Below are 1,090,363 nucleotides of genomic sequence, written 5' to 3'. Positions count from 1 at the left end.
ATTATACCTTCAACTGATGACAACAGTACACTATTATATATATCACCATAGGAAGGACAAAATCAGGCGTTTTTGTGATGCATCTAATATAAAATATATATTCTTAGTCAAAGTGCATGAATTGTGTTCAGTTATGAATGCGTACGTCCTTCCAGTTGTGCAGCTTCTTTCCTTAAACTGTGGATATTTTATTTGCATAATCACTGTATTGTTATGTCTCAGTAACAAAGCTGTGAATATGCAAATCTCCCAACTCTGGCTACTATAATCTCTCCGCTCTGATTTGCTCCTGCTTGTGGACTTTTCAAGCTGTTTGTCAGCAACTAAGATGGTAGTTCCAGCTATTCACTTGATCTAGCTGAAGCAGAAAAGCTGTGAAATGTATGTGAAAAGGGAAAATATACCAAAAAGAAATTGACCTGTCAAAACGAACTTCTGAAGTTAAAACTTTGGATTCATTTCCTTCCATCCTCTCCTTTCCTTCTTTCTACAGTTCAGCAGAGATTTTTATTCCAGAAAAACTATTGTCTATTTGTGCTTAAATGACATATAGCAGGAGAGTCCAACACCCCCTTCCAAAGCCTCCAAACAATAGATTGGTTTCAGTGGAGAAAAACGGCAGGATGATGGGCATAGAGGAGCAAAAGACAGCTCAAAAAAATCACAATAGATTGGTTTCAGTGGAGAAAAACGGCAGGATGATGGGCATAGAGGAGCAAAAGACAGCTCAAAAAGAGAACTTTTTATATTTAAAAAGTTCATACAAACAAAGATGGTCTAAAGTTTTGCATACATCAATTTCTATTATATCAGCAAACTGAAAATACCTCATCCAGCTATGGAGACCAGCTACACAACAGAAGGAGAGTAAGCCCAAGAATTGTTGACGGGGGTGGTCAAGGGGAAGAGACATGTAAAATGTTGCCACTGTCAGAAATTTGCTCTTTTTCTTGCTTTCATTTCTGCAAAAACCCCAGGCCATATGATGAGTTTGATCTTAGTGTGGAGTTGGTAAGTCAGTGAAAGGAGTACAAGTCTGGGAAAGAGGGAGGGATTGGTCAGCAGGTGTGCTTGAGAAAGAAAGCTATTGGGGGGGAGGTTAAGATTGTTCTCTGGGCTGATGTATGGGGTTAAGCTATGTACACAGGAGCGCTTTATGTTCCCTGAATTATACAGTCTTGGAGTGATGGTGTAGCAATCTGCACCAAGCGGGGACCAAGGAGAGGGTTTGGAAGGAGCCTACTAGTGTTTATTCATTATTCCCTTGAGAATGTTGAATTCCAATCTCGCTTCGCTGTTCAGCTGATTTATATTTTATCAGGTCTAGGTGGTAAAGCTCTCTTGGAGAGTTGCAACTGAATCTCAAATGCACCTATGGCCACCCATTATTTCTGCCTCTGCAGTGATAAATTTCCTAAAGAGTATTTCCATATTTTCAGTCCCATTCTCCTACACCTGAGTGTGCTGGCAAGCTCAAACTTCATGATTTGTAGGTGAGGAGACATCGCCTCTTTCAACTGCATCATCTGAGAAAAGCACAACCGGAGATTGGGGCAAGCACAAAGAAGGCCATATGGGTGTCCATGTATGGACTGTTCACAGACAAGTCTGCATGGAGAGCTGCATCCTGTTTGGAAGGCTCTGGCAGAAGGATGGGCTCCAGGAGGAGCATGGAAGTGTGGAGTGACATCCTGAGGTAGTTCCCTGCAATAAGGCAGATTGTTGGACATCCATCTCCATTGCTTTAAAGTTGCTGCTCTTAGGTATTCATCATCCCCTGAGACTTTCGGTTATTTTAAGGCTTTTCCTCTTATTCCTGCATTGTGCCGCTGTACTGGTGGCAGCCCTGTCCCCAGGTCAAAGTTACTAGCAGCATCAGGAGTTGGATAACATCCTGCTTTGGCATGACACTAAGCAGATGTGTGAACCTCTGTGCTGATGAGAGGGTGGAAGGAGATGAGTATGTGCCAGATTTGTTGCCTCTGCATCAGAAGTCTGTATGAGGCCGAATACTTTGACATTGTCAATTTTCTTTTTTTTCTTAACCAGGTGTCAAACTGCCTCTTAGTATAATCCATCAATCACTATAAGAGTATTACTCCTTCCTCTCTTATCCTAAGTAGAAATAAACCAAATTTCTTTCCGAGGAATCGGAGCTCAATCTTTGCACTCTAGGAGAATCCTGGCTTGTATTATAGTGTGATTACTGTTTATTGGTCTCAGTCTCTTAGCCACGTAGTTACATCTATTATAATATTTTTCTGATTTTGCTGTAATGTCTCTCCTGCATCGTCTGTTTTTTAATTATCCAACTTCTTTACTAAGTTATTTTTGTTTGTTTGTTTTTTAATTTCAAGTTAGTTACCCAAAGAGGGCATGACAAATATGAAGTCCCCACTCTCTACAGATGGTCAGGTTGTGGAATTTGACAATGGTAATGCCTTACCTTGGTTGGTATCAGATTCTCACTGTCATTGAAGGTAACTTTCACTTAGTTGTTTGCCTGATGTTCAACATTAGGAAGGGACTGGGTACTTCGGTTACATTTTCATCTTTCGTGTTTGGAGTTCGTATATCATAATGAGCAGTTTTCACTCTTGATAGTATAGTATGTGCCACCCTAAGAGTCTCCAAGGTACTGATGGACAGCAGCCTCCAGTATGTAAATCACTCCCACCTATATTGTGTGAGTGCTATAACCAGCCACTCAAAAATTACACTAGAACATGTGGTGAGAGAGATGTTAACAAGCTAAGTGAAGTCAAAGTGAAGTTTGGTGTTAGTTTGCATTTTACCTTTTATTTCTTTGTAGCCAATTCTGATTTTTATGCCTCACTACTTGTAATCACTTAAAATATATCTTTCCATAGCTAATAAACTTGTTTTATTGTCTTATCTTAAATCAGTGTGTGCTTGGATTGAATTGTTTGGGAAACTCCTTTTGAAATAAAAGGGTTTCTGTTAATGAAATGATGGACTTTATGTGCACTTGTATTGTCCAGGAGGATCCTGGGCAATATAAGACACATTTCTGGGGGAAAGTCTGGGACTAGGAGTCTTCTGGCAATATAATTCATGAATGGCTGGCTATAGCACTCATACGGTATAGCTGGGAGTGATCTGCATGCTGGAGGCTATGAGAGAACAGACCAGGAGTGGTTGCTCTCCCAGTGAAGCAGTGTAAGAGGCATCCCAGGTTGGTGAATTGAGGAAGCATAGCTGTCCATCAGTCCAGATTGTATACCAGCAGATGTCACAGCCACTTACTTGGGTCACCACTTTATTCAGATGTCCCTGGGGAGCCAAATTAGCCTAATGAATGTCAATGTCACCTTATTCAGGACAGCATTAGTAAAAATCCCACTCTTACCAGACCTCCCTCTGAACCATGGGCTGTGGATGGTTCTGCGATGCTGCAGAGCAGACAGTGTACTGGTGATTCTCACCCTTAGTCTGCAATTAATTTCAGGGCTGTGTTACAGGATAGGGGAGAGACTGTGAAAGGAGGGGTAGGGTAATAAGCCCACGTCTTGAGTTCCAATACATCTATGGCTTTAAGCTTCCCCATATGTTCATATCTCAGTTCTCCTGGCACTGCTGCCTCTGTGCCCAGTGGGGATGAGGCAGCATTGCCAGAGGGAGCCTTTCAAGCTCTGATACCCAGATCAAGTGTTATCTTTAAAGAGCAATGAGTCTGGGCTAAATGTACCTGTGAGAACTTTTGATATATGTGCCCACTCTGGCCTGTCCTACTGACTCATTACCAATAGAATTGTTGCATGCTAATACGCTATAAAGGACAGGTGGGGAGTTATCTGTAGTCAATGACTCCACACTTAAGTTATGAGCTGTTGCAACTTTCTTATAGCTTATAATCAGAAAACAATCAGATACAACGGTTAATACCTTAGTTGAATTACAATCTAATGTGTGTGTTGTGCGATTTTTGTGCGAGACCATTTTTCTGTTGTAAATTGGAATGAAATCTCACTGTGATGAAGATTATCTGGGGAGTGGTTCATTATTCTTTTTTATACATAAGATTCTTCTAGAATGGGCCACAAAGTGTCTAACTTTTCCTTAATGGTAACTTGTGCCAGTATTATGAAACCATCTTGATGTAACCCATTAAAAAGAGAGCTTAAGAAACAGGCTGCTGCTAGCAATAAATGTCATGAGAATCAGTATCTCCTCCTCCTTTCTTGCCACTTTCCTGTTCAGGGTCAGCGACTTTTACGGCCTTCCTTTAAAATTTATGATCATATGCCAGACTGTCGAGGAGATTGGATCTCTCTGAGTTTCACTAATATTTGGTCTATGTACCAAGCCTTCAGTCTCTTACTTGTCGTCTTCCATCCAAAATAATTGCAATTATCCTGCCAATGTAACTCTCCAGTCTCTGCTGCATATGCTCACATTGTAGCTTAGCCTCCCTCAACTTGTCTTCAATTGGAGCAACCAGCATTAGGCCCCTTACAATCTCATTTCATTTCCTGTCATGGAGTGCCCAACCATTCGACCATCTGAAGATCTTCATTTCCGTGGAGAGCATACTGATTTCTCTTTTAATGATTGACCAGGTCTCCGGTCTGTACATTAAGATGGGTCATTCTGCCTTTTAACTTCTGTAAGCAGAGTCAGGATGAGCTCTACCCTGACATCTGGTGGTGAAACTCAGGGAGTGTGGAAAGGAATTTCAGGTGTTTGCATTTGCACATCCACCCCGCTTAGCATAGCCCACGGCAGCTTGGGATGGTTATTTTGACAGCTCTGGGATCCCCAATTTCTTTGTTATTGGGGCAGGAGGAATAAAGTGTTGTCACCCTGATTATGTGAATGAGGAACTATGAGACTGCTTTAAGACGGAGTCTCACCATCAATTAAGTAGCACTCGCTAGACAAGGTACATGGGTGCCAAAACCCAGTGAAGTGAGAGAGGTTGGGGGTTGGTGTGTGTACCCGATGGTATGGACCCCTTTTGAGGGCCTAGAACACCAATTGCACCTCCTCCCCTCTCCACTATTGAAGAGCAGAGCTAATTTTGATTCCATTAGGAGCTCATCTAGAGGCTGCTGAGCTGAATTCACTTTGGGCCAATGGTGCAGCAGCACCGGGGCTCCCCTACTATGAGCTGAAATCACTAAAAGAGCTAAATGTACTGAGCTGAGATCACTGAGTGCTGTGTTAACTAGTGGGGGAGCCTGAAGATCTATTGCTAAGCGGCTGGCAGAGCGGAGCAGTTTGCAGCACGGTTGGAGCGGCCTATGGAACAGCAAGCAGAGCAGAGTGGAGCAGTTTGCGGGGACGGGAGGAGCGGCACAGCTGGTGGTGTGAAGCCGGTCGTGGTGAAAGCTGGAGCAGTCAGCCCCGGCCCACGTAAGGTGCCCCCTTAACACCCTGTGTGCCCCCGCATTTCCACCCAGGCTGGGGGGGGGGTGTGAAACTCTGCAGATAAACTTTTGAACTCTGGGGCGGCACTGATCTGGGACAGAGACTTTTGGGTTGTTGGACTTTGGGGTGATTGAACTTAAGACCCTAAGGGGAAAATGACATTGCCAAAACTTATTTGGTGGGTCTTTTGCTCATGGTTTGTTATAAATCCTGTTTGTGGTGTTTCCCCAATATGATGCCACATTGTTTCCCTCCTTAAAGGATTTTGCTACACTCAGACTCTGTGCTTGCGAGAGGGGAAGTATTGCCTCCTAGAGGCACCCGGGGGGTGGTATGTAATTATCGCAGGTCACTGGGTGGGGGCTCGAGCCGGTTTTGCATTGAGTTATTGAAATGGAACCCCTGGATACTGAACCCAGCCCTTGTTGCTGCCAACTCAGAGGGGCAGAAGGGTTACACTTCAAAGAGAACTGGGGTCACTCCCACCATTTCCATCAAGCAGTTTTAGTACACTGCCAGGCATCAATCAGGAGGGCACGGTCATTGAACATTGATCCTCCGTATTTAAATTTTCACTCTTCTAAGCTCTCTGCATGTGGTATCCTTTACTGTGCATAAAACAGATACGTCCTTAATTTTATAGGTCTTTGCAAAATATAGAAAATACTACATTAATTTTCTGGTTTCACTGCTAGGATTTTTAAAGTTCAACACTTAACGTTAACTATAACATATGAAGTTTGCTAAATAAACCAAGATGCTCTGTTGGTTATTGTATCAATATGTATCATTGTATTATACTATATTGTGAAATTATGCTGTAAATTGTTTCAGTTGTTGCCCACAAGATGGAGGAATGACTTAACATTTATATTTTGCTGTGCCTTTTAACATTTTTTCCATGTACCGACATTGGTGAAAGGAATTAAAATCTTTAAAGCAGGACATAAGCTGTATATCAGAGGATGTTATAAGGTTTGCCAGCTGTGGACAAAAACCAATGATTTATGGAGGACTACTGAAAAATACAGCATACAGGACATGCTTGCAATAAGTCTTGAAATTATGCCACTGTGAAATATGAATTGCTGCCCAATTTGCAAATGCACAACATACCTGAAGGGATATTAGTTTTGAGGTTTAAGTAAAACCTTTGTGTATAATTCACTCAACATACTCATCTCTCTGATGTATTGAAATGCAAAAGTTTGTGTATAGATCTTTGTATAAGACAGATTATGTCAAGTTTGTACTATTTTTGCTTGCATAGAATAACAGGCACAGAGGGATCTGAGAATATTTGAGATTCTTCCCAGTCCTTCTCTGTTTAGGCCTTTCCAAAACTCTTCATGGGATTATTCTTTCTTTTTCCTCATACTATTCAGCTGAAATTCTAATTTTTAGTTTTTGGGAGAATAGAAGTGATTATTTTTTCGTGGGAATGGAATGGTCTAAGCATTGTGTAACAGAATGAAATGTCTGACACATGAGACCGGGGGGAAAATGCTTTAGAAAGATCCACACGTTCAAAATTTTTGAACCGTTGCTGTTCTGGGTTGGCTCATGTTGGACAATTTCTATATTTCATAGTTATAAAAATTAGATATGTGCTGATTTAAAAAAAAAAACCAAAAGCTCTAACGAGTTCAGAAGATGGGTCATGGCTGCTACTTTTTCTCTGTCAGGACACTGAGGAAAACATACTTTAAAAAAAGCATTCCTTCATTATGAACTCACCCTCATCCTCTTCATATTGGTGAGCTTGAGGAACCTTCTAGGAAAAAGTGTTTTAACTGCACAAGCGCTCCCTCATGGCACTGAACTTTGTTTCTTGGTTATGTATAAACACACCAATCACTTCAGGGGTTTTATAGTGATCTAAATGTGTGAAGTGTGTGTGTGTGTGTGTAAAACTACATAGAAACAATAGGTGCGCGCACACACACATGCAGTTGTGTATTATGCAAGAAAACACCTTAGAAGCAATGTGATTTAAAAAAAATGTACTGGGTGAAGGTCTGTACTGCACTGCTCAGGGACACAGCACTGACGTTGCAATCTAGGGTAGCATGAGGTTTAATGGTGCTAAGGGTTTTGTTTGTTTTTTTTAAAGTGGTCCTTACATCCTTGTGACACTGCACTATTGTTAACACTGGAGTGGCCCCTGGCCTAATTTAGGCAGACAGGAGGAGCTGTCTGAGTTACAACAGCCTGTGCTCTGCTGCTTCTGGGTGACTGGGCTGCCCAGAATCCCTACAGTGCTGTTATGTGATCTCACTTTTGGCACAGCCTTCCCATCCTTAGCCTCACCTCTACTATGCACCCTATGCCAGAGCTTGTGACAGGGTCCTCTGAGGGCAGCTAGTTCCTGTCTTCCTCAGTTCTCACACCAGGAGAATTCTGTACTGGCTGGATCCAGAGCTTAAAACTCCTTTTATGCCAATCCAACCCTTTTACCCAACATAATGGGGTCCAAACGGAGGTGAGAATCTCACCCAATATGTATTAGAACAGACCACAAAATGCAAAAAAAAAAAATTGCAAAAAAATTTCAATTTACAAGCTATGTTTTTGCGGAGTTCAAAATGGGACCATTTTTTAAAAATCATTTTTGCATTTTGGGGGTTTTCCCCTCTCACTTTTTCTATTTTTTTTTCTTGCAAGGAAAAAGAGGAGAGAGAGAAGGGAATTTTACAATTGTGAAATGAGAATTCTTTGGGGGGAAAAGACTTTTTTTCATTGAAAATGATTTTTTTCCCCAACAAAAATGTTTGATTAGACTGTTTGTAAAAAAACTTCTCACAAAAAAAAATTGCAACCATCTCTATCTGTCCTTTTTCCTTCCACTCAGCCAGGCAGGGGAAGAATGGGGGGAGATAGACAACTTTTATGGGGAGGAGTTAAAGGTAAGGGGGAGTGGGGTTGCTGGGCAACAGGTAGCCTGGAGATCACTGGAATAAACCTGGAAGAAGGGCTGCTATAGGGTTGCATTAACTCCTGCTTCTTTTTCCATTAGTTTCTGACTCTCATGACAGTTCTGCTCTGGCTTTTCCCATTCCTGGCCTCCTGCTCCCTGTAAGGGCCCACAGGAACTTCTCCAGTTACATGCACGAGCTCATTCCTTCCCATGCCTGTGGGGCAATGAGTCTGCTGCCTCTGAGCCACTCTAGAAGTCTGGGAAGTGTCATGGGAAGCAGAGGATGCTTGCTCAACACTAATGTTTGCAACAAGATTGCTCTCCTGTCCCTCTCAAAATATAAGACAGTCCCGGCTTCCTGCAGCCAGCCCAAATGAAAAGAGAGGGTTAAAACAATTGACCACTCACCCCTTCCATACAGTGCAGCTTGTCTGGGGAGTCAGAAGGTAAGATCTGCATTTCTTCTTCAGAGTCTACCAACTGGTTCTTCTCTACAGGAAGCCCCTAGACCCTGTACCTTTTATCTCTCTTCACAGCTGCCTTCCTCTGGAAGCCTTGGCTTTAAAGGCTCCCCTGTTTATGAGGCAATAACAGTGGGTAAGAACAGTGTCATGGCAAGCCTTTATCAGGAGCTTCTCCCCTTTCCTTCTAGTCAACTCTGTGGCACTTTCCAGACTTGCTTGAAGGAGGATTATGTAGAGTGGATGAGGAAAAGGGAACATTAAATGGTATGGAGAAAAAAGGAAACCCAACTCCACCCCCAATTCCAAGAAAAGGGGATGGTTCGTGTGACATTGTATTCTCTCTGCATTAGGTATTCCTTTCTTAGCCATGCTTTTAAAATTCTACTAGAACCAATTTATCATTAATGCTAACACTTGTAGCCTAAGAATTACTTAAAGAAACTCTCTTGGGTTAATGAAACCACTCTAGTTTCTGTAATGGAAATCAATGCATTCAGGAATTTTTTTTTTTAAAGTGGAACTTCGTTTGTGTGAGCAAATTGTGTGTGTGTGCGCGTGCAGTCCATGCTTAATGTGGTGATTTCAGGATTAAATACAGTAATAATAGAAATGAACTAGCTTAGTATTTCTGCCCTGTTATGAAAAGAATAACTCTTTACCCCATATCTTATTGCAAAACTACTGAATATAAAAATAAACTCTGTGGAATAGTGCATTGGGGGATGCTCACACTGCAGCTATGAATATTGTGCCTATGCTGTGGAGAAACATAGAACTTCATTTCCAAAGCTGACAATCCTATCATCTTCCAAGAATCCTACACTCGTTAACATGCTTTACTGCCATTGTCTACAGCATACATTTGATGAATAAGAGGACAGCAACTTCTACTTTTGCCATTCTTCGGGTTCTGTTAGCTCTATTTTTATAGTTCAAATACAAACTGGCCATAAATCCAAAATGAGTAGCATTACTTTAATTTTGGGCGGAACTAGCATGTCACTGATTATCTTAATAACTTTGGGTACAAAACTCATGAAAAATAAGATGGGAAATAAACATCATTTTTCAACATTTTTATCATCTTCATAATCAAATACAATGATACAAACACAGAAACAATCTACTAAATTACCCATGATGGCTTATCCTGTGCTAATGCAGTATTTCAAAATTGCAGCAGTCTGAGAGCGAGATTAATTACCCTAATTCATATTTAAACTTCAGTACAGAAGCACATCTCTATTCAGATAAAAAAGTTTTCTCCAAGCTTGTCAATTTTTTCTATTTGATGACCATGTATAAGTCTATAGAGGCGCGGAGTGAAATGAGGAGAGTTCATTTCACTGTGGAGAGCTCAATGGGTGTTTTCTGTAAGGTCATCAGACATCCTTGAAATATTTTTGGAGGGAAAATGACATGAGGGGAACCATGGGAAGCATGAAAGAAGAATTAATATAACAACACAGTGGTTCTTTGCTAGCATACTTGTCCTCCCACTGACTGGTGGTTCAAATCCCACAGCATGGTTTGGGCTTGTAACCAGTATTGTCTATGGCTGGTTGAAAATTTTCCATCAAAACTGTTTACTAAAAGAGATGTTGGAGAAATTATTTATTTATTTAGCTAAACTAACCTTTCACAGAGTGTGTCTGCTTTGCATGGATTTTTTTCCCCAACAATACTGGGAACCAAAAAAATTATAGGTTGGCAGCTGAATGCCAAACCTTTCAATTCAGTTCTGAAATGCCACTGCATGGGAGTTGTAGTTTGCATTGCCTCATGCTCCCAATCTTCTTTAAGGGCCAATCTTCTTTAAGGGCCAGGCTTCCCAGCCAGTCTTCACCTTCCATGGTGTACCTCCTCCCCTCACCAACAAGGAGAGACCATGGTACATCATGGGAGATGTAGTCCACTGAGGGAGTCTGTAATTGTTACTCATGGATACCTTTGGCATAATAGTACTGTACCATATGCAACTAAATAGTATTTTATGTTTTATAGACTAGACAGAGTTCAGCGAGCTAATAGGTCCCTTCAGCTGGGAAACCTTAAAAATGCAAATTGTTAAAATCCTTAGCCCTGAAGCAGAGTGAGTATCTGTAGGGGAGCAAACTGGATTTCATTCCCAGATGCTATTGGGGTACTTGGGATAAGTTTAAGTCTGCCTAAGACTTGAGGAAAATAAGGCTAAGCTTTAGGTAAGAAAATATGCATATAGGCTTCCTGCTGTTTAACCCTTTTATTTCCAATTTCTATATGTCAGGGGTGGCCGAACTTAGTGACCCTCCGAGATGACAGTCTTCAGAAGTTCAAGAGATGGGGTGCATCTGCTGGGACTTGGGGCTCCAACCATGTGGAATATGCCTGCTGGGGCTTCAGCCCCGAGCCCTGGCAGGTGTGCCCTGCAACCCCCCACTCCCCTGTGGGGCAGAAATCCCCTAACTGCCCCCAGTCTGGTAGGCAGAGAATAGGAGGCACGTGGGGGGGCCCCTGCAAGCTGCACTTTAAAAGAGCTGCATATGGCTTGCGGGCTGTGGTTTGGTCACCCCTGTTGTATGTCTATGGATAAATAAATACTTTGCTTTGAAGAAGTTGTTCTCAGTCACTGCATTTTCCTAATGGCCACAGCTCCTGAAGACACCCAACCCAGCTGGGGCTGCTGAGGAAACATACCCAGTAAACTGGGGTGCTGTAGCCTTGAGACTTAGTCAAAAAGTGGAGTGAGTCATAGGAGTCCTCTCTGAGAGGAGTGTAGGTGCTTGGCCTATTGTTTGGAAAAGGTGGCCATGGGAAGATAGAGAGGGATAAAGGTGTGGATAACTCAGAACCATAACACTAGATATACACTGGATTTGGCTAAAATTCCCTGACACTTGGAAGATATTTAGAATATTAGATGTTAGTGATTTGGATAATTGAGGTTTTATTGATTGAAATATTAATGAACACTTTTAAAAAAAGCAAACACTAAAACTGAAGATGAGGAAACATTCCATTTTCTAATAGATCCTAAACGCTGAAGTGGAAAGGTGTATGATGCATATATCCTTGGGGAACAGGAATGGTAGAGCTAAATTTTCACAAGAGAACTTGAGGACTAGAGCAAGTGCTGTGTGGCTGTATAATAGTCTTAGCTTAAGGAAGGGCAAGTTCATCTTCAGGCGCACTTCTGCTGACGATAGGGTTGTTATGCCAGTACCCTTTGCAGACCCCTGGGACAGCTGTGCAGTCCAATAAAGCACTCCCAACCGCAAGATGAAAGCAGTGGAGCACACGGAGTGTACAATTTTAGTAGAGAAGCTGGTGGCAGGCATGCAGGCAATCCATCAATCCACCACCAGATAAGCAAGTGGGTGACTTTTTTACAAAGGCTTAGGGCAGATGCGTAAGGCAACAAGTTGGCAGCTAAGCCTATCGCTCTATGTTGAAAAAAAAATCTCTTCAGCACCAAGATATACTTTGTTTTAGTTCAGTGTGATGGGGTGTGCTTTCTACACTGGCCCTGAAAGAGCTGAATTAGGCCAGGTGGGCCCAATCAGCTGGAGGCAGCTAATTAAAGAGAAGCTCACCTGTGAGGGACAGGTGGGGGTTCTACAAAAGACAGGAAATTGGAAGCTTCCAGGGGGGGCTCCAGGGAAGGAAGCTGTAGTCACTCCAGGGGGACAGTAGCGATAAGTTGCCTAAAGTTACGCCCTGGGAGGAGGGAGTGAAGGGACTGGCAAATCCAGAGGAGTGGGGAGGGTCAGAAGGTATGGAAGTGCCTCAGAGAAAGGCAGCAAGGGGCAGGGAAGGGACCTTGGCTGCTGTGTATGGCAATGCTTTTCAAACTGTGGGTTGTGACCCACTACTGGGTTGCAGCATGTAAGGCACGGGGTCGCCTTGCTCTGGTCAGCACTACTGACAGGGATGTTTAAAGCCCTGGTGGCGGGGCTGCCCAGCTAAGGCAGGCTAGTGCCTACCTTTTCCGACACTGCACTGTACCCCAGAAGCAGCCAGCAGTGGGTCCAGCTTGTGGGCAGGGGGGCCAAGGAGCTCCATGCACTGCCCCCACCCAGAGCACCAGCTGCACCCTCCCATTGGGTGGCAACTGGCAAATGGGAACAGGGCAGCAGTGTCTGCTGGCAAGAGTTGTGTGGAGCTACTTGCATGCCTCTGCCTAGGAGCCAGATCTGCTGCTGTCCGCTTCTGGGATGCAGCATGGTCTGCAGTGCACCTAGGCTGTGCCGCTGACTGGGAACTGCTGGTGGTAAGTCTGTGCCCCACTCCCCTGCATCAGCCATGAGCCCCCCCAAACCTGGATCCCCTCCTGCACCACAGAGCCCCACCCCAACCCCCTGCCCTAGCCCTGAGCCCCCAACCCAGAGCCTCTCCTGCACCCCACAGCCCTCATTCCCAGCCCAAAGCCCTGACCCCCCTTCTTGCACCCCAGCCCAGCACACCCTCTCACATTCTGAACCCCCTTATTCCTGGCCCCACCCAGTAGCCCTCACCCCCAACCCCAAACCCCTACTAGACCCCAAGCCCCTCATCCCCACCTCTGTTGTGTCATGGGCATCAATTTTTTTTCTGGGGACCCAGTTGAAGAAAAGTTTGAATACCACTGATGTAGGGAGTCCCTAAGCAGGAACCCAGAGTAGAGGGTGAGCCTGGATGCCCCTGCCAGTCACTGTGGGAGTGGTACCATGAGGCAGTGAAGCAGAAGACTGCTTGAAACACTCTCCCACTCCACAATAGTGACCGGGCTGAGTCAGGAAGAGGATGCTGCAGTTACTAGAACGAGAGAAGCACTGCAGAGGAGAAACTGATGGGTGTAATAGCTGGAAGGGGTGTCTGCCTGATGGAGCTAATCCACTGAACTGCTAGGAGGCTGTGCCATCCCACGGGGAGTAGGGCAACCCCGTCACATCCACTTACCTGCCAGTGTATGACAAACTAAACATGATTCAAGACCTAAATATAATGACAGCTGACAAAAACAAAAAGGAAGTCAGAGATTTAAGGGTGAATTTTGACAATATCACAAGCACATCTAGATGTTAGGAATGACAGCTGTTAACTCTCAGTGATTAGGTAACAATGCTTTCCAAGGAACTTTTTGTATGAAGACCTCTTAACATTTTAAATTATAAATATGCAGGAAAGATGGTGTGAGACCACAGCCTGTCTCTGAACTGAGGCCAGTCGAATTCCTAGTACTCCAGTCAGGAGACATTCCTTGCATTTTCAGCAGAACCTGAAATAGATTTCAGTTAATATGAAATGCAAAGCAATACAGAGTAGAATGATTGCACTGGTCTGTAATGCAGTTAAGTGTTTCCAATACCCGTTTTTCTTATTAAAAAGAGCCTTTTCTAAGCACCTAGGTGGAGATCACAGGATAAGTAGATGCATAATGTATTACACACACTATTCCACTAGGCATATTCTATTACAGGTGAGAGGGACTTGGAAATGGAGTCTTCCAGGTCAATGCATTTCCATTTGAGAGAAACTGTTTTATAATTAAGATGGTATCAGCATTTCCATTGCAAACCCCTGTTTTAAAACTCTCTAGAACTGAACTTGGCTTAACAGCTCTCTGTATAGAAGCAACCTGTTCTTTCAGCTTTAAAAAGAAAACTCCAGTGTAGGCATTCTGAAGTTAGACCAGAGTAATGCCAAATTAGCCCTTTGTGGTAAGGCTGAATCATGAACATTTATGCATACACAGTAACTTTGAGAAGTTTGATCAGGTACATGAGGGATGAAGATGCTAAATATCTGCTACTGTGTACGTGCTACACAGGTTGGGGCCTCAGCAAAGACAGATACATCCTGGAGGTGAATGCCCGGGTGCGAGGATGGTGTCGCCAGGCGGGCTTCGGCTTCCTTGACCACAAGATGCTATCCCAGAAAGGAGGACTGCTAAGCAGCAATGAGGTCCATCTATAGAAGAAGGGGAAGAGCATATTGGCTAACCTAGTGAGGAGGGCTTTAAACTAGGGTCAATGGGGGCAGGTGACCAAAGCCCACAGATAAGTCAAAAACAGAAAGACCTGGGAGAAGGGTTGGAATCTGGTGGGAGCATGGGCTGTTGTAGCAGAAATAAGGGAGAGAAGACAGAACTGGGGCAGGGGGAGAATCAAATCAGTATCTTAGATGCCTATACTAATGTGAGTAGTATGGGGGATAAGCAGGAAGAACTTGAAATGCTTGTATGACATAGTTGGCATCACAGAGACCTGGAGGGATAATATGCGTGACTGGAATGTTGGTACAGAAGGATACAGCTTGCTCAGGAAGGATGGGCAGGGAAAAAAGGGAAGTGGTGTTGCCTTATATATTAAAAACATACACACTTGGACTGAGGTTGAGATAGAAATGAGACAGACTTGTTGAAGGTCTCTGGGTAAGGATAAAGGTAAAAAAACAAGGGCGATGTTATGGTAGGGGTCTACTACAGACCACCAAACCAGGAAGAAGAGGTGGATGAGGCTTTTTTTAAAACTAACAATCATCCAAAGCACAGGACTTGGTGGTGATGGGGGACTTCAACTACCCAGACATCTATTGGGAAAACAACACAGCAGGGCACAGATTCTCAAACAAGTTCTTGGAATGTACTGGAGACAATTTTTTATTTCAGAAGGTGGAGAAAGATAGTAGGCGGAGGCTGTTCTAGATTTGATTTTGACAAATAGGGAGGAACTGGTTGAGAATTTGAAAGTGGAAGGCAACTTGGGTGAAAGTGATCATGAAATGGTAGAGTTCATGATTCTAAGGAATGGTAGGAGGGAGAACAGCACAATAAAGACAATGGATTTCAAGAAGGCCGACTTTAGCAAACTCAGGGAGTTGGTAGGTAAAATACTATGGGAAGCAAGTCTAAGGAGAAAAACCATTGAAGACAGCTGGCAGTTTTTCAGACATTATTAAGGGCACGTAGCAAATTATCCCACTGCATAGGAAAGATAGGAAGTATGGCAAAAGACCACCCTGGCTAAAGTAGGAGATCTTCAATGATCTAAAACTCAAAAAAGAGTCCTACAAAAAGTGGAAACTTGGTCAAATTACAAAGGATGAATATAAACAAACAACAAGTATGTAGGGACAAAATTAGAAAGGTCAGGGCACAAAACGAGATCAAACTAGCTAGAGATATAAAGGGTAACAAGAAAACATTCTACAAATACATTAGAAGCAAGAGGAAGACTAAAGACAGTAGGCCTGTTACTCAATGAGGGGGAGGAAGACAATAACAGAAAATGTGGAAATGACAAAGGTGCTTAATGACTTTTTTGTTTCAGTTTTCACCAAGAAGTTTGGAGGCAATTGGATATCTAATATAGTGAATGCCAGTGAAAATGAGGTAGGATCAGAGTCTAAAATAGGGAAAGAACAAGTCAAAATTAAACACAAGTTAGATGTCTTCAAATCACTGGGACCTGATGAAATCCATCCTAGAATACTCAAGGAGCTGACTGAGGAGATATCTGAGCCATTAGCAATTATCTTTGAAAAGTCATGGAACACAGGGGCCATTCCAGAAGTCTGGAAAGGGGAAAATATAGTGCCCGTCTATAAAAAGGGAAATAAGGACAACCTGGGGAATTACAGACCAGTCAGCTTAACTTCTGTACCTGGAAAGATAATGGAGCAAATAATTAAGCAATCAATTTGAAAACACCTAGAAGATAATAAGGTGATAAACAGCACGGATTTGTCAAGAACAAATGGTATCAAGCCAACTTTATAGCTTTCTTTGACAGGGTAACAAGCCTTAATGGGGGGAAGCTGTGGTATATCTTGACTTTAGTAAAGCTTTTGATACTGTCTTGCATGACCGTCTCATAAACAAACGAGAAATACAACCTAGATGGAGCTACTGTAAGGTGGGTGCATAACTGGTTGGAAAAACATTCCCAGAGAGTAGTTATCAGGGGTTCATAGTCATGCTGGAATGGCATAACGAGTAAGGTCCCATAGGGATGGATTCTGGGTCCTGTTCTATTCAATATCTTCATCAGTGATTTAGATAATGGCATAGAGAGTACACTCAAAGTTTACGGACAATACCAAGCTGGGAGGAGTTGCAAGTGCTTTGGAGGATAGGATAGGATTAAAATTCAAAATGATGTGGAAAAACTAGAGAAATGGTCTGAAGTAAATAGGATGAAATTCATTAAGGATAAATGCAAAGTACTCCACTTAGGAAGGAACAATCAGTTGCACACATACAAAATGGGAAATGACTGCCTAGGAAGGAGTACTGCGGAAAGGGATCTGGAGGTCATAGTGGATCACAAGCTAAATATGAGTCAACAGTAGTGCTATTGCAAAAAAGCAAACATCATTCTGGGATGTATTAGCAGGAGTATTGTAAGCAAGACATGAGAAGTAATTCTTCCACTCTACTCTGCACTGATTAGGCCTCAACTGGTGTATTGTGTCCAGTTCTGGACACCACTTTTCAGGAAAGATGTGAACAAATTGGAGAAAGTCCAGAGAAGAGCACAAAAATGATGAAAGGTCTAGAAAACATGACCTCTGAGGGAAGATTGAAAAAATTGGGTTTATTTAGTCTGGAGAAGAGAAGACTGAGAGGGACATAAGTTTTCAAGTACATAAAAGGTTGTTGCAAGGAGGAGGGAGAAAACTTGTTCTTCTTAACATCTGAGGATAGGACGTGAAGCAACGGGCTTAAATTGAAGCAAGGGAGGTTTAGGTTGGACATTAGGAAAAACTTCCTGTCAGAGTGATTAAGCACTGGATTAAATTGCCTAGAGAGGTTGTGGAATCTCCATCATTGGGGATTTTTAAGAATAGGTTGGGCAAACACTTGTCAGGGATGGTCTAGATAATATTTAGTCCTACCTTGAGTGCAGGGGACTGGACTAGATGACCTCTCGAGGTCCCTTCCAGTTCTGTGATCCTATGATTCTATGTTGGCCCTGCTAGAAAATGCAAAAGACAGGTGAGAAGCAGTGATGAGAGAGAAATCTCAAAACTTAAATATTTTCATGCCTCTTGTGTTCCCGCCAGCTCAGCAGCATAGGGCTGAGTCAGTATTCACACATAAAGCCTCCATGAAACAGCCAAAATGCTGCAGGTGTCAGCATTTTAAATTTATAGATAATACCTGTAACTTAAAGTAAGTACTCCTCCAAAATGGTGAAAGAGGGAAATAGGCTTCTACAGGAGAGGAAAAATTGTCTGGCTATTATTGTCATTGAAACAGTAACTATACTGGAGAAATGGTATAACAATAGCAATTAATAACCACCTTGTCCTGACCAAATACTAATGTGGGTAACTGTATCCTTAAATTCACTCTGCTGTTTTAGTTGGATTAAGCTCTTCACTTGCTGTCCAAAAGACTTTGAAGTTTTTCTCTGCATTGTCACAGTTGCTCCATTTCACTTTGGAGGCATTTGCAACTCATTGAAAGTTAGGATGGCCTCATGGTCAGAACATCAGCCTAGTTCCATTTCCTACTCTGCCGCAGACTGTGACACACCCTGGGCTAGGTGTTTTTGAAAATTTCACATTAGTCTCTCTGTGCCTCAGTTCTCCATCTGTAAGATGCAGATGATAGCACTTCCCTATCTAACTCGTGTGGAGGATAAATATATTAAAATTGTGATGTTCTCACATAATAGGCTAATGAGGATCCCATTATCAATACTTAAAATAAGTAGATAGTCTCAGTTTGTGATTCCTTGTATATAGTTAGTCTTTTGGTGTGTGACATATTCGGTGGTCCTTTGAGATGAAAGAAGCTATACAAGTTTAAATACTATACTCAGCCCCTAACCTATATGTCCATTTTGGCTGATGTCTCTAGATTATATACATACTCAAACCTTGTCCACCACTCTATGCACCTTGACTTTCAATTCTCTATTAATTGTGTGAGAGAGATGCTCAAGAAAACTTTAAGCAAACTTTTTTTCTGCAGAATCTGCTGTTAAATAGAAATTGAAATGTTCTGGGAGGGTTGAATTGTTTGAATTAAATTCCACCAGAAACCTGCCTGGTTTCTTGCTAGTCCACCTAGATTCCCCAGCTTGCCTGAATGCCCATCTGGCAGGTTGTCACCATTGTGGGCAGCTTGGGAAGCCTTAGAAACACTCAGATGAAAATTTTGGAGCTTCTGGCTTTCTTCCTACATTAGAATAAAACCAAATTTTGAAATCTTGAAATTGAATTACCGCAATCTACCTAGCTCTAATTCTTTGTGTTTTCACAGAGAAGTTAAACAACAGTTTTGCATAATAAATAATCCAATGTCCTTTGGCACTGAAACCAAGTGGAAGTTTAGTTTCAGTATTGTTTTATAATTTGATGCCATCAACACCTTCCCTTGATGGGATCCCAGCATTACACCAGAGACCCAATCTCCATGTTTAATCTAAATGTTAACAGTTTGCACAGGATGCCTTTTTTCTAATTTGTAAAGCATTCAGATTCTACCTTTACATAAAAGGTACTGAATAAATCTATCTGGCTGTTAATGGCACTATAGTATGGGGAACACAAGTGTGACAAAGTTCCTCCTATACCTTGGTGGGTCCTGCACTTACTGGCAGATTTGCTCACCTCACAGATTCACCCTGTGGGTCAGGAAACAGCCCAAAGACCTTTCCCTCTGGTAGAAGCCACAGTCCAGGTCAATTCCTCCTGTGTTTGATCAGGAGTTGGGAGGTTTGGGGGGAACCTAGGCCCACCCTCTACTCCAGGTTCCAGCCCAGGGCCCTGTGGATTGCAGCTGTCTATAGTGCCTCCTAGTACAGTTGCACAACAGCTACAACTCCCTGGGCTACTTCCCCATGGCCTCCTCCCAACACCTTCTTTGTCCTCACCACCAGACCTTCCTCCTGATGTCTGATAATGCTTGTACTTCTCAGTCCTCTAGCAGTATGCTTACTCACTCTCAGCTTCATGCATGTCTCTTGCTCCCCATTTTACCCCCATCTCCTTCTCCTTCTCCTTCTCCTTGCCCCCTTAGGGGGGAAGGCAGACTGGAGTGAGCCCTTTGATAGCATCAGAGGGGCCTTAATTAGAGTCAGGTGCTTAACAGCCTCACCTGACTCTTAGCAGGTTAATTGGAGTCAAGTGTTCTCATTAGTCTGGCATAGCCCCTGCTCTGGTCACTCAGGGAACAGACACCTGCTTGTCCAGTGGCCAGTATATCTCTCTTCGATTACTAGGCTGGTCTCAGCTGGCCTGGGTCTATCACAACGAGATAATACTGACAATTGTCCTCAATTTATCTGTATTCCAGACATGTTGGAGTTATGTCCTATGTCAAGTGAGTGTCAATGCATTTTGAGTTGGAAATCTGTGGGGACTGTAAAATATGTAAACTTTGTTTTCTTCTTTAGGAAATATTTCTGTAACTGTTGAGGAATTAAACCAGGGGTCTAATCTATAAAGTCAATTCAAATGGCTAGTCACTCTGAACTGCTTATCTTAGAAATTTGCTTAAGAACTTTAAAAGGATTGTAAATATAATCATTGAATATTCTGAGATGTTGAGCATTTGCTAAGTTCAAAAGGCATAATTTATTTATTTTGAATGTGTGTTCTGAAAGCCTGTGTGGGGTGAGCCAGAAAGGCCAGATCTAAGCGGGAAGTAAATTCCATAAAAAGTTGAAAAATTGCTTTAAACATTAAAAAGCAGAAATGTACTGATCATGCTTGTGCTTAGAAATACTATCCACTGTAACTACTGTCATAGTAATGCACCAACATGAGTGTTGCCTGCCAGCAAACTGCATCAGAGATCCAACATGTTGCTTAAAGCCATAGTAGATATGAGTCTGATCCCAAAAGTTTTCAAATTTGAGTGTGGTCCTAAGCAATTATCTCATGTATGCTATCAAAGAAGTGGCTAGGGCTCTGATTATCCCCAGAACACACAAAGCTATCACTTGTAGCTAGGAAATAAGTCTTAGCATTTGTCTGATGAAAGGGAATATACAAGCACTGAAGCATGTGAGTGCTGAGTCATCAAGGTGGCTGAAAGCTCAATAGTTCAAACAGCCACTTAAAATTTTTGAACTTAATGAAAGATCCTCAATTATAAAGCTCTCTGCCTTTGACACTTCAGTATCCATCTCCATTTTCTCTTTCTTTACAGAGAGACAGTGATTAAAGATTCATTCTAAACATAAAACAAGTGATCAATGGCAGCTGGCAGTTGCCATTGTTCCTTCCTCTGAAAGGTTTACAGTGCATGTGAGGAGCAGCAAAGCTTGAACAATGAGTGGCTGGGTTAAGTTCTGCTTTTGCTTATACTGTACACAGTGTATATTTTTATTTTTCATATTTATCTAACAGAGATGGAGTTTGAGAGTTTGGCACTGTTAGTTCCAGAAAAGATGTGATGCAAGAGCGAAACCAAACTTTTAATTCAGTGAATTTGTTTAAAACAGAACAAACTGGCTGTATTTTTAATCAAATTTGTCATTAGCAGTCTTGCCAAGCCAAGCATTCAGAAACCATGAGTCAGACCCCCCAAAATAATTGAGACTCGCTTAAAGGTAATGAGAACAAAATAATAGTATTTTGGCAGTTCTATTTGCCTTCTGGTCTTTTGAGCCTTTTGGTTTTGCTTTTCTCTGTAACCATGAAGACTGGAGGCTTACTTTGTTCTTTAACAGAAAGCTGAGAGTCTCACATAATGACTCCAAGAACTGGGACTTGATGAAAAAAACAAAGTTGTAATGAAAAAGGTGCCGGGGCTCAAGCTAGGCAGCCAGAGAGTGGCGGCTTCTGGCCAGGTACCCAGCTCTGAAGGCAGCACCGTCACCAGCAGCAGCGCAGAAGTAAGGGTGGCATGATGTGGTGTATTGCTATCCTTATTTCTGTGCTGCTGCTGGTGGCAGCACTGCCTTGAGAGCTGGGCGGCCGGAAAGTGGTGGCTGCAGGCCAGGACCCCAGAGGTGCAGGGGCTAGGAACTGCCAAGCCTAGGTGCCAGGGCTCAGCCCCAGCACAAATTAAGCACTGATTTTAAAAGGAGTTTTCATGTATTGGTGTTAAATATGAGTGTTCTCATAAATTCACATGTGTAAGACACTAGTATTCTGTTCTAGTTCTTGAACAAGTAAATCTGCTCTTGGCAATACAGATAGTTAGTTTGTTTTATGTTTCAGTTCTCCTCTATCCTCTTAACCAAACCCTAAGCAGAGAGCACAAGGTCTTTTGTAGTATCCTATTTAAAGCTTCAGTGTCGTAGAGGAGCTGGTTAGTAGTTGTGGTAGAGTAGTGATCTGCAGTAATGGTGCCAGTCAAGAATATAAGCTCTTCAGGGCATGGAAAAGTTGTTGTAAATTACTGTGTAAAGCATGATGAAAATTTATATAAAGATTTTTCATCACTTTTAGTCCAGATTTTTTTTTGTGGGGGAGGAAGCCCACAAATAGGCATCCAGATAAGTAGCCTGAATTTCAAAAGTTCAGAGAGCCCAAAAGCTTCCAATGTCAATGAGAGAGACTGGCTGCTTGGCCTTTAAGAAAATTAGCACCTATGGGTTTAGGAACATAAACAAAGGCTTGTATTTGTGAAAATCTCAGCCTTAGAGAATGTCACTTGAATTTCTCCCTATGTGAAGAATCTATTGTTTTCTTTTGTCTCATAATAGTCTGATAGTGGTCATGGTTGCCAGTGCTTTATGTTGCATGTATACTGATATCACTTGTTAGTGTCCAAAGCATCAGCACAAGATGGTTAAAACAACACCTTTCCCATTTTATCCCATGGAACTGACTGCTACCTTCCAGATGTACGTGTACAATTCTCTTAATGTTTTAAGAGAAGGTATTTTTTCTGCTCATACTAAAAGTCCAAAGTAGATGATGAGCAAAGTTCCATCCAACTATAAAAGTAAGACTTGTGTTATTACTGTATTAAAATGTGCTGGCTATGCAACTCCCAAAGAAGGTACAACTGAAGCAAGATATTGTTTAAAAATATTTAAAAGGATTCGCACTTGTGATAGGGTTTACAGGCCTACCACAGATGAGGAGAGGGCCTGGCAGCATGGCTAACCCCATTCCTCTGGCCCTGTTGATCAGTCAGCAGTGTGGGGGAGTGGGATTGCTCTAAGCAGCAAACTGCAGGAGTGACTCCCTCCTGAAGCTGTGGAGGGAACTCCTAGGAAGAAGCCTTCACCCTGATGCTGAGGAGCATGCAGTGGCAAGGCACTTCCAGGGTAAGGCAGACAGGCTGATCCTGTCCCAGCCAGAGTGGGGCTGGATCGTTGCCAGCACTGCAGATTTGCTGCTCCCGCCCTCCACCCCTCTTTCTGGGACTTCAGGGAGAGAGCGTCCCTGGAGGCGAGGAGGCTCATGACTTTCATTTTGATCCCCCAGTCAGAGAGAATTAAGGAGACTCACAAAGGGCAAATAGGGCCCAGGTTGTGACCACCCAGTGTAGCTAAGTGGTCAGGTTCCCCCTGCTTCCCTTGAGGAAGGAACCACCAGGGACTCCGTTACAGCACCAGATAACCTCATTGAGTTAAAAAGCCATGTTACTTTAGTATTCATGAGCACAGCATTGCAGAATACCGTTATCTAAACTACTTTTAGGATCTTAAAACATTGGTGATATTTGAGTGTAGGTCAATGAGGATCAAATAACGTCCTATAAATCCTTATGACATATAAGCTGAGAGAGAATTTGTTGTGTGCTTGCTCACACAAATTGGGCACGTGGCATATGCTGACTTGTACAGCAAACGCTAGAGTGCACTGCAGAAGTATCACTGAGAAACGCAGTTCTCAATTTTTAATTCTCAGAAATGCAGGGATACAGCTGAGGGCATAATTTTAAGCAGCTTAACGTAAAAGAGAAGGCTAAAGGGACCAAAAAAAGATGACATGCATGCCAGAGAAACTCTCATTTAACTGTGTTATGTTCACACCAAAGTGGCTTGCCGCACTATTTTGCATCAGAAACTAGTCTCATAGAAGAAGCCCTTGTAGTCCTACGAAGATGACCTACCATAAAGTTGGAGGGGAATGTATTCTTGATGTCAAAGCATAACTGTGTGTGTGTCACTACTGCCTTCCATCACTTAAAGTACCTGCCTACCCAGAGAAGATAGGGGCATGGAAGGGTTTTGTATTTAGATAGCATTCTGTCTTTTGGAAACACACCACTTGTAAACTGTTTTGGTAAGATGCGACAGTTCTTTAACACCAGTTGCAATGGCCCCATTTTAGATTCTTACTTTTTATTTCAGCTAATCTCCTATATTTGCTGCTACTAGATGCACATTTTGTCTGCTTCCAGCCCTTCTGGTAAAGGAAGAAATAGAAATTCCTGCTATACATGAGCTATGTAAGGGCTAAATGTTGTCGTTGTAATATGTGTGTATCTGCTTGGCTTTGACTGAAATCCTGTGCTGTTTCTACAACCCTTCATTCGCTGCAGGATTCTCCATCCTCCCAACTAAAATATAAGGATTTCCATAAATTCTTTTGCCAAAGAGTTTCAGTATGTAGAAACAGCAAAGGAGGAAGCAAACATGAAGAAGCTGGCTGGATGGTTACCATCTTGGTAACTTGCTGAGTGCTAGTCAAACGATTACTATGCAAGCTAAAGTTCCTCCTTTCCCCAAATAAATGACATCAGTGCTGTCAGTTGTTTTAACATGGTATGCAGTCATAGGTAGGTAAAGTTGGTGGTAATAAATGCATACCAAAATGTTTAATACTTTCTTACTACTCACAAGAACGAAGCATCCATTAAAGGGGTGAATGGATGTTGTGATATGCATTTGCAATCCACAATAATACTGTATCCAAAGCTAGGTAGACCAACCTCAACATGCCTATTTTAAGGATACCGTACTAGTAGTAGTATGTGTAAGTTTGTGATTGTGTGAAATCTCCAGCATTGATACTCACACACTTCCCATTCAATAAATGGGAAAATCCATGTCTGGGAAAATCCCCATCAAGAGTTGTGATAGGTATGGCATGTCTCAAGGTAAAGTAGATGAGCATTCTGTGAGGTATTATAATAATTCAGTATCTTTGAAGACAGGAAGGTAATGCGCAAACAGAATAAAGTCCAGATCACTTATATATATTCTAGGTGCTTTACAGGAATCAGTTTCACAAAGCTGCAAACAGCTATGAGCAATTTTAGCTGGAAGAATTTAATCAGAAAAATGTGAATGGTAATTGGGTATTATTTAAGAACATTTTACTAGCTGACCAAAAACCACAATTGAAGGTGGCCATATTGGTTTAAAAACTGGCCTGGTTTAGAAGGGAAGTCAAGGCAGCTATAAAATAATGTAAGCTGGGTACAAGCAGACAATGTGTTTTAGTATGGCTTAATGTAAATATCTAGTAGCAAAAAAGGTAAGCTATACTAATGGATGAGGCTAGAGTCTGGAAAGCAGTGACTCTAAAAAGTGATGGGAGTTGTGGTGGATAATCAGCTGAACCCGAGTGCCCTCTGATGCTTGGATGCATGAACAAGGGAATCTTGAGTAGAAGTAGAGAGGTTCTTTTGCCTTTGTATGGCAATGGTGCAACTGCTGCTGGAATACTGTGTCTGGTTCTGGTGTCCATAGTTGAAGAAGGATGCCAATAAATTGGAGAGGGTTCAGAGAAGAGCCACGAGAATGACTGAAGGATTAGAAAACGTGCCTTATAGGGATAGACTGAAAGAGCTCAATCTGCTTAACAAAACAAAGAGACGGTTAAGGGTGACTTCATCACAGTTTATTAAGTACCCACATGGGAAACAAATGTTTGACAAAGGGCACTTCAATCCAGCTGATATCTAGCTGGTATAACACAGTCCAGTGGCTCAGAGGCAACCCCCAGATTTCTGCCAGTGCTGAACTGCGCTTGCTCTGCTCAGCCTGCTGGTGGGGAAGGAGGGCTCTGTGTCTCCACCCAGCTCATTTCCGGCTCACTCAGCCCCTCCTCCCAGCAGCTAAGCCTGGGCAGGGAGTAGAGGGGGTGCTATGGAGCTGCTTCTTGTGCCAGCTGACTTGGCTCAGGCTCCCTGCCTCTGTGCAGCGTGGCAGCTGCCTGCAAGAGAGCCCAGCTGGGGAGGCAGCAGCAGCCCACGCCTTTCACTCCCCACCCAGCACGGCTGCCGGGGACAGGGTCTGAGCGAGCCAAAAATGTGCCAGAGGGAGGAGCAGTGGGAGGACAGAGACCCCCCTGCAGGCAACTCTATTGGGGAAGAGTGTGGCGGCCCCACACTGGACACAGGATGGGGGGTTGCTGGGGAAGGAGCCGGGAGCAGGGTCTCTCTGTTCAGCCAGAGGTAGGGGCATTGCCCCTGCTGAGGTGTCCGCAAGGGCATGGGAGCTCCAGGGAGACACTGGTGCTGAGAGTTGCCCCAGCCCGGATCAGAGGCATGTGCGCCCTGCTCCTGTGGCCCCCGGAGCCAGCAGGATTGGCTGCCCTGGCCCAGGGAGATGGAAGCTTCCTCCCAGAGGTGGCACCGCCTCCCCCACCTCTTTACATTGTACCTCCCCACTACCAGCAGGTGCGAGTCATCTCTGCAGTAGCTGGAAGTTGAAGCTAGACAAATTCAGACTGGAAATAAGAGGTAATTTTTCTAACAGTGAGAGTAATTGACCACTGGAACAACTTAACAAAGGCCATGGTGAATTCTCCATCACTGACCATTTTAAAATCCAGATTGGATGTTTTTCTAAAAGATCTGCTCTTTGAATTATTTTGGGGAAGTTCTCTGGCCTGTGTGATATGCGAGTTCAGATTAGCTGATGGCAATGGTCCCTTCTGGCCTTGGAATCTATGAATCATGTCCCTATTAAAATAAGAGATCCCTTCTTGCCATATCCCCCAGCCACCTCTGGCAGGTGAATAACTTTGTGTTGAGACATGTCTTTGATGCTTCGTTGCTATCACTCTTTTCAAAATTTCTTTCCAGTAGTGACTTGTCTGTAGCCCTTCTTGGAAAAGAGACGTACTAAACATGTTCATCGTAACCCCAGGGTACCAGTTTCTTGAAACAGCTTAGCATGATTGTATTTGTATAGTATTCAATTTGCTTTCAGGTGCCGAGCCTGCTTTTTACTTCTTTGCAAACAGAAAAATAGAACACATTGAAATGTCACTCTTCACTTGACTTTTTGAGACCCATTTTGTTGCTCTTAACTAGCACAGTAAATAATCTCTGCAGTTTGATGTCCTGTATTACTGTCAGGGAGAGGGATGCCCAGTGTAAGCTTTCAATTTGAGGAACACAATTAAGCTCCTTATAGAAGAGACTGTTTTGTATGTATTTATTTTTAAATTTGCCGTTAGCGAATTTATTCCTTGAGAAATATGATGGCTTGGCAGTTCTAGAGCTGCCAGCCCTGTTTTTCCAGAGAGAATAGCTTAATAGACACAGCCTCCCATCTGAAACACCTACCCCCCTGAATCCACAGTTCAAACCCTAGCATGGGCAATTGAGCCTTTCATCCTACCAAGGCAGAAAAATTAAATTTCATGCTGTTCACTTGGTGAGGGTCTTCAGATGTTATGTGCTTTTTGTGCACTTTAAAGATTGGTAGTTTGTATTGCAGGAGTTTGCTGTGGTGCCCTTGTCCAACATTTTCCTTTCCCTTTTATATTGTGTTGTGTGCAATTCCCCTGTTGTTTACTACTTTGAGTGTGTTTGAATGAAGCAGTGTGCAAGTAGTTTGAAAAATTCTTGATGAAAGGTGCTGAACAAATGCAGCCGATACGGTAACTATCCACAGGATATGGCCATTAGGGATAGTAACAGCACAAGCTGCCCTTTGCAGGCACTGTGATTAGCCCTGTCATGGAGGGATCTATTTATAGGAAGTAACTTCCATGCCTGTTCCCTCTTAGGTCTTTCTACTGTGGCCATCAGCAAATGTGCTAGTGTGGTGTTGGTTTTGTATTGTGAATGAATGTTCATTTCATTGTGGTCACCTGGCAGTGAAAAGTTCCTTATTCCATGAGTGAACCACTGAGTTATTCTTGGTCATGGTGTGGGTAGAGGGTAAGAAAGTAGTAGGGCTGGTGGACTCAGGATATAGGTACTAATTTAGGGGCAGAGTCAAGTGGCTCATCAAAGTCTTAACTGAGGTACATTTGCCTAGGGGGCTGATGGTCTCTTGTTGCCGTTTTGAGAGAGAAATAGCTGTGTGCTTTTTGAGGACTTCATTCGAAAAATAAGCAAGCAAATATAAAACTAAACAGGCATGTCACACTAAATTACTGTAACTTTACTACATTTATTAAAATAAAATACAATAATCTAATCAAGGTGACAACTGGACTTAAGTCAACAAGTTCACAGTGGCATTGAGTGGGATCACCTCCAATTGATCAAGTCAAATGATCAAATGAATGCAGAAGATAATCAGATCATGAGGTCAATGGAATATGTGGTCAATCCATGCATATATTAACCCTGGAAGCTTAAGGAGACATGGTTTCTTTCTCAGCTCTTGAAGTATTACCCAGACCCCCTTTAAAGTATCACTCAGTGATGTACTTGGCTGTCTTCCCTCACAGTGAATTCCTCTGCTTTTAATACAGGAGTGATCACAGCTCGTGATTCCCTTTACAAGCAGATTGGTCTGATGGTGATGCTTTTAATAACCCAGAGGTACGCAGTGTGGTCAACCTGCTTAGAATTTGGGTTACTAAATAATTAATGGTGTTTTCCTAATACCAGTTTTATGCACATACAGTTAGTTAAACAGACATACACATTCACACCTTTAAAAGTGTTAGAAAAATCAATAATAATAGTTGTGAGCATCCCCAAGACTATCAACATAAGGAAACACAAGAAAAGTAATCTCCTCTCCTGCTCACTGCATCTATGGAACATCAGAGGCAGGATCTGCAGTTCAGGGGATCTTGACATTAAAAGTCAAGGTGAATGTGCAAGATGTCATCGTCCCCTCTGGCCCCCAGAAGACTCAAAAAAGATTGATTGCCCCTACTTTCCCTGGGCTAGTCCTAAATGAAGAGGAGATTAAGATGACCGCAGAATGTGTCAGCCTGTCCAGCTAGTTGCTCTGAGGAAGCTGGTTGGCCAGTGTGAGGTGTTGTCTCTGACAGGAACTGTGGCCATTTTGGTCTCTTCTTTACTTAGGTCTAGCCCTGGAAAAGTAGGGGCATGAGCCTTTTTTGGTCTTCTGGGGGCCAGAGGGGAAGATGACACTTTCTGTGTTTACCTTGATTTTTAAGGTTGCAATTCTAGCTGGTTACACCCAATGGCACCTTCCCAGAGGTCCTCTATGCAATTCGAGGCATCAAGTCTTGCACATCAACAGCGTGGTCTAACCCTGAGTAGCAGTGAGCTGGCTTGACAACCAAACTTTGTTTAATTTGGAAAGCTCCCCCTTTCAACTGGCAGTTCATTTACAATACCCATCTTAGACCTCAAGCATGTGATTACTCCAAAATATCAAAACCCTGGGCTCAATAGGAGATAATTCCAAAGAAGCCACTTCAACCTTCTCCTCTGGAGTTAAGAGTTAATGGATGCAGCTGGCTCCAAGTCTACAGAGGCCTTGCCACCTTCGTGGACATGACTTACGGCCCAAAGAAAACTGTCATCAATTCTCACCCACTCACTCTCTCAGCATATCTCGGAGGGTCTCCTAGCCACAGTAAGGAATTAGGGAACTGACAGTTTGTGGCTTAGCGTGGGTGAAAGGTTGCCTTGCGTTGACAGTGTCTAAAGGCATGGCTGCTTTTTAAGATTCTGTTAATATAAATCTCTTTTGAAGCGAAAGCAAATTAAAGTTTATACATGCTGTGCCATGGTCATCCCTCACCATGTCCTGATCCTGTACAGTGGAATGCAGATTTCATTAAATACAAGTGAGTTCAGTGATTTCTCCATATAATTTCTAGCCCTCTATAACTGCTCTGTTCTGACTGCCAGTATACCGTTAGTACCATTAGAAGATTGACTAGAACAAATGAGACATACTGTTGGGGGCGGGGTAGGAATTATCTGTGTTTTCACTAAATGTTCCAATCCTTAGATGGCTGCAATACAGAAGCAATAGCCAAAAGATATTAATATACAATCATCACTGTCTCATACTACAGGTGGAATTAAAATCATGGATGAGCTGTTGAACTAAATATGAAAACAAACATGGTACTTGCCAACACAAGTGCCTTTAGTCAAATTTTTAAGCAGTAATTTTCCCTCTGTTGATATTCACCCCTTCTTGTCAACTGTTGAGAATAGGCCACTTCCACCTTGATTGAATTGGCCTCGTTAGCACTGACCTCTGACTTGGTAAGGAAACTCCCATCTTTTCATGTGCTGTAATATATATACTGCTTCCTGTATTTTTCACTCCATGCATCTGATGAAGTGGGTTTTAGCTCACAAAAGCTTATGCCCAAATAAATTTGTTAGTCTCTAAGGTGTCACAAGGACTCCTGGTTGTTTTTGCTGATACAGACTAATACAGCTACCACTCTGAACCTTTAATCAGATTGTTAGCTGATGCTTAAAAGTGTTCACAGGATGGGAAGTTTGTGATTTTTCTTTAGGAATTTTTCTCCCTGTAACTTACTAAATTTCACTGAGTGGCTCTGAACTGCTGGTATTGGGGACAAAAGAAGGGGTGGCTACCAATAACTGAGACATAGGACCAGTGCACTAACTATTCACCTCTTGACTCCTGAAATGAAATCCTGGTTTTGGACTCAAGTGAAAATGAGTGCTGAAGTGTTAGCTTAGTTTCCCATATGTCCACATCATTAACTCATTCCTTGCCGTCGGGGTATAATGGACAATCTTGTGAACACGGCATCTGTAACTGAACCAATTTACCAGCGTTCCAATAGTTGCACGTCACCTCTGTGTATGCTGAAGCCCAGCCAGAGGTGTTCAAGCAGAAGCCGGCAAGCTCCCTTCACTGCCATGTGCTCTCCAGAATGAAACTGGTCTGCACTTTAATCCCCGGAAGTGACCTACGCAGAGGCAGGTGGCAAGAGATCATAAGGAAACTTGTGTTGCCCTTGCCTTCATCATGGATAAACTAAGACATTTTATAAGCATTAAAATTTGCTAGGGAGAAAAAGAACAGCTGGGGAAAATACAGCTGAGCTCATCCATAAGCGTGTTGTTTGGGGGATTGGGTATAACCTCACTGAAGATAGTAAGTGTAACAGCTGTCCTTCATTCAAAATAAATGTAATAAGAAATAGAATTCCTTTATTGAATAGATAGCTGAAACAATAGGTGTCACCACTAGAAAAACAGGCCACGGCAAGGCTAGTGAGGAAATTGAGCTGCGTGGGCAGGTTTGACTAGGGCAAAGGTAGGGCACTGGGTATTGCTGTAGGGGGCTGTGTGAGAGAGAAGCAGCAGCAAACACCACAGAAGCATACAAAGAAGGCAGTAAGGAAGCCCCAGAGACACCAGAGAAGCTCTTGTAGCTTGACCATGAGAAAAAGCTGAGAGCACGCTTAGCACACTGGCTATAAAAGGGCTTGGAACTGGGAAAAAAGATTTCTACATGTTCAGCAAAAGAGGACTTTATGTACATTCTTAATAAATAAACAGGATTGTATTAAAAATGCAAGATTCCATCATTTTCTCCTCCTAATGGAAGTGACTTGCAAGATCCTGAATACTGTCTAACACAGGGGTCAGCAACCTTTCAGAAGTGGTGTGCCAAGTCTTCATTTATTCACTCTAATTTAAGGTTTCAAGTGCCAGTAATACATTTTAACGTTTTTAGAAGGTCTCTTTCTATAAGTCTATATTATATAACTAAACTATTGTATGTAAAGTAAATAAGGTTTTTAAAATGTTTAAGAAACTTCATTTAAAATTAAATTAAAATGCAGAGCTCCCCAGACCAGTGGCCAGGACCCAGGCAGTGAGAGTGCCACTGAAAATCAGCTCACGTGCCACAGGGTGCCTACCCCTGCTCTAAGAGCTTGGGTCAAAAGGAGTAACAATCGGAAAGACACAGGGATTCAGGCTGTCCAAGTAGGACTGCATTCCTTTTAGAAGAGAAGGTTGAGGGGAACTCTCTCTAAGGCCTGAAAAATGGAGGGCATAGGCACAATAAGATTGTTGAACCAATGTCAAAATGTAGGAAGCAGTTGTCTAAAAGGGAGGAAACCATGGCTTTGGCTTGAAGTGTGCGGCAACAGTTCTGTTCCTAGCTGTGCCATTGACTTGCTGTGTGAATATAGGCAGGTCACTTATTGTTTCTTTGCCTCAGTTTATATGAGTAAAAATTAACATACTAAAATAGGCATGTGGTGTTTGCTGTTTCACTGAGGTACTGAAGCATAATTCATAGTGTAAAGTATTTTGACATCCTCAAGATGGAAGGTTCTTAAGTGTAAAGTATAATAACAAGCGAATGAGTTAAATGCTGAAGGAATCTACGTGGAAGATTTCTCCATAGTTGATCTATGGATAGGGTGACCAGATGTCCCATTTTTAAAGGGACAGTCCTGTTTTTGGGGACTCTCTCTTATATAGGCACCTATTACCCCCCACCCTTGTCCCGTTTTTTTTTCACAGTTGCTATCTGGTCACCCTACCCAGACCAGGTGGAGCAGCACCTGCCCTCCCTCCCCTTGAGGTGGCAAAAATATCAGGTTTGGTCAGGACCTGCTGTGGGCATTGCGCTAGCCGCTCCTTTTTAGGGGAGCTGGGGAGGATTTTTTCCCTCCCTACCAGATTGGCCTTGGTGGGTTGGGGTTCAGGGAGGGCTTTGTTATGGTGAGTAGGGAACGGCGTTTGACTATGATGTCACAGCTCATTGTGCAAGCGTGGGGCACATGTCCAGTGCAGGTACACTGAAGATATACAGTGACTGGATAAATGGTTTGGTAAAGGACTTAAAAAACAAAGTGTTGGTTAAAGATGCAGAACCGGGGAGGGTTCAGGGCTCCTATGACTGGTATGGCAGGGAGCCAACCCCCTTTCTTATAGCAATGGGTTGGCTGGGGGACCTGAATGAAAAAGGGAGGGAGGGCTGGTGGAGGCCCACCAGGTAGTTATTAAATGAACAAGGAGTTACCTGCCCTGTACACTTTTATCTGCTGGGTAGACCCAGATATCTAATAATAAAGCTGCAGCCTGATTAAAACCATATCAAATGTCACCTGTCCTCCTTTCAGTATAGCTGGCCCATGTTTGCAAGAAATTTCCAGTCCCGTCACCTTACTACTTGCTTTGATAATATGAAGAATAGCTTTGTCTTTTAGCTGAACAGCTCTAAAGACCATACAGATTCTGTTCTTTCACAAGAGACCTCAAATGGCAAATTAATAAGTAGTTTTCAATTTGAATAGGCCACTAAATCAACAACAGCAAGTGTAAAATTGATCCACTCCCATATAAGACAATGGAGAAGATCTTAGCGAAAAAGCGGTTCAATCTAAATAAGAGTATGACATGAAGAATTTTTCACAAGCAATGCAGATTGTAGGATTTTTAGGTAAGGGGGGGGGGAACCCTTTTAATATCCAATAGTAATGGCAATGTATGTTAAGGTCTCTGCTACTGGGTTTAAAGAAGGAAAATACCTGAGTAAACTAAGGTAGAATTAATTCCTAAGTAACAGAACAGTGTGCATCAATGCTGGCTTGTTGAATGCACAAAGTGACATGTGACTTGACAATTCAAATATACAATTGATAGTTACTTCAGAACCAAGAGGCAATGACTTCGATCCTGATACCCAAACGGGATTCTTCATGTATCAAATATTGTGTTAGCCAGAGACCGGGAGCCAATACTTCAAAAGGCTCAACAGCAGTAGTTACTGTTTAGTAGAGACTAAACCTGTCTGTGCAGTTCCTTCTTCGTTCTGAGATTAAATAATACACACACAGATTTAATATAGCATTAAGCAAAGCTCAAGTTTTGAGGAGTGGAGCCATTTCCAGTTACTGAAGTCACTTTGGTTGACATTTGAATAATTAGCTACAAAATTTCTAAGAAAAATGCCATTTCTATCTTTGGGTCAGTCTTGACATCTAAACAATAGCCAGGCCTCTTGCAAAAGGAGCTTGAATTTGCTTGGTTCAGAAATTCTGCAGTATACCCTAGAAGATTCCTGTACCTATAACCCACATTCTTTAATGTGTAGGTAGTAATTATCATTGATGGACAATTTCCATGTCTCATACAGGCTTCCCCACAAGAATAATTTGGATCAAAAGTGCTACTCTTACAAGTCTTCAAGCTAGAGGTAATGAACAAGGGTGTTGTTGGCCTATTGGCCACTTATAGCAAGCAGATTGACTTTTTTTAATATGAAAAACATTATTAATTACTGTTTGCATTATGGTAGTTAGATCCGAGAGGTTCCAATCAGGGATTAGGCCCTGTCATAAACAGATAGTTAAGGGTTAATGTCTCTCTTACCTGTAAAGGGTTAAGAAGCTCAGTAAACCTGGCTGACACCTGACCAGAGGACCAATAAGGGGACAAGATACTTTCAAATCTTGGTGGAGGTAAGTCTTTGTTTTGTGCTCTTTGTTTTGGGGGTTGTTCGTTCTCGGGACTGAGAGGGACCAGACATCAATCCAGGCTCTCCAAATCTTTCTGAATCAGTCTCTCATGTTTCAAACTTGTAAGTAATAGCCAGGCAAGGCGTGTTAGTCTTATTTTTGTTTTCTCAACTTGTAAATGTTCCTTTTTTGCTGAGGATTTTACCTCTGTTTGCTGTAACTTTGAACCTAAGGGGGTTCCTCTGGGCTATATGAATCTGATTACCCTGTAAAGTATTTTCCATCCTGATTTTACAGAGATAATTTTTACCTTTCTTTCTTTAATTAAAAGCTTTCTTTTTAAGAACCTGATTGATTTTTTCCTTGTGTTAAGATCCAAGGGGATTGGATCTGGACTCACCAGGGATTGGTGGGGGAAGGGAGGGGGGATGGTTAAATTCTCCTTGTGTTAAGATCCAAGGGGTTGGATCGCTGTTCACCAGGAACTTGGTGAAAAAGCCTCTCAAGGCTGCCCAGGGAGGGGAAGGTTTTGGGGGGACAAAGTGATCCAGACACTGAAATTTCTGGATGGTGGCAGTGTTACCAGATCTAAGCTAGTAATTAAGCTTAAGTGTCCATGCAGGTCCCCACATCTGTACCCTAAAGTTCAGAGTGGAGGAGGAACCTTGACAAGCCCCATTGTGGTAAACACTGTGCTCATACATTAAAAGAAGGCTGTGCCCCAAGGAACTTAAAATCAATGTGCAAAATGAGAGACAAAAGGTGGATACAAGAAACAGATGGAGGAACACACAGTAACAATTTGATTGTAAGTGTAATATACAATGGTCACAGCATACTAAAAGCCTTGCCACCATCCAGTGTTTTGGAGGAATCGTGGCAGAAATGACTTTTGGAGAGATCTGAAGATTAGTATAGTATACACTAACCTACAGACACATGTGACAGCTGGGAACTGACAGGAGACAACTCATACATCAAATCAACAAGACAAAAACGATTTTAAATGAATTGCTGTGCTATCAATTTAGTGAGGTGAGATGGAAGCTGGAAACTGGCTGGATTTACCTTCTGCCCTATATCTTATTTGTGTCAACAATATACAAAATGTTTTAGCAAATATCTCTTTCAGCTCCAGAGATGATGGCCCCATTTTCCGTGGGTTTCACACTTGTGCAAGCTGAGCCTGGTGCCTGCACACACGCATGTCAATCTGTTTATGGCGAAGCTGAATGGTGTGTGTGCACAAAATGGATGTGACCCCTCTAAGTCTTAATACAAAATGTATGTTTAATAATGGGCTCAAATTCTGCAGGCTTGCAGCTACATAACACCTCCATAACTATGTCACAATTTTGGTTTGGATATCTGGCTCAAAGAAAGACTAAGAGAACATCTGTTCATAACTTAATTATGAGTGACTTATCAAATTTGCATCCAAAATACAAAATGGATTGCTTGGACTTTTCTTCCTATAGGATTTCACCTCCTTTCACTCAGCTCCCAGAACAGCATATTATATTTAACAAAATTCTAAATGTCTGTATAGAATTCATAAATTTTGATGTGTGGGGGAGAGATCAGATCTTCCCAGGCCCAAATGCTGTTTACAAATAAAAGCCAACAGTGAACCTTCAGTCCTATGCCCCCAGACATTTAAAGTAGGGCTGTCAATTAATTTGCAGTTAACTCGTGATTAACTCAAAAAAATTAATCACAATTAAAAAAATTAATCGTAATTAATCACAATTTTAATTGCACTGTTAAACAACAGAAAACCAATTGAAATTTAGTAAATATTTTTGGATGTCTTTCTACATTTTTAAATATATTGATTTAAATTACAACACAATATGAAGTGTACAGTGTTCACTTTATAGTATTTTTATTACAAATATTTGGACTGTAAAAATAGTATTTTTCAATTCACCTCATAAGTACTGTAGTGCAGTCTCTTTATCGTGAAAGTGCAACTTACAAATTTGATTTTTTTATTACATAACTGCACTCAAAACCAAAACAATGTAAAACGGTATAGCCTACAAGTCCACTCAGTCCTATTTCTTATTCAGCCAGTCACACAGACAAACAAGTTTGTTTACATTCATGGGAGATAATACTGCCAGCTTCTTATTTACAATGTCACCTGAAAGTGAGAACAGGCGTTTGCATGGCACTGTTGTAACCGGCATTGCAAGGTATTTACGTGCCAGATATGCTAAACATTCATATGTCCCTTCATGCTTTGGCCACCATTCCAGAGGACATGTTTCCATGCTAATAATGCTTGTTAAAAAATTACATTTTGACAGAAATCCTTGTGGGAGAATAGTATGTCTCTTGCTCTGTTTTACCCATATTCTGCCATGTATTTCATATTATAGCAGTCTTGGATGATGACCCAGCACATGTTGTTCTTTTTAAGAACACTTTCATCGCAGATTTGACAAAATGCAAAGAAGGTACCAATGTGAAATTTCTAAAGATAGCTACAGCACTTGACCCAAGGTTTAAGTATCTGAAGCGCCTTCCAAAATCTGAGAGGGCGAAGTGTGGAGCATGCTTTTGAAAATCTTAAAAGAGCAATGCTCTGATGCGGAAACTACAGAACCCAAACCACCAAAAAAAGAAAATCAACCTTCTGCTGGTGGTATCTCACTCAGATGATGAAAGTGAACATGCATGGGTCTGCACTGCTTTGAATCTTTATTGAGCAGAACCCCATCATCAGCCTGGACTCGTGTCCTCTAGAATGGTGGTTGAAGACGAAGGGACATATGAATCTTTAGCACATCTGGCACATAATTATCTTGCAACGCTGGCTATGACAGTGCCATGTGAATGCCTGTTCTCACTTTCAGGTGACGTAAACAAAAAGCGGTCAGCATTATCTCCTGCCAATGTAGACAAACTTGTTTGTCTGAGTGACTGGCTGATCAAATAGTAGGACTGAGTGGACTTGTAGGCTCTAAAGTTCTACATTGTTTTATTTTTGAATGCAATTATTTTTTGCACATAATTCTATATTTGTAACTTCAACTTTCATGATAGAGATTGCATTGCAGTACTTGTATAAGGTGAATTGAAAAACACTATATTTATTTTTATAACCAATATTTGTGCTGTAAAAAACAAAAGAAAAAGTGAGCACTGTATACTTTGTATTCTGTGTTGTGATTGAAATCAATATATTTGAAAATGTAGAAAAAAATCCAAAAATATTTAAATGCTATTCTATTATTGTTTCAGTGCAATTAATCATGATTAATTTTTTTAATCAGTTGACAGCCCTAATTTAAAGTGATCTGAGTTATTTCATGGCCAATAGTCCATAAATTATAGGGTGAAACTAATGAGTTTGTGCAAGATTCCTTGAAGATAGTTAGGAGAATAACCTTATAATAAAGGAGAATGTAAAAAGATGGGAGAGGAAATATATTACCGTGACACAGAACAGGCAAACAATTTGATTCTTCTGTAAATAAATAATTACATCTTATCTAGCAACCACCAAATTTGCATTTTAAATGGGCACAAATTGATTTAGTCTTCTTTCTGGGTGCATTCATGTTATCCTCCCTTAATGTTAATAGATGTTTTGTGCACTCATCAAGAAGAAATGTAAACCCACAATTGTGGTGGCCAGATGTTTTAGACATTATCTGCAGGACAACCTTTTAAACTAGACTTGAAACTTTGTTATGGTTTAAATTTCCATGAGTATGTGTGTGAAAGTAGTAGACTTTGATTACAAGAAGGAGCCCAGTCTTAGAATATCAGGGTTGGAAGGGCCCTCAGGAGGTCACCTAGTCCACCCCCCTGCTCACAGCAGGGCCAATCCCCAGACAGATTTTTGCCCCAGATCCCTAAATAGCCTCCTCAAGGTTTGAGCTCACAACCCTCAGTTTAGCAGGCCAGTGCTCAGACCACTGAGCTATCCCTCCCAGTCTCCTACTGTATAAAGGTCAGTTAGAATGATACAAATGTCAGTGTGTCAGCATTTCATGCTGTTGTACAAAATGTTTGTTTCTTCTGCAAAGTGAGTGTCGACACATGATGTGAGGAAATCATCTTTTTATGTGGACCTCAGGTGTGCCTGGCACTTCCTTGCTCTTCTCTACAACTGGCTATAAAAGATGCATAAAAGCTCATCTGTGACAGAGAAATTATTTTTCTTTTGTTTCATTGAGAGAGAGAGAGAGAGAGTGAGAACTGCTTCTCTCTCTGCTACCTCCCATATAATGAATCAGGGAGTTTTTACAACCCAATTCTACAATATTAATCTCCAGCGAACACAGCACTTTGGTCACTTGCATCTTTTTATATTCATCAGTTGTCATGCTTGCATCTGCTTTAAGTGGTTTTAAAAAATACACACACACCCTCTCCCTCCATTTGGCCAAAGTCTTGGATGCTATCTGTACATGCTGGACTGCAAGGTGATTCATGAGCACAATCAAGCTGTACAATTAGCAAGTTGTAAAAACAAGTTGATATTTAATAAACACTTTAAAATCAAGCATAAGCCATTATCTCACGAAGTTGGTGTCCGTTGCTTGAACCATATGTTCTATGAAGGAGAAAGTTATCAGGAAAAGTGGTTACCAAGATTTTTTTCTCTGGAAGTGAGAAATACTCTATACAGATTTATGTACAGTCCAGTTCTACAGGTACACAGCAGCCCACCCAGCTGCTTAATTCTCCTGCACCCTAACCTTGTTAATCATGATTCCATTCCACAATGCCCATTTTAGCTCTGGGAGACAACAATTGTAACTTATCAGAGGGGTAGCCGTGTTAGTCTGGATCTGTAAAAGCAGCAAAGAATCCTGTGGCACCTTATAGACTAACAGACGTTTTGCAGCATGAGCTTTCGTGGGTGTAACTTAGATTTTCAAATTTAAGCACTTTCAAATGTCTTTACACACACACACTAACTTTAATAGATAAGAACGATAGTGCCTCTTCCCCAAAATATTCTTTCCCCATTAAGTGACTGTGTGCAGCTGGCTAACATCTGAAGCCAATATTTGTATCATACTCTGAATCAAAAAGGAGATATTTGTTTGACTATTAACACACTCACTTTGGGAGAACTGCCCTGGTAGGAGGGATCTTGCATTTTATTAGTGCATAACAATGGGAAAGAGAGACAGTTCCTGAAAATAAATGAGTGAAGAGAGAGCTACATCCCTGTAGTCCAAATTTTCTCAAGGCTGTGATGATCTAAAGGCAAGTGATGACCTTGAGCTACTGCACAGGCTAGATAAGAATTTCTGAGATAAAGTAACTATTCCTGCCTTGACAAATGGAGCTGTCCCTGCAGTCCCAGGTAAAATCATAGAGTTAGAATGGACCACAAGAGTCATTTAGTCTAACCTCATGCCAAGATGCAGCATTTGTTGTGTCTAAACCATCCAAGACAGATGGCTATCCAGCCTCCTCTTTGAAAATCTCCAGTGTAGGAGCTTCCACAACTTCCCTAGGCAGTCTGTTCCATTATCCTCCTGTTCTTACAGTTAGCAAGATTTTCCTGAGATTTAATCTAAATCTGTCATGCTGTAGTTTGAGCCCATTGCCTCTTGTCCTGCTGTCTGTGGCAAGAGAGAACAACTTTCCTCCATGTTTTTAAGGCAGCCTTTCAAGTTTTTGAAGACTGCTATCGTGTCTCCCCTTAATCTCCTCTTTTCCAAACTAAACATACCCAGTTCCTTCAGCCTTTGCTCATATGGCTTGCATTCCATCCCTTGATCATCTTTGTTGTTCACCTCTGGATCCTTAGATTTCACACATGTATGTATTTGTAATATAATAAAAAAAATGCAAAACCAAAAAGAGGTTAGCTGGTTGCTTTTTCCTAACGTAATGGTATTAACCTATGCTTGGTAATTGCGTGCCAGAAATAAAAGGTACTCAACCTCTGCCATTGAGACCCCAAGGGTTTGTTTTATCCATTACTAATCCTTATATTAAAAAATTGCTGTAAATTGCTCATCACTATTTCCAGTGATGCTTCCTCAAGCTCGGAACAACACCCCATGGACTTGCAGAGCTAACTCCTCCTACAAGAGCTAACATCCTTCCGGGACCTTGTAGTTACAAGCAAGGCAGACACAGTCCATTCTCTATATCTGGATATCAATAAAAGGGTCGAACATTTAGAGTGAGGAATAGCACTGATGTAAAGCTAAAGTGGTTAAAATTCAAATACCTTTTCAAAATGTATCATGGGTTTTTGGTGTTTTACCTGATCTTTATTGTTATTACATATATTAGTGATCACGTTTTCCCCATTGTTTCTATTTTTCTCCTAGGTGTATGGTGGGGAAGAGGAGGGAAGCCATAGCATTGGAGGACTACATGTTCTCTTATAGCTACCGGAGTATGTGTTTTAAAGAAGAAATGGCTTGAATGATGCCAGCCTTTGGTCCAGCAGTGAAGGAATGTGCTTGACACACTAAAAACGGTTAGTAGACTTTTGGCTTGGTGAAGGAGAGAAGGAAGAGTTGGGGAAGTTTAACATGTCACCTGTTCCCAGGAACTGAGGCATCAGAGATTGGTTTGTGGCTATGGTGGTGAAGAGGAATTGGGAAGAAAAGGATCAGAGTTGTGGGATTTCAGAGGATGGGTAAAGATGGTGTTTGTGGAATTGAGAAGTATTTGATTGATTTTAGAGCAGAGGTCCCTAAACTGTGGGCCGCGTCCCCCTACAGGGAACAGAGGAACTTTTTTTGGGGGGGGGGGCACAGCGGGGTCTGGGATGGCCCCTCCTAGGGTTAGGGGGAGGAAGCGCCACCTGGCTCAGCTCCGCCCATAGCCCCGTTCCTGGCTCCCAGCTCCACCCGCAGACCCTGTCCCAGCTCCATCCGCGGTCCTAGCCTCTGCCCCCTTACCCCTGTCTGGGTCCCCCCACCCTAGAGCCACAGCCCTGGGTGCAGTTGGGTAAGGGGGGACAAAATACTGAAAAGTTTGGGGACGACTGGTTTAGAGAGTAGGGACAGAGTGAAAATGGAGGAAAAAAGCTTAGTGTTTTGTAATCATACACAAGTTTCAGCACTTGGTTCAGATACTGTAACTTGTAAATTTGTCTCTGCTCCCAAGTGAAGAGAGACATTCAAGTTATGACCTCATCAAAAGAAAATGCTAATATAGCTGCTAGCAAGGTAGTTAGGACCCCTCGTGTGGAGTACATGAAAAAAATACCTGGTATCTGATCTCATAATTGAGGTTGATCATACTGGATGAATGAGGAAATTAATGTCAGGAGACATGAACCACCATTGTGTATTTGTACTATTTGTGCATGGGCGCAGAGTACATATTTTGATTTTTCTCTGACTCTTCTGCAGCACTGAATCTGTTCTGAATGAGAATCCTGGAGAATTAAGTGATTGGATTGTGTCCAAATATGAGGTTATGAATACTGGTAGCTCATGTGTTGTTAGTGTAACTCTTGATCATTGCTGTAAGAGTAATACATGTGGAGAAGTATTAGCCTAGAAATAATTATAGAAAGGTCCTGAAAACTCTCAAATTCACATAGGAAGGGGAAGATGTCTGTTGAATAGGAACTTGATATCACTCTGCAATGCACAACAAGTGGAATTTATTCTTCAAGACTGTTTATTATATTTGAAATATTGGCATAGGTTGACTCCAATTTTTTAAAGTTAATCATCTGTTTAATTCTATTATCCTATCTCCTTGGGTTTTATTTTTATAAAGGTATTTTGGGACTCACCCTGGGACTTCTTTCACAGGCAAAATTCTCATTAAAACTAATGGGAGTTTTGCTTGTGACAGGACTGCTGGATTTAGCTTAAGATTTAACCTCCTGGTACATTAAAACTGTTATCATTAAGCAATATGTCATCTGGGTTCTAAGGACTTATATTTCATTAAATCAACACTCTATACCACAAGCAATTGGCTTTTTTTTTTAAGTAAATGAGACTAGGATAAAACAAAAACTATTTTTTATAATAGGCCCAGAAGAGACGCTACAGTCCAAACACCCTTGAACTTTGGCTTGGATTCCAATTTTATTCCAGATCTGAGTTTTGTGGCTCAGGCCCATCTTTAATAATAATGGAAAGGACCTATCATGTTTTGAGCCAGCAGGGAAAGTAGAAACCCTAATACAAAAGAGACCATGACACTAGCAATGCGGATACATAAGAAATATGGATCAAGAATATCATGCTAGTTCGTGTTCTCCTAAAGCAAGAAAAACAATCTTTTTTTCAGATGGGAAAGGACAAAAAATGGTAGAGGGAGAAACTATATTTCCCGGTTTCTAGAGCTAGTTGGGACTTTTCCAATGAACATTTTAGTTGGAAAATGCAAAACCTAAACTGTTGGCAGGAAAGAGTCAGTTTTGATGAATCTCCTGATACAAAAAAAGTTTGAGATTTTAGAAATGGGATTTTTGAAACCAAGTTCTTTGTTTTTCAATATGAAGCAACTTGTTTTGAAATGATAATTAATTAATCGAAAAGTTTCATTTTGATTTTGATCTTAAGCTGATCCAAAATTATTTTCAGATTCATTCATAAAAGTTTTGTACATTTCAACTTTGTCCCAATTTGATATGGGGAAAATATTTCAAAAATCTCAAACTCTTGTGGAGCTATTTTCCATCCAGCTTCTAGAAGCAGATTACTAACAATGGGGTGAGCAATACACACAGCTGGTTGGGAGAAGTACATGAGTCCTTTTTGAAACAATAAATAAAGATGAAGTAATCTGGAAATGTCTTGCTTTTATGCAAATGCTCACTAAGGGCCTGATCATGGAGGTGTTTCTATTCAGTGTATGTTTCTCAACATAAGCAGTCCATTGAATAAGTGCGATGCTAGGTAATAGTGAAATGCAAAATTAGGTAAGTACTTCATTTAACAGTAGGGAAATGGGAAGATGCAGATAGGAGGCATTTCTTATCACTGTCCCTAAAATAGTTGGGTCTATTCAGAGGTACCATGGTTCCAATAGGGATCTATCTGTATAGGTGTGGTTGCAGGTCTGGCACTTAAGCCATAACGCATTGATTTTGTTATTCTAGTGCTTTCCCTTACCAGCAACGGTTTTCTCTTATGCTTTTCTAAAGTATAGGGGGAAAACGTGCAACAATAGAATCTGAATTATGGACAATAATAAATAGCAAAGTAGATACTTGGGAGTAAAATCTGATCTAATTAAGCTAGACTGCATCTGGTTTTCAGTTTCACCTCTGGTGACACCATACTCCTCTGAGCAAGAAGTTCTGGTTGGCTTATCCTCTGAAAAGGTTTTTTAACAAATGCAATATTATGCATGTAAGAGGAACTTTAAAACATGTAATTTTACTCAATATATGATCGTACCAGTTATGGTTTCATGCAGAATATCCAGGAGCCTTTCCCGTATGTTGTGACTGTATGGTAAAGTAACTTGGAACAGGAGGCAATAGATTTACCCATAGCTATATATTTTCTAATTAAAAATCTGAGGTCAAAATACTTTGGTGACTTTCAGATCATTATTTTGTAATCATTGTTCCTCAGTTTTGGGGTTAACATAGGCATTACTGTATTCTGAATTTTCAAATGCAATAAATTAAACATCTGCTGCACTGTTTAAAAAGAATCTGATAAGGTGCAAACTTCCATTAAATAATGCCCACAGCAGATTTAACTGCCTTTGGCTTTGCCTCCAGCTTTGAGATGGTCCAACTGTTGATTCCCAATGAGTGCACATTTCCAAGGCTTTTAGAACGTTAATGCTCCAAAATGCATATACAACCCATTTGAGTATATTGGATAAAATAAGTTACCTAACTTTCTTAGGAGAAACCCAAACAGTAAATTTACCTAATTGTACTGAAGTGGAATCTCCAGCCAATCAGACTGAGGAGTTGCTGTCGAGTTACTGATAGAGAGCTGTACAGCCTTTTTTCCTGTTTGCCAATTCCATACAGTCTGATTGGTGTGTTTCAGTTGCATAATTGTTATATGGTTATTTCTGAATTAATATGTAGTATGTGAATCGGTGTAATTTAGCAGGCATGAATGCCAGTCAGAATGCAGAGGGTTGATTTTCATTGCTGTACTGTCACTTCTGAATAACTGTAACTTGGGAGTCTACAGATCTTTTGATTCTGGCTAGTGTAATCCTTCTGCTGCGATTGATCCTGTACTCAGATTTTCAGAGCTGATTCCTTTCAGCTGAAGCCTAAACACTACATCATCTTAGAGAGACAGGAGGGAGGATGGGAACCAAAAAGCAAAGAAAATGGCCTCTAACCACAGGTTAAAAACCCCCTTCCAAACAGACTTTGCTTTTTCTTCCCATGCCTCTTTCCATCCCAGCCTCCCCCATATCCACATTCCCCACATCTCAAGAATAACTGTCACTTATTAGTATTTTCAAATCTTGTTGTAAAACATGCACATATCCGTTCTGGGGACAGGAACCTTGGTTACTTGTAAAGAGGGAAGGGGCCAGACAGTAGAGAAGGAGGAATGGAGCGTGTGGCCTAATTGTTTATTTCCCTCCTTTCTTTGACTTACGTCTTCCTAAGATACCCATGAAAAATGTTATGTATCAAGTATTCACCACTTAGAAAGATGAAAGAAAAGATGAAAAAGGCATTGAAACCCCCTAATGTCCTAACCTGGGCTGTTGTGCTGGATTACACTCTGCCATGTGAGTTACAGCACACTTCTGACATGCTTCTGTTAATCATAATAACTGAGGAGTTCTTTGCTTGAACTCCTTGTTTCAGACCCTGGTGCATCAGCAGTTGCTAAGTGAGCTTCCGAAGTGACATTTTGTCTTAATTTTTGTATTTTATGATTACATCGTAAATCTCTCCCCAAACCCCAACCTCCTTTATTCTTTGTGTAAAATTTGGCTCATTTTTACAAGTGGCCATAATGAAACTCATTAGTATTGGTAAGACTTAGCTGCTGCAGGCTTCCTTAGAGCAAAGCCATACTAATGCTGGCTACTGTTCCAGCGGCGTGTGCTCTTCATTAATGCAAGGTCATTTCCACTTCCTTCTCTCATTTCTCCCTATGGCAATGCCTCCCCCAGTAGGTCATCGCGGGGGGGGGGGGGAGTTCTCCCCCTTTTCCTTGATGTGCTGTGGTGTTATAAAATTAAAGAATCCTGTCTCCTAAGTAATAGCTACCAGCACACCCCTAGTCCCAATCTAGTACCGTTTCTATTTAAACAGAAGCCTATCTACTTAAGACATATGAGCCAAAGCATAACATCCCACCTTTCCCAGTAAAGCCCTAGGAAATGAATGGGCTTTGCAGAGTGGCCTGAAGGCAATCAAAGTTGTGTTCCATTGGACCCAGGTAAGGAGACTGAGTTCCAAATTAAACAGTCTCCTGGCTGAAAATGCCATGCCACCAGCCAACCCTCGCTTCCAAGACAGGGCGTGTAGCTCAAGCACATCCTCTGCACACAGCTCTGGCAGTGTCACATAGGCGCGGAGGCAGTCACTGGGACAGCACTGACCCATGTCATTCAGGGCTTCCTGGGTTTAACAGCACGTAAGCTAATAAGTAAGCAGTGTAGAGGCAGACCTTGAGCCACAGGTGTGACGTGCTCTGCGTCAAGCTCCACTGAGAAAGCAAACTGCTGCGCTGTACCTTAGTTCAATTTTCCAAATGGTCTTGAGGTGTAACACACGGAAACAGAGTAATCTCAATGTGACGGCAGTGTGGATAACTGCATCTGAAAGAAAAGTCTTCACCCTTCTCAATAAGCAGAGGTCAAAAAGCAGTGTTGGCCTCAGCAGCTGGCCTCCAGTAGCAGCTGAGGCATTGGACATTATTTCACCTTTGTGATCAATGGTGGGGTGCATTTCCCTAATCAAAGGGACTGATATCAACACCACAAGTTGCTTTCTCCATCCTACAAGCTTTACCTCATTCTGACCAGGGGAAAGCCTCAGCCAGTTGGCTTTTTCACTTGTCCATTTCAGCCAGATATTGAGTGAGACCCTCAACTATTCCAGTTTGGCCAGGTGAGATGCAGGCAGAGCTGAGTGCCACCAACAATAGAGCTCACAATTGTTACTCTCCTGACTTCCTTGTATGTGCGTGCAACAGAAGAGGTGACCACCACATGCTCCTGCAATACCCCTCTTGGGAGAGCCATTAGGGCAGAAGAGCAATTTCCAAGAAGGGATTGGAGCCACTTGTTCAACTCCGTTTCCCCTGCCATGGATTAGAGGCTTGCCACCAATGTGGACATGATCAGTGGTATTAAAAGCAGCTGACACACCTAGAAGAATCTGCATGAACATGTGAGGTGAAAACCTGGATCCCACTAAATTCAATGGCAAAACTTCTTTGATTTGAATGGAGCCAGGATGTCACCCATGTTCTTCATCTGCATGAGGAAATCATTGATCATTCCAACAAGCACAGCTTCAGGCACACGCAAGCCTGAAATCAAACTGACTGAGGTCAAAGAGATGATACTGGGATTGAGGACTCCAGATATTGCCATAGATGCTTTGCCTCAATCTTTACAAAAAGCTTTGGCCAAAAATGTGTGTTTTTCTGTAGTTTGAGATCATCCATTTCAAGAGACGACAAAGCTGCTCGTTGCTTATCTTTGCAGACTAGATGTGTAAAGCAAAGGTTGGAAATGGTGGTGACGTGATGAACTGTTTGCACCATCTTTGCATTTGTGAGTGCCCTGGTTGGACTGGACAGACTAAATACAAGGGAATTGCTTTCACTTGAGTTAATATTTTGAATTCAACTAGTGAAGCAACTTTTGCATGAAACTCATGGAACTTTAATGCCTTGTTCAGGCATTGTTTACTTGACAGGCTAAAAACCGCTCCACAGCTTGAGCTCCTAGAGGACAAAATTTGTTTCATACCTTGAGGGTATACAATCCCAGGTCAGCAGATGGCCCTATGATTATTATTTCCAACCTGTCTTACCTGACCATTCCTTCCCTGTATGAACAGCTGTTTCATTCACTTCAGTGCAACCCAGCCGGATGGGCTATTTTTCTTCTGCCCTTTCCTTTGCACATTACATAAATCTTTTTTTTTTCTTTTTGACCTGGCCTGCAGTTCCATCCACCTGTGCATGCCTTGAGCAATATATAACTTTTGCCAGCTTTGCTTGCCTTACAAGCTACCGCTTTTTAAACCACACTTTTTTTCAGTACTGCTGAATTGGCACATTAATTGTGTCCAGTTTATGGTTTTCAATTTTAATATAGTTTCACAATTTCAGATCCTTAGTTGTTGTCAACTGACTAGAATGGAGCTGTACTCAAGATAGGAAATGCCAGGATTAAGGTTGCTCATGCATAATTAAATTGGTCCCCGGTGTGTTAGTATTATACATATCATTACATGATTGCATACCATTTTTTCACAAGGCCCCTGCCTCATTCAGTGTGCAGGATGGATAGTGCTCACTGAATAAGCAGCCCTTCAATGTTGTGTTTTATCATTATCAAATGCATGGTTTATACCTTATTTACTGCACACTAGTCAAACCCTGCTCTGAATACAGACTTATTTCCTCATGGGCTCTGTTATGGTGCTTATCAATTATAGCATCGGCATCCTCCACAGATATTAATCTATCTTCATAACACTTGTGTGAAAGAAGGTGGTGGTATTATTCATATTTTGCAGATGAGAAACTGAGACACAGACCCTAATATCAAAAGCATACATTCAAATTGGGTGCCCAATTTGAGACACTTAGGAGCTGATTTTCCAAAACATTATATAGTGTTTTATAATGTTCAAAGCACAGCACCTGTTGCAGCTGCAAGTGCTCAGCACTTCTGCAAATCAGACCCCAGGTGTCAAGTCAGGCACCCATAAAATGAAGAACACACTTAGTGACCACCTGTGGAAATTTCAAGTGACTTGCCCAGCATCGCATAGGAACCTAGTAGCAGAGACAAGGATAGAATCCAGTTCTCCAGGACACATTCAAATGCTTCAACTATGAAGCCCTCGTTTTTCTTCCTGCAATCCCCTGCCTCATTCACTACACACAATCAAACTTCTGCAACAAATAAGGCAAGGATCTTACAGACAACAGCCTCCTTCGCTATACAACCCTAATTGATTCCCTGGGTACTGCCCATTCTCTATACTGAATGTGGCATGGGTCCTGTGGAAAAAATACATGATCATGTATTTAAAGACTGTCTTTGAAAGCATATTCACAGGGGGCTGAATTAAGGATGCATGGACACTTCCTAATTTTTGAGTGCTTGACTTGGCATCCTTAATGTTCTTTTAATGTAGTTTTTAATATGTAATTATCTGTTTTTATAAATACAAATTAAAAAAATAAAAATGTGATCGTGTCAAACCTGCTGATTCACCTATGAGTCATCAGGGATATAAACTTTAGGTCTTGAGCTAACTGATAGAAGTAGTAGGTTGTCATCTATGTGGGCCAGCCAGTGAAGGGAGATGAGGCACACATTTTGACAGTGGCTTTTGCTGTTGTTTGCTGCCAGAAGAGGATGCTGACACTCAGAAGACTTTGGATTCTATTCCTGATTCTGAGAGGTGTACTCCAATGCTTCCAGAGCCTTCCTCTAGCACCTCCAGCTTAGCTTGACCACTTCTGACCCGGTGCCTCGAGCCTGTCCTTCGCCCAATCTCAGCCTTACCTTGGCCCAGTACCAGTCTCTCTTCCGCCTACCATTCCTTGTCTCAGGATCCCACCTTTGAGGAACTGCTCTTCACCCACCTACCTGCCAATCAGTTTACTGCTGCTTCTCTTCCTCCTCACTGTGTGGGCACCAACAGGAGGAGAACTCAGAATGCAGGAGAGACTTTCCTGCTCTGTTCCTGTGCCTGGCACCACAGCAGCACTTGACAGGGAAAGTCCGGTTTGGCCCCTGCAGCCTTGGCTGAAGCATGCTCAGTCTCTCTGTGGGATGGTGCATGCTCAACTTGTTGGGAATGAAGAATGCTCAGTGCAGATGGAATCTTGGGAGAATTTAGCTGCTAAACACTCTACTGAGCTTGTGCAGACTGCTTTTGATTGGAGGCTTATAACTTTACAAATTTGTGTGAATTTTCACAAGGACAGAAGGAGAGATATCCCTGACACCAACTCCTTGCTAAATTCCAAGTCCCTGCTCCAGAGCATGGAAGCACTAAAGCTTGTCAGCAAAACAGTTGTATTAAATTTAATATGCACAAAACATTTTTTCCATTACCTTGTTCCCTGCTTACCTGTTTTTGCTGAAGTTTATAACAAAATTCACCCGGATGCTAACAACCAGCATGGGACATTTCAACCTGCATGGTTTGTCTAGCAAAAGGTAGAAACAACTGAAAACAGGGGCTTCTTACGAAAGTGTTTGGCAACCTTACCTAATGGCAATATTACCTGAGCAGCCTATAATAATGCCTATTTCATTAACTTCTTACTGTCACTTTCTTAAGACTTTGCAGAATTCTTCTGACATCCTCATGTATATGTTGAATAGAACGGGTGACCAAGATACAAACTCCTGAGATACTCCACCTGGGAAAGCCCTTAGGGCAGAAGAGCAATTGGCCAATAGTACCAGGCCATTATTCATCTCAATGGATCCCCAGATACTCATGTTGTGATATAACTGCTATCTGACATTACATTGATCTTCAGGGTTATTTTTTGTTGTGAACTCTTACTATCTGTGTGGGTTTTTTAGGGGGAAGAGGGATCCACATTAAATGCTTTGCTTTAGAACCTTTATCCACTTGCAAACTCTGGCAGCAATTGCTTTTATGTAACTTGAACTGCAAATAAAGATATATTTGATACAAACTAATCCTAAAAAAGGGCCTGACGAAGTGTTATAATCTTATTTCTTCTGAGAGTTTAGCGGAGTCCCACATTAAATATCAGGCTGTACTGCCCCACTTGTGCAACATAAATAATAAGGAAAAATAATTAGCAACCATGCTAATAAAAACCCGAAAAAGACCAGCTTCTGATTTTGATCCCAGTCTTGTCTCAGCATCTACGGTGACTTGGATAGCACCAGACATATGCTACTTTACTGACCCTAATTTTGTACCTCAGGTAAAAGTATGTGTGCACATAAAACCTCGTGAAATTCAGAATAACTGACAACTTTGAGACCTAAAAGACAGTATGGGAAACAAGGGATAGAAAGCTTTCCAGAAAGGTCTCGGAGGAGCAGTCAGCATAATCTAATATATATAATGTGTGTGTAGGAGGCTACATATATTAAAAATTCTATCCACATCTCTGCTTCTCTTACGTTTGGAGACGTGAGTATGAAAGAGGGAGGTAGCCCTGACTGTGAAATGTTATGTTTGAAATATAATGTTGTGGAGAGAAACACACAAGTTTTTATAAATGATTTAACTAGGGTACTTAAAAGTATTACTGAGTATTTGTATAGTAAATTGAGAGGTAAAAAAATATAAATTTGTGTCTCAGGCACCAATGGACAAACTCAGCAGTCTTGTGCTGTGTATAACTCTTTTTGGAAGACAGACTGGTAAAGATAGAAAATTAATTATACATAATATGAACAAGAAGGTTGAAAGAAACAAGTTCATGTTGATGAATAAGTTTAATTTTGGAGAGGCCTGGACGTACATTGTGAAAGTGAAATCTGTTTGCAGAACCGGGTCAGTAACTCTGCACAGTCCCCACAGATGAAGCATCCAGCATGTGTTGTGGTTTTTAAGTGTCGTGTCAGCTGGTCAGGTAGCGCAGTCTCTTCTCTCTGAAGCCACATGAATAGAAAGAAAATGATTTCCAGTATTCTTCAAGGAATGACCTGGATTTAAATTTCTGTGACTGATGGAATATACAAGCCCCACACTGAGCAATACAGGGCTAATGAGCTATTGTGGGCCCACTACACCTGTGAGAGACGTCAGACTTGGGGAAGCAGTGCACAGTTGGCAGTGGCAGACCAGAGAAGCGTAGGCCTCCAGTTCTCAACTCCTGGAGCAAGGACTGGCTGAAGGTAAGAGCTCCTTGAACTATTGCTGCCTGATGGCTCTACCCTGAAGGAAGGGAAGGCCTAATGTTGATCTACTTTTGATGGGACTCTTCTTCCATATGAGCCTGTGAGACTAGCTGGGGCTACAGCTTCACGGAAGCCCTCTGAAGAAAGAGACCCTTCCCATACCCTTGGGACAATTTGTGTGCGTTGGTTTCTTTTTGTGTTAGTTGACAACCCTGAAAGGGGTGGACTGTTCAGGGTTGAGCAGGAGGACTGAGTTTCTTATAACTGGACTGGTATGGTGGAACACCCAAATGTCGCAGAATAGAGGTTAGGTGAGTAACAATATGGGCCATGTCCTGTATACCCTACATATACAAATCTACCGTCAACCCGTAGAGAAGATGTATATGCTGAAAGCAAGCATGATTTAGACCTGTGGAAATAACTTAAGTTTATTTCTTTTGGTCTTTGTACTTTTTTTTCCTGTGCTACCTTGTAAAAGGGCAAATTCCACTGTCTTCTGTGACTCTAATAGTGTAAGAAGGCCATAAACAATGCCCAAGCATGCTTTAAATTGGCAGATCCTGAAATTTTGAACTGTGTCTATCATTATAAGGGAAAGGTGAAATAACTCAAAATATTCCCACTGCAGTTCTAAAGCCTATTGTCCAGGCTGAGAATCTGAAATGCAACCTCCCACCTGGAACAATAACTTTTGGGTGACTCACAGGAGATTGAGATTTTACTAGATTTATAGAAAAATTTCACAAATTGCTTTCAATTGTCCAAGAGAGAACTCAGAATGAGAAATAAATCGTTTTCTAAAAGAAGATTAGATAGAGAGTTGGCTGGCTAGGGGTCATATCCTGCAGTCCTTACTCACCCAAGGATACTGGTTCAAATCCAAGACTGGGAGTCCAGAGAGAAGGGTTTCATTATAAGCTCTGCTACTGACTTGCTGTATGATCTTGGGCAAGTCAGTTTATTTGTTGGAAAGTGAATAGTTCCCTAGTCCTCAGTTTCCCTTCCTATTAGATCTTCCTGCATTAGATGACTGTATGTAAGGATTCCCCTCGAGCGCTGCTACTGTGTAGTCAAATTTCAGGCTTGATGGTAAGACACATGATGAGATGTAGACCCCTCACAAGGCCTGAGGGGGTTAAGATGGCTAGCTGGGCCAATTAACTGTTTAGGCTGCACCTGGAGGAGGGGCCTGGAAGCAATGAGGGCTAATTAAAGAGGAAGCTCAGCTGGACAAGAACAGGGCTGCTTGTTATGGCAACCCTTGGCTGGAACCCACTGTAGAGGGCAGGCCTGGGTTCCCGATTAGCCGCTGAGGAAGTGGCATCGTTAAAGGGCAGTGAAAGAGAAGACTGCCAGGGACAGTGAGTCCTGAGAAAATTTGATGCATGCAATTTCCCTGGAAGGGGAAAATCACAGTGACCTGGCTGGATCCAAGCCATGAAGATGGGGCAGTCAAGTCTAGAGAGTGCAAGACTGGGAAAGTGACCCAGAGCCACCATAGGAAGGGTCATTGGCCCAGCAGAGTTAATCCCCACACACAGCCCGAAGGAGGTGCTCCAGCTGTGAGTAGAGCGCCCCATGACATCATGTTACTGAGAACACAAAAGTGACCGGAATGGTGCCCTGTTATGAAACCCCTATGCCGGGGTGGGCAAACAACGGCCCACAGGCCAGATATGGCCCCTCAGGGCTTTGGATCCAGCCCGCGGGATTGCCACCCCAGTCCAGGAAGTGGCCGGTACCATGTCCCTGTGCCCCTAAGGGAGGGGAGGCAGAGGGCTCCGTGTGCTGCTCTTGCCTGTGGGTACCTCCCCTGAAGCTCCCATTGGCCGGGAACAGGGAACTGCAGCCAATGGGAGCTTCAGGGGAGGTACCCAGCATGCAGAGCCCTCTGCCTTCCCTCCCCCAGGGGCTGCAGGGACATGGTGCTGGCCACTTCCCGGAGCAGCGCAGGGCTGGGGCCAGGGCAGGCGGGCAGGGAGCCTGCCCTGGCCCCGGTGTGCGCCATTGCCACCCCAGCCACTCCAGGCAAGCGGCGCTGTGCCGGAGCCCGCACCCCAGCCCTGAGCCCCTGCTGCACCTCACACCCCTCCTGCATTACTGTCCTGAGCCCCCTCCCACACTGTACACCCCTTCCTGCATCCCAACCCCCTTCCCTGAGCCCCCTCGTGCACCCTGCACCCCCTCCTACACCCCGCATCCTCTCCCGCACCCCAACCTCCTGCCCCAGCCCTACATTCATGGCCCTGCATGCAATTTCCTCACCCAGATGTGGCCCTTGGGCCAAAAAGTTTGCCCACCCCTGCTCTATGCTCACTGTACCTTTTGTCCAGGGCCAGCTCTACAGTTTTCGCTGCCCCAAGCAGCGCGTCGAATTGCCGCCACCCGCGGCGGGGGCAGTCCGTGTGCCCTTAGGGCGGCAGGCGCATTTCTGTGGCGGTGGCAATTCGGCGGCAGCTTCTATGTTTAGCTGAAGCCGCCGCGGAAATGCGCCTGTCACCCTAAGGGCACACAGACTGCCCCTGCTGCCTGCAGTGGCAATTCGGCGCCCTGCTTGGGGGCAAAACAAGGGGGACTGCCGCCCCTTGCAGATTGCCGCCCCAAGCACTAGCTTGGAATGCTGGTGCCTGGAGCCAGCCCTGCTTTTGTCATAGCTATTAACTCTTCTGACAAAATCATATTTCTCCTGCTGTTAGCCCTGTAGAGCAAATACAGCTAGGACAGAACCTAGGTTCCAGTTTGACAATTCTGCTGATGATGCATGAGGAGCTGTGTTCCAAGTGCAGAATCTTTTGCCAGTGATAAACACAGGAGGCAGAGAAAGCAGCCTGATTTTGAGCATCCATGCTGAGTTTGCCGTTCTGACATGTTGGGCATAGAGGGGGAATATATTTGGACTTTAAAACTGAGTTAAGTTGATATGGAAATCATTGAAAGAGGGCGGGGGGAGAAGTATGAAAGCTCACTACTGAAAGTTGATTTCAGTCACTTTTCTTACTAGCATTGCATTTCAAACTTGCATCAGCCGGGAGAAGGAAAAAACACACTAAACTTGATATACTTCATGCCTTGTTTTTGGTTTTAAAGCCGCAAATCAAAACTTATCTTCAGTGGACCCAAAAAATTACATCTGGAAGTTAAAATATTATGACAATGTATAGGGCATGTTGTCCCTTCATATATGATGATCTAGAATAGTACCAATTTTCTTGCTCTTTGGTTTGGTACTGCACTTGGCTTCGTACTCCCCTCAGCCCCATGGTGCCCCCTCATTTTTAGTGAGAATCCTCATTTTAAAGAAGCTGACTCTGAGGGTTTCCTGACATACAATTTCAGGAGCTGATCTAGTTAGTTCTGTTTCATTTAGTAAACTAATCACAACATATCCTAGGTATTTCTCATGGGTCCTGTGATATCTAGTGTTTTTCAAGTGAAAGATGTGGGAAAGATGCATGTATGTATGTGTGCACCCTTTGGGGGTCACTTACATTTTCAAATATTCACCACCATTCTCTTCACTCTTGATTGCAAGTACTGTAGCTTTGTGAGACAAGTTCTCCTCTCCCTAGAGACTATCATTTGTCACACAGCCATTACCGTTTTGTGGTATGATGTGCTATCTTGGCACAAGGTAAAAATATTCTTCATAGCAAACACTCATCAGTGGTCTCTGTCAAAAGAGTTGCAAAAATAAGTAGACTACCTCTGAGAAGAATTTCTCTAACTTGTTCATGGCAATTTGGAATTGTGAGAGGGAGATACGATACTGTTTGCCTTTTATGCATTTTACTTAAGGAAAAAACCCCCACAGAAAATAGCTCTGCACATCTTCCATCCAACCATCTTTCAGTGTCAGGACCTTACAGAGCTTATTGGAGTGTCCGACGCAGGAAACAAAGCAGACAATGTGTTTTCTTTCTTTGATACACACTGAGGTGCTCAGATAAGACACAGTTCAGTGAAATACAAAGTAAATGAAGTCAGAAAGCAGACCGGGGATCTATTTATTTATTCACAAACTGAAAGTGTTTGGGCATTTAGCAATCCTTTTGTAGAGTCGGCATATGTCTGAGACACCTGGGTTGTAACAAGTGATTTTTAGTGATGCCCTCAATGCCTAATTTAAAAACAAAAGACTCCATTGCATCTGCTTTTCAAGTATATGGATTGTTAAAATCCTTGTGATTGTCATTAACTGAAATTCTCTTGTCTTTTTTTTCCCCTGACACAGTCAGAGGTTTAACTGAAAACATGTGGACATTGTGTTAGCTTGGAGCTTCCCCTTTTCTCTTCCAGAGCAAGGGGAGTGGTGGTGGATAGTGTGAATTCTATCACTATGTACAGCTTCTGTTCTCCCTCCTCCTATCCCCTCCATTTTACTTGCTGTAGCTGGTGAGTGGTTGTGCTGGGGAGAATCCTCCACACTGGGTGGAAGTCTCCTTATTTCCTCTCTGTTCTGTCTGACTGGCCAGCTGTGATCTCTTTGTTCTGTTCCTTTTTGTAAGGAGCCTAATTGGAAGGTTTCACAGCCCTAGTCATGCTCCCACTGCTTGGATACTCAGACAGCAGTCTGGATCCCAGCATGGGACTCAGGTGCTTTTTAACTTCCCTTGGTCTAAGTAATCTCCAGTACCATCTCTTTCTATGGTCTACTTCCTAAGCACAGACATACTGTCTGTTACCTCTTCTGGAAGTGGGACCTCATAGTTCAGCTGTCCCCAGGATCAGTGCTAAACACCCCCAAGACACCCTAGTAGCTTAAGCACACTCTTTCCTAGGTTCCCAGCCTTGCAGACACTCTGGTTTAGAGCTTACATCTTCGGATAATTGAAGTAAATAGACATAGATTTGCAGAAGGATTTCTTAAAACAATCGCTCTCTTTACTTTAAACAGCACAAGATCTGATAGCCTGGGATCAACATGGCTACAACACCACTACATAGCGCAAGAGGTACACAGATCTAGGCAAAACAATAAACACTTGTACACTATTATCGGTCTCCATTTCCTGTCCACTTTTCAGCATTCTTGGGGACCTGGTCAGCATCTTCTAAGGAGTTGAGAATCTTTCCTCTCCTCTTTTCCACTTGCACATGTCTTCTCTTCCAGAATATGGAGTATTTCTTCTTGGCCTATGCAGTCAATATTCTCCAACTCCTTTGGCAGTCAAAAAGGTTTCCCCTCATTCCAGGTACCTGCCCCTTTGTTCCTTCGAGTCCCATTCACAACTTTTCAGACTTTTTGTTCGTAAAGGATGTCAACATCTCAGTCTTTGTTCCCTTTCTTTTGAAATTCCAGTCCTTCTCCTTTAGACATCTGGTTTCCCTGGGCTTCAGCCATTCCATTGTTCTAATCAGGCACAGCCTATTAACCTGTTGGTGATAGCCCTTAATGAATATCTAATTCAGAGAAAGCCGTTCAGGCACCACTTCCCTTCCCTAAGCACCAGGAGTATAAGGTAAGACTATAGTACAAATAACTGGGCTTCACTGCCCTATCCACTTTGACCCCAAAGTCCCAGTTGAAGTGAACACCACCTGTATTGAGGGCTATCCAAAAGTGTGTGTGTGTGTGAGAGAGAGAAAGCAGTTTGCCCTTTGGCCCCCATTTGAGAAGACCCTCAAACCAAGTGATGTTGTGACTCCATAGCTGGAGAGGCGGATGGGCCAAACCTGAGTAGTGCTGGCTCTCACTTGAGCCACTTGAAATGTTGGGAGTAGGAAATTCATTTTAAGGGCTTAAACACACAGTTGATAATATCAAACAGAGTTCCTAAGTTGTACGTAGACATTCTCCAAATGGCTGCAGAAAGGTTAATTGAATTTCAGCTCCCAGTAGAGATGGGAGTGAGTGTTAGATCCTGGGAGGAGTGTGTTAACTGAGAAAAATTTCCTCTCTTGAGAGAGAGAATATGGCCTGATGAAAGATTACCGGGCGCCCTTTCAGTCACTACACAGGGTTCCAGTTAGAGTGGTAATTGTGAGGGGTCTCTTCAGGTCATTGAACAGTAGCTTCCTTCTCTGACTCTTGTGTGAAGCCTCTCCAATTGTAGTTCCTTCTCTAGGCCTAGCAGAAAAATATGAAGTGATTGCTAGACTGCCCTCACTTCTTGATTTTAAATAATAGAAATGTAGGACTGAAGTTACTTCAATTGGTCATCTAGTCCAGTCTCCTACCTTAGGCAGGACTAAATATTATCTATACAATCCCTGACAGGTCTTTGTCTAATCTGTTCTTAAAAACCTCCAATGACTGAGATTCCACAACCTCCCTAGACAATGTGTTCCAGTGCTTAACTATTCTTACTGTTAGGAAGTTTTTCCTAAAGTCTAATCTAAATCTCCCTTGCAGCAATTTAAGCTCATTACTACTTATCCTGTCCTCATTGGAGAACAATTTGTCACCCTCTTCTTTGTAACAACATTTTATATACTTGAAGACTTATGTCCCTCCTCAGTCTTCTCTTCTCCAGCCTAAAACCCATTTTTTCCATTTTTTTCCCCTCAGCGGTTATGTTTTCTAGATAAGTAATCATTTTTGTTTCTCTTCTCTGGACTTTCTTCAATTTTCCACTTCTTTCCCAAAGTGTGGTACCTTGAACTCGACACAATACTCCAGTTGAGGCTTATTGGTGCTGAGTAGAATGGTAGAATTACTTCTTGTGTCTTGCTTTCAACATCATGCTAATACATCCCAGAATGATGTATGTTTTTTGTTTGTTTGTTTTGCAACAGTATTCCATTGTTGACTCATATTTAGTTTGTGTTCCGCTATAGTGCCGAGATCCTTTCCTGCAGTACTCCTTCCTAGGCAGTCGTTTTTCATTTTGTATGTAAGTGAGCAACTGATTGTTCCTTCCTAACCGTAGTACTTTGCATTTGTCCTTATTGAATTTCATCCCTTTTATTTCAGACCAATTTGTCTGAAATAAAATTTATCTTCTCCAATTTGTCAAGATAATTTTGAATTCCAAATCATGTCCTCCAAAGTGCTTGCTTAACTCTTCAAGCTTGGTATCATCAACAAACTTTATAAGTGTACTCCCTATGCCTTTATCGAAACTATGCACGAAGATGTTGAATAGAGCCAGACCCGGACAGATCCCTGTATGATCCCACTCTACATGCCCTTCCAGCCTGACTATGAACCATTGATAACTGCTCTGAGTATGGTTTTCCAACCAGCTGTACACCCAGCTTCTGGTATGTTCGTCAAGGCAATATTTCCCTAGTTTTTGCTTATGAAAAGGCCATGTGAGACAGTATCAAAAGCCTTACTAAAGTCAAGATATATCACATCTGTTGCTTCCTCACTCTCCACAAGGATTGTTACCCTGTCAGTGAATGAGGAGAGGATGATTAGACATGATTTGTTCTTGGCAAATCCATGCTGATTGTTAATTATCACCTTATTATTTCTAGGTGCTTACAAATTGATTATTTGCTCCATTATCTTTCTGGATACTGAAGTTAAACTGGTCGATCACACACACACACACTCCCTCTCTCTCTCATATGTTAATAAATGGCTATTTTTATATGCAGCTTTCTGGCCTTGAATTTATCCATCCTTCTGATACTCGTGGAGGTAGTGGGTTCTTGGTATAGGTCTAAAAATGCTATTGATTTTTACTTGTATCCTCTTTATTGTTCTGATATTCCTTTATAGATATACTACAACACATGGTCTTATTTTTAATATCTATTTAACCCCTTGGATTCTGCAGGTTGGCCACCACCTCTTTGCAATGAGGTGTAACACTAGGAAATCTCATCACAAACATTATTAAGGAAGATAAATGTGCACATCTTGGGAAGCACACGTTATTGGCCCCTTGCGCTTTGTCATGCCTTCATGTGTCATTAGGATACATGAGACCTTTTGAGAGCAAGAAAAGGGAGAACTAGCTTGAAACTCATCCCTGTTCCTAACCAGCGTCATCTCAGTAATATTCACCCTCTCTAGAAGATCTGATCTACATACACTATTAACAAGGACACTGGAATTTAATATAAATTCAATATACATAACTTTTTCTTCATCCATTGATCTGGATTGCTTATCAAATATAATTGTACCTCCAATAAAATGCTTGCTAATGATTCTTATCTTTGTTACAAAAAGTTTTATCAGTCATCTTTTATAAACACAGCAAGGGCAGCCTAAACCAAGAGTCACATTATATAACTTCACTTATATAGTAAAATGAAAACTTCAGATTGGAGATTGACATTGCACTAGAGAAAAACATATGGAAGTCTCTTTTGAAATGCCTCTCTCGTGGCAGCTAGGACTGTTGAAATTAAAACTGCAACCGCCCTGACTTTCATGGAGTTGTCTATTATCCCACAAACCTATTATTGGACACTAGCAGCATCCCAAAGTATCTGAAGGTCAACATGCAATCTCATCATGAAGTTATGTGGCTATGCAGTGACAAACTTCATGATTTTATTGTAGAAGTCACAGTGGAAAAACCAGCAAACAAAGTGAGGGTGGAGGGAAAGGTTAAAAACAGAATGTCAGCCTGACATTTCAATAGAAATTGATTGCTTTTAGTGGCTTGCTTTAGTAGTTTAAGTTATTTTAAACTATTTTTCTTGTCGCTATACAATACTAAAACACAAATATGAAACCATGCAGTAAAAACTAATAATGAAAACATTAATACAGGAAGTGAATACGAAAATCTTAAACTAAGTATTTTGTTGAAGTTTGATACTTTGAACTATTTTTAATGAATATTAATGGGAATGGGACATAGGGTTATAAAACCAGGAAACCAAACTTTAGAAAGATAAGAATTTTTAACAAAATCGTCGTTATTAAAAATAATGGATGCTAATGTAATAATGCATTTCCAAGTCTTTAAGAGGAAAAAAAAATCTCTTTGAATTTAAGGTCAGGGTAGTTACCCTCTTAAATGCCAGCTCAGCCACTGTTGTACCATTTCTAGCTCCCATTAAGCATTGAAAATGTATCTTAGGAAGCTTTCCATTGCCTTAATTTAGTTCTGTTAACAGGGAGCAAAAGTTAAAAGGGGCATGTACTAGCTGAACTGCTATTTGAACTCAATGATGGTAACCTGAATAACATGGAACAAACAAGCTACTGGGAATGGTGCATTACCCCATGTATATGTAATGTCATTAAACTGGAATAGAAATTTTTAGACAAAAGACTAGAACTAAAATGCAATATCTGTCTAAGCTCTGTTACCTTAATCACCACCACCAATATAACAGAAGCCCTTTCACTTGGCTTTGCACAAAGGATTAGAATTTTAAATAGATAGAGTTCTTGGGGACAACCATCTCGCTGAAGCTACAGCAGGAATCCTGAAGCAGCCAGTTCTGCTGGCACTCCATATCGAAACAGAAGAGAATTCCTTCCCTTCTGCATGCTTCCCAAGTGGATGTTACTAGGTCCAAAACCAGCCATTCAGACTGTGTTCTGAGGCCAAGTTTTGGAAACAGCTAATAGAAGGTTTTATGCTATAAATACTGCCCACCTGCCCAGAGACTGGATATGCTTGTACCTATAAATCATAACCAATATTTTTGAGCTTTAGCCCTGAAATCCTTGGGCCAAATATTTGTGACAAAAATACCCCATTTAGAGGATACTTTCCAAGAGTCCTCTAGTGGAACTCATTACCTGGAAACTTAGTTCCTTCTCTATCACTCACAAGTTAAAGGTTACCCTGACTGCATCAACTGTTGCATGGTTATGAGATGTAAATAAGGTTGCAGCTTCCATTTTGGGGGATCTTCTAGTTTTCCTGCTAGAACCCTCAAAGTAAAGTGTAACAGACTAACAAACAACAAGACGAGCACTTGCTCAAATAGTATCAGCGTTGATTGATTAATTCCCAGCATTTTCATGCTTTACCGGGGCATTTCTCAGGGGCCTTATTCTTATATTCCTTACAGCAATTTTACATTGACATAGCTCTAGTGACTTCACTGTAGTTGTTCCAGAGTTACACCATCGAGAGATCAGAACCAAACACCCACAGAGTTAGGCCTCATCTAGATTAGTTACTGATGTGAAACTAATTAGGGATTAATTGGCTACTATCTAAAAGTCAGAGATTAGTGTTTATATAGTTCAGTGCTTTGAAAATGTAAATTGCTGTATAAGTACTATTTGTCAACTAACAGTGTTTCTATTACTCTTAATTACTGAATGCACACTGTAGTCTCTGCCACCTACATGTTTCTCTATGATCCCTTCTGTCTGTATAGCCACTGATTATGGATCAGATCATCCCATCTCATAGAAGAGTTCAGAGAGGAAAAGGGAAGCATTTACGGGGAAATATCTGCATCTCACACCTAGAGCTGTAAGGGAGAGTTCCCCCCCATACAGCCCAGAACGGATGAGTGTCCTGCAGGGGTACCCCTGTGAAATCACAAGATGCAAAGATTTCACTCCCTTCCTAGCCATAGCACGAACAGGGACCTCTCCAATATTCTGACATTTCCCTTCTTCGTGGGCTCTTTCCTCCCAAACCCTCACCCCTTCAAAGATGGATAGATAGCACAGAAAGGGAGTTTAGGGTGTTTGGCACATTAACTCTTGTGCAGATGAGAGATGTTTATGTTCTGCCTATCTAAAATTCTCACCCTTGTTCTACAGGGATCAGGTATTCACTTCTTGCACTAAACTGTTAAGCCGTGTTAATTTCCACTCTCAAAGAGCTGGCTCTGGTTCAATGGTTTTCATTAATGTAAGTCATTCCTATGATGAGTTTTCAATCTAAATATGTGTGCCCTCATCTATGGTGCTAAACTTTTAAGCAGTATGATTATTAGTGAATTAAGGTCAGAAAATGAAAGTGTCGGGCCAGACCTGGAGGTGGTGAGATTCTCTCTCTTCTTTCCATAATTAAGGAAGAGTTTTTAAATTACAATTTAAAACTTGTGTAAGAGAGCGCATAGGCTTTTTTTTTCTTTTTTAAAGTCACGATAGGTGTGATTTAACAACATGGACTAGGTACATACAGCTGGTGAAAACCCAAGATCACTTAGTACAAAATAAAATCAGATTTAGGTTTAGAATAACTTTTCAAGCTTTATAGACTACTCTGCACCAGTCCAAAGTCTTAAAGCAGTAGACCATAGCAATAATATTACATGGTGATATTGCTGAGCACACTTAAAACATGCCAACACGGCAGAAATGTTTATTAAAGGTAGCACTTTACCCCAAATTCCCTTCTCTAAAATCTTTTAGTTTGTTGAAAACTCTGACAAATGAGCAAAAGAAAATCTTGTGGTAAATAACTTTTCATAGGAAGAAAATGCTGGCATCTAAAACTTTTTTTTTAAAAAAAAAAACAACAACAAAAAACAAACAAAAATCCCACTCTTTTCCCACTATTGGCAAACTCAAAGTTCCAAAAATAATCAAATCTTTAGCAAGGAAAAACATTTTAAAAATTTTAAGGACAGTTACATGCTTGAACAGACCATACCCAAGAAAACTTCCTTAAACAGGAGAATTCCTACAGAACAACAGTTAAAGCAGACTCATGCCAAGTCCCCTATTGTTTCCAAGTTACACAAATAAACTAGCAACCCAGTAATGAAAGTATCTCAGATAATTTACACACAATGAGCTCCTGAGTCACACTTCTGAGTCTTCCTCTTGCCACAACAGTGAGCTCTTAACTAGCCCCCAGCATACTGCTTGTAAGCACTCTGATTAATTCAATCAAACGATTTCAGATGGCTGCAGTTTCAACAACAGATTTGTTCCCTTGACAATAAACTGACATGATATGGACCCCCATACAAGGCAATTTCAAGGCACCCTTGTAGAAAACAACAGTTTGATACAATATTCCTCCTCAACCTTATAGTGAGCAATGCAACTACCAACAACGGTGCAGACCTACAAATGATCAGGCTTGTAGTGAAGTCAGAGTGGCTTAAACTTACAGGCAGAAATGATCCCCTTAAGGCAGAAAAAAAAATTGTTAGAAGTAACAAAATATGGAGTGCCTGGGCTGTGAGATTTTACTAGTGTGCCAAGGGTAGCAAAATTATTATGGAATATCCCCAGATCAGCTATTGAGTGCAGCAGTTTTCAGATAAAAGTGAAAGTCCGCCTCTTCCCCTCCAAAAACTCCCAAAAGGATAAATACCGCAAAATTTCTGTTCAGTTTCCAATCTAGGCCACTTAGGTTTGGGGGGTTTGTTTTTTTAAACTTTGTTTCCCTAAGTACACCCGCTTAGGTGGTCTCTTCCCACACAAAGCCAGAGTGTAAATCTGTTTTCTCATGGGAGCAAGCTTGGCAGCAAGGGCTACCTTTGTCTGTTGCCTGTGCCATACTGTTACCTTGGCACTAGGAAGATTGTGTTACTGGATCCTTCCCATTTGACTCATAGATAGAGGTTTAGTCATGGAATACTTAAAGACATTTTCACATCTGGGCTCACCTACTGTTTTATAGAATACTGCTGGATGGTTTCACTTCCCCTACATGACTGCAGCCATCAAAACATGCACACAAGCGCGCGCACACACACACACTTTTTTCATTGCAAAGCACACAACACCTTTAATCTAAATATGTTCATTCCCCATAGAATGTAAGATGCAATAGGAATTGTGTAATGAGAATGCAGAAGGTATGAAAACTCATGTGTGTTGCTCATTAATTAGTCAAGTTCCGAGCTGTCTTCCTCATCCAAGGCTGCTAACTGGCTGTTTTAGGATCTTTTTGCAAAGGGAAACTTGCACCATGCACCCAGCTTGCATTAAAAAGGATTTTGTCTCTGGAGTATTTTACTTGTACCGCTCAGTATTCAATGCCTCTGATCAATGCCTCCTATGCTGAAGGTGCTCCATGGAAAGTTTTGGAGAACTTCCTGGTCACATGGTGCTGACAGCTCCTTTGTTTCTGCTCAAAATTGCACTAAGGTATAGATGAAAGGATAAATGATATTAGGGAATTCATGTATCTGCACAAAAAACTGCTGTTTCCATAGGGATGTTATGAGTATGAGAAGGAAGAAGGATGGCCCTTATACATATGAATATCAAAGGAAATGGTTCATGAGACAATTGTTATACAACAATGTGGTTGACCCCTTTCAAAAACAACTGAAAAAACAAACCTTCTATTGATTTATATTACAATCATGCTTGCAGACCCGAATTGTCATCAGGCCAGTTGTGCTAGGCACTACACAAACAGATAGTAAGAGACAGTGCATGCCCCAAAAAGCTCACGGTCGTCATCATCCCAGCTCTTATCTAGCTCAACAGTAAATCTCAGAGCACTTTACAAAGGAGGTCAGTCTCATTGACTGGCAAAGAGTCAAAATAAGGAAGTATTATTCCCAGTTAATAGATGGAAAAATAAGGCAGAGGTGGGAAGTGATTTGCCCCAAAGTTGCACAGTGTCTGTAGCAGAGACAAAAAGTTAATCCAGATCTCAGAGATCCAGTCCAGTGTCTTAACCAAGAGACTACTGTTCCTCTTTGGCTTCAAACAATTTCATTGTTAACTATAACTATAATTACTGATTTATACACAATTGTTAAAATTCCTTAAAACAGTATACAAAGTAGCATTGATAGTAGGCTGGTTCCTTTATCACTGTGTGTGTACACACAGACACACACACACTCAATGGGATTATATACAACATCCGCACCCATTATAGTTTTCATGGCAAGGGCTTTTTTCTGATCCAAATAAATAGTCAGCTTTCTTTAATGGTAATTGAAAAAGTCACCATTGACATTCACAAACTTCTCACTAACCTTTTATTTTTAATCAAAACCACACACACAGTAGAAATTAATCCAAAATTAAGCAGGGCACTTTGCTGACACATGTCTTTCTGCAAAGTAAAGGAAGCTTAATTCCTCTCTTTTTTAAGCCTACCATTGATAAAGGCCTACCCAACCTGTAAGGGTACCATTCAGAAATGCTTTTCAATTGTTTGTCTTCTTCTTTTACCAAATTTGTATGAAGGACAGTCTTGAGCCATCTGGTGCCTATTTAATTTTTAACCACCTCTCACTTGGAATATTTATTTCTTTATACTTATTTTGTCTTAACAAATTGGCCATAAGCTAAACCGCACCATCTGTGACTTCCGGTAAATACAACTGTTACTAATGAAATTACCCAGCTTCATCATTTTGATTTAAATGCTTTGCCTGCTTTTCCTATGACCTTTCATTGCTTGCCATCAAATAACAGCTTTCACACATTTAGATACATGTTCATGTAGGTCAGGCTTCAGGAATAAATCTTATCTGTGAATCTGAAGAAGCTTGGCCAAGCTTGCTCAGCAGGTTGGCATAAGAGACCACAGCCAGGGCCATGCTAAGAAAGCATTATGGCATTGGTGCTCATCCAGCTAGGGGCTTGAACACTGTGTGTGTATCATGCTCTAGGGCAGATCCCCTGCCATGTGACCAATTGGTCAATGTTCCTTGTTTCCTTGCCTCCCATTTGTTAGACTGACTGTATTAATGATTATAGAAGCTGAAGGCCATTCTTTTGACTCCTCATTCTCACTTTCAATAAAAGGATTCATTTGACCAGATTGAACAACAGTAAAGTCACAACGAAGATTTGGAATCTTACATTAGGAAAAGTGTACCATGAATATGAGATATACATAAAGGGAAGAGATGTTTAATGACAGTTAAATACAAGTTTTTGCAAACATTTATATAGTACTTCTCAAATAGTTTCCTGTGTGATTAATATGTACATACAGGAATCAATTTATCCTCCCCCTGAATCACCAGCTCCAATCCCTTCAGCACTCTGGTGTTTCCTTGTAGGTCTCTCATCCATGCACTGAGTATGTTACCATAGGCAGTGATCATCTTGTGACATCTTATGATATCGCAGCTTGAGCTGCCATGGCTACACATGAAGATTTGATCCAATCGTCACCTCTGTGGATGCAAATTCACTCAAAAAATCAGCCACTGAAAATTGTTGTGTGGCTGATGTGACAAAGAGTGGCTAACACAACACAAACTTTTACAAAACACACACAATGATCCAGGTTCAGCTACTATAGAAATTGTCCATGTTACACACAGAAAGAACACTCATATATGTGTCTGTTACAGCTTTCCCCCTATTCCATTTTGTTTCTTACAGCTGTCCCCTTACTTCATTTTGTTTTTGTTCTGCTCCTGTGGCCGCCCCTCTCTGGCTGTTATTTAACCCCCATTTTTAACCCCACCCCACGAAGAACGAATTGCTGCCTGAGAGACCTCCCGATTATCGAGACCGTACTGAGCCCTCCTTGCTTCTTCTGATGTTGCTGCTTCTACCTTTGCTGCTGCCTTGGGGACTGGTAAGAATCCATCTGTGAAACTTTCTACACTTTTATTTTATTATTTTAGCTGCTGGCTCTGTTTCCCCAGCACACAGACTCAAGCTAAACTTGGTCTGTGTCTTAAAACCTCTCTTAAACTCCACAGCACTTTGCCGCTAAAAATAAGTTTGTGCCGCCGCTAAGCTCTGCTCCAGTGGGCTTTGCTTCGGGGCTCACTGCTTTCAGCCATATCCACTGCTGCAGCCACCATCCCTTGGTTTCCTTGGGGGCTGCCTTGGGAGCTTATCCTGGGCACATACCACTCTGCCCTCTGAAACTTCCCCATAGCATAAGGTGCACCATAGGTTTTGCTTTTTAGTCTAATAAGTCATAGTTTGCTAAGATTGTAGCTCTTGTAAGTTTCACCTGCCTTGCTATAGTTTGCTGTTTTGTTGCTCCGTATAGTTGCTTGTTATAGTTTTGCTTAGAATTGTGATATTTGTTGTTTTGCCTAGTCGTTGGTTAAGATCGATTTAAAAAAAAGCCATTGCCTGGTTGTATTCTGTACCTGTTTTGTTACTTTGTATAAAGCTGCTTGTCATTTTATATAAGTTTGATTAAGTTAGATGATAGATAAGGTTTTTGCTGTTTGAATTCGTCTTCCCGCTGTCCCAATCTCTCCCTGAACTTTCCCGTGTCTGTTTTTTCCCCGCTCCAATCTCCCCCTCTGTGTACTTCTCCGTGTCTCCCTGTTGTAACCCTTTGCTGCTTTTTCCCCCGCGTCTGCATCACCCTCCGAACTTCCCAACCCCCTGACTGCTTCTCCCCCTGTGTAACTTCCCAAACCCTTTGCCGCTTCTTTCCTTTTTTTGGGGGTGTCCGCTTGTTGCTTAAACCTCCCTCTAGCCCTTCTTTACACTTCTCTGCTGCCTCTCCCTGTATCCCCTGTGTTCGTGCTCCCGCTTCTCCGCTGCCCCTCCCCTACCGAAGATCACCATCACACTGCTCCGTTTGTCTTCACCCCGCTGCTCCGCAGCTTCCCTGAAGTGCTCTCCGCTGCTGCAACCTGTTTCTTCCCTCAGCCGTCTTCCCCATTCTCCACGTGCCTTCCCATCGCTTGCACGTTCAGCGCCCTCCCCTCTTGCTGCCCCCAGACTCCCCTTAAGTGCGCTCCAGCTGCTCATGTCTCCCGTACGTCCAGCCCGCAGGCTCCTGAGGACTGCTCTAGGCTTCACCCCACAGGGCTTCAGAGTCTCTCTCTAATTGCAGCTGCACTCTCCTCTCATCAGTTGCCACCGATCATTCCCTCCCCTCCCCACTCCTGTTTCTCGACCCAGCCTTTAGGTACACTCTTGCAGATTATCTGCTATCACAGCCTCACAAATTAAGTCATTAATTTTCTTTTATACTGTTACATTGCATAATTTCACTTATCACCCATATTGTATCATTGCACTGTGATTCACATTTTACTTATGGTTATAACACCCCATTGGTTGCCTCCACTTTTCTGATATACTTTGTATTTGCATTGAAGCTACCATTTTACTTTGCATTTCTTTTGGGTACATTTTGCATTCCACACTGTATCTAAAGTTGTTCCTATATAAAGTTGAGTTGCTTATTGACTGTACTGTATCCCATTGTGCTGAACCCCACTTACTGTACCCCACTGTTAGAACTCCCTACACTGTTCAATACGAAGAACCCCCCCATCGTTGTCTATTGTAAACACCCTATACACCCCATCCCATTGTATTTCATTGTTAAATTCCCACCACTTCCTTTTTCCTTTAATAAAGAAATTAATTGGCACCCCACCTGTGTGGTAATTGCTCCCCAAGATCCCATATACCTGCGGGCAGGGACAATATGGTTTCCTGCTTGGATATCATGGAGCTAACAGAACAAAGTCTCAGCTAGTGTAAATCTGGTGAAGCCAGTGGAACTACTCAAATTTACACTAGCTGAGGATCTGGTCTCAATAACATCAAACCTGAGAATGCAGTAGAGTTCTGCAATGGAGTTCACTCACCAATCAGGGGCCTCCTTTTGATTGCATCTGGGAATTAGTTCTTTTCCAGGTCAGATGCTCCTGGTTGCTTACACCAGCCCACCCCTCTCTTCGTCTCCAAGACACAGTGCTCCCTCTTTGGGAGAGAGCTCTCCTGTCAGATCGCTGGATAGTCCTCCCTTTCTAGGTTATCCAAGTTGGACTGGATTCACTGTCCACATGCCTTTTCAGACAGTCTGCTGATCAAAGACTGGGTCCTGTGCCATTTTCCCAGCATCTGGTAGGGGAACCCAGGCACCCCCTACTCCAGATTCCAGTCCAGTGACCCTATGTCCATCAACAAGAGTCTGCTCACGCCCAGGATCTGTTGCTATTCCCACGGACTTCTTCCTACTTCCCGTCTCTAACGTATAGGCCTCCACCTCTGGGTTTACCAGTCCAAACACCCTTCTTCCAAAGACTAAGTGTAGACTCCTCCTCCTCTCTTTCCAGATACCATAGCCTCAAACAAACCTCCCAGGGAGTGACTGCAGACTACTGCCCCTGCAGCCCCCTTCTGGTCTCCACTTCATCCCATCATACAGGCCCAACCTGCCCCTTCTCAGATGAACTTCATCGTCCATTAGGCTTTACTGAGCCATGGCAGTCCAGGTGCAGTATATAAGGTCAATTGATCTAATTTAACCTTCTCTGCCTTATGTGGGGTGGACATCCCATCATGAGCTCATAAAACCAGATGCATGTGGAATAGGAAAATAAACTGAAGAGTTCATTCTGATTGCTCTTTCATTTACCCCAATTCAAGGTGTAGAACTATGACGCGCAGGTAAATCATTGTGTATTTTAAATCAAGGCATAGGAGTTTGAACAGACCAGCATGGCAAATAAGCTCCTCTTCAACAGTGACAACAAAAACCTTTAGAAACTTGCAAACCTCAGAAGAGCTTAATTAAAATGAATTGTGGGTTTGAAATTTGGCAACATCTCCTCTGAAGCTGTGTCAGAGTGGACATAGAGATAATATATTGTAAAATGAAAGGTCTTAAAAATTGTCTTCTCTGTATTCTTCTACTCTCATTAGCAGATGTCAATTCTGATCACCACAGTGAGACGAAATTTGAGACAATGCTTCAGTTTTGTACGTGTAAAATTGCATACACAAATGGACCATGTCTATTAACTACAAATCTCCCTTATATTCAGCCTGCTCCTCTTCTCATTGGATTCATTTAGGGATGTTGTAATCTACTGTTTACATCACTGCTGTTCAGGCTGATACAAAGGGTTATGATGTCACAAAAATGTAACTCTTGGTAATTTTACTAAATGAACCAGGCTAGAGGGCTCATCAGCAAGTAGGCAGGTTATGTTTGTACAGGGATACCGTGGTAGTCAGATGGAAAAAGGGCAAACACCTAAGGGCAGATGGCAGTTACAGTGGAGTTTTTGATAAAATATAAAGGTTTGTCAGACTGAGGCAGGGCTTTGCAAAGAATATGTCTGGGGAAGGTGAATCACCTCTGTAACATTGCACTTGTCTCATTTAGATTTCCAAGAAGGCTGTGGATGCTAGCTAGTCTTCACTCATGACAGCACCAGGCTCCCTTGCCAGTTTTCAGCAAAATAGATGTTGTTAAACATGCTGTTCACCAAACTGCAGTTCACGGGAGTTGCAGGTGCTCCTAGAATTTGGCCTATATGTACTGTATTCATTTTCACTAGCACAGCCAAAGTTCAATGCTTAATAAGCACAATATTTACAATAATCAATAATTAATTACACTGAATCCAACAAGTGTTTTTCTTTTCAGTGTTAAATTCCATAGCATTGAGGAGTTGAACTACTATTCTGAATTTTATGAAAAATAGCAGAAAGCAAGGATAATTTTTCTTCAAGTGCACCGTAAAGAAGATATCTGGCTGGAATATGATTTCTGGCAGCAGAACATGCTCCATGGTATCTGAAGACATGAATATTTTAGTATCATAGGGGTAGCCGTTTTAATCTGTATCCACAAAAACAATGAGAAGTCCAATGGCACCTTAAAAACTAACAGATTTATTTGGGCATACATCTGAAGAAGTAGGTTTTTTACCCATGAAAAAATAAATAACCCAAATAAATCTGTTAGTCTTTAAGGTGCCACCGGACTCCTCATTGTTTTTATTAATATTTTAAAGTTTCAAATCTATTTACAGAGACAAAACTGCAAAAGCAACAGTATGGACAGCATTGTTCATCTGGAGAGACTTCTGAGAGTCAGCAGTAAGTTTAGTATTCAGCCTGTGGGAACAGTTAAGACTGATCAGAATGCAGGGTGATATATTGCTGCTAGTGGATCGACTTGCTGTGTGTATATTTACAGCACACAAATCCTGTGATCTAATAAATGAAAAATTCCAGCAAAAAGGACCCCCGATACCTATTAAATATGCGTGAATGTATTTTAGATATGTAATGTACAGTATACAAAGAAAGACAGAATATTTAGGCTGCAGATGTCTTGTAGATTTTGAATTAGTTTCCTATTATACATATATACACACTTGCAATTGGATGATCACAACAATTCATGACTTTCCTTCCACAGCACCATTTTGTATTTGAATTGAATATTCAAGAGAAAATTGTACTTGCACAGCTATTCGTGAAAAGTGAATTTTAAGATTAGAGACTAAAGCACTGTAATTGATAACGTTATATTTTACATGGGATGGAACTCAAGAAGAGGAAAAGGGCTCCCAAATCAACTTTCAGAGCCCAGGCACAAAGACAATTAGACCCTTCAGAGCTAAGACTATTCATGTTTGTTCCATAACTGTGTGTCAACAATTGTAGTTATAACAGAAAATTGCAATGTAATGTGGTATATTTTATTACATGCAACTTTGCTTACCCTAAAAAGATAAGGTTCCCTAACCCCCCTGTTAGAGCTAGACACACATGCAGTTAAATATGCATGAATGATTACCATGCTATCAAATTTTTACATCATAACAGCATACTACATGCAATCGGAGATTTCAGATGTAAATGCATTCAGCTCAGAGATCTGACAACTGCATGTATTTTCTAGGAGTGAAGAGAACGTTATACAGGGTATATTAGAAATCGATAATCTATTTTATCAGATATACCTCCAAGAGTCTCAGTGTTGCATTGTTCTCTTCACTTTCTCCTGATGTCTGACAGCTATATGTATCCAATCAGTGAACAAATACCCTGGCACCAATCACAACTAACAAATATATCTTGAAATTTGTATATCAAATGTATACAGACAATTGTTTATAATGAACCCTCAAAAAAAAGCTTCACAAAAAGGTGTTAAATAACTTTGAATGATTTAGAGGAAATCAGATTCAAATATTTCATAAGCAGTAGAAAGGGGCTAAGTTTGTTGAGACCATTATTTCATAATCTTTATTATACAACTGTTGTGATTCCATGGTCTGTCAAACACTAGTGGTCTGTGGTGCCCTTCTTGGGGTTTCACATGATGAAACAGTGGAGAGTTGGACTGATGGGAGGGAAAGAGGGTCTAGTGAGGTGACTTCTGTTATGAAACATTATGTTATGAAACCCGTTCTACAAAGCACACAGTGTTCTATCATCAACGAAACCACAACACACACCCCTTCTAATTAAGTTCACATTACAGGATGCCCAGCCAGAATTGTTTTACACAGAAGCAATTAAAGTAGAGAGGTTTTTACAGACATCAAGAGGTTTTGAGGTGGAACAAAAAAGCAAAGACTTGTTTATTTATATGTACCAGGATGACTGGGTTCCTCCATTGACCCACCCTAGGTTGGAACCCTGCAGAGAAATGCTAGTTGATTCTACTGATCCATTGCAACAGGAGCTGCATTTTAACTCCACATATGAGAGAGTAGTGGTGTGTGAAGCCCTTTGCGGTCCCCCGCTGGAGGCCTCATGGTCCTACCATACTCCATCTCAGGAGAGGAGCAGTGAAGGTGGGTCCTCCAGGCCTGCCTAGAAAGGGTGTAGGGCAGCAGCCAATCAGAGCACAGCAGGCTCTGACAAAAGGAGCTACAGGGCTTGAGCAGGTTAGTTCCTGACTGGGACCTGTGTGGCAAGGAAGGGTGCTCTGCCCTGGCCACAGGAGCTTGAGAGATAAGCAAAAGTTGAGTTCTGACTGCATTTTGCTCTTTGCAAGGAGAGAGCAGACTTGAGAACTATAATCATAAAGTAATAACTGAGACATGAGAGAAGAAGCCTAGGGAAAACAATAGCAGCTAATTGAAGGAGTTGAAGGGAGCAGTATGTGACAGCTGTTCAGAGTTCAGACCTGGGATAGTGGGCAGTCCTGGGTTTCCCCCACCGGCCAGTGAAGATCCTGATGAGGGCTGACCAGGCCCAGAGATGGGGCTAAAGATCCTGGTGAGGACTAACCATTTGTTGAACTTTATTACCCCAGAAGGGGTTAGGGTGACCAGACAGCAAATGTGAAAAATCAGGACAGGGTTGGGGGGCGGGGGGTAATAGGATCCTATATAAGAAAAAGACCCAAAAATCATGACTGTCCGTATAAAATTGGGACATCTGGTCACCCTAGAAGGGGTTCATCAGTTATTGACTGTGTGACTTGACCAAAGGGCTGAGCCATGGAAGACCTGCCCATTAGGGGCAACAACCTACAGGGGGTGCCAGAAACAAAAAAAAGGTTGCAGCATCACACCCAGCCTGCAAGAAGCAATGACGAGAGGTGAGTATGCCCTGTCACAGGCTGTTTCAATGAGTGGAAGGTATTGGGTCCAAGATAGAGGTTTCTACAGAGAAACTCTAAGATTATAGAGGAAATTAAGGCTAAGAATTAAAGATTTGTGTTATTTGAGGTAGCAGTAAAGAAAATCCAGGGTAAGTTTGGACTAAATACATAGTGGGGACAGTGCTGTTATGGTTAGCTGTTGGAGCGTGAGACGGTTTTGAGGCAACAGGAGGCTGAAGTATAACCAAGCATTATAGTGAAGCACACAGCAAAGTAGTTCAAATATCTCGTGATAATTCACAAAAGCATTTTTTTCCCAGATTGTTCTTAATGTTACATTTAAAATCCCAGTCTAAGCAGAATTTTAATACTTATCAAAACTGCCGTACACTTTTATTTGCAATTCCATTAAGGGAGAGAGATATGTTAATTGTTGCAAAGTTATAAAGGCCCTTAAATTACAGTTACTTAACTAGTTGAAGCAGCTGGGCTTGCTAAAACAACAGGAAGTAATCTGTTAAATTCTGACTGTGGTCGTGAAATTGATATTTTATTTAGATGTCCTTGCAGCATAGAGAGAGAGATCTGAAATCATGTTTATAGTCTGCATGCAATAGAAATATAAGCAATGGTGTATATTTTGGCAGGTAGTGTTGAGATTTAGTTGTAGTAATTCAGAGTGTTGCTTCAGGGCCTCTATGTTGCTTTGGGCATAAAGCTGTATTATAAATTATAGCACACAAAGCTGAATCTGACCTACCAGTTGGTGCATAATAAACTGACTTAATTCTGAATATTAACTACATATTGTGGCCTTAAGGTTTTCTGCTCTCTAATTGTAGCACTGAATTATACAAGAATCTTTCTCTTGGGTGAAACCTATATATATCTATATAAATTTCTCAGTCACAATACTATACAGAAAGGAATAGTTGCAATAGATAACACTGGGCGAATATATTAATCTTAAATATTTGTTATTGTATGCAGATTAAGATAAGTTTTGAATATTGCTAAGTACATGAGGCAATTTTTGAAACTTGGTGGTGGTACTTTTGTCTTGTTGAAGTGTCAGGACCCGAATAAATCATCTGAATACCCGGAGAACATTAGCAGTGATGATTATGAACAGAGAAAATGTCCTGATTATAATTGTACAGTATTTCAGGTTGTGTCAGAACCTGTTTTATGAATTAGTATTTTAATAGATTCTAACTTGGCTTTAAAACTTTGCCCTAAGATGAACTATACCATAAACTATTTCAGCCCTGGTGAAGATATTTTTTTGCTGATTTTCTTTAAAATAGTTTAACTAGATTTTTTTTTTTAAATTTCATTTCAAATGAATAGCTTTTTGCTATGGACCAATAGTACATATTAGCATAGTTGTAACATATTCTTCCACTAGTAAAGCTAGAGAAATATATAGTTTCCGTTTGATGCTGAAGACAGAGAATGTTTCTTCAAGTGATGACTCTTATGTTTCACTGTGGGTACACATGCACTCCATGCCTTTGAGACCCAAAGATTCTTGCTAGCAGTGTCCTTTGGTCCATGCCTACACGCCTCTCCTCCTTGTACTCTGAACCAAGGTCATAAGGAGTGGTATGGACCAATCACCTCTCCAGTTCCTTTCCTAATGGATTGTGCTATGAGGCCCCAGTCAGGCCCTGGTCCATCAGCTCCCTCCTCCCCCATACATCAGGCAGAGGCACTGAGAAGGGCTCCAGGGCTGATAGGAGTAGAGCAAAGGACACCTTCAAACAGGAGTGTGAGGAGGTAGGAAACACTCACAAAAATGAGAGAGATCATCCTCCACATCCTCGGTCAAGAACGGGACATCTTCTCTGACACCCTCCAAGCTGGGTGAGATGCTGTGACTTGGTATAGGAGAGTTAGGAGCTCACAAGGACCACAATACTGTTCTTCTAGCTTCAAAGGACAAAAGTGCCCTGAAATGGATGCTATCTACAAGTGTGGGACTGTCCTAGGTACCAGGGAGGGAAAAACAGTGGAAACCTCGTACACTGAGGGCACTGATTCACCATGTAAAGGAGTTGCCTGTATCGAAGACCAGGACAAAATCGACACTGCCAGTGCCACTGAAAGAAAGGAGTCTGTCCTGCTCCTTTGTGTCATGACATAGATACACCTCCCCTGAGGACACTGCCCTCTGTGTTGGTGGAATCTCTGTAGTGGAACAAGCAGCTGATGGCGGAGCAAGTGGCTGACAAAGCAGCTGGCAGAATGAGTGGGCAGCAGAGTGGCCAATAGTGGAGCAAGCAACCAACGGCAGTGTGAGCAGCCAACTTGCTCTGCCAGCTGTTCCATAAACAAAACCTGGAAAAACTAGACTCTGTCCCCCACCGGTATGGGCTTCTCTCTCCTGATGGGATTACAAAGATGTAGTATGGGTGAGTGGCAGGGTATCTCTTTCATGTCTCTCCCTTCCACAAGAAAATCATCACTGAGAACTCCCTACTAGGGTGGGGAGTCTACTTGGACAAAGGGGTAATGCAAAGCACATGGACCCTCCAAGAATACCCATTACACATAACCCCCCTGGAGCTATGGGCAGTATGAGACCTGCAAACTATTCATACAGTTTGTTCGGACCTTGCATGTCCAATTCATGTCACGCAACATGACAGTTGTGTCTTACATCAGCACTCAAGGAAGAGTAAGATCCACCCCTCTTTGACGGCCCTCTTCTGGAAATCTGCAGAGTGGCAATGTATGGCTCTGTTCATACCTTTATGAAACATTATGACCTGGTGCAGGCTTCTTCAACTGATAGAGGACTATTCTGCTGAAGGATGCAATCAGTGGTACAGCAGGGGTCCTCGCACTCTCCCCTCCAATGAACACTGTTTGTGAGTCACCCACATAGTAGAGTGCACTTAGGGACCACTGCTCTTAGAAGAAAAAAAACGTTTCTTACCTTGTGCAGTTACTGACATTCTTTTGAGATGTGTGGTCCCTGTCTGTATTCCATTATCCACCCTCCTTCCCCTCTGCTGTGAAGTCTTATCCTAGGACATTCATGGTGGAAAGGTAACTGGAGAAGCGGTTGGTCCTCACTGCCCCTTTATGCCCTCAATTTGGAGCATAAGGAGGAGAGGGGCATGGGCACAGACCAGTGGACACTGCTAGCAAGAACCTTCCAGTCTGAGGTGCATAGACGCATGCTAACACACAGTGGAATACGGATAGGGACAACACATTTCTAAGAACTCCAGTTTCTGAATGAAAGAAAAATATGACTGCAAGAAGCTTAAAAAAAACTGTAAAGAAGTTAGGTACTTATCAAAGTGACAGAGAAACTGGGTAAGAGTGTTGGCGCCAATTAAGATTTGTTAAAATATATACTAGAAATAAAGGCTAATAAACTAATATCAGTGTTCTGTTAGAGCCTTGGGGATCATCTTTATTTGTCATTCCCATAACTTAGCATCTAACTCTTCAGGTCTTCTGAAATAGAGGACAGCAGTGAAAATGGGAACTCAACACGCACACTTTCTATCTTAGTATGGATTGGTTCTGATGCTATGATTAGATAACCATTGAAATATTTGTGATTCAAAACCTTTCCTCTTAAAGAAAACTATTATTATTTGCCTTGTGGTAGCACCTAGGAGCCTTAGTTATGGACCAGGACCCCATTGTGCTATGTGCTGTACAAACACAGGACAACACCACGGTCCCTGCCCTAACGGGTTTACAGTCTAATCGGCAGTTTATTACCAAAGGTGGCCAAAACATACAGTAAGAGTATTATTTGTAAGAAATTAATTTCCCTTAGTAAATGATTTACCAACCAATCCTGATTTTTAGGATGTGGACATGGGAACAGACGTGTATGCTGAGGTATGATTAAATACAAAGACGCTCAGGCCTGCCCAGGTATCCTGGCTGCTGAAAGCCAAAGTACCCTTTCCCCCTACTGCGTGCAGGGAGGTAGGAGAGATGAGATATGGGGAGTCCCAGGCTGTCTGTGGCATGCAAACATACCCCCTTGCTATGCAATGTCATGCTCTGGGCCCAGGCCCAAATAACCCACTGGGTTTCAGGGATCTCACATCAGGTCCTTTTTTAATCCCTCAGCTGCACTGGAATCCAGAGCCGTAACTAGGCATTTTAGTGCCCAAGGCGAACAAGCATACTGGGACCCCCTACCGTTTTATTCATCACTTTTTCCACCAAGAGGTGACGCATGGGGGGTGCATGTGGGTCACGTGCCCCCCCAGATTTTTTGGTTGTGACCCACCAGGTCCAGGCAGGCTGGGGGGCCTGCTGAGGTGAGTTGGAGTGGAGGTGATGCTCCCTCCCTGAGCCCCGCTGCATGGGGCTTTATGTATCTCCTCTGTTTCTGCCCATTTTTTCACCCCAGCAGCTTGGCGCCATGGGCTTCTGCCTCACTCGCACCACCCTGATTACGGCCCTGCTGGAATCTGCCCAACTTGTGAGAGTGCAATTTAAACTCTCAAAACCAAGTGTCTGAGGTGCTGGATAGAAAGTGAAAACACCCACACAGCAATTTACCTATTTTGCCAAATGGGAGAAATCCCCTCCAGTCTCCAAACAACACTTGACAACCAGACTAACCCCTGACATCATAAGAGGCCCATCTCACTAGAAAGGGATGGGGCTGGAACAGAACCCAAAATGGCTACTTCCCAGCAGCAAGAGCAGAGTCCAAAATGGCTACTCACAAACAGAAGCTACTACTTCTACTCCAGCAGGAGAGAGCCATTCCAGGGCCAGCAGGAGTGGGTATGACAGGCTTTTTTATCTGTAACCATGTGGCACAGGCCTCCCCACTGCACTGGGAGTAAGGGGAAGAGAGAAAGAGAAAGAAGCAGCATCCTCCCTCCTTCCACATTATGCTCATGCTGCAGGGAGGGATGTACATGTCTCTGTTTCCATGTCTGCATGCTTTTAGCCCCATCCACTCCTGTTCTCCAGGATCTTCTCATCCACCTCTCCACTACCCAGAGGGTACGAGAAGTGGGATGTCCCCATTGCTTCTGGACCCATCAAAGACACATCCTGGCTAGCGAGGTGAGGATTGTTTCTAAGCATCTGCTAAGCAGTTTGAATAAATAATGGGTAGGCTTGGAAAGATTAGATTTTTTCTGGTCAATGTTGGTAAACATTAATTTCCTCATACACACTCGAATGAAAAAAATCCTTCGATCAATACTCTCAATTTACAGATGGGGGAAGTAAGAAAAGTGCTGCTTGAAAACTTGTTAGAATTTGATTTAGAGATAATTACTTTTTATATTTTTGACTTGTGATGTTGACAACTTGTTTTAGTGGGTATAAAGCTTTAACTTTTTGAATCTCAGTGTCTGCTGTCACTAAATAATTGTCTGATTGCACCCCATAATCTCCTTCAAGTGTGGAAATTTAAATTGATAATCTAAAAAACAATTAAAAATAAACATTGACATTATCTGTCAAAATGTTTAAAAAACAGATTGAATTCTGCCAAGCCTACCTATGGGCAATCTCAAACAATTCACTTGCAACTATTTGAAATTCATTTTTGCATATAGTGTAACTGCCCACCAAAGTGATCAGGAGAGTAATAAATTGTGAATTTCTAGTCCAACTTTCTGAGGAACACTAAAATTAATTGAAATTTCAGATATGAGAACATTTTCATGAATACCCAGCAGTGGTCAGAATACCTGTGAATAACCGATATGCCCTTGTGAGTCATAGCAAACTAAATTTTAGTTTGTAGAAAACATTGTTGAATCAGCTTTTAACTATTTGTGAAAAAGAGACCCAGACAGTACTTTTTCCTTTCCTTAACTTCTTACAATATTTTTGCCAGGAAATATAACCTGTTGCGATATTATGGTCTTGTTTTCAGTAGTGCCTTGGTGAGAAGCATATGACACGCAGCAGTATACCCTGTCATTTTGAGGCACATCATCCATCATAAATATTTAAAACACAATTATTAATCAAAATAGCTGTATACATGCTTCAGGTGATCAGCAACCAAAGACTTAAGAACTCTGATTTTTAAATTGGATTTTGTAGTCTTTTTCCCCACCCCTTCTTGCAGACGGGATAATCACAGGCTACCTGCTATGATCTAAGATTCCTTCTAGCAGCAGCCAAGTTGTCATCTTGAAATTTCAAACTTCTTAAGGAGTTGCATTTATTTGCAGGCTTCATGGATGTTGGACTTTTTCGAGAAGATGCTTGGCTCTGAGAATTAGCATTATTAACTATGGTCTTGAGGCTATGTGTGAGGATCCATGAGTCTCAAACCCAGATCCACTGGTCTGGAATCTGGGTCCACGGGTCCTCAGGCAAGCATTGCATCCCACCTGCCATCTGGCAACTTGCTAGTAATTAGAAGGCTGAGTAGCTAATGGAAAACTGGCCCCACCAGAGGCACCACCCACGGGTTTCATGATTGGAGGAGTGCCCGGCCCCACTGATGGTTCAGCAGCACAGTTTAAGCCAGAAGGAGGCACAGGAAGTCTGGACAACAGGGTCAGTTCCTGGCTGGCTGCTACATGGAACCCTGCCTTTTTGTCTTGTTCCTCGTTCCTGCCTTGTTCCTGATCTAGGGGGGTCTCCAACTCGAGCTTTGATTCTAGGCTCAACTCTCTCTTGCTCGCCTCCCTACTCTGGCTCTAACCCTTGGCTCAGCTCCTGACTCTGGCCACTAGGGCTGACCGCCCCAGCCTCAGTCGCAACACCATGAGAATTCTTTATGCATAGAGGGGAATAGAAAAAGATGCATGAAGAATAAGCTTATTCTTACTTGATTCTCAACAGAAACTTGAACATGTTATTTAAAACCAAAATATTTTGGGTGGGTAGTACTGCAGAGTCCAGCTGTCCATTCACAGAATTTTAAAGTCTCATCTGAAACACCCCCACATAGTAAATTCTGTAACTTGTTGTATCTACCTTGAGAAAATGAAAAGCACTCAGTTCTGCTTGGAATATCAGTTTGCAGTTCCAGTTATTTCAAACCTGAAGCTTAGACCTGTACTAAACTTCAGGTGAAGTTCTGCAATGGGAACAACATAAAGTGGGCAGTGATTTCTCATCTTGACTACTTCCTGTCAGGCAGGTTTGTTGGTTGGTTTGTTCTTTTATTATGTGCTGACAATTGCATGGCGTAAGAAAATAACAAGTGATATTTATAGATCTATGTACATGTAGCTTATGGTCCAGGCTTCGTGTGCTCTTATGTATATCTTAAAATATAATTGTAAAGTTTCTAAGAGTGGAGCTGTTTAACACATGTTTGCATTGGAGTAGGTTTTACCTATCTATCTCATAGAACTGGAAGGGACCCTGAAAGGTCATTGAGTCCAGCCCCCTGCCTTCACCAGCAGGATCAAGTACTGATTTTGCCCCAGATCCCTAAGGATTGAACTCATAATGCTGGGTTTAGCAGGCCAATGCTCAAACCACTGAGCTATCACTCCTCCTTTGAGTAAGGTAATATCCTGAGTGAAAGAGGGAGGCTATCCCACCGTTGCATAGTATGTTGTGTAATGTATTGCCCAGAATATGTCATTGCTAGCCAATGATTTAGGTGCTGAAGTACCCTATATCCTTGAAAAGCTCCAATGAGCTGCTGTGGAAGCTGGGTACTGTATTTATTAAAAAGTCTAGGTACAGGTTTTATCCCAGTTGTGGGAGTTTATTACTGAAACGATCTCCCAGGCCAGGAGACAAACTTGCAATTTTGCTCTGTAAGAGGGACATGAAAAGAAGCATTGTTGAGGTCAGTTGTAGGAAGCCTGCCACCTGGCTGTATAAATATGTTAGTTTAGACCAGTGGTTATCAACCAAGGGTTCATGTACTGCTGGGAGTATGCAGAGGTCTTCCGGGGAGTACATCATCTCATCTAGATATTTGCTTAGTTTCACAACAGGCTACTGCAAAAGCACTAGCAAAGTCAGTACAAACTAAAATTTCATACAGATTATGACTTGTTTACACTGCTCTATATACTATACACTGAAATGAATGTACAATATTTATATTCCAATTTATTTAATAATTATGGTAATGATGAGAATGTAAGCAATTTTTCAGGAATAGTGTGCTGGAACACTTTTGTCTGTTGTAAGTAAGCAGTTTTTAAGTGAGGTGAAATTTGGCATATGCAAAACAAATCAGCCTCCTGAAAGTGGTACAGTAGTCTGGAAAGGCAGAGATCTACTCATCTAGATCCCCTGTGAACACACTGAATAAAGCGTTTGTTTTGGAATGGAATGGAATTTTTGTGTGTGACTCAAATGCATCCTGAAAATAGGTCCCAGCCTACAGAAAGGGAGAAAAAATGAAATGTGAATGAAGTTAAAAGTAAAAAAAAGCAAGAAACACACTCACAAGCAAGAACAATAAAGAGACACTGGGGCTGTGGTTAACAATTTGCACAGCCTTCCAAACCCATCTGAGTGTGAGTTCCTAAGCATTCTTGAAAATGCAACCAAGTTAACAAACTTTTAGCCCATATGGGCTAAAGATCTAGTTTGTAAAACCGTAAGATCCAACCTTGCAATGTCAATGGGTATGAGGGTTCTCAGCCCTGCAGATAATCAAGCTTATAATTCTGATCACAGTGTTTTAAGGAGCTGTCCAAGTTCCCTAGCAACCACTCCTGAAGGAAGATAGACCTTCTATTCCAAAGGCCGTGGCTTCACTTATTCAGAAATCCAGGTATCTCTGCTAAGTCTTCTTACTGGACATGTGTGCCAAATTAGGCCTGTTTCAGAGTAGCAGCCGTGTTAGTCTATATCCGCAAAAAGAACAGGAGTGCTTGTGGCACCTTAGAGACTAACAAATTTATTTGAGCATAAGCTTTCGTGGGCTACAGCCCACTTCTTCGGATGCATAGAATGGAACATATATTGAGGCTATATATATATATACACATACAGAGAGCATGAAAAGGTGGGAGTTGTCTTACCAACTCTGAAAGGCCAATTAAGTAAGGAGAAAAATTAGGCCTGCTCACTCACTCCTATCTGTAATCCTGACTTGGTTCTGTATTTTGGAGTAGGAAAACTGTTCAGCATTGTGCATCTCCTGGTGGAAGTTTTGCCAAACAGCAAAAACATCCCCAGACCACTGATGAAATTGTGACACCTTCAACCACGTGATGATGGGAGTTCTTGAGATTAACCTTTAGAAGAACCCAAATATTAAACCGACTAGAACTAAATGAGCCTGGGCAAATAAAATTAACTGTAAATTTCTAGGCCAAGAGGCTTTGGAGACAAGTTTTTGCAGAGGTTAAATTTCACCCATTTTAAAATCTCGTAACCTCGACCAATTAGCCTGAAATGTGTAATTGCCCCGGGTCCCATCCTCAAATCCTCCTGTGAATGGAGAACTCACAGGGGCATTCGAGCCAAAGGGAATGCTTAGGGGGTCATAAAAATAATTAAAATAGAAAGTTTCACACCGTGGCAACTATAGAGAAACTGTTTTCTCTTCTCATTTAAAAAGCAGCAGGCTTTTAAAATTTGAGTTAGAACAACTGGGAGAAATGTAAGTGAGGATATTGATTAATGATCTGTTCAATTATGGAACCAAGTTACTTAGGGATAGTTTAAGTTTCAAGATATTATGCAAACATATATGTATGCATATGTATATAAAATATAAGTTGTTTAGAGGATGGTGTAGCAATTTGATACTCTGAGCCCAGATGGAGCTGCAGAGATAAGGAAACGTCAGACATATCATCTGTATCTGTAAATTGTCCATGTGCAGAGAGGAAGTACTTCAACCTACTTTTCAGCTAGCCTTATTTTTGATATTGGCAAAAATAGAAAGCATTAGCTGGCATCAGGTTGGGAGTTTCTGTAAATTCTCTTCCATAACTGTTATACAGTTTTAATCTTGTTTATTTCTTTATCGGCCAAAACAAAAGAAGCTTGTTGGGGACCTGGAACTATGTGTTATGTATGCATTGCATTTAGCATGCTGTGAGCCTTATGGTAGCAAAAACAAATAATGTCTGCATTGTGCATGCGTGGTCTGCAGTATTACAGGGAGGCACCAGATGGCGGTATTACAGATAACCTCACTAGTTCTGTTCAGCTGAATATAGAGCAGTGGCTCTCATACTTTTTTACTGGTGACCACTTTCACATAGCAAGACTCTGAGTGCAACCCTCCCCTTATAAATTAAAAACACTTTTTGATATATTTAACATCATTATAAATGGTGGAGGCAAAGCGGGGTTTGGGATGGAAGCTGACAGTTTGTGACCCCCCATGTATTAACCTTGCGAATCCCAGTTTGAAAACCCCTGATATAGAGAATGAGGAACAAGTGCTTAAATGGGGGTTGGGGCCAATTACATCTACCTATTTATAGTTGGATTTTCACAATTTTTCACATTCTCTTTCACTTTGCTGCCCATGGGCAGTTCAGTTTATCCCATTTTGGCCCTCTGTTTTCCTTTTGTTCTTTGGTTTGTTGCTTCCTAGCTTGTACATGTAACAATACCCTGTGGCTGGGTCACTGAACACAGGACCTCTGGATCTAAAAGCACTAGTTTCAAGTGCTTGGGCTAAAGGACCAGGTCCATTAGCTCACTCTCAGTAGCAGATGAATAAACCTTTATACGTGATCTTGCTCCTCAAAGGGGATCAAGAGCCATACACTCCTAGTGTGGGTTACACATCGGTACTTTCATGCAACAGCCACAAACATTTATTCTTTGAGTTTTTCCCTCTGTACACTGCTTTCTCTTTAGACATGAGATTGTGCCATTTTGTTTCCTAGCTGTGTCTACTGCTTTATTTAAATCACGCTCAGGAGCGATTAAATAAATGCTTTTTCTTTTAAATACATGTAAAATGAATGCCATAGCTACTTCTCCAAGTGATATTAAATCTACTCTGGACAAATCTAAGATTTTTAACATGACAGCTATTCACCTGGCCCCAATCCTGCCACATGCTGAGCATCTTGTGAGAGGTGCTGATCTGCCTGAGCACTCTCTGAAGTTGACACGTCCTGAGGATGCACAGCAATTTACAGGACTGGCCACTTAAAGGGAAGAATATTCCGGTCATGTGTAATATGATCTCTGCTTTCAAAAAGTAAGGATGGCACTTACTCATTCCAAAATGCATTTTATGCCTGCCTTTTTTTGCATCCGCTGGTAATGTGCCCATACACAGAATGGCAACTGGAAATATTTCTTTTTCATGGACTTGCTATAATGCTTTATGACATCATGCAATAAATACAGACCATGCAATTTTATTTGGTGCTTTTGTGTATGCTTTTCTTTAGGGCACCCCCTAGACCTTTTTGAGGCAGATTTAAAATGGTTAGTAATTGCCATTTGGGAGTGATAAAATGAGAGTAGGTGGTACATTTTAAAAACAGTGACTGGGCATGTGGTATTCAAACAGTTAAACTTAAAGCCAGTATGATTGTATAGTACCTCTCACAATGGGGCATGATCACAAGTCTGGCCTTTGAGTACTACCACCATACAGTAGTTCATTTTTAACTTAGGAAGGATGCTGGCATTGGCTTTATAGAGCATGTTTCAATCAACCTGAGGATGCCAGATATGAACCCTTAATCAGAATTGCTCATGGAGTGAAGGGCTAATCAGCATAAACCAGATTAACAAAACTCAGACCCTGTATTTATTTATATACAAAACTAATGAAGCATTAGGGAAGGACACTTGGAATATTTTTTCTTTCAGTAAAGTGCACTCACTCAACTTTTCTTAAACAAAAAGAGTTACGCACAAATGCAAGGTAACCTTAAAGACAGTATGATTCAAAACTATACATAGTAGCATGAAATATAGGAACCAAAAAAGTAATCAAATAATGACATGCACATGCTTTGCAAAAACCAACTCATGGACACCACTTCATCCTTCCACCTCCCAGTACCTCCTTAGCAGTCTCGTGTATCTCTCATTTTGTAAAATTGTGTTCCTCCAGATTATAAGACATGCATTTATTTCCATATTATCTTCATTATTTGTATCCAATAGTACCCAAAGATTGCACTAGGTGCTGCACTAACCCATAGGAAGAGACAGTCCTTGCCCCCAAAGAGCTTCCAAGCTAAATAGTCAAGATAGGTTAAACGGGAAATAGAGGAGAAGGGATGTGACCAGAGTGCCACAGCATATCAGTGGGATTGCTGGGAATAGAATCCAGGTCTTCTAAATCCAGTCTCATCAACAGACAGCACAGCCTCAATTTTATGAGTAAGATATTCATAAGGAGCAACATACTATTCTTTTTCTAAAAAAAAGGAATATAAGCGATTTTCTGTCTTCTAAAGAACAATGTCTTTGCATAACAAAGGGCAATTTCACTTCCTTTAAAAATACTTTGTAGCCTTATGAGTTGAAGAACAATCCTGCAGCAAATATTCTGAGTTGATTGTTAATTTATGAGGCCATGCTATTTCTACAGCATAACGTGAACAAAAATTTGTTGTAGAAGGACATGACAATTAATGTGTGAAAATTTACATCACTGTTTCCCAAATGGCGCCCTCATATAATTGTCTGCAGTGTTGTTGTAGCTGTGTCAGTCCCAGGGTATTAGAGACACAAGGTGGGTGAGGCAATATCTTTTATTGGACCAACTTCTGTTGGTGAGAGAGAGACAAGCTTTTGAGCTTACACAGAGCTATCTCATCAACTGAAGCGTGAAGCTGCGGAAAAGCCTATGGTTCTCAGCAGTAATGGATGGAACCGTTTGGGAGGTGGCTTGGCTTTTTATTGTATGGTAGGATCCAGACTATGATTGTGGACAATTGTTTGTATATCTCAAGTTTTCTCTTCTGTGAGACACCATAGGACGATATCATAGGCACACACTGCTTTTGTACATTGTCCCAAAAAGTTCTGTTTGGCACACCTTGAGTGTACTTTTTTTCATATCATTCTGTTTGTCACTATACAAGGTTTGTTCAATATGTAGTGCTGCATTAAGCAGAATTTGTGTTTTGTTCACCAGGGAAAAGCAGTTCAGTGAATAAGTGTTCACTGTGATGAACAATGTTTGGAGTGAACAGAGAAGCTGAGTAGAGTGTAGACGTTATCAAAGCTGTTTCTTTAGAGTAAATGTTAATGACAGTGCCCAGGAGTGCATGATAAACTCATTAGAACACTAAGTTGCAAAAAAAAAAAAAGTCCACTCTGAAAAGTGCTCATATGTTGCGTCAGAAGGTGCCAATTATTTTTAAAGTTTACTTTTCTCATTTGCATGACTATTTTGCAACCATAAAGTGTCACCACAATATGGTCATTTTATTAATTATAAAAATTTCCATATGAAATGTTACTAGAATTGCTTGTAAATATTATTTTAATTGCTTCCCATTTCACAAACCTTCACAAACAAACATGTTTTTATGAGGAAAACTAATTTCTTGTGAATAATCCACCCTAGTTGCATTAATGATTAAAATGATAAAACGTACTTCTAATCTCAACAAAGAGTAAAGATTTAAATAAGGAATTCTAGGCTACTCAGGATATTAGGTACATTACATATATTATTAAAAATAATAGGGACAAATTCATAAGGGAGAATAGAATCATAACAATTGGGCATTCGTTGTAGGAGGGAAAGAAATTACCTTTTCCTTTTAGATACACAGCGTGATTTCAGACCTGTAAGCCAGGTTGCTGAAATTCAAATTTAGATGCATGGAACTTGACAGAGATGACAGATTTTCACATCTGGAAAACCGGATAATAACAACAATTCAGTTCATGTAGAAGGAATGAAAATTATGTTTTCAATTTTGATGCATGGCAGGAGCTCTAGATGAGCAGATACAAACTTCAGTTTGTATGAGTTGACTATTTTTAAAAAAAGGTGACAGGAAAGAAATAATAGTTGGGGGAAATTGCCTTTTGGTGACTTCAGAAAGAAATCTTATGACTTTTTTTCCCCCTTTGCTGCTAGCAATGTAGATCATAAGTAGTATGGTAAGTGATTAGTTCTCTCCAGCCACTTGATAAACTGCAAGGTGACTGAAATGCTAACATATCTAAGCCTATCAAGCAGCAAATTAACCAATTTGTTGTATACACTGCACATGTGCACCTGCTAATTCAAAATGCTGATGCATCAAAGAGAATCTAGGCTGCCCAAAGAAGTAAGCTCTGGCCCATTTCTTTGATACATGACTTGTTCTAACTTTGATGTTACTAAATAATTTTTTTCGATTCACTTTTAATTTGAACAATAATGGCTTATGACTTGAGTGCTACCTGTGATTTCCATTGTGCTGAGAATCATTGCAACACATATGCCCCAAATATAGGGAGAATATAGACATCAAAGGAAAACCACGGGAAGATGTGAGCAGCATGTTAGAAAAAACAAAGAGTTAGAACAAAAAAAAACACTCTAGGTAAGGATAAGCTCACTTAAATTGTCATAGACTGTGTATATTTAATACAGTAAAAGTGACATTTTTTCAGCTTAAAACGTGTTAATGGGAAAAATTGCAGCCATAATAAATATTGTATGAAAAGCTGTCAAATAACATTAAAGCCTTGACAAACCCAGGAAAACAGGGAACTTCACTTGATGCTGCCACTGTATTTTTTGTACAGCCTTCTACCCTTGTTCTATATGCAGAACTCACCAACTTCAATAGGAGTTTAGCATACAGGGTGGATGAACTCAGATGCCACAGTGATGCATGTGTGAATAGACTAGCCTACGGCCCAGTTGCATCATTATAGATACATGTTATTACAACACTCTTCTTTACACATCCAGGGCATGACATGATGGCAGGCTGAGAATGGAGAATTAAAAAAAGAAGCCCAACTACTAACAATTATTTCAAAAGTAGTTAAATGCCTAACAATTTGTCACAAAAGTGTTTATAGATATAAAATCAGTGCTATGGTGGGGGCAGTAGAAGAGGTGAGAGTTGCAAAAGGGCTAAACAAAACAGCTATTGCAGGAGATGACCCCAGTGTGAGCTGAACTTAATGACACTGTACATCGCGCCATCAGTGCTTCAGACTAGGGCTGTCAAGTGATTAAACAAATTAATTGTGATTAAACAATAATAGAATGCCAATTGAAATTAAATATTTCTGCATGTTTTTCTACATTTTCAAATATATCAATTTCAACTACAACACAGAATACAAATTTCAGATGGGTAGCCGTGTTAGTCTGTATCAGTTAAAAACAATGAGGAGTCCTTATGGCATCTTAGAGACTAACAAATGTATTTGGACATAACCTTTCACGGGCTATAACCCACTTCATCAGATACATGGAGTGGAAAATACAGTAAATAGGTATAAATATATAGCACATGAAAAGATGGGAGTTGCCTTATCAAGTGAGGGGGTCAGTGCTAACGAGGCCAATTCAATCATGGTGGATGTGGCCCATTCCCAACAGTTGACAAGAAGGTGTGAGTATCAACAGAGGGAAAAATACCCATCCACTCCCAATCTTTATTCAGGCCTAATTTGATGGTGTCAAGTTTGCAAATTAATTCCAGTTCTGCAGTTTCTCATTGAAGTCTGTTTTGGGATCTCTTGTGTGGACTGGTCCAGGCTAAGGTTGATGGTGGGATGGAAATTGTTGAACTCCTGGTGGAATTCCTCAAGGCCCTTCTTCCCATGGATCCAGATGATGAAGAGGTCATCAATGTAGCGCGAGGAGAGTAGGGGCACTAGGGAACGAGAGCTGAGGAAGTGTTGTTCTAAGTCAGACATAAAAATGTTGGCATACTGTGGGACCATGTGGGTACCGCAGTGTCGCTGACTTGAAGGTATAAATCATCCCCAAATCTGAGATAGTTGTGGTTGAGGACAGAGTCACAAAGTTCAGCCACCACGGTTGCCATGACATTAATTGGGGATACTGTTCCTGATGGTTTGTAGTCCATCTTCTTGTGGAATGTTGGTGTAGAGAGCTTCCACATCTATAGTGGCTAGGATGGTGTTTTCTGGAAGATTGCTAATGGATTGTAGTTTCCTCAGGAAGTCAGTGGTGTCTTGAAGATAGCTGTGAGTGCTGGTAGCGTAGGGCCTGAGGAGAGAGTCCACATATTCAGACAATCCTGCTGGCAGGGTGCCAGTGACTGAGATGATGGGGCATCCAGGATTCCCAGGTTTATGGATCTTGGGTAGCAGATAGAATACCCCTGGTCAGGGGCTCTCAGGGTATGTCTGTGTAGATTTGTTCTTGTGCTTCTTCAGGGAGTTTCTTGAGCAGATGGTGCAGTTTCTTTTGGTAATCCTCAGTGGGCTCAGAGGGTAATGGCCTGTAGAATGTGGTGTCAGAGAGTTGCCTAGCAGCCTTTCGTTTATACTCTGACCTATTCATGATGACTACAGCATCTCCTTTGTCAACCTTTTTTATCATAATGTCAGAATTGTTTCTGAGGCTGTGGATGGCGTTGTGTTCTTCACAGCTGAGGTAATGGGGCAAGTGATGCTGCTTTTCCACAATTTCAGCTCATGCACATCCGCAGAAGCACTCTATGTAGAAGTCCAGTCTGTTGTTTCGACAGTAAGTAGGAGTCCATGCAGAATCCTTCTTGTAACATTGGTAGGAAGGTTTCTGTGGGTTAGTGTGCTGTTCACTGGTGTGGTGGAAATATTCCTTGAGTTGGAGATGATGAAAGTAGGATTCTAGGTCACCGCAGAACTGTATCATGTTTGCGGGGGTGGTGGGGCAGAAGGAGAGGCCCCGAGATAGGACAGACTCTTCTGCTGTGCTAAGAGTATAGCTGGCTAGATTAACAATAATGTTGAGTGAGTCAAGGGTACCACTGTTGTGGCCCCTTGTGGCATGTAGGAGTTTAGATAGTTTAGTGTCCTTTTTCCTATGTAGAGAAGCAAGGTGTGTGTTGTAAATGGCTTGTCTAGTTTTTGTAAAGTCCAGCCATGAGGAAGTTTTTGTGGAAGGTTGGTTTTCTATGAGAATCTCCAGTTTTGAGAGCTCATTCTTGATCTTCTCCTGTTTGTTGTATAGGATGTTGATCAGGTGGTTCCGCAGTTTCTTTGGGAGTGTGTGGCATAATCTCTCCTCTTTCATGCTCCAGCCTCTATCCTGCTCAAGCCTCTGGACTATAAACTTATACTAATGGGAGCATTCTAACCAATGGATTGAGGACCTTCCATTGACTTGGAAGCAACCAAAGACTTATCAAGCCAGCAGTTTATTTCATCAGTGCTACAAGTGTGAACCAAGAACTTTGCAATCACTGAAGTCTCACTTGATCCCTGTTAACCTTGACAAGAGTGGAAATTGAAATCACCCAGTAATAAATGTGAATAAAGAGGGAGACGGGAATGTGATATATGCCATCATATGCCAGCAATGCCCCTCTGCCATGTATATTGGCCAAACCGGACAGTGTCTATGCAAAAGAATAAATGGATACAAATCAGACATCAATAACTGTGACATTCTAAAACCAGTAGGAGAGCACTTCAATCTCCCTGGACACTCAGTAATAGACTTAAAAGTAGCCATTCTTCAACAAAAAAACTTCAATTGGTATTTCTATTGTTTAACAGTGCAATTAATCATGATTAATTTTTTAAATCGTGATAAATTTTTTTGAGTTAATTGTGTGAGTTAATGGCGATTAATGGACAGCCCTACTTTAGACACTTAAATAATGAACATATATTAGATAATGATCGCCTGTGGGCACTAAAGCAGATGTTACTTTCAAATATAATACTGTAGTTTTATAATAAGCTCCCTGTTAGTTAAACTAGACAAGCCCCATGTGGGTTGGTACACGACTGGGAGGCTGGGTGGAATGATTGTGTGTCAGCCCAAGCACATATGCTTGCAGAGAAATTTTTATGGTATTTTATAGTTCAAAATTGCACATTAGTTTGGGACAGTCTTTGGAAAGCAGTCTGGTTGAAGGTTTGAACATAACTTCCAGAACTCCAGCAGAGTAGCTAATACCATATTCTCTGTGCCAATGGTCATGTTATCCATCTTGGCTGATTACACTGAAATGAACCAAGTGCTTATATTATAAATAAAAAGAAATTAAGAATGTCTTTGATCTTTCTTTTCACTTCTTCCCAAACAAAGAATTAAACCTTTCCAGAAGTCTAAGACCAGCTTGGCATTCATTATACTTAACATAATAGCAAACATATTACACCATTTTTGATTTCCATTCTAATTATATTTATGGACGTTAAAATCCTTTTCTTTCAAAGGACTCCATGCATATGCATCTTGGAAAACTTTGACTTTTGTTTTTGCTCCCTTTCCCTTTCTTCCTCTTCAGCAATTAGCCTTTTGCTTTTTCCCCTGTACCTATTAATAGCCTTTGTATTCTATCATTTTAACCTTAAAAAGCTAATTAAAAATAAAAAGCATGCTTTTAAAGCATTGAATTACAAAGTGCAATGGTTCACTGTTTAGATGGATTATGATAAAAATGAGTCTCAACATCAATTTTAAGGCAGCAAGGAGAAAGTAAATAAAATAATTGCCATGTATTTTTAGTGTCCTTGGTTTTTTTTAAAAACTGCACTGTTCTTCATGGTTTTAACAGTGATACTCAAGATATTTACTCTACTATATAGGCTTGTTTTAATGTAAGGATGGATAGGGTAGTGAAGGCAGAAAGCAGATGGGAGAGAGACTATTTCTTTTGTTCTCATACACCTCTAGAATTCACTCCAAAGTCAATGAGTTGTGTACACATATCTGACGGTAGGGCGCTGTCTGTGAAAATCTGACTATTGTCCTAAAGCCTGTTTAACGATTAAGGACTAGGTTTTTAAAGCTGTTTAAAATTTTTAAAGGTGTTGCACTCACTGTTGCAACACCTAACTGATTTAGGAGTCTAAATGTCATTTTCAAAATGGATTTAGTGGCACTTATGAGCCTAAATCCCACTGACTTGACTTTACACTCAAGTGCCTAAATCCTGTTTGAAAATGAGATTTAGGCTCCTAAATCAGTTACGTGTTGAGAAGCTGAGGGCAGCAATGCCTAAATACTTTTAAAAATCTGGGGCTAATAATCATACATTCTCGGGCTGTTTTAATCCATTTATTTTCCAAAATAGTGAATGTTTAAGGACCAATTGCTTTTCTGAATTAAGCTGATGAATAGTCTAGTCAGTGAAATATGAAACTGCCGTGATACAGTTAAGCCCAAGCACCCAGATTCTTCCTTGAATTGCTGACTGAGCAATTGTCACATCACTACTCTGCATGGGTGTTTAGTTAAGGTCCTCTGGTGTAACCCACTGTGAGGGAAAGAACTTTGCATTGCTGTGTGCCACCTCATCAGATAGAGCTCTGTACTGCTTTACATTCTTACCACCCCCCACTCTTACTTGGCACATAAAGTTATTGAAATTTCCTGTCTGTGCTGTCATAAAACCCAGTGCAGCTACCAGGGCTGGGTTTCAAAGTCTCACTCTCTAGGTAGAGCCAGTTTGACAAATTTGACTGCCGAATTCTTCACTTTATATATTGTTGATCACTGTGTTGTAATTTAATCTAAAGTATTTTCCTGCCATTAAGAATACAGTCTATCCATAGACCAGATTTCAACAGAAGCTGCGTGTGGCAGTGTGTTCAGTCACAGAACCATATATTTGTTCTCTTTCTGTTGGTATACTGTGTTAAAAGTAAAGTGCATGTTATAAAGGAGATTATAAAAGACCAGAAATGAGTTGGAAGCTGAAATATAAATAATTTCCTTTACTACCAAATCTGTATCCCAAAGGGCCTATCACAATCTGCCTCCACAAATGCTTTAGAGAGTTAAGTAATACAGTTACAAAGTTAGAATGAAAGTGGAGGGAGAGAAATTGCATATAAGTAAGGGAGAAAAGCCTTTTGATGCTGGATTTTTCAGACTCAAAACTTAGATGAATGAGGACTGAGCTTCCTTAGACTGCTTTGGAACACAGTACATGAACTCTATTGGAAAGTATAAGGACATATTCAATGTAACCTTCACATCTGCAGTTTTTGAGTAAGCTGCTTGCTAATAATGTGGAAAACTTCAAACTGTCTCCAAGTATTAAAGCATCGAGCCAAATGGAAACGGAATGACTTATTAAGATGTTAGCACTATGTAAGTGACCTCCTTGATGTGACATTTATTTGGCAGAAAAAGCACATCCAGCAGATGTTTAATATTAAAATCTGTTTGAGAGGCAGCCTTTCTGTAGGAGACAACTGCTATATAACAGGCTCCCTGCCCCCAACAAATACTAATAAACCAATATATAGCAGCAGATGATGGTTGGGTCTCTTTGATTGAAGTGTGGAATTGAGAACTTGGATTTTGGGTTTCTGCTCCTAGTTCCATTACAAACTTCCTATGTAACCTTGGGGAAGTCACGTAACCGCTTTGAGACTCAGTTTCCATACCTGTAAAATGGGATTTTGTTTTACCTTACTGGGGTATTAAAACTTAATTCATAATTTTTATAAAGTGATTTGACATCCTCTGATGAGAAGTAATAGTGTTTGTGAATCATTACATAGATTTGTCTTTGCTTGAAGGACATTCTTGTAACAGCAGTAATATTTCCTGTCCTGCAGCGAAAAGTGGACAATGCATAGCCTTTGCCTCTCCAAAGAGTCTCTTACTAAGCAGAATAGATGACCAGAGCACAATGTAATTTATGCATCCCTAAAACATAAATAAATAAAAGTTGAAACTGTTTAGCTTTCTCTCTTGATTAGGAAATGACTCTATTGAACAGGTCATTCCACTCTCGTTTCATTGGTTCTGTATATTCCCTTGGGGCTACAGTTGCCTGACATATTTGCATATGAAAGAGTTTAAGTATGTTAGTAACAACGGTTTTTTTTTTCATCTTTGGAGTATTCTCCACATGTGCAGGCTGCAAGCTGCAAAAACCCATGTAAAGTAGCTATGATATTACTTTGGATTGAGCTCCATGTCCAATGACAATATTAACAGGTTGAGTCTTGATGTCTTCTGATTACTCTTTAAATGTGGCTCAATACTTTCCAGTGCTATGACTTTACTACTCTGAGTGCACACATAGGGAGAATCTACATTGACAATGAAAAGATCAAGCTTGCCTGATTATCCCACAATTAGATTTTGGGCTGTGGATATTAAGTAATTAAAAATAAAAACTTCTTTCTGGATTAGAGAGTAGATATTAAGTGACTATAATAGAAACTAGGGAAAGTCTTTCATTGTACCTGGGCAAATGAGTTAGCATAAAAACACAAAACAAATTTTGCCTGTGTTTCAATATGAAATATTCCTGCTTCATAGGTATTTCATGCACATTTAACTTTAGGGCTGTGAAACAGCCCACAAGGGAAGGATAAACATTTTCATGTGAAAACATTTTATTTTTCACAGAGCTCAGCTAAGAATGACATCAAGGAAACATGATGGCTCCCGAAGGAAGTAGATTGGACACCAATGACTGTAGTGTAATCACCTCCAGAGAAAACGACAGCTTGACAATGCCATTGATAATCAGCCTTATGCTAGAGATGGTGACAGTGGGAATTCTTTGTGGGTATTTCCCCTCTGTATGATTTTGACGCATGTGGGCAGATTATTTCTGAAGGTATTGAGTATTCTTTCCAAAAAATCTAGCAATTGTGAAAGTTCCACTAAATTCCTAAAATATAATTTAGTGAAGTTTGTTCTCAAAGTATCTGCATCTTGGTTGGCTACCTTCAAGTGGATGAATTGGGGAGTGTCAGAATCAGAAATGGTCATGAAGTCACTCTTAAGGAGCTTATTAAATGCACCATATTTCTGCGTAATCTCGTATGCAAATGTAAATTCATCTACTATCTTTATTTTGACAACTGACAAATCTACCTCTCTACTCCTATGTTGTCGTCTTCTGTCCAAAATAAATTTTCAGCCTGTATCTTTCATATCTCTTTTGTGGATGCCTGTCAGATCAAGCTCAACATGGCTAACTCAGAGTTCTTAATCTCCTCTCCTCATCTCTTTTTTCCTCAGACCTGTAACCTGGGTGTCATCTTCAATTTGGACCTCCATCTTGATCCTCACATTCAGGCTATGCCTAAATCTTGCAGATTCTCTTGGCATGACATCTCTAAAATGCATCCTTTCCTATTCATCCGTGTAGCTAAAATGCTCATCCAGGCTCTTGTGATCTCATATCTCGATTACTGCAACATCTTTTTGTCAGGCCTTGACAAATGTTATCTTACCCAGCCTATAACCAGAATGTTGCCACAAAGGTTGTTGTCCTAGCCTGTTCCTTTGATCAGGCCAACCTTGCCCCTGCTACCCCTCCTCTTTAGCATCAAACACAAAGTACACCTTTTCACTATCAAGATTCTTCACAACCTATCCCTGTCCTATTCATTCACTATCAAAAATGCCAACTCTTGCCTTCAATCCATTCATGATGCCAGCCTCCATTGCCCACTTGTTCAACTTTCAAACATGCTCCTTTGTGCTTTCTCCCTTGCTCCCCTCATGCTAGAGAGGAGCTCCTGTAAACCTCTGCAAAGTGACTTCATTATTCTCTAACAAATCCTGCCTTAAACTCTCATTTTCTGATGTCTACAGAAAACTTGACAACTGTTAGGTCACTGGTGTGCTGACACTCTGGCCAATATTGTCTTGTTTCCTTGTATTCCCGCATCTGTCCGTCTGTCTCCATCTGTTGTCTCTTGTCTGTTCTTTGTCAGGGACTGTATTTATGTGTTTCTGTACAGTGCCTAGTGCAATAGGGTCCTGGTCCATGATGAGGGCTTCTAGGTGACACTGCAGTGCTGATAATAGTAATAATTGCCCTGTCTTAGTTTATTTCAGCTGAGAGTTTAAGTAGGTTCAAGATAATTGTGTATTAATAAATGCAGTTAGTGAAACCATCACAGAATATAATGTTTCATTCCCTGATTGGAATGTAAAATTCCAAATGCAAATATACTAGGAAAAAATACATTCAAAAACGTGGGTCTGGTTCAGTATGGCTTCTCTACACTGCACCATTAAGGGATGTGCATACCACCACTTTTATCTGGCTCCAAGGAGATGACCCCACTCAACTGAAATGTTCTACTGGTATAGAGCCAACATAAAATCTTCTCCACACCCTATCTTCCTGCTGCCAGCCTTTGCTGCATAGACCTCTTATACTGACATCTGACAGTGTAAGTTAAAGCAGCCTTTGGACTGTGATTTGCCCTGCCCACAGTGGTTTCAGAATGCAACAGTTTCATGCAACATTCGTGCACAAACCTGTCTAGGTTTGTGTGACATGCTCCTTGCTTGCAACTGGGCAGTTGGTTCAGGGTATCACAGATTTAAAAAGACACTACGACTTTAAGTTCAAATATTACCTGTCTCAAAATTACTGGGTCAGGACAACCATCTGGAATGTAAAAATAGTCACTCAAAACTAATGATCTCTTCATAGCTGAGAAATTAGTGATTTAGTTTTAAGTCTTGTTTTGTGCTCGCTCTGCTGGTACCAGAGCTAAATGGGAAATGATTCCAAGAGCCATCCTTTTCATCAATCAATGATGCTGTTGTACAAGGTACTTTGGCATAACAGGTGATCCATATTGTGGAGCCTGAAGCTGAGGTTGTAGTTAAAATGAAGTTACGTGAATTGAAGTTCCTTTTTTAAAAAAATGATGGCAGGTTGTAAATTGGAGTAGCCAAATGGAAAAGGACCAAATTAGTACTAGGAAAATGTTTGTAAGATTATTACAAGTGATAGGTTAAGCAGAGATTGCAAATTATTTTAAAATTACTTGGTAGAATCACTTTCTGTTTCACTGTACCGTTGGAATGTAACTATGGTACTTCAACTTAATCTTCAGCTGCTGGATAATTAATCATTGGCATTAGAGAGATGTTGACCTCAGAGTGACATACTCTGCACTTGATCCACATGCAGAGATATTTTTGAATGTTTGGCTTGAGGACAGCCTATGGGGGAGAGAATTAAATCTAAAGCAGAGCTCAGTCTCCATGTAGAACACTATTGAATGTCTACGGACAGTTATTAGGTCTAGTCCTGGTTCCTGAATGTTCCTCTTGTTCTGCCGGGGATTTATTGAAGGGGAAAAAAATCTCATTGAATAGCATTGAGACTCTGCCCAAATAAATAAACCCCCTTCAGCATGGCACGTGCACCATTTAAGGCTACAGGACTGTAGACACTTTCATGCCACACTGGTACTTCTTGCTGTCCAGACACGTTGCCCTTACCTGCCCTAAGTACCTGTAACTGCCTACATGGTGCGCCCGATCTTTTGTATTTTATTTATAAGCTTCTCTGTGGTACTATGCTGATATGCATCTTACAAACATGGCTGAAATAATTATTAGTACATCCCTGTGAGGTAGAGACATGCTATTCCTATCCTTATTTTACAGAAAGGAAAACTAGAGTCTCAAAGAGAATCAAGTAATAGAGGGAATTTCTGGCAGAGCCAGTAATAAAACTCCTATCACATAGAGTTTGTCACTTTTTGGATCAGACCAATATCTTGTCTCTCACAATGGCCCAGGTGCTTCAGAGAATAGTGGAATAAACTGTTCTGACAGTTATGAATACCTTGCTCAACAGAAAAGTTACTTCCTAGCCCTATTAGCTGGCAATTACAGACCGGTAAGTCTAACGCCAGTACTGGCAAATTAGTTGAAACAATAGTAAAGAATAAAATTGTCAGACACATAAAAGAACATAACTTGTTGGGCAAAAGTCAACATGGTTTCTGTAAAGGGAAATCATGTCTTACTAATCTATTAGAGTTCTTTGAAGGGGTCAACAAACATGTGGAGAAGGGGGATCCAGTGGACATAGTGTACTTAGATTTCCAGAAAGCCTTTGACAAAGTCCCTCACCAAAGGCTCTTACATAAATTAAGTTGTCATGGGATAAGAGGGAAGATCCTTTCATGGATTGAGAACTGGTTAAAAGACAAAGAACAAAGGGTAGGAATAAATGGTAAATTTTCAGAATGGAGAGGGGTAACTAGTGGTGTTCCCCAAGGGTCAGTCCTAGGCCCAATCCTATTCAATTCATAAATGATCTGGAGAAAGGGTAAATAGTGAGGTGGCAAAGTTTGCACATGATACTAAACTGCACAAGATAGTTAAGACCAAAGCAGACTATGAAGAACTTCAAAAAGATTGCACAAAACTAAGTGATTGGGCAACAAAATGGCAAATGAAATTTAATGTGGATAAATGTAAAGTAATGCACATTGGAAAAAATAACCCCAACTATACATACAATATGATGGGGACTAATTTAGCTACCACTAATCAGGAAAGAGATCTTGGAGTCATCGTGGATAGTTCTCTGAAGACGTCCACGCAGTGTGCAGCAGCGGTCAAAAAAGCAAACAGGATGTTAGGAATCATTTAAAAATGGATAGAGAATAAGACGGAGAATATCTGATTATCCTTATATAAATCCATGGTACGCCCACATCTCGAATAGTGCGTACACATGTGGTCTCCTCATCTCAAAAAAGATATACTGGCATTAGAAAAGGTTCAGAAAAGGGCAATTAAAATGATTAGGGGTTTGGAACGGGTCCCATATGAGGAGAGATTAAAGAGGCTAGGACTTTTCAGCTTGGAAAAGAGGAGACTAAGGGGGGATATGATAGAGGTATATAAAATCATGAGTGGTGTGGAGAAAGTGAATAAGGAAAAGTTATTTACTTGTTCCCATAATATAAGAACTAGGGGCCACCAAATGAAATTAATGGGCAGCAGGTTTAACACAAATAAAAGGAAGTTCTTCACACAGCACACAGTCAACCTGTAGAACTCCTTGCCTGAGGAGGTTGTGAAGGCTAGGACTATAACAGCATTTAAAAGAGAACTAGATAAATTCATGGAGGTTAAGTCCATTCATGGCTATTAGCCAGGATGGGTAAGGAATGGTGTCACTCCCTCTGGGGCACCTGGTATTGTCCACTGTCGGTAGACAGAATACTGGGCTGGATGGATCTTTGGTCTGACCCAGTATGACTGTTCTTATGTTGGTGTATGCCTTGAAGCATGAGGGTTTATGTCAGAGACAAAAGTCTTGAAGATTTTCAATATGGATATTCTTTATAGCCTTTCTTGAATTTCGCTAAATTCAACCTGTCTTTGTAGCAGTAAGTTCCATAGGCTAATTGTGAGTCATATAGGAAAGTATTTCCTTTTATCTGTTTAGAGTTTGTCAGCATTCATTTTCACTGAATATTTCCTCATTCTTCTATTCATTCTCATATAATAAAAGTTCCTGACCTGTTTTCTCTATGCTGTTCATTATTTTGTATACTTTTATTACATCCCCTCACATCATCTCTTCCCAATCAATTTTTATTTTGAGTTTTATAATCTTTGTGACAAGTATCAGGGGGTAACCGTGTTAGTCTGTATCCACAAGAACAACAAGGAGTCTGGTGGCACCTTAAAGACTAACAGATTTATTTGGGCATAAGCTTTTGTGGGTAAAACCCACTTCTTCAGATGTATGGAGTGAAAATTACAGACCTTTGTGAATCTTTGTGATCATTCTCACTGTTAGCTGAAATAGAGAAGATACAAGAAGGTAAATCCTTGAGAACTGAACACAATATTCCCGGTGAGGGCATCCCCTTGATTTATATGATGGAATTAGAATATTTTCCAAGATATTTTCTGCCATCTTCCTTATGTATATTAAATTTGTTTACCTTTTAGACCACTGCTGCAAGTTGGGCAGAGGTCTTCACTGAGCTGTCCATAGTTATGCCCAGGTCTTTTCTGTAGGTGCTACAGTTAATTTAGAGCCCAGAAAGGTGCCTGAGTAATTCAAATTACTCCCTGTAATATGTATTATTATGCATTTGCCAACACTGAATTTCATTTGCCGACATGTTGACCATTCACCTCGCTTGGATAGGTCTCTCTAAAGTTCATCACGCTCTTCTCTAGTCTTGACTAACCTAAATAATTTGTCATCTGCATATTTCCCATATCACTGCTTATTCCATTTTCCAGATCAGAGATGGGTAGACTGGGCAGAGTGAGACTATCTGAGCAGATAGAAACTCAGGTTGGGGAATAGTTATCAGGCTGATGTTGGCTCAGGTTTGGGAACTTGTAGTGATATCTGTATGGCTAAGAAGTGGGTAGGGGAGTGTAGCAGGGTGCTTACCCTGCTCCTGCCCTGAAGGGCTTAAAATAGCCCTGGGGGAAGGCTGTGGCTGGGAGCTACTAAGATGGGCTGATTGGGAAGTGGAGGCAGCTGGGCCAGGCCCCAATCAGGTCACAGCTGGCCTGTACAAAGAGGCTGGGGAGCTCTAGCCTGGAAAGCCCCAGGCTGCGGCCTAACATTGGGCTAACAGGTACTGGGGGTTGCAGTGAGCAGCCAGGGGTAGGCCAAGGAAGCAAGTCCAACCCCTCCTTGCCAGTGATGAGTAGGCTGATACTGCAGTCTGCCCCAGGGCGTGGGGCTAGACAATGACTAGCATAGCCTTATACTGAGGTGAGGTGGGAATAGAGGGTGGGGGTTCCCCCGGTGGAGGGGAGACCCTGAGAGAAAGGGGTTACTGCCAGGGGGCAGCACCCCAGGTAAAAGGGCACTGGGTCCAGGGAGGGACACGGGGGCCAGAGGACAGGCGGATCACCAACCTGCAGAGGGCGCTCCAGAGCTGAATCAAGCTAATTCCCAGAAATCACCAGCAGGAGGCGCCACAGGGGTGAGTCTGCCGTCTACAGGAGCATATCCTCAGTTCCTCTCCCTGTCCATTTTGACCACTGTGTAGAAGAAGGGTCCCTATGACCATTCAGCACTATACCTGCTTTGTTTCAATTCCCTTTGCTCAGGTTCAGCATATAGCCCTTCTATCACTAGACACATGGCTTCACTGATACCAATGTTGTCCGAATGGCTTTTCTCGTATTTTCTAACTAATGGAGTTGAGAGCCCTGAGACAGCTTGTCGTTGTGTTCATCAGCCATAAATATAAATATGCCACACTCACCTTGATTTCATGGAGGACAACTGCACAAAAGCAATTCAATGAATGAAGACTCTATCAAAGCAATCCTCTGAGTTATCATGCTAGGATTTACTGTTGTGCTTATCAGGACATTATAATTCAGTTTTCATTATTTTTTTGTTTATAAACAATGATTTATGACACTACAGCACTTGTTCTATTGATATTGCATTGTTACTTTTGAGAACATTTCTTCAAGCTTGTGGACCTCCCAGTAGTGCAATAAAGATTGTATAGATAATGGAACTGGAATTGATAGAGACCTTTGAACTTACTAGCTACTATCACTACAAAGTTTGGTATGACAAATGGTTAAGGTTGGCAGTGTAAAACCAGGAATGATGAATAATTAAAGCTAATAAAAGACTTGATCTGACTCCCAATGAAGGCACTGGCAGTGTTTCTATCCATTTCAGTGGGAGTTGGAGAGGCCGTAAAGGTATTGACTGAAGATCAATACTTCTTTGTAAGCTAAATGAAGAATCCAGTTAAAATAATATCCCAGCAATACCTTGATTCAAACTCTAGTCACAATGGATTTAAAAGTATTACTTTTTTGTTTGAGTAACAACTTCATGGCACAAGCTTCAGATTTTCTCTTCTCTTGTACTCAGTTCATGACCATTAGTATGGGAAGCATCCTGAATTATGCCTACTGAAGATGAGCTTATACAGTTGGATCCCTTAAATGTACTTAAAGCAACAGGCACTGGTTTATTTTAATCCAGCTGCTTCTAGAGATTGTATGGAGAATCCTTTTGCTGACAGGTGGCAGAAAAAAAAAATCACAGCTATGCTCAGGTTTTACTAAAAGTTCTTTATAGGTGTAACTACCCTAGATGGATCGCACAGTAAATCTGCGTATTAGAGCTACAAGGGTCTGTTAATTATTAAAATATTGCATTATAATATTAAAAAATAGTATGAGGAAAGTCTGTTAAAGTAGCTCACAAAAAATGATCCTGTTAGGTTGTTCAGCAGTTCAAGTTTAATTACAACTAGAGGAAGCATTATAAACCATCGAAATAGACACTTGACATGCTTAGAAGGCGGCTTACTAAATATAAACATGTTCCCAGACAAAAACCTTTCAGTTTGTTAAAAGAAAGGAAAACTTAAGTTGCAGTAAAAAAATGTTTGTGTTTCAGTGTACAACTGGTGTCCACTGAACAACCCTATGTGTGTGCACTTGCAGAGCAACTAGAAACTGAGTAACACTTCTGCATAATTCAGACTAAGTATAGATCAGTTTCTGCCTCCACTACTTTCTCGTCAAAAGAGTCTTACTCTTCACTGTACAGTGGTTGCAAATACTCCAGTTGTCTTGATATACATATATTTGGCCATCTCATGAGTTGAAATCCAGAATAAATTCCTGGTCACAGAGGGTGAATATGTTGCTTTCCGTCTACTTGCCTTTTTATGATTGGCAAGTACCTCTATATCTATAAACCTCCCTCCTAAAGGATCATAAGATGGTGACATAGGTTATACTCAATATGTACACACATTACAGAATTTTATGGCTTGCTAAGCGGGGGTTACCCCATGGAGATATGTCAAACATCACGTAGTTCTGGAATGTTTATCATTTATTACTTCAGATTTTAAAATTACACCTATACGTGGTACTCAGTGGGAATTTTGCCTATAGACTACAGAATCGGGTCTCACAGTAAAAATGTTTAGAATTAAATACATAAAGAGTGATCTAAAATTGATGGCCATAGTACAACACACAACAGGCCTATCACCTTGTACTGCACAATGTTTACAGTAAATACTGGCGTATATAAAGTCTATCAAGGAGCTAATACTCATGGGATGAAAGGGTCAGTTTCAAATGAAACTGCTGATGGAACCTAAGTATTAACATGGATTACCAACATGGATCACCTTGGAGTGACATGAGGTGATATTTTCAATAGTCAATTGTAATTAAAAAAATACTGTGGGACAGAGTGTGATACCTCTGCGCACACTGAATTTATTCTATGAATTGTCCCATTAAAGTCAATAGACTATATATGAACTAAGCTACCCCTTCATATCCATTAGAATATCAAAATTTGGCTCTATCTACTTAAACAGCTAGAATCTAGATTTCCTTGTTTGTAGTTTGCTGCCAAACAGGATTTCTAGTGTTGTGGGAAATACTAGGACTTTAGTTATTGAGAAACTTCTGACAGCAGCTTGTTCAGTGACAGGTATTGATTTCCCATCAATATCTTAGAGTGCTCCATTTGCACATGTAAACATTAACAGTATAAGGTTAGAATGGTGTTTAATCACTGGATTTGAAGTCATTCATTATGAGAAGGCCTTACAGGGGCTCTACAGTAAAAAATTCATTAAGCAAGTCACTCTGAGACTTGTCTTAGCTTTAGCTTCCCAGAAGTTATTTAGAAGGGTGTGTCCAGGAGATGCATACAGTGCTGCCACTTGAGCCATGGAAATTCCATCCTTTTACTAGTGCTGCTTCCCATTTATTAAAACTTTGCTTCTGTTAATGTCTTGAATCTCATAAAATTCCTTCATGTGTGTGTTTGTGAGAGAGAGAGGGAGAGAGAGAAGAGAGAGTGCCTAATTTTTGGTCTTTGATATAACAAATTCTGGTATCAGCCATTTAGTCCTTGGCAAATTTAGGTTAGGGGATTATGTGCCAAGTTCTCCCTTTTTCTTAAATATTTTCCATTAATTTGCTGGGTTTTTTTTTACTGTCACAGGTGACAGCACATTCTTCTTAGTTATTTGTAGCTTACTTTGAAACAAATACCTGAGAGTTTAGGCTTGAAACCATTGCTGCTAGACAGCTCACTTTGGGATTTTTTTTTTTATGAATGCTCTTGAAGGGGGGACAAGACTTTTTCAAAAATCATCAGTGGCATGATCATTCCCCACATAGTTGGAGAGGCATTGCATGTACCCACTGCCTTGATCGACCCCTGGCCTGAGGGTAGGATTTGGTGATGGTGAAACTATCTGTTCCACCTTGTATTTAGCTATGACACTCTGAGTATCTTTCCCAGACCTGAGGAAGAGCTCAGCATAGCTTGCAAGCTTGTCTCTTTCACCAACAGAAGTTGGTCCAATAAAAGAAATTACCTCCCTCATCTTGTGTCTCTAGCTGCTACAGGGTCATTTCTGAAGAGGTGGGAACTCTCTTGGGCTAGATGGTGCTCTCAACCTACGCGGAGCATTGCTGGTGCACTCAAATCTAATCTGAACGTTTCAGTGCCAGCCCACTGCTTGCTACTTAAGATTTTGGTTTTAAAAATCTTTCTAATAAGCATTAACCAGATGTTTCACCTACAGCTACACAGATGTGTATGATTACAGAATAAACTTTCTCTTCTTTTCCCTCTTCTCCCCCCAAAAAAAGTTTCCTTGGCAGAGAAGACATATGTTGTAAAAAGCTTGAGTGAGTTGTGAAAAGCTTTATATTACTTACTAGGAGAAGCTTGTCTCTGCAGCACTTGTGTGCTCCTTTGGTTATTTTTACTCGCAAAGAGTTTTTTCTCCCCATTCTTCAGCTGCTGGACAAGATGGTGTTCATTTGGCTTCAGTTCTGACACAAGATAAATGAGCTTTGGGCCCTCAGTGATTCACTCTGGCTGCCAGAGGGTTCCAAAATAGCAAACTATTTTTCATAACCGCAATGTGATATGAAGTGAGTTGCAGCAGGTGCGCTAACATACACCACAGCCGTCTGTGGAGTGGGGAATTCATTAAGTTTCCTTGTTTGTCCAAAAAAAGTCACCTTTCTCAGTGACTAGTGTTTTGTCTTTGCTGGGTTAAGAGTCTCTCCTGACACTGGGTAGAGCATTCTTTTGGTTAGGTAACAATGTGATTGCTGCTACAGCAAGTGCGTATTTTAAATGACTGTGTATTTAATGTGTCCAATTTGTGAAGAGATGTTCTTATTCAGCAGCATGATCTTTTTACTTTTCTCTTCAATGGTCTTCTGCCTTTTTTCCCAAAAGAGAAAATAAAATGGACTTACAAGTTAGGTGTATATCTCAGGGATCATTTATATATTTGCTGCAAATATAACTTTCTGTGATGCTTTAGAAAAACCTACAGACAAAATATTTAAATAATTGGCAAAATGCTCTTGATATTTAGGAATCTTCTTACTTCAGTCCTCCTTGTTTAAATGGAAAGAGGGATATTCTATGCCCTATCAATTCCATGACGTTAAATATGTTTTAGATATTTCTTCTAAGATGAAGCGTTGAACCAAAAAGTACTCTCTAGTTCACCTTGTAAGTAGATACAGCTAGGTATTGAAGCACCCTAGAGGAATCTGCTCACAGCTGGGAAACAGGAAGTCTTCAGTTTTAATCCAGGTTTTGTCACTAACTCCTTGTCACAAGTCACACAGACTTTCTGCCTCAGTTTCCCCATTCATAACATGGGGATGATAATGCTTATCCACTTATCAGGGATGTGAAGAACAAGCACTGATCTCTGTGCAGGCAGATGCCTGAGGCTGGCTGGAGCCTCACAGAATTCAGTGGGGTTCCACAGAAGCCTGGGTCTTGCAGGATTGGGGCTTGAATACAGAATGTTTGTACAATTGTGCGAAGGTGCAAAGCACTATATAAATCCTACAGTGTTATTTTATTGAAGGTCTTTTCCACGTGAGAGTTTGTTTAGAAGAAATCTGTAGATAGATGTAAAACATACATATGTTTAAATCTATGAAATATAAATGGGAGGGGGGGAAATAGATACAACCAAGTAGTCCATATGCATCTATGCATGTTGTGTAATGGTTATGTGGTAGTATATCGTAACTGACGGTACAAGACTCAGCCTCCTGCCTTAAAATACATCTTAATCTGGAAACAGCTTTGTTCCATGCAGAGCCTGAAGTACGTGGTGCATGAACAAATTAATGCCACTGTTTATTTTGGAGGCCCCAGTCATAAAATACAATTAAATATGTTGCATATTCTCATATGCTACTACTAGTTTTCAGTTTGTTTTTTACTGCATTGCAGGGGAGAAACAAGGCTAATGAATTGCTAGAACTTAGCTAACAGAACCTTAACCAAAACAAGTCCCTATGGTATCAAAACAAGTCCCTATGGTATAAAAACAAGGTTTGCTTTTTGACTATCCAGTGAAGCATGAATGTATTTTGCATGTATTCAAATGCAGTTTTGGTCTTTTGCATAATGAAGCAGTTAATAAGTGCAACATTATACAGGAAACTTGGGCTAATTGAACGGGTCTTATTGGCTAGTTTTGTTTTGCGATTTCTTGAAAATTCAAAGGAGAATGAAGTTGTAATAGAAAATCATATGCAATAAATCTATTTTACTCTTGAAGTAGCTATAAGTGGGCCTGAAATTCAGTGAATAGCTTCCCAGAAAGTCTTTCCCAAATTTGAAAGACCAGCTATAGTTCAAAGCCAATGGTGCCTTAAATTTTGAGATTAGGATTTGCACATGTTCAGTTAGTTTAGTTGAGTGTGGTTTCACAAACAGCACGGTCTAGTCATCAGAACCCAGATTGCCTTACTGTCGGTCCTTTGATTTCTTAGCATTAACATTGACCAAGGACTTGGATAATATGGCAATGGGCATGTGTATAAAAACCTATATACACAGATTTCCCATGTGACCGTGGACAAGTAACATAACCTTTCTGGGCTGCAGTTGCCTTACTGGTGAATTGAGGATACTGCTTCCTTACACTGAGAAGGGGCTCAGGTTACTTGATAGGAAAAGTTGGGCTTTTCCCATTTTTGCTACTTTCTGATGTATGAAAAAGGCTTGAAAGGTTTTCACTTCCCCCTTCCCCCATTTTATTAGAAATTCAGATCCCAATGTTTCTGTGGTGACTAGGTAGCATAACAGCAATATAAGAGAGAAGAGACTTGAAAACTAGCCAACTGAGGAGGAGCAGATTTTTATTTACCGGTAATTTATTTAATTAATTTATTTATTAGACTGTTTTAAACAGTTTCATGTCAGTGTTAGACATTTGTGAGTAGGGGGTTGGAAGACATCTTTGGTATAGATACATCACTCTGTTCTTTCAGTTAAGGTATGAGAGATCACTGTAAACATTATGTTGTTACTTTAACCAGCATAGTGTTAAGCTATCCTGTGGCGAAGTCTTGCAAAAGCCTGGCTTGCCTTCTGTATTCTGTTTGGTAGTTCTTGATCCAAGAAACTGTCACTTGAGATGATGCTGTCCAGGGATGTAAAGTGGCTGACATTCTGTAGTTTTGTACCATTGACAGTAATTTTTGGCTAAGTGCTAATGGTTGATGGGGCTGGTTGGAAAAGATCTAAAGTTTTTTCTAGGCTGATGGTGAGTCTGAACTGTTCAGCTGCTTCTGACTGCTTCGTGCCAGTCATTCTGGCCAATCTCCAGAAGAAGACTTTGGATTTTTTCTGGCCAGGGCTTCAATGGGTCTCTACGGGAAAGGATGGAAGACAGGGCCTACTCTGTCTCTGCAGTCAGGTCCAAGTCTTCTGCCTCCAGGCACTGCAGAGACTCCTTCACGGTGCAGGTAGTCCGGCGAGGAGCGTGTTGGTGCATGCCTTCCTCCACTACCTCCGAGGGTTCCAATATGACTGGCAGCTCTTCTATCTCCACCTAAGGGGTCACCTGTGAGACCTTTCCAAGCTTCCAGTCTTTTACTCAGACCTCCTCAGGACCTGAAAGCTAATCTGAGTGACCTGGTCAGTGGAAGTCACTGAGGGCAAGGACGTCTCACAGAGCTGCTGCTACACAGCCCCCAGTTTAGTGTGCAGGTGGCGTAGTTCTCCTTGGTATGCCAGAGACTAGTCCTGGCTGGCACCACCAGGATCAGAGACATCCTGGACTATGATCAGAGGGACTGGGTGGACCCTGTGGTGCTTATTTGGCATGTAGGGCTCTCCACCTCTCATGTGTCCTGTTATGTACTCCAGGAGGTGAAGGCAGCCTTATCACATGCTTCTCTCATTTTCCTTGAGTGGGTTCTGCAGAAGTGTTCTTTCTGCCCTCTCCTCACCCTGGCCCTACAGACCGTACCATTAGGCCTCTCCCCACAAGCTTCCCCAGCCACCCACATGCGTCATCTAAGCTGTGAGACATGCAGCCAGTCCATCTCCAAACCACGCCCAAGAAACAACTGTCCTTGTTCATGCTCCACACCTTTCACTTCCTCACCCTTGTATCACACCCTGACACCAACTGGCAGGACCTCTGATCACCCAAGGAGGACGAGGAACCCCGGTGAGCTAGTTCATATTTCATTCTGGTCCCACGGCCCGCCAGGGATATTAGTTGGTGGTCCTTCATGGAGCCATGAGCATGGGTGTGTACCTGGCCTGGTTCATTACCTCCCCCAACACCTGCTCCTTCTGAGGTGAGAGGGAGACGCTAGCACACATTTATATCAAATGCACCAGGTTGCAGCCCCTTTTCCAGCTCTGGTTCTGGCTGCACTTCTCCCCACACCTCCTGCTTTGCTTGCACCTCACTCGTAGCCCCATAAAGTCGCAAGACCTCCTCATCAACCTCCTCCTTGCACTGGCCATCCACCATACCAAGAGGAGGAAGCTGGACCAGGGGTGCTCTGAGACAGTGGGGCATACATCCAATTCTCCCTCAAATCACATCTCCGAGAAGAGTTCCTCTGGGCCGTGTCCCCTGGCTCCCTGGATGCCTTCGAGGAGTAGTGGGTGCTATCCAGGGTTCTCTGCTTGGGATCCCCCTCTGACCCCCTGATTTTATACCTGTGACCCTCCCTTACATCCCTGTTTTTCATTTGTTGTTCCTCATAATAATTTGATGCCTGGGTCCAGTGGCTTTTCCCGTTATGTAGGGAGCCCAACCATACCCAGTGCTTCAATAGGTGCCTCTGAGAACCTGTCAAGGATAAGCTATAGGTCACTTTCATTATGACTAAAGCACAATCATTTGCAAAAAGGCCTTTGCATGGGAGTTCCTCAAGGACTTTTGTCTTTGCAGTAATCTTTTGGAGACTGAAGAGTTTCCCATCAGTTCTGTACCTTATGTAGATGCCCTTTTGAAGGTTTTTTAGTTGCGTAATTCACAATGGCTGCTTAGCCCTGGTCTACACTGGGGGGGTTGACCTAAGATACACTGACTTCAGCTACGCGAATAGCATAGCTGAAGTTGGCGTATCTTAGGTCGACTTACCTGGCCGTGAGGATGCGGCGAGTCGACTGCTGTCGCTCTCCCGTCGACTCAGCTTCCGCCTCTCACGGGCTGGAGTTCCGGAGTTGACAAGGAGAGAGTTCAGGGATCAAATTATCCGCGTCTAGATGAGATGCATTAAATTGATCCCCGATAGATCGATCACTACCCGGTGATCCGGCATATAGTGAAGACCTGCCCTAAGAAGAGACCAAAGAGGACTGGTGCAAGCACACAGACTTGTTTCATCCCACATAGGGAATGAATATAGGGAATAGTTAAGAGAGGTCACCATCTGAGAACAGCTGGCCCATCATGTCTTTGTGAAATTGACATGATGTTCAGGAATTTGGTGGGGCACACAAATTTTTTTAGGATTTTCCAGAGGCCTTTTCTGCTCATAGTGTCAAATGCTCTTTTTAGATCATCGAAGACAGCATGCAGTTCCATACTTTCTTCAGTTCATTTTTCTTGAAGCTGTCTCAAAATGAAAATTTCAACCGTGGTGCTCCAACCTGATCTAAATCCACCCTGAGTCTTTGGTAGAAGCCTCTCTAGTACTCTTTTGACAAGTCAATTGAGTAAAATAAGAGTGCAGTTTTTATTACCTACAGAGAGCAGAGAGGTACACTGGTAGCTGCCACTGTCAGATTTGTTGCTTTTATTTTTGTATAGTGTCACTATGATTGCATCTTTGAAATCGTGGGAAATGTGGATTTCCCAGATATCCATTATTAAGGATTCCCAGATATCCTTAATAATGTCATATAGATAGTTGACAGTTTGGGGGCCTTCAAGATTAAAGAGTTCAGCTGGTATGCTATCTTTGCCTGGTGATTTACCTGACTTCATTTGTTTGAGAGCTTTTTGCACTTCCTCGATAGTAGGTACTTTTATCAAGTATGGGGTGCAGGGTTAGTTCCTCGAGCAACTGGGAGTTGACAGGAAAGTGCTCCAGCCATATTTCAGAGATGCCTCTCTTGATCTTGATTAAGGTGGATCCGTCTGAACTCTTTTGTGGAGCCGGTCCCAATTTCAAAGTGCCATAAATGGCCTTTAGGGAGTTATAAAACAACTTTGTTATTACATTGTTGTAATACACATATGGGGCATAGGGCTGTGTGCCCTGTGAATGAGGATTTCCTCCTATTTTTTATTTTATTTAATCTTTTAGTAATAAATTCCCGGATTTGACAATACTGTTTTTAATTAATTGGGGATCCCAGGCATGTCACTTGTGAATACCCAGGTAGGTTCCAAACAGGCTACTGTTACCATACAACAAGGTCCGAGTGGAAAGCTTAGGTCCTTTCATGTTGATATCTAGTCTGCTTATGCTACTGTGTATTTAAAAACAATCAAAACAAAAAGCTCTCCATGTTTCCTTTAAACAGAGAAATATCATTGCAAACATAAATAGTTTGTCCCTCTTCTGTTCATTGATCTAGCACTTTCCATCCAAGGATCTCATAGCCCTTTCTCTACTCCCTGTGTGTGTTTCTTCTTTTGCAGTCATTGTCATCTGTGGTTCCATCCGCTTCCTGCCTCTTGCCCATGGAGAAAGCGAACAGGAATTACAGGGAGCATCTCTCTCTCCTTTTTCCAGTCAGCAGCAGGTGCTTGGAGGGGAAGCAAGCACATGTATTCTCATGCATCACAGGGGGACAGGTTTCTCTTTCTGTGAGCAAAATCCTTGGACTTCAACATTTTCTACTATGCAGACATGGTAGCCAGTTTCCAGTTATCTGCAGTATTCTAATATTCTAATATTTTGCCCAAACCTGCCCTACTTAGTGAAGGTCTGCATATACATATGTAAAAGATAGAATTTGGCCAAATCTATTTAGTCCACATATCTGTCTGCTTGAGACCTCTTTATCATGACATACAATAATCTCATTTGGTGTATGCTATGGAGAGATTGCAATGCAGATCTCATTTAATGTTATACGTGTTTGTCTAAAAACTGCAAGATTTGAAATCCTGCATGGTTCTATTATGAAGTCAATCTCCCTCCACTCCATCTTCATCATAATGCAGCCTCTGCTCCCCACCTCATCCTTTGTTCATAACCGTACAGGGCAAGATACATCATTGTAGCATTTACTATTTGGAAGGCAGAGCACACACCATTTTCTGCACCCAGTTGTGCTCTTAGATTGGAAACAATGCCACCTGCAGCTCTAAATACCCTGCACTCTCATTATAACACCATCCTTTAAACCCAATCATTTTAGGAGTTATCAAAAGGTGTTATTACAGAAGTACCTACTGTAGTTAATGTTGTGTCAGCACTTTCATTTTGAAGCAGTATTTATTGGGGTTACGGTGAGACCATCAAAATTATTCTGGGAAGGCATTTTGATGTAGAAGATTGCTCAATGTGTGAGGGGAATTTGATTTTAAAAGGGCTCTATCAAATGGTACTAAACTTAATATGAACAGCAATGTTTTTATTAATTGTTTTAAATTTAAATGAGCACAGAGATTTGGGGGATTTAAGCAGTTAAGCAGTCCCCTGCAGGGTAGGAAATCTAAACAGACCAGAATTGTGCATCAGAAGGAAAGAGCACCTTCTTTCCTCCCAACAAAGACAGGATGAAGCACTAGAGGATGTGAACTTAATGGAGCAATCTCAAATCACTGAAAGGGATGAAGTAGATCTTAGAGATCTTGTCTAATTTCTGTGAACCACAAAGTGAAAAAGGACGTACACCAAAGTTAAAATGAGCAGTCTAAGTCCATTGAGTATAGTCAAATGCAAGCAGCGTAGAAATAGAAGTAATGGTGGCATTTAAATTGGTAAGGAAGATGTTATTTTCAAGAAATTGATTATGCTATTGGCACTGATGATTTAACTACTTTCCAGAAACTTAGGAACCAACTGGCCTTGTGCTCATGGCAATGAACAGAGATCAAAACCAATGTTTTTCAAGTGTGTCCTTGCATAGTGTATGTGGACATACACATTAAGCATAGGCGTCATGATGCTCATACAAGATTGGGGCAGAATTCTGGGTGCTCAAGACTATTTGAGCACTCTTAACCCCAACTTGAGTTGGGAAATTTTTGTGCCTTAATCTTGCTCACATAAAATTGCACATGCATGTAGACACACATGCTTTTGAAAATTTGGCTCAGATATCCCTGTTGATAATTTTGGATCTATTATCAGCCTTTGGCACTGTTGATTATAAAGTTCTGCTCATTCACCTACATTAACAAGTAATCTTCAGTGGAGTCATTTTTAGAAGGCTTAATTCATTGCTCTGAGAGATTCCATGAGATGTGTGTAATTAATTACTCCCCTTGCCCAATGTCTCTGAGGCCCTGGGATGGGAAAGGGGGTGGAAATGTCAGACATTAAGGGCTGAGATGTCCTTGGTATGCTCATGGAATATAGGGCTATGTGTCTTTTTTAACAAGCTTGGATGGGGAAAGTGTTCTTGCTTTCTTACTGTCAGGCTGTGGCAGGGACCTGATGATGATAACTTGCTGGTTAAGACTCAAGCCAGGTAAGATGGAGATGATGCTCATTTAACAAAAGCCGTTTCTATCTGTAAATACTTGGGAGATACTCAGAGGTCATGGTGAGGTGAGCCATATGAGTACCTGGATTGATATGAAAGCACCTAAAAGGCTGTTGGCATGTTGAAAATAAACAATAGCAATAGTAATAGCAATAACAGGCAGGTATTGTGAGGAGCTGATGGACAGGGACGCCAAACTTTGTTAAAAGTTTATCCACCAAGTGGCATACAACCTTGGGGTCCTATGAGACCCCTTTCTACTCATTATATCCCTAATAGCTGTGGCTGGGAATGATTTTTTTCATATTTGCCAAGCCAGGAAAATGTATTTTCCTCCAGAATCCATCCCTAGCTATGGTCATCCATGTCTGTCACCTCCAGAATAGACTACCGCAATACATTCTTTTTGGCCTTCCCCTGAAAGACATCCAGAAGCTACATATAGAATGCTGTGGACCAATAACAGCAGATTACACTAGTATTCTGCATCTTTCCCCCACTGTCAATCTAGGACCAGTAGTAGTAGATTGTCTCTTGGGTATCTGGCATAACTATTGTGAGTTGAAGTTACTTTGGATTATGGACATCAAGGCTGAATTGATGGGGCAAGGGGCTAGGCATTCTCTAAGAGGGTCCTCCACCATGGAATGTATTCTGGATGAACATCCATTGTAGCCAAGTCTCAGTAGTTTCTGTTTGGGACTGCATCTCTGTACAGTCTTTCTTTTCTGACTCTTATTTCCTGGCTGGCCACCCTGGCACAATCAGGGTTGAGTTTCCTTATTTTAAGTTGTTTCAGAAAAAATGAAGAGGAGTTCCAGATTTTGAGAGACGTTTATCAATTGTAATATGTAAAGAATACCTACATATTGCACTGATGGGTTTGTTAAAAATATACATAATACAGTTATAAATTACGCCCTCAGATCCACGAGTATCCAGTCCCTCCCACTGAGGTCAATGCAAATTGCATGCATGTATCAGAGAGCACGACTTGGCCCTTCGTTTCCTAATCTGCAAGTGATCTGAGTGCTGAAAAAAATTAATGGGAATTGAGCCTTCTTGTGGTCATAATGCAAATATGGCTTGAATATAAATAAAAAAAACTCTGGGCCTGTTGTTTCTTAGGAATAAATTCCATGACAAAGTTAGTGCCAAACTTAGTGTTTTTGCATTAAATTTGTTTGAGTAATATGAGCACATCCTAGATTTTTAATCTTCATTCTGAATTTCCTTTCCTTGTAAATTTTAATAGAAAACAAGACAGATGAGCTGCAGACTAAAATAATGTCAGTCTTCTGTCCTTAACTCTTCCAGTTGTACTTAAACCTCAAGACATATTAAGGAGCATGGTGAATTAGAGAGCACTGAGAAATAACTATAAAATCCTGACAATTCTCTTCAGTCTCAGCAAATGACATTTCAAAATGTGATACTGAAAGACTATTGCAGAGTGGTTTTCCCATCCTGAACTCTCTCTTCCAGGCTCTTTACAGAGTTGTTCCTTTAAACGGGTTCAGGTACATTTCTCCTTACTTCGCAATAATGTGGAGGTTCAGGAAGTGCGATACGTGGTCTATAGTGTTTTACCGAGAGCTGGGCTGGTCGTATGATGCTGCCTGTCCTTTGTTTTTTGTTTGGCTGAGGGAAAGCAGATGGAAGGGGGAACAAGAATAGGGCAGGGGGCTGGAAGGCAGGAGAGCAGGTTCCATTCCCAGCTCTGCCACTGCTGTGTGACTTTGAGCACCCCTCTCGGCCTCTGTTTACCATCCCGTTCTGTCTTCTCTAAACACTTTGGGGGCAGACACTAATTCTGCGTGTCTGGCCATCACCCTAAGCAAAGCCAACCTCCTTTCTGAGGCTGTTGCACTACAGGAGGAAAGCCCTATGCCCCTTTTTTTGGTACAAAGAGGACAAGTGAAAGTACAAGAGGAGATAGGGTGCCACTAATTCCACTAATGGGAATGGGCTGTAAGGAGAGAGGCATAACATCCTTTCAGGAGACTTGCCTTTGTGCTCTCAGTGATACCAACTGATTCCACAACAAAACCAGCTTATTAAAGGAAGGACAGAGTTTCTCCCTGCTTCCTCCTGTGTGAAACTCTCTCATCAACAACCACCACCTCACTCACCAACCAATCCTTTTAAAATGTTGCAACCTGAGTCCCACATGGGCACTGCTAACCTTTTTATCTGTATTAGTATTATTATAACGGTGAGCAGCTGTAATTGAAGTTATCAAACTAGGTGAACAAGTTAGCAAAACAACCCCTCCTCAGCAATTCTTATTATACCTCCCATTGCCTAAGGGCGGACCACACACTGGGGTGATGGATGTGTGGCCGATCGGCTCTTCTTTCTCACCTTGCCTCCTCAGTCTTTTTCATTGTTGTTGTTTTTAACCCACCATGTGTTGTTGATGTGCCTGAAATGATCACAAAAGTGTCGGAGACATACATATTATCCTTAACATCATTGCTAAAAAAGGTGCATTTTTTACTTGTGGGTAACCAGCATAGCATGAGCTATCCCCAGGTTAAAAAACACCATAAAGAAGGCAAGATGCTTTACCTTGAACTGGTGGTAAAATGAGACACGGTCAGCATGATATCTCCCGATCTGTGGTGACCTCATCTAGTCTAGATGCATTGTCTTCACTGTGTTTTTCACCTGGGGATAGCTCACACATGGCAGTTACACGGAGGTAAAAAAATGCACCTTTTTTTAACAGTGAAATGAGGCCATAACGATTCTGCAGCAGTAACTATTTGCACGGTATATAATATAGTTTCTAAACTAGTGAGGATCCCTTGCTCAAGAGCAGCATGTAGCTCTTGTCGGGTGTGTAACTGTTTGGTGTTCCACTTGCTGTATCAGGGAGTAGGGGACAAACTAACTAATCAAACGAGAGTGGTGGAATTTCCTTCTACCCTATAGGGGATGATAGAAAGGAATTGCTGGGGTCCTTCTATAGGTAAGAGTGCAGCCCCTCTCCTATCTGATAACAAGACAGATGAGAGGAGGAGCAGGAAAGATTCCTTTGTCTCTATCCTTCTCCCTCAGCCAGGAGGCTAAAGAAAAGAGGGTAGAGTCTCCTCTTTCCCATCAGCAATGGATCACAGGCACTGGAGATGGCAGAGACCATGTAGACCATCCAGTCCAGCTCCTTGCAGATGTAGAGTCCTTCCCTACAATAGTTTTTCCATAGTCTCATAAGAGCTTGAGCTGGAAAAAGGCCTATTGGAGATAAAAATGAGAAAGGAGGGAGAACTCCTCTATCCATGCATCCAAAACTATTTGAGGAGAGAGAATCCCAGCTGTCAAGTGATATTGCATGATTGTATTTGTGCAACTTTGTGATAACACTTAAATCATGATGCAAGGTTAGGAGGGATTATGATGTGTCATTCCAGCTCTTAAACCTTGAGTACCACTGATCTAAGCAATAGCACAATTGTCTGTAATGTTAGACAGTACTGGCTGCCCAAAAATGTAGTTAAGTTTGACTGGCGGTGACTCTTCCAGAATAGCAAATATGTGTATAAATATGTAAACCTCAGAAAACAGTGTTCAGGTACTCGTGAGCCCTACCCTGCAACCTTAACTCTGCCCTCTTTGGTCTTGTTTTGTCTTAAAAAAAAAAAAAAAAGCGTGTCTTACCACATAGCAGCTAACAAAATTAACCTCATTTCCACTATTGGCCCCATCTATCCTCAAGCAACACAAAGCACAACAATTTTCAAGACAATCCGAGTAAGTGTGTGGAATTTAGAGGACTTAGAGATAAATCAGCAGTTCAATAGTAAGCGAGTCTCCACCTTAACTAGACTGGGGCAGCAGTACCATTATAATATCAAGTTGTACATAAGACTGGTCACCAAACACATTCTCTCCATGCTGGTTCTACTAGCAGAGTTTTGCCTAATGCTCTTTACAACTATGATTCAAAAGAAACCACATGGACGCAGTTAGGCCCCAAATAACTGTTCACTAACTATACTCAAATATGCAAGGCCTAGCAGCATATATACTATTGCTCTGACTGGTTTATGGCAGCTTCTAAAACCTAGAACACAGCGAGGCCCACTAGAGAGCTCACAAACTCTTTAAATAAAGGTATATTGCCCCATTCCTAGATACTAAGAGTAAAAAGGAAATGGTAGAGGAAGTTCAGAAGCCAACTAGATCTATTCCTAGTATAAAATGTTGTTCTGTATTTAGTTACTAAAGTTATGTCTACAGTAGAAACGTACGTCGACCTATATTGGCGCAGTGGTGCATGTCCACAGTACTCTCCTTGGGTTGGTGGTGAGTGTTCTCACCTGGAGCTCTTCCACTGACTTAAGGGGGATAGTGTGGGGAGCAGAGAGCCTGGTCTCTCAGCCCCACTGGCAGCATCCTGCTGAGACCCCGGCTGCCCCACAGGCTCCCGGGCTCTGGGAGGGCTTCCAGAGTGGGGTCTGTCTCCCTTCCCCACCTCACTCCTGCCATGAACTTGACAGGACAGCCAAGAGTTTATGTAAGGGACACAGTGTCTATGGAGACACTGAGTCACCCTAACTACAGTGACATAAGCCTTATGCCTCTCGTGGAGGTGGAGTTATGCCTGTGTAGTAGGGCACTTGGGGCTGGTCTACACTAATGCTGTAAGTCAATCTAAGTTACACTAGTTCAATTATGTAACTTGCGTAACTGAAGTCGATATAACTTAGGTCAACTTACAGCGGTGTCTACACCGCACTATGTTGATGGGAAATCCTCTCCCATCAACATAGCTTCTGCCTCTTGGGAAGGTGGAGCGCTTTCCCATCGACCCACTAAATCAACCCCTCTGCAGCGATCTCAGTGGTGCTGATTTAGCCAGTAGTGTAGACATGGCCTTACATCAGCAGGAGGAAGGCTGTAGTGTAGACACTTATATAATTAGGTCGACATAAGCTGCCTTATGTAGACCTAACTGTAGTGTAGACCAGCCTGAAGTCCTACCTGTGCACCTATAAAAAGGAATAAGAGCACTTTTGTCCCCCAGAAGCTCCCATAGTTCTGTGAGACAGTATTTCAGAGTCTAACCTATTAATAAAAACCCACATGAGGCAATTCTGTCTTTGAAATGTCAAAATATATAGATCATTTGGCTTTGCTTTTTGTATGTTTTATTTTCAAATACCCTTTTCTGTGATGCTCTGGGTTTTTGAATGTGAAAAATAGTTTTTACCTGCCAACAAAGCTATAAAACACAAAGAAATGTTTTGCCTGATAAATGCATGTGAAAATGATTAATTATACTTAGCAGAAAATCTGTTAGAGAATTCAGACCACAGGTGCATGTGCGTTTTCTCTTCCTACTTTCAGACATGCTCTCACATTCCCTGATGTTCTTGTCTCTCTAATTCCTCCTCCACTCAGTGAGTGTTACCGTACGTGAGCAGTGAAGGATTTCTTGGGGCAAAATTGTCCTGTAGCACATATTTCTCTCTCCCCACCTCTTCCCATCTCTCCCTGTTTGTGGTCTCAGAGTAATGTGCAGCAACAGCTGAGCTGTTTTTCTGAACTTCCTATGTTGTTTAGTCATTTTCTCAATTTTGTTTTTTCACAAAGTTGTTGCATTTCCAGACATAGATTCAGCTCCTGAGCTTGTGTAATTAACTACAAAAACCTGTTCTAATTTGACATACACTCTCACCATCTGTCTACATTGCAGTTGAAGCCCAGGGTTTGAATTCTGGCTCAAGCCTAACCCCGCTTTCATTTACACACAAATTGCAATAACCCAGTGCTTGGACTCAGGGTCTCAGGACTCCATGGGCATGAAGGTCAAGTCTGAGGCTAGGTCTACACTGTGGGGGTGGGGGGGTGTTGACCTAAGATACACAACTTCAGCTACAAGAATAGCGAATACCGTAGCTGAAGTCAGCGTATCTTAGGTCGATTTACCTGGCCGTGAGGACGGCAACGAGTCAGCCACTGCTGCTCCCCCGTCGACTCCGCTTCCACCTCTTGCCGCGGTGGAGTTCCAGAGTCGACGGCAGAGCAATCGGAGATCAATTTTATCATGTCTACACATCCTGCCCTCAGAATTATGGGCAAAAATCTACTCACAACTCACCCATATTGCAGCCAACAAATTTATAAATTTCCAATTCAACAGCAAATGTATTGTGAGGGGCAGGATAATATACTTGTCAGAGTGTGTGTTGCTGTTATGGATTTAGATGTTCCCACTTTCTCATGCTGAATGTTGTTTGCTCTTCCTCTGTTTCCAGTAAGTTCAGTTATCCACTGATAGCAGTACCCTATAGGCCCTAAAATATAAAGCTATTGTGGCAAAAAAAAATTATAAATCAGTGCCTAACATTAAGTTCCTAAATCTACATTTATGCTCTTTAATAAATGGCCTGATGTTCCGGTTTGAACTTGAGACGCAACAAAAATCAGTGGGAACTGCTTGGATGCTCAGCAGTTTGGTAAATGAAGCCACTTATTTAAGAGTCTCTAAATAAATAGTTTTGAAAATTTTGCTGTAAGAAGGGGGAAATGAAGTCCTGACATTGAGGCACAAAAATGGAGACAGATTTCCTAAATTAATTTTTTTAGGCATTTTTAAATTACTGTAGTTTCCTGACAAGAAAGGAATAAGATCTCCTCTCCATAGGAAATACATTCAAACATTGGAGTGGTAGTGTCACTTCAAATATTTGCTATTGGGACATGCTATATTAAAATATTCAAGTAACTTCCCTTAAATTCCTCTGTCTTGTTTTGAAACAGACTGTTTCGTTTGTTTGTTTTGTTTTGTTTGGAGGGGCCTGTTTTCTCCAACAGGCTTCCTCAACAGCTTAATTTTTCATGGCTGTGTGCTTTCTTAGAGTATAAGGGATGTTTGAATGAAGGCACAATATTGATCTTGCTTACCTCTGAATGCTCATATCAACCAATTTAGGCTTACAGCTGAATCAATAAGGGCTTGAGACAGTGAAGAGCATTAAGGAAGACCCTTTCAGATGAATGTTTTTCTTCTCACTTTTTTTTAAAGAAACTAATATGTGGTTCCAGGAAGTTGGCCAATTAGTTAGTCTCTCTCTTTGTGAGGAGAACTGTTCAGAGTAATGACTCAGTAAATTAATATGCTAATTCTCACTTCATTGTGAACTTGAATGTGACATGAAAGCAAACGGTAACAAGTATCTGAGAGATTGTGACATGGTCCAGTGGTTGGGGCATGGAAAATTGGAGGATGTTAGACCTGGGGTCTCTTTCTTGCTCAGCTACTGACTTGCTTTGTGGCTAAGAGCAAGTCACTTAACCTGTCTGCCTCAGTTTCCTCATGTCATAATGATACTCGCCATCTCCCTTGAAGTTCTTTGCAATCTCTAGATGAAAATGCTAAATATCATTATAAGTTACCCAAGCATGGAAAGGACTGGAAATAGTATTTTAAACCAGTGACAACGTCCTCGCGTTATGTTGCACATGAGAGCCCCATTCAGCAAAATACTTATGTACATTCTTAACTTTAATGCATCTTTTGAACATCAGTGGTACATGAGTAATCCCATCTCTGTTAACATAAATTACTCATATGCTTAGCTCAAGCCACATGCTTAAATTCTTTGCTAATCTGGGCCCATTTCCTACTGAGCTAAGTGGGCTTCTGAGGAGTTAAATGATTATTTTTATAGATCCATGTGAAAGCACCTTCTAAACTGTCAATACATATTTTAAGCACACCTCTACCTCGATATAACACTGTCCTTGGGAGCCAAAAAATCTTACCGTGTTATAGGTGAAACCGTGTTATATTGAACTTGCTTTGATCCTCTGGAGTGCGCAGCCCCCTCCCCACTCCGCTTTACCGCGTTATATCTAATTTTGTGTTATATCGGGTGGCGTTATATCGAGGTAGCAGTGTATTTTAAAAACTTAAGAATAAGAGGGATGTTGTCTATTCATCTGGTGATGAAAAGGAAATAAATAGTTTGGGATCAATAAAGCCTAAATTCTCCCCCTCACCTTATTTAACATACAACAAAGCCAACAGCCATGGTATCTTTTCAGTCCCTGTCAATGAGCAAAGAACAGGAGATGTGTCCCAGCTGTTGGGCCTCAACATTTTACTGTCTGTTAAAATACAGACATGATCTAAAACCCTTAGACAAGACAGAATCCCTTCTCAACTAGATGTGATGGTGAAAAATGAAATATTGTGGGCTTCCTGGCTGAAAATATAGTAGCCAACACTACAGAGCAGCTGCTAGAAAACTGAGTGGGAAAGTGTTAAAATGTATTCTGAGTTAGCCATAGTGTAGCATATAAGTTGACTTTAAAAAGGGAGGAAGGATTGAAGAACTTTCCCAAAGTGAATGATTTTGTAGATTATTGATTTGGGCAGCAGTTTATTTAAACATTAAAACTCTGAATGAAGCAAGTTACCCTGAAGAAAAATGCCAGGTGTAGAACTTGTTCCAGCTAACTGTTCAGCCTCTGAGGATTTGGTAAACTGTCCAGATATATTTATTAAAGACAATACTTTATTGTGTAAAAAATTGTTTTCTCTCCCCCCCCCCCCCCCCCCGCCACCAAGAGTACACCAGAGTACTTTCTGAAAGGAATGTATGAAGTTAGTGGTTTGTTGCCATCACAGTTATAGTAACTCTGTATTGTGGTTGCTTCAACATTTAAAAAAAAAACCCTTTGTTTTCAAGCCAATGGCATCAGAGGATAACTACTAGAGAAAAAAGGAAAACTTAAACTTGCATCAATAAATAGCAACCGTCATCCTGTGGGCACTGAAAGGAATTACTAGGACAGTGCACCAGGATGCTGTGATATGTGGATACTATACTAATCGTTGCATGTATATAGGGCATATCATCCAAAGATGTAGCATTGGTGGCTAAGCAGCATCATTCCCAGGTGCACATTAGTTTTATGGACTGGTTGAAAATGAAGGCACTAGAATCTTGAACTCTTATTCAGAGTTAGGTTGAAGAAATAAAATCAAGGCAATTTAGTATTGGAAAGGATTTGGGGACAGACAGGTGAATATCTGTTCTTTATTCCACTGAGGATCAAATGTTGGTCCCTGCCCACAACTGGGCAAAAGGGAACCGGATCCTCAACTTGGAGCCAGCAAATGGAGGAGTACTCGTGTCGGCTTTCTGTGGTTGCTGCTGCATTATACCGGTTCATAAGCCCCCACATCCACTATTCAGTCTTTAGACACCGATCTTGGCTGTTGAGCACTATTCATGCTATGTGTCTGCTCTGACCCAAACTGACCAGCTGTGGGCCTGCTGCTAAGACCACTTTAAAGCTATAAAATCAATGGAACTTCTGCCTCAGTGAGGGCTGAAAGATTAGTTCCTATGGCTCAATTCCTCAAATATATTTAGGCAGTTAAATTTCATCAATTTCAATGGGAGTTAGGTGCCTAAACACATTTTAAGATCTGGGCCTATGTGGGTTTTTTAATGTGTGACAGCCATGTAATTCATCAAGTATCAGAGGGGTAGCCGTGTTAGTCTGGATCTCTAAAAAGCAACAAAGAGTCCTGTGGCACCTTAAAGACTAACAGATGTATTGGAGCATAAGCTTTCGTGGGTGAATACCCACTTCGTCAGATGCATGTAATTCATCTGCACTTTAGAATATCAAAATCTAACCTCCAAACTTTCAAGTATTTGTGTTGCTGGATTAGCCAGACAATTCCCATGAAAGCTGAGAGGAGCCTGAATCACAATTCTTTGAAAACATAGGGGCTTAATGTTCAGAGATTCTGAAGGGACTCATCATAGTCACAGGGTAGGCTGCAGAAGACTTGAGTGAACTCACTGTACCTCTTCACAGTGTGATTATAAGAGCTGTTTTTTTCCAGTGCTGTATGTTCCTAACTGCTGCAACTCTTAATTGTGTAACAGTTGTAAAGTGATTTGAGATAATCTGATAAAAGATGCTAAGTGCTATTTTAAAGTGCAAATTATTACTATTAATAGAAGCCTTGGGTCTACAGGACTATGAGTCTGGCACTCTTCATACACAGTAAATTTTCTTAACAGTTGCAAGATCCAGTCATTTTTAAAAATTGCCTATGTGAGTACTTACACAATTGTGATATGAGCCACTAAGATATGATGTCAACATTGGTACTTCTCTACCTTTTTTTTCTTTGTATCTTTTCTTTAGGGTTCAAAAAGAACTAGATAAATTCCTGGAGGATAGGTCCATCAATGACTATTAGCCAGGATGAGCAGAGATGGTGTCCCTAGCCTCTGTTGCCAGAAGCTGGGAATGAGCGAAAGGGAATGGATCACTTGATGATTACCAGTTCTTTCCGGCTGGGGCACCTGGCATTGGCCACTGTTGGAAGACAAAATATTGGCCTAGATGGACCTTTGGTCTGACTTAGGGCTTGGCTACACTTACAAATTTGCAGCGCTGCAGCAGGGTGTGAAAACACACCCTCTCCAGCGCTGCAAATTGCGGCGCTGCAAAGCGCCAGTGTGGTCAAAGCCCCAGCGCTGGGAGCGCAGCTCCCAGCGCTGTCCGTTATTCCCCACACGGAGGTGGAGTACGGACAGCACTGGGAGAGCTCTCTCCCAGCGCTGGCGCTTTGACTACACTTAGCGCTTCAAAGCGCTGCCGCGGCAGCGCTTTGAAGTGTAAGTGTAGCCAAAGCCCCAGTGTGATGTTCCCCTGGTATTATCTGGACCAGAGATCTGCTAGGTCACTCCAATCCTTGACTCTGGGAGCCAGCCTCACCCTGCTCTGCTGTGAGAACCCCTACTCCTGGGCTGCTGATGGCTAAATATACCAGTATTCTCTAGCTGCCTTAAGCGTCTCTGGAGCAGTGCTGAGCAGCCAGAGTATACTGGCAAATTAAGGTGGGTTTACAGCTGCTTTGTTTCACCAAATAGCAATGAAAAGCAGATAGTCCATACACCCTGATTTCTCCCTCCCTCCTGCACTCCACATTCCCCTGGGCTGGCCACACACATAGGTTTGGTTGCTGATAGGCTTGGTGCCACAGATATCTTTTGAAAAGAAGTATTTAGGATTAATGGTAATCCCCCCCCATAGCTAAAAGTTTGTCAGCAGAGGCTAGTGCATAAAATCTTCCCCAGCAGAGAAAATCAAAGAATTGTCCCCCTTAAATATGGCCACAATCTCCCATTGGTCCCAAAGACAGTGAACCCAGCAAAGATGGTGGGTACCTATTGTGTTAGGACACTCAGTCCCATTGAGAACAAGATGTCTTTCTCAAAAGCCCACCTGAGAGCAGTCTGAAAACCACAGCTGTCATTTTGAAAAAGGGCGGTTCTTGTGGAATTCTCAGTAGAAGACCATTACTCTTCAACCTCTGCTGAAGAAGAAACTTTCATTTTTTAAGAATAATGGGGAAAATTACCATTAATCCTAAAACAAACAAACACAAAACACAAAATGTAGCTCATGCGTAAGATTTCAGTGAGCTTAATCTATTTGGTAAGTTTGAAGACAGGGGCGGCTCTAGGCACCAGCGCGCCAAGCAGGCGCGCGCGGCGCCGCGGCGGGGCGGCATTTTTGGCGGCTCGGCTCCGCGGCCGCATGCCTGGCGGGCGTCACCACCGAGGGCGGACGACGGACCTGCGCGCGCACATGACGCGTCGTCCCGTGTCCTTTCGCTCTCTCCGCTCCTCCGGCGCTGACGGACCGCGCAGTCCCGCCCGCCGGGGTGGACCTGCAGGTCCACCACACCGGAGGGGAAGAGAGGGGGACCGCCCGAGGGGGGAAGAGGGGCGCGGCGCGCAGCTCGCCTGGCAGCCAGCAGCCCAGCCCCCGCCCCTGTTTGAAGAACCTACCTCCTGTTGTTAAAATAATTTTGGGGGCGGGTGGGGGGGGAGTCTGACATGGGATGCTAAATTTCTTCAAGGACCTATTTTTAATTGAACTCCAAACTAATTAAGAGATTTATTTGGAAACTCAGCGCTGAAAGATTAAGTACTGTAATTTAGGAGTAGATGCACTGTGGCATTCTTACATAAAGAGGTTAAATCCCTGCTTTCTGTGCTAAACCCAATTTATCCTTAATCATGGATCCTCACTTGATTCCTCCATAATTATTAATGTTACAGTAGAGTCTAAAGGCACCAAGAGATGAGGCCCCAGTGTGCTAAGAGCTGTACAAACATATAAGACAGTCCCTGCCCCAAAAGCATAGGAAGAGAGGTGAAATGACTTGGCCAGTGACACACAGCAGCTCAGTGGCTGAGCCAGGATTAGAATCCTGTGGACTATGTGGGTGCCCCTTAATGCATTCAGACTGCACTTATATTTCTTTCCAGGATATAGTATAACAAGAAGGTGGGGTTTTTTGAGTAGTTGAAGCTTTCGGTTTGATTCTCCCTTCCCAACCTGTCTTACTTTGTGTTTTTTTCTCAGTGAAGTTGCTCATTTATACAGATATGATAGCAAAATCAGGCCCATTATTTTAAATGGGCCTCCAAGAAGGTGAAGAAATGCCAAAAAATTACATTCCCTCCATCCTTCTCTATGCAGGAAGCAGGATGTAGACTTATTAAAATCCCACAACTGAATTCACTTAAAGTATCCTAGCAAGGGGGAGTTTGTCTGACAGGCCAATTCTAGAAAAAGTCTATTGTCTAACTCATTAAGACACATTTTTGACAGGCTGGATCTTATTTAAGCGTCTTATACACAAGCTAATAATTTAATTTTCTTCCAGTGAAATGAAATATGCTGAGGGGCGGGGGAACATCACTGGAAAACATGAACAAAAAAAAGAGCTAGCAGTTCAGTGTTAAGTTAAAACAAGTTTGAGACAGCAGTCATTTTGTCTGGGGAAAAAATATGTTCCAGGCTAAATGGATATACAGGGTCTCAGCCCAGGAGCACATACTTTGTTTGTGTTTTATAGATTGTAAAAATTATGAGCGCTGCTGTTTCTGTGTAAAACAGAACCTAGAACCACTTTCCTCCTTCTAACTAAAACAAAAACAAAAATCTTTTTATTTTCAATAAAAGTAGTTAGAAGAAAACAACAAACGATTCAGCAGTGTAATATGACAAAACTCACCATCTAATGAGGTTAGATTCTGGCACCCTTTCCACATTTGAAACACATGGTTTAGAAATCTAAATTTGCAATAGCCTCCAAGATAGTGAGGTTTTAGTAGGAGTTGCTGTGTACATGCAGTAAGTAGATGGAGATGTAATACATAGCCCATAGTAAAGATACAATCCTGGCTCTCTTACATGCCCTGGACATATTGGGGTGGGGAAGGGTAAGACTTCAGAGAGCCTTTTCATTCCCCTGACACGTATTAATGCAAGAGCCTGGTTATGAGATACCTGGCAAGTGTCATGCAGCTAGGCAGCCCCATCACAATCCCGCAGCCCAGACTGAGTGTCACACATTCCGCTGGGCTACAGGAATGGCCTGCAATTGCTGCTGAGCAGGTATCCAAACTGCCCCTGCTGGAGACAGGGAGCTGCTGAGAGGAGCAGGCAAATGGAGACAGCCGGGATAGGTTGGGGGGACTGAGTACATGTCCCAGGCTTTCCTAACCAGCAACCAATAAGTTCCCCATCTGGACACTCCCAGCCTCCTCAACTATCTGTCCCCCTCTCTCCTCAGCCACCAACTCCAGCTACCAAACAGCCCCTTCCCAACTGTCCTCCTGAACACACCAACAAACCTACTTTTCCCCAAGAACACCCACTCAGCTGCTCCCTTTACTCAACTTCTATCCTTAGCTACCTCCAAAAACCCTGCTTCCCTTAGCTGCCACCCTCTTTCCCCACCACCCACTTGCTCCCGCAGTGCTCCCATCTTCCAACCAGACACCTTGCAAATTAAACTGCCCTGACTTTCTCCCCACAACAGTCCTATACCTGTCAGTTTCCACACAGCTGCCATATTCTGGGCAGCTCCGTAACCGACCCCTGCCATTGCTTGAGGCAGAGTGTATTGTCCTTAGGCTGGAGTTTTATAGTCTGTTTATATTTGCATGTTGGAAAAAATTTTAATTAGTCTGCATATTAACAAATATTTTGCATAAAACACAAAACTTGGCAGCTGTGAATGAAGAGCATGAGATATGGTGCCCTAGATATTTCCCTTCCTTTGAACCATCTTCACCCCCCTGCACCTGCTCCTCACCTCCACTCCCACAGCATGCATCATATTACAATATCCAGAATTTGGTCCTGGATTTATTATGCAGATATAGTGGTGGTCTATATGTGCACTGCATACTGTGTGAGTGCATAACCCTATATGGTTTAGGTCTTGGTTATCCCAGAAACAGCATCTCTCCTCATGCTTCATTCCAACAAATTAAATCTGCTACAGTGCTAGATTTAGCCCATGTTAAAAAACCAAAACACACACAAGCATGCCTTAGTGTTAAGGTCAGTTAAGTTAATTCCTTCCCATGCAATCACTAAAAATCTAGGACCACTATCCTGACCAGCCTCAACTCTTATTACTGCCACCCCACCTCAAAACACTTCAACTCCATAGCAAACTCCCAATCCCTGCCACCATAGATCCACCGTAGTGCTCATATCCAACTGATCAAAATAGCATTTAAATACATAAACTCAACTCCAGCCTCAGCAAAATTGTAATCTTACGGAGACTTTTACTCTAGAAGTGTAGCTATAATGTGTTATTACTACCTAAGAAAAGCCTTGGATTTTTAATGATGATAACTAATATATTCTGAAGTGGGATCACTTTGCACAGTAAAAGTGGAATCCCCTCTGGGATAGAATGCAGTGTCTATCTCCTGGTCTACACTAAGGGGGGGGGTCGAACTAGGGTACGCAAGTTCAGTTACGCGAATAGCGTAGCTGAACTCGAAGTACCCTAGTTCAACTGACTTACCTGTCCAGACGAGGCGGGGTCGAACTCCGCGGCTCCAAGGTCGACTCCGCCACCGCCATTCGCGGTGGTGGAGTTCCAGAGTCGACCGGAGCGCGCGGGGAGTTCGAACTATCGCGTCTTGATTAGATGCGATAGTCCGAACTCCAAGAAGTAGAACTCACCGCGTCGACCCGGACAGTGAGTATAGACCTACCCTGAGAGTGCACAGCAACACTACATAAGTTTAGCACATGAAATAGAGATACTTTATCCATCTCAAACTTGATTTGGAAGTGGGCTAGGAAATGGGTGTTAACATCTCTGTTTGTAGAAAAATAAAATTACCATTGGTACTTTAATGACCTCATGTGAATGGCATTTAAGTTGCAGTTGATCCAAAAGGTAGTGGACACTGGATTTGCTATTCTGCTGGGGTGCTGATTCAGTAATGACTCAACATGAAGGTTGCAGTCTACCTCCCCAGTGCTTCCTACAGCATCTTGAGTTTTCTGTGAGGTCTTGGGTTCAAATACTGTCTCACCCCAGCCCTGCCTCCCTTGTGAGAGAGTCTGTTTCTAGTTACTCTTATGAAAAAGGAGGAACATGGGTAGAGTGCCTAAAATCAGGAGCAGCTCTAACTCCATAAATATTATAGCCTTCAGATAAGCTGCCAAAAGATCTTTTACACTTCTGAAGTAGTTTTAAAAATTGCAACTCCTACTATTCTGTTTCCAAGTTTTAAAAAAATGGATTTGTTCAATTATAACACTTTTCTGGGGAAAATAATGGCAAATCAAGTCATGTAATATAATGTATCTCATCATAAATTTCAAAAATTATACTGTTTCAATCACATCCCTGCTATAAATTTTAAGAATAATTATTCATCTCCTTTGCTGAGTAGGAGGAGAAGGTCTGACTGTCCTTGGGAAGAATCAACAAAACCTACCATGTGTTCCAAGAGACTGTGCTCTAACGCTTCATGGACTTGAGCCATGATGATGAGAACCTAAACATGGGTGTGTTTGGAATCAGGGTTCTGGGTTAGGCCCATCACATAGGCAGTCCTAACCACAACATTTAAATCTGAAACTGCATTTGAAGATTTTCAAACATCAGTGGTTACGTCTGATTCAAATTCATGTCAATTTATAACTAATATCAAGTTGTCTGATGCAATTGGGTTTGTACTCTATTTTTCCTATATGCCCTCAGTGAAACCAAGAGGGTTTCTTCCCATATTCCCATCTTTTCACCCTCCTATACCAAAAAAAGTGATCAGATTGTGGTCTGCATCTCCCAAAGGCAGAAAGGACTGGAATCTGACAGTGCATGGGCACTCCCTCTCCTCAGGGACTCTCTTGGCCTAGAAAGTGGGAAAACAAAGTTCAGACCTGAACCAGAATCTCCCACAAGACAGTTCAGAGTCCTAGAAACCTGAGTCAGCCTCAGACTTGAGATTTCACTGGAGACCTCTGCTTTATACTGATTTTAACATGCTTGTTGAGTTTTAAGTGGCACAATCAGTATTGTCAATGTTGGCCGGTAAGTACTAGGCGCAGTAAAAACCCAGCTTCTAGTAAATAGAAAGGGGTTTGCCTACATGAAATGGAGAAAGTTTCAATTTTTATGGGTAAAAAGAAAATAAATGCTATTATGTACTACCCATTTGTCACATGTAACTATGATGTATTAGGACCCTGGCCCTTTGTATAGCAAGTATGCAGCTGTGAAAATAGCCACAGTATTTGCCCTTGTCAGGTTGCATCAGTCAAAACAAAAATGTGGCCTTCTACTCTTGAGTTGCTCTGCCCGCTGTTGTGCCTTCTGATTCCCTTGTTTGTTCCCAGGCTGTTGGCCATAAAAGGATAGAGTGGGAGCCAGTCAGAGGAGACTTTATCCAGACTGAGGACAGCAGCAAGGGCAAGAATCAATAGCCAACTTTTCCCGACCTTTACTGTGTGTATACAATGCTGTTTCCACTGACCTGGATTGGGTAGGTTACTATTAGGAGCAGCATGCCATTGATAAACTGCTTCTCTCCTATGGGCCTTGAGAGCTCCCTCAGAGAGGAGACAGTAGATAGAACAGCAAGAGCCATGATGCTTGCAGTGAGGGGAGGCTGGAAGATGGCTGCTACTGTGCAGCTGCAAGGGACTCCACCAGTGACCGCACAATAGCTTCTCAAGCAGCAGGGGAAAGGGTTCATTGCAGATTCACAGGTGTGATAGGTTGTGCCCCTTCCTCACTCAACAACCTGAAACCTCTCCCACTTCCTGGACAATTGCCAGGACACTCTGACAACGGCCAGCAGTTTCCTGGCCTCTCTGCTGAAATGCTTTCCCAAATCAGGGCCATAAGAACTGCAGCGCGTTTCTACATGGAAGGGATTATCCAGCTTCAAGCCCCCATTTCAGCTAAGGACTGAAGCACGTGCTTAACTTGAACGATGTACTGGAGCCCATTGACTTCAGAAGAACTTAAGGTGTGTTTTGAAGTGCTTTTCCGAACAGGGATGCTTTCCTGAATTGTGGCCTGAATGAATAGATCTCAAAGTTAAATAAGTTCTAGTAGAATGGCTACCCACCTTCCACCTAAATATAGCTTTGAACTAAAAGCAGAGAAGTTAAGCTATCATGAAAACTAGGCTGTTCTTACTGTTTGGGAAGCAGGGGAGTAAGAAAGTAAAAATGTGTAAGTTTAACCAAAAAAAGCATCCAGCATCCTTATGTCACATCTAACCATTTTTTTTTAATGTAGGGAATAAAAAATTGCTTAGGTTGGTCACTCATGTCTACAATCTTACAAGTGAATTTTGAGTTATCCAGCCAAAACCAAACCGAATTAAAAACACAGTATAAAAATCACAAATTGAATTGGTTGACTACATTTCTCCTTCAGTATCTCAGACATCAGTGATGATTAGGGGCTAATAAATCCTTCAATATTATCCCACACGTATTCTAGTGTGGAAATATTACTTTATGAGTTAAATGACCTCAAATGAGCCATTATATACAGGCATAGTGGCAAGAAGGTTTCATTTCACTTTGCGTTTTCAGCCCCTTGGTTACTGTTGCTTGGAATGTAAAAGTATCTGGAATTCCATGAGTTTTCCAGTAAAGTTTGTACACTTTCTTTGCTGTACAACTGTATATCCCAGTTTTCTGCAACTTTGTCCATTTTCGTTTTTATTTGCTGGATATTTGTTTTGCTCCTTGTATCTACTTCTTCCAGAGCAGGTTTTTGAATGATAACATAATGTGAAGTGTGGGTCATCTGTCACTGTATTAAGATGCTTTCATCTGTAGTTAATATGGAAATCACATGTAGCATAATTTAGTCATGGTTTCTGTTTGCTGTAGGCCAGTTGCGGCGGATATAGCCATAACTGCATATTTCAGGGTTCATCACATGGTCTTGAGAGACGTGGGGGAAGCTTGGTAAACTCAGGACCAATCGGGGGCTTCTGCAGTCTTCCCCTGCCCAAATTCTGCCAATTTCCCTTGCACAGTGGAAGCATAGCAGAGCATTCTAGACTGCCTTGTAGTTAGGGGGAGGAGTTGAGATGCTGAACACCCTCCACTGGTATTAATTCCAGTGGGAGTTGGTTTCTCTCAGCCTTTTCCTGGATTGGTCCTCACTCAGTAGTGAAACCAAATCCAGATGTTTGGAACAGCTCTTCCCAATTACACTGTAAATATTTCAACATATTGCCACCACTAGTTTTATAATACCAATGCTATCGTGCTAGTTTCACTGGCTTGGGGATCCTCTATTATAGATTTCAGATACGCACTGAATTGCAATATGGATGGCCATTTGTTTAGTGTTATCTCTTGAGGTCCCTTCCAACTCTAGATTTCTATGATTGTGTCTCCAGTTGTACAGCTATATAAACTGTAAGCAAAATGCAAGAATAATCCACCCATAATAAACTCCAAACACAATGGCTGGGTCTACCCTAGAGTACTTGTGCTAATATATCCAAGCAAGGCTACCAATCTTTCAACTCTTCTGGTAAAATTGGGAACGCTAGAGTAGACTGGGTTCTAGGCAATCACAGCACTGTGTTGTCTAACCCTTATCACAGCAAGTTTACGCAGTATGGTGATTAAAATTCTAGCAGCTGTCTGGAGCCCTGTCTATGCTGGTACTACTGCTGTTGCTATGACCAGTGATAAGTGAAATGGTGGCTAGCAAGAGGGGGACATTTTATACCATAGGCAAGACTACATTGTTGCATTCTGACCTCCTTTAAACTAGTTTTAGACCATTGTAGCTCCATGTACTGTGAATTACTTCTGACATAAGTGTAAGTAATTGGAACAAAACTTGGATTTATTATACCACCCCAAATGGTAGGTGATTACCAGAGCTGAGCAAATAATTTATTTTTCAGTTCAGCAATTTTTCAAATGAAAACTGAATGTTTAAGTTTACAAAACAAAAAATTGGGAAGAAGAAAAAAAAAAAGCTTATTTGAGTCAAACAAAACATTTTGAATGTCAGTTTGAATTGACATTTTCTATATGGACTGGTTTGACATTTTCTAAAATTGTTTTCGGGGGTGTTTTGGGTGGGGATGGTTTGTTTTATTTTGTTTGGTTTGGTTTTTTGAGCAAAATTATTTACCAGATTTGACCCAAATTCTCAAATGGTTCTGGTGCCGCAAACATGCATATTTTGGTGAATTTACCATTGGCCAAAATAATTTTGCCCAGCTGTAGTGATAACCACAAAAAAATGAACAGCAGCCATTTCCTATTACCTCAGACCAGTTACACTGGATTGACATTGCTGTATCTGAGAGCACAATCAGACTTGGAGTATGTGTAGAATTCTTCAATGTTTCTTGACATTATTGGTTGCTTTTGTTTTTGTTTTTTTGCTTAATTTGTTACTCTAAATGCTTCTCAGTGAAACAAAATAACCCCAAATTACTGATTTATTTGTTAGTATTATTTTTCCTTACCTTTTTTCAGTCTGTTTAATCTTTGCATAGACTGATTTATGTTCCCCACTTCCATTTTAATTCCTGTATCTCACGGTTGGCTACCTAAGTAAAACATTTCCCCCTTTGGGATTTCATAGCCGCATGATTCAGAATTTCACTTTTATGAAAAACCTTTAAAACATCATGGATAATCAAATGAAATGATGAAATAGTCCCCTAAGGAAAAACATACTTCAATTTGTAAAATATTCCCTCCAGATGTCTTAGAAAATGTTCCCTCTCCTCATGCAATTCCCACTAGCAGTACAACATGCTTTGCATTTGTAGATCATTTTACTAAGTGATAGGCATTAGAACTCTTTAAAAACTCCATAATCTTTCATTTGCACTCTGTTTCACCTAAGGGATTTCTTTTGGGGACAGTTACCCTCAGAGATGGGAGTGGATACAAATCTGTTTTTCACGCTAGGCTAAGTGCTACTACATAGAGCCACATTTTCAAAGGGCTGCCTTAGATATGCAAATCAGGTAATTTTACATGCAAATAAGTAGACCAGTACTCACTTTATTTGTGAATATTAATATGAGGGGTTGTTCTTGCATATGTTGCCAGTGCAGTTAAGGGGGTTCTTTTGAAAACCTGGCCCATACACCTTAGCTGCATGGTTGGATGTATGAATGCAAGTGTTTCACATCTGATGCATGTCTTAGAATATGAATAGTTTAAGTAAAGCAGCAGTGTAGAGTGAGACCAAATTAAAACCTTAGAAACAAATGCTGACTCCATTTTTTTAACCTCAGACCTGTATACCAGGCAGAACACTGGCTCTGGATACTCCACAATTTGGCAGTTTGAATTCTAGATGTCAAACTAACCTTTGCAAATATTGTGGCATATTCAAAGTCAGTGACCAAGTCTGGCCCTTTATAGAATATCATTGATTTGACCTGTAAATTCAGACCCAAAACTCAGACTTGTTCCAATCTGGAGTTTTGGGTTCAGGCCCATCCTTGTCATGTAATAAACCTGTTCATAATCTAGGAAGTTGGAAATTACCAAATTAAAGCTCTCGTTGTCTCGACAGCTGCATACCCTGCAGACACTCTGGGAGCTGCAATGTGGCTCTGTAATTCTGATTTTGGTCCTACACAGTTTCCAAGACCCGTCTGCTGGACGGGGGCTCCACCATCTCATATCCGGCAGATAACAACGTGCTGTGGATTCAGGCCCCTTATGGATGGATAAAGTTTAAGCCTTACTTGGACATTTGCATACTTAGTTATTTGAATGTAAAAAGTGAAATTTTGCAAGCTAGCAATACAATAACTTACCTATCGGTGTAAAAATCTGACATCATGCTTTACAAATCAGTGACACATATGGCCTGGTCCTGAGAGGTCCTGAATTCCTTTATTTCCCATTGACTTTGGATCAAAGCAAGTAACAGACTCCAGAGAGAAAAGATCCTATTCAATATCAATCTCCTTGGCTAGCTCCATAAAAGAAAAACAACCCAACAGAAATGCGTTTGTTGTGGCTGAGTGTATATGTTAACCTGTGTAATGTAGAGTTGTAATAGATCTAACTGGGCAGGCATTAGCAATAGTAGCGAACGTAGGATTTTGGTCTAGTGGGAAAGTACAACAGGGGAATTGAAACTGTATTGGTCACATCCCTAGCAGGGAAATGATGAATTTCCATAGTGGTTCAGTGGCAGGGTTCCTCCCACTCCGGGTCCATGGGAAGCCAGTCCGCCTGACTATGTCGCTGGACGTCGCTATTGTGGGGAATTAGCAGCATGGCAAGAGTCTCTAGCTTGGGCCTGTCGTCAGGGGCTGAGCAACAAATGCAGTTAGCCCAAGCCCTCAGACTGGGCAGGGAAATGAGTCTTTAGCTCAGGCCTGCTTCAGGGCTGAGCAGCAAGTACAGTTAGGGCCACAAAGGTCTAGGGCTCGGGCCTGTGGTCAGGGCCGAGCATCAAGGGGTTTGGGCATCCTAGCTCCGGCGGATGGCTGACAAACACTGGCTCCTTGGCCTAGAGAGGGAGAGACTGGCACCCCAGGGTTGGGGTGATGGTGGGGGCGCAGGGCCACACACTCCACTACACCTCGTCCCAGGGCCCTAACAGTGGCAGCGGGATTTGCCACTGGGTCAGCAGGGATCCTGAGCACAACACACCGACCAACGCTCAGGAGGTGCTGCAGCCAGACAAGGGTGAGCTGTTCCATGGCCACTTCCTAACTCCCCCTCAGGTTGTACCTGTGTCTGTAGAGGGTTGTCCAGATCATCCGGGTAGAAGGCCTGTGGTCGCGCTGGCAGCTCCTTTGCAGTTGGGTCAGCATACGGCTCTGGCCAGTCCTCAGGAGCCAGCAGCAGTCTCCCAACTTGGGAGCAAGCAGGAGGCATCTGTCTCCTCCAGCAGCTGCAGCCCAGCTGAGCTTTCAGACCCGTCTTTTATACTTCTTGCCCTGCCCACTGACTTCCAGCGGGAGGGGTAAACATGGCCTGGCTCTGCCCACCAAAGCTCAGTGAGGGGTTCCCCCCTCCCCGGATCCATGGGAGGCCACTCTGCCTCACTACAATTTCCTATGCTCTTGTGTTTCTGAGTATATATCAAGAGTGCCCAGAGTGCTCCCTTCGGTTGTGGAGTTCATATAAAACCAAATTGTAAATAAATACTATTAGTTACACACACACATCATAATGTAGGGATGCATATGTGTATGTGCACATGCCCACATACTCACACGTGTTTCCCTCACTGTTCTGCTTTGGCTAGATCTACCACCTTTCAAGAATTGACTTATTTCGGGTAGTGTCCCCTATCTGTGAATTTACAATCTTCATTAGATAAATTGACACACACCTTCTCTTTCTAAGCAGAACATGTTTAATGACAGGTGTGTTATGGGAGAATTGTGGCCTCCAGATCTGGGCATTGAGGGAGCTCCCTGTACACAGATTTACCCCTCTTCCATTAAGAAAGGGATGAATAGGGCAGCTGAGACAAGGGAAACAGAGGCCCAATCCTCTAGGGTAGCTGTATTGGGTAGCCTGAGAGAAGCACCACACCCTTTGTATTTCTGAGTGAAGGTGCATATATAATTTTAGATCAACCCTACACACAAGATACCAGTTTCTATCAGACATGCCAAACCCATGGGAAAAACACAGAAATTCGGCTGGTTTTTGGCTTAATTGGCTTGGGAGGTGCTTGTTGGCTAGTTTTTGGTTTGTAGCTTGTTGCTTGTTTGGCTTGTATGTTGTTGCTTGTTGTAGCTTGTTGCTCCTTTTTTTTGATCGGCTCTCGGTAAGCAGGGGCAAGGGGCAAGCAGGGATGAGAGTCAGGGGTGCACAGCGGGCCCTCCACAGTCCCAGACTGCGAGCCAGGGGGATCTAGTCACATAGAGTATTGGGGTTCTTAGGGATTTACTTGTTTTGGCCTTGTTTTCAAATGGGATTAGCTTGAATTTTGGCTTATTGTGCAAGTCAGGTGCTTATTTACTGTGTGAAAGTTGGCAACTGTGGTTTCTATATATGGACTTTGGACGCAGTACGTTCATCTCTACAGAGCTCTCTGAATTCTTTGTCACACTGACACCTGCCAACAAACATACTTGCTTGACCATATACTTTTTGTATAGACTTCCCTATAGTTAATGGAAACTGTCAGTTAGTTTTGACTCAAAGTGAGAAGGCTGAACTCTGGCCAGTTACCTAGGTGTAAGTTTGGGAGAGCAGAATGTACCCAGGTTTTGTATTTAAAGAGTTTGCATAATTGCAAAAAAAAAAGTTGAAGTAATATTTGTTGGCATTTAAACTTTTCCCTGCCTGCCAACCAGCGTGGTGCACAAGATCCAAACTCACTTACCTATTTTGGTGTTTGAAACAGAGTGAAATGTAAATAACAATCAATCAGCAGGAAGCGTGACAAGGGACTTGTAATAAATTTATTATAGTACAACTTCCTCTAATAAGCAAATGCTTTATTAAGATAGGGTTTTTTTTAAATCCACAAATGAGTGTGTGTGTGGGGGTAGATTTTCCAAGGTCAAAGTCTAATTGTGTGAGTCTCATAAGGCTAAAAAAGGTGTTCTCAACCCCTATTGATCCATAAGAAGGAAAGGCTAAGGATGAGATGCAATAGGTATTTCCAGCAGGCTGGGATTATTGTGTCTTCACTATTGCTGAACAAGTCTCTTTGCTGTGTCTTTTCAGAACCTGGTGACTTGTGCAGTTGGTGGGATGGGAGAGGACTGCTCTCCCACTAGGAAATGTTCCAGATAGATGAGCCAAAGGTCAGGTCTACACTACACATTTATATCAGTATAATCCACACCCATGTGCGACGTAGTTATACCAACCTAACCCTCCATGTAGACAGCACTGTACTGGCTACTATCTCCCACGTAGGCAGATTAACTGCACTGATGGGAGAGCTCTGTCCCATTGGCATGGGAGTGTCTTCACTTAAGCACTACAGCAGCGCTGATGCAGCATTTAAAGTCTAGATGTGCCCTAAATCCAACAATGCCCTTGTGTTACTAAGAGGAGAGAAAACAAAGTTTGTCACATTTAGCCTCCTTTTCCTACTGTGACTAGTGCTTAAGGACGGTCTTTAGACATCTCTGCTGTACCCTTAATCACACTGTCAAATGCCATAGAGATTGCAATATGATTTGGAAACATTTCCTGTGTCTACATCTCATCATTCATGGAAGCTAGAAGGATCTCTCTTCCCACTCTGTGGTATATACAGCAGATTGATCACTCCAGCATCTGAGCACAAACTGAGATGTAGCCAATCCACTGAAGTATCTTACAGATACCATTAGATGTGATTATTGCCCGAAGATAAAATAGGAAGGGACCTTGGCTTTCAAAGTGCATCCACCACCCTCCCTCAGGGCTGCAGGCCTCCAAGGGAATAGCTAGCCTGTTGTATGGAAAAGAGACAGCATAGGCACCCTCCCATCCTCACCATGTTCCCTTTGGATGTTTAAGGTCTCAATCTTACAGTGCACGATGGTTGTGGGAGACTTTCATGGGATCCAGGAAGGAGAGGCTAAGTCATGGAGTCACTGTTCCCTGCATTCTCTGCCACCCTTTCACTATATCCACGTGTTCTCCCTTATGAAGGCTGAACTGGCAGGGAGCAATGGGGCTTTAAGTTAGTAATAGTACTGTCACTATGGTCTGTGTAGTACCTTTAAAACAGAGCAGAAAAGACTGAGGTGAATGGAGCTGCATTTGCAGCCCCACCTTGTATTCTCCTTCCCTTGTTTATATAGCTATTTGTTCCCTTCCTAGAGTTGTTGGGTTCATGCTTTCTAAAATGAGAGGCTAGCAGCTTAAATCAAAATTGCTGTCTTGACTTCTCACCATAAAAGTTGTTCAATCTCAATATGTCTGTTTGAATTCAATAAGTCACACAACCGGACACACTTCCGAAAATAAGTCAGCTGGCCAATCCTCCAAGGTGACGTCCACCGTCTTCTTCTCTGAAGACCAATAGCAATAGCCCAGCATCTTGCAGGGGAGGACCCCAGAGTAAAGGCCTCATCATCCTGAAAGTGATCACTTGTCTTCTCTGGCTATAAGAGAAACCACTGGTTATTGTCCCTAGTGTTGTGTCCGTGTGTCAGGGGTTTCACTATTATTTATATTGCAGTAGCACCTAAGAAATCCAGGTCTCTGTTGTGCTAGGAGCTGTACAAATACAGGACAAAAAGAGAGTCCCTGCCCCAAAAAGCTTACAAAGTAAGCATAAGACGACAGATGGGTACAGACAGACAGGATCATGAGATGACAGCTAAGGCTTAATTTTACCACTAATTTAAGGGTTTTCTGTTTCCTGGGCTAGTATCTTTGTAATCACTGAGTTCCTATCCCAATTCTGAACTACCCACTCGTCAAACCAAAGAAAGCCATGCTTTCTGGGTTTTGGTTATTAATAAAAATATTAATCCCAAAATACCACTGGAAGCTCCAGGCTAAGCTTTCCCTTCAGGTTTTGCAGCTCCTAGGATTTGTTCCCCCAAGGTCTGCTTGTCCTAAACCCTAGTTTTTTTTCATCTCTATGAAGGATGCTCCCACTTCATTTATATCCATGTGTGATAGCACACCAGCTATGCTAGTGTGTCAGCAGAACCTACTTAACACTTTCCCTGCAGGATCAACAACAACTGACAGGTAAAAACTGCCAGCCTGTTACACGCTTATATTTATCTACAATAGTTCCTCTTGGCAGAATCATTAGGTAAGTTGATCATACATGATGCCCAAGATTTGTGATCTCAGAGGCCTTGGAGAATCTCTGATTTGAACCTTCACTTCATCTTTGCAGAGTAATTAAAGAAGTGAATGCAGATAATGATGCACATGTAAATATAGTGTCTAAACACTTATCTTGGATTTTGTCACAGCTTGAAATATATAACTAGCCTGCTGCTTCCAGTTCTCAGCTGCACTATCATTTTATTTAGCTGTTTGTTAGTCTCCTATGCTATTTACAGACATTTGGATCGTACAGCTCAGCTTCCAGTATGGTTCTGCTCATTGTCATCATAAGTTTATATTAAAGCAGGACAGTCACTAACTGCTTTCTTATATCACAATTCCAGTAAAGCTGTGCACGTCTAAGGCTATTCCTATAATAAACAAAGATCAACATTTTCAGCGATGGATTCTTAAAGTCAGACACACATTCGTACTTAGACACCTAAATATGGGGCCTGGTTTCCACTGGAACTGAGCACCTGCAACTTCCTCTTAAAGTTAGAGTGAGTTGTCAGTGCTTAACAACTTTCGTTAATCAGGTACTATACTTTAGGATCTTCAGTTTGAAAATTTCAACTCAGAGCGTTTTAAAATAAGAGGCTAACAGTGAAAAGCAATTTGAAAATAAGGGGTCAGAGCTGTGATCGGCACTTGAGAAACAAGCATGAGCCCTGAACAAAAATTCATTATGTTCTAAATTAAGAGAAAATGAGCCTGGAAATTATGCAATAAAAGTTGAGCACTCTAGATTAATAGAGATTTTTTTTGTTAGTCTATCCCATGTCACTCTCCTGTTAAGTGAACATTCATAATGGAAACAGTCTAGAGTATCCTATTGTTTCTGGTCATGCCACACCATCTTTTTACATTGGTCTCTATTTGCAGATTTATCCAGCTGAGTGACTAACAAAAACAATAGGTTCTGTGTACAGCAGAACCAATGTATATGTATTGGCAAACAACTACTATGAGCTTAGCTTGACTTCTTAAGTAAAACTATTAATTACATGTTATTGTGCTGTACATTGATGAATTTCTTTGTGGTAAAAGAATTGTGCACATTTCGCTTGATATTAAAGCCTTTTCTCTTTGATGGTGGTAGTTAAAAAACAAAGAAAAAATATGACTGTCAGAACTGAGGTTTGCTTTTTTTTCCCGAGAAGACATAATTTATAAATTAGAAGCAGTATGTCTAAGCTAAGAATAAGCTGGCAAGTGGTCTCCTGAACTATGTATGAATTTTGTCAAATAAGATATGAAAAACATCATATTTTCCCAGCAGAATGAGTGTTTTTTCTAGTTTATTCACATCACTCAGAGCCTGAGCCTGCGATCTTTATTCACTCATGAGTAATCTTTACTCACTGGAGTCAGTAGGACTGCTCCTGTTAATAAAGATTTCGGAGACTAAGCCTCTGGTTCACATTTAAAACTAAACCTAAGCCCATTTTGGCTGCTGCAGTTATCCAGAATTCAGGTCCTGGAAGGGATATTTCCATTAGGATGAGAAATCAATTATGTGGGCCAGGCCTATTCTAGGTATAATCTTGGTTATTTACAAAAAATGCCTGAACACAGTGGAAACAAACAGAAGCAGGCAATGTTCTTGCTCAGAAATCTGCACGTCTGCCCCTCCAATGAGCTCTGTACTACAGAAGTTCTCTGTCTTTGCTTCCCCTCAGGGTCACTACACATCCTGGCTGTCTGCCTCTGACACACTCAGGCTACATCTACATGTTTGTGAGTGTATACGATTGTATGTGTACTTTTGTGCCATAACCCTCCTATTGTCCACATCTGTAGCCCTGAAGGACAGTATAGTGTGGGAAAGCTAGCATGCATGAGGGGTGTGAGTATATACATGACCCTGTACCTATTTCATAGTGCAATGTGGACAGGAACAAGGGGTGTGTATTGGGTTACATGTATCAATAGTCCTCCAGTGCCATCCCCATACTGCACTGAACCCTTTGCTGCCTGACCCTTACCCAAAGTTATAAAGGTTCCCCCCTCACACGCACACACCATTGCCAGTGGTAGTAGAGACCTGAACTGAGCATTGAAGATCAGTTCTTCCTTGAACTGTATTGATGAGCACTAGCAATCATGGATCATGTTCCAAAAGCTGCCCCATGGTCTGTGGAGAACACCTGGGTGCTGATCAGTATGTGGCCAAGTGCACTGTCCTCCATGACTTCGCCCATACCAGCAGGAACATACCTCTGTACCAGGAGATTTCATGGAAGGTGAAGGAGGCAAGCACTCACCAGACTCCATCCCACCTCAGGATGCCGTGCTGAAGGGTGAACAACTCTATCAATCACTCCAGCAGGAGACCTAGTTGGACTGAGTGCTCTCACGGGCTGTGAGTGCCGAGTCTGAAATGACTCATGACCTCCTCCTCAAACCTGCTAGCTTCCTCATATGGCAGGACACCAATGAGGGGCAGAGTGAGGAGGCAGCCAGCACCTTGGAGGAAGTCCCAGAGGAAGCCCTGGGAGACCCGGAAGAAGAGGAGTACATTATTCTGTACTTCTACCTGGTGGGCGTGGTTGAGAACAGCTCCCTAAGGAGCCTGAAGATGACAGTGAGCCACGGCAAGAAACAGATTCCAAAGCCATTAAGTTACAATAGTCCCACACACTCCCTGGAAATATCCCCTCTTGTTCCAATAATATATGCCTCAAGCTGGCTCCCCACCACACCACATGGTCCCTGAGCAAGACAAGGCTGTAAGGCAATTATTTAATTGAAGTCCCATGAACCACTGTGTCTGTGTATTTCTTGGCCAGCACTCTGAACAACGCTAGGCCCTGGGACCTGTGGACCAGTGGGGGAGGGATAGTTGAAGGAAGGGAGGGCAGGTTCTGAAAGGGTTAACCTATGGAGCCTGTGCCAGCATAGCCCCCTAGTGTAGACACAGTGATAGAAGACATTTCTGTGCAGTGTAGGAACACCACCTCCTTGAATGACGTTAGCTATGCTGACAAAAGCACTCTTCTGTCAGAGCAGCTGCATCTACACTAGGGGTTTTGTTGGCATGTGTCAATCAGTGGTGTGTTTTTCACACCCTTGACCAACATAGCAAAGCAATAAGTTTTAAGTGTAGATCTAGCCACAGTCTGCAACTGATATTTTAGCCCCTGAATTTCAACAAGGGAAACCCCTGTTATTATTTCTAGGTTTTGCTCTAGTTTGCTATTATCTTGGGCAGTCACCATCTTTGTTTGCAGCTACATACAGTTTTTACTATAGAGAGAGCCTTGAAAGCCTCCAGCAGTGCTTGTCCCACCCATTGGTTTTAACAAGGTCAGTGTCCTCCAGGTGGCAGCCCATAAAGCACTATTCATTCTATGAAGTCTGGTTGGGTTTAGGTGTATGACATAATAATGATCCAATAGGGCAATGATCATCTAATACCTCAGCTGAGCTCGCCAAAAAAGAGTGTATAATATTTAGTTATTCACAAAAGGCCTAAAAGACTTCCATTGATTAGGGTTGTGCCCTGAATTCAGAAAAATGGGCATGTAGTAGTTTAAACATACTGCGTTGTTTGGCATTTCCCATTCTAAAGTACTAGAAAAACATTCTCTGAGCAGGTATTACTTATTTTTGTGAATACGCATTGTTTAGCCAGATATACCACTATACTCTGCTTAAAAGAAGTGTCAGTTTCATAATATATAATATAACATAATATAAAATACAATAGTATAATAGTGTTAAGATCCAGTAATAAGAACAGAAGAATCCATTTAACGTCAAGCAGGAACGCACATGGATATTGATGGATACTGCTTTACTACCCAGTCAGCCAATCCTGGTGCTGTTGCAAGATTAAGATTAAGATGTTACAGTCTTTGAGGAACAGTGCTGTTGATTGACAGCCAAAGGGTGTGGCCTGATTTCCATGCCCTACTCCACAATCCTATATTCTAGGAAGACAAGTAAAATGGTTGTTGGTGCTTTTCAGACAACCACTATAAACTGGGTAACATTTAAAACATACCATAGCACCAAAAATCACCCTGGCCTGGTATTAATCCCAATTTAAGGTATGGAAACAGTTTCCCTTAAAGCAAATACAGCCCTATCTAACACATCCCAATGCTGTAAGTCCTAAAAAGTCCTGAGACCCAAATTTAAAAAATAAAACAAACCAGGGTGCTTTTTTCCATGGTTGCAGATGATACGGAGAGTCCAGAGAATGTCTTTCTCAAATGTGTAGTTACATTTCTTAGTAAAGGATCTAGTATTTTTGAGATGTAAAACATCCCCCATCCATGAATTGGATCAAGTTAGACACTTTCTGGTTGTTAGTATTGCTCTTGTAGCCATGTTGGTCCTAAGATAAGTGAGAAAAAGGGTGGGTGAGGTAATATCTTTTATTGGATCACCTTCTGTTGGTGAAAAACACAGAGACAAGCTTTCGAGCTCCACAGAGCTCTTCTTTGGGTCTGGGAAAGGTACTCAGAGTATCACAGCTATATACAAAGTGAAACAGATCCTTGTGTTTTACAGTCTGGTCAAATAAAAGATATTACTTCACCCACCTTGTCTCTCTCTTTCCTGGTTGTCAGGCTGAATATCCAAACTTTGAGAGTCTGAATGTACCCCCACCCCCGCCATCCGAAGCAGTAAAATATTTGATTGGTGGATTTTTTAATCTTTGTTAATTTGAAGGTTTGCTTCTTGTTACCTTGCACTTTACTGCTGTTTCCTCTAAAACCCAATTTTAGCCTGGCTGACTTCAGTGTCTGAATATCAGTCTGAAGCTTTGCGGTTTGTTCCCAGTTCCTGCAGCAGAAGATTGCACTTTAAATAGCTTTCTTGTTCCTCTATTTCATCAAGGAGCTGAGTTAGGTTTCCTGATCTGTTGTGGGGTACTTGTTCCTCGTGGTTGCACAGGATGACGTTTCATGGTACAAAGTTCTTTTTGCTGCTTGTATTCTGTCTTGGTACTGATAAATTCAGGACTTAAAACAGAATAATATATAATATATCAGATCAATGGCTTTACAATCTTTTATCTAAAAGTTGATTAAAATTACAGGTTTCAGAATAGCAGCCATGCTAGTCTGTACCCTTGTGAATATATATATCTTCCTACTGTATTTTTCACTGCATGCATCCGATTAAGTGGGCTGTAGCCCATGAAAGCTTATGCTCAAATTAATTTGTTAGCCTCTAAGGTGCCACAAGTATTCCTGTTCTTTTCAAAATTACAGGTGGCTGAAATTTTTCATCTCCAGGTGTTTTGATGAAAAATTGCTTATCCCTCCCCCCCATATATGAATTTTAAATGAACATTTCAGTTTCTTTCAAAAATTTCTCTTTTGTAATGAAAAAGTTGTGGAGATTTTTAAAGGGATCCTCCTCTCTTTCTTTCAATGCGCACCCAACCCCCTCCCCAACTCCCCGCACCAACACATACACACACACTCCTTTTCTAGTGGCAAAACAGAACACCAAAAAAAAAAGGTGTGGAGAATGAAGAGGAGAAGGAGGAATATCACCCAAACCAGAAAATATGAATGGAAAACTTGGGGAGGGACAGCATTACCACAAAATATATTCAATGTGTTTCAATGAACTCTTGTTAAAATTAGCTGAAAGTATAATATTGTGGCATCAGTATCTCTGCGCTTTGTGTGGCACCTCTGCCCTCCTCTTGATATTTTTAGCACTACTTCTCCTTTTATGTCTTGCTGTTCTTCCCAGGTGAGGCTGCATTATAGGACAAAGTGCCTTTCTCTGTGACTCTCCTGTTTTCCACTCTTAGCACTTTTCCTTGAAGCACTAAAATGAGTTTTACCGGTATTCAAGCTTCAGGCACCATACTGCCAGAAGTCTCTTATGACACTGGGGATCACAGGAGCTACAAAGAACTCTGAGTTCTTTTGAGAGGCATGATTATGCAGTGGTTGTCATGCTTTGTGTCTTTACGCTGTGTGTTTTCATCCTGCTAAGGGAGAGGTGAATGGGGAAAGAGTTAATGCCCACTCTAGGGCCATGAGAACAGACAGAGTCATAGCAGCATACATTGCCTAGGGCGAGGCTCCCACTTGGCGTCTCTGGTGTTGTTGCCTCTGCTAATCCCTTTTGGGTTGGCTGCATGTGGCCCCAGTGTAGAGTAAAAGAGTGGAGTGACCTTCCACCTCTGTTAGAGGTTGATAGCTAAAGACAGTTAAAATGGCAGTACTGTTAATATTGCAATCATCCTGATAAAGGGATTGGAGGTCATACCTGAGACACTCGAGCTAATTGGGTGCTGTGGTGGAATTCATAAAGGAGAGACAGATTAAAACCAGAATCACATGAACCCTCATTTAGATACCACTGCAGAATAGGCAGAGTGTTCTCTGCCAACCCCACCCTCTATTTATCGTTTGCTGAGAAAATCTTATTGATTTTAAGAACTATCAAATATACATAGATAATATTGAAAAATTCAGTCACCGAATAATACATTTTCAAAAAGAAAAATGTGACCAGGATTATGTCTTGTTTATAAGATATTTTTCCATCATCAAATATGAAGAGCTCTTGCATTTTCTAGTGCTAGAGTGTCTAAAGTCTTGTGGTCATTCCAATGTTATCTTGTATTGTCCCAATCCACTAACAGTAAAAGCTATTTTTTTTCTTATTTTGCCAATTAGGGCATGTTTGATAGGGAAACTGGCTGTTGGTTAAAGCATGTTTCTGGGTTGTTTATCCTAAAATAATAGCCCAGACTAACAAGATGCTGAGTTATCACATATGGAAAAATAATTCATAGTGAATTAAATATGAAAGAATGGAGTAAACCTTCTGACTCTCTCTCAAATATTCAGAGTTAGTTTTGTCTTATTTAAAGCCAGTTGGGTCAACAACATTGCATAAAGATGGTTTGATATAATAGGTATATGTTTTTTTAATCCTTTTCATTATGAAAATTATATGTTTGAACCTTCTACATGTCATCAAAAGATAATTCTCTGTTAGAAAATACTGTTAGTTGATTACTGTTAACGTTGAGCTTTGACGACCAAAGTTATCCCTAGAGTAACTCCCCTGACTTCAGTGAATTTACATCAGGTATGAATTTGGTCCAGTGACTTTATGTGAGCAATCCAACTACAATGTATGGCCCTTAAACCTGCGATGAATTCCACATGGAGCTACACATTCTGTTCATAGCGGGACCAGGACCTAAAATTGTTGCTAGATTCATTCATAAGTGTCTCTTCAACCGGTCTTTCTGCACTGGTAAGAGGATTCAGAAATATATTTGAAACAGTGAGTATTCTCTACACTGAATATGTACAAATTTGCAAAAAAAAATATCAATCTTACTGCTCTTTGGGGTTCTGATAGCGGTCATTCTACATTACAGTTATCTTCTGGATGACATAAATTCACCGCTTCCTGTGAAGAATATTGAAGAAAAAAATAAAACTTTCTCTTACTGTAAGTGTATTATTTGGGGTTTATATATATTTAAATTTTGTCTGTTGCAAGTGCAATAACATGTCTGAACTAGAGAAAGTGATATTGTTATAAGAACATCTAGCAACCATTCAATATGCTAACTGGATTAGTCAGGTAAAGTTAATGGCTTGAAAATTCAATTTTCAATGATACTTCATTTTTTCTTTTTTTTAAAATTCTTTTTGCAAGTACTTAAAGGTGAACTTACTTTTAAATAATGGGACTAAATCTACCAGTGAGAGTACTAGAAGGCCAACACGCTTGTGGGTATTAAATCATCTTTATGCAGTTTTTATGGTGTCCATTTGATGCAAAAAATAAAAAACCAAACCAAACAAAATTGAGATCTGGAGACTTGAGACTAAGCCAGAAGATTTAAACATCCACTTTCCTATTTTATTTCATTTTTCCTTGCTTTACTCCCATTGTAAATCATCTTTTCATAGGAAACATCAGATGACTCACATTTATTACTAATATTGAGGTAGCTCTTTTTTTTTTTAAGACTGTCTGGGAGGATTTCAATAAGGAAACAGTTAAGGACTCAGCTGCATTCTCATATTTTAAAGGGCATGCAGTAAACTGAGAAGGAGAAAGCTACAGTATGTTAATGGAATGTATTTATAGTATGGAGACTCTGCCTTACAGTATTTTCACTGTATTTCTGAGAATCTCTTCTATCATTTGTTGTATCTAGAGAGTGAATATTTTTCTGTCAATTTTTTTTAGTGAAATGGCATTTTATTTTTAGATGAAAGACCCACTGAGCCCCATCTGCCACAGTGATGAAACTCAGCGGAACAGCAACGGCACATCAGAATAGATAACACAGTTTGTCTAGAATTCAGCAAACTATTTTTCACAGCCAACCCATGACTTTGTGAATGGGGCAGCAGACAAGGGGTTATATGAACTTACCTATGTTGGAGCACAAACATGTCACAGCTGATTTTAATCCTTAAGCCACTTTTTGTTTTGAAGGTTCTTGTTTGATGCAGGTACCTAAATTTAGCTATATTTTTGTCAGCTAGAAACTATGTTACAGAAAAGAAGGCTAGCAAATCTCAGCAATGTCACACTTTATTAGTCATGCAAGCACTTAAAAGCAAGGTTAGACACAAAATTCCAGAGATTTGTGGTGGCAGTTCTTTAAAAATGCCACATTGAGCCTTTTAGGATTTGTCTCCTGAAACTGGACAAGTTATAGCATTAAATTTTATGAACAATGCAGCTTTTTTATGTTTGTAAAAAAGAATATTTAAATCCCAAAGAAAAGCTCAGCTGGTGATGTGTGCTCCTCTTTGCTACGACATTGAGTCCATCACATTTTCTATCAGGTTCAAAGGAAGAAAAATTTTATTTTCTGATACTTTGCTATCTTACTTGGGTAACTTATATAGACTGTCAATGCAGGTTGAGTTACACAAATAAGCTAAACTGAACCCCGGCATCAAGTTTTAAACATTCTCCCTCTTATTTTTTTTAGTCTGGCTATCTGTCATTGTTGCATTGTTCTATTCATAATGTTATAGGCCAGAAGACATGCTATGCTGTTAGCAGTTTCAGATACTGAAGCTCTAAAAAGGAGCTTAAAAGCACGAAGCAGGTCTGTTGCTTCTATGTGCAGGGACTGTTGTTCAAGTAAGGATGTATTAAAAAAAATAGCTCCATGTCTATCATTTTGAGTTGCCCACCATGCTGAGTGCAAAGGAGAATAGCTAATCAGATGTTTTTATTTTTTCTTTATCCTATCCTGTCTTTTTAAGTTCTCTTAAGGTTACACAGAATTGATATTAGAGATTAAAAATCACAGGCTCACCAAATATCTCCAGCCCCAATGTCCTTGAGCCTATTATTTCTTTCCATTACATAATGGGCTGCTATTTAACCAAAGAGAGGTAGTGAGCATTCTAACAAACAGCAATATAACAAATAGAATAAAAAGGGGGGAGGGATAGCAATTGATATCAATTTTCTGCACTTCTTAACTTCCAATTTAGAAGGGAAGTTAAGGACATCAGGGAAAAATCTCTGACTGACAGGGCAAGGGACAATAGGGAGTTTTTAAACAATATTAGGAACAAAAGAAATCCTAGCAATGGTATAGACCCATTATTAGATGGAGATGATAAAACTGTTGTTAATGATGTAGAAAAGGCAGCAGTGTTCCATCAATATTTCTGTTCAGTATTTGGAAGGAAACAGGATGACATACTGGAATTATATGAGGATGATGAAGTACTTTGCAGCCCATTAGTAACTGGAAAGGATGTTAGACCACATATACTAGGGCTAACAGTTTTAAATCAGCGGGCCCAGAAAGCTTGCACCAAAGAGTTCTCTCAGAAGATCTCTGGTGTGCTGATGTAAATTTGTAATCAACTTGGAATATCTGGGAAATTCCAGAAGACTAAAAAAGTGCTAATGTTGTACCAATATTCTGAAAGGAGAAGCAGGATGACCAGGGTAAATATACGCTGGTTAACCTGACATCAGTCCTGGGCAAAATAATGGGAAAAAAAAACCATACAGAATTCAACTGATGCCAGTCAACATGGTTTTATGGAAAACAGATCTTGTCAAACCTGATTTCATTCTTTGATGAGATTGTGTTTGGTTGATAAAGGTAATTGTGTAGATGTAATATACATAGATTTTTGTAAGGTGTTTGACTTAACACTGCCTGACATTCTGATTAAAAATTAGCATAATAGAATATTAATAGTGCACACATTAAATGGATTAAGTACCGGACTGATAAATCTTTAAAGATAGTTGTCAATGGGGAATCATCACTGAACGGGGATGTTTCTAGTGGGGTTCTGCAGGGATCAGTAAGAGGCCTGATGCTATTGAGCATTTTTATCAATGATCTGGAAGTAAGTATAAAATCACTGCTGATAAAACGTGCAGATGACACACAGATTGGTTGAATGGTTAATAATGAAGAGTATAGAGGATGGTCTGCATCTCTCAGTAAATTGGGCCTATTTACATTTGATTGTATTAAAACACATTTGGTTTGACATTTAAACATCTAGGAACAAGGAATGCAGGCCAAACCTACAGGGCCGACGAGTCGGGGGGGAAGCCGGTACAAATTACCAGGGCCTGGCGGTCTGGAAGGGGGCCCGGAGCCCAGCTTCGTTGGCCCTGTTTAGCTGGTCCACCCTTGCTGGGGGGCCCGAAAATTTTTTTGCACCGGGGCCCAAACCCCCTCTCGGTGGCCCTGCCTACAGAAAGGGGAACTGTATCCTGGATAGCTGCAGCTCTGAAAAAGCTTTAGGGGTTATATTGGACAAACAACTGAACGTGAGCTCCAGCGTGATGCTGTGGCAAAAAGAACTAATGCAATTATTGGATGTATAAACAGGGAAGTAGAGAGGTGATTTTTACCTCTGTAAAATTAGTGAGACAATATTAGAATACTGCATCCAGTACTGGTGACCACACTTTTAAAAAGTATTGAAAAGTTGGAGCAAGTGCAAAGAAGAGGCACAAAAACTGTGCGTCTGGAGAAAACAGCTTACAATGAGAGACTTAGGGCTTGTCTACACAGCAAGTTAGTGCATGGCAAGCCAGGGTGTGACTCTACAGTGCACTAGCTTGCTGCACCCTCACGGGACGTGTGGAACCTGTGCACTGAAAGTTCCTATAGAAGTACATCAAACCACACAGCTGAACTTGTAGTGTGCTGAAGCAGGGTCCACAAGGCCATTTTCACTAGATTGGAACCATACATTGGGATGACAAGGAGAGCCACAAAATGTAAAGACATGCACATGGAGGACAAAATGAACAATATAAACGCTACAAATACAGATCAGTACCTGGGAATAAAGGACTTGTCAGCAGTAACTAAATTATGATGACACTGGGCCAAATTCATGAATATCAAACAATGAAATTCATTTTTTTACCCCTTCCCCAGTGATAGGACTAAGGCTTCCACTTTCACATAGTAGTCTATTCCAAAAACTGCAACTATGAAACATCAGCATCAGAGAATTGCACTTAACGTAGTTCCCAGTAACAGATTTACAAGGCAGCACAATGTGAAGTTGTAGGGAATTGAAGCCTTGAGGCTGTTATCAGCATCCCTTGATCCCTACCTGGTTACAGAACCTCATCTTTCTGTGCCAAATCCCATTAGGATACCCCCAAATGACAGATGGCTGTGCCTAGCTGCCATTCGGCACAGATGTGATCCCAGTTTTTGGATAAACAATAAAGCTTGTATGTGGTAACCTAAATTTTCCTGGCATAAATGTAATGAATGCCATGATACAAGTAATGCAGGTGGTTAGTTGTCTGGTTTTTCTTGGTTTTTTTTGGGGGGGGGGGGTGTTATATTGTGAATTAGGACTTTTGTACATGAGAAAGTTATCTCATTATAAGGTAAAGTGTGAATTTAAAACCCCCATAGTTAAAGCAGTTTAATCCCCTGTGTAGATTCACTCATGCCAGAGTAAGAGTCTTTTCTTTTTTCCAATTTAGCTTATGTCACTTTTGGAAGCAATTTACACTACGCTGCCAAAAGCCATTCATATTCTAGAATAAGAATGTCCACACAGGTACTCTTACCAGTATTATTATAACTGGTGAAACTTTTCCATGTAGACAAGCCCTCTATTTTTAAAAAAAAATCATTCAACTAAGGGTAGGTCTATACTCACCATCCGGGTCGACGCGGTGAGTTCGACTTCTCGGAGTTCGAACTATCGCGTCTAATCAAGACGCGATAGTTCGAACTCCCCGCGCTCTCCGGTCGACTCTGGAACTCCACCACCGCGAACGGCGGTGGCAGAGTCAACCTTGGAGCCGCGGAGTTCAACCCCGCCGCGTCTGGACGGGTAAGTCAGTCAGCTATTCAGCGAATAGCGTAGCTGAACTCGAAGTACCCTAGTTCGACCCCCCCCCTTAGTGTAGACCAGGCCTAATTGTTAGTAAATGTTTCATCATGTTGTAAATATAGGATTCTTAAAAATATGGCAAGCTGGCCCAGCTAGTGTCTTCTCCATCATACATTTGATAAATAGTGGATGTTAATACAAAGTAGTCATTGACTACACCATGTCAAAGTGCCTTGCTGTTATAGGATTGTACTGTGACTCTTAACCGTGGCTCTGGCTGGGGACCAGGGTGGACCTGTGTATGTCAGCAGGAGCTCTACAGAGGGATTGTGCCTTCTTCATACCTCACTTTCCTGGAGTCTTTTACCCCAGGGCATTAGCAATGGATGGTTCCTATGATTGGAAGGGTGCAAGGTCTGTGATTTATGACTCGAGGCCACTTCATGCTTTCACTGCTTACCTTTTACATCCACCCAGCTGCCAACCACAATCTGGCTACTGTGTGGTATTTGCCCACTTTCTAATGGCAAGTGCTTTCAGTAGAGCTTATGCTGTAAGGGGACAAATACACACTCAAGAGCACATGGACCAGGTTCTCAAAGTGACTGGGCCATGTCACTCAACCCTAAGCTGAAACACCTTAAAGGGACTTCCTTTTCCAAAAATGCTGAACCACTTGACCTCTGAAAATCAGACCCCTTTAAGGTAGTCTCAGCTTGTACACACAAAATCACTAGTCACGTCGAAAATTTAGGCCAAATATGAATATTCATCAAAACACAAAATATTGTGCATGTGTTATACATGTATCTTACTTTTGCATTTGATGTTCAAATGGAACTCTCCTGTTTCTAGTATCTAGTCATGAATTCTGTTTAACTGCAAAAGTAAAGCTCTTCATTTTACTCTCAAAAAGATAATGCACAGCTTGCAGGGGTAGCATACAAACTCAGAATGCATGCAACAAATAAATGAGAAGAGTTTTCAGAAATACAGTTTGCTACAGAATTAAAATGGAAAAGTTGTGCTTTCTGGGAAAGATGAGAAATATTATTTCTTAGGGGAATTGACAAAGGAGCCCTGCTGTTATTGAAGCTGATGGAAATTTTCAGTCAATTCAGTGGGGAAGAATTAGGTCCTAAATAAGATACTGAAAACAGTACTCAATGAATCCCAGTAGTGGCTGATTGTGAAAGGGGACCAAACTTTAATATTTCCCCACCAGTACAATATAGGGAAATGATAATTTCTTAGCTCAGCACAGAAATACTTACCAAATGATTTCTGCAGCTCTGTTGTGAACAGTTGGACATACTTGTTAGCTTTCAGATAAGTCAAATAAGGGTATGTCTACAATATGGGATTATTCCAATTTTACAGAAACCGTTTTTAAAACAGATTGTATAAAGTCGAGTGCACACGGCCACACTAAGCACATTAATTCGGCGGTGTGCGTCCATTTACCAAGGCTAGCGTCGATTTCCGGAGTGTTGCACTGTGGGTAGCTATCCCATAGCTATCCTATAGTTCCCGCGGTCTCCCCCGCCCATTGGAATTCTGGGTTGAGATCCCAATGCATGATGGGGCAAAAACAGTGTCGCGGGTGATTCTGGGTAAATGTCGTCACTCAAGCCTTCCTCCGTGAAAGCAACGGCAGACAATCATTTAGCGCCCTTTTTCCCTGGATTGCCCTAGCAGATGCCATAGTATGGCAACCATGGAGCCCATTTAGCCTTTTGTTGCTATCACCGTATGTGTACTGGATGCTGCTGACAGACGCGGTACTGCAGTGCTACACAGCAGCATTCATTTGCCTTTGCAAGGTAGCAGAGACGGTTACCAGCCCTATTGCACCGTCTGCTGCTTTGGAAATTGGCGATGATGGTTACCAGTCCTTTTGTACCGTCTGCTGCTAGAAATTGGCGATGACGGTTATCAGTCCTTTTGTACCGTCTGCTGCTGTCATGGGTGCTCCTGGCTGGCCTCACTGAGGTTGGCCGGGGGCGCATGGACAAAAATGGGAATGACTCCCCAGGTCATTCCCTTCTTTATGTTTTGTCTAAAAATAGAGTCAGTCCTGCCTAGAATATGGAGCAAGTCTACTAGACAACCAGAGAGCACAGCCGCTCTGGGTCAGAGCCCCAGATATCCCGCAGAAATGATGAGCTGCATGCCATTCTAGGGGGTGCCCCTGCAACAACCCCACGGGTTGCTTCCCTCCTCCCACACTCCTCCTGGGCTACCGTGGCAGTGTCCCCCCATTTGTGTGATGAATTAATAAAGAATGCAGGAGACACTGACTTTTTAGTGAGATAAAATGAGGGGGAGGCAGCCTCCAGCTGCTATGATAGTCCAGGCAGTACAGAATCTTCATTAGACATGAAAGGAGCGGGAGGAGCTCAGCCTCCAGCTGCTATGATGAGGACGGTTACCAAAGCTTTTGCACCGTCTGCCTCTCCAGGAGAAGCTTAAAGAAGGGAATGACCGGGAGTGTGAGCGTCCGGTGTGGGGGCTCAGCCGTCTCAGGTGCGGCCGGGAGCCAGGCCGCGTCACTACACGGCCTAAATCCGCAAGTCAGTCTCCGAAGGTCCACGAGCTCAGACCCTCAGGCAGGGGCTGAGCAAAACAAACAGTCAATGAAGCCCAACCCCTCAGTCAGGGCGGGCACCAAACAGCAGTTCTAGGCTCAGACCCTCAGGCAGGGGCTGAGCAAACAGAGTCAGTAGTTTAAGCCCCAGGCCCTCAGTCAGGGCGGGGCAGCAAAACAGCAGTTCTAGCTCAGACCCTCAGGCAGGGGCTGAGCATACAGAGTCAGTAGTTTAAGCCCAGGCCCTCAGTCAGGGCGGGGCAGCAAAACAGCAGTTCTAGGCTCAGATCCTTGGCAGGAGCTGAGCGACAGCAATAGTTCAGGGCTCAGGTCCTTGGCAGGAGCTGAGCGACAGCAATAGTTCAGGGCTCAGGTCCTTGGCAGGAGCTGAGCGACAGCAATAGTTCAGGGCTCAGGAGTTCGCACACCTGCTGGAGCATCCGGGACGTAAAGTTGGTCCCCTGATCCGTGAGGATCTCCCGGGGCAGGCTGACACGGGCGAAGACCTTCACCAGCTCAGCTGCGATGGTGCGGGCTGTGATGGTCTGGAGAGGGATTGCTTCGGGGAACCTGGTAGCATAGTCCATTATCACCAAGATGTATTGGAACCCTGCGCTGCTCTTAGGGAGAGGCCCCACCAGGTCCATGGCCACCCGCTCAAAGGGGTCTCAATCAGAGGCATCGGGACCAGCGGTGCCTTGGGAGTTCGTGCTGGGGCAGCCAACTGGCATTCCGGGCAAGAGTTGCAATAATTCTTTACCTCCTGGTGTACCCCGGGCCAGAAGAAGCGCCCCAGGATCCGAGCCAGGGTCTTCTCGTGACCGAGGTGCCCAGCCACAGGGATGTCGTGGGCCAGTTTCATGACCGCCCGGCGGTGACACCGAGGCACGAGGAGTTGTGTCCGGGTATCCCCCGTGCGGGGGTCCCTCTCGACGCGATACAGGCGCTCCTGCCGCAGCTCAAAGTGCGGCCACTGCACCGCTTGATGGGGGTTGAGGACCGTCCCATCCACGGAGGCCAGCTGGTCGTATGCCCGCGTGAGTGTAGGGTCGGCCCGTTGATCCCGGCAAAAGTCCGTGGGTGCTGAGGGATCCTCCCCCACTCCGGGGGGAGGATCTTCACGTCCTTCCGTTGGGTTGGTGTGGTCGGGGGCTTCTACCTCGTCTTCCTCAGTCTCTGGGGCCTCCCCTTCCAAGGCTGGCATGACCTGCGGGCTGCCCTCGGCGTGGCGGCGTAGTACGGCGGGGAATTCAGGCCAGTCCCGACCCAGGATCACCGGGTACGCCAGCCGTGGAGTGAGTCCCACTGTCATCAGCCGGGTGACCCCATCAATAGTCAGTTGGGCCCGGGTACTTGGGTAGGGCCGTACATCCCCGTGGATACACTGAAGCTGAATCTTCCCCAGGTCTGGCCGCAGCCTGAATCGAGGAGGGCCACCGTCGGGCGCCCCTCAACGACCGCGGGCACGGTGATCTTGGCCACTTGCCAAGGCCGGGCACGGCCTTCCCCTGAGTAAACCTGGCCAAATGTACACTCCAGTCCTGGGCAGTCCCGCTGTAAATGACCATACTCTCCACAGGAGAAACAGGGCCCCAGGTCTGCTTGTCCCGTCCGTGACCGGGTCCCGGGGTTACCTCCAGGCGGGTTCCGGTAGTCCCCTCTTGCTGCGGGCACCGGGGTCCGAGCGGGTCTCCTGGAGGACGCGGCGGTACGGGTCCGGGCCTGTGCTCCACGGGAGGAAACTCGTACGTCTGGGAGGGTGGGCACCCCCTTCTTTTCTGGGTTGGGGCGCTCCGTCCGGGGCGGGGCTGTCCGGCCAGCCGAACCCAGCGGGGCTTCAGCTGCAAGGAAGTCCTCCATTAACGTAACAGCTGTGGCCACTGTCGCCGGCCTATGGCGGAGGACCCAGGATCTTCCTCGCGGCGGGAGTACATGGGCGAACTGCTCTAGTACTACCTGCTCCATCAGCTCCTCTGATGTCCGGCGTTCGGGCTGCAGCCACTTTTTGCAGGTCTCTCGAAGCTCCTGGGCCACTATCCGAGGCCGGGCCCCTGGAGGATATGCCAGGCTTCTAAACCACTGTCAGTAGGTCTCTGGACTCATATCCAGGGTGTCCAGAATAGCGGCTTTCACCTGGCTGTAGTCGTGGGCTGTCTCCACAGACAAGCCTCGATAGACCGTCTGAGCAGTCCCCGTTAAGTATGGGGCCAGGATGGTGGCCCATTGGTCCTGGGCCCAGCCAGCGACGACGGCCACCCACTCAAATGTGACGAGAAAGGCTTCGGGGTCGTCGCCGGGCCCCATCTTCGTCAGCCGAATTGGGGGGCTGGGTCGCGGGGCCCCTGCAGCACCTCCTGGCTGGGGTTCCCCCAGTCGAGTCAGTGCCTCTGCGAGCTGCTGGACACATTGCCGCTGAAAGTCCTGGTGCTGGGTGACCAGGTCTTGAATGAGCTGCCGTTGCTGGGATCCTAGCTGCTCAACGAGCTGCTGCTGCTGTTGTTGGTGGGTGGCCTGCTGCTCCTGTTGCTGTCGCTACTGGGCCGCCTGTTGTCGCTCCTGGCTCTCCGTCATGAGGGCCAGGATCTGGGACAGATCCATCTCTCTGGCGGGAGGCTTCTCTCCCGCGGCCCCCTTTTCACCGGCGTCAAGAGCTTGCGCCCACATCCTGGGCGAGGCCGCCTCAGAGAAGGCACCACGTGTGAGCGTCTGGTGTGGGGGCTCGGCCGTCTCAGGTGCAGCCGGGAGCCAGGCCGCGTCACTACACGGCCTAAATCCGCAAGTCAGTCTCCGAAGGTCCACCCTCAGGCAGTGGCTGAGCAAAACAAACAGTCAATGAAGCCCAACCCCTCAGTCAGGGCGGGCACCAAACAGCAGTTCTAGGCTCAGACCCTCAGGCAGGGGCTGAGCACACAGAGTCAGTAGTTTAAGCCCAGGTCCTCAGTCAGGGCGGGGCAGCAAAACAGCAGTTCTAGGCTCAGATCCTTGGCAGGAGCTGAGCGAGAGCAATAGTTCAGGGCTCCCGTCCTTGGCAGGAGCTGGGCGAGAGCAATAGTTCAGGGCTCAGGTCCTTGGCAGGAGCTGAGCGACAGCAATAGTTCAGGGCTCAGGTCCTTGGCAGGAGCTGAGCGAGAGTAAAAGTTCAGGGCTCAGGTCCTTGGCAGGAGCTGAGCAACAGCAATAGTTCAGGGCTCAGGTCCTTGGTAGGAGCTGAGCAACCAACTGGTAAGTCCAGACTTCTCTGTCTGAGCGCTGGGGTGAGGGGAAGACTGCCACCCATGAGTGGGGTGGCAGGGGGGACACAGGCCCACCCACTCCACTGTGTCCCAGCCCGGGCCCTAACAGCAGCAGTTAGTCTGCTGCTGGGTTGGTGGGGTCCTGACCGCAACACACCGACATCGGCTCAACATCTGCTGTAGCCAGACTGGGGTCAGCTACCCCCGGGCTACTTTCCATTTCCCCCTCCATGGGTACCTGCTCAGTACTGGGGTCCGGCGCTGGGTCCCACACCATGGGCTCCTCGTCGTGCTGAATGTCGGCTAGCTTGGGCTGCTCCTCAGGACGCGGGTCGGGGTTACGCTCGGGTCGCTCCTCGGGATACTGGGCCCGGGGAAGGCTCGGCCAGTCCTCCTCGGGGTACCGTCCTCGGGGAAGGCTCAGCCAGTCCACTTCAGGATACCGGGCTCAGGGAAGGCTCGGCCAGCCTTCTTCAGGGTACCTGGCTCGGGGCAGGCTCGGTCCAGCAGGAGCTCGGTCAGGAGCGTCTCTCCTCTCTGGCCGCCGGGCTGCAACTGAGCGCTGGGCCGGGGCTTTTATACTTCCTGTCCCGCCCCTTGACTTCTGGGGGCGGGGACAGGCGGCAATGGTTCTGCCCACTGTGGCGGCTATTCTGGCTCCTCCCTCTCAGGAGCGGCCGGGAGCCAGGCCGCCTCACTACAGGGAGTCATTCCCATTTTTGCCCAGGCGCCCCCGGCCGACCTCACCGAGGCCAGCCAGGAGCACTCACGGGATGATGAGGACGGTTTTCAACCATTTTGTACTGTCTGCCATCAGGAAAGGAAGAGGAGGGAGTGCTGCTGTTCAGCGCTGCAGCACCGCATCTACCAGCAGCATGCAGTAGACATATGGTGACATTGAAAAAAAGCGAGAAACTATTTTTTTCCCTTTTCTTTCACGGGGGTGTGGGGGGTAAATTGACGACATATACCCTGAACCACCCGGGACAATGTTTTTGACCCTTCAGGCATTGGGAGCTCAGCCAAGAATGCAAATGCTTTTCAGAGACTGCAGGGACTGTGGGATAGCTGGAGTCCTCAGTCCCCCCTCCCTCCCTCCATGAGCGTCCATTTGATTCTTTGGCTTTCCGTTACGCTTTTCACACAGCACTGTGTTGAGTCCCTGCTGTGGCCTCTGTCTGGAGATTTTTTCAAATGCTTTGGCATTTCATCTTCTGGAACGGAGCTCTGATAGAACAGATTTGTCTCCCCATAAAGCGATCAGATCCAATATCTCCCACACAGTCCATGCTGATCAGCGCTCCACGCTGGGCAAACAGGAAATGAAATTCAAAAGTTTGCGGGGCTTTTCCTGTCTGCCTGGCCAGTGCATCCAAGTTCAGATTGCTGTCCAGAGCGGTCACAATGGTGCACTGTGGGCTAGCGCCCGGAGGCCAATATCGTCGAATTGCAGCCACACTAACTCTAATCCGACATGGCAATACCGATTTCAGCGCTACTCCCCTCGTCGGGGAGGAGTACAGATATCGGTATTAAGAGCCCTTTATATCAAAATAAAGGGCTTCGTTGTGTGGACGGGTGCAAGGTTAATTCAGTTTAATGTTGCTAAATTCGGTATAAACGCGTAATGTAGACCAGGCCTAAACCTCCCATTTACCAAAGCAACCATTTCTGGACTTCACTCCTTTTGAAAAGGAAGAATGTAGAACCATGATACCAGCCAATGTACATGGCCAAAATTGTAGTTGTGGGCTCTGCTGATCAAGTATTTGGGTCCAATCCTGCTCCAAAATGAAATAATACAGGAAAACTTGAAGGACTGTGCATTGTAATATACTTAAAAAAACAAAAAACAAAATAGAACAAACCTTTAGTTCTGTTTTGAGTCATTGTCCCTTATGTAGTGCACTTCAGGCTGTACATGTGCTCCATGCACCAAGGCCAGAGATTTTTCCGTTCAGGTGTCTGTCTGGTCTGCCCATGCACATGTGCTTGCCTCATGCTCTGCACTAAGGGAATAAAAGGGGCTGCCGGACCACCACGAGCTTAGTTCTTGATTACTGCTTGTAGTCTAGGATAGCGTGTTGACTTCTTCTGCCTTTCTCTGTAAATAATTTTTTAAGTCTTTTTTAAAGTTCATAGGAAGCTATTTTTTTTAGTAAAGTGAGTTAGGAGATAGTTTTAGGGATTTGATTCCCTACTTTTGGAAACCCTCTCTCCAGGCCAGGGAGCTGTTGCTGTTAACTCCCTTCCCCAACCTTCCTGTGATTGCAGGAGAGCATATCAAGGATCTTCAACTTCAAAAATTGCATGAAGTGACCCAAACTTTTCACAATCATGGACTTTCATGAAACCTGCTTGTCTTGCCTGGGGAAAACTCACATCTGTTCTAGGTTCAGTAGCTGCAGGTTTTTTCTGAGTAGGACCAAGCAGTCCAGGAAGTTTGGGCTCTAAAATTTCCTCATGGAGAAAGACATGAAGGCAAGAACAACCTCTGACTGGGGAGAAACCTCTGTATGTTGGCCTGAAGAAAGTAGGAGTGGCCCTTTTTCGGTCCTGGATAGCTCAGTTCCTACACTCCCACCGCTGGCTCTAAGAGACTCTGGAGAACAGAGACAGAGCAAATATACTATTTCCATAAGGACAAGAGGGAAGGCTCCCCATCCAAGCCCTCTAAAAGGAGCAGAAATGCCCATCTCCTACAAAGTCATGCTCCAAGGCGGGACCATCTGATACCAGGAAGAGCCGGAGTGGGACTTCTTTGAAGGGCAAAACCACCCTCCAGTACCATGGATTGTTTCTGCAGAATGAAAACCTTCACTGGTACCACCAGATCCAGCACTCTCTACAAGCTATAGAAATGACTAAACATTGGCTTGCTTCCTGGCTCCAGAACACTTTCTATTACTCCTGGAACCAGAGTCACCTTTCCTTTCAAGACTCCAGTGTCTGGTCCCGGGACTTCAGCCAGTACTGGTATCACTACAGTACTCCACTCTGTTCCTGTGTACAAGTAAGGCTCAAGCCAGACTGTCACTGGTACTATCAATGAGTAGAGACAAGTCTTCACCATCTCCTTGGATACCAGTGGCTTCTTCACTAAATCTGGGCTCTGAACAGTCAAAGTCGGAACAGGTCTGTAACAGACACCCACTCCCAAACTATCCCCCAGAGAGCACCTGGAGGGGATTGAGCCCAGATGGGACATCAGGAGTCTCCAGGGTATCTCACTACTCTTATTCAAGAGAATATCCCCTTCTATAGCCACTGGTACCCATCACCCTGGGGCCCTGCAGTGAGGAGGATATGAGATTCCACAGTGACAGTGATGGGCCTTGAAAATCCTCAAGACTACTGCCCAATATGCCCACCTTGTAACACAAGGGACTCAAGCAGATCTAGGGCTCCAAGAGTAGGGGAGGGACTTCTTCAGCCTCCTAAAGAGGCCCAACTTCAGCAGCATTAGCAGACAAGCAACAGGAACATGCTTGTGACCTCTTCTCTTTTTCCCCAGATGAGGTTATGGTTCCAGCTTCCCCACCATGCCTTGGTGATCCTAAAGCCTTCAGAGTCACTTCAGATCCCCATGGAAGAGGTTCAGGAGGCACCATGCACACTGCTGGATATCTTGCATAGCTTGGCTCTGAGTATAGTGGCACTTCCTAGTCATGTGGCTATCCTCAACCTGCCAGGGCCTGCTGGCAGACACCTGCCATGATCCCACCAGTATCCATGTGGGCTGAAAAGACGTATCTTGTACCAGCAAAAAGGTTGGAGTACTATTTGCTCACCCACCTCCCAAAGCACTGGTAGTGTCAGTGGCCACTGAGCATAGCAAACGGAGACAACTCAAGGCCATGCCACATAAGAAAGGCATTTTTCTCAGCCTCTCTGCAGTTTCAAGTCTCAAACTGCTAAGCTCTGATGGCCAAGTATGATTTTATCATCTGACAGATTGGCTGGCTTTGCCAATCAGCTGCCCCAGTATGTTAGAAACTAGTTCCAGGCCCTGACTGATGAAAAAAATCTGGCAATGAAATCAACACTTCATACTGGCTTGAACATAGCAGACATGGTGGCAAGGTCCATGCTGACTGCTGGGGTGATGAGACTTTCATTGTGACACTCCTTCTTGGGAATCTCTAAGGAGCTTCAAGCTGGCAGAGGACCTTCCATTTGAATGTGATGCTCTGTTCACTGCAAAGATGGATGAGTGTCTCCACTCATGAAAAGACTTCCAAGCCAAATTGCAATCGCTGGGTATTTACACACCGTCACTCAAGAGGAAATCCAGTAAGCCGCAATTTAAATGACCAGCCCTTACATACTTTTTATCTTCAGCAATAGTATGACCCACCATGTTAGCATCAAAGGACAAACAGAAAGGGTGCATGAGGTCAACAGTCTTTCACTTCCCAACCACTACCACTCTCAAAACCTGCATTTTCATTGGACCTTTGGGAACCACACATCATTTGTCCTCCGGATCTGTACAACCTCTATGGTCTTTCCCTCTGATTGAAGGCTGAATTTCCAACTACCTATTTGCCTGGATGCAAACCATTTTGAACAGATAGGGTATACCATCCAGTTCTCTTCCATCCCCAGTCCCCACCCCCTGTCCTCTTTCAGGGACCCATTTCACAAGAGGATTATTCTGCGGGAGGTAGAGTGTCTCCTTGAACTGGAAGCAATAGAACTAGAATCTCCCGCAGCAACAGAAATGGGTTTGTACTTGAAGTAGTTCCTCATCTCCAAGAGGATAGGGAGATAGAGACCCATTCTGGACCTCAGGGAACTGAACAATTTCATCCGTTGCCTAATGTTCAGAATGGTGACCTGTCATCCATCCATAGAACCAGACAATTTGTTCACAGCTGTCTGTCTCAAAGATGCCTACTTTCATGTGACAGATGTATTGGAGCATAAGCTTTCCCACAAAAGCTTATGCTCCAATACATCTGTTAGTCTATAAGGTGCCACAGAACTCTTTGTTGCTTTTTACAGATCCAGACTAACACGGCTACCCCTCTGATAGTTGATACTTTCATGTGGACATTCATCCAGCACACAGGAGATTTCTAAGATTTGTGGTGGGCCCCTTTGGACTCTGAGTGGTGCTAAAAGCATTTACTAATGTGCTGTTAGTGGTGGCAATTCACTTTCATTGACAAGGGACAATACCTTTATTTAGTTGATTGGCTCCTAAAGAGACAATTACACCAAGAAACAAGAGAAGCAACCACCATACTTCTAGATCTCTTTGAGATATTAGGTCTCAGAGTGAACCTAGAGAATTCCACCCTGGAACCCTCACAGTGAATAGAATGTATTGGGGGAAGGCTGGATACTGTAACGGCCAGGGCATACTTTCCAGACAACTGCTTCCTTTCCATCATTGGGCTTATAAAGTGAATCCATACAAGCTGTAGTTTCTGTGTTGACCTGCATGGCACTTCGGGGTTATATAGCCCCAAGTACTTATGTGACACTGTTTGCGAAGCTTCACCTGAGATGTCTACAATCCTAGTTGTGGATTATCTACACTCTAGCAAACATAGTCTTGACTTACAAGTTTCTAATTCCCCAAAGGGTCTTAGCCTCCCTTACTTGGTGGGAGGACAGAGAAAAGGGCCGGTGCAAGGACGTTTCATGCCCTAGGCGAAACTTACACCTTGCAGCCCCCTGTCCTGAGGCGCCCCCCTCCATGGCAGCTCCCCCCTCCGCCCTGAGGCACCCCTCCCACTCCAGCTCACCCCTGCTCGGGGTGGAGGTGGGGCAGGGGTGAGCTGCTTCACTTCTCCTGCCTCCCAGGTTTGAGGCACCAATCAGCTTAGGCGCCGCAAGCCTGGGAGGTGGGAGAAGTGAAGCAGCCACGGTATGCTCGGGGAGGAGGCGGGTCACGGGTGAGCTGGGGCGGGGAGTTCCCCTGTGTGCCACCCCCCTCTTACTTGCTGCAGGAGGCCCTCCCCGCACTCCCCTGCCCCAGCTCCCTCCGCCTAAATGCCAGCGGTGACCGGGGCGGCCGAAGATCCGGCCACCGCGGTGGCTGCTGAAGAAAATGGCGCCCCCCAAATCCCAGTGCCCTAGGCGACCACCTAGGTCGCCTAAATGGTTGCACCGGCCCTGTATATGTGGGGGCACTGTTCAGCTTCCCAGTTCCAACAAAGAGTGTAACCACAGATGCATTCCTCTTAGGGTGAGAAGCATGCATGGAGGGACAAGTTGCCCAAAGAACGTGGTCTCCTCAGAAGTCTATGCTTCACATCAATGTGTAGGAGCTAAGAGCAGTCCGATTGGTCTGTAAACAATTCCCTCTTGCATCTGCAGCCAGTCAATCTAGGTGCTATCAGATGCTATCATGGCATCTATTATATCAACAAGTACAGAAGAGCACACTCTTCACAGCTCTGCACGGAGGCTATCACACTTTGGAACTGATACATTCCCATCTAGGTTACCCTGACTCCTAATAAGGTGTACAACATTCTGGCAGATTATCTGAGCAGACATTTCTCCACAGCACACAAGTGAGCAGTGTACAATCCAACTCTCCAGGAGGTGTTTCAGGTGTGGTATCTCCCATTCAGAGATCTCATCATGTCCCATGTGAACATGTGCAAGGAGTTTTGGTCTAGGAGGGTTGCAGCCCAGGCTCTCTGGGTGATATGTTTCTCATGCAACGGTCAGGAGCTTTATAACACCCATTTCCCCAAATTACCTTACTACTTCAACTGTTGAAGAAAATAAGATAAGACAAAGTGCAAATAATCCTTATAGCACCAGGCTGGGGCCTCACAATTCTGGTACACTGTGCTTCTGCAACCTCCCTTCCGCCTTCCTTTGATACATCAGCTATTAACCCAGGACCAATCATGGACTTGCCACCTGAACCAAGCCACGCTTCACCTGAGGACATGGTATTTGGATGGATGTCAGAGATAGAAAAGGTCTGTTCAGCTGATGTCCAGGTTATCTTGAGAAGCAGTAAGAAATGTTACAAAAAAAAGTGCAAAAGATTTGTTTTGGTGCGACCAATGAGGAATTTCTCCTTTTATGGGCAAAAATTCCAGATGTACTACTAGACTACCTCTTTCTCTTAAAATCCTGGGGATCTGCCTAGTAGTTCCCTCAGGCTGCACCTGGCAGCCATCCGTGTGTTTCATCTATCAGTAGACACCTATTCTGTATTTTCCTACTCTGTCAGTGCCCACTTCCTGAAGGTATGATTCAAGTGTTCCTTCTGGTGGCAAAGTCTGTACCAGCCAGGAACTTGAACCTTGTTTTAGCAACCCTGACTAAGTCACTTTTCAAGCCTCTGGCATCCTGTCCTCTACGTCTGTCTATGAAGGGACAATACGAGGGTCTACACTTGTAGACAAGTTACTACAAGAGGAGTGACCTATCTCTTCGACTTTTCAAAGGAGTAATCTAGGAAAACAAAATAACAAGGGAATCTGGAAACATTGCCTCAAAAAACTGTCAAATTCAGTACATTGCTGATATTTTAAAATCTATGATGAGTGCCACAATATCATGCTGATATTGCTAGTAGAGTACGGTGTATAATCAAGGTTGTTACATGTGAGTATAGCGAGGTTCTCATCTGGCAGTACAAAGAGATACAATGATAAAATACCTGTTAAGAAGAACTTTAAAATCTAAAGCCCCTGTTCTGCAATGTGTTCTGTACAAGTTAATGACTTAATTGTGGTCCTGTTTGGTTGTATAAATGGACCATAAGTTCATGGCAAGATTGGGCCATAAAAAACAAGTGATATATAAAGGATGATGAAGGTACAATCAAACTTAGTATTTATACAAATGTGCACAATTTCTGTTTCTTGTTGTTTTTTTTTGAAGGAAGAGAAGGCAGTGGACAGGAGGGTTACAATAATGGAAGACCGGAACCTTCAAGGGCTGGGATGGGAACTTTGGTGTCCTAGCAGAGTGAAAAGGACAATTTTACAAATGTTATGGAGCAAGAAGCAGCAAGATTTGAATTTTGGTTCCCCAGATACTCAGATAGTTTAGTCCACTTCTGCTGTGACACCCCTTGGGGGTAGGTTATGAAATTTATATAAGGTATATGTGCAGAAGGTCAGACTAGATGATCATAATGGTCCCTTCTGACCTTAAAGTCTATGAGTCTATATGCAAATCTGTGCCATATAGCTGAAAAATTAAATAAAAGAAAATCTATTGATCTGTCCCTCCCTACTATGTAGATCAGCATCATGCTTGTAGTATGAATACATACACACCACACAACAGAATTCTGGGACACAAAGGACAAGCATAAACCAGCCATCTGGGATGTCCAAGAAATGCAGCGGGGAATGGGAGGGGAGAGAGAAAGAGAGAGTTTGACATCACTTAGGTGTGGAATGCTATTTGACCCATAATGTTTGGAATAAAGGAGCACATGAAACTTGCCCACATATTTAGTTACCTTTTAAAAAAAACAAAAAACCTTGCTGGTCATGTTGGACTCGTACAACAACATAAAATACCTTTAGAGCCATGTAAAACATTTTGTATTTGATTTCCAGCCTGGTTGGAATCCCAGCCTCACTTTTGATGACTGCTATTTTGCAGGCACAAATTAGCATTTATTGAGCTAGCTATCAGGCTCAGACAGATATCTGAAAGGTATATGAACTGCATTCACAACTATTTACTTATGCACAGTGCAGGCTCCAGAAGGGAGGCTAGGCTTTTTAAATCTGAGCTCACATGTGTCAAGTAGAAGAAACAGAGGCAAACTGCTTCCTGACTTTTTTAAAAAAATACAGAGCAGTTTCAAGTTTCACAGTAATGAAACACAGCACACACACTTTAATAGCCATCCTGCTTAACAAAATGACTCCAAAGTAAGAGTATAGTGAGGAGCAGCAGAAGTATAATGCCTTTTTAAAAAAAATAGCTGGCTCTTACTGACGTGATAAGCACTCAGACTCATAAGAGATAGAACTCGAACAGAGGAAAATCTCTGACCTACAGTTTGAAGGAAATGTTGGGGTTGTAGTGGAAAAAACTTAGCTTATTAGCTTTATTAATTGGAATCCTTAGGTTGTTTAGATTAAGCATTTTGAAGTGTTGTTTTATTGCTTGTTATTAAAACTTTGCCATGTAATTTAAAGACATTTGTGGATGATTTCCTGGCCTCTGGTGGGATTGTCCTGTCTAGAGATTCTTAAATCAGCCCTGCCAAAGTAAACTTAGTTCTGGGTTTCTTCCAATACTTGTAAAGTACAATTTTTGGTTGTTGGAATGCACCAGGTTTGACCAAGAGTCGGGTATTTTAAAAACATTTCCCCAAAACTTCCAGAATTGTGTTTAACCACCCTGCCCTCCTACAAGGTCTTGCTTTCTCCCTCATATTGTTCTACTTCGTTAAAAACCTCCAGTTTACTTTTTGGGAACTAAGTATCTGAACACTTCCAGCAAATGGTTACAGTTTTTATTAGCCTCAAATGCCACCAAATTTGGATCCAGACTCAAATTCTGAAAACCTCAAATTGTGAAGCTCTTCAGAGCTGGAGTTGTGAATGGGCCAAGCTAAACTATTTTTTTCCTTAAATGTTAAAGCAAATGAATTGAATACTCAGTCCTGTACTCCTTTTTGGTGAACATACATGCACACCTCTTCTACATGGTTATCACAAACTAAGAAGAGCAATTTTTGTGAGCGCCTGTTTACAAGATAATACTGCGTGTCACAGCATCACAGTTATCAGCTATACATCTCATTTCAACTATACTTGATTCAGCACCATGGTATCTGAAAGCTTCTGAACTGACCTGGCTTTCTTGTCGGAGGCCTTTTACAAGTATAAAGCAATTCAGAAATATTTTTAATTCTGTCATTTGAACCAAACTGAAGCACTTCAAAAATGTTGAACCCTGTCTATGGATGATTTTTACCCGGCTATGAAATATTTCATGCTTAGAGCATGCATCAAACTGACACAGTATGAAACTTTTAGGTTAATATACTTGTAATGTATTTTCAATACATGTATGCAGTACAAGCATTCTGAGCTGCCAACAGATGGTGCTGGTGTAACTTACACTTATCTTGCCCAATATGCAAATCTAGCTTCAGGCAAAGGGTTTTAGGGCTTACCTCTGTGCACATAGTTATGAAGCATCATGAATTGATAGGAGGAGATTGCTAGTAGGATTTTGTCAGGTTTTTAAGGAATTTCAGATAGCTGTGTTGTGCCCAGAGAAAAGTGCTAGAAAGCAGGTTAGGTTAGTATTGGGAATGGCCTTAGAGGTTTTGATCCTAGGAGAAGCATAAGCACATATGTATAAAAACCCAGTATGTGCTCTTGCTGAATATCACTAGTTTTCCTCTATCTCTACACACCCTTAATTTCCTCTAGCCTTCACTTCCCTACCTGCGACCACCCTAATGCACAGGGGGAATTTGCTGCAGTGTACCTATCTGTGTGGCTTTTGGGTCTCTGGTGATTCCCCTGCATGAATGAGGAAGCCAGGGGATGGAGCTTTCAAAACCTAAAGTGGAGGGCTTGGGAGTAGACGGCACCCTGCAGAGACAGGTGTGTTAGAGTGTGGGGCCTATACAGCTGCACTGGTCTAAGGGTGCCACAGGTAAGCGTATCCTGTTAAATCATCCAAACTTTGTGTTTGGAGATACAGGGAGAAGGATTGGGTGGGACAAAGGGGAGAAGACAGCGACACCCATGTCACTCAATGGAATCTTAGCCCAGTAATTCATTTATACATATGTAGCTTCACTCCAGAAATTAGTTACCAATGGCAGTACCGAGTCTCATGGCAGTTGTACTTGTTTTGTAGCTGCACAGTGCAGCCTAGTTGGAACTTTGGTACTGTCTTGAACACTGACAACAGGAAGGGAAGATGCTTATAACTTTAGCATGCTTTTTTCTCCACTGTTGTCCTGTTCAGTTTCATATGGCTTTGATCTCAATGCTACCTTTAGTAAAATAATCTACAAAAAAACTTGAGGGTGAATAGCTCCCATCCCTCATTTGATAGTATCTTACTATACCATTCATTAGAGTGGTTAGATAGTATTGGGTATTAATTCTAAAAGTACTATGGAAAAATGCATTAATTTATTTAATCCATCAGAAAGCATCATTTATGGGAGTTCTCTTCTACTTTTCATTTACATCTTTACAATTTAAAAAAGCCTTCAACCCATTATTGTTATATTAGCATGTTTTATATATTTTAAAAAATTGATTTTGATGCAATTGATCAGAATGAATAGAAGGAGAGTTGCATTTGTAGTCTTATTCTCTTTGAGATAAAATTGCTCAATGCATCAGTGATGATGTTTTTGAAAGTGAATGTAGACAACATTCTGAATTAAATATTCATGTTTAAGCTTTTATAGGCAATCCAAATAAAGCTTTTGTGGGTTTTTTCCACTAAACAAAGCAGGCTTAATTTTACTCAGCCAAATTTAACAAGTTTTGGCTCAGTAGGTACTAAACTGTGGTTTTATGGGGAAAAGTGCTAGTAGTCTATGATCTTAACTCTGTTGTGCAACTCAGAAGGGCAGGGCCAAGATGGCTTAATCTGAGCTATGCACCTCTCGAGCTGTGGAAGTTATAGTGCTGTACACCTGGCCCCCAAACTGCAACAGTCCCCAGTGGATCATCCAGCAGTCCAGGATAATTGAAATGCAGAGCACTCCAGTCACATACCCTTCCCTCCTCCGTAAAACTGGGCTGTGGTGGTGACCAGCATAGGACTATTACCATAGCCCTGCACGAGGAAAATGCACCTGCAGTAGGAAAGTTCTTGGTTCCTTCCTTCCAAGAGGAGTGGCATAAAGAGCTCAGAATGCAGTCCTGAATTAGGGCCCGTATGTTAATTGCTTTCAAAATGGAACAGCAAATGGTAAACCTTCCTAGGAATGCTGTTAGTTACAAGCATGGTTAACATAGTTAATTAATTACAAATGATGTGTGCAATTATTACTGAGAAAAGGAACTTAAACGCACAAAAACTAATGAGGAAAGGAACTAAAAGAGCACAAACTCCAAAGAGGACAGTTATAGTTCTTCACTGATATTCTTCACATTAAATGGTGAATGATTTTACCCCATAAATGTCTGACTTTCAGAAACATGCAGATATATTAGTAGCTTGAAAAATCATACACAGAAAGCAGATAGGAAGAGCCTTTCAATTTTTGTCTTCATGGTGCATATACCTTAATGATACCCTACTATGAGACAGAACGTTTGGTATCTGGTTGTACTGAATGATTTGAATAAGCTGCAATCAAACAATGATGGTTTAATACAGGTATATATAGGCACTTTAATTATATTGAGGAATGGTACCAATGTCTTTCTCACTTTCCCTCTTTTAAAATCTGAATGCCATTAAACATTTGAACCTGGATTGAAATTATAAAATTGTCACAAAATTAATAAAAACAAACAAGCAAGTTTGTGATTTAAATATCTTTCACCCAACTTTTCTCGAGAGTAGTGGATAATTTTATACTTAAAAAACAAGTGGGAGTTGCTTGAATTTGAACGTAATGAAATTAAATTACCTTTTAGTACTCAGTCATAATCAAACCTTTGAATATCTGATAGCCTAGCCTCAGCAGCAAACGTGACTGTCTGAGTTTGCCTGAAGTGTGTTTCACTCGTGAACTGTAGACGCTAGATCTATAAACTATAACATGCAAAAAATAATCAGCCAGTTCAAAATGTTCAAAAATAATGAGTTAAGCCCCACAAAATCATGATTGGCTTAAATAATGTGATTTTAAAAGAAATGAGTTTATTTGCCTCTGTTATTTCAAGTTTAGGGTTCAAATTGTCAAGCTTTCTCCATGACAGAAGGCCTAGAAACTTTTCTTTTAGATGAAAGCTGAGATTCTCTCATAATTACAGGACTCCAGTAGCTGGGGCTTCAAGAGACTCCAAATATTACACAACTCACAATAAAAACTGAGAGAGTTGGTAAACCGCTTCAAATAATACTTTTGAGGGTAGCATATATGTATGTAACATTAAAATAAACTGCTCACAAAGTTACCAAGTAAGTTTTTGATTTTAATATAAAGCTAAATCTACTTTTATAAATATTCCAGTATGTCTTCATAATAGATCTGCCAGCCCTGAAAGAGCAACATTACACAATCCAGCTATATATATATAATTAGTTTTACTTGATTAATATAAAAGAGAAGCACTGTACAGAAAACCATTGGTATTCTCTTTGCTGCTGTTAGGAGTGTGCTTGGATAGGAAGAAAGCAGATACACTGATGGTACAGCTACACTGGAATGAGAGACCTGCAACACGGCTGCCCCTGGCCTGGGTCAGCTGACTTGGGATCACGGGGCTCGGACTGTGGGTCTAAACATTGCTGTGTAGCCGTTCAGGCTCTGAGACCTTCCCCGATGTGGGGTTCTAGACCCTGGGCTCCAGCCCAAGCCCAAGTGTCTACACTGCAATTAAACATCCCCACAAGCCCAAGTCAGCTGACACAGGCCACTTATGGGTGTTTAATTGCAGTGTTGGCATCCGAAAGTGAACAAAACCACCAAAAACTTGAAGGTCATTATAAATAGTAATACCAAATACACAGATAGGGTGAAATGCACCTCTGAGAAGAAGTGGCACACTCAGGGCCTATGCACCACTTAACATCAATGTAAATATTCAAATTAGGATTTCATATTTTTTTTAAGTTGCATTAAAAAGACTAGGGATCTTAATTTTCTTCTCATCCATAAAATGGCAGTTAGCAGGAAAGGATCAGTGTCCAAATTGAAAGACTGCTTGCGTGTTTGCATATTCTAAAGCTGAAGCTTTGGTTTGTTTGTTATTTATTTATTGCCCAGTGTGCTAAGAACACTATACAAGCAAATAAAGAAGCAAGGTCATTGTTGTAAGGAGTTTACAAGCTAAACTGACGATGAACATGGGTTGAGAACTGATAGGATTTTTTTTCTTGCAGAAAATTTTAACTTTTTGGCAAAAAAATGAAGTATTTTGGCTGTAAACTGTAATATTTCAGCTGAAAGCCAAAACAGTTCAATCTGGAAATGCTGCCGCAGTGGCTCCTGTGAACTGTACTTGAGGCACTTCATATTCCCCTTGGTCTTCTACATGCTGGAATTCCTGGTCAGTTTGCATCTCCCAAGATGCACTATGGTTTCTCATCTTGGTGAGAGGAAGCAGTGTATCATGGGATAACCAGTCCAACTGGGGGATCTGACCCATAGAAGAGAATGGAGACATGAGGACACCAAACTACAGCTCCCATGAGGCACTGCTGTGGCATTTCCAAATCAAAATATCTGTTGTTGGGCATTCAGTTTTTTCATGACAAATTGAAACTTTCCTTGGAAACAAGACACTTCTATTGAACAAATTTGGTCAAAAAAGTTATCTGCCAAAACAATTTTGACAGAAAAGTTTTGGTAATGGGATGTTATGTGGGATGCAACAAAAGCAAGCTGATCCAGATGTGGAGATTGGAAAGTATTTTTTTTTTAATTTTATTTCAAAATGTAATGTGTTGTAGAGTCTTCGTCACCATGGTAAGTGGAGTTAATAGGCTTTGTGGAAATATATTGTAATGATTAGGAAGAAGAGTTATCATACCACTGGGATGGAGCAAAGGGGCTAGGTGAAGAATGGAAATGGACAAGAGCACAGAAACAGGCATTAAGTTGCAATTCCAAGACAAGGACAAAGATACATTTCCTACACAATGTCCTTTCTAATGAATGAAATAACAGGTTCACTCAGCTGCCTTATACCAATGGTTCTCAACCAGGGGTATGCATATCTCTGCAGATATGCAGAGGTCTTCTAGGGAGTACATCAACTCATCTAGATATTTGCCTAGTTTTACAACAGGCTACATAAAAGCACTAGCAAAGTCAGTACAAACTAAAATTTCATATAGACATTGATTTGTTTCTACTGCTTTATATACTATACACTGAAATATAAGTACAATATTTATATCCAATTGATTTCTCTTATAATTATATGGTAAAATGAGAAAGTAAGCAATTTTTCAGTACTAATGTGCTTGGACACTTGTATTTTTATGTCTGATTTTATTCGCAATTAGTTTTTAGGTGAGATGAAACTTGGGGGGGGGGGTACAGAAGACAAATCAAACTCCTGAAAGGAGTACGGTAGTCTGGAAAGGTTGAGAGCCACTGCCCTAGACAAGCAGATTAGCTTGATGATGGTGGCTAGCTGTGAAGCAGTTAACAATTTTGGCCTTGAAGTGGTTTATATATAGGCTTCAAAGCTGATATGCTAAAGCAAAGAATGGGAGGCCAAGGCACTTCTCTATGTAATACAGTTTTAAAGTATTTGTTCTGTTGCAAATGCAAAAATAAATGTTTGCCATCTTCTCAATGAGAACGACTGTAACTTGTTCTTTTAAGTGAAAATTGAGATTCTGTCTTGCTCTGGAGGGAGGTCTTCAGGAAAACCTTTAGTTCATAGATTATATGGGTTTTCTGAATGCACGGGGTTTTACTTTCCTAGGCTTCAGTTCATCATGGCCAAAAGAAACTGCAGGCTGACAGTTGTCTGTCTCTTGTGCTGTGCTACTCTGACATTCAAGCTGTCTGTTTTCCATTCAGTTGCACTGAGTCTGACATGAGCGCTTGGTAAAGAAAATAGGAACTGTTAAGAACCTGATGCTCATAACATCCATCCAGTGGAGGGTTGCCCTTGGCATCAGGTGATCAGGTTCAAAAGGTCAGCCTCTTATAACAATGCCATTTTTAGCCTCTGATGCACAATAATAGGTTGACAATTGACTGTGATAGGATTATGGGACTTCTGGGTGAATCATACAGTGTGTTCCTTTACTGTGCACTGTGTTACACTATAATATTCAATAAATATACTATTGAAAAGCTGGACGTTCTTTTCCACTTGATATTAACTAAAAGACAGCTTACCATACATTAAAGGACAGATCACATCTTTGTATGATCAGTAGTTGTCTACAGACTTTGGTACAACATTGAAAGAACAGGGTATATAGGCTCAGTACTTCTTGTGCCATGCTTCTGAAATAACTGATGGCTATTAGGTGCTTGATTAATTTCTTTTTAATGAAGTCCATCATGTTAGGAAATAAAATATTAAATGAAGAATGTAAAGCTTCTTTGCCTTTGCTGTTTGATTGTAAAGAAATAAAATTGCCTCTCCCTTTTTTTTTTGTGGGGGAGATTCAGGGGGCAAGTGTTCTGCAATCTGAATGCTACAAAAAGTATTGTCAATGTATGCATATAATGTGAATACTAATATTACTTGAAGTGCGAGGGCAAAATTAATACTGCTGGTACTGTGATTAAGGTGTGTGATGAATTATATCTCAAGCATTTGAAGCGCTTTTTTATACACCAGATCTGAGCACTTTTATGCTTCACGCCGGCCGGTATTTAAAAATGATTGATTAAACTGACATTATCTGAGAAGACTGCCACTGCGCTATTCTGCCATGTTACAGGAACAATATCTCAATTTAATAGAATAGATGGCAAGTTACAAAACTACCAGGTTTATATCCTTCTGAATTAAGTTGGAAAAACATACACAAGCTTCCAGCTAGTAATTGTGTAGGGGTAAGGAGAGGGAAGTCTCAAAGAGGAGAAGAGAGGGGAGGGATTGAAGGATGAATATGGTACAACAGGAATTCAAACAGATGTGGCAATTTGTTTTATAACATAGTCAGAAAATGCTACTTAAAATATCTCATTTGTATTCTGTGTCAATGTAATAGATGTAAATCTTTCAGTGAGTTATTAAATACAGTATACATTTGTGTTGGCCAGTACGAAAAGCACATGATCCATGAAAAGGTCACAGTGATTTTTTAGGGGGGAATGATGGGATTTTCTGGACTTGTTCAGAGTAGCCTCACATTTTAGTCCATTTGTTCTCTGCCTTTCCCTTTGACATTTTATTGCTTCATAGGTGGGGTTTTTTGTCTTGTTTTGTTTTAGGGTTTTTTTCTTTTCTTTTTTTTTAGTTCTCATCATACACATCATGGTAACTGCTCAGTGAAATATCTGCTATTGAAACTCACTTGCTGTATAAAATAGTCATAAGTCACACATTGGGCAATTGTAAAATCCCCAAAGTCATCTAGTCAGAATTTCCTGAGAAATAGCAGGTAATAGAGGACATAAAGCTTGATCCAGAGAGTTGGTGAGTACTTGCAGCTCTAACTGAGGAATGAGTTATAGGTATGCAGCACTTAACAGGATCAGGTCTTTATTACATCAAGAGAACAGTTGACTTCAATGGGGCTACATGGGGCTATGCAGAGTTTGGCCAATCTTTATAGAGAACAGGAAGAACATATTTTCAAATTATTCTGGAAAGGGTTTAAAATTGGTCATCCTATAACAGTTTTAAATTATCTGAATAGGATGAATTTTACGTTCCATAAATACGATGCTAGGAACAAGAGTAACTACTAATAAAAAGAATTAAGGGAAGCACATATTTTAATGTCTGTATGTCTTACGTGAGGCATTCTGTAGGTAACATGGGGAACACATTTATTTTGTCTGCAAGTAGGTATTGACTTCTGTTCTGCAGAAAGTCTGGTTATGTGGACCAATTCTTGACGCAGAATTCAGTTCCTGTTTCTTTCACACATTTGCTGACTTCTGAGTTCAAGCATTCTACATTACCTATTTTTCTAGAATGTGGCACCTCTAGGAATGATTTTATGTCATGGAGAAGAAAATAGCATTCAGCTGTGGTGAAATATAGGCACAAATCCTGCCTGTATAGGTTCTTATATGGCCTCTATCACTGTAGTATTTAGTAACATACTGGCATCACCCAGAAATGAGCATGTATTTCCATATTAGGACATAACTCTCACTTCATCATGCAAACCTGTAACAATTTGATTTTGCTGAAAAGTCTTTGGAATAGCTTTCATATTTTTAATTGCAAAAATATGTCCTTTTAAAGTATTCTGCCTTATAATGAGGCTATAGATCAGTTAATCTGCAATCTATACTGTGATTTATTTCAGTATCTGCACATTTGTTAATACCTGTAGCTGTCCTATTCTATTTTACTTATCTGATTCACTGCATCCATTATCATTTGAAATCTCACTTAAAAGGATTAATACTCTGAACTTTAATTTTTGATATAGTCCAAGAAGTTCATCTCCAGGCTTCAGAATCCTTGAGGAAAGAATCAAAACAATCACACAAAGCTCTTTGACAGATCCAATGGTTGCATTTTCTGGGAGCTGCTGCCTTTTCCTCTCTTTCTCAAGTGAGTTGGCTGCCATGCAGGAAGTTATGACACCTTTAATATCACACAGCAAGATAGAAATCAGATGCAGTTACAATCCCAAACTGGCCTTGTTTCCAGTCTTTTGCTCTATCCATTGGACAGTGTAGACTCGCTTGTGGGTATCATATCTTGCTTGGTAGCTACTATGTGAATTTTATGCTGCAAGTTATATCTTTTTCTTTGAACTTTACTAAATGTTGAAAGTATGCACACATAATTGTCCACGTCTCTCTCTGCCTTACTTGCTGGTTCATAATACTGTATTCCTGAAGCCCCAAAATCCATCTCCCTTCAGCTTGAGAAGCTGAAGACTTCAGAAGTGATTCTTTATCCTGCATGAGTAATAGTGTGTCTATATATACATATCTGTGTGTTTATGTGTATCTCTGTGCATATATGCATTACTGTGTTCTGCAGTAGTTGTCTAAAAGAGCATAATTTACAGTAATACTGCATCATATGGGGCTATTTATATTTAATGGTGTAGCCTGACTTATAGATTATGTATTGATTATATTGATTATTTAAGAATTCCCAGTTATCACTTTGAAGGTTGATAGGTTTTTGTCCCAAGATCAGGTCCAGTATTATGAAAATGACTATATAGTTGGGAACCCCGATGTGCATGGTTGCAAAACTCATACTACAGGAACTCTTCTATATTTACAATAATGTATTAATACATGTAGCAAAGTCATATGCTGGGAGGGATAGCTCAGTGGTTTGAGCATTGGCCTGCTAAACCCAGGGTTGTGAGTTCAATCCTTGAGGGGGCCATTTAGGGATCTGGGGCAAAAATTGGTCCTGCTAGTGAAGGCAGGGGGCTGGACTTGATGACCTTTCAAGGTCCCTTCCAGTTCTAGGAGATTGGTATATCTGCAATTATTGTTTTTATTTTTATAAACACTCCAACTCAATAAGATAAATAGAAATAATACAGAATGTACAGCTAAACATCCATACTTTCACCATCCCTTGCAGAACAACCTGAAATGTTAGCCATTATCTTCCTTTTCACCATCACCTTCATCATCATAATTTATTGCGGCCATCATTCTGGCACCTCCCAAGGGCTACATTTCTCTCTTCTACCATTCACAGGCTTGGATGCAACTTTATAATATGTTACACTGACACCACTATGGCTAATGCATATTCAGTAAGGGTTTCTCCCCTCTTCCTTATTTGTATTTCCTCATCCTATAATGTTGAGGTTTCGTCCTTCTATAGGTTAATATATTAACTTCTTATCATATACATCAATTTGTTGCCATGGCACTCTTGCGGTTGGATTCTCTTTCCAAAAGTTTCCAGATATTTCCAACCCTAACAGAAGTGTTAGCTTGCGTTTCTGTGGTTGGCTGATATCATTATGGACAACATAGGCTATAGGCTCGTAAGTTCCTTGCATCGCTGCTGAATATAATAAAGGCAGAATAACAATTTAAGGCAAGGCAGTGAATATAATAAAGGCAAGCTAGTCCTATGGGCTACAATGGTTATACAATAGAACTCAGGACTAAGAGCTAATGTTTACCCTAGCTGTCAGTCCCTGACTTAGAAAGACCTGGGCATTGAGTGGATATGGTCCAGGTAACTCATGAGCCCTGTTTGTTCTCCATGTAACATCCTAGTCTCATACTTGTCTTATTTCATCATTCTCTATGCATTCCTTCCATCTGTTCTCTGACTAAACCAATGAACTCTCTTTCGCCTCTTCAGTTCTCCTTTTCATTTTATTTTAAAAGCTAATATTCTCTTTTCTTTCCTCCTTTGTTGGACTTGGGTTGTGACTGGTGCAAGAACTTGCCATTGTGAACTCCCGCATTAGCTTGTTTTTTTCTGAGATTTTGATTTGACTCTGCTGGAGTCCCTTCACAGTCATGTTTTACAATATGAGTGTCCCACCTGGCCCAGTTAATATTTCAACTTAATCACTTTGCTGAGCATGGTGGCAGCAGCAAAGGGTATTACAAAGGCTGGAAAACCAATTGAAGTACAGTTATCCTCTGAAAAGTGGCTTAAAATAAAGCATCGTGGGGTTCCACACTTATTTTCTCTTAATGACTTTGTCAGTTCTGTTCACTTTACAAATCACATAATGACTTTTTTCCCCTTACTGGCTGATTCCAGTGACTGAATAGTTTAGTGCTACTGTATCTCATAGATAAAGGAGTTAAATAACTCACATATTAGAAGCCTATGTTCTTGCTGCTGAAGTTCCTGGGTTTGATCCCCACTGGTGACTCCAGGGTACCTATGTGTATGTGTGTGTCCATGGCATGTGACAAAATTAGCTGTGTGGAGTTGGGAAGCTCTTTGTTTCTCTTACTAATTTTAGATGTAATTCAGCAATCACTTGCTAGATACCTTAGCTAAGATTCTTACCCTGATACAGGCCCCATTCACCTGGAGCTGTAGAAGATCCAGGCTTATATCTTTAATGAGAAAGGGGAAGAGAGAAAATGATACGAAGCATAGTCTTGTGGTTATGGCACTGCACCTAGAGTTGGGAGATTTGAGTGCAGTTCCTCACTCGACACAGTCTCCTTGTGTGACCTTGGGCAAGTCACTTAATCTCCTAGTGTAAGTCTTAGCTGTTTGGATTCTAAGCTCTTTGGCACAGGAACAGTTTCTTACCACGTATGTACAGCATGTAGAACAATCTGACCTGCCTGGGCCCTATGTGCTACTGTAATACAGAAAATAATAACAGCAGAACTAGAATTTAAACATTTAAATCTGAGTTAAGGGTGTCAATGGGGAGCTCACACATAAGCTCAGCAAACTGGACCGAGGACTGACCATCAATCCATGCCTTTTCTGCCTCACAACGTCCTCCCTAGTATTACTGGTCTTTCCTTCAGAATTCAGTGGACAGTTAGGTTACTGATGTGCGTTGCCCAATAAAATCCGGTAGGCTCTTATCAAGCTGACTTGGCTCTGCAATAATAATGATGATGCCTAGCTCTTTTATAGCAGTTTTCATCAATACATGTCACAATGCTTTGCAAAGGAGGTAAGTGTCATTTATAATGCAAGAAACTATTGACTCAGTAACATCAACAGATAGGGTGTGTGAGATGGTGTCAGTTTTGCATAGCTACCTTTTTGGCCATCACTACCATTAGCTGAATGGGAAGAAAACAATGTATTGTGTACACTTTAGCAGGAATAGAATCCAGGGCCTTTTAAGGTGCGGGACTCTCTCACTGGGAATAAATTAGTAACTCCAGTAACTGTTAGCAGTAGAGGGCCTTCATGCTCTATGTGGACTGGCCATTAGAACGCAACACGTTGCACAGTTACCCCAAGGATATAATCCAGATGGTATTTACACCAATATTAAAATGCTAATCCCTACCGGTCCTATATTATGTAGGACCCCAGCATACAAGAAAGATAAAGCAAGCTGCAGGGAATAGGCTAAATATTACCATTTTTTTAACTATGTAAATGATTGGGAAAGATAAACACCAGCAATGTACTCCTTTTCTGTATACCTTTCAAAGCAGAGAATTAGCCCAAAGTAAATTTAGCAGCTAAAACAAGTATTAGTATTTTTCTACATTTACTATTCCTGGAAAGACTATAGGCTCCTGCAATAAGATATTTTTAAGTCCCTAAAACTGTGTAGCTTTGGCCCTAATGAATATTCTTATGGAAGTTCAAAAATATTTAACAGAATACTATGGTATGTAGTTCTATATATCATAATATTAACAATTATTCTCATTCCAATTCAAGTGACATTTAAACATGCTTAATCCTGAATCTTTATGCATTATTTTACAGATCACTAAAACAGATGCAAGCAAATGTACTGTAAACTGCAGATATTCTGTCTTCAACTTTTGGGCTATGTCGTAATTTGCTTTGTTTTCACCACCAGCTTCATTCACTGCTTTAATTTATATCACTTTTTCACTAGCTGTTTGTCACATATTTGTAATTTCAAGCTGTACTTACTATAAAGCAATAATGATCATGAGGAGGAGGAGTAAATACGTTGCTTGGTGTTTCTGAAGCTCAGGATCATTTTCTCTTTCGCTATATACTTCCAGTCTTCAAGAAACATATCCTTAATCTTAAAGAAATGTTCAGTATTGGCTGTACACAAACAGCAAATCTTTCTTCGCATTTCATACTCAAAGATAATAAGCTGATTCACACTGCTTGAAGCAGCAAAGTATGAAACTGGACTAGGTTGAATTTTACAGCTTAATCTATTATATATTTTGTTCTCCTTTTAAAAAAGATTCATGGCCATTTAAATGTACTTGTGTACACAGAGTAAGTATTTTATGTAGTTATATTTCTTTTACTGATTAGAGCTCTTGTTGTTCTGAATATGAAACCAAAAATAAGGCTTTATAAAAAATTAGAAACCTCATACTAAATGAGGAGAGACTGTATCAAAATGAAGCAAACTGTCAGGAATCTATTAATATAAGTAGTTTTTAGCAAAAACATGATATCGGGGAATACTGTCAACTATCTTTGGCATTTCTGGAGCAAAAAAAATGTGAGTGCTTCATTAAAGACCAGCATAGTGAAAAGAGAAAGAGAATGTTGAGCCTCTATCAGGAATGTCCTTGAAATGAATATAGAAGATCTGAAAGGTGTGTTCATATGATTGTGGTATTGTGTAATATCTTCAACAACAACAACATTATTTCTTTGTTTAAAGAGCAGTAAACTGTAAATAATCTATGAGAATGCTGAAATGCCAGGCACAAAATTATTTTGGATCAAAGTGAAGACCATAAAATATTAATCTTTTTAATACACATGAAATTAAAATAGTGAAAACCATATTTAGATCCTTTTGTGCCCCCTCATCACATAATAATGATTTAAAAAATATATCCTGGCCAGAGTTCTCAGGAAGATTTTAGATTATCAGATATAAAATGGCCAATTTTAAAATTGTCCTTAATCAAATAATTTATGCAACAAAGCATACCTGTGTATCTTCCTTCCCCAACTACGCACAATAAAACCATAATTCTACACTAATCTTTATGCAGAAAAAGTAATATTTAGTAAATATTTTGTATCAAGAGCCCACTGCTGCATGCTCAGTCTTTAATTTTTCTTGCTTTCCCAAAACTTCTATGAGAGCTAGTGAACGTGGAATTGCAGGATCAGCTTCCAAAATGACACTCAATAAAAAATGTTCCACCAATGCAGTGTGGTGACATTGTAAATTTAAAATATAAATGTCTAACAGATGTATTTAGCAAAGGCTTTTTAAGCCTAGTGATCCTATGTCTTAAAGGCTAATTTCCTGTTTGAAGGCGTGGGGGAAAGAATGTTCTGCCTGAGGAGAAGGTGTGTTGCAGTAGCTGTTCTCTAGGTTGCCATGTGGCCAGGAGCGACCATAACACATTCATTCTTGTAGTGGATACTAGGTGTATGGTAAAGATAGCCCTTCCTGGCATATAGCATGCTGCTGGTTCTGCTTTTCTTCTGATCCTTTGAGAAGGACTGAGTTTGTGAAATAATGGGGGGTGTTCCATCCTCCTGATTGCAGATGTTGTAAGGTACATTGATGTTGGCCAAATTGTGGGTGTCAGGGGGGGAAAAAAAGGCTGAGAAGGCAGCCAAGAATGAAGGCTTGGCTAAAGCCCATAACTGAAGGCTTGAAAGCCCCTCTCTCCAGCTCTGCTGTGGGGAGGGGGAAAGAAGAGCATTACTTTTTTTATTGTGTTCCTTGTCTGGTGCTGCTTTTCTCTTTCTCCTTTTCTGTGCCATGCCAGAACCCCTTGAACACGTTAAAGAAGCCAAAATTGAAACTATAATGGGGGTGGGGGGGCGAAATAGTAGTGTCCAGTCCCCATGGTGTGGTGAATTGGCCCAAAAGCTAATACCACCCATATGCAGAATGAGGCGCTTGCTGCTGCAAGCCTTTGTTTCGTTGCCAGTGTTATATTCAGTCCTACAGATACCATTCCTGAAAACATCTTCCAAACACCAGCTGTAAATGCAGTTACTAAATGCCCACATCATAGAAGCACTTCTAAATGCAAATGGCCCAGTTTTCTTTTGTATATAAAGCCATGGAGTGGGGAGTGTGTATAAATCATTTTCAGTTTGGTTATGATTGATGGACTGTCCTCCTACCAGAGGGGAAATAGAAAAGAAGGAAGTCAAAGCCTCTGATTTCTGTTTCAGTGACAGCCAGGCACATACATCTGTGCACAGAATTTGGCACTCCATAAGGCTGAATTTGCCAAACCAACCCAAGCAATTGGTGTAGCAGGACTCTCCTGAAATGCATGGAAAAAAGACAGTAAAGCTCTGTTGATCTGAACAGAAGGAGATGTAAGGAACATATTTAGATAACAACCAGGGTTATCTTGAAGGTTAATGTAGGTTATCCAAATAAAAGTTATCCATCAGGGTTAAATTGGTGTCTTTGCAATGCAAATGATGCTTGTAAGGGAAAATTGACTGATGATGTTATTTATTTGGATTTTGTTAATGGCCAAAGGCCCCATTGTGCTAACATATAGGCAGACGTGGATTCCCAACTTCAGAGTCCTTACAATATAATTCCAGACATTGCTCAGTTCACTCATGTGCTAACAATAAGGAAGCTGAGAGAGGTAGAAGAAGGGTTACGGGCATAATAATGTAAAAAGATATGACTGTAAGATTAGTTATTGTCAGCATCATACTATATGGTTTGGGCACAGAGGAAAGTACTTAACACACACAGACATCTAGGAAACATACTGGGTGGTGGTGGTTATGGGAAGGGGAGAAAAGAGCTACTGTCTTGGTTTTGTAATGACCTTTTGTGTGACGTTGTATTAACAACAATACGGGTACTTAGAGCCCTGGCTAGTCATTGTCAATACTGACAATCCAGAGTGTTTCAATATCATGAGCCAGATCCCCAAAATCATGAAATTGGTTTTAAAATCTTGAAATTAAAAAAAAAAATGTTTGATTTCCTTTACTTACCTTCTGGTATTTGTTGTGCATTGGGATGGCATTTTCAAGCTTTTCTCCACAATAATAATGGCTAGAAACTTAAGCATTTTTTAAAATGAAAGCTGAAATCCGAGCATTTCCACATCACTCCAGGAGCACAAATATTGCAAGGCTTACAATAAAATCATGAGAGTTGGCACCGCTGCATTAGTGTTGCATTTAAATAGCCCATTGCAAGGTTCAGGGATTGCTAATGAGAGTTCCATGCTGCCATTGGGGAGGGGCAGTCATGCCAAGTCCCTCCCCCCCCCACATCTTTTTTAACATACAGTGGTTGGAAAGATGGGGAGAAAGTATATAGCAGAGTGAAATTTAAAAAAACAAATAATATTAGAGCAATCTCTAAATGTTTTGTATAGATTATTGTTGTTTTTTTCTGCTGAAAATGTTGACAAAAATAAAACAAAGTCTTATTCAAAATTTTCTATGAAAAATGTGACTTCTTGACAAAAAATAAAAAACTGACAAATGAAAACAAGAACAACATGGACTTTTTTTGGAAATGTTGTGGTGCCTCATGGGAGTTGTAGTTTGGGGTCTGATTCCCCATTTTCCTCTATGGGCTGTGCTTCCATGATGCGCTGTGTGGTGTTTAGATGTTGCTTGTAATTATTAGAACTGGGAGCACTGGCTATTGGGAGTCTGAAAGAATAGGAAACAAGGAGCAGGGAGGAGTTGAGGAGGCAGAGTGGAGGTTACAGAGGGTGCAGCAGCAGCTTGGTAAAGAGGTTTCCACTTTAAAAATAAAGTCCTGTTGAAGTTTGTTAGTACCTTGCCTGGCTGATACAACATTTTGGCAACGAGGATGGATCTTCTGCCTCTGAACCCACTTGCACCCTTTGCAAGCCCAGGTGAGCCTCCAATTGCTTTTACTGCCTGGATCCATATGTTTGAGACTTATCTCCTTGCAATCAGTGCTACAGAGATTTCTGAAGTAAGAAAGCATGCCCTGCTAATCCACTGCCTTGGAGCAGAAGGGTAGAGTATATTTTACACTTTTCCCCTTGCAGATGATAAATATGAGACTGCACTCACTGAACTAAAGAACTTTTTTGTGCCAAAAGTGAATGTAGTAGATAATCGCTACAGATTTCGCCAGTGTGAGTAGAAACCAGGGAAGACTATAATGCAGTATATTGCTTCCCTGAGGAGTCTGATTGTAACTTGTGACTTTGGGAATATGGCTGAAGAGATTATTAGAGACCAGCTCATTGAGAAAACAACCATGTTTCGTGTAAGAGAACGCTTACTTCTAGAACCACAACTTACAGTAGAAAAAGCAATAACCATTGCTACTCGGATTGAGTCAGCTACAGCTGAAGCCAAAATAATGAGCAGGGATACAGGAGGCACAGTCCAGGCTGTGACTCCTTTGCAGAAAAGTTCACTATCACTGCAGACAAACAATTGCAGGAGGAAAACTAATGAAAAGCCATCCTCTTCCTCACATAGAAGAAGTATTTGCAGAAGTCTGTGAAGCAAAGATGTGTTCTACTCTTGATTTGCAGAGCGCATACCACCAGGTGTTGCATGAAGACAGCATTTATTACACATGAGGGACTATTTTGTTTTAAACATGTTCCATACGGTCTCGCATCAGCCCCAAGTGCCTTCCAAAAAATGATGTCATTGATTCTGAAGAATCAGCATGGAGTTCAGTGCTATTTGGATGATATTATCGTGTTTGGAAATACTACTGAGGAGCATGGCAATAACCTGGATTCTGTACTAAACTGCATCAGCAAAGCAGGCCTCAAGCTCAATAGGTCCAAATGCAAATTTAGACAAACTGAACTCTCCTTTCTGGGGCACACAATTTCACAGGCTGGACTAAAACCTGATCCAGATTATATCCTGGCAATTTCAAATGCTCCTCCTCCAACAGATTTGCAAACCTTACATTCCTTCTTGGGTCTTACCTCCTGGTATGCAAAATTCATTTCCAATTATGCTTCTGTCATTGAACCGCTACAGGAATTACTACAGAGAAGTTCAACCTTAGTGTGGACAACGGATACACAAGCTAGTTTTGAAACGGTGAAAGACTTGATTGTACATAGTCCAGTACTTGCACTATTCAGTCCTGCATTGCCCACAATTGTAACTACTGATGTTTCTGATTATGGACTTGGGGCTGTCCTCACACAACTTCATGAGGACAACACAGAGAGGACTGTTGCGTTTGCTTCAAGGACACTAAGTAATGCTGAGAGAAAATATTCTACAGTTGAAAAAGAAGCACTTGCTTGTGTGTGGGCTACTGAAAAATGGAGAACTTACCTGTGAGGCCGCACGTTCAAGTTGCGCACAGACCACAGCCCTTTGACAATGTTGCTCACCACGAAAGGACTGGGAAGAGCAGGATATCGTATTGCTAGATGGTCTGCAAGACTACTCTCTTTCAATTATGAACTGGAATATAAGCCTGGAAACAAAAATGTGGTAGCTGATTGCCTTTCTCGCCTGCCTTTGCCTTCACCAGATGGTCCACCGGAGGATGAGGATGTAGTAGTTGCACTTATTACAAGCACTCTTACTGCAGTTACAAGAGAACAATTTCAACCTGCTTGTTCAGCGTGTCCAATTCAACAAAAACTACGGGAATTTTTGACAAAGAGATGGCCCAGTAACCGTAAAAACCTTGACCCAGTTTTGCTGCCTTATTTTAGAGTTCGGGATGAACTTTCTTTGCTTGATAGCTGTGTGCTACGAGGTACACACTGGCTACTTGTGCCAGAAGAATTACAGTCAAAACTCATACATCTGGCACACAATACTCATCAAGGAATTGTCAGAACCAAACAATGACTATGGGATCTGTATTGGTGGCCAGGGATGGACTCTCAAACTGAAGCACTCATAAAATCCTGTGTCACTTGCCAAATGCATGACAAGACAGCAGTGACATGTACCCCTCCATTACAGCCTGTTCTTCTTCCTGAATCTACATGGGAAAAAGTGGCGATTGACATTGTAGGACCCTTTGATACTGCTCCAATTGACTGTCATTATGCCATCACTTTAATAGACTATTTCAATAAATGGCCTGAGGTAGCGTTTACATTGCAAATCTCTTCTGCTACAGTAATTAAGTTCCTCTCTTCAGTTTTTAGCAGGGAAGGTAACCCCAAAGAACTGGTTTCAGATAATGGTCGTCAATTTACTTCCCTGGAGTTTGAAACTTTTCTAGCAGAGAGGAACATTTTACACAGAAGGTTATCCCTATATTACCCTCAAGGCAATGGGGAAATCAAATGGTTTAACAGAAGTTTGAAAGTGAGTTTGCAAATGGCTAAACTGGAAGGGCAATTGTGGATACCCTTCACTACTGATTTCTTGCAAGCATACCAGGCTACATGACATGCCAAAATGCAAAGATCACCTGCAGAGTTACTGCATGGGAAACAGATGAATACTAAACTGAACATTTCTGGATGGATAAAGGCATGACTTGAGGCCCCAACTGAGGATGATGTGAGAAAAACAGTTGAACAGAACCAAGCAAAGTATAAGGCTTTCACAGACAAGCTGCGGGGTGCTAAGGAACCAAAGTTTGAGTGTGGTTCCTTCATTAGAATACGAAAACCTGGAATTTTACACAAAGGGGAACCATAAATTCACAGCTCCTCTTAAAAGAAGGGACCTTACGCCTATCGACTTTCTGATGGGCGGGTATGGAATGCTTCTTATTTTGCACCTGCCTATGCACCAAGAGGAGATTATGCCAACACCCAGTCTGCATTGGATGCCTTCACCATAATATCAACACAACAAGAGATTGCATTGGAACCAGGGCTTGAAAGATGGCCTGTCAGACCCAGACAACCACCTGTCTGGACTAGAGACTATGTTATGTAGTACCTACAGTGTTTTCAGTGTAATATTTCTGCCAATAGTATAGTGTCTTGTTTCCTACTTGTTCCTGTGATTAGAACAACAATGTTTATTTCAATTGGGAGAGTTTCTTAAGAGAGGAGGAAATGTGGTGTTGTAAAACTAAAGTCCTGTTGAAGTTTGCTAGTACCGTGCCTGGTTGATACAACACGCTGTTGATACAACACTCTGTTGTCTCCCCTCTTGCTGAAGTGCTATGGTGTATCATTATCAGAGTTGTAGTTCAGCTAGGAAGCCCACTAATGGAGGAGAACAGGGGCATGTATTGCCCAAACTTCAACTCCCAAGAGGCACCACAGTGACCCGTCAAGAAAATTCTATTTAGGCATTTCTGCCAATGCCAGGGGCATTTCTGAAGAGAAATTTTTGATTTGGGGCAAAAAGTTACTGCATTTCAGATGAAAAACAAACACTTTTCAGTTTGGAGGAGGGGTGTTAGCTTTTTGATGAAAAGTTTATTTTCTGCAGGAAGGGGATTCTTTTTGTGAAACGTGTTGTTTAGTCCAAAAAAATCTGATGGAAAATTTTCCACCTGCCATAGTGTTCATACCTGAATAGTTCTTCAAAAACAAATACGCACTGTCTTCACCTATTCTACCTCACTGCCCTAACCCCCACCACTACCTCTCTGTGCACTGATCAGATTCTGAACCATCACCTATTTCTAAAACCAAACTTCAGTCAACTGTTTAAAAAGTTTAGACAAGTTTGGATAGAATATTTCTTCCTTCCAGTTTCTGTTTGTAAAGAAGGAGCCTGCTCTCCTAAAATTTACAGCGCACTTTCTTAATCTCAAAAGCTGGTATATTTGGAGTGAGCATCTGACCTGTTGGATGCTTATCTAAACTGAACCAGATCATTTCAAGCTTTACCTGTTGGTGATCGGGTATATATCTCTGAATGTCTCACCTACACTTTAACACTTCTGCAGATGCTTGTTTTGAAGGGCAAAGAAAATAGATACCTAAACTCTTTTATAAAGTAACAAAATCCAAAACAAAGTTAAAGCATGATCCTTAGCTTTAAGGGGAAAGGAGTTCAAAAGGAAATACTTGAAACAGCGTCTTTGACTTTAATGAGCTAGGAAAGGCAGCATTAGAAGACGCAAGGTTCGCCTTACTCATATTGAAGCCAGCGGGAGATTTGCCTTCTTGTGAGCATTTTCTTGCGGATAGGGTGCTGGATCAGAAGTCAGAAGTGATAGGTTCTGTCACTGGCTCTGCCACTGATCTGTTGTATGATCTTGGACAAGTCACTTTCTTCAACAACTTCTCTCCCTCTTTGGTGTTGACAAATAATTATTGCCTCTTTTGTTATTGTCTTGATTTAATTGTCAGGTAGCCCCAGGTTTTGTGTCTGCATCAAGGCACCCTAGTAATTAGTAATGTGCACCATGGCTATCTAAACTTACCTCCACGGCCATAGTACGTAGCACTGGTCAGGAAATTTTCATTGGAATGGTTTTTCTGATAGAAAATGCCCTTTTTGCAAAATCTGAATTTTCCTTATCAAAATATTTCAGTTTTCAGGAAAATCAAAATGATGGGTTCCTCAGCTGCCCAGACGGAGAAAGGTCATGTCATCTTCACTTCCTGCTCACAGTCAGAAAGTGAGATGGACAGAAGTCTTCAGGAGGGCTGCCAAGACTTAGTCCCCTGACTCTTTGCCTCTCTGATTCTCAGGGGCTAGAGAGAGAGAGAGATGGGGTGCTCCTCCTCCCTCTTTCCCTGTGTCCAGATCTGGGGCGGAAGAGGCTGAGCCCTCAGCTCTCTGCTTCTCCAGCAGCCAAAGTGAAATTGACAGGAGTTCATCAGGCAGGTAGCTGGGAAACCAAAATCCATTTTCAGGACTCCCAAGATGGATCCTTTTCTTCAAATCCCTTCCTGTGAAACATTTTGTGGTTTTGACTATTTTTAGCCTGGTTTGGGACAACTTTTTTTTTTTTCCAAAAATGTGAGATTTTTATGACAAGGGATTTCCATTTTCTGGCCTGTTCTCATAGTGACCCAGTGATAGAACACGACATTGCTTTGTCCTTTAAAGGACTGCTATGGTTCCATTTGCATCAGCTGTCTCCCCTCTACTACTCACTTTCAGATCCAAAACCAGAAAAACCTATTGCAGATTTTCATTTTGTGTTTGTAGAAATAAATTTTACAGCTGTTTTTTGTTTTGTTTTCATAAAACTCAGTTTTTTAAATAATACCCATTTTCCTTTTCACATCACATCCAGACAGTGACAAAGGAATTGCACAGGTGTCTCTCACTGAGACAATGTAATTGTTAAGCTTGCTGGCATCCTGCTTGCTTAGTCTCTGTCAAGACAGACAGCAGTATGAAGTGTTACTTGAGCGAGAGTTTTTCACACCCAGCAAATGGCTAAAAGTGTCTGTAGCTGGGATGCTAGCAGCTGTCAGTGCAGAATTTGAGGTCTGGTGAACTGAGATCTTTGCTGTCCCCTGGGCTGTTTGTCTTTGGCCTTCTGTAACTTTCCTCGTCTGATTTATAATGGTTTGTGAGATAGATGCTACTTGAGCAAACCTTTTCTTGTTTGTACACAAGCTGGCTGTATAAACTAGCCAAGACTGTAGCAGCCTCATCAGCCTCTGTCTGTGGCCCAACAACACTAGAGTGAGACAGAGGTTACCCCTGCTACATACTTGACAGACCAGTTGGTAAACTGCACTGCCTGACAGAGTGCAAGTACATGTATTGGGACTCGCTAATCAGTGACTTGTCCCTGTGCTATAGCACGAGGGGAGGAGAAGGCACAAGGATCTTTTCCTCACCTTGCACCTTGTACTGCACAATCACAACCCTTGTGTTTCCTGAGTGGTTCTGGTAGCTCCCAATACACCCAAAGGAGGTACAGTGAGGATGCAGTCATAGCCCAGCTCTTCTTCCTCCCCTGTCCTTGACCATTAGAACTGAACTCATAGTAGGAGAGAGCACATTTTCATGGGGGTGACAAAATTAAGAGTTGAGTGCTTTCTCAGAGCCTCAAAAGGGATTCTGGCTGACTTATTCGAACACCGGGGAAAAGCTGGTCATGATGTTTCTAGAGGAACTTCGCTGCTTCCCATCAGCTGAAGCACACTCTCAAGCTTAAACAGCATGTGCACATAATATTGTGATGTCCTGGTCCACAGCAATTAAAATTTCAGCTTTTGCAACAGCAAACAAACAGAAGAACCCAATAAGTTTTTTAACGGAATGATTCTCAGTAATGTAGGATACACTGACACACAATGTGTATTTAGCTGCTTTGTTTTGGTCATACTAACAATCAGTAATGGTCAATATTTTCCCTCACAAATAGCTGCTGGCATTTTCTGAAAGTGTTTTAGTGGTAAGGTCCCATTAGGAGGTGGTGCATCACAATGATTTCAAAAAGGCTCAACTTGACCAGTCAGATTGTAGTTTTGGAGCGTTGATGGCTCCAGCCCTACTAGTACATGAGAAGTCCCAAACCTGCTCTCTTTCATCCTGTAATCTTATTCTTAGCCCATAACCTGAAACTTCATTGAGGCCTTTTGTCATCTTCTGCTCATTTTTTAAATCTGGCTCAAATTTGTTGACAAGTTCTATTAGAAAAATTACCATCAATATTTTGAAATCACCTGAAGACAGAGTTTCCTGCTGAGCACTGCATAATAGCAAATAGTTGCTCCACCATGCTTTCCTGGTACTGTTTTCCCATTTTAGTTACCTTTGATTGTGGCTGTCGCTTTTGCAAAGCTTATAAAGGCTGATTTCTAGCTCCAACTATGTGTGCATATCTCCCTATGTTGTCTGTATGCTTAGGCAATCACTCATGTTGACATAAAATTTCCCTTGTTCTTCCAGGTGAGAGACCCTCTAGTCATTACATTAATTTGAACAGTTTAAAAATGATCAACAGCAAAAGCAGAAAACATCATGTCTTACTTTAAATAAACAATTCATCTTCTTACAGTGGCTACCCCCACCACTTGAGTTTCTTACATATTACGCCATAAATTTATGATTTCCATAAGCTATAACCTCCTGGATATTTCATAATTCTTTGGATTGCATCCTTGGCAACAATTCTGATTTCCAGCCTGGTATTAATTATGCTGTCCAAGTAGCTGTGATCAGATGGATGGGGTTGTGATCAGATGTAGGTAACATAGTTTGAACATCACTCTTATGGGAGATATCTTTCAGTAAATCAGTAGGAAAAATCTTCCTCTCTCCATGTTGGATTGTTCTTTTATTCCTTAACAATATGGATGTTGTTAGAATTCAGCAAAGTACATTTTTTATCAGCAGCAAATGGGAGAAAGGAATCAAAAATCATAGGGGATGCTAAACTTTCTTCATATGATTTCAGTGCTTCCTCTGTCCTATTCTTCTCCCAGTAGTTTATTCTTACTGCAAAGATCCTTTTTTGATGTTTTAGAAATGAGTTTCATTCACTCTTAATCTTCTGAAAGTATTTTTTAAATGATTTTTTCCCATCTCTGATTTTAGGATTATTTTCTCATGTAACTAACATTGTCCAAAGAAGCCAGTCTATTCAATCTCTCTAGGAATGGGTGGAGCCCCATGTCTCAACAAAACTAAAAAATTGGAGATCTACAAAAGAACAAGATCAAATAATTACAGGGAGAGAGAGAATGCACAAACAGGAATTGAAATACAGGTCATAAATTCAAAATCAGGGGACACGAAGGGGATACGAAGCAGAGAAGCTCAGACAATACCCACTGCTCTGAGAGAAAATCTAGGGAATTGGTGGATGCCACCTAAAGGAACTCTACCCAATATGAGACGGACGGAATGATGGGAAATAGGCCTGACAGTTTGTCCTCATACCGGGTATATCATGAGTAAACACAGTGCAAGCTGACATTGCCCTGACAATGAGCTCTCCCCTTCCCTGGAGAAAGGACCTTCACAAACGAGAGGGTAATTAACACCTTCATAGCCAATGCTGAAAGTCCCGGAAACATGTGCAGGTTCATCTCCTCTGATCTACTAAAGAGGCACACTGAATTATTTTAATAGTTTTGTACACAAGTCTTGGCTCCAGTCATTGATTTAAATGTACAATGTCTTGCCAACAATATTCGGAGAGATATCGGGAGGCAGGAGGGAGTTCTTATGAATAAGATACAACCCCTTTCAAATAAATTCAACATTAATAGCTTATCTCCTAGCACCAATTACTTAAAAGCAACAGGATGTTTTGAGACAAGTATTGAATTATTATCAAAATGTCTCAGTCTCTCAACTCAGATTTTGACACGTTCTATGGGGAATTTATTTCTTTAGCCAGAGGTATGGAATTGAGGATTCCACTCAGTAACTTCCCACTCAAGTTATAGATTTTCTGTTGGAGAAAATAAAATCATACTCATATACAGCTATAATTAAAATGTGTGGCTGTGTTTTGGCATCTGTTCTTTCTTTTGATTAAAGATTTCAAATATATAATAGTAAGGGCAGTGTTTATGACTACAGCTGGTTTTGGGTAGTGATTTACAGTTTGGGAGGCTGATATTACTATATTCCTTTAAAATCTATAAGGGTAGGTCTATACTTACCTGCCGGGTCGATGCGTAGCGTTCGACTTCTTGGAGTTCGAACTATCGCGTCTAATCAAGACGCGATAGTTCGAACTCCGAACGCGCTCCCATCGACTCCGGAACTCCACCACTGCAAACGGCGGTGGCAGAGTCAACGGGGGAGCCGCGGACTTCGATCCTGCGGCGTCTGGACAGGTAAGAAGTTCGAACTAAGGTAGTTCGACTTCAGCTACGCTATTCGTGTAGCTGAAGTCGCGTACCTTAGTTCGACCCCCCCACCCTAGTGTAGACCAGGCCTAAGAAAAGTTCTTTACTAAATGATTCACAAAACATAACTATTTTACGGGCTTTGGCCTGGGTTTCTAGAGTATCTGAATCTAAATATACAGTAACGCCTCACTTAAAATCGTCCCGGTTAACATCATTTCATTGTTATGTTGCTGATCAATTAGGGAACATGCTCATTTAAAGTTGTGCAATACTCCCTTCTAACATCGTTTGGCAGCTGCCTGCTTTGTCCACTGCTTGCAGGACGAGCAGCCTGTTGGAGCTAGCTGGTGGGGGCTTGTAACCAGGGTGGACCGGCAGCCCCCTTTATCAGCTCCCCACTCCCCTAAGTTCCCTGTGCAGCAGCTGCCCAGCAGGCTATCAATTGCTGGCAGTTCAGCTGTCCCTCCCCCCACTGCCATGTGCTGCTCCTGCCCTCTGTCTTGGAGCTGCTCCCCGAGACTCCTGATTGCTGTGCGGGGGTGGGAGGGAGAATAGGAGGGGCTGTCAGGGTGTCCCCCTCCCCCCTGCTCCTGCACCCTGCTTACCCCGTCTTCATAGAGCAGGGGGGAACACACAACAGGGCTCAGGATGGAGGAAGCTTGCTGGCAGCAGCTGCGGTCTCAGCAAGCTGATCTAATTAACAAGGCAGTGTACTTAAGAGTAAGGTCAGCGTACTTAAAGGGGAAATGCGCATCTCTCTCTCACACACACCGTGTGTGTCTCTGTCTCTGTCTGTGATGCTGTTTCCCTTCCTTCCATTCCTGCTGCCTTGTAGAGTGTGAGAGTTAACCCTTGAGGGCTCAGCCAATTGCTAGTTCATCATTTAGCAGCAAGCCATTCCCTGGGAAATATCCCACCCTCTGACTCCGCCACCTCAGCCAAGCTTCACAATCATCATCACTGTGTACAGTATTAAATTGTTTGTTTAAAACTTAAACTCACTGTGTGTGTTTATATATATATATGTATAATGTAGTCTTTTGCCTGGTGAAAAAAAATTCCCTGGAACCTAACCCCCTCATTTACATTAATTCTTATGGGGAAATTGGATTCGCTTAACATCGTTTCGCTTAAAGTCGCATTTTTCAGGAACATAACTAACATAACTACAACATTAAGTGAGGAGTTACTGTATTAGATCAGACTAATTATGACTAATTCCTAAAAGGTATCAAACGTTGACACAAATTCAGCATTATTAAAGTGGAAATTTCAAAGGCACAGTTAGGTACTTAACTTAACCCATTGTGCCTTTGAAAAATGCCCTCTAAATTCTGAATCGGTATTGTCTCATTGGAGCATGGTTTTTCAGAACCTATTTAGACAAAACCAAGATCGCAAAACCAAGAATCACAAAACCAAGAAACAATGATCAAATATTGCTCATAACTTTTACAGCTGGGCAAGTAATTGGCAAACTCTTTATTGAATATTTCAGTTTTGAAATTGATTCACTTTGGAGTTGGTACCTTTTTAGTGTCATTTTCCTCCAACATTTGAGTTATCAGTTTGAATGTCACAAATTGTAGTGGCACTGTTAGCACACACATTTTAAAGCTTTCTATTGTATTTGAAAGTGCATTGCATGCTCACCTGATCAAACAGTAAATACCATTTGACATATCTGACAAATCACAGCTAAGTAACACAGCTCAGAGTTTGATTATTCAGGATCCACAGAAATATGTGATAAGATATTCATTGCATTTGAATAAGGACTATATTTGAGGAAATAATGATCTTTTCATTGGTAGTCTATGAAGTGGAAGAGGCTGAATTCAATGAATAAGTTACTTGCTGTGAATTACTTGCTCAGCTCAGAAAACAATGTTGAATCTTTAAAAAGCAGCACTAAATTCTTGGGTGAATGGAATTTTAAAAGCATCTGGTTTGGATGTATCTGTATTAGATTCTTTGACCAAATGTGAATGTTTCCTCCAGTAATGCACTAATGAGAAGAAAAAAACATAAATCTCTAAGGGGCAGATCCTGATCCCATTGAAGTCAATGGGAGTTTTGCCATTGACTTAAATAGGAACAAAATTCTGCTGTAATTGCATTGCAGCAGCTGGACGGTGTGGGTAGCAAATTTTCCAACTGTTTTACTGGAAGCCAAGAAGGCAGATTCTTTCAAATAAGCTCCCCATACATCTAGGTTCTATGTGGTACCACTAACTGCATGCTATAAGTCAGAGACTAACTGCCAGAAAGATTGACATTACATAGTGCCTAAATTCCTTTTAGTTACTGTAGTGAATTTACATTTCCAGAACGTTTCCAGTTGCAGAATTCACAGATGCAGGAGCCTAGTGATAGGAATGTTTTATTGCTATGCAAGCTAAGACTATGAAGAAGGTAGTATGTTAAGAGCTCTAATGCTGCAGGGCATCAGCTGATGACTTCCATAGTTTATGTAAGAACCCTGCTCCTTCTGTAGAGTGCTGCATAACTGGCTGGGGTGATTGTAGAGGAGTTTGCCTTAGTCAGTGGCCACTGTCAAAACAGGATACTACAGCAGATGGACCAGTACTCTGATCCAGAAAGATAATTTCTGTCTTAACTATCCATCCCTTCACTCCCACATGCTGTGCATACTGTATCTGTACTTTTTTGTTGTTAAAGGCATAATACCCAGCTCTTGTATAGCATTTTTCATGAGCAGATCTCAAAGTGCTTCTACAGATATGGAAACTGAGGCACAGAATAGGGAAATTACTTGCACAAGGTCACCTAGCCAGCCAGTGGTGGAGCCAGGAATAAAACCCATGGTTCCTGAGTCCCCGTCCAGTACTCTATCCATTAGGCCACACCCCTCTGTGTTCTAGACATGTGGATGTTGGGGTAGAGAAGTCTATGACCTGGAGTCATTGTTTTACTCAAATTTTCATGTCAGTTCTTTAATGTTCTGTTTTTTCTTTAAACCCAGTTAGCTATTACTTCAGTTGTTTGTTACGGCTGTTTTCAAGCAAAGCTGATGCTAAATGACAATACTTAAATATAGATCTAAACTCTATGTCTGAAAAGAGAGAATTTTTTTTTTTTACAGCACAGTTTTGGCCCTCAAGTTCTTAAATCAGTTTTGTCTGGTTATGGCTTTTAATTTATATGTATTGAGTGTTCCAACCTCATGTATTTTGAGCATAAGATATAGAATGAGCATTCAATCTAAAAATGTAGATTCATTGCTATGACTCAGAGAAACTGAATTACCATATCGTAAAGACCCGGTAATCTGTCTTTCCTAGGGAACTTACAATTTTCACCATCTGCTCATATCGATTTTTTCCCTTTGCCAACTATAGTAGTCAGCTCTTTGAGACAGTGGGTTTTTTTTATTGTTTTACAGATCTAGGATCATATGATGGGCATAGAAACAGGCAGTAGATGCACCAGAAGTCTTTCCAACATCAACTACTGTATCCTCATATTTAAGAGAACATTATTCTCTGTGTATTGCTCATCCAAAGCCTTCCTACATTGTGGTTTGTAGATGAGCTAGCTTCATGTGGCTTCTCTGATTATTCGTCTTTGGGAGCCATCTTGTTTTAGAATACACAATTCCTGAGAGCTCAAGATGCCACTTTGTGCCCTTTGTATGTGCTCTTGTGGTGCTGGAGAATATCTTACAGCATGTGGACTTAATCATATTCCAGTGTCCTGTGCTAGATGGGACTGGGAATACCTTTACGGTTTCCACCTTTTAGGAAATGCCACTGTGGCACTTTCAAAACTAAAAAAGTTAAATTTTAGCTGCCTTATTATGGAAATAATTTTACAAATCTTCCTTAAAATGTTGTCTCTTACTTTATCAGTGTCATAGCCCCTTTAAAGTGAGGTGCCTCTACCAATGGTCAAAGGGGAGAAATCATCACCTCAGTAGGTGGTAACTGAACCCTTCCGTGCATAGCTGCCACTGAACCAAAGCATCTCTGCTGATGTTCTATTGGTATTTGGAGGTTAATGGGGTTTGGTTGGGTTTCAGATGCCTCTAAGAAATAAAGCCATTATGCCCTTGGATCATTCTAATCCTAGCCAATTTGGACATGAGCTTTTTTTGCCAAAGTCACAATCCATCTTCTTTGTAGCTATCCAGTCAGAAATTGAGATGAATTCACCAATACTTCTACATTCCTTACATTCACCCTACTTGAAGTGACAGTTTTTCCTGGGGAGAATTTTAACTTCATGTTGACAAGTATATTACATCCACATGTGTAAGAGTTTGCACCAGAAGTGCTTGCACACTCATCAAATCAGGTCACAAACCAAAATCCTGGGACTTGACTGCTGAATAGCAACTAATCAACACAGCTGGATTAGTGAACATGTAATACTAACACTTGAATAATCCAGATTTGAGAAAAATCGTCTACAAATAATTGAATCATTTTCAATAATGAAAAAAAATCAAGGAAATTGTGATCTGCTTGTGGTGATTTTTGCAAAGAGAGGCCACATTTCTTCTGTTATTCCCTCAGTTCTAGTTAATTTTATTATACATCTATTATGTGAAAGTTTGTGCCATGTAAACTAGAAGACATTTCAAGAAAGGAATAGTTAAATATATACAGTGAAATAGGTGCAATTTGCCGTTTTGTCATTTTCATTTCCAAGCAGAAGAATTCACCTATCACTTGAGTCAACTTTGCCAACTTTGCCTCAGGGAAATACTTTCATTGGTGGTGGTGGTGGTGGTGGTGATGATCTTTTTTTTTTTTTTTTACTTTCATAGCAGAAAGTGCATCAGTGATAGAGGTGCAGGTTAAAGATGGAATTCAATTTGCTATGCAGTGACATTGGTTACCAGAGCTCAGTGTCACAGCCAGAGAAATGTGGTAGGAAAGGTCACGTAGGCCTTGAAAGAAAAATCAAAAGAAAATACTGAATAAAATTCACTAAACAGAGTTGTTTTAAAAAATATTTGGCAGGAGACATTCTTAGAGTCGTTAAGGTTAACTCTCTATTCTAAATCCAATTGTTACCAGCTTAGATGATGCTATATCCTCATCTTACTTTAGTTCTCTTCTACTCTGAAGTTTGACTTTTTGAGCTTTGTTTGTACTTCATGGATTTTGGAAACTCTGTGTTTACTGGCCCATATTTCTTTGTGCAAAACTCCTGTGACATCTATGTAAAATTGTCTTGGAAAATGTACCAGCCCAGACACACAATATTCTGTCCTACCTCTTGATGATGATTGATAAAATGAATGTCTCAATCACCTAATAAATGTTTGTTACTAGTACTTTTGCAAGGCTGGAGTACAGTACATAGACAATACAATACATAGACGCCAAACTCCTGAGTTGCAGGTTTTAATAGCATGTTAAAATACTTCTAAATTCCAACACAAAAATGCTGCCCTGTATGTACGGTACATACTGAACCCTGAAAATTGTACTGAGCAACAAATTCCAAATGATATGGGACAAAGGAAACCAATGAGACAGATTCTCCGGCTATGATTCTAAGGGTATGTCTACTCTACAAAATTCAGTCGATTTTAAAGAAGTCGATTTTTAGAAATCAATTTTATACAGTTGATTGTGTATGTCCCCACTAAGCACATTAAGTTGGTGAAGTGCGTCCTCACTACCGTGGCTAGCATCGACCCACGGAAGCTATCCCACAGTTCCTGCAGCCTACGCTGCCCATTGGAATTCTGGGTTAAGCTCCCAATGCCTGATGGGGCAAAAACATTGTTGGGGGTGGTTTGGGATGCATGTCGTCAGTCTCTCCTCCCTCCCTCCCTTCCTCCCTCCGTGAAAGCAACTGCAGACAATCATTTCACATCTTTTTTCCTGGTTTACCCATGCAGATGCCATAGCATGGCAAGCATGGAGCCCACTCAGCTCACTGCTGCTGTTGCGAGCATTGTAAACACCTCGTGCCTTATACTGCAGTATGTGCAGAACCTGGCAAAGAGACAGGAGCACGAGGACGATTGTGTGGACGACAGGGACACAGATGTTCCTGAAAGCACGGGATATGGCAATTGGGAAATCATGGCAGCCATGGGGCTGGTGGATACAGTGGAACGCCGATTCTGGGCCCGGTAAACAAGCACAGACAGGTGGGACCGCATAGTGTTGCAGGTATGGGATGATTCCCAGTGACTGCGAAACTGTTGCATGCGTAAGGCCACTTCCCTGGAACTCTGTGAGTTGCTTTCCCCCACCCTGAAGCACAGGAATACCAAGATGAGAGCTGCCCTGACAGTTGAGAAGCAAGTGGTGATAGCCCTGTGGAAGCTTGCAATGCCTGATTGCTACCTGTCAGTCGGGAATCAATTTGGAGTGGGCAGATCTACTGTGGGGACTGCTGTGATTCAAGTAGCCAATGCAATCACTGATGTTCCGCTATCAAGGGTAGTGACTCTTGGACATGTGCAGTCATAGTGGATGGCTTTGCTGCAATGGGATTCCCTAGCTGTGGTGGGGTGATAGACGGAATGCAAATTCCTATCTTGGCACCAGATCACCTTGCCAACCAGTACATAAACCACAAGGGGTACTTCTCAATGGTGCTGCAAGCACTGGTGGATCACAAGGGACGTTTCACTGACATCAACGTGGGATGGCTGGGAAAGGTGCATGACACTCACATCTTTAGGAACTCTGGGCTGTTTGAGCAGCTGCAAGAAGGAAATTACTTCCCAGACCAGAAAATTACTGTTGGGGATGTTGAAATGCCAATAGTTATCCTTGGAGACCCAGTCTACCCCTTGCTTTCATGGCTCATGAAGCCATACACAGGCAGCCTGGACAGTAGTAAGGAGCAGTTCAATTATAGGCTGAGCAAGTGCAGAATGGTGGTAGAATGTGCCTTTGAACATTTAAAAGCTCTCTGGCACCGTTTGCTGACTAGGTTAGACCTCAGCACAACCAATATTCCCATTGTTATTACTGCTTGCTGTGTACTCCATAATATCTGTGAGAATAAGGGGGAGACATTTATGGCGGGGTGGGAGGTTGAGGCAAATCGTCTGGCTGCCAATTTTGAACAGCTAGACACCAGGGTGATTAGAAGAGCATAGGTAGGCACGCTGCACATCAGAGAGGCTTTGAAAACCAGTTTCATGACTGGCCAGGCTACTGTGTGACAGTTGTGTATGTTTCTCCTTGATGCAAACCCGCCCCCTCTGTTGATTTTAATTCCTTGTAAGCCAACCACCCTCCCCCCTTTGATCACAGCTGGCAAAGGAAATAAAGCCACTATTGTTTTGAAACCATGCATTCTTTCTTTATTTTTCATTTTTTAAAAGGGAGATAACTGATAAGGAATCCTGGGTGGGGTAGGGTGAAGTGGGGAAGGAGGGAAGGACAAGGCCACATTGCTTATTGTAGCCATACTACATATCAAATCTGTTAGAATGACAGCCTTCTGTTGCTTGGGCCATCCTCTGGAATGTCTGGGTGCTGTTACTCACCAGAGGTGCCTTCTCCACCTTCAGGGTTGGGGATCCCGCCTTGGGAGGGTAATAGCTCCAGGGTGATGAAAAGGTCCTGGCTGCTGGGGAGAATGGATTCACTGCTTGCCTGCTGCACGTTCTTCTCCTCCTCCTCTTCCTCATCCACACAATCGTCCTCTGTGTTGCGTGAGATTCCTGCCTTGCAGGTGTCCACGGACAGTGGTGGGGTAGTGGTAGGGTCCCCCCCCCCTAGAATGCCATGCAGCTGATCATAGAAGCGGCATGTATGGGGCACTGACCCAGAGTGACTGTTTGCCTCCTTTGTCTTTTGGTAGGCTTGCCTGAGCTCCTTGACTTTCACGCGACACTGCTGTGTGTCTCTGTTGTAGCCTGTCCATCATGCCCTGTGCGATTTTGGCATATATATTAGCATTTCTTCTTTTTGATCGGAGTTCTGCCTGACAGATTCTTCTCCCCATGCAGCAATCAGATCCAGTGTCTCCTGTTCACTCCATGCTGGAGCTCGTTTGCGATTCTGAGGAGACTGCATGGTCACCTGTGCTAATCAGCTCACCATGCTGACCAAACAGGAAATGAAATTCAAAAGTTCCTGGGGCTTTTCCTGTGTACCTGGCTAGTGCATCGGAGTTGAAAGTGCTGTCCAGAGTGGTCACCATGGAGCACTCTGGGCTAGCTCCCAGAGGCCAATAACATTGATTTGCGTCTGCATTCCCCAAATTCGACCCAGCAAGGTCAATTTTAGCGCTACTCCCCTCGCCAGGGAGGAGTACAGAAGTCGATTTTAAGAGCCCTTTAGGTCGACGGAATGGGGTTGCTTGTGTAGACGCATTCATTATAAAATCGACCTAACGCTGCTAAATTCAACCTAACCCTGTAGTGTAGACCAGGGCTTAGAGTATGTCTACACTGCAATTAGACACCTGTGACTGGCCTGTGCCAGCTGACTGGGGCTCGAGGGACTTGAGCTAAGGGGCTGTTTAACTGTGATGTGGACATTTGGGCTCAGGCTGTAGCCTGGGCTCTGGGACCCTCCCATCTCGCAGGGTCCTAGAGCCCAGGTTGCAGCCTAAGTCTGAATGTCTACACCACAGTCAAACAGCCTGTTAGCACAAGCCTCCCAAGCCTGAGTCAGCTGGTACAGGCCAGCAGCAGGTTTTGAATTGCCATGTAGATGTACCCTTAGAGCACCGATGCTTTGTGGAGCCATGCATAATGGTCCACATAATGATACATTTGGTGAACCAACCTGACACTGGCAGACTGGCGTGTTCAGAGGAGAGATGGGTCCCACAAGAGGATCTCTGTGTTGCTAAGAGGCTCCCAGGGGGTGGGGTAGAGATCCTGCATTAAGCAGTTAGACAAGGATTCCCAGGTTTACCTTAACAATTGTCTCCTTTAGGATTTATGATAACAAAAAAAAAAAACCACCTATGGGACGTACTGCAGGAAAACTTTTCTGTGTATATATTTTAAAAGAAGAGCATAAGAGCCTTTCTAGTGGTCTTTGGGAAAGAAACTTCATGTAGCCAAAAATAAAATATCTTAAAAAAAGAAAAGCCAAAAAAAGAGTATGAAATATCACTACCATTCACACCTAGTATTAATGATTTAAAATAAGCAGGGAAAGGAACGTATTAATTATCTATGGAATTACTTATTATCCAGGGACTCTAAACTATCTCATGGAAAGTATCTCATGTATCATTTCTAACTTCTATATAGCACTTTTCTTCAGTAGCTGTCAAAGCCCTATTTTACAGATGGAGAAACTGAGGTACAGAGAACAAAATGACTTGCCCAAGGTCACTCAGCAGGCCAGTAGCAGAGATAGGAATAGACTTGAGGCCTCCTAAGTTCCAATTCATTGCTCTAGCTACTAGGCAGCATTTCCTCCATTTTAATATAAAAAATATTTAGCACGGGAGCCTCTTCTCATGAAATCCATTCCCCCTCCCCATACACAGATGAGAACTGTAACCGTCAGTGGAGCTATGCTAACTGGAACTGTGATTTGTTCATTGCAGTGTATTTGTATAATTGGAGATTTTCATGCCTTTTTAGCATCTGAGCTTCATTATCTGAGTTGACTGTGGATCAAGTGCCCGAGGCACTTCCTGCACCAGGGCCAAAAGCAACGTAAGGGCTGTAGTTCTGATCCATAGAAAAATAAGAGTGACAAACTCTGCACAGGAGGATTCCATGTTTCTATGAAAGCTGCCCAGACTTTTGCTGTTCAACATGTTTGGAGAGGGTGGCGGTTATAAACTTGTTGAACAGTGAGTCTCAACTCTATTCCTCCTTATGCTTGGTTCTAATTGTATGCAAACCAGCTGTACTGGAGATCTGGCTATTCAGTGAGCGTGAGGTTTCTGTTTGTTCTCTGCATTGTGAATGAAGTTTTTGTTTGTACCGCTCAACTTACATTGTTCTCCCAGGCAATTCTCTTTGTGGGTTTTGCTGTTGCTGTACCTAGATTCTTGGGAGGGAGAAAAACAAGAGGTCTCTACAGAAAAAAATAGAGCAGCATTTCAAACAAAGGGACATAAAGCTTACCAGAATCACACGCTGATACTCCCTAAGAAAAAACATGGGGAAACAATTAAAACATGAACTATTTCACAGTTGGGGGAGGGGGAGGAACTTGCACCAATGTTTTTTAAAGAAGCAAACAAATTCTGGGAAATATGTGCCTAGCACATTTAAGTGCCAAAAAGGCTAATGTAAAGATCCAGTGATACCAAGTCATCTGCATTTTATTTAAAAATAAAGTGAGGATGACAACCCTTGGGATAAGCATGTTCTGCGGAACATCCTGGCAGAGCTGCATTGATACTGGAGGCACTGGTTCAAGTAGCTCTGCAGGAGCTCCTACTGCTGTAGGAGCGGGAAATAAATTTTAAAAAATAATAATAATTGGAGATATACCAATCTCCTAGAGCTGGAAGGGACCTTGCAAGGTCATTGAGTCCAGCCCCCAGCAGCAGGACCAAATACTGATTTTTGCCCCAGATCTCTAAGTGGCCCCCTTAAGGATTGAACTCATAACCCTGGGTTTAGCAGGCCAATGCTCAAACCACTGAGTTATCCCTCTTATCTTAAATAGGATGCCAAAGTGCGGGGCGGGTCAGACACATCTGGGATGTGGATGTCTCGATGTGGCAAGGGTACGCAGTGGGGCTGCCAGAAATTAGACGGTAATGGGGAGGGCATAAGTAAAATGTATTAACATTAGAGATATTTTTCTGCAATATGAAATCTCTGCCCTTTGCCCTTTCAAGACAAATGTATTGAATGCCAGAGATTTTGTCGTGTGGGTGGGAAGTCATACAGTTGAGAGTTTAAATCATGAGACCCTGTCTGCTCTGCATGGACATGGGAGATTTCCATACCTTTTTTAATATGCATCTAGATTTGTCCACTTTTCATTGGACAGAATGTCACTTCAGCCCATTTGGGTTGAATTCCAACCCAGAGATGGCTCTCTATCAGTGCTTCTGTATAGGTAGAGACAGCACTTTCTCTAGTGATTTGTGATCATTCAAAATGAAAGGCAATATATTAAGATAAAATAGCATTTATTTTCATTGATTCTGACTCTAAAGAGATTGGACTTCCACCAAGTGAAGGTTTGTCAGATATATGGGTAACTTTACAAGAAGTACAACGTGTAATAATGCAATAGAAAACCTTCCATTTTCTTAATTTTATGTTTCTAAATTCAATATGTAGAGTGTATTGAAATCACCTCATTTATGATTATGTGGAATAGTCAATTATTCTAATAGTGTTGTCATTTCTTATTGGAGAACAATTGAAAGTTCAGAGTCCATAGACACAAATCTATTCTTCCTAGGAATGACTGGAAAAAAGGGTGAAATTTTTATTGTATTTTTTAACAGAGGAGAGACTATCAGTATTCAATGCCTTCCATTCTTGTTGACTTAGTAATATTTGTCTGAATCTGTAACTCTGGGGGTTGGTGTATGTGACGGGGGCAGGAGTATTGAGAGAGATCTGGAAATGCAAAAGCTTAGGCAAGCATGGCATTAAGAGCAGACGAAACTATAGGTCAGTGGCTGGCAGATGGTATTGTGAGCTGAGGAGGCTGCTGGCAGATGGCACTGACAGCGTGGACAAGGCAGAAATTTTGGCTATAGAAAGGGGGCTTTGGAAAGATATTAGATGTCTGTCTATCCTGATGATTTCACTCTTGAATTTGGACATACTACATGTTTTTGACCAGACATATTCAAGAGATAGAGAAGGTGACAAGCTTCACTGGTATAGAAAGGGAAAGGGGCATAAAACAGGGAAATGAGGGCTTTGTAGTTTGGCTACTGCCTTACTAAAGGCTGACCATTCATTGGCTGTAAGTAACAAGAAAGACTATGTAACTGACACATAACTTTATGATTACCCGTGATGATCCTTCTGTCTCCTTCCCTGTTACTGCACTAATTACACTTTACTTATGCAACATTAGCAAATTAAATCATTCCAATTATTCACATTTCTTTCTTTTCGTTTATCTGTGTTTCCTTTTGTGCCATGCAATCTTTCTCCTCATCCCCTGTGATGGTGTCTGTCACACTTTCATTTGCAATCCAATTTCCTCTTTGGCAGCTTGTTCATTCTTCTGCTTACCTTAGAGCCTACAACAAAATTCTGACTAAGGTACTGGATATGGTCAGTGTGAATGTGTACATAACTTCAAATGTGTGTGTATAATAGTCTGCTTGGATTTCCATGGTGACAGATGACCTAAGAACCTAGGTAGATACGTATGTGAACACAGATATTTCAAAAGCCAAATGCTTTTAGATATGAATTAGGAATAAGGGAAACAGTTCATATAAAATAAGAACCCTCCTGAAATGTCATCCAGATGCAAACCATAGTTTAAGGTTCAAAATTGTGTTTGTTCTGGTGATTTTGTTTTTTTGTGCACCTCAAAATGTCAAAATATCAAGAAAGCTGGTATTAGGGAAGGTATAAAGCATTTCATTAGGGAATGGTGGTTGGTTGGTTTGTTTCAACCCTAATTAGACTTTTAGGTCAATTTTGGAGAAAAAAGAGTCAGGGGTTTCAGAAAAGCAGCTAGATTATTGGCTAGGTGCTGATCATGTTACATGTTGGTGTTCTAGGTGGCTTTAGGGGGAGGGGAGAGGAAAAGTGCTGCCTGGAAAAAAAAATTAGGCCACTCACTCAAATGTGCTGAGGTCAACTCAGGAAACTGTCCCGAATCAGAGGCGTTTGGCTCCAAATCTCAATTTATACAAAGTTCAGTGGAGTTGTAAATTGTCATTCTTGTTACAGTTTCCCTCGCAGAGATGGGCCTGAGCCAAAATGTTTGAATTCAGACCTGAGCTTTCTTAAATCTTAAGGACTTGCACCTGAACTGGAAAACCAGATCCAGCTCTACTTTTGAGGTTCACCTATCACTACTATTAACTTGCTCCCCTGAGTGTCATGATAATAGGTAACAGAACCTTTCGAGAGCTCTACTTACAGCCAATAAGTAACTCTTGCTTTGCTCCATTATCCCTGCTGAGAGAAATGTTACAGCAACAATTGTTTGTTGCTTTACAAATTACAAATATACTGTAAGCATTAACATTCTGTGGGACTCAGACAGCACCAGCTATTTACAATATTCTCCTTCTGAAATATAGTAACTGAATGTAACAGTTTGAATTTAATGTTAGTACAATCCCATTGTTCTTATTATCTTCCCAAGCTTTTCCTGACGTTCTCTAAATTGGCAATATGGTTTTAATTGAAACTTATTGGCTACAGTGATAATAGCAGTACCTGAGAAGTGTAGTTCACACTAAGAATATCTTGTTAAGTTGGCTGGCTTCTTCATGACAAGTAAGGAACTTCAAAACTTTACTTTGCAAAAGAAAAGTACTAAATTGCAGTAGAACCACTAAGAATAGTATTAATACACCTCTACCCCGATATAACGCTGTCCTCAGGAGCCAAAAATTCTTACTGCGTTATAGGTGAAACTGTGTTATATCAAATGTGCTTTGATCCGCCGGAGTGTGCAGCCCTGCCTCCCCGGAGCACTGCTTTACTGCGTTATATCCAAATTCGTATTATATCAGGTCGCGTTATATCAGGGTAGAGGTGTAATTGTGTGAATGTTACATAAACAGGAATATATACTTCAGTGGTAAACATAAAAAAGTCAACCTTTGCTGGACATTCTATCTCAGTAGTATGTCTGATATTACAGAATGTCCCAATATTAATAATAGGGAATACTTTAGTATTTAGTGGGTAACAGCTGGTTAATGTTGACTTATTGTGGGAACCAATGTAATGTAGAATTATGAAGTCAATGGATAGATTTTCAAAGGAGCTGAGCTCCCTCTTAAGCAATTAAAGGTGCTCATTTAAGCAATTAAATCAAGTGGCCAGATTTACAGACGTGCTCAGCAGCTCATACTGGGAACAACAGAAGCTGTTGGGTCCTGACATCTTCTGAAAATCTGGCAGACTGAAAGTTTGGAAATGCAGAAGCAAAAGTTGTAGTATCATCTATTCCATTTACAATCTCTGCTGGTGATGCTCAGAGTTGATAAATACCTCAAGCAAAGTAGATATTTATGCAATATATCATCTCAAGAACTATTTACATCAACAAGAATCTGGAGAACCACGCATGTGTCAAATTCTGCAGAGTTTAGGTACCAGGCAGTCATCAAGTGATCCATTCCCTGTTGTCCATTCTCAGCTTCAGCAATCAGAGGCTAGGGACACCCAGACCATAGGGATGCATGCCTGACCATCTGGGCTAACAGCCATTGGTGGACCTATCCTCCATGAATTTATCTAGTCCCCTTTAATAATCCCATAATAGTTTTGGCCTTCACAACATCCCCTGGTAATGAGTTCCACAGGTTGACTGTGTGTTGTGTGAATAATTACTTTTTTTTTAAACCTGTAGTGTATTAAATTAATTGAGTGACCCTTGGTTCCAGCGTTATATAAAGGGGTAAATAACACTTCCTTATTTGCTTCCTCCACACCACTTGTGATTTTATAGACCTCTATCATATCCCTTCTTAGTCTTCTCCCTTCCAAGCTGGAAGGACCCAGTCTTTTTAATCTCTCCTCATACAGAAGCTGTACATTATCCTTAATCATTTTTGTTGCCCTTCTCTATATCTATTCCATTTCTAATGTATCTTTTTGGGTGACCAAATCTGCATGCCGCATTCCAGGTGTAGGCATACCATGGATTTATATAGTGACATTATGATCATTTTTTTATTATCTATCCCTTTCCTAATGGTTCCTAACATTGTTAGCTCTTTTGACTGCTGCTGCACATTGAGTGGATATTTTCAGAGAATTATCCACAGAGACTCCAAGACCTCTTTCTTGAGTGGTAACAGCTAAGTTAGACCCCATCATTTTGTATGTATAATTGAGATTGTTTTCCAATGTTGCATCTATCAACACTGAATTTCATCTGCCATTTTGTTGCCCAGTCACTCAGTTTTGTGAGATCCTTTTTTAACTCTTCTCAGTCTGGTTTGGATTTAACTATCTTGAGTAATTTTGTATCTTGTATTGTCTCTGAAGCCTTTTTAAAAACAATTGGCATCACATTAGCTATCCTCCAGTCATGTGCTACAGAAGCTGATTTAAACGATAGGTTATATACCATAGTTAGTAGTTCTGTAATTTCATATTTCAGTTCATTCAGAATTCTTGAGTGAATACCATGAGGTCCTGGTGATTTATTACTGTTTAATTTATAAATTTGTTCCAAAATCTCCTCTACTCGTGCTTCAATCGGGGACAATTCCTCAGATTTGTCACTTAAAAAGAATGGCTCATGTATGGGAATCTCCCTCACATCCTCTGCAATGAAGACTGATGCAAATCATTCATTTAGCATCTCCACAATGGCCTTATCTTCCTTGAGTGCTCCTTTAGCACCTTGATCATCCAGTGGTCCCGCTGGCTGTTTGTCAGTCTTCCTGCTTCTGATATATTTAACAAAAAATTTGCTGTTAGTTTTTGAATCTTTGGTTAGCTACTCTTCAAATTCTTTTTTGGCCTGCCTAATTATACTTTTACATGTGACTTGCCAGAGTTTATGCTCCTTTTAATATTCCTCAGTATGATTTCATTTCCAATTTTTAAAGGATGCCTTTTTTCCCCCTCTAACAATTTCTTTTAATTTGTTTAGCCATGGTGGCACTTTTTTGGTCCTCTTACTATGTGAAGTCTTTCTCACACTTGTACTGACTGAACTCAGAAGTGCAGAAACGAGTAAAAAAACTGCAAAAAATAAATGTATCACCTTTTAAAAGGCTCAGTTTGGATACTTGGAGAAAATGTGGGGTTCTTTATCTGAATTGTGTAGCCCATCCCTACATGGAATAATATGAGTTTTACTTTCCATGGCTTCGCACACAATGAATTTGCAAGTGTTAATTCACTGTGAAAATTCTGCTTACATAATGCCACTTAAAAATTTGGCAGGTGGCCCTGAAGCCCAGCTGTGGTTCTGAACCCAGACTTCAGTGATAATGCTTTAGCCTGTGATTGGCTGACATTTTAAATTTGGAGTAGAACAGGAAGGTGCTCATAAGCTGGCAGGGTGAAATCTTTGTGTTTTGTTTTATTAATGAAAACTATGCATGAACTGGAAAAATTCCTGATATTTCACCAAATAAAAATCTGAAATGGAACTTCACCCTACAACAAAGATGGGGAAGAGAATGAGCCTTAGAAACAAATTTAGCTTGAAACTCTTTCCAAGATTTTGCTGATCACTAGGGAGGGGGAACTTCCAAAGGTTGGGAGATAGGTTTGGTTTGAGCATTCATAGGGTTCGATACAATATCTAATTAAAGTATTCAACACATTTAAGCCTGTAAAACTGGGGTATAAAACTGGCTTTCTGAGTTATTTTCAGTGCTTCCTGTCATTCTTAGAAAAACTTTTTTCTCCTAGTATTTTGGCACTTTCTCGTTCCAATCCTGGCTGCAAACAAAAAGTATATCACACAAGCAGAACTTGTCCTTTGACATTTAGCTCCCAGCCTCACAGCATTAAGCAACTGTGCGTGCTGCTTTAAGGCTGAAAAACTCAGCCAGGTTTTGCCTTTTTGTGAAACTTAGCTCTTCATTTTCACTTTCCATCCATACTTAACACAACTGTATTTCAGCTGATCTTTGAAAACCACCGCCCTCCTCTTTTTATTACCCTCTGACTTTATATGAGATAAAGGTGTCAGTCTTAATTTTCTGTTGTTGAATTGTACATAACAAGAACATTTAGTTTGCACTTAGAAATAAGTTCCAGTTGATTTTTATTTCATTTTAAATGTTGACTTTTAAAAGATGGAGGGACTTTTCTTACCATTAAAATATAATGAAAGTCCATATTTGGAATTACAAATATAAAATCAATGCAATATCATTAATAAGCTAACCCTTAGGAAAGACACCGTAACATTTTTGGTTTATGTTTAGTATGACTGAGAGTATAATAAAAGGAATTAAAGAAATGTCAGTCTAATAGCAAGTTCAGAGGAGTGGTGTGAATTATTCATAACAAAATGCTACTCAGAATTCAAAGGTTTTTCATGTTAATTCACAAATGATTCAATTGGGAAAATTTTGCAATAGTGCTGATGTGCAAATTCTCAAAAAAATCAAACTAACTAATATTTCATGAATTGGCCAACTCTAGAGGTAAAAATGGACGCATTTTTTCAAGAATAAATGTCTTTTGCACCAAATACATATAACAATAAACAAACATGTCTGAATACTTGAAATGCAAAAATACATTATGAACTATCCATTTTATAATAATGGGAAATAAAGCATATTTTCGGTAAAGTGAAAGCATGTGACATAAATTGGTGGGTATTGCAGCTCATCTCTGAAAAAAATTGTGAATGTTGCAGAGCTTTAATTATTAGCTAACTAGATTCAAGATGAATCTGTATGTAAGCAAAACAATAGACAAGAAGAGTATTATGCAGAGCACAGCATGCCTCTAGCCACTGTTTGTTCCATTTCATTTGCAGCTACTCATAACAAGATGCTAGTTTAGCTTGGAATATATATATAATTCAAGTAATGATTCTAGATTTTGCAATACAAAATTCTGCTATAGGTCAGGAATATATACAATATTCAATATACATAATATATATTGTATATATTGTATATACTGTATAAAATAATTCTTCTGAGTAAAGTTTAGAATCTGGTGACTGCCAATTTCTCTCTAATAAATTATTTCTGGGTTATATTTCATTGCAATAGATTAGATTTTTAAACTGAAATAAATTTAGTAGCTGAAATTCCTGAGCGAAGAGAACTTTTTGATTTGTTTATAAAATGCTGATAATATACACATACTTAATTCATTCAACATTCTTCATAAAGATTCAAATAACACTTGAAATCACTGGGATTAATAATATTTAGGATTACTAAATGTCATGCTATTATCTAAACTATTATCTAAACTCTGCAAGATGTATCTGTAGAATCTCTGAGTCAAGAACCTTGTCTTCAAGGTTCAGTCATCAAAGTGCTAGTAAAGCAATATGTATTGTGAACATGGATATTTTGTGCATTGTGATGGAATAGAATTTTTCTCTAAGATACTGCATTGGTGAAATTCATGGACCTGATCCTGCAGCTCTTATGTAACTTGGCCGATCACATATGACAAACTGGGGGAGGAGGAGGTTCTCTTAATCTGTTTCCACCCCATTTCCTGCATTTTTGTGTGTGTCCATTTCAGTTGTAAACTCTTTAGGACAGAGACCCTGAGCAGGTATTTTTATTTCTAAAGTACTCACTACACTGTAAACACTTCACAAATATAGCTAACATCTTTCTACTGATAAGTACAACTTAATTCCACCCTGAAATCTTGGTGGTATATATTATTTTGAAATTAAATAACTTTAGAAATGTATGCATTGTTTTTTTCATCCCAGTGTAAGCAATTTTGTAGACATCATGGCACATATGAAATAATCCTATTGCTTTTGCAACCACCGAGGGTGTTTATTTGTAGAACAAATGGCATGTATAGCTCATCAAACATACATTTGTAATCACACTTGAAATTCAGTAGCATATTCCTGCTGCATGTCAGCATTCAGAAATATAAATTGACCTCTCTGGAATGGCTCACATAAATTCTTAAGAAAACCACCAGAGAAAAAGGATGTCGTTTTCAACCAAGATGCACCTATCAGAGAAGAAACTTTGCTGCAGCAGAAACACTCACAAACCCTCACTGATGTGCTGGAGGGATGGATTTTCTTCTCCTTCCCCTCTCCCCCCTTAAAAAATCAGTTATATGGAGATGGGGGCCATATGGACGATCTCATACAAAAAATGAAGACGTGGCAGACCATAACCATAAAACCCAGAGAGAGAAACTAACAGGCTAATGAGGAATGGAAGGAAGAGTTGTATCACAAGGTGTATAGCCTGTGTATGGAGAGGAAAGGAGCTCATGAGGACAAAGGTCATACCTTGGCACTGAAGTGCTAAGCTCTCATTGCTGCATAGTGAGTGTATATCAGGATATTGGTGTAATAGAAAATAAATCCAGGGATGACTGGAAGTCTGGTAATGGCCTTAGCTCCTAGATATTTGAGCTCTTTTTCTCACCCTGCTCCCCCCATTTCTGCATTGTTTCCCAACTGTTCTCTATTTTACCATGTGCATGGTTAGCAGAGGCAATCTGGAACTAATTCACTGTACTTATTATCTCTGAGGTTTCTGTGGTGGCGGTTTGGACAGCAAGCTGTTGGTTACTTGTTACTTTTCTGCTGCTAGTTGAACAGCATGGCAGGGAAACCATAGAGTGAGCATCGGGCCGACACTTCTCCCAACTTTTATGACATGGTCCTTCTTTTCCCCAGCCCAGGGGCCTAGGGCTGGCTCCTCAGAGCAGTCTTTCAAAGCCAGAAACCCAGAAGCAAGAATGGTGGAGGTGTATGTGAAGGGTTGTCCCCAGGGTGCCACCTGGAATTGGGGTATCACTGAGCCCTCTGACCCACCAGCCTGGGCTCCCTCTCGCTCACAATGTGCTGCTGTGACAAGCTGCAAAGCCCTCCAAGCTTGCTTTTTCACCAGCATACACACAGGTAGGGACACACCCAGCTGCAGTTACATGCAGGCACTGTAACCACCAGCCTCCCACGCTAGGACCCCGGAGCAGTACCATCCTGCCCTGGTCAAATCTGGCCAGTATATGGTTTAATACCTGGTCCGCCTCTCCCTCAGTGTGAAGAGGACCATGCACACTTGTGGTAACCAAGCTGAGATTTTCCCCAGACTTAGTCAAACACACACTGGTTTGGATTAAAACATAAAATAAGTGTATTAACTACAAAAGATAGATTTTAAGTGATTATAGGTGATAGCAAACAGATCAAAGCAGATTACCTAGTAAATAAACAAAAACACAAACTGATCTGAATATACTAGCTGAATTAGCAAATTCTCACTCTGAGTGATAAACAGGCTGGCAGATTCTTAAGGCCATGGGCGGTGGGTGAAATTCTCCTGGGGAACATATCCTAATTATATGGCAGTGGTGAATAAGGGGTGCCAGAGTATCATAGCTTAAACTCCAAACTACTCAAGAAGGGGTAATGAGGTAAAGAATAAACTTTTGAAAGTAGAATGAAAAGAAATAGTCTGTATGACTGCAAGAAAGTCATCTGTCATAACTTGAAATTTGTGCTATCCCCAATGGAATCAGGATGGCCTGAGCTTGTGAAAGGGGTATTAAATTGTGATCGTATTTTAGATTCACTGTAAATGTAGGTGAAAGGTTTAATGTATTCATGTCTGTTTTAAATGGTACTGTTCTGGAATGTAAGGCAATAGTCAGCTCCTATAAGCTAAGCACTGTACTATACATACTGAATTCTGTAATTTAAAACAATTGCCAGTATAAATAGAGCAATACGACATTTTATGCATCTACATTAAAATAGTGAGCTGTGACAAACTTGGACTATAAGCCACAAATATCCCAAACACCCTTTGACAACACAACTGCCTTATTATTTGGTTAGCCACATAAGTGCACATGATGCTTTATAAACAAATACGAAGATAGGATCCCTGCTCTGAGGGACTAGCTCTTTCCAATTAGACTGAAGCACAGTAAAAGAGCAACAGACTATAGTGGGCAAGTGGGACTTGTCTGGAATGAGATACCCCTCTATCTGCCTTGCCAGTCATTGCCTATATCTCTTGGAAGCCTAGTTCCAGTTTCTAGTGTTCGCAGAGTAAGACTACCACTATTACACAACGGAAGACTAGATGTCAGTGTTATCTTAACTCCTGACTGAGATTTATAAACACAGACTGGGGAAGGGACATGATCAATTTCACTATCATAACTGTCTGGCAAAGAGTCATGAAAAAATCTGACAGTTTCTCCTTTCTTTATTGCCTGGCAAATGCTGTCAAGGGAAGGTCATCTGACTCCTACCCATCAGTACAGGAAGGGGATAAATGTGTCAGATCAGATTTTGTGCTATTTTCCCCCTTGTAAACACTTTCTTTTGCTGTTCTTTGAGTTGTTTTTTTGTTTTTGTTTCCATATTTTTTCTCTATATCAGGAAAGTGGTTGAAACATGAGAATTCCCCACCCCTCCAAATTAAGCATTTTGATTTATGTTGAAACTTGCATGTACCACATTTGTTTATTTTTTGCGTAGGATGGCATAGTGGATGCACAACCCAGAGTATAATAACGTTGGAGTGTGAGCTCTATCAATGGAGGGAAGTTGCAGGAGGGAATGTTTTTTCCAGTGCAGTTTTCCTGCTTAGACTCAAAGTCCCATTGACAGGCTTAGAAGGGGCGCAGCATCTAGTTGTGCACATTCAACAGATGAATTGTGGTCATTTGGGGGCAGGAGGGTATGGCAGGGGAGCAATGGTATTTTGTTTTGGAGAACTGAAAATACTGAGTCAGGAAATAATGAGACAAGTTATCTCCTGTGCTAAGGCACTCCTTGGGCTATCAGGAATCCACTCCCAGCTTCCTGATTCTCAGGTCCAGGTCTGGCCCCAACACCACCTGGAGTACTACTGGGCAGTTTCTAATTCTGTCATTGGCTCCAGGAACTGTAATTTACCCCATGACAGTACTGGATTTGCTTAGTGCAAAGGGAGATTCTCCCTGCCCTGCTATATCCTCAGCACACTTCCTATGCCAGAAAGCAGGAGAGTTGCAGAGTCCAGCTGCAGTATGTATTTACTAGTAGAGTGTTACCCTCAGATGGGCAATTTCTGCTGGCCAATTCGAGATGCCATATGCATAGTCCAAAGGGTCCATGTCAAGCCTTGAGAATCTGGCCCTAAGAATCTGGGCAAGAATTAAAGGAATACCTGTCCTAGAAGCTTCTGGAAAAGTTGCCTTAAAAAGTAACCCATTCATGGCCACTTCACAATGTTCGATGGAAAATGAGCAGATGCCTTGTCACTTGGAGGCAGCGAGACCTACAATAAGGTGTAAATAGATCAGTGTAATGGGTACATTAGCATGTTTGTTTGTGGGTTGAGGGTATTGTTTTGAAAGGTACAGTGGTAAAAAACAATTGAAGAATATGGAAAGCTTTCCCTTGTCTTTGGAACAGGCTGTAAATGACTGAATGTGTTGGGATAAAAGAGGACAAATATTTAAATCTGCTTTGCAAAATTTTAATCAATCATTCACCTGGGTGAGTAATTTTTTGATGAGCAAGTAAAATACCATTAAATGTTTTTACCATCAACATGGCAAAAGGAGTCTGAATAAAGTGTCTGAGATGTTGAATTCTCATGACAACTTTACAAGGTTGATTTAAAGCCGCTGTATGCTTTAGCTTTAGGGATCTGGGGCAAAAATTGGTGCTGCTGGTGAAGGCAGGGGGCTGGACTGGATGACCTTTCAAGGTCCCTTCCAGTTCTAGGAGATTGGTATATCTCCAATTATTACCTTTATTACCTTTAGCCAATCAAAAGCTGAAAAATTTCAAACTTTCTTGCTTTTCTATTCTATTAGAAAGTTCATATGTTTGTAATAGATTTCTAGCTGGGAAGGAAGTGTGCATCTATGGATAAGGACTTGGGACAGCAGGCTTCTATCCTTGCCTCTGTGTGCTTCTGGTTCCCCTCCTGCCATTTCTCTAGTTAGACTCTAAACTTTTCAAAGTAGCGACTATCTCCTACAACGCCTAGCAGAATGGGGCCCCCTATGGTTACCATAATACAAATCAGTGTACTTTCTTTTGTACTTGATTCCACAACAAACAAAAGAGAAAAGTTGGAGAAGCTGTCTGAGGGGGGGTCCTTTGAAATAACAACAAAACGTCTCTGAAATAACAGCATGAATCATCACATTTGGGGATTGATAAATCTAATAACCAGGCAAAGAAGTCTGAAAATGTTGTGGTTCAAGCATGCTAAGAAATTGTAACTGCTTTACTTAATTAATTAATTACTTTTATCTTGAATTCTCTGCCACATGCCTGGCTGCCTCTTCTCTTTTCCATTTTTTTCACGTTCTCACATTTTGAAGGCTAGTGGGTTGTTGTTGGAGGGTGGGGGGCAGTTTATTTTTGGGTTTTGGCATTATAGAAAACACTAAAACTCATTCTTAGAAAAAAATGAAAGTTTTTCTCTTATGAAGGGTAATCTCTTATTATCCTGACCTTCTTGATTATGCCCTTGGAGAAAGTATTGAGGGCTATTTGAACTGTAACATCTCCAATGGAGACCAATTTTTCAGGCTCATAGTTGTAGTCATTCATCAGCTTCAATGAGGGAATCCTGACTTCTGGTGCCTTAGAGGTAATATGTCATTGGAGTGAAAGTGCTATTAAAGGGCTTTGCGGCAAATCTGCTATAGGAGTTTTCATGTATTAAACAGCTGTTTTAAAATTTATTTCAAATTTTCATAAGGATCCTCTCAGGTCACAGTTGTACGTTATTTTATAGTGGAAATAAAACTGTCGAGTCTGTGTGAGTCTAAAGGAACATGTTCCATTTTGTCCTGTGCTCTGAAGAAGCACATTAGAATCAAGAGGATTTCAAAGGTCTGTATTAGTGCATAGTGAAACTATTATTAATGGTGAGTTAGTTAATACTGGAAAAAGCATTCATGACCATTTGTTCAAATAAATTGTGCGTTTTCTTTGATGGTATTCACAGTATCTTCTATTCACTTCACACAAACAATTATATGAGTGAGTTCTTGTTTGCAATAATACTTCTGGAAAAAGAATTTTGAAATTACTTAGTCACGTAAATATTTGGGGCAAAGTTTGTGTCAGCCATTTTGAATGTAATACTCTGAATAATCATCAAATCAAGGCCCTGTTTGAACTACAAACTTTGGCTGACACAAGTGATGTCAGCATAAAGCTGCTGCAGTTAGTATATTGCTCGTGTGCCTGCATACTTGGCTGCTTGCTTCAGTGCTGCACATACTTACCAGGAGTGCTTGTATTAATGCACAGCACAGTGCAACATGGGTAGTACCCCAGTCTGAAGCCCACCATCATCCAGCACACTGTTTTGGCAATGCTTGGTGAGGCAGAAATGAGTTGCACAAGAGTGACTAGGAGCACGGGCTCAGCTTGCCAGAGTGCAACTGTTTCTACCCTATGTCATCTAGATCCCATAACTTTTGTGCCTCTTTAAAAAATCCCATGAATCCACACAGACCTTCTTGCTGTCCAACCTACTCCCCTCCCATGAAGTTGTACACCAGCCAGCTTGACAGCACCAAGGAAAGATTCAACTACAAACATTCAGCAGGTGCAGAATGACAGCTGAATGAGCTTCTGGTAGATTGAAGGGACACCAGCACTGTTTACTCACCAGATTGAATCTCGGGGAGAGGACATCCCAATTGTTGTAGCTGCCTGCTGCATCCTGCACAATGTTCATGAAGCACAGAGGGGAAAGTTGCTGATAGGTAGAGGGCAGAGGTGGAGCGGCTTTCTGCTGAGTTTGAACCATGGTTTGAACAACAAGCCATTATCAGAGCTCAGTACGGACCAATACAGCTCCGGGACACTTTGAAAGAGCACTTTAACAGTGAGCCACAGTAATGCACTGTGGTGTACTGTGCTCTACCTGGCCCTGCTGGTTTGGGCTCTGTTAGGAATTGTGTGGTACTTGGTGCACATCTATGAATATAACACTGTCAACGCACCGATTAATTTTGCGGTGCTTGCTGTACATTCATTATTATTACACTGATCCTATGAGTTGAGTCACACTGTAAAGTAACAAGTAAGTGGGTGCTTTGAGAACCGCTAGGCACTCTACAGCATGTGTTGGGAATTATAAAGATAAAATATTTTCCAAATAGAATTTTATTCAGTAACAAAACCAGTGCAAAAATCTGTTCAATTAAAGCAAGTACATTACAACTTTATATATTAATGGAACAGAATTTAAGAAAGGGAAAGAAAATTCGTGTCCATTTTAGCTACATGTACAGCAACCATGTGTTTCACAGGTCCCTTTAAGTGAAGCTATGTTGCCCTTATCATTCCCTAGTGTGGAGTGGTTGGGAGAGGAAAGTGGCTTCTGATGCCACATTAAATGTTGAGAGGGTGGGGCTGAAGGGAGGTGCTGTAATGGAGTTGTCCCTGGACTGCAAAGGGATGTGTCTGTGGTTGTTGAACCTGTACGACCAGACGAGTCTGCAGCATCTGTGTTTGCTGCTGGATAAGCCCCATTATGTCCTGGTGCATCTCTCTCTTCTTTTCCTACTGGGACCCCTGGGACTTTCTCCTGCCTGCTCTTTCTTTCTCCATATAGACTGCAATGTTTACCTTCTAGGCCCTTTGATCATGGTGTCATACAGCACTGGCTTGCAGGATCCCACTGAATATCATCCCAAGTCCTCTGTTTTCTCCTCCTCATCTGGTTCAGGCGTTCCAAGGATGTGGAGGGGGTGCTCCTGAAGACCACAATAGCAGCAGCTACAGATAAAACACACAGTGGTAACATTGTCAGTGTTGTTGCACTGGAAAACAAAAGTTAAGGTTCAGAACACCCTTCCCTTGCTCCCCTAAAGTTTTACACAAGACATAATTATTGACACTTCTGCTTTGGAAGTGGACTCTTCTGTTGGTAAGAAAGACAAGCTTTCGAGCTTATACAGCTTGAACTCTCAAGTTAGCTCAAAAGCTTGTCTCTCTCACCAACAGAAGTTGGTCCAATAAAAGATATTATCTCTCCCACTTTGTCTCTCTAATCTCTGCTGAAGTCAATGTTTGTGCACATACTGATATAAGCATGTAGAACAGTGTTTCTCAAACTGGGGCCACCGCTTGTGTAGGGAAAGCCCCCGGCGGGCCGGGCCTGTTTGTTTACCTGCCCTGTCCGCAGGTCCGGCCGATTGCGGCTCTCACTGGCCGCGGTTTGCTTCTCCAGGCCCATGGGGGCTGCAGGAAGCAGCGGCCAGTACATCCCTCGGCCCACCCTGCTTCCAGCAGCTCCCATTGGCCTGGAGCAGCGAACCGCGGCCAGTGGGAGCTGCGATTGGCCGGACCTGCGGACGGAGCAGGTAAACAAACTGGCCCGGCACGCCGGGGGCTTTCCCTACACAAGCGGCGGCCCCAGTTTGAGAAACACTGATGTAGAATGACTTCTCTTCTCCCTTTTAATCCTATCCATTAAAATAGCATGACTACTGCTGCTTTGTGTACCAAACCCCACTTGTGTTCATGCTGGATTTTGAACCTGAGACCCATAGTGCTAAAGGCATATGTGTATACCACTTGAGCCATAGCAGTCCATTAGTAGGCCAGCCATTTGTGGGATCAAAGATGCATACTCTCACAGTATTGGTTGTGAATGTTTGTGAGTACGAGCGTGCTCACGAAACATTCCTGCAAACAGTATTTGTCAAAGTCGACTTATTATATCTAAGCAGCTAATATCATTTTAATGTCATAAGTCAACATTTCTGTCAAGGCTTTAACAGGTTATTTGGTTCTTCAGACAAATTATTAGTAACATTCTGCTATATGTTAAATGCATCAGCCTTAGAAAATTATGGTTAGGCATCAGGGTTTGGGTCTGCACTTGGGTGCATGGTTGCTGGTACATACAATTTACTTGACTAGATATACCCCGTAAGGTTATCAGCAGGTAAAATATATAGTATTTGATAACCTCCCAGTGCTTACAGAAGATTATGATTACTATATGAAAGTTTGGAAGAAAACCTTGACCATTACAGCATAACAAAGCATATTGGACAAAAATCCACATAATTAATTAATTAATTTTAGAGTGTGACATGCAAGACAAAATTTATGGCAATTCAATTCATAAGTCAAGAACTCATCAGAAAAGGAGGAATAGAGCCAACCAGAGATGGATGATGGAAGAGCTGTAGCACTGAATAATTTATGAAACAACACAGCAGAGTACATGTACTGGTCGGAAGCCTCTTTAAAGCCTTATTAATAGATGACAAAGTTCAGTCAATTCAGCTATTAATGAGTCTTTAGAAAGAAGGATGTTGGAGAATGTGTTTGTGATGCAGAATAAAGAATTAATATGTGTTAAAAGGTCAAGTATCCCTCACATCAAATATGAATGATCTGGAACAAAAAAAAAATGCAGGACAAGGATAAGTTGATAAAACATAAGGTAGCAAAGGCAAATGTGACCTTTATTACAGCTTTGATTGTTTAAGGGTCTGTCTACTGTGTTGCTAAGGTGTTTATAAACTCTGCTAAAACCTGTCCAACAAGTTCTCAACCCAAAGAAATACAAAACAAAGTGTAACATGTAGAATAAATGTGGGTACAGTACTCATAGGTGAAATCGACATACAGGAACTTTACATACAAGTTTTCTGATGGATAGAAATCCAGATTGTTACAAATGCGTGTCCCTCAAAATCTGAGACAAGCCAATAGAAAATGGTATCCAGGAAAAGCCCATCAACAAAATAGTCATGTGACAGATCCACAGGCAAGTCCAAAGCCACTTGAGGAGTCTACCACGAAAGAAGATTTTGCTGCTAAAATGTCTTCTGCAGCATGGCATTCAAAGCCTCTGAGTGCTATCCAGAGAGAGTGGGGAGAAAGTATATACCCTGAGGAGGTAAACAGCAGTTGATTAGAAGATTTATTTGTAAACTAAAATCCAAATTATTGAAAACAATTGAGCAGAGGATTTTGATTAGGAATTCAAGATTTTTTTGCTTATGATGAAATGATACATTGGAATAAATTTACAAATCTGTGTATACCTGCCATAGGCATGCAAATATCTATGGTTTCTGCAAACCCAATGTTGTATCCACACCCATCTACAGATGCATGAGGAATGAGATTAAAAACAAACATTGGCCTAATTCAAGTGTGAACACATGCAGTTGTGTGCTTATGATTTTGAAAATATGGCCCATTATTATCAGTCTGAAATTGGACTCTGGTTTAACTATATGCTCAGTGTCTGGGAGAATGGGCTTTGTACTTGATTCAGGAAAATGGAACCTGTGGAGTCTTCAAAGTTTTTGCTAACCAGAACAATATTTGTGACAGTAACAGAGCTAGGAGTGGAAATTTGGGTGGGCCCTGACTTTCGGGTGGGTGGGCAATGTCAGGCTGTGCCTATCACCCAAATCTCCATTCCTAGCTATGCCACTGGCCTGCAGGCAGGGGGCTGGCGGCCGAGGGAAGGGAATGGAGCCAGGCAGAGGAGAGCACGGAAGTGCAGAGGAGGACAGGTACAGTGGACGAGAAGCTGGATATGAGTCAACAGTGTGCCCTTGTTGCCAAGAAGGATAATGGCATTTTGGGCTGTATAAGTAGGGGCATTGCCAGAAGATTGAGGGACATGATCATTCCCCTCTACTTGACATTGGTGAGGCCTCATCTAGAGTACTGTGTCCAGTTTTGGGCCCCACACTACAAGAAGGATGTGGAAAAATTGGAAAGAGTCCAGCGGAGGGCAACAAAAATGATTAGGGGGCTGGAGCACATGACTTATGAGGAGAGGTTGAGGGAACTGGGATTGTTTAGTCTGCAGAAGAGAAGAATGAGGGGCGATTTGATAGCTGCTTTCAACTACCTGAAAGGGGATCCAAAGAGGATGGATCTAGACTGTTCTCAGTGGTAGCAGATGACAGAACAAGGTGTAATGGTCTCAAGTTGCAGTGGGGGAGGTTTAGGTTGGATATTAGGAAAAAATATTTCACTAGGAGGGTGGTGAAGCACTGGAATGGGTTACCTCAGGAGGTGGTGGAATCTACTTTCTTAGAGGTTTTTAAGGTCAGGCTTGACAAAGCCCTGGCTGGAATGATTTAGTTGGGGATTGGTCCTGCTTTGAGCAGGGGATTGGACTAGATGACTTCCTGAGGTCCCTTCCAACCCTGATATTCTATGATTCTATGATTCAGATAGTAGGCAATGCACATGTGCGTCCAAGGCCACTGTATGATGGGGGGGGGCAGATTAACCCACCACCACCCAAAACAAAAACCAGCCACTTTTTATTGATATTTTGCAGACTTTGGGAACCTAAAAGAGAAATCTATTACATTGCAGCATTGACCGTTTTGCAGGGTGAGGGCAGATAGTATCAACCTTTTGGTGCCACTTACATGGTGGCTTCCGCCGCGGTGAGGATGGGGATGTTGGTGACACAATTACTGCAGTCCTGGGGAGAGCTATAGAACAGCCCAGGCAGGTGGAGTGTGTGCTCTGGCAAGAGGGAGAGAGGGGGTGGGGGAGAGAGAGAGAGTGATGGCCAGGGTTTCCTCCAGCCTGGGAGCTCGGCTCCTCCCATTGTGCTGTGCCACTGCCTGCCAAGATCCTGTCCAACCTGCCTGCAGGTAATTGAAAGTCATTGGCTAGGAGGGAAGGACGCAGGCTGCTGGGTGTCCCCTGCTCAGATTTGGGTGGGCCGGGATGCTAAGTGGGTGGGCTGCAGTCCACCCAGGCCCACCCCTAACTTATGCCCCTGGTTTGTGATCTGGAGTGCAACAGGAGGTCAGACTGTCACAGGATGAATTCTATATGATGTGAGGCAATGTCCTGGGCTGAATCAATATCCACTCATGTAGCAGTGCTTATACTCCCAATAAGGGGAACTTTGAGAGGGGGAGTGCGTGAGGTTGGACAAAAATGGAGAAATGTATACATTGGAACTGGATTTCAATACCAATTTACCTGGCAAATGCTTTGAGACCAAATGTGCCTTTAGACATGCATTGGTTTATTCCTGAGAGGGAATTAAAGTAAAGTTTGGATGTGAGTCCAAAACATTTAATTTAGGGGGACCAAATCTTTTTGGCCTTACTCAAATGAACAATCTTATCGGTTTCAAGTCTGGCCTGCTGGAATCTGAAAGATTCTGCAAGCCTCCCAAACCTCTCTGAATTCCCTGTATGAGTGTCTCGTGTAATTCAGAGGCTGGAATTCCAAAAGGGAGAATGGTGTAGCTAGAGATGCCTAACTAACCGTTGCAAAACTCAAGTTTACAATTACCACTCTAAATAAATGGGAGGTTGAACATGACCTCCCCTTCCAATAGTCAGAGTCCTTGCTGGACATTATGGTTTATTTAAAAATCTATCAGTGCTTTACAGACCAGTAAAGTTTGGTCTGCCTGAGAGCCTGCAATCTGATTTTAGTTTTGAACATGACACGTGAGTGGGACAAGACAAAAAGCAGGTTAAATGGAGGGAAAGGACAAGCCAGTAAACTGAATAGGGGAGTGAGCCTTTCTGTGAGCTGTTGGAAGGGGAATCCTGGGGGCTGTTTGTTGGTTGGCACTGAGCTGGAGCACAAAGGCCTTTGTAGCCCACTTACCAGACCGCGATTTCTCTCTAAAATGGGGTGAGTGAGTGGAGTCTCTGTGGCAGCATTTCGAGAGCACTGAGGATCAGCCAAATCTGGCTCCATCAGCACAGTGCAGGAAGTTCATTCAGATATGACAATGGTGAGTTGATGGTGACACAGCCCAAAACCATGAGGCCCTTTACAGATTAATATTAACTGTACCCGAAAGCAAATAGGAAATTAGTGCAATCTATGGCGCACTGGTACAACGTTCTCCCTTTGGCCAGCCACTTGAGTTTGTAGCAGATTTGAAATTCTTGTGGTGAATTTTTAATAGATTTGAAATTTTTCAGCAGCTTCCTTTAAATTAAACAATGGGAGGGTTTTTAAATAAGGTATGCAAATGAACAGCCAATTAGAGCAGTAGCCCCGTGTCTGTTATTTGGATAGTACATGAAGTTTATTTTACACGGTCCTTTTGTTCTCAGTTTTTGATATGACACAGATTGACGTCCACAATGGACAGATCGCTGCAATGTAGAAATTACCATGGAGAAACAAGAAGTTCTGGCAGCTGAGCAGAGAGTATATGGGGACTTACAAGCACTTGTTGTAGTGTAGGGAGTAATTTGGGATTCTGGAGTAAGCGCATTAGTGATGTTTCCGCTATAAATACTGAAATAGTTAACAATGTAGGTTTCAGGCTTAATACCCCACTGAAATATATGGATAGTTCATATTGATCAGTGCTATTGTTTCAGGCAGTCTACAGACTGGGAAGAGAACCTAGCATGGGTTTCCACTTAGTTAATGTTTTCAAGGTTATCTTTGCAACCAGGAAAAACTAGGCCAGGTGCACACAACAAATTTTTGCCAGTATGCCTATGTCTATCAGGGTTATTGATGAGGGATTATTTCTGATTGACATAATTATGCTAGTGAAAGCCCTTAGTGCAGACATAGTTATACCAGAAAAACTGTGCATTTGCAGGTATATCTTATTTCAGCTGAGTGGGGCGGGGGTACACCTTCCTTGGCTGACAGGCATTAAAAGTCAGTGTCTGGTTTTTGGGTCGTCCATTGTTTTTTAAGGGTGCTCCATTCATATGAGTTGATTCCATTCAGTTCTTGATGGTGCATTTGCATTCCACCCATGCACACCTTTGCCTACATGATTAAAAAAAAAGTCTCTTATTCCCTGTGTAGAGGAGAAATTAACCCCTTCACACTTGGTGGCAATACAGACTGAGTGGGTAAACTGAGTCACTTGGCTTGTTCATAAAATATTACAAACATTTCAACATTCTCCACATCAGTGAAGTGCTCCTAATATAGACCTAGTTTTGTGTGTGTCTGCGTGCGCGCATTCGTGCACTCACATTCTGGTGCAGTCTGTGGCAAAGGATGGATTCTTTCATTACAAAATACACAAGGTCCTACCTGCGGCCCACTCCATTAAGAAGGTGGTCATTCGGCACCAGCTGAAGTTTCAAAGTTTTATGGAATGGTGGATGTAGAGCATAGTGAAGCAAATCTGTAAGACGGGGTGGGGGGGGTGGGCGGGTGCAGGGAAGGAAGAAGCAGGAATGCATAGGTAATTGTGGCCAGGTGGACATTGGAGAGATGTTTGCAGTCCTGATGCTAAGAGTAGATGGGAAAAGTCACTTAGCTGAAGAAAACCTCTTCCTGTAACTGAAGTCTGTTTCAGGAGCATACGTTAATCCTGGCTTTAGGTGGAATAATACTCTGGAGCAGCTGTGGATGAGTAACCAATAGGAGTTGGCTGCCAAGATGTGTCTTTAATACGTATATGTGCTAATGTAAATGACCTAATGCATTTCTAAGCACTCAAAAACATTATGTGGATTTGGGAAAACCCCTGAAATTTTAATTCCATAAGCAAAATATTATTTTGGCAGTGGATGACAGAAATAATCCTGCTCCCATATGTTTCATACTTCTGAAATTGAAATTAGTGTACAGTCATTTTCAAGCCAGTACTGAAATTTCACAAGAGAACCATTTGAGTATGTGTCAACTGAAGTATACAGGGCAGCAAAGAATTTTGCATGAACTTGGAAACTGCAGTTTTCTGGGAAATGCAAATTAGAATGAAGTTGACTTTTTGACCTGTTTTTGGAGCATCTTGAGAAAAGAGAACAGAGTGGAAATAGTGTATCCAAACTGAAAAGGGGGGTGATGACATTTTGTGGCTTGTGCCAATCAAATAACAGTTATGTTACATGCCTGAATTTTGAGGCTGTGGCCTGCCAGGAGGCTGTGTCATGTCACAGTTAGTTTATAGGTCCTCTCTGAGGGTTTAGAGTTTGGCTTTTGAGCAGTGAGCATCTAGTGCACCTGCTACAAGAAGAAAAGAAAAGTGACTGTATTTGGGTATAGCTCTAATATGTTAGAAACTCAAATTCAGGATACTAGTCCCTACAAGAAATCTGAACCTACATGAAGATCATAGGGATGGGATTATGAATTGTTACAACAGATGGATATTATCAGGGATGCTGATTTGGTTGATAAGCTATGGGGAATCCTCAAATAGGGAAAAAATTGTTTTTGCGGCTCTTTTTTGCCAGAGTAATGTGTGTCATAAGTAGCTAATATTTCATTTTTGAACATGTATTTGTTTAAATAACTGGAACATGACCCTGTTTACGTAGGATTTGAATACAATGAGATTTAGAAATATTAAGGGGTATAGGCATTAATAACATAATGCTGTACCTGTTGCAGAAGCATGAGGCATAACAGGCCGCAAGAATTGGTTCAGGGGTTTGACTTAGGATCCAGGGAGGACTAGCCCTTCTCTGTGCTGCATAGCTGTGGCTGCTATGCCATGGAGATATGCCAACAACATCTATGTAGATTCCTCGATTCCAAGGCCCGGAGGGACCATTGTGATCACCAATACATTAATGAAGTTTCTGCAGACTTGTCCCAAAAGTTTAGACCAGGTTTCAAATACATCCTCAGGGATATCTTGACATATTTATAATATCTGAAGGGGCTTGTTCTTAGGGGAAGCACAGCTTGAGGAATGGCACTTTTCCACACTATAAAAGTATTATATACTAATGAGACCTATATTAAATATCTGAATATCAACTCTTTTTTATAAATGACTGAAGAGACGGTTTGTAGACACATAATTGGAAGGAAAAGAAGAATATTGGAAAACTATTGAATCAGATACAAAAGGATTGCTTAGGTACCTGAGTGGCAAATAGAAGGCAGCTGAATTAATGCAGATCTTCTAGCAGAATGAGCTACGATGTGAGGAATAAAAGGAGAAACATGATTATTTCTGATTCTCAGTCTTTGTCCTTGGTTTTGTGTAGCACAATGGTCAAAAAAAGTGAGAGCGTGAAATGTCTGAGTTGTTGCAGAAAAAAAGCCAATGTTTAATTGGAATTTACATTAAAGAAGGCAAGAAAGAAGCTATGGGTAGTGAATGCTTCTGCTTGCAGAGTAGAGTGAAATATTTGCAACAAAACTGAACACACGTTAAATATTCCTCTCTTTCCAAACTCTCCAAAATCCCACCCTGTATTTTCACAAGCACCCAACTCCCACTGACTTCCACTGGCAACTGGGCAACTCCCTATCTCCTTGGAAATCCTAGCCACAGTGTTTAAAAAGTATTTTCTCTATTATTTGTTCACCCACTTATAGTAAAGGGTGTTAACTGGGATGGCTGAGCTATTCTGCCTGTACTACTCACATAGGCTTTCGGGCCAGATTTGCCCACCAGATCACTGCAAATCCAGATGCTGGGCCACCAAAGTAGGAAATCCTCCCCAGGGAGACTGTTTCAGTACAAAATTGCAGCAATTTCTTTTCTGGCAAGTGACATAGCCAGGGGAGCAATGTGCTGACTGACTCAGTCTCCTTGGAGAGACACGGCGGGTGAAGTAATACCTTCTGTTGGATCAACTTATGTTGGTGAGAGAGACAAGCTTTCAAGCTACACAGAGCTCTTCTTCAGGTCTGGGAAAGGTAATAAGAGTGTCACAGCTAAATACGAGATCAAACGGATAGTTTAGCATAAGTAGTTTACACACATTCTACAGGTCCATTCAAGGTGTGGCCCATTAACACTAATGCAGTCATAGGACAAAAATGGGGGTTAGTGGGTTACAGATTGTTGTAATAAGCCATAAATCCAGTGTCTTTATTAAGACCATTCTTTTTAGCATCTAGCAAAGTTATGAATTTAAACTCCCAGGCTTGTCTTCTGAAAGCATTGTGCAGGTTTCCTTTGAGGACGATAGGTCAGAAACAGACTGATCGCTTTTTATGAAAAGTCTTCACCCACAGGTGATAGGGTGTTTTTGTTTTTCTTCATTTTCCTGTGTGAATTCATTCAAGAGTGTAGTGATTGTCTGGTTTCACCCATATAGTTGTTATTGGGGCATTTAGTGCACTGGATAAGGTACACCACATGTTGTGATAGGTGTGTGCAGGATCCATGGATCTTGAAAGGTGTATTGTGCAGGGCGTTCATCATTGCGGCAGTGGAGATATGTCTGCAGGTTTTCCATCTGTTGTTCTGGGAGGATCTGGTGCTGCTTTGAGTTGGTGTGTCCTGGTCTGCAGGGAGCTTACTTCTGATGACGAGCTTGGAGAGGTTGGGGGTGGGGGGAGTTATTCGAAGGCCAGAAGAGAGGGTTCAAGAATGGTGACGCTCTTACTGACTTGTAGCACAAACCCTGAAGAATTGAATCCCTCATTCGGTGTGTAGGCCCTTTTTGGTTCACAGCTTCGACTGGCACCTATGCCAGGCAGAGTGAATCTGGTCCTTGTGTCTGTAACAGTACATAATTGAGGCCTGACTGGCCATCGTCATGCTTAATTCCCCCTTGAGTTGAGGGAACTAATTGAATGAAGTTTATTGCCTTGGTTTAATCCCCTTGATTTTCAGACAGGGAACTGATTGTGGCTTCCTCTACTTATTGAGTTTCCTTTCTAGTATTAGATTCTAAAACTAAATGTGCTGCTGCTTATTACCACAATGGCATTTGAACCCAGCCCCCTGAGAAATACCAGAGTTCTCTTCTCTTAAACTGAGGCAGGAGGGAGACTCCTCACAAAATGAACAGGGTGATTAGCACAGCAATAGCTTTATAGTCTCACACTTTGTCTTGCACAACTCTTTTCTCCCCAAGAGTCACCATTATCAAGGTATCGCATCGTGCTGTCCACTTCCCAAGCACACAGTTCTGTTTGCAGGTCTCAAAGAGGTGCCACTCAAGAATCCAAAACTAATTGACCATAGTTAACCAGGATGATTAGTCAGTCAGCAAATTTACTTGCCTGAACAAGAGACTGTGATACAAGTTGTTGCTGGGAATATGAGGTGGCTGCTGTTGCCACTATGTCTGGAAATCCTGTTACATAAGCACACTGTTACAGAGCAGTTAGCAATGACAAGAAAGAGCAGTAGAGTTGGCTGATTTTCAAAAGTTATTCAACCAAAAAAGAACAGTATTTTTTGAAAACTTTGGAAAACTTCTGGTAGCTTTCACTGTGGTACAGACGTGTGGGGGAATGTTATATCTCTCTTGATGATCACAACAAGCAGGTGGACAAATTTGTTGAATTATTGTCTCTATAGGTGTGAATACCCGGTGGGTTATCTTTGAAGGAGGAAACTCTGAGAAAGAGAAGAGGAGGAGGGTTAGTACTCCAGGGCAGGGTGCCAGGCTGTGCATATGCAACTTCAGGATACCACATACTGTGTGACAATCTTTTGCACAGTCTGAGGCAGTCTGAGTAGGTGCCCAGCTCTCCTCCCTGAGAGGCCTCAGACACTGGGCTGGGTACGATGCATGACGGTGGGTAGCCTGCTTTGTGCCAGGCCAGCCAAATATAATTGTGTATATAATGATTCCTGTCTTTCAAAGCTAGAGAATGCACAGCTGCTCCAATATCTATGAGCATATTTCAAGGAAAAAACTGTCTCCTTTTTCTTCGCAAGTGAGAGAGACAGAGATAGAGCCTCTGTCTGAAACTTCACGACAAAGTTCCATTTTGGGAGCGTGAAACCATCCTAAGTGAAACAGGAAAAAATGTTTACCAGGGAGCCATGCTAATTAGCATGTAAGGCATGTCAGAAACCTAAGATGCTATAGAATGCTAAGAATCAAGTGGCTTTTCATATTACTCCATGTGGTTCTTCACTGACATTTCAAGAAGACTCTGTTCAACTTGATGACAGTTGTCCCAGGAAGTGGCAAATTCAAATGAGGACAAATGGAGAGATGCACACACAAGTGTTAGAGACACTGACTGTCACCTGGCTTGTCAAAATCAGTGACAGACGTTGAATAGCTCATCTTGGGTTGAGTTCTAAGCAATGCAACTTTTGTAAAGCTATTTGGATTAATAGTAACTATTTACTTACAGCAAACTTGTTTGTCATCCCCCACCCCACCCTCTGGCTAAATGGTGAATGATGCATTCTCTTCAAGCAGGAATCCTCACAGTGAACCAGTGTGTGATGCTCCGGGATGCATGGTTCACTTGTTCTCTAAGTAGGAGCAAAGTTCCCACAGACAGCCAGGTGGTGGTGTTTTGCCCAACGATCTCACAGGCAGGGGTGAAAGTAAAATACAGCTCTTATCAGTAAGGGTCCCACTCTGCGCCCTCCCCCACCCCCCCGAAGAGGCGGGGGCTCAGATGGAAGGGGCAGGGCCAGGGTGGAAGTAAGTTACATTTCTTACCTGTACCATCCAAACACAAGCAACCCACCTCTCCTACGTACTTCATGGATCCCTCCCATTGCATGACTTAGATATAGAAAATAAAGCTACTATTACTACTACCAGTACTGTCTGTAAAAAAAACTTTACTATTGGAATAAGCCTGAAAAACTGAAAACTCACTGTCACATTTTTCTCCTTGTCCTTCCTCCTCCTCCTCCAGCCAGGCTGCCAGATGCAGCTAGGCTCCACGTTCCCCCGACCCCCGCACTCAGCAGGGGCTGCAGAGGCTCCCCGAACTGTGGGATTCGGGGCTATGTCTGGCACCCTTGTTAATTTCACTCACGGTTGTTGGGGTGGGGGGTGACCAAATCCAGGGCAGTTCTTTTCTGCCCCCTTGATGAGGCAATCTTCAATAATATAATACACAAAAAATACAATCAAAATCAGGAACCATTTACAAGTTCAAATCTCAGCCAGTCCCCCTGATCCCTGCTACAATCTAGAGGGGAGCCCCTGCTGAGTGGGGAGGGTTGGGGGAATGGGGAGCCTAGCCTCATGGGCAGCCAGACTGGAGGAGGAGGGAGGAGAGAAACGGATGTGACAGTGAGTTTTCCCTTTCCACTGGCTTTTATTAGCTCTGGATTTAAGCTCTGCGGCCAAATGGCTATTGTATTCTGCCCCTGCCTTGGTCTCACTGTCCCCTCCCTTCTCCACAACCCTGAGTGAAATTAACAAGGATGCCAGAAATAGCCCTGAATCCCGCGGTTCAGACCGCAGGGTGAACAGATAAATTTAAACTGTTCTTATGCAGGCAGCAGGCTACCTGGGGAGGCTTCTCCCTCAACCAGTCCCCCTGCTCCCTGCTACAAGCTGGAGAGCAGCCCCTGCTGAGTGGGAGGTTTGGGAGAACGCAGAGCTTAGCCTCGTCAGGCAGCCTGGCTGGAGGAGGAGAGGGAGAGAAACACCAAACAAATGTGACAGTGAGTTTTCCCTTTCCAATCTTTTATTAGCCTTGAGTTTGAACTTTTTGTTATGCAGCCAAAAGAGGTGAAAGTAAGCCAGTACTGCATGCTTCACTTGTTTGCCGGTACACGGCTGCACCTTTTTTTACGGGTACTCCATACCGGCTTACTTTCACCTCTGCTCACAGGCTACATAGGCAGGACATAAGATAGCAAAGCAGGGCAAGCAATCTGTGGAGTATGGAAACGATGAGGGTTACATCATATAGAACTATTTAATGTATACATCTTATGAGTTTTTCTTATGAGCTGGATATATGGTTCTAGGTATTGTAGATGGTGGAAATAATCCCATAAAATATCATGTGTTTGTCCTATAGTTTGATGGAACAAAGTTTGGCAAGTGGACGGGAGTATACATCCTTCCTCTAATGTATCACTTTCCCTTTGGGGTTGTAGTCTGTTCCTTGATGAATTAGCCAGGTGTGGTTCCCAGTGCACAAAGGTGTGTGTTACCATAGAGGAATTCTACCTAACTGCCTCTGGGGCGGGGAGACGGGGAATAACTCCTTTACCCCTAGCACGTCAGTGTAGCAGAGAACAGGTGTCAGCCCTACGCGTGTGTTACTGTTTTGTGAATCTTGATGTACAGGTTATGCTACAGCTTTATTGCATTGGTACGGTACTGTATTAAGAGGTAATGGAAAGCTCTGATCGCGTGCCCCAGCTTGAGCTTTGCATATCATATTTAAAAACAGACATTTCCCTAAGGTATCAGACAACAGAAATAATACTATATTTTATAGAGTGAGAAAATGAAGTTTCCAGTGAGAATGCTTAAAAAGCTCCAGAGATATTACTGAATTTACTGGTATTCCCCTTTATAAGTATAAAGAATCCTCTGAAACCTCATGACCTCTCCAACCCAGAATGAATATTTTATGTGTGTATACTGTAGGCTACTTGAAAACAGCATTCTCCTTCTTAGCAACCTCTTTGCCAATTAAAGGTTGAAGTAATAGAAATAATGATGACATTGGATTGATTTACTTCTTTCTTGTAAAGTTATGATATTTGCAAATAACAAAATCAGAACTGGAAAGAGAAATATAGGAGCCTGAACTTACCATAAATGTGATTGAATAGTTACTACTGAGAGACATTGATGTAATGAGTTTGAATATACTCCAAACAGTTCCAACATTCTTATGAAAAATTTAAGGAAATACCATGTTGAGCACTTTCAAATGTATTATAAAAAACCTCCAATAAAATCAGGGGAAAGCTAACTGAAAAATCTCTTACAATATAACAACAACATTCCTTTCTACATGCCTAAAGTACTATGCAGTTTGTTGGCAGTTTTTTAGGGAAGAAAGAGGTGGAAAATACTAGCTTTCTTATTATGAACATTAAATTAGAAACCTGTTTTTCAGTGGTTGCTGCTTACTTGACATCCTGACAGGCCCCTTTTTCATGCTGCACTATTAAATAAAATAAAACAAAGGAGAAGGAAACATTATTTTTGTTCATCTCTCTACATGATCCCAAGGTGCTCAGTAAGTGCCTCCCTTTGGTACTTTCAAGTTAACATGCTAAAACTATAAATAATGCTTTTACTGTTCAGTTGAGCCCCTCTTTAATTATAGAGAGACACTAGTTTCTCCATAGTGATTTTTTTGACCTGTAACAATGCTTTGCACTTCTGTAGCGCTCTCCATAAGAGCACCTCCACAAGCTTGACAATCATTAACAAATTTAGCCTGCCAACTCCCCTGTGAGGTAGATAAGTACTGCATTAGCATTGCTAGTTTACAAATGGGGAAACTGAGAGGTCTGATTATTGCTGCTATACAGTATGGAAAGGCACTTCCCAAAACATACCCGAGACATGCTTGCCCTAAAGAGATTATAACCTAAATAAATACATTACAAAAGAAATGGATGCAAGAGAACAAAGGGGGTGGGTTGAGTGAAAGGAGCACATGGTTACAACATCGCTTGGTTGCTTTGAGAGTGGTGTACACATGTCAGTACTCAAGTTCTGAATTTTGTTTGCCGAGAGAGTGGTTTTTAGCTGCTGTGGTCTTTGCAAAATTGAAAAAAGAGAATTAGGAGATGGGTGAGAAACAGAATAGACCAGGATGTAGTGAGGTTGGACAGCTGAGGGGCCACAGTGATAGAAAAGTTGTGGGATGAAGGAAGATCGTCCATCAATGGCAGTAGAGCAAATGAGAAAAAAAGGTCCAGAGTCCTAGGTTTAAAGTTGGGTGAATATGATATCTGGAAGTCTGAAAGTCACTCTGAGTCTCAGTAGAGCTGGAATTCCCTGATTTCTCCCATGTAACTTTGTAGCTAGTGCTGGCTGTTTTAGTGAAAGAGCTCTGAGGATTCATGGCTTCCCCAAAGTTCACCCCCACATGCTGACCTTGGCAGGAGCTGTTGCCCATTGAATAGGGAAGGAGAGGCTGCTAAGTGGAATCTTGTCCTTGGCTGCCCTCTAGTTCAGACCTATCCTTGGTATCCTCAGATTTCCTGAGCCTTGGAGCTGGAAAATTACCCTTTAAATGATGTTCCTTTTCCAGATTACTCTGAGATATCTAGCATAGAAGAAATAAATTGGCTGATGATGAGATCAGTTATACACATGGTCTGTGGAAGCATCTGTAATCCCTCTTCTGCAAGCAGAATCCTTTTGCAATGTTTCCAGCTCTGTGATTTTATCATGACCCTTATGATATTTGGTGTATTCCTTCAGTTTTTAAGGAGTCATGTGATTAGGTGACAGTCTCAGTTTGCATTTTTTTAAAATAAATGTTAGCCTTCAAGGTTCCAGAGAAAAGCTAAGAAAATCCAACCCCAGGGTATCACAAATATTCACAAAACAGAAGGTAAATAAAAAGAATCTAAAATATATACATTTTTTTTTTAATCTCATGATTTTTTAATGCTTGGGGCTGGCAATACTCCTTTTGGATTGTCACATACAGGGGCACCCATTTGGATTGGGTGAAAATGGACACACATGTTTGCTTTGCTCCTTGCACTTTTGCAGTATGTTGTACCTTTGGCACCAACAGATGTTTCAGGTGCCTTTCAATATCAATACGGCTTCATTCTGTACCTGAAGAGTGCTCACTGAGTTCCCTGGGTTATAGAATCAGTCCCTTACCACCGTGGTTTGATTCTATGCTAGGTTAAATACAGAGCTGCCTTTAAAGGCTCTGTAAACTACTTAAGCCTTCAGTACCATTATCACTATGTGCTGATAATTTTTTCTAGGAGTTTGAGTGCTACATTTTAGTTTTCTACTGTAACATGGTACTGGATTTTAAAATACACAGAGGGTTGATCCTTCTCTCAAAGTGAAAGTCTTGCAACAGAAGTTAAATTATTACGTAGTATTGCATGTGTATATGAAGGAGAGAACAGACACTTATCTAATTTGCCCAAAAAACAAGTGACTATTCTGCAACTAAGAAGTCTGGTCACTAGCACCACTGTCAAATGCTTCTCCATCATATGATTTAAAGGACTATAGTGCACTCCATCATTGTATTGGCAGGAAGCATTTGTATTTCTATGAAGCATTCAGGAGTATCCCTTAACATTGCTCTTAGAAGGATTGTCATTTTAAAAATATGTTTTGTCCTGCTTTTGAAACACATTTAATCTTTTCCCCATTAATCTGCTTTCCCTAAACCTTTCCCTAATTCTTCCTCGAGGATTCCCCACCTGCTGTGCAGGCTACACAACATAGTGAATCTAATCATGTCTGGAATTATTTTATCATTTTAATCCATATTTTTCTGTTATTTGCTTTCCAGAGTCTTAGATATAAATTGTACTGTGCTAAGCAATGGTGGGAGTTAGTCTCTTTCTGAAAAGGCTATGATTATGTAGATAAGATAAATTGATTATGTTCTGGAATATAGTGTTAGCCTTGCATGTAAGCTAAGCTTGATTCTTAGATTTGTTGAATTTATTTTAGACTTCAAATTGTACTTCCACTGAGCAACAACCCCCTCCCCTGTGCATTTAATTGTTAATATTAAGAAGGTTTGCTTTAATATTTAAAACATTTTCTGTCATAGACTCCACGCTATTGTCACTTTGAATTTGTTCATGCTGTGTTCATATACATTTTTTTATATGTTTCTTTTTCTGGGAAGCTTTATAAAATAATTAAAATGAAGACAACAACATTGCCTATTTTCTCAAAAATTATTAATAGCACTAATTTTACTTACTTAGGTACAAATCATAATATCTTGGCTTCAAATAACACAGGAAACCAGTCTTAATTCAAATTAAGGGCCATATACTGGGCCAGACTTGGATTTTTGATGGGAATACTCTGGATTTTTGATGGCGTAACAGAGATTAGAATTTGGTCCAATGTCCCCAATTCTTCTGCATGGAACTCCCGTTATATATGCTGAACAAGCGCATTATTCAGTTTACATTTTTGCATGCTGGGAAGGGCAGATCCCTTGTGACTTTGACTTACAACATATAACAACAAGGCTGTTGCCCCTGTATTACTTTGATATGTGATGTTTTTCTTATGGGCACCAGGTAATATGAAACACCTAAAATAAAATCATATATAGATACCTAAGCTTTTGCTATTAACAGCAGTTCTGGTGCAGGTGTCATAAAGAAATAGCCCTGGAGGCTCCATACTGTTTCCTTCAATAGATTTCACTGTGGTTCCAGGGTAATTTACTCGTTCAAGGTTGTCTTTTTTTCCTCTACTTTTGATATCAGCTGAAGGAATGCTCAGCAACTTTAGCTATTGATCATCCATGTAAGTAGAAAGGTCTAGTACTGCTCCTTCTGATGTGTTTTATAAAATATAACCTAGCAAAATCCTCCCGGAAACTCATCACTAATACACTGTAAACCGTTTGTAAAGGCCTATGATTTCTGCTATTTTCATTCTGAGTGGGACATTAGGGGTCCAGCCACATTTCATTATCCATCTGAATCAGTTTTTCAATTTAGAGCTCTCTGCCTAACCATGAGCACTAAATTATGACTAGATTCTTTCCCTGCCTAGTGGGAACACTAAATAGATAAATAAAAATCATTGCAGAATAATTGTAGGTGCTGTGGGCTCAACGCCAAACCAGGCCAATTCAGCCTTTGAGCCTCGTCTGTCTGTTTTTTTCCCCATCGTAATAGGGTATTCAATTATAATCTTTTCTGTGCGTGCACAGTGGAGGTTTGCATACAGTGGCCTAGGGGCATTATTAATCTCAATGCATTTGGAGAGTGAATGAAAAGACTAAAGGTTAGGGGGCAAATCTCTTTCCCTTAAAGCTGTATTCATCACTTAGGGTCTTTTTCAAATTGTACTCTTCCCCCCCACACCCCTGCCCCTCCTTGGATACAGGACAATGAAAGCATTAGCACAGGGATTATGGATCTTCATATTCACGGTGGGGGAGGGGGCCTGCTCCTGGCAGCAGGATATGGAGGTTTAAATGCACCACTGAACTAGTGCTTCCTACTAGTGAGCCAACAACAGTATAATTCAGTGACAGAGCTTTCTGGGGGTACACTAGCTAGTTTCTAAAGTGGGGAAAATAATAGATCATAGCATAAATGTCTAGATAGAATTCATAGCAAATAACATATTCCATGAATTTTGCTTATTATGTTCAAAAACGGCCTTCCAGCAGCTTATGATTTTCTTGAATTTATTAATTAATCAAAATGATCTGAATACTTTCTGTGAATAATTCTTAGATTGCATATGGCTTGTGAGCACTTCATTGTGAGAGCCCAAAGTTAGCAATATGGGGTGATATTTTCAAAAGCACCATAGTAATTGGAAGCAGAAGATCCCATTGAAAGTCATTGCCACCCCTGAAACTATATGGGCTGGTTTTGACTGGACATGTATGTCACATCATATGTGCATTCTTTGCCTGTCTAAAAGAAAACAAATTAGAATCCAGTTTCACCACTAATCATAGAATCATACAACTGGAAGGGACATCGAGAGATCATCTAGTCCAGTCCCCTGCACTCATGGCAGGGCTAAGTATTATCTAGACCATTTCTGACAGGTGTTTGTCTAATCTGCTCTTAAAAATCTCCAATGATGGAGATTCCACAACCTCCCTGGGCAATTTATTCCAGTGCTTTTCCTGCTGTCCAACCCATTGCTTCTTGTCCTATCTTCAGAGGTTAAGAAAAAACATTTTTCTTCCTCCTCCTTGTAACAACCTTTTACATACTTGAAAACTGTTATCATGTCCCCACTCAGTATTCTCTTTTCCAGACTAAACAAACCCAACTTTTTCAATCTTCCCTCATAGGTCATGTTTTCTAGACCTTTCATCATTTTTGTTGCTCTTCTCTGGACTCTCATATTTGTCCACATCCTTCCAGAAATGTGGCACCCAGAACTGGACACAATACTCCAGCTGAGGCCTAATCAGAGAGGAGTAGAGCGGAAGAATTACTTCTCGTGTCTTGCTTACAACACTCCTGCTAATATATCCCAGAATGATGTTCGCTTTTTTTGCAACAGTGTTACACTGTTGACTCATATTTAGTTTGTGGTCCACTATGACCCCAGATCCCTTTCCACGGTACTCCCTCCTAGGCAGTCATTTCCCCATTTTGTATATGTGCAACTGATTGTTCCTTCCTAAATGGAGTACTTTGCATTAGTCCTTATTGAATTTCATCCTGTTTACTTCAGACTATTTCTCCAGTTTGTCCAGGTCATTTTGAATTTGAATCCTATCCGCCAAAGCACTTGCAACCCCTCCCAGCTTGGTATCATGTGCAAACTTTATAAGTGTGCCTAGTATGCCATTATCTAAATCATTGATGAAGATATTGAACAGAACCAGACCCAGAACTGATCCCTGCAGGATCCCACTCGTTATGCCCTTCCAGCAAGACTGTGAACCACTGATAACTACTCTCTGGGAATGGTTTTCCAACCAGTTTTGCACACATCTTATAATAGCTCCATCGGTTGCATTCCCCTAGTTTGTTTATGAGAAGGTCATGTAAGATAGTATCAAAAGCTTTACTAAAGTCAAGATATACCACGTCTACCGCTCCCCCACTCCCCCCATCCACAAGGCCTGTTACCCTGTCAAAGAAAGCTATCAGGTTGGTTTGACACGATTTGTTTTTGACAAATCCATACTGACTGTTACTTATCACCTTATTATCTTCTAGATGTTTGCAAATTGATTGCTTAATTATTTGCTCCATTATCTTTCTGGGTACAGAAGTTAAGCTGACTGGTCTGTAATTCCCTGGGTTGTCCATATTTCCCTTTTTATAGATTGGCACTAGATTTGCCCTTTTCCACTCTTCTGGAATCTGTCCCATCTTCCATGACTTTTCAAAGATAATCGCTAATCACTCAGATATCTTCTCTGTCAGCTCCTTGAGTATTATAGGACGCATTTCATCAGGCCCTGGTGACTGGAAGACACCTAATTTGTCTAAGTAATTTTTAACTTGTTCTTTCCCTATTTTAGCTTTTTTGATCTTACCTCATTTTCATTGGCATTCACTATGTTAGACATCCAATCACCACCAACCTTCTTGGTGAAAACCGAAACCAAGAAGTCATTAAGTACCTCTGCCATTTTCACATTTTCTGTTGTTATTTTTCCCCCTCTCATTGAGTAATAGGCCTACCCTGACCTTAGTCTTGCTCTTGCTTCTAATGTATTTGTAGAAAGTATTCTTGTTACCCTTTATGTCTGTAGCTAGTTTAATCTCATTTTGTGCCTTGGCCTTTCTAATTTTGTCCCTACATACTTGTGTTATTTGTTTATATTCATCCTTTGTAATTTGATCTAGTTTCCACTTTTTGTAGGACTATTTTTGATTTTTAGATCATTGAAGATCTCCTGGTTAAGCCAGGGTGGTCTCTTGCCATATTTCCTATCTTTGCTGCGTAGTGGGATAGTTTGCTCTTGTGCCCTTAATAATGTCTCTTTGAAAAACTGCCAACTGTCTTCTATTGTTTTTCCCCTTAGACTTTCTTCCCATAGGCTCTTACCTACCAACTCCTTGAAATCCATTGTCTTAATTTTGCTGTTCTCCTTCCTACCATTCATTAGAATCATGAACTCTATCATTTCATGATCACTTTCGCCCAAGCTGCCTTCCACTTTCAAATTCTTAACCAGTTTCTCCCTATTTGTCAAAATCAAATCTAGAACAGCCTCTCCCCTAGTAGATGTCTCCACCTTCTGAAATAAAAAATTGTCTCCAATACATTCCAAGAACTTATTGGATAATCTGTGCCCTGCAGTTATTTTTCCAACAGGTGCCTGGGTAGCTGAAGTCCCTCATCACCACCAAGTCCTGTGTTTTGGATGATTTTGTTTGTTTAAAAAAAGCCTCATCCATCTCTTCTTCATGGTTAGGTGGTCTGTAGTAGACCCCTACCATGACATCATCCTTGTTTTTTACCCCTTTTATCCTTACCCAGAGACTTTCAATAAGTCTGTCTCCTATTTCCATCTCAACCTCAGTCCAAGTGTATACATTTTTAATATATAAGGCAACACCTCCCCTTTTTTAGCCTGCCTGTCCTTCCTGAGCAAGCTGTACCCTTCTGTACCAATATTCCAATCATGCATATTGTCCCCCCAGGTCTCTGTGATGCCAACTGTGTCATAGTTGTTTATTTACGAGCATTTTGAGTTCTTCCTGTTTGTTCCCCATATTTCTCACCTTATTATACAGACATCTAAGATACTGATTTGACTTCCCCCTCCAGTTCTGTCTTGTCTCTCCTTTATCCCTGCTATAACAGCCCATGCTCCCCCCAAATTCCAAACCTACTCCTGGGTCTCCATGTTCTTGACTTACCTGTGGGCTTTGGTTACCTGTCCCCTTCTAAGCTAGTTTAAAGACCTCCTCACTAGGTTAGCCAGTCTGTATTCAAATATGCTCTTCCCCTTCCTCGATAGTGGACCCCATCTCTGCTTAGCAGTCCTTCTTCTTGAAACAACATCCCATGGTCAAGGAAGCTGAAGCCCTCCTGATGACACCATCTTCACAGTCAGGCATTCACCTCCAGGATGCATCTGTCTGTGCCTGAGCCCCTACCCTTGACCGGAAGTTTTGAAGAGAACACCACTTGCGCTCCAAACTCCTTCACTCGTACTCCCAGAGCCCTATAGTTACTTCTGATCTACTGAGGATCATATCTTGCAGTATCATTAGTGCCCACATGTATGAGTAGCATGTGGTAGTAGTCAGAGAGCCAGATGATCCTCAACAATCCCTCCATAACATGTCGGATACAGGCCCCTGGCAGGCAGAAATACTTCCCAGGATGCCATGTCACAGCGACAGATGGGTGCCTCCATCTTCCTCAGAAGAGAGTCACCAACCACCACTACCCTACGTTTCCTCCTCGGAATGGTGGCTGCAATCCTCCCAGCCTTGGGGGTACATGGCTTCTCCTCCTCCTCCTTTGGGGGTGATTCCTCATCGTTCCTTGCCAAGGCAGCAAGTTTTCCATCACCATGGTGGGTGGGTTGGGAGTAGTAGTGGAGCACTGCCTGCTGTCAGAAGTAACCAGCTGCCAGTGCCCTTCCTGTGACAGAGCCTTATCCTCCACCTCAGGTGGTGTGACAGCAGTCCTTTCTAGCTGGATAGCGTCCTCAGCCTTGGATGTCTCCATGTGAATACTCTAAAGGAATTCCTTATGGGCCAGGATGCTCCTCAGCCTAGCCACCTCCCTCTGTAGCTCTCCCACCTGCTTCCTGAGAGATTCCACCAGCAGGCACCTTTCGCACTGGATGGTCCCCCCAGCTGGCTTTCTGAGAGAGGGGAATGCAGGCCACAGTCTCTGCAAATCCACACCAGGATCTGGGTAGAGGCATCCATGATTAGGTTGTCTGTCTGGATACAAGTGCAGGTGGAGAAGACAGGAGCAGCATTGGCACTGGCGATGCAGCCCTTCCTAATCATAGCGACTATATTACAACTCCCTCCTTCAAACTCCCCTGTTTGCAGTCCCCTGTTTGCTAGCTCCCCTTGGTCACTGAGCCTCTGGCTTTTAAGGCCTTCTCTCCTAGGTCAGCCCTATCCCCTTAGTAATCACAGAGGGGGAGGGTGATCACAAGGCTGATTGAGACTGATCAAAGATGATCAGTGATGATCCAGGGAACAAAGGCTCCAACAGTCCCCAGACACACAATCTCAACTGATCCAGTAACTGAAATAACCTGAAAGAGAGAGAAACACAAACAGCCAAACAGACTCACTCACTTACCCCAAAGTTAGTACTCGCACCTTGTTCATTCAGCAGGGGGATCTCCTTCTTCCCCTCTCAAACTCTCCTGTTTGCGGTGAACTCAAGTTCATGAATTCAAAGACGACTCTGAATTTTCTATAACAATGGCTTAGGGGTTTGGATAAATCATTTGGGGAACTGGGTGCTTCTACAAAGTTCAGGGGATGTAAGTAAAGAAAACTGATGAGAGGTGAATGAATAATAAATGTAGAGTTGTTAGTAGTTTGGGATTTTTATTACTTAATTTCCACATTACATTTTTTCTTACCAAAGAAATGATTCTTCACCATGCATTAGCTGAAAACACAATGCAGTTTGTACAGGCGACCATCGTTATTGGACCTTCCCAAAACACTGAGTAAAATTTTTCTCCTTCTTTATTAAGCTACTGATTATCGTTATCAGGCCTGAGAGTGCTTTAAATAAATCTTAGTGTTGCTGAAAGGAGGTTTCAACATATATTGAACTTACATGGGAACAGTAAAGATAAGGAAATAATGATTTCTCTACCTCTTTGTTTTATTTTGGATATTTTTCAGAATATCAGGGCCTGGACTTTTTGTTAAACAATTTTGATTGAAGGCTTGTGACTGAAATTGATCTAGTTCAGTGTGTCAAAGAGGTGGGGAAGGATTCTGGATACTACTGAATATAAGTCTTTCAACATACACGTAGTGACCCCAACTGGAGTGCCCTCCTGCTGCAGGTCATATCATGACAGGCATGCCTGCCTCAGATTCCCCTTTAGGGATTTCCCCTTGTAAATCTACTTCAGGGTCTCTTGCTTAAATAATGTTCCTCTATGAGGCTGGTTTATTACCAAACAGGTCATTGAATTATCAACAAAAGACCCAGACATAGTCTATTTCCCACACCCAGTGGAAACAGTCCTCAAAACCCCATTCTTCCCAGTGGGTATCCCAACCAGACCCTCCATTGGGAATCCTTCCATGCCACAGTCCAGTGTCTTCTGCCATACCTTGGTTCTTTGTTGGTCCTCTTCTCTCCTTCTGCCACGACAGCTGCCCCAGTTCTTCCAGCTGAGATGAAACCCCCTTTTCCCTGCAGGAACTTCACAGCCTTTCTGCTGGGAGCTCATCCTTGGAACTAGGGCTGGGGCTTCCATTAGGCGACCCTAGGCAGTTGCCTAGGGCGCCAGGATTCGGAGGGCGGCATTTTGTGCGTGCTCCCCACAGGTTTCGCTCCCGTTGCACCGCCAAAGAAGGACCTTCTGCCGACGTGCCGCGGAAAACAGCGGCAGGCAATTGAGCAGCTCAATGACTGCCGCTGTTGCCTGCGGCATTTCGGCGGAGGGTCCTTCTTCAGCGGCGCGACGGGAATGGAACCGGAAGCTCCCACGCGCCCCGTGGGGAGCGCACAAAATGCTGCCCTCCAAATTCTGCCTAGGGCGCCAGAAACTCTGGCGCCGCTCCTGCTTGGAACATCCCTCACTGTTCCCCTGGGTCCTTCTCTCTGGCACGGAGAAGTCAGTAGATAACTCCCTCCACTGCTCCCCTGCCTTCGGACCTCTGCGGCCCTCAACTTCAGCTCTCTGGCTTAGAACTGGTAGGTGGGCATTTCCCTCTGCTGCTGCTCCTGCCTCCAGCCCTGGGTCTCTGCCATGGGGATGTCAGCCAGCAAACCCCTCTTCCTGCTCTCCTTGCCTTCAGCATTCCCCCAGTAAACACCTTCCATCTCCAGCAGCCAGTGGCCAGACCCCAGTGCATCTCCGGCTCCGGGAAGTCTCTGCTTCCCACCCCGTGGGGCTCCACCTGTTTCCCTGGAGTTGAGGATCCTGGGACTGGTGCAGAAGCCTGGCCAGTCTCGGCCAGTTGTGGGGGGGGACAGTGTGGGGGGCTTGACTGGGCCCCTCTAGGCAAGTGGGTCCTGAGGGAGCCTGGCCGGGGCAGGCCCTGACCTGGCAGATCGCACCACTCCCGAGGGGCCGGAGCAATTCCCTGCCCCGGGACCAGCCCTGGCTGTACTGGCAGCTCAGCTTGGCAGACAGTTGCCTCCCAGCAGGGCTGATGAGAGCAGCCGGGAGGCAGGGCATGAGGGAGTGGGTGTCTGGAGGGCCTTGGGGGTGGGGTCCGGGGCTGTGCGGGGGTGGGGAAGACCTGTGTGTGCTGGGGCACTAGGGAGTGGGGGTTTTGTGTGGGGTGCTGGGCAGTTGTGGTGGGGCTATGGGCAGGGGGGCGCTAGGCAGGGATGGTGTTGTGCAGGGCGCTGTGCATTTGTGGCAGGGTCTGGGGGGGTGCTGGATATAGTGGGTCCAGGAGTGCTCTGGCCATAGGGAATTGGAGGGCTGTTCCAGTGTTTGGGGCGGGGAGGCTGTGTGGCATGGCATGAGCCCACCCCTGAGGGGAAGGGGCACGCTGGCCGCACAGGTCTGGGTGGGCCACTGTGCATCTGGCAACTGCCGGTTTGTAAATGGTGCCCTCACACTGGGCTGGGCGGAGCAGGACCATCCCTGCCATGCCATGCCCTTGGTCAGCTGCTCACTTAGAGACTGACCCCCATGCACCATGCTCCATTGCCCCCGGGGGGGGGGGCCACAAATATGTTGGGCCCACAAAAGGTTAATCTGGCTCCGCCGGCAGCTCTCCTCTGCCCTTTCTGATTCTCACTCAGGCAGCTCTAATCACTTGCTGTGCCCCGCCTCCCACTTCTCTGATTCTCCCATATAATTTTATAGCCCCAGGTGCTGCCCTGCCATCTTAACTAGCCAAGTGGGAGCTGGGGAGCTGGACCTACTTCATTTATAGGGGCCAGCCACTTTTTGATGCATACACTACTACTTTTCTGTTGTTGAATTGTACGGTGCAGCTCTCTAAGCATTCACAGTTGTGATCTCTTACGTGACTCTGTGTAGCTTCATGGGATAGCCACGAACCAGGGCTATTAGACAAGAACGAATGTTAATAAGCCTTGATCCCACTGAATCTTCGGTGTGCAAAATTCATGGGCATGTTCCTCATTGAAAGCACACAGTTTAATTTCAGAGGCTGAGATTTTCAAGGAGTCTAGAAGTTCAATGGGATATGGATGCCTACCTCCCCAAGGCTCCTTGGAAAATCCCAGCTTCACAGTTTAGCTCCCTATCCTGTCTATACATGGTGCTACAGTAGAAAAACAGTAGAAGCTGCTTTAGTTGACAATTTATTACACACATGCAGTAGGTCGTGGTCTCCTGGGCTCCACAGAAAAATTTGTTGCTCAGTATTTTGAAGGGTCTTTCCTTTTCAAACACCATACACAGACTAGGTCGTTGCCTCCCCCCATGTACCTCTTCAGTGCTTCCCCCTTCTTCTGGAAATGAACTTGCTCAGAGCTTCCCTAAATGCCCTAGTAAGGGTTAGGTCATTTCCAGACTGACAGTGATAGAGGGAAGATCCTGAAAGGCCCCTGTGACAGAAGGTAAGGAGTGAGTACCTATTGAGAAGCTGGGGAAAGGTGGGTGCAAGCCTGCCCTCATCTAAAGGCCCCTCCTCCAGCCTAAGGGGAGGAGCTGCTGAACCCAGCTCTTAACTGGAATTGGAGGGCAACCAATGAAAAACAGGGATGGGAGTGAGGGTCACAGGTTCAAAATCAGGGATCCAGAAGTGGACACCAAGCAGAGAAGCCCGGACAGTACTCGCTGCTCCTCAGAGGCGTCCAGGGAGCCAGCGATGCAACCCACATGAATTCTGCCTGGATACATGAGCCAAGGGAGGAATGAAAATAGGCCCCACAGTGACAGAGCACCTCCTTGTCCAGCATCCTTCTACTGCAGCTCCCATTGGCCTGGAGCAGTAAATCACGGCCAATGGGAGCCGCAATCGGCTGGACCTGCGGACGGGTCAGGTAAACAAACCAGCCCGGCCGGCCAGGGGCTTTCCCTACACAAGTGGCGTCCCAAGTTTGGGAAACACTGTCCTACTGGTATGATGGATGGCCACCTTACCAGAACCAGGAGGAGGTTGATGAGAAGGTTCTCACAACTTCATAGGGTCATGGATGGGATTTGCGTAAATCTGAAGGTGCAGGGAAAAGTGCAGCCAGAACCTAAGGAGAAGGTTCTGGAGGAGCCAGAAAAGGGGCTGCAACCTGGCACATTCAAGGTAGATGTGTTCCAGGGTCTCCCTTATGCCTCAGAAGGGGCAGGCATCAAGGATGGGGGTAAACAGCACCAGGTACATGTCCGTGCTCACAGCTCCATGAAGGAACTATCAACTAATATCCCTAGCTGGCCATGGGAGCAGGGTGGAATACAGACTGGTCCACCAAGGTTCCTCACCTTCCAGAGGTGGTAGGAGGTCCCACCACTTGGAATCAGGAGGCAGGAGCCTGATGACAAGGTCCAGAAGGCCAGGGGTAAGAGGCAGGCAGGGAGCACCCTTCTGTAGGACCCGTTCAAGGAAGATGCGAGAGGCAGGCGGTAAGGCTGCCCTCACTTCCTGGAGTATGCGCCAGGTCCCGGACCATGAGGAGCATGTCATTGGCATACACTGACAGGAACACCCATGACTGTGGCTCATGGAGCACCAACCCCATCAACCTCCTGTGGAGGAGACAGAGGAAGGGCTCGATAGCTAGAGTGTACAGATGGCCTGACAGCAGACAGCCTTGATGCACCCCTTGCCTGAAGCTGACAGGTTCAGTCAAGGTGCAGTTGAGCTTGCCCAGACACTCCGTGAAAGTATTCAGCACCTGAAGAAAGCTCACAAACCAGAGCCCAAAGCTGAATGCCAGCAGAGTGCCCAGGAGATACCTATGGTCCACCCTGTTGAATGCCTTCTCCTGGTCCAGGGACAGGAGGGTGAATGACAGACCATCCCTATACCTGAGTGTAGGAGATCCCTGACCCAATAAAGATTATCAAAGATGGTACGGCCCGAGACAGTATAGTACAGATGGTACGGTCTCTGCCAGCACAGACCCCAGCTGCAGCAAGATGACCCTTCACGACAACCTTGTAGTCTGTGAGGAGGAGCAAGATAGGACACCAATTCCAAAGGTCACAGAGGTCCCCCATCTTGGGCAGCAGGGCAAGCACGGCTCACCTGCATGACAGGAGGAGCACCCCGCTCCCCAAAGACTCAGTCCAGACAATGGCGAGGTCCCAGCCAAGGATGTCCAAGAATATGTGGTAGATCTCCACATTCAGTCCGTCGATGCCTGGGGATTTACTGGTGGGCATCAGAGGGCTTCTGAGTACTCAGCCAGAGTGAGAGGCAGCTCCAGCAAGTACCGGTTGCCTGCGCTCACTGTTGGGAATCCATCCCAGAGCACCCCGCAGGCATCGGCATTGGTCAGAACCAGGAAGAAGAAGCTGGCTTAGAATGCCCTGGCCCTGCCCTGCATCTCCACAGGATCTGTGAGGGGGTCCTGTCCCCTGCCAGGACACAGGTGAGGTGCTTCTTGGCCCCCCTCCTTTTCTCTAGGACATAGAAGAAGCTGGTTCCGCAATCCATCTCCCTGTCTTTGCATTCACTTAACCTTCCTTTCAGTGGCTTTCCCTTCACCCAAAGGTGTTAAGGCTATCTGCTCTATTAATCTCTTTCACCACACCTTCCACCTAGCCCTCTAGAATGGGTAGCTCATTCCTCTGTTCTTTCCACCTCCTATTATGTAAGGGAAGGAAAGGAATGGTATTGCACTCTCCTGACCAGCCACTCCCACCCCACTCAGAGGTGATTAATGTTGGAAGTGACCCCTTTTTCTTTCACTATCCCCTATACGCTAGAAAGAGAAGGGGTCCATCTATTGAAATGTTAATACACTAGATCTTTTGGTAGAGTTCAGACCATATTTATGGACCCTTTGCCTGATCTTAATCTATAGTTTCAATGGCAGACCCCAAGAGGGCTTGGATCTTGGAATCCATGGTCAGTATATCTATGGTTGTAGAGTATGAACTGAATGAACTCACTCACCACCATGACAGTGTGACGTGACACTTGCATCTCCTCTGGCAAGCAGGGCAAATGTAAAAAAAATCAGGGATCCCAGACGGAGTTAGCTGCTATGCTGAAACCGGTCTCCTAATGGAACAACATGAAGATTGTGTGTGTTGAATATTGCATTCAGTTTTTTTACATAACTAATTAAAATCCAAATCTTCTCTTTGTCCCTGGAAAATTACTGAGAAATTCAAGAAGAAAAATCAACAAGTTTTCCTATAACAAATTAAATTACTCTGTAGCCCCAGAACATTTTACAGTCAGTACTGCCCCCTGAGAAATCATCCTTCTGAAATATTGATGACATGAAGAATGCTAATGTTGTAGAAAATATTAACTAATCATTGCAGACTACAAAAGAATTAGATATATAATTTAGGTCATATGCCAGAATATGGTCTTCTAATATCTCTTGCATGTTTTTCAGTCATGAACTACTTTTATATTACTTATATTCTGTTTTGATTTTAGAGAAAATATTTAAAAAATTATACAGCTTCACCAAAAATTATACAATGTTACCAAATCTACAGACCTCTGAATGTTGTTGTCTAAAGTGTAGATGCTGTGATACTGTGCCAAACGCTTCTATATGTTATTTTAGCTGTCAGCATGCTAGAAGCATCGTCAGCTGGAGAAGGATTATGACCTTTTCTTATTCTGTTCAATGAATTTGATTCTAAGCCTCACTCTTAGCATTACAAAACTACTTGTTCGCCTTCTCCCAATCTTCCCATGCAAGTCCAGTGCTCGCTTTGAGAAGATGGCCATCTATACCACCACCTCAAAACACAAGGTGCTATTTACCCATGACTTACAGTGTACTCAGTCCTTTCCAACTGTCTTATACTCTGGAAATCTTAAAATGATTATTCACATTTCAAGACTATCTTCTCAATAAAATCTCTCAAAACTGTAAAGCTCACCTTGGCATATCCTACTGGTAACCTTGAGGGAATTCCTGTTCTTATGTTGCCTCGCTAGTTGTTTTGATTTTTTTAGGGAGGTTTATCCATGAAATATTTCCATGTGAGTGATACAGGATGATCCTAACTCAACTACAAGAATAGAAATTATATTTTAAATGAGTAAACCATCCTCAGTCATGTTACTTAACCTCCATGTGGGAACTTATGGGTGTAGCTTTGTTAGCATAGCTGCATTTACTAACAAAGAATGACTTTTTTTAAACTTATGTGTGGTTCCATACTCAATCACAGTAACTGTAAAGCTTGCAGACTTCCTCACTGAAAGTCTTCATGCCTGACTACTAGTAAACCAGGATTATACAGTATCTGATTTAACCTGGATAATACTTTAACAGTGTCTTCCTGCATAAAAGCTTTAACATTTTACATCAAGACTGTGATTTACTTACCATCTGCTCAGAGGTCTGTCATCAACAGAAATGATTTCTGATTCCCTTCAGATGACTGGAATTTGGCAGGGTTCTGGTAAACAGTCTATAACCTTGAAGATGAGGAGCATACAGTAACTCACACATATCAATTAACCTTTTAAAGTGGCTTAATTGACTCTCTGTAAATGAAGTCTGCAAGTCCGCCAGGTTTTTCATGACTTTCCACACGAGTCAGAGAGAAAACATTCAGTGAGACCTGGAGGGCAATGAGAAAATGTCATCACTGTTTTGTCTTCAGTCTTCTGGTCCGGCCCCAAAAATCATCCTTAAGGTACTTGTTTTCCCTTATATCTGTCTTCCTCAAGATTTCTGCAGTGGACAAAGTTTATGGTGAGTCCTTTTGGAAATTTTGTCCTGGGAATACAAATGTTTGGCAGAAAGTCATAAGCAACTTCACTGGCTATTTTCTGGAACTAAATTTGTCCAATAAAGTAGGAAGAATAATTTGGGTTCAGTTTCTGACTGTGACTTTGGACAAACCACTTGACCTTGCTCCTCAATCTACCAAACTTTAATAATAAGTCTGATGTTTCAAGAGGTATAATAATTTAATACTACACCTCTACCCCAATATAACACGGTCCTCGGGAGCCAAAAATCCCTACCGCGTTATAGGTGAAACCCCGTTATATTGGGGTAGCAGCGGCAGAGCTCCAGTAGTGATTTAAAGAGCCCAGGGCTCCGACCGCAGGGAGCCCCGGGCCCTTTAAATCGCCACCCAAGCCCTGCTGCCAGAGCCCCGGGGTAGCGGCGGCAGGGCTCCAGCAGTGATTTAAAGGGCCCGGGCCCTTTAAAGCGCTGTCCGAGCCCTGCTGCTGGAGCCCCGGGGTTACTGCGCTATATGCGAACCCGTGTTATATCGGGTCACATTATATCGGGGTAGAGGTGTATATATTTCCCAGGGTGTCAAGCTAATGACTGAAAGCAGAAAGGAAAATGAATGTCTTCTGCTTAGAGTTAAAGAACAGAGGAACGTTTCTGTGCAGGGAACTGCAGAAAGATTATGCTAAATGGTGGCCCAAGACTTATGTTTAGATACTGGTCAGACAAACAAGCCAATATTAGATGGCCTCATTTAAGGCATAAGAGCAGAAGGAGTGGCCAGAAAATAAGAGACTGTAGCTTAGACCAAAATGCCAAATGTAAGGCAAGAAAAGCTCCATCGATCTGACTGGTATCCCGTTGTTCATCAAGGTAGAACTGTAGTTAGACTTCTGTGGTGCCAGTCAAAATTGCAGCTGGATTTGGTACTAGATGTACTTGATTAAATAATAAAAGGGTGTACAGAAGAGTGGCCAACTACCCCATAGCAGCACATCCACTTAGATACTATGCTGAACTACTTATGGGGAAATGTATTTGATTGCAGTAGATGCCAATTCTAAATGGCCTGAGGTATTTTTTATCAATTCAACTAGTTCAGTGCAGTGTAAGTGCAGTGTAAAGACTCCCATTTTCAAGGACCTGGGTTCCAGAACAGATTGTAAATGACAGTTTAACTCAATGGATATGCTTAATCCTGAGTACAGTTTTCCTGAGAAGCTAAATTACAAAAACTAAAGCCCTTTTTACTTCTCCGCAGATTGAATTCTGTCTACATTTCACAGTCTCTGCTCAGGGAACAGAATGGGAGACCTTGGCCAAACATCCATTGAGGAAGAAGCTGCAGAATAGGGAATAGCACTTCTACCACAAATTACAAATCTTCAGTGATCCTTAATCTCAATCATTTTAAATGCTATTTTACCTGAAATTGAATGTATTTATTCCTTCAGATGTGTTTTTTTTCACTTTATGGTCATATGAAAAAGACAAGGAGTTCAGAATCTAGCAGCCAGCACTCCACACCTATCAGGAGGTGTGCAGCATCTGAGCCCAAAATGATATTAGATATACTGATCTCTCTGAGATTTCACTGGGATTTTAACCTAGAGTCTCTTGCACCTTAAGTGAGGCTCAGACCCCAGGGCAGCAGGCCAGCTATACACAGGCACACTAGAATGATTTTAGCTTTGATAAGATTCAAGTAGCAGAAACGAGGCTTTTTGATAAAAATCTGAACTTCTCCACTAAGTCTCAAGTTTTATATTACATGATTTCCCTAAACAATAACAACAACAATCCTCCAACTGTCTTATTTTATTATTTACCACAGTCAGATTTGGGACAATCCAAAATATGACTATCATTACCATGAGAAGGATCTAAAGATGGAAAATATGATGCATCCTTGTTAAATCTCACAGTACCAGTCCAATGTAAAATAGCATTTAAAATGAAATCTGAACTTCTCCACTAAGCCATGTTCTATCCCTTTTGGATTGCATAGGTATAAATTGAGGGCACTGCATTTATGTCAGTGGGGTTTCATGAACGTTGCTGTTGTTGTTGTTGTTTATGCTATTTTTATTACTGTATTGTCTAGAAGTGCTAATCAAGGATTTGGAGCCCCAGTGTGCTGAGCACTGGACAGATGTGCAGTTAAGACAGTCCTTACTCCAATCTTGGCTGAAGACAAGATATAACTGCAATACGAGGTTAATAGTAAAAACATCTTGTTTTGCATAGACAGGCCATGTACTCCCTTCATTTGGCCAGATGCTTTGCCATTATCAGCTAGCAGTGTAACAGAGCTGAATTTGGTCCATTGTGGTTAAGGTTCTCTGAGAGTATGTCTACACTTCAGTCACAGGATGTGATTGCAGCTCATGTAGACCTATTCATGCTTGCTTTAATCGAGCTAGCTTGGGTATTGGTAACAATGAACCCACAGACTTCAGCCTGGGCTAGCCACCTGAGTAATTACCCAGGGTTCCAAGTAGGCTCGTACAGCCCATGCTGGTGTGGCTTCACTGCTGCCAGTACTCAAGCCTGTTAGATTAAAGCTATCTCAGGGATGCTGACATGAGCTGCAATCACAACCTGAGGCTGCAGTATAGACATACCTTGCCTATTTGTTACTCTGTGTATTGCACATTGTGGGGCAAAGGAGTTCCCCAGTGTGGTGTGGTTTGCATCTCTCTAGTCCTGTTTCCTACTTTTATATTTGTAGTTTTAGAATACAATCTATGGCTTAAGAATCAGCTGACAAAAGATGGAATACAAGTGATGCTTCATGGAGAGGGTCAATAAGAAGCCAGTAAAACTAGATGGTATAGAGTTAAGGTCCGTGCCACAGTTTAAATACCTCAGTTCAGCATTGAGCCATGATGGGAATGGGGATATGGATGTTAGGAGCCAAATGAAGAGTGCTTGATCATGTAAATGGAGGGAGCTGACTGGAATTCTCTGTGATAAGAATATGCCGACTAAACTAAAGAGCAAAGTATATAAGATCATGATTACACTAGCCAAGATGTACGGGTCTGAATGCTGGCCAATGAGGAAGAGGGAAAAACAACTACTTCATACTGCCAAAATGAGAATGCTCAGGTGAATGCTGAGTAAGGCAAGGCTACACAGTGAAATGGTATGAGCCATGATGCAGGTAGCCTCTATCATGGAAAAGTTGAAGGAGTATTGGTAACTGAGAAGGCTGGGTCATATGAGATTACGAGATTGGGATATGTTGGCCAGAAAGTACAAGACCTAATAGTCACAGGACAAAGACAACAAGGAAGACCTAGAAAAAGGTGGTTCAAGACCCTGAAGGAGAATATGAAGAAGACTGATGTCAGCTTGGAAGACACACCTGACAAGAATGCTTGGACGTGAAGAGCAAGATCACCAACTCCAATAGACTGGACAAGCCAAAAGAGGTGAAGAAGAATGCAATCCATTGTAATAATCCACTACAGTGGCATGTACTTCAGTATACACTCAGTACAATAATAGGAAGTGACTAAGCCAATCCAGGACGGATTTTTCTACTAGCCACAAAGATAAACATTCTAACCTTCTAGCTTGGTTAACTCACCACAGAAAATTCAATCAGCCCCTTGCAAGAGGTGTAGTGAAGATCTGATGGCTGTTGGGTTAACTTCTCTCTATTACATCACGTGTCTTTTGCCTCATGGGTTCTTACCTGTTGGTAAGTACCTCTAGTACCTGCTAGAGGTACCTTAGAGTGCAGTGTGCTTGTTAAGCTCCAAACTACATACTAGGAGAATTTCCAGGCATGCTGCATGTGCTGGGTCATGTCCCAGAGCTACCAAATTCAAAATAGCCAACAATAGTAGACTCAGCACTGTCTCTGCTGGCAGAATGGAAGAGAGAACAGAGCCAACCTCAGACTCCTGCTGAAAGGATTGCAGAGAGATAGTCTAAACAACCCAAATAGCCAAAACTCATGATGAAAGACTTTCACAGTGGGTGGAGGACATAGAACCTACCTTTAAAGCCTTAAGCAAATGGCAGTGCCTAGCCTCTCTTCCCCAGGGTGTTACTCCCTGGGGTGACATAGAGGAAGACTCCACTAATGCAAAGTGTGTGTGTGTGTGTGTGTGTGTGTGTGTGTGTACACACACATGGAGAAAGAAGGGCTCAAATATCCTTCTCAAATATCCAAAGACTTGTCAAGATGTCTGGGTGCTTATTCACAGTGCATACTCCAAGGCTTACCCATAATTAGTAAATGATTACTTTTAGACTTAGTCTCTTAGACTAAGTAGGAGTTCTAATTAAGGCACTTTATTATTATTTTATTACAGTATCATCTAGAGATTGGGAGCCCCAGTGTGTGAGGCAATGTACAAACACATGGCAAGAGATAGGGCTTAAAGTCTAAATAAACAAATACAAAGGGTATCTCTGTTTTCTCAGATGGCAAACGGAGGCACACAAGAGTTCTGTGTCAGAACTGAGAACTGGACCTAGATCTTCAGTGCCAGCCCAGTAACTTAGTCTCAGGACTATCCTTTCTCTCTACTTGTATGCAGCTAGAATCACTCTGAATGCAAGAGAAGATGCCTTTCTAAATGCTTAATACTCCAAAACATTCTGCAATAATCTCTGGGGTAGAGTTATCAAGATTAGAGTTTGGACGTCAGTGTTTAATGACATTTTGCACAATATACAGTAATTGAATTCTATATTAAAAATTTAAACTGAATTACATAACTTTAAATGGAATCCAGGTGCAGTAACAACTTTTTGCATTGTTTATATGAATTCCAGACTATGTATCAGCACTGCAATTAATCCATAATGAGGACTGGCACAAAACACCATAATGACTCTAAAGAAGTCATAAAGTATTGTGGCATTCATTAGCTTTTTCTGTAGTGCTCGTGATTGACATAGTGAATTTCTTTATACTGCAAATTGATTTGAGGTGCCCATTAATGAATGTCACCTTGCTACTGATGGGTGTTTAAAAGAAGCCACTCTGAAGATGTATTATGCTTGAAACCCTTAAAGGAACATGTCTATTACTGCACAAATAGAGTTTGCAAGTATCTGTTTGTATTCTGAACCACTGTAGCTGCTTAGACTGTGTGACTCTTTGTTTATGGACACTTGTGAGAACAGGTTTGTGTTTATCTGACTATGTGGGAAATGACGGTACTTTGTATGAATGGCTGTATGTGTACATAAACAATACTGTGCACGAGAGAGAGAGAGTGGTTTTGCCATTTATTGTTCATCGTTTCTTATTCTCATATTTAAATTGTTTCAGTGATCCAGTCAGAGAGGAGAAAAAATGCTTTGTGACCCAGCTGTCAAATATGTGCAGCACAAACAGTCTCCGTGAATGCTCCAAGAATAACCTGTAACGCTGTAAAATGTTCAAAATCTTTGGTAAATAGTTAGGAATAACTAACATTTTTAGGTAAGCAGTATCAGTTTGGGAACAGAAAAAACATTAAATTCATAAGAAACTTATTGGAGGAACAGCTGAGAGAACTGGGGTTATTTAGTCTGGAGAAGAGAAGAGTGAGGGGGAATTTAATAGCAGTCTTCAACTACCTGAAGGGACGTTCCAAAGAGGATGGAGCTAGGCTGTTCTCAGTGGTGGCAGATTTGGAAGGGTGGGAAGCTTCAGTTTCAGATTTTGCTCCAGCCCCCCACCCCAACCTCTGTGCTTAACACCACAAGGTAACACCACAAGGAGCACTTACACTGACCAACTACATGGGGCACCAAGATGGAAACACAACTCCCCACAGCATAGAGATGTGAGTCTCTGTGTCAATAATCACACACAGAATTGCTTCTTCCTGTTCACTTGAATTTAAAACAACTGCTTCCCATTAGGTCCTTGCACTATTTATATTTTCCAGAGGAAGAGCTGCAGGTCCTGGTTTCATACATTTGCACCTCAGTGACATTAATAATGTCACTTAGTTAATAACACCACCTTATAAGCCACCCTTAGTGAGAGACAGCACATAGTTTTGCTTCCTCGTGTTCATATCAGGTACTGAATTGTGACTCAATCACTATTTCATCTTTTCCTCCCCTCCCTCTTGCTCCACTGGGGGAAATAAGCTACACCAGCCCTTTTTCTGACACAACGTACTTCCCCCAAACATGCTGTCTGCCCTAGACTCCCCTTCCTCTCTCTCCATGTGCAGAATTGTAAGGTGATGCTGTTCTGATCTCTTACTTCTCACTGTGGGCACAATGTAGGCAGCCCACATCTTGGAAAAGGGCTGCCCACATAAAGAAATGGAACGTCTACATGCCCCATGTATCCTTTGCTGAATTCAGGTACAGCCTTGGAGCCAATTATATTAACATTTATTCTTCTTAGTACAATTGCTAGAAAGCAGAAACAGCAGAGGACTGACAAATGCCATCTCTTCCTCATCACCTTTCTTCTAGTTTCATATTTAACACCTTCCTCCCCTACCCAAAGAAAAAGTAGTGAGGCTAGAATGAACCTGTTTCCCTCATGCCTGCATTCTTTATTCAGGGCCAAATCTCCTTTGAAATCAATGGGAGTTGTTTGTCCTGGAACCTGTTTCCCCCTGCCCACACCGCAGCTTCTGCCAGGGCTAGGAGCTTCCCCACCTGGCACAGCATCTACAGGTGCTCAGGGCTTCCCTCCATCCCGCCCTGTAGTGTCTGCCTGGGCCGGGGCTTTCCCCCACCCGTCTATGCACCTGTCTGGCATGGCTTCTGCTGGGGCACCCAGGCGAGCTCAAGGCTTCTTCAGCTTTGTGGCTTCAGCTGTCTGTCTGCTGGGGTGCCCAGTTTTTTGAGGGCTCCAAATTAGCCGGGGGTACCCTGGGCATGGGCCCTATTGGCCTGTGCATTAATCTGCATGGGTCCCAGTCCCTCACAGCACCTACTTCCCCATTCCAGCTCCTACCTTGTTGATCTCCCAGGGGGTGGAGAGAAGCCCTCCCACCCCTCAGCCAACCAGCCGTTGGGCCGAGAGGAGCAAGCGGTGGGCAGCGGGGAAGGAACAGGCAGCTGGGGCTTCTTCTGATCCCCACCCCTTTTTTTAAAAAGTCCTGCCTGTGCTGCAGCGGCGGCAGCTGTGGGCCCCCGGCCCCTTTTAAATTGCATGGGCCCCTGGGCAATAGCCCCTCTTGCACACATCCCCCATCAGTGGACCTGCAAAGGAGCTAAGCATTGCCTCAGCATAAGCACAGCTAAGTATTGCCTCAGCATAGAGGGTTAGTCAGGGGAAGGAGGAGGCATGAGTGGATGGAGCTCAGCTCCACTTTACTGATCCTCAATGACATATGGTTCTTTTGGGATCTTACGCTGATAGCATAAATTAGATCAGCCATACGGCTGCTCTAACTCCATATTGGGCCAATGCAGATGAGTTTCAGACACAGGGAGATGTAACCAGCTATTGGATGCCCCATCCTTCTCCTATTTGCCTACACACTGAGTGGAGTTCTGATGCAGGAAAGAATTTGCCCCACCATCTCTTTTAATATTCTAATATTCTTCTTGGGTCTTAGAGATACAACAGGGTAATTATTTCCTAAGCACCTTGTGATGTTGCACTCCATATGATTTTATGAAAATATGGTAATGAGTGTGAATATAATGTAACTGGAATATGCTTCATGCAAAAGGTCTCTTGTAAGGTATCATTACAAATCTTATAATCTACTGAGTGTGTTCATCCTATTTGTATGAATGTATAGTTCTTGTATCTGAAAGTAGGAATATGAAATATAACTCTGAGGTCCTATTGTAGTTATGCAAAGTGTGGGCCATTAATGGTAGTTTAGAATCTTGATGGCTCCCATCAACTAGGACAATTGACTGTAGATGGTTCTGTTTACTTGCAAGCTGTCCTGTGAGTCAGGCCAGGAAGAATGAAGGCTTGGGATCTCCCAGGACATGTAACCATGTCACCTGGTACTGGAATCCATCTTAAACCTGGTGTTTTTTCAGTTAGAAGGAGGTGTCGAGACCCAGAGAGACAAAAGATTTCCACCTTGTGCCAAAGGTATATAAGGGGGTGGAACAGAACAAAGGAGGCTGCAGTCCTGAGAAATGCCCTAGCTACCACCTGAGTGGGAACAAGGACTATACCAGTGGAAAGCTTTGGGCCCAGACTAGAAAGAAGTCTAGTCTATGAAAGAAGCTTATTGGAACATCTCTGAGGGTGAGGTTTCATCTATAATAGGTTTCTTACTGTATTAGGCTTAGACTTGCATGTTTTTGTTTTATTTTGCTTGGTAATTTACTTTGTTCTGTCTGTTATTAGTTGAAACCACTTAAATCCTACTTTTTATATTTAATAAAATCACTTTTGCTTATAAATTAACCCCGAGTAAGTTAATTAATTCTGGGAGAGCAAACAACTGTGCATATCTCTCTATCATTGTTATAGAGGGCAGATAATTTATCAGTTTACCCTGTATAAGCTTTACACAGAGTAAAACAGATTTATTTGGGGTTTGGCTCCCATTGGGAACTGAGTGTCTGGGTGCTAGAGACAGGAACACTTTTTAAGCTGTTTTCAGTTAAGTCTGCAGCTTTTGGGGGATGTGGTTCAGACTTGGGTCTGTGTTGCAGCAGGCTAGCATGTCTGGCTCAACAAGACAGGGTACTGAAGTCCCAAGCTGGCAGGGAAAACGGGCTCAGAGGTAGTCTCAGCACATCGGGTGGCAGTCCCAAGGGGGTCTCTGTGACCCAACCTGTCACACACCTAACATTCTTTAATACATTTTTTCTATTTAATTTTCTAAATAGCTAATCATCTTTATCAAATGTCCTAGGTAGGTTTCCCCAATTTACTTTTTCATTTGAAAGACTCTCGCAATCTCCAGAGCTCCAGTAGTATTAGTTGATTTTGTTGAACATTTGGACACCAACCTAGTTTCTACTTCACCTTCAAATGAAGTGATCTTCTGTTTAAAGTCCTCCATTAATCTTCTCTCTTTTTAAAATTAGGCTTGTAGAAAATTCCCCTTTCTCTGCCAAAAAGGGATAGCCAGCAAGTACTGCAATACAGTCATGAAGCTTGGGGTAAGTACTTGCTATCTTAACTATTTATAAAATTTCTGCTACTTTTTTGTGATCTAAATACTAACCTCTGAATCTTGTGTTGCACTTCACAAAGTGGTTTCTGTCCAGTGGATGACTTTTAAACCCAAATACAGGATTAGAATAATGGAAATTTTGAAATTTTGGTTTGGTAGAGGGTTTTTTTTTTTTTTTCAGTATTCAATGCTTTCTTTTCATATAACTCTTGCAACTCTAACTTCTGTTTTATTTGCAATTTTGAGATGTTACTTGCACATCAAAACCATGAACAAATTTCATGCAAGTTACATGAACACCATCTTCATTCAGAAAATGGGTCTGTTAGATGTAATTTCTGCAGAAGTGAGTCAAATTTTGCATAAGGAAAAAATCTTCCATTTTGGCTAGTTTCAAATTTTTCCTCATTAATTTTTTGCACACTTCCAGCATAATCAAAATCTGTCATGGGCAATGAGTAACATTCTGTCTACAGAAAAATTCCTTTTTAAATTTTGTTGGGAGAATGTATTCTTCACTTGCCTCATTGTGTAAAGCTGCTGATACAGAATCAAAATGGTATTCACCGCCTCTTTAGAGGTAGAGAGTAAGAGCATCTCTCTATTCTCCTTGGTGTTTTGGGTATTCTTCTGGTTTAAGGATATATAAACTTAATGATGCTGTTACTGTATAGTATGGATTTTGGTATGCTTCACGGAAAGGACAGGAAGTCAAATATAGTGTTGATCCTCAGTCACACTTGGTTTCAAGGAAGACTTCTGAAACAAAGTATAGTAACATCACTGCATTTCAAAGGAGAATTAAACAAAGCATTAACAAAAGGTGCCACAAAAAAGGCAGCAAAAAGCAAGTAGGGACAGGAATGCACAAATAAAAATTGGAGAGGAAAAACACCATGTAGATATTAACATCTGGGTTCATTTCAAACTATCTTGGAATGTGTTCTAAAGAAAGTTTTCAGTTCCCTCTAATATATGCTGTTTTATTACAATCCAAAACTCTAGGTGTGGCTGGGAACAAATATGATTGTACTAACAGGACAGCTCCAACGTGGTAATCTGGGACTAATCAACTCAATAGGCATTAAAGTAACACTACGATGGTACTCGGGGTATAGGACCAGTAAAAGTAAATGACACTGAGAATATTACATTGCAGAGAAGTCCCACTATAAATGTCTCAAGAAACAATTCAAAGTGCAATTATGTTTCTCCGTTTCCATGGATGCTTGGGTCTCCACTTATATCACTAAGACAAGGACCCTACTTAAAATCTTAATGAGACAAAAAAACAGACTGAGGGGTGAGGGAAGGCGTGTTTCAGGTATGGGACATGCCTGGATTGTTTGTCATGTGTTGTACCTCCAGTGTATCTTTAATAATATTTTATAATTCTTATTTATAACTGGTATTGACAGCAAGAGAGTAGGAGAAGACTGTTAGTGCCAGAGAGGAAAGAAAGCCAAAATAAATTATTCTAGATGCAACTTAAGGAGGCCACTAAGCAGCCTGGCACACAGGAAAGGGCAAGGAAGCTATTGCAGGAATAGGGACAAGTGCTGGATAAAGGGATAGTAACATCCTATGAAGAGCCTAGTCAGAGAATCTGATGACCGAGCACATGACTAGGACTGTGTTTAAGAGAATGGGTTTGATTCTCTTCTGTTAGTCCAATACCAGTATAAACCTGTAAATCATCAATGTTATTCCATACTTAAACTCATGTATGTCCAGTAGATGTAGTTTTTCATTAGTCACGTATAATCCTGGAGAGCCTTATTACACTTAACAGAATAAACAATAATAAAGATCACTCAATCTGTTAACCAGAAGATTTAAAACATCTGTTTGGGGACAATAATGTTGGCCAGCAGCAATTTAATATTAGGTAGGAGAGCAAATTGCTCTATACCATACATTGAGCTAACTTAGTTCAGTGCCTCATAGCAGTAAATGAAGCATTAGAGCAGGGTTAGGCAACCTATGGCATGCGTGCCGAAGGCGGCATGCGAGCTGATTTTCAGTGGCACTCACACTGCCTGGGTCCCGGCCACCAGTCTGGGGGGCTCTGCATTTTAATTAATTTTAAATGAAGCTTCTTAAACATTTTAAAAAACCTTATTTACTTTACATACCACAATAGTTTAGTTATATATTATAAACTTATAGAAAGAGACCTTCTAAAAATTATTACTGGCATGTGAAACCTTAAATTAGAGTGAATAAATGAAGACTTGGCACACCACTTCTGAAAGGTTGCTGACCCCTCCATTAGAGGGATTGCTAAAGTATGTAAGGCCCAAGAGGTGATAGTTCAAATTTACAAGAGGCTGGATGAAGAAGCCTGTATGTTAAAGGCAATTGACTATTTTATCCTTGTTAACAATAGAAAGAACAGTAAATAATTGAAGTCTGGAGAGCTAAAACTAATAAAGCAAGCTCTCAAAAATACAGCTATAAAACAAGATAGGTTACTTTACTTCAGTACTGATTTTTCTATCATAGAATCAATTTTAACAACATGAGCTGCCAAGAAGAGAGAGATTTCAACCTTAATTTTAAAAAGATGCAGTTTAGTAGCACATGGTGCCTTGGTGATGGAGGTGTTTAACACTTAAAATATGTCAGCTAAAGGTTTTTGCTTCATGCATCTTTCAGGCAAACTCTGGGACAAGGAGAAGATGCGATCCAACATAGTTTAGAATACAACCAGGGACAGGAATACTTAAAATATTGGTAAAATGTGCCAGACCATGACTGTGTAATCCCTGATTTGTGCTACAAGTAAACAGAGCAATTTTTTAATCTATTCATTGACTTTGTTGTAACTGATGGAAAGACTTTGCAATCAGCAAAATATGTTCAAATCATTACTTTCTCAACAGAAATGGAGCAGCAGCCTGTACCAGCTGGAGACTTTGCAGCGCCCTGTTGTGCAAACCAGGCAATAAAGAATTACAGTAATCTAATCCTGAAGGAAGAGACGAACGTGTAAATTGCCTTTTCAAAGTTTCCTGAGATGGAAATGACAACCGCTTGGCAATGGCCTTTTCAAATGGTAGCACGATGATCTTGCTGTGGAGATGAAATACTTCTCAAAGGTCTAGCATGAATCTCAAACATTTCTGACGACTGAGAAAATAACTTGATTGCAAACTGAAGAATTGTTTGGTGAAGAAAAAAGCTTCTATGAACTTCACAGCTGAGAAGCAGCATATCTGTCTTGTCCAGATGGACTGGACATCCACCAAGTGTGATGCTAGCACTCATGTTACATGGCATGTATGTCTATGAGAATTATACACAAGCATCAGAGATAGGCAAATTCTGTGCACTGCCTGCTTAGTGGCTCACCCACCTCCCTGCTGGAATCTGACATGGATTTCCTCTCTCTCTAGTGTAAATCATTCATCACTGAACAACTTCTTCGGGCTGAGAAAGGAAGTTCCTCTCAGGATTCACTTGGGTATCAGCAACTACAGAGCCAAGAAAAAAAATATCAGGTCTCGTGGCCTCCATTCTGTGCAGGCTTTTGGGCTGAGCATTTGGGCAATTTGTTATCCTTGTTATCTGGATGACACAGATAAAAACCCCCATCTTGAAATTTTTTCTTTTAATATTTTGTTGTTTGTAATGTGATTTTTCATCCTCATTCAGAGTGTTTTTAAGAGTGGACGTTCCATCTAATGCAACAATCAGGCCCCCCTGGCCACTGTTTGGAGATTTATTATTAGAATTTTACACGTTTGGTCTGAGGGTGTGAGGAATAGGCAGCAACACTAAATAATTATTTAGTATAACCAACAAGGCAAACATCCAGAAGTCACTAAAAAACCTCACTGAAGATTAAGTACTCTCTGAGACATCTCTCTAATGATGTGGATATTACTCAATAAAATTTGTAGTAACTGATGTATAATGTAGAAACTATTGCAAGAAAATCAATCTGGAATTGGCAAGGGAGTTGTTCTATGCTGAATAAGGGGCAAACCAATCCTAGTATAACTCCACTGAAGTTATTCACTCTAAGTAATTAATTGTCTGAAAATGATGAATAAACATTTTCTGAGGACTAGCCTTGACTCGAACAACTGCTTTGTATTTCTATGTAACTTTAAGGGTATTTGTGTAGATGTAGATTCTTTCACACTTAAAAAGAACAGTCAGCTTGTAAATCACATTTTCATTGGAACCATTTTGTAACTGCAATTGTTACACGCAGCTCCTAAGATTATGGCTCTTTCACTGGCTTCTCAATTTGCATCATTCTCATGCGCTACTTTGGGGGGAGCTTCCCTGCATGTTTTTTCCTCAGGCTTAGGAAAAGAGGGTGTTCCAAGTAACATTCAGCAAAGCTGAAACTTTGAAGACAGGTGTGTTCGCAGATGGGGTGGGGGGAGGAGAACTGGGCCTGAGCATGTCTGATGATGGTATGCTCAGGTTTGCCCAGGTGTTGCATCCAAAAATTGATTTTAAAAAAATTGTAGTGTTCAGCGTCTCACAGGATCAATTTACTTGAAGAGCCAAGGATGGGTCAGTATCTGAAATAATGCATAATGACTTGGGAAGTTAATAACTATGGAGGATGGATGTTAGAATGCCAACTACATAGCAATAAGTCAAAGAGTCCATTTTACATAATACGTAAATACACTTACAATTCTGCTTGCTTTTTAATTTTACCATGCATTCCAACATTCTGGATGTAAGTAGGCATGTGATGGGGTGTACTCCCCACACTGGTCCTGAGAAAATTAATTAAGCTCAATTAACCTATTGATGCCATATGGAGGAGGAGCCAGGGAACAGGGCTTGATTAATCAGACATGAGGCTCAGCTGGGCAGAAACAGGAGGGGCCTGTATAAAGCCAAGTAGCTGGCAACTGAAGGGGATGAAGGAAGGTGTGTTGGATTACAGAGGGCAGTCCACAGTTACTCCCGGTGAGGAGGAAGTTCGGAGGCTGGCAAACCCAAAGATGGGGGAAGCCAAGAAGGTAGGAGAAGGCTCAGAGGAAAAGCAGCAAGGAAAAGGAGTGCAGACGTTGGCTGCTGATTAGAGGACCCCTGAACTGGAACCCAGAGTAGAGGGTGAGCTGGGTTCCCCAACCAGCCACTGGAGATGTGGCACAGACCAGGCAGAGGACAATGGACTGCCTGGGATGATTTGTTCTGGAAAGACTTTGTTAACCTTCTCCCACCCCCCCGAAGGAGGAACTATGTAGAGACCCAGCCGGAGGGCTGAGTTACGAAGAGGAGACTGCAGTTTCTGGAGCAAGAGGGTGAGAGGACAATAGGAGGGTCACTGCCAGAGATGGGCACAGCGCCTGGCTGGAGCTAATCCCCAAAGCAACCAGGATGAGGTGCCATCATTAGTGAGTGGACCCCATGACAAGGCATTATTTCAGCCTGAAGTTAAAATTTAAATCTGAATTTCCAATACTATCTTCCATGGGACAGCATAAAATCCTGGCAGCATGTCTTCCTTTGAGAGCTTCTCCTACCAACATAGCTACCACCTCTCATGGAGGTAGATTTATTATGCCGACGGGAGAGCTCTCTCCCATTGGCATAGGGTAAAGCTGCACCGATGTAGCACATATTGTGTAGAATAACCCTTAGTCTGTAGGAAATAAAGGGCACAGAAAGATGAAAGATCTATCAAGATACAGAAGAAATAAGGATGAGAAGAGAGAAAAGAATGACAGCTGAGAAAAAAACTTTCATCTTAACTGTGAGATGTTATCTTATAGAAAACCTGTTTTTGAATCCATGAATAAATGGTAATTTTGCTGGACCTGACCTAACCTGCTGCCTTCCCCAGATACAACCTGTTTGGTTGCTTACGTATATCCTCTGTGTGTGTTCATAGACAGAGCTGGCAGTAATGCTCAAGTTAAGATTGACTAATATTTTCTATTATTCACCAAATATTAACTATTAAGGTTGAAATTTTCTACACTCGTTTCTGCCTCAGATTCTTTTTGGCAAACTTTCAGCAAAAATGATTGTCATTTCTAAGAATGATTTAGGGGACAAATATATTTATTTGCTCAGGTGCATTCTTGCGGTTTTGCTTGGATTTTCTATCACTCCATGCTTAGCAGCAGGAACTTCAAACTTGATAAGAGGGCCATCCTGGGGTCAGAGGTCATTTGTTGTTCCCATAAAAATCCACTCAGATCTGGCCATCTTACAAGGCTTAGAAAATTGCTATTTGCACGTGTTTGGTAGGGGCTTGTTAGAGTTGGTCAGCAAAATTCCCCCTAAGATTCTTTCTGTGTTGAGTGTGCTCCAGTCTCTGAGAACTCAGTGAATATGCTGCAGGGAGCAGAACTTTCCCTGCAGTTGATTCTCCTAGATGCCAGGTGCTGCTGGACACAGAAATTGAAATCAAAGACGCTGCCTCTGCTGTGTTCTTAATGATCCCACAGCTGATGAGCAGGTAGCATAAAGAGGAAAGGACAACCTCATTGGAAAGCAGAGAGGTGGGAAACAGACAGTTAAGAGGGAGAATAGGCAGTGGATGAGAGAGAGAGAAGAGAAATATGTTGGAAGAGATGGGGCAGAAGGATCTGCAACCACTAGAACAAACTCTCCTCCAGAGCCTGGAAATGAACCCAGGATTCCTGAGTCTCAAATTCCTCTGCAGTCTGCAAGTATCTTTGAAACCAACTGGCAAAATGTCTTATCCCCCCTCTAGTGGGTGTTCCAAATAGAGAGAAACTTGCTACTGCTGCCAATTACTCCATTAATTCAAGCAGACAAGAGGTCTATGCTGTGGATCTAAAGGCTGCAACCCTGCTTATGACCCATGCTGAGGGGCAATATGATTCCCCATGATAGAATTTTGTGGGGAGTAGGATTCAATTTATACAAAATTCAGAAATCACATACAAACATCTGTTAAAAGAACATAAGGTTACCCATACAATCTTTATTCATTCCCCCCTGCCCCTTGTGCATTATGAGACAGTCTTTAATTCCATGATCACAAGACCCCTGCCTCATACTGTGCACAATATAGACCTGCTCTGGGTTATATAGTGAAGGAGCCTGTTGCCTGTAAGACCCTGTGTCATCTGTTCCAGAAGTTGGAAGGTGTGTAGTGAATAAGGTAGAGGACTGGAGGAAGAGAAAGTACGGTCTAATGGTTAAGACAATTGAACACTGCCCTGGGAAATTGGATTCTATCCTTGATAGTGCTACAAAACTCCTGTGTGATGCTAGACAAGTCACTTAAACCAAACTCATCACAGGTGGTCACTTGTTGCATGTTCCTCATCTTCTAGGTGCCCAACTTTTTGAGACACCTCACCCCTGCGGGGCTAAACACTAAAAACTGCAATCGAAATCAAAGGGAACTGCACTTTGAATGTAAAATGTGCTGGGTACTCTGAAAAATCACATTGTAGGTATCTCAAAATGGGAACCCAAAGTAAACTAACATTTGACAATTTTGTCATTAATCTCTTTCTGCCTCAGGTCCCATCTGTAAAATGGGGTAATAATACCATATTCCTTTCCAGGGGTGTTGTGAAGATGCATTCATTAATGAGCACTATACAAAAATCCATAAGGAAATTAATAATTCTGCATTCAGTGCCGGGTTTAAATTGCATACAGCAAATAAGGTCTGATGGCACACATTGAATAATAAGGATAAAAAGAAATATTAAATCACTCAGAGATCCAGTGGAAAGAAGTCATGTGTAGCTAAAGTCACACAAACAAGGGGGGCTGAATTAAGTGGTATTTCCCTACTTTTGAGTGCTTGACTTTGCAACCTTACACTCTTTGAACCGTTTCAGTTTGAGCTTGTGTGGTTGGTTGTTTAATATCACCTTAATTTTGGACTAAAAATCTGAACAGTTACAAAAAGGTGGTACTGTAGAGGAACACTGTGTAAATTAAAATTTGGCCCCAAATTATGGTTTTTGCTAAAACAAGCTTTTATAAAACCTAAAATGCATGATTCCTTTCAAAATTCCTACTGAAAGCCTGGTTTTAAAAGTTTTCTACAGTGTTTGCAACCCTGACATGACAGGACTAAGAACTTTGAAAATGAACAATAACCATACTTGAAACTTTAACTAAGGGCCTATCTAAACACAAAAGTTCTAATACTTTACCTGTACTTGTCTGGTAAAGAGGTACCTACAGTGGATGCAATTATAGTGGTATACGTAGCTTTTTACAGTATGGTAAAAAAAAATTACACCTCTACCTGACATGATAGTGGTCTAAGAACTGTGTAGACCAGGCCTAAATGTCCAAGATGAATAAATAGCGAAAAGTAAAGTTGATGTTTAAAAATCTTCCAGGCTTGGTAAAGCAGGTGCTGAGGTCCACCCAGTGCAGGACTGGAGCCCTTAATTTACATTAGGTGGGGCCGACCCTGTAAACCCTCATTCATGTGAGTAGTTCTTAACAGGACTACCGCCTCTTGAGCAAGGATTTATGCCACTGTTTTTTATATTGAGTATTTGAATGCATTACAACTAACGAAGCAAAGTGCCATGGAACTTCTGGTACGTCTTGCTTTTGGTTGGGTTGATAATACAGAGAAAAGAACCTTTCTTACAGTAATTCAGTGCTTCTGGGTGGAACTCAGAAGTGTAGGTATGTGGTTAAAAATAACTTAATTAATATTCAGTGTTTTTAATGCCTTTTAAAAGTTTCAGTTCCTGTCTGATTTCAGAAGATCTATTACCATCCTTCCTCTTGCAAGATCCGTATCCATTTCTGAACATAAGGGTTAAAGCCTCAGTGTATTCAAACTTTTATTAAATCTGGTAGATCAAGAAGCTTTCTTCAGAAATATTATCTGGTAGTGCAAGACAACTAACCACCAGAATTAATGTTACTCTATGAGTTACATTAGCTGACTGAGTGCTTCGGCTTGAGATGTAAGTGAGCTTTTACTTTTGATATGTCTATTTGTCTAAAAACAGAAGCACCTTGTAGTATACTTCATAAAGTTCTTCCTGGTTTGTTATCCATGTAAAGGACTGCAAATGTCACAGCAGCAACTTGCTTTTGTAACACGAAATGGGGTGAGATGAGGCTGTGGTGAGAATGTTATGCATTATAGAACATCCCAGCCACCTGCATGTGCATGAGGTGCTCTAAAACAGAAATGTGCAAAGTAGTGCTTGGCCTACCAAATCAAAGTTCTATGGAAAGGATAATACATTTTACCGTTCTTGGGAATACAAAGTTGACTAATAACTTACACAAGGAAAAAGAAACAAAACCATAACGCCCTGAGAGATGAATGCAAGGAGTGCTGGTTTTTCTACAGTTCTTTAAGAGTATTTTAGACAAGATTTTACAGTGTTCATAATCTTGGACTTTTTAAAAGGAATGGGAAATGGATTGATTGGCATGGTGTGTTTGTTTTAAGTAGGTAGACTTGAATCAGAAAGTTAGGGAAAATTCAGATCCAAAAATTTTGGGGATGGGAGTGTTCAAAGCTTTTGCTTCATCCCATTAGGGATAGGAATAAACTATCTGAACTAGTCTGGGTATTTGTTATCTTAGGTTTAGAAAGAACAAGGAATTTAACTTGGATCATGTTGAAGTATGGGTTGGGACTGGGCAATTTAGTGTGTTTTGTTTTATGTATTGTATGTTGTGCTGTTTTTTGATGCTTCATGGGTTTGAGATTTGTGCTATTAAAAAAAAGTGGTTTCCAATTTTGTAAGGTTCTGAGCCCACAACTCCCATTAATTCAGTAGGAGCTGAAGGTGTTCATCTGCAGGATTGACCCCAATCTCTATTTCTAAGATTGGATTGAATGTCAATGAGGTAACTTAAGCCATGTACAGTGATGTAGGATATATTTGAGCAATTCCTTATCCATTTGCACTTTGACTGTGACTCCTGGAAAAAATGTTGCATATTAATGTATTAAGCACTCCCAGAAGTAGTTCTCTCCAAGGAAACGGTATCAGGCAGGAATGAATTAAGAAAAAATACAGCAGGCAGCGTCAGCATAAGGAAGAAAGCAGCAAGGTCAAGACCAATTGCAGGAGACAAAGTTGAGTTTCTCATGAAATGTTTCCACTGTAAAGTGTTAGGATCTTGCAGAACATTAACTATATATATAATATGTATGTTTCATGCTTTGTAGTTTCCAGCTGGAAACATTTTAGGGTCATTCCTCCCTAAATACGAATTCTTTATCATATAGGGCTAGTAGCAAATGGGTAAGATACCAGAAGGAAAATGCATTTACTTAATTAATTGTTGGGTCTAGTTGTATTCCCATTAAAGTTAATTGCAGAGCTCCTATTGATTTCAAAGAAACCTAGATCAGGCCCACAAAAGATGCTTCCTAAGAAGGAGAAACCAGTTTTATAAGCAATATACAAAAAGTGAACATATTAATTTTAGCAACAAATTACATTAAAAACCTTTAAAATGTATTAGCAAAATCTAATGTTAAACATGGCTGAATTCTGTGCAAAATAAGGATTCTAAAACTGTTTACATTTTTAAATTTCATATTGTTCATTTTATACATTTTTCTATGGATGATTTTTCTGGCAGGAATATACACAAAAATACATGAATATTGGAGACTATTTGTGAAACTCAAACTCTGAATGCATAAACATGAGATTTTGTATCAGAAAGCTTCTACAGCCAACACAGCTCAGATATCAAATAGTCTCTTATGCATAAACAATTCATTTAGACCAATAATTATTTGTTCGAATTGGAGAGTGAATATTTTAGAATAATAAAGTCATTTGAGGAAATTGAAATCTGCTCATGGACAACTTGAAAAAAAAATGAATTATTTGACTGCCCTAACACTCCCATATACATAACTAGAGCTATATGATTCTTTTGCAGTGATACCCAAAAAACACCTGAAAATCAGCTAGCTTTAGGTTCATAGGTGGGGGTGGGAGGAATCCAAGAGGGCCTTATAAATGTTTGGCACAACTTAAAGCCATACATGTCTATCTGCTAAGACTCAAATGTGAGATTCAGACCCAAAGTGCAAGAAGCAAAATTAAAAAAAATAGTCATACAGAAAATTTAAAATGTCATAATTCTTTCCTTAGTGTAAATAACCTCATATAATTTCAGTTTTATTATTGTTTTTCAGATATAATTTTCAACAGTGGGGGAATGACACATTTTGGTGGTACATGGATAACTTGGAGAATAAAATGAATAACATAGAATATCAGGGTTGAAAGGGACCTCAGGAGTCTAGTCCAACTCCCTGCTCGAAGCAGGCCCAATCCCCAAACAGATTTTTGCCCCAGTGCCCTAAACGGTCCCCTCATGGATTGAACTCACAACACTAACTTTAATAAGCCAATGCTCAAACCACTGAGCTCTCTCTCCCCTCAGGTGCCAGAGTGGGGGGTGGGAAGGGGCAGGGAATGCCACTAGGACCCAGAGTGTAGAAAATTGTCTGCTCCTGGTGCATATGTATTCTCTCTGCTCTAGATGCACAGAGATGGAGGAGTGCTGTGCTGGAGGAAGGTGGCACAAGAGACATAACAGGCAGGCAGGAGAAAAGGTGTGACTGAATAACAGAAAGCCAGGGCCGCCCAGAGGATTCAGGGGGCCTGAGGCAAAGCAGGGGAGATGCAGCGCTTGTACTCACCCGGCAGCGGTCCGGGTCTTCAGCGGCATTTCAGCGGGGGGGCCCTTCAGTCGCTCCGCGTCTTCGGCAGCACTGAAGGGCCCCCCGCCGCCAAAATGCCGTCAAAGACCCGGACTGCTGCTGGGCCAGGGCTCGCGGGGAACCTGCGGGGCCCGGGGCCTGGGGCAAATTGCCCCATTTGCCCCCCGCCTCTGGGCAGCCCTGCAGAAAGCAGCAGGAGCTGCAGGGAGAGAGAAGAGGAGGAGCCTCTTATCTACCTCTCTAGCACCCCCAGGAGCATAGACTGATTAGCACAAGCTTCTCAGGGAGCTTCCTGCTTCGTGCTGCTTCCCTGAACCCACTTGAGGAGAACAGGCAGTCAACTGAAGTAGTAAGAGCCAGTTAGGCCCTTAATACACGGATATCTTCCCTCACTCAGGCCCTGCTACCAGCCTGCTTATTTGTCCCCTTCAACTGAGTGTTGAGAGCCACTATAGCTGGCACAGAACAGCAGTCATGAGTGAAAGAAGAAAATGCCCCTCTGGGGCAGCATTCAGAAAAAGAAAGCCAGCAAAGGAAGCTTTTCTATCTAAGCAGGAAAGAGCTCTCCTGAGATACATAGACACAAATGTTCATGCTGAGCCTTCCGGCCCCAGTGAGGAGGTGAGTGGTGAGGAGATGCCTGATGTTCCAGTTAGTCAGAGTGCAGGTGACCTGGCAGCTACTGCAGCATCCATATCTCATCTCAAATGGATGTAACCATGCACATTCCTGAAGAAAATTATATATCAGAGAAGCATGTGGTGTAGCCACAAGAAACAGTTGCTGCTGAGTTTAGTTCCTTAAGTCTAGTTGATCCAGGACTGTGGACCCACTTGAGCAGTAGCGTGAGGGACTTCCTTGTACCACATGGGCCACAGCAAGTGAAAACTTTCATGTTCCCCAAAGACAATGAAAATAGAAGTTTCCATCCAAAACATTATTGGCGTGAAATCCCCAGTAGTGACAAGAATGCTGCATACTGTTTTTGTTGCAAAACTCTTCCAGTCTAATATTCCAGCCACATTGGGTTCTAGAGGAACAAAGGACTGGAAAAATCTGGCTAGAAATCTGGCATGCCATGAGAAGGCAGCAAATCACCAGAGAGCATTCCATAGGTGGAAAGAGCTTGAGATGAGACTAAGGTTAAAGGCCACCATAGATGATCAGCATCAAGAGAAGATTGTATCAGAGTCTCTTTACTGGCAAAATGTTCTGAAAAGGCTCATTGCCATTGTGAGAATGCTTGCTACCCAAAACCTAACACTGCATGGCACTTCCGATCAGATGTATGTGCCAAACAATGGAAACTTCCTTAAAATTGTGGAGCTGAGTTTGAAGTCGTACTCCAGGAGCATCTAAGAAGAGTCACCACCCAAGAAATGCACACACACCACTACCTTGGAAAAACAATTCCAAATGAGATCATACAGTTACTGGCAACAAAAGTCAAACAGAAGATTGTAGCAGATCTGAAGTCAGCCAGATATTACTCTGTTAGTCGGGACTGCACATCTGACATCAGCCATACAGAACAAATGACTTTAATGGTGCGTTTTGTAACAACAGAACCTAGTGAAAATGTCCCTGCAATGGTAACTGTCAGAGAGCATTTTATAGAATTTATTGACATTGATGATACTACAGGAGCTGGTATGACAAATGTGCTTTTTAAAAAGCTGGAAGATACGGGAATTGCGATAGTTGACATGAGAGGTCAAGACTACGATAATGGTGCCAACATGAGAGGAAAGAACAGAGGAGTGCAGACATGGATCCAAGAGTTAAACCCTCGAGCTTTTTTTGTCCCATGCAGTTCTCATTCATTGAACTTGGTGATCAGTGAAGCAGCATCAACTTCTAGTGAGGCTGCTGAATTTTTTAATGTAATTCAAAGTATCTATGTATTTTTCTCTGCATCAACTCATCAATGGCAAATTTTGAAGCAACATCTGGGAACGTCCTCTCTGACACTGAAACCACTGAGTGCCACACGATGGGAAAGTCGAGTGGAGGTGCTAAAGGCTATCAAACACCAAATTGGGAAGATAGATGATGCCATCGTTGCCATTATGGAGGATAATGCTATGACAGGCACTGTTTGTGGGAGAACAGTGGCACGGGGAAATGGAATCACCTGAAACATACGTAACTTCAAATTTCTGTTGGCTTAGTGTTGTGGCATGACATACTGTTGTAAGCAAGAGACTCCAAGGTGTTGACATTGATATACCTGGAGCAATGGTACAACTGGACAAAGCAAAGTCATATCTACAGTCTTACCGGTCAGATGAGGGATTTCAAAACATTCTGAAGAGTGCACAGAAGTTGGCAGAGGAACTTCACACTGAAGCTATTTTCCCACCCATTCAAGAATACAAGAGTCACTGAAGAAGAAGACATTTTGATTAGGAGGCATGGGATAATCCCATAAGTGACTCGAAACAACAATTCAAAGTTGAATTCTTTAACAAGATGCTAGACTGTGCAATGCAGTCAGTTGAAGAAAGTTTCATGCAGCTCAAGGAACACAGCAATATATTTGAGATGATGTATGATATTCCAAAACTCCTCACTATACCTGAAGAAGACCTACACCAGCAATGCAGGGCACTAGAGACAGTGTTGACACATAATGACATGCATGATATTGATGATGCCACAGCACAACTGGTTGCTGAGCTCTGTGCCTTTATCCTCACACACAACTATTTCAAATTTGATGACAATATATATCTCCAGATCAGTGGCACCGCTATGGGCACCCGCATGGCCCCACAATATGCCAATATTTTTATGGCCGACCTGGAACAACGCTTCTCAGCTCCCGTCCACTCACACCCCTTCTCTACCTACGCTACATTGATGACATCTTCATCATCTGGACCCATGGGAAGGAGACTCTGGAAAAATTTCACCACGATTTCAACAGCTTCCACCCCTCCATCAACCTCAGCCTGGACCAATCTACACGGGAGGTCCACTTCCTAGACACCACGGTGCTAATAAGTGATGGTCACATTAACACCGCCCTATACCAAAAACCTACCGACCGCTATGCCTACCTTCATGCCTCCAGCTTCCATCCCAGACACACCACAAGATCCATTGTCTACAGCCAAGCACTGAGGTACAACCGTATCTGCTCTAACCCCGCAGACAGAGACCAACACCTAGAAAATCTCCACCAAGCATTCTCAAAACTACAGTACCCGCACGAGGAAATAAGGAAACAGATCAACAGAGCCAGACGTGTACCTAGAAGCCTCCTACTGCAAGACAAACCCAAGAAAGAAACCAACAGGACTCCACTGGCCATCACATACAGTCCCCAGCTAAAGCCCCTCCAGGGGGTTGGACTAGATGACCTCCTGAGGTCCCTTCCAACCCTGAGATTCTATGAACGCATCATCAGGGATCTACAATCCATCCTGGACAATGGGTGGCAGGCCAGTCCTCGCCCACAGACAACCTGCCAACCTGAAGCATATTCTCACCAGTAACTGCACACCGCACCATAGTAACTCTAGCTCAGGAACCAATCCATGCAACAAACCTCGATGCCAACTCTGCCCACATATCTACACCAGCAACACCATCACAGGATCTAACCAGATCAGCCACACTATCACCAGTTCATTCACCTGCACATCCACCAATGTAATATATGCCATCATATGCCAGCAATGCCCTTCTGCTATGTACATCGGCCAAACTGGACAGTCTCTAAGGAAAAGGATAAATGGACACAAATCAGATATTAGGAATGGCAATATACAAAAACCTGTAGGAGAACACTTCAACCTCCCTGGCCACACAATAGCAGATCTTAAGGTGGCCATCCTCCAGCAAAAAAACTTTAGGACCAGACTTCTAAGAGAAACTGCTGAGCTTCAGTTCATCTGCAAATTTGACACCATCAGTTTAGGATTAAACAAAGACTGTGAATGGCTTGCCAACTACAGAACCAGTTTCTCCTCCCTTGGTTTTCACACCTCAACTGCTAGAACAGGGCCTCATCCTCCCTGATTGATCTAACCTCATTATCTCTAGCTTGCTTCTTGCTTGCTTATATTTACCTGCCCCTGGAAATTTCCACTCTTGCATCCGACGAAGTGGGCATTCACCCATGAAAGCTCATGCTGCAAAACGTCTGTTAGTCTATAAGGAGCCACAGGATTCTTTGCTGCTTTGAAAGTTAAGTGTTACTTAGAATTTTTGAACAAGGCATTTTAAGTTGTTAGTTCTCCTTTATTGGAGTAGGTAGCAGAGCAGTACCATGAGAGGAGTAGAACAGGAAGAAGGCAAAATTGAGACATTTCAAAGTTTTGGCCCAAGCGAGGGGGCATGGGGACGTCATTTGAGCTCCCCGCCTCAGGTGCCAAAATGTTGTGGGCCAGCCCTATGAGGGGGAAGTGAGTGTTCAGGACCTCAGAAATTAAGCCCTTTGAGTCTGGATGAGTTGTAATTCACAATGAGGAAGAAGAACAAACCAAAGAGGAAACATGTACAATCTCTCGCTTTAGCACCTCCCCCTTTCATCGGCTGCTTAGCTGACAGGCCTGCAGACTTCCTATATTTAAAGGTACAGTGCTATCCAATTTGTTGTATGGGTGTGAGATCTAGACTTGGTACAGGCATCACATCAAGCTTCTAGATAAGGTTCATTTATGACATCTGTATGCCTCAAATAGTAGTATAAAGTTACCAATAATGAGAGCTTGGAAAATAGCCACTCCAAGGGATTGAAGACATACTCATTGCATCACAGCTACGCTAGGCTGGTCATGGGTTGAGGATGGATGACACCAGAATGCCAAAGCAGTTGCTGTATGGCAAACCGAAAGTGGGTACCCATACGTGAAGCAGCCAGAAGAAATGCTTCAAGGACACATTGAAGCATAACATGAAGCAGTGCAATATTGACATCGACAGCTGGAAGTTGTCAGCAAGAGATAGATCAGGCTGGCGAGCAGCAGTCAACGATGGGGTTATTCAGTTTGAGATTAATCACTGGATGGCTCTTGAGGCACAGAGGTTGAGTCATAAACAATGGCAGATTCAGTGGGCACAGTCACTTATCCCTTCCTCAACACTGAGCTACATATGCACTCAATCCAGAAAGGACTACCACTCCCGCATCAGCTTTTTTAGGCACAATCATACTCGCAAGGGCTAATACTATCATCTGCAACATCTTCAGTCATGAAGGGCAACAATAGTCAATAACAGAACATACACTGTGGTGCTTCCTTCTGGTTTTGATTTACAACTTACACCCCGCTTTATTTATAAGTTGAATTGAGAGAAACTGCATTATTAATTTTTCTCTTCTACTCTCTGAATAGGTTTGTCATTGTTGCTTTCTCTATTATACATAGCCTCTCAGCCTCAAAGCAGTCTTAAGCAGCAGAAGCGCATAAATTATTTTTTGTGTATATATGTAAAAATTGAGGTGTGAAAAATCCCGTGAATGCCAGTCAAATTAACTGGGTAACTTAAAGCAAGTATGTACTTGCATAACCTATTTTATATTATTAAAAATAGTGGAGCTAGCCTTGACGTCTTAAAAATGTTAATAAAATTGCTAACTTTATACTTCGCAGCTTGTTATAAATGACAAATATTGAGATTTTTTTAAATTAAGCACTTAACACTTTTTATACATTCTCAACGAGATTATTATAGGGAGAAACATTTATCAGTACAAAAAAATAAGGCTAGGGTGTAATGTAAACCAGAAACAAGCAAGGGCATTCTAAGATGAGACTGCCCCATAACTCTGTGCCTAAACTCTACAGGATCCATTATCATTACAGTTAGGGTTGCTGGACCATATTATATATGCTCAGAGGTTCAGCTGTAACTAACACAATAGTTAGTAACCATTTAGTAGCTGTGGAGTAAATGAAGAGATGTCAACTGGTGGAAAGACTTAACAACAACCCAACCCAACTGCAATGAGCAAGACTCTTTTAAAAATTATTTTGGGTAGGGATTGTATCTCGGTTACATGTGTATATAGTGGCTAGCACAATGCAGCCTTATTGGGCTACTGCAACATGAATAATAAAAGTTTATATGTACTAATAATGAAGGAAAATAAAACAATTAATTTAGCATGTGCATAGTCATCTAGCCGAGCGATGGCATCTTCAGTGGCGTGATGCAGTTCTTCTAGGCCACCGCTGAACCTAGCCAGCAGGTATTCATCGACAATGTGCATCATCGTCTGTATTGCACTGCAGCTGCGCAAAGGGCTGTCACGAAAGCCCCAGCGATACTGGTTGGCTGCACAGAGACCTTGCCCGGTCTTGAACCTTGTCATAGGTCTCACCCCCACTTAGAGCTGTTGGGTTCCAATGTGGGGACCTGCCTTGGTTTCCTCTAAAAATAAAAATTAGTTTAGATCTAAAAAACTGCCACCCACCCAATTACGATTGGGACACAACACAATCCCCTTAAAAAAATAGGGGGGATCCCCAGAGCCCATCCATGGAGGGAGTTCTAGGAGAAATAATAAATTCCCCCCCCCCCCTCTCCTCCTCTTTTTAGGAGAGAGAGAGATTAACATCTAGAGGGACACCTCCCTCCTCCCTCCTCCCTCCCCACCCAAAGACCACCCAAGAAGTCAAGTCCTTAATAAAAAAAATTAAAGAAAAAAAAAAAAAAAAAAAAAAGTCACTGTCTCTGTAACCAACAACACAACATCTCAAGTCTCAACTTAATCTCTGAGAGAATTTCCTCCTCTTCTTTCTCAGTCAAAGTAACAGACTTAAAGAAAAAAAAAATATAGCAAAACAAAACACAAATAAATAATAAAAAGTAAATATAAGTATAAGAATATTAGTTCCTTGCTAATACTTGAATAGATTGATTGAAGAATTTAAGGAGGACTTTAAGATGATGATGTCTCTCTTCTCTTAATTCCCAAAAGAAAAGAAGAAAAAAAAAAAAAAAAAAAAAAAAAAACTCCAAAACACGGATTTGAAAATAATCTTGTCTTGTCATTGGTCCTCTGGTCAGGTGTCCTACTGCTTTTTAACTTTTTACAACCCTTTAAAGGTAGACAAAACTAAAAAACTGTTTATGACAAACCTGTTCAACAGGGACCATTGATGACGGGGCAGGTCAAAACCAGGCGGGCAGATTGTGGGGTCAGTGAGGAGGGACTTGTTGGGGATTATAACAGATATCAATTCCTGTTGCCAGAGTGTTTCCACCTACCATCCTGGCGTGGCGGATGAGACCATAATGGGCAACGTGATGGCAAACGTGCAGCTGGTAGTTTAAAAAGGTCATTATGCAGAGGCAGGCTAGGGTTGGTGCATACTTTCTCCAGTAACTTGCCAGTGGCAACCTCTCATCTGATATGAGAAGCAGCAATATTGCTCAGAACTGGAAGCCATGGGAGTGGAGTCAGATGCAGGGTGGTGGCATGTAACTGCTGTGATAGACCCAGGCCAGTTGGGTACAGCAGAATAGCAGAAGGCAGATATACTGGCCACTGGATTAACAGTTTTCTGTTCCCTGACTGACCAGAGCAGGGGCTGCTCCAGGCTAATGAGAACACCTGACTCTAATTAACCTGTAAAGAGTCAGGTGAGGCCATTCAGTTAATGTGACCACCTGACTCTAATTAAGGCCCTGATGATACTATAAAAAGGGCTCACTCCAGTCAGGCAGGGGAGTCAGGGAGCCAGAGGAGAGGAAGTGCGGCTGAAGGGCTGGTTACTGAAGACACCCTAAAACCATCGTTAAAGGAGCTCTAAGGTAAGGGTGAAGAAGGGAAAAGCAGGAGAGCTATGGGGAAGTGGCCCAGGGAAATGTAGCAACTCTGGCAGTGAAAGGTTGGCTGCCAACAACTGTTACCATTAGGGTCCCTGGGCTGGAACCTGGAGTAGAGGGCAGGCCCGGGTTCCCCCCAGCCCACCACTACAGGAACATCTCCTGGAAGGGGAAGTCAGGTCCCTGTCAGGACAGGAGGCTGAACAGAGACTGTGGGAGTTCTCTCACCAACCTCCTTGCAGGCCTATGATGAAAAGGGCTCAGTAGACTGTAACCCTGGCCCTAGAGAGAGAAGGGCTACGTGGAGGGTCACAGTGAGCCACTGAGGCTAGCATAAACTGCCTAGAAGCGCAGGACCCACAGGAGCAAGGTCAGAGCTCTGCCACACTGCGTATCCATCAATTTGGTGTGTAACGATCGACTCCAAACTGGTGCACAGTACTCCCCCACCGAATATGAGGTGGCAAGAGCTGACGCCCATTTGGAGCACGGGCACCCCATGATGAACCTGCCAGTTTACTAAGACGATTGTTACACATCTTAACTTTAGCTGCTGTCTTCTTCAGGTGGGCACGGTAACTCAGTGTGCGGTCTAAGGTTACACCTAGACAGACCGGTTCTACTTCATGCTTCACCTTCTGACCATTCAGATAAACACTCAGTTCTTGGGTTGCGCTGGTGTGATGAAGATGGAACAAACTGGAGACTGTTTTTATGAAGCTTGGCTGGAGGCACCAAGACTTACAGTAGTCAGCTAACTTTACCCTGTCCCGGCTTAAGATGGCATCAAGCTCGTGAAACATCCAGGCCTGGGTACTGCAACAGATGTCATCTGCGTAAATGAACTTTTGTGACTCCGTTGTTGGCAGGTCATTGATGTAAAGGTTGAACAGGGTTGGAGAAAGCACAGAGCCCTGGGGTAACCCATTGCTCTGTCATTTCCAAGCACTCGTCTTTTCCCCCATATGAACTCTGTACTGTCTATAGCGGCAGAACAGTTCAATGATGCCCGTGACCCAAGGTAGCAGGACCTCTGATACCTTCACAAGCAGGCCAGTGTGCCATACCGTAACATACGCTGCTGTTAGATCGATGAAAATAGCACCTGATTTCAAGTTTCTCTGGAAGCCATTTTCAACAAATGTGGTCAGCGCGAGACATTGGTAAGACAATGAAAAAGCGAACAGAAAACTGTAGAATAGAGTGACCAGATGTCCCGATTTTATAGGGACAGTCCCGATTTTTGGGTCTTTTTCTTATATAGGCTCCTATTACCCCCCACTCCTTGTCCTGATTTTTCACATTTGCTGTCTGGTCACCCTACTGTAGAAGGTGGAGTGGTGAACTCAGTCTGTTGGTTTCTAGATTGGAGATTTACCCTTGAATATTCTTGCCACTCTTACAGCTGTTGTTTTTGTTTTAACAGTAATCTGGGAAGGTTGAGAGCCACTGATATAGAGCAGTTACTTCACCCATCACTGAAATGCAGCAGCCCCAGGGATGGAAGTTGGCAGTACTCTTTGATCAGTGTACACCAATAATATATAATACTTCTGGACACAGAACAGTGCTTTCCCCTGAAGGAGAATATTGGGTAAGTGAATCATTTACCCAATCAGAGTTTAGTTAGGACGTTGAAACTCAAATGCTTAAGTAGACATGTTTGGATTCCACAAGGAGTGCAGTATAAATGTCCTTCCTAGACACTTCCCCCCTCTGTGCTTTCGGCTCATCTTTCGAACTGTTTGCTATTTACAGTTGTTTTCCCGCCACCCCTTTCCACCTATGTACAGGTTTTGCAGCCAACTTCGCCAAGTGCAGGCCTTGCCAGCAACAGACCAGAAGGCTCCTGGCCCCACCTCCCTCCATGCCTGGCCCTTCTCTTCCCTCATTCCTCCATTCCCTCTGGCTTCCTCCCAGCCTTTATAGCCCTGGCTAATGAGGCTGGCAGGTGCTGCCCGTTACCAGGAAGACACAGGGCTATTCAACCAGCCCCAATACCATTTCTTTTGATTGGGGCTGGAGTGACAGGGGCTGATTAAGTGCTTCTCACTCAGCACTCTGTCACAGGAATGTTAGGGGCCAAATTCTGCCTGGTTTGCATGTTTGGAGCCCCAGTAAAGTCAATGTGGTCACATGAGCGAAAATAAGAGCAGAATTTATGTTTAAAACTTGAAGGCTCCACTCTACTCTGTAGAACTTGGTATCGTGGTGACTGACTGCTATAAAGACTCCATACACAGAGTGGCAATCACCCTGTCACCTCTACCTTTCTAAGCACAATCCAGGCAAGAGTTTTTGTGTCAATTTTTTTTGCTTTGTGAGTTACTGTTTTATTAAATACAGCTTTTCCCGCTGTATTTTGCAGTAGCTGCAATTTCCTAGTGCTTTTAAGATGTAGCCCCATGTACATGACACTGCAGTAATCCAGTCTTCCAAGTGACAAAGATATTGAATAATTGTGTCAAGGTCCACATCCAAAAGATAAGGTTGCAATCTTGTTGCAAATCAGGAGTGATTAAAAATATTCTTTGCAGCTGTTGCTATTTGGACATCCAGAGCTTCTAGAATCCAGAAAGATCCCCTAGTTGTGAAGCCAAGTAAGCAGCAGTACCCTGCTCATCTAAGTTGTAGGTGCTGACATCTCTGCTGTTTCTTCTGGTTTCTTTCCCCAAATCCCACATTTCCTTGCCCAAACTTACCCTTAGGCGGCTGCCCTGTATTAGCCATTCCATAAATTTACCAGCTGCTGTGTCCAGTATCTTCTCTCAAGGGTGCAGAATGTCATCTGATCATGACCCTGCATTGCAATTCATGCTGTTTAAGCAAGGTCAGTGCCTAATGAAGTCTATTATTGATTGATTTTTATTATGGAGAAGCTCTCTCTGATTTTGCATGTGTAGCTAAGACCTGGTCTCTACTGATAGATTATTAGCCTGTATGACTGTGGATGGTACTCTGTTCAATGTGAATTGAGAGAGGGTCATGGATGGTTTGCTTGTACCTGGCCTTAATTGGAGAAGGTCTACTGTACCTCCAGAACCGCAACATGACTCTTCCTCTTTCCTTTTCAGCATACTGTAACTGACTCTCCTTCCTTTGCTCTGCAACAATATTTTAAAGCACATAGCCTCTTCCTCAACCACTATATTTAATACAAAATATTACACACACAATAAAAATGAATGCATATAAAGTTATTTGCACCAAAGCAAATTAGAATTGACTAGAACTGAAAGAATTACTAAATAAAACTTCTATTAAATTAATAGAAAACAAAATTTGAATAAGCAAAAAAGTGAAACTATTTTACATACAGTCTTCTACCATAACAGTTTAACTCATAGATAGAGTCTAAATGACTTGGGTGCTTTTGAAAATTTTATTCTATATTTAATTATGTCTCTCAGTCCCATTTTCAAAAGCGACTTCGAAGCCTTTTTTGAAATGGGACTTGGACACTTCTGGAAATGTTACTCCATGGTTTGCAAACAACCAGAATCACCATCACCACCCAAAAATGAATTTATAGTTTTCATTCCTAACAACAGTGACACAAATAATGTACCTTTATATGAATTACATGAACATTCTTTATCCTGATCTTCTAGTGCCTGAGAGTGTCCCAATGCAGTCTAGAATTATCAAGATGGGAGAAAAGAGAAACCTCTTCTGATTTAAAAAGTCAAAATTTGGTAGGAAATAAAATATTAGTATCAATCCCCAAAGAAATGAGAATTTTGAGCAACTTTTTCTTTAGGCCTAGGTAGCTTGAGTAATATCTAGGAAAATAAGTATTTTCTCCTCTTGATTCAAACTATTTCCCTGATACATCCAAACTTAACTCATAATGTGATCGACATTCTGACCAAAATAAACAGCAATATATGAGTTAGTTGACACATTGTGCCGTACCCAATTGTCATTTACACCAAACTGGCATAAGTCCATTGATTTGACTGTATTTATTCCTGATTTACACAAGTGGAACTGAGAACAGAATTACTATTGAGTTACAGCATGGTTCTGTTGAGAAAGATGCAGAGTTAAAAGGAAGCATAAATATATTTGATATTTGCAAAGACAGATAATTCTTCCTCCATAAAGGAGACTGTAGCAAAGGAGTGAAGGTTTTACAGAGAACATCTCCATTACTCCTCCTAGGGAAACATAATGCTTGATGATCTCCCAAAACTATTTTCCATTTTCTCTGTTTTGATTATAACAGCTTTTCCTTTGTGAGCACCAAAATCCGCCATTTTCCCTCCAAGTTTTTAAGATCCCTCGTCAGCTTGCAATCCCACCTGCCGCTTCCAGGGACCTAAATGGCGCATAGAATTTGTGTGGGCCTTCTGAGCAGATTTTGCCTCCTGTGAATATTCAACAGATAAAAATTCTCCATTACTTCAGCTTTTTTATTTTTAGGGCATCGTTTTAGAGACATCTTAACAAAAAGTAGCGGAAAGCATCCAAAACACCCACTCTAATTAAAGTATGGAAAAAGAGCTACCTTTGAGCTCATGAAGTGTAATTAAATTCAGTGCTTCTTAAAAGCGTATATGTAGAGTAAAATAAAATAGAAAGCAATATGCTAATCACTAAAGCATCCATCAGCCTATATCCCTATAGCCCTATACTTTCTTAGAACTTCTTAAAGACCAAGCGTGATTCAAAATTACCCTTGAAAGTCCTCAGCTGGAATATCCTTCTAAGCAGAAACATAAAAGGGGGTTGCAGCAGATCAATTGGGTAACACCCCAGCTCAGCAGTTCCACTTTGCCCCTCTGAGCGCTTCAGTAGCGGAAAACCTGTCAAACAGCAACTCAAACACAGCCCATCTCATTAGCACAAGTCCCCAATGAAACATCAATTGGGCAGGCAGCAGATTCACCAGTTCTTGCTCCTCAGCATCTTCAGCTTGATAAATCAATATGTAGCTTAAAAGTTATCCTGGCTGGACAGTACCAAAAATAAGACATCACCTCCTTAATTCAATGCTTAGGCCACTGTAATATTAGGCTGATCATAGTTACTGTACATTTTTTTTTCTAACATTAGTGTGACAATCAGGGTCCAGACACACTCAGGGGAGAACAGGGGCTGAACACCAAAGAGTAAGCAATTGAATCAACTGGTTGCATACGTTGATATAGTTTATAAAAATATGTCGTCAGGTCTTTTATGAAAGGTTGTAATGTTCTGTACTTGGTCATTATGAGATAGATGTATGACTGTCATTATGACTGTATGTATTTGTGCATGTTTAGAGCTGTGCTGCAACATTCAGCTCCACCTCACAGAAGGGTGATGAAGCAGCCAGGCAGGGTGAAAACAGATCAAGGGGGAAGGTGCAAAGCATGCTAGATTGTTAAACCTTTTGTTTATTTTTACCCCAAGCAGGTCGCAAACTGTGTGGAGTGCCCCTGCCCAAGGGAACTGATAACCATGGGCTGTTTGCACATCTCTGGGGGTAACAAACCATAGGGGGGAAGTGCAAGTGTCTGGTAGTAAAGAACTTGGGGTAGACGGACTTTGGGGACACATGGGACTGGAAGGGTTGTTGGGGTCCCCCTGTAAGGAGTAACTGGGCTGGTGAGGGACCTGATGCTTGTGGACTGGCTAATGGTGTCAGGGCTCTGAGCCATAGCAGCATAGCATTAAGGCACCCAAAGTTACATGGCAAGTGGTGACACAGCTCCTTAGTGGTCTGGACCATGCCTCAAATGCCACAAATAGAAACTTAGATGGTGTATGGCTTAGGCCCTACTAACCTGAGATTTCTTTCTCTCACTGTGTCATTCCACCACATTCAGCATCACTCTATGTGCAAGCTGAAGCCCCACTGGATATGTGAGAAGAGCTACTCTCTGTGCGTTCTCTGGGAGGGCATTCCAGCTTTGGAATTCCCCTCTCCGCACAGACCTTGGTTTGTAATATTCCCAAACTGGGGACTTTCAGGGTGTGCTGCAAAACTCCTTCACCCCTGCCAGCCTCCCCGCCCCCAGGTATTTGAGAATAGTCTCTGAATTGCAAGGGTGGGGAATTGCTGAAGTGGAAGGGAGAAATGGAAGCTGTGAAATTGCCTGGTTTGCTAGTTATAGGTTATATTGCATTTTGCTGCTGTACTTCTTGGGTATCAGGTTTTTTTGTGTTATTAAGTAATGTCGCAGATAGGTGACTTCTTTAGCATTTTCTGTGAATCTAAGGAAATAACAACATTCTTCTGGTGCATGCAGCTTCCCACAGTCTGTCTAAGGTCTCTAGTGGAGACTGGCAGAGGGAGCAGCAGCTACCTTGTTAAGGCACTTCTATGAGCGTGCACACATTCTAAAATTGCGGTTTCTTGGGTAGAGCAGGAAGAGGCCAGTGAGAAGTTTGCATGGCCAACTGCAATTTTTCTCTCAATCTTTTCTAACAGAACAAGAAGCTTGGCATTATGACAAATGCCGTGGTAAACTGAACTGCACAGCTCTGAATGATTCCGCCTGTACTTTGCAAACAGCTAGTAATTTGCATGACTACTTGGGCCATTGCAGGATTTTGTTCACTAGCTTCATCTCTTCAGTGCTTTTTATGTGTCTTAATATTTTTGTAGGTTTTTTCTAACTACAATATGCACGTACCTTTTTGTAGCCCCAGCTACTTTGAGCTCTAGAATGCTTTTCTTTCAGTGATTAGATATTTGAGCTTTTACCACCTTTGTCAACTAGTGCTAGTGTGGTTATACACATAATAGTATGGACGTACAAATGTTTGATGCTCATGCCTTATGGAAACAGGTACACCACCTTGTGAGCTACCTGTGTTAAGATCGTGCTAAAACATGGTTGTGATTTCTGACAAGCAAAGAACCAGATGCAGTAGTGACACAGTCAGTGACCAAACAGTGTAAAATTTCACAGTTTCTCCATAATTAGCATAGCTAAATGTGGTACTTTAAGTTCAGAAATGTTGACACAATAGTCAACCCCACCTCTTTGAATAATGGGCTATCACATCACTGTTCCAGTTGAGATTGCAAATAAAATAAAGAAGAAAATAAAAGAATAAAGAAAAAGAAATCCTCGGCAACCACAAAGCATCCCCGGCACTGATGAGTCAGGATTAATGTCCTGTAATGGTAAGGAGAGAGGTTCCAACTGGAGCCCCACTGCTTTTTGTATCTCCATTCAGGGTCCATATGGAACTGACTTAGTAATTAGTCAGGCAGCCAAGTTTCTGCTGAACAAGTCAAAAAGGCCTATTCCACATCCTGAAGGCCTGCATACTGTTTAGGCATCTTTAGTTTCAAAGGGTCAACACTGGCATGCTACAAAAGACATCTTTAAGGGAAGTTTGTCTAGAATTTTGACAGATGTTGTTATGTAGCTTAATTCCTATTCAGATTGTAAACTCATTTTGTTCTGTAAATTTCCTTACAGTTAAAGCACATTATTCTGTCAGATACAATTTCAGTCTCTTCCAGTGAGAGTGGAAACCTTGGGTCAGATTCATCAAAAAGGGATAATAGATCGTTTTAAGGTTTTGCATTCTAATGAATAACTGGCTTTTATTCATTATTTATCTACTTCAGAAGTTTAACGAATAGCTTGAAAGCTAATTACTGAATTTCTCTATTTGTGGAGAAAGTGCTTTAAGAAAGTAGAGCCAGGTGAATACCCTCCCCAATACTAAAGTATGGCTGAATCGTAACGTTAAGAACAGAGCAAAACGTAAGAGAAACAATAGTTTACCACCCCCCAGGAAAGTTAGGAAGACTTAACTTCTTCAGAACTCCAGGTGGGTATGTCTGTCTATCTGTTTGTCTGTCAGTCAGTCTGTTACCCGCAGACAGCTCCCTGATGTCTGGCCAGAGAGAGACTTTTTTAATTCAGAGGTTCTCAACTGGGGAAGTGCATCAAACTTTCTAGGGTGGCGTGGCAAGCTGGGCCAAATTGCCTGCTGGCCTGAGGGTGGAGGACAGGCTGCAGTTTGTGCTCTGAATGAATCCCAGGGCTGTTTTACAGAGCCCCAGCCTCACAGGAAAGCCACGATTAGCCTGTGGTTTTGTCAATCACCGTAGCTCTGGGTCGGAGGGAGCTCCCCATGAGCCCGTGACGGGGAGTTCTGACCCAGGTGGGTGGGGAAAAGGACTTCTGGACTAGGGGGCAGCTGGTAGAACAGGAAACATCACCCCTCCCAGGAGAATTTGCTCCATGTGGCCTCCCCTTCCTCATCCTTTCTCTGACTGCTCCACTGTCCCTAGAGGCAGGGGCCATGGACAGATGATTGAGGGTAAAGGGAGCTATCTGATGGGGGCACAGCCAGGTCATTTGCAGCTGGGGCACTGCCAGGTGGGGTTGGGGCAGTATGGAGGTGGAGGCAGGTGCTGCCAGCTGATCTGGGGGGGGAGTTTAGGAAGTAGGGGCACTGCTGGGTGTGAGGGCACTGTCAGGTGAATTGGAGGGGGGAGCATGGAGAATGGGGGCAGTGCTGGGTGGTGTAGGATAACAACAACACATGCTCCTAAAATAGATGGATTTTTAAAGTTAAAATGTAAATATCAAAGACCTGCCAGGGCCCAAGTGGCCCCTGGACTCCCGCTAAAAGTTGCCCTCCCCCAGTGAAATCTGAAATGGCAGCGTTGCCCTCTGTCATGACTTGGGGAGGAAGAGGGAGGCTCCAAGTAATTTTAATAAAATACTAAGCTGGGGCATGATTTTAAAGAGATTGAGAAAACTGTTTTAAGTGTTTGTGGACCATTTGATCTGTTTGCTCCCAGCATTGACCAACTGAGTCTTGTAACGTGGCTGGCGCATAGAAATAGTGTCTTCACAGCTGATAGCTCAGGCATTGTCCTTTACTGACCCTTAAGGTCTTTACCAGGAGGTTGCTTATCTAGGTAACCTTCCTGCTTGTTTCCTAATAGCACTGCTATTAAACTAAACCAAATATGCATCCAGTAAGCATAATACATGTTTAGAACCTTGCTAAATAAGGACTTAAATATTTTCTATGATTTTCTACTTCAGTCATCAACAGAAGGATGCAAGTACATTGCTATAGCATTCTAAAATGATTGGTAAAATGTTCCATTCCATTCCATTCCGTTGTATAAAGACTGAATCTTCTCAAGATTGGTCAAAATGTTTCCCTAAAATTAAACTCTTAAGCCAAACTGAGCCCAGAATTTCACTCCTTATTTAGACAAAACTCTTTCCCCCCCAAATCAATGGAGAGTCTTGCCTAAGTAAGGAGAACAAGATTGAACCCCTTTAAAGTACAAACCAATGCAAATCTTTTGGCAAAGTTGCTTAGCAGGTTCTCAATGTGTGCATTCAACATGACACGCCCAGGTCTTATTCCTCCGCTGCTGTAAATCACCATAACTCCATTAACCTCAAATGTTTTCGTACCTACATTATTTGCATGCCCTCCAAATCAGATGTGTGTGCACACAAATATTGATTGTTTATGGCCAAATGGGGTGTGCAGGCATCTGTTTGCCTGATTTGGGAGAGGAAATACCTTTTCATGAACAAATCCAAGTTTCTGGTGTGCAAAACCTAGGTTTGCTTAGTTTTGGGCTTGGCAATGTACAGCCCAGATTGAGAGAGAGAAGGACATTCATTTGTAAACATAATGTGAAGTATGAGAAAATGTTAAGAGAGCACATGTATTAAAAATGCCCAGTTTTCAACCATTCTTTAAAAAATTAAGGATTCTTCACTAATCATTCTGTATGTACTTTCCAAAAATAGATTTTTCCTACAGATTTTATGACCAATTTAGGACCCATTCCAGCATACCTTTCCTCATGGGAATAAGGTTTTGTGAAATTGGGGTCTTCAAAAAAGATATTCTCATCCAAATTCCATAGTTCTGTGGAAAAACCTACTACAGGAATCAACAGATTCATTTGGGTCCAAAACAGAGCTGAGCTATTTATTTATCTTTAATTATAAATGGTTAAACAAGGAGAACAGACTTGCAGTTCTTACTGAACTTAAAAAAGATGTGGTTTGTGTAAGCTGAAAATTAATTAATAAGGAATTTTTAATTCCAACATCCCAGGCCAAGTCTATTTATTCCCCAAGGAAAGGGGAGGGCTATGAGATCAGATCAGAAGGAATATAAACTTTGTATTACACAAAGCTGACACTTTGAGCACCAGTGCATAGCAAGAGTCCATTTTGTGTTTTTTTTAAATTTATATTGTGGTAGAGCCCAATTTTTATTTATGTTGTGGTAGAGCCCAAAAGCCACATTCAGGACTGGGATGCTCCATTGTGTCACATAGAGGAAGACAAGGTTCCTGAATATCACTCGAACACTTTCAAGTAGAAAAATATTAACAGTAATTTGGTGGCAGGCACAAAACGACTCCCCTTTGCCTTGTTTATGTAGTTGGAATGATTTATTAGCTAATACTATTAATTTCAGGAGAACGTCATACTTTTTACCCCTCCCTCTTTTCCATTTTTATTAGAGGAATAAAAAAAATCACAACAAAAGGCATATTACTTATTCTGAGTGTTTTGGCATATTGAAAATGGGATTATTTTGCCGAAACTTCACTACATTTTTGTTTTATTTTGGAGGTAGGGGATTGAAAATGGAAACCTTTTAAAACTGACAGACAAAATGGACACATTCATAAGGCAAGATTTTGAAGCTACTTTTCCTGTTGGAAATGTAGTTTCACATAGTCTCAAAATGAAAACATCTGATTTCAAAGGAATACAGTTGTCGAGGGTCACAAAATCACTGATAGCAACTTTTTCTGTATCACATATTCACATATCACAGTTTCAGACACTTCCATCTCTGAAGAGCTTCACCACAACCTCCGGGAAATGAATAAAAGAACTAAAACATATTTCAGCATGAGCGTTCGTGGGTGAATGCCCACTTCGTCGGATGCAAGTGGGCATCCGATGAAGTGGGCATTCACCCACGAAAGCTCATGCTGCAAAACGTCTGTTAGTCTATAAGGTGCCACAGGATTCTTTGCTGCTTTTACAGAACCAGACTAACACGGCTACCTCTCTGATACTTAAAACATATTTGTGATTTAGCTTAATCTTCTAGCATGCACCTATTGAAAACCTCTTCGTAGATCTGTGTTTTCCATTGTTGTTGCAAGTACATATTGATTACGCCTCAATTTAATTGAAAGCAACAAAGCCTTGCATGGAATTAGTCCTTAATGTGAGCGAACATTTTTTTTCCTTTGAAAATTATCCCGTGAGCACATACAAAATGCATCTTCATATGGTTTTGTGACAATGCTATAATTCATCCTTCACTTGAATATTTAATATCAACATGTAGGTCTCATGAAGCTATAAATCAGGGCTCAGGAAAGGCTGAACAGAAGCCCTAATGGTGTAAGTACTGGAAAAATGTCAATGCAAGTCTACAGATGATATACAATATGAGGCAAGGCAAAATGATGGTCAGTGTAAAGTGAAAGGCTTAACAACTGTTGAACTTTCTTAACTATTTGTTTAGAGTATTGGATATCTGAAGGTGAGGACAAATACTGGAATCCATGCTAAGGTGAGAACAATAGTATAATGTTGTCAATTAAAGTTTGACTTCTCTGAGTGAGTAATGGGAAGTCCGTATTGATGAATTTATATGAGCAGTGGCAAAAAGATGTTGGGGGGAAAAGTCTATGGCTGTTTTATTATAAATGTAACCATGGGCTAACTTATACTTATTAATGGCTATAGCTTTATGATGACAGGCAAAAATTAGAGTCTATCTTTAGATAGGTATTGAGTTGACTTTAATTCACCCATTGAGTTGTCACCTTAGTAGAATTTTCTGCATTTTTATCTTGAAGCGTTTTCCCTGAGCTGCTGCTTTGCAGTACCTTTTGATTGATTGCTACATTTCTACAATATAAACAAATAGAATATGGGAAACTTCTTCATTGCAGAAGCCATATAAGCATATAAGTCCCACTCAGAAAGACTCTCATGCAGTACGGAAGATAGGATAGCAAAAGCATAGCACATAATCTGGTACACGTGAAGAACTCAAATGGAAAAGTATCTTGAGGTTCTTTCTTTTCCTTTACAAGTTCAATTCAACTGTATGGGTAACCTTAAAATGTCTCTATCACAGTGTTCAAACATAAGCTAAAACAAACTTGTGTAGGGAAGGGTTTTTTTATTCTGCATATAAAAGCTGAAAGCCAACTATTTTTTTAAATGAGAGTGTCTGAGCTATGTTAGTGGGAGTTTTCTGCATAGTTTGTTTTTACTTTTAAGTATGACTTTAGCTGTAAGAAAAGTGATGATTCCCTCTAGAGGGGGGAAAAAAAAGAAGAAACCTAACTTTCCTATTTAACTGCATTGACATTGTGTTCTTGGAAAGGTCTTTCTACTGCATATAACTGGGATCGCTTTAGTGGAGGGTGGTAAACCCACACTGACAATTTTGAAGAGAACTCTGTCTGTGTTCTTTGAATCAGACTAATGAAGACTTAAAGAAACAGTAAGTTATTTTTACATTTAATTTGCATAATTCAAGATGTAACAAGAGTCTCGTCAGATGAGTAGCTCAAGATAGTTATTTTGTTACCAGCCTTTCCAGCTACTTGAAATTAAAGTTGATATACGATTACCCCCAAAAAACAAACAAACAAACAAAAAAACCCTAGAAAATATTTAAAACTAAACTTGAGGCCTCTGTTAGAGCTTCTCCTTCGACTGCTATGGGGGGAAGAAGGTACCGGATATGCTGCCATCTGTTTTCTGTCTTTGTCTTTGTCTTCGATTATTATGGTTTATGTCATTTAGATAATTATTCCGAAATAGATTCTTTATTTGGTTATTTATTCATTTGATGTGATAGGGGTTGGTTTCATGGCCCTAGATATACAAGTTATTCAACGGTATGGCTAGGTCCTTCGCCCCACTCTATCCCTAAAGCTGGCTCAGCTGGCCCAGTAGATGATTCCACCTGCCTAAGGGTGTCCTTGGACAGCCCCTGGTACAGGAGATGCATTCGGTCAATAAGATATGTGACCAGAACTTCTCTATGTTCCAGGGATGCTTGGCCCTGGAATTTCCTCTTGGGGAGCTGTTCTAATTTACAGCAGAGTCCTGGGCCAATCCAGATTTGCTCGGGGGCCACAAACGTGGCTTAAAGCTACTTTTACACATCTTGGCCAGGCTGGAGGATCTGCCCCAAAGATACCATCAGACACCTCCTAAGGACCAAAATCATCATCTGAACCATAACTATACAGCATCACTCTGGCCTACTGTTTATGGCCCATCAATTCACAGAGCACACATTCTGAATTTGAAGGTTTTGAAGGACCAACTCCAGGGATGAGAGAGTAGTTGCATCCTGATTTCTAAGAAAGACTTGGAGCCTATGCTGAGAATATTAATAAGGGGTCTGATTTTCATGATGTGGACATATGTCTACTGGGAATTGGACCGAAGTCATAGACTCTTTTTATGTAGACTATCAAGCAGCCATTAGATACTTCATTACACACTAGGCATGTAGAAAACATCATGGTGAAAACAAATCACAGGAATCCTGCCTGTTTTCTTACTATTATAACTGTCATTATGTATGGTCAGTAGCTACTTTCCTCTCCTCTCACTCATCTCTATACATGGGAGAAAATAACCTTCTTTTCCTGCCTTGTAAACCTTCAACACACTGGAATTATTATATCTATTATGAGTGAGTCTTCCTCCTTGCAAGCACAGATCTGTGGGTGTGAGTGTGCGCATGTGTGCACTACCTGATGCTTCGGACTCGGAACATGAATGCAATGTATTTATTATCTAAAAGTAATAAACACAAGGAACCCTGAGATTAATAGTATCTCATATAGGTAATGCACTGCCTGCAGATCCTTTAGGTTGTCAGTACATGAAGAAATCTCTGTTCAGATTTAAGTAGCTTTAAGCCACGTTTGTGGCTCCCGACCCCCACCTCCGCAGAAGTTTTCTAACTACCTGAAAGCCTGGTAATAAGATCTGATTGCATACTGTAGATCATGTCAGCTGTGTGAAACTAGAGCGAAAATAATTAGATGATCACTCAAATAATGAAGCCCAGTTGCTTGACTTTGGCATCTCACTAAGTAAGAATATATATGTTTATTTCCAGTGCAAATGTAATGACTGAGTAGATTTTCCATTTTATGTTTCAGATGCAGTCTTCCTATGTGCTCTTTCCCTGGATCTAACCTTGTGTCCTAACTCTGGTTTTGAATTGTGTGATGTTAAGTTCTCTACAAGTTAGAGAACGGAGGACATATATTTTCAATAACTTTTGCCATACTAGATGACCTTTGCACACAGTAGATAGCTTCCTTCTTTTATTTTCAAATAAAAATATTTTAATAGCTATCATGTTAAATAAATTAAATTAAGCCCACTATTATGTAAAAGCTGAATAATTAATTAAAATTAAAATTGCAGCTTTCAACTCTGTCTTTGTGACATAATTCAATTTTAATGCTAATCTAAACCCCAACATCTCAGTTTTGTGCTTCTGCTGAAGAGACTGATGGGGGGTGTAATTTTTTGGTTCAGACATTAGGGGTGCAATTTCTAAAGTTTTAGGCTAGCTGAAAGACAAAATACTGTTAATGGAGAGGACTTGAGGGGGGGGGGGAGTGGGAAGGAACAGGCTTGCATCCTCAACATCATCCCCATCCCCAATAGGAAACCATAAAAGCCCCTCTGCCAGAGCTCTACAGGGTTGTGACTTCAGGTAGGTTGAAAATTGCAGTTGTTTCTTTTTAATAGTCTTTCTTTTCATACACCTAAGAAATTCCAGATACATTCTGTGAAGAATATTGCGGTTGTGCAGTTAAGCACTAGATTCAGGAAATACCAAAGCTACTACTAAGCATTTAGTCTTCACTCTGCCTCCTTGGGTGGATGCATTACAACATGGCCTATGAAATTATTGCCTCAATTACATATTTATATGCTGTTTTTTGAGCAATACAATGTAAAGTACCATTTTTACAGCCTTACATTATATGCAGGACTAGGAATACTGATGAAGATATACACTAATCTTTCTGCTTTTACATACTGTTGGTTTATCAGTGTAGAGTTTTTCTTATTTTGAATACAACTGAACTTTCCAAGTGAGTTTGAACTATTTGAGTTTTCAAGATCTCCCCCAAAGAAAAAGTAACTTGGAACATATTGACTCGCTGATAAGATATTTAGGAGGAGTATCACTGGCAAAGCTCAGTTGGGAGCATGATAGGCACTCAGTACAATTTGAGCAATATATGCATAGGTACCGCTAAGAACTCTGTTTTATGACAATGCAGCTACTTTTCCTATATCCCAGCTTTAAATCCCCTCAAAAGTGTGCTAGCCCAACTATATTTTGCAAAAACCTTTGTACAAAAGGTGCTAATTGTCATTCAGACTTAATGGTTAGGCCAACTATTTGAATTACATAACAACACTGCATTTGGGGAAATGGCTAGTCAACGGAAACTGTGTTAAAATTAAGATATATGAAAGGGATTTAATTAAAAACAAACAATAACAATTAAAACTTAAATAGAGTTTGATCTCTGAAATCTTTTAGAAATGGCCTCTCTTTTTCTGGTCTTCATTAAAATACCTAATTTTTCCCTCTTCTAAGGAGAAAAAATTCATCCTTTAAGATTTTCTTATCCATGCCTCACTTGGTTCACCAGATAATTTGGGTTTGACAAAAGCTGTATTGCTCTTCACAATTCAATTAGCTCAACTTTGTGGGAGGAAGAGTCATAGAATCATAGACTTTAAGGTCAGAAGGGACCATTATGATCGTCTACTCTAGTCTGACCTCCTGCCCAACGCAGGCCACAGAATCTCACCCACCCACTCCTGTAATAAACCTCTAACCTATGTCTGAGCTGTTGAAGTCCTCAAATCATGGTTTAAAGACTTCAAGGTGCAGAGAATCCTCCAGCAAGTGACCCTTGCCCCACGCTTCAGAGGAAAGCAAAACCCCGCCCCAGGGCCTCTGCCAATCTTCCCTGGAGGAAAATTCCTTCCCGACCCCAAATATGGTGATCAGCTAAACCCTGAGTGTGTAGGCAAGATTCACCAGCCAGACACCCCGGAAAGAATTCTCTGTAGTAACTCAGGGTATGTCTACACTACAAGAGTAGTTCGATTTAACGTAGGTCGAATTTGTGGATTCGACCTTATGAATTCGAATTTGTGTATCCACACTAAGGACACTAATTCGACTTTGTGAGTCCACACTAACGGGGCAAGCGTCGACATTGGAAGCGGTGCATTCTGGGCAGCTATCCCACAGTTCCCGCAGTCCCCGCTTCCCATTGGAATGCTGGGTAGAGCCCCCAATGCCTGCTGGGGGAAAAAATGTGTCGAGGGTGGTTTTGGGTAACTGTCGTCATTCAACCGTCACTCCTGCCCTCTCTCCCTGAAAGCGCCGGCGGGAAATCTGTTACCGCACTTTTCTGGTCAGTGACAGCGCGGACGCCACAGCACTGCGAGCATGGAGCCCGCTGCGATCATCGCTGCACTTATGGCCGTTGTCAACTCCTCGCACCTTATCATCCACCTCTTCCACAGTCAGCTGCTGAGAAATCGGGCGAGGAGGCTCCGGCAGCGGGGTGAGGACATGAAGTGTCAGAGTGGCACAGACCTCTCACAAAGCACGGGATCCCAAGCTGCGGAGATCATGGTGGCAATGGGTCACATTCATGCTCTGGAACGGCGATTCTGGGCCCGGGAAACAAGCACGGACTGGTGGGACCGCATAGTGCTGCAGGTCTGGGATGAATCACAGTGGATGCGAAACTTCAGGATGCGTAAGGGCACTTTCCTTGAACTGTGTGACTTGCTGGCCCCTGCCCTGAAGCGCCAGGACACCCGGATGCGAGCAGCCCTGACTGTGCAGAAGCGAGTGGCCATAGCCCTCTGGAAACTTGCCACGCCAGACAGCTACCGGTCAGTAGCGAACCACTTTGGCGTGGGCAAATCTACCGTGGGGGTTGCTGTGATGCAAGTAGCCCACGCAATCGTTGACCTACTGCTCTCAAAGGTAGTGACCCTGGGAAACGTCCAGGTCGTCATAGATGGCTTCGCCGCGATGGGATTCCCAAACTGCGGTGGGGCTATAGATGGGACTCACATCCCTATCCTGGGACCGGCCCACCAGGCCAGCCAGTATATTAACCGAAAGGGCTACTTTTCAATGGTGCTGCAAGCACTGGTGGACCATAGGGGACGTTTTACCAACATCTACGTCGGGTGGCCGGGCAAGGTTCATGACGCGCGTGTTTTCAGGAACTGTGGTCTGTTTAGACGCCTGCAGAAAGGTAGTTTCTTCCCGGACCACAAAATAAGTGTTGGGGATGTGGAGATGCCTACAGTGATCTTCGGGGACCCAGCCTACACGCTAATGCCCTGGCTCATGAAGCCCTATACAGGCGCCCTGGACAGTGACAAGGAGCTCTTCAACTACCGGCTGAGCAAGTGCAGAATGGTGGTGGAGTGTGCTTTCGGACGTCTCAAGGGGAGATGGAGGAGCTTACTGACTCGCTCGGATCTCAGCGAAACCAATATCCCCATTGTTATTGCAGCTTGCTGTGTGCTCCACAATCTCTGTGAGAGCAAGGGGGAGACCTTTATGGCAGGATGGGAGGTTGAGGCAAATCGCCTGGCTGCTGATTACGCTCAGCCAGACACCCGTGCGATTAGAAGAGCCCAGCGGGAAGCGCTGTGCATCCGGGAGGCTTTGAAAGCTAGGTTCCTCAGAGAGCAGGGTAACCTATGACTGTCCAGTCTCTTTACAGAGAAGCTGAACCTGCCCTTGTTTCAGTTACTATTGACTTTTTTCAGCGGTTACATACCCCATTCACCAGGTTTCCCCCCTTCCAACAGACGTTTAAAAATAAAGTTATTGGAACATTTTTAATTAACAAAGTTTTCTTTACTAACGAATTCGCGTTAAAGGGTTCAAACAGGGACGCAGACTGTGGTGGGTACGGTGTGCAGTGATGTACAGACCGCTTCTACACTCAAGGACTGACAGGCTCCTGCTCCTACAGCGGTCTCTGCGGGGAGGACGGTTACAGGAGGGTGTGCAGGAAGGGGTGGGTTTGCAGGAAGGGGTGAGGGGTGTGTGGGAAGGGTGAGTAGGTGTAGGGGGATGATGGCTCTGGCTGGGGCTCAGGGCATCGGAGAGGTTCATGGCTAGGGTGGAAGGGCATGGTAAGGGCAGCCTGCCTTGCCATTTGTGGATGCCAGGCGCTCGGACCCTGGGGCAGCATACACCTCCCAGACTGACCTGGGGCAGCAGACACCTCCCAGAGTGACCCGGGTGCCTAGTGACTGCACTCTGTGTGTGACCTGCTGTTGATCCTGCCCCCATGTCTGTACCCTGGTAATGGTGGCTGTCCTATGCAATTAACAAACCCCTATCTCCCCTTCACACAAAGTCTTCTGCAAAGAAACATGACGGAAACAGTAATGAACAGCAAACTATTTTTAATACTCAACTACACAGTTGGGGGATGAAACTGGGATTTTGGATTGGGTGAGCCAGGAAGGGAAGCAATTCTCATACTTTAGGGAATGAGAGCTGTTTGGTACATGAGCGCTCTGCTGGGGTGGAGTGACAGTTTTCACAGCCCCTAGCACCCCTCCTTCTTGTGATTTTGGGTGAGGGGGGGGACAGGACTTTGTGGCGGGGGAGGGCGGTTGCAGATACAGTTCAGGGGGGCTCTCTGCTCCTGCCTGAGGTCCTGCAGAACATCCACAAGGCGCCGGAGCGTGTCCGTTTGCTCCCTCATTAGGCCAAGCAGCGTTTGAGTCGCCTGCTGGTCTTCCTGCCGCCACCTGTCCTCCAGTTCGCTGTGTGAGCGCTGCTGCTGAGAGAGGGTCTCCCTCCACTGGCTCTGCTGGGCCGCCTTGGCTCTGGAGCAGGCCATCAGTTCAGCGAACATCTCGTCCCGAGTCTTTTTCTTTCGCCGCCTAATCTGCGCCAGCCTCTGTGAGGGGGATGCCGGGGCAGTTCGGGAAAGAGCCGCAGCTGTGTGATGGGAAAAAGGAAGTGATTTCCTTGCAAAGATACATGTTTGCGAACACTGAACACAGTCTACTCAGTTTCTGTGAACAAGACCATACAGGGCACCTAATCTCATGTGCTCTCAGGACAAGTTCGAATTTTCGGCATTCGCTTTCATTGCCTGGGGTCTTGCACAGGAGATCAGACAAGCGGGGCAGGACAGCAGAATCTGTGTAGCAGCCAGGCCTGGTAAGCCGTAAACTTTAGGCTGCTTAACAGTTAATGGATAACAGTGCCCTCCTGCTGCAGGCAATCTGGAAAGCATAAAGTCTGACCCTGTTCCAGCCCCTCCCGGCGGTCCCCGGGAAAGATCCCTGTATGCTTTTCCTCTGCAGCCTCCAACATGTGGCTGTTAAACGACAGTCATTGTTATGCAAAGGAAAAGTCAAGCATTCACAATAGTAACATTAAAGTAATTCCCCTAATTAGATGCAGCAGTCGCCGAGCGAGATCACCCTGAGGCGGGTCTCCAGGAGAAACAGAGAGCGAATGCTGCGTGAATCCCTGCACAGACCAGGGCCCTATGCTGCCATGCTGGTCGAGGCACTTCTCCCACTATACCTCAGGATGGCCTGGCGCGGAAGAGTGTGCTTCCACGGAGCACCCAATAAGGCACCTCTCCCCAGGAACCTCCTGCGGAGGCTTTTCGAGTACCTCTCCGAGAGCTTCGTGGAACTGTCCCAAGAGGATTTCTGTTCAATCCCTATATGCATTGACCTTCTTTTCATATAGTTTTTATTCCTGTTTTTTAAAAAATAAATGTTTACATGTTTATAGCACTTACCGACTGATCCTTCCCCTGATTCAGAGTCCGGGTTAACGGCCGGGGAGGGTTGGTAGGGGATCTCTGTGAGGGTGATGAAGAGATCCTGGTTGTCGGGGAAAGCAGTATTGTAAGCGCTGTCGCCTGCCTCGTTCTCCACAAACCCTTCCTCATCTTCCCCATCGGCAAACATCGCCGAGGAACTGCCCGTCGACACTATCCCATCCTCAGAGTCCACGGTCACTGGTGGGGCAGTGGTGGCAGACCCACCGAGAATGGCATGCAGTGCCTCGTAAAAGCGGCATGTCTGGGGCTGGGCTCCGGAGCGTCCGTTTGCTGCTTTGATTTTTTGGCAGCCTTGTCTCAGGTCCTTGATTTTCACGCGGCACTGCGTTGCATCCCGGCTGTATCCTCTGAGTGCCATGGCTTTGGAGACCTTCTCGTAGGTCTTTGCATTCCGTTTTTTGGAGCGCAGCTCCGAAAGCACAGACTCATCGCCCCACACAGCGATCAGATCCAAGACTTCCCGGTCAGTCCATGCTGGGGCCCTCTTTCTACTCTGAGATTGCATGGACTCCTCTGCTGGAGAGCTCTGCATCACTGCCAGTGCTGCTGAGCTCGCCACGATGTCCAACCAGGAATTGAGATTCAAACTGGCCAGACAGGAAAAGGAATTCAAATTTTCCCGGGGCTTTTCCTGTATGGCTGATCAGAACATCTGAGCTCGGACTGCTGTCCAGAGCGTCAACACAGTGGTGCACTGTGGGATAGCTCCCGGAGCTACTAAGTTCGATTTGCATCCACACCTAGCCTAATTCGACATAGCCATGTCGAATTTAGCGCTACTCCCCTCGTCGGGGTGGAGTACCGAATTCGAACTAAAGAGCCCTCTAGGTCGAATTAAATGGCTTCCTGGTGTGGACGGGTGCGCGGTTAATTCGAATTAACGCTGCTAAATTCGAATTAAAGTCCTAGTGTAGACCAGGCCTCAGATCCCACCCCATCTAACATCCCATCACAAGCTATTGGGCATATTTACCGCTAATAGTCAAAGATCAATTAATTGCTAAAATTAGGCTATCCCATCATACCATCCCCTCCATAAACTTACCAAGTTTAGTCTTGAAACCAGATATGTCTTTTGCCCCCACTTCTCCCCTCGGAAGGCTGTTCCAGAACTTCACTCCTCTGATGGTTAGAAACCTTCATCTAATTTCAAGTCTAAACTTCCTGATGGCCGGTTTATATCCATTTGTTCTTGTGTCTACATTGGTACTGAGCTTAAATAATCCCTCTCCCTCCCTGGTATTTATCCCTCTGATATAGTTATAGAGAGCAGTCATATCTCCCCTCAGCCTTCTTTTGGTTAGGCTAAACAAGCCAAGCTCTTTGAGTCTCCTATCATAAGACAGGTTTTCCATTCCTTGGATCATCCTAGTAGCCCTTCTCTGTACCTGTTCCAGTTTGAATTCATCCTTCTTAAACATGGGAGACCAGAACTGCACACAGTATTCCAGATGAGGTCTCACCAGTGCCTTGTATAATGGTACTAACACCTTATCTCTACTGGAAATACCTCGCCTGATGCATCCCAAGACCGCATTAGCTTTTTTAATGGCCATATCACACTGACAGCTCATAGTCATCCTGTGATCAACCAATACTCCAAGGTCCTTCTCCTCCTCTGACTCCATTTGTATGGAACCTCATAAAACTGCTTGGTTTCCTACAGGATGATATTCAGTAATTTAAGAACAAATTGCAGGAAAACAGCAGTAAAAGAAAAGGTATTGAGAAAGCCAACAGTGGGAGACAGAGATGACTGTGCCATTTGCCTTACTTCAGTGAGAAAGGCTATTGGTCTGTTAGAAATACATTGGTGCTGTTACTATTCACGCTTTACATCAGGAGATGTTGAATGTGAATATGGTCATTGGTATATTGATGCATGCTAAAGAATGAATTTGGTTCACATATTCTCTGTTTCAGTCATTTTCAGAAATAAATGAGGAATCCAGTAAGGATCCAAATCCAAACTGCAGGAGAGGGAAGTGAAAGTAGTGGCTTATCAAGCAATGAGCTTGTGGAAGGAAGACTAGTGGGTTATACTGTGAGTTTGCAAGGCATAGAGGAGACTACTGCAAAAAAGAATCTAACCAGTGACTTCTGCTGAGCTGTATCTGAGGTCAGCAGCCCACACTTCTGCTTCATTTAGGGGCTGAGGAAAGAGCACCCATCATTATATAAATGATATTTAGTTACATTTGTAGGTGTTCATGTATAGTTACAAATATGAATGAAGAGGCTTTAATAATTTAGTCACAATGCTTCTCCCTACCTCTTCACATTGCTTTCCTTTTATTTTCCAATTTTTTCTCCTTTATCCTAGAGCAGATGTTTAAAATTCTGCTAAAGTAATGTCTTATTTAATTACTGCCAAATGTTTGGGTTCCAGACATGTAACCAGCATTTTTTGCTAGAGATTAGTGGGTTGGGTAAGTTACAGAAAGTTGTTTTCAGGTACAGACAGGTAGCAGCTATTTCATGTGGAAGCCATGTCTGCTATTGTAATTGCAATGCCAACTTTAACCAGCAAAACAATTTCAATTAAGTTATATAAATCATTAAAATACACACCTGAGGATATGGCAGCAAAGAATGGCTGCACACAGTGCAAGTGCTTATTTTAAGAGGGAATTATGTAAAGGTGAGTATATCCTTAGTATTGCCAAGATAAATTCATATAGTCATCTCCATATGAACTGACACGTTTGAAGACCCATCACGGGTCCCTCTCCATCAATGACTGAAATTAACTTCTCCTGACTATCTACTACTCTCCCCCACCATCTCCAACATCTAACTCCTTTCCTGCAATCCTTGTCATCTCATTGGGACCCCTCCTGTCCATCTGTTTGGCTTTGCAACCTGTAGAAACCCACTACAATACGCACTGGGAAGCTAATAGGATGCAGCTAATGAGCAGTTCCCTAAGCAGGGAAAGGATGAGGTTGGCTAGAGCTCATCCTGTGCTGTGGCCTGATCTCATTGGAGTCCAGTGGGAACACAGAAGGAGGTTGTGGGACAGTGCAGTAGCTGGTGTGTGGGTATACAGTAGTGTGACATTCCTTAAAGTTAAAGAATCTAAATGGCTGCATTAGTCATGTAGCGTTATGTGTCTCAAATTCAGAATGTGTGTTCTGCAAATTGATGGGCCATAAACAGTAGGCCAGAGTGATGCTGTCTAGTTATTGTTCAAATGATGATTTTAGTCCTTAGGAAGTGTTGGGTTGCCACACTTTGGTCTGTCCCACCCTATAGCTGCTGCTGATACATGCTGCCTGTTGTGTTTGATGGCTACATGCATTGTTCCTTCTCAGTCAGTTATGCTACTATGTCACCACCTTGACAGTGCACCTACATTGTGTCACACTGTGGATGTGCATTGCTCCAACACTTGTGGGTTCACTTCTGTGTTCTGCAGACATTGTTCCAATAATTAATATATGCAGTGATACTTGGATTACACAATTTCTTCCCAAAATGAATGATAGTTTATGCAAAGGTCCCAACTTCTCTGACATAGCATCTGCAGAATCAGCAGCAAAATGCATGCCATTTTATTTTTTATATATCTTGCTATGAGAAATATGCCATTGCAGAAAGTTGTCAGGGGTGGTCCTGGGTTTAGTGGGGCGACAGGGAAATAACATCTGCAGGAACTTATGTAGCACCTTCTCCAACCAAACATTTCTCCCCACCTTCCTCTGCATACCTGTCTGTGCCAGCAACACCATCTCACCTGTTTAAAGAAGTTCCATGGATCATAGAGAAGGATCCTGGCTTCCTACATGGTCCTGACAACCACAAATGGAAGAGGAATTTAACTTTCAGTACAAAGCATGAGACAGGGACTTGGTTTTTCTGCCATGGCTCATTTCCACAAAAGGCCTACAGATAGAGAACCGGGGATGGCTTGGGGCTTAGCACATGGTGTGTTGTGTGGTGAGGAGGACTACTCTATAAGTAGTGTGACCATATTTACCAAAGTAAAATTGGGACATCGCTCAGGGCTGGCCTGAGCTGCCTGGCATCACCGCTTGCCTGAGCCCCCCCTCCCATCCTACACAGGGATGTCCCGAGCCACTTGGTGTTGCTGCTTGCCCAAGCTCCATGCCACCAGGGACTGGGGCTGATTGCCTGAGCCTCGCACTGCCCTAGGCTGCCTGCCCGAGCCTCGCCGCCCAATGCCTCATGTCGCCACTGGCCTCCCTAAATGTTCCTCCATGCCCCCCTAAGGGGGAACCGCGTGGGCAAAAGTGAGCATTTGTTCCATTTGTTCATCAACTGATCAGAGCAACTTGCAACTGGTGAGACCAAATGGGACAAATGCCCACGTTTGCCAAAAAAGTCAGGACATCCAAGACACAGTTTTAAAAAGGGACTGTCCTGGCCAAAATTGTATGTATGGTCACCTTATCTATAAGTCACATAGGTCTAAGGCTGGCTGTGGGCCTAGTGATACTCAATGTACCTAGAGATGGCTGAAACAGGAATTTTGGTTCATAAAAAATGTTGGTATTTTGCAATTTGCTATTGTTCTGAATCAGGACAAAAGCAAATTGACTTGAAATTCTTGTGAACTGAAGACCCTTGAAAATTTTGTTTTGGAAACAGTGAAACATGATGTTCCCAAAAGGAAATCTTTGGGGACAGCTGGGAATCTGGGACTGGCAATGGAAATTTGCTTGTGTTTTTACTACTGTTTCATCAAATTTGTAATAGATTTGGCCAACAGTTTGTTTTAGCAAATCGGCACTTTTGGAAAAAAAACGTTGTTTTCTCGGGAAATTTCTGACCAACTCTCTTTATATCACTATATATAAATCCAACTGGACACTTGACCTTAGGGATTGGCAGTGTGGGGGAATGTTGCAGTGCCAGTGTTTATTAGAATAATGTACCTCTGCTCTTCTCCCTCTTCAAATCCATTTCTTTTCTTTCCCCATTGCCACCTTTGCTTCTTTCCTAATACTCTTTTCCTTTCAGACACTGAAATCCAGTGCTGCTGGCACTACTGGTAGAGGGAATTATGTGGGATCCAAAAATAGGCTTTTTTATTGTTTCTAATTATTTTCACTAATCTTGAGGAAATAATACTGGTCCTGCCAGTGCAATATCAGCTCAGAATGTAGCCCTCCTTCCTTCAGGTCTTTGCTTTGTTTAAGGATATTTGGCTGTAGCTCAAGCTTTCCCTAGAGAATGAAAGTTGCAGGCAGCCAACTTCACTTGGGTAGTCACAAAATTGGTCAGAGAAGCATGGAAATGGTGTCTAAGGGTTCCTGGGGAAGAGGAGAAGTGTATGTGTCTGTGGCCTCCCACTGACCTTGTGTATGCGGTATTGAAGTGGGCTCAGCTGCTTGCTTGTTTGTTCCATGCTTGAGCTTGCAAGATCCGACAAGGGCTGCTTGATAGCAGCCTAGTTAGGGAGCTAATTTGAGCAATAATCTGTTTCAGTGCCCCTGACATAATGCCCCATAGTCTGACTGCAGTAATGGTTGTTTCTCCCCAATTATATAAAATGTGAGGAAGCTCCTGCTGCTATTGTTTCTCTGACACTGAAATTAGGTTCTCCAGAGGCTTTGTCTTCTGTTTTTACTGAGCAACAGGGCCGCTTTGTCCATTTCTTGTGTGGATGTTACTGAAACACTCCAGTAAAGAGATACTGCCTTTTGAGCTGTTACTTTAGGCTCTAGCCCTGACTTAGCTGATTCTTGCTCCTCCTGAGTTATAGAGGAGAGGTGGGGTTGAGAGAGAATCTCTCTTGTGCATTGATTCAAATCCCTGTTACAAACACTAGCACTTTCTCCTCTGGTCTGTTTTCCCTTATTTTTAGTTTTTGAAGAAACTTAATTTTCCAACAACCAAACCCTACTCTACGTTGTCCTACAACAGCCTTCAATGCCACACTCTCTTCTTTTTTCTCCCTTAAAAGGAACACAATAACTTTTTGATTTGTTTAGTTTTGCAAGCAGAAAAAATGAAGGCTGCATGAAAAATATTTATCCATAAATAGGATGAGTGTATTCAATCTCTGTTTGCGTGTGAGTGTGTGTGTGTGTGTGTGTATGTGTATGTGTATGTGTATATATATATATATAAAATCAACAAACAAAGATCCCTGATTATTGAAAGTATATGGTATTCTAAAAGCATCGTGCCTTCAAAAACTCATGTGCATAATCTTTACCCTCACATGTAGTCCCATTGTTTCCAGTGCTGGTGAAAGGCATTGGTTTGACAGTCTTGAGGACTGAAGTCCTCTTTTTATGAACAAGGCAAGCTTCCCAACATGCATTGCCTTGTCAGCAGGCCTCAACCTGGATCTGGGAGGTGGGAGAAACTTTCGTTAGGGGTAACAGTTTCTGTGGTGTATGCAATTCTTGGTTTCTCTTCTGAGTCTGCCAGTTAGTAAAAAGAGAGTCATGATCAGGGCCAGCTTTAGGCCAATTCCCCCGATTCCTCGGAATTGGACCCCGTGCCTAAGAGGGACCCATGCCTTACGCACCTTTTTAATTTATTTTTACATACCCAGTGGTGGTCCGGGTCTTCGGCGGCGGGGGTTCCTTCACTCGCTCCGGTTCTTTAGTGACATTATGGTATGGAGAGAGTGAAGGACACCCCCGCCGCCAAAGTGCCGCCGAAGACCGCTGCCGGGTATTCGAATTGGACCCTGCAGTTCCTAAAGCCAGCCCTGGTCATGATGTAGGAAGTTGCAACTCAAACCCACTAAACTCGCACCATAAAGGGGCCACCAAACATCCATTAGATGGGAACAACTTCTGATCACTACTAAGCTGAGCTGGTCTCAGAATGGTGATGCAAGTGAAAAAGCTTTGTAGCCTTTGGGGGCAATGAATGGTGAGGTTATTAAATAAAGTTCTGACCTTCTGGAGTTTATGCATTCTCTGGGGACAAAGGCAAAATCATTCTTATGCTGCTTTCTGTCTCCTCCTAACATACGCTACAATCTCAGTTCAGCCCCATTGTACGTTTGCATTGGGATATGGTTATTTTTCCCCCCTGCATAAGTGGTCAGTGGGTTTAAACCCAGGACCTTCAGATCCACAGCCAAGATATTTTACACGTGAGCTAAAAGACCAACCGGCAGTAAAGTAGGATGTTGTCCAATTTCTGAACAGGGCCCTAGAGTAGAACATGTCAAACAGCAGGTCATACAATAACATGAAAGACAGTTGTGAATGTTGGCTGTTGGGATTCATGATTTCTTTTCCTGGCTCTGATGCAGGGCATGGTGTAGTGGTTGGACGAGTGCTTACAAACACAGTACACACACACACACACATACAGTATATGTTTTAAACAAACAATTTAATACTGTTCACAGCTATGCTGACTGTGAAGCTTGGTTGAGGTGGTGAAATTAGAGGATGGGATATTTTCCAGGGAATGCCTTGCTGCTAAATCAGTGGTTCTCATACTTTTGTACTGCTGACCCCTTTCACATAGCAAGCCTCTGAGTGCGAACCCCACCCCCCATAAATTACAAATACTTTTTAATATATTTATCACCATTATAAATGCTGGAGGCAAAGCAGGGTTTGGGGTGGAGGCTGACAGTTCGCAACCCCCCATGTAATAACCTCATGACCCCCTGAGGGATCCCAATCCCCAGTTCGAGAACCTCTGTTCTAAATGATGAACTAGAACTCCGCTGAGCCCTCAAGGATTAACACATTGTTGTTAATGTAGCCTCTCACTCTACAAGGCAGCAGGAATAGAAGGGAGGGGAGACAGCATAACAGACAGAGGCAGACTTATACCTTGTGTGTGGGAGAGAGAGAGAAATGCACATTGCCCCTTTAAGTAAGCTGACCCACTCTTAAGGGCATTGTCTTTTTAAGTGGATCAGGAAGTTGAATGAGCCCCTGCTGCCCCAGACTCTCTGTCTCTCTCTCCATCCATGTCCCCATCCTGCTCTATATGGAGAAGAAGGGGTAACTGGGGTGTAGGAGTAGGGGGAGGGGACACCCTGACATTAGCCCCCTTTCCTTCCCCCCCATAACCCCCCCCACAGCAAGCAGGAGGCTTGGGGAGCAGCACATGGCAGTGGGGGAGGGACAGCTGCAATTGGTAGCCTGCTTGGCAGCTGCTGCACAGGGAACTTAGGGGAGCGGGGAGCAATTAGTGGGACTGCCAGTCCACCCTGGTTACAAGCCCCCACCGGCTTGCTGCAATAGGCTGCTCTTCCTGCGAGCAGTGGACAAAGCAGGCGGCTGCCAAACGATGTTAGAAGGGTGCATTGCACAACTTTAAACGAGCATGTTCCCTAATTGATCAGCAACCTAACAACAAAACAACTTTAACCAGGATGACTTTAAGTGAGGAGTTACTGTATACTGTACATGGTTTTGTGTATACAACCCTGTACAGTAATACTGGATGTATAAATGTATAATGTATACAGTAATATACAGCATATCATAAAGAGTACATATGCAAAATATAATTTTACAGTATTTTAATTACATGAGAGAGAAAGAGAATGGAAGAATGAAAGAATAAAAAAGGAAAACAGTAAACTAACCACTCCACACATCCTGGATATTCTTGCTAGTCTATGACGATGATGATAATGGTGATACAATGACTATGACAATGGTGATGTGATGACAATGAATGATGACGATGATTAGTACAGCGCCCGAATGATGAACGATGAGATGATGAAGATGGGTGCTGTACACACTCTGATGATTAGTCTTCCTCGTCCCCTGACAACACTACTGGGGGGTCATCAGGGATTGATGTTGATCCAGGAGACGGAGGTGATGGAGAGTGAATCGTAGATGAAGTGGTTGGCTCTGGTTCAGCTTGAGAAATTGATTGCGTAGGCTCATCTGCTGCTGGTTGTTTTTTCTTGAAAAACATGATGATCGGCAACTGTCGCTGTTGTCTCTTGAGCTGCTCAAACATTTCTTGATATGGTCTCAAATAGTCTGTAATACTACGTGTGATTTTGAGGCTTCGTTCCATAGAGGGATTGTATTCAGAAATTAAATCATTCAAGTGTTTCGCTGCTTGGAACACTTCAGCAAATTTGCCTTTTAGGGCACGGGGATTTGCAGCCCTGTAGAGCAAGCCCGGCTTTATTAAATGCCCAGCCGCATTGCCACAAAACAACACAATCACATGGTCTTTAGTTGCTTTGAAGCCAGGGGCTTGTCTTTCTGATTTCAAAATGTAAGTGCGGGTGGGCATTTTTTCCCCAGAAGATCCCAGTCTTGTCAGCATTAAAAACTTGTTCCGGAAGATAGCCCTTTTCTTCTATGATTTTCTTTAATTGTTCGGGGTAGGCTTTTGCTACTTCTTCATTGGCAGATGCAGCTTCACCAGTAGTCTGCACGTTTTTGAGGTTGAAGTGGTTCCTAAAACTGTTAAGCCAACCTTGGCTGGCTTTGAATTCCTTCTCATCAGAAGGCTGTCCCTCTTCAGTGGGAGATTTTGAACAGCATGTAGAGGCTAAGAGCCTTTTCTCGCAACGTGTCGCCATCGATAAGCACGTTTATGGTTCGTGTCTTCCAGCCATAAGTTTAATGCCTTTTCAGTCTTCACTAAAGTCTTATCAAGCACCTGGCTTGTCACCTTAGCAGTTCTTAGAGCACTTGATGCCACGGCTTGATGAATTTCTCTCTTGAATCTTGATGGCACGGATGCTAGATTCGTTGTGGCCATATTTATGTGCCACGTTGGTGACTGACATACCGTCTCTCCATAAGTCCAACACAGCCAGTTTTTCCTCCAGCATTGGAACAGATTGCTGTTTCTTCGGATGAGCGCCAGATGAAGTAGTTGGCTTGTGTTTAGGGGCCATGTTGTACAAAAAATACGTATCTTTAAACAACACGGTGAGAAGCTAACGCTATGAGAGGCACGTGGGAACTGAGACCAACCGAGGGAACAGCAGATTCACGTCTCCCATCTCATGCTCACTCCAGGGCATACGCTCATTGAGTGGAATGGTGGGTGGAATCGCCCGCACTACTATATTTAAATTATTGTTTTTCTTTTTTTGCCAAGTGCATATAGTTGAATTCACGTTAAGTTAAATGCACGTATGCTGTGACTCCACTGTATGAGGCCTTGGTCAGTAATAAAGGTTGTGAAAAGCAGCAGATATAGATTTTAGAAGAAATGAGACTACAACTCATGGTCTTCTAGCTCCTAACTGTTGGCACCTTCCCCTAGGCTAAAGGGTAGCTCACGGGAAAGTGTCTTAATTTGGTGTATGAGAGAGAAGGGGATGGAGACTGTGTGAGATTTTGCCTGTTGTGCAGACGTGTGCCAGAGTCTCGCATGAGTTGTGCGACACCTGCCCCACCTGGCATGCCCTGCTGCTGCTTCAGCACCTATCCCAGCAAGGAAGTCTCTGCTGTGGTGGCTTTTCCTCTTCCAAGGGCCCTGGCTGAAAAGGGGGAGGGCACAACACAGTGGGTGACCCTGTTGAGGAGCCCTGGAAGGTGTTGGGGGGGGGGGACCTGGTACAGGGGGAGGTAGTGATGGGACTTCATTCCCCCTCCTCCCCCACTGGCATCTGCTGCAATAGCCACAGCCTCATGCCCTGCTGGCAGGGAGCTGGGGCCCTAAATCTCAGGGGAGGCTATTCCTGCTCAGGCCCTGGGGAGGGAAGCTGCCGGGGGGCTGCCAGGGGGCACGTGCCCAGCGCTGGGTTCCCCCTCCCCTGTCCCACTTCACCCTGGCCCCTGCCCCGGGAGGGGGGCATTGCCAGAACCCCTGGGGGGAGGGGAGCCTTTGCTGGGGGCCATTCCTGGCCGAGCCCCGTGGGGGCGGGACACGCGTGGTACCAAGGGGAGCAGCCCGCTCCCTGACCCACAAGCCGGGTGCCTTGGCCTGGGCGTGTCCCCGCGGGCGCTGCAGCGAGAGCCCCCCGCCCCCGTGTCGGGGCTGGGCAGCCCGCGCCGCGCGTGGCGGCGAAGGCGGGGGGACGCGGGGCTCTCGCTAGCGCTGCCTGTGGTCACAGCCCGGCGCGCTCGCCTCCCATCCGGCTCCGACTCGCGCTCTCCCCGCTGCCGCCGCCGCCGACCATAGAGTCGCGCTGCAAACAGAAGATAGAGGGAGTGCAGGAGCTCGCCATCTCCAAGCCATCTACAGCGGGAAAAACATGGAGTCCGCTCCGGCAGCCCCCGATCCAGTCACCACCGAGCCGGGCAGCAGCGTCTCCGAGCCGGCCGCCGGCGCCAGGGACACCCCGGTCAACCTGGAGCCTGCCCGGAAAAGCGAAGCGCCGGCTCCAGTCCGCAGGCAGAGCTACTCCAGCAGCGGCGGCAGCAGAGGTAGGGAGACTTGGGGAAGGGGGGAGCGCTGGGATAGGGAGAGTGGGAATAGAGAGAGGGGGTAGGAGAGAAGGGGAAACGCAGCAAATAAACCACCGGGCATAAACCAGGGGATTTATGAGGAGCCGGGCACAAAAAAGCAACTCCCCACTCCATGCAATCTGGCAAACTTTTACAGCTCCCTTTAATTGCTGCGGGAGGAGGGACAGACTGGAGGAAAAATATTGAAAGAGAGAGAGCGAGAGCTGCTCGGTGCTTTCCCGTTTCCCCGTTTATCGCCTGCAAAACTCAAATGGGAACTATGGCCCTGAAATTACATAATTAAAACACAAAACAACCCCCCTGCAGGATCATTAGAATTCAAGGAAACAAACTTTTAAAGCTGCGGTGTCCTTCTCCCCCACCCTTTCCTTTTCTCTCTCCTTTTGACAGTTTCTTCTCTGATGTGCTGAGGTTTGTTGTTGGAATGGGGGAGTTTTATGTGATCTCGCTGATTAATTAGGAGGTTGCCGAGCTGTGATTTACTGCTCCACTCTTTTGCATGCTGTGTTTTTTTTTTAAATTTGTTTTTTCGGTGTGTTTAAAAAAAAATCCCTCCCAAAAGTTGATGGTCTCCTGGCGTTTCTTGAAGGTGCACAACTTTGCAGAGAAGGACCTTCCTGATCTCATGGATTTTCCTCCCCTCCACCTCCAGTCACAAGATATTGCAAACAAATTGTAAAAAGCCTTTAATTGCTGGTTTAATGATGACCTAAGCATTTTCCTGATACAGACCGCATGTTTAATAGGACGGGCAGCGAGAAACGTGTGCTGGCCAGGTTAAGTTCGGCATTGTTTATAGCATTACCTGTCCACTTTTACTGAAAGTAACTGTCTTTCGACAGCATTGTATGCGAACTGTTCGCTACTGTAGAGGGATGGAGAGACCCGCTGCCCCCCTTTCCCCATTGCACAGGAGCGGTTAATTAAAGTCGATGGGTTTTAAATATATTTAGGGTTTGTGAAGAAGAAAAAAAAGCGAGAGGGACAAAATGCCGCTTTAATTCCCGCTGTCAATAATTTATAAATCGCTGCTGTCATCCACGGGGAACTGACTCGGTAGGATCGTTGGGTGATGGGTGGAAACTAAATAAAAATACATATACTGATCTGTTCAAGAAATGACAGCCAGCCTGGCGCACACAGTGCTCGCATGGCTCCGGGGTCCTGAGCCAGCTGCCGGCTGATTGCAGGGAGTCGGGGAACATTTTCAGGTGGTGCGGGGGAAAAACCGATTCCTCCCGGAGTGTGTGATTTTTGTTGTTGTTGTTGTTGTTTGGAATATGGCTGATCATGTGTTGGCTTGTGTTTTACAGTATTTTTCCCATTTTGGCCACGCCCCCCTTTCCAGGCAGCTTCCCACTCAGGGAATCCGAGTACAGTAAAAGCCAGCAAGATGACACGCTGAAACATTTAATTAGAGGCAATTTCCGAATAATGACCGCGCAGTTATGCAAATGCACGGGAGAGGGGGGTGGCGAGGAAGAGCTGGCTCTGGAGAAGACGGGAAGATGGGGAAGGTTTTTGTGTGCAGAAAGCTTTTGGCTGCAAAGAATATATTTAGAGCTTGAGACAGTGGATTTGGAATGCAAGCCGGTTATGTAACAAGGTTAATCAGAACCACTAGAGAAAATTTCCTTAATAATGCTAAGGAGTTTTCTGAATGTTTTCAAAGGGGCCGTAGTTTGTGGTTGTTACACAACCTCCCCCTCCCCAGTTGCTTCCAGTCTGTATGCTTCAATCTGCTTTAATTGTCATTGCTGGCACATGATGACTTTTAGCGGGGAGGGGTGGGGAGAGAGGGGTGGCAACCTTCAGATTAGTCTTGCGATGTTGTAACTTTTAGACCTTAAATTATGTAATGAACGACTAGTAAGGTATGTATGTATCAGAAGGGGAGACGGCAATATTTCTGATGATGAGGGTGATCCGCTCGTGGTTCTGAATCGTTTAGGCTTTGCTACCGCTAACCTGCTGACCCATATGTCCCTTCTCCCCCTTGTGTAGCATTCAGTAAGGGAGTGGGGGTTAAATACACACACACTGCACGCAAGCACTAGGTTATGTAACAATCTGAATGAAAAAACGAAGGTCAGTGATGGAGGCATCCATGCAGCAGTGCTGCAATACCAAAAGCCCCTGGAAATTGTCTTTAGAGTCTTTAATATCTGAGTGTGTGTATGCTTTTTAGGGACAGTAATTGTTTGTGCCTTGTAGGGGGTGGGAGTATGGATAGGGCTGATTTAAAGAAGGAAACTGTTTTGGGTTTAGGGATGATGTAATGGAGTTGGTAGGAAATACAAATCTGCTCCTAGATTGCACACAGTAAGAAAATTGGAGCTGGCATTCAGGATTAATGTTGCATAAATTACAGTATTGAAAATAAGTTGACCTATCCGCTACGTGATTATGCCTTTCTGATATTTAAAAGGTGAAGGTCTGTAACTTTGCAAGAAAATACCAGAGAATTGTAATTAACATTTTTAGCCTGTTTGAAAGCAGGACCTAGATGGAGACATTGGGTGAAATTGAGCCACCTGACTTGTGATCTATTTATTTATTTATTTAAAGATTCCTGAGGTTGATTTTATGCTTTTTTCAGATAAAGGGAAAATATATTATGTGGAAATCTTGACATTGGGGTGACCTCGCAATGCATGAATAGCACATATATGAGTACAGGTAAAAAGAATAGCCCTGTAACACAGGTAAATTCCAAATCATGTGTTCGTGTACATGTTCAGCACATCAACTAATCTCTTAGATTGTTATCCCAAAATGTGCTCCATGCAGGCAGATCCAGACACATATGCAGGTCAGTTTGCGGAATTGGTACCCAGAAAAGCATTCCTTGATTTTTAAATCAATAAAGTTAAGACACCGGAAATATTTCTTCTGTATCATCTATTTTAGTATCTGCTACTGTTGCAAACCTGTACTCAGGGCTGTGCAGCTAAACTAGCTGTTCTTAACAGGGAATTCAAGAAATTGTCATTCCAAAGGTTGGAAGAAAAGGGTAGTCAATGAGACTCAGGAAAAAAAAAGATGGTGAGAGATTAGATTCTTAACTGCAGTTTTAATTACTGTAACATTTGAAATACGGTATCTCTTGATACCACTTACATATGTGGCGTGACGTATCCCTAAATAGCTTTATTTTATTTTTATTTTTGCTAATGGGTGGGTATTTTTACTTTTGTTCTAACAGGTCGGTGTTTATTATAACAATTAATTCTTGTGCTTTTAGATATCAAAAGCATTATTATATAAGTGTGGGTATGACTGAGAGAGAGAGATCACCTGTGGACTGGTGGTATTGAGTAATGTTATTGAGTAGTGTGGAAGAATAATGACACATTAAATTGAAAAAAGTGGCGAACAGTCAGATAAAAAACCGGATATTTCCAAATAAAGATGTTGTTGTCACCTACTCTAGTTGTTTGGTTTTTTTTTACCTAAGGGTGGTAGATTTCCAGTTTTCCATTAGGTTAAACCCTAATCCATATGTGTTTGTACAGATGTCCTCAGATGTCTTCATAGCATGCACTGACTTCACTGACTATTTTGCACACCCTAGTCACAATTGCATATACCACTTCCGCTTTCATCTGCAGTCATAGAATATTCCTAAGGCAACTACAGCTGTTGCTTACGTATAAAGTAATATTAGGATAGTGTGTGTGTATATATGTATATATGTATGTGTGTATATATGTATATATGTATGTGTGTATATATGTATACACAGAGAGAGAGAGAGAGAGAGAGAGAGAGAGAGAGCAATTATTGAGCATCTGGAAACAAGGAGAAGCCGGAATCGTGACCAGCCAGATGTTTGTGGATCATCAGGAAGTGCTCCACACACCACAGTCTAAGATTCTCAGTGTTATTACCTCCTTCTAAAAATGAACATACATGAAAAAATGATAACAAACATTGGACTGTGCTCTCTGTTATCCCATCAAAGCTTAAATGTTGCATTTTCATTTTTAAATCTGAAATATCAGTTGTCCTAATTTCAGGAGCCAAGTTCTTGTTCTCTAGGCTTTTTTCTCACCTTTTGTCATCTATAGTATGTGAATCAACTGCTGTAGTTTTCCAAGGGCTTCTAAGGGACTTGTGTTATGCTGTCCTGCAGTTTCTCCCCTGTCTGTCTATCAGACCTAGGACTAGAAAGCAAAATATTTTTTTTTCTTTTCTGGGCTGTTACTCTGGTTTTTTTTGCACTGTCAGTAAGTGGGGGGGGGGAGAAGTTTCCCCTCTGTTGACAGAAATCATTTAGTAAAATTTCCTATTCATGTCCCCCAATGCATTTTTCAGGTATCTTGTTAGGAAAGTTGAACATTTTAAAGGCAGCATTCATGTTGTTGGAGGACATTGTATTAAATGTTTTGTGGTGGTGATTGCTGTACTTCTGTGAACAGAAAGCTATACGCACATAGGAGGCAGTTTCCTGAACCCTTACTGATGAGTATTGAGAGTGCTTGCATTTCTCAATCCCTTGTTGGGACTTGGGTCTTTGTTGTCACCACTTGAGACTAATGATATCCTGATTTTTATTTTATTTAACTTTTTGCACTGTGCTGTAAGTTGATTATAACATCAATGAATAGTGGCATCAGCCCTTTATTCCACAGCTCCATCTGCAATTGCACACTTAGCAAATGTTTCAGATGTTCTAAACAGAATATTTGTGATGTAACAAAATTTGTCAGTTTAGTGCGTGATCTTTGCATTTTCAAGTTTTGGGTATTCTCTTTAAATTTTCAGAACACTTTTCTCAGACCGAGTGCTGTTCTGGAAGCACTGCTTCTGATTTAGGGCTATAGATTTGCCTGTTGGGTAAATGAGATATACTATGAAGCATCTGAAAGAAAACTACAATCATTTAGTTTTAAATCTTTGTAGCATAAGAGCAATAATACCACTTTTGCATTGTTTTCTCAGGAACAGTCCTGTTCCGTTGTTGCAATAAAACCATAACTTAGTCTTTTATTTTATTGACTTGAAAAGTATCTCAGTGGCTTGTAAACCAGTAAAGAACACATTTGGTAATGGAGATTAATTGGCAATATAACTATTATAGCTCAGGTTATAGAACTATATTTGAATGGTAGGACAATTTTGGCTGTCGAAAGTTGTCTGATTTTCTTCTACTGTTTGTTTCCTACTGTAAGGAAATTTGGCCTTGGTGAAATATGGAGTAACTCCATTGAGGTTAATGGATTTAGTCCAGATTTACCCAACTGCAATGAAGAGAAGAATCTAATTTTAGACATTATAAAACATTAATGTCTAAAATTAACCTTAACATGATTTCATTATCAATACTTAAGACTGAGTATTTTGAGTTATTTAAGTTTGTAAGATAATGGGTCCAAAAAACTGGGAAGTGAAAGTACTCTGGGGAAAAAAAATATTAAAATTCATTAAAATATGTTGATAAAGGATAGATTTAAGATGTTTGAGAAAGAGACTGGCACCACCAAGTTCAGCACACATAATTAATTTAAAAGTTTCAGCTTTAATATTGTTTGCTAATTTTGACTATCATCAACAAATTTGGGTAGCTGCCTTAAGCATAGCCTATATAATAGAATAAATGTCTTTGTTTAAAATAATTATGAAATAATTGTTCTAAAGTACTTCTTGTTTGTTTTTTTAAATATATTTTTCTTTACGTTAGGCTTGGTGCTGACTGTATTAAGGACTGGGTTTAAAAACCATAGGTGTATTGCATTTTGAACATAATTGAAATGGGAAAAAAGGAAGGGAAACACTTTCTTTTTGAAACAAAATTCCTAAAATCACTTTATATTTTAAGTGATTTATTTTGGCAAGTTCAGACACTGTATATTTACTGTATAAGTTACTGTATATTTCACCAAAAAAGGGGATAAATTTAGATAATTCATAATATTTCTTAGTTAGAAAACATTGTGTGTAATTTTTGCTACCTGTTTGGGGTGTGAACTTTCTTCTGCTGCTTCAATTTTTTTGAGTAGCATAGAATGAAATTGAGTAAATTTTGGATGTGTTGAAAATACTTTAATATGGTACATTTCTGCTGTTCACTGTGGTGCAGTCGTGTTTTAGCGGTTGAGTTTCAAATTTCTCAAATGATGGGGCTTTCACCACTTACTTTGGGAAACTCTTCAACACTGTATCATGTTTTCCTGATACTCCGTTTAACATATCTTTCATCCCATTTGTCCTCATCTGTTTCATTTGAACCTCAATTTTTCACACTGCATGATATTCCATTCCTCCTCCTTAGTCATCGTTTGTCTTTTAAAAATATTTACTCAGGCATCAGTCCATCTAACTCTAACCCTCTCCCTCTTCTCCCCCCCCCAACTCCTTCCAGTTGGCCAATAAATAAGTGATATTTCCTTTTGTCACCTACAAGAAATTCAAACTCAGCAGAGAAACCACACCTGTCAACCTGATAGCTGCCAAGTCGTGTGCAGCTCCATTTGTGACATTTCTCATGAATGACAGAAGTCACTGACTGGGGCAGGGTGCGTGGGATGAGGGGAAGTCGTGGCATTAGTGCATGGACATGGCAGTGGGGGGTGTGTGATAGGTGGGGGGCTAGGGATGCTGGTGTGCCTGAAAGGTGGTAAGGTTGCTCATGTGTCTGGGATGGGCGGGTGCAGGTGACAGCTTCGGACCCAGTGTCCCACACCCACAAGGGATGTGGGTAGTTGCAGATGTCTGTCTATCTGAAGAGGGTATCTGGGTGGAAGAATCTTGGGCCAGTATTCTGTCCTTCCTTTGCCTTCTGTCCTTGCCAGCTGCTGCCATTGCCACCTTTTGCTGCTGTCTCCTTCTCTTCCTCTATTCGGATATAGGGGAACTGCTGTTGCTGGCTGTGAGGAGCAATTGCAGACCATCCCTTCAGTCCAGTGGATATATGAGGATCCAGCTGGGTTGCGAGGACTGCCAGATATGGCTGAATTCTGTTCTAGAAACCTAGCTTGCAGTGACGCAGGTGTCTCTACTCATGATGGTGTTGTATTGCAATATCTGATGCAGTGTCATGGCAGAATTACTTGATCCATGGACAAGAAAAAAAGTCATTAGAAGAGGGTTTTGTAACTTATGTCAAAATGTAACCGTCTCCCTAACCAAGCTCTGTGAAACCTTCATTTTCCCCAAAACTACATAAATTCAAAGCTTAGCCCTACGTCTTCAGAAAGTTAATGAATTTTTCAAGTTAGCATGGTACCAATTTTGAGTGAAAATCGGCCAATGGAAAGTTCAGTTTCACAAAGTTGAAATGGGTGAAACTTGCAAATTCTGATTAAATTTCAGATTTTTATTTTTTGGGTTTGTTTTAATACTGGTTGTCCACTCTCCCTAACTGAAAGTGAAGAGGAGGTTGGCATGAACTTTTGTGAGATCTGAACTTCCACACTGAGCACTGCTCTTTCTGTCTACAGACTTCAGTTGAGCACTTCAGCATACCTGTTATTGGTCTGTGCTGATAAACGCATAACAGTAGGTAGTGGTGCATGTCAATAGGAGTTACATATGTAAACTACGTCTTCTTTATGAAGTTGCTATTTAATTGGAGATATACCAATCTCCTAGAACTGGAAAGGACCTTAAAAGGTCATCGAGTCCAGTCCCCTGCCTTCACTAGCAGGACCAAGTACTGATTTTTGCTCCAGATCCCTAAGTGGCCCCCTCAAGGACTGAACTTACCACCCTGCCAGTTTAAATCTCCTAGTTATTCCTGCCCTAATAGCATTTTTCCTTTGGAAGGATCCTCAGGAACTTTAAACACTGTATTGCTATCAGGAACAACTTCAACAATTGTTGTTGAAATCCAGTCACTTCTTGTGTGGAATTTTACAGCTGTATAATAGCACAGATAGGACAGGAAGTGAAGACTACCATCCCTGGCTGGAACACTGAAGGAGTTTAGATAGATAGAATGTAGTTACCCAGTCAAGACACTGGGATGAACAGCTGTATTCCTGTGGAAGAAGTCTTAGCAATCTTCTGTGACTGTGTATGTTATTACATCTCTCCAGAAAGACAGAACTTGCAGCAGCACAGTACACTCTAAGGCTACGTCTACACTACCCGCCATATCGGCGGGTAGCGATCGATTTTTCAGGGATCGATATATCGCTATCTCATCTCATCTAGATATCGATCCTCCCTCGCGCTTATTCTATCGTTCCTCCACCGCCACCGGGCGGGCGCGGCGTCGACATGGAGAGGAGAGGATGATCATCGACGAGATGGATGAGATCGGCGATATAAGATATATCGACTTCAGCTACGCTTTCACGTACGCTGAAGGCGTTGTATATCATCTCTTTTTTTCCCCTTAGTGTAGACCAGCCCTTACATCAGTAATCGGTGCTGTCTCAGATGGAAGAGTGCTGTCTACTAAATCATGACTACTAGTTCTATAAGCTTCTTTGGATATGTCTGCATTCATTCACTGAGCAACTCCAAGCCTCACTGGGTTTTGAGATCTGACAAAACTGAACCTGGAAGTGGTATGTCTGCAGGTCTTGCTTTCATTGATTTTATTAAACAGATTTCTATACAAAGTTACTTTCTTTAATAATGTATTACAAAGCATGGTACCAAATGCCCTGATATTACCAGAGGCTTTAAGAAGCTTGTCATGAAGCATGTGTTGATGTTAAAGCAATGTGATTTTTTTTTCTTTTTGGGGTATGGGGAAAGTCTGTGGTTGTTACCCAACCTACTTAATTTCCTCTTCTCACATAAGCCCTCTTCCCCCAAAATAATCACATAAACAGAAGCTTCCGCAGTTAAGAGACAACAGTTAAAATTCACACTCAACCAAATGTACATAAATGATCCAGTAATGGTGCCCCACTGCAGAGTTTTTCATTTATAATTTAATCTAACAATTTCCATACACTTCTAAAGCAGCACACTATGAAACTGGCAACTTCTGAGAAATTGCTGTGCTGTTACAAACAGTGTTTGAGCTGGTATTATAGCAGCATGAATAGATGGTGCGATGGAGAACAAAGTTAGTGACTGAACCGGAGCTGAGAGAAATTGCTAGCAGAAGGTGAGAAAGCAGAGTTGGATTATGATAACCTCCCTTGTAGAATCAAATTAAATCTTGTTAAAGGTTTTATTGATCTTAGTTTGTAGTTGTACCATGCATTTACCGCACATAGGCATATGAGATTAATGAGGCAGATGTTGTGATCCAGGAGTGAAAAACTACAGTGCTGCTGTTTTTAATATGTTTTATTTTGTACGTGTTGTAGGATAGTTTAATTGACTGTATGTTTATGCACTTTAATTCCATGCCCGCTCAAATATGTTGGAGGCATCTAATATGTAGCAATAATGGAAATACAGTTAAACTGTAAAAACATAATATTATACTAAAATGGGTTTGAGCAGTAAGCACCCATTTTCTCTAATTTGTATTTCCCAGAGAAAGCCAGAATTTGTAGTATACAGCAGTATTGTCATTGGAAGAGAGTGTCTGTCTGTATAAAGAATAATGTATGTATATCTGATCATGTGGAGCTAGCTTTTGAAGGTAGTACATGCACACTGTCTGATCTGTTGCCCCTAGCTCCATAGCTTCCCAGAGTAGACATCATTGCACACAGTGGGAATCACTAGTAGATGCATGCTTTTAGATATTTTAGATTTCACTATGCATTAAATGCTTAATGAAATACATTACAACTTACTAGTTGCCATAAAAAAAAAATTTGCCTGGAAAAAAAAAAGTGTGTGTGTGAGAGAAACCAATGGGAAAAAAGTAAACCTTGATATGCAGTGGGGTATACGGGATATGTTTGAGTACAACTTTTGGAATCTGAGCTGTCACCTACCTACCCAATGGAAATTAAGATTTGGCAGCGTTTAGAGGGCAGTTTGTCTGTGTACATGTGCAGTAAGGTATAAACAGGCTGCTGAAACACATACAATTGTCGACATGGTGGGGGAAAATGAAATTATGTATTAATAGAGTTTTACTTGACTGCTTTGACACTGGTACAAGGTCTGTGATACACAGTCAAGAATAAAATCAAGGTCAAGGCTTGTGAAACACAGGTTGTAGGATTTCTCCCCCTCACCCCCCTGTCATATGAGTGTGAGAGTATTTTAAATTGAGATTTTTTCCTTTTTGATCACCTATGAATGGAAAACAGTGGCTGTTCATATGGAACTTACAAACTGAGGGTACGTCTACAGTACAAAATTAATTTGAACTTATTTTATTCAAATTTTTGGAAGCGATTTTATACATTCAGTGTTGTGTGTCCCCACTAAAGTGCGTGAATTCGGCAGAGTGCATCCACAGTACCGAGGCTAGCATCGAATGTCGGAGCAGTGCACTGTGGTAGCTATCCCACAGTTCCCACAGTCTCTGCCGCCCACTGGAATTGTGGGTTAAGCTCCCAGTGCATGATGGGGCAAAAACATTCTCATGGGTGTTTGAGTGTGTGCTGTCACTCGCTCCTCTCTCTGTGAAAGCTACGGCAGACACCATACTACCAGCAGACGGTGCAGCACGGTGCACCGCCTGTCTCCTGGTACTATGAATCCACCTCGCATGTCCTCTCGTCTTTCTATCTACTCTTTCATCTAACCATTTCCGCCTTTTTTTGGCTACCATGAACAGAGCAGCACAGCTTCTGCCACTTTTTCCATGTTGTCTGTCCTGGGCTCCCATGGAAGCTACAGAAGGCAACAATTCCCTGCCGTTTTTCGGCCATCGTGAACAGAGCTGCACAGCTTTCGCCACAAACTCTGCTCGCGTTTCCACCGCAAACTCTGCTCTCCCGCTCTTGCAGCTCTAACAAGCTTCCCAACTCCGTGAAAGCTACAGAAGACAACCATTGACCGCCTTTTATTGGCCATCTTGAACCCAACAGCTCGTTTCACACCCTTTTTCGAGGATTACCTGTGCAGGCGCCACAGCGCGGCAAGCATGGAGCCCACTCAGATCTCCGCTGCAGTTTTGACCATTGTAAATACCTCGGTAGTACATGCACACTGTCTGATCTGTTGCCCCTAGCTCCATATCCAGCACTATGTGCAGTACCTGCAAAACCAGGCGAGGAAGCGATGACAATGCAATTACTATACTGATGAGGACATGGACACAGACATTCCTAGAAACACGGCATGTGGCGATTGGAAGATCATGCTGGCATTGGGCCTGGTTCATGCTGTGGAACGCCGATTCTGGGCCCGGGAAACAAGCACAGATTGGTGGGACCGCATAGTGTTGCAGGTCTGGGATGATTCCCAGTGGCTGCGAAACTTTCGTATGCGTAGGGCCACTTTCATGAAACTTTGTGACTTGCGGTCCCCTGCCCTGAAGCGCAAAGACACCAAAATGAGAGCAGCCCTCACAGTTGAGAAGCGAGTGGCCGTAGCACTGTGGAAGCTTGCAACGCCACACAGCTACTGGTCAGTCGGGAATCTATTTGGAATGGGCAAATCTACTGTGCTGCAAGTAGCCAAAGCAATCATTGACCAGCTGCTATCAAGGGTAGTGACTCCGGGAAATGTGCAGACCATTGTGGATGGCTTTAATGTGCTGGGGTTCCCTAACTGTGGCGAGGCGATAGACAGAACGCACATCCCTATCTTGGCCCTGGCATACCGGGGCGGCCAGTACATAAACCACAAGGGGTACTTTTCCTTGGTGCTGCAAGCACTGGTGGATCACAAGGGATGTTTCACCGACATCGACTTGGGATGGCTGGGAAGGGTGCATGACGCTCGCATCTTCAGGAACCCTGGTCTGTTTGAACAGCTGCAGGAAGGGACTTACTTCCCAGACCAGAAAATTACCGTTGGGGATGTTGAAATGGCTATAGTTATCCTCGGGGACCCAGCCTACCCCTTAATGCCATGGCTCATGAAGCCGTACACAGGCACTGTGGACAGCAGTAATGAGCAGTTCAACTATAGGCTGAGCAAGTGCAGAATGGTGGTAGAATGTGCTTTTGGACGTTTAAAAGCTCACTGGCACAGTTTACTGACTCGGTTAGATCTCAGCACAACCAATATTCCAATTGTAATTGCTGCTTGTTGTGTGCTCCACAATCTCTGTGAGAGTAAGGGGGAGATGTTTATGGCAGGGTGGGAGGTAGAGGCAACTCGCCTGGCGGCTAATTTTGCACAGCCAGACAACAGGGCAATTAGAAGAGTGCAGCAGAGTGCGCTGCGCATCAGAGAAGCTTTGAAAGCCAGTTTCATGACTGGCCAGGGTACGGTGTGACAGTTGTGTTTGTTTCTCTTGAAGTTACCCGCCCCCTATATATATGAAAGGAAATAAAGTCTAAATTGTTTAAAAACTGTTCCTTATTATTTGTTGCACAACGCATTGAGAGAAATCAGAAGGCAGACTGGGCGGGGGGGGTGGGTTGGGTTAGGGGGGTGGAGGAGGAGGGAAGGACAATTCAAGAAACCAAATCAAAAGTTCGCATATGCCAGCTTTCTGGTGCTTGGGCAATCCTCTGGGGTTGAGTGTGTGGGTCCCTGTAGCCTCCCCCCTTGTGTTCTTGGGCATCTGGGTGAGGAGGCTATGGAACTTGAGGAGGAGGGAGTTTGATTATACAGGGGCTGCAGCGGCAGTCTGTGGTCTTGCTGCCTTTCCCGCATTAGATCCACCATACAGCGGAGCATGTCAGTTTGCTCCCCCATGAGCTTGACCATAGCGTCCTGCCCGCTCTCATCACGCGCGTCCCTCCTCTCTTCGTGTTCCTGTAATGCTTTACGGGACTCAGCAATTGTTTGCCTCCATGCAATAAGCTGGGCCCTATCAGTGCGGGGGGACTGCATGAGCTCGGCAAACATGTCTTCCCGAGTTTGTTTTTTCCGCCTTCTAATCTGGACCAGGCTCTGGGACGGAGTAGATAGGGGCCGCGTTGAAACATTTGCACCTGCGGGAGGAGAAAAAGGGAGGATAGTATTTTAAAATATACATTGCAGAGAACAAAGGGGACACTTTGGTATGAGTAAGCCATCACACACAGCCGGGCAACAGAATTCAGCTTGCAGGCAGCCTAGGGGCACGCAGGATTCTGCTTCTTCTACATTCATTTCAATGTTTTCAAACTGCTGGAACCCCTTTCCCATAGCAAGCAATGCCTGGTGGGTTTGCCACAAAGGAGGGCCTGTGGGCTGTCAGGGATGATCACTTCACGCAACACCCAACCCCCGCACACCTACCGCGTGGCTCCGATGAGGCTCTGAGCAGGGATGAGCCCTTTAAACTATATGTGAACAGCCCAGCATGGCTGGGTTTCCCCCCCGCCCTCCACCACGTGGCTCTGATCAGGCTCTCACTCACCAGAAGTACCTTCTCCAGGGTCGTGGTTCGGGAGCCCGCATTGGGAGTGGGGGAAGGCTATTGGCTCCAGCGTTAAGCATGGTTCCTTGCTAGGGGGGAAAACGGATTCCCCACTTGCCGCCTGTGCACTGTCCTTGTCCTCCTCTTCATCCTCCAATAACTCTTCCTCCTCGCTCCGTGCAACTCCCCCCTTGCAGGTGTCCACGGACAGTGGTGGGGTAGTGGTGGCATCACCCCCCATAATTGCATGGAGCTCACGGTTGAAGCGGAATGTATGGGGCTGTGACCCAGAGCGCCCATTTGCCTCCCTGGCTTTTTGGTATGCTTGCCTGATTTTTGTACGACACTGCTCTGTGTCCCTGGAGTAGCCTCTTTCCGTCATGGCCCTGGAGACTTTAGCGTACGTATTTGCATTCCTTTTTTTTTTTTTTTTTTGGAACATAGTTCTGCCATAACAGACTCATCTCCCCAACATGCAATGAGATCCAGTACCTCCCGTTTGGACCATGCTGGAGCTCGTCTGTGAATCCGGGACTGTGTGATCTCTTGTGATGGTGGACTCTGCATGGTTGCCTGTGATGGTGGACTGTGCTGACGGTCACCTGTGCTGATGGTGACCAAACAGGAAATGAAATTCAGAAGTTCCCAGGGCTTTTCCTGCCCACCTGGCTAGTGCATCGGAGTTGAGAGTGTCGTCCAGAGCGGTCACAAGGGAGCATTCTGGGATAGTTCCTGGAGGCCAATAACGTTGAATTGCATCCACAATACCTTTAATCCGGGATTGCAATCTCAATTTAAGTGCTACTTCACTTGCCAAGGTGGAGTACAGAAATCGATTTAAAGAGCCCTTTAAATCGAAAAGGCTGGTTTGGTCATGTGGACGGAATGTTTGTTTGTTTATTTATTTATTTATTTATTTTAAATTAACTCAGCTAATTCCGAAATAACAGACTAGTGTAGACTTTGCTTGGCAAAATAGTCTATGCCAGTTGTGCACCAGTGATTGCCAAGTACTACTGTAAGTAAGGACAGAGAGAAATGGTTTTAACTATGCTTTTGAAAGAAGACTTGGAATTTGCTAAGACAAGCTAATATACAACTTTTGTTAATACTTTTCTTGAAGTCATAAATCTGTCAGCACAAAAATACTCTAAATCCTGTGTATATTAAAAAATAAAATGAAACAAATCCCAAAGAAAATGGGGTGTACCAGAAAGTCTTCTCTCCACGCATAATATTTTATGTGCATAATTTTAGATAAGAGTTTTGTTAGTCACTTGCAGTGTGGAAGTTGCAGATAGTTGGCCTTGAAAGTAATGTAGGACCAAAAAGTGATCTTTTAAAAATTTCTAATCCGGTAATGAATGTACTCTAGATTTTTAACATCTCATGTTGAACCACAGTGTGCTGAGACAATAAATATAATTTATGTTGGATCTCGCTAAAAACAGATGTAGCAACTATTTCCATGGCTGTTCCCTGGTAAATGAAAAAGCACACAGTAATTTCAAACTCTGTTAAATACTCTCTCTCTCTCTCTTTCCAAGTAATTGGCTGACCATTAGGAAAGTACAAAACAAACAGTAAAAGATGTTATTTTAATATTTCTGAGAGCCTGTTTATAAGCAACAGATAATTTTTAAAAATATTTGAAAATGTCCTATTAAACATCCTCTTGATTTTTATTACTGTGTTTGTGGTGGCATTTTATTTCATATTGAAATCGCAGTATACATCCTTAACTGTATTAACCATAATTCCATGGAAAAACAGTATGCAGGAGATCCGACTTCTGGTTAGTAGTTGGTCATGCAGTACCAACATGAAAACAAATCTTGGCTTCTAGAATGGGAGTGTTTTACATTCCTAACTAGGGCTCCAATCCTGCAAATGCTTAAGCATATGCTTAATTTCATGCATGGTGAGCTGCTCCACTGAAGTCAGTGGCACCACTCACAATGTGTAAAGTTAAGCATGTCCATTGATGTTTGCAGGTTAGAGGTTGAGGTCTGCTACTAGTTAAGAATCACACTGTAAAGTAATTTTGGGGAAATATCAAGCTTCTTAGTAACATGAACAAGTGTTTGGAAAACAGGTGACTTGTATTTTATTTCATGGGTTTGTAACTACTTTGCAGGACCTACTGTTATCATGCCATAATACTGCCTCCCTACTAGTACTGTGCCTCTAGTGCTGGAGACAGAAAACATCCCCTGGCCAATAGGTAAATACCATAAATGCATCTGACGAAGTGGGTATTCACCCATGAAAGCTCATGCTCCAATAAGTCTGTTAGTCTATAAGGTGCCACAGGACTCTTTGCTGCTTGTACAGATCCAGACTAACAGGGCTACCCCTCTGATACTTGACACCACAAATAGTGTTACACAAGCACAATTCAGGTGCTACATCGTGTACCATAACACAATCCTTCCTTATTGTATAACAATACTCCTAAAGGAGGGGATGTCTTCTGCCTCCAGCACCAGAGGCACAGTACTATTAGGGAGGCAGTATTATAACAAGATATTTACATGTTAGATGCGCTAATGATTCATATGTTCCTTCATACTTCAACCACCATTCCAGGGGACATGTGTCCATGCTGATGACTGGTTCTGCTCAATAACAATCCAAAGCAGTGCAGACCAACACATGTTCATGTTCATTTTCATTATGGAGTCAGATGCCACCAGCAGAAGGTTGATTTTCTTTTTTGGTGGTTCAGGTTCTGTAGTTTCCACATAGGAGTGTTGCTCTTTCAAGACTTCTGAAAGTATGCTCCACACCTCATCTCTCTCGGATTTTGGAAGGTACTTCAGATTCTTAAACCTTGGGTCGAGTGCTGCAGTTATCATTAGTAATCTCACATTGGTACTTTCTTTGCGTTTTGTCAAATCTGAAGTGAAAGTGTTCTTAAAATGAACAACATGTGGTGGGTCATTATCCGAGACTGCTATAACATGAAATATATGGCAGAATGTGGGTAAAATAAAGCTGGAGAGATACAATTCTGCCCCAAGGAGTTTAGTCACAAATTTAATTAACGCATTATTTTTTTAACAAGTGTCATCAGCATGGAAGCATGTCTTCTGGACTGTTGGCCGAAGCATGAAGGGGCATACGAATGTTTTAGCATATCTGGCATGTAAATACCTTGCAATGCCGACTACAAAAGTCCCATGCGAATGCCTATTTTCACTTTCTGGTGACGTAAATAAGAAGCGGGCAGCATTATCTCCCATAAATGTAAAGAAACTTGTTTGTCTTAGCAATTGGCTGAACAAGAAGTAGGACTGAGTGGGCTTGTAGGCTCTAAAGTTTTGCATTGTGTTGTTTTTGAGTGCAGTTATGTAACAAAAAAAAATCTACATTTGTAAGTTGCAATCTCTTTGTTGTGAAAGTGCACTACACTACTTGTATACGGTGAATTGAAAAATACTATTTCTTTTGTTTATCATTTTTACAGTGCAAATATTTGTAATAAAAAGATATACACTTTGATTTCAATTACAACACAGAATACAATATATATGAAAATGTAGAAAAACATCCAAACTATTTAATAAATTTCAATTGGTATTCTGTTGTTTAACAGTGTGGTTAATGGCGATTAACTAAAAAAAAAATTGCTGTTTAAAAAAAAATGAATGTGAGTTAACTGCGATTAATGGACAGCCCTACTCATGATACAGGCAGGCTTGCAGATTTTCAAGGCACAAGATGCACTTGCTTTGCAGTATTCTCACCCCTATTCCAAGTCCTTTTCTTTTGGAGCTTCTCCTAGGTGCTCAGTTGTGCGGGGAGTGAAGCACAATCAGTGATGTCACTCCCTGCCTAATATAGCATTAGCACATGGCGGGAACCCTTTGTTCCAAACTCAGTTCCCAGACCAGCTTGTGGAAAAACACACCCTCAAAATGGAGTCCAGAGTCATGTGGGCTGGTCATGTGCCCTTGGACAGTCATAGCAGCCTTTGTTTACAAGCTGGCCAAACTGTCCACAGGAAGGCTCAGCAAGCAGGGTAAAAACTTTTCCTAAGGCCTATTGTTTTCCCTAATGGCCCATTACCCTATTGGGCCCTTGACAACCAACTATTTAGACTGGAAAAACAACGAGGAGTCCGGTGACACCTTAAAGACTAACAGATTTATTTGGGCATAAGCTTTCGTGGGTAAAAAACCCACTTCTTCAGATGCATAGAGTGAAAATTACAGATGCAGGCATTGTCTACTGACACGTGAAGAGAAGGGAGTTACCTTACAAGTAGAGAACCAGTGTTGACAGGGCCAGTTCAATCAGGGTGGATGTGATCCATTCCCAGTAATTGATGAGGAGGTGTCAATACCAAGAGAGGGAAAATTGCTTCTGTAGTGAGCCAGCCACTCCCAGTCCCTATTCAAGCCCAAATTAATGGTGTTAAATTTGCAAATGAATTGTAGCTCTGCAGTTTCTCTTTGAAGTCTGTTTTTTAAGGGTTTTGTTGAAGTATGGCTACTTTTAAACCTGTTACAGAATGTCCAGGGAGATTGAAGTGTTCTCCTACTGGCTTTTGTATGTTACCATTCCTGATGCCTGAGGCAGGCCAGTGCTCGCTTATACACAGCCCCTCAACCTGAAGCAAATACTCACCAGCAGCTACACACACCATAGAAACACTAACCCACGAGCCAATCTCTGTAACAAACCCCGTTGCCTATTCTATCCCCATATTTACTCTAATGACACCATCAGAGGACCCATGCACCTGCACGTCTACTAATGTGATATATTCCATCATGTGCCAGCAATGCCCCTCTGCCGTGTACATTGGCCAAACCAGACAGTCTCTACGTAAAAGAATAAATGGACACAAATCAGACATTGTGGGACTGCAGCCCAGGCTCCCGAGCCCCACTACCTGGGGCTGAAGCCAAAGCCTGAGCAAGTTAGCTTCACTGTGCCCCCTATGCGTTGTGGGGCCCTGGGCAATTGCCCTCCTTACCCACCCCCTAACACCGGCCCTGGCTTTTACCGTATTGTCCCGAGTATAGGCCGCACTTTTTTTTCCCAAAGTCTTTAAATTATTAGTGCGATCTTAAATCGGATCTTGAAAAAAACAAAAAAAATAAAATAAATCCCAGCCAGGTCAGAGGCGAGCTGGGCTGCCCACCCTGGGGCGGGGCCCCCGCGCAGCCAGCAGCAGCGCGCCGCGCGGGGCGCTCTGGGCTGGCCCGCGCCGGCGCCCAGCAGCCCCCTTTAAATCTCGTGGCGGGGCGCGGGAGCGCGCGCGGCTGCCCCCCGGGCGGCGGCCCGGCGGCCCGGCAGCGCTCAGCCGCGGCGCGGCGCTGGCTCTGGCCGCCCCCCAGCGGGAGGCTCCCCCCCCCCCCAGCCGCGCAGCGGGGCGCCGCGCAGGCGCCCGCCCGCGCCAGCCCGGCCGGGAATCAGGCCGCCGGGGCTGCCGCCCCCGAGCGCGGGGGGCCAGAGCGCTCCCCCGCGCCCCGGAGCCAGAGCAGCGCAGCTGGCCGCCCGCAGCCGGGAGCCGCGCGCCAGCCGCCCGGGCCCAGAAATCTCAGCGCGCGAGCCCAGCGAGCGCGCGCCAGCCCTGCGCCCCCCGCGCCAGGGCCAGCCCAGATCCCCCTTTCGCCCCCCCGCGCGGCCCTGGCTCTGGGCTGCCCCCCCCGCCCCCCCCCGCCCCCCCCCGCCCCGCCCCGGCCGCCCCCCCCGCCCCGCCGCCGGCCCGCCGCCTCCCCGGCCGCCCCCGCCGCCGCCTCCCCCGCCCGCCCGCCGCCGCCCCCCCCCCGGCCCCGCCGCCCCGCGCGCCGCCCCCCCCCGCCCGCCCCCCCCCCCCCGCCCCCCCCCCCCCCCCGCCTCCCCCCCCGTGCCCCCTACCGCCCCCCCCCCCCGCCCCCCTTGCCCCTCCCGCCCCCCCCCCCGCCCCCCCGCCCCCCCCCCCGCCCGCCCCCCCCCCCGCCCCCCCCCGCCCGCCCCCACCCCCCCCGGCCCCCCCCGGGGGGGCCGCCCGGCCGCAGGCCTGGGAGCGGCCGGGGGGCCTCCGGGGGCCGCCCGGAGGCGGTCGCTCCGGGGCGCTCTCCTCTTGGAAAACTCTTGCGGGCTTCTCCTTCTGGCCTTGGCCCGCTCCTGGTTTCTTCTGCGGGGGGGCCGCCCGTCGCCCGGTCTGGGGGTCGGCGGGTCGGGACCCGCTGCCGCCGGTGCCCCGCGCCGGCGCGCGGCGCCCGGGCGCCCCGCCCGGCCCGCCGCCCGCCGGCGGGGCCCGCGCGGCGGGCGGGCCCGACGGGCGGCGCCCGGGGCCGCCCGGGCGCCCAGGCGGCCCTCCCGGGCTGCACTTCAGCGCACGGCCCCGCCGTCAGGCCCCGGACGGCCGGCGGGGAAGCTCGCCCCCCGCCCCAGGCCCCGGGGCCCGCCGGCCGCCCGGCCCGGGCCCCCTGCCGCCCCCCCCCCCCCGCCCCCCGCCCCCCCCCGCCCCGCCGCCCGCCGCCCCGCGCCCGCCCGCCCGCCGGCTCGCCCCGCCCGTCCCCCCCGCCGCCCTCCTCCCGCCGCCCTCCAGCTCCACCCCCCCCCCCGGCCCCGCCCCTGGCCGCCGGGCTACGCCCCTCTCCCCGGCTGGCCCCCACAGCCGCCCAGGCTCCTCCAGCTCTGGGCTCCCCCAGCTCCCGGGCAGGGCCAGCCGCAGTGCGGGGAGCAGGCAGGAGCCGTTGGGGCCAGGGAAGGGCCACATCCAGGGGGAGCAGGGGGGGAGGGAGGGGGGGAGAGGGGAGAGGGGGGGGGTGGGAGGGGGCCGGGCGGGGCCGGGGGAGGGGGGGGGGGGGAGCGGGGCGAGGGGGAGGGGGGGGGGGGGCTGGGGGGGCAGGGAGGGAGGGGGAGGGAGAGGGAGTGGGGGGATGGGGGGGGGGGGGGCAGGGGGGCGGGGGGGGGGGCGGGGGAGGGGTAGGGTGGGGGGGAGGGTGGGGGGGGGGGGGGGGGGGTTGGGGTGGGGAGGGAGGGTGGGGGTTGGGGGGGGGGTTATTGAGGGGAGGAGTGGGGATTGTTGTCCTAAACCTGTTGTTGTGTTGTCCATTGTTGTTTCTCTTTGTTGTAAGATATTTTTTTCCCTTTTTTTATTGTTGATATATTTTCCAATATAAAATCAAAAGCAGGACTATAAATAACAAAAAAATTTAAAAAAGTTAAAAATATGTATAACAAAAAAAATAAAAAAAAAAAAAAAATTTAAAAAAAGTGTTAAAAATGTTAAATTTAAAATATTTTTAAAAAAAAAAAAAAAAAAAATTTTTAAAAACTTATGTGTATATTTTCTTTAAAATAAAAAGTTAAAAAGTATATGCAGGAAAAAACAGTTGTTGTGGCACAACTGGGCCATGGAGTTTTCATAGCAAGGGGGGGGGGCGGGGCTCAGAAATAAAAAGGTTGAGAATCCTTGGCATAGAGAACTGGGGAATGGAGATGGCACTGGATTGACTGGGGAAGCAGAGGGAATTGGAGAAGCTGAGGCATCTATTTAAAAAAAAAATTCAGTTGATCCATTGCCTCTGCACAGCTCTCATTTTGTAAATGATGACCTTGTCTTTACTCTGAAGTGCAACAGAATGTGCTTTAATGCATGATGAGGTCTCAAATACTTGCTGCTTACAGCTTTGCTCCAGCACCCCATTGTTTCCAATGAGCTCTGACTAAATGCTTTCACTGTAGATATTGTGCTAATGTGTTATATGAATTATTTGTCTTATCACAGTGCTGGGAAATTAGAGGCCCTTTCCCACAGAGTGTTAAGCAGATTAAAATGAAAGGCTGTTTTTATGGTCCAGGAGCAATGCAAATATTAGGAAAATATTTTGTTGTGATCTAACAGTAGGGTGCTGTAAGGCGGCTTTATGAGCAAATGCATTTTGTAACCTAAAAGCTGAGATCAGCCCCCAAGGTTCCTTCAAAGAGGTTTTTATTTCATTCTCTGGTGCTTCTTAAAGCAAAGGGAAAGGTTTAGGATTGAGTGATATTTGTTGGATGACTTTTTTTTTGCTCTCTTTTCAGATTTTGCTTTTTTTGGCAGCAGTTCAGGTAGCTCTTCAGAACCTTCTCAGTAAGTTAAGGCCAGATCCATCCTCTTCCATTAGGCCATGCTCATTTCCCCCTCCCCCTGGAAAGGTGGTCAACGGTACAGTGGAGCCTAGTACTAGCTATGTTTTGTTGTTTTTAAGAGAGCTCTGAACAGAAACCATTTTAAAACCTAGTGAAGAGATGGTTCTGCTGAACTATAGCCTAAATCCAATATACCTCTACCCCGTTAGAACGCCACCCGATATAACACAAATTTGGATATAACGCAGTAAAGCAGTGCTCCGGGGCGGGGGGGGGAGGCAGGGCAGGGCCGCGCACTCCGGCAGATCAAAGCAAGTTTGATATAACGCGGTTTCACCTATAACGCAGTAAGATTTTTTGGTTCCTGAAGACAGCGTTATATCGAGGTAGGGGTGTATTTGTGTTACTCCAACTACTCTATTACTTTAATTGATCTGCCCCATGAGCTACCCCTTTTCTTATGGGTGTGGGTAGAATATAATCTTATTTTCAGTGATATTTTATATTCATCTACTTAGTCTAATCTTATTGTTAGTGTCTCAAAGGATCTTTAGTGTCTTAGACATTTATATTTTAGCTGCTACTCTCTGTGTACAGTATTTGGTACAAAAATGGTCTAAAGCTATAATGAAATTTCTGCAGGTACTGGGAGGGAGGGCAGGAAATGAAGTCACTATGCAGGTATTTAAGATACTATGAATTTTGTATTGCCTTAGAGCAATAGTTTTAATTATGAGACCAATACTATTGTATTACACACAGTAGGGGACAGAGTAATGATAGCATGTTAGAGTTAAGGTTGCACATTTCCTAACCTCAATTTTTAACTAGGGGATAACTGTGTTTTCATTCTTCTTCTACTCTCCCCCTTTCCCTCCTCCCCCGGGTGTGGGAAATAAAAACAATATATATTTGTGTGTGTGTCTATTGTATGTGTGTTTATAACATCACCATGTGGGGTCTTCTGAGTAGTTTTCCAACTTTTCTTGGCCTGAGAAAGACCAGAACTTATCTCTTAAAACTTTTGACTGATGTTTGTTTTTTACAAGGCTTTCATTTTTCAATGTTTTGTTTTAAGCATAAATATCTCTGCTCACAATAGTTATTTCATAAAAACATACTGTGGAACACACACTGTATTTAAGGTACTGCCTTAACAAATGGCATCTTAGTGATTTACCTACGTAAAGAAAACGTGGTCACACAGAGGAATAAAGAGAGCCCTTAGAAGGATACAGACATGATCATAAATTCAGGTTATGCATCGTTAGTGGACCTGGCTCATGAATATTCCAAATGACAAAGTGCATGTTCCTTAGAATTTGTTTAACCCTTCGCATGGTGAAGAAACTGTGATTGTAGGTACTGTAGAGAGTGCAGAGCACTTTCTGGAACAACGTATTCAGTCCTCTGGATAGTGGGCTTCCACGAAGGGGCAGGGGAAGCATTTAGAAAAATTCATAGCAGCACTATTGAGGTTGCTCAGCAGCAATGAATTAAATTGCTAATGGCAGGTGATGGGATTGAGCCTACTCACTTACAGCATTTGATTTGTCTGTAGGTACATTTCTTGTAGGAAGCTGCAGGTGCCATGGTCCTACTTTATCTGAACCCTCATTTGCAGGGTTACGAGTCCCCACTTGGTAGACTCAGACAGTCTGATTAAACTGCTGCCCGCTTTAAAAGAATGCTAGGGACACTGAGCCCCATCAATGGTAGAGCAGTGAACATCACTCTTTCTTACAGTGTGCTGTGCTATGCACTGTGTGTGTGGCTTCATGATTACTGGGAGCTCTGTTCAATGCGAACACACTGTTGAATCAGGATGTCTGCTACTTTTTCAAGGCCCTGGTTCAGGCATGTCACAAGTTTCCCTCCTGAAAACTCCTCCACTGTTCCCAAACCATCCCCCTCCCCCTACAAACATATTGCCTATAGTGTTTTCTTCAACCCATTGTCAGACTGAGCCTCTCATGGCATAAGAGCTTGGATCAGGTGATGAATCTTTGGACCCCAATGAATGGGTTGGTTTTCTTGGGGGCGTTGGGGTAGGTGGGTCAGATTTGCTTGGATCAGCTCTTCCAAGTCAACTTTCTGCCACTAAGATCCACAGCCTAGGTTCTGCTGGTGGAACCCAGGCAGTGAATCATGCTTGTGAACAGATGAGTCTGGGAGTGGGGACAATAGAATTCTACACTCTTTTTCCTACCCTGCTTCTGAGCTTAATTTATTATTAACAAATTATGGCTGAGATCACATATCGGTATAATATTTGGATGGACAGGGAGTTTGTTTGCATTGAGGAAGTGGGAGAAATAGGAACTGCATCTTGTACCTAAGTATTTTAAAGATTTTAAAGCCAAATAAGGACATTAATATGATCAAATGTGACCACCTGTATTTTACCCAGTGATTATTCCATCATGCCGAACAACATGAGTTTGAATAAATCCTTTCTTGCAGAAAGACATTCAATCTTAATTTAAAGATTCCAAGTGATGGAGAATTGACCACATGCCTGGGTAAATTGGTCCAATGATTAATACCTCACTATTAAAATTTGCATTTTATTTCCAGTTTGAATTTTGTTGATGTGCACTTCTAGCCAATGGATTTGGCTGATAGATTAAAGAGTTCTCAAAGGTCTCATGAGAACCAACACATATCCTTTTGACTGTATATTTTCTCCAGCTTCTCTCTCATTCCGACTACTCTCTGAATTAAAATTCCCTTCTTTTGGAAAAGAAATGTTTCCTGAAACTTATTTTCTCACTTTGCGTGTATTGTAAAACACCTTGGTCTTTTGAACTAGAGTCAAAAGGACATGCATTGCTTCCCAAAAGACTTAAAATGCTTCTGCTGCTTTTCTGTCTGGGTATTGCTAATGCAAACTATTGTCAGGTAGTATGTGTTAAATCTTCAGTGAAACCATTGATTTCTCTTTTTCTTTTTTTGGAAGGATGAGCGTGGGATAAAGGGGAGGAGATCAGAATCTTAACCCTTATCAGTCCTAAAATAATAGTAAATAAGCATTCAGAAAGTGCGTGAAATCATTTTCTTAACATCTAAATAAAAGATATAAAATATTTTGTTGCAAACTAGTAAAAGAACATTCTCCGCTAGATTTTTCCAAGAGCTCAGCAGTTCCAATTGTTTTCAAAGTGAAGTTTTAAGTGAAATATTTCTATTCCTGCAAGAGGGGGCAAGGAAGTATTAGGAAAGTAAAGATCTACTTGATTGGTATGCACACTGGCACTATCATTGTTCTGAATGAGCGCTGCTAGATGCTGAGTACTCTTGAAAATCTGTACCCAATTTTATTTTCAAAATGTAAGAGCTGGGTTTTGGAAAGGAAGATAGAGGTATCAAATTATAGAACTATGCTCCATTTATTAGCCAATAAACAGCCCACGTATAGAGATTCCATTCAAATGCAGGACTCTGGCATATAACAAGTCTTTTTATTAAATAATTTAATAACAGTAAAGAAAGCTTTAGAAAATAACAAATGCAAGGGATGTGGTATCCTATTAGCAAAGATCATCTCCCAGGCTGTTTTTTTTAATTTACAAAATTATAACAAATGATGGACCATTGGGTTCAACATGTTGTAATGACCAATTAATGGAAACAGGTTTTGCTTCAGAAAATTGATGTGGCAAACAACTAGAGCAGATGCAAGTACATTGACAAATTGCTAAATTGATGTACTGTAGTGCTGCTTCTGAAAGACAAACAGCTGCGCAGGTTTTTGGTAAGTATTTTGCACTAGCAGGATAAGTGCTGGTGATGCCACTAAGCCAAATATTAGTCTAGTGGATCTTTATTTTACTAATTTGTTGCATGCTCTGTTAATACATTTGAAAGTGTAATAGACGAAGCATTTCCTTTCACTGTGCATTAACAAAGACTATGGGGTTCATCTGCATCTTGTGTTGGAATAGTGTTTCTCTTCCCTGTTTTCTCTCTTCCTAGTTGTTCATATTTCAGTTTTCTCACCCTCAGGTGCTTCTCATTTATTTGTTCCTTAAACATCTTGTTCCCCAATTTACAGGGAAGGATGTTTTTCAGCACGAGTAAACTTCTTGATAGTATAACAAAATTTAGCTTTGCTCCCTGCTGTCCTAACTAGCTTCCTTCTGGGTAGACAAAATTAGGCTCCAACCGTGTGCTTCTTGCACATGGATTTGACAAGCAACTTTGGCTGATTGTTAAAAGCAAGCTATGATTATGGAATGGCAGTATGCAATACCAATTCTGAATAGTAAAGAGGTATTATCTGCGGTTCCTTGGAAAAACCACCTCAGCTCCAATCAATACTTGAATAGCAGGAGTTATTAGCGGAATTATTCTTGAAGATGCCTTGGCCATACAATTAGGTTTTTTTTGCTAGGGATCTGACCTATTGGCTTTTTTTCTATTTTCCAGACTCACAATATGAGGGGAAGGGGGGCTGTTTTTCGGTAGTAGAATCCCTTAGATTGTATTTTGCACCCCATAAGAGTAAGTACTGGATGCAGAATAATTCTAAAAGGCAATTTTGGATTAAATTTTATGGTCCAATGGCATTTCATAGGTGAAACCGAGAGTGGAATTTAGCCCGGTGCATATGAAGTCTGGCTTGAACATCCTGTACTTGGGAGTCATGATAATGAACACGGCAATGAGTCTGAGGAGCTCCATGAATATTTCATGATTTTGCGCTTGTTTGTCATTTTATTTTGACAACTGTAAAAAGTAAAAGTGGTACCAGATCCTTTCTTTAAATGGTGGCTCTGGATATACAAGATGTATTACACTATAAAATAGACATGAAATACAAATAATAGAATGTAACACAGACAGACCTCTTGATTCCTAAAGTGCAAAATCAACAATCACTTTCAAATGAGCTCCTTAATAGCAAAAGCTGTGCTTCTCTACGATCCTTAGCACATTACAGGATCATAAATCATGGCCCTATAATGTACTGCCAGGTTACTTTAAAGAAATCTTATTTCTAGCACACTTGCTGTGCATGTGGCATCTGACTCTATTTTGTTTTAGATGTCAGAATATTTGTTATTAAAGTAAAAAAAAAGTCACTGAATATGGACTCTCTTCTTAGCATCTTAGTTATCAGGACTGAATTAAAGAGCACTCAGCACTGTTAGACAGGGAATGTTAATAACCAGAGTTAGTTGCTGAAGATGTAATCTCATATGGACATACAAGTCCTTCAGAACTCAATATGGAAACCATCCTGGGGCAGAAACATTCTGTTTTTTACACCAGATAATTGCCCAATCATCCTTGTAAATTATATTGAGAAGTATAAAGTCTATGAAGTCAAATATTACTGGCAAGAAAGTAGAAAGAGTCTTTCCGAATCTTAGGTAGATGAAGCAGAAATCCTGTAGAGTCAGTAAGTGTTCCCCTCTAGTCTGAGGGATGGCGGTCTGAGAGTGGTGTTTGTGCGACAACTAATTAATGAGCTAATTAAAGGGACTCAAAAAATGTATTGGGAAAGAGACGGAGATGGGAGGACCTGTCCTGGGAGACTTCTGATGCATGGAAATCAGATGAGTGAGTTTTATGTACTCTACGGGTTTTGAGATTGCTCAAGTGTTTAATTTTGACTGTAGATACTATGAGCCATATGTCCATGACTCGGAACTGCAATATTTTATTGAGAGTCACAAGCACGATAAAATAAATCTAGCCTTCTTGAAGATGGTTTATTCTGTCACCTAATCTGCTCAGAAAGTCTGGGGTTACAGTAGCACTGATCCCTATCTCTTCCATAGCAGTCTTGAAGTCCTAATCATTTACCTGTTGGCTTGTAAGGAAACTATTACTGTATTATTCACTTTCACCAGGATCCTCTTTCGAAGGGTATCCATGGGAAAGAGTACTAGAAGCTAATAAACTATGCCCTGTAGTGCTTCACTTTCCACAGTACAACTTTCATAGGGTGCTATAATGAGACTATTTTTCAGACATGCATGCTTGATACTCTCCCATCCAGATTATAGAATGCAATTTAGATCACCTAACAGTGATGTCAATTCATAGTTGAATGTTCAGGATGGGTGAAGTAATCTGGGGGGCTCCTCTCCCCAACACACAAACCTTCACCGTAAAGTTAAATTGAAACCAAATCAAACTTGTACTAAGATTTTTTTTTAAAAGTTTATTTTTTCACTATTTTCTCACATCTTTTGCATTTTTGGGGTTTAGAAGACTGAAAGTGTAAGTGCCAAATATCAAGAGAGTGAGTCGTCAAGTTATTTCCAGCCCAAGTTTTGCAGATATAAGGTGTTTGGATAATTCAGATAAATTTTGTGTATGTACTGGTATTTGCCAATGCTTATGCAAACTGAACCTGCACTCTCTCTGAACACTGTATCTTGAAACTGATCCATCTTTTGTGTTAATGATAATACTAATAATAGTAAAGAAATTGTGTTGTTACTTTACTATTCCTTTCATATGTTGTCTTGTTCTTTAGTTTTTGTCTTGTCTTGAGTTGTAAACTCTTCTGAGCAGGGAATCTGTCTTTGTTTTGCATAGCGCCATCTGTGTATACGTGTGTTGCTGTAAAAATTAGCATTGTAAGGTAGCTCCCAGATCCTTGTATATGTCCCCAAATAAATGGCAGAATTTCCAAAAGTGCTAGGCATTGTCAACGCTCCAGTCAAGTTAGGTTCTCTTGATTTGCTCTTAGTGACACAAGAACAAGTTCTTGGTAATGGAGACAGAGTCCTTCCTTTCTCATAAATGGCAGACATTCCTTACAGGTTTGATATAGTACTCTCAGGTACATCATTCTCACAATTATCCACTATTAAATCATGGCATCAGAGTCTGGGGGGTACACTGGGCACACCTTTCTCAGGAGACATAGGGTTACAAATACACCTCTACCTCGATATAACGCTGTCCTCAGGAGCCAAAAAATCTTACCGCATTATAGGTGAAACCGTGTTATATCGAACTTGCTTTGATCCACCGGAGTGCGCAACCCCCCCCCCCCCCCCCGCGGAGCACTGCTTTACCGCATTGTATCTGACTTCGTGTTCTATCGGGTTGCGTTATATGGAGGTAGAGGTGTATTTACTATATTTTAACAGTTTACGGTTTCTATGTAATTAGAATAATTATTCTATTTGAAATTTCCATTTTTTTCTTTAAAGCACCAAAACCTCTCCACTTTTGTCTCTCCCTATTTCTGTTCCTCCTAAAAATGAATAGTTTTGCACTGGAAATGCTCAAGGGTTGATCGACTTTAAAGATTGGTAGATCATGACCAGATGCCCCGGCAAGTTGTAAAGCTGAGACTGCTAAATTTACTTGGCATCTTTGTTTTAAAACAAGGAAAAAGTGGTAGCTTTGAAAGAGAGAATGCTTTATGTGGGTTAGTTCCATGTGTATTTCAAGGGCTTGAGAACATATTGAAGAAACTACAATTGTGGAATTAATTTTCAATGATTTACGACTTGAGCTAGCTGCCAAGAGTTTACTTAGGTAAGTGTGGACGCTAAGGATGAAGGGGAGAGGGAACGAAAAGATGGAGAAGAGAGCCCTATATTATGTTACAAGTTTATTTCCCTTGCCTTCTACCTCCTTCTGCAAATGCAGACTCTTAAGCAACCTCCTTATCAGTTTGTTTTTCAACTACCTTTTCCTAACCTGAATTTCAGCTTTTGTTTTCCATGTAACCATATAATTCTTGTAACCTGGATTAAAGATGAAAAGAGCTAATTTATCTGTCTTGCTGGGCTAAATTAATCTTTAATTTGCCTATCCTTAGTTGCAGCCCCATAAATGGTCTCACCCGACTTTTAGAGAAGCTTAAAGATAACTAGATACATGTAACGTCATGGTACATTTAAGAAAACCCCAAAGTCTTGAGTTGTTTCACCTGCCTTTGATTTAAGATGATGAGGTTGAAACAGTTGATGGGTTGTAATGTGGATACAAAATTCATTCTGACCTGGTTGCATAGTCTCGTTAAGATGGAAATCTTAATCATTTTTCTCTCCCCACCTTTGGATCCAAGGATTATTTATATTTCCCCGCCCCCTTTCATAGCACCAGTGATGACAGTCATAGCTGAGTATGATGCTGCGTCTGTAACTGAGGGGTTGGTTACAGAGTTACATGTATATCCATCCACCAGTTTAGTTCTGCAAAGGAGCTTTAATTCTTTCATTTTCACCACTACAGGTAGAACACAAGTCTGTGAATTTTCCAGCAATCACATGGCATCCTACACCTCCACTCTAATTGGTAAATTACCTGACTAAATCTGCAGTGGTGCTGAGAACTGAAACTAAAGCTTCACCCAGGGCAGCATTATCTGCTTTCTCCTGTTGTAGAGTATTTGCACTGCATTCTTCTGTTATGCCACAATATAACACTCTCAATGAAAAACTATCTAAAGCAGAAGAATCACTTCAAAATGTATTCTAGTTTTGAGGCTTGCAGTATGGATTTAATTTACCATGAACATGTTTTTCTTTTTATTTCATTGCTATCAAAGTGAGAAATATATCTGTCTCTCCCCGCCTCCCCATATTCAGAGGAATGGGATTGTGCTGTGTAGTTTCAATGTATGTGTTGAATTGCAGGGCCATTGAAGATTTAATTCAGGAATGATTTAATTAGGGATCCAGATAACTGGATTCAACTTATCCTTAAGTGTTGACTGTCCTGGGAGATGCTCTGACAGATGGTTAGTTCAAAGTGAGTTTACCTTGGGCTCAGTTGCTTTAGACTGACAGCTTTTTTTACTCAATTAAATGAGACAACTGTCAAAAGAACAGACTCTGAGTTGATGCAAATAACTATGCAGCACTGATAAAGCTTAAATGTGTTCCTTGAGTCAGCTGAAACTGTCAGGTGCTTTCAGTAACTAGTTCAGCCAGCCAAAAAGGCACACTGGTATGCAAAAAGAAAATGTTAGGAGGCACCTAAAAATAAAACAAGCCTGGGTTTGTGTTACCTTTCTTTCTTGGTTTCATTTGTTACATACTAGTATGGAATGCTGGGGGTCTGTTGTATTTTTTTGCACATGTTCTTGAGCCCTTTAAAGTAAGTTACATCAGGATTAATTTAATTACCTTGTGGAGTTTATTTTTTGTTAGGGTGCACAAATGCCTTGGGGTGCAAGTTCATAAAGATGAGCTATTAATAATAACAATACTTTAATAATATCTTTTTTATTGCTGTTATGTCAGACAGTCCTTAACCTAAGTCCCTTGTCTGTGAATTTTCAGTTGATTCCAAATGAATTAATTTTATTCCCCAGTAATTATAGCTCAAAACTATGATGTATGCAGCTAAAATCCAGGCCTTCCCCTACCCTAAATTTTGTTTTCCAGGTGGTGATTCTTAACAGTAAGTCAGTCCCCAGGGTTTGTGGTTTCTACTGTCCAGTCCCTACATCCTCCCTCTCAGATCAGATCAGCCTTACTGCTGGGATCTGCTTCTGTTCATGTCTTGAGTTCTCTGCACCAGATTTTGCTCCAGGAGGAATAACAGTGGAAACTTAGCAGATAAAGTGGTAGGCCAAGTGCTGCTGTTGAGCAAGGGGGAAGCCAGCTGTTTGGCTTTGAACTGAAGATGAGCTGCTGGCCTCTGAAGATCCTGTTGTCTCCAGGTTGTCATCGGAAGGCCAAGGTCATCTTGCTGAGTGGGAAATTAGGGGAAGTTAGAGAACTAAGGGCTGCAGGAGAGAAGTCTCAAAATGGGGTGAGGGGTGTGTGGGGGTCTTGGCTTGTGCGTGGAATCCACTGTCACTGGATGTTGAAGTGGGGTGTGCCTGGAATTACTCTTATAAGGTTGAATAAGCATTTATACTAGTGGATGCTTATCCAAACCATAGTTTCCCCATTAGTGTTGTACACTGACTGAGCATGGACAGCAGTTGAGTTAGTGTAATAAAAAAGGAAGCTCTTGCTCCCACAGCTCTGCCTGGAAATTTCAGTTGAGAAAAGGCAAAAGCCATTTTATTTTTTAAAGGCTATATCATTTCTTCAAGGGAAAAGGGGATGGGTTCATGCTGCCGATATCAGATGGGGAAGATCCTCTAGTACACATTTTGTATGCCCTCGGAATGCTGCTCATGCCACATTTATGACTATTAACTCTCCATAGGCTTTAGCGATGACCTAGAATGGTGGCCAATAAACAGATTTGCTTGCAGGGCTACATATTTTTATAAATGGAGAAGTTTGTCTGACTGGTATAGGATTTGACTGAGAGAATCCAGTGTAGCCATGCAAATCAGAGGATCCTTTAATACATGTTTATATAAATGTACCAGGAAAGATTTTATAAATGCAGTAACATTCTTCAATAAAATACTTGCCCAACATGGGAGGTCAGAGCACTTGTTTCCAGCTCATGCCTCACAATGTATCACAGGCTTGCAGCTCTTCAGTATATAACTATACAGCTTATGTGTTATTACTTATGTATGAACCAGGGAATGAGACCCTGAATGTTCCTCTTTGGATACATCCTACTTGTCAGCCTGATGCCAGCTCCCTGATTTACTGTGTAACAGCTTTGAGAATTCTTGTCTCATGGAATTACATTTTCCTGTTTCTCTCATGCTCTACAATAAACCCAGTGCATGTGCTAGAAAAAAATAGAATTGTACAATAGATACAGTAGATTGTATAAAGGAAATTTAATCTCTCTAATAGTTAGGAGGAATATCTTTAAAACTTCAGTCTCCCTGGCTAAGATGGACTCCATCAAGACCAGTGAATGCCAAGTGACTTGCAGGCCTCATCCTGAGTGGTGGAGAGTGGTCTCAAATCAGGGTTCAGGGGAAAAAGACTCTTCCCAGAATAAAGCCCAGTCCATAAATTCTGTCAGTTTTTTACAGTTTTTGAACTTGTCAATAGATACATTGAACATATGAACATAATTTTTATACTAGAGCCATTAAGATTTACTATCAGTCAGTAAATGAAAATGTTAACTACTCTGAAAGGTAAAGAAGAAGTGATGAGAACATCAGAGAAGCCAAGAGGGAAAAGGGGAGAATGTGAAATCCTGGGTAACTGGGGCAAGGGATGTAGCTTATGGATCATCAGTATATGAATGTCTGATTCAAAATGCCTGAAATTGAAAGAGGGGTAGGTATGGAGTGATAAAATGGAAAAAAAGGTAATGCTACTCTTTAAAATGTAAGAACTGACATGAGTTAAGTGGTAAGGATTTGTGGTTATTTTAAAAATAAAAAGCAGAAAATCATTTGAGCCCAGCACAGGCTGAAGAAGTTAAAATGTGCCCGATTTGAACATAATCCTGAGTTCCTTTCTTTTTTTCTAGCATTTACATTAGAGGTCCATATTTCTTTCCCAAATTTTCCAAAGGTGACTGAATCACAATTCATTGTAGTAAAACAGGGATCGGCAACCTTTCAGAAGTGGTGTGCCGAATCTTCATTTATTCACTCTAATTTAAGGTTTTGCGTGCCGGTAATACATGTTAATCTTTTTAGAAGGTCTCTTTCTATAAGTCTACAATATATAACTAAACTACTGTTGTATGTAAAGTAAATAAGGCTTTTAAAATGTTTAAGAAGCTTGATTTAAAATTAAATTAAAATGCAGAACCTCCAGACCGGTGGCCAGGACCCAGGCAGTCTGACTGCCACTGAAAATCAGCTCGTGTGCCGTCTTCGGCACCTGTGCCTTAGGTTGCCTACCCCTGTAGTAAAATGTTAGAAATGAAAACAAGGAAGAAATGATTTTAATTAATAATTTTGTCAAATTTTAGAAAACCTGCTTTATTGTCCAGCTAGCTCTCCATGAAACAAACATGTTTTTAACACATTGGGATTAGTTTGACTGAAACTTCAGTATAGGTTAATTGCTGAAAAGAGCATCTAGGCCTACCACTCATGTCTCTGCCTTTAGATCCTAGTACACTCTAATAAATCTATCTAATTATTAGCTTCAGGACTTGATTATTGTCTACTTATGTTTTATTTATGGAATTGCAGGTTATTCATTTTGGGCAATATATATACCTGTTTGAGTAATAAATATATTTGCATCACATAGCATGTGTTTTCCATTTTATTTGGTGAAAGTTTGGATTTTTTCCATTTTATTTTCTGGAAGAAAAATAGTGATATTTCTTCTGGGTTGTGTAAAATCGCAATGCCAGTGACAACTCCCAGAAAAGCTGTCATACCTGCCTCAAGAGTGCAACATCATTCTGATAGGCAAAGGGACATCCACAGATGGCTGTCTTTAAAATATACTAAATCATATGTAGATGGATCCTTGGTACATTCTTTCATAATGCCTTGATCAGGAGGCTTTAGCTTGATTGATTTTTTTTTTTTTTTTAAGCGCAATTACTTTGAAATACTTTTCCTTTGGAACAGATTAATGTAAAGATACCGTGGCATTTTCTATTCTAAACTGCACATATGAGAACACTGTATTAAAGATAAGACTCATTACTGCTCTTGAAAAAGGGAATGCATGTGTTAGTGGAACACTGCAGTGTTTCATAGACTGAAGAGTCCAAGGGACCCTGGTGATCTGGAATGTTGGATAAAAAGGATGGAAAAGTGCCCTCAGGTATGTCTGTGGGACACCTTAGCTGGTCATCTAAGATAGAATTGTAATCACGTGTTCCTGCACTTACACTAAGGCCCTATTACCCTGCTAGAGCAGCATAAAAAGGCCTTAAAATGATGCGAGAATCAGGTGCATGTATGTTTAAGACTATTTCAACTGTGGATTTTTGTATATGTACTTCCTTTCCTTTAATGTTCATCTGCATACTTAAACATTTTTTACTTTTTTTTAATGTAATGTTATTGTTCGGGCTACGTGTGTGCACGTGATTGCTAACTAGCCAACTTGAGTTAAAGGTAACCCAGTGTTTTGTCCGGTAATAAATAAAATAAAGAAAACAGATTCACAGAGATTAGCCATAACTCTGTCATTGGGATGTGCTAGTTGCAAGTGCTAAAGCAGTTTCATAACAATGCTAATAATATACTCTGTTCTCATTATAAAGCTCCCTGTTATGACATATTCTCTATACAAGTGCTTACACTTTGGCTCATAACTGTATTAAACCCCATAAGTATCTATATTGCCAACGCCTGCTGTTTGAATGCAGATGGAGGGAAATGTGGCCAGCTTCGTAAATGAACAACCGTGCTCTTGTCAGGATTCATTGTTCTCAAACTTGCTATTAGAATGGCTAATGCGACCGTGTTTCTGTGACAAGCAGAATGTTGCCTTACAAAACACGATGTCTGAGTGACCTATCTGATTCTTTCCATGGAACCTCTGCCCTCCCCCAAAACAAACAAACAGGGTGATATGTCTTTAAATTTCTATTATTTCACGTGGCCTTCTCTAGCAACAGATCTCTGTCCTAAACCTGCAAAGTTAAATTTACCCAGAATGACAACTGTATACTCAGGGTTTAGTTACATAACAGCAGTTGCTGTGTTTCACATTGCACTGATCCAAATACACTGATAAAACGGCCCATGAAAAAGCCGTCTGTTTTCAAGGTATTTACATAGGTGATAGTATAATGTGCCTTTTAATTTTCCTTTTACATTGTCAAAATTATGCCCATTATCTTGCATTTTGTGCTGTCTGGTGACTTATTTAAGATTGTAATTGTTAAATTAGCAGATCAGTGATACATAATTTTGTTAATTTATTCTGTCAGGTGAAAAATGTGTAATGTCCCTTCCCTCATACACCCTTAATACCATTACCTGATCCTTTATGGTGCTGCAAGAGGCAAAAAATGCACTTTAGCTTTTGTATACTGTTGTGGGACTACTCTTAACACTGTTCATGTGGAGAAGTTTCTAAATAGCACTGGGAAGACCACCCCCGGACTACAGCTCCGAGAAGTTACATCTGGGTGCTTAGAAGTCATGGTGGTCATATAATCTATCGAGTATCCTATTATTAATAGGTTATGGCTCAAATTTTTGAACCCTACTGTGATTATGCACCGGTCAGTTCTGTTTGTGAGCGCACACTTTCCAATTCCATGTGGGAATGTTTGCTCCAAATTTTCGTTTGTTTAATCAGATGACAAACCCTCCCTTGCACTCCTGGTGTTGATGAAATGTTCTAGGGCTGTACAGAGTTGGGTTTTGGATTCATGCAGCTTGAGATTGGTTTGTCTTCTCTTCCCTAAGGCTTCCCCTTCTCCATTCCTGCGTCCTTGCTGAATCTATAGTTGCCTTTATCACCCCAGTGATGCCTTGAACTCTTCTTTGGTGGTGGTGGTTTTATTTGTTTTGTCCCAACGTTGTGCTTGGCACTTGTACAAGAAACAAAAATAAAGACTGTCCATCCTATTAAGAGCTTGCAGGCTGAAGGACTGTACCTTAGATGATCCCCTGTGAATGATGTCTCTAGTCTCTGGCAATGTGCCCATGGTCTGCAGTGGGGCCTGGCAGTGCTCCATTAGAATCTCTCATGCTCTAGTGCACAGTGTACTGTTAGGCTAACTTTGTAAGGAAAGCCAGAGAGTGTGAGAGAGAGCTGAGCACAACCGTGTCGGGCCCAGTGTAAAATTGCAGGCACACTGTCTTAGGCAATACCTCCCATGCTACGATCACTAGGAGATACGTCTTGGGTGTCATGAGGGGAAGTCTCAGGAGGATGAGAGGGAACTTAAAGCCAAGTTGTGAGGCTATTGGAGTTTTCCATAAGCCTGATAGCATAACACAGATGTGGCAGGGATAGGAGCACGCTAATATTTAGGAAACGGTCATTGGCTACTCAGATTTATGCATGTCTTTGAATACAAAAGCAATGTTGGGTGCTATGAATAAAGCAATGAGAGCACTTCAGGCAAACTGACACCTCAGAAAAACTTCAATGAAATGTCCAGAACTTTATTTCACTGTTTTGTTTTAAATGCAATTTACCTGTGTTGATAAGCATAAATAACAGGAATTCATGACTGAAAGTCAAATGTTCAGGCATTATTAACATTGATTTGGTAACAAATCATGTGCACAGGACCTGCAAAGTAATGTTGAGTTAAATAGACATGCATTGGTCTTGGATAGCATACATTGACATAATTACCCTGAACATGTTACATGCTGACCTATGAGCTAATAGCCATTATAAACCTCTCCTTTACATATAGGCTTTTTATTTGGGGATCAGTGAATGCAGAAAATATATGCACCACTTTTTTGGGTGAATGCAGTGAAGATATACTCATAACTGTTTGAGAAATGTGTTCATCCAGGACTTTTATTGTCTTGGTTTTACTTGTATTTACGGGAACACTAATCTGAAACTGTCACAGTTCAGGGCACTGAACCTGTATTCTCCCCTTGTGGTCCACCGAGGGCATCCACTCTAGTCTTCTGCATCCTTAGCCATGACCTCTGATGGGCAGAGTCCTGCATCTTGCTCTCTACTGACTGGGGAATCTTTACAGCTGCACAGTTCCTACACTGTGATAATCCCAGCAAGCCATACTGCCTAAACAGGTCAGTGTCTGCCCTTTGCCTTCTCTTTGAAGGCAATGTTCGGGAGTTGTGAACTGCTGTTGGTACCACTCAATCCTCGTGTGTCCTTTGTTGACTCTCTAGTACTCTTTTTCCCGCAACTGGAGTACAATAATAATGGACAAGTGGGTGCTGAATATCATCCATTCTGGCTATGCCATCGAGTTTCTCTTCCTACTTCCTCCAAAACTCTTCTCAGTCCCTCTTCCAGGACTATTTTCATGAGGTGATCCTTCTCCAGGAGACAGAATCTCTCCTCCAATGGGGAGTAATAGAGCGGGTGCCTCTCCAACATGAAGGAAAAGGGTTCTATTGAAAATATTTCCTGATTCCCAAGAAGGGAGAATGGAGACGCATTCTTGACCTGCGATGGCTCTGTTTTTATTTGCAAAACTAAAATTCCATATGGTTACATTGGCATTGATAGTATCATCCCTGGAAAAGAACACATGGTTCACAGCCCTTCTACTTCCCTGTGGACATCACCTTGGCTAGAAGGATAGGTGAACTTAGGTTCCTTATGGCTGATCCGCCATTAGCAATATTCCCATAAAAAATGAAGTCTCGCCATGTCTACACCCACAACTCACTCCTAAGCTAGTTTCAGATTTTCATATAAAACTGTCAGTTCACTTATCTATATTTCTTCTGAAGCCTCATGTCTCTTGCGAGCTGAGGAGACTTCATTCCCTCGGCATGCAGTGAACATTGGCATTTTACTTGCAAAGAACTAAACTAATTAGAAAATCACATAGACTGTTGGTTACTATAGCAGAACTAGTCCAAGGTCAAGTTATTTCATCTGAGTACCTCTAAGTGGACTTCTGGCTGTATCCTCGTCGATCCATTGACAGAGCTTCCTCCCCAATGCTAGGAGAGAACTGCCTTTACAAGGGCACAAGGGGCCTTTCAAGAAGTATTCCTGCTCGATGTTTGCAGGGTATCTACTTGGAGTTCCATTCTCACATTCTTGAGACATTAGGCCTTCATCCTGAACTCCTCCACTAACCCATCATTTGGGACAGCAGTTTTACAAATAGATATACCTCTTGTATCTTTGCACCCTCCTCCGTTTTGAGTACTGCTAGTCAGTCACCCACCATGGGAATACGCTTAGGGACCAGCACTCAAAGACGAAAGGGAAGTTACTTTCCTTATTGCAACTGGAGTTCTTCGAGATGTGTGGGCCGTCTCTGTTCTGCTAGCTGCCCTTTTCCCCTCTGCTTGGATTATGACTCAATTTGCAGTAGAGAAAGAACCGAAGAGGAGGTTGGTCCACTCTGCCCCTCATATCCTCAAGGCAGAGCATGAGGAGAGCAGGGTTACAGGCATGGACAAACAGACTGCAAGAATCCTCCAGTCCCAAGGGGTCTGGGGTGCATATGTACCCACCGTGGAATACATATAGGGACTGCACATCTCCAAGAACTCTACTTAGAATAAGTAAGCTTCCCTTTTATTGTCTTTTCTCAGTGAGCACACGTTTACCCTCCCATTCATATTAATGACATTGCACACATGCAGCAATTAAGGTATCAACAGACTCTTTAGATTCTGTCTTTGATTTTTTTATTTTACTGAGATTTCCAGTGCTTCATACCATTACTTGTGCTCCAGCATGAAATTCCATGTAAGCAGTCCTTTTAGTGACATTTCATTATTACTAGTTCCAGTCATAGCCAGAACTTGGACTCAGGAGAATGTAGTGGAAAGGAAAAAAGTAATCCAAATGATATGAATCTAATAAAAAGTTTTGTTTAACTTTGGAGTGAGGTTTTTGTTCATTCATGTCTGTCCAAACTCATTCAACTTACCTAATAAATTTACAGATCCAGTGCTGCAGGAGCAAATTTATTATGAGCAATTTGGACTTTAAAATGAATCATCGTAAATAGTAGAACAATATAGATTCAAGTCCAAAATGCATCAAGAACAGAATCAATTGATTACATAATTTTGCTTTCAAAAGAGGGCAGGAAAACGAAAGGGGAAAATAAGTCATGGGCTTGCTCCCCTCTTCGAGGGTATGAGAGAGATGTGATTCTCAAAGCTAACACCATTTTTGGTTCTTCCGGGGAGTCGTGTATGTGTTAGGGTTTAGATTATAAACTTCCCAAGACTATGATTCTCTTTGTGTCCTGTGTAACACTGAGCGCCGTGGAGGCACTTAAGGGAGATTTTCTAAGGCACAAAAAGACACACAACTTCCATTGACAACAAACTTCTATTTATGCCTGTGAAACCACTTCCTCCTAAAAAAATGCATTTATTATTTGTTACTGAGAATGGAATTGTGTGTAGCCAAATGTTCAAGTTCTAAAATGTGGTGCCGGGGGTTGGTGCAGTTTTTCTTCACTGTCTTGTAGCTGAGCAAGTAGAGCTAGCATTGGGAAGGTTGTTTTGGTTTTTTTCGACAAGGTGACCGTCCTTATGTTATCCTTATGAGGTATCAGAATGTGAAGTTACCTGTATAACTCATGTTGTTATAGCTGAAATAATGGTACAGGCTCTTTGACTTGTGTATTGAAGTTTCCTTGCATTTTGTGGATGTCTGAAAACAAATATAGTCCTTTCTCTTTCTCACTTTTCCCTATTTTAAGGTTAGTTTTCTTTAGGGTATCCCCTCATGCCTGCCAATCTGATAAAGCTGACTTAATTAAAAATATTACCATTGGATCATATGGTTCTTTTTGAGTTAGATCCATAGGGGTCCTTCTCCACTGGGAAATTATTTACTTCAGAACTTGAGAGGATAGCCTTGGCTGTCTTTTGTTTAACATTGCTGCTTTAAAGCTTTCTACCAGATTAATATTTTTCCAGGTCCTTTATTGCAGGTGCACTGTTACTCAGAGGGTATGTCTACACTACGGGATTATTCCGAATTTACATAAACCGGTTTAGCAAAACAGATTGTATAAAATCGAGTGTGCGCGGCCACACTAAACACATTAAATTGGTGGTGTGCGTCCACGGTCCGAGGCTAGCGTCGATTTCTGGAGCATTGCACTGTGGGTAGCTATTCCGTAGCTATCCCATAGTTCCCGCAGCCTCCCCCGCCCCTTGGAATTTCCGGGTTGAGATCCCAGTGCCTGATGGGGCAAAAATCATTGTCGCGGGTGGTTCTGGGTAAATGTCGTCAGTCACTCCTTCCGCTGGGAAAGCAACGGCAGACAAGCATTTTGTGCCTTTTTTCCCTGGATTGCCCTGGCAGATGCCATAGGATGGCAATCATGGAGCCTATTTGGCCTTTTGTGACTGTCACCGTATGTGTACTAGATGCCGCTCACAGAGGCGATTCAGCAGCGCTACACAGCAGCATGCTTTTGCTTTTGCATGATAGCAGAGATGGTTACCAGCCATATTGCACCATCTACCATACCATAAATTGGTAATAAGATGATCGTGGCTACCAGTCCTTTTGCACTGCACCATTTGCTGCTGTCATAAGTGCCCCTGGCTGAGATCAGCCAGGGGCGCAAAAGCCAAAATTGGGAATGACTCCCTGAGTCAATCCCTCCTTTTTGGTATCTAGAAATAGAATCAGTCCTGCCTAGAATATGGGCAAGTGTACTAGAGAACCACTGTATCATAGAACCAGAGAGCACAGCTGCTCTGTGTCAGATCCTGCAGAAATTATGAGCTGTATGCTATTCACAGGGGGTGCTCCTGCAACAACCCCACCTGTTCATTCTGTTCTTCCCCCAGCCTTCCTGGGCTACCATAGCATTGTCCCCCCACTTGTGTGATGACACAGTGACTTGTTAGTGAGAAATGAGTGGAAGGCAGCCTCCAGCTGCTATGATAGTCCAGACAGGACATTAAGCAGTGTGTAGGAGAGGAGCCCAGCATCCCACTGCTAGTCCAGGGGCAACTGAATCTTTTCTTTACACATGAAGGGTGGGGGCTGATGGAGCTCAGCCCCCTGTTGCTATGATGAAGACGGTTACCAGCCATATTGCACCATCTACCAGGAAAAATTAGGGGCAGGCACCCTTGATCGACCTAACTGATGCTAGTCGGCATGGTTACCAGTCCTTTTGCACTGCCCCATGTGCCAATAGGCTGATGATGACGATGGATATCAGTCTTACTGCACCATCAGCCACCCATGGCAGGGGGGGAGCAAGGATGTTGGTGTTGAGTGCTGCACCATCGCTGCAGCATTCAGTAAAGATAGGGTGACATGTAAAAGAGTCAAGAGAGGATTGTTTTCCCTTTCACTTCTGGGGGTAGGTGGGGGGGTGCGTAAATTGCCGAGCTATGCCCTGACCCACCGCGGACACTGTGTTTGACCCTAGAAGCATTTGGAGCTCAGCCAAGAATGCAAATACTTTTCGGAGACTGCAAGAACTGTGGGATAGCTTGAGTCCTCCAGGCCATGAGCGTCCATTTGATTCTTTGGCTTTCCGTTACGCTTGTCACGCAGCAGTGAGCTGAGTCCCTGCTATGGCGTCTGTCTGGAGATTTTTTAAAAATGATTTTGAATTTCATCTTCTGTAATGGAGCGCTGATAGAACAGATTTGCCTGCCCTTACAGCAATCACATCCGCATGGTCCATGCTGGAGCTCTTTCTTTTATTTTGATTTTTAACTGCCTCGCCACACGTGCTGATCGGAGCTCCACGCTGGGCAAACAGGAAATATTCAAAAGTTCGTGGGGCTTTTCCTGTCTACCTGGCCACTGCATCCGAGTTCAGATTGCTGTCCAGAGCGGTCAGTGGTGCACTGTGGGATACCACCTGGAGGCCAATACCGTCGATCTGCGGCCACACTAACCCTAATCCGATATGGTAATACCGATACTAGCGCTACTCCTTTCGTTAGGGAGGAGTACAGAAACCGGTTTAAAGAGCCCTTTATATCGATATAAAGGGCCTCTTAGTGTGGACGGGTGTGGCATTAAATCGGTTTTACGCTCCTTAAACCGGTTTAAACACGTAGTGTAGACCAGGCCAGAGATAACCATGTGATAGCTGAGTTGTACAGGATGGACTGTAGAATGTTGTTCTGACTGGACAGTTGTATTGCAAAGGAGACATAACTATGTATTTTAGGAGTTTAGGTATGGACCCAGTCTCTGTAGATCTCTCTCATTCTCCTTTTAACAATTCCCCAATGGCTTGATTGTAGGAACCGTGCAAGGTCTTTGTATACTGACATAATTTTTCCTTCCTTTTTGGGCGGAGGGGAATGAAGCAGTTATCCTCTTCCATCTTACCTGCCACTTTCATATAAGGGCATTGATACCTGATCTGCTTGAGGTGTAGCATGCAGTATTTTTTGCATCCTAGTGAAATAGAGTATTGTGTTTCGGGTTGGGGAGGCAGGGCAGAATGCTGTAATGGAGTCATAGAATGTTGTGGTATTCTAGTGTGGGAGAGCATGCAGTGTGGCCTAGTGAGTAGGACACCAGACTTGCAGTCAGGAGATCTGAGTTCTGTTCCTAGCTCTACCACTAAATTATCGGGGCACTTTGTGTGAGTCACTTCACCTCCATGCCCTGGTTTCCCTTCTCATCCTTTGTCTATCTTCTTTTGTTTAGCCTGTACGCTCTTTAGGACAAAGACTGTCACTTACTATGGCTAGCGCAATCCCTGGATGTGGTTGGGACCTCTCTGCACTATTTGGATACAAATAATAAATAATGATGATAATAGTATTGCATATCTTCTGATTATACTGATACATTACTTCAGCAGGAATTAATTCTTTCAGCATGAGTATGTATGTTACTCTTTGATCTCTTAGTGCGCCTAAACAAAGACAAAAGAGGGTTTATTAAACTTGTTAGTTAACATGTTTTAACTAAATCATTAGAAAACCTTCTTGTAGACAGGGCAACTTGTATTCTACCATATTTTAGCTGGTTGAAGTGAACCCTACTTAAGACATACCATAGAAAATGGGGCATTCCATGCATACCTTGAATAATGGGCACAACTCACCTTTATTCTCTCTCTCCTTTCTTTTAAAAGCTGTAGTTCACAGGACAATAGGATTTGCTGGCAATAGACAATATTTGATGCTAAGATTCTGGTAAACTGAACAAGACTGTATTTGGGAATAATGGTAATGATAACTTCTGTTTCCTGAAGCATGCAATTTAATTCCCTTGCTTTCACCTATATTATTGTGCACAAAAATAAATATGGTTCTTTCTCAGAACATTATTTTAAGGTGGTCACTTGATGTTGATTCCAGCTTTGAGGCCAAATCCTGCTCACTTCATTCATGCAAGCAACCCCATTAAAGTGAGAAATGTGAACAGGCTTTGTCCCCCCAATCATGTCTATTTTTGTTCTCATGGGACGTGACTGCTGTAGCTCAGACTATGTTAAATGCTAGCATGTAGGGAGCATTATTTTTCATGATGCTCCCTCCCTCATAATTAAAATTCATGAGCAGTTCCCCAGAGAGCCACCTGAGGTAACTTAGTCTTTTCAGCATGCCATTAATATATAGGAACACTGTAGACAGACATTTGGCTGTGTTCACTTTTCCTCACTCTTCCCTGGCTGGCCGCCTGTACGTGTTATGAAACAGAACAACCGAAATCTGGACAATTTATATTTTGGTATTGACAGGATAGTCTCTCTTTCCCTGTCACTTCACATTAAGGACCTGCCACTAATAAAACTAATTAATAACTGTTGGCTCTGCACAGAATAGTTGGACTCCCTAAAGCTGGCACTGTGCCACTACGGCTTTTGAAAGAAGTGCTTCATCTTAGTCAGGGACGGGATGAATATTTCTCCACACTTCTAATTGGACAAAGTGCCTTTCAAATTCCCTGCCATTTTGAAGATAGCAGATAAGTAGTCTATAGGCACACCGGATAGGATCACCTCTCCATAGCCCGGAGATAGGAAATGTGTGTGAGATGGGAGGAACTATGGTTTCTTTTCTCGTTTCCCCACCATAATAGCATCAGGATGGGACAAAAGTTGAATATGCCTCACAAAACATACCCGTTTATCCTAACTATTCTTTTCATCTTCAAATCCCTCTTCTTTGCTGTCCTTCTGCTTGTGGCAGAAAGGCAGACCATAGTGGCATTGGCGATCTGGGATGTCATTGCAGATATGTTTGTATCCAAGCTGATCTTTTTAAAAAACATGAATGTGGTACTGGCTGACAGTTCTGAAGGCTCAAGTCCTCTATCAGGTCCAGTATGGGCAGCTGTGATGTTTTCCTGACATTGCTCCCACCAGTGTGCTTAATCCTGAAGGACCAGTGCTAGAGGGAAGACAATTTTAAATGGAGCTGGCCAGAGAATTTCTGTCAAAGACATTTTGATGAAAAACATAGCGCTCTGTGTGTGTGTGTGTGTGTGTGTGTGTGTGTGTGTGTGTGCACGCGCGCAAAACAACCACTTTGAATTTTCTGAGCTATTCTGGCCCTAAAGCTTCTATGTGTATGCAGGCCTCAAGCTTCCTTATCTGTTCAGTCCTTGGTCTTTCTGCTGAATTTACCAGTTGTGGTGGGTGATGATTTTTAAAATGAATTTATTTTTGAGGGGATGGTTACAGAGGGGAAAGGTTACAGGCATGTTGGAAGAACTGAAGAGAATCCATAGTAGGGGTCATACTGTACTGATGTTAATATCCCTTCATATACAGAATACATGAGCTCCTTGCCTTTCTTTCCCACCAGTTTACTGTCAACATAAGAGACTTCTCATTTATCATAGAATCAAAGAACCATAGGGCTAGAAGGAACCGCAAGGGTCATCGAGTCTAACCCCCTGCCAAGATGCAGGATTTGTTGTGTCTAAACATTCCAAGATAGATGGCTATCCAGCCTTCTTTTGAAAACCTCCAGTGAAGAAGCTTCCGCAACCTCCCTAGGTGGTCTGTTCCATTGTCCCACTGTTCTTACGGTTAGGAAGTTTTTCCTGAGATTTAATCTAAATCTGCTATGCTGTTGTTTGAACTCATTGCCTCTTGATTTGCCCTCTGTGGCAAGAGAACAACTTTCCTCCATCTTTTTTATGGCAACCTTTTAAGTATTTGAAGACTGCTATCATGTCCCCCCTTAATCTCTTTTCCAAACTAAATATACCCAGTTCCTTCAGCCTTTGCTCATATGGCTTGCATTCCATTCCTTTGATCATCTTTGTTGCTCACCTTTGGATCCTTTCCAGTTTTTCTACATCCTTCTATACATTTGTGACCAAAACGGCACAGAGTACTCCTGCTGAAGCCTAGCCAGCAGTACTGTCATGTCCCATGATTTGCATGCTATGCCTCTGTTAACGCAACCTAAAATTGCATTTGGTTTTTTTTTTGTTTTTGTTTTTTTTTTGCAACAGCATCGTACTGTTGACTCATTTTGATGATGTGATCCACCGCAACTCCCAGATGCTTCTCAGCAGTGCTGCTGCCAAGCCACTTATCCCCCATTCTGAATTTGGGCATTTGGTTTTTCTTCCCTAAGTGTAGCACTTTACATTTGTCTTTGTTGAATTTCATTATTAATAATGTGTTCTATTTAAAAAAGGCTCTAGAGGTGATCCCAGCAATTACAGACCAGTAAGTCTAATGTCAGTACTGGGCAAATTAGTTGAAACAATAGTAAAGAATAAAATTGTCAGACACATAGAAGAACATAAATTGTTGGGCAAAAGTCAACATGGTTTCTGTAAAGAGAAATCGTGTCTTACTAATCTATTAGAGTTCTTTGAAGGGGTCAACAAACATGTGGAGAAGGGGGATCCAGTAGACATAGTGTACTTAGATTTCCAGAAAGCCTTTGACAAGGTGTGATGAAGTGGGACTGTTCTTAATGTTTCCTCTGAATACTGTGTGGGTGTCTCAGTTTCTGGCCGACACTCTGTCTCCTGGCAACTAATGGCCCGGGCCCCTCCCCCCCGCAAGGTGATGCTAAAGGTGTGGGAGAACAAAGAGGTCATGTGACCTCCTGGCCCGGGAAAGGAACTCAGCAGTGAAGGAGGTGCTAGAGGGGGTTTCAGTTGGGAGCCGGCTGGGGACGGAGAGTGAGGGCAGACGGGGTTGTCTGGCTTGCTGGGCCACAGAATGGACCTGGCTGAGGGGTCCTGTTCTTTGTACCGACAAGCTCTGTTTTAGACCATGTTCCTGTCATCTAATAAACCTCTGTTTTACTGGCTGGCTAAGAGTCACGTATGACTGCGAAGTGGGGGTGCGTGCAGGACCCTCTGGCTTCCCCAGGACCCCACCTGGGCGGACTCGCTGTGGGAAGCGCACGGAGGGGCATATGCTGAATGCTCCAAGGTCAGACCCAGGAGGGTGAAGCCGTGTGAGCTTCTTGCCCTGAAGACAGTCTGCTCCAAGGGAGAGGAGGCTCCCCAAAGTCCTGACTGGCTTTGTGGGGAGCAGTTCCAGAGCATCGCCTGGGGACTCTGTGACACAAGGTCCCTCACCAAAGGCTCGTACGTAAATTAAGTTGTCATGGGATAAGGGGGAAGGTCCTTTCATGGATTGAGAATTGGTTAAAAGACAGGGAACAAAGGGTAGGAATAAATGGTAAATTCTCAGAATGGAGAGGGGCAACTAGTGGTGTCAGAGAAGGGCAACTAAAATGATTAGGGGTTTGGAACGGGTCCCATATGAGGAGAGATTAAAGAGGCTAGGACTTTTCAGATTGGAAATGGGGGGATATGATAGAGGTATATAAAATCATGAGTGATGTAGAGAAAGTAAATAAGGAAAAGTTATTTTCTTGTTCCCATAATACAAGAACTAGGGGCTACCAAATGAAATTAATGGGCAGCAGGTTTAAAACAAATAAAAGGAATTTCTTCTTCACACAGTGCACAGTCAGCTTGTGGAACTCCTTGCCTGAGGAGGTTGTGAAGGCTAGGACTATAACAGCGTTTAAAAGAGAACTGGATAAATTCATGGAGGTTAAGTCCATTAATGGATATTAGCCAGGATGGGTAAGGAATGGTGTCCCTAGCCTCTGTTTGTCAGAGGGTGGAGATGGATGGCAGGAGAGAGATCACTTGATCATTGCCTGTTGGATTCACTCCCTCTGGGGCACCTGGCATTGGCCACTGTTGGTAGACAGGATACTGGGCTAGATGGACCTTTGATCTGACCCAATACGGCTGTTCTTATGTTATGTATGTGACATAAATGTACATGGTGCTTCACCGACAAAGATGGATTGTCTATCAGCAGGAACTTTCTGTGTAAGTTAAGCAAAGAAAACTGGAGGAGGTGACAGATGCTGAGATGGGGGGGGTGGAAAAGGATGACAACAGTAAGAACATCCAATAGCTTAAGTGGGTAATGTGCACATGTGAAGTTTTGGTAAATTTTGGGAATATATTATCTAAAATGTGTTCACTTTGCCTCACATCTCTCATAATTCCCAATGATACAGCTGCAGAGGGTGTAACTAACATGGTTCAGGTTCTAGAACATAAAGGCAAGGAGTGCTTTAGTCTAACAGTAATGGCTCTGTCATCAGGAGGGAAAACATTGGCAAATAGATGGAAAAAAGCAATCATTCTATAAAGCTTTCTCTGTCCTTATTATCATTGACATGCTAACAGATGTAAGGCAGTTACAATCAAATTCTAATCTTTTATACCGACGCAGATCAGGAGTAATTACATTGACTCTAGTAATGTTATTTTGGATTTTTACCAGTATAATGGTGAGCAAAATTTGCCTCCTGGTTTTGTTGCCTAATAAACTTGTAAGGTTCAAATACTAAATGAGTGAAAGGACAGCAGCGATCCACACAGACATTCTAATGGTCCTGGAAAAGTAACTGCTGTGTTAAGTTCTATATCATGCTGTCAAAAGAAAATATGAGTCCCTAAATCCCAGCTATATTTCTTCCCTAGTCTCACTCCTCCAATACTCCTCCTTGACTTTATGCCTTAATCTTTTTCAGCGGAGCAGCCAGTTGGCAGCCTCATAGTCCCAGAAAATATAGCTTTTCCCAGCATAAATAAGAGAGTGGCTGGAATAATAACTGATACTTCAGCTCCCTTCTTACTCAAGAAGCTTTCACTTATTGCCATCTCCCTCAATTTAGTCAGGAATAAGGACATCAAAGAGGAAAAGTTTCCTTCTCTCTAACAGGGTAACGTATCTCGCATTGGTCTCTGAAGTGAGAGAGAATGCACAAGTGGGATGCTTTGGGCATTACCTGGACCCCTAAGGGGATCTGTCACTGCCTGCCCTGTAACCTTGGGATGCCTTAATGCTGTGCTACTATGGCTCAGATGCCTGACACTAGTAGCCTGCCAATAAGCACAGAGTCTCACCCTGGCTTCCACCAGTCTAGTTACTCCTTTCAGGGTGACACCAATGGCCCTTGCAAGTCCCAAGTCTCCCCAAATCTGTCCTTCCTAAGTTCTTAAGTCCTATTCCTCTCCGGTCCGTCAGCCCCGGAGGCGTGAAGCTAGCCACACAGTTATCAGTTCACTGTGGCACGCATAGCTTGCACAGTAGAGACCTGCTTGTGGTAAAAATAAACAAACAGTTTATTGAATAGAAAACTCACAGATGAAATAGTAAGGGAGAGCAAACATACAAGCTATGCAGTAAATAAATATAAAGGTTCAACCTCAGGCTTTACACTGCCATATTAGATAAAATCCATTTTCTAAAACAAGTTACTTATTACTTTTGAACAGTTTTGCAGAGTACACCCTATCTAAATGGGGGATCCACTGTTTCATGGACAGCTTCCCTCCTAGAGACTGTCTTTCGGTTTCAGGTTGCCTTTGACTTCAAACACTTTCCATTTTAAAAATTTGCTGTTTTTTTCCCCTTCAGTCACTATAGATATTCGAAGTGGGGAAATCCCCAGTTGTTTCAATGTCTTTCCATTAATTTTTTCGGTCCATCATTGCCTTTTCCTGGGTTGTACAACTGATCATTACTTGAGTCTGGCTTTTCTGTACAGACCTATCTTGGGAGCTGCATTATCGTGTCTGATCACTCCCTGTCCTGCTGTGAGGTGGAGCTGATATGTGTATGTATGTACATACACACCCACATACCCAGAGCCTCTATACATACCTCATAATGATTCTGAAAGCCTGTAATGTTCTCAATTTAATAAAAGACCTTACTTGACATATTTCTTTGCACAATAACATTATATACAATTGCTTATTCTTTGGAATACAAGCTCCCTGTTTTCCCCTTGTAGCATGTGGACCCTGATTGTCATGAGTGTAAGGAAAACAGTATTTCACCCTATATTTTCAGTGTGTGAGATCAATATTTTGCTTCAGATTTATTCTTATGTCTTCTGTTTTTCCTCTTGGGGATTCCAGTTCTACACAAATACTTTTTTTTTTCATTTCTAAATTAAACAAGTAGTCATTTTTTTCATAGCAATAATTAAACTGGGCTGCCTTTTCCACCAGGGAGCCTTTATGATCTGGACTAGTTCAGGTTTTTCCAGGTAGTGATCACACAGTTCATTAGTTAAAAAAAATACTTTAAAGGTATTGTATCCAATAGCAATATAGTGTGTAAATAAATGAAAGACAGAGCTGTGTGGTCAGTGAATTACCACTAGTGTCACAAGTCATCCAGCAAACAAATGGAGAAACTGGTTGTCTGAGATCAGTTCTGGAAAGATTGATAACAGGGAATTAATTGTGCTGGAGGGACTGGAAGGACAGCTGTGAAGGAACTACAGGTGGCAAAGTGAACCAGGCATTTAAGGAACATCCAGGGAAATTCAGTAGACTGGATTACAGGAACCAAGAACTGGACTCATGAAGCCAAAGGAGCTGTGGGAACCAGAGCATCAGTTGGACTTGGGGCTTTTGCAGCAAGGCTTGATTTTGCCCATATTGAAATTGGATTAATTTTATAATGTATTGCATTATCTGAGTCTCTCTCTTTCTGTCAGAGTGCTTAATTCCAAAATTATAAATGTATTAAAAAAAATGTATCAGTACAATGCCAGCCAGATTAAAGACCCTATTTCAAAAAGAGTTGGAGGTTAACATTTGTGTGTGTGTGAGAGAGAAATATTTATAGGAAATGCACATTACCCCTCTCTGTGCAAAATCATCAGCATACAGATGAATTACTCAGTATGATTACAGTATTGACATCACTAGCTTCATTTTGGGCTTCTCTTTAGAGGATTGGTAATAACTTCCACTAAAATCCTCAGCTAGATCAAGCTGACAAAGCAAATGCTTTAATTCTGTATTACATTGTACCGTGTTGCAGTAGAATTTAAGGGCATGTCTACACGGCGCCGCAGTCCAGACTGTGGGGGTGTGAATTGTAGAGTGTCTTTGAAGTGTTGCCCAGTAATTACCCTGTATAGGCCCAGCTGATGTGAACTAAAGCATACCTAGTTTGTGCTAACGTAGTCCTGTTTGGAATGGGAGTATGTTAGTGCAAACTAGACACCTCTTAGTTCGCACTAGCTGGGTCTGCACATGGTACTTACAGTGCAACACTGCAGAGCGCTCGACAATTCACACACCCCCAGAGTCTGGACTGCAGCGCCGAATAGACAAGCCCTAGGTCTTAAGTACAGTGTCTCTTAATATTTAAACAATAGTTTCAATCTTTAACATATGATATCAAATAATGCAGATCACTTTTTCTGTGGTGTTTCTAGTACAGGATGATTCAGGACTAGCGTACCCAGTCAATGGAGGAAAGTGACTTTGGGTGGTTTGTGATGGAAGAGTGAGAGCACAACAGCATAGGGGATGATAGCCTCAAGAGTGGTGAGGAGGAGGAGGAGCTGCTAATAGTAATTAATACTCATTTAAACCTAAATGAGTACACTCATCACAATTATGGGAGTACTGTATTTTCAAAGATATAACTACTAATATGCTATCTCTTAATTTACTGAATTTGAATGGCCCTGGTCTGTTTTTATGGTTCTAACAGTGTTCTTTGGGCTTGGCACTTAGTGACCTACTTAATTCACTTCTCTGCCAGCATTTATCCTTAACATACAAATTTTTCCTCTGCTAAGCTAATGAAAATGCGTTGTTCATCAGCAATGAACATGTCATTTAAAACTAGGTGACAAAGTCTGATTGGCTATGGCGCACATTTGCAGAACTCTTAGACTTGGCAATGATTTCTCAGATCTATCTAATTCCTTTCTTCATTGCCTTTCTAACTTGCATCCTCACACTGCTCAACTGCTGGTTTTGGACATTTATTTCACACTGCCTCTGATTCTTAACTACTTGGCCTTTTTCTCTGGTTCCGTGCTGAGTTCAGGATGCTTTGTTCACCTTAGTAATAGAGCTGGGCACACTGGATCCAAACCTTTGGTAGTTAATATTTGGGTCTGAATGTCATGGCTTTGGCCAGTCTCTGCTTACTATACAGTATTTTTAATGACATTGTTTCATAAATGGCTCTGAAAAGATACAAATCTTAATGTACTGGGTGGAGTGGTGTGGTGTGGTTTTTCATTTTTTTTTTAAATCAAATTTTCAAAGCCATTATAAGCCTCCTGTATTATATCAGAATCGGTGAGGTGGAGTATTTTCTAGTTTGGGAGTTTGTTCTTTTCCTAACCATTTAACTCGGTGAATATGGAATGGCACCTTCGTAGTAAAACTGTCCTAGATGCAACTTGACATACAGGGTGTGCACTCCTCTTAGTGTGTATCTCAAAGTAGAAAAGCCTGAGTTTAACAGTACAGCTAAATGACAATGTCCTTGTGGGCATAGCACTCCAATGCCATGTCTTATTAGGATCCCAGGAGACAGATATCATGTATGTGTCTAACCAGAATTTTGAGTGGGAATTTTGATACAGTTAAATTCTTAAAATCCTGTTACTTGAGAATGGTGGTGTAAAGCATATAAACTTGTACATGATTAGTAGTTAAAAATGATAGCGTTTTATGGTGCAGTCCTCACGAGCCTGTCAAAAGGTACAGAATTTGGAAAAATTATGTTTTTGTGCACCAGAGGAAAAAGTATAGGGCCAGATCCTGCTTGCTTTATTTCTAATAGTCCCACTTGGGCTACTCAGGTGAAGAAGACAAACAAAAATTGTTTTGTATACAGTAGTGCAGTGAATCCTTTCATATTTTGTTTCCTTATCAGGTACTCGTTTTAAAGACAGCTGTTCCACTGAGCCAAAAGGTGAAATAGAATAGAAAATTAAATTAAAACACTAGTGTGTGTGTGTGTGTGTGTCCAGCATGTCACGCGTTCTGTAAACGTAACTGGAGTATAGTTCAAAAACACCATGTCAGTTTTATTTTTATTGTAATTTTAATTTGAAATTAAAAGAAAATAAGTAATTAAAAGAGAGCTTTCTTCTGGAGATATGCCTGTTAAAGTTTGATACTTCTTGGTGAAACAGTATCAATTCTTGCAGATTTTCAGTGACTTTCTTTTGGCCTTTTTTGAGGCTTAAAAGTATTATTCAGTATTGAGACTCATTTGCAATTTAAACTTACATTGAATTATAGCATTGAGAGAGAGAGAGAAAATCAAAATCCAACTCATATTTTTTGCAGTTCACTCACTGGTTGATGAAGGAGCAGTGTGGACTTTGATTTCTACACGTACATTTTATCTGTAAGAATCCCTTTCTGCCTATGGTACGTTGTAGGATTCATTCATCAAAGATAAAACACTTCTTGCTCCTGTTACATTAGATGACGATTAAAATATACAGTGCATCTATATTGTCTAAATAAATTGTGCAAGAAAAAACGTTGAGTAACAGGATTATAAATCAAGTAGGTACATTTCTATAGACTCCATAGCAAATAAAAACTGCACAGGATCATATCTCTAGCTTTGGTTTTGTCCCAAAATAAATCATTTGAAAGGTAAAGGTGGACTATAAAAAGATATAATATAAATTGCTAATTCTGAATGTTTGAGTAGTCTATATTACTAGAAGTTGAAATTCACGCCATATGCCACTGGAAATGTAATTTTTCTGAAGTTTGCAATAAGGTCATAGATCTCACATGGACCTAGGGTTAGTGGGAATTTGGGCTTTCTTTTTATGTTTGTCAAATAATTACTATATTTCCTCTGGTATTTGCTAATTTTTCCTGTTGAAAAGAGCTAGAATTGAAAATTTCTTGTTCCTTTTTTTTTTTTTTTTGAAGTCATACAGCGTGACTGTTTCTGCATATTTATGGCCCTGTTGTTACAGTCTGGAGTAGTACATATAGATATGAAAAGGGTTCCTTTGAAACTCAGTCATCTTAGTAGTTGTAGTATTGCTGTATGGTTGGATTTGTTGGTCTTGAAATTGCTTAAGCAGAACCGAATGGTTCTAAACTGTTCTTACGGGCCAGCTCCTTTGTGCTACCCTTACATAAAATTAATTGAATCAAGATTTTAGAGTGTGAGTGTGTGTGAGAGAGTGATAAGGCTGCCCTACCTGGGGTGCCCCCCGGCAGTAGGTCTCAGCTTTACAAGGATGTCTGCTGCAGTTTCCTTCCTCTAGAGTCCCCAGAAATAGTTCCCAGATTCTCTCCAAGTATAAATATAGCCCTTGTGAGGTTCATTTATTACAGAAGTCCCACAACCCTAGTTGAGCTTTCCCTCAAACAATATGTACAGCATGCAGCCCCAGTCTCCCTCACCCTACCCCAGCTCTGCAGCATGGACCTCTCCTGTCCTGTACAAGGACAATCAGACCAGCCCTTCCAGCTGGACAGCAACCCCTCTGTTCCCAGCAGGAAACCACACCCCTGCCCCGAGCCTCTCTGCTGGGAGCATTTTAGCCAGAAGATCATCCCTCATTCCCTCTGGCCCTCTCATGGCTCCCCTGGGTCTAGCTCTCTGGTGCTGGCAATGTCAATGAGTAAGCTCCTCTGCTGCTACCCTACTACAGCCTTCCGACCCTGGCTATGTGGCTTGGGGATGCCAGCCAGCAAACCTCTCTTGCTGCTGTCCTGCCATCAGCCTTCCCCCAGGAACCACCATCGGCTTCTTTCCAGGATCACCTCTAGGCCCCGGGTTTCTGGCAGCTCTTGTCTGCTCTGACTCATTGGGACTCCTTCTCCTGGCCTCCTTCAGGGACATCAACCCACTGGATCTCTGAAACTTTACAGACCCCAGCAGCTACCTTTCCTAATTTGGTCCAAAAGGGGAGCACCTGCTCTGGCCCAGGGGAGCTGGACTTACCTCCTTTACAGGGGCCAGTCACTCTAGGACAGAGTGATATTTATAATGTTATTCCCAGAAGTGCATCATATAAATGTAGTATGGACTAATCTGCACACAAGATTTCTGACTGCTGACCGTAACCTCTCATGCAGTATGTTTCTGTAAATATCAGAGCAAGACACAGCAAGTCTGTGAATATATTGTGATAGACAAGGTATGGACCAGGACACAGGGGATATATATCTGAGCTTGAGGACACTGGATTATACTTCCTTTTAATTGTCAAAAAAGGATTTTTAACAATCAGATTGGAAACATAAGGCTGGGACCTTTTTTGTTTTACACTTCATCTGATGGCCTTTATCCCCATTAGCACACGGTTTGCATGCAATACCTCTAGTTCTTTAGCATTGGCTCTAGCGGTACATTGGATATAATGCAATTGTCCTCTAGACTAGGGTTCAACATGTATATCTTACTGATCCACAGCAATGTCACCAGTGGAATTGTTCCAGCACATTAGTGTAACTCTGGATTTTTATTAGGTTAAAATAATTTTCAAGACCTTTCGGGATCAATGCTAGCTTGTTAATTATAGGGACAATAGCCGGTAAAGTCAACATATGCCAACCCGTATTACACAGTTACATGGAGCTCTTGTATTCTCAGAATGGGGAAACTCTACTCATCTCAGATACTACTGTGTGGTCACTAGCAAATGCCAACTTTAATACCAGCTGTATGGTGTTTTCAGTATGCTGTGTATTTTGGCTCTTGGTTCATTATGGCAATACAAAACATAACGAACCTATAAGATGATTGATTGGCATTTGATCTCTTATCTAATATTCATAACAATATGCATGTTTAACAAATACAAATCAGGTCTAAAAGCAAGTATTCATCTACGTTAACCAAAAATATGGGGTTTGATCATATGTTTAGTTTTCTGTATAAACTATATCAGTACATGTATGGAAAATAACCCTATTTTATCCTACAACCTAATTCTTCCAGGAATACTTCATATAATTTCCTTTTCCACAATAACCTCTCTGCATCCTCCCATTTCTGAACTGTTTTTCTTTGTTTTGCCTTAGCTTTGTTTATCTAAGGACCCCATTCCCTGTTGTTAACTTTAAGCATACATGAACATAACTGCAGGATTATGGCCTTTGGTTGCAAACCCTGAACAGTAAGGATAACTCTGTTATCTAGTGGTGTGTTATTCTGCAGTGCTGTTTGAGATCCACAGAGCAGGTCTGAGGATAAAAAGCTCTTAAAATAGGGTGTTCAGATAGTCAAACCAACAAAAACCCTCAAGCCCTTCAATTGATCCATTTAGCTAACGAAGGGGCTGGGAACATAAAAACAGGATCACACTGAATGGAGGCATCTTGTCAAAGACCAGGACAGGTGGAAATAGTCTGGTGAGCCAATTAGGATAGAGTAGGCTGAGGTCAATTTAATAATAGTGACAAATAGGAAGATTGGACATTATGGCAGAATTTTTGTAAGACACGTTGATCACTGTGATCTATTAGATGATGGGAATGGTTTCAGAGCCAACTAATTCGAATTCTTGTTTCAAACAGAAATAGAAACAGCAATTTTACTTACTCCTTCCTCAGTTTGAGTTAAAGTGTGGTCACGAGGAATATTTAGAAACATGCAGCCATGTTAAGTGGTCATTCCTGAATACAGGACTTTCCATAGTCCTGCATGGAAGTGAAACACCTGAGCTTCTGGATGTCACTTAAATGACTGTACAGACTCTGTCCAATAGATAAACTATAAAGATCCCTATCACTGTGCTAGCCAAAACCTCAGGCAGGAATAAACAGAGGATAGTGAATTCCAGTTGAAAAATATAACCAATCTCATTGGGTGAAATACTGAACCTACTAAAGTCAGCAGGAGTTTTGCCACTGACTTTAGTAGGTTCAGTATTTCACCCACTGAGGCCTGGTCTACATTACAAACACACGGCGGTATGAGTACTTTCCTCACGGATGTGAAAAATGGATACCCCTGAGTGAAGCGGTTATGTTGACCTAACCCCTGGTGTAGACAGTGCTGTGTCAATGGGATGGCTTCTCCCATCAACGTAATAGCAGTGTTTTAAGTGTAGACCTGCCCTGAGTTAGTGTTTGTTCGCATCAGAGTGAATCTGAGACACAAGTTCTCAACAAGGGTGGAACATTGAACTAACAAGTGACAATAAAATGTATTTATACACTGACAAATTGCCTTGCATGTTTACATTTTTTCCCACTGCAATATGTTGAGGCAGAGATTAAGTTTAAAAATAGCAGGTGTGAGCAGATTGGACCTTGTGAGGATGCATCACGGTCATTTTGAAGTAATGGTTTATGTTCTCTAAGCAATGGGCCTTACCCACTCTCAGAAAAATCAGTGACAACATGTGTTGACTTAATTAAATGTAGTGTCCTTTTAACTAGATTATAAAGCCTCATTTAGAGCCTTTATGAATGACACTTTTCTGTGTGCAGTTTCAGTTAAGTTTGCACAAAAGTGCAAAAATGGTGTCTTAAGATTCCAGGAAGCGAGTTGGTTTCATAAAGCCACTTACTTTAAATGCAGTTTTTATAATTGGTAATTTGTTTTCCTGATACTTCCGGTAAGGAAGGGCTAAGGAATAGTGGTAGAGGGACTGACGGGAATGAAGATATGGGGGTAGACATTACGGTATCTGAGGTAGAAGCCAAACTTGAACAGCTTAACGGAAGTAAATCAAGGGGCCCGGATAATCTTCATCCTAGAATATTAAGGGAATTGGCGAGTGAAATTGCAAGCCCGTTAGTGATGATTTTTAATAAATCTCTAAACTCGGGGGTTGTACCGTTTGACTGGAGATTAGCTAATATAGTTCCTATATTCAAGAAGGGGAAAAAAAGTGACCCAGGTAACTACAGGCCTGTTAGTTTAACATCTGTAGTATGCAAAGTCATGGAAAATTTTTTAAAGGAGAGTGTGGTTACGGACCTTGAGGCCGATGGCAACTGGGACATATTACAGCATGGTTTTACAAAAGGTAGATCGTGCCAAACCAACCTGATCTCCTTCTTTGAGAAAGTAACAGATTTTTTAGACAAGGGAAATGCGGTGGATCTAATATATCTTGATTTCAGTAAGGCGTTTGATATGGTACCGCATGAGGAATTACTGGTTAAATTGGAAAAGATGGGGATCGAAATGAAAATCCAGAGGTGGATAAGGAGCTGGTTAAAGGGGAGACTGCAGAGGGTCGTATTGAAGGGTGATCTGTCGGGTTGGAGGGGGGTTACCAGTGGAGTTCCTCAAGGTTCGGTTTTGGGTCCGATTTTATTTAATCTATTTATCGCTGACCTCGGAACCAAAAGTAGGAGTGGGCTGATAAAGTTTGCGGATGACACCAAGTTGGGAGGTATTGCCAATTCGGAAAAGGATCGGGATATCCTCCAGGGAGATTTGGATGACCTTGTAAACTGGAGTATTAGTAACAGGATGAAATTCAATAATGAGAAGTGTAAGGTTATGCATTTAGGGATGACTAACAAGAATTTTAGTTATAAGCTGGGGACGCACCAGTTGGAAGTAACGGAGGAGGAGAAGGACCTAGGAGTCCTGGTTGATCGCAGGATGACTATGAGTAGGCAATGTGATGTGGCCGTTAAAAAAGCTAATGCGGTCTTGGGATGCATTAGGCGAGGTATTTCTAGTAGAGATAAGGAGGTGCTAGTCCCGTTATATAAGGCGTTGGTGAGACCTCATTTGGAGTATTGTGTGCAGTTTTGGTTTCCCATGTTTAAGAAGGATGAATTCAAACTGGAACGGGTACAAAGAAGGGCCACTAGAATGATCCGAGGAATGGAAAGCCTGTCGTATGAAAGGAGACTTGAGGAGCTCGGTTTGTTTTCCTTAACCAAAAGAAGGATAAGAGGAGATATGATTGCACTCTTTAAATATATCAGAGGGATAAATACCAGGGAAGGAGAGGAATTATTTCAGCTCAGTGCTAATGTGGACACGAGGACAAACGGATATAAATTGTCAGTCAGGAAATTTAGGCTTGAAATTAGACAAAGGTTTCTAACCATCAGAGGAGTGCAATTCTGGAACAGCCTACCGAGGGAAACAGTGGGGGCGAAGGACCTCCATGACTTTAAGATTAAGCTGGATAAGTTTATGGAGGGGATGGTATGATAGGATAACGGGTTTAGTCAATAGGTCAATAACGTGCCACACTGGTAATTAGTACAAAGGGTCAATGTTGGGATATTGTTAGCCTTTTCCAGAGGGTCTGGCTGGAGAGTCTTGCCCACATGCTCGGGGTTCAGCTGATCGCCATATTTGGGGTTGGGAAGGAATTTTCCTCCAGGGTAGATTGGCAGTGGCCCTGGAGGTTTTTCGCCTTCCTCCAAAGCATGGGGCAGAGGTCGCTTGCTGGAGGATTATCTGCTACTTGAAGTCTTTAAATCATGATTTGGAGCATTCAACAGCAGAGTCAAGGGAGAGAATTAGTTCAGGAGTGGGTGGATCGGCTTATGTGGCCTGCATCTTGCAGGAGGTCAGACTAGATGATCATAATGGTCCCTTCTGATCTTGAATTCTATGATTCTGTGATTCTATAAAGCCACTTACTTTAAATGCAGTTTTTATAATTGGTAATTTGTTTTCCTGATACTTCCGGTAACAGCGGATCCTTACACACCTGCAACAAGGAGGTAATGGAATACGCAGATATTGTTTTTGTCATCTTGTATATGGCATAGTATTGTACAGAACATGCAGAGTATAAAAATAATGTATTTTTTTAAGATAAGCCCCAGACGCTGAATATTCAGTTTCCTTGTCAGAAATTTGGACTAAGTTACTGTGGTTCCTGTCACATCTTTTCATTTCTATCCTTCATCCTTTAGTCTGCATTGTTCTCATAAGATGCTACACACTGTAAATATTCCCCTGTGCAAAGCTTAAAATCCTCATCTGCAGCCAACCAAGATATGCTAATATATTCATGTTTCAGTCAGGCAGGGTTATCTCTAACTACCCCCACTGCAATGGTATAGTCCTGTTGATGTGATCCAGAGTGGTGTTCTAGGAACTCTTTTACAATTGGTTGACGGCAGCTGCCATGTCTGAATGGAAAGGTGTATGTTGGCGTTCCTTGAATGCATTCCTTTCCTCTCCCCAGAGGAGGTACTGTAGAGTTATTTAAGTGTTACCAGGGAGAGATTTTTGATGCAGTAAAAGTTTTAGAGAGATACTGATGATTTGATAAAAATGCCTTGTGCTCATAACTGTTCTTGTTCTTATTTTGTCACGTCAAGGGTTGACTATTTAACTCTCAGAGTATTAGTTCCCTAAGGGCACGTCTTCACTAGCAACGTTAAAGTGCGGCATAGTGCTGGGAGAGAGCTACCACCTCCACGAGGGGAATAGCTACCAGCCCTGGGGTGTGTTTTTTCACACCCCTGAGCAAGAAAGTTGCAGCGCTATAAAGTGCCAGTGTAGACAAGCCCTTGTGCTATCATTTAAGGGGAAGCTAGAATTTGATCTCGGCACTCCAGATCTGAAACTTTCTCTGTGGAAGTCGCATATTGATTATAAAGTAATTTTCTTGGCTTACTGATTAAATATGAAGCCAATGTATCTTTCCGACTTCCTATTTTAGAATGTTTGTCTGTGTCTGTCTGGTCTTTTTGAGGTCTGTGATTATTGGCTTACTGATTTGTTTTATTTTTAACCAGGAATGACTTGGGTAAGGACTTTTATGTGCTTTGTTTGAGCAATCCACTTAAACATAACACTTGCAGAGAGGGGAAGCAATTTTTTAAGTTCAACACTCAATGTTGGTGTGTGATAAAACTTTGAATCTTGATCTGCTGCTAGATCTTTAGGTAAAGATCATGTCTGTATGTGTCTCCTACAATATCGTTTATCCATGTAAGTGTCATTAAGATTCTGCCTTGAACCCAGGTATAAAAGCAAACAAATTTGTAAGACTGAAACATCTTCCAACACCCCATCCCTCTTTACTCATTGTTTGCTGAGCTCTTAACTTGTGTATAAAGGGACTGAAAATGTTCTAAGGAGCTGCCTGTGCAGTAACTTTGTGCATGTCTTTCACACCCATTTGCACACTGACGGTCCTCAGAATTGTAACTCATGCAACCACTAAGAGTGTACAAATCCCATTGTCCTTTGTCTGACACTAGGGATATTTGGACATCACACTTTCTCCTTCCATTAGGACACATTGCGGCAACTTTTTCCTTTGCTGCCGTCTTTTGCTAAACTCTCTCCGTCAGTTTCTCATTGGGGATGAAATTAAAGGAGTAACTCTAATTGTGTCTAGGGTGCTGTTGCCACTGCATCATTACTGAAACAGTATTTTGCAGCTCAAAACCTGAGCCCCATAAATGAGAAGAGGAAGATGATGAGAAAGAGAGAGACTTCAGTGCTCATCTCCCAGGCAGCTGTTCTGTTACAGGAAAAGTTATTCAGTACATCCCCATCTGTAAGTTGAGTAATACCACTGCCCTCCCTCCCAGGGGTATTGTAAGGATTAACATGTTGAAGATTCTGAGGTGCTTGCAGACTATGGCAATAGCAAGCATAGAACTATGTAAGATACATAGATGCTCCTCTTGCTGAAGCATTAGAAGAGGCAAAAAATAAGAACAGTTTTATTGCCTTAGAATAGTGGGCTGTAAATGCTGAGAATCGCATTCCCACAGTACTTGTGTCTGTTTGGCAAGAGATGGGTTGTGTCTCACTGGGTAGATGCAGGCTTTAGTTCAGTTGAAATTTGAACTTCAGCTTCTTGGAATGTGTTCACCTGGAATGTTTACATGAGCAATACTTTCCAGCTGGAGTAGAGCTTGTATCCACTTTCCCCACCTGCTCATTCTGCTGCTGTAGTTTTAGCCACTTACTAATCCCCATAATTTGGTCTGTCTTCTATATTGCTCCTTCTATGGCGTCTGCCACTGTCTCCACACCATGGTCTTCGAGCCCAATGAGCCACTTCTCTTCTTTAAACATTATGATAAAAAGCATCCTTTGCTCTTTAGTCTACAGTGGGACTCTGTGTGCATGTAAAGAATGCAGGTGGGGGAAATAAAGTGTACCTGGGACTTCTGCGCTGCATATTACTCTTTCTGTAGTTGATGTTGGAGGGACCACTCCCAATGCCAACGGGAAGAGATGGGAGGATTCCCACTTCTACACTCAGAACTTTGAGGGTGAAGTCCATGCATGCACTGTGGATTCTGTGCTTTTCTCATATTACACAATGCAATGTGGATAGGTTGCAGTGAACCAGAGTCTGTTTGGCTCTTATGCCAGTGTGCAATGTGGCCAGGAAGAGCTTGAGCAACAGTCCCCAACCTTTTCATCTGGTGGGCACCAGACGAAGGACCGTGGCGGCCGTCGAGCATCCGCCAAAATGCCGTTGAATTTCAGTGGCGATGCCTCTTGATGATGTCGCTTGTTGGCATTTTGGCGGATGCTCGACCGCTGGCCAGGACGTGGGTGCATTTAGATGCCCCCGCGGGTGCCACGTTGGGGACCACTGAACTTGCGGAATTTCCCTTTTACCTTGTGCATGTTAGCCCTTGTAAGAGCCAAGCAGAAATGCAGTCCCTGTGCTTAGGGGAAATCAGGGACTGTTCAGTTCCTACTCCCCTGGCACCAGCTTGCATGTGGGAGCAGACTGTACCCCATGAAGGTATTTAGTAGAATTCATACTCCCCTTGTGTGCTGGGAAGTTCAAGGAGGCACTCTACAGACTGACTCTCCATGCTTCCTCTGGGATGCTGCGGCCTCGTGTTGCGCTCTCTCTCTGGGCTCTGCACACCTGACATGATCTATCCCTTTAGGAACAATTCCCCCTTTTTTTTAAAAAGACATAAAGAAGAGCAATTCAAATGAGCACAGCTTAAGCCAGCGCATAATACAGACACTCCCCAGGTTACGCAAACCCGAATTACGCAAATCCGCACTTACGGAAAAAGTTCCGTAAGATAGAAATAGTTGGGTATTTTTGTTTTTGTTTTTTGCATAATGGTTGGGTATACGTTTCCGACTTATGCAAATTCGAGTTATGCAAGGCGTTCCAGAATGGAACGCTTGCGTAAGTCGGGGAGTGTCTGTAGTTACCATGGAACACCTTCCAAAGAGCATTATTTGATATGAGCTTTGGTTTAACTAGTAATACAATGTTCAATATAATATGGTGCAGAGAGGACTTGCTGTTTCAAGGAGACATATTTCTGGGCATACCAAACAACTGTTTCATAGGTTCAGTGGTTTTAAAATATTAGCTTTTTAAATGTATCCCACGTTAAATATCTGGCCTGTTGCCTGGAAAGTGTTCTTGCACCATGCAATCATGAATCCCTGGGTTAGGTAAAGATTTAAGCACTTATAGGCTCCTACTTGTTAAGTATCTTTCATGTATAGTAAATGCATACATTCAAAAAAAGAAACCCTGATCTTTTAATGCTGTTTAAAAACATATCTGCTTTTTGCCTATATTCTAGGCAATACAGTAGATATGTAGCTTTTAAAATGGTGCATTTGACACAACTGAATAAATTCCATAGTTGTGCAATAAACTCCAGATGCTTTGTATTTAGTACATACAAATGTAACTGCATTTTTTTTTGTTGGGTGGTGTGGGGCAAAGAAAATAAAAATTTGCTAAGTTAAGGCTTATAATTTATTTAACTGAGGGAATGCATGCAAAATGCTTTTATCGGTCAAATGGACACTCTTTGCAATTCTAGAGACCTTCCCTTTCATTGCATATAACTTAAGCATCAACGGTAAGAGCATTGAACAAGGAGCTGTTTCATTATTACAGTGTCTCAGCATAAAAAAGAATCAAACTTAGCTATGGCAGCTCCATGTTTATATTCTATTAATATTTTAAAAGAAAACTAAGAAGGATAAACTTCATATAAATGTGTGAAAATGTACATGGTCGATGCGCTCTCTCTCTCTCTCTCTATATATATATAATCTGAGAATGACTATCTTCTGCTTTTCCCATAGCCAGTAGAGAGAGAAGAGATTTAATTAATGTGATCATTATTCCCTTAAAAAAAAAAGTAAAAGGGTGATATTATCTAGTATTACTGAACACCACATTAGGGTTTCAGACTGTAGAGGTTCTTGAGTTGAAGATACCCTCTGTGACAAGCTTTTATATGCATATTAAGAAAGACCAGCTTCTCACAGGTCACCTAATTTGCTAATTACTCAGCATTCAGATCAGGTATTTGCAATGAAATTAGCATGCGACAAAGAGCATTTTTGAGACGGTTTTCTGATGGGAAAATCAGTCAGAGTTTAAAGTAACATTTAAAAACATGAAAGCAGTTTTCTGGGGTTTAGATTTTCAGTTCCATTGTATGTGGCTGCTACAAGGAGGAGGGAAAATCAAACTTTGGAAAAAGGGCAAGAGAGGATTCAGAATAGTGAGAAGAATGATTTGCTTTGAGGCTATGGCATGAAAATAATGGTGCCCTCCTAGAGATTATAGAACTACTCTTAGCCCTTCTGTCTGTATCCCTAACCCTTGTGCAGGGGCAAAAGGAGATGGAGAAGCAGACTCCACCTCCCTAGCTGGAAGGAACAGAAAAGGTCAGTGCCCTGGGATGCCCAACCCCCAGGTAGGTGGAAATGGAGACCATCAATAGCTGAGAGAAGGAAGAATCCTTGGAGAAGGGGAGAGAAGAGGACACCCAGCTTGATCAGGTTTCTAAGGGACTGTTCTCTGGAAGACTTACCCCATCAAGTTAAGCGCATGGGAATGGGATGGGGGAGCTACTGTCCATGGTGTAAATCTGTCTTCTGGATGAGGACTCTTGCCATCTCTTGTGGTTCTAGCATCTTTGTTTGGAGCCCTGACTTGGTTTCAAAACACATCCTCAGCCATTACGGTATTATTGCTAATTCCTGATCATTATTGTTGTTGAAGAAAAGATTCTGAATTTTGTTTCTTTCCAGCTGAAGAAGCAACCCAGATGTTGTTAGCTAACAATGCAGACAGCACCATCATCCCGCTATCCCAGTGTCGGGGTGAGGTTAACCCCTGGATGGTAAATCTAATCCTAGCAAGACAGAGTTTATGTTGGTGGGACAGGAGAAGCACTTTGAAGAACTACTCAAAGCTATAACCCGTCTCTCCCTGGAAGGTGTCTCCTTTCTCATGGCCCGGATGGTGGTATACAGCCTGAGTTTTACAGGATCCCACTCTGCTCCTGCCTACCTCTATAGCGACGGTGCATAGCAATGCCTTTTCACCCTCTTCAGCTGTCCAGGAAGCAGTGCCTGTGCCTTTCAGCTGTGAACGTGTCGATCCATCTGTTCATCATAACCAGGCTCAGCTGCTTCTCTGAACTTCATCTAGGGATGGAAAGGGAGGTGATGAGAAAGTTCCAGGTCGTTCACCCTTTAGCAGCCCAGTGGCTACATTACCCAGGGTGATAAAAACACATCATTGAATGGTTATTTGTGTAACATGGGCCGCCTTTTTGGATACCAGATTGTAATCAAGATCCTGATAATTATACTCAATATGCTGGGCCCCATTTATTTTGGTGATTCTTTCTGCACAACCTATTACAACCGCTGTGCTTTATTAGGGTGCTGGAGCTGTTTGTGCCCAGGACTAAGCTCACAGGGGCAAAGGAAGAGGGCTTTCTTGGCTGCTGAGGCTCAACTATGAAATCGTCTTCCATCACACAGGTCAACATAACATCTTGCCACCTTCTGAATTTAGTGTGAGACCTGCCTCTTTGCAAACGCCTTCCTACCATAGCAACTGTAAGGAGTGGTCTGAAGATGAGTTAATGAAACCTTTGAAACTCAAACAAGCTATGCAATTGTATTGCTGTATAAGGAGTTGAGAAAGGAGGAAAACAAAGCCCTTTGAAACTGTTTGTTGCTTTAGATTCTGAGCACCAACAAAATTACATCAACTGATAGTTACATTAGAGCTACCTAAATAAAATCAAATATGAATGTATTTACATTTTATCTAAATTTCAAACCTTTTGGATCTTTTTTTTTTCAGCTGGCCTAAAACAAGCCTCTAATTTTGCATCCACAGCATTGCATGCATGTGCAATGGTGTCTTCAGATCATGTGATTGGATGCTAGCTTTCCAGTATGTGTATGCAAATAGCCATTTGCATTTACAAAACTGACGTACATACAAACACTTCCACACACATTTATGGGCCACAACTGAAAATTTAGGGAAATTACATAAAACAAAGCCTACAGAAAATGATTCAGTGCCCATTTTATGGCCACAGTTCACACCCAAGCATACGTGCACACATATGGTAAGCTGTATTTATAGCTAATACAGTTTTAAGGGCTTTTCAACATATGGGCACTAGATGAGTGTTCTCTTGAGATGTATTATACTGAAAAAGAATCACATCAGGTACAGATCAGAAAAAAAATAACGATTTGCTTCCAAACCTCAGTGGAAAAACTGCCAGACACTATTGTCAGTTGTATCGCTTGGATCTGTTGTTTCTTCTGGCACCCTGCTTTGGATCACCACTGCACCCACAAAAAATCCAAGAAAGATGATGGCTCTTCAACAGGAAGGGGGAAAAAGTGGGCAGTTAAATTGTTCATCACTATAGTACTTGCTAATGATTTCTGTATAGTAACCGTAATGAGTAGTTGAGAGTAATACTGTGTGTACCCACAATAAATTGCTTCCAGTTCTGGTAATTGCCACATTTTTGGCATTCCGCCAACTTGGTAATGAATTATGATGTTGTGTCCTCATGTTATACCTTTCCCATATGGAAGATTTCCTTCCTATCTTGGGTGACGGTGACAGTGACAGAGAGGGGATAAATGATGCCTGGATTAAATACATTAGCTTATATTAGGAGCAGTAGCTATGATAGGTTGCAGTGAGTTAGAAGACATCCTTTGCAACACTCTTCATCGATCCTGTCTGACTCTCCCCATCGCCCCCGGTATCTTCCGACATGGTGTTACCCTAACTTTGGCACATTTGATTTGTCGTGTCAAAAACCAGTTGTAAAGGTGCGGGACTCACCCCGGCGGTGCCTCCTGCTGGTCTTCTCAGGGAATTAGCTCTTTTCCAGCCTGGGGGCCCTCTGCAGACCAGTGTCCCGCTTGTTGCTGGCCCTGTGTCTCTCCCGGACCCCGGTGACCCTTTACCCTGGGGCTGCCCCCTGGCAATACCCCCACCAGTCTCTATGGGTCTCCCCTCTCTGGGGAACCCCCAACCCTCTAATCCCCACCTTGCCTCAATCTGGGCTACTGCCAGTCATCACCAAGCCCCTGCTCCCTGGAGCAGACTGCACTATAAAAGCCACTCATCATAGGCAAGGGGGTTCGGGCCTGCTGCCTTCCTCTGCCTCCCAGTACCTCAATGGGCCTTGGACCAGGCCCTGCAGCCTGGGGAGTTGCCAGCCTGGAGCTCCCCTGCTCCTCTGGCTCTCCCCAGCCCTGCTTCACTCCCAGTGCCCTTTCTGCAGGCAGCCAGGCACTGCTCTCTCCCAGCCTAGAGAGAGACTCCTCTTGGGCTTCTGGCTCACAGCCTTTTTATACAGGCCAGCTATGGCCTGATTGGGGCGTGGCCCAGCTGCAGCTGTTTCCCCAGACAGTCCAGCTCAGCAGCTCTCAGCCACAACCTTCTCCCGTGGCTGACTGTAACCCTTTTTCCACTGGAGTGGGGGAGCCGCCTCTCTACACCAGTACAGTAACTCCTCGCTTAACGTTGTAGTTACGTTCCTGGAAAATGCAACTTTAAGCGAAACGATGTTAAGCAAATCCAAGTTCCCCATAAGAATGAATGTAAATAGGAGGCGTTAGGTTCCAGGGAATTTTTTTTTACTAGACCAAGAACTATATATTATATAGATATACACACAGTATACGTTTTAAACAAACAATTCAATACTGTTCACAGCAATGATGATTGTGAAGCTTGGCTGAGGTGGTGAAGTTAGAGGATGGAAGAGGGAGGGCTATTTCCTAGGGAATGCCTATCTGCTAAATGATGAACTAAAACTCGGCTGAGCCCTCAAGGGTTAACACCTTGTTGTTAATGTAGCCTCTCATCAAGGCAGCACGAACAGGAGGGAGGGGAGACAGCATAGCAGACAGAGACAGACACAGGGGAGCGAGGAGCTGATAGGGGGAGCTGATGGGGGAGGCGGGGCTGCTGGTCCACCCTGGTTCCAAGCACCCACCAGCTAGCTGCAACGGGCTGCTCTTCCTGCAAGCAGTGGACAAAGCAGGCAGCTGCCAAACGACGACGTTAGAAGGGAGCATTGCACAACTTTAAACGAGCCTGTTCCCTAATTGATTAGCAACATAACAATGAAACAATGTTAACCGGGATGACTTTAAGTGAGGAGTTACTGTACTACAAGGTAAACACCCACTGTGTTGATCCTCTGAAGAAAGGAAAACAGCAGCGTCCTGTCAGCCTCAGAAGTGATGCTTGAGTCTTTGGAATGTGTGGGAGAAAGTATGCTTCCTGTTTGCTGGAGATGACCTTACTGGTGAAGGGATGGAGGCCAGATAATTCAGAGTTCACCTTCAGTTCAGATAGGCCCAGAAGAATTAAGCATTTGCTGGAGCCCCAAGAGCAGAATTTAACCCAGTATTTACCTTTAACACTCCTTCCATTCTGCTGACTGCAAGTGGTGGCTTTTCTTTTAGGCAAGAGAAAAGTGGAAAGACCAGAGGAGGCTTTACCTCACTTACGTGAACTCTTCCTACATATATAATTTAACATCAGGCTCTATGTATAATTTAACATGTGGAATAAGCCTAACATTTGAATTGCACAAGTGGAACACTTCAGCTTACAAAGGCAGATTACTTTCTGCTGCAGAAGTTCAGTTTCTTAAATAAACCTCTTCCAATCACTCGCAAATGCTACTGAAACCCAAAGGCAATGGTTGCCCGACCTACATGTCACTCCAATAGTAGCTGACAGGACCTATGTGCCCTGTGAACTGATACCTGCATCACAACTGAGCCCTCACTTTTGTCCTGCAAACTGAGCCAGTTATTAATAGCTCTTTTAATAGAGTGTCCTAAGTGTATAGTGGTGGTTTTCCAACCCACCAGAATTCAGGCTCCTGCTTCAAAGAGCTTATAGTTTAAATGAAATAGATAACCAGGAAGACAGCTCAAAGGGAACAGTTGGAAACCATACCGGGGAGGGCGGGGAGGAGGAGGATACAATACAGCTCTCACGAGAGCAGATCCAATGTTCACTTTTTTGTTTTGAATTTTTGTTTTTAGCAAGGTCACTATTTTTACTCGTAGAAGCAGATAGCTCACTGATCTCTGCTCTGGGCCTAATTGAGAGGAGCGGGGAGATATTTTTAGTGTACCTGGGGAAGGAAAGCTGTTCTCGGCACTATGACTGGCATAGAAATAATGCTTGAGGAGACTTTGGACCAGATGATCAGCTGGTATAATTAAGTTTAGCTCTGTTGACTTTGATGGAGCTACGCCACTTTATTCCAACTGAGGTTTTGGCCCAAAGGGGGCAGTAAGGAGCAAGGAGGAGTGGCCTCTGAGGGTGTGAGGGGAGAGGAACACATCTTAAAAACTTAAGCCCTTTGCTCAACATTGACCTTTCAGTCTTGATGCACATTGCTCCTCTTATTCTAATATACTGACAGTAAAACCTTAGTAAAAACAACAAGGAGTCTTTGTGGCACCTTAGAGACTAACAAATTTATTTGGGCGTAAGCTTTCATGAGCTAGAACCCACTTCATCAGATGCATAGAGTGGAAAATACAGGTGCAGGTATAAATACATGAAAAGATGTGAGTTGCCTTACTAAATGTGAGGTCAGTCTAACTGGACAATTCAATTGACCGCAGGATACCAAGGGAGGAAAAATAACTTTTGAAGTGGTAATGAGAGTGGCCCATTTCAGACAGTTTGACTCATAGACTTTAAGGTGAGAAGGGACCATTATGATCGTCTAGTCTGACCTCCTGCACAACACAGGCCACAGAATCTCACCCACCCACTCCTGTATCAAACCCCTAACCTATGTCTGAGCTATTGATGTCCTCAAATCGTGGTTTAAGGACTTCGAGGTGCAGAGAATCCTTCAGCAAGTGACCCTTGGCCCACGCTGCAGAGGAAGGCGAAAACCCCCCAGGGCCTCTGCCAATCTTCCCTGGAGGAAAATTCCTTCCCGACCCCAAATATGGCAGTCAGCTAAACCCTGAGCATGTGAGCAAGACTCACCAGCCAGACACCCAGGAAAGAATTCCCTGTAGTAACTCAGATCCCACCCCATCTAACATCCCATCACAGGTGATTTGGGCATATTTACCGCTAATAGTCAAAGATCACTTAATTGCTAAAATTAGGCTATCCCATCATACCATCTCCTCCATAAACTTATCAAGCTTAGTCTTGAAGCTAGATATGTCTTTCCCCCACTGCTCCCATTGGAAGGCTGTTCCAGAACTTCACTCCTCTGATGGTTAGAAACCTTCATCTAATTTCAAGTCTAAACTTCCCGATGGCCAGTTTATATCCATTTGTTCCTGTGTCCACATTGGTACTGAGCTTAAATAATTCCTCTCCCTCCCTGGTATTTATTCCTCTGATGTATTTGTAGAGAGCAATCATATCTCCCCTCAGCCTTCTTTTGGTTAGGCTAAACAAGCCAAGCTCTTCAAGTCTCCTTTCATAAGACAGGTTTTCCATTCCTCAGATCATCCTAGTAGCCCTTCTCTGTACCTGTTGCAGTTTGAATTCATCCTTCTTAAACATGGGAGACCAGAACTGCACACAATATTCCAGATGAGGTCTCACCAGTGCCTTGTATAATGGTACTAACACCTTATCTCTACTGGAAATACCTCGCCTGATGCATCCCAAGACCGCATTAGCTTTTTTAATGGCCATATCACACTGACAGCTCATAGTCATCCTGTGATCGACCAATACTCCGAGGTCCTTCTCCTCCTCTCTTACTTCCAACTGATGCATCCCCAGCTTATAAAAAAATTCTTGTTGTTAATTCCTAAATGCATGACCTTGCACTTTTCACTATTAAATTTCATCCTATTACTATTACTCCAGTTTACAAGGTCATCCAGATCTTCCTGTATGATATCCCAGTCCTTCTCTGTATTGGCAATACCTCCCAGCTTTGTGTCATCCGCAAACTTTATTAGCACATTCCCAGTTTTTGTGCCAAGGTCAATAATAAAAAGATTGGCCGCAAAACCGATCCCTGAGGAACTCCACTAGTAACCTCCCTCCAGCCTGACAGTTCACCTTTCAGTATGACCTGTTGCAGTCTCCCCTTTAACCAGTTCCTTATCCATCTTTCAGTTTTCATATTGATTCCCATCTTTTCCAATTTAGCTAATAATTCCCCTTTGGAACCATATCAAGTGCCTTCCTGAAATGGAGGTAAATTAGATCCACTGCATTTCCTTTGTCTAAAAGATCTGTTACCTTCTCAAAGGAGGAGATCAGGTTGGTTTGGCACGATCTACCTTTTGTAAAACCATGTTGTATTTTGTCCCAATTACCATGACCTCCATGTCCTTAACTGCTTTTCCCTTCAAAATTTTTTCCAAGAGCTTGCATACTACAGATGTCAAACTAACAGGCCTGTAGTTACCTGGATCACTTTTTTTTCCTTTCTTAAAAATAGGAACTATGTTAGCAATTCTCCAGTCATACAGTACAACCCCTGAGTTTACAGGTTCATTAAAAATTCTTGCTACTGGGCTTGTAATTTCATGTGCCAGTTCCTTTAATGTTCTTGGATGAAAATTATCTGGGCCCCCAGGTTTAGTCCCATTAAGCTTTTTGAGTTTGGCTTCTACCTCGGATGTGGTATTTGTACTGGTGACTCCTTTCACATAGCAAGCCTCTGAATGCGACTCCCCCCCATCAATTAAAAACACTTATTAATGTATTTAACACCATTATAAATGCTGAAGGCAAAGCGGGGTTTGGGTTGGAGGCTGTCAGCTCGCGACCCCCCATGTAATAGCCTCGCGACCCCCTGAGGGTCCTGACCCCCAGTTTGAGAACCCCAATCTACCTCCATATCCTCATTCCCATTTGTCATCCTACCATTATCCCTAAGGTCCTCATTAGCCTCATTAAAAACTGAGGCAAAGTATTTGTTTAGATATTTGGCCATGCCTAGATTATCCTTAACTGCATCCTCCATGTTTAGCAGTCCCACTTCTTCTTTCTTTGTTTTCCTCTCATTTATCTGGCTATAGAACCTTTTACTATTGGTTTTAATTCCCTTTGCAGTGTTCTGACCTCAATAATGTAGCTTTCCTTGCTGATCACTCCCGTATTCCACTCCTTGTAAGCTTTCTGCTTTTTCTTAATCACCTCTCTGAGATGCTTGCTCATCCAGCTTGGTCTACAACTTGTGCCTATGAATTTTTTTCCCTTTCTTGGGATGCAGGCTTCTGATAGTTTCTGCAACTTTGACTTGAAGTAATTCCAGGCCTCCTCAGCCTTTAAATCTACAAGTTCTTCAGTCCTAACTAATTTCCTTATTTTTTTTAAGTTAGCTCTTTTGAAATAAAAAATCCTAGTCACCAATCTATTTTTGTTTATCCTTCCATTTAGTTTGAATTGAATTAGCTCATGATCGCTTGAACCAAGGTTGTCCCCTACAACCATTTCTATGAGGGCCTCACTACTCACCAAAACCAAATCTAAAATGGCATCCCCTCTTGTTGGTTCAGCAGCTACTTGGTGAAGGAATCCATCAGCTAGTGCATCAAGGAAAATCTGAGCCCTATTATTGCTCCATCCTTCCCTCTCCATTCCTTTCTGACATAAGGGTGTCTGCAACAGAACTGCTAGTGACACAGACAATGCAAAAATAGACGCAAATCTTTATTTCAGACTCCCTTGTAAAAGAAAACGGAGCCTGGAACAACATGAAGGGATAATTCATGGTGATTGCTGTTGATCAGACCCACAGTCTGTCTTGCTGTTCTCCAAAGTTTGCTTCCTATCTGTTTGCTGGTCTCCAGTGCTTATTTTATTTTTTTTTTTTAAATAGGAAAAAATCATTGGGTCAATTTGTGTTATTCTGTGGTTTGGCTGAAACACGTGTTCGTTGCAATTTGGAACTGTTCATGTGCTGTCTGTCAATGGTCCTTGCTTTGACTTTTTGGTTTAGCTATTGCTTCTAAGACCTGAGTCCTGGTTTCAGTATTTCCCCGTAACGGGTGATGCCGTCCCTTCCGTTGGCTATGGGCCTTACACTGCTTTAGCAAACAGTGATATCACCAATGGTGGAAGAAACACAGACGAAAATTGAACTTGGGTCATGTCAGCTTACTGAAGGAGTAACTCCTCTTTAAAATGACTTTATTTTTTTTTAAATTGAAGTTGTGGAGAATTCACAAGGTCCATGGCAGCAGGAAGCATGTAAAATAACTAAGTACCAAAGGAATTTCATATACCTGTGTAGGCCAAGTACTGTGCAATCTGATCACACTAAATTCCATTGAAGTCAACGGAAGTTCTGCATGAGGAAGCTAAACAGAATTAGGCCATGTATGAAGTATAAAGCTGGCAGTAATTGTAATGTTCAGGTTTGGAGTTTTGTGTGTGTTTTCCTCTTTTTGTTGTGTGCAGGGAAGAGGGCTAAAGAAAACTTTCAATTATGTATATTTTTTAAATAGATTACAAAATGAAGGCCCTATTTGGCATCCTTTGTGCACCCAGAACCACTTAGGAACCTGGGCCTGCAAGTCCTTATTAATATGAGTATTCAGTGGTTTCTCACATAAACTTAGGACTTTTTGGACTGTGAAGGGGGAAATATAAGACTTAACATCTGTGGGCCTATAATATGAGTGAAAGTTTGCAGTGGCAGGCTCTTGCCTTTTAAAACTATACCTATTTTTCCCCAATTTGGGATGTTAAACTGGTTTTAGTATTTTATTTATTTTGGAGTATTTTAGTTATTGTTTCCAGGGACAGGCTATTGAACAGAAAGCCATATGTTAGATTCCACATAAAGAAAACTGAGTAGCAATATTATATGTGATGTGGTTTCAACATTACATGAATGCAGTACCAGGTGAGTAAATTTCAGGTTTGAGTTCATTGTCCCCATTAGAGTGGATAGGATCCTGAAATGTTGCATCACAGGATACTAAGAAGAAAATAGTAAACAATATCTTTTAAGGACATCTAAGTGGTATGAGTGGCCCAGTGGTCTCTTGCAGAATATTGCTTTGGTTGCTGAATGATAGGTACAACAGAAGTGCACTAAATGGACTTGTGGGTGATCTGTAGTAAAATGAAATGAGACTTCTTTTTAATCTGGCATCTTCACAGATTACTCTTCTTTTCAAAAAATTTTATACATGAATTCATAGGGGAGAAAGTTTTGTGCATGTGGAGAAAATCCCAGATCATATGTCTTGGATTTTGCCAATCATATGCCAAAGCTTGTGATTCAGTTACAGTTTGGTTTTAGATTAACACAATTTTGGAGAAGATTTACGAACAGATCTTAGTGTGAAGTGTTCATTATTCACTGCTGTTCTGGCCTGAATTAATTATCTTAATTATGGCTTTTCTCCCTCTGTTATTTTTCAGGTATCCTACAGAGTTCAAATTTATAACCTGATAGAAACATTTAATTTGTATTTCAGCCCATGTCTTGTATGTATCTTTTGTTAGGCTGGGGTGAGCTACAGAGATGTGGTTGGGAATTGCAATCAAAGCAATTAGAATGAATGTTCTTAATAGCTAATGATAGGCAGTTGAGGTGGGGAGGAATGCTGCTTTTCGGAGGAGGAGAAGGAGAGTGAAGAAATGACCTTGAACCTTTAATGTGCACTGTTGCTCCATGTAGTAAGTGTGAGAATAAAGGCTATAAACAGCAATTCTGTCAATTAGTAAATAATTTGGAAATAGAATGCAAATGAAAATCCAGAAGTAGTGAATTTGTTTAAATTGAAGATATTTTTAGTTTAACAGAACACCTTTAAAACATGCTAATGTCATGAATGTTATACCAGCCTCCACAAAATTATCTGTTTAGTTCACCATAACGACAGATACTGAAGACACTGATATTTTGCTTGCCCAACCAGATTCCATCCGTACTGGTTGCACAGTGCTTCCACCAATTTGAAAGATTTTACCAATTTGTAAGAGATTTCCTGTTTGTCAAATGCCAAATCCCAACAGAACTGGTCAAAACCTTAAAACTGGTAGAAACCTGTGTGTGTGTGTGTGTGTGTGTGTGTGTGTGTGTGTGTGTGTGTGTGTGTGTGTGTGTGTGTGTGTGTGTGTGTGTGTGTGTGTGTGTGTGTGTGTGTGTGTGTGTGTGTGTGTGTGTGTGTGTCTAAAATCCAGAACTCATCTGTCAAAAATTACTCTTCAGGAGTTTGTAGAATTTTGCACTGCTGACACATCATCCATACAATACAATGTATGTCTGGGTCAGTACTGCAAAACTCTACGTGCCTGTTTTCCCAGAGAAAGGAATTTAGGCAGAGAAATAAAATATTGGAGTTTTCATGATCAGTTGTCATGATGAAGAATGGATGAGCATATTTTTTGTTTGGCTAGTATATTCTGACAACTTGGTAAGGTTGGTATAATGTCCATGATATTATAATGTTTTATAGCACAGAGATAATATAATGTATTATACATGCACATATGTATTATATAGCTACACATAGGACAATGTTTACAATTATGGCTTTTGTCTCATTAATTTTGCTGTGGTACTCCCTGTTCTTGATATAGATTGCGTAGGGAATACCATGGTGATGCTGATGACTTGCAAACTACAGCTGCAAAGTTTTTATAATGGCAGAATGAAACCAATCCATTTCTCACAGGCTTTTTACATTCTCTTCATAATGTGTTTCTAGTTTAGTGCACAGTAATGTGTATATTCTAGTTCTTTTCTTTAGAGTCAGTGAAACATCTTGCTGACGCTCTTCCATTAACCTTGCCTGGCTTGAGCTAATGGTGGCATCATATAATATTTTGCTATTGATTCCCCCCTTCCTCTCCCCAAATTGCCACATCAACACACGGGGTGAATAGCTATTTTAAAATGCCTGTTAGGATTATAAACTATAGATAAAGAGTGCTGACAATTTCCCCTTTATTTTCCCCTTTTGGATGTAAGCTATTACTGCAGCCATTTAACCTCCTGCTGGGAAGGGTGGCAAGTAGCAACCTTTTGGGTCTCTTTTTAGCAGAAAAAGTGCAGTCAAGCCAACAGGCCAGCTTCATTGATGTCCTTATGCAGCACATCGTGTTAACCAGTTTTCCAAAATCTAATTGACGTTGGCTGCATGACACATTTTAGCCAAGTAGCAGATCAAACCCACAGCCCCTTTTGCTGAAATTTACTCTGAGCGCAGTGTATTAGATTTTATGTTGTAATTGTGACACCAGCTATTAAACTAGTTGGTGGCTTCTCTCCCCAGGGCTGGCCCACAACATGTTGGCACCTGAGGCAGGGAGCTCAAATGAGGCCCCCATGTCCCCTTGCTTGGGCCAAAACTTTGAAATGTCTCAATTCTGCCTTCTTCCTGTTCTTCTCCTCTCATGGTACTGCTCTGCTACCTACCTCAATAAAGGAAAACTAACAACTTAAAATGCTTTGTTCAAAGCACTTAACTTTCAAACGCCTGAACAGCAAATGTAACTTTTCTTGTCTGCATAGTAAACACTGGTATTTTTATCTGTTTGAATAATTAAAGTGGTGCTTTCCGTGCCTTCTTGGTTGCAAAGATTTGAACTGCTTCCTGCTGAAGGTCCGCAGTCTGGGCCAGCTCATGCTCTATTGAGATGGTCGCAAGGCCGACCAGCCTCTCCTGTGTCATTGTGGAGCGTAGATTTTTTTTTTATTAACTTCAGCTTGGAGAAGCTGCGTTCTCCACTGGCAACTGTTACAGGAAGTGTTAGAAGTATGAGCAGACCAAGAAAAATATTTGGAAAGAGGGTGGTCATCTTATTTGTGCACATATATTCCAGACAAGCCTTTGGAGTTGATCCTGTTGAAAGGTATCTTGAAAGGGCTTTCAGTTCATCACCTAAATCACTCGCATCAATATCATGCATGTCATTATGTGTCAACACTGTCTCTAGCACCCTGCATTGCTGGTATAGGTCTTCTTCAGGTATAGTGAGGAGTTTTGGAATATCATACAACATCCCAAATATACTGGTGTGTGCTTGAGCTGCATGAAACATTCTTCAGCTGACTGCATTGCACAATCTAGCATCCGGTTAAATAATTCAACTTTGAATTGTTGTTTGAAGTCTCTTATGGGATTATCCCATGCCTCGTAATCAAAACGTCTTCTTCTTTGGTGACTCTTGTATTCTTGAATGGCTGGGAAAATAGCTTCAGTGTGAAGTTCCTCTGCCAACTTCTGTGCACTCTTCAGAACGTTTTGAAATCCCTCATCTGACTGGTAAGGCTGTAGGTATGACTTTGCTTTGTCCAGTTGTTCCATTGCTCCAGATACATCAAGGTCAACACCTTGGAGTCTCTTGCTTACAACATTTATTTCAAACAGTATGTCATGCCACAACACTAAGCCACACAGAAATTTGAAGTTATGTATGTTTCTGGTGATTCCATTTCCCTCTGCCACTGTTCTCCCACAAACAGTTCCTGTCATAGCATTATCCTCCATAATGGCAACTATGGCATGATCTATCTTCCCAATTTGGTGTCTGATAGGCTTTATCGCCTCCACTCAACTTTCCCATTGTGTGGCACTCAGTGGTTTCAGTGTCAGGGAGGATGTTCCCAGATGTTGCTTCAAATTTTGCCATCGATGAGTTGATGCAGGGAAAAATACATAGATGCTTTGTATTACATTAAAAAATTCAGCAGCCTCACTAGCAGCTGATGCTGCATCACTGACCACCAAGTTCAATGAATGAGAAATGCATGGCAGGGCCCCATGGGGGGGGGGGCAAGTTGGGGCAATTTGCCCCGGACCCCAGGCCCTGCAGGGTCCCCCACAAGAATATAGTATTCTATAGTTTTGCAACTTTTTTTTTATGGAAGGGGCCCCCGAAATTGCTTTGCCCCAGGCCCCCTGAATCCTCTGGGCAGCCCTGCTGCATGGGACAAAAAAGGCTCGAGGGTTTAACTCTCGGATCCGTATCTGCACTCCTCTGTTCTTTCCTCTCATGTTGGCACCATTATCGTAGTCCTGACCTCTCATGTCAGCTATCGCAATTCCCGTATCTTCCAGCTTTTTAAAAAGCACATTTGTCATACCAGCTCCTGTAGTATCATCAGTCAATAAATTCTAGAAAATGCTCTCTGACAGTCACCATTGCAGGGACATTTTTACTAGGTTCTGTTGTTGTTACAAAATGCACCATTAAAGTAATTTGTTTCATATGGCTGATGTCAGGTGTGCAGTCCAGACTAACAGAGTAATTTCTTGCTGACTTCAGATCTGCCACAGTCTTCTGTTTGACTTTTGTTGCCAGTAACTGTATGATCTCATTTGGAATTGTTTTTCCATGGTAGTGGTGTGTGTGCATTTCTTGGGTGGTGACTCTTCTTAGATGCTCCTGGAGTACAACTTCAAATTCAGCTCCACAATTTTAAGGAAGTTTCCATTGTTTGGCACATACAGCTGATCTGAAGTGCCACGCAGTGCTAAGTTGTGGGTAGCAAGCATTCACAATGGCAATGAGCCTTTTCAGAACATTTTGCCAGAAAAGAGACTCTAATGCAATCTTCTCTTGATGCTGATCATCTATGGTGGCCTTTAACCTAAGCTCTTTCCACCTATGGAATGCTCTCTGGTGATTTGCTGCCTTCTCATGCCATGCCAGATTTTTCCAGTCCTTTGTTCCTGTAGAACCCAATGTGGCTGGAACATTAGACTGGAAGAGTTTGCAACAAAAACAGTATGCAGCATTCTTGGTTTTTGAGTACATAAGCCATGGCCTGTCCACTTTGTCACCATTGGGGATTTCACGCCAGTAATGTGTTGGATGGAAACTTCTATTTTCATTGTTTTGGGGGAACATGAAGTTTTTCACTTGCTGTGGCCCATGCGGTACAAGGAAATCCCTCACGCTACTGCTCAAGTGGGTCCACAGTCCTGGATCATCTAGACTTAAGGAACTAAACTCAGCAGCAGCTGTTTCTTGCGCCTCCACCACACGCTTCTCTGAGCTACACTTTTCTTCAGGAATGTGCATGGTTACATCCATTTGAGATGGAGATATGGATGCTGCAGTAGCTGCCAGGTCACCTGCACTCTGACTAACTGGAACATCAGGCATCTCCTCACCACTCACCTCCTCACTGGGGCTGGAAGGGTCAGCATGAACATTTGTGGCTATGTATCTCAGGAGAGCTCCTTTCTGCTTAGATAGAAAAGCTTCCTTTTCTTTCTTGCTTTTTCTGAATGCTGCCCCAGAGGGGTGTTTTCTTCTTTCACTCATGACTGCTGTTCTGTGCCAGCTATAGTGGCTCTCAACACACAGTTGAAGGGGACAAATAAGAAGGCTGGTAGCAGGGCCTGAGTGAGGGAAGAAATCAGCGTCTTAAGGGCCTAACTGGCTCCTACTACTTCAGTTGTCTGCCTGTTCTCCTCCAAGGGTTCAAGGAAGCACCAGGAAACAGGAAGCTCCCTGAGAAGCTTGTGTTAATCAGTCCAGGCTCCTGGGGGTTCTAGAGAGGTAGATAAGAGGCTCCTCCTCTCTCTCCCTGTAGCTCCTGCTGCTTTCTGTTATTCCCTCTCACCTTTTCTCCTGCCTGCCCGTTATGTCTCTTGTGCCCTCCTTCCTCCAGCACAGCACTCCACCCTCTCTGTGCATCTAGAGCAGAGAGAATACATATGCACTAGCAGCAGACACAATTTTCTACACTCTGGGTTCTAGTGGCACCCCCCCCCCCAAGTCTGGCACCTGAGGCAGCTGCCTCAGTTTGCCTCATGGTAAGGCCAGCCCTGTCTCTCCCCCATGCTGCTTCTAGTCATCCTAGACTGCTTCCAAAGGGATCTTTATGCATACTCATTGCGACTTGAAATGGAAGGGTAGGAAAGAAGAGCCCTTAGCCTGGGTGACTGAAAATGCCTTCCCTGTGGCATTTGCTCTGTGCAGGTGCAACACCAAGATCTCTTCCACCCCTCCTGGTGACAACTCGCAATTCACCATGGCTGAAATCCCCTGGACATTTGGAATGTGTGACTGTGAATCCTAGCCCTGTGATCAGAAGGCTCTCTACAGCTTTCAAAACAAACAAAAGAGTGGCTGAAATGTGTGCTGGTGTATCAGATTCAAAGTGATATGTTTGTCTACTGGGCCGTCTCCAAGCTGTGGAGGAAAAAATAGAACAGGATTGGTTTTTCCATATTTTTTCCCTATAGCCCCCAAAAGACTTCATGACAGAGATGTCTTCTCTAATCTTTTCTATCTAGTCTGTGTTCTCTGCTTCCCCTCCTCCTTTCCTTCTGTTTCACAGCCTCTCTCCTTTGACAGAACACCAGTTTTATTCTCTAGCTCCCTGTTTAGCCCACATGGGTGTCTAGCCAGTGCCCCAGCTAATACATTAGAGTTTGAAGAAATGTATAACAGCAGGTAGCAAGTGACTGGTGACAGTGTGACATATTGACTTAATATCTTGTGTAATGTGATATGAAGGATGTGCCTTTTGGTGTGTATTTTCATTTTAATTATTTTTGTTGGGTGTCTTAGACAGACACTTGTAGGCAGTTCTGAGTAATTGTCTGAAATCATTAACATGTTTATTAAATAAGGAAGCAGAGTGCATTATCTGATGAATCAATTATGTAAATGCACAAAAAGCATAAGAGATGAATCTTTAACTGTTGCTGAACTGCATCCATTTTCCTAAATTATAGATGAAAGTGTTTTCTGCATGTGTGTGCGCCTTTGTGGTGATAGTCTCCACGTTACTCCCTTAGAGCTTAAAGTAACAGCAATTAATTGGTGATATTGTGCAGGAAGAGGGCATTTCTGTTGTACAGTAACAAACATCAGTGTGCATACATCCTTTCTATAGAGGGCTAACAGATGGTCTGGAGTGAAGAACAAAAGTAATTTCATCTGAAGGGTCTGGATGACGTGATAAACTGACAGTGAAACTCCAGCAATTTAGTCTCTCATCTGGACGCTGGGAAAATCTATGACTCTCTAGCCTCGTTAGCAGTATGTTCTCTTTTGGGTCACTTACGATAAAAAATGCCCCTTGCAAATCCACCTGTCCTCAGATCAAAACCAAAAGGTTTTTTGATCACTGTGCACCCAGAAAATTCACCTCCTTCATTTAAAGCCCAAGTAAATGGCTGTGTGGAGTTGGAGAAGTACAACTATCCTACTCCCACCCATATCCACTGCATCTCTACTCCAGAGCTGAGAGGATGGCCTTTTTGACTACGAGGCTGGTCTTTTTGGGACTCCAACGATTGGAGTCTTCTTGCTTTTCTGCAGGTTGCCTGTGTGAACTGGGGCAAATCACTTAACTTCACTTAATGGGAAGAATGGCACATCCTTACTGCAAAGCTGTGTGTGTGGAAATAGGCAACTTCATGTTTGTGAGGCACTCAGAGGCTACAGCGATGGGGGTATAGCAAAAGCTTAAAAGGCAGACAGGTTCATGGCAGCTCTGCCGTTCTTCCACAACTGTCCCTGGGCTGGAGTAGAGGCTGTTGCTCCCATACATTCTCGGAGGTCACCATTGCAGGGAGGTGAAGGAGACCTGCCTCCTCCTGGCAACCTAGTATTTTGCTGATATCCTTCTGGTACTCCCTACAACTGTGCCTATTGAGTTTTGCCTCTATGGCTATATGCAGAGGGTTGTAGGTCTAAAATGGCAACTGTCTGTTGGAAGAATTTATGGGGTGTCATCCCTGTGGTGCCAGGGAATCTTACTGGCTTAGCTGGAGTGAGTAAAGATCTTAATGTGGCTGAATGTAAGGTCCTTTGGCGTCTGCTGAAATTTTACTTATAAAATCTCATTTAAAAACAGTCCCTTTCCTGGAATTCCCAGTGCTTAAGTAACAGAACATTACGTCTGTCATGTTTATTAATTGTCAAGATTTAATCAATCATAACAGAACTAACAGACATGTCTGGTTGAGTTGAAAGATGAAGATGGAAGAGCTAACAGATATCACTCAGGAGCGGAGAGATGCCAGAAGAGATGATAAATGTGGCTGGACGCGTGCAGGGAAAGACTGGGGGGCGGTCTGGAAAACACAGCCCCAGATGCTCAGTGGTGGCCTCAGGGAAGCAATATTAAGGCTTGTTCATACTTAGAAAAATGAAAGAATATGTAAAATGAACAGGCTGAAGATTGTCGTATAACAATGGAGGAATCTATTTTGTACTTGGAGAAAAGGCCAACTTGGAAATGAGAAGTAAATGAGATGACATAGTAAGGATTTTAGTAGCGGGGGGAGTGCTATTAACAGTCAGGACTTTGTTTTTGTTCATGTTTTTTTTTAAATCAACAAAGACACGATGCAACTGAAAATAGTAAATTTGTGTACGTCTGTAATTGTGATCTTACTTGTGGTCGTGCTTCACCATTTACAGAATGCTGAAGGTCCTGGCTAAGGTGCTGATCCTACAGGCAGCAGCTTGTGAGCAGACTTCTATATCCATGCATAGGTTTGAGACGAGTGAGGCTACAGTGTTAAGGCACTAGCCTAGGACCTGGGAGACTTTTGTTTTCAGTTTCCTGCTCCACCCAAGACATTGGGCAAGTCGCTTAGCCTCTCCATGCCCTAGTTCTCCATTTTCAAAATGGGGTGATCTCGTGTCTCTATCTTACGGGGTGTTCTGAGCACAAATACATTAAAGACTGTGAAGCGCTCAGATACTATGCTAATGCTGGCCATATGAGTACCTTAGGTAGATGCAAAATTCACTGCAGGATTAGAGCCTAATTTATTGACAACTTAAAATAATCATATTAAAATATCATTTTCAATGTGTTTTAAATTATTATACTGGCATACTTTAAAACTTTATTTAATGTTTGTATCACCCTCTGCCTGGGAAGTTAAAGTAGATGGGTTCATTTCATTTCTGTTTGTAAATGGTGGTTTCTATGCACTAGCACAACACCACTGAATTTGCATTTCCAGTACCTAAAATAGTTTTTCATTCAGTTGTTAAAAATAATAATGAAAATATTTATACTCTTAGTGAGTATGATAAAACAGTTCACAATAGTTTTCTTACCAAAACCTGAAATTTGAGCCCAGGCTATTAAAAGGCCCTTTTCAAAATAATCAAAGATTTTAACATAATCATGCAAATGTATATACTTCAGACGGTGGTACTGAAGGTATGGTGTTTTTGTAAATGTTGGTTCAGAAAGTCTGCACTACTCCCCCTCCTTTATGCTATAAATACATCTTTGTGAGGAAGCTGAAAATGTGGCTATAATATTTGGAAACTGGTTATAACTTTTTGATACATCTCTTGGCTTTCAAGATGAAAGGATTTACTCATAGAATTTACACTTCTCTGATGTGATTAAAAACAGATAGGTGTGTCGTAAATAGAATATACTGTGTATGAAGGTAGGTACAGCTTGGTGTTCTGAGCAGAAGGTTTCTCTCTGTGAAAAACAGCTTTTATTGACAAGCTGGTTGTCACCATTTTCAGTAGTGCCTCCTTTCATTTATTATTCATTATGGGAGATTAAATAGTGTAATTCAGGCATAAACTGGCAGCAGACGCTAATAAGCCATAACCCCTGAGAAAATAAGAAACCAATGACAATATTGAGGGCGTGATGGGAAATGCTGGAAATATATTCTTTAGAAAATATCAAAATTATCTCTGTTTTATTCCTTCTTAGTTTGCCTGCCTGTCTGTTATAGTTACCCTTGTATTGTATCAGACATATGTGAGGGACAGTTTGTGTGGGTGCAGCATACTGCCTAATGTATTTTGTACCATTGTCCTCTGGAGACATAGGGTTGCCAGCTCTACTGGATTGGCCTGCAGTCTCCTGGAGTCAGCCTCGATCTCCCGGAGGCTACTGCAACCAATCTGGGAGATTTTAATAGGCTGCTAACAGTCTGGTGGTGCAGTGGGGCTTAGGCAAACTCCCTACCTGCCTGGCTCCGCGCAGCTTTGGGAAGCGACCAGCACATCCCTCTGGGTCCTAGGTGTAGGGGCGGCCAAGGGGTCTCTGCACACTGCCCCCTGTCCCGAGCGCTGACTCCACAGCTCCCATTGGCTGGGAACCATGGCCAATGGGAGCTGTGAGGGCGGTGCCTGCAGGCAGGGGCAGTGCGCATTGCTGCCTGGCCGCTCCTGAGCCTCAGAGACAAACATGCCGGTTGCTTCTGGGAGCCGCCTCAGGTAAGTGCTGCCCGGCTGGAGTGCGCACCCCTCACCCTCCTACCACACCCAACCCCCCTGCCCCAACCCTCAGCCCCCACCCAGCCCGGTGAAAGTGAGTGAGGGTGGGGAGAATGAGCGATGGAGGGAGGGCGATGGAGTGAGCAGGGGGTGGGGCCTCAGAGGAGGGGTGAGGGAGGAGAGTGGCATCGGGGAAGGGGGTGTGGCAAGGGTGTTTAGGTTTGTGCGATTATGCGGTTGGCATCCCTACGTGGAAAATGGAATGTCAGACCTGCCCAAGTCCTTTTAACCATATTGTCTAATAATGTCTGGCCCATATAATAATACCTCACGTGACAACATCTAACATTCTCCATTAGCTCATTTGAGTGGGCCTGTGTTTTTTGGAGAGGACGGTCTAGAGTTTTTCCCTGTTGTTGATTGTGGGGTCTCTAGGCCACGGTGTTTGTTATAAATAATGACTGTGAAGTCCTGTGCAGTCTCTGTGTGCATGTAGATAGTTAGATTTATAGACGAATCACTGTAATGTGAGAAATAAGCCTTTGAAGTGTCAAGCCAAATATTCTGGGGGGAATAAAAGATTTCTTGTCTACATCAGAAGCTTGCATTTCATGTAGAGCTATCTCATTTCGCTCAAAACATTTCCCCACGGGTTAGAAGAGCTGAAAATAATAATAACGGGGGGAAGCAGCAAACATCTTCCCTGAAATGTTTTTGTGTTATTTTATCTTACAGTTTCTTTCTTTCCACCAGTCCTTTCCCTCATTTATTTCCCATCCTGCCCTACAAAAGAATTCAGTAATCAGGAAAGCAGAGCTGTGTTGCTGCCCACCCTGAGCCAATACCCCTGCAGGTCCTAGGCTGGTAAGAAATAGGTGACGAGGAAGGGCGAGGCTCTTGGCTTTTTCTGTCGGGTGGACATATCAGAGCCTCAATATGCTTGAGGTTCAAGTACTGGGTCGTTGTGAGATGATGTCCAGGATGGTTACATGTTTCCTAGTAAGTTGCACACAGCTGCTGCTGCCATGAAACCAGCCAAACCCTAGTGTAGTTTTATTGGTTTGCCGTTAGAAAAGAAAAGGGAAAGGACATGTAGGAACTTGGGGAAAAAAAAACGTGTGGGGTGAACTTTTTAGACTGCCTCTATTAAGGCAGCCTGAATGATTTTTGGGTTATCACAGATATAAACCAAGATACAGTGGTGGCAGTGATTAGCAGTCAGAGCAAAATGTAATAGATTAAGATGGCTCCTGAAATTAACTCTTTAGTTGATTGTAATGCTTTTATAGACTGTAGCAATACATGAAGGTCATTCTCACCAAGAATTGTTTCAGAACGTCTGAAAAGGGGCTTTTAAAAAAATCTCTAGTAAATGTTATAAAGGAAGACCAGTATTTTGTGTATACAGGTGTGCAAAATGTAACTCTCTACTTTCTCTAGTGTATTTGTAGAGTATCTGGCATGATTTGCCCCAATCCCGACTGAAGCATCTAAGTGTTGCTGCAATACAAATTAATAGTAGTAATGCCCTGGATCTGCAGAGTACAACACCACAACAAAGACCTTAAAAACAGAAATTTGCAAATAGTTTGTGGTGATGTTATGAAGCTCTTTTTGTTTTCTTGGCCATAGACAATTTGCCATTTATTAGGCAAGCTATATCAGTCCTCTGATTCTGTCCATCCCCTTTTGTGATTAATGAAGAGTGCATCATGAACCTAGATGACTTTTTAAAGTGAAATAAAAACCACAAGTTATTCCATTTAAAAACATAATTTATATACTCCTGTGTCACTGATTTCATTGGAATGTTGCCTTCTGAGGCTTTTGCATGCTGAAATGATGCAAGGTTACATGGTAAGAGGTATGTTCCATTGAAAGAGCATGTGTGACCTGAGGTATTTAGAGTCGCTTAATATAAACAAAATATGTGAAATTTAGCCAGACTAAGAATTCACCAGTTTGTTGTGAAACGTATTCAAAATTCATTATTTCATATCAACTGATGTCCATTAAGTGTGTGATCATTTTTATCCTGTTCTTAGATGGTATTGGCACAGTAACTGCAGTTATTAAGATTCTTGTTTACTGTTCAGAGGATTTAATGATCTTACATTTACATTAGAAGTCATGTATCGCTACCTATTGCTTAATCATCATCAATACACATCATGGGTACTTTTATATAAGACTATTGCTATGCTGACTTAATAGAATGTAAATTGTTTGTGTGAGCAAGAGTATGGATTTAAGAAAATGTTTAAATGCTCAAATGGAGTTTCCTTTTGCCTTAAGGCTCAATGAGAATAAGTGTTTAATCTCTTCATATAACTTGCATGTTTGGAATGGTCTTGCACTTTGGCATTTGAATAGACGTGCACTGCTGTAGGTAAATGTTAGCGTGCAGCAGGCACTGCAGGCAGAGAGACTGTCTGCCAAAACCAGGCATTTTTCAACTGTATTGCTATAGTTTTGAATAGGAAGCTGAGACGATCTTTAACAATCTTAACGAAGCGAGTAGCAATAAATGAAAGAGTGCCTATTGGTTAACAGCATTTGGCCAAATATCAAGACCAAATTGGGAAGTAAAATTTATAATTTAAATTATAGCCTATTTTATATTGAAATATGTGTTAAGAATTCTTTTTAACTACGGGATGTTAAAGCTTCAAAAATTAATATTCTTCAAAGTAAGTCAGAGTAAAATAACTGCAGACTTAGCTGAGCCTCAGCTTCATTAAAACTGCTCAAACGGCTGATGGAGCCCTAATAAATTTTGTTCAAAGATAGAGATCTTTGAAAATTCTCTGCAAATCTAACTATTAGCTTTGATACTCCCTAATTGGATGTTGCTATCTCTGCTCATGTTGACCAGCGAATTGCATCCATAATAGGAGGTTGCAAATGTATTGCCTGATCCCATTGTCCTGAAATTAGCAAAATCCCAAGGACTTAAAGGTCCATTTTGAAAGCTCTTTGAAGCAATATCTTATAGGAGAAAAGCGCAAACAAGTATTTTGTCTAATATGGGCAAGTGTATGAAATCTATTTTGGGGGTTAAACTGGAATCACAGATGTTCTAACAGAATCAAATCATCAATGAGGGCAAAGGTATCTAAATTATTGACAGTAAATTCTATGTGCTCATCGGGTAAGAATCGTTAGCATTAAATGTAACTTGTAAATCACAGAGTTTTGGGTTTTTTTTATTTTATTTCATTTTATTTCTCTTCTCTTTTTTTGTGATATAATTACTGATGCTGTTTTTTCTCAAAAGGTAAGAGGATTTTTTCCCTACAAAGTAAAATCAATAACCAATTTTAAGTACAGAGTATCACCATCTTGAGAGCTATCAATAGTGCATAGACCACGGAGAAGCATGGACAGTTAGTATTTATTTTCATAAACTGCAGTGTATAGAGCAGAGCCATGATAGGGCTTGCATTATGTCATCCACCGGAGGAAAAAGCAGGTCAGTTATTCCTTTCGTGAAGATTGTCTATTCGGTCTCCATCATTTGCAGTACAAGAGCATTTTGCATTATTTTCAAGGTCTACCCTTTGGTTTTGGGAGCTGTTACTTTCAAGACCTACATCTGCCCATTATCCTTTTGATGACCATGGACCAGCATAGACAGCAGATACAAGGGCAATGTATTGCTTTGTCTCCCAAGTGACTTGAAGGCTTTTGAAAATTTTACCCTAAAATCCACGTGTATGTGCCTACCTAACTTTCAGAAGTGCTCAGAACAGATCCCAATAGGCTGGTGTAGCTAAGTTTTCCCCTTCACCTCATATGTGTGCGCATGTTATAAACCATGTGTACTTACAATGCCAGAAAGGGTCCTGCAACCCTGATCGCCTCATCTGAGCCATCCTGTGCAGTTGTGGACCTAGCTTAGATCCAAAAATGGAATGGGCATATTTTTTAAATTTGGTTTGGAAGAACTCAGAATCCTTTGAGAACTTTTCCTCCGTGACTTAAGATCAAGATGGTGGAAATATTGTAAAAACAATGGATTTCTTTCATTTGGGTCTGAAATTTTGCAAGAACAGTATATAGATCTTAATCACTGTTGAACTCTATTCCTGGCTTTGCACTCCATCAACCCCCAAGCCCTATGCTTAATCAGAATTTGGATATGACCATCATCTCCTTGGCATTCCTTCAGTTACTAGTGATACTCTTTCAATAGTGGATATGTTCAGTCTCTGTTCTTAAATGACATTCCACATTTTCTCATGTATGATGTCCCACCCAGTCTTTAACTGGCCAATTTATTCTATATACCCCAGGATAAATGCTCAGAATTATGTGAAATAATTTTAGGATTTTTTTTTTTACAGTGTCATGGGAGATGATAAATTTCATGCAGTCACTGAAAAATAACAGGCAAAGATGTGTGGAATGTCACCATCATTTGAATGAGAAGCTACACTTGGGACTTTGCTTGTATCTGAGCTCCTTAGTGCTATCATTAGTATTAATGTTTGACCTTAGGTACTTTGATGTTGAGAGAGGTTGTTTAATACAAAACATTAACAAGAAACCCCTGTGATTTGTAGGTGTAAATACAACTTACTATAATATTTTGTGTTGAAATTCATTCCTGCATCCAGGACAGAAGTTTTATGTAAGGCCTTCCTCATCAATTCAGTCTCTAACATGGGGACTGAGGCCCTTGTACAGTTCTTCTGTACTGGAATGAATTTTATCCTTGGAGAAATTATCTGGATTGAAAATGGATGTATGTTCAGTGAACTACTGTTTTCATTTGGAAATATGGATTTTATAGGGTCAGACACCTTGCATAGAATCAATAGAATAAAAATGGGTGTAGAAATACTCAGTTCCCTAATGGAAATTTTAGGAGTAATTAATATTTGTTCAGTGCTTTTGTAGGTTCGTTGTTGTTTGTTTTTATTTTCAAATTAGCTACTCCCATGAAAAAGAGTTTTGTTCACTTTAATGTGTTTCTTATGAGTTGTTCTTTTATCCCTATCTCTCCCATTTCTTCCCCAAGGAGATAAATTGTCACTTCATCCTTCTGAAGGAGTTTCTTCAGGTGAGGGGATTGTCTGAGAGCCGGAGGAAAAAATAGACTTGCATTATTTCCATGAAGATTTGTAAAAGTGCCAAATGTATGTTCTGATTTTATGCCCAGCTGGAAAGCCATTTAGTGTTAGAGACGTATGAATTCTCAGATTATTCATTGTATCCTTTTAACCCATTTTAATTCATAATGCTAAGTGATTTAAAAAAAACCCGTGAATGTGAATTCTACCTGATAGCTTCGTTAGCTTTTCTCCCCCATTCGTTAGCATCACAAATGAGTTGCTCTGTGCTCCAAATATTCTTCATGCTTATATCCTTTACTGTCTATTGGTATATGTACTAATCATGAAGCCAAAACTACTTTTAAAGCTACTTGCCTTATGGCAAGGTGCATTGAAGGTCAGTGCATTTCTTGTAGCATCATCACTTGAATTTTCCCCATTGTTGTTGATCATTTAATCAACATCCTGGTTTTGTAGGAATGATTCTTCCTTTGGAGAGTGGGATGGTATCTTATGCTTGAATGTTTAAAAATAAAATTAGGATTCAATAAATGGATCTGTGAAGATTTTCCCAATTTCAAAAAATAATTTAAAAAAACCATTATGTCTAGATAGATCTTGGGGATTGGACCTGGCAACCTAATTACATTGATACACAAGAGGAAGCATGGAGTTTAGTGGTTAAAGTATAGGTGTGGGAGGCAGGAAATTAGGGTTCTGTACCCACCTCAGTTACAGATATACCGTGTTACCATGGAGAAATCACTTAATTCCTCTATCCCTGTTATATCAGTTAATTAATGTTTGTAAAGTGCTTTGAGATCCTATGATAGAAGGTACTATGTAAGCACAAAGCAGCGGTAGTGGTATTAAAGAAGACAACAGGGCTTAATGAACAAATAATGAAATAATTTGTAAAATGTCAAAGGCCTGCAACGTTAAATCAGATTAAAATAAAATAAAATATACTGTCCCTATTGATTATTTCCAGAAACTTAATCAAAAGGGAAAATAGGTATAGCTATATAAGATTTCACATATTTCACGTGTTTTCTCATATATACTTGCTTTTCTCCTAACGTCTGTAAAGATTTTTGAATTATTAAAATGAAGCTGGTTGTTTGAATTTGGAAGATTTTGTATACAGTACTGTCCTGATAATCCCCTTAGCAATTATCACTCCAGAACATACTGTTTTGTACAATGTGCAACATGGAGTGTCTCTTTTCATTTATAGAGATATTCTTCACATCAGACAAAACCCTATGCCTGTAATCCTTAGTAGATCCCTGTTTCATCAGTGACACACTCAGCGTTTCATTTGTTTAATCATTTGAATGACGAAGATTTAATATTCTTCACTTGTCATTTTCTGAAGTAAATTGGCTGGTAATAGTCATATTAAATCTACTTAGTCATGAGGACCAGATCTGGTACCTGGAGCAACCCTGGGAGGCCTTGCTGAGTGCAGATTTGAGGTTGGAGGGCACAATCAGAATACCTCTGAAACCAGGTCTGAGACTCTGATGTTATTGCTGTGTGGAGAATGCCCCCTGCCATACTTTTCCTGGGTAAGTGTCTAAAGCTGTAATATTTTTATAATTGGATTTTAATGGTCATCTGATTTTTTTTTTATTTGCTAGTGCCAAAGGGGCAGTGATGTAAATGAAATTCTGCATCTTGCTGGGTAATTTATACAGAACACAGGAAAGTACACTGAGACAGTGAGCCAAGGGATACAACCTGTCTCTGCTTGTGCAGGGCCCTCTTGCAGTGGAACTGATGTGTCCTGTCGCATGAGGCGCTGTGCACGCTATCTGCCCCGCCCCACCCAGTGGATTCTAACCTTGCGGGGGTTCCTGTGTGTCAGTATGCCGTTGGGGTTTGAGGTTGAGCTACGGTGGGATGGAGAGGGACCAGAGTATCCATGATGCTGGGACTCCTCCATTCTCTCTTTGCCCTTTATGGAGGCAGCTCCTGCCATTAGGCTGGATGGAGTTACTTGCTGCAGAGCATGCCTTGATGAGGAGAGATCTTTTCCCCTGCTTCCCTCATGAGAAGTTTCCCAGCATCCAGCTGGGTTACCTTGGGTGGATGCAGGATTTTGGTCTGTTGTGTGTTAATATATTGCTTTATTCAAAACTCTGTAGTCTGGTTAATTAATTTATTATTGTTTTCATTTAGATCCTTCTGGATAAACCTATCAGACTTATTGAAAGTTATCCCCATCATTGTTAAGGATCAAAACTCTGGATCCACACACCCCAAATTTGGGTAGAGTTCAGGTATGGATCTAAATTTAGGTCCTTTGGCCCATCTCTAATTAATACTCTTCTTTATTAAAGGTTCTGGGTGCTTATCACTTATGAAAATCAGGCCACACATTCTGTAGCCTAAATATGGATTAGGAGCCTAACATTAGGCACCAGTTTTTGAAAATCATCACTCTTATAGCTAATCCAGCTTCAACGGAGCAAGAGAAGCATTTTGCTTCTGTCAAAAGTGAGGCTTGTATGCTCTTTGGTAACTGAGACTGGGGAACTTGGTGAACAGTCAAGTAAGAGGAAAAAGGTAGTCAGTCTCCCCCATCACCCTCTCCTGAGATACTCAGCCATCATTGTCATGATAAAAGCACTGTTCATGCTAGGGTTGAAACAGTGCTAGCAGTAACTGTGTTTAAACATGCCTCTGGTGCCAATGATGGATAGCACTGCAGGAAAAGTGTAACTTTCGCAGTGGTCTCAAACTGTCCCTTGTTTAACCAAGCTGGGAGAAGAAGTATTGAAAAACTGTTAAAGAATTGGACTGGGCTAGATGTTAAGTAAGGGATGTTGGTTAAGGTGCAAATTAGGGGAGAGAGCGGATTTTTTTTTAATATGAGAGGTGAAGGTGAAGGGAATAGCAAAAAAGAAGGCAGGAAGAGATGAAAAAGTAGGAAGAGAGAAAGCAAGGCAAGGTGAGAAAAATGTGAAATGGAACCAAAATAGACTCTGGTTTTCAGAGGTAAAGATGACAGAAATTAAAGTAGCTATTCATCTCTTCAGCTTGGCTGAATACAGAGGAGTGGAAAAGCTAAGGTCACTTTAAAGGGTAGGTCAGCAGTGTGACTTCATTGTTCTGTGCTCTTGCTGCAATGCAAGAGCCTAGAAAAAAGGAGCAAGATGAATTAAAGACATACTGGAATATATAGTACCTTTAAAAGTACAAAAAGATTCTGCTGATTCAGCATGAAACATTAGCAGCGATGCCTTAGAATGAATCAGTTTTATTCATACTTTTGTAATGCTCACCATGCAAGGGATGGATACCCCTTCAACTATATTTTCATGAACTGTCCCATAGGAACATGGGAATTACAATATTGGAGCAGACCAATGGTCCATTCAGTCCCATTTTTATCCTGACCATGACCAGTAGCAGCTTTTTCAGAAGGAAGTGCAAGAAAACCCAACATGGGTCAGTAATGGAATCGCTTGCCCACAGGTGAAAATTTTTCCCCTCACTTAAAGGTTGGCACATGCCCTGAAGCATGATGTTTTATCTCCCTTCCATATTTGCGTAATCTTGTGTAATAGAACTGCGAAAGTCTAATTCCTTTTGAATTTTGCTCTGCTATGGCCTCACTGGTGTGTGTGTGTGTATCTCTTTCCCCTGCCCTGTGTCTGTCTTTTCTGTTTAGATAATGAGATCTTTGGGGCAGGGACTGTTTGCTATCCTGTGTTTGTACATTCCACAGACAACAGTAAAACACATTTCTTTTTCTTACATGTATGTATAGACAGAAAATCTGATATTTGGAAACAAATGCAGTTTCGCAAGAGCGATGAAAAAATATACAGTAGTTCATTTTAAGGCATGATTATTTTCCCATTTGAAGTTACTGGAGAAATGATTGGGCCCTTCATGTAATTCCTCAGGATATGTCACTGTAGATCTCAGGTTTTTCAACACAACCGGAAAGTTCATAATAAAAATTAGACAACTTGGTATTTCACAAAAGGATTTGATTCTGAGTAGCATGGTTCTGTACACTTGTAGCTACACTGAGTTCTGGTTTCCAAAATATCCTGAAGTCTACACTGAGCCACTGACTTTATGTGACATACACATGTGTTATATATTGATGATGGGGAATTGAGGGCTTAAAAATAAACATCTTGGAATTTGGCTATGAAAAAGCAAACAATGATGAATCAAGGTAGATATTAGCCAATGCTCACACTTCCAATAATGTTGAGACTGTTATCCAGGGAAGTGCCAAATGAAACACTTTAGTTCTTGTGGCCAGTTTCTGTTGTACAAGTGTTTTAAAAGCAGATTTGATTGAACCTTGCTGTTTGAAAATGCTGCCTTAATCTTTTGTCAAGGACTTCTTAAAAATTAAAAATGTTACTTCAGCATTACTTTGATGTTTCATCATGTGTATATGTTCCAAGGTAATAAAATTGATACACTTTTGGCCACTTACTGAAGGGGCAGTCTCCCATTGGGCATTGACATTCCGTAGTAGTTAGAGAATTTGCATAATGCTGTCCTCAAATGCACACATTGTGGCTTTTTAAAAAAAATTGAGTTCATATTTCTCCCACCCCTGGATATTTTAATACCTGTATATTAAAATGAAAAAGTTAAATAAAGGAAAATGCCAAACCTCCTCAGAGGTTGTAACCATGTAACTTTCATACATTTTCTTTGGAGCGTTGGCTTCAGGACTTATTACTTACTTTTATGGCAGGGCACATCAGAATGAACATCTGAAGGTCTAAGTTACAGTAGCAGTAGATGCCCCACTCTGTGGCACAGTCTTTCTGCTCACCCTTCACAGTATACTGATGCACACTGTTTGCCAGACACAGTCCGACCAGCTAAAAGTAGTAAAACTTTCCTCTGGTTTTCTCCCAAATAAGCAAAGTCAAGTAAAATTGCTTTTAAAAATTTGAAAGTTGCAAAGCCAGATCTATTTTTTTCTATTAATTGGTTACTCTGGAGAACATAGAGTTCTGTATACAGTATGTTAATGATCTGCATTTATCTATGTCAGGTATTTTAATATTCATCTTGTTTGAACTCTCTTGCTTTTGTTAGTCTGGACTGTTTTCCTTACTTTCCCTGCTCATGTTAAAGGCTATATAGAAGCATCCAAATTGTCATTGTTGGGTTTTACAGTGTGAAGAGAATTTTGAGAACGTAGGTCTATCTGATGCCTTGGTTTTTTTATTAGTGTTTTTTTTAAATAGATTAAAACATAATTAAAATAACTGTAATAAGACAAACAAGAAAATATGGAATATATTATATAGCTGCATCAAAGCATGTTGAGGAAATCCTGAATATGAGTAGTTTCTGGGAATGTAAATAGAATTCACTGTGATTAAACTATCACTATATGGTAAGCCTAGGAAAAAGTAAATGCTTACAGCGATGGAGGAACATCATGTTAGCCTAAAAAGCCAATGGAAACACCATTGAAAGCTGGCTAGCAGTTGCTATTAGTTTTTGTAATAATACACTTTCTTCAGTAAGAAGAGTTCTATATTTCTCACACAGTGTGAATAACATCCTGTACATCCTGTTTTCTGTCTCTTACAATGACCACAAACTTTAATTAAAACTTTCCTCGTCCATTGTCTACAGACTTTTTTTCAATATCTGATTTCAGTGATACTATATTTCAAAAGAAAAGTGTGTGTGTGTGTGCTGGGGGAGAACGTTGGTGAGAGTGGTTATCTGGCTTTCATCTCTCCTTACAAATGGTGGAAAGATTGTTCCAAGCCGTGTTGGACTCCTATGAAGTGACAAACAAAAAGGAAACAGATCAGTTACGATTTCATCATTTGTCAGATTTCCTGGATGAAATGAAACTGGTGAAGTACAGAGTGACTGGCCAGACTTGTGAAACCCTCAGCATTCTTCAGGAGTCAACAGGCCAATAGTCAGGGGAAATGGAGGCCAAGGCCCTGGTGAAAATCATAAACTGGAACTGAAATAGCAGGGTTGTAGACAATTGTTTCATGAAAACTAGATTACTAAGGAGGAAGAAGCTGAACAAGTGGTGGTTAGTAAGGATGTGTGTCCCAAATCAAATGCACTCTTTCCCTGCCTTTTCTTGGCACCAGACGTTCTTTCAACCCTCCTGGTTTTAACTTGAAAGAGAACTTTGAGGAAAAGGGAAGAGGGTATTTCACAATGTCTTGTCTGCAGAAGGAACCATGGGAATTGGTCCCGTCAAAAGTTGCTATCAAGAAAATGAGAGAAACTTACTCTTGGTCACAATTCAGAGTGGATGTTGTCTGTTCAATATATGGACTGGGTGACAGTGTCTATGCAGTAGGGTTTGCAATGTCTGTTCGAACTTCAGTAGGAGAAAACAAAAATATAGGCGTCTCTTTTTGGGTTGCAAAATGGTATAATCCCTCTGCTGAGATGTTAAATATATTGAAGGACCTACTCCTGGATTGTAATGAGAGACAGTCAAAAGTACAGACACAGTTGACTAATCATGGGGATTTCATAAATAGAAGTTAGGTCATGACCATCCTGACCTTTCCATGTTCCTGAATAGGAGAGAAGTCACAGCTAAATGGGATGGGGGTTCTAGAATAAAACAAAGGATAGTGTTATGAAAAACGCTGAAAACCCCTGGTTTAGATACTCTAACATTGGACAAGAACCATGGCAATTTCTCATTTCAATGTAGGCAATCTCTGGTCAGAAAGGAATTGACTATAAAGAGGGAATATGAAAGGAGCAGAAAATAATGGATACAGGTTTTTTTCCCTCCTTCTCGTGTCCTTTCCTCTCACTACTACTGGGTAATTTGGAACTAGAAGAGAACTTTGTGTCTGTTAAATGCTGTTCTATTTCATAAAAGGCAAGAATTCCAGTTCTTGGGTCATGCAGTACTCTGTTAGCTAGCTAGTGTAAGTACCTTAGTGTTCCAACTCAGTGGTACTGAAGGAGTAATTGCACAGTGTTGAGATGTCTCAGACTCCAAGTAAAATATTATTTATGTAGGTAGATGCATAGTATATAATTGGATGAGGTTAAAGAGAGAGAAGATCTCTTGAAATTCTTGGTGGTTATGACCACATCATCAATACTGCAGTCTATTCAAATGAGAATCTGTTTCATAAGAGTGACATTCATCACTTTCCTTGTTCACGCAAACAAGAAAAAGCCCTATCAGGCTTGATATACAGGAAATTAAGAGACCATGAAGGTGTGTCTGAGGAAGACCTAGACACCCCCAACTCGGGTAATAGCATTTAATTGATTTAAAGGTATATTTCTCCCCCTGCACCACCTGAATGTGTGTCCTTTTGGGCCCCAGTCAGCGTAGTATCAGCAGGACAGAACATGACACCAGCACAGGATAAAATTCCATTTCTTAAACTCTGCATTTCTTATTCAAGCAACATCCTCATTAACTTATCCCATGGGCCAATTCCTACAGTACTTGGACCTTGGTCAGTCAAATCTCCCCTCAGCTTCAGTGAGGATTGCAGGATTGTATTAGCAGGAGTCTTGTAAGCAAGACACGAGAAGTAATTTTTCCTTTCTGCTCTGTGCTGATTAGGCCTCAGCTGGAGTATTGTGTCCAGTTCTGGGTGCCACATTTCAGGAAAGATGTGGAAAAATTGGAGAAAGTAAAGAAAAAAGCAACATAAATAATTAAAGGTCTAGAAAACATGACCTATAAGGGAAGATTGAAAAAATTGGGTTTGTTTAGTTTGGAAAAGAGAAGACTGAGAGGGGACATAACGGTTTTCAAGTACATAAAAGGTTGTTACAAGGAGGAGAGAGAAGAATTGTTCTTCTTAACCTCTGAGGATAGGACAAGAAGCAATGGGCTTAAATTGCAGCAAAAGAGGTTTAGGTTGGACATTAGGAAAATCTTCCTAACTGTCAGGGTAGTTAAGCACAGGAATAAATTGCCTAGGGAGGTTGTGGAATCTCCATCACTGGAGATTTTTAAGAGCAGGTTAGACAAACACCTGTCTGGAATGGTCTAAATAATACTTAGTGTTGCCATGAGTGCAGGGGACTGGACTAGATGACCTCTTGAGGTCCCTTCCAGTCCTATGATTCTATGATTTTACCCTAAATGTGTACTGTAGCATGAGGTTTCTGTCCTGAAGCCTGGCTGCTTTTCTGAAAATTATTCCTGCTGTATTAGAATGCTGTGTCCGTAACGTTTCATTGTGAGATACAGAGTTCCCACTATTTTAACACATTTTACAGTACAATGTCTTTCTTCAAATGGGAGTCCAAGGAGTGTTTTAGTCTTTGAAGCTGAAATATTTTGGCATTGCACTGGGAGATGAATTACTGTGATTTTCAAGGGTAATGTTACTGCTTGAGAAAAATCACGCCCTTAAAATGAAGAGTTAATCAATGGGCATTCCAACCACTCCATACTGTATATCTCATTATCTTGTAGGTCAGAATTCAGTACCCACCTCCTTCCCAATAGTGCTTCCATCAAAGGGCAGAAAAAAATCAGAGGGGAAAATACGCAAACTATTATTCATTTAATATGCAATTAATTTCAATTGAGCAGCACTTTATACACAACAAGTCTGAGGCACCTAAAAGCACTCCTCTCTCTGCGTTCATTAAAAGAGACACTTGCTATGTTGATGTGGTGGGCAGACAGGTTGAGGCTAGCACTGATCAGGGAAAAATGGACCATGTTTGTAAAGGCCAGAGTTTCAGAGAAGAAAAATAACCATCACCAGGTTTTGATGCTCAGAATGGGGGAGGGATAGCTCAGTGGGTTGAGCATTGGCCTACAGGGTTACAAGTTCAATCCTTGAGGAGGCCATTTAGGGAACTGGGGTAAAAATCTGTCTGGAGATTAGTCCTGCTTTGAGCAGGGGGTTGGACTAGATGACCTCCTGAGGTCTCTTACAACCCTGATATTCTATGAATACTTAATTTCTGTCAGAGAAAACAAATGATTTTCTTGAAGTATTCCCACTTCAGAAAGACTTTTTGCACACCAACACTCAGAATGTGTCTTGGCCAAATCAGCATTTTGTGGGTTGCCGTAGTTATTTGGGTGAAATCCCCTATGTGCTTTAGGCTGACAGGGTCTTCGGTGTAATATTGGTGGTCCGCTGTTACACCTGCTTTAGGACTATTCCTTGTAAGCCATTTCTCATTAGTCGATAATTTGTCTGTTTTCTGATTTGTTTGTAAATGATTGCTGGTACTTGTTGATTTTGTTGTGGCTGCCTTTGTAATCATTGCTCAGCACTTAGCTATTAAGTGCCACACACAAATGAGTAAAATGTAGTGTAAGATTTAGTTCACGTAGAATATGAAAGAAAAAGGATTATCTTCTGATTGCATGTTCATAGAGGAATAATACCTGTTACAGGGCAAGCTAAACTTTAGACCCCATTTGTAGTTCTTCCTGAGTGCACCCAGGTTTTGCTACCTGCTCCTCTCTCTGGGTGGAACCACATGGTCCTACTGCTGAATCTCTGGGTTGCAGCAGCAGCCCCCTCTCCCCCTCTTTCCCACTGGTATTAACATGTTAACAGGCCCATGTGGTTTTTGGCATCTGTTTCTGTGATTATGAACCAAATATATTGTCGCTTAGTAGAAGTCCTTCCTTCCTTTAGTGTAAAATATAGGGGTCGCTTTTTTTTTCCAGCTGTTGCCAAACCCTGGTATGTGAGATCAAAGATTTCCCCTAGTATACGAAATAGTTATTAACCCTGGTGTCTCTTGACAAATCTGACTTTTCATTAGGACTGCTGTAGTCATAATGAGAGAGCCTGTGTATAGCCCTCCAGGACTCTGTGACAGCATGCTGGGCTGTAGGCATACCTTACTAGGACCTCATATGCTGTCTAAGAATGCATATCAGCAGAAAAATAGCTACTGAGACACTAATGCAAATAATTTGTTTCTAGCAACTCACTGAGGTCAATGTTGATTCTTATTTTTTTAATCTGAAAGCAATAAATACTCTGCTAATTGTAAATATAGCATGTACACACAATTTGCATGACACCAAATATTGATTGCTGTGCAGTTTTCTGTTAAATTCCATATTAATTTAATACTTTTTCAGTAATGGAAACAACGCTAATGTGAAAATCTAGCTTTTTTTCCCTACTGAATTGTCAGTTACCATCTGCCTTTTTTTCTGTCTTTATTAAAGGAGGGAGTTTAAATTTGTAACTGAAATGTAATTAATATGTAATTGGGTTAGGGTTATCATTTAAAACCTTTGCCATTATTTTTCACCTTTAAATTGTGTATGAGGCTGGGACAATGGAAAGGGAGTGTCACAAAGTGAGAGAAGATACATAATGGGAAAGGCAATGAAATCTCTTCCCCATCTTGTTCTAATGATCAGAACTCCCCTGACAATGAACCAACCATATTTGATATTGTTGGGGTTAAACCTATTGCTTCTAGAGGTAAAAATGTTCATTACTGGGAATGACAAGGCGGGCGAGGTAATATCTTTTATTGGACCAACTTCTCTTGGTGAGAAAGCTCTGTATAAGCTCAAAAGATCGTCTCTCTCACCAACAGAAGTTGGTCCAATAAAAGATATTTCCTCACCCACTTCTCTAATATTACCTCTCTAATGCCCTGGGACTGACGAAGCTACAACACTGCATATGTTCCTGGGAGTGGCATTTAATGTATGTATGTATAGAAAATATACCATAGCTGCACTGATGGTAATGAAATGGATCTCCCTGAAACAGGGATGATGTCCTCATGCGTAATGAATGCCACGGTGGAAGGTAATGATCAAATCCTATTCCAGATGGAAAAGTTACAGATGTCCTTTTTGGTTCTAACATACAGTATCTATGACTCTGGCATCGTTAAACTGTTCCTAGATTTTGGCCAAGGCTGCCGTTATATTCATAACTTGCATTTATAATTGTACCTTTGATCCCCAGCATCCCAGAGTTCTTTAACAGATATAGGGATGGGCTCCAATCCTCCAGGCAGCTACAAGTGGGCACAGAGGTTCTCCTGTCTGGTGCGTTTATCCACACTGGGGCTATGGTTTTTAGTCACTACCAATGCACAGTAAGCAGAATTTGCCCGATAGAGGTGGACGTTTTTGATAGTGCATGGAAGCAGAAAGGACAAGAGATAAAGAAAAGGGAAGAGCATGGTAATATTTTTATAGAGATGCTTGCAGGGATCCCATCTTGACTGGGTGTGTCCAATTCCCCTCCGTCCCCTGCCTGCCCCTTTAATGTTTTTTAGATTAACTTGTAAAATTTATTTACCTTTTCAGAGTAAGATATCTATAAAATTAGTGAGCGACTGCTAGACCCTTGATAAGTTTGCTGATGAACTATATAGGATTAAGTTGAGCAGTTTCCAAGTTCGATGTTTTCGTCAAGGAACTCAACACATTCTGGACAAAACGTTTAGGGGAAAAATAACATGATGGTGACAGAAGAATTCCAAAGCTCTTTGAAATGCTTTATCAACTAATTCCAACTAAGAACAGCTATATGTACACTGTTTTTTTTTCCAATCCATTTATCATCTACCTAACAAGCTTGTGGCATATATGTATATTTGTCTAGGAATCAGAGACAAATGTTTAGAAAGTCTACTGGGAATCCAATTAATCAATCTGATTCATTACATTACTTAGTAGTAGTGATGACTGAGCCTCAAAAGGTTTGCCATTTTCTCTGCCTAAAGTTCAGTGGATTCCAAGCCATAACACGGAGATTAATATCTTAACTTTTCTTATCCAAAGATACTGTCAAATGTCTCTAAAGATTGCAGCTGGACTGAGAACAGCTTTTTTTTTCTTTTCTCTGTGTTATCGATTCTGCCTGAAGCTGAAACAGAAAGAGGATAGAAACACAAAAATAAAGGTGAGGGGGGATTTTAGTAAAGGTTTGGGTCCTTTTCAAATTGTATGAGGCCATTTACATAGTCTTTTATTTTGTCTCTTCACCCACCCCTACTTAACTGCTTGTAGAGATCTTTGAAATTCTATTACTTTATTCATTAGAGATTTGCCTGCTATTTTCCCCTTTCTCTCTTTTTGTCTCTTTGGGATTCTGTGAACTTTTTTCCTGTACGCTGTGCCAACAGCAGATTTTGTCGGAGTGTTCTTTTCCTCATTAACATGAATCGAAGTGAGACGTCAGAAACCCCGGGACCATTTGCAATGACAGGACACTGCCAATGCTTTTTTCTTTTATAGCCCATAGGAATAAAACTATGCAAAGCATCATTTCATTATTCACATTATGATAACCTGCATAAGTTACGGATCATAAGCTAGGGAAATCATTTTCATGCTGTCCATTGTCAAATACCCAAAGTTAAAATTTTGAGAGGAAAAATGAAAAAGAAAAAACTCTAATGATACCACTAGTAGCTTTTTGGTATGTCAGTTTCTCTCCAATAAGTTTGTCAATTTAACATGTTAGTGTGCATAAATGAAGTGGCGATAAGCAATGTCTTTTTATATTTTGGCATATATTGGAATTGGTACCAGTATGTTTTCTGATGATGATGAGATGTTCTGGGACTAGATCCAATGCCCATTGAAGCTAATGGATGCCCTATATTGACTTCATTTGGCATTAGATTAGGCCCTAATGACCTGATTCAGCAAAGCACTTTAAGCATGTACATATGTCCACAGACTTGAGAAAATGCTTAGTCAAATGTACACTTAAGTGCTCTGCTGAATTGGGACCCTAGTACACAAGGTGAAAGAAATATTCATTTTAGTAAACTAGTCAAGTATTCACTTGCAAAATGAATTAAAAAAAATAAGTATTTGTTGATAAATAATTTACCACCTTTCTGTGAAGTAGCTTTAAAAGGTCACTGTCTGATTGGTTTGTGTGTTTGTTTTATTAAAAAAAATTATTTTCAGTTGGGGCCTCCCTACTCACTGTGCTTAAAGGCTGTGCCTTTGTAGTAATGTTGACACTTGCCCTAATTCTCTCATCTCCCTGGGAGAATTTACACAGTCCTGAGTGAGTTGCAGTCTCTAGCATTGGGTAAGGCCAGGTCTAAACCACAAACTTTGGCCAATGCAAGTTATGTAGGCATAAAGCCACCACAGTTAGTATATTGCTCTTGTGCATGCATACTTGCAGCACCAACGCAAGGAGCCATGTGTTCACCTGGAGTACTTGTGTTGATGCACAGTCTGGTGCACCATGGGTAAGTATCCCAGTGTGCAACTCACCACCGTCCAGCACACTGTCTTTTGGGAAGTTTTGGCAATGCATTGTGGGGCAGAAACGAGTCATGCAGTGGGGACTGGGAACAGAGGGTCAAGTTCACATCATGCAACTTTCTCCATCCCATAATGTCATCTATGTCCCATAATTCTCATGCCTTTTTAAAAAAAAAACATTCGCATGGCCCTCCTTGCTGGCTGTCATCTCTGGCAGAAGCATTGAACCTTGTACAATTCTGCACTATTGTCATGAGCGTTGCAAGCACAGGATGCATGATTCCACGGTATTTGCAGAGCTGCAAAGAGAAGTGAATCAGTGGGGAATATGATGATTTCTTGGAAGCCAGATTTCTGTAGGAAATAGTGAAATCCAGTTCAAAGTTGTTGTTGGCATTCACAGAGTGCTTCTTCTGGGCCTTAGAAATGAGCACTGACTGGTGGGATCGCATCATAATTCAGGTTTGTGATGACAAGCAGTGTCTGTAGAACTTATAGATATGCAAGCCTCAATCCTGGATCTGTGCACTGAGCTTGCCCCATCCCTCCAGTGCAGGGGCACCAGAATGAGATCAGTGCTGTCAGCAGAGAAGCTAGTGGTAATCATACTGTCTAAACTTGCAATGCTGGATTGCTGTTGGTCAGTGGGAAATCATTTTTTAGAGTTGGATAAAGTGCTGTGGGAGTTGTCATGCAAGTGCTCAGGACCACTAATCATCTCCTGCTACGCAGTACTGTGACTCTCGGTCATATGCAGAACATAGTGGAAGGATTTGCAGCAAAGGGATTCCTGAATTGTGGGGGATCAATAGATGGTGCACACATTCCTATTTTGGCACCAGCCCATCTTGATCCAGAGTATGCCAATGGAAAGGGCTACTTTTCAATGGTTATGCAAGTGTGGTAGATCACTGGAGGTGCTTCACAGACATCAATGTTGGATGGTGAGAGAAGGTGCATGATGCTCATATCTTTAAGAAAACAGGACTCTTCAGAAGGTGAAAGCAGAGACTTTCTTTCTCGACTGGTGACTTAATATTGATGAGGTGAAATGCCAATAGTGATCCTGGGGGACCCACCTACCCCTTGCTCCTTTGGCTATGAAGCTGAACACCAGTCACCTCAACAGCACCCAGGAAAGATTCAACTACTGGCTCAGCAGGTGCAGAATGACAGCTGAATGCACATTTGGTAGGTTGAAGGGACACTGGCATGGGTTTACTCACAAGATTGGATTTCAGTGGGAAAAAAATCCCAGTGGTTATAGTTATTGCTTTGTCCTGCATAACATCTGTGAAGCAACGAGGGAAGAGTCACAGCTGGGTTGGACGTCGGAGGAGGAGCAGCTGCCTGCAGAGTTTGAGTGAACAGCCAGAAACAATGGCTATTAGAAGAGCTCAACACAGAGTTTTGAGGCCTTGAAAGAGCGTTTTAACTATGATTCATGATAATGTGTTGTGGGTGGACTGTGCTCTGCCTTGCCCTGGAATTTGGCAGCCTGTTAGGAACTATGTGTTGGATGTTGTATATTTATGATAGTTACACTGTGTGACGGTGTTTGAGTTCTGTCACACTGTACAATAACAAGTAAGTGAGTGCTTCCAATATTGCTAGTCATTCTGCAGCATATGTTGTGAACTAATAAAGATGAATTACTTTCCAAAAAATATAATTTTATTGAGTAACACAACCAGTGCAAAACAAATCTGTGCAATTTTAAAAGCAGATACATTTAAAAACTTAATAAATTAATAGAACAGAGCTTAACAAGGGGAGTGAACATTCATGTCCATTTTGGTTATGCATACAACAACCGTGGCTCTCCCAGATGAGTGTATGTGAAGCTGTGGTTGTCCTTACTGTCCCCCACTGTAGAGTGGTAGATCCGGCCCCTGACATCACATGGCATGTTGAAGGGAGGTGCAGGTAAGTGCTGAAATGGAGTTCTCCATGGGCTGCAAAGGGATGTTGCGTTACGCCCCATTTTGTTCATAGTAATATTATGATATGTGTATGGAATAATTATGTTGTATTTTGTGCAAGTTAAGGCATGTGAGATATCATTGGAAAAGTTATGATTCACTGAATATGATTATCTTATTTGTAGGTATGTATCATTTTTGTATCTGAAGTTAGGAATATTGTCTATGCACCTGTTACAAAGGTTTTACACGTGGGGAACACACACTACACAGAATGCCATCAGTCTAGATTGCTGGCTGGAAAGGGCCAGTAGGAAGAACGATAGGTCTTAGAAGATGCTAATCTTTTACTGGGAAAGCCTTCCTAGGCAAGCCTTCTTGGGGACGTTGCAAACAGGCTTTGCATTATGGTTGCATGGTCATGTGATCAAGTCACCTGGTACTGGACTCTGTGATAATAGTACTTTTCCACTGACCGGGGGTGAGAATCACACTGGAAGACAAAAGTTTCCTGCCATATATAAAACCTGTTTAAGGTAGGGGAGTGACATAATCAGGGTTGGTTCTTCACTGAATCCCCACCCAAGATGACTGCTGTAAACATCTAAGAAAAAAACTGAAGGAGTAGAGAAGGACTGAGTCCAGACTGGAAAGTTGTCTAGCCTGTGAATGGAATATCTGAAGTTTTAAGCTGCAGCCAAGTGCAGCTGGCCTTCAAGAATCTCTGCAATCTGCCTAAAACATTTAGGGTGAGATATTACTACTTGTAACCAGTTTCTTTAGTATCTTAAAGCTTAGATTGCGTGTTTGTTTTATTTTCTGGGTAATCTGCTTTGATCTGTTTGCTGTCCCTTATAATCACTTAAAATCCATCTTTGTAGTTAATAAACTTATTTGGTTTTGTCTAAAACCAGTGTGTGTGTAAATTATAACTTTGCAGCAGAAAGCTGTGCATATCCCTTTTCACACTGAGGGAGGGGTGAATTTCATGAGCTAACCCTGTATAGTTCTCTGTGCAGCGCAAGAGGGTACAATTTTGGATTTACCCTTTAGAGGGGTGTGCACTTGACTACTGGGCAATTCCTTAGCTGAGTCTTCCCATGCAGAGCTGATCTCAGCATCTGTGTGTATAGCTGCAGCTGGATGTGTCTCTGCCTGTGTGTATGCTGGTGAAAAAGCAAGCTTGGAGAGCGTGGCAACTTGTCACAGCAGCACAGTGTAAAGGGGAACCCAAGCTGGTGGGTCAGGTGGGCTCAGTGGTACCCCAGTTCCAAGTGGCACTCTGGCAGGGAACCCGTCACACCGGGATTGTTGAACCTGTAGGTGCACAGGAGTCTGCAGCATCTGTTTTTGCTGCTGTAGAATCCCCATTATGTCCTGGTGCATTTCCCTGTCCTTTTCCTGCTTCTTTCTCCTCTCCACTCTTTCTTTCTCAAGGCTGTCTGCAATGTTCACCCTGCAGGCCCATTGCTTATGGTCGGATGCAGCACTGGCTTGCCTGACTGGCACCGTTTTCCACAGGCAGTGGTGATTTTAGCTGATATCTCGTTCCTGAAGGTAGCAAAGGCACAGAGAACACAGCTGCTGCTGGTGTCCTGAAGCTGCCCAGGCCTGTATGCCACTAGTCTGTGTACTGCAATGGTGCCTGCTAAAATTCTTGCAGACTGGCATGGGAAAATGTCCTCACATGGAGGAAGAAATAGGGCTGCGAATGCTAGAAATGTTTAGGAGAGGATTGCAGAGTACCTCCATGAAAGTTTCATTGAGACCTCTCAGGTGTATTCAGGGAACACCCTTGTGTACATTAACAAACTGCTCCCCAACCTATAGGGAAATGAACAGCAGATAACAACTCCACCTCTCTAATACTAGTAAATGAAAAGTTAATAGTGCTGTCCTGCAAAAGTGGAGATGCCATCATTGTAATGGGAAATACATTGACATATTTACCTGCAGTTCCTTCCCCTGCATTGGGCTTGGCAGTACTTGACTGCTGGGATTGACTGGTCTGCAGTGGAGTCTCAAACAGGTCCTAGCTGGCGGCATAATTGGACTTGCCAGTTACGTGCTCCTCATTCTCCTCCTTTTCCTCCTGCTTGTCCTCGCTGTATCCACAGTGGTCCACCGAGTATGGCATGAATCTCTTTATAAAAGCAGCAGGTCTGTGGCTCAGCACTGGATTGCCTGTTGGCCTCCCTGTCCTCCTAGTATGCCTTCCGCAGTTCCTTCACTTTCACACAGCCCTGCTGCTGATCCCTGTCGTACCCCTTCTCCTATATCCCCCAAGCAATCGGCTCATAGGTGTGCACATTTCTATGGCTGGTCCATAGCTGTGCCTGCACTGTCTCTTGTCAACAGACCCAGGAGATATCGCCTGTTTACTCCAGGCCAGAGCACATCTGGAGCACGGAGCTGGCATGGTAGTTCAAAGTTCAACAGCGGAGAGCTGCTAGGTGCTTGCCAAGCTGGACGATCAGGAAAAGCATTTGAAATATGTGTGGGGTTTTAAAGTGTGTGTGCGGGAAGGGCAGATTTTTTGGTCTCTGTGAATACCACTGCCCAGGGGTCAAAATTATGACCAGAGCGGTCATTGTGGGACGGCTGCTGGAGGACTGTGAGGGTTGATATAAATAACGCAGCCTCTACATTTGCACTGCATTGACTGCAGCACATTGACCATGGTTCAGCGCCATTCGGGAACTTGGTGTTACTGTGTCGCTGTAACAGGGCACTTACATCGGTGAGGAAAAAAACTGTGTAGAAGCATGTGTAACTAGGTCGACACAGGGCATTTTCATTGACCTAACATGGTAGTGTAGATCAGGCCTTTGAGAATGCCAATGGTGAAACGAGAGAGAAGTTTGAAGGGCTGCCAACTGTCTAGTTGCACAAACCCAAACACCGTTGCCCTGCCCCTTCTCTGAGGCCCTGCCCCAACTCACTCCATCCCTCCTCCCTCCATCTCTTGCTCTCCCCCACCCTCACTCACTTTCACCAGGCTGGGGCAGACAGTTGGAGTACAGGTCTGGGTGCAGGCTTTGGGAGGGAGTTTGGGTGCAGGAGGGGGTGAGGAGTGCAGGCTTTGGGAGGGAGTTTGGGTGTGGGGTGAGGGCTCTGGGCTGGGGCAGGGCATTGGGGTGTGTGAGGGTTGAGGGGTGTGGGCTCCAGCTGGGTGGCGCTTACCTTGGGTGGCTCCCAAAAGCAACTGGCCAAACCCTTTGGCAGCAGCTTCTTGGCGGGGGTGGGGAGGGCAAGGGGTCTCCATGCCCTGCCTTTGGGTGCAGTTCCTGGCCAATGGAAGCTGTGGAGTCAGCACTCAGGGCGGGGGCAGTGCGCAGAGACCCCCTGCCCTCCCTCCACCCCGGGGAAACAGGGACGTGTTGGCCACTTCCGGGATCAGCGTGGAGCCAGGGCAGGCAGGGAGTTTGCCTTAGCTCCGCTGCGCCGTTGGACTTTTAGCACCTAAAATCTCCCAGTTTGGCTTCAGTAGCCTCCAGGAGATAGAGCCTGTGGCTTGGTGGTAATGAGTCTATTGCCAGTAAACGTGGTCTCCTGAATATTAGTTCAGAATAACTTTCTCTTATAGCAAACCACGTGGTTTGACATGCACAATTAGGGCAAATTAGAGTATGAATTTAAAGGGTAACAGCTGTTCTGAAATAACTCTTCTGTGGACACTCATTCCAGAATAGGTATTCCAGTCAGTTTCCAAGTGTAGACAAGCCCTTACGGAATCTTATTATATTAAATATATGTTTTAAGTAGTCTATTTACATAAGAAAGGAGGCATGGGATGATCACATCTTTTGCCATTTCCAGCGACTGACCTACATTGATTATGAAGGCAGGCAAAGCACAAACCAGATGGCAGGTGATGCACACAAACCTCTAACCATTGTTTAAAATTCGATGGAGTTTCATGAAGTGTTTTGAATCATTTTATGGTTGCCCACAGTCTTAGAACAACCCAGAAATGTGCCTATGTATGATGGATGTAGATTAGCCTGGTCGTAAGATACTCTATTGCCTTGTTTTAAAGTGCCATTTTTTTCTCTGCAATGGAAAGCTTTAACAGGTGAGGGTAAATTTTCCTTGAATGCCCTCAAGCCCTTGTTAGATCCCTCAGTATGTAAACACATATTGCATTTTTCTTTTGGGAAAACAGGCTAGACTGTTTGCAAACACCTTGAAACCTAAGTGAAATCTTGAAACTTTGAGATAGAATGCATCCACTTACTAGGAATCCTTTGACTGACGCCAGATCAATAGCATCAGTCATGTGTCTTTCATTAAAGATGGCTGTGTGGCGGTGTGCTGAATTGGGTGGAAATTCTCATAAAGGTTTCATGCATTTATTATTATGTTGATGGAATCAGAGCTGTTCTTAGTTAAAGCCCAATGTTTATGTTCCAGCAAATGAACTTATCAAAAGTGCTCGAACTTATAAATAGAAGCAGTAGTCAAAATGAGCAACGAGAGAACAGAAATTCTGGATTTCAAAGGTGCTATGCACTCTCAGTTCCCACTGACTTCTACTAGAGCTGCAGATGCTCAGCCCGTCTTAGGTTTTTGCTCTTTGAGCTTGATCACCAAAAATAACTGGGGGAAAAAACAGGTGCAAAGGTTTTCAAGTGAAGTATCTCTTCTCTCCTCCCATAATTTTGGCATTTCCTAACATCTGAATCCTTGACTTTGAACCTTAACATTCTTTCAATGTGTTTTGATGTGTTTGTGTGTATAATAGTAAATAAAATGAAGCAGTTAATAGACAGATACTTTGTCTTTTTTGGAACTAAGACAGGATGAAGGATAAGTAGTTTAATCTGAATTTCATAATTGCATTCTGGAAGCATGTCTGTGAGTCAGCACACCTGGGTTCTGCTGGTGACCTGCTGTACGACCTTAGGCCAGTCACTTCACCTCTCTGCGCCTTTGTTTCCCTTCTCACCTTTTGCATTGCTATTAGATTATAAACTTGTCATGGCAGGGACTGTTTGTGTAGAAGCTAGCACAATGAGAGTCTGATCTCAGATGAGGACTCTAGGTCCACTGTAATATAAATCAAGGTTTCGTTTTCACAAAAAAACTGGGGTAGAAATCTTGGCCCATTTGGTCTTGTCGTCACTAGGAAAAAAGGCCTGTTCTTACCTTACGTTAACTAACATATGGTAGACAAGGCTGTTTATAGCTTTCACACATATTAGCAGGTCAACCTAATAATGGGTGAAAGCTATGAACTGCCTTCATTAGAAATGTATCAGGTGTTAGTTACCTTGTGGTAAGAACACACCTTTGAAGTTGATGGCAGAACGCCCATTGATTTCAGTGGGGCCAGGATTTCACCTCAGGTTTGGATCTCATGTTGGGTTTGTCTTGCCAGAAGTAATGGGTTATAAATATGGGCTATTTACATTTAATCTGACCTTGCATCAAGAGAAGTACTGGAATTCTTCCTTGGACCTGGCCATGGTTTAATAACAGGCTGGCTAGACCCAGCTGCATAGAAAATGGACTTTGAATGGAAGCTTTGCTCCTTTTTGAGAGTCAGAGCAACAAACAACCCTTTCTTTAAATAAATAAATAAAAAAAAATGAAGAATAAAAAGAAAGATCATTCTGTCTCTAGCTAACCCTGCAGATCAATTGTTACCCCTTCACCTCACAACTGCAGGTAGACTGTTCTGGCTTAGGCAAAACTATTATTGCTCATTATAAGGGTAATTTATTTAAGTAAATTGGAGATGTTAGAAGTTTTCTCTATGCTTGTCAGAGTTTATATTGGATGCAAACTGATGGTGCCTACAGGCTGTGGGGCTAATCATAGAAGAAATCACCTAAGTGGGTTTGTTAATTTTCTTGGTTCCCTTGGTGATCTGTCTGCATAGCATGAAGTTCTTCAATCTGACTCAGAGAACAGAAGGATATTTTTTGCATTGCTGACCGTGACAAGAGAGTGCAGGTTTTGAAATTAGGAGGCATAGAAAGTTGACAGGTAAACAGAAAAGAAGGTAGAATGTCTGGGATTCGTAGCCTGCTGCTAAATCTTCAAAGCAGTGATTTGAAATGTACATATTTCCTTGTTATTCCTAGGCAGAAATAAGCTTTTTAAAAAAAATGGAGAGCATGGTTGAATATAATTGGGCTTAGTTTAAAAAAGAAATTGAAGCGAATTAGCATAGTATTCAATAGAAAAAACAGAGAAAAAAAATCACCTTTTCCATCAAATTTGTTAAGATCTAAGAGAGTTTGATGTCCCTTTTTTAGATTCATAAAACACACTGTACTTGCAAAGTGGTATTTCAGGGAGGTTGCAAGGCAAATTCAGCAAGTTTAAATGAAAGGAATTTAATCTCCTCTTGCATGCAAATGATTTGGAGTTGCAATGTTCGCAGAGTCCTTTGTTTGTGTCTCAGTGATTTCTGGGCACAGGTTTTCGAGGTGTCTGGAGCCAGTATTTTATAAATGTGAAGGAAATTGAAATATGCTACATGATGCACTGCACCTAGTACTGTACTTCTAGAGAGTCATTCAGGATAGTTTTCAGCAAACACATGCAGAATGTTTAAAATGTCAACAAGTCTCTAAATTGGAGGAAATTAGTAGTGTATTTAGTAGTCTCATCACATTGTTCTTCCTAGATGGAAGTATTGTTGAATATTAAAGATTAAAACTAAAACAATACATACCCAAGAGCTCTGTTACTATAACTCTATATGTCATGCACCCTATACATAAAGTATTTCTCAGCTTAATTATGGAACCTTTGGATTTCAAGAAATCCGTTACAGATGCAGGAGGGGTGGCCCTCCAGGGATAGATGTAAAGATGTTTCATGCCAACAACAAGGAATTGTTGGGGATACTAATTGCTATGAAGGATTTAAAAAAAAACAAAATAAAGAAAGGACAGGAGAAAAGTCAGCATGACGTAAGGAAAGAAAACAAAAGATGATTTGAGTGCTGCCAAGAAAATTACGAGTGGAGTGGAGTGGAGTGTGTGTGTGTGTGTGTGTGTGTGTGTGTGTGTGTGTGTGTGTGAGATACATGATGGTGGGGTTTAACAGTTTTATCAGTACTTATTTGCCAGACTCTAACAAACCTCCATTCCACATGTATGAACTGCAGTTTTTGTTTCTGAAACGGCAGAACCATTTTAGCTGAAACTCTTCCCCTCTCGCTTCTCTGCGCCCCCCCTCCAAAAAAAAAAAATTCTAACCTAATCAAAACAGAGATCAGCCTGAGGCAGACACCCGGTGTGAAAAATTTCAGTCTGAATGGTTGTTTGACAAAGTTTTAAGATCTCTTTTCTTTTGCTTTTAGGGCGCTTTAACTATAGATGATGTCTGCACCACCTAAAATTCCTACCTTAGGGCTTGGCTACACTTACAAGTTGCAGCGCTGGTGGAGGCTTTCCAGCGCACGCACCACCACCCACACACCACTTCACACTTGGCAACCAGCTCCCTCCCTGTTGCAGCAGCTGCTGAAAACCCATCCCCGGGGGGGGCATAGGGAGTGCAGCGCTGGTGCGCTGAGCGCTCAGCAGGTGTGGACCACTCCCCAGCGCTTTACCTGTCCTCCAGGGAATAAGGAGCTATCCCAGAATTCCCTCACTCTGCACATCAGTTTGTTTGCACTGCTCTTGCCTGCTCTTGCCTCAGCTGAAGGTGACCCCCCTTAAAATAAAAAATAAATTTCCTGCCTTCCTGTTGTGTGGAGGTGTGGTGTGGAATCAGTCAGTTAATTAGTTAGTTACAGGCAACCACCAAACAGCATCGCACAAGCGCCACGCACAGGCAGGGAGCACAGGTGACCAGCAGGACCTGGGCAGTGTTGGGGGTGAGGTGTTCAGCAGCCGCGCTGAGCCTTTGAATTGGATTTACGATGAGATAGATAGGGGGGGGGCCATGGAATGGGGGCACTGAAATGCGCACAGCACTGCAAAGGGAGAAAAAGAAAGAGCTGGAGGTGCTATTACAAAAGCTCCGAGATCTGGAGCTCGACCCGAGCTGCTCCGCCTTACGACAAGACCCGCTTTTTGGGGGAGATATACGCCATGGGGTGGGGGCAACCACCAGGATAGGATAACTGGGGACAGGAGGAGAGGGGGGGGGAGGGAGGGAGAGGAGGAGGGAGGAGGGGGGAGAGGAAACCGGGAGCTCCTGGAGGGGGGAGATGGGGAAGAAACCCAGGAGGCATGGAGGCATGAGAGCAGGAGCCAGGAGGAAGCCAGGCAACAGCAGCAGAAGCAGGCAGCAGCAGAAGAGCAGAGGAGCTGGTAGGCTAAGTTGCTGGGTTTTTTTATTTTCTGGTGGAAAGGTGAGAGAGTGGGGGGGGATGGATGGTTGCATGATTGGCCATGTGTGTGTACCTATCAGTGATGTGGTCTCTCGCGTGGTTATCTCAGTTCAGTCTAGCAAAGGCGCAGCTTCATTGCGCAGCAGCAGCACTGCTAGGCAGGTAGAGCAGAGAGCCAGTGTCCCCCGTCCCCGTGCCACGACGCGCGCCCACTCCCCACACGCCGGCCAGGGGACTGAACACAGGCACGCCGCACAGGGTCCCATAGGTCCCGACAGAATCCACATTGCCTAAAAAGAGCCCCCGCCCCCCTGGTGGGTGCAGTCTTCCTGAGTGAAATCTTCCAGGATTAAGTGGTGAGAAAATGTTGAAGACTCTTTAGTGAAGATAGAGAAGATCAGAGATCTCCATCTCCACTCATCCCCTCTTCCACTCCAGCTCTCTCTTCAACCCCCCCTCCCTCCCCTCCTCTCCTCTCACTCCCTCTCTCCTCAAATATTCTCACTCTCTTCTTTCACTTAAAGAATGTGTTTTGTGTGTTTTTTTTGAAATAAAGTGAGAACAAGTGAGAACTTGAGTGAGAACTCCTCAATCTAACAATTCATGTCTGGAATGTGTTGAATGTTGTGTCTTGTGATAATGTTGTTTTGTGTGTGTGTTCTACAGGCCCAGTTACTGACTGACACAGATAAAAATTCAAAAAGAAAATCAAAAAGAAAAAAAAGAAAAAAGAAAAAAAAAAAAAAAAAGAGCTCTGAAGAGAAGAGAGAAATCAAGAAAAGAGAAAAGGAGGAGAGAGAAAAGAAAGAAGAGAAGAATGCAAAGAGGAAAGAAATGCAGAGGCCAAGGAGAGCCCATCCTGAGCTGCTGCCCAGCCAAGCAAGCACTCCTGGAGTCTGCTGCCACCCGCAGCAGAGCACACCCCTCACTCTGCCCCCCTCCCCCCCAATCCCCCAGGCCTTGCACCCCCAGGCCCCATGGCACCCTTACCACCACCAGCTCCAACCAACACCCCACCCCACCACACCCCACCTACTCTCCCCACCAACCCCCACCTACTGCATTCACCCCCCCACACCCTCTGCATTCCACCCCCCCACCCAATGCAGATTATAAGAACCCTGAGATCACAACCCTGCAGTGCACACAATCCAGCACAGTTCAACAAATGACACACCTGTGTTAATCTTCAATGTTTGCCCCTTTGTGGTCTTGTGTTAATGTGTGTTTTGTTGAAATTCTGTGTGTTAAAACTGTCTTTGTGTTTTTTTCTTTTTTAGATATAAAAGATACCTTAAAGAAAGAGCTAGCAGATAAAGATAGACTAATATTAAGAGGCAGCAGTAAAGAAAGAGGCACTGCAAATAATAAGATTATATTTTAATATAAGCAAAGCTTCAGGAGTGTTCAATCTCAGGCTTTCTCAAGGCAGCTTGATTTACTGTTGCAGGCCTCTCTCAATTCTTCCCTGCCCTGTGCTGGCTAATTGCCCCCCTCTCTCTCTCTATTACTCTAGGTGGCTGGTCACTCTGCTCAGCTGCATTCCTCCAAACCATGTTTCCCATGCAAAGCACAAATATTCACCCCTTCCTCTTATTTTGCTTATGGATGCTGGGTATCAAAGCTATGCCTATGGGTAAAGCCCCCCTTGCCTAAAAAACCATACAAACTCATCCTGCACCCTGCCAGCCTGTACTCCTGCTCCACTGCATCCTGGCTCCTACTCTGTACAGGCTTCAAGCTGCTGTTGTCAAGCTCCAAGCAAGGGGTATAGTATTCATGAGCACAGCAGGTGGCATTCAGCATCCCTGGGTCTGTCTTCCTGTCTGGGCCCCTGACATTTCCTGTCTGTGATCTCCTCCTTCCTGTTCCGAACAAAATGTGCATCTGTCTGAACAGCCTGGCCACTGTTGTCAATGAAACGCCTGCCATGCCACCCCCAGCCTGCCCTGAGAGTCAACGAAACGCCCGCGTGGATCCCACAAGAACCAGAGAACATGAGAAGAATAGACCCACGTATTGCCCCAGAATGATGCCAGACGGGGCAGGAAACATATGCGCACCATCCATCCCACTCCACAGTTCACGCCCCAGAGTCACGGTCTTTTCTTCCATCCACTGCACCTGCCCCACAAAAACTTTTCTCAAAGGATTCGACACCCTGCCTTGCACTGTCAACAAAAACAATTCCCACCACGACTTTCTGCCACATTTCCACACCACCACACGCTGTGTAGCTTCATCCGCTTTGCCATTCAGCTCAGCTTTCAATCTGCGCTCTCAACCAGGCAGGGCAGCTCGCAGCTCCCAGTCGCTTGAAGCTTGCTTTTCTCAAGTTCTGCCACAGCCACTGCTCATCCCATTCTTCCATGACGATGTGATCCCACCCCAGCACACTGCTTGCTGTTCCTCAGCCCAAAAGCGCGCGTGATCCCAGCCAGTCCGCCAATGCCGCAAGCACTGTAGTGTCACACGCGCAGATTGATCCACTCGCACTGCCGTAAGCACTCTCACTGTGCACACGATGCTGAAGGAATATCGCTCGACTCACTGTCACTGTGGTGGAGCTCATCGATGAGCTCCTCTTGCCCATCGGCCTCCATTTGCACACTTCATCAGAGGACTCATCAGAGTAAGAGAAACGCTGCAGGCAAAATTTGCCGCGCCAAACGCTGCCGAGAGAAGAGCGCTGCAAACGGCACAGCCGGAAAGGCACGACGCTGGGAAGTGGAACCACACTGCAGCCACGACACTTCCTACAATACAAGCGCTTCCACCACAACTTCCCTCCCCATCTGACCTCTTCCCTGTGGGATAATGCACGCCAAAATGCGACGAGGTGCTCTGCACGTCAGCTGCAACTGGCAGCGCTGGCCTGGTGTGCGCTACACCAAGCGCTGGCTGCACCACACAGCTGCTGGCAGCTGCCGCTGTGGCCCCCTTAGTCTACCACTGCTTCTCTTGGCAGTTCTGCTACCATCTTCTGTTCTCAATCTTTGTATCAAACCGACCTTTTTCTGGGTGCTAAGAGCACAGGAGGGACTGGCCACTCTTTTTATCTTTCACACTAGTCTCCACAACAATCCCGTGTGTGTGTATTGCCACATAGAGACATGAAATCCATGTGATACACTGAAAATCCCTGTAATAAGAAAGAAACTAATGGAACACAATGATTTTTGGCATATACTGAAGCTGTCAGACTTCACCATGCAGGGAAGGTAGCCTTGAAGTTAAAAGGTAAATGGCATTAAGGGAGATGGGCTGAGTAAGGAGCTGAAAGGAAGTGAGCCAGGGTTCCCCTGTAATGGGCCCAATGTTACCGAACAGCAGATGATGCAGTGCACAGCTTGAGGTAGGGCTTTGATTTTCTTTTTGAGGAGGATAGTTACATGCTCAGTGGGGAGAGGAATGAAAGATCACATCTCACCGTTTTTGTGCCATTTGGAAGGATTTACATTGGCTAACTCCAGCATTACTGTTTGCCAGGGTTCATCTTGTTGAGTTGTTCCAGGGCCTCCTTTTTTACCTGTGGGAAAGAAACTTCATTGTAAGGCACACTCCTATGTCTTACCCAGCAACTCCCTGGGAAAAAAACTAGTTAAAATTTACTTTGCCAGGTTTCAGGAGTGGCTGGATTTTTACAGAGATGGGCACAAATTTTAGATTCACATCCCAACTTCCCTCAAGTTCAGGGTGATATTATGGATCCAGCGGTTTTGTTCAACCCACTATAAATAAAATATTTATTTATTTATTTATTTATATTACCGTAGTGCCCTAGGAGCTTGGATACAAAGATCCCCAGTTAGAGTCTATTTGGAACAGGGCCTTTTAGTTTAAGCCAATCTTTATTTATTTTTTTCATTTTGCAAACTAAATGTAATTCAGGGGTGGTGTGTGAGAAAAGGTACAAGCATAATGTCCAGAGAGCTGTTTGGAACTGAAAGATCAGTCTGCAGCTCCCACAACTGATAAACATATCAGTTAGCTTCATCAAAGAGTTTGTAGACAGGTAGCCTTGACTTGCAAACTCTGTGTCCTGTGGGAAGACCCTACTTTATTTCAGCCTGAATTCAAGTAGGAATACATGCTTCTCTTCTCTAGACACCTTTTACCATTTGGGGTATTTGACAAAAAATAACAGTGAAAAACAGCGTTTGAATATTGTAATCAGTGCACCTTTAGCAAATACTCTGTGAGGTAAAAATCCTAAACTGGCAATAGTATTAGAGGATTAAATGAACCACTACTGAGGATTTGGCTAAACCCCAAAGGTTTAAATTGCTCACCAGAACAAGGGGGGTGGAGGGGAGATTATTTCACTCCGTCACTGCCCCAACACATTCACACAGAGACAGCACTGCACACTTGGCAAAGTGGATCATGGAGTGTAGGTGATTTTCCTCTGACTCGGGCGTAGTACACTGCTGAAGGCAGAATACAGAGCTTATAAATCAATGGTCTGATACAGACTAGCAAATTCTAGGTTCTTACACTCCACTCCAATTGGCTGCCCATTTGTCAGGATATAATCCTAACTATATTATGCCACAGAAGGCAGAGAGAAACAAAATAAGATATTTTGAACTTCTTTTTAAGCTTGAAAAACATGCTGGTTCAGAGTCGTAGTCCAACGTCTTCATCTGCATTTTGCCCATAGTTTTGGGTCACAGCTCCAGGAGGACAATTCCAAAAATCTTGCAGCTCCCAAATCAGAACTAGCTTCTGCCTGATCAAAGGGTTGAAGGCCCTTCTGTACCCTTCCTCCCCCGCCCCCCCGCATTTGTGGTCAAATGTCTAGATATTGCTTTTGGAGCTGATTAAGAACACCAAAACCACAGTGTAAGATTTTAAGAGGGTAGCTGGAGTGGAGCAAAGCCCTATACTCCTCTCTGCTGCCATTGTCAAAAGAAATGAGCTGTGAGCAGGTGCCGTCAATCTATGTCCCCTAAAAAAGCCTAAATGACATTTTCTTCTTTTCCAGAGGAAGAACTTCCTCTTTGTACAGTGTGTCAAGTTCCAAAGCCTCAAGCTTCAGCTGAGCCTAATGCCAGTGTCATTAAATGAATCTGTTTTCAGTTACTTATCTATTTCTGCTTGAAAGTGGGGATCGTTCTCCTCATGTCTGTTCATTATCCTCTGCATGTCTGCTCCCATCTGCTGACTTTCCCAAATTGGTTGTGGCTTGTTCCTAGAGATGGGGATTTGTTAGGGTGAGCTTTATAAAAATGCCTTTGGTGTTCTTCTAACGGGGGGAAAAGAATAAGAAAAGAAGAAATCCCAAAGGCAGCCAGAGATAAAGATCACCCAGTGAAAGGATAAAAATGAACAATGCCTCCTTCAGCAAGCCTAAAAATACAGTACTTCCCTCTCACATGTGCTTTAGTTATTGAAATAACAACTTGATTGTACAATGCCAGAATTATTATGGCCTCAAGAAAATACAAAGTCTAGGAACTTTATACAAGATGCCAGGTCAGAGGAAACATAACTTCAAGTTTAAATTAGATCCAATATTCTCAGTAAAGAAATATGTGTGTATAACATAGAAGGAAGGATGGTCTGGTGATTAAAGCATTGGGCTGGGACTCAGGAGGTCCTGGCTCTGCAACAGACTTATTTTGTGACCTTGGGCAAGTTGCTTAATCTGTCTGTGTCTCAGTTCCCTGGCATTTTTTTAAAGTAACATGAGAATGAAAATTCTTTGCTAACTTGTGGGCGAGTGGTGAAGATAAATTGATTGGTCTTGAGTTGCTCATGTAAATGAGATATTGGATGTATTGCTGACAGTAGCCATGATTTACATGGAAAGAGACAGAGGAAAGGATGTGGAACTGAAGGAGATGGGGGATTGGAGGGCGGGGGGGAGAGAGGGAAGGAACAAAGAGTTTGAATTTTGTTCCAATGAGATATTGAAGGAGCAAATCCGGTTTGCTCCCTTCATTACAGATCCTATGGAACTCTTCAACACCCCATTTAGCAAGCTGCTTATGCACATGCCCCACTGCAGCCAGGTGAATAGTTTCATTGGCTGCAAAAGGATCTTTACTCACAAAGAGTTGGGCATGTGCTTAAGTAGTTGCTGAGTTGGAGTGCCAAGGAGCAGGCGTTTACTCACATGTCTTTGGTCCACATTTCCCATCCCCACTGCTGTGAGACAAGTTATATCCAGTAGTACCCTGTGTCCTGCACTTTCAGGTGAAGTCGGGTGATATAAGGCACTGTGGGCTAGCTCCGCAGAACTTCATGGAATTACACTGATTTACATCAGCTGGGGCCCTGCCCCTATATAAATAGAAACTAAGCACTCATTGGTTAAAGAACAAATTACCCCCCAATTATATTTGCTTGCGATTTCTTTTTCTCGACTCCATTGTAAGACATGCACTGTGCTAGTGGTGGTGATTTTATCAAGTTATCTCAAAAGAGCATCCCGCTCAGCTAGAAGGGGAGATCAGAGGAGCAGGTATGCAAGAGGCTTTGGTGTGTTTTTTGGGGAGGAGATTTTACACTTTAATGCCATATTTCCTAACTGATTTCAGGATGGGGAGCGGCGTTCTCTGAGGCAATGACTTTGTTAGTTCACTGACGCAATAGTGTATGTATTGTACTAGCTTATTTAGCAAAGGAGCGGAGGGGGAACCTTGGAGTGGATTCTTTTTAGAAGGTCAGTTATGTCAATTTCTAGATTTTTTTTTAAAATCACTATGTCCAAGTAGATAATGTTTAGGCATAGCCACTCCATGTTTCTCAATCCAGGCTGAGGGCAGGTCTACACTAGAAGCACCGATGCAGCTGCGTTGATATAGCGCGTCTGGTGAAGATGCTCTATGCCAATGGGAGAACGCTTTCCCAACAGCATAATTCCTCCACCTCCGCGAGAGGCGGAGACGATCTACCACCCACGTAATCTCCAGCTGACATAGTGCGGTGTGGATAGCACTGTAACTTGTGTCGCTCGGGGGGGGGGGTGTTTTTTTTCCACACCTCTGAGCGACAGAAGTTAGATCGACTTAAGTGGTAACGTAGACCTGCCCTGAGATCATAAAGCAACATATCCAGCCAAAAAAACCAGGCTTTCCTAATGGCAGCCACTGCAACTAATTGTTCATCCTAGGTAAGGATAAGCCCCTTTTTACTGTTTCTCTGATGATGGCTTTTTGTTTCCTGCTACAAGCAAATCTAATTTGCAAGTGAAAAATTTCATTATAACCGAAGTTGCCTGCAAGGGAATTAAAGCCCAGCACATTCAAAAGAGTTCAACAGAACATACAATTGCCTTTTAAACAAAAGATTTACGATCCCAATTCGCAATTAAAATAACAATTGCTCTTAAGTGGTGCTTATTATTTTTAAAAGGGTAGACATTCCAACAATAGCATTCAAAGGGAATAAGTCAGCATGTGAGCAAAACATACGGTAAGTAATTGGCAAAGCTCACTTAATATTTCTTGTTTGCTATCCAAGAGCTATTCACAATGCCACTGTAACAGTATGTTGTTGGTACAACAATGCTGACAGTTTTCTGAGATGAAAAGGAAGAGAATGGAATAAATCACACACATTTCACCAGACTGTCTGATAACACTGCAAGACTGAGCGCTGCTAGTACCTGTTACTTCAAATTGTTCTGTTATATTAATTAATCCTTTCTCTGCTGACCTCTGCTGCAGTTTCTGTACAATAGCAGGATGTGGCTTGTTGCTCTTTGAAAAGATGAGGCTACAGTAGGTGATATCTCTGGTGTATGGGGCAGCATAGGAGGTGCACTGTTTCCAGTACACGATGTAAATTAAGCAACATAAAATGGGTTAATATATTCTGTGGGGGCTGGCACTCCTTGTGGTAGGAGGACAGCCTAATGGATGGAAATATCTGAACGGCGTACTGTGACTGAGAGGACAGTCTCAGTACGCAGGGGCATGTCATAAATACACCTTTCCAGTTTTGTTTTTTATATATTTTTCTAAATTTAAAAAAAGAAAACTATGCAGAAGGGTGTTGGGTTTTGTTTTTATTTTTCACCAGTATAACATTACTGGTGGGTTAGGAAGACATTTCACCAGGAAAAACTACTCACCCGAGTTAGGATTTCTTACTTATGAGCTATCATGTGAGATTTGAATGCTTCCTGGTTGGGGAGGACACAGTAATTTCGCATGGTATAGGGCCCTGTCTTGCACATGATGTGGGATTCCCCTCCAGACACATATGCTTCAAAATTTTAAAAATCCTTTTATATCCTTTTAATTTACTCTGTCTTGTAATAAACCATGCAGTCGGCAAGTCAAGGTTATGACTGTGTATCTGCCCTTTGAGTTGTAATGTTCTGCATCTGTGCAACACAACATAGTGGAGAACATACAAAAGGGTCATGGGAATCTGGGTGTAGGTTGGTGAAGAAAGGGACTAGGAATAATAGGAAAGTGTAACTGCTTCCTGAAGACTCAGTACTTGGTATCAGAGCCACCTTGTTGACAAGGAAATGTTCCTGTACCTACCAAAAAAAAAGTCCACATTGGGGAATATAATCTGTTCCAGAGAGTGTTAAGATTTGAATATATCTAGTTTGAGATATATAGAACGACAATTAAAATATTTATTGTATGTTACTTTAAAGATTTTGGAAAGACTCTTGTTCAGGAATACAGAAAAATTCCTCTCAGAATATAATCCTTTAACTCTGTTACTTTTAGCGACCTCTGCTTCTTTTTGCCATTATCTAGAAAGCTCCAGTGACTAACATACGTGAGTCCTGCTTTCCTGAACAATCTCTATTCTAGAGACACACTCTGGGTTAAATGTTCAGTTGGTTTTAACCCAGCATTTCAGTGTGCTTATTTTGTGTGCATACCTGTTTGCTTTGCAGAGAGTTAGGAATCTACTTTTAGAAGGCCATGTTTTGCAACATTTCACTCATTGGCAAAGAGAAGTCTTAACGTTTTATTTTATTCTTTATTCAAGAGGCTCTTTTTTGACCGGTACATTTAGGGGTTTGCTGAGAAACTGACTCTAAAGGAAAACGATGTGTGCACAGGAAGGAGATTTAAATGTATTTTGGTATGTTGGTTTCTATAGAGAGAAAGAAAAGGGCTCAGGAAGTGATAGCAAAACGAGGTTTCAAAGGCAACTGTCCTGAATTTAACCTTTTTGCATATTTAATATTATGCTGTGGACTGCTTTGTGTAGACATGATAAAATATTGGTCTTGCTTTTGTCCTCAAAGGATCACTTTGATTCCTTACACCGTATTTCCAGTGAGGTTGCAAATTGCTTCCACTGTGATGCAACCTTGGTGTGACGGCACTTTGGATGTCTGCCCTAAACCTATTATGAATTTATATTTCCATCTGGAGCTCAGACTTGCAATGTTAGGCTGCCAAGGCTGTATTCAGTGTCGGTTCCATCAAGCATCAACAGTCCTTTAGTTATCTGATCAAATAAATTGATGGACCACTGAATCATAAGACTTACCTGATGCTGTTTAATGTCCACCTGTCCCCAGCAAGTAATTGTTCAAAGCTTTAAATGTTTACTGTTGAGCTTTGAACTCTGGTGCATACCTCAGGCATATGAATTATATGCCATAAAGGAGGGAAACCAGAGTTGAAAGGTTAATAATGAAAATCTAACATTTTGTTTAGTCTCTGATTACCTTGTGCAAATTCCTGATCTTAGAGGCTCGCACCCAAATCTCCTCTAGCTGCACAATTGCCATCTGGCTTCCTCCTGTGGTTTTACCACTCAAGCAGGAGGAAAGCCTGTTAGGAAACACAGTCCAGTTTCTGACCAATGGGAGCTTTAGGCATAGGTGCTGGAACTAGTGGTGCTGCCGCACCCCCCTGGCTTGAAGTGGTTTCCAGCATCTACAGGGTTTACAGTTTGGTTCAGTGGCTCTCAGCGCCCCCACTGTACAAATTGTTTCAGCACCCTGTGGCTTGAACCTTTTACCTGTGCCTTTGTGAAATGCCATATTTCATTCCTCTCCCTTTGCTCTTACTCTCTATCCAGGATTGCTCTCTTCTGACAGGGTACAGCTCTAGCTGTACAGAGATAAAAGGTTCATGGGATGTCACAATCTGGTTGACAGCAGGAATTAGGCTTTCTCTAGAATTCTGCATCCTGTCACTTCGCTGAGATGGGGGGATTGGCACAGTAGCAATGGGAAACGACCTGCTAGACTTGCAGTCTCCACTGAGGCGCCTGCCAAGGTATGGGTGCTGTTTATAAACTTCAGGTAAATGACCCTTCCAGCATGAGAGTGAGAAACATTGTTCAGTGTGTCTTAATACCACTGAACCACCCATCTACCAACGCTTTCCCTGTACATTTAAAAGTTAATTTGTGTAGGCCACTATTAAAATCATCCCAATTGCTTTTACGAGACAGTAATATTACTGTCAGGTAGATCCAGAATAGCATGGTAGTGCTGTCCATGTGCAAAGACAAAACTGAAGATTTTAGTGGCAAGCCCTTTTGTAAGCAATGATAAGAACAAAATACTGCGGGCCTAATAACTACCGCTGAAAACTCTTCATACTTACTGAACTCTAAGTGCGATACTAGGTATTTCATATAAGAGCTACAAAGGAAAAAATATGTTAAGACTAATTTTATATCTTATTGTTTTAATATAAATTTACAGCATATAGAGTCGCAGACCCTTGAGGGACTACAGTAAAGACTAGAAGGGCTAACTGAATTGTATGCATCATGCTTAATTCTCATTTTGGAGCTGTTGCACAAAAATTAACAAAAAATATGTACAGTATGTTTTCATATTATGTTCCACGGGGATTTTACTTTACCTTTGGAATTATGGTTTCATAATCAGTGTATGCAAATCAGTCACCCATTTGGGGTGGTTTTGACTAGGCATTTAAAAATACTGAAAGCAAGTATTTCCATTATGGGCTAGTTACCTGCAAATTTTCATTATAAAAAGATAAGTGATAGGGGAACTGGATGGTTCAGATGCTTGGTAGTTTGATACATTGTCTGCTCTCTCTAAGGTGCAATGTTGAATCTTTCCCAGTTAGGTTATGCATGAAAATTAATAAATCATGAATAGCTGTTTAGAACCTGTGTGAAATGAGTTCCTTATTTTTGTCCAGTTCTTAGCGGACAGGCGTTGGCATTACAAGCACCATAACTGGGGAATACTCAGTACCCTAGTTGGTTGTCCCAACAGACGATCCAAAGGTATGTAGAATGGACTGCTCCTTCCATTCCTAATTGTGGTTCCTCTAAATCAGAGTTGAAGCATGTTATTGGGAAGGCAAAAGGGAATCTTGCACTGCCATTACTCATGCTATATGTCCTGGGTGAATAAGAAGTGGGCTTCACTGTCTAGCATTGTCATTGTGGCACCTTTCCTGAGCACTGTGCGTTTTTAAAAATGAAATAGGAAATTAAAATAGAAAATATTTAGAAATAATGGTGCATAATAGTCCGTTGTGTGGGTATTTGGCAAATGCAGAAATATCATTGATCATTATTGATTAAAAATTCCCTTTGGAAGAACTAGCCCATTTAGAAATGTTACCCCACTAGGAAATCAGACAGGTTTAAGGTACCTAGCATCATGCCTGGGAAAAGCCATATTTTCCCACTGTGTGCATAAGTGACAGGTATCATTTTGGAGATGGAACAATTAACATTTCTAGCCACTGTCTGGAAAACATGATTCATTTTCAGAATATTTAAATCTCTCTTCAGCTTTGCTGCTCTTCCCCTTCACTGGAAAGCCAATGGCCTTTCCTATTCCCCTGGCATCTCAGCTGTTCATCTCTAGTAAGTAACTGCAGCTTGTGCTGCTGTCAGTTTTGTTTATCTCTTGACTGTCTGTTTACACATCTGTCTTCTTATGGCACTTGAAGTATGACTAGGCAATTTCTTTCCTTGTGAAAAGTGGAGATGCTTTGTCTTTGTTTTATAAACACCGATTGTGTTCTTTAGCGCTGGGGATTGCCATCAACTCTACGCTCTCAATCTCCTCTTGGGACTAGCGAGTTTTTAAAGCTAATACATTCTTCTCTTTTATAGTGCCCTCAGCCTTAGGAGCTCAAATCTCCCCCCCCACACCAAGGAATAATTTTTTCTGGTGAGCAAGGGAAGCGTTATCCCCATTTTGCAGGTGGGGAAACTGAGATACAACAGTATTAAGCAACTTGCTCAAGGAAGATTGTGGGAGATCTACTAAACCAGTTGGGTAATGGAACCAAGCACCATCCTTTCTTTTGCTTCATATTCTCTCTCTTCTCTGACTCAAAAAGAAATCTATATCGATATATGTAGTTATATCTTTGTAGTGTGTGTGTATGCATATTTACCTATAGCTATAATAATTTACTATATGGCATTGCAGGTGGGATTGGAATCTTCACTTGACCACTGTCCAGTTTACACTTTTATAAAGCAAGCACAGCTCTCTGTCCGTTTGCTTTAAAGAGGTGTCTGAAGCAGAAAGCAAATTCTGCAAAAAGCACACAGAGTGGATGGTGTATAGCTGACTTGCATGAAGAAAATGTTCCTTCACCTCAAATAGCCCTGCAGGTTCTGAGTCTGATTATGATGAGCTGCACACTCTGTCCTAACACTTGGGTAGAGCTGTTAGCCCTCACGTTAAATAGGAATTTCAAGTTTGGTTTAATAGTGTTGAGAGTCAGCATTATCCTAGTCCTGCAGGAATGGATGTATGGAGCTAAACAATATAGGTGACTGTACATTTACCATTGCCATGGCAACTTCAGATGATGATTTATTAAGCTGCATTTTTTTCACATTCCAGACAATGCATTTCTGTTGGTCTGAGCTCTCCAGAGAATTTATTTCTTTCAGCTCCCCAGAGAATATTTTTTTTAAGTATAGAACAATGGGGATACATTTATAGCTACCTTTTGACAGGAAGGGGGAGTCATTAGTTGTTGCTGTTATTAGGTCATTAATAAATAAACTTGTAGCAGTCAGTTGGTTATCAGTTACAACTGCAACACAAATCCACTGACTCTAACATAGCAATTAGGAATAAAGGACCAAAGGAAGAGAAACAGTGTCAAAGAGATAGTATTAATAGAACATAAGACACTTCAGGAACAGAGAGAGACCTTTTGGCCCAGCTCGGCTGTTTCATTTTATTGATCTCCAGCCCTCTGTCCTGCTTTCTTTCCTATGTAGCTATCTCTTCCAGCTTAAAGCTTGTGCTATCTGTTTCCATAGCCACCACTCAGCTACTAATGCCATATAATTATTACTACAATAGTGTCATGGCCATTTGCCTGCATGGGAATAGCTCCATTGAGCTCAGTGGAACTTCTTGCATGCGTAATGTTACTCATGTGCCTAAGTGTGCACAGGGCTGGAGTCTTGGTGTTCACAATGACCATAGTGGTCCTTGCAAGCCCCTCCTGTAGCAGTGTTTGGGGAAGAAGGCAGGAGCCACCTTCTTGTCTGTGCCCTAGTATGCACTCTGTTCACTGCCTTCTTTTAGAGGCAAGGCTACTTTGCTCACTCTGGAGTGCCAACCAGGTACAGCCCCAAATAAGGCTCCAAACACAAATGCATTTGTCTGAGACAAAATGAGATTTTATATTCAGTTGTACAGACACAGAGAGAAACTCCGTGAAGAATAAAGGATGGTGGCTACACGACCCAGAGAAATTACATGAGTTTACAAATAGAATGGCGTTCCTCTTAGTGACAGAATATTGTAATATTAAATGGAGCCTCCCATAGCAGAAAAGCATTCTTTCCCTCTCTCATATTGAAGAAGCGTCCCGCGGAAAATCTCAGTAGTGTACCGTAGTGTGTCATTATTCATTTGAGCAGAACCTGCTTTGGGGTTGGGTTGGCTCTTGAAGTCCAAGTCTCTAAGAGCGTTAGGACATTACGTCATTTAACCGTTGGACACTTCTCTTAAAAAAAAAAATTTTCAAAGTGATTTTTTTTTCCAGGTACAGTAGTGGTTCTCAGCCAACTTGTTTGATGCATGTCTTGACTGGTGAAGTGGGCATCTCCCAACTGGCACTGCTGGATATGAATAAATTTTGTTTAGATGCTCATTATTTAAATAGATCAAGATAAACAAAAAACTGTATTACTTGGACCTACTTGTGACAATTATTCTTGTTTATGCCTAATTTTTTCATTATTTAAGTTACGCCCCTGTCAGGTGACAATTGTGCATTGCCTGTGTGTGTGTGTCCAGACAGATAACATAGTTTCTTTCTGCATCTAACGTTTTGTTGTTTGGGTTAGTCCCTCCTGTAAGGAAGTGGCAGAAGCACAGCCTGAGGCTCCCCAGATATATTCTCTAATCACACTGAAGTTCTTTTATTTTGTCCTGTCCCCATGGTAGCAATCGGACATACAGCTGTTCTCTTGGAGAAACATTTTTTCCCCCTTGACAAGTAGCATACTGCACATGTGACAAGCAACCGTGATCATTCTAAGGTGAGAGTATTTGGCATGATTTGTTTACCAAAAGCATTACTAAAGAGCTAATAAGTGAAATAGCTACTGGGTTACCAGAAAAGAATTGATGAGCAATACAGGTGTTTTGTCATAAATGTCTGGGCCCTACTCTCACTTACACTCAGGTCCCTTTATACTGCTGCAGCAGTGTAAATGAGCCTTAAAATGGTAGTACATTAAAGTTAATTTAAAGTCCCTTCACATGGCTAGAGCAATATACAGTTGCCTTATGTGTGATGGTCTTTCTTGACTTCAGAGAGAGTGTGGGCTCTTACCTGGGTATTCCTTCTAACCCCATTCCTGTCCACACACACAAACATCCTACCTGAAATGGGTGCTTTCAACCCAGGCTACTTAGGGTTTGGGGTTAGAGCTCTGGTTCTGCTTTCATTTAGGCTGGTGACCCTCCCTCTTTCCAGTGAAGATGCAGACTAAATCTCTCGAGTGCTGATAGTCCTCCAGTGTCCTCCCACAATTCCCCCAGTAAAAAAGTTCTCCCACAATTCACTTGGAAAGAATTCATAATATTGCAACTTATGACAGCACAAAGAATCATGGGATAGGCCCTCTGAAGTCCTAGTGACACACACAGAGGAATGCAGTACCAATAAGAACACACTAGCTTGACTATGGTTTTGCAGTGTGACTGCTCACATCTGAGCTAGGCTGGTGCTGATTACCCAAGCTAATTCTGTAGTAAGATTCAGGCCCCTAGTTTTCAAGCAGGCAGCTGATTTATAAACCTGGTTACTCCTGGGGGAATTCTGCATCACTCTGCATGTGCAGAATTCATGTCTCCTGCAAATTTCTTTGCTTCCCTGCAGAAAAATGACTTTTGATGGGGAAGCAAAGGGAAGCCACAAAAGCAGTCGTGCTCCTCCCCGTCAGTTCAGGTGCTTGAAGCCGCCAGTAGAGACATAAATCACCACAGGGAGGGGCTGGGCAGTTGTGTGTGTGTGTGTGTGTGTGTGTGTGTGTGTGTGTGTGTGTGTGAGAGAGAGAGAGATACTCTGTCCCTCTTGCTTGCTATTATGGCACACTTGGCGTGGAGGGGCAGGGCTTTGGGGTGTTTCTGAGGAGGTAGGTTTGGGGCAGGCTCTGTCACCTCAAGCAGAGCAGAATGTAGCAGCATTCCTGCTTAGTGAATTGTTCCCATTGTCTTTGTGAATTCCCCTAGGAGTATAAAACAGGTGTAAATAGGCTTGTTTACATGGCCAGAGTGGTGTAAAGGACAGTATGGCCTTATAAATGCTTATGGTGCTTTAGTGATTAGATCTGGTCTAAAGTTTTGGACTGAAAAAAATTCCTATCAAAATGTGCTCCATGAACTGTATGTTACCTTTCTGGAGATGGCCAGTAGCCAAAATAAATTGTGAATTTGATTCCCCAGCCCTCATTTGCTCTTCAGTTGCCTATGATGTAACACTGAGCATATGGCTGCATAAATTTGTTGAATAATAACTAGAAGTAAAGGGTCAAACCTTTATCAGACAAAGGGGGGGTTGGGGATTTCCTCCAATGCTCCCCACTCCCATTCTTCATCCATTGTATTGTAGTTTAAATAAATTACCAAAATAACTGAAACCAGTGAAATTATATTGCTTTATTTTGACAAATAAAATATGCAGAATTTTTAAATATTGTGCACAGACTTTTTAATTTTTTGGTGCAGAATTTTTAATATTTTGGTGCAGAATTCCCCCAGGAGTAAAACCTGCTGAACAAGCTCTTTTGTCTATGTTGAATAATGTTTTGCTCCTCTACTATATGTTGTATTTAGGAGTGATCACAAAGTCAATGGTTTGAACTGTTGTATTATAGTAACACCAGCCTACTGTTGCTGTTAGTTTTGTTCCTGGTTAAAAAGTTTATGTGAATTTGGACATTTTATAGGATGGAAAAAAATGTTCTGACGTTTCTGGTTTGCTGTTTTTTGTTTTTGTTTTTGCATTTCTTCAGTGCCAAAAAGTGACTTCACATTTTCAGACTTAAATACGGGGATACGACTGAACAGTGATATAAATAAGTTAAATCTCAGCTATTGGCAAGGGCTCTGCAACCCCATTCACACTGAATCTGAAAAATATATTCAATAAATTAGTTAGCTACAGTATGTAACATCTCTTTGTGACATACATGCTCTTCTATTTGTTAATGTCACAAGATTCAGGATTTTTTCCTATATTATGTTAGACTCTCAGTTAAAACCCCCACCTATTTACAAGGAGCATTTTCAGAGATAATGATGTTGGGAACTCAAGTCCCATTGAACGTCAGTGAGATTTGTGATTGTGAATCATTTAGCCACCTTTGAAAAATCTCACCCTGCATCACTGAAGTAGGTATAACATTACTATTAGAACTGGGCTTAGTTTTTAAAATTTGGATAACTTTTTCTGAATATATTTACATTTTAAATTTTGTTTACCAGCTCTATAAAGGGATTGCAAAACAGCAGACATATCTCATGAAAAAAGCACATGAAAAAATTTGCGACTTTTTTCAACTGTTCCATGAAGGGGTGCAGGAAATATTTTTTTGTACTTCAGTTAAGATTATTGCTAATGTACCAATGCTTTCTGCAATATTCATATGCTGCAATATTTGCTTCCTTTTTACATTACATGGACCTGAATTACCTTGAGAACTTTGCCACCTGCGGAATGATTGCTGCCAAAAGAAGGGATCTCTTGTGCATCTCTAAGCAGTTGCTTATTTGTTGATTTATATCATTTGGCTTTTCACAGCTTTGTCAAGTTTGTATGCAAGTATCTCGACTAGATGTCACAGTTTATCTATGTATGTCCAGTGTAGAAGAGTTGAGAATCAAGATCATAGATTAAAAATAATAAGGTAAAATTCTTTAATTTTGAAAAAAGGAAATCTAGCATAATGTATTACAATGAAAAAGTGACACTAAAAGTTACTTTGCTCGTCCCAGCCAATGCTGTACTGGCACTTCCCAGAACTAGTACCTGTTGAGGAATGAACAAGAAACTCTTGCTTCTGGCACTGATTGTTCAGTGATGTGATTGGTGGCATCAGTGCACAGGGCTGCTGAAACAAATTTCTATTAAGTATGTGGGATACAGGGCTTAATTTGTGCCAAGGCTTGCCAGGGCTGAGCCCTGGCATCTCTAGGCTTAGCAGTTCATAGCCCTGGCACCTCTGGGCTTGCTGCATCCGTTATGAATGTAAAAGAATTGCATGAGCCCCAGCACCTCTTTCGTTACAAATTAAGCGCTGGTGGGATGGCAAAGCAGAATGGGAGAAAGGAACATTTTGCCTACTACCTCTGTCTTTTAAAATCCTTCCTTGCCTGCTGTAAAATCCGACCGGCCTCCATGTATAGCGGAATGGCTTCAATAATAAATACATTTTTAAAAAGGTAGTGCCCCAGAGGATCTCTGTCTGAATTTAGCAGCTGGGGAGCTGCCGTTCCACCATTATCATCATGTCAGTGCAATCACTGGGAATTGCTGCTGAGGATTTAGAGAGGCTTGGGGATAATTCAGCCAGCCAGGAAGAAGAAAAAAATCCCATAAACAGATTGTTAAAACTACTGGCAGAAGACAAACAATGCAAAAAAGGAACGTTGTCTGTGGAAGAGAAAGTGCTTTAATCTCTGAATAGATTAATATACTTTAGGTTTTAAGGCCAGAAGGGAACATTATGATTATCTAGTCTGACTTCATGCATAACGCCAGCCATAAAATTTCACTCAGTAATTCCTGCATCAACCCTGTAGATTTTTATTTCCACCTGGAGGGCTTTCCTGGAATTTGAACCCAGAACTTGTACTTACCAGCACAAGCAAGAACCACACCCCAAGGCTGCCAGCCACTGAATAGGTAGTGTACGTTTCAGAAAGGTCAGTTGCTAAAATATATTTCACAAAGCTGTAAACTCATTGAAATATAACTGTTCTGCTATGAACATCTGTCCCCAAGAACAGTCCACACTTCTTCCAGTAGTTCCATTCCTCACACTGGTGAACAAAATGTTTACAGCACGTAATATATACAGTCAACCTTCCTTTAGTTGTATGATAAGTTGGCAGTATAATGCTATCTCCATTTAAGCAAGAATGAAAGGCATAGTTCAAATTTGCTCTGCCTTGGTGACATAATGTGGGATTAGTGAACAAATATTGGCCAATGTCTCAATCTCTTTTCCCAGAAAGGCATCCAGTATACATTGCTTTTTTGTACAATGACTCATCACTCTTATCAACCCATTCCATGCAATAACATGCTTGGAAGCAGTCACAGATATAGTGGTGTAGTGGGAGAGATTTGTGCTCTGAAACAGCTGGCAGTGGCTGCATAGCAAGGTGTGGTGTGATAGTGTAAAATCTGGTGCTGGCATGGTCTGTTATAGTGTATGGGTATATATATGGCATAAGAATATATCAATAATGTGCAAGTTGTACAATGATCTCATGTGTCTACCCCAGTGACAGAGTAAGGCACAAAGCTGATTTATTTATTAGATATCAAGAATGAAATTTTGGCTCAACTGGAGTCAATGAGGCTGTAGCCTTGACATGGATGGAGCCAGGATTTCACTTCAAATATGTATATTATATAACTAAAACTTGGTTTAAAAAAAAGACCCCAGTCAATCAGATGAAGATGAGAGAGATTCGAGAGAGATGCGAAAGGATGAGCATAAAAAAAAAGAAAAACAGTAAAAGAATATTTTACAGCAGGGTGATAGTGGGTGCAAAGTGAATTCTGCTGTTTTGAAGGCATTTCACATGGGCATGTAGACATTAATAGATTCCTTCCTCTTGCAGGACTTACTCATGAGTTTATTAGATTAAAATAAAAGGTCTGTGTACTGTGGGCAGTATCTTTGTATTACAAGTGTAGTGGTTAGAAGTGTTGGTAGAAGTACATTTTTCCATCAGTGCTGAAAATAACAGTGTTTATGTGTTGACTTTATAGCAAACAATATGATTAGGGTTTTTTTTTAACCTTCAGAGCTTTTAGAAACTTCTTCAAGGATCATTTTTTTCTCACTTCCTTGAAAATTTCCCCCCTTGAAAGCAGCTTTGCATAAGGGGCAAAAACTGTAGTTAAATATGACTGTATATTTCAGTGTTACACGAGTCCAAATGAGCCCTTAAGTTTGGCATTTCTCTGTGTTAAGGATGTCTGGAAATTAACTTTTGACACTGAGAAATCCCAAGTCCTGGTACTAATGGGTTAACAAATGACAGCTATTTGTATGAGCCCAAGGTGAGGAGAAATTGGGTGGGTGAATGGCATTGCTGTTTTCTGGTGCTGTTAAGAGATGAACAGATTTTTCCAACCATTGCAAAATCTGGAGTCCTCATGTGAGTTCTGTGTTTAATAACACTTGCTCTAGAAAACCTATATATGTACCAAAGCTGGCTTGTATTGAAATGTAAACTAGGAAGCCAGCCTGGTTTGAAAGCTCAACAAACAAATAGATCTTGCTCTACTTAGGAGTGTGGTTTCATGTTGGTACTTCAGGGTTGCTTGAGGATTCCTGCAATTCCTTACTTCTTCATGTGAAATGGCCTGTTCCATCCAGCTAAGACCAAGAGAGAGGCCAGAGTGGTGAAATAAATGCATAGTATAGCTTGGTGCTAAATGAATAAAGGAATTGCATGAAATAGCTTATGTCTTTTACTATCTTCCTTGGTGCCTGTCTCCCAGGGTTCTGGGAAGTGTTCAGATTATTTTCTTTCATATTGACAAAAAGATGCTGCAGGAAATTTTACTGATTACGCAGGATGCCAGAGCTGTGGGGCTTACAGAATTCCAGAACCCCTAGAGTGTATATCTATCATGGTTTTAGTTTGAATTCTGCACACACAGTGATCAGTGTGTTTCCCCCCTTTGCTCCTCCATCCACAACGTTTCATCAATCAGTCAGTAGGATTTTTCACACACTGGGTAAATAAAAAGCTGTGATAGAAGCACATAAACCATGGTAAAGGACATTCAGTAACAGAAAGGCTGCAAGGCAATGGTTGCCATGGTGGAAGGTGGCTGCAATATCCCATTTAAAAATGGATGAGCAGCGCCTAAAAAGTTTCCAGCAGTGGTCCTTGGAAGAAATGTGACACGGCCATATGCAATTTGCACCAAGGTGCATGTTAGATCTGAGAGTTCTTTCCCCAAAGCTCCAACCCCAGATCAGTCATATGGTTACTGAGCCTTGAACAGAAGTGTGGCTCTCACTGACCTTCAATGGATGTTGCAAGACTAAATTCACAGGCACTGCTCTGAAAGGGTAACTGTAGAACTTATATATGTTGAGGCTGGAGATAGCACATTCCCTGCTTCAGTACAAAGGTAGCTTTGCTATTAAAAAAAATTTAACATCAGCAAAATTTTCACTCTGCTAAATCCTTGATGAGTAATTTCTGCATTTGAGTCCTTGAAGTAAGGCATGGAATTATTCCTAAACAGCAAATAGAATAAAAAACAAATCAATGGTGTAAATGCCTCCTCCTTAGCTCTCACCTCTGTTTGACCATTGCCAGCCTGTTCATTTCTTACTGTCTAAAAAACATTGGTTTAGTCTGTATGCTGGCTGTGAGCCATTTCAAATTTTGGTTTCAATTAAAATGGATTTGGGGAATGGGGCAGAAGCTTGGCCAACAGTTGCTTCCTGCATTCAAGCTTACTCTTCTCTGTTGCTCTGTAGGGGAAGGGAGGGCATAAAATAAAATAAATGCAATCACTTGATGAGGCCTGTTTGAAACTGGCTGTTCCTTTGCAATTTGGTGTGTATGAAAATTCCTGGAGCTCGATGAAAGCTAGTGGCTGAAGTGTGGTAGAAGGGGACAGACATCAGCGGTCTGGAGACAACTGTTTCGAATTACTCATGTCGTTTCCCTGGTGTAAGTCTTGTGGTAGTTGCCCCCTGCTGCCTTTGTTTTGTCTTCAAAGGATGATTTAGAATAAAAGATCTATATGCCATGGCTACATGAAATGTAATGAGAAAGTAATACTTGTACAGCTCCGCGTGTAATAAAAAGAAATCAAGAGAGATTTTCTAGACGGAAAAAGATAAGCCCTATAAACTGAGTGACTTGGGGTGTTTCAGTATATGCTGTTAGATGTTTGGCTGCATGTGTGTGTTCTTTCAGCTTGCTGTCCCAGCTCTGTGCAGAGAGCTGGTATGGCAGACCTCAAGCGAACTGCACAATGACCACAAGATCTATTAAGGTACAAAGGCGCCTGGCCAGGTTTATTGTTGACGAGGCACGGTCCTATTATCCCACAGACTCTACAGGATCACTACTACATGTATGCCTGTTACAGTGGACCAGCACAGTGAATGGTGGGACTGTCTGTTCCTCCACCACCCAAGGCCAGACAAAGACACTCCTTCTGAGATGCCTCTTTATACCCCAATACAAACAAGTTATGTACTGCCCCTCTGACGTAGTTAGGTGCCACTCCCTGATGTGATTAATTACTGCCCCTTCAGACATAGCTAATCACTGCTCATTTACCTTATACCTGTTGGTTCAATCAAAACATCTCTATCTATCAGCGTGTTCCTGTTATCTTTGGAGAATGTGTTGGTATCAAGATGTTCTGGTACCATCCTTCTGGAATATGTATGCATGCATGGCCTGTACCTAGCACTTCTTAGGAACGTGTGTTTCTGCAATATCAGCCCTATTCTTGCCAGGTTCTGTGAGCAGGCCCTGCCTAGCTCACAGCCTGACTTTGCTTTATATTAGCAAACCTCTGACCGCTACTAGAGCCCAGGCCTCATACCAGGCCTCTAATACAAGGGCTTATGTTTCAGGCCCTCTTCCTACTACATACGCCACAGTCTTTCATTGTACCCAAACACGTCTTTCCCTTTTTATAATGGATCTAAGCATTATTTTTTTCTGAATAAAATCACCCTTGTCTGACAGTTCATTGTCACTGAGGCCATCTACAGAACTGTCGCTTCATACAGTAGCTTTGGTTTTCCATATTATTGTGACTGTCAACCATGTAGCTATAATGCAGATGCCTTTCAGTGCATTAGTGATTGATAGAGTCTAGGGTCATGTTTTCAAAGGCAGGAAAAGTGTACATATAGGCAACCACCCATATTTGTTGTACCTAAATACATACATGTGCAAACTGGGTAAACTGCACCCAAATATCTGCTAGCAGATGCATGAGATTGCCCTCAGCTGAGAAGCATGACATTTCCTCTGGCTGGATACTTGTGACAATAGGAGTATAGGTTGTTAAAACATTTATCTGGAGATAACATGACAGTGATATAGGTAACCATATAACTACCATGGTTTCTCATGGTCGCCATGCAGTTTATGTAAAATATCATGCAGCATTTTTCAGTAAATACGGGATGTAACTAATTTATTGCATTTTCACATCTCAGTCGCTTCAGGGACAAATTGGGTGGTGATGCAATAGTAGTTCAAATAAATAACTGCTGGGATTGGTACAGCACCAAGTCTTTTTGTGAGAAATATTTTCTGATGACAGAGCTGATGAAAGTGCTACAGCCATCAAACACTTACCAGCTATGAAAAGTATACTATATATGGTTATTGCTGTATATAGGGAGCATTTCTATCCCTTCTGTTATTCTTCATTGCTTATTTTTGTTCCCCATTTCATACCTCCTCTTTAGCATTTGAACCTTAAAGTTCAATCTGTTGTGCTGTTACATGTTTTTCAAAGGTGTTGGCGTGCACACACACACACACACACACAAAACCTGATACTGACGCACGGCAGTAGGAATTGCTATAAGAACAGCCATAATTGGACAGAGCAATGGTACATCTAGCTCACTATCCTGTCTTCCAACCGAAGCATCTGGCACTGGCCATTGTTGGATGACAGGATACTGGGCTAGATGGACCATTGGTCTGACCCAGTATGGCCGTTCTTATGGATTCCTGGATCCTCGTAACAATTACTTATATATCAGTGGCTTTCAACCTATGGTTGATGAAGGTAACTGATACTTGGACTTTAGTAAGGTGTTTGACTTGTACCCCGTGACATTCTGGTTAAAAATCAGATTAAATCTGATTAAAAATCAAATTATATAATATCAGTACACTTTAAATGGATTAAGAACTAGCTAACTGATCTCAAAAAATAGTTAATAGGGAATCATCATGAAATGGGGATATTTCTAGTGGGTTCCACAGGGATCAGTACTAGACTTTGACGCTATTCAACATCTTGAGCAACGATCTGGAAGTAAACCGGAAACCATTGCTGATATTGACACAGCGTTTGGGAGAGAGGTAACTAATGGTGGGGGACAGGTCACTGATGTAGAACAATTTGGACCATTCGGTAATCTGGGCCCATTCAAACAAAATACATTGACACAAATGCAAAGTTACATCTAGGAATAGAGAATGCAGGCCACACCTACAGAATGGGAGACTGTAACTCGACAGCTGCAACTCTGAAAAGGATCTACTGGTCATAGAAGACAAGCAGCTCAACATGAGCTCCCAATGCGATGCTGTGGTAAAAAGGCTAATGTGACTTTTGTACGTATAAACGGGAGCAGTGATGAGTAGGGAGGTGATTTTATTTCTGTATACAGCCTGGATGAGACTGACGCTGGATACTACTTACTGTTCTGGAGTCCACATTTTAAAAGGAATGCTGAAAAATTGGAGAGAGTGAAGTAAAGAGCTACCAAAATTATTAGAGGGCTGGAGAATATGCCTTACAATGAGAGACTTAAAGAGCTTAAACTGTCTGTAATCTTGCCTTAGACTTTAGTTCCTCCTGTGCCGCTGGCACATCAGGGAGTCCGGTCCTGCCACTGATTATGATCATTTCTGAGTTGTGGTAATTCTTCCCAGGTGATGCCAGTGCATTCAACATCCTCTGTCACTGTCTTCTGCCAGTTCTTCCTTATCCTTTCTTGCTTTCTCTTTCTTCCCTTGGGTTCCACTTATCAAAACAAAGATTGAGAGGTGACTTGATTTGTGTGTAAATACCTTCAGGGGAAGAAAATGCTGGATATTAAAGGGCTTTTTAATCTAGCAGAAAAAGGCAAAACACGAACCAATGGCTGGAAGCTGAAGCCAGACAAATTCAAATTTGGATGTCACGGTGTCTGCAAGTGGGTCAGAGCTGCAAGTGTCAGTCTCAGGTCAGACTCTCAGAAAACACAGCAGACACTCCAAACTGGTGGTATACTCTAGAATTAGATTTAACCAAACCAGCAACAAATGTGTGCACCTGGATCACTATACTAATTTACCATGGAGTCACAGCCAGTACCCGTAGACACTCCCACCTGTATTACCACCCAGATAAACTGGACTTAATGATAAACAGTTATTAAAACCAAAAATCATCACACTGGTTACTCCCAGTCCCAAAGGGCCAGTCACTTACCCCAGGTCAAGGTATACTTCAGATCTCACCAAAAACAACGCTGACACCAATGTCTTTAGTAAATTAAACTAAAGATTTATTAGCTAAAAAAGAGAAATGAGAGTTATTGAGAGGTTAAAGCAGGTAAATACAGGTGAATTAAAGTTTGTATGTCCAATATGATAGCAGAGGTGTAGTAATTTGCTGGTTTCCAATGGTTTCTCAGGGTTACCTAGAATGGCTCTAGGATCTCGGGATGCTCAGAACTCCAGCCTGTCAGAAGTCATCCAGAGATGAAAGATATTCATAAGAACACAAGAATGGCCATACTGGGTCAGACCAAAGTTCCATCAAGCCCAGTATCCTGTACTCTGACAGTGACCAATGGCAGATGCCCCAAGGGGAATGAACAGACAGGTTATCATCAAATGATCCATACCCTGTCACCCAATCCCAGCTTCTGGCAAACAGGCTAGCGACACCATTCCTGCCCATCCTGGCTAATAGCCATTGATGGACCTATCGTCCATTAATCTATCTAGCTCCCTTTTGAACCCCGTTATAATACTGGCCTTCACAACACCCTCTGGCAAGGAGTTCCAGAGTTTGACAGTGTGTTGCATGAAAAAACACTTTCTTGTGTTTGTTTTAAACCTGCTACCTATTAATTTCATTTGGTGTCCCCTTGTTCTTGTATTATGAGAAGGAGTAAATAACACTTCCTTATTTACTTTCTCTCTCTACCACTCACGATTTTATAGACCTCTATCATATCCCTCCTTAGCCATCTCTTTTCCAAGCTGAAAAGTCCCAGTCTTATTATTAATGAGGAGAGTCTTATTCATCTCTCCTCATATGCAGGGCTGCCGAGAGCGGGTTCGGGCCCCGGTGAAGATTTTTTTTCGGGCCCCCCAGCATGGGCAGACTGGCTAAACAGGGCCGACAAAGCCAGGGAAGCCGGGCCCCCTTTTGGACCGCCGGGCCCCGGTAATTTCCCCCCCTCCCTTGTAGGCCCTGCTCATGCGGAAGCCGTTCTATACCTCTAATCATTTTTGTTGCCCTTGTGGGTTTTGATGAGAAGCAGCTGCCGATTGGGCTGTGAATGTCTGTTTTTAAACACGAATGGACCCTTGCTTCAAAGTTAACATTCTACTTCCTGTGCATACACAAGTAATCCAGTTACAGTGATATAAATAATGGAATTGCCAGCCATTCATTACAATAGGAATAGGTAAGTAAAAAAATGACAGATAACATTCATTAATTTTCAGGAAGTCTACACATCAAGCAAATTCTCATCATAATGCTAACAGAAACCTCAGATGTAGGGTTATTTAAGCAAAGAGTATACATATATAATGCAAATTAACAGGTTACAGATATGTGAAGACAATAGCACTAACATTTCTTTGTACTATTCTAACAGACAAGTGAATTGGCTTGATCCCATTAGAGTGTCTCTTGGCATTCTTTTGATTTCTATCAGCACAAGTGAATGGGCGTGTGTCTACTACAGGGCGGCAAGCCACTGGGGGCGCTCTGCCAGTTGCCGCGAGGGCGGCAGGCAGGTTGCCTTCGGCAGCGTGCCTGCAGAGGGTCTGCTGGTCCCGCGGCTTTGGAGGACCTCCCGCAGGCGTGCCGAAGCCGCAGGACCAGCGGACCCTCCACAGGCAAGCCACCGAAGGCAGCCTGCCTGCCATGCTTGGGGCGGCAAAATGCCTAGAGCTGCCCGTGGTCTACTAGCCCACTTAACATATCTTTGGTATCCACACACAAGTGAATTGGTGTGCTTAACACTTCTTTGAGTTTTGACCTGAGCTAGCTAGCTGTCAGTGCCACATAGGAATTAGGCACCACTGGAACAAACTGCGAAGGAAAGTGGTGGATTCTTCATCTCTGGATGTTTTCAAATTGTGATTGGGTGGCTTTTTGAAAGATATGCTTAGCCAAATACAAGCTACTGGGCTCCGTACAGAAGGTAGTTGGGTGAAAGTGAACTGTCACTCGATTACAGACCTAAAAGTTGCAATATTACAACAAAAAAACTTCAAAAACAGACTCTGAGAGACTGCTGAATTGGAATTAATTTGCAAAATGGACACCATTAAATTAGGCTTAAATAAAGACTGGGAGTGGATGGGTCATTACACAAAGTAAAACTATTTCCCCATGTTTATTCCCCCCCCCCACACACACACACACTGTTCCTCACAACTTATTGTCAACTGCTGCAAATGGACCATTTTGGTTACCACTACAAAACGTTTTTTTCTCTCCTGCTGGTAATAGCTTACTTTAACTGATCACTCTCGTTAGAGTATGTATGGTAACACTTATTGTTTCATGTTCTCTGTGTGTGTGTGTGTGTGTGTGTGTGTGTATATATATATATATATATATATCTTCCTACTGTATTTTCCACTGCATGCACCCGATGAAGTGGGCTGTAGCCCACGAAAACTTATGCTCAAATAAATTTGTTAGTCTCTAAGGTGCCACAAGTGCTCCTGTTCTTTTTGCGGCTACAGACTAACACGGCTGCTACTCTGAAACCTGAAATTGGTGAACTGTGTTACCTAGGATGTCAGACTACATGATCTAATGCAGAGGTTCTCAGACTATGGTCCGTGGGCCACCAGTGGTCCGTGAGCTCCATTCAGGTGGTCCACGGATAGTTCCCTCTAAAGTGCACGCCTGGGCAGCTGCACACAAAAAAATGAAGGGCCACCCATCTAATTAGTGGAGCCACACAGGCGTGGCTCCAATAGTTAGGTGCCTGGACACTGGAGAAGACACACATGTAAGGTGAGGTGGTGACGTTGTGGGGAATAGGGGATAGGTGGGAGGGGGCAGTGGGATGAGACGAGGGGGTGAGGGGAATTTGGGACGTGCAGGGCTGTAGTGGCCAGAGAAAGAGGTGACTTTCCCCAGCTCCAGGGCTGCAGCTGCTGGAGAGAGATGTCCCTCCTTCCCAGCCTCAGCTCAGGGGCTGCTGTGGCGGGGAGAGACTCCCCCCTCCTTCCCAGCCCCAGCTCGGGAACTGCTGCAGCGGGGGAGACCCCTCCTCCTTCCCAGCCCCAGCTCGGGGGCTGCCGTGGCGGGGGAGATGGCACATCCATCGCATTAGAAAGGTAAGACTACTGATATTAAAATGTGAGCTGTGTGCTTTTATTTGTAGAACAAAAAAAGTTAATTAAGTTCTTTTTATATAGTACTTTTATCCAAATCACTTTACAGTAGTTAGCTAATGGTACAAACAGCATTTGGAAACATCATTAAGTGGTCCGTCGAGACCCTCAGCAATTTTCAAGTGGTCCGCGAAAAAAAAAAGTTTGAGAACCAGTGATCTAATGGTCTCTTCCGGCCTTAAAGTCATAGAATCATAGAACAGAATAATAGAATATCAGGGTTGGAAGGGACCTCAGGAGGTCATCTAGTCCAACCCCCTGCTCAAAGCAGGACCCCTGCTCAAAGCATAGTCAAGTCTATGACTTGATGAATGCGTAACAGTGGTAGATGCTATACAACTGCGTTTGCAGTCTTTGCATTTTTGGAATGATGGTGTATTTAAGATTACATATGCTGTGCTTTCTGTTATTAAGCACTTAACAGGATGAAGGGCTGCATTCATGTAAGATGTATGGGGAAATGACTTCAAATTCTGTGACTGGATTTTAATAAGAGCTGAATATTTTTGACTTTCACTTGATATGAATAAAGGAAATGTTAAGAATAGCCTTGTGTGAGGGCGTTATAAAAATAAGATCATAGCTGCTGAGGTCAGAAAGGAAGTTTCAATGCCACCATGTTCAATATTTCACAATAAATCATGTGCATTATGCCTTTTCATCCACTTTTCTGTGAAGGTACTGGCCACTCCAACAAGCAGAACATTTAGCTTGGTGGACCATTGATCTGATCCAGTACAACAATTCCTAGGTTGTTATGATTTTTGAGTTGTATTTAATGTCTGTCTTGATATTTTTTTTTCTTTCCCGAATATTAATTATTTGGGCCAGTGGCAATTTTTCATTTCTGACATTTATAAGAAACTAGAACAACATGTAAATATCACAAAATTCTTATGTATGAAGTACTTTCATGTGTGTGTGTGTGTGGGGTGGGGGACGGGAGTGCAGCGGGGCAGTCACCCCACTCTGGCTCAGAAAGGGTTAAAAGCCGGTCCTTGGAGAGGGCTGGGGCTGAAAGCAGCTGAGGGAGGCTGATTCGATAGGTAGCCACAGGTGTGGCCACACCCAATTAGTGGCCAGCTGGCCCTGATGAAAGGTCTGGGAGCTAGGTAGGTGGAGACTCACTTCACTGGTGGAGTGGGAAGGACCTGGCTGTGGGCCAGAGAGGGGTCCGAAAGTACTTTATTCCTTCCAAGGGCTCAGAATTCCTGTTTACACACCCAGCGCCAAACTGTCAGGTAGTAGATGCAGTTAACCAAAAGAACAAACACCAGTTTCCCCGCTCCACCCCTTCTGACAAGGACCGTAAGCGATTAGATCTGCTCAGACATAACATATACACTTCTTCCATGTTGCAGTTTTGCATTGCTAATTAGATCTGCTCAGATATAAGGTATACTCTTCTTCTATGTTGCAGTTTCTCATTGCTAATTATACAGCTGTTCTAGAAAAGTACACCCACAAAAATTACAATAAATTCATGGACTTTATTGATCACATTCCATAAGAAAAGAAACAATTTACAGCCATAGTTTCCAATGGACAAGTCATCTCCCACACTGCTCTTCAAGCTGCCCTTGATGTGGCCAATACTGCGGCACGGTCCACTACCACATCAGTCGTGATGCACCGAGGGTCATCGCTCTTGTCCTCTTTCTTTCCCCGGGAGGTCCAGAGTACCATTGAGGATCTCCCCTTCGTCAGTGACAAACTGTTTGCCTCTACCACATATGACGAACTCCACTCCATGAAGGACTCCAGGGCAACTCTCCGGTCTCTAGGAATTCAAACCCATACGACCAGAAGGCGACAATATAGAGATCAGCCTCACCAGCGACCATGCCCCACATACACCCAGCAATTCCATAGATCTCACGAGCAACAGCAACAAGAGCAACACCAGAGACCCAGGGTATGTCTACACTACGAAATTAACTCGATTTTATAGAAGTCGATTTTTAGAAATTGATTGTATACAGTCGATTGTGTATGTCCGTGGCTAGCATCAACTTACAGAATGGTGCACTGTGGGTAGCTCTCCCACAGTTCCCGCAGTCTTCGCCGCCCATTGGAATTCTGGGGGAGTAAGGGTAGACGTGTATGGTGTGCGGGGGAGGTTGAGGCAAATCGCCTGGCGTCCAATTTTGAGCAGCCAGACACCAGGGCAATTAGAAGAGCACAGCAAGGCATGCTGTGCATCAGAGTGGCTTTGAAAACCAGTTTCATGACTGGCCAGGCTACGGTGTGACAGTTGTGTGTGTTTCTCCTTGATGCAAACTCACCCCCTTTGTTGATTTTAATTTCCTGTAAGCCAACCACCCTCCCCCCTTCGAAATAAAGTCACTATTGTTTTGAAACCATGCATTTTTTCTTTATTAATTAAAAAAAATGAGATAACGGACCAGGTAGCCCGGGTGAGGTATGGGAGGAGGGAAGGACATGGCCACATTGCTTATTATAGCCACACTAAAAATCAAACTGTTTGAATGACAGCCTTCTGTTGCTTGGGCCATCCTCTGGAGTGGAGTGGCTGGGTTCCCGGAGCCTCTCCACTGTGTTCTTGGGCGTCTGGGTGAGGAGGCTATGGAACATGGGGAGGAGGGTAGGTGGTTATACAGTGGATGCAGCGGGGATCTGTGCTCTTACTGGCTTTCCTCAGCATCGCATTCTGCCTCCACTCTTTGCGCTCACATAATTCTTTCCTGGCCTTTGCCACTGAATGCTTCCATGCATTAAGCTGTGCCCTATCAGTGCGGGAGGACTGCATGAGCTCAGAAAACATGTCATCGCAAGTGCGTTTTTTTTCGCCTTCTAATCTGCGATAACCTCAGGGACGGAGATGATACGGGGAGTGTAGAAACATTCTACGCTCTATGATTCTGGGGGGACTGCATGGTCACCTGTGCTGCTGAATGCTGCTGAGTTCGCCAGGCTGACCAAACAGGAAATTAAATTCAAAAGTTCCAGGAGCTTTTCCTGTATACCTGGCTAGTGCATTGGAGTTCAAAGTGCTATCCAGAGCAGTCACACTGGAGCACTCTGGGATAGCTCCCAGAGGCCAGTACTATCAATTTGTGTCCACGCTACCCCAAAATTGACCCAGCAAGGTCGATTTTAGCGCCAATCCCCTCATTGGGGGAGGAGTACAAAAGTCGATTTTAAGAGCCCTTTAAGTCAATGGTACGAAGTTGGTTGTGTGGACGCATTCATTTTAAAATCAACCTAACGCAGCTAAATTCGACCTAACCCCGTAGTGTAGACCAGGCCCCAGATACCAATGCTGCTGTCCCAACTCCTCGGCAGCGTCTCAACCCCCTCTGACCAATAAGCAAATCTGAAGCCTTGGTCGAGGGTATAGAAAACAATATTCCCACTTCAGCGCTTACACCACCTGCCCCTATTTTTGGTCACTGCCTGTGCCCATTCTCCCATCAATTGCGACAAGTGGGCTTTAGAGGTCATCACAGTTGGCTATTCCATCCCTTTTCCTCCTCTCTCCCCCCCCTCCCTCCCCTCCCCTCTTTCTCTCAGAGTTTCTGACAAAAGGAGGAGGAGGAGCTGATTTGAGCATTGGCCTGCTAAACCTGCCAGGGTTTTGTGTTTCAATGGGAGGGGGGGGGGGGGGGATCTGGGAAAAAAATTGGTCCTTCCTGTTAGTGAAGGGGCTGGACCAATGACCTTTTCAAGGTCCTTCCAGATCTAGGGAGGAGATTGGTATATCTTGTTTTATTACCTATTACGAGATCATGCCACGGTAATTCTGCCCGCCCGTGCCACAACAGACAACCGTTCCATCTCTCTCCTCCAGAATGTCAATTCCCACCGATTTTGTTGCCTCCCCTCCTCAAACCTCCCATCAGCAACACACACGATTTTCAACCCCCCCCCCAACCTGCTTGGTTCTCACTCTCAGCCTCCCTACACTTCTCCCAAAATGAACTAGCATGCTCTGAACAGGTTCAAGAGCTCTGAAATATATAGCAGAACACACACACATCCACTACAACTCCAAAAAAGTGTAAGTGATTCACACATTCACACAATGGTGTTCTGCCTTCCTCTTCTTTCTGCTTTTTTCTCTTTTCTGCCCATACCTTTTATTTTAGCTTTTCTTTTTCTCTCCATAGTCCACTTAGCTTCTATTACAACTTTCATGACAAGATCGACGATCTTTTCTCACTCTTTGCTCCAATCACCACACGCTTTCTCAGACTCCACCCCCTATACCTACCCATTAAACCTCCTCCTCCCCTTCCAACTATTTTTCCTTTATCCACTTCAACAACCAAACAACCCCCCTGCCCATGCTCCCCCTTCTCTTCTACAAAAAACACTGACTGCATAGCATTCTCACTGCAGATCTGCCAGATGTGCAGGAGACATCATGGCAGCTCCAGCAAGACCCACCTACACTATTTTAAAGGACAACATTATCCTCCACCAACCCCATCCAAAATCCTCTTCAAATTGCACATCAAAATCCACATCAAATACCACAACACCTTCCTTTTTTCTTTCATACAAACTCTTTTGACTTTCTTGCACATCTCCATCTCACATACGGCTTTGTCCTTCTTTCTTGATAGATTCAAGCCCTTTAGTCTCTTCTCTTTCTTCTTTTCTCTCTTGCTTTGTCTCTCCAAAAGAGGCTCCAAAGAGACACTTTTTTCTACCCAGAGACTTCAGAAACTGATTTCTGATGAGTGCAGAAGAGCTAAAGTTACGCTCCAGCAGCTCCACCTCTGGACTCTCTCTGATAGGTGGCCCTGGCTACCGTCTCACTCTTCGCTTCTACTGGCTGACTGACATGGACTTCTGAGCCACTTTCTGAACACACATCACACACTGACTCACCTCTCTCTGATGAGGCCCTCTCTCTCTGATACACGATTAGCAGCCTCTGATACTTATCTACAACATACCCTCCCCCCCTACCTCCCTGAGATCAAAGAAGTTACTCAGCCTGTGCAGTAACTGTTGTTCTTCGAGATGAGTGTCCCTGTGGGTGCTGCACTACGCACCCTCATCCCCCTACTTCGGTGTTTGGGCGGCCTCCGTTGTAGAGAAGGAACTGAGGAGATTGTTCACGCACGCGTACTATTAAGGTACACTCAGAGTGGAGGCTCAGGCTCTGCATGTGCGCAACCGGTACGAGTACTGCTGTAAAAATCTCCGAGCGAAGGCACAGGTACGCACCAACACCTGGAGTGGAGCACCCAGAGGGACACTCATCTCGAAGAACTTCAGTTACTGCACAGGGTGAGTAACCTCCTCTCTTGCGGGGAGGGATTTTTTGGTCTATGTGTGAAAATTCAATAAAATATTAATGTTCAAAATGGGCCAGGGAGCCAATGTTTAAAATAATAAATTATGATAATTAACATCTCCAGTAGCAAAAAGGAAAGAAACGGGGAGTGAGGGAGGGGACCAAATGAAAGGTAAATAGATTTGAATTCTGGTATGTTTGATTTCCACCCCTCAAACCCTTCCACGTTGTATAGGTACGGTAACTGTCTCTTTATGGTAAGGAATCTGATAAGTTAGGTTGAGTATATTCCTTTAAGTTCTAGTAGAGAGCTGTGTGGCAAAGCAAAGATCTTCTTGTGCATCTCATGTTAAATCTATGAGCTATCTTGTTGTCCAAAAGATGCATAGTAAGTGAGTTACATAAATACAAGACGTTTCATTGGGAATAGGGAATTGTCACTTCAACAGTATCTTGGAACAGTACAGAGTATGGCAATGTGATTGAACTATGCTGCTCGTGTTGACTTATGTTCTGATGCTCATATGTCACTCTTACTATTTCTAGTTCCAACATTTAGTAACAAAAATAAAAGCATGGCACAAAATTTCTCCTGGTGTTACATACTTCAGTAATTTCTGCTGATGGAACTGCAGGAGGACTATTGCAGCTGAAGTCCAAGGTCTCTGAGAGTAGCTCAAGTATCGGCAATCTTTGGCACATGGCCTGCCAGGGTAAGCACCCTGGCGGGCCAGACTGGTTTGTTTACCTGCTGCGTCCGCAGGTTTGGCCGATCGCGGCCAGCACATCCCTCGTCCCGCACCGCTTCCCGCAGTCCCCATTGGCCTGTAGCGGCAAACCGTGGCCAGTGGGAGCTGCGATCAGCCGAACCTGCGGACGCAGCGGGTAAACAAACCAGCCCGGCCCGCAAGGGTGCTTACCCTGGCAGGCCACGTGCCAAAGGTTGCCGATCCCTGGAGTAGCTGAAAGAGCTTTCATATTCATTAAAACTATTTTAGAACAGCTTTTATTTGTGAGTGAACAATAGACTATATCGCCACATAAAAATTAAATTATAATTTGTGCTTTGATTAATACAGTAATGAAATAGATTTTCCTTTTTCTTTACCTGTCTTGTACTTTGCAGAGTTATAAAAGACAAAAACAATTGTCCCTCCCACTTTCTCTTTGGTTATCCTCACCTTAATTACACCCAGGCACCACATTGCGTTCCTGTTTGTTCTAGTTTGTTTTTGTAGTCCAGAAAGATTTAATCAGAATGTGTCCACTTTGATCTCTCTCTCTCAAAATATAAAGTGCAAATTCTTATGCTGCCTTTGGGGCTGAGGAGGAGCCCTAAGCAGCAGAGATGGTGTGCTTCTGCTGTGCAAGGGGACAGGAAGGCTTTTGTTTGATGTTCTGCAAAGTGCTTTGGGAATGGCGCAGAGCTCAGCATTCAAGGGGTGGAGGTGAGGGTGATGGTTCTGCTGATATGTGCATCATCCCATCTTGTCCCCCACACAAAAAGGTGGCACCCTGGACATTTGAGGACCCTTACAGTGGTAGCAGAGAGGTGGCTTTTAATCTGCTTTTAGATGTCAGCAATATTTGCCCCATGTCTACAGAGATTGGAGGTCAGCATCATGACTCAGGCTGTTAAGATAGTCAACCTGATAGCCTACAGTGAAAAACAAACAATTCACTATCTGGCTGTTATTTGAGACTGGAATTTATATTATTGTACAAAACATAGTGTCTTCTGAAGATAAATTAATTTGTTACACTGCTAATGTGTTTGTTTCCTAAAGAACAGACATTGCCTCAATGTTAACTCACCTCATTCAAAATCAAGAAGAACCACAAAAAATGCACAAAAGGAATCTAGGTTTAGTACTGGGCTGGCCCGACAATTTGCTCATAAATGAATAAGTTTCTACAATTAGGTAAATTATTTTGCCTTGTAAGAACAATTGATCATTTCTGAATAACACCATTGATGTGCCTGAAGGGAGTATTCAGTGCACCTGAAATGGGGACAAAAAAGTTTCTTTTCTTCACAAACTAAATTGCAGTCCCTAGGGGAAGGAAGGTAATCTTTAAGGTATTATTGGTTCTCAAGCAGGTGTTCAATCTTTGGGGATATGTGTTGTCTTGGGTCTAATGTTGAACAGATTTTTCCTACCAATTCAGTTTTTGTTGTTGGGGTTCTTTTAACACTTAAGAAGGTCTTCTTCTGTACATTACAGAAATTGGTATAAAAGTTGCTTTTTAAGTCAAATGCGGTTTCTGAGCTCCAAGGGCTGACAGCTGTTCTAGTTTTGCTTGGGGACATTTTCACAATGTGGATTAATCAATGTTATGAACTGGGTCCATGGGGTTTTGGGAATGTAATTGGTTTCAGATGACACTTTGCTAGTCAATCTGTGAAACAGGCGAATGTTGACACAGCTGAACAATTCCAGCTGTTTCCACTCGCCCCTTCTTCCCTCCCTGGACGCTACATCCTTTTTCCTCTCTCTCATCTCCCCTTTCTCACTGTGACTTTGCTAAACAAATTCATCTTCTTTTCTGGCATTTTTCTCTACTTTGGTTTCCCTTCTCCTTTCCCAGCATGCCTTCAAAAATATATGATTCTGGGAATGTTTTCTGACATCCACCTTTATCACTTTAATCTTTGTTTTGTTTTACAGCAGTTAACTGGTTGCTTTGTTGGAAGGAATACGATTAGATCTCTGAGTGTTGGAGGCAGGTATTTTTGTACTTCAAAAGTGGCTGAATAACCTTTTTCTATTTTTTTTTAATTTAAGGTGGATGATGAAAGAAATGGAAGGAAACGTACTGTATAGGGTATTTTATTGCTTCATTCAATGCTTTGCTGTTACCTCTTTACCAACCAGTCTAATGTCTGATTCCCTGAAGCAGAAGCAGACATGATTCTGTCAGGTGTCAGTCTTGTTGCTTGAGAGTTGTGTGACTAGTAGAAAGAACAGACCATATGTTCTGGGGTATTAGGGGTTGATACACTTTTGAGGGTGAGAGTCTTACATCGCTTTAGTGGTTTTCATTTTTAGGACTCTTTACTTTAACCCCACTTTCTTGCTCCACGCCACACATAGGTGATATTAACCCTAGATGTGCAATCCCACCCCTTCTTCCAGTCCTGGGTTTTCCAAGGGAGCAAGCCAGTCTTTAGTTAAGATGGGAAGTGAGTTAGAGAGTTGATGAAGCAGGGCAGTAAATGAAAGCTATGTCATATTGCAAGAACTGCAGGGGTGAAGGCACTTGCACCAACAGAGGCCATATCCTGTGTGGGGCCAGAAAGCTGTGTGAGAAAGTAGAGGAGAGCAAGGTGTGTGAGGCAGGTTAGTACAAGCCTCTAGACATTTTTAAAACAAGGAATTCCAGCAGTTTTTTAACTAGTTCCTGAAATGAATGGGGATTTAGTGGTCTTTGAGGATGGGTAGATATGGCTTTGCAGCTTTGTGTATGCAATAAGGCTGGCAGCAGCTTTCTTTGTATGGTGGAGTCTGGAGAACTGGGATTTGGGTGGCAGGGTGAGGCGGGAGCTATAACTATTCTTATATGCTCATGGTTTCATTAATGGCTGCAGTGATGGTGCTTTCTTTCATTATTTCACCGAGGCAAAGTCAGAAACCTCTAGAGAAAGGACATGTGCTCTCTCAATGTGTTTATATACTGCCTCCAATAGCAGATTGTTCTAATATAAAACTTAAATTAAAAATTTCCAAAATCTATTTTCTTCTGACAGGATTTAGCTCAGCTACATTATTAAAGTAGCAAAGAACACCTCCATATATAATACTGAAACTTGGTAAGCTGAGTATAGCACAGCATTTCTCAGTAAATAATTTAATGACTGATAAATTAGCATCCCTACTCCAACCTTATGAAACTCTACCTGAGAATAGGATCCTTTAGCCAGCTACTGTGGAAAATGAACAATATTTAAAACTTACAATAGGAAAACCGAGTTTGTATAAATGTCTTTGTGTGTGTATATGTGTATAAATATTAATTTATGGGAACATACAATCTATTGTGCATCCCAGGAGGAAAACTTAAGTACCACTGGTCTACATAAATGATGCGTGTGATAGGAATAATACCACATTAGAATTTTTTTTACAGTGTATACAGAAATATGCAAATCTGTGGACCACAAACCAAGAAATGTACATAATTGTACATTGACTTACGTCATTTTCATTTTCATCTGCATTCTTTAAGAACATTCTGTAAGAATTCCTCTCTATACAAAACACCAGTGCTGAGGAGGAAGGACGGTCTTTGGATTAGACACTGGGACTCTAGGAGGTTTGGGTTCAATTCCTGGTCCAGCCACGGGCTTCTTGGGTGATTTTGAGCAAGTCACTTCGCCTCTCTGTGCCTCAGTTCCCCATCTGTGAAATGGGTTGATAATGCCTTCCTTCTCCTCCTCTTTTGTCTGCCTGGACTGTATCAATAGTTCCTTTCCCAAGGATCTTAGTCTCTTACTAACAGTTTTTAAAAGTTTTTGCTGACTAAGCAGGAAGTGAAATGACTATTAATATTGTAGTATATTGAAAATGCATGACAGGGTGGTTTGTTAACATCACAATCAAACGTCTGCAACAGGCTACAGTGAAAATCCTGTAAATTTATCCTTTTTTTTTGTTTAATATTTAGAATGAGTTTTTTTTATATCTAGGTATAGACAACTGTTGAAGACATAAATGCATATCAAGTATTTGTGCACATTACTTAATACATAAGTATACTAACAACTCATCCTGTGGACTTATAGATTTTACACAAATTATATTCCAAAATATTTTGACAAATCCTGTACATACACTTTCTTTTCCTACCCCTCAGCCATACCAGGATTCAATTCAGTATCATCATTGTGCTTCCCCAACAGCAGAAAGTTGAGAGGGAAGATGAGTTGAAGATTAATCCTATGCTAAACTGGAAGGAAAGTTGGTAACGCTTCTTATGATTAAACAAAAGTAAATGTAATAAGAACATACATCATGCTCTTCACTCTATATACTTTTTCATCCTCATTTAGATGATCCATAAATGGTTCTTGTAGTTTCTTAACATAACCCCCTTCTGTTCTGCCTTATGTATACCGCTCTTTCATACCAAGTCATCCATAGAATTGGAGTTCTGGAGGTGCAGAAATAGAATGCAGGCAAACATTAAGTGGCAGGAGGTTCCATTCTACTCTATAATGCGGCCAAATGAATATCTTCTCACTTTGCTAAGTGGTTTATAATCTTTGTTTATAGTATTTTAACAAATGTCCTACTGTTTTTCTTTCTTAGCCCAATGAATTTAATTACTGGCTATTTTTGTGGTTAACCCCCCTCCCCCACACACACACACACTCTCTTAGAGTGGTGTATAATACAATGTTGTCAAGTGTCTAGCTTGACCATATTGATGTTACTAGTTAAATACAGCTGAAAGTAAAGTTTATCATACACTTGGTCTCATATTGCATTCTCTGGCATGCTGAGTGAAAAGTGGTCTCAGCAAAAGTACTTGCTGAAAGTACTCAGTCCTTTGAATAGATGAAGAAATATATGCTTTCATTCTCTTCACACAGCAGATCCTTGTTTTTTCTCAGTGAATCAGAGGCATAGAGTTTAAGGCGGGAAGGGACCACCAGATGTTCTAGGCTGACCTCCTGCATATCACAGGCCACCAAGACCCACACACTAATGCCAGCAACTGAAATTACACCAAAATATTACAGCACAAAGGAGTCTAGACTATGTCTGTGTGCCATGGCCAGAAAATAGGAGGGACCGAGGTGCACCGCAATGGCAGAGAATTGATTTGAAATATACCCCAATAATCCTGTCAAGCAATCTGTACCCACATGCTGCAGGGGAAGCTGAAAACCCCAAAGGTCACTGCCAGTCTGACCTGGGGGAAAATTCCTTCCTGACCCCACATATAGCCATCAGTTACACCTGGAGCGTTCGACCCATTGTGAATTACTGTTACCTGGCAAATTAGGAATTAAGTCAATGAACAATAATTCAAAGGCAAGAATAATACATCACCATATACTTGGGTTAATTTATTTTAACATACGTAGTTTAAATTTTTTATGATAATGCACAGCATTCTGTAGTATTTTCTGCAAATATAGCCTTAGACATCCCCAGAACTCTCTGCTGTTGAAGCTTTAAGAAGTCTGATACATCAAACAGACAAATACAACCAAAACCAGCTCTCAAGACATTTGCCAACCACAAACATGATGCCTTTGTTTGTATGTTGTATTCCTGACCTCTTGGTCAGTCTTCCCTGTTTAGACACTAGTCTCAAAGTCAGAGGACCCTCCTGCTCTGATGGAGCCTCATAGGAGCGAATGGGGCTCCTTGCAGGCATAGTAGGCCAAATTTTCAATAGAGGCTAGTGGTTTGGGTTGTCCAACATGACACATCCTCAAAGGGATTTGATTTTCAGAGGGCAGGTCCTCAGAGCTTTCTGACAATCAGGCTCCATTCAAAGTGTCTCAAGTTCGACAGTCAAAAGTGTGGAAACCAAAATCATTAAAGAAAATGAAAGCCAGAGATCTTTCCATTCACATCACCTGCCGGAGCAGGACCTTGCAGTGTATACTCTTTGGGGCTGCAACTGCATCTTACTATGTATTTTTATATCATCTAATATAATGGCACCTTGATTCTGAGTAAGGGCCTTTGGGCACCGTCACAGTGCTAATAATAATAGGAGGAGATGGGCAGAGACAGAGTGGAGTTATTTAAATCCAAGCCATTTAAATCCACTGGTTTTAATCATGATTTAAATCAGCAAGAAGGAAAGCTTGATTTCAACCATGAATTTAAATTGTGTTTTGCATTTGTGCTTTGGTTACGTTCCTAAAGAGATGTTGATTTTCGTTGATTGGTGACTATTAAAACATGTTGATTTGCAGGTTACATTTTTATTACGTTTGAAAATGGTGCATGGTGCATTTCTCATTTTACTAGTTAAATGTTAATTAGTTAATTTTTTACTTGTGATTTGTGTCATAGAATCATAGAACTTAAGATCAGAAGGGACCATTATGATCATCTAGTCTGACCTCCCGCAAAATGCAGGCCACAAAAGCTGACCCACCCACTCTTGAAATAATTCTCTCCCTTGACTCAGCTGTTGCAGTCCCCAAATCCTGGTTTAAAGACTTCAAGTAGCAGGTAATCGTCCAGCAAGCGACCCCTTCCCCATGCTGCGGAGGAAGGCGAAAAACCTCCAGGGCCACTGCCAATCTACCCTGGAGGAAAATTCCTTCCCGACCCCAAATATGGCGATCAGCTGAACCCCGAGCATGCGGGCAAGACTCTCCAGCCAGACACTCGGGAAAAAGACTTTCAATATCCCAACATTGACCTTCGGTACTAATTACCAGTGGCGGCACGTTGTTGACCTATTGACTAAATAGTGTTATCCTATCAAACCATTCCCTCCATAAACTTATCAAGCTTAAACTTAAAGCCAGAGAGGTCCTTCGCCCCCACTGTTTCCCTAGGTAGGCTGTTCCAGAATTTCACTCCCCTGATGGTTAGAAACCTTCGTCTAATTTCAAGCCTAAACTTCCCGACTGCCAGTTTATATCCATTTGTTCTCGTGTCCACATTAGTACTGAGCTGAAATAATTCCTCTCCCTCCCTGGTATTTATCTCTCTGATATATTTAAAGAGAGCAATCATATCTCCTCTCAACCTTCTTTTTGGTTAAGGAAAACAAACCGAGCTCCTCAAGTCTCTTTTCAACAGGCTTTCCATTCCTTGGATCATTTTAGTGGCCCTTCTTTGTACCCGTTTCAGTTTGAATTCATCCTTCTTAAACATGGGAGACCAAAACTGCACACAGTACTCCAAATGAGGTCTCACCAACGCCTTGTATAACGGGACTAGCACCTCCTTATCTCTACTAGAAATACCTCGCCTAATGCATCCCAAGACTGCATTAGCTTTTTTAACGGCCACATCACATTGCCGACTCATAGTCATCCTGCGATCAACCAGGACTCCGAGGTCCTTCTCCTCTTCCGTTACTTCCAACTGGTGCGTCCCCAGCTTATAACTAAAATTCCTGTTAGTCATCCCTAACTATATTAGCTAATCTCCAGTCAAACGGTACAACCCCCGAGTTCAGAGATTCATTAAAAATTATCGCTAACGGGCTTGCAATTTCACTCGCCAATTCCTTTAATATTCTAGGATGAAGATTATCCGGGCCGCCTGATTTACTACCGTTAAGCTGTTCAAGTTTGGCTTCTACCTCGGATACTGTAATTTCCAACCCCGTACCTTCATTCCCATCAGTCACTCTGCCACTATTCCTAAGCCCTTCATTATCCTTATTAAAGACCGAGGCAAAATATTCATTTAGATATTGTGCCATGCCTAGCTTATCCTTGATCTCCACTCCGCTTACAGTTTTAAGCGGTCCCACTTCTTCTTTCTTAGTTTTCTTCCTATTTATATGGCTAAAAAACCTTTTACTATTGGTATTAATTCCCTTCGCAAGGTCCATCTCTACCCGGCTTTTGGCTTTTCTCACTGCATCCCTACACCCCCTGACCTCAGTAAGGTAGGCTTCTTTGCTGATCCCTCCCATCTTCCACTCCCTGTACGCTTTCTGTTTTTTCTTAATCACCCCTCTGAGACGCTTGCTCATCCAGCTCGGTCTAAAATTGCTACCTACGAACCGTTTTCCCTTTCTCGGGATACAGGCCTCTGACAGCTCCTGCAACTTAAACCTGAAATAATCCCAGGCGTCTTCCGCCTTTAGATCCCTAAATATGTTAGTCCAATCCACTTCCCTAATTAAGGCGACTAGTTAGGGAAGTGGATTGGACTAACATATTTAGGGATCTAAAGGCGGAAGACTCTAAAGGTGTCAGGCTCTATTAGGATGAAAATTCAATTAAAGTGTACAAACCAGCATTTTTTTTTTTATTAAATAAAACTAACTTAAATGTTCTGGATACAAAAGAAAAAAATGTTTCTCAAAACATGTTTTGCATTTAAAACTAACTGATTTTGTAAACAAAGGACATATTATCTGTAGTTAGTAAATTGTTTTGTGTCTGATTTGTTTCTGGTCATGAAGCTTTTAGAACCAGTAGATCTTATCCTCACACATCTAGTTTTTATTCACAGATTGGAAGAGTAGAACAATCTTTCCTGCTTTTCAACTCCCAATTGGTTTCTTAACTTTGAGCGAGCTAGTCATTTAACTGAACTATCTAGATGAACTGAAATGAAGAAAATAGTCTCTTTGCACCTTGAGAAGAGGCTACTGCTGTGAAAAGCTAGTTTAGCACTTCAACAACTCTGGTTCCATATGCTTTAATCAGTGACTTCTACCAGTTCAGTGGTTTGACTGTATTTAGATCTTGGCAGCACACATGTACTGCTTAATATTATTTTTTTATCAAATTTAAATTATTTTGATAGATTATTGTAAATTTAGGCCATAACATAGGTTGCCAGTTTTAAATTTAATTTTAAATAGGTTTATTTCTTAAAAAAAAACTGTATTTAGTTTAAATAGAATAAAATTGATCTTTTAATTTAAATAGATTTTTATCCATTATAGCATGAGAACAGCTATAATGGCTGTATACAGATTAGTGAAAATTCTTGGTGTTTTAAACATAAGAGTGTATGGAGGCATCTGGAATGGTGTTTGGAGATAGTAAATTGTCTGTCTAATCACATATTTGTGCACCATTTACCCCTGTTCCTAAGATGTTACTCTTACCTTCTGTCTCTCCATGAGTTTTGCCTGAGTGAAGACTGTTGGACTGTCATACTTTTATGGTAAATCTATACTATAGATTTACTTTTATTTATTTTGAAGGCATATTCACAATATATTAACATTTCAAAATAATCCAGATGGAACCTTTTGCATATTAAGGAAGATGTTCTGTGTTGTCATGCACCTCACTTCAATCATTTATATCACTTCTTGTAAAGCAGTATGTCCCTATAGTTTACAATGAGCTGTCACAGCTAACATATACTACCTGTATCTTTGTAGATGACATGGATTTGCATAAGATTTGCATGTAGATACATAAATTCACGTACAATTTTTGCATGACATCTGCATCTGTTTAGTTGTGAGGGAAAATGTTCCTGTACTGACTTGTGTGTTACCAGTAATCAGGCTCATGATTATTGAGGTTGTGTTACTACACCACCCTACACAAATATCATACGTGTGCATTTTAAGGACTCTTGCATTTGAAAGTGGTAGAGGTATAATTTCAATGATTAGAAGGTGATGAAATGACAATCTTTTAACTGCAAAGAAAATGATACCAAGTTATGTGTTCAAGCGTCTTACCCATTGCATAAATAAAGAGGTTTAGCCATCTCGGGTTACCTAATACAACTTAGCCTGGGGCTGTACAGTTTGTAAAGCGATCTAAAAACAGTAATGGTAAAAAAAAAAAAAAGAGCATTAGAAGGAAGCAATCCTAATTCTTTTGTAAAGAGGCATTTCATTATTCACCCCACGTATTAAAGAACTTAGTGAATGCAGCAGCTTGATATTAGTTGACCTTTTTAAAAATTAGTGCATTTTTTTAAAGTGGATTCAAAAATTATTGTGTGAAAGAGTTGTAAGTATCCGTTCATTTACAATGTTTAGACTAAATATTGTGGCACCTTTTAATATGTAAAGAAAGGCTTTTTCATGTCTTCCCCTCCACCCCCTGCATCAGTGTTTAAAAAAAACAAACAGAAAAAAATACCAGAAACCGTTATTAGGCATCTCAGGAATTTTTGATCCCTAATATCAGAAAAGTCATTAGCTCCCCTTGGGTGCATGATGAATTATTAGAGAAACAAGGCGGGTGAGGTAATATCTTTTATTGGACCAACTTAAAAGATATTACCTCACCCACCTTGTGTCTCTAGTATTGGGGACCAACACAGGTACAACTAAACTGCACACCATGAAATAGTGGTGTTTTAGAGAGGAAAGGGTTCCTAATGATGCTGTTACTGCTTATGCAGCTCACACTGCATTTATCTTAAGCAGACTGTTATTCTGGGAGTTGGTAGTGCTCTCACTACTAGGTCACAAGGTCTTCTGCTCCCGTTTCCCAGCATTATTTGGGCTCTGTGCTGACCTGGTGCCATTCTGTGCTATTGGGCTCTGCCTTGTTAGTGCAGCTTTCAGGCAAGACATGGAACTGAATTCCCCTGGTGTTCTAGCCCAGAGTTTGCCAAAGGAAGACAGCGGGTGCTGGAGTTTCCCTATGAGTGGGAGTAGGTGGGGACCCAAATCAGCAGTCTCACATCACTTTGGTGTTGCTCTTGCTCAACATGGTCAGCACTGGAGGGTCATGAATGGGACACTGAACAGCTAGTTGCTCTGGTTACTTTACAGGAGGCATGGGCAGCCATATGTTTTAAGGCAGATGTTTCCCACAGGTGATGCAGGTGCCCATGGGAGCAGAGACTGACAACTTAGTCACTTCCTCTACTGCATCCTCAGTAGCAGACATCTTCTTTGGCTTCACAAGATTTTCTCCTGCTGCAAGCCCCTCTTCCCCTATAGTCCAAGGGGATGTGGCATGCTCACCTCAGTGAAGCCAGGCAAGGGTGAAGTGACTTGAAATCAAAACCAGCAGTAAGAACTCGCAAACCTTAAAATAGTCAGAGGAAGAGCCTAATCTTGCAGAGTTCCAAATACCCTCAGCAACATTGGAAGTGGGATTGCCAGGCATCTGGTTTTCAACTAGAAGGGCCAGTTGAAAAGGGACCCTGGCAGCTCCGGTCAGCACTGCTGACCGGGCTGCTAAAAGTTTGGTTGGCAGCGCAGCGGGACTAAGGCAGGCTCCCTGCCTGCCCTGCCTCTGTGCGGCTCCTGGAAGTGCCCGGCATGTCCGGCTCCATGTCACAGCCAGTGGGAGCTGCGGAGGCGGCGCCTGCAGGCATGGACAGCACACAGGGCCGCCTGGCCCCTTCACCTAAGAGCTGGATATGCCGGCCGCTTTGGAAGCCACCTGAGGTAAGCACCGCCTGTCCAGAACCTGCACCCCAACCCCCTTCCATGCCCTAACTCCCTCCCAGAGCCTGCACCCTCACCCTCTCCCGCACTCCAACCCCCTGCCCCAGCCCTGAGCCCCCTCCCACCACCAAACTCCCTCCCGGAGCCTGCACCCCCTCCTGCATCCCAACCCCCTGCCCCAGCCCTGAGACACCTCTTGCACCCCAAACCCCTCATCCCCAGCCCCACCCCAGAGCCCACAGCCCCAGGCAGAGCCCTCGCCCCCTCAAGCACCCCAACCCACAGCCCAGTGAAAGTGAGTGAGGGTGGGGGAGAGTAAGCGATGGTGTGAGCAGGCGTGGCTATTACCTTTTCTGAGCAATAGCAGAATGCAGGGCCTTGCCTGTCAGTATCCAATTTGGAACAGAAACTGGAGATGTCACATGTTTTTTTTAAGTGTAGTTTTTATATTTACAAAATGTACACAAGACTTGTTCCCTTGAACCACAGTGGTAATAAACTGAACATGATTTCAAGGATCAGGCACCACTGCTCTGTCTTCAGAAGCAGCTGTTTTGTCTCCCCCCTGGGCTTCACATAAATCTGACTGCTTAACGAACTCTGTGACATTTTCCTCCCTCAGCCCTTTCACATTTCACCTGGAAAACTCCTAGTCCAAGGCTGCTCACAGAGGCCACATGCCCTGGAAGAGTGAACCTACCCTCCTTTTGTGCAGCTGCTTTTCCATGCAAAGGAAGTTCAGCAAGGACGCTAAGCCACCACATAACACCCCTTAATGACTCTGTGTACGGTTACGGCATGGCATATTTAGCTCTTTCTGTTGAGAGTTTGAGTTTCATCCTCAGTGCTTATAGATCAATGGTCTGTAATGTGCAAGCCATTAGCACTTGCTTTTTTCCAAAAGGGTTTGGTTCTCTTGCTGATGTGGAAACTAAGGGCTTGTCTACACTACTGAGTTAGATACAGACTTACTACATTGCTCAGGGCTGTGACAAATATGGACAGTGCTGAAAGAATGCTTTCTGTTGCTGTAGTAAGTGTCTATACTACATACTACAGTAGCGCCGCTGCAGTGCCACGGATCTGCCACTGTAGCGTTTCTAGTGTAGACATATCCAAAGGCTTGATTTACACTTAAAAGTTAGGTCGACACATCTGTGTTGGTCAGGGATGTGAAAAATCCACAGCCATGACCAACACACCTATGCTGAGCCAATCCCCAGTGTAGAACACAACTGTATTGACGGAAGAATGCTTTGGTCAATGTAGCTAGTGTAATTTTTTTGGTATAGGTCGCATGTGCATTATGGGGTTATGCCGGCAAAGCCACAGAGACAAGTTATGCTAGTATAGTCCCCGTAGTGTAGACATGGCCTCAGATTTTAACATGACCAGATGGAGAATATTTATCTTTATTGTGTCTGCGTTTTAACGATCTCACCATCAAATTTAACATTTTCCTTCCTCCTCTTGTCTTATAAACCTGAAAAACAAAAATTGAGAGGAGATGTTCTGTTTGATGCAGAGGTTTTTAATGTGCAAACAATCATGTTCTTCCTATGCAGAGTGGTTTAAATCTTTTTGTATGGTAGATGAAACCATACCCTATAACTACTCTGCTGACACAAGTTGGTGCTTTTTGATCCAGATAAATGAAGCTCAAGGTAGGGGAATCACTATTGGTGGGAGGAAGTGGGGTAAGAATTAGCTACTTCCTCTAAGCACTTGCATCTCTGGCTAGCTTCTGAGCCCCCCTCTTGCTTCCTCTGTGTCTATTGTTAGTGGCTGCAAAAGAAACTTGAGAAATATATAATTTTTCCCCATAATGTGAGAGCTCATGGATCTTTTTATAAGCCAAGTTCAAATAGATTTGAGCGGATTCAGAAGAGAGACCAGTTAAAAATTATTTCCTTTTTCAAGAGGTTCACTTAGTTTCTCATGCTCTGGATTTGAGAAGGTGAGAAGTTGCCCCCTGTGGAGATTGCTGGCAGGCTATTTAAGATTTTATTTCATGAAGGAAGTTCAGATGTGGTGGAACCTGGATTATTCTGTGTGAAGGAAGCTATGCATAACTTGAAGGTAGCAGCAAATATAACGTGTCCCCTCCCCTAGCATGTTTCCCCCCCCCCCCATGTATTTAGTAGCAGATCGTAAATATTACTAGTCTGTATATGTTACAAACACCAGTGTCTCTTGAGGAAAGCTAGATTGGTATATTTGGCCAGGGAAAACAAAGCAGTAGTAAAACCCTAGTGTCACAGCTGGGTCCCTTTTCCCTCTGGAAGGACAACAGTCTGTTGTGGGCAGACGGAACCACTGATCCCACCTGCTCCTAAGCCAACTGGGTCGGGGCAGAGCCAGGTAACTGTTCTTAACAAAGGCATGCACCCAGATCCTGACCCCATGTCTGCCCCTCTTTCTGGGAATGTGGGGCTCTGCAGTCTGGCCACTGGAAAACCCAGAACACATGCCTCAGCCTTCCTGAGCCCTCAGTTGCTTACATACATTCCCTGTGAGTCCCACATTTCTGTGGGCACACAGAGCATCTCAATTAACCCCTTCAGGGACAATGTGGCAGGCTGGCAAGCAAAGAATTAGCGGCTTAGCAAAGAAATTTCTTACCCACAGACATTTTACTTTTAAACAGCTATGGAGTGTTTGGAAAACAACAAACAGTCCTGAATGCACCCTTGTGAGTCTAATCTCACCGCACCTGAGAGTCCTGGGTTTGATCAGTGTCCATAGGTAGTCCTTCATTCCTTTCCTCCATGGTGGAGGCCTAGTCTTCTGGCATGATGGTAGTAATTTGTCCCATTTCCACAGAGAACCCCTTTCCTTCATGGGCAGCGGGTATCATAGGCTGGGGGACACTCTGCCTCCCCAAACAGCCAGGCATGGCCCTGCCCACGCTCCACCCCAGCCCCACCCTGCTTCCTGCTTGGCATGGCTCCACTAGTCTCCGTGGCCCCAGCTCAGGCCATGCCTGTGCCACCCACCCTCCTGGCGCTCCGGGGCTGGGGAGCTGGGGCCGCGCCACCTGCCCTCCTGACACTCTGGGGCTGAGCAGGGAAGGCTGGGGTTGCTCTGGGGCTGGGGCCAGTAGCCTGGGGCCCTCTGGGCTTCTGTGGGGGCACAGAAGGGGCAGGGCCTTGGGAGGAAGGGGCGGGGCTGGGGGCTAGCCTTCCGCAGGCAGTGGTTCATGTGCTGCCCATGCCTTCCTTATTTATTGTCTCTTACCACTTTGGTCAGGTAACCAGCAGGAAAAATTGCAGATCTCCAGCCATGTGCTCTAGCTGGGGAATTCCAGTTCCTGTGCAGAAAATTCATTGCTGGGGTGGGAGGTTGTTATTTGATTGTTGAGAGACAATCCAGAGTTGATGACCCTAGACTGATCTCTCTCATTTTCTCAGACATATTTATTATACTAAGTGTCAAGCTGCTGCTGGAAACTGAGTTTACTAACTTTCAGTGGAGATTTCAGTACAGCAAGAGGGTAGTAATTATTTCAGAAGATGACATTGAGAGTATTGAAGGGAAGGGAATATTGATATATTTATAGTGATCCCTGTAATTAAACCTGTCTGAACCATTTTGCTTGACCTTCTGCAGTGATCTTGTGCACATGTAGTTGAAGTAGGTTTGTTAGTCTTTTTGTTTTTACTTGTGTTTGGCCAGATTCTGTTGTATGTTGCATGGCAGTGTTTTGTCATGGTAATATTTAATGACAACATTGTCCTTGTGAAATTACCAAGTGTGATAACATTAAATCATCACATACGAAAAACATAGCTTTTTAAATGCCTTTATGAAATTGCATGCAGTCAGTCTCCAGTTTGATTTGATGTTTCTGATTTGGTAAAAGGCAGAACAATTGGTTAGCTTGAAAACTCCCATCAGTCTGGAAATCTGTCTTAGGTCCATTCTGGTCCTACAAAGCAAGGCATCCTTTGAAAAAGGTCATGTAGTTAAAGAAATAAAAATCAGGAAGATAGACTGAATAATAGGAAAGCAAAGGGACAGTGTGGGGAAAAAAGGAACAGAAAACTAACATCTGTTCTAGACTTGATTTTACAACTGTATGGTACTATTTAGCATTAAATGTGGTATCCAGGGGAAAATATTAATTAGTAATTGACAATCCAGTGCAATAAAAAGACCACTGACTTACAAAAATTATACATAGATGAAAATTACCTAACTGTGTTTGGAAATTTTTACTACAAGTGAGATAGTAATGTCCTGTGTCTGATTTGCATGGTGCAAGCATCATAACTGCAACTATGCAAAACGTTTGCAACCAAAGTAGAGATGAACCTAAATCAGAACATTGGAATGGATCTGCCCTGAACTTTGTGGAAGCTGGATTTGTATCCAGACTCCTATCTTTATTTGAAGCTTTCTTGCATTAATGCACCTTCCATCTTAAGCCAGTGACAGTTAAGGAAACAAAATAAAGGTACAGTAATGGTCATTTCTGAGAATGGATTGAGAATATTCCAAACTGTTAGGCTATCAGGGAGAGACTTTTGAATCACATTATTGTGCCACAGTCTCCTCTTCAGAGGAGGGTATCTTTATTTTTTACTTTTATTTTTTTGTTTATTGCATAACTTTAACTAAAGGTATGTCTAAGGCTTTGAAGCTAAAGAGAGAGACTAAATGGTACCAGTTACATTTTAATGTATTCTGGCCTGACAGTGAGAAATAATATCCTTTGCCTTTTATCCAGAATTTCCCTTTTCACTTGTGTATTAACCCTCCCCCGCCCCCCAGCAGTAACGAAGTGTAAAAGATTAAATTAAATCCTAGTTAGAATGACTTTGCTTTAAATAGTGGAATATCTCAGATCTCATTCTTTTTCTTTTTTTTCTCTCTCTGTCTAGTCTACAGAGACTTGGCAGTTTCAGGTACCCTTGGGTGTTCAAAGGTAGATCAGACTGTGTCAGGGCTGCCTTTGATGTTTTTACCTCCAAAAATGTCATATAACAACCTGCTCTGTTATTTCACATTAAATGTGAAAGAGTCACTAAAAGGTTAATTTCAACTCCTGTTGAGTTTTATTCCATTAAAGTCGATGCCTTTTCAAGGATGCACCCAGAAAATTATTGGAAGAAAGAGAGGAGGGGTTAGTTGTAAGTTTCCACTGCGTATAAACAGACACACGACAATCCCCAGGCATACACACAATACTCTCAAAAGCCCAGGCCACCAACGCATGCATATTCTGTCCTACCCAATAGCAGCACTCACAAACACCACCCCACATCACCCCCACCAGTATGGCCAGCATGCATGACTGACCAATGGCGCATGCTACCCTATTGCCCCACATTCCCCATCAACACATGAACACTCACGACCATTGCCATTACCTCATCAACATGCTGACAGCCCCGTGCCTAAGAGGGCCCCGTGCCCAGTGAGAATCCCTTTCCTGGCTAGAGGCGCCTTTTTAATTTTTACCTACCTGGCGGTGCTTCAGGTCTTCAGCGGCACTTTGGCGGCGGGTCCTTCGCTCGCTCCGGGTCTTGGGCAGCACTTCGGCAGCGGGTCCTTCAGTGTCACCGAAGACCTGGAGCGAGTGAAGGACCTGCCGCCGAAGTGCCGCCGAAGACTCTGAGCACCGCCTGGTGAGTACAAGCCCCACGTGTTTTTTTACATGTGTGGGGGTTTTTTTTGTTTGTTTGTTTTTAGTCATCCCAGCTGGGGCCCCATCGAAACTGTTCAAATTGGGCCCCGCACTTCCTAAAGCCGGCCCTGCGATAGTGACATCAAAGCTCCCACAGCCGAACTCAGGAGCACGCCACCCACCATCACACTCTCGCTTGTCACTGCTGCACACCTGCACTCTTAAGTGCATGGAACCATGTACCCTTGTCACCACCACCTCATGCCATCCCTCCCTCTACCCCATATCTTGCATTCTATACTGAGGGGAGACTCAGAGGGCATTTGCAGGAACACTCATTTGTGAGGCTGAACAGAACTTTGTTTCAATAGGACTGAAACAATCACTTACAGTAACGTGTCCTGGTACATCTTTTGCTTCTTCAGCTTGGTCTCTCCTTTCGCTACAGAGTTTGGCTTGGCCTCGATTTGCCCACAACCTCCCTGTTTACTTCACTCACTGACTGAATATGATATCTGGATTACAAAAAAACGTATTATAAATCCCTACTGCACTGTTCATCACTTAGTTTGTTTTCTTTTTTAACCATTATATAGGACCAAGACAAAAAAGTATTTTGTTTTCTGCTGTGAAAGCCAGCAGATATTGCACAAATTAACACCACACTTTTTTTTTGTATGGTTTATGGACCATTAGTGGCTCTTCCTGAAGCACTTTGAGAACCAGCCAGGTTATGAGGGAGTAGGAGAAAAACTTTATCCGTTAGATGATTATTTTTAAAAGGAGTGACCTTTGGAATGATTAGATTGGAGAACGGGTGTACTAAGAAACCCATAATGAAGATACTGGTGCACAGATAAAGCCATGTTAAGTTCCATCGTGGTCATCAGAAAAAAAACTCAACAAACCCACTAGTGTCAAAGAAAGGCAGGATAGATTTAATAGGAGAGGAGAATGTGGGCTAGACTGACAGTTTTAAAGATCTATCCTGCTTTTAAGTGTTGACTTGTACAAAGTTATTACAAATATGGGGAGTAATGTGACCATTTCTGCTATTCCAGTTTCCTTCCCATTATACTGAATCTGAGTAGACTTGTGAAGAAATGCTACATCTTCATACACAAACCATTCTATAGTTTTCATGGGCAAGTGGAATACAATAGATTCTGCTAAGGAACAATGCCTTTTCAAAAAATACATGCACTGGGAATGCAAAACATAAATTACAAAAGCAAATTTAATTTGAAAGCACTTTTTGTTGCAAAAATACATTTTCTGTCAATCAGACAGTATAATAGTATACTTAAAGGAGCGCTCTGAATGAATGGTTAAAGCATAATGTGCATATCCCATGCAAGATGCAGGTAATGCTTTGAAGTTGCATCGTGTTTTATTTTAACTCTTTCTAAAAGGATAAATGTATTTATATATTATCCTATATTAAAATAAAAAGTGCAGTTTAAGGCGCTTACAAATGGACAGGGTCCTTCCTGTCCCCCTCCCCCCAAAAAAGAAAAAAAACCCAAATCTGGGTATATACTTTGTGAACTTGATCTCTTGTTCTCTTGCTCTTTTCTGTACAAAACCATTCTGTAACAGAGCAGCAAAGAATCAAGTGATTCCAATGAGTGCCATCACAGTTATATCACATCAGGGGCAAGGGTTACCTGATTCATCAAGCTGTGTTTTTATGAATCCACCATGTTTCCTTTAGCTTTAATATATTGAGTGTCTCAATCACCAAGCTGTTGTGTTTTCCCATGTGAACCCTAAGCATATGAAAACAGAAGGTACATAGTTGAGACAACTTGTAATTTAATTGGGGTATGAAGCTGGAGGACAGAATGAACAATTGGGTGGTTTTGGTCAGCTTGAAATCAGGCTGCATTTCAGGCAGAACAAGAGGAAAAAAACAGATTTTTACTGGGATGAATTAGAAAAGCTTTGTGCCAAAATTCCCAGACGTATAAGTGACTTAGTAGCATAAGTCCCATTTTCAAAAGCAACCTAAGAGCCTAAATTCCATTGCAGGTCATTTGGATTTAGGCTTCTAAGGGTATGTCTATACCACAATGTAAGTGTAGGGTTAGTGGAACTCGAGTCAGAGGATTCTGGGTTAGAGAATCCAGGGCTTGAGTGTCTGCACTGATTGTCAACCATAGGTTAAGAATTTTCTAACCTGGTCTCAAACCCAGGGCTCCAAAGTCCACAGTGAAATACACAGACCCAAATCTAACCAACCACATCCCAGACTTCTTAGCACCCTCCCAAAATGTGGCCGCTTTGGTCCTTTATTCATCATTCACTGTGTGAAAACTTGACTGTCCAGAGGACAATGAAAGTCGGTCTGTAGGATTATGGAATATTTTTGGCAGATTCCAGCGCACAAATCCAGTGGGGTGCATCTATGCTGCAAAGCAATAGGGCTTGAACTCTGGATTCCAGCTTGACTCATGCTTGGACCCTCCACTCTCATGGAGTCCTGAGATCCTGGGTCTGAGCCCTGGGTTAGTACAACTTGTGTGTAAATGGAATGAGAGTTAGGCTTGAGCCTGAGTTCAAACCCTGGGTTTACACTACAGTGTAGACATACCCTAATTGCCTAAGTCACACACCTTTTTGGAAATTTGGCTCCTGGGTTTTCCTGTGGCTTAATCCGGTACACTGTGTGATCTCCTCCACTGTTGGTCACCTACATTCCCAACTTAGCCTACTACATTCCACTGAAATCAGTTGAAGAAAGAGGTCTATTCTGTTCGGTCCATTCAGCTGTTGAAATGGGGAGTTTTGCCTAGATGTATCTGGAAAATGTAATGGCATCCCAGGAGGTAGGTGTACTGTGAATACTCTCTAATGCTATTTTAAAATAACCAGTCTAAAAAAGGATTTGAAATAAATCAGCAAAAGAGCAAATTTTATTGTGCAAAAGAGTGAATTTTATTGTGCAAATGATAGCAGTTGTCGTGCACAATAGATGATGAAACTCATCAATTTAAAAATCATTTTTACCACTTCTGTCTAATAAAACTTATGTAGGTTTTGTGGGAAGATATAAAAATATGTACAGTAGCATATCTTTGCTATTTTACTCTTCGTCTGACAGTTAATAAAATACCTGCAAGTTCTAATTCTGAAAATTAATGGTCCAGTCTGTCACATTTATGATGACATATGTAGTAATGGCTGATCTTTTCAGTCTCATAGTACGAACAGTGTTAATTGCACTGATATAAACTTCGTTGATAGCGGTGCAAACAGTAATATTATTGCATGTACTCTTCTGTAATTTAGGACTGACAACGTCATGCCTAACTAGCCATCTTGCTTTTAAATTATTTGCAGATTGCTCAGTGAAGCTCTTGGCAGAGCAATAGCCTAATGCTATTGTAATTTCTGCTGAGGAGAAAATTAAGTCCTATTGGTCCTGTGCCCATCCTGCAAGAGGCTCACTGAGTGTTTAGAGAGTGAGTAGGAGAGATTCTGAGCATTTGGAAAAGCAACAAACCTTCTATTTAGACCACCCATGAAAAGGTTCTGTACTGCCAACTTTTATTTTTGCCTTTTCCTTGCCATCATACCACCATTTATATTGAGCTCTCATCAGATGGGTCAGTATTTGGATGCAGGACCTCCAGGGAATACCAAGTTGCTGCAGGAAGTGTAATGCTAATGAATCAACAAGTGGCGTTCTCTTCTTGTGAATCAGTGATGAATGCTCCAATATGTTGCTTGGAGGCACAGTAGTGCTGGATGGGTTTCTTTTAAATAATTAAAAACAAAGCCCTAACCAGTTCTGGCTACTAACCCTCACCTCCTCCCACTTACCCCCGAAAACTATGGCACTTCTCACAAGTGTTTGGATTGTTGATCCTGGTATTCTAACTTGTGTAGTGTCCTTCTGTTTGCCTGAAAACCTCACATTAAGGTCCAAGTGTGGGAAAAGTCAGTCTTCCCTTCCTGTCTTCACACTGTCATGTCATGGCTCTGTGCACTGTTAAACAGCTATTGTGTTCCACTCTAGTGCCGTTTGAAGTAATTCCTTTTCAGAAATAATTTAGACATGTGCCTCAGTTACAAAGTTAGAATCCAGATTTTGTATAGTTCAGGGTATTTATATGTGGGATTTTGGTTTAGTTGGTTACTTAGAGCCCAGCCCTGAAAATTCAGACCCATATATAAAGTCAAGGTGTTTTTAGATCCTGCATATTTATTTTGGATACATCTCTAATATAGTTTTTACTCTGTATCTCCTTGTAAAGCTCATTAGGATCCTTTGTAATGGGGCTATTTTTGATACGCACGGAGAAAAAAATGACTACCTATTGTGTTGTGTGTGAGAGAATCTCTGCAGGGTGTAAAGAGAATAAACCAAGTCATAAATAGGTGACTTACTTAGGGGAAAACATCCCCCTTTGTGAAGTAAGCAGAGCAACTTCCCTAGTGGTGTTAGCTTGATCCTGCCACCTTGTTTGTTTGTGTGACTGTGATTTGCCCTCCATATCTGCTTTTGATTTATTTGAAGCTCAAAGGCTATTCTGACTGCTGCAAAGATTCCCCCCTGTTGGGGAGTTTTAGCAGATTCTTGGTGCTGTTTGTTTAGTAGATTATGCATGTGGCTGTACAATATGTAAAGAAAATCTTTTGAGAATTGTCTTTTGCTGACACCTTTCTTGAGCTTCAATCTTTCTTTTTTCCAGAAGCTTATTTCCCAGTGTCTCCTAAAAACTTTTCTTCCACGAGATAATTTCCCCATAGGATCAGCCTGGATGATTCCTGCTGTTAATAGTAAACACTGCCACTGCTCAAGGGCTGAGAACTTCTAAATTCTAAATGTGCGTCAGGTATGCTAAACATTGGGTTCAGCACTGCAGTCTTATGAGTTTTCATTTTGGGATGAGAACAGTACATAACAAATATCACTAGGTGGCATAACCACCCTGGTGTACTACCCGTGTTAAACCGCACTTGTAACAATTGTTTGTGTCTTTGATTGTAGTCTGAAATAATTTCTGATCAAAAGATAGTATATTCTGGTCCTTTATAAAACTCTCTTAACAGAGAATCACTGGACTGACTCTACAATGGAAAAAAGCAAGTAGGCTAGTGTATGCAGTCATACGAAAGTTCTAGCTTTTTGAGCTCAACATATTTCTGTTAATACCTCACAAGCTAATGCAGAGAAAGTGCTGAGGAATAAATATTTTTCTTTCCTTTTCTTGCACACTTGAAAAAGCATTCTCCAACGATTTCTTGAAAAGGTCTTTCTACCAAAAGTTAGGTTTATTCTTTCTTTAAAATTATTAGGGAAAGTCTTGTACATTTCGAGCTGGCTATGAATTGTTTTCTTAGATTGAGGCCTTAGTGAAAATTTACTTATAATGAAAATAGTATTGAAAAATTTCTTCATGTGAAGATTGATTATGGCAGGAAATCCGCCTTTCTGAAACCTGGAGAGTGCTAAAAATACAGTATATAATATATGGTATGTGAAATGTGTATGGATCTAGATTACATTTACTTGATTTTTATTTAAATGTAATTTTTTAATCCTAAAACAGTACTTTATTTAGAAATATAGACTTGAATAAAATGAGGTATTTCTACTGTTTAAATATTTTCTCTGAAACATGATCCATATTGCAAGTATTTTTGCACCATAGCAAGAAGTTAGTTGTCTGAAAGAGTGCAACCAAGTTCACTTTTCAGATATGTGCACTCATCTCCCATATTCGTGAATAAGAACACAGTTTTGGCCTTGAGTTTACGATAAAGGTTTTGCAGTATTTGTTCACAAGTGAGTGACAAACTTTCAATTGAGTGGTGACAAAAATGAAATCTTGCACAAGTCATGCATTTAACACATCTGTTTGTTAGGGGGGCACATAAAAGATAAAACTGAAATATTTTAAACAAATCAACCTTTCAATACCTGATATTATGGAAACTGAAAGAATTATAAAAACTTACTTTTTACCTTTTGAAGTTAACTTTTTTTTACCTGGAGAGGAACAATAGGGTGGGTCAGCTTCATTTCAATCACTTTCACATTTTGGTTCTGTGCTCCTTACAATGCTTGTGAGTTTGGGTTACAACACTGTAGAGAATGTTTATATCCCTTTCTTTGAAACTATAACAAACAAACTTGCAACTCTTTTGTTGATATTAAAAAAAAGAAAGAAAGAAAGAAAGAAAGAAAGAAACTAAGCTAAGGACCTACATGCAATAGAAAGTATATCCCTTTGAGCTGATGAACTGGTTCTATGTGCACAGTGTCTTCCATCAAGGGAAATACTTATAAAGCTGTTCCCAGAATCTGATTGGCTAATTATGCGGAAATGGTGGAGCCTGTATTGTTGGAGGTGAAGGGGCGGGATTGCAAGCTCAGTTCAGCCCGTGTGTGAAGGTACATGATGGAGAGAGAATAACCTCTTCTTCATATTTAAGGTTGCAGCCACAGTCCCATTATAAGGCTGAACTGATTCCCCCTTATAACTCTGAAAAGAGGGGAAAGAAATCCTCATGCTTTCAAATACGTAGTGTTCAATGCTCACAGACAACTGGAACATTTTCTGAATGTCTCCATTAAATTTGAGCAAATGCTTCTTGATCTCCTTTTTGAAATATTTGCAGTGTCTAACATGTCTTCGTATTCCTCAATCAGCCAAACAAAATCAATTCACATGAGGAAATAGAACTTTAATCACATACTTAAATTTAAGCATGTGCGTAAGTGCTTTGCTGGAGTGGGTTGAGTCCATGGGTAGCTTTCAACACTGGATGATGCAAGAGGCAGTTTTCAAGGGTTGTGATAGTAAGATATTTAAGAGAGTGCCATTATTTGAAAACTAGACATGATTCTCAGTCAACTATAATAACAAAGGGGGGGGGAAATTGATGAGGGAGAATATTTCCATTATGGAGTTCAGAGCCCATCTCAATTACCTTTCAAAAGTGAAAGAAAATTTCAGGATCAGATGAAATGACTCTTCCTTTCAGCATGCTTCATCAAAGTGCTCCTTTGGCTTGGCATTCTCTAGATGGGTAGCAGAGGAACAGAGCTGAAAACTTGCCAGAGGTTACATAGGAATCATCTGACAGCTGGACACACAGTCCTGCTATACAATGTAGTAGATACATAGCTTAGCCAATACAGCACGTGAAAGTTGGTTCAAATCGCAATTGTAATATCCTAATTCTCACTGTTCTTTGTTTAGTGCTTTCAGATCTACAGATGAGAAAGCAGTAGATATGTGCAGGTCATTATTAGTAGTCTTTTTTTGTCTTCCGAGTGATGTAACCAACACTCAGGGAAGTTCAGGGACTTAGTAAGGACGCATTGCACCCTAATGAGCTAGGCATGGGCTATGGAATTAAGAACTGTGCATTCTAGTCTTGTGCTGAGACTTAAGCCCAGATCATAGAAATATTTGTTTGTGCTTATCTTTATGCAAGTTAATGGGATTACTAGTGTGTAAAGTTAAACATATGTGTGTTTTCAGGATTGGGGCATTAATTTGCTGAGACTTTTTACCAGTCTTTGGAAAGAAGATAGCTTGCGCTTTCCATGTGTGAGTGGCTAACACCTGTGTATTCATAGTGTAGCTGTCTTGGCAAGTGTACTCTGCTCTGGGAGCCATCATTAGTTTGGGCTGCATCAGTCACTGCTTTACTTTTTTTATAATCCACTGGCACATTCTGTCCAAAGATCGGGGCACAGTGCGGCCCCGATCTTGGTCAAACCCTCTGCACTATTGTAATAGTTATGATTAATAACAATACTTAATAAGGGTGATTGAACCTAAGATTGGTGATGGCAGCCTCATGCTGACAAGGAATATGAATGTTACAACAAACTTTTTGAAATAAAAGCCAGAGACGTTAACTAACTAACTCACTAACAAATGAAATTAGTTAACTTCATTGCCTTTTATTATCTAATTCTTCTTCAGAACTGAGTGCTAAGCATCCAACAAAGGTTCTTTGCCTGTCATTAGGAATGAAGAAATATATCTAAGTTTTTGTCAAAATATAGAGCATATGAGAGGTTTTCTGGATGGTTTTGGTCTCTTTAATCCAGATATCTGCTTTTAAAATAGTTTCAAAGTTCTTACATTGAAGAGACATAAAAGCAAACGGATGGGAATAACATTGTCAGTAGCGAGAACATTTGTAATGAGATGCTGGACAACAGAATGTGTACCTTTGATGTCAGAATAGATTAGGGATCTGAATACATTAATGTTCTTAGAATGTATTACTAATCAACTTGGAGGTCAGTTGGAGACATTTAAGATGAGCTGAGATCAATATTTGAGCTTACAATTAATATTTCTGTGTTATATTGTGTACAATATTTGTTTCTATTTCTTTGTGAGATTTACCTCCATAGGTACATTGGCACAGAAGTATATTTTATGTAGATTTTGTAAATCACTTAAGAAATAAATGGAAATGTGTGAATCTAGTGACCATTAAAGGTCTCATACTGATGGCTCAGACACTGGAGATCTTTCTATCCACAACTAGTAAAGGACTGGAAGTTTAATTCATGTAACTGCACACTTTCTACACATACATGTATTACTTATGAATTCTATAAAATAATTAAAATAGCATTAATTATATTGGGGGAGTGGCATTTATGACTGTCTATAACAAAGTTTCAGGCCATCTGGTCTTCCTAGCTAGTCATTAATATTCTGTGTCCAGAGAGCTGTTTCTTAACTAAACTAGAGACTGTCCCAGTGGAAGCCCCAAATCTGAGCACTTCTGAATTCAGTGAGCATTGGCTCCGAATCAGATTGTGAGTTTCTGACCCATCTCTAACTAAGTCATGAATATGAAGACCAGACCCCACACTAATCATAGGTTCTAGGGCTTCTGTGGGCTTCCCATATAGAAAAGGTTTAGTTGTTGAAGGGGATTTTTATGGCTCATGCTGGGACTGACATCACAGCCACCCATAGTACAGAACTGATGAAATGCTGAGCACTGCACATGCCAGCAGTTCCCTCCTGTCAGGCACTCTAATTAGAAGCAGGTTGGGTTCCTTGGCTGTGATGCACAGGAGGTTTGTGTAGGCAGAGGTTTGCTGAAATCAATATGTGAAAATAAAGACATCCGTAGGGAAAATGGTCTTCAGACCAGCTCTTCCCCATGCAGTATGGAGAACCTCTTACTTTGTTGGGTGTCTTCCTGCTCTCTCTGTAGTTGAATGTTCAAGCATATGTCTACAATAATAGATTTTTTTGTGTTGGTGCTTCCACTGGTGGTATATTGACCACCTAGTGGTCCTTTTTGCTATCTCATGTATGTCCCTTTTTAACGTGTCTTGAAAGCTGCCTCTATCTTACCAGTGTTCTGTCCAGTTTTCCCTATCTGATCATGCAAAGTAGCTTGCCAAGACCATGTACCAAGTCAGCGGGAGCTCAGAAATATAGACCAGGACTTCTAATTCCAGTCTCCAGTACTAACCACAGGTCTTGTTGTCGTCTCTAAGGAGGTGCAATTCTGGCAGCATGATTCCCACATTGAAGCTTAGTACCTTCCACAATGAGAATGAAAAATTACAGTGGCCTGAGGAAAAGCTCTGTTTTGGCTCGAAAGGTTGTCTCTCTCACCAACAGAAGTTGGTTCAATAAAAGACATCACCTCACCCACCTTGTCTCTCCCGCTCTCATGGAAAATTAAGAAAGAGACAGAGGAATTCATTTTGCAGTGCTCACCAGACAATCCAAGTGTTAAACACTCTTTAAAAATGATCCTGCTGGACAAGAAAGGCACTTGGATTGTCAGTTCAGTCTTGCCAGAGTGCAGTTGGTAAAAGGACAACTCCAAGTGCAACTAATCATCCCCTGCGTTTTGTTACAGCATCCCTGAGTGGGTGAGGGAAAAAGGGAGGTTATTCCAGATGAAGCAGCCTTTCTTCTTTCCTCTCTGCACTGAAGTGGTCAGGTTTAGGTGAGCCATCTGCTTCCACTTCTTACATTAAAAATTAGTGGGCCATGCCATGTAACACATCGCAAAACCCAGCTGGAGGAATCCTTGGAATGAAAATATACAAAAGCAGTTCTGTGTTCCCCGTGATGATTCGCCTTTGAGAGGCAGAATTACACACAAGCAAGTACAAAAATTCAGCATTAGCACATGTCCTGAGCCCAGTTGGTTTTGCTTTGACTTATAATGAACCTGTGAGGTTTGCTAAAGTTCAGCTAAATGTGACTCAAAGGAAAGGGTGCTGTAGAGGAGCCGACTCCCCCCTGCAGTGCCTCCTGCTGGTTACTTCCGGGAATTAGCTCATTCCAGCTCCGGAGCGCCCTCTGCAGGCCGGTGATCCGCCTGTCCTCCGGCCCCCGTGTCCCTCCCTGGACCCCGCGGGGTGCCCTTTTTACTTGGGGTGCTGCCCCCTGGCAGTACCCAACCAATCTGGGTCTCCCCTCCCTGGGGAACCCCCAACCCACTATCCCCACTTTGCCTCAGTTTTGGCTACTGCCCAGTCTCCATCTAGCCCCCGTTCACTGGGGCAGACTGCAGTATCAGCCACTCATCATAGGCAAAGGGGTTTGGACCTGCTGCTTTGGCCTACCCCTGGGCTGCCCTCTGCAACCCCCCAGTACCTGTTGGCCTTATGGTAGACCGCAGCCTGGGGCTTTCCAGGCTGGAGCTCCCCGGCTCCTCTGCCTTTCCCCAGCCCTGCTTCACTCAGGTACCCTGTGTCCAGCTCCCTGCAGCCAGGCCCATCTCCCTCTACAGCTAGAGAGAGACTCTCTGTCTGCCCCTGGCTTCTCTGCCTTTATAGGGCCAGCTGAGTCTGTTTGGGGCATGGCCCCAGCTGCAGCCACTTCCCCCAATCAGCCCAGCCTAAAAGCTGCTTTCTCCAGCCACAGCCCCTTCCCAGGGCTGTTTTTAACCCTTCAGGGCAGGAGTGGGGGTCCACCCCGTTACAGGTGCCAATTAGCTGTCCACAACCACCATCTCTTCATACATCCATTGACATTCTGTCATTTACCAAAGTTTTCTTTGTTAACCCTGGAAGTTACTCCTAGATGTCAAGCAACTCAGAGCTGTCTGGGAAGACAAGATGTTTTTATTTTTGTAGTGTTTCTCATGCCACAATTCCCACCTACAAGGCACAGGACACCTGCGTTAAGGCACCGATCCCCGTACTCATGGTACCATTCGGCCTCCCTCTAGAGATTGCCATGGCGCAGGTCACCTTCGTCTAGGCAGTCTCCCTGGCATTGATCCACTTGGTGCAGGATCATTCCTGGTCATGGCACTGTTCTCCAACTCCCTAGTACTGCTCTTCGGGCAGGCACTGATCCTCGCCCTCTCCTTACCGGTTGCCAACGAGGGTCAGTCGGCAGACTCAGGCCTCTACAGCTGTGCCCTGGTCACTGGAAGGGCCATGATCTGAGTTGGAGGGGGAGTTCAGCCCCTCACTAAGGAAAGGTATGGCTTCTGCAGTGGCAGCATGGCAGCAGAGACAGTTGCTTGCTTTGTGTCAGTACTGGAACCCGTGGGGTGTACCTGTTATGGTCATATCTGCTGTCAACGAGAAGGGCAGGCAGGGCAAGCCGGGTGGCACACCAAAAAATAAAGATGCCAAGAGGCTAGATTTGTTTGGTACAAAAAAAATTTCAACAGCCAGCTTGCAATTTCGGGTGTCTAGGCAGGTACATCTTCAACCTGTGGGACGCCATTAGCAAGTTAAAGGAGGCCCTTCCACAGGAGCACTTTAGTGGAGGAAGGCAGAGCAGTAGCGAAAGGCACCCTCTAGAAGGCCTGGGAAGGGATTCACATGTTAGTCCTTGGATAAAGGTATTCGGTCCGAGCAGGGCTTGTTGCAGTTGATCCTGGACTGCCTTCTGCATCTCAAGCTCCAAGGCCTGTCCCTTTCATCTATTAAAGTCCATTTGGCTGCTATTTTGGCCTTCCATCTGCTGCCTGAGGGCAGGTGGGTTTTCACCCAAGACATGACGGCCAGGTTCATCAAGGGCCTTGAGCGCCTCTACCCGCACGTCAGGGACCCTGTCCCTCCGTGGGACCTGAATCTTGTGTTGTCCCGACTCACAGGACATCCCCACCTCCACCCAGCCTTCGAGCCTCTGGCTTCCTGCTCTTTTCTCCTCCTTTCCTGGAAGGTTGCATTTTTGGTCTCAATAGTTTCAGCTCATAGGGTCCCATTATGCGCTTTTCCAGCAGGCCCGGGATGATGCTGGCTTCGGTAGAGCAGTGTTACAAGCTGCAAGACCGTGAATTCCAAGCCCACCTCTGAGGATACTGCTGGTGAGTCACCTAGAATGGAATCAACATGAGCAAGGACTCGAAGAAGAAAAAATGGTGACCTTTCTTTTTCGTAACTGTTGTTTTTCGAGATGTGTTGCTCATGTTCATTCCATTATCCCCGCCCCTCTGTCAGAGTTGCCGGCAAGAGGGAGCTGAGAGGGCGTAGGGTCGGTGGCACCTGATAAACTGATGCATGAGCGCGGCACTCAAGGGGGCGCCAGAGTCGACCCTACGGATACTGCTAAGGCAAAAATCTCCAACAACTGTGCACCTGGGCACGCAAAAATCTGGAATGGAATGGACATGAGTAACACATCTCAAAGAACAACAGTTAGGAAAAGGTATGTCACCATTTTTTCTTTTCTAGCTCACAACAGTTGCCTATCACTTTGGTGTGTGAGCTCTGAGAGGCACCTAGAAGGTTTACTTTGTACTAGTGAGCTCACTTTATTTCCCTCATAGTTTGTTAACCAGAATTATGAAAAATGTCTTCCAGCCATCAAACCTTCAGAGTGTGCAACTAAAAACCAAATCATATTTTGAGCATGTGTGATCTTCACTAAGTGAAATCTTTCTGTGGGGTATCTTTGAAACTCTTCATTCAGACTCCCTTTTATAATCTATCAAGGCAGTGGGTGGGGGAGAAAATATTTAACAACTAATTCAATAAACAGGTCATAAAAAGGTTACGTGAGACAGGAGAATAGAAGGAAAGAAAAACAGTAATGGCTCTGTTATATGCCTCCGTCCCAAATTACTGAGCTATCACCATCTCTTCCCAGACAGTGAGAGAGATAGAAATTAATTTCCTGTGGCTGACCAATTACACACATACTTTTGTACAAAACAAGTTTTGAGAAATAAATTATTTAAGACTGCTAGCAGCATTTCCTTTCCCTTCTCTCGCTGCAGCAAAGCTTGCTAGCTGTTGGCATCTATATCTCGGTTGATTTGGTCAGAACCCATCTGAAAATGACCAGCCTTACCCCGAAGCCTAAAAATAAAGAACCTCTCAAAAGCATCTTTAAAATTTTCAGTTGAAACACAGATTGTCTGGCTTCGATTTTGGAAAACAATTATAGGGATGCTCTTATATTGGCATTTCTGTTTCAACCTAAAGGGTCCTCAGCCTGGCTTCTAAAATTGTGTCCATCATATTTCATGTGTATAATTCTGGATTTGTGTTTGCAAAACACCTTTGTGTATGCAGATTGGGAGATTTGGGGTCTAGATACCTACATAGTGCATTGAACACAGACAGGACTGCGAGTCCAGAGACTGAGTTTGGTTTCCAGCTCAGCCACTAGCTTTGTGTATCTGCTACCTTGTTTATAATATGAGGATAATAATGCTTTACCCAGCCTTGTAATGTGCTTTGAGACTTGTGCAGTTTTGGGTTGGCACTTAAAGCTGCAAATCTACAGCTAACATTCACATCTTGCATATTTGAAAATCACACTTTCTAACACTAAAGAACTTCTTCAGTCGTTCTGTTGATGGCTAAATCTCTGCTCGCACTAACCAGTGCCTTTGGATAGACAGCATTCAAGTTTGTGCTTTTAGGTAGGTTTCTTGCAAGCACTGGGAGTGAAACAGAGCCAGAAAAACTCACCATAAAAAGTAAACGACTCCACATACTTTATAAATCTCTGCCAGCTCATCAGCATTGTTGTTTAGAGATGAGCCCATGCTGCAGAATTTGGATCCAGATCTAAACATTCCCAATGTTTGGGGGCATTTGAATCTGGGTTCCTGGTTGAGCTCAGAAAGAATGTATTAATATAGAATTAGGATAATTTAGTTAAAATAAGGGTATCATGCCAAGTGAGGAAGAATAAGAAGGTATTTAAGGATAACGCCTTCCTAGAAAATACAATTTGAGGTTATGTACTTTAAACTTCCGATATTGAGTCCAGAGAGGCCAAGCAGTATAGATGGGTAGGAAAGAACATATCTTAAGAAAAGATATGCAGAAAAAATCTGCAAGATTTAAACATAGGCTACATGTGAGGACCTGGAGGGAGGTCTGAGTTGAAGATGAGACCCAGGTTACAGGTCTCAGTGGCAAGCAGGGATGGTAGTGGTGGTCATAGTGGTCAAGAAAGAAGGTAGCAGAGAGGGACTAAGATGAAAAACCATGTTGAGCTGGAACTGGCAGCTAGACATCCACTGGGAGATGTCAGAGACAGAAGCTGGAATTTTACCTTGATCAGAAGGAGACAGGTTTGGAGTACACAGGTAGGTATATGAGTCATCAGCATAGAGATGGTAGTTGCACTTGTGTTTGTGGATGAGGCATGGAAGCCAGAGGAAGACAAAATGTCAAGTGGAGGAACATGGTCGACAGAGTTGTAGGCAGCTGACTGGCCAAGGGGGATGAGGATGGACTACTGGTTCTGAGCTTTTGGCCAGGAAGAGGTTATTAGAGACATTGGTGAGAGTGATTTCAGTGGAGTGCAAGGGGTGGATGGGGTCTAGGAGGAAATTGAAAGAGAGGAATTCCAGAGTATGAGTTTAAACCGTGTTGAATGACCATAGAAATGTCAGGGAGAAGGGAAAAGGGGTGGTAGTTTGAGAGGCAGAGGTGGCTTTTTAAAATGGGAAGGACTAAAGCATGCTTGTATAGTGAGGTGAAAGAGCCGAGAAGAGAGAATGGGATGGTAAGGAGACGAGTAAGGGAAATAATGAGATTTGGCACAAAGGAGATGGGATGGGATGGGAGTCACTAGGGCAAATTAAGGGGTTAGAAGAACAGAGAATAAACAACTGTAGTCTGTGATGGGGGGAAGAGAAGGTGAGGCAAGGGGAAGGTCATTTCATATTTTGTCAATTTTCTCTTGGAAGAAATGAACAAATTTCTGTGCAGAAAGAGAAGTGGAGGCAGGAGGAGGGGAGGGTTTCAGGGAATCAAGGGTGGCAAAAAGGTGGAGGGATTATGGGCACAGGATTCAGTTAAAGTTAGAGAAGTAGAGTTCTCTAGCTAGGAAGATGGCAGACCTGAAAGAAGAGAACACAAATTTATAGTGGAGGAAGTCAGCCTGGTCATGGGATTTCTGCTGAAGATGTTCCACAGTGGCAGAGCAAGAGTGAAGGAAACAGATTTCAGGGTTAGACAGGGCAGAGGGTTGGCAGGGTGGACCTTATGATGGGAGCAAGGGGCAAAAGTGTCAAACGTGGAGGAGATTGGCAACAACCATATCGGTGGAAGAAAGTAAGAAGGAACAGAGAGCAGACAAGAAGTCATATGTGCTGCCACAGTCAATTCACCTGTCCCTTTTATAATGGGGATGGGGAGGAAAGAAAACCCCAAAATTCTTTGCTCACTGGCCAAAAATGACTCTCCCTAAGAGTGGGCTAGTGGAATTTAGCAAGGTTTCCTGAACCTTAAAAGCTATGATATTATATGTTATATTTCTGCATGTGCATAGTTTCTAAAGTCTTTAGATTGTAATAAGTTGCAGTGTCAGGAACTATGAGTGCTATTCATTCTTAGGTGTTAATAACTGCTGTTGTGGCTCCTCACTCCAGATTCTTTATCTTCACTCGTTTACACTGCCGACAATGTGAATGCTGCACCTTTAAATCTTAGACCTGCAAGAGAAGTCGAGTAGATCTTGTTTCTAGATGTCAAAATGTTCTCTTCTGACCTGACCATTCCATGGAATAAGTTTGTTGAAAGTGTGACTGACTGACATAATGACTGATTGGCTGATAACAGCTGCTGACAGTGATTGATTGAGTGCAAAATTATCTGTTCTCGTTACTCTTGAAATTGAATTCAGATTGGTTCTATCATAGCGTTACCATGGAGATGGCAACCTGCTGTAGCAGGTGACTGTTGCTGGATTGTGCACTGTGATCGATACCTACTTCCTGTGCTGGTCTGGAGATGTTATTAAAAATTGGTTAGGTGAGAAAAAAGATACTTATTATTTTTAAGTTCATTCTGCTTTATTCTTTAGTGCCAAGCATTTAATTTAAAATGTAGAGTTTCACAAAGTTTGATTCGTGACTAAAAAGTTTGAGTAGAATTTAATAGTGTTGAAATGAAGAGGGCATATGGAAATTTAATAAGCTAACTTAATATTTAGTCAAAAAGCCGATAGGGTTTAATACAAAGGATGCCATCTTCTATATGTTTTTAATCTTCTATGGTTCTGTCATATGTTAAATTCAATAGGATGTTTAAAACAATATAGATTATCATTTTTAATCAATTTAATGGGGCAGGGGATAGCTCAGTGGTTTGAGCATTGGCCTGCTAAACCCAGGGGGTTGTGAGTTCAGTCCTCGAGAGGACCACCTAGGGATCTCAGGCAAAATCAGTACTTGAACCTGCTAGTGAAGGCAGCGGGCTGGACTCAATGTCCTTTCAGGGTCCCTTCCAGTTCTATGAGAGAGGTATATTTCCATATATTATTATTAATTATTTTTTAATTAATTCTCTTGGACTTTTCCATGAGTGTAAGTGACCTGGCTAGAAGTCAATGTGTCTAATTTGTAGTTAAGGGATATTTGTATGTTAATATAAAATGATCAAGTTACGGTAATATATTTGAACCTTTATCTATTTAACTTTCTACCAAGGATTTCAAAGTACTTGACAATTATTAGTTGATTATTCCTCACAACAGTTCCTGTAAGGTGCAGAAGATTATTATACCCATCTCACAGAAGACTAAAATGAGGCCCAAAGTTCTTGAGTGCATTTTTATAAGGAGACACCCACACTACAAATGCAGTATTCTAGTATCTAGGCAATCTTCACTTCAATTAATAACTGCCATTTTCCCCTGAAAAAGGAATAAAGCAATAAGTTAATTTACAAGCCAATAGAGATTTTGATATATAATTTCAATACAGTAAAGATCTTTGAGTGCCTGTTCCCCACAAGTTAACTCTGCTCACCTTAAATAAAAAAGGAAAATAAAAAGGGATGAGCATGTTTCCTCTGAGCAGTTGTCATCTGAATTAAAAAAAAAAAAAAAAAAAGCTTTTTATTAAATCTCCAGTACCTCATCCATGGTCCCTGCAGACTTAGTGTTATATCAATAAGTTCAGCCTCAGAGACCAAGGAATTAAAATCCATTCCTGAAGCTGATCATCTTTTTGACAGAACACATCACATTATCTCAGTGTTTTTTCTTTAAATTTTTTCTTTAAAAAGTTAGTCTTTCTGTAAAAGCATCTGGCTTGCTGAAATCTCAGAGCCATATAACTGATAGTGTGTTAACATATTTCTTTCCTTTAAGTAGGCATTTCTGTACCCTATGACAGTTATAAAAGAGGTTGTGGGAGTACAAGTTGTACGTTGATGACAGATAGACAAATAGTCTATATAAAGAAAGATCTGACCTGGTTCTTTGTCCAGAATGTGATCCAAGCTATATTTGAGTATCAAAATGCAAGGTTAACTTTTCTGCTTAAAAACCTGTGTGCTTTCCTGCTTTGTAGGAGATCAGAAGGGGAAATATACTTAAATATAATGCTAAATGCTTTTAATTGCAAGGAATTTATTGCAGCAAGTACTGATAATTATCACTATCTTCCATATATATCATTATATATCAGCTCTCTATGGATGGCCATGGCATTGTGTAAAGTTGCAAAAACGTAGCCTCTGCCTTAGAAGCCTACAATCTAAAGGTGCGAGTAGGTGCTGTACAGAATAAAGCAATAGAGAACAGTGTGTGCAAAGTAGGCTCTTGCAGCTGGAATGCTACAGGTGTGACTTCAGGAGTGTTTTCAAAGAGGAGTTAGGATACATTTATTGGAAGGTTAGTCCCAAGTGCAAGGGATATACACAGGACGATATGAAGTTGTGAATTGGTGAAGGAGCAACAGAGCAGTTGAAACAGAGCACGTGAGCCATGAAAACTTGCTGAGTCATCAAGTTCTTGTAACATTTTTGGCCATAATTTCTATCACCAAAGGCCACATACATTTCAGTTGACGATTCATGTTTCCGTCACTAAAAGATAAAATAAGATGTTGAGTGGGAGAGTCCAGAAACTTCCTTTCCCAACTAAATTAGTGCTCTTGGCTTTTTGTATTGACTTTCTGGAGTCTAGATCCTTATGTGGTGGAAGTCAGTGTAGCCCAGTTGGTGTCAGTGGTGCTGCACACTGGAGCTGAAGACTTGGTTTGGTGGTTGTTTAGTTCTACTCCTAAAGAGATGGTCCCAATCCAAAACAATGGGGTTCAATGTTTGGAAATTTGGAGTTAGAGCTGGGGTTTAGAATCTTAACCCAGATTCAGATTTTATAGGAGTTCCTTGTCCTGCTGGGCCAAACTAAAATCCCAGCTCCAAACACCACCAGTTGTTAGAGGTTTTAACTGCAAAATTAATTTTGTTGCTTGGGCCTAGCTAATTTATTAAAAAAAATTTAACAGCCCATCTCAACATTTTGCTTGTATCACTCTGCTCCTTGTATATAGCAATATCTCTGTCTAAAAACAGCTTCTATTTGGTATGCATGTTGTATTCTTTATAATGTCTGTAAGTACCTGTGTTGGCAATGGATAAACAGCTAGCAAGCTATCTGAAACATGCTATATTTTGCCAGGAAACGTACATTCAATCTGCCATTTGGTTCTTTGTAGCATTTTAATTAAGAACTCCAGTGAAGGTATTCGAAAAGTGAAAATCCTTTTTATTCTTTCTTTCTCTCAAAAAAAGAGACATACGACATTGTCAGAATATTTGCCAACAGATTTGGAAGCTTGTAGCTACTCTGACAGACCAGAACAATGGTCATTAAATGAGAAATAAATGCAGTAAAGTATGCATGCACATTCTCTATGACAGACGGAAGTGAAGAAAAATTAGCTGTTGTGAAAACAGTATTTTCAACTGTCCCAAGCTGACTTCAGATCTGGATATTACTTTCTGGGCTTATCTTTTATACTTTGCCTGGAAGTGAAATCTCCAGAAACAAATTTATAAGCGATGGCTTAACTACTTTATTTTTTCCTTACTAACTTGTTGTTCAGCACCATTCTTTACAGGGCACTCTGCCATCTGAAGTTCTTATCAACAGTTGACTTCGTTACAGAATATTTGCAAATCCATGTGATTAAAAAAACAGAGATGGACCCAAACCAAACCCTAGATCTGAGCACTCTTGGGGGTTAGGGAATTTTGCATTTAGATCTGAACTATATTTCTTTGGCACATCTTTAGTAAGCACTCTATATTCTGATTACAGGGCGGATATGCAGACTTCTGTATACATGGGGCTAAATTCTATCCTAAATTACATTGCAGTAATCTGAAGTTGGACTTCGAGCTGTTCCACTTTGTTGATGATCCGGTTACTCAGCCAAGGCATGAGAAATTTTAAAAATCTGTTTTACTAAGAAAAATTGAATGTACTCAACATTTCCTTCACTGTGAGTTATGTGTATGTGCATGTGTATAAATACAAACTTATGGTACACATACAATCTCTATCCTATCTATCTATAGTATGTACGTGTAAGCAGATCACAGGTATTGTCTGGAGTGTGATAGCTGTTGCCCCTCTGGTTTAAAAAGTGACCATTAACAATATTACTTATTAGAGTGCACATTTCACATCTCTCCCTAGTATTGTTTTCCACTAAAAGCCAGGAAGACAGTGAATATATATTCTGTTAAATCTTTTTGACTAAAAGTATAAGCTGTTAATGCTGGTTTTGCTGATGAAACGCTACATGGTGTTTAAAACCATGCATGATCCCATAAAAAGTCAAAGCAATGCATTTAAAGGGGAAATGAAATATATAGCACTCGGTGTGTGCTAAATGTACAGTATTGCAATATATTGTATTATAGAAGGTTTTCCTATAGAAAAGACACATTATGATCTGTACATAACAATCCAGATTAAAACTGGTTTAAAAATCAGTTAACAATTATTTCTGGCTTTGTACTAGTGTGGGCAGCTCCACGCATCTTCTGGAGTGTATCCGTCAATCAGTTTGCTGTACGTGTGACTAGCTATTTAAAGGCCCAGTTCTGCAAAACACTGAGTATCTCCAGATAAGGACCTTAATGGGGATTGGAGGAGTTCACTGCCTTGTATTTCAGGCTTTAAGTAAGTTCAGGTCTCAATGGCTTTACTGCAAGGCTCGGTTAATGTGTTGAAGTCTTCATGAATACTGTACTTGGATATTTGTTTGAGTAATGATTTTTTTATGGGGAAATAGGCAATGTGTTCTAGTGGATAGCCCCATGGAATGGGGCTCAGGAGAGCTTTTTTCTGCCCCCTGCTGGGCAAGTCATTTTGCTTCTCCGTGCCTCAGTTTTCCCAATTATAAAATGGAGATGATTCACTTATCTCCTCTTTGAAGCACTTTGAGATCTGCTAATGAAAAGAGCTAGATAAGAGCTAAGTATTATTCTTAGATTATTTATTTGTTTACTGCAAGACTCGAGGAGACTCCTACCACTGTTTTCTTTCATTAAAACCTATCTCCAAATCCTGGTGTCAAGGAAATGGGAAGACTATTTATATAACAATCACCCAAATGCAGCTGTGTATAGAACAGGATTTAATATGTTAGGCAACAGCTGTAATAGAGGTTTATGTTCCTTCAGTTTGTTCAGGAGGGCATGGCTGAGTGCCTGTTGTAGACAATGCTGTACTAGGTAGTGATTTTATAAATGGTGTATGGTCTTAACTTCAAGGGCATGGGGTCCTTTGGGGAATGCAATATTTATTGTTATTCCAAGGTTTGCAAGATGCAAGGCATATTAAATGCTCTTATTAGCCTGTTCTGCACAGTCAGAATTGCCAAGCTAGAAGCTTCCCTCTGTGTATTTGGAGCTTTGGGTGTTGCATCTGATGCCACAGTGTTTGCTTTAGATTTTTTATGACATTTTTGGCTAGTTTGTTTAATTATCTGTAAAGAGTTGGCACAATTGGTTATAGATGATGTGCGAGGCACTGTATGGATTCTCTTCTGAATTTTGTACTGTTACAAATGTTTGTTTTGTTAACCTCCCTATTAACTAAACTCTTCTTCCTGGATATGGAGTGTGCTAAGCCTGACAGCATGTATCTTACCTGAAGTGGTGTCCTTTTCCCACGGCACAAAAAGGATATTGCTTAAGGTAAAGGCTTTCCATGTGATCAGCTAGAAAATCATTTTCCTTCTGCAACTCTCTGTTTGTGGAGAAATGCTTCTTTCTACAACAGTGTCATAAACAGATAGTTAAGGGTTAATGTCTCTTTTACCTGTAAAGGGTTAAGAAGCTCAGTAAACCTGGCTGACACCTGACCAGAGGACCAATGAAGGGACAAGATACTTTCAAATCTTGTTGGAGGGAAGTCTTTGTTTGTGTTCTTTGTTTTGGGGGTTGTTCGCTCTCGGGACATGAGAGGGACCAGACGTCCATCCAGGCTCTCCAAATCTTTCTGAATCAGTCTCATGTTTCAAATTTGTAAGTACCTAGCCAGGAAGGCGTGTTAGTCTTCTGTTTGTTTTCTCAACCTGTAAATGTTTCTTTTGCTGGAAGGATTTTTACCTCTGTTTGCTGTAACTTTGAACCTGAGGCTAGAGGGGATTTCTCTGGCTATATAAATTTAAGTGCCCTGTAATACATTTTTCCATCCTGATTTTACAAAGATAAATTTTACTTTTTCTTTCTTTAATTAAAAGCTTTCTTTTTAAGAACCTGATTGATTTTCTTTGTTTTAAGATCCAAGGAGTTTGGGTCTGTGTAAAGCCTCTCAAGGCAACCCAGGGAGGGGAAAGTCTGGGGGGAAGAGGAGGGGGGAATGGTTAATTTCTCCTTGTGCTAAGATCTAAGGGATTTGGGTCTTGGGTTCCCCAGGGAAGGTTTGGGGGAATGGAAAGTGTACCAAAACACTATATTTTTGGTTGGTGGCAGCGCTATCAGGTCTAAGCTGGAAATTAAGCTTAGAAGGGTCCATGCAGGTCCCCACATTTGTACTCTAAAGTTCAGAGTGGGGAGGAAACCTTGACAAACAGCTAAATCAAATCTGATACCAAAGTTAAAAACAGCTGGAAAGAATATTTATAGTGCTTGGGAGAAATACAAAAATGTTGGTCATTAATTGAAATTAGAGACTTTTGTCACGCATGAAAAACTATAGTGGGCATAGACTATGCAGGATTTAGCATAAATTCTAGTATTTCTTTTAACTGTCTTCATGTGTTCTTGATTATGGGGTCCATCCCCATGGATTCATTTGGATAAAAAAAAAAGGTACTTTCATAAACTCTTCATAATGCCCTCTTCTTTCCTTTGAGCCTTTGATCATCAGTGAACTAATTAATAACATTGAAATGCAGAATGGCACTCATGCTCCTAATGTCAGCAATGGGATGAGAGTCTGAGCTTGATGCTGCATGGATTGAAGTCATTGGCAAAACTCTTGATAATTTCATTTTGAGCAAGATTTGGCCCAATTACACCAACTCCAGCCTTGATAGAACATCGTTTTAGCTGAGTCTCCGATGCAGTAAGCATGGTCTGTTATGAGGACTCTGTTCAAAGCACCAGCTCTTGAGATTGATAATCTTGGCCTTTCTCACTCTGTTTCTAACCTTCCTTTTTATGGAAGGTTGAGCTTGAATTTGGTTTGGACACAGCGTCCCAAACCTTTCGACAATTGTCCGGAACACTTTGGTCTGCAAAATGGTAGCTAAATCTGATTTGAACAGGCTTTCTCACAGTATTTTGTAACATTATTTATAATCTCACTTTAGTATATGACCATTTCATATACATGAATCGAATATTCTTAACATGCCTGTAAAGTGGGAGATTATAATTTGTTCCCATTCTAAGAAGGAGACTGACGATATATTTTCAAATTTAGTTGCCAAGTTAGGTGGCTTGATTTTCAGTGGTGTGGGCACCCAGCGCTCATGATGACTTCACTGTGTGTTCACATATAGTGTGCATGTTCAACCCCTCTGAAAATCAAACCATTTATTTAGGTGCCTAACTTAGAATCATAGAATATCACGGTTGGAAGAGACCTCAGGAGGTCATCTAGTCCAACCCCCTGCTCAAAGCAGTACCAGTCCCCAACTAAATCATCCTAGCCAGGGCTTTGTCAAGCCTGACCTTAAAAACCTCTAACCAAGGAGATTCCACCACCTCCCTAGGTAACTCATTCCAGTGCTTCACCACCCTCCTAGTGAAAACATTTTTCCTAATATCCAACCTAAACCTCCCCCACTGCAACTTGAGACCATTACTCCTTGTTCTGTCACTTAAAACTTACTTTAAAACACCTAAATTAAAAAAAATGTTGGCATAAGTAACTTGCCCTAATTCAAAGAGGAATCTGTAGCAGAGCAGGGAACAGAATTCCTGTCTCCTTGAGTCCAGTATGTATACCACAAGATCATCCCAAATTCCACCTCCTTTCCAGGCCCAAGCCCAGAAGTTCAGTGATAAGCTAAAATAATAAATAAAGATGTGTGTGGGGGGGGAGAATGGCCCTTTCTGAACTGCACAGTTCATTTGGTTCAGATCATAGTTTCTCTTCACCAGTTCAGCTAGCTTGTCGGAATGGAACGGTAGCAAAGCAAAATGACTTCTATTAATTTTTTTTAATCAGTAAAATTAAGCTGAGGGCCAACTGAAAGACTGTGGTTTTACTGAAATAACATATCTAATTAGCTTAGGGCTAAATAGCTAATGTCAGTCAAGGATTTTGAATTTATGGTTGGGCTTAATGTACAAAGCCCTTAAATATTCTGTCATAGTTAGCTATTTGAAGTTTAGGGACCTTATACAGCTGTATCTAAAAGGCAACCCCCTCCCCCCCAAAATACTTGAGATTTTACATTAATATTCCTAAATATTAGAACTCATGGTAGAGTTACTGAAGTTTTCTGAGTTATTCCTGAATAATACCGTATTATTTTTTGTGTAAGGATAGGAAGATTGAATCTTTTGGGATAGTTAATTTCTTCATTCTTCAGATCCTCACATACAAGCATTCAGTGTTGACATCAATTAAATCTTGCATAAAATCTAAAAAAAATACAGTATATAATATTATTGAAATTCTAATTATTGCAGTTTTCTGGTAGGATACAGCAAACGTAGAAGGCTGCATATATTTGGAGACTTAAAACCTTTTGAACTCTAGCTGTTGGATTTGTAATTTACGTAGCCGCTTTCTTTAACTTTATAAAATCTGGAGCCTCATGATTCAGGAGGGAGAAGCAAAACTGGACAATTTTAACAATGATGGATGTGTTGCTAGGGAGAAAAATTAAATGGCTGATAATAATTGTGGTAGCTTACAAAGAATGATGTTATTTACAAAAGCTCCATTTTGCATGTAATCAGATGTCTATTCCCATGAGTTCTGTCATAATTCATATTCCACTTTAATGTGTCTGGAAAATTTGATTCTTTCTGTACATGTATTATTTTTAGGATGTTATGTTTCCTTGGTGCATACACAATGAGCCCAAAATCCTGTAGGAATGTGTTTAATTTGAAAGTTTTATCCTCTGGGCCTGGTTAATTCAAATACAAGGCTATGAACATTGCTTTGGTGCCTTAAAGAATGCAGGAATGGCAAATTATGTGCACAGAGGCATCTGAGAACCAGTGTTTCTATGATGTGTTTAGTGAAAGGTGCTGGTTTTCTGAAGATCTCTTTTCTGCCTCTACTGAACTCACATATTTCCTATATTAATTCTCCAGCCTAATAAACGGAAGTTATCCGTGCTTTATAATTTCATCTCTAGCAGTCCCTTGGCATTATAGTGGTCCACTTCACAGGCATTCTTTTGTCCAGAGCAGTGGTACACATGATGGATGAATGTGCCGCCTTTGACCTGATAGCTAGTGAAACACATTGTCCATTATATATTTCTAAGGTTTTTAAAGATAAAAGAAGCATCTGAAATGTGGTCAATAATTTTTTTCATGCACTCTGTTTTTGAAAGATGCATGTTCACACATGCTGAGCAAGTCTCTTCCACCATTTCTTGGAGATGTAAACTCTGTGTTTGCCTCTGTGGAGCTGCTAACCAGCCAGAGAAATGAAAGGCATTTTTTTTAAATATCCTGCACAGCGTATGCAGGATGTTAGGACTGGCTTGGTCTGGGCTTATATGGTGACTCCATTTTTTTTTCTCATAGTAGTAGCAAAATAGCTATATGGGAACTATAGGCTAAGATGAAGAGGGAACAAGAAATTTAAAATAATTTTTAAATTGTACAGTGTGGTCAGAGAAATTGGGCAGTCACCAAAGACAATGGGAACTGAGTGTTAATTTTCAGAAGAGCACAAATACCAGTTGAATACCCAGATTATCCCAGATGTGTGCCATAATGTAGGAAAGGTGGTATTTGAAGTCAGCTGCTGGTCCGGAAAGGGAAAGGCCTCCAGGCCAGCCCATCTAGAAGACAGCTTCAGATACGTGTGTGGGGAGGGGGAATGGGGAGGAGCGTTTAGTTAGAAATGCCCAAGGCTCAGCATCATCCAGACATCACTGGGATGGCAAAGAGTGTGAGCACCAATTCCATGAGCTCCATCTCACTTTCCTCCAAAGATGTGGTGCAGATGGGGTGGATTCATACCCCTCCCATGAGCATAACTGGTGGGGCCTTCATTTTTCCTCCTGCAGGCTCTAAAGCACTGGGGACTGGGAGCTTCAGTCCTCTTTCCTCCAGAGGAAATATCCGTCCCACTTCGATATTTGCGTAATCTTTGGCTCACCAATTACCATGAATATAAAGGTTTCAAGCAAATTAATTGTGCTCACTAATTGTGAACCCTCTGAATAAAAGAGAAGGAACGAGAACAAGAACTGTGGATATGATCAGGGATGCAAACACATATACTAATGCTACTAATTTGTAAACAGCCCCTGTCTGGTTATAACAACCTGTTACTAATCAGCATGGATTCTGGTAAAGCTCCCACTGAAGTATACTTAGCACATTCAAAGAACCCAGCTGTGATAAGTGCTTATTTCCCCCCCCCCCCACGCAAACTGCTGAGCATCCTTACTTCTCATTGAGATTAGTGAGAATTGACGGCACTCAGCACCTTGGAGGAGGTGCTTAGCACCTCACAAGTGAGGATCCCCGTCTCTTTTACAATCCAGCCCTGCTTTCTGAACTCAGTGGCCAAACTCGCAGTGACCTCACCAGGCCCTTACTGAGAAAGGCCAAGCCTTATATGTCTTGCTCTACTTTTCCACCCAGTCCAAACCTCACCTGGTCCAGCACATTTCACTGAAGTTAAATGATCTGTCCCTATTTCCAGCTTTCAGTTATTGCCACATATTATGATGTGGCAATCTCTCATCATTTAAAACCTAAAGGGACTGAAGAGAATAAAACAGCTTTGCAGTTATTCATGTTCTGGTCTTAATATAAAGGAAGGTACTATGTTGTGCAGGAAAAATAATTAAATAAGGTATTCATTTTTAGTACTATGCATTCCTCAGTTTGGCAGAAATCAGAGGGGAAAGAATTAGATTTTTTTTCTTCTTAAAAATGTATACTGGGATTTCTAGCTTAAATTTGTTTTGCTGAGACTTTGGAGTCAAGTTTTATATATAGTTTTTGATGTAGGACCTAATTAGGCCCTCTACATCTTAATACTTTCTGCATTAAAGATAGCATTGCATATATTTGCATGCAATTTACATTAAAAAGTTAGCCATGCTGTGTGCAATAATCATTTTAACTGAGTACCATTGACAGCCAATATTGTGAATAAGCATAGAAAATATATGTCACTCACAATGCATGTGGTGTTCTGTCTTCAGACATTTGGCGGGTTTTAGTGCTGTAAATTCGTTAGAATATTTCATGACAACCATTGTTGTTAATCTAACAAAGCAGTAAGAACAGCTTAAAGGCTTATACTTCCACACCAAACTGAGTGGAGATGGGCACAAGCCAAAAAGTTTGGAGCCAGATCAAAACTTTCCCCAAATGTGAAGGTGTTCATTCTGCTCCAGGTATAGGTGTCGGTCACGAAATTCCATCTGGATTTAAACTCCAGAGGAATTCTTTGTTCAGGCTTTGGTTCAGCATTTTGGTTTGGTTGTAAGATCTAAATTTCTACAAGAAACATGCCTGTGTGAGGGTTTTGCATGGTGTTTGCTCTTTGTGCGTGTGATTTTGTTTATCTTTTGTACATACAAAAAACCCATAGTTTTATTACAGTACTTTTTTCCATAATATGGAGCTGCTAATTGTCAGAAATGGGAAAATTTAAGTACAGAATATTTCTTTGGTTGTACTTTTTTTTATCTACCTCAAATCAAGAGAAAATTGTACAAATATCAAGAAGTCAGAAAAAGAAACAGAACAAATTACCTAACAGGACAAATAATCATTGTATTTCTGGGTTTATGCAAAGCCCTGCAATCCAAGAGATGCAGATTTACATCTTGAATAGTCTATTTAAAGAGCACTGGGGCAGAAGTGCCCGTATTTTACCCAGCAAAACCATGTCTGCTTTTTTGCTTAAGGGATCAACATTTTTTATTTTATGATTAGGATGATGTCAACTTTCTCAGACTCTCATAAAAAAAGGCATGAAAACAGCTTGGACTCAGCTAGTGATTAGGCTAGTAAAGATCACACAGAGGCAGATTCTTTTTAGACAGACTTCAGATCTAATTCTATCACTGACTGGAACTAGAAAGTGACTTTCATACTCCAGATGAGTTACATAGACCAATAGAGTGAAATATTAATTTATGTCTCTGCTGTTAAGTAGTAGGAAAAATTAAGACTAATGAATAAAACGTATACAATTTCCCTCTGATCTGCTGATGGATAATAGAGCCGTTCTCCATTTACCTGCTTTGATATTTCCTTTTTTCTATATATTTGTTCCATATACAGCTGTCACAAACAGACAGGGTCTGAGGTTTACTTGGAGGTCTGCAGTGTGATGCGTATGGACTTCATCCTGTGCCATTAAAGTTAACGGAACTGATTCCATTCACTTAAATGGGAGCAGGTTCAAGTCGTATAAGGCAGGGTGCTCTTGAAGATGCATCTTCAAGATGGTAACAGATAATCCCACCTTGTCCCAGCTGGGTGACAAGGTAGCCTGAAATGCCTAATAATTTAAGGCCTGTGCCATGACATCATTAAGACCACTCATATATTTAAAGTTAGGCACATGTTAAAGTGCCTTGTTGGACTGAAGCCTAAAGCAGCCATCTGTTCCTGATCCATTAGTGGGAGACAGTTCCAATGAGGACACAGTTCCAGTAGTGGGAGAAAATACCTGCCAAATGTAGTTCCATTAGCACATTTAGGCCTGGTCTATACTTGAAAGTGATACAGGTAAAACTGAGAGTTGGAGGTTGTAATTTTTTTTGCTGGTATAGTTATACTGGTATAAGCCTTAATGTGGATGTAGTTACACTGCTATAAAGGTGCCTTATACCAGTATCGTGTATTACATGTCCTGAATTGGAATAAACTATACTGTTATAAGCATTTTTATAACAGTGATCACCCTAGTAGGGTGTGGGGTTTGCCTCTCTGTAGTGAAAGTGGCAAAACTTTCTAGTGCAGACAAGACTTTGGCTGATTTATATGCACAGAATGGTGCGACTTTAATAATAATAATAATGATAATTAATAATAATAACCTTTGTATTTTCAAAGTACATTGGATTGTCAGTGTTATTGAAATACTAATGTTAAATGTCCTATGAAAAATATGAAGGTAAATAAAGATTATCCCCACTTTACAGATGGAGAAGAGATACAGAGACCTAGAGAGTTGCTAGGTCTCAATGGTAGGGGGAGGATTAGAACACAGGACCTTGACTCCTACTCTAATGCTCTTTCCTCTAGACCACTCTACCTCTCTAAAGACCATAGAACAATTACATGAACTCTACAACTGACATTTTAGCCTGTGAAGGCTAAACTAGTACACAGCCGTGCAGTTGAACTCAGGTTCTGAGTTTGTTTCAATACAGAATATTTCCTTTCTGCCAAGGGATCAGTCTGATTGAAAAGAGCTTTGATTTTGCTGTTGTAAAAATCACTTCATTGTGGGTAAGCAGTTGGCTTCCTGGTTCATAATAGTAAACATATTTTTATATAGCCACTTTTCATCCAAGAATATCAAGAAGCTTTTTCCAAAACATAAATTTTGTCAAAGATCCCTCTGTGGTAGGTGACTATTTCTATTATATGCATTGTGCAGTTACGTAAACTGAGTAACGCAGCAGTTAAGTGACTGTTGTCAGGAGTGCACATGTCCAAGTAGTATGCGACAGAGATTGACATTGAATCCAGGAGTCTTTTGCTAGACAAAAGTCATTTTATACCGTAACAACTTTTCCGTTTAAGACAGGAAAGGTGGGTGAGGTAATATACTTTATTGGTCTAGCTTCTGTTGGTGAGAGAGACACGCTTTCAAGATAACATATTACTTCACCCACTTTGTCTTTCTGTTCAAGTGCATTTTTAAGTTGTGTGAATTGTTTAAAAATAATGTCTGAAATGAGTTGTGTATTTCTGTACTTGCTGAAGTATAAGCTCAGTTTTGAAATTCATGAACTCTTAAGTGTCCCCAATTTGGAGAGTTTCTTTGACCAGGTAAAATTTCTGCTTTAATATTTACAGATAGATGCACTAGTTCTCTTGATGATGTAATTACTCTGCTGCTTATATCCTATTATGTGGGGTTTAACAAGCTGTATGGTAGCTTCTGGATTCTGCACTTGTCTTAAGTACCAAGAAACTAAAGCTTGAGAATAATGCAGAAAATGGAGCATAAAAATTAATGTTTTACTAACGAGAATCTTTCAGATTAATAAAACCCTTATAATAAATAGATGTTATTGGAAAACAACAGAGAGCCCTGAATCCATCTCAAGGTACGTCTAGACTACCTGCCGTATTGGCGGGTAGCGATCGATTTCTCGGGGATCAATATATCGCGTCTCATCTAGACGCGATATATCGATCCCCGAACACGCTTCTGTTGACTCCGGAACTCCACCAGTGCGAACGGCGGTAGCGGAGTCGACAGGGGGAGCCGCGGACATCGATCCCGCACCGTGAGGATGAGAGGTAAATCGATGTAAGATACTTTGACTTCAGCTACGCTATTCACATAGCTGAAGTTGCGTATCTTAGATCAATCCCTCCCCCAGTGTAGACCAGCCCTCAGAATGCTCTGTTTGTAACTGATTATTAGAATTTGTTTTGATGTTGATGCTTTATTAAATATGTTCTTGGTGACCTTTTCTTAATCTCACACTGTTTACTTCTGGGGTCCTGATTCAGGAAAGTACTTCAGCACAAGCTTAACTTTAAGAACATATTTAAGTACTTGATTGAATAGGGATGGAGTTAAGCATGTGGATGGGTGCTTTGCTGAATCACGGCCTTGGTGACTAATTACATCTCCTGTTCTGTAAATAACATAAAATACATACTCATGCACACACTGTCTTTCACTAGGAGCTCTTTCAGCTCAAAATCGCAGCAGCCTTCTTGACCATGTATGACTTGGAAGGCCAAAGAAATTGATTCCTCAATGCTCTGGCACATGCAGAAGAAACAGCCCTTTAAAAGGAACAGATCCACAGTAGGGATTGTGCGGCTGCTCATGACAGTTAGGGGGGAAGAGAGAAAGGAGAGAGCTCTTCTCCATCTGTCCCCAAATGCTACAATAATGGGCCTGTAATTCCTTATTATTATTTACTGTTTATACTGCAGTAGCGCCTAGGAGCTTAGGCCTTGTCTACACTACAGGGGAAATTTGATCCAAACTATGCAATTTGAGTTATGTGAATAGCGTAACTCAAATTGACTTAGCTTAGATCTATTTACTGTGGGGTCCACACTACATGACGTCGACAGAAGACGTTCTGTCATTGACTCCCCCTACTCTTCTCGATCCAGTGGAGTACAGGAGTTGACGAGAGAGCAATCTGCAGTCAATTTAGCGTGTCTTCACTAGATCCGCTAAATCAACCGCTGATGCATCGCTAACTGCTCGTCGATCCCCCAGTAAGTGTAGACAAGTCCTCAGTTGTGGACCAGTATCCACAGTATTTTTTTTAAATTTTTTTTTCGCTGCTTGGGGCAGCAAAAACCATGGAGCCGGCCCTAACTTTCCAGCCTGTACATTATAAGTTAAGCAGTGTATTTTATAAGACAATTAAATGTGTTTTACTGAGGTTTTTTTAGCCACTTAGTGCTCTAAATTGTGATGTCCTTAGGGTTTTTTTTAAATTAAATTTGAAAAGTGAATTGTTCTAAAATTTAACAGCAAGAGGAAATGACTTCTAAAGCTGAATTTAGGAAATGAGATAGATCTGTAGGTTTATTACATTTATTGATCTTTGAGGAAGAGTCTCAAAATACCTTGCATTTTGCTGTACACTTTAGTTAGTTAAAATGGAGATAACTGTTAAATTTCATTTGGAGACGAATTAGCAGTTTCCTGCAGTGAATCGGTTTGTTAATCTGCATGGCTTTATTTCTGTTACTTTCTCCAGGGGATGCAAAGTATCAACTAGGAAACGTGGACTCTTCATCACAGCCTGATGTAGCCTTTGATGTCCAGGTTTTTCAGCATGTGTAGCCAAGCAAACCTGAAACCCAAACTGTCAACAGGGTTATTGTCTGTCTTTTGATAGTCTGCCTGAAAATAGGGTGACCAGTCAACAAATGTGAAAAATCGGGACGGGGGTGGGGGGTAATAGGAGCCTATATAAGAAAAAGACTCAAAAATCGGGACTGTCCCTCTAAAATCAGGACATTTGGTCACCCTACCTGAAAACCATGGGGGAAAGGACATGGCTATAAAGGAATTTTGCTTTTCTTGATTATTAACAGGTAAACAGTGAACAATGATTCTCTTCAATGGGATTTCTTCTATGTAATGAGGATAGTTAGGGTCCAAATTCGGCCCTGGTAGAAGGCCAGAGAAATCAGTGCAGCTAAGCCAAAGGTGTGTACAGAGGACAGAATTATTTTAAATATCTACTTCTGCTCATGAGTTTTGCATTCTGTTAGTCTCACTGAGATTAGGTAAAGACCTCAGCCTCACTCAACCATGAGAGCCATTATCCTGGATCTAATCTACTTTTTCTCATTTTCTAGAAGGTGAGGGATTTTTGTGTCATGTTGTCCAAGCTCAGTGGCACAAAGTTTATGGCAAGACAGCTAATTTACTTTGTTTTTGCGGGGGCTTTTGGGGCATCAGAATTCTTAAACAATAGCTGATAGAAGAGCATACTTGGGAGTTGGCTTTTAAGGCCTCTGGTGAATCCTTGCACCTTTCACTTGCACGTTGCACCTTTCACTACCAGCTGTCATGGTCATTAACACATTTCTTAGGACCCCAGACCTGATTGAAACATAAATGCCCTTGAGGAAGAGAAAAGGTCACAGGCTTACTCTAAAAAACAAAATAAAAAGAAATCATGTATGCCCCAAAAGAGTGGAAATTCTTCTTGATACATTATTTCTCATTGTTAGTGGGTGTTTTTATATCTTCCATATTTTAAAGGTAAATTAATCTTTCTCCTGTCAAGAAGTACTGTCAATAAGAGAGCAGGAGCATAACAAGTAATTTAAACCATGGAAGAAAATGTCAAAAATAGAAAAAATGGAATTCTTCTGTGCTGCAAAGTGCCTGGCCGAGAAGGTTTTTAAAGTAGAAAACTCTCTTCCGCCATGCCTTGTGATACCTGTGAGCAGAGGTCCTGCAAGATAAGTATTTTACTGGAGTTCTGTAACATAGGAAGATATGATATCTCATATCTTGTATCTCATATCTTTTAGGTTCTCTGAGAAAGGACTTCCTACTAACCTTTAACCAACAGGAGTACAGCTCAAATAAATAAGGGCAAGGGTATCTGGTGAAAATATTGGGTGGGAGTAGAAGTTGCAGAAACATAAACATCCAGAAGGCGCACAGTAACCCCATTCTTGTCAAAAGCAGGAAAATGCATCTATTTTTCTCGTTAACCAACCATTGTGCCCTTCTTTATATTATTGGAACATAGAAATTACCACACCAAACTGGGTCAGTAGTCCATCTAGTCCAGTGATCAGTCTCTGGTGCAGCCAATAGTAAATGCTTTAGAGAAAGATGCAAACAAAACAAAACAAAACCCTGTAGTTGATAATTATGGAATAATTGACCATAGGAAGTTACTTGCCAAACTCTGGCATTTAGTGACTGGTTTATGCCCTTAAGCATGAGGGGTTATACATGCCCCTTATCCATTGTATTCTGTCTCAAGTAAGAGAGGATGTTCTTATTATCCATGTCAATATCTCCTATTTTTGAGTCCTCTTAATGCTCTAGCCCTCAATGATACCTTATGGTAATGAGTTCCACATGTTAATTATGTGTTATGTAAAAATATATTTCCTTCCCCCAGTTTTAAATCTGTTCTCTTTCTGTCCCATTGAATGTTCCTTTTTCTTTCCCTTTGTGAGAGGGGAAAACGGGACCACATGATTTACCATTCATTGTTTCATATACCTCTGGTTTGTACCCTCTTGTTCATCTCCTCTATAAACAAAAGAATCCCAGTCTTTGCAATCATATGGAAGGATTCCTGTGGCTATAACCATGTTAGTTGCCTGCCTAGAATCTGTTTTCTTTCGACTGTATTTTTAGGCCTGGACTGAACTCACTGTTCAAGGTGTGGGAATACCATTAATTTACAGGGACATAATATTTCTCATGTTCTATTTTTATCACTATTAAAAAATGTGCAAAAACACATCAATGTTTACTCCTTGTTGTTTCCATGTGCTACCTTGTTTCTTCCTATGAACACCCTTGTCGCCTCCTTCTTTATGGTTTTTATGTTATCATTTTCCCTTTGCTTATTCCTTCTTTCTTATCCTTTTCCCCTTTTCTCTGCCCCTTCTGAATCCACCCTTCTATATAGCAAAGGGGCTTGTAGGACTCCCCCTCACCATAATATCGAAGTGCCTCAGTCTTTCATGTAGCTATCATCACAACACCACTGTGAGATAGGGAAGAGCTACTATCCCATTTTACAGATGAGGAACTAAGGCACAGAGAGGCAAAGTGATTTGCCCAGGGTCACACTGGAAGTCTGTGGTGCAGCAGGGAATTGAAGTCAGTTCTCTCAAGTCCTAGGCTAGTGCCCCACCCATTGGATCATCTTGTTTGTCCATTCCTCCCCTCTCCCCAGCACTTACCCCTATCTATCTGCTCTCACTTCTCACCTGAAGCTCCATGCCACCCTTATGCACACATGCACTCACCCTACCTCATGTGCACACACTGAGGGCTTGTCTACATTACCCTTAGGATTGATGCGCAGTGATCGATCCAGCGGGGTTCGATTTATTGCGTCTAGTTAAGATGCAATAAATCGACCGCTGAACGTTCTCCTGTCGACTCTGGTACTCCACCAGAGTGAGAGGCACAGGCGGAGTCGACGGGGGCACGTCAGCAGTCGATTCACCGCAATGAAGACACTGCGGTGAGTAGATCTAAGTACATCGACTTCAGCTACGTTATTTACGTAGCTGAAGTTGCATAACTTAGATTGATCCCCCCAGTGTAGACCAGACCTAAGTAGCAACGCCACTTCACTCTAATCACTTCTCCCAAGGTGGAGACTGGGGCCCAGGCCTAAGGAGCAGCCTGCAGAAACTATGGAGACTAAGGTTTGAGGAGCAGCCTTCATTGATCAGGAAGAGACAGCACCACTACCGGCCATAAAGGAGAGACCTCTGACTGGCTGCTGGATGCCATTATGTGCTGCTGCAATTTTCAGTCAACCTTTGGGAGCTAGGGCCAGGTTCTTCAAAAGATGTTTTCCCTGGCTCTCATGGCATAAGCCCAGCAATGGGAGCACTTCTTGTACAGCCAGTCTGAGGGAATGACTTCATACATCAGCTGCCTGTGAAGATGAGGGCTGTCTTCTTAATGTTGAGAAATATCCTTAGTTCTGTACTGTTGCCTTGGAGGCATTTATTTAAGAAATGTCTTTTCCAGCAAATAGAAGACAAGATAGGCATTGTTTGCTGCCAAGGGAGTGCCATCTAGCAGTTAGAGTCAGGATTCCTGGTTTTTAATAACAGCTCTGTCACAGGTTTGCTGTGTGACCATGAGAAAGTCCTGAACCTCTCTCTGCATTTGATACCTTGCAGTTTCTGCATTTGTAAAAATGTGTGAGTAATACCTGCCTCTCCCTGTGCTAGTGTTGAAGCTTAATTAGTTGATGTTTGCAAGGCCTTTAAGATCAACAAGAATAAAGGTTGCTATGTAAGTTCACCATTTTATATTGTTTGAAGTTAATTGGAATGATTATGCACAGTGATGCACAGAAGGAAACTAATCCCTTCTGAGAACGGTCAGTGTTTGCTTTTGCTGAGCTTCTTTCCCAACCCCACAGGCCTGTGGAGAAGCACAGTCTAATGGTGTAGGATGAACATGCACAGCTATCAGACAAATGTCTAGTGCAATTACGACACTGATAAAAAGATTAATGGTAAACTCAAGATGCAACAATTAGAGCGCTTTGTGTTTCTTCCCTTTGCTAATGGCTATTACCACAGCTAACTTGAATTTTCTCCTCTGTTAAACAATTGAGACCATGCACAAAGCTGCAGCTTAGAGTGGATCAGTGTACTGATGTCAACTGTTGCTTGATTTTTTTTATTTTGAAATCTGGCACACTGAGTTCAGTCAACTGATTTTGTGTTCATTCTCATTTTGAGAGACAGACCATTTTGTTGCAGGCATGCCAATTATCAGAGTTTCTCCCAGGCACTCCAGATTTAATGCAGTTTCCAGAGTTGAAAAGCATCTTCGTGGTCTTGCTTTGGGGATCTATGTCATCTTTGTCCAGCTGTTTTTTTCAATTATTATTAGAATTATAAATAAAACTCCTACAAATGTTGGGAACATTTTTCTCTTATGCACTTTGATTTTTCTATGTTCTTATGCAAAATGTAGCTAGAGTATGAGCATTAGAAAGCAAAACAAAGTTCAGTTATCAAATTTGTTACGTAAGTGGAACATAAACATCTGATATTTGAATGCTCAAACTAGCACTAAAGTATACAGATGTTCTCTGTGGTGTTTTGACCATTCACGTTCAAATTTTTTTGCCTATGTTGAAGATGTCTGTATTCAATAATAGAGCCAACAACCTATTGTGCTCTTCCAGTCTGAAAGTTAGGGAAGTCACAGGTGCTGGCGTATCTACAGGACTTACTGGTACCATATCAGCTTCCTGGGTTGAAGTCAGAAGACTTTGTCATTAATAAAAACCTTTACAACCTAATAAGGAGTATATAGTGCTCACCGTTGGACAATCAGCATTCATGAGCCGTTATTAACTATACAATGATATGTAAGACTGCAGTTACTTCCTACCCTTAGAACAGGAGAAACCATGGTGTTAGAGATACTTATACGTGATAAGTGTTTTCAAATGTTGACTTTCTAATGGCAACTTCTATATAGGACTTACCCATATTTCACATAAGCAGCAGGCTTACCAATTGTTAATTCAGGGTAAGCATTATATGGAAATGGAAACTTTCCTCCCCCTTATGATACCAACCTTCTAATTCCTCCTGTATTTCATTGTTTTCACACATTCAGAGACCCCTACAATGCTCAAGAGTAAATTAGCAGGATTCTCCCTGCTGTTTCTATTGAATTGAGTTAATAATATAATGAGTTGATTGTTGAATTAAACAAAATAAAGCTTGCCATGTGGCTGCAATACCACTGAGATTGCATTATTTCCCCCTATAACTTGTCTCCTAACTGTTGGTTTGTGGCTTTAATGGTTCAGACTATGCGTCTGTCTAACATATGTAACTTGCTTCATAGTATTTTCATTTGGAGACAGAAATGGTTATAAAGTGAGGTGGCTGTGACTCAAAAGCCAACAGTTTTATCAGTAAGAAATTACTTCCCATATGGATTTCTTGCTTTGTGCGTGCGCGCACATGCAAATCCTCAAGGCATTCGGTAGCTTGCGTAACGTGTATTGATTTCTCTCTTGCTGCTTTGCAAAGAGTGTGGTGACTAAGTGGTTGTGGCTCAGGTCGTCTGCATATTGAACTCATTTGCCATTTGTTCATGTTAACACAGAACTGCTTTGGGAAGAGATTAGGCTATGTGCCGTATTTAGCAATGTCAAAATGTTCATGGAAACACAGTAATATTTTGGGATGGGATTAGGCCATGGCCCTATCTAGCAATGTCCACACCTATCTGTTCAACATATGTATCCTGTAAACTCCCCCTCTCCCCTTTGCCAGTTCCCTTCGTACCCCCCAAAAATTTTGTCTAACGTTGTTAAAAATCAGAGGGGTAGCCGTGTTAGTCTGGATCTGTAAAAAGCGACAGAGTCCTGTGGCACCTTATAGACTAACAGATGTATTGGAGCATAAGCTTTCTGGAATGTTTTTCTAGTTGCACCTTGTGTTACTTCTATGACTCCTTAACACCCATTCATTATCCATAACCTCCCTTACTGCCTGAATAAGACAGTGGGCTAGTTTGTATGATCGTGTCTCCTTTAAGTGGCTAACCCCAAAGACTACCTTGCTACTTTCTCACATTAAAGGAATTTTCCTTGAGTTAAAGTGATAGAGCCCTGAGTTTTTGGTGTTGATCATCGTAGCATCAATCTCTATTGATGACCATGTTGTTTGCATCAGATGTATGTCGCTACAGATGTGTTATGCTGGATTCTTTCTTGGCTTCAGTTCATGTCCTCCTGTGTTTTAGCCCATTATGTTCTGGAGTATTTTCATGGGTGACATACCAGGGTACAGTCCAGACCAATGAGTAGCTGTGTCACCCCTACAGAGTGCCCTTTATCATGCCTTGCTGCTGTAGGTTCCAACCTGGACTGCTCACAAACAGCCACCAGCATTTAAAAGTCACTTCCAACTTTGTCTGTGTGTGCACTGCAGCCAGCCAGCCGCACCTTGGCTCTTACGAGCCTTTAAGATTACCACAGGGTGACCCCAACATCCTTCCAGTCCCAATCCCCTCGCCCCCCCCCAAACATATATTCTGTACTGTCCAGTCCTCTGCTGGACAACACAAATATATTGAATGTTATTCCTTTAAGGGAATAATATGCACACAGCTTGTTACCCAGACACTTCAACTTGAACACTCTGAATTAGATAAAACAATTTAAAAAGTTTATTAACTACAAAGAGAGAGATTTTAAGTGAGTACATGTAATAAGTAAGGCTGCGATTTAGTCACGGAGGTCACGTATTTCGTGACTTCCAAAGACCTCCATGACTTCAGCCAGCCCTGGCTGGGAGCTGCAAGTTCCCCCCTCCTGCAGCCCATGGCCACCATGGGCAGCAGGGGGGACACCCGCCGCTCCCCACCACCCTGGGCAGCCCAGGGACCCCTGGAGCTCCCGGTCTCCATGGAGGCAGGAGGAACCCTTGGAGTTCGGAGCTGCCAGCGGAGGGGGACCCTGGAGCTACCAGCCCACTCGTAGCTGTCCAGGCTCTTCATTTTATTATGGATATTTTTAGTAAAAGTCAGGGACAGGTCATGGACTTCCGTGAATTTTTCTTTATTGCCCATGACCTGTCCTTGACTTTTACTAAAAATATCCTTGACAAAATCTTAGCCTTAGTAATGAGGCATAAAAGTCAGAACTAGTTACAAGAAAAATAAAGATAAAATGCTTCCTAGGGCCTAACTTAAACTATGTAAGATTCAAAGCAAAGTGTTCTCACCACATGCTTTCAGCAGCCTTACTGACCAAACTCCTTAGGTCAGGACCCCTCCCACAGAGTCCAATGGCTGCTTCCTTTGTCTCTTCAGCTGCAGTGAATGTGATGGGCAGCAGGGTGAGAGGGGGTGCGTTGGGGTATTTATCCCTCCTTTTTATAGTTTCAGTCCCCCTCTTGAAAAACATTTCCAGTTGAGATCCAGGAGACAGAGTCTGTATGGAAGGATATTCCCTGCTGGGTTTTTCCCTGTTTGAACTTCCTTTGTTTTCCCTCCCTGCTTGATGACTCTGTGTACTGCTTAAATGCAAATTAAGGCAAGCACATATTCCTTCCTTTGTTTGGGTCACACCTGACTTTGCCTGGACAGTTGCTGTGGGGTTTGGAACATGTGTTAATTACACCTTACAGGGGAATCTTATAATTTCACATACAACGTTGCCACACATATTTTATACACCTGAGGGAATTCTGCACCAAAAATTAAAAATTCTGCATACAATATTTTAAAATTCTGCAAGTTTTATTTGTCAATAAATAAATGTGGAGGCTTCAGCATAGCAGTGGGGAGTACAGGCCACTGGCTGCACAGAGGTGGGAGATCACCTAGGGACAGACAGGGGGCTCTGTTCACTGCCCCATCCAGAGGTGCTTCCCCCACAGCTCCCATTGGCTGGGAACCATGGCCAATGGGAGCTACAGGGGTGGCACTTGAGGATGGAGCAGCGCGCAGAGCTGCCTGACCGTGCCTCTGTATGGGAGCCGGAAGAGGAACATGCCGCTACTTCTGGGAGCATCCCCAAGCCCCTCATCCCTGGCGCAACCCCAGAGTCTGAACCCCCAGTTGGAGCCCTCAGCCCTCTGCACCCCAACCCCCTGCCCCAGCCCAGAGCCCCCTCCTTTACCCCAAATCCCTCATCCCCAGCCCCACACCAGAGCCAGCACTCCCAGCTGGAGCCCTCACCCCCTCCCACACCTCAACCCCCTACCCCAGTTTGGAGCCCGCTCCTACACTCTGAACCCCTCGCCCCCAGCCCAGAACCCCCTCCTGCAGCCTGAACTCCTAATTTCTGGTCCCACCCTGGAACCCACATCCCCAGTCCAGAGCATGTACCTCCTCCCACACTCCAAACCCCTGCCTCAGCCCGGAACCCCAACCCATACTCCAAACCCCTCAGCTGCACCCTACATCCTGGAGCACCCTCCTGCACCTCAAACCCCTCATCCCTGGCCCCACCCCAAATCCCACACCCCCAGTTGGAGCCCTCACCACCTCCTGCATCACAACCCAGCCTCAGCCCGGAGCCCCCTCCCACACCCTGCACTTCTCATTTCTGGCCTGACCCCAGAGGCTGCACCCCCAGCTGGAGCCTTCACCCTCTCCTGCACCCCAACCCCCTGCTCCAGCTCGGTGAAAATGAGTGAGTGAGTGAGTGTGGGGAGAGCGAGTGACAGAGGGTGGGGGATGGAGTGAGGGGAGGACAGGGCCTCAGAGGAGGGGCGGGGCAAGGGTGTTCAGTTTTGTGTGAGTAGAAAGTTGGCAACCCAACCCAGAAACACCCTGGGGCCCTGCCCCTCCACTCCAGACGTGCCAGGGGTGTGTTCCGTCACATGATGGCATTCCTGTTTATGTCTTTCAGAGATTCTTAGCCTTTAGTCTTGTGCAGAACTGGGGAAAGTATGGCTTTGAGTTCTAATTGAAACTCACTGTGTTTTGCATTTTGTTGTGAATTCAAAATGATAGAGGCCATTTGTGGATGTAGATTTCCCTGAAGTTTGTGAGTATTTAGCTCTGGGGCTTTGATTCTGTCTCACCACCAACTAACTCATTAAATTTCTTGCTTTGACCGGTTGAAAACTCTTGTGGTTTAGTCTACAATTAACTTTGAGATATGGGCTTGACAAAGGGAAACTTGCAGGGCATGTCCCCATGTGGATCAAAACCAAAGATGCTGGCACAACCCCCTGTGAAATGAAACTGCTCAGTGACTAACTTCTAATATTCCCCTTAGTCTGTTAGATGAGAATTTATTTAACATTAGCTACACATTAGTTTCATAATATCAATACCATTTTTTTAGGTCTTATTAAAAAAAAAATCTTCCTTCCACCTCTGAATGGTTCCAGATGACTAATGTATTTTATAAATTATTTTTCTACCCAGTGAAGAACCTCAACATGTTAAATATATTCTGTAATTTTCCATCTGTTGAGTGGCTCAAACTGTTAATCGTTAACACCAGAAAGGTTGCTATTCCAGCTGGTAAACTGCTTGAAACATTAAACATTTTGCAGGAAGTTGTTTTTCCAGCCTCTAAGTGGTTTAAAATGTTAGGATTTTTTTTTATTATTTCTTACAAAAAAGAAAAAAGTCCATCTGCACTCAGCTGCTCCAAACTTTCTTAGCATTCTAGACCTGTTTAGATTTTGCTCATGAAGCCAAGTGTGAAATCCATGGCCACAAGCCAAATCCTGCCCCAGAAGCAGGAGATTTGCAGAAGTCGTCTTGGAAGCTACCAGCAAATGGAAAAGCAGCAACTGTATATTTAGAAAAGAAAAACCTTCAGAAATCTCATTTTAAACTGGGGGTCTTTTCAAGCCTTTGGCTGTCTCTAGATGGCTGAAGCCTGTAGTGGCTTGTACTTGGTTAATATTGGTTGCACTTGCATTAATAAATTCACAAGCTAAACCAATATAACCAGTTTTAAACTGATATAAGAGCTGTCCACCCAGGCATTTGCACTGGTTCAACTAAGTCAGTTTTTAAAACAGTTTCAGTTGAACTGGTTCAAGTTTTTGACTCTTGGATGAACTCTTCCTATATGTTCATCTAGATAGAGCCCAGCACAGATTGGGCCTGTCGGTCTTAACATCAATGAAACTGTTTTCTTAGGACAATTCTCTTAATAAGCAATCGGTATGGGGGCCACTGGCAGGCTATATATATAGAGAGAGGCTGGTGAGTTTTAAGTAATTGCTTATATAAATATCTTAATTATGGACTCAAAATTAATGTGGTTTTCAAGTTGCCTTGAAAGTTCTACTTTTCACTAGCTTCAAACCAGCCAACAACCCAACCAAATCCTCCATTCTTGCCATATAAAGCATACTGTAATGTTGCATCGAAATGTGATATTTATTACAATGATGAGACATTATTAAAGTTCTCTATATAAAGCCACAGGAGAACCTTTAAATGTTTGGTGCTGGGAAGCAGTTTCAAGAAGGATCTTAAAGCATGGATGCTTAATGATATGTAGAGATCACCTGTCAGCCCCCGTGACCCTCCCACATACCCCCATCTGGTATGACAGAAGTCACTGGCAAACCCACATCCCTCTCCTGTATCTTTTAGAGAGGAAGTGGCAGGTCTGCACATTCCCTATAGCCTTTGTGGGTCATATCATCTTTTCTCTTCTTTGACCCATCTGTTTACTAAGCTTTCCACTTTTATTCCCCTCTAAACCTAGGACCCCTTTTCCCTTCGCCTTATGGGGTCTCCCTCTACCTTTGAGTAGGGTCACCCCATGCTCCTCCTCTCCTGCTTTACCCATGAGAGCCTCAAGAAGCTGTTTATGGCAGTGAGTAAGGTTTCTGATGGTTGCCACTTTCTGTCTCCAGATACATCTTTCTGTCACATATGAGGAAACAACATAAGGAATGGAGCAACCTCAGCAGGTGGAGCATTAAAAATTCATCTGGGTAGGAGAGCGGCCATGAAAATGCTGCTCAGTCTCTTCCCATGGCAAAGAGGCAGCAGCTGAGGACAGGCCAGTAGATGGAGATCCTGAAAACCAAAGTGGGACTCTTGGCAAGAGTACATAGCAGCGTCAAAATACTGCTCAGAGGTATAGATAGGCTCACGTAGTTAAACGAGTGATATCCCGCGCAGATCACCTTGAGCAATGTGCTGAAGGGAATATCTGATTGTTACTAGAAAACGTGTAGCTATCAGGCAGGGGAAAGGATGGAATAGGAGGAAGAGGGGAGGATCTTGGGAAGAAAAGCCTCTTTCAAGGTCACCTTTTACCAAAGTTGGGGATGGGAGATCGAAGAGAGCTCTCATACTGCTTTTGATGGCTGAGGGTTGCTGCAGTGCTGGCAACTCTCTCAGGAATGGTTCGGGAAGATCTGCTGCCATACCTGAGGCAGACACTCATTTATCTGAGACACTGTGCTCTGACTGCTAACAACCAGCTCAAATTGGCTTATTTTTTCACATTTGTCAAGGAGCCAGCTGCATTGGCTCAGCTGTGCCTCTACAAAGAGGGAAGTACAGAACCAGAAGAAGTTTTACAAGTCGTTATTCTTATTCATTTCTCCTCTCTGCACCCGTCTCCTCTTGATTTTTTTTTAAACTCTGTTTATATCAACTTGTCCTTTGTTATTTGGAACTCTGGGAATGTTTTCAGTATATTTCCTTGCAGACAGATACTCCAACCTGATTGTATGTCTCTTACTATAGCCCTTGGTGAAGATAAGCCATTGACCCTTTGCTCTCAGATAACACAACCTTGATAACATAATGCCTTTACAGCACTGAAAAGGTTTCACTCCCCGCGCCAAGGTGGTTGTCATAAGCTTTACTACTCATCGACCCATGGCCACGTTGGGGGATTAGTTCTCGACCAGTGTGACACCCCTACTTCGGTCAGTTACCCATGGTCTTGCTCCTTCTCTGTGGAATCAGGTTACTCCCTCAGTATAACTCAGGGCGTTCCCTCTTCGTGGCTTGGCCCTTTGGCCAGGTCACTATAGTTTTCCCCTTCTAGGGTATCAGTATCTCTTTGGACTCACTTTCTCAGGCAGTCTTCTGATCTACTGCCCAGACTGTGCCACTTCCTCAGTAGGGGACCCTGGGCCCGGCCATTACTCTGGGTTCCATCCACCCCAGGGACCTTATATCTAGCAACAGTGGAGTACGCAATCCCAGATGCCATTGCTGTTTCCCTGGCCTGCTTCTCATATCCCTTCCCTATCTCTGGCCCCCCTCTGTATTACCACTGCAGCCTCCTCTGCTTACTCTCTCCCTTGACGACCTCCTTCTCTCTTGCAAACTCTTCTCTTCTTTAGGGAGTGACTGCACAGTTCCTTCCTGAGGTCCACTTCCTGGTTGTATGCCACCTGAGTCTGCCTCTGCCCCGCTGGGTTTCATCATCAATCAGCTTTTCAGCTCTGACTCTCTTCCAGGTGCAACCTGTCACAGCATTGATGATCTCTTTTTACCCACTCAGGCCTTTTGTGGGATAAACACCCAGCACAATGGTGTTATAAGGTACTGCATGATTTCAATACCATACCCATATATGGCAGAAAAGATAGCTGGTGCATTGCTGCCTGTTGGGAACTTTTTGAAGTCTGTATTACCTAAAGTTTTCTGGAGTGTCATTCTTCCCCCTTCTCCTGAAATCACTCCTGTAAAGGCCACTACCAGAAGAAGTTGTTCCAGGAATAACAATACTGCAGCAACAGAAAAGCTGCGAAGCAAGTGCTGGGATCACCTGGAACTACAGCCAGGTGGGAATGAGATAATTTGTGGTGAGTCAAAGAATACTGAAGCTGCACCAGCTGCTAGCTGTGGTGTGTTTTTATCTATACATTGCTAGTAGTTGGCAGGTGCAGTTGACTTATGCATGAGCTTTAGTGTGAGTGCATGGCGATGCTCTTGAGTGGTTGACATTCTTTCTTGGAAAATCGTTTGGAGAAATAATAATAATTAATAAAATATCTAGCTATGACTTTTCATCAGTAGATCTCAAAGCACTGGACAAAGGAGGCCAGCATTACTGTCCTCCATTTTCGAGATGGGAAGACATAGAGGGGAAGTGAGTTGCCTGGGTTACTCAGCAGGCCCGTGGCAGAGCTGGGAATAGAATTCAGGTCTCCTAAGTCCCAGTCCAGTGCTCTATCTACTGGGCCACTCGGCCTCTGCGTGTCTTCGAGTGGTGTGTGATGCCACACAACTCTGTCTCGTTTTCCCTCCCGTCCAATGTAAATGTGGGCTGTTGGGATTGCTAGTGGTGAGACATTACAGGTCACAATGCTTTCAGTACATTGATACCACCCAGCTGTATATCTCTCTTTTATCCAACCCATCTACTGCTGCTTAATGCCTTTTCTAGTGTCTGGTTCAGATTGGGGCACAAATGAGAGCTATTGGTTAGATGGCTAAAGAAACCTGTGGCTAAAATGGGGATTATGCTGACACACTGAGGGAAGCAATGAGAAGATATGGTGAGAATTTTATCTACCCCTTTGAAAGGTGTGTGCCTGCAAATTCAGAGTTGGCATGCTCAGGTATTTTTTGGTTCTCCAGCTGGTGTTAACAGCAGCAGTAACCAGGAAGAGTTATTTTCATCTACAGCTGGCCAGAGGAGTGCAACGATTTTTCTGGTTAATGTAAGGATTAATTAGTTTTTGCATATACAGTGATTTGAAGATGTAAAGTGTTACACTCTTCCTACAATTAGGAAAGGAGTTATTCTTAATCACTTATTTATCTAATATAGTGACCTAACCCACCTCTGCTTGGATTGTTGAATGCTTTCACCCATGGGGACAAGGTCAAATCTCAGATGGCGTTGAAATATCCATTGACGTTTTAAGTTGGTTTCAATGATGCTGTTTTGGATATTTTAAGCATGGGAGCAGATTTTTTTTTTCTTCAGCACACAAATTCTGAAGCAAGGTAGTGCAGATCATAAAAATAAAATCTGCCTTCTTGATTATATCTGTATTTGTAGTATCAATAAATGTATCTCACAAAACCTTTGTATATATACCTTTGTATATATACCAGCTGTACCACCTTGTTCTGCTATCTTACATCACCTGGAAGAAGCAAGTAGTGGTGCTGCTTATTATAGTAGATGGCATTCTTTCCTCTGAATCACTAATGAGTCAATGTCCCAGCAAGGAGTTAAGGACCCATGTGCTACTGGAGATGTTCTTGTTGGATGAAAGTGATACCAATTTTTAAAAAGGACTCTAGAGGAGATCCCAGCAATTACAGGCCGGTAAGCCTGACTTCAATATTGGGCAAACTTGTTGAAACTATAGTAAAGAACAAAATTGTCTGACACATAGATGAACATTATTTGTTGGGGAAGAGTCAACATGGTGTTTGCAAAGGGAAATTATGCCTCACCAATCTGCTAAAATTCTTTGAGAGGGTCAACAAGCGTGTGGACAAGGGGGATCCAATGGATATCGTGTAATTAGATTTTCAGAAAGCCTTTCACAAGGTCCCTCACCAAAGGCTCTTAAGCAAAGTAAGCTGTCATGGGATAAGAGGGAATGTCCTCTCATGGATTGGTAACTCGTTAAAAGATAGGAAACAAAGGGTAGGAATAAATGGTCAGTTTTCAGAATGGAGCGAGGTAAATAGTGGTGTTCCCCAGGGGTCTGTACTGGGACCAGTTCTATTTAACATATTCATAAATGACCTGGAAAAAGGGGTGAACAGTGAGGTGTCAAAATTTGCAAACGATACAAAACTACTCAAGATAATTAAGTGCCCAGCAGACTGTGAAGAGCTACAAAAGGATCTCTCAAAACTGGGTGACTGGGCAACAAAATGGCAGATGAAGTTCAATGTTGATAAATGCAAAGTAGTGCACATTGGAAAACATAATCCCAACTATACATATAAAACGATGGGGTCTAAATTAGCTGTTACCACTCAAGAAAGAGATCTTGGCGTCATTGTGGATAGTTCTCTAAAAACATCTACTCAATGCAGCCGCAGTCAAAAAAGTGAACAGAACGTCGGGAGTCATTAAGAAAGGAATAGATAATAAGACAGAAAATATCATATTGCCTCTATATAAATGCATGGCACGCCCACATCTTGAATACTGCATGCAGATGTGGTTGCCCCATCTCAAAAAAGATATATTGGAATTGGAAAAGGTTCAGAAAAGGGCAACAAAAATTATTAGGGGTATATGGAACTTTCCGTCTGAGGAGAGATTAATAAGACTGGGACTTTGCAGCTTTGAAAAGAGAGGACTAAGGGGGGATATGATAGAGGTCTATAAAATCATGACTGGTGTGGAGAAAGTAAATAAGGAAGTGTTCTTCCAAGAACTTCATAACACAAGAAATAGGGGTCACCAAATGAAATGAATAGGCAGCAGGTTTAAAACAAACAAAAGGAAGTATTTCTTCACACAATGCACAGTCAACCTGTGGAACTCTTTGCCAGAGGATGTTGTGAATGCCAAGACTATAACAGGGTTCAAAAAAGAACTAGATTAATTCATGGAGGATAGGTCCCCCAATGGCTATTATCCAGGATGGGCAGGGAAGGTGTCCCTAGCCTATGGGTACGTCTACACTACGGGACTATTCCGAATTTGCATAAACCGGTTTTGTAAAACAGATTTTATAAAATCGAGTGCGCGCGGCCACACTAAACACATTAAATCGGTGGTGTGCGTCCATGGTCCGAGGCTAGCGTCGATTTCTGGAGCGTTGCACTGTGGGTAGCTATCCCGTAGCTATCCCATAGTTCCCGCAGCCTCCCCCGCCCCTTGGCATTTCCGGGTTGAGATCCCAGTGCCTGATGGGGCAAAAATCATTTTCGCGGGTGGTTCTGGGTACAGCCTCACCCCTCCCTCCCTCCCTGAAAGCGGCAGACAACCGTTTCGCGCCTTTTTTCCTTGGTGAACTGTGCAGACGCCATAGCACAGCAAGCATGGACCCTGCTCAGCAATCGTGGATGTTTTAAACACCTCGCGCACTCTTGTGCAGTATATGCTGAACCAGGACCTTCGAACCGAGGCGAGTAAGAGGCGGATACGGCAGCGCGGCGATGACAGTGATGAGGACGTAGACACAGAATTCTCTCAAACCGCGGGCCCCGGCGCTTTGGAGATCCTGATGGTAATGGGGCAGATTCTATCCATTGAACGCCGATTTTGGACCCGGGAAACAAGCACTGACTGGTGGGACCGCATTGTGTTGCAGGTGTGGGACGATTCCCAGTGGCTGCGAAACTTTCGCATGCGTAAGGGCACTTTCATGGAACTTTGTGACTTGCTTGCCCCTGCCCTGAAACGCCATAATACCAAGATGAGAGCAGCCCTCACAGTAGAGAAGCGAGTGGCGATAGCCCTGTGGAAGCTTGCAACGCCAGACAGCTACTGGTCAGTCGGGAATCAATTTGGAGTTGGAAAATCTACTGTGGGGGCTGCTGTGATGCATGTAGCCAAAGCAATCACTAAGCTGCTGCTACGAAAGGTTGTGACTCTGGGAAACGTGCAGGCCATAGTGGATGGCTTTGCTGCACTGGGATTCCCTAACTGTGGGGGGGCGATAGATGGAACCCATATCCCTATCTTGGCACCGCAGCACCAGGGCACCCAGTACGTAAACCGGAAGGGGTACTTTTCAATGGTGCTGCAAGCACTGGTGGATCACAAGGGACGTTTCACAAACATCCACGTGGGATGGCCAGGAGGGTTCATGACGCTCGCGTATTCAGAAGCACTACTCTGTTTAAACGGCTGCAGCAAGGGAATTACTTCCCAGACCAGAAAATAACAGTTGGGGATGTTGAAATGCCTGTCGTTATCCTGGGGGACCCAGCCTACCCCTTGATGCCATGGCTCATGAAGCCATACACAGGCAGCCTGGACAGTGGTCAGGATCTGTTCAATTACAGGCTGAGCAAGTGCAGAATGGTGGTGGAATGTGCATTTGGCCGTTTAAAGCGCGCTGGCGCACATTACTGACTTCGCTCAGACCTCAGCCAAACCAATGTCCCCTATGTTATTGCTGCTTGCTGTATTCTCCACAATCTCTGTGAGAGTAAGGGGAGACCTTTATGGCGGGGTGGGAGGCTGAGGCAAATCACCTGGCCGCTGATTACGCGCAGCCAGACACCAGGGAGATTAGAAGAGCACACCAGGAAGCGGTGCGCATCAGAGAAGCTTTGAAAACGAGCTTCATCAATGGCCAGGGTACAGTGTGACTGCTGTGTTTGTTGATGAACACCCAACCCCCTTGATTGACTCAGTCCCTGTAAGCAACTCCCCCTCCCCCTTCGAGTACAGCTTACTTATGCAAATAAAGTCACTCTCATTTTAAAAGCATGAATTCTTTATTGATTCATTATAAAAAGAGGGAGAGAAGTAAGGGTGTGCTTTGGGAGGAGGATAGGAGGGATGGAGAAGGCCATTAAAAAAAAATTCAGAGTAACGACATCCTTCTGGTTGGGCTGTCCACGGGGGTGGAGTGGGCAGGTGCACGGAGCCTCCCCCCACGCGTTCTTACACGTCTGGGTGAGGAGGCTAAGGAACATGGTGAGGGGGGAGGGTGGATATACAGGGGCTGCAGCGGCACTCTGTGATCCTGCTGCCGTTCCTGAAGCTCCACAAGACATCGGAGCATGTCAGTTTGATCACGCAGCAGCCCCAGAGTTGCATCCCGCCACCGCTGATCTTCCTGCCGCAACCGCTGATTTTCCTGCCGGTCTTCCTGCCGCCACCTCTCATCTCGGTTGTCCCTCCTGTCCTCACGTTCACTGGCCTCTTTCCTGTAATTTGAAACCACGTCCTTCCACTCATTCAGATGAGCTCTTTCATTGCGTGTAACTTCCATAATATCCGAGAACATCTCATCTCGCATCTTCTTTTTCCTCCGCCTTATCTGTGCTAGCCTTTGGGATGGAGGAGGGATGGTTGAAAAATTTGCAGCTGCATGAGGGAGATAAATATTTAGAAAGATACATTTTACAGAACAATGGTTATACTGTTTCACAGTGAACATCACTATTCACCTAGCACATGTGATTTCCCTACAAGGTCGCATTTTTCATCTTAATAGTGAGTGCTTGCAGCTCTGGAGTTACAGATCTCACAGACACAGGTCCAGGCATCAGAATTCAGCTTGCATGCGGCCATGGTAAGCCACTGTCTCAGTGATTTACCCCTCCCCCCCAACGCATGGCTAATACCACGCTAGCTCCCTGCTAATCAACAACCTTCCCCCCCCCCCCCCCCCCCGGCGGGTCGGGTAGCGTGGGGGAGATCGCCGGGGCCCCAACACAAAAGATCATCGGCCTTTCACTCCGCCCCTCCCCGGCCGCTACGTGCAGGAAAGTGTTTTTAAGCTGCTGCATTCCACGAACCCAGTAGAAAAATGGCCACCCCCTTACTTAAATTCCTGATTTTTAACCAGGTTATCCTGAACGATATCACTTTGCTGAGGATAACAGAACAAGATAAAGAGCGGATGCTTCTTGAATGCCAGCAGTCATCGGGACCATACGCTGCTATGCTTTGCCACGCAATGATACCTGATTACTTGCTACATGCATGGCATGGTAAAGTGTCCTACCATGGTGGGCGGAACAAGGATGCCTTGCCCAGAAACCTTCTGCAAAGGCTTCTGGAGTACCTACAGGAGCGCTTCATCGAGATGTCCCTGGAGGATTTCCTCTCAATCCCCGGACATGTTAACAAACTTTTCTAAGTAACTATACTGTCTGCGAATGCATCCCAAGTCCTCAGGGCAAATCAATCATTAAAAAAGGCTTGCTTAAAAAACAATGTTTGCTATTTGCAAAGGTACACTCACCAGAGCTCCCTTCCATGGCGTCATTGTCTGGAATAGTTGCTTGTGAGGGCTGGGAGCAGGGTAATTCCGTCAGGGTGATAAAAGCTCCTGGCTGCTGGGGGTCACGGAGTGCTGTGTGCTCTCTGCTAGGTCTTCCTCTTCTTCTTCATCTTCATCTTCCCCGTCTGCATAATCCTCAGACATGGCAGAGATTACAACCCCCACCTCGGAATCCACGGTCAGGGGTGGGGTACTTGTGGCACAGCCCCCTAAAATTGCATGCAGCTCAGCATAGAAGCGGCATGTTTTTCGACCTGTCCCGGACCTTCCGTTTGCTTCTTTGGTTTTCTGGTAGGCTTGTCTGAGCTCCTTAACTTTCACTCTGCACTGCACTGAGTCCCTGCAGTGGCCTTTATCCGTCATAGCCTTAGAAATTCTTTCAAATACTTTTTCATTTCGTCTTTTGGAGCGCAGTTCTGTTAGCACTGAATCCTCTCCCCATATAGCGATCAGATCCAGTACCTCCCGAGCGGTCCATGCTGGGGCTCTTTTTCGATTCTCAGGAGACTGCATTGTTAACTGTGCTGATGAGCTGTGCGTGGTCACCTGTGATGATGAGCTCTCCACGCTGGGGAAGCAGGAAATGAATTTCAAAAGTTCGCGGGGCTTTTCCTGTCTACCTGGCCAGTGCATCCGAGTTGAGAATGCTGTCCAGAGCGGTCAGTGGTGCACTGTGGGATACCGCCCGGAGGCCAATACCGTCGATTTGCGGCCACACTAACCCTATTCCGATATGTTAATCCCGATATTAGCGCTACTCCTCTCGTCGGGGAGGAGTACAGAAACCGATTTAAAGAGCCATTAAAATCGATATAAGGTGCCTCCTAGTGTGGACGGTTGTGGCATTAAATCGGTTTTACGCTCCTAAAACCGATTTAAACGCCTAGTGTAGACCAGGCCTCTGTTTGCCAGAAGGTGGGAATGAGTGACAGGGAATGGATCACTTGATGATTACCTGTTCCGTTCATTCCCTCTGGGACACCTGGCATTGGTCACTCTCGGAAGACAGGATACTGAGCTAGATGGATCTTTGGTCTGATCCAGTATGGCCATTCTTATGAAAAGACAGGGGAAAGTTAATGGACATTGCAAGGAACAAATTCAGTGACTCACATATTTGTATCCAGGGAAGAAAATTCCAAACCCACACAGGTTCTGTTCAAATTCTGATCATATGAAAAGAAGCTATTAAAGTTTTTCCAAACTTGTATCAACCACTCCAGAAAGGAGAAGTACACCTTTTGGCTTAGAGGGTAAAGGAGAGGGCTCTGTAGGATCCCACCTACTTTCTAAACATGTTCTCAGATTAATGTGGTAATCTTTTGAAAAGAAACTCCTTTTCTTTAAAGCACTGAAACCCCTGACCCACTGTTAACTGGTTATCTAGTGGTACAACAAACAAAATGGTAGTGCCGACCATGTTTGTCTAGATAAACAACTCTTCAGTTGTAAAAATTGCTAGGACAACTAATCCATTTGTAGAAGAAAAGTAGTTCATAGGCCTGTGAGTGCTTGCAAAGCAGCTTTTATCATGCACATATTATTTGTGGCTGGTAATGTAGCTCAAGTGTCACTCTCATCTACAATCAAGCCCTCATTTTAACATCACACTGAATGATCTTTAGAAAATAGTGTTACAATGAGAAGGGCTGATAATAAGAGTTCCCTCCTGTGGAAAGCACTGTAAATATTGGTACCAACAACTTGGAGATGTATTGATAATGTAAGGGAATCAAGCTATAAACAAGAGCAATTGTAGAGAGTTCTGTTTTTTGGTTTTTTTATTCTCTCCATCACTGCAATTCATATCTTAGCTATTTCTGCATGAGCAGGATAGGGTATGGTGCAAATGTCACGTTCATGACCTAAAAAGCCCCCCTGCATCTTTCATTTAGGCTCCTAATGGCTATTTTATTTAGTTAGTCACAGCAATTGTATCTGCAAATAGAGCTTTTTCTGGATATTTTACCAATAAGCAATAGACACGTGATACAGATTTCTTTTATGAAGCACAAATAAAACATGTGCCATCAATGTTAATAGGTATGAAAAACTGTTAAAAATATCTTGTGCCACTAGATTACTGAGGAATCACAATTCACATAATATTTTCTTTGACAGTTATTTTAACAGAATATTTCACTTTTTTTTTTAAGGGACTTACAGATGTAAAATTGTTAGTGGAGGGGGAAAAAAAAGAATGCTGGGAAAATAATGTCTCAGCCCAAGAGAATTATGAGCTGTGAAGTACAGCTCAGTATTGTTGGAAGCATTGGTGGCTAGTCAACAATTTTCCATTAAGTTTTGCTATTGAGTAATGGGAAATTTTTATGATTTTGGTTTCAAGTGGTTAAGCAGTTAATGAGGTGTTCCTGCTGCATTTTTTTTTAAACCTAAAATTTGAACTGACTGCAAACATACAGAAGATCAGTGATGAAAACACAGAAGTTTAAAAAAAATATTCAGACCTCTTGCAGTGAAGCAGTTAATTTCTCTGGAAAATAATATTTGTAAATAAGCCATTTTTCTGGTTAATAACCAAGGTGTAACTGAACACTGTTAGTTTTCTAAATCACCATTTGTTACCCAGTAGTGATCTAGTGTTGAAGAAATGATTCTAGCTCTTAAAAACATATTTGACAGTCTAGTTTATGTTGTATTTTCCATTTTGTTTTCCTAACTTGTTGCTAGCACACTGCAGGAGTGGAAAATTGCTCATTTATTGGCTATTAAAGATTGACTTACTAGCCAGTCATAACACAGGATGAACGCTGTATGGTTTTAAAGCAACTGCTCAATGAAAATATAGGGACTTCTACAATACCAAGGTAACCAAGGAAGCTGCTGTATAATATAGACAATGGGAAACATAAAGTTTACCTCATAGAATGAATAAATAGTTGAATGTATAAGAACTCCTTACTTACCTCAGAGGGTGTTTGTTAGGATTTATTTATATTTGCAGAGCCATTGAAGATGTCAAGTCCTATAAATACTAAAATTGATTAATAGTATTGTTATTATAGTATCTTTATTAAATAGTATGAATAGTATGTGTTTATGAACTAGTATTATTGAATAAAAGTATAAATACATAAAACAGTATGAAACCATGTGCCAGTAAATGTAGCATTAGACGGGTGACCTTGAAGTCTCTTTGAGGCTGTCACATTTATCAGGTAACTTTCTCTCTTTCAGCTGACTTTGAAAATGGATCTGCAGAGTAGAGCCATACTGTAGTTCAGTGGTTCAAGTCAACATTCTAGCTCATGGATTGTCTTCCCGAAATATGTGGGAAATAAATATTTCTGATATTGGGTGAGAGTAGTGAATATTTCTGTCTTTCCCGTCATTTCCAGAAATAGGTGCTGCCAAATAATATGCAACGACAGACTATATAATCCTGCCTTTCTGTGGTCAGAATCTCAATTGGAATAATAGCTGAGAAGGAACTTTTAATGCCTTAGCTGCGCTTGCCAGAAAGTCTTTGTGAAAGAGTGTTTGAATTTTCCCTGCTCTGCTCTCCACATACATTTCTGTGACTGATTTACCAACCGTTTATTTTAACCCTAGGAAGCAGTGAAGGGTTATTGCGCACTTTCAAACCAAAAACATCTTTTGAAATGTTTGGATATGTAGCTGACAACCTTTCAGGTTTAAAGAGGTGGATTTTACTTCCAAAAATAGAAGCAGACTGAAGACAGAGAAATATTTTATAATACAGTAAGTGACACACTTTCATAAAAATAACAACTTTTTGGAAGCAATATATTTGAAATTTCCAACCAAAAAAGTCTAGCCTTAACTCTAATTTACACATTTAGACAGATAAATAAAAAGGATTTAAACTCTTTAGTCAACTGAGACACCATGCACTAAAAATGTTTAAAACTTCAAACAAAGAAAAACTTTCCATTTCTATCATCACTATTCATTCTAAAAACCCCAGAGGTGCAATTCATTGGAAATTAAGAGGTTTGAAATCTGGGTCCAAAATTTGCAAGTTGGGCTCATCTGTATTTCTTAAGAACAAAACAAATCTCACTTAACCTACCACTTACACTGTAGCAGAATACATCCGGGTAGAATATGGTAGTTGTACAACTGACTGACAGCAACAATGGTTTAGGATTTCTTGGGAATTTAGAAAAATACTAAGTTAATAAACTTAGTGCAGCCAGTGTTATTTTTCCAAAACCTAAGCAAGCAGTCATCAAGAGGTAAAACTTCCTGCTGCTAATAATCTAGGACTCTCTTTTTTCTATAATGTATACATATGTGCACAGTATATATATATATATACACACTTATATAAATGTTAGCTCTGTAATGTCTAATTAGTGTATAAAAGTCCTTAGTAACTGTAATGATATTCATCATGATGAACTCATGTGTTTTAAAGGTGAATATGATATGCGGCCATAGAAATTGCATTGTAATTAATCTATCTTAATATGTTGGTCTAAGAGTATCAGACCAACATATTTAAAAGAAATATTTTAAAATTTAAAATATTTTATTTAAAAGAAAAATAATAAGAGTATCAGTTTTGGAAATTCTGGTTTAGCATATTGCATATTTGGAAAGTTTTGCAAAATAGGTAAAATCTCAAATGTCAATATTGACATTTCTGGGCTCTCATTTAGCTAGATTTTTGTAATGCTTAATCAGGCTATTTACCAAATATATTTCATAAGTTACAGTCTCATACCAGAAACTGGCACCTTTTTTGCTTTATGAACATAGGAAATATTATATAGTCTCTCCTTTTGGTATGACCCATGCTGACCTTAAAAATGCCAAGTACTGGAGTTTGTCTCTCAAAAGCCTCTGAAAATCATAGTTGAAAGATACGACATCCTCATGAGAGATTATAACTGAGCTTCAACAGGACTCAGCTATAGCACAGACTACAACCTTCACAGCTCACTGAATCTAGTTATGCTTCACAGTCCACCTAAGTCAGATGGGGCATGTCCAAATGACCAAAATCAGAGGTGTAACAAAAACAAGGTAGAAGTCTCTGTATGCTGATTGATTAATCCCTTTAAGTACAATATGTCTCAGCCATGTTGCTTTTATGATTCAGCAGTCAATCTGCTAACTGAATAAATGCCAGCACCAAAAGGTTTTTGGGGGACTTCTGAATACAAAATTTGGGATTTTTTTTAATCTCTCATCATTGCCTGGAAAATTTTTGACACATGATGTAATTTGGAGTTCTGTATAAAGTGCTTGGAGATGAACATATATCCAACAGGACCTCCTAAAATTGACACAGATGTTATCACCTTGTGGATTAATATCTCTCATCTAATGGTAAATGCTCTGTCAGTTTTCAAACTTGAATGTAACTAACTGAAGTAGATTTGTTGAGCAGTTTGCTTCTTTGAATCTACTACTGGATTTTTGAAGTTAGGGGTTAGAAAAATGGACATCGGGAGCTAAACAATTATAACAAAAATGATCCAGTGACTCTGCTGTGAAACACATAGAAACGTTTATTTTAGAGTTAGCAGTTTTGGGAGAGATTGTTGGCATATGTAATTTGGTGATTGAAGAGTTAATTTGCCATAGCTGGATCCTAATTGATAAAATTAGTGGATATTGTCTATGTAGAATGTGGAGAAATCCAAACAATCCCAACAAATACAGCTGAGCTTGCAGTTTATATCAGAATCCAAACTATTAAGGATACCTTCCGTCTGTTAATGAAGAGAGTCTACTCTTATAAAATTCCATTCCATATACATATACTCCCTCCTTATTCTAGCTTCAGGGATCACAGGAAGAGCCTCAATTGTAAGTAGAATAATGTTAAAGTGAGGCCATGCCTCCCAGTCTGTTAGAGTTCATTCTTTATTTTTTAAACAAGTTTTTAAGTGAAAATTTTTAGCAGAAGGTGAGAGATAAGTATCAATGGAGCCTAGTCCTCAAGACTGAAGACTCAGCACCTTTTCAAAGAGAACTGTGGAAGCTATATAGATAATCCCTGCTATTTGTTAAAGGGATCTTTGCACACCTCCCCGAGCACTGCTTTGAAACTTTCCCCGTCAGTGTTATTACTCATGAGGAAATTATTTGTTGACAAATATTTTGAAATAAATTACCAAAATAATTGAAAATGGTATGATTATATTGTTATTGTGTTTGTGTTATTTGGGCAAAATATGAAGAATTTTACAGAATTTTAATTTTTTTTAATTTTTTGGTGCAGAATTCCCTCAAGAGTACCAGGATTCTGTGTGGTGCAATCTGGGTGTGGGCAACTCTGTGGGGGATCTGTGTGTGACGGGGAATCTGGATGCAGGGGGAATGGGACTCTGCAGGGGAGTCCAGGTGAAGGTGATTAAGGCTCCATGGGGGAGTGGAGCTTGGTGGGGTGGGGGTTCAGGGTGCAGCTGGTTGAAGCTCAGTGGGATGGCGGTCTGGCTGTGGGGGGCTCTCGATACAGGGGTGAGGCTCAGCAGGGTGTGGGTTTGGGGGGCTCCTGATGCAAGGGGTGAGGCTTGGGGGAGGAGGGGTTGGGTGCGGAGGGGCTCAGTGGGGTTTTCTGGGTGTGGGGGAGCTCCTGATGCAGGGGGTGAGGCTTGGTGCTGTGAAGGTTCGGGGAGTTTGGTGGATTCTTGGTGCAGGAGGCTCCTGATGGCGGGGAGGCTCAGTGGGTGGCAGTGCCGGGTGCACAGGTGGGGGGAAGGGTCACTGTACAGGCAGTTGCTTCCCCCCGTCTGCCCAACCCTCGTGCATCGAGAACTCCCTGCACCCAGAACCCCCACCCCCACCCCCGGCCAAGTCCCTCCCCCCTCGGTGCAGAGCTTCCTGCAGTCAAGGCAAGTTTCTGGAGGTTGATCTGACCCAGCCCTGGCTGCTCTGTGCAGGGGAGGAGAAAGGGGAACTCCGTCTCCATTCTCCTCCTCCTCCTCCTTGCACTGTCCCTGGGTGGCCCGGGCACCCCCAGACTCCCCTCTCCCCAGTGATTTACCTCTCCCAGGATGCCCGAACAGATGTGTCTACCTCAGGGGTGGCCAAGCTGTGGCTCTGGAGCCACATGCAGCTCTTCAGAGGTTAATATGCAGCTCCTTGTATAGGTGCCAACTTTCCAATGTGCTGGCGGGTGCTCACTGCTCAACCCTGGCCCCACTCCACTCCTTCCCCCAAGGCCCCCACCCCTTCCCCTGAGTCTGCTGCACCCTTGCCCCTCCCCGAGCCTCCTGCACACCACAAAACAGCCGATCACGGCAGGCGCGTGGCGCAGGGATGGAGGGTTAGGTGCTGATTGGCAATGCTGCTGGCGGGTGGGAGACACTGGGGGCGGTGGGGAGCGGACAGGGGGCTGCTGATGTGTTACTATGGCTCTTTGGCAATGCGCATTGGGAAATTCTGACTCCTTCTCAGGCTCAGGTTGGCCACCCCTGGTCTAGCTGCTGGGGAGGAGTGAGTGAGCACTGGTGCAACTTCTCTTTGCTTCCCCGCAGAAACCATTTTCTGCAAGAAAGCAAAGAAAATCTGCAGGGAGGTGGAGGGAGGGAGGCATTTTTCTGCTGCACCACAGTGGTGCAGAATTTCCCCCGGAATAGTGTTAGTCATAGCGGTATGTGAATCTTCTCTATAGTTTGGAGTGATGGTGAACTTCAGCCCTGACCTGTCAGTACAGATAGTATTATACAGTAACGGATCAATCTCCTGACATTCTGTAGCTTGAGGGTGATTTTTGAGGTGTCTGACCACAGTTTCCTGCTGAATTGAGAACCTCAAGTTCATTTCAGTTTAATATTATTTCAGATTGCTGTCCAGGATGACTTTACTGATGCAGCTTTGTCCTGTGAATAGAAAGGGCAGGGGAACCTGGAACAAGTTTTGGTTCTTGTTCTATGTGTAAAAGCCATACAGTTTAACAAAACTCAACCTGTAAAAAGCGACAAAGAGTCCTGTGGCACTTTATAGACTAACAGACGTATTGGAGCATGAGCTTTTGTGGGTGAATACCCACTTCGTCAGACGCATGTAGTCTAAACTAAAACTAAACCTGACTCATGTCATGACATGACGCCAGGGGAGGAGACAGATGCCAGAAAAAGACACTGGTTTAACTAGCACTGTTGCCAATAAAGGAAAGTCATGAGATTCTACAGGTTATTTTGTTATCATATTGAAGGCCTAATTCTGCAGTGTGCTGAATGCCTCCAAAGGGGTGTTAAATGCCTCTATTCAGTTGAGGCAAAGGGTCCAGGACAATGTCACATTGGTGGGCATATTGGAATATTAGAAATAAAATGACATGATTATGAATGGGAAAGCTATTTTAGATCAGAGTTAGAGGTTTCTACAATGGGTTTGTTACAATTTCTCTCTCCCTCTCATTCTACTTCATAATCAGCTAGACTCATGGGAATTAAGGAAGTCTTGGCTTTCCACGTGGAGGGATATGAAACATGGTACACATAAAACTTATTAAAAAATTAGGAAAACATTTCTTAATCTAAATGGTTATTTTTCAAAGGAAGTCTCCTTAAAGTGGAAATAGCCTGGATACAGCTTGGCATGCTTGACTGATCAGCTGCTAAAGTCTCTAGTGATTGGTGCTCTATGAAAACCTGGCTAGTTATTTTTATTTTTCCTTCAGGAAACAAGCAGGGTGATTTTATGGCATTTAACTCAGATACATCCAGTTCTTAAGATGCATGTTCTTCTCTGTTTATTATATTATATAATGATACATGATCGCTTATGGCTGAGCCCTGTTGTAATTTGACTATTTATTAGAAAAGCGAACACATTGACAAGCAGCTTGCAATAGAGTCTTCTCTGAAGTCAACCCTGTGAGGCTCAATGTGATGTTTGCATGAGCTCTCATTTCATATGTATTTGCTCTTGTGCTGTTTTGCAGCAATGGAAAAAGTGCTGGACTAAATTCTGCTCTGCACAGGACCGGCACAACTTGCAGTTAGCCATGTTAAATAGGCTTTTACCCATGTAAATGCTAATTTGAGTGCCTAAATATAGGACTTGTGTGTAATGTTTAATAATAATTTTAATTAGCAGATCTCCAAGTGCTTTGCAAAGGAGGTCAGTATTGTTATCCCTGTTTTCCAAATGGAAAAGCTGAGGCACAGAGAGGTGATGCGGCCACCCTGCAATCTAGTGGCAGAGCCAGGAATTGGATTCAGCTCTCCTGAATCCTAGTCCAGTGCTCTAGCCATTAGACCACAATGCCTTGCTCAGTTTAGGCACCCACATCCAAAACTGGGACTGTATGGACTAAATTCAGTGCTGGTATATATGAAGTCCTGTTTAACTTCAGAGAGTTACATTTGTGCAGAACTGGGTTCGAAAGGGCCTGATTCACTATGGAATTACTCCAGTTCTATATTGCCATAACTCTCTGGAGTTACATAGGCATGAAACTGGAGTAACACAATAGTGATTCAGATCCTAAAGGTGGCCTTAAAGAGATGGCTAACTCTGGTTTTTATTTTGTCTCCTCTCTGTTTCCCATCCAGTATTGTTCCACTCTTACAGATAGTGACATCTGCTGATAGAGCTAAGAGGACAAACTGATACCTGGCTTCCCTGCTGCTAGTGTCACCCACTCCCGGCCATTAATCCAGCTGTGTGCCTGAGTGCTCAGCTAGGCGGATTACTTTGTCTGCATATTTTTGGCTTTCCTCAGTCTGGGTCAATTTACTTGCTAGGTGCGATGAGCCAGAAACTGATTGGTGTAGTGTGCTGCAGCAGAAGCCAGCTGAACTTTAATACAAGGCAAAGCATCAATTTGAGAGGTTACTGTGTTTACAGTTCCTCATGCTGGATAAATCATAAGGATCCTAGGCCAAAATAAGCAGCCAGAGGTGTTTTTTTCCCCTCCCTTTGTGGCAAGGTGATTATATTTAAGAGAAGTGCAGGACTTTCCATCTTTCCAGTGAAACCATATGAGAACCTGCTTAGTGCTCCGTAGTGACAGCAAATGCTGAAGTGGAAGAATATTTTCATTCATCTGCACTAATCTTCTTTTACTCCAAGATTTAGAGAGAGAGAGAGAGAGAAAAAAAATGAGCGGGTGGAATCAGAAAAATCTTAAAAGGTTGATTTAAGCTTTAGCTTTGCCAGCTCTTTCTCCAGCCAATGAAGGAAGTGCCAGACTTTTGCGTTTGTGGTGGGTGTACTCGGATTTTAATCACTTGAACAGTGACACTGGCAGATTTTATTACAAAATAAATAAATATTAAAAACCTGTAAGTAACAGACTTCAAGCACAGTTGTGGTAAAAACTGCAGCAACTTATATCTGAATATAATTGATTGTCTTTATAAACAGACCAATAGGTACGTGTATGAATGGAAAAAGCATCAATTAATGATTTTATGTTCAGGACAAAAAGCATAAAAGGTGTCTTGAGTTTTCCTGCTGTTTATGTAATTTATAGTTTGTTATGCCCTCAAATTAGTGATTGCTTACGTTAGCGTGTGCTGCACAGCTCTCCTTGCCACGTAGACAGAGTATACTGAAGGATTAAAATATTTGAGTTATACTTTTTCTTTCCACTTTCCTTCAGCCTACGCAGATGTCACATTTTCAAGGACATTTCCCACTAGTAAAAGATATAATTTCTCACCATTCCCGTCCTGCACTGAATCAGACCTTAAATAACATACTGTCTACTTCATTAATATTCTCTTTCCTATTTGTGTTGCTATTCTTGCTGATATAGCCAGTGCTTCATTTATAAAGGGGGTTTATAACTGACTCATGAAAATTTTGTTTCAGGGCTGAAACTTTTCATTTAGAAACTCTTTTTTTTTTAAACAACAATGTTTAGAAAGTAACCATTTATAAATGTACTGAAAGCAAAAGAGAGATTTTGCTGGCAGCATATAACAACTAGGGAAGAAAAAAATTGAGAATGGACAAACTTCGTGGAGTTGCCTTACCTCTCCTTTACCCAAGGACAGTTCAATTAAAAACATTATCACACTTTTCTACTTGAAGGGAAGCTTGTGCTAGGGAAGCTTGTGCTAGCAATAGATGAACAAGGACACGCACACATTCTCTCCCCCTTCCCCTCAAAAAATGGTTGGCACAATTCAATAGCTCCTACATAGTATGTATTTTGCATTTTATTTGTATTAGGATGTTTTCTCTCTCTCCATCTTATATTCTTTTATTCATTCTTTCTTCTCTGCTTCTTCTACATTCCATTTCTCATCTTGTGTCCCAATGTATTTTTCTTTCCTCCTCCTACTTTCTCCAAAGTACAATGCAAACAATACTCCTGGAGTGAGGTTTTAAGGTCCCCTCGGGTATTTGATTTTAATATTGGACAAAATGATGTCCCCCATCCCTAATAATTATAAAATGAATAATCCCTGGAGTTTAATGCAACAGAATAATCAGTGTGCAGTGATATGTTAATTTCGTTGTGTGTTCATACTGAGTTAGTAAAGCAGTAAATCATCAGCGTACACAGGGCCGGCTCCAGACCCCAGCGCGCCAAGCGCGCGCTTGGGGCGGCATTTTGCAGGCAGGGCGGCAGGCGGCTCCGGCGGACCTTCCGCAGTCATGCCTGCGGGAGGTCCACCGGAACCGCGGCTTCGGGGGACCTCCCGCAGGCATGACTGCGGAGGGTTCACTGGTCCCGTGGCTCGGGTGGACCTCCCGCAGGCATGACTGCGGAAGGTCCGCCGGAGCCGCCTGCCGCCCTGCCAGCGCACCCTCTGCAGGCGCATCTGGAAGAGGTCCCCCGGAGCCGCGGGACCGGCAGCGCGCCCCCTGCGTGCTTGGGGTGGCCGAATTCCTAGAGCCGCCCCTGAGCGTACGGATAAGCCATAATATAGGTGTGCAAAAAATGTGATACTATAGTATGCCATTTGCACTGACATTTTTATTTTGCAATTGGCTTTCAAGATGATAGGCAGATGGCCAGATTTGCCCTTTCATTTTTTCCATTTCCATTAAGTTGCCTAACTTACTAGCGGAAAATGACATGAAGGTGAGCTTTGGCTTCTACAGCTATTCCAAATTGTAGGTGTAGATCTCGAGCACATGGCCTGCAGGGTCTGCTGCGATACATGATAGAGTCATAGATTCCAAGGCCAGAAGGTACCATTGTGGTCATCTATTCTGAGACCTGCTTTATAACATAGAACTTCCCCATAAAAATTCTTAGATAATGATGATAATTCATGATAATTCATTCACTTCTGTGTTTTTAAAAAAACACTATCGTCTCAAAAAACAAAACAAGCCCCCAAACCTAAAGGTTAGACTGTATTATGCCCTTCAATGGCTAACTCCTTAGGAAGGGGAGGCAAACTCAATGAGATCTCAGATCTGATCGCTGGTCAATCTGACAAGGAGGTGGGGGTTAGCTCTGAGAGTTGTTACGGAGAGCCCTAGTCCAGACCCCACAGATGGACTGTGTTCCCCTGGTGGCCAGAGCCCTCTGCACACAGGTCCTGTACCTTCATGCTGGCTCTGGCCCCTGGTGGTTCTTCACCTTCCTGACAGTACAGCCCTAACGGAGCCTCACTAGCAGGATCCTTTTGGCTAAAAATTGCCATCACCGAGGGGGCTCTCAGGAAAAGATAATGCCACCCTGTATTATCTTACCAGGGAGTTTCCACAGCACGCGAGGAGGGACACAGTGTGCATCCAGTCACTTGCTGTGGGGACAGTTTCCCCCACAGCCCATTTAGCCCATGCGGCCCTCCCTTCCTTTGTCTGCCAGCCCCACAGAGAGCCCTATGGAACTCTTAGCAGGGGGGAGATGTTGCTATGAAGACAGCTGAAACCCTCCCTTCTGTATGCGGATCTCTGGGCCACAGTTTGTCACAGCAATAGTAGGAATAATTACATTTGGGAATGTTTTAATTCTGGAAATAAACAGCGAGTGAAATGTGTTGTTTACTTTTATTTCCCACTTACAGCGGGTGAAATAATTTTCTTTTAAGAGGGGGAGAAAAAAGTCAGATGAGGGCAAAAAAAATCTTGCTTCTAAACTGTCGTGCAGTGCCAGTAATTACCTGTTCTTTTTGATTAAATCTCCATTTTCAAAATTCAGTTGCTTTCCTTAAAAGCTTTGTCAACCTTTGTTCTGATCTCTTTCTGTTTTAATCTGAATCTTTGTACATTTGGGACAGAATGTCTGAAAGCTTATGTTTTTGCTGGAATAAATAAAAAGGACTAGACCAAGCTGAAGAATCCTTGGAAATATCTTGGAGATCTAACAGCAACTTAATAGTTTCACCCAGATCTCTTTTTCCACCTGTTATAGTCAATCCTTTTTTCAGTGCAATCATTTTGATTAGTTTTTAAAGTCATAATAAATTAAAACCTGTTTATTGTTTTAATGATAATTTATTCAAGATGGCAGCATCCTCCTACCCAACTTTTGTTTAAGTTCACTTTGGGTAGATATGCCCTCAGTTTCACTGCTTTTCACTGGGACTTAGGATATGTCTACACTACAATGGGTACAGCAGCACAGCTGAGGTATTGCTGTTGATTTAGATAATCCATTTCTCTGAGAGGCAGTAGCTAGGCTGACAGCATTCTTCTGTCTACCTATTTTTATCTACATTGGGGATTAGGTCATCATAACTAAATTGCACAGGGCACAACATTTTTCACAGTCCTAAGCAATGTAGCTAGGTTGATCTATGTTTAGGTGTAGACCAGGCCTTAGGCTCCTGAGTAACTTAGGATCTTAAATGGGACAAACCTTTGAAAATGTTACCTGCTATTGTACTTTCCGTCTGTAAAGCACCTCACAAGCACCATACTATGTCTACACTACAGCTGGGATCAACACTCTGAGATCGATCCGCCAGCGGTCAATTTAGCGGGTCTAGTGAAGACCCACCAAATCGACTGCAGATCGCTCTCCAGTTGACCCCTGTACTCTACCCCAGACGAGAATAGTAAGGTAGGTCGACGGGAGAAACTCTCCTGTCGACCCCCCGTGGTGTAGACCCTACGGTAACTCAACCTAAGGTACATCAACTCTAGCTACGTTATTCACGTAGCTGGAGTTGCGTAATGTAAGTTGACTTACCGCAGTAGTGTAGACATACCTTTAGTCTTTGCAACACCCTTGTGAAGTAGGGAAACATTGTAACAAATCCACCGCTAATTTACAATCTTTTTCTGTGTCGTTATGAGGCATGTGATGGTAACTTAAAACTTCATGAAGCCAAAGGGCACCGAACTCAGAGCCCCCTCATAATCATAGTATATTCTATTCTTATATGCATAATATAAATTAATTTGGTGGAGGGAGGAGATGATCAAAGCAGCGCTCAGTATTGCATTTCCGTTCTCCATGCTTTTAAGAATTAGCTGAATTCTGGTTTATTTTTACCACAGATGGAGCGGAGTAGAATTCTGCGTATAAACAACAATCATTACAGGCTACTTTATAGTCATGAAATCCTGGGACGCTTTCTCACGGCGGTTCTCAACATGTAGCACATCAGCTTTCTGAGAGCTTTGTGACATCAGCAAAGTAGTGTGCTGCATTCAGCTATTAAATGGAGCTGACCTCAAACTGAAGCAGTAAAAATACATTTCCTACCCCACCCCCACTTGCCCATGATCATAACAGAATAAATGATGAGCTGGAGTATGGGCTATGGAATTTATCTTGCTTGAGAGAAGTGAATTGTATGACTCACTTGTGGTGTTAATGCTTCTCAGCTGAAAAATAAATTTCATATCTCCTAGAGAGATGTCCTGTCTGCCGTATATTCACATGGTTTGCAGAAGTATGGAAATTACTTTTTCGCTATTGTTACTTTTAACAATTATTTTAGTAGGAAGCTAGTCTTTGTGGTGAGATCCACTGGAGTTGAAATTTGCAGAGCTACCAACACTGCAAGATGGAGAAAGGAAGAAGCAGCTAACGAATAAGCATTATAGCAGATGAAGCTTGAGATAAATAATAATAATAATTGGAGATATACCTATCTCCTAGAACTGGAAGGGACCTCAAAAGGTCATCAAGTCCAGCCCCCTGCCTTCACTAGCAGGACCAAGTACTGATTTTTGCCCCAGATCCCTAAGTGGCCTCCTCAAGGATTGAACTCATAACCCTGGGTTTAAGCAGGCCAATGTTCAAACCACTGAGCTATCCCTCCCCCTAATAGATATTTCCTATAATAAGATGAGCAAATATAGTTAGCTAACAGTTGGCCTTGATTATGGTTGGAAGACCATAATGTTAATTACTAATTTGTTTCCAAAATACAGCAGCAGCTCTCTTTGTTTTAGTTTGGATTGTCTGTGGTTGACAGGTTTGTTTGTTTTGATCCCTGAAATAGTTACCAAGCCTGTTTCTTTCCTAATAAGTATTGCCTCTGGCTGCAGTGACTTAGAGGGAGGACAACCAGCCTGTTCCTAATGTCTTCTGCGGCAACCACAATACATTGTTTACTTTAATGTGAGGTACTGTAAGGTGAGTGAGTGTTTCTTGAGCCAAAGCCAATAGAAAACCACCACTGCATATGATGCTAACGTCTGTCTCCTTTCTTGGAGACACGTCTTTACAATCCATGCAGATTGGCTAGGAACTGTAGCCCTGATTCTGCAGGTGTCTCTGTGCTTAGCTTCACATATACGAGTAGTCCCACTGGATACTATTCCAACATGTAAAGTTAAGCACCTGTGAAAGTATTTGCAGGATTGGCTTGTAACTCATGTACATTTCCTCTTAAATAAGGGATTATACCTCCTTTCGGAACTCAAATGCCATCAGACAGTGAATACCATCTGGGTCCTGGTGACATATTACTGTTAATTCCAAAACCACCTCTGTTGACACCTCAATCTGGGACAGATTTATCACCTGAAAAGAATGGCTTGGGTCTGGGGAACTTTCCCGTATTCTCTGCTGTGAAAACCAATGCAAAGAATTCGCTTAGTTTCTCCTTATTGATCTGGTCTTCCTTGAGCGCTCCTTTAGCACCTCATAAGAACATAAGAAAGGCCGTACCGGGTCAGACCAAAGGTCCATCTAGCCCAGTATCTGTCTACCGACAGTGGCCAATGCCCGGTGCCCCCGAGGGAGTGAACCTAACAGGCAATGATCAAGTGATCTCTCTCCTGCCATCCATCTCCATCCTCTGACGAACAGAGGCTAGGGACACCATTCCTACCCATCCTGGCTAATAGCCATTTATGGACTTAGCCACCATGAATTTATCCAGTCCCCTTTTAAACATTGTTATAGTCCTAGCCTTCACAGCCTCCTCAGGTAAGGAGTTCCACAAGTTGACTGTGCGCTGCGTGAAGAAGAACTTCCTTTTATTTGTTTTAAACCTGCTGCCTATTAATTTCATTTGGTGACCCCTAGTTCTTGTATTATGGGAATAAGTAAATAACTTTTCCTTATCCACTTTCTCAACATCACTCATGATTTTATATACCTCTATCATGTCCCCCCTTAGTCCTCTCTTTTCCAAACGGAAGAGTCCTAGCCTCTTTAATCTTTCCTCATATGGGACCCTCTCTAAACCCCTAATCATTTTAGTTGCTCTTTTCTGAACCTTTTCTAGTGCTAGAATATCTTTTTTGAGGTGAGGAGACCACATCTGTACACATCATCCAGTGCCACCACTGACTTCTTTGGCAGGTTTCCTGCTTCTGATGTACTTGAAAAAAATTGCTGTTAGTTTTTCTGTCCTTAGCTAGTCGCTCTTCAAATTCTTTCTTGGACTGCCTTATTATACTTTTACTTTACTTTTACTTTTATGCTCTTCTCTATTTCCTCACTAGGATTTCACTTCCAATTTTTAAAGGATGCCTTTTTGCCTCTCACAGCCTGTTTTACTCTGCTCTTTAGTCATAGTGACATTTTTGGTTCTCTTGTTGTTGTTTTTTTTTTTTAAATTGAAATATGGGGGCATTGGGGTAAAGAGGTTTGATTGCTTTGGACTAAAGTAACTTATGTACTCAGACTTCTGATCTGAAAAAGCAGTAACTTTTAAAGAATTTCAATCATATATTTCTAAAAGTGTCTCCACTATAGTAATAGAAAAATTGTGCTGTAATGGTACAGGTCTGTCTCATCTTACGCTGGGGTTACGTTCCGCAGTCAGCGTGTAAAGCGAAAATCGCATATAGTCAAAATTACATTGAGTGTAATGGCGGGCAGAATCGCCCGCGCTACAGAAACAGTATTTAAATTATTGTTTTTCTCTCTTTTTTTGTTTTTTTTTCTTGTTTTTGCTGACTGCGTAAAGCTGAAATGTGCCTAAGATGCGACAGACCTGTATGTGTTTCTTAAAGGGACGATGTTGATTTCAGTCTAATCCATTTCAAAAGTGTGTGGGTGAGATAGGGTAAAATTTGCTTATGTAGACAGGGCTTTTAAGGAAATCAGTTTAAATGTTAAAATCAGTTTCAAAGAGTGAAATCTTAATTAATTTATTTTGAAATGCAGTGAAAGATGGAGTAACGGTGAGAATTGTCTATAAATTGCTCAAACTATTTTTTGTTCAACATCACCATTTTAGTACTTTGTCAGAGCTCTGAGAGAGTCTTTTGAATAATCATCATTTTGTTTTTATAGGGCCTGCTTGTCATTGCTTTCTAGGTATCTTAGGGCTTGTCTACACTGGCAAGTTTCTGCGCAGTAAAGCAGCTTTTTGCGCTCGAACTGGAGACATGTACACACTGCCAGGCCACATTGCGCAGAAACTCCTCAATTGCAGCGCTGCAAAAAAACCACCTTGACGAGAGTCTTAAGGCTATTTGCACAGAGGCTCCAGCGCGCTATTGCTTTCTGCGCTGTCATTGGCCTCCTTAGCGGTTCCATAATGCCTCAAGTGACGGCTCTGCTCATTGTTTTGAACTCAGCTGCCTGGGAGGCATGCGCCCCTCCCCTTTCAAAGCAGTTTCTGACAGCCCTTAAGTGGTGTGCTGATCTGCCCTGGGACACAAAGCAAACCATTAATGTGGAATGCTCGTACTGTTGAACACAGAGGTGTGTGTGTGTGTGAGAGAGAGAGAGAGAGAGAGAGAGCGAGCACCCAGGGTGGAAGGCCGGGGCTGATGTCGGGGTTTCCCCCTGCCTCAGGACTGGTTGCTTCCTGCTGCTGACTGAACTTACAAGACAGTGTGCTGACACACTCTCTGTCTCCCAAAACAAACTGTCTCTCTCCCCCACTTCCCCACTTCAGTTGAAAAGCAGCTGGCAATGTAGTAGGATGCCCATGGAACAAGGGAACTGGGAAACCTGCATCACGTAATGCTGTGCCTGCCCCATGAGGCATTGCAAACCCTTCCCAAAGCACTCGGTAGCCAGCTGCACAGTGGGATAGCTACCACACCACACTGCTCTTTTTGCCATTGCAAGAGCTGCTAATGTGGATGTGCTCCAGCATTACAAGGAGCACTGTGTGGACACACAACAGTGGTTTAAGTCCAGCGTTTTAATAAACGTGGTATAACTTGTGGCACAGAAACTTGCCAGGGTAGACATACCCTTAGTTACATCAACTTTGTGTAAGCTCCAGGTGTCCTGATGTTTTCTGGATCTTGGTTGTCATGGAGGAACAGTGTTTGTGTTGCAGGGAGCAACAGCTCTGTCCATGTATATAGCTGTAATTTATAATAGGTAGGAACTAGAAGACTGCATTCATTCCCATGCTTAATTCTCTAGCAAGAGTTGTCAGGAGACATAGAACAAACCATTGTTTCCTGCCTGCTTTGTGCATGTATTTATTTAGAGTTCCATGTTGCCGGATATTGATAGGGTTATTGTTACAGTGAAAAGTGATCATGATTATAAGAGCATGTAGCACATTCCAATATTGTAATTCTATTGGTAACCAAATGGAGATGAAGTTGTTAGATTATTTATTATAAATATGTATAAATATTATCAGGTGGTGCTGTCAACATAGCGCACAGGAAATTGGGCTCACAAAAGCTGTAAAGAAGAATGTGAGTTTGCTGAAAATACCTCATCTCACAGTGTCAATTTAGTGACTTCCAGAATGACCCCTATTCTCAGTGCAACTAGAATACACAAGTACAAAGCGCTTTCACAAAGCTAATGTGCAGGCCCACTCAGTGTACTATAATACCATCTATTATTCTCTAGAGGCCTTTGTGGACATGATGACAGGGCTATACACAATGCAGGCACTAATGTTTATTTTAAACAGAGCTGAGATGGTTTCCTTCCTGCTCAGACAAAAGTGTGCACTAAGTTGTATTGAGATTGGAAGTACAGGAGGTGAAAATACATGGGGCAATCTCTGAGTTTAACAGAAACAGCTGACTTGGAGCAACTCTTAGAGCTAAAGGATGCTCACTGGAAAAATCTTCCATCCCACTGTTATAATTCACCTTAATGAGCAGTGAACAAAAGGTTGTAAAGGACGTTTGTGACTGATTGCTGACAAAGTCACGGTGTACTGCAGCTGGCTAGGCTCCTGCTGGCAAAAGACATAATATATTATTGCTACAGGTCACCTAATGGTAAATGAACACTTACTGCCTCTGTGGCAACTGGATTGATTGTTGTATCCACCTCCGAACAGGCCCTGCTTTGTTTTACAAGTAAATGCATTTGTCCCTGCTGTGTTAGTGTCAGCAGATCAGTTCAAATGCAGTGAGTTCAAAATGAAGATGATGGTGATGTGTGTAGGAGGTAGTCTTAGCCTTTGCACAATTAGCTATATACACACATTTTCTTCCAAATGTGATTGCTTGTTCCAAACTCTTGCTAACAGAAATTCTCTTGTCCAACACAACCATTACAAAACTGATCCAAATCTGCTTATGCTAACCAAATTTGTTTTGAAGTTCCTTTCAGAAACTTAAAGTGTATGTTCATCTGTGACAGCAAGTGCCTAGGATATCTTTCCTGCATTTAAAGTCATTCTAGGTTAATAGATTTTGTTAAGCAAATGTGTTCTAAGAGACAGCCTGTGGTCGACAAAAAGGCAGCTGATAGAAAATACTATTTAGCCTTTCTAATACAGATAGACAATGTACAGATGTTAGAGGAGTCCACTAAGAACCAGATTCTGAATTTGTGGAGCCTGAGGGACAGATCCTTGGCCCAGCAAAGGTGCCTTTGTACCACCTGAAATGGGAATGCAGAAGTTCTCTGCTGGCATAAAAGTGACTTAGCTAGCTCTGCACCAGCATCCTACATGTACAGGAGTCATGGCAGGTTGGGGTGGGGGCACTAATTGCCTTCTTTGACAGGGTTGTGATATTGCTGGTCACCTCGATTTTGAGGACAACTTTGACAATCATCGTTTGTACAAGTGGGACTTTGTGTGACTCCATTGACCAAGATGCTGCTGGACTACAGTGCACCCCAGGTCAATGCAGAGCAACCAAAATCTTGACCTGCCAGCGTGCAGGTTCACAACTGAGACTTCCAGAAAAGTCCATCGCCTGTCACTTTTGCCATCCCCCCATCACTTCAGGACTTGTTAGAATGTTGAAAGCTGTGCGAGAATTTTGTTTAAAGTGGATGAGCAGTTGTGCATCAGCTCACACGTAGTTTTGGTCAACAAGACCATTTCCAGTGGCAAAGTGAATCGAGACAACTGAAGGACTTGCTGTCAGCTGATTTGTTTTCAAAGTAACCATCTTTTAGACCAGTTGCCCAATTACCCAGGCTAACAAGTCTGATGCACACAGTCAGAGCCTCATTAGCCAGAGTGTTTTGGACTGAATCTCTCTAGGCCTTCATGGTTACCGTTGGAGCCTGGAGAGCAAAGCTTGCCACCATACTTCACCCTCTATAGGGCAATCCCCTGCTTGCCCCATTTCCACCATTCCACCATGTAAAGGAGGGTTGGACTTAGGGGAGGCAGGGTTTGGGAGTGTTACTGGTTTAGTGGATAGAGGTATGTGATAGTGATGTGATATAGCTTGATATTAGTATGCTACTGACACAGTCCTATGTGATATTCTCAGAAGCAAACTTGGGATATGTGGTCTAGATGAAATTATTATACAGGGGTTGCATAACTGGTTGAAAGACCATACACAGAGAACATATATCAATGGGTCAAACTGGAAGAACATACCTAGTGAGAACCCCCAGGGGTCTCTTTTGAGTTCAGTGCTATTCAACATAATCATTAATGACTTGGACAATGGAGTGGAAATTTGCAGATGACACCAAACTGCCAGGGATCACAAGTGCTTTGGGGAACAGCATTAAAATTCAAAATGACCTTGACAAATTGCAGAATTGGTCTGAAATCAAGAAGATGAAATTCAATAAAGACAACTACAAAGTACCACGTTTAGGAAGGAAAACTCGAATGCATAAGTATGAAACTGGGAATAACTGGCTAGGTTAACTGCAGAAAAAGATTTTGGGCTATAGTGGATCACAAATTGAATATGAGCCAACAATGTTATGCAGAAGTCAAAAAGACTAATTAGAATTCTGGAGTGTATTAACAGGAATGTTGTATGTAAAACACAGAAGGTAAATGTTCTGCTCTACTTAGCACTGGTGAGGCCTCAGCTGGAGTATTGTGTCCAGTTCTGGGCACCACACTTAAGGAAGGATGTGGAAAAGTTGGAGAGAATCCAGAAGAGAGCAACAGAAATGATAAAAGGTTTAGAAAACCTGACCTTTGAGGAAAGGTTACAGAAATTGGGTATGTTTAGTCTTTAGGGAAAAGAAGACTGCAGGCAGAACTCAGTAAGTCTTAAAATATTTTAAGGGCTGTTATAAAGAGGACAATGATCAATTTTACTCCATGTCTACTGAAATAAGAACAAGAAGTAATCAGCTTAATCTGCAGTAACAGAGATTTAGATTAGATTAGGGGGGAGGGCGGTGGTGGTGAAATCCCCATCAGTGGAGGTTTTTAAGAACAGATTAGACAGACACCTGTCAGGGATGACCTAGGTTTGCTTGCTCCTGTCTCAAGTTTGGGGAGATGGCATAGATGACCTCTTGAGGCCCCTTCCAGCCCTGCCTTTCTATGATTCTGGGAGTAGAGGATAGGGAGTACATTGTACTTCAGCAGTCCTCCATGGAGACTTATGTTAGAGCAGTCCTTTGGCGGCTCTGACTTCTATCCAGGGTTAATTTGGTCTCCAGCCAGATCCAGGAACAGGAGAGGTAAAAGAAGTGTTTTAGAACTACTTTTACCTCCCAGTTCCACAGCTGGGCAAAGCACTTTGATAACTGAGCCCTGGGTCTGTTAAGCATGCACTCCCATTAACTCTTCTTGAGATGAGAGATACCATGTTTTGAGGGAAAAGGTCCTAGCTGTACAAGATTTTACCCCTTAGAACACTGATGAGATATGAAGTGTATGCACTGTATACATGTGATGCTATAAATACATACATGGGGTGTGTGTGTAGAGAGAGAGACAGACCCCTGTTGAGTGATAGCCCCTTTGTGCTGCTCATGTGGAGCAAAAAAAGGTGCTGTAGCTCCTTTATTGGAGTGGAACTCTCTGCTCCAGTAACTGTCATTGCCAAGTCCTGTGCCATCCGCCCTACATCTTCCACAGCATGGAACTATCTATAAGTATTGCCAGGGCTAGGCTCAACCCAGAGTCAGGTGGATGGAACCAGCTCTCTGATATACACTACTCCGTGCCAACCAGAGCTCTGGCACCAGAGTCAGGTGGATGGAACCAGCTCTCTGATATACACTACTCTGTGCCAACCAGAGCTCTGGCACAAAAGAGACTGACTCATAATATTTAATGTGTGCAGAAGATTACCCCCCCTGACCTGTACCTCATCGTGGTGGAGGGGTGTAACATCTAAAGTAGGGGATTGCTGTATATGATGGCTAACACAGGAGGCAAAGATACAGGACAGCAGCTGCACCTAGCTACCTGAGGTGAAGGAAGTAGCTGAGAAAGACACAATGGGGTGGGCCAGGAAAACGTTTGTGATACTGCGCCTCCATCTCATCCCAGTGGGCGGAGGTATTCTTTGGGACAATCGTTCGCTCTTGCTTTTGATCAACACGAATAACTTAACACTCAGCACCAGGATTAAATCACCTGCTCTACTCTAAGCTGTAGATGCCCTGCTGTTGCCGTCTTTCCTTGGCACAAATGTGATAGGCTTGTGCAAAAGCCCCCCTGGCACCATGTGTCCTCTGATGTCTGCAGGCATGTCTGCAGTAAACCATGACAGTGTATACAGTCGTAGCTGGGATCTCCACCAATCCATCAACATTGCAACTTGGAATGTTGCAACTCTTCACAGGTATTGTCATCAGGTTGCTGTCTCATGCGAGATGGACTATCTTGGCATATCAGTCGCAAGACTGACTCCATGAGGTGGAAGATCACTGATGCCATGAGGTGGAAGATTCATTACTTCTGTATTCCGGTGGCCCAAACAACTTACATAGGGTAGTGTTATTACTGTGAGGCGAGGCCAAGTCCTCCTTGACAATCTGGATGCCCGTGTCTTCTTGATTACTTATTGCACATCTTAAACATCGGCGTGGTCACCTCACTGTCATAGTAGCCTATGTGCCAGCAGAGGAACTTGTTGATCCAGTCAAAGATCATTTCTACGATCAATTGGAATCTCTAGTAAGCATCGCCCCTCCACATGATAATCTCGTGCTCCTGGGTGACCTAAATGTAGTTACTGGCTCCCTGTGAATTGGGCTTGAACAGCTTATTGGCCGTTACATTCAGGTATATCCAACGAAAATTCTTGCCGGTTGCTCACATTCTTCACATCTCAGAATCTTTCCATTTTCAGGTCATGGTTCAAGCGGTAACCCATACACCGGATGTCATGGATCTCTCATGACGGTGTCACTCCAAAGGAGTTGGACCATATCATCACATGTGACAGGTGTTTCTTCATCTCCTATAAACTGTGGTGCACAATGTGCCACGAACAAAGATCACCACCTAGCGGTGGCGTTGACACTCTGACGAATAAGTAAGCCCTCTGCAATGATGAAGAAGTTTGACACTGATGCACTTCTCTGTGTGCCGGGTTTAGCCAGCAGGTTTTATATCAACGTCAGCAATAGATTCTTGGCTCTAGCTGACCTACCAGTTGATGATGAGATTGCCTAGTCTCTCTTCACCAATCTGCTGAGCAGATGATCGGCTATTGGCACCCAGCATGCCAACCATGGCTAGCAGAGGAGGCCTTCCAGACCATTAAATTGAAGGCCACAGCCTGCCAGCAAGGTGATAAGTGCTCTCATAATCAGCTGAAGCAAAAGTTCAACACCCTGGCACTCGCAATCCTGAGGCATATTATAACCAAGTGGTGGATGATGTTGAATTTGGCTTAGTCGGGGAGACTTAAAACTGGCATTCCATGTGATCTACAACTTCAGCAGGCAAGAGATAGTTATTACGAATGGCATCCAGAATGACGGCCACAGCTGTCCATGTAAATTGAATGACAACATCCTCTCACTCTGGGTAGAACCACCCTTCAGCTGCTGCTTCTTCAGAGCTAGATGATTTGGCAACCACTGTGGTTTCAAATCCATTGTATGGATGCACTAATGTTGGATGAAGTGCAAACTGAAAAATGAATGCACGGTCAGCACTGATGACATCCCCCCAGAGCTGCTAAAATGTGCTGTTGACCCTGTAGTGGAATCACTTCTGGCCATCTTTTGTCTGGTATGGAGAACTGGAACCTTGCCAGTTGCCTCGAAGGACGGTCTTCTGATCTCACTTTATAAGGGACCATACAGTGAATGTAAGAGCTTGTTGTCCATGCCAGGGAAAGTGTTTGTGCATGTTCTGTGTCTAGCACATTTGGAGTCCCTTCTACATTAGAAATGTTGCCCCCAACAGTCAGGCTTTACAGGTTCACATTAGACGCCATTTTGGCCCTCCATTTGTTGTCGGAGATACACCATGAGTTCAAGATGCCTCTGCACACGGTGTATGTCGATCTCGAGGCTGCATTTGATTCAGTTGTTTGAGTTGCGCTATAGAACTTAAAGGGCGTAGGTTTTCCAGCCACTCAGGTGGACTTGATTAGCGAGCTGCATAATGGAACCACTGTCCATGTACATCTGGGGACTTGGATGTCAGCACCTTTTAAATCTGTATTTAGTGTTAGACTGTGTCTTGGCCCCTGCACTCTTTTGTCAGGCAATGGATTTCATAATGCAGCATTCCGTCAGATCCATTGGCATTAAGATCAGTTCTCTCTCACTCTCAGACCTTGATTATGCTGATGACATTGTTATTCTAGTATTGAGCCCCAACAAGTTTCATGAGGCACTCCAGCAAATGGAGGAGAAGTTGGCTAAGGTTGGCCTCCATGTTTCGTGGTCAAAGAAAAAGCTGCAAAACCTAGTACCAAGTCCACCTGTGACTCCAATCTCTTTGAATAATGAAACTGTCGAAGCAGTTTCCAGCTTTTGCTATTTGGGTTCTATACTCACCAGTTTCTCCAGCTCTCACACAGAGGGTCTCCATCAGATTGGTATTGCAGCATCTGCCATGGGTTGTTTACAGTGAATATGGAATTAACATAATCTCAGCATGATAACCAATTTCAGGATCTATTCGAGCTGTATCCTCTCTGTACTGTTGTACAGTTGTGAAACATGGACATTATGTCACTCAAACTGGGCAAAGCTGGAGGCTTTCCACACAAAATGCCAGCATCGTATATTGGGCATAAAGTGGAATGACTTAATTGTAATCCAGATATTTACGGTCACTCCCGTCTGCAGACTACTGGGGCTATTGTCTGCAGATGGCGTCATGCTTTTCAGACATGTCGTGAGAATGCCACAAGGCATTCCAGTGAACATTGTTCTCCGGGTAGCTTGTAACATCTGGGATAAAATTCCACCAACCGAGAGGTGGAGGTGGCCCAGAGGCAGACCCCCTATTACATGGGTTCATCAAGCCTGTTCCGATGTTGAGCCATTAAGCCATTGCAGCCACACAGGACTGGACCAAATGGTGAATGATCGCTATGGCTGACTGTTCGGCTAAGCATTGAAGAAGAAGCAGTTTAGCCAGAATTTCACATGCAATGGAAGGGACTGAGCATGATATATTTAGAAACTCTATGAACAATAATATGAAACCATCAAATAATTACTGCAACTAAAGTTATATTAAAATATAGTGAGTATGTTGACTTTATCATTAACCTTATTACTAGATGGACACAACAGTGTTACTAGCTATGGTAAATATCACTCTTATACTATATAGATCTTACATAATCCCTTTAACATGAACTATATATGTTCAATAAGATTTATTCTTATGTTAATGATGATATAAATGAATACTTATGATTAATTGCTTCTATTGTAGTGGATCAGGTTCCTGTAGTGGAATATTTGTGAAAAATGAAATTCTTGTGGGGTTATTCACTGGGGTTATTTACTGCTCTTTGTTGTGGCAGAGTGTGTATGTGTATGTCGTTGCCATTAGTATTAATGGGATTTCTGTACATCCAGGGAATGATCTGCTTACCTTTCTCACTTGCTGTACTACCATATAGAAATAAAATGATTTTGTTTCTGTATCATTCAAGATACCAGTATTCCTCATTCAGTTATAACAAACTGCTGCTAACTACATAGATTCTCTGTCTATGTCCACTCACTTTTCCCCTCTCACTGAGTTCTTTTTCTTCACCGAACCACTGGAAGAGGGCAAGCTCTTGGCTATGTAACAGCAGATCAATCTCTCTCTAGAAACTTTCTCCACTAGCTGATCCTTAAATGGCACCATTATGTAAGTTTCACAGGCTGCATCCAAACATTGTAGACGTCTGTTAGGAAAGGTATTTTCAGCATGGAGCAGCTTTTGCAGTAGCTGCCTGTAGGATGCTAGTTAACAAGCGGAGACTTGTTATAACAGATCAATGCAGCCTTTTAGAACAAAGCAAAACAAAAATCTTTGATTGGATCTGTGCCAACGAGAGGCCATTATGACCTACAGCAGTTAATGTGTTTAGTGTGTTGCTGTTATGCTAATTAGGTATTTCTTTAGCAGGGAGGCTGTCAGTTGCAAGTTTCAAATGTGCCTTCCTTAACTTCAGAAGAAAAGTGACATGAACATTGCCTGAAAGTGTAAAACCATAAGCTGTCTGTGACTTTCTTTGTGTATGTGTGTTTATAGTCTGCACGAAGCACGCAGAGTGTGCTTGTTCTTACTTTATCTGAAAACCATTGCACTGGTATCAGCTCAGCTGTAAATGACCTGAAAGACACAAGTCCTTATTCGGACCGTATTAAATATTAGGTCTGTGGTGTCTAGGGCAAAGCGACAATTTTGATGAGGAGAGGTTCTTTGTGTGTGTTTTTGTAAACTAGAAAAATAAATAAAGAGGACAATAAAGAATTATGAGGGGTAGAGAGTGCAAGAGCTCATTTTAGAGCCTGTAGTTATGACTGGGTTAATCTAGTCCTAGTCCTAACCTTCTATCTTCTTATAGGGACATTTTCAAGGTTGATAGATCTGCTGACTTTGATTTGGTGTGTAAGGAGAGGTGTGCATCTGATGTCCCTGTATTCCAGGGATGGATGGGTTCTTAGGTATGCAGCATATGGATATTTTTTAGAGCTGAGCCTTAGAACTCATTGTTTTATATATGCCCAGAGCCCCTCTTCCTCTCTGCATGCTATTGGATAATTAGTCCTTGCTTTTCTTAGGAGAGCACCATTCGTATAGGTGTAAACTGGGTTTTAAAAAAATGTATACCAAAGAAATTCATGGCTATAAAGGGATACTAGCTAACGACTCACAAAAGTAGACTGTCTTTCTAAAGATTAGACTGCAAATACTATTTCTGCCCAGTAACAGCTCTAACTTTTGCATCCTCTGTTTCGGTGTTTCTCAATGAGTGGGTTGCAGCCCTCACAGGGGTCACAACAGGCAAATCAGGGATTTGTGAGGCTTTGAAACTGTTACAATCCAAAGCGAAGAAAATCTCACTTGCCCACTCACCACACACCTTTTCCATTCATTCCATTCCATTCTGTCAACTTCTTGAAACACATGCAAATGAATTTCATACCCTTCTTATACTTATCTTTGATACGTCTCAATTTTTTAGTCTTTTTTTTTAGCAAATCATAGAATCACAGACTCCAAGGTCAGAAGGGACCATTATGATCATCTAGTCTGACCTCTTGCACAACACAGGCCACAGAATCTCACCCACCCACTCCTGTATCAAACCTGTGTCTGAGCCATTGAAGTCCTCAAATCATGGTTTAAAGACTTCAAGGTGCAGAGAACCTTCCAGCAAGTGACCCGTGCCTCATGGTGCAGAGGAAGGTGAAAACCCCCTAGGGCTTCTGCCAATCTGCTCTGGAGGAAAATTCCTTCCCAACCCCAAATATGGCGATCAGCTAAGCCCTGAGCATGTGGGCAAGACTCACCAGCGATATACCCACATGACAAAACCCCACCACAATAGGAACCCTGCACTGGTAGTTTCAGAAGAGATCAATATTCATGGAAACTGGTGTATTCTCATAACTTGAGAGAGCAGATGTTCATTACTGAAACTATACCTGTTCTGTGGATAGAGGATTTCAGTCTGCAGGTTTCACTCTGACCCCCCTTTCAAAAGCTTGAAGTTACAGTTAAAAATCTCAGATTCTCACCATTATTACACTGAGCCTTGAGAGTTTAAAGGAACATTGAGTTTAAAGGAACTTAAGGGGGTCGTGAAAATTTTTGACTTCAAAGAAAAGGTCGCCAACCTGAAAACATTGAGAAATACTGCTCAACATCATCTATTTCTGTGTCTGCCAACTCATGGAGCATTTAGTCACCATGCACGCTGGAGACTGGCACGAGGGTTCCCCCCTATGCAGAGGCAGTTGCTATACCAGGAGAACCAAAACCGCTTACTTCTGTCCACGTTAGTAGGAGCTGTGCTGATCTTGTCAGAGCTTTCTTATGTCTTACTGCTGTAAGACAATCCTAGCAGAATAATCACCCAGTTCACCAGGTGTGGTGACAGCATTCTGTGCACATAGAAACTCTGTAATTTTTAATTTACTTACCTTTCCGTTTTAACAACTAGTAATGTAATTTATTCAGTAAAACTGAATTTAACCCTCTTTGTTCCATCCTTAACAATGTAGTCCCTAGAGATCAAATATTTAGCTATGTTGATAGGAGAACATCATGGAATCTGAATACTGTTGAGCATGTCTTAATAGATTTCTCTCTCCTTAGCAAAAACTCATGTGGCTCAAAATAGATCTTTGAAGCAATGAATAGGTAGAAAAATCTTTGTCCTTTTCTACCATATGATCCTTTCATGTCAGAGTCAAGTCCTTTGTTGTAATGTTCTAGGAATCAGAGTTTTGCTTTGGTTTTTGCGTCATATGCATGAAACTATCAGTGCATTTCAGCTGAACTTGAGTGGCCCATTTGCTAGTAATTGGTCTCCAACTTACTTTAAAACCAGCAGAGTTGTGCCAGTCCCTATATGAATAGAACTTGGCCCAAGCCTTAAAATTTGGATCCAGATCTGAATTTCAAACCTCATAGTGTTTGGAAGTATTAAATCTTTGCTATTGGTTCAGTCCTTTATAGCCAGAAGGACCCAGTCGCAAAATTCAAATCCAAGTCAAGGGTGGGCTTCCCCTCCCATTTACTGACACAAAGATCTGCAGGTGTTTGGATGTGTGGTTTTGGTTCAGGCATTTCTCTAAAATACTGTTATAATTTTCCTATTATTTGGGGAAATATGAATTGATAATGGACCATGGTTTAATCTCAACTGCACTGGTGAAATTCTGGAGTCATTCTACTATTGGCAATGGAATCATTTCACATTTTTACACCAGTGTAACTAAAAGCAGAATTTGACCCCCGGACTGGGTTTTATGGTATGCATGGTTTAGCTTATGAAAACTAACTTTTATTCAATTAATTGTTTTATGGTGTTACCTTAAGAGTCCAAAGATAATTGCAGTGGCCTAATATGAATTATAAGAACATAAGAACGGCCATACTGGGTCAGACCAAAGGTCCATCCACCAACAGCAGCAAATGCCAGGTGCCCCAGAGGGAGTGAACCTAACAGGTAATGATCAAGTGATCTCTCTCCTGCCATCCATCTCCACCCTCTGACAAACAGAGGCTAGGGACACCATTCCTTACCCATCCTGACTAATAGCCATTAATGGACCTAACCTCCATGAATGTATCCAGTTCCCTTTTAAATGGTATTATAGTCCTAGCCTTCACAACCGCCTCAGGCAAGGAGTTCCACAAGTTGACTGTGTGCTGTGTGAAGAAGAACTTCCTTTTATTTGTTTTAAACCTGCTGACCAGTAATTTCATTTGGTGACCCCTAGTTCTTGTATTACGGGAATAAGTAATTAACTTTGCCTTATCTACTTTCTCCATGTCACTCATGGTTTTATATACCTCTATAATATCCCCCCTCTTAGTCTCCCCTTTTCCAAGCTGAAAAGTCCTAGCCTCTTTAATCTCTCCTCATATGGGACCTGTTCCAAACCCCTAATCATTTTAGTTGCCTTTCTCTGAAACTTTTCTAGTGCCAGTATATCTTTTTTGAGATAAGGAGACCACATCTGTACGCAGTATTCAAGATGTGGGCGTACCATCGATTTATATAAGGGCAATAATATATTCTCCGTCTTATCCTCTATCTCCTTTTTAATGATTCCTAACATCCTGTTTGCTTTTTTGACTGCCTCTGCACACTGCATGGACGTCTTCAGAGAACTGTCCATGATGACTCCAAGATCTTTTTCCCGATTTGTTGTCGCTAAATTAGCTCCCATCATATTGTATGTATAGTTGAAGTTATTTTTTCCAATGTTCATTACTTTACATTTATCCACATTAAATTTCATTTGCCATTTTGTTGCCCAATCACTTAGTTTTGTGAGATCTTTTTGAAGTTCTTCACAGTCTGCTTTGGTCTTAACTATCTTGAGCAGTTTAGCATCATCTGCAAACTTTGCCACCTCACTTTTTACCCCTTTCTCCAGATCATTTATGAATACGTTGAATAGGATTGGTCCTAGGACTGACCCTTGGGGAACACCACTAGTTACCCCTCTCCATTCTGAGAATTTACCATTTATTCCTACCCTTTGTTCCCTGTCTTTTAACCAGTTCTCAGTCCATGAAAGGACCTTCCTTTTTATCCCATGACAACTTAATTTACGTAAGAGCCTTTGGTGAGGGACCTTGTCAAAGGCTTTCTGGAAATCTAAGTACACTATGTCCACTGGATACCCCTTGTCCACATGTTTGTTGACCCCTTCAAAGAACTCTAATAGATTAGTAAGACACGAATTCCCTTTACAGAAACCATGTTGACTTTTGCCCAAAAATTTACGTTCTTCTATGTGTCTGACAATTTTATCCTTTACTATTGTTTCAACTAATTTGCCCAGTACTGACGTTAGACTTACCGGTCTGTAATTGCCAGGATCATCTCTAGAGCCCTTTTTAAATATTGGCGTTACATTAGCTATCTTCCAGTCATTGGGTACAGAAGCCAATTTAAAGGACAGGTTACAAACCATAGTTAATAATTCCGCAACTTCACATTTGAGTTCTTTCAGAACTCTTGGGTGAATGCCATCTGGTCCCGGTGACTTGTTAATGTTAAGTTTATCAATTAATTCCAAAACCTCCTCTAGTGACACTTCAATCTGTGACAGTTCCTCAGATCTGTCACCTACAAAAGCTGGCTCAGGTTTGGGAATCTCCCTAACATCCTCAGCTGTGAAGACTGAAGCAAAGAATCCATTTAGTTTCTCCGCAATGACCGTATCATCTTTAAGCGCTCCTTTTGTATCTCAATCATCCAGGGGCCCCACTGGTTGTTTAGCAGGCTTCCTGCTTCTGATGTACTTAAAAAACATTTTGTTATTACCTTTTGAGTTTTTGGCTAGCCTTTCTTCAAACTCCTTTTTGGCTTTTCTTACTACGTTTTTACTCTTAATTTTGCAGTGTTTATGCTCCTTTCTATTTACCTTAGTCTTGGAAGAGGTTGAGTTTGGATGGGGGAAGCAATGGAAGTCTCCCAAGCCCTGGCCACTTGAGACACCAATCACAGAAGACTGTGCAGATCATTGTGATATCACTCTCCATCCTTGTGTGCTTTGAGCTGCAGAGAACAAGATTATATTTACACTTTGTCTGCTTTCCATTAAGATGACTGGTCTATTGTTTAAGGCTCTTTGCAGACTCAGACTGACATTATCGTGTTAACTTTCAAAATATATACTCAGTGAAAACTATCTTGGCAGCCATAAAGGCTAGAGACTATTATTAAAATAAGAGTGCTTAGATTCTGGAACACAGGATATCAGCCACAGTGACAAAGTGCCAACTTGGTGAATGGCTGTGAACCCCAAGTTTTTCTTTGAAGCCAATTTCTGGCAATCTGTGGGATGAAGATGGTATTCTTTTGTTGTCTTCTGTGTTACTCTTCCAATTTAAAGGCTATTGTGATATCAACAGTAAAAATATGACTGGGGTTTTTGTGACACCAACATTTAGAATCTTTTATCATGACACTTGTCTCATATAAATGTGAATCATTTGCAAAGCGGTGACACAAATGACAGTGTCTCAGCCCACAACTTGAGCTACTTCAGACAGAGCAGAGGGAGACAAGCCCTTGTCATGAAAAACTAAGATTTTGTTTGTTCTGTAAAGCAGCTGGAATTTAATTTATATTAAGAGATTTGTCCAAGAGAAGAATCCCTCCTATAAAAATCAGTAGTAGCCTTCATTTGGCCCAACCCTTTGGATGTAACTGTGAGAATAGGTGCATAAAATGGGGGCTAAGTAAGAGTGTATCAGTAATAATTACCTAGATGGTTGTTTAACCATGCAGTAAGTAATGAAGTCAGGGACTGTAATATCACATCAACTGCATTACCTCATTTTCTCCTCTTGCAGACACAGGGAGGTTAAAAATAATGAGCCTGTCTGCCTTTCCCTATACCCCTGAGCACACTGAATCACAAGTACCTTCTTTCTAAAACAAATTTATTTCTTGCTGCCTCCTTCCCAACAAAGACCTGCTTGTGATGAATACCAGACTTCACAGCATATTTGTCAAAGCAGCACACCTGTGAGGGTTCCAGCACAAGATAAATTTTGGCGAGCGGGGGGGAGAGAGGCGGTACCAAGCAAGGAATAAATCTTAACATGTTCCACCAGGCTGTGAATGAGCATTCTCCTCACAAGAATCACCCCTCTGACAAGTAATGATAAATTACACTCTTTGTTGACACCTTCATCGGGTTATTTATGGCTCATTAATTGAACCGAAAAGGAGACTTGTAGGCGCAGCAGGGGCACCGTACAATGCTTTTTCCAGTGGGTTGGTGCTCAAAGCAAAGAACAAAAAATGGGGAGGGAGGGAAGGAGAAGGAAAATGCGGGTTTGTGTCTACTCTGGAAACTGTTAGAGAGAGAGAGAGAAATGAAAGGGGTGTGACAGCAGCAAAAGTCCAGAGCTGGGGCAAGTCCAGGGCTCCCGGGGATTCTCCTGTGTACTTCTGAAGTGTTCCATGAGTGTATATGTTTCTCACCTCTCCCACTTGAACTCCTCATGTGCCTATGAATTGCCCTGTTTGTTACTGAGCAGTGAAATTGGCATGTCAATAAAGGTGTGGCCTGTCTCCTAGATGGATATAGTGCTCATCTCCCTCTCATCTTCCGTCGTTCTCCTTTGCTCTTTCTGCTGCTCTAGCAACACCCTTGTTGTCAGGAGATGGGATTTTGACATCAGAATGGGTGGAGAGTTATAATTGTGACATCAGAGCAAAAGAAATTGGACATTTCCTCACAGACAGACAAGGCTATTCTCTCACTGGATATAGATACATAATTCAGAGATGCTGAGTGTAAGAGTGTGTCCCAGAGCCCCATTCAGAATTCTGTGGCCAGCTGGGTCTGGTGACCAAGAATCATGTGAAAGCAAGGCAGAGGTGGCACTTCTTCTAAGAAGGAGCCAGTCTAAACCAAGAAGAGAGATGCAAGATAAGGGAAGAATCTGGTTGAGTTTATCTCTGCACCAGCCATGCAGACGGTACCTGCAGGAAGCAGGAATAGAAACCATAACAGGGAAGAGGCTTTAGGAAAGGCCAGGCAGCAGGTCCTGGCTCTGGGAAGGAATTATAGAGTCCATTACAGATTTGGTGCTGAGCTGACGTTGAACAGTGATGTTATAACAAAGCATACGCCAAGAAAGGATGTTAGTTGACTCATAGGATTCTGTGCAACTATGCGGGATCCAAGAAAGGCATACTGAAGTAGCAGTCATCTGACTGGGAGAATGTAAGTTCTTCCCATGATGCTGTGATCACCATTTGTGTCAGTCTGTTGATGGGGTGGTATCCGAGAGTGTCTGGATGAGAATTTCTCACACTATATTCTCATAGCCCCGCACCTGCAGTACTCTTCACAAACACGCTGTCTGGGTTTCTTTTCACTTATTGCAGTTGTGGATTCAGTAGTTTCTTAAATCACATTAGAATGAAATGTCTAGTTAGCAGCATGGTATGGAGTAACGGGGCTGGGAGTCAGGAGACCTGAGTTCTATTCCTGACTTTGCTGGTAACTTGTTCTGTGGCCTTTGTGTCAAGTCATTTTACTTCTTGATGCTTCGGTTTGTTGTTCTTTAGTAGGGATAATAAAGTCTGTCTTCCCCTTAATCAAAGCCTGAGCAAGTCAGTTTTGTGCAGGAAAGAAAATCCAGTCCTGTGGCTGTGCCCGTTCTGGAGCTGTTCCAGTCCTAGGGCTGCAATAGCAGATGCAGGATATGCACATCCCCAGTGGAGGAGTCTACAGTTCACATCCTTGTTATACTCCCCGCTCATCTCTGTGTCAGCCTATGTAAGACCTGGTGTTTAGTTTCACTCCAGGTACTGGGTGTGCAGTCCCTTGGATGCCATTGCATTGGATAGGGGGTTTTATGACCCTTGTACTACGATCAGCAAATGTTACCATGTCTCTTTTACTAGTCTTAAGGGATGCTATTTGGGGAGCTGTGAATAATGTACAATTACCACTGTGATTTGGAACAATTTACTGTAATCTTTAGGTGCCATAAAATCTCAGAGGGTACAGAGCCATGATTGAACCTTGGCGTGATGTGACTATGGACTCAAGCACACCTGAATCTGTATAGACTCACTCAGAGGTGAAAGGGTTTGTATTCCATTATCAGTGCCCTGCATCATATTGTCCCCAGTTACAGTTAGACTTTGTACTCACTGTGGAGTGTATACTTCTCTCAGAGGATTTTTGTAACTCCGGGTAACATGAATGAGAGAGACAGACTCCACATCAGAAGGAGAATTAGACCCCTTTCTGATTTTTCCCCTCTCATTTATTTTCTATGAACTGATAATAAAAGAGTTAGTAGACGGTAGAACTCTCAGCTTGGAGACTGTGGAAATATTCTGGCTTTATGGTGTTGCTCTCAGTAATCTTCTAGCAAAATTTGCGCTGTATAAAGTAAAAGTAACCACTTCTAACCAAAAGCCTATTGCAAATACGTTTAGACCTTATTGTTTTTTATTCTACTTTCCAGAGTATCTAAATGTTTATCAGGAAAATGTGGTAGTTCATTTAAATAGTTATTTTTAAACCTTTCTAAAGATATTTTTTATTCCTAATAGAAATATCAATTAACTTCAGTATTGTAAACTCTCTACATTTCTGCTCCAGCTCCTGCTGTTCACTGGTTTTCTGAATAAGCAATAAATAAAATAAAATAAAACAAATAAAGAAATAAAAATTATATATTTCTTTCGCCTGTGCCTTTATTTTGCTGCAGCTTCATATGTAACAGTGTGACTGGGGTGTGCTCAGGCTGTTGCAAGTTTTCTCAGCAGTTAGGTCTTCTCAAATGTTGATCATGATCTTCCTCAACAATGGAAACTAATAGTCAAGTGCTCTGCCTTTTGCTTTTGGCATCTCTTTAATTTGTACTAAATATGGGGCCTGATTCTAAGGGTGTTCCTAACCATCCAAGTAAATGTGTGTGTAATTTAAATGGGAAATCTAAGATGGTACTCTAGCTTCCTCATTTAACTTTTGCTGGAATCTATCAATTAAAGTAAAAACAAAACTAAACAAAATCCTCCCATAGGGCCAACCTTTCCAAACTTGTGTTCACATCGATAGCAGTGGCTGCTGGGGGGGGGGGGTCAGCATCTCTAATGAAGTCACTTAATTTAGGTGCCTAGGTATAGATTTAGGTGTTTAATGTCAGCCACCTACATTTGAAAATTTTGTCCTAAACCTCCAGCTTCCTGAGATTTTCCCGCTTCCTGACTGAAAAGGAGGGAAAGTGAGAGCAAGGGAAAAAAGACAGCCTTATATGATACTTTGTTTTGTAAGGGTACCTCTAATTGTGTCAATAGCGTTCGAGTCTGTAGTAGCCAGTTGTTGGTAATTACATCAGAAATGCCCAGTTTGTACATGGTAATTCCAACTATAATTACCATGAAATTACATAACTACAAATTACCCTGTCATGTGGATGCCCTAAATAAGCATGTACAGTACCTGCTCTGTGATAACAAATTAGAATTACATGGTTGGTTACTTAGTAGTAATATGAGATTTTCAAGTGGCCAGCCAAGCTAGCTAGTTATGTGGGAGAAAGTGTGTCTCTTTCAGATGCCTCGTTTAGACTTTCTAATGGTACATTTATTTCTTTTCTTGTACTTGCTTCTGGAAAAGTTACTCACTTGTTATTTTAAACCTATCCATTCAGTATTGTATTGAATCATGTGCTTTACCATTGCCAGCAACTGTGCTTGTGTGTGTGGCACTGCAATTGTGGAATAGCGCCTGAGGTTTTTTTATCGCTGATTTTTAATGAAAGGTATTAAAGAAAGGCCCCATTGTTTTGCAGAGGACCAATATGATCATTCAGGGGGTAAAAAGGGTTAGTGGGAAAAAATAATTGGAGAGACCATTTTTTCTGCTCCCTAAGTACAGGTGTAAGCTTTTCCTTTTACATCTGATTTTTGTTGCGGGGGGAGGAGCGGGTAGAGGAGAGGAGGGAAGGGAAATCAGGGATATAGGAGGTGCATGTCACAAACAAAAGAAAACCTGCCTTCTCAAAGATTTAACAGAGTCTTTCACAGAACGCCCCTGATGTAATTATTTTCTGATTGACAAAATGAGAGAAACATTAATCTTTCTCATTTGGTCTTTTATCTCTCAATATGACAAACAGCAGAAGAAAGACGAACCTGAAGGCTAGATAATGGTGCACTAGCACTAGCAAGTAATTTTGATAGCATGTCTAGACTGGGACTGAAGCACTCCAGAATGTAATCAAACTGCAAAAGTGGGAGCACACTTTACATCAGCCAGAAATTTAATGTTGCTATTAATCTTACTCTGTGATGAGCGGGGGGATCAGCCCTCGATGGATAAAGAACTGCTGAAACATGGTAGACTTATATTCCAAAAATGTTGTTAAACTTCTTGTAACCATAGCTACAAACAAAGCTATTACAGAAAATGGCTTTGCCATATGAAAGCAATCATTATGTTAACCAGGTATGGGGGGTGAGCCAGGATGGTAAATTGGAAGGAAAATGCATTACATTTTTCCTTTGCTGTACACTCTTTATTTTTTGCAAAATGTGGAAGGTAGTGTCGCTAAGTCCCAGCAGGTGGCAAAATAAAAAAAAGTTGTTGTATTGCTTTATTTGCTAGTTTGCATGAGCTTCTTGTATTTTGTTTAAAATTCTTTGGATTCTGCTCTGAAACCAGTGGCTTGCTGTGATGAGAATATGTTGAATACTGATTTTATTGTGCAACTGAACCTGTTTTTAAAACCACAGTGGTAGAAGACTTAGTCAATATGTTTGGGATGTTTGTTTCATGCATGATTCTCTGCTATATTTTATTTTTTAATAATATCTAAGTACCTTAATTACCCAATCCCATATAGGATTTTTCTAGCCCAGAGGTCCTCACGCTTTTTTATTTTGTCGACCACATGTCAATAAGAAAATTTTCTCATGAACCCACCTCGTTTCCCAATGGTAGTTGAATAACATCCATGTGGAAAGTGCAGCAGCTACTTACTTGTAAAAGTAACGTTAGGAAAGTACACAGTTGTGGCTGTATACCTCATGGGTACTATCCCTTTAAGAGCCATTTTTCAATTGCTCTACTAGACCAACTGCACCTCTTACAAATGGGCTTGCTCAATTCCAAGTTAAAGTAATTATCAAGTTTTGGGCCAGCCTACGTTAGCCAGTCTCTCAGGTCTATCCCAACATGAGCTAGGTGGCCTCCTAGGCAAGATGAAGGATTTCCAAACAGGTGTACAAACTCAGGTGCAAGTTCTAGTCAGAGATTCTTCCCCTTGTGTCTCCAGGAGAGACCCTTTGAAAGGAAAACCATGATAGGAACAGCAGTTGGTTCCAGCTGAAGTTCTTCTAGTTTCCTAGCATTCACAATAGTCCCTTCATTATCAGTTAGGTGCATGCTGGGGCTGTGTGCATTTATAACCTTAACCATAATGGATGTATAACTTCATTCAACATTCGTTAGCAGCTGGAAATGAGGAGTACCATCACCACATATGACCTGCCAACTTTCCATAGGTCACTGTTGGTCCATAGACCATACTTAAAGAACTGCCCATCTCACCATATAAGTTCATTGTTATTTGTGCGCCTTAGTCTCCATTTCAAGTTGATTTGTCTTGAGTGGATCATAAAAACTTGCATTTGTAATAAAAGACAGAATACCAGAAATTCCAACGCTGAAAATGAAACAATCACAGAAGAATTAATAGTTTTCCTGCTGTTTATTTCCTGACTCCTGTTTTCCTCTTTGTTTTAGATTTATCCACACTGTAGGACTTTTCTTGGTTCCTACCATATTTTTATGTTTTATAACAAAATGATGGCCATTTTCCAAAAGCAGTAAGGAATTTGTAGGAGATGAAGTTGGAAATATTTTTAAACAAGTAAGAACATAAGAACATGAGAAAAGCCGTACCGGGTCAGACCAAAGGTCCATCTAGCCCAGTATCTGTCTACCGACAGTGGCCAATGCCAGGTGCCCCCGAGGGAGTGAACCTAAAAGGCAACGATCAAGTGATCTCTCTCCTGCCATCCATCTCCATCCTCTGACGAACAGAGGCTAGGGACACCATTCTTACCCATCCTGGCTAATAGCCATTTATGGACTTAGCCACCATGAATTTATCCAGTCCCCTTTTAAACATTGTTATAGTCCTAGCCTTCACAACCTCCTCAGGTAAGGAGTTCCACAAGTTGACTGTGCACTGCGTGAAGAAGAACTTCCTTTTATTTGTTTTAAACCTGCTGCCTATTAATTTCATTTGGTGACCCCTAGTTCTTGTATTATGGGAATAAGTAAATAACTTTTCCTTATCCACTTTCTCAACATCACTCATGATTTTATATACCTCTGTCATGTCCCCCCTTAGTCTTCTCTTTTCCAAACTGAAGAGTCCTAGCCTCTTTAATCTTTCCTCATATGGGACCCTCTCTAAACCCCTAATCATTTTAGTTGCTCTTTTCTGAACCTTTTCTAGTGCTAGAATATCTTTTTTGAGGTGAGGAGACCACATCTGTACACAGTATTTGAGATGTGGGCGTACCATGGATTTATATAAGGGCAATAATATATTCTCAGTCTTATTCTCTATCCCCTTTTTAATGATTCCTAACATCCTGTTTGCTTTTTTGACCGCCTCTGCACACTGCGTGGACATCTTCAGAGAAACTATCCACGATAACTCCAAGATCTTTTTCCTGACTCGTTGTAGCTAAATTAGCCCCCATCATGTTGTATGTATAGTTGGGGTTATTTTTTCCAATGTGCATTACTTTACATTTATCCACATTAAATTTCATTTGCCATTTTGTTGCCCAATCACTTAGTTTTGTGAGATCTCTTTGAAGTTCTTCACAATCTGCTTTGGTCTTAACTATCTTGAGTAGTTTAGTATCATCTGCAAACTTTGCCACCTCACTGTTTACCCCTTTCTCCAGATCATTTATGAATAAATTGAATAGGATTGGTCCTAGGACTGACCCTTGGGGAACACCACTAGTTACCCCTCTCCATTCTGAGAATTTACCATTAATTCCTACCCTTTGTTCCCTGTCCTTTAACCAGTTCTCAATCCATGAAAGGACCTTTCCTTTTATCCCATGACAGCTTAATTTACGTAAGAGCCTTTGGTGAGGGACCTTGTCAAAGGCTTTCTGGAAATCTAAGTACATTATGTCCACCGGATCCCCCTTGTCCACATGTTTGTTGACCCCTTCAAAGAACTCTAATAGATTAGTAAGACACGATTTCCCTTTACAGAAACCATGTTGACTATTGCTCAAGAGTTTATGTTTTTCTATGTGTCTGACAATTTTATTCTTTACTATTGTTTCAACTAATTTGCCCAGTACCGACGTTAGACTTACCGGTCTGTAATTGCCAGGATCACCCCTAGAGCCCTTTTTAAATATTGGCGTTACATTAGCTAACTTCCAGTCATTGGGTACCGAAGCCGATTTAAAGGACAGGTTACAAACCTTGGTTAATAGTTCCGCAACTTCACATTTGAGTTCTTTCAGAACTCTTGGGTGAATGCCATCTGGTCCCGGTGACTTGTTAATGTTGAGTTTATCAATTAATTCCAAAACCTCCTCTAGTGACACTTCAATCTGTGACAGTTCCTCAGATTTGTCACCTACAAAAGCCGGCTCAGGTTTGGGAATCTCCCTAACATCCTCAGCTGTGAAGACTGAAGCAAAGAATCCATTTAGTTTCTCCGCAATGACTTTATCATCTTTAAGCGCTCCTTTTGTATTTTCATCGTCAAGGGGCCCCACTGGTTGTTTAGCAGGCTTCCTGCTTCTGATGTACTTAAAAAACATTTTGTTATTACCTTTGGAGTTTTTGGCTAGCTGTTCTTCAAACTCCTCTTTGGCTTTTCTTATTACACTCTTGCACTTAAGTTGGCAGTGTTTGTGCTCCTTTCTATTTGCCTCACTGGGATTTGACTTCCACTTTTTAAAGGAAGTCTTTTTATCTCTCACTGCTTCTTTTACATGGTTGTTAAGCCACGGTAGCTCTTTTTTAGTTCTTTTACTGTTTTTCTTAATTTGGGGTATACATTGAAGTTGGGCCTCTAGTATGATGTCTTTAAAAGGGCCCACGAACTTGCAGGGATTTCACTTTAGTCACTGTACCTTTTAACTTTTGTCTAACTAACCCCTCATTTTTGTATAGTTCCCCTTTTGAAATTAAAGGCCACAGTGTTGGGCAGTTGAGATGTTCTTCCCACCACAGGGATGTTGAATGCTATTGTATTATGGTCACTATTTCCAAGCGGTCCTGCTATAGTTACCTCTTGGACCAGCTCCTGCGCTCCACTCAGGATTAAATCTAGAGTCGCCTCTTCCCTTGTGGGTTCCCGTACCAGCTGCTCCATGAAGCAGTCATTTAAAGTATCGAGAAATTTTATCTCTGCATTTCGTCCTGAAGTGAAATGTTCCCAGTCAATATGGGGATAATTGAAATCCCCCACTATTATTGGGTTCTTAATTTTGATAGCCTCTCTAATTTCCCTTAGCATTTCATCATCACTATTACTGTCCTGGTCAGGTGGTCGATAATAGATCCCTACTGTTATATTTTTACTAGAGCATGAAATTTCTATCCATAGAGACTCTATGGAACCTGTGGATTCGCTTAAGATTTTTACTTCATTTGAATCTACACTTTCTTTAACATATAGTGCCACCCCTCCCCCTGCACGGCCTGTTCTGTCCTTCCGATATATTTTGTACCCCGGAATGATTGTGTCCCATTGATTGCTCTCAGTCCACCAGGTTTCTGTGATGCCTATTATATCTATATCCTCCTTTATCACAAGGCACTCTAGTTCACCCATCTTATTATTTAGACTTCTGGCATTTGTGTACAAGCACTTTAAAAACTTGTCCCTGTTTATTAGCCTGCCTTTTTCTGATGTGCCAGATTCTTTTTTATGTGACTGTTTATCATCTGATCTGGCCCTTACATTATACTTCTCATTCCTCTGCTCCTGACTATAACCTGGAGAGTCTCTATCATCAGACTCTCTCCTAAGAGAAGTCTGTGTCCGATCCACACGCTCCTCTGCAGCAGTCGGCTTTCCCCCATCTCCTAGTTTAAAAACTGCTCTACAACCTTCTTAATGTTTAGTGCCAGCAGTCTGGTTCCACTTTGGTTTAGGTGGAGCCCATCTCTCCTGTATAGGCTCCTCCCATCCCAGAAGTTTCCCCAGTTCCTAATGAACGTGAACCCCTCCTCTCTACACCATCGTCTCATCTACGCATTGGGACTCTGAAGCTCTGCCTGCCTACCTGGCCCTGCGCGTGGAATTAAAGTGTCCTTTAGACAACTGAAATATTTCAGAACATTTTTCTGAGGGTTCTTGATCATTGTTGTTATAATGAATGTATATAGTCTAGCAATCAGACAGGTGTTGAGTCTGGCCAGGTGCTTTTTTAATCTCAGCGTGGTCTAGGATTGAATCGGGCATATGCAATTTACTGAAAAACCTGGCATAATTCTTTGGGTTGGTTGTCTAGCAGCACTTTGTTGTTAGTCAGTGCTATTGCAGATTCTGTTGTCTGCTACTACAGAAAACTTTATTGACCATCAAAACCATACTTAGTTTTTGTTAAAATTGGTAAAAAAACAAAACAAAACAAAAAACCATGAAAATTATTCTGAAAAATGTGTCCGTTATCCATAAAAAAAAATTAAATTTTATAACCAGCTATATTTATTAACTGCATATAATGTCAGGGTGGCTCTGTTCAGATACCAGAGTCCTCATTTGGGAGGGTTGCTTTAAAAGTTGCTAGCATCTTGAATGCCAATTATCTTAAACCAGACCAGACTGTTGCTGCTGTTGATGGTAGTTTAAATTTTTTTTCCCCAGGTTCCAGCTTTGAAATCAGTTGAGTACCAGACCATATACCAGTTTGGAGTATCTAATGCAAACAGATTAAATTACGGTACTCCTGCCTAAACATGTCTGTGATCACCGATTACAAATTTACAAGTTCTGCCAACATGGGTTCCTGGTTAAACTGCTCCATTTCTAAGGTCTCACTGTTAGAATCACTTTCCTCTTTTTCAGAAGCACTCAGAGAACTATTTCGAAGCCTATATGTTCTAGAGACTATTTAGTTCCATGTAGCTACCTGAAGATAAAGCTTTTGATTTCTCTGCTCAGTCTGTGTTACTCTCTGAGGTACTACTATTTTCTGTGCCCAGGGATATGTCTCATCTGACTGGTTTCCCAACATTTTACCTATACAGATTTAATAGACAGTGTATTAGCTGTATCATGATTCTATGGAAACAGCTGCATAGGACATCCACAATCTGATATTGCTAATGTATTCTTTGGAAAACAAATTGAAACCCTTTCCCATTCCAACAGTTACCAAGCCAGACTATCGATTCTTTTCGTATTTGCATTTGTGAAAGGTTTGTGAAAGTTACACCATCAACTTCCAGTGGCACTAATGAGAGGACAAGTGTCTCATTATTTTCCTAAATTTCACAAAAGGCAGAGAAATACTTAGGCAATTTGAAGTAAGTTGGTAAGATGAGATATTCATATCTTAGGATAAATTTTAATGCAAGGATCCTGGTAAATCAGGTCAGAAATATAAGCAGTGACACTTCAGTACTCTTCCAATTAGTCTCCATAGCTCAAATGACAGATGCTGTCCATTGGAGTATAACAGATTATGTCTGCCAAAAAAAAAATCCATATTGCTCCACAGACGTACATATAATGTATATAATGTCTTGCCATGAATATTGTACTTTTATTAATATTCTGGGTGATATGACTGCAAGCAGCTAAGAAATAGACTTTATTTTTTCCCTTTGCAAATGAGTTCTGCATCTGAAGGCTATAGAGGAATACAGCTGTTCAAATGTGAGCTTTGAAAAAATGTCAAATAGATTTGAATCGACAGGGCAGATGAGGTAATATCTGTTATTGGACCAACTTCTGTTGATAAGAGAGACAAGTAGATTTTATATATCACCTTCATAGGAAACAACTGTTATCTGAGTGTGGCATTGTGACAACGTATGTGCTATACTTCTGTATGAGACTTTTTTGCACTAATTTACGGTGTTTTATGAGATAGTAATTTTTGACCAGCAATGATAGTGTTTTCCTAATAGTTAAAGATTGACAGAGGTGTCTCTATGGTGCTATACTTCTAATAGTCCTTTGTGTTTTAAAAACAGATGAAAGAGCCAGTTATGTTTATTTAACCGAAAGAATCCTGAATGTGTTGAGGTGGGGACCAGCATAACTAGGTTCACAGACCCTGATAATGTCCTAGATTCTTCCATTCAGAGAAGCTTTATAAACACACTAAACAATGTGTACCCAAGCAAGGTGCGGCATTATTGTTCAGTTAGACCAGGTAAATATGGCATATAACCTTTATGTTTCAGAATTGGCTAATGATCTCTGGACACAAGATGGAGGTGTTTAATGATGTTATTTTTGTTAATAAGAGATTGCTTGGTGCAATAGATGGCAAACCCCAGCTCTAACAGATACATTTTTTTCGAGTGAGATTGCTCATGATGAATTTCCACTTATAACATCTGGTATCTCAGGGTATGTCTTTGCTGCAGAGTTAGCCCAGCTATTACTTAGGTGTTGCCCCTAATCCCCGTCCTGTCCACACACAAAATACCCTCACCTGAGTTCAGTGCTGCTTTCAACCTGGGCTAGCTGTAGGGCGACCAGATAGCAAGTGTGAAAAATTGGGACAGGGATGGGGGGTAATAGGAGTCTATATAAGAAAAAGCCCCAAATATCGGGCCTGTCCCTATAAAATCAGGACATCTGGTCACCCTAGCTAGCTGGCCCTGCTTGGGGTATAGGCTGGAGCCCAGGTTCCCCTTTCATTTTCACCCACCCACTTTGCAGGGAGGGTGCAAGCTAAATCATGCCAGTGCTGATTGTCCTTCAGTGCTTTCTCAGTTTCCCCCATGTGCCAGAAGGACAGACAAATTCTCCCACACAGATACAAAGGGGAGTGGCTCAGCTTACTGTAGCTATGGGATCTGCCCCCAGAAGTCTTTGTGACAATGATAAAGTAAATCAGATAGGATTTACAGCTGGGATAGGCTAACCCAGATTCTCAGGTCCAGGTGCCAATCTCGTGGACTCACTCTGAAGTGAAGACATACCTTCCAAGAGAGGTTGAAAGGTTTGTGAAACAGCTGTAAAGTGCAAGGCTTGTGTGTGCTAATGACAACTGAGTTGTGCAAAGCTACAGCTAGAAAGTGGTTAGTTAATTCACTGACTTTTCACTGTGTGCTGCATTTCCAAGCTGGGTCAGAGGGGACATTCTTCTAAAAGCTTGTTCCACTGAATATATCAAAGGTTTTTGCTGTGTGTTCATCACCAGTTATCAAATGTTCTGAAATGCCTGTTGGTTTAGTGATGATTTAGAAATGTATCTACAGTTTCTGATTTATTCTGGAGAGTTAATCAATATCAACATATGGCCTCATTGGTTTCAGTATCACAGTATATCACCTTTAGAGTATTTTTTGAATATCAAAGGAATTACTAGTAGCTCAGAAAATATTAATGATGGGCGTTCATAGTTCAGATAGGTCTTGGAAGGTATATCTCTACCACAGCTGCCTGACTTGTTGGCCGATACTCTCTGTGGCTTGATAATAACCAAGGCATTTTCAAGCACTAAATGTAGTTTGCTAAATATCAATGAATTTGTTGTTAAAAGCAACAAAGAGTCCTGTGGCACCTTAAGGACTAACAGATGTATTGGAGCATAAGCTTTCGTGGGTGAATACCCACTACGTCAGATGTATTCACCCACGAAAGCTTATGCTCCAATACATCTGTTAGTCTTTAATGTGCCACAGGACTCTTAGTCTGGATCTGTAAAAAGCAACAAACACGGCTACCCCTCTGATATTTGTTGTTAAACTTTTGCATAATGTCATATTGCTTGTGCGCTAACAAGAAAGGAAGAAACCCAGCTCTGTATTACATTAGGAATCTCTTTTCCCAGCATTCTGGCTCAGCATAACAGCTTATATATAAGTGGTTTAAATCACAGAACTGAGATCCTCATATTACTTTGTCCTTTTTTGTGATGGAGATGTGTGACAGAGCATGTAGACCCTGTCTCTGGGCTAGCAGGGAAATTGTTAACCCACCTTTTCCAGGAAGGGCCACAGCAATCTGCACTGATTGCAGAGGCACTCAGGAGGGGGTGGATACAGCTGAAAGGAAGGGGATGGCTCCCTCCCACTCTCTGTAGGAAGTCAGTTGCTGGAAGGCATTGGGGCGGAAGGAGGCGAGTAGAAAGAACTGTGAGAGTCTGAGGGGCTGATGAGCACTGGGAAGGTATGTGGACTCATCTGCGAAGCCCTGCTAACCAGGGAAGGAACTGGCTGTTATTTGGGTAGGCCAAGCCAACTGTTTGTTCTCTTTCATGGCTTAATAAATTAAACCCCATACGGGGGACTATTAATTTAATCATATATTGTGTAGTGTGTGAGTATTACCATGGCTAAGAAGGAGGGGTAACTGAGGTACAGCGGTGCACCCTGGCTGAGGAGGGATGAAGTAACTCAAAGTAATAATGCACTATTCTTTTCCTGTGATGTTAGCCGTTTGATTATTGAATGGATTTAGGTAACCTGCTCAAGACCATAAATTGATCTTTCTTAAAACTCACAAATGTAATTCTATGCTAATCCTGGACGATTTCTCTCCCAATACAATATATTGCATAGCACACACTTACATGTTGGCAGCAGTGGTGAAGAAGTCGGCAGTCACTAAATTACTGCATATGTGTCTGAGAGACTGCAGTGTACAGATAATAGCAAATAACTGCTGTATTTCCAGGCCATATTCTCAGTTCCACCTCAGTGTATATAGACAGAACGGACAAAACTTAGTAGAGCTGCAGCACTGTGCAATATCCTTCCCCTACTGTATGGACTGGCTTCTGCAGTATGGGAGGGGGCCGACTGGGGGTGTGAAGCAGCTGAGATGGCCACTGTCTGCAGCACCCTATCATTCAAACCTTCTGAACATTGTGGGTAAATTAATGCTCACCTTGGGATTATAAACTTGTCTGCTTTGCCATGCTGGGAATAGGAGTAGTGGCAAGATCCTGAGACATCACAAAGTCTGGAGGGCTTCTGTGAATCCTGAACGTTGAGCTTGGGGACTCATTTGCCCACTGGATGAAGGTTTTTATTAACAGGCTTTCCAAGGAAAAGTCTGAAGGATAGAACTTTTAACTGGCTAACAATATATGCAATAAAGCTCTTTAACCTGTTCTGTTCTTTAAGTTGATCTCCTTTAGTTTACAGAAGCCTGAAGAGAGGAATTTCTTAGGATGGAGCAGAATATCACACTTCAAATGTATTATGCAAACGAAAGACAGCTGGGGAACTTCTTCAAGTGGGCCCCATTTGAGGTTTGGCATTCAGCACTACAGCTACAATGAAACTGTAATGTTGCAGTTGACAGTTTTGGGTTTCTGTTGATTACATTTGAATAGAAGGATGCTTATAATTCATCAGCTCAGAATTTACTGGTTCATTTTGTAGCATCTATGGGAAAATTTTCAAGTCTAGGGATCACAGCAGTATGATTTCGGCTACCGGCAGGAATTAGCTAGCCCAGTATGTATTGATTATTATTTATTTTAAAAGTAGAGCTTCCCTCTCTCAATAACTGCATAGTGTTGCAAGTGTGAAAATAAATTTTAAATAGAGGAATGGTAGAATTTTTATATAGGAAAGATACCAAACAAGAGAGCCAATTGTAAAATCTTTACAGCCTGTTTTGATGATATCACAATAAAAGGATTAGACTATGGCAAAAAGAACTTTTTAGAAGAAATGAATCACTTGTAGATTTGCTTCCATATTTATGACATGCTTCTAAAATATTTATCAGTGTTTCACTGACATTTGTATGAAAACATTTTATATTTATATACCCCAAAAAAAGATGAGATATAAATAATTATCATTTTTTGCCAATGCAGCGCCAACAAGGGAGTTCCATCTGAGCGATAATTTGTATGTTTACTTCCTACAATCATGTAGAAGTGCAGTGCCCGGATACAGAAAAATATATCTATAAATAAAAATAACCAGTTCTAATCTACACTGCTGAATTTGAGCAGATTTGTTAAAGCTGTGAAAATGCGCACCAACATGCTTAATTTTGCTGACAGAACAAGTCATGTGTAGGAGCTCTAGATAAACTAATAGGCCTATCATCTTTCTAATTCTTGCAGTTGTGTATTTATTAAAATAACAGATTTGCTCCATTCTTTGCCCCACCACACCTTTGGCTCTTGACCTTTTTCATCTTGTGAAGCCAAGTTACAACAAACAAATGTTGCAGTTACTCCCTCCCGTAAAGGAAAGAAGGGTGGTTGCAAGCTTTCCGAACGTGTTCGTGACTACCCAACCATGCCTCAGACCTGCTTTCATCTGCACAAGTGCATTAGGGGATATGTGGAAGAGTACAGGGATATCAGAAGTGCCTGTGGGAATGGGTGCAGAGCAGCTGTCCTACACAAACATACCCAGTACTTTCTCTGTATAAAGCTGTTCTAATGAGCAAAGGCTTTGCCACCTTGTGGTAAATTCAGACCTGTTACCTTTCCTGATTGGGCCAGCGTGTCCCTGTTTTTAGCAGCCCCAAACAGCTCCTAGCCTAAAACTATACCAGATCTTTATGATTAGAGTGCTCCAACTCACCCAAGGCCATAGACTTTGAGCTATGGCTAGCTGAGTGATGCTGGGCAGTGCCCTAGCCTGCTGTCGCTTGGTTCTGGGGGTTGTTCCACATCGCAACTCTGGCATGAATCTTGGTATTTGGGCCATTTTGTATGTAAGAGAATGTCTATTCGTAAACATGTAAATTAGAACATAGCATAATTTGCATAAACTCTCCACAATTCTGGTGCTGCAGGTTCAACGGGCATTAAGTGCATGATTTCGGGAGGCAATTGAGGTTTCAATGGAAGTGGCTATCTCCATTTTAACGACTCTACAAAAAGGATTGCAAATGCTGTAGAATTATTAGAATGTAAATAATATCCAGATTGTTGAAGTTAACACAATCTGGCAGACAACAGAAATAATTTTCACATTACTGTGATATGGTGGAGGACACCAGCGTAAGGTGTGAGTGATTCTGTAATGCATATTTAATAGTCAGCAAGACTGATCCTCTAGAACAGGGGTGGGCAAACAACTGCCCACGGGCCTGATCTGGCCCACCAGCCATTTTAATCCAGCCCTCAAGTTCCTCCTGAGGAGTGGAGTCTGGGGATTGCCCTGCTCCGATGCTCCAGCCAGGGAGCAGGGTCGGGGGCCACTCCCTGCAGCTCCCAGAAGCAGCAGCATGTCCCCCCTGTGGCCAATGGGAGTGGCAGAGGCGGTGCCTGTGGATAGAGCAGCATGCAGCAGAGCCGTCTGGCTGCTCCTCCACATAGGAGCCAGAGGGGGGACATGTCACTGCTTCTGGGAGCTGCTTGAGGTAAGTGCCGCCCGGAGCCTGCGCCCCTGAGCCACCTCCCTGCCCCACATGCCCCAAGCCCCTGCCCCAGCCCTGATCCCCCTCCTGTACTGCAAACCCCTCATTCCCAGCCCCACCCCAGAGCCTGCCCCCAAACCCAGAGCCCTCACCCCCCCCCCATGCCCCAGCCCTGAGCCCCCCTCCCGCCCTCTGAACCTCTCAGTTCCAGCCTGGAGCACCCTCCTACACCCCAAACCCCTCATCCCCAGCCCCATCCCAGAGCCCTCACTCCCTCCCACACCTCATCCCCAATTTTATGAGCATTCATGGCCCGCCATACAATTTCTATACCCAGATGTGGCCTTCACCAAAAAGTTTGCCCACCCCTGCTCTAGATTGAGGGATTCTTTCAGATCCACAGTTTCTGCTTTTCACTGAGACGAATGGAAGTGCTCTTGCTGTGAGCTGTTGTGACTATCACTTCAGGAGAAGGACATTCTCTGGAGACAGCATTTGCCTTGAGTTTGCTCACTGTTGCTACAGTACTAAGAGTCAGAAGCCGCATTTGTGAGCTGCCAAAGCACAATACAACATATAAAGCTTTGAATTCAGTCATTCAGGGTAACCAAATTTTAGAATCGCTCCCATGAGCATTTGCTGCAGAAGTGCTTGCATCTTTGTTCATTGGATCAAAGAATGGAAATAATACCATGTGACTTACCAGTCTAGTACAGCTAAGCAGCACAGCTTTAATCATGAGTACTTAACTCAGTGAGCTGTTTGCGATCTGTCCATTGTTGGTTGGTTGGATTTTTTAAAATTGCAAAAAGGAAAATTTGAATAACTAGGATTATAAATTTGAGGTACTCGCAATCTTCCATGAACAACAAAAAGCTAAATTTGTTAGATAAATGATTTACTCGCTGAGCTCTACTATGGAGAGGCATTGAATAAAAGTTGGGATTTGGGACCTTTTAGAATTCTGAGCCATTAATGAAAGGAAATGGTCTTTCATTTTTTTTAAATAACTTTATTTTTGTGTTAGAATTTTAGGGCAAAATAGCACATCAAGTGTTTAACTTTAAGCACATGAGTAATCCCAGTGAAATCAGTGGCACTACTCATGTGCTTGTGTGATTTGCTGAACAAGGGTATACATCTATTTATAGGAAAATTTAAAGATTAGTGCAAAAATGAATTAATAGGACAGGTAGCTACACAGTTTCTTTATATAGTGATGTGCTGTACAGGCAACTGATACAGCATTGTAATGCTCTAGTGTACAGTGGATGCCAATAACAAATGGATACTTATAATGCTCAGTGGTTAAATTTACATCAGATGTATTTTCCATCTGCATATAGGGAATGTCACAAATATTTTCATAAATAAAAATGCTCTGGTTCAGTAAATGTGTCTGTTTTTAATGGCCCTACTTCTGACATATAAACCAAACCATTGTTGATTAATGATTGTGGTTTTGCATAATGTGCAGACCCAAAAGATTTCATATATCCAGCTTTGGAAAGGGATTGTTGTGATGAAAAGAAAAGTGGGTGCTGGAAATTGTTCAGATGGTTGAAAAACATAAACATTGGCAAATAAGGGGGCGTCCATTCATAAACTAAACATGTAAGTTTATCTTGCTGTTGATTAGTGCAAAGTGTCCAATATACAGCAGTTTGCAAACTCCAGTAAGGAGAATGTTTGGGAAAAGCAAGCATATTGTTACAATCCAAGAAGCAGCTGTGAATGTGAACATGCTGGCATATCTCACTGAGACATCCTCTGTGTGTGGAGAAAATACTGAATTGTTTCTAAATGTTTATTGATTGCAAAGTTATTTCCTTCACAGTAGCTCAGTGTGCAGAGACAGACACTGCATTCTGCTAGTGATATAAATTCAAGTGACAAGTCAAAATGAAAGACTTGTCCAAATGATTTTAAGACAATAAATGTGATGGCTCCTCATTGACAGCATGTTAAATATTAATTCTTAAAACTCTGAGTTTTAAAGGCTTTGACATGTGTCAAGATTCTGACTATTTAAAACCAATCGCCTACAAAATTTCCTAGAGACTGAAAGCAAAAGCATTGACTTGTATGTCAAGCAAATAGGACTCTATAGGCTGTATCCCTAAAGAGAACACTGAAATTTAACTTGAATTGTGTTTTTCCAGGTACAGGGTGTGCTATCATATTGAGACTATTATATTAGGTCTGGTCTACACTACAAGATTAGGTTGAATTTAGCTGTGTTAGGTCGATTTTATAATGAATGCGTCTACACAACCCACCCTGTTCCACCGACCTAAAGGGCTCTTAAAATCGACTGCTGTACTCCTCCCCGATGAGGGAGTAGCGCTAAAATCGACCTTCCTGGGTCGAATTTGGGGTAGTGTAGACTCAGTGCTGTGCAATTCTATGGCATTGGCCTCTGGGAGCTATCCCAGAGTGCTCCAATGTGACTGCTCAAGACAGAACTTGCAACTCTGATGCACTATCCAGGTACACAGCAAAAGCACCTGGAACTTTTGAATTTAATTTCCTGTTTGGTCAGCGTGGTGAGCTCAGCAGAACAGATGACCGTACAGTCCCAGAATCGCAAATGAGCTCCAGCATGGAGCAAATGGGAGACACTGGATCTGATTGCCGATCCAGCAGAAGAAATGCTGATATATATGCCAAAATCGCACAGGGAATGGTGGAGAGAGGCTACACCAGGGATGCACAGCAGTGCCGCATGAAAATTAAGGAGCTCAGGAAAGCCTACCAAAAGACAAAGGAGGCAAACAGATCAGAGCCCCAGACATGATGCTTCTATGATCAGCTGCATGCCATTCTAGGAGGGGAACCTACCAGTACCCCAACACTCTCCATGGACACCTGCAAGGTGGCAGCCTCTTGCAACACAGATGAGGATCTTGTGGAAGAGGAGGAGGAGGAGGAGAATGTGCAACAAGCAAGTGGATAATCCGTTCTCCCCAGCAGCCAGGACCTTTTCCTCACCCTGGAGCCAACACCCTCCCAGTTCCTATTGTTCCCGGACCCTGAAGGCAGAGAAGGCACCTCTGGTGAGTGCACATTTGTAATGAAACTACAGGGGTTAAAAGCAATTGTGTTTGATTTGCCCTGAACAATTGGCATGCATTCGCAGCCAGTACAGCTAATGGAAAAGTCTGTTTACAAGTCTGGGGATGAAGCTCTCCTGGAAAGCCTTTGCAGAAGGTTTCTGGGGAGGGCTGCCTTATTTCGTCCTCCACAGTAGGACACTTTACCACGCCAAGCCAGTAGCAAGTGGTTTGGAATCATTGCAGCACAAAGCACGGCAGTGAATGGTCCTGGGTTTTGGTCACATTCATGTAACATTCGGTCTTTATCTTTCTGTGTCAGCCTCAGGAGAGTGATATCATTCATGGTCACCTGGTTGAAATAGGAGAAGTTTTGTAATGGAACAGTAATCCCCTCTGTTTGGTGATCCTCAACACATTAGACCCCGGGCATGCTGGGCTGTTTGCGCTTGGCTAAAAGGGATCATCCCAGAGAATAGCCACACTGAGGGGAGAGGGGTCTGCTGCACATCTACCCCAAAACTGCAGCCCCTCCTTTTAAACAGCAAACCCAACTGGCATTGGTTGCTATGGGAAAGGAGGGTGCTGCAGTTTGAAAACATTCCCACACGTTATGAACATGTAAGAGGCCAACCCCGCATATCCTTTGGCTTACCATGGCTGCCTGCAAACTGAATTCTGTTGCCCAGCTGTGTGTGATGTGTCACCATACCTGCAGGCGCTCAATATAAAAGGTAAAATGTGACCTTGTACCTGAAACACATGTGCTTTCTGCTGTGAAGTGCTTGATTCACTGTGAAAGAATCTCTCTTTTGTTCTCAGAAATATATCTTCTTTAATGTCTTCTCTCTCTTTTTCCCCCCCTGCAGCTGCAAATGCTTCTATGCTCCCCGCATCAACTCCATCCCTGAGGTTATCACAGATTAGAAGGCGGAAAAAACGCACTAGCGATGACATGTTTTCAGAACTCATGCAGTCCTCCCGCACTGATAGGGCACAGCTGAATGCATGGAGGCATTTGGTGGCAGAGGCCAGGAAAGCATACAGTGAGCATGATTGGAACACGCAGGAGGAGATGCTGAGGCTAATGGGGAAGCAAACGGACATGATGAGGTGACTAGTGGAGCTGCAGGAAAGGCAACTAGAGTACAGACCCGCACTGCATCCATTATGTAATCACCTTCCCTCCTCACCAAGTGCCATATCCTACTCACCCAGACGCCCAAGAACGCGAGCGCGGAAGCTCCAGGCACCCTGCCACTCAACTCCAGGGGATGGCCCTAGCAACAGAAGGCTGTCATTCAAACAGCTTTGATTTGTAATTTGGCTACAATAAGCAATGTGGCCTTGTCCTTCCCTCCTCCCCGACCCCACCCTGTTATCAAACCCTTTGTACACCTGGGCTTCCCTTTTACTGGTCAGCGTTGTCAGTGATCAAGTTTTTTTTAATAAATAAAGAATGAATGGATTCAGAACAATAGGGACTTTATTTCCTATGTCAGCTGTGGTCGAAGGGGGGGAGGGGGACTGGCTTACAGGGAAGTACGTTCGCCAAAGGGGGCGGCTTTGCATCAAGGACAAACACACACAATTGTCACACCGTAGCGTGGTCAGTCATGAAACTGTTTTTCAAAGCCTCTCTGATGCGCAGCACACCTCGGTGTGCTCTTCTAATTGCCCTGGTGTCTGGCTGTTCAAAATTGACCACCAGGCGATCTGCCTCTACCTCCCACCCCACCATAAACATCTCCCCCTTACTCTCACAGATATTATGGAGCACACAGCGAGCAGCAATAACAATGGGAATATTGCTTTCACTGAGGTCTAACATACTCAGCAAACTGCGCCAGTGCCCTTTTAAACATCCAAATTCACATTCTACCACCATTCCGCACGTGCTCAGCCTACAGTTGAACTGCTCCTTACTGCTGTCCAGGCTGCCTGTGTATGGTTTCATAAGTCATGGGAACAAGGGATAGGCTGGATCCCCAAGGATAACTATTGGCATTTGAACATCCCCAACAGTAATTTTCTGGTCTGGGAAGAAAGTCCCTTACTGCAGCTTTCCGAACAGCCCGGAGTTCTGAAAGATGCGAGCGTCATGCACCTTTCCTGACCATCAACCATGTTGATTTCGGTGAAACGGCCCTTGTGATCCACTGGTGCTTGCAACACCCTTCCAGTTTATGTACTCTTTGGCAAGGTGTCCAGTGCCAAGATACAGATATGCGTTCTGTCTATCGCCCCACCACAGTTAGGGAACCTCATTGCAGCAAAGCCATCCACTGTGACCTGCACATTTCCCAGAGTCACTACTCTTCTTAGCAGAAGGGTATTGATCCCCTGGCTATTTGGATCACAGCTGCCCCCATGGTAGATTTGCCCACTCTGAATTGATTCCCGACTGACCGGTAGAAGTCAGGCATTGCAAGTTTCCACAGGGCTGTCACCACTCACTTCTCAACTATCAGGACAGGTCTCATCTTGGTATTCCTGTGCTTCAGGGCAGGGGAAAGCAACTCACACAGTTCCATGAAAGTGGCCTTATGCATGCGAAAGTTTCACAGCCACTGGGAATCATCCCATACCTGCAACGTTGTGCAGTCCCACCATTCTGTGCTTGTTTGCCAGGCCCAGAATCGGCGTTCCACTGTATCAGCATGCCCCAATGCTGCCATGATATCCCAATTATCATATCCCGTGCTTTCAGGAACGTCTGTGTCCATGTCCTTTTCACAATCTTCCTCGTGCTGGCGGCTACTAGCTAGGCTCTGCAGATACTGCAGGATAATGCGCGAGGTGTTTGCAATGCTCACAACAGCAGTGTGCACCTGAGTGGGCTCCAGGCTTGCCGTGGTATGGCGTCTGCACGGATCACCCAGGAAAAAAGGCGCGAAATGATTGTTTGTCGTTGCTTTCAAGGAGGGAGGGAGGGGAGACTGACGACATGTACCCAAAACCACCAGCTACAATGTTTTTGCCCCATCAGGCATCGGGAGCTTAACCCAGTATTCCAGTGGGCAGCGGGGACTGTGGGATAGCTACCCACCGTGCGCCATTCCGTGAGTCGATGCTAGCCATAGCATTGAGGACGCACTCCGCTGACCTAATGCACTTAGTGGGGACATGCACGGTCGACTGTATAAAATTGGTTGCTAAAGATCGACTTCTATAAAATCGACTTAATTTTGTAGTGTAGACATGCCCTTAGACTAGCTCAAATCTTGTTAATTGTCTTCAATTCATGCTAGGCTGAGGTACCAAAAGATGCTGTCCTGCAGTATAGAAACAACACAGTTTAAAAAAAAAATCAGTCATTTGAAAGAGTTGCCAGCTGCTTCATTTGCCACAAATAGCAGAGCTTATACAAAAAACAAAAAGGGAGAGAAAAAGAATCTGTGCTTCTAAAGGGTGCAGTGTTATTGAGATGGACCTTCGGAGTGGGAGAATAGTATATATTCTAAGATTTTTCAGATACTAAAACCCATTTACTGCTGTTGAGAAAAATCTCTCTGCCAGAGGATTTAGCTCCCACTAATCCTTAAGTGACTTGTTTTGACAGAGCCTTTATAGAAGATTTTCTCAGTAACTTCTGATTTGCTATAAAAGAGCAATTACTGATTTGTCCTCCAGCGCCTTTTTGATGCACGTTTATTAATGAAGTTCATGTATGCACAGAAATAGAAGGAGAATCCAATCAGAATTGTTTACTGTGAAAATGCAGGAACGTTCGGATTTTCCTGGATCTTCAGTTCTCTTTCTTGCCCTCAGGGTACTGGGAGTCTGGATTTCATTTAGTGTGTCATGTGGCTGCCTTAGCAGACTGTGGAAACTAAGCCTACTTTATGTTTAGAAAGTGCAGTGCAAACAGACAGACATTTTCTTATGTTCTGGGATGAGCCTTGTGATACATGCCTGCTTTATAGGCATCACGCTATTTTCTCTACCTTCCCTTTTGCACCGATGGCTGAAAGGCCCTAATTTCAGCGTGGCTATTCCCATTAAAGATACCATGCCAATGTTTCGGAAATGTCCCTGGGTTGTTTTTTCCTTCCTTTCTGCAAAAGAACGATTTGAAAATTGAACAATGCGACTTTTCTTTTCAAAATCTCAAATGTAGTAATAAACATAGTGGAGGTGAAATAAAGGATGAACGTAGATTATGGTGACCAGGATCCACAGCGGATGCCTGTGTGAGGCTGGTTGAGGTCTCTCTGGTGAGAGTAGCCCAGCTCCTCCGTTCAAGAGGATCTGTGTTTGGACTGCATGTGTGATCAGCTTATAAAATGAACACTGAGAGTGAGGGAATTATATACTTTTTGGTTGCTGCACAATCTAGAAGTCTGTACAGAAAAACCTAGTGGTACAAAAGCCAGTACGTTTTTACCTTGAAACCCAAACAAACACAGCACGTTTACTTCCAAAGAGTTACGTGACGTCCATGGAAAGCACTTGGGGAGTTACACGGGGTTTACTTTTCTTTTCCAAGGGATGCTACTTCCTTGCTGCTAAACAGGGGCACAGTCATAGAATCATAGACGATTAGGGTTGGAAGAAACCTCAGGAGGTCATCTAGTGCTATCCCCTGCTCAAAGCAGGACCAATCCCCAACTAAATCATCCCAGCCAGGGCTTTGTCAAGCCAGGCCTTAAAAACCTCTAAGGATGGAGATTCCACCACCTCCCAAGGTAACTCATTCCAGTGCTTCACCACTCTCCTAGTGAAATAGTGTTTCCTAATATCCAACCTAGACCTCCCCCACTGCAACTTGATACCACTACTTATTCTGTCATCTGCCACCATTGAGACCAGCCGAGCTCCATCCTCTTTGGAACCCCCCTTCAGGTAGTTGGAGGCTGCTATCAAATCCTCCCTCCCCTCACTCTTCTGCAGACTAAACCAGCCCAGTTCCCTCAGCCTCTCCTTGTAAGTCATGTGCCCTAGCCCCCTGATCATTTTTGTTGCCCTCCACTGGACTCTCCAATTTGTCCACATCGTTTTTGTAGTGGGGGGCCCAAAACTGGACACAGTACTCCCAGATGTGGCCTCATCAGTTCTGAATACAGGAGAATAATCAAGGAAATAATTTTGAAGCACTTGGGGTAGAGGAGAGGAAGATGATCAGGAACAGTCAACATGTATTCACCAAGGGCAAATCTTGCCTCACCAACCTGGACATGAGTCAGTAGTGTGCCCTTGTTGCCAAGAAGGCTAACGGCATATTGGGCTGCATTAGTAGGAGCATTGCCAGCAGATCAAGGGAAGTGATTATTCCCCTCAGTCATTAAATGCTGATCTTCTTAACTAGAACTGCAGAAGATGATGCAACAGGTTCCCTCCATTCCTGTCCCTGAACTTGCAGGGAACTCAATGGGTGAGGTATTCATCTTTCTCATCCTGACATATGATTCTTACTCAGTGCTCTAAAGGAAGATCTCCCACAAAAGTTCTAGGTAATAGAGCTTTTGTGCTATCTTGATGACATGGGTGTTTTTGTTGTTCCAAAGTTGTTTCTTTAAATTAGGATGGGTGAACCTCAAAAGATTCAGAGCTCAAGTTCAGTTCAATTAAGCATCTAAAAGGTCTGGATGCTTATTAGCTCTCTCTCAAACTGATGAGAATCCAGACCCTTTAGATGTTTATATATAAAATCTTACTCTGTGGGATGGAGCGATCCTTAGGTGGAGGATAAAACTGTAACACCAGAAGAAACGTTACATACAGGCCTTGTCTGAACGTAAAACAGACCAACCTAGCTACATCACTTAGGCCCATGAAAAATGTCACATCCTGTGTGATGCAATTAGGTCGATCTAATCCCCTCTGTAGATGGAAGAATTCTTCTGTCTACCTAGCTACAGACTCTTGAGGGGATTAATTTACTGTAATGATGGACACACCCCTTCCATTTCTGTAGTAAATGTCTAGACTATAGCACTACAGCAGCATAGCTGCAGGAGTCAACGAGTAATGTACTTTGTGACTGAAGGGAACTGCCTAAGATGTTAGAACAAGGATTAGTTTTCATACAGCAGTTTAAGGATTTATTTTTCACCTCTGGTAGAAAGGTCTGAAAAGAGACAATAAGAACCTGCTTTGTTATTTATTGATTTATATTACCTCATGGCCTAGGAGATGATAATGGAAATATGCCCCACCTCCAGTAGGTGAAGTCTCCTGGCTTGGAGATGTTCATTTTTAATGATGATAGTGCCACAGAGCACCACTTTTTTGCAGTGCATGTATCATCCTTTCAGCTGTTTTCACAAGAGCTAGAGTGAAGTATAGAAAGAAGAGATGAGCTAGCAGTGGTTGCACTGAAAGAAGTTGTGGATGTGAAGAACCTACTTAGCCTTGGTGCCTGTGTGTGGTACTAGCTAGTCTAGACTTGTTAACTTTAATTTTAAGAGGAAACTGCATGTGGTTGTTAAATCTGCTAGGAAAAAGGTGGTTCTAATGACTGTGGCCAGGTGAGGAAAATAAACACTCTCTCTTCTGGGGTTTTGAGTGAAACATGCAATTATGTATGGGGGGCAGGAGAACCTAGTGGGAAATTACCAGAAAAAAATGACGTTAATTGTGCCCCTACAAAGAGCTCCATGCAGGTAGATTCCTATGCCTATGCAGAGCCCCACAGAGCTACTTGCAGGATCAGAGCATGTTTATGAACCTTACACAGCCAAAGATGGCCTAAAAGGAAATAGAGAAATAGAATTTAGAGAGAGAGAACTGTAATTAACAATCACTAATACTGCTCCCAAAACCTACACCTCTGAACTGTGGGATATATTTTTCCATGTAATCAGAAAATACTATACTGAGAATTATTATTTGTCACAGCAGAGCCTTGAAGCTGTACATCCTTGATACTTGGCTCCTGGCCCCTTGACTCTGCATCTGTGGAACATGAACTCATTGTGCAGCTCCATCATAAGGCACTGGTCCATACACAAAGTCTAAATCATATGTTAGTCCTTGATGGCGATCGTCTGTCTTCTGAGACTAAGCTGATATCTATCTCGACTCCGTAGAGTTCAGAGCTCTTAGTATTGTATAGCTATTTCCTAAAGACTTGCTAGCAAAAATGGTTCTTTAAGTCCATCTTTCTAATTCCCTTTCTGGGTACTGCTGCAAAGGATGCTATCTTATTGTAATAGAATTGCACCTTCTTCATCATCCTCATTGTATTTTGCATGTTCTGAAAGCCAAATCAGAGCAAATGTTTATCACTGCACTCACTGCTTTTCTTAAATGTTAACAAAGTTATTCAATAGTCCAACCAACCAGGAAGGACAGCAGGGGCATTTCACTTTTACATTTGCTTTCGTGTTTAGATATAGTGTCTGAGAGTATAGCATTTCCAATGACAGATCAGAAAGCTTTGTATTTTTAATTTATTTTCCTTCCAATATGTGTGCCATAGCACTTAGTGAATGTGCCAAATGGATAGAGAGACCTTAAGGAAGTCTTACTGTCGCTTACAGATTGTGATATTGTTGTTTATGTAACTACTAAAGATTTGCTTTCTAAATAATTCTTTCACCATCACAGGTAATTGTTTATGCAACAAAAGTTGCTTGTTGTTTTTCACCCTGTACTCAAGATGAAAGTGGCAAATATTGCGTGAGCTAATGGAACAGAAGAGTTGTCTGAAATGCAAGCTAAACTTAGACACAACATTCAAACTGGTGGCCCTCCCATGGAATTATCTGTAAAAAGAAAAGTAATGATAAATGGAAACATGCAGTAGCATTCTGTCCTGAGATGTCTCATTGGCTTCTGCAGAAGTCACCAACAGGCATCAGAGGTCAAACTGAGCTTTAGATTTGAATGTTAGCACATTTCATCTTTAAGTACACGTTGTGTGGCAGGAAATAGTGTGAATTTGGGGTGTTGCGTGAGTCTCAAGGAAGCATAGGGCCAGGAAAAGCAATACGTTATATGAAAGAATAAATTGTCAGGGTGATAGCACATATTGGCCATGAGGAAAATTGCATCAAAGACCCATTTTCAAAAGTGATTTAAGCACTTAGGAGTTCAAGGCTCATTGAAAAATACTGTTGAAAATTTTACTCTTAGCATCCTAAATGCTGAAGCAGCTTTTTGAAAATGGAACTTAGGCTTCTAAGCCAGTTAGACCCTTTTGAAAATGTAACTCTTTGTCAGCTTTTCTCTTTGATAGCTCATTCCTGAAGTCACTTTGGGCTTGATTCTCTCTTGTGGTGAAGATCCACTTAGCCCAAGATGTGGGGTGAGAGGGTCACTTGTGGCTGATTCTATAGCTTGGACTGCACCACCCCTAACCCTGAGGTAAGACAAAGCAGTCCCGGACCATGTGCCAGCTACAGTCAGGAGCAGAACTTTGCCTCAGTTCCCTCCTTCATGCCAGGATGGAGGGGACTGTTGACACAGAAGCCACCAGCCCAGATCTTTTTTCCCCAGGCCCCCGGCTCTTTCCAGTCTTGTGGTGACTGTCCCTGCCAGCAGGTAAGGGATCTTGGGGGACAATTACTGCACTGGTGGGGTGCAAAATAAACTTTATTAATAAAATACAAAAACAGGGAAAATTCAATAGTGAGGGGTATGGGGTTTGTTAAGGTAGACAATTGGGGAGGGGTTTCTTTTAGTGAACAGTAGGGGGGTTTCAATAGTGGGGTACAATACAGTGGGTAACCAATTAACACAGAAATAGAAATGTAACAGGTGGCTAACAATTTCTATTTAAAGGGTGTGTTACAGCAGCATATAATCAACTAACAGTTATGGAAAAATATGTTAAACAATTTTAGGTAAAAATGTGTCACAGTGGTGTAAATGTAGAATGTGAGGTGTATCAGAGAGGAAAAAGTAACCAATGGGGTTTTATGCTAGAGATTTAAACTCAGTGAAACACAGAGAACAAACAGGTTGTAAGTTTAAGCAGCAGAGAGAGTGTAACAAGGTAGGGAAACACAGAGAAGCTCGGGCGGGGGGGTTGGCAGTAGGAAGACAGACTTAATTACAATTATACAGAACACAGCAAAATCTTATCTATGATCTAACTTAACCAAGACTACACAAATCAGCAAGTAACAAAACACAATGCAACAATTCTCTAAGCCTAACTTACAGAGTATAATGCTAAACCTAACTTAATGGGTGCACCTTATGCTAAGGGTAGTTTTAGAGGGTGTGGCTGCAGCAGTGGGACAACTGCAAGTGGGCTGCCCAGGACAGAATCCAGGGAGGCACAGCTTGGCAGTGGCACAGGCTTATTTTTTAGCAGCACAGACCACGGAGTTAGCTTAGGTCTGTCTGTTGGGGAAACAGAGCCAGCAGCCAGGACAGGGGAAGTTTGCAAGAGGGAGTTCTTACCAATCCCCAGGACAGCAGCAAAGGCAGAAGCAGGCACAGCAGTTTCAGCATCAGAGGATACAGAGGGGACTCAATTCGTTCACAATAATCAGGAGATCTCCAGGCAAAATTCGTTGTTCGTGGGAGGGGAGTTAAAAAACGGGGGTACGCTCAAAAATAAAACAAGAGCAGAGAAAGGACCCCCCAGAACCCCTGGCTGATCAGACCAAGCAGCAATGCAGGAACCTTTCTGAGGTTTGATCAGAAAATGTCTGGTTATAAAGGCAAACTCAGGCAGCTTCCTGCCAGTAACTCTGATTGGTTCCCCTTCTCACAGGGAGGAGAGAAGGCAGGGAAAAGACTGCAGGTAGGCATAGAACATGTCTGGGCAAGTTCTGAGCCCCCAGGTATGACTCATATGCTCAGCTATTTGGCCTTTAGGTCTTGCAGCTCTGGACATTGCCTACCCTACACCAAGCCCATGTTTAACAAGGTGATAACAGGACTAACCCTTTGAACAGGGCAGTGGTCCCACTTAGCACGCAGCACAAGTGGCCATCCCTTTGAGAAGGGCAATGGCTCTTGTTAAACAACTTAAGGGGCCCTCCCTTTGAGAAGGGCAGTGGCCCTGGTAAACAATTTAACAGCCAGGGAGGGGCGGCCACAGGAGGAGGACAAAAACAAAATGGAGTAGGGGGACAGCTGTAAGAAACAAAATGGAATAGGGGGATAGCTGTAACAGACAGTGACATTCTCAGATGCCTAGTTACTGCCAGAATCTGGCTCCTGGACAGCATAAAGGAGCTGGATCAGAAGAGATAATCTTGGGGGACTGGGGGGATTGGCTCCTATTTGAAAGAAGTTCTATTTGAATTTGAGCATACATTCGAGAGAGTTCCTTTTTCCATGTGCAGTCCAGAATCATGCCTCTGAAATCATCTTCTTCCCTAGTGACTTTTGCCTTTGATGCCTCTGGTGTTCATAAGTCCATTAACAAGTTGTCAAGGCTGAATCCCCCCTCTAGCACCTCGAGGTCAGGAAGTAGGGGCCCGCAAAGATTTAAAAAACTAATACTTGCCACTTCAGGCTTGTATTAAACTCCCAAGGTTACAGCTTGTCTCTGACCGTGGCTTGGTAAATGCTGCTACCACCCAAATTCAAAAAAACACACAACAACAAACACACTTTTGGATCCATGAAGGAGCACTTGGGAATTCCTCCCTGTGGGGTACCCTCAAGCCTTTTCATCCCCTCACTTCCTCACCCCCACCCCCGCCCCCGGGAAGAGCTGAGAAAGAAAATGAAGGAGAGTAGCTGTGGCTATCAGCTGATCAAACAACATGCAGAAACCTCTTAGGACACCAAAAATCCAATCCTGTTCTTAAAAAAAGTAAATTTTATTAAAACAAGAAAGAAAATACATCTGGAACATAGGCATTTGCTAGATTTTAGAAGAGCAATTCCAAAAATTAAGCACCCAAACTAGCTTTCTTGGGGGTTCAGCTTAAAGGTTACAAGCAAACAAAAGCATCAGTGGTTAGCACAGAGGAGATCCACAAGCCAAAATAAAAAATAAACCTGATTGTATTTAACTAAAAATTAGCTATCCAAATAATTTCTTCTAGGTATGGTCGATGAATTTTCATTCCTGGTTGAAACCTTACACAGTATAGCATTGCTGTTCTGTGTTCCTGCAGCCCAGAGAACAACAGACAAAGGGAAAGTTTCTTTCCTAGTTTTAAAAAGTTCTAGCCTTCCCATTGGCTCTTTTGGTCAGGTGCCCACTCCTTTTCTTTTACCTGTGGGCTTGTTAATCCTTTCCAGGTAAAGCAAGCAGAGAACAACTACCAAGAGGGATTATCTGGCAGGCTGGGTGTCCATCAAAGGGAGCTATCCCCCCCTTTATTTATCATATAAGTGCAGTTGATATGGGGCTTGCTCTTCCTTGTCTTATTTATAGATATACATATGGTTGGGAAAACTGTGTTGAGAAGTTAGTTTTGAACTTGCAAATATCCCACACCGCAAATAAATGTGCTGTCAGCAAGTCACAGGTGTTCACAGCATGATGGCGACAAAATGAGATTCTGAGGAGTTTGGTGACATTTCTAATACTGTAATTAATTTGTCTGAAGCACCCTTGTGGTCATCTGTTACATGATGTGCTATTCTTCACCAGTAGTTCTTGATTTCATTAGTTTAACTTCTTTACCTAAAATACCACAAGATGAGTAAAGGTTACCTTTCCAGTCTTATTTTTCATCTCAGTTTGCAAAGTCCAGCAATTTCTTGATATTATTTTACACCCCCCCAACACAATATAGCTGTTTTTTAATTTATTTTGGCAGCATTTTGTAGTGAAAAAAAAAGGAGAAAAGACAGATTTTGCATACTAGTTCTTAATGTGTTACTGCCTCTTAAATATGTATCTATTCCCTTTGATTATATTTAAGCAAAACCACATCTGTCTATGCATTTTAAGTGTGTCAATCATTGTGGTATGTAAGCATCTAAATACATTTAAGAGGGTTTTTTTTAACCTAGCAAATCAATAAAGACTGATTATATGACAACTAAAGAGGAATGAATAACATATGAACTGTCTTTCCAGTGGAGGAATAAAGAATCAAAACCAGGAAGGACAGATTTCTCTAAGGTGAGAAGATATAAATATCAGAACCATTTATAGCATTCTAATTACTTTTTAATTTCTTTGAAGTGTCTCCAAACTCTGGAAAAAAAATTCATTTCTCATGGCCTCTGTTCTTTCATGTTTGTGGATTAAACGTATTTGGTTGAACTATTTAAGTGTTTTTCTGGTGAGGAACAAAAGAACACTTTCATGCTATCCAAGCTAAACTAGGGCAAGTGGGTGCCATATATATTTCAACATGAATTTTATTGATTCCCCCATTCTGCTTGGTAGAGACTGTGGATATAGGATCAGAGAAAAGAATAAAGAAATACTATAATATTTAAATGCATATGTTATACAGAATTTTTCTCTCTGTCCCATGGTCCTACATCCGTACTCTCTCCTAAGCAGAATGCAAAATCAGTAAAGCTCTTGATTCTGCAATGTTTGAGTGGCTAAATAAGGCCTGAACATGCAACCATCTACGTGTGCGTGTTCAGTGGGGCTGCTCATATTGTAAAGTTCCTCATGTATGTTTGCGGGATCAGAGCATTTGAGTAAATTTCCAGTGGGCCTCCAGTGAAGCACACCCCAGATTTGCGGTCATGATCACCTGTGTGCTTGGACATCCCACCCAGTCTGTGTGTAAGTGGGCACTTGAGAACACCTTCTTAAAATGGAATACTGTTTTTCTGTGAGATGGGAGATCAATTGTAATGAACTGAAGGGAGAAGTGGCCACAGAACAGATGTTATACAGTCTTGACTTTCAGCAACTTAAACTCTCCTTGTTTTAAATCCCGTTTTTGTTCCTTCTATTCCATTCACCTAGCACTGGCTGGCTCTCTTGTCCCATTAAACACTTTCAGCACTATTGAAGGGAGACTTCCACTCCACAGCTCCTGCCATCTGAAACAGCTTACCTCAGGCTCCCTCTGCGTATTAACATACCATCTAGTCTCATATACCTCACCTACAAATGTCTCTCTTATCACTTCCCTTCAAATATTAATTTCTCTCTCCACCTGCTATTATTTTGTAACATTTTAACTGTATCTTTTTACTCAAAAACTTTTGGGGATGTTCTTTGTATGAAAGACAATATAATCTTTTTACTGCAGTCCCCCTGTAGAGGCAGCACTGGACAACATTACTAAAAAGCATGAAGTAGTATTATTGCAGAATCATTTTTTCTAATCTAAATGTAAGAATAAAGATTTGTGTTTTAACTCAGGAGTAAGGGCCTTTGCCTAAAACTTTATGCAGATTTTTTTTTTACATACACTGTAACTTTGACTGCAGTGAGAGTAATTTGTTACTCTCTATTCAGATCAAAACCATGCAAACTACAAAAACCAGAGAGTTTAATCCCCAAAAGGTTTGATTATCCCAGGAAAAAAAAAACTGGAGTTCAGCTGCTGCAAAACTCTTCTAAATCAGTGGAATTTTCAGCTGACATTCTCTCTCTACTGGAAGACCAGGGAACTGGGTCCTCTTTGAAGAATTCTTTTGAATAGGAAAACTCACTGGTATTCTAGCTATTCCCCTTTTCACTAGTTGGGCCACATGAAAATAGCAAGATCGTATCACCAATATATTCATTCTTTACTTCTGGGCCACCTCCCAATCCCATTTTCAAGCAAAAATCTATGAAATTTCTTAGGCTTTCCACAAAAATTGTCCAGTTTCCCTGAATCAAAATGTAATGCAGAACATCTCATTTGGGGGTATATGAATGTCATTTCCAACATTCTGCACAGACTAATTCACTCATTTAGCATGAGAGGGCTTTAGTCTCATTTGCACTAACACCCCTTTGGGTGCTTGGCAGCCTGCACTCACTTCAAGGCCCCTTTATAATGCCAGAGGGCAGTGGTCTGAAGAGGCTGTAGTCTTGAGAATGCTTGGTACAGTACCCACACGAGGAAATAAGGAAACAGATCAACAGAGCCAGATGTGTACCCAGAAGCCTCCTACTGCAAGACAAACCCAAGAAAGAAACCAACAGGACTCCACTGGCCATCACATACAGTCCCCAGCTCAAACCCCTCCAACGCATCATCAGGGATCTACAACCCATCCTGGACAATGATCCCACACTTTCACAGGCCTTGGGTGGCAGGCCAGTCCTCGCCCACAGACAACCTGCCAACCTGAAGCATATTCTCACCAGCAACTGCACACCGCACCATAGTAACACTAGCTCAGGAACCAACCCATGCAACAAACCTCGATGCCAACTCTGCCCACATATCTACACCAGTGACACCATCACAGGACCTAACCAGATCAGCCACACCATCACCGGTTCATTCACCTGCACGTCCACCAATGTAATATATGCCATCATATGCCAGCAATGCCCCTCTGCTATGTACATCGGCCAAACTGGACAGTCTCTAATGAAAAGGATAAATGGACACAAATCAGACATTAGGAATGGCAATATACAAAAACCTGTAGGAGAACACTTCAACCTCCCTGGCCACACAATAGCAGATTTTAAGGTGGCCATCCTACAGCAAAAAATCTTTAGGACCAGACTTCAAAGAGAAACTGCTGAGCTCCAGTTCATCTGCAAATTTAACACCATCAGCTCAGGACTAAACAAAGACTGTGAATGGCTTGCCAATTACAGAAACAGTTTCTCCTCCCTTGGTTTTCACACCTCAGCTGCTAGAACAGGGCCTCATCCTCCCTGATTGATCTAACCTCGTTATCTCTAGCTTGCTTCTTGCTTGCTTATATATACACCTGCCCCTGGAAATTTCCACTGCTTGCATCCGAAGAAGTGGGTATTCACCCATGAAAGCTCATGCTGCAAAACGTCTGTTAGTCTATAAGGTGCCACAGGATTCTTTGCTGCTTTCCTTATGTACTATGTGGAAGACTGTAGGTTGGCATGATACACCCAAGTAGACTTACCTCTTGCTCAAGAGATGCATTATTTTCATTTGTTCTTGCACAGTACTTCTGATTTACTTTAAAAAGTAGGGACCACAGTAGTTTTGTGCTTCCACTTTGGTTCTTTGGCTATTATATTGTACATTCTAGAACAAACCTGCAAACATAATGACTTGTAGACTGAACTCAGGCCCAAGTATTTTTTTGATGAATTAATTCTTCAGTGCACAGTACTTGCTAACATAAGTCTGAGCTTGTAAATATGGTTTACCTGCAAAACTTGAGGATATTACTCATAATCTAGAAAGTGAAATGCTGATATATCCCTAGTTTATGAATTACTGAGGTAGAAGTATAACATTTGTTTGATAAACTTTGTCTTCCGTGCCTTATTGTCACCTCATATTGAGAAACTGTTTCCTCTTTCTGGAATACAGCCAACCTGTATGAAAAGACGCCCTTGTCCAGAAATAAGAGCCATCGGAGGTTATTAGGGAAAATAAAGAGATTTGAGATGACATAGTTGCAGTCTCAGAAACTTGTTTGGGCTACTGTAGCCGTCAGCAACATACTCTATGGAAGGGAAGTCTCTTGCATCTTAGTGCCTGACTGACAAGAAGCCTCTAGTGAGGGATATACCAGAAAATGCTTCCAGGTTCATTTTGGGTAGTTATCCCAGTCTACTTCGGTCTACAAGATCTGATTGCAAATCTGATGAGAATATTGTTTCCCAGCAGATTTCCAGCTGTCCCTGCTTGCAGTCAGACTGTTAGTCATGGGTCTTCCTTCACATTTGTCTTTTCATTCTCTGTCACAAGGCAGAAATGCTGCAGGTTCCAGGAAGAAAAATAGCAGAAAAAGTAGGTAAGGAAATCAAAAAAGTTCAAACCTCTGGCTGCATTTGACTCTAGAAATAAGGAATGGTGTTGGCACTGGGTAAGATTGTATGTTTGGGTTTTTTTAATTGCTGTTATTTTGAATATCCATTCCTATGTAGAGCCAAAAAACTTTTCCCGCTTTTTAAGGATAAAACTTAATACAAACATTTCTGGAGGTTCTCACTAGTTCAGATAAGAGTTTCTTCCATTTCCAGAAGTGTTGAAATATCACAAGTAATACTCTTCTCATGGTACGAACAACCAGAAACAGGACTGGAAGTATGGGAAATCTCAGGAGAGAGCCGTGCTCTTGGAGAAATTCCAAACCAGTTTTGCAAGCTCAAATATGAGATGAGCCATAAGCATCCAAATTTTGCTTGCTTATCTGAAGCAAGACTGAACTCCAAACCTTTTGAAGATCCTTGTCTGAAAGAGTCTTAAAGTATAATATTTAACTTCCTATCTGTGCTTTAATAATTGGGGCCTACAACAGGTTTCATAGTTACATTTCCTCCCCCTTGTGACGGGTTTGGGACTTACCACCACAGCGCCTCCTGCTGGTTACTTCCGGGAATTAGCTCAGTTTATGGGGAGCGCCCTCTGCTGGTGGTGTCACGTCCATCATCTCTGTTCCTCGCTGGTGTCTGGACCCACGTTGCTCCCCGCTCGGTGGCGTCCTCTTCAGACCACTGCCCTCTGGCAGTGCCCCCTAGTCCATCCTCACCCCCTTCCGGGGGCAGGAGGGGGTTAGCAACAGTCCTTGCACTGGCCTCAGTGGCCAACCACAACCTCCAAAGTCTAGCCCCTTGTCTTAAGGGCCAGTTGCAGTTTGTTTCAGCCACCCTACTGCATGGCCAGGTGCAGTACAAGGGGGAAGGGAGGACTCAGGCCTGCCCATAACTGTGGGTCCCAACCCAGGGACCCTTTGGTGGCAACCTCCCTGCCCTCCTTCTCTCTGTCCCTGGGCCACTTCCCCTCTGGCCCCTCACACCCTCTAGGCCCTTTCTATCAGGGTCTGCAGTCTGGCAAGTATTGGGCCGGAGCCGTACTATGCTCCCCCTGAGCCTGCCCAGCACTGCTGTGTCCGAGGTGCTGGTCTCCTGCTCTGGACAGTCTGGGACAGACTGCCTGTTGCTCTCCTGAGCAGCCCTTATAGAGAGCCAAGCTGAGCCCTGATTGGCTGTCTCCAATCTTGGCCCTGATTGGCTCTCAGTAAGCCCTTTCCTGATTGGTTGCCGGCCTGCGCAGCCACTCTGGCCCACTCTAGCCCCCTCTCACATGGGGGTGAGGCAGCCGCCCCACCACACCCCTCTTCATAATTAATGTACCAGTCACAAAACATACAGGGCTCTAGGCTATATGTAGGACTTCTCTTCTTTGAACATCTCAACTTCAGCTGTGTGAAAACATTTATATCCATGGACATGTAAATTGATACTGAAGGTCTTCTAATTAAATATGTATACATTGTTAACACACCACAGTCATTACATTGTAATATTTGGCCATTAAAATTATTATTAATGAGGAAATACATCACCTACATACCTGAATGGTGATGTCAGTGTGTTGACATAATTGAAATACTGTTTCAAGTGTTTGAAACAATGGACGTTTTAGCTGTAATGCATCCTGTGAATCTCTAAATATATTAACCCCCTTATCTTACATATCATGGGCTCTGCCACATCTAGCTACAATGAGTAAAGGATGATGGTGTCACATACTGTGACTCTAACTTTCCTTGCTATTTAGAAGTTTATCAGATTCCCCATGTGATTGTTTTATAATATTAGTATTTAAAATTTTTCTTTTATAACTGCAGTGTGAAAATAAATAGCACTTATTCTTTGTGTGCTGGAATTCTAGCTAGTAAGTGATGTATGTTACCTAAAGTTAGGCTTTGGCTTTTAGTGTAATGAACCTTTCTGCTTCTAAAAATTCCAGTCTCACCAATCTCAAGAGTTCAAAAATCATGACTCAGGCTCCCCCCCCGGCCCCCAAAAAAGAGATTTTATATAAAATATTAATTTTATTTGCTTTCTGGGTTTTGAGATTTGTGAGTGCACTTATGTCACATATTCAAGCTTTTCTCCACAATCATGCAGGCTAGAATCTTAATTTTTTTAAATGAAAGCTGAGATTCTCACTTAATTACCTAACTCGAGAAGCTGGTGCTTGAAGTAAAACACCAAATATTTTGAGACTTGTGATAAAATTGTAAGAGTTGGCAACAGTTGCATATCAGCAGCCATTTTGTTCTGGAAATTTCTGTGGCTTCTTACACTGATGTAACTCTGTGCTATATTTATGGAGATTTTCTTTTGTCCTTTCTGGTTGTTTTACTGAAGTCATTTTGGACAAAAAATATATCATTTTAATTTGTGGTAGAAAAATATAACAGTAAGAATGCTAGGTGCTTGGAGTAAATAATCCAGAAGATCCCTTCAAACTCCACCATCTATAGGTTCATTTATAACAAGTGACCAAATTCAATCCTGGTATTACGTCACTTGTCACTCTTTATTTTAACCTAATATAGTCCTATGTGTTACAGAAATTGTCTTAACCTGACTGGAACAGATCACGGTGATCCTTTAATTCAGAACAAGTTATCAGCTGTTTAGATTTCTCTTTTATTTACTATCACTTTAATAGCTTTTGAGCTCAAGTGTATTTTCTCCTGTATGAGGTGAAAGTAATAATCTATTCTCCAAGTGCGCATGTATGGATGCCTCCAACCTCAGCTAATGCACTTTTTTATAATTTTCACCCCCCTTTTTAAGTTGATTCCCCCATGTAGTGGTGATGACCAGCTTTTTATATGTTTCCTTCTATCTGATACTGTCTTAATAGAGCTCTGTCATCTAATTGCTGGAGTGTATCTCAGCTAAGTAGTCTCTCATAAGACTGACTGTACAGAAAACCAGTGTGTCAAAACTGCACCTTTTCTTTTGTATTTGTTAGACGATTAATGTTTAATTAGAAGATGGCCTCCTATGCCCAGTCATCAGATGGAAAATGGATGGACCATTAGTGTCTCATGAGTGTAAAAAAAAAAAGGTGGGGAAAAATATGATCTAGCTAATTATATTGTATGTCACTCATAGCTTTTCTTAAGAAACCACAAAATCTATCCTTAATCTCTAATGGAGCAGACAATTAGTTCATACTGCAGCTGTAAGGTTGCTTGGGATCAAGGCAAAGGCATTTGAGAACAGCTGTAACATTACATTTGTTAAGAGATTCGTTTCTCACTTTACCACAAATTACTTGCCCGTGCATCGAGTTAGTCCATAAGCTATTAATTACACAGGACGTATGGAGGCTGACAGCATTGGGCTGGGACTTTAATTGGGCACTGGTGGGGATGGAGTGGGAGTGAAGGGAAGAAGTTCTCTTATGCAAAAAACACCCTAGGGTTGTGTCTCAAACCAGACCTTTTTTTCCTTCCCTTTCTGTTTAAGGAATGTATCTGGGTGAAAAAGAGGTGGAGGACTTGAAAAACACCTTTGTGAGGTTTACTTGATAAATGGTATTGTTCATAGCTTATGTGGCCATAGTCTCTTAAAGCAAGCAGTGTTCATAAAGCACTTAATATATCATGTAGATCAAGCCTTCTGGTACTATAGACTTTGCATTGTGAAGTGAATAATAGCTACAGCTTGCTAGGGCAGTGGTTCAATGCAGGTCATGTATTTAGAGCACATTGCTCTTGAGAGCAGAACTCAAAAGCTTAGCAGCAAACTCGCTGAAATCCACTTCAGTGGCCTTGAACAATGTTGTCTCAAACTCTGAGCTCTTAAATTCTTAAAACTTTATTTCCTACAATAGCCCTATGCTTCAGAAAACTGGACAGAACCAACATTTAAAGGTATTAACCAGAGTGCCATGTTACACCTTCCCTGAGTTTTTTTGCCTTTAGAAATCGCTGCTTCTGGGAGCATCATAACCAAGCGACTCAGTCAGCATTTCCACTGCTCAGATGTCAAATCTGAGAATTTCTGGGAATGTCATTAGCACTGTAATGTAACCACCTGGGAGTAGTTAGTTGCATAGGTAAATTATTACCCATCTTATACATGAGACACTTGCCGCTTTGGGACTTGGAAATACCCTGCAGTTCCGTATCTCTGTGTTATTTTTAAAGTATCAGTTTTGTACCAAAGCTTCCTAGTTCTTCTGTTGCTGTTTTGTTCAAAATACCTTGGGTTGCTGAAAGTGCAGCATGTGACTGCTTCTGTGGAGTTAATTTGACAAGAAATGGCTAGTTTTGTATTTTATTACAGAGTCAAGGTGCAAGGAGTGGTTGCATGGTTATCATTTCCCTTGTCTAATCACTTAATGACCTTAGTCTAATTTTGAAGGTGGCCAAGCAGAGCAGGACATTTCGGTGTGCATACTGCTATATTTGAGGACAGTTCTTCTGAATATTTTGATTACCAAAATAAATATTGTTTGCTTATGGCTCTGTCCTAGTATATGTAGCCTGTATAACATCAGGGGATGATCTGAATCTTGTGAAGATTCACAATCCCAGGTGCAAAACCTACTTGCCCACACTTTAGGTGCAGACTGTCAGTACTTCAGAATGTAACTGAAGTGCACAGCTTCTTGGGTTTGGCCACATAACTGTGGATGAGTAGAACTTTGCAAGACTGAGTTAAATATCCACCGGGTTCTGCTATTTTATAAAATAGTTTGGGTTTTAGATTTAGATATTAGGGATTTAGATTAAAAAACAACAACAGTAACAAACTTTTTAAGAGTAAAAAAATAAATTTGTTCTTTGTGTCTTAGGAAATTTTTCCAATGTACTACATCATTTCAGTGGCTGAAGTCAGCGCCTAACTGTATGTCTACACTGCAATCAGAGGTGTGACTGCAGCTCAGGTGTGCATACCCTCGCTTGTTTTAATTCTAGAGAGCACGCTAAAAAATAGCAGTGAAGCTGCGGGGATGTGGGCTTCAGCACAGGCTGTACAAAGCCTCCTATAACCATTTGCATGTACTCACATTTCTAGTACATGCCGGGTTCTGTGCCACTATGTCTTCACTGCTATTTTAGCCATGCTAGCTAGACTAAAGCTAGTGCAGGTATGCCTACATGAAGCCCAGGATACCTAAAAGACCGTTTGAACCTCTGTGAGGAAGACCATGACTGATAGCTTAGCTCCTCTGGCACAATGAAACTGGGACTGAATGACAGAGGATGGATCACTTGATAATTGCCCTGTTCTGTTCAGGGCAGGGCAATTATCAAGTGATCCATCCTCTGTCATTCCCTCTGAAGCATCTGGCTGCTGTCAGAAGACAGAATACTGAGCTAGATGGACCACTGGTCTGACCCAGTATGGCCATTCTTATTTTCTAATGGAACGCCCAACAATGAGAGTAAAGCTTGACTGGGTGGGAGACAAACTTTTTCTGGGAGTGGTCCAAGATTGTGAAATGAACTCTTCCAGGAACTACTGATATCACAATCCTCACCGCTTTCTGCTCTAAGGGCGAGGTGCCTTTCTTTGACCTTGCCTTTCCTAATATAAATCCACAGCAAGGGGTATATTTAAAAACCCCCGCTCCACATGCTGCTCCCTCCTAGGAGAGGATAAGAGACCAAACAGCATGTGATATATATGTAGTCATGGTGCTTAATGCACTACTTGAAAGCACTCAGGTACAGTGTTGATGAGCACAGTATAAAAACCTATATAGGATAGAGAGCCACAGTCACACTCCCAGTTGCAGTGTAGGCATATCTAAGTGTGTTGCCAAGGGAAAATAATTTCATGATAGTTACAATCAAAATATGTTTTCCCCTGCACAAATGAGACACTCTTTTCGAAAGACAACATAATCAAAATACTTTTAAAATGTTACGAAGCATAATTGAACAATTTAGCATGAAGTTGACAGCCACTGAACATGAGCTATCAGCATCTGAATTGTATTTTCCGAATTGCATCTAGATGTGGAGAATGTTGTATTACGAAGATGAACCAAAGTAACGAAGTTGAACAAACAACTGTCAGAGTATGCTACAAGCAGGCTATTAGCTTACGAAAGTTATACCAGAGCTACGTAACCAACAAATAGTCTTTCCTAGTCGTTGTACGTTTCTCCCTCCTTTTCTCACTGTGCATGGTGTAATATTTTTCAGATTTAATGCTGCACAAATAAATGCAAATAATCTTGTTCGTAACAGGCCACACATGAACTTCACTGAAAATGCTCACAGTGTGTTATGCTAATAGAAATCGGTGAAATTATTCATGCAAGAGGAAGACCAAGGACAGGGTAAGCCTGTTAATGAAGGGGAAAGACAATAAAAGAAAATGTGGAAATGGCAGAAGTACTAAATAACCTTTTGTTTGTTTTCATGCAAAAGGTTAATAGTGATTGGACATCTAACATAGTGAATGCCAGTGAAAATGAGGTAGGATCTGAGGCTAAAATAAGGAAAGAACAAGTTAAAAATTACTTAGATGAGTTAGAGGTCTTTAAATTGGCAGGGCCTGATGAAATACATCCTAGGATACTCAAGGAGCTGACTGAGGAGATATCTGAGCCATTAGTGATTATCTTCAAAAACTGATAGAAGAGGGGGAGAGATTTCAGAGGACTGGAAGAGGGCAAATATGGTGCTAATCTATACAAAGGGGAATAAGGACAACAGGGGGAATTACACACCAATCAGCTTAACTTCAGTACCTGGAAAAATAATGGAACAATTAATCAAGCAATCAGTTTGCAAGCGCCTAGAAGATAATAAGGTGATAAGTAACAGTCAGCATGGGTTTGTCAAGAACAAATCATGTCACACCAACCTCATAGATTTCTTTGACAGGGTAACAAGGGCAAGTGGTGTGTGGTATTCTTGACTGTAATAAGGCTTTTTGATACTGTCTTACATGATCTCATAAACAAACTAGAAAAATACATCCTCGATGGATCTACTATAATGTAAGTGCATAACTGGTTGGAAAATCTTTCCCAGAGAGTAGTTATCAGTGGTTCAGTCAAGCTGGAAGGGCATATCAAGTGGGGCCCTGAAGGGTTCTGGGTCTGGTTCTGTTCAATATCTTCATCAATAATTTAGATAATGGCATAGGGAATACATTTATAAAGTCTGTGGATGATACCAAGCTGGGAGGGATTGCAAGTGCTTTGGATTAAAATTCAAAATGATCTGGACAGACTGGAGAAATGGTCTGACATAAACAGGATGAAATTCAGTAAGGACAAATGCAAAGTACTACCCTTAGGAAGGATCAATCGCATACAAATAAATGGGAAATGACTGTCTAGGAAGGAGTACTGCTGGTTATAATGGATCACAAGGTAAATATGAGTCAACAGTGTAACATTGTTGCAAAAAAAGCAAACCTCATTGCAGGATGTATTAGCAGGAGTGTTGTAAGCAAGACACTAGACGTAGTTCTTCCCATCTACTTTGCGCTGACATGGTCTCAACTGGAATATTGTGTCCAGTTCTGGACACCACATTTCAGGAAAGATGTGGACAAATTGGAGAAAGTCCAGGGGAGAGCAGCAAAAATGATTAAGGGTCTAGAAAACATGACCTATGAGGGAAGATTGACAAAAATAGGCTTGATTAATCTAGAGAAGAGAAGGCGGGGGCAGGACAGGATGACATAACCATTTTCAAGTACATAAGAGGTTGTTACAAGGAGGAGGGAGACAAATTGTTCTCTTTAACCTCCGAGGATAGGACGAGGCAATGAGATTAAATAGCAGCAAGGGAGGTTTAGATTGGATATTAGGAAAAACATCCTAACGGTCAGGGTAGTAAAGCATTGGAATAAATTGCCTAGAGACTCTCCATTGTTGGAGGTTTTTAAGAATAGGTTAGATATACACCTGCTAGGAATGGTCTAGTTATTACACAGCCCTGCCTTGAGTGCAGGGCACTGGACTAGATTGATCTTTCGGGGTCCTTTCTAGTTTTACACTTCTATGGATCACAATGACTTCCACCTTTTCATGTTCTCTGTATGTATAAATATCTCCTGTCTGTGTGTTCCATTCTATGCATCCGAAGAAAAGAGCTTAGCTCACTCTCAGCTCTCATGAAAAAATAAATTTGTTAGTCTCTAAAAAGTGCCCAGTTTTTTTTTTTTTTTTTTGCGGATACAGACTAACACGGCTGCTACTCTGAAAAATGACTATGATGCGTTCTCAAATTTGGGGAACTCTCTGACTAGTAATTTATTAATTCTTTGCACTTCCATAGTGCCTCTCAGCCAAGGAACCCAGCTGGGCCAGGATTTCACCCAAATTGTTTAACAAACTTTAACAAGTTAAGTCTCCCAACCACTCTGAAGCTTCATATATATGAATATCATAGGGATGGCTTCACCTACTACTGAAGTGCAGCAACCTCTGAGGTGGAATGCATAGATCTTTAACGGCTCATGACAACTGAAACTTGCATGGGTGAGTTTGGGATTTTACTATTTCAAACTGAAGCCTATCTGCTGCCTAATAAATCTGCTTCATTTTACATCATACACATCATATTATGGGAAATACTTATCTGAGAGCAGTATTTCAAACCTCTGTATCGCAGGGTCAATTTACAGAACAAGAATTTAAAATAAATGTAAAAAGGAAGTGTGGCTGGGGATGCTTCACTGGCATAAGAATAATCCAGTTAATAGTAACTGTGGCTGACTGAAAGGTATAAAGTAGGTTTTATACCTTGTCTGCCTAGTAAATTCAATCTCCATCTACTGTTGGTGCGATATTAAAGATTACCCTCAAAATAAGAAAATTCTCTTGAAACCCATTTTATTTTTCATACTTCGAGAGGAAGATTTTGCTTGTATAAATTTAGTGCATTAACTGCAAACAAATAAACCTAAGGAGACTTCTCAAAAGTTGCCCTTTGTTGACTGAGGCCCTGATCCTGCAGTTGGTGGCGTGTAGGCGGACTGCTGCATCCATCCAGGGCACAGCAATCTGCCCTTGTGAAACAAATTGCGGAGTCGGAGTGCAAAAGAGAATACACAACCCTGCTCATGGACTGCACACACAGTCGTGCACACAAACAATAGTTTTTTAACATGTCTGCTGTGCATTCCAAAAGCATAAGGAAACGCTCCATACTGTGATGTGGGCAATTAACCAAGTCAAGGGAAGGAATATCATCAAATGGGGCTAATGCTTAGCCTATGTACATTAAGGATCTATCTACATTTTTTCACTAATGCTCTGGTTTCAAAAGTGTATAAAAATAATGTAATTGTTTCCAAGCTCAAATGTGACACCTTTTCTTTCCTACCTGCCTACTGTGGCTGAGGAGCTAATTTCTGATCTTGATTGTACCAGTTAAATCCAGAGTAACCTGATAAAGTTGGTAGGATAAATCCAGAGTCACCTTGGTATAGCTAAGCAGAATTTGGCTATGGGTGGTAACAAACACAAATAAAAACTAGCCTCATTTGTTGAAACTGAAGTTTCATAGGCCATTAGTTGAGAACGCTGACTAGTGCCCATTAGTAAAATTAAGCATGGCAAGGCTATTTCATTTGGAAAATTAGCCACACAACGACATACAGAGTACCAATTGGCTCCTGAGAACACTGCAAAGCAGATGCTGATTGCTGCTAATTGTGAGTGGTTGGTTTGTTAACTAGGAACACAGAGGGGAAGATTCCATCAAAAGTCTTATGTGGTTGTAATGTGGAGAGATTATATGTTCTCCACTGGGTATTAGTTTCCACTAAATAAGTCAGTTGCTGGACTCGTCCCCCATTTCTCCCCTACTAGCCATGCATCCATTTTCACCTGTCTGAAACCCTTTACCGGTCCAGGGAAAAATAAATCACATTTAGTATATTCCCAGGACAGTTTCAAATAAAAAAGGATATCAACGTGAAGGACAATTGCAGTGTTGAGCTGTCATCCAGTCCCCACAGGTACCATGAAAAATTGCAGCCAATAAAATAACATTTTTCAAAATGTGACACTACCCTTAAATTTATCTTATACAATAAATGGGTTCTAGAGAGAATTTTAGTCCATTTGAGCACAAACTATTCTTCAAGACTTAATAATAGATTACAAATTAAATGCATTATTAATTTATAATAGAATAATTGTTTTGCTTCAATGGTCACTTTCAGTAGCTCAGACAGTAATTTTCTCTGCTTCTTTATCATCTTAAAGGTATTTTCCCATAATGGAAAAAAAAATAAGAAAAAAGTTAAGTGTTTGACTTAACTGCCAAAAGTCATGAAAAGTCAGTGTTAAGGCAGATAGACATGCAAACCTTAATTCATCCTGCTGTGCCTAAGTTTGTCATCAATAGGGTATTGAGGATCACTCACTGTTTGGATGTTGCTGGTAGAAGACCACAACAGCTAAATCACTTACTTTGGTGTGCCAACCTTGGTTAAGGACAGACTTCAACTTTGAATCCTAATTTCATGGACCATTAGCACAATATTAATGTGGATTTTGTATGAATTTCCTTGGTTTTGCTTAGCATTGATAAGGAAAAGAAAATCTGTGTGTGTGTGTATATGAAAGCCACAGAATTTGAAAACACCTATTTATGAGCTATGAGTGTATATCCCCTGTTCATGTGCTCCAAGAGCATCATTAACATGAAAGGGATTCACACACCCACATGGAGAGGAGACCTCTGTTATGGTCTATTGTGTAAATATTTTGACAGTCTTCTAAATGAACAGCTAGGGAGCATTTTTTTCCAAGTATGTATTATGATTTTCCTAATGGACTCCACTGGATAGATTGCCAGTCATTTACATCTACGTCTCTTTGTTGTTACACATTTGTAGTCTTGTGTGTAAATCAGCAGCTAAAGACTTTATTCTAGAATGGATTTTTGGAGAGACACTAATGACTCCTTTGACAGTATTACCGTCCATCATGTCAAGGATACTTGAGTGCTGTTTACCCTGGGGGTTATTAACAGAATAGATCATCATAGCTTTACACAAGTGTGCCAGGCCTGCATACTAGAAATATTTAGAAATGATTGTAGAGAAAAAAGTCTATGTGCTATGAAAAAGGTTACTGTGGGGTTTAGGTCTTTATGAGAATGGTAATAGAGTGGTGTACTGCATATCAAAGAGAGTTTGTATGAAGGAGTCTGGGTTAACCGGACAGAATCTATTACACGGGGTCCACTAATATATTACTGAGTGCATAGGTCAATTGCTTTACTTTTATGGGATATAGTCATATAGCCACTACATGGTAACAGTGACCTTTTACAGCAACTCTCCCTCTCTCCTGGGGGAGGCAGTGGCAGCACAAATAAGGGGCATGAATAGAGAAAAGCTCAATACAATAAAGCAGGAATGTAACTGTGGACGGTGACTGAGCATTACAGTGTACAGCTGTGTTTTCCCAACAGAGTGGGAACACAGCATTGGAATGATTTCTCTGCAGCATGTAAACTAGGTAATGGAAAAGTAGTTGTCGGATTCCTGTGCAGAAAAAGCATTTTTGGAATTCTAGGCGCATCCAAGACTGTGTGTTGTCAGGGGCCTTGTCCCATTTCCCTCCTTTCATCCCTGAAATCTTTATCTATGTAGCTAACAGTTCAATAGTTTATTACTAAGGTCCCTATCTGTTGGTCTAGCCATGCAAGATAGTTTTAGTTCTGGATTCTGTTCAGGGTATTTGGTTTTAATCTGTAATTACCTGAATTGGATGATTTCTGGCTACCTACGCAATGGCTTCTCTTCTCATATGGTACCACCAAAGTTGAGATCAGCTGAGGCACTCAAGTGCAGCTTCCTGAAGGGTGACTGATGGGCAGGAGTTTTTCAGAGGAGAGCCCTTCTCTCTGGAGCTCCCTCCACTCTGGGTCTGACAGAGTCACTCTGCTGAGTACCATGGAATTGCAAGCTCTCTCTGTTCCTGCAGGCTTTCAAGAAGAGCCTGGGGGCTGGGGGGGGGGGGGGGCAAGGGGAGGGGAGAGAGCATGCACTCAGGGCCACGGAGATGGGCATGGAATAAGAACATGAATAGAACAGGATAATCTGTTTCAGATTTATTTGTGAGATTTGTTACTCTTTGTGTGTGTGTGTGTGTGTGCGTGCCCAGGGCAGAAGGCCAGGCAATTTCATTTCGAAAATTTTAAAAATAAAATAGTACAAATAAATTAAAATACTTTATCCTAGACTGAAATAGGCTCACCCTTTGCTTTCTCAGCCCCTGGGACAACATTTAAATATGTCTTTCAATTCTTAAATGGACTAATAATGCAGCAGTGTCATTTTGCACAGAACTTATTTGTTGGTCCTTTTGAGACAGAGAAATTCTAAAGAAAAGAGCTGGATGTTTTATACCAGAGGTACATTTAGAAATGTTGGATTAACTGCTCTGTGCATAGACCAAAGAGAATCCTATAGCTTCTGAACAAATTCAGTCAAGGAGTCATACTTTCCAAGTTCTCTGCTGTAGAGAGCCTTTTGCGTTAGAGTTTCTCTGTAATGTACTGCCTTCATTATAGCACTGCATTTGCTGTCTGTGCGGATGGGGATTGAATTACATATTGGCAAAAGCAATTTTCTTGTGGCTGCCCCCAAGAGGCCTGCATTATAATCTTCTTGGAGGCAGGTGTCTAAAACTCGTGGTCTGAAGGCATTGAAGTGCACATGTTGTTGGTTGTAGCTCTCTGAACTGCACCCTGCAGGGAAGAAGGTTCTTTCCTGAAGTTATTTATGCAATGAATCTAAAGATGTATTTGATTATTTTACTGTATTGATACATACAGTACAAGCTTTTTTAGAAAACACAGTATGAAATATTACATTTCACGCCATCACATTCCCATCTAGATTCATTCTTCTGTTAAAATATTTCTCCGTTCAAATATGCTATAGCTCATGTAACAACAAGCTCTTCTCTTCCATGTTTCTTGGGACTTTTCCCTCCTGACACTGTCCCTAACTAATACAGCTGCTAGAAATTCTGCCTCCTTCAGGTGTAATGCTGAGGCAGATCTGCTAAGGCAGTGGTCTCCAACCTTTTTACGCCCCAAATCACTTTTTTAATTTAAGGGCACCACAATATCTACCCATCTCCTTCCACAAGGCTCTATCCCTTCCCTGAAGCCCCGCCCTGCTCACTCCATCCCCCCCCCCCCTCGGTCACTCGCTCTGTCCCACCCTCACTCACTTTCACCGGGCTGGGGCAGGGGTTTTGGGTTCTGGAGTGGGAGCCAGCTCTGGGCAGGGTCTGAGGGGTTCGCAGTGTGGGAGGGGGCTCCGGTCTGAGCCTCGGACGGGGGTTGGGGTGCATGAGTGGGTGAGAGTGCAAGCTCTGGGAGGAAGTTTGGGTGCAGGAGGGGGCTCAGGGCTGGGGCAGGGGCTTGGGGTGAAGGAGGGGGTCAGGGCTCGCACAGGGGATTGGGGTGCAGGAGCGGGTATGGGGGGCTGGCTCTGGGAAGGGGCTCAGGACTATGGCAGGGGATTGGGGTGCAGGAGCAGGTATGGGGGGCTGGCTCTGGGAGGGGGCTCAGGGCTGTGGCAGGGGATTGAGATGCAGGAGCGGGTATGGGGGGCTGGCTCTGGAAGGCTGGAGGTTGGGTGGTGGAAGAGAAATGCTGGTCCAGCATAGCTGGGCCTGCTGTACTCATGCTACTCCTGGTCTTAATGCTGCAGAGCCATTCAGAACCTGCCCGTTGAATGGGGCAGCACTTACCTCAGGCAGCCCCTGCCCCATGCCGCTCCCGGAAGGGACCAACGCGGCTCTGCATGCTACCCCTCTCTGCAGGCACCGCCCCCGCAGTTTCCATTGGCCACAGTTCCCCATTCCCAGCCAATGGGATCTGTGGGGGTGGTGCTTGCAGGCAGGAGCAGCATGCGGAGACCCCTGCTCTCTCTTCCTCCAGGGCTGCAGGGCTGTGCTGGCCACTTCCGGGAGCAGTGTGGGGCTGGGGCAGGCAGAGAGCCTGCCTTAGCAGCAGCCTCGCTGCACCACCAGAGATGGCAATTGACTGAGAGAGTCCCCAGGATCAACCAGTCGATCGCGATTGACCAGTTGGTGACCACTGTGCTAAGGGGAGGACAAAGTGATAGAACAACAATAATATCTAGCCCTTATCTAGCGCTTTTCTTCAGTAGATGGTAAGTGCTTTACAAAGAGCTTTACAAAGAATGTCAGTATCATTATCCCTGTTTACACGTGGGGAAACCAAGGCACAGAGGTGCAGTGACTTGCCTAAGGTCACCCAGCAGACTAGTGACACAGTTGGGAGTACCTAAACTAACGGGAATATAAATTATGCCCAGCTCTCAAACTGTATTACATGTCCTGGTGGCTCATTCTCCCCAGCCCCTGCTCCACTCACAATTTGTCATTGGTGGAATGATTTTATCTTACATTGTAGTGTGCAGGGTGAATCTTACCGGCCATGTTCTTCTGCTCACCTGTGAAATCAGATGCTTAGGGCTAGTCTACACTAGAACCACTACATTGGTGCAGCTGCCCTGATGCCGCTGACGCACATATGGTGAAAAAACTCTATGCCAAGGGGAGAGAGTTCTCCCATCGGCATAATAACTCCACCTCCAGGAGAGGCAGAGGCTATGTTGGCACTGCCGAAGTAGCGCTGTCCACACTGGTGCTTAGGTCAGTATAACTTACATCGCTGGGGGGGGGATGTCTTGTTCACACCCCTGAGTGACATACGTTATAGCGATATAAGTCGTAGTGTGTACAAGCCCAAAATCAGAAGAGCATAGGCTATGAATTGATTATGACTCTGTGCCATTTCACCAGCCCACAGAGCTCAGGGCTTCCCAGTGTTCTGCAGTTCTCCTACATTAAGCAGTGGTGTGACAAGATAGGATAGCTCTCCTAAGTGCAACCTCAAAATAGGCTTCCCATTTCTGTACAGCTTTGACGTTGCTTCCCCTTTCGCGCTCTGCCCTTTTTCTGCACCCACCCAAAATGTCTGTTCTAGAGCCAAACCGTGCACTCATCATGTTCTGCACTCCCCGATGGGGGTGGGGAATGGGATCCTGGAACTTCCTAGTGGGAGAACAACTGGGCTGGCTGTCCCATTGCTGGAAGGGGGCGCCCATTGTACCCTTCTTCTTAGCAAACAGCCAGGCTTGCTGGCTGCACACGCTTTCCTTCTCTGACAGGAACCACATTGTCTTCCTGATGAGTCCTCCACCTAGATTGTCAGGCTCCTAGGTGATCTGGGGATAGGGTGACCAGATGTCCCGATTTTGGGGTCTTTTTCTTATATAGGCTCCTATTACCCTCCACCCCTGTCCCGATTTTTCACACTTGCTGTCTGGTCAACCTATCTGGGGATGATTGCTTTCCCATTCTTGGGTGTCAGGCCATGGTAATGGTAGAGCATCGTGAGGGTCCTGCCTAGCTGGTGCAGAGGGTAATTTCTCTGCTGGAGGATCATGCCATTATTGCCTAGTAAGGATTTTAACTTACCCAGGGTATTTGTGCCAGGGTCACTGAGGCTCATGTCATATTTTATCACCCATATGTGATTCATAAACCATAATTACAGTGCACGCTGCTTACAGTTCCTCATTCCCCACCACCTTGCACCCGGTGTAATCATTTACAGCTGTGTAAAGCTGGTGTGAAATACTACCACCAGTGTTAGTGAATAGAGAATCTGATGAGTAAAATTTCACACCCTCTTCCTGCATGTGTAAATGACTACACAGAGCGAAGGCAGTGGAGAAACGAGCTCTCGGTGTTACAAGTGTAGATGACATTAATTCACATGTAGGCATAGCCATCAAATGGCAGTAACAGAGCATCCTGCTTTGTTCATGTTTATTGCACTAGTTATTATCTTTTCTCTTCCTTCTGAGTCTTTGAGCATAGCCCAAAAACTTTCAGACGAGCATGCAATAGACGAGCCATAATACACAGGCTTTTCTTCTTCTTTTTTTGGATTCTGATGTCCCATTATTGACATAGGGTTACATTGGATATTATCACACACAGAGCCTCACCTGATTCTTTCACACAACCCTATGCAAATATGGGAGGTTGCAGTTTGACAAATTACATTGACCATTTTTTGGGGGGAAAATGTCACTGAACCAGGTCACCAGGATATGACTCAAAGAGGGATCAGAGTAACAACGTGGTAGACATAGAAATGGGGTTTCCTGGTGTGTTTTGTGAAAGAAGGGAAAAGGTGAGATCTCTGTGACACACAGGCCCATTTGGTGGTTTACTACTTTGAGTCAGCAGCTCATGTCAGACCTGACACATACACACAGTTGTCATGATATATACCAAAAGGTGGCATGTACTATATCATTGGAAAACTAATATCTTGTGTGATATATGTACAGGTTGTGTCCAAAGAGCTCTTGAAATCACAGACTGTTGGGTCCTTCAGCCAAGGTGATTGAAGTCTCTGGGAACTGAATGTAGGTGAGAAACCTGCTTAGGCAAAGATTGTTACTCTAAGAAGAATATTTTTACTTTTGTTTGTTTTTTACCCTTTCTACCTTTATCCCTTATACTTGAACTCACTTAAAAACCTCTCTCTTTTTTGAGTAAATATACTTGTTTTACGTGTACTATAAACCAGTTCAATGCTGTGATTGAAATAAGAGTGTTTGTCAAATCCCAGTTACATTAATGAGCTGCAGTGTATTACTCTTTAAAGGAGCAACAAATTTAAGAAGGTTCTGTGAGTGCTACAGTCAGGAGGACTGGACGCTACAGACCAGGTGGTTTGAGGGAAATTAGAGACTGGGAGAGTGTTGAAGTCACCCTGCAAAGAGGCCGGGGGAGGCCAGGGTGTGACCTGCATGCTTGGCTGTTGGTGTCAGGGATGTGAGCCACTGCAACGTAGCCTTTAAGGCACCCAGAGTTGCAGGGCAGGTGGTGAGGCAGCCTCTTACTTGTTTGGTTTGAACCCCAAAATGTCACAATCTCCTTGGATAGTTACTGCTAGTGCTTTGTTTTATATTATCTTATGCAGGATCAAATCTGTCCTCATGCACATGAGAGCAATTCCATTCAAAATCACTTTACTACCAGCTTCTATCTATACAGTGCTTGCTACACATTTGTGTTTTCGGGTCTTAAGTGCAAATGCATTTTACTCTGGTTGTCATCACGTTTCAGTGTCTTGTATTGAATAAATTGTTCGTTGGACAGTGTCACCTGTTTTCAATTTCAGAACCTATATTCAGAGGCCAAGTCTGTTTGGTATTTGGCTGCACTGCAGTATGTTTTCATGCCAGCATAATACCCGATGTTTCTATTGGAAACAAATACAAATACTACAAGAAGTCAGCACCGAGACATATAGTAAACCTTTTCGCAGAATGGATAGTCCTTGTTTATTTCCCTGTCCTTGAAAAGATTCTAAGAGTGGTTCAAGGTGATGTGGATTACAGACAGTCATATAGGAACTTGATTTTTGGTAGTGCTCAGAATTAAAATGCTTTTGGTAGCCATCCTTGCCATTTAGACATGATTTCGGTATCACAATAAGTTATATGGGTGTGCAGAATTTTGAAGAAATGCTAGTCTTTGTTCACACCAATTGTAGATTAAGCATGTACTGCAAGGGGAGTGTCCTCTCAGCTTTTTTTAGATGAAGAAACCAGGGCTATAGACATTGCCAGTTCAGAAACTATTTGGCCTTGGCTTAATGGTTATTAGCTCAGTTGGAACAGCCATCAAATTTGCTTTTGTCTTCTCTGTTATAAAACTGTCGTTCTCAAATTTAGCATTATGAATGAACTTCTCAGTACAGGATCCCTTTTCAGTGGGTAAAAGGCCGGTCAAGAACTGGAGGTAAAGAAGTAGTTGTGGATTTTGCACAGTCAGACATGTCTGGACAATTGTTAAAGCAGGCTGTGCATTTCTTGTTATACTATAAACAAATTGAATATAATGTTATCACTACTTGTTTTGGTCAGAGCTTTAGAGTGTGTGTGTGTGTGTGTGTGTGTGTGTGATGAAACAATTCCAAAAGGACTCAAATTAAGGGATAATAGAAGGCATGCCTGGTTTACAAGGCCATAGAATGCAGTTACTGAGTGGATAAACTGTCCAGGAACCACGTTATTACGGAGTAAAATAAATCACTTATAGAAGCTTTGAAAATTCTTCAGACGGAGTGACTGAGTGTGGTGGGGTCTGTAGTTGAGGTCTCTTTAAAACTGCTACAACTCGTGTTGAAATGCCAGGAGAACTGCAATACATGACTAAGGTTGAAGCACCAATATCACCATCTGATAAGACTAATAAGATCCCCAGAATGTGCTTAACTGCATGAGATCCTGATTTATTATTTTTTAAAGCAAAAAAAAAATATCATTAAAAATTAACTTTTCTGAACACTATGGGCTTGATTGTGACTAAACTTGCACTGGGTCAGAGAGAGTGCAAAAAACTATGACCCAGATCTAATCAGACTCGTTGCCCCACAAGGAGTACAAGGATTGATTGTGTCCAGTGCTGATGGTGGAGCTAATCTCCTACAAAGTGGGGAAAGAGGAGAGAGTGCAGGGCTATAACCCACCCACTACACATTAGCTGGTCAAGTTGGGCTGATGCAGTGGGGGAACACACGCTTCAGCCTTTCAAAGAGTGTAGGAGTCGTTGCTCTGGCTGATGGCTTTGTTTCTGTCTATGGTATGTTTAAAAAAGGCATTTCTTCTACACCAAATAAGCAAGTCATTAAATAACGTAGACATGTTTATGCACCCTCTTAAATTTATTATAGCATAAATATGCTGTAAAACATTCCATGCTATAGATGAATTGAATGAATGAATGGATGAATGAATATTTATCTCAAGCTTGAAAATGGCTTAGCCTCACACTTGGCCATGGATCTTAGGTGTCATTCATGTTGCACACCTGATTGTGTGTTACTCATTCCATGAAAAACCATGCGTAGGCACATGTGATGTGTTTGGTAACGTTTTACTGTTTCCCGGAAGCTTTGTTAATGGTATTACTAAGTATGGGACATCAAGTTACAGGTATCTTCTAGCTGAGTCACCACTTAAGAGTTGACTTGTGTCACCTTATATAAGTGATAGTGACATACAAAAATATGACATGTATAAGTATATATAGTACACTTTAGTATTCAAAGCATTAGAGTTGATTGATTAGAATGATGTCACATGTTAACATGCATGTACAGTAATAGTGCACATGCAAACAATATTCCTAATTAACTTGTTTATTGGAAACAAACACACAGAAATGAACAAATAAAATTTGGTTAGATTTCGTAACATTGTTGCACGGGTTTCTGTTAATCATCTCCTAATCTCTTAAATTCTTGGACTTTTCATTTGCAGCATATCTCTAATAAAATATATGTACATGTGTTAATATAGTTGCTGAGCCTGTGCAATAACAATTGGCTTTGGGGAGCTCTTCTTTATCTTCTCATACAACATGAAAGGGAAGGCAGGAGCTCATAAAGCACTGTTGTTTTCCTTTGATACATCTTGCTCCAGGGAGCAGGAAGGAATGTGAAAACAGGTGTCTCACAGATTTCACCATTCTCATTATATCCTGTTGTACCAGTTCCAGACATCATAAAGCGTAACTATTTGCAGCAGTGATCTAGCTCAGAAAGACAATTACTCATAGGAAGACAACTGTACGAATAGAACCCAAACTTGACAGTATACACGTGTGTGTTTTGGTTGGTTGGGGTGTTTTTGTTTATCCTCTTATGTTGACAAGTTTAAATATTCCAGCCCTGGATGAATTTTACACCCCAACTTTTGTGCATGTAATTCACTCTGTGCAAAACAACCATAGTGCGTACAGTATTGTGGCAGTTGGGTGCTCAGCTGATCTGTCCACAATCAGGATCCTAATGCAGATTTTTCGGTGAACCACGAAAAGGGGGTTGAGAGGATAGGCTCCTTTGGATAGCCATAACTGGTCTTGTTTCGAAATAGAGAAGGGTTGTTTGAGGGTGGCTGCAAATATAAACCTAGGAGAATAAAGTTTCCTTAATCACACAAGTTCTAAGCGTGCCATGTGGCAAGCTGAGTGTATACAAAGAAATATGCAGTGAAAACTGTTCAATATAGAATATGTTGAGAAATACCATAGATAGGAGAGATGTTGCGGGGAAAATTCTTCTAGCTTTCGGGGGCTAAATGTTGGTTTTAATTTTCAGGTCATTAGTAGAATGCAGCATTTCATCTGTGTTTTGAATTGAAGAACCTCGTTCCTTCCTCAGCTGCACTGCTAGGACTGCAGTTCTCCAATCCAAAACACCCCAGAAGAGAAATAAAGCCTTGTGTTTATTTTATTTATATTACAAATATGGAACGCATAAACATTACTTCACAAAAATATCATCATTTCAGCACAGGCGTAAATAGCCAATGAGTATGTAGAAATAAACTTAGGTACGCAGAACTCTGTGGATATAACCCATCATTTATACACCAGAGAATCTGATTCTAGTGCATTTCACCATAGTGAAGCTGAGAATGCAAATCCTTGTGGGCTCCAGTTCTGGTTATAGTGAATTTTGGCTTAAAGTGAATGTGTGCCAAGATGCGGGAGGAGGAACATGCATCTGTCTTACCCTTTCTGTGGCCCCGATTCAACAGCCTATCCCTACTCAGCAATGTACATGGGAACATTTTAAGTGCATAAATGCTCTGATGAACTGTGGCCTGTGCCACAAACTGCACTATGTCCAAAGCGATGATGCTATAAAATAGCAGTACCCAGTAGCACTCCACTGAAGAATTCGCTGCCACGTGTAACGGAAGAACCAAGCACACATGAGCAAGCAAGAAGTAGCTCACACCACAGCTAGATTCTATATTAAATCCTGTACGTGTCTGCCAAAGTGAAATACAATTTTGCTTTGGTTATTAGGGTGACTGTATCAGGGCTCTACTTCTCTCCAGAAGTCTCCCTAGCATGGGATTCCAATAGATGGTCTATGGCCTCCCCACATATTTGTAAATCCCAGTTATGCATATTATTATTGATGCTATGAATTGCTTTTAGGAGAGTGAGTGTTTGGGGATTAAGAGCACAGCAAAGCTGTGTATCTAATTTACGAGGACAACCTACTGCAGCTCCACAGATTGTCAGTGATGTTACTTACATGTTGTGTATTGTGTATGGATACTGTGCAAGTGAATTTGAAATGTATGTGGGTTGGGGGGGCAGGTATGAGAGCTAGAGATCTATCTGCTTTCAGATTGCTGCTGGCAAACACTGTGCAAAGATTTTGATTTTCAGGGCCGCCTGGAAATCATTTCTCAACTTTGCTTTATGTGAATTTTTGATTTGGGATTCAAATGACCTTAAAAACTCAAACATATCCCAAGCTGTTGATTTTTGGATGGTTTCACGCATGCACACCCCCACCTAGCTTTGTACAATTTCCGTAGATTGGCCCAGGGTCATTAAGAGCTCAACTCTGCTTCATTCAGGTTAGTGCACCTTGGCGAACCTTGCCTTTGTTTCAGGTTTGTGATGAAGCATGAAAGCAAGAAATCTAGCCTACGTACAAATCTCTCTCAGCTCCACTCCCAACTCCATTTAAGTTCATTGCATCCATTTCTGTGTGTGCTTGATTCCCAGTAGAGCCTTCATAGAGAGGGGGAGCTCTGTAATGCAACGAATGGGTTCACATTAAAACAAAGTCATTTCCTGGAAGAGAACACACTGCAGAGGCAACTGCAGATCCCTGCCCGCTGGCACAAATACTACCGAGTGACACTACCAGTCGAGGACATGAATGGTTAGTGCCCTTAATTGTCTTACCAGTTTCTCTTGTCATGAGCTGGTTTTTTCATCCTAGATATGAGCTCTTCTTCATTACTTTTTCACTCAGCGCCTGGCTTAGTTTTTTGCTGGAAGATGGTGTAGGTGGTTGTAACTTGCCCAATTAAGTCAGCAACCGTGTAGTCTGTTGTAGAATGTGAAAACTTCTTGTTTTATATCTTGTGACTTTGCTTTATGGAAACGAAGGAGACCAAGTGAAAAGGTCAGGGTCACTCTGTGTTTTAACATTTTTGTTGTTCTATTGAGAGCTCCCTTACTACTTTAGGTGTCACAGCTTCAGTCATTTAAGAGGTCGGCTAAAAGCTACAAACCCTGTACAGTAAAGCTAAACAATCATTCTGACCTTTAAAACTGGAGATAATGGCCAACGTTGTGGCATGGTGACCTTTCAGTCCAAAGTGGGCGGTGATAGTTCATTTTCTGTGACATGATTTTGGCTTTTTATTCTTAGCCACTTTTTTTTTTAATTGGAAGTATGTACAGTGTGAATCAGCTTCACCCCCGAACTCTGGTGGCTGTTAGTAATGTGCAAATGTCTGGCGGCACCGCAGTTATAAATGAGCTCTCTCACAAGACCATGCTGCATATCTGCACTAATTGCCCTTGCTGCAGATATAAAGAATTAAGGCTTAGTTTAATCGTGAATACTGGCTTTAACAAGAATGGCCCAACTCATTATGCAAGTTTCTTAGAGTTTTACAGAGATGGCGGCTCAGATGAAATGTGAGGTAAGTTTAAGATCTGATAAGTCTTCCATCAAGGAGCTCTGATTTGGAGGATCTTATCCTTTTCTGTCTTGTGTTATCTAAATTTGGTGGTTCTTTGAATTTTTAAAATCATAGATTACTCAGAGGCGACACCCTCACCCTCCTCCCATCTCGCAAAAAACTCCAGAGGTGTTCAGATCCGGAGTTGGGGTTTGGGTAAACATGTAAACATTACTGATTAAAAAAAAAATGAACAGGCTTTTATTGTTTTTTTTAATTTTTATCATGCTTCATGCCTTCTCATGATTCACAGCGTAAGTGATCGCCATCTGGGATCAGTAAGAATACCAAGTGCATCTGTGATAGAGTAGTGCAACTGACCATGCGCATATGGCGGTGGGGAGGGAGTGATGTTCCTCTGAGGCATCTAGTGCAAGCCACTGTCAGAGACCTGATACCATAGTTAATGTTGTTGTTTATTATTATTTATTTATTAATTTGTATTATCATGGTACACAGCAGCCCCAGTTGTTGGCTTGTTCCAGGGTGGCAAACCTAATGTTCTTAAAATTAAATCTACTTTTCTGAAGATTCCTCACGGCACCCTAGCTAGAAGAAGATCTTTTATTCCCATTCCCGAAAAGATGTCAGATTGCACTCTGTTTTGGGCCCTGTGCCCTGTGCAATGCTATTAGACCAGGAAAGGCTTTTAGATGGTGCTTTTTTCCTGACCACCTCCGTTGGCCTCCCGGAGTCTATTTTCAATGCGACTATTAATGTCCCCACTGTATTTCTGCTGTAACCTGTTTTATGGATCAGCATACTAGTGTTTCGGACTCTCTCGTGACTGAACAAATGTCCCCCAACTGGTGATATGGTATTTCTGACAATTAGTGACCGGAAGATTTTCAGCAGAGTTTAGAAATGTCTCTTCTATGCCACTGTTTGCTTGAATGAAGTGTCGGAGATTGCCAGCGAGATGGAACACTACTATGTTAGGCCCTGATGCCGCAATGGCCCGTGCATAGGTCTGTCAAGGCCAGTGGGGCTCTGTCCAAATGCAGGATTTTGCCTACAGTGAGCTCAGTGCAGGACTTTATTGGGAATGAGTGGAGGAAACTCCTTTTCTAATGGCGTCTCCCCTCAGGTTAACTGTACTGTAACTTGTGAACCACAGCTATTCTGGAAATTAGGTTAGTGCAAGAGCTGTAAAAGTGTTGAGCAGACTGCTGCTGATCTGCTAATAAAGGAAGATTATCCCTATACTTGTGTGCGTGTGAAAGGATTTACTTCTGCAAGATGTTCCACCCATCAAGCAAATCTGTCTAACGGAGTGTTATTGACCTACTGTATCTATTTAGATGTTCTGTGGTCATTGTGGTTGAGTCTGAACACTTAAATCCAGCTTTTATCAATACTATATATTTATTATTATTTGCGCAGAATTAATGTTCTGCACAGAATTTCATTTTTCCCTGCAGAATTGATGCTGCAGTGCTGTTGGCTACCACTAGGGGCCGCTGGACCCAGCAGAGCCCAGCTCTCCTTCTTGCAAATACAGGACACACTGCTGAGTGGGCGGGACAGCTGGAGGGTTCCAGGCAGCTGCAGTTCCTAGCACGTCCTGAAGGAAGAGGGAGGAAGTGTGGGTGTCTGGGCTGGGGGGCATCCTGCAGCTGGGCTCTGGTGGGTAGGGAGTGCGGGAGTCTGGGCTGGAGGTGCCCAATGGCTGGACTCTGGGGAGGAGTTGGTGTGAGTATCTGAGACCAGAGGGGCAGAGTTTTCCTCCAAGATATGCCCAGCTGGCACATCTGACATATCCAGACTAAAGCGTCCAACAAAAGCATAACAGACAACAGGAATTGGGTTGTGTAGGAGTTTCTTTAACTCTCTGTTCCCGGGGGAATGTTTTTTGTTGTCTGTATTGTTACAGACATAGTAGCTGACAGGTATTTTGTTATAAATTACCCAAATAATTGAATCTGGTGTGATTATATTGTGTTATTTTGACAAATAGAATATGCAATTTTGCAGAATTTTAAAATATTGTGTGTGGAATTTTTAATTTTTTGGCACAGAATTCTCCCAGGAGTAATTACAGTAGATCCTAGAGGCCCCAACTGGGGCCAGCTTGGAGCCTCATTGTGCCACATAGTGTACAAATACATAGTGAAAGACAGTCCCGCTCATTAAGAGCTTACAATCTAAATAGGCAAGATGGACAAAGGGTGGAAGGGGAAAGAGAGGCACGTAGAGGTGAAGTTGTTTGCCCAGCATTACACAGCCGACCAGTGGTGGAGCAGAGAATTCCACCAGTCTGCCTACTAGAGCATAAGGCCCACTCTGCCTGCCCGTTGTTGAAATAGGATTGAGTCTGAGAATTCTCAAAAAATTCAGACGGACCCACGCCTTTCTGGAAAACGCAAAGAGTCTGATTAATTTTACTTTTTTAAAACATCCTTTGTCCTGGCTATCTTTGTACTTCCTGGTTGTGGCTGAGACTGAAAGTGGAAGTATTTAAAGGTCTGTGATAAAGGTTCCTCTGACTGTGTTTCCCAGGCAGAAGTAAGGAGCACGTCCAGTCCTTTCATGCCTGTTCTCAGATACCCAGCCGAGGCTCAAAAGATTCTGAGCATCTACAATTTTCGCCTGTTAGTCCAAACTGATCTGACACTCCAGGCCTTTTGAGTGTCACCTAGTATGAAGTTAGAAAAGTTTTAATGTAAGTTTGTACAGAATTTGGTGTCAAATATTATTGTCCTTCTGGAGTCTGCCCCTTCAAAAAGTTCCCCTGTGATGTTAATTGCTAGCTCTTGCCTGTCTGTATGGGAGACTTTCTGTTGACAATGTAAGAAAGCACTCTGTTGTAACTTCTTATTACAGTGACAATTTGACAAGAAAAAGTTTAACCATAATGAGCCCTCTACTGCAGCATCCCAGACAAACTTTGGCCCAGGAGAAGGGCTGCCTTTCCATTAGGGAGGAAATGTACTTTTATTTCAATTTACTTCACAAGTCCAAATTCTCCTTATTTGCCATGGAACCATGTCACGGATTATACGCTTTTGTTCCTCAGGATTCAAGTAGCAAAGCTTGCAGGGAAGCTCCATCCGCATCATATAAGTTCCCCTGGCTTAACAAGAAGTGTGACAATAGCACTCTGCTACTTCCATTGTTTGTACCACATCTTCACACCCACTAGCTCAGGAACAGAGTGAATGAAATGTGCTTGGATGCTTTGTGGCCAAAAAAAAAAAAAAAAAAGGCAGCTTTTTGCTGCTTCAGAGGAAGCAATCTTTTTTATCCTTGTTGTTTTTGTGTTCACATAATGGTGTTATCCTTGGGCTTCATAGAAAAATATGAAAGGAGGGATCTAGCCAGGAAAAAAAATACCCAGGATATACACTTTTAGGCCTAGTTTACACTATAACTGAATTAGGCATTCCAGTTAAAATACTGTTATTCCTTGATCCATCTGCAACATGGTTAAAATTAGTAGTGGTCCAGTAATCAGGCAGATCCTTGGATCTGTGCACTCACTTACAATCTTGGCATAGACATCCTAGAAGTGTCTAAGGGACACAGCTATTTTGAGGCCAGCTCTACACTAGAAAAGGCTTGCTGGTATATCTGTGCCAACAAAAGTTTCTAGTGTAGCTTTAGCTTGAGTCTGGTAGGGATGTAATTGAAATCTCAGTAGAATGGTCACTCTCAAAGTTTTCAACCCAAGTTGAATAACAGAAGTTATTTCCACTAATTTGGGCCTAAGTTTAACAATAACAGCTTGTGATAGTTTGACAGCATAAGCACAGTTGAGCTATGGTCAAATCTAAATCTAGCTCTTTGTCCTCAGACCAAATTCTAGCCTAAACCTAATCTGAATCTAAATGTGGTTTCCTCAGCCCATCTACATAAGCCCATTTTACATGTCTTTTTAATTATAAATATATCTTACCTTCTCCTTCCACGCTCAAAAGAAATGACATGCAGGCCAATTCCCTTTATGCCATCATAATCAACTACATATTTTGGGTGTCATCTATTTAGGACCCTACACAACCCACAACTATACTCCTGCTCCAGTTGGACCCTTTAGATGTTATAGTGAGGTGTTGCTAATGCTAGTGCTTGTATTGAAGTTCAGAATAGCTGTTGATGGTGTTTTTCGTAACAGCCACTGTAAAGAGTTTACCACAGGAAACCTTGATTTTACACGAAAGGGAAGTTGGAAGAAGAGGAGAGAGCTACAGTATGGGCCAGATTTTTCAAAAACATTGTGTTTTGATTTTCAAGTCTTCAGCACCCATCATCAGGGCTAGATTTGGAAAAATGCCCAGCAGTTGCCCTTGTGATCCTTACAGTCAGATTTTCCGAAGAGCTGAGTGCCCACCAGGCTGAGTGCTTCTGAAAATCTGGCCACTTATTTTGGTGCTGAAATGGGAGCTGAGCTTTTTGGAAAATCTGACCCTCTTGGGGGGAAGAAACATGTAATTCTAAAATCAGTTCAGGCAACAAACATGATCTTCTTCTTGATGCTGATCTAAAACGACAGTTCTGAGAGCAGTGTAGTCTTGAGCCACAATTTTATTTTATTTTTAATTTGAAAAATTTTGGCTGAGGTGAGTTGCTCTCTGCTGCCCAGGGGTGATTATGGTTGTAGGTGTCGCAGTATTATTTCCTCAGCCTGCGTGGGTCATGCAGCTGCACTTAGACACTATCTGGTTAGACTCTCAGCCACAAACGGTTCGATAAAGGTTAGCCAGATATTTGAGCTTATCAGAGAGAATCATCCCTGCTGTAAAAGCTGCATCTTGACTTGTAACAATAATAGGATTCCAGCAATCTTTATTTTATTATCTCATCTCTTTCATACAAATATAAATGTGGTTAGATTTTAACTGAGCATTGTCAGGCTGTAATTTGTGCATGGGTTTACCCACATCATCACGTGATAGTGGTGCAGCATGTTGATCTTGTATGTCTTGCTGAGTCCTGCAGAACAGCTTTCAACCTCTCCGAAACGTTGCGTTTTTTCCCCTTTGCTACTCTTAAAGTAGTATTTTTATTCCTCCATTAAATGGAAGCAGGTAATGCCTATATGATTATGCTGGAGGGTTGATTGAGGATCTTGAGCAATCTTTCGTAAAGACTAATCAAATAACATTTTGGACAGCCATTTTTTGATTAGTGTCATTATGACTAATGACATTTGGTTAGTGGTGGGGAGGGTTTCATAGCAGAGGTGAACTAGGTTCTAAATTTCACTTGAAAGAGGGCTTTATATTTTGCTTTTGGATTTGAATCCAGCGGCTAAAAAAATCTGCTGCTACAGTCTGAAATTTCTGAAATGATAAAAAGAAAGTCTAGAGGTCAAAGTTTCTGGCATCTTCTTTACTGGGGCAGGATTCAGGGGGCCTGGGGTCTTCGGTGGCGGGGGGCCCCCCGCCACCGAATTGCCGATGAAGACCCAGCACTTCGGCAGCAGGTCCCAGGGCGGAAGGACCTCCTGCCACCAAGTTGCCGCCGAAGACCTGTACCGGGACCTGCCAAAGTGCCGGAAGGCCCCCCCCGCCGCGGGTCTTTGGGGCACTTCGGCGGCGGGTCCCGGAGAGGAAGGACCCCCCCACCGCTGCCGAATTGCCGACGACGACCTGGAGCAGAAGAAGCTCCGGGGGCCGGGCCCTGCGAGATTTTCCGGGGCCCCCGGAGCAAGTGAAGGACCCCGCTCCAGGGTCTCCAAAAAACTCTCGTGGGGGCCCCTGCGGGACCTGGGGCAAATTGCCCCTCTTCCCCCCCCCCCCCGCCCCGGGCAGCCTTGTACAGGGGAAAAAAATTAGATTTTTCTTTAAATATGTAATATATTTTCATATACATATAATAATTACTTTAAAATGTTCCTTTGATTTAAATCAACAATCTGACAAGCTGGTGCAGGATTATTTTTGTTCTCTGACTGTGCAAGTTTCTTTCAGACCATGTCACCGCCACCTCTTCTATGTAATAATCTAGACAGTCAGACCTGGCCCTCACACTGTGCATCTCACATGTCGTTCAGAGGCAGGAATTGACTTTGTAATCAGCAGTAGCTCAGAAGTTAAAGGAGGCAGGTTGGTGGTTAAAATGCATGGCAGTCTTGGAAAATTCCAAAGCCTTGTCTGGGATCTGAGGATGCTAAGGTCTCTTCCTAGCAAATCTTCAACATTATGCATGTCTGTCATTATAACAACTACTACCATTTTTATATCACATTATGGGCTGAAACTAGCTCTGTCACACCCATCCAGCCCCACTGGAGTCAGTGTGGATGGATCAATGTAACCAACAGCAAAAGCGCTGTGCAACCGTTAATTAATCCTCACACCACCTCTGAGAGGGACTGCAGGGTAACTGTTACATATGTTTTACATATGGGGAAAATGAAGCTCAGGATCCATTAACAACTTGACATGGGCCACACAAAGAGGCAGTGGCAAAGCCACAATGAACCCTCAGGAGTTCCAAACACCCCACCTGTGCTCAATTTTCTATACCCTGCCACCTCTCCTAAAGAAACGGGAAGGTGCTTGCACCTATCCTTTCTGACTTTACTATTCTCAGTGCAGGGTCAGCGGTAAAGTTCTCATTGGCAGTAACGAAAGTCAGTGGGAGTCAAGCCCATAGGCACAAGTGGCAGCTTAAAAATCAACCCCAATCTCTGAAGCAGTTTGGCTCTGAATGGTAAAATCATTGTAAATTCCATCTGATGTATTTCTTGTCTCATTCGTTTGTACTACAGTAGTACCTAGAGGCCCTGTAGTGTTAGGCTTTCCACAAACACAGAGTTAGGCTCTGCCTCAAAGAGCTCACAATTAAAATACACTAAACCAGTGGTTCCCAAACTTGTTCTGCTGCTTGTGCAGGGAAAGCCCCTGGCGGGCCAGACCAGTTTGTTTACCTGCCCCGTCTTCAGGTTCGGCTGATCACGGCTCCCACTGGCCGTGGTTCGCTGCTCCAGGCCAATGGGAGCTGCTGGAAGCGGTGTGGGCTGAGGGACGTACTGGCTGCTGCTTCCAGCAGCTCCCATTGGCCTGGAGCCACAAACCACGGACAGTGAGAGCCGCGATCGGCTGAACCTGCGGACGGGGCACGTAAACTGGCCCGGCCCCCCAGGGGCTTTCCCTGCACAAGCGGCGGATCAAGTTTGGGAATCACTGCACTAAACAGGCAAAGGGACATATTATTATCCCCATTTAACAGATGAGAAAGTGAGGCACAAATTGATTAAGTGACTTCGCCAAGGTCAAACAAGTAGTCTGGGAATTGAACCAAGGTCTCTAAAGTGCTAGGTCTCCCTGTCCAGTGCCCGACTCACAAACCAACCTTTTCCCTTAATGCTGTTAGAGAAAGAGAGAAGAAACACAAGACCTCTTCTGAAGCATACAGGGGCTTTAATTACATAGAAGCAAATAAAATTTAGCAGAAGTTTGTGAGCACTGTAGCTGCTTTTCTACCTACACCTTCACTTGTGTGTGTGTGTTTTGTATTCATGGACTGACAGGTCTAGAAACCTCTCTTTATCTACAGAAAAAGTATAGTGTGGACACTGGCAGGGCAGGATTCTTCATTCTTCCTTAGTGTGACTCACCTTCACCCGAAGGGACCACTCACAGGTCAGATGGGGATTCATTCTCCAGGCCCATTCAATAGGTGACTTCTCTTGTGAGTCTGCCAACTGTGCTGTCAACCCTTATGGCAAAACCCCGTGGAATGTAATTTAAAAAATGATATATTTTCTTTGTTTTCTGAACCCCCCCCAATTAATTTAATACACAATCTCTGTATCCTTACAGAATTCTGTAGAATGATTTATTTTAAAAAGTTGTAGAAAGGATATTTAATTAAATTCAAAAGTTTTCAGAGTAACATATGAAGCACCGTTTTGATTTCATCCCTGTAAAATTGCATTGAACATTTCCACAAGGGAATTAATGCAGCTGTAATGGCATCTGTGACAGTTTTCCATTGGGAAGTGGACTGAGACCATCTTACTCATGTGCCACCTACCACTTGTCAGATCCTGTTAATTTGATAGCTATGTATTTGACCCAGTAAACCAGAGTTGAAAGGCACCATACCCCAATTCCCATCTCCTGAGTCATAGGTTTCTCCACTACCTATGACATTTTAATGCTGATTCAGTTTTTTTAAAAGGATACAGTGTGTTATCCAAATGATTGTAGATATCTGTGCATAGAAAAAAAAATCTTCCTGTGTCAGTCACACCACATTGTTCATATCAAAGTATGCAAACTCTGTTACGAAAATAACCCAAAAGTCAGTGTAAGTTTCCATTCCCATTTTGAGACATGAACATGAATGTTTGTGGTTAATTTGTGAACATTAAAATGTCGTTAAAGAAATCGTGAGTGTTACCCTGTGTCTGGTGAGTGCCACGCCTTAGCAGGTTGCAGGGAGAGAGCAGCACCTTGCAACCCAAGAAAAGGCAACAATCAGACAGATATCTGAGCCAAAATTTGTTGCATCAGCCTTATTTAATTATACCCCAAGACTCAACTCTAGACTTTAACATTAACATAGATTAGCCATTCCAAAATAACTAAGTAAACATATTCACTTCAGTCACATTTATATAGCAACATTTTATTTTATGCAGGACCCTCATGTTGGCGATCCACGATTGCTGAATTATTGCCCCCAGTTTCGAATGTGCTTTGAGGTAGCGGAGTGCTTTGTTTCAGCTCAGACTCAGATGTACTGGAGTTGAATGCTCGCAAGTTTTTTATTGTATGGTAACATAATTTCAGTGTGTTCTTGAAGGATTCTGTGTTGGTAGAGGTAGCGCTCAGTTGTACAATACCGTGCTCCTCATGAGTGCCAAGTCTCGTTGCAACTGATAAGTGTTGAATCCTTTGTCCCATTGCCTTCAAGTGCAGGTACCTCAGTCTCTGGTCTATATACAAAGTAGCCATTATAGTGGTTGCCATTTTCTTACAGGATAATTGTTTCCAAAGAGCTATACTGTGCTATACTATGTACTAATACATAATCCCAACCCAGCTAACTAGGTGTGGAATGAGTGTATAGGAATTTAGTAGTATTCCTTTAAATCATTTGTGAGCCCTCTAGTGGCAATCTCTGTATACCATATACTATATATATATGTCAGTAGCCAGCTGGAGCTACAGTATGTCGATTGCTTGGCCTTGAATGTCACCCTTTAGTAGTTGGACAGTGTAAAAAGTTGGATGAGACTGCTCCTACTTCCAGTCTAAGGACCTGATACAATGCAACAGGACAAAATAAAAATTGAGTGAGGAAAGATTGTTGCCCACCCAAGTATTCAAAAATCATGTGTCAGAGCCTGAAAATCATGAGATTTTTAAATAATAATGAATGTTTGGTCTTTTTTATTTGCCTTCTGGGTATTGAGCCTTCGGGGTTTACATTTGAAAGTGTTTCTTTGCCACCACAAGAGCTAGAAACTTACTGTTTTTTAAATAAAAGCCCAGACAGACACAATATAATTCCAGAAGTTGGGCTTTAAGAAAAACAAGAAGTAATGGGAGACTCACAGTTAAACAGTGAAAGTTGGCAACACCATAGGGCAGTGGTTCCCAAACTTGTTCCGCCGCTTGTGCAGGGAAAGCCCCCGGCGGGCCAGGCCGGTTTTTCTTTTACCTGCCCCACCTGCAGGTTCGGCCGATTGCGGCTCCCACTGGCCGCGGTTCGCTGCTCCAGGCCAATGGGAGCTGCTGGAAGCGGCACGGGCCAGGGGATGTACTGGCTGCCACTTCCAGCAGCTCCCATTGGCCTGGAGCAGTGAACCGCGGCCAGTGGGAGCCGCGATCGTCCGAACCTGCGGGCGGGGCAGGTAAACAAACCGGCCCGGCCCACCAGGGGCTTTCCCTGCACAAGCGGTGGAACAAGTTTGGGAACCACTGCCATAGAGGATGACAATAGGCAAAAGATTTTACTGGATCAGTCATGGCAGGCAAAGGAGCAAAATGAGTGGAATGGAAGAAAGGGAGCTCAGCAACCCAGAAGGGGTTAAAACTTTGCCCCAAATTTGCTGACAAGATGTAAACTTCAAGGACAATAGCAGCTCTAGCCCACTTCCATTTCAAGCAGTGGAGACTACTCCACCCCTCATTTTGGGAGCAAATATCTGGAGGCGTCAAGGGAATCCTTGTTTTTCTCTCCAGATTCCCAGGTATTACCTCCAGAAAGATCATTCTGACTGATTCATCAATGCCTCCACCATCCCCTGGTGTTCTATAACCCAAAGTCTGCCACAAACAGGTGCTGTGCTCTGCCCAGGGCAGCAGCTAGCAATGTTACTAGCTAACTAAGAAGGTGTTCGCCTATTTCCGAGTGTGCCTGTGGGTGTTTTGTTTTGGTTTTTTGGGTTTTGTTTTTTTTCATGTTTTTCTCCTCTTTTTCCTGTTTGTAGCTGTTGGTTTATAATCCCAGACACCTCTAAAACATAAAAACACCAACAATGTGCTGATTATTTTCTTTAATGACAAGTGGCCACACCTCAGTTACACGGCAGCTAGAGGAGGGCTCAGCCACCTACGTGGGGTGGCAGAATGAATAAATTCTTTCAAAGCTTATTTCGGCTGCAATGTTGCAACGGGTAACAAGTTGGGAAATAAATTTTCCCCTTATTGTTTGCAGAGACAAAGATCATAATGAATCACTTCACCTTTGGTAAGTCTCTACATTTTTTTTCCCTCCTCTCCCCCCTATTATTTTTGGTGTTAAACTGTCTTTGATTTTCTTTGAACTTTTGGTGGTGTTACACAGGCAGGTGGGTGGGTTCTTTTCTCTCGTGTGGTGTGACAGAGCAAAGATCGTTATCTTCATTCTTAGAATCAGTGTGCTGCCCAGGGGTTAGCAGCATTCTCTAAAGTTTAAATGATAGCAAAATCCTGCTAAGGAGGTGAAGTTAATTATGCTGCTGCACAGTTCAGCATTTTCTTCTCAAGTCTCAGAGATCTCGTCTTAGATTGTACGCTCTTTGAGACAGGGATTGTACTTTATTGTTTTGTACAATAATCACAGTTAAAAAAAACAACATATAGATTGAACTATGGATCACTACGTCACATGGTTGATTAAGAAGACAGCTGAAAAGTAGAAAGTCAAGAAACATCTCTGTTTTCAACTTGAACATGGTGTAAATCCCATTCTCATTTGAGGCTCTAGGCTGCCTTGATCGGGGCTGCGCAGGAAAGGGACTTGGAGGGGTTGTTCTGCAGAGGGAGCCCCCAGGAAGAGTTCTAGTTGACTCAGCCAGAGTTGTTCTTGGTTACTACCAGGGACCACATGCTTCAGTGGCAGCTCCTCCATCTTGGAAGAGTATATAGCACGTCCTCCCTGTCTGTCCCCAGTTGGTGCAGAGAATGGGGGTTGAGCTAGAATCCCATGCCTGTCCCATGTCTCCTTGTACCTTTTAAGAAGGCCAGTACAGCCACAGATGTCCTACTGGAAATTCCATGTAAAAAAAGTTAAACTGGTTCCAGTGGGCCAATAAGGTTTTGGAAAAGAGCAAGGGATCTTTTGGTTTATTGGCTCCTGAGGCTACTGGGCCTCCCTCCCAATAAACTCACCAGAGACCATTTCAAGGATTCTGAAGGAGTCTACTGGAATATCCACTGAGATCACCATGCACAGGCTCTGTTGCCATATCCAGTTCATGGTACAAGGGATGAGAAGGGCTGCTTGTGCTCTCCTTCCATTCTCAGTTATGCACTTGTGCAGTGTGCTTTAAATCTTCATAACACGTATAGACCGAATACTCAATACCTTTCAGGACTGACCTCTGTGTGTTTTATAGCCTGGGCTGGATTCTCAGCTGCACTAATGTATATCTAGAGCCTCTCCACTGAAGTCTAGGGTATGATTTCAGATTTGCGATGCTGTAGCTGAGAATAAAATTTGATCTATACAGTTTTAGCAGCTTTGTTATTTTAATGGCTGTTTCATCCATTATTCTTTAATCTTAATGTAGTTTGATGCCCAGAAAAAATATTGTTCCAGTGGGATAATTAATTTAATCTAAAGGTTTATCATAATTGAATTTCATAATTCAATATTTTCAGTGTTGGAAGTATTTTGCTTTAGTGGCCATTCATTTCAGATGACTGTTTTTTGTTAATCTATACTTGTAGATTTAGGGCAGAAATAGCATTATGGTTTTATCCTTTATGCAACTTCCTCTACTTATTCTCATTATTATATATAGACTGAAGCTTATGATGGGACCTTCCATAGAATACAGTTCACCTACAGTCACAAGCGTCACTGCACTAACACTGATAGTAATTCTTTCTAGCAGTCACAGAACTTTGTCTTTACAGTAAATATTTGCATGTACAGTGTAAGGACCCCGATCCAACAATGCACTTAAGTACTTGCTTAATTCTAAGCATGTGAGTAGTTCCATTGAAGTCAGTGGGACTACTCACATTCTTCACTTTTTTGGCTGGATCAAGGCCAGACCCATGCAGAAATAAGCCCTAAATGTTTTATAGCCTGGGACTGATCCTGTTCTCTCTTATCCTGGTTTAAATCAGGAGTGATTCAAATGTAAGAGCAGAAGCAGGCCCACTGTATGAGAACCAAATCATCCCCCTGCAGATATGTACCGCTACTAGTCACTCAGCACTACTGTTTTAAACTATTTTCATGGCTTAATGATTCAGCTGTAAGAAATCACGCTGAGCTGAAAACTGACATCCACCGTCTGATTAAACATTTGGTGCCAGATGCTGATCACATGTATTCCTGTGTAAGTCTGGAGTGACTCAATGAAGTCAGTGTAGTTATTCAGTATTTACGGAAGTGCAGCAAGGCTCTGAACTGTTGTTTTATTAGCATGACATTGTGACTAGAGAAGAGGACTGGGAGCAGAACTCATGGACAGTGCTTTTTGCTCAGTCACTGACCTGCTGTGTGATACTGGGCAAGTTAATCTTGGTGCCTCAATTTGTCCATCTGTAAAATGAGCATAATAGTGATAGTTAGGCTCATTTAGGGTAGTCGAAAAGTGCTGCAAGTTTTAATTAATATGTAGAGACGCCTTTCAGATCTTTTTGATCAATAGTGTTATATGAGTTCAAATAACTTATATTTAGGGGAAGAAGAGTAATATCTATTGTTGACATATAATGGGAAGAAAAAGATGATAGTGTCCCTTTAAAAGATATCCGGTAAAATTAGGTCCCCAAGCCAGGAAAGTTCCAGTCAGTTTCAGATAAATTATACCCTTGTCTTCCTCCAATGGGGGTGGCGGTCGGGGGGAAGAGTCATACTCCCTGTTAACTGTCCCTTTGGCGCTTTTGTCAAATGAGTTTTAGTGCAGGAGCTGCTAAAAATATAAGCCAATTTCTTTCTTCATTTAAATATAATGCGTACAAGAAGTGTCCTTTAGCACATCAAGCTGGTGCAGGTATCATCAGACCTACAATCTGAATAACAGGAGTTAACATGCCAGTGTCCCTGGTAAAGCTGGGATGTAAATCAAACCACTGAAATCGAGAGTTTGTACTTGTTAGCCTCACAATATAAGATGAGTCTACTCTAGAGGGAATTCCTTTCCTAGGGTTCCTCCTTGAGAGGTTAGGGCAAAAAATTAAACAAATCTCCAGGTAAATGTGGTGTCATGATCAGTGTTCTGCAGTTATTTCTGCCTGTCAGACATTATTTGAGTAGCACAATTTTGAACCCTACATTTCTGGTTCATAAGTGTTTGTGTATTAGCAGTGTTGGAGACTGGCTGACTGAGCAAGATAAATTCCATTTCTTTAGATTTATGGTGGAGGGTGGAATTTAAGGGTTTTGTTATACTAATTAACATGAAACATTATTATATATAATGCTCACAGGTGCACTCTGCAAGATAGGTATATTCCACAAAGTAGTGTGAAATACATATGAAGATATACTATATGAACAGCATGAAAGAAATTAGTTAACGACTAGTTTTGCTATTTATTAAGTAAGAACAGAAGCCTTGAACATTTTCAAAATTATCGTTTGTGATTTTACCTAATTAGCAAAATAATTTCATCTGGTCTGTGCTGTTAAAAATTGGAAAAAAAAATGCTAGAAATTTAATAGATAACGTTTTAACCCCCATAATAGATTTTTACAGAAATGTGTCATGTCTCGCTTAGATCTGATATGACTTTAAGGGACATATTTAATAAAAGACAATCATGATCGCTGTATGTTTTGTGCGCATTTCTTTTATGTACATCATGACGGCACCAGCATGCCAGCATTAAAGGTTTCAGTCTCTACTCGCGTACACTGGTATTGCTCCACTGACGTATATGGAATTCCCCTGATTTACTCAGCATGAGCGAAGAAGCATCTCTTGGCAGTAAAGGAGTGTGCAAAGACGCATTCACAAAAATGTGTATAAATGAACCTTTACTTTTTAGAAGTCTGGCCCAAATGGAAGATTAATAGGCACATGACTGTTGGGTCCTTACATAATAGGTATGATCAGGAGTCCAAATTTTGCAAAGTTCACCAGTACTTTTAAGGCTGCAGAATTACTCAGTAATATAATGTATGCAGTGTTGTTGTAGCCATGTTGATTACAGGTTTATACACAAGGCGGATGTGGTAATATCTTTTATTGGACTAATTTATGTTGGTGAGAGAGACAAACTTTCAAGCTTACATGGAGTTCTAATTTGGGAAACATACTCAGAGTGTCACAGCTAAATACAAAGTAGAACAGATTGTTTAGCGTAAGTAGTTAACACATATTTCAAGGGACCACTCAAGGTGATGTGGCCCGTTAACATCCCTCCAGTCAGAGGGCCCTTTTTTCCCCCTCCCACCTTTCCCCCCTATGACTGGAGTAGTGTTTACAGGCTGCTTCACCTTGAATGGTTCCTTGAAATATGTGTTAACTATTTATGCTTAACAATCTGTTCTACTTTGTATTTAGCTGTGATACTCGGAATAGATTTCCCAGACCTAAAGAAGAGCTCTGTGTAAACTCAACAGCTTGTCTCTCTCACCAACAGAAGTTGGACCAATAAAAGATATCACCTCACCCACCTTGTCTCAATAATATAATGAAACTTCATTGCTGCCCACATGCAAGGAAGAAACATGAGGCCAAAGTCATTTGTTGACATACTGCACTGACTTCAGATCAATTTGATCCACCAAGTCTGCCATTTTTAATTATCTTTAGTCATCCAAGAAGATACATTTACATTAGTGAATGTATTTTTTTCAGCAGTCTTTCACCAAAACCTTGCCAAAGGCTTCTGGACAAAATGTTGATGTTTGTAATGAAACAGATGGTTTGTTGTTTTTAATTTTCTGATAATATTTTTGGAATAATGTTTTGCACTTAAAACTCTGCAGTTCAGTTACACTGAATATTGCTAGTAATTGTTAAAATATGTGAAAATATCACAATTTAATTCTGAGACATTTTAACATTGCTGTTTTTAAAAAATCAATTTTAAATTAAAAAGAACAGTAACGTTTAGGTGGATCTGAGGTACAAATGCACATAAAGGGAGCTTAGTCCAGGGTATAGTACTGAAACTCTGGGTTCTCTTCTCTGCCAGAGTCTGTAAATAGCAACAGTTCTTACCCCACCCTCAATCTAGAGGCAAAGTCAGTTTCCACTTGGATGGAAATAAAGGAAAGAAAGCAGAGTTTAACTAATAATGGAAAAAGCAGCTGTTTTGACCATGATTTTAAGATTTGTCATCACTATCGTTTGACTTCATTGTTTGCGTGAATAATATTTCTCTGGATACAGCACCTAGTACAATAATAATAATGTCTAAACATAAGAAACAGTAACTACATTATTTCCTGAAGTTTAATATACTCCAAGGCATTCAAAATGAAATTAAAATCTGTACCTACCCGTTGGGAGCATTTGTGCTCAGCAGAGAGTGCAAACTGACACGGAGGCATTACACAATGGTATAAAACCACCAAAAATAAAGTCAGTGACTCAAAAAAAAAAAATCTCTGTGCCAGGATATTTTTGTAAATTTCTCTGGGGAAATCCCACAACCCTTCAAGAAACTTGACCTCATTTGCATGTTCTGATTAAATCACTATCATGCTTTTCTTTTGACTTTGTATAGAGAAGGAGAAAGTAGTTCTCCAGAAAGTCCCAGGAACTTTTTACTATCACACTGTTTCTCTTTATGTATAACTTATTCATTGTCAAGTAGTAGCCGTGTACGTTGTTCAATTCCATAGAGGATACATGTCTGGAACACATTATATTAGAGGAAACTTCTCCACATACAGCCCAATTTAACGAAAAGTTCATCAAGATCCAGAGTAAATTCCTGAAGGATTTATTAGTTAACTAAACCTTCGGCCTCATTACAGCTGGGATGATATTTCTTTCAAGGACCACAGTTCATGTAGCAGCATAAATCACAAGGATGGAGTATAGGGATGCTCTGTGCTGGAGAGTCATTTTTTTTAATCGAATGCCCCCAAGGGAGGGGAAATCTAGAGGTAGAAAAATGAAGTGTGAAACCACCAGTATATTTAGGCATGAGATAATGATCTGCACTGCAGGACTTGGCCATGGGGAAGGCTGTAGTGTTCACTACCCATTAATTGATGTCATGAGGGGCTTGAATAAAGATAAGGAAAGTGTGTGCATGTAAATATATAAAACATGCACCACCAGAGAAATGAAGACAAGACTCAGTCCCTAACTAAACTGTCATTAATGCCCCATCCTTTGTTTCAAATGCATTTATATCTATAATTAGTTTTTTTCCATCAGACCCATGGCAGTAAATACAATCCCAAGAAGACACTTGAAGCTGTAGCTGTGGAAGATAGATGAACAGGCTAACCAAAGTCTGGCACCTCTGTCCTTTGCAGGAGGCAAACTGCTTGGAAAGACAAGTAGCCACATTGCAGAAAGTTACCCCTCCCCCAAATGTGACCTGCCCCCAAGTCAGCTAAAGGGGAATGCAAATTGTGTCATAAAGCCTGCTAGTCATTTCCCTCCTACACAGTCTAGATGTAACAGATAGACGACTCCTACAGAGACCAACCGACTAAACAAAAAGAATAGTAGAGGAACAAGGCAAGAAGTCTAACTTCAAAAGAGCAGAATCCCCTTATCATTACAGAAATGCAAGCCAAATCCTTGTTCTCTGTTTTAGACCGATATCTACGTGTGTGTGTGTGTAACACAGCCACACAGTCATGATGACCACGGTATATGCTGCCATCCCAAAAGAGTGCTGAGGCGCACTTTACACCACTCCATATGTAAAGAGGTTATCTGAGTTTCTCATTATAAACATGGTACTTATTTAAACAAACCATGCTAGAAAAGTGATTCCTTTAGAATGGGAAAGTAAAGCCAGTTGTCAAGACTAGTTTAGCTATCTGCTAAGTTGCATGCATGACCTTTCCCATTAGAATTTCCCATTAGCTACTGGTCTCAGTTGTCTTTCCTCATCACTGCAGAGAATTAAAAAAAAACTAAATAAATGTAATATGAAAGCTATCCAGTTCACAAACAAACTTGTTTCTTGTTGAATACCAAGAGCTACCTCCATGCAAAACTTCATGAAAACTAGATATAATTTAGTCTTTTATTAAAGTGTAGAACAACATGGATTTCCCTACATTTAGCTCTACATTTCTTCATTAAACTGTACAAAAATGACTTGTTTGTAATGTCAGCGATTAGATCTATTCTAAAACACAGTAATCGTGAAGTTTTAATGCTTTATATTGTCAGGGCAATATCCCAGAGTTTCCCTCCTCCTTGGGTACTAGACAATAATAACAGTGCTCCTACTGTAGCCTGACTTAAGTCACTATCCTGATCCTCAGTATTATAGACTGCGCTGGTAGCACCACCCATTATTAATAAGGTTTCCCAACATTTTCCATTGTAAGACTCTGTTTCCAATTGCTTACAGCTTTACCAAATTATAACTGTTTGGGCTGAAATCTTGAATGCTGGTGATTGCCTCCGGCTGAATTATTTTGGAAATTTTCAGCCAAAACAGTTCAGCCATTTCTGAGAATGAGGCTAGGGAAATTATGGTGTTTTGCCCACACAAAAAAATTTCTGTGAAAAACTCTAGTACACCCATGTTTGGAGCAGGGACTAGAAATTTGGCAGGGGGAGGGAGGCCTTTGTGTGAGGGAGGTGCCTTTTGCCATCCCTGTGAAAATCTGCCCAAATTTGGCTGTGTTATAAAAATCACAACTAGTACTTTCTCAGTAGAGACTTCGTAGGTTTTAGCAGCTAAATTCTCCTAATATTCCATTCGCACTGAGCATGCTCAAACTAGGAGCTGAGCAGGACTTTTCCAGCAATTGCAGCTCTGGGCAGGGGCTTGGTTACAGAACTGAAAGCAGGGTTCCGGTCTCCTCTGTGCTATCAGGGCCTCCCATGCAGATGTCCAGGCAGTATGAAGGAGGAAGCTGTCTGAGATGACAAGAGCCAGACCTTTTGTGAGGGCAGATGCAGTTGATTGGGATAAGGAGTTGGGAAGGCAGGGGAGGGACTAGGATTGGATGTTGGCAGGTGGAAGAGGGAAACTGGAAAGTGGGGTGGGGGTGACTGGGAGTTGCTGGACAAGGAGACTGGGATGAGAACCCTGTCGAGTGGAGACTGGGATTGGTTAGGTGAAGAAAATGGGACCGCAGTGGGGAGCCTGGGGTGGGGAAGAGACAGAACTCGGACAGTAATGTGTTGGAGGAGACAGGCATTAGCCATCAGGCTTGGGGAATTGGGCAGAAGTGTGTGTACCCACTAGAGCACACTCCTCTCCAGAGCCTGGAATGGAAACCAAGTTTCTTGATTTTCACCATTTCTCTGCTGTCAGCAAATATTTGTGAAACCCACTGGCAAAGTGTCCCATCCCCTTTTAGTGCTGCTTCCACTTAGAGAGTGACTGCTACCTTCTGCTGCTGTCAAGTACCCCATTAGCGCAAAAGGCAAAGGTTTGTGTGGTGGATCTAAAGGTTCCAACTCTGCTGATGAACCATGCGGGTGTCAATAGGATGCTACACGATGGAATTTCTGAGGGTTTGGGGGGTTTTCTAATTTTTATTTTGTTTAAACCTAGGAAATCTCTCTCTCTCACTCTCACACACACACACACACAGTTAAAACAAGGGGGGGGCTGTGGGAAAATAGTATGTCATTTAAAGACTGTCTCATAACCCATGTGCATTCTGGACTGCATTAAGGTTGCCCAGACATCCTTTATTCTGGCATTGCCTGACTTTTCAGTGCTTGAATTTGCAACCTGAATAATGTACTTTTAACACAGGGTTGCTGTTGGGATTTTGCATGTAATATAAATCATAATACTGTGTAATCATAATACATTTTCCAGCTGCAATATGCATGTTTTCTTCTCCGTTGTGCCCCCTCCCCTTTTTTTTTTTTTTTTTTTACATTTTGTTTCTTACTGAAAAAATCAAGAACAGACGATTTAGGCTCCTGACAGTTTTGACTTTTCTAAGAAAAGGGAAATGTTCAAAACAGCAGTTCACTGACTAAAATGCTTATTAAAGATGCATTGGCTGCAGCCGGGGTTCTTTGGAGATGAGCTATCGAGCTAAATATTCAAATCTGTGCTGGAGGCTTGGAATCTTGTTCACAAGTGAAAGGAGAGGAGTTGTGGTGCTTCTCACTCCCATTACTGAAGGGGATTATGGTTTATGTTTTCTCCTGCCATCACCATAGTATCACGATGCTCATTATCGTCTGTATTATATTTTGCTCGTAAGAGAGTGTGTGTGTTTTTTTAAAGAGTACCTTTCTGCTTTTGCTCTATACGCCGCGATCATGGATGCTGCAAGGGGTGGGAAATGGGTGTCCAGTTTCAACTGGAACCACTGTTCCTCATTCAGATGAGGTATCTTTATTTGGGTTGTTGTCAAAGTTACTGTGTATAATGAAGTAATCCATGTGGAGGCGGGTGTTCCTTTGGCTGCCGGAGGAAGAGTTTAATTACCGTGTCAGGGGAAATCAGCAGAACAGACTCTCATGAGTTGGATAGCCTCACTTGCATATTAGGCAGAGGATTATGCTGAAGTAATGATTCATAGTTTTGGAAGAGGTCACAACTTGAACTGTGTGACAATTTTTGTGCCCTAAGTAAATCCAGCATATATATTTTTTGGTCAGAAACAGTTGCTTTACTGCAAATTGTCCCATTCTCCCTCTCTCCCAAGTACACACATAGAAAGGGGCTTAGCAAGACCAGAGTCCAGAAAGAAATTGGGTCAGTTTTACAGCTTCCCTAGTTAAGGGATGTTGATATGCAAGCTGCAACATTTGAGTCCAGTTCTGGACTTGCCCAAAATGCAAGAAGTGTTTGGCTCTTGGGTATTGGTTTGGGCCCAATTTTAGTGATGTGAAATAAGTGCAAGGCAGCCCATAGGCAATTTTTGACAAGACTGAACGAAGCAAGGGGACCTCTCAATATGACAGAACACATTCCAAGTGACCAAGACTGGTTTTTAAAGCACAGTGTCCTGCATTATCCTTGATCAGTTTGTGTAGTACATTCCCTATACAACTCCAGCCTCAGTCCAGCACTGGTTGGGGAAATACAGGAGACCAGAGTGAAGGGCTTAGTTAGGGTGACCCGATGTCCCAATTTTATAGGGACAGTCCCGATTTTGGTGTCTTTTTCTTATATAGGTTCCTATTACCCCCCCACCCCCGTCCCAATTTTTCACATTTGCTGTCTGGTCACCCTAGGCTTAGTGAGGAAGCAGCGTGAGCAGTACGTGACTTCCCTTCCATTTTTCACTCCCGGGATTTATTTTTTCTTTTGTCCTCAAATAATTTTAGTTACAGGCAGAAAGGGGTCCTTGTTCCAGGCCCAAGTTGAAGTGACAAGTCTTGTGTATCTTTAAGATACTACATAGCAATTAGAGAGGGGCTTAAGGGAAATTTGGATCTGCAGGAGAACTCGGTGGCTTGGGCCCAACTCCTAATAAAAATGATACATCACCAGCAGTGCAGATCCCTGTATTCATGAGGAAAATGTATTGGCCTCCTGTGGGATGGATGGAGAGAGAGAGAGAGATTAAAATGATACAGTTCTAAAGATAAGCTCTTGAATTTGTTGATAAAAACATTAAGGCCCAATTGCCTTGGTTCTCCACTAACACCAGCGATAACCCTGCCGTTAATCAAAATAAAAACACCATTGTTAAAAGCAACAGGCAGGGGGAAATCAAGGGCGTTTGATAAATGTAACACCTGAGAGCTCCAGAGAGTTGCGGGCTGTTCCTTTTTCCTGTAAAAGTAAAACTGAATTACACCACAGAAAATCTTTATCTATTGTCACTCCATGTGCCCTCAGGTCACATAGCAAGTTTCTGCTGAAGAAAACAAGGAATGAAACCTTGACAGATTTCCTGTCTTCTCTAGAAATGATGCCAATATCTATCCAACAAAATCATCTTTGCACCCTCTTTCTGGAAGGGTTGTAGAAACACAAATATGGTGTTATCAACTGCAGGTGAATAGTACTGTACTTAGAATTTGAACGACTCCGGGAGAGAGAGAGAGAGACCTGTTTCATCAGTTTGTTCCAAAGATGATATTGATTTGTGGGTGGTTATTGGTCAACTCTCTCTAGAAACCCTGAGTTGTCATGCATGGCAGCTGCCTCGCATTTTTAAGAATGTGTATGTTTGAAACACATGTGATTTGTTAAGTGGACAAAAGGAATATGAGGTTCTGAGATGAATTTTTTTAAGTGCTCATACCATACTTACTATCTTTTCCAACCAGCCAGGTTAGAAAAGGGAAAAAAAATTAAGTTGAGTCCTTCAAACAAGCTGGGAATAGGGGCATTTGAGGTCAGTCTGTTTCACATCTTTATGCCATTAGGTTTTTAAGGCATCTGTAATTCAGATACAGTCCAAATATCCTTTATGTTTTTCATTTTTACATTTGGCATGATATTCTGAGCAATTTTCCAGTATGTTGGGGGGCGGGGAATAGGACTTTTGGAGACTGTATTAGAGTATTTCAGAGCCCCGGGGTTCAATTTGTATTCAGAAATATTTAAGCAGCTAAAGTTGTTTCCTTTCTTAATGCCTTGCTTCGTTTTTAGAAAAAAATAATGTCTTTTTTTGAACTGATATTACATTCTCCTCCACGCTGATTAGGCCTCAACTGGAGTATTTTGTCCAGTTCTGGGTGCCACATTTCAGGAAGGATGTGGACAAATTGGAGAGAGTCCAGAAAAGAGCAACAAAAATGATTAAAGGTCTAGAAAACGTGACCTATGAGGGAAGATTGAAAAAATTGGGTTTGTTTAGTCTGGGAAAGAGAAGACTGAGAGGGAACATCACAGTTTTCAAGTACATAAAAAGTTGTTATAAGGAGGAGGAAGAAAAATTGTTTTTCTTAACCTCTGAGAATAAGACAAGAAGTAATGGGCTTAAATTGCAGTAAGGGAGGTTTACATGGGACATTAGGAAAAACTTCCTAACTGTCAGAGTGGTTAAGCACTGGAATAAATTGCCCAGGGAGGTTGTGGAATCTCCATCATTGGAGATTTTTAAGAGCAGGTTAGACAAATACCTGTCAGGAATGGTCTAGATAATTAGTCCTGCCACGAGTGCAGGGGACTGGACTAGATTACCTCTCATGGTCCTTTCCAGTTCTATGATTCTTACCGCTAAACCCCTTGGACAGAGTGATGTCTCTATTTTTTATTGCTTATAATGTAGCTAGCAGAGGACATGTATAGAATGCTTTTAATAGCTATAGAATGAGTAACCTATGTAATCTTCCTCAATCCACGAATGAGGCAGTTTTCTTGCCACCTGGAATGACTGAAATTTAAGAACTAGAAGAAATATTTTGCATTTGGAAGGAGGAGATTGGGATGAGTTACTCAAGGGGAAGAGGTAATATGTTCTTCTAGATCTTACAGAATAAAGAGGTTTTTTTCTTTCCATCTAACTAATCTGCTCTATCAACCTATTCAATGTATTGGTGTCTGTTCTATGAGTTTATACCATATTTATCATAGCAGCTGAGTGCCAGAATGTAATAAATTAAAGCAACTCAGTTTCTGAAGAACACTCGTGTTTCTCTGGGGTTGTCAGAAGGTATCTCGTTCAATATGACTGCACTGATAAATGTCTGGAAACTGATAAGGTTTTTACACATAACCTTTTCAACATGCTACAGAGAAATTTAATACATTTAGCAAACCAGAGCTTTCACTGGAAGTTCCAGGTGAATGTTATGCCCCTAGGCAATTGTTAGGGTACCTGCAATTTCTGCTCTTCAAGAAGGCTGAGCTTGCAAATATGTGCTTTACATGCACCCTCCTGTGTCCTGACACCCAGTCACATTAATTCTTCACAGGAGGGGAAGCTGTCCCTCTCTGAACCTCCAAACCTGGTAGTTTGTAGCAGATTTTTTTCCTTTCTAGTTTTTCTGGAATTCTTAAAAAAAACAAAAACACAAACAAAAACACCAGTCATCAAGAAGGTGGTTTCTGAGTTCTGAATTCAATTTTGCAGTTCCTTGTGGCTGAAATAGTTAAGGTTAACACCCAAACTTCTGGGTGTCTCTGGCTTCTAATCCTTTCTCCATCACTAGTTATCCTGCTAGTGTGTGATCTGTAACATCAACGTCTGTGACAATTACAGGCTCTCCAGCACTACTCCTTGTATGTTGATGTTTGACCAGATTTGTGATATAGAAAACATCGTCCTAGCTGTACGCGTCCACAGTCAGGAAGGGAGAGGGCCACGCGGTCACGTTACAAACTACTTGTTCAGAAAATAGTGCTTTTGGGGCTTTGCTTGAGTTGCTTTAAGGGGTCCTGATTTTTAGAGGTTGGGTGTTTGGTACTGCCTGAAAAATCAGGCCACTTCAAGATGTCATTCTGGGCATATATTGGCTTTGGCTTAAGTTTTCTGAAGTTCCTCATAATTTTGGGTGCCCCAACGTGCCGCTTATTTTCTAAAAGAAAAGAAGTGTCAGGACTAAGGGACGAGCCTGGTAGTACGTCAATGTGCAGTTTGCTCCTCTTCGATGGAGGCAGTGTCTCACATCACAGAACACTGACTTGTCTAGAAGATTATAAGTGTTAAGATTAAATACTCATACGTGAGCTCTGTCCCATCATTTTTGTCCTTAAGGATGGTAGGTACTACTTAAGGGACACTGTAAAGAAGAGACCTATGGGGGGGAAGTCATAGGGGTCTGAGAGCCCAGAAAGCATCCTCCCACCCCACTGCAAGTAAAAAGGAAGGTTATACTGTACTTGGAGTGAGAGTATCAATTGTGATTGGGATTAACTATATGGTATTTGTGTTGTTATGTAGCTATTGCTGATTCTGTAGGTAAACACCCACAAAAAGTTATATAAACATATGTGGCGAGACCAACATGCAATACACAATGAATGTGTTAATTTTTTGCTCTCCCAAAGAGTAATCTCTTTTCAGAGAGGCTAGAAACTTGCTGCTAGTTACATTGGACAAAACCTTTGGAAGGATGTGGACTCCTCATGGAAGCCCAAACCAAACCCATCAAACAGATCATTCTGCTGGGCTACAGTTCTGAAGCAATGACATTTCTAGTAACGACATGGCAAATGTTAATGATTTAAAATGGCTAATGTGTGTTGTAAAGCTTTCAGCGTACCACACAGAAGGGTCAATTTGCTTGTCAGCAACGACACCTTCAGCTAAGCCAGTTTATAGACACTGTAAACTGCTTTACTTGAGACCAGCATGTGTTGCATGGCAGTTGTTTGAGTATTGAAAGAAGAGGCTCCTCTTTGCTAAACACAGATATGGAAATTTTTATACGCTGTGTGAGAGAGAAATAAAAAAGGCATGTTTCTTTTATATACAACATGAGTATTTCCAAATCTAAGCAGTCTGGCTTATGAGCACGAAGGGTTAATGCTTTATGTGGAATGTGTGAAAACCTTACATAACTCATTCAGTCTCATCTCATGGGTGTTTCTCTTTCACTCTTGGTTTTAAAAGAAAAGAATACGTAATTAGTTGCTGTGAGAGATGATTTTTTTCCCATTCAATTGCAAGAGCTCTGCAGGACTTACCAAGAATCATTTCTCAATTAAGCACAGAACATAAGGCTTAACAAATGCATACAGTTTATATATTTTCCCCAACTAGATCAGGGGCTGGCCAGGGAAAGCTTAGCTGTGGCAAGAGGCTGAGATACTTTATTTTCCCCACAGCATCTTTTACTCAGCTAGTTTATAAATTCAAAGAGACCATAAGCTCGTGTAGACAAAAACACTGACCTGGCATAGTCTGTCTCATCCTGCACACTGAGCCCCTGTCACATCTCAGAGTTTGAAAGCAGGCAAACCTTTCTGGTGCTGTCAAAAAAGTCATTTTAGAGAAAAGAAGCAGCATCCTAACTGTCAAGACCAATACTTGCTCCTTCTCAGCCAGTGACGTTTCACTCTTGAAGCCTGCATAGCAATAAACTACCTATTTCAGTCATAAAAAGACAGAAGCTAGATGAAGGGCTAGCAAAACCAGAGCTCAGAGGGGGAAAAGGGGGTGGGGGGGGGGGACTGTGCCAATCGGTAGCTGAGAAATTCAATGACAGATAAGTGAGGTTCTCACAGGTTTCAACTGACTGAAGAGAAATCACCCATCAGGGGAAGGAAGGGACTAGTGAATGACGTTCTGAAATGGGTGAACCTCCTTGGAGGATTTATTCAAGGAAACACCCAAAAATTCAGATTCCTTCCAAACTCCATCTGAAAAAGTCAGATTCCCTTAAGTCAATAAAACTGGGAAGTCACGTGAGAACAGGTTTAATTTAGCTTGCCACTTACAGTGCTATGTAGAGATGATCCTGAAGTGGGTACTGAATCTGAATCACCCCTTCCCCAAACTTTGGGGATGGTTGGAGTAGAATCTAAATCCAGATCTGAGCTCCATGGCATGGGCTTATACCTACTCCTGAGACAAAGTCAAGGGACAGATGAAAATTAGCATTCACATTAGAGAGTTTTTTCGAGCCATAAGGCTAGATCTGATTCAAAGGATGGGAGTCCCTTCTAGTCTGTTTCTAATGCAGTTGAACCAGTTCTGTGTTTGGTGCTGAGGGGAGGTACTGAACCTTCAAAGGAATTTCAGTCTTGTCTTGGAGGGTTTCTTGGTATTTATGCTGCATTGCTAGTGAAGCTTCACTTGCAAAAAGCTGGAATAATTGGTGTCCATGCAGCTGAAATGTGAGAGGACTGGGAGGTAAAATACACCCCAACACAGAGTCAGAGCTTGGGGCCACAGCATAGCCACCCTGAGTTAAACGGGAGATGGCAGGCCACAACCACTCCACACAACTTCCACTGTATATTGGAGCAGCAGAACCAGGCAAATGAGGATTCTTTGGTCATTCTGCTTCCTGGCCTCTGTCATTGTCCCTGCAGTGTAGGGTGTGGATATCCTTTTCACAGCATGTGAGGGGTGTGGACACAATTCTGCACAACCACACCACTAATTGGTGCTCCACACGGCCCAAAGGTGGGGTTAAAGTGGCGTGAAGGGCTTAATCTGTCCCTCTCCACAATGAACAAACTTCTCCCTTGCACTTTTACTGTATGGGGTGTGTGTGAAATGACTGAGATGCATCTATAAGACTTTCTGTAACAGCAACACTGGCATGTTTGTGTGTACACATGAACTCCCAGATTCAATCAAGGGACAGATTTCCATCCTTGCTACCACCAAAATGTTTGCTACAAAAGAGCCATTTTCCTTTGCCACAGACCAAAGTTGTCCCAGTAGGACGCGATGCCTTTTTTGTGTGCAGCAAAATGGCTTTTTCACCTGCCAAAACTGCCCATTTTGTGTGAGAAAGAAGCAAAAGATGTGAGGCAAGAGCCACTTATCCATCCTTTTTTTGCAAAACCAGTGAGAATAGGGATGCAAATTAGTTCACCGTACAGCTCTAATTAGTACCAGCCGTTTTTTCCATTCAGTTACCTTGAGTTAGAAGTCATGTTATCCTTTGAGCGCCTGATGGCTTAATAGCTTAGAATACTCTCTGATAGCTGCCTGATGAGGATATCATCAAAAGTTAATAGTCTATGTATGATAGTTACTACAGAACACTCACTGATTTTAGTTAGGGTTATTTTTTAGGGTTATTTTCCTTCTTGTATTTCAAAGGGGAGCCCAAAATAAAGTGAATCAGCCTTGAGACACTCACTGTAACATATGTTGAAGGACTTCCATAGAGATAAATCAGGCAATTCAGTAGGACTGGTAAGAGGCACGGTTTGGATCCAGTTTTAATTGTGATTTATAATACCTCCAATATTCAGGGATGTTTGGATTGGAGGTTTTGGTTTGTATGTGTAGCGGTGAAAGGAAGAGAAGGGAAGATTGTGGTAGAGTAAGCAGAAAATTATTCAGCATTTCCCTGTTATGTTCATTAGGAAGGCAATGTTAGGCACTGAACTAAGTTGTATTTCAGTCAAATCTTCATTTCAATATTTGTAAATAATTAATGTGACATTTTAAATTGACTTGTTTCCAAATGTAGTTATGCTCAATGACTGCTTAAATACAATAATCAATTGCATTACAGAAAAGAGGAACAGCTTAAATGCTGTGTCCTGGTTTGAAATGATTTTTCACTTGCCTTTCAAGGTGAACATTGGTGTTATTAGGTTAACAGCTATGGCTGAGGACTCTCCTCAGAAAGGGGAGTCCTCCACAGCAACCGAGACTTCACAGCAGCTGCCAGATTCCTCAGGGAGCAATTCCATAACTGACCAGTAAAGTGTAGATTCCCTCTTCTGCACGCTTGGATCTAGTGGGCAGGGAAGCGCAGAAGGCAGTGGTGCAGGAAGGGGGACATTTCAAATGTCATAGAGCATTTTAACTATAAAAGCACCAGTAGCAACTTTTCCGGACAGAGAAGCAGGCAAGCCATGCAATTTAACTGGGCCTAAATCCTCTCTCTTTAGCAAATCACTTGAAAACCTTTCAAGTCTTACTAAAGAACCTCCAGGGGAAAAAAAGGAAAGAAACATTGAATATTAACAATGTAGTCATCCTCCAGGGCATCTCAGCTTACTTACACAGGGAGTCGCTTGTGCCAGTGACCTCTTGCACTTCTGGGAACGAAATCCTATGTCGCTCAGCAAAGCAATTGCTAAATGTTTAGAATGTCTGAGGAACTTGAAAAAAACATCAATTTGTTTTTTAAAAAAACATTCAGACACAAGGAAACTGAAATAGAGAATTAAAAATACTATATTGAACACACAGGATGACTTTGAGGGGGGAAAGCATCAGTTTACCTGTAGTACCCCTGGATTATGAGGATGTAGGAAATGTTGCAACACAATCACATTAAACTCACTTGGTTTTTGGTTTAGATGGACACTTCAACTTCGCACCAGGGTTTGCCATCATTCACGAACCTCTTGAGCAAATTTGGATTGATTTATGCTGGTGCACTGAATTTGTGTGCAATCCAACTGGTTTTAGCATTGGGTTGGTCCTGAACAGTTGACTAGAAAGCAGGGGTTAGTGCTTTTGCAGCCAAAGTCTTTATCTGATTAAACTCGTACAATTACTTTAAAAAGCTGGGAACACCTGATCTTGATGGCTATACTTATTTAGATTGATAGGAGTGGGACAGCTGATGCTCTGGGAACTGTGGGGTCATAAAACACAACTTAACAGAGCTGGAAGACTTCCGATTTTCACTAGGCTCTGATTGAGTCCACTGAATTTTCCTCCAGCGTATTTATTCAGATACTGGAATCCCAGTATCTTGCACACCACCCTGCTCTTCAGATTTGCTTTCTGACCACCAATCTGCAAAAAGAGAACACTCTCAGCACTGCTGCTGAATTAAATTCAACCAGATAGGTCTCCCTGCTGCAAAGCAGTGAGTGGGGAGGACTTTTCTGATGTACTCTCTGACACGCTGTCATTCTTTTTCTTTTTTCTTTTAAACTCAGTGATGAGAAATATTACCATAGCCCCTGACTCCCTTTAGCCAATCAAAGCTCCAGCTTTAATCTTAACATTCCTTTCCAGCTATGGCATGTAAGGGGCTATTGGTTACAACACACAAGACTATTCTGGGGCTGAGATGGGGGAAATAATTTCTCATTGTCTCTTTCCTTTTTTTTCCCCCTTTCCTTTGTTTTCTTTTCTTTTTTTAAATTTTCTTTGGACTGCCACTCTTGCAAATCAATATTTCTTTTTGAAGGAACCATGTTTGATGACAGTTCTACTTATTTGCTTTGCAGTCACAGCAGTAATGCTTTGTAGCTCTGTCAGTATGTAAATTAAACCAAGCATAGATAGCTTTGTGTTACTTAATGTTCAACTGATAAAAATTAATGTGGTGTGAAATGAGCATTTTATCTAACTGCAGATACAGTGAGGGAGTTAATTAGACTGGCAGAGTAAAATGTTATTAAACATACAGGGCCCTAATCATCAAGAGCTGGGTGAACCTCAAAACTGAGGGTTTGGGTGGGTGGTGTAATGTAAATGGACTGAGGCAGGCTCAGAGCAAACACACTGAGAATGGTGCACTAGTTAAGCAATAAGACATGACAGCCTGAGCAGTAGTGCTGATGAATGCATGCCTTTGGGTGTATAGTGTAAGGTACAAGGCAAGCCAAGTGCTTCCAGCGTGCTTGGGAAGTGCATTAGTCAGAATTAACACATGGTCTGCAGTGTCTTATTGTCATTAAACATCACCACGTCTAAAGTTCAGTATTTGGAAGCAGTTAAATGATCAGTAAGCCAAGTAAAATAAAGCCGCAAAACATTTTGTTCAGAACAGTTATTCTAGTGAAAGTTGTTTAAGACATTTATTTAGTCTTGCTGGCTGGCCTGCCTTGTAGCAGTCGGGTAGTATCCTGTATTCTATTCTATAATAACAATAATTTGCATTGACAATGTTATCTTTTACAGTAGGAACTCGATATGCTTGCTCCATAAACATTCATTCACCCTCAGTTCTGCTGTGAAGTAAGTGCTCGTGCCCTTTTCACATATGGGTAAATGTATGTACAGATGAAAAGAGACACAGCAGAATGTTGTTGGTGTGAAGAAGGCCTATCTGAAACAGAATCACTCACTAACTTTATTTGGGTGTTGTGGATAAGTGAGGGTTAGAAGACTTTCATCTGGCTTTCTGAAGTCTAGTGCCCAAACAAGACGCAGCAGGCCCAGCAGGCTTTATGCAGTAAAGTCCAGAGCTTTTTTCATAAACTATGAATAGTTACCTAGAATTAATGCATAATTGAAGATTGTAGACTTTGATGTCTGTACTCAGACTTTTACTCTTCAGGTTGATTACTTCAAACCCTGCAGGGCCAACCCCAAAGCTTCAGGTGTCGCCATGGATGTCCCATTAATCATGTTTGAAAGACTGGCTAAACTTGCTACAGGCAGAACAGAAAGTCACTTAGGGAGATGAAATATTTGGGATACCAAAACATTCAGCCACTGATGGTGTGGGTAACTGTGAAATAGGGTGGCAGAACCCCTGGAGATGATCATTGCTTAAGCTACAAAGCTCAGCATGCTGCTGATTTGACATCTGCCATTAATTGCTCGATCCATGAGTGATACACTCACTGCAACTTGCAGGCACAATTCAGAGAACTTAAGTTTCTCGACTCAGGCTGTCTGAGTAAGGGTCCAGGGACTCTATGTATTACCAAGCAACGTCCACATGATGTAAGGTCATATAGTGTTCTCCATACAGTACTATTTCGCTGTTCCTTTCATTCAAAACTGTGTGTATGTGCATAAGAGGGAGGGGAGGATTGTCTCAACACTTGCATCCATTGCTTTAGCCTCTTCGTGCTTCAGCAGTTTGCAGATAAAATCCAAATCCCTACTACATTTACTTATTCATTTATTTAAAATATTTAGTACATTTCCCTGAAATTCCCCACCCTGTTTTCAACAGAGACTTGATAAAGGAAGCAGAAAGATTGTATTGGTTTCAAAACCCACACTCTTTCCCTGAATGTGTCATAATTTGTGTCACAGCAACTATATAGATCCTTTAGAGAGATGCACATTGATGTTTTTTCTAATGTGCATGCAGCTAAAGGCAAACTGTTTACTGAAAATTCTTGGGTCCATGCAGACAAAAAAAAACAAAAACAAAAACAAAAAAACAACCACCACACAAATAGATGTACAAAGGGGACAAAGGTGATGTTAACTAATGCACTAGCCATGCATAAAGTTACCCTTCAGAATGAATGGAATCTGAATGCTGATTCTGTAACCTATGTGCTTTGTTATATGGACTTCATCCTGTAATGTGCTGAGTGCCCTCAATTCCCATTCACCCCAATGGAAATTGAAGATGCTCAAACACTTTGCAGGATCACACTCTTTATAAGGTACATTATATTGTATTCTTTATAGTTAATTCCCATGTGTGCTGCACCTTCTATGCAGAGTAAGTTAGAATTTGTGCGTATAGGAAGGAGGTCAGGATTGCTCATCTTTGTCTCTAGAGTCTAAACTAATGAGAAATCAAACCTGGATCCCTTGACCCCATCTTCTGTTTTGAAACTTTCCTTATTGGGGGCTGAATATCAGCCCCCATCAACTGTAGCAAGCTGTATTTTCTCCTTTACAACACTGCTTATTGCCAGATCCATTGTTTCTTGCGTATTTGTTCCTTTTCATGATTTGCTTGTTTTGCAACTGAAATGAGTGATGGGTTATTAGGGCCTCAAACTGTCTGGAAGTTCAGTTTGAATGGGCAGCTGAAAATACAGGTGATTTTTAATGTAACATGAAAATAGCCTTTGCATGGTATTTTAATGCTTCTGTTTCCGGTTTTGACCAGACAACACAAACGCTTGCAAATCTGGGGAAAATAAATTACCAGATTTTTTTTTTTTAACCTCAGAGTTCAGATATAATTACTGACTTGGATTAAAAATTTGGACTGGCTTTAATTTTATTTTAAATGGTTAATCTTGTCCCTATGGACATTTTCTGGGATTTGTAGATTTGATCACTCTGAAATAAAATAGAATCATGACACTGGAGGCTTTGACTACCTCCTAATTAGCAGGAAGAACCGATTCTCCTTCAATTAAACTAGTTAATATTAAAGTTACTGTTTATCTTACTTGATCATCTCACTGTATTCCAAGTCATTGGTGGATGGAGGACTTTGCCTTTGTTCAAAACTGTATACATCCTTGCAGTGTCCAAAACTACAGAAACGAATGTCTGCTGACTTCCAGCAGTGTTCTGCAGAGCCCATTACCCTGAGGCTGTTCTCTACAACATACTAGACTTCACCATCCTGATTATCCAAACAGGGCCATCTGGTTGCTGCTCAGATAGCTTTCTGAGAGAAGAACCTCAAATCTTGTCCCCAACCAATTTCCATGAAATGTGCAAGAGTTCCAAAAGGAAGGAATAAGTATTCAACCAGTTATGGGTGCAAGAAACAGAGCTGTTCAGTGGTGGAATAGAACTGCTAATACTCTTTTTCTTTTCTTTGCTTTGCTTTGCTTTACTTTGCTATTCTACGAAATGCAGTGTGCAAAGCTGTTAATGGGCAGCCAGACTTTTACAGATGTCAAAATGAGTCTCACTGCATCCCAGATGAGTAGTGACAGAAATTTGTTAAAGTGTAACTGTTGTTCAGTGGTGTGAAATAATAAATTCCTTGTTTTAGTCCCATTCTTGGGAGACAGGACACCCATTCTTGGGTGACCGTGATCCAAAACTCCACCACTTATGGCAGTTCCAGGGCTTATCTACACATGGCACTCAGGAAAACTCACCCAAAATAACTGAATGTGTGAATTTTAAAGTGGATTAGTTAACCCACATTAAACCCCTTTGTGGATGCTGTTATTCAGATTAAAGATTAAAGTGACCTTAATTTGGTTTAGTTTAGTTCACTTTGGAAACTGAATTACAGCAACTTAAATTTTAAATAAAATCCTGTTTGGACACTCTTAATGTGGTTTAACCAATGCAGGGGTTCTCAAACTTCATTGCACTGTGACCCCATTCTTACAAAAATTACTACATGACCCCAGGAGTGGGGACTGAAGCTGAGCTCGCCCAAGCCCTACTGGCTCAGGTGGGGGGAGGGGGGATGACAAAGCCCGAGCCCCATCACCCTGTGCAGGTGGGCCAAAGTTGAAACCCAAGGGTTTCAGCCCCTGGCAGAGGGCCTGTAACATGAGCCCTGCTGCCCAGAGCAATAGCCCTCTGGCGGTGTTGCTTGGGCTTCAGCCCCGGGTCCCAGCAAATCTAATGCCAGCCCTGGTGACCCCATTAAAAGGGAGTCACAACCCATTTTGGGGTCCTGACCCACAATTTGAGAACTGCTGAACTAATGCACTTTATACATTAATTTGAATTAACTTTCCTGAGTGTCTCTGTGGAGACAAGCTCTTAGCAGGGAGGTCAGAGATTAAACTACAAAAAATGGTTGTGGGCTAAAGGATCCATAGGGCACAGTGGATTCAGTCTCATTTATGCTGAAGTCAGTGGAGTTAGGCTCATTTACACTAGCTCAGGATTATAATGTCTACATTAGTGGGTATCTCTGGGCAAAGCTTGGTCTGAATCTTCACAAGAGAGATGTCAGTGATGTTTTATTTCTTACCCCTCTTGAAATCACTGGTGAACTGTTGCAAGAAGCTACTAGTGTAACACAAATCTTCAGAGCCTTCGTTCAATTTATTTCACTCCCCTGTGTCAGAGATTCCGAGTGACAGTTGCTCTATACCATTCTGGTAGGGTTGCCAACTTTCTAATTGCATACAAAACTGAACACCCTAGCCCCGCCCCTTCCCTGAGGCCCCATTAGCCGGGAATCGGCCAATGGGAGTGCAGAGCCAGTGCTTGGAGTGGTGGCAGTGCACAGAGCCCTGTGGTCCCCCTGCCTAGGAGCTGGACCGGCTGGCCGCTTCCGGGGTGCAGCGCAGTGCCAGGACAAGTAGGGACTAGCCTATCTTAGCCCCGCAGCACTGCCGACCGGATTTTTAATGGCCCGGTCAGCGGTGCAGACGGGAGCCGCCAGGGTCCCTTTTTGACCGGGCATTCCGGTCGACAACTGAACAGCTGGCAACCCTACGTTCAGGGCTTTCTTCAGTAAGTTAGGTGTCTGTGATTTGGGCTGGGCATGACAATATTTCAGTTGGCGCACTCCTAATCATCACGTTCAGTTGAGTGACTGCGGAGAATTGTGCTCTATTGTACATTTGTAGAGTATGGCCTACTGTAGGCAAGTAGCTGAGAACTTGTTTCACAAGGTTTCTAACAGATTCAAAAAGGGTTGATCTGCAGGGTTGAAAATGAGAAACAAACCTTTACAAAATCACAATTGATGAGAAATCTTCTTTTTTAGCATTACGTTAATAATGCCTTTGAAACATAGGTTCCTGCGCCTTCGTTTTTCCTTTGTGTGCTCTCCCTCTCCCTATGGGGAGGCATTCAGCTCAGTTGGTTATATAACTGTGACTTGACACTGTAGCCAACTTACCAGTAGCATCAAAGTTCAGCTTATTGAACTGTAGCGAAGTGTGAATTCTCCTCAGTATACTTGCAGTGGTGCTAACTGCTTGAAGAAGCACAGCTAGAGGATAAATAGATGACTTAGTGTTACAGAGCAGCTACATTTAATGCTCTAAGCTGTCGGTTACTGACTTCATGCCGTTTGGAGTATTGGTAAACATGCTGAGCAGAGTACAGCATCTGATCAGTAAAATGAATGGCCCTGCTTTGCCAGACTGCATTTAGCCCTTGCCACTATAACTTGGGGTTACTGTACTCAGTATTCATCTCATGGAAGCAGCAGACTCTCTTCTAACAATAAATAGTCAACAGTATGTGGCCACATAGTGACTAAATTGCAGTGTGGGTTTTTTTCAAAGCCCTAAACCTTAAACTCCAAAGTTGTTCAGTTCAGCCTCATTCAACCTCATTGTTCTGAGCAGAAAATGGAGTTGAGCAGGCAGGACTGTGGCACAGAGATGAATGGTTTGGATTTAAAAGGCATTTTAATAACCATGCACTTTTATTGGCTAATACGGTAGTTGATATTAACTAATACGATTAATCTTTATATTGTTTCTAAAAGAAACATGGTGGTTGTAACTAAGACATAGATGCATTTTTTTTCTTTAAGAAAAATCTGAGATCCAGCAAATAAAGATGTTAACAATTCTACTTAAAGGAAAATTTATCCTGAAGATAGCAGTATTTTCCTCATCTTACTTGTGACATGTTCTTGGAGGCAGTGGCAAGTATCCTTCTGAAGCAGAGGACTTACAAGCCTGGAGATCTGGTTCTAGTCCTGTTTTGCTCACAGATGTTCTTGGGTGGGGCACTTAACTTCTCTGTACCTTGCTTTGTCTATGTGTAACATTATGGCACAATTACATTTTCCTGTTTCACATTTCTAGTCACGTGAGGTTTCTTAAAACACCACAATTTTAATATACATAACTTAAATATTAGGCCTAAACTACTGGACAATGCCAGTCTAAATAGAAAATATTTCAGTTAACAGGAAAAACAAGATGTTTTTAATGCACATAGGTGAAAGGTAAATGGATGCATGTGTCCATGTGCCATGTTGGAAGGTTCTTTTTTTTCCAGTACGAAGCTTACACTCAGGGACTTGAATTAATTCATATGGGCTTAAAAGCCAAGTTATACCCTGGTACTAGGCAACTGTAACAGATGAAATCAAACCCAGAAAGAAAATAACAAACATCTAATAGAGTCCAAATGAAAGGCTTTGCTCATTTTAAAGAAAAAAAAGTTCAGATATTCGGTAATCCAGCCACAGAAGTTGGAGTCATAACTCAGACTCACAGCAATACCAAAATTAATATGTGACAGTTTTACTTCTGTGTAAGAGATGGGATTCACTCAAGCATATAATAATTACATATAGAAATACCACTATTATGTTTGTGCTTTTTTTGTCTGTTTTATGTTCACAATTTTCTGTACAGTGCGTTAAACATCAGGAAAATTCAGAGATGAAATCTGGCCATCTTGAATGTGTCCTGCATCTCTGCTGTCTTGCACCTTATGATAATCCTTTATCCCGGCACAAAGTGAATGTATAATGATAGCCACCTGATAGCATTTACTATTCATTTTACTCAGGTAGAAATTACTATACATGGTGCAAAGCAGTGGAAAAATCAGAGCATGTGAGTTTTGTATTTGAAAATGGCTGAGATTGTTTGGGTGAGAGTTCTAATCCTAACAAGTGCTGGGTGATCTGAAGGGGCCTGATCCTGTGAGCAGCTGAGCATCTTCAACTCCCAAAAATTTCCCTGCGGGTTTAGGAACACCCAGACCTTGCAGGATAAGTAGGGCCCTACCAAATTCACAGTCCATTTTGGTCAATTTCACAGTCATGGAATTTTAAAAATAATAAATGTAATGATTTTGGCTATTTAAATCTGAAATTTTACAGTGTTGTAATTCTAGGGGTCCTAACCCAAAAATAAGTTGGGGGGCAGAGGGTTATTGTAGGGGAGGTTGCAGTACTGCTATCCTTACTTCTGCATTGCTGCTGGTGGCGGCTGCCTTCAGAGCTGGGCAGCTCGAGAGCGGCTGCAGCTGGCCGGGAGCTCAGCTCTGAAGGTAGGGTGACCAGATAAGATGAAGAAAATATCGGGACAAATTGCGTCCCGACCAAAGATCAGTCGGGACGTGGAACAACCACCCAAATATCAGGATGTCACCCTATCTGAAGGCAGAGCCACCCCCAGCAGCAATGCAGAAATAAGGGTGGCATGGTGTGGTGTGGTACTGCCACCCTTACCTGTGCACTGTTGCTGGCGGGGTGCTGCCTTCAGAACTGGTGCCTGGTCAACAGTTGCCGCTCTCCAGCCATCCAGCTCTGAAGGCAGCGCAGAAATAAGAGTGGCAATACTGCGACCCCCTAAAATAACCTTGTGACCCCCTGCAACTCCTTTTGGGGTCAGGACCCCAGTTTGAGAAACGCTGGTCTCCCCATGAAATCTGTACATTATAGGCACACAAGACCAGATTTCACAGGGGGAGACCAGATTTCACGATCCGTGACGCATTTTTCATGGCCGTGAATTTGGTAGGGCGTTAAGGATGAAGGACAAACGTAGGATATAAGATTCAATCTGAAAAAAGCCCCAAATATTTGGATATTGACCCAGAGGATTTGGACCTGCCAGGCTGAGCTGTAAATCTCACAAAAATAGGCTTTTTCAGAAAATTTTCAGTACCTCCTGCTTCTGGTCATACTAGAAGTGCTGTGGAACAAAGATCCCCTTAGTGAGGTTCTGCTGTGCTTCTTACTTCCCACCTGGATGCAGGCAAAAACGATGCATTTTCAACAACATAATTTTTTTTTACCCTCAAATAAAGGTGCTCCTCAGGGTTGCTTAAAATTTTTAGTGACTGTGAATATGCAACCTTTTTACTGTCGGCGAGTCTTCCCTCGTCCTTCTGTAACACGTATGCTTGGGCACTCTTTGGTATACACTGCTGCACCCAGGGGACCATGCACGTGTCTAGAAGCACGATGGGGATGTGTATGTCATATAGCAGGGATGGCTGAATTTACTGACCCTCCGAGCTACATACAACAGGCTTCAGAAGTTTGAGAGATGGAGCAAACATGCGGGAGCTCAGGGCTTCAGCCCCACGGGAGGCGCCTGACGTGGCTCAGGGTTGCAGCCCCACTCCTGCTGAAGCCCCAAGCTCCAGCAGGTGCACTCTGCTGGGCAGAAACCCCGAGACATCCCTTTCCACTGGGCAGAAGTCTCAACTCCACCACCCCATTGCAAGGCAGAGGTCCTGCGCTCACCCCCCCTCCCCGCTCCCAGTTTGGTAGGTGGAGAATGGGGGTGGGCTCTGCGAGCTGCACTTTAACAGTAAAAGAGCCACATGTGACTCGCAAGCCACAGTTTGGCAACCTCTGTCATATAGCATTAAACACTAGGAATTTGGGAGTAGAAGGATTTCCTTATCCAGGAAACAGACTACCTTATCCAGACTCCCCTGCTCTGATCTCTGAAGTGGAAGGAAAGATGTCTACCATTGAGTCCAGTCCTGTGCCATGTGCCCAAGTGGAGGATGGGACCCAGAACATGTGCAGAAGTGAGGTTAATTCAATGCACGGGAACGGCATAGGCATTCTTTTCTTTAGGGCAGTGATGAGTGGCACCATGTTCTTTAGGAAAGCATGCTATCATTTGAAGGGCAGTGAGGGCTCTATTTCTTTAGATGTTTTTGTAAGAAATCTTGTGCAGCTTTACCCAAAGTGACTACCAGCTTCGTCCTTCTAAGCAGCTTGTGGATTAGTGCTATCAGCCAAGAGGTTTTATGCTGAAAGGTTACCTAATTTGTTGGCCTTTTAATCTTTCTCTTTTTCTCTAAATTGCACTTACTGGTGCCCACTATCGACTCCTCTTGCCTTCTGTGGCTGATTGCAGCAGCTTGTGGTAAGCAAGGAGATTTACCACTCCTGTCTCAGCAGAGCTAAGCTAGTGTAACACACCAGATCCTCTTGAGACAATAAATGTGTCTGATAGGTTTTAGCATCTGTGTCCCATCAGGTGAGCTTCTGATCCCCTTTGCCATTTCTTCTTTTAAAGGAATGCACTGCAAGCGGTGAAACTGCTAATGTCCTAAGATATTACATATGTTGAATGCTCTGACAGGGCCAAGGTGAAAATCAGTAGTCTGTTGCAGTGCAATGGAGAAGATGACATCTAAGTTTGCAAAGGTGTAGACTACAGACTCCTAGGCATGGCGCAGAGATGCACCCCTGCACTCCAACAGGGGAAAGCAATACTGTGTAGCTTTGGAAAGTCCTACCCTCTTTCACCTGATTCTGCCTCCACAAAATCCCAGGGGAGGCAAAACATGGAGATGGTTCTGCTAGTCTGCTGTGAATTTTATGGGGCAGAAATTTGTGTCTAAAGCATTACACTTAATATGATTTTAATTTCCATCTCTGCTAATTTATCCTGATGTCACTCATAGTACAATGGCAAAATGCAGGCCTTTGTCTGCCACCAGGTATCTGCATAAACTGCATTACAAAGTTAGATTCAACTCTGCTGAATCAGAGACCTGTCCTACATTTCTTACTCAAGCAGTGTTGCCAGCAAAGTCCAAAGGAAATTTTACCTGAATAAAGGCTGCAAGATCGAGCCCATAATGAGTGATAAAAGAAGAGTCGATGAAGAGACACTTCTGTGTGCTTGGGACAGTGTAGGTTTTCTGTGTGAATTTGGAAAACAACGCTTTCTTGGGAAAAGTTCCATGTATAATAGCATAATCCTCTTTGTTACAGAAACTGCATCACACACCTAAATTAACAAGCTTGTGTTAGCTAAGCTATAAAACAGATCAAAAATCCTTGAAAAATATAGGTCTGCTTTTATTAACTGTATTGATCTCTGGATTACCCTTGTTCCCACAAAATTCAGTTCTTGATAATTGTTTCTTATTGAAGGAACAAACGCTGGTGATATCCATCAATACAGCTTTGCGGCATGGTATGTTTGTGTTGGACTTCTCTTGCTTGAGGCTATACTTGAGTTTTAAGTCAATAGTCTACACAACCGAATCTTGTATTGACTATTGGATTTAACTCAAGTCAATTTATTTTTCTGGGCTCCATATTCAAGGATGTATGAGAGTAACGTGACACTCCAGGTGTGCTTTTGTTCGGCTGCATTAACCCATTTGTACTGTTGTGATACTTTTTAAGCCATTCTAATAAAATATGTGCATTCCTGGTAGAGATTATTGGTATATTTATATGTCCTGTTGTGCACATGAGATTGCAATTTGATTCCTGCTACTCCAAAATGCTTTAGAGAAGCCACTGGTAGACCTAAGTCTCTGGACTTTGATGCAGCAAGGTAGTTTCACTACTCTCCCTTTCCCTCGTCTGCTCTGCAGGCTGAAGATATTTAAAAGAAAAGTGTGCACACCAAGGTTGTTGTACCCTAGGAGACAGGCTAGCAAGGCCACAGATTAGCAATAAACAAACCTCTGTATGTTGGATTTCTTTTGGCTCAGATATGGATTTTAAAAAAATCTGAAATTTCTAACCCTCTATTTTCTGCTCATGAGAATGGATGCGAATTCTGTTGCTGCCTAGATTGGAAATACTGCAAGAATAGCTCTCTCGTATGTTCAAGTTGCATGAAAATGTAATAAATTCAATAAAATAAATGAACAGACCAAAAGCCTGATCTGTTCCATGCAGGAATTTACTTCAGTGGGCTCAGCATGGGTCCATCTGCCTGAAGTCAATTGCAGGATGAGGACCAAACTTAACCTTATTCTTTTGAACCTCCCAAAAGGTTCCTGGTCAGGTTCAATCTTCTTTTTAGCTAAACTGGCTTACTTCATACCGAGCGCATATATATCCAGGATACAGTAACTTCCCCAATCCACATTCTGAGGCAAAAGAATCAAACAGAATCAAGGGAGCAAGACTTAGTCACAAAATCAAATTTGGGCTTTTTATGTTTAATTGTTGCCATAATAAGCAAGCTTTGGCAGTCTAGGGAGTACCACTGAATGCACTGAAGTATGACAATTCTTCTGTGTCAGTAATTTCAAGCCTAAAGGAGATGACATCCCATGAGCACATTCGTCTATTTGTGTTTATTAAATTAAAGCCTACATGAGTTTGAAACAACATACTGTTCATTAATTGCTTTCCTCTTGGGAATATTTTTACTCTGATCCATTGGTCCATTCCTATGTTGACATAAGTGTTAGGGGGGTTTGTTTTTTCCTGTACAAATTGGAAGATAAGCAGCAGAGAATGATTTTTACGTTGGTTATATTTTTTCCAACTCTTCCTAATGTCACACCCGAACAAGTTTTATATATTTATAGAGCTAAATAAGATAATAATCAACATATAATGACACGGTCTGGAAAAAAAACTAATCTGGTCTCAGGTTCTTCCACTACAATTTGGAATATCTTATTGGACATGGCGAGGTTGGAGAGTTTCCTGTTATCATCAGTGAGCAATTTTCTCTCACAACTGAAATGATGATGATAATCATCGTCATCCTAATTACTTGTTTATTTTGCAGTAGCAGCCAAAGTCTCCCTATCAGGATCAGCGCCTCATTGTGCTAGGCTATGTACAAAGACATATGAAGATAAGAGCCATGCCTCAAAGATTATATGCTCTAAGAAGCTAAATGTCAGACAGAGAGAGAGGATACAGTCAAATTATTTTTTTTCATAATATGTAATTTTCTTCCTCTGAGAGTAATAAATATTTCAATGAGTGCAAACTATCTCCATGTGCTCCTCAAGCCTGGCTGATTTTTACAAGCATCATGGCTGAGGTGCATCTTGAGAGTAGGGTAATGGCCTTTGGAATCAGTTCATGGAGGGTACTGGATAAAGGAGGAAAGGAGGAAGCACCCTGATGTTTATGTGAATAGCTACAAACAGACAATGAGACATGGCAGTGGGACACAAGACTGAGGAAACTTGTTTGGCAAGGAAAATGGCAGTGGTGAAGGAGGAGAAAACATATTTGTAGTGGAGGATGTCAACATTATTGCCCAACGTTCTCCAGAGGTATTCAGAGGCCTGGGAGAAAAAGCAGAGGAAGTGGACGTTGGGGTAGAGTAAGGATTGGAGTTGGAGGGGCAGACTTTGTGGTGGGAGAGAGTCAAGAAATGAGTAAGCAGAGGGGAGTGAAGTGGCCTGAGAGGGACAGAGGCTATAGTTTCAACCAGGAAAATTGATTGAACTATAGTAAAGAACAGAATTATCAGACACAAAAATGAACATGATATATTGGGGGAGAGTCAAAATTGCTTTTGTAAAGGGAAATCATACCTCACTAATATATTAGAATTCTTTGACAGTGTCAACAAGCATGTGGAAAAGGGTGATCCAGTGGATATAGTATACTTGGATTTTCAAAAAGCCTTTGATAAGGTCCCTCACCAAAGGCTCTTAAGCAAAGTAAGCAGTCATGGGATAAGTGGGAATAAGGAAGTGTTATTTACTCCTTTACATAACACAGGAACCAGTGGTCACCTAATGAATTAATAGGCAGCAGGTTTAAAATTAACATAACGGAGGACTTCTTCACACAGCACACAGCCAACCTGTGGAACTCATTGCCAGAGGATGTTGTGAAGTCCAAAAGTATAACTGGGTTCAGAAAAGAATTAGATAAATTCATGGAGGATAGGTCCATCAATGTCTGTTAGACAAGATGGTAAGGGGGACAACCCCATGCTCTGGGTGTCCCTAAACCTCTGAATGCCAGAAGCTGGGACTGTGGTGATGGATCACTCAATAAATAGCTCTTTTCTGAAGCATCTAGCATCAGCCACTTTGGAAGACAAGATACCAGGCTAGATGGACCATTGGTCTGACCCAGTGTGGCCATTCTTATGTTCTTAGAGGGGTCATGGACATCAATTGTTTTAGGTCATGGAAGTGTCAACTGCAGCTGGTCAATATTGAAGATGTGAGATGGAGAATGTGGAAACTGAGTGGTCAAAAAGTGATCAATGTATACTGAAGGTGATGTCCAGTGAGTGACTATTTTGTTGTGTGGAAGCATTGATTCAATGTTCAAGCTCCAACAAGGATGTGAGCCGCTAATTGATTGGATGTGGAAATTGAAGTTGCTGAGAATAAGCATCAGTGGGATTGTAATGAGAATAAGAGCCAGGAGTGAGTCAGAGAGGAAGGAAGAGCCAACGGGTAGAAAATTAAGCCACATAAAAAGAGAGAAGAGAAGTCAGGTGATAGCTGACTTAGTTTAATCAGATTAAACAGGACTTCCTGACTGTGGTTAGTACTGGGGGAGCTCCTGGGTGTTCAAGTAAACTGGAAAAACACTGAAAGCCCATCAACATGAGTAAATGTTTCTGTTACAATGGAACTAGAAAATCTATAAAGGAGTGGAAAAAATTAGAAAAAAATGGTGACTAGTAGCATGACAATTTTGAGTCTTAATGTGACATATATCAAAAGACGTCAGTGTACTCGAGTAAAGAAATATCCATTTAGACTGAAGTGTGCATTAAGAAGAGTCTAAGTATAGGATAGTCTCTAGTACTCATAAACAAGAAAATGCATAAACCTGTTGATCTGATTTCACCTGAGCTGCTACCAAAAACTCAAACTGAACTAACTCAAAACTTTTTTGAGGCATGATAAAGTTAGTTTAATTTTTGCTGCCATTGCACTTCCTGATTTTCATCAGGAGCAGAATTGAAAGTACAGAGACCCAGAAATCCACAAAAGAGTCTCCTGGTGAAAGCAGTTCAAAGAAGCATTGAACTTTTGGGATGCTCCGGATCCAAGCTGAACCTCCAACAGTATTGCCAACCCCAAACATTCAAAAGTTAATAGCTAGAATCCCTAAAATTCATTCACATTGATTTTCACTAGTTTTCTGGGCTTTTTTCACATTTTAGGGGGAAGTCACACATCCCCTCAACTTTTCCAGGATTGTATTCTGTGTTTGCATGGCACCTAGCACAGAGGGGCCTGGTCCATGACTGGGGCTTCTTAGTGATATGGTAATACCATTCAATTCAGCCTTAAATATACACAGACAAATGGAAGCCCTCCGGGTCAACCATTGAAGGGTATGCTTTCCACTCACACTCTCTTATCCTGGGGGTATAAGAATCTATCATTCTAGCCCTCTGTATTCTCCTCCCTAGTTAGGCAGATAGGCAGCTACCCCACTCCCATTTTCCCTGCTTACTTTCTCATAGTCTGTCCCCGTACATTCCACTTGCCCCCCCATGTTTCTCACCCTTTTCCTTGTCCTCCAGTCCATCACATTCTCCCTCTCTGCCTCACCACAGTCAGCTTCCTGCTGCCCCATTCCCCTGCAGCCTCCTCAGTATGCCCCCTGCTCCCCACATTACTCTAATTTAGCTTCTTGCCCTGTTTCCCAACATTATACCTTGCCCCCCCCCCCCCAATCTCATTCTTGGCACTTCAACATTATCCTTTCCCCTGCCTGGCTGTCAAATGGCCACCAACTTCCTTCAGGGCCACTGGATCCTCACTTTCTTCTATGAATTTTAAAGGGACATGCTATCAGTTTTTCTGAAGAGAGCCTGCGGCTTTAGTCCCATTAAAAGCAGTGTGAGACAGTGGCCATTTTGGATAAGAGCAAAACCTTGTGAGCTGAAGGTAGAATTTAAATTCATGAGAACCATTAAAAAAATCAACTATGAGATTTACAACAAAATTGTAAGAGTTGGCAACACTGTTTATATCCTTGCAGTAATTAGTTAATATAGCTGAGATCCAAAGACTTAAAAAGGCAACTATTATATACACAGTAACCAACTACACTTCTTAATGTGCTAGTGTAAACTGTAGTTAACACACAATCACAGTACATGTTAAGTAATGTCTAATTGGAGCCACTGCCATGCATACCTTGTGATACAAATTCTTCTGCTCAATCTATACATGTCCATGAGCAAGTGGAAGATTGGTAATGCGGTATATCGGGAATACACATTTTTATGAGTTGGTAAAGAAAATAAATTAAGATTCTCCAAATTGTGTTAAAGGATTGAAGATGCTTTGCGCTGGACCCGTGGCCCTGACACATACCCTTTGCACCACTCGGGCAGCATAGAGGGGCAATACAACTGCTACAACTGGGCAACTGAGGATTCTCCCAGTATGGGGGAATTCCTGGTGGCATATAGCCAGCACAGGCCCCCGTTGTAGGGAGCACACCCATTGCTAGCTATTCTCTGGCAATCCCCAGCTTGTGTGGCCCTCATGGTGACTGTTACCAGCCCTAAGTTAAAGCATACATATGGATCCTCTAACTTGCATCAGAGGGCAACCTGCGATGGGAAGTGGAAAAAGAGGTGTAATAGCAGCATAACTTCCCCAGTTCAAGTCCTGCCTGATCCAAGAACTGGAGGTCTTTCTTTTGAGGATTTGCTTTTGCAGATTGTGCATAAAGATGAGAATCAGGTGCCTCCATACTGAGGGAGTGTTATGTCACGTGAATAAGAAAGTGAGTTCTAAGGTAAACCTTAGCCAATACCTGTTTAAAGCCTTACACGAGGCTTTAGTCAGTGAGTTACCGTTCTTTGAATGATGGAGCCTTATCTGTTCTCTACTCCTCAAGAACTTTCTAGCAGATCCTATGAGAGGTAACAAGCTTCATGTCACAAGATTCAGTGCCTGTGTATTTAAAAAGATGTACTCCTTCAACATGTTGTGGACATGGCCCAGGGTTTACCCCTGTTGGAAGGACACTTAGTGATATATTGAACTAATAAGTTTTCCATCACTATGGCAGGTGCAAATAACTGCTCAGGGTTCAATCTGTAGAGCAAGACTGATGAATTTCTTGAACCTCACCCAACTAATGGCAACCAGACAGGCGGTAACAGCTAACTGGTAATCCCCAGACCAGTCTCGCTAAGTGATTTGTCCCTTAAAGTTTGGAACATATTTGTTATGGAGACGCTGACTCACTTTAAGGGCACCTGCAACACTGATTTGTCATCGAGAAACCTCTCAGGCTCTGCTGAAAAGAATCTGGGAGCCAGAAAACCCAGCCTGTTTCCTCTTTTAAAGTAATACAGTCTCCTGCTTTGTAACACATCCTTTTGTCTTTTGAGGTAAGGATGGCAGGCAGCTCCCTTGACTATATCTCCTTAGCTTGACACCACTTCCTATTCAGAAATTTGCAAGGTAAGATTGGCTTGCCTGTATACCTAGGTTAGTTCTGAAAATGATACATTTTATATCACTTTCTATTCTTGCTGTGGGTTAAGCCCTATAGCTACTCAGGTTTTTCTGTCGTTAATTGTTACTTAATTCTAAAATGGTTGTTTAATGCTCAATTTGCGTGACGCAATTTACGGTTAATAGTAACAATGTCTTATGTGCTATTTTTCTAAGATACTGAATTTAAGTGTTTGCTGTGATTTTAATTTTTTGCAATCTATGAACATACAATAAAAAAATAAAAAGTATGTTCTCTAGTCAAGCTTGCTATTGTGCGTTCTCATTTGGGGCAAAATTAAGAACAAAGTTGTCATAAAAATTGGAGATTTGTATAAGTCCAACCCAGAAAGTTAAGATCTGGGAAAAAATGTGAGTACCCTGATCTCCAGGGTTGGTTCAGCCATTAGGGGCCTGTTGCAAAAATGAGGTCCGGTTTGGATTGTGGACTTTGAGGAATCTCAGAGGAATTTGGATCTAGGGGTTTAGATTTGGGTTGTTTCTAATACATAGATCTGAAACCCTTGGTGCAGAATTGTCTCCTGGTGAGGTTTCTAGAAGGATGCTCATCACTGTAGTAGCTAACTGTGTAACTTACCCTATAGAAGAGGGTGGTTGCTTGAGAGAGAAAGGAACCCAACCAAACAATCTAGTATTATACGGCCCATGTAGGAATTAATAGTACAGGTGGGAGGGAGGCACACAACGGTCTCTATTTTTATTTATTGGTATTACTGTAGCACCTAGGCACCTCAAGTGGTAAATACAGCTTTTGAAAGACTTTTGCAGTCTGGTGCCCTGAACCTACGGAACCTTCTGATGTAGGTCAGCTGCGTATGGGGTCTCAGGAATGAGTGGCCAAGTTAAAATAGGAAAAAAGAATATTTGACATGAATATATTGATGCCCCCACCCCAAGTCGCTGGTAGCATGGGCTATGTCAATAAGGCAGCTAGCAAAGATTCCCATCCAAGGTAGACAGATTCGTGCAAGGGGGGTTTCAAACTAGCATGCTAAAATTAGCAGTGTGAACGTTCCTGCTCGGGCTCTGAAGCATAAGGGTTTTGGTGGGCTTGAGAGCCTGAACCTGCAGCCTGAGCGCAGTGTCCACACTGCTAATTTCAGCAGGGCTCAGGCTAGCACAAGTCTGTCTCCCTAGGCTGGGAGGCTCGCTGCCATCTGCCGTGTAGACATACCCAAGGACTTACAGAATTAATAACAAACAATGTGGTAAAAAATAAGTTCATCTGAAAGTGTGTGTGTGAGAGAGAGAGAGCTAAGAGTGTGCTTACCCCAGCGCCAGTAGTAAACTACGCTTCTACCCAATCAAAATAGGAAAAGAAAATTGGTGCTATGTCAGCATCTTGGCTGCAAATAAAACTCAAAACAGATTATAGCACATGCTAGGAATACAAACGAAGGTTAGAAATAATGCTTCAGCTGTGAATTCTTCAGGCTGTGGAAATAATAGAGCATAATTTAGTAGGAGAACTAGGGAATCAGCACACACAGGGAAAAAAATGAAAGGAGCAAGAAAAATGCAGGGAAATGGAAATGAGAATGGGGGAAATTTGACGAGTAGTGTTTGTGGTAAATTAATGTACTTACTGTATGGAAGGACCAGAAGAGAGCTAAAGAAGAGTTGGGAACAGTCCTAGAATAAACAAGGCAGTGATTGATTTTGTAAAATGCTCAAACTGAAAGGCCTGAAGAGGATACCAAATGAACAGCAAAATCAGATTGCTAAGTATATTTGTTATGATTGAACCCAATGCAATGTAAGCAAGTGCCCATTCCTACTGTCAGTTCTCTTGGAGCAAAACTAGAACAGCAAGATCTCATGAAATCAAGCTCATGTTTTGTCACTTATGAAATACTGTTCTCAGTCTTAGCCCATTCTTTACACTAGCAAATGTGGAATTTTTATTTAACTTTTTTTTTTCTGAGCTCTTTAATATATGAGGGATGCTCACTTCAGCGTGGGTCTGCTCACTGTTGACAGGGGTTAGTGGTGAAGCAGCGCAGGACTGATGTGCTCCTGCTCTCTGTAAGTATTCATTGTCCAAGGCAAGCACCCCTTTCTGTATGGTTGATGAGGGTGTAGCATACTGCTGCAGACACACCTGTTGGTGCAGCGGGAATGGGTACAGCACATCTTTAAACACTCTGTGGTTGGTACCTGTGCACCTTCTCCGCACACCAGCGCCTCCCCTCTGTGCCCTGAGGACTCAGGTCAGCAAGGTTCTTAAGCACATACTTAACTAAATGCACATGAGTAATCCAGCTGAAGCCAATGGAACTATACTCGTGCTTCTAGTTAGGCATGTGTCAAAATACTTACTTTACTGGGGCCTGAAGGATGAAGCCGAACACGTTAAATGGAATGGGAGATGCCAGCCCAGACTTATGCTCCAATACATCTGTTAGTCTATAAGGTGCCACAGGACTCTGTTGCTTTTTACATGGTCTAAGACATAAAACATATGTCTAGGTACTTCAGTGACCTTCATCACCTGAGCACCTGTAATCATTATCAAACTAAGCCCAGATTTTCCTGCCTTTCTGTCCCATGAGCTTTATTTGTCTCATTAATCAGAACTAAGGATGGACTAACCAGTGAGGAGTGTCAAAGAACAGGCATTGTATCCAAAGACCTCCCCTTCCTTTTCCATCCTTTCCTCCCACTAAATAGAATTGATAGCGGGGGAACCTCTAGCACTTCAATTCTAGTACAACACAGGGAAGGAATGATAGGGAAGATGACAAATTGAAAGAGAGGTGTAAATTCTGCCTTCAGATGCTGTTTTCTCTCAACAGCCATTGTGTTAAGAGTCTGAAAGTTAGAATCAGTAAGACACCTGACGGGAATGGGGACATTCTGAACTAGGGTTCCGTGCGTGAAGAGCAGAGTCTTGCAATCCATTAAACAATGAGTTACAATAAAAAGTCTAGATATCACAAAGGCAGGGGATTAATGTACACATATCCACACAGGAAACTTTGATGCTTTCAAATGCTTCCTCGTCATCTGAAAATCAGTCAGCAGGCATCGCCTACATATTTCACAGCAGTCTACATATCTGGGCATTTCAGTATGACAGTAGGAAGCCCTTTGAAATGATAGAGAGACATTTTAGTGTAGCTTGCACTCAAAGTTTTAGTATCCAGGGTTTTTTGGTTTTTTTTTTTGCTTTATAAACTGCACTGATCAAGCCAAAGATAACTAATTCTGGAACAATTTATTAAGTTAAATGTCACAGATGAGTAAATAATGTAGCTAAGATCCCCACTGCAGTCCATATGCTAATAATTCTCCCTAGCAACAGTTATGTACTAGGGAGGCATAGGAAGTGATTTCTTCACAGATACCAATTACTAGCTGTAGCCATTGTATACACTCATTTGGCCTGTATATTTGCTACCCAGATTATTTCACAATCTTTCAAGGGGGCTTTGTTGATGATTGTTCTGCTAAAGTATTTTGGGTTTTTTTGGAGGGTGGGGTGGTGGGGGATGGGAGGGGTGTTAAACTATGGAAACTTTAGCTGGCTTCTATCACTCATGGGAGAAATTCTGACCTGAATTACCACTGGGTTTAATTTTGTGTTCGGTGCTTAGTGCACAATACGAGAAATGGAAAATGCTGTCCCAGCTGCATAAGCTAAAATAAACGTTAAGCAAAATATCATTCAGAAAATAGTTGGGTTTGTAGCAAAGTTATATCTAGCAGTAGTTCAAATACTGGATGAAGTCAGGTGTATAAATGTGTTTGCTGATCTCCTAATTCCATTTTGTGCCCACAACGCAATGACTCCCCAGCTTTCAGGTGCATTGGCATAACTGCATTGAGAGCTTGCATAATGGCTTCCCAGGCTAGTCTGTGACGCTTATTGCTTGTATGCTAGTAGTCCTTTATGCTTTTAGTCCCTATCTTTTCTGAGCGTGAAATTTACTCAGATAGAACATAACAAGAAAACAGAACACCCACGAATTTAAATGAGGCTCCTCTCATAAGTAAGGAAAACATGTTTTGGCCCTTAAATGAGAATTGGCATTGATCCTAGTCTGTGCAAGTAATGTGATTAGGTGACAGTTCTAGTACATTGCTGGAAAACCTTTAGATGCATGTGGTAATAGGTGTCTGCCTTGATCTTCATTCCTGGGGGCTTTGATCCTGTGGTCTATCACCGTCTCTTAGTGCATGTGCATATTGCCCACTAACATGCAGGGCACGACCAGGGCTGGATTTCCCATTAGGCACAGTAGGCTCATGGCATTCTAGGGGCTCCTTGCCTCTCTAAAACTGTATGCAACAGAAAGGTCAGCTGTAGCGGGGAGGAGAGGGGGGAGGGAGGAATGCTGAAGATGCTGTGCCTAGGGGTGCATAAGGTGTAAATCCGGCCCTGGGCATGACACACTATCTTAGTCTTTTGGCTTTTTAAAATCTTTGTGGAAGGTGCCATGTCATTGGACACAAAATAAAATGGGTCACCCTTGTTTTAATAGCATTGCTGTCAATTAAGTGTAAAATAAAAAGAAGTGATTGTAACAAAAGGTAATGATAGCAAATGTAATGGGGACGGAAGTTGAGATGCAGTAGCTTATGGCAGGTAAAAAGCTATATCAGAGCCTTGTAGAGTGAGTGCAGTATCAGTAAATAAATTAGTAATTCAAGGGAAGTCTTGTAAAAATATTTTTCAAATAAAAGCTTTGTGAGTTTGATTCCTTTTAGCCAGTGAAGTATGGTCTCTAATTAGATTTCTATTCTTGCTGTACATTTCTGAGTCTTGGGGAGCAAAATTATTTCCCTTTCAGCATGGGGAGCAAAATTATTTCTAGGCTCTTTAGTTCCAGAGAAATGTTACATCTGTTGCCACAGATAACTTTCATAAACAAGGAAGAAAGTTTAAATGGTCCAGAGACCTGCTTAACCCTCTGCACTAGGCACAGGCTTTATTATTGCTAGTTTGCCTGTGGAGTTCTTTCTGGCCCTGCATATCTGGTTGGGGGTTTTTTTTTGGCATATACACTCTCTCTGAAGTGGATTCCTTACTTGCTCACAGGGATCCTCTGTATTTGCATCTATCTTATGCATTTCTTAATTTCTTTGGGAAATTCTCTATTCTCTCACCTTATTAATGTTAAAGCAAAAAAAGAGAATTTCTTTCTTTATTGCTAAAGGCAGCAGAAAAGTGAACTTGTTGGTGGTATAGCATGCCTTCCCCAGCGAGAGAAAGCTAAATGAGTTCTGAAGTGCTTTCACTCATTGGAAGTGTAATGAGAGACACCAGCTACCCCTTATTAATAACATGCCAGTCACGCTGGGAGTAGCAGACAAAGCCTGCTGGTCGTGCAGCAGCACCATTGCCAGTAGGTAGGCAGCAGAAAATTAAAAAGCTCAAGAGCTGGGAAAACACAGGTAGGAAATTGGGAGTCTGAGGTGAAAGGATGTGAAGCCATTCGACTAGGTGAGAAAGAGAGACTGGGACTCTGGTTGGAAAGGAAGGGCCAATGCTAACTAATGAAGGAGGGGTCAGTAGCAGCATTCGGGGCATGGGCTAGTTATTCCAGGTGCTGTTTCACTTCTATAGCCTGTTCATAGCCCATTACTAAGACTGGGACTTTTCAGCTTGGAAAAGAGATGACTAAAGGACAGGGGCGGCTCTAGCAATTTTGCCGCCCCAAGCACGGCGGCACGCCGCGGGGGGTGCTTTGGCGGTCGCCGGTCCCACGGCTCCAGTGGACCTCCCGCAAACATGCCTGCGGAGGGTCCGCTGGTCCCGTGGCTCCGGTGGACTTCCCGCAGGCACACCTGCAGATGCTCCACCGAAGCCGCGGGACCAGTGGACCCCCGCAGGCATGCCTGCGGGAGGTCCACTGGAGCCGCCTGCCGCCCTCCCGGCGACCGGCAGAGCGCCCCCCGCGGCATGCCGCCCCAAGCACGCGCTTGGCATGCTGGGGTCTGGAGCCGCCCCTGCTAAAGGAGGATGTGATAGAGGTCTATAAAATCATGACTGGTGTGGAGAAAGTAAATAAGGAAGTGTTATTTACTCCTCATAACACAAGTACTAGGGGCCACCAAATGAAATTAATGGGCAGCAGGTTTAAAACAAACCAAAGGAAGTATTTTTTCACACAATGTGCAGTCAACCTGTGGAACTCCTTGGCCTTGTGAAGGCCAAGACTATAACAAGGGTCAAAAAAGAACCAGATAAATTCATGGAGGATAGGTCCATCAATAGCTATTAGCCAGGATGGGCAGGGATGGTGTTCCTAGCCTCTGTTTGCCAGAAGCTGGGAATGGGAGACAGGCGATGGATCACTTGATGATTATCTGTTCTGTTCATTCCCTCTGGGGCACCTGGCATTGGCCACTGTCAGAAGACAGGATACTGGGCTAGATGGACCTTTGGTCTGACCCAGTATGGCCATTCTTACGTTCTTATATGTTCTTATTTATGTGCTCCTTGTTATTCTCACATATTTAATGAAACTGGAATGGTTCTGGGTTCCTTGACACCCCACCTCCAGGAAGGGGTTATCATTTGCCTGACACTGTGTGCCCAAACTGATACATCTAAGACAGGGTCCAGTGTAGGCAGCTTATTCCTTCACTTCTCCCTTCCCACCCTTTACAAGCAGCAGGGCTGCATCTCTTCACAGTAAGCGATATAAATATTTTACCTGGTTATTAACTAGTCAGGTATACTAAGTCCCAAGGGAGTTTGGTCAGTGGGCTAGGGGTATGCCTAGTGTCCCACCAGTTAGGGAACAAAGAGAGAGGGCAAGATACTAGGAGATGGGTAGTAGCATACTCTCAGTGCAAATTCTAATGGTCTTTATTGAAACATGCTGCTGGCATCCACTGGCAGAATGTCTCAAATGTTGGTCTCATGGCTGCCTACCCAGAGCTCCCACCCTCTCCATGGGAAAAGTTAGAATCAGCCTGCTAGTATTTGCTTAGAGGAGTTACATTTTGAAAGGAAAACACAAATTGGTTTTGTTTCCAAATCTAGGCAGCGCCATAGAAAACGTCTTATTTTTGTTTCTCCCTGTCCCATACATAAAATTTTCCTTAATCTTCAAACTCTGATCTTGAAATCCTTCTGCCTCCCACTTTCACTGCCCCGTGTGCAATTACTTTGAAGACTGCTATGGTGTTTATTAGGTAGAGGGTTTGATGAGGTATGTAGATTTTTTGCACTATTGTTCAAAGACTTGGGACAGGAAATCCGATGGTCAAAATCCTGTGCAGTCTGGAACTAGATGCTTTAGCCACTGTGGGTGTAGATTTTTTGTTGTTTGTTGCTGTTACCCGTTGTATGACTCTGCCTCTGAAGGTTAAGAGACTTGCAGCACAAGAAGCAGAGAACAACTACTTAAAATGTCTGAACATACAATTAGGCATAGCTATGTCCTTCAAGAATCAGGTAGCAGCAGCTCTAATTGGCAAAACTGCATCTTGAATGTCCTTTTCTAAACTCATTAATGGCAAGAAAAGAAACAGCAGCAGTTTACAACACACCAGTATTGTCCCTCTCGGAGACATAATCTTGGGTCAGCTGTTAGAGAAATTGCAGAGACTACAGAATAAAGCAAGGTGTGTTATTATAAACAGCAAAAGCTTCAGATGAAATATCATTCATTAGGTTCATTTGGCTCCCACTGTCTGAGGAAATAAATAAATAAACTGAACCTTGCAGTGGCAATATGTGTATGCACATTAAGGGACCACTGCTGCACTACGCAAGCAAACACCCATTGAAGGCGCTGGGAGACTGGTCTGAGGTGCATCTACAGGATCAAGCCCTGTGACCCGGCAAGTTGTTGAGCAATTACTTTAAAAGTAGTTTAAAATGACACTCTCTTGCTTTCTCTCTCTTTTTAAAGTGTTATTACAAAATATCACCTTGCAGATTAGGATGCAGTAAAATATTGTAGCACTATCTTTCTGAATGGTTTTGGGATCATTTTTTTGCATTAGTGCCTAATTCATCATTCCAGTTGTAATCAGTGGGAGCATACAGAATTCAGGACTGAGTTCCTGAATTCAGATTTGTAAAATCTCTGCCTCTTTTAGTCCTATGCTGTAACAATGCTCGTTTTTGTGGGAGCTGGGATCTGCAGTATGATATCACTGTCATGCTACTGTGCTCCATGAAATGCCTTCAAATGCTGACAAGACATTTGTGCAACACCTTCTCTGAGGATCTCAGAGTACTTTACAAACATAAATTGGACTGTGCATCACAGTGTCTTCAGCTGCAGCGTGAAAAGTATTATCACCACTCTTATACAGGTAGGGAATCTGAGGCCCAAATAGAAGTGACTTTGTCACAGCAATTCAAGACAGAAGTAGGGACAGAACTCAACAGTTCTGACTCCTTTGTCTTACTCAGAAAGGAAAGAAATGCATTGTGGACACGCTTGCAATAGTTGCTACTAAGCCTTTGAAGCAGGGGAAGGCAACCTATGGCACGCATGCCAAAGATGGCACGCGAGCTGATTTTCAGTGGCACTCACACTGCCCGGGTCCTGGCCACCGGTCCGGGGGGGCTCTGCATTTTAATTTAATTTTAAATAAAGCTTCTTAAACATTTTAAAAATTTTATTTACTTGACATACAACAATAGTTTAGTTCTATATTATAGACTTATAGAACGAGACCTTCTAAAAACATTAAAATGTATTACTGGCACACGAAACCTTAAATTAGAGTGAATAAATGAAGACTCGGCACACCACTTCTGAAAGGTTGCCGACCCCTGCTTTGAAGGTTAAATGCAAATCAAAGGAGTATGGAAGGAGTTAAAGCTATGTGTGCAACCCTAATGAAAATACTGTGCCAAGATACCTTGTGGAAAACTGTGGCATTTCAATTCTGCCCATCCATGCATACAATGCTGCAAGCATTTCCCAAGATAATCTATTTTCCCCCCTAAAGGATGGAAGCACAATTTTGGCTAATCCTTAATTATGCAAAACAGTGGGAATGTTGATAAGGGGTGGGAGGAATAATAGAAGGTTGGGCCAGAAGATCTTTACCTATCCCTAATTCATCCCCATAGGAGGGATAGCTCAGTGGTTTGAGCATTAGCCTGCTAAACCCAGAGTTGTGAGTTCAATCCTTGAGGGGGCCACTTAGGGATCTGGGGCAAAAATTGGTCCTGCTAGTGAAGGCAGGGGGCTGGACTTGATGACCTTTCAAGGTCACTTCCAGTTCTAGGAGATTGATATATCTCCAATTATTACCTAATGTTCTTCAATCCATAGGCTAGCAAAACAGCTAACCAGGCAAAAATGGTCTCTTTGTCTTTTTTCCTGTCATTTGTGTTTCTAAGGCTATTTACCAAGAGATTGTCTTACAGGTGTTTGCATCACATAGACATACAAAAATGAATCAAAAAAGCTCTTTAAGATTGAAGGGGCACCAGTGAATAAAGGTGACCACAGTATAGGCAGCTGTAGTTTGCTACCCAGTATTGCCAAACCCAAGGTTTAAAAACTCATGAATGCCAGGCTCCCCCCCCACCCCCAAAAAAATTGTGAGAGTGTAAAAGAAAAAATGGGTCTTTTTATTTGCCATTTGGTGTTTGGACCTCTCCATTTCCTGTTTTTCATCTTTTAAAGATTTCCAGGAGCTTTCACTCTAGTTCAGTTAAAGTCTCCTGGTCAGTTACATGCCACGTCCCCATGCATATATCCCAGGTGCCCCATTCTTTAAAGGGGCAGGACATTAAATAAATTGAGTTGCAGACAGACAACTTGCCATCCATAGTACCATATGGGTGTCACTTTTCTAGGGATACGCTAAAGTGGTTTAATTGAGAGCAGTGACAGTCTGTGGAATGGTCTGAATAAGCATAATGAGGCTTTTTTTGCTTAGGACCTAAAGGTGCATACTAAATGCAATGTTCAGACTGAAAGACCAATATTTAATGCTCTTAAAAACAGAGCTTGCTCATTAAATACTTGTGGGAATAGCAGCTGCTATTGATTCCAGGTTTTGTTTTTGTTTCCTTTTAGCACTGTATTAATTGGGACGGTGGTAGCTCCAGCATTGACCTTTGACTCACTTTGACTCCAGGGGGCCCTAGTGATAGTGTTAATGAGCCTGAAGCTGAAAAGACTGCACTGTAATCTCTTCTTCAAGTTTAAGTAGTAACGTCCTGCAGTCTGTAAGATTAACACAGACATGCGGCAAGAATCTTACACACTTTGCAGGCAAAGTTGGAGGAGCCTGGAAGATTGGCAGGCCAAACAGTTGTATATCAAGGAATTTGTAAAGTCTAGGCCAAGATTTTCTAAAAGATTTAGTAATTTGGGATGCCTCAGTGATGCGATGTCCAAGCAATGACACCTTGAAGAGGCCTGATTTAGAGACTGGTGATAGGGTGACCAGATGTCCCGATTTTATAGGGACAGTCCCAATATTTGGGGCTTTGTCTTATATAGGTGCCTATCACTCCCTCACCCCGTCCCGATTTTTCATACTTACTATCTGGTCACCCTAACTGGTGAGCACCTTCCCTTATGAAAATCAGACCACTTTACATTGGCTCTAGTTGGGAACCCAGAAATTTAAGCACTGAAAAAATCTTGGCCAGAGGCCATTCAATGTAGCACCTTGGTATGAAAGATGTGAATGCTTCACTGACAGCTGCTAGGACCGGGAGCCTGTGGAATTTATAAGTTGCAGGGGAGACCTTAGCATAGAACCAGAATAAAGGAATGTTAAATTATGCTAAGGCAATTAACAGTCTAAGATCCCCAAACCAAATATTTTCATTTACTCTATTGCTAAACCCCACGCCCCAAACCCCCACCCCCACCGCAAAGAAAATTATAGGGAAAAACTAGCATTAATAAAATATTAGAAGTTAAAATATCAAGCATTCAAAATTGAGGAAATCTCCAATGATAATGTCACAATATTAATGTAAGTCATGTAACCTATTGTTTTTCTTCCTAAACATAACACTTAATCTACTGTTGTTTGTTATTAATGTATAGAATGAAGTATGTGGTATGTGCAATATTGTAGGAACAACCTTAACATTCGTGTCCAGACTTTTCAGTGCTTGATATTTCATCCTGCACATAGCATTTTTGCAATATCTCTTTGTGTATGTATCCACAATACATATGATAAAGGTGGCCACAGATTAGACTATTGTAATCCAGTATCATGAAAGACAAACACATTTTATGATTGTAGGGTGACATCAGCAGAGTAACATGTTTCTTCTTATTTGTAAAGTCTGATTCATACCACCAAATTGTCTTAGTTGTGTAGAAATTACAAGTGTGGTAAAAGGCAACACACACAACAAATTACAGTATATCTGGTGTGAATACACATGCATTTCATCACAGGATTGTGACGGTTATGCAGAAGAAAAACAAACCGGGTAGAACAGGAAAAGTAGGTTTGTAGCCTATACTTTTAGCCTGAGTTCAGTACATTATGGTTGGGTTCTTTTATAATACTTCATGGGGAAAAATCAGAACAGTATACGTTTTGGATGATCTTCACCATTCATCTTCATGATCCTCTGACAAGATTCTTGTATAGAGAGTTGCTATCAGGCATTTTGATTTGCTTTTTGTGTGTCTGTGGATGGTGGGGGGGAAAGTGGGTGTTAGGTCCATTGATGGGTGTTGGATCCATTGACATGCGTTGACTCGACACAATGGACCAAATACAGTCCTACATTAATCAGGTGCAATGCCAGTTGACTTCCAAACCCCTTTGTATAATGGGAGTTGAATTCACTGGAGGTTGCGCCACTTAAGCCAGGGCTGAATTTGACTCCAAAGAGTGAAAGCTAATGTAATGTACGAAAATGCATCCAAATTGTTTATAGGGCATATTACATAGGGGGGGGGGGAATGTATTTGACCTGTCATGTTATAATTTGAGTCTACCAAATCCTAAATACCTAGATTTCTTTTTTAAATGCCACCTGTTTCAGAGTCCTCCCAAACACATACAGTATCATTCTTTCTGTGCAATCCACAGCAGTAGCATCCGAACACACACTACTCCCAGCATTGTGCTGACCTCAGCTGATGAAGCTGGCAGGGCACAAAGAATCCTGTTTTGGTGTGTCGAGGTGCTATAAAGCTGAAGTTGTTAAATTAATAGTGTTATATAAATTTCAGATCCATTCACAAATTTGGGGGGAGGGAGGAGGAACCATTGTTTGCAGGTAGAGAAGGACCAATGGGTAATGAAAGGAGTAATTTACAAATTTCAAAATGGGTTGCCCCAAATTTAACACTATCCAAACAGTGCCTGCAAGTTTCCTTTTAAGAAGCATCTCTCTGTTTTCCAACCAAATAGTCAATATTTAGTCACTTCCCTTGGTATACAAACATTCAGCAATGATCGCAAACCAACCAGCTCACTGCAGCCAGCTGATCAGTTTAATACATAGGGACAATTGGTTGCTTTCACACATCTGTTAAATGACAAAAATACCAATATAAACAAGATGATTATAGGTTTCATGTTTTGATACATACCAAATGGTGTCCTGAGTTCTCAAGAAGTTATTTGACTGTTCTCCTGTGAGGTTATCCCTTCAGAGAATCCTCATGTGTGAAGTTGAGTTTACAGACACACGTAGAAAAAATCAAAAATCTGAAGTTATTGAACATACTGATTGGGAATTAAAATATACCACACATGCACCCAGCTCTACACAAGATGTTCTTTACACCAGTGTTTGAAGGGTGCCCATCCCATCTTTGTTAAAAAGAGTGAAAACCGTTACGTGAGTCTTTATGGCAGCGCTGCTGAGAGGAAAATTTGAGGCCTCCTCTACTTAAAAATAAAACTAAAACCTCAGATGATGTCTGTGCTCCAAGTCCTTGCCTCACTCAGCACAGCAGGAAAAAGGAACTCTGTTCCACTGAAAGACTTTGTACCATTTGTTTCACCCTGCCATCACCTCGGCACTTTCAAATGGAAATGTGTGTTTAGGAGGCTGATTCATCCTGATGGCTTTTAATAGAACCTGGTACAAACTCTTTTCTTTATTTGCTGTCTCTCACTTTAGTTTACAAGGTCAGGTCTGATGTTTTGGTTGTTTTCCCAGCAGTGCTCTACTGACCCACTTTGCCGTAATCCCTTGATGTCACTAAAATAAACTGGGGAGGGTGAGATTTGAGAACTCAAACAATTTCCTCTGCTGTTGTGCTGTGCTGCAAATTAATTTGATGCTGTTATGTAAGCGTAATCATCCACTCTAATCACATCACAGGGTTGGGAGCCGACAGAAATAACAGAAAGGAACATTCTGGAGAGCAAAAGGTGGCCACTAAAATAGACTGTTCAGTTAGGAACTCGGCTGAAGCACTTCTGGGGCCCAATCCTGCTGACACTTGCTCCTGCAGATAGTCCTTACTCACAGCCAATGTGGCAATTTGAGTAATAGTTGGCAGGCTTGAGCTTACTGGGAATGAACAGTTTTGTCCATGTTATTTCCTTCTCCATCAATCTGCATTTTGGGCCAGATCCTGCAAGATACTGAACACTCATGTCCCAACTAAAATCAGTGGGATCCTGGGGGCTCAGTACATTGCAGAATCCTGCCTTTTGTGTGTTTATCTGCATCTGTGAAAATCCAGTGCAAGACACAAAGCTAACTCTCCAACTCCACGGTGTTTCTGGTTGTGCAGTCCCCGGGTAGCAAATAAACAAATGTGTAAGAGGGAGAAAATACACAAAGGGGCCTTTGTTGTTTCCTACTCCAATTCCTTTTGTATTTGTGCTGTTGCCAGGGACTCATTAAGAGATTTCTCTGTAGTTCTTTCCCCACCCTTACTACCCTCTTTATCTAGTACCTTGGCAATAGTATTGAAATTAACCCTCAAGTATCAGATCCAGGAAGAAAGATCACTGGGCACAGTCAGCATTTTTTTCCTGCTCATGAGTGTGATGTAAGAAATGCTACTCTCTATTGGCAGATTTCTCTTTCTCCAATTCTCCTAACCCCAAATCGGTGCCCTCCCTATGCGGTCTCTAGCAGAAGCATGTGATGTAGATATGGTCAGGCTGCACTGAGGGGAACAGCACTACTCAAGGCCAGACCAGCATTTTTTGTACATCCTCAAAATAGGAGTTTTTGGTGCACAAAAAAATGCAGCGATGGTCCCTCTCTTTAGTCCCAGCCCTACCTCATCCTCTTGAAAATTTGTAGCAAAATTGGAGATGCACAGGAATTTGGGGACAGGACCTGGCAGAGGTACTGGAAAGCAGCTATGATGCGTGGTCTGCTCCTTTAGCATAACCTGCCTGGCAAACTAAAGAGAAAGGAAGAGATTACAAGAGAAAACAGTTAATCTGAAAGTTTGATTGGAAACGTTCTGTACTGCCAGTGCTGACACATTGAACCTCTTTGTCCTCATTCCCAGTGTAGATCGGCACAGCAGCATACACGTGTTCTTCCTCTTTTTGCTCAACATTATTACACCTCATCCTAAAAAATACCCCACAGTGAAAAGCAATGCACTGCGTGGGCCATCTGAGTGCAGGTGAGAGACATAACAAGACCAGTATTTCACCAGAACCTTCTGCGACACAGTAGATTTTTTCCTCGAAGGATCCTCCCAAAGAGCAAATTGCTGTTGCTATTCTACCTGCTGTTGCCCCGTTCAGTCATATCCCCACATTAGCACCACAGTTCCTTAGAGCTCGCGACTACTTGTAAGCATGCAGCCTAATTTGTGAAAGTAAAACTAAAAAGGGACTTTCTGGTGCCTCACTCAGCAAGGCCCCATAGTACAGGATGAATCTTGCTGGAGAACGCAGGAAACGGTTGAAATCCAGCTAAATAATCCTCCACAAGAATTTGCAGTGGAGGAAGTGGTGAGATATTGCAGATATGCAGAAAGTCCAGAGTTAAGAAATGAGACATATTCCACAAAAGTTGTCACAGAATCAAGACACAAAAACAAGAGTTAACAAAACAAAGAAAATGTCACATGGCATCAGACTCTATGAGCTTGTGAGAGAGACCTGGCTTACTTCTGAGAAAATGTCCACCGCAGCATCAATGTGTTGCTGCTATTCACCTTTATATTACCAGCTTAGCTATCTTAAAAGTTCCAAGGTGGAAAAAGTGACAGGTAAACACCTGGGAATTTCATGAACAGGACAAGGGGAGGATTCAGTGATATTCAGGGGAGGGAGAAGCTATGTAAAACCAGGACAACTTGGCACCTTGTGGATGGAAATGCATGTATGTGCTGAACAGCAATTGCCATTCCCAAGGCCCTGTAATGTTGTAATCAATTTCCTCTGTGCCAACACTTTTCCATGTACAGAGCAACTCATTACAGTTAAGCTTGCAAACTGAACTGTGTGTGCAGCACAACAGAGCCTTTGTTATGGCCTCAGCAGAGCTATATATTCATTGTGACTGGCCTCCAGGATGCTTCCTCAGTTGATGTTCTTCTACTGCCTCTGAAAAAATGTTGACGGTCCAAAACTCAGTGCAACATAGTTACCTTTTTAAAAAGAATGGAGCAGCAGCTAACACCACTAAACGCTGTGAATACTGAAACTGAAATTGCAACATGAGTCTCTATACCGATGGCATTGATTGTGTCTGAGTTAAAAATGAGGTGGTTAGTTACCTGGATGATGAAAAGAGGCTGGTCTACAACTGGGGATTGAAAGAGGAAGCTACTGAGATCCAGCCAGAGAGCTGCATTATGCCTAGAGCTGAACACATCATTGAACTAACTACTTGTGGGTAACTCTTGCTATATTTTTAAGCATTGTGTAAAGAATGCAGTGGTAGGTGCTTTATAAATCCTTCTAGTCTGTGAGAAGAAATCCAAGTGTTGCAGGAGATGGGAGATTGAAAGTGTCTCCTACATGGCACTGCCACGGGAACAGTGTCCAGCAGGAGCATTCCGTTAGAGTCCCATATAGCTGGAATGGAGGAGTAGTCCACCAGAAATGATCCCCCCTCCCCCCAGATACACCAGAATCTTTGCAGCTCCTGAAGAATAGAGCGGGCTGCTGTGGTCTCCCCTGGAATCGCTCCGCATGATCAGCACCACCCCATGTGGTACCTTGGAGGTGGGGATATTTTTATTACTAATATGTCGCTTTACCTGCATCCTTTTCAGCTGCCCTGGGGAGTCAGGGTCAGAGACAAGAACAGAACCTAGGAGATACTACCCCCAACCCTGCTCTCCGAGCACTAGGCATGCTGCTTCCGTGGTGAGATTCTTGCAAATGAAGACTAGAGTGTTGCCTATTTGAAATGTTTTAAATTTTAACAAGTGCTAGATGTAATATGGATGATGTTTTTAAATCATTTATGACTTTTTTGGGAAATCTATATCAATTATAAAATGAAAGGAAAAGCACTAGAACAAAAGCCTGTTTCTGTTGTTGCTCCAGAAAGTGACTGCTGAGGCCTGGCTACCTAGATGTGTTTAAAAAAGGAAAAGAATGAAAGGGATGCCTCTTACATTAGTACTCTGTTGCTGAAAGAAATAGGTAGCTGCTGCTGCTTAGCACAATGTCCCTTTGCTGGTATCCTGCTACCAGCAATACATTTACTGTACTTTAGAATGAGGAGTAATTTTAGAATGAATATCCTCACCATAGGTTTACAATGAGCAAAATACCACTTAAGATATAAATGGCTGTGCCTCTAAGGAGATGAAGCATTGTGGAACTAAAGCCATTAAACATTAGTTTTCATATGATGAATTTGAATGCATAGTAGTTATTGTTATTGTACTGGGTATGTAGGGTCCGATTGTGTCTGGTCCTTCTATGGGTGCCTGGGGAGTGGGTTTAAGGAACCACTTCTGCTCCTCATGTAAGGGCCTTTCGTAATGGCCTCCCTCTATCTGGGAAGTACAGGGATTGCTCCCTCAGTGCATTCCAGGAACCACGTTCCCCAGAGGGTCTGAGGAGGAGGTGGGCCATGGCCCTCCCTATGTAACAACCCGCAAAGGCCAGGCACACGGAAGCGGATGCACCATGCTGAGGATTGGCCATGTGGCCCTTACTTTGGCAGGTTAGGGTGCTCTTGCTGTGTTCCAGCCTCCTAGGAAGCAAGCAGCTTTTGAGAAATGCTTTGTTGTATAAAATGCCCCTCAGGATATGCTGTTGCGATAGCCGTCCTCTTGGCCAACACACTGGCTATTGAACTGGGGACCTCTGGAGCTAAAAGCATGAGTTCCTACAGCTTGAGCTCAACACTGGTAGCTGGGAGCTGTAACAATTCATATCCTCTGTGGCGTAGCACAAAGGGGCTTGTAACACATGCTGACCAGTGGCTTACACCTGCAAGAGGCTATTATGGATCAGCTGATAGGTAACGTAAAAATGCTAATTTATCTGTATACAGCTAATATTCTTATGTTCATATTTTATTTCTACGTCTGCTGCTTGTAGCTGTAGAAGGAAATGCTTCCCAGCTTTTCCAGCCTTGTTCACCATGCTTGCCACTCGCTAACTCAACTCTGTGCTCCATTATCTCTCTCTGCATCATCAAATCGTCCCCCAATACAATTGCCACTAATTGGTGTCTTTGTTCAGAGTCTTTACAGTTTGCCCATGAATTGTGGGCCCAATCCTGCTTCCATGGAAGTCAATTGAGATTTTAATCACAGATTTCATCAGGAGCAAGATCAGGCCCTATATGAGCCAGGAATACAGAACTCCCCTCTCAAACGAGGTGATGCCACCAGATGAGGATCAAGGCACATGGGATCAAAGACTTCAGTGTCTGGGTCTGCCAGCTGGACACCTCCCACCAGAATTACAGTCATTTAAAGTACTTATAAGAGAAGTAAAAAAAACCCCTGCATTAGTGCATATCATTCATCATTGCCATATTTGCTGGCAGCCTGCAGTTTACCAGCTGTGCTGTGATGACTGAGTTTTATTTATGGCAATTATTCAAAGTTGGTTTTAGGGGGATGTACATGAAAAATCAGCAAAGAGATATGGAATATATTTTTAAGTGTGATTTAAAAAAAACAACCTATGTCATACATAGGGCATACATTAGAATTATTTTTTGAAGTTTGAAATATTTTCAGGAAGGGACTTTAAACTGAAGTTACACATTTTTCTCATACTATTCATTCTTCCTGGCTGAATATCGACGGTACACAGGAAATGAGGGGCTTTAAACTGCTCAGAAGAGGAGACGCCAAACCATGGAGTTGTTTAAATGTGGCAGAAAACTTCTAAATCAACAGCAGGCAACTCTTGCAAGTGGAAAAAGTGCAGCAGGTTAACTGTGATTTATTCATGACAACTAATGCACTTCGCAGAAAGCAGACACAGTTGTTGCTACAATATTGGGGAAAATTGGCTGAAAAATTAATACTTGCATAGCCATTAGACGGAGAACAGTTATAGAATCTCAAGGGACAGTTATTAACAATAGCTGGCATTTATTTGGTTATGTCTTGTAATGAGATCTCCACTCACTTAGAGACTGAGGTGCTGTTAAGAAACATGAAAACCTTTTTTTGCCACCACCAGCTATTCTCAGCTTTTCCTGCGCTGAGGACCATGAAAGCAGAAACTTTCCCTCTGTCTGATGCATCAGGGAGCTAGGGCAGGTTTTCAGTTTCAGTCATTAACACAGCAGGAGAGAGGAAACAATTGGAAGCAACATATATTTCCAGTGTGATCGAAGAGAGCTGAGCAGGCCACAGTAGGGGCAGAGACTTGCTCATGATTTCCCAAGGTGATTTTGAACACACTTGGCGCCTGGCCATACCTGCAAACAACTTTACTCCCAATAGGTTTAGGTGGGAACTGTTTTTGATCAGTTCTCTACAAAAGTTTTCAAACATGGGTGTCTGTGGTAGGTAAGCCCAGTGGGAAGCACTTTTCTATCAGACTATGACTATGCTGGAATTTTCATGTCTGATCATCCTGTGGGTTGAGTTAAATGGGAGTTCTCCATGTGGTACTGACAGGAGGAGCAGGCCTCACAAAAGCAAATTCCCCAGAGGCTAGGTAAAATCCCGAGACTGTCTGGGAACAACATATTGTCTGCATGTACCAAAGGCCAAATGCAAGCACTATTAAAGTCAGTGGAGTTGCCCAGGTAATGGAAGGCAAAGTCTGGGCATAGAGTATTAAAGCAATTTTTAACTCATACTGGCTGGATCTGAAAAATAAAAATTCTAGTGACCTTGCTTGCCAGCTCTCTGTTTCAGGTTATTCTAGTTTTTCTTGTTGGGGTTGGAGGTGGAGCAAACTGAGCAAAAGAAAATGGAAGCACATATAATAAGAGTTGAGTGCTTCCTCTCTGCATGAGTTTTCAGGAGCCAACTGTATATTACAGCGATGAGCTTGTCTACTTCTTCAGTGGATAAACTGGGAGATGTAATACTCCTCAGTAGCATGACTGAAGGATTATCAATGTACTTGCCTTTGATCTGGCCTAGGTCGGTAGTGACCAAAAAATCATTATTGTCTGATGGTGGCTTAGTTCCCTTAATGAAATGAATTGGCAATAAAAAGCAAATACCTACTGGGAACTTTAAGAGTGAGCTGACCTGCAAAACACCTGCATTGCAGCCCTGTATGTAAGGACATTTTTGGAAGAAGCCGAGCACAGCAGAGTGAAGATTGTGGTAGTTTTTTCTGCTGCAGTTAGAGTGAAGAACCCTGGCCTCCCAGGGCATGGGAGCCCAGTGATCAGAAGATGAAGGCAGGAGTGGTTGGTGGAGAGGATAGCAAAGAACAGAGAGGGCGGATGTTGTGCGTTATATGAACTAGAAAAACAAAACAGCTTGGCTTGTGAATGAAACTGAAGTGTCTTGTGAGTCCATCTGTGACTAGGAAGCCTTGGTAAGAGGCAGCTTAATCAGATTCTACTCCTGTAACAACCCATTACAATGGCAGGGGCCTTACATCAGTGGTAGCCTTCTTCTGACAGAGGTACTGTACAGCTTGAGGCAGCACCAAGCAAAGATGAGACCATGGAGCTCACTTGAGAACAAAGCAGTTAGGGGAAATAAGTGGATCTGTTCAAAGAATATAATTTTTTTGTGCAACAAGAGCCTTCATTTACCAGGTTTCTACTGTACATTGTAGGCCATTACCATATCAAAGGCCTGGGGAAGCTTCTGGCCAGCAGAACTACCAGAATTATTTCATTACAATCTATATGCTGAAAAAGAGTCTTCCCACCATGGTTTTGATTCTTATGCTGCATAAATATAAAGGCCTTTATTCCTGGCGTGCAGTCTAACAAAGCAATTACTGTTATTTACTCCAGTTCACTCCAGAGAGCCATTTCACAGAGGATACACTGCTTTTGACAAAGTTTTCACAGTATTGTTACTGGTGCCTTTAATGATTTCTCAGGCTCCGGTTCACATCAAGGCTATGAATGGCTTTTCCAGACAATACTTCGAGCCTTGAGTGTGCTGGAGTTTTTGCATTTTAAATGGACACTCAAAGTTCATGTACTATATCAGTTTTCACTTTACATGCCCCTGGAGCAATTTTGCTTTATTAGTCTACTTTTGTGTAAGGTGATTTTTCTTTTGAATTGATAGTCTGCATGATGTTGTGGTTTGCCGTCTCCTCTGGGAATCTAAGCATTTAACATTACACAGAGAGAGAGTTTAGTGACCCTTGTTTGAATGTTTGATGGTAGTTTAAAAATAGATTCTAAACGAGGGAGCACTTACATGGTCTCAAATATTCCCCTACTGAAAAAGGCCTGTGGGGTATAGTAGTTGATTCATTTTATTTTCCATCGTAACCTTTCTCCTCAGGCACAGTTTCACTTTCAGGTCTATGTTTTGACTGAATGATCAATCAACAGCTGGGTATAAATTATACCTACCTGCAGAAAAACCTAGCTAATCTCAGCACGGAAGAAAAGAATCACTGGAAGGAGAGGACAATCACATAAGCATTTTGTGGTGAAATTGGAGGTGATGGTTACTTTTCACCCAAACACTGGAAAGAGTTGAAATGCAAAGGTATCATAAAGGGGAACAGAAGAACCTACCTTTGGGTTGGGAATATACCCATTTGAGGAAATATTCTTGAAATGAGCAACTTTGAGCAAAGAATTACATGGCAAGAAACTGTCTGCAGATTGTATCTGCAATGATCCTATCTCTTGGCTCCTTTCAGTAGAATAGGTAATGTCATCATCTGCTCATCAGATTAGGTAACAAATGAAATGACTGAACATGTTCAAGTGGGGAACTCTGACTCAGGAAACATTAACTAGTCAACCATGTACAATTCCAAGTGGATCTGTATGAGCCCAGCAGAGATGTTTGTGATGCTATCTGTTAACTAAAGCTTGTTTGAGAGAAGTTGGCCATAGCTTGCCCTGGTGTCAGGGCTGGCCTTACCATGCGGCAAACTGAGGTGGCCACCTCAGGTGCCAGACTGTGGGGGGCACCACTAGGACCCAGAGTGTAGAAAATTGTGTCTGCTGCTGGTGCATGTATTCTCTCTGCTCTAGATACACGGAAATGGTGGAGTGCTGTGCTGGAGGAAGGAGGGCACAAGAGACATAACAGGCAGGCAGGAGAAAAGGAGAGAGGGACTAACAGAAAGCAGCAGGAGCTGCAGGGAGAGAGAGGAGGAGGAGCCTCCTAGGTACCTCTCTAGCACCCCCAGGAGCCTGGACTGATTAATACCAGCTTCTCAGGCCGCTTCCTGTTTCCTGCTGCTTCTCTGAACCCACTTGAGGAGAACAGGCAGTCAACTGAAGTAGTAGGAGCCAGTTAGGCCCTTAAGATGCTGATATATTCCTCACTCAGGCCCTGCTACCAGCAATGCTTATTTGTCCCCTTCAACCAAGTGTTGAGAGCAACTATAGCTGGCACAGCAGTCATGAGTGAAAGAAGAAAATGCTCCTCTGGGGCAGCATTCAGAAAAAGAAAGCAAGCAAAGGAAACTTTTCTATCTAAGCAGGAAGGAGCTCTCCTGAGATACATAGACACAAATGTTCACGGTGAGCATTCCGGCCCCAGTGAGGATGTGAGTGGTGAGGAGATCTTCCAGTTAGTCAGAATGCAGGTGACCTGGCAACTACTGCAGCATCCATATCTCCAACTCAAAAGGATGTAACCATGCACATTCCTGAAGAAAAGTGTAGATCAGAGAAGAGTGTGGTGGAGGTGCAAGAAACAGCTGCTGCTGAGTTTAGTTCCTTGAGTCTAGATGATCTGTGGACCCACTTGAGCAGTAGCCTGAGTAGCCTGAGTACTTCCTTGTACTATATGGGCCACAGCAAGTGAAAAACTTCATGTTCCCCAAAGACAATGAATCCCCAATGGTGACAAAGTGGACAGGCCATGGCTTATGTACTCAAAAACCCAGAATGCTGCATACTGTTTTTGTTGCAAACTCTTCCAGTGTAATGTTCCAGCCACATTGGGTTCTACAGGAACAAAGGACTGGAAAAATCTGGCTAGAAATCTGGCATGCCATGAGAAGGCAGCAAATCACCAGAGTGCATTCCATAGGTGGAAAGAGCTTTAGATGAGACTAAGGTTAAAGGCCACCATAGATGATCAGCATCAAAGCATACGTCTGACGAAGTGGGTATTTACCCACAAAAGCTTATGCTCCAATACATCTGTTAGTCTTTAAGGTGCAACAGGACTCTTTGTTGCTTTTTACAGATCCAGACTAACATGGCTACCCTTCTGATACTTCACAGCATCAAGAGAAGATTGCATCAGAGTCTCTTTACTGGCAAAATGTTCTGAAAAGGCACATTGCCATTGTAAGAATGCTTGCTACCCAAAACCTGGCACTGTGTGGCACTTCAGATCAGCTGTATGTGCCAAACAATGGAAACTTCCTCAAAATTGTGGAGCTGATGGCTGAGTTTGATGCTGTACTCCAGGAGCATCTAAGAAGAGTCACCACCCAAGAAATGTACACACCCCACTACCTTGGAAAAACAATTCCAAATGAGATCATACAGTTACTGGCAACAAAAGTCAAACAGAAGATTGTGGCAGATCTGAAGTCAGCAAGATATTACTCTGTTAGTCTGGACTGCACATCAGCCATACGGAACAAATGACTTTAATGGTGTGTTTTGTAACAACAACAGAACCTAGTGAAAATGTCCCTGCAATGGTGACTGTCAGAGAGCATTTTCTAGAATTTATAGACATTGATGATTCTACAGGAGCTGGTATAACAAATGTGCTTTTTAAAAAGCTAAAAGACACGGAAATTGCGATGCCGACATGAGAGGTCAGGACTACGATAATGGTGCCAACATGAGAGGAAAGAACAAAGGAGTGCAGACACGGATCTGAGAGTTAAACCCTCGAGCGTTTTTTTGTCCCATGCAGTTCTCATTCATTGAACTTGGTGGTCAGTGATGCAGCAACAGCTTTTAGTGAGGCTGCTGAATTTTTTAATCTAATTCAAAGCATCTATGTATTTTTCTCTGCATCAACTCATTGATGGCAAATTTTGAAGCAGCATCTGGGAACATCCTCTCTGACACTGAAACCACTGAGTGCCGCATGATGGGAAAGTAGAGTGGAGGCAATAAAACCTATCAAACACCAAATTGGGAAGATAGATGATGTCATAGTTGCCATGATGGAGGATAATGCTATGACATTAACTGTTTGTGGGAGAACAGTAGCAGAGGGAAGTGAATCACCAGAAAAAATACATAACTTCAAATTTCTGTGTGTCTTAGTGTTGTGGCATGACATACTGTTTGAAATAAATGTTGTAAGCAAGAGACTCCAAGGTGTTGAGCTTGATATATCTGGAGCAATGGAACAACTGGACAAAGCAAAGTCAAACCTACAGTCTTACTGGTCAGATGAGGGATTTCAAAATGTTCTGAAGAGTGCACAGAAGTTGGCAGAGGAACTTCACACTGAAGCTATTTTCCCACCAATTCAAGAATACAAGAGTCACTAAAGAAGACAACATTTTGATTATGAGGCATGGGATAATCCCATAAGAGACCCAAAACAACAATTCAAAGTTGAATTCTTTAACCAGGTGCTAGATTGTGCAATGCAGTCAGTTGAAGAACGTTTCATGCAGCTCAAGGAACACAGCAGTATATTTGGGATGTTGTATGATATTCCAAAACTCCTCACTATACCTGAAGAAGACCTATACCAGCAATGCAGGGCATTAGAGACAGTGTTGACACATGATCGCATGCACGATATTGATGTGCGATATTGATGCAAGTGATTAGGTGATGAACTGAAAGCCCTTTCAAGATACAGTTCAGCAGGATCAACTCCAAAGGCTGTTCTGGAATCTGTGTGCACAAATAAGATGACCACCTTCTTTCCAAATACTTTTGTTACTCTGTGCATACTTCTAACACTTCCTGTAACAGTTGCCAGTGGAGAACGCAGCTTCTCCAAGCTGAAGTTAATAAAAACACATCTACGCTCCACAATGACACAGGAGAGGCTGGTCAGCCTTGCAACCATTTCAATAGAGCATGAGCTGGCCCAGACTGCGGACCTTCAGCAGGAAGCAGTTCAAATCTTTGCAACCAAGAAGGCACGGAAAGCACCATTTTAATTATTCAAACAGATAAAAATGCCAGAGTTTACTATGCAGACAAGAAAAGTTACATTTGCTGTTCAGGTGTTTGAAAGTTAAGTATTGTTTAAAATTTTTGAACAAGGCCTTTTAAGTTGTTAGTTCTCCTTTATTGGGGTAGGTAGCAGAGCAGTACAATGAGAGGAGTAGAACAGGAAGAAGGCACAATTGAGACATTTCAAAGTTTTGGCCCAAGCGAGGGGGCATGGGAGCATCATTTGAGCTCCCCGCCTCAGGTGCCAAAATGTTGTGGGCCGGCCCTGCCTAGTGTGTGTAAGTTGGAGTTTGGGGGCGGGGGAGAAGGAGAGGGCTGAAAATGTTTAGCTTCCTCTCTCATTCTGTCTCCTAAGTGGCCTCTTCATGGCATCTTAGATTCCTGGCAGCATTATCAGTACCACTGTTCCCTCAATGAATTTGAGGGAATGAATTCCTGAATTTGGAGAGCTAGAAAGATCTCAGCCTGTTTCATTCCCCCAGATGGAAACTTTGGAGCAGAAAATTCAAGCCGGTTGAGTTTTTTGAACAAATTCTTTCATGAAAAGAAAAAAGGCATTTTTTGAAAATGGAAATTTTTGCAAGAAAATTTCATATTTGGAGGGATATTCTGGTGTTTTGTTTTTAAACAAAATCCCCATGTGATTTGATACAATTCACCTATTTTCCTGGCCATGAACAGACTTTGACTTTCATGAATTCACTTATGATTTGAAAGTATTTGATTGTCTCATGGAAAATTTTTTGCAGATTATGTTTTCAGCATTTATTCAATATTGCTGATGTGACAGGTTACCTTAGCCACGAGGAATTGTTTCTGTTCCCTGATTGGCTTAGTATATCTCTAATAAAGAAAGGAAAGGCATAATCAAGTCTCTGCACCTTTGAGTCTCTCAGGAATAAGGTATTAAGTTATGAGGAGCTTCTCCAGCAGGAGTAAACCCTTTTAAAATGTCCCTTTGCTGGCTCCTGGAGTAAGTCACTTCTAGAAAAATGAGGCTACTGTGGTACATGCTGGAATCTAACTGAATATAGCAAGCGGTAATACATGCATATACATAAAAATGTTGCACTGTATCACCCTTCACTCTTGTTCCTCCACTTATGAGTCAATGTTTTAATCAACAGAAGTTGGCCCAGTAAAAGATAATACCTCACCCAGCAGACCTCTGTTAAAATAATCTTATTTAGGTTGCAAGGGCAAGCACATAAAATTTAGGATCCCTCAGTTCTTTTCTTAAAGGGAAAGCTTAATCTAGTCAGCAGTAATACATACGTACACATAAAAGTGTTGCACTATATTACCCTTCACTTTTGTTTCTCCACTTTATATAAGTCAATGTTTTAACATTGTCAACTTCTAGCCGCTTCCCAAATATAGTTTGCCTTTTGGTTTTACAAATTTTCTAATTAGAATTGATAACTGCCCTTTATGGTGGAGTTCCTTTTTGGTGGCTGTGAAGGGAAAAAATAAATAGCAGGCGTTTGGTGACGGCTACTGCTGCTTCCTGCTGTTTGTGTTACCTTCATCAATGTCATGTTTCAAGGCAGCTGAAATCCTCTCATTTTTGTCAGGGTGACACTGTGTTGTACCAATTGTAGCACAAGACTCCCATGTCAGGCTCTTGGTGATGGATAATAAAAAGGGCTATATTTAGCCATAGTTGCAGAAAACTCCCTGTTGTTTATATTCTGAGCTCAAAGCATTCAGCTCCTTAACCAAGTTCCACCTTGAGGATCCAGGGCAAGAACACCATGCAAAGTGATAATGTAACTGTTCAGCTTTTAATAAGGAAAACTTTCAACCTCATTAGCTGCATGCTGTGAAGGCACAGCTTGGTTGGGTATGCTAGGAGACATATGTAGCTCAAGGTTCAAAGCTGACCAAAGGTCATTTGGAGTTGGCAATTTTTGTGCTTTTGATTTTGTTTCTGATTATTGGCTGCTTACTATTGTTTATTCTATGATGATGAGAGGGTGGGCAAATGTTAGGAATGACAGGTCCTTAACGAAGCCACTGAGCTCCTTTCACTTCACTGCTGCCTGCCTCTTAAAATAACAGGCAAAGAGAAAAACCTTACAGGTGTGGCAGTTTCCCACAATGAAATCACTTCCGAAGCAGTAAGTGGTTGGAATAAGATGTGAGGAAGTGATACCTTTAATAGTAATTACTGTAAGAATATCCCCAACTTTAGCTGCCTGATGGTGTAACTTCTGTAGAAGTTTAATTATCATTGAGCTTAAGAGATCTAAGTTAAGCTCTGCCACCATCAAATCAAATGATCCAGTGATTATATTCACAATTACATGCCTTTTAGCTGTGAAGCGACGATAATACTGTATACATTACAGTAATATATGTTTATATTAAGGATGTGCAGTCAGATTAAGGTTTCCATTGTACAGTGAAAACTGGGGCTGAGATTTTCAAATGGGCCTAAAGCAGTTAGGTAGTTTACTGCCTTCGGTTTGAAATGGGAGTTGAGTACCTAACTCCCAGAGCCCCTTTGTAAAGCTCAGTACAAGCTTACACTCTTACCCAAATATTTTGGTTGATAAGGGCAGGATTTCCCTCATATCTGAGAGACCTTTCCAGAGGCCAGGTCTACACTGAAAAATGTTGCTTGCCTTTACACAGTTGCCAAAAATCATGTTAATCGACATAATGCTGAAGTCTGTTTTAGCAGTGAATTTAGAGCAGGATAAAAGAGTATTCAGTAATGTGCCATCTAAACAGAATTAAACCATCAGTTCTGGGGATAACATTTTGATATGTAAACCTGGCCAGGGAGAGGAGGAAAGTATCACCAGGTGCATGTGTGGCCTACAGTGCTGCTTTACTGGCGCAGTGTGTTTGTCTGGCTAGCACAGGGATGGGCAAACTTGGCCGGAGGGCCACATCGGGATTCCGAAACTGTATGGAGGGCCAGGTAGGGAAGGCTGTGTCTCCCCAAACAGCCTGCCCCCCGCTCCCATACGCCCCCTCCCACTTCCCGCCCCCTGACTGGCCCCCTAAGTACGCCCAACCCATCAACCCCTGCTCCTTGTCCCCTGACTGCCCCCTCCTGGGACCCCCCCACCCCAACCACCCCCTGGGACTCCACCCCTATCCAACCTTCCCTGCTCCCTATCCCCTGACCCCTATCCACACCCCTGCCCCCCCAACAGGCCCCGGGACTCCCATGCCTATCCAACCGCCCCTTTTCCCCATCCCCTGACCACCACCCCCTCAGAAACTCCGCCTCATCCAACCGCCCACCTGCTCCCTGTCCCCTGACTGCCCCCGGAACCCCCAGCCCCCTAGCCAACCCCACTCCCCACCCTCTTGCCATGCCTCTCAGAGCACCAGGACGGGCAGCCGTGCTGCCCAGAGCCAGCCACGCCACCGCATCGCAGCTGCGCTACCCAGAAGGAGCTCGCAGCCCAGCCACCCAGAGCGCTGGCGGCACAGTGAGCTGAGGCTGCAGGGGAGGGGGGACAGCAGGGTAGGGGCCAGGGACTAGCCTCCCTGGCCAGGAGCTCAAGGGCCATGCAGGAAGGTTCCGCAGGCTGGATGTGGCCCGCGGGCTGTAGTTTACCCACCTCTGGGCTAGCAGTTGCTGCTGACAGAAGCATACTCACTAGATTTCTGAGAAGCTGATGTGCCTTTAACATATAACTCAAAACTCTCTGGCCTTGTCTTCACTACTTAATGTATTATTCAACACACCTTTTTTCCTAGTGTGACTCAACCTAGTTGGAATGAAGCCTTCCTTACATTAATTGTCTGGGAATTAATCGAACATTTAGAGCCAAGGAACAAAATAGTTTAGGGGTATTTGAGGGGAGCAAGGGGAAGAGAGGGATTACTCTAGTGTCTCTTCTGAACAAAAAATTCATCGGGAGATAATGTTTGCCGTGGTTTACTTAATCAAGAATCCAAATACAGATGGGGAACAGACAGTCTTTTGTAATTGGAGTGAATTTACAGGAACAGAATGCAACCAATGCTGAATGAAAACAAGCACTAACAGTAATGTGAATGCTGTAAATACCTCGCTCTGAAGGCAAATTTCATAAGGAATTGAAATTGCTTGTTCTAGCCCTCTTTCTATCCTCTCCATTCTTCCAGAGTGATAATATATTTCAGCTCCCTGTATATCTCACTCCACGTATCTGGTGTAAAATCATCTGTGCATTTCCATAGTCTCGCTATACCTCAAGTTAGTTTGTGGGGAATATTGATTTTGTTCATGATGGAGCAGCCGTCACCAAGGCCTCTTCTTTGGACCCCACCCGTATTATGTAATCTGGCAGAAACTTGGTTTTGTTTGTAACTCTTTAGAAATAGCATACCAACATGTGCCCAGTTGTCCAGGAACAAGATGAGCCCAAGTAGGGATCTGTTATGCAGGGCTGGCTCCAGGCACCAGCTTATCAAGCAAGTGCTTGGGCCGGCAACTCGGGAGTGGGGCGGCACTTTCAGGGATTCGGTGGCAATTCGGCGGAGGGTCCCTCACTCCCGCTTGGAGCAAAGGACCTCCCGCTGAATTGCCGCAGATCGCAATTGCGATCGCGGCCTTTTTTTTTTTTGGCTGCTTGGGGCAGCCAAACCCCTGGAGCCGGCCCTGCTGTTATGGAAGGAAAGTATGTGGGGAATTCAGTGTGCTTGCTATAATAATATTCCACATTTATTAAAGTAAATATGAAAGTGCAGATGGAAGTCGTTAAAAAGACCTATGGCCAATTTCAGCTGCTGGCCTGAGAGGGTGCTACCTGAGATATACACCAGCGATTAATTTCACCACTAGAGAGAGAGGACTATTTGGGAAAGGAGGAGAATGTGTTCTACCCACAGCTCAAACATAAAATGAAGCCAGCACACTTATTGGAATGTCTGATGACAGAATTATCCAAGACACTAAATATTTTGTCTTATTTCTTATAAATGAGAGTTAACTGCTGTGTAAAAAGAAGCGACACAAACTAAAATAGCTGTTCAAGAAATGCTGGGAACAATTAGCAATCAAAATGATTGTACGTGTGAAAGTTATTACTGCTAAAAAAGAACTCTAGATCAGGGTTAATTATAAGATGATGCAGTAGTATAATTAGTATTCTTCCTATGGAGGATTATGGTCCTCCTCAATGCTCTTTTTGATTGCCTTCCTCTCTTTTTTAATTTTCTCCTTGTCCTTTTTGATTATCTACCCTGTGACCCTGAGGGCTCCTAAATGTAATGCAATAAAAATAACATTTTAGCGTTAGAGGGTTGGGTTTTTTTAGAAAACAGACTGTTAACCTCTTGCTTACCAGAGGATGAGAGACTGACTACTTTTTTCTGAATAAACAGAAGGGAGTTATGGCTTTTGCGGCTCCACTAACAGCAGAAACCATCTCTAATATCCCAGCATTTTCGTGCAGTGGATCTTTTTGCCTATCCCTGAAGCAATCTCTAAGCATCTGTCAGGCATTAGTCTGCATAAGAATGATCTGAGAGAGAACAGAGAACATCAAATGTATTTTTACTTGGCAAGATGAGATCTAGTGCGCCTTAGAACTCAGTATATTCCAGGCATTCTGAAGGTCTTTGCTACGACCATTAGGTGGCAAAATGAGCAATGTGAGTTTAAATGTCCATTATCAACTACCTTTTCTTTATAAGCTTAAAGAGTATTCCTTTTATTATGTAGTGTCCCTTAGGAATATGGACTGCAATTTTTTCCAAGGGTCTTAATCACTCCACTCCTATGTATTCCCATAGGGGGACTGGGTAGCCAAACTCCATAAATCTTGTTTGAAAATTCTAGACATAAAGTTTATTTCACTACCATTTTTGTTCTTTTCCCGAATGTATCCAGCATTGTGTTTGGCTGTCTCTCTGGTGCCTAAAATCCCAACATATCTATTTTCTGTATTCCGCTCATGACATAATACAACCTTGAACTTACTGTTGTAGTCAATGAATATGCTCATCCCTGGAAAACCTGAGTTATATTAGCAAATGGAGGTGTATTCTGTTAATTCTCTCTGTTTTGCATACAGCTATCTTGTGATGACATCTCAAATTCTGTACGTCCCTTTTCCTTAATTCGTGCTACATGCTGCTATTAATTCAAGGTACCTTGCCTGATCATTCATTTCATTAAAATGAAGAGGACATTGATTCATCACTGTTTATTAACTTATATCCATTTCAGACAGGATCTTTGAACTAGAGTTGTGGTCATTAAGATGTTGTCTGATATGTGGTTACTTTCACGTTATCTGGTTTTTCCAAGCTTAACATAACTCACTTTCAACTTCAGATATGCAAGTAAAGTAAGGCTTTGTCTGCACTTTGGTTCAGCCATTGGAGGCCAGCAACTGGTGAAACACCTTAAGTGTAAACACCAGGAAGGTACAATATGTTCTGATTAAGCTTACCCCTGCTTGAAACCAGGAAAGCTGGAGAGGTGCTAATCACAACTTTGCTTATCTATACTTGGGGTTTGCAGTATGTTTACTGAATTGGGGCTAGTCTGAAGAATAGACAAGGCTACACTTCTCAGACAATGTCCCCCTCCTTCATTCAGGCCACTGGACAAAAGAAACATGCACATTTTTTCACTTAATTCTCTTTGAAGGGCTAAAGATTGCAGACAACTCTTAATATCATTAAGTTTTCCCCTCAGGTTAATTAGCATTTGAATATTTAATAGAAAGGTCAGTGGTTTCTTGCTTTGTCAATAATGCAAGTGAACTGAATTATGTCAGTCCTCAGTGCATTCCAAACTCAGATAAAATAATTAAGCATTCTTCTACTGAAGCATTTTGATCCAGTCTGTGTGCAGAGTCAGCTTACGTACATCAGTGCGGGCCAGCAGAACCACTTATGTGGTTGGCATTAATGACCAGGCCAAAATCAAACTGATAGGGCACAGATTGCATTTTAGTTTGATGATGCTAAAATGGTGGCTTTTAAAAATACTAGTTGACAAAGTAGAGGAATTAAAATAAAATAGTTTAAGTGTTTAGGAGTACAAGGACTTTCTTGTTTGCATTATACCATATCAAAAGTAGGTCTAATTTGAGGGCTGATTAAATAGTGTCTCCTTAAAATGTGATATGCAATAAGTTAGTTATAATAAAAATCTAATTAATAGTGATAGGAAGCAAATATTGGAGGTATAAGAACCTGAACAGAATAGAGAATGTTTGCCTCCTTCTGCCCCTTGAAGTGAATGAACGTTAGCATGGAATGGAGCATCTGTACGTACTTGATTACTGGAATTATCCTGTCTGACAAAGGTTATAAATTATTCTTTGTTCTAGAAACAGGTAAGACGCATGGACGCTACTTGTACTTGGTCTTTTTTTGTATGTTGTGAAGCTCTCTATTGGCCCCTCAGTGATAGTGAAATTTGCAAGAGTAATAATATTGTTAAGTAGAGAAAAAAACAACAGGTAGATATTGGTGACAAGCCATGTCACTGGAAATTAGGGAAAAGGTATGGACAAAAAAGAGACCATGATTTTTAACAAACTGGTCTTATTCTCTCTGTTTTCTCCCAGAGACAGGACTCAGAGACAAGAATAGATTAGTATTCTCTTTTTACCCCCATGTTGGCATACTTATTTCAGAGGGGAAAGAGACCCCAGAAACGGATCCTAACGTATGAGACTTTACCTGGGGAAGAGACTCAGAGCATGGTGCATAGCAAGCATGCTCCACAGAGAAAGTGGGGAAAAGGCAGCTTGCCTGTCAATCTCCTTTTAACAAAGCATGCTGGGAAGGGGAGTTGTCTTGTGTCCTTTGTAATGCAGGCCCTTCTACTGTACAGTTAATTCTTAGAAGAATAGTGTTAAGGAAAGAGTTGTTGTGCAAGGGTTCCAAGGAAAGGGAAACTCGAGGAAGAACATACAGGTGGATTGTGGGAAGGGCTATCCTGCATGGAAAAAAGCACACTTGGTTGTATTTTGGAGACTCATTTAGAGATCAGTATCACTTAATGTTTTTGGGAACTCGTTTAAATGCAAGTAATTGTGTTTGCTGGTATAATAAACACTATGTTGGGGGAAGAAAATTGCTTCATTTCTGCTCTTTATCTCACCCCTTTTATGTCAGACAGGGTATCTTGGCTCACTACTGTGAGTGGTGACACTAATGCACAGCACGTTATTGGCTGCCTCACTGAAAATATTCTTAAAATATTTTCCCCCAAGTATTTTAGACCAAAAATATTGCGTGGGGAGGGGCGGGGGAGAGCTATGACTTTCACAGGCTCTCAAAACCTAGATGCATAAGTTAGGGAGAGAGGGGCAAAGAAACATTTCTGATTGCTGGAAAAAGTTATCCAGGACTCGACACATCAGAGCAGAGATCTGGAGAGTGCTGGATATGATTACTTTGGCAAGGGAAGGAAGGACATACGGTGCTGCCTTTGTTAACATTTACAGCTAGAACTGGGTCTGAGCTGTGACATTCTGTATCTGAATTTAGCCAGAGTCCAGGTTCAGGCCACTCTTGTCTTGCTCTCCACCTCAGCCTCCCCCGCCGCCCTAGTCTTGTGCCTCAGAATGTCATAACACATTTTGGTCCCTTTGTATTAATTTTTTAAAAAACTGAAAGGAAGAAGGAAAAATTGCATGTTGTCACTGGAATACACTGGCACCAGCTGCGTGTGCTGAGCTTGCAGACTTGTGTTTCTTGGGACTAGAACTCCCTAGTCACTTATTCGTATTCTCTCTTGCTTCCAAAATGAATGATTGCCATTTTTCCTACTTACAAAAAACACCTGCAGCAAAAAAAGCAGAAAAAGAAATGTGGAAACAAAAGCACTTCTTAGATTCTGCATTTTTATTAGCACCAACAAGGAAAGAGACAGTCTTTCCATTATTTTCAGGTCTTTGTTCCTGTTAAACTCTGCCAACTAAAACATGAAGCAAATTTCCTAAGTTGTCTGTGAACAGATAGGGTCTTCATGTTTCCCAATACATACAGTATGGTTACTGTGCGAAACCTTGTCTACTTACCTTTAAACTTAAATAATAGAATCCTTATGCAGTAACACTTTAGCGTGAACTGCTAGGGAGGGAGGTTTCCTGTTCCTACCTCCAGGTGCCTAATTATCTTAAGTCTTTTATGCTGCTGAGCTGGAACTGAGATCCACCTGGCTTGCTTGAAAGCATGGATCCATAGAATAGCTCTGCACCTCCACAGAGGGTTCTAAGACCTGATATTCACAAATGAGGTTCTGCTGTTCTGTCAAATTCAGCCCCAGGAAATAATTGGGCTCTAGGTGTTCTTTTTAAAAGACATATTGGAAGAACACAAATAAACCACTTACAGCTGTCTTTATACCATTTAAACATCTATAAAGGTAAAAATAAGTATAACGATGGCTTAACAGGAAAGGCAAGTGATTATACAATGTTGTTTAGTTACTGATAACTTAGGGTTGCCAACCCTCCAGGGTTGTGGCGGAGTCTCCAGGAAGTAAAGATTAATCTTTAATTAAAGATTATGTCATGTGATGAAACCTCCAGGAATATGTCCAGCCAAACTTGGCAACCCTATCTAGAGGTCTGTACTGATTCTTTCCTTTAAATAGAGAAGCTAATGTAATGTCTTTGGCCTCAGATACGTCTCCTGTATTGTAGTTGGAGAGCTCGAAGGTTTGTAAACAAACTATATGAAATGGAACAATACAAGGTTTGGGAAGTAGTTGAATGGAGCAGACTCACAGCTACTCATATGGTCCAACATTCCTCTGCCCTGCTATGAGGAGGTTTATAGCCAAAAATTAAGCAAAATCCTGAAGACAAAGACACTGCTCAGTGTGCATGAGATCTGCAGAGGTGGATGCAAAGTCTCCATGTGTGCTTATGCTATAGCCACCTCTTTGCTGTTACTGCAGCAGTTCAATTGCATTGTGGTGTGGGGTAGGGTCAGAGGGCCCTTCTAAGGTTCTTATGCAGCTGGGTGAATTTCAGAGCACATGTTTAATATCGCTAGGGTTGTTAGATGTCTGGTTTCTGACCAGAACGTCTGGTTGAAAAGGGACCCCGGCAACTCCGGTCATCACCGCTGACCAGGCCGTTAAAAGTCTGGTGGGCTGCCCACAGCAGGGCAGACAGGGTGCCTGCCCGGCTCTGCGTGGCTCCTAGAAAGCTGCCAGCATCTCCCTCTGGCTGCTAATCTTAGGGGTGGCCACGCGGGCTCCGTGTGCTGCTCCACCCCTCAGTACTGGCTCTGCAGCGCCCATTGGCCGGGAACCCCAGCCAATAGGAGCTGAGGGGGCAGCACCTGCAGGCAGGGGCAGCATACAGAGCCCTCGCGGCTGCGCCTCCGCCTAGGAGACAGAGGGAAATGCCGGCAGCTTCCTGAGGTAAGCGCTACCCGAAGCCCACACCCCAAACCCCCTCCTGCATCCCACCCCCCTGCCCCAGTCCAGAGCCACCTCCTACACTCCAAACCCTTCATCTCCGGCCCCACCGCAGAGCTCCTCCCACAGCCCAACCCCCTGTCCCAGCCCAGAGCCCCTTCCTGCACCCTGAACCCCTATCCCCGGCCACATTCCAGAGCCTGCACCCCCAGCACAGAGCTCGTACCCTCTCCCACACCTCTAACCCAGCCTGGAGCTCCCTCCCATATGCCGAACCCCTTGGCCCCAATCCCCAGCCTGGAGCCCCCTCCTGCAGCCCAAACCCCTCATCTCCAGCCCTGCCCCAGAGCCTGAATTCCTTCCCACACCCCCAGCCATGAGCCCCCTCCTGCAACCCAAACCCGTCATCCCAGACCCCACCCCACAGCCCAACCCCCCAGCTGGAGCCCTCATCCCCTCCTGCAGCCCAACTCCCTGTCCCAGCCCAGAGCCCCGTCCCGCACCCTGAACCCCTCATTTCTGGCCCCACTCCAGAGCCTGCACCTCTAGCCTAGAGCCCACACCCCCTCTCACACCCCAACCCCCAGCCCCAGCCGGGCGCCCCCGCCCACCCACCCAACCCCACCGCCCCAACCCCCCAGCCCAGATCCCCCTCCTGCACCCCAAATCTGTCATCTCCAGCCCCACCTCAGAGCCCCAATCCCCAGCTGGAGCCCTCACCCTGCCCTAGCCCGGTGAAAATGAGTGAGTGAGCGAGGGTGGGGGAGAGTGAGCGACGGAGGGAGGGGGGATGGAGTGAGCGGGAGTGGGGTCTTGGAGAAGGAACAGGTCAGGGGCGGGGCCAGTGATGAGCTGCCAAAATCTTAAGAACCGGTTCCCTATCAGTTCTTCAGCGGCACTTCAGCAGCGGGTCCTTCACTCGCACCGGGTCTTCGGCGGCACTTGGGCAGCAGGTCCTTCAGTGCCGCTGAAGACCCAGAGTGAGTGAAGGACCCGCCACCAAAGTGACGCCGAAGACCCAGTAGGGAACTGCCCGGTGACGGTGAGTACAAGCCCCATGTGCCTCCCAAAACAGCCTGTTCCCCCCTCCCCATGTCCTGCCCCCGACTGCCCCCCTCAGAATCCGCAACCCATCAACCCCCGCCGCTCCTTGTCCCCTGACCACCCCTCCCGAGACCCTCACCCTAACTGCCCCCCAGGACCCCACCCCTTACCCCAACTCATCCCACTCCCTGTCCCCTGGCTGCCCCGACCCCATCCACCACCACCCCGACAGACCCCCGAACTCCCATGCCTACCCAACCCCTGACTGCCCAGTCGCCTGTCCCCTGACTGCCCCCCCCAACCTCCACCCCCTCCAACCACTCCCTGCCCCTTATCCAACCCCTCCTCCCAGCCTCGGCCTGGCCCCCTTACCATGCTGCTCAGGGCAGCGTGTTTGGATGCCGCGCAGCCCACTGGAGCTTGCAGCCCCACCCCCTTACCATGCTGCTCAAAGCAGCAGGAGCTGCAGAGCTGCCCAGGAGCAGTCCAGAGCGCTGGCACCGGCGATGTGGCACGCTGAGGCTCTGCGAGAAGGGGGAAGGCGGGGGAGGGGCTGGGGGAGCCTTCCCCGCCAGGAGCTCAGGTGGGCCAGATGTGGCCTGCGGGCCAGTGTAATGACAGAAAAACCTCCCTCTCCCAATTGCCCACCCCTTTAACAACTGGTTCTAAAACGGCTTCTAAATTTAACAACCGGTTTGCGTGAACCGGCTCCAGCTCACCACTGGGCAGGGCCTGAGAAGGGGTAGGGTAAGGGTGTTCGGTGTTCTGAAAATAGAACGTTGGCAACTGTAAATATCGCTGTGTCCCAAAGGAACAAGCGCATACATTCAGGGATTGAAAATAGCCATTGAAGCCATGTGTCCACTTAGAGAACAAACCTCTCCTGAAATTCTTTGTGTTCCCGCTGGCAAGGACTTTGTAGGGTGTTTGCCACTGGGGGAGGGGGGCTTTTCTGTGATAGGCATGCTATAGCCAGTGCTTCCTGTCATGGTTCAGCCAGGAATTTGGGAGTCAGTTAGGTAGTAAAATGTTGTCATGTTTTGCTTGGCGTGTGGACAGATAATTTTTCTTATAGCCATGTTATCACAGTGTTATAAAAATCTGCAGTAGTTTTCAACATGGTTCCTAGCCCACTGTCAGGCCATGATATGGTTAGGGCCTGAGGAGCTGTTAACCAGACATGAAACGGAGAAAATATAATATAAAAGACAGTTTTCCCCAAAACGATATTTTGTAAAGATAAGGAAGGTTGTTTAAAATAGTAACCACCTAAGCTGGGAAATTACAAAATGACAGCTATTAGTCAGTATTTACTGGCAAGAGGAGACAATAAAAAACCACACATGTTCAATATAGTGCAGCAAGTAAAGTGATTTGGCTTACTAGACAGGATAATAGTGCAAGGATCTGTTCTTCTTGAGATAGTTCATAGAATATCAGGGTTGGAAAGGACCTCAGGAAGTCATCTAGTCCAACCCCCTGCTCAAAGCAGGACTAATCCCCAGTCAGATTTTTGCCCCAGATCCCTAAATGGCCCCTTCCATAGGCGGCAGGTTTGTATAATTTTTGGTGGGGCCCAAAATGGTGGTGCCCCCCCCGCTCCCGCCCTGTAAGCAGATATAAAATGAAGCTACAACGCGTCAGTGCCACAAGATTACAAGGGTCAATTAAAAGTGGAAAGTCAGAAGCAGCACTTGCCTACTTCAATATACAGTATTATATTTTGTTGCACCTGTTGTGATGAAGTGGGAATGTTCTTAATATTTTCTCTGAATACTGTGTGGGTGCCTCAGTTTCCCCTGCAAGATGCCAACTGAAGGTGTTGGGGACAAAGAGATCAGGTGGCCTCCTTGTCCGGAAGAGACACAGAGGTCAGAGGAGGGAGTGTCAGTTTGGAGCTGGCTGGGGAAATGGGGAGAGACCCAGAACTTGGTTCTGGGCTCCCCACCCCCTAAGATGGACCTGACAGAGGGGTTCTGTTTTCTGTACCAACAAGCTCTGTTTAAACTGTGTTCCTGTCATCTAATAAACCTTCTGTTTTACTGTCTGGCTGAGAGTCACATCTGACTGCGGAATTGGGGTGCAGGGCCCTCTGGTTGCCCCAGGACCAGCCTGGGCAGACTCACTTTGGAAAGTGCATGATGTGGAAGGGCATGCTGAATGCTCTGAGGTCAGACCCAGGAAGGTGTAAGCTTCTTGCCCTGGAGACAGTATGCTCCAAGAGAGGAGGCTCCCTCAGAGTCCTCACTGGCTTTGTATGGAGTTGTTCCAAAGCATCACAGCATCCCCTTCCACACCGTGCACTTCCCAGAAGTCCGCACAGGCACTGACACTCCCTCCTCCGGCCTTTGTCTCTTTTCCAGGCATTAGGAGGCCACCTGATCTCTCTGTTCTCCAACACCTTCAGTTGGCACCTTGCAGGGGAAACTGATTTGGGAGAAATGAAGTAAAAGCTGCCCAAACCGAGCTTGAGCACTCCTGAATTTTGAGGTGTTCAAATCTGGCAGGCAGGTGCTGCGGGTGGGAGAGGGCTGTGGGCTCCATGGGAGAGCTTGGCAGCAACTGTCTGGAGCTGCACGGAGCCAGATATGCTGGTCTGAGTGGCACAGTAAGCGGTTTGGGGGTTGGAGAAGGGGTAGGGAGTTCCAGGGGGCAGTCAAGGGACAAGGAGCAGGGGGGGTTGGATGGGGCAGAGGTTCAAAGGGGCAGTCAGGGGACAGGCAGCAATTGGATAGGCATGGGAGTCTAGGAGGTTTATCAGGGGACAGGTAGGGGGTGCGGTCCTGGGGGGGAAGTTGGGTGGGGTCTTAGGAGGGGGCAGTTGGGGACAAGGAGAAGGGAGGCTTAGATAGGGGCTGAGGTCCCAAGGGGCAGTTAGGGGCAGGGATCTCGGGAGGGGGTAATCGGGGAACAAGGACCAGTGGTGCTTAGATAGGGGGTGGAGGTTCTGGAGGGCAGTTGGGGCAGAGGTCTGGGGAGGGGGCAATCAGCGGCCAGGGGCTGGGATTCAAAGGGCTCTGGGCTGCTGGCAGCCGCGGGGATCCCAGAGCCCTTTAAATCCCAGCCCCGGCTGGGAGTCAGAGGGCTCTGGGCTGCCTGCAACCACGGGGAGCCCAGAGCCTTTTAAATCCCAGCCCCGGCTGGGAGTCAGAGGGCTCTGGGCTGCCTGCAACCGCGGGGAGCCCAGAGCCTTTTAAATCCCAGCCGCGGCCGGGAATCAGAGGGCTCTGGGCTGCCTGCAACCACGGGGATCCCAGAGCCCTTTAAATCCCAGCCCCGGCTGGGAGTCAGAGGGCTCTGGGCTGCCTGCAAACGCGGGGAGCTCAGAGCCTTTTAAATCCCAGCCGCGGCCAGGAATCAGAGGGCTCTGGGCTGCCCGCTGCGGCGGGGAGCTCAGAGCCCTTTAAATCTCAGCCGCGGCTGGGATTTAAAGGGCTCTGGGCTCCCCGCGGTTGCAGGCAGCCCAGAGCCCGCTGATTCCCGGCCGCGGCTGGGATTTAAAAGGCTCTGAGCTCCCCGCGGTTGCAGGCAGCCCAGTGCCCTTTACATCCCAGCCGCGGCTGAGATTTAAAGGGCTCTGAGCTCCCTGCCGCAGCGGGCAGCCCAGAGCCCGCGGATTCCCGGCCGCGGCGGGGATTTAAAGGGCTCTGGGCTGCCGGCAGCGCAGAGCAGGGGAGAAACCTAGCTCCAAATATTGCTGGAGCAGAGCCCCTGTCTGTGAATATTCCTGGGGCTAAAGCCCCAGGAGCCCATATATGTTGGCGCCCATGGCCCCCTCTAGGATTGAGCTCACAACCTTAGGTTTAGCAGGCCAAGGATCAAAACACTGAGCAATCCCCCATGATGGGGGCAGATAACAGAGGGCTGTCTTTTTTATGGGAGTTTGGACATGTATAAAGCTTGTTTAGTTCCTTAGATAATATCCTGATATAGCCTAATAATATGCTGTTTTTACTCTCTCCTGGCATTTTTCTTGCCAAGCCTGAATGCAAAGGATGGCCTGGCTCTAAGATTTCTGGGTTTTTGGGGGGCAGCAACTATGGTGACATACCCTTTTTTGTGGGAAGAGAAAGCTAGTATGATCTTGGATTCTGTATGGTTTTGGCAGGTAATATGACATTTTAACAGCAAGATTTGTATATATTCTATATATAATGAGGGAGAATGTCCCACTAAATCAGATAGAGAAAGCTATTGTACTGCTTAAACAATAAGAACATTAAAAACCCTGATTCACCAGAAAGATCTCTATTCAAAGCACTGAAGCACCCCAGCTAGACCTAAAGGTAGGATTCTGTAAGGTGAATCTCCTAACAAGCTAACTTTTCAAAGGTTTTTGTGCTCTAAAGAACATGAAAGCCATGTTTAAAAATTTAAAGGCTTGATATGTTCCAGTTCTGTGGAGCAGCAGAAGGAAGAAGCTTTTTACCGTGTTATAATTCCCCAACCAGCAGCTCTTTAAATTAAGATGTTTATGACAGCTGCTTCCACTTAATGGAATGTACATTGCCTTGGTCATTAATTATTGCTTTTTATTTAGTTATTACTTGTATTCAGTAAGTGCATGTGGTTATAATCCTGCTGTAGTCAGTACAGTAGGGCATCCTTTTCCTCCTGGAAAAAAAATAACACTTTATATATCTTTCTAGTGGCTAAGGAATCTGTAGGAACATATTCAACAACAGTAACTTATGGGACTTTATTCCCCCTGTGGAATTATTTAACTTGGCAGTGATCCATCCACCTTAATCCTTTTCTCACTTTGCAAGCAGTCAGCTCAGATCAAGAGTCCAGTGGGCAGTCTCTGAACTAAGATATTTTCGTTCAGCTTCCAGAACTGGTCTTAAGTGCCTAGTAAATCCTACAGCTTTGGTTTCATTAATTAGAGACTCCCTTTCATTGATTTGTGAAAAGCACTGGCCAGCACTTGAGCCTCCTATTCCTTCTGCCTAGTAAATATTTATACAATTCCTTTATGATGTTAGTTAATGAATGGTGCTCATTTTCCACTTGTCTAAAATAGGCCCCTTTTCCACATGTTAACGATTTCCTTTTGTGACCCCTGCCAAATGCAGCAGTTGAGGTAAGGAGGAGGTGGGGCATAGAGGCTCAGGTGAATTTAAATCAAAGGGATCCTAACAGAGAGTTGTGAATTAATGTGTCTCTGAATTCCACTTGGCTGAATTGCTATTTCTTCATTATATTTACAGAGTGCTGACTGCTTGATTGGAAAATGGAAAAAAAGTTGAATAGCAATTATTGATTTAAACTTTAATGTGCTGACTGGCAAGGCTGTCATTCATATATGACAGGTAACTAAGTGCTAAATTGTGATGGGAGTGGGTTAGGAATCTATCAGGATACTCACATAAACTCGATCCCTGTCATAGATGAGCATCTCATAAACATAAGTGCATTTATCCTGAGAATCCTTGTGAGGCAGAGCACCATGATCCCTCTTTTACAGATGGGGAACAGAGTGACTTGCCCAAGGACACACAAGAAGTCTATGGTAGAGCCAGATCTCCCAAATTCCAGTTCAGTGTCTTAGCAAAAAGACCATCCTTCCTCAGTGATGAGCAAAAAGGGTCACATTTTCAAAATTTCAGCCTTGAGTGTGCCTACAAAATTGCCCACTCACTTGGGAAAATGTGCAATCAAAATTCACACACGCTATTGTGCACGAAAATTCCCTGTTTGTACATATAAACGCTGGGTCCAGTGAATGGGGTTTCTTTATGGGAACAACTGAGGAGCTGTTTAGAAAATTTCTCTAGTGCCTTTACTTAAACATCTGATTTATTCTGAATGTGGAAAATACCCAAACATTCCTTTTTTCCTCTTCAGCTTTCCTTTCTGCAACCTTTCCTTACCTTTAGAGTCAAGCACTGCTGGCAGAAGCATCCATGCAGCATCACTGAAAAGACAGTATTCCACAGTGTTTAAAACCTGAGCTGCAGCTTCTCAAGACTTCTTATTTACAACAGAAGTGAGGAGCAGAAAGACAACAAAACATTTTTATGATGACTTTCATTAACTTTCTCCAACTCTGAGCCTGCCACGGAAAACCAGATATATTGTCTACCGACAAAGAATGAGTACGTGGATCATGACCGGATACCACACAATAAGTCACTGGGTTGCACTGATGTAACACAGTGGACTTTTCTCCATTGTGTTGAGTTCACATTTAAAGCAAGGTCTCTCAGAAAGGCAGTTTCAGGATGTGTTTCATGTTACGTGGGAGGCTACAGTCTCTTCAAGAATTTTCTTCTTTTGTTTTTGTATACAAATGGCTTCCCCATAATCTGACTGTAAATGAGCATTGGTAAAGCCATTGCTTAGGCATAGTGTGTTTGGAGGGGTGGGGGTGAACACCTTAGCCTCACTATCTCTTAAGGGCAGCACTTTAACGTGGCTTGTGTGGTCATGACAGAGTGCTGGGAGAGAGCTCTCCCAGTGCTCTAAAAAACCACCTCCACGAGGGGCGTAGCTACCAGTGCTGGTGCACTGTCTACACTGGCGCTTTACAGCGCTTAAACTTGCTGCCCTCAGGGTGGGGGTGGGGTTTCACACCCCTGAGTGAGAAAGTTACAGTGCTGTAAATTGCCAGTGTACACAACACTGTTGTACATAGTGGGTTGCAGCTGTGTCGGTCCCAGGATATTAGAGAGACAAGGTAGATGTGGTAATATCTTTTATTGTTGAGAGAGAGAAGCTTTTGAACCACACAGAGCTCTTCTTCAGGTCTGAGTGTCACAGCTAAATGTAACAGGTTGGGGGGTTGTTTGAAGGCCAGAAGTGGGAGTTCAGGAAGGATTTCTTTCAGGATGAGGTCCCCATCGAGTATAGGTTGTAGTTTGACAGATGTTATTCCAATAAAAGATATTATCTCACCTACCTTATCTCTCTTAAACAGATTACTACATGTTTTAACTAGTAAGAACTTAAACTATTTACTTAGAAATGTCTGCTATAGCCAAGTTCTACCATGCTTAAAACTTAGCTCTATAACTATAAGCCATGTGAGTTGATTGTTCAAAGCATATTCCAAACTATGTCATTAGTACCAAACAGCTCAGGGGACAATACTGCAACCCTTATATGGTCCTGTTGAATTTAATGGGACTTTGCTTGCATAAGGAGTATAGGAGTAGGCCCTGCAGCACTTTGGAACTCCTCCGCTATTTTACCCTCCTTGGGAGCAATTCAGAAAAAACTCTGTTTGATCACTCAGTGCCAAATCAGATTAAAACCAAGTTAGGGAGAAGAAATAATTCTAAAAGTTGGTTGTAATAGCCAAGATCCTTGTAAGATTCTCCACTATTCTACATCTCCTGCCTTAGGAGAGAATCGTGTCATGTTAAGAATGGAGTTTTATCCTACCCATTGAATTTCCTGACCTAGACCTTAATCCTGCGTTGCGATCTGCCTGGGACCAGCACTCCACCTCCACGGATCACCAGGCAGGATTGAGGCATTAGTGGATTGAAACTGAAACACATTTTTTTTTAACATAGGGGTTCTTTGGGTTCTCTGTCTTTTTAAAAATAATTCCAAGGGAGCCAATGCTGCTGCCTCGGGACTTCTAAATCTCCATCTGCTGTGCAAAAAATAATGACTAAAAATCCTTATAAAATTCTTGTAAAATCATTTTCTAAACTAATATCTTGGTCGTATTTGTTTTCCACCAAATACTTCAGATATTGACTATTAGCCTGCCAAGTTTTTTAAAGCACAATTTTTGAGTTACCTGAGCACAAAAAAAAAAAGCTTCTGAAATCAGAGTCATTGTCCTACCAATTCTTTCACCTGTAGTTCCAGCATCTCCCAACAGCTTTGTTTACCTTTTTTACCAGTTTTCCTTGGCACTAACTGGCACCTATGTTGGCAGCTTCAGTAGAAGTCAAGTGTTGAGGCTCAAGTTTAGAAAATTTAATCACCATAAGCACATACTTCAGCTGAGGTATTTGCTTAAATCCCTTGAATGAATGGGCCTGAAGACTGAACTCCCTCTGTCTCTCTATTTGAGGGGGTCTATCATGCTATGAGATGAAGCTAATGAACAATGCAAGGAAGCTTGCACTGCTGAGGCTTGGTGGATTAAAGAGAATCCTTGTCAATCCAGCAACTTTTGCCAGCACTAAATTTACATATTAAAAAGGTTTTGTTTTGTTTTTTTTAAATTGGCCCCAGAACAAGTCATCCTACACCCTGCGTTTGCCTGAAGTAAGTTTTTATATGGAAATACCTTTTTGTAAGATAGTACAGAGAAGTTTAGAGTTTGTTGAGCCAATTGATTCTGCCGGGAATGTGCTGAGTTTGAGTAAATATGGAGGGTTTTTACAGCAGCTGAGCAAAGCCCTTTCTCAGATAAGATACCTTGTCAGTGAAGAGCACCCTTAAATCGAAATGCCTCAAACATCAAATCTCTCCTCCCCCGTCCCTTGCCTTGTCCTCCCACGTTCAAATCACCTCCCCTCCACCCCCCAGTCGGATGGATAGTCCTGGATATGATGCCGTTAAAATGAATTTACAGAGTAATGCTCAAAATTCTGCTCTTGGGCGCCAGTCACTAGTGTTGTAAATTTGAGATATGTATGTGAAGGAGCCAGGTTATTTCTTCCTCCCACCCCTTGTTTAATTTCCCTGGAGCCCTGAAAATAACTAGTGTGGGATTATTTGGAGATATTCATGTCTCTTCACAGCTACATTGCCTTCCTATTGCTCCCAAGCATTTGCAAAAGCTCTCTCTGAGTTCCTTAGGGGGAATGCTGTCTACAGGGATCAGAAAGTTTAAGGAAAGAATTAAATGTTCCCGTAGCCACTTTGCCAGTAAAAGGTGATTGGAGCTTGATCCCAGCTTCTTCTAGGGGCAAGAGAAGGTCGTATAAAGTGCAGCCATTAATTGAAAAAAATCACATTTCTCAGATTCTATATAATTGGTTGTTTGCCTTAGTGATGACTCTGAGATACTGAAGTTGGCCCAAATAGGGTATTAATAGCAATATAACAGTAGTACCTATGGGCTGCAACTTAGTGAGGGACAGTCCCTGTTCTAAATAGCTTACAATCTAAATAGACAAGATACAGGGTCAGAGGAGCAGAGTATATTATTCCCATTTTACAGATAAGGAAGCTGAGGCACAAAAAGATTAAATGACTTGCCAAAGGTCATCCAGGAAATCTCTGGCTGAACAAGGAATTGAGCTTAGATCTCCTGAGTTCTAAACTATTCATACCACAAAACCATTCTTATTCTTAAATTATACACCATTGACATTTAAACCACAAAACTTAAATTTGGCAGGTTCAACCATGCGGTGTAGACCATGTCAGCCTGGTGAGGTTGTAGTGCACTGATCTCTTCCGATAGTCCAGTGAGTAAGAAAAGGGACACAGCTAAGCTCCCGAGGGTTCAGTAGACAGAAGGAAAAGAGGGCAGAGTCAGCTGGAAAAGAGTGTTGGATTTGGGCTGTTTCCTTCACATTAGTACCAAAATTAGCCTATTTCTGTGCCAAGCTGCTCTGCATATTCCCCATATTTAATGTAAATATTTATTTAAAAGATTCTGCTGAATGTCTTCAAGTTTAAAAAAGTTAAAAAGCTAAAAGCATAAGTGGGCTCTATTGAAAGACTAACCCAGCAATTTAATTCAAAGCCCCTGGGCCATAGTCTGGCTTCAGAAGCACATACCATGAGCCAATTGATTTCACCGTGAAACCTGTGCACATACCAACAGCAGAGGATAAGACATATTTTATTTGTTACACAAATGTATTACCATGTATTATTATCAGTAATAGCCAGCCAATTGCCATTAATAGGATTATAAATCTACTGGTGGACTGGAATGACAGATGCACAGGCCCCAAGCGCCACTCTTCACGCGTGCATTGCAGCCCTTTCTGTTCCCGCTTTTACGTATAGTATTTTTAGGACAGCAAACTTTCACTTGATTTAAAATAACACTTCTCCCATCCCCCATGCAGATATTTCACTACTAAAAATAGAGCTTTTATGACAGACTTTTTGACCTTCCTAATGGATTCTTATTGGTAAAGTGCCGATGGGTCAGTGCAACTGTGTCTGAGCCTGTATATTCAGGATTGTCAATGGTATTTTTACCTGGGATTGAGGTTGCAGGATCACTGGAGCTATACTGCAATCTAAGAGAAAAGGACATATGTATGATGGTGGCAAATTCAGTCCAAATAATGAAAACAAACAAACCTCCTCACCCCACCAAAGAAAAACTCAGAGTAATACAAAAGGCAATATATTTTGAAAATATAAATATTAACCTTTTGGGATATTGATTCATTCTGTCTGTAGATATTGATCTTTCTGAGACAGCAAATGTCCCTTTCTATAGATGGCGTAAAAAGGAAAACCACTTACTCTTAAGTTCACATTTGATTTCATTATTTACTGTAGTTCAGATATTTCGGAAACCTTTTTATTATAAAAGGTCAAAAAGGTACTTAAGGACTAGAACATTTCATTATCACCTTGCAGTATTTTTCAGCCCACTGTAATTTTTTACATGCTGGATTTAAGCACTAGAAGATAATCATCTCAGCAAAGGAGTTAATCTTTTTGACTAGTTTCATTGTGCACAGGGATCTGAAGACTTTTTGACTGTACCATGAATTCCCAGCCACGATAACAACGTAGCAGACTTTACACTGCAATATAACTGGCATCCAAAGGCACATGAAAGTAAAAGATCTGCCATGACATTTCACCATAAGGAGAAATGCAAAATATAAAAAACTAGTATGGAGAGGAGATGTGTATTAACATTTTGTGCCAAAGTCACCCCTTGTGTAACTCCTTGGCTTGAACAGAGTTAGCTCAAAGATTAATTTAACCCATATTGTCAGTGTATGTTGCCTGTAAGAGAATTCCAGTTCACAGCTGGAGACACATCAGGTTGATTTTAGCGGGAGTTTTGCCTGGGTCAGACCTGCAAAGTTGGGCCTAACGTACTATAAAATTCAACTGTAATTCTCTGTAGGGTTGTGTTTAAGATCAGTTTCCATTATGTCATGCATTTGTGTTGAAAGACGCTCAGATGATCAATTAAGCAATAAAAGTGATTTTTTTCTAGTATATAAACATTTTACAATGAAAAAAGAATACTCTTTTTGGATGACAGGCTTTCAGATTGGTCATAGCAGCCTTGTTTATAGACTAGAAATGGCATTGCACTTCCCAATTTTTATCACCCCTGTTGTGTGCAAAAAAAGTTGCGTTAAACGGTTGTTCAAAAACAATAGCAACAAGTGCAGTGCTCACAAGATGGCTTAGTGGGAATTACAAATTTGTCAAACTCCTGTCAAGAAATGTAGTTCACATCAGTGGTAACCAGTATATTAATGTTGCTGGAGTTGACAGAGTTTTCTCTAGGGTGTTTTCCCCTTTCCTGAAATAAGTTTAGTGATTTAAACTGAACTCTCCAGGGAGCTCTGCACTAGAGGAGTCTGAAGTGTTGAAGTGCTACTTGTGCTATATTCAACTCTCAATTTTTGCATAAATCCTCAGCATAGTTCCTTCCCCCTCCTTATTTCCCCCCATTCATCCACAGCTGATCAAGACATAATAGAATCTGCTTCTCTTCCCCAGGAGAGCAAAGCAATGAGAAGTTGAAATTCAACCTCAGTATATTTTGAAATAAAAGGGAACTAGTCTATAAAAGTCAAAAAGTTACCATGGAGAGAGCCTACTAAAAAGGTGCCATTTTTGAGACAGTCAGTCTCAGAAGAATAAAGAAAGTCAAATTTACAAGCACATTGCTGATAAAGTATTCGGCTGGGATAAATCAAACAACACACAAGAAATTGACTTTCCAGATCATAAATACTTCTTGAAAAAAGACCATTCTTCAGAAGTTATAATAGAGCCATTGGGCAAAGAGAAAATATTCCTTGCTAAAGAATATTGATTATCTTTTTATTATGATTAAAATAGTCCCCCAGTTGTAATAAGAAGTTGATGTCCAGTGCTGTTTCCATTTGAAACATCATGGGCCAAACTCATTGATACTATAACCATACTGAAGTTAGTGGGCTGTAATTATCTATTAAATACTATTGGATGGTTTAAAAAAATTATAGAAAGATTTTAATAAAGAATAAAATCCTAAAATTTTAGACTAATTTCCATAGGTAATTTCTTAATTTTTTTATTCTTATTGAGCATGCTTTCACAGTGGCCACTGATATTATTTTGCACCCATATTGACTAAATATATACTAGTGGCGGTCACAATGGTTCAACTTTTTTTTTTAAATCCAGTAAATCAGGATATTTTCCCATCATTGTTTTACAAAACAAAATATGCAAAATGCAAAGCAAAATGGTGGAGGAGGGAATGCTGGTGATATTCCCTCCTCCACCATTCTTTGTATTTTCTGGGAATGTCCCAAACTGAGACTCCTGATGTTAGAAAATTACAGAAAATTATCTCCAGGACATAGGCCCAGGGTTCAAATCCAAGATGTCTGTTGATGAAACAAGTGGTTATTTTTAATAGCTTGCCCCCTTTTTCAGTGATGTCAGAATGCTTATCTTGTGACCTCACAATCATTCTGATGCCTTATGAACTGGTTGCCAAAGGGAGAAGATAAGGATTTCATTATATAAGCAGAAGGAGTCATGGGGGGAGAGGACAGAGTGAGAAACTCCTTACTCTCATACCTTTGTAAATGAAGACTAGTGTTTTTAATCCCAGCTCTGTGGGTTTGAGCAACTTTTATAACTACATTTATGTCTCTTTCCTTGTCTGTAAATTGGGGATAACACTTGGATTTTGAGGATGTTTGCCCAGTGCTTTGAAGATGTTAAGCACTGAATAAAGTAAATGCTAAGTATTATTATATCTGCACTAACTGTAAGGAAAACATACCAAGTATTTCTTGTATAGTTGAATACTTTTCTGATATCGGAGAAATCTTTGTATTTTCAAATTTGCTTCAATGTAATTATAAAATTCCTTCACTGCATTGCTCATATCTTTGCAAACATTACAACTCCACTTGAAAAGTAATGTACTTGCTAGTCAGTCACTACATGCAATTGTTATGGGTAGCAAAGTTCAATTATAATAATAATAATTTGATTATAAATTACATAAGAAATTGGCCAAAAAAAATGTAGTCTGCAAATATACCACCTGGTACTGCATTCCTGTTTTTTGTCAAAAGTTAAGCAGGACTATACTGGGTCAGTACTTACTTGGGAGATCTCCAAGGACTGCCTGAATGTTAAAATGGAGCTGGTGTCTCAATAGATGGTACACTTCTTCCTTAGACAGTATTGAACCAATGTCCGTGTGTTGTACGAGTTGATATTGGGCTGTTAGAGGTGCCATCTTTCAGGTAACATGTTCAAGCCACTTGGGCATAGGAGCCAGTGATCTTTTACAGCGGGGTATTCCTGCTAGACCTGTAGCAAGTGGCTTTCCACAGTCACCACAGTATCCAAGCAGTGCTTACACATGTCTTATATTTACCTATATTGACAAGGAGAAACATGCAATTGAGAAAACGAGATACGTATTATAAGCTTAGAAACGGCTCGAATATTGGTTTTGGAGGGTGGCAACAACCAGAATTTGGGAGAAAGTTGCCGTTCTCCAAGGCATTACCATGATTAAACTATGAAGACAGTTATCCCATTCTCTCAGCTGTAAAAATATGTTTTCTTCAGCCCTTTAGCCACTGTGCAGATGAAAGATTTTCTGTGCAAAACTTATGTGAAGTTTTCCATCTATGTGAAGTCTTCCCTTATGTACGGTCTTGAAGAGAATGGGGAATCCTTCTGTGCTTATGTGCAATTTGTGTGCACCAGGGTTAATTGAAGAAAATATGCACTGAAGCCAAACTGGAATTCAGCTAGCAATGCAATTGTCTCTTTGATATGCAACTCTACAACACATCCTAGTACTGTATTTTACAATGGGCTTAATGCCTGAATGTAGTTCTGCTAAGATAATTTCTCAAGGTGAATACCTGACATTGCTTTCATGGACTGAACCATAAAGTCCTTAACCTCACAATTTAATGAGAACAAAATTAAATACCTGATAAGATTTATCTTGTCAATAGAAGTCAAATGGGAGCACTGTTTGGTTCTTTAAAATCTGTTGTTTTCTAATTTATCTATTCTTAGCTATGTTAGCATGTCACTAACTAAATGGCACATATGTGACAGAAATCTGAGAGTTTCGAGTTTCTCATGTTACAAACCTAATTTCTTTCTATTAAGCCTTAGATGAAAATAGTATGTCAAACTTGGGTAGTATCTTCATCTCAATAAGTAGCACTTTTTATGGACATAGGTCAAGAAATACTAAACATGGGCCAGGCTCTGGCTGCAAAATTTCAGTGTGAATTCTAAACCCCCTGAAAGTTCAAGAGTTTTCAGCTGAGGGGCTTTGGTTAGTTTATTCTAGGGATGGGACAGCTCTGAGATTTGAAGTTGGAACCCTGCCCTGTACCACAATGAAGTGTGTGTGTTGGTTCAGGCCCAATGAATAGGGCCAGCCAGCACCTGAGCACCCCCTCGTGGCCAGGGTGCCTCTGCTATTATTTTCCCCTTCACCAGGCCTCTTGCAACAAACTCCGCAGTCTCTCTTTCAGTCACAGCCCTTCTTAGGGTCTTTTTTTAAAAATTAAATTAACGATGTTCTCAAACAAATGCAAAGACAATCTTCTACCCTGGCTTTAGCTGGGCACCGCCTCTCCTTCCTGAGGAACTGTGCCTTCCTCGGGAACCGCTGCATACCCCCATTGCAGCTTCACTCTGCAGACCGCTCATTGCAAGAGCCCCATCCCTGCAGCTTTTTACCCTGGGACCACCTGGTTCAACCCAAGTGTGACTTGTCTTGTAATTAGGATTGTTTTAGCCCCAGGCTCTCCAACCCACAGGCAAGCCACCCTTTTGCACCATAGTATAGGAAAACCCTGGTGATTCTGCAGTGTTACCAAAGCTATACAAAGGATAACAATCATCTCCATACCTCCACGCAGTAAAAACACAGCACTCCAGGACTAAATCAACAGTACCACAAGAAGCTCAAATAAAGACTACATAGAAATAACCCTTATTTTCAATTCAAACATTGATCATAAAAGTGGATCTTGTCCATTACCATCTTAACTGTGATCCTTAAGCACATTGCCATTCATTATTAGTAAACAGAAGGTTAGCAACATACAGCACAACAAATGTACAGAGACATAGTATGGTATTCCACAGATACAGGTTATCTCACAGCATCTACCAATTTGCTGTATTTCCAAACTAGTAGATAATTCAGAGGTTAGTTCAAAGAATGTTTTAATCATTATTCTGAACTCTATGCCAAATCCAATTTTATGTTTATAGTCAATGCTTCCCCTCCTACTTTTGAATCAAAATGCTCAGTGCTATTTTCCATTTTTATACAGAACTTTGTGGCCAGTAAAGGAATACTGGCTTCATTCAAACATTTTATAATGTTTGCCCGTTATCCCAATTTTGCCCAGTAGTTTGAATGCTACAGAAGCTGAAATACCATTTTGATGTGGATTCCTTTAAAAAACATACTAATGCCTTAATGCTGAATTTCCAGGAGGACTCCCTTTTGCCAGTAGTTGTTCAGTATTTGCAGTAACCACTGGCATCAAGGGACGGAAGAGGTAGCATTTGTGTTATGTCATGCAAGAGAATTAGTCTCCCTTTAATTCATTAGTAAATTATATTTGATAATCCAGTTTAATGGTCAGTGTACAAATTAGACTTCCCATACATAAGCTGTTTCAGAGAACCTACTAATGTTTTTCTTTTAAATGAGCAAATTTCCTTATTTGAACTGGGAGAAATCCTCTGTCTGTTCAGCGTTCTGACTGTTTTGGGAAACAACAATGGTAATGCTGTTATTTGTGTAGGATAATGAAAGGTGTGTCCTTTACTCGAAACCATTACAATCTCCATGACCCCTAGAATTAAATTTAAAGAAATCCAAGGATATGGGCATATTCGACTAAATCCAGAGAGAGTGCTTAGTTTTCTAATACAAATGAGCCCAACTGCAGAGTTTGCTTCAACATGCAAAGTTGACCATGATTTTGATCCAATTTTTTATTCAACCTCTTATAAAGACTGAGGTTAATTGCATAGATCCGGAGATGAACTTCCCCATAGTCCTGAAGTGTTCTGTGGTTTTGATTTGGGACTTTCTCTAGCATTAAAGCAAACTTCAGTTCTTCTGACTTTTTAAAGTATTTTTTGTAATGTACATAATGCATTGGACTAAATAAATTAATGTTGCATGTTTTTATGAATCTAGAGCAGTGTTTCCCAAACTTGGGACGCCACTTGTGTAGGGAAAGCCCCTGGTGGGCCGAGCCAGTCTGGAGGGCTGGGCGATCATGGCTCCCACTGGCCGCGGTTCGCTGCTCCAGGCCAATGGGAGCTGCTGGAAGTGGCGGCCAGTACATCCCTCAGCCCGCGCTGCTTCCAGCAGCTCCCATTGGCCTGGAACAGCGAACCGCGACCAGTGGGAGCCACGATCGGCTGGACCTGTGGACACGGCAGGTAAACAAACCGTCCCAGCCCGCCAGGGGCTTTCCCTTCTTAAGCAGCGTCGCAAGTTTGGGAAACACTGCTCTAGAGAAATGATATTTTACATCAACATGATACATATTTAGTGCCTTTCATCAGGAAGGATCCCAGATACTTGAAGTCAAACTGATATGCCAGTGATCCAGCACCAACATGTCTGTTTTACCCTGGAAGTCCACCGTACTCTCCATGGCTTCAGGAGACACTCCTGCAGTCTGCTGCTTAGGACATCCTGTGCCTCTCTCTTTCTCTCCCATGATTGCAGCTTCCTCCCTTTTAAAGGCCTTCTCCCTATCATACGAGATCGACAGGATCAGAAGGGCAGGGCCAGCCCTACCACCACGGCCTCTGTGGCACCTTCCTCGTCTGTGTGGGGTTTATACACCCCATCACAGTCTGTCTCATAACTTTTGAATGCTTGGGGTTGGCACTGCTGTGTACATTAACAAGGCAGTGCAGAGATGGAAGGCTGCTTTAGACTGCATGATTAAATAAGGTTTTGCTTCTAAATGTAACTTTTAATAAATATATGCTGGCATTTTTGTTTTGTACAGAAGGTCAGGGGAACAATCAGGAAAAGTTAACCTTTTATGATCCAAGATACAAAAAGAAACAACTCCCACGGTGTCAAGTATCAGAGGGGTAGCCGTGTTAGTCTGGATCTGTAAAAGCATCCTGTGGCACCTTATAGACTAACAGACGTTTTGGAGCATGAGCATTACTCCTCTAATGACTCCCACGGTGTCATTAGAGGAGTAATACGGGCTAGAGGATGTCCAAAATACAACAAATATGCCTGAAATCAAGAAGCTCCATTGCTTCATAGTATTGAGCTGCTTGTAGTGATATCAAACAGTGAGCTTGCTAAAATTATGCTAATAGTTAAACAATTCTCATTTTCTGGAATGTCTTTTTTGTCTAAAATCAGATGAAGTGGAAAGAAAGTGGAAGTCTAGTCAATGAATCAAATGAATCAGGAAGGGCCAACCATAAGGAATGATTCCCCTCAGGAAGCTGCACACATTACAGAGCTCCTTGGCTGTATATCTAGTGCAGGTTAAATGAATTGTTCCCATTAGTGAGGTGATAGGACAGCTCCTTTAAATGAAGGAGACTCTGTGCTTTGAATGTCACTGCAAGGAAAAGGTACAGGGCTTATAGACAGGGTGTCTGTTGCTTGTGGCAATATTTTACTGTCATAATTAAAACTATATAAAATGATGGCTTATACTAAGACTCACAGTTAGGATAAAATATATAATAAGGCCTCTGTCAGTTTTTAAGAGATGTACGATTTCTTTATGGTTTGTAGCTTATCTTAAGAACAATAGTGGAGGGGGGTGGATTTATAGAACGCTGTACATTAAACTGAATTCGCTCCCCATAATTGTGTTGCACTGTAAGACTATTTTTAAATCCTCACTTCATGGTTTGCTCAGTCAATTGTGTAATTACTAGTCATTAAAACAAAACTAATTCAAAGTTTTCCTATGAAGCTTCCTGCTGGATCTATGTTCTTTTTTTAGATACAGTTCTAAATTGTATTTTACTTTTAATACACTAGGTAAAAATAGGGAAAATAAGTTTAGGTCAGCTGTATAGAAATATATACTACGCTGATGGTTGCCATATAAAAATGTAGAGATTTTTTTAATATGTTTTGTCTGTCTGTTTTTTTCTTATCTATTTCATTACTTATTTATGGAAGAAAAAGAAAACACTTAAAGGTCTGAAAGACCCTCCTTGAGATAAGGCAAGTCCAAGAAAACAAGTGCCGGACACCAGAAACTTCCTTAAAATTGAGGCTTAGCTCATTAGTTTTCCCAATTAGTTAGACCAGCAGTCTCCATAAAAGGGGAACAAAGAGTTTAATCCACTCCAGAGGAGCTCTGCGGGAGTAAAGCTTGACTCCGTAAGTCAAGGGGACATAACTGACCTTCAGTTAACTAGGAGTTAACTCAGTTAAGATCTAGCAAAAATTGCTTTTTTTCAAAAATCAGGGTTCCACTGCAATGAAGAAGTATGAAATGTTGCTTTCATGATCAATACAAACAGAAGATTTTCTGCACAGGATCTGGCCAGTGTTGAAGTTTCTCCTGCCACTGGCAGTGGCTGATAGCTGATGCTTTATGGGAAGAGTTTTTAAAAAAATGTAGCTGGCCAGTTGTCCAGTGTTATATACTGGGGAGAACGTTGTGTGCCAACTCTTCTGGGCGTCAGTGTAAACTGTTTTCGTTATCCCTGAGTGCATGTGTGTAATAATCGCATTATCCTAGTACCAAACATTTAAGGGTGGATAGTGACATTTATCTCTAGAGTCAGACTTTTGCCCTCTGGAATTTTGGCACCTGAGGTGGGACAGTAAGAATTTATGAGGTGGGAATGTTGAGAGCAAGTATCAGCAAATGTTCTAGCAGGGTTAGGGTTTCTACAAAGTGAGAGAATAGCCTTTGTAACAGCAATGACATTTGTTCTTTTTTGATGCGTATTTTGGGTTTTTGGAGGAACAATAATAGTTCTATTACCTTTTTCAGAAGTGAAGTCACTTTGAGTTTGTAGGTGCTCAGCCTTTATGAAAAATGAAGTTATTAAATGATGTGCCCAGATCACATAGCAAGTCAGTATCAGAACCAGGAGTGACTTGACTGGAAGTCAGATGGTGTTGCCAGGTGCTCAACACTTGCTTAAATCAGGCCATTAACCTCACCATAAAATGGGGATGATACTCAACCTACTTTTTAAATACTCAGTGTTTTCCCAGGCGAATCTTGTCTGGGCACATGGGTGAGCTGTATTCCAAATATAGTTGGAATTTTAATAATCACAACAGAGCTCCATTGATAGAAACAAGGCAGGGTGTCGACAGAACTGGCTATAGACATGGGAGAATCAGGACTGGAGTAGAGCAAGCAGGGGTCCTAGATACATGGCTCCCTCCATGCCTCTGGCCCTGCCCTTATATTGTGATGTTGACCACACCCTAGGGTAGTTGTGGCAGAGTGTCTTCCTCTGTTGCAAGGGAGGCATGGCAGTAGGATTGGCAGCAGGAGTCCCTTCTCCTCTTCTGGAGAGGCAGGGGCAGCAGGATAGGGGATCCCAGTCCTTACCTCAACTGCTGGGCTCTCTCTGCTTGGGTGGGAATTGTTACAGGTTGTCTGCTGACATCACTGCAATGATTACACTTGGTTCACATTTGCAAGCAGTTCTCCCTAACTCTGAGGGTTAGAAACTTGCTTTAAAATAAATAAAGTCAAAAGTGACTTAAACACTTAGGAGTCTGTGTCTCACTGGATCTTTAGTTCCTAAGTGACATTTGAAAATGGGACTTAATATTCCTGTGTCATTTAGCCTCTTCTGAAAAGATTACCCAAAGTGCCCAGGCCTTCATCCAGCCCTCAGAAGAGTATGCAGCATTTCCAGTTCAACCAGGGAGTCAAAGTCCTAGATCCTCAGTGGTATTTAGGCATCTAGCTCCATTTGAAATTCAATAGGAGTTGGGCACCTAAGTACCTTTGAGGATCTGAGCCCAAGAGACATTGAGTGCTCCCCTTGTACACCATTCTTTATAATAAAAAAGCATGAGCTAGCCCTAAATAGAAAAGCTTTGTTTCTGCCATGGTGAGCTGCTGTTCTATCGGTAACAGCTAGACGTCCCCTTTTCTGTATGAGCAAGCTTTAGGAAAGCGAAATCCTTACAAAATATTTTTATGCTCATAATTTCTAAAGTGATTTTTTTTAAAAAAGCTTTTATGTAATTATAGAATGCTTGATTGTTCTTATATTCCTGATGGTTTGATGTCTAGTGTATGTTGTCCTTGCTACCCTAGCACATAATTTATTTCTCTTTTGAGTGAACTGTAAGCATTAGTGTCCATTAACAATTTTTGAAACAAAAGTACTTGGAGCACTTTCAGTAATATGTACTGATTATCATTAACAGCTCTTTTGTCCTGGACAAGGACATTGTTTTGTAACATCATTTTGTTTGGTCAGACCCGCTCAGCCTGCATTTACAATACATGTGTGCATTTTACTTTTACCTTGACCATCATAAAAACAGTGCCAAGAAAGATTGTGTGACTTCTTTGAGCCAGGGAGCCCTATGTACTTTATATAAACCATTGTTAAACATTCTAAAGGAATGTATTCCTGTCTGAGTACATTCCAGTCTATTATTCTGCTTTGCTAGGTTCTCTGCAAGCACCCAAGTGTTATGTATAATCTACCACCTTAATTGCTAGCTTCTAACAATGATAAAGTAAAAGAGAAGTGGAGTGATGGATAGAAACACAGTAGGATCCGGAAGATTGTAATACATTTTCTTTTTGATTTTACACAATACATCAGGCAGGAAGCCTAGAGTTAAAAAGTTTTAATGTTTTTAATTCCATAATGACAGGTTTATAATGTGCCATAAAAACACTAAGTTCTAGAATTTCCCAAAGTTACAATGCTGACTTCCTGATTTTTTGTAACCATGCCATTGATAAACAACTAATGTTAGCTCAAAGAGATGAGCTAGTATTGTGAAGTCAGTTTAAAGTAATATTAAATAAAGAAAATGAAACATTATCCTGATTGAAGCATTCCGAAGCTCAGTTACATGGTCTGCCATTGATGCAGGCCTTTCTAAAGACAAATTTTTTGGAACAGTTTTCTCAGAGGGTTAAAAAAACTATATGTAACTACTGCACTCAAGCAAATATTCCCTTGGATATTTTAGAGAATAATGAATTCTGCCAGATGGGACTTTTTACTTATCATTCTGTACATCAAAGTACAGAAGTTTTCCCCTTGAAATATGGAAAGTTGACAATTGTACAATAGCAGTAATGATCGGAGTTCACAGACTAAGCATTGTTTCATTATGCTTCTTTAGACATTATTTGGGTGGGCAACTCCAAGAAATAGTTTATGATGTATAAAATGTTTGGGGTTTTTTTATTCTCAAAAGACATTTTTATCTCTGTTTGAAGTTGGCTAGTGAAGGTCATATGGCTAACTGCTTGCAAAATTATATCCTATCCTTGTTGCTAGGTATTCTTCCACAAGTTCATTTCATACAGAAACCTGTTTTTGTAAATATCACCCATAATGGCAAATGATATATAGTGGGAGTGGAAAAACGAGTGTCATATAAATTCTTTTCACTTAAAACAAAATGAAATTGCTTGTTGCCACATAGAGAATTGCATAGCAACTTGACTAGGATTTGGCATTGATTGGGAATGTCCAGTCACACTGCTGAAGTGATAAACACTGTGATAAGGTAATATTGAAACTTTCACTCACTGATAACCATGTCAATGATATACTGTGGTATTTTCGTGGCATTTCTTTTGCTTTACTTTGAAGCCTGGCCGGTTGAAACCAGGAAAACTTTCTGTATTAGCAACACTGAAGCTGTTTATTTTTGTTTTAAAATTAGAATGAAAAATTGGCAGTAATCTGATTTTAAAATTTGAGGTTTTCTTAACATTTTTAACTGGGGTCAAAGGATTGTGTATATCCCCAGTTGTTTACAAAAATAACACCTGGTGCTTTATTTTAGACACATCTTGGAGTTTGGTCCTGTCCTGAGATGTGGATCATCCATGCCATTTCCATTTTACTATATGCATTTTCTATATGCATATTTAGGCACACAAGTAATCCCATTAAACTGAATGGGACTAATCAGTGAGTAAAGTTGATTATATGCATTAGACTTTGCAGAGTTAGATCCTTAAGTGAGCCCATTGATTTCAGTGGAATTGACTGCTTCTATTAAACTAGTGAGATATGGCCCATAGAATAGAAATAGAAATCTCGACATGAATAGAGTTAGCATTGGCGGTGAATGATGTAAAATTCACGACAGTGCCTAGTTTATGCCTCATATCGACAGATTCTTCAGAGTTATTTGTACATTTCCCTTCATAACACACTTTTAATTGTCTATTTCTAGGAGATTATTATACTTAGGTGGTTAGAATCATTATGCCTTTGTTTTCCTGTCGTAATACTAGACAAGATATGCTGCAATGACCTAGAAATGCAGGGCATATTTATTGTTAAAGCACTGGTTATAATGTATCCTATCTGATTAACTGGTTGGATGTCCCAGTACCTTTGCTGTTCAACGTTTCTTCATGTGTAATTATTTATGTGGGAGGAATCTTTACATTTACAAATTTAAAAAATATTTATTTAAAAATATAATTAAGATTCCTAGTTAATTTTAATCTAGTCCTGTTGAAATCAATGGCAAAACTCACATTGATTTCATTTGGACCAAAATTGGTTTCAGTAAAGGCTCAATTAAAATTAAAACCTTTGGTTTATACACAGCTAATACCAGTGTAATGCTGCGGAAGACACCATCATTGACTGCAATCAAGATGATCTATGTTTTTAAACAGATCTAAAAATGTGTGTGTAAAAGATCTTAAGCCTTATTGGCTGCTAATCGGTAATTATTACAGATACATTTGATTAGATAAATATACCACACTTGTTTAAAAATTTTAAGTAGAAAGATATAAATGTTGATATTTCCATCAGTGCTTCATGCATCAGGAGAAAGTAGTCCCTTGGTCAGCAAATACAGCTAAGTCTGTTTTGTGCTGTGGCAAACCCTATTGTGATGAGGCTGTGAGTAATCAGAAGTGACAGCATAAGCACTTTCTGTTCAAAGTGATTTTACCGAAAGCATTATTTTATGAGAAGAGTACACATATGGCTCTCATAATGCTGAAAGAGCACTGATGTATCAATTTATTAGCACTAGAGTTCTGAGAGAGAGTTGCAAATCGTGTTCAAATTAAAGTCTCTTTTTTTCCTCTGCATTTGTGATGCAGTAGAATACCCCTAAGATTGTAGGGCCTAGTCAAATAGGCTATGGCAGAGATGAGGGTTTCCATCGAGGAAATGTTAGGAAAGTTAATAGTGATGACTTCTGCAAGGAGCCGTGTGTGCTATTCTGTAGATCAACCAAGAAAATGGAAAATAACAAAGTCTTCCTCTCCTGGGGGAAAAATGTGTGTTCTTGATGAGGGCTGTAATTTCAAATTCAAGTAAAAAAGGCCTTTAAAAAGATCTAGATATAAAAGTGGGTGCTGCAAAGTATCTACAGATATATGTAATGTGATTTAGATGGTTAGGCCAAAATCAAATTGGGTGCCTTGGCCCCCTCCTCTTTTCTCATACACACTCATAGACTCAAGTAGCATCTCTATGCTGATGACACATCAATGTACCTTTCCTTTCCTGACTGGTCTCCATCCTTCCAATCCCTGTCTGGTATCTTCTCCAAGATGTCCTGACTTCTGCAACCTCCTTCTCTCTGGCCTTTCTGAAAAATGTTGCCCACACTGATCATTTTAAGATGTACCTGTTACTAATATTTTGGTTCACTCTGACTGTGTCATCCCATTCTTTGAATCCTTCCACTTTTATCAAATGAATTGTGTTCAAGCTTCTTCACTCCACCTTCAAGAACCTTCCAAGCTGTGCTCCTCTCTACTTTTCTGCTGATCTCAATGTGTTGCTTCCACTTTCCCCTCCTCAATTATGAAAATCAGTGGTGGATCCCTCAGCACTTTTTTCCATTCTGTTCCTTATGTATGGAGCACCCACCCATCTTTACTCTCTCCTCCTTCACACCCAGTTTGGTGCACTGCCTGCATGTTATCAGCCATGCCAATGATGGTGAAGTTGTGACACAGTTAAGGAAAGTTGACTTTTATTTATTAAATATAAAGCTGTAGGATTACTTTGAACCTTATAAGTAGGTTTGGCAGAATTCAAATATTTTTTATAATTTTAACAGATGATTTTGATGCTTATTTTTAAGCATTCCCCCCCTCCCCCGATTTGTATTTATTTAAATTTTCACAGTTGTAGGAAATTATGGGAGGGGGGCAAACAATAATTATGCAATGAGACTAGACGTTGAGATTCAAAAAGTTAAAGCTTGATAGATGCTAAAACAAATTGTCAACATCCCTGTGACAGATAATGTAACTGCATGCAGTATATTTGAGGGAACATTCTGTATTACATTTGTGTATCACTGAGGGCCACAGCTCCTCCAGGAACTAAAAACTGGGCCCAGAGACAGGAGATGGCTGAGGACCTGAGACCTAACTGGGAACTCCTGCAGTAGACCATAGAGTGGGAGCATACTAGTGCAACTACCCTGAAACTGTGACTATCACATGTCAAAATATATAAAGTAAATATCCTTAAATCAAACTCTAATAAGTTCTCAAACTGCATTTTTCTTACTTGGCCCATCTGTAACTTTCAGTTATCATCGAGGGAAATGTTTGTGTGTGTACGGTGTAATCTACATTTACCAATTAAAGTCTAATCCTTTCAAGTCTGCCTATAGCTGTGCAATAGCTACCTAAGTAATCACATGACCTTATTATTGTTACTCTTGCCTTTCTTCTCTACTTCAAGTCTGTTGTTTACCATGCTTGTTGCTCAAATTATATTACAAGGTCTTTGGGGGCAAGGACCGTGCTTCTTATGAGTTTTGTCCAGTAGCTAGGATGTTCAGGGCTTTGTCCTGACAGGGATATTTGTGTATTGCCACACTAGAAATAAATAATCAAGTTTAGGCACCTGAATAGATGCTGATCACTGAGAACTCCCATTGGCTGCAGTGTTCAGCACTTCTGCGTTAGGTCTCGACATCAATTTTGCCATCTTCTGTGATATTTGTAGTTAAAGTTTGGAGTCGTGTTATTGTGAAAATCTCAGCTTTCCCTTAAATTAGTTTCGACCCATTGTGGTTATGGAGAAAATCTTGAAAATGTGAAACCTAAAGGCTGAAAAACCAGCAGGTAATTTAAAACTCATAACTTTTTTTTTTAAATGCTTGTGATTTTAAGCCAATCTTTTGATTATTTTTTTAGGAGGCCTTAGGGTGACCAGATGTCCCGATTGTATAGGGACAGTCCTGATTTTTGGGTCTTTTTCTTATATAGACTCCTGTTACCCCCACCCCCAGCCCGATTTTTCACACTTGCTTCTGGTCACTTTAGGAGGCCTGTGCCTCATGATTCTTGAATGCTTGGGGTTGGCAATATTGATTTAATTGTGTGTCAGAATAGGGACAATTTGAAAATGTCATCTTTAGAGGTCAAGTATAAATTTACAAACAGCATCATCTATTTTTTTGTGGATTTTTAGAATCCACTTTGTCCCACTGAGAAGTTCCATAACAAAGTAATAGGGCTAAAATAAAAGCTTACTCTTTCTGTATAAATTTGTTTTGGGGGTCAAGGAGATAGAGAACTGCCTTACTTTCATACATTGCAAGCAAAGCCAATCCAAGATTTCATTACAGGTCTTAATCATGAACTAAATATTTCAAATACTTGTATTACTTCCAGTAGCCTCTTTCCCCTCTCACAGAATGCCCCCAAAGGAGAGTGAAGCTTAAATAATGAGAGCTCAGAGTATAGTACCAGTTATCTACTAAAGTGGAGACAACATTGTTTATATTCAAGCATGAATTCCGATGACATTTAACAGAGTTAATGTTATCTTTATTTGGTATTATGTATCTTGCCTAGTTCCATTTGTTTTGTTCCATTTTTTAAAATGTCTCAAATTTCACTGGAGTCGGACCATCCCTGCTGACTATCAACACAAGCCTCTTTGGCATAAAAACATCTTTATTACTTCAACAATATATTTAACAGGTTATATCTATTTTGCTTCCAGCTTAGAATAGCAGCCAATAATGCCCATATTCATAATGCTGTTTATTTGGTTTTAATGAGCATGATCTTCAGCTTGCAGTGAAAAGACAACTTGAACTTAATGACCTGTCTTGTTCAGATCGTTTCTGTCCAGGTAGGCTGATATGCATTAGTTGGTCTGAGTGTGGGAAAATTCTTTACCATGGGAAATAGATGGTGGGGGCCCTCTGAATGTAGTGTTGTGCCTTTTAGAACAGCCACGTGTCTCAAGACAGTTTTAACTTGAATAGGCTTTTGGTCAACAAAATCTCAGTGGATACGTAGCTGAGCCTTCATTTATGGGGAGGAGGATGGGGATACAAAATAACATTAAAACATGCACACAAAGAAGGGAGATACTCCTGAATCTAATGTTGAAATCAATGTGACGTTCATCCCTCTTCTGTAGAGGCAGCCGTATGTCTGTGATAAAAGAGTTTAACAATGAAATATGTATCAAAAGAGTATACACAATGGTGACTTTCCTAACAATGGTATCATTTCTTCCCTCCAGGTATTTCCGTAACAAAGAAGACCCATACATGTAAGTAATACCTTTTGATTTGGTCTTCTCTTACAAATGGAATTTATGGTAGTCTGACTGATGTGCCTCTCAGACTATTAACTGCTTGTCTGATCTGGGGAAGTTCCACTTTACAAACTCTAGTGTGCTTCCCAAGACAGAGTGGTTCAGCCCAGGGATGAAATTTCATCAAAATGAGTATGCAGTGTGTGTGTGTTGTGGGGCAGAGGGAGGGAAGGGAAGGGGTTTGAAGAGGCAAGGCAAAGCTCTGGGTTCTGATGTATGTGCCTTTCTAGTCAGCTGGTAACTAGTTTATCCTGAAGCCAAGGGAGAGGACAATTACCTTCTGATCTCCCTTCATTTGTGTGCCTGTTACATATGCGATATGCTTCAAATGAAAACCTATTTTTATTTTAAATCTCCTCCCCCTTTCTGTCCACTAGTCTATAAGTGAGATGATGATGTGCTTGTGCTTAAGGAGAATTCTGGTTGGAAATGAGACATTTTTCTGTTAGCCATCCATATACACAGCCATAGTAAATGGCATTGTGGGAACTGATGTGGACGTGTGCACTGACTGAATACATATTTACTCCGAGTCCACCTCGTCACAGACAGCTACTTTTGGGATCAGACCACATTCTTACTCCACAGTGAGCCAAAAACTCAGAGCTGAGGAAATGTTACGATTTGTTACTGGGGAGTGATATTATACACTGCAATGTTCCAAAATCATTATGTCACGGAAGTCAGGTAGAGTGAAGTGATTGCACTTGCCCACCATTTCACGTATCCAGAGAAGGAGGAAAAATTAATGAAGATAGAATTTGATGAATGCCTCGTATAAGTATCATACACGCTGCAATGCAAGACTTGTTATGATGTATTTTAACAAAGACAAGACTTAGAGGTATGTTTACCACAGCTTCATAGGGTGAAACCAGTTTCATAAAATATCTTACATTAATTTCACTCCTACTTCATTCATCATTTTAAAATATCCATGCTAAGAAAAAAACACGCTTTAAAATCATGTACCACTAAACAATGTCTTATCAAATTTAAGAATAGATTTATAGTCTACGGTTTGTTGATACAAGACATTCTGATGTCACGTTGCTTGAAATGTTAAATGTCGCAAACTTGTTTAGAGCACAATGATGGTCCTCTGCATAGGCGGGTTTAGTACTAAAGACTCATTTTTAGGGTCAGATTATCCCATTGGATGTATGGATATGTGGTTCCCATTGACACAAATGGGAACTACACATGGGCATCTGAGGGAAAAATTTGGCCTTTAGCTTTTGGTGAATATTTGAGGTCACACTGACTGAGATTGACAGTACAGGAGACTGAAGTCCTCTGTATATCCGCAGGCCAGGCATTGTACAGACAGCTTCCTTGCACAGCCTTGCCCATGAGCTCAACCCTGGCCTGGAGGGACCACCCTCTCTAGAGGTGGTAAGTAATTCAGAATTTATGCTAGCTCAGTCCTGGGCCTCTCTTGCGCAGAGGCTAGTGATTGTGCTTACTGTACGTGGTGGCTTGTGACATGGACTCCCAGTCCACCTGGAAATAAGCTGAAACCACCAGACTATATATTTTATATACAGTAGCGCCTTTGACTGACCCACTGTCAGGAACGCCACTTCTCCATTTTCACTCTGTAGTGCCATATATACACAAAATTATACATTAGTCAGAGACCTAAAGATTGTAGGAAAGACTTTCTTGATACATGTCAGACTAATAAGGAATTGTCCTCGCTTATGCTTTAATGGATTGTGCGTCTGAGGCCTATTATGGAAAACAGTCTTGTTTTGGAAACCTAATTTGTTGTACTGGATGATTTATGCTAAGTCACTGTTGACAGTGCTGACTAATGATGGCAAAGTGTTGTTTTCTATCAGTAACAGTGAAAGATATTCTGATTCATAGCTTGCAGAAAAGCAAAGCTTTGTTTGTGTTCTATTATGTATATGCTGTTACCGATCACACACATGCCCTATGAACTAGCTCAAGCATATATTAGAGGCCCTATTCTTTGGCATCATACACACGAAGAAAGATCTACTTGTCTGTAATTTAAAGAGAATTGGCAAAGTGTGGTTCTTACTTTGCATATTGGTACCTAGCAGATGTTTCTATGCACTTCTCTGACGCATAACAAGCAAGTTGTCTGAGCAATGGAAAGATGAGCTTATCCATTAGGCAAGGATCAGAATAAAATGAGTAATGTACAATAGTTGTAGTGTAGTCACCATTTGCAGATTCCTTCAACTTTGATTGAAGCTCCTTGAGAACGAAATGATACTGTGACTAATTCTCTTAAATCAGAAATTGATTCAGACTATGCATCCTTAACAATTTGTCATAATGCACAGTAAATTTGTCTTTTTTCCTATCATTGCACAGAAAGCAGCTTAGAGATTAAAATGTCCAGTTGTGGAATAGTGTCAGACAAGTGTAGTTTCACGTCAGTACTCAGATGCAAGAATCACAAAGCAAATCTGAGCTGTTATGGAGCCTAGTAATATGCAAATGAAATGACACTCTTCTCTGACAAGCATTTTGTGTATTGACTTATGCCAAATTATTGTGTTTGTATATTTAATCTATTTATCCACAGCATGCTCATCACCATGAGCATAAATTTAACAAAAATAAGACAAGTTAAATAGATTAGGATTTCTCTAAGGAAAATCCAAAAGCATTCTTACAAGCAGCACATGACGTGGGTGCTGTATGTGATACTATTTAGCAATCCAGCAAAAGTTCACAGTTCTATCAAACTAAGTTCCTCCAAGTTCAGAGGCATTTGCGTGTGCTGATTGGCTAAAAGCCCAGCACTGATTTTAGAAGAAGAGTTCTAATGACCTTCTGACCCAGTTAGTCGTGTGTTGTAATGTCACTTATTCTAGTAAACGTGCCAGGAAGTTTTGGCTGGTTATATGGAACATAGCCATGTTGAACAGCAGATTAGCTCTGTTTGGATATCACCCATTGTGTTAGGTTGGAGTAAATACTGTTGAAGAGCCTTATGTCTCCCATCTATTTAACTAGCTGAATAAAACCCGAGAGATTTAAGCTCTTGCTAGTACAACCTGTCACTAATGCTCTGTGGTTATATCTCACCAAGTAAAAATGCACTGTTTCTCTCTGGCAGCTTCTGTAATGTCATCTTTATATTATATCCTTTGTGAATTTGTGAGTTACAATACTTGAAACCCTACAAGAGAGTGGTGTTCTTCCAAGCTTTGCCCACAGAATAAGCTATGTCCGCACAAGAGACTGAGGAACTGCTTTCAGGAGATTGAGCAGATGTTCTAAACAGGATGATCCATACTGTCTCGGCCTCTTGGGTTTGGCTCCTCTTCCTTGGGGCTTGTATGCCCTGCTGGCCTCTGCTAGGCTCCCTGGACTTTGATTTTTCTTGGTTAGGGAAAAAGATGATGGTATTTGCTGAAACCTCCCCCATTCCCAACCCCATTGGCACCAAAGTGGCAGGTCCCTTAGAGTAGATTGTGCTGTTCTTCATAAAATGCTCCTCCTCTCCCTTCTTCCGTGCCAGGGGTTGGCAAACTACAGCCCGCGGGCCACATCCGGCCCACCAGCCGTTTTAATCCGGCCCTTGAGTGCCTGCTGGGGAGCGGAGTCTGGGGCTTGCCCCGCTCCGATGCTTCAGCCTGGTGCATCCTCCTACACCTCAAACCCCTCATCGCCAGCCTGCACCCCAGCCAGACCTCTCACTCCCTCCCACAACCCAACTCCAATTTCGCGAGCATTCATGGCCCGCCATATAATTTCTATACCCAGATGTGGCCCTCGGGCCAAAATGTTTGCCCACCCCTCTTCTATGCTATGAGTAAAGAAACACTCTAAATGACCACATTCACTTAGATGACAATAATAATAGCTAACACCCACTGAGATGAACTGGGCAGTTCACATTTCCCAGAACTATAGTTTCAGGCTCTTTGGAAACTCAGACAATCATCACTGCATCCGTTACACTGAGATTTCATTTTCAAAACTTTCCTTTCTACTATAGTAGCTAGAGACCCCTTTTAAAAAATAAAACTTAAAAGTCTGGAGAAAAAGAGGCCTCTGTACCGCATTTTGTAATGCTACCTTTTGACTCAAGTCAAACCATGGAAGTGTAATAAGTGAATATGGTAGTGTTTCACCTCTAGCAACTTGAATTTAGTTCTTACCATATTCAGTGAAAATTACTTAAGTGGCCACAGTGCACGTACTTGCTGAGATGTCTCCATACTACCACGTAATTTTTCATGGCTGGTGATGCTTACTCAGTGAAATAGCTTGTCTTGTATTGGTTCAGAGTCGGAGCTTGTCTACACTTGGCAATGTACTGGAATAGCTATTGCAGAATAATTCTAGAATAACTATTTCAATATAAGACTCCGTGTGGATACAGGAGTATCCACATGGAGTCTTGTTAGGAAATAGTTATTCTGGAATAACGGTTTCCAAATGTAGACAAGCACTTAGTTTTCCAGTGGCAGTTGTGGAATGTTTTCAAAACACTAGGTACTGATTTGAAAGAGCATGAGCTCCTGTTCAATAGCTAAATCAGGTGAAGACAATATGAGTCTCACAGGATTTGGTTAGCAAAGGCATTCACAAACCAAACAAGCAGTTTGGTTAACAAAGATGGAAGTGAATCAACCCCTGTAGCTTTGGTTAATGGAGTTCCCCATCCAGCTCCTTCCTAGCCCCATAGACGCCGCCTCTCTGTGCTTTACCTGTACCGTCCCCACAATAAGTTCTGGCATTACTCCTACACCAGTTTTACATTAGGCTCTGACTCGGAAAAGCACTTAAGCATTGACTTCAGTAGGATTTAAGCACATAGTTAACTTCAAGCATGTGTTTAAGGGATGCTTTCCTGAATTGGGTCCTTAATATCTTCAGGCCTCAGAGGATGTTAAAAAGAGGGCATCGCTTGTCAGAGAGTGAGGGAGGACAGCTTTGCGGTAGGCTCATCAGCTATCTAGATGTTCAAATAATCTTAAATCATAGTCACCAAACTTTTGCAAGCAGACTGAGGTTTCCAGTTCTGTTTATTTCAAAAAAGTCAGGCAATTTATCTACACTAGTCCTCTTTCTTCTTCCATGTGTCCCTCTTATACTATACATGTTACCATACTGTCCTCATTCTGGTCACAACATTGATGGACTTCCCTGGCTTAGATTGTTTCTTTAAATGTAGTAATTATGTAATTGTGCTAAAGGGAAAAAGAGAACAAAGGATTGATCTTTACTGCTCAGACTTATGAATACCTAGTACATAAATAACACTTTTGCTTACTTTACACTGTGCTTTTGTGTGCCAACTAGAGTAAGTAAAAATACACTTTCCCTCACAAAGTGGGAACAGGCAGAAAATTGATGGTTAACAGTATCTGCTATTCGTGACTATGCCTCTAGAGAACAGGTGACAAACTAAACCCTGTCCCCTGGGGCCAATAAAAGGCTGTTTGGTCCCCTGTGTGTAACTTCGTAATAACTTAACTGGGCAGCCTTAAGAGCCCTTGGAGGCTTTTCTGCCAGCCCGCTCCCGCTCTTTGTTAAGAATGCTTATTAAAAATGGTTTTATAATGAAGTTGCCTCAAATAGCAGCTACTTTCCTGTTTGTCCTTGAAGCACTGTTTGCCCTGCCGAAGAATCCTAGAGACAACTATCTAGGGCTTTTCTCCTGGTTAAAAACTTTTTTCTAGACTTTGATTTCTTGTGGGAGCCAGGGGACACCTGTTCTTCACCAGCTGGTTATGTAAGTTTAATTTGCTTTTGAAGCTGTCATAGGGCAATGTTTGGTTTTAGTGCATTGACCCGTAATCAATCAGTTTTATTCTCTCTCAGATAGAGTAGCCTGTCAGTGGTTGGTTTGTTGCGAAAGAGAATGTGTGTGTGTAAAAGCTAAGTCTTCTTCTCTCCATAGATGGGTAAAGCACTGAATACTGGGGCAGAGATAGTGAAGCACACTCCTTCATGCATGAACTGAGCCTTTTGATTAATAGAGGATTCCTCCCACCAGCTAAGGAAGAGGAATAAGAGGATATTTAAATGATTGATTATTAATTTTTTTGGTGAGCATAAGGCTGGGAGCACAATGACAGCAACTGGGCTTGGATGTGTGGCTTTCATCAACGATAGCAAGAGGTTCAGATGTGTGTTGGGACCCTGCTATCTTCTATTCTCTACACAGCTGCTAAGTGTTTGAATGAGGGTAGGCTCCTGGTTAGACTCCATCTCACCACCAGGCAGAGTTGGCTGAGCTCAGACATTAAAAGTACTTTGTAGTTTCTGCAAGAGTGGTGCATCAGGCAAGCCATGTGCATGGCCTAAGAGAATTCTGGCTGAGCCTGCTATAATTCCTACCTGGGACTCCAGCTAAAGTGCAGCCACTTCTTACTTCTCCAGCAGTTCTGCTGGTATATAGAGCAGCATCTAGCCATGTGTGACTTCTGGCTCTGAACATTGGTTTGCTACCCCCTCTTACTGTGCTTTCTGATAACAGGGATCTCTGGTGGATTCTGTAACATGGATCTTGTTTGTCTTGTCTGCAGAGCACCAGATGCACTAGAGCAAGGGTCAGCAACCTTTCAGAAGTGGTGTGCCGAGTCTTCATTTATTCACTCTAATTTAAGGTTTCGCGTGCCGGTAATACGTTTTAACGTTTTTAGAAGGTCTCTTTCTATAAGTCTATAATATAGAACTAAACTATTGTTGTATGTAAAGTAAATAAGGTTTTAAAAATGTTTAAGAAGCTTCATTTAAAATTAAATTAAAATGCAAAGCCCCCCTGACCAGTGGCCAGGACCCGGGCAGTGTGAGTGCCACTGAAAATCAGCTCGAGTGCCACCTTCGGCACGTGTGCCATAGGTTGCCTACCCCTGCACTAGAGTAAGCTGAGTAGCTACTAACAAACTGAGATGCAGATGAAATTTGGCAAGTCAGGACTCTAATCAGCTTCTGGCAGAGGAATTATTAGTATTGGTATGTCCCTAGAGGTACAGTTTGGCTACATATGGAAATTCAGGCAGGAAAAGTAGGTGAAATGAAACTCCTAAATTGTGCAGCATTTTATCCATAGGTAAATTCTGACCCACTCCTCAACTCCAATATACACTAATGGAGATTATAAATTAATAAGATCCATTTCTGTTTCACACTTCATTTATTTCACTGTACTGCTGGGTGAAATGTATAATATGGATGTAGACCTTTCTTCAATATTGTCTTATTATTGAAAGGATGGATTTGGAGCTGCTGTTTTAAAGACCAATAGAAAATAGCTGGTGACTTCTGGCTATGAACACCTAAGCTGTTGGAAGCCATTATTCAGGAAGATGTTCAGAAGACAAGTAACAGAATTAATTTTACACTGTCTTCAGCCTTAGGTAGTAAATGCTTTAGGAATTCCTTCCATTCTACAGTCAATTGCCCAAAAAGCAGCACTGTTTCTATTGTAATAAGTCAGGGGCCATTCATTCATTGCACAATACTATGGCTATGTAGTACCTCTCTGCCAGAGTAATCTCTCAGAATACTGCAGTAACACTGTTGGCCCCTTATTCCTTTTGTTTCAGTAATTCCTAGGGAAGACTGCTTTATGTGAAACACATTGAAGTGGAGCCTGGACATCACATATATCCTGTGCTCTGCACTCTTGCAAAGAAACTGCAGGCCTGATCCAAATTCCATTGAAACCACTGGAAAGACTCCCATTGACATGAACAGGCTTGGATCAGCCCCCAAAACACCAGCAAGGAGGTAACTTAAAAAAAAAATAGAGAGAGTGTCTCCTAGCTTTAGACTTCATGCTGTTCTTGTTAGAAATAAATGTCTCCAACTTGGTACTAGTAGCAGCCGCACACAATTGCAGTATTGTGGTTAGAGAAAAAAAGTGCATGTGCTGGGAGGAAGGGCGGGTTGAATTCAGAGTTCAGCATAGATGCTATTCTATATGCTTTAAAATTCTAATCAAGCTCTGAAAACACCTGAGTTTACAAGTGGCAGGCAGTCACGGGGGTTGAAATACCATCTCCTGCTTGAAGGGTTTGCTAGTAAATAGACTGTGTGAAGTTCTCCAAATCTGTTTTTGGCATTCTTGTTACCTTGCAAGGTGACCACTGCAAAAACTAATAGGAAGCGTCAGTGTTTGTGGCTTGCTGCTTTCGTAACTAGCTGAGAGAGGTTGAGCAGAGTACAACATGGCATGCCGTAGTTCTGAATACTCCCAAGTACACTGGGTAGCTTTAACTTCACTGGCAGAGAAATGCCACAACACTGAACACAGCTGTATCAGTATGGTCTCAAAATGCTCGTGTTCTCCTTGAGCATGGTCCAGTCCCATTCAAGTAAATGGCAAAACTCCCATTGACTTCACTGCTGCAGGAACAGAATTCAAGTGCAGATGTAAAACTGACTGGAGTCACCCAAAGCATTCCCATGGCCTCCTTTTTCACATTTGTGAAATGGGGATGAGTCTGAGCTGTTATGTGCGCCTCACAGCCAAGTGCACAAGGGGTTTGGTCCCATTATAAAATTATGGGCCAGACAAAAAGTTTGGATCCAGAAATCTACTTGTTCAAAGACCCTTAGGCTGATTCTTCTCCTACAGAATATGAGCTGCAGCCACTGGAGTTAGTGGGAGTTGCTGGTACCCTTTGTGGAAGGGATGAGAACAGCCTGTCTCTAATTTTATGTTCCTGCATAGAGCTGCTCTTTGTAAGACAGCCACATATTTACTCCCAATGGGGAGGAAAGGCTTTTCCAACACTTGCCTTTATGTTGTTTGCGGAGGGTTATTTTGCTGCAGTAAAGTTAATCGTACAAAACTTCTGGAAAAACTAGCACAGGATAGGGATGAGAAGAGCCATTTGATTTCTGCCTTATGCACTGATGGAGCAGGGATGATTATGAAAGTTCAACTATAATGACCCTCAAACAAGGTGGGTCAGAGAGACTGCTCCCAGATTGGTCTCTGAACAAAAAAGAGAGCATTTTATTATCTGGATTCTGAAACCAATGGCTGTGTTCATATAGTGGTATGTCGTTAGACTTACAGTCAGAATTGCTCAGAGGTTGGCTGAGACAGGAGCGTATCCAAGCTGGAGCTGGGGCTGGCTAGCATGGAAACAGGCATGGGCTGGAGCGAGAGCAGGAGCAAAGACCAGCTGGAACATGAGCAGTCTATCACAACTACTAAGCAATGACAGTGATGTTGAGCAGACTGGAGAGACAGCTCCACTTAGCCGTCTACATACCTGTCTTGGGTTTACCTGGGTGGGTCCTCACCATGAATTGGCTGAACCCTGATTGAATAGAGTGGGGCCTATCACAAGACCTGCAGACAGTTACCTCTGAAAACTCAACACACTTTCTGGCTCATGGATGATTCATCAGGTTCAGGGCAGTTCGGGGATGACTCATCACACTTGCGCCCTCCTCACTCTGAGACAGCTATTGAGCCTGACAGGTTGTTTTTTCAATGTATGTTGATGTCTAACCCTCCTATTGGAAGCTGTTGCAGCCATTATCTGGAAATATTAACCTGAAATCACTTAAAACTTTGTTCTAACCAGGGCACACATTCTCTATTAAGCTAATCTAGAGGGCATCACTGTGACAGATCAGTTAAACTGTTTGATGATTCTTATCAAACATAGACTAGAATTAACATTGAGAGCAAATGATATAATCATGTGAAATCCTTGTCTTTAAAAGCAATCTTTACTGGTCATGATTACATTACCCACTAAGACAATTAGCATGTCAAATGCAAGGTTATTAATGCCAGCACAAAAGGAAGGCAACCTTGGAGACCAAGGTGGGTGTATTTGGGTAGGAAAATGCAAAGGAGGAACAGGAAAACAGGGACTGAAACAGTTTAGCCACCAAACTCTATACAATCCTGATAGAATCTGGGGACAGACCCCCAGAAACACCATGGAGGGTGGTGATAAAAAGGAGTGTATAATGATAAACCCAGCACAAAAAAATCCAGCAAAGTAATAACAGGAATGAGAGTCAGATATGGAAACTATGAAAGAATCAAGTCTTTGATAGGCTGAACATCTGAAAGAGTCAGGAGGAAGACAGGAGAAAATAGTCTCTGAAAACCTAAGGCTGTTACTTCCATACAACTGATTCAAGATGTGCCTGCAGAGCTCTTGCTGAGTCTAAGCCATGTGTTTTACAGACTTTCTTTGTGTTAATCTGATTTTCTCTATTGCTTTTAGACCATTTTAGTGTTTTGGTTTTGAGGTAAAATGTCTCTGTGGTACGTTCTTCTCATCTCTTGTGAGAGGCATTTGGGGAGAAAATGGTACATATCCTGGAGTTCTTGGTTGAGGCAACTTGGCAAGCCCCTTAAAAGTGTTGCCCCGTTACAGACTGCAGTCAGTAATGGTGCAGTGAATGCCTCTCAGTGGCAAGTGACAGGAATAATAGATCAAAAATTAGTGACAGATTCTTTGGGCTAAGTCTAATAGGGCCTCTAACAGGATTCTATATTTGCATCTGTGATTTAACATGTAACTTGGGAAGATGGGCACCTACTTACCCATGCATGCTCATATGTGATAACTGCATGCAAAATTCTGGGCACAGGTATACTGGTTGCTATTAGAAAGTATGGCCATCAGTGCTACTTTATTATAGATGATTGCTTTAATTTCCTGTGACACTTTAATAGCAGTGTTTTAACATTAAAGCAGAGGGAGAACAAATACAGCTGTTCTCATGTTATGACAGCTAAGTGTTAAACACACAAAATAAAGTCTCATTTTTCTGCAGTGCTATAATAAATCCATTTGGGTCAATTGCAAAACACAGTTAAAATATAGTTGTTTTGCAGGTGATCAATAACGTATTCATCTGACTTCTAGAATAGTCACAATAGTGAAATAAGATTCCTTCTGAAGATCAGCTGATCTCCATGTGCGGTATGATTTGTTATAACTTTATTTTTTAACTATTTTCTCTTCGTTTTTTAAGTATTAAAACATCCATTCCTGCACTATGCATCAGCTGTTCCTGTATTGCAAATAAACAAAATTGCATTGGTTTTAAGCCTTGGTGAGATGTAAGGCAATGTCTGAAGACTACATGAATTATCTCACTGTTTGTACGAGTCTATAAGAAATTCCATTGTATTATATACTGTGTTTAATTAACATGGGTATTTTACAAAATTGGATTTTCTGATACAAACATTATTGAATTTCATTACATTCAAATCCATAGTAAAACACCAACCCTTGAAGCTTTTGTTCCAGGTTGAATCCAGAACAGGAGTGAGTCTTATTTTCTGGTCACAAATGTCAGAAGACCCCTCAACACCTAATTTCTTCCTTTTATAAGTAAAAAACCTCACAAAAGCAGCTCACAAGATTTTTTTATTTTCCTGAACCTAAACCATAGGTCCAATTTGGCCTGGAACCCAGATGGTCACCTCATCTTCATGAAGTGCATTGGTGTCTGGTTCTGGACTTTTGGTTCAACCTTTTAAGAGCAATATGCTCCCCTTCCTACCAAAACCAGATTTGTGGGGGTAAAGGGATTGTATCTGGGATTTTGGAACACTGCGTATCATGAGCCTCTGGCTCCCATTGAAGTCAATGGTAAAACTCTTGACTTTCAGTAGGAGTAAGATAGGATCCTGTGACATTACCCAGGGTACAGTCTGTGTCCCCTCAATTCTCCAGCCTGGGGTACCTTTTACACTGCTTTGCTGTGAGATCAATCACTCCTGGTCTGCTCAAACACAGTCTCCTGCATGTAAATTACTCTCAGCTATGGCCCGCCAGTCTTGAATTACACTGCAGAGCAACACCAGCAAATTCCTAGTCCCAGGCTTTCTCCCAGAAATGTGCATCTAGTACTGCCCAGCCCTCTCCTGGACAACACAAGCGTGTATTAAAGTCCATCATTTATTATTAGAAAATGATATGCACAAATCTTATTATCTCAAATTGAGTTTCCCACATTTCTGTCCAAATGCACTGGTCTCGATAAAACAATAAAACAAGTTTATTAACTATAGAAAGATAAATTTTAAGTGGTTGCAAGCAATGGGGCATAAATGGGAATCAGTTACAAAGAAATAAAAGGTTCAATGCAATTAACATCTAATTTACCAAGCTAGGTGAATTCAAAGCAAAAGTCTCTCCCACCTCATTTTTTAACATTCTTACAGACTGCATTCCTTTCTGCCAGGATCCCTCTCCAGTCCAGTGATGCTTCCTTTGTCCTTCACATGTTCTTGATGCCATGAGTAGAGGTGAAGGAAGAGATATCCTGGGTCATCTGTTCCCCATTCTTATATCTTTTCCTTTTCTTTGAGAATCATCTCCAGCTGGGCTTCGGGAGACAGAAAATATGTAGGGGTGGGAATCTCCAGCTCTTTCTTTGCCCAGGTGTAAATTTCTTGCTCACACCCTTTTTCCTGCCAAAGAATGGCTGCTTAAAGATGTGATAGTCCACTTGTTTTGGTTGACACCTGGCTGAGGCCTTTTGTCTCTGAGGGACTGGTTTGTGGCTGCTTTCCCAGATTGAAATACCGGGTATGTCTAGTAACATCATACAGTAGAATCTTATAACTTTACATACAATATTGCTACACATATTTTACCAGAACAATAAAAATCAGTAAATCGTGAGTTTTCAGCTGATATCTTGCAAGGCAAAGTTTGTACAAAAGTTATTTTGGTCTTGAAAAAGGGTGGACATAGGGATACAGACTGTCACCTGTTACCCTGAATGAGTAACTCCAGAATGCATAAGCAATGGCATAAAGATGTGCAATGTGTAAACCATATATTAACTTCTGTATTTTTTCAGATGGGGGAGACTGGAAGTTTTACACATTCTTCCATTAACTACACAGAACCACACACAAAAAATAACTAATTGTTGCAGCTGGGATAAAAAATACGTATTGAGACTTTTTTGCTCTCTGGTCAGGCATCTAGAGTGCTAGTTTCATGTTGGGAAGGAAACATCTACAATCAGTTGCCGCAAGTTATTTCAGATACTTGTAACAACTTATCCAACTGAACAGCAGAATGGACACACCCTCAAAGCACACTTCCTCCCCTCTCTGAAAGGTGTTTACCACTGACTTCAAAAGGCTGCACACAACAATGGTGCTAATCTAGCAGTTTTCTGGAAATTCAAATCAGACCTCCTTTAATCTCTGCATGCACCGTGCTCACGGGAGGCAGGGGAACACTCTGGGGTTCTCAGGTTTCAGAAAACCAGAATGTGGACTGAAGCCATTCAGAGATTTCCTTCTAGATATAGTGAGTGACCAACCTTCCCGCCAAGTGTTTATCTGAAGAAGCTGATTCCTTATCTTTGTTATTGCTACTTTACAGATATGAAGGTATGATATTAGCTGACTGTTGAAACAACTCTCACAGATAAGAGAAGCTTCCTGTTCCAACTCTTAACATATCTCTTCCTCTGGCCCCCTTTTCCTTTGCCCTCCTTCTATTGCCTGCTTACAGATGGGAAATTCATGTAGCTTACCATACTTACTCCAGCTTTTCTTCCATTAAAATTGAATGAAAATGGGCACCTGGGAAGATATAATCCTAATTGCCGTTAAAGGACAAGGGTGGGCTTGAATGCCCTGATGAGAAACGTAGTATATTAACTAAAAGAATATTAGGGAAACAAATTTAGCAGCTTACACCTGACAACATCATCTGTCAGCAAACATTCTCCTCATCCCATGTTAATGTGCTGTTGTCCCTTGACAGGATAGCAGATTGTACAAGGTAATTTAAATTGGGAGTTCAGCTTGTGTTTTACAAATCAGCTGCTTTTCTTACTCAAATGGAGGGATTCAAGGAGCCCCTGGAGTGTGCAAAGAGTTTGGCCTACAGAAGCCACAGTATATGTAACCATATAGCCAAACTAAATCTGAACTGCCCCTTTTTATTAGAAATGGGCTAAGCAGCTCAAAATAATGCTCATCTTTTGTGGTTTAACCCCCCTTATCCCCAATGCACATTTTTCAGTTAGCTTGGTTTTTGTTTTTAATTATTTTTCAGTTTGTATCTCTGCACTCTTGTTCCAGTCAGTACCAGAAGCAAAAGCACAAACTCTTGCAAGTTTTCTAGTACTCAGGAGATTTGCAGCCAAATTCTACAGGTGTGATATGGTCAAATATTTGAGTTCGTGTTGAATCATAAAGAATCTTCTAAACCTTTGGAGGCTCACCCTTCACAAGTTTGTTAGAGCATTGTGAATTATATGCCTGTTTCAGGGGCTACAGTCTGGCTTTACTCTTTTGTTAAGGACTCACTCCCTTAATTCTCTTCAATACACATTGTTAAGATTTGCATCTGTTTAGATGGAGGTTCATACAAGAAATCTAATTTGGCCCTGAACAAAAGTCTAATATAATTTTGCCTCTATTAGCATAATAAGGAAACCAGGGTGATCATTAAAGTACAGTTCATCCAGTCCACGTACCCACAAATAAAACTATCAGTAACCGGTCTTTTCCCATCTCTGATTTCTATGATTGTTGGCCAGGAAATCTGGATTCTATTCCCAGTAAGGCATAAACTTGCATAACGACGTCGGGCAAGCCACTTAACCTCTCTTCCTCAGTTTCCCCAAGTGTAAATGGGGATAATTATCTATCACACAGGTGTTACAAGGCTGAAATATTTAAAGTGTTTTGAGATCATCTGATGGGAGGTGCTATGGAAGTGTTTAAAAGAGAATAGCAAACAGCAGAATCGGTGGTAGGCCATATCAGATATAACAAGCTCTTATGAACGGAATGTCATTTGGGACATTGGTGCCTAAACTGAATATGGCTCTTAATTTTTTAAAATTCACTGGGCCAGATACTTTAATTTCAGTGAAGCACTGCCAGTTTATATGAGCATCTATACCACTAGCTGTAACTTGATTCATCCACTACTTTAATCCAGGTGGATGGTGAAGTAATACAGTTCCTTTTTAATGCAACAGTCTCAGCAAGCAAAATGAATCTGCTTCTTAATTTTTCGTAGAAAAAACATTTCCATTATTGTACCCATGATTTCAGTGTGAGAGTCATATGAATGTCCATAATGTAACTTTGCTATGCATTACTGCCAGTAAGCAGCTGTCTGGGAAAACACATGCTTCTAAATGCCTCTCAAGGAAATTAACATGGTTCCTTATCCTATGGGCATATATAACAGGCACAGCACCTCCACTGTCCCACTGTGATGAAAAGGGAAAGGCTATTGGACTACTTGCCTGTTCTCTCAGTTACGTATTGCTTCTCCCATCTGTATAATATTAAACACTAGAGAAAAGAGTCTGATCCAGTGCCTGTTGAAGACCATAATCAAGTCCCATTGATGTCACTGGTGCAGTTTCCCTTTGTGCTCCAAATGCATAACTCTAGCTTCATTTTTTTCAATTTGATGCACAATAGAAAACATGAATAACCAAAGTAGTTTGCAACATGCCTGCATATGTACCAGAAACGAGAGATTTCTCAGGGTATGTCTTCAAATAAAAGGTGTGTTCTTAAACTGAGTTAGCTAACAGTTGAAAATAGCAACAACTCTGCTATTAGCTCTGGTTAGCAGCTTATGTTAATGCCTATAGTGGAGCCTGGAGTTGAACTAAAGCTGCTAACCTGAGTTAAAAGACTTCACTGTTATTTTAACCCGAGTTAGCTAACCTGAGTTAGGAAGACCCCTCTTTTTGCAGTGTAGACATACCCTCAGACTGAACAGGAAAAATAATTTACGTTGCTGACCTTGAATTAAAGGCCAATATGGAATCCACTTGTCTAGTACATTTTCTGGGTTCCAGGTTGCCTAATGTGGAATTTGTGTCAGGGATGAAACAGGTTGATCGAGGCATTTTTCTTCAAGGAGAAGAAGCCACCTGTTTAATTTACTTATTTGCAAAATAGTAATAGAGAAACTATATATAGTTTGCATGATTCTTCAATTCCTCCTTCACGTAGGGCCTGATCCAAAGACTATTGAAATCTGTGGATAGATTTGACTTAAATGGACTTTGGATTAGGCCTCCGTAGAAGTTATGTTTTAGAGTTAATAATAATGGGAGTAAGAAGTATTGTGCTTAGTGTTAAGCAGCCTTTGCTTTGTGATTCCCCTAAATTTTCTGCATAGCAAGATTTGCCTGAATAGGGAATCTGCCATTTGTAGTGTGCATCTAAAGCTAAAATCCAGCAGTGTGAAAAGTCTTACAGCAAATAAACCATGCTACAGATTTGAGCTAAAAATTTCAAACTTAGGTTTCTAAAATTAGTCATCTGAACCCATCATTAGACAGCCTGAGAAAGTGTCAAGATTAAGATTTCTTTCTCAGAATGTTAGATATCGTATTAGGTTAGTAAAGAACTAATCTACTAGTTCATCTAGTCCATCCTGCTGTCCCTACAGTACAATATAGGTGATGTTTGTACATTAGAATTAGGAGAAATGGATTGGTTTAGTTATTTGCAGGATTTGGATTTGGGTTTAGCAAACAGCAGTTATACGTTGAATTATTGAGTATTAGTTTGACATTGGCAAATAGATGTAAAGTTTCAACACGCACTAAAAAACTTTTTTTTTTTTTGGTCTGGACTCCCATCCCTCCAGCTTCCTCTTCAGCAACTGTCATCAAATACACATCTATTATAGGATCAATACATTTTCAGGGTGCAAAATTAGTTTGTCCAAAGCAAAAAACCAGCTTAATCCAAAATACCAATTTTAAGTAGCGTACCCAAAAATAACACTTGATAATAATTGTTGTTTCATAGCTGTGTGATTAATCCAGCAGACATTTTAAATTGACTATTTTAATAGTTTTAGCACAAGCTAGTCTTCCATACTTTTAGCTTCTGTTGTCATTTAGACTTAAGGCAATTAAATGGGCAACCTCTTTGGTTGATTTTTATCAAGAAATATGCTTGCCATATCTTTTGTTCATATCAGTCTTCTTAATTTATTTATTTTTCTTGGCAATTTTTGTTACCCTAACTTAGAGCTATAGGGTGATAAAGACCAAGGGAAAAATCGTCCAAAAAAGGAAGAATTGCAGCTTATTTACAATTTATCTGCGTAGATATTTTGTGCAGATCCCTTGTATTTGCACTGATCATACAGAAGGTAGGGAGAGAAGCAATAGGTTCAGCTGGGGATCATTTCATGCACCAAGAAATCGCAACAAAAATGGAGAGGTAGCAGAGTAAAGGCTCCATCCTACAAGGTGCTGAGTGCTCTGGCCCTGATCCAGCAAAGCACTTAAGCTCATGCTTAACTTCAAGTACAACATAGACCATGCTTAACTTGCATGCTTAAAGTTAAGCATGTGCTTAAGTGCTTTGCTGGATCAGGGCACTCAGCATCTTGCGGAATAGCACCCTAAGAACACTGCTGTAGGAATCTTCCTAGAACAGTAGCTACAGTAGATTTATATCAGATACTTTTCATAATCCTAATACTCTGATTTTTTTTATATTCCACTATCACTTGTTATATAACTTTTCCCCATCCCATTTTCATGGTTGTGCCAAGAAATCCACTTTTGTTCTTCCTCACAATAATTTTACAACTAGAGAAAGAAGATACTTGTAAGTGCTGGACAAAGACATGTTGATTGGCACATGGATAACAGGAAGACTATAGGCCCAGTCTTGAGCCCAGTGGAGTCATCGCCAGAACTTCACTGAGAGCAGGATCATGCACCGTAGCAAGCTACTACTCTTAACTTCTCATCTGGCAGCACAAATTACCCCTTAACATGTTAGCATACTCTGCTTTAGTCACTGATTAACTTTTTTTTTAAAACCGTTTATTACAGGAATTCTCATGAATAGGGGAAAAAACAAAACCTCATGCAGTAGGGACTGTTTGCCATTTGTATATAATATAATACAGACTTCCCAATGTGTGTTGATACAACTTCCATATTGCACCGCTCCATATTGCATTCTCTCTAAATATTTTCCATTATAACATACAACCCTTCTGTCTTTAAATGCTTTTAAATAAAAGTACTTTCCAAAAGTATCCTTATCCTAATTTTCTTTAAAGTAAAGATAATCCTATTTATACCCTCAGTAGATTCACCACAAATGTAAAAGGCAGAATTTCTCCACTCCCACTATGTATTTTGCTGGCGAGTGTGCTTGTTATACAGAGAAGCTGTTTAATTCCAGTCATGTGTTTCATGGAAACAAACATGTACAACACATTGTATTTCTATAAAAACACAAGCTTATTAATTGGCAAACATTTTCTGTTTTCATGACAGTCATCTTGAAATTGGCAAGTGAACTGTATCGGAGCATTTTATGAAGTAATCTTAAACTGCCATATCATGTGTATTCAGATAGGAAAAGGTCTAACGTCCCACACTCAAAGGAAGAGAAATAAGGCTTTTGTCAATCAGCAGACAGCGAGAAATTTAAGAGTGTTTGTTTACGAGGTTTCTATTAAGATAACAGGAGCTCTTAATCTGAATATCCTCAAACATTAAAAGACGATAAGGAAGTGGCTTCAATGTCAAGACAAAGAATTCATTTGTGCTTACTAAGGGCTGGCTATAAATATCAGTGCTTCCTGGTGGAGCTTGAGCTGTCTGTGCACATTTGACTTCATCACTCAGCTCATGCATTTCAGAAATCGCTTTAAAAAAAAAAAGAAACTGGGGAGAAAATGGCTCTACATGACTCAACACACTGTAGGCTACTGGAGCTGACTGATCTTAAGGGCTGTAGCAAGGGTTTTGGCATTGCCTAACCATTGGGGAATTGTAACTGCAGGTTCTTGGATCAGATTGTAACAGGCTGAAAAATTACTTTCAAAGTGGTTTGTGTCTGCTAGAATAGAAAGCCTACTGGGTAACATTCTTAGCAACAAAGTACTGTGTCACTAGGGTAGAGCATGCTGAATGAACTGTGGTTATCAATAACTGGGCCTTGTTATGGGGAAACTACGATAATATCAAAGCTTGCCATAAGTTCACCAGCGAGTATTTTGGGTATTAGACTGTTAGAGAGTAAGAAAAGTCAAAGATGCATATAATACAAAGACCATGCAAGAGGAATAACAAAGAGAATTTCATCTTCACTGCTATAAAAAGGGAAATATTTGTACCAAACAAAAATAAAGCAAAGTCTTATGTTTTGCATTAATATTGTTCATTATCCAATGTATTGCTTTTTACAAGTGCAGAGATAACATTTTACCACAATATTGACTTTTTTGGTACCAGAGAAGGCAAAGAGAATATTTACTTTGAAAATAAGAAACTAAAATCAGCTTCTCTTTTTAAAATTGCTGTGTTTAATAGTGCTGATGTTACTAGTGTGATTACATGGTCACAGGAAGTATTTAAAATGCATGCAAAAATGTTTATGCATAAATTGCACATATATATATTGTGATTGCATATGCAGTCATGGGCACCTGAACATGGCATTATAAATTAAAGCTCTAGCTATTAGCCTGTACAAGCATTTACTGTTTGTGTGGGGAATTATGTATGCACCTGGTCAGATTGACTGAGCTATATTTTCACTTAGAGAACGTACAAACAACCCTGATGTATTTCTTATCATAGGGCTGGTCTACACTAAGGGGAAAAATCGATATAAGATACGCAACTTCAGCTACGTGAATAACGTAGCTGAAGTCAAAGTATCTTATATCGATAACCTAAGACATTTTATGCACCACTTCTCTCCATATTACAGTGGATCAAATCAATGTTTTTTTTTTCATCCCTAGTGAGCTGGGCTTAAATAGAATCTTTAAGTCTTCAGATGAAGAGTCTGTGGTACCTTCCTGTCTTTATTCAGTCTTTATTTGTCCTGCTCACAGAACCAACGAGAATTTAGCATAGCTGCAGGGGGGAAAAGCATAGGATTGCAATCACATAGATCACAGCTCACGTGCACTGGATACTTTGTATGAAGAGCTTGCTCAGCACCTGGTCAGGGCTCATGGGCCTCATCTGGGCAACTAGTTCCAAGTGGAGTCTGATCTGAAGCCCATGTGGCTACATGCAAGTGGACTCTGGTTTCCTCAGGACCCCCTAATGACTCCAGTGGGGCTCTGTGTGAGCCCAGAGCTCCACCCACATGGAACAAGCTGCAGGATCTGAGCCTTACACTCCTTTCCATGAGCACCATGTTTAAACACAACTTCCTGGAAGTTTAACTTCTGTCTTTGTGTTCATCTCCCGGCAGCTCAAACCGTAGTTAATGATAGACATCCACCTTGCTGACAAGCTTAATGTTCCATGAAATCCTAGCCCTCAGGGCACATGCTGGTTATTTATTGTTACACACATAAACACAAAGCAGATAGTAAATTTGTCAGTTTCAGATTTAGGTGACTGAAATTGGTGTTTGAAAGTCTGATGGGGTAGTGAATGTTTATAGACATTGCCTAGCAGCCATTTTTCATTTCATGGTACTACTATATACTGTAGATATACCCATGGATACCATGCAACAGGCTCCACCGGCGGCGTTTTCTTGCAATTGTTTGTATTTGGGATCTTAAGCATTGGTGTTTGGGTTTAACTTGGGAAGGGGATGTGTCATGTGTCCGTATTGAACATCACTAAATTTTAAGGCATGACTAACGATACATCATGCATCCGACAAAGTGGGTATTCACCCACGAAAGCTCATGCTCCAATACGTCTGTTAGTCTATAAGGTGCCACAGGACTCTTTGCTGCTGATACATTATTTGATAATGAACTAGGATGGCAAGCTCACCTGAACTGAACTGAACTGGTGACATAGTAGTGAAATACTTTTTTCCCCCTGAAAGCTGCTGATTCTCTTGGTCTAACAGAATAATAGAGTGAAAACCTGAATTCTTACTCTTGGCTAAAGGGCTGGGAGTAAGTATCATGGGGATCTAGCAACATGTTTCTCATTTAACATTAATGGGAGCTGTGCCACTAACTCCTTACTGCACATTTCAAATCTACTCTTTAGTATCAGCGATGGACAAACCTAAAAGGTACCAGACAGAAACGCCCTGAAGTCCAGACGGTGGAGATCTCTGAATAGGGGAATAATGGTTTTACACCATCTGTCTTTTTCTCCCTCGAGTCTCCTTGCTTTTTCCAACACCTACATATGATCTGACCGCATAGAGCTAGCTCACAAGACCACCACCCAGTTTATGTGTCAATAGTAGCTGATGCCCAGAATAAGTGATAGTCCTGCAAGAAGCAAGCTGGTCTCACCCTTCCCTCTCCTCCCCCACACAGTAAACTGATCATATTTTCAGTGTGAAAATATGGAACAGCCTGGGGGATGTCATGACATCTGCACAAAAGGAGCCAACAAGGACATAGTTTATATAGATGTCCAACAATCCTTTAGTGTGCTATGCTGGGCACTAGTCTCTGAGGAGTAACTGCATAATCATATTGATATTGCCTCATTCAGAACTAACCTGTCATTAAAGACTCTTGGTAAGAGGTACATATAGGACGCACTTTGCATACCACTTTACCAGAGCAAGATTTGTTATTTCAAGTTATTTCATCCTTTCTCCTTTGCTGTGTTTTCTTTGTATTTCTATTGTATATGATATCAGGTTCAGGAACACCAAACTTGCTCCAAAATATAGCAGAAATAGCTGGAGTGAAAAGATATTTCCACAAGGCCTATTAATTTTACCTATAAGTTGGATATTGGCATACTTGTGAAAAAAGAATATTTTAATGTTGTTGGTGTATCATAGAAAAAGCATTTTCCTTTGGGGTATAGGATGGCCATTGAAATTTAGGGACATTACATGATTTTCTCATGTACACATTTCAGTCCTAAGCATTGTATTCCTTCACCACACTATATACTTGTTGCAAAGGTTCACTTTATGACACTGTGTTGGTCTCTGTTAGTCTTTAATTAAGACTGTCTACCAGTTGTGAGCCAGGAGACTAGAGACATCTCAGGGAATTTTGATTCCTCTTATCTTCTGTGATTTCAGGAGCTAAAATCTGACTTTTCTAATTTGATTGTCAACTACCCTCAAATTCATAAATACCATGTGTCTTTGATACCCCAAATTTACTGCAGCTACCTTAGAGAAACCCAGATTCATAACAATCTGACACTGAAAGTACAAAACAAAGTACATTTTAAATATATATCTTGGAGAAGCTTTCAATCAAGCCTTCAAAAGCTTTGTGTAAACCTCATAAGCAATTTTGTTAGCTATTGAATATTGTGACCTGCACAAGAGTTTTTGTCTAGTTATTCAAGGGTCAAGTGAGAGGGGAAACTCAAGTACAGAAATATAATGTTTCTCAAAGTTCTAGCTACATGGAATATAGCTATCTTTTCATCTAGGTTTTACATGCTTACTTGAAGATATCTGCTCTATGTTTGACTTTAATGTTTCCTTTCCTTAACAGTACATTCATTTAATCCAAAAGTGAAGATGTTAAATGGTAAAAAAGTAGGAAGAGTAATTTTACTTCACATAGAATCAGAGAATTTGATGCTCCAAGGTCACATAGATGGCAAAGATGGCTTTAGAATCCAGGATCCTTCTCTCTCCGTCCCCTACATCAACAGCTGGTGCAAAATGCCAATGAGCCTCTCATTTTACATTGTTGTTGCAGTGATATAACCAGTCGAACCTCTCAGCAAAGCGGCGACAATATTTTCCTGACAATCAACACACTGTTTCCATGTATAATGAAAGTACCAGTTTTATTTCACACTCCAGCAGTCAACTTCTTGTGACCTACTGCCTAAATCAATTGCCTCTTAAGTAAAAAGCAACAAAGAATCCTGTCTTTGTTGCTTTTTACAAGTCCAGACTAACACAGCTACCTCTCTGATACTTGCTACCTCTTAAGTGTGAGTTAACTTTCCCATGAGACCCTACTTTCGCTCCAGCTTCATTGTAACCATTGCCAGGAGCGGCGCCAGGGTTTCTGGCGCCCTAGGCAGAATTCGGGGGGGGCAGCATTTTGTGCGCTCCCCACGGGGCATGCGGGAGCTTCCGGTTCCACTCCCGTCGCGCTGCCGAAGAAGGACCCTCCGCCGAAATGCCGCAGGCGACAGCGGCAGTCATTGAGCTGCTCAATTGCCTGCCGCTGTTTTCCGCGGCATGTTGGCAGAAGGTCCTTCTTCAGCGGCGCAACGGGAGCGGAACCGGAAGCTCCCGTGCGCCCCGTGGGAAGCACACAAAATGCCATCCCCTGAATCCTGGCACCCTAGGCGACTGCCTAGGGTCGCCTAATGGAAGCGCCAGCCCTGACCATTGCCTATCTACACTATGAAACCTATTGTTTCATACCTAAGTTGTTGTACTAGGAGATTTATCCATCTCTGAGTGTTCTGTGTTGTGTTTCCATTGATGTGCATCCCCATTGCCCAGGTATCTGTGCACACTATCTCCTGTGTACACTGATTCTGCTTCATGAAGCCTCTCTCCACCCCGCTCGTGTCTGCGTACAGGAGAGCAAACAGCGTGTGCTCGTGATTTTGCTTTCCTTTCCCCCCAACACTCTAATTTGTGGGAGCACATTGTTCTGTAGATCATCAGGCACAGCAGAACGATTAGCCAGAAAGTTTCAGAATCTGAAAGATGATTAATCAGACAACATTAACTTGTGCTGATGATACTCAGTGAAGTATGAGTAGTCTCCAAGGGCAATACATCTGCCTGCTGCTTGCCTTCTAAAACCACTGCCCCCAGAGTCCCCTCAATGGTTGCCTACTCTGGCACATATATCCCCCATCCAAACTCCAGAGACATACAGCTGGTGAGTACAATCAAACCGTGGCCCACTTGAATTTAGCAGTTCATGAGAACTCTCAGACCTTCCAAATGCAGGCCTGAAATCTTCCTTTTTCTGAGATCGGGCTGAAACTCTTAAAGCATCTTCATTCAGTCCGGAGGCACACTGGAAAAAATTCTGGGCTAATGCTAATGTCCCAACCCAAACGCCTGATTATCATCCCCACAAAAAGAACTTTCAAGCTTCAACCTACCCTGGAAACAATGGTCCACATTGAATCATTTCAGAACATCACGTGGCAGAGGCTGTCATCTTTTACATCACTGGAAGATGAGAGACAACACCCAGTATGATGATGGACACCAGTCACAAACTATGGACCACATTGTAAATGAGTGCCTGCTTTGATTGTTTGCGGGTGGTATCTCAGGCTAGTGTAGCCACTCTAAGCCAACGGGAGAGAGCTCTCCTGTCAACTTAATTAATCTACTCTCAACAAGCGGCGGCAGCTGTGTTGGCCGGAGAAGCTCTCCTACTGACACAACGCTGTTCACACCAGTGCTTAGGTCAGTGTAATTTATGTCGCTCAGGGGCGTGGCTTATTCAAACCCCTGAGTGACGTAAGTTAGTACTGACACACCTTAGTTTGCTGCAATCTAATTGTTTGTGTAGACAAGATGTAAGTACTCTGAAAGCTTCTGTTATGCTTAAGATCGCTTTAGAAGGCTAGCACTGGAGAGACGTGAAAATGAATACCTTTCAAAAGGCTTTCCTCAAAATCTTAAGTCAATGGAATTTCCAAATAAAATGTTTAAAAGGTCCAAGTACAGGCAAATGGGAAGTTAATCCAAAATTTACAGAGAGTATCAGGGCACTAGTAATAGTGAAAATAGTTGCCAAGACTTAATTTACACAGTATTCTGAAATTTTCCTCTGATATTTCCAGATCATCCCACAAATTGATTTGACATCCTCTGTTTAGCTACCAAAAGCCCATTACAGAAAGGGTTGGTCTTAGTTTAGTACTGATTTGTAGTAGGATCATGTAGGTCCTGTTTAGTGTTACAATAGATTTTCCCAACCCCCTACTTCCGTCTCCCCATTAACTCGTTAAAGGGTCATTAAGAAGCATCACCTGGAGTGCTGACTATGAAAAGAGACAAAGAAAAGGGATAAACACAAATGGAGGGGCTAAGAAGGTTCATTCCACAGTAAGGGTATGGCTACACTTACAAATCTGCAGCACTGGTAGTTGCAGCGCTGGTCGTCCAGCTGTGCAGGGCCAGCGCTGGTGTGTGGCCACACTCACAGCTACCAGCGCTGGTGTGTGGCCACATTTGCAGCATTTGCAGCGCTGTTGGGAGTGATGCATTATGGGCAGCTATCCCAGCATTCAAGTGGCAGCAACGTGCTTTTCAAAAGAGGGGGGTGGGGTGGGGCGTAGTGTGACAGGGAGCGAGCGAGAGAGAGAGAGTGGATTTTTGGAGCCAACACTGTGTGTTACCTTCCTGCCTTGAAAAATCAGAACATGTTCCCGATCCCTTACCCTTAACTCTTAACTGCAAACAGCCTGCAGCCAACGGACTCCCTCTCTCCCCTCTGCCCCGTTTCTATCAAGCAAACACTCACTCCCTGCCTGCCTCATTATCTCATTTGATTGTTCACAGATTGATCACAGCAAACAGGAGCTGTGTTTGTAGATAAGCAGCTCCGGGATCAACGGAGCTCCGGAGCTCCGAGTTAACAACAAAACAAAGAGAGGCTGCATAACAAAACAAAGAGAGTAATTTATAAAAGCATTCTGGGATATCTGCTAATACCCTGGAGGCCAATAACAGCGCTGGTGTGTGGCCACACTTGATGACCAGCGCTGCAGCACCAGCGCTGCAATCTTTATTCCCCATGCTGAGCCAGGTGTACGGCCAGCGCTGCAGCCAGGGAGTTGCAGCGCTGGATGTGCCCTGCAGGTGTGGACACTTACTAATTGCAGCGCTGGAAAGCCTCCACCAGCGCTGCAACTCGCAAGTGTAGCCATACCCTAAGATTATAATTGTTGCTTCAATTAACCCATTGTTACCTGAAACAAAATCACTGAAACTGATTGTGTGGCTGTCCAAACAGGAGTCCATCATTCCATAGGATCCATCACCTTACCAGGAACATGGGCTGTTGGTACAATCCTGCTTTACTAGAAGTGGCGGGTAAAGAAGCCAGCATGTTGGGAAGTCTCGAATCCCTTCTACTGCAGGCTCTTGTGCTTCTTATTTTTCAGAGGATATTGCCAGGGAGGAGAACATGCTGTCTGAAGCCGGAGTTCTCAACTTTTTTCTTTCTGAGGCCTCCCCAACATGCTATAAAAATTCCACGGCCCGTCTGTACCACAACAACTGTTTTTCGGCATATAAAAGCAGGCCAACTTTAAGGGGTAGCAAGCAGGGCAATTGCCCGGGGCCCCATGCCACACGGGGCCCTGTGAATCTAAGTTGCTCAGGCTTCGGCTTCAGCCCTGGGTGGCAGGGCTTGGAGCTCCGACCTTCAGCCCCAGGAGGTGGGGCTTCGGCTTTCTGCCCTGGGCCCCAGCAAGTCTAATGTCTGCCCTGCTTGGCAGACCCCCTGAAACCTGCTCGTGGCCCCTCCAGTGGGCCCCAGACCCATGGTTGAGAACCACTGCTCTAAAGGACTGTGGATGAGGGAAGACTTGTGAAAATATACGGGCAGGGGCTTGGAGTGACTCACCTGCTTGAAAAGAGGCCTTTGTGTATTAAAGACTTTGGGGATCAAGACCAGTAACCTATTTGAGAAATTAGGCTTGTATTATTATTATGTATTGGTGTAATAGACATCCCTTTTCTTAGACTGCTCTTAGGTGGAAAGCTGGAGGACCCGCACAGTGAAGCATCCTCCCCTTCCCCGCAGCCCAGCTCTAAGCATCTTTGCCTTCTTTGTGTGCTATTGTGCAGCTTCCCGTTGGAAGAGGATTCTGTGGAGAGAGTAGTCACTGCTCCTCTGTGTCCTCTGAATCCTTCTCTTTCCCTGTGTCTCGTTCCCTCCTTCCTCACCAGGTCCAGGTCCAGGTCCAGTGCCAGGGGTCAGACCGCACCATACCATTGGGGATCAGGACAGGCGTTGTCCTTAATAGCAGCCTAAAGAACTCTGAGAACCAAGGAAATTGTCTTATGTCTTCCATCTCCACTATCCCCGCCTGCATTGAACAACTATTCTAAACAAGTCTCGGGATATGCATCAGAAATGTGCACCTGTCACCGTCAAGTTTAATGGCCCCGATACTAAAAATAAGTTAATATGTCACATTATTGTCCAAGTTGGGATTTTCAAGAGAAACGTACAAATAAAATATCTCCCTTGCCTAGCAGCAGCTCTGAAATTGCAATTTTGGAGTGACCGTGCATCTGCATTATTGAAGCAGGCACTAAGTCATCAAGTGATCAGTGTTCTGCAAAGTCATAGCGGGAGAGACAAATGACTAGGTGACAGGAACTATTAAAAAGCAAGCTGGGGGCCATGAAATACGTTGTGTGTTTCGTTAACCTGCTTGACACATAGGAAGGAAATGGTGTCTGAAGGGTTCTGCGCTTGCTAACCAAAGCATTAATCACATAGATATGGCAAAGAGTGAGTTAGTGAGAGATCGTTATCAGGGACTCAGAACAAGATTTGACTTCATGTAGTGACTTTCTTGAATCTCAGCCAAAATGATGTAAGCTGGAATTTTCAAAGGAATCTATAGTGTCCCACTCTCACTGAATTCCGGTGGGATTTGGGTGCATATTTCTCTTAGACTTCTATGAAAAACTCCACCTTAATCTTTTAAAAGTGTATTTAACACTTGAAATGGCAGATGTCACAACCTGAAGAGCTTCCAGCCAGAGATGTGATAGGAACATAATGTACACTAGCAAGTACAGGCAAGTAATAGCTCCAGAATCTCTGCCAAAAAGCTGATGAGAGCACGTTTGACCATAGCCCTTTCTCCAGCTTTGGCAAAGGAATATCTGTTTCCATTTGTCTTATGTTCACCAACTATGAAATGGAGGTATAAAAGCAACTGCCCCTGTATGAAGAACTAAAGGGCAAGTTGTCAAAGGTTGTTTGATCGGTAAGGCGTGAAGATTGAATGCACTCCTCCTCGTACTGAACACACCCTTTGTTTGCATATACAAGTTGGTATTTTGCATGAAAAAATGGACTGATGGCATGTGCCCATGTCCACAGTTGGCCAGTGGGAGGACATGTTTTGTGAATCCCACCTACTGGGATATTTGGGAAAAAAAGAAAAAAACCCAACAAACTATAATTCCATATGAGTAATAGTTAAATGTAGTTGCCAATGACTATGAAGAGATTCTGTCAGGTCCAAACCCCAGATATGTAAAAATAAACCCACAAAAGGGCCTCATATCCACTGTACTAATGGGCCATGCTCTCCCACATCTTTTGGAAGCATTGACCCTTTATGACCCATTCTGCCTGTGGCTGCACGGTACCCTCTCTCCTTGAGTGAAAGACAGGCATGGAATGGGAGTTAATGTTGCATCCACAAGGCTCCACCCTGTTGCCATCCCCCTACATGAGCTGTTGAGTCTTGACCCTGTGAAGAGGGGCTTATGTGAAATCCAGTGCAAGATATGGTTTAGGGAACAGAAGAGCTGGTAGCAAAGAGGCTGCTCCTCCTCTTGAGTTCGCAGCCCATCTCTTCCCACTGTCACTCCTTTTACCTAGGTGAAGACAAGCATTGGGCCCTATGTCCCAACTCAGAGATATCACCCCCAGAGTAAGAATTAAAGGATTTATAATAGCATTGTGAAGTTAAACATACCGTGTACAATGATAACTCTTCCTTTATGTGCTGACAGTGAGTCTGGTGCTGCATCAGACACAAGAAACATACTGTTCTGGCCTGAAACGTGCACAAAGTAAACAAGACATAGTGGAGATGAGGCACTTGGAAACCACAGGCGTGAATGACTAGGAATTCTACAAAAGTACTACCGTACAGTTCTTTTCCCAAATTAGGATTGTCCTGAGTGGGATGTAGGCTCCACACTTTCAGCTGGGCACACTCCTAAGGCTGCTATTGCAATCAAGAGCAAAGAGTTGGATATCACTCTTCTACCATGGACCAACCATTGACTTGAGCACTTTGAAGGTGGGGCACAGATAGTGCGAAAGGGCAGAGGACCAGTCTTGATGATCCATTCTTGGAGGGTGGTGGAAAGAACCAATAAACTGCCCTGTAGCCTAGAGAAAATGGGCTGTTCATCAGAGTGACCCCATTGATAGTTTGGTAGAACGCTCTAATCTTTTTATCTCCGCTCTTGATACAATGGCCCCCAAATGTCCTCTCTGCCAGCTTTGTCACTGTAGGTCACAGGACTGGCAGCAGAAATAAGAGGGAAGAGGATACTCTTGGTTTCTGCAGAACATCATAGCCCATAAATGTACTTTAGAAAGCATGTGCGTGTAGGACCATTCAACTACAAGCACAAGCAAGCTTATGAATGTCTTTTTCTCCCTACCCCATTGCTTGTTACCTCTCTTACTGCGTCGTATCTAAACTTACACTGGAAGATCTTCAGGGCAGGGTTGTGTTTTTCAACGGCCTAGCACACTTCAAATGCTATATAAGATTCTCCTGAGGGCATTCTGTGCCAAAAAACTAAAAATTCTGTGCACAGTATTTTAAAATTCTGCAAGTTTTATTTGTCAATAAATGCAGAGGCTCCAGCATGGCAGTGGGGAGCACAGGCCACTGTCTATATGAAGATGGGAAATCACCCTACAGCCCCCCATCCCTGTGACATGGACTCAGTGGTGAGGCTGCACCCGAACCTGACACAGCACAAGGCCTGAGCCTGCCCCATAAACATCCTGGGGCTCAGCCTTTCTGCACCAGGTGTGGGTCAGGCAGGATCCAAGTGTGGAGGGGGCTCGTTGGGGGGATTCCAGGTGCAGGGGCATCGGGACTCTTCAGGGGCTTCTAGGTGAAAGTGGTTGGGGCTCAGCAGAGGGGTTTGGGTGTGGGAATCTCAGCAGGAGGGTCTGGGTGCTGGGGGAGTGGGACTTGGTGGGGTGGGGGCCTGTGTGCAGCTAGTTGGGGGTCATTGGATGGGGGTCTGGATGTGGGGTTCATCAGGTGGGTGGCTGAGTGCAGGGAGCTCAGTGGGGGTGGTCTGGGTGCAGGACTGGGGGTCCAGAGGCAGGGGGTCTGGGTGCCAGGGGGCTCCAGATGCAGGGGTTGAAGTTCAGTGGGATGGGGTTTGGGTATGGAGGGCTAAGGGGGTTCTGGGTTTATGGGGTGAGGTGTGGCAGGGGTGTCTTAGTATGGGAGGTCCAGATGCACAGGGATTGGGCGGATTGGAGAGCAGCTCCCCGTACAGTGACCTCTTCCCCCGTAGCTGAGGAGTGATGGGAGCAGGAAGCAGGGGAGGATGCTGAGCTTCCTGCAGCTGAGGGAGGTTTCTGGGGGTGGGTCTGACACAGCCCCAGCCACTCCTTGCAGGGGAAGAGGAAGTCCTGTCCTCTCCTGCCTCTAGCCCAGCCGGGACTAGTAGCTGATCCCGGGTCAGGGTAGGAGCCACTGACTGGGGTGTCCCCAGCCCTGAGGTGATTTACCTCTCTGCCAGCTGTTCCAGGTGCCTGAAACAATGTACCTGTGCAGCTAGGGAGTGGTGCGTGACTGCTCTTGCAGTTTCCCTTTTGCTTCCCTGTCAGAAAGTCATTTTTCTGCAGGGAAACAAAGAAATCTGTTTCAGAGTAGAGGCCGTGTTAGTCTGTATCTGCAAAAAAACCAGGAGTACTTGTGGCACCTTAAAGACTAACAAATTTATTTGAGCCCATGAAAGCTTATGCTCAAATAAATTTGTTAGTTTCTAAGGTGCCACAAGTACTCCTGTTCTTTTTTTAAAGAAATCTGTGGGGAACATGAATTCTGTGCACAAGCAGTGGCGCAGAATTCCCCCCTAGGATTAAAATAGGAATCAACTACTTCAAGGCCAAAGGAAGTTTTGGTGAGTTCGATATTGAACTACAAATATAACAAAGCAAAATTTCATCCTCTGCCCCATACAGTTGGTCTTAAACTCTTTGGCATGTCCCTTAAATGCTCTCATTTTGAATGTAACACACTATTGGTCCATATGGAGTTAATTTTCCAAGGCTTATGGATGTGCAGGAACAGTGATAAACCTTGAATTTATAGGGATCACCGTTAAGGTCTTTCCCTCTCCTGCTATTTGATTTACAGCTACAAGTGTCATTCCCAGAAGGAATTCAATTAGATTTATTGTCCAGATTTGTAATTTAATTGATGGTTGTTTACACAAGTATCCTTGCCAAAATAAGGTGATTTGGCAGTGATAGTCCTGTGGAATATAAAGGTTAAATGTATTGATTTAATCTCTCCCTGGGAGAGTTAATCTTTTTGTGGCCATGAATCGTCATTTTTGTTCTTATGAGCATAGGAGCTTTATTTACATAGGTTTAATTTAATTCTGTCCATCCCATGCTGTAAGTGGAAGATTATCCTTTCATGTAGTTATCATTTGCTAGAATAAGTGTTCTTGAACTTTCAGGCAAACACTTTGTTAATGAGTCTTGAATTCCCTAAGGTACTAATTCTCATGATCTTTCAATATGATAAGTACCAAAGCTGGTTAAACACTAGAGATTTTATTCTCCCACTGAAGTGTAAACTCCACTAATATTAACAGGAATAAGTCACATTGGGGAATCTTACCCTCATGGTTTCAAATCAGTAATACCAGTTATAATATATAGATACTCATATCTGTATCATTAATATAATGTATATACAGGATAGCTATTTGAACATGAAAGAATCAGCTTATTACAATCTCAGAGTAAAAAGTGGATCTCTTGAGCATTGTGAATATTGAACCAGAATCAGGAATGTTATTTTAAGAGATTCTTTGTGATGAAAACCGCAGGTAATTTTTTCCCCACTTAGCAATAGGTGTGTTTGTGTTTGGATTTGTGGTATTCTTGTTGCCACTAAGTGAACTGAATAGCAACTGGAACTCTTTGGCTGAAGTTTTGTTCTTTCACCTGGTTTTTAGTAGGGATGGGCCTGGACCAAAACCTCTGGTTTGAACATCCCAACTTCTGGGTAGCCAGGATCTGAACTTACAACTAGCCCCCAACCAAGTAGACCACTACTTTGGGCCAAATGCACCCAAAGGGGGAATTTTGTATCCACATCTGAACATGCAGCATCAACTCTTCTGTTTCTTTGTCTGCTTTAACATCTTTCATCAGTATTACGTCGCAAATGTATCTACTACATGTGTTAGTTGTTTACTTCCATATTCACTATAATTTCTCCCCTCTATGCCTCTTATGGATTAGAACAGGAAATCCCATAATGTGGACTATATTTTTAGTAGAAAAATTGTCTCGTGGACCATTTGCCATCAGGCAACATCCCTATGACAGCTCCAATAATGGAAGAGTAACACTGAGAAAGCATTTGTGTATTTAAGCTATTAAGAGACTTGTACTTCTTGGGAGAGGGATGAATCCCCCTGTCTAGTTTTGCTTATCCCTCACATCTGTCCTGCTAGTCTCCGCTGGAAATGAGGAGAGCCAGAACCATGTGAGCAGTCAGCTGTCCTTGGATTACCAACCAGTAATCTGTGGGATCACAATTTGGGAACTGCTGGATTAGAACCATAGAGCCAAATTTATTCCTGCTGCAAATCAACTGATTACAGTGGAATTAGATCAGGAGTGAATCTGGCCCATTATGATTGAAGGAAGAATGGTATCTTCATCCATTTCTCCTCCTGGCTAAATGACTCTTTCCTCCTAGCGCTTTGATTCATTGTTTAACAAGTGATCTGTCTTCCTACAAAGTTATCCATCTTCCTTCCAAAGTCCAAGCTTGTAGCTACTTCCTGTTATTTATATGTTTCTTTCTCCCAATTCCTGCAAGGCTTATATTTTAACGCTAAATCTTTTGCCCAAGGGTTAATTATTATCCGTATAGACCTGTAAGGAATTAGTTACATATTTGGGGCCTCAGTTTTGTGATTAGTACTCAAAGGATGTATTGTTGGACATATTGTTGATAGTTAAAAAGCCAAGATCAAGTAACCACAGGAATTTACTCCCTTTATGGAAAATCTAGCATGATTTCTTTGGTATAGCAATACCAAAATGTGTCATCTGGCATACCCACCTAAAATGCTTATAACCATATAAAGTGAATGGCTTTCAGGAATTGGATTTAAACACAGACATAATATTTTCCATCAGTTAGACACTGAGAAACCCCAGACATACAGTGCTGCAAGTGAAATTAGATATCTTGGGAAACCAATACCAAACGGAAACCTAATATGTGGGATCCTGACTCAGTCACCGCTCCCTTAACTTCTTACCCTCCCCAAAATATATTTGGATACATTAGTTTATATAAATGTAGTAATGTTATACCCAGTAAACACGCACAGATTGAATCGTGCCAGCTGCACTAAATGTAGCCATCGAAATGTAGCTATAAGCCAGCCAAAACATAATGCATATTTACCTGTTTTACCACGTTACCACAGATGTACTGCACTACCATTTTGTGGAAGCAATTCAGCAAGCTGTGCGTTATTTATAAAAGGAGAAATACTGAATCTACGGTAAGCCTTCTGCAATAGTCGCTCGGTATATGGGAAATTTAAATAGGACTGAGTAATCATGGATGTGTTATATTATTGCCTGCAGTGGTCACCTCTGACCCAAGGAAATGCCACAAGAGTCAAAATAAGAAGGTGCCCCTACTAGCCTTTTCATGCATTGAAATATTTTCCTGCTTCATTTCACTCCCTTCTGGGACAGCAAATGAAATGGAGTATTTTTAATAATGTTCTTTGCATGTATGTCACACTGAGTAGCTTATAAAATCCTTTTGAAAGTTTTTTACTCTTTTTTGGTGACTTTGTTCGAAAGGTACCTCCTACCCCCACCTCCAAATGCTCTGGCTGATTCTGACCTTTGGGTACCAAAACTGGCACATAATTGTTTGTGTTCAAACCAGGTAGTTGGGAGCTCAGCTGAAGAGTTGAGTATGCAGATATGGTCCTGCAAGGTAGCTTGTCTCGGATGCAAATTGAAATGACTGCTTCTCAGTGCAGGGTACAGCGCAGTGTATATGATAAAGGAAGTGGCTTCTGAACACTGGAACAGTTTTGCATGCTTGGCTTGCAATAATACCAGGTTCAAAATGGCAGCGCAAAAGGTAACTTTCACAAAATTACTTTTACTTTCTCTTCTCATATTAAAATGGGAAAGAAATATTAAATTTACTGAAAGTGCCACTATACGCTGTAAAACTGAGGAGGAACTCAAAACACAGCATTTCTTTCTCCTAATTTCCACATCACATTTGCTCACTTTAAAAGCCAAGCAATGATTTTTCTAACTGCAAACAGCAAACTTCGCCAGTAACATATTTCAGAATCTGAATTTAGCTGGCAGTTCTGTTTGATGTAGATGACAATTCGGCTATATTGGTTGTACAAGGTTAGCAGGACAGACTCTCTAGTTCGTGGCATTCAAGTAAACAGATTGTGTGGTTCTAAAATACACAGGGGCAGAGAAGATTATTCAACCAGTTACATTCTGAGTCGTTTCTGGCTACACAATTAGGAAGAAAGATAGCTCTGTTTCCTTTCCCAAATCATTCATATAAACAAGTCAGGTACATGCCAGTTATTACTTTAATGAAGCGCAATAAGGATGCCAAACAAGCAGCTTTTGAGGCTCCTGCATGATGTTGTTATGGGAAATGTTTGTACTAGTTTGTTAGATAATAGGTGTAGTTTGAAGTAGGAACATCTAGTTCTCTTCAATCCACTCCCTTTCAAACTGTGCACCATTTGGGTGTGGACATTTAATATGGAAATCTATAGCTCGACAAACTTGAAACTGTTGACAAGATTTTGTGAAGCAACAAAACTTTTCCATGGATTTTCTTCTGCTTTTGGATCATTAGTGCAGCGCAAGCCTGGCAGAAACAGGGGATTGAGGAGAATGTTTTCAAAATGTACAATCCTAATGAAGGACTGGATTTTTTTTTGTAAGCAAAAAGTTTGATCTAACAAAGAGATACTGTGTACTTAAAACCAAATGCAAAATTACTTGTGGATTAGTTGTATATAAAAGTGAATTTTAAACCAGTACATGTTGAATGAACTAGACACATTTTTTAAAAGTGCACCTTCAGCACTGTAAGCTCAAATATTCTTATGCAAGTTGCCTTTTTGTATAAGCTGCTTAAAATGATTGCACACCTACCTGACTGGCACATCCAACTAGATCTTAGACAGAAAAATGCATCTGCAAAATTTCAGCGTTAGGAGCTGGAGTTTGGGATGCCCAGTAATTAAGGCCCCGTTTGCCCTTATGTAGTTTATTTTGATGGGTCAATGGAGATGCCACCCTCTTATTTTGGAAGGGCGGGCCTCCTTTCTGCACAAGATGGTGGGGATTTCAGCCATAGGCCTCTGGGTCCCCAGAGATCAACCAGAGGCCTCTTGCCTCAGTACTTTTGCCTGGTCCCACTGCAAGTTCCTTGTACCCCTTGTCAACAGAGTTTCTGCTTACCTTGACCATTGGCTGACCCAGACTTTCTCTTAGGGATGTAACTTTCCTATCTAGGATGTAGCTTCCAGCCCTGCTCTATATGGATGGATCAGTTAAGCAAATGATCAGCAAGCAGAGTTTACTATTCCTGTTCATGGCTGAAAATTCCTTAAAAACTAGCAAACCCTTTTAAAAATCATCTTTGATGAAATATTCTTAAGCTGATGGAGTGCAGTATAGAGGAGGAGTTTAACAGCTTGTTCTTTATCACCATAAAACTATTGTCCTCTGGAGAGGATACCAAACAATGCCTCCGTTGAACAAAGATTATCTACCTCCCACCACCAGCATTTAAAACTCTGATTTCCTCAGGTAGACAGTTGGCTCAGACATAGTGTACCTGTAGTTTCCCTTCTTTCCTGTGTCTTTTCACAGAACTTGGTTTCCACAACAAGTGCCTTTCAAAGATGTTGTAGTTCAATTAAATTGCTCTGTAGTCCTTTGTTTTATAAAGGAGCTCTCCTATTAACTCACTGTTGAATAACTTGCAACCTCAGGCCTATCTGAATTCTACTCAGAACCACAATATCTCATTGCAGACCACTTGTTACCTTCTGAACACTCTGCAGGCTTCCACTATTGCCTTTCTGATCTCAAGTGTTACTTCCTCTACTATATATCCTGCTCGTATTCACACCAAACATTCTACCTCGAACAGCAAATGGCTGTCCATATTTCTCAAGGCACTTTCCCATCTATATTGACTAGGAGCTGGTCAAAAATGGGGAATTTTTTCCATTACAAATTTTCACAGCCCTCTGCACTTTTCCAAAGCTTTTGTGTCTGTAACTAGGCAACTAATGTCCTTGTTTTCTGTGCACCACACCTTTAAATTTCTAAAATGTGCCTGGTTAAAGAGACGCCACCCATTTTTATCATCAGTGTTGCTGAAGCCTGTACAGAAGGGACAAACACACACACTGTGTTCCTAATCTAAACACAAGTCATCCAGACACATAGTATATGCTTAGTCTTTGGATATGGGGAAAAGCAAATGCCAAGCACCAGTCATCCCACTTTGGAAATATCAGTGTGGTTGATCAGTGTAGGAGATATTAATTCATTTGAAGAAATCAAGTGATGTTAATGATGCAACGTCACGCACTTATTTTGACAGTGACATTAGAGGACACACACCCATCAGGTGGACTTGATTAACCATTTCATTTAGATGAGATTTAGATATGGTTCAGCCCTCTACTCTTAAACTCTCCTGCCTCCATCTTTATTTTACAACTTAAGAGTTTAAAAAAAAAGTACATATATGAAACTGAAGAGGGTGTATTGCAGCATAAGTGAATATAAACATAAATACAACATAATTCCTTGTGATAGAGAAAAATAATCTGGAACCTACTAAATAACCTCTTTTAAGATGCAAAAGAGACTGTGACTCTCTTAAATATCCTTGCTCAGTTTAGTGTTTTGTTGATACCTAATCTGGTACTGTAGGGGTATAGAGGGATACGATTCCCCTCATTCTGGCATTTGCATGCACCTTGCACATCACTAGTTAGTAGCTGGAGTGCGTGCTGTCCTTGCTGGTACTTTCCTGTTTGTTTCTTCATTTCCATCATCTTGAGGAACAATTTAGTTCTATTTCTGGTGAGATTCTTCATCATGCAGAACAGAGAGCATTCAGCTGCTCATGTTACTGTTGTCCTTTAAGTTTGTTTGTATATCTTTGCTGTATTTTGGATCATGTCAAGAATCTGTCAGATACACTAGCAGTGAGCAGCTGTAACATGACAGGGCACAGGCTTGCGTAACTTTGGAGGATTGCTGCTTATCCAGTATTGCGTTACATGAAAGAGAATTTTTATATGAGACCTTATTATGGTGAGGACCAGCTAATGCCAAGCACAGGCTTCTCTAACTTGCTCTTCAGTTCATTCTTGAGAGGATGGAAATTAAAGGACCTAAGTGGCTGGTGTGAAACAGTCTGACTCTCTGGCTAACCAAAAAGAAACATTTGATTCTTTTCGGGGTGGGGGTGAATATCCCTAACAAACTATCTTAGTGTTTTCACTTGAGATGAGAACTCTACAAACACATTCCTCCAAATGTTGTCTTTGTCACATGTGTGCATCTCCATGTACTTCAGTGGGCAGAATTGCATTATCTGTGGATTCTTCTAGATCTGTATCATTGAGAGTTCAGTTGTGATGGGGCAAGATTTTATGCCCAAACCAAGGAGACACTCAGACTTACCTTTAAAAAAATACCACTATTGCAGCATATGCAAACCGAGGCCTGGTCTACAATGAGGTTTTAGGTTCCCGTACAGCTGTCCAGGTGCAGCCACATAGTGGAAACACCTAGTGCAGACACCATCTCAGTTTTAGTTAGTTTCAGACAGTGACACATTGGCTGCAGTCTGAATGTAGAGGAGGTCAAAGGCCCAGATTCTGCAAGCAGCTCCCTGCAGGCTGGCTCCTTCTACTCTGCGCTCAGTGCAGGACTGGGGCCATAATGCTTTCTTCAGGAAAATGAATTTTTCCTTCCAAATTTGTAATTTTAAGATTTGATTTTTCCCCTACTGCATCTTGAAAATGTGTAGCAACCGTATGTGATCCATAAGGATTGCCAGAAACCCCGTTGTATTTGGCAATGGTATTTATTTGCCGCAGCCCACAGTTTGGGAAATCCTGTTCTAAGGGGCACCACTATGGTGGGGATGCATCATGACTGCGAGGTTCCCTCCCAAAGGTACCAGAAGATTTGACACAGATCCTTTGGTTGCTGTTGCTATCCCTGGTCTAGATCAATATTTGGGGGAAAACCCACACAGGGCACTGGAAATGTCTCGAGGTTCTCCTCAGAGTTTAAACCAGTTTATTCCTTCATTGTGTGGTTGTTTGTACCCTTGTGGAACAACCAGGGGATCCATGCCCAAGTCTCATTGTTTCCCTCCTTTCCCCTCCACCCTCTGCAAAGATCTTTAAGAAATCTCAGAGGAGCCACAGGAGGCCAGCGCCATCCATAAAAAGGGCCTGAGCTTCTGTACTTCTTCCACCTGGTCCCTCTGGAGCCTCACTGCCGAGACACACACCCATAGGTTAAGTGTTAACTTAAGTTCTTCCCTCTCCACCTCCAATGAGGGAGTACCAAGCAGGGCCGCCCAGGGGTGGGGAAGTGGGACAATTTGCCCCAGGCCACCACGAGAGTTTTTCGGGGCCCCTGGAGCGGGGTCCTTCACTCACTCCGGGGGCCCCGGAAAACTCTCGCAGGGCCCAGGCCCCCGGAGCTTCTTCCGCTCCGGGTCATCGGCGGCAATTCGGCGGCGGGGGGTCCTTCCGCTCCGGGGCGGAAGGACCTCCCACCTCCGAATTACTGCCGAAGATCCGGCACTTTGACGGCGGGTCCTGCTTCGGTGGTAATTCGGCGGCGGGGGGCCCTCGCCGCGGGTTTTCGGGGCACTTCGGCGGCGGGTCCCAGAGCAGAAGGACCCCCCGCCACCGAATTACCGCCTAAGCAGGCCCCCCCCCCAATGAAGACCCCAGGCCCCCTGCATCCTCTGGGCGGCCCTGGTACCAAGAGCATCAGTTTTTAAGGAGGCCCTGGCTTAAGGCACCAGTCTCCTTGTATAGATCAACAGCATCATGGAGAACTTACCACGGAGACCAGGAGCAGTAAATGCAGTACAGAAAATGCAGTACATGCCTCAGTCCCCAGGCTAAGATCTGCCTATTCCCTTGTCTGCACAGATGAAAGGGAGGATTTAGACCATGATTAATTCAGTCATCGTTCTTGAGTGTAACATACAATGACTCTTCAGGATAACTAGCCATATTCTCACTATACTCCCTTCTATCATCATAAAAACACATAGTCTTCTTAATCCATGTTGGCCTTTTGACTGAATATGCTTGTGTGTGGAGATGAACTGCAATGGTGTTTACTCACAATCCAGATTTCACTGTAAATCAGGCAGAACCAGAGTTCTCAGCGGAGTGGCTTGACCACAGATCTATTGACAAATACCCTTATAGTGAAGAGAACTGCGGATATTTGCCTAGTTTTAGCAAATGGCTGAGTCAGCTGCCAAATGCTCTGATCTGTGCTTCTGTAGTGTTGCTTGGTCTTAAGTATAAAGTGCCATGATTTTGATGACACCCATTTATTTTATGCCTGTTTTCACTGTACAGTGTGTCATAGTACAGTTTAGCAAAACTAACAGAGATGTTCAGAAGACCCAAGATGTCTTGATAGTTTTTATCAAATATTCTCTCCTTATACACAAAGCTGAGACTCAGAAAGGCCTTTAGCACTTTGCATTGTTCAGTAACATGCTGTGGGAAGATGCGATCTCTAACCAATTGCTTCTGTCAGAATCCCCTTTGGTTTTTCTCCATGTGTCTCCTCTATGTGATCTTTACCATGATTAAGAAAAATGTTGAAAAAAGACTTTGCTGGGTGCAATAGGGTGAGTCCTCTCCAGTTTCCACATTGAGCTAGGTTGCCCTTCTTTTGAAGTTTCACAGTGGCATTTCTGGTCCTATTTGATAGCAATTCCTGTTCTTTTCCGATTGTACTGTATATCTTCAGTAGTGCTTCAAAAGCTTTGTCCTTAGAACAGTTTAGCATTTTGGTGTTGATCTCATCACTACCTCCGGACTTTAGTTATTCTCCACCTCCTTTGATGGCTTTTTTCAGTTCTTCAATTGTAAGTGATCCAGCTTCCACTTTCATCTCAGGTATTTGTTCAGAAATGGTGTAATCTATTCATTCAACACATTCTAGCCATTAAGTCATCTGCAGAAGAGTTCATTTCCATCCCTTCTCTAGCTCTTCCTCAACGACGGATAATCTACCACATTGTCTTTGATCAGTGAATTGTTGAGGTTCTTCTTGCTGTCATCATTTAACAAAGAAATTTAACATATCTTTATCTTCGGAAGCCTTTTCTGCTAATTCACTTTTTATTGGCATGTCTCCTGTCTTGTTTGGTAGTGGTTTTCTCAAGCATTTTGTCATATAATCTTGTTTTTCATTGTTTTATATGCACCTCTTACTGCTTCGCCTGATAATTATTCAGCTTTCCAACATATTTCAAAACACCCAGTTCTTTTATATGTAGTCCTCAGGAGTGCGGGTGAGCCAACATACTGAACCAAATCCTGTTTGCCTTAAACATGGGAGTAGTGTTATTGATTTCAATGATTAGTTTTATGTTTAACCATTTTGTGTTTAATACAAGATATATACAAGCACACTGTTTTATAGCAGCTGTGATGGCATGTGATAGCTAAGGCTGCAAATCAGTTGTAATCGAAACCTTTTGTTTTCACTCAGTCAGCTTTCTGAAACTTTCATCTTTGAGGCTGAAATATGTCACGTACATAGGAGGTGTAGCAGGGATTAAAAATAGTGTTGATGCATAAGTGGTGGAAAGCAAGTATGAAAGAAAAAAGGAACAAGTTAGATGAACATGTATTTAACATTGTGAGTGGAAACTGTGTGTGCTGTCTCTGGTCCAGGACTGAATGTTGCTCATTCTATACCTAAAAATAGTGTGACTTTGTGAGGAAGCATTTTTTTATCTGGTGGATTTTACCAAACTGGTGGTCATTCAAAAACTGTTCAGAGATTTTAATGTTAGTAAGAATTCAGTTGTTGGCCAAAGAGAAAGTAGAACTGTTAAAAGTGCATGAAAAATGCAGTTTATACCATGATTCCACAATTTATTGCATAGATTGTACCATCATGTATGTACCCTTCCCATGCGTGGTTTAACATCCAGTAATGAATGGAACCATAAAGGCTACAAACACGTGCTTTATGACACTGTGGAATGGGAAATCCTGCCTTTATAATAGAATAACTCCTCTGGTAACCTGGTAGATTGTAAAACATAGACTCTTATAATTACAACAATATTATGTATATATTTTTTCTGAATTTTAGAGGTTTCCAATATTTGTCCATTTTTTTCTCTTCCTCTTCAGACCCATACAGTTGGAGCCATGTTAATAAAGCAACTTAGCTTTACAGGCTAAGAGATATAAAACATAGTACCAGTTTAAAAAAAAACAAAACTCTAAAATATTCACAAAACATTTTTTTCTGAAAAATATGCAGTATAAAACAATATATGTCTGCGGTGATATAAACTTTTTATGGGCACTCACTTGGATGATCTGCATAACTTACTCATGGATTTGCCTCTTGTGAGTAAGCGGCCATGCAGTTGATGTTAATCAAACCTTTATTCAACACCACACCCAGGGCCCGATCCAAATTCCATAGAATTCAATGGGAGTGCTTCTTTTGACTTCCAGGGGCTTTGGATCAGACCCCGAGGGAGAGACAAGCATGATGGTGTCATGTGGTTAACATGTCCAAATCAGGTAACTGTGTGCAGTGTCCTCTGATGCACTTAACTGAAAATCAAGCATACATTGTTCATTTATCAGGTAGAATTGCACATGCTAGGGGTCAGACAAATAAGTTCTTTAACTAAATGCAGTAAAAAATGCTACCTTGGTTACTATTTTTATTATAATATGAAAATCATTCAGTACTCTTCAATTAATAATTAACAGAATGATTTAAAAGACTGAATATAATTTTAAATAATATTTGGACATTTTTAAAATGTCTTGAAATCCAAGCACATCCACAAGCAGTAGTCTGCAAAGTACATCCTTGCAGTACATTTGCTTTGAAACCAAGGTATTTGTGTTTAATACTGTGGTGTGTGTTACAATCTGAATACAGTTGTGAGCCAGAGTACTGCTGCTGCTGTGTTAGAGGTAACCCTCTCTCAGCCCCACAAGCTATAACAGCCTTAAAGTGAAGATTAACTGTGTCTTAAATTAGCCTTGATTCTATTAACTGCCCCTCCTCTTTCATGTTCTGGAAAGGGATATGGGGAAGGAATGTCATAATGTTTCTCTATTCTCTGACAAGCCTTTCAGTATCCCTGTCAAAGATCATTTAAAATTGAATTGAAATAATCAGAAATGATGTGCCTATGTGAAAAATACTTGGCGACTTCCATTCTGTCAGATAAAGGTATGCTAATGAGTTTTAAATCCTGAGTTAGGAATGATTCTTATCAAGCAAGCAACAGTAGTTCATTCTAAATTATTAAGATAAGAAATGAGACATTTATAAGTAGTTTCCATGGCTTGTTTCTAAATATATAAAATAAAAATTGCTGTCTCTAGCTAACTTAATATAAATTTTGGTTGGGTTTTATATGAAGCAATGCATCATTCACTGTAGGTGGTCTGCCCTATATGCGCCGCTTTGTAATCAAATGCATCAACTTAGCATCTTTCTTTTTCTTTCTTTCTTTCTTAAAAAGGTTATACTATGCAGGTATTCTCTTCAGAACTTGGTAAACAATATTCCCTAATAATTAGCTTTCTTTGTCAGTGAATCATCTTGTTATTTTGCATCCACTAAAGACTAATATCCTTCAACAGTGTCACTTTATCATGTCTGATAATCGTAATTATTGAAGGGAATGATCTGTATAAATTTCATGCCCAGTAACAGTATCATTGTTTGTGCGGCTTATTTGTCACTGTACGTAGCCAGGTAGCCTTTTGTTTGTTTCATTCAATATTTGGGGGCTTTTTTAAAAATAAAATCATTAAAGTTTATTATATTCTTGATGCTTCAAAAGCTATAATTAGCTGTCACTTGGAAAGTGTTTCATACAAGACCTTCATCTGCTTATCATTTATTTTTTTATTTTTCACTAAGAGCAATGTACAGTAATAAGCTTTCTTCTGTAAATTACAAAATCTGGTCCGGTATAGGAGGGCGTCTTGAATGAAGACTCCAGGGCTGGGCATGATGTTTTATTACAGTGGTAGTATTTGATCCATGAAAAACAGTTTGCCTATTACCATCAGATGGTAAGGGATGGAAGATATGAACGGTGACATAACTGTATGTCATTAGAGGCACTTCTAGCCTTGCCAAAATTCATTAACATTTTAGAGATCAGAATTAATCTGTGGGAGGAACTGAAGGGAATGAGTTATGCAGTGCCTAAGATGTGTCCAGTCGTAAGTATTGTGCTTGAAGAATGGGAGTCAGAGAAGCTTAGAACTTCATGTTAAGTGGTTTGAAAAATAATGCTGGAGAGCAGCATTAAATTAAACTTCAATTATTTTAGAGAGCACATTTGGTATTAAACTTATGTTTTGTATCAGAACATGAAAATATGCCTTAATTGTTTTCATCCTAGCACAAATATTCTTCGATGCAATGCTGTATAAATAATGTATATGCTCATGGGAGCAAGGAATATGCTGCTCATCAGACAATGTCAACTTAGATGAATCCTGTCCGGTAAGCTGTAGTTTAAATGTGAGCAGTAAAACCACTATTGACATGTGGCACAACTGACTGAAATGTCAATAGTTATAAAAAGAGTATTTCATAACGCAGAATAATTGATTAGTTTGCTTGACTGGACAGAAACATCTATTTTCCAATGAAAGCAAAATAATTTCCATATTTGTTCTCAGAGCACTAACAGCAGAGAAAGCTGATTTGTCCAAATGAAGCCTCGAAAATAAGGAGAGTTTTTGTCACATATAATGGCTGGATGGATAAGGCATGACTTGAGGGAATCAAAACAGTGGCATAGAGTTTAGATTAAATTTGCCCAAACTGGAAAGAAGCGAGAAGGCAAATATTGTGTATTTAGGGGTAGATTCTGTAGCCTTTACTCACCTGAGTAGTCTCAGTGAGACAACTGAGAGTAAGTGCTACTCATTGTGGGCAAAGAAAAATTGCACAATCAGGTCCTTCCTTGTTTTTATTCAGAGTTCTTTCCAGCTGCGCCTATGTAATTCTCTAGGCACATTGAATTGAAGATACAATTTTGAAATATATCAATGTTGAAGACAGATATATTAAAAAATCTCAGTTTCAAAGCAGATGCCCTCTGCTCAGTCCCACTTCCCACCACCCGCAGCATTCCCTTTCGTCTATGGAAAAACAAGTGGCTGGTACCATAACTAAAGGTAAGGATATGTTTTGCTGTTAGCTCTCTCCCATTGAAAGGAAATGTTACATCCAGCATCTCAGGTAATTGCAACTCCTATATTACTATATGAGGAAAGAAGTGGTCTCTCAAGCTGCCAAGACTTGAATCTTCTTGGCTTTGCAGATCAAAACCAACTCCTTGAACTTCAGTCGCTAGCCAGTGCAGATGATAGAGCACTGCAATGATGTGCTCTTGGAGAGAAATGCTACTTAATCATTGGGCTTCTGGATTTCAAACTAGATGCCTGAATAGCCTGAAGATGTACCACTATGTAACCTAACCATGAAGTGCCAAGCTATACTGAGGACCACATTCAACTATAAGATGTAATCTCTTTGCCAAGGACAGATGATAAAAAGCATGCTGAGCAATTGCTTCTACGGAAACAGCTAGGGACCAGTAACGCCCTTGTCTGTGACCCATGGAATAAAATGGCAGGCGGGCTCCATCAAGTGATACTACTGATATAATTTCTACCATTGCCTCCCTGCTCTATGTACGTTATCTCAGTCTTGTCTAATGAATGCTCATCCAGATCTCATTCTCTGTTACACGTAGCACAGGCAGGTTTGTAAATATAGACCTGAATGTCACTGGTGTTCTGAAGACACTGTAACCAGATGTCACTTCCTCTCTAACCCTCTTCATTCCAATACATGTGTTGAAAAAAAGGGATAACCACACAGAACCCTGTGCTGTACCCTATGCTAGAGAGTACAGTTCTCCAGTATTACTCTGGGATCTCTCAGAAAGAAGGGGACAGAGGCACTCAAACAACTCCAGAGACTCGTGCTAGGAGTCCAGATACATTATAGACATGCTGATGTCTTTTCAGCATGGATACTTATTTTCATCCATCATTGGGAAGAATGCTGATAGATAATCAACCAACATTATCAGAGTTGTTTCCATACTATAGCCATGCCTCAAACCAAGGTGGCTAGAGTCAAAAGCACTTGAAAATTCCAGGAAGTTCTGGAATTGCTTCACTACAATCTACTCAACTTTCCTTCAAAGAGTGATCTTTGAGGCAGAGTGCTTTTTTCGAGAGACAGTCTGGGTCAACAGGTGACTCCAGGAAAAAGGGTCTAACAATTGTTTCTTTGACGGAAGCCAGGATCTTGCCATTTCTTATGGAGAAATCAACAATCAACTCCAACAATAGACCTCTCCAATTCTCCACAAGCAGCACAGGTCATGTGATTGTTGAGATGATGTGTAATTGTGAGTGAAGGGAGGTGATCCAGTTGCTGGTACGGGTGAGCAATCTACAAGATAATATTTAAAATGTGGTTGACTTCAGAACCACAGCAGAGAAACACTGTGAGCTCAAGCAAGGACTCTGCAGTGCAGCAGAGTGACCAATACTAGTTGCATCTTAACCCCAGCCTAGGGCTTTCATATATCTTATCAAATGCATCTTGATACATTTGTTGGTAATCTCTCTATAATTTCATGGTCTGATATGCATTCAGTGACCACTGATCAGTCATAATCTTAACCTCACTATACTTTGGAATTAAAGTGATTAGGAAGACATCTTACATTTGGAGACACAGCAAACGTGTGATGTCCTTTCAATGGTTTTCAAGGTTGGAGGAGTTTGGGTGACAATAAATTTGACTGGATCTTTCAAACCTTTCACTGCCAACATCATATCTAGCTGATTATAATGATAATGACTTTGTAGACTTACATTTCATCTAGAAACATTCCAACGCATTTGCAAACTCCGTGTATGTCTATTTTATTTCACCAACCGCAGAACTGTAGCAGCTGTTTAACAGAGCACAGCAACAATGAAATAGTTCAAGAAAGGAAGTGAATAACAATGTACCTCAATAAAAATAGTGGGGGAGTTCACAAAATGGCTTGATTGTGACATATAGCCAGTCTCACATTGGGAGTGGTATAAAAGCACACTGCACCAATAAGAACTCTGGGACATGCTGTGTTTGAAGCAAGGTAGTATGGCAGTTTAGGAGTACTAGTGTCCATTATAAATAACAGCAAAAGAGGTACCTGAGCTGGGATGACCAATGCTATATTCAGCTTCACTGATTAACTGCTTGTAGTGCTGCAAATAAATCAGTTGAGTTAAAATGTTAGCAAAAGCTGCAGAGAAATTAATCTTGAGATTTAGGGACTATCATTCTCCCTCCATGTATATAGTGTATAGCAGGGGTTCTCAACCTTTTTCTTTCTGAACCCCCCTTCCCCCTCCAACATGCTGTAAAAACTCCACAGCTCATCAGTGCCACAACAATTGTTTCTCTGCATATAAAACCAGAGCCGGCATTAGGGGGTAGCAATTGCCCAGAGTATCAAGCCACAGGGGGGCCCGCATAACTAAGCTGTTCAGGCTTTGGCTTCAGGCCCTGGGTGGTGGGGCTCAGGGAGTGGGGGCTTTTGTTTTCTGCCCTGGGCCCCAGTGAGTCTAATGCCAGCCCTACTTGGCAGACCCCCTAGAATCTGCTTGCAGCCCACCAGGGGGCCTCAGACCCCTGGTTGAGAACTGCTGGTGTATAGGAATAGGATAGTGTCCCTTTAAATAGTGAGCACCACTAGGGGGCTAACAACTGAGACCAGCAGTGTAGCAAGGCATTCTATGTGTGTATATGTAATAAACATGTTTATTTGGACTCCACTGGGACCATGGTTTGTTTTTTGTCCATATAATTATTGCTGTGTGAGGAGTAAAAGACATAAGAAAGTGGATTTCCAATGTTTGAGATTAGTTATACATTATAGTGGTTGCCAGAATTCTCTGTACTAAACTCTTAATCTACCAGTATTCTGCCAGTGTTTATCTCCAGAAACTGCTTATATTTACCCTTCATTAGTAGTAGCCCTTCCTCAAAGTTTTGGCCAAAAGTGGTTAGGTTTAGGCTTAGGCTTAAAAATGGGGAAACAATGTTTGTAAAAGTTTGCCATTTCAAATTGTTTCCAATTCACTAGTAGAAAGAAGCCCATTTTTGCCCAATTTTTGGATACTTTTATGAAATGTTATTTTTTTTATTTTTATCAATCTGTTTTGAAATCACTGAAGTTTTTAATTTACTGAAGACCTCTTTTTCTTACTAATAACTGGGTTTTCAATAAACTAATAATTTTGTTAATCATTAATAAAAATACATGAAAACCAAAGAAAAATGAAAAAATAAAATTCAGGTCACCAATTTGTGATGAAAGCTTCAGGCTATTTTTTCAATAAAAAAATTTTCATAAGAAAAAGTTAGCTCTAGGTGACTTTTAAACACAGTCCATAAATTTTTTCTCTGCTGACATCCAAAAATACATAGATCTGGGGCCATTTTATTTAATGTTGTTTATACCACACTCATTCTGGAATAAACAAGGTTATCATCTAAATGTAACAGAGGCAGCATGCAGTAATTTGATTACAAGAGGATTTACATACTGTAATATAGATAGCTATGCTATAGAATTTAGTAAATGGATCTCCCAATGATTTACAGATATTAGCTTCTTAACACCCCTGTGTGGTAGATATTATACTTAGTTCACATATGGATAAAATGAGGCACAGGAAAGTTAAAGGCCAGGTTGTGGCTGGCCACTGCTCAGGCGCACAAGAGAAGGTCAGGTTGTAAATGGGTATCTACTATGGAAGGTCCAGACTCAGTTATGCTCCTTCCTTGCTCCCTTTACAGCACACACCACCCCAGAAGTGGTTAGTTTCAAAAAAGGGGTCATGTTACTTCTCTTGAAGGCACGTGCTGATGAATATATACATCTTTAGGGTACCAGCAATGGTTGAGGGAGAGTCACTCCTGAGCTCGACCTAATTGATAAAGCTACACGCCACCCACAGAGCAACAGCTGAGTTCCAAGTGACCTGTACACTTGTATACCATAAGTGGGAGGGATGAGAATAGAGCCCAAGAGTTGTGATCCACAGTCTCCCTCCTTATCTCCTCCATCCTCTCCTCCCAGTCTTTTGTGTAAACCATATACAGGATCATTAATGTGGTCTCAATACCTTCATGTGGCCGTTGGATCCATAAACAAATGAATGAATTACATCTAATCATATGTGTCATTTCTCCTGTCTGACAAATGTATGGATATTTACAATATTTTAATCTTAATATTTATTAATATTCATCAAGTAGTACATAATCCAAGCATAATGTAATGTAAGTTTCTGATACCTGAAAAGTGTTCTTCATATTACTTAATTGATTCAGGTTTGAGACATTGCTTATACGAAAAAGTGAGAATACATTCTGGTCAAGTAAACTGTAATGCTGAGTTAACTGTTATATGACTGTCACTGTGAGAACAGGATATGAAAAATGACAGCAAATAAGGTATTTCTCTTGCTATTCATATGTTGACTAAATTCATGTAATGCTCTGTACAATTACTGTAATACTCTTGGTTAAAAAACAGAAGTCCGTTTTGGATTGGATGATCAGAATGAGGCATCTGGAAAACACAAAGGTAATTGGATATGTGTGTAGGTTAAACACTGACTATGTAGGCTAGAAAAACAGAATTTTGAAGATGGTTTTAGATGGGAATTTCATATGAAAGTATAGAATACAGTGGGGAAAAAAAGTATTTTTCCCTCAGGGGTGTGGTACTGACATTCTAAAGCTTTAAGATATAAAGACAGCTATTATATTCATCATTTAAAATGGCTAATGGCTAACCTTCTGTAAATATATGAAGCAAATATTGCAAAATGTAGGAATCAAAATTTGTGTTGACTACTTATTACTGGAGCCATTTAGTACATCAGATGTCATTGCAGATTATCAGTTTCATTTCAGTTGGACTGGAAATAAATACAGATCAGTAATAATGTAAGGTTATGTACCTTAAGGTTAAATATTTGACAACCAGACTGGTGCTAATGGACTATGACATTTTTCAAGCCTAGGTCTGACATTACTTGTTGTGTCAGAATGAAATGTTTGTCTAACTCTACATTACAATACATGAAGACATCTTTCTTTCTTTCTTTCTTTCTTTCTTTCTTTCTTTCTTTCTTTCTTTCTTTCTTTCTACACTTTGTTATCCTAGTACATCTAAATTTCAAAGTGTGGGGGCATCAAACAACTGACCCAAATGTAAAAGAAACATTTTCCAGCATCTGAAAAGTTATAAACAACATAGTAACAGAATTTGATCCAGTCCAACATATCTTGTATGATTTCTGTTCAGTGTATCATGAGTTAAACATGTGTTTTATAGGTGAAGTACTATGAAGAACAACATAATTTGGGGTGGCATTCTTCCATCCTTGCTCATTGAGTAGTACCTTATTCTGCTTGTTGAAAAGTAAGGCTCTACTTAATGAAAGTAAGGATGGCAAAATGGATCAAATGATGTATGCCAAAGATAGGAAACCTAATTCTAGCATCACTGTATCAGTCTGGTTCTTCTAGTTATGATTTTTTTAAACAATAAAGATATAAAAAGTCAAAACATTGCATTAATGTGTCTTGAATGGCCAAGCTGATAAATGGCTAGGTATACCTGAGTGGCTTATAATCACATGTAAAGAATACCATAATGTATTGTGCCCTTTATTAAAATATATAATAATCCATTATGGAACATTTACTAAAGTATGATGTGTATACCTTCATCTCTTAAATGTTCTCTCAAATGTAGGTCTTTATTTCAAACATTTAGATGTTCCCTTTGCCCCTCATCTGTCTTTATGTAATTTTTTAAGCTTATGTGCTAGCTTCATTATTAAAGAGACAAGGTGGGTGAAGTAATACCTTTTACTGGACCAACTTCTGTTGGTGAGGGAGACAAGCACTCTATGTAGCAGGAAAGCTTGTCTCTCTCACCAACAGAATGTGGTTCAATAAAAGATATTACCTCATCCACCTTGTCTCTGTAATATCCTGGGACACACACAGCTACAACACCACTGCAGATAGCTTCATTATTGTCATTGTTCTTCTGTTATATACATTATAGTGCAGGGGTGGGAAAACTTTTTGGCCTGAGGGCCACGTCTGGGAATAGAAATTGTATGGATTGTATGAATGAAATTGTATGAATGCTCACAAAATTGGGGTTGGGGTGCAGGAGGTGGTGAGGACTCTGGTTGGGGGTGTGGGCTCTGGAGTGGGGGTGGGGCTGAGGAGTTTGGAGTGTCAGAGGGTGCTCTGGGCTGGGACTGAGGGGTTTGGAGGCCGGGAAGGGGATCAGGGCTGTGGCAGGGGTGCAGGAAGGGATGCAGGTTCCGGCTGGGGGTGCGGGCTCTGGGGTGAGGCTAGGGATGAGGGGCTTGGGGTGCAGGAGGGTGCTCCAGGCTGGGATCGAGGGATTTGGAGAGTGGGAGGGGGATCAGAGCTGGTGCAGGGGATTGGGGCTTGGGGAGAGGCTCAGGGGTGCAGGCTCCAAGCAGCGCTTACCTCAAGCAGCTCCTGGAAGCCGTGCCATGTCCCTTCTCCCAGCTCCTACACGGAGGCGCAGCCAGGTGGCTCAGCACGCTGCCCCATCAACAGGCACCGCCCCTGCAGCTCCTATTGGAGTGTTTCAGGGAGCCATTGGAGCATGTAGGAGCCAAGCAGGTCCATGCCTCGGCTTCCGGGAGCCGTGTGGAGTGGCCCCCAACCCTGTGCCCTGGCTAGAGCGCCAGAGCGGCCCCCAACCCAGCACTCTGGCTCTCCAGCCAGAGTGAGGCTCAGCCACACAGTGCAGCCCCTGACCCAGCACCCCACCTGGAGCACCAAAGTGGGGCAAGCCCTAGACCCCATTCCCCAGAGGGAGTTCACAGGTCGGCTTAGGCCCGTGGGCTGTAGTTTGCCCACCCCTGTTATAGTGTATCTATGCACTACTTTACTCTTATTTTGGGAATTTCTCTGCTCCCATTACTAGGGCAAGATTAGGCAAAATGAACGTTCTTGCTAATACAATTTTCCTCAGAATGTACTTGAATAAGTTGAATTTGTGTGTGTCTAGAGTGTACATATCAAAGCTGCAAAATTTAAATTTAATGCGAACAGATAAACAGTATGGTGACAGCTATTGCTATCCAGAATATTGAAAACATCCAATGATAGAATTATGCTTCATCCATTTTACCGTAAATTCTGAGGGAATAGTGAACCCATCATAGAATATACTTAAAATGGAAATGTTCAGTTAGATCAACTTCTAAATCAATAACTAATAAATCTTTAGTTTTGTCATGCTGTGACCTATTCTTAATATAAGATGGTATTTTTCAGTTCAAAATACAATCCTTCGGAAAAGTGTAAACAGGAACAGAGATCAAGGGAAAAGCAGTGCAAGCTGCATTTTGCTTGGAAGTACACCACCAGGTACTCAGATGTGATGTTTTTTAATGTAGTTTTGTTCAATTATGTATGTGCTTGCCACAACTGACAACACAGACCCTATATTGAGAACATCTGCCCTTCATTGAATCACAACCTAATAATTGCTGCTTTTAATTTCCAATAAGGCCAGGTGAGGGAAAGAAAGGCCATTTTCCCTCCATCAGTGTCTTGGTTTAACACTACAGCACTTAAGTTTCACAAAGGGGAGAGAGGGTTAGAGGTCTGAAAATCCTCTGTACTGCCCCTGCGTTGATGATCAGCATTCAGGGTAATGCCAAAGTGGCTCGTTTGGAAGCTATTCGCAGGAGACACTAGCATATTCAAGTATCAGAGGGGTAAGCCTTGTTAGTCTGTATCCACAAAAACAAGGAGGAGGCCGGTGCCACCTTAAAGACTAACACATTTATTTGGGCATAAGCTTTCATGAGTAAAAAAAACCCGTTCTTCAGCTGCATGGAGTGAAAATTACAGATCCAGGTACCATGCAGCTGAAGAACTGGGTTTTTTTTTACTCATGAAAGCTTATCCCCAAATAAATTTGTTAATTTTTAAGGTGCCACTGGCCCCCTCCTTGTTTTAGCGCATTCAGTGCGATGTAACCTGGCCTGAAAGGGCGCTCGCCACAGCCCTTCTCTTATGCGCCTCCCGCAAAGCAGCCCTAATCCCTGTATAGACTCTTTCGTGGCAGACGGAGAGTCCAGCTCTGACCCGTGGCCGGTCAGTGGTGGGGGGTGGGTTTGCGCGGGCGGCTTGTTTTAGCGCAGGGCAGGGCTCCCTGCTGCTGGCGTGCATGGGGCGAGCTGGCTGTGCAGGCGCGCGGCTCGCTCGCTGCCCGCCGGCTGCTGGAGTTGGAGAGCCCGGAGCGCTCGCGCTCCGGGTGTTTTCGGGCAGGGGGAGGGGGCCGGGCGCGCGGCGGCCGTTGGCGATGGAGCGAGCCCCAGAGAGCCCCCGCGCGCCGCCGCGGCAGCCCAGCGGGCCCCGTCCCGAGGAGGCGGCGGCGCTGCCGCCTCTCTGCCTGTGACTGGCCGGCGGCGCTGCCGCTCAGCCCCGGCAGGGCGGGGAGGAGGCGAGCGGTGTAAACAAGGAGAGAGGGAGGCTGGCTCGATGTCAGCGGGTCACATGGAGTCTCATATGGGGCCGGGGAAGGAGGCGGTGGCGGGCTGTCAGCTGGCAGGCGGCAGATGCTGCTGAGGCGGTGGTACAAGGAGAGGGGCCCGGCCAGCGCGCACCCAGCCCATCCCGCCCGCCCTCGGTGCTCTGCTCCCCGCCGCGTCGCCCTGACAAATGATGTGTTTTGTGATCGCCGCGATGAAAGGTAGGCGCCGCGCGGGGATGGGCGCTCGCCCCGCCGGGGAGCGGGGCGCACGGGGCCGGCCGGCGAGCGGGTGTGCTGGGGGATCGGGGCGGGGAGTGCCACGGGCAGCTCTCAGGTGCTCGAGTTGCTTGTGACTTGTTCCCCTTCCCGAGGCTTTGCCGAGGCTTGGGTGGCTGAGGGGGGGAGTTGGTGGGGCTAGTCCCGTGCCCGGAGAGCGCTGCTCGGCGCGGCGATCCCGTGGCTGGCTCCTCAGGGGTGACTGTCCTGGGGAGCTGGTGCTGCTTCACCGTGCCCCCCTGACCCCCCAGGCCCGCGCACCAGACCTTGCTGAGAGTTCAGCTTGGCGTCTCCCTCGCGGAACGCAGTTGCGATCGCTGCTGCCCCCCCACCCCCAGCCCGGGCAGTCTGCAGATTCCGGGTTGCTGCGGCGGGTCTATCCCCGAGCGCCTGCCCTGCTTCTGGACTGGCTCGGCAGTTCCCTTTCTCGGCGAGGGGGACCCATCTGGGCCAGCTACTGCAGAGCAGCGGCTATTTCTTATTAATCCTTACAGCTGAAGTAGCTCACACCTGGAGTGTGTCATCTACCACTTCTTTTGGTGGTTGCTTTTGGTTTGATTTAGAGCTAATCAAGTAGTGAAAGTGACCAGGCACGTGCGGAGAGGTTCCCTTTTTGTTTTTGCCCAGACCAGCTGTGTGCTTAGAGAACTGTACTTTATACTTTTACATAAAAGTTGGAGGATAAGAGAGAGCTTATCTGTCCACATGATTTGCAGAGGGAGAGGTTATGATTAACATGGTTGGGATTGCATAAAGCAGAGACGTGCTGCATAATCCTAATAAAATCTCTCTCTAAAATTTACAGTAAAACATACTTCTGATAGAAAGGAAGAGAGTGTGTGGTGTCCTGTGGACAGTTTGTGTGGGTAAAAATGACAGGCTGAAAAAGCTGTACATTTTTAATGAGGTTTTGGTTTGAAAGGAAAAGTGAGCATTATGAAATGACACTTGAAAATCTGACACTTTCTCTGCTTTCAAATCCCAGTCCTTTCTGAGGGACAATGAAGGATTGGGGAGAGTCAGAGGAAGTTTTTTTTTATGAGAAATCAAAAGTTTAAAGGTATGTTTTCAAATAATTTGTGGTGTTTTCTAATATAATGGGATCCACAGATAAACTATGCACTGCAGCATATTTTTAAATCAAGAAAACAGTAAAAAGCACATATCTAAACATTGTAGCAGTTCTATTTAACTAGTACCTTCTTTCTCTGTAATCCAGTCTTTGTAAATTTATTAATTGAGTTTCCCAATTAAAAATACTAAGCCTTTTTTTTTGTACACAGATCTCATTTAAAAAGGAACTATTTGAAATTGAATATTTAATGATGATCCTACTAGAGACTGAAATGTATGTTTGGTTGTGTCTTTTACTTTGCAAATGCACTAAGTGAAAGACACCAGTGTGCAGTGGAAGCATGATAATTTACAGTTGTTAAGCTTCTGACTCTCTTTTTAACAGAGAAGACTAGGTGAATAGAAAGAGAGTACTATCCATTAATCATTAGCATCTCTAAATTAGGTTGTCAATAGACTAACCAGGTTGATCCAAAATATTTGTTTCTGTGACAAAAATAGCATAATTTGAGAGTGATTTATAGGGAATTATAACAACTCTTCAAAACTCTACAAGTTGTACTGACAAAATACTGTTTTTAGGTATCCCTCTGCAAACATGTAACCAAATAGGAAAAACTGAATGTATACTGAGGAATATATCTTTAGGATGTAAATCACTTAAGAATGCTTTTGGAAGAAACATAATGGAACATTGTAAGATAACAGTAAGATGATTTAAAAAAACTCAGCATCTGAACTCCAAAGTTATCTACTTCCCTGGTTTTGGGGCTTCATTGAGCCATTTTCCATATAGATGTAAAACTGTTAAAGCTTAGCTTTTGTGCTTACAGAATGTGGTTATAAAATGGTTTTATTTCATAACTATTTGGGTTGATGTTTGCTCTTTTTGTAATGTGAGGCATATTATTTCTCTGGTAAGTTTAATTGAAAGTTCACACTAATCTTTTATCTATCAATAAGTGTATTCATTACTTTAACAGTTTTTCACTAGTGACTTTTGTATGGTTTGTTGGATAAGCTTCAATAATAGGAAATGTATTTTAATATTACTCTCTTTTGGTATTGAAGGTTTCAGTGTACAGAGGTATTTTGCTTTTGTGATGCTATTACCAAAGTAGTGTTCCACATTAACAGTGACAAATAGATTCATCAAAATCACCATTTTTTTTTCCTTCCAAAGCCCATAGCTCTTGCCTACACATTTATCTTGGGTGACCTCTGGCTGCCATGAAATAATAGATCCACAGTATTGTGCTTTAAGAGAAGTAGACCAGAAGCACTGGGAATACAGTTTTTGTGTGAGCTCAAATGCACATGGGAGAAACAGAATAAGTCTAGGTGATTAGAATATTTTATTTATTCCTGATGCTGTAATAGCACTTTGGAGGTATGTGATCATTTATAGTTGCTGTGAAGTTAAGGTGAAGAAAATGATGGTTTGTGGGAGAATGTGAAATGTTACAAATTTCTGTACCAGATTTTTTTAAAAGTGACGCAGAAACATATTAAATTCTTCCCTCTGTTCTTCAATTCTGATTACTCAAATTGACTTCATACGAAAAGAATTGTGTGATTGTATTTTTCATGCAAAACAAATGCTCTGTCAAACATAATTTATTTCATTCTGAAATATACAGAGATTTCTAATGTGTGTGTATATAGGGATTTGAAAGAATTAAAGAATATGGTTAACCGTCAGCATGTTGATAGCTACACTGGTACATTCAAAGAAGTGGTAAGCCAAGGCACAGCCAATGAAAAGGGGATGGATTATGTCAGTAAGACAGGTTGCCCTATATGAAATATAACTTTCTGTTTTCAGCTTGAGGGGAAAACTTTCTATTTTTGGAAATAAGCAGTTGTGAAACATTTCTGTCCATGATGTTAGAGGAAATATTTTGTGGATTGACTTTTTTTTTTTTTACTTGTTTATGCATCTCCACAAACTTGTAAAAGTTGATTAAGGAAATCTTGTGTTGTATGAATATACTCAGGCTATATTTTTTTTTATTTAAGTGCAGTTTTAAGTGTTCATCTTATACCTCTGTTTAAAAAAAGAAATAAGACATGCTTTTCCTAAGTAGATTAATCCTCGGGTGAATCTGAATATTTGTTGTTCCTGATCCTATGCACATTAGCATTTTGCCGTTGACTTGACCGGGAGCAGGACTCAGTAAAATACTCTGCACCAGATTAAAAACTCTCATTGACAAAATGTCATAACTAGGAATGGGTCCAAGCCACCTGTGCTGAATTTGGCTTTTACAGCCACTTTGGGATAACTTTGTACAAGTGAAAATGACTATCTGCGGTGCAGGGCGGTGGTGAATCAGGCCCATGGTTAATGGGAGTTTAGAGTGCTAGTATGCCAGTGAAAGTGCTTAGCTGGTAGTATCATCAGGCCCCTACATAGTAGGGTTCTGCATGCTGGACAAATTAGTATAGCTTCAGTAAAAACGACCCTAGAAGTATCTTACTAGGTTTGGGTTGGAGATTCACAAATAGAGGATCCTAAAGGTATGTGGGACATTAAGTGTATAATTTTTCCAACTTCTTTGTATTGGACATATATTTATTAGTAACAAAACACTGAAGCACTTCATATAAATTATTGGTACAGACTTTTACTGTTCAGGCAGAAAAAATACAAAGCAGAATTTTAAACAAACAAGCAAAAACTCCTGGATTAAATCGGTTGTAATATTGTTAGAAATCAAATAAGTGTTAAGAGTTCATGGTTTAACCATGGAAAGATATGGCTCTGATTTTGGGTGGCTTATATATATAGGTTATATCTTTGAGCGTGTGTACTGTTAGTGATTTTAAAGTATTATCCATTTAAATAAATATGTTTATTGAAGACCTGTGGGTTTCCTTATTAGTGCCAATGTTTGTTTTTGTTTAATGACTGCCTGTCGTAGCACAATCTGTGTATATTTGTTGACAGGATCTTAGTGTTCCCTGATCTTCCTTTGCTTCTGCTGACTACAATACCCTTTGTTTCACAAGATTGGACCTAACAGGCTTGCTGAACTGATCATTGTGGTTGAGCTTTCCTGAAGCTATCGAGTCTGACCTCTTGAGAAGTTCTCGATCACATCTGTTGGTATTGACCTACTGACTATGAGGCCTTTCTTGAAGGAGGATGGGTTCTTTGCTAGTAAACTACTATGTACGAGTTAATTTTAGATTTTTACACCTGTTTTAACTTGCTATGCAACTTTACTGCTGATGGAAAGTCAAAGCCTGCTCTAGCGAGCACTCTAATACAGAACTCCTTTTGACATCAGTAGGAGTGCCACATGTGGAGGGGTGGCAGGATCAGGCCCATGGAATTGGCAGCTGAGAGTTTTATTTGTTTTCTTGAAATATTAATGAATATAGATGTTCTGATGGATCTTCATTTACCTAAGTCAACATACTTGTTATATTATGTTGGCAGTGCCAGACTGATCTTGAGGTTTGTCCTTTACATTTCATTTTTGGGCTCTCTGAAAGACTATAGGAGTTTTCCAATAAAAGCTGGTGATGGTGAAATCTGTATTGTGCCTGATTTTGTGTAAAATTCATAGAAGGCATCTTGCACCATACAAATCTCACTTGAGAACTGATCCCACAAGGTGCAGAGCATCCTAGGCTCCTGTTGACGTCGACGTCAACGGCAATTGCAGGCGCTGATCTTCTTGCAGGATCAGTCTCTTGAATGATAAAAACATTAGCCTGTTTAAACTGGCTGACAACAGAAAGACAATATGCCATTTTAAAAATAATGATTTGGGGATTGTTCTGAACGTTCAGAATGAAATCCAGCCTATTTATGGGGAATCTGTGCAAGGACCTCCATGCTGCACAAACATCAACGAATGATGTCATTCAGCATGGGCAGGGAGGTGGGAATGCAGGGGCCATGCACTAAAGCATCTTGGAGGTGGTCTACATGCCAACTCAGTATGCCAGCTCAGAGGACAACTTGGAGGCAAGCTCATGTAGTAAATCCAGTGGCCTGGTATGGAGTTGGTGAGAACTGCTACTGCAGCATGTAGTGCAGGGAACTGGTCACAAAGAAACTGCAGTTTAGCCTTGTTGCCTGGCCTTAGGGTAGATAGGTGAGTATCTGTTTGTATTATTATTTTATTTGTATTGCAGTAGTGCCTAAATACACTTACAATATCAGTTTTCATTTCTCATTCTCCCCTCATCCCCCCCCCATACAAGACTTCCATATAGAATCATATTTCTCAGGCTTTATGTATTATTTGAAAAATTCACCTTTGGAGTTTTAAATCCTCTCTCTGGGAGTGTTGGGTATATTACCAGCAATATAGTATTGGAAATGTTCATTGTTGTATGTTAATTGAGTATATAACAAGTGTGTTAATGTAATGTCAAGTGTTTCATTGTTACTACCAGCGAGAATTCTTATTTTTCCTTTTCCATATGGATGTGTTTGTTTAAAAAATAGGATTTTTTTCATAAAATAAAAAAGAATCAAACTGCATTAAGGAGAACATGGCTACTCGTTGTCTCTTTCTCCAGTAGGTAAATGCAGCTCTGTTCTTCTGTGACTTTGTAAATTACCTAGCTAGTGTTAGAGACACTTGGGATGCAGTATGTTCTTCCTTTTCAGTCTCATGAGAGAAGCTTTTGTAGGCTGCAAAATAACTCACATGTGCCAGGCAAGCTCCTGGAAATAATTAGTTAAATTATTACAAGAGCAGTCAGTCTAGTTGCGTTTTAAAAAAAAAAAAAATCTTTTGCTCATCTTCATTTGCAGTGAGAGCAGAACTTAAATATTCACCTTTCTCCTATTTATCTTCCAGTTGTAATTTGTAATTACAGCTGATAATTCCAGAGATCAAGCAAGTGGCTAATTTTCTCCTTTCATGATTTGGCTTTTCTTTGAGGGCTGATATCTAAGGACTGAGGGACCTGCACATACTGATGGTGCTGAACTGTTGCCTTTTTAAGTTCTGGTTTTAATTTTTTAATTTTAAAACAATTAGAAACTGTCAGTTTGGATATATTTGGGCCTCAAATAGTGTCAAGTGAGATGTTTACATGGTCCTCATGTTGGGGCAGACTTCCTTAGGTACATCTCACCACGAAGAGTCATGTTATCAGACTAAAAGGTGAATGTATTGCATGCCAGCCTCTGCTTAAACACAGGACTAAAAAGATAAGTAAAACATCTTCTTAGGATGTCTAGCAAGGGGGCTGGTGTTCTCTTCTACTATGCCGTGTTTGAAAGGGGTCCTTAACTGATGTTAATAAATGCTACAGTCTGCTTTATTTTCTTCCTTTGTGCTACAGAAAGATCAGCAGAAATTAGTTTGGGGTGCTCTGTATAGTTGCTGCTTTTGTCCCTAAAATCTAACCCTTGGATTTAGATACTAAGGCTAGATGGTGCCTTTTAAGGTGCACCCTCAGCAGGAGCTTCTTCAGGCATTGGATGTGAGGTAGATGCAAGTCACAAGGGCTATTGCGGAGCAATGGGTGTGAGCAATTCTTGCTGTGCCTCTCTACAGAGTACAGCAATCAGTTTGGACCAACTCCATTGGGTAGTGCAATGAGTGATGGAGCCATGGCCCCACCCCTCTCCACTTTCTTTCAGGGAGACTAGTGTAGCTAGTGGCATTAGCCTTGAGCAGTCCTTGCACTCGCTGAGCTCAAGGACATGGATTGTGGCCCAGATTCTCAAAGGTATTTAGGCATTTGACCCCCAGGGAAATTAATACCTTTGAGTATCTGGGCCTGTATGCACACACAGGTCCAGACACCTGGCCCCCTGTTTCCATTTTTAAAAACAGGGCTATTTGCCCTCATTCTTCAAAAACCCTGTGAAAGTAATGGAGCTTTTCATGTCTTTCCTTAATGGTGCTATGGAAAACTGTCTCCATACTATATGGAACTAATGGATACACAGTAAACTCAAGGTCCACATCCCCAAATCTCAGGGCATTTCTGGATTGTAAGTTAGCCCTTCCAGACAGCTCACCATGCTACACTTGCACCCTAAACCCATTCTATGGGAGATGAAGGCATAAAGTTGAAGTCTGTGTTCTGAGGAAAAAATATTAACATCTACACATGCATGTCCACTGGGTCACTAGGCATAGTGGAGATGCATCCTAGTTTCAGAACCTTTAGCCCTCTCCAAAAATTGCTGGAGCTCCCACCACATGGTATTAGTATGTAGGGGCTCTGCAGCATGCTTCCATCACCCTTTGGTAAACCAGGCCAGTGCTCTACCTGCATTCTGGTCAAACCTAACACAATTTCTCATTGCTGACAACAGTTGTTGGTGGACACCGTTTGTCATGGTTTATGCAATGGTCAGCTGCACCCATTGCTGATTCCCATTAGTGTACAGCAGGGGTAAAATCCTGGCCCTATTAAAGTCAATGGTCCTTTTGCCATTGACTTCAAGAGAGTTAGGATTTCGCCCCATGACTTCGGCTCCCTTCTGTGTTGCATAATAGTAGCACAGGAACTACTAGTCCTTCTGGTTGTGTGACTATAGCCTTTGTGCTTTTTGTCATGCTATGTACATAGCCAGCTAGTCTAAAATCAATGCCAAGAGAGGTATAATAATCCAGCCCTCATTTCAAGAATGTTGATTTCTAACTTAATTAAAACTACTTAAATGTAAATACGTCCAACCTCTTCACTATTGAACAATGCAAGTAATATATCCAGCATAGTTATAATATATGGTGTCTGCCATGTAATTATTGTGTAATGTTTGTGTTCTCAGAAATACAGTGCAGTTTATTGCCATTGAAACATGGAACTAGGGTCTTCATAAAACTGCTCCAATTAGCCTTTATTTTTAAATTTTGGAAGAAACTGATCATTCTCAAATACAAAAACAAATCAAACTTTGTGTAATCTTGACATATATTCAAATTGGTGCTTGTCACAGAGAATGTAATCAATCAGATACTCTGATAACAACTGCCCCAGTGTTGCACATTGATCATTAGAATGAATCCTCTCAAATTTAAGTGACACCAAAATGGAGCTGTATCTATGAAACAAGATCTCATGGAGTCTTTTTCATTCATGCATAGTACAGTATCTGGAAAATAGCTGCTGAACCATGACTAAAAATAAGGGAAAGGTCCTTGGGTTATCTGAATGCCTTATAAACATATATTCTTATGTAATGTGCTTCTTGTTTGGTGTCCTTTTCCTTCAGCGTATTTATGTAATTTGTAAAACAGTAATAATAAAAAAGCCCATTTAACTTAAAACAAATCAAACAAATCCTGGAAACGATGCAGCTGAGTGCCAGGTTATTGCCATGGCTGCTGCTTCTTATCCTTACAGATAGGGCCCTACCAAATTCACAGCCATGAAAAATGTGTCACAGACTCTGAAATCTGGTCTTTTGGGTGCTTTTACCCTATCTGTACTGTATGGATTTCATGGGGGAGACCAGAGTCTCTCAAATTGGGGGTTCTGACCCAAAAGAGAGTTGCAGAGGGGTCACAAGGTTATTTTAGCAGGGCTGTGGTATTGTCACCCTTCTGCGCTGCCTTTAGAGCTGAGTGGCCAGAGAGCAGCGGCTATTGGCCAGGCACCCAGCTCTGAAGGTGGCACCCCACCAGCAACAGTGGAGAAGTAAGGGTGGCAGTACCATACCATAACATGCCACCCTTACTTCTGCACTGCTTCCTCCAGAGCTGGGCAGCCGGAGAGTGGCAGCTGCTAACTGAGGGCCCAGCTCTGCAGGCAGCAGCACAGAAGTAAGGGTGGCAATACCATACCATGTCGTCCATACTTCTGCGCTGTGGTGGCAACTCTGTCTTCAGAGGTGGGTTCCTGGCCAGCAACTGCCACTCTCCAGCTGCTCAGCACCACCGCCAGCAGCAGCACAGAAGTAAGGGTAGCAATAACCCCCACCTACCCACCCACAATAACCTTTGTGATCCCCCCACAACTCCTTTTTGGTCAGGACCTCCTGAGTTCCCTTCCAGCCCTGATATTCTATGATAACAACACCATGAAATTTCAGATTTAAATAGCTGAAATCATTAAATTTACGATTTTTAAAATCCTGTGAATTGACCACAATGGACTGTGAATTTGGTAGGGCCCTTCCTATAGAGGCCAAGGTACAGGGTGTTAAATTCTGCAGTGTCACCTCTGCCTCTTCTTCTACCCTGGAGACTAAGCAGTAGGCCTCAGGGAATTAGGGTTCCTCTACATAGAGATGGATGGATTTTGTTAAACCAGTGCCAAAGGCTAGATGGGTGTGCTTACTGCAGTTTAAAACCAGGCTTATTTTGGTTTAGCTAAAGTCTATTAAATTTGTTTTAAGCTAAATCAAAATAAGACATTCTTAAACTAAAATAAGAGTGTTCACAGAGTTAAGTTAAATCAGCTGGACTGTAGGCATCCCACCTCCCCTCTTCACTTCCACAGAGGGTTAAGAGAAGGCGAGTAGGGGAAGGATAGGAAAGGGGTGTGTGTGCACACGCACGCACATGCACACAGGCATGGGGTTGAGGCATCAAAATTCCTACCCCTCCCACCAAATCCCTGAAACCAGAGTTTGACATATCAAATATTTTTCCCTAATCCAAGTATCATTTGTTGTTGTTGTTCGTATTGCATTAGAATCTAGAGGCATCCAATTGGGGATCAAGGTCCCCTTGTGCTAGGCAGCATATGCAGACACAACTAGAAGGCAATCCTTGCCTTAAAGAGTTTATACTATACTCTTAATGCTCAGATAGATACCCCTGGAACTTGCAGACATGAGGCGACATTTGATTTGGTTCTCGTCCTTAACCTCTTCCCACCCCTCAACCCCCGAACCTACCAGGGGAGGTGATGTGAACTGCATTCAGTCCCCACTATTCCCAATGGAGGATGAGTCCTCTCTAAGCACATGATGCTCCAGTCTGCACTTTGCCTGAAGTACAAACTCCAGATAGGGAATGGATGGCCAGACAAAGGTGTGTTGTTTGTCATCATCACAAGAATTAATTAGTGCAGAGAGATTCATGTGCTTTTATTCTGACTTTCATTAGAGCAGTGTGAATTGCTTTACTGGGTTAAAAGAAACACTGTGACCTGTTGGCATTCTATGTTAACTTTAAACGTTAGTGTTGCTTATTAACAGATGCATTTTCCCCTTAGTTAAATGAATCTACACTTATTTGTCTGTATTTGATTTGCCACAGAGAAGTTATTGTGTAAAACACAATTTCTAGCTGATGTGTTGTGATTGTTTAGCAATTAATACACCAAGCTTCTGCACTCCATAAAACCTTTTCTTCTTGGCATCCTTTGCCTAGAAATACATTTTTTTCTCTCATTGAATTGGGCCCTTCATATTTACTTTGGAAACATTTATGTGTTAGATGTCATATTAATAGTGAATGTTGGAGAATGTGAATGAAATAGAAGCTATACTTTGATACTGAGTTTAAAACAGCAGTTCGAAGTACTGAGGAATCTGGAGAAAATGTCTTCCAAACCGCACTATAATGGCTCTGCTACACAAAGAGGACAAAATTGTGGGAGAAGCTCTGGAGTAGCTGGGATTACATTTATCTTTGGTTTTTGTTCAAAGGAACAGTCCCAATAATTTATACTTACATAAGATGCACTGTACCAGACTCTGGATAGTTTTTCTTGTACTGCGAGTGCATTGCTGTGTTAACAGATACATTTGGCTAAAACATGAGACTACGATGCACATTTATAATTGCTGGGTAGATTATTGCATCAACAGGTTATTAAAAAACAAGTTATATAAACAGCTATAAATCTTCCATTTGGGGATCGTGATCTAATAAATGAGATGGAAATATGGGCCCTCTGTTATCGAAGAGCTGAGCAGCCTCTGACTGGGAGGCTTTCCCCCAGGGGCAATAGAAGTGGGGATTGCCATGTCTGGCACAACATCTTCCTCCCTGAGAATTTCCAGATACACTGCAGGGAGCTTGGTGTTGTAGAGGGCAGTTTTCTATGGTCCAGTGGCAACAGATGTCATGGTGTTGCACTGCGGTGGCTCACAGCAGTGAGAAGTGGGAGAAGAGCTATGTGAAGGGGGCCAATCCTCCATTGTGCCCTCCTCCGCTGGCCCCCAAATTCCATGGGCATGAAAATGACACACACACACACACACACACACACACACACACACACACACACACACACACACTTGCCTCCTACAGCTTCCACCTAAAAGGATGGTTTTTGGAAACTCCATGACATCACCAATGAGGAGTTACCTAACCCACTTCCGCTCTCCTCTTGTTGGTTTCTCCGGTGCATGAGATGGTCAAGGCCGTGACTAGTAGTTTTTATTACTAAACTGGCAAATGTTTTTGTGCAGTGGAAGTCTCGCTGCTGGAGATTTCCATAGTGATATCTGTAACGTAACTTATTTCATCTTACTTTCCTCTCCCTCCTCCACAACCTGAATGATTAAGCCATAAAATGAGTTTAATCACTTAACAAATATCACTTTAAGACTGGTTAGTTTGGCTTTTCAAAATGTTTTTTTTTACTTCTATTTCCCCCCTCAAATGACAGTATTTAGCTTTGTTAAAGTTAAAACAGACGAATGTAAAGGCCATTCTAAAGCAGAAACCTTGTGAATGTCTCCAAAGAATTATTTTTTAATGGTTGAGGTAAAACCCTTTAAAATGTGCTTTAAAATGAAAACCCTGACACAGTAAGCACAACGGCAGCTCTGAAGTGCACCGTGGTAATATAATCCTTTCCCAAAAACTCTGGCTTGTAAAGTAGGTGCCATAGTGAAATGTGAATATTGAGAAGTGAAAATGACTGTCAGCTCTTCTTGTAAACATGTAGTTACAATAAAGTCTAAAAGTTCAACATCAGAGAGATCACTGCTTACTTTGTGGCAGACTTTCACATCAAAGAGCAAATACAGGACAAAAGAAACTATATAGAGATACAGATAGCTTTACACCCAGGTCCTCATGGGAAAGTACAGAGAGCTCCTTTTATAACATGAAAATATCCCTGATACATCTTTATTTCTGAATTATGAAAAAAAATAAAGGTGTATAAAGTAAGAATGACGAACTCAACCAAAGAGTCCAGTCCTGTCAGCTTATATGGGTATGAGTAACTTAACTCACAGGATTTCAGTGTTACAACTCACATGAGCAAATTTACTCAAGCATATATGTCTCCAGGATTGGGACCTAAATTATGACATTGGCAATAAATGGGGGAAAATTAGGCAAAAAAAGTACATAAAGTACATGAACGAAAGTTACTGCTAAATGTCTCCTTCATATAAAATAATAGCAGCTTTTATTTAAAAGTAGCTTTCTATATGCATTCTTAGTTATAATTCCAGCTAATATTAGGCACAATTCAGCCAAAAATATGTCCAGCTTCCACACCGCAAAAGCCCACACAAGCCGACTTTTTCTTTTTCTGAGGTTCTGCAGCATGGAAGCTGGATGTAATTTTTGCTGACTCAGACTTCTGGTATCTATCATATTTTAAAAGAAGTTCAGACTTTCTATTCTGTATTTATATTAATAAAGAAGTGCCTGACTTTCTAGCTTCTAGACCTAATATTATGTATCGAAAAACACATGTCCAATTTCACAACAAAGAGGAGGTTTTTTTGCATGAAAACTCCATTGCTTGACTAGTGTGAACCGTTTTAAATAGCTGGTTTTGTTTTCATATTAAAGTCAATGGAAGCTTTGCCATCAGCTTCAGTGGGACCTCCTAAAAACTACACCACTGCACCTGAAATAGTTCTTGTTTCTTTTTTTCCCCTTGTCAATTAAGAGTTTTGGTGGACTACAGAGATAAGTCTGAACCCTAAAATTTAGGTCTGGATCCAAATCTGAAATCCCCAAGTTTAGGTGTTCTTGGATCTAATGTTTTTCTTCCAGAGCTAAACATACTTAACAGATTTCATGCAGTCATTAAGAAATACAAAGAGTTTTCTTAAAAATCCTAGGGAAACCTGAGTAAAAATACTACCATGAAATTAAATGATATGCTAGTGCAGTAATAAAAGTGCATCAGTAAACATGTAAAAGCCTAAGAACTGTTGGGAATTGTGTGAAGACATCAAGGCTTAGAAATAACAGTAAGGCATCTCAGGAGGAACCAACATTTGCATCTGGTGAAAGGACATAAAATTCTCTATAAGAGAGCTGATGCCAGGGGAAACATCAAGACTCAGACTGGAGTTTAGGAACAATAATGTGAACAATGAAACAATTTCAGGCAAGCTTAGCTTTACTGTTTATGGTATCTCTTAGGACTTTCATAGAATCCTAGACTTTAAGGTCAGAAGGGACCATTATGATCATCTAGTCTGACCTCTTGTACAACGCAGGCCACAGAATCTCACCCACCCACTCCTGTATCAAACCCCTAACCTATGTCTGAGCTACTGGAGTCCTCAAATCGTGGTTTAAAGACTTCAAAGTGCAGAGAATCCTCCAGCAAGTGACCTGTGCCCCACACTGTAGAGGAAGAAGAAAAGGGCCTCTGCCAATCTGCCCTGGAGGAAAATTCCTTCCTGACCCCAAATATGGCAATCAGCTAAACCCTGAGCATGTGGGTAAGATTCACCAGCCAGACACCTAGGAAAGAATTCTCTGTAGTAACTCAGATCCCACCCCATTTAACATCCCATCACAGGCCATTGGGCATATTTACTGCAAATAGTCAAAGATCAATTAATTGCCAAAATTAGGCTATTCCGTCATACCATCCCCTCCATAAACTTATCAAGCTTAGTCTTGAAGCCAGATATGTCTTTTTCCCCCACTGCTCCCCTTGGAAGGCTGTTCCAGAACTTCACTCCTCTGATGGTTAGAAACCTTTGTCTAATTTCAAGTCTAAACTTCCTGATGGCCGGTTTATATCCATTTGTTCTTATGTCCACATTGGTACTGAGCTTAAATAATTCCTCTCCCTCCCTGGTATTTATCCCTCTGATATATTTATAGAGAGCAATCATATCTCCCCTCAGCCTTCTTTTGGTTAGGCTAAACAAGCCAAGCTCTTTGAGTCTCCTTTCATATGACAGGATTTCCATTCCTCAGATCATCTTAGTAGCCCTTCTCTGTACCTGTTCCAGTTTGAATTCATCCTTCTTAAACATGGGAGACCAGAACTGCACACAGTATTCCAGATGAGGTCTCATCAGTGCCTTGTATAATGGTACTAACACCTTATCTCTACTGGAAATACCTCGCCTGATGCATCCCAAGACCGCATTACCTTTTTTCACAGCCATATCACATTAGCGGCTCATAGTCATCCTGTGATCAACCAATACTCTGAAGTCCTTCTCCTCCTCTGTTACTTCCAACTGATGTGTTCCCAGCTTATAACAAAAATTCTTATTAATTCCTAAATGTGTGACCTTGCACTTTTCACTATTAAATTTCATCCTATTACTATTACTCCAGTTTACAAGGTCATCCAGATCTTCCTGTATGATATCCCGGTCCTTCTCCATGTTAGCAATACCTCCCAGGTTTGTGTCATCTGCAAACTTTATTAGCACATTCCCACTTTTTGCCAAGGTCGGTAATAAAAAAGATTGGTCCCAAAACCAATCCTTGAGGAACTCCACTAGTAACCTCCCTCCAGCCTGACAGTTCACCTTTTCAGTATGACCCACTGTAGTCTCCCCTTTAACCAGTTCCTTATCCACCTTTCAATTTTCATATTGATCCCCATCTTTTCCAATTTAGCTAATAATTCCCCATGTGGAACCGTATCAAATGCCTTACTGAAATCGAGGTAAATTAGATCCACTGTGTTTCCTTTGTCTAAAAGATCTGTTACTTTCTCAAAGAAGGGGATCAGGTTGGTTTGGCACGATCTACCTTTTGTAAAACCATGTTGCATTTTGTCCCAATTACCATTGACCTCAATGTCTTTAACTACTTTTTCCTTCAAATTTTTTTTCAAGACCTTGCATAGTACAGATGTCAAACTAACAAGCCTGTAGTTACCTGGATCACTTTTTTTTTTTTCCTTTCTTAAAAATAGGAACTATGTTAGCAGTTCTCCAGTCATACGGTACAACCCCTGAGTTTACAGATTAATTAAAAATTCTTGCTAATGGGCTTGCAATTTCATGTGCCAGTTCCTTTAATATTCTTGGATGAAGATTATCTGAGGCCCCCGATTTAGTCCCATTAAGCTGTTTGAGTTTGGCTTCTGCCTCGGATGTGGTAATATCTACCTCCATATCCTCATTCCCATTTTCATCCTACCATTATCCCTAAACTCCTCATTAGCCTCATTAAAGACTGAGGCAAAGTATTTGTTTAGCTATTGGGCTATGCCTAGATTATCCTTAACCTCCACTCCATCCTTAGGGATTAACTGTCCCACTTCTTTCTTTGTTTTCTTCTTATTTATATGGCGATAGAACCTTTTACTATTGGTTTTAATTCCCTTTGCAAGGTCCAACTCTACATGGCTTCTGGCCTTTCTCACTTTATCCCTACATGTTCTGACTTCAATAAGGTAGCTTTCCTTGCTGATCCCTCCCATCTTCCACTCCTTGTAGGCTTTCTGCTTTTTCTTAATCACCTCGCAGAGATGCTTGCTCATCCAGCTTGGTCTTCAACTCCTGCCTATGAATTTTTTCCCTTTCTTGGGATGCAGGCTTCTGATAGTTTCTGCAACTTTGACTTGAAATAATTCCAGGCTTCCTCCGCCTTTAGATCCACAAGTTCTTCAGTCCAATCCACTTCCCTAACTAATTTCCTTAATTCTTTAGTTAGCCCTTTTGACATCAAAAACCCTAGTCACAGATCTATTTTTGTTTATCCTTCCATTTAGTTTGGACTGAATTAGCTCATGATTACTCAAACCCAGGTTGTTCCTTACAACCATTTCTTCTATGAGGACCTCACTACTCACCAAAACCAAATCTAAAATGGCATCCCCTCTTGTTGGTTCAGCAACTACTTGGCGAAGGAATCCATCAGCTATCGCATCTAGGAAAATCTGAGCCCTATTATTACTAGCACTTGTCCTCCAGTCTATATCTAGGAAGTTAAAGTCTCCCATGATCACACAATTCCCATTTAGTATTTACTTCATTAAAAACATTAAAGAGGTCTCTGTCCATATCCAGATCAGATCCTGGTGGCCTATCGCACACCCCAAGCACTATCTCAGGGGAGGGTCTAGTAGCTTTCTTCCCCAATGTGATTTTTGCCCAGACAGACTCTGTCTTATCCATTCCATCACTTCTTATTTCTTTATAGTCTACCTCATCATTGATATACAATGCTACTCCACCACCTTAGCCTTTATTTTTGTCTTTCCTAAACAGCACATACCCTTCAATACCTGTACTCCAGTCATGACTACTGTTCCACAGTGTTTCCGTTATCCCTATAATATCTGGGTTCACTTCCTGCATCAGGAACTCTAGTTCCTCCAGTGCTGTAAAAAACCTACCTCCACAAGAGGAGTAACTACCAGCGCTGGGAGTGTGGTGCACTGTCTACACTGCCACTTTAGAGCTGAAATTTGCTGCGCTCAGGGGGTTGTTTTTTTCACACCCCTGAGCAAGAAAGTTGCAGCACTTTAAAGTGGCAGGTAGACAAGGCTTTGAGCATAGGTTGAAGTGTAGATATACCCTTAATCATGGAAACAAAGATGGTTCTTCTTCATACAAGGATGGTATGTAATATGTGCCACAACTCTAATAATATAATAAACTGATTGTTCCCTTTTTGGACAGAAGCTAGTAAAGAATTTAGGGCCATCTGTAGAGCTATACATGTTTACACCATTTTAGGCTATGTCCTTTTATGCTGAAAACAGGAATAAGAACAACATAATCGAAGGCAGTTTATCACAAACTGCTGGATTTAAAGGCATCTCGCATCAAGAAAACTAGCTTCAAGGTTTTCATTTATTTTCAGGAAACATCCAGTGCAATATATTATAAATACACTTTAGAAATTAAAAGGGCTTCATGTTAAATGGAAAAATATCTGCTGCACAAAGGAAATGACAAATATGTGTCAGCTCAAGTACTAAATAAAGTCCACATACTTGTAAATAATTGGGACAGTCAAGTTAAATCACTAGCTTGAAATATTTTAAAGCATTTTGAAGCATTGTTGACTGGAAATCATTGCATTTTTAATGACAGAGGTGGTGAATTACAATGGTTATGAAATTTATCAGAAACCTCTAGACCTAGATATTGTTAGCTGTTAGGTGACATGAATGGTAATGTTTTAAAACACAGTATGTTGCATAAATAGTCTTAGGGCTTGGCTACACTTGCAAGTTGCAGCGCTGGTAGAGGCTTTCCAGCGCTGCAATTAGTAACCGTCCACACCTGCAAGGCACATCCAGCGCTGCAACTCCCTGGCTGCAGCGCTGGCTGTACACCTGGTCAGGTTGGGGTGTAGCGATTGCAGCGCTGCTCATCAAGTGTGGACACACACCAGCGCTTTTATTGGCCTCCAGGGAATAAGGAGATATCCCAGAATGCTTTTAACTAAATTACTCTTTGTTTTGTTATGCAGCCTCTCTTTGTTTTGTTGTGAACTCCGATCGGAGCTCCGTTGAACTGCTTATCTAAAAAAACAAACACTGATCACAGCAAACAGGAGCTATCTGTACCTGGCTGTGAACGATCAAATGAGAGGCAGGGAGTGAATGTTTGCTTGACAGAGAAACAGCATTGGATGCAGGCTGTTTGCAATTAAGAGTTAAGACTAAGGGCTCACGAACATTTTGTGATTTTTCAATCCAGGAAGCTAACACACAGTGTTGGCTCCAAAAATCCACTCTCTCTCTCTTCCCCGCTCCCTGTCACAGTACACCACCCTCCACCCCCCTCTTTTGAAAAGCACGTTGTTGCCACTTGAATGCTGGGATAGCTGCCCATAATGCAGCACTCCCAACAGCGCTGTAAATGCTGCAAATGTGGCCACACACCAGCGCTGTTCCTGCACAGCTGCATGACCAGCGCTGTAACTCCCAGCGCTGCAACTTTCAAGTGTAGCCAAGCTCTTAGATGAGAGAGAGACCTCCAGTTTGTATGGTATGCCTCCAGTGTGAGGCTTTGAATAGCTGTTCTGCCACCATCTAGAGTGGGAGTGTGCTATCCATCTGTGCGGTGTTCATGTATTGATGAAAGTCCATACCACCCCCCGACACAAAGCTAGCATAAACAAGCTTTGTGTGGGAAACCATGAAGGGACAGAAATCCACCCCAACCCATGGGTACAGGACAAGTCTGCACCATCTCTGTCTGACTGTTGTGCTAGGCTCTGAACAAGAACAGGAGCTCTGACCCCTGAGCAGCTTCTAATAGTCCTGCCCATCCCCATCCTCTCACCCACATCCAGTCCCCCTCCAAGTTGGCCTATACTGAGCTAGCAAAGGGTCCAGATTTACTGAGGGAAGGGGGTGTAGAATCCCCCATCCTTAACTTCCTGATCAGCTGTCCACTTTTCACTAGCAGAAACACATTGGTCTGACTGAATTGTGGGCCTTCTTCAGACTCTGTGCTGCTAGGTGAATTTCATCCTTATGTAAATGGACTCAGTATAAACAATGAAAGGGTGCAACTTCATTTGATGTCCACTGTTGAGGGACATTGTCTCTTCACCACAGTGAAGTGATTTACAAAAGTGATTTTTGCTCCCCTTTGCCAGGAAAAGGGGAGCTCAAAGGAGTAAAGTAATCAACTTTCAATAAAACCTTATAGAACCTGAGTTTATTCATTGTTATAAGAAGCACAGCCCAGTCAGGATTCAGGAACAAAACAAAGCTGTATTACTTTGCTGTGCGCATAGGCTCTGTGTATGTGTGGTTGTGAATATAAATATTTATTCTTTTTACTAGGTTCCTGAACCCACCTAAAATTAATTCTAGATATAGTATGCAGCCTAGACTCTCTCTGTGGGGTTGCATTCCTACATAAAACATCATTAGCAATAGGCAAATATATGTATGTTCTTGCTTGCCTATCTTTTTCTGACAAAAACATCTTGATGTAATGAAGGCTTTTAAAAATACCTTTGGTTTTATTATAAAAGGATTTGCCTGTGTAGGGATCTGTTAGGGATGGTAGATTGACAGATATTCTATAATGGTTTTGCAGTCTCGAGTTTTCCCTTCTTGTTATAAATTGATACAGTGAATTTATTATGACACTGTGACAATATGATGGGTTAAGAAGCTGTATTGACTTTTATCTAGGAGAGAGCGGATTGTTTTTTCCAAGGGCTGCAGATCAGTTGATGTTCTTACAAAAAGTATACCTTGAAAGGAGGCAAGAATCTCTCCTCTTTGATACTTGTCTGTCTATTCCGATTGGTGTTACACTGTGCTTTAAAATTAAAAGCTTGTAGTCCTTTTCAAAGTGATGATGGTTGAGACAAAATAGCTGAGTTAGAATTCATGTGTTTATCCAAGCCTGTTAACATAAGAATTAATGTTGACTGTTCTAATGGCACAGTTTTAGTACAGGTTATAGAGAAGTCCACCATTTGAATTTTCTGTACAGAAACTTCACAATATGCATCTGAGTTATGATTTGTGACTGGATAGATATAAATACTGATGGCCAAATAGTGTTGAGCTAATTCCATTTTGTAATCATTTTTTAAGATTAGCTGTACATAATTAAACAAAAGAGACCTCAAATGACCTTGAATAAAAATGGCAACAGAACTTTCGTGGGGAGGTTTTTGTACCTCTTGAGCTATGAACAGTGAGTAGTTTTCTATCAATGGTATTAATGGAAACTTGATTATGCATTGATACACTGCAAAGACAACCAACTTTTTAAAAAAGGATTAACACACTTAATGCTTTTTTGCCTTTATTATATCAATATTTTGGTTTTACAACAGAATCTCTGATGGTGCAGTAATCATACTACAGAGTACACAAAAACAAGAACATTTTATAACCAATCCACTAATTCTTGTCAGATTGGTAAACATCAAGGTAAACTTTCTCAGATGTGTTTTTAATGGGGATAAGTGGAGTGCTCCATCCAAGCAACTTAATGCAAGAAAGAGAATCAAATACTGTGACACCTGCTCCCAAAAATCTATTAATACATAAATTCTAAGAAGCTAAACATAAAGTATTAATGCACTAATGATCAACAGCTAAAAGCTTGATGTAACAAAAACTCCAGTTGAAAGAGATACCAATTAAGTTATGTATCACAGGTCTCTGCACTACAGAAAAGTGTGAGACTAAATTTTGAGAGAGTGTCTCAGATCTTCTCCTTGAAACAGTGGGCCATGTCCCCTTCCACTTGCTACTGCATATGATATGTGTGCAAATGACAGCAATTGTTTATGTGGTAACATTAGGAAAATAATCTACTTTTTAGCTGCCTGGTAATGCAGTTTGTAGCTTGAGGCAAGGGGCCCCCATCACCCTATGATCTGACAGTTCTATGTAGACTGCCACTGTACCACAGTTTGAAACATCTGTGTTAGATGATATTGGGAACAAAATAGATTGAGGTCCTGTTTTTTAAGCGTGCTGAGCACTCTCCAAACCAATTGCAGGCTGTAGGAGATGCAGGTGCTCAGCTCCTCTGAAAATCACTTTTTCAGTTGGCTGATTGATATCGCTGATGGCTTCTTGCAAAAGGGCTACTCACATGAGCAAGTGATTTGTAGTAGTACTGAGCCCTTTATTGCACTACTGTTAACGTGATTCCTTTGTATATTTTCAAGACTTGCAAGATGTTAAAACAATGCTTGTTGCTTAGCCAAGGGTGTGAAGACAGGCCCAATTGTTGTTGTTTTTCAAATTAGGATTGATATAATCCCATTCCATATTTAGATTAATGTGTTTTCTGGCATATGTTTGTGATATATGTAATGGTAATTTTGCCTAAATGTTGTGCAGTTCCCTTTTCTTTGGTGTGTGGGCTTCTTTTTCAATCACTTTCACTTCCTCCCCATTCATATTAACATTCTTCAGTTGTAATTCACCTTTTTGTATTCTTCTTACAGTCAGCCTCTGTTCAAAGCATACTGCCAGTCCCACTGCTTAATTCCATTTTTAGCGTCAGTAGCAGAAACAACCCAATCTATACATCTCATGTTCTTCGTTAGATCCTGATCAGCATGTACCCTTCATAGTCAGCTATGTTTTGCATCTTCGTCCTGCTACCATATTAACAAAGAGAATGAAAGATAGGTGCATAGGACATCTATCTAGACATCACCATTCTAACTCAGTTCTTATAGAGGTCTTTGTTACTTTAATAGTGTTATATAATAACTGTAAGCTCTATGGAAGGTTATGACAGCTGGAAGAAACCATATCTCCAGATGGGCTTTAATTGTCTTTCCAATGTACCAAAATTCACATTTGGTCCATAGAGCCACATCGTTTTCTAAAACTTTTCTGTTTTTATTACTACCTTTTGGCACTTTTTGCAGGGGACACCATCAACACTTTCATTGGCACACTCTAAGCTCTTAAATTTGTTCCTGCATGACCCGTTAATTTGCAGAAAGATCGTTGCTCTCAGCTTCTGGATGCTGAAGAAAAGAGGTGTTAAAATATTCTACCATGAAAGAGCACAGCTGCTGCAATATCCTCAGTATTTTTTAAAGATAAGATCCCTACGTACCTACAAAATAATCTGGTCAAAATTTAGATACTCAGTTTGACGACTGAATCAAAAACTGCTTTGAAGAATGAAGTAACATAGATTTAAGCACAGGGTCAATCAGAACTCTGCTTCGCTCACAGATCGCTTAAATGAAGAATTATCAAAATTAACTAAATAAATAATAATATATGGAGATGTACCTGTCTCATAGAACTGGAAAGTACCCCGAAAGGTCATCAAGTCCAGCCCCCTGCCTTCACTAGCAGGACCAAGTACTGATTTTGACCCAGATCCCTTAGTGGCCCCCTCAAGGATTGATCTCACAACCCTGGGTTTAGCCAGGCCAATGCTCAAACCACTGACCTATGCCTTATCCCAGCTAGCATGAGGTGAAAGTCTGACACACCCACACACACCCTTCCTTTACAAATCACAGCTACAGTTCCCCTAATGCCTTGCAGTATTAAAAAAAAAAATTTACAATGAAGTCACACATTATATATTGAGATTAGACAAACCACAAAATGACAGGGAACAGCCAAAAATACACAAGAAGATATAATTTTCATTATAGCTCTTTGGGTGAGAAGGATTTCCTTTTTGTTTTGTCTTGTACAGCACCTATCACGGTAGGGCCTAGGGCTCCTAGGTACTACCATGATAATAATAGCAAAACTAAGGATATATGTGAGTAGGACCTACCTACTGTTTCGTCTTCTTCCTTGCCCAAGAAATCATACAAAAAACGTTAATATAATCCTTAAAATATTCTGTAGTCTGGGATGAGGGTGGTGCTAATAATGGCTATTGTTTTAATGCAGTATCCAAGAAAGGTTGAATAGGATATCAAAATAACCTTTGGGAAACAATTCTGCAGTTCTCAAAGCAAAGCTGAAGGCTGTTGGCCTGGCTCCCCAGTCCAGGTGGGACTGACACCGACCCCAAAGTCTGGTCCAGGCACTCTTTCTCAGGGCTTCAGCTTTATTTCTTTACAATAAAATAGTTCAACACAAGCTCCAGAGATGAAACCCAGCTTTTTTCCCCCTGAACCAGGGCCTATCTGTTCTCTACAGGTTCCCACTTTCCTGAAAGCCAACCTACTTGCTATCGCTCTCCACCCCAACTGAACCACTGGTTAGCTTTTTATAATCATCTGATCGTTCTCACCTGGTGGGTAGCAGATTAGTTACAGGTGAGACTGGGCCCAACTCCCCTTAAAGGGCCAGCCAGTTTGGAGAATTTAAGAGTTCACAGATCTATCCCAGTTCCTCTTTTGGAAAAGGTTGAAACATTCCATGAAATGCTCAGTATAGTGCAGAAATCAAAAAGAAATGTATCTCCCAACATAGATTATCCTCCCCGTGCTTAAATCAACTGGGCAGCTTGATACCAATCAGTGCTTCCGAGGCTGGAACATTTGTAATAAGGAAGAGTTTTCATTTTGGCATAAGGTTGGCTTCCTTTAAATTGTGGTCATGATCTGATAAGCTTTTATTGTGTTATCTACTTCATTGTATACTTAATATGGGTGAGGGTATGGGAAACGTGGGCAGACACAAATTTAAGTGAGTGATATGCCCTTCTGAATCTTTGGATTGTGTAGTTTGGTGCATTCCTGCTTTCACCAACTCACTCTTCCCTAAATGCTAAGCAGATAGAATAGTCAGTGGGATACAAGCATGGAGCACTTATGGCTGTGGTTCTGGTGCATGTAGGATCTTGCTCTGATTTGACATTACTATATAAATAGTTTTGTGGGTTTTTTTTTAAAGTATATTCCACCAAAATCTGCTGTGTTGCCATGAATAACAAACGTTTTTTGTATGATTTCTTGGGCAAGGGAGAAGACGAAACAGTAGGTAGGTCCTACTCACATATATGCTTAGTTTTGCTAAGTTGGCCAGTTAGATAGACTTATCTCAAATGTCACAGAAAATTGAACTGGTAACTCCTGACAACAGTACTGTACTGCCAACTCTCATCATTTTATCACAAAGAAGTGATATCTAACTGAATATTCCACTTAACCATGGAGAGGATAATCTCTGCTGGCAGAAACATGTCTTCTTTCTTGCTGTTGTACTAAGCACTCTGTGGAAAGCTTGAACCTTCTTCCTTCAAGCCCCAACTTCTGGGGTCATGTGAATATGTCAGAACCTCAGCTTTCCTTAAAATAACATTCCTAGCCCTTGTGGTTGCAGAGAAAAATTTGGCAATGTAACTGAAGAAGCTCAAAAAACAGGAAATAAATTACATCCCTCCAATTTATTTTTAAAAACTCATGATTTTTTAAGCCAGTCTCATGACTTTTGGTGCATTACGCGTGATTTTTGAATACCTATGTGCTGGTAATACCGAGAAGAAAAGTGGGACAAGAGAACATAAATGGTAGTTGCAGTAGGAATAATGGCTACAAGCTTAGCGAGGTTTAGTTTTTACACAGTGCTTGATTTTTAATACTAATATCAAGAAGCCATGATATTTTCAAATCATGTTTATACATGCACCACTGGGATAAAGGTAAGATATACTATTTGCGGCTAAAGCTTGAAATCAATGGGACCCTTTACACTGACTTGACTTAGGCTCTCAGTCAGAACTCTGTGCATACTAAATAATCAAATAAGGTTATTTATAGTTTGGAAAATATTGCCACATTTGTCCAAGAAATAGAAACTTACCATACCTTTAAGATAAAATCATGGGAGAGCAAAATACTTCATACTAGAAATGTGAAAATCCCTCCCTTTCTAGAAGGAGGTCCCATAACAGAGTACTTCTATCTGATTGAATGCATGGCTACATGGAGAAAGGCCTCCTCCCTTCATATGGCTTATTTGAATCCTCTGTGCTTCCTCCACATAAGTTATGCAAGTGTGGATAGTCAGGAATTTCCACACCCCTAATCTCAGTGACTCCAGAGCAAAAAAGAACTAGATAAGTTCATGGATGGGCAGGGATGGCATCCCTAGCCTCTGTTTGCCAGAAGCTGGGAATGGGTGACGGGATGGATCCCTTGATGATTACTTGTTCTGTTTCCTTCCCTCTGGGGCACCTGACATTAGCCACTGTCGGAAGACAGGATACTGGGCTAGATGGACCTTTGGTCTCACCCAGTATGGCCGTTATGTTCTTAAAATAGTCTGAATGATTTGAGAGTTGCCCTTTGAAAGGGGACCTACTAGAGCCTGAGATATGTGATGCACCTGCCACCTTTAGAAATCCAGGGTTAGACCATTGCAAGAAAGAAAAATGAGTGGGTGCTTTTGGGATGGGTACCACAAATTTGTAATGTCTACTTTAGAAGTGGCTTTTATCCAGTTTCTTTCATTGAGGAATATTACCCCTGACGTGTAAGAGAAATCTAACATCTCTCTCTTTCTGGTTTATAATTATTTATGTCTTTCGCATTTAAAGACAAAATATTAAATTGGACAGACCAAATTCCTTCTAGAGGTAATCAGGCTAGAGCTCCATTGAAATTCAGTGCCACCGAGTCCCTTTACATCAGACTGTACTTTCCCCAAGTACTTTCCTGTACTTTACCAGAGTTCCACTCATGCTGTTGTTTCATAATTTTTAATTATTGGAGCTGAGGTTCTTGCATATGGAAAAGGGAATTCAAATTGTTGGTGTGAGGGATCCTCCGTCCCTCATCTGAGGTCATCTGAGAGTGCAGGTGAATACACATTTGTAGAAATGTAATAGGGCGCTATTCCCCTGAAATAAGCAAAAGTGCCTTTGATTTTAAACACAAGAAATCTATTGTTTTTATACAAACTTGGAAGTATAAAAATTCTGTACATGTTTCTTTTCAGGGTTTCATTAACATTTCAGGAGAAGCTTCTCCATCATCTTTTCACTGCTTATTGTAGGCTGATTTACTATCCTCTCTGTGCAAACACAAAAGAAAAAGAGGCCATAGTCTCCTGAGCTTTGATTGAGAAGTATAAAAATGTGCAGTTCCACATCTCCTCTAAGGACATGTCCTTATTGTTAAGCAATTTGCAGGACAATTAAATGATAATGTTTATAGTACGATATATGAAATGTGGGGAAAGTTAGTTTGTTGCTTTACTGCAGGCCTGCACAACATGCGGCCCACGTGGGCTCACTGTGCGGCCCACAGGCAAGTGGCAGGGTGGGGCTGCTGGGTTCGCCCGCTGCCTGGGGTGGGGGCTGCCTCACAGCCCCGCACGCGCCGCGCTCCAACCGCCCTAACAGCCAGAAGCGCACGTGTCTCTGTCTCCCACTCCCCCCCGCCTGGCGTAAAGCGGGTGCGTCACTTCCAGGGCCCACTGAGGTGGGAAGTTCTGGGCACAAGGCAGAGCCAGTAAGTGCTGAGCGAGGGGAGGGGCGCCCAGCCTGGGCTCAAACCGCAGCTTGGGGGGCAGGAGGGGGGCTGGGCCGAGACCCCTCCCAACCCCCCCCTTCGGTTGGGAGCAGGACAGCTACTGCACTGGTTGGTCCCAGGGTGGCCTCCGTAGTGATTGGGGGGTGGGGTGGGGGATGAACTGTCTGTGGGCAGCCAGGAAATCCCCGGGGGAGAGGGGTGTGTGTGTGTGTGTGTGTGTGTGTGTGTGTGTGTGTGTGTTGCACCTGCCCTGCCCCGACTGCTGCCCCCTTCCCTGGTCCAGGGACCTTCCCCCTCCCTGTCTCCTATCACAGTGCCCCCCCCCCCGGCTCCCTGCGGCCCCTGTGTTTGTGTGTTGGACAGTCACATCCAATCCCTTCACACTGCCCCCCTTTCCCCTCCCCTTAGTTCATAGCCCCAGAAAATCCCTTCAAACTGTCCCTCCTTTCCCCTCCCCTTATTTCAGGGGGGGTGATGAGCTGAGCGGGCGGGCGGGCAGTCACGGCGAGGCTTTATACTTGGGGGGGCAGGGGCGGAGGCAAGCGGTGAGTCAGTGGCTGGAGGGAGCATCCATTTTCAGTATTTTAATTTTTGGTACTGCTGTGTGCAGTAATATGAGGGGGGAGGTTCGGTGGGGCTGGGCGGCGCTGGGGTGGGTGTGTGTATTTCGGCAGTGGGGTTTCAGCCCTCAGCTGTTTTCTTTGGAGTAATATGGCCCTCGCCGCTTTACGAGTTGTGGAGGCCTGCTTTACTGTAACCATTTGTCAGTCTTGGTTTGTGTCTTTTACAATTAAAGATGGAAATGAATATTTTGTTTCCATAACAATTAAGCTAGTATGTTTTGTAGAACTAGTTTTTACATGGAAATATTTGTACATTTCCTTAACAGAAACAAAGCATAGAATGCTGCAACCAAGCACAAATGTTTTAATAACATGCTATTAACTTTCAAGTTATATAGTCACTTTGAATATTGTGGCCACAGACTTAGTAATTATCCTTTATTTGTTTATATCCTTTGATTTTTGTTTGAATATTAGTTGACACTTAAAAGGACAGTGTTCTTTTAAGTTAAATCATGTATTTAAACTTTTGTTCTTGCTTATAATATAAATTTAAAAAAACAATTCTCCCAATTATGTAGTTTGTTTTTCACTATTCAGTTGTTGGAGTGGAGGGGGTGGGGGTTATTTGTCTTTACCAAGTCAGTTAGTATAGGCACTAAGTATATTTTTGCTTCTGTTTACAGTCTATTTCTAGTCAATTTCACTTTCTGATTTTCACACACCAGCATAATATTGCAACAAAACTTTCCGGATTGGTGTTTATGCTATGCTATCATTAGCATTGTAGGAGAATGTGGTGATTATTTTAAATAGACTATTTTAATTTTTAAAAAAATATTTCAAGGAACTATTTTTGTTGGTCTTGTAAAAGCTTACTTCTGCAAAATGTAAATTTGACCTATGTTCCCCAAGCTTTTTAGGCTGGCTCCGTATTGATTTTAAAGGAGATGCAAAAGAATGCTGGTGATTCCTATTTTATGGATTTGAGGCTCAGGAATGGTTTGAATGCCTTGTGAATTAGGTGTAAGAGTTGACACTTTTTTAACTGACTTATTGTGTGACCTTAGGCAAGTCACTTAACTGGTGAACCTCAATTTCCCATCTGTAAAATGAGGCTAGTTATATAACTATTATATAATAATAATAATTAATAATGTAATACCTATCCTGTAAAGCTCTTTTCATCTTTAGATTTCAAAGTGGTTTACAAAGGAGGTCAGTATCGTATTCCCATTGTAAAGACGAGGAAACTGAGACACAGGAAGGGAAGTGTCTTGCCCAAGCAGGCCAGTGGCAGAGCCTGGTTTTCTAAGTGCTATAGAATTGCAAAGTATATTAGACAGTGAATGGCAGAGGTAAGACTAGAACTCAGGATCTCTTGGCTCCCTACTCTGTGCTTGATCCAGTAGTGGTGGTCTTGGTGTGTGTTCGCATGTGCCAGTTGTTACTGGATTATATAAGCAATTCACTTACATGCATTAATGTATCCGCACAGCACCGCTGAGAGTATTACCTTTATTTGAGAGATAGGAGATGGAGGGTCAGAATAAGTAACGTGGCCATGGCCACCCAGGAAGCCTGTGGCAAAGCCAGTGATCCAAGCTAGAACTGAGAGTCCTATTTCACTGCCTTAACCACAAGACTTTCCTTCTTTTATTTTAATTAAAAATAAAAGCCCAAACCAAAAACAGAGGCAGCGCAAAAAAAATTGAGTCTTGAAATAGCTTGTAAACTGTATTTGCCCTTCTGTCTGTAGGAACTATAAGGATCTGCTTTAGAAGCCCATTAGTACCTATATAGTCCCATTGATTTAACCAAAGACTGCGTAGCTGTATGAAGTTCTTGCCTGCCTTGTATTTCAGTGATCTCAAGTGCAAATACCGATGGGCTTATAGATTTTAATTTTCTATTAACTTTTAGCCATCAATGCAATATACAGAATAATATTTACTTCCCCGTCTGCAGAAGAAAGAAAGGAAGATTCCAATATGTTCTATTTATGCAGTTTATATTATTTGTATTACCATAGCACCTACAAGCCTTAGTCATAGATCAGAACCCCATTGTGCTAGGTGATGTACAAACACAGAACAAAAAGACAGTCTCTGCCCCAAAGAATTGACAATTGTCTATGCTTACCGGAGGATCAGCGCTGCAGTGATTGATGCATCAGCGGTCGATTTAGTTGGTCTAGTGAAGACCCGCTAAATCAACCACCGATCGCTCTCCCATCGACTCCTGTACTCCATCTGATCAAGAAGAGTAAGGGGAGTCGGTGGGAGAGCATCTCCAGTCAACATCGCATAATGTGGACTGAAAGTTTGAGAGCAAATGAGAGCTGTTATGTAGGGTGGGGAGTGACTGTGCACGACCTTGAAACTGAATAGAGGCAACTAAGTTTGATGTGATAGAGACCAGGGAGCCAGTGGAGGGATTCAAAGAGAGAGATGACATGGTTAAAGCAACAGACTAGTTAAATGATCTTTGCTGGGTGACAATCCCAAGAGTTCAAAATCAGGAGTCAGATCCCCCAAAAAATCATAAGCTTGGCACACCAAACATGAGGGGGTTATTTTTATTTTTTTTTCTTTCCAAAAGTGGGTTCTTTCCTTCTGGTTTTTGAGCCTGAAGGTTCGTATTTTCTGTTTTTCCTCTGCAACCATGAGGGCTCTTTAATGTAGCAGACAAGGGCATAACAAGATCCAGTGTTTGAATATCTGTCTATTTAAGGTGTTTATATGACCCACATTACACCAGGGAGTTCTCCAGGTGAAGGAGGAGCTAATACAGCATCTGTGGGGTAAGTGACTGTCTGTTTGTGTTTGGGGGTTACTTGCTGTGTGCTGAGCTTGTGTTTGTCAGTCTGTTTGTTTGTTTGGTTGTTTGAGGGACCGTGTGCTCTGGCTGGCAGTTGGAGGCAGGTTTGAAAGCTCGAAGCCTCTGGTAATTGGCTGAGCCTTAATCAGTGGGCGGGGCATTCACTCAGGCCAGGCCAGGGCTTTATAAAGCCGCGCACAAGCGACCAGGGAGCTTTGCGAACAGGGGCTGCTAACAGGGAGTTTCGCAAGGGGGTGTGGGAAGGGAGTGGGAGCCCCTCGCCAGCCCTAACCCCTTCCCCGTTGCCCCCCCCCAAAACCTATAAACCGAACCACATTCCAAAACTACTTTCCGTAAACCACCCTTTCACTAACTAGGAGACAATGCAGGCAGAAGCCCAGCAGCAGAGTGGGGGCTATCCAGTTTATTGCACTGACTGTCACATGTATGATTACCTGCCCTGTGGGCGGGTGGCGTATGTGTGCAGTCGGTGCAAGGAGCTCCTGACCCTCAGAGACCATGTACGGACTTTGGAGGCCAGGGTGGCGGAACTGGAGGAGCTGAGAGAGGCAGAGAGGTATGTTGATGAGGCTTTCCGGGACACTGTAGAATTGTCCCACCTCCGCTTAGACAGCTCCTGTGCTGTTGAGGAGGAAGAACGGCCCAGGGAAGTAGAGCAGTCAATGGGAGCAGAGGGAAACCTTCCCATAGTTGGGACCCTCCTTCCAGTTGGTGCTGGGGTTGCCTCTCGCACTGAGGTTGCCTCTCCGGGGGAGGGAACTCCAGTTTCTAGGAAAAGGCAGGTGTTAGTAATGGGAGATTCGATTATTAGAAATGTAGATAGCTGGGTCTGTGATGACCGGGAGAACCGTATGGTGACTTGCCTGCCTGGTGCGAAGGTTGCGGATCTCTCGAGGCATCTAGATAGACTTATGTGTAGTGCTGGGGAGGAGCCGGTGGTCGTGGTACATGTAGGTACCAATGACATAGGGAAGGGTAGGAGAGATGTCCTGGAAGCCAAATTTAGGCTGCTAGGGAAGAGACTGAAATCCAGGACCTCTATGGTGGCATTTTCAGAAATGCTCCCAGTTCCACGCGCAGGGCCAGGTAGGCAGGCAGAGCTTCAGAGTCTCAATGCGTGGATGAGACGATGGTGTAGAGAGGAGGGGTTCACGTTCATTAGGAACTGGGGAAACTTCTGGGATGGGAGGAGCCTATACAGGAGAGATGGGCTCCACCTAAACCAAAGTGGAACCAGACTGCTGGCACTAAACATTAAAAAGGTTGTAGAGCAGTTTTTAAACTAGGAGATGGGGGAAAGCCGACTGCTGCAGAGGAGCACGTGGATCGGACACAGACTTCTCTTAGGGGAGAGTCTGATGATAGAGAATCTCCAGGTTATAGTCAGGAGCAGAGGAATGAGAAGTATAATGTAAGGGCTGGATCAGATGATAAACAGTCACATAAAAAAGAATCTGGCACATCAGAAAAAGGCAGGCTAATAAACAGGGACAAGTTTTTAAAGTGCTTGTACACAAATGCCAGAAGTCTAAATAATAAGATGGGTGAACTAGAGTGCCTTGTGATAAAGGAGGATATAGATATAATAGGCATCACAGAAACCTGGTGGACTGAGACCAATCAATGGGACACAATCATTCCGGGGTACAAAATATATCGGAAGGACAGAACAGGCCATGCAGGGGGAGGAGTGGCACTATATGTTAAAGAAAGTGTAGATTCAAATGAAGTAAAAATCTTAAGCAAATCCACAGGTTCCATAGAGTCTCTATGGATAGAAATTTCATGCTCTAGTAAAAATATAACAGTAGGGATCTATTATCGACCACCTGACCAGGACAGTAATAGTGATGATGAAATGCTAAGGGAAATTAGAGAGGCTTTCAAAATTAAGAACCAAATAATAGTGGGGGATTTCAATTATCCCCATATTGACTGGGAACATTTCACTTCAGGAGGAAATGCAGAGATAAAATTTCTCGATACTTTAAATGACTGCTTCATGGAGCAGCTGATACGGGAACCCACAAGGGGAGAGGCGACTCTAGATTTCATCCTGAGTGGAGCGCAGGAGCTGGTCCAAGAGGTAACTATAGCAGGACCGCTTGGAAATAGTGACCATAATACAATAGCATTCAACATCCCTGTGGTGGGAAGAACATCTCAACTGCCCAACACTGTGGCCTTTAATTTCAAAAGGGGGAACTATACAAAAATGAGGGGGTTAGTTAGACAAAAGTTAAAAGGTACAGTGACTAAAGTGAAATCCCTGCAAGTTGCGTGGGCCCTTCTTAAAGACAACATAATAGAGGCCCAACTTCAATGAATACCCCAAATTAAGAAAAACAGTAAAAGAACTAAAAAAGAGCCACCGTGGCTTAACAACCATGTAAAAGAAGTGAGAGATAAAAAGACTTCCTTTAAAAAGTGGAAGTCAAATCCCAGTGAGGCAAATAGAAAGGAGCACAAACACTGCCAACTTAAGTGCAAGAGTGTAATAAGAAAAGCCAAAGAGGAGTTTGAAGAACGGCTAGCCAAAAACTCCAAAGGTAATAACAAAATGTTTTTTAAGTACATCAGAAGCAGGAAGCCTGCTAAACAACCAGTGGGGCCCCTTGACGATGAAAATACAAAAGGAGCGCTTAAAGATGATAAAGTCATTGCGGAGAAACTAAATGGATTCTTTGCTTCAGTCTTCACGGCTGAGGGTGTTAGGGAGATTCCCAAACCTGAGCTGGCTTTTGTAGGTGACAAATCTGAGGAACTGTCACAGATTGAAGTGTCACTAGAGGAGGTTTTGGAATTAATTGATAAACTCAACATTAACAAGTCACCGGGACCAGATGGCATTCACCCAAGAGTTCTGAAAGAACTCAAATGTGAAGTTGCGGAACTATTAATCAAGGTTTGTAACCTGTCCTTTAAATCGGCTTCGGTACCCAATGACTGGAAGTTAGCTAATGTAACGCCAATATTTAAAAAGGGCTCTAGGGGTGATCCCGGCAATTACAGACCAGTAAGTCTAACGTCGGTACCGGGCAAATTAGTTGAAACAATAGTAAAGAATAAAATTGTCAGACACATAGAAAAACATAAACTCTTGAGCAATAGTCAACATGGTTTCTGTAAAGGGAAATCGTGTCTTACTAATCTATTAGAGTTCTTTGAAGGGGTCAACAAACATGTGGACAAGGGGGATCCGGTGGACATAGTGTACTTAGATTTCCAGAAAGCCTTTGACAAGGTCCCTCACCAAAGGCTCTTACATAAATTAAGCTGTCATGGAATAAAAGGAAAGGTCCTTTCATGGATTGAGAACTGATTAAAGGACAGGGAACAAAGGGTAGGAATTAATGGTAAATTCTCAGAATGGAGAGGGGTAACTAGTGGTGTTCCCCAAGGGTCAGTCCTAGGACCAATCCTATTCAATTTATTCATAAATGATCTGGAGAAAGGGGTAAACAGTGAGGTGGCAAAGTTTGCAGATGACACTAAACTACTCAAGATAGTTAAGACCAAAGCAGATTGTGAAGAACTTCAAAAAGATCTCACAAAACTAAGTGATTGGGCAACAAAATGGCAAATGAAATTTAATGTGGATAAATGTAAAGTAATGCACATTGGAAAAAATAACCCCAACTATACATACAACATGATGGGGGCTAATTTAGCTACAACGAGTCAGGAACAAGATCTTGGAGTTATCGTGGATAGTTCTCTGAAGATGTCCACGCAGTGTGCAGAGGCGGTCAAAAAAGCAAACAGGATATTAGGAATAATTAAAAGGGGGATAGAGAATAAGACTGAGAATATATTATTGCCCTTATATAAATCCATGGTACGCCCACATCTTGAATACTGTGTACAGATGTGGTCTCCTCACCTCAAAAAAGATATTCTAGCACTAGAAAAGGTTCAGAAAAGAGCAACTAAAATGATTAGGGGTTTAGAGAGGGTCCCATATGAGGAAAGATTAAAGAGGCTAGGACTCTTCAGTTTGGAAAAGAGGAGACTAAGGGGGGACATGATAGAGGTATATAAAATCATGAGTGATTTTGAGAAAGTGGATAAGGAAAAGTTATTTACTTATTCCCATAATACAAGAACTAGGGGTCACCAAATGAAATTAATAGGCAGCAGGTTTAAAACAAATAAAAGGAAGTTCTTCTTCACGCAGCACACAGTCAACTTGTGGAACTCCTTACCTGAGGAGGTTGTGAAGGCTAGGACTATAACAATGTTTAAAAGGGGACTGGATAAATTCATGGTGGCTAAGTCCATAAATGGCTATTAGCCAGGATGGGTAAGAATGGTGTCCCTAGCCTCTGTTCGTCAGAGGATGGAGATGGATGGCAGGAGAGAGATCACTTGATCATTGCCTGTTAGGTTCACTCCCTCAGGGGTACCTGGCATTGGCCACTGTCGGTAGACAGATACTGGGCTAGATGGACCTTTGGTCTGACCCGGTACGGCCTTTCTTATGTTCTTATGTTCTTATCTGAGCACCTTATAATCTTTAATGTATTTTTCCTCACAACACCTCTGTGAGTTAGGTAAGTGCTTTTATCCCTGTTTGATGGCTGGGGACCAGAGGCACAGAGAGGCTAACTGACTTGCCAAAGGTCACACAAGAAGTCTGTGGTGGAGCATGGAATTGGACCCTTAGCTCCCAAGTCCTAAACTAGCCACTGGACTATCTGTCCTCTCATTCTGCTTTACCAAGTTAGACAAATTCAGATGAGAAATAAAGGACTTTTTTTTTTTTAACCATCAGGGTAACAAACCTGTGGGTGGGGCAGATTCTCTGTCACTTGATGTCTTTATGTCAGGATTGGTGGTGGTTCTAAAAAATATCCTGTTGCATACCCTGTAGTTACAGGCTTGATGCAGGAAGCACTTGGTGAAATTCTGTGGCTGTGTTATGCAGAAAGTCAGACCAGATTATCATAATGGTCCATCCTGGCCTCAAATCTATGAATCTATAAACTTCCTCACACTAAAATCATCACACTGTTAGGGGTGAGGCATGTCTCATCTGGCCCTCGCCCACTCCTCAGATGTTTGTGGAGTTTCCTCCACTCTGATTATGGAAAGGGGTGTAGTATTTTCTGTCATGTAGCCAGCAGCAGGTCCATGTGCACCAGTGTCCTATCAGTAGAGCCCTGCACGGATACACAAATGAGTATCTGCAGCCGATCCGCTATCCGCAAAAATTATCTGCTGATATCTGCATCCGTGGATTTGCAGGGCACTACACTAGGGGCTGGGCTGAGGCTCCCAGGCATCTCCCCTGCCGGAGCCTGGTTGGGGAGAGCTGCAGGCAGCTGTGGGGAGCCCGCACAGAGTCATGGACCCTCCACCTGCCCTCAGCCGGGCAGGGAGCCTGGGGAGATGGGGACACAGCTGGGGACTGCTCTCAGTCCCATCCCCCCGCCGCCCGCACTGCCTGTAGGTGGAAGGTCCACCACGACTCCCCGACTGGGCTCCATGCTAGCCTGGCCAGGAGAAGCGGGGAGACAATTGGAGCTGCCCGGGGGCTGCTCAGGCCACCCACACAGTGTCCCAGCCCCCTAGCCAGGGCAGGTGGAGAGGCCCAGGCTCCCCATGGCTGCTAGTGCAGCTCTCCTGGACCCAGCTCTAGCTGGTGGGGGGATGGGGCCTTGGAGCCCACAGCCCAGTATCCCTTCCCCTCGCAAGCTCTTCGCCCAGGGCAGGTGGACGATCTGTGCCATGGTTCCTCATAGCTGCCCACCCGGCTCTTACCATCAGAACCTTGCGTGGATACAAAATTTGCATCCGCATCCACGTTGCTATCCACAGAAATTGTTCACAGATATAAAGCAGATACCCGGGGATTTGCAAGGCTCTACCTTTCAGGTTAGAGATACGGAGGGGGACAATCTGTCCGTTAAGTGTTATAAAGCCAAATTAATTATTTGCTCAAATACCTTTCCACAATGCAGTTACTTTTGCACACACACAGGACACTTAGTTGCAGTTCCTCATGACAGGAGGTTTGTGACTGGAAATTGGGCCATAACTATTTCATTACATGGATGTCCACCCACAAAATAAATTAACAGTGGACTCTTTGTCCCTTACTGTCAAGTAACTAGCACTTACTCTGGTTCATTATGTAAGAAAGTAATCCAGCAAAAACAACATGTTGACTCTTCTGCCCCTCCCTATTACCCAGCCACTGCTCCTTCTCATCTATTCTAGCAAGTTACTTATTTAGGCCTCATCCTAACCAGTAGCTTAGCCACTAGACATCCTTTCATCCTCCTCCTTCTCTTCAGTTCTTGTTACCCCAAACAAAAAGCCACATTTACCATTTGAATCACTTATCTTTTGCCCCATCTCCCCCACACTGTTTAATTTATCGGAATACGAGTTGTACATTCCCTCCCAACGCCCTTCTCAGGAATGTAAAAAAAGTCAAGATTAAACCTTACAGTAACCCTGCCCTGCTTCTGGGTCTCTCACTGTTTGGAGTCTGGATTGCACAGATTGAATTCTTAACCATGTTCAAAAAATCTGCACAAGGAATGGCCAAGCACTGTGATGGGCAGCTAAGACTTGTGGAGCTCAAGGAAACTGTGGGAACACTACAGCCCTGATCCGGCAAACACTTACATCTTGTCTGCATGGAAAGTTTTACCAGTATAATTACCCCAGTATTGTTAAGCTGCTGTAACTCCCTGTGTGGACATTCTCATTCCAGAATAAGAGTTTCTTTCTTCAGCTTATTTTATACCACTTCCAAAGTGACATAAGCTAAATCAGAAAAAGGGCCCATTATACTACTAGAATAAGGTTTTCTGTCTGTCTATATAATCCACCTCCCAACAAGGTAGTAGCTAGATTGATGGAGGGTTTGTTGACCTGGCTGCATTTACAGTAGGGTTTAGGTCAGTTTAACTACAGCATTCAGGGTTGTGAATTTTTTACATCCTTGAACACCGAACCTATGTTGACCTAACTTTTAAGTGTAGACCAGGCCTAAGAGTATCAACATGGGAAGGGTACCATTATTTTAAAATAACATCTGATACCGGTGTAACTTCTCCTGTTGACAAGCTCTTACACATGCACCTAACTTCTGCCTTTGGGTAGTCTCACTGATATCAAGGAGAATGCTCCCATGGCTAAAGTTAAGCATGTGGAAGTGTTTACTGGGCTGAGATTTAGGAGTGATTTTCCCCCATGTCCCTAGGGTACCTACCTGCAGTAGGACATGGTGACAAATATTAACTTGCTGTGGCTTTTATATAAAAATGTCTCGGGCAGAGTGAGAAACCCTTTGTTCTTCTGATAGCTTTCTTTAAAAGGGAGTGTTTAAAACAGGCAGTTTCCAGATTGTTACACTGATCTCTATTTTAGCCACCAAACAGAGGGCCATATTGAACTCTGCTCCTGGACTTGAATGGCAGTTTCAGGTGAGTAGGACTTAAAGACAAAGTGTAGAATGTGGGCCTCAGACTGATTAAATTATAAACCAAAAAATGTAAGCAGGGATTCCGGACTTGTTAACAACTCTGCTTCTTATGAATAAGGCAGGAAGAAGGATGAAAGGGGAAATGCAAATATCTTCCTCTACAAGATAAGCAAAATGTTTTCCTGATTTAAGAAACCACTTTAAGAGAAAATGAAACATGTTTTTCAGTCTCTGGCAGGTAGAGTTTTTCAAGCAGTGGGAGTATTCCTTCCACCTCAAGTAACTTCCACGTGACATGGCCAAAAGTAGTTTAAAAGCTGTAAAGATTTGGGGTGGGACTAAAGCAGCAGAGACCCTGAGACTCTTCTGGTCTTTGTGATAGACAGGGGCGGCTCTAGGCACCAGCAAAACAAGCTGGTGCCTAGGGCGGCAAAATGTAGGGGGCGTCCCCTACTGCCGGGGGGGCGGCAGGCTGGGCCGGCGGACCTGCCGCAGTCATGCCTGTGGGAGGTCCACCGGAGCCCCGGGACGACTGGACCTGCCGCAGGCATGACTGCGGAGGGGGCGCTCGTCCCGCGGCTCGGCTGGACCTCCCGCAGGCATGACTGCGGCAGCTCAACCGGACCCGCGAGCCGTCCACAGTCCAGCCAAGCCACGCGGGACCAGCGGTCCCTCTGCAGTCATGCCCGCGGGAGGTCCGCTGCTCCTGCGGCTCCAGGGCGCCTCCCGCGCATGACTGCTTGGGGCGGCCAAAAAGCTAGAGCCGCCCCTGGTGATAGATCTCCACAGTTGTGGAAGAAACACAGAGCCTCTTTGGGAAGTTCAAGAACATGGACAGATGGACTATGTAGCTACATAGTCCATGTTGCAAGAGAGAGCAGTGAGTGGCCTATCTCCAATGCTACTGCCACCCATACTGCACAGTTGCTGGGACCCAGCCTAGCTTCAGAGGTACCCAAGTTCAATCATCTCATAGATCTTGCTAGCAACACCCTTATTTTTGCCTAGAGGGTTAAGATTTGGACATTAGTCATTTTGATTTTTTTCCCTTCCACCCCATAGATGCAGACTATAGCCATGTAGCATAACTGCAATTACTTTGCTTCAATAGTAACTTAATATGAAACCGATTTTAACACAGTCACTAATTTCTTTTGAAGCCAGTGTTGGCAATTATGAAATAGATTAGACATTGGCAAGATCTTACAGAATAATTACAGTCTTCCTAAAGTAGTACAGTATAAATAATTACAGGTTTTAAAGTGTTATTGTGAGCAGAAATTTATACCGAAATTTCATTTTGCTCTTTGAAGCAGGAATACATAACTCTCACCACACTACTGCAAATGTTTGGCTTTCTGGAGTCTGGACAGCAGAATGTACCCTTTTCTTTTATTATACAGCAAATGTTCTATGGTACTTTTATTTAAATTGGTATATAATTGAAACCTAATTGGACACTAGGGGCTAAAGCCTCCACTGGTGTAGATCATTATACCTCCATTAAAGTCAATGTAGCTATGTTGATCTACACCAGCTGAGGATGTGAAGCAGCTATCTGGTTGTAGTATAGGCATTATTAAAGAAGAGAGGCAATGGTAATAGTTCTGTTTTGAAAATTACACTCACGGCATTGTCAACGATAATTACATCCGTTAATATATAGCTAGGCGAATAAAGGGAAAAAAATCAGTACAGCTGTTTCTTTTAGCTGAGGATTTCAATTCCCACTGTGCTTTGCTACCATTGGTGAGGAAATCATGGAAATAGGGTCATCTTGTTATGGTTTTAATTTCTTAGCACCTCTGTACTTGTCTATTCCCCTCTAAGTAAGCGAGCACAGATTCATATTTGTTTCTATTCAATATGCCAGTGTCTCGGACCAGATTCGTATCTATTTGAGCAGTGTAAATTCAGAGTAATTCCACTATCTTCACTGGAGCTAGTCCAAATTTACACTGCTATAACTTTTCTGTAGTTACCAACAACCTCTAAAACATTTTTTCTCCTTCCTTGGTGGATTTTCCACATACACCAAGGTTTGTGAAGTACACCTCTACCCCAATATAATGCTGTCCTCAGGAGTCAAAAAATCTCACCGTGTTATAGATGAAACTGTGTTATATTGAACTTGCTTTGATCCGCCGGAGTGCGCAGCCCTGCCCCCCTGGAGCACTGCCTTACCACATTATATCCGAGTTTGTTTTATATTGGGTCGCATTATATTGGGGTAGAGGTGTATCTGTTTTTCTATGTTTTCCCTGTATCATTCAGGGAAATCATGATTTGAAAGAGATTGATGCACTTAACCATTGAAGCTTTCGATGGGTCATTACCATGCATGTTATTTCAAATAAACTATTTGGTTATCAACATGCGACAGCACTCTGTCTCTTTGGAGAATCAACTGGCAAATTGAGCAAGACAATAACTCTCTACTTCTCAAAATGTTTTTTACTAGTCTAGCATTTGGCATGCCTGGTTACTCCAAGTCTACTTTTCTTCTGGATGCTGCATTGAGGAATATAGGAATCTTTGGGCCTGAACTTCGCCAATAATCCATCTGTTAGGTTTGTTTCTGCACTATGCTTGAAAGCCTGCTGGCACCCCTCCCTCCCAATTATCTGTAGGTTTCACTTGTCCCCTGATAGCTCAGGGTAATCAGGGTTACACTGTAAATATTTTTGAGACTAGGCATGTGGGAGTGCTAGTTAAACGTTTTGATCCTTTATCAAGAATAATGTAGCAACTGTGTTTAAGTCATTTCTAAACAAACAATTTTGAATTGTTTATTGATGTTTATTCTTCTCTCATCTTCTGGCAAAGGTAGAATACAAGCTGGAAAATAAGCATCAACAAGTAGCAAGAGAATAGTGAGTACATTTACCTACGAAGATATAGTCTCGTTGGTAAAGAACAGGATGGTGAAATCAGGAGATCTCGATCTTATTCCTGGCTCTGACTGACTCACTGTGTGACCTTCTTCAAGTCACTTAACTACTTTGTGACTCAGCTTCCCCATCTGTAAAATGGCAATAATATTATTTACCTCCTTGGCCAAGTGAGGTTTAGCTCATTAATGACTGTAAAGTGCTTTGATGTATTTGAATGGAAAGGAGGATTAAAGTAGTGCACCTACTGTTTTGTATTTGTCTCTACTCACTTTTTATCAGTTGTCATTTGTTATAGCAAACACAAACCAAATGCAGGTAGTAAACATCCACTTCTACCCAACTGGATTTGTATCAGTTTTTTTTAAAATTTGGTTTTGATCACATGAAATAATAGCTGAACTCAATTCCTAAAGCATTTACCTACAGAATGGGCTTAGTGACATCCGGCTGGTAAACAATAATTTACTTGAAAAAAAATTATCTTAGGAACTCGCAAGGTTTTTGAATAGATACAATTTATTGAGTTTTGAGAGTTAGAAGGCTGGTTATTTTCTTCATTGTTCCCACTAGATACCCCTCTCCTTGCACTGGAATTTGCTTTGGTTTAAAACATAAAGTAGTTGGGTCTTCTTAGTGTTTAAGGTTCAGAATTCCTTTTAGGACATCATTGTATGGTCTACTGAAAATATGAACAATCAAATATTAAAGCATCACAAATTGAAAGTGTTAAGAAAAGTAGCACATTCTCAAGTTTCAATATTTCACTTTCTGCCTCACTTCCAGTGTTTTCCACTTTGCTGCATTCATGTTTTAGGGTGTGGCACATTTAATGTATGTGGCCAATGGGAGTCATGCAAAGTAAATCTCCACATATTGAGATGAGAATGAGCTTTTTGAATGGAGTCCTCCATCTGAGAAGAACAATCAGTGCTTGTTGTCATTGGCAAAATAACACATTATAATCCTAAAGTCCAACAACCAGCTGGCATGATAACCCTTGTCTATCCGGAGTGCTAAATCATGTTAGTTAACACATGTAACCCCTACCCCGAAGTGAGGCTCAAGCCTCGTCCCTGACGCTTGCTACATGGAGTGGCTTCTCCTCTCTCCTCATGCAGGATGAGACCTGGGTTCTTTTCTGATGCCTGATGCTTCTACCCAAGGTGATTCCTCACTGTGCCTGAGACACCAGGGGTGCTGTCCTTGGGGAAAATGGATGAAGGTACCACTGCTGGCAAGGAGTATAAAACTCAGTGCACAAGAAACAATACAGTACATCAACACAAACCCCAGCAAAGAAATGACACTCCCCAAAGTAACAATACAGCAAAGGGGGATTTATTTGGAGCAGGAAAATAGGAGCTGGGAAAGGAAAGAGTTAGGGTTAACTAATAAGTACTAAACATTAATAAATCAACCAGTTCCCCACTTCACAACACTCACAACTTTTCCCAGTCCCCACCTTCCTTCCTAGCACCTTCCCAGGCAGATGGTAAACTGAGGATGAGTCTGGGGACAACTGCTGCAGCACTGTGAATGTTGGCCATCTTAAACAAAAACGGGGCGCTTCTACAATGTCTTTGTCCCTGGGTTGGGCAGGGTCCTTTCCTGGCTCCCTGGTCCAGAGTTCTTTGGGAGGGGGGATTAGACTGACTCTGGGTCAGATCTCTGACACTCTGGATGCTGGTCTCTGCAGGGCTAGAACTGCCTGAGCCATGCAGGAGTTCAGACTCCCTTTGTGGGGAGGGAGAGTTAATCAGACTCCCTGGGCTCTGCTTCTCTCTCCACTCCAGTCCCCCCCCCCCTCAAAGCTCACAATTGAAAATTAATCCAGATCCTGCCTCTGAGTCAGGCTGTCCCCTCCCACTGAGGGGACATTGACTCATCACTGATCCAGCATACTATTGTCCATAGCATCCCATGCAGAAGCCTCCTTATAGGCTTCAACAGGAGTTTCTTGTCCATTCTATCCCACCCCTGGCTCCAGAGATGTTGGGAAATGGCACCAGCGGCTTGGGTAGTTGTAGTCTATAGGAGCCACAGAGGCTAAGTCCAGAGTTCAGGAACTGCAAACTCCAAGCAGGGGTGTACACCTTGCAGCACGGTGTCATTTCCCAGTGTAGACAAGTCCTCAGTGACCTACTAGTCCCCCTCAAGCTATAGGTGGGATGAAAAACTGAAATAATTTTTAAAGCATCAAAACATATTAGCATCAACTAGGCAATAGATCAGCTGATATTTAATTGCTTGCTGTCATTTTAATCCATGCTGAGGTCAGACTGGTAGCGCTATTATGCATTGTGCTTCCTGCCTTTTTGTTAGGATTGCAAAGATAATGGGTGAAGGCACTGGACCATTCACAGCAATAATTTCTAAATGCTGGTGATAAATAGGCAGGCAAAGTTGTAGACTTATCAGTGAGGAGATATTAGTGCTTTGAATACTCTCAGCACAGATGCAGTTATCACTTAATTGACTTTACCTTAGGGAACACTAGAAAATCTCTTCACAACCATAAAGGAAAAACTTTTGCACTTAGTCCATAGCAGTCCTATATTCTGAGGCTCTTATACTAATGGAGTTACAACAGAGAAGAGGAGAGCATGCTACAGATCTGCGGCACAAACAAGAACACCAGAATTAGCATCTTGTTGCGTCAATATATGGGCCCTTTCTACGTAATTCCTCACTTAAAGTCATCCCAGTTAATGTTATTACATTGCTGATCAATTAGAGAACATGCTGGTTTAAAGTTGCACAATGCTCCCTTATAATGTTGTTTGGCAGCTGCCTGCTTTGTCCACTGCTTGCAGGATCCTCTGGAAGAGCAGCCCCACCTTGTGGGGATTAGAAAGGGGGGGGGGGGGGCGGCAGCAGCCCCCCCTCCCCCATCAGCTCCCCTAAATTCCTGTAAGGGATGTGGCTCAGCAGCTGCCAAGCATCAGTTCAGCTGTCCCTCCCCCATTGCCGTTCTGCTCCTGACTTGGCCTGGCCTCTGCCTTGGAGCTTCCTGCTTGCTGGGGGAGGGGGAGGGAGGGGTGCTGATATCAGGATGTCCCCCTCCTCCTGTCCCCCACCCCCAATCCGTACCCCCACTCCACAAAGCGGAGGAGGGGACTAGGCTCACAGACAGAAGTGGTGCGGGGAGCTTGCTTGAAGCTGTTGCTTCCTCTCTGAACTGGCTGATCTGCTTAAAAGGGCAACGTACTTGAAGTGGGGTCAGCATACTTAAAGAGGCAATGAACATCTCTCTCTCACTCATGCAAGCACCCCCCAGCACTTTGGAAAGTCAGCAGCTGTGCATGTGCTGTCAGGAGGAGGGACTGGTGCGCTCCAGCTGAATAGCGTGGACTCATCATCATGGTCAGTTTTTGCAGGGAAGTGTTCGCAGTGACTGCCCTGCATCTATTCTGTTTCCTCCCTCCTGCCTCAGTCGATGCTGACTTGTAGAGTGTGAGGCTACATTAACAACAGCGTATTAACCCTTGAGTGCCCAGCCAAATGCTAGTTCATCATTTAGCAGCAAGGCATTCCCTGGGAAATATTCCACACTCTTACTCTAGGACAGGGGTCGGCAACTTTTCAGAAGTGGTGTGCCGAGTCTTCATTTATTCACCCTGATTTAAGGTTTCGCGTGCCAGTAATACGTTGTAACATTTTTAGAAGGTCTCTTTCTATAAGTCTATAATATAGAACTAAACTATTGTTGTATGTCAAGTAAATAAGGTTTTTAAAATGTTTAAGAAGCTTCATTTAAAATTAAATTAAAATGCAGAGCCCACCGGACCGGTGGCCAGGACCCGGGCAGTGTGAGTGCCACTGAAAATCAGCTTGCGTGCCGCCTTCAGCACCTGTGCTATAGGTTGCCTACCCCTGCTCTAGGACCTCAACCAAGCTTTACAATCATTCATTACTGTGTACAATATTAAACTGTTTGTTTAAAATTGTTTAAAACTTATACTGTATATATTATATATAGTCTTTCTGGTGAATTTTTTTTTCCTGGAACCTAACCCCCGCTATTTACATTAATACGTATGGGGAAATTGGATTCGCTTAACATTATTTTGCGTAAAGTCGCATTTTTCAGGAACATAACTACAACATTAAGTGAGGCGTTACCGTATATAAGAACTCTCACAAATGAATACTTTTGGCTTGATTCGCTGCTGTTCTCTCAGAATTCCATTGACATCAAGGGAGCTAAACTGGAGTGAACCTGGAATGCCATAGTGCTGAATTGGGCCCATTGTCTCTAGAGATCCCTGATTCTTGGGACACTGCAGGCTCCCCCTAATAGTAGAGGCAGAGTGGGCTGGTGGGATGCCCAGAACATGTAGCTACCAGTTCCAGCAGAAGGCCCAGATCCATGCAAACAGGATCATATCCTGCAGATGCTCTCAACCCACCTGTAAACCCTGTCATTCGCTCCCCAAATAGCCTAGGAATCTGTGGCTGCCTTGTAAAAGCCACAGAGGGAATTTTGTGCTCAACTGCTCCCCTGAGAGGGAAACATGATGTGAAGAGTGCCCATTTACCAACTGTGCACGTGGCTGGCTGGCTACACCCATCAGAGCTGCGCGGTGTCCAGCTTTTACTATTGGCATCAGAGGGGCTAGATGGGCCTGTGTGGTAGGATTGGGAGGGCAGGCACATATAAGGTGGCCATTCATGCATCCCCAGAATACTGGACATTCCAGTGCTTCTGAAAATGGGGTGACCCTGCCCCCACCAGAAGTCATGCCACAAGGGGTAGAGTAACACATCTTCAAAATGGCATCCCCCATCTGTGATACCACCAAAACCACATCTGATTTTCACTCAGTACCAGGCAGGGGACAAACCATTTAAAAACAGGACTGTCTGCTTAAAACCAGACAAAAACCTAGGCTTGTATCCCCCATTCTTCCTGTCATGTTGCCCAGCAGAAGGGGAGGATATACACTCCTTGTAGCCACTTTTCTAATCTTAGTTTTCAATCCTATATTGGTTAGAATTAAAGGTGAATATTTTGAATTTTGTAGAACTTTTGTGGGCATAAGATTATTTGCAATTGTGGACTATTCACTGAATGAAAGTTCCTGTTTCCTGAACCAAAAGCTGTTGAGACATAGAGAGCAGTGTCTGGTAATGCAAGTAGTACTACTTATCTGAATAAGGGGGGCTGGTTGTGGGAATAATTGTGTTGGAGACTGAGCGCCATTATTTATTATCTTGCAGATTCATAGCTAAAAGTGACCAGTCATTTGGGGACTGATATCATTAAAAACCTCAGACTCAATACAGTTGTCTCTCTGGGAAAAACGCTAATTTTGTTTTACACTCATTTTAAAATTTCCCTTTTAAAACATTCAGATTTTATTGGTATTGTTCTTTCGACAATGTTGATTGCTACAACCATTATTTCAAGGCTTAATTTTTCATGTTTGTTAAAGTAAGATTTGGTTTAAGGCAAAATGGGTAAGGGAATGGAATTAATATGTCCATTTTCTTCCAACCTCAGATAAATACATAAAAGGGTTTTAACAACTTTAAATTGGATTTTGGAGCGTCAGCTGACTCTAATAGCCTGTGTACACAAATAAAACCAGTAGAGCTGATTATTGTTCCTGGGCTCTGAGACACACTTATGTAATCATTAATCATGTCACCTCTGTATCTAAAGCAGATTATAATGTCACTGTCATTTTGAAGATTTTTTGTTAGTGTTAAATATGTTGAACTTAACTTTAGTTTACCTATATCCGTAATACAGATGTCCTGTGACTAAGGATCTGTAATAGTGAGGATCTCATAAGTTTCAGTGGTATATTAGCATGCTGCTGCTGCTGCTGTAGAATTTGACCTTAGATACATTTTGATGCAATATAAAATATTCATATGTGAAAATACCTTGGAAATCTATAGTTGTATTTTTTTTTCAAATTCAAATCATCAGTATAACTAATATTGAATAGCAACCAGATCTGTTTTATCCACACTCTGAAGTGGTTTTATCATTCACAGACAGGAAATTAAATGTTGTAAAGTGGGTGTGCAAAACAAGAATTTATGATGGATACCGGTAGATTGTAGCACCTACTCTAATTATGGTTGCAGAACAGTTTCCATTAGAATCTCCTCTTTTTCACAGGCTTATAATTTTCTAAACCATTCTGTTTTTTAGGAGGGGGAGGAGATGAAATTTTCCATGCTTGGTCTCTCACAGAAGATGATTTCTTAGCTTTGAACATAGCCATTTTGGAGATATGGTAGAGTGGAGGGAGGAGAACCACAGCAAAAACATCTGAATTTTGCAACTTGGCATGGACATTATTCTAATGGGCAGCTGTGCAAGTGCATGGTTTAAAGAAAGCATTCTGAAATGAGCTGTAACCTACAAGTGATGGAAAACTCACATCTGAGCATGCCCAGTGGATATCTGAGCAGTTTTCTTTAAACACAGCCTATGGAACTCTCATCCACCTGGACATCACATTGCACCTTCTGCCTGCTAATTTCCTAGATCCATGAACTGCTAATTTCAGAGTATTGCTGGGAAAATTTGAACGTGGCAAATTGAAATGTCTCACTGAAATATTAAGTGAACAAAAATCCATTGTATTAATATCCGATAGGAGAGAAAATTGCGAGTATGAATTAAAATAATGGAATCCACCGCTTCAGATGGTTCAGCACCTTTTTATACATTTTACAACATTTTGCCAATTTTAAGCTCTTATTTATAAAGATGAATGACCCAATTCCCCATTGTGTTACTGCAGTTTTATACTAATGTAACTCCATTTATATTAATGGAGTCACACCAGCATGAAACTGGAGTAACACAATGGAGAACCAGACCTTACTTTTTGTATCTTTGCAGTCAGTTTGCTTTGTGATTGCTTTGCTATATGGCCAACCAAGAGGATCAGTAGCAAAGAAACTGTCCCCTCTGCTATCCTGTTCAGCAAGGTGGAGTATAAACTTCAAAGTCCAGTTGGAGCTATTTAAATGCTACCATTATTAAGAAGAGAGAAACTATTTTCTTATACTTTTCATAAGCATGTTTTGGGTATATAGGTTAATATTTATATATTAGGAATTGGCAGACTGTATGAAAGTTCATCTAGGCTAGTATCTCATCACTGGTAGTGCCAGTAGTGGATACATCAGAGAAAGATGCAAGAAACCTTCAATAGCTAGTTATGGGACAACTTACCCAATAAGTAGAGGCTGGCTTGTGTCTTGAAGCATTGAGGTTTTATATCTTCCAAAACTCTTGTTTGTTTTTAATATTTTACTATAATAACTCTAGATGTTCTTGTTACTCATATAAATGTCTGATCCTTTTTGAAATTCTGCTAAACCCTCAATGGCCTCTTGTGACAATGAATTCCACTGATTAATTATGCTTGGTACTGATCTTAGTGTCAGTGGAGCAGGGTTCTATTCCCAGGCTGTGCTGACCCACTATGTGACATCGGGCTATTCATTTCACCTATCTATGCCTCTCTTTCCTCTTTCTGTGTGTTGTCTATTTGGATTGTTAGCTCTTGAGGAGGGATTGTTTCTTACTATGTGTTTGCAATGAGGCCTTGAAGGTACTACTAACAGAAGTATTTCGTTGTTATCACTTTTGAATTTACCACCTTTCAATTTCATTGACTGTGCCCTTGCTCTTGTGCAGTGAGACAGGGTGAATAGAAGTTCCTAATAAACCACCTAGGTCTATTCGTTGTTTTGGATATGTCTGTCATGTCCCTTATTCACCTCCTCTACAAGGTAAACAGTCCCCAGGCTTTTCAGTCTCTTGTCATATGAGTTTTTTCCATTCCTTTCTTAGTCATTCTTGTCACCAGAGCTGAACCCCCATAAATTCTGCTATTTTCTTTCTGAAATGGGGTGACCAGATCTGATCATATTATTCTAGGAGTGGGTGTACACTTGCTTTATATAATGGTGTTGTATTTTTTTAAATTATTGTCCATCCCATTATTTATGCATCACAAAACGTATTTGCTGAAATATTTAAGATGTACAATGTTGCAGAGTTAACATAGCTGCTGGAATATGACATTTTGCATTTCCTGACTTTGTGATTTTAATTATCTAACTTAGCATTGTATTAACATACTATGGGGAGGGCTTGGGGGGCAGCCAGGGTGTGTGTGTGGGTGCAGGGGGGAACTGCATTTAGTTCAAACTATAGAAGAAAATGTCTTATAATGGTCATCCTAGAATATGGAAAGGAGACTAAGTGCTGCAAGAGTTAAGGATATGTGAAAGGTTTTCAGTTGTGATATTGAAATACCATACATGGTAGATTGAATTTACAGTCATACATATTATCTTTAATAGAATTATCTTGGGTCACATGCTCTAGCCAAGTCCTAGATTGTTCTTTCCACCATTCCAGTCTCTCCTAAAATCCTGTGTGAATGTTCCCCATGGAAGTAGGCTCAGCAGGGCTGAGGAGTTGCTGCTCCCAAGCATTCTTCTTTTACTGGGCACAAATATCTACAGTATTAACCTAGGCTTTGCATCAGCATCACCCTCGCAGCAGAGTTCCTGCAGGAGTCGTACTGTATGGGGGCAGTGAGGGGGGAATAGTCAGGGAGGTGCACAGAAGCTATTCAGAGACAGAGTATGACCACTAGGGAAGATGATGAGGACATTATCCATCACATCAATATTTCAGTCTCTGGGGGCGATATTGCTCAAACAAGCAAAGAACTCATCCTGTGAAGGAAGAAAGCAGCCCTCTATGGGGATAAAAGTAATATTATTCATTTGAAAGGTGTTGGACCTAACAGGAGGAGTTGGGTTTGAGTTCCCATTACTGACCAAATGTCTCTCAGAAAAGGAGTAGTCACCACCAGGGCCGGCTCTAGGCACCAGCAAACCAAGCATGTGCTTGGGGCGGCACATTTTCAAGGGCAGCATTCCGGCCATTTTTTTATTATTATTTTTTTTGCTTCCGGCGGCAAAAGCTTAGAGTCGGTCCTGGCAGCAGCAGCGCGTTGTGCATGGGGGGTGCCCTGGGGCCACTGTGGTTCACGCACCTTGTGGCTGGGCCGGGCAAGCTCCGAGTGGGGGACACTCAGCCTGGGGGCCACCACGCGGGGCACAAGGAGCCACCTGCAGGTGCCGCAGGGCGGCTGCTTCCCCTCCTCCCCCCAGCGCCGCAGCTGGGGCTGGACGAAGTGGCCCAAACCGCCCAGAGACTGTGGCCAGCAGCAGCAGTGGTGCCATAGAGGGTGGGGCACTGCCTTGCGAGGCCCGTGTCCCGCTCTCCGGGGCTCCGCTCCCTCTGGGGCTACCGTGCCCCGCCTCCTCAGCACTTTGCCGGGGTGGTCCCCCGGCTCTGCTCTCCCGGGTCCCAGTCGGACCTGGAGGCGGGAGCCCTGGCTGGAAGGACCCTGGGCTGAGACGCAGCCCAGGAGCCCCACTGCTTACCCCGACCCTGCCAGTGCCGGAGTGGCTGGAGGTGAGGAGGGAGCAGGTGGAGTCAGCACTGGTAGGGGGGAGCCCAGGGCTGGGGCAGCAGAGGGTGTGGGTGGGGGAGGGCACTGGTGGGGGGGCTGAGAGCCCAGGGCTGGGGTGGGGGACAGCCAAAAGTTTTTTTTTGCTTGGGGCGGCAAAAAACCTAGAGCCGGCCCTGTTCACCACAGTTGCCAACTTTCACGTGGTAAATAAGCACCCCGACTTTCACAATAAGCCAGAAATCAAGCTAATCCCATTTCAGAACAAGCCAATCCCTAAGAACCTCAACACTGTATGTGACTAGATCCCCCTGGTGTGCAGTCTGGGACTGTGGTGGGCCCCCTGTGCACCCCTGACTCTCCCCGCCCCCCCCCCAGCCCCTGTTTGCCAGGAGCCGATTTAAAAAAAAAAGGGGGAGCAACAAGCTACAAGCCAAAAACTAGCCAACAGGTAACTCACAAACCAGTTAAGCCAAAAACAAGCCCAATTTCTGCGTTTTTTTCTGCAGGTTTGGCATGAGGTTTAAGCTTTTCTTCCCACTGTCCAATATGCATTGACTGCAGTGACATCTACAGGTTAAGAAATGCACAAGAGCTGCAAATTATCCCGTTGCTTATAGATGTCAACAGAATTTTATAGATACATTTTTCTTTCCCTTCAGATGGAGAAAACATCTATTATAATCAACATTTTTGGTGCTTGCCACTAGAAACTAAGTAGGTAACTGACTGCAATAGCTGCGGATTTGGCATCCTCTGAAATAGTTGTCTCGCTATTTTATTAAGAGACCTGATTACATTTCCTATGAAAAGGCAAAGCAGCATAGGTGTACTAGAGATGGTGCTAATGAAAAACACACTTTTTAATTTTTATTAGTGGTTAAAATAATTCCCTGGATCTGGTAAAGGGATTAATATAAGGAGATGGTGCATAGACTTGGGTAGAGTAGACAGCTCTGATGATCCTAATTTGTTGATTATTTTTAACATTTATGTGCTTTTAATAGCCAAGTATTATAGGAAGCCCAGTGTACAGAATAAATGCCCAGAACTTTTTACCACAAATGGACCCAGGAAGATCTGTTTAGAGGGAGAGAAGTTGAGTGATAGTGAGTGGAAACTTTTTGACTATTCTGAGACTTTGAGCCTATGTTTGGTTGTTATTGTACATCTATTAGATGAATCACTTTAATATGAAAATTTAAACTAGACAGAGAATATCTTTGTATGAGAAACTAATTGTGCCGCTTGGCTTGCAACATCAAAGGAAATCTTTTTAATGACATCAAGTTCCCATGCAGCCAAAATAAAGGAAAATATTTTTTAAATGCAGATGTAGTCACTTCAGTTTGGAAGAACTCCTTGTCTTGGTGAAATGGTTTCTCTGCTCACTTTACTTATAAAAGGTAAATTCAGATTTTAGAGTGGTTTTTCATCAAAGCTCAGCTCTCTTGTGGGGAAGTGGCTTATATGCCATCTGTGGTTGACAAGCTTTTAACATAATCACTCAAAGTAGCACTTCTCAGTGCTCCAAGGAACACATCCTGCCATTCTCTCTGAGGCAAAACCCCCAACGAAGTCTCTATGCCCTAGCAAAGGCACTGGAGAAAGCCAAGTCATGATAAAATGTTCTATTTAAAGGGACACTACCTTGATTGTGATCTGATCTGTTTAATTTTACCTTCTGGATTCTGGAAATTACCACTAAACTGGTATATAACTTAGCCTAATGGTACGTGTAAACAAATTAATGCATACATGTTATGATAGAGGAATAGGGATGCAACAGTTTGTTAAACACACTCAGCTTTTTAAACAGTATTCTGCAGTGTTATTAACTATAAAAGTGTGCATGTGCAAAGGATGCAAAAGGTGGAACTACCAACAATGCGGATCATATTTTAGCCTCATTAATACTGACAAGTGTCCTTTTAACAATTCAGGAGCCTAACTGTCACCTTGTTAGCATTAATGAATTTAGCTGAACTTGTTAATAATGTTGACACAATATTGCAAGCTGATTAGCTTTCCCACCTGCTTTTTTCTAGTAACAGTAGATGTAATTTGATTTTTGCTAGTGCAGATAGTAATAAGGCTATTGAACTGCAAACAGATAACACAAATGTACATAGCTCTTTTGAAGAAAAAGTAGCCACATTTAATGTTTTGTATAGTTTAAAATGTCTAATGTTCGTCTCTTAAGTACCCTTCCCACCACACTATGAAATGCTGGTGTAAGACCCCCTATGATGCAAACCTAGCATAATTCAACTGTCAGCTATATTTAACTTCATAATCCTGCATATGGCACGATTGTACACCTTTTGGATGGAGGCTACAACAGTTGCTTCTTAAGTATAGTTATATAATGATTTAGAAGCATGCTTGCCACATGTAAAAAAAGCCATTAAAATAAAGATCAGTTTAGTGAGATGTGATATTTCTGGCAGAGTTGTTAAATGTTTGCTTAAATTTTTAAAAGTACTAGGTAAATTCTGCTTTCTCTTTTAGGTGGTGGGAAAACATAGAATTTAAAAATGTTCCCATAAATAAATGTGTTTGTTGAAACAAGAAGGTTGGGGAAAGTGATGTGGATATAATGAAATGAGAATTTCACCAGCTAATGGTAGAAAATCGAGCCTAAAACATGAGATAAATTCTGCTCTGGGTTAATCTATGGAAGTATGGACACTTTTTTGTTTGTTTTTATTTTTTGGAGGTGGAGGGAGAGCCTTTCTTCAAAATGAAGAAAGAAATTTCTATATTTTCTGGTTTTAATTGAAAAAAATACCTACCATTGTCCAAAGAGCTGGTCAAATGGCATTATTCCAGATTTACACTGAGGGTGCCAAATCTGGCTTTCCTATCCCTTTCCATTGTTGCTAGCAAAAGAGACCCCATTCAATACACATTACTTCTTTGAATGCATGAGAAAAATAAACTATGAAAACTTCACAATCCCCCAGCTAGATAAAAGACATTAGGAGACGCACACTGCCTCAAGATCAGAAGTCTTCAGGGTACCACTCCTCAGAGCACGGGAGCATAGGCCTTCCAGCTTATTTTTTTTGACAGAAAATATGGATTGGCCTCTCCTAGCAGTAGAACACCATAGTGTACAGCATATGACAATAGGACCATACAAGTATCCCTGCTATATGTGCTCATCTTCACAAGTGACCAAGGTTAGTGGTTATCTCCAAAAAGAAATTAGGTATGACAACAATTCTATGAACCCTAGAATCCTGTAACATCATCCAGCCTGGGTCAACTTTGTTTGCTGGCTGCTTAGTGAATAAAGGCAGTAGCAACTCAGAACAGAAACTTTGTTTAGAGAAGCTGCTGTTCACCATTCTCAAGTGCTGTTACAATAAGCTGAACTTGGGTTTACTTTTTAAAAAAAACAAACATTTTTCATTACATGTAAATTGGGGTGTTTGTGTATCTCAGTATTTGATATTGCTGTGTCAATGGCAGTATTTTATGGCTATATAATTATGTTCCCAAATCTTGTTTATTAAATGTAAAAAAATATATAGCTAACACGGTAGCTGAAATTCTAGCGTTTAGACATCTTGCAACAGTGTTGTGCTGTCCATGGTACGTTTGATCCGATCATCTCAAAGCACCTTAGAAGCATGAAAAGGGCAAATAGCCTGGGGGGAGAATTCATTCCCAGCTGGAGCCCAATAAAGCTCCCTAGTGCACCTCCCATTTATTTGGCTATGCACTGGTGTGATGGGATAGCCTGCACCCTTAAGGGTAGTGGTGCCTAGTAGTCAGCCCATCCTTGTGATGAGATGTTGACCTTTAACATTTTGAAAGGTCTGACATGTATACCTAGGAGATATTGATAGAGAGGAAATGGTCTGGGAAATAAGTGGTTCTTTGGAGGAAATCCCATCACTGTGAATTTAAGGGGTCGAGATCTGGAGCCTTGCAGAGAGGGCGGGGGAAACTGTCCATTCACCCAAACAATGGGGGTGAGCTGGGAGAAGGGGAAGGATGAACATAAATGCTGCTTCCTCCCTCATGGCAGGGCAGACTCTAGCAGGAGAAGGCTGTCCTGTGTACTCTGAGTACTAATTGGGGAAAGGGGCCAGCTGAGAAAGAAGCTGGCTAACTTACAACCCAGCTCTGATGAGGAGAGCTGGGGCATCCTATTTAAGCAGGGCTAGAGAGAGTGAAAGGTAACCCAAAAGGGACTGGGAAGAGGGTAGGCTCCAGAGAAACTGCAAAGCTCAGAAAAGCCTTTTGTTTGGACTTATTATCCTGAAAGGGGGATTGAACTCAGTGACCCTGCTGGATGGCTGAGCAATGCGAACCCTGTAAGAGAGAGAGAACCCCGGGGGCAGGAGGAGGAAACTTGAGGGAGGGAGTACCTGCAGTGCCACATGTGGCAGGCACCACAGGGCAGTCACACCCCCATGACAACCATGTATAGGATTTAACTGTAAAGACGAAAGCTCAAGATATTTGTTTGGGGTAGAGAATTATCATTTCTATTATAAAGGAAGAAAAATGGAGGCACAGACTCCAAATTAACACAGCAGGACAGCGCTGAAATCAGAAATAGAATGCCCATCTCCTGAACCGCTGTCCTAGCCAATGTTAACTCTAATTTAGGATAAGCACATTGTTGCCATTTCTTAAATGAGGCTGTACAGAGTATTTTTTCTGGTTATGAAGACCTGTTTTACTGAAATGGTATTTAGAATAGAACCCCGTTTCTGTTCCACTCCCATTCATGCCTTGGATGGCCCATACAGTTAATTTAAAAGTAAAAGAAAGGGACAGCATTGTTGAACATGTTTGATTCACAAATGTGTGCTATTCAGGCACTGGAGAAAGGCTCCCAGCTCTGTTTATTGTGAGAAGGCAACTGGTTACAGGATGATCCTGCCATTTTATTAAACTTGGAAGCCTTTTCTTACCTTGTTGAAATAGTCAAACCAGTCTTAAAATACCTTGGCTTTGGCACGCACCAGACCTTGCATGGGAGGACCTCTCCCCTTCTCCTTTCTCTGCTCTTTTTCCCCCTCTCCCTTTTGCCGTAATTTTAGTTCATCTATTTTGTAACTGCAGCGAAGTAATGATTATGCTACATGCTGCGGTTGGTGACTGCATCATCTTCTCCGTCGGGGAGAGGGGCAGAATCTGTGATCACAGCTGGTAATTGAGTTTTTTGTTATGCCTGGTATGTTGTCTTATCCTCAAAAAATGTTACAAGATGAGTATCCTTAAATACCATCATGCTATGTTATTAAAATATACACTAAAAGATTAATCTAAAGAATTAATTGTTCTTAAATGTCCAGTCTTCTATAATTTCATGCATTTCACAAAGCTGTGATTTTTTTTTAAGCACGCTTTACAGCTAGTGAAGAGATTTTTCCAAGGAAATTGCTTTCAAATAACCGATGGAACACTTTTTTACTTACACACACACACACACACACACACACACACACACACACCAAGTGCGTGCCCGGGGCGGCCTGCCGGTCACCATGAGGGCGGCAGTCAGGCTGCCTTCGGCGGCATGCCTGCAGGAGGTCCGCCAGTCCCGCAGCTTCGGCTGCAATTCGGCGGGTACGCCGAAGGCGCGGGACCAGTGGACCTCCCACAGGCATGCCACCGAAAGCCACCTGACTGCCGTGCTTGGGGCGGCAAAATACATAGAGCCGCCCCTGCATATATATATACCCCCCTGCAGTCCTTCACAAGATCATGATGAATGGAAAGTAGAAATAATCAAATGTACTGTATTTTGTGTCCAGCAAGACAGTGAAGTTAAAGTAAACAGTCCAGCACCTAAACAATGGGGGTGAGCTGGGAGAAGGGGAAGGATGAACATAAATGCTGCTTCCTCCCTCATGGCAGGGCAGACTCTAGCAGGAGAAGGCTGTCCTGTGTACTCTGAGTACTAATTGGGGAAAGGGGCCAGCTGAGAAAGAAGCTGGCTAACTTACAAGCCAGCTCTGATGAGGAGAGCTGGGGCATCCTATTTAAGCAGGGCTAGAGAGAATGAAAGGTAACCCAAAAGGGACTGGGAAGGCTTGATTCAAGACTAGATGCTTAGATAACAGGCCAGATCTTCAGCTGGTGTACACTGTCATAATTCCGTTGACTAAAATGGCGCTAGGTTGATTTACATCAACTGAGGATCTTGTCCATTGCTTCTTATAAATAGCTGTGTTTTCTGCTTGCATGCTGCTGTCTAAGTTAGGAAAACCAAAATGTGAACTATCTTTTCTTATCTGTTTAATTCATGCCATTCTTGGTCTTTCCAAAACAAATGTTTGAATGCACTTTAAGAAATTGTTATTGACTTCAAATACTCTTGAGCAATAACCATCTTTGTGACTTCCCAATAGAAAAACATTGTCTAAATCTTCATTATAAACAGCTAGTTGGGGGAGACTTTTAAAACATTCCTGGTTAATGCTTTAAGCTGTTTGCCTGTGTATCTTAGGTGCCAGCATTTTCATTGTTGGCTTTCCTTGCACATCTGTGCTCATGTACCCAGCAGTGTCATACACGTTCTCTGGATGTGACAGTCCTAATCCTTCATTAGGTATGGACTTGTCACTTAGTTTATTGCTGTTGTATTCCAGCCTGTAGTGTGGTGGCTTCATAATGTGACTACTGTTCAATGCAAGAGCCATCTCTACCTGTCATGCCCTCAGCAAGCATTTGGGAAGAACATCTAGTTTTTCAGATGCAAATTAGATTGCACTTTTTTTCTCTTTATGGCAGCAGCCAACTGTGGGTGGCAGAGACGCTGCTGTTTAGTTTATGACAGGTATCTGCTGCATAATACAAAAGTCCTTATATTCAGCCACGGTGTCCAGTTTTGTGTGTGTAACTAACTGTGCTTTCAAAGTGAACAGGCACCTGTACAGGGGCTTAAAAATATATAATGTTTTTATCCTTTCTCAGTGCCATCAGTTGCATTCATAAAATCAATGAATGGCTTGAAGTCCAATGGAAGTGTGTCTGAACATAAGGATAAAAGTCAAGGTGTCTTTCACATGTATGCATGATGTCAGGTGTTTGATATTATAAGCTTGACATACCAAAGTAGCATTGGTGCAAGAGGGAAGATATTAGCTCAAGTCTAGGTAAAACCAAGAAAATGGGGAGAGCTAGGAGCAAAATGAAAATCATTTACAGTTAGACAGCTTATTGAGAGGTAGCAAACTCTATGCAAATGAGTTTTCCCACAACACCTTGTTAAGTAGTTATTAACTGCTTTGTGTTGCCCACACAATTCCATGTGTCTGAAGATCAAGTCAACCCATGGTTGGCTCAGTTATGGACTATAAGGATGAGGAAAGGGATGAACTTTGTACCCCCTCTACCAAATGCTTTCCACTTAATTTTGAATTAAGATAACTGCTTGTCTTCCCTGTGTGTTTGTGACTGTTCTAGAAGGTTGTACTATTTTATCTTATAAGAGAATCTGCTTTTACACTGTTGGGTTTTTTTAATTATTGAAAGTATTATTTGTAGAAGAAAAATTGGTCCAGCCATTTGTAATGTTTAGCAGATGCTCTGGCAACTTAAAATTTTCCAGCAGTTAGTCAACCGAACAGATCAGTTAAAAGACCACTACCACCACCACCACAACAAAAACTATATTTTTCATATAGCTTGCAGTTACTCTGTCAAGTTTCTTAATTCAGTAACAAAGCTTGAGCTACTTAAAATTTGTATGTTGCATCTTGTGGTGTAATATAGATCAATACACCACAAGATGATGGGCATGATACAAGAACCTGAATGAAAGAGCATAGTTGCCCTGTGGCACACTCAAATCAGGCTAGTAGAGGCAGAAGGACTTAAATTTTCACCAGCAATTAATTTTGTGGGCCCAAATTGTGCCAGAAAGAAGAAGGGGCCAGGACTCCATCCTTCTAAAAATTTTACCCCTATACTGTTTATCCATCTACAAACTTTCATACTCTTAGTGGCCTTCTGACAGGGTCCCAGCAATGTTCAGGCACAAGGAGTTTAAGCTGGGCACTGGAGCCTTTCTTCCTCATATTTTGTTTTTAATTAATGCTTTGATTCTCTTAATTCCACCCATTAACCACACCCATTGACTTCAGTGGAGTTCTACCTCTGTACCTAAGTAGAATTTGGCCCAGTAAGTTTCTGTCAAAACAAATAGCATGTGTTCTAACAAAGCTGCTATAGCCATTTACATAGCCCTAGAATGAATGAGGTTTTAAATAGCTTAGTGTATCTGAACAGTCAGATGGTCGCTTAACTTAATGTAACATATTGACGAAATTTGTGGAGCTGTGCTGCCACTAGCTTTTGGTTTATTGAAACTGCAGATGTTTGGAGGAGAGAAATTAGCAGCTGAGTTGAATTACTTAGGGTGCATGACAGAGCAAATTGTTTAGGTAATGAAGCTGAAAAGGCAGGGGGATTAGAATATTATATAGTAAAATTGTTCCTTGTTAATTCAGTTTGTGCTCAGATTTTGTTGCCTTAAACAGCACATTACACGAACCTTCCTTGTTTGTGTCAATGAATATGTATGACTCCTAATTTAATCAATATACTTATAAAACAGCAGTAGCAATCATGTGTAGCACAAATCGCAGCCTTTCAGAAGCAGGTTAGTTCAGTTTATATACTTAACATAGTTTAACGCCCTATTTGAATGTGTGGGGAAAGGAAAATCCTGCACAGTCTGTAAAGTAGAAAACATCTAACTCAGATACAGGGAAGGATTTTTCATTATTGTTAAATATTTATTATGTAGAGAGGAAGAAGCTTTTTTTGGCTAAGGCAATGGACTGGAACTCTGGAGATCTGGGGTCAGTTCCTGATTCTGCTGGGAACTTGTCACCATGTGCAGCCTTGAACAAGTCACAGGAGTGTCAATCTAGCAACTTTGACCATGCGAGTAGTCCCAATGATGTAAATGGGACTATTTATGTGCTTGAAGTAAAGCACATGCATAAGAACTTTGCAGAATCAGAGCCAAGGTGCTTAGTGCTTTGCAAGACTGAGCACATAGGCTCCAATTCAACAAAGCAATTAAGCATGTGCTTAAATCCGTATCTACTCAGCAAAGCAGGAATCAATGCCGCAGGAGTATGTGCACAAAACTAATCACTACCACTGCCAGGAAAACTGGTTTCCCCTCTCCCGGCCCCCCACCACCACCCACATAAAAAATTTCCCATCCAGAGATTCTGTTTTTCCGCAGGAAATTCTGGACCCCTGCAAAGGGGTTGGAGGTGAGAACGTTTTCCCATTTTTGTTTACAACTCTTTCAAGTCACTATACAGTTGAGAAATAGTAAGTGTGTGGGGAGAAAGAAACCACTTTTAAAAGTGACCCTTTCACTTTTCCTTCTCTCTGCGATCAACACTTTAACTTGTCTCACTTTTGCCAGTTGGAAAACAGTCAAAACGTGTGTAGGAGCCCCTACAATTTTGAAATGAAAACTTCTGAAAAAAAATTGGAATTTGTTTCCCTAAATTTTTTGTTCTGAAAAACTTTTTGGAACTTTTGGAATTTGTCAAATGAAATTTCTTGCAGAAAAATTTTGTTTTCAACAAAACCACATTTTTCCACAGAAAAAAACTTTCTACCGGTTCTATTGATAATGTTTTGCTGAATCAGAGCCTTAATCTGTTACTTAGTTTCCCATTCATAAAAGGGAATAATGTTTCCTTTCTCTGTCTTGTCTTAAACTGTAAGAATTTGGGGCAAGGGCTGTCTCTTGCAGTGTCTAGCATAATCAGGCTCTGATCTTGGTTTGGGCCTCTCTACAGGATGGCACAAATAATAAAATGTAAAACTTGTAAAGAACTGTAAATTTACATAGCACTTTACAAATGTAGAGTTAGATTCCATCCCTGAAAGAGCTTCATAGCATGAGAAACTTAATTCTAATTGCTGTTAGTTCAGTAAAGAAGCAATGCTTTCATAGAGTTCATCTGTGGTCCTTTCTCAAGAAAGGGAGAGAAATACAAAGACAGAAGAGAAGATATACTCCAGTGCACCTAGAGTACTGCCATATTTTCCTCCCTTCTTCAGTCTCAGGGTGTTAATTATTAATAATAAACATTCAGTCTAATTTTTTTTTTGGTGAATTTGAGATCCTTCATTTAAAATTCTGCCAGTATTCCCCATATTTATCTGTGTATAAAACTGATCAATAGTGTAGACTAGATGGCCGTGACACTTGTGTGTAAAGTGTTACATTCATATCATGGATTTTAAGCCAGGACAAACTTTATACCTTTTGTAACAATTCCAAGAAAATGAGATTGGAGGAAACCTTTTAGTATTTAGTTCTTCAGCCAAAATGTGAACTCCCCAGTTCTTTTTGGCTTTGAAATGCTGATCCTAGCCTTCTTGTAGGTTCTTAAACACCTTCTCAAATGACCCATTTTAATAACCTGAAAGCTATTATATAACGAGCAGCCATAATTTAGTCCAAGGCTCTAGGGGGACCCTCACAGTTCAGCAATGAATAGTTAATGCAGTATAATGTTTAGTAGGTTATTAGTTTTCACTGTACAAATGCTGATCAGGGAACACTTTTATAAGGTGTTTAAAAGAAAATGTAATTAACTGGTTGCGTGCTTCTGTTGCAGCTCAAATTGAAATTATTCCATGCAAGATCTGTGGAGACAAATCATCAGGAATCCATTATGGTGTCATTACATGTGAAGGCTGCAAGGTAAGCTTTGGGAAAAAAATTAAGTCTTAAAACATCTGTGTTTATCCATTTGAGTTTGATTCTTTCATTTTATAAATATCACATTTTGTTTTGCTGTGAAGTTGATTATGTTTAATTGATAAAACTAGTACAAAACTGGGGAACAAGTTTTAAAATACAGTTTAAGCATAAGCTTTGGCTCCTAGGTGATTTTTTTCCAAGCCCTTGGGAGAGCTTCCAAAATCCCAGGACTTCCTGTTGTGCTACAGATGCGATAGATTCCTTCATTATCAAACTGACACTGAATGAATAGAAGAGGAGTAGAAAGAAGAGTCCTTTCCAGCAGGCCACAATGAATCTGTTTTATGGATTCACTTAGACAGAATTTGTGGTTTTCTTGATTTTTTTTTTTTTTTGGAAAGTTGCAAAGAACCCTAGTCAAAGGGTGCTAGTTGAGATCTCAGGCTTTTAAGTTTTCCTTTGTAAATGTGTGTTTGTAATTTATGGCACTGACTTATACGTATATTTTATCCTGCATAGAAAACAGCATGAGATGAAAAAATTGTATGGAGTGTATTTTTTGTATTAAAGATATAAAAACCTTCCTGCTGGCAAAAAAAAAAATTTCAGTGTGGTGCAAGTCATTGCCATGTGAGGTTTAGTCTTGGATTTTTTTTTTCTCCTGAAGTTGAATCTTCAATAATTCCACTAAAATAAGATTTCAGTAGCCGTGTTAACCCTCTGTTCTGTGTCTATTTCTTTCAATGAAGATTAATGCTGAATGAATTTAATGTTGACACCTGTCTGGCTATACTGCAACTATACACACACATGTGCGTGCGCGTGATCTGGTCCTGACACATTGCGTACATCCCTGCTGCAGGCATCGTTGTCTCATGCGAGTACCTTCTGCTGTCACTCGAGTACTAATGGGTTTTCCACCTTTAACCCACATTTCAGAGGATAAGAGATTACTCTTGCCATTTCATTCCCAAGCTGCTTGCCTGCTTCCCTTGCTGGGCACATGTAACTGCAACTACCTTCAGAGATTAGGCTCCTGTTTTTGTGCTAGGCAGAGATTTATCCTGTGCTCTACCAGACAGGATTTTAGCTTTTTTGCTCTGACTCAGCCTTCCGTCTAGCAGCAGCGCTGGTAAGGAGGGATTCCTGGAAGGGGATCATAATGGAAGCTCGGCATTTCCCAAGTTCAGTGCTTCCTCAGTGATGAGCTCTGCTAAATATCTTCATACATTTTATCCTGATGAAGCTTCTGTCCATCACTGAGCAGCTTCAGGATTCAAGGGCCAGCTTCATAAGAGAGAAGGGAAAGGTCACATACTTTGCCCAAGACTGCTGCTTTGACAGGCGCACTTTGTCCTGGATATATAATATTGGGGAAGGACAAAGCCATGATGCCTGAATACTGCCTCACTGTGTCACAGTTATCATTGCCTCTCTTCATCACTTACCTTAGGAATCAGCCAGTCATTTTCAGCCAAAGGGCAACTGTGATGTGCAGTGTGAAAACCCAGGTGGTTGCTCTACTCTATTCAAATCAGTCTTTATTTTTGATAGGGACAGCCATGCACACCAGCAGCCATGCACAAGTGACTTTGTGTTTCATATCTTCATGTTAGTGCAAGACCCTCCTCCCCATCCCATCATCCAGGCCTAGAAATTTAGAGCACCAGTTAGCTCGGTTCATTCTAATTTCTTTACACAGTTTGCATTCAGCTTGCCACCCAGTCTCCAGCCACATCTCTCAAAGTCTAAGGTCTTGCAGGAGTTCAAAGACAAATTCTAAAAGAAAGTCAATGTACTTCACATTAGTATGGACAATCTGTAGTATTCCTAAGTTCTCAGCCAGATATCGCTGCTCTGCAGTTCCAACTTGAGATGAGGGCAGGGAGAGGATAAGAGATTCCTCCCACCTGCAAAATACCATACCCAAAAAGGGAAGAAACACTAGAAAGAGCCACAATGAGTTTAATCTCTTGGGGGATCTGTTAATCACTCCAAGCATTCATCCAGGTCATCAGCTGAAGAGGGTCCATTTCTATGTTCATCCTTTTATCTGGTCTCCTTTTCCTGTACGAAGAGTTGAGGCTCATGAATTTTATTGACTACACCCTAACAACCATAGACCCTGACCCTCAGCTCCCTCTAGGCCAAGACCCTCTATACTTGAGCATAGGAAGAAGGGGAAAGCCATTTGCCTAATGCCTGATTCTCTGTTGGAGATTCTAGATACCAGTGGATTCCAGGACATAGAAGAAAAGATCCCAGCAACAGGGCTGTAGAGGAACCATACTAAGTTCAGCTGGACAAATCTTTCAAACTCTCCTTGGACCTCAGTGTCTGCTTCATTTCTTTAGATAATCCAAAATCTGTGTCATCACAGGAATATCAGCAGACTAAATATATTATCCTTGAGATGGCTTCCCCTCCATACTGCGAAGTTCTATTGGCTCATGATCACTACCCACTTGGAAGATTGGCAAATGTTTTCTTCTCCTGGGTTGGTACTGCTTCAGACAAATGGGCTTTCTAAGAGAGCAGAGACTAGGCATAGAATCCCAAAATGCTCCCTCTCACACCCTCTTGTCTTTTCTCCCTCCTCAGGACAGCAGTAATTGGCAAGTAGTGCTGGACAGTTCCATGGAACATGTCATCACCCAAGGGTCCATTATTCCATTTTCAGTGAAAAAGCAGGGTTATTTTTTTATTTTTTATTTTTTTTGGAGGGAGGGTGGAGACTAAAAACAAAACACAGTTAGCTTAGCTGAGTATTTGTCCTGTCCAGATGGAGTACAGCAGTAGTCAAGGTTTTTTTCCTGAATGAAGACACTGGCTATTCTAATGCAAGAGAAAACCCCTTCATGTGATTGATCAACCTTATGAAGGTCTGTCTCTGTACTCTGGTGTACCTATGTCCCCAGTGCTATCTGAGAGACGAAGTCAAGAAAGCCACAACCAATTAGAGTAATTGTACATCTCAAGTTGTCCCAAAGTGCGTGGTTATCCAGACATCCACTTTGAGACACAGGGCATCTCATTTTACCACTACATCTATGGCTTCTTATCAAAGTCTTATTCATGTGAAGTGACAGCCCTTTGACACTCTACCTTGGCTTTCCATAGAATATCAAGTCAAGCACAAAGTCTCTGTCCTTATTTTCAAGGCTGTCAATGGTCTGGTCACAGGATATCTAAAAGGTCACCTAAAGCTCCAGGATAAAAATTATGGTCAACCACTCCACTCCTCTGGCTCAATGGAACTTTCTGCTGTAAGGATAAAGCTAGTGTTCAGGAGACAGAGTTTCCTTGGGGGCTGGTTGCAGACTTGGGAACAAATTCCCACAGGAACTAAGGATGATCACAGACCTCACCACCTTCCAAGTACAAGGTGCATTTCTTTGACCTGCTTTCTCTAACATAAACATGTAGCAGGGCGTATGTATGAAAAAAGCACCACACTGCATACACAATCCAATATCCCATTGGGAAGAGGATGAAAGCAAACAAGCCACACATAATATAGTAGGCACATTGCCTAATGCCCTGTGGGAAGGTCCTCAGATACTTTGGTGAAGAAGATGGTATGAGAACAAATATAAAACAGAACTGTCCGGATCTTCAAGACTCACAATATTGTCAATGACCAGAATTGCTCCTCAGTCCAGTCTGGGAAGTTCATTCACCTAGGAGTTCTTGGGCAAACCTCCACAAGAGGAGCTTTTGGCAAAGCTGGCAGTTCTCATTTTACCAGTGCTTTCAGCTAGCAGATGCATGGCCATCTACATGGAGACAGTACTCCGGGCAATTCTGCTTCTCCTCCTCTGCAAGATCCCCTGATCAACCATTGGAACTCACCTGAGCAGACATAAGTTCATCCATTGAGAATCCCTCCATCAGAATGGCTATTCCTTCACTAATGTAAATCCCTCACTTATCAAAGGACAAGGAGGTCCCTGTCTGAACCTCCAACAATCAGAATAATGACAGATGCCAGCCTGACAGTGAGGGGTGTAAATGGAGTCCCATATGGGTCAGACATATGGTTTCCCCTGGTCTCCTATGCAGTGAAGAATGCAAAACATAATCTGCCTTTGAGAATCCAACCAGGTCAGCTAAGATAATGGCGTGGAAAGCAAAAGCCTTCCCCCCCCCCAAATAAAACAGAGGCCCAAACAACAAATGAGGGATGTTCTCCTGTTCTTGGAGCATCAGGACCATAGGATGATAACTATGTACAGCCAGGACACACACTTGAAGCAGGTAAATAATATCCTGCTTACCTTGTTCATGTCCTTCACTCATTCTTGGTTTTGGGGTTAAAAGGAAATATCGTGTCTGCTAGGTATCTGACTCTCTGTGTGTGTTCATATATTTCTCTTCTTAAAAAAGAATGGCACCCATGGAGTTCAAATCTTCCTAACCTTGGTGGGGATGACTGTTCAGAGTGTAAATGATCATAGCTTTAAAAGTGTGTAAAATCCTGTGCTGTGGCAGATGTAAAGGTAAAGAAGGATTATGTTTGTGTTACACTCTTCCACAATAGAAGCAACAAAGTCTCACTGAAGAGAGCTATTTGAGGTGGGGGACAACTTGGTGTAGATTGGTTTCTCTCAATGTGAAACAGTTAGGTACTATTAACCCACAGTGTGTGTTCCAGCTTTTTTGTGGCTGTAATCACTTCAATTTTATATGTTCTTATGCTACTCTTCACATAATCTAAACTTTGATTTTAAAAAATACCCTAAGTTTGAGTTGTTTCACACAGTGCTTTGATAGTGCAGCTATTAAGGTAGTGGTCCCAGTCCTGCACTGTGATTCTCGGGTAGACTCTCTTGTACTAGTTCAAAATCCCAGTGAAGTCAGTGAGGTTCCTCATGGGTGCAAAAATCTATCCATGTGCATCAGATTGCAGAATCAGGGCCCTAAATGATCATTAAATGAACAGAAGGGCTGCTACCCTCTCAAGCCAGTCTTGTGGAAAATGATCTCCAATAGCAGCAGCAAAGTTGGATGGTTTCTTCTCTCTCACTCTTTTCACACCAGTGTGGTAGGAACTTCAAAGCCAAAATGGGATTATTTAAATTATTAAACACAGGAAATTTATTTTCTAACTTAAAAAATAAAAGGAAATTAAACGCAAACATCTACGCTAATGAAGCATTAGGATTCCACATTTGAAACCACAAAAAAGCTAGGAAGAGCAAAAGTTAAGATTCCAATAGCAATGTTAACTTGGCCTAATTCCCCTATGCAGTGCATTTAATAATACTTAGTAGTTTTTTCTGTTCAGGTTTCACTTCTTTTTATTATATCCTTTGGCATTTTTAATGAAACCAAGTTAATACTGCTCAGGAATCTTTCATTTCCTAACTTCTTGTGATTTTAGCTGTTCTACCTTAATCTAGTGATTTATATTTAATATTTATTTGTGTTTTACAAAGAAATAAAAACCTCACTGAACATTTGCAAGCCTCCTGCCTCTTACTTGGGCTTAAATGCCTCTCTGAAAAAAAACACCTTCCTTTTTTTTTTTCTACCAAACAATGAATTTCCTCATCTGTTTATTGCTAACGTCCTTTGTGAGAGTTAATATACAAAACATGTTTGAGGATGAAGGGAAGAAGGTACCCCTCTCTGTAATACTTTAAATTGTCATTGTTTGATTTGTTGAGCAGTATTAGATAGACAGAACTGAATTTTCGTTTGTGATTAGTAAATACAATCCTTGAAAATCTGCTGGGTATCATCATTAGAAGAGGGAGAGTGATGGAGTGCATCATCTCCAGCTTTGTCCCTAAACAGAGAAACTATTTTCAGGTACTACTTAATATTCTAAATTTAATTCCTAAATAGTTTATAGGGACTTACAGTGAAATACTTTGATATTGGGAAACAAAATTTTGAATATGAATACGGTTAGAAAGATTAGATTATCATCGGTAAATATCAGTAAACGTCAATTTTATCGGACGTATAAATTGAAAAAAATATTTCCATCGATAATAATCCAAATTTACACATAGGCAAAATAAGATTAAAAAGGATGCCTGAGAATTTAGAGTTTGATTTAAGGATAAATACTTTGTATATTTTGATATGAGATGTTGACAATTTGTGTTTTAACAGTTATAAAGCTTTAAACTTTTGAATTTAACATCTGTCATTAAATATTTGTCTGACACACAAACACACACATTATTTCCCACAGCTGTGAAAATGTAAATTGAAAAATGCTTAGAAATAAAGATTGATATCCACTGAAATTATGAAAAAATAAAAATTGAGATCTGCCATGCCTAGTTCTGAGCTATGCCTTTAGAATTGTGGATACAATTAGTTTCAGGTTCTTCTCTCAGTGGTGACAAGCTCATGCCTAATTTGCCAGTTAATACAGGTGTGGCCACTCTCCTTACTTGAATGCCTACATTCAGTTTCATAACACCTTTCACAAAGGGCACTTGAGGGCATTTCTTGTACTTTCAGAAGTTTTAAGGCACTCAGCCATCACTCTCTTGGCACTCTTCAAAGCTGTGAGAGAGTCTTGTTTCGTTAAAAAATACAACTGGAGTATTCCTATTGTTGCTTTTGAAGGAGAATACTTTAGTTTTTCTTTTCACGTGGACTTCAATTTATGTATGAATCCAACTAGTTCTAAGTTCTCCAATTATAACATCTTTTTTTGTTTGTTTTTTACTTAACTCTGAGGGTCACATTGACTTTGGCATATTTGCCTTTAAATCCTGTTTGTTGTTTTTTTTTAAATACTGTTCTGCCTAAACCAGTTTCCAATAAAAACTGGTGAGCTGTTATGGATGGAACCTAATCATATTACAAACTGGGTTTATCAGGAGCTTTGTAGAAACTGATAAAGACACTGTAGGAAAACCTGTCTTGAATGTAATTATTACCAGTTTTGGTTTTTTTGCATTTGTTTCCAGAGCTGTTAAACCCTTAATCTCTATTAACAAATACTTACACAAAAATCTTTCCCCTTGAAAACTAAAAAATAATTTAGGTGTCATAAAATGGTTACATGTACAGTTGGAATATTTTCATCCTTTTCATGTAACAATTATCTCTTGTTATGTTTTTAAAAGAAATTTGAAGAGAGTTTGATTTAAAATCAGAAAGGATTTTCCCCCCAAATTGTTAGTTGCTGAGAATATTGCAAAACTTAATGATACATGGATGTCTCTAAGTATTAGCCATAAATCATGGGATTATGAATAAGTCTTAGTTGTCACAGGCTTGTGTATAATCATTCCAAAACGTCTGTCATTAGTATGCAGCAAGGCAGCTGTCAGCTGTTTTCTTGTAATTAAACAGCCAATGAGCAGCTAATTAAGACATATGTGTATACAGAAGTGGAAGAGGGTAAGCTAATGAACTGTAGGAATCAATTCATTAAATGAAAATTGTCAAAAGACCAAAACATGAGATCAGCATTTCAGCCTGTGCCTAGCTGGAAAGGGAACCTGTAAAGTGAGATTTGTGACATCAGGGAAGCACAAAAAGAAGGAATCTAAACCAACATGTCTATAATACCCAGCCATTAAATAGTAAAGTTATTGAAACTATTAATAGGTTTGGTGAAAACTGCTATTTACATTTCAAAGTTGCTTTTTTAACAAGCTTGTATCCAAACTGACACGCAGATGAAAAGTTCCCCTACGCTTTTTTTTCTCCAAACTTGATTTTTTGGCACTCTATGAAAAAACATACAGTGTGCTGTGTATAAACAGGAATTTGAAAGGCAGAGATGAAACTAACGTTCAATTCTGCTCCTCTCTGTTCTGCTAGAACTATTTTAATCTATGTATGCAAAAAGAGACTTTAGGATGAGATCCTGGCATCATTTGAAATTGATAGGAGTTTTATATTGACTTCAGCAAAGCCAGCATTTCACCTTCGGTGCAAACAATGTAGTACCAGCAAACCCTGAACCAAATTGTGCTCTCAGAGACACCACTGTGAGCTTTTAGGATCAGGATTTGTCACTTATTTTGTATCTTTGTGCAATGCCTTGCACAATGGGGCTTGTAGAGGGGTCAGTCACCAGCTAGTGCACCCCCTCATGACCAAGCATGGTGCAGCAGCCACTTCGACCTTGGAGCCCCTTGTTGACAGCCCCTTCCAAGACTGTGGTTGTTTGACCCTTCTCACAACTCAGCCCTCCAGCCAGGTCGCTTATAGTTCACACCCTTTCTAGCGAAGTGGAGAGTCCAGCAAACAGAGTCTAATGGCCTGAGACTGGGTCTTCAGCCTCACCCTGGGCTCGATAGTCCTTTCTCCCTTGAGTCAGGAGGGCTTTTACATCCCTTTACCTGCAGGCAGGTATGGGAACCCAGGCCCTCTTTCTCCTCTCATCTGGGTTCCAGCCCAGAGACCCTGTAGTAAGCAGCTAAGGTCTGCTTCCTCAGACTCACTGCTCTTCCCCTGGTTCTGGCTCCTTGCATCATTTCCTGCCAGTTTGTAACTGATACAGACCCCTCAGACTCACTGCCAGCCTTCTGCTTGGTCTGCAGGCTCTTATCCCAACTGTTGATAATCCACCAGTGAGGTTCCACTCTGTCTCTTGACCCTGCAGTGGCTGTGACAGGATGGAGTTTATACCCTCCATCACAGGACCTAACTTGGCTATGGCGTTTAGGCGCCACCACATAAATGATAGTAACAGTAATTCTGAGAGCATATGGCTTCTAGCTGGCTCCATCAGAATTGCAACTGTATATTATATTTTTCCCCCACACCTCTGCTTTCTCTGCAGGAAAATCATGACTACCGCAGCGCCTTTGACAAGACAGTGCAGATTGTACAAGAGCAATGTATATCGTTGTGTTGTGTTTTCAAAGAAAATTCCAAATAACTGTAATTGCTTGTAATAGCTCTTTGATGTTAGGGTTTTCACACATACATTTGTAATAATGTGAGTCCAGAAGGGTTAAAGAGTTCTAAGATAATTGGCAAAAATACATAATTAAAACCTTGGTCATCTTTAAACAAAAAACAAAACCTCACTCAGTTCAAATTTGGCTCTTTTTTTTTGCTTGTTTGTTTTTTTGTTTGTTTGTCCATCATTAATTACAACCAAAACCCCTGATCGGAACATTCCTGAGCTCTGGGGAAGTTTGGATCTATTTCTGAAAGCTGTAACTTGGGCTTTGCTGTACTTTAAATGCTGTTGTTGTTTTCAGCAGACACACATAGTGTAGCACAGTTGATCTTTAAAAGCATTACACTGCATTCATCAGGTGTAAACAGAAAATGCTTTTAAAGGTCCCAGTTGTGGATGGCATGGTTCTTTAGGCAGTGCTGCACTGTTGAAATCTAGTTGCAAGCTGTAACTTAGTTGATAAATTGTACGCAAAAATGTACTGGGCAGATATGTCTCTAGAACAAATCTAGAAAGAGCAAAAAGCCTAGTAGTTTCTCAGTTACAATATTGAAAAATAACCCTCTGCTTGAAACCGATCCTCAGTAGCCATCTACAGACCTTCCTTATATAAAAAGGCTAACTGGCAATGTAGCCACCCACAACAAATTGCTTGCCCAAATTAAGGATTTACCCAAAAGAAAGCTATCATTCTTCCAGTTGCATGCAGGGCCAGATTAGCCCATCACTGGGCCCTAGGAAAACACAGTTGTGGGTCTCTCTAGTGGACAGCTAAACTAGATGCTCCAGCAGTAGGAATGCATTTGTATTAACCCCATCCTGACCAGCACAGCTGCGCTAGTGATCTGTTAACACAAGCACATGGGGCTCCTGCAGCAGGGATGTTGCTTAGTTAACTCTCTCCTATCCAGATCAATTTGTGACTGGCTTCTGCTGCACAGACACTCCCCTATTTAACTCCTTCGGGTCCGCCCCATCCCACCCTGGACTCTCTGCTGCCCCTCTACAGTTCCTCCTGAGCGAGGAGCCCTGGTGCAGGAGCTGGCCCCCCACAAAGTGACAAGGAGGAGAAATGCTGGCTGCCCCACTTCCAACTCATGTTTGGCCTGGCCACCCATTTGCCATGACGGAGGGGTGGCCGGGCCAAATTTGAGTGAGTGGTATTTCGACCTGGCTGATGGGATCACTGCACCATTCAGTTTGGACCCTGCTCCCTACTAATTTGGGCCCCAGGCATGTGCCTAGTTTGTTCATGTGTTAATTCGGCCATGGTTGAATGGCCACTCTTGTTGAGCTATTGATCAAGTTGCCTTGCAGGATCCCAGTGGCTGGCAGTAGGAGATGAAGACATAGCACAGTTCATGTACCAGGATAAACATTAATGAACCTATGAGAATGGGCAGTATGGGGAACTGGCTGGTTTAGTGGTCTGATAATGGGAGATGGGGAACCTTTCATCTCTGTCACCTGTAAAGTTGATATCCAGCCCAGGGAGTCCTAGTTTTCTACTGGGTATCTACCTGTACCCTTACTAGGAGTGTTAGTAAAAATGCCAGTGAGCATGGAAACTCAGCTATCTTCTTTGGCCTGGTCTACACTACGCGTTTAAACCGGTTTTAGGAGCGTTAAACCGATTTAACGCCACACCCGTCCACACTAAGAGGCCCTTTATATCGATATAAAGGGCTCTTTAAATCGATTTCTGTACTCCTCCCTAACAAGAGGAGTAGCGCTAATATCGGTATTACCATATCGGATTAGGGTTAGTGTGGCCGCAAATCGACGGTATTGGCCTCCGGGCGGTATCCCACAGTGCACCACTGACCGCTCTGGACAGGAATCTGAACTCGGATGCAGTGGCCAGGTAGACAGGAAAAGCCCCGCGAACTTTTGAATATAATTTCCTGTTTGCCCAGCGTGGAGCTCCGATCAGCACGGGTGGCGATGCAGTCCGAAATCAAAATCCCAAAAGAGCTCCAGCATGGACCGTACGGATGTGATCGCTGTATGGGCAGGCAAATCTGTTCTATCAGAGCTCTGTTACAGAAGACGAAAGTCCAAAGCATTTTTAAAAAATCTCCAGACAGACGCCATAGCAGGGACTCAGCACGCTGCTGCATGACAAGCGTAACGGAAAGCCAAAGAATCAAATAGACACTCATGGAGGGAGGGGGGACTGAGGACTCAAGGTATCCCACAGTTCCTGCAGTCTCCGAAAAGCATTTGCATTCTTGGCTGAGCTCCCAATGCCTGTAGGGTCAAACACATTGTCCGCGGTGGTTCAGGGCATAGCTCGTCAATGTACCCCCACCCCCGGAAGGAAAAGGGAAAAAAATCATCTCTTGACTCTTTTAAATGTCACACTATGTGTACTGAATGCTGCTGGTAGACGCGATGCTGCGGCACTGAACTGTAGCATCCTCGCCTCCCCTCTTTGGTGGGTGATGGTACACTATGGCAGATATCTGTCGTCAGCATCAGCCTTGTGGCAGATGGTGTAGTGCAATACGACTGGTATCCATCCTCGTCATCATCCCATAAGTACTCCTGACTGGCCTCCTGGTCATTCCCAGTAGACGGTACAGAATGGCTGGTAACCGTCTTCATCATAGCAACTGGGGGCTGAGCTCCATCAGCCCCCGCCCTTCATGTGTAAAGAAAAGATTCTGTACTGCCTAGACTATCATAGCAGCTGGAGGCTGCCTTCCCCTCATTTTATTTCACTAACAAGTCACTGTTTCTTATTCCTGCATTCTTTATTACTTCAGCACACAAACGGGGGGACACTGCAACGGTAGCCCAGGAAGGCTGGGGGAGGAGGGAAGCAACAGGTGGGGTTGTTGCAGGAGCACCCCCTGTGAATGGCATGCAGCTCCTCATTCCTGCGGGATCTGACACGGAGCGGGTGTGCTCCCTGGTTCTCTGATACACTGGATCTCTAGTACACTTGCCCCGTATTATAGGCAGGACTGATTCTATTTTTAGATACCCTAAAGGAGGGATTGACTCGGGGAGTCATTCCCATTTTTGTCTTTTGCGCCCCCGGCTGATCTCAGCCAGATGCACCTATGACAGCAGCAGAAGATATAGTGCAATACGACTGGTAACCATCACCTCATTGCCAATTTACAATGGCATGGTAGACGGTACAGAACGGCTGCTAACCATCTCTGCTATCATGCAAAAGCAAATGAACGCTGCTGTGTAGTGCTGCTGAATCGCCTCTGTCCGCAGCATCTAGTACACATACAGTGACAGTGACAAAAGGCAAAACAGGCTCCATGGTTGCCACGCTATGGCGTCTGCCAGGGAAATCCAGGGAAAAAGGGCGCGAAATGATTGTCTGCCGTTGCTTTCCCGGAGGAAGGAATGACTGACGACATTTACCCAGAACCACCCGCGACAATGATTTTTGCCCCATCAGGCACTGGGCTCTCGACCCAGAATTCCAAGGGGCGGGGGAGACTGCGGGAACTATGGGATAGCTACGGAATAGCTACCCACAGTGCAACGCTCCAGAAATCGACGCTAGCCTCGGACCGTGGACGCACACCACCGAATTAATGTGCTTAGTGTGGCCGCGTGCACTCGATTTTATACAATCTGTTTTACTAAACCGGTTTATGTAAATTCGGAATAATCCCGTAGTGTAGACGTACCCTTTGTCACTCCAGTGAGAGTTCAGTCATGTTGTCAGGATGGTATTTGGAAACTTGCACTGTCAGGGCCCTGGGCTTCAACTATCCTTCAGATAATGAAAGGGCTTCAGAGCAGTTTCCAGTAACATCGGTCCAGCACTATTCATTACAACTGTATGAATAACTGATTTCTTGGTTTCCTGTCAGTTCTGAAAATTCACAAAAAAACCCCAACTTTGGGTCAACCAAAAACCAAAATTGTTCAGAATTTTCTGTGAATTGGAAATTATTAAAAAAAAAAAAAGTCTTCAGGTCAAAAAAATATTCTTCTGGTCAAACTTCTGTTTAGTTTCCAGGTATCTTTAAACCATATATATAGATAAAAGGAACAGAAATGAAGGGCAGGGACTGCTCTCTGCCCAACCCCATTCCCACATGAGTGCCTCACCAGTGGGCTGTTCTGAGGTGAGTCTCTCTTTCATTCTCTCCTATTGAAGCAGTTCCACTTTGTAAAAATACTTAAATGTTGTTTGGGCCGAGAGACAGAGAGTGAAAATGACTCCATAGCCTAGTGGTTAAGGCACCTGGGAGAGGGACACCTAGGTTCCAGTCCCTGCTCCAATAAATGTTTAATTATGTTATATAAATCGCATTGTAAATTTAATCTGAAAAATCAAAACACTTCATTTTGGAAATGTTAAAATGAACTGTTATAACATTCCCCACACTCCAAAAAACAATTTTTTTGACTGAAACAATTCACCAAAATTGACACAAATTTGTAAAATGTTTTGGCCAGCTAAATCTGCCCCTCCCCCCCCAAAAAAAAACAACAAAAAGGTTTTGGCTGGAAAATGTCATCTATCTCTACTGTTCACAAACACTAAATTCACTTAAAGCTCAGTCTTGAAGAAACAACAAAGAGAGGCATGACTGATTAGAAACAGTACTACAATACTACAGGGCTGAGGGAAGGAACCTTCAGCTCCCACTTCTTTTTTCTTCAGTATGAGGGATTTGCAGATATAAGGGGAATAGTTGATGTAGAACTCTGTCCTCACCTCTCCATAGGTTTGGTTCATGTGATTTTGCATTGTGCATTGACTTAGGGTCATGTTCTTGTCTGCAAGAGATCGACTGGGAAGTTGCTTCCTTGTCGTGCAGAATTTCTCCATTCTGTTTGTCTCACTTGCTTAGACACCAGGTGCATGTGCCAAGGCACTTTAAGATTTGGGCTTCAAATAAATAAAACATTGGTCAAGATCCAACAATAATTAAAGGGTGCCTAGCCTTTCTGAGGAATTATTTTCTCTGCAACACTGTTCATTAGTCCATTATGTGGTAACGTGAAACTAAAATACTGAGTTAGCATATCTGAAGTGCCTCTTTATGATGATGGCACCACCTCAGAACCCTTGTGAAGTAGGTATTACACACTCCCATGCATGCACATTTATGAGTGGGGAGTCTGAGACAGAGAGATGAAGTGAACTGGCCAGGATCTCAAGGTGATCCACTGACAGAGTGGGGAATTGAACCAAAGAGCCCTGATAACCAGGACTATGTCGTAACCACTTCCCAGCCTCTCACTGTTTTTAACATTTTCTTGCGGATGTGACCCTGGTGACCGTCCGTTACAGAGAGTTCAGGAGAACAGGAAACACCTCACAGAGTGAGAGAACTTACTTTAGCAACAAACTAGAAAATCCATCTCTTTCCCCTCCCCATAATGAATTGATCACATTCCTGACTCAGGGAAGCTCTGACCATCTACCTCCATTTTTTCCCCTGCATTAGACACACACACTTGCCCATGCATACATACGCACTTGGCCACACACACACACCCCTATGATACACATCAAGGTCTGTCATCCTCCCATCCAAAAAGGACAGAATGGGATGTCAAAACAAGGGCTTAATCTGCCAGGGAGGTAGCTATAGGATGCTGCATTGCACTCCTTGTCCCTATGGACTGATGTGCTGTCCCTGCTGAGCCAGGAAAAACAGAGAATGGCACCTAGATTTTTTCCATGGCAGTGAAAAACACCTCTGCTAGGACACTGGCTGGCCAGGAAATCTGATCTTGAAACGCTTTCTCTTAATCAAAAAGGATTGTTACATTTGTGTTACAAAAGTATATTAGAGTATCTCTGAAAATAAAGAAGAAATGTGTAAATGCTTCCTGCCTCAGATTATTTTTTCATTTAAAGTTTTTTTTTTTAAAGATTTTTTTTCTCAGGGAAAAAAAGTTAGCTCTTTAATTTAATGAATGGGCTTCTCCTAAACGCAATTTTCTATGAAGTGTGAATACCATTCAGAATCTTGCTTATGTTGTCCTATGAATCCAGTGACTTGTATTTTGCAATTCTATCGCAGGGCTTTTTCAGGAGGAGTCAGCAAAGCAATGCCACGTACTCCTGTCCTCGTCAGAAGAACTGTTTGATTGACCGAACTAGTAGAAACCGCTGCCAACACTGTCGACTGCAGAAATGCCTTGCTGTGGGGATGTCTCGAGATGGTGAGCGCTGCTAGTCCAGGGTTGGCATGTGTAAAATAATATTTAGTATGATGCCTGCTCAAACAAATCCTAATGTAGGACTTTAAAATTACTGAATGCTATGTTTATATCGGAGAATACCCAGTGCCTTTTATATACTGTATTCTGTAATGAAAAACTGTCAGTGCTATCAGAGAGCTAAACAGTTACTTGATTTTTTTTTCTCCTCATTTGCTATAGTTGCTTGTCCCTGGTCACCCCATGAAGATGCCATTTTTAGTCTAACTGTCCTAATATTTGCTCTGTGCGTTTATTACGCCCAGATTCTTACTGTTCCAACTAAGAGTCTAATCATTAGATCAGTGTAGACCTGAATTATTTACAATTCACGAATGAGTCAAATATTTGGATATGTACAGTCTGTGAGAATGGAAGAGTAAAGTTGTAGAATGAAAATACTTAAAATATTTTTTTCTTAGCAAAGAGACAGAGAAACCTTATAACTTCCTTTAAACATGATGGTCTATGTCTTCCTAAGACAAAATGTTAAGTGCTCTCCATACTAAACCCACCATGCATGACAACTTGTATGCAATAAAATGGACAGGCAATATTTCATGTAACACATTTTAAGGACATTACAGAATACAAGACCAGATTCGCAACTGATGTAAATGAGTGCACCTCCATTGATTTCATTGGAGCTGCAGCCACATTGACCAGCTGAGGATCTGGCTCAGTCTTTTCTCAGTTAATTTTGTCAGCAATGTCCCACATCCATAATCCCAAATTTCTGAAAACAATGTGCTGCTCTGTGCACATAATAAATGGGACCCTTCTCCCTTTGACTTACTTTTCATGTGGAATTAAATGCCTGACTGTTGTTTAAAATCTCTAATGGTTGGTCTCATAAGTAGCTAAGTTTCTTGGAGTTGTTTGGCCTGCTACAGAAACACACATGCTGATAGTCTTCTTCCCAAAAACATGAAGCCTTTATAACTGATATAGGTCCCAGAAAATGTATAGCATGTTCTTAGGAACTGCTGTCATATGCAAAACTAATGATGCCAAGCCAACATAAGTCTTTTGCTTCTGATGTGCAAGTTCACAAGTCATGAATATATCTTTTCATGCAGCATACTTATCTTGTGGATTTATTTACTATAAATCATTGAGTAAATGTCTTTGTTTATCACACTGACAAACTTGGAACACTAATAAATGTCTGTTGTCATAAGCTGGCTCTATAGTTTTTCCATGCGCCTCAGTCCTGATTTCTAAAAAAACTCTCTATTTGAGCCTCTTCTGGACAGAGCCCACCAGTGTATACCTAATTATATGTTGGCTACACTTATATGTGTACATGCAATAGGAATTGTGCTATTGGTGTCATACCACCAAATTTCATTTTTAATTGTCATCCAACAGTGATGAGATTTGATTGCCTTGATGTTGTAACTCTGACATCTGTGGAGGTGAACCTGGAATGAATATGATCTATTATCTATATAGTTGGAGAGCTAATGAACTACCAAAATAACAATAAAAGCAAATGGTTAAATTAAATGTTTTATTAAAACTGCCATTTAAAGAATATAAGATGTAGCAGGAAGTGTGGTAGTTAAGTTGTGAGTTTCCTGTAGGTACTTGGAGATATTTGCACAGATCTAGGTTTTTGTAATGTGGTCATAACTGGTATCTAAGTGCTTAGGATGGTTATGGTGCAGTGGTGATGTACTGAAATAAAGTGTGTTTTGTGTATATATTTCAGCTGTAAAGTTTGGTCGAATGTCAAAAAAACAGAGGGACAGTTTGTATGCAGAGGTGCAGAAACATCGAATGCAGCAGCAACAGCGAGATCACCAACAGCAACCTGGAGAGGCAGAACCACTGACACCAACATACAGTATCACCACCAATGGGCTAACAGAGCTACATGATGACCTCAGTAATTACATTGATGGGCATACCCCTGAAGGTAGCAAAGCAGACTCTGCAGTTAGCAGCTTCTACTTAGACATACAACCTTCTCCAGATCAGTCGGGTCTTGATATTAATGGAATCAAACCAGAACCAATATGTGACTACACACCAGCATCGGGCTTCTTCCCTTATTGTTCTTTTACAAATGGGGAGACCTCGCCAACTGTGTCCATGGCAGAATTAGGTAATAAGAGAGAAAAGTTTCCATTGTAATTGCTTTAATAATACCCTTTGGATTCAGAGTAACACATTTAGCCTTCTGTGAATGCTGCTCTAAAATTACACACAGCCTTGCTGTTTTGGTAAAGCTGTAAGAAGTGTTCCATGAAGCGCTCAGCACCCTGAACTTCAGCTGGCAGTTGATGGCACTCAGCACCATACAGAATCAGACCAGCAAATCCCACTGGCTCCTTGCTGGTGGGATTTGTGAGGTTTCTCCTGGTTTAGAATCCTGTTGGAGGTGGGGTGAACCACGAATGCTGGCAGTTAGTTACAATCATATTTAGAACTGTGCAAATAATATTCCTTGAGTCATTTATTTGATGAAGAACAGCATCATTTTTTTAAATTATCAGACTAATATTTTCCCCATCTCTACTCTGTTTTCCAGCATAAAATGAATAGGCCTGATTCTCTACTATTTTGGAGGCATTTGCACCTGTGACATATGGGTCCAGAATACTATTCTAATTTGATGGCTTTTTATACCCAGTTTACTCAGGTGACTCCAGTATGAAGTAGAGGAGAATCTGGTCCCAAATTCATTAGGGAATGAATACTAGGAAGTTCTGTTAATTTCCCTAGGGCCCTTATAATGACAGCTTTACTTAGCATGTTCTGCCCTACATTTTTCTCCCTGAATGTCTTCTTGAGTACTGAACTCCACAAAAGTACTTAGTGACTTGTGTTAGGAAGGGCTCTGTAAGGTGGTTTGCCAGCATTGTGGTTTTTAAATCCCAGTTTGCTTAACTGAGAAACCAGAGGTTTTAAAATACCTGTTTTGTTTATTTCTGTAACATTCATGCTAAATACTCATTTACAACATCATCACTAAAAGTAAAACAATCTATTTGGAAAATATCATATTCTTTGACAAATCAGCATAACACAAGTTTGATTTCCCCCTCCCTATTTTTCTTAATAGGGACATCTTGCATGAAAACAGGTTTTTTGTTACTCCTGTTTGAAGTCCTCCTCCTCTGCTTGTGGAATCCAGTTCTCTGCAGTGCAGTTTGTTGTGACATTACAACCAGAGGATTATGTCCCTGTTTCAGTTCAAATAATTTGAGTCTTAGATAAGTAAAAACGGGAAGAAGAAATCTGAAAATAAAGACTATGCCAGCAGCTTTGTCTCAGTCAAATGGTTTTGTGTGTGTGTTTTCATGGGTGATTATTAAAGGATAACCCGACAAAGGCAAGGGGATTGAAGGCTAGCTCATCCTAAGTGAGATGCTGAGTTTGGAGCCTGGCTTAAAGTAGTGATTTATTACGTTACTTATCTTTTAAACTGGTTTGTAATATGGTTTGGCTGGCCAACATGGACAGGGCGAAACACTGTAATAACCATATTTAAGTATTTTCCAGTCTAGGGTACCTGTTCAGGAAAGTATGTAAGCACGTGATTAAATACTTTCCTGAACTAAGGCCTAGATTTGTGCTTAGCCCCTCTATCAAATCTAGTCCAGTGTACCTTGCAAATACATCCCCCTCCCCGAGCTGTCAGATGTTGTGACTAGGTTCTAATGTTGTTTTTAAGGGTATATATTATGAAATTGTTGCCGGAGCATATGAAAGCTCTGGTGGCAACTACTTTATACCCTATGTTGTGTAATTTAGATGGTGCAGATGATCAACTTTTATTGAAGGTTGTAATTTAAACCTTTATTGAATTTTCTTGCTCTTGAGAAAGGGCTTCAATTAGTCCATTTAGCATGATGTGAAACAACCTGTTCTGTGGTGTGAGTTTATTATTTAAAGAATTTTTCAAACAAAGAAACACATCTTTCACAGAAAAGCTGACTCAAGGGCCTTAAAAGGGGAGTTCTGGATGACCATTCAGATCATTTTAGGGCCAGAGGTTCATGGTGGTTTAGCCAGAGAAAGCACTGATTGCAGAACTGTGCAAGTAGGGGGACCAGGATTTTGCTCTCTGATAGATCTGTTTCTATGTGCTTAAATAGGGATGGGCAAGGAGGTAGGTTGCAAGTCTAAGGGCAAATTTTTTCGGCCTCTGCCTTTGAAAAACCTCCTCCCAAATATGTATAAATCAGTTATTGATAAGCCATTCAGATGTGTTTTAACAAAGCATATTGGCAAAAGAAGGATGGCCTCTAGAATGAATATATTGTATGTAAACCTCTTTCACGTTGAAATGGCTACACTACTAATTTAAAACTAAGGAAAATTTGAGATGTCATTTGTATAATTTTTTATCTTGGTTCCCTAAAAAGTGTATTCTCTACTAAGATTTCTTTTTAAAAAATCATGGCTAGAGAAAAGAAACTTGCCAAGGAGGCAGCCTCTATGTTACAGTGTCCCAGCTGATGTCTCACAGGATGGGTCCTCTATACCTTACATTCCTTTTTAAAGGAAACATTTCTCTTATTTCAGATGTTCATGGATTTAGTTCTGGAGAAAGATGACGGTTTGACAGCCCTGGTGAGAAATGCTGTTTATTCATGAAGCAGCTTACAGCACCAGCAAGGCTGTCATCACCCCACCTCCACGAATGTGTCTCCACCCTAAACTGATGGGCCCATTGACTCCTGGGCCACTCTTCTGTGGCTCCTAGTAAGGAGTTTAGTTTTTTGCCCAGTTCCCCTGGCAGGTGTCCATCTCAGTAAAAATACCAAGACCACCAGCTAGTACAGTACGTTACATCGAGAGCAAGGTGAAACTGTGAATTTGCTGATCACAAAGCTTTCACAAGTTTCCACAGAGCTTTACCTTTACATAGTTTCAGATGGGGTTTCCTCCCTTAAAACCTATTTGGCAATCATTGCTCCTGGAGAGAGGAGCTGCTTCTCTCAAATCTCAATATGCCTACTTCAGCCCAGGTTCACCCAGACATCTTAACTAAGCTTTAAGTTGGTAATGAACTAATAACAGAGCAAATCTACCAGTTTTTGTTCATTATTGAAAATTTCCTATAGCTGCACTTGTGAACCAGTAACGTACGTAAATGGGTGTACACTGCCCTCTACTGGATGGTCTCCAACCACTGTGGGAACACTCTCAGAGCTATTAGGTATGTATACTCTGCAGGAGTATTTTAATTTAATTTAAATCAGGGGTGATTTAATCTAGCTAGTTTGGATACCAATAGCAGTTTAAACCACAGCAGCCACTTACTCAGGTGGCTAGCCCACACTAAAGTCCATGCTGCTATGGTTCAACTGTTATTGGTGTCTGGACTAACTAGATTAAAGCTAGCTTGGGTATATCTACATGTGCTGCAATCACACCTCCAGATGCAGTATAAATAGCCCCTTTCAGTATGTCTATGCTGCAGCGGGGAGCATGCTTCCCAGCCCAGGTAGACAGCTTCACACTAGCTATGCTTGACCTAGCGCACTAAAAATAGAAGTGTGGATGTTGCAGCAAGGGCTGAGGCTCAGGGTGATCGCCTGTGTCCCAAGTCTGCCCAAGGCCCTGGGTCCAAGCTCAGGTGGCTAGCCTGAGCTGCTTCCCTGCCACAACATCCACACTGCTCCCAGCTCCAGTATAGACATACCCTTAGGGACCAGGATTTTTTTCTTTACTTGTATCTTTTTGCAAACGTCATAAAGTATTTTTCAAAAGGACAATCCAAGGAGCTATTGGAAATATCAGAAAATAGATTAAGGTTCTTTTCATAATAACTAAAGTTTCTAATTGTAATTTCTGCAGTTCACGCTTCTGCTGGACAGAAATCACACAGGGATAGCTTTGCTCTTTTAATGCATGCCACTTCTTGCTCTCCCTTTTAGAACATCTTGCACAGAATATTTCAAAGTCACACATGGAAACTTGCCAGTACTTGAGAGAAGAGCTACAGCAGATAACATGGCAGACTTTTCTGCAGGAAGAAATTGAGAACTACCAGAACAAGGTATAATAAAATGCCAAAATAAAATACCGTATTTAGGCCTTCTCATGTTTTTTAAATCTGTTAATCTTATAACATTCTGGTAACTGCTAAATTCAGCTTTTTCAAATTTTTTTTATTTCCAGTATGAAATTTTGGTTGGTTTGTATGCAGGAGAGAAGTATGTACCCTGCACCTTTAACTTGTCACTAGTAATAAACTGGAATGAAAAGTCACAAGTGGGTAGTGATTTCTCTGGATCTCGCATGTGGGGTTTTTACAGGTGTGGCACATACTCCTGGTTACCTGTGCTTAAAGAACAAGGGTTAGGAAGACAGAGCCAGTGAGTGCCACTCCTAAATGGTAAAATGAGTCTCTGGATTAGTGAAATGAGTGCTCCCTACAGCTAGGTCCTGTTTACATTTCTGCTGCTTAATTGGTGGTGTACCCAGGCACCAAAAATCCTTAAGATAAAATAAAAACTAGAAGGGCCAGACTCAGATACCCCAGGTTCTTGTCACCCATGTCATACTGCTGAACATGTATATGAGGACACGTGGGCTGTGTTGTCTTCCTTATGTTGACATCAAGCTGTATCAATAAATGGCCTAGTATCTTAATGCTGTATTTCAAATCCCAAGTGCTCAAACATCATGAGTCAGGTCCCAAAAAATCATGAATTTAATTTAAAAACCATAAGATTTGGGTCTTGGTATTTTTCTTCTGGTTTTTGAATGTTTCATTTTCATGTATTCAAGCTTTTCTCCACAACGTGGAGGGGTGGAAACTTTTTCTTTTTTTAAATGAGATCTGAGATTCTCTTAGAATGGCCTGACTCCAGGAGCTAGTGCTTTAAGAAATGTATCAAGTATCATGAGACTACTGTTAAAATCTTGAAAGTTGGCAATACTGTTAATAAAGCTGAGGTTCGGATAAAAGGTTAGCTGGTCAGGCTCAATCAATAGCCTACATGCAAACTGATGTGCAATTTGATATTACCCTTGGGTCCATTTCAACATTGCTGCTTTCCTGGATTCTCTTTTAGTGTATGTGTTTTGGAGTATTTGTGCATTTTATCTGAATTTTTTTTAATGTATTTTTTGTTTGTGCATTTGGTCCCTGCCTTGTGTAAGGGGAGATGTACAGTTGTGCTGCCCTGGGAGAAACCTTGGGAAGAAACTGGCTATCGGCCAACTGGAATGAGGGCAGTCTAGTCTAGTTGTTAGAGAAGGCGGCAGGCCTATTGTTTGGGGTCAGAACTGTAGTCAGTAGCCAGGGTCAAGCTGGAGCCAGTAGTCAGAAGCCAGAGCCAAAGGTCAAATCAGAGGGCAAGAACTGGAGCAGGAACTGGAGTCTCAGGCAAGACTAGGTGCAAGACAGAAGCAGCAGGAACCATGTAACACAGGAGCAGGCACAGTTGTGGGCATGAGCATTGCGAAGCCAGCGAGGAGCTGCTGCTGCTGGCTTAGAAGCCAGTCTCAACAGTCAATCAGGTTGTGTGGCTAATCAAGCAGCCTGCTGCAGGCCAGCTGTACTGATGAGGGGGCTCAAGATTAGCTCTGCTGCAGGCCCTCATTCCTGACACTGGCTTTCTGAGTCATACTTCCATTCCTGCTCCTTGCACTTGGGGACAAACCCCGTCTCTGCCTGCATGGTGGGTGCACAGACTGCACAAACCCTGTACAGCTCCATGTGGAGAGGGAGTCATGGCCATCCTCCTGCCCCTTTGAGAGGGATGTGAGCTCCCATGGACGCAGGGAGGGAGCAGTACCTGCACTTCCGTGAGCTTAGGGGACAATCATTCTACTTCTAGGCCTAACCAGTAGTATAATACTCATAGACTGTGCAGCCAGAAGACACCATCATGATCACCTAGTCTGACCTCCTGCAAGCTCCTGAAGTCTCCTCCCGTAAGTTAGATTCTTCATTCTTCTGAGCATCCTGTAGTCCTTCTCTGCATCTGTTCCAGTTTGAATTCATCTTTCTTAAACATGGGAGACCAGAACTGGACTTAGTATTCTAGATGAGGTCTCACTAGTGCCTTGTATAATGGTAATAACAGTTCTCTATCTCTACTGGAAATACCTTGCCTGATGCATCCTAGGATCGCATTAGCCTTTTTCATAATCACATCTGATAAACATCCTGTGATAGGCTTGCTGTATTGGTCATTCTCCTCCTCTGTTGCTTCCAGCTGATACATCCTTAGCTTACAGCAAAAATTGTTGTTAGTCCCTAAGTAAATGACCTTGCACTTCACACTATTAAATTTCATCCCATTTCGATTACTTCTGTTTTCTAGGTCACCCAAATCTTCTTGTATGATATTCTGATCCTCCTCCATATTGGCAATACCTCCCAACTTTGTGTCATCTGCAAATTTTATTAGCTCATTTCTGCTTTTTTGCCAAGATCATTAATGAAAATGTTAAATACTATCAGTCCCAAGACCAATCCCTGAGGAACTCCACTAGTAACCTCTTTCTAGCCTGACAGTTCATCTTTCAGCACGACCCATTGTAGTCTCCCCTTTAATCAGTTCCTTACCCACCTTTTGATTCTTTTATTAATCTCCATCTTCTCCAGTTTAATAATTTCACATGTGGAACTGCATCAAATGCTTTACTGAAATCCAGGTAGATTCGATCTATTGCATTTCCTTTGTCTCGTAAATCAGTTATCTTCTCAAAGAAAGAGATCAGATTGATCTGGCACAACCTACCTTTTGTAAACCCATGTTGTATTTTATCCCAATTACTATTTACCTATCTGTCCTTAACTACTACTACTCTTTCAAAATTTGTTCCAAGACCTTGCAGATAATTGAGGTAAAACTAACTGGCCTGTAGTTTCCCAGATCACATTTTTTTTTCCTTTCTCAAATATAGGTACTGTATTTGCAATTCTCCAGTCATAGGGTATTGCTCCCAAGTTTACAGACTGATTAAAATTCCTTGCTATTCGGCTTGCAATTTCATGTGCCAGTTCCTTTAATATTCTTAGATGGAGATTATCTGGGCTACCCAATATGGTCCCATTAAGCTGTTTGAGTTTGCCTGACACATGTGGTAGATTCTACTTCCAAATCCTTGTTCCCATTAGCCACCCTGCCACTGCCCCCAAGCTCCTCCATTACCCATATTAAAAACTAAGGTAAAGCATTAATTTAGGAGTTGGGCCAAATCTAAATTCTTTAATCTTTACCCCATCCTCAGTGCTTAGTGGTCCCACTTTTTCCCCCTTGTTTTCTTTTTATTCATATGGCTAAAGAAACGTTTACTCTTGGTAAAGGACTCAACCCTTCTGCCAGCTCAGCTGCACTGGCCAGAGTTTTGGGAAGTGCCGCAGAGGCTCTGCCCACCATTTGATGGGTGTGAGGAGGATTACCCAATGCTCTGCACTTCCAACCACAGTGCAAGGAGGCTGCACCAGGGAATGGAATGTGCAATTGTCTTATTCCTGTTTTCATTCCTTCATGACAATATAGGGCCATGCTGTAATCTGGCCTCTAAATTGCACTGGCTGCTTAATATGTAATGCAGAGGGTTAATTGTTATTTAATTGTTATATAAGAGAGTGCATTTCAATTTGGAGATTAAAATCCTAGAACTGGGTGTAAGGATTCCTGGTTTCTGTTTACAGTTTTGCCTTTGAGTCACTCTGCAACTGTGGGCAAGTCACTTAATTTCACAGTGCCTTGGTGTACCTGTACAGTGGGTAGCACAATGCTGTCCTCCTCAAAGGGGTTTTATGATGCGTAATTAGTGTTTGTGTTTCCATAGCACCTTCCATCTGAATGTCACAAAGCACTTACTAGTGAAACAGTCCTTGGGAAGTACTATTAAACCCACTTCTGTTTAGATAAATATTTCTTGTGTTCTCTGCAGAATGTTTATCATATTAAAAAGTCCCAGTTTTTACATTACATAGGTAGTTTCATTCTAAATTATTGAGATGCTTGTGGTGCAAATGACTGGTTACCAATACCATAAATAATATGTGATTATATATATTTTAAGATCCCCTTGTTATGTGATTTAAATTCAGCAGGAAACAGAGTACTTGGTAAGAAGTATGGAATTGCTTTTGAGAGCTTAGTTTTGTCTGTTGGGTCCAGTTCTGTCTTCTATTGCTTGCATACAAATCCAGTGTAAATCACTGGAAGCAGTACCCAGGCATCTGCGGGGAGAATTTGTCTCTTGAGACAAGAAGTCCCAGCCTAGATCTCACGGCCAACAGTAAATGAGTGCTGCACGTATACATATGCCTCTAAGAGGCTCGTTTACCCTCTCCACCTCCTAAATTATGCTCATGAACGCTGGCGAGATTTGGGGGCTCTGCTTTGCTTTTCAACTTCGTTTTCCTTTATGAAAAGGAGCTTACACAAGCTTGAATAGTGATTTATCCCTTTCTCTTCAACAGCAGAGGGAGGTAATGTGGCAGTTATGTGCAGTCAAAATAACAGAAGCTATACAGTATGTCGTGGAGTTTGCCAAACGCATTGATGGCTTTATGGAACTGTGTCAAAATGATCAAATCGTGCTTTTAAAAGCAGGTATGTTGGTGAATTCTGAGGCCTGCTTCTAACTAGCTTTTAACCTAGGGAAATGCTATGTAAGTAAAATGATTGAAGCCAGTTTTGACTTCAGCTATTTCCTTGTGTTTCTTTCAGTACAACCTAACAAGGTTTATAGCTCTTTCCTTGGATACATGTGTTCATCTTCGACGTTCTGGGTGGAAGTGTGTGTATTTATCTGTGTGAAGCTTCCATTAGAAACAGTGGAAGTATTGAGTGGGTACAAATGACTGGGCCGAGCACATAAAATAGATTTCTGATTTGTTTTGATAACAGTGAATAGCTCTTTTCCAGGTCAAAGTTCAGACTTTGTTATAGGGAAGATATTATAGAAATGACATGGTTTACAAATAAATGGAGAAGTTCTTATATTTTCACCAGTGTAAATCCAATTTAATTGCCTTGACTTCAGTGGAGGTACACTGGATTTATTCTGATATAAGTAACTTTAGAGTTTTCTTTTAATGCTCATGGTAAATCAAACCATTCTCAGTTATAACTGAAGAACAACTACAGTACTGGACCTATATTGAATGCAGTCTATATTACATTTTAAAATCCCTTTTTTAAAAGTTCTTCCATTTTGCTCTTTGTAACTGAAATCCCTATCAAAATAATCAAATCTGTGTATTGTTTGCATTTAGGATCTTTAGAGGTTGTGTTTATCAGAATGTGCCGTGCCTTTGACTCCCAAAACAACACAGTATACTTTGACGGCAAGTACGCTAGCCCAGATGTTTTCAAGTCACTAGGTAAGAAAATCTCAAGTACTCTATATAAAAACAAGCAGAAAAGAGGTTAGAAACTGAAAGCCGAACATATACAAAAAATAGACTGGGACTTAAACAGTGTGTTAGGTATACAAAGGGAAAAGTTTAAAGGTAACTCAAAATCTACATAGTCTTGGATTGCTTATTATGTAAGGTACTATGTATGGGTCCACTTCTTAAAGTTGGCTGACTAAAATTGGGACCAGTTGAGCTCAATGGAAATTGAAATCGTGTAACAGAATGCAGAATTGGGCCCTTGGTCTTCAGATCAGGCACCCAGATACCTGTTTTAAACAGATCACTACTAATTTGAATATGCGTCCAGTTTAGGCACCCAGATTTGATAACTGGAGTAATATTTGCTACATTCTAACTATACAGAAAAGAAGGTTCTTGGGTGAATTTGGACACCACAATGTTATCCTTCCAAAGCTGCCGATCTTCTTTTTAATCTTTCAAGAACATATATACACAAAGATGAAAATAACATTGCTGGGAGATTATTGGCAGTAGATCACTTGAATAAAAAGTGCATTTTTTTTCAATTTCCCAGTAATTTGCCATTTCGACCTTTTGTGTATATTTTTGCCAATTTTATCTGGAAGATACTATTAAGTTTGTATATGCGATGTAAACTGGCTAAGATAACATAGAGTGCTGAAGGATAATATGGCAGTGAAGAACTGGCGGTATCATTTTACAGATATTCTGCACCTGTTTAAAACACCCAAAGGTACAAAGTATGGACATGAACAGTTCAGATAGTAATATTGTATGTGGGCTTCTAGCTGGACTCCACCAAAATATACTTTCAACCTTAACCTTTTAAATTTGTTCTCCATGACCGTCAAAAAACTCTAAATCAGGTTAATGTCCGCTAGGTCCCCAACCCATTATATCCATGCTTTTTTCCCATGCTGCTGTCCCACCCTATTTCCCCCCAGGTCTCCTCTCTCTTCCTTCCTCCTTTTTTGTGCCTCACCGTCTGGCAGTACCCAGAAGCTGGAGTCAGATGGAGGTCATTTTATTTTTATGAACATATATAGTACAGTTGCTCTTGATACACTTTAAAACAGCTCCTTATGCATTTTCCTGCACCCCCTCCCAAAAATACCAAAGGCACTTCCTTCATTAATGAAACAAAACCAATTTTAAATTTTTAGGCCAAGTCATTTGGCGATCAAGTCAGCCCCAAAATTTTTAGATATTTGGAAAGTGTAGTGGTAGTTCACGTCTATGAAATGACTTTATGATCTTTTTACCAAATTTACCAGAAAAAGATACAAAACTTCAGGAAGATTGGGGGAAGCTGGAGGTGTATAAAAATGGCCCATAATAGGCTACTGGCTTCAACTTTATGATACAACTACCACCAATCCATACTTCTTTAAAGAGAGGAGCCTTGGTCTTGTAGGTATTTCACATCCATTAGCCTCCTCCCTCAGAATAAAATAACTGTCCCATCACTTTGAAGCAGTCTCATCAGAAATCCGGAATGATACGTACCTTCCTTTTGGCAGGTTGTGAAGACTTCATTAGCTTTGTGTTTGAATTTGGAAAGAGCTTATGTTCTATGCACCTGACAGAAGATGAGATTGCTTTGTTTTCTGCATTTGTTTTAATGTCTGCAGGTAAGATGTAAAATATCACTCTACATTCTTTTATTATGGAATATGCCTTAGTGATTCTTTTATTATGGAGTATGCCTTAATGATAATCTGGTAGGCAACCCGTAAGCATGTAATGTCATCACCTTCTTGTATGCCCCTTCCCTAATCATTTCCTACTCTGGATTTTACTTTAACAAATATATTTAAAGGTGGGTGCTAGGGTAATTTTGCTCAAATGATTCATCCTAATATATGCCCATATTTTGTTGCCCTTAGTCTGTGTTGAGTAGTAAATGTCTCTGTGAGTAGTCCCATTGAACTAATGGATCTCCTCGAGGAGCAAATGTGAATAAGGGTGGCAGGTGTCCCCTGATTTGCAGAATGGTAGCTACATTATCATGCCATTTGGCCGCTCAAGAGTATTTAGTGTTGTGTTTTCTTAGTGCAAGAACCACAGAATTGTTTGGTTCTGCCACCTTGGTGATGTCAGATGTAATGCTCCTTGTTTGCCAAGAAGTGCACAGGAATGATTTCTTTTAAATATGTTTTTCTTAAAACTATTTGTTTCTATTGTTTTCTATGCGTCAAAAAGAAAAGATCTTGCAACAAAGATCCTTTGGTTAGTCATTCATTACATAATCTCGTCGTCTCCCAGATGAAAATATTGCTAGCTTAATTTTGTATATTCTGTAATACAGTCTTATTAGCATGTGACACATTCACGAATATGGTTCAAGCTGCTGAGATCCTCTTATACTTCCTGTATAAAACTCCATTGGAATGGAAGGGAGGTTGGCAACAGGAAAGATGAATGTAGCATAGGCTCTAAAAACATTTCTTTGCATATTGTGATGCCAGTGTGCAATACCAGAAATATTCACTTCCTGTACATTTAGATCGTTCATGGCTTCAGGAGAAGGTAAAAATCGAAAAACTCCAACAGAAGATTCAGCTAGCACTTCAGCACGTCCTGCAGAAGAATCACCGAGAAGATGGAATTCTAACAAAGGTGAGCACCAAAAACTCTGCCTTATCCTCTGAACATGAAAGCATTCCACACTGGTAACAGCAGCATAATTACTGTCTGACTAACAGCTCTCATCGGTCCTTTGCATCCCTCTCCTTTTCTAGGCTTGCTTGTTCAAAATACAGCCTGCCTAGTTTCAACCACTTCCTAACAGAACCCAGAAGGGGAAAGAAAAGGTTGAGGTAGAGGGCAGAGAGAACTAGAGGGGTTTGAGAAATGTAATTTTAACTTTGAGCTTCATGAAAAGCCATCAAGTGTCTCCTCTCTTTATACCTTCCCTCTCTGTTCCTCCAACTACCCCAGTGAATGTTTCTGCCACACAGGTTACTATTTCAGCCCTACTACAGAAATGGAATTAGGCCCCCCAAAATCCCTGCTGTTTAATGATTTCCTCTCTTTGAATCAAACAAGCAAGTGCATCTTTAAGCTGCTAAAATTCATCTTTAAGAAAAACAATCAAGGTAAACTAGGAGTGGTTGATCCTGTTTTGTGTATGACTGTATTTTTCTTGTGTGTTTTTTTTTTCCAGTTAATATGCAAAGTGTCTACTTTAAGAGCACTGTGTGGACGACATACAGAAAAACTTATGGCATTTAAAGCAATATACCCAGACATTGTGCGACTTCATTTTCCTCCATTGTACAAGGAGTTATTCACTTCAGAATTTGAGCCAGCAATGCAAATTGATGGGTAAATATATCACCTAAGCACTTCTAGAATGTCTGAAGTACAAACATTAAAAATAAAGAAAAAAAAGAAAACCAAGACACTTTATATGGCCCTGCACAGACCTAGGGAGCCAACACACTGCACATCTTTTGGCGGTCGGGGTCAGGCAAAGGATGGGAAACAATGAAACAAAGTTGAACTTGTTTTTCTCATGCATATGATTTCCATTATGCCTACAAATATGGACCCTTTTTCTGTCTCGACTTCTCAATCTTTGACCTCTGTTTACACAGAATGAGGGTACTAAACTCAGAAGGTTTCTTTTTCCTTGTAGTTCACTGCCCACAGACTTTCAACAGAACAATCAATTTGTTGATCACAGCAGAGTCCAGCGACTGGTGTGTACTGCAGAGGTTTCAGCATCAGTTTGCACAACTTGCTCATTGTTTCATGAAGGACGAATTTTTTCATCTACCATTGATTGCCAGTAGGCAGAATGGCACGAAAAGGGTCCATAGCAATAGCAACAATAGCATTATAATATATTACAGGGTAAATGGGCATGAAGACTATATATAGCAAAAGAGATATTGTTTATATATTGTTTTAATTAATATAAAAAGTAGTTACTGGTATAGCTTTTCTTGTTGAATTGATAAGGCACTTTCATTTTGCACCTTTTTCTTTAAATTAAATGCTAGCGTGTTCATTGTCGTGTTGCATGTGCACCAGAAATTCAAGTTTAACTGAAAAGGTTTGGAAGGTACTGATACATTGGAAGGTATTTATGCTGCTGTTTTCAACATTACTTTTCAAGAGAGGCTGGTCACATCCTGAAAAGATTACATTGATTTTTAGAGTCTGAAAATGATGAAAATTTTCTAAAATCAAATTTTGCTTTTCAGCTGCTTTTTAAAGGGTGCTTTTATTTTTATACACAACCCAAAAGTTTCAAATCTGGGTGTTTAAAATTGCACGTCTCAATCCATATTTAAACTCTGAAATTAAAAACCCTGATTTTCAAAAGTGCCAAGCACCCACAGCCAAAAATTTGCTGAGCATCTGTAGTCAATCACAGCTGCAAGTGTGAAGCACCCTTGAAAATCGGGCCATTAATTGTGTATAAATATGGGTATGGCTGCCCAGCTCTATGAACCCACGTTTGAAAATGTTGACCAGAGTGTAATATACACACAAAACAATTTGTGTGTGTTATATATACACTGTTACATACTTTTAAAGTCCACATGGTAAACAATGCACTTAAAGCAAAAGCCTAGTCCCATTGACGTCACTGAGAATTTTGTTACTGACTTCAGCAGGCTGTTTTCCAAGATCCAGTTTTATCCAGCACGGCACAACAAAGAAGTCCTTTGCTTTTAGAGCACATATGTATGGCTCTAGAAACAGCTAGGTTTATTTGGAAAGAAGCACTCTCTAAGGCTTATCAAATAAGTGCAAACTGATAAAATAAAGGCACAATACTTTTGATAGAAAGCAGGCATTTTATATTCTATATAAAGCCTGGAACTCATGAGAGTGGACTATAGAATGAGCAGTAAGATGATAAACCTATGTTGTGTAATTCCAAAAATGATTGTGATCCATGCATTATACTAATAAGGGGCCAAAGTTTGCAGTCTTTACTTATGCAAATTACCATTCTCTTTACAAGGAGTTTTGCCTGAAAATGGATGGCAGAATTTTGTCCCAAAGGAGGAGAAAAGTCAGATTTTAAAATATTAAACTAATTCTGAATGAGAGAGCCATATTAAACAACATTAAGGATAAGTTATCTAGCTTGGACGAGAAGGGAGCCCTCCCCATATTTATTTGGAAGAGTAGTTTTAGGATTGCAACCTGATCTTCAGCTCAGTTGAACCAGAATGTTAATCCAGGAATTCTTCTTTGGCTAACTCTGCCCTCGGTTAGCCAGTGGAAAGCCCATTTCTGCCTCACTGTCGTTCCTATGGTACTTCCGAGATTAGATGAAGCCTGACAGGAGTGTAGACCATTTCTGTTTTATATGGGAAGCCAGAGGTAAAATATCATAATATATCCACTGAATATCACTTTAATGAGTCATTTTGGACTAAATTTAACCACTTATTATAAAGCAAAATGTACAATCTGTTCAAAATTCAGTTTTCTTTCTTTATTAATGCAATCCCTAAATGTTTAGTCCCCGGTTGTCTACGCCCATGTTAGAAGTGTTATGCAGCTGTGGCTTGCCTGAAATGGAATTTAACAGTCACTGCAAAGCTGGAACCACCCCCTTTGAATTGGAAGCAACTGGGGTGTTGAATTGGGGCTACCTGGGAGCAAAGTGAAACTTTGCATTTTCCCATATAGACAGTTTCTTAAAGTTATTGTTAACATATTGGAGTAGCACCTCAGGGCTTTCACCATATTCTGCTAGGCACTGTACAAAGATATAATAAAGGGCAGCTCATGCCCCAAAGACCTTATGAGGTGCTCCAAAATATGAATAACTTTATTTTCTAAGGTTGGTGTGAGTATAAGATCACGTTGTAATTGTTTTACACTACCCATCCAACCCCTGCTCCTTTTCCTATGATCACTTTTTTTTTCTTTTTAGTGTAGGAAGGAGATAGGGAGAGTGATTTAAATAAAAGATTTTGGTGTGTGACTAATCTATGTGGTAAAGTGTGCGTATAATATATAATACCTAAATAATTTCCCAGGTAAACCTACTTAATCCTTTTTTTTCTTTAAAACCGAAATGGCAGTAATGATATATTTACCTGGACAAATTGGAGCCTCTGCACTTTAACAATTAATGGCAGTCATTTCAACACATTGTGTTAAAGGGACACTGCCAACTTGATTTTTTTGTCTTTCAAATTCATTTTAATAGAGTACATTTTAAAATAGCATTGCCTGTTATTGTTTTATTAAAATCCATAAGGTTTTATGCTTGTCTGTTCATTGAGGTTAATAAGGGCCTTTTCAGCAAAGTATCAGAGGGGTAGCTGTGTTAGTCTGGATCTGTAAAAGCAGCAAAGAGTCCTCTGGCACATTATAGACTAACAGACATGTTGGAGCATGAGCTTTCATGGGTGAATACCCACTTCGTCAGATACATGTAGTGGAAATTTCCAGAGGCAGGTATAAATATGCAAGCAAGAATCAGGCTAGAGATAACGAGGTTAGTTCAATCAGGAAGGATGAGGCCCTCTTCTAGCAGTTGAGGTGTGAACACCAAGGGAGGAGAAACTGCTTTTGTAGTTGGCTAGCCATTCACAGTCTTTGTTTAATCCTGAGCTGATGGTGTCAAATTTGCAGATGAACTGAAGCTCAGCAGTTTCTCTTTGAAGTCTGGTCCTGAAGTTTTTTTGCTGCAGGATGGCTATCTTTTAAATCTGCTATTGTGTGTCCAGGGAGATTGAAGTGTTCTCCTACAGGTTTTTGTATATTGCCATTCCTAATATCTGATTTGTGTCCATTTATCCTTTTACATAGGGACTGTCCAGATCAGCCACACCATCACCGGTTCATTCACCTTCACATCCTCCAATGTAATATACACCTTCACATCCTCCAATGTAATATACACCATCATATGCCAGCAATGCCCCTCTGCTATGTACATCGGCCAAACTGGACCGATTTCAACATCTCTCACTTAGGCTTGAATTGTTGCATTTAACCAGTGACTCACACTGGGGTCTGTATGGAGCTGCTACACTCTAACGCAGTGTTTCCTAAACTTGGGACGCCGCTTGTGTAGGGAAAGCCCCTGGTGGGCCAGGCTGGTTTGTTTACCTGCCGCATCCACAGGTCCAGCTGATCACAGCTCCCACTGGCCGCGGTTCACCGCTCCGGGCCAGTGGGAGCTGCAGCAGCTCCCACTGGTCCGGAGCTGCGATTGGCCAGACCTCTGGATGCAGCAGGTAAACAAGCCAGCCTGGCCTGGCAGGGGCTTTCCCTACACAAGCGGCATCCCAAGTTTGGGAAACACTGCTCTAATGGATTGTGCCTCTGATGGTGCAGTCTGCTCCCTAGTGTCCCTGCCCTGCTCTGCTAGCTGACAGAGATGGGACAATGCTTCACCTTCTCTACACCTGCTTCACAGTGATGTGCCCATGGAGACTTAGGGAGAAGTCCCTGTACTTTCATGAATGCAAAGGCTGGAGTTATGAGTGGGCATTGTGAAAGAGCATGGAGGAGTATGGCGTACACCCTTCATTCCCTCCTGCATGCCCCTCACAAGGGTCATTCATCCAGGATTCGATCCAGAGCCCCTTACAGTCAATGCAAGGAACTTTGGATTGAGCCCCTAATCTTTAAAATGACCCAGAAAAATCTCCCTGCTAAAAACAGTCAAATAATCTCAGTTCTTATTAGTTTGCGTTTTCTGGAATCATTGTTTACTTTATTGGAATAACCAGCCTGATGTGGCATTTCCATTCTGCTCTTTGTATTTGTGGATTTAGTTTTAAAGCAGACGTTTTACTAACAAAAGATTTCTGAATGTGACCAGCCTCAGGTGCTAGCCCCTTAAAGATCAACTAAACTTAATTCCAGTGTCAGCTAATGGATAGCTATGTAAGACTTGACCTTTTCCAGAGAGTGAGAGACAAACCCTGTTTTTGACAGTAAGTAAGGTAACCATGCTAAATATTTTGGGCCTTTTTCTCAGTCATTACCTTTTCTTTTTTTTTCTGGTAAACAGTACTTTACCTGGTCTGTGAGTGCAAACAGATGGTATGTTTGACATCTTAGCTACTTGATGCAACTCATTGGGAACACAAAATTGCAGGAGCAATTATGTTTGCACCAGAAGCCAAGTAGAGGCCTAACTGAAAGCCGCATAACTTGTGGTCTGATTTTCATAGCTCTCACTGTCTTTAGTGGGAGCTGCTGAGTACTCAGCACCTTGTAAAATCAGGCCATTAGTGAGGGCAGACTCTTTTTCTGAGGATAACAGTGCGGTAGATGTACTTAAAGACTACTGCTGTCAAAGAGCCTTTTTGTGAGGGGATGTTGAATGATTCTAAAAATATAGCTAGTCATAATGAATCAACAGTATAGGAACAGGACATTGGCAGATGACTTATGTCTGTTAAGAACATCTGAGAGTAGGGCATAAGACCAGAAGTTCAGCAGTATATCAAGCTGAAATACACATTCATGCTCCGTGAATGAATGTCAGATGTATGAAACTTTCAGAGTCTTCCCAACTCACTACCACAAAAAAAAAAAAATGTGAAATTGCAGAGAATAGCTGAAGATATTGGAATAATTATTCCTCTTAAGTGAGCTGTTCCTTATAATTTGTAAAGAAATTGTCTTGGGTTGTTGGCATCTATCCAGTTTTGTGTTCTAAGGCACAGAAACTTTCTCAAGCTTTCTTATAAAAGAGGTACTACTGTACAGCATCAGTTGGGCCACTCTGGTGTACTTTTGTGACTGATGCTGTTCATCTTTTTAATAACTATTTGATGAGGTAATGTGAGATGCTGTTTTTAAGTTTGGTTTTTCTTTATAAAGCTTATGTATCATAGTATGGATACCAAGGTCTGAGTGTGTGTGTGTGCGTGTGTGCACGCATGCATGAATGTGTGTGCGTCTGCTTCTAGGCTGTTCAGTGTCAGTGGAATAAAAAAATGTATTCAAAATACTTAACTCAAAAATAGAAGGTGGAAAAAAGATTTATTCTATACAAAGCCTTGTCTGGACCACTTTAGAGAGACTTCTATTTTTTTAACCCTTCTATAAATATTTGATGGCACTTGAAATATTCCTGCAATAAAATGTGATTTGTGTAAAGATTAAAAAAAAAAGATTTTGTAATGTGAAACGATGAAAGAAAGTAATGTAATTTTTCTAAAAAACAAAAACAAAAAACAAATGAACGAACTTTGTATTACTTTGTTGATGGAATTTGTCTATTTGTCTTTGGAAAACTTTTTATTTCATTGAATGTGCCATAGTAGAGGTGTGGGGGGTTTGTTTTATTTCCTCCTTTTTTTTTAAAGTTTTTAATGAAAAGAATATCGCTATTTGTGTTACGACATTCCAAAATGCGAGATGACATAGTAGAATCATGATTACAAGGATTGATTAGTAAGCTTTGATCATTGTTGCTTTTTTGCACATGTTCTTCATTCCTCTATAGTGCAATATGTACATAGAGCACTTGCGGGTGTAACCTTATCCCTCAGGGAAAAATACATATTTGTACAGGATTTTTTTTACTTTTTTTTTTCCTAAGGAATGTCGATTGAATCACTTGTTTGTTGTCGAGGGGCAGCCAGATAATAATCCTAAAGCCACTGTCATAAAAAGTAATTGTTTAATCATTTTGTGCCCTTCTTTTATTTAAAAAGAGAAATAAAAGTTATTTTCTGACAGTTCTTTGTGCTGATTGGTGACAAAAAGGGTAAATAAATAAGCACCTTATGATTGACTTAACTGTGAATGACAATCCATCTTGTTATCAACAATAGAAGCCCTATTATTTCAGAGTTGGGTTTAAGAGTCAGAAACTAATGTGCTCAGGGATCAACTAAAACTCTTCAACAGGGTGGCCAGTACTACTGGGACAAATTGCTTTTTGAAAAATATATCATCATCCCTCCAAGGCACAAGTGAACTGTGTAGAACTCTTACGTGTCTAAACTCTCCATGTGTGCCTCATTTGAGTTTCCAGCCCATTGCTCATCAGTCTTATTTAATGAAAAATTAAAGAAAGGAAGGAATAGAACTTTAAAAATCATACCGAATTTTGTAAACATTCTTGGAAAACAAATCATTATTCACATTTCATTTCAGGACCCACTGTTTACCATTTTTTAATCATAGGAGTGTTTATGTCAAGTTGAACTTCAGTGTTTTGTAACATAAAATGAATCTTCGATGTTTAAATTATAATTATCAAAGAGAACTCAGTTTTTCATATGCACTATGAGTGGAAATGCTATGATTATTCAATCTTTACATTGAGTCACATAGCACAGAATACCATTAAAACCAGAAGCATACCGGGAGAACGAGTTATTAGACCTTCCCTGCTGTTGCTCTATGTGCTTCACTGTAAACCAAAAATATGTCATTTAAAGAAGCACTGTAGCTACCTACATCTTTGCATTTCCACATCTGAGTCTTACAGTAATTGCAGTAGTAGCCGGAAACAGAAAAGTCTAATCTGTCAGTGCCAAAACTATGGATTTAGTGTAAGAATTTTCAAATATGTCTAGATTGGGTTCTGGAAGCCCTGCAGTATTGATGAAGTTGCTTTGTTTTGCTTTGCAAGTAGAAGATGATTAAGGTAAGCAATTATAAATACAATGGGCAAGATTTTGAGACTCTTTAACCAGGGCAAGAAGAGTGATTTCTTAAAATCTTACCTATGTGATTTAAATTCTTTTAAAAAGCATAATTTCTCCATTTTCTTGGGAGTTTTCATTTTTCCTTTGCTCGTATAACACGAATCCCAATTCTACATTTATGTAAAGAAATAAATCTAGTGAAGTCTGACTTAAGTAACCACTCTACAAGCTTATGCAGTTGATTTTCTAATGTATGCAGGTTTAGTTTTAAGACAGGAAATTGCCTAATAAGTTTGGTCTCTTGATCAGTTCTCATTCTCTTTTATTTTTGTTAGAAGAGAATCCCTACTGCTGATCCTAAACATGTAAAGACTAAGGTAGAGGTCTAAAAATATTTATTGAAATGGTTGACATCATCCATGATTTGCAAATCATCCACAACATTCTGTTCAATGTGTACAGTTTACAAGATAAATTTTCTCTCTCTGTTTCGGTGCTCCAGACATTGGTGCACCTGGACCCCCTGATGATAACAGGGTAAACAATGGATTTTTTGATTCGTTAGCAATTTTGACATTTTTGGCAATTCAAAAGGTTTTTAAAAATTGTTACAATTTCAAGTGTTTTAAAATGTTTGAATATTTTAAAATAAAATTAAAACAAATTTCAAAAGGGATTTTCAATTGACTTTTTTTTTCAGAAATGTCAAAACATTTGGATTTTAAAAAAAAAATGTATCCAAAGCAAACAATGCAACCAAATCAACATGCGTTCACAAAACAAGTCTGCATATTTCTCCCAAAAAAAGTTTGGCTCAAACAAAATTTGCCCAGCTCTACTAATGATTGGCCTAGACCTTCCCTAGCCTTCAGAGTTAGGGACCTTAAAATGATATAGAAACCAGGTTACTATTAAAATTGGGCACATTGTTTGTAATGAATCATTTATTCTACAGGCAGAAGAATAAATGATTATTCTGTATTTGAGTCTCCCACAGGCAGATAATGGATTTTACCAATATTAGTTGTAGAAAAAAATTACTGTATAATCTAAAATAATTAGTGATAAGGAGTTTTCTTTGAGTTTTCAATATTTGAAATTTTAGCTGTGCTGGCTGGTTTTGATTGTGACACCTAGGACTCACAGTATACTTATTTTCTCTAATTGGAAGAGTGCACCCCTTAGAATTGTGACATTTGCTTGAATATTCCTGCCACTTAAATGATTTGGTGGAATATTCGGGGAAAGCAAACATACAAGGAAGCCAAATGCAATAGAAAAAACTAATTTTAAAAATTGAAATAACCATTTATAGAAAAATGGTTGTAGTATTTGCTCAGCTCCCATTACTGTGTACCATAGCAGCCCAATATAATGCTGTTAAGACACCGGGTAGGGGGGGAAATATGTAATGTTTAATAAAAGGATACTTGCTAGTATCTACTCCATTCTTTGAACTTTATTCAGGTATTTAAAGGAATTTTAACAACACAATAAAAGCTGTATTCTACCTTTATATTCCATATGTGGAATTGCCAGTGACAGAAGGGTTTTTTTGCCTTTATTAGAGGTAGAATATAGCAATAACCTTCTGGAGCAATAAGTATCCTCTATCCACATATGAAATAAAACATGATGCCACATTAAATGTTTAGCCCCTTTACATTGTGAAAATAAAAATGTATGAAATATTCTGACTATGCAGGCAATCAGTATACACTCTTTACATTTAGATTTTGCGGCCACAATATTCACTTGGATATATTTCCTCATAATCTCATTATCTTTTGGAGCTGCACTTCACAAGAAAGTTGTTTGGCATAATATATATGACATCAGACTTTATTTTTAGGCAATATCCGCATGCTTTCTGTATTTATATCTGCTTAATATACTGATTTCCCCTAAACTATCATAATATAAATGCATAAATTTTACAAGCACTTGCAATCTCTTTAATTATATACCTAAATGCAGAGAATTCATAAGCAATACAGTGAATTTTATTTCACGAAAGGCATATGTACTGTAAATATCTTTCTAAATCCAAATTTTTCCTCATTTTTTGTGTTTAATTTTGAAACAATTTATAGAACAGTGGTAAATATTTTGACTATTAGGACATTAGCTGGCTGCTTCTTTATATGTAACTGTATTGTCTGCCTGCTCCTTTTATGGAGATGTGTTTTTGTATTGGATGTTTGGGCCAATGGGAGGCTTCAAGCTACAGTGTATTTTCCCAGTTTAAATATATTTAACATATGACAAACCCCAGACAAGGCTTTTTAAAATGTATAAAGAACTGCAGTGTTAGGAGGTTTATTTGCTAACTGATTTCAATGTTGTCCATTTTTATGGCACCTTTAACAATATTCTTGTTTCCAAAGTACAAAAAAAAGGTTAAAAATACTCTAGCCATAATTGAATGTCAAGCAATAAAAACAAATGACTTTTTGTGCATAGATTTAAAAAGAAATACAAATTTTAGACATCTGCATGTAAATGCAATTCTTGTTTACTGCTTTCTTAAACTTGAGCAACTGATTCCTTATTTTACTACTAATTTAAGGACTTGTAATGGCCTGTAAACATTTTCTCTTGCTCTGTACTTTCAACTTTATCTTTGTCTCTGCTTTTTAGTCATAATATTTAATGTTGTTCTGCTCACCTCTATACAGTTAACTTTTTTGCTTTCATTCTGTATAGATAAAGTTATGCTATAAACAGCCTACACAGTGCAAATATTTATCTGTTTATCAAATACCACATTATGCTGTATAATATCTGTTTTACTATATAATCTATTTTAGACATAGCTGTTTAGAACTAGAGTGTGCTATTTTTGTGTTTTTTTTCTGATGTGTGGTGCTAGATAAGTTACTTTTGTGAACAAAAAACAAACCCCTTTTATTCCTAGACAATACCACCTTGGGTCTTGTTAATTTCACTGAGTATTTTTTATATATATATATATATATATATATATATATATATAAAATATAAAATCTACATATGCCCAACGAGTACCTGTATCAGAGTACTAGATTTGGGACATGTTTTTTCTCTTTAAATACATAGTATCATTATATAAATTATTCTGTAGTATATTTAATGAGGAGAAAATTACTTCAACAATGATATTTGATATCAAATATTTTTCTATGTTCATATTATGATAAATGTGCTATGTCCTGTTTATTATCCATTGTGTTGCTAAAATGCTTTCACTGTATATCACATCATATGAAAAATATGTAGCTAGTTCCCCGGTATAAAATGCTGTCTCGTTTAAAGGTTGAAGTAGGTAGTTATTTGGCTTGTTGAGGGATTTCTTTTCCAGTTAGTCCATGTGAGATATATAGACCTAAACCTGCTACGTGCTGGGTGCCTTTTACCCCCTAAATCTAACAGGATTTGAGGGCACTCACCATTCCAGAAGTAACATGATCATGCCTAATTCCAGTTATTGTCAATTATGGGAATGTTCTGTAAATCTTTCATGAAACATTGATGTCCAAATTCTGACCTTATATATGCATATGTGATTCTCATTAAAACCACACATGCATGTTCAAGGATGGACTTTGACACCTAAAGTTAATACAGAAATGGAGTTTGTGGAACGCAGTCAGTCATAGAACTTGATATTTTCTTAATTTTTATACATACCTTTATTTATCTAGAAATCATACTTCTTGGAGTTACTCTTCGCTTCAGCTCTCTTCTCCCACGAATACTGTCATTTAAATTCTTACAAAATTGATGGATATCAAATATCTGAGGTAATTAACCTTTTTAAATATTTATTAGAATTTTTCTGTAATATTACTGAATTTATAAGATCTTTAGCAAAGATTTTGAGCAATTTATTAAAGATAATGTTTCTGTTTACTACACTTTTTGATAACGGAAGGTAGTGAATTTTAAAGCCATGATTCTTGGCTTCCATGCACTGCTTTTGTACCCTCAATCCAAGGAAAATATTTTTTCTTTTTTTACATTGTCATGAAAATAAATACAAACATTACTGCATCATGGGTATATTTTCATAAGTAGAAAGTTTAATTGCAAACACTATCAGGACAATTACTTTTAAAACCTCTTCAGAGTTAGTCTCATTTAAATACAAGCCATGATGATTTTATTTCTAAATCCCTTGTTGATTCACATCACCTTTTGATACTTTCAAACAGCAATCATTGGAGGATCTCTTAATTTTTTATCTACTAACATATACATCATAAACTTTATGCTAGGAAAATGTTCTCCCTGATTGTTTAGGTTTACTTGTTATATAAATTATGCAAAACCCTCTGGTTATATTTTCTCCTGTAACTAAATGTTTAAAGTAAAGAGACCAGAATAAGTGCTGATTACAAATGTGTGTTGGTTTGATGATTAAGCACATGGACTTCACAAACCTCATTGAGTAATACACTCAGTTTTCTGTAAATACATGCAAGTTTAAATGAAATTATACTGTACATGTAAATGTGTACAGTATGTAAAAATTCCTTTTCTAGACACAATAAAAGTATAAGCCATCAAGAGAAATGTTAAAATGGTATTGTACTAAAACTTTGCTAATGATCTTTCCCCATTATCACCTAACTTTTCACTTTCTTGAATGTTCTTTTAAACTCACTCTTACGATAGTCTGCTTATATGCAACAGTTTATTTTACTCTGAGTCCTGAAAAAAGTATTTTGATTCATTTTGTAAATACAACTGTAAAAATAAGAGATTTAATGTTGTCTTTTAAATACTCCAATTTTCATTCTAATATGAATGTTGTTATATTGTACTTAGAAACTTGTACCTTTAATATTACATTACCTTTATTAAGTGCATTGAACACATCAATTTTAGATGTGCTTTATGTACTGTTATCCTGTAATAAAAGTTTCAGCTTCTAATGGAAACACTTGTCTTATTATTTTTTGACATTAGGATCATATTCATTTTCTGCATTGTGTTACGTGTTAAATTTATTCCTTGGTGGCTGTACAGAGGTACAAAGTTGATCAAGCTCTAGATGTGTCATGGTGGATTTTGCTGAACAAGCAAACCTCTATAAAATGTGTTAGTATTCAAGCCTTTGACACTGACAGGCATAGTAAAGAATCCACGTGCACGTTTTTACCCTCTAAATTATTTTATACATATAGACTCAACAATAACAACATCAAAGATGTTAGCAGCGTGAGAGTGAACACTTGTGAGGATTGGAATCCAAGGCTCTGCTATCCTAGAACAGTACTGGCATGTAATGAAGAGGTAGTCTGTCCAGGTTCAGGTATATAGATTTTGCATTGTGGAGAAGCCACTGCACACAAAAAACTACCTTAAAAGAACATTATTAAATTAAGCACTGAATTGTTGGAAATGCCAGCATTACTGTTGCCTCTGCAAGTTTAATTCAGCCCCCTTGTGTGTATCCATTATGATACTGTCTTTAATTACATGATCACATGCTATTTTTTCCACAGGATCCCAACCACATTCAGTACAGAGGATGGATGCTATTCAATATTTAGTTTTCTCCTTGTTTAATGTGTGGCCCATGCCTTTTTTTACTGCACACTATCCAAACCCTGCTCTGAAGACAGAATTATTAATTTCCTCATAGGCTTTTCTATAGTATCTGACTGCTTCAAAAAGTGTGTGTGTGTGTGTGTGTGTGTGTATTTATTTCACAACACTTCTGTGAGATGAGAGGGTATTATATCCCCCTTTTACACATGTGGAACTGACTGAGGCACAGAGAGATTAAGGTCAGAAATATCTACTAATTTTGGGTGCCTAATTTTGAGATATTTAGAACCTGATTTTTCAAAGTACTTAGCATATCACACTTCATATGTTCAGAGTTCAGATCCCAAGACTTCAGTTGCAGCTGTGGGTGCTCAGCACTTCTGCAAATCAGAACCCAGGATATCATGCCAGGCACCAAAAAAATTGAGGCATTTGTGACCACCTGTGAAGTTTGGTTTAGGTGGCTTGCCCAGCATCACCAAGGAACTCTGTGGCAGAGGCAAGGATAGAATCTAACTCTCCAGAGCAGCATTTAATCACTTGAACCATTTTTTTTGTGTGCAATCCTCATTTATTACAAACCTTCATTTCTGCAACAAATGATGCATGAGTCTCACAGACAACAACCTGCTTCACTACATAACCCTGGTTCATCCACAGAGCAGGTCCATTCTGTGCACTGAATGAGACAGGGGTCCTATGGAAAAAATAGTATGTGATCCTGGAATTATAGACTGTGCTAATGAATACTAACACGACCTAGATCCTCACAGCACTGAGGCTCCTAACTTCTATTGAAATCGGTGGAAGCTCGGAGTTCAAACACTTTTGAAGATCTGGGCCAAGAAGGTCAAGAAAGTTGCACAGAGTTGAAATGTGGAGTTAGCTGGTCATCTTTCCTCCAACCAGGCCCAAGACTGAAATAACAGGCTGGTTCCAGTAGAATATGTATATTAACAGAGCTTTGTAGGGGAAGCTTTGGCAGTTGAGGCGTTTACTTACTCTAGCTAGTGCTATTAGTAAGAGCAGGGGCAGACTGAATCTGGAATCACATACTTTTTCTTTCCTCTGAATTGTATCCCTGACCTCTACATTAGTCTGGTGGTATCCCAGTCTTCTGCGTGATCTAGTTCTGTATGTACAGACAAGTGCTGATGGTTACAAGGTGCTGTCAGAGGATCTCAGTGTTTTATGGGGGCACTCACTCCCACTGGGGACAATGGGAAGTGGTGGTCATTTTGAAAAGAACATTTTTGCAAAGGGCAGCCTGTAATCGCACACCTGTTAATAAATGGCAAGATGGTAGCCACTCTTAAAAAGGGCAATTCTTCATGGAATTCACTATAAAACAGCAGTTCTCAGCTGGGGATCTGCAGCCCCCTGGGGGCCCACAGCTGGTTTCAGGGGGGCCGTGATCCCTGATCCCCAGTGCCCTGCAGAGCAGAAGTTGCAAGCCCATGGGCAGAGTTGGGCGGGGCATGGAGGGGCCTTCAGTGCCTTAAGCTGAGCGTGGCAGTCCCAGGGCAGCTCCACACACATACCCCTCCTGCCCTCTCCCCTGAGGCCACATGCCTCTGGCCAGGTCAGGTCAGGGTGGCTGCTGCTCTGGTTGGTTCCATGGAGCGGGCAGCTGCGGCACTCCCAATCTGCTGGTGCCCAGGGCTGGGTCTGCTCCTCAGCTCCCAGCCCCCTTTGACTGCTCACACCCGGTAAGAGCCACCCAGGCGGATACACCCGACTCCGGGGCTGGCAGAGCCCTTGAGGAATAGCAACCACGAGGGAGGGGGGGCCTCCTGACCGCCCTCCCTACACCCCGAGCTACACTCCTGCCTGGACCTTGCGCTACCCCTGCCCCACACACAACCCCTAGCTACCCCTCTCCCAGCACCCTGAGCTATGCCCCTCCCCACACACAGCCCCTACCAACCCGTCTCCCGGCACCCTGAGCTATGCCACTCCCCACACACAGCCCCTAGCAACCCCTCTCCCTGCACCCTGAGCTACACCCCTGCCTGTACAAAGCCCCTAGTTCAGGGGTTCTCACAACAAATCTTTTGGCGGCCTCAGAGTGCGACCATCACCAACCCTTGCTGGTGGCCGCACTGACACTTTTTCTTAAAATACTTGACTAACTTTAAGAAAAACAAAGACATGGTACATATACACAGCCATAGCACTGTAATTTATTCATGTAGGGGATTTTCTGCAGACTCAATAAAAATATTACTGTGAAAAGTGACATTTGTATATTTGTTAATATCAATCACTTTTCACAGGACACTTAGTAGCACTTTGGAAGGCTGTTAAAAGTGATATTTGCATGTTTAATATCACTTTTCTCAGCAAGTCCCAGGACAAATTAAGCCCCGGATGGGAGGAGAAGCAGTCTTAGGTGGAGGCAGTGAGGGACATGGTGGGATGGATGTTGGCTGGGAGGCAGTGAGGTCCAGGGGGGAGGGGGAGGGGGAGGGGTGTATGGATGCGGGGCCAAGAGAGAGGAGGGTGGTTGGTGAGCCCCACAGCTGTGCGGCTGGAACTGGGGGTTGGTACCCACTGCTGTGTAGCTGTGGGGTCAGTGGCTGGATCCAGGGGTCAGTGCCCACTGCCACGAGGCTGAAACCAGCTCCTGCTGCTGTGTGCCCAGCGATCGGCGCCTGCTGCTGCACACGCGGGGTCGGCACCTGCCACACTGCTGGGAGTACAAATCGGCACCTGGAGTTGTCGGCCAGGACTGGGGATTGGTGCCCGGGGCTGGTGGCTGCTGCCGGGTTGGTGGTCGGTGCCCAGGACCAGCAGCTGCTGCCAGGGTTGGGGCCCGGGGCCTGTGCCATGTGGCCAGAGATGGGGATGGGAGCCTGCCGCCACATGGCCAGGGGTCAGCTCCTGAAACCCTGCAGCTGGGGCCAGGTGTTGGTGCCTGAAGCTCCATGGCTGAAGCCCTGGTCCGTGCAACCAGGCTCCTTAAGTCCCACTGCTGGAGCCCACCTCCCAACCACCCCAGGACTGAAGCCCAAGCCTCATTGCCACCACCCTCCCCAACCCCACACCCCCAAGTAGAGAACTCACTGTAGCGTTCTGCCTCACGCTTCTCCAGGGCTTCTGTAGCATTGTGCCTCACCTGTCTCCAGGGGCTGGGCAGGGCTGCGCAACCAGGAGGATCAGGGAGGGAGGGGCATATGCTTTGCGGCCTCCTGCATCACGGCTCAGGAAGCTGTCCTGACTGCAGAGAAACCTCCTGGCATTTGAGAAACCCTGCTGGCCTGCACACAGCCTGAAGCTACCTTCTCCCTGCACCCTGAGCTCCACTCCTGCCTGCACACAGCTCCTAACTACCACCTGCCTGCACCCTGAGCGGTTTTCAAACTTTTTGAGCTGAGCCTCCTCCTTTGAGTTATAATTTTTGATTGCACCTTCCCCCCTGAACCCACACAGGCTGGGTGGCCTGCTGAGGTGAGTCAGTGGGGTTTAGGTGGTGCTCCCTCCCTGGACCCCGCCATGCGGAGCTGGCCTAAGCCCTGCCCCAACAAAATAGAAATCAAACTATGCCAGTGCCTGAGGGCCCCCGCACCCACCAGAATGCCGATTCTCCCTCCGGGGGGGGGGACCTCTGAAAGAAAATAGTTGAGGACCCCTGCAAGTATAGGAGAATGTTATTGCTCAGCCTGTACTGAAGAGGAAACTTTCAGCTATGAAGGATAATAGAAAAAAATGACAATTTTAAAAAGTTGAAATTTAGCTTATGCACAAGATTGCAGAGTTTTAACTGCATAGGAAGTTGAAAGTTGTATTATTCCATTATTAACAAAGAAATGGGCAGACACAGAATGGTAAATTTCTTAAAGGACCTATTTTTAAATTAATTTAAATGCCTACCTATAATGAATTTACCTGTAAAGCCTAAGTGCTGCAATATTAGGATAGAGATACACTCTTCTCTATGCATAGTGGGTGATTCCTTGCTGATTTCTTACCGGTGGGGCTGCTGAGCTGGCTCTGGGGAAAATTAAAAGGTTGTGGCATCAGGGAGTGCTTGTAGGAAAGAGAGCACGGGTGCCAGAACAGTGGGGGTCAGAGGGTCATGGGACTCCCACTTTTTACTGGCCATAAGGATGAACAACCAGAGGGTGGGAGGGAGTTTCTTGGGAGGAAGAGACGGTGCAGGAGTGGGGCCTTGGGGGCAGTGTGGGGGCAGCAGGGCCGCCCAGAGAATTCCGGGGGCCCGGGGTCTTCGGCGGCGGGGGGCCCCCGCTCAGGGGCGGCTCTAGACTCCAGCGCGCCGAAGACCTGGGGGGCGGCATTTGGCTCCGGTTGAGCTCCCGCAGGCATGACTGCGGCAGGTCGACCGGAGCCCGGGACGAGTGACTGCGGCGGGTGCCGTGGTCCCGCGGCTCCGCTTGACGTGCCGCAGTCATGCCTGCGGGAGGTCCAGCCGAGCCGCGGGACGAGCGCCCCCTCCGCAGTCATGCCTGCGGCAGGTCCACTCGTCCCGGGCTCCGGTCGACCTGCGGGAGCTCAACCGGAGCCGCAGGGGCCCCAGAAAACACTCGTGGGGGCCCCTGCGGGACGCGGGGCCTGGGGCAAATTGCCCCTCTTGCCCCCCCCTCTGGGCGGCCCTGGGGGGCAGGGCCTTGGGGGAAGGGGCAGCAAGGAGGGGTGGGGGCCACAGTTTGGGTGCCAGTTGCTCCCTATTGTTAGGAAGCTTCCACCATCCCTGAAGGGAAGTCAAGGGAAGAAAGAGGATCATATGTGGTGGGTACAATATGCCAGGGGAGGCTAAGCCTGCACTCCGCCTCTTCCAATCCCTGTTCTGCCCCCTCCCACCGCTGCCTGATGAGTCCCTCCTCTCCTCCACTCCATCCCCCCTTCCCCCTCAGACCACCCCACCTGCCGCATCCCTCCTCTCAGGCCTGCCAACGGGGGGTGGGGGGAACGGCGCAGGGAGCAACTAACCAGGGGCCTGGGCAATTTAAAGGGACCCCCGGCTGCTGCTGGCAGTGCGGCTAAGGCAGGCTTCCTGCCCGTCCTTGCTCTACCGCTCACGGACCCAGACTGCATATCTCTGCGGCCCTTGGGGGGGGGGGGGTATCTGTGCACTGGCCCCGCCCCGAGTGCCAATTCCGCAGCTCCCATTGGCTGGGAACTGCAATCAATGGGAGCTGCAGGGGCGGTGCCTGCAGGCAGCAGCGCCCAGATATCCCCTGGGTCCCCCACCTAGGAGACATTGCCAGAGGGGTGTGCTGGTCATTTTTGGGAGCTGCCCGAGTTAAGTGCTGCCCTCCTGACCTTCACCTGAACCCCAACTCCCTGCCCCAGCCTAGAGCCCGCACCCAAACTCCCTCCTAGACCCCGACCCCTCAAACCCTCCTGCACCCAAACTCCCATCCAGAGCCTGCCCCTGCACCCAAACGTCCTCCTGGAGCCCGACCCTTCACCCCCTCCTGCACCCAATCCTCTGCCCCAACCTGGTGAAAGTGAGTGATGGTGGGGGACAGTGACAGAGGGAGGGGGGATGGAGTGAGCAGGGGCAGGGACTCAGAGTAGGGGTGGGACAGGGGCATGGTCTCAGGGAAGGGGCAAGCAGGGGGTAGGGCAATGGTCTTTGGGGTCACTCATTTAGACAGTTGGCAACCTTACTGGGTGGGCATATGGAAGCCCTGACTGTGCTAGAAGAGCACGCCCAAGAAGAGCTCGTGCTAGAAGAGCACGCACCACCCAGCACAGACGCACCGCCGCCCAAATGTCAGGCAGACCACATCCGTGTGGGCATGGCTCGTGCGTGCATGGGGGCCCATTGACTGTTCTGCCCTGGGGCCCAGAATTGCTGTTGGTGGGCCTGCCATGTACCTCCTCTCCCCTGCTCGCACGCCCCCCCCCCCTCCAGGCTGAGCTGGATGCCCAGAAGCACCCTTTGCCCTGAGATCCAGGTGGCCACCCAGGACAGCTGAAGCACACAGCCCAGCCCCTCCTTGAAGGGGGATGGGGTGGAGGTAGGTCTCCCCTCAGCGGCTGCGGGGGGACAAGAGGTTGCCAAGTCTCATGAGAACAAAAAGTGGCACTATCTTTAAAAACAAGCCCGACACATTTCAGAGGGAAGGTGGTGGGGATGTTATACAAATTCCATTGTTAGTAGTTCTGATTTTGTTGCATACAACATTAAGTTACGCATTACAATTATTAAAATAATAAATGTGGGTGTACTCATGTTATTAGAAAAGGTCATCCGCCCTCTCTCCATCCCCCGGGGTCTCTTGCATCCACGTGGTACCGTTCTGTGTTGAACGGTTGAAGCGCATCCCAAGTGTGGGACAAAAAATTGTGGTTGTGTTAAGTGGGTGGGCCAAAAAGTTAATGAAGTTGGGGGTGTTTTCCTAACTGAAGGGGGGGGCGGGTAAATGCCTATGCAGGGACCCAAACCCACGCCTACAGCTTACACCCGTTTTAAACTAACTGTGCTTTGAAATCACCATGTACAAAAAAGCCCAAATAAGCAACCTCCAAATAGAACAAGCCCGAAGCCTGCAACTCTCTGGCGACCAAAGCGCCTTTTAAATAAACAAGAAGCCCAGACTTGGCCACGCTGCTGCTAAGCAAGCTTGGTCCGGGGTCCACCTGAGATCCGCCCCTGCTCTGTCTCCCGGCCGGGCCGGGCGGCTCGGGGCGGGAACTCCCTCCCGCGAATCCCCGCCCCGCAGCGTCCCCTGAGGGAAGGGGGTGGGATTCTCTGCCCGGGCCCACAATGTAGGCACCACTCGCTCTGCCCACACCAAAGATGGCCGCTTAGGCAGCTGCAGTTGCTGCTCTGATTGGCTGCCTCACCCACGTGAGCCCGCGCTGTGCGCGCTCCGAGGTGCTGATTGGGTAGCGCACTGAGGGAGGCCGGGGTCGTGGAATGGGCAGTTTGCCGTTGCCGGGAGGAGGGGAGTAGCGCGGCCAGGATGGAGGCCGGTGAGACGCGGCTCACCTGGTGAGTATGTGGCTGAGGGGCTCAGGCCCTGCTGAGGTCGGGTCTCCCCGGCGCGGCGCGGTGCGCGGAGCGGGGGCAGTGTCCCCAGCGTGTGTGCGCGTTGGGGGGGGGGGTGGAGCGGGCCCCTCTGACAGGCCGCCGCACCGTAGCTCAGAGCCTCCGCGAGCCACCCGGTGTCTCCCAGCCCCTTGCCGCTGAGCTCGTGTAACCAGCGCGCCATCGCTGTAGCCTCGGAGATTCCCCACTCGCTGCCTCCACATCGCCTTCCCCACTGGCCCAGGTGCTCGGGGCCCTCGCACTTGGCCCGCTGGTGTGAACGGGGCAGAGGCGATCGCTGGAACCACCGCGTGCTCTGACCCCCGGCCTCGCTGGATAAGAACTGATTGAAGTCTGGTGCCCTGCCTCGTTGTTGTCCCAGCGATCGCCGACAAATACAAATGAAACCATTAATAACTGAAAAGCGCCAATGCGGAGCAGGCAATGCCGTAGTCAAAACGCCAGCACCCTGTCTGTGCGATAACTCTCTCCTTTGGGACATCTGGGGCGGGGGAGTCTATGGACACAGCAGTGCAATCTAGCAAGGGATGGGACTGGGAGCTAGTCAATTCAGAGGCTCTGCTTCAGGCAATACCTACATCATCCCCGATCTGTGATAGTGCTGGACACATCTGGGGTCACATATTAAAAATAATATCTTTGTCTTTCTCTTCTTCATTCCACCCGCATCTTTCACATAGGGAAGGGGTTTGGTCAGCAGTTAATTGAACTAATGTTGCAATACTAATGCCTCTATAGTAATTTTATATAACGTTTTAAATTGTCATTTATTAATACAACATATAGATGTGCCAGATTTATTTGCAGATAAATAAAATGATATTCTTTCCCTAATGAGCTAACATTTTACAGCCTTGATACTGCAAAGACCTGTGCAAGTGCTTAACTGTAAGCATATTCATAAGCCTTTGCAAGACCAAGGCCCATACCTACAAATGCTTATTTTAGAGAATGACAAATTTTATGTTTCGTGAAGAAACCACTAATGAAATACATCCACCACTGAGATGAAAAATAGGATGTGTTTAATATGTCCGACCAACACTACACAGTAGGACAAGAAGTTTAGGACAAAAATTGAAAAAAATAACCTATCTGGTTGAGATTACCAGACATATTTTAAGTAGGTGGATTGTAATTACCCTTGATGCAGTATGGTTATTTAGCAGGTAGTTGAGGAGAGAGAAAGAAATGATAATTATTTGCATTACTTTTATTCAGAAGAATCCTAAAGTACTTTATAAATGTACAGTGTGGGGACACAGAGCAATGACTGTCACCAGTGGGTGTGTTGTGGGGACTGGGTTCCTCTGACATGCTGCCATACTGCAGCTTGCAGTACTGCAGCTTGCAGTGGCTATTCAACAGTGCAGGAAGATTCAGCATTGTCAAAACTTTTTTTCTATATTATTTTCCAGCAAAATTGACCCAACATAGTGAAGTGTTTCGATTTGAATCACAATATTCCAACAAAATATGGCTCCATAAATTTTCTCTGACCAGCTCTAGAAATTTACCCCATCCTATCTGTAAACTTTCTTTTGAATAGAGAGGAATAAGTTCATTTTAATGTTGAAATGAAACATTGGGTTAGCTATATCTGTCTGAGGAGGAGAGTGTGAACATTATAGATAACATTTCCCCCCCTTTTCACACAGAATTATATACCTTATTTCTTAGTGATTCAGAGAATCATTTTTCAAATTCTGAGTTTTGTCACTCGGATATTGTCCTTAAGTTGGTGTCAGTAACCATATAGTCAGTGTTGTGTTTTGTGTGATTGAATTGCAAGTACATGTCTCTTTTTTTAAAAAAACAGGAATGTTTCACCAAAAAATGGCGTTGAAGTATTTTTCTCACGAGACATTTATGAAAAATATTCCTTGTCTCCAACCCTCTCTGAACTGTGGATTTTGTCAAACAAGTATGTATTTTCTTTCAGCTGTTGTGAGTATTCTCCCTGCTTCCTTTCAAAACATGCTTTTTTTCCTCTTATTTCAATTGAAAAACAAAACAGCAAGGAAAAAAAAACTTTGTTACCCAACATTGGTTTGACAGATATGCACTGGTCTCTGTCCTCTTTCTTGGGACCTTGTAAAGCAGGAGACCTCCTGGGGCCTTGGGTAGTGGTCTGATACTCTGCTTCCTCACTGATACGAAAGAAGAAAAACTTAAGCAAACTCCTTTCACTGGCAACTTCCAAAGATCCTGCTTCCTCTAGCATGATATATTTGGTGAGGCTGGCTGTGTCCCAATCCCTGACTCTCCATCTTTCTCATTTGGAGAATGCTGGTGATGTTGTCTGATTTAGAATCCCATGTATTCATGTCTTTTAAATCCATTTCTATGTCTTCTGTCTATTCATGTCTCAAATAATTCTTTGAGGGGGTCAACAAGCATGTGGGTAAGGGGGGGGGGGTAAAATGGATATAGTGTAGTTAGATTTTAAGAAAGCCTTTGACTAGGTCCCTCACCAAAGGCTCTTCGGCAAGTAAGCTGTCGTGGCCTAAGCGGGAACGTCCTTTCATGGATTGGTAACTGGTTAAAAGATAGGAAACAAAGGGTAGGAATAAATGGTCATTTTTCAGAATGGAGAGAAATAAATAGTGGTGTTCCCCAGGGATCTGTACTGGTCCTATTCAACATATTCATAAATGATCTGGGAAAAGGGGTAAACAGTGTGGTGGCAAAATTTGCAGATGATACAAAACTACTCAAGATAGTTAAGTCCCAAGCAGACTGCGAAGAGCTACGAAAGGACCTGTCAAAACTGGGTGACTGGGCAACAAAATGGCAGATTAAATTCAATGTTGCTAAATGCAAAGTAGTGAACATTGGGAAACATAATCCCAACTATACATATAAAATGATGGGGGTCTAAATTAGCTGTTACCACTTAAGAAAGAGATCTTGGAATTATTGTGGCTAGTTCTCTGAGAACACCCACTCAGTATGCAGTGGAAATAAAAAAAAAAAGCGAACAGAATGTTGGGAATCATTAAGAAGGGCATAATAAGAAAATATCCTATTGCCTCTATATAAATCCATGGTACATCCACATCTTGAACACTGTGTGCCGATGTGGTCGCCCCATCTTAAAAAAAAGATATTTTGGACTTCAAAAAGGTTCAGAAAAGGGCAACAAAAATGATTAGGGGTATGGAATGGCTGCTGTATGAGGAGATATTAATAAAACTGGGACTTTTCAGCTTGCAAAAGAGATGACTAAGAGGGGGGATATGATAGAGGTCTATAAAATCATGACTGGTGTGGAGAAAGTAAATAACGAAGTGTTACTTACTCCTCACAACACAAGAACTGGGGGTCACCAAATGAAATTAATAGGCAGCAGGTTTAAAATAAACAAAAAGAAGTATTTTGCCAGAGGATGTTGTGAAGACCAAGACTATAACAAAAATGGGTTGCAATAAAAAGCAACAATGATATTGGCACACATGCTGTTAATTCCACAACTTCTGTTTCTTCTTGTTATTTTGCTAATACTTGTTGAAAGTAGGACTAGCATTTGTAAGACTTAAGGGAGAGCACTGGATTCCAAATGAAGAGAATACAGATTTGAGGTCACAGTGTTTTGAGAGGTGTTTAGTACGTTAAGGCAATGTGACAATCTACCCTCTTTTCAGTAAACTGAGTATACACACTGCTTTTTAATCCATTTCTCTGCCTTCTGACAAAGTAATATATTTTTTAAAACAACTGAATGTGTTTCAGAAACCAAATAATTACAGGAATATGTATAGTTTAAATATTTCAGCTCAATAGATAGTAAACCAACCATTTGTAAATCAGTTCCTTCGTTTACATATATATATCAAGACCTGAGATCAGGTTTCCCTTCCTGTAGTGACTTTTGTGGAGTATAGTTGTTCTAGTCAATCCTTGACCTGTCACTACGTTGTGCTGTGTCTCTGCCCAGTAGGACTTGGACTGATGCTACCTGTCACGTAGGCAGATAGAACCATCCTGTAGGAAGTACTTGCATTTCCCAAGACCTTGATGAAATTCAGCACTGACTGCCAGTGAAATACCGTATATACTTGTTCATAAGCTGAAGTTTTTGGTAAAAAAGTGAAGCATCAAAGAGCGAGGGTTGGCTTATCAATGGTTCTACACCAAAATTTGACGATTTTAAGCGCTATTGAGTTATTGTATTGAATATCTAATACGCTGTTGGTTTGTTTACCTTGAGCATTCGCAGGCACAGAGCCCCTCAGCTCCCAGTGGCCGCCGTTCGCCGTTCCCAGCCAATGGAAGCCACAGGAAGTGGCGGCCAGCACGTCCCTCAGCCTGCACCACTTTCCACAGTTCCCATTGTCTGGGAACGGCAAACCGTGGCCACCGGGAGCTGAGGGACTCCATGCCTGCGAACGCTCCAGGTAAACAAAACATCCCGACCCGCCAGTGGCTTACCCTGATGGGCCGGGAGCCAAAATTTGGCGACCCCTTTGGAGATCGCTGATGATGGAAGGTAAATTCTGGATTCGCTTCTTTAAAAATGTGCTAAAATCTTATTTTTTTGCTTAAATTTTATATTATGTTATAATTGAGATAAAATAAGTTTTAATATAAATAAAACATATGGATATCGATTATACAGTTTTCTTAGTTCATGTCAACAAAGCACTTAAAAACACTTGCTTCCCTAAAGTTCAATTTTCTTAGTATTGTTCTACTAGAGGACTATATTATAATTATTTTATAGCGCGTACTTATATTGATTGTAAAATAATTTATTGATGTCAATACTGCAGCCTTTTAAAGTTGCAAAGGCTTTGTTAAGTGGACTAGATTGGCTTGAAATGAATGCTAAAAGAGCAGTGCTGCAGATCTGCATGACTTTTGACCCATGCATTTCACAAAATGCTACACCCTACAAGCCAATCAGAAAAATACAATGAACGATAGTACTATGGCACTGGTGTCAGTCCACTACTGTGTAATTTGATCTCTTTATGCATTTCTACCATTGGACCTCGTAAGTCTCGAGCCAATCTAAAAATATAATGCGCAGATTGGATGGAATCAATAATAAAATTTAAATAGCCTGTTATCGCCACTTCTACAGGGCTGCTTTGAAATAAACAAAGAACAAGAATAATTTGTCAGTGATAAAGCAGATGACATTCCTATATAAAGTCCTACAAAATCTATAACTAAATTCTTGTTTTCTAAGATTTTCATATTAGTATTTAAAATGAACGGTGAAATCAGAAGAAAATGGTCTGCTTATCACGCAGCGTTCAAACTCGTTGAATATGCAGAAGCAAAGTATAATTGTGCCATTGCTCATGACTTCTGTATCAATGAGAAGCAAGTAAGAGAATGGTGAAAAAATTAAACAACACTAAAAGACATGCCAAGAAGCAAGAAAAAATGTCCAACGAGGTGTGCTTCATTTCTTGAGCTGGAAAAAGATCTCAGTGATTGGGTTGTTGAATGTCTACAAAATGGGTACGTTGTCATTAGAACTGGAATTCGTCTGCATGCTCTGCAAGTGTCCAAAGATGACAAATACAAGTCAGTAAAGCTGTCAATGTTTGTTGCATCAGCGGGTTGGTATACTTGCTTCATGAACTGTCATGGTCTCTGTCTTCATCAGCAAACAAAGGCAGCGCAAAAGCTGCCGAGAGATGTGGAAGAAAAAATTGAATCTTTCCAAAGGCTTATTATAAAACATCGAAAGGAATATGCATTTGAGCTGTCACAAATAGGAAATATGGACGAAACACCAATGACATTCGATCTCTCGAGCAACAGAACGGTAACCGGTGTTAGTGAAAAAACAGTTTTAATTAAAACCACTGGCCATGAAAAAATCCATTTTATGATGGTTTTATCATGTTTGGCCAATGGATCAAAGCTCTCTCCTGTTGTTGTTTTTAAAAGAAAAACCTTGCCTAAAAACATGAAATTTCCTGCTGGTGTCATTGTATGTGCACACGAAAAGGGATGGATGGATGAAAGTGGAACTACTGAATGGCTGGGAAAAGTGTGGAATAAGAGACCAGGAGCATTTTTCAAGAAACCTGCTATGCTGTTTGAGACTTGTGTGCCCTGAACATGACGGATGAGGTGAAAAACGTGGCCAAAAAAATGAAAACAACTTTGTCTGTAATACCAGGAGGTTTAACTTCTGTTCTACAACTGCTTGATGTCTACCTGAACAAACCCTTTAAAGACAGGCTATGCAAAATGTGGTCTGAATGGATGTGCTCAGGCATGGTTAGTTGACAAAAGGTTGGAATCTTATGAAGCCTGAAATCAGTCTGGTCGCCCAGTGCGTCAAGGACGCGTGGGAGTCCATTCCCTCGGAAAGGATAGAAAAATAATTTCTGAAATGCTGTATCAGCAATGCACTCTGGGTCGGAAGACGATGCCATATTTGATGATGACACAACAGAGGCTGATGATGAGAAGGTTTTTCGTTAGATTACATTAAAATAATTCTAGCAAAACTTTTGGGTGTTTCTTGTGACGCCAGTTTTTAAAATATAGCAGGGGTCGGTAAACTGGCTCTCGGCCCATCAGGGTAAGCCATTGGCAGGTCGGGATGTTTTGTTTACCTGGAGTGTCTGCAGGCATGGAGCCCCTCAGCTCCCAGTGGCTGCGGTTTGCAGTTCCCAGCCAATGGGAGCTGCAGGAAGCAGAGCGGTCCGAGGGACATGCTGGCCGATACTTCCCGCAGCTCCCATTGGCTGGGAACGGAGAACCGGGGCCACTGTAGCTGAGGGGCTCCGTGCCTGCGAATGCTCCAGGTAAACAAAATGTCCAGGCCCATTAGCGGTTTACCCTGACAGGCCGGGAGCCAAAGTTTGCCTGGAATATAGGGTCAGCATATGAAAGGGTCATACAGTTTTTGCCATTTTTACCTATCCATCTTGTGGGGTCGGCTTATAAACTAACAGGCTAATGAACGAGTATATAGGGTACTCTGTATGCAGTAAGCAGTCTTTTGAGCCAGGTGGTTCCCTAATTTCTTTTTTGCCTAAATCCAATTTTTAATTTTATTAAAATGACTACCAAGACACATTCGGTGGTGTGGGGTGGAGGAAGGAGTGTGTGGAGAGGTATTAGAGGATGAGACAGAGATGAGACTTATAGAATTGCTGTGATCAGGGGAGTTTGGACTTTGGAGAAATAACTCATTCCAAATGGGAAATATTCTGTTCTTTTCCAGATACTCCAGGAATTTGTGAATTTCTATATAGGGACCCTTGATAATATTTAACTGAGATGCCACTCTTCTATTCCCTCCCCATGGAAGCTGTAGCTGAGAAGAGGGTGGATTGCATAAAATGAAGGGGAAAATTTTAAACCATCAGCTCAAATAAAGTATAACTGCAAATATGAATGGAAAGGCCCTGTTGGATTATTTTGGTATGCACCCTGATGAAGATTTTGACAGCACTGCACAGTGAAATAATCTTGAAGTACTGCCATTTAATTCTGTGCTGAATGTAGCCAATTTAAACTGCTAGAATTTTTTGACATTCCTACATTGGCAAATCTGAGTCAGCATCTTGTCGCTGCTGCAGCTTAATTAAATTTGCCAGTTTGTGCCACAAGGATGGACATATTCTTATATTCAGAGAGACAGCTGTGAAGTATTATTAAGAGTTGCAGACGTGGTACTGTTAGGTATGAATAGCTCTTGACGTTTTCTAGTGCTGAAATCAAATCACTAAAATATGTTTTTCCAAGATCAGCAGTTAATGTTCATTTTGTTAACCTAAAATATGCTCATTTTTAAGCATAGGTATTGTAAATACATAAGGGTTAAGTAAGCCTTCTTATACTGAAGTTGTTTTAAAAACCAATCTTATTACATACCTTGCTTCCTGTTGCTAGGACCATTTCCTCCTCTATGCCTCTCCTCCTTCTTGTGTCCAGCCAGTGTTATCTTGCTTTAGTAACTGATTCCAGTACTGTTTAGTATTATAAATGGAGCTCTCAGTAGTGTGCTTCATTCTTGGGAAAAATCTTCTCTGCAATCTGGACTTTCCCTGCTGTTAAAATCATGTGTCTTCTATTTTAAAAGAGGCTTCAGTGTCTAGTACTTCTCTTTTACTATCATAACGTTGGTTCAGGAGTAAGTGAGGCCTAGTTGATTATAAGTTGTTGACACGCAGTTTAACAAACATAAGTAACAGACTCAAAGTGGCATCAGACCCTGCCAGAACAACAGATGCAAAACATGTAGACAAATGATACTCAGACCTCTGTGGTTCAGGAGCCAAATTAGCAGTCAATATTACCCAAAAGAGCCACAGTAGTGTGAATTCATTGTTTCATTCACTATTATATCTATAATTCTCACAGTAAAATGACTGACAAAGTATTCTACAATTGGTTAATAATTTAGATTGGTTAATAATTAAATCAGTATCTTAATATCTGTTGCAAAGAGCCACAGGAGACGCATTAAAGAGCCACTTGCAGCTCCTGAGCCTCGGTCTGAGTATCACTACTGTAGATAATCAGCGCCTCTCACAACATACCTTTCAAGATCTATGGGTCCTACATATGCCTATAATATGTGGTGTACCTCATTCAGTGCACTAAATGTCCCAGTAACAGTTATGTGCGTGAAACAAGACAATCACCACGCTCTTGAATGAACTCGCACAGAAAAAGGATAAAAGACAAAAACATCGTATCACCTGTGGGTGAATGCTTTTCACAAAGTGATCACTCTATATCTGATCTGTCAGTTTGTGTCTTCAGAGGCAGCCTGCACAACACCTTAAAAGACAAACCTGGGGGCTTACATTTATAATGTTTCTAGATTTATGGCTTATAACAATCTATAACCTACTAATCTCCCCTCCCCTCAGCTTTTTTTTTCTCCTGTGGCGAGAGAGGTTTTAACGAGCCACTTCACTTTGAATGGTCTTTTGAAATAGGTGTTAATTACTTATGCCTTGCATCAACCTAGCTGTGGAAGTGTCTTCACTTAAATTTGGGTCCCACTGGCCACTCTACGTCGACTTAATAACACCACCTCCCGGAGCAACATAGGGCTTATCTACACTGACAAGTTTTGTCGATGAAACTAATGCCAACACGAAAAAATTGACAAAAACAAAGTCGCCAAAGTGAGTCTACATTTGCCCCCATTGTCAACAGATTGTGTCCACATTCGGGGCACCATTGTTGACAGCATGAGCAATGCACTGTGGGTATGTATCCCACAGTGCCTGGTGACACCATCTGTCACTAGGCGGTGTGGGAAGGCGGAAGTGGAGCGCGGCGCATCCTGGCATGTGCAAAATGTCCCATCATGCACCGCTTTGTGTCCCAGCCCTCCAGTAGTTTCTGACTTCCTTTCGTGTCGTTCTGGCTTTTCTTTCGCACCGTTTTTCCAACGGTCAGTCTTTGTAGTGTGTGCCAGCATCTGCAGTGAGAGAGGATGGATCCCGCACTTTTCTCCTATGCGCTGTTAACTGTTGTGAGGACATTGCGCATGGCAGCAGAGTTACTCACAAAGTTACTGAGAGAGGATGACTCGCAGGCACCTGAGTGTGATGTGGACAGCAGCAACTTATCAGTGCTTTTGGCATTCACAGAGCAGCTGTATACAGTAGACCGTTGCTTTTGGGGCTAGGGAAACAAGCATTGTTTGGTAGGATCGCATTGTCATGCGGGTGTGGGATGACGACCAGTGGGTACAGTACTTTAGGATACGTAAAGCAACCTTCATGGAGCTATGTGCTGAGCTGGCCCTCGACCTGCAGCGCAAGAACACCAGAATGAGAGCTGCCCTTTCAGTAGAGAAGCGTGTTTCAATCACTGTGTGAAAGATGGTGAATCCAGACTGCTACGGGTCAGTTGCAAATCAATTTGGAGTGGGGAAGTCCACTGTTGGGGCTGTATTAGTCCCAAGTGTCCAGGGCAGTAAATTACATCCTGCTGTGGAGGACTGTGACTCTGGGAAATGTACATGAAATAGTGAATGGCTTTGCAGTGATGGGTTTCCCTAACTCTAGCAGGGCGATTGATGGCACACACATTTCAATTTTACCGCCAGACCACCTTGCCTCTGAATACATCAATAGGAAGGGATACTTCTCCATGGTGTTGCAGGTGCTTGTGGATCACCATGGGGGTTTCATGGACATAAATGCAGACTGGTCTGGAAAGGTGCATGACACATGCATCTTCAGGAGCATTGGCCTGTACAGAAAGCTGCAGGCAGAGACTTTCTTTCCAGACAACAAGGTCACAGTGGGGGATGTGGAAATGCCCATAGTAATCCTGGGAGACCCGACTTACCCCTTACAGCCCTGGCTCATGAAACCTTACACAGGGCACCTGGACAGCAGCAAGGAGCGTTTTAACAACAGGCTAAGCAGGTGCCCCATGGTAGTCAAATGTACCTTTGGCCATTTGAAAGCTCGCTGGAGGTGTTTAAATGGCAGGCTAGACCTTACGGAGGATAGCCACGTGCTGCACTTTGCATAATCTGTGTGAATCTAAGGGTGAAACGTTTGCTCAGGTGTGGAGCACTGAGGCAGAGTGCTTGGCTGCACCGTTTGAGCAGCCAGATGCTAGGGCTGTCAGAGGAGCCCACAGAGCTGCTATTAATATCATAGAGGCTTCAAGGAATCACTTTGACAATGGGGCACCAACACATCTGCTTTGGAGTTGCTTCCCTGGTGTATCCATGTACAATTTTGGGGCTCAAGATCCATGCAACAAAATGCTTTAGAAGCCTGTTCCCGAGAGTGAATTGATTACTGTACGCTTTTGTAGAACACAGAATAAAAACTCTGTACCATTAAATACCTTAGCCTTTATTTATTATTAAAAAAGGTAAAATCTCACAACTGTGCGTAGCTCCAGCTATCATCATGCAAGTTGTGAGAGAGGGTGGAGTGATGGGGAAACTCAAGAGTGCTGTAAAGTGAAAAGGAATGTGTGGGCATAGAGGGGTGTGGGGTTTGGCAAAGAATTGTGCACGTGCTGCAGTGGAGGTCGACCACGGATCTGCTCAGTCTGCAGCTGTATCAAAGACTTGAGCATCTCTATCTGATCCTCCATAATTTTTATCATCTGCTCTGTCGCTTGCCTAACAAATGCTGCATTGGCTTCCCAACACTCTTCGCGTTCCCTGGTCTGTGTCATCGTGCTGCAGGTCTCGATGTCCATCAACATCCTGCTTGGCCATGCAGATTAGCTACACAGGGCAGTGTCCAGATCGCATAAAACGCTACTTGCCTTCCACTTTTCGATTCCCTACACAAACCACAGCAACTTACCCGGCATCTCATCTGCTTCCTGCTGCACATAGAGCACTTCTGGAGTGGAGAAAAGTTCCTGGCTGCCTGCCCCACCGGACGACCCTGCTGGGAGCTCCACATCCTCTTCTAGCTTCACTTCTTCATCCAGAATTTCAGCCTCCAGGTTACCCCCTCTTTCTGCTGCCTCCGAAGTATCCACGGGGCTACCGGTAGGGTGACCAGGTGTCCCGATTTTATTGGGAGAGTCCCTATTTTTCGGTCTTTTTCTTATATAGGCTCCTATTATTCCCCACCCCTTCCCAGTTTTTCACACTTGCTGTCTGGTCACCCTAGCTATGGGCAATTCAGCTCCTTATAGAAGCGGCAGGTCTTAGGTGCACCACCGGAGCAATGGTTTGTCTCCTGTGCCTTATGGTACGCCTGCCTCAGCTCCTTTATCTTCACTCTGCACTATTGCGTGTCCCAATCATAGCCCTTTTTGCACAAGCCTCGAGAAATTTGCCCATATGTGTCCCGATTCCTACGGGTCAATCGCAGCTGCGACTGAACAGACTCCTCTACCCATATACTGATCAGATCCAAGAGCTCAGCGCTGGTCCAAGTAGGAGTGCGTTTGGTGCGATAGCCAGCTATGCTTATCTGGAAAGCTCACATGGGAAGCCAGCAAGCAGGAAATGAGATTTAAAATTCCCAGGGCTTGCAAGGGGGAGGGGTGGGTAGCCTGCAGGGCAGCAGAGTTAAAACCAATGACCAGAGCAGCAGCATGAGAATTGTGAGACACTTTCTGGAAGCCAGTAAAATTTGAAAAAAAAAAAAGGTGTGGTGTCTACACTGGCTGTTTGTCGACAATAAAGGGAGGGAGAAAGACAAAAGTCTCTTATAAGGGTGAAGGTTTTTGTCACCAAAACGGGGCTTTTTTTCAATTAAAAGGCCCATTGCAGTCTGTAAGCTATTGCTGTTTTGTCTCCAAAAGGCAGTTTTTTTGCAACAAAACGTGCCAGTGTAGACAAGCCCATAGTGTCTCAGTCGATATAACTAGGTTGATGCAGTGTCAGTGTAGACGCTGAGTTGCTTACATAGACTGTTATGGGCCTTCAGGAGCTGTCCCACAATGCCCTAAAATGACAGTACAATTGATACAAATGCTCTTGGCGAGGATGCAAACTGCCAACACAAGGAGTTAAGCTTACAAAAACACAAGCAGTTTAATAGCTGTGGTGGCTATATGCCAACGTAAGTTAATTCGACATAATTTTGTAGTATAGACATGGCCTAAGCTAGAGAGCTTGTCTCTCTGATTAACAGAAGTTGGTCCAATAAATGATATTACCTCATCCATCTTGTGTCTGTAATACCTGTGACCAACACGGCTACAACAACATTGTACACATAAGTAGCAGACAGCAGATGAGGAAATGAGGCTTCATTCATAGTGAAGACCTTTCCAGAACAAAAAGGATCTGTGTTTTGTGATTGGCTCATCTAGAAATCCAGTGTAACAAGTTATTATGCATGATGTTTACTGGAAAAGTGGAGTTGATCCAGTACAAATAATGACCAAATTTTTCTTCTTTTGAAGTCAGTGGTGAAACTCCCATCAGTCCTAGGATTTGACTGTCTAAATAAAGCACAGAATAATAAAATACAGATGGGGGTATGGTGTTATAACACCATTGTTCTATTAATTATGATTAAGCCTGTGAGTTTGTCACCAAGGTTATGGAAGTCACAGATTCTGTGTCTTCTGCAGTGGTTAGTTCGCCTGGCTCAGGGGCAGCTTCTGTGCCAGGTTCGCTGATCGCTGCTGGGGCAGTCTTGGGCCACTGAGCCCCCACCCCCATCCCAGCAGCAAGGTTTGGGTGTGGGAGGGGACAGGAGGTTGGGGCACGGGAAGGGGTGAGCTGGGCTCTGGGTGACATCCCACTCGCTCACCTGCTAGGTGGAGGTGTGGCCAGGCAGCTCCGCCTGCAGGCACCACCCCTGCAGCTTCCATTGGCCTTGGTTCCCAGAGTACCCCTGGGTAAGCGCCGCCCAGAGCCCGCTTCACCCCCTCCCACACCCAAACTCTGCTGCTGCTGGGGAGGAGGGCATGGAGCCAAATAGGGAGCCTGCTGGCCCCGCCAGCTCCAGCAGGGGTCCTGGGCCGCCCACCCTCTCCCCTCCTCCCCAGCACCAATTGGGGGGTCTCGGGCTGTACGCCGCTGCCCATCCCCTCCTCCCCCTGCATGCAGCCAGGCCTCTCTCCCTCAGCACCCGTGGGGTCCCCGGGCACCATCCCCCTGCAAATTTTATTCACTGGTATCTTTAGTAACAGTCATGGACAGGTCAGGGGCCATGAAGTTTTGTTTACTGCCCATGACCTGTCCTCGACTTTTACTAAAAGTACCCATGAATAAAATGTGGCTTTAATTATGATATATTTGAGAAAATTGATGTTGACGGTCACGGAAGACTAAGATTTCCAATCATTGGGCAAAATACAAGTCTTCATGTGAAAAGTGTAAATTGTAAGTTTTTTCACGTGCTACTTTTCTTTCAGACATAAAGAAGAAAATGTAGCGGCATCAGTAAACTCTGTAGAAGATGCGAAAACATTTAACACACAGGCTGCAGCTCCAGCTGAGGAGGAAGTTAAACCTGCAGCTGATGATAATCCTTTTCCAGAGCCCAGAATCCCCTATCCTTATGTCTCTAGTCTAACTGAGAAGGAGCAGAAAACATATTTACATCTAATGACTAAGTTTTCAAAAAACCCTTTATCCTACCAATTTATTGCAACACATCAAAGAGAATATTCCCAGTATTTGGTAAGTGTTAAAATTGTCTTTTCTCCTAATATTCCTTGCTGTAATAATCCAAGGAAAATTTTCTAAAAATCATTTGTAGATAAAAATTTAATTGTAATAATTATAAGTCCTTAAACATTTCCAATTCCGACATGTTTTATCTCCCCAACAATGACATTTGAATTTTTTTAAAGGTAACTAAACATGTACATTGTTGTTTTACTGAGGCTTTTTTAGGATAGTTGATGTCATGTTACTCTAAAAATATAGTTGAATAGTTGCCTTGACGCCTCCTGCTTTCCTGTCCCTAAGTCAGTTGCTATGCTGGTAGTTATAGAAGAATTAAAGTGATGAATTGACTGTAAAATAAGTACTAAGCGGAGGACACACATGTAGAATTTCATAATGTCATGGACAAATGTTTTAACTGTATTAGAATTTAGAAACATCATGATGGCTCCGTCCTTCTGTGACGGGTGGATTAGGTCCGGCGGCCCTGTCACATCCCGCCTCAGAAAAGGAAGTAGAGAGGTCCCTCAAGCTGCTTAGAGCAGCTGTGTGAGAAGCAGCCAATCAGGGCCCAGAAATCTAGTATAAGAAGAGCTGCAGGGCCAGAGCAAGATCAATTCCTTGCTAGAGCTGGAGGAGCGTGGATGGTGCATCTGGTTGGCTGAGGGAGCTACAGGACCTCAGGCAAAGCAATGCTGGCAGAGGGCTGGTGGGAGGACGCGAAGGAGTTCCAGCCTGGCTCCAGGCCTCATAAGTCTTCAAATATGTTAAGGACTGTTATAAAGAGGATGGTGGTCAATTGTTCTCCATGTCCACTGAAGGTAGGACAAGAAATGATGGGTTTAATCTGTAGCAAGCGGGATTTAGATTAGAGACCAGGAAAAACATTCTAACCATAAAGATAGTTAAGCACTTCTAAGGGAGGTGGAATCCCCATCATTGGAATGCCCATCATTGGAGGTTTTTCAGGTTAGAGACACCCCACCGCAGTGGTCTAGGTGTTCTTGGTCCTGCCTCTCGAGGCTCCTTCCAACCCCACATTTCTATGATTTTGTATGCTGATTATATTTTAGGCTGCATCCAAGACTCACTCATTAACACCATTGGAGACCTTCATGTTGACCTTCAGTACTTGACATAGCAAGTAGTCTACTCACTGGAGTAGAAATGCACAAATATTCACTCTTTTAGTTCTTAGCAAAAATGTTTTAGACAATGAGCTACTGTATTTCCTTTTCATGCTGGATGGATGCATCATTAGGTTTGAGTCCTGTAAGTGGCATTAACGGATTCATTGGCTGTGGCTATTGATCTGTTACATAGATGGTCCTGCGATTCCTTGTTTATGGCAATTCCATTCTCTTATGTTGTGACAATGGATATATCTACATTAGAAAAATTAGTACCCATTTTTTCCAGCAACAGGGCTAGTGTGCTATTGTTAGTAGCAGTGTAAGTGCTAATGTAGACAGGGCTCATGTCAACTTGCTCTGACAGTGTCCATGCTTCACTCTCCTTGGTTAAACTAATAATATTTGTTGCAGGGAGGAAGCTTCTTTTCTTAAGGAAATAGGCTCCAATCCTGTAAGCTTCTTTTGTGTTGACTTCAGTGGAGGTGTACAAGGATCTACCAGTGTAGAATATCTAGTGAGATCTGGGCCATAATGTCTTCAGTTCTTCACCGAGATACCTGCATTGCCTTTCTAGACATGTCACTTCTTGTGTGATGTAAATAACCTACTGGATGCTTTGTAAATATGCAGTGAGATGTGTAAATCCATCCTTTATAATAATGGTTTACATTTACAATTACAGTTAAGTTATGGGGCGGTTATTTTTTGTTTTTTCTTGCTATCTTCAAAATGGGACTTTTTTTTTTGGTCTCCTTTCTTGTTACAGCAAATGAAAGAATTTCTGAACAATGAAATTGCAGAATTTTTGAAGTTTGCACAAAATGCAGCCAAGAGTTGTGTTCAGGATTATGATACCATCTCTGAGGATGCACTGCTTTATACTGAGGTAACAGAAATGTTTGTGTATCCGTTCATTCATTGAATAAATAGATGAAAATATTGGGGGGGGGGGAAGATAACATACTAGCCAGGGATGATCAGACATGCACAGTATAAATTCAGTAAACTGAGGTAATTGAATATAAATAAAGAAGTGTAGTTTGCCATCAATGAAGCATGCAGTGTCCCTTTGGCAGCAGCTGGGGCTCCCCTGTTAAGCAGGCCCATCAAACTCTCACCCTAACAAGCCCTACCTCCCTAAACCTGGACCCCTCTCTGATAAGCCCCCCACCCCACTGAGCCCCAGCCAGCTGCACCTGGATCCCCCCCCCACACACACACACCTGCCAAGCCCCATCTCCCCTCACCCAGACCCCCATCCTGAGCCCCAATCGCCATCACATGAATCCCCTGAAGGAGCCCCCTTGCCCCTGCACCCAGAACTCCCCACCGAGCCCACTGAGCCTCCCGTACCCAGATTGCCCCACACAGAAACCTCTCGCTCCACACCTGGATCCCCCCACACTAAGCCCCTCCACACTTGGATCCTGTTCGGCTGAGCCTGCCCAGCCACACCTGGTGTGACTGGCACAGCTGCACAGGGCCCCAAGGTGTTTCTGGGGCAGGCCCAGCCCTTGCACTGTGTCAGGGTCAAGTGCAGCCTCACTGCCGAGTCCCTGTACAGGGAGAGGTGGAAGCTTCAGGGTGATCTTCCCACCTCAATGCAGCCAGTGGCCTGTGCTCCCTACTGCCATGCTGGAGCCACATTTATTTATTGACAAATAAAATTTGCAGAACTTTAAAATATTGTGCACAGAATTTTAGTTTTTTTGGCACGGAATTCCCTCCGGAGTATGAGATAAGACCTTGCTATACCTCCTTGGACTCACTCAAAATCACTATAATAGAAAAGTAAAGGCAGTGTTACCTATCTGATGTCATATGTCATGGTGAACTAGGGTGAACGCAGCCCTCTGTTAGTTTCCCAGGTATTTTCTGTTACAGTGGTACGTATTCCTCTAGAACTGTCAAATAGTGAATGGCAAAAATAAGAGTATCATAAGAATATGAAGGGCAAGAGCTGAATTTCTGCCTTATTCCTGCACTAATTTGCAGTGGGAGCAAAATGGGGGGGCTGAATATGAAATTGGCAAATATAAATTTTAATTAAAAGTTGTTGTTTATTAGAGATGAAGTGGAGAAAGTACTATAAAATAAAATATTTTGATAATGGTGTATATTTCTGGTAGTGACTTACCTTGACATGAAATAACCTATTGTGTTAGAATGGTAAACTTTTCCAGTCTTCCCCACTTATAGCACAGAGCACTGTCTCGGTCCATATGTATAATATTTGTTAGTGAGTAGTTACTTCAACTAAATTTAGTAATGAGGCTGATCTTATTTCACCTTAAAATTTTCTTGTTTTGCAGTTTCTAGTACACAAGATAGATTTGTTCTGTAGTTGAGAAATAGTTTGCGTAGACACAATGATTAGAATCCCAATCTACAGTATAGCTTTGTTTCACAAAAGAAACAATAAGGAATAAAAACATGGATTTGTTTAAAATTGAGATTAGCCTTCATTTGTTATATACCTTGTTATATATTGTCTATTGTTGCAGTTTGTGTCCATTTTTTTTTTTTAAACAGGGGACCCTACACCTGGTCACAAAATGTAGCTTCATTCCTCCATGTCTTTTACTCTGTGATTTATATTTAACAAAATTACTTGCCTCCAGTCATCTTTGAAACAGCAATTGTGGACAGAGAATGGAATAATTTTTAGTAGGTGCAAGTAATGAATTGCTAAGGTCCCTGAGTACATGATGTGAAACGAGTGTAATTTGTCTCTGCATCCAGGGTTCATGTGCAAATGAATGTGTTTCCACAGGGGACATTCCCCTACTCTTTACCCTTGCATCTTTCACCTGAAGCCTACATAAAATAGATACCATGAAAAAAGAATGATTAACGGTGTTTTAGAGTCCAACTAGAAGGCTGAGCCTACAAAGAAAGTTGCTTATTTGCTGAGAGAAAGACTTAACTAGTTCAGTGCAAACTGATAGGCCTAAATATGTATTTACAGATTGGTATCTGAATAAAAATGATACTTTTAAGTACCCCTTTTGCTGTCATATATACTGTATCAACAGTGATTATTACACCTCCATAGACTTATTGTATTAGTAGTAATAAATATTTATTTGCATTCTACCCAAAACTCCAAAAGTTTTCTGAGAGCTTTTCCTTCTCTGTGCTAATTCCAGTATAACAGAACAACAAATGTTACCTGTGGATCTCAGATACCCACAGGTGACTTAGCTGGCTTGTCAAAGAAGAAAAAAAACACATGGGGTTTATTTTTAAAGGATTTTAAAATTGGGGAAAATGTGTAGGAGATAGGAGGAGCACCTTAATCTGTTTCTCTGCTTTTGTTTATTCCTGCCTCATCCTCTGCAGAACCTCCAAAACAAGATCATAGGAACTTTTAGCCACTTTTGAAATTATAAACTCATGGTATTTTATGCAGTGGAAAAACAACAGCCAAAAACAAAAAAACAAACCATTAAGCACACTTGTATTCTATACTTTTTTGTTTTGTGTTTGTACAGTGCCTAGCATTCTGAGGCCCTGGTACATGACTGGGGCATGTAGGTGCTACCACAATACAAATAATAACTGAATGAGTTTCTCCACCCCATTTTTATTATCAAGACCTGTTTCATTTCCCTAAAACATTTCATCTGTACCGGTAATCTTTGGTTCTACAATTCTTCTGAGCTTTCTGGATCAGAGTAATCTATAATGTGGTAAGGTACCAAACGCTTTTATGATAAATTACAGAATATACTTTCTTCTCCTCCATTCTGCCAATTGATTAATTTAGATTGTCTAGATCAGTATTCTGAACAATCCTTTCTTAAATAAACCCATACTGTTCTCTGCCTTTAATAATTTTCACATTTATAGATGTTTCCAATATCTTTCCTCTAGGGAACTAGGCCTGCAGATGTTTAATTTTTCTCTATCCTCCCTTGATCCCTTACTAAATATGGAAAACCAAATTAGTTCTTTTAATACTGCCTCTAGTCTTAAAACCAACGTATAACTTAGCCAAAGGCTTTCATATTCCCTTACTAGTTCCTTCCGAATTTTGGAATGTAATTCTTCCAAGTTTGGCATGTTTCCATGTTTTATCATTATAATGGCTTCATTATCTACTTTCAGCAATCGCAAAGCTTTTTTTCACACACGCCCCATGCAGAGAATCATGTCCCATTATCTGGTAGCAGCTTATTTTCTGCTACCTTTATAAAGACCGATATGATGGTATAATGTAGTATCGCGCATTTTACAGTTGAAGAAACTGAGGCCTGCGAAATCTAAGACCAGCCTGAAAATGTGATCCTTATACAAACTCCTGTTTTCGTAGCTGCAAATGGGTAACTGCAGTTAAGGTGATTTAATAGTTTCAGTACCTGATTTGTGGGCATAATCCAATACTTAGACTTCCAGGTGACCTTAATTGCATTTGTGCCCACAATTTGTGGATATTTTTGAAGACCAATTTTTAAAAATCTGGACCCAGTGATTTGCCAAGGATCACACAGTGACTCAGTGCCAGATCCAAGAATAAATCTACATCTTGCAACTTCCATTCCTGTCTCTTAACCACAAGATATTCCCTCTCTCTCTCTAGGTTCTTATCTACTGTTTCCTCCATCACATTGTTATTTGAGCACCTACCCATCTCCTTTCTGTGGCAGTGCTTTAAAAAAAACAACAAGTAGCCTCCTACCAACCTCATTTTTTCCTTTTTCTTTTTGTCACAATCTGTTAAACTGAATTCTAAAGAAGAATAAAGAAATATTTTTAACAAATCCATTCGCAGAAATGGATTAAATAAATGTTCTTTCTCATAGCTGAAAATACAGGCAGATGTAACTTTCACAGCAGCATTCTAATTTTTATGAAACTGTTATGGTGTTGATACATGGGCTATGTAACATCCTTTTTTCTTTTCTTTTTTTTCTTTCTTTAGCAATTTCTAAGTGCTTGTATTGGACATGTGAAGAAGTACCCTGAATTTTACATTCTCCATGAAATCACCGGTATCATGGGAGGCAAATTTAGCCCAGAGTTGACCTTGAAGCTGGAGAAAAATCTACTTGCATTGGTAACATCTCTCTCTCTCTCTCATAAAATTTTCTGATAACTTGAATTAAACATGCATTACATTATGTAATGCTACATTGATTGAGATCACTCTTCCATGCTTGGACTATAGGTTACAACTTGCAAGACACATTGCTTAGGTCAGGGGTGGGCAAACTTTTTGGCCCAGGGGCCACATTGTGGTTGCGAAACGGTATGGAGGGCCCGGTAGGGAAGGCTGTACCTCCTCAAACAGCCTGCCACCTATTTGCCCCCTCCCACTTCTCACCCCCTGACTGCCCCCCTCAGAACCTCCGACTCATCCAACCCCCATGCTCCTTGTCCCCTGACCGCCCCCTCCTGGGACCCTCTGCCCCTAACTGCGCCCCTGGGACTCCACTCTGCCCTCCACCCCCAGCCCCTTTTGTAATGTGGCCCTACGAACATGGGCAGAGGACTCAGGAGGAGCAGGGGCAGCCACACAGCTGGAGAGAAGCGGTGGTTTCCCCTTCAAAGTGCAGCTTCTTTCCAGCCAGCTGTGCGGCCTCCCGGTGCTCCTCCTGAGTCCTCCATCCACATTCCCCGTGCTCCCGCCACCCTCACCGCCCACCTGCTCCCCTGCCCCCGCAGTGCAGCCCCTCCCCTCTGCGGGGTTTGTGCCAGTGCTGAGCTGCCCAAGTGCCCAGCCCTGGGTCCCCCTGTTGTTGGGGGGCCTGTGCCAGGGCACCCTGTGTTCATTGGCAAATCTGCCCCTGAGCCACGCCGCCCAGCCGGAGCCAGCCACACTGCCAGCACAGGGAGCTGAGGCTGCGGGGGAAAGGAGACAGCAGGGGAGGGGCCGGGGCTGGCCAGGAGCTCAGGGGCTGGGCAGGATGGCCCTGCGGGCCGTAGTTTGCCCACCTCTGGCTTAGGTAATAAGTACATTATCTTGGAGACTGGAAGGTAGCCGTTCTATATGAATATTTCTAAAATATGAGAATCAGACATTTTTAGAGGGAATTTATATAAACAATATTTTCATCCTAAAAAAATCTAATATAAAATCCCAACACTGATGCCAATAGATGTCTGATACTGCTTTATTTTATTCAAGGGAAAGACAAGATTTGTTAAAGTATTGTCACCTGCCATGCATACGCAACTACAGCTATCTGTAGATTATAAAACTGCAGCATCTGTTGCAACTCCAGAACAGAAAGCTTCTGCTCTGCACGATGTGAGTAACTATTGTTGTTATAATGTATGTAATAATGTAATTCATATCATTCTTTTTAGTGGTGCATGATCAATGTAGCGTTTCTGTTACAACAACAATCCTACTATTTTTAAAGTTTGAAATAGCACTAACAGCCTGATCCGATGCTCACTGCAGTAAATTCCATTCATTTCAGTAGACATTGGATGAGGCCCTTAGATAGCCAACATGTCGGCTATCTATAACCTCTAATGAATTTAGGTAGAGCTATTGTTTGCAGTACTCTGTTTAAGGATCTATTTTTGTATTAATTAAAACTTATCTTTTTTGTATTAAAATATCAATATATATGTAATAAAAAGAGTTTGATTATACAAAAAAAATTAGTTTACAAAGGATTTTTTTTTCTCATGGGAATTTATTTGTCACAGAATGTGAGCTCAGTCTTTGAGTTAAACAGTTTATTAGGCTATATGCTAGATTAATTCCTGAAAAGATATCTTAAATTATTGCTAGTATCCTTACATAAACAAAGTGATAAGAAGCAGTTGTCGCCTATCACAGATGCCGTATGATGTGGCTCTTTTAAAAAAAATAAAATAAAATTATTCTACATAACTTGTTGTACACTAATATAGGAGCTATGTTCACAGGTTGTGCATTGGCCATTCAAGAGACCCAGAGATTTTGGAGGGTTAGGGCTTGGAAATGTCTCAATGGTGCAAGAGGAGAAGTCAGGAAGAAACCATTAACATGTCCTGTGGTTCATCAAAGGGTAGTCCGGCTACTGTGAACTACATATAGTTCACTGGCAAGAACCTTGAAAGAAAGGAAGAAATAGCTGGTGGTTCCTCCTTCTCCCCCACATTCTTGTACTGTCCTGAACTGCTCTTGAGTTCCCCACATTGCCATTTCTGATCTTTCCAGCTCTCATCATCTCATCACCCCATGCTTCCAAGTTCTTCATGCTTGTGTAGATCCACAAGCATAATTCCTGGCAAGTTTCATAATCTTAATTCTATATTTCTTGCGTTTATCATATTTGGATTATGTGTTTAACATTCTTGAAAGGTAATATTTACTCAGATCACTGGTGTGTGCCTGCATATTTAACTTCACCATGCTTTTTTTGTGTGTGGGAACTGTTAATGCTATTTCTGGGCCCATGAGGTGTTGATATTTTTCTAAATGTTGAGGATACAAGAGCATCCTATGATAGTCTAATGAACAAGAAGTAGTGATGCTCCATTAGTTGAAATTGACTCTTCAATGTGTTGTGTTATATGCTTGTATTTTTTTTTTATTTTACTGACTCAAAGTACTAATTGTGTGTTTGTATGAGAGAGAGAGAGAAATGTGGTGGGGGGGGGGTTGTTTGTTTTGTTTGGGTTTTTTATTTTTATTTTTTTAAGCATCATGCAGCTGTTTATTGGTTTTCTTTGTTCCCTTTTTTCCTGATAATTTTTTGTACTACAAGATGTATGTATAGGATTCAGAGAACACTTTTTGGGTCTTGCCTTAAAGTTTTTGATTCTGAACTTGAACACTGATGTTGTATTTGAATATTTGTTTTCAAATATTTTTTTTTTCGGTAATTTAAAAAAATCCTGGATATTGAAATTAACAAGCAAAAGAAGTTAATGTTTAAAATGTCACTGTTAATTTCTTTTTTTTTTTTATTAATTTGTTTCAGGACATTAGCTTGGATCCAAATGCTGAAAAACTTGCTTTAAAATATTGTCCACAAATAGTTTTAAATAGTCAGTCATTATTTACTTTGTTGAATAATCATGGACTAAACTATAAGGAACAGTGGGAAATACCAGTTTCTGTTAAAATGATCACTGCTGAAGGTACAGTATGTTTTTGTTCACAGGGTTTGTGGTTTTTATAGTTACTTTTCCAGAGGTACACAGATAAGAGAATTTGAAAATCCTAATTCTCCAAATAGTCTTTCCCTATTTATGCATACTTATGCTTATACATTGATTCCCTGTAACACTATGAATTATTAGTCAAATAATGTGTGCTTTCTGTTGTCATTGTTATAAAATTACTTAGGTGTTTCTTTTGCACCACACAGCTATCTTTGTAGCTTATGATTCTTTTTAATGGTCTCAGATCTAACTTCTCAGTAATCATACTACTTAATAAGTGTGCAGGAAAAATTTACAAGTTAAAAAAACAGCTTTGTTTCTTAATGAGGGAATGGTAATTATGTTTCATATAGAGCATTCAGGCTTTTTAAGTTTAGTCAAATCAGTTTGCATAAACACATACCAACCAGCAAAAAGAAGACAAGAGAATGGAAAAATAAGAAAATAGTGCTCCCTTTCTGGTCTGGTGGTAGATGGGAGTAGTCATTTTAGACAGTTTCATGATGGGGCTGTGGCTCTTTCCTTAGGCATACAGAGTCTGGTCCATGTAAACTCTGATTGGAAAGGGTGGATTAGAGGCACAATCTCATAGCTAGGTGTAGTTTCCCCTTTTTCTTGGTGACAGGAACCAGTGGCACTGCTATCAGAATGTTAAGGCAAAACCAAGTCTATGACGTAGGGTTCATTGGTAAAATCTGAGAAATTCCTTGGCCTCAAGTCAATTGGCATAGCATTTGTGACTAGGATCAGAAAATAAAGAAAAGCAAGGGAAAAAATGAATACAAAATAAAACCAACAAAAGCAGAGAGAGGGATGAGCTTAGGCCCTAGACTTGAGCGGCCCATAGAAAATTACTAGGCTGTTCACAACAGAGGTTTCTAGTAGCTTTTCTAACTGATTTAGGAGCCTGAATCTCATTTTCAAAGGGGATTTAAGCACTTTTTGACTTCCAAGTGTTTAAATCCTTTTTAAAAATGAGACTGAGCCCTGGTCGATACTACAGAGTTAGGTTGACATAAGGCAGCTTACATCAACCTAGCTCTGTAAGCATCCACAGTAAAATGTAGCCCCTATGTAATTCGCCCACTACAGCGACTTAATAACTCTACCTCCATGAGAGATGTAGTGCTTAGGTCAATGCAATGTCAGTGTAGACACTGCGTTGCTTACGTTGACTGTTGTTGTCTTTCAGAATCCTTCCTGCAATGCTCCACGCTGACAGTTAAATTGGTGCAAGTGCTGCTGGTGAGCATGTGCATCACTGACACAAGGAGTGTAGTGTGGACATGCAAAAGCAATTTAATTACTGTGGTGACTGTATCTCAACGTAACTTAGGTTCACTTAATTTTGTAATGTAGACATACCTTAGGCTCTTGAATCAGTTAAGTGTTGCAATGCTATGTGCACTAAATGCCTAAATACCTTTAAAAGTTTGGGCCTAAATCAGTTACACTCACTCTGTTAGAAGTAGCCCAAGTCAATTGATCCTATTGTCATGACCAATCTCAGTGTTTAAAACAGTGGTTTTCAGCCTGTCGTCTGCAGGCCTGTCTAACATTTCCAAAGGGGTCCACATCTTCATTCAAAAACCTATCTCAGGTAATTCCATTAAGTGAAAGCTATTAACTATATCAAGGAACAGCAAGACTCATTCTGATGAAGCAGAAGGGGTGGGGGTGGGAGGGAAATCTTGTGATTTTATTTGAGAGTTGCCATTCCATCCCAGAAAAGCTATTAGTTGTCTGAGAATTACTTTTCAGTGTTTCAAACATGATCTGCATGTTTGGGTTTTTCTTTCATTTTAAAAAAAGAAGTTAGGGAGCATGAAAATTCAACTATTTTTTTTATAGCTGTGATTTTGGTACTTCATGAGGAAGCAGCCATCTAGGATGCAGGTATCATGGCCTTTCTGCTCAATATTATTATGCTTTTCAGTTAAAAAATCAATTCAGGTAATGTAGTTTGGCTGGAGTTATTAATTTATTCCATAAATTCATTTAAGGAAAACATGATGAGGCAGTTTTCTATAATAATCTGGAAATGAGCCAAGAAGGAAATTTCTTGTTTTGTAAAGAAAAAAAGGTCCAATTTAATTGCAATGATCATAAAAAGTAAATGTAAAAAAAAACAAACCAGCTACTGCAGTTAATCCTCTGTTCTCAAGGAGAGAAACTGATAGCAAAGTCATCTGATAGGACAAGGTCTAAAAATCTATCTTGTTACTGAGAATAGTAACGACCTCTAGAGATATTGCAATTAACATTGAGTTTGGACATGCTATTTTATATCACATTATTGAAATGAAATGCCCTCCTTGTGTTTTAAAGTTGTAAGCTGTGCTCTTTGTGAAGTAAGTAAATGTGTTCCTTGCAAATTTTATAAAATATAGTAAGGTAGGGATGGTATCGAAGAATTGACTATGTAATAAGAGTTTCAGAAAAACATTTACTGTAGTTTCATAAAACAAATTAGTAAAAACTTCCTGGAATTGAAAGGGCCAGTGTTAAAATGTACTGTTATATAAATAAGTTAGGTTAGTAGAAGACACTCCTGCCAGTAGGAAACACACAAAACTGGTAATTTAGTCTAAACTAGGGTGGTCAAACAATTAAAAAAATTAATTGCATTTTAATCTTGTGATTTAAAAAAAGTAATTGTGTTTTAATCGCGCTGTTGAACAATAATAGAATACCGTTTACTTACATATTTTTGGATGTTTTCTACGTTTTCAAATATATTGATTTCAATTACAACACAGAATACAAAGTGTACAGTGCTCACTTTATATTTATTTTTGATTACTTGTATTTGCACTGTAAAAAAACAAAATAAATAGTATTTTTCAGTTCACCTAATACAAGGACTGTAGTGCAATCTCTTTATAATGAAAGTCGAACTTACAAATGTAGAATTATGTACCAAAAATAAACTGCATTCAAAACTGAAACAATGTAAAATTTTAGAGCCTGAAGTCCATTCAGTCCTACTTCTTATTCAGCCAATCGCTCAGACAAACAAGTTTGTTTGCATTTGCAGGAGATAATGGTGCCCGCTGCTTGTTTACAGTGTCACCTGAAAGCGAGAACAGGCATTCTCATATCTCTGTTGTAGCTGGCGTCGCATGATATTTATGTGCCAGATGTGCTAAAGATTCATATGTCCCTTCATGCTTCAACCACCATTCCAGAGAACATGCGTCCATGCTGATGATGGGTTCTGCTCGATAACAATCCAAAGCAGTGCGGACAGATATGGGCCATCTTAATTATCACTTCAAAAAGTGTTTTCCTCCTGCTAACGATAGCTCATCTCAATTGATTAGACTCTGCCTGTTGGTATGCATACTTCCACCTTTTCATGTTCTCTGTATGTATAAATATCCCCTGTCTGTGTGTTCCATTCTATGCATCCGAAGAAGTGAGCTGTAGCTCACGAAAGCTCATGCTTAAATAAATTTGTTAGTCTTTAAGGTGCCACAAGTACTCCTGTTTACTTTCAGGACAGAGATTGCACTACAGTATTTGTATAAGGTGAATTGAAAAATACTATTTTTAATCATTTGAAAATGAAAATGTAGAAAAACATCCAAAATATTTAATAAATTTCAAAACTGCGATTAATCGCGATTAATTTTGTTGTTAATCGCGTGAGTTAACTGCAATTAATTTACAGCCCTTGTCTAAATCAGTTAAGTCATGCAAATACAGATATTTTTGTTGCCAGATGAATCCTGGCAGGAGTTTGAATATAGACTTCCCCATTTTTCTATGTCTACTACCTTCTGACCGTTTTTTCACTTTGTTTCCTCCAGCTTGTTAAAGAAGTTAAAATGTTGTCTTAACAAGTTAGTGGATTGTGAATTGATGGTGATATGGAATCTCAAAATTTGATGTGAATAAAAAAAATGTTTTTTCTTCAGTATTTATTGAATACCCAAGGTGAATAATTGAGAGTCAGGTGGGCAAGGCAATACTTTGTCCCACCTCCCATTACAGTTGCTAACCAAGGGCTTTTACTTAGCTTGCAGCAAGCCGGGGTGTCAATGCACAGCAGTCTACTGTGCATTGTGTTCTTGTGGACCCAGGTGCTGTGCACTAAAAAGGGTTCCTTGGTGTGCTTTAATCTACTCCCAGATCAAAGTGGGATAGATCAAAGTGCACTACAGAAAGTTTTGTTCGCAGCACCATGTGGATACTTAGGCTATGGCTACACTACAGTGCTTACAGTGGCATGGCTGCACTGATGTAGCTGCGCTGCTAGTGCAGACAGTCTAAGCCGATGGGAGAGAGCTCTGCTATGAATTTAATTACTCCAGCCCCCACGAGGGGCAGTAGCTATGTCGGTGGGAGAAGCTTTCTCCTGGCACTTAAGTCGGTATAACTTACGTCGCTCAGAGAGGTGGTTTATGTTTCTCAGAGATGTGAATAACGTATACTGATTTAAGCTGCAGCGTGTACATAGCTTTAGTGTGCAGTGAGCTGGTGCAGGGTAGATTCACATCCCAGCTTGCTATAATAATAAGTGTTCATATAAACAAGCCCTGATAATGGGAATTCCATACCAGGGAAGGAGTTGGCAAGAGGGGATTGGAAGGAGTGAATACAAACGTTTGCAAATTTCATGTATTTGTTTATGAAGCATAATTGTCTTGTCTGTAACTGTTTGACATAATGCATACCTATTTGATGGTTTTCACTTTAATCTGCAGAATGCTAAATTAACACTTTATCACATAAAAGGCTCCCGATCATGTGTGATGTTATTAAAAGGGTGGTCTTATTCTCTGAAACAACCAAACTCTTCACTATACTTTTTTTGTTTAAAGTGTGTGTCCTACCTTCAAATGATTTTGTAAAGATTTATTTCACTGATTTTTTTTCCCTGTAAAATTAACTGTTTTCAAAAGTATCAACATAATCTGAAGACAGTGGAGTCTATGATATGAATGTTGCACTTAAGGCAAAGTCTAAAAACAGGAGGGCGTTATGGGGGGAGGGATAGCTCAGTGGTTTGAGCATTGGTGGGGCAAAGTCAGTACTTGGTCCTGCTAGTGAAGGCATGGGGCTGGACTCAATGACCTTTCAGGTTCCCTTCCAGTTCTATGTGGTAGGTATATCTGTGTGTGTGTGTGTGTGTGTGTGTGTGTGTGTGTGTGTGTGTGTGTGTGTGTGTGTGTGTATATATATATATATATATATATATATATATATATATATATATATATTAGTTTAGGTTGCTGAACATTCCTTGCTGGTAATGAGACGTGAAATGGAAAAAAACAGGCTTGACACTCAGAGCCCTAGATCAGTTTGTGGGGCTGGCAGTTGGAGAAAACACCTTTTTTTATTTGCAAACTGAATATATTTGATCTGGGAATTGGTGAGATATAATGAATGTGAAACCCCAAAATGCTAATTTTACAAATTAACTTTTCAGGATAGAGCTGCACTTTAAATAATATGTGAAACTGAAGTAAACTGTCAACATATTTCATATTGCTGCCATGGAGTCCTGATAAATTTCACTTTCTTAGATATATGTGTTCCCCAATGAATAATTAATAGAAAGGAATGTAAAATGGTTTTCAAGACAAGTCGGAGGGACGAAGTTTAATATTTAAATTACCTAATGATTTTTCTTTAGAGTATGGGAAAAATAAACCCTTTCCTCCTCTTAAAAGGTACCAAACCAGTCAAAGTGATTTATATTGACTCACCACTCCCAAAAAAAGAGATGACCGTGAGAGAGAAGAACCAAATTTTTCATGAAATCCCGCTGGACTCTGTGATATCCAAAAAATCAGTTATTCCAGTCTCTGCTGTGTTGATGGACAATCCATTTGAGGAAAATATATTTCAGTGGAACGTATGTAGCTGTCTGTCTTTTCAAAAATATGCTATCTTGTTTCCTTGATCTTTGTGTTCTGCAGTGATATTGGGGGAAAACAAGGTTCTCGCCATTATCATCACTGAATTATGGAGGTTTTTTTAATGTCTCTCTCCTTAAATGCTTCTATCTAGTTTAGTCTGATTACTGATGTGTGCCCTCTTTAAATATATTTGTTTGTATGGCTTACATAGGTGGCAGTTTTCATATTGTTTGTTCCCTTTACTCATATTTTGAAAGGCTCTTGTGACTCTTAGGTTTAGAGGTGTTTTATACATAAATTACTGAAATATTGTTCTTTCCGTCTTCAAAATAATGTCTGGTGGGTACAACATTTTGTGCATCTCTGTTGCATTGGATTTAGCAATTTGTTTTACTTTGGTGTGATGCACTTTATTGTTGATTTAATTTTTCTTTGTTTATATGAAGATGCCTCCTGATGCTTGTCAATTAAGGAGGACTCCGACTCTGGACCACATGGATCTAGACTTTGACAATGATGTCACAGAATTGGAGACCTTTGGAGCAACATCTAAGCCCTTGAAGACGTCCAAAATGGAAAATACTCCTGCTAACGTATGTAAAACTCTATCAGACAAGCTAAAAATAGAGAAACAGTTGGTATCTACTGTAAGCGATGGTGCTGAAGAGGGAACAAGCAAAGTTAATGAGCAGGGATTTTCAGCATGTAGTAATGTGCAGAATGTGAACAAGACACAGTTGCCATCATCAAATGGTGGTGATGTGTGGACTGATTCTGAAGAAAATTCCTCATTTAAAGGCCTTGATTCAAATGAAGTTGAGTTAAATGATGAGCAACATGGTACGACCACAAACAAAGTATTGGACAATTGTACAAAGTTAAATACTTTGGCTAAAACTGATAGTTTCAGGAGAGAATCTGAAGTTACAGAAGTAAACGAGACTCCCGTTTCTTTTTGCAATAGTGATACTGATGAAGAACGTTTGATCATTGACACAGAATGTAAAAATGGGGAATATTGCAAAGCAGCTGTGTTCAGTTCTAATCCAGATCCTGTAGCAGATGTACCTAAATCACCCTCCCCGATACACACTTCATCAAGTAGCTTGGCTAACTCTTCAGAGAGCCCAGACCAGGAAAAAACTGTTTCCAAAAAACCTTTCAAAAGGCTGTCTAAAGAATTTGACCCTCTTGGACAAATTTTGAAAATGCAAACTGAACTCCTTAAGCCGCCTTCCCCAAAAGCTCCTGAGCAGCCACTGGTGAATTGTGATAAAAGTTCTAATCCTACACCAAGCCTTGTGCCACCACCTTCAAAACCCACTGTAGCTTCCAGCATGGAACCTGCTGCAAACACAAGCAGCTTACCTAAATTTACATGGACTTCACATTTTCAGGGAGCTCCAAAGGGTAAGTGTTGCATTTAGTGTATTCAGAATTAGAAGGAGAATTTGATAAAGCAGCCATAGAAGCCTTAATTCAGTCCTGTTGAAAGCACTATAATGGTAGCAAATATGTTAATTTTTGAGGGCGGAGGAGAGGTGATGGAGCTTGGAATAGCACTTTGTTGTGTGTGAGAGAGAACGAAAATCTTGGATGCTCTGCTTAAATGCAGAAAATGTGCAGAAAATCTTTGTAGCTGTATTGATCCTTGATGGAAAATGTATAAAGGTAAAATTTTATTTGATTTATTTTACTATTGAGCCAGCAAAAAAAGTTACAGTATCTAAGCTTTCAGGCCAACAGCTTTTCAAGCACGGGGGGGGGGGGCTTCAAATATTGTGTATTGTCACACATGGTTCATTAAAATGGCCATATTATTTGTCAAATTTATTGAAATACATTTATTCTTTATCTCATTTACATCTTCACTAAAAATCTAGGACCTGATTATCATTTGTGCAAATGAGAATTACTCCCTGTCATTGCATCACTGCCCCATGTGCATTTTTGTGGCAGAACACTGTGCTGTAGCCTCTCTGCCTCAGTTTTCCTGACAGAGTTTAGAGTCCAGTTCGGTGGCTTATGTGACTCAGCCCTCTGGCCAGCTCACTCCAAAAGTTCAAACCCCTTTTAGGGTAGCAGAGTTCAAAGTCCCAGTACAAACCAAAGGAGTCTTTCTCCCAATAGGGCTTAGTTCTCTGCTTCTTTGGGGATTATTTGTCTGTCCGTCCTCTGGTCTCAGCTCTCAGTCCCTGCACCCCTTTCCTTCAGGTAGGGCACCTCTTCTGTGGCCTGGCTTAACAACCATCAGCAGGTCACAGGTACTTCCAGAGTGTTGTTTCCTCTTTTTATGTTCCATTCAAAGCCAAATGGTGGAAGGAAGTTTGCTTTACAGTATCAAGTGGTACTTTTGAGTCCCAAAGAAGTTGTCTAATCCTTTTGTGGTGAAAATCAATGGAGGGTGAAGTTTGGGTATTTGTGACCAAAGAAGGAGATGAGTATTGTACAACTTGTAGACAATAGGACATCGTTTTTCTCTTTTTACTTGTGGTGTTAATGCTCCTGGCCATTGTGCCAGCAAGCCAGGATCAGCTGAGTAATACTGAATGAAAGGGGAAACCCCATAACTAAGAAGCAAGGGATAGAGGGAGGCAGTGGTTGAAAGTTAGCTCTCTGAGTGGTGCTGGAAATTGTAAAAGGAAGGAAACCTGGGGAAACTTTCAGTTAAACTGGAACGAGGGTTTAAAAGGTAGTTTCATTGAGACCATTTTTTTTTTTTTAAATCCAAATTTTCTTCATCACTCTAAGGGTATGTTTACCCTTCCAGCTCAGGATGTAATTCCCAGCTCAAGGAGACACACCCATGCTAGCTCTGATCAGCCTAGGGTGTTAAAAAATAGAAGTGTAGCTGCAGCATCAGAGATGCTGGGTACAAACTGAGAGCAGCTAGCCCTCATGCCACCACAGCTACTCTTCTGATTTTAGCACGCCATCTCAATCAGAGTGGGTGGTATATCTTCTCGACCTGGGAATTACACACTCATGTGTTCACACCTGCCCTCAAACAGAGGGGTACAAATTTGTTCTCTTACTATCTTGGCTTTCACACAGTAAAAATATCGAATTCAGGTGTTTGGCACTTAAAACTTTGATTTCTCTAGCTACACCAGCAAACCAATGCTGCTGGAGAAATTAGCGTACTTGTGCTGCCAAATGAAAGAATGGCAGTCATAAAGTGTTCAGTAAAACATTTGAGGTGATTCAAAATTATACGGTAATTCTGACAAACCTCAGTACATTTCTGTATCCTTTTTGACAGCAGGCCTGGAGCCGGCGCACAGGTTATTGATTAATTTATGATTCTTTTCAGTTACAGGACGGATCATGTACTAGGAATAAGTGATTTTGAAATATCTATCTTTGGATGTATATACTGTGTATGTATAACTTTAATGTTGATATAGGCTTAATGTTTTTTTACAGTATTATATCAGTTTTTGCTTTGTTCTAAGATTGGCACATATTTCCACCTTTCCTATCTGTTACTCCTCCTTCAGATAGATGATCGATAATTAACCCCAGAAATGTTTTTCTTTTTTTTGTTTTTTAAATTCTATTAAAGGCATCATTAAAAAGATGCTGAATGAAGTTTTACTTACCTACCTAAAATTTAAATTTTGGGTCCTGAACAGGCTGATGGGCCCTTTAACAAAGGTTCTTTTAAAATCTCTTTAAAATGTACAGATATCGGTTTAAACTTGATTTTGAAGTACTGGATGTGATAGTTCATACAGGCTACACTTGGCCCAGAGATAAAGGTTTGTATACCATCTCACAGCTCCTCAGTTTTGGGGTCAGTTAAGCATCTAGCACTACTACATGGAGGTAATTCTTAGGAGGCATCATACATGGACTTTGGCCCTTTTGTGCCACCAGTGGATGGGCTGACTATCTGGCCTGGATGTATGTAGGATGTCAGCATTTGAAATATGCAGTGTAGTTGTAGCCGTGTGAGAACCAGCATATTAGAAAAGGTGGGTGTGACGTTCCTCTTTGTGTTATCTGGACCTGGTGATCTGCTAGGTCACTCCAATCCTTGACTCTGGGAGCCAGCCTTACCATGCTCTGTTGTGAGAAGCCCACTCCTGGGCTGTTCACACACATCCTCTGGCATGTAAGCTGCTCCTTGGCTTATGTAACCGAACGACACTAGCCAATATCTCCAGTCCCAGACACAACCCTAGGAACCTCCGCCTTGCAGTGTCCAGTTATTCCTGCTGGATACTGCAAGCTTATATGAGTTTGTCAATGTAGCAAAGAAATCAATATGTTCCAGGCTTGTTATCCCAAGGGGAGTCTGACACGCTTCAAACCAAATGCACTGCTTCAGGTAGTATAAACAAGCAGATTTATTAACTATAAAGATAGATTTAAAGTAATTATAAGTCAAAACATAACAAGTCGGATTTGGTCAAATGTAATAAAACCAAAACGCATTCTAAGCTGATCTTAAAACTTCCAGTGCCCTTACAAACTTAGATGCTTCTCACCACAGGCTGGATGGTTGCCTTTCAGCCAGGCTCTCCCCTTTGATCAGCGCTTCAGTCGCTTGGTGGTGATGTCTGTAGATGGAGGTGAAAGAGAGAGGAAGAGCATGGCAAACATCTCTTCCTTTTATCATGTTCTTTCTTCCCTCTTGGCTTTGCCCCCCCCCCCCCCTTCAGGGTCAGGTTAGCATTACCTCATCGCAGTCCCAAACTGACCAAAGAAAGAGAGTCCAACAGATCCTTTGTTGTTGCCTAGGCCAGTGTCCTTTGTTCCTGTGAATTGCCCCTCTGCTCTTGGGGAGTTTTTGCCTGGGCTTGCCTTAAGCCATGAGGACACATTTTCAGCATCATAACTATATACATGAAATTACAACCCATAATATTACTATAACAACAATGCTCAGTGCATCATGAGCCTTCTGAAGACACCCAGCATGACAAACTTTGCATTGGATACCACACAGTCATTTTACAAGAATGAACATGGGGGTGCTGGATGTTTTCCCCAAGGTACAGAACATCACAGTGGGTGAGGTAATAGCTTTTATTGGACTGACTTCTGTTGGTGAGGGAGACATCTGAAAGTCAGTTTCCTTAGTTTGAAGCATAAATAGGTTAAAAATCAAATCCAATAACATCTTGCCACGTACATGGTGTTTCACAAAATTATACACTAGTTTAGGAGCTGCTGGATTCAGAAGCCCAAAAATGTCTCTATTCTGGATATGAAACCTAAAAAGAAATAGACGCAAAGGACTACAGGTCATATGCACTGATGGAAATGAAAGCAGTTAATCTAGAAGACCTACATTGAGAGATGGCAGCTGCCCAAACACCATAGTTGCTCTGTTTTGAACCCATCAAAAATTATGTATTATTCTAAATCTGTATAGGTCCAAGAAAGACATCCAGTTTTATTAATTGCAATTCAGCATTTTAGAATTCAAGTAGATGCATTTTAAACCACACTGACAATGAGCTTCTGACAATAAGAGTTCCTGTAGCCATGCAACCCTAGCACTTTTTTTTTTTTTTTTAGGTCTTTTAGTCTTTTTAAGCCTGTAGCCCTTGTCCTCAGCCATGGGTTTGGTCTCCTACCTACTATGATTGTAGCTGTGTACAGTATTCTAAATCTTTTCTCTCTAAATCCTAGTAAATCATAGAATTACATTCACTAACCTCTTCTGATTCCACAGACGACAATAGTATTTGGGACAGAATCTGCCATGTTACAGCAGTGTAGATTCAGAGTAAATACTTTTTATTCAGTGGAGTTATTCCAGGTGTCCACTGGTGCAACAGAGGTCAGATTCTGATCCTACATTTGTATAAGAACAGCAGCCTAACGTTCTGTCTGCATAAGAATAGCTGACTAGGGTAAAATATATGCAAATGTTTAGTATACTTATAGTAGTTACACAGGATTGGTGCATGAAATGTTCTAGGTTTGGTTTATCTAGAAATATATAGCAAGTGACCCCTCTGATTTGATAAGACAGTTTTGCAAATCTCTTACTAAAAGATAAAATACAATAAATGTTTTATTCTACTCTGGGGGGGGGAGGGAAATCTAATTACTTCCTTGTAAAGACTGTTTTCTGTTTTATTTATTTTTAAAAGGATTGCTCCCAACTGAACTTAAGATGCTTGTTGAAGACCAGTCAGAATACACAGCTCCTCAGGATGGCAATCTTGTATATAAATTGTTCAGTTTGGATGACCTGCTGTTACTCGTGCGTTGCAGTGTACAAAAAGTAAGGACAGAGCGACGATCCTGTAATAAAAGACTAATCAGAAAGGTACATATCCTGCTTTTGGCACCTTTACATATGTGCTTGACTGAAACTTGTTCCATTAACAAAACTTCTATTTAAAGTTCACTAAGGAGATAAAGGCATTGCCTCAAGCACTGCAGTATTGTTTACACACACTTATTCCTTTAATATATCTCATCCAGTCCTCACTAATACATCCTTTCGTATTTTATTCATTTCTGTAACTGTCCAATTTCTGTCCATTGAGCAATTATTTTCTGTAGGGAGTGAGGCAAGGATTACTTTTGACTTGTGTAGCCCCATTTAGTTCATGCAGTTAAGTACTTTTGGGTCTGATCCTTCACTACTTACTGTGGTGACACTCCCACATTGGGAATTTGGTGTCATTACACCACGCAATGTAATGGCCTGTTGGGAAAGATAGGCCCCATCCTACAAACAATGACTCCTGTGAGGTTAAAGGCAATTGGCTATTCACTTGAATAAAACTATGTACGTGTGTAACCGGGTGGACTCACCCCTGCGGCGCCTCCTACTGGTTGCTCTCCAAATAGAGTTCAGTCCAGCTCCGGAGCGCCCTCTGCAGGCCCGTGATCCACCTGTTCTTCTGGCCCCCCTGTGGCCCTTCCTGGACCTGGTGCCCTTTTACATGGGGTGCTGCCCCCTAGCAGTAACCCCTTTCTTACTCTGTCTGGGTTTCCCCTTCCTTGGGAACCCCCCACCCTACTATCCCCACTTCGCCTCAGTAGTGGTTACTGCCCAGTCTCTATTTAGTGCCCGTTCGCTGGGGCAGACTGCAGTATCCAGTACTCATCATTGGCAAAGGGGGTTTGGACCTGCTGCCTTGGCCTAACCTTAAGTTGCCCTCTGCAACCTCCCAGTACCTTCTGCCCTCTGCTAGGCCACAGCCTGGGGCTTTCCAGGCCAGAGCTCCCCAGCTCCTTAGCCTGTCCCCCAGCCCTGCTTCACCCTAGGTACCTTGTCTCATCTACCAAGCAGCCAGGCCCATCTCTCTCTATCACCAGAGAGAGACTGTCTGGGCTCCTGGCTTCCCTGCCTTTTATAAGGCCCTGCTCCTCAGTTTGGGGCGTGGCCCCCAGCTGCAGCCACTTCCCTAATCAGCTCAGCTTGAGAGCAGCAGCTCTCAAGCCCTGCCAAGCTGTTTCTAACCCCTTAAAACCCCGGAGCAGGGGTCCACCCTGCTACAACGTGCTTAAGTATTTGCAGGATCAGGCCTGTAATTCTGAGGTTCTTCATGACCATAAGTACTTCATTTTGCTCTTCGTGTTACCTGTCCATTTCTGATCTTTCAGACGTTCGTATTTAGGACACAGTTGTTTCTTGAGATTTATGAACCTAGAGTCTTTTCAGTTTTTATTGATGTTAGGCTAACTGCATGTTTGATTTTTGAATGTTGTTTTCTTGGTGTGATTGCAAATTTATCGACCTCATACTCCATATTTGGGAGTAAGAGTAGAATTGCCAACTTTCTAGTGCACAAAACTGAACACCCCTGCCCTGCCCCTTTCCTGAGGCCCCGCCCCTGCTTGCGCCATCCCCCCTCCCTCCCTCACTTTCACCAGGCTGGGGCAGGGGGGTGAGGGCTCGGGCTGGGGGTGTGGCCTCTGGGGTGGAGCCAGGTACGAGGGGTTTGGGGTGTGGGAGAGGGGTGGGGTAGGGGATTGAGATGCGGGGGGTGGTATAGGCTCTGGGCTGAGGATGCTGGCTCCGGGTGTGGCCAGAAATATGAGATTCAGGTTGTGGGAGAGGGCTCTGGTCTGGGGCAGGGGGTTGGGGGGAGTAAGGGCTCCAGTTCTGGGGGTGTGGGATATGGGGTGGGGCTGGGGATGAGGAGGTTGGGGTGCAGGAGCAGGCTCAGGGCTTACCGCTGCTCCTGAAAGTGGCCACCAGGTCCCTGCGGCCCCATGGTGCATGGGCAGCCAGGGAGACTCTGCACACTGCCCCCGTAGTTCCCATTGGTGTCAGTTCCTGGCCAGTGGGAGTTGTTGAGCCGGCTCACAGTGTTGTGCACGTCCCTGGCTGACCATGTGCCTAGGGGCCACAGGGACTTGACAGCTGCTTCTGGGAGCCGCAGGGAGCCTGCCTTAGCCCTGGGCGCCCGCTGCGCCACCGACCAGACTTTTAACAGCCCAGTCGGCAGTGCTGACTGGAGCCGCCAGGGTTGCTTTTTGACTGGGTGTTCCAGTCGAAAATAGGATGCCTGGTAACCCTAAGTACAAGCACTGTACTGGTTGGAGCAAGGAGGCTATGTGGAGGGAATGGTACATAAAGGGCAAGTTTGTGACTTAAGCATAGGATCAGAAGCATAGGATCAGAAGTTAGGAGATCGCCGCTCTATTGCTCGTGCTCTCACACTTTGTGTGACCTTGAACAAGTCAGTTAATCTCAACTGTACGCTCAGTTGCCACACTTGTAAAATGGAAATAATTATAATTACCTTACAAGACGACTACCCTCCGAGGACCGTGGCCGCTGGACAAGCAGCCGCCGAAATGCCGCCGCGAAGGAGTGTCATCAAGAGGCATCGCCGCCAAAATGCCGCCGCGAAGGAGTGTCATTAAGAGGCGTCACCGCTGAAATGCCGCTGAAATTCGGCGGGATTTCAGTAGTAGCGCTTCTTGACGTTGCCACTTCTCGGTGGCATTTCGGCAGCTGCTTGTCTGGCGGTTAGTAGGCGGGCGCACATGGATGCTCCAGCAGGCACCATGGCGCCCGCAGGCACCGCGTTGGGGACCCCTATATTAGGTGATATTGAATGAAATGAAGTAGGGAGAAAAATTTTAAGTGGAATTTTCTCATGTCACTCCTACAAAGCTTTGTCTCATCTTTTTTTCCCCTATACTTTGCCAATCAAAGGTAAAGGTAGTCATGATGGTTTGGGAGCAATGGTCCCAAACTGCTAGAAAGACTGGAGGAGGCCATAGAGTTTCCCAGAACACAAAGAGGGATGGTAGGAGGATTCGGGTTTGCAGGTGGGCCAGAAGATCCTATCTCTGTTTCCAGAAGGCCCACTCACCCACTTCATTCTGTTAAAAAAGCTGCTATGAAATGTTTCACAGCAGATTGTTGCACTTGAGAAACAAAAGTCTATCTCAGTAGCATGGGAATTCCTAATATTCCAGTATAGACTTTGCCTAGCTGGGAATCAAAAACTTACTCTGAAATTATCAGGGGATTCCTATGTTTTGAGTAGATCCTCTAGTCTTTCATTTAATGAACTTGGCATGTTACCTCATGCCTGAAAACACATACAACTTGTGAGACTCTTGGAATATGTGAGCATGTTGCCTATCTCTGTTAATGCAGAATTCAGTCTCCATTATGATTTGATTATTCCCCAAAATTAACTGATCAGTACATTATTTGGAGGAGTTATTGCTGTTTAGATACTAACTCATTTCTTGTAAATGCTTGTAAGTAACTACCTAGTACGTTGCTTAAATCCTGATGATGACAATTTTTTGTTTGTAGCTAGGGTATTACACATTTTCCCTCAAGCTTTGAGGGACAATAGTGTTAGGGGGAGGTTTACGTTAACAGAGGTTTTAACGCGTTTCCCCCAAAAAAGGTAATTTTTTAAGTGTAAGCGTTGATTTGGGGATTTACGGGATTTTAGTATTTGCACTGAATTTCAAATCTTAAAAATTCATAATTACTTTGTATTAATAGTGGAGGAGTCTTCCATGGGAAGGTCAACATGTAAATTAAAGACTTCTAACATCTCATTTTGTCAGCTCTTCAGGGCTTCTGCTTTCATTCACAATCATAAATATGAGCTTTGTTATTTATTAATAGTTGTACTTCCATTTGCTGAAATTTAAAGCTGTGCGTACAAACTCTAAACTTCTGAAAGAATTTTAGGGTGGGGGGAAAGCTTTATTTCCATTCATTGTAGATAAAAGAAAAACTGATATTCTATGTATTTTAAACACAAAATGTTAGTGTTAAAATGGAAATTATATTTTTGGATTTTAAATGTGGTTTTGGTATACAATATGGATGGCATTTTCCTTTCCCTCTAATGGGTTAATTCAGAAATAGAACAACTGTCTACTTTTTCTTGAATTCCTGGAGGTGGCAGCAGATCACAGAGATGTAATAACTGTATCTAATTATTAGATTGTAGTTTGCTTATACATAAACGCTTACTTAGATTCATTTTTCTATTTCTTATATTTTTCACATTTCTTTAATATAAGATTTGTTTAAATTTACGATGTTTCATGTAAAATGTTCTGTTGTACCAAAAATCCTGTGTAATTATTTCTCTTGTTTCTTGAGTGAGTGAACTGTGATGGTTGTCAAATACTAAAAAGTAATTAAGGTGCTGTAATAACTTGTAGATAATTAATGGCCTTTTGGCTGATATTATTTTTACTTACAGCATACTCCAGTTTACATATTGCCAAAAGTAGAATATCAAGCCTATTATGGAGTAGAAGCTCTTACAGAAAGTGAAATATGTCGGTTGTGGACAGAGAGCTTGTTGCATTCTAAATGCTCATTTTATGTTGGTAAGTTTGTTTATATTCTTGTCCAATACTCAAACATACAAATTTAATTGTACCTGTGATTTTAATCACAAGAATGGTGTTTTTCTTCATTTGGTTACTGATTTATTCACTTATGGCCTCTTAGTTTATTACTTTGCAAAGTAGTTAATAAAACAGTATTTACATATTGCAATGAGAGATTAGATGTTTGGCTAAGATGATATTGAGTCATTTGGTTTGATGTTATAGTGAGGGAAAAGGTAAAGTGCCACAATTTTTTAATTTTTTTAAAGTGAGATGAGCAATACTTCCTGTGTGTTCAACCCCTTGATGATGAATACAAGGAGAATGAAATAAACGGCAAGGGAATTTGAATAAGTTGTGTCATTGAATCCGCTTTCCTCTTCTAAGCTTTAGCCTTTGTGAGTGAGACTGTGTCATAGCAAACAGAATTTCCCCTTTGACCTCGCTCTATCCCAGACATTGTGACTCACATATTTTAATTTTAATATGTCAAAGTTTAAAAAAACTTGCAAGAGCAATTCTTGCTTTTTTCTGAAACTGCTTGTTCCACTTTAAACACTTAATGTGCAAACGTTTTCATACAGGTAATTACAAAAATTGAAAATACTGTACAGTTTCAAAAATATAAGGAACTGGGAATAATTTTCTGGTTTGTGGTTTTGCTGCATTCTGTACAAACATTTTGTAACCTTTCTCTACTATTTCTGTTTTAAAATTGTGAAACACTAAACATCTTTAAGAGATTGCACTGAATGTAGAATATTAGGATTTCACTTGTCTTGTTATCTTTAAGCAACAGCTCCTAACATGAGGGAGAGAGTATCAAATCACATAGTAGACAAAAAATTCTAGTTTTATCTGTAATTTTCCCCAGAAGACTTGAACATTGCACTACCTTACCTAGAATAACAAAGCATTTTCCGCCAAGCGATTGCTCCTACTTCAGATGAAAAAATGTTCAACTAACAGTGTGCTAGTCCCCACCCATGTCTGTCTGATGCCTGTGGTCTTATTTCCCAATATGCCTTGTGATTAGAAACAACCCTAACTAGAAGGGGCCTCAATATTCTCTGTCCTCTAACATGTGAAAAAGAAGGGGAGGAGCCACTTCTGGTTGAAATGGCATGGGAGGAATGGAATGGGAGGAATGCATCAGTAAAGAGAGAGCTTGTGGAAAAATACAAATCTTCAGTGGGAGATATAGTGGATGTAGTTTGGAACTTAGAAAATAGGAGGAGGTTAAAGCCAGGGTGACAGCCTGGGAATACCTAGGACTTAATTTTGTAGAGGTGTGGCTTTCTCAAAACGCTTGTCTCTCCAGGAACCACAAACATACTTCTTACAAAGGAAAAAATGTCTAATGCTTTGTTCATGATTGTACAATTAAAATTCTGAAATCAGGAAATGCAAAACTTAAACTTCCTACAACAAGGTTAACATGGCCATGGGGCATATCCTGTGAATAAAAACATATTGAACTAAACACTTAACAAAAACTAACAGAAAATACTACATATATGTAGAGCTGGCTGAAAAAAAAATCCCTTTCTGCAAATATTTTAATGTTTTGTTCCACTTTGGCAAGAAACTTTCTCAAAAGCATCAGAAACTTCACATTTTCCATGGAAAGTGTTTTAAAGAAAACCTCTGTTTCAGGAGAACCAAAATGGAATTTTTTGCTTTCCCAGCCACCCACAGGGTGAAATTGACAAGAGCCATTCCAGTCTAGCTGCTGGAGAGGCAGAGGCCCTGGAACCCTGGGTCCTCTTCCTCCGAGCCAAACGCTCTGGGTGTAGGGAGGCACAGCCCCCCGGCCCTGGGCATCTCTGACCTCCAGAGCTATAGAGAGGCAGGGAAGTAGAGCTGTGCCTCTCCCTTCCCCAGAGTTGCAGGGAGAAGCTTGCCTGTGTTTTGACTAAACTTTTGTCAAATCTGTAATAACCAGGTCTTACATATATGTAGTGTGGCTCACATTAACGTAACTAGGATCCCTAACTAAGATTTATAGGTCATCTTTATATTGGTAACTTGCTGCTAGCTAATAAATAGGGTAATTTACAGCAGATGTGATGTCTACTTTGTTCAAAAATGTATTTTTTAATGAGTTTGGCACTCAGCTTGTGGTCAGAGAAATCCTGTTTGTACAGAGAATGAATGTTCTACAGTTAGGACTGCTTCATTTTCCTGTTGTAGAAAAAGCTTGTCTTATTTTGTTAGTTTCTATAGCAACTGTTGTGGCCTGTGGTTCCAGTTGTTCTCCGAGTTCATCCCTTTTAGGTGGTTCTCTCTTCCCCCACTGCCCCCCCCCCCACACACACACATAACAGCTTCATAGCAAAAGAGTTTGTATTTGTCTCTTAGAGCTGCTGAGTTATTTTTATCCTAACCTTTACATACAAACTTCCCTTTTTTATCCTAATCTTAAAAGTATAGAGTGAAATCTAGTCATTTTTTTAAAAAGTAACCCTTACGTCTGAATTCCCGTTCAATTTTAATGGCTTTTACTACCACATTTTCCTATTTTTTAATTTGTTTTTTTTTCTCTTTCTCTCCATTGCTATGTGAAGAAACCCCACAAATGGGAAAATAAATGACTTATGGGCGTGATTCTACTCACACAAGTAGTCTCTGTGGACTATGCTTCTGAGTAAATTTATGCATATAGGCTTGGGTGTTTTCAAAGAGGCCTAAGAGAGTTAAGCCTGGTCTACACTAGGCGTTTAAATCGGTTTTAGGAGCGTAAAACCAATTTAACGCCACAACCGTCCACACTAGGAGGCACCTTATATCGATTTTAATGGCTCTTTAAATCGGTTTCTGTACTCCTGCCCGATGAGAGGAGTAGCGCTAATATCGGTATTAACATATCGGAATAGGGATAGTGTGGCCGCAATCGACGGTATTGGCCTCCGGGCGGTATCCCACAGTGCACCACTGACCGCTCTGGACAGCATTCTCAACTCGGATGCACTGGCCAGGTAGACAGGAAAAGCCCCGCGAACTTTTGAAATTCATTTCCTGCTTCCCCAGCGTGGAGAGCTCATCATCACAGGTGACCACGCACAGCTCATCAGCACAGTTAACAATGCAGTCTCCTGAGAATCGAAAAAGAGCCCCAGCATGGACCGCTCGGGAGGTAATGGATCTGATCGCTATATGGGGAGAGGATTCAGTGCTAACAGAACTGCGTTCCAAAAGACGAAATGAAAAAGTATTTGAAAGAATTTCTAAGGCTATGACGGCTAAAGGCCACAGCAGGGACTCCGTGCAGTGCAGAGTGAAAGTTAAGGAGCTCAGACAAGCCTACCAGAAAACCAAAGAAGCAAACGGAAGGTCCGGGGCAGGTCGAAAAACATGCCGCTTCTATGCTGAGCTGCATGCAATGTTAGGGGGCTGCGCCACAAGTACCCCACCCCTGACCGTGGATTCCGAGGTGGGGTTGTAATCTCTGCCATGTCTGAGGATTATGCAGGCGGGAAGATGAAGAGGAAGAAGAAGAGGAAGACCTAGCAGAGCACACAGCACTCCGTGACCCCCAGCAGCCAGGAGCTTTTATCACCCTGACGGAATTACCCTGCTCCCAGCCCTCACAAGCAACTATTCCACAGAATGACGCCATGGAAGGGAGCTCTGGTGAGTGTACCTTTGCAAATAGCAAACAGTGTTTTTTAAGCAAGCCTTTTTTAATGATTGATTTGCCCTGAGGACTTGGGATGCATTCGCAGACAGTATAGTTACTTAGAAAAGTTTGTTAACATGTCCGGGGATTGAGAGGAAATCCTCCAGGGACATCTCAATGAAGCGCTCCTGTAGGTACTCCAGAAGCCTTTGCAGAAGGTTTCTGGGCAAGGCATCCTTGTTCCGCCCACCATGGTAGGACACTTTACCATGCCATGCATGTAGCAAGTAATCAGGGATCATTGCGTGGCAAAGCATAGCGTATGGTCCCGGTGACTGCTGGCATTCAAGAAGCATCCGCTCTTTATCTTGTTCTGTTATCCTCAGCAAAGTGATATCGTTCAGGATAACCTGGTTAAAAATCAGGAATTTAAGTAAGGGGGGTGGCCATTTTTCTACTGGGTTCGTGGAATGCAGCAGCTTAAAAACACTTTCCTTCACGTGGCGGCGGGGAGGAGGAGTGAAATGCCGATGATCTTTTCTGTTTGGTCACTGGCGAGGCGATCTTCCCCAAGCTACCGGACAAGCAGTGGGTGGGGGGGAGGGGGAAGGTTGTTGATTAGCAGGGAGTGGTATTAGCGTGGTATTAGCCATGCGTTGGGGTGGAGGGGTAAATCACTGAGACAGTGGCTTACCATGGCCGCATGCAAGCTGAATTCTGATGCCTGGACCTGATGTGTCTGTGAGATCTGTAACCCCAGAGCTGCAAGCAGTCACTATTAAGATGAAAAATGCGACCTTGTAGGGAAATCACATGTGCTAGGTGAATAGTGATGTTCACTGTGAAACAGTATAACAATTGTTCTGTAAAATGTATCTTTCTAAATATTTATCTCCCTATGCAGCTGCAAATTTTTCAACCATCCCTCCTCCATCCCAAAGGCTAGCACAGATAAGGCGGAGGAAAAAGAAGACGCGAGATGAGATGTTCTCGGATATTATGGAAGTTACACGCAATGAAAGAGCTCATCTGAATGAGTGGAAGGACGTGGTTTCAAATTACAGGAAAGAGGCCAGTGAACGTGAGGACAGGAGGGACAACCGAGATGAGAGGTGGCGGCAGGAAGACCGGCAGGAAAATCAGCGGTGGCGGCAGGAAGATCAGCGGTGGCGGGATGCAACTCTGGGGCTGCTGCGTGATCAAACTGACATGCTCCGGCGTCTTGTGGAGCTTCAGGAACGGCAGCAGGATCACAGAGTGCCTCTGCAGCCCCTGTATAACCACCCTCCCCCCTCACCATGTTCCTTAGCCTCCTCACCCAGACGTGTAAGAACGCGTGGGGGGAGGCTCCGTGCACCCGCCCACTCCACCCCCGTGGACAGCCCAACCAAAAGGCTGCCGTTAGTCTGAATTTTTTTTTAATGGCCTTCTCCATCCCTCCTATCCTCCTCCCAAAGCACACCCTTACTTCTCTCCCTCTTTTTATAATGAATCAATAAAGAATTCATGCTTTTTAAATGAGTGACTTTATTTGCATAAGTAAGCTGGACTCGAAGGGGGAGGGGGAGTTGCTTACAGGGACTGAGTCAATCAAGGGGGGGTGGGTGTTCATCAACAAACACAGCAGTCACACTGTACCCTGGCCATTGATGAAGCTCGTTTTCAAAGCTTCTCTGATGCGCACCGCTTCCTGGTGTGCTCTTCTAATCTCCCTGGTGTCTGGCTGCGCGTAATCAGCGGCCAGGTGATTTGCCTCAGCCTCCCACCCCGCCATAAAGGTCTCCCCCTTACTCTCACAGAGATTGTGGAGAATACAGCAAGCAGCAATAACATAGGGGACACTGGTTTGGCTGAGGTCTGAGCGAGTCAGTAATGTGCGCCAGCGCCTTTAAACGACCAAATGCACATTCCACCACCATTCTGCACTTGCTCAGCCTGTAATTGAACAGATCCTGACCACTGTCCAGGCTGCCTGTGTATGGCTTCATGAGCCATGGCATCAAGGGGTAGGCTGGGTCCCCCAGGATAACGACAGGCATTTCAACATCCCCAACTGTTATTTTCTGGTCTGGGAAGTAATTCCCTTGCTGCAGCCGTTTAAACAGAGTAGTGCTTCTGAATACGCGAGCGTCATGAACCCTCCCTGGCCATCCCACGTGGATGTTTGTGAAACGTCCCTTGTGATCCACCAGTGCTTGCAGCACCATTGAAAAGTACCCCTTCCGGTTTACGTACTGGGTGCCCTGGTGCTGCGGTGCCAAGATAGGGATATGGGTTCCAGCTATCGCCCCCCCCCGCAGTTAGGGCATCCCCTTGCAGCAAAGCCATCCACTATGGCCTGCACGTTTCCCAGAGTCACAACCTTTCGTAGCAGCAGCTTAGTGATTGCTTTGGCTACTTGCATCACAGCAGCCCCCACAGTAGATTTTCCAACTCCAAATTGATTCCCGACTGATCGGTAGCTGTCTGGCGTTGCAAGCTTCCAGAGGGCTATTGCCACTCGCTTCTCTACTGTGAGGGCTGCTCTCATCTTGGTGGTATGGCGTTTCAGGGCAGGGGCAAGCAAGTCACAAAGTTCCATGAAAGTGCCCTTACGCATGCGAAAGTTTCGCAGCCACTGGGAATCGTCCCACACCTGCAACACAATGCGGTCCCACCAGTCAGTGCTTGTTTCCCGGGCCCAAAATCGGCGTTCAATGGATAGAATCTGCCCCATTACCATCAGGGTCTCCAAAGCGCAGGGGCCCGCGGTTTGAGAGAATTCTGTGTCTACGTCCTCATCACTGTCATCGCCGCGCTGCCGTATCCGCCTCTTACTCGCCTCGGTTCGAAGGTCCTGGTTCAGCATATACTGCACGAGAGTGCGCGAGGTGTTTAAAACATCCACGATTGTGGTATTGAGCTGAGCACGGTCCATGCTTGCTGTGCTATGGCGTCTGCACAGTTCTCCAAGCAAAAAAGGCGCGAAACGGTTGTCTGCCGCTTTCAGGGAGGGAGGGAGGGAGGGGTGAGGCTGTACCCAGAACCACCCGCGAAAATGATTTTTGCCCCATCAGGCACTGGGATCTCAACCCGGAAATGCCAAGGGGCGGGGGAGGCTGCGGGAACTATGGGATAGCTACAGGATAGCTACCCACAGTGCAACGCTCCAGAAATCGACGCTAGCCTCGGACCATGGACGCACAACACCGATTTAATGTGTTTAGTGTGGCCGCGCGCACTCGATTTTATAAAATCTGTTTTACAAAACCGGTTTATGCAAATTCGGAATAGTCCCGTAGTGTAGACGTACCCTTAGGTGCTAAACTCCCATTGAAAGTCATTTGGAATGTTGGGCACTTCACTTCCATAGACCTTTTTAAAATCATCGTAAGAATTTAAAGGATCAGTGCCTAGGCAGGGGAAACGATTAAACTGATTGTACATAGAGTGTTGTCATATTCATCAAGTAAACAAAAGGAAAGAAATATTCTCTCACTAATCTTTCATCTATAGTAATTCTAGATGGCAGTTGTAATAGTAGGTAGACACACAGAGACATAAATTGACAGAATCCCTTTAACCTTCCTGCAAAAGAACATTGATCACTTTCTATATTCATCTGCTTCACTGTGGGAAATAAACCTAGAGTGTTGCACTTTTGGATTGTTTTTGCTATGACTAAAAGTGTATTGGAAGACCGTTAGTGAAATTCTGTCTATCGGGTTACATTTCTAGTAGCATTGAGGTAAAAATAGTTTTTGCTCTGAAACATGACTTCCAGTGGTAATGATACTAATACCCTCTTTAAGATACTTTGTAATTAAAAATATATGATAAACTACTAGCATGATACTGGCAACCATCCTCTTCCTGATGTGATACCAGAAAATAAAAGATATCAGTATGCCTACTTCCATGAAATAAGGGAGTTCCCTTTCTGTAGCATGCTTCTCTCTTCTGACTGTCTACACAGAAGCTCTTCCATGGATGTTGGACAGGGTTCTAGCTTTGTGGGGTCTGAGAGGGCAGTGAAGCCAGCATGTTGGCTGTTGATTCTCACCTTCTCTAACCTGTGGAGGAGAAACAGTGCAAGTGATACAATAGTTTTCCTCTTTGTGCCGTGGAATCCCAGGACAACCACAATGCAGTTAGCTTAACTATTTAAAACAAATAAACTGGAACAATGAAGACTGATTTTTGCAGCTTGTGTGTCCAACCTAAATGTACAGGTTTGTCTGCTGGCTTTGATGACTTTAAGCTAGAGCTTTGTGTGTATGTATAATATATTGATATGTGGAGTACTGGTTCCCTTGGAACCTACTGTATACATGGTTCATAGCCTCTTCCCATAATGAGATGTGCTCAGTTTCATAATGTTGGCTGAGAAATAATGAATTTCAGCCTGAAAAAGATGAGTATATCTGCACTTTATGTTCAATGCAAATCTAAACCATAATGCCTTGGCAACATTAACATTATTGGTTTGTAGTTATGTAAACGTTAATAAGCACTTAAAATGAGTAAGGTGCTATTTAGATTCTGATATGATGTAGGCTGATTACTTTGTTTACCTTTAAATACTTATGTCACTTGCAAATTTGCTTTTGCTTAGGTTGAAGGCCTATGCAAAGCCCTCTGTGTTCCTTGACCCTCACCCTCCACAAGACTCTATACTTTGGGGAGTGGGATTGACGGATCAATGGCATAGAATGAGGGATTTCAACTCACCTCTCTGTGTGAAGGGGAGCCTTGAGTGAGGCCAGAGTGAGGTCAATTGAATCTGTGCAGTCACTATTCCAGGGTTACACTGCAGTGCCTGCATAGACACACACTGCTGTGCAGTTGCTCCAGGTCTGCAACAAAGGAAACTATCTCTGTATCATGTGTTTCCAAAGAGAGACACTCGTGCTTGCTGTGAACACAGTAAATAAAGTTGAGATCAGCTCCCTTGGTTTAAAATGGGAGCTGTTGTTTCTCAGCTGATAAAAAGGTAAAAAAAATTGAGTTGTCTCCCTTCTTGTCATTCTTTTGTGTATATTAGGTATTTTCAGGCCTTCATAAGTACCTAGATAAAAGCTAATAAAAAAGACTAGGTTACTATTTTCCGGAGTCAAATGAGAGCAGCTCTGTGCCAGTTGTCCTTTTACAGTTTCTAATCCATTAAAAATAATGACGTCTTTTTAATCTTCCACAACTCCAAATAATGGATTACCTAATGGTTGGCATTGAATGTAAAATAACTGGGATGAGCAATTTGAATATAATGGTTGTTTTAAAATTCCTTGGTTCTACAAGTGCAGATTTGTAATGAGCTTGTGAAGTCCACAAAATATATAATATTTTCTCTTTCTATTCATGTTTTTTCTGTTTGCAGTAAACTTTTTTGTATTTTCCAACAATGAAATTCTGATTTCCCCCATGGAAGCTAGAATGAGAGGGGTTTTCCAAGAGGGAGCTCTCTCAATATGTCTTGGGACAGTGGATCTGATTCGCTAGCCAACCCTCACCATTCTCCTGACCTTCTCTTGTTTAAAATTTGACAAGCTGGGAAGTTTGAATCGCTGGTTTACATCTGTGTCAAAGTGGTCTTTTAGCAAGATTGTCACAAATGGCAAACTCAGACTTGCAAATTACAATTTTTCAAATAAGAAAAATCCAGATAGAAAAGGGAAACAGGAACCCAGGTGTTTGGATAACACAATGAGGAGTTCAGTATAAAAGCAAACATAGATATAACCCAAAAGGAAAAGCCCACATAGTCTGTAAAGTGCTGAAACATAATTATTCTCATCACAAAACAGTTTTAGTTTGAAACTGACAAGTCAAGCCATGGTGCTTGGGAGAAGCTCTCTGTAAACATCTGCAAAACTAACTTAGTATCAAGTATCAGAGGGGTAGCCGTGTTAGTCTGGATCTGTAAAAGCAACAAAGAATCCTGTGGCACCTTATAGACTAACAGACGTTTTGCAGCATGAGCTTTCGTGGGTGAATACCCACTTCTTCGGATGCAAGTGGTGGAAATTTCCAGGGGCAGGTTTATATATGCAAGCAAGAAGCAAGCTAGAGATAACGAGGTTAGTTCAATCAAGGAGGATGAGGCCCTGTTCTAGCAGTTGAGGTGTGAAAACCAAGGGAGGAGAAACTGGTTCTGTAATTGGCAAGCCATTCACAGTCTTTGTTTAATCCTGAGCTGATGGTGTCAAATTTGCAGATGAACTGGAGCTCAGCAGTTTCTCTTTGAAGTCTGGTCCTGAAGTTTTTTTGCTGCAGGATGGCCACCTTAAGATCTGCTATTGTGTGGCCAGGGAGGTTGAAGTGTTCTCCTACAGGTACTTGCACAAATACAGACAGACATTATCTTCCTTTCCAAATGCAAACGGATGGACATCATACCAAATGGACTAAAGGTAAAAAATCCACTGCTATCTACATACTACACAGACCACAGTGAGAGATTATGCCATACTCTATCAAAGAAACTGAGGAACCACCTGATCAGCCTCCTATACAGCAAACAGGAAAACATCAAAAAAGAGCTCTCCAACCTGGAGACTCTCATCAATAACCAAACTTCCATACAAACAGACTTCACTAAAATAAGACAGGAGATCTACATCACTCACTTCACCTCTCTACAAAGGAAAAAGGACTGTAAGCTGTCTAAACTCCTACCTGCCACATGGGGCCACAACCGTGGTACCCCTAACCCACCCAGCAATATCGTCAATCTATCCAACCACACACTCAGCCCAGAAGAAACGTCTGTCCTATCTCGGGGACTCTCTTTTTGCCCTGCCACCCCCACCAACAGGATACAGTTCTGCGGTGATCTGGAAGCCTACTTTCGCCGTCTCCGACTCAAAGAATACTTTCAGGACAACACTGAACAGCGCACTGATACACAGTTACCCTCCCACCAACAGCACAAAAAGAAGAACTCCACATGGACTCCTCCTGAGAGTCGAAATGACAGTCTGGACCTATACATTAAATGCTTCCGCCGACGTGCACAGGCAGAAATTGTGGAAAAACAACATCACTTGCCTCATAACCTAAGTCGTGCAGAACACAATGCCATCCGCAGCCTCAGAAACCATCCTGACATTATAATCAAAGAGGCTGATAAAGGAGGTGCTGTTGTCATCATGAACAGGTCTGACTACCAAAAGGAGGCCGCCAGACAACTCTCCAACACCAAATTCTACAGGCCACTTCCCTCAGATCCTACTGAGGAATACACTAAGGAACTGAACCATCTGCTCAGGACACTCCCTACACTAACACCAGAACAAATCAACATACCCTTAGAGCCCCGACCAGGGCTATTCTATCTACTGCCCAAAATCCACAAACCTGGAAATCCTGGACGCCCCATCATCTCGGGCATTGGAACTCTCACTGAAGGACTGTCTGGATATGTGGACTCTCTACTCAGACCCTATGCCACCAGCACTCCCAGCTATCTCCGTGACACCACTGATTTCCTGAGGAAACTACAATGCATTGGTGACCTTCCAGAAAACACCATCCTGGCCACCATGGATGTAGAGGCTCTCTACACCAACATCCCACACGCTGATGGAATACAAGCTGTCAGGAACAGTATCCCTGATGATGCCACAGCACAACTGGTTGCTGAGCTCTGTGCCTTTATCCTCAGACACAACTATTTCAAATTTGATGACAATATATATCTCCAGATCAGTGGCACCGCTATGGGCACCCACATGGCCCCACAATATGCCAATATTTTTATGGCTGACCTGGAACAACGCTTCCTCAGCTCCCGTCCACTCACGCCCCTTCTCTACCTACGCTACATTGATGACATCTTCATCATCTGGACCCATGGGAAGGAGACTCTGGAAAAATTCCACCACGATTTCAACAGCTTCCACCCCACCATCAACCTCAGCCTGGACCAATCTACACGGGAGGTCCACTTCCTAGACACTACGGTGCAAATAATTGATGGACACATTAACACCACCCTATACCGAAAACCTACCGACCGCTATGCCTACCTTCATGCCTCCAGCTTCCATCCCGGGCACACCACAAGATCCATTGTCTACAGCCAAGCACTGAGGTACAACCGCATCTGCTCTAACCCCACAGACAGAGACCAACACCTACAAAATCTCCACCAACCATTCTCAAAACTACAGTACCATACGAGGAAATAAGGAGACAGATCAACAGAGCCAGATGTGTACCCAGAAGCCTCCTACTGCAAGACAAACCCAAGAAAGAAACCAACAGGACTCCACTGGCCATCACATACAGTCCCCAGCTAAAACCCCTCCAGCGCATCATCAGGGATCTACAACCCATCCTGGAGAATAATCCCACACTTTCACAGGCCTTGGGTGGCAGGCCAGTCCTCGCCCACAGACAACCTGCCAACCTGAAGCATATTCTCACCAGTAACTGCACACTGCACCATAGTAACTCTAGCTCAGGAACCAACCCATGCAACAAACCTCGATGCCAACTCTGCCCACATATCTACACCAGCAACACCATCACAGGACCTAACCAGATCAGCCACACCATCACCGATTCATTCACCTGCACGTCCACCAATGTAATATATGCCATCATATGCCAGCAATGCCACTCTGCTATGTACATCGGCCAAACTGGACAGTCTCTAAGGAAAAGGATAAATGGACACAAATCAGATATTAGGAATGGCAATATACAAAAACCTGTAGGAGAACACTTCAACCTCCCTGGCCACACAATAGCAGATCTTAAGGTGGCCATCCTGCAGCAAAAAAACTTCAGGACCAGACTTCAAAGAGAAACTGCTGAGCTCCAGTTCATCTGCAAATTTGACACCATCAGCTCAGGATTAAACAAAGACTGTGAATGGCTTGCCAATTACAGAACCAGTTTCTCCTCCCTTGGTTTTCACACCTCAACTGCTAGAACAGGGCCTCATCCTCCTTGATTGAACTAACCTCGTTATCTCTAGCTTGCTTCTTGCTTGCATATATAAACCTGCCCCTGGAAATTTCCACCACTTGCATCCGAAGAAGTGGGTATTCACCCACGAAAGCTCATGCTGCAAAACGTCTGTTAGTCTATAAGGTGCCACAGGATTCTTTGCTGCTTTAACTTAGTATCCTCTCTCCAAACCTTCCTTAAAACTCTACTTTGTTGTGAGGTCTACAATAAGATTGACAAGGGTTAGGCTGCTGTTTCCCTGGGATTATTGCTTATTGTACTGACCAATATTGTCTTGTACTCCCTTGTTGGTCTGTCTTTTTCCATCTGTCTTATTCTTAGATGGTAAGTGGGACTGGAACTGTCTTTTTGCTTGATTATACAGCCTCTGGTACAATGAGGTCCTGGTCCATGACTGGGCTCCTAGCCACTATGATAATAAAAATAATAAGTTTAATGCAGAATACCCAAAACACCATCACAAAAATGAGCATGTTCACAGTCAGTGGGAATGCCATCAGGATGTTAGAGGAAGGATATGGGATATGGCTGGTTAATAAGTGCAGCCCACCTGCTCCTGAGATTGTTTAACTGGTCTAGATTTTTAGATTTTGTTTTCTGTCCAGCATAGTTCGGAAGCACAGACCTGAGCATGGATATCTATATTTAGAGAAAAATTACAGAAATATAGAGTTTCATTTTCAAATACTTAGAGAGAGAGTGCGTTAATGGTTAGAAATGCTTTTTACTCGATTGACTTTCAGATAAGCAAAACTTGTAACATTCTCTTTTAAATTGGATTTGGCTTCTACACGCACATTTAATAAAGTCTTTTCTCATCAGATTTGTTCTCTCGTGCTATTTCTTTACTGAAGAGTTTCAATTAATCTTTTTTTTCAGGACATATTGATGCCTTTAGGTCAAAGCTCTTTATGCTTGAAGAGATTTCTCCAGAACAGTTAAGAGAAAAATTTGGATTATTTAAGTAAGTAAACTTTATTGTCATAATTTAAAAAAAAATCAAGATGAAACAGCTTCAGAATTAACAAAATTGACTTATCCAAGTCATTTCTTATGATAGTTCTTAATCTGTAAGTGGCAAAGCTCCCACTGAGTGTAAATGGAACCATGATTTCATCCTTTTGCTTTAGTTTAAAATTTTGAATAGGACTCCCAAATGCTTTGTTTAGTATGATGGCCAAGATTTCCAGTCACAACTGATGACTTTGGGTGCCTCTGTTTATTGGATGAGCAACTTGAGTCAATTTAAAAGGACCTGATTATCAAAACATTACTTACTGAAAATCAGATCCCTTTAGGGTGTCTCAAATTGGGTTCCCAAAATCACTTGTCACTTTTGAAAATCTTGGCTTATAAATTTACCTTCTGTGAATTTTCTATCCATAGGCCTGCAAATCCATTAAATATACTTCGACATATCTTGAAGAAAGTGATTGAGTAAGTAATTTTTACTGTTGTTATATATTTATGTTGCAGTAGCACCCAGAGGCTCCAAAGATCATTTTTTTTCTTTTGTAATGTGATTGTCTACCCTTCTGCTGTACTTTCTATTTTAACTTTGATAATACAGTTACAAATAAACTGTAAAGCATTTAGGGTTACTTTTTATGTACAAAAGATAGGGTACAAAATAAGAGTTTGATCCTACAAGCCCCCTTACTCAGAGTAGACCTTCCTCAGACAGTAAGTCCCACTGGCACTTCTCACTTCACTGAGTTTTCAGGATTGGGTTTTAACATTATTGGTGCTTCAAGAGCAACATTTACGCTTTTGCTTTGTTAACCTTTTGCTTGTGCTGGAACTGATTGTTGTTTTTTATCCCCTTCCAGGGCTTCACTTGTCCTTACATATAGTTGCACAGTTTTTCTCCATATGTCTTCACAGGTTCTCTGCGGTTTTGTTCTCTACTTTATTTTGCTCTGATTAACTGCTAAAATTTTCTCAGGCTGTTAGCCACTTCGGAAATATGAAATTTGTTTCATAAAGCCAGTTTTTTGCCATGCATGTATGTGAAGTATCTTACTTTACATTCTAAATTTTGAGCTTCACGGTTTTTGCCATGCATGTATGTGAAGCATCTTACTTTACATTCTAAATTTTGAGCTTCACAGTTTTTGGGTCCAGTTTTATGACATGACATGGGGAATTGGTAGAGCCTTTACTTTCTATAAATTTACATAATCCTGGGTGGATTAAAAAAGGTTCCAGTGTATGTATTCATGATTATACTTTCATCATTGTGCTTTCTAATGATTTATGTGCTTTGCTGAATAGGGATGGATTTTAGCATGTGCTTAAGTGCTTAGCTGAAATCAGAGCCTAAATAATTAATGATAATAGTACACAAATGGAAGTTAAATTAGCATTTTCATCCAAACATTTTTTAATTCCTTAGTTTATAAACAGGTTGCAGATTATATATGTTATTTAGGTGTGTTAATATATTTAATGTAAATATTAGATACTTTGATGCCCCACTGTGTCAGCTGTGTTCTCCTTTCTTTTTTAAAAAGTCTTTATCCAGCAGAAGCCATTTACTGTTTTTACCATCTCTGATTATGAATAGATTCAATGGTTGGACTAAGAAGCAAAAATACTTTGTTTTATTTACTCTACCTTTTAGTAAGTCTTGAATTTTGATTTGTTATGTGACTGTGCTTTAGTCTGCAGGAGGGCTCTTACTTATTGACTCATACTTCAGGAGATTCATCAGTTGCAATCTACCAGAGCTGTCTTGGGAAAGTGAGCAGAGCATCATATAATTTACATAAAGCTCACTGCAGTCTGCCTAATATACCTTCCACCCTCTCTGTTCCATGGGTACCATTAGATCCCAACCTTCCTTTACCCTATCACACTAATCACGGAAGAGTCCCATGCACCTTTCCACCTAGACCCCAAGAAACTACGAGAAAACAGAAGGTAAGTAACCACACTAAATGCAAATAAATGTGTTGGCTGATTTGAAATAAGCAAATTTGCTCCATAGGTTACAGATAGCTTACTAGTCTGTCACCTGTGGGCTTGAAATACTTAGTTGAAAAATTCATGCCACAGCCCTCAAGAGTATAGAACTCACTGCAGGAATAACAAATTCACTTACCTGGAACTAGCCCTGTTTATTTAATGAGTAACTAGAATTAGCTGTTATTCCAGGTACGCCATCGTGATTGACATGGATTTTTAAAACATGGCTCTTTCACAGTTTGGTGATAAAGTTCTGAAGTGAAGCTTTGCTCTCTGAACTTGTGTGCACTAACAATACTTTCTGACAGTGTAAGGGGTGAGCCAGGTTCTTCACTAGGAGCATCTGTAGCTGGCGTAGCAACATTCTGCAAGCACAACTAAATAGGGACTAAAATGTTTGCAGCAAGGACTCCCTCCTAATTTTGGCTCTGAAGGTGGATTTTTGTGCTGTCCTTTTTGGTCGCATTTTTTTCCTCAAACTATTTCAGGAGGGATTTTTTTTTAAAACAAAAATTTACGTAACTGCTCATCTTCCCATCTTGATTTCACTGATACCCTGATTTGCTTCTTTGGGGAAGGGAGAGCCTCTGGATCTATACTCTGTTTTTTTATAAAGAGCATTTGCAGAAATAACAGTATCCCTGTTCCACAAAGAAAAAATAAATCCCCCAATCTAGTCCCCGAAGTGTGTAAGATCAAGAGAGCCAAATTCGCATCAATGTATTGCAGATATAATAGCTTGTTGCCTGCTTCTGGTCCCACATAACTCCATTGCCTTTGAAGAAATTCTAATCACAATTTAGGTGATATTTTGAGATGAGCCTGAGGTAAAGGGCGTTACTCAAATTCTCATTCCTATGCTATGTCCTCTTAAACAGTGAAATAATCATGGAAATGGTTACCTTTATTTTTATACAAGGCTATTTTTAAAATAAGAGCCATAAGTCACTCCTTGTCTGAAGGCATATGATTTACCTTTTATTTAGGAAAATATGATTATGGTGTCTCAAACATAAACATAATTGTATTTGAGTGGCTTATTTCTTTTTAGTAAAAATGAACAACTTCACACAGTGTGTGTTTTCCATTACTTCACAGACTAAGTTAGCATGAAAATATAAATTTTAATAAGTTTGTTAGAAATGAATTTTACCAAAGAATTTATCAGACTGGGAAAATGACCATGTCTTCTAAAATTAAATCACAAGTAAACTGATTTAGTGTAACACAGTGTTAAATTTATATTGAATTGATTATCTAGGTCTGGAGAAGCCTCGGATGGAATTTGTCAGACTCCCAGCCTATAGGGCAGTGAGTAAACGATGCATTTCGCAAACTGAGAATTTCCACTAACAAAGCCAAACTGTTCACTCTAATATTTTGTACAAATGCTGTGACATTTTAAAAAGTAAAGAATATCCAAACAGTATTTCTGGTAGCTTAGTTGCGCCTGTATTTTTCTCAAGGGCTTCCTTATATTAATCTATTGTATAAATGTGACATAATCTTAAGTACTGCTATGTGGGCTAAATGTAGCTGGCAATTTTCTGAATATAAGCCTCTAGATACTTAGGTTTAAAGTTTAATGCAGATTGAAGTAGCTAATACTTTTCTTTTTTTTCCTCCCCAATGCTTCTAGATGAATTGGGCAAAAGCACACACAGACACACCCAACAATGAAAAGCCAGTATCCATGGAAACAAAAAGCAATCCCTTGCCAGCTAAGCCTGTTAGAAATGAAGGTGTGGCTGCAAAGAAACTGAAGAAAAATAATGCCAAACAAGCAAATAAGATGAAAAAGTGGAAAAAGAAATAAAAGCAAACTCAAGCAAAGCCGGAATAGCTTAGCCACAGTGAGAAAACATGGATTGGAAAAAGCACAAGACAAACAAAGAGCTTATTTTTTGTAATACTTCAGAGAAGCCAGAATGCCCTGGCAGAGGAGAGCTGCACAGCCATGTTGAGAAAGGTTGTGAAATGCTAAGATCCCTTAACCCTTTCTTAACTCACTGAATGCAACTCAAATGTGAACATCTTATTTTAAGTTGGCACATGAGAAGAAAAGTCAAGTGTCTACAATTAAGACCTCTGAACAAAAGTAACTATCATAACTGCTTTTGTTTTTATAATAAAACTATAATTTGAGAAAAGAAACATTAACACCAATACTCAATATTACATAGAGATGAATAAAGTATTCTTTTCCCAACTGTCTTGATTCTTTTTCCAGTTTGCTGCAGATGTGTATTTTTGATATTATTATTTGAATTGTGTACTGGTTTTAAATGTAAAACACAGCCTCATTAATTAGTTAATGTTATTAAAAAAGCAGGGTGTGTTGTGCCCAGTTTGAAAAGGAAATATTACCCCTGAGAATAAGGGCATGCTCCTTCTAGGGTTGTGTAGTTAACAGCTTTTGATGAGCAACATTTGTTATGTTTGCAGAAGCTTTGTGTCTTTCAAATTCCATTATTGATATGCCTGTTGGCATAGTGTCCTAGTGAGCATTACGGTACACCACAGTATAAGAAAGTTAAAATTGACTTCCGTGTTTTCTCAAGATTTGTTTTTGGCATTAAATTCTTTCCAAAACTTCAAATCCTTAAGAGCCAGTATGTTGTTAATGTAGTACTGAATGACTACAGCCTCAGTCCTGTGTCTTTTTGCAGGCAGATCCTTGTCGAAGTCAGTAGGGCTCCATGTAAGCACAGAAAGTTTCGCCCATATGCAACAAGTTGCAGGTGAGGGCTTTAGTTATTATTACAGAGACAAGCCAGACATTTGCTGTGGCTCAGCAGTTCTCTTGTAGTTTGGGAGCCAAGCTGAAGGGGGTGAGTCCAGACAAAGATTCAGCAAGGAAAATTCTTGGCTAGTGTTTATAGGTGTGACTACATGTTTTCTATTTCAGTAAATATCAGTAAAATTGCTGCTTTGTAAAATGCTAAAAAATTAGATTATTAATTCCAATGCACCACAAATTGATTGTCAACATACATAGTTTATTTAAATAATTTATAAATGTTCATTATTGTCAAAGGAAAGTTTTTTATGCACTCTGACTACTATATATCACAGTGCCCTCAAAGTTTTATGAAATAGGCAAATTGCAGGCCACAGTTCAAAACAGCATATTATTTAGCAATCATAATTTTCAATGTATGAAGGGTTTTTCGATTGCTGCCTATAACTAATTAGCATGGGTTTCATCCTGAGAGGCGTTCAGCTACTCCTGAATACTCAGGGTAAGGAATGTAAACTTTTTTTTTTTTTAAATGACTGGGCTCTTTTATAGGCCTTGATTGTGTTCATTGGGGCTGTTCATGTACACAAAGTACTCACATGCAGGATCAGGGCCTTAGCAATGAGTTTGTTCAAAATGTTTTGTCTGTATGTTATGTAAGTTAACTGCACCTTTATGTTCAAAGTTGTTCTACTCAAATGTATACAAATATATTTTAATATCCTGTAAAGATGAATAAAATATTTAGTTTTAATGGGTTATATATTTTATCTTTAAATCTTAGTGACATTAAAAAAACAGGTTTTAAAGCGGTTCTGATTGTAAAAAGCGAGAGAGTCCTGTGGCACCTTATAGACTAACAGAAGTATTGAAGCATAAGCATAAGTGAATACCCATGAAAGCTTATGCTCCGGAAGTGGGTATTCACCCACGAAAGCTCAGACTCCAATACTTCTGTTAGTCTATAAGGTGCCACAGGACTCTTTGTCGCTTTTTACAGATCCCGACTAACATGGCTACCCCTCTGATGCATCAAATATTTTGTAATTTATCAATATTGTTATATTTTATTTATATCTTTATTTACCTTCTGTTAACTTCCCAGACATTGCTTTGGTTGTTGCTTTTCGATGCAATATGTTAGCAAGGAGAAACATATTTGATAGTGGTTTCCTAAATAATGAATATTAGATTCTGATTCAAAATCATAAATCCATTTTGTGACCTCCCGTGGAGAAGTGTTTTGCTTATGAGTCATGTGCCAGATAACTGAGGGTGGGGATCCAAAGCATAATTTTCAGCATAAAAGTAAAAATTTTACTATAACAACTAAGAAATTTGAACTTTGGACACAGACCTGTTAACTTCATGCTGAGTTTGCCCTAGTATCTGGGTGTCTGAAAGGCTTAACCTTTCAAGTCTCATAATATATTGTGTGCAATCCCAGTTATTATGCAATTAAAATGGACAGGAATCTAAAGGTTAAATGAATACCCATTATATCATTTGTATGTATTGTTGCATTTGAAATTTCAGATTCAGATAAAACTTGGACTCTACAAACTGTTCCTGATTAACTGGGTTGATTGTAGTTTGCCCTCTCTGATTAGGACAAATTAGGTGTTCCCTGGTTCTGTTCACACCCAGGGTTTTAGCAAGTTGCATTAAATGTGTGGAATGTCTCTTCCCCAAGATACAGATCTTTGAGTGGCCAATGTAGTGGGTGAAATTTGGGATTAAACTAATGTATCAGTGTTTCAACTAATGGCACGACAAGCTTCCCACCAGGGAGGAAAGCTGCTGTCATGTTTGATTCTGGAGTTGCCAAAACTAATAATCTTGGGGGACTTCAGCATATAGGCAGAAGAGAGATTTGGTGCATTGGCGCAGGACAGTATGACTCTCGAGACAGCCTTGGGTAATGCATCTGTAGTCTTGGGCATTACTTATGCAGGTAGATTCACTTTTAAATCTATCTTGATTTGCACTGACATAAAGGCAATGTGAATGCCACCTTGATCACCCATAGTGACCTCGTTCAGGTCAGGGCTGCAAAAACCCTGTTTTGTAATTTTCCCTAGGAGTCCATTGGATCCTTTTGGAATCCCAACCCCAACTGGATTATCTAGGAATTATTGTGAGGCAAATAATAATTCGAAAACTGTTTGGGGAGCAAAATCATCCTTCCTTTGGATAGCAGCATTGGCAGCCTGGTAGGGCAGTGGTTTTCAAGCTTTTCTTATTTGCAGACCCCTTAAAAAAAACTTCAAATGCAGGTGCAGACCTCTTTGGGTATCTTAGACATATATTGAAAACTACTGTTCTATGTTAATGACAACCTTTCGCAGACACCTTAGACACAGTCTGCAGACCCCCAGGCGTCTGCAGACCACAGGTTGAAACCACTGTGTTAGGGCATTAATACAGTCTACTGTCCACAACCATAAATGGTCTGGCCCTCAAGAATCCACAGTAAAGATTTCTATGGTTTATCAATGACCAGAGAAAGATGAAACAAGAAAGGAGGACAGTGAAAATCTAGAATAGATTCATTTCTTTAACAAAAAAGTATTTTAAAATTCTCTGTCATGGCTGTGATAAAGATTCAGCTCCATTTCCTCCACTATTGCATCAGTGAAGTTCTGTCCATTGGAACAACACTTTATCCTGTGTGCACAAAATTCATTGTTGATAAGGACTACACAATAGATTGCTCAGAAATAATGTAATTATTTCTCTAATTACAGGAAATTCTATACAAAAATAACTCAAGATTAGACCAGATTAATCGAAGTGCAAACATAACAGGAACTGAAAGCCTAAGTGAGCTTCTGGCTTCAGCTCTAGTTTCTGATTTCAATTTAACATCTTAGAGAAAGTGTTTAGGAGACTTTCTTAAGGAAAATAAGTGTAAAATAGATTTCAATCAACCCAAAACCGCACTGGTTATGGAGCTGTGTATTCAGCTACTGCTGTGGGCTGTGGGCTGATTTCATGGTAGTAACCAAACCATGATAGGGAGGGAAGTTGAATGAAGAGAAGAGTTGTTGATTCTATGAAGATAGTACCAACTCTTAAACATGTTCCAAATCCTAATCCAGAATAGAATGTTGTGAGAAGCAGTTTACTGGTTAGAGAAGGGATTTGCTAGTGAAGGAAAGTAAGTACTCCTGTGGCCTAAGTCTTGGTTTTTACTACTGACTTGCTTTATGAACATGAGCCACAACCTTTAGGGCCAAATTTTGAAAGGGTCTTACACACCTGCCACTTTGTGCCCAGAATAGATTATGGATATGTGAGATAAAATTTAGATTACTCCAATTTATGGATTCACATTTGGTTACTGCTCCCTGTCAGTGTAAATTCTTATAACAGCATTCATCACCTGGATATCTCCGTCAGTTTGGCTTTCTCTCACTGGGCTTTGGATAACTTCAGTTGATTTTTCAGTGATCTGGCATCTGTTTAGTTCACAATTCATGGGTGGTAGACTTTTAACCAGCCCCTCACTATGGCAGATGGAAACAGTAAATGATCAATGTATCATTTCGCCTTGGCCACCTCAGGACTTCTTCTACCTTATAGGTCGGGGTAGGCAACCTATGGCACCGGTGCCGCCTTCAGCACACGAGCTGATTTTCAGTGGCACTCACACTGCCCAGGTCCTGGCCACCAATCCAGGGGCCTCTGCATTTTAATTTAATTTTAAATGACGCTTCTTAAACATTTTAAAAACCTTTACATACAACAAGAGTTCAGTTATATATTATAGACTTATAGAAAGAGACCTTCTAAAAACGTTAAAATATATTCCTGGCACGCAAAACCTTAAATTAGAGTGAATAAATGAAGATTCGGCACACCACATCTGAAAGGTTGCCGACCCCTGTTATAGGTCAAGGTCAGCTGGAGAAAAGTTCTGTCTTTTAAACAGAGACATGTGGTGAGCTATTTGGCCATTGATTAGCATGGGAAAGGTCATATGAATAGGTAAGATCTTCCTCTTCAGTTTCTTTTTACAATAAAAGATTTTTTTCTCCTCCAACTTCTCCTCCTCCTCCAATTTGTGAGGTTAGGTTTTCACATTGCGTAAGCACATAGCTTTTGTCATACTGGATCAGACCACTGGCCTTTCAAATCTAGTAGATTCCCTTCACTAATGACTATTGCTTCGTGCTACCGAACAAGATGAAAATACCCTGTATCATAGCTGGCCAGTTGTGCATTGCTTGGTGAGGGGTGGGCTATCAGTTTACCTCTGGAAGCATATGATTTTATCAGTCCCCTTTCTTAGCATGCATAACCCTAATGGCTATTGTTCATAAAATGCAATTTCCCCTCTTCAACTCCTGCAGTAGCAAGCAATCTCAAACATTATCGCAGCATGTACCACATATTGGTGGAGAGACTTATGGACCTCCTCCTTTCCTATATATGATTGTCTGGGACTCCTCCCTTCCTCTTGGCAATTGCAAAATATCCCCATGGCAATGACAGAAATTGTTTATGTGCACAAAAAAAATTAGGAAAGTATTTAAATATTTTTCTACTGTCTTTTAATGCAGTTTAGCAGCTGGAAGCAAGGAGGAGAGCCAGCACCATATGACCAGAAAGCTCCCCAGAGATCACAGTTTGGGAACCTCCCACACAGTAAAGGCCACTGGTTAATGATGCACTGTTTGAAGAGGTATTTCCTTTTGTTCTCAATTTATTTGCCATCCAGTTGAAGTAACCCTTTGTTATCAAAAGAAGAAAACCGTCAGTTCAGCATATTTAATACTGTTCTCCACGTTAATCTCCTCTAGCTTTTCTCCTATCTAAATGAATGTACCTTTTGCAGTCTCTCATCCTCTGGAAGTCCCACTATATCTGTAACCCTCTAAAGCAGGGGTGGGCAAACTACGGCCCAGGGGCTGCATCTGGCCCTTCAGACATTTTAATTTGGCCCTTGAGCTTCTGCCGGGGAGCAGGATCTGGGGCTTGTCCCACTCTGGCACTCCAGCTGGGTAGCGGGGGCTTGCCCTGTTCCATGCATGCCATGGCTCTGCATGACTCCTGGAAGTAGTGGTATGTCCCCGCTCCGGCTCCTATGCGTAGAGGCAGCCAGGGGGCTCCACGTGCTGCCCCATCTCAAGTGCTGCCCCACAGCTCCCATTGGCCAGAAACCACGGCCAATGGGAGCTGCAGGGGCGGCACCTGCGGACGGGGCAGCATTCAGAGCCACCTGGCTGCGCCTCCACATAGGAGCTGAAAGGGGGACATACCACTGCTTCCAGGAGGTGCTTGAGGTAAGTGCCACCTAGAGCCTGCACCCCTGAGCCCACGCCCCTACCCCAGCCCTGATCCCCTTCCTACCCTCTGAACTCCTTGTTCCCAGCCCGGAGCACCCTCCTGCACCCCTAACCCCTCATCCCTAGCCTCACCCCAGAGCCCACACCCCCAGCCAGAGCCCTGACCCCCCCGGCTCCTGAACCCAACCGACTGCCCCAGCCCGGAGCCCTGTCCCACACCCTGAACTCCTCATTTCTGGCCTCACCCCAGAGCTCGCTCCCCCATCCAGAGCCCTCACCCCCTCCTACACCCCAACCCCCAATTTTGTGAGCATTCATGGTCCGCCATACAATTTCCATACCCAGATGTGGCCCTCTGGCCAAAAAGTTTGCCCACCCCTGCTCTAAAGTGTCCCTTTGAGGAGTTGCTAAATTACCTATATCTTTTCTAAGCGATATTGAACACAGTATATCTCATAAGAACATGCTATTGCTAGCTATGTCCTCTTATTTCTTCTCGCTTAATGCCCACTAGCATAGTGTTTGCTACTGTTTTTAAACTGTTGCTAAAATGTATTTGTCTGACTGTCCACAATGATTCTCAATTTTTTTCCCCATGAAAGTTCAGAGCCACTAACCTGTACCAGAATTACTAGATTATTTTTGCAAATGTGGATTACTATATACTTAGCCAAGTTACATTTCAAATGTGGGGGCACAAAACAGACTTAAAGCCAGCATAAATGGTCAGCTAAGAATGTATTACCCTTGTATGACAGATCTTCCACTACTTGTAGCGTCCAGCATAGAGGTGGTCCATGGAGGAAATGGTTGACAGGAGTGCCTCAGTATTCCAGCAATTCCCAATTGTCAGATTGACCCTTGCAGGACCATTGCAGATGGGCATAATTTAGAGAAGCCATGAGACTGTTTCTAAGTTGCAAATCAGCCACTAGTTGGCCCCAGAACAGGCAAGGCACCCCCTTCATGGATCCTGTGCCAAGCAAAGCTCATCTCAACTCCTGGATTGAGCCCTCTTGCTGTTTTTGTTTTGTTTAAACTAATGGAAACAATTTCATGTCATCAGCAAACTCCAACTCTGTCTTCCACACCATTTAAAAATAATTAAATGGGATTGGTCCTGGCCAAGCCCATGGGGCTACTCACTTTTAATCATTTTCCTCTCTAAGGAGCTGGTCAGTATACTAGTATAGGAAAAAGTGCCTTGAAGACTAAGTGGGAGTTTTGCATGAAGTATAATACTAGAGATAATTAAAAATAAAATTATATGAAGACCTTAACTCAAGAACTGTTCATATTTATGTGTGAGCATTGATTGATTTGTTTTTTATTAAAAAATACAGGGCGCTTTTAAAATTTAGATTGGTAGTAAAGCCTGTGAAATAGCATCACCAGAGGAAAGGGGGAGGGGCACATCTTTCACTACAGAATCTAACAACTTGTCCCTGGTTCCTCATATATAGTAAATTAGCTCACAATTAGAGCAGGGTGGAATTTGCTTGGCAAATAGTTTATTTGTTGAAAAATGCAATTTCGTTTGACCCAACGAAATCTGTTTGCAGATTGGTGTCCAGTAGACTGAATAGTTTCTACTGAACCAAAAAATCAAAATGTTGGTGTTGAAATGAACGAGTGGTGGTGGTGCCTTCTTTGTAACTTTTAGCCGAGTAGTTAGGGCGCTGTTCTTGGATGTGGGGGAGACAGCTTCAGTTCATGTGGAGAAGGGCTTGGACTTGAGTCTCCCATGTTGCAGGAGGTTGCCCTTGTCACTGGGCTATGGGATATTCTGGAATGGGGCTTTCTCAATCTCTCTTGTAGGAGCTGTTCCACTTGGTGTAAATAATTAAATAGTAATTCTAGCCGGGACTTCAACTGGATGCTCTACATGCTAGGTGAGTACCCTAATCACCAGGCTACACTCTTTTCCCTAGCCCAATGACTATTCATTGCCAATCATTGCCCATTCATAGTCAGTCATTCATGAAATGTTTTGTTCGATCTGACTTGAAACATTTTATGCCCTCTCAATTTGCCAAAATCTTGTGGGGGGAGGGAGGGAGAATTCTGGTTGACCTGAAGTGAAACTTTTTCCCAATTTTTTAGAATTGCTAGCAAACCAAAAAAAAGCCATTATTCAGCCAACTCTCCTCACAACACCTTTTTGACAAATAGCCTGTTCTAGAGATGTACCTTTTAGTACTTAATATTGTCAGAACATAATGGAGGGAGGCTCCTTAATCTTCAGTTGAGTAATACTCTTCTTCATGGAAGTAAAAAGATTCAGTACACTAATTTTCTTTCCCAGGAATATGTCCAAATCAACCAGCCCCACTCCCTTGGATGATGGCCTGGGTCCAGCTGCAGCTCTATAGATATATTCAAAAAGGAACCATATTCCAGGAACCATATGATTAAATCTCAGTTTTAATAAAACTTGTGCCAGAGCATCAGCCTATATAGTCTCCCACATACAGGTGAGATTTTTCTGTAATGAGATGGTGTAATTAGCTGGAAGCATGATACAACCTGTCTAGGTCTCCAAATTGAAGTGTGCAGCTTTTATTTCTGCATTCCCTTAGGTGCTGCCATAGTAGTAGTTGTTGTGCAGAAAGGGGCTTAGGAAGGCTGTGGTAGTATCCCATACCCAGTATTATACGGATCTAAAATGTTGAAAAATCATCAGATTAGGGGAGGGAAAGAGGGGGAGTCTAGGTTCTTTTTCACCTTTTGAGTTCTGAGCATTTAGGGTCATGTTTTCAGGCTTTTCTCTACAACTATGAGGACTAGAATCTTCTTTAAAAATGAAAGCTGAGATTCTCACATAATCATAGGATTCCAGGAGTGTGGCTTTTAGAAATACACCAAATATCATGAGACTCTCCATAAAATTGTGGGAGTTGGCAATGCTACACACCTCCATGATGATGTAATCAATCCCTCTGCACCAACCAGTGTGCATTATGAGGATCATGCAATCAATGGAGTGTGCATAACTAAAAGTAGCAGGTGTGGGAGAAATAGTGGAATATTCCTCTGAAAAAGCAGTATCACAGATCATGGAAGTTCGGCCAAGTAAGCTGTCATTAATTGTTTCTTACACAGCTAATGCAACCCATTGAGGACTCTCAGGACTACAAGCACTAGTGAGAAACCAATGGCAGCATGGCAGTTTGACTCAGATGTGCTGCTGATGTTGGTGAGAAGGCCACAAAGTGAAGAGGCACCTCAGCTGTGCATGCCTCCCTGGCCTTCTACAATATCCCCATCCTGTGTTTTTAGTGGGATCATGCAGCATAACTAGTCCCCCTCTGCTATCCTGGATTTTCCCTAGTAAATTCTCCCCTTTGGCATATATTTACATGGACGGTAGAGAACACGGCCTTTTGAATTTAATGCAAATACTTAAGTGCAGCTGCTAATGACGATTGCTGCCAAATTTCCTCTTTGATCAATATTCCTAATGCAATTTACCAGAACCCATTTAAAACCATCAACAGGATAAGATGATGATAAATAAACACTTCAGAAATAAATGTAATGGCTGAAAATTTAGTTTTAGAATAATTGTTCTAGCAGTGAAATAAATCACTTTCTATTTTATATATTTATGAATTCATGGCTCCTTTTGTAGACTTGAAGGTTTGTTTATCTCATATCTTTGTGAACTACATAAACGCCATCCTAACCAGTGAACATGTCAGTACCTGCAGAGCTCCACCTACCAAACTTCTGAGCAAGTAGAGTTGTTCTTTCAAGGACAAAATATAGGAATGAATTGTGAAAATGTTTCCCACAGAGTCAAGTGGTTTTTCAACTAGCTCTGTCCATAATATGTGTTCTCAGATGGCGCCTGATGAGCTTTTACTGGAATGTAGTTTAGATAGCAGTTTGAATTCAAACATTGAAAAGAGCACCGAAAATAACCTCTACCACATCTCCTTATTCACAAAGAATGCAGAATATCCCCATTGAGACTCACTTGACCATACAAACACCTATTTAATTCAGATTCTTTTATATATAATGTACCCAGTACTATGGGTGTGCATTGTATACAGGTCTATTCTGGTAGCTACACAAAAGGAACATGAATTACCTTAGTGTAAATCTGAGGCTGTCTGCACTTGCCATTGTACATGGTTACATGTGCATTGTGCCATAACCCCCCTATTGACCAAATATGAAGCATGTTCCTGAAGGAGAGCACACAATAAGTAAGCTAGCATGTCTGAGTGGTGTTGGTATGTACATGCTGGAGAAAGAGGAGCATCTGATTCTGCACTTCTACCTGGCAGACCTAGAACCACTGCAGGAACCAGAATCCAAGGTTGGTACATTTTGCAGTGATTCTCCCTACTCCCACTTGCTGGAAATATCCCCTCCTCCTTCTCTAGTGCTACATGCCTGAAACCAGCCTTCCCTCCACTCTTGACATGGTCCCAAGCAACACATTGCTGAAAATCAGTGATTGTATTGAAATCTCGATGAACTACTGTAAAGCATTTAGAGGAAGCTATAACAAAGATTGTTAATGAGCAGTCACTATGCCCCTGTGTGTCTGTATTTCTCAGCCAACAGTTTTGCAGGGCTAGTCCCTGAGCCATGCAGACCAGAGAGAAAGGGAGGGAGGGAGTAGGGAGAAGGAAAGAAGCCAGTCAGTGATGAGCACTGTCACTCTGGCATGTTTCACAAGCACTAAGTGTGTGTCTGTGTGTAAACAAAATTGGTCTGTCTCTCTTCACCAATTAAGATATAAACCCCATGTCATGTCTCATATCATCTGTGAATCCAAAGAACAGATGTAAACCTGAAAGGTTCCCCTCCATGCCAACTCCACAGCCTGACAGGATAAAGAATGGTACAGTGTCCTTTGACTTTTAAGTATGTAATCACATCCCGATTGGTTTGACAGCTTGTATCTCTGCAGCCATGCCTTGGAACTGCTGGACCCTTAACCCTATTTGCCTACAAAAAGTATCCTCAAGTCTTTCTTTGGGACAGCTTCAGAGGAAAGATGACAGCTGTCACTCCATGTCCACCCTGTAGATCTGGTGTCACTTGCACCTCTCCCTGCCTCCCTTAAGAGGTCAGAAATCAGTTCCTTTTAGGAGCACCAGCCAGTCCCCCAGATACAACAGTCAAAAACATTCCAGCTCAGATAAAAGCATTTCTTAGAGGTTTACAAAAGAGAAGACACTAATGAAATACACCTCTACCTCGATATAACGCTGTCCTTGGGAGCCAAAAAATCTTACCACATTATAGGTGAAACCGTGTTATATTGAACTTGCTTTGATCTGCTGGAGTGCACAATCCCGCCCCCCTGGAGCACTGCTTTACTGCATTATATCCAAAGTCTTGTTATATCAAGGTAGCGGTGTATGTTAAATATTACACACAGGCTATATAACCATGCAGTCATTCATGCCAACCCTGCACTTAGGTTACAGACGATTTGTATGTTTATCTGGCAGAAATCTCTTGGGCTAGATCTCAAAACTGCACCTCCGCTCCAAGAGTGCAGGTCTCACTCTGTTTGACAGAAATGTTGCTAACGACTACTACAGTGGTTTGACACCCTCCTTCATTGAATGTCCTGTCGTCTTAGACACCAAGTTAGCTATACCTTGCTTCAGCTTTGATCTTGCTTGCAACCCCCCAACGCTGGTCCTGCCTTTTATATGCAGAAAAACGTTGTGGCACAGGTGGGCTTTGGAGTTTTTATAGCATGTGGGAGGGGAGGATCAGAAAGAGAGGTTGAGAATCCCTGACCTAGGCATCAGAGATAGTAAATAGGAAATGGAGATTTGTGGCAAGTGTTTTAGGCCTGTTTGATTGTATGTAGTCTGGTTTAGTGATATATTTGTTAATTACTTTGTCACCTATTGATGATGAAACGGGGGGGGGGGGGTTATAGTTTCAAAAGGGCCTAAGGCAGTTACACTCTCAACTCCCATTGTGTTTTGGTGAGAGTTGGGCACCAAACTCTGTTAGGCTCTTTTGGAAAGATATTATAAATATCTAATGTCTACTCTGCCATCTAAGGGCCTGTCTACACTTGCAGGGCTGCAATGGCACCACTGTAGCACTTAGTGAAGACGCTACCTATGCCAATGGGAGAGCTTCTCCCATCGCCCAAGAGACGGTAGCTATGTTGATGGGAGAAGCCCTCCTGTTGACATAACCCCTGGTGCAGACTGTCCTAAGTTGGTATTGCGTCGCTGAGGGGATGTGGATTTTCTACATCCCTGAGCGACAGTTATACTGACATCAGTTATTCAACTACTCTACTATCAGGGGATATTGGTTAACATGGCATTTCTCACTACTCAAAAAAGGACTGAAAGGGGCCAAGTTTCAGCTTGCTCTGTGACCATAATAGTTGGATAAAACAACTTTTAAAGTAGCAATATACAAAACCAGCAATGAAATGAAGGGGTTTGAATCCATATGGAACCTGATTTTGGAAGATGCCAAGGGAAAAGGACTTCTAAAATTTCTATTGAGGGAGGAAAAAGTGTAGAAAATATGAGACGTGAGAGTGTAATGACCTTTTTTGATAAAGGGCATGGAAGACTCTTAGTGGGATAATGTACTCTTTGAATTTGTTAAACAAGTGTATTCAAATCAGATTTTAATTTAAGTAGTTACCCCTTTGGTGACAGTGTTTGCTAAAGGAATATTTATTTGTCCAATTGTTAATTTTAAGCTCTTTGGGACAAGGACTATCTTTCTGTTCCATGTGGTCCACAATTTGGACTCCTAGGCATGACCACAATATGAATAAAAAACCTGAGCATCACTTTTATTCAGTTTTGGTAGACCACAGAACAGGAAAAGGGTATACATGGTGTAGGTGGTGAGATGCATATGTTTTGTCTAATGTGGCGCTTATACCTTTGAAAATATGTGGATTTCCTTGTGTATATAAAAACGTGTGGAAAAAAAGTGGGACAAGTTGATTATATTTGTTTCAACCTCTTCAGTAATATATTGGGAAAGTAAAAGCAACAAAGTCCTTCTGTAATTTAGTTTTTTTGGCGGGGTGTGCACGTGCCTGTTTGTGTATGTGAGAGAGATCATAGAAAAAGTTCAACAATCTTTGTATCTGAAGAGTTTCAACAGAATATATTTTATCAACATCAGTTTAGGCTCTGGTTATCACTGCATTGCCTCAACAATGCTTGATTTGCAATTACTTTTCTTGAGTGATATCCTCTAGATCTTGAAACCAAAAAGAAACCTATCTCTTTGTCTGAAAAGCAAAGTGAAAAAATGTTACACCAAAGAGGTTTGCTTGTTGTAATACTATAGTGTTGCTTGTCGGTGTTGATCTTTTAATCTCTGTGCTCTGTGTGTGTGTGTGTGTGTGTGTGTGCGTGTGTGTGTGTGTGTGCGCGTGCGTGCATGTTTTGTTTTTGTTTGTTTTTGTTTTTTGAAGGGGCATGTTAGAGGTAATCTGTCAATCTTAAGTATTGATACAGGACAGTTGCTACAGTATATAGGTACTGATATATAGTTGTTTCATGCATTTCACTGGGAAAGAATGTCTTGTCTAAGTATTGTTTAAAATGAGTTTGAACCTGATACTTAACTACATTCCTTGACCATGACAAGACCATTGCTCCAAATCAGTAGGTGTTACAACCTTCCCACCCTTTGGCAGGAACCCGCTGTTTATCCAAACTATAAAATTGGCTATACTGTGAATCACTGAAATGGAAGAGTAGGTTGCAGGTAGGGTGACCAGATGTCCCGATTTTATAGGGACAGTCCCGATTTTGGGGGCTTTTTCTTATATAGGCACCTATTACTCCCCACCCCGTCCTGATTTTTCACACTTGCTATCTGGACACCCTACTTGCAGGTAAGCAGCAGTACAAAAACAGAGCTGATTTTCTGAGACAACTTTTTAAGGAGAAAATCTCTTAAAATTTTTCTGAAGCTTCCATCTTCTAGTGTTGCTCCTAAACCATTCCCCAGGAACAGCAAGTTGTGGAGTAGCTATACGTGCTGTTTCCACCACAATTGCTGGTGCTGCCAAAGGCCTGGTTTGCACTAGGAACATTTTTTTCCTAATTTCCCACTGTTGCTAACACTGGTGTCAGCAACCCAGGGGAACGCTAGTGGAGCCAGCCAGCTGGCTGCTGCCAACATTTTAAGTACTCTGTCATTTAATCCTGCTCACAGCCTAATTGTGATGGTGCTTAAAACACAGGAAGAAGCAGTAGTCCATCTACACTAGGGGCTTGTGTATATGAACACTTCGTTTGCGACAAGCTGGGGTGTAAATCTACCTTGCACTAACCTGCACTAGACGTGTCTGTGCGGGCCCTGCAGCCGCACAGAAAAAGTTCCCTAATTGGCTTTGATCTGTCCCATTTTGAAACTCGAGTAGTTTCAAGTGCAGTTAGGAAACTTTTACTGTGTGGCAGTACAGTAAAATGCCTAGCAGTGATAATACCAGAGCTGAATCAGTCTCAGCAATGGTGGAAGATTTTTGAAAAAATGTCCTTTTTGTCTTTGGGACACAAGTCAGTAAAAATATTCAGATTCAGGCAGAATAACTAGTCTCTGCATTCCAATGACACGCTGAGGCTGCTTAGTGGATTTTCCCCCTTTCAGTGTCTGATTTTCTTTTTATACTTAAAGTGGTGTAATGGACTGGACCAGCCCCCTGAAGGCAGCCAGATATTTTGCTTTAGAAGAGAGTGTCAGGAAATCCTCCTGTATTCAGGAAGTTAATTGAAACATGGTTACACACAATAGGAATGCTTGTTTGTGTATCCTGTGACTGTTTCATTCATTCTGTGTAGACAGTTAGTTCATTCACACTATCAGTTCTTGGTATTTATCAAGTGTGTTTTTATTTCTGTCTGCATGTGTATGTAGGCAACCTCTAACCTCTGTAGCACTAGACTAGTAGGTCCATGTTACATAATGAAAGACCAAATAGCTGGGCATTGGTGTTTCAATTTAGAAATCAACTGAACTCAGTTCAGTGTGCTCAGAAAACTCTAAAGCTTGTCTTTAAATATTTGTAATAAATGAAGGGCAGTAACATAGGTAGCAAATTGTAGTGTGGTACCTGCCCTATTTGGTTGGGGTTCATTCATAGTGTATATCCTACACTGCATGTGTAAACACAGTGCTAATCCCACACTGTGTGTCTGTTAGCACTGGACAATCAGCCCAGTAGGATTTAGCCATAATGAGTGAAGCCTGACCAGGAATGGCGACTTTAGCAATGCAAGGTGAACAAAGTTGCCTTGAAACAGCTTTACTTTATTAGCCGGTGTCTATATTTAATAGAGCTTTTTCCTCATTGAAACTGCACCTGTAATTATAGTCCTACCATGCATGCTTCTTTGGCACCATTGGCAGGTGTTCCTAGGAAGTGGGCAGAGCACTCCCTTCCCTTAAATCAGATCCCACTCCCCCTAGACATTATTCTGTATCTGGAAGGACCTTTCTGGGGGGAAAAGAGCCAAACGTTTACACCTGGATTGTGAACTCAAAGGACGGGGAGCATGGGGGAATTTCCAGTGATGATAGACAAGAGAGGGAGTAGAAAGGCTTTGGGAAGAAAGATGAAGTTCAGCTGAGTTCCACTTGGTGGGATAGCCAGGAAAATCTGTCACAAGTTACAATCAGAAGGATGACAATGAACAGAACAGAGAAGTATAACTGCAAGTAGTCACCACAGAGGAGGTAGCAGAAGACATGCCCAGGGATAAAGGTGCACTGGGAGATAAGGAGAAAGCTAAGAACACACCAGCAGAGAGTGGGAGGGAGGAGGAAGAGGTCTTTTTACTAACTACCAAAAATGTTGGCGCCCAAGATCCAAAGAAGTGTTTGTAAAGCGCTTTGAGATCCTTCAGTGAGAGTCACTAAATAGATACAGAATGTGAGTTCTGTATCTCATCAATGTTTGAGAAGCTGTATCTCAGACTACATCTGGCCAAAGTGGGTGGACTTAATAAGGAAAATTGGTCCTAATGTATCATACAAAACAGGTGAATCTTGAAGCAATTTGTTGGGTGTAATTTATTCCATTGCCTGGATGGAATAATTTACGCCTTTGATCACCTTCACTTCTGGAGAACTCTTAGGCTCCATGAGTTAACACACTTTGCAACAAAAGGCAAATGCACATCCTGTCACTGAGCAATATCAGGTGGATCTGTAGTGCTGCCGTAAAGGTGAAAGGCAGCACAGCAGGCCAAGAGCCATGGTATGGATGAACGGAGTAGAGTGCTGATCAGCCAAGACCTGTGACAAATGGCTCTCTTCTTGTGCACCTCTACTTTTCAGCGGACTTCCCAGCCACCAGCTGACTATTTCATTTCTCTCATTAGGTTCGTCAGCCAGAGGGGGGCAGATGGCAGTGCAAAGCTGGCCAGTGGCCATGGAACTATGCAGTGCTTTAATTTCATACAGCTTACACTCCCTTCATCGGTAGCTGTGGTGTAAGTGTGTGTCTAGGATAGTTTACATAGGTGTTGTGGAAATATAAAATGTTAGAAGTGTTTCTGATGTACTGGATTATCTTTAATCTCAACCCGTTAGGAAAACAAAGCAAAACCACAACGCTGAATTCAAATAACAGCTAGAGTCAAATTTCAGAACAATGAAGTTCTGCTACAACATCATTTTGTTTGGTTGAAGAGTTACGTTAGACAATCCCAAAAGGCAACCTCTAGACACTCTCAAGTTGCAGGAGCTTGAGGGATTCAGCTATTATTATTTATCACTTCACAGATTTCGAGGCCAAAAGTGACCATTGTGATCATGTAGTCTGATTTATAACACAGACCATAGAATTTCCCAAAAATAATTCCTTTTGAATTAGAGCTTTTTTTTAAATTCCAATCTTAATTTAAAAATAGCTTCTGATGGAGAATCCATCACGATTCTTGTTCCTGCGGTTAATTGCTCTCACTTTGACAAATGATGTCTTATTTCCCATCTGAATTTTTTGAGTTTCAACTTCAGCCATTGGATCGTGAAGCCCCAACTGATATTCAGTCCCTGTTGTGCTAGGTGCTGTACAAACATATAGTAAGAGGCAGTCTCTGAAGAATTTACGGTCTAAATAGAAAAGACAGACAAAAAGTGGGAGGGGGAGAGAGGCACCGAGAGATGAAGTGACTTGCCTAAGGTCACATAGCAAATCACTAGCAGAGACAGAAACAGCCCCAAAGTCTCCTAAGTCCCAGTCCAATGTCCTGTCCACTAGAGGACACTGCTGCCCATGTACGCAGATATAACTGGAGTTCTATTTCTATGATACAAACCTAACTCCACCTGCAATTTATTTCTTACTATAATGATGAATTCCTTAAAATATACAAATGAGAGTATGTGAGATCTATCTTACAGACAAGATCTTTCCCAGGGATAATTATAGCCCTTTAAAAGGGAGCATTTTAAGTAAATTGAATTCTGAGCAGAGCATGACTTGTGCACAGAAAAGAACTCATCCCATTGATTAGCTTGTTCGGTGGAGCACCTAACACGATGTCTGGCTCTGCTGTATTGAGTTAGATAAAAGATGGCTTTGATGTACAATGTACTATCCAAACATGCAGCAGAGTTACAATTCTATAAGACTTCTAGTGTGTAAATCATTGCAGACCTTACTACTGAAAATCCTGCATTCTGACAGAAGAGGTTAACACTTTACATGTTCACAGAGAATGATTAATATCTACTGAAGCAGGATCCTTCAGAGAAGGTCTGTTCTTTCATAGTGGTTGTGTATGTATGTTTACTATCCTGAGAACCTGAGTTGCTATTTATATTTAACTTCATGTGTAGCCTGTGGTCAATTTAAGAGAGTGGCAAATTTGTATTTTTCTCTGGGTCTAAAGGCTGGTCTTTCCCCTGGGTTATACATCAGTTTGGCTTGAACTCCTCTGTTCGTTTGCTAAGCAGATTTCCCTCAAACATCATTCTAAGGGGCCAGCTTCACTTGCTCTTAAAGATGTGAATATGATAGGCTCAATTTGTGTCTTAGTTCTGCAAACTGAACAGAAACACCCAGGGTGGAAAAAAGCAGAGGCCAACTTGACCACAGTGGGTAGGGTGGGGTGACTTATTACATACAGCATTGGCCACAGCTAAACCAGAGCTGTGACAAAGGCCCTAATCCGTGTGTGTAAATAAGTTTGTGTTTGGGGAGAGAGGAGAATAAATACCTGGAATATACAAACCGGGGGGAGGGGGTGATGAAGATTAGAAAAAAACATATGTTGCAAGGGAGACAGACAGTTGGGACAGAGGAGAAAAGTGCCAAGAAGTAAAGGTTAATAGGTTAAGTTTAAAAAGATAGGGGCTTCTGATAATGTGATCAAGAACAGGTGAAGAAATAGAAAAAGGAAACACTAAAGGTATTTCTGTGAGGGAAGAAGTAGTTAAGTGAGAGCTGGCAGTGGATCAAAGCAGAAGTCAAATAGTAATATCAAGCAAATTAAAACAATAGGAGAGTTGGGAAGGTTGGAGGTGAAGAGAGGACTGAGTGAGGTCTGTGGTGACAGGGTAAACAGACAATGAGGACACCCACTGTACAGTGCAGGAAGAGCTGAACTTGGGGCAACCGAAAGAAGAGGGAGAATCAGAAACTAGCACAAAATACATCTGTTTTTCCATCTTCAGGGCTCTGGCGAGCCCGAGAGCAGAAAGTGCTCTCTGTTTGATTTCTGTATGGGCATCCAGGAAGCTGAACTGCACAAGTGAAGAGATCATTGTTTGCAGTCATGGTGGTTGTGGTGAAACAGGACTCAAAATTTGACCTGAAGTGTTGCCTTTTATTAAAGAAATCATGAAACTAAACAACATGAAAACTAAAAACACCTCCTTTCCCGGCCCTCATAGACCATGCCTGGCATCAGGGAAGGTGCACGGCTTCCAGCAAAGCTCCAGGAGGCAATCTGTCTTGGGGAGTTGCCTCGCAGCCTGCCTAAGTTCCTGGGAATCACTGCCACAGTACCACCTTCTAGGCTTCGGGTAAAACGTTCAAAAGCACCGTAAGAGAGTTAAGCTCCTAAATCCTATTTTTGAAAGTCACATAGGCACATTGAACAAATGTTACCCCATTCGTTTGGCTGCTTGTGGTAGTCTGTCTTGATCCCACAAACTGGCTATTCCTTCTGCACTTCGATCACCTCACTTGAGCCAGTGCATGTTTTAAGCTAACAATCTCTGCAGCATCAGTGTTCAGGACCCTTTCATATCAATTTTTTGGTGAACCTACACCAATTTACACCAGCTGCAGGTCTGGCAATACGTTTAATATAATATTCAATTCTGTATTATTCTAATTACATAGCTGCTTTCTTCTGCTTTTGTTGCTGCATCTCACATTTGGGCTCTCTCCAGCATTTCCTGAGTTTCATTTACTTTGGTCTCAGAGGAATCTTGGAGACTGTTTTAAACTGAAGACTTTATAGAAGCTCTTTTACTGAAGTAATGTGATTGTTTTTACATTAGTTACACATCCATGATTTGATCTCAGAAACAATCACATGCTGATTTACATTCTGGAAAGGGAATTAGCAAAGGATCTCTTCAAAATGTTTTGATGATGTAGTTAATCTGGATGTCCTAGATAACAATTCACTTCTTCAGAAGAAGGTTTCTTTTGGAAACTGGCTCACATAGAGATCCTAATACTTGCAATGGGTAATAAGACACTCTGCACTTGCCTTATTTGAGATTTTTAAGAGTATTGAGCCATTGAAAGGGGGACAGGATTCTAGAGAGTAGGGGTTAATAATGTAATTGGCAACAACCTGCAATAAAAGATGAAGATAAGTGGTCCTTCAGTTACAGGAATAAATTTGGCCCTCCTGGCCAATAACTTTATTGATGGCTAATAATGCTTAGTGATTCAATATCATTCCTCTGGCAACTGCCTTGCTGAAGCTTAAGCTAATAAATGTATGACTCTAATATAAGTTTATTATAAAATTTATATAACATTAGTAACAAAATCCTATGCTATTTCACACTCCTTTCCTTCCTTGTCTGCCAAATGACCTCTGTCTCAATGCCTCTTTAAAATACAGTTCTGCAAAGTCTTTTTAGTGTGAATGCACCAAACTTTAACTGGATGATTGTAAGCCTATGTCTACACTATGGACCTTACAGCGGCACTGCTGTAAGGTCTGCTGTGGTGTTGCTCTATGCTGGTGGAAAAGAGCTCTCCTAACGGTATAATTAAACCACTCCAATGAGTGGTGGTAGCAATGTGGTTGGGAGATGCTCTCCCACCAACATAGCGCTTCCACATTGGCGCTTTCGTTGAAGAAACTTTTGTCGGTCAGGGGTGTGGGTTTTTTTCACACTTGTGACCTACAGATGTTTTATTCACTAAAGTGCTAGTGTAGACATGGCCTAAAAGACTTTGAGAATGGAACTTAATCACTTGCATAATGGGCCTCATCATGCTGTTACCTAGCAGCTCTGTGTTCTTGGGGAACCAGGGTGCAGTACCCACCTGGTCCTCTCAGATGTGATCTGTTAGTGTGTGTTCGTCTGATTCGAGCTGGAAGAACCCAGCCCTGGGGAACTTAGGTTCTGCAGGATAGCTCCAGGGGGAGGGAACCTGCAGCAGGGAGAAGTAGAGCTCCAGCTGAGAACATAAGTGCCACAAGCAGCACATTGATAGAAGTACAGAACACACCCCCCCCCCTGCAAGCGTAACCCTAATAAATGAGCATACCCCAAAGTAACAGGCAAAGCTGGTAACAATGCAGTAAGTGTTACTCCTGTAGCTAAATCATCTGTTAGCAACTTCATGGCCTAGAGCACCAGAGTGGGACTATTGGGACCTGGGTTCTAGTCCCAGCTGAGCTGGGATCTTGGGCAAGTCAGCGCCAACTTGTGCCTCTGTTTCCTCATATGTAAAATGGGTATACCTAGCCTGACTTCCTTTATAAAGTACTTTGTAAGCTATGGATGCAAAGCGCTCTCGAAGAGGCTGGGCATTATAAAGAATAGCCTGGTCACCCTTTGAACTCCTTGAGGATGGAGAGAGACTGTCTCCCTCTCTGTGCTTCACACAGCAGGCACCAGCTGAGGGTACTCGGTGCGTGGTTAAGCTCTCGGGGTGACGCTGCCCTCCCCGGGAGAGGCTGCAGTGCGCTCGGAGAGACGGGAGGCTGTGCAGCCTGGACACTAGCGATATTTAGCTCAGGGACCAAGCGCGCCGATTGCCCGTAACTCCTCTGCAGCCCACAGCAGCCAGCGGGCCGGGGCAGTCGGAGCGGAGGCGAGGGCTCGATGCTGTGTAATGCCCACCCCGCCTGCGGGCAGCTCCCCCCCGGCCCCGCCCCGCTGGAGGTTGCTAAACCCGCTGTGCCCAGCCAGCGTGAGTCAAGGCAGATGAGTCAGAGGCAGCCTGGGCTGGGTGGGGCGCCTCTCGTCAGGCTGCCGCAGGCCGGGGAGTGCCAGGGGGTGGGACTAGGCCAGACTGTGGATGTGGCTCTGTACAAAATCCCCACCCGAGCTGCCACCATCCTCCCTCTCTGAGTCCCGAGGAGCCCGGCGCAGCCTGTGCCTTGCCGCAGGTAAGTGCCCCCTCCCCCAGCTTGGCTGCCAGCGCTACCCCCTGCGGGGGGGGGGGGGGGTGCACCGCCTGGGCATTCACTAGGTAGCTAAGCAAAGCTCCCCGGGGGACTGCAGCTGAACGAGGCGGCTCCTTTTGCAGACGTTGTTTCTGAAAGTTTTTGTATTTGAAACAGACCCGCTGAACAAAGCTCTCGGAGCGAGAAAGTTTCCTTGCCTAGTTTCTGCAGGGGGGGCTGGGCAGCGTAGGGCTAGGAAAAGCACAGCAGTTTCCTCTGCTAGGGACACACCCCGCCTCTGCTTCTGATGTGCAAGATGAAACTTATTTTAAGGGAGCCAGGAGGAGATTTAAGGTAACTGTAGCAGGCAGTGAATTCCAGGGAGCGGGAGAGAGGGGTGCATAAAACAGCCTTAGGAGGCAGTAACTAGCACCTGTAATAAAGTAATTAACACAATTGCTTATGCTGCAAATACCAGAATCTCTGCTAGACTGTTAGATGTCATGGCTGTTAATCAGAGAATTAGCCAGACTGCAACGTTGGGTGTGGCCTCCAGCGGGTAGAGTGCCTCTCCCCCCTCCCTGCTTTGCTCTTTTTTTTTTCTTTTTAAAATTTTTGCTGCATTGTCCTTCTCCCCCACCCCCTTTTAAGGTGATTGTCAGTGTTCTGTTGCACATTCAGGTGGTTTCAGATGATCAGATCAAATCCTGTTTTAAAACTTGTTAGTATGAAACTACCATATTGATATCTCAACATTATCCTTTTCTGGGGTGGAGAAAAAGGAGGTTCGTTTAATAACCCCTACCAGGAGGAATTGGTCCCAAACTATTAAGAAGTCACTTAAGAACTAACTCTCTTTTCTTCCCCTGTTAAAGTACATTAAGGCTCTTTGAATGAATGAGTGGTTTTGCCATAGGTAAGATTCACTTTTTGACCAGAAGCTTTGCAGAGATTTATTTTAGACAATCAGCTGAGCTTTTAACTTTCAGTTTAAATGCAAGTTTGATTTAGGTATAACTAAGCTAATGTTGGACACAACAGAATAAAGTGTGACCCTACTGCATAACCTGAGTAAATGGGCCCCACTTGTGGGGCTCTGGGTTACAGAAAATGGAATACTCACTCTTGCTTTCTCAGGGCGTGGTGGAGCAGTGCTACTGCAGCTATTCTAGCAGTTTCTGCCCTTACACTCTTCCTATATGGGTAGCTTTAGATAATGACTCTCCATAGCTGAGCCTCACTTCTCCTCTTATACCTTCTTCCCCCCACTACACAGATATATGTGCTGTCTGCCATGGAGCACTGTAGTGTGCCTGGGGTGCAGTTCTGTTTTATGCCCCATTCCCCCCCATTAGCAAAATTGCTGAGGTTGTGCTGCTCTTTGGGCCTTGTGGGTAGGTTTTGCACTACCCCTGCTGTGGGTGGGCAAGGAATATAACTGGAGGAATACTGGGGTGCTTTCAGGGAGGCCACATATAGATTTGGCTCATTACTGGACAGTTACAGTACAGTTTAGGATTCACTATTCATAAAAGTATTGAAACCATATGCATTAGGACTCCGAATAAAGAGCACTTTTGTACATGGAAATAAATGAAGACTGAAAGAGGTAACAGAATTACTCAAGGTTAATGTTCTATGCCACTGAGAGAGTTCATTTAAAAGATGCACTTAGTCCTATATGTGGACACTGCCTGCTTGTCCATTTACTAAGTTAAGTGGGCTCTGCAGGGTAGGTTTGTGGTAGGACAGAGATTTCCTTCTTGGGTTGATGTTGCAGGATTTGTGTTACTTCTGTTGCTTGGTTTGGTAGTACTGAACAGCCCCAGTGAGTGTATTTTTCTAGTTGCTCTTTTATGGAATGTTTTTTAATAGGTTTTCCTGCAGAATTTCAGGAATATTCTATTTTAAATATAGATCTAGAGAAGTCCTAGCTTTACTGTTGGTTAAGCACTCATGTATGGTATAGGCAATTGGCATATTCCTGAAATGGAACATCTATAGCCCCTGGATTATGTAGTATTGACTGCTGGAAGAGAGAGAGTCTTAAAATACTGTGCATTGTTAATAGATCAAAATAATATTTTTCACATGGCCTATGAAATCTTTTCCTTTCCAGACAGGGGCTTCATTTGCCCTCCTAAACTCTGGGGTGTAGCTTGGGGACACAATCTGACTTGCTGTATTTCCAGTTACCGTCGTGTACAAATAAATGACTTTCGGTCCTTGTTCTATTCAGTTCAAAGACATTCTGTTCCTTTACTTTTTTGTGGTACTTTTCTTCCTCCTCCACACTTTTCCCCTAGCCTCTGGAGCAAAGCTCCTCTGTTGCCACACCCTGTCTTGGTTGGAAGACTTAAACCAAACGGGCTCTTGATTGTAAGAGCTTCCATTCTTCTATTCTCTATTTCTTTGCTCCATAATCCTGAGACCACCCTTCCCTGTCATCCATAAAAGTGGTGCACGTTTTCAGGCTAGGACAATAGGTTAGCTGTCTCCTCAGTATGATGATTGCTGCTTGTTTAATTAACGTCTGGCTTTTTTTTTTCCCCTGGAACCTATGCATGTTTTCTTTCATGACACATCTGAATTGTGCTCAGAAACCAAGAGATCTGAGGCTGTGTCTAAATCAACATTAGCTGCTATAGCATTGTCACCAAATTGCCTGATGGTTGTTATGTGGGTGGAGGATTAGACACAGAGCAATAACAGTGTGGGCAATTGACCTGCAAGTATCTGAACTGTGTCTTCTCTCAGCAAAGAATAACTGAGAGCTCTCACTTCTCTGTGTATTATTAAAATAAAGAAATAGTGAAATTGTGATTCAGGATCACGATAGCCTTCTGAAGAAAAACAAATTGCTTCGGCTTGTCTACAAGTATGAAGTCTTGCCTTAAAGGTTTGGGAATAGAGGCCCAGATTCCTTCCAGTTTAAGGAAGAGCAAGGCCGTGCATGTGGTTTTTATTTTAAATACATCCAAATCCAAACAGTATTAGTAAGAACTTCACCAGTAACAAGGGGGTTTACTTGAGGACTGTGAGAGTATCATGACACATATGGGGCCAAAATTCTAATGAAGGAACTTGTGACTATCTACATATTTATTCTGTAATTGAAGATCTTTCTCTGCAACTTTGATGTTACAGAAATCCCCGTTATGCTGCCAGTTTTCTTTTGATCTGCACTAAGCCTGGTTCTGATTGGCTTTTGGTTGCTATAGCATTATTTGGTAACTCCATGAACATAGCATTTTCATCTGTACAAGAGGGTGAGATAGCTCAGTTACTGGATTCCGTTCAAGTTTTCTGTTCCAACAAGCCTGATTCAATGTGGTTTTTATTTGATTTAGAAATGGCAGGCTTGCAAAAAGCTGTCTGGCAACTGTTGCTGTGTGAAAGACTATACTGCAAATGCATTCACTTCAGCTTTCAGTGAAGCTTTTTAGTTCTTTGTGGCATGCAAGACCAAAGGATTTCTTAGTCACATGTCTTGAAGATGCTCTAAAATTGACCATCAGTACAAAGATTGCCTTGTTATTTCTTAATAAAAGTAAATGTTACAAACAAGTACTTTGGCTTTCATAATGTAACTGCAATATCACAATCCTCATGATTAAGGCTTGTGCAAGACTAAGGCTTTCTCTCTGTTGCCTCTTTTTAGAGGGTTGGACCTGGATTGTTCTGGATTTCTGTCCTAAGACTGATTATTTCAATGCAGTTGATGTTATCCCAAACTTCCTCCCTTAGATACCATGTCTTAATTATTCCATAGGCAAATGAGTGGAGTTTAAACTTTGTTCTTTTCTCACCTAGATTGCTCCAGACGATTTAAGGATTCTTACTGTTCTGGGTGCTTATAAGCATACAAGCTTTACAGACACTTAAAACAAGCTAGGTCAGGTTAGATATGGATGAGATTACAGTAACTATATTGAGTGAAATAATACAAGAGCGTTCCCTACTATTTATAGTTATAACAATTAATACATTTTCTAATTAAAAAAGGTCTGATACCTGGAGTACATACTGTACAGCATTCCATTTGGTATTGTTTTATCAAAGACGTTGATGGGAAATAAGACAAGTTTGGAAGGAAGGGAAAATCATTCTTTACGGTTACAAAATTGTAACCATCACAATAAGCAAATCTAGCCTGGACAGCTGTAGAACAGCTGGGGCAGTTCTGTTCAGTTCTGTCTTGAACTCAAGCAACGTAGAAGAAAAAGCATTTGGCAAGTGTGGGGGGGGGCTGAAGAAAAATAAACATTTGGCTAAGACGACATCATGAATATAATACTGTCGCTAAAAATATGGTGCTTGGGGGGATATGGGCAGAGGTAGGTTTTATTTTTTTATTAAAAAATATAGAGCCTTATTTCTTACCTTATGTAACTTATTACACTGGGCCCCCTTTTTCAGCAATAACATATAGTACTGCAAAGATATCTAGGGACCAGTGCTTATTTTCTTTTGAATGTTTTCCTGACAAGATCATCCTGTTCTTTAGCAGCACTGGCTGATTGTATCTGCTCATCCACTCTTTTGAGGACCCTGCGTGACAGAGAGGGTTGTTCTTTGTTTGGTATCGACGCTTAGAACTCTCATCTGCTTTCAAGAGAGCCACACTTGGAAACTGGGTACTGTATTGTAAGGGGTTGGGATATACTAGCTCAAGGATGAGGGAGAGTTTCCAGCAATTTGGAAATGGATGAGAATTCTTCTAAAGGGAGTCCCACTGCGTATCTCTCCCGTTTGGAACTCCTGGACCCTCTCAGCTGAGCTGCCTCTGAGCTATTGGCTCCCCATCAGACTCCCGAGTGTGGGGCTGGCATTTGGAAGACTGACTGAAAGGACGTGGGCAGGGTAGGGTGTCTGGGAGCAGGGAGATGGATTGGGGGAGTGAGGTAATGGGAAGGGGAGAACTGGCAGCAGGAGGAGTATTGCTGAGGACCCAAGAGGGAGGGAGGGAGGAATTCAGAGTGAGGTTGAATATACTGTCGTTCAGTTTCTTGGTCCGGTGTACTGAGGACAAATATTCTGATCCTATATGTGCTAAATTTGTGTATGTGGGTGATGTACAGGCAATGCTATTGGTCTAAACATGAGACTGTCTAGTTTCCAACACCTTAACATAGCGTAATGCCTAAGATTAGTGGTATTAGCAGGGGACTATTTCTCACCTATTAGCAGAAATGCCTCTGTCTAATCTAGCTAGTTCCTTTTCCCTGTTTGACATTTCCACTGGATTTCTTGCTGCTGGAGTCCTTAGAAGGCAACCTTCAATTTTAACTGATGAAATAGTTAATACTTATTTCAGTGGCACCATCAGAAGGTGACACAAATGGCTAGTGGAATTTGGGAGCGCCTACCTTCCTGCCAGAATTTCAGGAATGCAGTGATGTTGCCCAAATTCCTCCCTCAAAAAAATTCTCCTCCTCCTCTTACTCATGATTTAGGACCCTCCCAGTCAAACAATACTACTGCCCAGGCAAAGAAACGAAACTTGTCAGGGAAAAATGGTATAATGGCATCAGCTTGTCCAATTGAAATGTTCATTTTTGTAGTTTATAGGATCTATGCACATTAGGCTTATTTTTCATACATCTAGAAGTATGATCATATTAGGTGCTTAAAAACCAATAGTCTTTGGAACTTCAAAAATTTCAGCATGCTTAGTTTCCATCACCGAGTATTGCTGAGCCAAGGCAACAGCTTCCTTCTATGATGTGAAATGGATATGCTTTTTTTGGCCACGGAACCTATGCCCCACAATTACGCAGATTATCCTACTCCATTGCATTGTTCCTTTTGGGTCTGTATTTTGATGGGGTCCTTAGTATTTGTGATCAGATACTCATGCTGCTAATCACTATTTGTGTCCCTGGCTTGTAATTTTTATTTTTTTAGTAGCAATATTAGAAACTGTTTAGCCACTCAAGTGCAAAGTAGCAAAGTTAGGCAAGTCTTCTGGCTCAAGTGTTCCAGATCAAATTACATCAGCTGCTTCTGTAAAATACAAATAACTTAAATTCACAGAGGCCATTTCAAGACTTGTGATTGAGGAATTTAGCCTCTGAGTTGCAGATCATTTGCCTAAAGCAGTTGTTTTTAATTGCTTTTTGGCAGTTGTCTGGGCTGAGGGTACAGTTCCTCTAAAAGAAATTTGTTGATACTAAAAAAAAGTTGATCAGTGTCTCTGTGTTCAAAAAATCATTAATCTAATATCCTTAGTGTGGTGGTATTCTAGCAAAGCAGTCATTAATTAGAGTCATGACTCAGATCAGATTTTTAGGAAATAGCCCTCAGTTGATGAGTGGTATTGATTTTGAAATGTGTTTGAGGGTTTTTTGTGTTTTGGGTGGTGGCTGTGGGGTTTTTTTGTTTTTTGTTTTTTTTTTTGTAGGAGTTCTTTGACTTACTGGAGACCTGACAAGTCTGGTTTCTTTGCCTGGGTAGTAGTAGTGTTTGACTGGGATGGTCCTAAATCATCATGAGGAGAATTCTTTTTGAGGGGAGGAATTTAGGCAACATCACTGCATTCCTGAAACTTAATGACTGAAATTTAAAAGTGGACATCAGCAAAAGTGATTAGAGTAAAAATAGTCGGTCATATAGGAGAGCCAAGACCAATTCCTATCCAGGTGGGATGTGTGCCATTTACTGTATACTCTTGAGATACTCCCTTACTTGTTACTTCAGCTCTTGCTGCAGGGGTGGCCAACCTGTGGCTCTGGAGCCACATGCGGCTCTTCAGAAGTTAATGTGCGGCTCCTTTTATAGGAGGGTGGAGCTGCAGGCACCAACTTCCCAATGTGCTGGGGAGTGCTCACTGCTCAACTCCTGGCTCTGCCCCAGGCTCTGCCCTCACTCCACCCCTCCCCTGAGCCTGCTATGCCCTCTCTCCTGCCCCTCCCCCCTTGCCTCCTGCATGCCTGGAACAGCTGATTGGGAGGGAGGGGGAGGTGCGGATCAGCTTGGGAGGTGCTGGGAATCAGGAGGGGGGTGTTTGAGGGACTGCTGACATATTACTGTGGCTCTTTGGCAATGTACATTGGTAAATTCTGGCCCCTTCTCAGGCTCAGGTTGGGACAATCCAGCAAGAGAGGGGTGGCCAACTTCGGTGTGATGGTATAACAGGGCTAGTTTAATGTGCTGTAGCATGTTGGTAAAAAAAAATGTTTATGAAGTCTTTCTCTTTTTTCCCTCTCTCCAGTTTCCTTTCAAGATGTCCACAGTTCATGAAATTCTAGGCAAGCTCAGCCTTGAGGGAGATGTAAGTATCACTGAGGAGCTAGAAAAGAGATTTGGTATGACTTTCTCTTAAATGCCTGTCTTGTTTGCTTTCCAGGATGCCTTTGTTAGGGTTGAGACTGAACTGTACTGATTGTAAGGTGAGGCTGTAAGACTCCACATACTTGAACTGACCCAGACTAAAAGCTAGGTATATGTGACCCATAGGGCACCACCCACATCTCTTGAGGAGTCCCTGGATTTAATTAAGGCTTCTCCAAAGCTGATGGTGTGGTCCTGGTGCTGCTTGACATGTTAAACGCAGGGAACACTGAGCAGACAGATAAGAGTTGGTGTGACTCCTCCCTGCCTCTCCAGATAGACAAGAGCATTAGCAGCAGGAAGGGGAGAGAAATGCCCCCATAGTTTACGCCATCCAAACAACAAGAGAGGTGGAGAAGAAAGAGAAAAAGACTGAGATTGGGCCAATTCCAGAGTTGGTGTATAAGTGGTGTGAGTTTGAGCTGGTCAGAAAATGCTTTTTTTTCCTGCATAATTTTTTGATGAAAATGGAAATGTTTTCATTTATGTCTGAAATGCTCAGCTTTTTGTTGAAAAACCAAAAAAAAAATTTGAAAAACTGAAATGTTTCAGTTTTTGGTTACTGAAAGTTGAAGATTAGAAAAATGTTCAATTTTGGTGGGTTTTTTGGTCAAAACACCAGATTTATCTCCCCCCTCCCAAAAAAATCTCTCCAAAGTCATTTTCTCTACAAAACAAAACAATTCCCTGCGCTCTTCCCCCTCCCTCCCCCCCAAGAGTTCGGACAATATTCTACCAGCTCTAGCATGAGGCCATGGATGTTAGCTTACCCCTTGTCTGCATTTGTCCTAGTGTATTAGTGGAGCAGTCCCAGAAAGCCACAGGTGGCTCTGTGTGCTCCATGATGTTGCAATGGTACATGATGACATTATCACAATGTAATAGCAGACTATTGTGCCATGAATTTGTGGTTGCCTGTGATTGTAATCAGGGAGGAAGTGAATCCCAGCTCTGCAGTTCTGACTACCTTCTTCTGGCTGGGTACATTTTCATGGCTGGTACCTGCAGCGCTGTATTGGGTAACCACAAACTTTTTGGCCTATTTTTGGCGCTTGCTCCTAATGCAAGTAAGCAGTAGAGCTGGGTTAATACTGCAAAAATATTCAGTTGACTTAATAAAAAAGCTTCCTTTGGCCATTCACATCTAACCAATACAACTGAAATCCTAAATAATAGCAGAGAATTGTCAAGTCAAACCAAACATTAAAATTAACCCTCAACCAGACTATCTGCCCCCCCCCCCCCAATCAGGTAATTTCAAGTAATGAAACTGTGACACTTCTTGGGGTTGTGAGGCACCTTGCTACCATCTGCCCTTGGTGTGAGAGCCTTGTCTGTGCTTGCTCTGGATCAGTCCTGACTCCACTGGTCTTGGTCAACACAATGCTCCCCTCCCTACACAGACTCTGCTGTCTCTCTGCAGGTTATGGATAGGATGTTCCAACCCCCGAGCCCTCTGAGCATCTCCATTGAGTGTCCAGTCCCTGGTCCACTGGCTACTCACAATATTCACAGATTTGCTGCTCCCAAAGAAGCAGCACACTCCAGTTTCACTGAGATCACTTACCCAGATCACTGCTCCGCTTAACACACTGCACTTTGGTATCTTTATAGTGAAAACAAGCAGCAGTTTATTTAACAAAGAGAAAAAATTCAAATGATCTCAAGCAGAAGTAATGGAAACGTAAAATTCATTGGCTGCATTCTAGAACCTAGACGTAATGAATATTTTCATTTCTTATAGATCAAGGGTCACTCCAAAATCCTTCCAATTTTTTTCATGAGATAAAATGTGCTGCCAGCTTGTCTGAAGGCTCCTGGGTGTCTCTTTGCAATCCCTGATATACCAAGACAGTCCTTTGATCTTTATTCATCAGCCAGACACCCTTTTGCTCTGTGCTCCTTCGTATAGATTTCACAATCACTTGTCGATTTCACAATCCTGATTATCTGTTGGCTCAGTACATAAATAGACTCATTGTGAGCCACAATGACCAGACCGAAAGATAACATCTACTGCCCGCTGCCAGAACAGAACCTGTTGAAGGCGGGTCACCACCTGGTGACCTACCTCTAATTTCAAGGCTTCAAGGACATAATTTCCAGTGTAGATACATAACTTCTTAAATGTTATCCATACAGATGTTTCACAATGATTAGGATGACTAGTGAGCTGCTGTCTGAGACCTTTGGTGACTTACTGAGCATTTAACTGACCCAGAGGATCCCTGTAAAACTCTGTGCAACGTGAATTAACTGTTCCTGATTAACTCTGTGTGGAAACTTATTCTTGACTAAGCATGCTTTATTCCAAATTAGCTTAATCCACAAAACTAATTTAGAATAAGACACTTGTGTTCTGGAATAAGAGCATCCACGTGTGGAGTTAATCAGGAATAGCTATTCAGAATCATAGAATAACTCCCTGCATAGACAAGCCTTCTATGAGGAGGCCCCCTTGTTCAAAGGCATAATAATGCCCATCTCTCAAGCAACTGTTCTTAAGGATGGTCCTGGTTTCTCTTGTGGAACTTGATTCGGCTGCTCTCTCCAGCCCTACAGTATCTCAGGTCTTATCCTATATATGCTCTGGAAGGAGGAAGCTGAGCTGAAGTTAACTCCATGACTCCAGGTAGAGTCTGTGTCCTACCACAAAGTTTTCAGAGGCAGCATTGTCTTGTGGTTAGGGGAGAGCACTGGGAGTCAAGAAACCTGGATTCTAGTCATGACTCTGCCACTGACTCAATGTGACTTTGAGCAAGTTGTTTAGGCCACAGTTCTCAAAAGTGACTCTTGATTTTGGGTTCCCAGTGTCAGCTATCTTTAAGAGACCCTGATTTTTGACAAATGTTGAGCACCCTCCCCCTCTGAGAATTAGGCTCCTTGAAGATTTCGCAACCTGGGCACCCAAAAAAATGAGGTACTCAGTATCACTAATCGCTTCTGAAATGTTGGCCTTAACCTCATTTTCCCCTTTGTAATGCACTACCTTTGTGAAGCATTTGGTGATCCACAGTTGAAAGGCACTGTATAAGTGAAAAGCATTATTTCATTCTCTGCTTTGGTCTTACTCAAACTGCCCATGTTGCTTACACTTTAGGGCTGAAATTCTACCATTGGATGCATGATCAAGACACCTGTTAAACTCAATGGAAAGTCAGTGGGAACTAGTTGCATATCCAAGGGCAGCATATGACTTTGAGTGCCTGAGCAATTCAGGAAGAAACAATCCTGAAACTTAAATGGGCCCTATTTTTTCTCCATTGCAGATACCATTTGTCAGCATTATATTCAGTTCCAATGACTCTCACAATGCATAGGAAGGGAATGAGATACCAAAGTGCCATCTCACCTTGCTTTTTCAAATCTAACTCTCCCAGGCTAACCAGGCTAGATGTACCAGATTATCCAACTATGCCAAGTTAATCAGCTGAAACCTTCAAATCTGTATTGTGTAACATATGGGCTTTGTGGTAGGAATCTTTCAGGCACACAGATTTCTCCAGGAGTGCATTAAGCTTTTCCATTTGCTGCTGTTGGCAGTTAAACGTATAGATTCTGGGAAATCATGCATCCTGTGGTGTGGCTCTGGGCCAAATTCTGGCTGCTTTGATTGAAAGGGCTGTTAATAGTAGGGACAAAAATGGGTGTTTCTTTTCCATAATGTTTTTGCTTCCCTGTCTCTGCAGTGTAGCTCAGATTTTCAAAGGAGGGCACAGTGTGTGTACCAGTGTTTTTTATCCTGGGTAGTTAGTTGTGCAGATATCATATCTGTGGTCAACTTCAGTGATGCCTTGTATACATGCCCTTCTTTAACAATTTGACCTTAAAGCAGTGGTTCTCAACAAGGAGTTCACCAACTCATCTTGATATTTACCTAGTTTTACAACAGGCTACATAAAAAGCACCGGTGAAGTCAGTACAAATTTCATACAATTATGTGTTTATACTGCTCTATTGTACATTTCAGCATATAGTGTGTATATATATATTCAAGTTGATTTATTTTATAATTATATGGTAAAAATGAGAGTGTGAGAAAGTAAGCAATTTGTCAGTCATACTGTACTGCTTTTATATTCGTATGTCCAGTTTTGTAAGCAAGTAGTTTTAAAGTGGGGTACACAAGACAAACCAGACACCTGAAAGGGGTACAGTGGTCTGGAAAGGTTGAGAGCCACTGCCTTAAATAGTTTGAAGGTACAAAGGAAGTAAGTGTCTTAAGTGTTGAAACCTTTTGTCTATTATGTGAGCCTCCTGCTGGAGAATTTGGGTAGACATCAGGCCCCAGGCATTTCAAAGCTCCCTGTGTGATTACTGGGGTGCTTTCAAGCTGCAATATACCCGGAAAATAATGAGAGAAATTTTTTGATCCTGTAAAATCCATCAGCTGTGTGGAGCACAGAATTTGGTCCACTGTACATAACTTATTCACTACTAATTCTGATTCCTTCCTCCACCATAGTATTATGAGTGATAGTCCGCCTTTGATTCATATCAGCTGTAAATTTGAATTTTCCAGGTTTTTATCATTTTGATTAAACTCTTTAAAAATCTTTTCCATACTGACTTTATGGAATGAATTTCTTTGAATTCTAGCCAGCACAATTTGTTAAGGTTTTTAACATTTTAACGTTAATGGGTGAATTGTCCTCAGAATTACAGTATGATTTCCACCGCCAGTGATGTTATGCCCATTTGCGTGTGCTTTCTCTAACGCCAGACGCATGGCTGCGGGCGGATTCGTGGAACAGTAATACATTTAGAAGGTCAAATGCAGTGGCTCTTAGCTGAATTCCAGTTATATTAATAGGTTGTTCGCGCGTGCATATTGGGGGGTGGGGAAATATGACCCAATGATACTTTACCTTTTGGGAATAATATATTAACCACAAGCTAAGTGTAAGACTTTAATTTTGCTTCTTTTTTTTTTTTTTATCTCAGCATTCTCTTCCTCCGAGCGCATATGCCACTGTCAAGGCGTATGCCAACTTTGATGCTGACAGAGATGCTGCAGCCATTGAAACAGCCATCAAGACCAAAGGTAGGGGAAATGGGTCTCTCTCTCGCTCTCTCTGCCATTATACTTGCAAATGATAGAGCTGATATAATATCAATAGGTGCTGGGTTTCTTGACCTACCACTTACTGTCCTTAATCCAGGGCATTTATTTTGGGTATTCTTCTTCATGACTTGTGCTATTGAAATCTTGGCAGAGAAAGACTTAAGACTGCCAGTAGAACAGTCTTAGAGAATGAAGTTTTGTAATTAAATCTGAATGTTTTTAGCAAAGGAAGGTTGGGCTAGTCTATAAAAATCTGCATTTCCTTCCCAAGGTTTAATCTGAACTTTGAAAAAAATGATTAAACCAATTAAACAGTGCATTTAAATCTTTTGCCTTCTAGGATAAGGAATTCATCATTTCTTTTCCATGGAAAAATGGTCTAATATTTTGAAATGTTGGGTGTAAAAGTAAAGGGACCCAACTGGAAAGTGTGATACCGCAATGGAAACAATAACATCATTTTATTGTTGCATAATTTGATGATTCATTATTTGCATTCAGTTAGCACCTGGTGGTCCCAGCTCATTGTAGGGCCCAGTCATGCTAGGGGCTGTACAACTGTATAGTGGGAGACAGCCCCTGCCCCCGAAGAATTTTACAATAGAAATTAAGAAGAGTCACAGAGCAGATCTCTGACAGAGCTGGGAATGGAACCCTGTTCTTGTGACTCTGTCTAGTGCCGTGTCCACTGCCTCTACAAAATATTACAGCATTGAAAATGGCCTTTTATGTGGTTACCACATCCCTGAGTATAATAAAATCTCTGAACTGGACTTTTCCCATTCAGATAGTCTAACTTTGATAAAAGGTGACCATGCCTAATCAGAGCGGTAAATAGCAAATGGGCAAGATGCTGAAATGTTACTGTATCATAGGCCCTGCCTGTGCTCCTCCTCCAACTTTTACCTGAGTTAGTAACAAGTTTGTTTGGTTAGCTCTGACCATGGCTACGAGGGTGATGGTTGTACCCCAGTCTTACAGTTCGCTGCTGATGGGTTGCGGTGGCATGCACAAACTAAACAGATTGCAGGATCAGGGCCTTGGTTAGTAACTATGGTAGGTAGCCATGCATCCCCTTTATTAGAGAGCCCACTGCAGTATGATTGTCTTCCAGTAATTGATTACTGTTCTTTTGCTGTGTCCTAACGGTGCCTGTGTAACCAGTTTGGCAGGTTTTCCGTCTTCCCTGCTCTCTGTGCAAGAAGGCGTTCAAGGCTGCTGGTTGAAATTTTTCCATGGAAACTGTTTTTAATGGAAAATTGGATTTTCAATAGGGCTGGGTTTTGGGGGGTTTTTTTTTTTTTGGTTGTAACACGTGTCTACTTTTTGCAGAAAAATTAGAATCCGTGTCCAAACAAACAAAAAGGGCCTGGAAACCAAAATATTTTGATCTGTAGTGTCTCATGGGAGTTGTAGTTTGGGTGCTTTATGCCAGTGTTCTTTATGGACCAAGCTCCCCAGCTGCACTTCATCTCCCACAATGTACAGGGGCCATCTGAATACTGTGGGGAGACTGGTGCATTATGGGAGAAGTAGTCCCATTGGAGATCCCAGTTTACAAAGGAGAATGGGGAGCATGATGCACCTGAACTGCAACTCGTGTTGCAGTGGCATTTCAATGTTGAAATATTTCAGTTTTTGGTTGAAGTAATTTTTCAGCTTTTCACCAAAAACTTAACATTTCCCACGGAGAAAACGCCTTTTTCCGACCACCTCTGCTGTTGGTGCCTCTTAGTGTCTTGCAGGTGCTCTGTCCCTGCTGAGGCCCTGTGGAGTGGTTGCCCAGGTTTTCACAGAATGCAGATACAAATGCAGCTAGGCAGCATGGTATTTTTGTTGTGGGGAAAGAACTGCCTTGTGGACACAACTCCACCCTGTCATCCCAAACTGGTTACAAAAATATTCCATTGTACCTATAGCCTGGACATGTAGGGCAGTAGCAACTCGGTCTCATCCTCCTTCATAACAAAGAAAGGGTGTGGTTAATATTCCAGAGTCTCCTCTGCTCAGGATCAGAAAACAGGGTTGGGTGTGGCTGGAATTGCTGAGGTTTTGCCAAGAAGACAGAACAGAGAGGCATTAATAAAAGCTGAGCCATTTATCATCTGAAGGAAATGCTGAGTTTCATGAATCCTAACAAAGTCCTCTTTTTATTCCTCCGCATTGTGTCCAGGAAACGTAACGAATGATGGGATTAAACCATTGCCTGTTCCTCACAGCATGACATTTCTATGCGAGGGAAACTTTTTTTAAAAGTTACAAGGGTTATTTTGTAATTAACTATCATAAAAAAAAAAAAACCACCACCACCACCAGATGCCACCACGCAGGGAGAAATAACAATTTCCCTTTCTCTAAGAGCTCATCCTACCGAAGTAGGAATGGATTTTTTAAATCTGAAATTCACATTTGTTTTTAAAACAAACAAAGCTTCTTGCAAGGGAGGGCTGATGAAGGGTACATGGCCCTGCTGCGTATGTGTGTAGTTTTCTCTAGCTTTAATCAACAATATTTTGCAGTGCTGATTGTAGGGCAACTTTTAACATTTCAAAAGTACTGTGAAGCCTTCTGGATAAAGACATTTACTCTAGCATATCAAGCGGTTAACTATTGTAATTTCCATTAAATATCCTGGGAAATGGAAGGGCTTGTCCTGTCAAGAAAAGCCAGGCTAATGTTTGTTCACTTTCTTTGAACTAGAATAATCAATTTGCTGAAATTATTTGGACGATCTGGGGAACACACCTGCTTAACTGTACCAAAAGTAGTGCCTGATCCTGCAGATACATAAATAATAAGGAAACATACTCATACATAAGTGTGTGCAGGATTGGGCTTATATCTGTTATCCAGAAGTCACTCAAGGTAATAATGTGTGGACTTGTAAATGGAGACTCTGGTTTTGATGTTGACTGTTCCATTGTAAGGACAACTACCCAAAGAGAACATGCCTAAGGGAGATAAAGCACAATAATTCTGAAAACCCTATCTTTAAAGTTCCAGTTCTTTGTAGTTTGATTACTTGAATATGGAGCTTGGGCTTTTGTTACTGCAGAAGACCAGTAGAATTTCCATTTGCCAACTCTCTAAACATATGTTTGTTTGCCATGGTATGTCTGCCAGACAAGAAATGACCTAATAGAAAAACCAGTGTAATGACAATATTAGGAATTACTTCTGCAAACAAACAATGGAAAAGATTTGTGGGATTTTCCAGATCTTTAATAAGAAAGACTGATCAATATTTATACACTGATAAACCTGCAGGCACCTATATGAACTTGTGTTTCCACCAAGTATCGCTGATATTTATGTATCTCAGTAATTATTGTTTGTATAGTGCTTTGAATGTATAAAATGCTGTATAAGTGGATCATGGAATTAAAAGAGAATAAGTCTATATATTCTATTTGGATTGTTTTAAGATGAGCAGAAAGCTGCAGCTTTCATAATAGACTATAAATAGCTAAGCAAACAACTGGGGGGAGGGATAGCTCAGTGGTTTGAGCATTGGCCTGCTAAACCCAGGGTTGTGAGTTCAATCCTTGAGGGGGCCACTTAGGGATCTGGGGCAAAAATTGGTCCTGCTAGTGAAGGCAGGGGTTGGATTCAATGACCTTTCAAGGTCCCTTCCAGTTCTAGGAGATTGGTATATCTCCAATTATTACCTTATGTAGGTAACCACTCATGTTGTCCAGTTCAATAAAGCATGGAAAGTTAAAGTGGAGATTGCCCGTCATGGTTTCTGGCTTGAGAGCATACAGAAGAGGATTCGTTGCAGCTAAACCCACACCTTTCTTTTTGATCCCAGCGTCTGGACAACAATACTACTGTGAGAATGTTGTGAGAATTTTATAATTCTTGATGCCCTTTTACCTTGTAATTATTTCATAGCAGTACTATTGAGATTGACTCCCTCAGAGCTTGACAAATTCTGTTAGGAAACATCTGGGTGTGGTTTTGGCACTAGAGTTTTTTTTTTTTTTTTCTTTTTTTTCCCCAGTGTTCTTTTGTTAAGGAATTAGAATGCAACAGTAAACCACGGTCAACTAATCTGAAAGCTCACTACAACTAATCCAGTTGTTGCCTAAAAATCCAAGCAGCATGAATCACACGGCCATAGTTCTCTAATTTGGTGGTAATTTATCCTACCTCTGTCTTCCTCCTAAATCAAAAGATTGTGTTGTTTAATCTATAGAATGCATGCACCTTCTGTAGATTACAGAAATAGCATAGCACAAGCATTTCATCTTTCTGATTAACAACTCGGCTTTTAGGCCTATATGTATATGTAAATCTGCGATTTACCTTCTAGTAGAAACGCTGGCATGTATCCCCTAGAAACTGAGCAAATCCATGCAAAAATATTACTGAGCATGTAAGAGTTTATTGCTCTAAATATACCAGCTAGAGCGAATGGCCCAGGATAGAAGACTATGGAGATCTGTGGTTGGCGGCCCATACCCCGGTTGGGGTGACGGGCATGAATGATGAATGAATGATGCTCTAAATATCTGATTGGCCTTGGATTAAATGCACAGAGTGCACAGCACAACTGTGGATAGTTTACCATACAAGTCCAAAAACCTAGAGAAGAAAAACCTTCTAAAATAGAAAAGAATGAATCCAGATTACATAAAATGGCTTGTAATTAACTGCAACACAAGCCCAGAGTTAGCATAAATGCCAGTAAACCAATTACCTCTGGCTTATTCCCATGTGTAATAGGACATGTTTATTACAGAGGCCAGGCTTCAATTTTTTTACAGTATTCATTTCCTTCGGAAAGGACTGAGGAAATCATTTCAGACCTTACCATATGCAATGTAGGTGTTGGCATAGAGCTTCGTAGAAAATTGGCCAAGTACCTCTGCCTGCTGATGCATGGCTGCACATGTTGCATTGGATAATACAGGTATCCAAACCTAGATACCTAGATGTGCATTCAGAAAGTCAGAATAGAAAAAAAATATAACTTGCACTGAATGTCCATATTCTTTTTAATTAGCAAAGTATGCTTACTATTTGCGTGTGTGTATATAATGTACACATACCTGTTTAATTCATGAAAATGTGTTGTATCTATGCATACTTACAATTCAGAACAGGTAATGGAGTTGGGTGAAAAATTTAATAAATTCATAAAACAAATTTTGCCTTTTTTCCTTTTGAGAATTGAGCATGGTAACTGACTGTTTCTTGAAAATAATTTTGCTGAATAATTCTTGTTCTTTGGCATACTTGTGGGCAGTTGGTTTTGATGTTTAAAATTCAAACTATGACAAACTTGTAACCTAAGTAACATGATATATCTGTTCTTTTATTGGATGAACAGATATCTTACAGTTCTTTGTGTGAAAGTGCTCACAGAATAAGCATTCAATACATTAATCTCTTCCAGAAACCAGAGGAGTGACTGTGTCCCCTAATACCTAGATTTTTCCAGAAGATTGTATTCTGTATGTGGATAGTCCTGCATGCCTGTGCATGTTAATGGTATTCTTAATGTGTGAGAATAAAAGCTTAAAGGGAATCTCCGTTGACATGGATTTATGAAAATCCAGCCAAGCATGTTCTGGGAAATACTCCCTGGTATCTACAAAACTGCATTGAACAGATATATTTTTGAGTGTTAATAGTAGCAGCAAAGAGATGCAGTGCTGTAATGTACCTCACAGAGAGAACCCTACAAAGCAAAATACAACAGGAGAAATCCTGGCCATGTTGAAGTCAAAGGCAAAACTCCATTGACTTCAATGGGGCCAGGATTTCTCCCAAGAATTATAAAACTATATACCTCACCATTCAAATCGGATAGTCCTAAAACAGTTCAAGGAGCCTTGGGGCCAGATTTACAAAAATATTTAGGTGCCTAAAGCTACAGTCAAAATAGTAATGCTTCGCATGCACTTTGTATGGTAGAGTCATTTGATTGTCATGAAATAACACACTGGAGGCTCAGAGTTAGCACCAACTTACCTGCAAACCTGAATTTACTTACTTTTCTTCTTCGAGTGATTGCTCCAATGCATTCCAGTTAGGTGTGCGCGCCGCGCGTGCACGGCTTCTCCGGAACTTTTTCCCCTAGCAACTCCGGCGGGCCGGCTGGGCGCCCCCTGGAGTGGCGCCGCTATGGCGCTAAATATATACCCCAGCCGGCCCGTCCGCTCCCCAGTTCCTTCTTACCGCCCGTGACGGCCGGTCGGAACTGTGGAGTGCTCTCTGTCCTCCACCACCCTAGCCTTTACTCTTCGTTTTTGTATATATATAGTTCATTGTATAGTTAGTGTTCACAGTTGTTATAGTTATCTTAGTGTAGTTGTTCTAGGTAGTAAACGGTTAAGGGGGGTTCCCCCCCCTTTTTCCTTCCCCGGTGCGGGCTCATGCCCAGGGCACCGGGCTTCAAGCCCTGCGCTGTGTGCCAAAGACCTATGCCCGTTGGCGATCCACACGACGCTTGCCTCCGTTGCCTCGGAGAGGGACATCGCACCGACAAGTGCGTTATCTGTTCTGCTTTTAAGCCGCGGACACGCAAAGAACGGGACCACAGGCTTAAGCAGATCCTTATGGAAGCGTCGCTCCAACCGGCGGCACCAGCGACGCCGGCACCGAGAACCTCCTCGGTGCAGAGCGCACCAGCGGCACCGGCCCGCCCCGGTACCGAGGTCCCGCAGGCCCTGCCCCTGGCGCCGAAGACCCGGCACCGCTCGCTCTCGCCGGCAAGGAAACGCAAACTCGCTAAAGCCGTAGCTAAGTCCCGTGTTGAGGACTCAGCTAAAGTGCTCGTGCCGCCTGCGCCCCCAGTGGTGACTGCGCGCAAGGCAGACACTGTGCCGTTGACTCCGCAAGGTCCGTCGAGTCCGGCACCGCCGTGCTCCCCGGTGCTGTCCGGAGTTGAGCCAAGGCCGCCGACGACGCCGGAGACGTACTCTGCCGCGCGAGAGCTGATTCAGCTCGTGGAGGCACCGAGCCTCCGGCCCCCGGCACCGCCGGTGCGGGCTGTTCCGTCGGCTGGAAAACCGGCGATGATGGTCCGACCACCATCTGCGGACCACCGGCACGGTCGGCGCTCTCGGTCCCGCTCACGCTCCAGGACCCGTCGCCGCTCACCGTCCAGCCGATCGAGATCGCGGCACCGCTCTCCATCGCGGTACCGCTCGCCATCGCGCCCGCCTCGCGGTACGGTCGTCATCTCGGTACCGTCGCACTCCCGGCACCGGTCAAGGTCCCGATCACCGCCGTCGGCACAGTCGGAGGTCCCTGTCCCGCACCGTTCCGACACCGAACTCCCGCAGCCGCTCCCGGCACCGCAGGTCCGGCTCCCGGTCGAGCTCCCGGCGCCGGTCGAGCTCCCGGCACCGCGGGGACCGATGGTCGAGGTCACCCTCTCGGTACCGGACGGACGGACATCGGGCCTCCAGACCATCTGGTAGTATCCCGCAAGCCTCGGTTTCGGGCTCCGCCCCGCCCTGGCCGTCTCGTCCGGCATCTGTCGCCTCTGGCGCGGACGGCACCGGCTCATTGCCGCCAACCCCACACGACCACCCTCAAGGGGCTCAGCAGTGGGGATTCTGGGTGCCCTGGGGTCACCACGAAGCGCAAGGCATTCCGCTCCCCCCACGAGACGTCGCCGCGGAGCGCAGGGTTCCCGAAGCGTCGATCAGTCGCCCTCCGGGGTCACCTCCCCGCGAGCCCTCGATGCCGCGGGACCACCAGGCCCCAGTCCAGCCTGACCTGGCCGAGGCGCCTCTAACGGCCCCTCCCATGGAGGCCATCGGACAGACCATGTCCTCGTCATCGTCCCCGGACGAAGCGGTGGCTGGGACTTCTGCTAAAGACCCGCCCCCCATTGACCTCAAGGCCCACCAGGAACTACTCCGTCGGGTAGCGACGGCCATGGGCCTTCCGGTGGCAGAGGTCCAAGAGGATGAGGACCCCATTACTAATGTGGTCGGTTCGGACGCTCCTGTGCGCGTGGCATTGCCTTTTGTCAAGACCATACAAAAGAACGCGGCCACGCTCTGGCAAACACCCGCGTCCATCCCTCCCACAGCGCGGGGGGTAGAACGGAAGTACTCAGCCCCCCCCCGCGGGCTATGAGTACTTATACTCGCACCCAACCCTGGACTCGCTTGTCGTGCAGTCTGTGAACGGCCGTGAACGGAACGGTCAACCGGCCCCGGCGCCCAAATCTAAGGACGCTCGGAGGATGGACCTGCTAGGCCGTAAGGTCTATGCCGCTGGCGGCCTGCAGATGCGTATAGCCAACCAAATGGTCCTCCTGGCCAGGTATGTTTTTGACATCATGGCATCCCTGGCAAAATACACCGAACTCCTGCCGACGACTGCCCGCCAGGAGTTCTCGGCGATGCTCGAGGAAGGGAAGACGTCCTCACGTTCGTCCATTGCGGCGGACTCGGGGGCGCGGACAATAGCGACGGGTCACGATGCGTCGCATCTCATGGCTGCAATCCTCTACGCTCCCACAGGAGGTGCAGTATATGCTGCAGGACCTGCCGTTTGACACGAAAGGGCTATTCTCCGAAAAGACCGATTCGCGTATACAGACCTTAAAAGATGGGCGTATTGCCATACGAACCCTTGGCATGCACACGCCGGCTCCGCAACGCAGGTCTTTCCGGCAGCAGCCCCCTCGGTCCTTCCCGCAGCAGCGTTACCCTCCGTATACATCCAGACGTCAGGGCCAGAATCACCGGCGGCCTTCGGGTAACCGTCGGAACCAGTCCCAGGCCTCTTCCAAGGGCCCTCAGGGGTCCAAGCAGGCCTTTTGATGGGACGCCCGAGGACGGCCCATCACTCTCCACCTCGGATCCTCCCCGTTTGTTTTCCAACCGCCTCTCCTATTTTCTTCCTGCGTGGTCCCGAATAACATCGGACAGCTGGGTTCTTCAGACTGTCCAGTCGGGATACCGTCTACAATTTGTTTCGCCCCCTCCTTCCCACCCACCCTCCCTGTCCCTCTTCAGGGACCCATCTCACGAGCAAGTCCTCCTACAAGAGGTCCGGACTCTACTGAGCGTGGGTGCCATAGAGGTAGTGCCTCCAGACAGGCGGGGCAGGGGATTCTATTCCCGTTATTTCCTCATCCCCAAGGCGAAAGGCGGGCTACGTCCTATCCTGGACCTTCGCGAGCTGAACAAATACCTGCTCAAGCCCAAGTTTCGCATGGTCACCTTGGGGACCATCATTCCCTCTCTGGATCCGGGAGATTGGTTTGCCGCCCTCGACATGAAGGACGCTTACTTCCATGTCGCAATTTACCCCCCTCACCGGCGTTTCCTTCGGTTTGTCATCAACAAAGACCACTACCAGTTCGCCGTGTTACCTTTTGGACTTGCCACGGCACCGAGGGTGTTTACAAAGTGCATGGCAGTGGTAGCAGCAGCCCTCCGCAGGCGTCAGATCCACGTCTACCCCTATCTGGACGACTGGTTGATTCGTGGGCAGTCACAGGGGCTAGTACAGCGCCAGGTGGCGGAAATCCTGTCCCTCTTTCAACACCTCGGGCTGCTTGTCAATGCCGAGAAGTCTACCTTGCTCCCAGCACAGCGGGTGGAGTTCATCGGCGCGGTTCTCGACTCCTCTGTGGGCCGCGCCTGCCTGCCGCGGTCTCGGCACCTGACAATGGTCTCCCTCATCCGGGAGCTTGTCAACTTTCCGACCACGATGGTGCGGTCATGCCTCCGCCTCCTGGGCCACATGGCATCGTGTACATATGTCACCGCGTACGCGCGACTCCACCTCCGTCCGTTCCAGTCGTGGCTGGCGTCGGTGTACCGCCCGCACCGCGACCACATCGACATGGTGGTCACGGTCACGAGACCGACCCTCGAGTCCCTCCGCTGGTGGCTCGACCCGGAGATCGTCTGCGCCGGAGTGCCGTTCCATCTTCCTCGTCCGTCCGCGACGCTGACCACGGACGCCTCGGCACTCGGTTGGGGGGCTCACCTGGGAGGCCTTCACACTCAAGGCCTCTGGTCGCCCCAGGAGCTCGCTCTCCACATCAATGTCCGCGAGCTCCGAGCGATCCGCTTTGCATGTCACGCCTTTCGGACCATCCTGCAAGGCCGCTGGGTGACAGTGTTCACGGACAACACAACAGCACTAGCCTACGTGAACAAGCAGGGCGGAGCTCGCTCGTCCCCCCTCTGCAAGGAGGCGATCCTCCTCTGGGACTTCTGCGTGACCCACTCCATTCACCTGGAAGCGTCCTTTCTTCCGGGAGTGCAGAACACGCTAGCCGACCGCCTCAGCAGGTCGTTTCTCTCCCACGAGTGGTCCCTCCGTCCCGACGTTGCACACACGATTTTCCAGAGGTGGGGGTTTCCCCGGGTCGACCTCTTCGCCTCCAAGGCGAACAGGAAGTGTCTCCAGTTCTGCTCGTTCCGAGGGCACTCGCCGGGATCTCTGTCCGACGCCTTCCTCTATCCGTGGCAGACCCACCTCCTCTATGCCTTCCCTCCGTTTCCACTCGTGCACAGAGTGCTACTGAAGCTTCGGAGGGATCGAGCCACCATGATACTCGTGGCTCCGGCCTGGCCGCGGCAGCATTGGTACACCCTGCTGCTCGAGCTCTCCGTTCGGGAGCCCATCACCCTCCCATTGTGGCCGGACCTCATCACACAGGACTTTGGCAGACTCCACCATCCGAATCTGCAATTCCTCAATCTTACAGCCTGGTTCCTGCGTGGTTGACCCACGCAGAGAGGGGCTGTTCGGCAGCCGTACAACAGGTCCTGCTTGAAAGTAGAAAGCCTTCCACCCGTACTACATACATGGCGAAATGGAAGACGTTCGCGCTTTGGTGTGACCAGCAGGGGCTCAACCCATCCGTGGTACCCATCACTACCATCCTGGACTACCTATGGTACCTTAAGGAGCAGGGTCTGGCGGTTTCCTCTTTGAGAGTCCACCTCGCCGCGGTGTCCGCCTTTCATCCGTCAGTGGAGGGTCGGACCATCTTTGCCAATCCGATGGTCTCCCGCTTCCTGAAGGGCCTCGACCGCTTATACCCGCCGGTGCGTCGCCCCGCCCCGACCTGGGACTTGAACCTCGTCCTGGCCAGACTCACGGGTCCTCCATTCGAGCCTATGGCCACGTGTTCTCTCCTCTACCTCTCCTATAAGACGGCCTTCCTGGTTGCCATAACATCGGCAAGGAGAGTCTCGGAGCTACGAGCGTTGACGGTGGGCCCTCCCTACACCGTCTTCCACGCGGATAAGGTGCAGCTTCGTCCTCACCCAGCCTTCCTACCAAAGGTGGTCTCGGCCTTCCACCTTAATCAGGACATCTTCCTCCCGGTCTTCTTCCCGAAGCCCCACGCTTCGCCCCGGGAGCAACAGCTCCACACCCTCGACGTCCGTAGGGCGCTGGCGTTTTACATCGACCGGACAAGGCCTTTTCAGCGTTCCACCCAGCTCTTCATCGCAGTCGCTGATCGCATGAAAGGCGAGCCGGTCTCTACCCAGCGCATTGCCTCCTGGGTGACCCAATGCATCCGCTCATGCTACGAGCTAGCTCACGTGACTCCATGCCGACTCACCGCTCACTCTACGAGAGCGCAAGCCTCGTCCGCCGCCTTCCTGAGCCATGTCCCCATCCAGGACATCTGCAGAGCGGCTACCTGGTCTTCGGTCCACACCTTCGCCGCCCACTACGCGTTGGTGCAGCAATCTAGAGACGACGCAGCCTTCGGCTCTGCGGTTCTACACTCCGCCACGCGTCTCACTCCACCGCCTAAGGTAAGGCTTGGGAATCACCTAACTGGAATGCATTGGAGCAATCACTCGAAGAAGAAAAGACGGTTACTCACCTGTAGTAACTGGTGTTCTTCGAGATGTGTTGCTCCAATCCATTCCAGACCCGCCCTCCTTCCCCACTGTCGGAGTAGCCGGCAAGAAGGAACTGAGGAGCGGACGGGCCGGCTGGGGTATATATTTAGCGCCATAGCGGCGCCACTCCAGGGGGCGCCCAGCCGGCCCGCCGGAGTTGCTAGGGAAAAAGTTCCGGAGAAGCCGTGCACGCGCGGCGCGCACACCTAACTGGAATGGATTGGAGCAACACATCTCGAAGAACACCAGTTACTACAGGTGAGTAACCGTCTTATTTATAGTATTGTATTTTAGGTTTAATGCCAAAACAGCATCACTGGCTTCCTTTGTTAACATACTAGCTTTCTCACTGGTTCACATTACCCTTAACAATTATGGATGTCATTCCTGTTTCCCCTTATCCTCCTATAAACATAAAATTTCTCGTTCTTTTATAGCTGCTATTTAGGAAATCACATAAACTGGGCGCCATCTTGTTGCTATCTGTGGTGCATTGCTAGCTTTTAAAGCCATTTGGCTAACCTTGTATTTATTTATTTCCATCTCTATCTGTTTGCCTCCCTCACCCCCCCCCCAATCCAACCAGAGTTAACAAATTGATCTCTGTACCTACCCAAATGAGAGCTGAAACCATGGTGGCAATGGCTGTGTTTAAACAAGGTGGTTACTGGGAGTGCAGTTTCCCTGACTGGGGTAGACCATTTATTTGTTTTCCCTGTATGGCTATGTGGGTGCACAGTTCTCTGAAAAATCATCCCTTCTCAGCACTGTTATTGCTAGCGTGGATTCAGCCATGGGTTGGGTAGCTGTACAAAGCCCAGTGCCCTTTTTTGATTTGAAGTACTTAAAAGTTGAAGGGTTGCTGTCAAGACTGGTAAGCCTGGCCAAAGTCCCGTATTCAAAGACTGAAGAGCTACAGTCCCCCGCCGTTCCATCCAGGCTGTCCTTGGAAATTAAAGGCAAAACTAAGAGTCATGATCAATAAACTGATGCACTTATGCTGCCTCCTGCTGTAAGTGCCCCACAACTTTTTGCTGGGAGACAATCCAAGTATCTGCTGGCTTTTCTGGTACCTAGACGCTTATCAAGACAAGCCCATTCATAAGTGGCCCTTTTAAAAGCCAAAAAAAAGGGAGGGGGGAAATCTAAGTCAATCTGTTCATTTACACAGCTGAGGTTTTTACTTCCTCCTTTCTTGCCGATTAAGCTGCAATGCTGAAGTCACAATGGCAGCAGCAGGCCCACTTGTATGACAGAAAAATTATCATTAGGTGAAAAGAATATTTATTTTTGGTCATAAAAAGAGTTAAAATTTTCAACTTGAAAATGTCTGTTTTCTGAGCCTGGAAGGAGTTGTCACACTAGAAAAAAAGTAGAATATCAAAAGTAACATCTGCATGTTACTCACGGGTAGAAATATACAAGCGAAATATGCTCAGCAAAAATAAGTTTGCTTTTAATGAAGATTGAAGGAAACAAGCTTTAACTTCCAGAGCTTTAGTGAGCAGCAAAGTGAGATCAGCCCCACCCTGTGTTAGCAAATGTGAGTCAGTATCCTGTTCAGAGCCGTTATTAGCTTCATATCTCCCTGCGCTGAAGTGCAAGCATGCATTTTCCATGAAATGCCAGAGCAATGAATAGACTTGTTTCCATCCCCAGAGCATGTGAACAGGAAACTTTAATGTGAATATTTATGGCTTTTGTTCTGTCACTTTTCTAACGCTTGCAGACTTTATTTTTCCAGTTTCAAATGCTAGGATTGAAGCTTTGTTTCATTAAACAGTTTTAGAGGTTGGTTGAGTGCTGCAGTGAATCACTGGCCAAGCAGAAGCTGACACAGTGTGTGTGACTGTGGCTGGGCTGGGCTTCTCCCCAGTTCCAAAGCATATGCTGCTATGCCCAGTCTTGCAAGGAAGCTTTTTTTCTTAACTGAAGTTAGCAAACACACAGAACAACAGTCTTTTAAAACTCCTCCTGCCTGAGGCCTCTCTCTCTCTGGGCTCTGGCTCCAGGCAGCTTTTCCTGTTAGGGTTAGCTCTGCTGCTTGCTGAGCACCAGCCCAGCTGGCTGCTTCCTCCCCCTGCCTGTGGTGTCACTTTCCCTCCCCAGGGTGCAATCTCCCAGTTGCCCATTAGCAGCCCTTTATAGGCCCAGGTGTAGCCCAGCCCTCTTTAGTTGGCTGGATTGGACTGCTCTGCTCTGGTTCCGGGGGAGCTGGGCTTAACCTGTCCATAGGGACCAGCTACCCTGTGACAATAACTCCTGGCCTAGCAGAGGTTGGGGGAGAGGGGGCTTTTCCTGCACTGAGGCAGTGAGTTGCATTAGGAAACAGTCATGTTTAAAAACACATTGACTGGTTGTGGGTACTCAGTTAGTATGTATTTGTCTCTACAACATGCCAAGAGGTTCTTAACAACGCGTTAGCATGCCTTTTACTGCAACTCATTTTTCCCAATGTAGACAAAGCCTGTGTGAGTAAGAGGAAGAGAGCTGATTTTATCTGCCTGGGTTATTAGCTCATAATAGAATCTGAAAATGATTGCACTGGTTTAGCAAGCCTCGTATCTTGTCACTTGGATCAGTTATAGACTTTGTTCTTTTCCTGGCGAAAAAATGGAGTCAGGAAAAAGAGAGAGAAAGGGAGCCTGAGTGTTCTGAGCTAGACTGATTGTTCAGGTCTGCAGCAAAAGGTGAAATGGCCACATTATCTCTCTCCTAAGGAGCTGAAAAGAGCTTGCCCAAGACTGTCTACATATATCAAACTTGATGCAGAGCAGGTTGCTAAACCTCACCTTAAAGGCAGGCTGCTGGAAGTGTGCCCTACCCTGCCTCACTTGGAAGTAGAGCCTCAAAGGGATAACTTCCCAGGGATTTTTGTCCCTGGATGTGCACTTAAAAGTAGAAGGGGAGAAAGCAGCCTATGATCCGCAACCGTGAACCGTCGTCACTCACTCTCAGAGCCCTGTTGAAGCAGGAGTTTCTCCACATGTGAGTAAGGAATCAATGAGTAAGGGCAGCTTGTGGATTTCATTGTAGAATCAGGGATGAACAGTGAACAGGGATGAACAGTGAACAGATCACCTTTTATTGGGACTTGTTAGGCTTCGAATAAACACAGAATTGATCAGTTTGAATTACTGCACCAAGCAGGGTAAGTGGTGGTGTAGATTGCAGTGCTTGCATCTTGGTCCGTCAAAGAGCTCCTCTGTTAGGTCATCAGTTACATGAATTCTGGAACTACGCAGTGTAGCTGTAGCCGTGTCGGTCCCAGGGTATTAGAGAGACAAGGTTGGGGAGATAAGATCTTTTATTGGACCAACTGCTGCTGGTGAGAGAAGCCAGCTTTTGAGCCATTACCTCACCCACCTTGGCATTCTGGGCCTGTAATTTTAATCTACTGAGAGTTGACACGTCGTGAACTTCCAATGTGGACACTTCACTGAGCTCGGTGATTTCAGGAATCAGAAATGAAAAGGCAGCCTTCCTTCTCCCACTGGCGCAGAATGGAGATCCTAGGGAGTTGGGTGGTGGGGTAACAGTAGTCAGAGACGACAGTTTAGCAGTGACGGGCCTTATCTCTGTCATCCTTCAAACTAGACTGGAAGTGACTGGAGTAGTGTGTAAAGTTTGGAAACTGTCTCATGCTACCCATTTTTCCACAAGAATCTGACTCCTTGGGAATCCTGAAAGATAAGGTCGTTGCGTTCCGCTGGCAGGCGAGGACATTGTAGTGTTACTAAGCTACAGCGCTGCTACGAGGAAACAAGTTGTGTGCAGGATTCCCAAGGAATGTTGTGGGTTGGGTTTTTTTTTTTCAGTGTAATTTTAAGAAGTAAAACAATGGAAGCAGGAGAAAAGCCAATGTAAGGAAAGTGTCCTGTTTGTTTTGGCTTTGTAGAAGTTCCCCTTAATTGTCTTTTGTAGTCAGCAACATTTGTATAATTTTATTTTCTCAGGCTTTCCCTCTGTGTCAGATGCTGCACCTCAGTGGGTATTTACTGGGTCAATAATTCTGACAGAACACTCAGAGAATGATTACCAGCTAGATTTTCCAGAGAGTGGGTGTGTTCTGTATGTAACTACAGTTCTGTTCTATAGTCTCCTATTTGTATTACAGACACCATTGCATGCACCACAATGTCCACAGTTATGTAGGAAGCTATTTATAATACTGTTTTGGAAAACTGAGCATAGTAAAGAGTTTGGTTCTATTTTTCAAACCTAGTATCTAAGTAAGAGCAACCCGATTCTGAATGTGGGCTCACAAATTGACACACAACTCCCAGTAAATACCTATTTTACATATCACAGATCTGATTTGAGTGTCCAAATGCAGAACTGTGCCCCAATTTTAGACACTTAGGTTTAAAAATTGGATTCTCTGTATATAGATTTGCCTCTTCTAAGCCCCAGCCTCTCAATCAGACAATACAGCTACAAAAGGCGTCATTACATCCATGACTAGGATCAAATAATCAGCCACTGGAACTCAATCAAATGAAAACTTTAGCATATTGTTGGAACATAACACTGTGAGCACCTTTTTGACCCTCTTTCTGGCTGTCTGGACATGTATATACTATGCTGCTATTTTCTGGTTGGAAGAATTTGATATCTGGATATTTCCTACAACTGTAACATTCTGCTTCTGTCTTTCTTTGAGAGGCAGGTCCAGACAGCTATGCTTAATCAGTACTGTACATCTGATATAAATGGACAGTTTATCTAGGGGCTGAATTATAGTATCAGGGACACAATTAAATGGGTGTTGGACATTTTGGGGGTGGATTGGTAAATATTTTCTGCTTCGTGCAATCCAATCCAGGTTGGAATAGATATTATTTCTCCTCTGTAAATCAGATGTTCTTATTAAAGGGAGGTGGAGTGTGAAAATTAAATTAGAGATGCAAGATTCTGAATTGAAAACAAGGTTTCACTTAAACAACAATATATCTTTACCCCAGACCTTGTGAAAATTTGACCGCTTACCATATTCGGATCAGAATGCCTTGAACTAACCTAACCTCTACAGATCAGTTCAAATCCACTCAGCATCAAAAATGTGACTACACCAACTCTCTTTTTTTTCCATGCAAATCTCATTAATCCCTTGTTCCCTGGACACTCCAGTACTTTTTGTTAATGATAGTGTGGTGGTATTTCTTTTTTATTCCCAATGACTGGTGGCTAATGTTTTTTAAACAATTGTTTCTTTTGTCCTGTAGAGGTTGGGTCATGCAAAGACCTTCGTTTTTACATGAAGAGATCCACCAAAAAAATTAGTTGGGACAAAGTTAGTGCTTAGTGGCTGTAATGTAAATACTGATTTTTCTGTTCGAGTGAAGTATTCAAAGAGTTAATGCAAGGAAGCCCCCATGCATCTATTGTATTTGAATACATTAATAATCAATTATTAAAATCCTGTTGATTGGCAACATAAAAGCATGGTGAACGGGGTTAACTGCAGTTCAGTTTCCTCCTCTTCCTTTTTCAGATGTTTAGGGGAAGGGCTATGGACCTAATCCTAAGCCCATTGAAGTCAGTGAGAACTGTGGCAATTCATTTCATTGGGCTTTGGACTGGGATGTATAAGAAAGTCTGTTTGCAAGGCAGAGGAGTGAGAGCCCTTTGGGAAGGTCAGGCTCTATGCTAACACTGTGGGTTGCCTATCAGAGCATGGAGTGTTGGCTGGTCAAGCCAGGTGCCTCCAATGTAGGTTCTGTTGGCAGGCAGTGAATCCAGCCCTGTATGTGGAGCCTGGCTGTTAATGAATCCAAATTCTCCTCTGTATTGTACACACACTGATGTGGAAACCTTCATTTCAAATGTTACTAAAACGTCACTGTTTTGTAGCTCAACTGCTACAAAAGATAAACTGGATAACTGAGCATCTACCCTCTAGGGCAAAACCTTAGCCTGTGTTTCCTAGTGACAGTTTCAGGAAGCAATGTGTGTATATAGCGCCATCCAGTAGCTATCAAAGGGTATGAAAATGTTACTAAAGCTAATGTTAAAATGATACAATACTCAGGTTGAGAAAAGAGTGTCTGTACATTTGGGTATAGTTCTAGAGTATCCACAAATACAAAGTTGGTTTTTAAAAGTCCTATGATACATACAGTACATAGCAGCAATAACCCAAATGTAGGTGAATACGTTTAAGAATACAATTTAGATATTAGTATCCAAATCTACACTGCAATGTAAGCCCCAGGGTAGTAGAACTGAGCAGACCCGTGGTTTGTTAACCTGGGGCTTGAGTGTTTATGCTCATTTGTAACCCTAGGTTAGGAATTGTTGAATCCTGGGTCCCGACTTGGAACTCCAGCATAATGCATGATGCGGGCCCAAGTCCAACCATCCACTTCCCAGACTTCCCAGCGCCTTCCCAAAATGTGGCTGCTCTTGCTCTTTGTGGTGCAGTGTTGGAAAACTTGACTGTCCAGAGGACAAAAGAAAATCAGCCCATAGGATAGATTTGCACGCATTATATGTGCACTTGTGTGAGTGCACCCACGTTTCTAAGTCCATGCACATATCCCACACTCCCACATTATATGTGCACTTGTTTTGAAAACTGGTGCTATCATTGGCTGCATTTATTATGAGGGCAGGACGTTGTTGATAGTAATGAAGCCCATTGTGCGTTGCATACATTACACTTCTAACAAATGATACTATTTTAATAACTAAGAGACCAGTGCAAGAGGGGATTTCTCAGTAATCCTTTGCCTTATATCTTTGTAGGTGTGGATGAACTCACCATCATCAACATTTTGACAAACCGCAGCAATGAACAGAGGCAGGATATCGCCTTTGCCTATCAGAGAAGAACTAAAAAGGTACCGAGAGCATCAAGACTGGTTTATGATTGGTACTATTCTTCACATTCATAGTTAGGTTTGAAGTGATTATACTGTAATTGATTTCACTGGGAGGACCACTTGCTTTTACCATGGCTGAGCTTGGATCAAGATAGTCTGAGAAATAGCTGGTGACGGTTGATGCATTACTCCTGTAAGTATTCCAAAGTACCAGGAGTGCTGCTGATGGGGATATGCTACCATCACTCTAAAGCCAACCTAATTGCAGGCAGGTTATGACACTGTTGGAAGCTTTGCCTCTGCTGCCAGATTTCCAGGGTTGCTAAGCATGCACACCTGTAACTGAAATCCCCTGGAGATGGGATTCTTTGCACCTTCAAACATCAAAACATTAATACAGCCAATCACGTTCTCCTCAGTAACGTAGCTGGGGGGGAGCAGGGCAGTGGCCGCTCTCCCACTGAGCACAAGTGGCGCCTTTTTAATTTTTACTCACCCGGCGGTGCTCCGGGTCTTTGCCGACACTTCGGCGGCGGTCCCTTCACTAGCTCCTTGTGTCTTCAGCGGCACTGAAGGACCCACTGCTGAAATGCCGCCGAAGACCCGCGGAGCGAGTGAAGGTCCCGCCGCCGAGGTGCCGCCGAAGACCCAGAGCGCCACCCCATCAGTAAAAGTGCTGCCGGGTAAGTAAAAGCGCCGCAGCAAGTGGCACCTTTTTTTGGGATCACTCCCCCTGTTCCCTCCACCTGGCTACGCCACTGGTTCTCCTATGTTGCAATGTCATTCTAAGCAGTGTCCATTGTGTGCGTAGCAGTATATGTGCTTGGGTGTGTCAAAGTCTTTTTTGTTCAAGTGATTCCTGACATTCTGGGACCCAGTAAAAGGGAGAGGAACTGAGGAAAGATTATGGATGTTCACGTAGCTTAGCGGAAGGAACTCTTCCAGCTTTCATTCACAAAGTCCGTCTAAATGGCGACTGCAATCAGTTATGCAGTGAATCATACAGGTACTGAACAAAGTCAGCTCACCGGCTAAATTATCACCAGCTGTTATCCTGACAAGACTATCCAGTGTACCAAGCTGTTGATGAAAAGGAGCCTATAAAATATGTATTGCTGTCTGTAAAATGAGCTTTGCTAGCAGGGAGCCGAGAGATATTCTCTTGAACAAGTTTTAAAATCTTACTCTAATTGAAGTTTTATGCCCACATAAAAGAAGGAAAAACATGTATAGATTCCCATTGGGTTCTGACAGCCGTATCTCTTTCAGATTTGTCAGACACCAGATAGATGCCGTGAAATCTCAGCTGAAACCAAACACAAATCCAGAGCTATGTTTTCAAAATTCACAAACTTTTGTGCATTCCTGATTTAGATGATCTTCAGAATTTTTATCCCGATGTCGATTCCCTTCACTTATTTTCCTCCCTTTCCCAGCCCACAAGCATGCTAAACATACCAGTTAAAAGATGGGATTGCAATGGTGCCAAAGGTAAAGTGGCCTGTGGAAACAATGGAAACTAAGAAAACAGACCTTTCAGTGCAACTGTGAAAACAAATGAGTCAGTGTTAAGAGAGCAGGAAACAGCATGTGAATCCATGCATCCTGTCTGATGATTCAGGGCTCCCCCTGCCCAGTGCTCTCTAGGGATAGTCTTATGTGGATTTCCTTGGAGACAGCTTATATTGGTAAAATAGAGTCCCTCCTAGGGTGGCGTTGGTACATTATGCATGCTGTGTCCTGTTGCTTACAGCAGAGGTCCTCAAATGTCTGTTAATAGTATGGATCTCTGTTTTAAAGGGTGTCTCTCATGATTCCACCTCCCTTCCCATTCATGAAAACTCAAACCCTGTTTGGACCCTCTTTCTCTTGGGGACCAGCATCCCTTACCCATGTAGCTGCTAACGCCTCCCTTTCCAGATGTGTTCTGGGAGTTATCCAAAGCTGCCTAGGGCCTTGTCTGTGTATGTCTTTGCACAGAGCTTTGCAGCCCCTGCCCCTTGTAACCCTATAGGGAATCCGTTCGCCAGCAGTCATTTGGGATTGTGCTGCCATATTCTAATAATTTGGAAAATTTTGCTGGTTGTAAGTGTGAGATTTAATAATGAGCAGCTTGGCAAGTGTTTGCTTCCTGCTGTTTCCCTTTGGTTTCACTTCTAGCGGTGGCATAGAATGGCAGGAAGGATCCCCTGCTGGATATGTGGGAATTATGCTGCTGCTAGCAGATCTTACCACTGTCTCCCTACAATTCCATCACGGCAGTTAGAAATAAGGATGTAGACAGAGTAATTTCCAGCCCTTCCATTAGCATTTTATCCCAAACCAGGGCTGTACTAATCTATCTTTGGCTCAAGTGAATGAACACTTGTCCTGTTCTCCTAAAGGATCTATGATGAACAGCTAGCTGGAGATCTCTCAACGACAAACCCCAGACCCTGGAAACTCACTTAAACTAGCACCTACAGTGTGCATAACACACAGTTTTTGCTGGAAAAGAGACTTTCTGGCTTCACAGCAGATTCTCATGGTCAGCTAAAAGCTCTGTTTTCCTGACCCAACTGGTCAGGAAATGCCAATAGCATTGAATGAAACTCCCTGAGCTAAGGGATCACTGTAAGCAGCAGAAAACATTATTGATACCTCTCTCTACATCCGGCTAGGGAGCTTCACTTATGATAGACTTAGTCCCCAGCACTTCATATACCTATCCATGGTGCTCGCAACCACTTATTCTGGTAATGATGGCATGTGCAGGGTTATGGCATCATTGCACTTGGCTCACTGCTTTGAAGCTCTGCGTAAAATGGCTGGGAGATGTTTAGATGCACTCTCTTTGAGAGAAGAGCTATAAAATGAAACATTAATGCACTTAACTCTGGTCCCCATAGGAGTGTTGATGTGCACTTCACGTGTCAGTGTTACCCTGAAATTGTGCCTGGTTTGTTGCTTCCAACACTGAAGCAGAAATTTGTTTAAAGGAAACTAAGGGCATGTGTACATGGTGCAGCAAAGCAAAGTGGAGGGGTGTTTTCTAGCTGCCCTGTGTTAACACCTGCTGGTGTGCTCTAACAGGTGCTCGTTTGTGTCAACGTAATCTTGTTTGGAACAGGATTCCCATCAACACAAACTAGGTGCCTTTTAGAGTGCACTCAGAGTGTCTACATGGGGAAATTAGAGCATTCTACAAATCACGCCCATCTAGTGTGCTTTACCAGTGCCATGTAGACAAGCCCAAAGTTGGAAAGCCAAGGGGAGAAGAAAGAAATTAACACTCCCAAACTTATATGAATTAAACTGTTTTTTCTAATCCCATTGCATTGGGCTGTATGCTTTTTAACCCTTACACTGAAATGCAAAGATTAGACAGCACACAAAGTTAATTGGAATCAATCATACTCCACTGGAATGGATTAGAGAGGCTCTTTCTCACGGTCTAGGCTGAGCTTCTGCAGAACTTGGTTGAGGTCATAATGGCCTTTCTTTTGTTTCCTTTTTACCAAAACTTGTTCATATGAGACATCTAACAGCTGCAATGAACTCAACTGTGCCCTTTTGAGAACTCCAAATTAGGGAGGTTACTGACTGACTTGGGTCCAAAACTGATGATAAGGATTTGGTGTTTCTGAGCTGCATGGCAGTGCAACTAATCTGTGTCATTTAAAATAAGACCTGAAAACTATAAGATAATGTGAACTCTAAGCTGTAGCTCCCTGAGTTTCACCACATCCTAGGAAATGGACACATCTGCCTCTATTTATTATTCTCTCTAGCAGTGAGGGTTGGTGCAGATTGGTGATAATTTCCTTTAAAGAGGTGAAGGAGACTCCACTTGCCCCATTTTTCCTCTCTAGACTTCACTGAAGAAAGACCCTGTCTTCTGTTTCCTTATCCACTCTCCAGGAAAAGCAGTAACAATCTTGGAGAGTCACAATCACTGAAGGCAGAATTATCTGGAGGTCAAAAATGAGCTTTAATCATTTTCTCCTTTTATTTTTGTAAAGGAACTTCCTGCAGCACTGAAGGCAGCTCTCTCAGGTCACCTGGAGGCAGTGATTTTGGGCCTGTTGAAGACACCGGCTCAGTATGATGCTTCTGAACTGAAAGCTGCCATGAAGGTAAATGAGCACTGAAATTAAAGTTGCTTCAAGTAAGTCTGTCATCATCCTTTGGAATTGCCACCTAAGGCCATGATTTTAAAAAATGGCCACGTATTTTTAAGTGCTACAGTTTTCAGGTGTCCAATGTAAGGCACCCAGAATCAGTATCCACTTGTTAAATTCTTGGGCCAGGTGAGATTTTTCATCTAAATGTTTGTCACTTTTTTTTTTTTAAATAACTTTGAAGAATGAACATGCAGCTAAGGACATAACTGATCAGCTGCTTTGAATAGGCACCTGTACAAGGACATTTGGAAAGCAAACTACTTTCCTGATCGCATTTCTACATTTTTTTTAAAGTGTTTACAGTATTAAAACAAAATAGAGAAGTTGTTAGCGAGAGCCAAAAACTCCTGTGATAGAACATAAATATTTCCAATTACTGGGTCACATCACTGCTAGTGAGAGTGTGTCTCATACCTAGTCCTTTCCCTCCATAGAATCTGAACACAGGGACACATAAGTCATATTTCTTATGCACCCCTAGGAGCCTCTGAAAGGATGGCTTTGAAAACTGACTCTAACTTTGTCCACATGCAAAAAAAATTGTGAACACCTACCTGCGCCCAGATTTGCTTTTAAAATCCTACAAGGAAACTCATGTTTTGGCTTTCATATTTCTAAATGTCACTTAAATTTTTGTATGCAATGTAGTTGTAGTCTGTATTTTATTCATATATATAGATGCTTGGTTTTCATTCTGTCTTCTGATTATTTATATGTCTCTAATTATGGACAGTCACTGTCCCAGTACTATATTTGTAGCCAGAAGATCAGGCTGCGAAGCTCTCACCAGAACCACTGTTTGTGGCATTGTATAGTTGTTATACTTTCAGTTGGTGACTGAGTACTTGTGTCCTCTTCATAAGCTCATATGTTCAGCTCTTCCACTGATCCAAAGCTTGATATCCTGAGCCTGCTGTTAAGAGTTTTCAGCAGTGGTTGTTAAATGCTGCCATTCATGTATGAGCTTTAATTTGGCTTAACTCATTAGTTTTTTTTATTTGAAGGTTGCTTAATAAGCCAAATCCAAGGAGAATCTTAGATGAGGAAAGAAGAAATCCCCACAGAATTTATTCATAAAAAATCATTATCATGTTCATTGACAAATATTTATGGGGAAATCAAATACATAAAATCCCTCATAATAACTAGCATAGAGAAAAAATACCACAAAAGAAGAGAGGGTGAGAGTAGTTTTTGGTATTAATCCTCATATTGGACCAAAAATCACCCAGCTATTTCTGTATTGGGGTCTTGGAGACCCCTCGTATGTCAAAATTGAGAAGAAAAAAACCCACATGGGATGCAATTAAAACGGACACTTTTGTAACCAGTGAACTATGAACAAGTTAAAACGCTCCTAGATTCAGCAGCACACTGCACAGTGCTTGTGTTGAGGGTCTAAGTGTCCCCACGATCAAATGCATTCTAAAATAAACCACATATTATACAGGTGTCAGAGTCTAACTGACTCCATGTTTAGACAATAAAAATAGATCGCAACAGTAACAATATAAAAGCCACAAACACATTGAAGAGGCATTAATGACCTAATACTTTGAACAAATAGGTGACGTGTTCTGAACATACAAAGTTTCTACCCTTTGCACATTTTGATGTGCTTTTCTGTCTCGTTCTCTGGAACTGATGCAACTGTCACGCTATCTGGAGTGGCTCATGACTGTGGATGCCTGTCTCAGGGCAGATGGTGGTGGTGTGTTCTATAAATAGATTTCACCAAGCCATTAACAAATGTGAGCTTCTTTAGTGACTTCTGGTTTTCTATAGCCAAAAACCAAAACCCCAAAACAGGTAGGGTGATAAAACCAGTGTGGAAAGCTTGATCTCATCCTACTTTGAGAATACCTAATGTATGAAGAGGCACAGGTTTGGCACCGGAAATTTGTGTTTACATTTGTATGCATTGGGGTCAGATATACTTCAATACATTAGAAGGGCTATAAACAGTCTTGGTCTAATAAACTCCTTTGGATATGTTTAGCCTCAGATATCACTATCTTATAAGCAAGGAGCACCAACAGATTGCCATGCACAGGGCTAAATGTTCAATTCTGGCTTTAAATTAGCCTTAAAATGCAAGTGCAACTCTTTTTGTATGGATGAAATCCACATTTGCCCATGTAAACAGGCATGTACATGCACGGATCAGGCAGATGGGCCTCAAACTCATTTATTTGTGCTAGTACATGCCAGTTTTGGGGTGTTTTTTTTTAACCCATAAATAGGATGCAAGCAAAAATTAAGATGATTTGTTAAGTTGGCTGAAGATTTGCCCCACAAAGTCTCCTGGAGTTTCAGCATTAAGGGTACTTTTTCTAAAGATCTTGAGAGTTTGAAACAGGGGGGAAGGTCTTGTTAATATGTATAGCCTGTTTTATTCCAGAAAAAGACTAATGTTGAGAATTAGTTTGTGGTAACTACAATATTATCACAATCCCCCCTCCTCCCCTCCCCAAAAAAGACTGTTTATATGAACATCAATATATCTGAAAGCAAAACAAAAATATAATAAGTATTTTTGTTATTAATCTCTACTCCTTCCCAGACATTTATTAGAACAAACCTAGTGAGGAGATTTTCCTGTTTCTGTTGTGAGAGCCTTTTTGTAAATTGTTTGGTATTAGATTCTTCTTGTTTTTTCTATTATTAAAGAAGTGATTACAAAATGGTAGGTTTCTTCATAAATTACTCCATTTTTAGATGTAAAATAATGCAGTGTGAGAAGTCTCGTCCTGGGGTTTTGACCTGTAGACAGATGACCTTTGACTCTTCTGCGTGGCTCAGCCTAGAGGTATACCCCGACTCAGAAAAGGCAGTAAGAGGATCAAAAGCATGCCACCTAAGTAATGGAAGCTGTTAGAGGCAAAAAGGCATCCTGTAAAATTGTGGAAGTCCTATCCTAATGAGGATAATAGGAAGGTGCGCAAACTCCAGCAGGTTCAGTGTAAAAAATATAATAAGGCAGGGCAAGAAAGAATTTGAGAAGCAACTTGCTAAAGATGCAGAAACTGATGGTAAGAATTATTTTAAGTTCAGCAGAAGCAGGAAGTCACTAGATGACCAAGATGTTAAAGGAGCACTCTAGAAAGACAAGGCCTTTGCAGAGAAGTAGACAAGGTTTTAGAACACATTGCTAAATTAAATGATAAGAAGTCACCAGGACCAGATGGCATTCACCCCAGAGATTTGAAGGAACTCAAATACAAAATTGAACCACTACTAATTGTAGTATGTAGCCTGTTGCTAAAACCAGCCTCTGTACCATTCTAGCAGTCTGCTCATTTTTAGTGTCAAATGAAAACTTACCTGTGTTTCAGGGTTTGGGGACTGATGAAGATACTCTCATTGAGATCATCTGCTCCAGGACAAACCAGGAGCTTTGTGAAATTAACAAAGTCTACAGGGAAAGTAAGTATGTGTTAGTGTTTTCAACACAGTGAACTTAGGCCGTTCCATTTTCTCCTTTTGGATGAGTGATGGGAAAGTTTGGAAAACTTTTAACCATTGACTTTCCTGGGGATTCTCATTATCCCTAGTGTTTTGGTCAAATACAACGGGCAAAGGTATTTATGCTGGCATAACTGATGAAGTTTTCAGTGTAATTAAACATGACCTGGACAAGCTGCCTACCATAAATACTGTATCTAAGACCTTATGATTTATGGACCCACACGTGTCAATGAAGCCCAGGATTTCACCTACTGCCTGCCCTTTCTAATAACCAACTATGCACAAATTAAGGTGCCATGATGGCTAGCTGGAATTATGGCTTCCAAATGTTGTTTTCACTTAACTTTTTGCCTTGAAATTAACTTGAATCCCAGAAGCATTTTCCATGGAGGAAGAAATTTGTCTCTCAAGGTTTGGTGCCTTGGAATTAACTAAGAATCCTGTGGCACCTTATAGACTAACAGACGTTTTGCAGCATGAGCTTTCGTGGGTGAATACCCACTTCTTCAGATGCAAGTGGTGGAAATTTCCAGGGGCAGGTTTATATATGCAAGCAAGAAGCAAGCTAGAGATAACGAGTTTAGTCAATCAGGAGGATGAGGCCCTGTTCTAGCAGTTGAGGTGAAAACCAAGGAGGGAGAAACTGGTTCTGTAATTGGCAAGCCATTCACAGTCTTTGTTTAATCCTGAGCTGATGGTGTCAAATTTGCAGATGAACTGGAGCTCAGCAGTTTCTCTTTGAAGTCTGGTCCTGAAGTTTTTTTGCTGCAGGATGGCCACCTTAAGATCTGCTATTGTGTGGCCAGGGAGGTTGAAGTGTTCTCCTACAGGTTTTTGTACAGCTTGCTTCTTGCTTGCATATATAAACCTGCCCCTGGAAATTTCCACCACTTGCATCTGAAGAAGTGGGTATTCACCCACGAAAGCTCATGCTGCAAAACGTCTGTTAGTCTATAAGGTGCCACAGGATTCTTTGTTGCTTTTACAGATCCAGACTAACACGGCTACCCCTCTGATACTTGGAATTAACTGCAGATCTTGTGGTAAACAAGTATCCACCAATCATTTCTCTCATGTGAAAACAGCCGCAATCATCTGTTTTCTACTTTTATTGTAAGGAAAACAGAATCAGAGTAAGTGAAAGCAAAATCTTACTCATAGATTCGGTCCATGTTGAGCAGCTGATTTTGTAACCTATTGAAGAAGCCTTTTTATCACCTTAATTGATAGAGCTGCCAAAAAAAGGCATACAAAGAAATCTGGATAAGACTTGATATAAGCATGGATTCTCTCCCCCAACTTTGCTGAAGGATATTATTCATTCCTAGCTCCATGTCTCAGTTGACGGTAACCAGATTTAAGTGATTTGAATGTAAGTTTAGTATCCAACTTACCTTCCTTAGTATTCCTTAAGATTTCTTACGACCCTTTCATGTTTCAAGTCACATTCATCACAAACAGTAACAAAGATGTCCAGTGTGTTCATGGGTAGCAACAAGTGTCTTATTTAGTTTTAATTGGGGAAAATTGTCATATATTTGTTCTTTGATAGCTGCAAACAATTCTATAAAGTAGCAGTGGCTGAGTCAATAAAGTATTAACAAAGACAGCTGTGTGTTAATGGCATAAGATGAAAATAATATAGTGACGAATTGGATGAAACCACGTAGATGGTAAAATAGAAGGATCCAGGGATAGATACCTCTAGAATTCCAGAGGGAAAGTAGTAGCCTTATAGCAATGCAGAAAATTGCTACTCTAATAAGAAATAAAATGCTTTATTGCCAGCCAGAAACACAGACAGCACTCCTGTATTTAAGCATACTTATTTAAACTATGTTTATTTTGCATAAAATTGTCTCTTAGCTGCAAGCAGTCTAAAAAATCAATGACTGATGATCTGAATCTGCTGTAATAAAACACTTACTCAAGAGCCTAGGTGTGGTGTGGTTGTATTTAAATAATAAGTGCTGGCAAAACAAGCCTGGATGGCACCAGGGATCCCACAGTGCCACCCTTTTGTACAACCTCTTGCTGTGTTTTAATAGACTAGTCGGTTATTCGTATATGTCTTCCCAATACAGTATCTAAAGTAACTTGCAGCTATCATCCCTCCAGTTGACCTTGATAAGATATGGGGTAATATTTGTGGATCAGCAGTAAATAGAAAAATATCTGCTGTGTTCTAGTGTACAAGACAGAACTGGAAAAGGACATTGTGTCTGACACCTCTGGTGACTTCCGCAAGCTGATGGTTTCCCTGGCAAAGGTAAGATATTCTGAGTCGGTATGTGTTTTTCTCTGTCTAGTTTTTCTTATTCTGTCATGTTTCTCAGTCCACTCACCAGTTGTGAAAAGTCATGTACATTGATTGAGACTAGCTATATCAGAAATCCAACCACCTGACTGATAGCAAGTTTGGATTCATGTGCATCACCACTGCATAACTGACAATTTGAAAGAGTGTGATGCAGATGCTGAATGACAATGCAATTTGACGAGAAAGTAACTAACATAACTGCGTTGAGTTGGAACATGCTGTAATGCTCATTTGGCAAATGTTGGCTGACATGAACCAAGAGAAAAAATGTAGATGATAGCTTGCACTGTTTCAATTTGGATACATTTGCTAAATGTTTGTTCTTCTTGTTTGAAGGGTAAAAGGTCTGAGGACACTTCTGTGATTGATTATGAGCTGATTGACATAGATGCTAGGGTAAGTGCTGGTGATGAGTGGTGACTGAACTCCCCAAATCATACTATGTCTTTAAAATAAATCTTGGACAACTCTGAATAGACAATATAAAAATGTTGCTTACTTTTTCACATAGAGGTGCATATATTCCCTAGCATATTATGGACATAATATTGGTTTCAGCATGCACCACTTATGATCGTGAGAGCTCAACCATTTCCATGTAGGGTCTTCCTTTCCCACCAACACCCATACACAGCTGTCTTATTGCTTCCATGGATACGTTGACAAAAAGAGACTTCCTAGTGGAGTTTCATAATAGGGCAGTGGTCCTCTGCTGAGATTCAAAAATAATGGTGCCCAGATGATTCCGAGAGAGAATCTGGAGAAATCTTTCTTTTAATGAATTACATTTATTGACATTTTTATATAAATGTCCCAATCACCTGTCACCATTATACCCAGGACCTGACTGTTCTATGGGAGGTCAAGAGTAACTTCACTGATGTCAATGGAATTATAGTAAAGTAAAACCTGCGTTAGTTGAGAATCAGGTCTGTAAGTCCATTCCTTCTGTATGCATTCCCCTAAGTGGTTAGTTTAAGTATGTGTCTACACCTAACCTCCCCCTCTGATTTGGCTCTAGTAGGACTTGAGACTGTCTAGTAGGACAGTGGCTCCTTCATTTTACCCCTGGTAGCTAAAATAGCACTTTTTATTCTAACCACAGGACCTCTATGATGCTGGTGTGAAGAGGAAGGGAACTGATGTTCCTAAGTGGATTAATATTATGACTGAAAGGAGCATTCCCCACCTCCAGAAAGGTACTGTTGAAAGAAGAAGAATTCCATAGCAGGGAGTTAGGAGATGGTCATTGCTTGGTTGCAATAATGATTTAATCAAGCGTAAGAACCCAGGAAACAGGGAGATGTTTGTGAAAAGTTTATCTGCTGAGCCATGACTATTTAAAAAGAAATGCATTTGTATCTCTAGAGTAAATATATTAATGTCCCTGTTCGAACATGCATACACACCCAGCAGCAGATCTTAAAAGCTACACTTTCAAAATTGGTCTCTAAATTCACTCCTGCAATCTTGCGTAAAGGCCTACATTTAGGCACACAATTGCTGTATGTAAACATCACACATGTAAAGCTTATGTCAGTGGATCCCAGGAGTGGCCTCTGGTGTTTACATAAGAACCATCCAGGAAACTCCTTTGAGAGGTTCTTTTATTTCTGAGAGCTTAACTTCCACAGTGCTAAGTAGATGCAGATTGGACCAATATCTATCTGATGGACGGTCTGTCACGGTGATTTTCATATATCCCAATGAGAAAACCAAGCTAATACATGGTGACATTTTCCCAAATCATTGATTAATTGAGAACTTCCTGAAATGTATCTGTTCATTCACGGATATGAAAAGGAGTTAGCATAGTATCTGGATATTAGTGGTCAAAATTCTTAATGTCCCCTGGCCCCTCTCTAGTTGCACTGTGCAGTTTTTTGTGCACACAGTCTTTCTGCTCCCCTGAATTTGTGTGTACAACTCAAGTACTCTTCTGTTCTTTTAATTGTTTTCTTCCTTATTATAGTGTTTGAGAGGTACAAGAGCTACAGCCCTTATGATATGTTGGAGAGCATCAAGAAGGAGGTCAAGGGAGACCTGGAAGTTGCCTTCATTAATCTTGGTAAGTAAACCATTGTTAAGATTATTAAGAATAGGTTTCACTGAAAGCCATTCCAAGGCTCTCACAATCTACTTGCTGAGATGAGGCAGAACCCAGCTGTTTAAAGTGGATGAGCTGCTGTTAGTTCATCTCTAGTTTATAATCTCCAGTTTATAATCTTCAATGGAGACTGAATTGTTCCTTCAGCTCTTTGTAAAAAGGGGATATTACAGCTCCAATCTGATGCATTAAATATTTGCTTGGGGTTTGTTTTTTGGAAACCTGGAGGGTTGAAAAACATTGGAGAAGGTGGGTGGCTGGAAGAGGGGATGTGTGTGTTGCGGTGAAGCCAGTCCATGGATTTTGGAGACTAGAAAATGGAGGTTGATTTGGGACTGTTTTCTGTGAAATGGACAGGAATGTAAGGGTGAATGTGAGATTTGGAGTGTGGAATGAGATTGAGGTGGTGGCATTTTGGTGGAGGGAAGTTATGGCAGTGGGATATTTGTTTCAGATACACCGAGTTGATAGAAATTATGGTAAAGTCAGGCTCTTGTTTAAGGCAAGAAATGAAGAAAAGCCAAAACCATGAAGAGGAAATCTATTTGGGTGTCATCTGCATTAACATTTTCAGAGAGAATGTGACCAGAATGTGTTAGACAAGTAGAGTATGGGTCAAAGACTGAATCCTGGGGGGACACCATAGTGAGATGTGATAGCAGTTTGAGGAGAGAAAATACTTTATTTGATTTTAGGGAGCTGGGGTTACAGTGCAAACCTTCCTTGGTACAGTTACTTAAACATATTAACTTCTAGGTAACAAATGTTTCAGACACAAATCATTTGTCTCTGGGGTTTTGTTGGTTGGTTTGTTTTTTGGGGAGTGGGAAGCCATATCTTTCTGAAAAACCTCTTCTAGTTCAACTAGGGGAGGGATAGCTCAGTGGTTTGAGCATTGGCCTGCTAAACCCAGGGTTGTGAGCTCAATCCTTGAGGAGGCCACTTAGGGATCTGGGGCAAAAATTGGTCCTGCTAGTGAAGGCAGGGGGCTGGACTCAATGACCTTTCAAGGTCCCTTCCAGTTCTAGGAGATTGGTATATCTCCAAATTATTACCTTTTTAACTATCAGATCTATAAAGGAGGAGTCTAAGCCATTTTAGTTTGCAGATCTGAGTGTCTGCAGTATGTTTAACCAATAATATGTTCTTCACTTTGCAGTCCAGTGTATTCAGAACAAGCAGTTGTATTTTGCTGACCGATTGTACGACTCCATGAAGGTACGGTGGACTAAAGAAGGCCTTGTTTCTTCGTACTGAATTTTTTTGCTCCTCTTCGTAGTCCTAACTCCATTTTAATCTTTAGTCTCCATTACGTCTATGATTTGTTTAGATGGCACTGGAATGCTGACTGATGGCATCATGGCTGGCCTTCAAAAGAATGCTTTAAGAATTATGCATAGAGAAACTAATCTAATGCATCTTGTCCATTCATGTCAGCAGACGTATTCAATGCAAAAAATAATAGACTAATGGCACCTGCTTGCGAAAGTAGAACAGAAAGAATTCTAACAGAACCCACAACAAATGTTATTTCAAATCTGCTATTGTCATCAAAGTGTAGAGCAGTGGTGAACATCAGTTAGTTTTTCCACACTCATCTGTCATGTGCATGTTTTCCCTTAGGCCAGGAATGTATACCTTGATGAAATATTAGTGTTCACTTTTTCCAGAATAAACTTAGTCTGGAGTTCCTGGGTTAAGCAGCAATTAATGTAGAGGAAAGTGACAAAAGCTAGAGTTACTTAGATAAGCTGGGAGTGCAGATGAACAGATAGAACGAAGCTTGACACTCAAATTAAGTACAAGCTATAGCCCAATCCTACTCCCATTGAAGTGAATGAGAAATGTATCTGGCCCATAGGTAGGTAGGAGTCAGAAGAGACACCATGTACAGAATACATGGCAAGAGAAGGTGAGCATAGGAATTGAGTAATGAAATTTTGGAAAGTGCATGACTACAACCCAGCGGTTACCAGAATTCTGGGATGTGAAAATGCAGGCAGTGAACACAAGTCACAAGAAGTTGTTTTAGAGCCCATTACATGTTAGATCACCTTTGTGTCCTGGTTCAGTCACCACACGGTAGAGAAGGTGCCCAAGGATGAAACAAGATTGATTAATAGAAGAGGAAGATTGTTTTATGTAAGAAGGCTATAAACACTCTGTTATCTAGAGAGAGAATTGTTAAGCAAGTTTGAGTGAAACTTTCCAGATGCCAAAGAAATTAGTGATGAGCCTCTTTGAACTGATGGTTTAACCTTAGGACTCTCAGACCCATGTGCTTTTAAATTGGTTCAATGGAACACTGTCAAATGCTTAGGATTCAGACTGACTCACCTGTAACTTAAAATTGTTATAATGTTTGGGGGGATGCCCTTTGGAGACTAAATATTTTTTAAAATTGCTCCACTGAAATACAATCACTGTCATCATTTTGGGGAGGTGACACTGAAGGAGAGTGCTTTTGCAAGTTCTAGAGTAACAGTTAATTAGCCTTCACTGAACAAAGAAACTGTGAATTAAACACTCACCCACACCCCAGAAATCAAACCCTATTAAAACAAAGCGCTAAATTGCATGCACTATTCTCCCCGTGGGGAGAGAATGAGAGACCACATGGGACAAATGTTAGCCATATGGTATAATGCATTACTGGAACGTGCTTAGATAAGGTGATGAGGGTGGTGTAAGAACTATAGACTAGAATGAATAGAGAGCAAAGCCAGTACCCTGCTACAGTGCAAGTTCCTGCAGTAGCTCCTGGTGTCCCAGTGCTAGTGTCTAAAGATGTAAATGTACTGCTTCTGCTGTAATGGAAAATGCACACTAATATATTGACCAAATGGAGGACAGTATTGTTTGGACAATAAGCTTGATCCTCAGGTTTTTAGGGGAGAGTTGTGAATGCAGAAAGAGGTAATTGATTGTGACCTTTTCCTGCAGCAATGTACAGCTCATCAGTAGATTCTCTCCCTCCTTACAAGACACTGGTTCTCTTGTTTTTTCACTTCACCATACTCCAGCTTTCAATGTAAATCTGCTTTTAGGGCAAAGGAACCCGTGATAAGATCCTGATCAGGATTATGGTCTCCCGCTCGGAGGTTGATATGCTGAAAATTAAGAGTGAATTCAAGAGGAAATATGGAAAATCCCTCTATTATTTCATCCAGGTAAATCACAAGGCTCCCTGTTATAATCATTGTATGGGATTTTCAGAAGCACTCAGCATTGGTCTAATTGCACCCATTGAAGTCGATGGGAATTTTATCACTGACTTCAGTGGGAGCAGTTAGATCAATGCCGAGCACTTCTGAAAAATCCCACCCTTAGTTTTTAGGTGCTGTACACTCAGAGAGTCTAGCCAGCAAAATTATATGCAGATTTTAGGCTGCATATGCTGACTGTGCACCAGTCTGGGGGAAAATGTCCACATCCCTGGGGAAAAGCTGGGTCTTCCCAGAATGCCAAACAGAGAAAAAAAATAGCCACAGACAGGCTTGCTCTGGAGCTGCCCAAGGAAGAAGAGGTCATGTAAATTCCTGCCTGATTCCAGGCTGTGCTGTCTGTGGAAGTTACTGTAGGCCTAGAGCTAGAGTAACCGCTGTCTGTGGCCCATGAGGAGTGGGGGAAGATAAGTCTCTAGCTATTTTTTCCCTTCATAAATATTAGATGGAGAACCGGGAATTTTGTTTCCCTGGTTACTGGCTCACAGCAGCAGCGGCTCGTGCCTCTGATCACCAGATATGTTATGGACACGCACACACCTGTCACCATATTATGGACACACACACGTCACCATGTAGGAGTCTCAACTTCCTTCCCCCACCCAGTATTTGTATGAGTGGTGCCTGGCAATGGGGTGAATTGAAATCAGAATCCTGAGTCCAAGAGGCCCATTCTTTTACCCTCAATGGAATGCTGAAACAAGATGTCCGTTCTGGGTGAAGTGGCCCCTTCTGAGATGACTTCTGCAACGCACCATCCACCCATGCACCACCCACTCCTGCACTATTAGTGCACTCTTCTACAGCATTCTCTGAGACTCTGGCCCTGGGAAAGAGTTAGTCCTGGGGGCAGCATAAAGCTGAAAGAAGTATGTGGGTGCTGGTTTCCAAAAGGGGAAGTACCCTCTCAGAGTAGGCAATGGTGGTCCCAGCTGTGGAGCCGCCACAGAGACAGTTTGGGGCCAGATAGTCCTTTACATGTTGTTGTTCAGTGCCCATCCAGTTTTCACTACAGAGTGAGCAGCGATGTGGCTGACATCTTATGTCCTTGGTTCATATACAGGGGGAGTTTCCCCGGTCCCTCTTTACTGGCAGAGAGAGCAAACATCTTTCATTTACACTGAGTCTCCTAAGAAAAGGCCATATTGTTATATTGGGGAGTGACATGCAATGTATTCCATTAGGGACTAGCTGGATATTAAACTGGTTCACACAAGGATTCTAACCACCACTTAGATACTAAACTTTACCATTCTGTTATGGCTGTGTATTCTGGCCAAATGCCCATAGCAATGGAACACAGTCTGCTAGAACTCGCAGGTCACCATTATATGTCAGCCCAACAATAGGGCCCAAAATATTGTTAGGCTGCGCCAGCTCTGCAATAGACTTACTGGGTTGCCTCAAGCAAGTCACTTACTTTTTCTGTGCCTCTGCTCCCCATGGAGCTAGAGGATCGGAGAAAAGGAGGTAACACTATCCATCTGGTCTATTTAGACTGTAAGAATGTTAGGACAGGAACTGATTCTTACTGTACGTATGCATAGTAAAGATCAGTTCCTGTCCTAAAGCTCTTACAGTCTGTTAGAGTCTATGGGCTTGTCTATGCTTAAAATGCTGAGGTGGCTCAGCTGTGCCACTGGGGCGCTTCAGAGTAGAGACTGCCTGCTCTGACAGGATAGATTCCACCATTGCTGTAGTTAATCCACCTCCCTGAGAGACAGTAACTAAATTGATGGAAGAATTCTTCCATGGACCTAGCACTGTTTACACAGGGAATAGGTTGGCTTAACTGTGCTGCTGAGGGGCCATGGATTTTTCACACCCTTGACTGACTTAGTTTAAATTACCTAATTTTCTTGTGTAGACCAGGCACCTTTCATGAATGCTGCATTGTTTTCTTATTGATTGTATTCCAAATAAGACTGGGGCTCTATCCAGTGTTCAGGAAAAGGGAAAAGCTGTGCAATTCCACATCCTTTGACTTAGAATGGTAGAAATGTTTTTTGTGTTTTGCTTAATTGAACCAAATTGGAGAGTGGGTGGGCAGATGAGGGTTTGCTAAAGAAGCCTTTCTGCCAGGAGATTACGGATTCAAATCTACCCCAGGTTGGCAGGGATCAGAAGAGGTTGGTGAATAGCCAATAGATGGTAACCATAGGACAGAATTGAACCATGTCCCTTTTCGCTCTGCCCTTAGGTTGTTAATTTTATACCAAGGTTCCCCTTACTGGTCCCACTTTTATCATAGTACATGCCAAACACTAGAGAAAACTTCAGCTTACAAATAGACTCCTACTTGAACTTTGTCCTGCAAGTCTGTAGTAGAGTGCAGTCACCCTGGGACATCATGTAACCTTCATTGCTTCATAAAGTTTCATTTTAATTTTTCTTCCCTCATTTTGCAGCAAGATACAAAGGGTGACTACCAGAGGGCGCTGCTGAACCTGTGTGGAGGAGAGGATTGAAAACTGTGACCAAAGAAATCCATGTCCACAGATGTGCTTTTCTGCTCTTCATCTTCCTGTAATCCTCGAAATCTTGTAACCCTCAACTTGCCTAGCTAACTTGAATTTGCCTCTGTATTTGCGAGACTGATGGTATTGTTTGCTTTCTTGTACTTCTCTAGATGACAGCGCATTGCTTGGCTTTACCAAAGTTCTTATAAGCAAAAGGCCAGAGAAGTGACCATTCCAAGGATAAAGAGTTGAAATGTGTTTGTGAAATACTCTGCCTTCTTATTATACAGTTTCTGTTAAAATACAAATAAAACTGAATTTTTACTTTAAGAAAACAGGTCTTTCTCTTGGGTGCCTTGTTTCATAGCATAGGTTGGTGTGTAAACAACCATTGTTCTTTACCTGCTTTATTTGCTCTGTGGAATCTTCTCCATGTTACCCTGGATGAGCAATATTCATTGCTAGACCAGAGGCAGTTTGAGATCCAATGTCTCATGATGATGATGATCTAAAACCAGGAGCTTTATACCGTGAATTATTGGGGGGAGTAGGGAGGTTCTAGAAAATATTTCAGAGGAGGATCCAACAATCTGCAGAGGGTCAGACCATGTAGGAATGAAAACTGAGGGCTTTTTTCATTTGGTTTCAAATGGCCCCTATTGAGCTGGGAGCATTCAGTGAGTAATTCTAATCTTGGCACTTTTCTTTTTCTCTTTAACACGTCCATGTCTAATTTTAAAGGGAAACATGCCCTATTTTTCAGATTATTCTTAATTCATTTAGGAAAAAAATTGTCCCATACTGGACTGCAGGCAGAGCTACAGTCAATGGTTAATTTCCTGGGCATTCTTGATCAGGAGGCTCTTTCTGGTCCATTTTGACACACTTCAAGTGGTAAAGTTAAATCTAGTGGTGTAAACTGCCGAATGAGTAGGCATCAGAAACCAAATCATGTTAGTGTCTACATTTTATCAAACCTGACTTGTAATTAATCAATAGCTAACTTTCCTCTCTCTGTTTTCATAAACATTTGTAACTCACTTCCCCCATCCAGCAGGCCCTGCTTTATTTCAGTCCTAACATTTTCTAAACTGTCAATGTTGCAACCCAAGTGCAATGGGTTTCCAGTCCTGAGGGAGATTCTGGACCAGATTTTCCGAACAGGGAGCAAGGACTACTTGTGTCAGGATCAGGCCCTCTCTACGCCTCTCATTTAGCTCTGACCCCAACCTCAGATCCTTACACTGATGCCCTAACTCCAGGAATGCAAAGTAAAACATTTGGCAGGATGCACAGTTATAATTCGGGGAGAGGGGTGTGTCACTGAGGGGGCCCTCTGGGATTGGGGTCACTGGCCACCCTGCTCCTGACATCTGGGCTTCACCCCCCACCCCAAGTCAGACCGAGCCCAGCTACAGAATGCACTGTCATGTGACCCCCACAGAACAACTGCCCCAATCAGGAGGGGCCAAACATTTCCACCACAGGGAACCACTCTGTAAAGCAGCCACCATGCTCACATGGACAAGGGGGTCAGGGGAAGCATTGGAGGGGCTGTCGGTCACTGCTTGGGGAGCAGGAGAATGGGGGTATCAAGGACTGGGGAAGGGGGAACGTGGGGGATTAGGGATAGAGCTCTGCATGGAAAGCGAGGGGAGCTACTGAGACTGGGGGCACAGCTGGCTCCAGACTGGGAACGGGGGCCCTGATACTTCACAGCTGTCTTGCCAGGGGCAGCTGCTCCCAGCCCCCAATCACAGGCGCAGCAGTGGCTGCTCCATCCTCTCTAGCTCCTCTTGCCTCCATGCCCAGCAGCCAGGCCGGGCCTGAGTCACCAGCCCAGCCCTGTAGCGCTCCGAGTCTCTGTCCTGGGGCACAAGGGAAGTTCTGAGCAGCACATTGTGACGTGCAGTATGTGGGGGCTGCTGCGCAGCCGCATGGTTTGCAGGGAATTCTGGTGTGATGTGAGGGGGGCAAAGCACAGCTGCCTGGCACCTTGAATATGACAGACGTGAGCTAATGCCTAAAAGGAGCAGAGGCCCTGGCCTGCCCTCCGGCTTATCATTGGAAAGGGGCTATTTCCATCTTCCCAGTGGGAGGCACAGCACTCTTCCAGCCTCGGAAGGGCCCATGATAGCAGACTTTAAAAACAGAAACACTTTGGGATCAGAAAAGCTATTTTCTAGCAGTGTTTTAAGGTTTTCATGACACGTTTTGGGCCTCATTTTATCCCTCCCTCCCCAGGGCCCGATTCCTTGCTTTGGCTGCTTCTCTTCCTACCAGCTGGAGCCTTTGTCCTTTATACCAGTATAACTACATCTATGCTAGGGAGCCGTACCACTGTAACTATATCGGTAAAAAAATCACAGCTCTTACCTACCCTGTTATACAGATACAAAAGCTGTGTAGGCAATGGGCTCCAACCCTGCAATGATGCACTGGGCCCCTTGTGGCCACAGGGAGCTCTATAGGGAGGGGAACCCCAGTATGTATCTCAGTGCAGGCTCAGGGCTTAACCCTGTATACAGAGGTGAAAGTAAGCCGGTGCGGTCAGGTACGGCGTACCGGCAAGAGTCAGTACGCCGTGCCGGACAACATCAACTTCCACGGCGGGGATTGAAAGGGCTCAGAGCTCCCCGCACCTGCGGGCAGCCCAGAGCCCTTTCAATCCCGGCCATGGCTCTGGCAGCCGGGCTGTGGCTAGGATTTAAAGGGCTCTAGGCCCTTTAAATCCATGCCCCAGCCCCGCAAAGCTCGGGGTTCCCCCTGGCGGCCAGAGCCCCGGGCCCTTTAATTTGCCCCTGATCCCCGGGGGGCTCCTAGCCACCTCTTCAGCTGGGAGCTCCTGGTTGATTTAAAGGCCCTGGGTCTCCCAGTCACAGCTGGTTCCCCAGGGCCTTTAAATCTTGAGAGGCCACGCCTTTTCTGGATGAGGCCACGCCCCCCCCCTCAGGACTCCAGCAGTACCGGTAAGTCCTGTAAGTTACTTTCACCCCTGCCTGTATACTCTTTGGATGCCATTGTATACAATTATACAGTGCTCAGCAGAGAGGGCCCAAGCCTGGTGTGTGTATGTTTGCGTGTGCACCTGGGGCGGGGTGGGGGGGGGTGTAATACAAATATTAAATAGTTGTAATAGCTGCTAAGGGAGGACTTAGGTTCTCCTGTGTCCCTCAGATGTTACCTGACCTGTAGCCTTATTGCAAAGACTTCTACTTCCTGGAGATAATTTAAGATTTTTTTTTAAATCAACCTTTCTGAAAGGCAACGATGCACCAGAAACAGTAGCCCGGTTCATGTTGCTGTTAAAGCATGAAGTGGTTTTTCTTGCTGACATACAGTTAGCTTTTCACAGAGCTGAAGATTTGGTGTGGAAACATTATCTGCAACTGCCAAAATTCAGCTGCAATAAGTCAGCTCTATAAACTTTGCTTTCGCAAATGTGGTCCTCTAAAAGAAATCAGATGGCAGATATTTTTCCAGTCAATGGAATGAGCAACTAGAATTTGATGGCTAACATGTTCTGCTTCACTGCAAGAGGATATTCAAAATTCCCCTCTCTGGAATTTCCATTTAAGTGGTTAATGAGAAGCAAAGTTAAATAAACCTATGTGATTTAGAAGGCCAGTGTCATTTTGTCTGAACATGGAGCAGAAATAAAAGCAGTCATGAAAACAAGACCCCTCCCCCTGTTGCAAAAAGGCCAAGAACCAACGGCCTCAAGCATCTTTAGTTTAATGCAGGTTTTCTTCTCCTAAAGCACCTTTCTCAGTGTTTGAGTGAGGGAAAAAAAAAGTCCAAGCACAGGCAGACTTTAGTATAAAAAAGCTTTAATTAAATATATACAAATATTTTAGCTTCCTTTTAAGTGCTGGTATGTTTGAGTACAAACCTAAAATGTTTGTTTTAAATCATGCTGTTCATACTTCCATAATAGTTCCTTGGTGAGACTCCAACATCGGTGACAAATTTGCAAAAGCTGTTCCTCATCCTATGTCTGATCCATGCAATGCAGAGTGGGTCTCTGTCCATAATGGACTTATTACAAGATTAGGCCTCTGTGGGATTTGAGAGTTAGCGTTGTAGGCTGGGCAATGCTGCAATACGTCACTAAAAATTTCACTCTCTTCAAGTCCAGTAACTAAAACACATGGATAAGTGGAATTGCGATTTTTTTAAGCAGTATAGTTTCGAGACCTATTTTATTAAAACTGGCCACTACAACATTTGCCATCCACTTTGCTTGGAAGAGACATTTAAAATATATCCTTGCAAATCTGGGCCATCCCAAGCATAGATAAGGCCTGGTTGTCATGGCCTTCAGAAGTTAGTCAGCAGAGCATTCACGCTGGAGTTCCCCTCCCAATGGTACACAAAAGCCACAGAGAACCCAATACACTAGCTTAGCAACTAATAGTTCTTTGCATTTCAACAGCCCAAACTGCAGCACAATGAGGTAACACCTTAGGGTGGGGGTGGGGGAGGGGGTTTAGACTTTTGATGAGTGGGGAAACGGAGGCCCTCCAAGAGTAAGTGGGTTAACGGAGATAAGGAAATCTCTAGTGCTCTTCATTCTGCCCTGTACCTTTCTCTGAAGGCCATCCACCCCTCTAGCTAGCCACAGACCTTACCAGACCCTCGTACTATGATAGCTGAGCATGTCACAGTCGTCAATGTGTTTATCCTCTCAATACCCCTGTAAGGCAGGGAAGTGCTAGTTTCCCCATTTTATTGAAGGGGGATTGATGCACGGAGCAGCTAAGTGATTTGCCTAAGGTCCCACAGGAAGTCTGTAGAGGAATAGAAAACTGAACCTGGCTTTCTGAAGTCCAAGGTTAGGGCCTTAACTGTGGGGGGACTAGCCTTCCTCTCCAATTAAAATACCAGTTTCCCTAAAACCCCAGAGGTGAACCATACTGCCCCTCCCCCAGCCATATTAGAGGACAGATGAATGGCTTTGAAATGTAGGGCAGGAGCAACAAGTGTATTGTGACCATGATACAATGTATTATGTCACAATGATCATATTCACCTCGAGAGTCTTGTGTTATGTGCTTTGTCCACAAATCCAGACCGCCAGACCCAAAGCTCCTGAATGAAATTGGTGGGTAGCAAATCTACGACTAATCACCAACCAACCTACAGGTCCCATGGAGTAGGAGGGGTTACAAACGGAAACATGGTAGGGCTCCTCAGAGAGCGAGCCACATGGGCAGAGCTCTGTGAGTGTATTACAGCTTTCGCAGGCCGGTTCAACCATCAGTAGCCCGTTCCATTGTCTTAAACTATTCCTCTCACTCTTAAAGCTGAGGTAAACATATGATGTCCTACTCACAGCACATAGTGTACTCAAGAACTTGTTACACAACAAAGTGCGTTTTGACTATAACATCCTTGGGGCAGAGCTAATGGCATCTTATGTGCTGGTACAGGGCTGAGCATAACAGTGTGCGAGTCCTGCCAGGCCTCTGGGTGCGACTATAACACGTTTACTAGTAATAATAATGATGACATGTAGCTGCGTAGGCAACATGACTCTAAAGCAGTGGCTCCCAAACGTTAACAACCCGAGAACCCCTTTCACGAAAATATCAAAGCTCATGAAACCCCGCCTAAAAATGAATATTTCCAGGGATTTTTCCCCCCTACCGGACCATAAATTATAGAGGCATTCATCTTGGAAATAATTTGTTTTTTTATGACACGCTTATTACACACTATTTATTATTTATCATTACATTATTAATTTTATTATATTATGAAAATGGCACCTCTTCCAAGATTTCACTTTTGTAGCTCATATCACTTCGATTAAGCCTCCTACATGTTTCATCAAGGAGTACCAGACATGAAAGCATATGAAGGTATTTAAGAAGCCAACTCAATTGAAGAGTTCCTCCCACAAGCATTTGGGTCTTAAGCAGTCCAGGCAAACAACACAAGACTACAACAAAGCTTAAACTTGTACTGCCAGGAGGTCGTGGGCCTTGGGCTGCCAACCCCCACGGAGCTTGGGCTGCTGGCCTCCCATGCCCAGGTTCCCTAGGGATGGCTCTGTCCACCATTACAGAATTTTTTCCAAGAACCACCCTGATACATTTTGCCAATTCCCAAGGGTTCATGAACCCCGGTTTGGGAACCTCTGCTCTAGAGGCACAGGCGGGGCCAGACTAAAGCATCGCACATTGCTGATATAGCCCTGCCTTAATACGGGCAGTTGTTCTTAAGTCCCATCTAGGTAAAGACACTGCTCTATAAGTAAAATTTAAGCATATTGGTTGAAATCCTAGCAAAACTCCCATTGACATTGATGGGGCCAGGATTTAGCGGTGATGGCAGTTTTTTCTTGCTGTGTTTCTTTCACAGATAAACAGTCAGGCCAATTTTCAAAAGTATTTAGTCACCTGGAGATGCAGCTAGGCACCCAGTGAGTTTTATCTGTATCTTTAGGTGCCTAAGCACCTTTGAAAATCTGGCCTTACTCTTTCAAGCCGTTGCTCAAGTGACCAAACGTTTGTCTACGCTGGCCTACAGGGGTGTGAATAGCAGGGCATGGCAAAGCACTGCGCTGTAAGTCCCCCATGTGGACATTGCAGGCATGAACTAAAAGGGTCCTTGTTTGCTTTAACATAGTTCTCATCAAACATGATTACATTAATATGGAGTAGGACCCTTTCAGTTTGCACCCAAGGGTGTTACAGTGCAGCATTTTTGTGTGCACTGCTATTCCCACCCAGTAGTCCCAGTTGCGGGGCAGTGTAGACAAGCCATTAGGCGCTTGAGCAAGTGGTTGAAAGAGGGCAGGGCAGTATAGACATGGGCTAATACGCCTTGCTCAGGCGAGAAGTGCCAGTGAAGTCAGAGCTCCTGCAGGTGGACAGAGTGCAGTAACACAGGAGATTGATGGCCCAATCAGGCACTCAGGGCAAATTGGGGAAACTACGTAAAAGAGCTACCTGACGTTAGGTACAGGCTGGAGTCATTAGAGGCTACTTGCTAGAGGAAGGCTTGAAGAGGGTGGGGGAAAAAGCCCCCAAAAAACAAACACAACAACATGTTAAGTTTGCTGCTTAGATTATCTCATATTATGATGAGAAATATGGGTTAGTTGGTAACTCTACAGTCTTAGGGGCTAGGCTAGCTCCCCTGTATTCAATGGACATTCTGTCTTTGATTTCAGCATTCTACTGCAATCGTCCACTGTTGTTAACGTCCACTGTCTCTGGTGAGGTACCCAGTGCTGAGGCAAGTGTTTTTCACTCTTATTTTTCCTCTAAGCCTTACTCAGGGTGCTGTTAGGTTAAGAGTGCTAAAATACTTGTAAGTTTTTTATTGGTGTCCAATCACAATGGTGTGTCATGGCTGTTTGACATAGATGTGATGGGGCATTTGCCCCAAACTGACCCGTAAGGGTTAACAGAGCCTTAGGGAGGCTGCCTGAAAAGCAGCCAATAGGAGGGGCGGGGGCCTGTCAGATCCATATAAGAAGAGCTGCAGGACAGAGCAGGGTCAGTAGCTACCTGGTGCTCAAGGAGGGAAAATCAGGCTTCTAGTAAGAAGGAAGGTGCAGCAACACCTTGGACAGGGCAGTGCTACTAGCAGGGACTGGGGACGTTAAAGAGAGCTCCTGGCTGGCTGCTAAGACTGGCATTCTGAGGCCCTGAGGTAAGGGGGAAGTAGGTGCTATGGCTTAGGGAAATGTACTGAGATGTTGGAGGGGATGTAGCACATAGCTGCCATCTACAGAGTCCCTGGGATGGGATCTGGGTGTCATTCCCCCGCCCTTTGCCACTGAGAAAGTGGCTGGCCTGTTGGACTGCAGTACTGGCCTCTGGAAGAGGGGCAAGCAGGCTGTGGCACAGCTGGAGGGCTGTGTCATGAAGAGGATGCCATAGTCCTTGGAGTGATGTGGGTCCAGGAGCAGAAGTGACAGTGGGTGAGACACTGCTGGCCTGTGAAGTTGATCCCCAAGATGACCAGCAGGAGGCACTAGCATGGTGAGTGGCATCCCATCACAATAATTATGCTTGTTTCTGGCTCATGGCTCTGTCTGTCTAGGTGTTTACAGAGCTCCCGTTCTTGTACTTTGTGAGAGCCTCAGGGCCAGGTGCCTAAATACTTTTGAAGATCTGGGCCTCAGGTAGTAAGTAAATCACGATCACAATTCCCTGGTAAGGCAGAGGTGGTAACCCAATTTTACAAATGGGAAACTGAGTCACGGAGGGCTAGAGTGGCTTGGTAAGGAGACAAGACATGCAGTCAAGAACCAGACCCAGATTTCTGAGTCCCGCTGCCTACACTGCACGTTTGACCTAAATCAACATCTACTTCTTACATTAAACAAAAGTAGACCTTTCTTGCTATCAGGTCTCCAAATGGTTTAAGTTACGCCTTGTTGTGAAGGAGCAGGGTTTTTCTGCGCTGTGTAGGCAGGAGCTGCTTTCCACTGCTTGCCCTTAGGTCTTCAGGTTTGATTTTTGCTGAGTGCAGTGGGCACTGATGAGCCCCACAGGAGAAATGTCAGCTAGGAACTGTTTTCTCCAATTTATATACAGGAGCCCCAGAAACTGACTTATTTCCCTCTAGGGACAAATATTTGCGTTCAAATAATACTCTTGCAACCACAGCTTGGTGTTGTCAAGACCCTTGGGGGCATGACACACAAACAACTTGATCCAAAATTGCAACTCGTTGTTAAAGATGCATTTTTAGCAGTTGCTCACAAGAGGGAGCTCAGAGAAAGCTTCAAGCTTTCACTATTTTAAAGGAATATAAACAAATCGCGAACTCTGGTCTCCACAAACATTTACATTTTCAGATTCTTGACTAACCTTTTCTAAAGCTTAATGTAAAAAAAAAAAACTGTTTCAACTTAATACTTTCCCCAGAATGTAAAATTAAAGCCCTGTTTAGTGGGAATCATTACCCCAGATACTGATAATTGATCTTTCTGACTCTAGTGTCAATTATAGGGTTTGGAGGCTCATTCTAAACAAGTCCTTTCATTCTAAACATTTGTGTTGCTCAAAAACAAGAGGGTTTTATAAACATCCCTTTAAAAAGCAAGTTGTTAATGGCCCTAGCTACAAAGGGACTTCTGCAACAAGCAGTCTTTGGAGGCAATGGTTTTGGTCCTAACAATTATTTGAGGCTTGCTTATGGAAACAGGTTCTTTCAAAAGGATTCTCATTCTTGCTTTCTCAGTGGGAAATTAAACACATCTTCACTTCTTTTGCTGTATTCATATTAGCAGTTGAGGGTTTAATTGTTAACAGCTGAACATCCTTTGCACTTCTGCAGTCTTTACTGATAATAAAATAATTAGAATAATGTATGTGCACATGTGCTATTAAAGTGAGTTTGCTAAAGAAGATGCCCCTGATTTTTATAGGGACAGTCCCCGATTTTTGGGGTCTTTTTCTTATATAAGCTTCTATTACCCCCTTACCACCATCCTGATTTTTCACACTTGCTGTCTGGTCACTCTAGTTCCAATTATTCATGGCTGTTAAGGTGCTTTGTCTCCCCACTCAGTGACTTGTTTACACTCAGTAAACCCTTTTTTAACATTTTTAGTAGAGAGAAAGAATTCATTTAATTAGGTGGAGTGACTTGTTTATGCCCAGGTTATATAGGTTAGTGTCTTAATTAAGATACCCGTTGAGCTGTATCTTTTCATTGTGGCTTTTTAAAGATAATTGTACTTAATGGGAAACTCACATTTCACAGCTCAAAAAGGTTGATCAAAAGTACAGGTAGGTTAAGTGTACTGTGTGGTTTCCTGTGTAATGGCTGTCTAAATCTTCCCAGAAAGCAAAGTTCTAGGAACATACTATTTTATACATACTCATTTTTAGGTAATAGTTTGCTCTTAAACGTAGTATTAAGAGGGCTAGACTTCAGACCAGTCTTTTGAACATACAGATAAAACTGTCCCCTGAAGATCTACTTTTTGTTTGCTTTTGTTTTTTGCAAATGATCTGTTTGGGTGTGGCACCTTCTAACCTATGAATGAATTGTTCTCCTGGTTTTTTTAAGGTAGTCTGAAGGGGGAAAAAAACTGAGTGCTTGTAAAATATTAGTGTATATGCAGAGATTTTAATTATTTTCAGAAAATATAAACTTGATATTACTTTCATTGGCTTTTCATAGTTATTACAAAATATGACAATACATTTTTATCTTACTGGGGTAAATCTAATAAGCTTATCAATTCAAGTATCTCTACTTCTGTATCTCTAAGTAAATCAGTAATGCAACAGCTACCTGTTTTAGTATACTATATAATGGTATAATCTTAAATATCTGTGCTAAAAGAATAAATGCTCCTATGTGAGTTAGAGGATTTTTTATTGTAAAGCTAATTCTGAACTGTCTGTCCCCAGTGGAACAGGGTATTCCCTTGGGGGAGGAAGGGAGAGGGGTGTGTGTGTGTGTGTGTGTGTGTGGTTTTTTTTTATAAATTTAAAAAATTGATTAGTTGTTCCAGATAGTGTCTATTACAATTGATGGATTACTAGACGATTGCTCTCAGGACATTTGGAAACCTATAGTTTGTGAACATATTCTTAATCACAAAATGAAATGCTGGTTTAATATCCTCTGCATTCAAGAAGAATACCCTTTCTGGAAAGGGGTGGGGTGGGGGAGGTGCAGGTGGACAGTATAACAGCTTGGTAAGTTAATATTAGATCTGTGGGGTTGGTTGGGGTGTTTTTTTTTTGTTTTTTTTAAGCAAAAACCCCCACCAGTTGGTTGATATTTTCTGGTTACATTAAAAGCTTGAATGTTAAAAGATTTTAAGTGGGAGGAGGGGAAGCTGTTCCTCCTCTTTCCTAGACTAATTTATTTTAACAAGTGAACTGTGTTGGCCCATCAGTGCAAGACCTGCCTGGGTGACAAGTGGTACTGTGGGATGGGTGGGGGTGTGTGTATATAAGAGACTAAAAACCTAATAAGATGGGATTTGGTCTCTTTATTGTTTTGTGCTCAAAAGACTAGGACGTATGGAGAGGAATCAGAAGAGCAGTCACTTCAGGATAAAGCTGCTTTTTCTATAAGTAGCAGTGATACTGATGCAGTGTTTTTGCTTTTTTTTTTTTTTTTTAAAAGCCTGTTACAGGAACTGGAAAGGTGCCAAAAGGCTCAAAATAATGAACTACAATAAACTAATGGATGGACTGACAAATTATAGCTGCATTGGAGAGTGTCCCATTTGCTGTGTCTCATGCATACAGGCAACAGAACAGAGCGTGTGAGATTTAGCCTGAATGCCTTTTATAAAAATCAGTCCAAACCTGTATTTAGTGTATTCTGGATTAGTTCAGGTCAAAGCCATGAAGCCAACCTTGAGTTAGCTAAATGACCTGCTCTGATGCCTCTCAACTTTCCGAGCTAGAAATCAGATTAAAAGGGAGCTAAAATCACAAACAATGGAACATTCACCAATACAGACGAGTTTTTAATATTGGAAAGAGCAGATTATTTTTGTGTGGTTTAATAAACAAATGAAGCCCATGAAGGTGTGGATAAGAATATTTTTATATGTTAAGCCATAAGCATTTGGGTGAGAGTGGTACCAGTTTAACTGAAAGTGGGATTTTTAAACTGATCTAGCTCAACCAAAGCAAGAGGCAAACTGAAGGTACGTCTACACTACGGGACTATTTCGAATTTGCATAAACCGGTTTTGTAAAACAGATTTTATAAAATCGAGTGTGCGCGGCCACACTAAGCACATTAATTCGGTGGTGTGCGTCCACGGTCCGAGGCTAGCGTCGGTTTCTGGAGCGTTGCACTGTGGGTAGCTATTCCCTAGCTATCCCATAGTTCCCGCAGCCTCCCCCGCCTCTTGGAATTTCCGGGTTGAGATCCCAGTGCCTGATGGGGCAAAAATCATTGTCGCGGGTGGTTCTGGGTAAATGTCGTCAGTCACTCCTTCCTCTGGGAAAGCAACGGCAGACAAGCATTTCGCGCCTTTTTTCCCTGGATTGCTGGGAATGAATGTTGCTCAGATTCAGTGATTTCATCTACCTCCCTTCTGCACTGTTCATTCCACACTTACACCAGAAAAAGCCAAAAAAAGAGACATTTTAGATTACATCAGGTCTTTTCCAAATCACCAAACATACAGTTATAAAACAGAGGTAGGAGGAAAGCTTTTATTTCTGTTTAAGCATCCAGAAAGATATTAGGAACAGCTAAAGTGCTTTCTAAATGTTGCATTCATACCAGTTGTAGGAAGGGCTCTAACCTGCCAAGCATGAACTAAAACAGAAGTGACACTAATATAACTACTGTTTGAATGGGACAATATTGTTCAAATTAAGAGCTCTTGTTCTGTCCTTTAACTCATACTGCAGTTATATTTTTATTGTGTTTTATCTGTGCATTAGCATTTGCTCTCAATCTTTGTCAGCACAAGCTCCGTTCTGTAAGTGTTTTTAAATTGCGAGTCCAATCCTGCAAACACTTGTGGGAGCTATGCTTAGCATGAAGAGTACACCCATTAACATCAATGGGATTACAAGTAGTAGAAAATTACATTGCCAGACCCTCACTACCCAGACCCTGCCTACCCAACACACAAATTTGCACTGGTTTAGATCAACTGCTGTAAACCCCTGTGTGGTTTAACCCCCAGATCCTTTTCAGCACTTCTACCACCATTTTGCTAGCTATTCCCCATTTTGTAATTGTGCATTTGATTTCCCTCCCCCCCTTCTTAAATGTAGGCATAACACACTCAGTCATATCTACACTGGGGAAATGCATCATGTTAGAAAGCATGTTAACTAATGTGCTGTTCAACATGATTTAGCATCAATTGTATAACAGGACAAGTTGTGCCTAAAAATGTCAGCTGGTCAGCTCTACAGGAAATCAGCTAATACATTGTAAAGCAGAACTGTAATAATTTTTTTTTACTGTAGGCAAAAGTACATGTTAACACACTTTCTAACAGGATACATCTTCCAGTTTAACCACGACTACATGTTTTAATATTAAGACAGTTTTAGACGCTAATAATCAATATTAACTCATCAATTTGGAGGTAGCAAGGTCTTATTAAAACACACATCTGAGAATCCGGGTTCTTGGAGTCTATTTCCCACTTGTCCTAGGGCTTGCTATGTGACCTTGGGTGAGTCACTTATCCTGTCTGTCTCAGTTGCTCCATGGAAAAAACTTGAGATAATGTTCGTCTTTGTGAAGCGTCTAGCAATCTCAGAGTAAGTGTTTTACAAATCAAACTGATTCCTGTTGTGGTGCTAATTTATTATAATAGCCTATATACCCTTTCATTCTCAGGTCATAGGTTTAGCTCCAGCCAAGGTCTGTAGTAACTGTAATGACTGTCAGTCATCTTTTGACTCGAACTGTTCCTGTGATTAGTCTTACAGCCTCAGTCAAATTCTCAATGAAAAGGACTTAATGTGTGCCTACTACGTATGTATGTACTTCTGCCCCTCCCTAACTTACACAGCTGGGCTTTAGATACAGTTTTGAGAATTCGGAACCATGTATTTAAAAGCAACAACACAAATTGCACTGAGTAGTGACCCTGTTGGCAGTCTTACCAGAGAGGTCAGGAATTGAATGAACATGTAAGCTACACTTCCCTCTCTGTCCTAAAGGTCACCACTCCAGAGCAGGGCATTGTGGGGAAGTTTGCACTGTTATATTGATGTTGCACACATTGAAGATCGTCAAGACAAACATCATTTATGCTGCATTGCTTCATAACATCAGGTGTGAAGCAGGCATGACTGGCATACACCAAGCAGTATTAACCCCCACAAAATGGGCATTACTTGGCAAAGTCGGGGAGAAGTGCCCTAACAGGGAAATAGGTGTAGACTTCCACTGAAGGGTTGTACCATATTGAACAAAGAGGGAAGTGTGAGCTCCAACAAGGGTTGAGGGAGACTAGAAGATGATTTTAGGCAAAGATGAGGTCATTTGTCTGTCTTTTTTTAATTCAGATAGACCTATAGGCCAGACTTTCAGTTGGTTTCCACAGCATCATGTGTGCCAGAGTTAGCAGCCACAAAACTACATGCAAATCCTCACTTAGGTGCTCCAGCTGAAAATATGGCCCAAGCTCTATTCCTCACATTCTTCAGCAAGAACTATAACATCTTGCATTTAACTAGGTTGCAGGTACTGTGTATGGTTCTCCAGGTTGTTGCTTTTTTCACTTGCAGAACAAAAAAACCGGGCAAGTTAAATTCTGCAAGGCCCTGATATGAAGTCTGTGGAAAGACTGTCATAGATTTCAATGGGCTTTGGATCAGGCCCTAAAAAGCAGAAAAAGATGATTTTTGTGCTCCCCAGGGCCCATTCATTGCTGAAGGAGATACGAAGCACTCTGCATTGTGCTAGTATATAGATTTGCCATTAAAACATTCAGAGGGTAATTAAACTACTTCATATTCAGTATAAAAGTTTCCAGAGGGGTTTTGTGGCATCAAGGGTGGTGATACATCTTCAGAAAGAAAGTCAAACAAATGTCATGGTAGCAGACGCTTCTGCTACAAACACGGCTTGGGTTAACTTAAAATGTATTCATTCTTGCATCCGACGAAGTGGGTATTCACCCATGAAAGCTCATGCTCTAAAACGTCTGTTAGTCTATAAGGTGCCACAGGATTCTTTGCTGCTTAAAATGTATTGTCATTTAGTGAAAATATTAATGAGAACATAACTTTTAGTGATGCTTCATCTTTTATTGGCCATAGAGGGAAAAAATAGAGTAAAGGGAAATAAAATGGTACTTTGTTAGGTCGGGGATAGATTTTTATGCTTCTGCTAACTGATAAAATAATCAGTGGGTCATAAAGATCAGAGTGGCTGCCTCCTAGTTCTTCCTTTTCTCCCCCCTCCCCCGGCCCTGTGTATATTGAACAAGCCCCTCTTTGTGGTAGTCTGGCCCATGGGAACTCATCAAAACATCAAGCCCCTTTTGTTCAGGGGTATCAGGTCAGCTGTTTAGATCAAGAAGAGTATAGGGGATGCTTCTGGTGCAGAAATTAAACAGTTGGGAGAGGACTAAATAGAATGGTTGCTTGACATGCTTGGGGCCTGGAGCCGCCCCGATCCTAGAAGTCTATTTTCCTCCCTACTCAGGTGAAGTCCATCCCAAGAGAACAGTCCTCTGACCACAAATGCCTCTCAGTGGCCATACATCCCAAAGCCCTCCTTATAGCACCACTGCCTGAGTCATCTGATCGCCATAATCTTGTCACACCTTTGTTGCCCTTCTCTAGGAACAGGCAGAATCCCACTGAAGATCACCTGAGCCTCGATTTCCTTAAGTGTCTTCCCCAGCCTGGAGCAGATTCTCGCTGGAATGTATCAAAGGAGACTAGCTGTATCACTTGTTCCCACATGAAGGACAATCAGCAGATTCTTTCCCGCTCCCATGGGGATCCTCTTCAGCCTCAAGTCCACATCCTGTATCTTAGCACCGGGCAGACAACACACACTTCTGTTCTCTGAATCAGCTCTGGTTACAGGCCTGTCTATTCTTCTGAGTAAGTAGTCCCCAATCCCGTAGACCTGCCTTTTCCTGGTGATGGTGCGATTTTCCCGTCTCTCTCTTGTTCCCTCTGGCTGCAAGTCCTCTTGATTCCTATTCACCCTTCCAGTCCTCTGCAACCCATCCCGTATCCTCCTGGGGCTCATGTTTGATTCATCTCCATTGACTCTTCCCTTCTCCTTATGGGACTAGCTGCTCTTCTCTTCTTCCTTGCCCTCTCACCCTCAGCAACCACCTGCTGTGCCCCTTCATTTTCCAACTCTGCAAACCTGTTCCTGAGCTCTGTTGCTCCTTCACTAGCCTGTCTTTTCCTTTGCCTGGTTTGCTTAGTCACATGCTTCCACCGTCCACTTTCTTCACCCAGCAGTCACCCCTCAGAATTCTTTGGTCCTGCTGCCATCTGCAAGTCTGAGCTTCCCCTTTGGCCTCGTGTCTTTGCTCCGTCATCTGCTCGAACCTCCTTCTAAACTCAACCAGAGTTTCCACCTGCATCTTCAATCCTCGGATATTTTCTTCCATCAGTTCTATCAGGCAGCAATTCATGCAGACAAAACACTTTTCAGGTACCCCCTCCAGGATCATGTACATGCTGCAGCTTCCACATCCAGTCATCTTCATTGTGACTTCCACTGCTTGGGTCACTACAACTGCTGCCTCGGTATCTGTCATAGGCTTCCCACCTAAATCCTGTAAATCTGGGAAACACAAACCACCACCCACAGCAAAACAAACCCCCAACAAGCACCAAGACACTGCCAGAACACTGCACGCTCCCTTCAGTAGCCTGTGTTCCTCTGCCTGCCTTTCTTAGTCTTCCCTCAAACTCCCCCTGTTAACTCCCACTCAGACTCCCCTGTTTTACAGCTCTGTTTGCTGGCTTCTGTGCTGTGGCAGCTGATTCCATAACCTTTGACTGATTAGCTTTTAATCACTTGAAGGATTCTGATAGACCATTCTGCTACAATGTGGCTCTATTAATAGACTGGATTCCAAACACCTTCGTTGGATTAAATGTTATGACAGGATCTTTGTTTCCATGTCTGAGTCATTCCAGTGGACAGTGCACACCCACAGATGGAGTATTTCTGCTGTTCCATGCTGTGAAGTGTCTGCACTTCATGGCTTTAATTTAAAGTCAATGAATATCCTGAGTGTGATGCTTGTAATGATCATAGGATTGGCAGTAGGGGGAAATAGTAAGAATAATATTTTACATTTTTATTTTTCCTTTCATCCTATGAGATCCTGAAGTACTATTAAAGCTACAGTGGAACCTGCTTATAATGAAGGGGAGTAAAAGTCCTGAGTTGCTTCAGTGCATTTCAGTGGGTTTTCTCCTGTCATTTCTCACTCTGCTTATGGAGAGTGCTTTGCCCCAGAGAGGTGGTAAGTGCTGTTATCACCTTCTCCCACTTGGTGAGGAGAAACAAAGGGCAAGTATCCACTATCAAATTAAGTTGACCTAAGATACAGCCACTGTGGTAACTAAATAGCTTTTGTGTGTCCACACCACGCTTCTTGTGGTGTTGTGTGTCCTCACCAGGAATACTTGCACCAATTTAACTGTCAGTGTGTGGCATTGTGGGATGGGTTCTGAAAGGCAGCAACAGTCAATGTAAGCGATGCAGTGTCAGCATAGACATTGCATTGACCTAACTACATTGCTACGCCTCTCTGAGGTGGAGTTACTAAGGGCATGGCTACACTTGCAAGTTAAAGCATCTTAAAGCAGCTCAGTGTGCTCTAATTCACAACCCGTCCACACTGGCAAGGCATGTGGCATGGCTAGAGCACTCCTGGTACTCCACCTCGGTGAGTGGAATAACATTTGATGCACCCCTGCTGGAGCACTGCAGCACCAGTGTGAATGCCCTGGTCTGTTAATGCACTCTGATCAGCCTCCAGAAGTGTCCCACAATGCCTGTTCTAGCCACTCTGATCATTAGTTTGAACTCTACTGCCCTGCCCTCAAGTGATCGACCATCAGACACACCCTTTAAATGCTCTGGGAATTTTGAAACTCCCCCTTCCTGTTTGCTCAGCCAGGCATGGAGTGCTCTCAGCAAATCTTTCCAGGTGATCATGCCTCCACGCTCCAGGCGATCCCCAATATGGAGCAATGGTTAGGTGCTGGACCTCAGTGTTGGGAGGAGGAAGCTGTCCAGTCCCAGCTGCGCTCCAGCCATAAGACTTAAGATACCTTCTGGCAGATATCAAGGGACATGATGGAAAGGGGCCATGACCAGATGCACTGCAGTGTAGGGTTAAAGTGAAGGAGCTGCAAAATGCCTACTTCAAAGCCCGCGAGGCAAACAGCCACTCCAGTGCTGCGCCTGTGACCTGCCGTTTCTACAAAGAGCTGGACGCAATACTTGGGATGGCCCCACCTCCACTCAGAGTACCACCGTGGACACTTCAGAGCCCAGTTTAACAAGGTAGGAGGAGGAGCAAAGCAGGACCAAGGGTGCTGAGGTAGAGGAAGACACCCCAGAATCCCTAGATACATGCAGCCAGGAGCTGCTCTCAAGCCAGGAGGAAGGTAGCCAGTCACGGTGGCCAGTGCTTGGAGAAAGAGAACACTACAGGACGTGCCCAGTAAGTGGCTTTTATTTTGGCAAGAAAATTGTTCAGTGTGGTCTGTTAGGGCAAAGAGGGTTAGGGCTGCGTGCATGCCTAGATGCGGAATAGGGCGTTGATGTGCTCTCACATCGCGGTAATCAGCCTCAGTGATCTCTTCAAAGGTCTCAGCCAGAACTTGGGCAATGTGTTTGTGCAGGTTTCTTGGGAGAGCCACTGTGGTCCTTGTCTCCCTCAGGCTAACATGTCTGCACCACTGTGCCATGAGGGGGACCATTGCTGCACACAGGCAAGCTGCATATGGCCCAGGGCGGAAGCCACATTGTAGTAGAAGACCCTCTCTCTTGCTTCCCAGGTCACTCTCAGCAGCAAGATATCTTCCAGGATGAACTCCTTTGGAAAATGTGGGGACAGTGTTCAGTATAGGGGCCTCCTGCAATTGATGGCTCTCCCCAAGCCACAGAAACCCAAAGGACAGTACAGCCCTGAAACAATCATTCCCCTGGACCCTGTGCTTACTCAACCCACGGGAGCCCCAAAAATGATGTCTGCTCACTTTGGGATGGGCAAACTACGCTATTTTTGTGGACTGTGCTCGCCCTCCTTAAGTACAGGGGAATCATTGCTCTGTCTGGTGTGAACAATGCTGCCTCTGTTAAGTGTTGACTTTGCCTTTACAGATGCAACCTTGAGATCTCGGCCATCCATGTTATCACTGGCCGAGAGGCTGCAAAGACTCAGGAAGAGGTCGCATAGAGGCAAAGACATGCTGCATGGAGTAATGCAGCAGCCACTTAACGAGAATCTAAAAGTGCAGGAGTGGAGGCAGCATGAAAGGAAGATCTGCCCACAGAATGTGGATCGCCAGCACAAAAGCAGGGAGCTCCAGCAGCAAAGCACAGATCAGCTGCTAAGCGTTGTGGAGCACCAAGTGGACGCTCATAGCCATTCAGGCGGAGTACTACCGCCCCCTGCAGCCTTTGTTCCAAAACCCTTTTTCTCTTATGCCCCCATGTCACCTCCAACCCACTTTCCCCACCATCCAGGTTCTTATTGCCACCAGCTGCCTCCAACACCTGTAGCTTCACCATCCAGCCCTGAAAACTATGACCCTTACCCACTGCACTCAACCCCATCACCATGCAGTATAGCCATCCTGAAGTGCAGCACTCATTGCACAGCACTCCAGACAGGAAGGCTGAGTATAACTGTACTGTTCCCCACCCCACCCCCTTTCTCTTTCTGTTTCCAAAGCAGTTCTTTTCAATATATGGATTTTTTTTTGGCTTTGAGAACACTTTTTTTTATTGCATAAAGTAAAAGATACCTTAGCCCAGGAATGCAACAGGGACTGCAATTAAACGTAGCAAACAGATTCCTACTAACATTAGAACCACTGCACTTCATTCCCATGCAGGGCACCAGACATTACTGTTGGCTTTCAGCCTCAAATTGCTCCCTTAAGGCATCCCTAATCCTTGCAGCCCCAAGCTGGGCCCCTCTAATAGCCCTGCTCTCTGGCTGTTCAAATACAGCCTCTAGGTGTTGAACCTCTAAGGTCCATGCCTGAGTGAAGCTTTCACCCTTCCCTTCACAAATGTTATGGAGGGTACAGCATGTGGATATAAACATAGGGATGCTGTCATCGGCCAGGTCCAGATTCCCATACGGAGAGCACCAGCGGCCCTTCAAATGGCCAAAAGCACACTCAACAGTCATTCTGCACCAACTCAGCCTGTTGAACTGCTCCTTGCTGCTGTGAAGGCTCCCTGTGTAGGGTTTCATGAGCCATGGCATTAAAGAGTAGGTGGGCTCTCCAAGGATCACAATGGGCATTTTGACTTCACCTACTGTGATCTTCTAGCCTGGGAAAAAAGTCCTGGTTTGCAGCTTCCTGAACAGGCCAGTGTTCCAAAAGATGCATGCGTCATGCACTTCTGGGCCAGCCTGCATTAATGTCAATGAAATGCCCACGGTGATCCACAAGTGCCTGGAGAACCATAGAGAAATACCCCTTCCGATTAATGTACTCAGAAGCTAGGTGGGCTGGTGCCAGAATTGGAATGTCCCATCTATCATCCCTCCACAGTTAGGGAAACCCATTTGTGCAAAGCCAGCCACGTTACCCAGAGTCATGGTTCTTTTGCGTAGGATACGATTAATGGCCCTGCAAACTTGCATCAACACGATTCCAATGGTTGACTTTCCCACTCCAAACGGGTTAGCAACTGATTGGTAACTGTCTGGAATTGCCAGCTTCTAGATTGCAATAGCCACCCGCTTCTCTGTCAGGGCAGCTCTCAATCTCCATGTCCTTGCACCGCAGGGTGGGGGCAAGCCCATCACACAGTCCCATGAAAGTGGCTTTTCTCATCCAAAAGTTCTGCTGTCACTGCTTGTCATCCCAGACTTGCATGGCAATGTGATCCCACCAGTCAGTGCTTGTTTCTCAAGCCCAAAAGCAGCATTCCGTGGTGGTGAGCATGTCCATGAATGCCACAAGAAATCGTGTCATATGAGTTACGTGAGTCAATATAATTGTTGCAGTCCTCACTGTCAGTTTGGATCTTAAGGAGTAACTCAACTGCCAAATGTTACGTGCTGGTGAGACTTGTCAGCATATTCCTCAGCACTTTGGGCTTCATTCCTGCAGACTGAAAGGGAAGACAGCGCGCAGTGCAAAAAACGTTGAAAGATGCCACCAAATGTGCACAGAAGCAGAGGGATTTCTGGGATGTGAACTGATGCATTACGGAACACTGGGACAGGACTCAGCATGCCCTGCCCCCTTCCCACAGCACCAGAATGGGAAGAGGTGCTCTGTGGGATAGCTGCCCATAATGCACCGCTCCCAATGCCACTGCAAGTGCCGCAAATGTGGCCACGCCAGTGTGCTTGCAGCTGTCAGTGTGGACAGACTGCAGTGCTTTCTCTACTGAGTTAAACCAGCCTTCGCAGAGCACAGTACTCTACATCTGCAAGTGTAGCCATGCCCTCAGTTGTTGTAGTGGGTGAGTTAAGTCAGTGGGAGCTACATTTTAGTGTGGACACTTACTGAGTTAGGTCCATGTAAACTGCCTTATGTTGACCAACTCTGTAGCGTAGATCAGGCCAAAGTCAGAAGTACAGAAGAATCTCTGGCTACAGCTTGGTGGTGGCACAGAGGAGGTGGGCTTGCCACAGCTGCAGTATGGTCAGAGGAATAAAGAAGTTTGCTATTACTCCCGAGGTGAAGTGTGGCAGCAGTGTGTGGGTGGGTGGGAGGAGGCTGTCTTTGAATAACTGATTTGCTTCTGTTACAATGAAACTCAATTTATAGTGAATTGTCCTTGTTAATTATATAATTAACAGCCCTCTGTTCATGCACACTGCTGAAACCCAGTCACCTCTGTCAGCTGGGTGGTACATAGCACACTGTACATCATGGTGTGAGGGGAAAGGAAGATCTCTAAATACCCAGTTATATGGTGCAAGGAACCCAAATGGCGATCTCTCCGTATCATTAACTACGACCTGACTGTCTCTTTCAAAAGAGTGGTGAAGAGATTTCTCTCCGCTAGTTCTCCTGGGTCAAATCAGTCCTGAGCTTCTCAGCAGGTGGCGCTCTTCAGTCTAATCTACTTAGGCCTGGTCTACACTAAAGGGGGAGTCGAACTAAGGTACGCAACTTCAGCTACGCGAATAGCGTAGCTGAAGTTGAACTAGCTTAGTTCGAGCTGCTCACCCGTCCAGACGCCGCGGGATCGAAGTCCGCGGCTCCCCTGTCGACTCCGCCACCGCCATTCACGGTGGTGGAGTTCCGGAGTCGATGGGAGCGCATTCAGAGTTCGAACTATCGCGTCTAGATTAGACGTGATAGTTCGAACTCCGAGAAGTCGAACTCTACGCGTCGACCCTGGCGGGTAAGTATAGACCTACCTTTGGTCAAACTTGAATGTGGGTCACAGAAGGAAGGAGATGTTAGTGTCGAGCCATGCAAGTGCTGCTGTATGTGGCTTTCATTTTCAGTTGCTGTTTGGAGCCCAAGATCATTTTCAAGGCCCGTTCCACTAGCTAAATATGATGCTTTAATTCATAGGTGCTGGAAGTAGGAGTGCTGCCACACCTCCTGGTTTGAAGTGGTTTCCAGCATATACCCAGTGTACAGTTTGGTTCAATGGCTCTCAGCACCCCCACTATGCAGATTATTCCAACAGCCCTGTGCTTTATTAAATATGTAAAACCACTTGATTGTCAAATATGTACAACATAGTGAAGTCATCTGAACAGTACTGCTTGGCTGTAGGCAGGGATTTGCTGAGTCTGCAGAACCCTGCAAGGCATAGAAGCAATCTACATTGCAATACACTGACTCCTGCAGGAGCATGCTGCACTTCATCTGTTTTCACTGTACCTACGAGAAGCAGTGGCGGCTCCAGGCATCAGTGCTCCAAGCGCCCTCGCAGGGACCGGCAAGCCATGGGGGGAGGTGCCTTGCCGGTCCCTGCGAGGGCAGCAGTCAGGCAGCCTTCGGCGGCTTGCCTGTGGGAGGTCCCCCAGTCCTGCAGAGTCGGTGGCAATTTGGCGGCGGGTACACCTAATTGGCAGGACCGAGGACCTTCTGCAAGTGCACCGTCGAATCTGTGGGACCAGGGACCTCCCTCAGGTGTGCCGCCGAAGGCTGCCTGATTGCCGTGCTCGGGGTGGCAAAAAAGCTAGAGCCGCCCCTGCCAAGAAGGGATGATCAGGAGGAACCCTAGCTGGCTTGGTGCCAATTCTGAATAATGGATGGCCCCAACACTTACGTTCTTCTTTTGTGGAGCCAGTTTACACCTTGTCTTATTGGCACCTAGAGCCCAAGAAAATATGATTTAGAGCCAATGTTGGCTCTATCGCTCCAGTATGCCTCGCTCAGGAAGAACCAGGGCTCTTTCAGCTAGGCCATCTGGCCCTCTTGAATGTGCTTATTAGTAATAGTGGAGGTGGGTCTATTAGCTTGGGACAAGAGCTCAGAAACAGATGCTTTGTTTATGTGTAAAACATGGCTTCGAGCCAAAGCGCTAATCATGATTGCCTCTGAAGTGGTTCTAATCATCTGTATGAGGCTGCATCGGCTCTTATGTTGTTTATACAAGCTGGTAGTTTAGAGGTGTTGTGTACAAGATATTTGTAGTCATAATTTCTCCAAACAGGTTAAGGCAAACATTGAGAATCAGCATATTAATGTGCTGCGTTTCAAATTAGAATTATAAACACACTTTCCTCCTTGGATTCCTAATCTGCTTGGAAGAAGCCAGATGTTTACTGATGACACCATTATTTAGTAGGACCTATCAAACTAAAACAAACGATGGTTGTTTAACTGGAGGAAAGCCTAGTTTTAGTTCGAAACTCAGTAAAACTGCTCTGAGGTGCAGCTGACTAAAGTCATTCTGGATCTTCAGGCAACAAGCCTGATAGAAAGGCACAAGCATTTATTAATGCTAGCTGCACACTTTACATGGAGAATTGTAAAGCACTAGGGTGGAAAGATGTATTGCTAGGAGTTGTTGTTGTTGTTCAAAATTTTCTGTGGATTTTTTAAATGTTTCAGTTTTTAATTCCTGGAAAAAAAATTTTAGTGGAACCTTTCAGCTCTTTTCTGCCCCCACCATGTGACTAATCAAACATCAAATGGGGCAATACCAAAAACAATTTAAAAAGTCTCACATAAGGAGCTGGCTACATTGAATCCTTTTTAAGGGTTCTGTTTAAAAAAAAAATTAAACAAATGGAAACTTTTTTAATGGAATTTTTTTGCAAAAAAATTCCATTTTGGGAGAAAAATAGACACATTTCCATGGATTTTTTTTCTCAAAAGAAAGTAACTGGAACACTTACCTTCTGTCATTCTGTGACAAACGTGGACTGGGTAGAAAAGGAGACATTTCTATGTGGCTTCTTGAAACTCCATTTGATTTTGAAATGTATTCACATCAATTTGTTTTGAAAGGTACTTTGTGCTGAAGGTGTTTAGGTGTGTCAGATTGACCTTTTCTGTCCTGTTCCATATTTCTGTGTCTGCTTTCTTAATTTACCTGATGAAATGGAGGGACACATTTTTGCTTTTAATCATTTAGTATCATCACTGTAAGATTTATTCATCCTAAAATAATTTTGCAGCAGTAGAAGATGTATTTTTACTTCATTAGTCTTACTTACTTTGATAAATTGGATGGTTCAAACACTTGTTTAAAGAAAAAAAAGTTGGCCTTATATATAAGGCCACACTTCAGCAAAGCCCTGAACATGCTTAAAATTAATATAATACCTAATTCTTATATTTAAGCATGTATTAATGCTTTGCAGAAAAGGGATGGACTTAAGCATGTGCTTAACGTTAAAGAGATGCGCTGCTGGATTGGGGCCTTTCATTCCATAAGAAAAATGCAATATACTGTACACATTGCCTCCTGATCCTATTGCACTAAAGTTGAGCCAGAATATCCCAAATAAGTGACCCCCGACTCATTTGAGAATGACAAGCTGTGTAAAGAGCATATATATATATTTTTCCCCTCAATGGGATCCAATGAAACTTGTCTATCACTGTCCAAAAGTGAAAACTGAAGGATTGCTGAAACACGATTGCAACCAAGTGTGTATATGATGCAATGTGAATTGCCAGTCTGCAAAATTTGGCACTTAGTCTACTACTTGGTGAGGGGAAATTAGAGTTATGCAAAGAGGTGACTGTTGCAGAGATACCCCAGACAATATGATGGGTTGCATACAGTGTAGAGACACTACGTGCATATGGTATAAAAAGAAATAGATATTTAAATGAAGTGATCTGAAAGGTGTATATTTTTAATCACTTATTAATAAATGAGTTGTAATGTCTCGAGACGCTAGGTGGCATGTAACTGCGAAGAGTGAATAGAATCTAACATCCGCAAACCTTGTTAATTAATCCATTATATGTCTCTGTGCTCTCTTACTTGATTATAAAAATGGGTTTCAGTACATAGGGCCCCTGCACCATTCTGATAGCAGAGCATTAAGACATACTGCTGAAATCATGTGAAAGGTTCAGACTTAGCTCAGAACGGTCATGTTTCTGATTTTAAGTCTAATATTCCTCTCTGTGGATAGACACTGCAGCCCAGAGGGTGTGCAAAAGTAACTGTTGGTTCCACCTCACCCCCAGAGGATAATTGCTTAATTGGTAGAAATCCCTATCACTCTTATTTGTGCTCTTACATAGTCCTTAAGCCAGACTGACAAACTGGAAAGTTATTTAATTTCTCGTGTCAGAAACTGAACCTTCAGAGTGCACATAGGGCCATAAAATAAATAAGCATTCCTTTTAAATTAGCTTAATTCCTCATTTTCACAGCTACTTTTTTTTTTAAAAATGCACCCTGAGTTTCACTTCCTTTAAATGATTTTTTTTAAACTGGTTGATATAGCTAGAAGGCTGTTTTCAAAGTGGTGATGGGCATTCTCTCTTTAGCATGCACAGTAAGGCAGCTTTGGTGTACCTGGGCTGGTACGTGTAGAATTTTATTAAAGCAGTGTGGAGTTTTCAATGTATTGGGTATATTAATGGCTGCATTGAGTTCTCCACATATTCGGTTCATGAGTGTTATTGAACTTGTGTCTTGGTAACGAATTGAGGTTGTAAAATATTTCTGTACTTAGAGGAACATCAAATAGAAGATAATCTGAAAAAATAATTGTGGCTCTTAAACTATTGCAAAATTACAATTTGTATCTTGCTGTTGAGGTGGGTGTTGGACTAGGTGGTGGTGGTCTTTTGTCTGGAAGTCAAGACAACAGCAATAAGTATTTGTAAGGCCAAATTTCTATAGTCCTTAATTAAAACTCCCATTGACTCATGCTCAAATGAAGACCATGGTGTTTGTCCCAGAAGGAAGGGAATTTGTCCATTACAGGTTGAAAATGCCTAAAAGAGTCCAGGTGGATTTTCTTTAGTCAATGGAGCTACTTTGAGGAGAAAGGCACTGTTCAATGTGAGGGAATATATCTGACCCTAGCCATTTTAACAAATGTTATTCTGTGTTAGAACAGAGAACCCAGCACAGTCCAAATTGAAACATTTCTGTTAATGAGTCTATTATGCCTTATTGCCCTTGGAAGTTAATAATTATAAATAATTACCTCAAATCTGCTGTTAATCCATTTGTGCTTAGAAAAGACACGAATTAAACAAAAAGTCAGTCTTTGGCTACACACTTTTTAATATTTGAAGTAACTCCACAGTTGACTGATCTTGATTTCATGCATGCCTACAAACTGATCCAGCACCTTGCCAAATTCATCTACTGCCATTGAGGCAAACCACTGGAAAAATATTTGTATTTTGAAGGAGGAATAGGGGATGCTGCTGCAGGTTTGCATTAACTTGGAAACTACACGATTTAAAGCTAATTTTAAAAATTGTATTTAATGACTGTCAACTGTTCACAAGTTTTTGAGAATACAGATGCATATGAGGTAGACCCTCTCCCTCCAGTATTATTATTTCTTATCCTTCTGTCATTGTTCTAGTAAATTTCTGTATAGATGATAAATGTTACTAAAAAGCTGTCCAGGCAATTAATTATTGGGTCAGATTCTCAGTTGATGTAAATCAGTGTGGCTCTGGAGCTATATCAGCTTACCTGCTGAGGAATCTGTCCACAAAACTCTAGCAGTGCTTCACTGTATAATATAATGGATTAATTGGCTGCTTCTTATTGAAGGTACTAATTCATTCAGGAGCCCATTGTATTGTATTTAAAAGATTTTTTTGCAGTGGCTCAGACACCAATTGGTTGAAAATGTAGACCATCACTAAGGAAAAGTGTTTAGTATAAGGCACGGGGGAAAGGTAGGTTTGTTTATTTTTTCATCCAAAGGAAAAGTGATCACCTGTGTCAAACAATTTGTATGTGGTGGTGTAGCCATGTCGGTCCTAGGATGTTAGACAAGATGGGTGAGGTAATAATTTTTATTGAACCAACTTCTGTTGGTGAGAAGTTTTGGAGCAACACAGATCTCCTCTTCCGGTCTGGGAAAGGTACTTGAAGTATCACAGCTAAATACAAGATAGTTTAACACAGGTAGTTGGTCCTTTTTCTAAGGGACCATTCAAGGTGAAGTGGTCATTAATGCCCCTCTCCTCATAGGACAAAGAGGGAGGTTAGTGATTTACAGATTGTTGTAATCAGCCATAAATCCAGTATCTCTGACCAGTCCCTGATTTTTAGTGTCTAGCAAAGTTATGAATTTAAGCTCCCAGGCTTGTTTTTTTTTTTTTTTGAAAGTGTTGTGCAGGTTTCCTTTGAGGATGCGGATTAATAGGTCAGATACAGAGTGATTGCTTTGAGAAGTGTTCACCCACAGGTGATGTGGTGGTCTTGTGTTATCACTTTTCCGTGTTAAGTCTTCCCTCCTCCCCTCCAATCCATGGGCATGGAAAGATACTGTCTCAAACATGGCCCCTAGTCCTAATGTAAACTGTCTTGGAGGTGTTAGTTGCTCCTTTGCCACTGAAAGGCCATCTGTGGGCATCTTCCAGACTCAGTTTATTTCAGTAACATACATAGTATAACTTCAGACACAACGGTATCTCATATAATTCAACAGGATAGTAATGTTCAACATATCATGACTTCTCAAATGATACCTCACAAGGCATACTTGTGATGCTAAACTATTTGTTAAATCTTGTATTTAGCTGAGACACAGAGTGCCTCTCCCAGACCTGAAGAAGAGCTCTGTGTAGCTGGAAAATTACTGTCTGTTGAATAGGTTTCTTTATTATTGCCTTGCTAATGCAGTGAGGAGTAGACTAGTGTAGTGTAAGGGAAAATTTTCAAAAGTATTTCAAATGATTTAGGAGCTTGAAGTTCCGTTTTCAAAAGTGACTTTTGAAAACAGAATTTAAGCATCTTTGAAAATGTTACCTGTTAGATGTCTAATGTCTGTTAGTCTATAAGGTGCCACAGGATTCTTTGCTGCTTTTACCTGTAGGTCATAACTGATTGCAAGTTCATATTACTTAACTTTTGTTTGAGAATGGGATTGTTGAACATTGCAGGGTTGTTTGACGTTTTGAATAGCTTCCTGCAAGTGCTAGGCCACTAATTGCTTTAATCATTGCATTTTGCCTCTGGCTATCAAGGGTGGGTAACTGTGTCTCCCTTTGGAGAAAAAACAACAGATGCCTCTTTCAATTTGGTTTGGAGGAGCCACAAGAATAATATATTTAGCAGATCAAGCAGTCATCTTTTGGGGTCCACGGTCTAGGGTTTTCAGCAGGGTTTTTTTTATTTTTTAAGCTTGGAGATTTTTCTGTTCTGAACTATGGTTTGCTGTTGAGGTACTGGGCTATATAGTGGTTCTGGGCTATATAATTGACAGAACTTAGAATGCTTTAGAGTGGAAAGTGACACAATAAGTGAGATCATCTTATTACACTTGCAAATTCTAGTTTGTTTCAATTTATATCAAGAACTGGATGCTTGTAACCAAGCTAAATTGCCTCTAAATATTATCTATTTTGTGACAGTCTTATGTACCTCCAAGGTGTACAGCTTGTGGCACTTAGATATATCTCCATACATTATCTCATAGAACTGGAAGGGACCCCGAATATTACCATGAGCAGCAAGTATCAGAGGTCAGGGGAGGCTGTGCCTCTCCAAACTGCCTGGCATGGCCCTGCCCACACTCTGCCCCAAATCCCTTCCTGCAGTTCCTTCCTGCTCTAGGCTGGCTGAGGCTTGGGTGGGGATGGGCCAGTGTGCCACCAGGACTCAGGAATGCACCAGGGCTGGGACCAGAGACCCGCTCTGGGGCTAGCCTCCCCCAACAACTGGTTCACCAGCCACCCATGATATATTACCATCTGGCACTATGATGTATTCTTTATTCTAAGCAAATGCTAAATATCTGTAGAGCAAGTGTTGTTGTATATAGCTCCCTACTTCCACTGTCCCTCAAAAAGAGCTTGATCCCAAGGTTATTCTGAGTGATGTTTAATTGCTTTTGTTGACTGATTTGTTGAAGAGGGAGAGTTCTGCAGGATCTGAAATAAATGAGTCTTCTAGATATTATGACTTTCTGGATATTACAAAAGGGGTAGAGTGGGAATAAGGTCTTGAGTTTCCTGGATGATGAAGTATGTCTACAGGGTCTGGCCAAAGGTCCATCTAGCCCAGGATCCTGTCATCTGACAGTGGCCAATGCCAGGTGCCCCAGAGGGAATGAACAGAACAGATAATCAGTGATTCATCCCCTGTCATCCATTCCCAGCTTCTGGCAGCTGTTCCATACCCCTAATAATTTTTGTTGTCCTTTCCTGAACCTATTTCTATATATATTATTGAGATGGGTGACCACATCTACACAGTCTTCAAGATGTGGACATATCAGGGGATTTTTAGAGAGGTTATATGATGATTTCTGTCTTGGTATCTATCTCCTATTTAAGGATTCCGAACATGGTTAGCTTTTTTTGATTGCTATTGCAATCGGAGAACTACCCACATTGATTCCAAGAGCTTTCTTGAGTGGTAACAGCTAATTTAGACCCCATTTTATATGTATAGTTGAGCATTTCCACTGTGAATTACTTTGCATTTATCAATATTGAATTTCATATGCCATTTTGTTGCCATCACCCTCCTCAAAGAATCCTAGTAGACTGGTGAGGCATGATTTCCCTTACAAAAAACAAGATGGCTCTTCCCCAGCAAATCATGTTAATCTGTGTCTGATAATTCTGTTCTTTGCTATAATTTCAACCAGTTTGCCGCCTCTGATACCTCAATCTGAGACAGGTGATAAATCTGATGAACTAAAAAGAATGGCTTAGGTTTGGGAATCTCCCTCACATCCTCAGCCATGAAGACCAATGCAAATAATTAATTTACTTTCTCCACAATGATCTTATCCTTGAATCCTCCTTTAGCATTTCAATTGTTCAGTGGTCCCACTGGTTGTTTAGCAGGCTTTCTGTTTCTGATATACTCAAATTTTTTTTTACTTTTTTTTTGTTTTTGCTATTACTTTTTGAGTCTTGGGTTAACTATTCTTCAAATTGTTTTTTCCTTCCTAATTATAAGTATAGCTCAAAATCTCATCTCTCCCTCCAATAAAGGATATTACCTGACCTATCTTATCTCACATTATGATGAGAATTTGCAGTCTTGTTGCGGTGGAATTCAGTACAGGATTGCAAAATGGCACACACTTGAGACAATCTCTATCCCACACTCCTAAGTGTGTGCCATTTTGCAATCCTGGGAATTGGGGTTTTTATGCTGTGTTTGTAGCCACCTGCATGGAACTTGGTGCAAGGAACATAGATGGAGGAAGCAGCAGGAATCCAGTCTGTGTGCACGTGGCTGGAATGCAAGCTGTAATTTCAGTACCTCTGTAAATATTTCTCAAGATTTAGTTTAATTTTTAGAAACATGGAGTCCTGTCATGTTGTTGCCAAACATGCAGTGCATAAAACGGCATTCATGGTAAGAAGTATCTCCTCAGAGACCAACATACCTGAGCTAGTCAAAGCTTCTACACTATTCTGCTGCTATCTCTCCTCCTCTTAGACATGCTTAGTCCTCATCTGATCTTCCACATCACTCTTCTAAACAAGAGGAGAAACGTGCTCTAGGTTTCAGAAGGCAGCCAACCCTCTGAATAAAGGACTATACTTTTAAACTTGAAATTGGTTTGCTAAGCTTCTAAGCCTAAAGGAAGGTGGTGGCGGCGGTGGCAGCAGCAGCAGGCAGGCATGAGCTAAGAGATCCACATGGAAAACAGAATTCAACTTCTAGTTTGGGGAATTTTGTTAAATTTAATGCCTGCCACCCTCTGAATGTGTAAATTAATGGAATATGATTTTACTAACAAACATGAATAGCAACAGGGGCGGGACTAGGCCTAACGGTTCTATAAAGTGTTTAATTTCTGATGTTACTGCTAAATGTTGAGGAAAATTGATAACATTTAGAACCATCTGGTTTAAAAAAAGGTTAAAAAGCTGTTGGTGTCTGGTCTCTTACTGCTTGCTTAGGAGTGAATTTTGGCTCAGTTTTACTCTTAGCCACTCACATTTCTTCAGTATCTATTTCATGGAGTAACAGATTTGAGGTGGTGTTTTGTGACCGGGCATAGCTGTAGATAGAATTCATTAGACTTGAGTCTCATCTGCACAGCAACTAGACACCCATGAGATGGGAGGGTCCCAGAGGCTGGGATCCAGCCTGAGCCCAGAAGTCTACACAGCAATGAAACATCCCCGCAGTCAGAGCCTCCCGAAGCAGGGTTGCATGGCATGGGCAGGCAGCAGGTGTCTAGTTGCTGTGTAGACATACCCTAAGGGCCAATTCCCAGCTCTGTACTCCTGTTTTGAAGTAAATGGGAATATTTTAAGTAAGGTGCTATTCAAAGGAATGAGAATATGGTCCTATGTGGTGCTCTGTATTATTATGAGCCAGATTCTGACATCTTTGAATAGTACATTGCTTTGTAAATATTTTGACTTCCAAGGAACTATTTATGACATAAGACCCTCCTTGTTGTGAGGGAAGTCTGGATTATAAACAGTTATTTACTTGGGTTAAGGCAAATGGAGAAATTTGGCTATGTTGTTGGGGGATCTACTGAGCTTGAGTGGCCAGCTACTGTAAATTCTCTTGGCAATATCAATGGGTTTCTCCTCTCCAATATCTTTACTATTATCATTATAGCCTGAAAAATACATTACTGAATACTCAGGGGGTGGGGGGGAAGCGGGGGAGAGGGACTCTCTGCTCGTACAGCACCAAAAAAGTCAATGGAGTTACTCCAGGGATTAATTTTGATGTAAGTAAAATCCTCCAATCACATTGCTGATATCCGGCAATCAAATAATCCCTGGAGTGACTTCTTTGGTGCTGTATGAGCAGTAAGTAAATCTTCCAATCACGTTATTTGATTGCATGATATCAGCAACGTGATTGGAGGATTTACTTAAATCAAAATTAATCCCTGGAGTAACTGATTAGGCATTTATTAATGTAGGCACCATATTGTATGTCTGCCTATATGCACAGAGTTCCCCTACCATCAAGGAGCAGATACTGTACAAGATGGTTTTAATAAAGCAAACTACTTATTTTTTTGCACTATGGCTATAAAACCTTCACTGATCCTTGCCTTCTGAAAAGCTAGTTGTATTGAGATATAGACCAGGGGTAGGCAACCTATGGCATGCATGCCAAAGGCAGCATGCAAGCTGATTTTCAGTGGCACTCACACTGCCCGGGTCCTGGCCACCGGTCCGGGGGGCTCTGCATTTTTTAATTTTAATTTTAAATGAAGTGTCTTAAACATTTTAAAATCCTTATTTACTTTACATACAACAATAGTTTAGTTATATATTATACACTTATAGAAAGAGACCTTCTAAAATGTTAAAATGTATTACTGGCACATGAAACCTTAAATTAGAGTGAATAAATGAAGACTCGGCACACCACTTCTGCAAGGTTGCCGACCCCTGGTATAGAGAGATGCTGCAAAGAGAATGGATGCTAACCTCCTACTCTGTGGTCTTGAAGTTCTTGCATGCCAAGCTGCTGTCTGAAGTTTCTTTAATAAGGATATTTGGAAATTCCATTGTGTATAAAATGTCTCTCTCAAGAAAGAGGTCCTTGAATGGAATATTTTTTCCCCTCAAAGTTTTTGAGTGGTTACTTGGATCCTTTTTGGCATTTCCTTATTTTGCTTCACTCCCTGATGTGTTCTTGTGGAAAAATCAGACTCCAAATGCCTTTTCTGCCTCGGGTGGCCTTGGATATGCAAATCTGCCTTGAATAGCTGAGGAGTTGATAACTCTGGCCTACAGCTTTCACACAAAGGAGACAGATTTGTCTTCTTTACCCCCTGTTTGTCTCCTCAGGAACTCTGTTCCTAGTTGACAATATAAAGCAAAAAAGAGTTTGCTCTAGGCAAAAAGTGAGAATGAAAGAGGCGGGGGAAAGAAGTTATGCTTCAACCCAAATAAATTGCTTAGTGCAATTATTTTGATAAGTGTCTTAGTATTTTCTCCTAGTCAAATTAAAATGGAAAGTAAGAAGTTTATCTGCCAAATATATTTTCTCCCCTACCCACAATTACTGGATTTGTTTGTAATATGTCACTGTTCAGGTGAAATACAACTGAATGGGCCAGATCCTGACTGATTTGTCTGCTACTAAACTAAGTATGTTAAAGGGAAGCTAAAGCTGTACAGTCAACATAGATGGTAGAAATGGGGGAAGTAAAATGAATGTTTGGGAATGGAGAGGCTTAATCAGTACAGTTCTTGGTCAGGCACTTAAAGCTGGTTTGCTATTAAGTTTTAAATGCTCAATTAGTGGGGTTAATCCTTTTGAGGACAGTGATTCTTTTTAAACTCTCCTTAGCTGGAAATTGAGGTATGTATCTTAATTTTCTTAAAGCATATGGTTGAAAACAATGGAACATGAGCATTTTGAAGAAGCATTTGATCATTCTTTTATGGTCTTCAGTTCTGTTTGGCTAAGACAATGGTGTGACATACAGGATTGGACAGCTATATAAAACAAATTTTCAAAACTGGTTGTTGAGAGGTATTCCACATCTCTCATCTTATGGAAATTTCACCCTGGGCAGATAAGAGTAGTTGGCAATGATAGCCAGTGCTACCAAAAGTTTTTTTTAAATTGCTACTATTTTTTTTTACATGATATAGTTTAGAGTACAAATATGAATGGCAATACTGTAGCTTGGTGACTGTGGAATTGGAAAAGACTGGCACTTGTCATGCAAAAGCCTCTACAAAAGTTCAGTAGAGAGAATTTTTAATGTACTAGAAGTGCAACAGCTGCACTAAATTAGTAGCTGCCTATGGAATCCATAATAGAACAGACAAGTGAGGCTTCAAACAGAATTTACATGATTAGCTGCACCTACATTCCAGCTACATTTTGTTTTACTTTATAACCTTCACTCTTTTTACTTCCCTTACTCTGAAAGCCCAAATGGACTTGTGCTTAATAAACAGCCATTTACTCAAAAATATTCTGCTTCTCAGTGAAGCTTGTGCATTATTAAGCAATAGGCTTTTTTAATCTGCTTTATATTGAAAAGTGAATTAGCTCTTATGTGAGATGCTGTTTGATAGCAGTGCTTTGCTTAATCACCAAATTGGCAGCAGAAGTGCAGGTTTTCTTTCACTGGCACACTGATGTGCCTCAGCTATGCTTGGAGGGACTGCCAATATGCAGGAGAAGATGCCCTAGGAGTTTCATTCCATCATCGTGTCAGTTCTTGCTGCTGTTGCTAAGGTTGGGATTGAGAACAATGGTCAGAAAATTACTCCAAACCAATCTAGGTGAGTGGGGGAAGTAATGCCCTCCAGGTAGTTGTGAGGGATGCATCATGCAGCTATGAAATGGTCACTCTAACTCTAACTTAAAATCTAGACCCCGGTCTAAACAGGGGGAGGGCAGGGGAAGGGAGGATCGATCTAAATTACACAACTTCAGCTATGTGAATAACGGGCTGAAGTCAACGTACTTGGGTCAACTTACCGTGGTGTCTTCACTGTGGTGAGTCAACTCTGCTTGCGCCTCTCACAGAGCTGGAGTACAGGAGTCAACGGGAGAGGGCCCAGGGGTCGATTTATCCCATCTAGACTAGATGGGATAAATCGATCCCTGCCTGTCGATCCAGCAGGTAGGGTAGACAAGTTCTATGTTCTCTAATAGTCAGTTAAGTAACAGCCAAGGTTATTTTTTTCACTGTGCTGTCAGTCATGTGGGCCAGTAACTAGAGCAAATGTCTGAGAGTCAGGAAGCATTTCCTTGACCTATTGACCTAGATTCTCGAACAAATTATTTAACCTTTCTGTGCCTGTTTTCCCATCTATAAAATGGTGGTTTTACTTACCTCAAAGTTTTTGCAAGGTTTAATTAGCTTTGCTACAAAAATGCAAATAATTATTACTAGCAGTCACAATATTTTTAATTCTGTGGCTGTTTATAATAAATAGCCATTAAAAGACTGACAGAGTTCACCTAGTCAGACTTTCACACCATTACTATGACTACAGTTGGTCAAAATTTTGGAATTTCTGTCCCTTGGGAAATTCCAAGGACTTGAAATGTGGCTTAGTTCCAAATTGGGACAAAAAATCAATCTTAATAAAATCCCAAATCTCATTTTGATTTGAATATAATATTGAAATGATAAAGTGAAACGTTTTGGTTTTTGATGAAATATTGTTTCAAATTTCCAGTGAATTTTTTTTTAACAGAAATGGTGTTTCTGTGAAATGTTTAAATTTAGTGCAATCAGCATTTTCTGATGGGAAAACTGTTCTGTCAGAAACATTTTGACCTGCTCTATTACCTAACTGACACTCTACCAGAAGGGAGTTGTACAGAAGCATGGTAAGAGGTCCCCTATGGGCCCAATCTCCAAGTCCCAGAGTGAATTAAAAAACTTCAGAGTTTGGGGAGCAGTAAGATTAGGGTCTAAATTAATTCCATACTAGTATCTGACACTGGCAAAGTCTAGGTTCAGATTTCCCCCCCTAAAATTAAAACCCAAACCAGAAGACAGAATGCTCTGGGTTTCATCTGATTGTATTGGGCCATTTCCAAGCTTGGATGCCTGAAGTTGGACCTCCTATATCTGATTTAGGTGCCTGAATATAAAGTGGCCTTTTTTTGGTCAGAATTGCACCGACAAAGGAGCTACAGATGCTCAGCAATATTTAGTTTGTTTGAATCCAGTCTGTGCCATCACAAGCTGTATTTAACATAACTACAGATGTTATCCAAGTACAAAGCATGTCTATATGTCACTCCTCCTTCCCGCCCCCTAAAGAAGTCAACCTATGGACAACATGCAGAGTAATTTCTAGTCTTCAAATTTTTATGAAACAACCTGTTTTAGACCATCTATTTAGTGCCTGGTCTTGCAACCACTCATCCATATGAGTGACTCTACTCATGTGCTTTAGTATTTGCAGGAGCAGGTCAGTTAACTTTCCCATGCTGTTAAGATGTAGTTGAGCCCTGCAGTGAATGACACATCTCAACCTCTGCCATTACAGAAATAGAGAACCATTGCACCGGATACGCATACATACACATCATTGTATCAATTGTGTTTCCTCTGGAACAGTATGAAATGTACATAAAATGAATCGAAATTTTAAATGAGATTTTTTGATTCTGCTGATTTAAGGATATTGGTTTAATTTCAGACAAAGGTCTGCAAATGTAAGGAGTTTGTGGGCTTTTAAAAAAATTCTTTCATCACTCAGAAAAGGCTTTATTTACAAAAGCAAATGCCTTGATGTTTCGCATTTTCATTTTTTTTATCTAAAATTAATTCTCACATCAAAACCAAATTTCCAACCTGGACGTGTTTGGACTGGAAAAAGCAGCTTTTTTGGGGGGAGCAGGGGGATGATGGGAGAAAGCAAATCATTAGGCTTGCAGAAATTGCCCAGAATGAGTTACTGACCATTTCAAACTCAATACAGACATGTAAAACATTCTGTTCCCCAGAAAATCCAGGCAAGCATACAGGAGCTCTAATTGTCTTCAGCATGCATTTAATTAGATTTAATAGGTTGTGTATTTTATGTTAGCTGAATGCTAATTTTTTAGATAAACATTTATTGCCATTTAACAGCTTTGTAACAATATGTGCATATCTAAGAGCATATGAGAGAGATCTGTTATATCTCAATAAATACATTTTAGGTAATCAATGAGTATTTAATGTGCAATTACTGTCTTATTAAATCTAAATTGAATGCCTGGCTTAGAAACTGAGGGCTGGCTCCTCCAGTCAGATACATGAGCACACATCACTGCAGATGTTAAAAAGCTGATAGCCCCATCCCAAAGTGATTTGTCAGGCAATTCAGGATTTTAATAAGGATATCAAAAGTGTCTTTCCTCCACTAAACTTCCACTTTGAAGCTTGTCACCTGCTTGGCTTATGCACTGATGATGATTTTGATTAAGTGCACCAGATTTTCAGCTATGATATAGGGCTCATAGCCGGTGGTAATGGCGCATCCAAGCTCATGTTAGTTGGAAGATGCCATCTTGCAAGGAAGTCTAAGCCTCAGCAAGACACTCTGAGCAAGTGATGTTTCTCAGTAGCTGAGTCAAGAAACAAATGACCAGAGATTTTGTGGCGGGGCGGGGGTACTGGTTGCCTTCAGAATGCTTACAGGGAAAGGGACTACTGGGAGGCTGGGATATGGAAGAAGGCAAAGAGAAAAATGTTTCTCAGTTGTGGCATCTCCTCTCCTCCCAATTTTGCACTAGATCACCAAATTCATACCCAAAGTAAATGGGTCCAACTCATTAAGTTAAGTTACATGTTGCTTTCACCATGTTTGAATTTGGGTTGGAGTCTAGAACTTGCCATAAATTCAGCAACTGCCCTAACATTGATGTGTTTGCTTTAGCAAACCCATGGTATAGATGTTCAGTGTTGTAGCTATGTTGGTCCATCAACCTTGTCTCTAATATTGTTAAAGTAATATTATGTATTCGACCAAGTTTGTTGGTGAAAGAGACAAGCTTCTGAGCATACACAAAGCTCTTCTTCAGGTCTGGGGAAGGTATTCAGAATGTCTCCTAAATACAAGGTGGAATAGCCAAGGCGTTAACACACAACGCAAGAGATGATTCAAGGTGAAGTGGGCAGTTAACCCTTCTACATTCATAGGGCAAAGGAGGGCTAGCGGGTTTTGAATGACCCATAAATCCGGTATCTTAAATTCAGGTTTGTCTAGCACAGTAACGAATTCAAGGCCGTGTCTATGCTAGAAAGCTTGCATCGGTACAGTTGTGCCCTCGTAAGACCTCCCATGTAGCCACTCTATGCTGACAGGAGAGAGCTGTCCCATTGGCATAATTAAACCACCCCTAAGAAGCTGCAGTAGATACGTTGGCCGGAGAGTGTCTCCCACCAACCTACTGTTGTCCACATTGGTGCTTCTTTCAATGTAACTTATGTTGGTTTGGGGGGGGTGTTGTTTTTTTACACCTCCCTTCCCCCCCACAGCTGACACAAGTTACACCTACAGAAGTGCTAGTGGAGATGTATATACTGGAACTTAAACTCAGTTAAATGGACCAGATCCTTGATAAATGCATGAGAATGGCTCTCCTTGACTACTTCAGGAGGCCTCTAAGAGCATGTTGTGTCTTTGAATGCACACAGTGTCTAATCTCTACTTGTGTTTAAACTCCTTGAGTTTGTATTCATGTTACTCTCCCGTCAGCCTACTTTATCTACCTCCCTGAGAGGCGGTAGCAGTGTTGATGGAAGAAGCTCTCCCAATGACATAGTGCTGTCTACACGGAGTAGGCAGGGGCAGAGACGACGGGTTAAGTCGGTAGATCATCATTGGAGTACATTAAGGGCAGCCCTAGCTTCACATACATGTAACCGAGAGTCACGGTTGCTTTATGTACAACTGAAATGGACATGAATACTTTCCCTTCAGTTCCATTAATATTAAAGGTTTTAATGTACTTTCAACTTCACAAATTTTTCTTTGCACAGATTTTGTTACTGAATAAAATTCAAGATCTGGAAAATAACATTTATTAGTTCCCAACATATGGTGCAGAATGCCTAGTAGTTCTAAAAGCACCCAGTTCCTGTCACACTGTACAGTAACAAGTGTCTCAGTGACTCACAGGGTCAGTGATAGTGTAATCATAATATACAGCAAGAACCATAAAATGAATTGATGCATTGGCAGTTTTATCTTCATAGATGTACCCCAAGCACCAGCCTATTCCAAACAGGCTCCAGAACAGCAGGGCCAGGCAAAGCACAGTACATCTCCTGTGGCTCGCTGTTGAAGTACTCTTTCAAAGCCTCCCAGAGCCATAGAGTGCCATGTCGAGCTCTCCTAGTAGTCCTTGTGTCTGGCTGTTCAAACTCAGCAGACAGCTGCTTTGCTTCTGCCCTCCAACCTGATGGCAACTTTCCCTCTGTGCTTCACAGATATTATGCAGGCCACAGCAGGTAGCTATAACCGTTGGGATTTGTTTTCCACTGAGAGCCAATCTTGTGAGTAAAAAATGCCTGCATCCCTTCAATCTAACAAAAGCTCATTCAACTGTCATTCTGCACCAGCTGAGCTGATAGCTGAATCTTTTCTCAGTGCTGTTGAGCTGGCCAGTGCACAGATTCATGAGCCCCAGGGCCAAGGGCTGGGTCCCGCAGGATTGCTATTGGGATTTCAACAATGCCAGTGGTAATCAACCAGTTGGGAAAGAGTCCCTGTTCATAGCTTTCTGAACAGTCCTGTGTTCTTAAAGACATGCATCTTCCCTGACCAGCCAACATTGTTGATGAAGCATCCCTGGTGATCCATCAATGCTTGCATAATCACAGAAAAGTAGCCTTTTCTACTGATGCACTCTGTGGCAAGGTGGTCTTGTGCTTAAATAGGGATATACATGCCGTCTTTTTCCCTATTGCAGTTCAAGAACTCCTTTGCCGCAGATCCATCCACTATGATCTGTACATTGAGTCCTAGTGCTGCATAGTAGGAGATAGTCATAGAACTGGAAGGGACCTTGAGAGGTCATCTAGTCCAGACCCCTGCACTCAAGATGGTTAATGGCCCTGCATACTTGCATGACAGTGGCCCCCACAGTGGATTTTCTAACTCTAAAATGATATCTAACTGACGGTTAGCAATCCGGCACTGCAAGTTTCAGTAGTGCAATCGCAGTTCACTTCTCCACTGTTGGTGCAGCTCTCATTGTGGTGTCCTTGCACTGAAGGTCTGGAGTGAGCTTTGCACACAGATCCAGAAGTGTGGTCTTGCACATCTGAAGGTTCTGCAGCCACTGCTAGTCATCCCAAGCCTGCATTAGGGTATGATCCCACCATCAGTGCTCATTTCTCAGAATCAGCACTCCACCCTCTGCAGCTTCTCTGTTAAGGCCACCAACAACCTTGAATTTGTTTTTGCTATGTCCTACAGCACTCTGTCCTCCAAGAAATCATCAGATTCCATGCTGATTTGCTGGTTCTTGTGGCTCTGCAAATACTGGAGGATCATGTTGCAAGCACAGGACACATTCATGACAATAGTGCAGAGCTGTGTAGGCTCCATGCTTCTGTTAGAGATGGCAGAGAGTAAGGAGGACTGTGTGGGCTTGTAGGACCTTTTTTAAAAAAGGTGTGGAAAATTATGGGACATAGCTAATGTTATGGAATGGAGAACAGTGCATGCTAGGAGCTTGACCTTTTCTCTGGGACTAGCTTCTTCCCCAACATGCATTGCCAAACTTCCCAGAAGACAGTGTTCTGAATGGTGGTGAATAGCACCTTGGGATACCTACCCATGGTGCACTGCCTCAGACTGACTCCTGATGAGTATGTGCAGCACTGATGTGAGGAACCAAGTATGCATGTGTGCACCAGTGAAACACTAACTATGGTGGCTTTATGCAGATGTAACTTGCATCAGCAAAAATTTGTAGCATAGGCTTCCCCTGTATATGCCTCAACAGCCTCCTATGGTGAGAGGAGGTCAGATAGTGCTGGCTATGCTTGGTCTGTACCACTCGGAGATTTTCCCCATACTGGTTTATGGGCCTTTCTGCACATCAAAGTTGTGCAAAGAAGCTATATCTGGGGAGAGGCTCTGGCCTGGTAACGAGTTGGTTAGCAGTTGCCTTGAGAGGGTACTTTCTAATATGGTAGATTTTCTAGAGGTTTTTAACCTAAATTAATCTCCATAACAGAAAAACTCTAAAGAATATTTTTACAAACGCTAGAAAGTGTATTATTCCTAGAGTAATGATGATGCACTAATTAGCCACGTGATGTGACATCTTATTCTGTGACAGAGGCCATAAAACAAGGTCCATTGGTATGAAAGATAGTCAAATTAATTTCATTTCTCCTCACTCCTTACATGACTCTTCTTTAACAGTTGTAAATAAACCATGGATCCTTGAGTGCTGTAGTTGAGTTTGACTGAATACATTTTCTTCGGCTGAGATGTAAACCCAGGTGCTGATCACTTGTGGTCATGAACGAGGCCTGCTACCTGTTGTAGCTGCAACACAGACTTGTGCACACACTATGCATGTGCAATTTGGGACCTCACACTTATGAACCTTTTGTACCATTGTATCTAGAAAACATCAATAAGGAGATTTAAAGTCTTAAAGACAAGGGCTCCTTAGCAATGTTTGCAAGTTTAGGGAAATTATCTCCAGTATATAGGTCAAACCCCCATGCAGGTGATAAGATACTTAGGTAATGCTGCCTCTCTACATTCTTCTAGCAGCTTCAGTTGGATATTGTCGTCATCACTTCTTGCCCTATGTGCTTCTGCAACTCGCTGTGTGCTATCAAACAGCACTCTGGTTTCTCCCCAGGAGGTGGATCAAGTGACTCGCTCTCTCTAATGTAGACAGGTGTTGGGAAGCTTAAGGGGTAGACTTGAATGTTGCAATCTGCCTCAAATACAGACCAGGATCGGGAACAAATTGCGACTTCCCCTCACTCCCTCTCTATGGCTAGCCAGCTACTCTCACCAGTGGGGGCCCCACTTTCTTCTGCTGCTCCTTTTTGCCCCCTTCCTAGCCAGTGCTCGCTCGCTCTCTCCGCTGCAGCCAGAGCCACAATGAGAACAGGGTTGTGATGGTCTCCAGGTCCTGAACCAGGGCCTGCAGGTTCTCTGCTGTAGCCACACAACCTCCTGACAGCTCTACGAGTGACTGGAGAATTGGGAGCCCTAAGGTCTCTTGATCTACTAATGGTATTGTGCACAATGACCTGGTGGGAAGAGCTCTGGAGTCCTGATTGGGCTGGGTACACTACTTAAGCCAGAAAGAGACACTAAGCTGTCTGCAACAAGATGGATCCTGGCTTGCTGCTGCTACACACTCTGCCATCTGCCACCTGTCTCCCAGCCTCGTCCCTGGCTCCTGGTTTTGACCCTACCCTGTTCCTGGCTCCTGCCCTCTGCCTCATACCAGTTCCTGAACCATTGTAACCAACTGTCGATCCTAGGCTACATCTCTTTTTGGCTTCCAACTCAGTTCTGAGCCATGGCTTTGAGTCCTGGTTCCTGTCTGACTCCTGACTCCAGACATACCCATTGGCCTCTGGTTCCTGAACTCCATGCTGCCCGCAAGGTCAGACTACCCATGTCCAGGTCACTGGTGCCCATCTTCCAAAGACCCTGCCAAGGGGTGAGCAGAGGAAGAAGCGAAGCCTAACTCACTTTCACTCCCGCGGTTGGGTGAGCGATGGCTGTGACAATTCTAGCCCTAAGTAGCGTTTGTTGAGCACTTGAGATGCATGGAGGTGCTACAGCATCGCAAATCCTGTGTTAGTCCAGCTTTTGTTTGTTTGAAGGTACTTTATATACACTTGAAAAAAAACAAAGGCCCCAAAGTAAAGCACTAAACCAGAAACCTTTTCACCGGGCCAGCGTTCGCCTATGTAGATGCAGCGCGAGTTCAAACTCAGTGCGCTAGGATTCACCACTCTGAAGACCTCTTCCAGTCAGCCCAGTGCCAAAAACTAATTTAAGTTTCCTGGGTGAACATTATACCTTGTTGCAGCAGCTAGGAGATAAAACGGATGCTTCTTGGGATGCACTGAAATGTAAATGAACACGAGTTTTTTTTTTTTTTAATCTGAGTTCTTTCCTCTTAAAATTTTTATTATTTCCCATCCAAGCTTACTGTTTTTGTTTAATCTTGCCATTCCTTTTCTTCTTCATTGTGTGCTCTTGTTCTTAGGGATATGCAAACTTTATTAGTCAGCTCCGCTTTCAAGCTCTGTGCGCTTTTGTGTTTGAGAATTGGGAATCAGGTACTTTTACAGTTAGCCTAAAGGGAGAGCTGGGCAGGAGGAGCCTTTCTGAATAATCAAGGTTGACATCTCCAACGTTGTTCCTTCATTATAAATATTGTTAAAGGAACTGTGACCACCATGGGCTCAAACAGAACAGAGCATGAAGGGGAAGGGAAAGACAGCCTTTGATATCTGCTCTTTACTAGTTATCGCTCCATCGATGACAGTAGTGCTGGCAGGTCTCTTAGATTTGGTTGCCTTTTTTTAGAAAGTTTTACTTCTATTAGCATAATTTATTCTGTCTGTGAAAGGCTGAGTTCATCTCACAAATTGTAAAGGCTGGGAACGCTAGCTCATGTTGGTGCTTGTAAATTTTCTTAAATGCTGCATTCCTAATGGAGGTGTAGAGTGTCCTGATTATATCAACCACTTTTTGCTGCCTTCCTTTACTGGATTTATTAAATACCTTAATTATTAATGAACAGATCTTAGTTACCTAACTGCTCATTTCACTTCCCTTATATCTCACTATATGTTGTTCTTTAACAAGCACCTTCATATAAGTGTAGCGCTTTCATAGCACCTTGTTCTAAGTTTGTTTAGTTGCTTTAATTGTTTTGGAAATATTCATCTCAATGTTTTATTAATACTTATTTGTTTGCAAATTGGACCCTTGATTTTTCTGAGTTAATTCTTTTTTTTTTTTAATTTTAGTCCTTTTCTCTTTTGTCAGCTTGAACTTAGTTGTGGTATCCTAACCAAGCAATAAAAAGCTGGACAGGGAGTCTATCCTTTTCAGCTATGAGTCCTTCTAAAGTTTAGAATAGCTTATTAGCGTAGGTGATATAGGCCTCTGGATATAAAATATCACTGCTGTTTTATCAATTTAAAAAGCTACAAATATAATCTGATTTGTATCCTCAGAACTATCCCACTTCCAGACTATAGTAAAGGTCTTTGTTACTGAGTTAATATGATGAATGTAGTCCCTTACTCCCATACCACAGTACTGGTGCATTTTTATTTCTTTCTACTGAATGCTAGAGATGAACTTGTGCTGAGATACAGGAGGTGTCCAGGTATCAGTAAATATACCCCAATCCTTGCACAGAATGGAGCATCCTCTAATTGGTCATGTAGCCAGGACAAAATTGGCGGGGAGTATGGCATCTAAAGAAATTACCTCACAAATGACCTTCTGGGCATGAACGAAGCATTAGTCTCAACAGCCTTCTGTACCCCTGCCAGAGCGTGAAAGAGAAACCACAGAAAAATATGAGGAGCAGTCGAGATAAAAGGAAGAGGACTGAAAAGAAAAAACATATATATTGTTCTAATTGAGCTGAGGAGGAGGGGCTGGGGATGATGACATAGCCAGCAGCTCTTTGTTTATCAGCACATCTTTCCAGTGATCTATGCCTGCATCTTGGGGTTGGGAGGCAGGGAAAGTATGGTGCTTTTCTTGAAAGGTTTTTCAGTTTGGTTATCAGTCAAGAAGTCGGTGATTACACTAAGCACTATGCCAAGCATGGTATAAGGGAGGTTTTTTTTATTATTTTATTTTTCAACTGCCTGTACTGAGTTTTTGTTTCTTGATTTCACATTTTCCTAATTGTAGTAAAGTCTGTAGGTCAAGTCACTGAGTCAGTGGAGCCCTGTGCCCCGTCTCTGAGGACCGAGTTTTCTGGCAACTCTTGATAGGAGGGATCTTTTTTTCCCTACCACTTCTTAAGTAAACTATTTGCATTAGTCAGTGAAGACTGAACAGAAGTAATGGGACTTAACATGTCTAACACAAAATGTCAGGTCAATGTCGGTTTACACAATTAAGTTATAAAATTAGGGGGAGAACAACCTACCTATGTAGGTTGTAGAAGAGCACCTATGGGAGATCTGTTAGACTAGACATCCATTTATTAATATTCAAGTGCTGTGACAAATTAAATGTTCCTAAAATGCACAGAATGGACTACATTGCCCCCTACTACTCCCTTCCAACCCAAATGAGCATGAACATTGCAAATGGCCTGTACTGCAGGTCAACTGTGGCTTGTATACATATGTTTCTCAAGTATTTAACTGAATGTTTGACAGCTACCTAAGACAAGTCACCACTTTAAAAAAAAGATTGTGTTACATGGTCTTCTGGCTCCACTGAACTTTCAAATTGCACCCACTGACATCAGCAGAGAATTTGGACAAACTCTATGGGAATAGATATTTTGGGTTGTTAATGTTCATAATGCCTCAAGTTTCATTTTGGGAATTTTCAAAATGGAGAGAGGTAAATAGTAGTCTCTCCCAGAGCTCTGTACTGGGTTAGGTCCTATTCAACATATTCATAAATGATCTGGAAAAAGGAGTAAACACTGAAGTGGCAAACTTTGCAGATGATACAAAACTACTCAAGAGAGTTAAGTCCTAAGCAGACTGTGAAGAGCTACAAAAGGATCTCTCAAAACTGGGTGAATGGGCAACAAAATGGCAGATGAAATTCAATGTTGATAAAGGCAAAGTACTGCACATTGGGAAAACATAATCCCAACTATACATATAAAATGATGGGGTCTAAATTAGCTGTTACCACTCAAGAAAAAGATCTTGGAGTCATTATGGATAGTTCTCTGAAAACATCCACTCAATTTGCAGTGGCAGTCAAAGCAAAAAGCATGTTAGGAATCATTAAGAAAGGGATAGATAATAAGACAAAATATCATACTGCCTCTATATAAATCCATGGTATGCCTACATCTTGAATACCACGTGCAGATGTGGCCGCCCCCATCTCAAAAAAGATATTTTGGACTTAGAAAAGGTTCAGAAAAGGGCAACAAAAAGGATTAGGGGTATGGAAGGGCTTACATATGAGGAGAGATTAATAAGACTGGCACTTTTCAGCTGGCAAAAGTGGTGATTAATGGGGGGATATGATAGAGGTCTATAAAATCATGACTGGTGTGGAGAAAATGTGAGAAGGAGTAAATAACATTTCCTTATTCAACACATGAACTAGGAGTCACCCAATGAAATTAATAGGCAGCAGGTTTAAAACAAACAAAGTATTTCTTCACACAACGCACAGTCAACCTGTGGAACTCTTTGCCAGAGGATGTTGTGAAGGCCAAGACTATAACAGGGTTCAGAAAAGAACTAGATAAGTTCATGGAGGATAGGTCCATCAATGGCTATTAGGCAGGATGGGCAGGGATGGTGTCCCTACCCTCTGTTTGCCAGAAGCTGGGACTGGGCGACAGGGGATGGCTCACTTGTTGATTATCTGTTCTGTTCATTCCCTCTGGGGCACCTGGCATTGGCCATTGTGGGAAGACGGGATACTGGGCTAGATGGAACTTTGGTCTGACCCAAATGGCTGTTCTTATGTTAAACAATTTGGGCCAGCAAACCTATTTTTCCTAGGGGTGTGTGTATGGAAAAGTGATTTCCAGTTGGGAACAGCTGAGCAATGCTCCCACGGGCTAGGCTGTTAGTGCACCCCTTTGATGTGAAGACTAAGTACCAGGAAAGTCTGTAAGCTTGGCCCAAATTCTGTGTGGGGGGTGTGTAGGCTGCACATGTTGGGCCTGACCTCTGTTCGCCTGGGCCTTTTGTAGTCATCTGCACTGAGGCTGTAAAGAGCTGCCCCGTCAGAATGGTGGCGTCTGCACTGGTGTGAATAGCGACATCACTTGCAGGATAACGTAGAGCCAAGTTCACAGGCAGGCAGCCAGGCTGCAGGATAGTTAAATCTGCATGGAGAGTCTAGCTGCTGTTTATCAGAAACCACACCACGTTTCCCCAAATGCCAGCTTTCCTAGATGTCATTCAAGAAGCTTCACTGTTCCAGCTGGTCTGGAAAGTGCTGTATCCAAACGCCACATTTCCAGGTTCTTATTCTGCTTCAGTTTTCTTTGAGGCATCACCCCTCAAAACAAGCAAATATTTACTTGTGTGGGCAGTCAGTGTTTTTTGTTGTGGTTGTGTGCTACTCAGGGGCGGCTCTAGCGTTTTGGCCGCCCCAAGCAGTCATCTTGCGAGAGGGCACCCAGCAGCGGGATGACGGACCTCCTCCGCATGACACTGACTGGGAGGAGCTGGTCCCCGCCGGCTCGGCTGCCCCCCCCGCTGCGGCGGAGAGGGAGGCGGGGCTGCGGCAGCCTGCTTGAGCTGCCCAGTCATGCGCGCGGGGGGCAGCGAGGGCGCGCGCCGCGCCCCTTTCCGCGGCTTCGCGCGCGGCAGTCGGCCATCCCGGGGCTCCCCGGCATCCTCCTCCAGGCACGACGGCTGCTGCGGCCAGCCGGCCCCAGGCCCCCCCCGGCGGCAGCGCCTAGATTTGGCCTTTTGTGGCAGCCTTGTTTTGCCAGTGCCTGGTGCTGGTGCTACTGCTGTTTGGTGCCTTTGGGGCTGATATTGTAGATCAGTGCAAGCTAAAGCAAACCCTTTATGAACCTGGAAGCAACCTGTTAGCACTCCATGCATGATAAAAACATGCATGTATTAATACACTGGCTTGTGCACCATAATTACAGTTAACCCCTCCCCAAAAAAGGGAGCAAAAATGCAAAACAGCCCCTAAGAGACATTTAACTGGCAACTTGTGAGATTGACGGTGTCTCCTGTAAATATCTCCGTCCTGAATTTCCGATCCTTTGCTACACTTTCGGCACTCTCTTGTTAGGTTATGTGACAGAATCCCTTAGCCTAGTAACTGATCCTTCAAGACCTTGCTTTGTCTAATCATGGCCAGGGTGACGCATGGAAATAATGGGGAGACAAGGTGGACGAGGTAATATCTCTTATTGGACCAACTTCTGTTGGTGAGAGAGACAAGCTTTTGAACTACATGGAACTTTCTTTTGGGAAATAATGTGAGATGCAGGTGAATTGATACTCCTAAAATCCAAACCAACTCACTCCATTTTGGGTTTCTGCTCTGAGACATCGACTTCAATGCCAGCTTACACCAGCTGAAAATTTGGCTCATGAAATGTTGCATGTTGTTTGGCTTTGTTCTGGGGAAATTCTCTGGGCTGATCTAACTCTGGCTTCTGAGTTTTGCATATTGTAAAGGTTTGCATGTACATTAAGAGCTAGTATTTCTATTAACTCCTCTTCTCCCTTGAGTTTAGGACTGAACAGTGGCATGTCACATGGCTGAAGATTAAGTTTGCTTCCACTTCCCAGGATTCTAGAAACACTTCTTTTTGTTAAGGTGTTTATTTAAATTTGTACTTCCTAAAGCTAAGGCATGATTTGGCTTGCCAGGGTGCTATAAAATCAGTGCCAAATATTGGCCTTCTGTCCTATTAGCTTGTTTTCATTTACTGGCTTGAAGTGTTTGCATGATCCTCCTCATTTATAAAACAGGGAACTGTGACTAAGGGACTGGTTATACCATTGCTTGATAAACCTTTGTAAAGCAATGTGCTGTTGCGAGTAATGGACTCCATTCATTATTAGCCCAGTTGATTTTCATTTACACTTGGCTCTAACAATTAGCTTGAGCAGGTGTGAAGGTGATGGAGGGGCTGGGACGCACAAGGTCAGCCACTGCTCTGTGATAAATTAACCATTATTATCGGCAGTGAAAGTGGCTCTTTACGCTTGTCAGCAGCAAACAAAGGGACAACATATCTCTCACAAACTCAAGTCAGGGCCAGGGCTGCAAATGTGACGTGACTGCTTCGTTTTGTCTGCTAAATAAAGGCAAGTCCTTCCCTTGAGATGTCACACCTGTGTGTCTCGCTTCAAGCAGGTAGAATAAATGGTTACTTGGGGGAGGGGGGGACCACCTTGAATTGCAAGCCATATTATAATGGCTTTTTCTGTGGACAAATTCCAGTCTGTATTAGAAAACAATCAGGGAAAGTCTGGCTGTGTCTGAACTATGGGAGTAAGCTTTGAAAAATTAATCAAAGATAATTTGGGGCTGATGTTCTCTTAATTTCCTTGTGCTCTTTGTTTGGTTTTTAAACTGAGCCATTTTGCAAAATACCCAGAACTATTCTGCACCACATTGAGCTTTCCACGGACAACTCTTCTCTATTCATCTTTCTTTAACTATGATCCACTGAAAAGCCCAAAAGATGTATAATTCTAAAATACAGTGATGGAATTCTAGAAGTTTGAGATCTTCTGGTTCTCCCCCCGTTTTGCCATATTTAACTTATGGAGCTTTCCTGTGATTCAGTCTGGGGGAGGAGTGTGAGGAAGGGAGCTTTGCTTGATTTTGGACAAGTTCAAACATAAAGAACAAGCAAGTTATTTAACAAGAAGATGTCCATGACCAGGTAAGACCATTGCAGTCGGTAAATGGCTAGCTAGCAAGTCCTTCCTTGTCTGTTACATGGCTGTTGGGGTAGAATATAAAAAGCAGGGGAATGATATGGCCTCTCCTCTCCACTTAAAGCAGAGAAATGCTTTGGGAATCATTTCCAAGTGTTTTCAATAGATTTGCTTCTTTCTTTTGAAGAAAGGGCCTTAATGCCTGATGCTTTATTTCCATTCCCTGGCTAGCGAAACAGTCAACCAACTTAATGTCAAAGCTATATGCCCACACCCAGGGCTATCTTGCAGTTGACTGGAAGGGTGGGCGTTTTCATGACTCGTACCAGCTCCCATATTTATGTAGGCTGGGGGCCTCAAAGGAGCCTTACAGCTTGTGTTAGCTCAAGTTGACTCCTCTCAAATTTGCCAAGCTCAAGTGAAGCTGGTCACACTGCAAAACCACATTTGATCAGCACAGAGCAACTGAATGAGCTGCACAGAGCAGCTGAGGCCCCAGTGCATTATTAGTTTGAGCTCAGCAGCAGTCAGGCTTGAACCCAGACCTCTGAGGATATGGTCACACAGCGAAGAAACACCTATTGTTGGCCTATGCCAGCTGACTATAGCTTGAGCTGTTTCATTGCTGTGTAGGCTAGAGCCTGAGTTCTGGGAACCTGCCACCCTGCAGGGTCCTAGACATACCCAGAGAGGCCAGCTAGCTCCAATTTAAAGTATCCGTTAACTTGAGCTAGAGATTTTTGTGTAAGAACCAGAGGAGAACATGTGACTTAAACCTTGAGCTAGCACGGTGGTGAAGAAAAGCCTTCTAGGAGTTAGGATCTCAAATCTCATTTGAATCCAGTAAGAGTTGGGTGCCTAACACCCCTGGGCTTCTTAGAAAAGCTTTAATTCCCAAATGTATCATTCTTGAACATGGTACTTCAAGAAATATTCTATGAAAATATCCCTGTATGCATGTATACATGCCCCATACATGTATTTTAGAAGAACTTGTAGTTAAATGCTATTTTGAGCTGATCTTGTTCTTTCGTGACTTTTGTTTCATTTTTTCCTTTACGGGGAAACAACTAACCAGAGTAATTGGAAGTTAAACCTGAAATTAATAACAGTGTGGAAACATTTATTGAGAACTGTGGCTGCTGCAGTTCACTCTTCATGGGGTATATTCTAGGCTTTAAAAACTCAAAGCCAAAAGGGACATGAAACTAAAGAACTAAAACCTGGAGTTGACTTCAGAGGTCGGTGAGTGGGGGAAAATAGGGTTTGAAATATACCCTAGCCAAAATCACAGGGCTTATTTGGCTGTAGAGTGAAATGTACTGATGTATGTCTGGATCTGTCAGTACAACCTCCAGGTGTTTTGGGGACCTTCACACATAGGGTATATCTATGCTGCAATTAAACACGTCCTGCTGGCTTGTGTCAGCTGACTGGGGCTCGGGCTGCAACTCCAGCCTGAGCCTGATCGTCAACCCCACAGCTCTAGCTTTGGGAGGGTGAGGCTGAGTCGGCTCAAGTGAGCCAGCAGCGGGTGTTTACTTGCAGTGTAGACATATGCATAGAGCACATCAGTGGGAAAGGGGCCTAGGGAGAGAAACACAATGAGGTCACTCACCACACATAGAATGAGCTACACGGAACAGATGTTTGTCATGTTGATTAAAGTACTCATGGAAGCTGTGCAGATACTAGAGGGTGAGATAAAAACCTATGTACAAGAAAATAATTGAATGGAAACTGTTGCCCTTAATCATGTGAGTTGTCCCCTTAAAGACAATGGGTGAAATCCTGGCCCCATTCAAATCAATGACAAAACTCCTTTTGACTTAAAGGGGCAATGGTTTCATTCCATGGCACTAGTTCTCTGATTTAAGACAACTGGCTCAAAAGTGTTCTGGAACACAAGTATGAATTTCTTGACTTCTAGGACAAATAACTGCTACCGAGAGATTATACAGAAACAAATAGAGCTGGTCGAGTGGGACTACTCCTCAGTTTGGATTTAATATAGAATTTCTCCTCCTTGCCAATAGCTTTTTAAATTTGTGGTTGCATGTTTTTTCTTGTGTATTTGCCACACCCTCCTGTAGATGGGGAAAAATGGGGGAAGGAACGCTAAAGAAATACCTGGATAAATAAAGACCTAGGAGAATGTAGAGTTGCTTTTGTGCTTAAGTTTATCTCATTCAAAAAGCCATTGGAAACTCTGAAAGGGATTTGGGCAGCACTACCGCAAGCAGGAAGCATCACTTCTGGAAGACGAACAGACACGTCACCACTGTGGCAGAAACAACTCTGCTGACAACCTTTTGGGAACTAAATGTCCTGTTATACTTGGGAGATGCTACAAAGACGTATTGCAGACTACAGAGTTGGGGGTTAAAAATTTTTTAAAACTCATATAAATGACTAAAATGTACTGTTTGGGTCAATTCCCTCCAACTTGCTGATGGCTGTATTGTTTGCGTGGCTTTTTATTTGTGCAAAAATTGCAGTGGAAGGATTAATTTTTTTTCTATTCCGTACCCTGGGGGAAAAGAGCAGAATTGTTCCTTTTGTCAAAGCGTTCAATAAAATTTTCCAGCAAATTTCAAAACAGATGTTCTTTCTACCTTTCTGCATGCAGCATGTCAGCAGTGAATGACACCATTGCCAGATGAACTAGTGTCCTGTGTGAAATGAGGAGGGGATGCTCCAAGGTATCGCCATTATAAAAACCACCCCCATCATCACCTTCCACTACACCTCTACCATGATCTGAAGAGACTGCTTTTGTGAGGAGTGGCCTGGAACAAGAGTTCAGTCTTCATGCTGTCTATCAGAGAGGTCTATCTACTTTACATATCTAGGTACTTGTAATATACATATTATCTGAGGCCATGGAATCAATAGGAATGGAGAGTCTGTTCTGGTGTCCTTTCTTCTCTAGAAATGGTCTCTCCAGATCATGGCTGCAGCACACCGAGGACATGGATATGTAGAACTCTTAAGCCTTCTTCTCTAACCAGCTCTCTGCCATATTAATTCTGTGCCATCTTCAGGTTTCACTGGCTAGGCACAACTACAAAACTCTATTTGGCATTGCCAAATGTTCAGTGTGAGGTTACAGGCTGCCCGGGTACCTTGCCTTTCAAACTAGTGCTGTGTTTTTTTTGCTTCACTTCTATTGAAAGTTTTAAAAATGTTGTGGGTTTGTGTGTGGTTTTGCTTCATTCCACACTGGCTGCAGAATATATGCAATATTATAATCACATATGCATGTATTTACTGCACACAGGGAATTTCTGACAATTACAATATGTGTGTGGTGGTGGTGTAGCCATGTTGGTCCCAGGGAGTTAGACAAGGTAGTATTTTCTTTGGACCAACTTCTGTTAGTGAAAGAGACAAGCTTTTGAGCTACACAGGGATCTTCTTCAGCCCTGTGTACCTCCAAAAGCATCTTTCACCAACAGAGAGGATATTTCTTCCAACTTATCTCTCTAAACAGTACCATAGCTCTTTTCATCCTCAAATGTCCAAACTACTTTTTTCTATGTGAGGTTGTACTCTTAACAGTGAAACTGTAGGGATGGGTGACAAGAAACCCAGTAGGGTTCCTTTCATGTATAGTCCTCCTGGTGCTTCCCCCACATGTGAGGTTTGCAGAAACCATAAAGATGTAGCCATTGAACCTGGGAGACCTATGGGGAATTTTATTTTGAATCTCCCCGCCCCCCATTCTTCTGCTCTGTACTGCTCTTCTCTCTGACTTTACAGCTGAAGAAAGATATCCCTAGCCCCCAGTGCCTGTGCAATACAATCTGCCGAGGATGCTCTAGTGAAGAAATTCTTTCCAATTGCAGTGATTCCTTTCTAAGTACAGTTCTATTGCATACATATGCAGTAGAGTGAATGCAAAGAATTTGATTGGTTTCCCCTTGGGGTAAAGCGGATGATGGGCAATGCTCTTCATCTATATGGCCTTGCCAATTTAACCCAGCCTCACTCTTGTCCCTTGGGCCCTCTGCTGCAGCACCTACCACCCTTAACGAGCTAGAAGGTTGCTGAAGGAAGGGTGGCATGCCTGCCCTTAGGTGCCTCAGTGTGCTGCCTCCGCAGAGCTGGTGCTGATCCAGAGCGTGTGTGACTGGAAATGGAAACTGGGGGAAAGAACTGTTCCATACAGCAAAAATGAAATCATTTGTAACAGCAGTGTGTTTACAGGGGAAAGCAAAGATGCTACAATTACATGGCAGCAGTTTTGTATTGCACAGCATATGTGGAAACCAAGTATTTGTTTAATCTTTTGATCTGTCAAATGAAAGGATTGATCACATGAGAATAAATTTAGTACACATGAGTTTAATTACCACAACTAGATAGGCAAACAAAGTATGCAAATAATACATTTAGTGTGTGTGTGTGTGTGTGTGTGTGTGATATTACAGCTGGGCAGAAAACAGATTCTTCCCCCCTTCTTTGTAATAAATAAATATTTTCATAGAAAATTCCTGAGCAGCTCTAACGGATATAATTTTTCTTACAGAAATTTTTGACAAGATTATAAGTTAAAATATAAAAGCCCCAAACCCCAATTACTTATACTGTCTGTGCACACATGCACCTACATACACACTTTAAAACTGACCAAAAATGTCAAATTTCTGATGGAAAATCTGAATTTTATTTCGAAAGACAGTTTGTATTAAAAAAAAAAATTGTTTTCAACTGGTTTTTAAATGCTTGCCTGCAAACATGAGGGCATAGACCCATTTTAACCCACCCCTCTGACATAAATAATGCTTTAGACAAAATAGCTTCTCTTGGTGCTTCACAGTTTCCATCCTATTCAACATCCATGAATATTCCTATCGTGTTCAATGGGATACAAAGATATTCTTAAGTCACTCGCCCAAGACCACACTGCAAGTCAATGACAGAGGAGAAATTAAAGCATGGAGGCTCTGGGGTTCCATTTCCACTTGCTAATCACTGGACTGTATCATCTTGTACTTAATATCTAAAGTTGTGTCTACACTTATGGTAGCATGTGGAGTACATACAGTGCATCCCCTCCTTAGTGTGGGTTTAAATAGCAGTGTAGATGGTGAGGCACTAGAATAAAGATGCACTATAATCTTAGGGTTTATACCCTTCACTGCTCTCTACATGCCCAAGCAGTGCCTTATATGTCCACACTGCTATTTTTAGCAGTGCAGTGTCCTGCTACCTCCCCACTGTCAGATGCTTTCATTGCTGCATCTAGTTCAGGGGTTCTCTCAACACATTTTTGGTGGTTTCAGAGTGCGGCTGCCAACTCTTGCTTGTAGCCGCTCTGACAATTTTTCCTAAAATAATTAACATTAGGAAAAACAAATATGCACCGTATACATGTCCAAATCACGATTGATTTATGTAGGGTTTTTTTTTTGCGGACTCAATAAAAGTAATGTACGGTTGTCTTTATTCTTTACTGGACCTAAACAGAATAGAAACACAAATAAGGTGCTTTGCATGTTCTTGTCTTTTTTTCTTGTTTATTTTTTGGTTGCTTTTTTTTTATTTAGACTTGCTAGCTAGTAGGTCTGCTGTGAAAAGTGATAGTAACAACCATTACTCAGCCCCGGCAAGCCCAGGGACAAATTAAGCCCTGGAGGGGGATAGGGTACAGAGGTAGTAAGGGCCAGGGCTAATGGGGTCCTGGGAGAGGCAGTGAGGACCAGGGGTGAGCTCAGGGCCAAAGCCTGCCACCGTGCAGCCAGGGAATAGAGCCCAAAGCCCTATGCCCAGGGGACAGGACCCGTGGCTGGAGCCCAAAGCCTGAGGGCTGGAAACCCTCCACCCCCAGGCAGGTGAGGACCTTACTGGCTGCCTGTTCCTCCAGCTTATGTGTCGCCCTAGGGGAGGGGCTGCTGCTTCTCTTCCCCCACATAAATCAGGAAGCGGGGAGAGGAGGGCTGACCAGGAGACTGCAGCCTCAAGAAAAGTCTCTGGTGGCCACATTTGAGAAACGCTGAGGTAGCCGCTTTTCACTGCGGCATGTAGCTACACATACTACATGCCACCACCAGTGTAACAAGGAAAGTCTAAAATACTTAGTGTTCTGTCAATGCAAATTAACAGCGGGAGCAAAAATGTAATAAATCCGAGGAGTGTGCTGATCTTAACAATGCTGCTGCACAAACATATGGATTCCATTTGAAACAAAAGCGAATTGGTTCACACAAGGGAGGGTCAAAATAAAAACTATTAAAATTTACTTACATGTGTCTCTTTAATATAATCTGTATGTATAGAGATCAAACTTTCAATTAACACACATTGGTTGAATTCACTGAACTTATCTGCAAAGGTTGAAGAGTTATACTTCCACTTCCCTCCCCTGCAGCATCCCCACCCCCAGGCATATCTGTGCACAGGCAAGCATTAGTTTAGGAAGTTTATGATTTGGAGCAGATATATGTTAGATTGGGTGAGATGCCAAACTCAGCCTGCTGAGGCTTCATCGCAAGCTGAGAATTGAAGCAGAGCACAGATCACTAACATTAAATGATGTGCGAACCTCCAGATGTGAAGTTCAGGTTGAGCTCCCAAAGCTTGGATCTGTTTCTGAGCCTCTGTTCTAGAGCTACCAGATTAGAGCTCTCAGAGCTTGCTTTTCGATTTTGTTGGGAATTAGGAAGTGCAGAACCATGCCACAAGAAAAAGGTTTTGATCGTGTCAAGCTTATCTAAATGTTAACAGTTGAAGTTCTGCTCAGTCTGAATTTCAGGAGAACATTTAGGTCAGTTACTGAGATAAGCAAATGCTTGCTAATAAAATAAAGAAATCACCCTAAGTGTCCTGAGACTCATTTTTGGTTTGGCATCCTTAACTGCACTTGCAAGTACATATGTTTTTTATACGTGAAGCTGGAAAATGTGCCAGTAAACAGGAAAATCGGAGCAGGAGCTGGTAAATCTATAGATGTTGAAGAGCTTTAGTTTCCCTTGAAACTTGGAATCATAATTTGGCTCTGTGCCAGGGATTCAGATTTAATCTTTAGCCTTTCAGCGTCTAACCAATTTAGGGTCCTGAATCAGCAACTTTAAGCACATGCTTAACTTTAAGCTTGACTTCAATGGGACTTAAGTATAAGTGTAAAATTAAGCATGTGCTTAAGAGCTTGGCTGACACATGTTATGTTTCCACATGTGCAATGCATGTGCTGTCAAATTTGGCTGGTGCCTAAGTTACTGAGGATGTTTCCCTATATCTCTGCAAGCTGATCAATGCTTTTTTTCAGTGCATTGTTTTAACAAAGGAAAAAAGCTGAATATTTTGCTGTGGAATTTTTGTAGCATATTTGAGACTAATTGCATGTTGATGGGAAGTGAATCACACGTTTGCAAAAATAACTGGAAGGAGCTTATTATTTAATGCTGCTTAAGAATTAAATGTCTGACTCTGGCTCTTCAGAATTGCCAAAATGAGCCTCATAGTCAATTTCTGTAGTACTAAAAAATGTGAGAGTGGGTATGGCTTGATACTGTGGGTGAAATCCTGGCCCCAGTGAAGTCAATGGGAGTTGAAATAAAATTTCCCAGCAAATTTCAAAACTATATGTTCTTTTTCATTTTCTGTAGCAGCAGGTTAGCAGTGAATGACACCATTGCCAACTGAATTAGTGTCCTGTGTGAAATGAGGGGATGCTCCTACATATCCCCATCATAAAAGCTTCCCTCATCACCACCTACACATCTACCATGATCTGAAGGGAGTGGCTTTGTGAGGAGAGGCTTGGAACAAGAATTCAACCTCTATGCTATCAACTTCCTCTGTCTAAATGCTTGTAAACTCCCCCTGCACCAGGAGCTCTAAGGGCATGGAATGAAGTCAATTCTGGTGCCCTCCTCTCTCTAGAAATGGTTCATCTAAATCATAGTTGAGGCACACTGAGGGCATGGATACGTAGAACTTAAGCCTTTTTTGCTGAGCAGCTCTCGGCCACATTAATTCTGTGCTATCTTCAGGTTTCGCTGGCTAGGCACAACTACACAATGCTATTTGCAACAAGTGCTCAGTGCAAGGTTACACGCTGCCTGAGTATCTTGCTTTTCAAACTGATGCTTGCAGCTTGCTTGACTTCCATTGACACCGGGCTATTGAAATATGGCCGTTCTCAAATTAGAGTTATAAGCACGCAACGTTTTTAGGGTTAATGATTCTCAACCCATGTAGTGGAACAACAATGCAGCATTTCAGAGTCCGATGCTGTATCATTTCTGGGGACAGACATTTTGGCTATTAGTGCTGTCAAGCTGGTACCATCGCACTGAGTTTTTAAAAATGTCAGGGTCTGACTCTTTAGTCACTTACACCCATTTCAACATACATCCATTAAAGCATTTCCTGATTAGAGTGCCAAATTCAGGAAAGTACTTAAGCATTTGCCTAGCTTTAAGCACATGAGCAGTTTTACCTGTGGACTATGCACATGCTTAAAGTTAAGCACATGCTTAAGTACATTCTTGAATTGGGGTCCTTGACTGCTGTAAGTGAAAAGAGAATGAGGCCCTCTGAATGTACCGATATTCTCTCTTTTTTGCTGGGGCATGTAGTGATGCTGTCATAAGTCCTGCTGGTTTAAATTTACCAAACAATTAGCCTTAAAGAAGCAAACTCTTTTAAAATGATTTAAAGGATCTCGCTTTCTCTCTCTCTCTCTCTCTCTATATATATATACATACAATATTTATCTTTTATGATTTTTAGATGCTTTGGATCAAATTTAGGGCTTGAAGTTTAGTTCTCAAAGCTTATTTTAAAGCAACTTTTTCATTTGTCTCACTTGGACAAGATTCTATTGCTGTAAAGTAATTGTATGAGTGACTGCGTCTGTTTAAGTGGACGGTTTATGGTTACTATATTAAAGTGAACATTTCAACTTGGCTAACACAACCACTGAATAAACACATATTGATATTATAGAACAAAATAATGTATTAGTGCATTGCTCATTTGTGCTCTGATAGTCACCCTGATACTATTAGTCATGCGGGGAGTGACAAACACAATTACACTCGAGTGCTAATAGAGTGGAAGGGCAAAACTGCCTGACCTCGGCATCCTGGGTCGATTTAAATGTTTGATGTCTCATTGAATTAGTATCACAGTGTGAAAGACAAAGCTCAAACTAATGGAAATGAGCCTGGACATGCAATACTGCTGATTGGGCTGACATAATTAGAATAATATTCTTCACAGAGCTAATAACAAGCAGAAGAAATAAATAACCACGAGATAACTTAATGGCTGCATGCTAAAATGCTCCTTTGAATATGCTAAGGTTAGCATTTTCTATTTACTTATGGAGCACTGGTAGGTTTTTTCCCCCCCATGTGACTATTTATTGAGGTGAAGAACTATATACTAATTGCTAAGGCCATATGAAAAGTGTGCAAAGTGTTTACAACGATATCTAACTTTTCTTCCTCACCATCATTGTTTAACCCTTCATCTGCCATTCTGCATTAGATCTGGCTCTATAGAAAACTCCCCTGATCTTCTACAAAGAGAGGGAAATGCTGGCACATGATACATTAAAAAAGATGTGACTTTACATTTTTGGGGGTGGGGGGGCTCCACTATTCCGCTACAATTTAAGTGTGTGTGTGTGTGTGTAGTAAATGTTTATTTCCTTGGGTGTAAGTCATATTTTGGCAGCTATGCCATGGTATTTTTTAAGTAACACCTCATTGAAACTGGCAATTTCTTGTCAATGTCACCTACCTGAGGATAGCTGACATTGACCTGGATTTAGGAAAGGAGAGAGAGGAGAGGTGGCAGTACAGAAGTACAGATGGATATTATTTTTTGGTACTACCTGGAGCTCTTAACCTTCCACTACTATATGCTATGTATATATATCTAGTATAGTGGTGTACAAACCAGGCCCCCAGTCCAGCAAAAGGTTTAAGCATGTGCTTAATATTAAGCATGAGATTAGTCTCTTCAAAGTCAATTGGACTAGTCACTTGCTTTAAGTTAAGCACATGCTTTAGTGGTTTGCTGCATTGGGGCCTCAGGATCTGATCCAAAGCCCATGGAAGTCAATGGAAGGATGACTTCCGTGGGCTTTGAATTAGACCCCAAATGAAGAAATAGGAAACTTGAGTTGATTGGGGAATTCTTGCTCTTTCTATGTATCAATCTTTTCATGACCTCATTTCCAAGATTTTTCATTTATTACATGATTGAGTTATGGGAGTAAATAGTGAGATAACAGCACCTTAGTGTGAGATGGGGCTAAGTTTGAGTCTAAAATGAGTGATGTAGCTCTTTGAGTGGCAGCGATGAGCTGTGCCTTGCTTGTACTCCAAGAGTGAGCGGTACTGTGGGACATGCCTCGCTAATGGAAGTTTAAAGCTTAGTTTGGTAACTCTGTAGCTTGTAATTTGCGCTGGGAATGTCTTTTTGACAGTAGGGTGCTGATGGTTCATGCACCAGCTGTGGCCTGATTGTCAAGAGAGCTGAACACCCCCAAATTCCACTGAAAGTGAATGGGAAGTGCAGCACATTGGAAAATTAGGTAATGTTCATAGTGGACTCATGGCTGGACTGGGCAGTGACTTCTTGCATTGTATCCTTGCAGTCATGATATCTTTCAAGTAGGGTGACCAGATGTCCCGATTTTATAGGGACAGTCCCGATTTTGGGGTCTTTTTCTTATATAGGCTCCTACTATCCCCCCACCCACTTTCCTGATTTTTCATACTTGCTGTCTGGTCACCCTACTTTCAAGAGATGGTGTCATGGCTGCAAGAGCCCGTTGGCTGATGAAACTTGGGTCTCAGGGATAAATAAAAGATTTCCATTCTCAACGCTTTAAACTCATGAAAGATGCCTTAGAAGACCCATCAGCAAACAATTATAAAACATATGCTGTTAAGGTTCCGTTTCCATGAACTGGAAAGCGTGTTATAAATAAATAGGGTGCTATGGCAGGTAAGCAAACTTTTGTAGCTTCCCAGGACAGTGCATTAGCTTTGACCAAAGCGCTGCAGAGAAATGTCTTTTATGTTCTTGTCTTTTATGTTCCCAAGCTGACTTCCATCTGTTACTTTCAAATAATCATAATAAAAAGGGCCAAGCATTTTCAGTAAATTACATTATTTCACTTCATTAAGGGTTAAGGGTTTTATTTCAGTTTATTACCAGTTTATACTGAGTTAGCACTGCTGAGCCAGCAGATGCCACTAGATCAATGGCTGCAGTAGGGGTGGAGCTCTTCTCTGCACTCCTTAGAGGAGCCGTTTATGCTGTGGGGTCAGTACAAAGGAGGGGAGGCAGAGAGAAACAGGGACTTGGGAGTTTTACAGAATAACACCAGATGAGCAATCTAAAATGGGTAATAAGGTGGAAGTACTGGTACAAAGTAGACCACTGAAAACAAAAGATGAGGGGGGTAATCTAGGCAGAAAACAAAACGATGTCCTGGTCCTGCAGTGAGCTCTCTGTAGGGAAATCCCTGGGTCTTTCCAGAGCTCTGCCAAAGTCAATGTATACAGAACTCATTATTTGGTTGGGATCTAAGGCACCAATCCTGTGGGACTACTCCCAGTAGTAAAGTTAAGCAAGTGCTTAATTTGTGCTCATGGGTGGAGCAGGGCTGATGTAGATATTCCTAAACTGTCATCCTATTGGTGGAGGGGTGTAACCAGGAGTGGGAGGAGACAGAGTGGGAGTAACTGGATCATTTTTGCACTCTGAATCTTCTGGGCTTCAAAGCAGGCTTGGGGCCTCAGAAAGCAGGGGAAAATAGTGCACTATCAAGCTGAGAAATTCAAGGTAACTGAAATAGTCTTTTCATGTAAGAGAAGGTGGGGAAATCTGACTTTGCCAATCATGTAGTTATATGTGTTTGCCATTTTGTTTGTATTATACAACCTTTTAGAAGGACTGTAACCTTTTTCCATCTAGGGTTAGGATTTTTTGGTACTGCACATATATCCTTTGTTAATAAAAGCAAATGGTTGCAAGGCATGTTGGCCCTTAAACTTCACTTTTATTTCCATTCCCTCCCCCCACAATTACTAATCTGTGGAAGTTCCAGATCAATGTAATTTGCACTTCGTTAGTTTAGTTAATAATAATTGGGGCTGGCTGAAAATGTCTGAAATTTGATTTTGTTTTAATGGAGGAAAAAGGATGATATTTTGAAATAATCTTTTCCCTTCAGTTTTTTGACCTGCTGTTGAGCAAGTTAACAGTTTTATGAATTTTGAAATTCTGATTATTTGTGAAAATGTTAACAAAAATGGAAACTTTGAAAAGTTTCATATTTCCCTCCCTCTTTTTAAAAACCACCCCTAACAACAGTTCTTTGAATGTATTAGCTATTGTTTATGATATCTGCACAAGAACAGCTAGTTCAGACGCAATTCCAACAATCCCAATCTGAGAACTGGGAAAGGTGCAATTCTGAAGCCAAATCAGGAAAAGACAACCAATCTGCTATTTCCCATTCTTTTCCGAGTTTCTTTAGGTCCTGTTGCAGATTGTGTCTGTTTATGTTTCAGTTCCCACATTGTGCATGCAGACGAGGGCGTACCCACCTAGTAAGCCTGAAGACTGCTTATTCACATTTTCTTCCTCCTGTGTTTCTTTCGTCCTCTGATTGCACAGAAAAGACCTACTATTTCACTTACACTTAAGTCATACAGACATCTAAACAAAGAGGGAAAGAATAAAAATCAAACTGTTTTAGGGAGACATAACTTTATAACACAATTATATTGCAAATACAATAACCGTAACCATTCTGAAGGGCTGCATTTAGTTAAGTCAAAGTAAAACTGTTTTCTGGCATCCTTTAGTGCTTAATTCTCCAGAGCTTCTTATGGTGATAGGCAAAGTGGTTGGAAAATGCTCCCATTTGCTCCTATATATAGTGGTAGCCTATATATAGGTGCAAATGATGTTAGGCTACCACTATATATAGATGCAAATGATGAACCAAAGTAGAAGGCAAAGGAGAATGAGGCTCCTAAGGTATACTTTTTGAAAAGCACTGAAGTGACTTAGCAGCCTCAGCTCTATGGAAAGCAAATAAAATTTAGACCCCTGAGGCCCAGATCCTCAAAGATATGTAGGTGCCTAACTCCTGATTTCAATGGGAAGGGTAGGCACCTTTGAGGAGCTTGGACTAAGTTATTTTTGAAAACAGGGCTTAAACCCCTAAGAAGCTTGGGCACCTCTGATAATCTTACCCTAAGAGCTACTGGCACATGTATGTTAGAACCAAGCTGTCACAGCAGCTCTATTTCTCAGGGCCCTTGGTCTCTGTGGGGCCCTAAAAGTGAAAAACAGACTTGCCTACCAGCGATAACTAAGTAGTTCAATAGATGATAACCAAACTGTAACAGAATGTGGTGGGGACATTTTTTGCATTCTCTTTTTAAACCACTCAAAAGACTCCTGTTGACTTCACTGAGTTTTAGATCAGGCCCAGAATGTTCAGAAATGGAAAGTGCTTTTTTTACTTATTGCACCATGGAGAAAAAAATGAAACTAACTTTCACTAGGTGGATTTATGAGACTGAAATGTTAAATGCTTAATTTAGTACCAGAGGAAAGAATGCGGACCCCGCAGTAGGCAGCTACGAAATGACTTGCATGCAGGGGAGTTTCTCCCTAACTACAATTAATCAGAGGTTGGTTTATGCTTTGAACACTTGCTTGTTTTAAAACTATATGTGGATATTCTTATGTCTAGTCCTGTTTAAAATCTTTCTGTGGTCTTTGCCTCTGTGATGTCTTGTGGAAATGAGTTCCACAGGCTAATAGTGCATGCTGTGTAAACAATATTTCTTTGTTGAAAGCCATCACTAAGTGCTAAAATGCAGCCATATGGGAGCCATTTTGAATGGCATCATGAGACATTGTTCAGGAGGGATAAGTAACAATTGTTCAAGTTTAAACTATCGGGGGAATATTAGGTAGAACAGGATGTATGAATTTCATGCACTTTGGAATTTGACGAGGGCACTTCAGTTAAAACCCCAACTTTTCCACAAAACACTGTGAGATCTTTGTTGATCACAAAAAGAGCTTCTATTTTGTATCTCATTCAAAAGACAGAAATGTGCATGGTAAATTTAAATGAATCCCTTCGTGATATGCATTCAAGTCTCCTGTCAAGATGTCCATTGCTGGCAAAATGTGCACTGGAAGTGCTAGTATTCCAATGCTAATTAAACAAAAACAGCCTAAGACAATTTGGATCCCTCTTAGGGTAATGGGAGTGAATAATAGCTACAGAGAATGAGAATAAAGCAAGACACACACTAAGCAAGACAGTGGACCTATCATGAATGGCTATGGGCCTGATTTGCTTTGATGCCATTTGACAATCTGATCATTTTTGCAAAGATATACTGAAAATGCCATTTCATGGAAAGTTCATGATTTTTTCCATTGTTTAAAATACACACTACATCTTTAATTTGCAGGGCTGTGTGTTAATTTTGCTGAGAGCACCATTTATTTCCCTTTCCTTCCACTTTGTTTAAAGTCAGTTGTTGACAACTCTCAAGCGTGTCAAACTCTCATCGCTAATAATTGCTTAAGGACCCCTAACTTCTACAAACGTTGGTTCCAGCTCAAAAACCAATGCTACAGCCCTGTTTGGAGGGGAAAAAGCAGGGGGAGGGAGGAAGAAGAAACCCGAGAACTTCTTCTGATGAATTTTTGATTTTCCTTTTTAACAAAGAAATGTCTGTGATTCAAAGAAATAGCTTAAAGTGATATTATAAAATAGAATATGGAGTGCACTGTTCTGAATGACTCTTTGCTTTTAATGTGAGGCTGAAAAATTGTCAGTGCCTTTTTTGATTAGATGAGATTTTTTTTTTTTGTTCTTGATCTAAGAATTCAGGAGAAAAACATGCTACTTGCATTTGAATATGGTATAAGCTAGCTGTAATGTGTTGGAGATAAAGCAATACCAGTACTGCCTCAAGGCGGCACCTGTATCTATGGGTCAATGCCATTTCTCTTTAGATCACTGCTGTGCCACTCTCTTGGCTGCTGCTTTATTAGGCTTAATTAGGCAGGCTGTCACTTTTATTGGTGATGGAAAAGGAAGATAAGTGGATTACTTGTGTCATCTATCTCTAGCCGGACGTGTCTAAAAAGTCTAAAGTGATTGCTGTGGGCCACAACTATATTCCACAAGAGGGAGAAAAGGGAAAAACAAAACCAAACCAAACCCAAGAAATGTATAAATGTCTAGAAATGACTTACCTTTGGCACTACTGTGTGTAATTTCGAACCCACAGGGAAAAGAGTTACAGTACATACGTAACATCTTTTTGTTCAGAGGGAGAAGGTTGTCTATAATGGTTTTTGTGATATCCAAATGAAAAAGCTGTTTTCTACTTAAAATCCTAGCAGCAGTTTTATTTTTTATTTTTTTTCAAGTTAGTCCAAATTACTAAGGAAGCGCAGCACATGTGGCTGGTGAAGGATAGCAGGCTTTTCTAATGACATGTTTTTCTGTTGTGTTTACTATTTAGACTAACATTCAGGATATCTTTGGGTTATTTAGAGCATGTGTCTATGTGTTTTTAGTGATTATATATGGGGGCAGTTAGTTAATTTCTTACTAATCTAGCAATGGGTAGAAATCTCAAGGTAACCAAATGAATCATTGACTTGCACAACAGCAGCCAATCAGCATTTGCAATTCTTTGAAGTTCTAAAATACCATCCTCTCAGAGGATCTGCTGTAAAGCCCAGTGAAATCAATTGCAAGACTCCCACTGACTTCAGTGAGCTTTGGATCAGACCCAGAATGTTCAGCAAGTGAAAGTGCTTATTAGCTATTGAATTAAGGAAGAAAAATGAGACTCCCTCTTATTAGGTAGCTTTATGAGAATGAAATGTTATGTGCTTCATTCAGAGTTGGATGCTGATGCACACTAAGCTGAAAGATTAGATAAAATAGATGTTAAATTCTTTAAAGCTTTTTAAGCTATTGAATCCTGAGCAGAGTGGCAGATGATGAAATGTTTTAAGTTTTAAAGGGCCTGAATTTGTAAAACAGACTAGTTTCAATTACAGAAACCTGAATTAAGAGATCAGCATGTCCCGTGTTATTATGATTTTTATTATTTGTGTTACAGCAGCACATACAGGGCCCAGCTGAAGTCAGAACTCTGTGGCACTAGGCATCATCCACAGACAGAGAAATAAAACTGCTGATGCTCTGTTGACTCCTTGTGGCAGACGTGGTCATTCTCTCCACCCAAAGTACAAAAGAGTTGGAAGTGGCTCTCTAGAAAGAGGGAGTCATGAAGTAAAATTCTAGCAGTAACCAAGCTCAGGGAGTCTCTTTCACCACTTCACTTCCCTACATGGTATATAGTGAGACATGGATATTAGGTTCTATGTATCCAAGTTTAACTATCCTATTGTAATCCCCATCAGATCCCTTATGCTGCAAGGGAAGTGTTCCACTATGCAGAAAATGCATCAAAGTGCAATCACTTGGTCTGACACCAATTCCATTTACACTAGCGTAAATTTTACAAAAACAGTTTTAACTGCAGAGAAAATGGGAGCAGAACCTGGCCCCTCTGAATCCAGACTCAGGCTGGCCTACAGAGCTACAAGCAAATTTCCAGGGTAGTGTCCAGAACTTGGAGGTCCCCAGGACTCTTGTAGCAGTGGCTGACCAGGCACAGATCTGTGGGCCCATGAGAATTTAAATTACAAATCGATCATGTGGGATGGCCCCATGAGGCAACCCTGGTTACTTTTTGATTGTCTTGAGCTTGAATTTAGCAAGCTACCAGGCTACGCACTAAGGGATACGATACGAGACAAACTCAGGCAGCAAAAAAGAGGAGGGAACATGTGTTTCAGGTGAACCTCAGAGACATCTGGATGCAGCAGAGAACCACAGAGTCTGATGGTGATGCTTCCAACTGCATTATCTGAGGGGTAGAAATACGAATCCTGTAGCCCCAGATCCTACCATTCAAGTGACAGTGGGTCACAATGTTTACCTACACCTCCAATGCATTAAGTTTCATTCTACACACAGTCTTTGCTTATTTATTTTAATTACACTATCTGCTCAGACTGGAAGTCTTTTAAACTCCCAGCTCAAGATTTGAGGTGTCAAAGTTTCTGATTTACAAAGAAAATATTTTGATGTATGTTCAGTGTTTATTTTCCAGTGTTGAAAGGTGTAATCTATTCTTTGGCATAGCATGCTACTACCAGCCTTACTATATGAGAAAAGGGTATATAACTGTCTTTACAAAAGGGATAAGGGATGGCCTTTGGAGACAGTGCTACTCAATTAGCCAGATGGGCTACTCTTGAACAATGGAAGATGATCTTTTCCCACTCAAGGACTGAATGTGAACGTTGAAGAGCTTTGTACCCCTGGGAGCGCTACACTGCCAAACAAACCTGTGTTTACTGCATAACAGCGCAGTACATTACTCCCAAGACACCAAGTCAGTTATTCTTTTCTATTGCTGGGTGGCCTAGCAGTTAAGGGCCAGATTCTGATACATTTACTCATGCTGAATGACACCTAACTGCACAAATGGTTCTTTTAACTCCCCGAAGCAATCTGAGCAGGTACATTACTCCAGAGATTGTGCAAAAATCAGTCTGTTCATAGGGTATGCCTAGCTGGAAAAAAAAGCTTCTATATAGCATATCTAGTTAAAAATGCTAGAAAAGGCATCAGCCAATCTATGTGCTTTTTGTTATTGTGAAGTTTCATTTTGTAGGCAGGCAGACTTGCAGTACACTAGGAGGGGAAGATATATCTCAGAAAGACAAAAAGCTCTTTATTTTAAAATGATTAAAACAAGACATTTAGCAAAATATAAACATAACCAACTGCAACCCAAGTAAATGCTTTCACGACGAACTTCACTGAAAATGACTCCATGTTCCTTCCAGCAGTGTCTCAAAGACCCTCCGTCCTCATTCATGCAGCTCAAATTACTTTATAAAATGAGATTATCATTCATAACCTCTCACTTAAAAGAATTAAAAGCTGCTTCTTCACTTACCAAAAACAAACAACTCTACCAATATTTACTCATCAGCCCTATTTAAGCTTTAAAAAATAATAATTCTTAAACTCACATTCTTTAATTTAACCAATTAGAAACACACAGATCAGGAAAAAATGGCCACCTACGTACTAAACTACATTTCCCAGAAGACCACAGGGCTAAAATCAGATGTGTCAGACCCCTTCCTAGTATAAAAGCTTGACCCTTTGGCTATATCTCCATTATGAGTATCTATCTATTGGGTTTCCGGGAAACGGGGCGGGCAGAAGCCCGCCCCATGCTAACGGATCCCCCCCAGCTAAGGGGAGGAGCTACAGGACCTCAGAAACCCACTAAGTGTGGGGGACAACTAATAAAAGAACAGGGACGGGAGTGCGGTCAAAGGGTCATAAGAAGGGAGCCTGACGGGGACACCGAGCAGAGAACCCCGGACAGCGCCCACTGCTCCTCGAAGGCGTCAAGGGAGCCAGCGGACGCCGCCCAGAGGAACACCGCCCGGAGACATGCCCCACAGTCGCAGGAGTCTCTGTTGGCCAACCGCCTCTCCCTGGTCGCGTAGATGGCCAGTTTAGCCAGGGCGAGGAGGAGGTTGACCAGGAGGTCCCGCGACTTTGTGGGGCCACAAAGCTGCTGCAACAAGGGACCTTCTAGAATCTAGAGCAGACAACACCATTCAGGCTTTCTATGGCTTTTCAGTAGAACACTCAAGCATGTAAAATTCTCATCAGCACCACACTAAGGTATCTCTTTGATGACAAATATTGCATCTAGTTTTAGTTACTCTATATAATGGGCCTTCTTAAAAGGTATTTTCCCTGTGATAGTTCTTTTGATTCTCAAATGCTTATGGAAGTACAGGCCTTTCAAAACATTCCTCCATTTCTAATATGTTTAATGGAGTTAAAAGATGACCACAGGCCACTGCAGAGAAGGAGAAAAATGGATTATTCACCTGCAGAAATATCTGAATAAAATCATATGTAGCCATTACACATTTCCATTGTATCACTCACATTCCAGCAGGGACATGTCTTTTGGTTGTGTAACTTTTAAATCATTAACTATGTCCCTGTTAACTCTATGGAGGCTCCTATGCATCACAAGAACCAATCTGAGCTTTTTGGATCCAGTTTGTTTTTAAGTTTCAGAGAGGATCCTGATTTTAAAAGACTATTCACTCATCTCTAATCACGTTTGTTCCTTTTCTTCAGGCATTAAGCCAATTAGACATCAAGAAGTATAACTCAAAAAAGCCACATTTCAACCCATAAAGTTCTTATAAAGAGCTAGTTAAGACTAGTTTTAAAGACTAGTGCATGATTTTCAACTAAAAACACATTGTCTGTTGTGTTCATATCTATGCATTTCCAATAAACACTGGGCCAAATTCTTCTGCCAGCTTACTTGGAGTTCAGCTGAACTAATTTGACCCTCCATATTAATTTCTAGTGCACAGTTTTTTTTTTCCATAGAAATTAAATGGAAAGTTTATGAATGTTAATGCTTCTACGTTGCTCCATTTCTCTTTTATTTCAGTGGCAGATTTGTGCCAGCCAAGGTGAGCTGCATGCAGGGGATAAGATCGACGCAAGTGACCAGCCTAGAAGAGTTCCATTCAGGTCACATCATAACTGTTCTGGAGAGCAGCAGGTCCCAGATTGGCAGTAAGTGCATTTTAAAGATGCTTGTGTGTCACAATGGTGCCTTTTGCTGTCTAGTCAATGATGTTGCAGCTAGTAGACAGACTAGTTAATTGGGCATGGCTCCTAGTTGACAGACCAATAGTTCTTGGTCATGAAAGTGTATAGGCAGGTGTGATGTCCAGTCACCCTTCCCAAAATTCTTCTTTCTCTAGGAAATCTAGGCTAGAGATCCTGCTCTCCTGCATGCATGGAGGGATGGAGGTTTCCTATGTCCTCTCAGACGCCTGGTGTGCCAGCACAGGAAAGGCAATATCTGGCCCTAATTACATTAAAGATTTTCCTATTTCCATCTGATCGCATTAGCATTAATTTTTGCTTTTATGAGATAAAAATCCAGTACCAAAGTGCACAAATATTATTGTTCTGTATTAATGGCTTCTAAATCCAATTAGTGAACATCATTATTGCAATTTATTAGGACTTCCATTGTACACAAGAGACAACAAACAAGGTTCCCATGAAGTCGCATTATAAATGACTTCTCTATAGCCTCCTTTGACTACAGTAGGGAAAAGCATCTGTCACAGGGCAGAGGTTTTATTTTAGGCTTTGGATTGAGTGCTGGACACACTAACTTCGCTTGCTGTGTATCCAGCTTTGCTTAGGGAGGGGAGTATTCCACTTTTACAGCTCACATAACTCACATTCCATGGTAGGTGATATAACCTGTTTGTTAAGCACATTTTAAAGAGACATTCTGTATTTTAATGGCCATTTAGTAGCTGGCTATCAACAGTCTGTGCTCCCTGCCTGGGGACAGCATACAAGGTTTATTAAATATTAAGAAGCTGTTCATTACTTTGTGGATGTCTGACAACAGAATATCTGCATATTTAGAAAGCAGCCAGTTAACATTCTTTAAAATAGCGGCTTCCGTTAAGGGGAAGGACTAATGTTTGTCTGGCTAAAGATGCATAAAAATGTGGCTTCTTCTTTGAAGTCTGCTCTTTTGCTCCTGGTACATGAAAATGTTGCAATTTACCCAAGATGCTTAGTTAGAACAAGAGCTAAATCTCTCTCTCCTCCCTCAATGCAGAAATTCAGGCCTCTCATGCAGGTTCTGTTTTGCAACGCCATTTAAATTATCAAACAAAAAACAACAGTCTGAAGAGACATTTTCTTAAGAGGATTTTGTCAGTTTGTTCCCTTTTTGATGATCCCATAATTTCTTTGGGTGAAATTCATCCTCATGCAGAGGACCTGAGGATGCTGCTCAAGTTCCACTCAAAGTCTTAAAGTAGAAGTCTTTTCCCCTTTTTCCTATCCTGTGGCTGATGGGCAGAACTCCCATTGGCTCATTGAGAGTTCCACAGAGAGTAACATCCCTTTGTGAGCTGCTGCTTGCAGGAAGGATGCTCAAGCTGTGGATTAGTACAAGTTGTCTTCTAGAAGTTCAGATATCTCTGTCCCATAGTAATTAGCGTTAGTGGCTTTCAGAGACTGATGAAGATGAATTAAAAATTGTCCTGAGTTTTTATATCTGATCCATCCTTGCTTTCCCTTCTATCCATCCTTCATCAGAGATAAATGGACAAAACAATAAGCAAAAGGGATCATAGAGGACAACAAAGAAGCAAAAGACCTGTTAGGTCCTGATCTTGCAAGCTGCTCTGAATGGGTGGGTGGGCTCCTGTACCAGTGCAGGGCAGTTTGCAGGATGTGCCCCTCAATAATCACTGTGGGCACAAGATATTTTTAAGTAGTTTCCTTGAAGTATAAAGGAACAGGCAGCAGAATAATTTAAGGAATAATTGTATCTTAAATTTCAAGGAATCCCAAATGTTTTACCAATCAGTGAAAGAATCCCCCTCCCCCTGTTAGCCTGTGCTAAACCCCAGTTTGCCATACTAGAAGAATGAGTGCTCACAGTCAGCAGGGTAAATAACTTGGAAACCTATTCATTTCCCCCCCCAATTTAACACTAGAAATACCCAAAGTAGAAGACAGCATCACCTGGAAGTGAACATATAATAATGACATTTGCTGGAAAGGACTATACTTTGTTCCTAAAAAATGTACCAGGCCAGATTCTCCATTTCTCCCAAGCTCTGGTCAATGCAGGAATGGGATGTGGGAATATGGGGGGAAACTAAGGTGGCTTTAAGTCACTTTTTTATCTCTCTGAATTCTCAGGTCTCTGACTTCTTAGGGGGAGGGATAGCTCAGTGGTTTGAGCATTGGCCTGCTAACTCCAGGCTTATGAGTTCAATCCTTGAGGGGGCTGGACTCAATTACCTTTCAGGATCCCTTTTAGTTCTATGAGATAGGTATATCTCCATATTAAAAGGTCATCCTGGGACCATATGACCCATTTGTGCAACTGGAGCAGGGGAAAGAGGTTTGAGTGGAACACAGAATCTGTCTCACTGAGTATATTGATAGAATAGACCAGTGTCTAACTTGTGTAACTTTAAGTTTGCATGTGCAGAGGGGTGAAGACCTTACAGGGTTATATAGAAATATTTTGCTTCCAGAAAATATTAACTAAGCAGAATTGTGTTTCTTGCAACAGGTTGCTAATCTGGTTAGTCTGGCGAGAGGTAAACCATGTAATAAATCAGTATATATTGGGGGCAGAAAGAAGCAGTTGCTTGTACGTGTCTTCCTTTTGTGCTTCCCCATATATTTTTCTGACTACAGGCATTGTAAGTAGGGTTGTGTAAATAATGGATTTTTCAGTTTGCTGGAAATTCTGAAAAACTGGGGGAAAATTATTTTGGGTCATCTCAAAACCAAAATGTTTATAAATTTTTGGCAAATCACAATGTTGAAAAAAAATTGTTTTGGGTTGAATGAAATGTTGTGTTGACCTGAAACAAAACATTTCATTTTGATTTTTGAGATTTTTTTCCTTTCAAAAATGTTTTTAAATGAGATTAAAATGTAGTTTTAAAACAAAAAGTAATTTCTAATTGAAGTCCAAAACATATTGAAGCAAAACATTTTGACTTTTGGGGAATTCTTTTCTTTTTTTTCCGACCAAAACAATTTGTCAAAATTGACACAAATTTGTGAAATGTTTTGGTCTACCTGAATCTGCATTTTTAACTGGACAAAAGTTTTGCCCAGATTTAATTGTAAGTTCATCTTGCAACACATGTGCCCCTCAAGTTTAGACGGAAGGTTGAAATCCATACTTCATATCAGTTCAAAATATTGATATTTAAGTCCTGTTGAACATTTAAAATTGAAGTCCAGTCTGGCTTAATGATGGGTGAATTGTCATAGAAGAAATAGGAAAATCCCCAATATGATATGGTTCAGTAAAATTTAATTATTTTGCCCATTAATTTTTATTTTGGTAGGACACTATATTTGGAAGTGGAAATGCAAAACTGCTGTGAAAAAGGCTATTCTTAACTTACGGTGAAATCTTCACAAGAGACTTTGACCTCCCCAATTAATGTCCTCCTATTGTGTCCCTAAATGTATTATTGTTAATATTTGTATCAACTGGATTGAGATCCAATTGGGGTGGGTACCATGCAAATGTAGAGAGAGAGTCCATACTTTGAAACGATCACAGTTTCAGTTGACAAGACAGTCAAAGGGTATTATAATCCTCACTTTATAGATGGAGAATTGAGGCAGAGAGAGAGATATTAAGTGACTTGTTCTGTGGAGGAGCCAGAAATTGAACTTGGATCTCCTGAGTCCCTGTTTAGTACCATAAGACAATTCTTTTTCTCAGTACTTTACTGAATATTATTCTGCTCCATCTTTATTAGGCTTCCTCCATTAAAAGTTCTGTCATTTCCTTTTTGTCTGACTGGAAAGTCTGTATTCATATTTCCTACTCCATTTTTGCACACACATGTGTTTTGAATGGTTTAGAGAAACATTCAAATTCTTAGGTGCACATCAGAACCAAACCTTACCAGCACTGTGTGTGACAGGGACTTCTTTCTTATCCAGCAAACAGACAGGACCTGCTGTCCCAGGGCCCACCCCCAGTCCTTCCTGGGAAGGGTTGGAAGGGCTTTGGTCTACTGAGGCCCCGTAAGACTGATGAGTGAGTTCTGGTAAGATTTTAGTGTGCACATAGGTACTTTTATTGTTTTTCTATGTTTTCTCTATAATGTTTTCACCTTAAGAATAAATGTGCTTGTTTATAAAGAGCTGTGTGGTAACTGGTGACCGGGTGGCAATTCCAGGTCTTTATAGCCTTAGAAGAGAAAGCAAAGTGCAGATGCTGGCGTGTGAGGCAGTCTGGCTTCCTGGAGATATCCCTGTGTAGGCAGGCAGCCTGACAAAGCCCAGTCAGGAGGGAGAGAGACATGGGTCCTCTGCCCAAGAGATGTGATAGCTGAGGAGCTGGGACCCTAGAGTGGATGCTCTTGAGGGAAATACAGGTACAATTGCCCTGAACTTTGACCCTGAATTATCACTGTCCTTAGTAATAATAACTTATTTTGGTGTCACCAGGTTCTGCTTTGAACTTCTTTGACTGAGCAGCTCAGTTTCCATTATCTAGTTCTCTCCGCTCCCCTAGCCCCATCTCTCTGAATATAACCATCAGTGTTTTCCTACTTAGAGTTCTGCTGACAGCCTCATCTGTATCTCTTAGCTCCTCCACATGTCCCCTGGCTCCCCTGGCATATGTGTGTCTGCTTCCAGCAGATTTGCACTATCTTTCCTCTGCTGCAAGTTTCTGTTCTTCTGCGCTGTCTCCCAGATCTTCCGTTTGTTCTCTTCCCCTCCAGACACGTCTCTCTGCTCCCTTTGCCAGTGTCTTTCATTTCCCCTGGCCGATACCTCTTCCTAGGAGCTCCTTACAGCCACTCAAGTTTCCCCTGTCCTAGGTTTTCAGCTCCTTCATCTGACTTTCAAATCTCCCAGTCTGTCTCTTTGAGCTCCCTTGCTCTTTATGTCTGTTTCTTCTGGCCATATATCTCTGCTTCCCCAGCTCTCAGGAGGATAAGAGCTTTCAGTATCTTCTCTGGAATCAGATGAGTGTGAAGAAGGTGCCAAAAGCATTGACTGAGTCCAGGGCAATGAACACAGAGGAATTCAAAGGAGCCAGAAAAAAAGCACACTCATCTCTTACAAACTTGCCTCTCCGTGACCAGTGCGTGAGGCTTGATCACATGTTAATTTGAATGAGTACAGAGTGCTAACTGATCTCCATGGTTTGTTAATGAGAAATTTTGATGAAACTTGTTCCAGTGGGATCTCTGGCAAGTCTTAGGTCCTTTAAATGTTGACATTTCAGCCATCATATTATAAGCTGTATTCAGTTGAGGAGGGTGGAAAAAAGCCTGCCCACTCAGCCAAAAACCAAGGGGCAGGCGATTTCCTTCCTCTGCTGCACTTGGTAATGAAACTGTGGGGGAAGAATGCAGAAAAACCTCTGTAGGGAACTAGATTTTTCATGAATTGCTTGAAGATGAAATAAAAAAAACAACTTTTCAAAAAGAAAGACCTGTGTTGGTGCAAACTGAGGAAAATCTCAGCTTTTTCAAGTCTCCTTGAACTCCAGTTTTTCTTATCTGTATGTGAACTAAAGTTTAGAGGGTTGTTTTTTTCCTGATCCTGCTTTCTACTAAGTTTGCAAGTCTCCAACTTCTCTCTGAGCCTTTTCAGTGTTGTTCTCTAATGGGAGCCATCCCTTGAGTTCTTCCGCTCCAAACAGCTCTTTGGCTGATAAAGGAAGCATTTCTATTTTGTTTTTTGTTGCTGCTGTCCAAGACTGACAAATGGGTTTAGTCCCAGGTTCTCCTTTCAATTATTAATAAAAAATATTGTATTACCTGAGGCTAACCTAACACTGCGTTCCTTTTACAAGCCTTTGGCAAACAGCAATCTTGTCACTGTCTGAAGAGTGAAGACAAACATCCTTTTCCTGCTTTCCTCCTCATCCCCCAGTTCCCCTCCTTCAGAAACACTTTAACAAGTGGATTGCAGGATGGCTCCAATTTTTTTTCCCTAATAAAGCACTGTGATAAATAAAAGTGAATGCACCATGCAGTCAGATTGCCACTTGTTTAGGGATTAAAGTATCGATTCCAGAATATTGCAGATTTAGACACGGGTTAATTAAACATTTACATATATGTGTAGAACAATATATCGTATGGTACAATAATATGCACTTTAATCAGAATCTGTGGGTGTTGTGTGTTTGCTTGTTCCATGTTAATTGGCATCATGCTGACTCCTAGCTTAGGTATTTGGCTAGATGGAACAGAATAGACATGGTGTTTTAAATATTTTAATTAGGACCAGCAGTTCCCGGCTCACACATTTCTCATTGGATTGTTTTTCATGCATGAATAAATTAGCTAGCATGGAAGTACTTTGCAGAAAGTAGTTGCCCTCTAGCCATAAAATGAGTCCTGTTCATTAATACTTTAATGAAATTAGCTGTGAGCAAAATATTATTCCTTTTAACTGTGTTCTAATTTCTTAATTTTAATTAGGCACATAATTGTAGTGTGCTGAAATTATCTTAATGTACAGCAAGAAAAGTTCTATCACTGTGAGCCTGTGGCTGAAACTTGAGCACACTCCCAGCACATTTCAGCTTGCAGTTTCTTCCCTTCAACTTTTCCTCGCTCTAATCAAAATCTTTTCCTTACTTTGCGTTACTAGAGTGTGTCATTAGGAGCTGGCTAATGCTTGTAAGTACTTTGAAGATAAAACCACTATAGCAGTGCCAAGCATTGTTGTTAGAAAGCATTCATTGGACGGCTTTAACAATTTTAGGGGGGAAAATTACTAAGCACTCAGTATATCTAGCAAGGAGGTTAATGGGAATCGAGGACACTCAGCGCTTTTAAAGTTGGGAACCCCAAAATCTATCAAAGTTTTCACACCCTTTCATCACTTGACATTAGTTACATTTATCTTTTAATAGTAAAGGCTGATGTAAGAAATGTCAAGCAATGAAGTGTCTGAAAACTTGGATTTTGGCAGCTCCAGGGTCAGTTTTCTACAATATAATGTTAATTCTTATTGATTAGCCTATGTTGCTTTGTAACAGCAGCCTGTTACTTCATTGTCTGATTCAGCTCACTGGAGACAACTGTTCTACCACAAACTAAACTGAACTATAGCAAATGCATGAACTTACAATACTTTGCACATTGTGTTTAAAGTGAGACTTCTCAGTGAATATTCTTATCCCCCTAGGGAAACTAGTGCAGAGACACTAGGAGCCTGATTTTCAAAAGTGCTGAGCATCTTCATCTCTCATTAAAGTCAATGTCTAGGTGTTCATGACCTTTAAAAATCAATCATTTGTGTCTTGCCCAAGACCAAGCATTGAGTTGTTGGCAGAGCTGGAAATAGAAACCCAAGTGAAACCAACAGGGCCAGGATTTTACCCTAGAATTCCTTGCTGCCCAACCTCATGCTAAACCAAGCTGTCCATTCTACTGTATCCTTCAGGAAAGTAAAGATCAACAAAATGGCGGTTGTTAACTAGATATGAAACAAAGCCCCTGACTTGAGTAGCTAAGTACTTGTGAATGACTGAGTGTGGGATGTGAGTCAGCATTGAATTTGGACCCAATGACATTGTGCCAGTTTATGCCAGGCCTGAATTGTTGAGAAATGTCATTAATGATGTCTCTAATTTATTTATGTATTATATACTGCATTATACTTCTAGTCTTCAGAAGTCTGTGATTCTGGCTACAATAATCCTCTCCCGTGTCCCATACAGTCCCTTTGAAATCAGTGGGGTTGCAGAATTTGGCCCAGGCCCCCCAAAGGAGTTGTGCCCACTTGTATCCATAGGCATTTTACTATAGTAACAGGGACCTTTGGCATTGCTAAAATGGAATTTCTAGTTGAAATGCATTTTTGCAGCATGGCTGTAATTGGCACCTGCTCTAAATAATATGGATATTTCTTATTTAAATAATATATTATGGCTAATTGTAATACTTCATTATGCCCACAATTAAGTGAACTAAGGTTGGTTTACAATTAATACTAATACTAGTTGATGTGTAATTTGAATGTAATTTGCTGCTGTTAGCAGATTGCCAGTGGAAAGAAGAAAGCTAAGGGATTTCTTGTTTCCAGTGGCAATCTTGTTTTTCTAGATAAACAATTTTAAATAAAATGTGTGTTATATTCAGATAACTAATGAAGTAATTAGACTAAGCAGTCTGCTTTCATTTTTGACCAATCATTGTCATTTTGCTGTTTACACACACCCTCATCCTCTTTAGAGACTTAATTCAAATAATAACTGTTAAAGATTAATAAAATGAATACAGTACATTTTAATAGTTTGAATTCAGATAAGTACGATTTTACATAATCAAAGAAAATGTTCAGTGTAATTCACTGAAATCAGGATTCTGATCCTACATCTGATCACAGGGAACTCTAAATGAGAAGTCAGAGACTCAGAAATAAGGAAGGTGCTGATGTGATTTGGAACATCAGTTATTGACTTTGAATGATATGACCAGCAATTTATTGGAGGAGAGAATCCAGAGATATTTCTCTTTTAAAAACTCTTTTCTTTGGGTCTTAGTATTCAGTAACTTCTTAGCCATCCTTAACTTGCTGTGTAAATTCCTTGCTATGGAGATATATGGCCTGCATCTCTTGTAAATCCAATAACTAGTGGTATTTGGCTAGTTGAGTTCTTATAATTGTGGTGGTTTTGGCAGTGTGATAAACTGTTCTATGTTTCAAAAAATGAACAGGAAACATCTAATGACCATGCATATAACTGCTGACTTTAAACAGCCATCATGTAAAAATGACTTAGCTGAAATTTTCCAATCAGATCTATAAAAAAAGCTAAATTTGAAATGGCTTCATCCATTTTTTTAAGTAACTACAAAACTGCTAATACCAACACGGGAAATATCCTTTTTTTTAACCTAAGTTAATCAGAAAACAAAACAAAAAACAAAAATTCCCCAACCAAACAAAAAAAAACAAACTAAAAACTCCTGTGTTAAGACAATATGTAAGCCCCAAAGGACTATAACTAATGAGCAACTCAAAAGGGAGGTTAGAATGGATATTGTAACTCAACTATTCATGTATCTATAACTGGCATTGCTTTTCCTTGCTCATCTCAATTCAGTCACCTCTAGCAGGAATGTGGCAACCATCATCATAGTGCCAATAATGCTTTCAGCATTTTAGGGATAGAAGTGGAGGGGAATACCATATCCAATTAAATCAACATGAAAATGTAGGTAGCTGGAATTTATTTACTCATCTTGAACACAGCCTGAGTAAAAATATAGGGATTGGGGAAGGGAGAATGAAATGGAACCAAGACATGGCATAGTTGTTTTTTACTAGCACGACTATCCATGGACATTTCTTTGAGTGCTATATGCTTTCTAGCTCAATTTTAAAAATTCTGAGCTCATACCTATGTTTTCAAAACACCTGCTTAGTTGATCGGTCTGTTTGATCATTTTTGCTTCTCAGGTTAATCTTTAGAGTTTAAACTTGATCTCAAAGTAATTTTTAAAGACAAGGTTTGCTAATGAAATACTTGTTTCTAACATGTAGACCCAGGTGGACTTGTCACAGGGGCTAGCCAC

At 42.1% G+C, this 1,090,363-nt stretch overlaps 3 protein-coding genes and 6 long non-coding RNA genes across 17 annotated transcripts; 6 read left to right on the top strand and 3 right to left on the bottom strand.

The window, feature by feature from the left end:
• The first annotated feature begins 307,684 nt into the window (after positions 1–307,684).
• Positions 307,685–878,172, top strand: RORA (RAR related orphan receptor A). Of its 6 annotated transcripts, XM_039491333.1 has the most exons (13): positions 307,685–307,976; positions 721,135–721,164; positions 834,207–834,292; positions 849,200–849,341; positions 851,092–851,487; positions 855,272–855,393; positions 859,792–859,924; positions 860,590–860,697; positions 862,236–862,346; positions 863,222–863,334; positions 863,882–864,042; positions 875,000–875,098; positions 876,485–878,172. In XM_039491333.1, exons 1-12 carry the CDS (start codon positions 307,805–307,807, stop codon positions 875,061–875,063), a joined length of 1,638 nt encoding a protein of 545 aa, XP_039347267.1. In that variant the 5' UTR covers positions 307,685–307,804; the 3' UTR covers positions 875,064–875,098; positions 876,485–878,172. The 6 variants fall into 6 exon arrangements, with proteins under 6 accessions (XP_039347267.1, XP_039347264.1, XP_039347261.1 ...); XM_039491328.1 differs by lacking the exons at positions 307,685–307,976; positions 721,135–721,164 and adding an exon at positions 773,865–774,273; XM_039491330.1 differs by lacking the exons at positions 307,685–307,976; positions 721,135–721,164; positions 875,000–875,098; positions 876,485–878,172 and adding exons at positions 773,863–774,273; positions 864,356–867,059 and having other exon boundaries at positions 851,092–851,298.
• Positions 396,498–401,301, top strand: LOC120373218. The gene is made up of 4 exons (XR_005585449.1): positions 396,498–396,618; positions 397,950–398,105; positions 398,719–398,819; positions 399,877–401,301. It is a non-coding gene; the product is annotated as an uncharacterized LOC120373218 (long non-coding RNA).
• LOC120373221 lies at positions 471,322–479,097 on the bottom strand. Its single transcript, XR_005585452.1, has 3 exons — positions 479,044–479,097; positions 477,875–477,965; positions 471,322–471,447 (listed from the first exon to the last, which is right to left on the bottom strand). It is a non-coding gene; the product is annotated as an uncharacterized LOC120373221 (long non-coding RNA).
• Positions 633,309–646,262, bottom strand: LOC120373219. Its single transcript, XR_005585450.1, has 3 exons — positions 646,167–646,262; positions 635,789–635,965; positions 633,309–633,549 (listed from the first exon to the last, which is right to left on the bottom strand). It is a non-coding gene; the product is annotated as an uncharacterized LOC120373219 (long non-coding RNA).
• LOC120373220 lies at positions 766,666–767,703 on the bottom strand. Its single transcript, XR_005585451.1, has 3 exons — positions 767,647–767,703; positions 767,321–767,400; positions 766,666–766,892 (listed from the first exon to the last, which is right to left on the bottom strand). It is a non-coding gene; the product is annotated as an uncharacterized LOC120373220 (long non-coding RNA).
• A 5,499-nt stretch (positions 878,173–883,671) lies between the features above and the next one.
• On the top strand, positions 883,672–942,878 carry ICE2 (interactor of little elongation complex ELL subunit 2). Of its 2 annotated transcripts, none has more exons than XM_039492848.1 (15): positions 883,672–883,815; positions 885,692–885,796; positions 897,673–897,940; positions 899,828–899,947; positions 903,986–904,120; positions 905,192–905,314; positions 906,987–907,146; positions 912,852–913,036; positions 913,487–914,450; positions 919,151–919,329; positions 923,711–923,840; positions 937,297–937,381; positions 937,804–937,854; positions 939,081–939,159; positions 941,024–942,878. In XM_039492848.1, exons 1-15 carry the CDS (start codon positions 883,787–883,789, stop codon positions 941,198–941,200), a joined length of 2,790 nt encoding a protein of 929 aa, XP_039348782.1. In that variant the 5' UTR covers positions 883,672–883,786; the 3' UTR covers positions 941,201–942,878. The 2 variants fall into 2 exon arrangements, with proteins under 2 accessions (XP_039348782.1, XP_039348781.1); XM_039492847.1 differs by having other exon boundaries at positions 939,081–939,339.
• A 3,817-nt stretch (positions 942,879–946,695) lies between these two features.
• Positions 946,696–950,928, top strand: LOC120373943. The gene is made up of 4 exons (XR_005585818.1): positions 946,696–946,811; positions 949,234–949,307; positions 949,721–949,889; positions 950,518–950,928. It is a non-coding gene; the product is annotated as an uncharacterized LOC120373943 (long non-coding RNA).
• An 11,884-nt stretch (positions 950,929–962,812) lies between these two features.
• Positions 962,813–1,012,133, top strand: ANXA2 (annexin A2). 3 transcript variants are annotated; one of them, XM_039492444.1, is made up of 13 exons: positions 962,818–962,987; positions 970,198–970,257; positions 975,261–975,360; positions 993,981–994,075; positions 998,059–998,172; positions 1,001,556–1,001,646; positions 1,003,878–1,003,957; positions 1,004,345–1,004,404; positions 1,005,114–1,005,207; positions 1,005,981–1,006,076; positions 1,007,275–1,007,333; positions 1,009,163–1,009,285; positions 1,011,748–1,012,133. In XM_039492444.1, exons 2-13 carry the CDS (start codon positions 970,210–970,212, stop codon positions 1,011,805–1,011,807), a joined length of 1,020 nt encoding a protein of 339 aa, XP_039348378.1. In that variant the 5' UTR covers positions 962,818–962,987; positions 970,198–970,209; the 3' UTR covers positions 1,011,808–1,012,133. The 3 variants fall into 3 exon arrangements, with proteins under 3 accessions (XP_039348377.1, XP_039348378.1, XP_039348376.1); XM_039492442.1 differs by lacking the exon at positions 1,011,748–1,012,133 and adding an exon at positions 967,492–967,621 and having other exon boundaries at positions 962,862–962,987; positions 1,009,163–1,011,092; XM_039492443.1 differs by lacking the exon at positions 1,011,748–1,012,133 and having other exon boundaries at positions 962,813–962,987; positions 1,009,163–1,011,092.
• A 6,932-nt stretch (positions 1,012,134–1,019,065) lies between these two features.
• LOC120372930 lies at positions 1,019,066–1,064,250 on the top strand. Its single transcript, XR_005585278.1, has 2 exons — positions 1,019,066–1,019,795; positions 1,063,692–1,064,250. It is a non-coding gene; the product is annotated as an uncharacterized LOC120372930 (long non-coding RNA).
• The last annotated feature ends 26,113 nt before the right edge of the window (positions 1,064,251–1,090,363 follow it).

The sequence above is a fragment of the Mauremys reevesii genome, linkage group 10, assembly GCF_016161935.1.
Source record: "Mauremys reevesii isolate NIE-2019 linkage group 10, ASM1616193v1, whole genome shotgun sequence".
NCBI lineage: Eukaryota > Metazoa > Chordata > Testudines > Geoemydidae > Mauremys > Mauremys reevesii.
Note: the sequence above shows the minus strand (reverse complement) of the source record. Positions and strands in the feature narration are given on the sequence as shown.

Coding starts and splice junctions, on each gene's coding strand:
- RORA (XM_039491333.1), top strand. CDS start 307,805: ATGGAGTCCGCTCCGGCAGCCCCCGATCCAGTCACCACCGAGCCGGGC. Junction 834,293..849,199: donor TTACATGTGAAGGCTGCAAG/GTAAGCTTTGGG, acceptor ATTCTATCGCAG/GGCTTTTTCAGGAGGAGTCA. Junction 860,698..862,235: donor AGATGTTTTCAAGTCACTAG/GTAAGAAAATCT, acceptor TCCTTTTGGCAG/GTTGTGAAGACTTCATTAGC.
- ICE2 (XM_039492847.1), top strand. CDS start 883,787: ATGGAGGCCGGTGAGACGCGGCTCACCTG. Junction 883,816..885,691: donor GGTGAGACGCGGCTCACCTG/GTGAGTATGTGG, acceptor TTAAAAAAACAG/GAATGTTTCACCAAAAAATG. Junction 907,147..912,851: donor TAAAATGATCACTGCTGAAG/GTACAGTATGTT, acceptor TCCTCTTAAAAG/GTACCAAACCAGTCAAAGTG.
- ANXA2 (XM_039492443.1), top strand. CDS start 970,210: ATGTCCACAGTTCATGAAATTCTAGGCAAGCTCAGCCTTGAGGGAGAT. Junction 975,361..993,980: donor AACAGCCATCAAGACCAAAG/GTAGGGGAAATG, acceptor ATATCTTTGTAG/GTGTGGATGAACTCACCATC. Junction 1,007,334..1,009,162: donor GATTGTACGACTCCATGAAG/GTACGGTGGACT, acceptor ATCTGCTTTTAG/GGCAAAGGAACCCGTGATAA.